The sequence below is a fragment of the Castor canadensis genome, chromosome 4 (genome assembly GCF_047511655.1).
Source record: "Castor canadensis chromosome 4, mCasCan1.hap1v2, whole genome shotgun sequence".
NCBI lineage: Eukaryota > Metazoa > Chordata > Mammalia > Rodentia > Castoridae > Castor > Castor canadensis.
The window spans coordinates 98,323,046-99,320,472 of NC_133389.1; the positions used below are offsets into that span (position 1 = coordinate 98,323,046).

Below are 997,427 nucleotides of genomic sequence, written 5' to 3' on the forward strand. Positions count from 1 at the left end.
TCACGATGAAACCTGAGTCTGAGGAATTTTCCCAAGCTCATTCTGGTTACTAGCTAAACTATTGGAATCTGACTCCTCAGAATTGTGTTCCTCTGATCCTTCAGATATCTTTACCACTATACTCTAAACAGAGTTTTTCCACTATAAACTTATAGTATATGTTCTTCTTTCAAAACTCAATCAAACTCTAGAACAGCAAATAAAATTTCCAAATTACTTAAGGTAAAACATTGTCAGTAATGGACAAATGTCTCAATAGACATTGCTTTAATTAAGGAATGTGTAATATTTTAGAATTAGTCTAATTTTCTTTCACAAAAGTCAGTAGAGCAAAAAGAGTTCTAGGATTGTAATAAATAGAAAAACTGAACTTTTAACATAATACTTAGATTGAATTTTGTGTGTTCTGCAAAGGTAATCTTTGCAGCAAAGTTTATTTTTAAACAAATACCATTTGCAAATTGTTACTATTTCTATTGTTTTAACACTCTGTCCCTGAAAATTATTATAATTTTTTTTTTGTAATTTATTTTGCCTTCTCCCATTTCATACAAATGATTCCAGGAAGCCATTCTTCTCTCCTTCCCCAAAGGTATAATACCAAATGGTATTCTTTCCTAATTCTTATTCCTGTTCTGCTTTTTAATTGCATTTTATAGCTCTTTTTCTTTCTCTCCTGCCACTTCACCTACAACTTTCTTGCAATGAGTTAGCCAACATCAATAACAAAACTTAAAGTTTAGCCTCTGAGGGGCTGTTATGTAGATATATCTAGAGTATTAAATATAGAAAAGTGAATGTAGAATTTTAAATAGGTATGTGGACTTCTGTATATATAATTTCAACCGCTAACTTTTAAAATTTTTTAATGTAATGCTGTAATTGCTATGAAACTATTTTGTCATGAATGAGTACTTGATGGTCCAACTGAATATTTAAGGTCACCTATTTCCAAACTGCCTTTTAAAGATTAAAGCCACTCTGTGTAGTTTCCATTGGTATCTTCAGCTATATTCCATTTAAAAACCTAAATTACATTTTAGCTTCTTGCCCAATTCTACCCATTTAAGATGGTTTCAGGCAGTGACCTCCTTTAGTGATATTTTCACTACCTGCCAATCTGAGCTCATGTCAGAATTTCATTAGTACAGTATTTACTCCATCTCTCAGATCATTAATGAGATTTCAAAAAGGATCAGGCTGACATTCATTGCTATGGATTCAGTGAACATGACATTGTTTACCATCACTCTGATTCAAGGCCATTGTCCACATTTTAAACATTATGACAATGCTCAGTGCTGAGCCTATTTAACTTCTCTGAATAAAAGTGGTGACAGAACTTTAATGAGACACATCTGACTTTGGTTGTAATTAATACAATAAGATCTTCTACACATATATCACTATTAATTCTGCCTATTTCTGCTGCAATTGACTATTCATATGTTTGTTTTTCTCATACTGAGCCCTTTAGATATTTTCTGAATATTGCATTCATATTGTCAGTGATCAAAGACACAAATCAACCTTCAAAAATACTTCAACACTAGCATTTTAGGATTGTAAAGATTATTTTAGTATTTATTTGCATACTAAATAAATCCTGATGGTGTGGATACAACAGAGCTAAATATATATAATAATATAACCCCTGAGGCATTTTTGTCAGATTTCTGATGACTTACATCCAGAATTAGAACAAGCAGTAAACTGAAAATAATAAGCCATATATTTTCTTAGATTTATAATAAATAAATATAGCAATAGACTTGTTTTAAAAGATTAAAAACTCATAACCTTATAAAGAAAATTGAGTTATATTTTATTAAGCTTAATAATATTTATTCACTATATTTATAGACTACCTACATTTCAACAAGTTGACAAAATTTTATGCTATGTATAAGGAAAGATTAAAATGCATTTTATATTTGTCTTATAACCAAGACTAGTCAGAAAATAATGTTGAAAAAAGGATAATAAAAAATACACACACTTGAAAATATGGTTGTTAGAAACTTTTGAGAAATTACTAATTGATAACTTGTCTACCAAAGTCCTAGTACTAATGTGTGTGTGTGCTTTATCTCCCCAACTTGTTTGAAAAATACTTGACAAGAAGAATATATGCTAGTCAAACTAACAAAGTGTTTTTTCAAAAAAATAAAGATTATTTGTAAGTAACTGATATCAATAAGCTCTGCTCCCTATAACAGTGTGGTCCCTGCCTTATTCTGCTTCAGAATTACCATATTTTGTCAATTACTGAATCAGAATCTCTGAGCAGGATGAGTTTGTAGTATATAGTGTTTGAGAACAATTTTCCTTCAAGAAACATAAGCAATGAAGAAATAAATGAAACAGGAATACTTAGATACTTTGAAAAGGCACATGATGAAAAAATCAGCAATGGCATTTCCGTTGAAAGATTGCTTCATAGGGCATTTTGGAGTTGGTCACCAGCCTTAATAAAACTTGATGGCCAGTCAATGGCTCAGTTTATCTGATTATGCTTTCTGTGACTGAATATGATACATTTTACAGCTGTTTAAAGACATAATCAAAGTGTCAGATTATAGGCAATATGCCACAAATTAAATTAAGCAACAACAGCTAAAGATAATCAAATAAAATCATGTCTACATGTAAATGTTTAGATAGATGTATATTACTAAAACTGATGTCAACCATTGATCCAGTCAAAACATATTCCACATAATATGTGTTCTGAATGAATTCTTTTTTGGCTAACTTCCATTTTATTCCATAATTAGCATTCCAAAATGGAGGTGACCAAAATTCTCTATTGTTTAAAGACAAAAGTAAAGAGAAAGCACTGCAAATTAATAATGTAATTAATTTTACTTTTACATTTAAGAGATCTATGGAAACAATGTGGTTTAGTGAAGAATGTGGGCTTGAAAGATATTTATTTTTAGATTTTCATTATGGAAAATGTTAGTTAAGTCACCAAAGCCAGTTTACTTAATGTGTCTTCTGTAGAATGGAATAATAAAACCTACTTGGGGCAGAAAGTTTCAACCTAACTGATAATTAAATGTGATAATAGCACAATGTGTGATACCTAGTAGAGCCTTCAAGATTGGTAGTTATTACTTTCAAATAATGAGTCCTAAAGCAATCATGGTGATAGAAACCTACTGATACTATAGTGAATGTCTAGTTACAGAAATCAACTGAGATTCTTCTCTATGGCAATTAAATGATAATTAACTTATGTTGGTCTTAATGAAGGAACAACTTCTCATTTGCTTCAATAAAATTTTGTGATTCATGATTTTGTTCCAGCAGACATGTGACACTAAGGAAGAAGCAGATGTCAGTGAAATCTGTGTGCATCCTGTGCATTTTAGCCTCTGGAGCAAGTACTTGAACAGACGGAAAGTGGCTTTGATTAGAGAACCATGGAGAAAAGATCCCTTTAGCACTGATGCAGATAGGCCATCTAATATTTTAATTACTAAGGACAGAAAATGTTCTGTTGGGCTATTTATACCTAGCTAAGAGGATACTAAGAATAAATAATGTACACAACTTTGGTATTAATCTTAAACATTATCCTTGACATATAGATTGAATCAAAATAACTGATATTTAGCCATTGCAAATTACTTCTGCTCATGGTGCCCCAAAGCTCATCCATAGAAATCAGATTGATAAGACATATTTTACAAATTAATATGCTTAATCAGTGTGGTGATAATCTACATTATAGAACCACAGACAACAGAAAATTTCAAGCATTGAAAATACCAAAAGTTGTATGTTTTCTCTCACACGTGGAATACAGACCTAATACAAATACCACAATATTATGAAAAACAGGTCACACTAATAAGAGGTCACTTATGGGGGAGGGAGAGTAAAAGAAGGAAGTTAAGAAAGTGAATATGGTTGATACACTCTCTATACAAGAATGAATATAGAACTTTTAAAACTTTTGGAACCACAATAAGAAAAGGAATAAGACAGAAAGAAGAAAAACAGAGGAGATAAACCAAATCAGGCTTTAATACATATAAACATGGCAGTGCCACAGGGAAACTCCTTGTGTAGCTATCTTAAAGAACCAAAACTGGTTTTGTTTTCCTCTTTTCTTGTACAAAACTGGAGAATAGCAGGATGGAACAGGTCCTTCCTGGGGGATTGGTACCAGTGAGAGGGAGAAGGAGGTGTGAAAAATGGTGAAGGAGGATAAATAAGGTGCAGATACTGTCTATCTATTTGTGTGCAAATGGAAAAATGATATCTATTGGAACTACTCCAGGTATAGGGGGAGAAAGGATGAAGGAAAATGATGAAGAAGATGAATTCATGTGCCATATATTTGATATATTTAAGAACTTTTGTAAATGTTACAAGGTATATCCACCTAGCACAAAAGTTCAAAAAAGAATCTATGTTGACACATCACTAAGTTTAAATCAATTTGTTTCATTAGTCTTCATTTACATTTTAGCTGCCATATTTTTCACATTAAGCCTTAAAATGGCTGAATAAACAATGCATTTTTCACTAGAAAATTTAATGATTTTTCTCTTTCATGATATGAACTTAAAATTCTAATTAGAAGAGCTCAAAGTAACAAAGTTAGAGAATTAGATGTATGCATAATCAATGATTGGTGGCACATAGGATAAAAAATAAACAGCTAAAAATAATTCAGGTCATCTGATTTTATGGTAGTGTCAAAAATGAAATTTTAGTGTTTATTTAGTCATTTGGCCGTTTATGTGATAAAATAGATATTGTTTGTTGGTAATCAATTACATGCCTGCACTATGCAAGTAGAAATTGCTTTCAGGCTGGGAAATGCACCTCATTAGTAGAGAGCTTGCCTAGCATGCACAAGACCCTGAAGGGATTCTGTCCCCAACAGCACTACAAAAAAAAAAATCATTTTAAAATTCTGGTTTAGAAAGAATACTGCAAAGCAGAAGAAGATGTAACTTTCAACAGGTTTCAATTGCAAAACAAGGGAGACTTCACAGTTCAATTATCCATAGCCATATTTAAGCCTGGGGAACACAATACCATAAGTTATTTACAGATGGTAATATCAGTCATTTAAATATACACAATAGAGATGACTTTTAGCATCAGGTCAGTTAGTCATCTTTTGTAAATTATTGATTATGGAATTATTTTCCCTCTTCATGATACCTGTTTTTGTACATATTTCTGCTTCATTTCCCAGGTAATCTCACCATGATCCTCCAGATCTCTGCCTCATGAATAGTTAGAATTACAGGAATTAGCTGCTGTGCCTGACTCACTTTGAAACATTGATGCCAACACTGCATTGTGCTCTAATTTAATGAATCTTTCATATACAAAAATCTCCCTTTCCTGCTATTCAAAAAGCTGATAATCAAATTGCATGAATTCACTAAAGTTTTCTTTCATTATAACCATTTTTATTTAAGCTAGTGTTCACATTTTTTTAGTTAGATTTGAGTAGAGAAAATTTCAAACCTGTAGAAATTTTCATTTTAGTTGAGTTTCACAGTAAGTCCATTGTTTTCCTTTCTTTTATTTTCATACCAATATAGGCTATCTAGATTAGATACTTTCTGTTTAGCCAGGAAAAACCACTGAAAATCTCATTCACAAATTAAAGAAGTTTGCATTCTTCAATTTTTAATTCGCCATATCTTAAATTTTTCACTTAAAAGATTGTGATGAAATTGCCCAAAAAACACAGTAAGTTATTTGCTAAGTGTTCAATATTTAATTGAAAGATTTCAATTTTCCTTTCTAACTCATGATCAATTATTCTTCAATTTGCAGATTGTATGGAATCCAGGTAATAATCTATCATGGTCAGAAGAGATGAAAGAAGTGGATGAATGTGAGACTGCGTTAGCAGTAAGGGCCCTACTTCCAAAAGCAACTCTTTTTTTTTGGACTTTCTGTTTGCCTCTGCAGAAATTGTGTGGAACCTCAGACAGTAACCATATTATTAGCATGTGAGTTCAGTTATATTCTAAACAAGCACATTGCCAATAATTGTTTTCTAAAACAAAAAGAAGTGGATTCTTGATTAATCAATAATTGCAAACAAGTCTTTTTTAAAGTATTTCTCCTATCACCCTTTGCTTCTTATTTGGAAAGAGTTCTGGCATTTCAGCTTAGTTAATATTTTTATGCTACACTTCCTCAAATGTTTGTCTCAACAATCCACAGGTATAGATTTCACCATTTTTGTCTGATGTTTAAAAAAACTAGAATTCCTCCTTTAAGTTTAAGAAGTATAAATGGAGATGGTTTGGAGGTTAGCATATTTTAATTTTGTAATAGCCATAGTTTTAGAGTTGTATTTCAATTGGATTATTTAAAAATTTTATTCTACTCCCTGAAATTTGACAAGAGTCAAAAACAAAATTCAAGTAAATGTTCGCATCTTTAAAATATTTCATAAATATCATACACAGTACTAAATTTTTTCTCAGCAGAGAAAAATTAGGAAAAGAGATTTCTCGAGCCATTTTGCCAAAATACAGGTGAAGTAAACTGCACAGAAAAGTGAATCTGTTCTCACTTTTACTCATTTTCATGAATATACAGTGGAAAGAAGTAAAAAAAAAAAATTAAAGAGTACTCTACTTGAAGAAAACACAAACACTGAAAAATTACTAGCTCTGGTTTATTTCTAATGTAGTGAGAGATTAAAACTTAACTTTCTCAATGACTCTACACCTCCCTTTGCTCAGCCACTAAAGAGAATAGTGTGTTTTAGAGCTCATTAGCTATTTGATGAGAAATACTTATTTTAAAATAAAATTTGCTAATGTACAATTTCAAAGGAAATATTATTGAGAGGTGATAAGGGATAATTTTGAAAATCTGATAGTTTTTCTGAAGTAATAATAAAAGAAGGAAATTTAACAATTGCTATATAATTTTTCTTCAGGAAAACCTATAGCCATTATTATCATTAAAAGGTGAAAACATCAAGACCCAAGTAGGGTATATGACACACCAGTGGAAGGACCATGATACTCCAAAATCCGTATGTTGAAGGTCAGGTCTCATTTCTTCTTATCCCCAGAATTGTCATTGTCACAAAATCTTTAACCACTCCAACTACAATTATGCTTTCATAAAATGGGGCTGTTTGAGTAAAAACTCTCATTCTTCTATGAAGTCTGTATCATGATTCTGACCAGTGACAGGTATCAATAGAATTATTAGCCAGGAATGGAGGGATAAAACATCGCCTCTGAACCTTCCCATAAATTACTTAAATAAAGAAAACTCAAATATAACAAGACTTCTATTATAATTCACCAATCAGTATTCTGATAGTCTGAGAGAGTTAATGTTCCAAGCTGAATTCCTTGTCTAATATCAGACAGTAAATGAGGCGTTTGGAAGATGGAGATCAATGGCATCCACACATCCCTACAAGCACATCAATTGTAGAGTAATTAAGTAAAATCTAAAACCAGGAAGTTCAAAAATTGAAAAGCTCTCCAGTGCACTCTTCCATCACCAATCATTGTTGTACGTTAATGTACAGGATGTACTTGTGATTGACGATAGCAGCCTTGACAACTTAATGAAGAAAAGATAGAACACAGTAATCCTATAGAGAGCAAAGCTGGTCGCCTATTTATCAACAAATGCATTAGGAATCCTCCATCATTAAAATTTACATCAATAGTATTATGCATTGAAAAGACACAAGTGCCAAATAGGTTCCCAGATGTAAAAAGGTGTTAAAAATCTAAGTTCTTATAGTTATATTGCATAGTGAAATTAATTGGAATGATTTCATACTTCCAAATCAAACAATGATTTCTTTGAAATGGATGGAGGATTTGGCTGAGCAAAATTACAATGTACAGAGGGCTGCACAAATAGTATGCAGTGTTTTTAACTCATGAGGATACAAAATTTAAAGAATATTATTGTTGTATTGGCAACATAGGAAGAAAATAGTCTAAAACAACACAGACAAAATTTTCATTTAGAAAATATTATACATTAAAATATATCTCCTTTAATTGACTTTTTGAAAAAGGAGGTAATTTTGGAATACATTTCAATGACTATACAGTAATTTTCTAACAGTCTTCTATAGCATTAATAAATCAAGCAGGAAGCAAGGGGCTTCTTTATCTTCAACTTATCTATTGGCATATTTACATACATGCAGATTAAATATATTATAAAATATTTTGCCTTGTTCTACAAGTATTCAATATTATCTATAAAATAAACCATGACAATTGTTCATATGTAAAACTATGTAGTTGAAAAAAAAAAAAAGGAAAATGATGAGTGCTTGTAAAGACAGCCTCCCAGCTTATGGTGATTCAACTTATAATATTATGATGATGCAACACCAATATCATTCAGTATGAATTAAACTTCAAAGTTTAAGTTTTTAATATATAGCTTTACATTGTTTAGGTTACATTTGTTTCCATGTAAGTGTGTGCACGATTGTTCTTTATATACTAGTTATGTCTCCCAAAGACATCTTGATGCAGATACAAGTATGCAGGTTATAGACATTGATCAAGACTTGCTCACAGATACTTTTATAGAAAACGGGCCAATAGAGAAGCAATGGAAATGCATTTGTTAAAATCAAATACAAGTATACAAATCCTGACAAAACAGTGACAAAAATTAACTATCTCAGGTCACGTTATCTGTAAAGGAAGTGGAGTATTTGCAAAGAACACTTAAACTTTATGGCAAAATTAAAATATTGAGTATATTTTAACTTGAATGTAGCTTTCAAACTTATTAGTACTGTGTTTTTATGCACCTGGCTTTGTAGTGTTTTTACTTAATTGAAAAAAATCTTTGAAAAATGAAGAAGAAAAATAAACCACAGAACTGAGAATCAGAATATTTTCTTTCCAGAATGGAAAAAAAGTCTGTAAGCTCTGTCTTGTTTTAATTTTCTAGTTATCTGAAAATTTTAGAATCTTTCACACTTTCAAAACAAATACTTGTAATGCATATACATATATATGTACATAATGCATTCTTGTACATTTATGCATAAAAATATACATAAATAGCCAGGGAAAATAATTGGTAGAATGGAATACCAAAAAGACAATTAATATTTATGTTTTCTTATTTTTCCTCTTGTTGTTTGATGACTTTTAACAGACAAGGACTGTATTTTGCCTAACAAATTGTATACAATGCTTAACTCTTTGCCTGGCACATAGTAACTGCTCAATACATATTTGTTGAACAAATGAGTAAAGAATATTCAAGCAAAAAAAAAAAGTTTAAGTTTTGATTTTCTTTTTCCTAGGCTGGTGTTATATGGTATGATACTATCTGGTACGGACAGCAGCAAGCCACAGCTCCCAATTCACATAAGCACGAGGGGAAACAGCCAGTTCTCTATAGAGTACTGTGTTGCTAAGATTAGAACATTCAGTGAGTTAGGTACATTAAGTTCATCTTCAACTTAATAGTATTGTCAGTTTAAAATGGGCTTATCAGAATGTCTCATCATAAGTTAAGGATCATCTGTAATTAATTATAGAAAATATAATACTTTTTCCTTTTTTCTTAACAGATGAAGCTGTAAAATCTTAATGGTAAAATGCCCCAAATGTTTTTCCAAGGTAATTGTTTTGGTAAAATTTTCACTAACTGTACAAGTGAAACAAATGTTGAAATTTTGGTGAGGTGATTTCTATATGATTATCCTTCAGAACCATAGAGAAAAGTCTATTTGCTTCATTTTGTTTTTAAGAGTTATAATAACCATCCTGATAGATCTCACTCACAAAATTTGGACCCAGTTAACTGTAGAATTTCCAAAAGATTGTGTTTAATTTTCTGTGTAGATGCAGCACACAGAGCAGAAGATTATAGTAAAAGTATTTTTCTTCCTGGATAAGTATTGTTGGGCAACTTTTTAAATTACCAAAGACTCTATTATCTTCAAAATAGGAATGAAATAACTACCAACCTCAACAAGCTGTAAGGATTCTACAACACATGTAACATTATGAGCACTATAAAGATAATAAATGATAGTTATTAGGTTTAAGGAAAATTCAAAAAAGATTTTTGTTGGTAGTAATACTTCAGTCCACAAACATTTTCTAGGTAAGACTGCTGAAAAAAGAACCATTCCCATATTCTTTCTGTTCACTCTTTCTGCAGGGATGAAATTAATTATCTGGCATTTGAATTTGGAAAAAACACCTATGTGAACCTGGCCCAGCACTGCCAGCTTTTCTCCATCTCTGGCAGAGAGTGTGGTTTTAAACTGATTTTCTGTGTTTGAAACTTTGAGGGCTTTGAAGAGGGTTACCCTGTATGGGGTAGATACAGCATTACCATGCACAGCTGGGAGAATCTGCCATGTTTCTGGAACCTGTTTTGATTCTCACACTATTACCAACCTTACAAAATTGACATTAACAGCACTAAGTGAACAATTTGGCTTCCACATTTATATTTTTTAAATACAATTTATCATCTTGTTTAGAACCCAGATTAAAATTCCTCAAATAACTATTCAAATGAAAATAACATAAACTCTTGGATAATTGGAAAGAAAAAGCACAAAATTTATAAAAACAAGAGCACTAAATTTTCTTGTAGCCTTGTTCAGTGATTGCTGGCAAATTTAACATTTGTCTGTTGTATATTTCCTGGCAGCAATGTTATAAGACTAAATCAGAATTAAAATGATCCTTTTAATCTTTCAACAAGATCAGATGTATTTTTGGAATCTTATATTTATAACAATAAGAAAATGTAGTAGCATTTATATGTGTCATTGTCATGAATAATTATGGTGCAGAACCAGAGAAATTCAAGGTTAGCCATAAATGAGATATGTTTTAAATTTTTTCAAAATTAAAAAGGCAGAAAGAAAAAGTAAAATTCATTTTAATGGTATGTCTTATTTAATGAAAATATCCAAAATACTATTATTTAATGTGCAATCAATATAAAACATTTGTGGGATTTTTTACATTCTCTTTTTCATGCTGTTTTCTGAATTTGGAATGTGGTTTATATTTGTAACACATCTTTGCTTGGACGAGCCACATTTCAAATGTTCATTACCCACATGTGGCTAGTTGATACTGTATTTGCCAGGATTCTGGGGAAAACCATCAGAAGTACACATGTGCACACACACATCACATACACAAACATGCACATAACACACACAGAGATCCATGTAAATTAAAATAAAACCTTCTTTAACCAATATGAATAAGATAAATATAACATCAAGCTCTTCAGTATATATTTGTATATATCACAGTTACATAGTTATATGTACATAAAATTATATACAGTTATAGAATTACTTCCATCCAATAGAGCTCAGCGTGTTGATATTTATTGTGGAAACATCTATTATAATTTAAGACATCTTATTTTGTTTTTCTATGCTTTTGTACATTATTTTTTCATTTTTTCCGTGCCCTATTGAATTGACCAAATATTTACTTTACTTCTTCCTGCTTTTCTACTTTTCACCAAACTGATCTTGAAGGAAGGTATACACTATGTTTTCAACATTCAGTCCTTAACGTGTGACTTTCCATTTGTACTTAATAATGTCATTAGGTAGTCAACATCTTATCCCTAAGAATGCAAAGCCCTCGAAGGGCTTTAAGCTACTTACCATCTTCTATTATATCCTTGGTATTATTACTTCCATTTTATATTTGATAGCCATTTTGTATTTGATAACCAATGATATTTATCATTTCAAATATAGGTAAAGAGATTTGCTCATGTTTTTATCTTTTATTTTTCTTTATGTTTGCTGCTTGAAGATATTCTTATTTTCTAGGCTTATTAGTTTTGATAAAGATTATGCTTCAGTAATTATCTCAGGACTGGTTTCAGAGCGCTAGATTCGTTTAGCCTTTGTCATAAATATTGAAAATTTTCTCTTACATTTCATGATATTTCAGCTGTGAAGATGTAGGTAGTTATCTGTCATTTTCTTTTATAACAATAAAATTATCAGCTCATTGTGTTTTGGCATTATGTATGTTGAGAGTTTTGTTATTAGATGAGTAAATAAATTCTCCGAGATTAGTTAAGCTTGTAATACTCTGATTTTTGGTGTTCTATAATTCTGCTATCATGTGTCTAGGGGAGAAATTGTTTCAGACCTCCTGCTGGGGATTCTGATATGTTTTCAATCATAAGCATTATATCTTTACATATGGGCTCCATTGTACACTATTATTTTTTCCAGAAAATCTCATTAGACTAATTATTGAATGAGTTTTGAACTAGCTGTGTGACCAATTTATATATTTATGTTTCTCTTAACCATTCTTATTTTTTATAACTTTACTCTTTATGTCAAATTCCAGCTGACTTAACTTGACCTATTTTTTTCCCACAAAAGAAGCTTATTCACCTATACCCAGAGCTATGGGAGGACAAATTTCCTTTAAGTCTGCAACTAGAGATTTGCTACTAAGTAGGTACATATCTCAATTTCCCTTTCTCACATGTGTTATGTTGTCAGTGCTGCATTCCCTCTGGAGTCTTGAGATACAATACAATGTCTTGCTCTTTCCAGTTTCTAGAGCCTGCCTGTGTTCCTAGGCCATAGTCCTGTACTCCATCTTCAAAGTTCATCATTCATACTCTGGTTATATCATCACATCTGCTTTTTCTGACTTTGGCCCCATTGCCTCCCTTATATAAAGACCCTAGTAATCTTATTTTATTAACCCAGGATAATCTCTCTGGTATGTATTGAATTGTGTCCACCAAAGATACATAAATTTAAGCCTTAAATGCAATTTGATTCCATTTGCATTTGGATTTTTAGGAGGTAATGAAGTTTAAATGACATCATGTACATATGTGTTACATTGTACAGGAAAGCAATGCAAATCAACTCCCTGTTTAGATATCCTTATCTCAACTAGCAGAAACCCTTGGTTCTTCCTATTATTGCTTATACTCTTTTTTCAACAAAATTAGAAATAAGGGCAAAATAGTTTCTGCCTGGTAGCAAGGGGGTAAGGGGGAGGGGGTGGGGGCAGGAGAAAGAGAAGAAGCCGGGGGAAGGGGGAAGAAATGACCCAAACATTGTATGCACATATGAATAAAAGAAACGAAAAAAAATAAATGACATCATGAGGATAGTGTACTAATCTGATAGAACTGGAGACTTTAAAAGAAAGAAATTCTCTATTTCCACAGGCACTCACTCAGAAAAGGCCATGTGAAGACACAGAAAGAAGGCAGCCATCTGCAAACCAAACAGCAGAACCACACCCAACATTCTAGTATGCTGATCTCATATATCCAGCCTCCAGAATGTTAGAAAATCAATTTTGTTGTTTAGGACACCCAGTCTATGGTAGTTTAGTGTATTTCCTGAGTGAACTAAGGTATTTCCCATTTCAAAAATCCTTAACTACATCTGCAAAATTTCTTTTATATGTAAAGTCACATATTCACAGCTTCTAGTGATTAGGACTTGCACCCACACAATTTTAAGTGAAAGAAATTAAAAATCCACAGAGTAGCTCAAGTGTTATGGAGCCTGCCTAGTGAGCACGAGGTCCTGAGTTCCACCAAAAACAAACAAACAAGCAAACAAAAAAAAAGTAAATAAATAAGAAATGAAAAATACAGTGATTTTTTTTTCTATAAATCTATTTCTTCAGAAAGGTGGCAATTTTCTTGGCAATTTCTTGTGACTGATTTTGTTGTTTTTCTTACTATTTTATGTTTTACTTTTTGTGCAATATCCATAATGTCTCTATCTGAGTGCAGATATTCTAACTTATTGTTTCTTTGGGATGTCATAGATACATGGTATGGATATAACCATTTGACTTCTAGTCATGTTTCCCTATGGAATTTGTATCCTTTCTCCTAAAACTGGAGATTTACTTTTAAAACATTGTATATTTTCACCACTGTTAACATCTTTTCTCTTTGGTCAGATATCATTCCATTAATTTAACAAAATTTATTTAAGGTTTCCTACATGTTGGACACTATGTTTCTGTGTGCATTTCAAAACTTTAATTGTATTATCTTCTTCTTCCCCTATATTTTTTCTTCATTAACGTTGTCTTTAATTTAAATATTGCTACTAATATTAAACAATGTGATATTAAGGAGAAGCATTAGAAATATTCTAAGCTTATCCCATTGCCTAAGTTACCATTTATGATCACATAAAAACTAGTATATAAGATAAAAATACATCTTCCCTATTCAAACTCCTTCCCAGATCCTTAATTTAAGTCCTATCATCTCTTAGTCCAATTTTCAGTGGCTACAATGTAAAATGAACTTCACTTACTTCCTTTTTTCTATGGTTACATATCTCTAATACCAAAATCACTCAAAATGTATCAATAATAACTTTCAAAGCACAACTTAATATTTAATGATATCCTTATTAATTTTGTCTTTGAAATAAACTTGGAAATTTCAGCTAAAGAAAAAATATAGGGAAACAAACATCATAATTTTAAAAAATAAAATATTGAAAATACTCTACAGAATAAACAAGAGAGGAAATGGTTTTGGAAAAACGCAGACATTAAAACTGTTTAATGTTGGATTTTAAATGATGAGGAAAAGAATTTTGACATGCTGAAGGGCTGAAAAATTAAAAAATACAAATGTAGCATGATCAACCAATCAACAAAACATTTGCATGGAATGACAGAAGGAAAAAATACTAACGCTAACAATGATTATTGGTGAATTGCTTCTACTTTTTTTGTTTTTCAGTGTTTCTATAATAAACTGACTTTTACAATAGAAAATGGTACATCTACTTTAATATTTCAATCTTTATTAATGGCCTTTAGTATTTTTTATTGTTTATTTTATTACTCCCCAAAATTTCCCTGATGCCTCAAGAACTGAGAGGGCTTGATGCTTTGGATCTGCTGCTATAGCATGCTAGTTAAAAACTGCAATACAGTTGAATCTTCTTAGGTTAATGTAGAATTCCTTGCATAGTTAAACTCCTAAACACAACCTACCCTCATTTTATACTATTCCTTAAGGTAAATCTTATGAATAAGAACTGTGTTTTTTTGAACACATTCTTATTTTCTTTGTGTAGTCTATTTATTTTGAGGGAGTCTATTTTGTTTACTCTTGATACATCTGAAAAACACATTAAACTATCAAAACATGGCTTAACTTCTCTGTTGTGAAATTTCTATGACAATCTCAATAAAGAGTTATTAAAAAAATGTATCAACAAGGTTTTACTTACTTTGCTGGTGGCTGTTGTACTTCTTTCCAACCCATTTGTGATAGCTTACTGTAGTCCACACATAAAGAGTTGTGTGATGCATCATGTTAAAATGTAAAATTATCTCTCAAATTGAAGATTAGGTGAATGAAGGAAACAGAAATGTAAAAAAGAAGAAAGGCTGGAAACAAGAAGGAAGGGAGGAAAACAGGAGGAAGCAACAAAAGAAGGGAGGGAGGGAGGAAAAGAGGAAGTGAAGGAAAAAAGAAGAGAGTAAGAAGTTTTGAATTGGCCAAATAGAGTGCATCCTTAAAACAGATTTACAATTATCATCTACCAAATTGCCTCCACTAAACTAAGCTGTCCAACTTATATATTATATATGCTTTGTCCATATCTGTGTTATTTCCCTTAGCTCCGTTATTGCAATTATTTACTTACATTTGTTTCATTTCTGCTATTCATAGTATGTATACTTCCTTAATCTAGTTGTAGTCACTATCCTTGTCATTTGTATATATTATCTTCCTCATATTCATTTAAGATTATCATGTATTTCTTTTAAGTTGTGAAGTCTATCATAAAACACAAATCATATATTCTTCATTTCTATTTCACTCACAAACTGGCATAGTAGAGAAATCTACATATGCACTCATAAAATAAATGCAATTGACTGACAGGCTTACTTATTATCCTACTTGGAAGTATATTTTAAGATGTTCACAACAGTTACTCTCACTGTTAAGCATGATTATAATCATAACCACTTTCATTCATGTAATGCTTAGTGTTTTCTAAAACCCTTTTAAACACAGTTTTAATCTGATCTCATAATAACTCTGAATCTATAATAATTAACATAGTAGCATCCGTTTAACAGAATAAATTGAATATATATTCTTTTTACACATAAGATAAAAATAAGATAATATTATGAAAAAATAAAAAGCAAAGGACGCATTTCCTTATTATTTCACCTATGGTGAGCATTAATCTAAATCATTATGCTGACTTTGATCAAGCTACATCTGTTTATAAAAAGTGCTTTGATGTGATTTACAAAACAAATAACCCCAAGGGTATTCATAAGACTGAGCATCAGAAGGTAGAATTATCCTTTCTGTTCAAATTTTGAACTAGATAGTTTGATAGCCAAAACACTTCAAGGACGGGAATATTACAGTTCTTAATTTAATTTATAAATGCATTTAAAAGTTGTTTCTTTTTTAATCCTTCTTCTTCCCAGTCCATTTTTAATATTGCTTATTTCACTCCAGTTTTAAAATGTTTCCATGCTCAATCATGTTAAAGCGTGTAAAATTGTCTCTCAATTTGATGATCACTAAGATGAACCATTTCTCTGAGAATAATTAATATCTGGAGACTTAATATAGTTCTTTTTGTTCTAATGTTCAACAAAGATCCTCATTTATTAATGCATGCTTCCCATGTGTCACATTCCTATCTGGAAAGTAGGTCACAAGAAGAACAGTATTGGCTTTTAAGGTCTAGCATTCAAAGATGCTCTTCCAGTGAAATCACATGTTCCCAAAGCAATCACATTTAAAAGGTCATTGAAGAGACAACCACAATCATATAATAATAGTGACAGAGATTCAGGACCTGTTTCAAAGTGGTAAAAAAGCTGTTCACCTAAATAGTGTAATAGTATAAAATCTGGAGAATATATTTATATATGCACAATAATCTTCTTTAGATGCTCGCACCGCACCTGCTTAAAGACAGTACTTTAATTGGTATAACTATGATGTATTCTAAGATTTTTAATTCAGGGAGGATGGTTTTGGTCTTCAATAAACTATAGTGTAAAATTAATTAATCTAGAATCTGTCTTCATAGAAGTATGTTACAACCAGGAATAAATTTAAGCAATTTAAGCTACAGATGAAATAAAAAGACATGAAGGAACAAGGGAAAGGAAGGAAGCAAAGAAGATAGGAGGGAAGGAGAGAAGGAGTTTAAAACCTAATTCATATATATCTTTTTCAAAATGTCAATTAAAATATTATATCATCTAAAATATGATTTTTTGTTATCCCAAAATTTTATACCTTATCAGTTTTTTACCACTTTTCAAAAGTGTTTCTGAAGAGCTAGTTTTGTTCACCATTATATATTTCCAACCTTCATTGACTTTGACAGTTTTTAATCATGACGAAGAACAAACATCATTAACAAAAGTAATGTTGCATATAATATCATAGTTGTCCCAGTAAAAGAAACAAATTCTGTTCTTTGATTAAATATTGTACGTTGTTACCATCTAATTCATTTGTAGAAAAATATTGAATGTCTATTATGTGTCTCATAAGGAACCAGTTAGGACCTTAAGGAGATCATATGCAAGAGGAAAAAGAAAAGTATAGAACTAAGAGTAATTCTTTTTACAGATTGTAAGGAATAAGAAAATACAGATTATTTTAGAGAACTCATAGTGTTTTATTTTTCTCACAAGTTTTAATGTGTAACATTATACAATGTACAGATAGCATCTTAAACATTACAACAAACAGGGGGACTCAGAACTTTCAAGTTTATTTCAAGTTCAAGTAGTCCTAATTTCCAATAAGAAGGAGAATGTACTCTTAGTCTAGTAATATATGCAAAAAATTTTGGTGCTAGTTGTATTAGAGCTATCCAGAGACACAGAACCAATAGAATCATGAAGAAGAGAAGAAGAAGGAGGGGGGGGAGGGAAGAAGAAGAAGAAGAAAGATGACGCAGTAGAAGAAAAAAGAAGTAGAAGAAGAAAGAGAGAGAGAAAAACAGAGTCAGATTTATTTTTGGGCACTGTCTCACATTTTTTCGTGGTCTGGCAAGTTGGAAATCTGCAGAGCAGTGCTGCAGGTTGGACAAGAAAGAGAGCTGATTGCAGCTCTTATTCTAAAAGCAATGCAATCCAACTCCTAGGGTATAGATATAATCAAAGGAATGTGACTCAGGTTACTCCTGAGGTACCTGCACACTCATGTTTATTGCAGTACTACTCACAATAGCCAAGTTATGGAAACAGCCAAGATGCCCCACTACTGATGAATGGATTAAGAAAATGTGGTATTTATACGCAATGGAATTTTACTCAGCCATGAAGAATAATGAAATCTTGTCATTCACAAGTAAATGGATGGAACTGTAGCAAAGTTAGCCAGGCTCAGAAGGCCAAAATTCACATGTTCTCCCTCACATGCAGACTTTAGACCTAAAACAAATGCAGTAATAATATTGGACATGGGTCACATGCTAAGGGGAGAATGTGTACAGGAGGAATCGGGAAAGGTGGCAAACTCAAAACTTGAAAATGTTGGATGTGCCCACTGAAGAGGAGTTAATACAGTAACCTTAAAATGACAGAGGTCACTATGGGAAGGTGACTGGGAAGTAGTGAAGAGATCAGGTAGAGATGAATCAACTTGTGCATGGAAGCAATGCTAGGAATCTTTCTGTAGAGCTATCCTTATCTCAAACCAGCAAAAACACTTTGTCTTTCTTATTGCTTGTGTTTTTCAATCAACAAAATTGGAGAAGAGGGCAGAACAGGTTCTACTTGGAGGCAAGGGGGGTGGGAGGAGAGGAAGAAGTGAGGGAGGAGGTGGGGGGCAGGAGGTAGAAATGGCCCAAGCAATGTATGCACATATGAATAAATGAATTAAAAAAATAATTTCTCTTCCTCAAGAGACCTTGGGCTTCTGTCTTAAAACTTCAACTGGTAGAAGGAGGCTCCTGCACATGGTAGAGGGTGATCAACTTTACACAACTTACTAATTAAATTGTCAAAAACATCTACATTTTACCTTCACTTTAACATGACATAGCCAAATTATAAATATGATCAACCATTCTACTAGTTTAGGCTTTTTCTCGTTATTGGTGTTGAAGCTAATGTTTTCATGTGGCAGGATTTCTGCAAGAGTAGCAAACATATTTTCTCCTTAATATTTACACCTTTCAAAAAATGAAGTTTTCTGATTGCTAGTAGCATGAGGCTATTCATGGGTCTAACTACTGAAATTAATTTGTGTAAAAATTAGAAAATACTGAGGGCTTTTTCTGACTATTTTTTCCACATCAGTCATGAGGGAACAATTTTGGTTATTGCTATGTGTGGGATGCTCTATGATTCAAACTGCAGAGTGGTACAGGATGCTAGCATATCCCTTTTACTGCAGATGAGAACACAGGCTCTCCAGTTAGCTTCTTTTGGTAATAAAGGTGACATCTTGAAATATATTGACCCTCTAGAAATTGCTATATAAATGGTTCTAAATTCAGAACAGAAAAAAGTATACACATTTAATAATGTTCTAAGACTATAGCATCTTGGCCTTTGTCTAGGACTTTGCACTCAGTAATCAAAATAACAAGTGCACATGAAATGTTATGGGGAAGTCACTTAGATTGTTTCAGGTTTTCATTTAAATTAGTGGTTTTATATGGGATTTTTTCCAGTGGATCACTGAAGTTTATGGGTGCTAGTGAGTCATTCCTTACCCAATGAAATTTGTCAATGAATAAAAATCATTAAATAGAGCTCAATGTATTTATATTTGTTGTGAAAACTGATCTATTTTAATTAGTCTGAAATATTTTGTTTTTCTCACTTTTGTATTTTTTATTTTTTTCCATGCCTTATTAAATTGACCAAACATATGCCTTACTTTTTCCTGCTAGTCTCCTTCCCCCAAACTGGTTTTGAAGGTATACATTGTGTTTCTAGTATTCAGTCCCTAAGATTCAACTTTCTTTTTTTTGAACAGAAATCAACCTTTGTGAGGCTAGGTCCTATTGAGGAAGGATGTCTTCAATAAATCTTTACTTGATTCTTGTATATAGCAAAACAAGCACTGTGAGACCAACATTGTTATAAAGAACGAAGAGCTTTGAAGTCTTAATTAAAAGCTTTATGCAGTAGACTTTTAGACATTAGTGCATGGAACAATTTTTGTCTAGTATATTTTTACTATTGTATTTCACAGACCTGGGACTTAACTTGCAAAAGCAACTTGATTAACTGGGCCAGGCTCAGTTAATCAATACTATTCAGAGCTGTGTAAATTCTATTCACTTACTGGTCTTTGGAACTGTATTCAAACAGTAGAAACTGTGGAGAAGCTAACTTCCTAGAATTATGTGTCTCATGCACAGGCTTAGGAGTCATCTTCTACCAGGTGTTCTCAAGTTTATCCACATACACTATGTAATCATGGAATAGAATTTCATGTTTCAAAAACCTAGTCACAGAATGAACTTACTAGAGAACATGGTCATAGAAATGTGGTCATTATTAAACAAAGCAATGATCTTCATTTTTTCTCTTTTGCTCATGAATGTCCAAAAGATTTTGAATGCTATATAATATCAACTTATAAAATATTGGATTGACATTTGAAATTTTCTATATAGGTTAAAAATTGTAAAAACTTCAGTTTTTTATACTATAAGTATAAAAACTCTAGTTAATTATACTGTAGGTATTGACATATTAAAATAGAATAACTTTGCTTAAATTTAACTAATAGAATCTAAGTACTATAGCACCATAGTGACAATACTGCCATTTAAAAAAATGCTTAACATTAGTGATGAAAACTTGTATGTGATTTCTATTTTTCCTTGAAATTATATTTCCATTCTACTTTCCAAATATGACTTTAATCTAGCATTTTTGATGCGTGAACTACTTTTGCTGATCACTCATGTTATATTCCAGCAACAACAAAAAAATATAGTTAATTTTTTTAATTTCTGATTTTTCACAGGTTCAAAGTTAAAACTTCCAGAAAATTAAATTGTCACTATAATTAGTCTTAATGCTAACTGATAAAAATATATTACAAAATTTGTTAACTACTTTTAAATCTCATTAAAATATTAAATCTCTTACTGAAATTACTGTAATTTATATTTTTAATAGTTCTTGTAAGCATATATGACTGTTATTTGTGGTAGAATAAAGTAGGACTTAACTTCATTTCTATTGATAAAAGACAGAACAGGTTGAAGGAACCTCAACCTTTCAGATTAAAAAAACAAAAATCCAGCTCTGTCTGACACAGAGCAGAATAACTGAATAAGCAATTAGGGGATTTTATGGCAGATTTTAACTTTGTTTGAATCTGTAATTACTCTGACCTTGATTATGCTTTATTTTTACTTTCCAAGGAAAGATCACTTTCTAAATTGATAATTTCTTCCTGAGAATTACTTACTTTAAACAATGGGCTTCCTTTGTGGTTGAAATCAACATTACATATCCTCTGCGAAGTCATACTGACAAGGTGTTTGGACAGAGTTTGGCATGAGCGGGGAGAACACAATTCTGATTTTGGAGCCAATTATGTTAATGTCCTTTTATGATCTATTTTAGAGCCTTCTGGTGAACAAAAGTAAATCGAACACTAGTGCTCTGAGGCGAGAGGGGAAACAACGTGAGGTTTGGTGAGGAAGCCCGTTTACTGGTTCCTGCCCATCTCTTGATTGGCTACAAAGCTAAGCGGTAAGTCTCACAAGTTAAGTGACAGAAAATTACAAATACTGGACTAGAGTATGAAGGAAAGACATGTATTCTTAAGTCCTGTATGTACAAAGAAAAGCAAAACATTTTTTCCTTTATCCAGCTGATTTGTGCCCTCCCTCATTTCCTATCTTACTAAAAGAAGAAATATCTGATTATTTTGGCAGGAGAAATTTTGTTTCTTCCTATGAAGAGACTAAATTTTGTTTGTCTTGGGGGACAGGATGTGGTCATCCAGTTGGGACAGTAATGGGGATGCATAAATCTGTTTAACTTAAGAGGATTAGCTCATTTCTGTTGCCCATCCAAAATCAAGCACTGTAATCAACTTTATTAGCAGTAAATATAAATATAATTCTGTTCTCCATTTGGTCTATGCCTACATTTCAACCAGGTGTGGACTTAGCATGCAAGCAAGGTATTTCTATTTGTGGTGAAATATGGAGGTCTTGGTACCATATGTCATTCTATTACATTTATTTGTTTTCTGATACTTTAAAAGTCCCCTTATTTCCATATCAAAAACCTGCAACTATTCTCCAATTTTGTCAGAATCATTTTTTAATGACAAGTCGTAATCAGTGCAAAACCTGATCTTCTTGCCCAGAAATATCAAGCCATATAGACAAATGTGACAACAACAGCAAATAAAGGAGAAAGAGATGGACTTGAAATATAGGTGGTTCTATAGGTTTGAGTAATGAAAACAAAATGTTGGCAATATTAATAACTGATATTTTTGTTTAAGTTATAAAAAGTCAGTAATTAGTTTCATTTTCAGGAGTAAAATGTCTCTAATTTCATCTCACCTCTTAATAATCAGAAGTAGGGATACGTTTTGGCAAATGCAGATCTTTAATATAAATTTAAGGACGCCTATTTTCAAGCTCCACCTGGCTTCTGTCAAAAAAGACAATGATCACATCTGTTAGATGCTGTCAGAAATTTTCTTAAACTTCAAAGAAAGTAAATCACACAGCACTTGCAATCATTAATGATTAATTGGAATCTCTCTAGAAGGTAAATGTACAATTATTTTAAGCTAGCAACTATTAATCTAACTAATAATCATCTTGTTGGTTTCTTCTTTTGCCTTTGATCAAGAATTAAGCTACTGTTCAACTTATGCCGCGTGGCTTATCATATACCATTTAGCATGATTTTAGCTGCAAGGAGACGAAAATTCTATGAAAAGAAACTTAAAGAATAAGAAATTATGAGATCTCATGTACAAGAAATATAGAGAGTGGGTGATATCTCAATCTGGGAATCTCTCAACAACATCCTTAGTGTCCTGCCATCAATCTGCTCACTGATTTGCAGCAGCTGATGTATCCTCTTAGGCTTACTCCCCTTTTGATGTGAAGGTAGCTACCATATTCCTGGTGTCACAGTCAGGTAGACGGCATTATCTAGATCCAGCAAAATTGTCTTACTTCCTCAGCACCTTTTCAAAAGCAAGGAAAATATTTTCTCCAAGTCTCCAAGGTAGACTTCTTCTCATTACTTATTAACCAGAATTTTATTCCATGCATGCTGTTAAGTAAGTAAAGAGGGAAAAAATAAAACATAGTTATTGGTGGTGATATTACCTATTTAACCATCAGTATAACATTGTTACCTACAGGCTAGAATAGAACACAGAAAATATAATGAACAACATTCATCAAGTAGTATGCGTGTGTCTTCTATACGTCCATCTCTACAGCATCAAACATTACTTTTATTGACTTAGATTAGTGGTTCTTAGACTGTGTCCTCTGAACCAGCAAAATCAGCATCATTTGGGACTTTTTAAAAATAGAAATTATCAGGCCCTACCTTAGGCCAACCAAGTACGAACACACTGAGAAAGGCCCTGCAATCTGTATGTTAGTATGTCTCCCAGCCAATTACAATGTATGCTAAAGTTTTAAAATCATCAACTTAAGACAAGTACCATAACTTGTAGTAGGAAGTCTCTTAAGTCCAATATTATTTGATTCTTAGAGCCTAACTCTGCTTTTTTTTTAATGCCTTAACATTGTGCACATATACAGATAACAGGTAATGTCTTACTAATCTATAATCCCTTCAGTGGTTTCTGTCACCTTTTATGAACTCCTAGGAGGGAGTCACATGTGATAATGCTTCCAGGGTAAAAAACATTTTCAGAAGTTCAGATTTGCACTTCATTGACACTTTCCCTACAGAGATAGGAGGATCACAGTTATTTTCTTTAAAAGAGATGTAAGTTAAAGAAAAAAGGCCAACTTTAAAGCTTTCAGTACATCAAACAGAATAAGATATTTTATAAAATATACATTTTGATATGTCGGCAAATATGCGTTTTCAATAGACGAAAAATGTAAAAATTCTGAAACAACAATGATTTTATGCATGCAAACATAAAGGTTAAATTTGGGTTTATTTTAATTCTACTGAAATATTTAAAACACTTCTATCATGTTGCTTCTTTTTTTCCAACCCTCTGACAAATAGACTTTACACAAAAAGTGAGACATTTTCAAGCTGATGAATCATTATCAATTCATGAGGTATGAATATGCAGTGAAATTTGCAACTAAAGGATATTAATAACTTGCAATTTTGCAATTATTTATTATGTTTCTTGTACCCAGCAGGTAACAGTGCTTTGAACATTTGAGTTTGTCATTTATCATAGAACTTACTGAATAAAGTCAACACTTCTCGATATTGAATATGAAAAATCATATTTAGTTAGATACTTCCAAGAGATGTAGTCTTGTTCTCATGCTCAATTTTTAAAAGTCTATATATTTTTATATAATCTTATGGTTTTTCTCTTGAATTAATATTTAAAATCGAGTCTTTCTGAAGTATTAACAGGCGACTCAAAGAATGAACAATTATTTTGTTTAAAAATATTTAAGAAGTTAATAAAAGTCTATGCTATCCATCCAAACTCAGAGACTATGCTGGGTGAATATGGCTTGTAATTGTATTTAGTCTCTAAATACATAGAGGACACTTAACAGACCCTTCAACTCCACTAAATTCGAAATGGTGTATTGTTTTCTATTGTGGTGTATTGTTTTCTATTGTTTTGGTTGGTGTTGATTTCTTTTTTAGGGAAACAGGTCTCACTATGTATCCCAGGCTGTCCTCTTAATAGATATTCTCCTGCCTCAGCCTCCCTGGTACTGGGATTATAGACATTCACCATGACACCTACCCAGGTGTTATTTTGTATATTGCTAAAAACAGAAAGAAGCAAACTGAAGTTGTGAACTGACACTGATTGTAATATACATCCTGATTTTAGAGATGTTAAAAGGTGTAAGAAATTGGACTTTAGAATGATGAAATAAACTACATCATATCATATATATTTCTCTTCTTGGCATTATTTCCAATACAAATAAATGAAGAGAGTCCAACATTACTAGGAAGTATCTCATGGGTCTGGAAAAATTTTTATTAGAAACAATATTAAAATCTCTAATACAGATTTTAACCTAATTTAATTCATTCTCTGTTTAACTTTGGCTAAAGTCAATAAAAACTGTTAAAAAACTTACAACTGTTAAAGTTATCTTAAGATTCATGCATTAAAATATCACAATAGCATATCAAATGTTTGGAACCTGGGACTAAACACAGATCAAAATAAGGAAAATATTGATTAGTATTTCCTATAGGAGAAATTCAAATCCTCAGCATCACTTATAGACAGCTTCAGCCAAGTTCTTCTTTCCCCTATCAGTGGCTTCTCCTACTAACTGTTAAAACCATACACAATACAATAATGACCAATTTTGTCATGCTGTTTCATACATACCTCTGTGCTTTCAAAGATATGCTTTCGCTTCCTGTAATATTTTTTTTTCTATTATAGACTACATAGAAAAGGCTTTCTTCAACTGTCTCTTGCTCCCTGAAGACTTTACTGGCCTACTGTTTTAGTCAGTCTTCAGAAAGACAGATGCAGAGGGGTGTGGGTGGAGGACAGGGAGGGGGAGAGAGAGAGAGAGAGAGAGAAAGAATTTACCTTTTGTCTACATTTTCATTCCATCAGAGCCCCCAGTTGAGGGAATGGTGCCCACCCAGTCCACTGATTAACGTGCTCATCTCTACTACAAACATCTACATGGACACACTTGAGGCAGCTCAGTAATTTTTTTTTCTTTTATTGTTCATATGTGCATACAAGGCTTGGGTCATTTCTGCCCCCTGCCTCCACCCCCTCCCTTACCACCCACTCCGCCCCCTCCCTCTCCCTCCCACCCCCTCAATACCCAGCAGAAACTATTTTGCCCTTATTTCTAATTTTATTGTAGAGAGAGTATAAGCTATAATAGGAAGGAACAAGGGTTTTTGCTGGTTGAGATAAGGATAGCTATACAGGCATTGACTCACATTGATTTCCTGTGCATGTGTGTTACCTTCTAGGTTAATTCTTTTTGATCTAACCTTTTCTCTAGTTCCTGGTCCCCTTTTCATATTGGCCTCAGTTGCTTTTAAGGTATCTGCTTTAGTTTCTCTGCATTAAGGGCAATAAACGCTACTAGTTTTTTAGGTGTCTTACCTATCCTCACCCCTCTCTTGTGTACTCTCACTTTTATCATGTGCTCAAAGTCCAATCCCATTGTTGTGTTTGCCCTTGATCTAATTTAATCTGACGCCAAACCACTTAAATGCCTTTTCAGCAGAAGAGAGACAGGCTCAGTGCCTATTAAAGTGCTGATAATAACTAATGCAATGATTATCCGGGTATCCCTTACTTCAATCAAGTTGAGGCTTAAAATGAACAATTACATCTACCTGAGAAGGAGCTTACCTTTGCCACCACTGTTTCTAGTTAGCTTCTACTATTTTCAGAGTTCATAAATAACCCTGACTATGCATTATCAGTTTCTACGTCCTGAGATCCCTGGTCTGAGTCATTAATTGTTTGCTAATAGTTTTGTATGAACATTGAGTTCTTATTAAATATGAAAATACTGTACTCACAAAGACTTACATATTGTCCAATATTTCATCACCAAGTAAAAGCTGCATTACTTGTGTAGAAGATTCTCGGATTGATGTATATATCTTTTGATTTTTATATTATATTCTCTTGTAATATCTAGGGGCATTGATGAAAATATGCTGTTTATTTGTATATAACCCATCCATCTGTCGTTTAGTGAAAAATTTTAATTTGAAGACTCAAGTACTTCTTCACACCAGGAAAATTTTCTTCTTTATTGGTTTAATTATTCTCTCTCCTCCATCTGTTCCTTTTTTTTCCTTGTGAAACCTCTATTATTCACATGTCCTGTATTCCTTCTCTGTTGTCCAAATATCTTTTCTTCCACTTCATAATTTTTATATCTTCATATTTTTGTTCTGTGTTTTGAGACATTCTGCTACTTGATATCTCAAATTATGTTTCAAATCTCAACAGCAGTAATTCTTCAATTTTATTCATTCTTTGGACTTTTTTGATGGAAAAGAATTTCTTTTACTTGCAGAAATTATTTTTTGTGCTGTGTTGATTCTTTAGTGATAATAAAATTATAGATAGATAAAATAGATCTAAATTAAAATAAATGTTAATATTTGAAATTGAAAGTATAAAATCCTATTCTCTATATCTTTTCATTGTGGTGAATATACTTTAAATCATTTTCTGAATTGTTGCTTTGTATTTTATTATTTTACTACATCAAGTTTAACTTATTGAGGTTTTGACTATTATAAGTATTTTGCTTTTTTAAATATTATTGTGGTAATCCTACTTGTGGGTACATAAACATGCTCTAGATGTCCACATATATATAAATGCATACATTTATATACACATAAAAACATACATATATATGCTATTATGTAGGAGTTGGGTGAGAGTACAGGTGATTTTCTTCTTGGCCTCACTATCTATGGAAACATTTTGTAATAAACGCATACTGATTTTGGAGTTAAAATTCATGTTTCAAAGTTAATTTAAATGTTTAAAGAAAGAGAAAGAAAACAAGTCTATTTATAATACAAATTTAGCTATTTCTATGTTTATATGTTTCTCAACTTACTTTCTGACCACCCACTGTTCCTGTTCATTGACTACTTCCCTCTATTATTTTATATGTTTTTATAAACTTTTCAGAATAGAAATTTATTGCAGGGGAAGGATTATTTTGTCCATTTACATAGATATTGCAATGTTAAAGCATTACTTTGAAAAAGTGTAGACAAACAATGATTAATTAATAGAGAAAAGTTATTGTTATGTTTCCAAGACCAATATTTCATTCTATTTCTTTTTTCTTTGTCTACTTGAAAAAAAATTTGGCAGTACTGGAGGGTGGACTCAGGAGCTAATGCTTGCTAGACAGATGCTCTACAACTTGAGCCATGCCTCCGGTCCTTTTTTGCTTTAGTCATTTTTCAGATAGGGTCTGGTATTTTTGCCTTGGTATGTCCTCAGACGAAGACCCCCATAACAATATCTTTTGCAGAGCTAGTGTGAGACCACCACAACACCTGTCTTATTGATTGAGATGGAGGGGGGGTCTCATAAATGTTTTCCCAAGCTAATGTTAAACAATGTTCTGTTTTTCCATCCTGAGTAATTGGTATGAGCCACTATTCAATTTCTTTTCTTTTTCTTAGTCATTTATTCACATGTGCATGCATTGTTTGGGTCATTTCTCCCCTCTGCCCCCCACCCCCCTTCACTTCCAGGCAGAACCTGTTCTGCCCTTATCTCTAATTTTGTTGAAGAGAAGACATAAACATAATAAGAAAGACATAGCATTTTTGCTAGTTGAGATAAGGATAGCTATACAGAGAGATTCCTAGCATTGCTTTCATGTACAAATGTGTTACAATCCATGTTGATTCATATCTAACTGATCATTACACTGGTTCCTGATCCCCCTCTCATGTTGACCTTTGTTGCTTTAAGGTTTCTGTATTAGCTCCTCTGGAGTGGGGACATCAAACGCTTTCATATTTTGGGTTTTCTACCTATGCCCATACCTCCCATATGTGCTCTCCCTTTGTCATGTGACCCAAGTCCAACAACATTGCTGTATTTGCCCTAGATCTAAAGTCCACATATGAGGGAGAACATATGATTTTTAGTCTTCTAAGCCTGGCTAACCTCACTCAGAATGATGTTCTCCAGTTCCATCCATTTACTTGCGAATGATAAGATTTCATTCTTCTTCATGGCTGAGTAAAATTCCACTGTGTATAAATACCACATTTTCTTGATCAATTTGTTAGTAGCCACTATTCAATTTGCAGCACACTTTTGTCATTCAACATAGGTGAAATTCAAATCCTAGACACATCTTTTAGCAGAATGAACCAGGAAAGTATAGTCATACATTTGTTCATTTTTTCATTCCTATTCATTTATTATTTCTCAAAACATTTATGTAGTGCCAATTAGGATGTACATTTCTGTAGATCTTAAGGTTGGAATTAAATATCCTTCCTTGTATTTATTGCTATTGTTATTGCTATTGTTTTATTGTTATTATAAATGTCCCAAATACCTAAATGGTGTGACCTCATTTTTTAATGTGGCTACATTTAGCTTTATTTGGCTCATTATCTGACTATTTACCCACCTGGGAACTACAGTGAATGGCTTGATCTTAACTGATGGTATCCCCCTGTCCCATTTTCCCCATTAAATCCATATTTCCATTCAGTAATCTCCCTATTCTATTGTTGAAATAACATTCTTCCATGTATTGCATGCACAGTTATAATTATTGTGCTTATCAATAAAAGAATTGCTTAACCTGATGTATATGACACTCAGCATTTGCTAGGTTACAAAGAACAACGTTACTGTTGTCTAATTTACATTTTCACCAACCCTCTGAAAAGACTGGTGATTTGGGATAATATTTGCTTTTATGAAGCCAGCAGAGAAGATTTAAAGAAATCCTTTAGCTTAAAAGTTATAAACTCTAATCACTTGACTGTGTTTAAAAAATGGAAAGTGCTCCAAATTCTGATAGTAGTTGTGAGCCCCAATGATATTCTTGTGGTTCAGAGAGACTGAACAAATAACAAAAGGGCTGTGATGGCCTCAAGCACTATAAACAGTGATTGCAAGTAATGAGAAGAAAATGTTTCAGTCAGATTACAAGTAAGCAAAACTGTATTTTAATACTCAACAGTTTTTCAATCTTTGCAAGAACAGTTTGTATCACCCAAGTTTGTATTCTTCCTGATTTGGTAGTCAATCATATGGACAAAGTACACTTCTAGGACTATAAGGCATCAGTTTTAACAACTTGATCTTAGTACACTCCCTGATTTCTTAAATGGAAAGGAGGAAAGGTTTACTTATGTACTGTGATGCAGCAGATAGGAATAAGTTCTAATGAAGCTACCCTGATATTGATTATTGTGTTTGCTTTTCTAGGATCAATAGTCTGATGGGAAATTAGATGCTGAATTCCCTCAGAAAGCTCTCATTTAAAGTGTATGCATTAAAAGATAATGACAAAAACTTATATACAGAACACAGAAAAATAATTCTATGAGAAAGACTCTATTTTTAATAAAGAGTGATAATCATGTAGTTAACTTGAGTCAAATTCATAAATTCTACTAATTCTGCACAGTGTGATTCTGGAATTGACTTATAATTATGTCTTGCTAAGGAATAAATGAAAGTCTTGGCTGAGCTAAAGAAATTTTCTCTAATGGCCCAGTCTGGATTATCTCTTTGACTAGCTTAATATCCCACATTCTTCTAGTGAGTTCTCTATTATAATGGTAGGTGCATTGTATCGGTGCATTATTCTAATTGAAAATAATTTCCAGGCTCTGGGTTAGTAATTGCTCAAACACGTATACTAAATGATGTTACAATTTCAACTGTACATCATAAAGTTCCTTGCTTTAGAATGACTACCTTAATTGTCTCCTTGCACACCACTGATGTCCTCAGATATATCTCTCTCACTTGCATCTCTGTGGGCAGATTCTGAACTATGTCCACGTTCCCCTCCTATCTGCAAAAGAGAGAAAGTTTATTTGATAGCTCATTGTTTTGTGACTCAGACTAAATGATTCCCCGTCCAAACATTATGACATTATTGATGAATGTAATTCTACCAAATTTTCTCATTTTTATTTTAAAATCTACTTTGTCTCATTTCATAGCCACAGTTGCATATCTAGGTGAAATTCTTTGTTTTTTAAGTAGCAGGAGCTCACTTCATTTGACTTTAATAAGAATAGAAAGCATATTATAAAACTAAATCTGTAGTTCATAGACCTCAGGGGTAGGTAGGATGGTCCATCATCAGTGGTAAAGAAATGAATGTAGTCAGGAATTAAACATCTCCTCTGTCATCCCTCTGGGTATCCTCATTCATTTCATCATTTTCCTGTTCTCCCCCCCACACCCTTCACTCTTCGGGGCCACAGAGTCTCTCAAATCTGATGCATTCTTGGGTGTCTTAACATTCTCTCTTTATGTCTGAAGTCTTTCCTTGCTCTACTTTTATGTGGGAAAAAAAATGTATGGCCAATTGCTGTATAGATTGCAAGTTTTAACTGAGAGAAGGAATCTGAATTAAGAGTGATATCTCTGAATCTCAATTTTAAATTCCTGCTCCATCCAGGTGTCTAAAACAATTGCAAATGGCTAAGTCCAGGAAAATGAAATCACTTAGAACAATCACAGCTTTAGTACCCCACTGGGAGTTTGGTAGACAATCTGAAAAATCCTTATTCCACTATCTAAAAACAAACAGAAAAATTGGAATTTTGCATTACAATGTATCTGAAATATAAGCACTTCTAGGACTTGAAAAAAGAAAAAGAAACAGTTTCTAGAATTGCTATAAGAAGTATATATTATGCAAGTAAGTTTCAGACCTTGAATTTGTACAAGGATAGGTTAATAACTTCTTCAGGAAAAGTTCACAAATAAAGCAGTCTATTGAAATAGAGTGTTAGTTACTATGTGAAATTGGGAATCTTGTGGTTCCCACAGAGAAATAGATGCAGAAGTAGTGCCAGGAAGGCTGGTAATCATTTCTCCCTTTTAAAGAGGCTTGTAATCAAGATAGATTGTAACAAGATATAAACACTGACATATCAAGAGCAACATATTAGTCAAGTAAAGTCAAGTACTAGATGGTGTGATACAAATTGTTAGGGCTATTGGAAAGAAATTATTAATGTAGGTTGAAAAATTTTGTCATTGAATACTACATCTTATCTGAGCATTTAAATATAGCATTTGTAGCATAGGAAAGAAAGTTGGGGAGAGAAAAAACAGGATCAAAATTAAATGATGGAAATGAGAATTGCTTGGAAAGTCACTAAAGAAACAAATAAGTCACTGTCAGAGAAAATGTTTATAGGCCAAACCTGTTGTCAGATACAATATACTGATTACACAAGCAGATGTTTAATTTGATTGCTCTCAAAACCAATCAGAAAGAAATCATTTTTCTTATCAAATTGAGGTGACAACTGTTTTTTGGTATGAAATGTCATATCTTCATACATGAAAGGCTGTTATAATTATTAGCAACCGAAGTCTGAAAACAGATGTTTTCACAATTTTCAGAAAGAGAAAGTGATACATTGCAGGTATTAAAGTGAGTCTTATTTTTATTGTAATCCCCACAACATTATAGATGAATTAATTTATCAAACAGAGAATTGGTAACCACTTAGAAAAAAGGAAAGGACATTTCTATAAAATGAGTGAAGTAAATCTCAGCTTAAGTGAGTTTTCTGAATGGGAAAACAAGAAAAGTACCAAAACAATATGAATCCTAATGACAGTAAAATATTTAATAGTGGCTTGATACCATTGAGAAGAGTGTGTCAGTTTTAGTTGTATACAGTAGAGACTAATGCCAGCTAAATATTTTTTAAAGAAAAGGAAAGGAAAGGGTACCATAAAAAGAGATGTTTCAAAGAAAATCACCTCTTCCACAAGGCTAGGTCATGTGATAATTATTGGGAGGAATGGAAAATCAGGATTGACAGGTACCAGCCATCTAGCCCAGAGGCAAAGCACTAGTGCATTCCTCTGAGGAAGTCACCCCTAGTAATACTGACATCACAAATCGTGTGGTAGAGTTCTCAGAATTTTAGTTAGCAAATACAATATTATCTACTCAGTAAAACCAGGGGTTTCAGGTGAAAGCATTTCTTCTTAGTTACACAACTCTGCAAATTTTGGTTTCATTGACTATATAACACAAATAAAATAACCAAGCATAAATGTTGTACATAAATAAATGAAATTCCTTAACATGTTGTTTGACACGCAATACACAACCTGATGGAGTGGTGGGAAAGGTGTTCAGTTACACAGTGTTCACCAGCAGAGTACTCTGGCAGGGAGACTGTGATAGCAGCACTAATACACGTCTGTGATTCGCAGAAAAGAAAGAGTAATTCTATGAAACATTAAACTCATAGCCCCGTGTTCAATTCTGTTGGTTACTTTTTTGGAAGAATTTTGAAATTTGTATATCTAATGTTTGGGGGAATATCATGTAGAAAGAATAAAAATTTGAGTAAACTTGTGTAGTTCCACATGTGACTGTGGTAACTAATGACTCACAATCACGGAGAGACAGGTTTCGGATCAATACAAGAAATAACTCTGTAATAATTATGGAAACAGGGTGCTCTTTTATCTTCAGAAAGGAATAAATTGGCTTTCTCTGTTGTTAAGAGAAATTCAGACATCATCAGGCAAAAGATAAGTGAGAAATTTCAGTACTATTATGGAAGTTCCTGTATTTTATGGGATTTTAAAAGCCCCTAGGCTTCTTTTCCCATGAGGAATGAATTGTTGTAAGAATTTCACCTACCCTGAAAAACATTATACAAGCTTTGAAAAAGATGAGATCAGTACAGCAAACTACTAACAGCTAGTATACTTTTTTAAATTCAAAATCTACTTTGTAATGTTTCAAATACCCTTTCTTTTAAATGTTCTACCCATACTTCAGAAAAAAATTTAACTGCTCTAAAACTATTTGTCACTTAGTGGTATGCTCTGGAGTTTTTATGTTAACAGGAGTGAAAGATTCTTCTAGTGAATAAATGTTCATACAGGAAAACTCAACAATAAATCTTTCAGTTGCCTTATAAAAACATAAAATAATGTCAGAAATTGAATGAAAATAATTGGTTTTAAAAATTAGGAGCAATTTCTAAAATTTTATTTTTATACTAAGCTTTGCTGCTATCAAATAACAGAATAATGGTATATTTTACTGAAAAAATATGAACTAATGAAAGAGTTTCACTCTTCTGTTAGTGCACTGGTTTGGGTGTGATTTGGAGACTTGGTCCCCAGGGTGGTGGTATAAGAAGTGTTGTCAAACTTTCAAGTCAGGATCTGATAAGAGGTCATGAAGACACTGAGGTTTCGGGTAGTTCTCCTGCAACCCCTTGATAGTTCTGTCATGAAGGTTTTTATAAAGGCATGAATTTAGAACATCCAGCTTTCTCTACTTCCTGACTTGAGATGGAATCTTCTCACCTCTGCATGCATGCTTACTACCATTGCTATCCATGCCTTGAGTAGATGCAACAGAGACATGGCCTCACCAAGTCTGAACTATGCAATTTGGAATTTGAGCATCCAAAATAGTGAGTTAAATAAAAAATCTTTTCTGCAGAAGTATCTTGTGCCAGGTATTTTGCTATATGAGGAAAAGCTGACTAGTATGTTGAGTTAAAATAAGATCATTTTTTAATCTCCCATGTTAAAAAAAAATCTGAAGTCAGAGGAGAGCTGAGAAGATTGTTTCCTAACCAAAATGCTAAGGCAGATGATGGATAGTGTGAAATTACCTTTCCATTCATTTTGAAACAACTTCTCTTTGAGAAAGCATATGTGAAGTTGTTTTAGCATCAGAAAAGCCTCATTTTCTTCTAGCTTATTTTTTTCAATTTACTATTTATCATTAGCATGTAATAGTTATACAGGGGAATAAATTTCAGTATTTGTATATGTGCTTACAATATCTCTTAGTTATATTCACCTTCTCCATCATTCTTCCTCATTCCTCTCCACCCCCTTTCTTATAACAATTTCAACAAGTTTCATTATCCTATTTTCATATATGAATAAAAAATGCAAACATCATATTCACTCTCATTCATCCTTTCCTTATGCCCTTCCCTCTTACTGATACCCACCCCAGGAAAGAATCTATTTTACCTTCCTGTCCATCATTTTTTAAGTGTATATTGATAATCCAAGGGGTTTCACCTTTGCATGTCAGACATGTAAATATTGTGCTTTAATCAGATTAACCCCCATTGCTTACTCTTCCCCTATTATTAAACAGCTTACACTGCATTATGTTATATTATATTCATATACAGATGGGGTGTTTCAATATTTTTCACTCTCTCACATTCTATTTCCCCTCTGCCTCCCATAATCCCCTCAGATAGACCTACTAATATAATCTTGTTTCTTTCTCTTTCTCTCTCTCTCTCTCTCTCTCTCTCCCCCTTTCCTCTTCTCTACTCTCCTTCCTATATCCTTCCTATATATGCCACATTTTCTTAATCCATTCATCAGTTGTGGGACATCTGGGCTATTTCTGAAGCTTCGCTACTGGTGAACAGTATAGCAATAAATATGTCTTAACCTATTTTTAAAGGAATGTATTTAAATCTGAGACTAGTTAAAATATAGAAATAGATAAAAAAGGTTTTTCTACCAATCTACAAATTCAGCTGAATTTATATATGTGATCTAAGACTAGAGAAACCCAAAGAACTACACAGTAGTTCTCTGTAAAGAAAAATAGCTGATAAAGTGTGGAGATTGGATCTTCACTCTTTGACCTTAAACAATATGACTTTTTGTCTAACATTTTTCCCTGAAATTAAAGATAAAATATTTTCTGATTATGTTACTTCTCAGTGACAATGTTGGCATACTATGAGTCACCATGAAAGTATTACTATTTTGTTATAATTGCAGAAGCATAAGGTCACAGTACCTACTGGTTTGGTGGAACATTTTTCAGAAACTGGGTTTGATATTAGAGACTCAAATGCTCAGAATTTCAGACACAGAAAAGAAGTTTCAAGTGAAAAATACATCAAATTTACCAAAGTTTAATTAAAAACCAAGTACGAACTTATTTGATGTCATTCTGTTAGTATATTACGTAACTATCAAAAAATGGGAAAGATAGCATAAGATGACACAGATATGACACAAGGCTGTCACTTGTCCCACTGTTCTGACTAATAACTAATCCAAAGTGTTTTTGGATTGCATGTTAAAATTATTATTTACTTGTAAAAATCAGATGCATGAGGGGGAAACTCACTTTGTTTTAAAGACGTTGGGTTCTACTCCATAGTAAGCAAATATGGCTCAGCCCAAGTTAAAAAGGTTTTCTACTAAGCATCCCATAAATTATAAAGACAACCAGAATCATCTTTCTTTTCTATATTTGGTGTCATCAAGATGCTCTGGTTGACTGATTATATTATGTTAGCACCGAATCTTGTTGGCAAGAACTTTATTCGACAACCTACGCATGCCTTACCCTGCCATCTGTTTTTCTTCATCCTTAGTTATAAGGAAAAAAAAAATTTTTTTGCAACACACAAATCAAGGGAACCTAATGCCAGATTTCAATTGACTTCAGAGAATACTCAGCCTTGGATTCTTACCCAGGGTGTGTGAAGAAAGATGAAAATGATTCAGAGAACTATGTAAATGAAGCAGAGTCACCATTGCGAGCAGATGCAGATGCTCTTCTATACTCTGGATTACTGTGAATCAAGGCAAAACATTCTCACTTATTGAAATGCATTGCAAAATCAGTATTTTTAAGAGCAGTTGGACGTACAAACTGACTCTCGATGATGTACTGTAGTAGATATGTTTTCACATGTCATTCCTTGCATCTGACAGTAGATGCATAAAGCAAATCAAATTTGCCCTTGTAAATATATCAATCATTTGCTTAGACTAAGATTTAGTCTTGACTCTTAGGCAACTTCCACCTACTGAATAGGAAACATACCTTCTGAGTGTGTATCTTTCTTACTTGAACCAAACTGAACCCTCTTCAGGAATAACAACTGCTGTCAATTCAATATGATCTAAGTAGTTTGTTCAGAAAATCATACACAGACCCTATGTTAGTGCTAAAAAGCACAAGCTTATCTCATTAATGGGTATATCTGGAAATATCTTGTTTCCAGCTATACCATGTTACTGTACTCTTGCTTATCCCTTATAAGCTTTGTCCATATAGGAAATAATTTGAGGGTATAAACAAATTCTGTGAGTCTTTATTCCATTCCTTGAGTTATCTCAGTACTTGGCACACAGAAAATAAAATTCAGGAAAGATATTTTTTTGACTATAAGAGAAAAAGTTAGCTCAAGCATTTAAATAGCCACTTCTCAATTACCCAGTTTTATTAAATCAGTTTTGTGATTCTGTCATATTCTATGTGCCCTATATTATCCTACATGATAGCAGCATGCTGTTTGTGTTTTTCCTCTTGGGTAGAAGCATTTAATCAAAAGATTTACAATTATAAACAAGTATTTATCATCCTGACAAAAGAGCATTACTATTCCTTTCAGACAGCAGCATTCATAGCTGAAAGTAACAATAGAGTTCTGCAAAAATAGTCCACATTAGCTTCAGTCAAGATATCTGTGGATTTATTGGAAATTCCTTCAAAATGGCTCCATTCACATAGGAGATAGTGATAATTGTTGTACAAAGCACTTATAATATTCTGCCATCTCAACTACTTTAGAGAACTTTAATGGTCCAAAGTAACTTCTTATGAATGATTGCTGCTTTCTTTCCGGCATTCGGTGCAAGCTTCATTGATTCTCTTCATTATTCATTAAGCCAGGGCACTTTTGTGGTTAAGTGACAGAATTCAGATTTGACTATAATCTCTTTTGTAATTGTTTTTGAAAAGCTTTATGGAAAATTCAGAAACTTGTATGTTGCCTAAATTAAGTGTGTTCTTACTCAAACAAATGAGACTTGTTTTCAATTTTAGGCTACTCATTGTTGACACTTATACCGGAGATAGTATTATTTGACATAAACATAATGCATAATGAAAACATTTATGCAAATACAGTGTCTATATTTTGTGTATTATTTTAACAAGGACTTGGTTAGAAATAGGATGAATCAGTCAAAAATGACCAAGATCTGGAAACCAAATTGGTGACAATATTCAGAAAAGACTAAGATAAACACTCATCTTCAAACAGAAGAAAGGTTGTAGGAGTTCACTAGGCAGCTGACCTCAAAGGGTTCTGAAAGCCAATAGTGAAGGATCTTCCATGAGGAATAGGAACAAGAATGATGGAAGATTGTGGGAATGAATGATGTTTTTTCAGTATAACTTGAATATTACCTAAAGAACTAAGAAACAACCCAAGTGTGTGCTGATATTACAAGGTTGTAATGATTAGAAATGTAATGTAAATCAAGGTCTTCAGCATAGTTAATGAAAAGCCCAATTAATACAGCCAGTGTATAAAGTCAAAGTAGAATTAGAAATCTGGCTGACTTTATCATAAAATAAATAGCAGGACTGAGATTTGTTTAACCTATGAAAGAGTTTCAGAGTCTATGAAAAAGTGAATGTAAAACAAGGTACTTCAATGACTACAGTGACAAGAGTCAGAGACCCTGAGGAGCAGGCAGCCTGTTCTGGCCCTGTAATAATTGCATTTGCAGACTCTTCCTGTATTCTATGAAAGCTGTGGCTATCTAAGGGTATTTAAAACAGGAAATGGAGATTATAAGTCTTTAGTTGGACAGAAAACCTTTTGTGTGCAAAGGAACAGTGTCATTAGCTTACTGATGTTTCACTCTTTTTTTCTAATAAAGAATACTATACTGTCCAGGAAAATAGAAAATTGAATAGAGGAAATAATTCTGAGGTGGATAAATGAAGGACATTTTCACCATCTTTAATTTATCAAGGGATCCAACCCACTACCTGGAAACAGGATAAAAAACAGATAAGAGGGACAGACAGAGGAGTCAGAGACAGAGACAGATACAAAAGAAGGGGAAGGAAATGGAAAGGGAAGATGGGAGAAGGGATGAGAGAGAGACCCTATTCTCTTTGACTACCATATTACTGTGTATCATTCATGTACTGTGACTTCTTCCTTTTTAATATTATTTTCTTTGGACTAGAGAAACAATAAGAAAGAGAAAATAGGAGGAATGCTTTGCAAAGGAGCATTAACAACTGTATTGGTGAAATTACCCTCTTTTTTTCCATCTTTACCTTTCCCCACTTCCTTCAACAGTTTATACCTGAAAATTCAATGCACAATTTCTCATGGTTTCTTTCTCTTTTGGTATGAAGGATTCAGTGCGTGGGATGCACACATAATTCAGGACTGAGATTTCTGAATGACATCACTTTTTATGAAAAAGCTAATGAAACTAGTGCCTACTACATAAAACACATTACTTCATATATAACAGATAAAGGGAAGGTAAAGATAAATTGTAACCAGTGATTTCATAATGCATTTCACAAACACCATTGATTTAGGTAACCAGCTGTGTGTGCGTGTATAGAAATGCAGCATATTTCACCACTCAGAATACCTAAAAGATACAAAAATATGAATAAACTACTACTGACCTTTCAATTTAGGCTCTATAAGAAGCTCTATGTGGAATTAGCAGAAACAAAACCAAAGTTAGGGAACTCCTGAAATTTCAGGGGACTCTCGGAATTTTTGTGAGTTTATAAACATTTTATAAGCTGATTAATTTGCTTTCTCTTCCTACCAGCTGCCATGAGCTATCGCTCTCTCCTGCAATCATAAAGACACAAATATGGCAGCTTCATTTGTATGTTAAAAGATGCATCTAGGTCATTAAATAATGTATAGTGTTTGAGCAGATTCACACCCTTTTGAACTCTGTGGGAAGGAGTTCAATTCCTTGCTTATGTTTCCTGACTTCAGTTCATGACCCATGAGCCAGTATCTTAAATTGTCTGAGCCTATTTCATCATCTACAAAAACAGAAACAAAATTTATTTTACTACTCTTACACATGTTCCCAACTAACAAAAGAATATACGTTACATAGCTTCAATAGATTGACTTCATGAAAGTAAAACATACTGGGATTAATCACAGCATGGCAAGTCACTTAATCTCTACCTATGAGGCCACTTGAGTCGAGTCCTAAAATATTATTATAAAATTACTCTAGAGAATGAATGACCTAGAAAAGGAGAATAATTACAACACTAAGAATTTTTCCCCTTCATTCAAGAAATGTTTTGAAACACGTGCTATTAAATAGCAAGGAATGAAATAAACACAATTATTTCCCATGATTATTTCACATCTGATGGTGAAGGTAAATACATATATATTTTATTGTGACTTTGTTTAGAAACAATTTCTTTTACTAAGGAATAAAGTAAGAAAATTCCTACAAAGTTGATCAATGTGAATGATTAGTCTACCATTAGGCCAAGGTTCCATTCTTCCTTACAAACTAGGGGTATGAATATTAGGACTTATGATTTAATTATCACCCATAGCTTTAAATGTCTTTACATTTTGTCTTGCTTTCCTAAAATATCTTTTTATTGTTATAAAAAACAACTATAAATAAGTTAAAACTTTTGTTTTCACTGACTGCTTCCATCCACATAATGAACGTTATTCTCAACATCAGAGTAATAGGGCTTCTAAATTAAGAAGCAAGTATAAATAAACAACACACACAGTTGAACAGCCTTCCCCTGGGGTTAAGTAACCATGTTACCAGATCACTGGAGAGTTCTGCATTGTTGCAACCTATAGCCATTTCTGGCTGGAGAAATGTCCAATGGTGTAAGACACACTACAGAGTTCTGACCAAATGCCAAACTGCTTCAAGAAAAACATCAAACCATCAACAAACCACTTTTAAGAATTTTACTTAAATCACCACTCCATGAGAAATCAGTTTTCTTATGAAAATAAGGCTACATACTCAATTGGGCCTATGAATAGCTCCCCAAACTATAGGAAATTTGATTTTCTTCTGGGTTTAGATCTTTGATTCTTTGTATGTATTAGAAAAGAATATGAGCTCATTATGTGTATGTGGTTTCAACAATTCATACTTTTTCTCTTCATTCTTTGAATCTAAATAGAATTGGAAAATATTTCCCTAAACTAATTTGTTTTTATTCTACCAATAAACAGATAATTGGAGAAAAAAGGCACTGAGACTGATTTATAGCTCACCAAAATCAAGCCACTAGAAGAGGTTCATCAAGATACCTGAGCGATACTCCAGTTGACTTAGTGAAATTCAACAATGTGCTGACAGTATACATCTTAAGCGAAATAATTGCATCTTAGAATTGGGTCGCTAAGAGACTGCGCTATATTTACCTCAGCAAAACCTCAATTAACCAGACATTAAATCAAAAGATGTTCTGTCTATACCAGTTCTTGTAATTAACAAAAGACAAACCAAAAAATGTTTTCCTACTGGGATTTTTCCATTTTCCTTTCCTGAGTAAATACATAGCTGAATGGTTTGTGATTCTTGTCTTTGTTTTGCTTCACATTCCATAATCTCAAAAAAGGTGTATGGAAGAAGCCTCCGTGTATATTAAAGGCATATACAAAAAAAATCACAGGTATTTTATAACTTGTGGAAAATGTGTTTGATAATTTTGAAATAAAAGATGTGACAGGTAAAATAATGTTGTGATAAACAGATTCTATGGGTCAACACTTCCTGAATTCAGTTCACCTGCTTCACTTCTTTCTTTTTTTATCCCCCCTTTATTTTTATGGGCCGTGGAACATTGTGGCATTTGCACAGGTTCTTACAATGTACCAAAATATCATATATGAATTTACCTCCTCAACCATTCTCCTTCATCCCCCCTCCCCACATTCCTGGAGAAGTTTCAGCAGGTATCATTTTTGCATTTACTTACATATGTACACATTTTTTGCAAAATATTCACTGTCCTACCCCCCTTCCCGAACACCTTCCCCCTCACACTGGTGCCACAGCCTTCTGCCCTGGGTAGGACTGTTCCACTCTCCTGTTCTCAGATTTTGTAGGAGAAAAAAGAGAAATGATAAAATGAAAAGCATGACATTTTAATTTGTTTGAGATAAAGTTAGCTACACAGGGAGTTTCCTTGTGATATTTCCATGTATAGATGTATTGTAACCCCAATTGGTTTATCCCCTCTAATTTTCTTCATTCTATCTTAGTATCTTCCTTTTATAGTTTCAGTCAGTTTAAGATTTCTATATTCTTTCTTATATAGAGAGCATACCAACTATATTCAAGTTCTTAGTTTCCCTACCCCTCTCGTGCATGACCTCCCTTTAGTTGACCAATGTTTCATACTATTACTGCATTTGCATTAGGTCTGTATTCCACATATGAGAGAGAACACGTGGCTTTTGGCCTTCAGAACATGGTTAACTTCACTTACAATGATGTTCTCCAGTTCCATTGATTTACCTGAAAATGACAAAATTTCATTCTTCTTCATGGCTGAGTAAAATTCTATTGTATATAAATACCTATAAATACCACATTTTCTTAATCCATTCGTCAGTGGTGGGCCATCTTGGCTGTTTCCATAACTCGGCTATTGTGAATAGTGCTGCAGTAAACATAGTTGTCCAGCGCTTTTGTTGTAAGTTGACTCACAATTCTTTGGGTGTATCCCTAGGAGTGCAGTGCTGGATAGTGTGGCAAGCCTATTTTTAGCTTTTCTCAATGAGCCTCCAAACTGTTTTCCGTAGTGATTTACTAGCTTACATTCCCACCAGCACTGTTTGAGGCCACATTCTTGCCAACATTTGGTTTCATTTGTGTTCTTGGTGGTAGCTACTCTATCAGAAGTCAGATGGACTCTTAATGTGACTTTGATTTGCATTTCCTTTTTCCTGCCTCACTTCTTAGGTGTTAGAGCATTGGGCAATCATTTGGTTTCTTATCCACAAAATTAGAGTGATCATATTATCTACCTCAAAATTTGCTTTGAGAATTAACATTTAAAAACCTCTTAAGACAATGCCTGTATCAGATTTAGCATATGTGTTTCTTAAATAAATAATACATTAATAAAATTTTAGGCGACTCATAATTGAATTCAAACGCCAAACAAAAGCAAAACAAAAAGTTCTAAAATGTTTTGAACAATCACAGTGTCATTAAGTTAAGTAAATGACCTTTCTCAAGGTGGCCATTTAAAAGAAAACATTAATTTGAATGTATAAGTAAGTAGTGGCATGTTTCTTAAAAGCTATTTCATCTCTGTTTTATCCCACCATATAGGATGTCCTAGATCTGTCTGCTAATCATATCAAAGATTTTATTTTTATTACTCAAATTCCTCTAGAACAGGAAAGGAGCTTTGAAATTAGAAAAGTGACATCTAGTACATTAGACACAACAAGGATTTCTCCTTTTCCAATAATATGATGTATTGATTTTATAGTTGAAATTTAAAAAGTACAAATAAAGTATAGCTATTAAGAATGAGAGATATAATTTAAGACAAATGGAATATTGAAAGACTAGAATTACTGAGCTACTTATACATTTTTATGGTTTAACAGTCTTCCCAAAGCTTTCTTTTCACAATTTATGTGAATTTAAAAATATTGGAATTTTGCTGACAATTCTAAACAATCAAAATTTTAAAAGCTTACCTCTGAAGACCTAATTAACTTAAAAATATTTTGTGCTTTGCTTTCTTAGGATACTTATTTTTCCAAGAACCAAAGGAAAAAAAACACCTGTGAAGATGGAAATTTATTGCAATAATGCATGGGGATAGATTTTTGTTTGCTTATTTTGTTTATTATGAAATACTGTATAAGTAACCATTCAACTTTGTTTTGTGCTTAGATTTTATCTTATATTATTTTTAAAGCTGTATATATGTATGTATATATATATATATATGTATATATATATATATATACATATATATATATATATAAAGAGAGAGAGAGAGAGAAAAAGAGAGAGAAGAAGGGGGTTATATGATTGTGGATATACAAATCAAAATCTGCAGGTTAGAGCAACAAACTGAAAATACAGAGAAGCATTGCAACTCTCAGCCCAAAGGAAGTCAGCCAGCCGAATTCCTTTTTCCTTGGTGGGATATCAGCCTTCATTCCATTCAGACCTCAGCCCATTGGATGATGCCTGATCACAATACGTTTTACTCAAGGTCAACCAATTTAGATGTTAATCGTATCCAAAAATAAAAAATAAAAAAACCGTAACAGAAAAATCTAGAATGATATTTGGCCAAATTATCTGGGTATGGTGACCCAGCAAAGATTATAGATGTAACTAGCCATCATGTCACCATATCCCACTCAAGGTGTTTGCACCACCCCTATGATGGTAGTTCTTCTCCAGCCACCTGCCACACACTTGCTCCATCCTCTTCTTTAGGTCTCTATCCTCATTGCCTGTCTTCGGTGGTATTCATGACCCTTGACTAACTAGAGACCTGTTGCTCTTGTTCCTCTGTGTTTATTTCCCTTTGGTTTTATTTGGAATAAGATAAGAAATATTACCCGTTTCTTTCACTACTGCTCACTTATCTATAGCTTGAGTAGTTCTGGCACATAAAATATATACTTACTATTTCAGTTTCAGGAAAACCAATCAAACTGGAGATCGTCATGTTCAGTAAAATAAGCCAGATTTAAAAATACAAATATCTTATGTTATCTGTCATATATGGAATCCAGATCTAAAAAAAAAGAAAAAGGGAGGGCATGAACCTAAAAGAGGGGACTATCTGAGAGACACTAGCAGGAGGACAAAAAGAGTGTGAAAGGAGTGTGTGAATGGTAGAAGAACATTATATACATGTATGAAAAGTCACAATGAAAGTCATTTTCAAAAGTTGTAAAATAAGCAAAGGAGGAAGGACAAGAAAGTGTAATAGAGGGGGTGGATATGATCATAGTTCATCATATGCATGCATGAAGATAATTCACTTTGTAGAATTCACATATACTAATAAAAATTACTAAATGATTACATGAGCTACATTATTTTCAACCAATTCACTCATTATAGGAAGGCACATCTCTTCAATAAAGGGAACAGCTATACTTTATACCAATATTGAATATGCATTCTCTATATAACACGTCATGATATAACAGGTATCTTCCAAAAGGGATGAAAGTAGCAGCTCTGCAGTTTTCTGACAATTCAGTTTATCTGAATTGTGTTATATCAGTTTGAATTACTATTGGTTGCAAGGGTCACAATTCCACATTGGCTTAAGCAAAAAAAGGATTTTAGTAGCTCATACAAATGAAAACAAGACCAAGAGTCATGACTACTTCAAACATGTCTAGACTTAGGAGTGCAAAAAGATGTGGTTAAACATCGGTCTCACAATCTGCAAATCTCAGCTGAATATTTTTCATTCTATTGTTAGTCAGTTTCTGTCTCTATGTTGGCAAGATGACTGCCAATAGCTCTAGACTTACAGGCAGAAAGATTAACCTCTCCTAGCAAAGTGATGGAGTAGGGAACACTTCTTTTAAGTTAAGAAATTCTTTTAAGAATTTGCTCTGATTGGAATAATTTGGATTAGATGTCTATGTGTGTAGTGATCTCTGTGTTTGTGTAAAAAGCTACGCAATGTTCAAATGAGCAAGGCCTGTGCCATATTCACTACTGGAACTGGGCACTGAGCCAACTCTGTTAAAGCTGCATCATTTCAGAATTCCAGGAACTGAACCCAAGGCCTCACACTTGCTAGGCAAGCATTCTATTACTTGGCCATTTTTCCTTTTGCTGTTTGTTTTTTAGATAGAAATTATGGCTAGCTTTGCCTGGGCTGACCTCCAATCACCATACTGCTGTCTCTGCTTCCCAAGTAGCTAGGTTTACAAATTACCACACTTGGCCCTTATGAAGTAAATTTTTTAAAGAAACTTTTTTATTTCAGAATATTTCCAGATTTAAAGAAAAATTGCAAAGATAGTATAAAGAGATCCTACACTTCTCCGCAGTTTCCATTATTACTAACATTCTACACTAATGTGGTTAACTGTTTACAATTAATGAACAAATATTGATATTTTATTCTTCTCTGGAGTCCATATCATAGTTAGATTTCCTAAATTTTATCTAAGAATTCCAGAATTTGTTCTAGAATTCTGTTCAAGACACCACATTTCATTTAGTCATCATGTCTCCTTAGGTTATTCTTGGTTGAGAGAGTTTCTCAGTCTTGTTTTTGATGACCTTGGGAATTTAGACGAGATTGTAGGATCTTTCTCAACTGGGATTTTCCTGATATCTTTCATGATTAGATAGGTGTGTTTTGGGGAATAACCTCATAGACATTGCTATTTCAAATAATCACATCAAGGATATACACTTTTACACACTTAACATAATCGATCCTAACCTGGATCACTTGGTAGAGGTTGTGTTCCCACATTTTACATTTAGTCATCTCTCTCCAATTCCATATTGTTCTCTTCAGAAAGTGGATACTATGTGTAGCCCACATCTAAGGAGTGGGGAGTTATGTATGCTTCCTTGAGACTGGAGTGTGTATATAAATTATTTGGTCTTCCGTATGAGATATTAATCTTTTCTACACAACTTAATTATTTATTCATTTATTCATATTACTACAGTCTCATGGATATTTATTTTACATTTTGGGTTATAATCCAATGTTACATTATTTATTTTGTCCCTCAAATTGTTCCAGCTTTGGCCACTGAGCTTCCTTTCTGCTAGCTCATGTGCCCCTTTGGCATGCCCACAAAATTACAAGGTTTTATTATTTTCTCTATTTTTTTTTTTTATTCATATGTGCATACAATGCTTGGGTCATTTCTCTCACCTGCCCCAACCCCCTCCCTTACCACTCACTCCGCCCCCTCCCTCTCCCCCCACCTCCTCGGTACCCAGCAGAAACTATTTTGCCCTTATCTTTAATTTTGTTAAAGAGAGAGTATAAGCGATAATAGGAAGGAATAAGGGTTTTTGCTAGGTGAGATAAGGATAGTGAAACAGGGAGTTGACTCACATTACTTTCCTGTGCATGTATGTTACCTTCTAGGTTAATTCTTTTTGATCTAAGCTTTTCTCTAGGTCCTGTTCCCCTTCTCCTATTGGCCTCAGTTGCTTCTAAGGTATCTGCTTTAGTTTCTCTGCGTTGAGAGCAACAATTGCTAGCTAGTTTTTTAGGTGTCTTACCTATCCTCACCCCTCCCTTGTGTGCTCTCACTTTTATCATGTGCTCAAAGTCCAATCCCATTGTTGTGTTTGCCCTTCATCTAATGACCGCATATGAGGGAGAACATACGATTTTTGGTCTTTTGGGCCAGGCTAACCTCACTCAGAATGATGTTCTCCAATTCCATCCATTTACCAGCGAATGATAACATTTCGTTCTTCCTCATGGCTGCATAAAATTCCATTGTATGTAGATACCACATTTTCTTGATCCATTTGTCAGTAGTGGGGCATCTTGGCTGTTTCCATAACTTGTTTATTTTGAACAGTGCTGCCATAAACATGGGTGTGCAGGTGCCTCTGGAGTAACCTGTGTCACAGTCTTTTGGGTATATCCCCAAGAGTGGTATTGCTAGATCAAGTGGTAGATCAATGTTTAGCTTTTTAAGTAGCCTCCAAATTTTTTTCCAGAGTGGTTGTACTAGTTTACAGTCCCACCAACAGTGTATGAGGGTTCCTTTTTCCCGCATCCTCTCCAACACCTGTTGTTGGTGGTGTTGCTAATGATGGCTATCTTAACAGGGGTGAGGTGGAATCTTAGTGTGGTTTTAATTTGCATTTCCTTTATTGCTGGAGATGGTGAGCATTTTTTCGTGTGTTTTTTGGCCATTTGAATTTCTTCTTTTGAGAAAGTTCTGTTTAGTTCACTTGCCCATTTCTTTATTGGTTCATTAGTATTAGGAGAATTTAGTTTTTTAAGTTCCCTATATATTCTGGTTATCAGTCCTTTGTCTGATGTGTAGCTGGCAAATATTTTCTCCCAGTCTGTGGGTGCTCTCTTCAATTTAGAGACCATTTCTTTTGATGAACAGAAGCTTTTTAGTTTTATGAGGTCCCATTTATCTATGCTATCTCTTAGTTGCTGTAGTGCTGGGGTTCCATTGAGAAAGTTCTTACCTATACCTACTAACTCCAGAGTAGTTCCTACTCTTTCCTGTATCAACTTTAGAGTCTGGGGTCTGATATTAAGATCCTTGATCCATTTTCAGTTAATATTGGTATAGGGTGATATACATGGATCTAGTTTCAGTTTTTTGCAGACTTCTCACTAGTTTTCCCAGCAGTTTTTGTTGAAGAGGCTGCTTTATCTCCATTGTATATTTTTAGCGCCTTTGTCAAAGACAAGTTGTTTATAGGTGTGTGGCTTCATATCTGGGTCTTCTATTATGTTCCACTGGTCTTCCTGTCTGTTTTTATGCCAGTACCATGCTGTCTTTATTGTTATTGCTTTGTAATATAGTCTGAAGTCAGGTATTGTGATACCTCCTGCATTGTTCTTTTGACTGAGTATTGCCTTGGCTATTCGTGGCCTCTTGTGTTTCTGTATAAATTTCACGGTAGATTTTTCAATCTCTTTAATGAATGTCATTGGAATTTTGATGGGAATTGCATTAAACATGTAGATTACTTTTGGGAGTATAGACATTTTTACTATGTTGATTCTACCAATCCATGAGCATGGGAGATCTCTCCACTATCTATAGTCTTCCTCAATCTCTTTCTTCAGAAGTTTATAGTTTTCCTTGTAGAGGTCATTGACATCTTTTGTTAGGTTTACACCTAGGTATTTGATTTTTTTTTGAGGCTATTGTAAATGGAATTGTCTTCATATATTCTTTTTCAGTTTTTTCATTATTAGTGTATAGAAATGCTAATAATTTTTCTATGTTGATTTTATATCCTGCTACCTTACCGCAGTTATTGATGATGTCTAGCAGCTTCTGAGTAGAGTTTTTTGGGTCTTTGAGGTATAGGATCATGTCATCTGCAAATAGGGATATTTTGAGAGTTTCTTTACCTATTTGTATTCCTTTTATTCCTTCTTCTTGCCTAATTGCTCTGGCTAGGAATTCCAGCACTATGTTGAATAGGAGTGGAGATAGCGAGCATCCTTATCTAGTTCCTGATTTTAGAGGGAATGGTTTCAGTTTTTCTCCATTAAGTATAATGCTGGCTGTAGGTTTGTCATATGTAGCTTTTATAATGTTGAGGTACTTTCCTTCTATTCCTAGTTTTCTTAGAGCTTTTATCATGAAATGGTGTTGGATCTTATCAAAGGCTTTTTCTGCATCTATTCAGATGATCAAGTGGTTTTTGTCTGTGCTTCTGTTAATGTGGTTTATTACATGTATTGATTTTCATATGTTGAACCACCCCTACATTCCTGGGATGAAGCCTACTTGGTCGTGGTGAATAATCTTTTTGATGTGCTGTTGAATTCGGTTTGCCATTATTTTGTTGAGGATTTTTGCATCAATGTTCATTAAGAAGATTGGCCTATAGTTCTCCTTTTTGGAGGTGTCTTTGCCTGGTTTTGGGATAAGTGTAATACTGGCTTCATAAAATGTTTTAGGCAGTTTTCCTTCCCTTTCTATTTCATGGAACAGTTTAAGGAGGGTTGGTATCAGTTCTTCTTTAAAGGTCTGATAGAATTCAGCAGAGAATCCATCAAGTCCTGGACTTTTCTTTTTGGGGATACTCTTAATTGCTGCTTCAATTTCATTTTGTGTTATAGATCTATTCAGGTGATTAATTTCCTCTTTTTTCAGTTTTGGATGATCATATGTATCTAGAAATCTGTCCATTTCTTTAAGATTTTCAAATTTATTTGAATATAGGTTCTCGAAGTAGTCTCTGATGATCTCCTGGACTTCCATGGTGTTTGTTGTTATCTCCCCTTTTGCATTCCTGATTCTACTAATTTGGCTTTTTTCTCTCCTCATTTTAGTCAGGTTTGCCAGGGGTCTGTCAATCTTGTTTATTTTTTCAAAGAACCAACTTTTTGTTTCATTAATTCTTTGTTTTTTTTTTTTTTTTTTGGTTTCTATTTCATTGATTTCAGCTCTTATTTTTATTATTTCTCTCCTTCTATTTCTTTTGGGATTTGATTGTTCTTGTTTTTCTAGGAGTTTGAGATGTATCATTAGGTCATTGATTTGGGATTTTTCAGTCTTTTTAATATATGCACTCATGGCTATAAAGTTTCCTCTCAGGAGTGCCTTAGTTGTGTCCCATAGGTTCCGGTAGGTTATGTTTTCATTTTCATTGACTTCCAGGAACTTTTTAATTTCCTCTTTTACTTCATCAATGATCCATTGTTCATTAAGTAATGAGTTATTTAGTTTCCAGCTGTTTGCAAGTTTTTGTCTTTACTTTTGTTGTTGAGTTCTAGTTTTATTGCATTGTGATCAGATAGTATGCAAGGTATAATTTCTATTTTCTTATATTTGCTGAGGCTTGCTTTGTGCCCTAAGATATGATCTATTTTTGAGAATGTTATATGGGCTGCTGAGAAGAATGTATATTGTGTAGAAGTTGGATGAAATGTTCTGTAGACATCAAGCAGGGCCATTTGATCTTTTGTATATTTTAGATCTTTGATTTCTTTATTGATGTTTTGTTTGGATGACCTATCTATTGATGATAATGGGGTGTTAAATTCTCCCACAACCACTTTGTTGGGGTTAATATATGCTTTTAGGTCTTTCAGGGTATGTTTGATGAAATTGGGTGCGTTGACATTGGGTGCATATAGGTTGATAATTATTATTTCCTTTTGGTCTATTTCCCCTTTTATTAGTATGGAATGTCCTACTTTATCTCATTTGATCAATGTAGTTTTGACGTCTACTTTGTCAGAGAAAAGTATTGCTACTCCTGCCTGTTTTGGGGGGCCACTGGCTTGGTAAATCTTCTTCCAGCCTTTCATCCTAAGCTTATGCTTATTTCTGTCAGTGAGATGGGTCTCCTGTAAGCTACAAATTATTGGATCTTCCTTTTTAATCCATTTCATCAAGCAGTGCCTTTTGATGGGTGAATTAAGTCCATTAACATTAAGTGTTAGTACTGATAGGTATGTGGTGATTCCTGTCATTTAGTCATCTTAGTTGTTTGAAGGTTTGATTGTGTGTACGTAAGTTGAGGTTACTCTCTACTTTCTTGCTTTTTCTTTTCCTGTGATTTGGTGCTGCCTGTACTTTCATGGTTATGTTGGATTTCACTTTCTGTGTGCAAAATCCCTTGAAGAATCTTTTGTAGTGGTGGCTTTGTGGTCACATATTGTTTTAACTTCTGCTTATCATGGAAGACATTTATTGCTACATCTATTTTGAATGATAGTTTTACTGGGTAGAGTATCCTGGGGTTGAAGTTATTTTCATTCAGTGCCCAGAAGATCTCACCCCATCCTCTTCTTGCTTTTAATGTTTCTGTTGAGAAATCTGCTGTGATTTTGATGGGTTTACCTTTGTATGTTATTTGCTTTTTCTCTCTTACAGCCTTCAATATTCTTGCCCTAGTTTCTGTACTTGTTTTAATGATGATATATCGTGGGGTAGTTCTATTTTGATCTGGTCTGTTTGGTGTCCTGGAGGCCTCTTGCATCTGTATGGGAATATCTTTCTCTAGATTTGGGAAATTTTCTGTTATTATTTTGTTGAATATATTGCGCATTCCCTTTGCTTGAACCTCTTCTCCTTCTTCAATGCCCATAATTCTCAAGTTTGGTCTTTGATGGAGTTGGTGAGTTCTTGCATTTTCTTTTCACAGGTCTTGAGTTGTTTAATTAATTGTTCTTCGATTTTCCCTTTAAATTCCATTTCATTTTCGAGTTCTGAGATTCTGTCTTCTGTTTGTTCTATTCTGCTGGATTGACCTTCCGTTTTGTTTTGCAATTCTGTTTCATTCTTTTTTCTGAGGTTTTCCAAATCCTGGGTTGTTTCCTTTTTAATGTTGTGTATTTTTGTCCTGAGTTCATTTATCTGTTTATTAATTGTGTTCTCTCTTTCACTTTGGTGTTTATACAGTGCTTCTATGGTTTCCTTTATTTCTTCTTTGCTTTTTCAAATTCTCTATTTTTGTTGTCTTGGAATTTCTTGAGTGTCTCCTGTAGATTTTATTTGACCATATCCAGTATCATCTCTATAAAATTCTCATTGAGTACCTGTAGTATGTCCTCTTTTAAATTATTCTTGTGAGCTTCATTGGGTTCTTTGGCATAGTTTATCTTCATTTTGTTGGAGTCTGGATCTGAGTTTCTGTTTTCTTCATTTCCCTCTGGTTCCTGTACTAACTTTTTGCTGTGGGGAAACTGGTTTCCCAGTTTTTTCTGTCTTCCCATCATTGCCTTTGATATTGTTATTGTCCCTGTACTGTGTGCAGTTAAGTATTTTCTAGCTTGCGATAATAGCACTGGTGATATTTAGAATGGAAGGGTGAGAGGGGATGGAAAGCAAAGAAGTTAAAGGAAAAGGGGAAAAACAAATGATCAAGTAGAAAAAAAAACAAAGAAACAAACAAAAAAGTTTCAAAGCTATAAACAGGGAGAAACAGTGTACTAACCAACCATAAGCTGAAAAGGCATTAGAGAGACAGAAAGAGGATTGAAAATAAAAAATAAAAAGAGTAAAGATAAGAATAAAAATTAAAAAATAAGTAAATGAAAGAAAAAAATGTATAAAAAATAAAATAAAACAGAACAAAAAATGAAAAATAAAAAATAAAAGCCTCCAAGTTCAAATGCAATGAAATTTCAGTCTTAATAATTTTGGTGTTCATCCCTCAGCCTGCAATCCTGGAGATGGTGCCTCAGATGTTGTTCTGTAGTTGTCTCATTAAAGGGGAAAAATAAAGTGGAACAAAACTGCACCAAAAAAAAAAAAAAAGCCCACCAAGTGTCCGAAGTTCAAATGCAATACAGTTTCAGTAAGTTTTTCAGCTTGCATGTGTAGTTCACTTGTTTTCTCATCAAAGGTAGAGAGAGAGAAATAAAGAGTCTGGAGACAGTTCTGTGAATTGCTATCTGCGGCTGTGACTTGCCTGCCTGCTGCTGTCAGCCTGCGGTTGCTGGAGGCATTATTTATGCAGATCTCAGGAGAAAGCTTAGCACTTACCTGGCCCTTCAGGCTTTGTTTACTCACAGTCCTGTGCGCAAGCCACTGCTACAAGCTTTCCCCTTTCCAAGCACACTGGGGTAGGTGACACTGCACCCGCTTTCTCAGGCCTATGTATTTATTTACAGTTCATGTGGGAAGTGGGCTTTCCCCCCCCTCCTGTGGAGTTTTCCTCCCACCGCCACTTTTACAAGCTTTCCCTTTTACAAGCTTTCCCGCTCCTGATTGCTGGGTGTGTGCTGCTGCTCCTGCCAGCCAGTGTGTTTATTTTACAACTCACGTGGGAGGTGGGTCTTCCCCTCTCTCTTGTGGAGTTTTTCTCCCTCTGCCACTCTCACAAGCTTTCCCACTCCTGGTTGCTGGGTGTGCACCCCTGCTCCCACTGGAGCCTCTCCGGCCAGGCCCGACTTGTTTATTTACAGTTCTGGGAAGGAGTCCCCTCCCCCCTCTTTGGCGCTCAGGGAGCCCTACCCTCTTTGCCATGTGCCTTTATTGTTCTTATTGGTTATTACTCAGTTTCTCTCTTTTCCCCAGGTGGGGGTTGGTCTGTCCAGGGGGCTATGCTGTTCTGGCCCAGGGTTGTCTGTGGAGGTACCACACACCACTTAACTCACCTTGTCCATGTCTTCCTAAGCCATCTGGGCATGGGCGACTGGGGGCCTGGGGGCCCTCCTGGTTTCTCCCTTTAATGTGAAGTGGAGATTCTCTGCACAGGCTGGAGGTATGGAGGGGTCAAAGTTTTGCCTCTTCTCGGTGGCCTTGTCTGCAAGTGTGTCTACAGCATTTCTCCAAGATTTCACCTTAGGAGGCATGCTTTCTGCTTCCTTCCTCTAGCTGCCATTTTGGAATCTCTCTATTTTTTATTTTCTTACACTGCAAGATGTTTGAGTAGTGGATTTTAAGGTTAATGATAAGAAAAATGGAAAATGGCTTTATGTAAAATCATATGAGCCCAACCACACAGTATCAAATCTTTTATGAAAAAAACAGGGAATTTCTGGAGAATGACCTTGGATTCTGTTCAATGATATATATTGGTTTGCTTCATTTTTTTTTTTACCAGAACATTATAGCTTAGATTTTGAGCTTATATATGCCACTGCCTATTATGCAAAAGCAGTTGAACAAAAGATTTTTAAGCAATGAGGGTGACATTCTATCCCCAATACTAAGTCTATATTGACTGTGTACTTTTAGCTCACATATCCATTTCTGTCCTTAACACAGAAGATGTTAAATGAAAGCTCACTTGTCTAAAGCCAGTATACAAAAATTCTCCTTTATGCATATTTCAGTTTTCATATAAGTCAAAGCTTTCATATTTTATAAAATATTGCATTCTATGATGTCCAAAATCCATGGCTTATCACAGCTTGCTGGTAAGCTACCCATTTTAATACAACAATCCCCATAAAATAGTTTCTATTCTGGATCCTAGTGTGTAAATGCTTATTGTACTAAAAATAAGTTTGAGAATGACAAACGTACTGTACCAGCACTGATTCCTTAAAGACTGATGAACTTGGTATTTATCATTTCCCTAAAACCCAGTCCCAAGCTGTGAGTCTCCATGTACTCATACTCTGATGACTATAAATTACTCAGGTTTAGAAATGACTGTTTTTCCTACCAGCAATCCCTCTATCTACAGTAACTTTCTCTCAATTTCATATATTTGTAATCTCTTAGTCAAAGACTGTTCTTCCTTAGAAAATTATTATCTACAAACAAAATAGTTTTCTACATTGGTAACATTCAACTTTCGTTTTCTGTATTACACTTATTATACTTGCATATTATACTTTTCTGCCAGTTTCAGAAAATTCTTAACTCTGGAGTTAAGAATTAACTTTGGAGTCAGTAGTAAGTGAAGTTTCCTGGACTACTGGCTGGTGGGGTTGTCTTCATAAAGGTCTTTATGCTTTTTGAGAGAGTTGTTAAGCTTTGTGTATATAATACTCTCTGCATACTTTTCACGGCTCTCTGAGGTTATGGTTTCCTCTTACAACTTCATTACAAAATTCATGAGCTGGGCCTTCCCTTTTTTTAAGTATTTCTGTTTCTGGATGTCTTCACACAAAAATTTCAATTTTGCCTTATGACTCTTTAGTCTCTCTGGTGTCTATTGGCAATGTACCCTGGTGACTGACTTTGAATATTCATTCTTTCCATCTATAGCCAACAAAATAATCCTTCTGTCCCTGTTGCCAGCAACTTCAAAGGGTTTACCTCAGTAAGGCAGTTAGAAGACAGTGATAGGCAGTTAAGAGAAGCAATAGAGAGACTGTGTATGTGTGTGAGTGTGTGTGTACCTGATACTTTGATCAAGATGTTATCATTTTATGGGATTAAGAAACATTATCTCCCAGTTCTTCTTTAAAATTAATCCTACAGCAATATTGACAGTAGGTGAGAGATGTTTCTTTTATTATTGAGTAAAAATTTAGAGCAATCTAATGACTTCTGTCATCACTGAACAGTCTATAGAAGACACTTAAAATTTTAAACACATTATCAGCTAAGTAACTCAAATTACAAAGCCCTATGTAATGAAAACATCTTCAAAGTGTACTGAGGTTGGTAGTTACTTTTGGGGAATGCAGGGTTGGTCAGCAAACCATCATCCCTTTTGGAAATGTTTCCTAGCAACATAAAGAAGAACACAGATTACAATGTGAAAACTTAATGAATTAGTTTCTGTTAACTTGAAGAAAGTGAAGAAATTTGAAATACAAAGAACCTCATTACCTCTTCCTAAACCTGCCAGTTACTCTAATGTGGAGAGAATTGTCTGACTTGTCTAGAAGGATATAGGTGATAAGGCATGGTTTGGCTGTTGAATTCTTCTCTAGCATCATATTTCACCAAAACTTTCCTGTGGTCTCTTGCCACATAGAATGGCTAAGATTCTCATAAGTGGCCATGCCTTTTCAAAGCTACGATTTGTTACCAAGCTCTTTCCTCTATTGGAATCTATCATGTCTACTATAGACATTACAACACTCCAGTATTATAGCTGGGTATTCAGAGGATCACCTCTGCCATTATGTTCTGTTTCTCTTTCATTTATATTTTGTTCATCATTGTATTATAAGTGTTTAGCAAAGCGTGAAGCACTTACTAGTCACAAATAAGTACTTGTTGAATGGACAATTAAATATAGTCTGTAACAGCAAACATGTAAACTAAGACTGATATTTTGAATATAGGAAAAAAGGTCTTAATGAAAGAAAATAACAAGGATAGTATGACACAGGTAACAATATATATACTTAGCTATTTATACACATACCGATAACTGTATCTGTAGTAGATTGAATAATGTCTTCCCATAATTAACATCCACATAAAATCTCAGAATGTGATCTTATTTGAAAATGGGGCTTTGCAGACATAATTAGTACAGCTAAAATGAAGTTATATGGATTAGGATGGGAACTATCCAATGAATAATGTCCTTAGAAGAGAAAAAAGATCTAGCAACACATAGAGAAAAAGTATATGTGAAGATGAGGACAGACTTGATTGATGCAGCTATAAGTCAAGGAATGGCAAAACTTTGCTGAAAAGCACCAGAAGCTAAGTAGAGGCAAGAAAGGATTATCCCCTCATACCTTCAGAGGCAGCAGGGACATACTGACATTTTGACTTTGAATTTCTAGCCTAGAGAAGAAGAGTAAATAATTTTCGGTTGTTTTAAGCCACATTAACCTGTTCATAGTAATTTGTTTTGGCATCCCTAATAAAACAAAAGTAATTTCTTAATAGCAATTTAAATAAATGATTACAGTTTTTCACCATAAATATGAACATTTATAACATTTTTGTTCCTGTTATGCATAAATGTCATTGTTGAATGATTTTATTGGTGATATTAAACAATTTAGCCCTCAACCCTAATTTTAATCCTTCCATGCAATTTCGTTATAAGCCAGATATTCCAGATCCTCTTTCAGGAGTCACAGTTCCTACATCTAAAGACTCATCCCTGTACCTGGAGTGGAGGTTTCTTATTTTCTTCCCATAGATCCTTTATCCATCACCTTCCAGCTATTTCCATCATCTTGAAAGTCTTAAGAAATGTACATGATCTACAATTCTTTAATTGAAATAGTACACTTTCAAACCCAAATCTCTTCCCAAAGCCCTTCTTCTCCATCCCCACTTTCGCAACTGACTATATAGTTGAACAAGGGTATAACCTTCTTATGTCAATACCACAATGCTACACTTGGAAGGCTGAAGAACCACCAATGACAGAAGAGAGAATAACAAAAGGAAAGGAAGGAAATGTATAGAAACTAGACATTTTGATAAAAACTTGTTCAAATCATAATTTTAACAAGGATAGCTGCCATCTTTGTCCTGATCACTGCTGTGACAAATACAAGTTATAAGAATGGAAGTGTCAGAATTCTTGTTGAGCTGTGAATATAAAGCTCACAGAGAATGTGCTGGTGTGTGGAGGTACTGAGCGCTGAAGCTGATTTCAAGTCTGCTAAAGGTGGATTCAGTGTCCAGATCACCCTCCTGTTTAGAAAACTAAAAGATTTAGAAAAAAAGATAATCACCATATCAACATTTTAAAACCCATAAGATAGAAACTAGAAGTGTGGAAATCAAGAGACAGATGAGATTCAAAGGTAACATCTCCAAATATGGCACCTTGGCACTTGAGAAAACGGCAGAAGCAGGAAGGTCTTTCTCACTTTCCCTTCACCGTTCTCCTGGGAACCAGTTCATAAATCCCTCAATCCATAGGTGCTGTTCCTATACCCTGAGGAAATGATCATCCTTATCTTTGAAGACACAGCATCACAAAGAAGAATTGGAGCAAACCAGGCCCCACTTTTTATCATTAGATTACAACCTGCTAGTTCTCCAATCAATCATCTTTCTTCATGACTCTCCACTCTTCATCAAACTTAAGGCTAAAAACCCACAAGTACACCTGCTTCTTTGAGCTTTCATTTCCTTATCAAGGTTCTCCTGTCATGTGAAATATACACTAAACAAATGTGAATGCTTCTGTCTTGTTAATTTGTACCATGTCATAGGTGTCTCAGCCATGAGGGTACTGATGGGTAATGAAAAGCCATCTTGTCTCCTTTACAAGAGGCAACAACCACAGAGATAAGCCTCAAATTTGAGGCTGTTTTGGACTGTGCATGGTGTTTTTAAAGAAATTGCTGAGGTTGGTTTTTATTTTATCCCTGGCTTAGGAGCTGCCTCCATTTCCTTAGTCAGTTTACTTCCTCTGTACACCTCACAATAAAAAAGAAAATGCTGTTTTGCAGGAGGTCATTTCTGTGTGTTTGGAAATGGCAATATTTTAGACTTGCATCATAAAAGTTATTGATGAGATCACTTATAGACTATTTTTATGAAGGTGGGAAAAACACCTGACAAAATAAAAATTATAGATTATACTAAAATTTCTCAGTTCATTATTAATTTGAGTTATAAAATTGGCATTAAATTATTTATCTAAATGCTCCCTTTTTGAAGAGGACAGAAAATGTGGCATTTACTTTTACAAAGCCATCAAAACCCAAATGAATTCAATAAATAAAACAAATACTACATAAGTAAATACTATATCTAGACACACGATTTCTATTTTTTAATGCACAGATCTAAGCATGACACCAACCTTACTGCTTATATTAAAATTATTTATTGAAAGAAAAATTCATTTGTGTTTACTTTTATTTCATAAACCCCCAAAAGGTAGCATCATAATCATCAAAAGCAAAGACCAAGTACACTGGACCTATTCACAGAGCCACTAGAGGATCCCCATTTGGGGAATTGTGGTGACATATTGACACTGCTTCAGAAAGAACATGGATTCATCAGGAAACCAATTTGTTAGAGGTTAATAACATTTAGCATTTGACTGCAGAGGTCTGTGAGCATAGGATTTAGAAAATGTATAGATAATTTAGAGACTGATGAATGGGAAGCCAAAGAATGCAAAATTCAAGTGTTGCTTCCTCAATGAGTAATTTTATGGTAGGAAAAGATTGTAACAAGGTTCTGATGGTAGTTATTAGGAATAAGAATGAAACCCTATAACCACCACACTTTCTCAAAACAAGAAACTAGACATGACATGCGATTAACATTTTTACATTTTGAAATAGGGTTTTTATTTATTTCCTGACATTCTGTTGAGAAAAGGTTTACTCTCTTTCTCTCCCCAATTGCAAACAAAAAGCTGCTCTTAAAATTTGAAATTACAGTTAAAACTGCAGAATTCAAGATTTGTGCCTTTAACAAAAAGGTAACAATAAGCAAGAGACATCAACAATACTGAAAAAATCTGCTATATCATTTTCAATTACTTCTAAATAAATATACTAGGACATATTCAAAAATAATCATTTGATTTTAGTATGAAGCTTATAGTCCACAAAAGCAAATAATATATTTATAAACACTCAATTGTAATTATGTATTGATAGTAAAGAAACAATACTAATATTCTTCTCTGTTATGAAAGCATATTAATGGTTACAAAGTTCATACTTAATGAGATACAGAATTTAACAAACTCAGTGTCTTTAATTATTATTCAACACTTTGACCAAGCACTACCAACATTTTACTAAGCAAACCCTATTGAATATCTGTCTTAAAAATGTTTCCATCAATAAGAAAACCAAAGTTTATTTGACTTGTAGATTCTAATTCTACTTTCACTTTTCCACAGGCTGAATAATTACCATTAACCACTGATTAATGCTGTAGTTAATGAGAAATTAAGGCATTCTTCAAATTTTCCCCAAACACACACAAAAGAATCACTTAGTTAAAATATATTTCATTTTTGACAGCAAAAGTAGAATAGTAAGCAAATGATTTTTAATGTAAAATGCTATTTTTAATTTCAATCTATTTAAAATATGATTCAGAAATATTTTTAGCCATTGATAGATATTCTCCAAGTCTACACATGTTTTAATACTACATTTTAGTCTGTATTGTTCTAATAAGTTAGTGACTGGATGATTTTGAATCATTTGAGATAATATTTTTCAAAATAATTTTTTATAATAATTCCAAGTCTTTAGGGAAGCTGATGCAATGTTTAAAATAAAATATTTACTTTCCATTACATTTTCTTATAGAAAATGATTTAATTTCATTCTTTGGCTTAACTGCAAACATCATTTGAGCTTGTATAAAGTTGAAGTTAAAAATATGGCCAATTTTGAAGCTCAAGTTTTTCTATCAAAACAGCAATTTCAATCATCACAAGAAAATGTTTAGTGCCAACTCAATTAACTGGAGAAAGATCATGATCTTAAAATAGTCTTTCATTTATTGAATTAACTGTTTGCCATGCAAATTAATTATCTAGTTTCCTTGACAGGGTTAGATGAACGGATAGTTTATGCATACCATTCTTTAGCATCAAATTCTCTTCTTACTATTAATTCCACTATATTACCTACCTTCACAGAGAAATAATCCAGAAAGTGGCTTGGAGCAGGGTTAAAAATAAATAAAAACCTAGGGTACTGAATTGATGATGTGTTATCTACAGTATCTTTGTTCCACTCTTCAGTTTCATTTTAAGGAGCGTATGATGCCACATTTTTAAAATATTTATTTTTATTTAGTTATTTTGATACATTATTCTGTCCAATTCTAAGCAAGTTTCAATTCAAGAGAGATGTACATTTCTCACATTCTTAAGACTCTTTCATTATCTGATGCTTATTCTTATCTAATGGGTCTATCACCTTCATTCTTCTCACTGAGTATTCAGCCAACTTTCCTTTCTAACCATTGAACACATTTTCTCTCTGAACAGAGTTGTGCTTTTCCGGGCTGCTATAAAAATTTCTTCTCTTGCAATTACTCTACAGAAGACAAAATTGACTATGAGAGATGTTAAACATCCTGTCAGAGGTCACCCATCCATATAAGATGGAATGATACTTTCCAAAGGTCATCAGATCTAATACTTTGTGTACTTTCCACTTTCCCATATCCTCATTTCTGACTAGAGGTAAGTAATGGGTTACAGCAATGGAAGATGACTGTCATCTCTTTAATGAGTATAATTTTTATAGAAACTCTGAAATTTTGCAGAGAAACAGCCTGAGAGACTACACTTGGTAGCCCTTATTTGATGATGAAACTACAGGGACAAATTATACAGGTTTCCAACTGGCCAGAAGTTAAGTTTTGAATTTTAAGAAAGACAGAGAAGATAACAAGGATGATTCTGAAACTAATTTTAAAAGGAAGCTTTAGCCTCACTCATCTTTAAAGTAAAAGAGACAGAAAAAATGGCAAATGTGGAAGGGCAAGTAATGAGTTCATTATAAGATACATAGGATTAAAGTAATCAGGGTACCTGCTTATAGAGATCCCCAGTAAATAAAATTGATGAGAGAGAGAGAGAAAGAAAGAGAGCAAGAGAGAGAGAGAGAGAGAGAGAAGTAATTGCTGAAGTTTCAGATATAATACTCACTGGTTGAGAAGTAAGAATTGAAGTCATGAGATTCCCTATAAACAGAATATGGAAAACATATGAAGAGTGCAAGTATGGAGATGAGCCCGGAGGAAAAGATGATCTGTAACTCAGAGAAATGAAAAAAATTAGCCAGCAAAATATTAAAAAACAATGCAGAATCAAAGCCATTGTATTCATGTAGACTTCAATGAATGGAAAGTCTTTAAAAGAAGATGCAAATACTTCTACAAAGTGATTCTAAGAGGAAATAGAGGAAAAGTTCAAAGAATGGTCACCAAACATCATGAAATGAAATAAAAGTCACATTTAGTTTGAGATATGCATTTGGTTCACTAAAGTCACTCATTTAGCTAGGAAACATTTTCTTACCACAACTCACAATGTATCACTTATTTTAGGTTGTGTCTCATTTTACAGATCAGTTATATCCACTTGGTATGGATGCTCCAGGTAGACCACATTTTGTCAAAATCTAAAATTCAAACCATCTAAAATATTTAATGTTAGCACGGAAAGGAACTGGACTGAAAGGAGCTAGTCAGAAGATATGAAAAAGGAAGAGATGAAGAAGAGAGGTGGACAGTAGGAGAGACATAAAGAGAGGAAAGGGAATGCCAGGCTTTCTTTATTTATTCTGTTGTTTTTTTCCTCTGCTATAGCAAAAGCTGAAAACAACAACAACAACAAAAATTTAAAGTACATGTTTTGATACATCACTATATAAAATTTAAATTTATTTGTTTTTATTTTATTGTCTGATTACTACATGAAAGGGTAAACTTCATGGAGGGAAATATTTTTATCATTTTGTATCTTTTGTGTTCTCACACCTTAATCTATGTCTGGGACCTAATAAGGGAAGAATAAATCTTTGTTGAAAGATAAATTTCTTTACTTTCAACTTCATAAGCTAAAGTTCTAGAGATTTAAGGTTGGCTAAAAGATTTTCAAATTGTATTTGACTACATGTACTTTTATGTTTATTCACTATCTCTAGAAACAAATTCTTTCATAATAAGCTAGTTCACATCATTTTGGACATATTAAAATTTGTCCTCATTTATACATCATGTATCTCTAACACAACACATAGCAGGATTCAACTTATACACAATCCCAGCCAGCATAGGGTGAAGAATAAAAGGAAAATACTTACAAACAGGAGATAATAGTTAATAAATTAGAGACATCAAAATATTCAAATTAAACTTAAATTTAAAAGATACATCAATCTAGCCCAAACACTTTTGAATTTTGAGTACTTTTTACAGCTTCATAAGGATTTCTGGTATTAGATGGTTTTCATGAAGCCAAGAGATATTTTTTAATGGACTGCATTTCTCACATTGTCTCTTAAACATGCTTATTTTCAAATATATATTGTGGGTTTACATTTTGTCTGGGAAAGAATCTGAAGATTCTTTTAAATAAAAAAAAGAAAATTAAGGACTACTGATGAGTGAAATTTAAATAAAAATTTCACTTTTTATGTCTACTGTCATTTTAACTTATTTGAAAAGTACACACATGCTTGGAATATAGTATACAAGTTCTGTGTTTCAGTAAGACCCTTATGATATAGTAGAAAAAGCCATAACTATTTGTTTTCCATTAATTATAGGCTAACTCTGTTATTGTTATAAAATATCTAGTTTAGGACCCAACTTTATATATACATATTTATAAATATATATTATGTATAAATATATATATACATTTTCATTATCTATGATTTTACTTCACTGACATTCAAATCAAATGATATTCCAATGAATTCAAACTTTATTAGCGGTAATAAGAGCAATTCAATTTCATGTTTATGAAAATGTATTTTATGAAAATGTATTTAAAGAAAACAAAATCATAAATTTTTTATGTGGTGTAATATCATACATTATTGATTGTCAGCTTTCTCTTGTTAAAATATGCAGCATTTGGTTCTGATATTTTAAGTGTTTTGCACATTTACAAAAATAAAACAGTCAGCACTTTAAAGTCGTTATAATACCCAACCTTATCCTAATGCAAATGTGTAAGTTTTCTTCTTGCAAATTAATAAGAAAAATACTTTCAAACAAACTTATTTGAAATGCCTCTTATTCCATTCTATTATTCAAAGTGTTTCTTTACATTTTCCTAAGAGTTTTCTCTTAATTAAATATTTAAAAATCTTCAAATAAAATTATTTGATGCCACAAGAGTTATCTCTCTTCCTATTCTTATACTGCTAGGGTTCTTGTCCATCCATTTTCAAAATACTGGTCTTCTGACACATGGAAGTATTACTATTGTGAATAGTTTTCAAATTTCATCAGTTTTCTTGATATATGAATAAGGAGGTCAAAGATCTGTCTAAAGTCCTTATGAGAAATGGTTATTGGTTTCAGATTCATTTTTTTTCCTTCTTTCACAGTTCTTTGGACAATAATGTAATGAAGAAATTAGCAAGTCATGATTATGAACTTTTCTTGTAATTTCTCTACCTACTGGACATTACAGCACTTGTAGCGGTAATAAAGCAAGTGGTGTATTATAACAGAAAGAAAGATCTTTATTTGACTTTTCCCATGTGATCGTAGAACTCTATTTTTTAACATGATAAACTAATGTTCAACATAAGTAATGATTTCACTACTTTCTCTCTTACGTAGTGAAAACTGACATTATCTGTACAAACTTACCTTGCATTTCTCATCAAATGCACAGAGCTTTTTTCTCATACTTAAAAATTTAATCAGTTGACCTTTAGCTAAATGATTTACATTGAAACACTTTGTTACTTCAAATTCTGATGCTAATTTGCCCTTGATGTGCCAAATTTGTACTTTTCTTTACACATTTACCCTCATTCTTGCATAACTCATACATGTAGCAAATTTTAACTCCGTTTTCAGGCCCATTTATAGGCTTTCTAAATAATATTTTATACATCTTAATTTTATATAATTTAAATCCTGCAAAATTGTTATAATTGTTCTTTATCATCAGCATTCATGATTTGCTTGCAGATTGATATTATTTGTCTTTTTCCTTGATTCACCTCTGAGATTCCATTACGATCTTTTTATTTCTGCCTCAAGAACAGTACTTATTGTTTTCTTATGGGTTTGTCTACTAGTTGTGAATTTTAATCCTGATTTTATGATACTTTCATTCTTAAAATAAGATTTTTACAGTGGAGAAATTTAGCTTGGCAACTGTAGCCTTTAGCATCTTACAGATGTGTCTCTGGCCTCTAGCCTCTAATGTTTAGTAGACAATCATTCCTGTGAGGTTAATCTCTAGCTACCGTTAATATTTTTATGCTTTGTTTACTTCATCAGTTCTGGGAAATTCTCATCCGTTATCACATGAAAAATCTCCCTGTGCCCCATTTTAGCTATAATCTTTTATTATGTCAGTTATAAGGACATTAGATCTTCTTGTTTTATCCTCTCTTAGCTATTCTTTATTTCTATATTTTGTTTCTCTCTGCTTTTTTCTAGCTTGGCTGTCTAACTTGCTATTAAAAATCATATGTTTTCTTCTTGGATTCATTTATTATAGTTTTAGTGCCACAATTTCTGGTTCCTTTTTATTCAAATATGCAATATTACTTTTTACAGTTTGTAGTTCCTTGCTCTAAATTTTAAATTCATTTTGTCTTCCCCTGAACCTACTAAGCATAAGTGTATCACTATATATATATATATATATACATACGTATATATATATATATATACGTATGTATATATATATATATATAATAACTCCCACAACCAAACTTCCTGTGGACCAAATTCTATTGAATGTTCTTTGATTAATTCTAGCTCACGCATTTTCATTCTGCAATATACTTCATTATCTTTGTTTATTTGAATAATTATTTTCAAAAATAATTGAGTCCTAAAATGAAGCTAGTGTGTTTCAGAGATGAATTTTATTTTCCTCTAATGGACAGAAGACTGTGCTAACACACCAAGACTAAAGCTTGGGAATTGTGTGGGTGAGTTACTCCAGCCCGTTGAAGTTTGTTTCTATCCCACTTCCTGAAGACAGGTTCTTGAGGTTACTTCTCAGAGCAAGGGATGTGTGCTAAACCTGCACTGAATAGTAACTCTCATCCTCCCAGCCTAGTGAGGGGTAGTTTTCTGCACTGCTGGATCTCAAATATTAGCAAAAATTAACAAGGCAGTAAGATAATACCTCCCATGGATGGACCCTATTCCTGGTGTCAGGACTCTAATTTTTGTTGTCTGGGGTCTCTCAGCTGTCTATTATGATTGAAAATGTTCCTAAGGAAGGAGTAGCTCATTCTCTATCCTACTTTATTTCTTTTGTACATTTTGTTGGGCTTTATCATGACATTTTCATATATGTTTTTAATGTACTTTGATCATATTCATCTCCATTACTCTACCCACTAAGTAGCTCCTCACTCTCACTGGTCCTTTTCCTCCTCCCAATAGTATCCATTGAACATTTATGTCATTTTCTTAAAAAAAAAGTCTGAATTCCACCTATAAAAGAAAATATGTCTTTCTGAGTCTGGCTTATTTCATTGAACTTATGAGCTGCAGTTCCATCCATTTTCCTGCAAATGACATAATTTCCTCAAAAATTAAACAGGAATAGAACAGATAATCCAATCAATAAATGATCAAATGAATTAAACAGCTCTCAAAAGAAGTACAAATGGCCAATAAATATATGAAAAAAATGTTCAACATCTTTAGTCATCAGGGCAATTTGTTTCAATGCTACATTGAGATTCCATCTCACCCCTTTCAAAATTGCCATCATCCAGGAAACAAATAACAACAAATGCTTACATGGATGCAGAGAAAAAAATAAATCTTTATATACTATTGAGATTGTAAGATAGTCACTCTATATGGAATTCAGTATGGAAATGCCTAAAAAAAATGAAAATACAGCTACCATAAGATCCTTCTGCACCACTCCTGGGTATATACACTATACAGAGACCTTCAGATCTCCCTTATTTTATGAAGCTTTCATCTGTTTATTATTTCATCTGCCATTAGGTCTGGATTTCTAGGTACCTTTGGCAGAAGTGATCTGAATCACCTTGCTCACCATTTGCTAGAAATGAGTTTCCTGCAAAAATTACCTTTCATAAATTATCTCCATGGACATTATATTTGGAAAAAGTCAACTCTTTGCAAATATGTTTTGGAGCTCTTAAAAACATTAATAACATTTACCTTAAAAATTCCCACTTTGACAGTTTATTTTAAGAAAACAAACTTAGAAAATGGGTACACCACATACACAAAGATATTATCACACTTTCTAAATTCTAAGAAAGAAAATGAAACAAATCAAGTGTCAGGAATGAGGAAACAGAGATGCTAATGATGACTTACTCTCTCAATAGACTATTACTGAGCAACTAAGGTAATATTCTGCTAGAATCATGCTATTATAAAATTCAGTATATAAAAATTTAAGGTTATATGATGAAATAAAAGAGCAATCAGTAAAAGGATCATGAACTGAAAATAGTAGTAGACAAATTACTAATAATCTTCAGTAATTATTTCTGAATGATTTAAATTTTCATTTATATTTTTACATAATTTGCTGCACATAAAATTATGCTTTTTAAAAATAATAAAAATATTCTTTAAAAATCAACCAGAAATGAAATGTAAAAACATAATTTTATTTAAGTAATAGGAATTCAGTTGTCTTCTCTTCTTTCAATTTCTTTGTACTTCTCAAATTCACTAAAATTAATGCATACTGGTTTTTATTATCAAAATAAAATGCACTCTATTTTAAAATTAAATGTTAAGAAGTAAGTCTGTATTTTTCCCTTGGATAATTCTACATAGACTCTTATTCATATGTTACATAAAATGTCCCTGAGAAAATATGAAAATTATTCAAAGGGATATATGAAAAAATTCTGCAAAAATGTTTGAGACACCGTATCTGTTAACTGGTATTTAGAATAAAAGTTCACAAAGAGAACTGACATGAATCAGGAATTAATTTCATGTTTTCTCATCAAGAAAATCTAATTGTAAAAAAATACACTTACAATGTTTAAAATTGGGCCTGAAGTGAAAGAATTTCATGTGGCATTAATTTTTCAATCATTTTCTAAACTTAAAGACATAGCTGAACAAAGGATGGCAGTCTGTAAAAACTTTATATAAGAAGTAAAATATCAAATGTTTCTAAAGTATAAAATGCCCTCTGTGCAACCAATACCATAATATGAAAGAATAGCATGAATTAAATGCTGATAGGCACATCTTCCTGGCTCAAAAAATATGTTCTTTTTTATTTCAGCATCAAATTGCTTCTTGCAAAGGATCTGTTAGTACTTTATCTTCTTGTAGATGGGGATGGAAAAGGATTTTAATTCTTTACATTATTGTCTTGGTGAGCAGATCCAGTTGTTTTAATCAATCACCTCCCATTAAGTCCAGCTTTGCTTCCTTAGTCATTCTTAACAACACCCACAGTTCTGCTTCTGATGCTGCAGGAGTTGTTATGTAATATTTATTATGCATAGGCTTTATGAATCTGTAAGGATTATTTTGCTCACAATAGTTTTCAGTTACAGAAATAAAACAAATTAAACAGACATCATTATGCCTCTGAATTGTTTTTTGTCTGTTCAGCCAGTTAATTGTGACCTTAGCATAAGAAAAGAATGGCTAATTGAGCTGATAATTAGGCTATTGAGGTGGCTAGACTTGTTTGGAAAACAGAGGTTGCTCTTAGAAAAATAATTCTGTAACATTATAATTTTTACTTTCTTTACAAACCAATGACTTTTAAATACACATTTGGTCACTCTTGATAAACAAACCAGCAAGTGTTTTTAAATTATAAATTTGTTCAGATTTTAATTCCTGTTTTCCTCAGAAAATTTGTTGACCAGATGGTTCTATGGCAAACGTGAATCTGAAAATTTTGAGCACAAATTCTTTTTTTTTGTCACAAGAAAATTTTATTAAACCAGACTTTATTTATATACATTTTTTTATTTGCATCCAACCTTGTCTGAAGGTTTTTAAGATATATGTGTGTGCATGTATATGTAATGAGATTTAAAAAAAAATAATACCTGAGCCTTGTGGTACACATGTGTAATCCCAAAACTAGGGAAAAGAGGCATGAGAATTGTGAGTTTGAGGTCAGGTTTTAAGACCTCGTCTCAAAAAACAAAAGAAAAAAAGCAACAGACAAATAAACAAAAAACAAAAAAATTAATGGTAGAGAAAAGTGGGGGGAGGAGAGATGAAGGAAACATGACATTAACACATGAAAAGCTCCCCAAGGTTTTCTTTAAAATATCTATCTGTGGCCTGCAGAATATAAATTTGGCTAAATCTTTCAGTAATTTATGTGAAATGAATACAAAATATAGAAAGCAGCATAAATCAGAAAAAAATAAAAACAAATATAGTGATGTGAGGGAGCTATCACTATTTTTAATACAAAACTCTGAGAGATGGGCTGGGATGTAGCTTGGTGGTACAGCGCTTGCCTAGCATGCGTGAGGCCCTGGGTTCGATCCCAGCACCAAAAATGAAAAGACAAAAAAAAAAAAAAAAAAACCTCTCCCCAAAACTCTGAGAGAAATTACTTCTGTGAATTCTCCAAGTGAGCAGAAGACTCAGTATTATCAAAACAACATTTCTTATAGTAAACAAAGCCACTTGTTTCACAATGCTTTTCCAGCCTAACAGGCTCATTACAGGAAGATAGGAAAAGATCATCTTTCATTTCCGGGAAAATAATTCAGGGGACCTGAGATGAGGTTATGTATAGAACTTTTTTCTAGTCTGGTTTAATCAAAGTTCCTGCAGGATTCTTTTCTATAAATTATGGTTCTTTCCACTAAGCCTTTCATTTGTATTAAAAAAAATAGTGATTGCAAACTTTTAATCCTTGCCCAGTAGCTATTTTAAATTTCAAGTTACTCATAGAGCCCCGAGTAATATCAGTCAGCTTAGTTGGCATTGGTGTGACATATAGTTTGGGAGAAGGAACACCACCCTTCTAAGAACCTGTGTAAAGACAATGCTGCTTATCCAGAAATGAGGTGTTTCTAATGGCAGGAAATTCTCATGAGAGGACAATGTTGCTCTCAGGATGTAGGTATGAATATAGTTCCAACAGCTACTGCAACCTATATCATGTAGCTAGTGCTCCCCACAATTTCTCCTAGTCATTACATTACCTAAAAGATTGCATCTGTGGTGGGTATTGGTGGGAGAAGCTTTACATAACTCACATAAAGGCTGTTAGGAACTTGGTATTGGCCTGGTTAATTAATATACATTGAAGAGCTGAGTACAGGCATTTTTTCAAGTAATTTTGGTATGTACAAATTTACACAACAATTATTTGAATAAGTAACAAGAGTCCCCCAAACATGGCTTAAATTTCACTTAACATGGTGTAGTTAAATATCCACAATAGTATAAATTTCAGTTTTCATGGTTATGAATTGTGAAAAATGACATAAAGTACAAACTTTGATATTAGTTTTTCAGTCCCCAAATCACCAAGCAAATAATCAGCATTCATAATCAGTCACCAGCTATGTGACTTGTTCAAACTATTATTGTTTCTGAGCTATTAACAGAATAGTAATGGTATAAAGTTGGGTTTATTGCCTCATAGTCTCAGTGGTGAACTCATGTGACATTTTACAAAAGTGGATAATTAAAAGAGGGAAATGACCAAGAAAGATGGAACTGCTGCAAAAAGGACAAGGAAGAGAAGGAAAAAGAAAATCAATAATGCCAGAAGTGAAATTCAAACTGGACATGCAACCAGAAAAAAGTAGTAAAGGTGAACTTGTGACAAAAATGAGGAAAGTGATTGTAATGTAAATGTCACAGAGGAAGTAATACTGGCAAAATTTTCACATTAAAGGAATTCTCACACCTCAGAGGAAGTCTATCCCACTGAAAATACAGTGAGTTAAAATGTTAACCTCTGATCCAAACTTTGCAAGAAGTACAATAATTCACCATGGCATAAAAAAGATGCTCACTTCATATCATGTATTATAAGCAGAGAGAAAAGGTAAAAATTGCTCTAATTAAGTTTTTTTCTACAGAGAAATAAAATGCTTTGGTTCTCAATGTCTCCAATCTTTTAAATTTCAGTATACTAATTAAATATGTTTTTACAATTTTCTGCCTGTATACATTTTAAACAACAGTAACAATTTTAAAATTTTGACAAAAAAGTTTACAAGGCAAATACAGTCATAGTCCAAGGAGAACAATGACAGAAGTGACTTCATTTTGGGCAGTGGAGACATTTTAGAAGAAGACATCTAAAAAGTCATGAGAACAAGCTTTCTTAGAAGAAATAGCAAACACCTTACTACCAAGACAACAAAATGCAGTGGTAAGGCCCCCAGGCCAGTAAAAACTGACCAGATCTTCACAGAATATTCTGTTTGATAAAAATGGGGACAGACAAGTGGCCAAATTCCATGGTATGTTGACTAGGCACCAACCAATCACAAACATAATGAGTTTCAAGCCGAGTAGTTGAACCTAAGCCAGACAGAGCCCTATATCACGCCTAGTCTGTGGCTAAGCCAATAGGGCTTAGCTGTTTTTTTTTTTTTTTTTTTTTTTCCAAAGTCCCTCCTGTGCAGGAGCTTCAATAAAACTTGTGCTTGTTTTGCTCTTTAAGTCCTGGTCCAGTGTCTTCAATCATCAACTTCAGCTAGACATGGACTCAGGATCAGCAATCCAGCATCAATAATAGACCTACTGATTACTGAAATTGCTTTACATACTGGCAGATTTCATTTTTACAGTTTAAAACTAATATGGAAGCAGAGGACTACTTACAGTAAAAAAAATCCAAGTATGCAAACCAATAAATTAGTTAGAATACAATATTGGTAAAAAAAATAATTTTATGTATGAAGAAACTCTTTGAAGTATAATAATGGAGAAAACATAAGAGAAAAATATGTTCATTTTAGTGATCTTCATAACTTCCTAAAAGTGACATAAGCAAAATTAAAAGACAGAAACCTGGAAATACATATTGATAGCAAATGTGGACACAAAGTCTTAAAACTAAGGTAGAAGATTTAAACTTAAAAAAATGACAAATGTCTTAAATGCTAAGTGGAACATCAGAGAAAAAATAACAACTCAGGAAAGCAGATTGCAGTTGAAAGTAACTGAAGTGTACTTAGAATTGCACAAATTAGAAGGAAATAATCGAAAACCAAGTTCATTCAGTCTTCCTGGGGATTAAAGCTTGGATCTGGATAGTGAGGAATTATTTATTCATAATAAAATCTAAATAATTGGGAAAACATATGAGATAATTGGTATGCCCATGAGCACTACTTAAGAGACTGCAAATTAGTTAAATTTTGTTAGGAAAAAATGTTTAACAAAAGTTTAGAAAATCTGTTTCTTATGCTCCAATTTCACGTTAAGAAATTTATCTTCAAGAAAGATTGCTGACATTCACCATGTCCCTGGGTCTTTATGAACCTTAAAGAAAATAGGTTTACAGCTGCAAATGAAGGATTAGAAGTCAGGAACAAGCCAGGCAGGTGGAGAAAGTGTTCAACAATTAATTACAAGTCACATGATAAAGCAAAAAAAGAAACTTAATCACACAATGTTTTTCACTCCTGTTTCACCATAAAGCAAATGTTCCAGATCACGGCAGCACAATAAGATGATCTAAGGCTGATCTATGCAGAAGGGGAGGCAAGGGGAGGAAGTAGAAGCATTTTGAGGACCATTCCAAGAGTCTGAGAACCAATCCCCTCTTAATCCCATTGCTCACTCAGGACATAACCATAAAAGGAATGAATAAACCTGCATTAGTTCAATACTTGGTTAGTATATGAAGTTGGGTAACTTTTTACCCTGATAAAAACCTTCCAGACACCAAGAATCATTGGCAACCCACTCAGGACATTTCCTTTCCTGTGGGAGCTTTCATTCTTTTGCTCAATGAATATTCCTACCACTACACTCACCCTTCCTTATCCATGAAGCTCATTCTTCATCTTCATGAGACAGGAAACCATGATGGCAACCCTCCCTCTGGTTAAACACCTAGACCAGCAAGGTTGAGTGGAGGATTTTGGTCCTACACACATCTCTCATTTCAAAGGATGGATGGTCAAGGGGTTTACAGAAAAATACCTCAGTTCTCATTTATGAAGAGTTGAATTTAAGCAAGATACAAAAATGTAGTAAACATAATAGTAAAGTTTATTAGGAAAGGAATTTAGTATAACAGGATAAGAGTAATGAAAAGTGAAAAAAAAAAAAAAGAAACATTTCCTGCCACCCCCCCACTCCATGCAGGAAATGAGAGTAAAAGCTTAAAATGGCAGCATCCATTTTTCATTTTGGAGAGCTGGAGGAATACATTTGGTTAAAGATAATAGATCTAGGTGGTTAACATACATGGTTGCTAAAACAGGGAAGTGCTATCCAGGCCTATTCAAACCACAGGGACAAAAGGTGTGCTTTAGAACTTTAATTTGCTAGACATGATATCCTCCACTCATCTAGGAGCCTAGGATCTTGTTAACATTTCAAAGAAAGAAAAGCGATACAAGATAGCCCTAGAATACAGATAGCTCTGTTCTTGTAACTTAAAGATCTAAAAGGAGATGGCACAGAGTGGGCTAGCTGCTTTAGCTTTTTAGTTTTTACTTTGTTATTCCAATGTCTGAGTCTGGCCCTTTAGATATTTATTAAAATCATATAAATTTTGTTTTCTCATCTATCTATTCTGCCTCAACTATTACTCCTGGCTAATTGCTAGAAAAAAAAAAAAGGGTGTCAGTATAAGGACAAACTGTAGGGAGGGTAACCAACCTCTAACGAAGACTCTAAAAGTACGAATCTGCCACAGGTGCCTGGGCACTGACTAAGACCTGCTTTATCCAGTGCTACTGTGAGAGTTTTATTGTGTGTTTTTATATTTGTTTGTTTTCATTTTTTCCTGTCTGGACCTGACTTGCCTCCAGTTCACAAGGACCACCTGGCATACTAAACATCAACATGCAGGACTAAGAGCCTTGCTCAAACTATGGGACAGCCACTGACCAACAACCTGCATTCCCTCTGGCGCCAGAGAGATGAGCCTGCAAGCCAAACAGTTGAGCTAGCCATTTTCCATCCTAAGCAGAATCACACAGGCCAGTTTAACTCTCAGGAAATAATCCACCTGACCACCAAGGTTTGTGAGTAACTGGATTAAATCTGACCCCTTGCCCATGAGAAAACTTTTGGGTAAGTGGACTAAATGAAGTCATCTAGACCAGCTTGGTGGTGGAAGAGTGAAGCCACTCAGATCAGGGTCTCTATTCAAAGGAGAGGCAGGAAGCAAGCACACTAAAGTGCTAGAGCTCAACATCTGGGTCTCTATCCCAAAACAAGGAGGGTACCTGTGTGAGCCATCCCGCTAGATAGAGCACTTAACTGACCACCCAGCCCAGCAGTGCTCTCCTACACACAAGTGACAGGAGATTTTGGCCCCTCAAGCCTCAAACAAAATATTAAACTGGGGGATTAAGTAGAAGAGGGGAAAAAGGAAAAGAATTGCTCCATGGGGACAAACCAGGACAGCCATTGAATTCCCTGAGCAGAGGAAAGCACAGACTCTGAAAGTGGTAGAGTGCTTTCTAACACTCTAGCTATGCTTGGAGAACCCATATCTAACACACAATGGCTACCTCACATGCCTGGACCTGCCCCATCTCACGTAGTAGAGCATCTCCCCCCCACCCAAGTTACAACTGGGCAATCCAGGGTACTGAGGGGACATGTGAGTACATACAACTGGAGAACTGCAGAAAAAAACCCGAAGACCAGGAATTATAGAGGAGCATTCTGTGTACTGACACCGCACAGAAGACGTCCAATCTCTTTCTCAAAAAGGAAGAATTTTTTTTAATTTAAGATTTGTCCATCCTTCTTATATTGCCAGTTTTTTCTCCTTAGTTTTTCATATTTTCATCCATCTTCTTTTTTTCTTCTCCTTTTTCCTTAATTTCCTTATCTTTTCTTTATGAACGATTCAACAAGTGGTTTATTCCACATCCTTCTTACATTACTCCCAAATTTTCTATTCTTCTTCAATCTCTGGCAAAACCACTATTCACAATAATTGAACTATATCGTTATACAATAGGGTCTTGTTTCCCTGCAATCCTTTACTTCTCCCAACCTTCCTTCCTCCTTATCTTCCCATCTTCCTTACTCCTTATTTCTTATCCCACCCCATTTCTCTTACTAAGTTTTAACTTCTATGCAAAAATGTTTTATTTATCTAACCTCCTACAATAGCCAAAGGTATTCTATTTTATGCAAATATCTGGTTTAATATTGAATTGGTGAATTTGTTATTGCTGAGTTATATCCCCAGGCCAGTAATCAGAAACATCACAACAACCTAAACAATGACCAGTGCTGCCAGAGTAGACATTAATTGAAGGAAAACATTTCAGGTGACTAAAACCTCCAACCAAGTAGTCAACTACATATGGGTAAATCTCAAAGTAGAGGCATAAGAAATATGAAAAGCAAGGGAATTTAACTTCTCAGAAGATCAACAATCATACAACAAAGGATCTGATGTATAGTAAAGGGATTAAAACCTCAATTTTCAAGCTCAAAACATTGATGATAAGAACAATTAATAAGATTAAAGAAGAACCACAAAATCAAATCAAGGACATAAAAGAGAATATGAATAAATAGCTAAACAAATTCAATGAGAAGGCAAAAAAAAAAAAACCTAATGAACTCAAAGAGGATACAAACATCTGAATGAATTCAAGGAAGATACAAATAAACAGATAAATGAAACGGTAACACAATAGGAAACATGAAAGGGGAATTCAGTAAAGATATAAAACTACTAATAAAAAGTTGAAACTCAAGAAATAAAAAGCACCTAAGACAAATTAAAAATAATAACAGATACTGCCAAGCACCACTCTTATCTCTAGAATAAATAAAATACAGAAATTGAGGACTTAAAGACAAAGTAGACATAATAGAGGAAAAAAACAGATTAACACATAAAAAAAGAATGAAGCAATATGAAAGTATATGCAAGAACTCTGGGACTCCACTAAAAAAAAAAAAAACTATGAATCACGGACATTGAGGGGAAAAAGGTACAAGCCAAAAGCATAGGAAACATATTCAACAAAATATTAGCAGAAAACTTGCCAAATCTTAAGAAAGAGATGGCCATCTAGGTATAAGAGACCTCTGGGACATCAAACAGACATGATGTTTCCATGGCATATTAAAGCACAGAGAAAAGTAAGGAACATTGAAACTGCAAGTGAAAAATGTTAAATCACCTATAATGGCAAACCTCTCAGAATAACAACAGATTTCTCAATAGAAATCTTAAAAACAAGGAGGGCATGGAATGAGGTTTTTGCATACACTAAAAGAAAATAATTTCAAGCATTGATTATTCTACTCAACAAAGTTATCTTTCATAATTGAAGGAGAAATAACCTTCCATGACAAACAGATACTAAAGATATTTGTGACCATTAAACCAGCACACTAGAATATACTCAAAGGAATTCTATACACAGAAGATGAGTAAAAATGGGAATAAACAAGTTTTATAAGAGGAGTAGATAAGCAAATGAAGAGTAGGAAAGAAACACATAGACACACACACATACACACACACAAAATGGCAGGAATTCTCATATACCTTTCAATATTAATACCAAATGACAAGTCTTGCTTGACTCCCCTGTCAAAAGATATAAATTGTTGAGCTGGATTAAAAAGCAAGACCTGATGATTTGTTGCCTACAAGAAACACATCTCACTGACCAAAACAAACATTTGCACAAAGTGAAAGAGGAGAAGAACATTTACCAAGCAATTGTACCCCAAATACAGGCAGGCGTAGCTGTAATGATATTTGATAATTATAGACAGAAAAGAGACAAAGAAGTTCATTCCATACTAATCAAAGGAAAAACATATCCAGAGGAAATAATAATTGTTAACTTATATACACTCAATGTGGATACAACCAACTTCACAAGGTTAAAAGTAACAACTATGAAGCACTGTGCAAAAACCATGTATGGTGAAGGGCTGATTTTGTTATTGTAGCTATGTTTGCTTTAGTCCCAATTCATTGCAGACCAATTTTTTTTAAACAAATACAATGAATTATTAGAAAAATGAGACAGTGACACACCAAATTCAAAACTATTTTTTAAGGTTTAGGCAACAAAAATTACTTTGTCAAATCACTAAACAGGTGTCTAGACAATTTCTGGACTTATCCCATACGGACAGCAACAAATTTGCAGACTAAACATTGTGTGATACAATTTGAATAGCAATAGTTCTTCAGTTTACTACATGCAGAAGAGTTTTGGCCTTGTTAACTACAGAGCTTGTTATTTTTAAATGGTATGCAGGTTTATTTTTTTAATGACTAATTTTTATAACAAACATATATTGAAGGTTTACTGCATCCTATCCTTAAGTCCTATATATACAAAAAAGTTACTCAAACCTCTTCATGACCATATATCATATTTATATTTATGTATCCAGAGAAGAATTTTACATATCCAGAGAAGTTAAGTAATTATCCCAGGGACATACAGCTAGTCAGCAGCTGACCTAGGATTTGAACTGAGGAGATCTGACTAAAGCCCATTCTCCTTCCAAACCACATTGTAGACAAAGCTGGTCTACATGGGTGTGGAATAGATGCTGTGCATTATAGCTGGAAAGTACAAATACACTAGTCTTCTGGGGAGGACAAGAGACCTCACAGGCAAGACTGAGGAGGGAGGAAACAGAAACTGAAAGATTTGTTCTAAGACATCTTTGATCAATTCGAGGCCCCCATCTTCAAAACTACTGTCTAAGATATAGTGAGCTTCAGTATATGGCTACTATAAAAATTAGTCATTTTAATAAAGGATTTCACGTGACTCTCTTTCACAGACTATGATATTAATAATACAGCATATTAACTGTTCTAAAAGATTCCATTTTATAAAATGAGGGACATGCTGTTTTTTTTCACTTCGTTATTTCTTTATTTGTTCTTTTTGATCTCAAATACAGATGTTTATGTTAACCATATTTCTTAATACATAGCACATGCAGATCTGAGAAAGACTCATTGTTTTATTTTAAGTTTTATACCCTTTATCCAAATTACCTACTCCTATTTCTATATGAATGAGAAAAGGCAACCATTTGGATATACTATACATACGCCTGTATGTATGTGTGTACATATGTATATGTCTCCTTTTATATCCACATGTTCTCATAAAATGCTTATTTTGTATATGCCCTTTGAATGTTCATCTCTCAAAAACAGGATTTACCTATATCTCTCACTCATTGCTTCTGAGTTTTTTCCACAACATCCATACAGGATGCATTTTAATTTCAACAATGATTTTCCACATGAATTATAGGTCAAAACATAATAAAAATCTCTATAATAGTCTTTTGCTTATTTTACATGTTAGGCTAAAATTACAAAGAATACCTAAGATTTGTGACTAGGGTTTAATGTATTAAAATAATTATCAAATGATTTGACTTATTTGATCTTATTATTATCATTATTCTTCTATGTGCAAAGTACTGGAAATATAAGGACTACACATGTTTAATTTTATGGATATTTGTGGCATTTCTAGAAAGTTATTTAGAGAATTAGATGTCACAATATAACCAAAGTAATGCCTCAGATGTTTTTAAGATTCTGGAAAATATAATTAAAATGCTTTAAATTTAGCACATTTCGACATCAGCTCTTAGTAGAAAAAGATTAGGTGATTGAACCCACTTACAGAATATTGTTATAGGAATAAAAGACCAACTAACTTAATCTAAAAATTTCAACAGTTACAAGAAAGTTCGTTTCATTTGTGTTTAGTAGCTGAGGGTCCAACATCACTTTAAAATGACCTTTGAAGATAATTTGGCAAATAATGTAGTAAGGAAGATATTTAACATTATTTTTTATTCTCTATTATTAAAAACAATTTAGTCACATTAATAAATTGACTGTGGTTAAATGAAAATGAGCAGTTGTGCTGTGATTAAAGGTTACTGAGCTCCTGAGTGTGGGTCCGAAGAGGACATTAGGTACTGAGTTTTGGTCAGTCAGGTCTGAGCAATGGGTAGGACACATTGTATGTGCCCAATGAGTCTTGGTGACCCACTGCATCACTTAGTGATATCACTCATGAGATTTTTAGGATTTGGGAAGAGAAAATGTGTAGAACTCAGGGAAAGGTAAATATGTACTCATTGGAATTGTGATATTTAATGGAAAACCAAAATACAGTCAAAATAAGTCCTAGGTGGTGAAAATGAATTCAAACTACATGTGTGCAAAGACTACATGGGATGCCTTACCTTGCTAATAGTTTAATACTGAGTCTATTACTAATACAGAGTCATGTGTTTCATCAAGTATATTTTATATTGTCCTGAGTAAGAAATTATGAATATCATTATAAAATGCTACTTTTATTTTGAAAACTCAAATTTAGAACCAACATTTTCTGGTTTATTAGTGCTTTTTTTTATAGCTAGAGTAATGGGTCCTGTCTACCCATCTACATTCCTCCCAATCTCTATTGCAACTGTGTTTTTTTTTTCTGGTGAGAAACGGCTTCAAAATTTTTAAACCACTAGTTACATGTGAGTAAAGGGCCACATGAGGATCAAATAAACATGAATTTAAACTGTGTACAACTTTGGTGAAATATCTTTGCAGATACTGATGGATGGTCAGTAATTAATTTTCCTACCCCACTAATGTGCACTGTTTGGCTATTTTATATTCTGGCACTGTAGGTACAGGCACTATAATCAGTATCAGGAAGAAATGCAGAGATTGACTTCTGTTACAGTGTTTAAAGTCCAGGAGAAAAACAATATATGAATGTAACAAGATGGAGAAGTAGGAAATATTTTGGCTCGACTTTGTATGGCATCCTTTGTGAAATAGAATTCATCCATTGAAATTCAGAGGAATCATATCTGGCTAAAGTGATGAAAGAAGATATCTTGGAAGATATCATGCTTAAGTTTGTAGTGAGAGTTTTATATAAAGTAACATGGATATAAAATGATATCTTAATATCACAGTCATATCCCTAAAGAGAGTTGAGGTTGGATAGAAAGTGTAGTATGGTCCATGTTGGAAGGCTTAGGTACTCAACTTATACTCCTGTAGGGATTCATTGTGGACACATCATCGTTTTTGACAAATTTCACTTTTCTAATAACAAAATGGAAAATAAATTTCTATATAACCCTGATGGTAGTCAAGAGGAATAATGTTTTATAAAAGGAATTTGATTGCAAGTATTTCTCCCTAATTCTGAAAATTATTTCCTTGATAAATTGAGACAATGTATATAAAGCAGTTTGCATATTTATTGGAAGATTATATATGTAAGGCATTGTTAATAAAACAGTAACCTAGAGGCAAAATCTCAAATGGAATATCCTGTGTTACTTTGTACTTAGTGAATATAACATATAATTGCAAGAGGAAAAACATTTCCTGGACTATGAAGTGAGAATTTGTGAGATGCTATTTCAGCTTTATCAAGTGACAATCTCTAAAGCTGTGGACTCTTTGTAGAGTTAATAATAGCTGATGCTATCTAATCACATTTTGAAAATTAATAAGCAATACTTTAATGTACCCAGCAGACAATTTGTCATTACACTAATTACTCAATTTATATTAACTTACTTTGCATGTTTTGTTGATCTATTGAAAACACACATCCAATTACTTAAATAAATGATGGGGAGTGTAAGAAGCATCTTAATATGATCATTCTAAATGAACAAATACTATTTTGAGAAGGATACCAATACCATAAAAAGGTAGACCAACAGATGAGATACAGCACCGTAAGTTTATAACAGAAAGGAAGGTACCAATGCTTCTTGACTTATGATCAGATAACAACCTGATAAACCTATCATGTAGTGAAATATTGTTAGTAAAAATACATGTAATACAGCAATCCTAATGACCAGTACACAGTAGAGTGTCAATCCTCTTGCTGACTAGTAGCTGAGGCTCACTCCCACTGCCCAGTATCATGAGAGATTATCTTATCCAGTCCAGAAAAAGATCAAAATTCTACTAAATTTCTACTAAAAGTATATCACTTTCTTACCACCATAAAGTTAAAAAAAAAGTAAAATCCTAAGTCAAATCATTGTAAGTCAAGAATCATTAATATAAGACAGAGGAAAAGATGTCTAAGAAAGCAAACTGGCTGTCACAAATAAAAATTTAGGGTAAGTTGGGTTGGCACTCTGCACAGTTGTAGAGTGCTTGCCAAGCATATACAAAGCCCTGAGTTAAATTCCCAGCACCATAGGGAAAAAAAAAGTGTAAGTACCATATCCTAGGAGCTGGTTCTCATGTTTGCAAGTCTAGGAAATTTGAGGTTCTGAATAACAAGTTAATTCAGGAGAATGAATCATCTCAGTTGAAGTTTCTTAACTGAAATTTCACATTGAAACACAGGATATAGAAAATGTTTTGAGTGGTTATTTTCTTAGTTTTTTCGGTGAGTACCATTGTAGAGGCATAAGTGAAAAGTTAATTTGTAACATACAATGGATGTATTAAGACATCAGGGCTTAATTATCTCACAATTCATATTGAGAAAGACTAATATATCTTTTTCTTTAATAAATCTGTATCTATTTTATGTTTATATCTTATCTATGTATGTATTTATCTGTATAACTATAATGTATATAGCAATATATTTATATTTATTTTACTTCATTTCATTTCCTGATTTCTTCTATCCTTTCTTCTATCTGGAGAAAGAAAGAGAGAGAGAGAGAGAGAGAGAGAGAGAGAGAGAGAAAAACTCTTCTATTTACAATGTGTACTATGTCTATTGAGTTTAACTGCGATTGATCAACATCTTTAATCCCACAAGACCTACATATGCGGCCAGTAATTTTCAGAAAGACTGTTGTTGGAATGTAAAGTAATAATACCATTGAATGATAACTACCTGATTTATTTTTCTCCCAACAGAGGCAGACTTGCTGTAAAAATCAGAAAGTTACTTGTGGTCCAGAGCACATTTTCTCTCCCCTGATCCTCTACAATTTTTCTCTTTTCAATGATTTACTAAAAATCAGTATGATTGAAGCATCCTCTTTTCAGATATCTCTAATACATATATTATGTTGCAAATATGTTTAATTTCCTAAGTCATATGACTTGCTTATTTAAAGAAGGGGATTCTCTTCCCTAGAGCTTTAAAAAAAGTATTGTCTTTAATTGCATTCACATTTTTAGATGTATTATTTGCTAATATATTTCAGACATTTCACAAAGTTTTTTTTTTTTACTATATTCTTTCCCCTCCCAAATAAACATAGAGTTCACTGGCATAGGCCTAGTAAGCATTTATTTGAATCAAAATCTTTTCTACTTTCTGCTCTCTAGCCCTTTGTCCTAGGTATATCAAAGTTATTAGATCTATATTTCTCACGATTAGAATTAGAATGAATTTGTCTTGTTTTATTGCTATTTTGAATAAAATACAAAAAAGTCAATATAACAGAGGTTTTAAGTATCTCAATAGTAGAATGGTCCTTTATTGAAATGGCATGTGAAAGGGGAACTACTATGTTTGAAGTACAGTAAGAGCCAAGAGACTTACTTGCTTATTTCCTCTTCTTCATCCCTTGCTGCAAAGAAATTCCTAAGGAAAATTTCTGATGCCGTAGTGTGAGATTTAAAAAATTACACTGTAAAAAACACAAGCAATATTGTGAAAAACAGGTCACACCAAGGGGAGGTAACATACAAGAGAAGGAAGGTAAAAGAAAGAAATTAAGATGGTAAATATGATTAATGTATTCTTATACAAGGATGAATATAACATCTTTAAACCTATTGAAATCACCATAAAAAGGGACTAAGGTAGAAAGGAGAAAAACATAGGGGATGAACCAATTATAGTTATAGTACACATATACATGGAACTGTCACAAGGAAACTCCCTTTATAGCTATCTTAAACAAATAAAAATGTCTTTTTCTTTTTTACAAAAACAGAGAACAGGAGGGCAGAACTAGTCATATCTGGGTTGGTACCAGTGGGAGGGGAGAGGATATAAGGAAAGGGTGTTGGAGTGTGAATATGGTCCAAACAATCTGTATGCAGTGTACGCATGTATGTAAATAGAAAAATATGAGACCCCTTGAAAGTTATTTCAAGAATGGGAGGCTGAAGAATAAAGGAGAATGATGGAGAGGGTTAATTCAACTATAACATATTTGATACATTATAAGAACTTTAGTAAATGTCACAATGTACCCTTGGTACAATAAAAAGGCCCAAAAGACCAAAAATCGTATGTTCTCCCTCATATGTGGACATTAGATTAAGGGCAAACACAACAAGGGAATTGAACTTTGATCACAAGGTAAAAACAAGAGCACACAAAGGAGATATGAGGATAGGTAAGACACCTAAAAAATTAGCTAGCATTTGTTGCCCTCAATGCAGAGAAACTAAAGCAGATATCTTAAAAGCAACTGAAGCCAATAGGAGAAGGGGACCAGGAACTAGAGAAAAGGTTAGATTAAAAAGAATTAACCTAGAAGGTAACACCCACGCACAGGAAATCAATGTGAGTCAATGCCCTGTATAGCTATCCTTATCTCAACCAGCAAAACCCCTTGTTCCTTCTTATTACTGCTTATACTCACTCTACAACAAAATTAGAGATAAGGGCAAAATAGTTTCTGCCGGGTATTGAGGGGGTTGGGGAGAGGGAGGGGGCGGAGTGGGTGGTACAGGAGGGAGTGGGGGCAGGGGGGAGAAATGACCCAAGCATGGTAGGCATAGATGAATAAAAAAAAAAAAAAAAAAAAAACTAGCCCCAGGCAAATAGTTTAGGAGACCCTATTTTGAAAATACCCAGTCCTGAACAGGGCTGGTGGAGTAACTCAAGAGGTAAGAACATGTGCTTAGCAAGCATGCGGCCCTAAGTTTAAAACCCCAGTACTGCAAAAAAAAAAAAGGAAAAAGGAAGAAAGAAAGAAAGGAAAAGTAAAAGGTTATAGAGATAAGGACCTACGACCCCTAGGGTGACTTCAGCGCTCTTCTTATGTGTCCTCATCTCCAGTCTATCGGGATGTGTTTCCTTTTCCTTCTTTTCTGTTTTTCTAAATAAAACTTCTATAAACTCAAAAAAAAAAAAGTACACTGTATTGATAGATAGTAGATGCAGGTATTTAGATAGCAGATGCGATACGTAGACTCCTGGTCTGTAGTGCCATCTATTAGTTCCCTTTGCTGCCAAAATAAATTGTCACAAATTTAGTGGTTTAAGTAACACAACTTCATTACCTTATGTTTGGTTGGCTAGAAATCCAGTCCGGGTATCACTGGACTGAAATCACAGTGACAATAATGCCCTATGTTAAGTGATCAAAACTCTAAAAGTTTTCTCTGAGGAGCCTTGGCTGACCTTAGAAATAGGAAACTAAATGGTTCAATTTTGATCATGATAGGGGGTTATCTATTCAGTCTTGCAAACTGTGCAGACACATGTGGTTACAGAATTTAAAGAAAAGTCATACACAGACAATTAAAAACATAAAACATGGTCCCTTTAGATTGAACTCAACAAAATCAAAAGGGAATCAACTTGTGTCAACCCTACACAAATAATTAGAGCCAGAAAGGAATGGTCCTCATACATGATTGCCTGATAATAACTATCATAAATACCAGAGGACATATATCAGTTATTATTTACTAGATAATAACTATCAGTTATTATTAACTATCAGATGAGGACATATGCCTGTTCATTATCTGTTCAGCCTTAGACTAGGGCCATTTTTGTTAATTATTGTTGCCAAGAATTATTGTCATTTTGATAGCTTGGCAAGGATAGAAAGATTCATCATCTTATACTATCTTAGTTCTATTCTTATTTGTCTTAGTTAACAGGTAACACATGTATTTTCAGTCTCTTTCAGACTTTTCCACTTCATGGGTCATTTTGGAGAGAAGATCTCTCCCACCTAAGGGGTGAAGCAATTTATGTAATACAAAGCACAAAGGAAAAAAAAGTGAAGTTCTTAGGATATTCAGTGAGAAAAAAGAACAGGGAGAGAGCTAATCTGGATCTAAAAAGGAATTATGAGCACTGCACCAGTTGTCAGATCTGCTCAAGGAAGCACCAGTGCTCACAGTGTTCTAGGAGAAAAGCTAACAAATTCTGTCATGGTCTCCAACATCTTTTCCTGCAGAGAGTAGAGCAAGTCTGCCACATGATGGCTTGAACACCATGGGGCCCAGCTTTCCTACACCTTGGTCAGCACTGTCCAAGCACTCAGCATTCAAAATGATTCCCAGAAGACACTTGGCTTCAGTGAGAAAAAGCATTAAGGAAAGACTCTCATTTATGTTAATAAATCTGTATAATGGTTGAAAGGTTTATTAACAGTACACTGGATTCCCTGTGCCACTCTCCTACCCCACATTTGGAAATTAAAGAAATATTACTGTTGTCTAACTTTATAGATTGGAAGAGGATCAAAGCACAAGGATACAAAATGAGATGAGCATTGAGGCAATGCATAGTGTTGGTCAGCAGAAAAGGCAAAAAGTCTTGTCATCTAATAGAAATCCACATTCTCAGTCCCAGTAGCTCTTCCAGGATTATATCCTTCAGAATGTCTCAGTGTATTTCCATTGTTATTTTGATATACATTTAAACATCCCTCTGATAAAGATTTGACCATCTGTGTAAACTTGCCTGTAAGGTAAAAATGCCAACATAAATATTTAAGCAACTGAATGTTATTTTCATTGTATAAACTGACTCTGTGCTATCTACTCATACACTTGAGGGTTTTTTTTTTCCCCCTCTTCATGCTCTGGGATCATTTTTACTTTATTTTACTTGAACTTTTTAATTATTGTTGTACAAGGAGTACATTGTGACATTTATCCAAGTTTTCACAATATATCATAATTTAATTTACCCCCTCCATCATTCTCCTTTATCACCTCTTTCAAATTTTAGTTACTGAGCCAGTCACAGCAAAGGTCTTTAGAACTACAAAACAGAGACTAGATCCCAGAACCTAGGCCCTCTTATGGAAGTTACACCAAAGTGTCTATGGTGTTTGATAGTTCAGTAGTCACAAAGGTACACAGATATCTTCACTTGGCTTCCTCTCAGGCTAGGTTCCTTTCTATGCTCTGCCCTATGATTTATAATGATTCTTCTTACTCGAAGATTAAACATCTGACTTTTTTTTAAGGCAATATCGTCCAGGAATAATTATGAACACCTGGCATATTTTGTTGATTTGATGTAAACACCAGGGAAGCCATAAAGAAGCCCATAGACTTAGAAAAGGCAAGCTAGCTCCATGATGAAATTCCAGCAAAGTTGGCAGATGATATTTGAACATGGTTAAAAGAGTCCTACTAAATATTACCTGATTTTTATTCCATTTTTGGATCCCAATGGCTATAGTGCCCCTCCTACTCTTTAAGTCATGCATCTTGAACTGTCTGGTCTCATTCATAGGCAAAAGGCTAGAGGCACTAAAGTTACAAATAACAGTCACTCAAGTATATAAACAGGCCCTATAACCAGGCAGTAAACAAATCTGTTTAAGATTAGCCAGAGAAAGTTTTCACTCCTCCAGTGGACCCTTTGATGGCATCCAGATTTAGTTTTAAGAAGTTACAGAAGCCTGGTGCTATATTGGTGGTTCATGCCTGTAATCTTAATTACTTGGGGGACTGGAATTAGGAGAATTACAATTCAAGGCCAGCCCAGGCAAAAAAGGTAACAAGACTCCATTTTAATAGAAAAACGTTGAGAGTGTTGGTGCATGTCTGTCATCCCTGATACAGCAAGAAAAATAAAACAGGAGGATCTTGTTCAAGCCTGCCTGAGCAAAAAACAGGACCTTATTTCCAAAATAACCAGAGCAAAAAGGGCTAGAGGTGTGACCGAAGTAGTAGAGAATCTACTTAGCAAGCACGAAGCCCAGAGTTTGCTGGACCTTGATCCTTCAGCACCCCTCAAGAATGAGAAGTAAAAATAAGAAAGAAGGGATTTGTTATCATGAGTTCTAACTAGGTGAATTAGCTGAAATTCTAGCCCACTCTAATTTGTTTATCCTTGAGGACAGGAAGCCTGTAGGCCAGATATTATTCTTCAACTGGGCTAGCCAAAAGTGGTTGTATCCAAGGTGGTTGCCAGAGTGACCAGTATAGCAGTATAGTTACAGGATCCAGGGATTAGAAGGTGAGTGTGTTTAGGATAGAGGGAAAATTGTCATTATTCTACTTACAATGTACATGTTTGTGTTTTCTTCCAATATGGAGCACCTTACCAACAGGCAATGCTAACAGGAAATGATTTTATTATCCACGCACAAGCAAAGTTACTGATGTGATAGAATTAATCTAGAGCCAGGCTAAAGAAAATTTTGAAAACACCGAAGGGCCAAATTGTTAGATGCTTATCTGAATGTAATTGGAAATTTAGAGTTCTATGTATTCATCTATCCTTATATTCTAAGAAATTGCATTTCATTTGTTATTTATGATATCATTTAGATTTCAGGGAAAAATACTTCATGATACATCTTAATTTATACTTTAGCTTTAAGATCTGTTTATTCTGTGAGTCAAGAGCAAAGCACTTCCTCATGTGTGCAGAAGTTATGAACCATCAGTAAAGGTGAATGCACTCAAATAATAAAGATAGTTTTTGCTCCAACCTTGTTTTCTGAATGGTGATTTGAATTATGATGAAAGTAACATTATGTCTCCTGGTAATTCCAGGGTAGAGCCCCTGTGACCTCTGGCCAGCTGCTTCCCAGCTCACTATGACAAGTAGAAGATGGTAGGGACACTGATAGCCATCCTTGGGTTGCTATCATTAGCTCCAGTTACTGGTAGCTTATGTGAACTGCTGCCCAAGGCAGAACTTCTAAAAGCCCAGCAGAAGAGCACTGCACATACTTAATGTGCTAATAAGAGAGAGAAAATAAAAATTTCTTTTTCTCTCCCACTTGGGAGAGTAGAGGGCAATAGGGCAACTACCAGCAAAAGTCCAGAGGCACAAATGTAGCAACACCAAGAGAATTCAAAAGGTGTGATTGATGACGGTAGACACATGAATGTTTCTGTGCATTCTCTAAGGGTCAATTAGCAATTCCCAGCACAGTAGGCACCTTGGGCATTTCTGAAGTACTCAGTGTTTTGCAGACAACTTGGGAATTTGTGTTCAGAAACTAAGGAATGAAAATATCCAAGTGTCCAGTTCAGCTGCTGCCAATCAACATTCCTCGCTCCACCAGGATTTACTCAAAGGAGAATAGAGCTTCAGGACTCCTTTAGGGAACTTTCCATCTCATTGCCAGAATAAGTCCAAATAGATTTTCAGCTACCCTCTAAAATCAAGCATTATGGAAAGAAAAGATGAGCACATTTCTGAACAGAGAAAATGTGCACAAATATTAGCACAGAACGTTTTGAAGATGAAGCAATAATACTATTCTTTGAAATACCACAGTTCGAAAGTATTCTATGCCATGATTTTAATGAGTTTGACAAATAAAATAAGCATACTAGTGGAAGCATTGTTTTATTCAAAGAATTTGACCCATTTCAAATGACAAGAATGGTAAAACAATCTCCCAGCCCCAAAGGTCAAACTAAGGGGCATATTACAAAACCTCTTTCAGATTTACCTCACAACAAATGGATTTTAGGAATGACTAAATCAAAGTGTCATGACCCAAAGAGAAAAAATAACAAGCTCACTGGTAAATTTATCATTGGTGGAGAAGAATGGGAAATTGTGAATGATCTTTAAAACTAAAAGTCTTTTCAAACCATTATTGAATCTACTACCAGCACAAATAGAGCAAAGAAATAATTATCAAAACCGAGCCAGCTATTAATTTCCATTCCATTCAAGAATAATTCTCACATTCTAATGTGAGGAAATTTTGTTTTTTATAAGTTAAATTATGCTAGAGGAATTATAAACAGCAGGCACCATCAGCACTTAGACTAATAGATTTAATTTTTTCCTTAGGAAATGAGAGTCAGCAACAGACACAGCTCTATTGAGATGGGCACCTGGAGGTGAATATACAAATACCAACCAATTTCATGAGCAGCTGGAAGGTCTGAAATTTCTTTGCCCTTTGTATTTTCCAACAGACATAATTGCTTACTTCAGAGAACAGCTGTAGGAAAGAAATGAGACTCTTTTTAGTTGTGAAAACTGAAACTGACTTGTTTGTGAGAGCCTAAATCCTCCAAATTCTTGAAATAGTTTTGAAAGACCCCATGTCTAAGGATAATCTATTTGTCTTATAAAATTTCCCTAAAACTTGCATACCAATTCTATGTGTTTTCATTGCTTCCCCAACTTTCTTTCTTCACCATTATAGGTTAAGAGGACATTAAATATGTTCTGACAGTAAATACTTGCAGCATATTATGTATTGGCATTAACTCACAAATAAATAGTCTCTTGAAGAACCAAACAGAGTATAAAGGGCAAGCAGAATGCATTACACTTATTTAGTTCCATTGCATCATTTTATTTAGAGCATCAAGCTAATCCCCTTATTGTGGCTATAATTTCTTTTGATCTTACACAGTGTACATTGATTTTAATGAGGTCAAGTCTGTCTCTATGTGGTACCTAAATCTGTGTCATCTCTTAATAAAACATAATCCTCTGGTAACAACATGGGAAGTGTGAACAAATTTGTATCAATCAGACTGAAATCTGGGAACATTCTTGATTTCCTTTTTCCTCATGCTGCATAATTAATTTGATAATGAAAATGTCTTTCAGTTGGCTCTCCTCACTGTATCTCCTATAGCCCCCGCTTTAATTTTGGCTGACATCATTTCTCACCTGGTTTACTACAGAAATCAAACTGAGCCCTCTGCCTCCCTCTGTCTCTGTGTTTGTCTACCATCTTTATTAACACCACAGTGATATGTCTAAAGCACACATTCAGTTTTTTTTCTTGGCTCATTCTTTGCGTATTCACATAGCCAGAGACCCTGTTCATGGAATCTAATGCTCCTGGGGAAGGAATAGTTAAGGATGCCAACAAGAGTCAAACTCCATACCTGAGGGGCTGGGGCATGGAACCAGCATCAGAAAGAACTTGAACATGGTATACTGCAGAAGTCTAGACCTGTACATGTGATGGTTTGGAAGAGCTTATAAAAATCTGAATTCAGACAAGTAAAAACTATGACCCTAAGAAATGAATCTTCAAGAGAAATTGAGCTATACCTCCTCCAAACCTTCTCTCCTTAGTTATTTTTCAGATAGGGTCTCATGTTTTTGCTCTGGGGGTCCTCAGACATAAGGCCTTGTATCTATTTTTCCCATTAAGCTAGGATTACAGGCATGTACCACAATGTGCATATAAACTGTTTAAAAGGTGTGTTTTGAAGCTACAAGAGTCCTCTCAACCCAGCTGTATGTCCCACCCTCACTGCCAGTATGCACTCTGCAAAGAGGAGTCCTTGTAATAAAACTCCAACACAATTATATCATGAAGCTCAGGAATTCTTAGGCTAGGCATTTTTTTTTCTTATACAAGCACTTGAAGAAAGAAGCACTTACTTTATAAGAGAAAAAAATTAAGCAGTGGGGGCTGGGAGTGTAGCCCAGAGGTAGAGTGCTCGTCTAGCCTGCATAAGCCCTGAATTGGATCCTCTACTTGGGTGTGTGGGAAGCTAGAACTAGTTGACATGGGTAGAAGAGGTGGTAAGAAAATATGCCAGTGAAAGTGGAGGGAGTACAGACATCTCTGATACTTTAAAGTCAGGTATGAGTCTTGATCCCTTAATTGTAAACAGAGGATCACTGGAAGACACATTAAATTCCCTCGAATTGAGAGATGAAGAAACAGTCATTCTGGAAATGGATTTAAGTCACCTCTGGACATTTGGGGAAATATCTGTAGATATATCAAAGATATGAAAGTTATTGATAGTACAACTTGACCTTTAATTCAGTTAGAATTTGTATCATTTAAAATTTATATGAAAGCGGTAAAAGATGCAACCAAATATGGATAAGCAGGGAAGGTACATAACTTGTTTCTGTGGCTTTAATAATGTTCAGAATAAAATACACACTCCTTAACATACAATGTCCTTCATGACATCTAATCTTGCAGCTTAATTGTCATTGTTCATTATAATCACAATACACTGTACTCCAATATAGCTATATTATAATAGCTACAATAATTTAATTCTCTATGGCTTATTGTTCTCACATTTGTTATTTCTTCTGCTTTCTCATCTTCTCCCTATTTTGCTTCTTCACCTGGCCAAATGAATTAATTTGTCTAATCCCAATTCTTCATGCCCTCTCATGTATTAGGTGCCTCCTTTGAGTTCAATTGTACTGTAAATTGCAAATCACACTGCAATATAATTATTACTTTACTACCTCCACCATTAAACAATGTCAATGGTGTTTTAAATATCTAATGACATTATCATAGCTGATAAAGAATAAATGCTTAGCAAAAATATATATAATAGATTGATTAATCCCTTGACTAGCCTATCTAGCCTATATCCTTCATATATTTCCATCTACAGGGAATGTGGCTAGCACACAATTAACATGAAAAATGGAGATCCATAATGCCATATCATTATTTGCTTTGTATTTCCTTTCACTCTACCTTCTTTTCCTCTCTCTTTCCTTCTTTTCTCTCTCCATTCCTTCCTCCCTCTCTTCAACCCTTCCTTCCTTTCTTCCTTCCTTCTTTCTTTCCTTCCTTCCTTTCTTCTTTCCTTTCTTTTTAGTGCTAGGGATTGAACACATCACTTACTAGCCAAATGTTCCACCACTGAACTACACCCCCAGCCTGACCTTTTTTTTTTCAATTTTGTTCTCTGAACACCAAGAACATACAAAATATTCAATATGTTTTATGCAAATAAATCTTAACCCTAAAGGAGTTGAGAATCTATAAAGAGAACAAAGATACGTGTATTATACAAATATAACACATGATTGAAAATGAGATACTCGGTAAAGTAAAAAAATACAAAGTAGTATACAGAGATCAGAAGAAGGAAATATTTCATGTAGGTTGTCAACAAATTAGCAGATACTCTTACTTGCTCACTCACCTGGTGCTGACAGAATGTGATTCCTCACAGGCTACTGGACTGAGGATGTCAATTCCTTGATGACTCTTGCTTGAAACCTCCCTCAGATCCTTGTTATATAACTCTGTCTGTAGCAGCTTAACATGGCAGCAATGGAAATGAATAAAATGTCAACACAATGGAAGCTATAGACTGATGTTAAATTTGATCTTGGAAGTGACATCACACCGTTTTTACCCTACCATATTTGATAGAAAACACAGGTTCACCTCACATCCAAAGAAAGGGGAGTATATAAAGGTATAAGGATCAAGAGGGAGAGATCACTGGAGACCATATAGAAGCTGCCTACAATACAAATACCTCATGAGAATCTCATTTCAAATGAGAGAAAACAACACTCCTTGTAGCAATCCAAATCAATATTTTATAGAACAAAATGTCTAAGGAAGGACAAAGATTTAAAAGGAATGGTAAACAAGGAAATTGGCTAATGTGAGCAAATCTAAGTAGGAATTGGCACTAAAAAATAATAGAAATAGCTGGGTGACTAATATAGAGAGTAGTAAAACAAGAGGCAAATTTACACACACAAAGCAAGGATTCCATAGCACATAAAACAGGAGAGTCGACTGAAAATAAACCACTCTTAGACCCTGAATTGTTTTTAGAGTTACCTAAATCCATGAATACATGTTACATTTTAAGGGCAGCTACTGAAAAAATCAGCAGGTGTGAGTGTTGAGGGAAAAGAAAGTGGGATTGTAAAGAAAATCAATCAATCCAAAAGAACAGAGGGAAAATGGCCGGGGTGTTGGGTGGGGGATGGGTGCTGGAAAAAGCAAGGGAAATAGAAATCACAGAATGAACAAAAGCGAGTTGTTTGAAATTGAAGTACAAGCAGAGGAGCTACTAGTGGAGCAGGATCTGTGGATGACCAGGAGCCATGCAAAGAGAGAAGTCAGAGGCCTGACATTTTCACCAGGGTTTATGGAGCACACTGTGGCATGATTGGAACTGCAGACTACAGGACAGGTTGCTGCTTAGTGAATAAACAGTGCAACTTCACTTTAGAGCACGTTACAGTTTAGTGGCACTCCTAGAATTTCTCAGTAGTAAGTCCTTATGACTGACAATCAGGACAAGCAGAATTGCTATATCTGTGTTCTATAGCATGTTATAGGGACAAAAATACCATTTTATACCTACGTAGATCAATGTAAGTATGTGCGAATGTCCAGTGGGAAGAAAAGAAAAAATGGATCTAAAACACTTTCAAAAAGCTCCTTGTCACTATTGGTAGAGCCTGAGTTGCCTAAAAGACATCTAAATGTAGCTTTGGGAAGAATATATGGAAAGAATGCAAAAATGGCATAATTTCCTATCAGACCAACCATTAATTAAATCCCAGCTTCTCCACTTACTAGTTGTGTTATTAGGAGCAAGTTATTTAGTGTTTCTAACCTCAGTTTCTTCATCTGTATAATGGCTACAAGAGTATTAGTATTATGATGATATTTAATTCAATTAGGTCATGAACACAAATGCCTGAAACATATCGTATGACTAAAGTAGCTTTATTTACAAGTCAAATGCTGTTACTTCAATGACCATGAAAAAGAACTCCAGTAAATAACATCTTATTCAAAATTTAGCATAAATTAAATCACATCTTAACTGTAATTGTCCTTACAAAAGGATTAGCATGCTGTAATATTTCTGCTGGAGAACCCTGTCACTTGGGGCATGTTTGTTAACATTTCTATCACATTGTTATTATTGAGCTGTATAATTGCTTGACATCAATACCAGATTTTTGCTGTGTTCAGAAAAACATTTTCTGTTTCTTCAGAAACAAATGAGTCTGACATGAAATAAGTGCTACAATGTTTTACTCTGAATGTTTAGGTCATTCATTTGCATAGATCATATAGAATATAAAAAAGTGGTTTATGTCTAGCACTCTTATCTTGTATCACAGGGAACCAAGAACTCAACAAACTTCAATAAGCATATGTATAGATGTTTGTTTGGTGAAAATTGTACTGGCAAGAATCCTGTGTAGTTTCTGACATGCAGTGTAGATGAGTTGGGTAAATCTCTTACTAAAGCTAAGCTCCATTTTTGTTCTTCTTAGAAATGTACAAAATAATTTAAAAGTAGTCATTTATTAAGACAAAAGTACTCTCTTACATAAATAATCATGGTATAATTATAGAATTCAGTACATTTTGTGCATTAGATATTTTAGTTTATGTCTCAGACATTTCTCTACAAATTTGACTTGCATCATTTTTATACCTTTGGGTTCCTAGGTAAGTGTGTGTGTGTGTGTGTGTGTGTGTGTCTGATTGGACTGGGTTCAAGCGATCCTCCTGCTTCAGCCTCCTGAGTACTTGGGACTACAGGCACATATTACTACTTAACTTTCTAAATGTATTGAGTATCGTTATGATAACTATTTTAGTGCCTTTGCTACTAATGGTAATGCTTTAACCAGTTCTGGGTAATCTTTTTAAAAATAAAATTTCTATTTGAAAGAGTTAAGACTCACAAAGAATTGTAAAATAAGACATAGATTTTTCTCATCTACATTTTCCTTAACTTTCCCCAGGGATGTCTTACAAACACATATTGTATTGTCCAAATAAGAAAATTTACATTGGTGTGAAATTGCTCAGTTACAAACCTTTATCAAGACTTCTTAAATTTTGAAGTACATTGTGTATGTGTTTTGAACACATAATAAGTACATAGTATGGCTCTGTGAAAATTTGTTTCTCACATATTATTATATTTGAGCAACCAAAACCACAAGCAGAATACACACTCAAGTCACCTCCCTTATATTACTCCTTAATAATCACATCCTTCATCCTCCTCTAACCACTGACGAGCCTGACTGTGTTTTCTGCCACTTTAACATAATCACATCAAGATTGTTATATAAATGAAATAAATTACTGCATAACCTTTTGAGATTAGATACACATGTAATAGTTTCCATATTTCTTGTCTGTCTTAAATATATATTCTATTTTTTGAAAAATAAATATCTACAAATCACATTAAGAATGGCATTTACTTTACTAATAGTCCTAAGAATATTATTTCATTACTACTTATTTATTCTTCTTAGAACTGTGTATACAGAAGTTTTTTTTTTTTTTTTGCCTTTGTTTGCTTCTAATTGTTATTGATTGGTTGATTGGTTTGGGGAAGAGGAGGTTACAGTTGTTCCTAAGTATAGGCACATTAGTCTAGCTCCATGACAACTGTAAAAGAAGTCAATCATTTGAATTGTGTTTTAAAAATACCTAGCAAATCTGAAAAAGGAGACTATATTATTTTTTGACATTATAGCCAAAATATTTTTTGTTCAACAGTAAACTCCATGCTGTATAATTAGAGTTGGATAACTAACACAAAGCTTGTATATTATTTTACAGATATGATTCAGATAAACAATATATTTAGTAATTCAGGTAGCTTAATATTTAATATTTAAACTATTATGCTTTTAAGAGTTCATATATTTATAGTCAAGCCATTGCAAACACATTTTTGAGATTAAGCATTAAAATAGTACTTTTAAAAGAGTGGTAGTGAAATTGTTAAATTTTTTGAGAGACTCTTGTTACTTCCCATTAACTACTAATAATTACAGAAAGAAGACCTGTAGTCAAGTTAACAAAGAACAGAAAATGAACTGCATAATGATAAGAAGTCTTGGCTGTCTGGCTCTGTTTACCACAGTGCATGACATTCATTGTGCTCCTTTGGGGCCCAAATGTAAACATGCTTTGACCTTTTTTAAATTTAATTTTTTTTACCTTTCTGAACAGTACAATTTCAATACCACATTTAAATTCTCCAAAAACATGTTCACAAATAGAATTGTAACTTATGTATCTTTGACTGGGTGAGTCAAATAAATATCATTTCTTACTTAATTTTATAGACAACCACATTGTAGTAAAACAAATCTAGAGTTGATATCAAGAGAGGAAAAACTATAGGAATATTATTTTTGCTGTGTTCTAAGTCTACTGAATCTATTCTGTTGATAATATTTATGTGGCATAGAAATATCTTTTGAAATGTTTATAAAAAGATGTTTGTAGCTACTATTATGATTTCATTTTAAATTTGTAGTACCAATTTACAAGTGACATAGTGGCACACTTAAATCTTTTCCACTGTCTTAAAATTCATTTCTAGCAAAATATACAGATAGCTTTAAGAAGCACTGTAGATGTGAATGTATCTACCATTCCACATTTTTAAGTGTAAAATTTTCCAAAGTAAACTTATTTGCTGATGTGCCCATAGCATAATAGTATTGGGAAACAAAAGCAGATTTGTTTTCTTTCGTTTTTTTTCTTGCTTCCTTGATCTCTGCCCATTAACTTAGTGGCATCTATTGCTTGGGCTGGTGAAGTTGGGTGGTGGGGAATACAAATGAGAACAAAGCAGCTAAAAAGGATTCTTAATAGATTGTTTTGAAAACTCAGAATTTGTAATACAATCTTAAACAAGATAGTATTGAATTTGAATAACTGGCTTGTTTGAAAGAATTTTTAATGATTTTTCAAAGTTTTCTATTTTTGCTTTACTTTTCAAAACTCGAGTATAGTTCATACACAAACAATAAAGTAAAAAATATGTGGTAGAAGTCATCTCTTATTCCAAACTAAATAAAGATATACAGTTTGAAATGAGACAATAAGACATTAAGAAAATTAATATATTTTAAAACTATAAAAGATGATTTGATGCTTTCTCCACTAGTCTTTAATCTGCAACAGACCTCTCAGGTTTGTAAAGGGATAACAGAAGACCAGTAGTTGTAGGGGAACTTAATGACACTAGGACTAGTAGTTTGCTTTCTGTATATTGGAACTTATAAAGAGATTATGCCAGAAGGAATGTCAAGATGTGAGTTGGCAGAAAGAGAGGTTCTCTGTTCTCTAAATTTTCATGCACTCAGAGACACACACACACACACAAACACTTAACAAATTGTAATGTTCCCCCATCCTCATCCCAAGAGAAACTCACTTATAGCAAAGGGTTATATAATTGGGATGAGAATGAATCAGAAATCATAAATGTTCCCAGTGAAAAGAGGCCACAGCACCCAAAACTGGAGGGAGCATCAGTGATAGGATTCTGTGATTAAAACTTAAGGGTACTGATATACCATGATAGAAGACAAGCATGATGCTTGTACTACAAGGACAAGGCACCTTTATCCTATATGAGAACAATGTGAGAGCTTTTGACTAATACCCTAATGTTCACCTCCAGATTTAAGGTATTAAATCTGTACTTAGAGGCTTACTTGTAAGGGTTGCTCACTGAGGCAGGCTCTGTTGTCATCTGGAGGTTTTTGGTTTAGATTATGGGAAACAAACATAAGAGATAAAATGAGGGAGAGGTCTAAATCAAGGGATTTTCTTATATTTCCCACCCATTCTCTCCATATCTCATCCTATTCCATCTGTTCCTGCTAAGACAAATTTAGGAAATGGCTAAATTTCTATTCATCTCCATTAGGATTCAGGTATTGTCTTTCCTACTGCCTCTTCAGGTATAGAAGTAGAAAGAACTTCTCCCTGTTGTGAATCCCTGTGTGGTCATCATCATTTTTTCATATTTCTTCACCCCTCTGAGACCTCTGAACACAACCCCTTCTTCATTATCTTTTCCATTATGCATTCAAGTATCATTTATCACATGATTCTGAATTTAGATAACTCTGTACCCAAAAGATAGTTAGAAAAGGTATAAGTAGAAATTACTGAACTAATTGTTGACTCAGGAAACATTAGTTTCCTTTGAACCAATGGATGATATTTATACCAATGAAGGAAATGTTATACAAAAATTAGGTAAAATTTTATTTAAAAATGCATAAAGAAAATTTTCATTTTGTACACTCTAATTTGTGGCTGTTAAAATTTACATATAAGGACATTGTTTTTCCATTTTATTTTGAAAACAATTTCAAACAAAAAATTTAATTCATTGCAAAGAATGTCAGTTTTTAAGAAATTCTGTAGATTAGTTTTTAAAGTCTCATATTAAAGAATCAGTCCTAGATCAAATACTCATTTACAAATTATTTTTTCAACTTCTCTGCAAGTATTTAAAAAAATTGGTATCAAGCACCTCTCTAACAGATCACTTGCAATACAGAAGCAGTTGCAGATGCAATTGTTATTTTCAACTTAGACTCATTTTAAATTGGTAAGCCATTAATTTCATAAACTAAATTTTTTCTCATCTTTATATCTTACAAAGATTGAAAATTAAACCCATAATTTCTGAAAACTAATATTGTAAAGCCATATCATTTCCTTTTAAAGAGGTCTATGAATGCACAAGTATGCATGTGTGTTTGTTTCTTTGTGCATATGTGTATTTAACACCCAAATAGGATAAAACAAAAGGCACACAATCAAACTTCAGAAACTAAAGACAAGATAAGAAGCTAAAGATAGCAGAGAAGAAGCAATGCATTGCTTACTTTAGAACAGCCATCCAAATGACAGACAATTTCCCAACAGAAAACATAAAGTCCAGAAAGAAGTAGCACAGCATCTTTTACATGCTGAACAAAAACAACTGTAAATTGTCTATGTGATAAAATATCCTTCACAATAGGGACATTTTCAGATGAAGGAAAATTAAGAGAATTTGTCATTGAAAGCTATCATTATGGAATGGCTAAAGGAAATTTTATGAACAGAAAGGAAGTAGTCACAGAAGTTTTGGAATCTCAGGAAAACGAACTTTGGAATGTGTAAAAATAAGGACAAATGCAATAGACTTTTCCTTTCATGACTCAAGGCATATTTTATAATCAAAAGAAAATTATAGCACCATCTGATATGGTGCTCAATGTTTGTGGAATACCCAAAGCTGCTATACTGTAAAATTGAGGAGGTTAAAGAAATCTAAATTGAAGCAAGGTTTCTGTACTTCATTTGAAGTGGTAAAACAATTTCAGATAATATGAATATTATTATACATATTACATATGCATATAATGTTGGAGTTATGAAGGTAAGTACTATATTCAAAACACACTGTAAATAAAAATGAGCTCTTTCTTGAAGTGCTGAAACACACCAATCTTGTGACATAACTGGAGAAGTATCAAAAATTTTCCATTGCAAGCAGTGGTTGTATTGGCTGACTATGGGTTTAGGGGATTTGGGCATCCATGAGCCAAATTCAAAGTAGAAGAAGAAAGATGAGGCTCCCACCAGCAAGAACTTAGGATGAAATGAAGTTATAGGGAAATCAATTATGAAAATCAGTAAATAAAAATTAAATAGTGGCATATACACATACACACACACTTAAAAATAGAAGGTTAGCTAAAGTTCAAAGCTAAGCCAGAAGGATGACTTACGGATTTCTTCAATGGGAAAACAATTGTGTGGTATACTTTGCCACAGACATCTGATTCACTTGAAGTAGAGGGGCAAAAATTACAGTCTAAGTAGCAAATAATATCAGTTATTCAGTTTCTATACTTGCAAGGAGCTGTAGCTAAACCATCTCATAAACTTCATATAAGTCTGCCTCATTTTATAAAAGATATAACTGAATTTTAATGAATCTAATACCTCAGATAAAATAATTTAACCAAATATGAGTAATCCAAGATATGCATGTGTTCTAACTTTCATAGCTATTATCAGTAGCATTCTCCATCTAGGCTGAGTAAAGGATCTGGATAAATAAGAACAGTCTCCCCACTACTTCCTCCTTCTAATATGCAGCATGGAGTTGTTCAGCCCATGGGTAATAAATACTTTCATGGTTTGATGATAACATGAAAAAATTCTTAAACCAAAGCAGCAGTTTTGTTTCCTGAGTGCACAGATTAAAAAATAAACAAACAAAAGCCAAAGGTGGAAATGCGAGTTATGCCGTAGAATCAACTATAGTTAAAATATTAGTGTCTATTTTTTGCCTTTATACTTTTTAAAAAAGATGATTCCTATATAAAAGTGGTCCATTTTCACTACTCATATGTATTTTTTCTGAAAAGTCAGTGTTAAAGAATGCAGGCTCAGTCAAAAGTCACTCCTTTAATCCTAGATACTTAGGGGGCTGAAATCAAGAGGATAGTGGTTTCAGGTCAGCCTGGGCAAAAAGTTTGCAACACTTCATCTCAGCTGAAAAAAACTGGGGACCATAATGCACACTTGTCATCCCAGATATGGTGGGAAGCATAAAATAGAAGGAGCACTGTCCAGTTCTGGGCAAAATATGAGACCCTATCTCCAAAATAACAAAAGAAAAAGGGCTGGAGGTGTGGCTCAAGTGGTAGATCACCAGTTCAGCAAGTGTGAATCCCTAAGTTTAAACTCCACTGCTGCAAAAAATAAAGGAAAAGAAATTAAGAGCACAGGCTCAAAGCCAACTGATAGAGATGAATCCAAATCTGCTGCTTCTCTCAACTCTGAAAACTTATAGGTGATATTCAAACTCTCTAAGCTTTATTATGATTATTTGTAAAGTTATAATAACCATTGGGGTTCCAAGAGATTAAACAATGATATATACAACACTGTCCAGTATCATCTTGTCTTTTAGAAAGCAATCAAAATTTTTAGTGAATATTTGCCAATGTTTCTTTAAAAATGGTAATGTTGACAAAGTCATAGTCTAGACCTTCCATTGAAATTTACCTTTACTTCTGTTTATATGTTGAATCCTGAAAAGCAAGTGAGCAAAAGATCCATCACATTCATAAAGGACTTGTGTGAAATACCATAGCAGGATCAAGAAAATGTAGGCCTATTTTTAAAAAGAATTTTAAAGTACATACCCTACTTAGAGAGAGTCAAGGTTACCAGGTGGAATATAGAAGAATTTGTGGGTTGATAAGTATGCTATATAACCTTGAAAAATACAGTAGAGCATAAAATAGTATGAAAACTATAGGAGAAATACAGTGCTCACACAGTATTAAACATACAAGAAAAAGAGATTATTGAAGGAAATTATTGTAAAGAAAAACAAACTGCAGTTTTTCTCACAGCTAAAGACCATAGAATATAAGATGAACACTATGCCTTTCAGGTGAAATGCTATGAATTCCAACCATGCATAGTAAAAGAGTTGACAGAAGACTAATTTCTCAAGAAGAAAATGTTTTAAAAATTAAGCACTTGAATCAATATATCATTCTGGTTTAAAAGAAAAAGACTGGGAACTGGGGAATGGGTTTTTTATTTTTTAATCAAATGTGAAAATAAAAATAAAGTCTTACAACTTCTTTTAAGGGATCAGTGTTACCATGATTGATCATTTTAATTTCATTTTGCAAGGCACACATTGATGAACAAATTGACCCTTTGTTTCTGGTAATCATTTATCAACAGTATGATGTTATTTTTATAAAATATTCTAATATAATAGAAATGTTTGTTATTATAGAAAAATCCTATCCACTTCACAATTTACAAAGTTTCAATTCTTATAATAAAGATCTAAATTTTTTGTAAGTCATTTTAAACATTAATATTTCAGAATTAGAACTTTCATTTTATTGCACAGTATTGGGCAGATTAATAGATTAATCTTATTCTTTCTCAAATCTTCAAGTACTAAAATATGAATTGGCAAGTTGTCTCATTTTCATTTGTTCATGTCATAGAGAAATGCTTCTTTTGTCAAATATGGGCATGTCATGAAATAAGGAAAATGTTTCCTCTTACTTGATCATGTGGTACTTTCCAAGACTTTAAGTATATTTTGTTTCTTTTTGACTAACAAAGGAATGTAAACTTGTGAGATGCATCAGTTAATTCATAAAATCTCTTAGATATACTTCTCCTTAATATTTTTCTACAATGGAAACAGTAGAATTTATACCTTTTCTTTCCAGTAAATTTTAATTTACAAATAGGAAGAATTTTCTATAAAAAACACTGAAACCCAAGCTAAAATGAATTTTACCGGAAGAATGACCATTTGCTATGATGGTTAATTATAAGTATGATAGTCATATTTTAGTCTTAGTATTAAATAAATGCAGAAACAAAATTAGGACACCATGTATTCCATAGCTTCTTTACAGAATGAAGACTAATGTCATGCATTGACTTGATTTGGTATTATTTTCCATTTAAAGACCTTCAGTGGCATCTATAGCCATGGAGGACCAAGGTTCTCCTTCCACTGAAATAATTGTTTTCTTTAATGTATAAATGAATAGTTCAAGCTGGATTCTTTATAGTTGTAGAGATTAAATTCCTGCCTTAAAAATTATAGATTATCAGGCAAGGGAAGAGAATTTCAATGATTATTTTTTTCACATTTCAAATTGCAAACTTCTCATTCCAGCCATTTAAAAAATTTTATCATTTTTACATTTACTTACATGTGTATACATTATTTGGGCCACTTCCCCCACCCCACCCCCTACTTCCATCCCCAACCCCCCACCCCCTCACCCTCACCTCCTGGCAGAACCTGTTCCACCCTCTTATCCTCCAATTATGTTGAAGAAAAAACATAAGATGAAAAGAAAAACACAGCATTTTTGTTAGTTTGAAATGAAGATAGCTATACAGGAAGATTCCTTGTGTTGTTTGCATGCATATGTGTATTACAACCCAAACTGATTAATCTCTACCAGACCTCTTTACTACTTCCTAATCCCCTTCCCGTAGTGGACTCTGCCAGTTTAAGATTACTATATTTGTTCTTATACAGTGAGCATATCAACCACATTCAAGTTTTTGGTTTTCTTCCCTTTCCATATGCCTCCTGTGTGCAGTCTCCACTTAGTGTGTGACCCATATCCAATAATATTACACTTGTTTTAGGTCTATATTCTGCATGTGAGGGAGAACATGTGATTTTTGTCCTTCTGAGCCTGGCTAACTTTGCTTAAGATGATGTTCTCTAGTTCCATCCATTTTCTTGTGAATGACAAAATTACATTTTTCTTTGTGGCTGAATCAAATTCCATTGTGTGTAAATACCACATTTTCTCAATCCATTTGTCAGTATCTTGGCTGTTTCCATAACTTGGCTATTGTGAATAGTGCTGCAATAAACATGGGTGTACAGGTGCCTTTGTAGTAACCAGAGTCACATTCTTTTAGATAGATCCCTCTGAGTAGTATTGATGGATCATATGGCAAATCTATTTTTAGTTTTTTAAAAAGATTCCATATTGCTTTCCATAATGGTTTTACTAGCTTACATTCCCACCAGCAGTGTATAAGTGTTCCTTTTTCCACGCATCCTCTCCAACATTTGTTGTTGGTGGTATTCTTGATACATATTCCTATTAGAATTTAATACAAGTGAGATGGAATCTTAGCGTAGTTTTGATTTGCACTTCCTTTATGGCTAGGGATGGTGAGCATTTTTTCATGTGTGTTTTGGCTATTTGGACTTCTTCCTTTGAAAAAGTTCTATTTAGTTCAATTGCCCACTTCCTTATTGGTTCATTAATTTTGGGGGCATTTAGTTTCTTGAGCTCCCTGTATATTCTTGTTATCAGTTCCTCATCTGATGTAGAGCTAGAAAAGATTTTCTCCCACTATTTGGTTGGGCTCTTCAATTTAAAGACCATTTCTTTTGTTGTGCAGAAACTTTCTGATTTCATGCAGTCCCATTTGTCAATCCTTTCTCTTAGTTGATGAGCTGCTTGAGTTCTACTGAGGGAGTCCTTGCCTCTATCTATTGCTTCTAGTATATTCCATGTTCTTTCCTGTACTAGCTTCAAGGTTGCAGGTCTGATATTAAGGTCCTTAATCTACTTTGAGTTAGTACTAGTATGGTTGACAGGCATGGGTGTAGTTTCAGTTTTCTGCAGAGAGATAATCACTTCTCCTAGCAACATTTGTTGAAGAGGCTGTCTATTCTCCATCATTTGTTTTTGGCATCTTTGTCAAAAATTAGGTGGGCATATCTTCATGGATTCATATCTTGGTTCTCTACTCTGTTCTACTGGTCTTTATATCTGTTTTTGTACCAGTACCATGCTGTTTTATTGCTATGGCTCTCTACTATAGTTTGAAGTTAGGTATTGTGATACCTCCATCTTTGCTCTTTTTGCTCAGTATTGCCTGGGCTATTCACAGTCTTTTGTGTTTCCAAGTGAATCTTAGGGTAGATTTTTCAATCTCTGTTATGAAAGTCATTGGAATTTTGATGGGAATTGCATTGAAAATGTAGATTTGATTTTGGTAGTATAGCCCTTTTACTATGTTGATTCTACCAATCCATGATCATGGGAGATCTTTCCATCTTCTGTAGTCTTCCTCAACCTCTTTCTTTAGTGGTTTGTAGTTCTCTTTGTAGAGGTTATTTATATCCTTTGTTAAGTTTATTCTTAGGAATTTGATTTTTTTTCCAAGGCTGTTGTAAATGGAATTGTTTTTCTTTATTCTTTCTCAATATTTGTTCATTGTTGTTATATAGAAAGACTACTGAGTTTTGTGAGTTAATTTTGTATCTTAGTACATTGCTGAAGCTGTTTATGGTGTCTAGGAGATTTGGGTGGAATTTTTTACATCTTTGAGGTATAGGATCATGTCATCTGCAAATAGGGATACTATAGCTATTCCTTTACCTACTTATATTCCTTTTATTTCTTTACTTGCATATTGCTCTGGGTAAGAATTCCAGGACTATGTCGAATAGTAGTGAGGAGAGTGGGCATCCTTGTCTCATCCCTGACCTTCAGGGAAATGATTTCAGTTTTTCCCCATTAACTATGATGTTGGCCATAGGTTTCTCATATATAGCCTTTATAATGTTGAGGTACATTCCTTCTATTCCTAATATCCTTTGAGCTTTTGTCATGAAGTAATGTTAAATCATACCAAAGGCTTTTTCTGCGTCTATTGAGATGATCAAGTGGTTTTTTTTCTTCTATCAATGTTCTGTATTACATTTAATGATTTGCATATATTGATCCATCCCTGTATCCCTAGGATGAAACCAACTTGGTTATGGTGAATGATCTTTCTGATATGTTGTTGGATTCAGTTTGCCATTATTTTATTGAGGATTTTTACATCGATGTTCATTAAGGAGATGGGCCTGTAGTTCTCTTTTTAGGATGTGTCTTTCTCCAGTTTTGGGATAAGTATAATACTGGCTTCATAGAATGAGTTAGGCAGTGTTTCTTCCCTCTTTATTTCATGGAAATGTTTGAGAAGTATTTGTATTATTTCTTCTTTAAAGGTCTGATAGAATTCAATGGAGAATCTGTCAGGTCCTAGACTTTTCTTGGGAGACTCTTTATTGCTGCATCAATTTCATTTTTTGTTATAGATCTGTCTAGGTACTTAAATCCTCTTGGTTTAGTTTTAGATGGTCATAAATATCTAGAAATTTATCCATTTCTTCAAGATTTTCCATTTTATTTGAATATTGGTTCTGAAAGTAGTCTCTGATGATTCCCTGGATATCCTTGGTATTTGTTGTTATCTCCCCTTTTTCCTTTCTGATTTTATAATTTGGGCCGTTTCCCTCCTTATTTTAGTCAGATTTGCCAGGGGCTTGTCAATCTTGTTTATTTTTTCAAAGAACCAGCTTTTTGTTTTGTTAATTCTTTGTATGGTGTTTTGGGTCTCCATTTCATTAATTTTGGCATATATTTTTATTATTTCTCTCCTCCTGCTTGTTTTGGGTTTTGTTTGTTCTTGTTTTCCTAGGAGTTTGAGATATAGCATTAGGTCATTTATTTGAGCTCTTTCTATCTTTTGAAGATATGCACTCTTGGCTATGAACTTTCCTCTTAGGACTACCTTTGCTGTGTCCCATAGGTTCTGATAAGTTGTGTTTCATTTTCATTAAATTCCAGGGGCTTTTTGATGTCCTGTCTTATTTCTTCTATGGCTCACTGATCATTGAGCAATGTATTGTTCAGCCTGCATTAATGTGTATTTTCTGCTGCTGCTTTTGTTGTTGAGTTTTAATGTTATTACATTGAGATCAGATAGAATGCAGGGGGTTATTTTAAGTTTCTTATATTTGTTGAGGCTTGCTTTGTGCCCTAAGATATGGTCTATTTTGAGGAAAGTTCTATGGGCTGCTGAGAGGAATGTATATTGTGCTGTTGACAGATGAAATATTCTATAGACATCAGTTAGGTCCATTTGATCTATGGTATCATTTAGGTCTAGGATTTCTTTGTTGATTTTTTGTTTGGATGACTTGTGTATTGGCGATAGAGAGGTATTAATGTCTCCCACTACCACTGTGTTTGGGTCTCTATGTGCTTTTAAGTCCTTTAGTGTATGTTTGATTAAGTTGGGTGCACTAACATTGGGTGCATATTGGTTGATAATCATTATTTCCTTTTGATGTATTGCCCCTTTTTAGTATAAAGTGATCTTCTTTGTCTCATTTGACCAATGTAAGCTTGAAGTCTACTTTGTCTGACATAAGTATAGCTAATCCTGCCTGTTTTGTGGGGTCCATTAGCTTGGTAAATCTTTTCCAGCCTTTCACCCTAAGCCATTGTTTATTTCTGTCAATAAGGTGGGTCCCTTGTAAACAACAGATTGCCAAATGATGTCTTTTGATGGGGAAGTTGAATCCATTAACATTCAGTTTTAATATTGATAGGTATGTGGTGAATTCTACCATTTAGTTGTTTTTGTTATTTAAGGATTTGTATGTGTGCAACCAAATCAATAATCCTTGCTAAATGCTTGTCTTTTCTTCTCCTGTGGTTTGATGCTTCCTGTCCTCTTATGATTTTGTTTGCTTTCATTTTCTGTGTTCAGAATTTCTTATAGAATCTTCTGTTGTGGTAGCTTGGTGGTCATCTATTGTTATAGTTTCTGTTTATAATGGACGATTTTTATTGCTTCATCAATTCTGAATGACAGTTTTGCTGGATAGAGTAACCAAAATATCTTACTTCATGCCCTTCTTGCTTTTAAGTTTTCTGTTGAGAAATCAGATATTATTTTGATGGCTTTACATTTTAATGTTATTTGTTTTTTCTTTCTTACACTCTTCAATATTCTTTCTCTGTTCTCTGTGTTAGTAGTTTTAATGATAATATGTCACAGAGAAGTTCAATTTTGGTCAAGTCTATTTGGTGTCCTGGAGGCTTCCTGTACCTGAATGGGCAAATCTTTCTCAAGGTTTGTGAAATTTTCTGTTATTATTTTATTGAATATATTATGCATGCCCTTTGCTTGCACCTCTTCTCCTTCTTCAATGCCCATGATTCTTAGGTTTGGTCTTTTGATGGAGTCACTGAGTCCTTGCATATTCTTTTTACAGCTCTTGAGTTGTTTGACTAAAAGTTCTTCTGTTTTTTTCTTTAATTTCTATTTTATCTTTGAGCTCTGAGATTCTGTCTTCCACTTGGTCTAGTCTGTTACAGTGATCTTCTCCTGTGTTTTTTGTTTGACTAAATGGACTTTTTATTTCCAGGATTTCTGTTTGATTCTTTTTTCTGATTTTTTCCCAATCTTTGTTCAACTCCTGTTTTATGTTTTGTGTTGTGTTCATTATTTCATATATTGCTCTTTTTATAGTGTTCTTTGTTTCACTTTTGTGTTTGTTGAATTCCTCTGAATTCATTTTGTTGTTTCTGTGTATTTGCAAGTTCTTTATTTGTGATGTCTTGAAATTTCTTGTATATTCTGGTAAATCATATCTAGTATCTGCTCCATGAGTTTCTCAGTGACCTCTTCTGTGATTTCCACTTTAAGGGATTTTGTGTGTATGTGTGTGGGCATCACTGGGCTCATTAGTAATGTTTACTATTGTTTTGTTGGGGTCAGGAATGGGGTATCCATTTTCTTCACTTCCCACTAAATCCTTCATTGACTGTTTTTTCAGGTGTGTAGGTTCCATCCCTTCTTCTCCTCATCACTCCACTTGGTGCTGTGCAATTATGTTCTTGATTGACTAGTTGGTGGTTTTAATTGACTGTTTTCTTTCCCTTGATTTAATTTTTGCATTGTGACTAATTTAGTTGGTAGCTAGGTTTATTTGTTGTTTCTGTCCCAGGCTTGGAAATATAAATTAGCAATATCAAATTCAGAGGTTCAAAGCCAGATCAGTTGTTTACCTATTATATATAAATCCCCTTGGTAATAGTATCTAGAAACAGTGGGATTTTTTGAGGGGGGAAATGGTAGTTTGCTTAGAGATAGAAATTTGGCTAATTGGTTAAAGTGGCACTAAAAGGGAGGGTGGGAGGAGTGAGTGGGAGAGGGAAAAGTTAGGTGTATTTCCACTGTTGTAGTGAAGAGTGCTTGTGTCAGGGATTGCAGGGTCCTGGAGGTGTATATGGTTGGTACAGTAGGCTAGTCTGTGGGTGGTGAGTGTGTAGGAGGGAGGAGTAATGTGGTGACAGGTTGGGGAAGAACAGAATGGGGCAGCAAAAACAGGGAGAGTGGATGAGAAGGGGCAGAAAAAGTAGTTGGGAGGGAGAACAATGAATCATAGTACAAGAAAATGAGGTAACATGAAAGGGGTAAGAACGGGAATAAGAAAATAGTGATGGTAAAAATAAATAATACAGGGGAAAAAAAACATGGTACAGCAACAACAAAAGTTCATTCTCCTTGGTAAAAGTTTTAGACTTATTCCTTTGATGCCTAATTTGTATTGGTGTTTGGTATTGTGGGCTTTGTGGGGAAGGGTGTTGTCCTTCTTGTAGGAGAGCTTTGGGTGGAGAGCTGGAGCAGATTTTTCTTTTTCCTGCTTTTTTTGGTCTTATGGGCCATCCATTGCAAATGGGAGCTTTGAAATTGTTATACCAGGTGACTGGCATGTGAGCAGTATTTGGTTCCTTCTATCACAGGGCAGGTTGCAATTGGGACCCGAGGTAACTCACTGCCAGTTAGAGCAAGGTGGTCAGGTTTGTTGTTATTTTCACCAGGCAGCAACTATGTTGCCATACAGCTGCAACTCTGGTTGGTCAGCTCTTCCTCCAGCAAGGTGGAGCAATTCAGTTTTGAATACAGCCCTCAGTCCTGTGAGACTAGCTCAGAGATCCACCAAGGCCATGCTTTGGGAGGTTGTCTTGTCTCCCCACTCCTGCTCTCAGCCTTTGTTGCTTTTCCCACCTTCATTGACTGAGAGTTCAGCTCCTTGCCCAACCCTTGTTCTCTGGGGCAGGTTCAGCATTCAACACCATCCCCACTGTTGGTGTTAGGTTATAATTTGCTGTTTTTGTTTTCCAGTTTTGTTGAGGGGGTTCAATCTACCCATGGGCTGTGCTGCATTATGTTCCTGGGGGTGGGTAGGGGAGTCACATGTGGTACATGTTGCTTACCTGTTGGGTCTGCAAGTTTATGCAGGCAACTTTGAAACCAGCCAGCAGGGAGAAATGGCATGCAGACTTTCTCAAGGCAGACACTTCCTTGGACTGGGTTCAGCACAGCAAGGCTAGGGAGGCTCTCCACAGGTTAGTGGTTCAGGATTTCACAGAGTTGACCCTGGTTGATATTCTATCTTCTACTCATTGAAAGAAAAAAAAGGGGTGGGGAGAAATGGCCAGGGGGCTTTTTCCCAGGGTAGACACACCCTGTTAACTGTGCTGAACCAGGATTTTCCAGGTGTTAGGTGCAATTAAAGACTGTTTTAAGAGTCAGTCTTTGAATTTTATGTGCGCCTAATGTTTGGCAGTTATTAGTTAGGCTTGAAGCAATCCAGAATTACCCAAGTGTATCTCCCATGTCTGGAGGTGGTTTCTGAGGTCACAGAGCTAAGGAATTCTGATCCCTTGCCCTAACTGCCATAGGATCTCCTCATTCCATCCATTTGATCAATTTCCATCATGCTGTATCAGTTTACTCCAGTTCGCTATAAAACAAACTAGGAAAAAATGTAGACTTAGTTCTCCAAAGCAAAGCAATCACAACACTAAACTAAATTTGTGACTTTATAAGCTAATAAAACTTACTTAAGATTTTTTTTTGAGAGCAACCACTACATGCAAGAAACAGAAAACAATCAAAACAGAGATGCTACATTAAAAATGAATGAACTTGAGTACCAGGTCTCAAAATATAATTAAATAAGAAAAATAAGTTCTCCTGCTCCCAGGTACAGTGGGGTAGCTATAGTTTACCACAATGTATTTTATATTCTATAAAGAATTTTAAAAAGAGCAGTTAGAAGGCTCCAGGCACATGTGATAAATAGTTCAAGGAGATAGAAAGTTTGATTGACAGCTGGGTGGTGGAGCACATTTATATTACCAGCACTTTGTGGGTGGAGGCTGGAGGATGGTGATTTTGACATCAGCCTGGGTTACACAGCAAAACCCTGTTTGAAAAAACTCAAAAACCAAAACCAACAAAAAAGCTAACCATTCTAATTTGTTATTATTCATTCATTGTATTTGTATATCAAGTTGTGACACACCACCATATAAATATGTACAAATATTATGCACCAATTAAAATGTGTTTTAAAAAAGGAATGAACTATCATCAGTTAGGTGATCCTCAAATGCATTTTATATAAAAGAAGCCAAGTATGATCTTATTTATATTTTAAGCAAACTTCTATAAAAAGATAAATCCATGGAGATCAATGTTTATCTGAAGGTAGAAGCAAGGGACAGAATAAATTAAAAAGGGCTACAAGGAGCCTTTCTTTATGCAGTAAAGGCATCATCAGACATCTTGATTTTGGTGGTTTTTGTCTGACTGCATAGATTCATCAAAATTCACAGAACTAAAAGGGAAAATTTTATTTTAGTAAAAAGCTGAGGTAAATTATACCTCAATAATCCTCATTTAAAATAATGAGTTCTGTATAATATTATTCTTTATACACTTGGCAGGCACTTTTGAAGGATTCTCTTATTGACTCCCTTTCTGCATAATTCTAACTTCCTGATCCACTCAAAGCAGAAGTTTTATCTCCTCTTAATCATGTTGGCCAATTCCAGAGTCTGCAAACTCCTGTTATCCTACCCACTCTAAATTATCCACCAAATCTCTTAAAACCAAAATAATCAGTTTACTCAGGAAAATAACTTATTAGCAGGTTGAGTCATTTTCACCCTTCATTGTTTTGAGCCAAGTCATTGCTTTTATCAGATTATAAGCAAAGACCTACAGACTTATGGTGTTTTTCTTTCTTCTTGTTTTCTTTTTCACAAATAAAAGCACCATCTGTCTCAAAAGTGGATTTTCTGTTCATTTTTGAAAGCTCAAAGTCCTGTGGAAGCTTTACTTTAGAGTCTTACTTACCAATCTCTCTTTCCCAACATTTAGTTTTTAACATGGCTGTACTATGAATTATCTGTCTTTTTCTCCCAGAAAGTCTCATAAAAAGGAAAGAACCAAGTATTACAAAAGCCATCTTCTATTGAAATTTCTAGTATTGTTTGTTTAAACTGCACTTAACCATTCTCCCATGTTCCTGGAGATTATTCAATCCAAAGAGCCTCGTGATGCATCTCAGACACTGCTACATGGTCCATAGATCCTGGCTATCATGGTCCCTTCCAGAGCACTACTGGGTCTGGGTCCACACTTCTTTGGTATGATATTTGGCCAAGGTTACTCTATGTTTGTGTACTCACTGGGGATTTAGTTTTTTGTTTTGTTTTGTTTGTATTATCCACTATCTGCGAAGTATTGTCCTCTTGCAATTAAAGGAGTCAATGTAAGTTTTTTCAAAATTAAATGTTTCTGTATAGACAATATATCTATTAGTTAGGCACAGCTCCACCAAACAAGATGATCTCTTTTGTTAATGGAGAGGCACCTCTGCTTGAGAGTCTGTGGTTCATTTCTTAACAGAGACCTCAAATCAGACACGTCTGGCTATCAAAAGTTTCTAATAGAATTTGGATATTGCGTGCACAGCCTGTTTTGTTGCTTCTAAATGATGCATAATATTGCATAGTGTCCAAAATCATATATCTTTTACTCATTTCCCCTCTTCACATATCTTTTATTCATTATTTTCAACATGTTACCTTTGTGCTCTGTGAAATAATTTCTTTGGAATATACAAACTAAAACTTGTCCCTTGGGGGCACAGGAAAAGTCACATCTAGGTTTATTAAGTGCAGACAGATTTTCTTCTAACATGGTTGCTCCAATTTATGTTCCCTGTAATCTCAGTTTATAAAGACTTATAAATGATCTCATTTCCTTACATCCTTGCAAATGTTGCCTTTAACAAATTTTCTTTTTCTTTCTTTCTTTTTTTTTTTTTTTTGAGATTAGTTCTTGCTAATATACTCCAGGCAGGCATAGAACCCAGTAGGTAGCCTAGGCTGGTCTTGAATTCATGATCCCACTGCCTCAGCCTGCCAAGTGCAATTTTCTAAATTTTACTTACTGTGTCAGATTTTTCTTTGCTGTGATAATAGCTGAGAGAAACAATTTTAAAGGAGGAAGGATTTATTTTGGCTTATGGTTTCAGAGGCTTCAGTCCATGGTCAGCTGGTTCCAGCTCCCTTGACTCTGGGGCTGTTGAGACAGAGCATCATAACAGAAGGTCCATGATGGGAGCTGCAAAGCTTCTCACCTCATGGCAACTGAGAGGGACAGGAAGTAGTCAAGGACAAGATTCTCTTCAAAGCCCACCCCCAGTGAACTATTTCCTATAGCCAGGTCCTACCTCCCACCACCTTTTAATAATGCCATGAAATTATGAGTCCATCTGTGGATTAATTCATTAATGAAGTTAAAGCCCTCATGATCTAATCATCAGCTAGGGACCAAAGCCTTTAATATATGTGCCTTTGGGGGTTTCACTCTATATCCAGATCTGAACATCTACAAAGATTTTAAAGGGATTTCATTGTAGTTTGGCTGTTCTCTGACTACTAATGGATTTGAATGCCTTTAAATAAACTTTTAAATCAATTATGCTTCCTTGTAAAGCATCTGTTCATCTTTTTCACCAAATCTTTGATTGAGTTAACATCAGTTATACACACACACACACACACACACACACACACACACAGCGGATGTATATCTCCAATGTTGATGTTGGGCATTGCAAATATTTTTCCTTCATATTTCCATTGTCTTTTTTCTACTACAACATAGAAAATAATTTTTAATTTGAATATAAAGAATAAAATTCTCCTGAGTTTCATACTAATTATGGGCTCTTTTCTGATACATATCAAAATTATAGTCAGGCCAGCTATGGCAACATATCCTCTAATCCCAGAACTCAGGAGGTAGAGGAAGATGGATTGGTAGTTCCAGGCTAGACTAGGCTACATAAGGAATTCAAGTCGAAAGGAGGTGGGGCAAGATGACAGACAAGAAATTTTCTTTGTCTGACTCCATAAATGAGAAGAATCATGGTAACAAAGGACAGACTATATTCAAAAGAGAAAAAGAAAGGAAGAACACCAGGAACTATAAAAGAGAAACAAAGCAAGTAAAAAGCATGCAGAAACAGAAAGGTAACAGAGTAAATTAAGAGTCATTCTGCAGCTCCAGCCCCAGCTCACTAGAGGGGAGAGAAAGCAAAATCTCCACCACAACATAAGCTAGACATCCTTGGTGACAAACTGGCAGACTTAGTTATAGAATAAGCCTGCACCTTCTGTAAGTCTTAAGTCCAGTGCAAGGATTTGGTGAGACAGTGATTTGTTATATATGATAGGCTAAGATAAGACAAAAAAGACATTTTTTTCACTCCCTATATCTTGGCAATCTATAGAGATGACACCTTGAAAGAGGGGTCAACTGTTTGACACTAAGCTACTCTAGGGACTTGAAAAAAGGAATAATCATCATTCAGAAAGTCTTGTGACACCTGGCCATAGTGTCTGAGAAGACAGCCAAGAGAGGCAGTCCTGGAGAAGGAAAGGTGCAATGTAGATCCTCTGAGAAGTTTAGGCAGAATGGATCTCAGAAAGTGACATGTGTGGTGGTTGGTGGCCCCACTTTCCATGGCAAAATCAAGTTCCAGTGCCTAAGGATCACTGTAGAAACAGAACACCAAGTCTGTGGCTGGCAGGGCATTTGGTCTGCAGAAGCTGCCTGCCAGCAGTGAGTATTTGCTGCTAGTTAGGGCTGAGAGTTCCCCAGGGACCATGTGATTTCACACACCCTATTCCCTTCCACAGGGTGGTGCACTGATGAATGTCTAAAAGCACAAAGAGTAGAAGGCAGAATGCCTATGTTCTTAGTTTTAAGTTTCTAGTGCCTAAGTCATTTAGTGACTCAGACAAAGAAATCAAAAGACTGATTATAACAATGATCAACAAAAATAAAGAGTACATGAATAAATGGCTGAATGAAATCCAAGAGAATACAAAAGAATAGGCAAGTGAAATAAGGAGGACAATGCAGATTATGAAAGACAAAATTCAATAAAGCTATAGGAATCCTAAAAAAAAGCAAATTGAAGTTTTGAAAATAAAAACTAATTTGAAAGCCTCTTCACTAAACTGAATCAAGTTGAAAACAGAATATCAGGGGTTGAAGACAAAATGAGAAGAATGAAAACATTAAGACAAAGACAAAACATAATAAGATACGAATAAAACATGCAAGAACACTGGGGAACCATTAAAAGGCCAAACTTATGAGTCATTGGCATAGAAAAAGAAGAGGTACAAAGTAAAGACAGATAAACCATAGTCAATAAAATAATAACAGAAAATTTCCCAAACCTTGATAAAGAAATGACCATCCAAGTACCAGAGACATTTAGTACACCAAACAGACAAGAATAGAAAAGAAACTTTCTAAAGCATATTACAGTTAAAAAAATTAAGTATGTGAAACAAAGAAGGAATATTGAAGCTGCAATGGAGGACCACCAAATAACATATAAAGGCAGACACATCAGAGTAACAGTGTATTTCTCAACAAAGCTTTCTAAAGGTAAGGAGGGCAGGGAATGATGTATTTCCACACTCTGAAATAAGATAACTGCCAACCCAGATTGCTAGATTCATGAAAACTGTTCTTCATAATGTAAGAAGAAAACAGCCTTCCATGATAAACAAAAACTAATGGAATTAGCTAGCTTAAGCCAGCACTGGAGAAGACACTGAAAGGAATCCTACACACAGAAGATAAATGAAAATATGGGAAAGAATAAATCTCACTAGAAGAATAGGTAAGCAAATGAGAATAGAAACGAATGAGGTTTTACAAAAAGAGCAAAATGATAGGAATTACTACATATCTTTCAATAACCTTGAATGTTATTGGTCTCAATTACCCAATCAAAACACACAGATTATCTTGCTAGATTAAAAAACAAAAGCTAACCCATTTATTGCCTACAAGAAACACACTTCACTGAGAAAAGACAAGCACAGGCTTCATATAAAATGATATAAAAAGATATTCAAAGCTAATGGAGCACAAAAGCAAGGAGGAGTAGCTGTGCTCATATCTGACAAAGCAGACTTCAAATCAGAATAATCAGAAGAGATAAAGTTTACTTCATACTGATAAAGGGAGCAATCCATCAATAAAATATAACAGTTATAAACATACATGCATGAAATGTAAGCACACTCAATTTGATAAAATAAAACCTATAAGACATAAATGTATAAATAGACCTCAAAACAAAAATAGTAGGTGATTTTAATACTCCACTCTCACCAATATACAGGTATTTAGACAAAAATATCAATAAAGAGACTTCATGATTAAACAACATGATAATAAATAAAGAGCTTGCTACAGAACATTCCACCCAGCAGTGGCATAATATAAATTTTTCTTAAAAGCACATGGAAAATGGGCAAGTGAACTAAACAGAACTTTCTCAAAAGAAGAAATTCAAATGGCCAGAAAACACATGAAAAAATGCTCACCATCTCTAGCAATAAAGGAAATGCAAATTAAAACCACGCTAAGATTCCACCTCACCCCTGTTAGAATAGCCATCATCAGCAACACCACCAACAACAGGTGTTGGTGAGAATGCGGGGAAAAAGGAACCCTCTTACACTGTTGGTGGGAATGTAGACTAGTACAACCACTCTGGAAAAAAATTTGGAGGCTACTTAAAAAGCTGGACATCGATCTACCATTTGATCCAGCAATACCATTCTTGGGGATATACCCAAAAGACAGTGACACAAGTTACTCCAGAGGCACCTGCACACCCATGTTTATTGTGGCACTATTCACAATAGCCAAGTTATGGAAACAGCCAAGATGCCCCAGCACTGACAAATGGATTAAGAAAATGTGGTACCTATACACAGTGGAATTTTATGCAGCCATGAAGAAGAACGAAATGTTATCATTCGCTGGTAAATGGATGGAATTGGAGAACATCATTCTGAATGAGGTTAGCCTGGCTCAAAAGGCCAAAAATCGTATGTTCTCCCTCATATGTGGACATTAGATCAAGGGCAAACACAACAAGGGGATTGGACTATGAGCACATGATAAAAGCCAGAGCACACAAGGGAGGGGTGAGGATAGGTAAGACACCTAAAAAACTAGCTAGCATTTGTTGCCCTTAACGCAGAGAAACTAAAGCAGATACCTTAAAGCAACTGAGGCCAATAGGAGAAGGGGACCAGGTACTAGAGAAAAGGTTAGATGAAAAAGAATTAACCTAGAAGGTAACACCCACGCACAGGAAATCAATGTGAGTCAATGCCTTGTATAGCTATCCTTATCTCAACCAGCAAAAACCCTTGTTCCTTCCTATTATTGCTTATACTCTCTCTACAACAAAATTAGAAATAAGGGCAAAATAGTTTCTGCTGGGTATTGAGGTGGGGGGAGGGGGAGGGGGCAGAGTGGGTGGTAAAGGAGGGGGTGGGGGCAGGGGGGAGAAATGAACCAAGCCTTGTATGCACATATGAATAATAAAAGAAAAATGAAGAAAAAAAAAAGGATGTGGAGAAATTAAAACCAAAAAAAAAAAAAAAAAGCACATGGAACTTTCTACAAAACCAATCATATCTTTGGACATAAACCAAGTCTTAACAAATACATGAGAATGTATATAAGCTTCTCTATTTTACTAGATCATAATGGAAAAAAACTAGAAATCAACAGCAAAAGAAACTACAGTAAATATTCAACTGTTGACTGATCTGCTGTGGGTCACGGAAGGAATAACAGGAGAAATTAAAAAATTCCTAGAATCACATGGAAAGGAAAATGCAACTTACTAGAACTGCTAGGACACAACAAAGGCAGTGTTAAGAGAAAGGTTTACAATTATGAGCACCTATGTTAAAAAAAACAAGACAGATCCCAAATAAATAGCCTAATGATGTATTTCAAGCACTTAGAAAGAATAAGCCAATCCTAAAATTAGTAGACAGACAGAAAGAAATAATACATATTGGGACAGAAATTAATGAAATGGAGACTTAAAAACAATACAAAGAATCAATGAAACAAAGACTTGGTTCTTTGAAAAAGAAATTAAGCAAAAGAAAGAGAAGACCTGATAATAAAATAAGAGATGAAAGAAGAGATCACAACTATACCGATGAAATTCAGGAAATTATTAGAGAATAATTTGAAAATATATAATAAACTAGCAAATCTGGATGAAAAAGATAAATTTCTATATTCATATGACATATCTACATTGAACCAAGAAGATCTAAACCACTTAAAAAGATCTATCAGAAGCAATGTGACTGAGCAGTAATAAAAATCTCCCAATAGCCCAGGACCAGACAGATTCACTTGTGAATTCTACCAAACCTTTAAAGAAATAACAATGATGCTCTTCAAACTATTCTATAAAATATAAGGAAAGAAATGCTAACAAACTCATTCTATGATCCCAACACTATTCACAATAGCCAAGATATGAAATCAGACTCTGTGCCCAACAAATGAGTGGATAACCAATGAGTGGCATGCATATTTAGTCATAAAGAATGAAATTATTTCATTTGCAGAAAAATGGATGGAAGTGGAGACCATTATGTTGCATGAGATAAGTCAAGCTCTGAAAGACAAATGCCACATTTTCTCTCGTCTACAGAATCTAGACCTGAAAATAATAATAATGATGATAATAATGAGACATGATTATAAAATGGTCACTATTGGTTGGGCTGTGTTATTTTATTGATTTTTGGTTTTTACATAGTGATTATTTTGCCAACAACTCTAAAAGATGGAGAGCAGTGAAGGGGATGAATTTAAGCCTTATATATTTGATACATTGTAAGAACATTTTGTAAATGCCATAATGTACCCCCACCCAGCACAATAATTAAAAAAAAATCAGTGCTTTCCCTGTGGATGTTTATGCCAAATTAATTGTTCTTCAAGTTAAAAATTGATTTGGGTGATATTTTTAGTTCTTGATTTTGTTTGTTAACTGGTTTTTCTCCTCATTCTTGCACCACTGCTGTGCCTACTGTAGATTGCAATCTATTTACCACAGATTTATTTTCATATAAATTTTGAATGATTGTATTGTTTCTTTAAAAATTCAGCTAAAAATTTGATTCAAAGTACATTAACCACATAGAGTGTTTGGAGAAATTTAGTAACAATAATACTGATTATTTCTTTACATTCATTCAGAGTTCTATAGTTTCCCCTTAAAATGTGTACAGAGATTTGTATTTTTTTGTATGCATTCTTTGTTAGGGTTATGCTTGTAGACATTTTTGCACCTTTTTTTTTTTTTTGAGGCAGGTCTCCTTTTGTAACCTAGGCTGGCTTTCAATATATAATCCTCCTTTCTATGCTTTCTGAGTGCTGAGATTACAGGCATTATCATACCTCACCCAGCATGGACACAGTTTTATAAAATGTGACTCATTTTCTATACATTTCTCTTAGATTATTCTTCTTGGAAAGCAACAGTATTGATTTATTTTAATTGACTTGCTAAGCAGCAATGTTGCAGACATATTTCTTTTAAGAATTATCTGCTTTTTGAGAAATTTATTTTTATTTTCATCATCATGCAATCAACAAATGAAAACACTTTCATTTTGTTCTTTCATTTCTTAAACAATATTTCCCTAATAGTATTGATTATACCTGGGTTATAACATGATCACATATAATCATATTATATAATCACATAATAATAATATGATTATTACTGATAATAATAGTCATATATGTCCTTGATTCTAAAGCAAAATGTTTAAATGCTCTCAAACAAATATGATGCTTGATAGGTTTTTAAGTGTATAAAATATAATTTTTAGAGTATTTCTTGGCTAGGATGTAGTTCAGTGGTAGTGTACTTTCCCAGCATGCACAAGTCCCTATGATTGAACAATCCCAGCATTTATTTTTGCTACTGTTTTTATGAGTTTTTAATATAATACATTATTTAATTATTTTCAATTTTTTAAAGAAATTACCATTTCATTTATTTTCCAGAAATATTGAAATATAGCATTTTTATCTTCTAACACTTCAATTTAATGAAAAAAATACACATTGATTATTAACTACTGACATTATAAATTGATCATAATATGAATTTCTGTCAACAAGTGTATTTTCAATTTAGGGAAAACTATATTTTAAGGATGTATTTATTTTCCAGTAAACTACTTAATTAAGACTTAAATTTTTATGTAGTAGCAATACATTTCATTCATGAGATAGGCTATAATTTCCTTTCCTTCTGTGTTCTTACTTAGTATTGAAATCAAGTTATATTAGCTCATATAATAACTTTAGCCTTCCCTTATCATTTTTTTGTGATTTCTAGCTTAAGTTTTAATAAAAAAAAAACCTGAGAGATGGAATTTGAACCATCTCATCTCTAAAATCTAGAAATATCTGTGCTTGAGCATTTTGGGGAGGAATGGAAATCATTATTGTTTAACTTCTTTAACATACACAAATCTATTAAAGTTTTTTATTGCTTGTTGCATGAAATTTTTCCTTTTTCACTTTTCAGAATTATACCTATTTCATTTTATTTTATAATGTACTTTCTATAAATTCAAAGTAGACTTTGAAATTAAAAAATTTTTATTCCTTTGACCTTTTAATATAATTTTCATGTTCTTTCATTTTTATAATCAGTTTTGCTACTGGTTCATTATCTTTTTTTTTCTTTGAGGCAGGTCTCACTGTGTAGTCTAGTCTGACCTTGAATTCATGATCTTTCTGCCTCCTTCTTCTGTGGCCTGGGATTATAGACCTGTAGCAACACATCTGCCTTGTTTATAATTTTATTGGTTTTTTTCAAAGAAATACTTGGTTTTGTGCATTTTCCATATTTTTCTTTGTTTTATTTTTTCCTTTTGTCTTATTATTTATTTCCTTCATGTTTGTGTTTACTCTAGCATTGCTTTTCCAAAACCTTTAATTAAATGCTTAACTAATTTCATTTCTATCATTCTTATTTTCCAACAAATGCATTTCAAGTTAGAAATCTTCTCTTAACATTGCATTTAGGGGATAAATTCTTCCATTATATTATATTTTAAGCATGAGATAATGTCATTTCTAATTTCTTCTTGAGTCCAGGGATAGTCAGTAACTTTTTTTTCAGGCAAATGGATTTTTTAAACCATTTTCTAATCCATTATACACACACACACACATACAGTCACTAATTTATTTTGCCTATTTTTAAAACCAAGTTATTTAATCGCAAAATATAGCATAATATAGGAACATTCATTGCCATTTTTATAGGTGAAAAAATTGAGGCATAGGGAAGCTAAGTGAATGCCCAGAGAGGTGAACTCTACACACGGTGCACCCTTGCAATCCCATCAACGTTCAAGAGGCCAAGGTTGGAAGATCAAGGCCAACCTGGGTTCCATGTATAGACTCTGTATCAAAAGTAAAAATAGTAGGAAGCAAAGTAAACTTTGTTAAACTTAGTCATTTAAATCTGGAGCTCAAGCTTCCAAATCGTATAATTATCTAAAACAAAATCAATATTGAGTAAAAATACAATGTTTCTCAAAATGAAACTATGGTCAAACCATAAATAATAAAGGAAATGTGATTTCTGAGGAAAACAAAAGTATCTTTTAGCTGTTTCACATGTGAAACAGAAACTGCTAATTCCATATGCTTTGGGCAAGTACAAATATTGGAAACTGTCCTATTTAATAAATATAAGATCTAAGTGGAATAGGTCTATTTAATAACCCATAATCAGAAGTCCTGTTGGTTATTTTTGCTAAGATATATTTCTGGTAAAATAGTGAACAAGGTTACCATCTAAATGGTAATGCTAATAATTACATTCAGACTTCTGACCTCATTAAATGGCATAATTTATTTATCATGCATTTTCCCTGCAGTTAAAAGATAATGACTTTCCAATGAGTGTACTTGATTGCCACTTTTGAAACCTTGCTTAATAATCAGCTTGAATGGGACAATGCACATCATACTTTATGGAAGAGATGTCTAAAACAAACAAAAATATTTTGTATTTCTTATGCTGGCATCATATTCTGAGAAGCAGTACTTACTGAGTAGCATTTGCCATTGTAACTCCAAAAACCAAAAAAAAAATACTTATATTTTGACTCTCATGATTAACCATAAGAAATTCTTTTATTGGTAGCTTAACTTCAATACCTACAATCCTTACTTAATCTGTAATCTCTGAAGTAAACCTATAACTTTAACATAATTATTTTAGTTTAGTTTGGTACCCTAAAAGGTACCCTAGAAGCCAGATTATATTTTTCTTTGCAAATATAAACAGATTTTTAATTTATTTATGTTCACAACTATGTAAACAAACAAAAACTCCAAAATGATTCTATCTAGTAGCTACAAAATTTACTATAATATTAGAAAGAGTTTTGAATTAAGTTTTTAAAACTATAAAATAAAAACTATTTGGAAACTGTAAATCAGAAGATCAGATTATGAAAGTGTCAAACATAATTAAAAGTTGTGTTGATAATGGGAATTAGAGAATCTTAAAGTTAGGAAGGTATCAGCTCACTTATCCTAATTAATTAAATAAATAAATATAAAGCCTCTACAAACACCCCGAAAACTCTTCCAATAGACTTATTTGGCAATACTGATTGTGAACTTGTTGAGGGAAGGAACTCTGACTCATTTGTCTGGCAATGCCTAAAGACTTCTAGAAGACAGCATAAGTAAGTAAGCCAAACTGGGTGAAAATATTCTCACTACATTTGTTTGATCAAGAACTTTTATAAAGAACCATGATAAATCTGTATTAGCTAGAAAGAAATCCAATCAAAAATGACAAAATGTGATGAAGAGGTATTAAATAAACATTAACAAATGTTTAAAAGAAAACTTTGCCTTGTAGCCAAAAACTAGAAACCACCCAAATATCTATCCATAAGATTATATAAACATAGTGTGTTGTACTCATGCATTGCAGAGCCTGAACTAGAGTAAAGCAATGAAGATAAATGTGTATGTGCACACAGAGGTGTGTGTATGTGTGAGTGTCCACGTCACATGAATAATGATGTATCCATATGTGATATGCATAGATGTAGACACACAAATATAGTTTATGTGTTGTTATTATGGCTAGCTACATAATTTATTGTGTTTCAAAAAGAAGCGTGGAGCCTCTTTTCAAAAAGAAAAAATAAATGCCATTACAGTTGGAGTTTTTTTGTGTTAAACAAAGCCAGTTTTCAATGCAAATAAAAACACATATATTAGTATGTGAAATCACAGAAATTACACTGCTATGTCTCATGGTTGTTCCATTCATATGTACCTCATTCTCACCAGGTGATGGAAATGTGTACTAAGTCAATTTTTATTTCACTTCATAATATAGGAATATTCAATCAATACACGCTACCTTCACTTATTGATTAATAAGGCCAAATTGAAGGGTAAAGGAACTTCAGGTTCCCCTATCTTTTCAACTCTTCCATTCAATGTCATTTTTATCATAACTGGTTGACTAATAGAAGGAAGTAATGTGAAGAGTATATTAGAGTAGGAAGACTATGTTAGGGTTCTTTGGTATCTGTTTCTTTTTTTCCCATTTATATCAGTATACATTCATTGTACATGGAGGGATTTGTTGTGCCAATTCTGAATAGCTTTATATTGTATATTAGTTATATTTCCTCCTCCGTTTCTCCCTCCACCACTCCCTCCTCATCCCACTTACAGTAACCACTCAAGTGGTTTCATCATTCTATTTCCTTCATATACATGAAGCCTACCAATCCTTTTCCTTCAACTTCATCTCCTCTTTCACCTTCCCCCTGCCACAAGTAATCCACCCCAAACTATACCTATTTTACAGCCCTGTCTTTCATTATTAATTCCACAGTCAGTGTTCAAAGGGGTTTCTTAGTGTATCCCAGCCATGAATGTGCTTTACTTTGGTAAGTTCAACCCTCTGTTACTCTCCTTTCCCCCTTCCCTCCCACTCCCCATTATTCAGCCATTTTCAGTACACTGTTATGTCCTTTACCTGTGCACATATAAAGTATTTCAATATTGTTGACTCTCTGTTATTCTCTTCTTCTTTCCCTCATCTGAGTTCCATAGTGTAGTTCGCTATTGCCAACGTGTGTATATGATCAGGTTTGTTTTTATTTATACACTTATCTTTTGGGTGCATCTTGCACATATGAGAGGAAACATGCAGCCTTTGTTTTTCAGAATCTGGCTTATTTCACTTAATATGATGTCCTCCATTTCCATTCATTTACCTTCAAGCCATGTAGTTTCATTCTTCCTCATGGCTGAAAAAATCCCATTTTATATATACATATATATATCATAGTTTCTTAATCCACTCATGGTTTTAGAGCAGCTGGGTTTTTTCTATAGCTTATCTACATGAACAGCACTGCAATAAACATATGTGTGAAAATGTCTGCATTGTATGCTAGCTTACATTCCTTCAGGTAAATGCCCAGAATTGGTATCAGTGGATCACATGTCATTCTACTTTTAGCTTTTTAAGGAATCTCCATACTGCTTTCTATAATGATTGTACTAATTTGCATTCCCACCAACAGAGCATAAGGGTTCCTGTCTCACCACATCCTTGCCAGCATTTGTTGTTATTTTTTGCTCTTGAAGATGGCCATTCTAACTATGGTGAGATGAAATCTTAGTGCAGTTTTGATACACATATCTTTAATATCTTGGGAAGTTGAATATTTCTTCATGTGTTTATTTGTGCCTCTTCCTTTGAAAACTACCCATTTAATTCATGTGCTCATTTCTTCGTTGGGTTGTTGATTCTTTGGGGATTGAGCTTTTGAGCTGTAGAATCTGGATATTAGACTCTTATTGAATGAATAACTGGCAAAGATTTTCTCCCTTTCTGTGGGCAAAGTCTATTGGCTGTTTATTTTGCCATGTAGAAACTTTTTAGTTTGATGTAGTCCTATTTGTTCCTTCTTTCTCTTCATTACTGAGCCATTGGAGTTCTATTTAGGAAGTTGTTGCCTATCCCTATACGTTTCAGTGTATTTGCTACTGTTTCTTGCAGTGGTTTCAAAGTTTAAAACCTTATATTAAGGTCTTTGATCCACTTTGAGTTGATATCAGTACCTGGTGAAAAGCAGGGATCTAGTTTCAGTCTTCTACAGGTAGATATCCAGTTTTCCCAGCAACATTTGTTGAATAGGCTGTCTTTTCTCCACGATGTGTTTTGGCTCCCTTTCCAAAAATCGGTTGACAGATGTGTCTGTTTCTTGGAATGTCAGTGTTGAAAGTTCAAAGAAAAGCATGACTTCTTAATACTGTCAGTATCCCAGTTACTCAGTAACACAATATGTTTCCTGTCTATTCCTTGAGCCTTGCTGAATTGCAATGAATTATTGTTCCTCCAGAATTTTGTGCACATGGTATATCACAAAAGCTAAAATGTGGGGCTAGGTCTGTGCCTCAAGTGGTAGAGCACTTGCTTTGCAAGTGGAAGGCCCTGAGTTGGCACACTATAATTGCCCTAAAAAGAAAAAGAAAAGCTAAATGTGAATGGAATGTAAGGAATATCAGTGAGCATACCTACTCTACTTATGTACTCCACTAATGGGTGGGTGTGCTCAACTCTCCCATAAGGCTGCATCTACAAAACACAAACTCAGAGACAAAATTACACAGAATTTTCAAGACAGTAACCATATAACACTAATCCAAACATAGATTCTTTCTTTCTTTTCTTTTTCTTTGAAGCACGGTCTTGCTATGTAGCCCAGGCTAGCCTCAAACTCATAATCCTCTTTCTTCAGTCTCCCAAATACTGGGTTTGCAGGTATGTTTCACAATGCCCAGCCAAACCCAGGTCCTTCTAAAAGCAGGATACTTTAAAACTATATATATGGATTCTGAAGAATATCCACCCTGATTAGATAGACAAGATAGAGATAAAGAGATGACAGTTGTATTTTGAGGAAGTTCTCTTTAAGAGATATAAGAAATTTCAGAGAAGAAAGTTGATGAGAACCAAATAGGGATACATTTTGATGAGTCAAAAGGCTTTGGATGTAGACTTCATAAGTAAAAGAGAAAACAGAAGTAATTCAAGGTTTTTAACCTGAGAAACCAGAAAATGATGCATTTATTGAAATGTTGGATGCTTCAGGAGGAGGCAATATGAGAGATGAGACATCTCTGAGGAGTGCATCAGTTTGGATGCACCGTTAAACTGCTATTACACATCCAGGTGTAAGTGTCAATCACGTAGTTGGATATGGGAGTACAGAAACTAGAGAAATAAGAGCTGGAGATTTAATTTGAGAGCAGTCAGAATAGTGGCAACATGATATTTAAAGCCCCAAAAAGCGAGAAAGGTGATATAAGGAGAAAGTACAGATGGAGAAGAGTCAGATGTGAGGATTGAGCCTTGCAGCCATCTATTATTTAAAGATCAAACAAGGGATGTGTGACTTACAATGCAAACTTGAAAATTATCTTTGGCAAAAGACTAAATCTCTGTAAGCCTTTCTACTCATCTGTAAAGTAGGATATTGATACCGACTTCATAGTATTACTGGGGAATGAAAAATTGACTAACATTATCTATACTGCTTAGAGTATACAAGATTGCTTCTTCATACCCAGTATAGTGTTCCCTCTTCTGTTTCATTTCTCAGCTTTCAGTTCATTCATTTCCCTTATTTGTATTGCTACCACAGATAAAGTATAACTAATTAGAATATCTGAAATCCAAAATGCTCTAAATCAAGGGCACTGACATAATACCACAGTAGAAAATTCCATACCACCTCAAGTGATAGGATGCAGTCATAATGCAGACACCACAGAAATGTTATATGTATAAAATGTGTGCGAACATAATTTCTTATATTAACTTAGATCCCTTTCCAAAAATATCTCATGTGTATGCAACTTTCCCAAAATCTAAAAAAGAAAAATTCCCAAGTATGAAACACTACTCATTCCAAGTATTTTACATGAGAGACAACAACCTGTATTTGCTTTCTTAATACCATCAATTACTGGTAAATATTTCAGGACAGGAAAAAAGTAACTCTACCACTGAACATATTTACTCAATATTTTACTTTTACTTTATTTTTCAAAGAATGATTACTCACAGCAAGCAAAGTCATTCCATTGCCCTCAAGAAGTTTTAAGTATTGCTTCTGCTCTTTTTGAGGACAATTGGGATTCTGACCTGTAGAGTACATTTCTCACAATTACATTTGCTTTAACTTGATGAACTAAAATTAAATTGGAAGTAAATCTTTCATATCTTTCATGTTGACTTAAGAAGAATAACAGTGAAAATTCTCAAATATGACAGCACCTTTGGACCTATGGGAAATAACTCTTCTCACTCCACTAAGATCTAAGTTGAAAACTAAATGTTCTTTGACATGCTGTAGGATTTATAAAATGTCAAGATAGCCTCACTTTGATTAGTTATTCATAACTTTGAAATGCTTCCATTTATCATTCATGGTTGTGAAGTACATCTCTCTGGTTCCAGTGGAAAAAGAGTCCCGTACATTAGTGATAATATATAAATGTGTTAAAGGGCTAGACACTAGACCCAGGGAGAAAAATATCGCATCTACCCCTGCTCAAAGCTGCCAAAGCTCAGTTTTGAGTAACATGTAATAAAGATAAAAGGCATATGAATTTGAGTAAATCCGTTCTATTCTTGCACAACTTTTTTCAATGGCTTGCCACTGAAACTGCAGAATTTCTTAGAAACTAAGAGTTAGAAATTGACTGTACTGTTCTTTTCAAGTAGTTTCAGAGCTAAGCGGACATTCTTTCATAAGAGAGCACAAGTGGGCATGACATCAGGGAACACTGGCCACACTAGGGGTGGTGTCAGGATACTAACTTGGAAGAGAAGAAACCACTCTGAGTAACAACCAGAAGGACTGAAATGCAGGAAATTGTCTAAACAAATGAGGAAACACTCCTAACAAACTAAAAGAAAACAACAACAAAAAATCAGTCAGTGAACAGGAGACAGTGAGACAACCCTGTGACTAATAAGCATGGGAAGACATGGCATTCTCTAACACCAGGCTGAAGGGACAGTAGGCAGACAAGGCCAGAGTTATTTAATAGAATCTAGGAACATTTTCATACTCACTGCTCAGCATATTCTCTCTGTGTAGGACAGTGGTTTGTAAATTTTGAGTACGTAAAAGTTATAGAAGCCCTATCTTTAAATGCAAACTCCTAAGACTTACCTCCAGAGACTCCGACTCATTAGTGCCAGGACCAGGAATGCATGTTTTTAACAAATATTCTTGGTGATTCTAAATAAGTATTCCAAAGAACAAAATTGTAACAACATTGCCAAGGAGAAATTTTTTATGGAAGGCCAAATTAGATCAAAGCTGCTTTGTGAAACAGAAATCAGCTGAATGTTGGGAAGGTTGATGGAGTGAGAGAATTTAAAAAGGCATTAGTTTCAAGTTTTCATTGATGCCTAGCTCTTCCATCTCCTTTTCTTAGACTCCCTGCTGATCACAATCCACCTTCTCAAATTGAACATTTGAATATAAAAGCATATACTAATTAGAACTCCTTAAATTGCAAGTAATAGAGAAAGAATCAGGTCATCATATCAAGTTACCCAGGACTATAAATAGCAAAGAAAACTATTTTAAACAGCTGCACAGGTGCTCCTGTAAAACTGGGATTTTAAACCACTGTTTAGTTCGTCATGTCTGACATCACTTCTAGTGATCCTTTCTGGTTTTATATTTTCAGAGAGAGGGTTTGCACCACTACTTCCTTAGACATTCTTAGGACACAGAATTATTATTACTTTCTACTTTTCATGTCTCTCTTACTATTATTCTTCATCCTTCTCAAATCATGTCTTGATTGTCAACTAGAACCTAAAGCTATATGTATCTTTTCATGGAAAATTACCCAAAATGTTGCAGTCAATTAAATTACGCAGAAGACTCAGATTTATTTTGATTCTTCATCTAGAATCACATCCTATTCCTGGTTTAACACTTGATGTCCCTATATTTCTTCATATATTATCAAATGATAATATCTCAAGTTATTTCAGAATATGACTAATTTTATCAATTCCATTTTTATTTTTCTCTCTTTCCTCTCAAACTTATGAGTATCCTATTGTTAAACTGCTGTGTTTAACAAACATCTATTGCATACATTGAATTGAATGCTTCTCAAATATTTGTGGTAAAGGTGAAATTACTATATGATCTGTCTGCCTATTCCATCATTCACTGGGTCAAAGATCTTCCTCATAAAAGCTAACAAATGCTTCACTAAAAGATAAATAAATACATACTAGTGATGCCAGAAAGATGCATGGAATAGAACATGTAGACTCTATTCTTTTTCCTCCAATGGAATAGACACTTAATTTTTTTGAAAGCAGCTACTGTGGCTTTCCTACATCTTTATATTCAGACCCCAGTCTTCCAGTTCCTTTGATCTTTATCCAAGTATTTGAGTTTTCAGACATTTTTCTAAATACACACTAATTTGCCCATATTCCTTTTATATTTTGTCACACAGGATTAGAGAAAATATTTCTGGTGTGAGCACAGTAGACAGGATGAATAACTTTATCTGAATATAATACTTTAATACAATTTAACACCAGATCATGATAATATTTTCAGTGGCATACACAGTGTTGATTTATACTGAGTTTGTCATGCCCAATAAAAGCACAAGAATTTTCTATTCAAGGTGCTATCGTGTCAGTTTTTACTATATAACTGATTATTTAATTCTAACTTTTAAGGGGAATAATGACATTTGATCCTTTTAAACTACATAATATTAATTTGATTCCATTATTAGTGTTTATATCAATGATGTGGAATGTTAAAATCATTGAATCTTAGAACTTAAAATGGTGTAGATTTTCATCCATATAATCAAAATAAGCAGAATAGACAAGCCAATCTATTACACAACAGAATCATTTGACTTGCCATATACATCAATCCTGTGATTCTCTAATCTTACACTCCATCCAAGTATGTATCATTTGAATATTTGGTACTATAATTATTTAAACTAATTTGGTTTCCAGTTATCAAAAAATTAAAAGAAATAGTGTTTTCTCAACTGATGTTTTGAATATCACTGTAGAAAACAGCTGAAATTGTCCTCGTTCTAAAGTTCATAGAATGATCAAGTGGTTTTTGTCTTTGCTTCTAGTAATGTACTGTATTGCATTTATTGATTTGCGCATGTTGAATCATCCCTCCATCCATGGGATGAGGCTGACTTAGTCATGGTGAATGATCTTTCTGAAATGTTGTTGGATTTAGTTTGCCATTATTTTATTAAGGATTTTTGCATCGATGTTCATTAAGGAGATTGGCCTATAGTTCTCCTTTTAGGGTATGTCTTTGCCTAGTTTTGGGAAAAGTATAATACTGGCTTCATAGAATGAATTAGTCAGTGTTCCTTCCCTTTATATTTCATGGAAAAGTTTAAGGAGGGTTGGTATTAGTTCTTCTTTAAAGGCCTGATAGAACTCTGTAGAGAACCCACCAGGTCTTGGACTTTTCTTTTATAAGAGACTCTTTACTGCTGTTTCAATTTCATTTTATGTTATAGATCTGTTTAGGTGGTTAACATCCTATTGATTTACTTTTGGATGGTACTAAGTATCTAGAAATTTGCACATTTACTCAAAGATTTTCAAACTTAATGGAATGTAGGTTCTGAAAGTAGTCTCTGATGATTCCTTGGACTTTATTGATGTTTGTTGTTATCTCCCCTTTATTGTTTCTGATTTTACTGATTTGGGTCTTTTCCTCCTCATTTTAGTTAGGTTTGCCAGGGGCTTGTTGATCTTGTCTATTCTTTCAAAGAACCAGCTTTTTGTTTCATTGATTCTTTGTATTTTTTTTTTTTTGGTGTCTCATTAATTTTGGCCCTTATTTTTGTCGCATTAGGTCATTTATTTGAGATCTTTCTATCCTTTTAATATATGCACTAGTGACTATAAAATTTCCTCTTAGGACTGCCTTTGCTGTGTCCCATAGGTTCTGGTAGGTGTTTTCATTTTCATTAACTTCCAGGAAACTTTTAATTTCCTTTCTTATTTCATCTATGACCCACTGATCATTGAGCAATGTGTTATTTCAGCTTCCAATTGGTTACATATTTTCTGCCATTGCTTTTGTTATTGAGTCTAGTTTTGATGCATTGTGATCAGATATAATTCATGGAATTATTTATATTTTCTTATATTTGATGAAGCTTGCTTTGTGTCCTAAGATATGATCAATTTTGGAGACAGTTCCATGAGCTGCTGAAAAGAATGTATATTGTGTGGATGTTGGATAAAATATTCTGTAGACATCAGTTAGGTCCATTTGATCTATGGTGTGATTTAATTATAGAATTTCTTTATTGTGTTTTTGTTTGGATGACCTATCTATTGGTGATGGGGTGTATTAAAGTCTCCCAAGAACACTATGTTGGAGTCCATATGTGTTTTTAAGTCTTTTAGAGTATGTTTGATGAAATTGGGTGCACTGACATTGGGTGCATATAGGTTGATAGTTGTTATTTCCTTTTGATGTATTTCCCCTTTTATTAGCATGAGGTGTCATTCTTTATCTTATTTGATCACTGTAAGTTTGAAATCTACTTTGTATGATATAAGTACTGCTTTTAGGGGGCCATTGGCTTGGTAAATCTTCTTCCAGACTTTCACCCTAAGCTAGTGTTTGTTTCTGTCAATGAGATGGGTCTCTTGCAAACAACAGACTGTTGCATGAGGTGTCATTCTTTATCTTGTTTGATCACTGTAAGTTTGAAATCTACTTTGTATGATATAAGTACTGCTTTTAGGGGGCCATTGGCTTGGTAAATCTTCTTCCAGACTTTCACCCTAAGCTAGTGTTTGTTTCTGTCAATGAGATGGGTCTCTTGCAAACAACAGACTGTTGGATCTTTTTTAATCCAGTTTGCCAAACAGTGTCTTTTGATGGGGTACTTGAGTCCATTGACATTTAGTGTTAATATTGATAGGTATGTGGTGCTTCCTGCCATTTAGTTGTTTTTATTGTTTAAGGGGTTGTGTGCAACTGAATCTCTGATTCCTTGTCTTTTCCTCTCCTGTGGTTTGATACTTCACATCCTCTTGTGGTTTTGTTTGCTTTCATCTTCTGTGTGCAGAATTCCTTGCAGAATCTTCTGTAGTGGTGGCTGGGTGGCCATATATTGTTTTAGTTCCTGCTTATCATGGAAGCCTTTTATTGCTCCATCTCTTTTGAATGATAGTTTTGCTGGGTAGAGTATCCAAGGGTTGAAATTATTTTCATTCAGTGCATGAAATACCTCACTCCATGCCATTCTTGCTTTTAAGGTTTCCATTGAGAAATCTGCTGTGATTTTGAGGAGTTTACTTTATATATTAATGCAGAAAAAGCCTTTGATAAGATTCAACACCACTTCATGATAACAGCTTTAAGAAAATTAGGAATTGAAGGAATTTACCTCAACATTATAAAGACTATATATGACAAACCTATAGCCAACATCATACTTAACAGGGAAAAACTGAAACCATTTCCTTTAAAGTCAGGAACAAGACAAGGATGCCCATTCTCCCCACTACTATTCAACATAATCCTGAGATTCATAGCCAGAGCAATAAGGCAAGAAGAAGAAATAAAAGGGGTACAAATAGGTAAAGAAACAGTCAAATTATTACTATTTGCAGACAACATGATCCTATTCCTCAAAGACCCAAAAAACTCCAACCAAAACCTCCCAGACACCATAAACAGCTTCAGAAATGTAGCAGGATACAAAATCAACTTACAAAAATCGGAAGACTTTCTATACACAAATAATGAACAAATTGACACAGAATATAGGAAAACAATTCCATTTGCAATAGCTTCAAAAATTTAAATACCTAGGAATAAACTTAACAAAGGATGTAAATGACCTCTACAGGGAGAACTACAAATCAATGAAGAAAAAGATCAAGGAAGATTACAGAAGGTAGAATGATATCCTGTGCTCATGGATTGGTAGAATCAACCTAGTAAAAATGACTACACTACCAAAAGCAATCTGTACATTCAATGCAGTTCCCATTAAAATCCCAATAACATTCATCACAGAGATTTAAAAATCTACCCTAAAGTTCACTTGGAAACACACGAGACCATGAATAGCCAAGGCAATACTAAGCAAAAAGAGCAATGCTGGAGGTATCACAATACCCAGTTTCAAACTATACTACAGAGCCATAGTAGTAAAAACAGCCTGGTACTAGCACAAAAACAGATGTGAAGACCAGTGGAATAGAATAGAGGACCCAAATATGAATCTACACAGCTATGTCCACCTTATTTTTGACAAAGTCAACAAAAACGAATGATGGAGAATAGACAGCCTCTTCAACATATTTTGCTGGGAAAAGTGATTACTTCCCTGCAGAAAACTGAAACTAGATTCATGTCTATCACTCTGTACTAGTATCAACTCAAAGTAGATTAAGGACCTTAATATCAGATCCAAAATCTTTCAGTTAGTACAAGAAAGAGAAGTAAATACTCTGGAAGCAATAATTATAGGCAAGGACTTCCTTAATACAACCCCAGCAGCCCAGCAACTAAGAGAAATGATGGACAAATGAGACAACAAAAAATTAAAAAGCTTCTGCATAACAAAAGAAATGGTCTCTAAACTGAAGAGACCACCCACAGAGTGGGAGAAAATATTTGCCAGCTATACATCAGACAAAGGACTGATAACCAGAATATACAGAGAGCTAAATGTACCAATAAAGAATTGGGCAACTGAACTAAACAGAACTTTTTCAAAGGAAGAAGTCCAAATGGCCAAAAAAATGCATGAAAAATGCTTACCATCCCTGGCCATAAAGGAAATGCAAATCAAAACCACACTGCTGTTAGAATAGCTATCATCAAGAACACCACCAACAACAAATGTTGGTGAGGCTGTGGGAAGAAAGAAACTCTCATACACTGCTGGTGGGAATGTAAACTAGTACAACCACTTTGAAAACCAATATGGAGGCTTCTAAAAAACTAAACATAGATCTGCCATATGATCCAGCAATACCACTCCTAGGATTTACCCAAAGGAATGAGACTCAGGTTATTACAAACCACCTACACACCATGTTTATTGCAACAATACTTACAATAGCCAAGCTATGGAAATAGCCATGATACCTCATTATTGATGAATGGATTTTCAAAATGTAGTATTTAAACACAATGAAATTTTATTCAGCCACAAAGATGAATAAAATTTTGTCATTCACAAGTCCATGAATGGAACAGGAGAACAGACAGATTACAGACCTAAAACAAAAGCAGAAATATTATTGGACATGGGTCACAATAATATTGTGAGTCATGAGTGAGCATGGGAGGAATAGGGAAAGGGAAGGAAACCTAAAACTTGAATGTGGCTGATGTACCCACTGTAGGTGAGCAAATAAAGTAATTTTAAACTGGCAGAGGCCACTATGACAAGGATATAAGGAAGTAGTGAAGAGTTCTGGTAGAGATGAACCAATGTGGGTTGTAATACACATGTGCATGGAAGCAACACTAGAAATCTCTCTGTATAGCTATCTTTATCTCAAACTAGCAAAAATGCTATTTCTTTCTTATTATCTTTTATATTTTCTCTTCAACAAAATTGGAGAAACAAGAGGGCAGAGCAGGTTCCACCTAGAAGCAAGTGGCAGGGGGAGTGGAAGTGGGTGGGGGTCTGGGAGAAGAAGTGGCCCAAACAAAGTATACACCTATGAATAAATGTAAAAACAATAAAAAAATAAGAGTCATATAAATCAATGTCTCCTTAAGATATTTGAGCTAGAATAAAATATAGCAAGGTATAAGAAAGGATATCTATATAAATATATAGATATAGATATTATATAGGGATTAGAGAAATATCTATATATATATCTATATATATCCTTTCTTATATGTATATATATATGTATATATACATACATATATTCTTCTGAAGAATCCTAATAAAATCCTAATAAAACTACCATTTACACAGATTGTGAAATTTTGGAAGAATATTTGAAATGAAGTCTAATTATGTCTCCCTGTCAGTACATTATACTTATAGCTTAGAATATGTAAATTCTTTCTAGTGAACATAGAAATAATATATATCCAATGAATTGAATGGATATGGCTTCTCTTTATTACTTCCTACATACTACTCAACAAAATACTAAGTCAACACTTACATAATCTTGATTTGCTTTTTAAAATAATTCTCAGTGTTATAGCAAATCACATTAATTTTTTCTTCCAACTGTGCAAATTAGAGTATCCTTTTTAATCTTTGTGGAAAACATGTTTGGAGGTTTCTGACCCACGTACTTTGAAAACAGGTGTTCAGATAAAAACTTCGATATGAATTTTAAGTGTCGTTTTTAAACTTTTAAGAAAAAGTGGTCAGAGGTTTCCTTGATCAATTTAGACTATGATACTCTTATTTGCCATCTGTTTCATTGAAGTAATAGGCAACTAATTATATGAAATAAAGAACTCATTACAAATTCACAGATTGCAGAAAATGTTTGTAAAACAGGTCAGAATAGCAATTAAAGGAACTATTTGGGGAGTTCAAATACTTTTTTGAACATGGCTTTAACAAAATTGATGTTATTATTAAATATATATGTATTATTCTTCTTTATTTTTAACAATTTTATCGATGCAATATGAATACAGACTAGCATCGATTGAAAGTTTACGATAAAGTATGTTCTAGTATATAGTATAAACAATGTTGTGGATTTTCTACCATAATTTAGTTTAGATATCTCATTATCACAAATAGAAAATACAAGCTCATTGCTAATAACCCTCATCCAACAATTCTGTGTTATGATCACCAGCCTTATGTTGTATCTCTATAAATTACTCAATTTTTGGCATTTCATGAAAATAGAATCAGAATTTCATTGAATGGACCATAAAAGCAAAAGCTAATGTTTGCAAGGTTCATCCATATTGCAGCATGTACCTGAGTTTCATTCTTTAAAATTCCTAAATAATATTCTGTTTTATGGGAATGCAACATTTTGTTTATCAATTTGTCAGTGGATGGGAAGTTTGCTTCTACTTTTTGAATATCATCAATATTACTTCTATGGCATATATGTCAAACTTTTGTTTGTGCATCAGCTTCCATTTTTTTCTGGGCTTATAAGTAAGAGTGGTATAATGGGGTCATAGAATTACTCTATGCTTAACATTTTGATGAGTCATTGAACTCTTTTTCCCAATTAGTTTATTTTTTAAAAAAATATAAACAGCAATGTATGAGGGTTGCAATTTCTCCACATCAGTGCTACCCCTCCTTAATATTTGCCTTTTTCATTTTGGCCATATTCTAGTGGTTATAAATATCTAGCTCATTGTGGTTAGTTTTTTTATTCCTTTCATGTCTTATGGTCTTTAGTATAATTATTTGGTTAGTAGACATTTTTTAATTTCTTTGGGAAATACACATTCAAATTTTTTCTTATTTTTAAAATTGAAGTTTATAATTGTGATGCAAATAGAAGATGTTCAAAAATATGTGTACAATAAGTGACAATGACTGTTTCAAAATATTTTGTTAATTAGTGAACCAAGGAATTAGTATATATCTTTTTTGTATTAGCCGCAAGAGAAATTCAATTGAATCTCTATCTAAAAACCCCCACATTATGCATTGTTATTAAGGTAAATTGTTTTAATCTTTCTCCCTGAGGTTTGGAAGGAGCAAAAATGTCTGTCATTAATGCATTTATTCAACATGGAGATGGAAACCATATGTAGCACAAGAAGATAAAGAAAATAAGATGTTGGGAGAAGGAGAAATAAGAATGTCATGTTTCCATGTGCAAGGTTCATATGTAGAATATTCAAAAGCATCTACAAAATATAGTAAGTAGGGAATTTGTCAAGATCACGCTATACAAAGTCAATATAAAAATCAATTATAGATGTACACAAGTAAATTAATACACAAACTTTAACAGTTATGTTGTTTGCAATATAATTCAAGACGTATAAGTCTTCTACAAAGCAAACTACACAACATTATTGATTGAAATTGAAGAACAGATAAATAAATGCAAGAAATTACTAAATTCAGATATTCAAAGATAACCTTTAAAGTGCTAATTACTGTCAGATTACCCATAAATTTAATACAATTCCAATCTTAGTACCCAAAAGTTATTTACATACTACTAAGTTGATTTGAAGATTCATAAAGAATTAAGAAGAGCATATTGTAAGAACTTTTGTAAATGCCACAATGTACTCATACCCAGCACAAAAATAAAATGAATACAAAAAAACCAATCAAACAAACAAAAGAATAGCCAAAGTCATCATGAAAAGAAAAGATAGCCTTATAATATGTAAATAAAAATATTTTAAATCATGATAACTAAAATTGTATAATAATAGTGAGAAAAGCAGAACAATATAAGTAGGTCAAAACTGCCCATGTATACTTTTTGGGGTGGTATGTGTTAAGGGTTGAATCCAGAGTCTCACTCAGGCTAGGCAAGTGCTCTACCATTGGAGCTATACCCCTAAATGCCACACATATATATTTTTAATAAAGTACAATTTGCCTTTAGTAGTATGTGTGAATTTTTGAGCGTGGATCTTGCCATGTAGCTCAGGCTGGCCTACAACTCTTCATCCTCCTGCCTCAGCCTCCGAAGTGCTGGGAGTATAAGCAAGAACCACTACACATAGCTTACTTTTGTCATTCTATAGTTATAAAAGTGTCACAGCAATCTAGTGAAGAATGATGCCTTTCCCAAAACAGAGTACTTGGTAGGGTAGATAACAATCAAAATTCCTTTCAAGTGGATTATAGGTCTTACAGTGAAAACAAAATTTGCAAATGAAGCAAATAAGCTATTATCTGATACTATAACCACTAGCTGCACATGACTATTTAAGTTTGAATTACAGGTGGGGTGTGCCCAAGTGGTAGAGCTGCTGCCTAGAAAGTGTAAGACTCTAATTTCAAATCTCATTATTGAAAAAAAAAATCATTGAATTAGAAATGTAAAATTTAGGGCTAGAGGTAAAGCACAGTGGTCCAACTTAATATTCACATATTCGCAAGCTGATTAATTAGCACAGATTTAGGACTTTTTTCATTATGGAAGTTCTAGCTGGTTGCTTGTGGCTAATGCCTATAATTCTAGATACTCAGGAGGGAGAGATCAGGAAGATGGGGGTTAAAAGCCAGCCCCGGCAAATTGTTCCTGAGGCCCTATCTTGAAAAAACCCTTCACAAAAAAGGGCTGGTGGAGTGACTCAAGGTATAAGCCCTGAGTTCAAACCTCAATATCACAAAAAAAAAAAAGAAGAAGAAAGAAGTGAAAGAAAGAAAGAAGGAAAGAAAAAAGGGAGGAAGGAAAGAAAGAGAGAAAGAAAGAAAGAAAAGGAAGGAAGGAAGGAAGGAAGGACGGAAGGAAGGAAGGAAGGAAGGAAGGAAGGAAGGAAGGAAGGAAGGAAGGAAGGAAAAAGAGAAGAAAGAAAGGAAGCAAGGAAGGAAGTGCATTCTAGGGATAGGGGCACAGTAAAGAGGTAGAGTGCCTGCATAGAAAGCATGAGGGCTTGAGTTCAAATGCTAATACCACCAAACAAAAATTTCATTAGTTAGTTTCATTCCACAAAAATAGCAATGTCTTCATGAACATGGGCAAAAGAAGATTTCTTAAGCAGGAAAGAAAAAATGCTAACAAGAAAGGCCATTACAATGATAAATCAAACAACTTTGTAATTAAGAACTTTTGTTGATCAAATAGATCAAAAGAACTAAAAAGTCAGCTCATCAAGTGTGAGAATACACTTTAACTACATTTTAGACAACCAATATTATATTTAAAAATAAGCAAAAAAAGTGCAGTAAAACAAATTGAAAAATAAAGGAAACTTGAAGAAGCATTTCACAGGGTAGAAGTACAAATTGTCGGCTCAACATCATTAATCATCAAGGAAATAGAAATTAAAATGAGAAGTTAGTTCTACTACATATTTTCTCTTTCTGTCTCTGTCTGTCCTTCTGACTCTCCCTTTCTCTTTCCCTCCCTTCCTTCTTTCCTTCCTCCTTTTCTGTCATCCTCTCAACAATATGGCTATAATATAAAATATTTACACCAATTATTTATAAGAACAGGGAGAATTTGTAATGGTGATATTGTGCTAGCTAATGATGTACTTGTACAATGACAACTATGGAAATCTAATAAATGAATAAAAACTACATATATGTATCCTATGATCCAACAGATGTACATACACATATAGATAGATGATAGATTAGATTAGATAGATAGATAGATGATAGATAGAGATATATGTATGTGTATTCTTATAAATAAGAATTTCCAACAGAAATGCTTACATATGTAAAGGACATGCCCTGGCATGTGTTTGTCAGCATCATGAATAGCACATCAGAACCACATAGAACTAGTTTATAAAGAATACCAAATTCCCTAACTACACAATTGGTAGAAAAATTGCAAAATTTATATCTCTTTTTTTAAATTGTTGTGCTGGGGGTACATTGTAAAATTTACAAAAGTTCTTACAATATACCAAATACATCATATTTCAATTGATCCCTTTCATCATTCTCCTTTAACCCACCCCTCCATTCCTGGAGTAATTTCAACAAGTCTCATTTTTCCATTTACATACATGTGTACACAGTGTTTGTACCATATTCACCCTCCTACACTCTTTCCCCACCTCCTCCCCCCTCCCACTGATACCAACCATCCAGACAGAACCTGTTCTCTCCTCCTGTTTTCCAATTTAAAAAAAAAATTGACATTTTACTTTATTTAAGATAGCTACACAAGGAGTTTCCTTGTGACATTTTCATGTTTATATGTACTATAATCCAAATTCGTTCATCTCCTCTATTTTTCTTCTTTCTACCTTATTCTGTTTCTTATGGTGATTTCAACAGGTTTAAAAATCAGTATTCCTCCTTGTATAGGAAGTATATCAACCATATTCACCTTCTTAATTCTTTCTTTTATCCTCCCTCTTTCATATGTGACTTCCCCTTAACATGACCAGTGTTTCATAATATTGCTTGTATTTGTATTAGGTCTATATTCTACATATGAGAGAAAACATGCAGTCTTTGGCTTTCAGAACCTGGTTAACTTCAATTTAGGTGATGTTCTGCATTTCCTTATTCTTTATGGCTGAGTAAAATTTCATTGTATATAAGTACCCCATTTTTTAATCCATTCATCAGTAGTGGGGCATCTTGGCTATTTCCATAGTTGATAGAAATATGGAAGTAATTTTTTATTGAGAACTGGGTAAACAATTATTCCTACAAATGACTATCTCATATATAAACATACATGACATATGTATATAACATATATGACCTTATAATAGTTATGACATAAATACATGTAGTATTATATATATATAGCATTATATCATGTTTTAGTAAGTAATACTAATTTTGTAGTCCCAGTTGTATCTATCTCTATATGTATACATATATATATACATTCATCAATCATATATATTTATTAATGACTTAGGAGATCACTCAAAAAATTACCAAAAGTCACTGCATGATCTTTAAAATCAATTATGTCTTAATGAGCATTACAGAACAAATTCAATTATACATAAACAAAATGTTACAATGACAAGTCTCCTACCTTCATTTTCCTGAGAAGCTTCCTGGGAGGTAACAACTATGAACACTTTTTTGTGAATTCTTCCACACTTTCTTTGTATTTTTTCTCAATACACTACTCTACACATTGTTTATTTTCCCCCAAAATAAATAAATCTAACAAACAGTGAATTTTAATATGTACAGATTTGTTTCATTCATCTTAGTAGCTAGATAAATTTCTTTGTATGAATTTGCCACAATTTAACTAGTCCTTTATGGATTGGGATTTAGTTTTTTTCCAAGTCTTTTCTATTTCCCTTGTAATCCAATGCCTATTCTTGTGAATTCATTATTTTGCATAGGTGAGAATAGCTCTGAGATAAATTCTTAAAAATGGGAATTTCTTGGTTGAGTGATATGTGGATTTATAATTTTGATAGATATTGCCATATAGTCATTTTTTAAGGGGAAGCTATTTGCCTCCTAATCACCCATATATGATTTTAAGTAATTGTGTTTTAGAAAGAAAATTCTGTGTGAAATTTGGAAGGTGAACCATGGCAAGGAACAATGACATGTAGCGTACTAATTTGGAAGGTAATACAGTAATTGTCTATGCAAGTAGTAAGGTGAAAGGCAATAAGTGAGAAGAAGTGACAATTTCTAGATGTACATATTGAAGTAGTAGAGTTAAGAGGATTGAGATAATGACACCTTTAAGTGCTCTATTCATAATGGCCTTAAGTATATCTTTAACTAAATCATCCAAACTGAAGTCCCAATAATTCAAGAGACATTCAGTCCATTATCACCTCAACCTTTGACTCATCAGTCTCTCAGATCCTCTTGCCAAATTCTCACTTCATTAAAGTGCTACTAAAATGAATTCCTTTTGTCAGATGTCTCCACCACTCTCCATTAAGCCATTAACATTAGCTCTTCTCTCTCTAGACCTTTAGCCTGAAAGGTTAGCAAACTCCAAGTTCAAGTAGCTGGCCTTTATCATCAAAAGTCTAAGGAAAAAATGGTTCTTGAATCCGTTTAACCAGCATTATTGTGGGTACAGAATTAACCAGTATGTAATTCCCAGAGGAGAGCTGTCCTCACAATTCACATGTAGAAAATCATATTTGAATTTTCTCTAAGGAAAATGAAATTGCTGAGCAGCAACTCTTGATTCTTGGTTTAAATTCTTCACTGTAGATGAAGGAGTTTCAAAATCATTCTCATATGTATGAATAATCTATTTTCTTGACATGAGAGGACCATAGCCCTATTTTTTGTTTGTAAGTTTTCTGAATCTATTAATTAGGAGATAACCAGAGCTAGAATTGTGATGATTTCCCCTGTTGGAGAATACTAGGACAGATAACTGGGTTTTTGTGTGAAAATTTCTTTCAAACAATTTTTCTCGGACTTATATTCCACCTGAGAATTCCATTTGGAGGGTATAAATAGCTGATGAAAACACAGAACTAAGTTGAGGTGTAGAAAAGGCACTGAACCCTGAAAAACTTTACAGAGTCTTTAAGTCAACCTTTCCCTAATAGAGATGACTGGGGGATGGGGGTGACAGCTGTATCAGATACTTTCATTTGGTCTTAGAGTCAAACTTCATTCTAACTTCTCTGAACTCTAAAGCTAACATACAAAAGGTCGAGAAGGTGATAGAGCAAACAGAGTAATACTAAACAAATCTGTCTTTTTAAAGCAATCAGAAAATGTTCTGTCTTCAAACTGTTGGAGACAATTCTACTTTCAGGGAGGAGGTTTCATTGTTCCAGGAAAACCACATACTGAAATTGTGCTTTTTAATTTAGAAGATATAGAGCAGTGATGTCAGTGATGTGACTCCAAGGAACTCAATTGCTCTGTCAGACAATATAAAGAGGCTGGCAATGTTGCAAGCAGAGTTGCACGTCTACAGATTGTGCTTCCCTTAGAGGAATTTCCAAGTATGGATTCAGAATGTGCTGCCTCTGATAATTAGAGCAAGTCCTCAGGGGAAATTCTTGTGAAAACAATGGTCACCAGATATCAGCAATGGAGACCCCACAGGGCTTGAAGAGACATCTAAATGCACAATTAGCTTCAGCTTGAAAAAAGAAAAACACATCATTTTTTCCATTGGAAATAAATTTGGCTTGACTAAATATTGGACTATTATTTGAGACAAATAATTTGTCAGAAAAGGGGCTGATGTAGGACTATTGTGTTCCAATAGCTGTTCTTTGGAAGGGATTTAGCCATATTGCTCTTTTGTGGTTGGAGATGAAACTTTCCTTGAAGGAAAATAGTCGTGAAAGTCATCTTGGGAAGAAGTTAATCTGGGGACTGAAAGTGAACTTGGTGAGTCTTAGATTGGAAGAAAAGGCAGGTGTTGTTTGTTTGACCTTGAATGGAAGGATTGTCATGCTCGAGAACACTCTTTTAGCACAGGGCTTGGCCAATGCTGCACAGACACAGGCCGAAAGCCAGATAGGACCTATTTTATTTAGAATCTACTAAGTAACATGCTGTTCAGGTGGTACCTTTGAGCTGTGAGACTGAGATGTAGAAGGGATCAATGATAAATAAGTTTTTACTTCTATCATGTTGTAGTTTCCAATTTTCTCAGTAGGATTTCAATGGAAAGTTTGTGCTCATACTTGAGACACAACAGAAAAAAAATCACATTCTTGAGCTTTTTCATATCCATTATATGCATGGCACAATTCTAGGTGCACAGAATAAAATAGCAAGACCAATAGTCTTTTTTTCTAGTTTTATGGTATTTTCCTTTCTTTTTTTCTTTTTTTTTACTTATTAGCATATTATAATATACTGGGGATACATTGTGACATTTACAAAGATGTTTACAGTATATCTTAATTAGATTCACCCAGTCCATTTTTCTCCTTTATCTCTCCTCCCCTCTTCTTAGAACAGTTTCAATAGTTCTCCTTCCACATTCATACATTAATACATAGTGGTTCCACTATATTCACCTTCCTTCACCCTTTCTTCATGCTCTTCCCTCCTCTTGACAGTACTTGTTTCACCTTCCATCCTTCATTTTTTTTTGAAAAAGACATTTCTGTTCATGACGATAATAAAGGGAGTTTCATTGTGACATTTCCAAGTTGGTATTATATACCAACTTGACTCATACACTCCATTATTCTTCTTTCTGCCTTAGTTCTTTCAACAGGTTTGAATCTGTTATATTCATATTTATATAGAAAGTACATCAACATATTCACTGTATTTACTTTCTTCATTTACTCCTGCATACATAAGTGCTCTCCTCTTAGCATGACCTGTTTGTATAGGAAGAAGACACAATGAAACATACTAAAAACTGTGAAACTACACAGGATAGGGGAAAAGGATGAGGTAGTGCGGTGGAGGAGGTTTAGATTGACTTAGGCACAATACATTTACTGGTGAAATATCAAAGCAAGTATTCCTGTGAACAATGAACAAAAACCAAATGTATTAGTAAATGAGAATATATCTCACTCAAAGTTAACATTCCAAGCTGAAGTTATCAATGAACTACATAACAGACAACAATTAAAAATAAATAAATAATATGAAAATTTTAGGATATTAATTAGCATCATCAAGACAATAAAATAAGCTAATATAAAGTATGACAGTAAAGAGATGGAATTGGAGAACAAAATTTTTAAACAGGTTGAAACCACCATAAGAAACAGACTGAGGCAGAAAGAAGAAAAATAGAGGAGATGAACCAAATTGAGCTATAATACATATATTATGTATTATACACAGGAAATTCCCTGTATAGTTATTTTAAACAAGCAAAAATATCATTTTTTTCTTCTTCTTTTTTTCTTATTCAAAATCAGAGAACAGGAGGGCAAAACGGGTCCTGCCTGGAGGGGGTTGTTAGAATTACAGACTCTCCAGTACTGAAAACAGACACACAAGAGACAGAGAAAATCTTGGCAAGGCAATTTGTTTTGGTCAGAAGGGTGCAAGCATATATTCACTCCAGCTGAGTGGACACATGAACACAAAGTGGTCCACAATGTCTTCTCCTTATATCTCTGATGCAGTTGTACGTGCCTCTTACCTGGGATTTTTCCAGGTCAAAGGTTAACAATCTTTCTCAATTGGATAAAAGTCTTGGGGGATGAGTTAGAGCATGTAATTTGGTGGGCAATTTTCTAGGGCAATGGGGCTATACAAGAATCCAGAAAAAAAAACAGGCACCCTTTAAACAATGCAAGTCACCTAAGATGGTGACCTGAGGAATTTTAAGTAATTTAAGAGGGTGATATATACTTTGATAGAAAAGTCATTTTTCTTACAATTTCCCCCCTCTTTTAATTTAAATTCTTTTCTTCAAACTCATTTAGAAGCATTAGCTCTCATGTTTCTGTGTTTCTAATAGGAACAAATTATTTCAGTAGGGTGGGGGTGATTTCCTGGTGAGTGCTATTTCTATTAACTTCTGTATTATTCCTCAGACACAAGCACTCATGTAACATCTTCTGACCACTACAACCAAGGAGGTTAAGATTGAAGTCATCCAGCCCTTCCATCTCCCAAACCATTTCTCCACTAAGTTAGTGAAGGGATCATTTATACTTGAATTTTCAGCTAGCTCATTGGATAGGATAATTAATCCCTGTAGGGCCTTAGTAATGGTTCCATTGGGGGCTGTATTATTTGGTATATATAGGCAACATGAAACTCCAATCATTATGCAAATTCTTCCTTTTCTGGCCAACATCATGTGTGATGCTAGCCTGTTCTCCCAAGCCATCTGACTAGTTCATCCCAATTGCTCTGTTATTCTTTTGATAGCATCCCTGGTATAGTTAACAAACCTTTGTTGGTTATAATAAATAATTAATCTAATTGACATTTTTATTCATGGTGAACCACCAAAAAGTACTGATTCAAATTCTGTTACAATTTGATTTCTGGCTTTACATTCATTTGGCACCCCACTAGGAACCCCAATGGCATCAATGTAAACATGGGGATCCAAGGAGCCATTGTGGCTCGCTGCAACGTCTGTGCCTATGTCTCTCCTTTTCCTAGGTGTCATGGCATGGGCTGGGGATCTAAGTGCTAGGGTGGAAGGGACTGCCAACTGCACCAATGCACAGGTGCCTGCCCAGTACTTGGGAGAATCTCAAGTAAAGGTCCTCCACAGTAGCACCAGACATCAGCTCTGTCCACCAAGAGTGTGGACTGGTTTGTGAGACTGTTGAAGAAGTGGCTTTCGCTGTATCCTGTCAGGTTTTCCACATTCGTCAACTGTCCCCCTTGCCTGGTAAGACATGAGATATAACTGACATCCTGGGTAGATGATTTAACAGTCCTCAGGGGCTAACCTGCATGAATCTCTGACCTCTGGGAACAGTAGTGATAACAGGATTCATCACCCCAAGCCATGGTATCCTGAAACAGAGCCAACATGCAATACATTCCATCTGGACCTGAGGACCATCCTAATGGAAATGGTACCACCTGAGACTCTGGCTTCCCAGTAGTAACAATCGCTTTTATTTAATGTGCAGACAGAATATTTTATCAATGCTATCCAATCATTTATACCCCTGTACCCAATTTCAATAGCCACAGTTTGTCTTAGGTCCTTGACTTCTACTATGGTTACCTGAGTTTGATTGTTGTATAAATGTGGAGGTAATGTTGGAACAGAGGTAGAACTGGGTATCCCCTGAGAGGGTTTAGGAGCTAGACAGAGCTCAAAGACTCCTACAGGGTGTGTTCTTGAGACATTCGCCCCCAACCCCTATTTATGAAATATGGATGGTTCCTTTGTCATACTCCAAGAGCTTTCTATGACCTGTCTGAATGGGTTACACTGTTTATCTTTGCAAAAAGGAGAGGGGTGTGTCTGAAACAGCTGTATTTTCAAATGTTGTCTGCTAAAAGGATGTTGATTGTTCTGGGTGGTGGAAATTGGAGTCTTACCAGTGCCTCAAGGTCTGGTCCAGCCCTTACAATTGTCATAAAAAGGAGAAGTGTATCCTTGGAGCTGGAGTTGGGATGTAAGCTCACCAAAAGGAAGGATCTGGCATGCATTGAATTCAACAGTTAAGGGAAAAGCACTCTGTTACATTAATAATAAACATTTCCCAAATGAGAGAGAAAGAATAATTTCACTATAGTCTTTTTAAGGTTACTCTGGTGTCACCTGAATGTGAGAGAATGGTCCATTGTTCCTTCTGGTCAGCTGGGGGCACCTTCTTTACCTGAGAGTGATGAGTCCAACCCTCTCTGTTTCCATGGTCAGCAGGACCAGGATGATCCTTCCCAAGCTAGCACAAGCTTATTTTAGTTCCAGGTCTTGATCAGCACATAATTTCCAGGCTGGTGGGGTGAACCAGAAAGTCAAGTGGAGGAGCCTGTACTAATAACCCCTTTTTCCTTAAAGAAAGTAAGTAGAGGACAATCCAAGTATGTAATTTTTGAAGAAATAGTCTTTGGTTTCACAGGTAGACACATCAGTAATAGAGTTAAGGTAAGGAAGCCCTTAAAGCATTTCATAAGGGGAGAGGCAGATGTCCTTAGAAGGGGCTGTCCTAATCCTGAGTTGTGCTTTGGGAAGGCATTTAATCCAAGATAATCTGGTCTCTAAGACTAATTCAGTGAGCTGGTTTTTAAGAGTCTGATTCATTCATTCAACCCTCCCTGAGGAAGGTAGATGCCAGGAAGCATGGTATTCTCATTTGACCTTTGGAACCTTCTTAAGTCCCTTAAGGATGTTGGCAGGGAAAGTGACTCCCATTGTCTGAGTCTATATTTTCTACAACTCCGAACTTTGGGATGATGTGTTCTTATCATGCCCTAATTATATTCATAGCAGTGGCTCCCAGGAGAGGGGTGGCTTCAACCCAGTGAGTGAGATGGTTTACAATAACCAGGAGGTATTTAAGATGACCTATTTTGGGCATCTCAGTGTAATCTACCCAAATGCTTTGGAAGGTCATAATCAGGAGTTTCTACCCCCGGGTGTTTTTTTGTTATAGGACTTGCTTTGTTTTTTGACAGGTGAGACATCCTTTTGATATTTGTTTAGCTAGTATATAAGTCCCTATACATACATAGGCTTGCAAAACTGTGTCATATATGGCCTGGTGTCTCCATTGGCTCCTCTGATGGAGACAGGTAAGGAGTTCTTTCATTAGGTGCTTTGAGCTCATTTCCCTCCCATTGGGGAGAACCCATTTTCCCTGTTTGGTCCTAATTGCCCCAAGTTTTTTGTAGTTTTTCTTCTTTGGGAGGGGTAAAGATAGGAGTAACGGGAGGAGCAGGAAGGTGATGGATAAGACAAAAGTCTGGGACCTCGGGGGTGAAAGCAACCTGTTTCACTGTCTCATCTACAACAGAATTTCCCCAAGCCTCTAAGTTTACCCCCTTTTGGTGTCCTGGCACATGGACTATGGCTATTTCTTTGGGTAGTTTTAGGCTTTCTAGTGTTTGTTGAATTAATTCCCCATGCACCAAGTCTTAGCCATGCTACTGATTTAACCCCGTTCCATTCAGATTTTTCCTAAGGTGTGGACCACACCAAATGCATATTTGAATCAGTGTATACAGTTCCTTCTTTGTCCTTTAAGTGTTTTAAGGCCTGATGTAGAGCAAATAATTTGCAAATCTGTGCTGACCAACTGTTAGGGAGTTTGTCTGATTCTATTATAGTCATGTCTTTCTGTCTACTATAGAATATCCATTATGTCTCTTTCCCTCAATGACCTGAGAGGATCCATCCACAAAGAAATGCAGTCTGGTCTGGAAAGGAGTTTCTCTGAGGTCTGGCCTTACTTTCATTTGGTATTCAATAATATCTAAACATTTATGTCTAGGGGCTCCTCCTTTCTGCTTCCTCACCAAGAAAGTGGCTGGATTTAGGGCCTCATCAATAGTTAAAGTCAGGTTATCCTTTTCTAGCAAGATAGCCTCATACTTTAGGACCCTGGACTTTGTCAGTCATCTACCCACCTTTTGGTTTAAGATTGTTCTAACTTGATCAGGAGTGCTAATATCTAGACTTCCCCCAAAAGGTGATTTTCTACTTTCTTAGGTTAGAAGGGCTATAGCTGCTATTGCCAGAATGCACTCAGGCGGTTGACAGGATCTAGGAATTTAGATAAGAAGGCCACAGGTTGATGTTGACCCCCCAGTTTTTAGGTTAGCACCCCAAGGACAACTCCCTTGTTTACATTTACAAAGAGGTAAAAAGGCTGTTCAAGAGAGGTCAAGGCTAGCACTGGAGCTTGATAAGGGCTTGTTTCAACTCATCTACTTGTTTTATTTCCTCAGGGGTCCAAAAAAATGGGATTTGGTTCTTCTTGTGTCAATTTGAAATATAAAAATTTAGTTTTACGGGCATATGAGTCTATCCACAACCAGCAGCATCACACTAAGCCAAGGAATTTTCTTAATTCTTGTTTTGTTCCTGAGAGTGGAAGACCAGTGATTCCTTCTATTCTATCTGGACCAATCCTTCATTGGTCCTTACTGATCAAATGTCCCAGATATTTTACTTCAGTCTCAGCAAATTGTAACTTATTCTTTGAAATCCCCAGCTTCCCAACAAATGTATGGTTGTGTTAGTCACCTCCCCCTGGTTAGCCCCTAACAGAATTAAATTGTTCACATATTGGAGGAGACACATGTGGGGTCTAACTAGAACTTTTCTAACTGGAGGGAGATGGTGGGGAAGCAGGAGCATGGTAGGGGGGAGGTTTGCAAGGGCTGGCTCTGGTGCCTGAGCAGGAGGATCAGCAAGGCTATGGGAGGAGGGGAAGGAGGAGAGTAAATCCCAGTTAGAAGGAGTTTCTCTTCTTTTTTTTTCTTCAAGTGGAACTAGGACTATGGAACTCTGTCTCCAACAGAGGGCATATTCCTTCTCCTCTTGAGTGACTGTTTACATGTTGAATTAATAGTTGGCAGACCCAGGCCTCATCAGACCCAAATTTTGGTCAAAAAAACAAAGGTTTTAAGATCTGTTCTTGGGCCCAGCTGAAACAACAGTATTTGACAGTTCTTTGTTTCTTTTTCCCTTTAGTACAGGGGCTCTCATCCCAATATCTTAACATCTTCCTAGGGAGTTTAGAGGGTATTTTATCTTGGACCTTTATTTGTTGGTCTCCCTCTTTGCTGCCTTTATTTCCCATTTCCCTCTTCTGGTTGACTGTGCTCTCTGTCTATTAGGAGCTATACCCTCTTTTGACTTGGAGGTTTCTTGCACTCTGATTCTCTTTCACTTAATCCTTCTCCAGCTGCATTCCTCATGGGAGCTTGAGGCAACTCTTTGGTAGCTGGCAGGTCAGTATAAGCTCCTGACCTGGATTAGATTCAAGAATTTAATTCTGCCTTAAACAGTATGATGTCACCTTGAAACTGCAGATCAGGACTTCACTTTCCCTTCATGTTACCCAACATGTCTCATTTACACATCACACATCCTCCAATATCCTAACCACCAAGACATTACTTAGTCACCCCTGTGATGTTTCTTTTGCACAAAACTTATGTGGTTTCCTCAGTCCCTGTCTTCAGAGCTCTTTTGCCCAAGTTATCAAGAAATTCTGGAGTCCGAGTTCATTAGCAGATATTGAAAATTGTCCCTGAGGTAGAACCTCAGGCCACAGCAACCAGGCAGCAGGATGCCCAGAGAAGGGTGGGGACACTCATTCTGGAAGGAATGTAAAATCCCAGACCAGCTTCCCAAATTGTTGGAATTAAAGACTCTCCAAAGCTGAAAACAGACACACAAGACACAGAGAAAATTCTGCAAAGGAAATTTCTTTGGATTAAAAGGGTGCAAGCACACATTGACTCCAGCTGAATAGACACATGACCACAAAGTGGTCAACAGTAGCTTCTCCTTTTAATCACTGATGCAATTGTACCTACCCTTTACCTGGGATTTGTCCAGGTCAAAGGTTTACAATCTTTCTCAATTGGGTAAAAGTCTTGGGGGATGGGTTAGGGCATGCAATTTAGTGGGCAATTTTCTAGGGCAATGGGGCTGTACAAGAATCCAGAAGAAGAAACAGGAACCCTTTAAACAATACAAGTCACCTAAGATGATGACCTATATCTAAGAGGGTGACATATATTTTGATAGAAAAAATTGCTTTTCTAACAGGTTGGTACCAGTAGGGGGAGGAGGTGGGGAAAGGTTGTAGGAGGGTGAATATGGTGCAATTACTGTGTACATATGTATATAAATGGAAATGATATGTGTTGAAACTATTCCAGGAATAGGGTGTGAGGAAGATGATGGAGAATGGCAGAGGGGTGAATTCAAGTATGATGTATTTGATATATTGTAAGGACTTTTGTAAATGGCACAATGTACCTCCACTCAGCACATTAAAATAAAAGCTAGATGGTTATATAAATCAGAAAATTCCTTTTACTGTTCTGACTGTTTTAGCCATGTTTATTTATTGTTACTTTCAACAACAGCATCCCCAAAGTATTATAATATAGATTATAAAAATGGTGACTAGTTCATATTTCATGAGAAAACAGTTAATAGAAATGTTCAAAAAAAATACAAAATTCTTAGGAGAAAAAAGATGCAATCAGAAGATGCAATCAGACATTAAATATAGAGTTTAATATCTTAGTACTGTAATACTTACATATCTTTTATGTCACAGCTGACACTCAGCTATTTTTACATTACCAAAATAGTATATATGTGAAGTTTTTGTTCGAAGAATCTTGGAGCTCTTTGCATGCACCTCATCAATTTTCCTCATCGTATCTCTCTGAAGTTGTCAGGTTATAAGTATTATTATTCATATTTTGCATAAGACAGGAGCAATTTAAAACTCTTATAATTCCACTTATCTAAGAAGATAAAACTTTCACCCCAAAAAGACTAAATATAACTTGGCAGTGAGACATGTTGATCTTGAGTAGCAATAAAGCTCAACTCATAAGGCAACTAAATTCTTTTCAACATTTAGTCATGTTTTTCTTTTAATTTGAGAGTTTCAAAAGTTGCTAATGAAGAAACTAGTGCTCAATATAATAAATTCTCTTATGTGCTAACATGTATTTATTTGTAACAGTTACACTATTCAAACCATAGGGTCATCCAAGACTTAATAAGTCATATTACACATGGAATAATTTACAACTAAAAGATGCTATGAAACAGAATAAAGTTTTATGTTTTATAATTGTAATAATAACACCAATAGATTTAATAATTTAATACAGATTCATTTAAGTTAGTCCAGCTATTCACTCCCAGCAGTTCTTTGAATTAAAAATGCATATTTTGGGAGACCACTTGTCATAGTTAGATACATAGTATGGGGTCACAAGTCATCTATCTTGACCAACCAACACAATCCATTTATCAGAAGGCCAAAAATTGCTGCTTTGTTGTGTATGAGCAGATCATTGGTCATTTCTATAGCAATCTTCTTTGAATCTTAGCTTTCGTTTGTAGTATTGAATATTGAATACACACTAGGATTGTAGTTAGTCACTATATACTTATCACTTTATTCTTATTGAATGGCTATCTCCTGTACACATGGACTGTCACAAAATATGCTGTTTTAAGTTAATGGAATTAAATATTTCATCACTGTTTTTCAAATACTTAGGTGTTCTTTAAATATCTTTTTGAACACAAGTCAGAAATGGTATATCTTTCATAAATTTTAAGAGAACTAAGTGCAGTTTAATTTACTTTTTATAAAATCACATTAAAATGAAGTAATGAATTTTTGTAAAGGTGAATTTTTACATAATATTACTGGAAAATGAGTCAACATTAACTCTTAAATACTTTCTAGAGTAATATATGATACTAGAAAATTCATTTGCTGTTCACATATATCATTTTAAGGTACTGATTTAAGTGTCCTGACCACAAAAAGTCACCTTAGAATCTGCAGAGTAATAACTCAGAAAAGTTAAATACTATTTCCTGTAAAATTACCTTGGCTTTTTGTAGTCTTTTGATATATCATTGGAATTTTGATGAGAATTGCATTGGACATGTAGATTGTGTTTGGTAATATATGCATTTTCACAGTATTTATTCTATCAATCCATGATCATGGGAGAGCTTTCCATCTTCTGTAGTCTTCTTTAACTTCTTTCTTCAATGACTTATAATTTTCCTTGTGGAAGTCTTTCACATCCTTTGTGAAGTTTATTCCTAGGTATTTTATTTATTTGAGGCTATTGTAAATGGAATTACTTTCATATATTCTTTCTCAATCTGTTCATTGTTTGTCTATAAAAAGGTTACTGAATTTTTTAAATTGATTTTGTATCCTGCTACTTTGCTGAAGCTGTTTATAATGTCCAGGAGTTTTTTGGTGGAGTTTTTCAGGTATTTTATATATAAGATCATGTCAACAGAAAATAAGAATAGTTTGAATACTTCCTTTCAAATTTATATACCTTTTATTTCTTCTTCCTCTTATTTTGCTCTGGTTAGGAATTCCAAGACTATGTTGAATAAGAGCGGAGAGAATGGACACCCTTGTCTCATTCATGATTTAGGAGGAAATAGTTTCAGTTTTTCCACATTTAGTGAGATGTTGCCTATAGGCATGTGTTGTACAGCCTTTTTTGTGTTGAGGTACATTGCTTCTATTCCTAGTTTCATCAGAGCCATTATCATGAAAAGATGTTGAGTTTTGTGGAAGGCTTTTTATGCATTTATTGAGATTATCATGTGGTTTTTGTCTTTGCTTCTGTTAATATGCTGTATTAAATTTAATTATTTGAGTATGTTAAGCCATCTCTGCATCCCTGGGATGAAGCCAATTTGATTAGTATATAATACTTTTGATATACTGTTGAATTTGGTTTGCCAAATTAAATGAATATTTCATTGAGGATTTTTTTCATCTGTTTATTAAAGAGATTGGTCTGTGAGTCTCTTTTTTGTTATGTCCTTGTCTGGTTTTAGAATGAGTGTAATACAGGCTTCTTAGAATGAGTTTTGCAGTGTTCCCTTCAGTTTACAATAAAGGCACCTGCACACCCATGTTTATTGCAGCATTACTTACCATAGTTAAGCTATGAAAACAACCAAGATGCCCTACTACTGATGAGTGGATTAAGAAAATGTGATATTTATACACAATAGAATTTTATTCAGTCACAAAAAAGAATGAAATTTTGTCATTTGAAGATAAAGAATGCAACTGGAGAACAGCATCTTAAGTGAAGCTAGCCAGGTTCAGAAGGCCAAAAGACACACGTTTTCTCTCATATGTGGAATATAGACCTAATACAGACACAGCAATCTTATGAAAAACAGATCACGCTAAGGGGAGGTCAATACAAGAGGGGGGGATAAAAGAAGGAAGTTAATAAAGTGAATATAGTTGATGTACTCTCTATAGAAGAGTGAATATAGAATTTTAAACCTGTTGAAACCACCATAAGAAGGGGACTAAGGAGAAATAAGAAAAATAGCAGTGATGAACCAATTTGGGTCATAATACATATATTCATGAAAATGTCACAAGGAAACTCCCTGTGTAGCTATCTTAAACAAATAAAAATGTCATTCGCTTTTCTTTTACAAAATTTGAGAACAGGAGGTAGGAACAGGTCCTGCCTGGAGGGAATGGTACCGAGAGGGAGAAGGAGGTGGGGAAAGGGTGTAGGAGGGTGAATATGGTACAAATACTATGTACACGTGCATGTACATGGAAAATGAGTGCTGTTCAAAGTATTCCAAGAAAGGGGAGTGGGGCGATAAAGGAGAATGGTGGAGGGGGTGAACTGAATTATATATTTGATATATTGCAAATGCCACAATGTACCCCCACCCAGCACAGCAATACAAAAAAGTGGGCTGTAGAACCAGATCATTAAGTTTCCAATGTTACCTTATAAGCTGTGATATCTTTGCATTCTACTAATAATTTTCCCTAAAATTTAGCTTAGATTATCTCTCTAATGACAATACAAAAAAATTCCATGAAGTGCCACTCTACCAATGTTCCAACAAGAACTCTAAGGCTCAGTAAATACACAAATTAATAAAACAGTGACTAATCTCCTGATAGAAAAATGAAGACAGAACTATAATTGAATCTCTAATAACCATTTTAAAATATTTATCTAAATCAGTAAACCAAGATCAATACTATCTTTCAACTATCAAATGATCAAAAAATTTTCAAAGTCACAAATGCACTTGTTATTTATAATTTATAAGATCAAAAGTTGGTTTAAAAGTAGGGGGAAGTTGACTACAAAAATTTTCAGCAATCAAACTTAATCTACTTCAGTAATTTTTTTTAAAAAAAATGATAATGTATATGTCTATATATGTATATATTTGTTGCTATATACATATATTCAAATACATATAATCTTGTTTTCAAGGATATTATGCTGATACCAAAAGCTGATTTTTTCACTTAAATTATGTTAGACATAATTTAAACATAATGACTTAAACAGCGATAGTCATAGAATTCTGAGGAGATATTAGGCTTATAGTAGTATATGATTAAGTTCTTAGTGACCCTTATAATTTTTAATATTTTCTATTTCATAATATAGTGCGTTTTAACATGGGAATATTGTATAAATGTATGTACATATATATCTGAGTTCGTCAGACTTTACATTGCTCTATCTAAAATATCTCAGAGAACAACTTTAAAGGAAGAAAGATTTATTTTAGCTCATAGGTTGAGATTTTGGTTCATAGTCCTTGGCTTTGCTAATTCTGGGCCTGTGTAGAGACAGAACATCATGGAGGCAGGAGTATGAGGAGGAGGCTACTCACTCCTGTGGAAAAGATGCAGAAACAGAAGGCACTGGGGACCAAGTGCAAATGTCAAAGGCATGCCTTCCAGTGACCAATTCCTCTAGCACCCAAAGCGCCACCAGCTGGGTCCAAGCATTCAGAATCAATGCCTTTGGGGACATTTCATATTCAAATCATAACAGAATTTCACATTGATAATCTAGTTTATGTGCTGAAAAATAGCTTCTCACTTCTGCCTCACTTAATTTTCACAGTAAGTATTAAATAATGTCATTGTTCCCATTTTGCTGACAAGATATTCAGACCTAAATTAATAAGTGATCTCCTGATGTCAAATTTAGTTCTTTCAAAAAAATTTTCTTGCTATGTCAGGCTCACAGCGTATGAGGTATTATACATCATGGGTAAAAAAAATAGACTTTACATATTTATGCATTTTAAAGTTCAGATTTGCATAAGTAGCTATTTTAACTGCATAAGCTTAAAGTGATTTTTATCTATTTAAAGTATTCCATACTTGACAAATGTAAATGGTGACAAATACATTTTTAATCAAAAGAAAAATTTTCAAATAGCTAAACATTGAATGGAATCTCACTATCGATATTTCCAAGCTTCTGTTGCTGCACGGGACATTGAATTTCCCTGTAATACATGCAGAGCACAGGGGTGCTATATTTGAAACTACACCAGCATTTCTATTAAAAGTTTAGCCCTTCAAGGGTTTATGCCAAAGCCGTAAAATTTTTATTTGATGGAAAGATAGAAATGAATGTTTCTGTGGTGAGTATTTTCTTCCCTTTTCATATAAAATTGGTCTACCTGTATGTTTTCTTCATGGAATCCAAACATACCAGCAGAACACTAGTCTTGGATACCTACTGAGTTCAGGTATTCCAGCAGTCAACAGATGGGAGAAAATCGTCAGCAGATCATATAGTCTAGAAGTTTGTCCATTGCAAATTCTGCTCTGATAAATCTACAAAAGCTTTCTGTTAACAGCAATAGACTTCAGAGCCAGAATATTTCAAGTCACTTTACCAACCTTTGTATTGATGAAATATTAAAGCTTTTCTATATTATTAAGAAAAAGTATGATTGTGTTTTATTTTGGGAAGACTGACATAAGCCAGTTACCATAACTCAAAGGCATATGAATTTTAAGTTTGTCTTTGTGATTGTTTTGCTGTCATTCAATTAAATGTGCCTTCATTGAGCCCTAGAGATCTTTGCTCAGGATTCATACTATTACTGTGGGAAAGAAAGGAATAGTTCTGTTCCCAAAAGTCTGACAAGATCCTTTGGAAGATTTGGTAAACCCATGAAACAGTGGGTCAAATACATACTCAAAAACATAGTGAAGAATTCACTATGATATTAAATAAAATATCTAGGGATGTTGAACACAATTTAGTTATTGCCTTATTCTGTAAGACTTTATAACTGAAAACATTATGCAAGTCTTCAAAAGAAATATTAGAAAATCTGTAGAGATTTATTTATCAAGCGGTCTCATCTTTCTTAACTATAAGGTGAGAATTGTATTTAATCATTGTTTTTCAAACCAAGAAGACAATTATACCTTGTTTACTGTTCATGAAATCAATTAAATGGGTGACCACTGGCATTCATCTAAGAAATGAAATAGCAGAATAGATAAAGTAAGAAATATCAAAGCATATGACATAGTAAGGGTTAAGTGTTTTCTGAAACGTATTTCTTTTTTAAGTTGTGCATAATATGTGTGTATGTATATGTAACCCATCAATATAATATGATCTTATAATTTTGTTAATCATAAGACATATGAACTAGTTCCTTTTTATATCTTAGGCGGTAGCCTTATAAACTCTCAGATTTTTATAACAACACCATTTAATACTAAACATTAAGATAAAGGCTAGACCTTTATCTGTTTAAACAAGAAATGAATTCCCTTGAAAAATCCCCATTTTCACAATCTGTTATTATAGAGAATATAAAGAAGGTTGTCGGTATCTTGCATGCATTATGGTTATTCGAGTGTAAGTTTTTTCTACTCTGGCATTCTTTTCCAAGCGCTAAGCCAAGTCTGTTATGCGACTCATTAAGTCCTTGAAGTCTGAAAGTGCTATATTTCATGCATAGTGTTGTATTGACCCTAAATCACCAAGGTTCATTCCAGGATTCTCAAAGAGCAGTTCATGAACTGAATTCTTTAATCTAGGGCCCACATATTTTCACCTGCAATCAAACCTAGCTCAACTAGCTGGCTGGGCAACAGAAGCTGTCTTGTCATCTTTATATTTTTCGTTACTTCTGTCTCCATTCCTAAGTCCTCCAGCAGAATCTTTACTCTTCCTCCAGCCAAAAGATGACAATTCTTTGTGTGGATCATTTATCTATTTGCCCTTAACCATTAAACTCCATAGTTCTGGACCCTGCTATGTGTGTTTTAGTCATCAGGTCAGCACATTATGTATCCCAGGCCTCCTTTGACAGCTGACTTTGATGGGTTCATATCATTAGGAGACTAAAAAGGAAATCAGAAAATAGGAAGAATGGAGAAGCTTTCTATTTCTGTCTCCTTCTATTTGACAGCTTTTGAAAATTGTTGGAGATGAAGAGAGGGTGGTGATACCGCACTTTATCTGGCAAAGGCAGCTGCCCTTTCAATGTCGGTCCTATTCCGGTTAATGGGAGCTTGTTTGGTATCTCAAACACCAACTAATACAAGTTCCCAACAGACATGCAACAGGAATAAATTCATGGATTCCAACTGAAGGACTTTTGAAATTTTTGATCTTTGAGTGTCATATGTTTTTCCTTTTTCTTTTCTAGATAATACCATTCTCTCCCTTTGGTCTTCACATCCTTCTAACACTTGCATGCAATCCTCCATATTACATTTTCTCTGATTTACTAGTGTTGATCTTTTTCTAGCTGAACCCTAACTAATGTAGTTCAATAACATATTAAATCATTCAATGTAATTGAGGCTTGAAGCCATACCATCAAACAGCACTGTTCAGAAGAATCTGAGTTCCAGGTCTGTTTTAATTTATGAAATAACGGATGAAATTGTATACCTTTGATTTATGAATATTTTTAGTAAGTTGCTTGTTTTTCATTGATGCTTGAAGTAGATTATTGTTCACAAAAGTTAATTCCTCTTGAGCTCCACAAAGAGTATAATTCTCTGTCCAAAAGATGTAGAGGATGGCCATGTGATTTCCTTAGATCCATGGAATGTGAGATAAGTAACAGTATTAATGTAGAAAGCCATGTCTTAGGGGACATCATATATTTCTCTGACCACTACCTGAAGGAAATATGTTCCAGTGGGCTTCTGTCCCTATAGCTTATGCTTCAGAATGAATATGTACAAAGAGAGATTACTCCAGCACATATGTGGACTGAAGCCTGAAGCTGAGTTGCCTCAGTCAAGCTACAACCTTCAGGAATGGCAATAACAGCTATTATTTGTCATTTGTCATTAAGAAGTTGCAACTGGGTGATACACAGATGAAGTTACTAATAGCACGGGTTTTTATCTTATTAATCATTTTATCAATCATATGTATCTTGACTTTTCACCTTGTTGACTTCTCTCTATGTAATTTCTGATACAGATAATCCCCATGGTCAATACCTGTGTAAATCTCTGTCCTGATCATTTTCACCCATTGAGAACTGCTATATAACATCTGGTGATTTCATTTAGAGACTTTAGAAAATGAAAATGTGATTAGCTTTTCAAGATCTAAATAATATAAAAAGTAATGAGTATGCTCAACCAGAACTTCAAGAAATGACTTTCAAAAACATTTATTCTCCTTGAACTAAAATTTTATTACTTTTTATTCATTTATCTGTTTACTCATTTTTTTCTTTCATTCATCATTATTTCATATAGTATGGGGGTATATGGTAATCAATGAAGTTCCCTAATTTCATTCTAGAAGGTGAGGACAGATTAAAATATAAATGAATATACAATATAATATCATTTGCAATTTCAGCAGGGTTATCAGTAAAGATTTTTAGTCTTCTGTCACAGCTGTAGGAAATAGTAGCAGAAATTAAAATACATCTGTTGTTAAAATACATGTGTAGCTTAATTATTTTGTATATTACACTAGTCCAGAAAAATATTCAACAGTAATTTTGACAAATGAGTTCCTGTGCCTGGACTATTTATTGACCAAAACCCTCAACATTTACTAGAAAATTACAAAAAGGTATCTTTTGGACCTCACTACTAAGAATTTCAGCCAGACATACACAATCATTTGAACTAGGTAATTAACAAAACACTTGCTTTCTCCATTTTATTTCTGAAGCTGCATTCTTGCTACACCTTAATTTGCTTGATGACTATTTGATTTATTTCTTTCTCCCCAAAATGACTTTATTGGCATATGACCCACCATGGTTAGTTTAATACCAAATTTACCAAGATTATGGGTACTATTTCTAAATTTCAAATTCTTAGCAAAGAAAATATTATTGAACTTTCTGAAGCTCAGACTTTCTCTAGGTCTATAATTTTCAAAGGATGTACTATACTAGTAAGAACAACATCACCTGGGTATGTACCAAGGATGCAATGGCCAAACCCAGAGCTAATGAGTCAGGTCCTCTGGGGAGTGATCAAAAATTGATGCCTTAACAAACCTTCCAGGTGAGTCTGATGCTTGCTTAACTTCGAGAAACACCACTTCAGATGTCACACATAAATTCTCCAGTACTGAATAAAATACATGATGTAATAAAACTTGTTCATTTTTACGACCCATGGGAATGGCTGTTGAAGAAATCTCTTTAAGGTAGGAACAGAGACAAAGTGAGTACATTTTTAGTGTATGTGTTAGTTAAAACAACATAATGGAGGAAGGTTTCATTTTGGCTCATGGTTTTAGAGATTTCCTTCCATGGTTGCTTGTTCCATTGCTTCTGAGCCTGGACTTTTGGAGAAAATTTCATACACAAACCATAGCAGTACATTTCCTAGAGTCCTTTCCATTAGGAAAATTGAATATGCATAGATTTCAATCTAAGACTATACTTTTTATTAATAGAAATTCCTTGGTTAACTCTCAGAAACTATTTTTCATGTTTGAGTAAGCCACAAATTTGAACACACAAGAAATGTATGCTAACTCTTACTTATTTTATTAAATGAATCAAATCCAAAGACAGAAAAACATTTTATTTATGTTTCCTCATTAAAAAGTGGAGTGTTTGAATTTCTCTTATATTAAATTTGTTATTTTAAAATAGCACAAATATTGTTTTTAGAACAGATATGTAAATAACTCCATGGAAATCTCAACACAATGTGTTTCCCAAATACCAAATAAAGCTATTTAATGTTTATAAATTCTTGCCTCTGACATCTTTACATGCTATGTTAGCACTAAATTCATAAAGGCTACAATCAGATTTAAAAGCATTGTTTGTTCTGTATATTTTCCAGTAAAATAGAGGCCTTAATATTTGACTACATTGCAGTAAAAGTAAAAGGGAGATTTTTAGTGATTTAATAACTACTATTTACTTTGAAGAAGTAGGAGTCAAAGAAAATCCTTACCACCATAAAGAAGCTCCAGAAATTGAACAAAGAAACCCCCTACAAATTGTGCCCTCTTGTCCTTCAAATGATTACAATCTCAGACCAATTATTTCACCTTAAAAAAAACTGACTTACATTATGCAGTGCAGAACAGATGTCACACATAAATTTCCCAAGTAGGTAATAAGAAGATGAAGTAGAAATGGGAGAGAGAAGACTCATTGTATATAGATGAAAATGTAATCATAAGGGTAGGAAGAATTGATCTCTTTTTCTGTATTAAATACTCAAAATGTGAAAAATAACATACTAGATTTCTATTAAAAATCTTCCTCTACAAGTTCACTAAATTTGCTTCCTTACTTTCTCTTGCAACAATCAACTAATAAAATAAATGTAGGAAAGGAGACAAGCCAGGATGCGGGTAGCTCAGTGACAGCACTTCTGTGAGGCCCTGCGTTCAATGTCCACTACCACAAAATAAAGTAAGACAAAATATATTTGTCCTTGGAATGATAGAAGCAATAAAGCACATTATTGGTGGTAGATTCATCAGAGGACATCATAGAAAAATACATGTCATAGTAAAGATGGAGAGGAAAAATAGTCCTAGATATTTTCTTAATGATAGGACTAAGTTTCAGAAAGAAAGCAGTGAGTAGAAGAGGCTTGAAAGACTGAAAAAAATGAAATGGTAGAGTGTGAACACAACACATTTAAAAAAAACTATGAAATATTTAATACACTCAAAATGTACACACACTGAAAAGCAAGTCCATAAATAGTATAACTGCAATGACATTCATACTTGTGAGCTCCCTTGATTCTATCAGTAGTCTATTTTTTGTATCTTTTTTTATTATACAAAGGCTTTATCACATATACATGTATAAAAAGAAAGGGTCGATGAACTTGACCTCAAAATTTAAATATTTTGATAAAAGGTGGAAAAATTCTTTTAAAATATGCTATACATGATGGAACATTATACATATATGTAATTAATAAAATATGAATTTAAAAGTAGTAAGAAAAATAAAAAATCAACAAGAGTATGAGTATATGAAAATTTATTAACTCAGCAATCATACAAATTTAAATTTATAAAAATAATGTAGTATTTTATTAGTTATCAAGCTAGAAAATGTACAGATACTAATGCCAACAATGCATTGACTAATTGTGAGAAAACAATGCTTTCACTCCCTATGGGAGAGTAAAACAAGAATTTGACAACACCACTTCTAGTAATACTGAAAATGTATATTGTGAGGTCACAGTCTAATTAAATACCTAAAATAGAAGAAGTAAATACACATATGCATATGGAGACATATTAATGAATGTAGTGAAGTTAGCCAAAAAATTAAAACTAAAACAACAAAAAATTCCAATAATAGAAAAAAACTTGAATCTAATTCATTCATTTGATGGAATAATATATAATAGCTCTAAGAAATATAATAGACTTAGCACAGATAATTGGAAAATATATTTAAGTGACAAAAAGCAAATTTCAAAATGATAATTGCTCCACAATACTGTTTATGCAAAAATAAAAACATGCCTCAAATTTCTTTATGTTTTCTATGCATGTATTTTGGATATATAGACATTTATTTTTTAAATTTTTGATCAGAGGGTAAAAATCAAATTCAAGAGAGACTGGGTAGAGACTAAAGACGGAGAGCCAAATATAAAATTTTTGATATTTTAAAAGACCAGGCACAGTAGCTCATGCCTGTAATCTCAACTATGAGTGAGAGAAGTGGGGAGGACTGAGGTTCAAGCCAGCCTGGGCAAAATGTTAGCAAGACCCTGCCTCAATCACTAAGACAGGCATGATGGCATGTGCCTATCATACCAGCTATGCAGGAGGCGTAGGTAGGAGGACCATGGTCTGAGGCTGGCCCTGTGCAAAAATGCAAGACCCTACCTGAAAAATAATTAAAGCAAGAAAGGTCTGGAGATGAGTTAAGGCGAGGTTAGGTTCAAGTGGTAAAGAAGAGCAAGGTTCTGAGTTCAAATCCCACCCATTACCATCAAAAAAGAAACAAAAAAGAGACAAATGTAATAATGTAATTACTTGTATAGTTACAATTTTCAAAAATGAAAGAAAAATGTACAAAATCAAGAAGGCTCTGTAAGGTAAGTGAAAGCATTAATTGCAAACCCTACCTTTATTCCAAATGTAATACATATTCTAATCTTCATGGAAATGAAGACAAGGGACATGCCAATGACAGGTCTTCTGTTGAGCCCTTGTTCCCCCAGTGTTCTGTACCTTACATAACTGCCTTCATGAAAAGACTATGTACTTAGCTTGACAGCAAAAATTTATTTTCTTCACTGGGTATTGAATACCTTCCATGCACACACCAGTCACTGTTCCTCATAATGGGACCACAACAGAGAGCAAAACAGACAATAATCCTGCTGTGGAGTCTATGTTGTAGTATAATGGGTAAAAATGTTAGATGGTAGTAAATGCTATGGTAAAATAAAGCAAAAAGGTTTGGAGATGATATATAAAATTTAAGGTGCTAATTGTGAATGAATTAGATCATTCCAAGTTTTGAATCTTACTATAGTTAAGTGGGAAACAGTTGATGTTAAGCACAGAAGATTTACCTAAGATCTTTCTGGGTATTGTGTTGAGACCAGAAAAGAGAAAACATAGGGTTAGAAATGATGAAAAATTCTAACATATTATTGATAGAATCCAGACATAATTTTAAACTCATATTTTCATGAAACCTCAACATCCTCACATACTGTGGGCATCCCGCCCAGTTGCCCAGGTACCTCTCTGTCCCTCTCTCTCTGTCTCTGTGTCTCTCTCTCTTTCGCATACTGTGAGCACATACTTTTTTTCATTTTCAGATCCACATTGAAATGATCCTTAAAAACCCACAAGAGGAACTTATTCCCCCACTTGCAACATTCCTCAGCTTCAACTTCCAAGTGTGCTTATTATTTTAGACTAAAATAAATTTTTATTAAATGTTAGAAGAGATTTATACACAATTCACAAATTCTTTACAAAACAATTGGTTATCTGTGCCCAATTTTCTAAGTTTTCTATACAGATTTGGAAATTTTGCTGTGAAATATAATCTGCAAAATATTTCTTTTAGAAACAAGAATGCTTTTTAATAATAATTAAAAAGCAGAAAGAGGCAAGTGTCAAAATGGGAACAAAGTATCTGAACTTGGCTTGTGGCTGTGGAGACTGCTCTCCACATAAATCCTCCCTGAGGGTTGAGCACAAAGATGCAGTCTTAGTGAACATTTGCTTTCAGCTTAGTTACCACACACCCTGGTCCTCTTTGTTACCTTTTCCTGTTTCAAAAGTTTCAGGAATCAACAACCTAAAACTTCTTTTATGAAAGAAGTTCATCTCAGGTTTCAGTGTGGCTAGCTACAGCAGTAACTGCTGAAGAGCTTGTTTCTTAAAGCTTTCATAAACTTTAGGGGGAAAGAAACACATAGAGAAGTAGTGGATTTCACAGTGAAATTTTATTAGAGAATGTTATATTTGAAATGAAGAAGCAATTTGAAATTTGAGAGATAAGCATCAAGGTCAACATATTATTAACTAATAGGATAAAAAGAAAAACTAAAGTATATGGAAATTTTATTTTGATTTAAGAATGAATACTATTATATAAACTGGTATATTAAAGGAGTATTTGAACTTTGATTTTAACACTTGACTACAAATGATAAAAAGTTAAACAGAGCTTCCTGTTGAAGTGGTAATACTTTACTACGCTATGTCTCTGTTTCATCAGCACAAGGCATTGATTTGTTTCTCACTTTAACATCTTTGTGTTTGACCATTTTCCTAGCATTCACAAGGTCCTGGGTTCAACCCACAGCAACACACACATACTCACACACTTCACGTATATCAAAATCAGTGATATCTCACAGCAGCTGCCACTTTGGAGAAATTGTAACACAGTTGTCATTATTTAACCATGGGCAGCCATCAGATTGCCAGATCAAAACTTGCCATAAAATGGCAATGGTTTGGAGGAAAGTCCAGAGATAATGGTGGTGATTCCTTTTAATCCCTTAGAAGCCACCAATAAAGAAATGGAAAAATTTCCGAAATGCTATTTAAAAGTAAGCTTGGTCATCATAATTGCAAAGCTGTCCTTGGAGCATATCTCTTAATGGTTCTCCTGTATAAGATTTTATGACATATTGAACCATCAATATTGTACAAGATTATGTCATTGAATTGAAAAAGTATTCAAAAAATTGTAATTACATTGTGTAAAATTTACAAGAATAACTCACCCAATTTATTTTGATTATACTTTCCTACATGCAGAAAGATATCACCCTGTGCCTAAGAGCTCTGTCAGTATAAAAGTACAAAATACATAACTATGTGATATACTTATTGAGTAATAGCTTAATTGGAAGATTTTTTTGTAAATAACAATGAACCTTGAAATAAATTAGAGCCAACAAAGTAGAATACATATTTTCCAGCAATGTTTTTTGATCAGAAATAAGATCAAGTTAATTTTAGAAATTGTGATATGATACATTGGTGATAATCAAGAGACCTAATTGTGACATTAATTTACTGGAAGACATTAGATAACAATGAAATTTTGTTTTATCCTACTGGCTTGTAATACAAAAACTTGAAACATTGATTAGGAGATAAATTATCTGGGAGAAGTAATGGTATGAATTCATTTTCTGTTTCAAATGGTTTCATGGATTTTTTTGTCATAGCATCTTATATAGAAAAAAAAATCCACATGGCATATAGTGTAAGTAATCATTTTACCAAAGATATGACAATGTAGCAATTGTGCAAACTAACCATCTATAAAAGCTCATATGTAACACCAATGCTTAGGTCAGTTATATGGTCTCTTCAGGAACCAGAGATAATATGGTCCTTATAGAAAAATACATCCGTCTGTTTCTTTGAGGAACAAAAACTAAAAATATCTAAAATTAAATAGAAACTCTGAGTCAAGTTTCATTTTTCAAATTACCAGACATAATAAGGTAGCATCCTAGTCACTTTGTTACTTGCTCCAGTCTGTTCTGCTCCTGTGGTCCAAGCACACACTATATTCGCATGCTGCATTATTTCTTCACTTTGTATGTCCCTTCTCTATCTCAAGAGCACAATCTCTGTGACAGCAAAAGTCTGGTCAGGTTTCTTTAGCACTGCACTTTTGGCTCAAAGGTAGAGCCTGAAATACAAATATTTTGGGAAAGAATGACTAAATCAGGGGTTTGGAAAGTGTACTATGTATAGTATTATAGTAATATGTACTATACAAATTCACTCTGCTGTTTAGAATGAGAAGAGGAAAGCATGAATCTTGCATATCTTTTCAAAGCAGTTATTTATATGGCATATAGACTGATTCAGAGGTAATCCCAACTAACTTTGATGTCCATGAAGAGAAGTATTTTCAACATAAAGGTAAAAGCAAGAGCTAAGAAAATCAAATTTGATCTTTTTTTTTTAATTGTTATTCTTTGGCTTCTCTTGTTTGGAATCACACTCTTACACAGTTTAAGAGAAATTTTAATGTCAAATACTCTATGACATTGGAAAATTTGGTGGTGGCTTGAAGAATTTAGAAGTAATTTTTATATCACACTGAAACTTAAATTATCCTGTCGTCTATTGAATTGCTATCTTGTGTATTTCTATTATAAACTCTCAAAAAGAGAATTTTGCACAGATTTGCTGCTCTGCCTCTTGCTTACATTTAAGATTCATATTGTAGTTATAAAGGAAGTTTCTAATTAATTTTCTAAATAATTTAATTTGAAAAACTTGCTGCTTAACCTTTGGCCTAGATTCCTAACATTGCAGCATCCACATATGAAATAATTATAAATAATTTTGCATGTCTTTGTAGTACAGATTTGACCTTAAGATAAACAATTTTGCAGAAAGCAGTAAGTCAATGCATGATACACACATATTGCCATTTAAACAAATTGGCCTTAAATGAATTATTTATTTCACTAACTCCTGGGTAGACAGTGTATTTTATTTCTGCATATGTACAGTTAGAGAGATAGTCAAAGTCTTCAATTGTGGGAAAAAACCTTTTATTTATTTTCTCTCATTATTTAACCTCATGTAGATGTGACATTAAAGAATGAGCATCAATATAAATTTAACCTTGCCTCAAAGTTAAAGATTACCCTCACTGGAATGTCAATAATTAAGCATCTTCTACAAGGATATAACAAAAGTAAGTGTACTTATTTCTGTCTTCTCTCTGTGTATAAATTTTTAGGCCATAATAATATTACCAAAAGCTGATATTATTTTTTCAAGTTTCCAACAATTTTTAATTTGAATCAGCACCACAAAGACCATGCATTCTGTTCACAATGCAGTGAAAGTTAATTAACATATGCATAGAATATACATATCAATAACTCGCTTTTTTTTCTTTATTCATTTATTCATATGTGCATACATTGTTTGGGCCATTTCTCCCCCCAACCCCCTTGCTTCCCGTCAGAACTGTTCTGCCCTTTTCTCCAATTTTGTTGAAGAGAAGACATAAGCAATAATAAGAAAGACATAGTTTTTTTGCTAGTTGAGATAAGGATAGCTATACAGACAGATTGCTAGGATTGCTTCCATGCACAAGTGTATTTTACGTCCCAATTCATATCACGTGTTTAACTCTGTGGAACTAAAGCATTAAATGTGCTATTTATATCACTTTATATAATGTCAATGCAACCCTATGAGTAGGTAATGTCTTAGAATCCAGGGAAAACAATATGGAGAGTTCAAGCAACTTGCCATGGATTAAAGAGCTATACAGGTTAGACTTTCCAATCCCAAGTCTGGACCATGACACTGCATAGAACTAACCTGGAAAGTCAAGGTAAACTTTGTGACTTACATAGAAAATTTTATTGCAGCAGAAATGTGAATGACTGATTAAAATTTATTTCTATAGTTATTCCTAATAATCCTGTGTCTCAAACATTTAATATGATTAGATGTTTAACCTGATTAGATTAGTTTAAATCCTTTTAAATTAAATTATATTTAGGAATATAGTAAGATATACAAGCTACATTGCTAAGGAAACCTGTAAACTCATAAAAGGAGATCTTCAATTACTTTGTAACTTAAAGTAAAATAACTTACGGTGTTACTAACACATGTAATTGGGCTCCAACTTTTTAACATAAATTATCTCTTTGTCCCCCTACAAACATTTTTAAATTATTAGTCACTTGCTTTATAATTAGTCACAGTATCTAAACATATTTTAATGAAATTTCATTCAAAATAGTCTATAGACATATTCATATTCTTATAGATCATTAATATTTTCTATGCAATAAATATTAAATAAATATTTTAATAAATGAACAGCAGTCATAACAAATATAATAATAATTCAGGAAAAAAGTGAGGTGGCACATATGATGATAAAATATTTACTTGTTACTGTGTATTTATCTTAAAATGAATTTGTAGTGTGTGGTAGGTTGAAAAATATGCTTTTCCATGCCCTATCCCCTGGAATTTGTGAATATGTTATCTTACATGAGAACTGGAACATCATTACAGCTGTGATTAAATTAAATATTTTCAAATAAGAAGATAACATTGAATTATCTGTGTGTCCCCAATGTAATCACCAGAGTCCTTATATGGCAAAAAAAACAGACAAGGGAAATAAAATCAGACAAAGGGATATGACAATGGAACTAAAGATTGGAGTGACTCATTTTGAAGGCAGAGGAAGGGACCAAAAGTCAAGGAATATAGTCAGCCTCTGAATGCTAGAAAAAAAAGAAGAAAAAGTGTTTTCCACAAAAGCATCCAGAAGAAACATTCTTGCCAACACTATAGTTTTAAACTTCTGGCTTTCAGAATCATAAGAGAATATATTTAGGTTGTGTGAAGTCACTAAATTTGGTATAGGTTAATGGAATAGGTTAATGGAACTTCAGAGAGAGTTTAGATGTAGACTAACACATATGTAGTCAACTGAATCTTGTCAGAGTTTAAAAAGCAATTTAGTAAAGAAACAGCAACTTTTTTAAATGTTGCAGAAATATAAAAAAAGATTCCAAAGAAATGTGTGAAGATTTGATCATATTGACAAAGAAGATATACTAGTGGCGTATGGTCAGTGTCATTAGTCATTAGGGAAATTAATATATCCACAATGAAATATCACAACTCTATTAGAATAGCTACATAAATGTTTGAGAGAACCAGAATTCACATATACTGTTGGTGAGAAGGTAAAATGATGTTACAACTTTGGGGAATAGGTTGTCATCTTAAAAAGTTGAACATACATTTATCCTGCCACTCCACTCCTAGGTATTAACCTAAGGGAAGTGAAAACATACATCCATACAAAGACTTGTGCATGAATATTCATAACATCTCAATTGTAATAGTTAAAAAACTAGACACAATCTAAATATTCATCAAAGATGAATGAATTAACACATTTCATCCAAGAAAATGGTATTTAACAATAAAATGAATGAGCCATTGATACACATAATACAGATATGCTAAAAATAATTATGATTTATAAAAGAAACCAGACAAAACGTAGTCTTATTATATTATCACACTTATATAATGGAACATTATCTAAAGTGACCAAAAGCAGAACTTGGGAAGGCAAAGTGATTAGGGCAAGAGAAAAGAATTACATGTGTGCATGAAGAAATGTGAAGTGGATAGATCTTTCTGTTGCTTGGTTATGATTACAATGCTATCTATCCATATATATAGGTCATATTTTTATCAAATTGTACAATATAAGTGTGTGCAGTTTATTATGTTAGTTAAACTTCAATAAAACTGTTGAAAAATGAACCTTTCTTTCCTCTCTTTAAGCTCATAAATGAAGACAATATATCCTCTGAATTAAAATCCTCATGAATGAAATCAGAATTAAAGAAATGATAGAAAACATTTAAACTTCTCACCTTTGTCAAAGGTTTCTAGAAGATCAGGACAGGATAGTGAGTACAAATTTTGGACTAAATTGTAATTTTGCTATAATTACCACATTTGGTGTAGGTACTACAGCCTTTATTGGAAGTCAATATCTAAGAAATATAAGAAGGGCTCATAGAGATAGTAATGTGTGTCCCCTATAATTTAATTAGAAGGACTGCTGTTTTTTCTTGTCTAGAGCATCTGAAGTGAGTGATATCCTTTAACCTATATGGAAGTCAAGAACCAATTGCATTAACATTAGTAGTGTATCTAACCACAGTCTTCTGGGTACCAGTGTGTGACTATTTCTAGGAACAGTTGTGGACCATGTACATGAAGGAAAACTCTTGTGAGGTGTACTTAAGATCCCACAGAGAGCTGCCTAGAAGGTAATGTAGTGGAGAAGAGGGAAGTAGAAGGACACATGCTTAATATTTTCACATTGGTCTGTGTGGTGATGCAGTCACCCATCTGTGATTTCACACTATTAATAAAAATCCAGATTTCTCCGAACAAGACACAAAAGTACTCAGAAAAGAAAGGCAACATTCAATATTTCCAAGTCTATGAAAGCTATGTGTTAGCTTATAAAATTAGTAAATAGAGAATTTCCCGAGCTTCCATATTGTCTTCACCATTCTGCCCACACATATCTTCCTCTCTATGGGATCCAGCTGCCCTCAGCATCAGAAACTTCTCTTTGGCAGTTCAGAAAGGAGATGTGGAAGGGCAAGATGAGAAAGAAAACCAATCCCTCTTTCTGATAGGAGACCTTTCAGCTGAAACAGATCTCAACCAGAGAAGGTATGTGGGGGAAGGGGGGATTTATGTTAAATTAAGCTGAAAATTTTGAGTGTTGCAAAGAATTGGACTATTGTCTAAGTTGATTTTTTTTTTTAATTTGAGGTGGCCAACAAACTTTTTAAATGATTTTATTAGCATATAATAGTTGTACAGGGGGATACATTGTGGTATTTCCATTTGTGCTTACACTTTATCTTATTCAGAATTACCTCCTCTATCATTCTCCCTTTTACACACTTCTCCCTTTCTTAGAACAATTTCAACAGGTTTCATTCTTCTTCTTTCATATATGGATATAAAACACATCCACTATATACACCCTCATTCCCCCTTCCTTATGTCCACCCCCACCCCCGGTACCCACCCCCAGATAAGATTTATTTTTCCTAATACATGTAGAAACTACTCCAGGAAGGAGAATGATGAAGGGGATGAATTCAAGTGTGATATATTTCATATACTATAAGAACTTTTGTAAATGTCACAATGTACCCCCATCCAGCACAACTAAAGAACTATTTTTCCCTTCTGTCCTTCATTTTTCTTAAATCAAGTGTATATTAATTGTCCAAGAATGTTTCACCTTGTTACTTCAAGGCTGTATATATTGTGCTTTTATCAAATTAAAACCCTCTTCTCTGATACTTACTCATTCTCTATCACCATGCATCCCTAATATTCAACAGCTCATTGCACAGTGCATTATATTATATTCATATGCAGATGGGTTGTTTCAATATTTTTCACTCTCTAACATTTTCTTTGTCTCTTTGTTTCTTTATCTCTCCTACCTCCCATAGCTTCTCAGATGAACTCACTAATACAATTTTGTTCTTTGTCACCACATATAAAATCGTATCTTTTTATTATGCAGAAACATCTTGGAACTAGCTAAAATCGGGAGGGGAGAATAAACTTCCTTAGAGTTATATCTTTAATCATAACTTTTAAAATATTGTATTTCATTTAATAAGTGAGAGATTAGTAGTTAATTATTCCAGTAGTTTAATAGAGACTTTCAGAAATAGGCACATGAATAAGATCGAGCAGTACGCAGCTAATCAAACACACTTTTTATAATTCTTGTACCAAAGTATCAAAATGTTCCTTTGAACATACAATGTCATTGATGAAAGTACTCTTGGTGATAAAGGGCCTATGAATGCGTTTTTGTATTTAGCCAAACGTCTTATGTCAGAATGACCTTTAAATATTATGAATATTTATAATAGGAAATGTTGTATTACTGTGTGAGTATAATTGAAAGGATTTCAGTCCCTTCCAACTACAAATAAACACCATATCTCAGCTGGCAGGTCTATTAGCATTGCTTAAAATATTATTTTCATAAGTGCCCCCCATAAATGCCCTGGGCTGGATGTCAGAGTCTTTAAGTCCTTTCTTGGCCCTTCTGTTAGCTTAATGTACAAATCTAGAAATGCTATTTAACCTCTCTATCCTTCTTTTAAAAAAATCAGACATAAGTTTGGTATAGTTTCTTAATATCTAGAACTATGCTTTACCCTGAGCTAAAAGAAGAAATATTTAAAAATTAAAATTTCCCTAGAAATAATTGAAAAACAAACTTTAAAAAAACTGCAATACAATTTCAAAGCAAAAATAATGAATTTGATGAGATATGTGTATGAAGTCTACATAGAAAAGTGCAAGGATCTTCAGAAAGAAACTTGACAAGAACTAGATGAATAATTAGATTTACCTGTTACTAAATTGGAAATCTCAATATTTTAAGCTCTCTGTTCTCAAATTGATCTATTGATTTAATGTCATCCCAATAAAAAATCCCAACATATTTTAGTAAATATTGGCAACTTGGAAGGTGGCAGAATAAACTGAATATTCACATCAGGGAAAAACTGACCTTCCCATCTGCTTCACAGGCTACATAAGAAATAATCCCATAGTCACACTCATAGGTGGTTAGAGTGAGAAAAAATGAGGATGACCGTTTAATGGATACTGAGTTTCAGTATGGAATGATAAAAACATTCTAGACATAGAGAGTAATGATAGTTGCATAACAATACAAATGAACTTAATGCCAATGAGCTCCCCATTTAAAAATGCCCAAAATTTCATGGGCACCATAGTGTACACCAGTAATCTCAGCACTCAAGAGACTATGAGGCAGGAGGGTGCTGAGTTCAAGGACAGCCTGGGCTTTATAGCAAATTTGAGGCCAGCCTGGGTGAGACTCTGTCTCAAACACAAAAGGTTCAAGCTGATGGAGTGGCTCAAGCTTAAATATTAGAGCACCTGTTTAATAAGCGTGAGACCCTGGGTTCAATCCCCAGTACCATCAAAAAGTAAACATTAAATATGTTAAAAACAGCAAAAAGGTAAACCACAGGCTTGGAAATGATATTTGTCATGCATATATCTGATAAAGAACTTGTACTAAAATATATATGGTAAAAATCTCAAGAACTCAATGATAAAAAAAATTAAGCACAATAACAATGGACAAATCACTTGATAGACACTTCCCAAAAAACGTACAATTTGATGATAAATATGTAAAAAGCATTCCATATCATTAGTCCTTATGGATATGCAAGTAAAATTATAAGAAATTACTTTACTAGAAAAGCTAACCTTAAAAATAATGGAAATAGTGAATGTTGGTAACTAAGTAAAACTGCTGAAAGTCACATATACTGCTGGTGAGAAAGAAAGTAGCACCATCACTGGGAAATGTTTGGCAATGTGCTATAAAATTAAAATATTACTGCTTCATGATGAAACAAACTCACTCCTACATATTACCTCCCCCCAAGCCAAAAGTTATGTTTGCAAAAACACTTATATAACATTTATTACACTTTCTTCATCATACTGAAAACTAGAAACAAACTAAAATGAGAATGAGAAAGCAAATAGTGGATATTTATACAATTTAAAACTCATCAGAAATATAAATAAAAGTATGATCAAAGTGCACATCAGCATGGATGACTCTCACAGAAATCATATGCAAAAGAAACCAGGTATTCAATTTACATTAAACATGCAGTCATAGAACAGGGAAAACAAGTCACAGAAGTCAGACCAATGTCTGCTTTTCATGGAGAAAGATTAAGTACACAGGAGCATGAGGAAACATTCCAAGTGACAGAAAAGTTCTTGGTTATTATGGTGGCTGCCTAAGAACATATATTTGTCAAAGTTCACTGAATTGAACACTTACCCTATGTGCATTTTATGCAAATTATACCTTGTGATGACTGGGTATTTTTTTATATTACATCACAGAGATGTTTGGGGTGAGATTAATATAAAAATAGGCAAACTTTGAACAGAGTGCCTTCCAGAATGTTGGTGAGCCTTGCTCAATCATTTGAAGGTCTGAATAGAGCAAAAGACAGATGTCCCCTTGCAAAAAATTCTTTAACCAGCTGTCTTCAGAATGAAATTACCTGCACCATTGTCTCTCTTGAGGCTCTAGCTTTGCACTATTGGCTTTCCTGCATCTCCAGGCTATCAGCCCACCTTCTAGATTTTGCACTTGCCAGACTCCATAATTGTGTGGAACAATTTCTCATAATACCTGTTTATCTACCTATCTATCTATCTATCCATTTATCTATCTAATCTAGAGACAGACAAGCAGACAGACACTAAAAAAACCCAAAAAATATGCACACATCCTGTTGAATCTGTTTCTCTGGAGAACTCTGACTAATCCATAACTCAAATATAGAAAACAGTATGGAGCAAATTCCCCAGAATCAACGTGCTAGTTTTTTAAGGAAATCCTCCCAAGTGAATAGATTTCATTCTAAGCTAAGAACCAGAGTACAAATTTCAAAGACTGCCAAAATTATTCTGATTTTTCTTCATGAATCTTGAATATTTTTACTCTTAGGAAAATCAAGTTTGGAGCTTCATTTAGCAGATCCCATCAACTCACACCCCCCGTCAGCCTCACTGTATCTATTTCTGAGCAGCTATTTAGTCTATTTTATGCCTAGACCATCTTCTTTATGGTTGTACTTTTATCATAGAACCTCATTGTTAGGCAGGGACCTTTCTCAAGTTCTCAGCTGGAAGCTCATGGGGTTTAATAAGGCTCCTGATTATTAGAAGGGTCCAACACTGTATCCCTGAGATCTCTGTTCATTTGTTTGGCTTTTAGCTACTGTTTCTTCTGGGTTCCTTAAAATCTGACTCTTAATATCTTGGCTCAAGAATCATCTAACTGGAACACTCAGACAGTCAAAGAGATAAGACATTGGGTTTAAGAATCAGCCAACTATTGAGAGAAATTGCAGGCAGAGTTTTGTACTCACTTTTCTGTAGGTCCTTCTCTTTAGGATGTTTTTTTCTCAAGTCCCATCCATTTTCCCAGTATCAAATTCTTCCCTGTAAAATTACCTATTGTCTGTTTGGCCTGTATTCCCAGGAATCGAAAACTGGAAAATGCTTTCAGAAGAAACAGCTAAAATACCTGAGTAGTCCCACTTTCGCTTCTCTTCTCCTACAGAAATGGCCCTATATCCTGCCTGTTTCTGTTTTTCCTTAATTTTTTCTGTCAGTTGCTTAGATTAATTTGTCCATATTGAATCACTGCTTTCAGGGACATCATGGCACTATTGGGAAAACCAGAGAAATCTTTAAAAACATAAATAATATCATCACCCCCATTCTTAAGCCTCTTTAACAGCTTCTGACTAGACTCTGATTAAATTTCAGATACCCAGCCTTGACCTGAAAGAGCCAGGTAATCTCACACTTGCCTACCTCCCCTTAGCTCCCCTACAAATATTGTCCCATCATTCGAGCTGTAGTCAAGCTATATTTTTCTCCTTTCAGGTCCCTTCATGGACATAGGTTTGCTATCCTTTCTCTTTCCTCTAACCCTTATTGGCTGAGTTCTCCTTCCTTCCTATGATTGACCTAAGTACACCCTTCTTAGAGGGATATTCCTTCATTATATTGTATAATTCTGTACTCCATTTTTCACTATTCTGCACACTGTTTTGTACTTCTAGTATGTATCCCATAAGAATTCACAAGCAAAGTCATATACAAAGAATTGGGGCAAGTGAATAAGTAGGATTTAGCTATGCAGAGAAGGGGAAAAGACAAAGTCAATGGTACACCCAGAGACCAGTGACAGAAGATGACAAAATTAAAGGAAGGAGTGAATGTGGCCAATATTTTACAGTGTTCTTTGGAACTAGAGAGATTTGTTTTCACAATGTAATTAATCATGTAAATGACCATTAATTAGGACATAAGATAATTCTCCTCAAAGTTTTGTTCTTGTGTTTAGGTTTATCAATATATTTCAAACCAGTTTCCAAATCAATAAATGTGCATTGACAATGTCATATTTAATACCCACATTTGACCCTCCCACTTGAGGATGATCCTCCAACTTCACTACTATAACAAGGTGTTCTTCAGTACTTAAAAGGAGCATTTTGTGCATTTATCTGATGATTTTACAAAAATCATCATTACCAGGAAGTGAAATGTATGATTTAAAGAATAAGACAAGTATGATTGGGCATGCCTATAATCTGAGGTAGATGGATCACAAGTTCCAGGTCAGCCTGAGCTACTTAGCAAGTCCCTGTCACGCCATCCCCAAAAATGAATATTCACTTGTAAGCCTAAATATTATAATTGTCAAAATAATGCACAACTGAAAATTCCAGTTCCTGAGTAACAAGTACCATGCAAGAGTATCAGTGTTTTGTAACATCCTCTATAATATAGGATACTGTTGTTTCTAACAATTTTGTCAGTGAAAAATGACATTGATTTTGATTATAAGAGAAATTGAACATATTTTTCTATATTTACTAAATGTGTTTCAAACTTTAACAATTTTTTGTATACTTCCACATCTTTTCTATGATACACACTTTATTTTTACTAGAATTCCTTCTCTGAAGAAATTCAGACATTTCATACATTTTTCTAAGTTTTGAGTGATAGTCTCAAATGAACAATTAAAAAGCAGGAAAGGATTGCCTTTTTTTATTAATACTTAGACCAAATTTGCTTCTGTGCACAAGAAGATAATTAATATATAATGAGATCCTTTGTTCTCAACTCCTCTATATAATTAATAGTTTTTGTTTCCAACTATAAACTGTCTGCAAAGTATTAGCATATTCATTTTGCAGTAAGTAAGTATAGATTTTTAAATAGTTTCTTGAGACATGGTTTAAGTAGCCAAGGCTAGTATGGAACTTGCTATGTAACCCAGGCTGGCATTGAACACAGGATCCTCTTGCCTCAGCTGCCCAAATACTGGGTTTACAGGTGTGTAACACCACAACTGGGTTATAGGTCTTTTTTATATATGATGTACAATCTTAATTTTTATTTTTAATTTTATTTTTTTCCTAGTAAAATTTTTTATTTTATGTGGTTCAATATATTTTTCTTTTTGGTTTTTCTTGCTGTGTCATAGTTAGAAAGCACTTCCCCATCCAAGTGAATTCAGTACAGCCACACACACAGAAACACACACACACACACACCCTTGAATCAGCTTCCAAGCATTTTGCCCTGTTGTATACACATACCTGTTGGCTTTTATAATAATGATTCTTAGTGAGAAATTAGTAAATACTTAGAATTACATTACATATTATATGTCCACGTGCCATGGTATCAACTTGTAGTCCCAGCTACTTGGGAGACTAAAGAAGGAGGATTGTTTCAGTCCGAGTGTTTGAGTACAGTCTGGCAACATGGGGAGACCCAGACTCTTTTTAAAAATTACATATTACAATATGGGGGAAAGGGTAAAAGTAGAAAGAGTAAGAGGGAATTAGACTCACTAAAGTACAGGTGAAATAGCATGTTGGGGGAAAAATACCAGTGGGACGAGGAGGGAGAATGGAGAGGATAAAGGAGAGCAAAAATGGTCAGTGTCCTTGATATATACGTACCATGTCTATGTATAATTATAGATATAATATTATATATATGTATATATGTATATATATATATATGGTATGAAGATAGAACATTGATAACTGTCAAAATTATTTTAAGTATGGGGGAAGGGAATGAGGGAGAATGATGGTAGGGATGAAACTAACCAAAGTATACTTTAAGCATATATGTAAGTGTTATAATGAAAACTACTCTAGAACTAATAATGCTAATAAAAATGTTTTTAAAAGTACATATGCTATTCCTCATTAAATTTTACTTTTTACTTAGTAACTATACTAAATATTTAAGCATGGTATATAACATTACAAATTTACCTACAGCTCTTGACAAATTTGAAACGAAGCACCTTTCATTGTACTTTTCAAAAATTATTGAATATTTATTTATTTCTAAAAATGGCACAACAATGTTAGGTAAAAAGTAACATGTGATGCAAAAATCACTGTCATCTAGAGATTGAAATAAAAATAAGGAAATAAATCTTTTGTGTAGAACTGGGATAAAGGCAGATTTCAAGGATTTGCTCAACCCTTTTATGATTCATCCTGTGCTGTACTGAGAACACTGAAACCTTCCAGTAAATATTTACTTATTGACTGAAAAACATATTTGAAGGCATTTAAAATGTGAGCTATTTGCTCAAGCTGTGAAAATAAAATTGCATAGATGAGAGTATTCCTTTATAATTTTTCTGACATCTGAGTGTTCAATTAGCTTAAATCAACAAGTAATACATGTTTATTGTTTACATGTATAAATATTTGTTCATTTATGGCATACAAAGTCTAAAATATGGTAAGTCTCGTATCTCAATGTGTTTGCAATCAAATAAGAGAAATGTGCATTTAAACATTAAGAGAAAACTCAGAATTCTAAGAAGAGATGCAGAATCTCACAGATTCCCCTTTTTTGCTAAAGAAAATGCCCTTTCTTCTTAAGTACACAGGATAATAGACAGGAAAAGTTCAATGAAGCAGATAAGCACTTCTTTAATATTCAGAAATACTAATGAGACACCCACTCTGAGAAACTCCGCAGAAAAGAAGACTTCTTGGATCTTATAGCAATTATTTTAGTTGGAATTCTTTTTGATAATCTATTGAACTGGAGAAAATAAAAGGTAGTGAGTATGTAGCCCGGTGGTAGAGTGCTTGTCTAGCCTGAATGAAGTGCTGAGCTCAATCTCTAGCACTACAAATGAAAAATTTTTTTAAAGAAATTCTACTTTGAGGCAAGTTCTATATTCTACAATTTTAGTGCTGTCCAGATGTGTAGAAATACTAAATCTCTCTCTTTTTTTAACTACACAGTAGCATTTTAAACACAGCATATGCTACCAAAGGAAGCAAAGAAAAAAAAAACCATTAAATATATTTAAGACTGCTGTAGGCTTGTGCAATCTCTGATCAGAATATTCTCAAATTCTTTGTGTCCCACATGGAACCTTCCAGGCAGGAAACATGGGTGTAGTAAGGGAAATAACAGAGTTTTACTATAGGAAAAGGGGAAGGGGATTACAGCTGAAGTCTCTGCCAGGTGGAATGGAGGCACCACATGCCAGAAAAAAAAAAGAAAAAAATTTTATTTTAGGTCATTTTTATGTCATCCTTAACTTGGGGTTGGGGGGTAAACCTCCATTACTCCCTGTCTCCAATGGTTTTTCAGCCGGGGAGGATATGGGCAGACTCATCCACACACCTATGCTAATTCTCAGGTACCCTAAGTCCATGTGGGAGGAAATGTCCACTCTAACAAAGGATTTACAATTGAAATGGCTCTCTCTGTGCTCAGAGGGAATGGTTCAAGGAGAGGGAGAACTAGGGGCTCTAAATTAGGCTATATGGTTTCTAAAAGTCATGAGTTTACCCTAAGTCTAGCCTGTCTCAAAACTACTATGTGCCCAAGTGGTGCAGAAACTTTTCTTCATATTCATGGGAACATATTGATTGGTTCTTTCAGTATGTTTGACTTGGTCTTTCAGTAGGTTTGACAGATGCAAGAAAAAAGCATCACAGTTAAACTAATGAACAAGTTATATTGTGTTGCAAACATGACCAATTAGGTGTACATAGTGGTATTATTCCTTATGTACAAATGACATATACCCTTAACACATCAGAAATATTTTATATTTGTTTGGAGAGTTAAGTGCTAAGCAGAAAGCTTGATAACAGACTTGTCAACTTGAGCATTGAATTTCATATTTTATTCTGGAATGTCTATGAATTTTCTGCTCCATTAACTCTCACCCTAATAGAAGCCTTAGAAGGCTCTGTAGGTTATCCATTTTATTGCTTGTTGATTGATATTTATATCTTTCAGCAACAAATGCTTTTATTGTGAATTTAAACTAGTTAACCATATGCAGAAAACAAACACATATTTCCCCCCTGATAAAATGCCAAGAAAATGAAAATGAATAGGTAGATTTATGGATGTGTACCAAAAATCACTAAAGCTTAGATGATTCTGCTTACAAAGCTGCCCTAATAATCAGGAGAGATCACTGCCAAATCCATTTGATCATACCCGTTGATGTCAATATTCCTTCCAACTACATTGCATCCTACCTCAGGTGTTTAGCTTAGATGGGCATAATTACAGACACTGAACCCTCTCTGCCACTCTCTTTATCCTTTATTCTCTCACTTTTTTCTACAAATATTTTATAGGAAATAAATTACAAAGCCTACTTTTGACACCGGAGTTTTAGTAGGAAGAGAAAATAGCCTCTCTCTTTCTCTTAGACCTGTCAAGGTGGGCAAACAGGTTCTGATATGAAGTTCTGATATGCAGGTGGGTGGATAGGTTCTGATATGCAAAACCTTCTTTGTTTTGATATCCAGTAAAGATTGAAAATGAAATAACCAAGTTATCTAGCCCCCAATTCTCACTTCCTGTACTCAGGGTAATTTGATCAACTTCATAGGAAAGCTCTGTGAACTACACAATAATTTATTCTGTGGCAAGTCATTTCTTAAAGTATTGCATCTGTGTTAGTGGTTATTCCTCCAGAAAGTTCAGAACAGATGCAACTATCTAACAACTAAGACAGAATCCTTTGAATTTTTAATCCTTTGTATAGCTACTGTTCTAATCCAAGTAGATAATTTACCATGCTTCGTGATGGATAGAGGTTTCTTCCCAAATTTACTGTCCTAGTCTACCCAGGCCTACAAGCTCTCCCAAAGGAACCTCAACAGTTAGAACTTCTGGAGAAAGTGTGAAGCTCTTCAAGAACTAGTGAGAACCAATGGCAACACATCTCTATTATCATCAAAACACTGATACTGAGCCATAGTCAGGATGTTTGATGTTCTTTCCCATCTATTTGCATTTATTGTGGTCACAACTCACTTGTCTTGGTGGTGGTTCTTAAAAAAATTATTGTTTTGCTATTGCTTTAAGACAGTGTCTTGCTATCTAGCCTGGAGCTCAAGATTCTCCTTTCTTATCCTCCCACATTCTGGAATTATAGGTGCTCCCCACCATCACCGATTTCACATGTTATTGATAGTACTGCTTAGAGAACTGGCAGAATTAAATGAGTTAATTCATTAATAGGAGTTAGAACAAAATATATAATCAATAAACATTAATGCTTTTATGCTTTTGCTTCTTGCTGTGGCTACTGTCTCCAGCTTCTTCCCAATCCTTTGGACCATTGCAGCTATGAACCTGATAGGAATAGGGAATATCCTGGTAGGATAGGAATAGGGAAGGGAGGGAAGGGCACAGCTTACACTCTACCATTTGACACAAAAGTGAAATATCCTCTCCCAGTTCCCCTATGGAATATGGTAATGGAATGTAACATAAAAAAAAAGATTTAATTGGTATGTCATGGATAACAAAGTGATGTATAATTAGTAACTATTAAAAACATCTAATATATATTGTTCCTCTCAGAATACACCAGCCCAGGCTTGTGCTCATGGATTCCTTAAGAGTTTAATATTCAAGATAACAATAGCCTGCAAGTCTACAAGTGGTCAGCTTAGATTTTACGATCAAAAAAGCAGTAGAATATTGTCTTCTAGTTTCAATTACATGCAGCCCAGAGAGAAAAATCCTCCAATCAACCCAAACTAAAGACTTGTCTCCACAATTCTCATCACAAGCCTCAGACTCTGCTTTTTCCTCTAATTTCCAACAAAAACACTCATTTCTACCTAGTAAGAGTTTAGTGTAATTTACTCCATTCTAAATCTTCTAAAGAAAAGAAACAATTCTACCTCTTATGTTCTCCTGCCTTCTCATCCATGTAAGAACCAGTAACTATGTCAGCAGACACACAGACCTGACTCAACGGAAGGGACTCAGATTTATATTACAAAGCTGTGTAATTAGTTTCTCCATTTAAAATTCAGGTTAATGAATGGTTCTTCCTATGAAGCAATTTTTAATTTTTTTATTTTATTTTAATTCAACACACTGAGAATTGAAACCAAGACCTCAGGCTTGGTAGGCAATATGCTTTACCACTTAAGCCTTGTCCCAGTCCTTACAGGACGGTTGGATGCATTGTGGGACATTATGAACTTAGCACACAAAGGCACTCAGTTGTTCCTGAATTATTTTAATGGTACATTATTTGCTTGACACTGCTAAATAAAAACAAATAAACTTTTTGTTTTCTTTTTAGTGCTGGGGATTGAACCAAGGGGCATCACTCATGCTAAACATATGTTCTTCTACAGAGCTACCTTCTCAGCATATGTTTTTTGGTAAATTTTAAAAACTGAAATATGAGTCTATGTTCTGAAGTTAAAAATCCAGTATTAGATAACTAACGAATAATTAAAAAACAGAATATTATTATATATCTCTCTGATTTATGACAGAAACAGACAGGGAGCAGTACAGAAGAGCAGAAGAGCAAGCATTAGCAATGGGATGGAATGATACAGTGGCACTGTGTGCTCTGTCTGGCAATGATGCATTTGCTGGGTCGATCTTATTTTTGAGCATATCATTGTCTGCAGTAGTTCTAAACAGTGCAAAAACTAGTTAAATATTTTAAAAACTAGAAAAATAACCTCACAATTAATTTAAAAGAGTAGCAATAAAATATTTAATGTATATATAGAAAATGACAAATTTAGCATATGTGTTGAAATGAAACTTCTGAAAGTGGTTTTGATTTCCAGGAACAAACATTAACTCCTACATCATGTGAACAATACTGTACTTTAAATAGTCAATAATACTTAAAAATAACCCACTGCCCTTCCCCTGTATCTGATATATATTATATAGTTTCTAGCACTCTTATATGTGTTTCTTATTTACCAAGTTTATTGTGTATTTAGTCCCTCTGTATTCCAAGAGAGGATTCTCTTGTTTGATGAATTCTACATACCATGAATAGTAACTTACAAATAAAAAGGACTCCATAAGTATTGTTTACAGAAAGGCATATGTAAGTAGTATGACAATACACCTTGCCTTTGCTGCCTTAAAAGTTAATTTTTCTCATTTTACTCATTTGCATTATAAATACAGAACTTTTGTTTTTATCATTTATTTTTGTCTTCAGACACATTTTAAGGTGTTCACTTTTTTTAAATTAACCTTAATCCTCCTGGATATGGGGGAAATTAATGGCAATCGTTCCAGTCCAAGGATATTACTTTCCATACAAGTAACCCTAAATTTTATTTTACTTCAGTCCTGTGAAATTGCACATTAAACATGGCCGATTGCAATGGATAAAGATCACCATTATTTTACTTCTTACTCCTTTTAAAAACTAAAGCCTGATTTGCTAAAGTAAATTTAAAATCTGAACCACAATGTTCTATTAAATTCAGATTTGGCAGGAAGTAGATACTTTTTATCCTGCAACAGCAAATGTGACTAAAAGAATTGATCTTGTTGACATTGTTACTCTTGTATGGATAGAAATCAATATTAACAATAACATTTGCCATTGCACATTCTGGCAAGGAAATTTTTACCATTCATAAAGTCAGATTGAGCTTATTTTCCATTGTAGTGTCACAGCCTTCTTCTGATGGAAAACATTTTTATCTGCAATTGGCTAAGTCATTTATCTTAGTGAGACATCACAGGCACTAGATGGCATTAGCAAGTAGGTATAGGAAAACTGTCTTCATTAATTATACTGAGGGCTGGAATTGAGGTCTGTGCACTTCCAATGACAGACTCACAAAGAGGGTAATGCAATTTGTGATTCAAACACAATTAAGTGTAATATATTGTTAATGTCTTTTTAGTCACCTCTTCAAGTGCAGGATCAACTCTAAGTCCACAGGATGACGACTGGCATGCAAACAGTTCTTCAGCTGTTCAACCTGAACTTATTGTATTTGAGCTTCTTGACAAGTTTTCTGACAAATACGAGTGTCATGGGTCAATTCAGTGAGTATCTATACTAACAAATTAACTGGAAGATTGAAGCAATTCCCTAGCTAGTTTTTCTTCCACATTTTGATTACCTGGATGATTAAAATTTCAAGAGAAATCACAAAGATAAAATTTATCTTTCCAAGAGAATTTCCAGTAAAGGTAATTTAAAATAGAAAGATCAGCTAGCACCATCATTTTGACAAATGAGATATAATTTCAAAATAATTTTAATTAAATAAATATAAGTATGTGAAAAACTTTTGTAAAGTAAGGAAATGTAGCTGAATCTATTGGCTATTAATCAATATTTACTTGGTTATTTGTCCATTAACTACTGCCCAAATATTCTTTGTTCTAGAATTTAGGGTTTTTATTAGCACCACGCTCTAACCAACTGAGCTAACCGGCCAGCATAGAATTTAGGGTTTTTAAATGGATTTTCTACTTATGTATTTCTGTGTTAATTACAATTTGTTTCTAATTAGCATCCATCCTTTTGTTTTATGAGTTCTATGGCATTTTGCTATGCTATTCTTCATCTTATTATACTCATTCATCTCTCACATTTCCAATATGTTTAGCATTGAGTTTTAACATTAGCCTGTGTTATATTTTTCTTCTCTAAAATTATATCAACATTTCTACTACAGTTTATCAGAACTTTTATATACCTGTTCATTTACTTTTACCATTCTTAAATTTTAAAATTAAGCGCCTTTTTTTTTTTTCAATACTAGCATTTGAATTCAGGGCCTCAGGCTTTCTAGGTGGATGCTCTATCACTTGAGCAACTCTGCCAGCCCTTTTTGGGTTGGGTATTATCGAAATAGTTTCTTGTGAACTATTTGTTCTGGCTGGCTTCAAACCATGATCCTCCTGATCCCTGCCTCCCGAGTAGCTGAGATTACAGGTGTGAGCTATCAACACCCAGCCAAAAAAAAAAGAAAAAAAATTCTGCCCCTCTTCCATGCAGAGACCTGTGACTACATAAATCAATGATCAGATATGCACATCCCTGTTATAAATGCTGTTTCACTCATAACTAAATTAAAACTTTTATTTTCTAGTATGTATATTAACTCTGGCTAAAAAATTCTAAGCCTACTTTTAAAATGATTTCATTTATAATCCACTCGGATATTTATTTTTATTCATTATTTACCATCACATTTATAAAATGATGTGTTTATGTAAATGTATTACATGATCAGTGGACTGAAGAGAATTTGTTGAAGTGTTGCCACATGAAAAGCACTATTCACCAAACACTGGAGAACATAGTCAAATTCTTTATTTTTTCAATTTACCATTGACCCATAAATATAGAATGGTATCAGGATGGTAATGCTGTTTGGCATAGATGAAGTCAGCAAAGATGCTGGTTCTTGCTTTTCCCTGTACAGTGGAGGTTCATCTATTGATACAAATGAACTTGTACACATTTCTCACAACTTTCTCTTCTTGGTTGTGGGTACGTGGGGGGCGAGGGAAGGTGAGGTCTAAATTGTGAGCTGGGAAGAGCAGGAAGCTAATCATAACAGACTTTCTTACACAAACTCACTTCCTCCCTAGTGTTTTATTATTTGTTGAATCAAAAGAAACTTCAGATTAAGCCAGACTTCACTCAATTTGAGTATCATTCTGCTCAAGCAGAAACATTCTAACAGGAAGCACTATTCTAAATGCACTTTAATTTCTCCACTTTCCTCTTCCTCCTGCAGTAGAACAAAATAAGAAATGCTTTATATTCATCAACCAGAAACCAGAAATATAAAATACTATGCCACTGAAACATCAGTGTCTTATCTCATGTTCACTTTCTTTTTACTAAAATCAAAACAGCATATTACCTTTGACTCAATACAGCCTACAATGAAAATTAATTTATACTCTATGACTGCATATATATGCAACAGAGTACCATTTGGCCTTTTAAAATGGGAAAAATTCTATCATTTGCAATAACATGGATGAAACTGGAAGACAATATGATTGTGGTAAATGATCAGGCCAAAAAAAACAAACATTACATGGTCTCACCTGTGAAATTTTGAACTCTGCAGGGCACCAGTGGTTTACACCTAACTACTCAGGAGGCAGAGATCAGGAGGATCGCTGTTCAAAGCCAGCCCAGACAAAAACAGCGCCAGACCCTATCTCAAAAAACACTTCATAAAAATAGGGCTGGTGGAGTGGCTCAAGGTGAAAGCCCTGAGTTCAAGTCCAGTATCACAAAATTTTTTTTTTAACTCATAGAACCAGAGAGTATAATAGTTACCAGAAGAGTAGAGCAGTGATTGGTGAAATGGAAGAGATTAGCAAGAGGGTCCAATAAATAAGAATGTATTATATTTCAAAGTTGCTGAAAGAACTGGGTATGGTGGTGCATTCTGACTCTACCGTTCATGTCCCATTCTCCAGATTGTGTAGCTTCCCAGGCAGCTCTCAACACAGCTTGGTCTTATCAGTGTGGTGAGCTGACTTCAGGCCTGAGAACATGAGAGTTCTATGGGACTTTCCAACAGAGAAACACACAGTGCTAAATAATTTTATCAGAGGAAAGAGTAAAGAATAGTAGAGTCTCATATTTTGTAGAACTTTATATGTTACTCAGAAATTTGTATTTGCTATTATCTTTGAATTTCACAACTCAGGCTTCTTAGCTGTACTTCACAGATTGAGAAAATTGGCTTAGGGAAATCTTAAAACCCAAACAATTCCCCACAGTAAGTGTTGACACTGGGGCTTGAACTTGAATTCTACAATTCAGTGTCTGCTTCCCTATCCATTTAAAACACACTGCGTTTATAAACTGTTGATGAATTCTATTCTGCACTGTCAGAAGCTTGTATCTTCATAATACAGCATCATTCCCTTCCCATAATTACAGCATATGACTCAATCCCTTCATGCAATAATTAGGAAATGAAAAATATTTGAAAACAGATAGAAACCAGTCAGTTTTGTGCCCATCACAGTAAGCAGTGGAATAGTGTCAGAATGTGTCATGCCAAAAGATGCCATTTTAAATAAGAGTTATTTTGAGCTAGAATAATTGATAATCAATGTATTCAGGAAGAATTTGTTTCCCTTCCCCTACCCTCCTAAAAGCAGGCCATAAATTTCTTTTGTGAAGGTGCTCTTCTCCCTATACCAAAAAGCTGATGTTGAGATAAGTTTTTAAAAACAGACCTTACTAAAATAACCATTATCTTCCCCTATACACTTCCTAGTAAGTTAGCCATGATTTATTTTCCCTTGAGTCCCAGCCCTTTTTCTTTTGTTAAAATGCTATGTAAGATCCTGAGTCTAGTGGCTTGGATTACAGCTCAGTGGTAGAGCACTTGCTTACTATACATGAGACCTTGGCTTCTATCTTTAAAAAAGTAAGAATTAAACAAATGTCTATTCACTTCTTTTAAGTTTTCGTTTCTTTTCTATGACTTTCTGTGACATAAAATATTAAACTAAATTGTATGCTGTTTCTATCTTGTTGTCTTTGGTTAATTGTGAATTAATTCACAATTTCCCAGTTACTTAACCTAAGAGGGCAGAGGAAAAGACTTTCCTCTCAAAACTAACATATGTATATATATACAATCATTGTTTAAACTGTAAAACATTTCAAAAGTCTCTGCATGTTCTCCAGTGACCTGCCTGTACCACTGACAGTTTCAAATTCTCCCAAATGTAATGTGGTAACTTATGTTAGGCATTTCCTTCTTACTTTAAGATGCAAATGTCTGAAACGAATGAAACTCTAAAACTGATGTCACCTATTTGAATATTTTTTATGTAATTAGAAAGGTAGTGGTGTGTGAGCACTGGGTAGATACATTGATGGAGGAGGCAGAGGAGAAGAACTAAGAGGATGCTAACCAATATTGCCTATTTCATGATCCCATATATTTGAGCTTGCTCATAAATCAATTGATTGTATAATTTAGAAACATAAGTAACATCATAAATATCCCAAACTGACACATGACGACAGTTCCATGCAGGTTTGCAAGGAAAACAGTAGCATATTTGAAGTTCTTTTTTGACATTTTGAGGTCAGTATCCAGTATAGTGATGTCTCCCCATATCAATCATTTAGTGCCCTACTAAGTGACAAGATTCTAATAAGGGCAGAACCCAACTGACTCATTATAGGGCTCTCTGCTTTTAAATTGCCATCTGCAGAGAAATAAATCATCATAAAGTTGACTGAGTGTGTCCTATGTGCATCTGCTTGACTGTGTTTGACGTAATTAACTGACAACAGTAAAAGGGTGTTAGAAAAAAGAGATCTCAGAGTTGTCAAGTGAGTGTCACTTGACCAGTGACTTCTAAAGGATGGTCAAGATACAGATCGGCTGAGAAAAGAAAAGAGGCCTTCTGAGGAGACCAGGGACAGTTAGGAGAGAAGGAGCATGATGACCTGGCATCAGTTTGCACATGGAAGAAATTGCATGTGGAGTTAAGAAAGGCAGAAGGATACCTTGCACAATTAAAAGGTTAGTCTCATTGAAATAGATCATGCTGTTAAGTTGCAGGAGATAATTTCAAGTGTTAAATTTGTTGACATTTTTAATACCATAATGTAGTTTTATTTTTATGTCACATTTCACAGCACAGGAGTACATGTGTAAATATGTAGGAAGAATTTTCTATCATTTAGATCACATTCTGTAGAGTACATATGGCTTTGTGCTTTTTCTTCCTCTGTATATTGAACCAATAGAAAGTCAGTATCCAAATAGACCAGGACCCTATATATATAACAAAATCTTGAAGCCATTTTTGAAGGTACTGTATAAAAATAAATAAATAATATGTAGAAACTAGCTAAACCCATATCTGTAATGAGAATCAAGTACATTTTACTCTGTTTTGAGATGGCGGTATGGGGGAGTATGCAGTGCTGGGGTTTGAACTCAGGGCCTCACACTTGTTAGGCAGGCACTATACCTGGGCCACTCTGTTAGCCCTATGTTACTCTATTTATACAGAACAAACTGAAACATTTCTGAAGCATTTTTGTTATAGCCTTAATTCCTCCCATTGAATAACTAATGGAAACTGTTAAGATAATCTGTTTGGATTTGTTACCTGTCCCACTCCCTCTGGCTTCATGATTCTTATTAATCATCAGATAGATCTTAATCTTTTCTCCTTAATCCTGCAATAGGAGTCTAAGTGACATTGCTTCTCAGACTTTTGCTAAGATCAAGTGTAGGTGTCTAAATAATGATAGAGAATTATTATCTGGGTAAAATGAAAGGTGTCATCTTAACAGCCAAATTGAAACTTATCCCCTGAAAATGTTTTCACTTCAGAAATTTCTTTTTCCTTTCTTTGTTGGAGGTACTGGGGATTGAAGTTAAGGCCTCAAACTTGTTGGGCAAGTTCTCTACTACTAGATCCATGCCCCAGTCATTTTGGTTTAGTTTATTTTTCAGAAAGGGTCTTGTGCTAACTTTGCCCAGGACAGCCTTGGACCTTGATCCTCCTACTTTTTGCCTCTCCAGTGGCTGAGATTATAGTTGTGAAAATAACACCCACCCAGAGTTTGGAAATTTATAATGATCAATTTTTGTCAGAGGTGCAGGGCCATACTCAATTATCAAGTTTAATCACTTTTTAAATTTTAGTTCTGATCTTCGTTTTTGAGTGCTCAGTGAGTGTGGTCCTGTCCTTTGAGCAGTAGTTTCTGACATGGTACAGAAGAATTTTAAATTTTTGTTAGAAGATCTTATGAATAGAGTCAGTCTAAAAAGAAAAAGGCTAATATTCAATTTACACACATGGATTTTTTTACCTTTGAATAATTCCAATTTTAGCAACTTAGGCAAATATTCTGTTGTGAGTAGATGATCAGGACATAATACTTAATCACTTAATTCCAAAATCCTGCAGATTTCTTTGCAAGAATATGTGATATACAATCTCCTACACACCTAGGTACAATAGTCAATGTGAGAACTCTGAATGCTTGCTTACAATTTTGAGCAAATCCTTTGTATATCCAGATTCACCACATGGTGCAGCTACAGAGACAAATAGCAGAAACAAACTTAGAAACCTTCTACACAGGGAGTCTAGTGAGAATGAAAGCAAGTGTGACCAATAAAAACAATCAATAAATCATTCAACATACATATAAGTTTCTGCTAGGATCTAGGCATAAAAGGAAAAGCTAATAAAAAAGACTGTCCCTTAAATATGATTTGGTAGTCTCATTTTTATTCATATATTGCTAATATTTTTGAATATTTATTCCAATATGTGTTGAATAATTAAATTGTATTTTAAGAGGTAATTGTGACATTGAAGAGTTAAATGACAACATATGAAATTTTTAGGAATGAAAGCCTCTCTCTCTTTCTCTTTCTCTCTCTATTAGTAGTCCTTATAGATGATTTAAGATGAGTGAGGAATTTCAAAACAAATATAGAAGGTATTGCAAGAATGGGAACTAATGTAACAAGGAAGATAAAGAAAGATTTATTGTGGCACAATCTAGAAATGGTGAGAATTTGCTTAAGAGAATCCTTTATCAAAACATACCCTTAAGTAAAAGAAGATCATCTACTTTGCAGTGAGAAATGCAGAGATTCATCAAGCAAAGGAAAAGGGCCCAGAATCCAGGAGACATCAAACTAAAAATGTTTAAAGTTAAAACTGCCTTAAAATCATTTTTCTTGCTAAAGGTCTATTGACATTCTACATGCAAAAAGTTTTAAATGATGCTGGAGAATTACAGTCTGGGAAAAATAAACTGTGTCACTTTTAAACTCAAATTGAGAATTCTCTTCCCTCCCTTGAATATGTTTTGACTTTAGAGAATCAAAATGATCAATTTCTATCAAAGGTAGAGGGCTATACTCAGAATGTTGAGTCTAAGATCTATTATTTGCGTGAGCTATAATAGTTTAACTATTAAAATAACATTGCTAAAATGGTTTCTATGCAGGAGCTACATAATAGATTGCAATACAAATTAGAAGAAATTGCAATACATTTCTTCAGGGTAAAAGGCTGGTACAGATATGTCTATGCATATGCATGCAATGCTTATATATTTTAAATGTAAATTATTTTCTTTTAAAAGAAAATACTGTATTGAATATTGATGCAAAGGGGTTATATATGTTTCACTTTCCTGTGTTATATAACTCACTTTCTACCAATAGTGAGAGTTATGTGAACTATTCCACAGTGATTGCAACAAATCTGGCTTTTAAGAAGGCAGATTTACATAAACCAGAGCTAGGATTTTTCTGTATCTATATGCAGCTTCATTCTTTGTAACATTTTATTCAAGATTGTTATGATTTTACCTATAGATGCAGTTAAGTGTGCTTTGAATACTGGGGAAAAAATCAAAATTTGAAATTGAACAAAGAACTTAAGGTGAGTTAACAAGACAAAAGTTCTGCAATAAAGAATTTTAGGTGTAGGATAAAGTTCTCCTGGTAAGGTTTCAATATATAAAGCAAATGTCTGAGTCATATTAGATCATGAACTAGCAATCAAAGTTGTCTAAAATATTGTCTACAATTATCATTAATCAGTTAATGTTATACTTATAAAATATTAAGAGGTCTCTTGTGAAATAAATGATTAACATAAGTATAACTCAGAGATATTTATGTGAGAGTGTCATAAGCAAATATGCAATGAGCAGTTACATGAGCAACTTTGTAACAAAAAAATGTTCAATGTAAAAAGTTGATTTCAATCTCACTTTGAGAGCATGGAAGGCAATTTTCACAGGCAAAGGAGCTTAGCAAGAATCCAGAACAAGAACCCAGAACTACAGACAATGCAGAAGCCAGAAAGAGAAGACATCACCCAACCAACACCGCAGCTCAGATTTCTTTGGCCAAATAGCTTCCTTCATCACTCAGAAGTTCTCCACTCTACAAAATTCTAGGACATAGAAATCACTCATTGAAATTCATTGCCACAAGGTATCTAGCAAGCACTGGAGTCTATGTTATATTTAGAAAAGTTAAGAGAGATCCAAAATGGCAACTGGGACACAGACACAGACTGCATGAGCTCCATGAATCAGGGACCTTGCTGAGACGCTGGAGACGTGCTAGGGTGAGGTAAAGTGCCAGGGAGAGCTGAAAATTCAGCACCCTGAACGCCTAGCCTATGGAGGGCTTCTCCACACCATGATACACTGAACGAACGGGTGAGCGGCCACCCCCATGCAGCTGCTGCCTGCCAGCCCACCAGGCCTCCACCCTGTAGGCCCACCAGGCCAACGTCTGCTCGCTGGCACACCAGCCGCCACCTGCCACAGGAGGGCTCCAACAACACCAGACACTGGCTCCAAACCTGCCTAGGAGATGCAAACAAACAGGACTGGATGCTAAAGGAGTAACACCAGAAGTACTAAGACTGAAAATCTACTGTTCCTGAATGGGGAATTTTTTTTCTTTCTTTCTTTTTTCTTTTCTTTAAGCATTTGTTTGTCTTATTTGCTGTTTGATTATCCACTATCCCTGTTGATTTCTTTGGTTCTCCATTTTTTTCCCTTTCTTTTTCTTTTTTCTTCTTCTTTCTTGGATTGGCTAGTTTTACTATTGCAAGTTAGCTAACACAAAATTACACATAGACCAGGGAAACAGTACCAAGTGGAATAATGGGAAGATGAAAAAAGGGATAGAAACCATTCTCCCCCCAAAAATAAAGTAGTACAGGATTCAGAGGGAAATGAAGAAAACAGATATCCATATCCAGATTCCAACAAAAGATAAACTAAACCAAGGAACCCAACAAAAGCCACAAGTATACCCTGAAAGAAGAACTCCTACAAATAATCAATGAGAACTTCATAGAGATGTTTATAGACAAACCAAAACTTACAGGAGTCACTCAAGAAATTCTAAGACAACAAAGTAAAGAATATGAGAAAACACAAAAACAAGCATAGGAGTCCTAAATAAACACCAAAGTGAAACAGAGAACACCATAAATAGAGAGATAAATGAATTAAGGTCAAAAATTGACAGTATTAAAGAGGAAGTGACCCATGATATGGAAAACCTCAAAAAAAAGAATGAGGCAGAAATACAAAACAAAATGGAAGGCCACTCCAGCAGACTAAAACAAGCAGAAGACAGACTCTCAGAACTCGAAGATGAAACAGTAATTAAAGGAAAAACAGAAGAACTATTAGTCAGACAACTCAAGACCTGTGAAAAGAATATACAAGAACTCACTGACTGTATCAAACGACCAAACCTGAGAATCATGGGAATTGAAGAAGAAGAAGTGCAAGCAAAAGGAATTCATAATATATTCAACAAAATTAGAATGGAAAATTTCCCAAATCAGGGGAAAACTATGGCCATTCAGGTACAGGAAGCCTCCAGGACACCAAACAGACCTGACCAAAATAGAACTACCTCACAACATATTATCATTAAAACAACAAGCACAGAGAATAGAGAAAGAATATTGAAGGCTGTAAGAGAGAAAAAAAAAAAAACATACAAAGGTAAACCCATCAAAATCACAGCAGATTTCTCAACGGAAACCTTAAAAGCAAGAAGAGCATAGAGTGAGGTATTCCAGGCATTGAATGAAAATAACTACAACCTTAGGATACTCTACCCAGCAAAACCATCATTCAAAAAAATGGAGCAATAAAAGGCATCCATGATAAGCAGAAACTAAAACAATATATGACCTCCAAGCCACCACTACAAAAGATTCTTCAAGGGATTCTGCACACAGAAAAGTGAAAACAAACAAAACCATGAAAGGGCAGGCAATAACAAAACACAAGAGAAGAAAAGGCAAGAAAGTAGAAATTAACAGTTATTCAACTGCACACAATCAAACTCTTAAACAACAAAGACAACTAAATGACAGGAATCACCACATAACTATCAATACTAACACTGAATGCTAACAGACTTAATTCCCCCATCAAAAGACACCATTTGGCAAACTGGATTAAAAAGGAAGATCCAACAATCTGCTGCCTACAGAAGACCCATCTCATTGACAGAAATAAGCATGGGCTAAGGGTGAAAGGGTAGAAGAAGATCTACCAAGCCAATTGCCCCCCAAAACAGGCAGGGGTAGCAATACTTAGCTTGGACAAAGTAGACTTCAAACTTACATTGATAAAATGAGATAAAGAAGGACACTCCATACTAATAAAAGGGTAAATACACCAAAAGGAAGTAACAATTATCAACTTATTTGTACCCAATGTCAATGCACCCAATTTCATAAAACATACTCTGAAGGGCCTAAAAACATATATAGGCTACAAAACATTGGTAGTGGAAGACTTTAATACCCTGCTATCACCAATAGATAGGTCATCCAAACAAAATTCAATAAAGAAATTCTAGAAATTCTATAATTTCTAGAACTAAGCCACATCATAGATCAAATGGACCTAGCTGATGTCTACAGAATACTCATCCAACTTCTGCACAATATACATTCTTCTCAGCAGCCCATGGAACATTCTCTGAAATGGATCATGTCTTAGGGCACAAAGCAAGCCTTAGCAAATATAAGAAAATAGAAATAATCCCATGCATTCTATCTGATCAAAATGCATTAAAACTAGAAATCAACAATAAAAACATGCAAACAATTAGAAGGTGAACAACACATTGCTCAATGATCAATGGGTCATTGATGAAATAAAAGAGGAAATTAAAATGTTCCTGGAAGTTAATAAAAATGAAAACATGACCTACCAGAACCTATGGGACAAGCAAAGGCAGTCCTAAGAAGAAAGTTTATAGCCATGAGTACATATATTAAAATGTCAGAAAGATCTCAAATCAATGACATAATGCTACATCCCAAACTCCTAGCTAAACAAGAACAAACAAATCCCAAAACAAGCAGAAGGAAAGAAAAAATTAAAATAAGGGCTGAAATCAATTAAATAGAAACAAAAAAAAACCATAGAAAGAATCAACAGAACAAAAAGCTGGTTCTTGAAAAAATAAATAAGATTGACAGACCCTTGGCAAACCTAACTAAAATGAGGCGAGAAAAAACTCAAATCAGTAAAATCAGAAATGAAAAAAGGGAGATAACAACAAACACCACAAAAATCCAGGAAGTCATCAGAGACTACTTTGAGAACCTATATTCTAATAAATTTGAAAATCTTAAAGAAATGGACAGATTTCTAGATACTTACCACCATCCAAAACTTAACCAAGAGGATATTAATCACATGAATAGATATATAACACAAAATGAAATTGAAGCAGCAATCAAGAGCCTCCCAAAAAAGAAAAGTCCAGGACCTGATGGATTCTCTGCTGAGTTCTATGAGACCTTTAAGGAAGAACTAACACCAAACCTCCTAAACTGTTCACATAGAAAGAGAAAAAACATTGCCTAACTCATTTTATGAAAGCATATTACTCTCATCCCAAAACCAGACAAAGACACCTCCAAAATGGAGAACTAAAAGCCAATATCCTTAATGCACATCGAAGCAAAAATCCTCAATAAAATAATGCAAACTGAATCCAATAACACATCAGAAAGATCATCCAACATGACCAAGTTAGCTTCATCCCAGGGATGCATCTATAAATCTATAAATGTAATACAGCACATTAATAGAAGCAAAGACTAAAACCACTTGATCTTCTAAATAGATGCAGAAAAAGCCTTTGACAAGATCCAGCACCACTTCATGATAAAAGCTCTAAGGAAACTAGGAATAGAAGGAATGTACCTCAACATTGTAAAGGCTATATATGACAACCTCATACTTAACGGTGAAAAACTGAAACCATTTCCCCTAAAATCAGGAACAAGACAAGGGTGCCCACTATCTCCACTAATATTCAACTTAGTACTAGAATTCCTAGCCAGAGCAATTAGGCAAGAAGAAATAAAAGGAATACAAATAAGAAAAAAACTGTCAAAATATCCCTATTTCCAGATGATATGATCCTAATCTTAAAGACCCAAAAAACTCTACCCAAAACCTCCTAGACACCATTAGCAGCTACAGCAAGGTGGCAGGATACAAAATCAACTTACAAATATCATCAGCTTTTCTATACACCAACAATGAACAAACAGAGAAGGAATATATGGAAATGATTCCATTTAAAATAGTCTCAAAAAAAATACCTTGGAGTAAATTTAACAAAGGATGTGAATGACCTCTACAAGGAGAACTACAAATCCCTCAAGAAAGAGATTGAGGAAGACTACAGAAGATGGAAAGATCTCCTGTGCTCATGGATTGGTAGAATCAGCATAGTAAAAATGGCTATACTACCAAAAGCAATCTACATGTTTAATGCAATTCCCATCAAAATCCCAATAACTTTCATCACAGAGATTGAAAAATCCACCCTAAAGTTCATTTGGAAACACAAGAGACCGCGAATAGCCAAGGCAATACTGAGCAAAAAGAGCAATGCTGGAGGTATCACAATAACCACCTTCAAACTATATTGCAAAGCAACAGCAATAAAAACAACATGGTACTGGCACAAAAACAGACATGAAGACCAGTAGACAGAATAGAGGACCTAGATATGAAGCCACACAACTATGCCCACCTTATATTTGACAAAGGTGCCAAAAATATATAATGGAGAAAAGACAGACTCTTCAACAAATGTTGCTGGGAAAAGTAGTTATCCATCTGCAAGAAACTGAAACTGGATCCATGTTTATCACCCTGTACTAGTATCAACTCAAAGTGGATCAAAGACCTTAATATCGGAGGTGAAACTTTGAAGTTAGTACAGGAAGGAGCAGGAAGCACTCTGGAAGTAAGAGGTATAAGCAAGGACTTCCTCAATACAACCCCAGCAGCCCAGCAACTAAGAGAAAGGATGGACAAATGGGACTTCATAAAATTGAAAAGCTCTGCACAACAAAAGAAATGGTCTCTAAACTGAAGAGAACACCCAGAGAGTGGGAGAAAATATTTGCCAGCTATACATCAGACAAAGGACTGATAACCAGAATATACAGGAAACTTAAGAAACTAAACTCTCCCAAAATCAATGAACTAATAAAGAAATGGGCAACTGAACTAAACAGAACTTTCTCAAAAGAAGAAATTCAAATGGCCAAGAAACACATGAAAAAATGTTCACCATCTCTAGCCATAAAGGAAATGCAAATCAAAACCACACTAAGATTCCACTTCACCCTGTTAGAATAGCTATCATCAAAAACAACCACCAACAATAGGTCTTGGCAAGGATGTGGGGAAACAGGAACCCTTGTACACTGCTGGTGGGAATGCAAGCTAGTGCAACCACTCTGGAAAAAAATGTGGAGCCTTCTTAAAAATCTAAACATAGATCTGCCATATGATCCAGCAATACCACTCTTGAGGATATACCCAAAGGAATGCGACACAGGCTACTCCAAAGACACCTGCACACCCATGTTTATTGCATCGTTATTCACAATAGCCAAGTTATGAAAACAACCAAGATGTCCCATTACTGACAAATGGATCAAGGAGATGTGGTGTTTATACACAACGGAATTTTACTCAGCCATGAAGAAAAATGAAATCTTATCATTCGCATGTAAATGGATGGAACTGGAGAACATCATTCTGAGCAAGGTTAGCCAGGCTCAGAAGACCAAAAATCGTATGTTCTCCCTCTTATGCAGACTTTAGATCTAGGGCAAATACAGCAATGTGGTTGAACTTGGGTCACATGACAAGGGGAGAGCACATATGGGAGGTATGGGAAGAGGTAGAAAACCCTAAACATGAAAGCATTTGATGTCCCTGCTGCAGAGGAACTAATACAGAAACCTTAAAGTGACAGAGGTCAACATGAGAAGGGGATCAGGAACCAGTGTAAAGATCAGTTAGAGATGAATCAACTTGGGTTGTAACACATTTGTACATGAAAGCAATGCTAGGAATCTCTCAACTAGCAAAAATGCTTTGTCTTTCTTATTATGCTTGTGTCTTCTCTTCAACAAAATTAGAGATAAGGGCAGAACAGGTTATGCCTGGAAGCGAGAAAGGGTGAGGGGGAGAGGATGGGGGCAGGGGCAGGGGGGAGAAATGACCCAAACAATGTATGCACATGTGAATAAATAAACAAAAATAAAATTTTTTTAAAAACTCTCACTTTGAACTTAAAGCATAATTTGGGACCATAGTGAATGTAATTACATCAGTGTGCTATAGAATGTTGGACATATTTTTCTGGAGCTAAGGTAAATGAAACATGATCTGTGGTACTTTCACTGACTTTATTTTCAGAAGATTTTGTAATGAGCACAAGATGTGATATATATATATATATATATATATATACACACACATATACATATATATACATATGTGTGTGAGTCTTTGTGTGTGTATGTGTGTTTATAGAATCCCTGCTGTAGTGTAGGTCTTAAATGTCCCCTAAAATTCCATATGTTAAGACTTGGTCCCCAGTCCATGGTGCTGTTAAGAGATGGCAGAACATTTAAGAGCTGGGGACAAGTGGTAGAATTTTAAGTCATTGGGGGCTTGCCCTTAAAAGGAATTATGGGTCTTCAGTTTCTATTTTTTCCTCTCTCTTTCATTTGCCAGACACCACGAGGTGAGCAGATTGTTCAACTACATTGTCCAACTTGGTATATTATGAGATATACCTCTCTAAATGAAAGCCTAGAGTGGGTATGCACTGTGAAATTCAAGAGTCTGTTTAAATACCTCAACAGAAAAGAAAACAATATGGATATGTGCCCAGAGTAGAATTTCTAGGTCATAGAGTATGCTCTTTATTTATTTCAAAAAATTGCAAAGACAAATATCTGCATGATACCTCCTCTAGAGTGAAGTAAAAAATAAATTTCTTACTCATCCATACTCTTTACAGCTTTAGACATTATCCAGATTTTTAATTTTTATCAACATGATTGATTTATAAAAGTTTCTCAGCATACCTTTTTTGTACACTTCTCTGAATCCTAAAGTCTTTGTCCATCTCTTTAAAAAGATGCATTGACTATTCAGATTTCCCTTTGTGAATTGTTTGTTTTAATCCATTGTCATTTTTCTATTGATTTTCTAAGTTTTTTTTCCTGAAGGACTCCTTCAATTTTAAAATATTAATTATTTGCTAATTTGTCACTTTTTTGTTAACTGGATCAATTATAGCTCTACTTGATTTCTGCTTTGTAAGGTAAAAATAGTAATAGTACATAACATTTTGTCCCCCTAAAGATTTACTGAAATAACAAACATAAGACAAAAATACAACATCCACATATATGGAGGGTTTCATTCATACTAGTCATTAATTAAATCTCTTTCAAATTGAATTGATGCTCTTGTTGTGTCTACATGTATATATAAATTTATAAAATTTAATTTTAATTTCACTTTAAATTTAATGCCATGTGGAATACTACATTTAGTCTCAAATCAAAATATTTGGTTATGCACCTAAAGTTTGGAATGCAAACCATGTTTTAGATGGAGGAGTACGCAGCTGGGAAATCAGAAGTTATTTCTCTACTCTTGAACTCACATTAGCCTGGAGCTAATCGGATGTTGACCCTACCTTTAAAGCTAACCTGCCTTTCTGCCGCATGCACTTGACCTGCTGATGAGGGAGAGACTCACAATGGTAACCACTAAGCCCATACATTTATATTTTCAAAACCGCAACACTCTCATCACCTTACTCTTGCACCTACTATATGATTTTCACCCAGCATGTCAAAATATTTTGGAAAAGATACCATGAAACAATAAGTTTAAGTTGTATCTCCTTTCGTTGTAGAAGAAAAGCAAATCTAGAAGGAAAAGAAAAAAATGTCCTGCTAATGTCTTGAAAGTAAATAGCATCATTCATACATTCATGCGGCAAGAGAGGTTTTCTCAAATTTTCATTACAGGTATTGGCAGATAGAGATAAACATGAAAAAAACAGCGTATTCAAATGTTTTTATAAGTACATGGCATTTTCTCTTAGTATAAAGTTTCTTTTTAGTTGCTAAATAAATTTTGTGAACACTGAAAATATTTCAGAAGTTCTCAAGACATGATCATTAAAGTAAATTGCTACTGTTTGGTAAATTCCCACTTTGGTGTTGTTCTGTCCACTCCCAATCAATATTCTTAGATTCTTTACTATCAAGGAGTCCTGGGGAGCATTTTTATATCCACTTATCTAAATCAGGATTAGTCTAAAATGCACACTGTCCCAGGATTATGTACGCTCAGTCTGAATTGGTACAATATTGCATCCCTTAAAATGAGTGTCTAGAGTACTCTATTGAGAAGATGCATGGCCACATCCAGGAGCAGAGTAAAACAGCACTGTGTGAGCTCCAGGAGCAGTGACTGCCATAGGCAAGGGAGGAAGGAGTAGCATAAAAACATTCTGACTCCCTCAGGATCATTGCCTCTTGGCAGTTGCACAGGGATGTACTTCCAGAATACTCTGAATAACTCAACTCTAATCATAATCATTGATCACAGGTCAAATGTAAACATAAAGTAAGTACTTTTTCTTGGAAGCTTTCAGATTAGTTTTGGACATTTATCAATAAATGATCAGTAAATCAATTCATTAATACAGTATATTATCAGGTATTATGCACTTAGGAGTTGCGCATATACTAAGACTTCTCAAACTGAGCTAACTTTTTTGTAATTCAGCAAGTACTACAGGCACACTTACATGGTATTAGGCTTCTTAAGAAAGTTGTATAAGATAGCACTGTCCTGTAAACCATATGTCAGTAGGCTCAAATCTCACAAACATAATGAAAAGTGTTCCTTTTATTGCTTTGTACTGTAATTGTACCATAATCAAGTTATAGAACACATAAAAGCAACATAAATAGATGCACTAGGCACATCTCATTAATCATGAGTAGAGTTCATTTAATAAGCGAAGACTTTGGTTAACTATTAGGCTAAGAGGTAGAGTTGTAAAGAATAAGTTTTATAAAAATCTCTTTAGCTGAAAATGCAAGCACAATCTCTTTTGTGGGCAGGCAATGGAAATGATTAGTTTGAATTCTGTGTGGGTACACGTGTATGCTTTCCTAACCATCTCTGTGATTGCTCATAATAGAAGAAACTTCAGGTTTGAAGGAATAGGCTGTGAGGTGTGATAATGAAGAAAAATGCTCTGAAAACATATTCTTCTTTGTAGTGCTTCCATGGCTTGATTTTAATACTTGGTAGGCATTTTTATTAATGTGATGGGTTCCCCGGAACTGTATTTTCTTTGTGGATGTTTCCTTTATTTTAATTAAAATGGAATATCTCTGCCATGGTCTATTTAGAAAAATTTATGACAGTGAAATGATTGTATTATAACATACTTTCCTATTTGAAGAGCAAATCAAAATACTTGAATATCAGAGGACCTTAAAATTAAGTCTATTTTAATTTTAATTTTGAGACAGGGTCTTGCTATGAAGTCCAGGCTAGACTTAAACTTTAATTCCTCCTATCTGTCCTTTCTTAGTGCTGGGATTATACATGTGTACCTTGATACCCATCTTTAAATTAACATTTTGAAAATACAAATTTTTTTTATGTAAGAACTTTCTCCTCTGTCTACTTGATTGGTGCCTATTCATCCTACATTCCCATGTTCATTTTTGACAATGCTAGGGCTAGACAATAAACAGATTGTTTAGAGTTGGTCTTATTTTTCCTTTTGAAACAGGGTCTCATTATGTTTTCTAGGATTGCTTCAAGCAATCCTCCTGCCTCAGTCTCCCAAGTAGCTAGGACTATGAGTACATAGCATGCACTCAGCTAAGTTTTCAACTACATTGCCATAACATTTTTATTTTTGCTATTGGTTTTAATTATCAATATTTTAATGTACTTAAATCAACATAATAAATTGATAATAGATTCTTAATAATAAGGATAACACAGGGGCAATCTACCTAATTAATTAAATAATTTAATAACCCACATTTAGGAAATATTATATTATCTTCTATGTAAAAAATAGTAAAGAAAGATAAGCCTCATGTGCAAGTAAACAAATATTCCAGGAAGGAAAGCAATTGTCCCAGTAAGCTCAGGTTGCTATAACAAAATATCTTAGAGTGCATGGTTTACAAATAAAAGAAATTTATTTCTCATACTTCTTATGTCTGAGAAATCCAATATCAAGACACTGGCAGATGCACTGACAGATGCTGCCTCCATGATGGTTCCTAGTTTCTATTTCCTCTGGAGGGAAGGAACAAAAATTGTGAACTCCTGTGGCAGAAGCAAGTAGAAAGGGAAAAGACTAATTTCTTATTGACGGTGCCATTTAGGTGTTCCCTTCTGTAGGGACATTGATCCAGGACATCATGACCTTCTAAACACCCCACCTTCTAATCCCATCACCTTTAAGACAAATGAAGGTTGGAGGGACACAGACATTCACACTGTGGTACCATGCCCTGACCTCACAAAGTTCACCATTCTTTCATACAAAATTCATTCACTCTATCCTCATAGTCCCAAATATCTTAACTCATTCAGTGTCAACTTTAAAGTCTATGTTCAAAGTCTCTTCTAAATAACATCTAAATCAAATATGGGTAAGGCTTAAGGTATGAGCCGTCTTAAACTATACTTCCCTGTAGCTGTGAGTCTGTAAAATCAGACAAGTTATGTTTCCAAAATATCATCTTGGGACAGGCATAGGCTATGCATTCACATTCCAAAAGAGATAAACAGGCATGAAGAAAGGGCTAACAGTTCCCAAGTAAGACTAAACCCCAGCAAGACAAACAACCTTAAATCTTGGGGCTTGAGACTAATCTTTGATTCTATATACTCCCTTCAAAACACACTGGGATAGGGGTTACATTCCTAATGCCCAGGCAATCCAGTCACCATAATTTTTGCTGGGCACAGCACACAAACAACTATCACAGTTTCAAGTTGATCCCTTTGGGCCATGTCAGGATGGTTCTGCATCCCAGTATCTCTACTATTATGAGGTCTCAACTGTGGCATAATATCTTCACGATTCACTAGACATTGCCTTAGTGGGAGTTCTTTCCCTAGCTCCCAGGGCTTCTGAGGCTTCTCTTGAAAACTCATTGGAGACAGCATGACTTCATAGCTCTTGCATTCTGCATGCCCACAAAGTCAACATCACACTGACACTGCCCATATTTATTGCTTGGTGTTTTCCAAGGGTGGCCCTGGACCTACTTATCCCAAAACTAGAGCAGCCAATAAGTACCACATCCAAAATCAGGAAGCAGAGACTGGAGGCAGTGCTGGGAAATGAACCTTCATGTTGCCCTGAAACCACTTGTGAAACCATTCTGCTCCCAAGACCTTAGTATTCTTGTCCTATGATGGGAGTGTCAGCCCCCAACATGAGCAATATGCTTTTGCTTGTTTGTTTTTGTTTTGTTTAACCAACATGCCTTTGGAATTATTCCTCCTTTTCCCAATAAATAGCATCTTCTTTCCCTATATCCACAGTAATCCCCTTAGCAAATATTTATTTGAAAGCCAGGAATGGTAACACACTTCTGTAATTCTAGATACTCAGAAGGTGGAGGTAACAGCATTGTGATCTGAGGCCAGTACAACAAAAATCACAAGACCTTATTGGAGAAACAAACTAAAATCAAAAAGACTGAAAGTGTGGCTCAAGTGGTAGACATCTTGCCTAGTACACTCAAGGCCCCGAGTTTAACCTCTAGTACCACAAAAAATATTAATTTGGATACATCTGTGGTATTCTCTCATGAATGCACATTTTTATTATTTACCACCTGGCCAGGTTGAACATTTTCCAAAAGGGAGTTCTGCCTCCCTTTTATCTATAAATTTCATCTTTAATTATTTTCTCTCTTCTCATACTTTACAATGAGCAGTCAAGAGAGCTCATGTAGTACCTTCAACATTTTGCTAAGAGATTTCTTCTGCCAAGTTTCCAATTTCGTTGTTCATAGATTCTACCTTGCACCATTCAGCCATATTCTTTGCTACTTTATAACAAGGATGAGTTTCCTCCAGTTTCCAATACTGAGTTTGGAAAATGCGTTTCCTTCTCATTTCCCTCTGAGCTCTCATCTGAGTGGCTTTCACTGTTCATAAGTCTGCTAATGTAATGATTATAATCACTTTAAGATGATGAAAGCTTTCTTTACAGGTCTCCACTTCTTCTGAGCCCTCACTAGAATAGTCTTGTATGGCCCAGTTTTAACCTAATACCCAATTCAAAAACTGCTTCCTTATTTTTTCATATTTTTATAGCATCATCCCCAGTTCTTGATACTAATTTGTTTTTCTGTCTGTTCAGGCTGTTAGAACAATGCCTAAGTCTGAATAATTTATAAACAGTAGAAATCTATTTCTCACAGTTCTGAAGGTTTGAGATGGTTAAGATCAAGGTGCTGACAGGTACAGTGTCTGTTAATTGCTTGCTCTCTGCATTCATGACAGTGTCTCACTGCGGTCTCTAGAGGGGAAGAGCAGGATTCTGTGTCCTCACATGGCAGGAAGGGGGAGTAGACTGCTCTCTGAAGCTTTTTTTTTAAATAAAGGTATAAAGTCAATTCAATGAGGATAAGCCTAATAATCTCATTACCTTCCAAGGGCTCCATCTTAATACACTTATCTTGGGTGTTAAATTCTAACACATGAGTTTTAGAGGGACACATGTATTCAAACAGTAGCAGCAATCATGTAAACAGATGAAAGAAGAACTTTGCCTGTGCTAAGAACTACTATGAACAACACAGAAAGTGCTCCAAGTACAAAATGAAGGGGTCTATTTCTCATTGGTAACCTAAGGAAAAAAAAGTTAGAGTGAGGCTAGCAAAGTAGGCAAAGGATAATGAGAATAGAGATTGAGCTGAGATTTTCAATGTGAAAGAAGTCATAAGAACAACAGATAGAGGCTTTCAGCAGAAAAAGCAACCTGGATTTATTAATTGCGAAGTCCTTAGAGCTCCTTCACCCAAGAGGAGGTGCAGAACAAAGGGGAACTGAAAGTAAGGTTTAACAGGGCACTTGCACATGAAAGGCATTTCTATACTGTTCTCTTTGAAAGCAAGAGAAAACTAATAGGAGTTTTTAGAAAACACAAGAGAAAATTCTAACTTTAGTAAAACAGCTATGTGTGGTGGTTCACTTCTATAATTCCAACTACTCAGGAGGTTGGGGCAAAAAGATCACCAAGTTCAAGTGCAGCTTGAGCAATTTTTACGAAGATTCTGTCTCAAAATAAAATGAAAATGGCTGGGAATATACCTCAATGGTAGAGAGCTTGCTAGTACATGTAAGTTCCTGAATTCAATCCCCAGTACCAGTATGAAAATAAAAAAGTAATAAAGAAATAAGGAAGTATTTGAGGTGAGGAAGTGTTTGGGGTGAAATACCACCAGGAAGGGGGAAGGTGAAAGGAGAGATTGATGGGGAGTGAATATGATCGAAGTATTTTATATGCATGGATGAGAATAGAACAACGAAACCCATTAAAAATTTTTTTAAGGGGGGTAATAGAAAGGGTAAATTTGATCAAGCTACATTATATGCATGTATGGACATATTCCAACAAAACCTCTTTGTACAACTAATATGCATTAATTTAAAAAAAAAGAATACTTGCTGAACAGAAGTTTTCCATCCAGGCAACCTGGGTATGAAGTGTGTACTCTGAATTCATGTGAACAAAGGCGTTCCCTCAAGGTAGGTGATATTCCATACCTGGAATAATATTTACGGAAAATTGAATAGTCTGGAGAGTAATCACTAAATTCCACTCCCCTCTGAACGTTGAAAGGAAACATAAGACTAAAGGAGAAAGTATAAAGATTAGCCATTATCTTAAGAAATTGCAGTCAGTAGGTCATGGTTATTTGCTTCATACATGATAAGCATTTTACCACACAAAAACCTTTGTCATCTGTTGCTAATCTTGAGCCATATTTATTTTCTGCTTCAATAATAAGCAAAAAGATTGGGCCATACAGGGTAGATCAATACCTCATACCTCCTGGGTATCTCAGTCATGCTTATGAGTTATAAGAGATTTTTATCTCTTTCAGAACAAAATTGGTTAAATTAAATACATTAAAAAGCATTATAAAAGAGCCAACAAAGTCTGACAGGAGTATAAAGAAAGAACTCAGAGTTAAAATTTAGACTGAAGTTGATTATTGGGAAAAGGTAACAAGGGAGAAAACAATATCAGCCAGAATGAAGTAACTACACATAAGGAAATATACAGAAGTGACTAAGAGAGTTTAGGGCAGTCATAATCTTGTAGTGAACTTAGTGGCTGGATTCATTCATAAAGAAAAGGGGTGCAAGGTGAGACGCAAGAGCTTGGGAAAGGATAAATCCTAAGGAGCCAAGCCTATCATGTCAAGAACTTCATCTTTGTCAGATACTTCAAAAAAAAAGGTCTTTAACTTTTGTAAGACATGATTTCATTTGTTTTCAAAAACGTATTCTGTGGGTAATATACAGTTTATACTACAGGGGCGAATACAGAGACAGAGAATCAATAGGATATCCTAAGATGTTGACCAGTTAAACTGGGACAGGCAGGAAGTGTGGAAACCAAATGGAAGGAATGAACAGACACTACTTGGTCAAACTGAATGATGTTATGGTCTGGATTTTAAATGTTTCCTGAAAGCCCATGTGTACCAAGGCTTTGTACCCAGCTTATGAAGTATAAGAGAAGAAGGGTGGAAACTTTAACAGGTAGGGCCTAGTTAGTGGAAAGAGGTTATTGGGTCCTTAAAGGGTATATTAGGACTGCAGCCTCTTGCTCTTGCTCCTTCTTTTTTTTCCATCAACATAAGGTAAGTAGTCTCATACACCATACAATTCTGCCTTGGTGTTCTGTCTAGTTACAAACCTAAAGCAATGAAGGCAAGTGACCAACCACTGAGACCACTGAAACCATGAGCCAAAATAAATCTTCCTTCCATCTGACTCTCTGAAGTATTTTGTCACAGCAATGGAAATCAAATGCACAGTGAGATATCTATATTGTCCAGAAAGGATTAATAAGATGATGATTCTGTGATCGTCATCAAGAGCTATGGATAAGAAGTTAGGAAACAATTCCTCCTGCATATGTTTTTGTTCATTAGTTGAAATCTGGAATGTTCTACCAAGTTACTTATTAGGATTGGGGAAAAATTAACATAATATTACATCCATTCTGAATAAGAGCAGTGAGTCCAAAGGTTCATTCTTATAAATACAATGACAACACATAGGTCTCACATGAGGAGAATATTTCCAGGCAATTTCTTAAGCAAATAGGACACAGAGAAGACTTTTGAAAGTTATAAAGCAGAAGACACATAAATTGTCCCACTGGAAGTAAATCTAATGTAAACTGCATAAGAAATATAACTAGTTGCTGACCATTATAAATCTAGTCCCCTGCTTGGGTGCCTGAGACAAACATCCAGACCCTAAATCCCCCTTGTTATGCCAAATAGGATGAGGATGGCTTGGATCCGCACAGGGAAGATAACAGACACCTGACCCGATATTTTAAAGTGCCATGTGGTGAACATCATGAGAATAAATGTTTTAAGCAGACGCACAAAAGAAAACAACCTTGAGTGAAAGACTGAGGAGTACATGGAGTATGAAGAAGGAACCAAGGTCCAGTGAAAGTGAGAGATAGGGGGGCTTCGTGTAACTCAGTGATAGAACACTTTTCCAGCACATGCAAGGCCCTGAATTAGATCCTTAACACTGCAAAAACAAAAGAGTCAGAGATGGATAATTTTATGTAGGAGCAATACTACTCTATGTATTTATCCATAACTTACTATTTAAGAATGGGTTAGGAGCTGGGTGTGATAGTGGATGTCTATATTTCCAGCAATTGGGAGGAAGGAGGATGGAGAATTTGAGGCCAGTCTGGACTACATAGTGAGACACTGTCTCAAAAACCAAGGGCTGCTGATTGTCATTCAGTGACAGAGTCCTTGCCTAGCATAAGCAAGGCCAAGGGTTTGATCCCCAGAGCTGTAAATAAATAAATAAATAAAATGGGGTGAGAGAATGGGAAACTTGTGCATTGAAATGAAATAAGCCACAAACAGACTGACAAAGTAAGTACATTGATGAAATGAAAAAAATTGTACAATAAACACAAGCAGTTAAAAAACAGTGATATAAACTAAAGGTCCTATAAGGTCAATAGAGTTAAAGCAAAAAAAAAAAAAAGAATTTTACCTCAGTAGCAGCCAAAGCATAATTCTTCATATTTTTCCAAATATTAAGACCTGAAAGATGTTTCTACTATGGTTTTTCGTTTAAAAATTTTTTGTTTCAGGAACAGACATGGTGGCATACACCTAATCCCAGCACTCAGGAGGTTAAAGCAGATTACAAATTCCAGGCCAGGCTAGTCTACATAATGACCCTATCTAGAAAGAGAAGGAAGGAAGTAGAAGAGAAAATCATGCTTTGAAGTAGAACACATATGAAATTGAAATTCTTTCTTTCAGTTCTCTCACTTCACACAAGTACAAGAAGGCCAAATTTGAGTTATATTAGAACTAAATTCACTTAGCCAAAAGTATGGAGTTTACATGTGCAACTGGAGGTTGCACCATGATTCCTTAAAGTGCTAATGATATAGGTCTGAAACTCCCATTCTCAAAGTGCCTTCTTTGGCTCCAAGGGCAACTGCATGTATGATGGGAGAGGTGAAAACAACTACTCTTCTTTCTTGCATGAGTTCCTACTTCCACAACTTAATTTTATTTTATAAATTCTGTCATTCTATCAGAAACTTTCTATGTTCTTCATCATACCATATGATATTGGATGTCAATTTCACTCTGTTATTTCTGTCTACAGGACGTAAATTTATCTTAATCATGCAAATCAATTTTTAGTCACAAAATTAAAATTTCTTGCTTCACTGAAGGGCCACTTAAGTCACCTAGGGTAAATAGTCATTAAAATATGTAGATAATTCTATTCAAGAAGTATAATGTAATCTTTTTCTTGTGTTTGTACATTTGCATATTTATATCTACATATAGATTCATATGTTGTATATAAATAGACACACATGTGGAATTAGAGAAAAGAGGAAGAAAGAGGGAGAGGAAGGGACAGTGACAAATATTAAGGAAAAGAGAAAATGCTTAGGCTTTGGATTTGTGTGGTGGCAAATCCGTCCTCTCATTTGGCAATTAGTCTATTGATGGGAAGGGCTACACACAAATGCAGTGGAGAGTATTTGAAGTAGAACACACTTCACAGGTAGTCACAGAAAAATGTGCTGATCCCCAAATTTCTCTTTCAAATACATCAGCATGTATCTAAATGTGAAATGGTTATTTTCTAAAAAAGCAGGTCAATCAATAGACAGTACATCCATGGATACAGAATGGTGTGTAGATATTTATTTAGCTGTTTGCCTTTTAAAATTCAAACAAAAAATGACATAATAAGGTTGAAAAATAATCTGTTAACAAAAATGCATATTTACATATATTAACATAAAAAGTTAAATTTATGGTAAAAGTATTATATCACAAAATGCAGTTCTTTTGTTGTTATATGAGCACAAATATTAAGAGTTTTTAAATATTAAGGACATTACTATTATATATACATATTCCAATTATTACTACAGGCTTGTCACTTATCTTTTGTCTTCACTTATTGTGCAATATTTTTATTTTTGTTTTGCACTGCAAAAAAAATTTTTTAATATTTTACAAAGTTAAATTTACCAAATATTTTGATGCTGCATTTGAATTAGAATAATCTTTTCCTTTCTTGTAAGATAAAATTAATACAAGGACCAAGAAGAAATTAACCAGATTTTTACCTACAGACCCACCGATTGGAGAAGTTTCCTTTGAAGAGAGTATGAAAACACTAAGAAATGTTGACTTATGGGACCATGACAATACTTCAAATATTCAAAACATTAAAATTAAATCAATAAGAATAGAAAAAATCCTTAAATTTGGTATAAAACAAAACAAATAAATCTATCTACATTTTGCATATATAAGAACATCAACTGAAGCAAGCTAAGATAGAACTAATCCAAATTACTTTTTTTTTTTTCAGTGGTATTGGTGCTGGTCACTGAACCTAAGACACACATACTAGGCAAGTGCTCTGCCACTGAGCTATACCCCTACCCCATGTAATTTTTTCAATTCTTCTTGCTTAGAGTCATTGATATGTGATAACTCATCTATAGCTAAGATTTGGTTTCTAAATGTTCCCTCCTAACAAGGACTAATGATCCTTAAGTAACTGGTCAATTTCTAGGCTGTGGGGAGAAAAGTTCAATATTAGCCTGGAGGAATTTGTTCTAGATGGTAACATGTCAAAATGTAATAGTAACCAGCATGAAAGAGTTCACATTAATTGGATTAAGGCACTTTGAGTATCAAATATAACCACCAATAACTGGACGATCTGATCTCACATGTCTCCAAATGCAATAAACTGAGAAAGTCACAATGTCACTAATGAAGCATTCCAAAAATTCATCACTTAAGTTGAAAGTGTTGGCAGAAGATGAGAGGGAAGGAAAGCAGATGTGTCAAAACATTAAAAATTGGGCTGGGATGTAGCTCAGTGGTAGAATGCTTGCTTAGTATGTGTGAGGCGCTGGGTTTGATCCCAGCACCAAAAAAAATAGATTAAAAAAATGTTAAAAATTGCTGAATCTTAGTGATGTATACACAAAACTTTTGTTCTATTCTTGCAAATTTGCTATAAGAATGAAATTATTTCAAAGTAAAAATATTTAAATGTGAAAATAAATTTTCAATCAAATTAAAAAGTGGACATATTTTTAGATCATACATAAACAAATAAGTCTAAATAATTAACAACATAGATTTGGGGGAATCATATCTAACATTCATTCAACACTTACTGTATGCCAGACACTGTATTAAGTGTTTTAAATGTGTTAATTCATTCTCACTTGCAGGAGGGAAAAAAATTTTTGTGTTATTTTACACATGAGGAAGCTTAAGTCTAGAGGGGTTAAGTAATTTACCCAAGGTCACAGTGCCTTGGAGTGTTACAGATGAAAGATAAAATATAAGAATTATTTCAAAGGGAGAAGAAACACAGTCGGGATATTAGAAGATGGTGAAATAAAGGGATCAAAAATGACCTTCGGGGTTCTAATTTAAGAAAAGAGAAAATGGAGGTGGTTGGGAAGGGAAGTTAACTTTTTTGGGAGATGCTATGATTGCTTGTGGGTCCTGATGTTGTGACTGGATATCCCAGTGGAGATGACCTGCAGACAATTATAAACATTCACAGCACTCCACCCCCCAGACACAGAGAGAGAGAGAGAGAGAGAGAGAGAGAGAGAGAGAGAGAGAGAGAGGCTTGTATTTAGAAGATACAATTTATGTTTAGTACACTCACAAGCCAGTGAGGTGGGACATGCAGGTGATCCAGGAAGATCACAAGTTCAAGTCCAGCCTGGGTACATAGAAAAAGCCTGTCACAAAAAAATCAAACAACTAAACAAACAAAACTCCCAGGAGATTCACAGAACTGAAGATAACTATGACAGAAAAGATAAGGAGAGTGAGTTCCACATACATGGATTAACCAAACATATATAGATCATAAATATTCAGAGGATAAAACTGTGTCTTCACTGAAACATGTACAATATTTTTTTCATTTTCCCAAAGCAATGTGGTATAACAAATATTTACATAGCATTTATATAATATTAGGTATAAATAATCTAGAGATGATTTAAAGTAAATAGGAGTGTGTATAAGTTATTTAGAAATACTATTTCATTTTATATAAGAGACATACACATCCACAGGTTATGGTATTTATAGTTTTTGGACAAATCCAACATGGATGCTGAGGGGGAGATAACTCTATAGGCTAGGTTAGGAAACCTAACATATGAATCAGTGGATTTCCAGAAGGAGACTGACAGTTTCAAAACAGGGTAATAGAAACCAAGACAAAATTATAGATCATTCTCCTAAAAAAGAAGACCAAATCACTAGGTAGAAAGTATTCACTTATCTTTTAGCATAATTAATAATATAAGACATGAATAGAGGCACATTATGAAAAAGTCCTGCACTGTAAAATAGATTTAAAAATTATAAACTTATGGAATAAAGAAACAATATTTGAGATCTAATTTGTAAAATGGACTTAGAAGAAAGTGGGAAAGTACAAATTAATGAGAGAAAAAATATTGCCTCAATTTACTACAACTAGTCAAGATAGTGTTTAACCATTAGGGCAACAAAAAAAATTTATGTATGTATATATAAATCAGTTAATATAGCACTCATGAACTTGATCTGTGAAAAATGTTTTCTTTTGGTGTTATGGGTTGAACTCAGGGCCTCAAGCATACTAAGCATCTGCTCTACTCCTAAGCTAGACTAATAGACCCTGCAAAAATAATTGAGAGATAACTCTCAAATTAAAAAAAAATTAATCAAAGAGAAACTTTAAAATAGAGTAAGATGGAGATAGAAAGAGTGCAGAATAATGGATCATGCAAAACATCTCTATCCAACTCTACATATGTTAATGGATGATAGACTCATCTAAAGAAGAAACCCTTAGAAGCATTTCCTTTTGGCTCTTGGGGACTGAATTCTAATATTTTTGGATTCTAGTCTAGAGAAATCTTTATCTTGATCTGTCATATGGTATTAACAAACTTCAGAAATTTGCTGTATTTTAGTGAATGTGTGCTACATGCTAGGAGAAATCACAAGTGAATAGCAAAATTGATGTACAGACACTGGACATGTCCATGAGAACTGTATCAGCATTTATCAATGCCAATAGAAAATACTTAGCCAAACAAACACAGGAAGAAAAGTCAAATGCCTAAAAAAGGATCTTGAAGAGACACCTACAATTATCCACTTTTCCTGATATCTTTTGAGAAATAATTTTTGTTTTTTAATTTCATGAAGTGTAAGTTGTTAGGAAAACAAACCTTGCATCTGTATTATTTTTTATATTATGGGAAAAAAATCCTGTACATAAACACTTTGCTTTCAAATGGAGATACTTTGTTTTGTCTGTTGGTATTGTAAATGCACTTGTCACTACATCAATGATGTTGTTATACAATGGATGATGTCAATAAAGCTTCAGTTATTCTGTGCTTTCTGTGACTTACAGGAACTTCGAGGAGTTGGTAGTTATCCAGGGAGTGATAACAGTATTACTTCGAGCAAAACTGAGTTATTAAACAACATAACAACAGCTAGTACTACTAAAAATGGTTCACTTGAAAGCAAATCCCTGCCCTTCACTAGGAATTTTAAAATCAGTAATGGTAATTTACTAATTAATTAACATTCTATGTATTCAAATATAATAACTCAGTAAAACAGGGCTAGCAATGTAAAGGCGTTTGCATTGGGAACTCTGTCACTCCAACAGCTTACTATTTGAATTCAGAGAAAAAAAAAGATATCATTTTGTTAATTCCAATTCCTCTCATAAATAAATCAGATATTTGAGCAAATTGAAACCTATACATATATGATAGAGAACAATTAAAATTCTCCCACTAGAGTACAGGTATAGATTGCTTAAAATGCTTCTGTGAAGTCAATAGTGAGGGAGAGGCTCTGACCTAAAAGTAATGATTATGGGAACATTAGTTTCTACATGAATTTTAATCACCAACTGGAAAAATGTCATTTGTTTAAAATGAGCCTCTCTATTTTCCCCCCAAAAACTGAAAACACTACATGTAGAGGATAGGAAAGTTCTTGCCCATGACTGGTAATTTTTCTAATAACCAAAATACATACCTCACAGAGAGGAGAGAGTAGACGATCTAAGGATGGCCTAATGGTTCTTAGCATATTTACTTGCCTTGATATCCCTGCTATAGTAGTGAAGGAGAAGGGGAAGAGAGGAAAGAAAAGTGAGGAAGGGAAGAGAAGAAAAGAGATAAAAAGTAAGGGAGAGAAATGAGAAAGAGGAAGGAAAGGGAAAGAAAAAAAGGAGGACAAAGAAAGGGAAGGAAGGCAAGAGAATTAGAGAGACAAAAGGAGAGAAAGGGAAGGGAGGGAGGACAGAGAGAAGTAAGGGGAAAGAGAGGAAAGAGACAATGAGCAGGGAGAGGACAAAAAGAGGAGTAAGTACAGAAAAGGGGAAGAGTCAGAGTAGTGGACAGGTAATGTGTGCATGTCTTCCACATCCATGGGTTCCACAAACCATGGACAGAAAAGAAAATTAGGAATACTAATTGAATCTATACTGAGTCTTTTTTCTTTTAATTATTCATCAACCAATATAGTCCAACACCTATTTACATAGCATTTGCATCGTACTGGGTATTACAAGCATTATAAAGATGATTTAAAGTATATGCGTAGGAGAGAGTGTGTGTGTGTGTGTGTGTGTGTGTGTGTGTGTGTGTGTGTGTGTGTGTAGGTTACATGCATATACTAAGCCATTGTATATATAAGGGACTGAAGCATTCAAAGATTTTGGTATCCTTGAGGGATCCTGAAACCAATCCTCCATGATACAGAGGATGGCTATATTTTTCCTTCCTAGAGTAGAGAAGATCATGTATTATTTGGCTTTAGAATAGAAATTGCTTGACACGAGGACACGAGGACCTCCTGACTCAGTATTTGAGAAAGGTCGTATTTCATTCTATTGGTTATTCCCAAGAGGAAGTGAAAGAGTGCAGTGGGTGTGCAGAGTGGGGTGAGGAAAGGGGAGAAACAGGAGTGTGAATGAAATTAACTGATGGCACCTTGACCCTATCATGCTGTATAAATCATCAGGGAACTTTCCACCACTCACTGGAAGAAGGAAGGAGAGTCCCAAATCAGATTAAATTTTCCTCCAGAGAAATGAGAAGTGAAGCTCTATGTTTTCTTTCCACTGGTCAATGACTTATGTAAAATCATTCCATATACTCTACCCTTTTACTTAGAGACTGGAGGGCTGTCCTTTGTATCTGGTTAATTTCAAAAAAAAAAAACAAAGAGATATCACACAGATTAACATGTCATGACACAATGGCTTTTTACATGCCTTGTTTTATTACCTCAGTAATCTTGTAAGGAATGTATATTGTGTCCATCTGATAGATAGGAGACTGAGGCTCAGCAGCAGTTAAATGGATTGCTTGGGATTAAACAGAAAATACCTGAAAGAGAAGATTAAATGAAATAATAATTCACCTAATCGATTGCAAGAACTCAAGAAATGGTTGGTGCAAATAAGTAATTCAGTTATTCAAGCCCAGTCTCAATCTTGAGTCCTAATTCTGAAAATCTTAGTTTTTAATACTTAAATAGATATTCATCAAAAAGACCCAAGCTCAGGAATAAGCCTAGAGGTAATCTAGGTAGAGCAATAAAAAACATAGATTTAAAGGAATAATTTACATTAATGAAGTTTCCCAGACTAGTTTTTACTTGGATTTTTAAACCCTAACTCTTTCTTTCGTGATTCTCCTATTAACTGTAGAGATTTATGATTTAGGAGTTTTTAAATCCCATCCATTGGGCAATAAACCATATTCTGGAGTTAACAGACCAATTTTTTTTTCTTTTTTGGTTTATAGACACAGGGTATCCCTGTGTAACTCAGGCTGGTCTAGAATTCGCTATGTTCTCTTTAAGCCACACACAGCTTATTTTAAACTTTTAACTAAACACAACTCTTTAAATGTCACAAACTCTGCCATCAAACTGAATGCATATGACAGTGGAATACTACCTCAAAATCCAAGGGATATATCTCCAGAGTTGGGATAGAACATTTCTCCAGTTTTTAGAATATTCCAGAAACTAAAACAAAGAATAAGTGCAAATTTTGGAATTTAAGTCCAAGACCAACTCATTAACTAACATATATGAAAGATCTAAACAAAGAACAAGGAAATGTTTATAGTGGTCTAAAGGTAGCAACTGCTTAGGAGGAGAAGCCAGGGTCACTAGCATTTGAAACCATAAATAAGAAAACGTCTTGCTTAGATTTTTGTGACTGGCTGGAGATTTACAATCAGACTAGACAGGGAGGGAGGAACTAAAGTTACCACACAAATTCCCCACAGGGTGGAGTTTGAACAGTTATTTCAATTTCTTACCCCAAGGTCTGGTCTGCAAAGTTTCAAGGCATTCTTCAAAGTTCATTGAGAGGTACTGGAAGCTGAGGACCCCACTGGAATCCTGGTCTCACTGGTAAGTAACGAGGTAGTGATATGTACTCTGTACACAAATGTATGCTTGGTGGGTTTTCTGAATGAAAATTTTCTCTGCCAGAATCCTTGTGACAATGCTTTAAGGTTTCGTCTGTTGGTTTGTTCCTCTTTTTTTCTTGTCCAAGTTAACGTTATAAACAGACCTCCCTAAAGTCCCCCCAACTTTAAACACAGGTTACATGAGGAGATCATAAGCAATGTCCTGATTGATGTTAATGGCACACTGCTGCAACTGCTAAAAGTGTTACATTTAACAAATGGCAAGTACTTGACTTTAAATGGTAACATTAGATCGAAATCCAGGAGAGAGATATCTGGAACGAAGCTTTAACTCTTCTGTTTTCTTGTAACTAGTTGTCTCATTCTGCTATTAGTCATAATAAAAATTTAGAGAAGTGAAAATTCTATTCTTGAGCAGGTTTTTTACCCTCTTATGAAACTTGCCTAAGAATGGAAAGTTGATACATTTTTCTTGGTGTAGCAAACAGTTGTCCTGTTTCTTTCCTGCTCTTATTTTTTAATTTTTATTATATTATTATTGTACTGGGGGTACATTGTGACGTTTACAAAAGTATTTACAATACATTTTAGCTAAATTCACCCTCTCCTCAATGAAAAGCTGCACAATTTACCTTTGTATTTTACCAGGATCTAAACTTTGAACTCAGTACAACTTGCTCATTTCAGAAAAAAACTTGAAACATTGCTGGGTAAAGATTAACTATTCAGTAACTAATCTTTGCTTAACTGTTTAACTATTTAACCTTAGACCAGGGGTGAAGAGTTGATCCTAAATTCTATGACTCCATACAAATAATCAGCTTTTAATAAGTATGGAAGTTTTAGCTGTAAAGTTTTAGATATCTAAAGTAGCATTGTGAAAAACAATTTACAAAATTTCAAAGTTAAATTCAGAGGGCAAAAATGACTTAAAAAGGTATTGATATCAGAGGTGTTATTAAAAATACCTTTTGTCCTTTTTGTAAAGGACTCACAATGTGAATTGATCCTAAACACAATCTCTTGAAGAAAGCATAATCTAACTTTATCTTATACAATGTGACTTGGCCTATACCATATGGTGTGCTTGCCCACCTTCTTAATTAAATTAACACTAAATACATGAAATACAAATTTTTGAAGTTTTATGAAGTTCAATTTAATGTCTTCATTTCAAAACATAACCATGTCAATTTACTTGCAAATGATAAGTCTTAAACAAGGCATAAAATTGTGGCTTATGAAACATTAATTGTTTTAGCTGGTGGAGTGAATGCAGAATTAAGCAGCAATTAATATGAGTTAATAAATTGCTTCCTTGGAGTAAGAACACTGCGTTATTTTGTGAACTAAAGATGATATTTAAGTCTGTTGGAGGCTGTGAATGCTGGGGGTTGGAGGCAAGTGCACTCCTTGGGAAAGATTACTCCTATGAAGCACATTGTCATACTCTAGGTGTAACAAGCCCAGAAACAGAACCAGCCAGTTTAACTTGTGTATGGCTGAGACTGAATTGGAAAGGGTTCTTTAAAAAAGTATAAGTGGGACCAGGCAAGATGCAAAGAAAAATGAAATGCAAGACTCAACTCTAATTATTTCCAAAATAGTAAGAATGAGAGAAGATATTCTTCTAGAAAAAGTCATAGTCATGTCAAATAATTCACCAAGCTATTTGTTTATTCTCTTATTAAATGGTCATTTTGGGAGACCCTATCTAAAGATTTCTCAGCAATGGGATTGCCATAAGGATAAGCTAAACATGGTTCAACCTCAGGTAAACTATACTTCAGAGGAGCAGACAAGCAACTCAAGCAAGCTATAGAAAGTTACAGATGTAAGTAAGGACACACCTGATAGTGAGGCAGAAGAACATCTCAGGGAACTTGAGGAACAGCCACACAGACCAACTCCCCAAAGCTTTGCACAGAGCTCCCTTCATGAAAGAATTCAGTGACTCTCAAGATGGGTTTTCGGTCATTTGTTGGTGAGCCAGAGGTGGTGGTGCATTCCTGTAATCCCACAAACTGGGACATGGAGACAGGAGAATCTCAGATCTCAAGTTCCAAGACAACATGCACTACATAGCTGTTCAACCCTCAGGTTTGTATCTCTCATTGGATCTCCCTTGCTGCTGGAATCAAGGCATGCTTTTCAGGCCTTTATAATCATTGGTTCTATTTTACTCTGAAAACGAGTCCTTCATCACAATATTTCTCCTCAATCCCAGCATTTCACAACTTCTCCCTGATTCCTTTAAATTTGTGATTCTGTTTCTAACCGAATGAATAAATGTTCCTGAAAGAATTTGATTATATGCTCAGCTGAACACCATCACCATTGTTTGTTAGAGGTTTCCCTGAGAGCCACTCAGAGAACATTGATACAGACCACTGTCTTCATTGGTTCAAGTGCTTAGCACAGGTCTAATCAACAGAGCCAGGCAGCTAACCACGTCAAGTGGGAGAAACACAGTCACATCTACTCAAATTTCCTTCATCAGAAAGCAACAGGTAGGCACTGGTTTAGAATCAAGTAATAGGCATGACAAGCATGTTCAATCTTTCCCATCTACACAGGTACCTAAATAAATATAGTACCTGGAAGAATGTACTACTCATCATAAGATGTGGACTCATAAATGTTACTGATATTTACAGTAGGAAAGATTACGTTTAGCAGAGATACCATGACAAGTCTCTTGAAAATGTGGCATTTGAACTAGGGCTTTGAAGGGTGTCTAGGATCTGAACATGAAGAAAGGAGAGCAGAACATTTTGGGCAAAGTAAATTGCATGAGAAAATTCACAGAAATAGAAAATTTCATAAAAAAGACATAAAAATTTAGTACTTAAGAAATTGAAAGCACCGTCAGTATCAATATTAGAACCACTGACTTTAGTACAAAAAATCATGAATTAGAGACACTGGGAGATACAACTGGTATCAACACTAAAAGACAGGCACACATGAAGTTGAGTATCTTTGTTTGGAAGTGTAAAGATAAAAGAATGTAAATTAGGGTAAAAGAAGAACGACTATTTCGATATCAGTATACAAAACTCAGATATGCAACTTTTGTCTAACACTGTGTTGATTAGGGTGGGAAGAGAGAGGGAAGATAGAAGAAAATTATTAAGTTGAAACTCTAGAGCTTTTTCTCTGTGTCAGCTTTGGTCACCAAAGTATATGAGTTAAAAATTATCAAACATACTTTGTGATTCAGTATTTGAATTACAGATTCAAATACCCAATGGTGGACTTGACATTGCTTCCTAAATGTTCAAAATTCATCTGAAATATAAAATGCCCTATTTAGCACTCTGATTTTCCTCATCCAAATTTTTCCCTGGTATTTCTTATTGTATCACATTTCATATATTTGCTCAGATCCCAAAACTAGAAATAGCCCCCTTTCCTATCCTCACCAGAGAGAGTTTGTCACAGTCCTATCTAGTTTTCTACAAAATATGTCAGAAATCCATAATCCTCTCTACCAAATTTAATCCACTATCTCTTTTCCTCTGAAATACTGTAATAGCGTTAGCATGTATCTCTTTTTCAATTCCTACAATTCACCATGTTCAAAGCAATTTTTATTTAATGCAAAATTATACCATGTCACTTTCCTTCTCAAAACATTCCCGTGTTATGCTAGGGATGTAGCTCAGTGGTGGAGCTCTTTCCTACTATGTGCAAGGCCCTGGGTTCAATCTCCAATATGGCACATGCACACAAGAATCTCCACTGGCTTCCCATTCATCTTAGAAAAGTTTACCACCTTTCCAACCTAAAAAGTTCTTCATTATTAGCTTCTGCCTCTGCCTACTCCATATCACAGTTTGTCACCACTCTTCCTCTCCCTACTTCTGTTTCTTTATCAGTTAAATAGGCCAAGCCCATCTCTTCACCAAAATGTTGGCATTTGCTATCATCTTCCCTCAGGTCCAGGTCTTTACATGTTTGATTGAGAAATTCCCATACATCTGTCCCTTAGAAAATGCACATGCCCCCCTAAAATAGGTCTTCTACACCTCAGTGTCTCTATTCGAATATCACATTCTGTTTCATCACACGTAAAACTATCTAAAATTACAATACTTAGTTTTCCATTCTTCCACAAAAAGTAAATTGCAAGATTTGATACTTATGTATGTTCTTATATTCTTCTGCCAGTGCCAGAAGCCACAAGATAGGAGCTCAGTAAATATTTTTTGAAAGAGTTTAAATGTAAGAACACAGAGACAGACAGCAGAACTATCATAAATAAATCAAGTTAGCCTGAGGGGAACAGATGATCTCTAATACCTTTCTTGCTCAATTTTAAGAAACTGAAATGAGTGAAATCATAAATAAATTGGAGTGAAGATTTAAAATATTTGCTTAAATCCCCATTTTCATTCATTCTCTCCAGAAAGATTAAATTTCCGAAAGACTAGGAAATGCTAAATGATTATTAAATGGAGTGGAATATGGTTTCAACAAACACCACAAGAGTCCTGTTTGTTCTAAGGTGGTCCATGTAATGTTAAAAAGAAGAAATTTCTCATCATTATCAGTAACAGGTGGATGAATATCTTTGGTGTTAAAATGAAAAAATACTAACATATAAAGTGGATATTTTGTCATCAATATCATTTTCTTTTCTTTATCAATATCATTTTCATTCTCAATGAAGAATCTTGTTAATGTTCACTCTGTCCATAGCTTTAAAACTGTGGTCCAAGAACCTTTGGGTTTGGGATAGCAGAGGTGGGACTTTTTTTTCTATACTTTTACAAAAAATCTTTATGTTACCTCCTAGTAAAATATATAGAGGAGATTGTGTGAAGTTATAAATGTTTAGTCCACTTTTCTAGATAATATAAGTGGAATGAACTAATATTTGAGAACTTGGTCTTTCCTCAACACTGATCTAACAATACTTTCTATATTCATAAATTACTACTATTTTCCTCATTTTGTGTATTAGAAAAACAGGTACTTGGGTTTAATGTTGCTTGGTTAATTACATTATTTCTGAGATTGGGAAAATGGGAATCTTAGTTTTTGAAAAGGTGTAGTACTTCAAGGGCAAATTTTCTGCAAGAAAATGATGGTGGTTAGATTGTTTTATTATTTTCTTTCTTTTTCAAAGAACAATTTAAAATGGAGCCTTTACCTCCTGAGCTGCCAGCTGACACCGTGCAATGCATCGCGGCTGAACTCAAATGTCACCCAACAGACGAGCAGGTTGCTCTCCGCCTAGATGAGGAAGATAAGCTGAGACATTTCAGGGAGGATTTTCATATTCCGAAAATGCAAGACTTGCCTCCAAGTAAGAATACTAGGAACGGTTTTTAAAGACCAATTTATTAATTAATTTATTTTCGCTGCCGTGTGTTTATCATAAATCTTTGAAAATCATTGTTCCATTACATAATAGAGTCATTACAATTGTGCCTGAAAAATTGCAGTCCTCTGTTGCTACTACATCAACCTGTCCGCCTACCTTAGTTGTGTATTCTTTATGTTTCTTATCCTCCTCTGAATAAAATGCTTACAGGGTGCTTATACTGTCATCTACTTCTCTGAACAATACAGTGACTGATTGAAAATTATAGGCAAAGGCATTTACTTGTGCTCTCAGCACTTAGAGCTCAAAGCAATTCTTTTCAACACAATATTAGAATATCTCTTATCTTGTGGCACCTAGTTGATGATAGTATGTTTGTCTAAGAAGGAATATTTTTGTGACCTGTGTTTATGAGGAGGGATGTTATGTAAAGAGCCATCTTTGCTTGTCATAAGTAAAGAAGGCAAGTGTTTAAGAGTTATCTGAGAAACACATACTGCATTCTTAAGCATAATACAATAAGATAACTTTCTGATTTGAGGAAAGTCCTATTTCTTTAGCATAGATAGCACAAAGCTAAGAATACAAAACAAATTGTCAACTTTAACTCACTCTCTTTTACAGCAATGAAATATGCTACAAGGCTGAATGGAATTATTCCATCAAAATCAGCTTCACATAGTTTATAAAGTCTGATTTCCTTTTTTATTCAGATTATCTTATCTTAGATATTCAAAATATAAGAATATCTTAGATATTCAAAATATAAGAACATTAGTTAATACTGTTTTGGGATAAGAGTGGGCCACATAACTTTCTTATTTGGTTTATAAGTATGAAACACACTAGGACACACTCTCCTGGGATAACACACCTTCAATAGCTATTCATCTATGACTATTATATCCAGCACCCTCCATACTTCTGGAAAGATGATCAAAGAGGTCTAACGCTATGTCCAATTTGATTTGTTTAATATCACTTGAGGGAGACTTTGATACAAATGATAGCTCTAAGGAGCAAAGTTAAATTAAGTTGTTTTGAGACTTCACCTAAACAAGGTACAATGTAACAAAGTTCAGAAATGTCACAATAAATCCCCCCTACAACTAATAAAGAATAATTTCAATAATAAAAGAAAATTGTCCTAGATCACACTGGATTCTAGAATTAGATGAATATTTTGATTTCAATCTGAATAGATAATAATAAACTGCTAATGAGTGAGTTTCACAGAAATAAAATTTAGGAAGGGAATTATTTGGGGATTTGGACAGATTTGATACAAGTCAGATCTGGATGATGGCAGCCCTATCTTGATGTGCTATTTAGCCCTCAGGACTCTTGTGCTGGATCAAAATGCAGTTTAAAAATAGCATTGCGCATCACTAATTATCAGGGAAATGCAAATTAAAACCACAATGAGATATCACTTCATGCTGATCTTGAGGAGTAGTCTACAAAGTACAGAAAATAACAAATAGTGGGTAGGATGTGGTGGAACTGGACTTCTTATAAGCATGTAAAATGATGAAGCAGTTATGGAAAATAGTGTGGAGTTTCCTCAAAAAAATCAGAATAGTTTTACCAATTGTTGCACTTGTAATTCTTGGTATATATCCAAAAGAATTGAAAGTAATGCCCCTAATAGGTATTTGTACACCTGTGTGCATAGTAGCATTATCCACAATATCCAAAAGATACAAGTAACCTAAATGTCCATGGCAGACTAATGTGTAAACAAAATGGTGTATATACATAAATGAAATAGCAGTCTACCTCTAAAAAGAAGGAATCCTGACACAATCACAGCATGTATTCATCTTGAGGACGTTATACTAGGGAAATAAACCAATCACAAAAAGGACAAATATCATATGACGTTACTTGTGTCAGGTATTAGATCGTCAAATTCATATAAACAGAAAGTAGAACAGTGGTTTCCAGAGAATGGAGAAAGGGGGAGAAACAGGAAAACATTGTGTAATGGGTATAGAATTTCAATTTTGCAAGATTTAAGAGTACAAGAGTCTGGTTTCAGAGCAATGTGGCAATGTGAGTACACATACCATAGAATTATGGACTTTTAAGTTATGTAAATTTTGTCATATTATTTTTATGTTTACTAGAAATAAAAGTTTTTATTAAAAAAAGCACTGTACATACAATCATTTCCATTATAATTAAAAGCTGACTCTTGAATCTTGAGTATAGATAGTATTTGATTTGACTAATTGTCCAACAGAAAGTATATCTAAAGAAATTTATATAAGTCATTGCTGATTGTTAAAGAGAAGTAAAAGGGCTGGCAGAATGGCTCCAATGATAGAGCACCTGCCTAGCAAGCATGAGTCCCTGAGTTCAAACCCCGGTACCACCAGAGAGAGAGAGAGAAGAAAAGAGAAAAGCTGAATTGATTGAATAAACAATTTAAACAATTATTTAAGAAGTGATGCAAAAATTTTACTTCATTAAAGCAAAGACTAGTCACCTGACCAGCAGCATGTCTCATCATCAAGGAACATATTAAAAATGCAAGTTCTTGGATCCTACCCAAGAGTTTTTGAATCAGAGACTGGGGTCTTATTTCTTACTCTCTATTTGGCATGCTTTTCTTAGAAAAACACAGTGAAATAAACAGAAATTTATCACATAGTTGAATTTATATTCAGTTTAAAGAAGCAGATAATAAATAAACTTACAACTTAATGTATGTTCCACTACAGGATATTGCACTATGTGTTAGAGTTGTGGGATAGGGATGTGATTTTGCCCAAGGTAGCATACTGTGGAAATGCTGATAAGGTAGCATATGAGTAAAGATAAGAACAAAAATGAAAAAGTGAGCCCTATGGAGACACAGGTGAAGCTGAGTCTGGTGGTTGCTCAAGCTTGTGCTTCACAAACACAAAGGTACCAAGCTCAGAAGTGATGTTGGTTTCTCTTTTGTATTTTTTAAAAGATGCAAAACCTCAAAAAAATTTCCTATCCTACTAAAACTCTTCAAGATCATATAATAATGATATAGCATCTTAAATTATTTTAAGAGGCTAGTATAAGACCAAAGCCACCTATTCACCCTGAACAATGAGAAACAAAAGACAGAAACAATGCTTTGGAAAAGTAAAATGAATCAGGCCCTTAATGCTGGATTTATAAAATACTCTTGAGGAAATGCTACAGTCATAGACTGTGGTTTTCCATTATTTTGGCATTAATTATGATGCTTGCTGTAGATTTCCAATAGTGTTTTTTAAATAAATAAGTTTTTTATTGTTAGGTTATTATTAAAAGGGTCAAAAATATTTTTGCTTATGGTGTTACACCTAATATTCAACATCGTTCTGAAGATGATAGCTATTACCAAAACATGGACGGAAGGAAGGAAGGAAGAAAGGAAGGAGGGAGGGAGGGAGGAAATGAAGGAAGGAAGGAAGGAAGGAAGGAAGGAAGGAAGGAAGGAAGGAAGGAAGGAAGAAAGGAGGGAGGGAGGGAGGGAGGAAAAGAAGGGAGGGAGGAAAAGGAGGAAGGAAGGAAGGAAAGAAGGAAGGAAGGAAGGAAAGGAGGGAGGGAAGGAGGGAGGGAAAAATAGAAGGAAGGAGGGAAGGAGGGAGGGAAGAGAGAAGACATAAATGGCAAATTATGTAACAGGGTAAATAAAAAATAAGGGGGATAGTAATCAGAAATAAGAGTGAAGAAGTAGTTATAATGGAGGTGAAGAAAAAGGAAGAGATTCAAGAAAAAATTAAAATTGTTATTGAATAATCCTGATTTAATATTCAGAGAAACAGCATGAGTCAAACTTCATGGTTTAAGTGAATTGTGGTGATTACAAATTTATGTAATTTGCTTGTTCAAGGAAACTTTTCATCTGTAAATTAACCGAGGAACCTGGGCATGTTCATTCATGCCTGTAATCCCAGCATTTGGAAGGCTAAGGCAGGAGGATCATGAGCCCAAGGCCAGTCTGTGATACCTAGTGAGACTTGTCTCAAAAAAGCAAAGAATAGCTAGGCACCAGTGGCTCACACCTGTAATCCTAACTACTCAGGAAGCAGAGATCAGGAGGATGGCAGTGGCCAGGACAGCTATAGGCAAATAGTTCATGAGACTCTATCTCGTAAACACCCAACACAAAAAAAACAATGGTGGAGTGGCTCAAATGATAGAGTGTCTGCCTGGCAAGCATGAGAACTTACATTCGAGCCCTAATGCTGCAAAAAACACCAAGACATAAAAAAAAACTAAAAGAACCTATGTTATTGTCCCATCTGTGGCCTTGACTTCAGAGTCTAAGAAGTTGGCACCTGTGTTTCAAGCAATAGGAAGCATGCAGGGACAAAAAAAAAAAAGAAAAAAACAAAGAATGTGCATGCTCCTTTGAGGAGGGTTTTAGATATTGCTTTCTGTCATGTCTACCTGTATCCCATGGGCAAGCATTTAGTTTTGGTCCCACCTATCTGCTAAAAAGACTGAGTATAACATGTCATTTTGTCCTTGGAAGCCATATGCAAAGCTAATAATTCTCTTACTATAGAGGAAAAATAGAATGGAAATTAGGGCAGAACTATTAATTGAGTCTACTTTGAAGATGTAAATTTGAGAGTCACGAGCATTTAGGTAAGAGTTGAAATATGAGTATGAGCATTATGTAGGAATCATACAGCACATTGGAAGAAGCTGGTAGAAACAAAATCTTAAGCACTGGCAAAGGAAGTCTAGAAATAGGACATGGAGAAGAAGGAAAATGTGCAGAGACATTCGAAGAAATGGGAAAGCTTACCATCTTCTGCTATCACAGGATACTGGGATATAGGGACTAGAGGTCAAGTCTTTCATATTAGCAGGATGGAGAGAAATATTAAATAGCCTTAACTTTAATAACCTCAATGAAATGATGGGGGAGTAACTATATTTTTCTGGGTTTAATCAAAGAGTGGTTTTTAAAGAACTCTTGCTGTGACTGGAAGAAAACATTGATAACAAGATGCAAAAGAAAATGCATGGGTATCTTTAAGAAAGATAGAGGCTTGATGTGTTTATACATTGAGAGAAGAGAGAGAGAGGGAAACAGAGAGAGAGAGAATGATTTTCAGTCAAAAAGGGTCTATACTAGATCTATTAACTGCCCCCACCTTTTTCACTCTTCTCATGAAACCCAAGCCTCTAAGACAATATAAATTGCTGAAGAAACTCTGTCTACTCTCAAACCTTGTATTAGCTCCAGTGGAAAGGTCAACATGATTCCAATTGAAGTATCTTGACTAAATGGAAATCTCATTCCATTGGGAATGATTGATTCCCAATCATTCTATCTTTCTGACAATAATGTTCCATGCCTACCTCAGGCATGGAACAGAGGACTGGAAACAGAAACATTTCACCTTTGCCTCCTGAAAACTCTGGTCTTACCTGCAGATGTGAATTATTTTTCCTAAGGTGATTTTATTTTCAAGAGTGTGGAACATTCCTTTTTAAATCCTCAAAATACATCCTTTTATCAGATGCCTTCCTCCTTGCTATTACAAGGAGAAATTTATTCAAGACTGTGTAAAGAATGTGTGAAAGTGGACTGCAGTGATTTACTAAGGCATTATTGCTGTGTACAATATTAATATATATTAATATTAATATTAATATTAATATTAATATTAAGCACATAGTTAAAATAAACACAGTCACAGGATAGGCTGGTGACCAGCATGAAGAGGACAGAGAAAACTGAAATTAAAAATAAATGCTTCAGGATTTCTTCCATTCTCTTCTCCTAAACTTTAAGGACCCGTTTTCATTCTAATCAGAAATAAGGATAGTGGAATTCTCTACCAACACTTACAGTCCACCCTCAGTCCATAGTTTGGGGTTTCTGGCTCTTTTTTAATACAGTCTGATTTCTCCAAAGATGGAAAGAAAACATGAAACTCAATGCCAGTTTGGTTGTGATTTGAACTCTGATTTTTCCCCCTAATACAAAGATGCTCCTTGACTTGATAAACTCAACTTCTGGTGGAAATGCATTTAATACACCAGACCTACTTAATATCATAGCTGAGAAATGCAGTATGCAGTAGAGTAGTGGTTGTTTACCTTCCTGGCTGCATAGCTCCCTACAAACTGTGGCTTGCTGCTACTGGTGTTTGACCAACCAGAAAAAAGCAAAATTCAAGACTGGAAGTGTGATTTCCAATGAATTACGACAATAATGTTTTACATCCTGTAAAATCCAACAACTATGAGTGTAGACGAAAAACTATGAAGGCAAGCCATCCTAAACAGGGAATGTTTGTATCTGTTTCCACCTGGCTTTCAAATCCTTGGTTAGCCATTCCAGACATCTCAGGTATATTCAGCATGTCAAGCTGGAGTGTGCTTCACTATGTCAAGTTGTGTCTAATTTCTACTGAAGTGTACAAGGCAAAGCAGGGTTTTCCATAGTCTAAGAAAAAAAAACCTATTAAATCTAAACTATACTTAAAAGAAGGAACTTTTATTTAAAAACATTCATAATGCAGAATATATTAGCAAACTAGTCATTCATTCTGATGATCAGAAACAGAACTGTTCCATAGGAATTTTAACATGCAGTGCTGAATACATTATGTAAAAAAAAGTAAGAAGTCCTTTCCCCATTGGTTTGTTTCTGAGGCTTATTTGTTGACAATATTTTGACTTAATTCATCAGAGAACAATAGTCAGATTTATGGATCTAAGCATAAATCCTAGATAAATGCTATTCCATACTGCTGAAATGTAATTAAATATTGCCAGCAACAACAACAAGAAGAAGCCAATCACACTAATATCACAATTATTAAGATTAGGACAATTGTATAATTAGGCAATTCTTACCCAACAAATTCATATTATATGCCTGTACTTTCCCAGGGCTCCAAATAATCAAAACAAAAATGAAACAAACACAGCTGGGGTCTCTATCACTATGTTTCTATCACTAAATTACAATACAACCAGCAACAATTTCATATTTGCTAACCTGCAAACACATTGTATATCTTTGGAAAATATATTTTCTTTTCCCTTTTCATTTCCTTTTTCCTTTCCTTCCCTTCCCACTTGAGAAAGGAATTACTGACTTAAGCAAAAATGAAAACAAAAGCAAAACTTTTTCTGAATTTTTGCAAATGAGCAGTCATAGTGATGGCAGAGTTAGAGCAAATGCCCTGGCTCCAAGATGTCCCTATGGATGAGGATTGGTCACCTGTCTCAGAAAGCTAAATAAAGAGGTAAATAAGTGGTTAACACAGAAAAGCAGCTTTGTAAACAGTATATTTATGCTGTTAACATCAGTAAGGACAGAGATCTAATAACTAAAACCCAACTTCCAAGTGCTTACAGCAGCCTCAGCGTTATATAAGAAAGAGAAAGGCAAGGATTTGGAGTTTCTATGGTAATACTTCAGGTCACCTTTGGCTGACCATGATCTAGTTGATCATTGCCTCGGGCCATTATCTCAGCATTGGCCGTGTATAGCTTTGTTGGTGCCAAGAAGGTCTCTGTTGCTTAGAGAGTAGTTTTGATCTTTTGTCTTAAAGTGTTCATCAGTCAGGACTGTATCCTGGGAAAAAGATTCAGGAGAGCTTGGAAGGAAGAAAAAGAAAAAATATGGAATCAGAAACAAAATGAAGTTAACCAGGTCAGTGACCAGGCCCTCCTTCAGATCCCCACTGTCAGCCAGCATTCATTTCTATGGGATAGGGGCCATAAGCCTCATTACAATGATATATTAACAGTTTTACTTAGGGCTTCTAATCAGAACAGCACTCTAATAACAGTCCTAAACCCAAATGTCACAAAGACTTTCAGTAGGATGTCATCTTTTCATACACTTATTGGGGGAGGAAGACCTGTTGAATATGAATTCTTCCAAAACAAATAAACAGTATATTTCTTGTAGGAGTTAGCTTTCACAAAAATGTTTCTTTTTTTTCCCCCATACCTCCAGGCCAAAACATTTTCATGAAAATTCTAGTAGTCACAATAACCTATTCCAGAGCATTGGTTTCCAGAGAAGCTCTGAGCCCTGAAATGCTCCCTTAAGTCATGGACCTGGCTTTGACTCAGCTTCACTTCTTTGTATCATTTCCTACCTTAGATTTGTATAGAATGAAGGCAGGAAGGGATGTTCCTTAGTTCATGGAAAAAAAATATCAAAACTAAACAGTATTTTAAAAGAAGTAAATTTAAACAGTAGAATATTAATATTAGTCTTTTATTGCAAAAACAAAGATTGGAATACTATTCCAATAGCAAATACCAACTACATGGAATGAATTGTTAAAACTATTTTCATGCTTAAATTGAATGAATGGAACTGTAGCAGGTCACATTTAGAGCTAGTTTATAAATATACAACAACGCCTAAGGCACACATATCACAGGTACACACTGGGCACCTAATAAACACAGATATCAACATGAATTTATCATAAAAAATTTATTTTACAGAATATTCTTTATGCAGAAAAAACACTTAAAAAAATCTTTGGAACTTAGCATTCTCTGTCAAACCATACAGTTATTTCTAGGTCTCCTCTTTAATTTGAGAAAAATTCTTTTTAAAATAGGGTTACTACATATTTTCTATATTAAACTTGATTTTCCATATGAGTTTGCTTTCTCAGTGTGTTTTCGTATGCGTGTGTGGGAGTTAAATTTTTATTCTTTTAGCCCTTGAAGCAACTGGGTTGAACCTTTCACCTCTATCCTAAAATAGCTTATTTGGTTTATTATAAGATTCTGAACAATATAATTTTCTATGTGCTTCATCATGTGAGAAGGGTAGGAAACTTTGCTCTAAAATAATTTCACGTTTTGTTACTAACTTTTAAAATATTTAAAATAGACTTAATTAAATCTTAAATTACAATAACTATTTGCTATATTAAGTTGAAGGTAAGCTACTTTGGGCGATTCCACTAAACTTGAGAATTCTTGCTTTTTGTTTGTTTTGTATGGTATTTCTTTAACAAGTGGTTTAAGAACAAGACCTCCAAAAGTGAGGCCATATAAAGAATTTGTGGGCAACTTAAACAATACTTATGCTCAGGCCTTATACTAGACCAGTTAAATTAAAATTGTTGAGTCAAACACAGGCACTATTTTTCTTCTATTCCCACAAAGGTTCTAATATGATGGACTTGCAGGTAAATCCAAAGGTAATATATAAAAATCTATCTTACATTTATAGTAATTTTAAGTAAATTTTTCTGGAGCAAATAGTCAAAATTAGTTTAAAAAACAGCATATAAATATACATACATATCTAATTTAAAAATACATGACAGTTTATCTCTTTCAAGCACAAAATAACTGATACTGGTATATGTATATATGTTATTTCCAAATAGGAGCATGTTTGACCAAATTTGATGATATTAATTGAATGTTCTAAAACTATGTTGAGTGCTTTTTTCATGGAAAGCATTGTAGTAAAAAATTCATATATGTTTTTATTCGAAGATTTTTAAATAATTACAGCTTAAAACGTTTAAATGAGCTCATTAGTGTGCAACAGTGAATATATTAAGGGGGCACATTTCCTCAGAGTTAAAGCAACCCAGAGGACAGTAGCAGAGCTAAATCACTCTCAAGGACCTACCTGAGCAATCCACTTGTTGGATATTGTAACTTCAGCAGAAAGTCTGGAAATAGACTTCAAGAAGCAGGATATGGTGGCAGCTCATGGGAACATCAGCTTACGTGTGCAGTAACTACTTCAGGGATCGGAGGGCTCTTGTGGGGAAGAGCTTCTAAAGAACTTACAAAATTTGCCTCACAAGGGAAGGAGCTAAAACAAATGTGCCAAAGCCAGATAAAAGTTTTCTTGCCTTTTCCCTGGTCCATTGGAAGAATTAGAAGCAGCAAGGGTGAGGAATAAAACAAATTAGAATTGTGCATAAAACTGCCCCAAACTGCAGTTTTTAAAATTTAGGTCAGGCCTGAGTTAAGATAAGGAGAAACTTCAATTCCAAAGTGATACTTAAAGTTTGATTTTTTAGAAAAATTTATTATTTTCTTGCTTAACAAGTAATAACTGCATGTAATTATGGGGTACAAATCACAGTAATTAGTAGTTCCACTTCCTTATCATTTCTCTATATTTGGAACCTTTAAGGTTCTCTCTTCTAATTCTTCATAAAATATATACCAAGTTATTGTGAACTGTAGTCCCCTCACTGTGCTATGGGATCCCAAAATTAATTCCTTCTCTTTAACTCTGTTTTGGTATGAGTTATCCACCCTCCCTCCAATACCTTCTCCCTCATATGTCTCAACCTCTAATAATTGCTGCTATACCCTCAAATCAACTTTTTTAACTTCTATATATGAAAGACAGCAAGTGGTATTTAACTTTGTCTGTCTGGGTTATTTGGAACTGGTTGCCAGGTTAAGCTTGGAACACTTAGATCAAAATTATAAGAAGTCATTTCTTAGAAGTAGTTCCTATATTGAGCCTCAACAGACCAGACTAAAAATGGAGCCATCCATTCTAAAGTTTCACATAACCAAGGTGAAACTAAATGTTTTTCTGATTTTCAAAAAAAGCAGAAGAAATGAGAAGTAACAGCCAAATTCCCTAAACAAGCCAATTTCAATCAACCTGATAATGAAAAACTGCCTGCCTTTGTCACATCCTGTAGTACTTTGAACTTTATAAAAAGTAACCTGATGTTAAGCAATAAGTTATTTTTCTACTATTTTGTTCTTGTTTTACATGGAAAGTAACTGAAATTACCAATCACCTACTTGTTCTCTTTCTGCTTCTTTCAGCCTTTTTGCAAGAACATCTACTTCTTTTTTGTTTGTTTGTTTTTGGTTCGGTTGGTTGGTTGGTTAGTCGAGACACGGTATAGTACACAGCCCAGGCTGGCATCAAACTCCCAATTCTTCATCTTTCTTTGCTTCATCCCATTAAAACATCCATTCTATGTTATGGAATGAAGGTTGCCTGATTCTAAACTTGAAAATAAAGCCAATGAATATTGTTAAACTAAATTGCTACAATTTCATCTATGAACAGATCATATAAACTGAAAGAGTAAGTAAATAAAGTCCCAGAGTGATGGATAATTTTTATTAATTGTTACTCAGTAACAATCAAATGAGTTTCCAGAACCAGAGGTTCCATTCCAATGATATTGTAAACTTTACCAAGAAAGGACATATCTAGAATAACTCCAAAACTGTTGACTTAAAGCCCAGCTTGGTGAAATCCATTTGTAGAGAGTTGAAATTCTTAAGTGCTTAAACAAGTTAAATGAATTTGTTATGGGTTGAATTGTGCCCCCTAAATATTCCAGTGTTGAAGTCCTAACCCCTTGTACCTCAAGATGTGACCTTACTTGGAGATAGTCTTTAAAAAGTAACCAAATTAAGATGAGGTTAGTAGAGTGGATCCTAATCCAATAGGACATGGTATTCTTAAAAAAATTGGAAATTTCAAGATAGAGAGATATACTGTACATGATGTGCACATGGAGAGTACATGTGAAGATAACTGTCTTTAAGCCAAGTACAGAGGCTTCTCTCACAACCCTCAGAAAGAACAACTGTGATTTTGCACTTCTAACTTCCTTTACTATGACACAATCAATTTCTGTTCTTTAAATTTCTCTGTTCTTGAGACTTTCTTACTGAAGCCATAGCTAATTAATTCAGAGGGCTTCTCACATGAAGCAAGTACTCTCAGTTCAAAGAGTGTTTTCAGACTGTTTATACTTGGCAGATAACAGAATTTAAGGACATATCCAATCTGTGTTAGCGTTTCAGAGTGACTCTTAGACAAACTCAATAGCTCTTTTTTTAATGAAGATGTTTGTGTGTATGTGTGGTCTCACTGTCACATTTATTTGTTTTTGTGTTATCTATGCCCTTTATCATACTACCATGGCCAAATGTAACATTGCAATAGAGACTGTGTGCTCCACAAAGCCTAAAATATTTACTCTTTGGCTCACAGTTTCATATATTTCAGTTTATGTTTGGCTCCATTGTTTCGGGCCTTGGTGAGGCAGAACATCATGGTAGAAAACAAAGGAGGAACAAAATTACTTACCATATTGTGACCAGAAAACATGGGAAAGGGGCAGGGACAAGGCACAGCCCCCAAGAACATTCCTTTGATTACCAGTTCCACTAGCTAGGACCCACTTCTTAAAGTCACCACAACTTCCCAAAACAGTACCACTAGCCAGGTACCTAGCCTTCAATACATGAGCCTGTGAGGGCCATTTCTTATTCAAACCGTAATATTCTGTCCTCAAAGACTCATGCTCATATGATTATGCAAAATGCATTTAGTCTACCTCTAACAGTTCACAAAGTCTCAACAGTTGCAACATTGTTCAAGAACTTTAAGTCCAAAGTCTCCTATGAGACTAAAGGCAAATTATTTTTGGGAAGCCTGTGTAAAACCAAAAAGAAAATTACATACTTCCAAGACACAACAGTTACACAGTAAGCCTTGCTATTCAAAGAGGGAGAAACTGGGGCTAAAAAGGAGGTGAGGGCCAAAGCAACATTAAAACCCAGCAGGGCAAACATTCAATCCTATAGTTCCATGTCCTGCCTCCAGGCAATGTTGTGGCATAGTGTGACCTCCTAAGACCTTGGGAAGCCCTGAATCTGTGGCCTTCCTGGTTACAGTCCACATGGCTCTTATAGTTCTGCTTACTGCCTTCAGGTTTGTTTGGCAGAACTTCCACACTCCTGGCATCTCTCTCTTTCTGATATTTCCACTGCAACTTCTACTTAACTCTTATAGTGTCACACATCACCCACTCAGGGGCTCCATGCAGGAATTCCAACACTATCACACATTGCCAGGCCTCCCAGCTTTCCTTTGAAATCTGGTTGTAAGCTTCCATGACCATGCAACTCTTGCATTTTGCCTGCCTATAAAACCAGCATCACATGGATGATGCCAATGTTTGTGTCCAGGATAAGTGGTAGTTGGCCCTCTCTTGGACCATAGTTTTAGTGACCTTTGAGTGCCTTGGCAGCTGAACCCAGAGAAACACTTCCTTAAGTGGTCTTGTGTAAGCAGAACACTCTGGTGGCACTCTTCTCAAGGAATAGTGTTTCTTCTTTTTTTTTTCTTTTTTTTTGTGCTGGAGGTACATTGTTGCATTTACAAAAGTTCTTACAATACATCAGATATATCATATATGAATTCACCCCCTCCATCATTTGCCTTTATCACCCCCTACCCCCAATCTACCCCCATGATACTTGTTGAAACTAAGTATCATTTCTCTATTTATATACATGCCTACACAGTGTTTGCACTATATTCACCTTCCCTTTCCCTACCTCTTCCCCCCTCCCACTGGTACCAACACCCCCAGGCAGAACCTGTTCTACCCTCCTGTTCTTCCATTTTGTAAAAAAAAAAAAAAGGACATTTTTGTTTGTTTAAAATAGCTACACAGGAAGTTTCCTTGTAGATCTTCCATGTATAGATACATTATTACTCAAATTAGTTCATCTTCTCTATTTTTCTTCTTTTTACTTTATTCCCCTTCTTCTTGTGGTTTTACAGGTTTAAAAAGTCTATTTTCATTCTTGTATGGAGAGTACATCAACCACATTCACCTTCTTAATTTCTTTCTTTTACCCTCCCCCTCTCACATGTTATCTCCCCTTAGCATGACTTGTTTTTTCATAATATTGCTGTATTTCCATTAGGTTTATATTCTACATATGAGAGAAAACATGAGGCTTTTGACCTTCTGAACTTGGCTAACTTCACTTAAGATATTTTCCAGTTCCATTCGTTTACCTGCAAATTACAAATTTCATTCTTTGTGACTAAATAAAATTCCACTGTATATAAATAACACATATTCTTAATTCATTCATCAGTAGTGAGAGGGATCTTGGTTGTTTCTACAGCTTAGCTACTGTGAATAATACTGCAATATACATGGGTGTGCAGGTGACTTTATTGTAACCTGCCTTACATTCCTTCAGGTATGTGTCTAGGAGTGGTGTTGCTGGATCATATGGCAGGTTTTTTTTTAGTTTTTTGAGGATTCTCCATACTGTTTTCCTCATTGGTTGTACTAATTTACACTCCCACCAGCAGTGTATGAGGATTCCTTTTTCCCCACGTCCATGCCAACATTTGTTGTTGTTTGTGTTCTTGATGTAGCCATTCTAACAGGAGTGAGGTAGAATCTTAGTGTGGTTTTGATTTGCATTTCCTTTAGGCCAGGGATGGTGAGCATTTTCTCATGTGTTTTTTAGCCATTTGGACTTCTTTGAAAAAACTCTTGTTTAGTTCATTTGTCCATTTTTTCATTGGGTCATTGATTTTTTGTGAGTTTGGTTTTTTGAGCTCCCTATATATTCTGGTTATTGAAAGGAAAGCTTTCCAAAAGAGTTTTATGCTCTTACTTCCTTGGCCATGTTATGGGTAGCATTTGACAAATCCTGAGGTTTCCTCAAGGCACCTTTCTTATAGACCCAGAATTGGATTCTTCAAAATGGTGCTAATCTCTTTAACAACCATACTTTCCGTGACTCCTACTTACATAAGCTCCTTTTCCAGGCAAATTGCAAGTATTTCAAACTTTCACTCTACTTTTTACTCACAACTCTCACTCTAAATTTGGCTAAAAGCAGACAGCAGTGTCCATGCTACAGCCTGAATGTTGTGCTGCCTTGAAATTTGGGCTATATAAACTAGTGCAGCATCTTTAAATTCAGCTTCATGCAAAGTCTCAAAACATGGACAAAATTTATCCAAGTACTTTGCTAGAATGTAATCTATATAGCCCATAGTCTAATTCCTAATAGAGTACTAATTCTCATTTGCATCCTCATAGCACATCTTTTATATCTTTATTCCTAAAGAAATTCTTGTCTTTGAGCTCCCACCAGAATTAGTCTGTTTACAGCCTTAAGTTTTTGTTGTTGCTTTGTTTTTTTTTTTGGTTTTTTTTTTTTGCTTTTTTTTGAGAGAAAGGGTCTTGCTATGTAACCCAGGCTTGCCTCAAACTCACCATCTTACTGCATCTGCCTCCTGACTGCTGGGATTATAGGTAGATGCCAGGACAGCTGGCCTTTGTAAGCTTTTTCTAGTCCGTTTCTTTAAACTTTTCCAAATTGAAACCAGTTCCAACTTACATGTGTCAATAATGTCAACACTTCTTTCATTGGGTCATGTTTAAAGATGCCAGTGAAAAAGAAGTGTAGTATCTGCAAAGATGATCATGTTGAAAGAGATGCCTTACTTTTAAAAAGTCTTCAAAGGTTTAATTAGACAGTTTAAAATAAAAACAAGTATAGTACTCAATGATCTCAGTGAAACATCAGCAAGAAGCTTGGTCTTTTCCCCATAGAATTAAGAGAAAACTCAATAGTTTATAATTACCATTGTAAACTTGCCCGTTTCTAGACTAAGTTTGAGCACATTAATTATTTGTTGTTTGCAGACAAAGGTTCAATTTAGTTGAGTGAGAAGTAAATACAGAGAATAATTCTTGCCTATGTGCTTTAATATTGTGCACATGTGTATGTGTGTATTGTAAAGTTACATAAATCTAAGATGTCTAGTTCTGATTAATTTGGAGTGTTAATTAAATTCTTGTAATCTAATACAATTATGTATGCTGATATATTTTCTGCAAAAAAAATGTTTTTAACTCCTTCTATTGCTTTTGGCTATTAATGATTGGGAGTAGTTGCTAATTTAGATTTCCTCAAATAACACCATAAATATGAGAGATCACCATAATTATCTCTATAGGTTTAAGTTGTGTTTTAATATATAAATAAGAAAGGTTAATTACTTTTCAGAGTACCTAATATTTTCCATGGGTGTAATTGTAAGTTATTTGCTACCCTTCTTAGAGTTAATTGTATAAATTGTTTGCATTATATTAACAATGTTAAATGGAAGAATGTTGATTAGTTCAATAAGCTTTTTAAATATTTTCTTCTGTTTTAGTTGACTTATCTTTAGTGAATAAGGACGAAAATGCCATCTATTTCTTGGGAAATTCTCTTGGCCTGCAACCAAAAATGGTGAAGACATACTTGGAAGAAGAACTTGATAAGTGGGCCAAAATGTACGTATTGTCTGAAGACATACAATTTTATATCTCACATAAGCATCTTTTTAAAAAAATCACATTAGGTTTCCTATTATTTGAAAAAGTATATAACAAATTCTTATGACTTTGGGACCAAGAGAAACATTAGGGATCATGCCATTCAATATTGTGATATTTTGATGAAGCAAATGAGTCAGAATAAGGTCACATGGCAAGTTAGTAGCGGAAGAAAGAGTAAAACCATTAACACAGTCAAACAGTTAACTTCTTACCTGTGTTAACACATCTACATCGTACAGTACAGTTTTATTTTATTTCTTTAATTACTAACACAGGAATTAATATTTATAATTTTTATTTTTCATGATCAGTTCTTGGCTACACTATCAACATTTTTACAAATAAGGATCCAAGTTTGTTGAGGAGGCAAAAGGTTGGGTGACAGAGATGACAGTCTCTGCCCAAGAACCATGATGTGCTAAGAAAGATGCTCCATTTGACCATAGCCATGCAGACCTATCTGAAACATGAGGAATTCTTACATCAGGACCATTTTTCCTCCATGCTTTCTGTATTACTTTCACTCTTCCAACTGTGTGATCTTCACACTCTCTCCCTTCCTGAACCCTTATGCCCTGTAAATCCAACAGCCTCAGCTTTATTAATTATCCCTCACAAATGTCACTACTTTAAAAAAAATTTTCCTTCTCCTCAAATATGTAAAATTTTTTATTAACTCAATTGTACATATTTATGGGACAGAGTATATTTCAATACACTTATATGTTAGGTACTGATCAATCAGAGTAATGTTTCCATCTTCTTAGCATTAATTTATGTATTCAGTCTTTGAAGTCCTTTCTTCTACTGTCTCATAAAGATACTTACAATAGCTGATTGTGACATATGGTACCCTTTGTTTTGTAGAACACTAGAACTTATTACTTCTGTCTAACTGCATCTAGATACCTGTTATTGAACCTCCCACTATCTCCTCTTGAGTAGGTACTTTAAAGACATTTGTTTTCATTACTTTCACATTTCTAGCTATATTATAAGCCACTAAAGGAAAATAAGCTAGTTTTTTTGTATTTTCTCTTTTCCCAATAATTACTGGTGAAGGTGAAATTGGAAATATTAGTTAAACATTTTATTTTCAATTTTTATTTCTTAATTTTAAGCACTTAAATATCTTAGATATTTTAAATAACTAGAAATATTTTAAATGCTTTTTGAAATGAGTATTTGAAGTTCAAAAATGAATTTGGAGATGAGCCATATCTCAAAGTCAAGAAACAGAAAGATGAACCCAATCATATAAGAATTCTGAAAGCAAGACATTTTACTCTTATAGAAACTCAAGAGTATTTTCTCATCCTTTCTTTATTATTATTACTGGCCTTTCATAATGGAAAGAATGCCTGTTCTTTAAACTTCAGTTTACTGTGACTGTGCAAATAATTACTACAATGACTATTAGATAGCACTATGAAGTTCTTAATTTTTGTGATTAAGAATGAAAGTTCTTAAATTAATGGCAGAATGATGAAAGTTTATATAATTTATTAAGCCTATTATAACTCCATCTGCATAACTTTCATGCATAAATTGCAAAATACATATTACCCCTTTTGGAAGCATTTTGCACTAGCAGGTTTTAGTATTTAATAAACGAGGGTCATAGTTAATAAAAATGGTTGATATTCATGTTGGCCTTAATGTAAGAGGGAGCAGAGAATTAGACGGAATGAATTTGAACTTTACAGAGTGTCCTTGCCTTTTGGATATTCATTCAGCAAAGCTATGCATTTTTATACCCTAGACATTTAAAAAAGATGCTGCCCTGCTATCCTCTTCATATCATTATCATTATCCTATGTTAGTAAGGGATTAATTGATAATTTTTATGACATTAAAATCATGTTTCAGGAAAGTGTTTCTCTGTCATAACATCTCCTATTGTTGCCTGTCACTTTTACATATTCCTTGATGAAAATAGACAGTTTCATAGTCTAGGTTAAATCTTCCTATCCAGTTTTCATTAGACAAATGATTCAGAAAGGAGTTGTATTTTAATGCTGCAGCTAATGTAAACTGAATGAAAAACTTCTTCCAAGCAAAAGATATTCAGCCCATTCTTGCATTTTTTTTTTTTTTAGTTTTTATTTTTTCCATTTAAACTTTTTGCCATGGTGACCCAGTGAAAATCATTGCTCTACCTATTCCTTATTTTCAGTCATGTTTGAGATGCATGTTTTAATTTTGATTCTCTCCTACCTCACCCTCATCTTTGATCCACAAAGTCTTTGCTTATGACTAATTTTTTTTTCTCCAAAATACTTAGCTTAAAATCCTACTTCTGGCATTTTTCAGTTAAGAATCTGTTGAAAAGAAATCTTGTCTCCTATCAACTTAGTAGTGCCAAATGATGAGAGGGCCTGCAGTATGATCGACAATGGGCAGATTAATAGGAGATTCTATTTCTGAAGCAGTCAGAAGCTCTCTAAAAGGAATGGTTGGCCAAGTAGCCAGGGATAAGGGTTAGATGCCAACTTAACTAATGAAGTAACTTTAGGGTTTAAATGGGGAAAGGCAGGTGTTTTGGAGCTTTTTCACAATGGTGAGGAGATTAATAGTATAAGTTTTTTGTCAGGCAGCTGCCAAGGAATGAGATTAAGGCAAGCTGAAGCTGTCCTTCCAAGTGGTTAGGTTTACCTTCCTCTGGGGGAAGGGCAGTGGTCAATGGAGAGGCCTTTCCTCCTCTCCTTTCCTTTGATGCCCCCTCCCTGTCAGACTGTCCTTTCATATTCATGTTCCATTATCATCATCACAATCTTCATTATTTTAGGTCTAAGATTCACAAATGAGCAAGAACATGAGATATTTGGGTTTTTAAGCTTGAATTATCACTCAACATGATAATCTCCAATTCTGTCCATTCTCCTGAAAATAACATGATATTTTTTCTTTTATGGCTGAGTAACATTCCATGGGGTATGTGTGTGTGTGTGTGTGTGTGTGTGTGTGTGTGTGTGATATTTTCTTTATTCATTCATGGTTTTCAGGGTATGTCTTGTTAGATGCTCACATACTAGAAGGTAAAAACACCATCATCCCATGTCTTTAATAACAATGACAATCCAATTCGTGAGGACCTTGCTCTCATGACTTAAATCACCTCCTAAAAGCCTTACCACTTACTGTGGTCACACTGATAATTAAACTTTAACTTATTAATTCTGAAGGATCACTTTCAGGCTATAGCTGGATCACAAATTATTTCTCCTAAAGCTTCTACTTACTGTAAAAATCTTTTTCTTGGGCATACCTACCTCTGTGTTTCTTTTGAAATGTTTACTATCATTATTCTGTAATTTCATTTTCATCTATGAGATTTCTAATGTTGATTAATAACATTTCACTTTGAACAACATTTTTATTTTGTGAAATGAAAACATTTAGATAATTTCAGTATTTTGAAATAAAAAATATTTAGGGTAATTGAACCCATGTGATATGTAATAATTATTAGCACAAAAGGTGCTATAATAATAAAAAATGGCAGTATGTTTGGATCCCATGGGACTGTTAGAAAGTTTAGACTATAAGTCTAAAATAATTTGGGAGGAATATTTCATATTAAACATTTCCTAATGTTCTAGATTATCTTAAGGAGAATAACATGACTTAATAATGGGAAAGTTCAGCTAGAAAGCAAAGATATATCATTCCTTAAGAACACATTGTAAGATGAGAAATGGATACTATGACCTCAAGGTAGAACCACAATATTTTAAGTCATCTGCATTGTCAATTCTGCTAGATAAACCGTGTTCTCTATTTTTCAAAAGAGCAATACCTATTAAGGATGTGCCTTCATAAGGATTCTTGTAAAAAAGGTGACAACTTAAGTAGGATTATTTAAAGAGGGATGTAGCCCACTGAATTACGTATCTGAGATAAACCAGTTGGATGACAGACAATGACTTACTTAACATGGCAATATGTGTGTAGATGGGGCAGAGATTTCTCCTGAAGACCCCATGTAGTGGTATCATTTATTTTAACATTTCTTTCTTCAAAAAGAAAAAAAAATGAAAAAGAAAGTAATGGTATAGCACGTTAGACAGATTAGTCAACATCTTTGTTGACTTATCATCTATTAATTATGGAAAAAAGTTGTGATATCATTAAGGAAGGATGTGAAATTTTTTTTATTTATATATGGGGAAGGTGGGGAAGCTTTCTAAAAGTAGGGCCACTTTTCATTTTGTGGGATGGTTAAAACATGGCCCTATTTTAAAGAGGATCTAAGTTTCTATTAACTTCCTAATTAGATTTTATACCCTGCAATCTCATTTCATGAGCAAATACTGCTCAGAGACATCTCAGAAACACTCTGCTCATGACAATGATTTATGCTGTAGTAATCAGTTCACTCTCTCATGCTCTCTTTTTTTCCCAGCATTTGTAAATGAAGATTGTAGCTACACTAAGACTATTTTAAACAGCTTTGAATGAAACCAATAAAACATTTTTCTTAACTCAAATATATATGTTTATAACTGTACATTAATCTGCATCAACTCTTTCTAATGACAGGCTACTTTACTTTGGGTTTATTTGGATAACACTTTCTAAATACATTTAACTACCCCAGGCTAGTAGGCAGACAAAATTAGGAAGCAGACTTGGTGTGCAATTTTTTAAAGGGAGGGAGATGCCAAAAGCATGCAGGAGAAACGTATCCTTAAAGATTATTACCACAGTGTCTACCAGAGTGAGAAGTAGGTGGCATAATATTCTGAGATATAAATTCTCTGAGGCAGAACATAGAATTTTACTACCTTAAGTGTAATAAGATGTATTGTGCTATCAGCAAAGGCCATGGAGCTCCATGTGATTAAAATAAAAAAGGATCCAAGTATCTGCCGTTAACTACCATTTAATGATAATGATTTTTATCTTTAGCGTTTATATTAGAAGTCAAGAAAGAGGCAAGCTGCAGGCTATCTAGCAGCAATATGAATAATAATAACCAGCAATTGCCTTCTTTTCCTCCTTACTTCTTAGCAGTCTATGTTTATTCTCAAAGAAAGTCCTCTTCCTTCATCCTTGTTTATACGGTAATGGAAATATTATTTTAAAAATTGTGCTAAGCACCACATGCTGATAAAAGAGGCTTCAGCACTAGATTTACGTCAGGAAAGATGACTCAGCAAAGAAGTAATATGCACCCATCTCTTTTGCATGTTGTCTCATTTATTTTTCATGCCAATCCTTTAAGCTACATATTGTTATTCATGTACTTTTACAGATGTTGAGAAGAAGGCTCTATAAGCTTCTAAGAAATGCAGTCTTACTTTAGTGAAGATCTGGAGTTGAATCACACTATGTGATGAAAGCTCAGCGTTGACTGTTCAGAATTTTGGGATAGCATGGTGTCAGCCATGACAGTTGCATATTTACACCTTGAATGCAACAAGGCTGAATGAAGAGCAGACTTCTGACCCTTTAGTCTTTCTTCCCCTCTTAGGGCAAGTATCCCAGTTCACCACCGTCAGTTCATTGAATTTCAGTGTGTGCACTCAAACCCAGGCTTGCATTGCACAAAAAGCACAATCTCATTCCTTTCTTCCAAGTCTACAAAATTTTGGATTAAGATCAGTTTAACTCAGAACTGATATATTGGAATTTGAACCCAAGACTTCCAGTGTGCTAGTCATGCTACCCTTGAGCCAAACTTCCAGATATTTTTAACTGTGGTTAATTTTGAGATGGGTTGTAGCTTTTTGCCCAGCTGACCTGTAATTGCAATCATCCTGTTTGCAACCTCCCAAAGAGTTAGGATTACAGCCACTGGTGCTGACCTAATTTCTTCTATATTTTTCAAGTGTATTTGCCTTCCTTCTTTGATAGAAATTACTTGAAACTGAGGTGCTCTTATGTATTATGTATTTTTTTCTTGTAAATATTGGGATATTTACTGGAATAATACAATTAAGCTGGAATGTGATAGATACATTGCTAGAAAATAGGCTAAGATGTAGTACTGACTTTGTTACTAAGTTTTATTATTTACCTAAAATGTTATAAGTACAGTCATATTCTATATACTTCCATTTAATTTGCAGATTGAAACCATATGCTAAAATTTAATTAGCAATCACTTTAGTCTCTAGACACCTCCCAAAAGTATTATGCATATTTTAGCATCTACTTTTATATACACTATAATTACATGGATGGAATATTTAAATAGTCTTGAAAATTATGAAATAAAAGGGAAAAATAAAATCTTAGATTTAAAATATAGCAAACTAATGAAATAGTATATGTACAATCTCCTTATTGTTGAACAAAAAGGAAATTAAAGAGCCCCAAATATTACTGTTTGAATTTTAAAATAGTGTGTTTTTACATAATTTTTAGGTATTATGAAGGCCCACATAGAAATGTCCACTTGCTAAATTAGCTGATACTTGAAAAATCACATACATACTAAAAAAAAAAAAAAAAAAAAAGAAAGAAAGAAAAAACCCAAACAAACAAAAAACCCTAACAAATGTTCCTGTCCCTTTTCAATTTCAGGGGAGCCTATGGTCACGATGTAGGAAACCGTCCTTGGATTGTGGGGGATGAGAGTATTATAGGCCTTATGGAAGACATTGTAGGTAAGTACAAAGTGTAGTGATATTTTTTCCCAAAAGAATTGTAATATTTTATCATTTGTTTATAAACATAAGCTATAAAGTCAAAATCTTATTGTAGAATATCCACATCTTCTATTTTAACCCATAACAGCAAATATATCCTTAACTTACAGGGTTTTTTTTTCATTCAAAATCATTGTTGTAAGGACCATAACCAGGTATGCAGTGCAAAAATAGAATATATATGTTATTATCTTTCTATTTGTCTTGTTTGTTTTTACAATACTCTGGATGGAAGCCAGGGTTCCTCTCATGCTAAGCAAGTGTTCTGCCACTGATTTGTATACCAGCCTCGTGCAGACATTGTTTTTGAGACAAGTTCTCATAATGCAGCCTGGATTGGCCTTATACTTCCAATCCTCCTTCTTCAGCCTCCAGAGTGCTGGGGTTACAGGTGTACATCACCACACCCAGCCTTCTATGTCCCTTTCAACTAATATTTACCTTCCCCACACAAGGAGCTTGTTCATTTTATGTATTCAAAATTGTACAAATTTTATAAAAACCAACCTTCATAAATTTTCTATAATATCACTACATGATAAATACTAAGTTTCACATGTGAAATGCTAAAGCACTAATCATGTTTTGACGCATTTCAATCTAATCTGTTTAAATTTAGGCTGAGTCAGGTGGGAACTGAGGGGTGAGGGGGTTGATCTCAATTTCAAGCAGCCTGGGCTACATAGTGAAACCCTTTCTCAAAAAAATAAAAATAAATGAGTAAATATATACATAAAGTTAATCTGAGTGTTGTTGAATATAATATATCTGACACTGCTTCGCAGCTATAATGTGTTTTCTAACATGGAAACACAGATGATACTGGAAGTATTAAAGACAGTTTTAAGCCAGGCACCAGTGGCTTACATCTCTCAAGAGGCAGAAATCAGGTTGATCATAGTTCAAAGGCAACCCTGGGTAAATAGTTTGTGAGACTCTGTCTTGGAAATATCCAACACAAAACAGGGCTTGTGGAGTGGCACAAGTGGTAGAGTGCCTGCCCAGCACAGAAACTAAAGTGTCATTATGTGGAAATAGTTGGAGTATTTAGGGAAACTCCAACTTTCAAAATGCTTTCTCAAGACTCTCCTTTTAAAGCAAGCATAAATATAATTTTATTGTTTTATTCCATTTGTATCCTGTCTATTAATCAGAAGAACAAATCAACCTAGAGACCAAATGGACTTGGTGTGGGGAAGTAGGTCTTACATGCAGAAAGAATTATGGCAAACCATTAAAAGCTAGGGAATACCTTGTTTATTCATAAAATGATTACTACATCTCTGCTGAGTGTCAGGACTTGTGCTCCTGGAAGAAATAAGGAGTATCCTCCTGTCTTTATTTTCATGAAACTCCCTATAAGAAAGATGCAAAGAAATATAAAATTATTATACACACATTCAAGTAAAACATACAGATACATAAAATTAATCACTGTGTCTTATGCTATGAGAGACCTAATTTGCCAGTTGATGGAGAGCTGGTCACATGCATTCAATTACCTTTTTTCTGAAATCTCACTAATAAATTCTTAAAGGAATTAGCAAAATTAAAAGAAAAAAACCCTTAAAGGACAAAATAGAATAGAAAAGATGGTACCCATGACAATTTGATGGCTGGCTTATAGGTGAACAAAAGATAAATTTCTATAAATAACTAATAAATAGTAAACCAAATTCTAATGTGGTGAAGATAAGAAAATAAAAAAGGTGATTCATTGAAAATCTGTCTAAAATGTAGTTAGAATACCAGATTCCCTTGCTTACTCCATGCTTACAGGAAATTCTTCCCACACCACAAGGGGACAAGATTAGAGGATTAGTCACTGGAGAAGAGACGAGAAAGGGTCCTTGGTAAGAACATGTATACTGTATTAGTCAACTCAGGCTGGCATATCAAAATACCAGACACTTAACCAATAGCTTCTAGGCTAGCAGACCATGGTCAAGGTACCCTCATCTTCATTTCTGATGAGAGCTCTCTTCTTCGCTAGCACATCGCCACTTTTTCCCCCTGTTCTCCCATGGCCTTTCTACAATGCAAGAGAGAAAGAGATTTATGGTCTAGCTTCCCTTTCTTATAAGAAAGCCAGTCATAAACCCCTCTCCCTCTATGAACTCATTGAACTTTAATTATCAATTTACAGGTGCTATCTCCAATACATTGGGGATTAGAGTTTAACATATGAATTGGAGAAGACACAACTCAGTCCATACCATATGAAACCAAAAGCTCTAATTTTAGCTTCCAGAAGTCACACAGGAAACTCTGTGACAAGTATTCTCTGTATTCCTGTCTGACCAGAGGGACATTCCCAGTACAATGGCTTCATAAAACCATCTTACAGGCAAACTCCACCACGTGCACAAAGAACTCATTCACGATTAATGTCCAGATTACAAAAACCTTGAGAACAATCTGTTTTTAGATTCTAAACCAAAGTAATATGTCATCTACTCAAAAAACATTTTTTAAACTTCTATCAAAGTGTTGCAAGCAAAACAAGGTCTATTTCCCATCGGTTATTGTTGAGCATTTATTAAACAATACAAATTTTGATGTCTTTAATGTGACCATCTTATGGAATCAGAATATTAAGATAACAGGTTAAATACAAGTGATAGCAACAATAAAAAAACAAACATATAACTCTCCACACACCAAAAATATAGTCGTTAATGAAAAAAGGAACAATCAGAAGTTTGGAAGTTCAATTTGGATGTGGTAGTGCATGCCTATAACTACTCAGGGGGCTGAGGCAGAAGGGGTATGACTTGCAGGCCAGTGCTGACAAAGTTAGCAAGACCATATCTCAAAAACAAAATGAATGATAAAGGGCTGGGTGTGTGCCCCAAGAGGTAGAATGCTTGCCTACCATGCGCAAGGTTCAAAGTTCAATCCCTTCTATTAAATACATATATAGAGATTATATATTTATGTCCGTATTTACATACATGTGTATACATATATATGTGTATATATACAAATGTATGAAGATAAGACATTTATTGAAAAAACCCTGAACGATACTCTGACAATAAACATTAGTTATATGGAAAGATTTTTTACATTTTTTAATGCGGAAATTGAATGCGTGAAACTGTTGTGAGTCACAGTGAATGCTGGTTTATAAATGTACAGCCCCTATGGCACATATACACTGGTACACCTTGGGCACCCAAGTTTGGAAGTATAGTATTTGGTGGCAGCACATGAAGCCAATCTTGGGATCTAGGGCTTGAGTCAAGGACATTCACAAGCATCTCCAGTGTGAATCTGTGTAGCCCAGAATTTTGTACTTGGAACCCACGGCCTGAATCTTTGACCCCAAACTCAGTAAAGCCCAAAACTGAGCATCTTCTGTCACATGGGTAGATTCTCAGGAACACAGAGCACTTGACTTAGGTATAAGAACTCCCTAGAGCATATGTTCCAATGGAGGAAGCTCCCACCTGAATAATCCTGGATTGCAGTTAAAGGTGAGCTGAATGATTGTTTCATAATGCATGTGTTCATATTCTGAAAGCAATTGTATTCATTGAAGCATCTAACATGTAAACTAACTAAAACCTGAAAAGAAAATCTTGGGTAAACTTGACCTGAGAATTTATGCTTTCCTTAGCTGAGGGTTTTTTCCTTCTGTTTACTAGGTTTGCTTTCAGAACATAAGCTACATTCTAATCCTGTTATTTTCTGTTTAATATTTATCAACCTCTAAAGAGGAGTTAGAATGTTTATACACAGACCAGGGAAGTGGCAAGGTGATATTTAGTAAGATTTATTTATGAAGCCAGTAAACCCTACAAAAAATTTCCTTTGACCATTTAAAAGTTTATATCTCTATTGTAACTTATTAAATATGAAAGTGCTTTGTTGCCCAATAAGTACATGTATATCACATAAAGATCACAAAAATTTCAAAGCAGCTACCTCTCATTGTTATTACAAAGGAAAAAGAAGAAAGGGAAAAAAAGATGATAGGTACTCAGCTTGCATATAAAGTAAAGTGAATGAACTTATTCTGTTGTTTAATTTGAAGAAAATGCATTAACTTTAGGTTTAGGGCTTTTTGTCTACCTTTCAAAGAGCATAAAAAGTGAAATAATACATATTTTAGAATATTTTGCAACAGCAGCAGCCAGTACTGGCAGTGAAACTGTGTGTTCAGTAGTTACTTGCAATTCTGACCTAGCTTCCCAGAACTGGTACACATCCCAAAGGTTAAAGTCTCAGTCCCTCTACACTCCCCACACTTGTGATGGCAGTCATAGGTCCTGGGAACCATCCACACTTCTGACCAACCATCTAATATTGACAGCTTGGCACAAGCACCTCCTGAGGTCTGATAATTTGGTAGACAAGTTCACAGAACGCAGGGAAAACTTATGCTGAACAGTTCATTACAAAGGATATGAATCAGCAACGGCCAGTGGAGAGATGCAGAGGGCAAGGTTACATGGGAGAGGTGTAGGCATGAACTTCCATGCCTTTGAGCATGCCACCCTCTCAACTCAGAGCCTCTCTGAATTTTATGGAGCTCTGTCTTCATCGCCCTCCCACTCAGGAAGGGGGCGGGGGCGGTGAGGCTGACAACTCTAATCATCACTTTACCTAAGCCACACAATAACATAAACTTCAGTGTTACCTACAGGGACTCCTGAATAATGCAACCCACTCCTATCATTTGGGAGAAATCCATTCGTACTAGTAGCTCTGTACTAAGGCTAGGAAAAAAACCAGATAATTTACTATACCATCTATACAGGACAAGTTTCATTTCATTTTTGTATCTTTGTCTTTCAGTTCTGTATTAGTTAAATCAGAGATATTTTGGTCCCAAAATATAGCAAGGGATATGCAAGAGAACAATTACTTCTTAAAATGAACAAAGTCTTGTATAGATATGAAATTCTATAATATATATTTATATGCAATATGCAGTAATATACTTATATACATATAAAACTTCCCAAAGTCCTCGTGCCTTATATGACAAATGCATTCTCACATTTCTGTTTTCTTTTATTCTTCTCTTCTTTCTTTCCTTTTTTTCTTTTTTCATTGTTGTTATTTGAGATAGGCTCTCACTTAATAGCCCAGGCTAGTTGGAACTCTTCATTCTCCTGCCTCAGTCTCCTGAGTGCTGAGATTACAGAGATGTACTAATATACCTGGCCATATTCACAAGATGATTATTTTGTTAAATGTCTTGTTTTTTCTGTACAATTCATAATTTATCAGGGGAAATAACTCTTTTTTGGTTACCTACAAAATGTAAACTAACAATGTCTTCAAATGAAGTATAAAATATTTTAAAAGGTTGAGTTAAAATTTTTCAATAAATATCTCCAAAAATCTTTATTTGCTTACCTTAATAGGAAAAGGTTCATTTTTTTATTGTTTTGGTTTTTTGTTGTTGTTGTTCTTTGTTTTCTGAGGAAGAGTCTCACTAATTAGCTCAGGTTGGCCTTGAACTAAGGATCCTCCTTGCCTAAACCTCCAAATGGCTGGGACTACACATTTGTACCACCAGCCCTGCAGGAAAATTTTATTAGAAGGAGTTTTTGTGTGCATGTCAAGGGGGAAAATGTACCACTTAAAGATCTTACTTGGCTTTATTCTTAATTCTAGAATTCAGTAACACTTCATTAAAATTAAAGAAGTGCTCCAGAAGAGTTTAGCTTTATAGACAAAAAAAGGCTGAAGAGAGCAGAAGCTAGAAAGGTAAAATGGAGTGTTCATTTCAAAGTTACTTTCCTTGCAAGGCTAGACAAAGAAACAAACTGATTGGTTACCAACCAGATACTGTAGGTTACTTTTTCTGTGAAAACATTAAGGCAGAGAGAACTTCATTAGCATGCCAGTTGAAAGTGGCCTGTTTGGGAACAAGGCTGTCTCTCTAATTCTGATTGCTCGGGTCAGATAAGCAGTTTAGTTTCAGTTTGGTGGCTTGGAACATAAATGTAAATGGCTCCATTTTGATTTTTAGCCCAGTTTGTTGGGACCTACTGCAGTAACTTTGTCTAAAACAATGACTTCTCATAATTTTTATTTAACAGTCATCATTTTGTTTGTTCTGAACACCATGTAAATTCCCCTTTTGCTTTGGTTACTGGGAAGTTCTGAGAAAAAATAATATTGTTTAAGTTTGCAGTAAGAAAACCATTTCATAGTTTCTAATTTGCTTTGCTTGTGCATATACTGGACACCTGCACTGAGCTCTGCATTTGGATGGGGATGTGTTGCTGGAGCCCAAGCTCAGAGTCTCAGGCAAACGAGGCAAGTGCTCTACCAGTGAGCTACACCCCCAACTGCATTACTGTCCTTGCTGCTTCTTCCTCACATTGTGATACAAGAAAGCTCAAACTGTCTTTGGAAGTAGATGTGGTTTAAATTATAAAGTAATTGTGTGATATCTAAAGTAAAAAGCGGCAAATGTCAAACTTATTTTTCCTAACTTGCTAGCTATCTATATGTGTCATGAACAAACAGGCACATTGTGCATGTTGTATAATTTGGTTCATGATTGAATTTTCCAGGTTCTAAAAACCACAGCTTTTATTTTAGTAGAAAATTCCTCAAAAAGAATTAACAAAAGTATAATAAAAATTATTTTGTATGCAAGTTGAAAGAATGGATAGAAAAGAGAGACAATGAGCAACCACATTTTCTCACAGATGTAGAAAAGAATTTCAATTTTGGAAGTGAGGAAAAACTATTAATAAAGCATTTTATATGGAGCCAACAATTCTACAAAACATAGAATAATGCTCCCTTATAATTAATGTCATATTATCAAGATGCTAGAAATAGAACTGCTGAAGAATATTACTAGTAATGTTATTAAGCCTACATCTCCCTGGGTACATAAAAATCACAAAGGGCTAGATGCATGCATTTGAGCTTATAAAAATGTTGTAATGTGAACATAAATTTACTTTATGAAACTTGAGTTGGAGTTGATCCTTGGAGAAGCAATAATCCTTAGCAGGGCTGCTGTAACAGTTACAGACCTCCACCATACACATGCAACCTCAAAAGGCCACAGAAAATTGCTGTTGGAAAAAACAGTGTGGAAAATCCTTGGATTTTAATCACAAACATGACAGCCACATCCACAATAACATTTGTATTTGTTTCATAAGATATACAGTTATGAGAGCCAGAATGAACCCTTTTATCAAACAGTAAGCACCTTGGACCTTGTCACACGTAATTAAAAAAGATTTGAAATTATATTAGGATTAGAAAGACAGAAGGACGTTGGTTTTGACCCTGAGTTTCATAAACAATGCTTCTAAATAAAATTCTGAGCAAAGATTCTTGTTCTAATTTTTTCCTAAAAGACTTTGTGTAAGCTAGTTCATATAACTTCGTTTTCCTCATTGATAAATGAAGAGAATCAAAGTAGAGATCTCATCAGTTTGTAGTGAAGACAGTGTGATCACAAGGTCTTAGATTTAGAAGTGTTGGCTCATAATATTGGTTTCAGAATTGATAGTTAGCCAGATTTCAAAACAAGGCAGTGCTTGCATTTACTTAAACTTCATTTTCTTTAAAAAAAAAAACAAATAAATAAAAATAAAAAGCAATGTTCAATGAATAAGTAAGTAATAAACAATCAAGAAAGTATTCTTTGAGTAAGAACTCTGGCTCACCCGAATCAGATGAAGTGATTCAAATCTTGACATTTATTACATATATTGTAGATGATCTTTTAAAATAAAGAGCCCTTCAAATCCTGTTAAATTTTCTAGAAGTTTAAAAAAAAATCTTCCCCTAAATACTTATGCTTCTTGATGTTTCCACACTAATTCAAAGAAGGCTCTTAGGAAAAAGAAAAGGAACAAAGAACTTGAAAGAATTTCAATTCACTTTGAAGAAAGGTTTATTTTCTTACAGAATTCTGATGATATTGAAGTATCTCAGTTGAACAGTGCTGTTTTCAGCACAATTTGAGCCCAAAGAAGTAGGTCAATTAGGTAAATTTTGTTTTGAAAGTAAACTATAACTCAGCTCAAATGGTGGTGATGTGGTAAGAATGCTTGATTCTTCAGAGCCATTAGGGTATATTTTGCAATCAACATTTCTATTAATGTTTTAATACTTTAGTACTAGCACCACTCCTAGCTGTACCTGTATGTGCATGCATGCATGTTTAATAAACCCAGTCTGCTCTTGTGCAAGGTTCAATAGTAGGTGAGGATAGCATTTTTGAGATGCTTGGTTGAATTCAATTTGAATTGGTTAAAGTGTGATAATTTTGTGTGTAGGTAAACAAATTATTCAAATCATTGAGGGATTACTTACAAAGAATTGGCCCAAATATGAGCGTGCTACTGGAAGTGAAGTAAATAGAGGAATGCCAAATATAAGTCCAAATTAATTTACTCCAGCATATCTGGGGTTAGGTGTGCATGTAGAAAAAAAATTAGTTGATCTAAGATGAACATTTTGGTCCCTCCATTGCATGAAGGCCCAACCCCCCCACCCCCTGAGAATCCATTATTTTAATCAGAATGTGACATTCAAGCAAAAATAAAATATCTGAGTTTCTATAGAAAGTCTTCTCTCTTCCTATCTCCTCTACTTCTTTGATTTCATTTTACAATAACCAACATGTTTTCTTTTTCTCACTATATTTTTTGAAATATTTCTCTTTCTACTAATTCTGCTGTCACTACTTATTGATTTTTCTTCCTTTTTTCTCTTCTACTCCCTTCCATTTTTTTAAAGTAGTTTTCAAAACTGTGTGTAAATAACTAATAGGGAGTCAAGGATTTGATAAGATCAGATATCATATATAATGTTTTATTTCAGAAATAATAGCAAAAATTCATACCCTAATATAGAGAGAAAGTTATAATAAATCTGGTAACATTTAGATTTTAGGTCATATTTCAAACAGATTTTCTCCCTACAGGAGAAGGTATATACCATTATATACAACATAAGCTTACCATATCTATCTAATATGTCTAAGGGGGACAAGATTATCAAATCTATATAATATGGCTAGATATGTAGAATGAGATTGTTCTTCCTGCACCTTAACTTCAGACATTTTTAACTTTACAATGACCAGGGATGCATCTTTTAATACTCACAACTTGTTCACCATCAAATTTAGAAATTCATGAGGCAAATGCAGCAAATTTTCCTTGACTTAAGGCAAATATTGATCCTTCTTAAAATGGCTGAGTTAAAATATGAGTTCCTAGGTTAAACACTTCCTTACAATGGCCACACCTCTGGAGATCTTATCCTGGAACCTATTAGATTTATTATTCCATTTACTGTTTGTCCTTTTAAAATGGAACTCTTTCAAAATATCTCTTTGAATATAAAATGTAGGATTTGCATTATACATTTTAACAATACAACCTTGCAAACATTAAGGAACATAGCCCATTTTTCTCAGTGTGGAAAAAGAGACACTATTCCTATTACAGAGGTCTAATTGCCTTTAAAAGACGTCATGAGAACTTGAAACAATACAGTACTGTATTATTACAGTACTATGCTATGAACTCTTAAGACATCAAGCTCTATCTCTGGATCTGTTTCTAGTGCCTAAAATCCTTGTTAATGGAATTAGATCGAACTCCAATTCTGTAGCGAGTATCTTAATTTACATATTTTTCAACAGAAAGAACATATCTACATTGTCTTTGATTTCAGTGTTTGTGAATAAATTCCAGAGCTATTTAGGCTGTTGGATTTTGCTATGAAACTCTTCTGTTTTGCTAACTATATATATCTCACTATTATTACAGTGAAATATATTTGAAGAAGTAACCTTTTTTTAAAGGTTCATTTTAATTTGATGTTAGAAACAACCTACTTTAAAAAATGTGACTGGCCTTAATATCCCTTTTAGATTCCTTTGGAAGATATACTTACCACAAAAATGTACTCTGGGAATTTTACAAACTAGCTGATAATAGGATAAATCATTTTTAGTTTATAGGCAAAAGAAAACACTTCATTATTTTGGTATTATTATTTACAGCATCAAAAAGGAGATACAATTCTTAGCTAACTATGTGAATGATAGTCCAGATATCATTTGACAAAATGAGTCAAGTGGGTAAATTTCCACCTCTTTATGATGACACATCAAATACACACTTATCTCGAAAAATATTAAGAATGATAGAGGGAAGGCTCCCTACCTTGTCATTCCAAGAACCTTTATAACTAATAGAAAAATCTAAATTATGATACTTTTATCTTGCAGGAGCCAATGATAAAGAAATAGCCCTAATGAATGGTTTGACTGTTAATTTACATCTCTTATTGGTAAGTTTCCTTTTCTACAATGTTTAAAATACACTCATTTATAGAATCTGATTCTTTTGTACCTTTAATTCATAAGCTCTGATGGTGTTATTACTTAAGAGTATGTTGTGAGATTATTTTCATTTTTACCAGGAAATTCGGGGCCATGATATATTGTTAGTTTCATAATCATAGAAGAGTTGACTCTTGCAATGACCTTTTGAATAATGAAGAGCTCTTATTTCAGAAGATAAGGAAAAAGAATCATTGTGAGGGAAAAGGAAAACTGCTTGCAAGTACAAAATGCAATGATGTACAATTGCTGGCAAAGCAGTGAGCATTTCAGAAAGGACAATTCCAATATGCTAGATTTTAGTAGAGTGGGATTATGGCTCAGTATACTTTTGTGGATTAAGGTTTGGGGTATAAGTTAAAAAGAGTTGTAACATAAAACTAAACTGGATAAAAGGAATCTACTGCCTTAAATGATGCTTTAAATGACTTTAAAGCATTTCTTACATCTTTAATATTTAGTAGTATTACCTTGAAATGTCAAGTGCTTTCTCAGTTTAGGATACAGAGTCTGTAGAAGTTACTTGGTGTTTTGAAAATTATTCCTTTCATTTCTGAAGTATGTTTTGGAAATATGTCTCCCAGTTCAGACATCCCTGGCTTTGTCTCCCAGCTAAGCTACTTGGTACCTGTTTCGTTTCTAACAAGCTTTTCAATATTTTCCTTTCTAAAAATGAGGACAATAATACTGACTGCATATATGCATGAGGGTTAGTGTGACAATATATGAAAACTACTTTAGCACTCAGGCCAATAATTAACACCCAATTAACAGTAGCTATTATCTTCTCTGTTACGATTATCAATCTCATTCTCTATCAACTGTGTGGAGAAATTAAAGAGCCCCATAGAACAAATGGTGCTTCTGAAACAGACATAACTCCATGTTAAGGCTGAGGCACTTTTAAATGGACCAAAAATAAAATGTCACTTTAAAAAAAAAGTAGTAAAATTGTATAATGGAAACCAAATTGATAGTATAAGATAAGTCAAAATCAACAAGACAAACATAGAGCAAGGTATTTCAGATTTACTCTAGAGAAATTACCATTAAATGTTGGGGAAGATAATTTTTCAATTAAAATTTAAGTAAAGTTTGAGAATTTGTTTTTATCTGATTCACATTTTCCCAAGTCTTCTTCTCTATTGTTAAACCTAATGAGCCAGTAACTTCTTCCTCTTTATAAGTCAATGGAAATAAGGTTAATTGAAAAGGTACCCATCACAGATAGCTTAGATGTTTAATTAATTAATGCCCTCAAAATGTTGGAGACTGTAAAATAAAAGTGTGGCACAAAATGAATAAATATATAAATTGTGCATTAATGCTTTCTCAATAAATCTATTTCATTGCAGTTATCATTTTTTAAGCCTACACCAAAGCGGTATAAAATTCTTCTGGAAGCCAAAGCCTTTCCTTCTGATCATGTAAGGAGTTCTTCAAGTTGTATTTATGTCCTTTCTACTCTTCCTAGAGGAGCATATCATTTGCCTGACTTGAATGTTTATTCACCAGTCTTTTCCAAATAACATTACAATAAAAAGATCTGTCAAATGCTTTTGATTTAAGCATTTTTATAGATTATAGATTTCTTTCTTTGTTCAGGTAAAACACGTGTTACAGGAGAAAAGGATTGCATAAGAACATTGATTTATTAGTCTTTTTAAAGACATTGAGCGAACCGCTGACCTAAATCAAGTGTGGTTATAAATTTTTTATTAATTCTTCTTGCTGTTTTATTTTATGGAATCGAATCAATACAAACTCCAATGCTTAACTCTTTGGCTACATAAAATTGAAATATAAACTTTTATTTTTCTGTGTTTTCATAGCACACTTGCATAAACATTGGTGCCATTTTGTCATCAAATATATTTATTAAAGATTAAAAAGATTTTGTGCAGTTCATTAAAAAAATTCATGCTACCTTATCAGCAATTCATTTGATAAGAAATTTGATCTGTACATACAGGTAAACATAAAACATTGCATATTTCAGTGTTGGTGCTGGAGAAACTTGATTTCTGTCTTTGCATTATTATTGTTAACTATTCTTACCCCCACATCTTGGAATTGGAGGACATGTAATTGTGTCAAAGTTAATAGCCATTAACTTGCTAAGAAGTATTAGAATATTACTATCTTGGAAAAATTCAGGACCCTTTTAATTGCTTATTCCCATGTATAGCTTATATCCTCAGTGAAATAACTTTTTTAATGTCCTTTCCTTTTACTAACTTTTTTTCTAAGGTAAGACATTTTGGCATCCTATGTTCAAGCCTAGCCTAGCAAATCCACAACACTCACTTTGGTTGTTTTGTAAATTATGGTTTTGACATAGCTTGGATGACTTTTAGCATAAAAATCTCTTATAACACCTAAAGTCTAAATGACCTCTACATTTCCATTCATCACTAATATATAATATTTCAAAGTTATTTCAGATTCCTTCTTAAATCATATTAAGCAATCCTTTTCTGAGGTATTCTGCTTACTCATGTTTAATCTTGACCTTGGATTTAGTATAATAATATGCTCTTACTGATATTTTACTACTTGTTTCCAGAGTTGTTATTTCATGTAATAACATCCTTTGGACTTGATTAAATAAATAAATCATCCTTTTTTTCCAGTATGCTATCGAGTCACAACTTCAACTTCACGGACTTAATGTTGAGGAAAGTATGCGAATGATAAAGCCAAGAGAGGTACATGAGAAAGAAAGAAATATTCATCATGCTTCTATTCAGAATTGATTTTCCTTCTCTTTTCCTCAAAAGTTTATTATCTTCATTACTTTAATGAAACTTTCAAGAAAACATAAGAGAAGCATACTTCTGTTACTGTTAGACCACTTTGTTTAAAATAGAGAACAACTCAGAAGTGTATTTATTTTCATTTCTTAAGCGCTAGACATATGGTAAGCAAACTATTTTTTTATTTTTTTATTTATACCACTGGAGTCTGCCAGTGTCTTCAAGGACATGAGAAGAAGGTGACAAATTGGGTATATCATTTTGAATTTCAAGTGCAATTGCCCTCAAATGTCAATAAAATTAGACTAAAGCCCGGTGATATTTGTTGAAATTAAATGATGAATATATTTCACATCCATTTGTAATCTACATATTAAATATGTCCCATTGTGTTAGACTACAGTGAAGAAAGAGATAAGGTGTACTGGGGAAAGCTTGAATTTTAAAGTACAGGTAATATACCCAATGGAATCCCAGATCCTCCAGTTTACTGGGTGTTATGACTTTAGGAAAGTCACTTCATATGTCTAAGACTCATTAATATTTAAATAGTTAAAAAAGAGTGCCTCTAATATAGCTTAAACATGTTAAAGATCTAAAACACTGTGTCCTTTATTTTAATAGGCTATAAGGTTGAGTTGTATGGACATTGACATATAAACCCTGCAGCTTGGATTCTTTGGCAACAAGAGAATCATGAAATAAATTTTAGGTTTCACATATGATGCTTCTAGGCTGTTAAGTCAATGTTTGAACAATTAATTTCTCTGAAGAAATTACAGACCTGCCCTATTCATTTCTATTTGCCAACATGCAATAAGTTAGTGGAATGGACTACAAAAGTTCTCACACCTATGAGAGGATATGTGTTTACATGTCCTGTATCCATTACTAATATCCAGCATAAGTGAATATAGCCATCAAATCCCAAGTCTTAGTTTTATAAATGACCAGTATTTTAAAGTCTGACAAATTGATCATAATCTGGGACCAGTCTTACAGCATTACTAAATGACACCAAGTCGATGTGACAAGGACTATATCTTACCATTGAGAGCTACATTTGTTATTTGCTTAATACTAATTCTTTAAATAAGTAAAGTGCTAGTTTATGCAATATTTTTTCTCAGCCTTGTTTTTGAAATTGTGGTGGGCAAACCTTATTAGATTTTTTTCAGAATAAAGATTTTTGAATTTCCAAGACTTTAATTTTACTTAGATTTTTCTTATAATTACTGAAGTCTTCTCTTCCTCTGTACAAAGCATATTTCATGTAACAATTGAGAGATTTCAGTGTCAATCCTGTTTCCATTTGATAGTATCTTTGATACCAGTAAGTTTTTTTTTGTAATTTTCTTCATAGTTAGGACTTCATCATTAGATTTGTTTGGAGAAGATTTTATTCTTTTTTTTTTTCCTCAAAGAATTTTACTAGCATATGTTAGTTGTACGGGGTGGATTCATTGTGACATTTCTGAATATGCTTACACTGTACATTGGTTAGGTTTGCCCCCATCATCTCTTAAGCTAGAAGTATTAATTAGGTACTATTCAGATGAAATAACTGATTTTTTGAAAGAAGTAACACAATATTAGAATGATAAGTGCAACAATTTCCAACAATTTCTCTTGATATATGATATTTCATGAACTCCTTGAAATTTTGATATTTATTGGATAAAAATACTGAGAAAATATTGTGCATGTGTATAAATAGTAAAGGTTAATTTAAAAATCGGAAGGTAAATCAAGCAAGTAGACTTTTGCAGACTTACATTTTAAAGAACTTCTTTAAACTATTTTAATATCATTTCCTAATACTTAAAAACACATTTAAATGCTGCTGTTTAGCCAGATGTCTGAAGAGAATTAGTGTAGGCAAAAGAATTTATCTTGTTTTTCTTATGGTGTGAGTGAGCTCTTGGTAAAATTTAGACTGGTAGATAAGAACCAATAAATTCATTATTGCCAATACTATGTGACTTGCACCTAACTTAACTTAGGGGGAAGAAATCTTAAGAATGGAGGATATTCTGGAAGTCATTGAGAAGGAAGGAGACTCTATTGCAGTGATCATGTTCAGCGGGGTGCATTTTTACACTGGACAGTTCTTTAACATTCCTGCCATTACAAAAGCTGGACAAGCAAAGGTATGACATAATTTCCTTGTTACCACCTCACCCCAGACATCACTCTGAGGAAGAATGGTCAGACTACACTTCAGTAAAGTACCTTGAAGTTGTATCTATGTAAAATTATAACAACTTTTGAAAAAAGAGCAAATTTTATATTAAATAATATGTATTCTTTTCCCTTTAGGCATCTTTATTTAAACCATGTTTTGCCATTCCTATGGTCTCACTTCCTTACTAACAGCTGCTCTCTCAGCGCCTGCCTCTAGTCAACAGGACACACGAGCATCCTGCAGGTGGTGCGACTGTTAGTCAGTGGCTCAAACAGCTGGAAACAGATGAAATACTAAAAGTAGTCACTGTTTGCAAGGACTACTAAAATTTTATTTTACTACTGTGTCATACTATAACGCATTCTAAATATAAACACTTTCTCACCTACCCTACCCACATAATGATGGAGGCAAGTAGATTTTATTAGTACATTAAGTAGTCTTTTTCAGTAGATGGGGTTTTACCCAAGTTACTTTAAGTAGGCTAACCATTGCAATTGACAAGCTGTTTTGTTTCTTGCTAAATTATTATACTGCTTTTCACAAAAACTTATTTTCCTATACAGTTCAAAATCACAGTTGAATTGTTTGCCATTTAGGAATTGTGTCTCTTTGTATATAAGCAAGTGGTAGTGAAAAGAAATCAGAGACACAAAATTCAACTCTTAATCTGTATTAAAAATTCTTAAGTAACAGTTCTATTTGATTCAGCAACCAAGTCGTATGTTTAAAAAGGTGATGATCGAATTTTATGCTGAATATCAATAAGTTATGGAATTAATATATATGTGAGATCTAGTTAATATATTGAGTTATTGAAGCTAATGAATGGAACTAATGAAAAGAAATTTAGCGCCATTATCAGCACTCTCTAGAAATTCCCATCCACGACTTCCAACTGGTTTGATGGATAGCTGTGAAATTGGTGCATTACAAAAGATATAAAGATAATGTCTTCTTAATTTAGATATTAAGTGTTAAGCACCAAAATAAAGGAAGGCCAATAAAAAGTCATATTTTAAAATGTTACACAAGTAATCAACAGCTTCACTCCCTTACTATACATGCATGTCTCTTTAACCTTCATAGAAATGAGACAGGAAGATAGAGAAGAAAGACCATGGGTTTGTGAATCACACAGCCAAGGTTCAAATCCATATGATCTTAGACAAGTTACTTGGCTTTTCTAAAACTGTTTTCAAAAGTACTAATTTGGGAAAACAGCAAAAGACCTCAAATTCAGTGTGAGAATGCAAAGTACAAAACATGTGGATTGCTACATTCTGCTCTCAATTTATGGTCCCCTATCCCCTTCTTTTCTCTTCTCCAAGTATGATGTTATGGGAGGTAGTTCAGATATATACTTTATTTTCCATTGAAAGGAAAACATAAGTGTTTACTTAGGTGTTATATGTAATTCTCATGCTTAAGAACATTAGTTACTAAAACCATTCTCTGAGTGTATCTCAAATTTTCTTTCTCTTAAAAAATAAAAGTGCCAACCCAGTCAAATTCTCCTGGAACTTTCAATCAAATAAATGAAGGTATGAATGACTAGTTCCAATCTAGGTGGAACTATAAAGAAGTGATAGATACCATGGGAATGGAATGACGATATAGCAGATGTAGATTTACCCATTATCAAAATTATTCTAACAAATGTTTACCCTCTTGCTAGACAATTCCTCCCATTCTCAAATGAGATTGCGAAATTAGGCTAATTTAAAATTAGAATTACATAACTCTCTAGTGTGATCTATGAATTATAAAACAGAAGAAAGAGGCAAAAAAGAAAATTAAAGATGTCAATCAAGAAAGAGATAGAAAATTGTAGGGGAAAAAAGGGCTTAAGGTAATCCATTAGGATTGCCTAAGAGAGATAAAAGAGAATTAAGTTTCCAGAAGTTAAGCATGATAACAACCCAAAATGATTATGGGATGGAGCAATAAGAGTCAGTAAGTAGGTTTTGAAGTAAAAATTTCAATATCATGAAGCAAAAATTTCAAAATCATCTGATAGGAAGTAGAGACACAAAATTTGAAAAATAATTTGAGAAATGCACATATACCCAAAATAGCACAAGTTATAAATAGATGGCTTCATGAGTCATTTTGAAGCCTCATAACCATCACTTCTTTCAAGAAACAGACATTTAAAACACTCTGAATCTTTAATTGCAACTTCATTAAAATAACACCCATTACCATTTGTCTTTGTAATAGTAAAAGAAAATGCCTTAATTTAGAAACAAAGGAAATGTACTGTGTACAATTCTGGAGACTAGGAATTCCTAGATCATGGTGCCTGAGCATTCAGTGTCTGCTGAGGGCTGTGCCCTGCTTCAGAGATGGCAGCTTGTGGCTGTATTCTCACATGACAGAATGGGGCAAGGAGTTCATAAGAGCCACTTTTATAGAGGCACTCATTGCATTCATGAAGGTGGAGCTCTTATGGCTTAATCAGTTCCCAAAGGCCTCCCCTCTAAATACTAACACTGAATATTAGTTAACAACTTGTGAATTTTGGGGGAAGGTACAATGATATTTACACTATAGCATCTCCATCTCCTTGCCAAATTTATCAAAATCCTAACTTCTAACAACATAAGTCAGTTTCTCACTGTATGTTAGTACCTAAGCTTGTCCATTTAATATTCTGTAAATAAATACAAAAACATTTTTTGTGTGTTTGGCTTATTTGACATTATGTTTTTGAGATTTGTCCAGGCTGTATTCTGCAGTAGTTTGCATGTTTGTTTTTGTTTTCATTCCAGTATATTCTTACACTGTATGAAATAAACCATAATTTATTTTCTATTCTAATTAGGGTAGATTATTTGATATTTATTTTCATTTGAGAGCTATAACAATAAATGCTATTCTGATAATTCTTATAAATTTCTTTGGGTAAGCATTCATACATATTTCATATATATATAGCTTGATGTAGAATTCCTGGATCATAAGGTATATATATAATCATTCCTAACTGATAATGCTAATCTTCCAAAGGGGTGATATAATTTGGAATATACTCTCACCTGTATAAAAGTATATGAAAGTTTTGTTGCTCTGTGTCCTCACCAATATTTGATATTATCAGTCTTTCAAACTGTAGTCAGTATGATTGTTGTAAGTCTGAGGGTAGTGATAATGCACTGTAGTTTTAATACACACTTGCTTAATTATTGATGAGGTTGAGAGATTTTCAAATGCTCACTGGCTCTTGGATATTTTCTTTTATGCAATACTTGTTCAAGCATCTTGCCCATTTTCTATTTGGTTGTCTGTCCTTTTCTGATTTGGTTATTTGTGATATAGAAATTGATTTTGATAGAGAGGATAAATGCTAGATTTTCAGTATTCATCAAAGAGGAAAAATTAATTAAGAAGAAGAACAACTGAGAATATGACACTCATTCATATAATAATTTAAGGTGCTGAGAGTTTTCTTAACTGAAGAGAAAGCCTGAGATAGTGGCAAGTGATGGAATGTGTGAAAAGTAAAACGTAGAGTCAGGTAAAAGAACTGAGTCACAGGGAAGGCCATCATGTGGCAGAAAACATCATTTTGAAGATAGATTTTTCACCTATTGTGTTTGAACCCACTGTTTTGTTTTCATATTACTAGGCAACCCATCATTTTGGAACTTTGCCTTCCATATTTCTATGCTTTTCATATTCTGTTGCTTGATTCTACTAAAACTTTTTCTATACCAACTATAGATGGTCCCCAATGTCCTTTGTCTTACTATCTCTAGTGATTTCAATCACTGATTCTCAATGCAGCTATCACTGGCAAGTGAAAACTCCAGGATATGATTACAATAGAAAATCATTAGTTATGTGCATCTGCTTTACCACACCTGAATGTCCTATATGCTCCCTTGAGATATATATGCTCAAAACAGATTTGTCTTCACCCAAAGACTCTACTGTTTCATGCCACCAGTTTGTTAGACCTTTAAACTCATCTCAATTTTCCTGTTCTTGATCAGTTTTTTTTAACCATCTACTTTTTAATCCCACCCTCTCAGGGTATCTCATTCCTTTAATATTTCTGAAACAAATATTTGATATCAGTATTAATTAATACTGATATTAATTAATCAAATATTCAGTCTCAATATATAGAGTCCCATTGAAAATCAGCCAAATTCTAAACACAGAAGTCTAAGGTTGCAAGTTACACTCAAAAGATCAATTACACTGGAGTGGCACCTACAGAGTTCTCATAGTCCTCTCAGATTTTCCACATCCTAGTCACAAGGTGGTTACCCCAAATCCAGACATCTTCTTTCTATTTAAGGCAGAGAAAAAGAAAAGAGAAGTAGCACTATAGCTTCATCTGTCTCTTTCACATAAAGTGCCAAATCCTTCCCAAAAAAACCTAGCAGATTCCTGCTTATGACTCACTGCCTTCTAAAGTGATAGCTAAAAATGAGCATGGATTAAGAAAGAGTTTGCATTTACAGCCCTGTAATAGAGTAAGTTAAGAAGAAATGTTTGGAAATTGGATTTGTTTCCTAACTCACAGAATTTCCCAATTACACCCCACTGGATCTCATGATTTCTAATCTGTTCCCCTCTTTCTTCTTCCATCACCCTATTACATCCTTCCTCTCCCTCCCTTCCTTTCTCCCTGCTTTCCTCCTTCCTTTCCTTTGCTCTTTCTCTTTCCTTCCTTCCTTCTTCCTTTCTTTCTTCCTTTCTTTTCTTTATTTCTTTATTTCTTCCTTCCTTTTATTTCATTCCTTCTTTCTTTCATTCCTCTCTTTCCTTATCTCATATTACAAAGCATTTGAAAATGTTCATGGGAAATCAACAAGGTAACACACTGAACTACAAACAGAAATATAAATAAATGCTCCCACAAATTTCTCAATTTGCCATACATAGTGTAATCCCATCACTAGGAGGCTGAGGCAGAATGATCTCAAGTTCAAGACCAGTTTGGGCTACATAGTGAGGTCCTGTCTCAAAGCAAAATTAAACAATAACAAAAGATATAGGTAACAAATAATTGAAAATTATTTTCAATGGGCAATTTTTGGTATATGTTTGCTAGACTAGCTCTTAGTTATTAAAATATAGAGTCACAAACAACATCAAAGTGCTAGATATTTATTTCTTGCTAGATAGAAGCCAAGGGTCAACTTTTTCTCCAGCAACTATTCAGATTTCCAGTGACTCAAGGTCATGTCCTTTGCCTTAATATCATAGAGCCTCTGTGAGGATTCAGCCAAAAAAAAAAAAAAAGGAGAGAAGGAGGGATAAAAGTGTATGAAAAGGCACAGTAACTTCTTAAATGTTTTAACTTAAAAATAGCAAAAACTTATTCCATTTAGAGTCAGTTGACTAACAGTCTGGGGCCTTTTCTGAGAAATCAAATTTAACTATGTGGTCAAGAACAACTATTAGTTATGTGACACCTGGGGGAAGAGGTATTTTGATTACTGAAGAAGAAGGATGCGTCTTAGATTCAGCATAACATTTTGATTAATGATTTATTAATTATATAATATTACACATGCATTACATTATTAGTATATTAATTACACATGCATAACTATATTGATATATTGATAGAGGATTTGTATAAACACATTATGCTATTATATAGCATATATTTCATATATAAATTATTTTTTATCATAACTGAATTCACTTATCTATGTGACATGATTTATCTTCTTAATAAATGGGGGAAATAATGATTTCCTCTTTGTAGGGTTGTTCTAGGAAGAATTAAGAGAGATATCATTTTTAACCAGGTGTGTTGGTACAAGTCAATAATAGCCAGCACCCAGGAGGCTGAGGCAGGAGGATTAGAAATTTGAGGCCAGTCTGGGCTATATAGCAAAACCTTATCTCTTTTTAAACAATGATAAAAATTAATTCTGGGTCCTGAATAACTTCAGACAAAAACAGAAATATGAGTAAAAACATCTTTAGTGAAATTACTTAGTAAAATCAGAGCTATCCAAGCAACATTCTCTTGCGAACGGCCATTATGATGAAATATCCATTTATCTTCAAAGAAGAAGTAAGTTTTTCTTAAAGAAATTTTGGGATTTTTCACAGACACAAATAAATGGTTGATCAAACTTTCAACAGACATCTTGACTGTGTTATATCTACTCTGGGGAATTGACTCAGTTCTCATGAATTGATAGTAGAATAGTATTGATATTGTTTCTATGATATGTGAGAACTTGAGCAATTAATTACTTAGGAAAAAGTATTACTAAACATTTTTGTATGAAACTAATACAATTGCATTATGTATGGAATTTTATGCATAAAAATAACATCTCTCATAAATGTTTAATACTAAGATGTGATACTATCCCATTTTTACTAGAAATCGTAGAGTTTAAAGTCTTATTGAAATCACGGCCTATTCACTGAAGATCTTATTATTAATGTATAAAAAGAATTTTGTCACTGTATTGTCTATAGTAAAGTTCAATATATTTGGATTTTTCATTTATCAGTAAATATTTCAACAGTAAATTATAGTTATGTTCCAAATAGTAACATATAATTTAAACTGGCGTGTCAGGGTGAACTTCTTAGAGAAGACAAGCCCAGAGCTAATTCTTTAAAAATGAGTAGAGGTTAACTAGTTAAAATCCTTTCTAGAAGACTGGCTGTGAAGTGGAGATTGTTCTAGAAGATGAAAAACTATTGACAGGATTATAAAGAAGCAAGTATTTCATTATAATTTGCAGAATTTTAGAAAAGGAAAAGGCAAAGGGGTCTATAAAAGAGTCAATAGCCAAATAAAGAAGGACCCCCAATGCTACATTAGCCGTATTAACTTGAAGATCCATGGGAAGACTTGAAAAGCTTTAGGTATTTAAGGAATCTGATTTTTTTTTGTTTTAAAAAGGAATTTCATGCCCACAGTGATGAGAATGGATTCAAATATGATAACAGTGGGCAAAAGGAAAGAGGAAATTGCATTATCTTTGCAAGAATTTCAAGACTATCAATGTAACATCATAGTTCAAAGAAACAGATAGCTTGGAAGCTATCCATTTTAGACTACATAAATATTTTTAACTCTCAAGATAGCATTAATATTTGCCCTCATTCTCTCAGTGATAATAAAAAGGTTTTATATGAGCATCAGAAGTTAAGTTTCTGTACTGAGTTCTGGTAGAATAACGTAAATTTGGTTCTATACACAGAATCCAAAGAAAGGACAAGCTAAAATTTGTGTATGTATGTGCATGTGTGTGTGTGTGTGTAGTTTCATATATTCTTGATCCCTGGAGTAATAAAAAATGTACTACAGCTGGGTGTGGTGATACATATCTGAAGTCTTAACACTCAGGAGAATGAGACAGAAAGATTACCAATTCCAGCCAGGCTAGGCTACATAGTGAGACCTTTAAAACAACAACAAGATGTACTGCAGTTGAGCTGCATAAAAAATTATTGATTTAGGGACTTTGATCTGTACTTTGGTAAAGGGGGAAATAACAAGGTTATTGTTATAATGAAATGTCCCATTAAAGTAATTGACCTTTACGTTTTACTTTGGGAACAGTGAAGATTGTTCTGTCATGACATAACAAACTATCCATAATCTTGAATCCATCCATCTGGGAGGCAAAAATCACTAAGTCAAAAACATTTTGGTGAAGATCAGTGCCCAAGAATCCAAAAACTTTAAGCTATTTCTAAGAAGTCTTCACCATGTGTTTTATTTAATTTAAGAGTTGATTAAATGGACCATATGAGAAAGAATGATTAATTCTCACTGAAAGGGGATCCTAGACTCCAGATGTTATTGTAGAATTATAGATCTGGGAAAAACAGGTCTCTTAGTTGTCAATCAGGATTTGTGATTTTGCTACCACTTTCTTCAAAGTCATGGGGAATAACTATTTCTCCTGATCATGCCTCATTCATTGACATAATAGCTAACCCAGGACCTCCCAAAGGAAATACTATATAAAGAGTTTTTTGTAGGTAATGCACATTTTATAATTGGTTGCCTAAGGCCTAGGGTATTTTCCCTAATATTCCATTTTTCATACCACTTGATTAACCAAGAAAATCTAATTTAAGTCTTTGTTAAGCTGAAAAATAAATGTTCCAACTCTTATGGAGTTCTGAAGTCTATATGAAGGGAAAGAGAAGACTGTGGAATTCTAAAAGATCCTTGAGCAGACAAAACTATCTAAAATAATATGTAATTTCTCATATGTCATTCTTCACTTCCAATACTTCTTTAAGTTAAATTATTTAGGTAAATAAGATTAGAACTATCAAAGTGTTCTTCTATTTACAAGTAAATGTTCGTTTTCCCAGTGGATAATCTATCCTAAGACGACTGGTGAGAAAAGAAGATATGTATAAATAGTTAACTGTCTATAATAAATAACTGTCTATAAAACTTTACTTTTTAATAACATGTTTATTTTTAAAACAGGATTTCAGAATATAGCTCAGGTTGACCTCTACCTCAAAATCTTCCTGCCTCAGCTTCCTGAGTGCCGAGATCATACAGAGGTGTATGCTACCATGACAGGCTTAAAAATTGGCTTTAAGGAATAAATTTAATAAAGATTTCTTCAAGAATTATCTTATAAAGTTTTGTGCAGTATTATCAAGTTTATTGTGTAATTAATTATGAAAAAGCAAATTTGAGGAATTTATCGCTGAGATTGTCACAATAATTACTTGAAAATAATCTTATAGAAGCATATTCTTTGATCTCACATCTAAATGGTGTGGTCTCAAGATACAACCATCATTCCCATGTGGTGTATAGATTAAACAGATGCTTTAAATCCACTTTATAGCAAGACAGATAGACACTTTGGTATGTAAATGTTACAAATCACCGTGCATCTAAAAAGTCAGGTGTGCTTTGCTGGGAGTGCTGTGATTAGGTAGATACTTCTCTTTCTTGAATTTCTTGCATTGTGTACCTTCAGTATAATGACCACGACTCCTCCAATATTTGTAGAATAGAGTCCAAATCACTTCATGATTTTGTATGTCTAAATTATCAATATCCTATTTTCTACTGCTCTCCTTCATGTAACTACTATATTACCTCAGTCAAACATTGCATTTATTTCCTGTCCAGATATCATACTTTCTGCCTTCAAGCCTTTGTTCTGAGCTTTCCCCTTCCCCAAGAGTCCTCAATGTGAAGATTCTGTGATTTTTCCATCTCACTTTGACCACTACCTGATCCACAGTTTACAACCTATTCTACTACAGACAAAAAAGGCATATTTTAGAATTTTAATCACATACCAACAATTTAAAATCATGAGATTTTATATAAAAATTCTTAATTTTAAGTATTTTCTGAAAAACTAGAAGTTTGGTCATCATTCCTGTAGGGTAACTAGTGTTGAGGCTCACAGCATCTTTACCCCTTAAATGGTCCCTCAACTCTTCAACTCCACTCCTACCCTATGTATTGTCCTGGGAATTGAAGCTGAATCACAGCAAGCATGTACATACATTCATGCTTACATTATGGTAAATGAAGTATTTCCGACAGCTCCAACTCATATATCACTTGATTGGCTTTCAGAAACCTGAGTGTGAAATCTTTGACTTTCATCATCAAAATTTTCTTGTACTGCTATGTCAGAATAAATTTATCTTCCCACTGTACTTCCATAGCATTGTGGGAAATGTGTCACTGGCTACCTTTTATAATGCCTTGTCATTATTGCTATGCCTATTTTAACACTCAAATTTAGGAAGTTTATGTCATTTCAACTGTTCAATGACTGATGGAGGGTGGAATCTGCAAACCTCACAGACTCCTGATAGTGCTACCCACATAGTGATTTATCTTTAAATATGTATGTGTTAGACCAGTGAATGAATAAGTGTCTGTATATCAGGAAAAGTGTTGTTAGTCAGAATAAGTTGATGAGTCACAATATTTCATAAAAAGCAACAGTTGCTCCCATTTCAATAACTCAGAAATTTCTTTGGATTTACTTATTATAGCTTATTTCTCTGCACTTTTTGCAAATTTTCAGTTCTTTTTCAAATTCCATTTCTATTCTTTGACACACTTAGGACATGCAGACTGCTCCAATAAGTCATTAAAAATTAAATGAACTAAATTAGGCTTGAAAAATTACCTTGAGCTATTTTTTTCCATCTTGGGTCTTTGAAATAAATCAAGCTAACTCTATTTTGTGTGAGGTCTTCATCAGCCTGAGAAAGACTGTAGAAGAGAAAAAAGTATCAGTGAATTTGTTTTGTCTTCTAGGTTCTGTCCTTCTGAGAAGAAGTAGACAAAGATAGCAGGCTGAGGGCACAGCTCAGTAGTAGAGTTGATAGAGTGCTTGCCTTGCATGTGTGAGACCCTGGGTTTGATCCAGAGAGAGAGAGACAGAGAGACAGAGAGAGACAGAGAGACAGAGAGACAGAGAGAGAGGGAGACAGGGAGAGAGAGAGAGAGAGAAGAGGAGAGCAGGGGTAAGGGGAGAAGGGAGAGAGAAATAGCAGAAATGACTAGCTAAGTAAATCATATAGCTGGAAGATTCCTGGAACTTAAAGAATAACTTTGATTATATATTAACTTTAAAAAATGAAAAGTAGCCTTCCTATAAAATAAATAGAGCCCAGGAAGGCCTCCAAAATTGTTACACCATGGCCATCTTTAATGTCTACATCTACATTGAATAGCCCAAGGTTTTCATTCAGAGACAAGCTCCTTGCTTGCTGTGTCCACTTTTTTCTTTCCAACATCTTGTCACTTTAATTTTCCAACAGGACACTTCCTTTCCTTTATCTCAACTATAGCTATAAGCTGCTTCATTTGTTAAAATTATTAGGATATAAGTAGTTATAAGTAGATATAACTTGATAAATAATACAGTAATACTACTGTGTTACTCTAATTTGCACAGACTGACAAACAAGTGACTATTTTGGGATTTACTTCAATTATCATTTTTAACTTATCCTTGAATACAAATCACTTATTTGCATATTAATCTAAGTGTAATTCATCATAAAGTTGAGGGTGAAATTTTGTCTACCATCCTACTTTTCCTTGTTTCTATTCCTGTTTCCTTGTTTCCTTGTTTCTATTCCTGTTTGCCACTGAAATTTAATATGAATATTTAGAATTCCTTATCAGATGGTTAACTTCATGGATAAAATATTACTAAAAATATAATTTTTATAAAGAAATTGTGACCCATGGAACTTACTTTCAGCATAGAATACAAATAATCCACAAAATAATATTTAAAACCTGCTCATGACCAATGATTGGAAGGAAAGAAAAAAAGAAAAAATGAGAAGGAATTTTGAAGACTCTGATAAATTTGGTCTGGATGAAAGGAAGGACTTTCAGAATATTTACTTTGAAATGTGACACTTATGAGATGGTAGAGCCCCTCCTACAGATCTTGATTTTTGTCATTTTTAGCTTAAATATACCTGTGCTTTTGAATTATTTTGGAAGTTAAAGTTAAATGTTCCAATACTGTGACAAGAAAACTTACTGGTTTTTATACTCCTCTTCTCCATTTCTACCTCTCTAAAGTGTTGTTAAGCAAATGATTAATGGTGAGCTTTTTTGGGAAGTTCTGAAATCAGAGTTAAGTAGCCAACATGTTATTGTTTATGCACCATTTGTTTACATCATGGATATGAAGTCACGCAGGGCACATGTGCCCACTCACACACACACACACACACACACACACATTCACACACACATTCTCACATACTCACACACACACATACATGTACTTCCCTATAGCCTTTTAAAACAAATCTTGCCATCACACATTTTCTTCTTAAGATAATATTGTCCAAATTTACATCACAGGAGTTCTTAGATTATTTCTTGGTACTATTATATCAAAAAAGAGTGATATTCAGAATACTTAAAGACCCCGTTGAGATGCTTTGGAAGATATGGGTCTCATAAGTAGTCATGAGAAGTTCACACAAGAATGCCAAGCAGCACCCACTATTAGCATGGAAGAGACTGAGAGGACCAGGAACTCCCAGTCATAATGCTGGTAACATAGGCAGATGAACTCTTTTATCTCCTGGAGTCTGAACTAGCACTTAGCAATGAATATTCAGAGGCTGGTATTTATGAATGGCCACAGGCACACCTTGTAGACTCCCACCAGGACCAAAGGACTACAACTGCGAGTGGGTACTCATGGTTTAGGACAAAGATTTTTTTTCCCTACTTTAATATTTTGCTATTTTAGCAACACATATGAGCATACCAATACATATCAGGTGACTATCAGCCCTGGGTATAGCCAAAAATGTTACGTAATTACTTTTTTTCCCACTAAATCTGCTACTTATTAATGATCTTCATAATTCAGAGGCCATTTTTAGGTGAAGAAAGAAAAAAACTAAAGAGTGGAAAGTCAATTTGTTACAAAATTCATAAAATTATCAAATCTTTAATATTGTACCATTCCATTTTTCATTTTAATAAATAGATTAATAATGAATCAAGTTTAGAGAGAGTGAGCTAGATCTTCCCTGGAAATTTCAACACAAATTCTATGTATCACATTACTCCACTGATCAGAGAAATTCTTAGTATTGTGTTAGTGAAGACAGCAATACAAAACACACATATGTTCCTTATTTAATCGAGAGGGATTTTGAACCTATTTTAACTGCTATTTTTCCCAAGATATTTCGTTTTAAATGTTGCCATGTCTGAGCAAATAGTTTATGCAATAAGATTACATCAGAAACAAACTTCAAAGAACTTCTTTTAACATCAGCTGAGAGAATATTAACAATTGCATGACTTTCTTCATATTTTGTTGTTGTTGTTATTGTTGTTGTAGTACCGGGGCTTTAACTCAGGGCCTTCACCTTAAGCCACTCTGCCAGCTCTTTTTGTGATGGACATTTTCGAGATAGGATCTCACAAACTGTTTGCTCAGGCTGACTTAGAACCACAATCCTCTTCATCTCTACCTCCTGAGAAGCTAGTATTACAGGCGTGAGCCACCAGCCCCCAGCCCTGTTCATTCTTTTACTTAGGTATTCTATAATACTTTGGATTTATATTGTGGTAAAAGTAGGAGAGCATGAGTTTAGAAAATATTACAAGAAAGAGATGCAAAATCTAAGGCATCACATCAAAAAATCACCTGTGGCTCCTATGATAATACGCCAGGATGTAGAATGAGGGAGATTGACAGTGGAACCTTCTCACAGAAGTAGTCTTGTGAACAAGATCTGAGCTAACGAAGTATCTTAGTCCATTTTCTATTGCTATAATTGAATACTTACAGACTCGGTAGTTTTTAAGGAATAGAGCTTCATTTAACTCATGGTTCTGAAGACTAAGAATTCCAAAAGCAAGCCTCTGGCACCTGGTGAAGACCTTCTTTCTGCATCATGACATGACAGAGGTCATTATGAGGTGAGGCACAGCAAGTGTGCCGGCCCTGATATTTCTTTCTTTCCTTATTTATAAAGCCAGTAATGTCATCCAAGGAGCCATACTTTTATGACTTTATCTAATGCTAATTACTGACCAAAGACTCCACCACCAGATAAAAATGAACATATTTATTTGGAAGTTAAATTTCCAATATATAAGCTTGTGGGAGGAACACATTTTTAGGCAAATGAGGAAAGAAAGAACATCCTGGAGTAAAGGAGAAGTTGATGCAAATAGAGGGAGGGAGGTATTGGGCCTCTGAGACAGAAGAGCTGAAAGAGAGCAAGTCATACACATCTTTAAGAGCCATTCCAAGAATGAGGACTTATATTCTGATCAGAATGGAAATGTTCAGGCTATTCAAGACAGGACTGTGATAATTTGTGGATTAACTAGGAAGTGAGGTGGTTTATTCACTGAAAACTGCTATGTTCATATGCAGTTGTGTCAATATGAGTATATAAAAGTATCTGTGTGTAATTTTGAATAAGAATGTATTGAAAAATTGAATAAAGTAGGCAAACAAGAGTAGAGTGTCTGTTTTTTCCTATGCATATATATTATTTTCTCTTGAAGGTAAATTGATAAAAACGCTTAATGCGTGGCTGCAGAGTTTTGGGAGAATTGTTCTTTTCCTTTATTTTTAAGATACTGCCACCTAGTGATGGTTTTGTATCATCACTTTGTGACAATCTTATTCAAGTTAGCATCTTCCAATCTGTTCCTCCAAACAGTCCCATTTTAATAATTCATGTTTTCTGCCGTCCATGTGGAAAAAAATGTACATGTATTAAAACATATCCTAGGAGCTGCAAGTGATTTTTTGATTCTATGCCAAGGCTGTGGGCACAGGGCTTTTAATAATGGTATCCAGTAGGTAAAATTTTGTGGTTTCTTCAAAGTACCATTCTTTATAAATAATTGATAATGATATAAAAGTAGTGACATTTCTGTTCCTTGAGTTTTCCAAGAAAAGTTGAGTTGTAAAAATAAAACCCAATCTATGAAAAGTTCAGTTCGAAAGATTGCTTCATAAAACACTATCATTGCTCTAATGAGAAATGTTTGAGTAGAAAGAGGATTTCAAATTCAGAACGATTTCAATTTTTCCCAAATAGAATTCTAGTAGTATAAATGTATCTTAAAGTAAAATACAAATTAACAAACCCGTATGCATGTCTATTAAACCTAGTCGTTAGTCTGCTATATTTTGACAACCTCAAATCTTGATGGAAATTAATGGTACTGCTTCCCTATCACTCTCAAATTCGATATTCATATGTGCACCTCACCTGTCTTACTCATATGACATGTATTGCTCATTTTTTGTAAGAAAGTATAAATCTATCTCTCCAGTCAAGAAAAAGAAAAGAAACAACAAAATCAATTATATAATATAAAGAACATTTTTCTTTGTGAAATACTAGATCCAGCCATATCATAATGAATATAGTTTTTAATTAACTTTTCAAAATACAGAGTTTTCTTTGTGAAAACTACACTGTGAGGGAGGGGCAGAGGAAGCACCTCTTTTCCATTATAGACCATGTAGTAACCATGGCTTTGTGGGCCATACGTTTACTTGTAACTACTCAATTCTGTTACCACAGGACAAATGCAGCCATGGACAATATTTAAACAGATATGACGGGTACTAGTTGTGTTGCATAATAAAACTTAAAGGTCATAGTTTGCATCTCTCTGCTTTAGGGGAAATTCAATATTTTGAATTATTTGTACTTTTCTAGATTTTTGTGCTTTTTTGTTTGGCTTTATTTGGGGGCAGATGTTGTTAAGACAGGGCCTTGCTAAGTACCCCACGCTTGTCTCCATCTCACTATGTAGCCCAGACTAGCCTCAAACTTATAGTCCTCCTACCTCAGCCTCCAGAATACCAGGATTACAGGCTTGCACCATATCCACATTGGGTTAGTTATGCTTGAGAGGTGTTAGAAAAATTTTAAAATTGGTCCTGCCATTTGTTTCCTGTTATAAAGAAAGCGAACGAATCAGATTAGACCCACCCCCCCATGACTGGATTAATATTAATTATGAATTTGAGGAAAATACATCCAAACAGTTGTCCAGTCTGAGATAGTATTGTAATTAAATGACATGAATTCAGATTATGGTGATGAAGAAAAGAGAGCAAGAATTTAACAAGAATACTTCTGGATGCTTAGCTTACATGCTAAAAGTGGTCATAATAAAGGTGTGGCTAAAGGTATGGCACGTTAGACTTTTGTTCTATAGAAGGTGACCTGCAGCAGGTTAGTGCCAGGTGAGTTGGTCAGGTGTGAAGCCGGGCAGCAGTGTGGTTTGAGCTGCTTCTGGAGGTGCTGGTGTGGATGCTGGAATATCGGCCTCACAGCTGGCTCAGTATTGGTACAACAACTAGTCTTTTATCTGAAGTTTAAAAAAAAAGACAGTTTAGGCTGCCTCAGTCCAGGAGTATTGATCTAATGACACCTGTTTCACTTTGCCGCTAACACTGTGTGTTAGAAAAATCAAAATGAATTTTTCGGAGCAGACACAATTCACCTCCTACCATGTACTAGCCTCCTGTTATAATTCATAATCTGCTATCATCCTCAATAACAGGTAGTACACCTGTTCTATAATGAAGCTTGCTCCTCCCTCCAGAACTTGTCATTGTGACCTCATTCAGTTATGCAACTCTGGACTGGTGAGATGCAATGTCACTCAGGGCCTCAAGAGCAATCGAATTGGGGGCACCCTATGAGGACTGCCCAATCAGGTTCAGAAACAGAAAACAGCGGGTTTTGTGATTTTGCACAGGTCTTTAAAGCTCACCATCTGCCACAGTCTTCAATTTCTCTCTACATTGTCTTCTCTATTCAGGATGTTCAGTTGGCTTTGCCACAGAATCTCTGACCCTGTGAATTGTCGGACTGAGACAGATCCATAGGGAGGACGCCAGGCACCCAAGTACAAGGATAGCACGTGCGGGTCAGCATCCTGTTGAGCAAAGGAGGCTGTTTGTAACCTGCAGCAGTGTGTCTCCCCACCATGTGCTCCTAAGTCTATAGGCCCAGTCCACCATTAGAGCAGCAAGCATGGGGGACCCATCTATCTGTTGGGGTTGGGGGGGAGCTTTCAACCCCTTTCGGCTGTTGGTGTGAGGCTGGGCAGGCAGACAGTATAGGGAGCATGTCCTGTGACTTCACCTCCCATCGGCCACTTCTGGCCACCTGCCCTCTCTGCTCCCTCTTCCCAGTGATGAGGAGGTGTCCGGTGTGTGGGAATGGTAGTTAGCACAGGGGAGGACCAGAAGAGAAACAGACAGGTTGTGTTCTGAAAATGAGGCAGGGGAAGGGATGGCAAAGCAGAGAGATAAAGGTTAAAGAATTGAAACATGAAGAAAGACACATAGCACTGGGGGAATGAAATAGCCAATAAGTCACATGCAGCCATATGTGGGTTGAGCTTTGCTTTTTTGCTTCTGTAACCTGCTTGCAAGGGTATATAAGGAGACACCTCTTTGTTCTCAGGGCTCAGTCTTTGGACATGAATCCCCTGAGTCTGTGCCAGCACAATAAAATGTTGCTTCCTGCTAAAAAAAAAAAAAAAAAAAAAAATTGGTCCTGCCAAAATATTTATGTCAAGAACATTACTACTTTAGGGCATGTAATTATTATCTGTGCACTTTGTAAACTAATAACAGATGAACTAAGAGATACAAACACTTTACAAAGTTTTACAATCTCCATTTAGAGAACATTTTCCTTTTCTTTTAAAATTCATGTTCATGTGGAAAACTGTGTTCATATATAATAAATCAATATATTTTCTCAGTAAAAATTGCAGTGTTTTGATATAGGGAAAATAAAAGTATTTTGATCCTTACTGTTTGGGACATTGAATAATATGTATTCTTTGCTTCAGTTGTCCCTGGAATTTTAGTGGAAATGCAGGCTTGCTTTCTTCTCTAAAACAGGCTGAATTCTACTAGGAAGACATACAGAACACTTGAAACCATATGACAAGTAAAGGACTAAGACAAAATATAGTCAGATCCTGAAAAGCTGTTAAAACTTAAGTCAATATATGGAGTCAAAATTACCCATGAAATGATCTCCCAAACTGTATGATTTCTTCTCTCTGTCATCGGATAGGCATCCCTTTTAAAAAATTGGATACCAAATGGCACAGTGGGCTCATATTAAAGACCTGTATTGAGTCAGTTTATAGATCTTTACTTACAGAACAGCACTGAACATGCATTGATAATATTGTACTGACGGGAACTAAAAGAGTCTAGGGCAATAACTGATCATAACCTCCTATCTTATTATTTTCTTCTATAGCTCCTACTTTTGAGTAGAATAGCATCTATTCTTCCTAAGATGTGAATTATGCCTCACCCATTTTGGATCAAGTATATATATGTGTTAGCTAGTTCTTGCCATGGAAATGCAATATAACAAAGCATCTCAAAATTTGCTAGCTTGAAATAATAGTCTCATTTTTGTGTGTGTCAGCTGATCTAGTTAGGACTTGGCTGTCTCAGTTAAGTTCACTCCCATATCTGTGGTGACTGAGGGTGTAGGAGAGCTGGGGATCTAGGATGAGCTCAGATGAGAATGATTCTTTCCCTTTTGTCTCAGCCAGCAGGTTGGCAGAGGGCAAGACAAAGTCACTCGTGTTTTATAAGACTTTGCTTATGTTACATGTGCTGATATTCTGTTGGCAAAACAAGTCATATAGCTAAGCCAGAAGCAGAGAATCTCACCTCGTCCCCTGTGGGAAGACAAAGTACATAGACACAAGGAAGAACAAAGAATCAGAACCATCAGTGTGATTGACACAGTGTGTGTACTGCTTAAATTAAATGGGATGTAGGATTAAGTGCTAACCCCTAAACTCTGAACTCCTTCACATTACTAGTATTCACTAAAGCAATAGTTTGTAGCTTTGTAGAAATGGAAATCTTTTATATTCGTAAAAATCATCAAGGATCTAAAAAGAGGATTTACTATGTTTATATCTACCTGTATTTATACTTTTAACTAAAGATAATTTTAAAATATATTTACTTTAGAATAACAACAAATGCCACATTAGTGTAAGTAATATATTATAAAAACTTGTTTTCTAAAACAAAAAAAGAGTTTCATTGTTTTATATGTGGCAAGTCTCACTAACATCTGACATAATAAAAGATAACTGTCTTTTTATACTTGCTTCTGCATTCCACCTTTCTTTTTCCTAAAGATGAAACATTAAAAAGCTGTTATTCATGCAGGCATGTTGTTGAAAAAGACAGGATTACTTTAATAAACTTTTCAGCCAATTGTGGATTTTCTTAGCTATTTTTTTATTATTGTTGTTCTGGGATACTTTGTGCCATTTACAAAAGTTCTTACAATATATCATAGTTGAATTCACCCATCATTCTCCTTTATTCCCCATCCCCCCACTCCTGTAACAATTTCAACAGGTCTCATTTTTTCGTTTTCATACATGAGTACATTGCACCAAAATTTGACAAGTAAACCTTCTTAGCAGTTGTGGTATGGAATTTGAAAGTAAATCACTAAACTGTTTACTCTGTTATATTAAACTGCAGTGGTTGAACTTTTATTTTGAATAGATTTTTTATCTATACATTAAATGGAACATCAAGCATTTCTTATTTGGAAACTACTGCTCATTGAATAATATTTGAAACTTTAATGTATTAAATTGTAAAATATTTTTAAAAATATATATTACCACTAAACTCTTCAGTAATATCTCTTAATGCTGGGTAGTGGTGATGCTCAAGGAAGGGGACACAAGTTTTCCAAAATTCTAATTTGTCTTGGACACTCTAATTTTATCTTTAGGTAAAAATACTGTGAACTATTTTATTTAAAGTGACAATCACCTCATTCATTTAAAAAATAATGTCTTTAAGTACCCAAACTTGAATTACAATTGTCTATCAGTTATTCTTTAATACAAAAAATGGCTATTTCAGCTTGCAACTCAAATAATTGTACAATTGCATTACTTTGAGACAATAATTCCAATTCAGAAAGTGACCAAATATTTTTCATGTACCTGTTATATTAAACATAAAAATTGAGAATAATAAACACTGATCCTTTTACAGCTTTAACAAGGAAATTTTTAAGTGAACCCTCCCTGCCTCACAAGTGAATAGCTGGGACAAATGCAATGACTACCAGCATAGTTTGGTGTTGATTCCTTGGTTTCTGCTAAGGTACCTGAAGTTTTATCTCCTTCACTACTCTTGCATTCTGAGTGCAAATGTCAACCTAGTGGAGAAGGGAAAGAATATTGATTTAATCTGACAGGCCTTCTGAAAGGGTCTTGAGAATTGTGAATCTCACGTTTTGAACTATAACATCAAAGAATGAACCATTATTTATGACATATGAGTTTGCCAATGACTTTCTTAAAGATAATTATACTTACTATTTCTAATCATTTAGCAAATTCAAAATTTGTCATGTTCTTCCCTAGGGTTGCTTTGTTGGCTTTGATCTAGCACACGCAGTTGGAAATGTTGAGCTCTACTTACACGACTGGGGAGTTGATTTTGCCTGCTGGTGTTCCTATAAGGTACAGGCTAGTTAATATATTTATACCTTTTTATATTATATTGGCATAAGTCTAAATGAAAAACTAGATGTATGGCCTGTTTTAAGATATGAATTACTTACCCTTATGTCTTTCATTTTGTATTTTCTGAGTTTAGTTAATAGTAGTAATATGCCTGTATAATGTGATAATTTATTTCCAGTATTTCCACCACTATAGAGAATTTATTCCTTTTTTCTTTAATTCCTACAGTGCTATGAAAAAAATCAGGAGGTTCTGGTGAAAAAACCCCATACTTGCAATTTAATTCAAATTGAGTAAGGTCCTTGACTGTGTGTGTATGTGTGTGAAAACTAAGTTATGAAATTTCTGCATACATAAATATAATCCTTAGAGAATCAGCATAGTATTGGTATATAAAGACGATTTAGTTGTTGGAGAACATGAAATGAAGCCAATTTAAATTTAGCTACTTTTATTATTTTAATATTTTACGAAAAACTAATTTGAATATATGAACATTGCAGTCTGTTAGGTCTAATAGTAGCTGCTATCTACTAGCTGGGGCAAAATTTGGCAAAAAAAAAAGAAAAAAAAATCAATCAGGCTGGCCTGTAACTATCTACGTGTGGCCACTATGTATGGCTTGTTTTTCTTTCGACAAGGTGACCCAAGATTCTGTTTTATCACAAAAGCTCAAACAATCACATATTTTGAATTGGTCAAAAGTTATGGTTTCATTAACAAATGGAAGATGACTATTATTTATTTTTCTTATATATTCAGGTAAACTCATGAAATTATATTATTTTCAATCACAGTATTTAAATTCAGGAGCAGGAGGTCTTGCTGGTGCATTTGTCCATGAAAAACATGCCTATACCATTAAACCTGCGTGAGTACCATCTTCAGACTTTTCCTTTGTGATGAGCAAATTAATGTGTATTCATAATTGTGTTAACTTTACATGAGTTCCTTAGGATGCTATCCAATAGAAATATGGATTAGATTGTAATTGTTTAAGTGCTCTATTAGCAATGCCATACTTTATCAGAAGTAAATGCTTTCTGAAGAGTTCAATTGACTAAACAAGAAATTTAATCATAAAAGGGGAAGCTTCAATGCTGAAATGAGTCTCTGCAATCATGTAGAGAAAATGGTTTAATGCAAAAAAGCCACTTGAATTTTTTTTCAAAAATTAAACTTTAGAAAATTTCAGATTCCCCACATCGATGAATAAATCAAAGGCAACCAGAGCTGTGCCTAATAGAGCTTGAAATGTGGAATGTTATTATTAAAGTTATATCTACCTTTAAAGCTATAAAACTTACAGGATGGCTTGTAGGGAATATCATCTGTCCTGAAAGACTTTATAATCCATGAAACTTGAAGAAGACGAACACTGAACGACAGACTGACTACATAAAAATTAATACTTTTCTATTTTATATAAATCTTTTCATGTTTTAGAGCAAGTATAAATGCAAATGTAATACACCAACACATTTACACATTTTTATTTGACTGGAGAACTCACAAGTGCTCCTTTTATTTTTATTTCGTATGGCGATAAAGAAATAATATTCTGGGAAGTGAAAAAAGAAGCCTTTTTATAGTTGTTGTGTTGGAATGTGTGTAATGAGAACACTGTCTAGACTCTCAATGGATAATATTATAATGTTTGATTAGTTTTCTGAATCTTCTCAACCACTGGCTGAGTGGTATAATCTTTACAGGAACTAGAGATGAATTTATAGTAGATCTTGGAGCACCTCACATTTCTGGAGTTTGGTGCATATAAATCCTAGGAATTTAAGATGCTTTCTATAGTTAATTTAACCATGTTTAGAATTTCTAGAAAAATTTAAAATTAAACTGTGTATTTTGTTTAGACAGTGTTATCTTCCTTGAATATACTGAAGTCAGTACATTACATTTCTATGTCCCAAATCCTTTCAGACCAGTATACAAAGCATCTATTTATAAGAATACATGTATCTTCATGTCAGCATTTTATTTCTAATGAAATCATTGATAATATTTCAGCTAGCAGAATTGTTTTCCACATAAATAGTATAGAAGATATTGCTTGCTTTTGTGTGATGATTCACCATCCTCTCCATTTCTCCCTCTCCATTTATTTAAATTGTATTAAATTATAGCAACTCCAAGAACAAGTCGATAATGGTGGGGTGAAGGGGATAATCTACAGATTCTGGAGGAGGCCAATGGTAGAAGTTAAGCTCTGACCTTATAGTAAAAATATATTGCACTCCATTTCTCTCACCATGGAAGAGGAACAGGAAAGAGTGATTCAGTTGCAAAGTGTTCACATGTGCTTCATTTTGTGGAATCCCCAGATCTCTTAGACAGTGTTTAAGTACATGTTAAGTCTTTGCTCTCAGAAGAAAGACCATAGAGGCAAACCAGATTCAGCTTTCAGTTTGGTCTCTTGCTAATATGTAATCTCAAGAATGTTCTTCACCTCTCAGGGTTATAGCCTCATAATGGAAATAATATCTGTATCTATCTCATAGACAAATGTTGTGAGAATAAAATGATTTGTACATGTAAGGCACTAAGTATAAGCATTTTATTATATGCAATCAAGACACTGGACTATATAAAAATGTTCCAAAGTTGAAAAACAATGGAAAAACATGAGTGACATTTTTAAAGTGTCATTGGGGCATCCTTTAATAAATATTGTCTGGTAATTATTTAATACTTAATCACTACCAGTTTTTTTTAACTCCCTATGAATTTGCATGTTAACATGTGGACTTTTGCTCAATGGCGATCATTTTACTCAAGCAGAAAAGATAACCCCAAAGGTTATAATCTGTAACCTTACAGGACATTAAGTTTTGTCCATCACCAAGCTTGTTTCAGCAGGCCTTTGTGCAAATGATAGTGTAAATCACCATTCCTTGAAATATCTCTTATACCTGTCTTGCCATCTTACTGATACCTCCATTAATTATTGAGCTAAATGAGATTCTTCCTTCCCTCCTTTCTTCCTCTCTCCCTCACAGACTCCCTCCTTACTTCCTTCCTCCATCCTTCATTTCCTCCTTCCCTTCCTTTTTTTTTTTTTTTTGATGTACTCGTTTTTTATTTTGTTTTGTGTTTTGAGATAGTGTCTCACTATGTAGCCCAGACTGGACTGGAAATTGTAAGCCTCCTGACTCAGCCTCCTGAGTGCTGGGAGTACAGATGTGTGCCATCACACCTGGCAACTGAGATCGTTCTTGTGTGTTCATTTTATATTTGTATGAGAATTATGCTTTCAAATTAAAAAAATGTTATTATAAATTGCATTTTAATTAGTTAGCTTTGCAAATTGGTGGGATTTAAATCAGGTTTAACTGATGAAAGGTGCATTATAGGAAACCCTGGCTTTTGCTTTTCAAATCATTTATTTTCTCATAAAATTTAAGTTTCCATTAAAGTGATGTCAAAGTAATGGTGCTTCCAAGATCTAATCTTATTTCCCTCTTCGGTACAAGATATTGCACACTCTATTTAATTTATGTTAGAGAATTGGAGCTCTTTAGGAATGGGATGTGGCATATTTGCACAAGACGAGGATAAGGTGTTTTCAGATAATCTGTTCATTGTCCGTACTAGGAAAAGAAGTACTGTGCCATAACTTTATTTTGTGTTCCATGATATATTTTCCTTCATGCATCTATAAGTCAAACATCAACTGCAGGAAGACTGGTACAGTAAATAGTGGAAAGACTTGAAATGCAAAAATACCACACTGAGTAAAACTAATTTTATAGATGTTATAATGATGATAAATAAATGAAATTATTTTAAAAATGAGAGGAAGAAAATTTTTTGAGAATAATATTTATAATGCAGAGATAAAACACAAATTGAATGTGAAATTTTTATTATGAGAAATAAATCTATTGCCAATTAATAATTATATTTGAGTTATTTGGTCTCCAACATCAGATATTTAGCTGTTTGATAAACCTTCTACCACCCATACCTTTTCCACTTTCTTAGGACTTTACAGAGAGTACAGAGTCTTTTGATGCCTAAGTGCTAAGTATTGTAGTGAGAACTATATGAAGAACAACTGTAATGCTATGAATGTAGCTGCTAACAGTGCATGCTCTGTGAAGTCGTCTTTGTTGCTTAAGAAAGGGTGACATCTAGTGGCCAAACATGTTATTTCAAATAAATGCTGTCCAAATAATCACCTAACAAGTATTGTGAAATATATTTAAATTACTTAATTATATTTTTAATCATTTGATTATATATTTATAGCAGTAATGTTACATTCAAAATGTTCAATAAATTAGAACAGGAAGAAGGTGGGAGTAAAGGTGATGGAAATTCCAGGTATATCATTAAACCAAGGCTTAAATGTTCATCATGATGAGGTAAGAAAGGTATTACAAGAATGGCCCACCTAGAGCAGAGGGAACCCCAGGACTTGTAATACTACATTCTAGAATTTTAATATTTGGTATACAGTTTTGAAATAGTCTTTGATGTGATGTTTCCATTAGCAACAAATGAATTATCTCTGACCCAAAAGATTTCACTCCTTTTATTGTTTTGTTTAAATGAGCATGTTGGTCATTGTTCAAAACTGATGACCCAAGTCTTCCCCAAGAGACTTTGCCCAGGATGAGAGTGAGTAAATTAGGGCTCAAAGTCATCCACTGCACTGACCATCATAGCTCAAGCTGCATCCTTCAGTGGAATTTAACTGTTTTCAGATTTTTGTATTGCTTCTTTAAGACGAAGTCTTTCTAGATAGCACAGGCTGGTCTCAAACTCGAGATGCTCCTGTCTCTGCCTCCCAAGTGCTGACATTACATATGTGCACCACTATGATGAGCTGCAGTGTCATATTCTAAACCTAGTCTGAATATTTAGGGGAATTTGTAGTAAATGATGACTGGTTACAAATAAATGATTCTGGAAAGTTCACCTCCATCCCACTTTGGGAAATACATTTCAGTCTGCAAAGTTAATTATTGCCCTGAGATATGAAAAGAAATAGTGTATAAATTTGATAATCTAAAATGTATAACCAAGAAAAGTGCTTAAGTGACCTGGGATTTGCTTTAACTTTACAAATGTTGATTTTCTCTTCTATGTTGTTGAAAGCAATATCTACTGCTTTGATTTTAGATATGTGACTCCCACAGGGTGTCACAACATGCACCTGTAATTCCCGTCTTGGGAGGTAGAGGCAGAAGGATCAAGATCTCAAGGCCAGGGTGGGCTATGTAGCAAGACCCTCTCTCAAAAACAAAAAAAAACAACAACAAAAATCTATCAATCAATCAATATATCTGAATAGCATGACAGATTCTTCTGTAAGATCTCATAAGCTAAAATTCAATATACTCTAATATGAAAATGGAGATGTGTCATATGAGGTGTAAAAATTCCTTTTTCACTTATTTATCCTATTCAGCGAAATCATACATACTGAAAAATCACTGTTATTCACTTTCTACACTGGCATAACAAACCTCAAAATGACTCCATTATGTTAGATCACTTGAAATAGTCATATTCCCTGGGATATTTTGGAGAGTTTGAGCTTTTGTGAAGGTGAATAGTGAAGTCTATTGATAATTTTTATGAAATTGCTCTAATTTTTAAGTCATAACAATAGAGTTCCATAATCAATAAGGTATTTGATTGACAACTTTAGAGGGTTTTATTTATTTATTTATTTATTTATTTATTTATTTATTTTGCTGTATTGGGCTTGAAACTAAGGGATTGCACCTCCTACGCAGGTTCTACTACTTGAACTAAGCCCTCAGCCATCTCTACTTCAGTTGTTTTTTAAATAGGGTCTCATGGTTTTTTTCCCCCCCAGGGGCCAACCTAGACCACCTTCCACATAGCTGGGATGACAGACACATACCACCATGCGCAGGTTATTAGTTGAGATGCAGTCTTGCTAACTTTTTGCCTGAGGCTGCTGACTTCATTGCATGGTTAAGAAAAATTTTAGAACTCAGAAATGCAGTTATTTCTAATTTGACAACTAAAAATACACATCAATAATTCTCCAGAAATTTCAAGAAAGAATAAAAATGTGCATCAGACTCTTCAGCAAAAGACTTATTAAATATGCTTATGTCATGCGTGCCCCAAGTGCATAATTAATGCAATTTGGTTAAATCTTACACACATTTATTCTGGGGAACATTGACCTTGATGTATTTTACTGGGTGAGTAAACCATAGTCCAAATATTATCTACCATCCAAAACCTTGTTTTAGTTTCTTAGTGATCCTGTCTGACTTGCTACTTATCAAATTCCTGTGTACAACCTGGTTAATGTCTCCCTGTATAAAGGCCAATAGAACAAGGGGTACTGGTGGCAGTGGCAAGGTGTGTGAACTCACAAGACTCCTGATGATTTCAGGTGGAATAGACTAATAGTAATAGATTTATTGGTGAAAGTTTTTGTATAATCTCCAATTAAAGTGGGACGAAGCTTCCTGAGACACCTGTTCTACCTTAGTAAGGCTATTTATAGTGTTAGGTGTCAGTATTAACATGGATGACTGCTCAGCACAGCTTGCAACTGGACATCCCCTTTGTCTTCAGTAGTTACTTACCTGCCTTATCTTCTGTGCTATCATTTTCTCTGGCTTTCCCAATGGGTGTGATTACACTTCTGAGTTTATGAGTTTTCCCTTTGATTCTCTCAATGCCTCAGCCTTTGGTCCTCTTTCCCAGCAGTATCCCATCCACAATCATGACTTCAACAGTACATATTTGTAAAAACACTAAATTCCATTTCTGGAATTACCACTTTCTCATTTTTAGTCATTATTTTCATCTGATTGCAAATCACAAGATTCCTCATTATCTAAGCATTATCCCATCTCCAAGCATGCAAGGAATGCAGAATAATCACAGTTTGTCTTAACAAAAAAATACTAAAAAACTATCTACTTATAAAATGAGTCATTAAATGAACACACTTTCACAAGAAGTATTGGCGTCTACCTCTGTGAATTACTTTAGGAAGTCTTAATTATATAGAGTATTATAAGTATGAGGTAATGTGGTAAGAACACAAAGAAAGAATGGATTGTAAGGTACGATGTTTCAAGAGACTGAGGATTCCATGATGTCAGCAAAGTTCAAAGGCCGTTGAATCACAAAAACACAGATAATGAGAATACGTTAGTTAGAGCTGTTAAAAGGAGAAATAGAGGAAATTTGACAAGATATTTCCAATGCAAATGATTTGAATATCAAATATTTAAGTGAAGAACATTTTTATTAAAGTATAACAAAATTCAACAATGGATTTATTATTTATTCTTTACAAAAATTTCTGAATTATAACTTTAATACAAAATTTGAAATTTTCAGCTTTATATTTTAAGATAACAACTCAATCAATTTTTTTCCCCATTAGGTTTAAAATTGATTTAAGAGATTTTTTTTCCAATTTGTCATCAAATAATGAGAACGTCCAATGTGTCTGTATATACACACTATATGTGTGCATACATATATATATGTTTCATCCAAAAACTAATATGATTAAGTGCACCTTTTATCTTACTGCAACAGGCTTATCTTTCTAAATGGCTCATTGTCTTATCATGTAAAGGAAATGAAACTAAAAAAATAAAATAAAACTTTCTTGCCAGGTCCCAGTGGCTTACACCTGAAATCCTAGTTGCTTGGGAGGCTGAGATGGGGAAAATTGTGGTTGAAGGCCATCCCAAGCAAAAAGATCAGGAGACCATCTCACTTAAAAAAAAAAAAATCTAAATGGAATGACACGTGCTTGTCATCCCAGCAGTGGTGGCAAGCCTAGTAAGGATTGTGGTCCCTGCTGGCCTGGGAAAAAAGTGAGACCCCATCTCCAAAATAACTAGAGCAAAAAAGGTTGGAGGTATGGCTCAAGCAGCAGAAAGTCTGCCTAGTAAGCACAAAGCCTTGAGTCCAAACTCCAGTACAACCAAAAATAACAAAACAAAACTTTTTTGGGCTGGGATGTAGCTCGGTGGTACATAGCTTGCCTAGCATGTGTGAGGCCCTGGATTCGATACCAGCACCAAAAAAGAAAAGACAAAAAAAAAAAAAAAACTTTTTTGATGGAAATAAATGTAGTGTATTTTGTATAATTTCAACAGCTTAAGATACATTTGCAGAAATACCACTTAAATACTCAAATAAGTGATTCAAATGACAAACAACACAAAATCAGAACCTGTGTCCTCTAATTAGGGGCCTCTAATTAGAATTAATTTGAGTGAATTTTTAGATGCCTGATACTATAGAAGTGGAGGCATCCATGACTACCTCAGAGCTGCTGGGGAAAAGCTTGAGCAAGGAAGCGGAAAACTCACAGACACAAATCCTCTGTAAAACAGAACGTACCGTTAACTAAGTGAATAAATTTACTCTCCGTTACTTTGAAAGATGAAATTGTTGCCTACAAGAGAGACTCGCTTCATAAATTTCATAAATTTCAGGAGGTATAAAAAGGAAAAAAGAATTACTTAAATGGCATTTCTTAAAGGGATTTGTCAAGTGATCTTTCTCTTTTTATTCTTTCACTAGAACTTTATGGAACCAGAGTTATTGACTTAAAATTTTAAAACCTGCCGCATTATCATAAAATTGCCCTTTTCCCCTATTTCTACAATAGTTTAGAAATTAAAAACAGTGGTAAAATAAGGTTTGCTTCAAGCTTTCAGTTCTGGAGTCAAACTCATGAAGTGAGCTACAGCTGTCCCCTGCCTCAGTCCTAAAAGTAGACCAATCACTTCAAGAAAATCATCTATGAAATCATGACATATAACGTGAGCTTATTTTTCATTTAGAAATTAGCTTTGATCAATAACTGCAAAAAGATTCCTTATTTTCTTGGCTTAGCAGTTTTTATTCTGTGAAATTTTTCAGTTAATTTCTGCATGTGATGAATTTAAGCTGTGATCATAAAAATAACTTATTTGCATTGAGGTGTGATCACATTTAAAAATAAATTTAGTAAATAATCTTGTTTTTATTTTCAAGTAAGGCAATAAGGTAATACAAGCTCTTAAAAAGCCAAAATAATAATTATTCATATTAAAAGATACATTATGGCCATGTTTGCTTTCAAATCACTACTCTAGATAATGATGACACAATCGTTAATTTGGGTACACTGAAGCCCTTTGAAACCTCAAAATTTATTTTCTGTTCTGAAATTACAGTGTGTCTTCAAAGATATGTGGGGTCAATGATCCTTTCAAATATGAAAAGTCAAACTTGTCAAAGAATTTCAGTTCTTGTTTTAATTACTTCAAGTTTTGTCCCAAAAGTGACCTTTGAAATCTGCAGGGTTTTTGTTTTAATTTTTATTATTAGCTATGAAACTCGATTGCTAAATTTTTATACATATATATATTTTTGGAAAATGTTTCTAGCCCTCTGGATCTTTATAATTGCCAAAAGAGCCAGGGAAAAAGCTGTAACAACAGTGTGCCCAGTACATGTGATGTGGATGGCCTGGAGAACTGCCTCATCATACACTGACCCCAGGGGCATCCTGGTGTGTCCAAGACCAGAGGTCTGACTTCATCAACGAGCAGGAATAAATTGCTTAGAACAATTATCTAAACTACATGACTTATTTCCTGTTTGTTTTACCTGTTTTTATTCCTCCAAACAAGGGAATTTAATTGGGCCGATTATCCTTTTGTCTATCACTCTCCTCAGCTGCTCATTATAGGTGGAAATCTTTGCATACACTTGACGTCCTGCTCCAATCAGGTTTGGTCAGTCTCAGAAGATTTGGTACTGGCCATGGCAATTTAGGCAGACAACAGCCATATGGCATTTTCTTTTATTGAGGAGCTTATGGTCCTGCTATGATTTCATGTTTATACAATATGATGGAAAATCAATCATAAATTCAAATCTTAATTCCAAATTCTTTTAATATAAAGGCATTGTCATATTAATCTTTCTTTAATAATCTACAGTACCCAAGAAATATTTTTAAAATTTTTATTATAGAATATATCATTCTTCTTTTATCTCAGCATTATAGACCACTATCTTGTAGCATATGGAAGCATTTTTACTTCACAAATTATTCTCAAGGGGGTGTGATTTATAAAATACTGAGAAATTAAATATGTATTTCCATATGCTTCTATGAAAACCAAATATATACATGAGAACTAGCAACAGACAATTTAAATCCTTCATGAGATTTTAGTCAACATTAATAGAAAATATTCAAACAGGTTTTCATTTGGTTTGGTTCAATTTTCTGAGACAGGATCTCACTATGTAGCCCAGGCTGGCTTTGAACTTGTGATCCTCTTGCCTCTGTTTCCCAAGTGCTGGGATTATAGGCATATACCACCATACCTGGCTCAACTTATCATTTCTAAAGTATTAGATCAAGATATCTTTTTCTTGGTTCTTGTACTTGTACATCAATATTATCTCAAGAATTATAAATCAATTATTTCAAGAAAGTATGCTCAAAAACATTTCAAAGACTTTTTTATTAATGTTTCACAACAAAAATATTGATTTAGCTCACATTATTCTGAATGTTCATAAATCTATTTTCATTATTTAAAATTTATCATTTTAGTAAGTGTTTTTTTATGACTGTGTGCATTGTACAGTTAGCTCACTGGACATATTTGAACAAGTCTCCTGCAGAGTGAGATTTGAGGAATTAATTGAATATATAGCAGAACCAAGTGTGGCACCAATGTTTACAGATGGATGGGCAAATGTGAGAAAGAAAATGAACTGAACTTAGTGAGACCACCTCAAACTACTTTCTAGAGTAGCGTTAAATCTCCTGACATAGCACTGAGCATAGTAATTGTGAAGTAATGGATTTTTTTTTAGAAAATAGGAGTTGTTAGAGATCTTCTTTTCTAAGAGTGAGGGAGTAATATTCTACCTGCTAATGTCATGCTGTATCAAGTCTTATCTCAGGCATACTTGGGGACTGGTTGCTGGTGCTACAGAATGAATGTACAATTTATGGGCTGAAGCAACCTGTTTTGTCACTTTATAAATTTTTTGTCTCTGTTATTAGAACGTTTGAATCTGCTTTTACTTTTCCTGCCAATGCACTGATTAACAATTGTTTGCTCTATGCTTTTTCTCTCATTTTTAATTTTTCTTTGGTTATTTTTTATTTCTTGTTTTAGTTTATTTCTACTGCTTTTTCTGATCCTTATTCCTATACATGGCTCTATCTTCTCTCTATATATACCTAAACTCCTGTTATTTCTGAGCTCCAGTATCTACTTGAAAAGCAACAAATGTGTGTGTGTGTTTCCCAACTTTTTTCTCTCTCACTCCATGTGACAGTTTAACATTAGTGCTCTGCTGTGAGGCCATGGCTGAAGAACTTGATCAGGTGACATATATACCCACTCAACCATGTCCAAATCCTACTTAAACAACCTTATTTCCCAGAAGACAGATATTCAGTATACTCAGTCCCATGTTTGTTTGAATTTGGTCATCCAAATTGGACTGATTGTCTAGAAGACGGCCAGGAGAGGCTGGAAGAAATTCTCTGGCTGATAATAGATGAATAAAGTTTGGAACAACCCAAAAGGAAGAGCATACAAGTCTATAGTTGCTCATTAAAAGAAGTTAATATGTTTACTGACTGTTGCAAAAGAACTTTGACTTGTAATTCTTAAATTTCATTATGCCCCTGAACTGTATTTGCCCTAATTAAAGAAATATTTATTGAGTATTATTTTCTAGACAATTTTAAGGTATTTGGAATGTACCAACAAACAAAGCAAAGCTTCCTGTCTTCACCAACCTTCTTCAAGTCTATACACACAATATAGAGCCATTTTTTTGGTATTTGAGAAATCAATAAGTCTTATGAATAATTTAAAAAGCATCAGAGGAAAAAGTGTTACATAAACACCTTATGGCGGAATCCTTGGCAATGCACAGTATTAAAAACGTGTTTGTGAAAGACCATATTGAGAAAATAAAATTAAGAGGAGTCAAAATAAAGGGAGAATGGGCAAATAGTTGCCTATGTGAAGAGTTCCAGGTAGAACAAGTATTTTACCAAAAATAAGAGTATTTCTTGGGTGCTTGAGGAAAAACAAGAATGTCAACATGGGCAAAATAAGTTACGTGAACTGGAGACAAGTAAATGAAATTATAGAGATACAGTCACCAAGACAATTCTGACCCTTGTTTGTCAACATAAATTTTTGGATCCCCCGACCATTTTGGCCATAGAATGACATGACATAATAACTTTTGAAATGATCACTTTGGTGACTTTGTTGGGAATAGGCTTTATGAAGGTAAGGGGTGGACTTTCCCAGATCTACTAGGGAACTGTGATGATAAACAGACTGGAGAGAAGAATTCAAAGTAGGAGGGTAGTAGAGGTTATAATGAGAAGTGGTAAGATTCTGGATCTATTCTAAGAGATAGATAGCAGCTTCCATAAAAAGTTCAAGAAGAGAAATATAATAAAGTTTTAGTTATGAAAGATATTAAAATCTAGAAATCTATTGCACAACATTGTATGCAGAATTACAATATAGTATTGCACACTTAATTTGTCAAGGGGGTAGTGTATACTTGCCACAATTTTTTTAACAAAAGAATAGAAACATGAACATCAGTAAAGAGATGGATATTGGCAATAATATCAAAGGGAGATGCTAAGATATACTAATGGCAGGTGGGAGGAGAGAAGGTAGGATGGAGTTAACAGTTACTAGGAAAATGAATGATGATAACAGAGAAAAGAGAGGTTAGAGGAACACATATGAGGGAAGAATCAAAGATGAGTTTCATGTTTGAGCAAAAGAATGCTGTTATTAGTCTTATGTTACACACATTTCATTTATCAACTAAATTTTTGAGCCTCTATTATAAGCAGAACAGTATGCAAATCATTATTAGAGATGTATTATTAAAACCCCACCATCCTAGAATTTACCATTTGGTGGTACCAGCACAGGGAAGGAGAGAGGCTAGTGGGACCAGCCTGAAGGGACATTTAAGCTGACTGGAGAAACACTCAAAATTCAGTCAGGCCCCAGGGGAACGGAGTAGCAGGGTTTCTGGGCAGGGCAGATTTCTGAGCCTCTCAACAGAGGCAGAGCACTAAGGCCCTTCTATTCCAAGGAAGAAATTTTCATCTTACTTTACAGATCAGGGGAGGCATGATTGTTATGTAGAACATGATCACAAACCCTAGTCTCTTCATCTCTGTAGGTCTCGCTTTGCAACAAGAGAAATAAATAAACTAGGGAACCCCAGGAATGTTCTTTCTAGCTTTGAAACTCTGATTCTCAAGTGATAAAACTGAAACCTCAAATTAAGGTGAAGTACTGGAAGTGATAATACAGGAACTGAAAACACTTGATGAAAATCTGTACCTCCCTGACCTTTTTTACAAAAGGGAGATGCAATAAAGCACAGTAAGTTCAGACAACTTTTTACTAAACTATACTGCATCTTTCCCAGCCTTTTGCTTTTCCCATATGCAGAAAAGTGCAATGTACATATTTATTTATATTTTAAATGTAATTAAATTTTATTTTTAATTACACATAATTGTACATGTCTATAAGTGTAGTGAGATTTTTTTGATACATGTATATAATGTGTAATGAGAAAATTAAGGTAATAGCATATCCCTTATCTCACACATTTATTGTTTCCTTTTTGGTAGAACATTCAAAATACTTTTTTCTAGCAATTTTGAAATGTATAATACATTGTATGGCCTATACTCACCTTACTGTGTTATAAAACACTAAAACCTTCTCCTCCTTTCTAGCTATATTTGGTTATCCATTATCCAAACTCTTTTATCCTCCCCTCTGACTTTTTCCTAGCCTCTAGTGACCACTACTCTTTTCACCTCTTTGAAATCGACTTATTTAGCATTTACATATGGTGAGAAGATGCAATATTTGTCTGTCTGTGCTTGGCTTATTTCATTTTACATAATATCTTTCACTTCCTTCCATGTTACCACAAATGATTTTAGCGTTTTTCTTGTTGATTAGCATTCAGGTATATACATATACATTTGGTCATTCATCTAGGGATAGACATCTTAGTAGATCACATCTTAGCTATTGTGAATAGTGCTTCATAAACATGGATGTATAATTATCTCTTCATATGTATATGCTTTTAAGTCAAGCTGTCAATCTTTTACTACAAAATTAAGAATGTGTAAAAATTGTTTTAATGTATGTTTTAAGCAATATTAGGATCTGATTGTATTATATTTTGAATTTTACTCCAAAGTTGAACTTGATGCTTATTTTTATATATCTAGAAAAACTGGAATGGATTTTTTTGTAGTTTTGGTAATGTTTGTGGTAGGGAGAAGTAAGGTGTTTTAAGGATAAGTTAAATTAATTCAGTGAGTAAAATATTTAAAGACTCATAATGAGGATCTACATTAAAGGCTTATTAAAGAGATCAAGGAGAGTTTGGATATTTCATTTTGTAACTTCTAGCATCCCAAATTATATTCAGTGCCTCCCTTGTGATTCTTACTGATTCTGAATATGCCTCAAAGATGCTTTTGTAAGAATCGTGCATTCCATTTGATAACATTTATTTGAAACACCTTTCAGGTTATTTCTAATGTTCAAAGAACAAAAATCATATTAAGATATTTGATTTTTATTATTTATTGTCTGTCTTCCAATACATTAGTTGTCTCAAAATTCTGTTAATATTACCATCCTAGGAAATTAATTTCCTGCTTAGTTTTTAATTTTTGATGGGAAAAGATTTGATATTCCAATCTAAGTAAAATGTAATTATATTTTGTTTAAAATCAGTTTTTAGGAATGATTTAATGAGTTTATGATAACAATGACTTACAAACTAATTTAATGGTTTTCAATTTTACTTCATTTTGATTATTTTAGAAACTATCCCAATGTTTCATTTAGATTACATTTCTTCTGTGTTCTGATTTTACTTTTCCTACATGACGAAATCTGTTAGGTTCTGTGTGATATATTTTGAGTTTGAATGTTTTTTAAAATAATTATTTCTTTGGTTTTTAAAAGCCTTTAAATTATCTTTCCATTTGTAAAGACTTCAAGGTATAACATAAAAGTGATAAAGCTATTCAAGTTTACTGGATATTTAGGTCTACACATTTCAAAGAATGATAACTGCCTACAGAGACTCTAAAGAGCAGAGAGGGTCAAAACAATTTTTCAAGCTGGTGATGCGTTGTCCATACTGAAAAGAATGTGCATATCTAGCTCCTTACTCTGTCACCCACCCTAGCATTCTGCCTAGGGACTGTTCTTAAGTAATCTGGGAAATGCTTCTCTTACAGTATTACCAATATGTTAAAAAAATATGCCCTAGAGATGTTGCCTTTATTGTGAATATCTTTGTTCCTAATAGTCAATATCTATATTTGAACTCCAACAATTAGTAATTATGGAATCATAGGTGATTTAGCAAGCCATCTGTACAAAACCTAGATACTCTTAAATAAAACCTGTTTGACTATCGTTATGTGGGGAGTCATCAATCACCTAGGTTCAAGTTGTTTGCTTATTGTCAATAAGAAGATAATAAGCAGTCCACACTGTATCTCCTTAACATATTATTTTATTAAATAGAATTTTTTATTTTATGTAAGTTATTAATGCTTCACAAAGCTTTAACCTAGTTAACCATACATTAGCATCGGATCTTAGATGAAAATGTATCATTGAAGGTGTTATTCATGAAAGTATCCAGAAGAACCTGAAAAATTTTACATCCCAGAGAAGATAGCCTAAGAATTCTTTATTTCTTAGGAAGTTCTGGGTAAAAAAAATTTTTAATAAGATAATAATGCCATCTTCTTGTTGGAATACCCTATATAAATGATTAAATTCCTTTTTATCAAGTGAAAATATAGAGCAATTTATTTTAGAAAGCTGCAATGTTTTCCAACAGAAATAACATTTAGGATTTCATTAAGATTGAAGATAGATACCACTAATGATAAAAATAATAAAATAAAATAGTTATTAATATTAAATATCAGAATAAGGACACAAAGGAAGAAAAGCATCTTGTGAAAAATTAGTAACTCTGAAACTATTAACAACCAACGGCCTTAGAAATTTACAGCACATATGATATGGAATACCTAAGATGGGGTGGACCCCCTCTTTTTTAAAAACTCATGGCAGAAGAATATGCAGTAGAGTGTATTCATGATCAATTTAATAATTGTGATGAATGTTTTCTTGAAGTAATTGTTCTGAATATTGAATTCAGTGGTATCACTATCACATTTAGATACTGGCTTTTGTGCAATGTTTCACAGACAATTATGTTATTTTACAAGTCTGTAGTCTTCAGACTCCATTATTAGACAATGATTTATGACATAAACCCCTCTATAAGGAGCTTTTTTCTTCTATTTCTTACTCCACTTCCTTTTTTAAAAAGAATTTAATATTCATATTGATAAAGCTGAAACGTCTCACCTTCCTGAGACTCTAGTTTTAATTTTTTTCTGTATTTTGGTGTGCTTAATTAGTGGATTCACCCCCAGTGGAGCAAATCCACAACTCTGTCTTCTTTAGGTATTATTTGCTATCACACATGTAACGCTGGGTCCAATTTCCTTCTCTTAATTCTTTCTATCTTACAGTGTCCCCCGGATTTGCTTTTGTTGAGTCAATTCTGTTTAATTACCTACTACCACCAGCCACATTCATACCCAATAGACTTCAGTGGACTGGGATGGTGTTTGGTTTAGCTTATTCTATTACCTGTATCTCTTGTGCATATCAAAGTATTTTATTAACCATTTTTGGAGAATTAACTAAAAATATAGATAAACCCTAATAAGTCTTAAAAAGAAGGGTAATTTAATTAGAAGAACAAGCCATACAAAAATTGGCATTAGTAACAAGTATCAAACCTCCGTAACTTTCCCATTATTGAACTATTTCGCTTTACCAAAGTCTACTTTTAGCTTTGACTCTTCCATTCAAATTCCAAGGACTGAGCTTCTATTTGCTTGTTGCCTTGTTCAGACATTCATTTTGTACCTTGCTTTCACTATCTTTCTGATGATGCCACCTCAGACACAGGTTCTTGCTGGGGCTGTGTCCTGCTTCTTTGTTGATCACAACATGGGCTTTACTTGCATCACTTTGGATGAGTCATTCAACCTCTCTAAGCTGTACTTTTCTCAAATCTGAAGTTATAGAAATAATATCAACCTTAGATTGCTATTGTGAAAAGATTAGTGAGAATTCATGCAAACAGGTCTTAGTTTTTGTCTTTTCCTCTTTTGCAGTTCACTGCGTTAGTCCTTTGCTCAATCATGCCTTTTGAATAGGATTTCTTGCTGGCATGAAAAACAATAATTTAATTAGCTAGAGCATTCCTGAATGCTCTATAGAATTATATAATTTATAACCCAGAGGTAATAGGCACACATGCTATGATTGTGAGTGTGGAGGAAAACGATACATGCTAAACAATAAGAATCTTCAGTGGACCCCAACACAGTGGTGGTGGGAGACTTCAGTACTCCTCTATCACCAATAGATAGATCATACAGACAAAAATATCAACAAAGAAACTCAAACTGAATGACACCACAGATCTAATGGACCTGCAGATGTCCAGAGTAGTCCATTCTGCAACAGCACAATATAATTTCTTCTGTGCAGCCCATGGAATTTCCTCCAAACTAGACCATATTTTAGGTCACAAATCAAGTCTTAACAAATACAAGAAAGCTGAACTAACCCCCTTTATAATGTATGAAAACAATGCAATAAAACTAGAATTCAACATCATAAGAAAAAGCAGAAAATATTCAAACAACTGGAGGCTATACAACACATTGCTCCATGATCAGTGAGTCATTGAAGAAATCAAATGTTCCTGGAATTTAATGAGAATGAAAGCACAACCTATCAGAACCTATGGGACACAGCAAAAGCAGTCCTAAGGGGAAAGTTTATAGCTATGAGTGTGTATATTAAAAACACAGAAATATCTCAAACAACTAATGCTGAATCTGAAACTCCTAGAAAACCAATAACAAGCTAAATCCAAAACTAGTAGCAGAAGTGAAATAATAAACCTAAGGGCTGAAATCAATGAAATAGAGATCAAAACAAACACACAAAGAATAAATGAAACAAAAAGCTTGTTCTTTGAAAAGATAAACAAGCCCCTGACAAATATGACTAAAATGAGAAAGGAAAAGACCCAAATTAATAAAATTAGGAAGGAAAAGGAGGTTATAACAACAAATGCCATAGTAGATTTAGGGAATCATTGGAAACTACTGTGAAAAGCTATATTCAAATAAATTGGAGAACCTAGAAGAAATGGACACATTTCTAGATACATATGATCATCCAAAACTGAACTTAAACATTTCTATAATATGCAATAAAAGTCTTCCAAAAAAGAGAAGTCCAGGACCTGACAGTTCACTGCTGAATTCTACAAGACCTTTAAAGAAGAACTAATACTTATACTCCCCAAACTTTTCCACAAAATAGAATGGGAAGGAAGACTGTAAAACTCATTTTATAAAGCCAGTATTACACTCATCCCAAAATTGGACAAGGACACAACAACAGAAGAGAATTGTAGGCCAATCTTTTTAATAAACATAGATGCAAAAGTCCTAAATAAAATAATGGCAAACTGAATTCAATAAACAGCATATCAAAAAAATCATACACCATGACCAAGTCTGCTTCAACCCAGAGATGGTCCAATACATGCAAATCAGTAAATTTAATACAGCACATTAACAGAAGCAAAGACAAAAAACACTTGATCATCTCAAAAGATGCAGAAAGCCTTCAATAAAATTCAACATAATTTTATGATAAAAGCTCTGGTGAAACTAGGAATAGCAGGAATGTACCTCAACATAATAAAGGCTATATGACAAGCCTATAGCCAACATCATGCTTAATGGTGAAAAGATGAAACCTTTTCCTCTAAAGTCAGTAATGAAACAAGAGTGTCTAGTATCTCCACTCCTATTCAACATAGCCTTGGAATTCCTAGGCAGAGCAATAAGACAGGAAGAAGAAATAAAAGGAACACAAATGGGTAAGGAAGAAGTCAAACTATTCCTATTAGCAGTTGACATGATCTTACCTTAAAGAACCAAAAAACTCCATTAAAAAACTCCTAGACACCATCAATTGCTTCAGTAAAGTAGGATCAAAATCAATTCAGAAAATTCAGTAGACTTTCTATACACCAATAATGAACAGATTGAGAAAGAATATAGGAAAACAATTCCATTTACAATAGCCTCAAAAAAAAAAATAAAAACCTAGGAATAAACTTGACAAAGGATGTGAAATACCTCTATAAGAAAAGCTATGAACCATTCAAGAAAGAAACCAAAGACCAACACTACAGAAGATAGAAAGATCTTCTAAGCTCATGGATTAGTAAAATCAACATGGTGAAAATGTCTATATTACTAAAAGCAATCTACATGTTCAATGCAATTCTCATCAAAATCCCAATGACATGCATCACAGAGATTGAAAAATCAACCCTAAAGTTCATTTGGAAGTGCAAAAGACAGTGAATACCCAAGGCAATACTGAGCAAAAAGAGCAAAACTGGAGGTATGACAATACCAAACTTCAAACTATGCTACAGAGCCATAGCAATAAAAACAAAAGAGTACTGGCACAAACACAGACATGAAGACCAGTGAAACAGAATAGAACACCTGGATATGAATCCACACAGCTACATCCACCTTATTTTTTACAAAGGTACCAAAAACATACAGCCTTTGGAGAAAAGACAGCCTCTTTAACAAATGTTGCTGGGAAAATTGGACATCTGCATGCAGGAAACTGAAACTAGATACATGTCTGTCACCATCTACAATATCAACTCAGAGTGGATTAAAGACTTTCATATAAAACCTGAAACTCGGAAGCTGGTACAGGAAAGAGCAGGGAATGCACTAAGCAATGACTTTCTCAATAGAAATCAAATGACTCAGCAACTAAGAGAAAGGATTGAAAAATGGGACTACATGAAATTAAAAAGCTTCTGCACAACAAAAGAAAGAGTCTCTAAGTTGAAGAAGCTGCACACAGACTGGGAAGAAATCTGTGTTACACATCTGACAAGGGACTGATAATCAGAATAGTCAAGGAGTTCAAAAACTCCCAAAAGAATCAATGACCCAGTGAAGAAATGGACAAATGAATTGAACAGAGCTTTTCCAAAGGAAGAAGTCCAAATGGCTAAAACACACATGAAAAAATGCTCACCATCCCTGGCCATAAAGGAAATGCAAATCAAAACCACACTAAGATTCCACCTCACTCCTATTAGAATAGCTAGCATCAAGAACAAAAACAACAAATGTTGGCAAGGATGTGGAGAAAAAGGAACCCTCATACACTGTTGGTAGGAATGTAAATTAGTACAACCACTATGGAAAACAGTATGGAGACTCCTCAAAAAGCTAAAAATATAACTGTCATATGATTCAGCAATTCCAGTCCTATGGATATACCTGACGGAATATAAATCAGGTTACAATAAAGTCACCTGCACACTCATGTTTACTGCAGCATTATTCACAATAGCTAAACTATGGAAGCAGCCTAGATGCCCCACTACTGATAAATGGATTAAGAAAATGTAGTATTTATGTACAATGGAATTTTATTCAGTCACAAAGAAGAATAAAATTTTGTCATTTGCAGGTGAATGAATGGAAATGGAGAATATTGTCTTAAGTGAAGGTAGCCAAGTTCAAAAGGCCAAAACCCACATGTTTCTCATATGTGGTATATAGACCTGATATAAATACAAGCAGCATTATGAAAAACAGGTCATGCTAAGAGGAGGTCACATGCAAGGGCAGAGGGTAAAACAAGGAAGTTAAAAAGGTAAATATCGTTGATGTACTCTCTATACAAGCTGAATATAGAATTTATTTTTTTAGGTGTTTTTTTTTGTTGTTGTTTTGCTAGTTTGAGATAAAGACAGCTATACAGGGAGGTTCCTTGTGTTCTTTCCAAGCATATGTGTATTACAACCTGAATTGGGTCATCTCTACCAGGCCACTTTATTACTTTCTAGTTCCCTTCCCATAGTGGCCTCTGCCAGTTTAAAATTACTATATTCATTCCTATACAGTGAGTACATCAACCAGATTCAAGTTTTAGGTTTCCTTTCCTTTCCCTATCCTCCATGTGCAGTATCCCCTTAGTGTGTGACCCATGTCTAATAATATGACTGTATTTGTTTTAGGTCTATAATCTGCATATGAGGGAGAATGTGATTATTCTGAGCCTGACTAACTTCATTTAAGATTATATTCTCCAGTTCCATCCATTTACTTGTGAATGACAAAATATCATTCTTTTTTGTGGCTAAATAAAATTCCATTGTGTATCAGAACCACATTTTCTTTTTATGAGTGTGCAGGTGCCTCTGGAGTAACCTGAGTCACATTCCTTTGGGTATATCCCCAGGAGTGGTATTGCTGGATCATATAGCAGATCTATTTTGAGTTTTTTAAGAAGCCTCCATATTGTTTTCCCATCAGCACTGTATGAGGGTTCCTTTATCCCCACATCCTTGCCAACATTTGTTGTCACTGGTATTCTTGATGCTTACAGGAATGAGGTGGAATCTTAGTGTGGTTTTAATTTGAATTTCCTTTAAGGCCAGGGATGGTGAGCATTTTTTCATGTGGTTTTTAGGTATTGGACTTTTTCATTTGAAAAAGTTCTGTGTGGTTCAGTTGCCCATTTCTTTATTGGGTCATTGATTTTTGGTGAGTTTAGTTTCTTGAGCTCCCTATATATTCTAGTTATCAGACCCTTGTCTGATATATAGCTGGCAAAGAATTTCTCCATTTCTGTGGGTGGCTTCTTCAATTTAGAGGACATTTATTTTGTTGTGCAGATGCTTTTTAATTTCATGTAGTCCCTTTTGTCCATCCTTTATCTTAGTTGCTGAGCCACTTGAGTTCTACTGAGAATGTCCTTGCCTATACCTATTACTTCCAGTATATTCCCTGTTCTTTCCTGTACTAACTGCAAGGTTTCAGGTGTGATATTAAAGTCCTTAATCCACTTTGAGTTGATACTAGTACAGGGTGACAAGCATGGATCTAGATTCAGTGTTCTATAGGCAGATAAATACATTTCCCAACAAGTTTGGCTGAAGAGGCTGTCTTTTCTCCATTGTATGTTTTTGGCAACTTTGTCAAAAATTAGGTGAGCGTAGTTGTGTGGATTGATATCCAGGTCCTCTATTCTGTTCCACTGGTCTTTTAAAAAATTTTTTTTAATTTCTTTTATTCATATCTCTAATTTTGTTGTAGAGAGAGTGTAAGCAGTAATAGGAAGGACCAAGGCTTTTTGCTAGTTGAGGTAAGGATAGCTATACAGGAAGTTTACTCTCATTGCTTTCCTGTACATATGTGTTACATTCTAAATTACTTCTTCTTGAACTAACGTTTTCTCTAGTTCCTGATCTTCATGTCTGTTTTTGTGCCAGTACCATGCTGTGCTTATTGCTATGGCTCTGTATTATAGTTTGAAGTTGGGTATAGTCACACCTCCAGCATTGTTCTTTTTGCTCAGTATTTCCTTGGCTATTTGCAGTTTTTTTTGTTTCCAAGTGAACTTTAGGGTATATTTTTCAATTTCTGTGATGAATGTCATTGGGACTTTGATGGGAATTTTGTTTAGCATATAGAATGTTTTTGGTAGTATAGCCATTTTTACTATGTTGATTCTGCCAATCCATGAGCATTGAAGATCTATCCACCTTCTGTAGTCTTCTTCGATCTCTTTCTTCAATGATTTGTAGTTTTCCTTGTAGAGGTCATTTGTTAAGTTTATGCCTAGGTATTTGATTTTTTTTGAGGCTATTATAAATGGAATTATTTTCCTCTATCCTTTCTCAGTCTGTTAGTTACTGGTATATAGAAAGGCTACTGATATTTGTAAGTTGATTTTATATCCTGCTACATTGCTGAAGCTGTTTATAGTGTCTTGGAGTTTTTGGGTGGAGTTTTTTGGGTCTTTAAGGTACAAGATCATGTCATCTGCAAAAGGGGATATTTTGACTTCTTCTTTACCTATTCATATTCTTTTTAATTTCTTCTTCTTGCCTTATTGCTCTGGTTAGGAATTCCAGGATATGTTGAATAAGAGTGAGGAGAGTGGACCCCTTGTCTTATTCCTGACTTAAGGGGAAATGGTTTGAATATAGAATCTTTAAACTGGTTGAAGCCATCATGAGAAAGGAATTAAGGTAGAAAGAAGAAAAATAGAGGAGATGAATCAAACTGGGCTACAATACATATATGCATGGAAGTGCCACAAGGAAACTCCCTGTGTAGCTATCTTAAAAAAGCAAAAATGTCATTTTTTATCTTTTTTACAAAATCAGAGAACAGGAGAGTGGAGCAGGTCCTGCCTGGCAGGTGGTACCACTAGGAGAGGTAGGTGAGGAAAGGGCATGGAATGGTGAATATGGTACAAATACTATGTAAACATATAAGTAAATGGAAAAATGAGACCTGTTGAAATTATTCCAGTAATGGGGGGACAGAGAGATGGGAGAGAATGAAGAATGGGGTAAACTCAAGTATGATATACTTAACATATTCTAAGAACTTTTGTAAATGCCACAATGTACCCCTGCCCAGCACAACAATGAAAAGAAAAAGAAAGAATCTTCAGTGGAGCTGGTCCAGGTCAAGGTCATCTCCTTCACAATAAACCATTAGAGAAAAAAATATTATTTCTTTAGTGAATCAATGCACAAAAGACAAAATCAAATACTGAGATAGAGTACTTGGAAGCTCCTCCTTTTTATACAACTATATTTAATTAGTACTTTTTAGATAGAGTTGAAGTACTTTTACAACCTCAGTAAATAAAGCATAAAAATGATGCCTTGACCTCAGTTTAGAAATCAGTTTTGAGTTTTTTCTATAAGAACACATTTCCCCTTCATTTAGTCCCTTGTTTCATTCATATTTGGGTTATGAACATATCATCATGTATTTTCAAGACAGGTTATTATTTCATTCTATGATACTATGTTAGAACTCTAGGTCTTTGATGTTTCAGTTAGATATAACAAGCAACCATCATAACTCATACTCTTGCATCTTTAATATCACTCCATAAACAGAAATGACAAATACCCTGTTCTTTAATGGATACACAAAAATGAAAGAAAAGTTTGCTAAACAAGAAAAGATTGAAATATTGCTCCCAATTTTTGTCTTGATCCCACTGAAAATAAATGGGAAAAAACACATTACTGATTTTTTTCACCGCTGTCTAACAGTCTGTGTGTTTGCCTCAAACCTTAGAAAAAAAAATGCCAAGAGGTAAAATTTGAATCAGTAAGTACAGAAAGCAATGTGTACATAAGGTTTCATATATTATTTTTGATATATAACTATAGAAGTAATTCTCTTTAACAAATTATGTTTTCCTTCTATTTCAAGAGATATAAAATAAGAATAATGACAAATTCATAGGGTTTTTTGGCTTAAAAAGCTGTTTATTTCCTCCCATTTGAAATACATTTCATCTTCTTTACTTTATCATTATAATCTCTCAAAAATCTATCATTCAAGCTACCAATGTGAACCACAAATAAACCCAGAATACACTTTTTCTCTAAGCTCATTCTGTTTTAATACGTTGGCAAATTAGCACATAGAATTGTTTGGTCTGGATAAGAAAGTAGACATCCTTATAGATAAAGTATCTTGTAAGATTTTACAGTTACAGATTATTTTACTTGAAATGATACATGCATTTTCTTATCAGAGGGGAACCTCATAAGCAGCCATGTGTAAGGTCCTTTTCCATAGTTGCATCTTTCAATAAGATTTGACTATAATGAATTATAAAGCTCTTCCTTCTGTGTTCACATGGTAAACTGAAAATTTTCTGAAGGGATGTGGATTTTATAAATCATTACCAAGAAAAACTCTGGTACTTTCTTATGCCTAATTTCAGTTCTTAATTTTTTAAAGTAAATATCAAATTATCCTTTTTGATTAACTTGAGACTCATATAAGTAATTACACCATCAATTTGCATCATAGTTTTTTCTTCCTGTTTACTCCATTGATAGTTCAGTATATGAGGTCCTATTTGTGCATTAGAATTGAGAAGGTTTTTATTTGTGTTCTAACCATGAACTCCCCTCAAAAAGCAAACTTTTATAATTATGGCTTACAGTTTGGCTCCAATTTAATGGGAGAATTTTTTTCATTTATTCATACGTACATACAATGTTTGGGTCATTTCTCCCCTTAACCCCTCCTCTCTTCCCCCCCCCAACCCCCTCACTTCCAGGCAGAGACTGTTCTGCCCTTATCTCTAATTGTGTTGAAGAGAGAGTATAAACAATAATAAGGACAAAGCATTGTTGCTAGTTGAGATAAGGATAGCTATACAGGGAGATTCCTAGCATTGCTTCCATGTACATATGTGTTACATTCTAAGTTGATTCTTTTCAAACTGACCTGTTCTCTAGTTCCTTGTCCCCTTCCCCTATTGGCCTCTGTCTTTTTAAAGTTTCTGCATTATTTCCTTTGCATTGAGGACATCAAATACTATCATGTTTTTTGGGTTTCTTACCTATCCTCATACCTCCCTTGTGTTCTCCCTCCTTATTATGTGACCAAAGTCCAATCACCTTGCTGTATTTGTCCTTGATCTAAAGTCCACATATGAGGGAAAACATATGATTATTGGTCTTCTGAGCCTGGCTAACCTCTCTCAGAATGATATTCTCCAGTTCCATCCATTTACTTGCAAATGGTAAGATTTCATTCTTCTTCAGGGCTGAGTAGAATTCCATTGTGTATAAATACCATATTTTCTTAATCCATTTGTCAGTAGTGGCGCATCTTGGCTGTTTCCATAACTTGGCTATTGGGAATAGTGCTGCAAGAAACATGGGTGTGCAAGTGCCTCTGGAGTAACCTGTGTCACATTCTTTTGGGTATATCCCCAGGAGTGGTATTGCTGGATCATATGGCAGGTCTATGTTTAGATTTTTAAGAAGCCTCCAAATTTTTTTCCAGAGTAGTTATACTAGTTTGCATTTCCACCAGCAGTGTACGAGGGTTCCTTTTTCCCCACATCCTCACCAACACCTGTTGTTGGTGGTGTTGCTAATGATGGCTATTCTAACAGGGGTGAGGTGGAATCTTAGTGTGGTTTTAATTTGCATTTCCTTTATTGCAAGAGATGGTGAGCATTTTTTCATGTGTTTTTTGGCCATTTGAATGTTTTCTTTTGAGAAAGTTCTGTTTAGTTCACTTGCCCATTTCTTTATTGGTTCATTAATTTTGGGAGACTTTAGTTTTTTGAGTTCCCTATATATTCTGGTTATCAGTCCTTTGTCTGATGTATAGTTGGCAAATATTTTCTCCCACTCTGTGGGTGGTCTCTTCAGTTTAAAGACCATTTCTTTTATGTGCATAAGCTTTTTAGTAATGGAAGAATTTAAAAGTTAAAGTATTTTTAAGTGCCAAATGAATATTAGTTAATGCCTCTTCAATACATGCTAACTATATTTCAAATGACTGACATAATTTTCAATTTTACAACATGGAGTACACTGCCTTGGGCAAGTCATTTTACTAAAGAACCTTGCCCTTTCTCAGCTCTGAGCCTTTGCATATACTGTTCTGACAAACTGGAACATTCTTTCCTTCCTTTTTGCTAAGATATAGACCCTTTTTTAAACTTCCTCAAGGCAGCCCCCATGCTGGCTCAGTTTGTCTGAACATACCTTTCCTATCAACTGTTTATCTCAAATCACATCACCCACATTACACTTCTCTAAAACCACTAGACACAAGTCCCTGAGCTCCTGAGCTTATAGTATTGCTGAAGGAAAATGAAAAACAAATGAACAAGCAGTTAATAAACATGTGCCAAAAGATGTAATGTATCCTGTTCTACACCATTCTTTCTTGGTTTCATGTTGCTTGCAATAATTCCCCATTGGTACATACAACTCTTTCTCATTCACTTTTAACTTAGCAATTGTATAGAATTTTATTATATAGATTTATCATAATTTACAAAACCAATGTCACAGTGAAGGAAATGTAGTTTCCTTTTAATCTTGGACTATTACAAAAAGATGCAATGACTATACTTATATATAATTTGCTTCATACTTTGTAAGTATTTCTTTACAGTAAATTCCCAGATACGAATTTCCCAGGTCAATGTTACATGTTTTTGTAAGTTTCATAGGTATTAATCATTTGTTCTTTACTGGAATGCATCAAATTATGCTCCAGCAATAATACATGGAATTATCCTTTACCTCACAGTTATACCAATAGAGTGCATATTCATACCTTTATTTTTCTTTTTTAAAAATTTTGTTAGTGTATGTTAACTGTACAAAATAATGGGTTTCATTATGATATTTTCACACATGTATATAATGTACTTAAATATATTCAACCCCTATTCCTTTTTGTCATTTCTTCTCCCTCTCTTGCTGTTGTCCTTTCTATTTCCTAATCATCTCCCTTTTATTTTCATGTCTTGTGTGACAGAAGGCACACAATATTTTTCTGAGTCTAGCTTATTCCATTTAAAATGATGATCTCTAGTTATATCCATTTTCCTGCAAATGATATAATTTTGTTCTTCTTTATGACCTAGTAGAAGACTATTATGTATATATAATACATTTTCTTTATCCATTCTTCCACTGATTGGCACTTACGCTAATTCCAGTGATTTGCTTATGTGTATAGTGCCACAACAAACATGGATGTGCAGGTGTATTTATTGTAGGTAGACTTGGATTTCTTTGGAGATATAACCAGGAATGCTACAGCTATATCATATGGGAGTTCTATTTTTAAGAAACCTCAATAGTGATTTTCATAAGGGCTACCAATAGTGTATTAAAGTCCTTTTTCCTGCATCTTGCCAACATTTGTTGATTTTTGTTTTCTTGATGATAGCCATTCTGACTAGGGTGAGATTAAATCTCAATGTAGTTTTGATTTACATTTCTCTGATTGCTAAGGATATTGAACATTTTTTCATATATTCATTGATCATTTGTATTACTCTAGAACTGTTTGCTCAATTCATTAGCTCATTTCTTAATTGGATTATTTGTTCTTTTGCTATTTAATTTTTTGAGTTCTTGTTACACTATGGATATTAATCTCCTGCTAGATGAATAGCTGGTAAAGATTTTCTCTCATTCTATAAGCCATCCCTTCACTCTGGTAATTGTTGCTTTGCTGTGTACAAGCTGTCCAATTTGAGGCCATTGCATTTGTCAATTCTGGTATTTCCTGGTCTATTGGAATTGTATTTGGAAAGTTGTTGGCTATGCCTATATCTTGAATTGCTTTCCCTACATTTTCCTCTAGTAGTTTCAAAGTTCTAGGTCTCACCTTAAAATCTTTAATCCATTTTGAATTGAGTTTTGCATAGAATGAGAGATAGAGGTCTGGTTTCAGTCTTCTACATGTGGATATTCAGTTTTCACCACGGCATTTATTGAAGAGGTTGTCTTTTCTACAATGAATATTTTTGGCAGCTTTGATGAAAATCAGATGGTTGTAACTGTGTGGCTTTTTTGGGTTTTTGAAGCAGGGTTTATTGCCAGAATTATAGTAAATGGAAAAAAACTGACCAAACTTCCTGTAAAATCGGGAAAAAGATGCTTGAATTCTTAGCCAGAGCATTCAGGCAGGAGAAACAAAAGGGATACAAATAGGAAAGGGAAAAGCTTAAGTCTAAGTAATCCAATTTACAAATGATATGATCCTGTACTTAAAAGATTCTAAAGACTCCACTGGAAAACTCTTACATCTCATAAACACTTTCAGCAAAGTAGCAGGATGCAAAACAGACATAAAAATTAGTAGATTTCTATCCATCAATAACAAACATGCTGAAAAAAGAAATCAGGATTCATTTAAATCACACCATTGGAATTGGGTTTTGATTTCTGTATCAATGTGTCATTGTGTGTTTTATATTTAATTTCAGCTTTTATTTTGTGAATTGCATGCTGCTACTTTACTTCAGTTTCCTTTTTGTTCTTTTATAACTGTGTTAGTCTGGTTATTAATTTGGTTACTAAGATGATCTTTATTGGTCTAAAATTTAAAGGCATGAATTATTCTCTGGGCATCCCCAAACTGTTGATCTTCAGCATTTTTATTATCACTTTTAAAAGAAATTCTGTAAATGTTTATTCCTCTTTCTCCTAAATGTAATTTGATATACATTTTCTTTCAATTTGCAAGGTAATTAGGTCTTTTTGTTTGCTGGGTTTCTTATTAATTGCTAGATATTTTGGATCATATTGTGAAAACCATAGTAAGCAAGATATGCACCTTGAAATTATAAGGGGTTTTTGTAGTTATAGTCAGTATTTTCTGAGAATTTAAGAAACCTATGTTATTTATTTCAGATCATTAAAAATGTGTCAGCTAGATTTCCTTTTTGGGAGGGATTTGAGCTCAGAGCCTAGCATTTCCTCGGCAGATACTCTCTCAGTTGAGGCATATCACAGCCCTTTTTTTGCATTAGTTATTTTTTTGGATAGGGTCTCCCTTTTTTTGCCCCAGATTAGCCTTGGTTCAAGATTCTCCTACACATGCCTCTCTGTAGCTCAAACCAAAGAATCACATCACCCAGCCCAGCTTGTTAGTTGAGATGGGGTCTTGCTAACATTTTGCCCACAATGTCCATTGACCATTATTGTTCTGATTTCTGTCTTCCAACTAGCTGGGATTCAGGGGTGAGCCATCACACCATGTAGATTTACTTTTTTCTTTTCCTTTTTTTTCTTTCTTTCTTTCTTTCTTTTTTTTTTTTCTGTGTGGCAGTTTGAACTCAGTAGGGCCTTGTGCTTATTAGGTATGTCCAAGGTCTTTTGGTTTAGATTTTTCAAGTAATTTATTGTTTTTGCTGGAGGCAGCCTCAGACTGCAATACTCCTACCTATGCCTCCTACACAGCTGAGATTATAGATGCATACTACCTTGCCTGTCTTGTGTTTGTTAATATGTGTCCTCAGAAACTGCTCAGGCTGGCCTCAAATTGTAACGATGTTGATCTCTTCCTTCTTAATAGCTGGGATTACAATCATGAGCCACTGTGCCCAGCCAGATTTACTTTCTTAACTGATATTTTGTCTACTTCATGTGTTATGGACTTTGAGAAGTTAATAACCTTGTCCTTCAATATTTGACCTAACACTAATGATATTTACTGCTGTGACAAATATGAATAGTCTTAATTCCATGTCATATTTTCCTTTAACATGAGATTATTTTGCTTTTTTTTGTTCGTTATTTTTAAGCTACCAGTTCTGATATTTAAGGAAGTTTTTATTTTAAAATGTCTTCCTTTGTTTATTTTATTATTTCTCTTCTTTGAACAATGCTAGATTTAACAGGTATCCTCTTCTTTCTGCCTCACCTTCTATTGCTGTATGAGCCAATAATTTTTAATTTCTCCAGTGTTTATTTTATATTGATTGATCTGTTTATGCTTATTGTACTTGATTTACAAAGATTAAATTATAATCAGTGAAATTACCTGCCATTGTGTTGTTCATTTTGCTATTTTTATATCATTTTCTTTATTATGTTCTGCTTCCTTAATGTCCATATTTGTTTAATCTGAGGCTTATAATTGGATCCACTCAACCTTTACTTCTTTTTGTCAAAGCTTCCTCAACCACCTTTTGGCTGAGTTAAGTTTATCCTCAGGTAACATTTTAATGAACAATTCAGGGGAAAACTATTAGGTGAACTTTTTCTTGATCAATACCCTTGAACTTTATACTGTTGACCTACTTGAATGTTTACATACCATACATTTTTCCTTTGAATATTTATGTAGGCATTTCTACATTATTCACTGTCATTGAATAGCATTTGATAAATTTGAAGACAATCTGATATTTCTCCCTTTACTCTCTCTTCTCTTTGTGCCTGAATTCCTAATTTTTCTTCATCCTTAAAATCTAATTATTTCAGCAAGCAATAACCAAAACTGATCAATTTGGTCTACACTCTACTGTATTTTTTTTAATATGTGGATTTAAATCAATTTTTTATTTAGTCAGAGATTTCATGAAATAATTCAAGTTGAAATAATTCACCTTTTAAAATGGTCTCTTTAAACTTTCTTCTTTGGAAATTCATTTTACTTTTCATAAAACTTCCTTCTTTGGTGACTGTATTATTTTCTTGTTAAATTATATAGGGTCTGTTTTTATTTATATATTTTTTCTCATGACAATATTCTGTTCCTTGATGTTTTTCCCCAGGGTATCTTGCCTTCCTTTCATTCCCCAAATTCTTCTTTATTCTAGTGTGAGTTGTATTTCCCTTTCTATATTTTTACAGATTACTGCAAGCTCATTTTCATCTATTTCCAATCTATATCAATCCCATTTCTATGTTTGTCACTTCCCCATCATATGGAATATTGCCCCATTGTTTTTCTATTGTTTTATTTAATTATTCACTTGCTTTATATTTTTTATCATCTTTCTGGCAACCTTTTCTTCTTGCTGTTTTTCTGACATTGTCCTTATGTAATTATGTTAGTGCTCTATCTGGTTCCTTTTTAATTAGAACATTTTGGAGAACATACAAAAAAGATTAAAAATGTTAACATTTGTGTGATAGTTACACAGAAAGGCACACATCTCAATCTCGTGGTTCTAAAATTGGAATCATACTTTAATGTTGTGATCTCCATTTACCCTTCTTGAATGACTATTATTTTAAATATAGTCATCTTAGCCCATCATACACAAGTATTGTGGTTTATTTCATTAACTCTCTGTTATGAGACCATTAAGGAGAACTTGACACTGAAAATATCATTTTGCTAATTGTCCTAGTCCATAAATCTTAATTCAGTCCAAAAACTGAAATCCAAATATTTCTTTGGATAAATTAGAAGTGGTAAAATTTCTTGGACAGAAAACTATGGATGTTTCCCAGTTTTTTGGTCAAATTATCCTTCAAATATTTTTTACATACTCTCATCATTAGACAAAAGTCAAATTTCCTTGTTTTGAATCTGTTGACAGCCGACATCCTAATTTTTAAATCACATTGCAAATTTTGGATACTAAATTTGGTCTCATTCTTACATTATTTCACAGTTTTATTTATTAGTGAGGTTGAGGCATTTTTGTTTGTTTCTGCTGAATTCATACAGCATATCCATATCTTATTTTATAAATTTCCTGTCCCTATTCATGACTGAATTCTTTAAGGATTTTCCTTTCTCTACAAAAAAACAAACAAACAAAAGTATTGGTAAAACCTTTTAAATGCAGCAGTATCACTTCTCTCGCCATCTTTTATTTGCTTCATAATTTAGTACAGAATCTTAAATGTTTTTTAAATGAATCTAGGGTATGCTTCTTTACTTTTTCTCTTTTTGCTTTTATACTTAAATAGAAATTTCTCTTTTAAAGTAATAAAGATATGTAAATATATTTTCCTTAATTTTCCTTGTTTGAAATGTCACAACTGTCACTTACTACATGATCCGGTGACTGTTTCTGTATTTTCTATCATATTTCATTTGTTTTTCTGAGGCTTCTTTGCCAATACTATGCTCACTCATTTAATGTATTTTATAATATCCTGTATTATCTTTCAAAGCTTGCAAGATATTATTTGCAAGAGAATGTAGCATATTCCTGTCTACCCCTTTCTATCTACACTTTTCTATTTCAAAGTGTCTCATTCTCATGCATATATTCTATATAAACTTAAAAACATTTTCCCAAGTTCCAAAAGAGAGTACCTTAGAGATTTTGTTTTGACAACCATTAAAACTATTGTTTTGTCAGTCTTTTCATTGTTATGACTAATACCCAAGAGAAACAGTTGAAAGGAAGATTTATTTTGTCTCACAATTTCAGAGATTTTGTTCCATGGTTGACTGGCTCCATTGTTCCTTGGCCTGTGGTGACATCATAGGAGATCATGGCACTTCATAGTATCATAGCACACCATAGTATATCACAGCACAAAGGTAGGGTGGAGCAGATCTGCTCACCTTCAGCACTAGGAAACAAAAGGGCATCCTAGGAAAGGGCCAGGGTTGAGGAATACCCTTCAAAGTCAAACTTCCAGCAACCCACTCTCCTAACCAAGCCCCACCTTCCAGTTTCACCTCTTCTCAATAGTCTACTCAAATTTTATGTCCATCCATGCATTAAACCATACATTAGATCAACGATCTCACGATCTTCGCATCTCTGGAAATTCCCCCACAGACACATCTGACACGGGCTTCACTAATCTCTTAGTTATCTCACAACTCAATCAAGCTGAGCCATGACAAGTATTGTTTAGATACCTGACGATTGGGAACATTGTATCTCTTTTGCTCAAGTTTATATTTTTCCAATTCCCATCTAATATGCAAATTTTTCCTATATATTCTGAATTTCATGTCTGGCAAATTAGTATGCTTATTAACAATATAAAAGTAAACAATATTTTTAGGAAATAACTCAAAAATTTCCAATGATTATATAGAGTGTTTGGGTACCATTTCCCTTTAGAAATTCTATTGTGAAAATATGAAAATATTATTGTAGTAATATTCAACACTTTTCTGATTTTCGCTTTATTTTGAAATTTAAAAAATCCTCAACATTTTAAATCATTTTATTTTAGATAAGAAACATTTTATTAAGTATACTCTTCAGATGATTTTACTGGCATACAAATTAGGGAACTGAAAATGTGTATATATTGATTTTATCCTAACTCCTGATAACATTTTATAAATATAAACTTACTTATTCTATCTCTCAGCATATCTGCTAAATATTTGATAACTGAAATCACAAGTTATCTTCATTTGCTGGCCACAAGTTCTTAAATTAATTGTAGTTTTTTTTAGACCAAAATATCTATTATATTTTTAGGTTAGTTGGATGGTTTGGCCATGAACTCAGCACCAGATTTAACATGAGTAACAGTAAGTATATTCAATTTTATTTCAAAAATCATTTTACTTCAGCTTCATTTTAATTTTCATCTGTCTATGTATTATATGTAACATAACTGCCCCCATGGAGAATGCACTTTGAAAATGTCACTGAGATTTTTAAAAATAAGAGATAACATTTTAAATGTGTAAGACTAAGTATTTATAGACTGTAGCATGATTTTGAGTCTATCCCTTTGTAGACAGATAAAAGAAAGTGAAATCTAACATATGGCTTAAGTGGCTTGGGCAGATTCCTCTGTGCCTGAAATATCAGGTGGTGAAAGCAGGAGGGTATTTGATGCTTGAGGTCAGACCCAAAAAGCCTTGAATGATCCATTTAGCTGCTTTATAGCTTTGTGATATTGCAAATAAAAATGTATCTTCTTGGATCATTGTGCTTGCTGTTCCATATATCTTACATGAATAATACCAATTTTAGGGTTTGGCTTAAGAGGAAGTCAAATTCAAAACTGTAAACCAAGTAACATACAGAAGTATTTTTTAAAATGTTCCTTTTCACTCCTCTTTTTTTCTAAATACTCCCTTTTTGTGGTTTTTGCCACTTACCTGATAATGTGCAAATTAAACCCTTATAGGTAGACATGAAACGGTGTCATGCAATAGGCTTACAAGCTATACTACTTCTTTCTTTCACCTGAGTAATTCTATTCTTCAGGCACATATGAAACAGGAAGCTTCACACCTGTTTTTAAGAGTTGAACTTAAATTAGATCCTTCAGCTTGGTCCTAATCCTAAAATACTATATGTATATATATATATAAATATACATATATTTGAACTTGCAGCAACCAAGAAGAAAAGGATCAGAATGGACTATTCTAGACAAATCAAGAAGCTGATATTTTATCTTGGCTGTTGACATAATTAGCTCTGTAATTCCAGTTAGTTAAATTCTTTGAGTTGGATTTTTTTATCAGTAAATAAAGGAATTTGATTAAGTCAGAAATGGATGAGCTTCTGTGAAAGATGAAATAGGAAATATTTTATGCTCTTAGGGTTATACAGTCACTTAGCAAATACTCAGCTCTGTTGTGGTGCTAAAGGAGCCATAGAGATACACAGAAAACTTGACTTAAAAGAGCAAGTATTGGATTAAGCATACAGACCATAGTTTGACAAGCCTCAGATTAGATGAATTTCTAAACACTTGTAATATTTTAATGTTTTCTTAGGCTTAGTTTTAACTTGGTTTCTAGCTAGCCCTCTTAACCCTGTTGGATTTAACATGGACATAATATAATTTTAAAAATCTGATATCAATATATCTTTTTAATGTGTCATACTTAAGCAGATATCTTAAAGACCCCCTCATTTTCCTGAGGAAGGCACATGAGCTAATAATCCTAGAGCTTCAAGTCAGCTTCATAGGTCATTGTATTCTTCTGCCTTTGGGTGACATACACTTACATGTCATTCAAACCTTGATTTTCTCTCTCAGGACATGGCTTCATGACAAAAACAAAGCATGGAGCCAATAAGAAATGCTGGCTTAGGAACAGGAAAGCAGAGGACAGGGTCCAAAAGCCTTCTAGAAGAGGTCAATTGTTATCTCATGTATATGGGCTGTAGTGTTCCATAGTTTGCTGAGAAAGTAGGACAGAGAAAATGAGAATGCCAAAATTTCCACTCCAGTGAGTATAATCTAAACATCTTTGAAACTCCACCTAGGAATAAAAGGCTTTAGGTCTAACTTTTTGCTCTCTACTTCTTTATTTTCTTTATAGACTCTTTTACGCTATATTATAATTAATGATACATTGATTTTTTTCAGAACTGCAGTTGATCCCTGGGGTCAATGGATTCCGAATTTCAAATCCTCCCATTTTCTTGGTCTGTCCTTTGCAAGCTAGTTTGGAGGTAAGAGATCTGTCTGTGCTTCAGCCTACCCATGTCTTCACTTTTCCTCCTTACCTGGTTGTGACAGATTTAATACTTTCTTTGCTAATCACCAAAATTATATGAAGTAGGTGATGGCTAGCTCTTATAAACCCAGCTATTTTAGAGGCAGAGTTTGGGAGGATCACAGTTTGTGTCAGCCTGTGAAAGTTAGTGAGACCTCATCTCAATGAAAAAGCCGTAAGTGGTGGCTTACACTTGTAATTGTAGCTATGCAGAAGGTGTATGTAAGGAGGATCATGATATAAGGCCAGACTGGGAAAAAATTGTGAAATCTTATCTGAAAAATAACTGTGCACAAAAAAAGGACCCAACTTGCAGAGTGCTTGATTAGAAAGTACAAGGCCTTAAGTTCAAACTCCAATACTGCCAAAAAAATTTACGAATGTACATAAGCAATGAACAGCATTTTCCTATTAACACTGTGTCTGTGTTAACTTTCATTTATACATCCTACCCCGAGCACAGCACTTGGCACATTGTTGGCACATAATAAAAATTAAATGTAACTGACCTGCAGAGACATTGAATAATCTCTGCTATTATGATTTTATTTTCCCATAATTCATTCATATTTTTGCTTAAATTTAGTCTCACCATAAATCAATTTTTATATAATCAATTAGGTATATATATATGTATATTTATAAATGAATAATGATATTTAGATGTACATGTCTATTAAACCAAACCATGATTTATTTCATATTATTTTGGGATAGATTAAGTTTATTCAAATAAATATATATAGTTATATTCCAAATAATTACAGATCATACAGTTAATAATATTAATACATATATCAGTTGAACATGTATTTAATACATACTTGAAATATATTTTAACATATCTAATTTGAATAGTTACTCAAATAAGAACATTGAATAGTTTTTCAAATAAGAACATTTGATATTTTATTATGATGGAGGATTCCAGAACTTAATGAATGACTGGAGAAAAACAAAATTTCTTTTAAATTCTAAATTCAAGAATTGTTGAACACTCACAACAGTTTCTTATTTTGGTCACTTGATGGCAGTGTCAAGGTCCTCTGTTTTTATATAACTTCACCACTGGATAGTGATAATCTCATTGATACCAATTTCATTTGATACCAATTTGGAGAGCAGATCCTCAATTTGACCACTAGATGGAGCATGTTGTTTTTACTTTTTGACAGATTATTAATGCAAAATAGACCCAATGACAAAATTGTATAGCCAGTAATACAATTGTTTAAAAGTTGTTTTGAGTAAAAATGTGCTTAGTGAATTGGACAATAATGTTTGAATGGCTTTATAATACTTATTTAGAGAAACATTTGTTTAAAGATTTTTAAACAAAAAGTTTTAGTTTACTTTACAATTTTACATCAGGAGATGAGACATGATACAAAAGGCTCCAAGACATGTCAGGAAGAACTAGGGCTTAACATGGTTTCTTCTGATTTCCCTTATCTTTGCAAATATCTTATGAGACAAATCTAGCAATTTCCTTTCTATTTGAGCCAGGCTCTGTCTTATGTAACCTGGGCTGGCCTCAAACTAGCTATGTAACCCAGGCTGGACTCAAGATTGTACTGCTTCAGCCCCCTGAATGCTGGGATTACAGGCATGAAGTATCACACCCAGCAAGAAATTTCCTTTTAGACACTCATTTTACTATGTCCTCTACAGAAAACTGACTTTTCTTCTGTACCTACCCCTCTGCTGTGGGAGGAGAGGCAGACTCTTGTTTTTTCTACTCTTAGTTTCCTTCCACACTGTGTTAGTGGCACCTAGAGATGTTTTATTCTCAGAATCTGTGAATTGATGTACATTTTCCCTTTATTATCTAAGCTTAAAACTAGCAAAAGACTCTAAATATCACAAGAAGAGGACTGTACACTTCTTTGGAGCCTCTCATAACTATGGTATTTCCCTAGAGCCTCTTACTGAAGTTGTGTAGTGCTGAGGCTATGTTCAGACCAAAATTTTCATCAGGTAATCAAGCATTATGTTGGTTAAAGTGATTTTCAGAATTATTTCTTCCTATAATATTGTAAAAAATTTTAATTACAAAATAACACAGGCTTCCCACTCTCTTGCAATATCTCAATTTCTATACTTTTCTAAACTTGCAAGTGAGTCCACAACCGTGAATTGACCTTGTTGCTCCTTACTTTGTGTTTTTAAAACAGTTATTGTTGTGCAGGAAATAAGTGGTTGACAGTTAAGTAAATGAGAGAAATAAATCAATGAATCAAAATTCATCTCTTGTCTCTACCTTTCTTTCAAAAAATATGGTACATTCTCAGTAACTGGAGGGAAGATTCTGCTTAACAATCAATTTTTCATTAATATGATCTCAGACTGAAAATAATAATCTTAAAAGATTTTAATATATATTAAATATATATTAAATCAATTTCATGATTGATTGACAGCATTAAAAGTAATTCCTTATAATCAGTTCTGAAGTGTCTTTTACTTTTGTCCTTGGATCTGAATAATTTCTATAGTCATTTAAAAATATTGTAGATCATGGGGATGTTATTACTCTTCACACTAAGTGTGACCTTCAATTCATTTGTTTCTCTTTTATAATGTATATATTTAGAACTGGTAACTTCAGAAGTTTGTTCAGTTTTCCAATTACACATCTGAAATTTTATATATTGCATTGTGAAAGTTCTTATTTATTTTGTACACAACAATAGGTAGATAATTTTTAGATCTTTTCAGTATATAAATTCATGATTAAATATATTTCTTCAAACTACAAAACTGGAACATTCAAGTAACATACATTGCAAGTCAGAAAGACCCAAAACAACAACAACAAACAAAAAATGCAGTGTTTCATCACAAAGGCTAATGTCTAATTTTAACAGTTTAAGAAAAAAATGTGATACTTGGAAACATCACACTATATGTTCTTCTCTTAATCAATGTTTTTTAACTTTTCTAATTTATATTCATTTTACTCATTAAGAAAAAAATGAGTAAAATTTCCAAGTAGGTGGAAATTCTACCAAGACTTCTGTTGTAAGCTGAATATCTTTAAACTATATTTTTCAATTTTGAATAACAATTACTTTACCTATTTTACCTTACCTTTTTAATTCTTTTCACAGGGGTTTAAATCCAGGGATTTGCACATGCTAGGCAAGCTCTCCACCACTGAGTCATACCCTCCAACCTTCCTCTTAATATTTTCATGGGAGGTCTCAGAATAGACTTGCATACTCTGTGAGTATGAATTGGACCAGGAGTACAATGGCCCTTGTGCTTGTCATGTAGAAAGTAATTTTATATTTTAAAGTTTTTTTCTCATTGAAAAGTAGTAACATCCCACATAGTATTAAAATTAAGATTCATTGTCAATAAAGAATATGGTTTCAAATTATCAAGAGAAATCTGAAAGAGCAAAGCCCTCCTAACTCTCTTTTTTTAAAAGCTATAAAGTAATAGTTCCAAGTCATGTGAACCCCTGGGTACAGATGAACTATTATCAAAAGCATACAGCTGATTCTCTACATCTATACATGGGTTATGCAATTGTGATACCCAAATTTAGATTGAAAATATTACGTGTGCTCAGGCTCTTTTCTCTTGTCATTTTTTTGCTAGACAGTACAGTATCACAGCCAGTTGCATGGCATTTACGTTACCTTAGGTAATATAAGTAATGTACAGGAGATGTAAAATATATGGGAGAATGTGTGTAAGTTACATACAAGTACTATACCATATTATTTATGGGATTTGAGCCTCAAGGATTTTGGTATCTGCCTGTGTCCTGGGTCCAATTCCTGCAAATACTGGGGGATAATTGTACTGCACACATTACCACTATCTATATATTATAGGGCCCATAGCAAAAACAGATTTTCTAAAATTATTAACTAAAATGTCCTACAACATTGTACACTTTAGAAAGAAACTTGGACCATTCCTTCTCATAATTATTAACTAAAACTTCACCAGCCAAACTACTGGTGGGTCATGCCTTGTCAGTCTCTGCTCTGCCCTCTGAGAGTGTGTTGACCCAGGTCCACTTGTGTGTTGTTTTACAACTTGGGTCACCTGAGTATTGCTTGCACTCAAATCTCAAGACTTCAGAACACAAAGATATAGTCTTCTATCTGCAGCTGATACCTTCACAGGTCTCAGACAGCATCCTCTCCTTCAACAAAATTCATAGCCTTTATCTAACATTGTTCGAGAAAAATCTGTGCTAATGGTTTGAGTTCTATTATTGTGTGTGCTCAAACATGCTATGTATACGTACAAAAATAACTTTTCATACTCTTGATAAAGTCTGGATGTCACCAAATGATCCTATTTTTGTTCTTGATATTTTTGCTCATGATACAGGAAAAGAGACATTAAGTGGTACGCCAGTGCATCATAGTCTGTTTGCATTGATTCAGTTCTCGAATGTAGGATATGTTTTTAAACTCTAATTGACCTTAAGAGATAAGCCAAAAAGCATGTTCATTCTGACCCCCTAATGTTCCCGCACCAGTTATTTTGAGTCCTTGTCACTCATCTTAATAGGCAGCTCAGGCAGCAAATGGCAACATTTTCACATAAAGCTTGAGCTTAGCAAGGGAAAAAATTATAATGGAAGGAAGGAAGGAGGGAAGGAGGGAGGGAGGGAAGGAAGGAAGGAACAAAGGAAGGAAGGAAGGTTGGTTCTGTAATAATAAATACATTATGTATTTGCTTCCCTGTCTAAGTAAACATAGCTTCACAATTTAGCAGCTTATTTTTTCACATTATACTGGAGGAAATTTAGCAATCAGTAAAACAATTTTAGATAATATTGGTAACTCTGCCCTCCACATATATACATGCATTTATCTCATACTGAACATTTTGTGAACCAAAACACTATGAGAGTACGAAAAGTTTTTTTTTAAATTCATTTATTCACATGTGCATACATTGTTTGGGACATTTCTCCCCCCGTCCCCCGCTCCTTCCCTCTTCCCGGCACCCCCCTCACTTCCAGGCAGAACCTGTTCTGCCCTTATCTTTAATTTTGTTGAAGAGAAAACATAAGCAGAAAAAGTCTTTTTGATTGTACTTCATAAAATGGTTTTGGAAGAAAAGTTTAAATTCCATGAAACTTAAATGCATTTTCTAAGGTGTGTTTTAATTGCTGACTACACATTAATTAAAGCTAACTTTTAAGGAATTTACTCTTAATTTTTCTTCTTTTGCAAGCATTGTAAATGACATTTGCTTAATTTTACTGCATAGAAGTTTTGACTTCAATATTTTTAATTATAAAGCATTTAAAAGGGCATGTTTTTGCCAAAGGATTATCTGAAATCGGATGCTTATTGGATAGGTCGGAAGTGGGCATTTCCTTTTTATACTTGATTTACACTTAATTTTTGCTTCTTTGTAAATCAATAAGACACTGTTAAACTGATCGTTTCTCATTCTGCAGATCTTTAGGAAAGCAACTATAAAAGCTTTGAGGAGAAAATCCATTTTGCTAACTGGCTATCTGGAATACATGATCAAGCATTACTATAGCAAAGAGAAATCAGAAACCAAGGAACCAATTGTGACCATAATTACTCCACCCCACATAGAGCATCGGGGCTGCCAGTTAACACTAATATTTTCTAACACTAAGAAAAATGTTTTTGAAGAACTTTCAAAAAGAGGAGTGGTTGTAAGTATATCTCTTGCACTGCAATCAGGTTTTTATCTCTGGGCTGAGTGTTGGGGACAGACTGTGGATTCCTGGTTTACTCTTTGCTGCATGTCATTCCACATCAGTCAATCAGTTAGGGTAAATTAAATGCCAACTACATATTCACCACTGTGCTAACTGAAGAACATAGAGATCAGTCTGTCATTCTGATAAAAGGGAACCAGACCACAATTTTGGTTATAAGAAATATATTATGTAATTTACTCATTCTTTTCATATATAACAGAGCAGAAAAAAAGATTACATCACAACCAGTCAGGATACATTTTCCCTAACTTTGTGAAAGGAAACAAAGAAATCAGTCTCATTTAGTTGTTTGATTGAAAAAAGTTATTTTCACCCTGTCACTTCAGTCAAAAAAGATACAGTGATATTTCTTAGGAGTGGTAACATTGCAAAAAATGATTAAAAAAAATAAACAGGGCCTATGTGGCCTTCTTTGTCTGTCTTCAAGAGACAAAGAACTAGTAGCGGGAAAAAGAATTGATAGTATATCTTTTTCCAATGATCATATGATTTAGGTCTTGTTCCACACAAGTGGTCCTCAAACCTTTAGCAGAGGTTACCCCAGATTTTCAAGGCACAAGTTACAGGATCAGGACTACAAGCAAAGCTCTCCTCTTGTCTAAGGTATATGCTCTTGGAAAGTTCACTAAGATCTACTGGCTTGAGGCTTATTACCTATATTTTGACATAAAATACTTATCTCAAAGAGTTGTTATGAAAATTAAATGGAACAGCACATGTAGACTGTTATCCAATGCATGATGAGTGTTTCTTAAAGTTGGTCATGATGATTTTTGGACCAGGTCAAATGAGTTCATCCTACTTCACACTGTATGAGCAGTCCCAGCAATGTAGCCAACTCTTCCTCTGTGATGTCAAGGATTAAAGAATATATTTAAAGATAATATGCCAAAATTCTAATGATCTCAGTGAGGATCTGATTCATTCAGATTTGTCCAAGGTGTCCAGACCTTCCAGCATGGACCTTCACAAATTGTGTGTAGGTACTAGTCAATGCTTAATAAATATAATTCCTGAGTGGAATTAAGGAGAATGCTCTGTATGTTCATGTTCTGAGTCACTGCTAATGTAATAATATTTAACAACTTTTCTCACTACCAAGAGGAAAGTTTCAAGTAACAAAAAACAGCATGTTTTACTCAAGTTGACAAAACTTAATACCTTAAGAATTAAGGGTGAGAGAATCAGCACAAATGCTTTATGGAAGTTTGTATTAGATGTAAATTTTCAATATGTGAATAACATTAATATTACTGTGACTTTATATTTTTTCCCTCTACAGTGTGACAAGCGAGAACCAAATGGCCTTCGAGTGGCTCCAGTTCCTCTCTATAATTCTTTTCATGATGTTTATAGATTTGTCAATGTGCTCACATCTGTACTTAACTCTGCAGAAACAAGAAATTAGCAATGTTTTATAGAGTAACTTAAATATTACTGAAAGCTTCAGAAGTCATTTTGCTATTATTCTTTTTAATTATCAAAAGTATTTCAAATTGTTTGCATTAACTGGTAATAAATCATATCATTTACATAAAATATGACATCATTTTTCAAAGATAACATGGCTTTCCAGTTTCTTGGATTTTGGGACCAAACTTAGGTTCACAGTCTCAATTAAGTATCATATTTCATGGCCATTGAAAGGTTTTCTGTTGACTTAATTTATAATTGCATTGAAAACTTCAGTCAACTTTTATGTCAATAATGGACATAGTGGTGTGGTTTTAACTTACCAAGGAGATTTTTTTAAGAACTGTAGTTGAACAGTTCTTTAAAAACTATATATCATATATATATATAATATGATTTTACAATGTTCCATCTAATTCTAGGAAAAGAAAATAAAGGATGGTGGCTTTCAAATATTTTGGGCCAAATTTCACAAATTTAATATCAGATACCAGTATTTTTGTGTTTAATTGATTCTAAAATATTTTTGTCATATTTTAACGTCTCTGAAAGGGATACATTTCTCATTTTCAAAAAGTAGCTTCTTAGAGTACCTTGGCCCTTCTTTTGCATTAGCATCTCTCACAATGGATAAGCACCAACTTAGATTTGATTTTTAAAAGGGTATATGTAAAACCAAACTCTCCCCAAATCAATAAATCAATAAAGAAAGTGGTAACTGAACTAAACAGAACTTTTTCAAAAGAAGAAGTCCAAATGACCAAAAAACACATGAAAAATGGTCTCCATCCTTGGCCATAAAGGAAATACAAATCAAAACCACACTAAGATTCCACCTCACTTCTATTAGAATTCCTATTATCCAGAACACCAGCAACAACAAATGTTGGCAAGGATATGAGGAAAAGGAATTTTCATACACTGTTGGTGGGAATGTACTAGCTTACATTCCCACCAACAGAATGTACGGAAAATAATATGGAGGCTTCTTAAAAACTAAACATAGATCTTCCATATGATCCAGCAGTACCACTCCTAGGGGATATACTCAGAGGAATTCGACTCAGGTTATTCCAAAGGCACTTCCACACCTATGTTTACTGCAGCATTATTCACAATAGCTAAGCTACAGAAACAGCCAACGTGTCCCACTACTGAAGAATGGATTAAGAAAGTGTGTTTATACACATGGAATTTTATTCAGCCACAAGGAAGAATGAAATTTTGTGCTACACTGTTTATGCTATCTGACTTAATTGACTACATAGTTGAATTAACAAAACTTCATTTGTTGAAGCTCAACTTTGCAGATACAAGAGCTCTCAAATGTTAAAACTCCTCTGTATGTGGCCTTACGTGGAAGAGATTGTTTTTGAATCTCCCAGTGATGGAGAAAATAGAAGGGATTTTAGTTTTCAAGGAACATGTAGCATAAAGAAGGAACATATGATAAACATGGAAACACCCAAATAAATATATACTTGCAAAGTATAACTTTTATGAAAGACAAATTCATGATACTTTGAATAAGAAAACTGTAGTGTTAACTAGATAGTTGTGTTAGGAAGAGTGAATTAAGGTGCTTATAAGTTTATGTCTTAAAATAGTTCATGTTAATCACATATGCACAAATCATTCAATGCATGAAAGAACCATATTTCCACCACCCAGATTAAGAAATAGAGCATTAGAAATCATTCTCTCCCACCTTGCATTCCCATTCCTCCACAAATCCAGAGATGACTTCTGAATTTTATCTTGTGTGAATCGTAAAAAGTTCTACATCTATGTATATACCCATAAAAATGCATTAGCTAATTTTGCTGTGCATGGACTTTGTACAAATGCAATCATATGCTATATATCCTGCTGCTTCTGTGCAACATCATGATTTCTATTAGATTCATCATTTGATGTCATTTTTTATTGGTGCACATTATTCTAGCCTAGTATTCTAGTTCTACAAACATTTTAAGAGGAGTTATAAATCATCCTTGAGTTTTAATACACCTATGAGTAATTTTTTTAAATGGTATGAGGTGGTGATTCTATTTAATTTTTCTCATACAGGTCATTTATGTGATCAGGAAGTTCTTCTCTTGTTCCCTTTTATGAGAGAGAGTGGAGACAGAGAGAGGGAGAGTGAGAGAGAGAGAGAGAGATGAATTCCATTCTGAGCTATCTCTACTTTTCTGTTGACTGATTTGTGTATCTTTCATCAATTCATCAATTCCCACAATGCCTTGACCTGGCAATTACCAGATTAAATCTTTCAGCTTCTTTTTATAAAGATTGCCTTGGCTATCTTGTGCCCCTTTATTTTTACTTATAAATTTAGAATGTATCTAAATAAATTTAGAATAAATTTATTGTGCTCCATAAAAACTCCTGCTGGGATTTCAATTGAATTGCAATTAAATTTTAGTTCAATCTTGGAAGAACTGACTCATTGCAATGTAGATTCTTCCTATTGAAGAACATAATGTTGATTTCCATTTATTTATTACTTCTTTAATGTATTTCAAAAAGTTTTATTTTCTCCACTAAAGCACTGCATATTTTCAGTTCAACCCATTCCTAAGAAGTTTGTAATTTAATTGTTATTCCTAAGAAGTTTGTAATTTCATTGATATATTATCTTTTATAAAATGTAATGTTTGATAGTTGTCACTGAATAGAATGCAATGACAGAGGCATTTTGACTTTTTATACTCTGAAATCTTACTCTTCAATGTTTATCATTTAGCTATAGTGTTTTTATGTAAGAAATCATTACCTGCAAATAAGCACATTTTTCATTTCCTTTCTAATTATTATGAGTTTTCTGTTTTTCTTATTTTAGATGGAGAGGCATGTGTTTGTGTCTGTGTGTGCATTCAATCTGTCTTTTTCCTCCCACTTGTACAGAAGCACATATTCTCTGTTATTTACTTTATCCTGGCTATTTTGATATGCATGCATGACAAAGTTTAAAATTAGCCTGTTTTATTATCTTTCTCCTGACCAGTTGAAGAAATTTGAATGCTTTAGCATCAACCTCATCTCTACTTATACATTACTATTGCCCAGAATAGTATTTAGTGGAGCTCCCCACCAATCCACACACACATAGCATGTACATTAAAATCTTTCCTCACATTTCTACTTGTGTCTTGAATTCCACTTGTGGATAAAGTTTATTTAGAATTTATTTTAATAAGGACATTTCAGTGATACTTTTTTGGGGAAAATAATTTGATTTTTTTCTCATTGCTGTAAAATAGTTTCACTTGTTATAAAAGTCTGCATTGACATTTCTTTACTCTCCGGAAATAGCAAATATTGTCACTGTTTCTTAAGCATTCAGTGCTCCTTACTTTATTGCTCTTCAGAGCGTTTTATCTTACAATCTGCTGTTTTGTCATGATATATCTGGACAGTATTATTTCTTTTTTGCTTGGTGGTGGTCATGAAGTTTGAACTAAAGGCCTCATGCTTCCTAGGCAGGTGCTCTACCACTTGAATGACACCACAGACCTTTCTTGCTTTAGTTACTTTTCAAGTAAGGGCTCATTTTTTATCTGAGCCAGTCAAGGCTATGATATTTCTATGGCCTCCTGCATAGCTAGTATCACAGATGTGCACCACACATCCAGCTTATTGATTGAGGTGGGGTCTTGGGAACTTTAACCCAGGTTGGCCTCATACCACAGTCCTCTACATCTTGCCTCCTGAGTAGCTGAGATTATAGACACAAGCCATTGTGCCCTGCCCACACTCTAGTTTTTAGTTGTTGTTGTTATTGTTTTGACTTTTTGAGACACAACCTGGAACTCATGATCCTCCTACCTCAACAAACCAAGTGGTGGGATTACAGGCATGCACCACTACACCTGACTTCTAATTTTCTATTTGTTTTATTTGCTCTACTTCTAAAACCTGAGAATTAACTTTTTTAAGTTCCAGAAAACTCTAAGGTATCATTTTTTCAAAATTACTTCTTCATTGTTTCCTTTGGTACTCCAGTAAGATGCATGTTAAACTTTTTCACTTTCATGTCTTTAGACTCCCTCTAATATTTTCTATTTCTTTAAATGTCTGGACAGATCTTGATTAAAAATTTTAAAATGTATTTCAGTTTCCAGAAATTTGATTGAATTCTTTTATAAAGCTGGTTAGATATTCTTAATCTTTTGAACCTGCTTGTGTTTTCAAACATTTCTTGTGGCATTTCTGGTGTCGTGTCTGGATTCCCTTCACCAGCTGCTATGTGTGGTGGTTGCCAACAGCCTATAGCTACCTCCCTTCTCCCACTGGGTCAGGACATGTATTGTGATTAATGACTAATTGATTGGAAAAAATTAAAATATATTTCAAAACCCTCACTCTTTGTACCACTGAGCAGTAGAGAATTCAGTGCATGCTTCAGAAACCTCCTTTAATCTGTGCATTAGACTGAGACTAGAACTTTACCTGAAACCAAAATTTGCTCCTTCTCCTTCCATATTCTTCTTCACTTACTCCAGATTTTCCAGACTTTCCAAATCCCCATTTCCTGCTTTGTCACTTGAGAGCCCAACCTAAGGCTAATTATTCTTTTTCTATTCTTAGCAATCATAAATATTTAATATTCTTTACCAAATTAATACAGGAGGAATCTGCAATTCTGTTTCTGTTGTTTTTCATGCCCAATGCCTGGTTTTCTGTCTGTTTTGTCATTTATTGTTAACTTTGAGCTACTCATTTATTTCAACTTGTTTGAATTATTTTAGGACTGGGTGAAAAATTGCTTTTCCCCAGAGTTCTTATGATTATTTTTGCCAGTTGCCCAGGATCAGTGATGAGAATACTTCCAAGTCTCTTTTTGAGATTTTTAAAACAAAATGTATAGCTTGAAACTGTATACATTAGTTACAGTTTATCAGATGGTACTATTTTCTTGCTGACCCTTTTTGTATTCCTTTGGTTGCCAGTATTATACATGGGTATCCCATCAACTTATTTATACATTTTCCATGGCATTAGTTATCAGCAGTGAACCTCAGTCTAGCTAGAATTTGACAGGAACTCTTCAGATGAAAGCCAGTTTTGACCCTTGCCTACTTCTTTGGTTCCTGCTTTTATTTCATTTTGGAGTTCTGAGAATTTCTCACTTTTGCCATTTTTTTCCAAAAGGCTTCCCAATCCTTCCATTTGTTATATAATAATTCCCCACAAAGAACCAAACCGTTAAGAATAATTTTATGACTGAAAAAATAGTATATACTCGCAGTTTTCTTAAGTATAATATGTGAAAAAGTAATTATAGTTTCTTAGTAACTTCAACAAACTTATAGAAATACTAATTACTTTATTGTGATCCTTTAGAGGATATTATAATGTATAGAGTTATTTTTGTAACACCTAATACTGCTTTAATGTATAAAAAGCTCACTGGTATGAAGCCAACAAATTAATTACAATTTAAATAAATGTTTTCTCTTTTTGGTGGTTCTGGGGTTAAAATAAACTATTTCTACTAAGCAATTTTGTAATAAACTATTTTCTGCTCAATAACATTTTACTTACTGGAGTTCAAAACAGTATAGGTTTACATTCAAATTGTGTGATGTATTTGTTCCTTAAACTGGAGGTGCTAGATCATTATCTTTAAGTAAGTAGATTTTTGTGCAACCTTCAGAAGGAAACCTACAAATTCCCAGGGCATCACATGAATGAGACACTGGGAACCACTAGGAGAGGGCACCCTAATTTTGGATTTGGTGCTAGTACTGAACACTTGCATCTGCATAATGCACATGATACACCCTCTGCTAATATATACTACCCATATGCCTTTTAATCTCAGTAAGATGAATTCTCAATGAATACAAAATTAAAAAGAAGCATTATGAGTTGATGAATTCCAATATTTCTGATATGTATTTGGTTTATTGCAATAATTGTTTTAATTCTTTAGTTTTCTAAATTTTATCTCCTCATCATGACTCTTGAATCCTTTTTACATGAACCTGCGTATTTTTGATACCTTCTTTGTCTATGAAATGACAAGATGAAGCTTATTCTTTGTATTTCCTACTTTAAACTTGGTATCACTTATTTCTCTTAGAATATTCAGTTCCTTCCAGAGGAAAGTGGGATTTGGAAATCAAAATCTTAACAGTAAGAGTGCTCTTTATAATTGGGCTGATCATAGTTTCCAGAATTATTATTACTATCATAATTATTATTATTATTATTTTGGCAGTACTGAGGGTCAAACTCAAGGTCTCATGTTTACTGGGAAGGTGTTCTACAACTTGAGACATTCCACCAGACTTTTTTGCTTGGTTATTTTTAAGATGTGGTCTCACTTTATGCTTGCCTATCCTGGACTGCAGTCCTCCTATTTATGCTTCTTCATGTACCTGGGATGACAGGTGCACACCAACCATACCAAGCCATTGGTTGAGAAGGGGACTCCAGAATGTTTTGCCTGGGCTGACCTCAAACTGTAATCCTCCTGGTCTAGAATAGCTAGAATTACAGGCTTGAGCGCCATGCCCAGATTTGTGTCTAGGATTTTTGACGGTACAAAATACACATTTTTAAAGACACTTTACATGTTTATTGTATAGTAATATTTTTTATTCATTCTAAAGTAACTGGATTTTTAACTTAAGCTGTTTGATTTTATAATTTTCTCCTGTGTTGAACATCTTGGGTCTAATCATATTAACTACTATTTCATTGTACATTATCATTATTATATAAATAATTTTACTAATAGCTTCAAAGTTATTATCAACAATATTATTTAAACTGTTTAAGATGTTTTGTAGCTATTTTTTCCTTAAAATATATCCTACTAGCAATAGTAAGTAAAAATTACAGTGTTATAAAACCATTCATAATGGCTTCTCTGTGTGATTATGCCAATGTGATATTGTGTTTTATTACACAGAGTCATGTTCTCATTTCCTGACATACATCTCCTAAACTCTTGAACTCTCCAAAGTGATGACTGTTTCTCCCATTGATGCAATGCCCAATGGCTGGTAGTCTAATGGGAACTTCAGGATGTGATTTTTAGCTCCTATTCCCAGCCTCCCAGAGAGGGGAAAAAGGTTGAAGATTAAGTTCAATCACCAAAGGCCACTTTTTTAGTCATTCATGCCTAAGTAATGAAGCCTCTGAACAACTGGGAAGGACTGGTTTCATTGAGCTTCCAGATAACTGAACTTACTGATGTTCCTGGGAGTTGGTGTGCCTAGAGTGAGCATGGAAACTCCTCATACCTCATTGGAAATTTCTTTTAATATCATCTTCCACATGACCCTTCATCTGTAGCCCTTGTAACATCCATTATAATAAACCAGTAAATGTGTTTCCCAGATTTCTATGAGGCACTCTAAGTAAATTAATAAGGGTGAGGAGGGGTCATGGGAACCCTGATCTAAAAACAGTTAATCAGAAATACAGGTAAAACAACTTAAGTCTTTTGATTGCATCAGAGGTGAGGGGCAGTCTTGTGGGACTGAAGCCTTGACCTGTGGAATCATGTTGATGGTGTCAAAATTAAATTGCATCAGAGGACACCCAGATGAGAGCCACTGCAGAAATGGATTCAGGTGGGAAGAAATCTCCAGACACATTTTGGTGGCCAGAGATGACGCGTTTTGTATTGATTGTTCACTGAGTGAATAGGTGAAACACTTTGCTTTTTCCTATATCCTTATGGTCACAAATTGGATACAGAACTGGGTTTAGAATTTGTAATTTTTCATTAAATAACTATAAATTTCCATTTAAACTCCTAAACTGTATTTCAGAATTCTGTAAAATATTTAGGTAACATCACCTTCAAATATACAAAATGAGATATCACTCTAGATTATCTTCCTGATCTGTTTACCCTATCTTCACCCTATTCCCTCCCACCATGTCAGGACATTTTCCTATGTTTTGCTTTATCATCCTAATATATACAGATATATGAGAGAGAGAGGCAGACAAAGAGGTGATAACCACAATTCTCTCCTTTCTGCAATAAAATATAACAACATGCTATAATATTCTAGTTTAGAAAAATATTTCATAAAAATATAAACAATTACAATTACTATTTAAGGAAGCAATAATAGAATTAGAAAATCATTTTTCAACTCAGACTAACACATTCATGCAAGGATAAAATATAAAAGGGAAAGTTGGTGGGGAACTATAGAGTAGGGACATAAAATTGTTAACTAATCTACACTGGTACAATTAAAAATGGAATAGCCTGTAATTGTGTACTTGATATGACAAAAGTGAAATAGAGCCACTATCTAAGTAAGCCTGAGGGCAATCAAATCTTTAAGGCTCTTTTCCAGTTTATATAAACTATCTAAAAGAGAAGAGTAAGCTCACTGATATTACAAAGTAACAAATGCAGAGAATTTCATATGTCAGCTGATTTGGTTTATCCAGCAAGTCAATGGAATGATTAAAGTAATGGAAAGATGATAAAAAACTATTGTGAATTATGAGACTGAATGACACAATAATTGCAATGTGTGAACTTGTTTTGGAGTTTGATTCAAAGACTAACTATAAAAGGAAAGTGTGGAGTGAATTGAATAAATGTCAATAAAATGGTTACTTTATTCAATTCATTAATTTTGCTAATACTGTTGTGGAATGAGAAACTGTTCATATTTCTAGATATGAATCTACATATACCAAGTACATAGGAATAAACTCATGGCTGGACTTTTTTTTAAGATTCCTCTGCAACTTAATATAAAACCTGAAATTTTGAAGCTAGTGCAGGAAAGAGCAGGGAATACATTGGAATTAATAGGCATAGGCAATTGGAATACATTAGAATTAATAAGCAAATGACTTCCTAAATAGAACTCAAATGACTCAGCAACAAAAGAAAGTATTGACAAATGGAACTACACGAAATTAAGAAGCTTCTTCACAACAAACGAAATGGTCTCTAAATTGAAGAGGCTGCCACAGAATGAAAGAAAATCTTTACCAACTATACATCTGACAAGGGACTGATAGCGAGAATATACAGGGAGCTCAGAACACTAAACTCCAAAAAGAAATCAATGACCCAATGAAGAAATGGACAAGTGAATTGAACAGAGCATTCTCAAAGGAAGAAGTCCAAATGGCTAAAAACACACATGAAGAAATGCTCAACATCCCTGACCATAAAGGCAATGCAAATCAAAACCACATTAAGATTCCACCTCACTCCAGTTAGAACACAAAAAACAAGAACACAAACAACAAACATCATACACTGCTGGCGGAATGTAAATTACTACAGCCACTATGGTAAACAGTGTGGAGGCTCCTCAAAATCTAAAAATAGAACTGCTATATGGTCTAGCAATTCCACTCCAAGGACATACCAGAAGGAATGTAAGTCATGTTCCTCCCTTCCCTCCCCTCTCTCCCTTCCTCCCCTCTACTCCTAAGGTTATACCCAAAGGAATGTAAGTCAGGTGACAATGAAAGCATCTGTACATCATGTTTATATCAGCATTATTCACAATAGTGAAGGTATGAAAACAGCCAAGATTCCCCCCTACTGATGAATGGGTTAAGAAAATGTGGTATTTATGTACAATGGTATTTAATTCAACCTCAAAGAAGAAAGAAATTTTGTCATTTGCAGGTAAATGGATGGGACTGGAGAACATCATCTTAAGTGAAGTTGGCCAGGCTCAGAAGGCCAAAAGCCACATGTTTTTTCTCATATGTGGAAAATAAACCTAGTACAAATAGAGCAATATTATGAAAAACAGGTAAGGGGAGGTCATATATGGGGGGGTGGCAAAAGAAGAAAGTTAAGAAGGTGAATATGGTTGGCGTACCCTCTATACAAGAATGAACATAGAATTTTTAAACCTGCTGAAGCCACCATTAAAAGGGACTATGGTAAAAAGAAGAAAAATAGAGGATATAAACCGATTTGGGTTATATTACATACACACATGGAAATGTCACAAGGAAACTCCCTGTGTAGCTATCTTAAACAAAGAAAATGTCATTTTTTTTCATTTACAAAATTGGAGAACAGGAGGGCAGAACTGGTTCTGCCTGGGTATGTTGTTGGTACCAGTGGGAGGGGAAGGAAGATGGAGAAAGTCATGGGAAGATGAATATGGTCTAAATACTGTGTATACATGTATGGAAGTAGAAGAATGACACCTGTTGAAACTGTTCCAGGAATGGAGGGGGGGATGTGGGAGAATGATGAAGGGGGTGAATTCAAGTATGATATATTTGACATATTCTAAGAACTTTCATAAATGCCACAATGTACTCCCATCCAGCACAACAACAAAATAAAATTCCTCTGCACAATCATCAAAAGAACAAGGACAAATTAAAGAATCATATTAGTTTTCTGTGCCCACTATAACAAATTACCATAAACATGGCTTAAAACAATACACATTTATCATTTTACAGGTCTGTAGGGAGGAAGGAAGGGAGGGGACAAAGGGAGGAAGGGATGGGGCCAAGAAGGAAGGAAGGAAGGAAGGAAGGGAAGAGGAAAAGAGGAAGGAAGGGAGGGAGGGAAGGAGGGAGGGAGAGAGGCAGGAAAGAAAAGGCATGATAAAATCTTTATAAAATTACAAACTGAGTGAGAATAGTTGAAAATCTACTTTTGTTAATGTTTGAAAATTAATGAAAAAATTACAGTAATGACTTGGATGAGAATCTATGACACATGCCTCCGATAAGACTATGTGCACAATCCTTTCCACAATAAACTGCCACTTTTGTGTGATGCTGGGGATGGAACACAGGACTTTTGTGCATGATAAACACATGCTGTATCACATATTCTTTTGATGGAAACAATTCTTTCTGTTTTCATATGTCAAAAATTTTATCTGCCATTGCCGTATGATGAACTTTTAACTAAGGATCTTTAAGATGGTAAGCACCCTCCAATCATTTAGGTCCAGAACTTTATTCAAATAGGTTTCCAACAGTGATTTTTAATTAGCAAATTTAAGGCAAATAGACATGATTTCTTTGTAGTCACATGGTGACAAAGAGGTATTCACACTGACATATCCATATAGCCTTTACAGGAAATGTGGGTCAGCAGGGTGAGCCCATGAGTATGTATCTAACTGTCCAATACAAAGATATTCAGGAGAAAGTTGTGTTAGGTAGATATCTGGATGAGTCACATTGAAGAACTAGGAGGAGATATAGAACTGAAACTGTGTCAGGTATTATTGAGCCTTAATTCTGAAATGACAAAGTCCAACTAACATTTAAAATGGATGACAAAGCAGTAAAATTCTAAGAACACACTACTGCTTTGAAAGGAACGTAACATCCTACACTCTATTTGCGTCCATGTGTTTTCTCCTTTCCCTAATGTGATCTCCTCAATGATATGGTTAATATTTGGTTTATTCAATGTGTTCGTCAGCATTTATCACTACGATGAACATATAATCAATCCCTTATAAGTAGGTAATTAAATGGAAATGTGTATTTCTAAAAAGTCATATCCACTCTACTCATTTACTCTGAGGCAATCAGTGGAGCCTTGGCCTCAAAAGAGCAATTCAGAGCAAAGCTTTTATGATTGAATCTGGCTCAGACTTGTGCCCACTAGAATATGTCAGAAATATATGATATTCAGAATACCTACTTAGGATAGCTACCAATTTTCCAACTCACAATTTCCCTTTTATTCTAAAATTTGAATTTTGAAGATAATTCTAAAATTTTCAGACTAAGGACATCTAATGCTCTGGTTATTACAAATTTACTCTCACACTGAAGCCTCCATTACCCCTCAAAACCTTCTCCCAGCACCTCACCTATGGCTAATATTAAGATGACTTGTCCTGAACAAATGAGAATGCTTAATACATTACTGATCAGAGAGGCAACAACCTAGCATTCTACTCCTTGGTCTCAGTTGAAATTCAGTCTCACATGCTCATAATATTTTAGGTGAAAATAACTGCATTTTTTGTGCCAATATTTACTAATCAGAGATCTTAATTTTCTCTTTCCCAGTATGTAGAAGCTTTAGTTCATGCAGCTCTCCTTGCATTCTATTGTGTTAAAACAGCAAGATTGTCAAGAATGGAGACATTGCAGTGATATAAACAGTCTATGGGAGACATTTTCTATGGTTTAAAGTAAGTAGTTGGATCAAAGTCAGGACATAGACGCTACAGCTGGTCTGGGGAAAAATGGCAATTAAGAGGGGAAAAAAAGAACAGAAAGAGAGAATCACAGACAGTCTTTTTTTGGATGGCAACAACAGAACCAGACTGCTTGAAACTGGTAACTGACTCCAAATGTCACATTTTTCACAGAATGCTAAATAATATTGCTGTTTTATAACTGCTACTTGGTTATATTGATGGCTATATTAACTTATTTTATAACAAACTTGTTCATTATATTTATAAACTATATTTGTTATCCTTCCCTTTCTTATGCTTCTCTGCTTCAACAGTACTTAGGAAGATTGAAGAAAAGCCATTTAAAAGTAAGGAACATTTCTTTTGAATGGCTCTCAGTTCAAGCAGAGATGGCATATTCATTGTTCACTGTGATCTGTTCAGGCACTTCCGTGCAGTTCAACACCTAGTACCTGTGTGATTACACATCCATTAGAAAATTTCACCCTTATTAATTTAAATGTTCTTGTGTCGGAGAAAGTACAAAAGATAAAGCAATAAGAAAAACAAATGACTTAAAGTGGCATCAACACACACACACACACACACAAACCCTCTACAAATAATGGGAACAAGAGCATGAAAGAGAAAGAGAGAGGGAGAAAGGCTAAGCTGGGAAGTAGAAGGAAATGACTGAGCAGAATAGAGAAAGCTGAAATATAATTGACTGTAAGAAGGGGTCAAAATATAGAAATCTCGTTCAAGTCAAAGAACCATCAAATGTGTAGGTATTTGTGGAATCCGTTATCTCTGAAATCTGGGATGCAGATGGAATAAGAAACAGGTGATTTAAAGCCTGTAAAATTATGCCTATATTTTTAGATACTTGGGAGGTAGAGACAGGAGAATCACAGTTCCAGGTCAATCTTGGCCAAAAGTTAACAAGACTCTACTCAACGAACAAGTGGATTGTGGTGGTGCACATCTGTAATCCCTACTATACAGGAAACAGACAGAAAGAGCCAGCCATGGGCAAAAGCATGAGACCCTAAATGAAATATAACTAAAGCAAAAAGGATTAGAGGTGGCTCAAGTGGCAGAGCACTTGCCTAGAAAATTGAGGCCCTGAGTTTAAACCCCAGAACCACCAAATTTAAAAATCCTGGAAAATTAGCTGATAGAGCCCAGATCCCTTCTCCAGTCCAAAGTGCACTGCATCTTCTCCACACCAAAGCGGCAGAGAATTGACTCCTCTCCAGAAAGAAGGAACTGGTAAAGTTCTGGACTCAGGACCTGAGTGCATCTAAGGGACTAACAACGCATTTGACTGCAAAAGGGGGTGATTAAGCAAATTTTTTTGGCCTAAATGGTGAAAATCCAACCTTCCTTTTCCCACTTGATTTCAAAGTACTTATATACCAAGGCTCATACCCACCTGCCTGCACGCCCACAGAGAGATGACTGCAGGAGCTGACTATAGACTCCTCTCTGGGAAAACAACCTGAGCCAGTTGATAAGAGTTACAAATCCTTATAGGCAACTCATTGTGGTACAATGGGGTTCACCAATCTATGAGCTTTGTCCTTACACAAAATGCTTGCACCTGGTTTTCAGAGTTCGAGTTTTAAAAATGTAAGGACACAAGTATCACCTGACCATCAACATTAACATTTAAAATGTAGGACAGAATCCAAAAGGACAAACAGAAAAAAAATAATTCAATGAAAACAGAGAAAAGGAAAAAAAATCTATAAATGACACCTCTAATAAGAAAGAAACATGGAAAGAGAAAACCGTGTATTTGAAAGGTAATGTAAAACAAAAAGAGCTCTTGAAAATTAAGAACGTAATGTGAGCTAGATGCTAGTAGCTCACGCCTGTAATCCTAGCTTCTCAGGAGACAGAGATCAGGAGGATTGCAGTTTGAAGCCAGCCTGGGCAAATAGTTCCCAAGACCCTATATCGAGAGAGAGAGAGAGAGAGAGAGAGAGAGAGAGAGAGAGAGAGAGAGAGAGAGAGAAACTATCTCAGAACAGTTACAAAAACAACAGAAAGAAAATTAAAGAATTAATACAAGAGGTCAGCAGATGGAAAATGATTTCCCAATTAGAATTCTATGATAAACCAAACAATGTGAGGCTAGACTAATGGTGTTTTCAGGTGAGTAAGGTCTTGGAATGTTATGCTGTCCTATCCTACATCTGAGGAATCTATTGCAAGACTGAACCATAAGGCTGGGGGAAGAAGTGTAATTACCAAAATGAATGTGAAGACTAGTGCCATGACTACAGCAGTCCATCAACCCAAGAGAGGAACTGTGCAGATTGCAGCAAATGATCAGAGGGCTCCCAGGGATGGATTTCTGTGCCTGTCTGTCTTTCTATCTGGCCCTTCTCCTTATCAGTCTATCCCAGCCACTCCTACACACTGTTGAAAGCATGATATATTTGGTTATTCTTAAAAGAATTTTAAGTTCTGTCAGAAATAATTGGAAGACCCAAATAAAGATGATAATGTTGAGAAAATGTATCAAATGCAATTATTAAAAATAAGATTATACAGTAAAAGAAACATTGGAGTAAAGCACATAGTGTATAAAATATAGCATATTTAATATTTAAAATGATAAGTTCTCAATCTATTTTAACATATGTGCTTATTCTTTCACATATAAACATCAGTTGTAAGTAATATTGCTGCAATCATACACATGAAAACAATGACTATTGATTGATATAATTAAAATCATAATGCTACTATCTAATAGAATGATGGGGGGAGAATCTGTGCATGTGTGTATATGCATGTGTGTAAGCTGCAAAGGAGATGTATGATAGTTAAACCTCAATTTCCACAATCAGACAAACAATGATATTGCAAATGTAAATCAACTATATTATTTTCAAGTATGGAGCTAAATATAAGTACACATAGAGGAAATAGTTTAAAACAGTTGCCTCCCTGTTAAGAAAAATAAAAGGTAGGTGTGGCTGAGTCATAACCACTGCTTTTGGTATAAGAGTTGAATCTCACAAAGAAATACCCTGAAGTTCACAGACTCTGAAGCTGAAATAGAGTTCAGACACTGTATCCTGCACCTGTTACTTATGATCTTGTGCTTTAAACACTTAAGGCCTTTATTCCTCTGTTGGCAAAGTTGAATAATAATAGTACACCAGATATTATTTTGATAATTGACTCAATCCTGAGTTAATGTCTGAAATTATACAAGTAATATCTGGCACAGTACCACGTGTGTGAACTATTTATATGAATTCCATTGATATAAAAATTACAGGAACATATTATATGGTATATAGAAAGTAGGCAACAAACAGTAATCATTACATTTCAAAACTTAAAATACATGAATATTCAGTAATGCAATAAAGCCATCTTAAACCAATAAAATATATTTATTATTGTCTAATTCTAAGGAACAACATTTCATTAATTATGCTTCATCATGAAAAATTAATCTATGTCCATTGTGACAACCAGGATGGGTATATGTTGCCTAAGATATAAATTAAACAGAACTTTTGTAAGTAGGAACCCCATTTGTGAAAGGAATGAGACAGTACATTTGGTTTCAAACTAATAATGTTTTTCAGAAGGCTAATTAATACTTATGCTAATATTTCTTCTGTATGATAAATGTTAGTACTATACCTACTATGGGTATGCCCATATGGTAGCAGGTATGTTCTCTGTCTCTGACTTTGTATCATGTTTGTCAACATGATTTAACAAATTTCTACTTATTCATGTACACTGAATTCAAAATTTTAGCAAAACTGATATCAACTATTTTCCTTTCTGTTCAATAGAAGCAAAAGATATTTTTTCAGATATGAACTCTGTTTACAAAGATGCTGTTAAGTAGGGAAAACCAGGTAATGTTTTGATCATAGTGGTTTTATTAATTATAACATGCAGTAAGCCATGTTTGTGTTTTTATTTGTATTTTCAACATACAATGTAAATAAGAACACCTCCAGATAGTCTTTTGGCAGGCACAAAGGCTGTTTATTTGACAGATGATGTAGACAATAATGTATGGCTCATAATTAGGGAGAAAGCTGTAACTTAAGTTCTGATGGCATTCAAACAGTTTGTGTGTAACTAAACTAAGGCTGTTAGTGAATGGCAGCTTCAAAACATTTTAAACATGTGGACAAAAAATTGAATTTTTATTATTGTAAATCAAAAAGGAAGATTTCTGGAGAAGCTAGACAACATACTGCAATCCAGGCTTGAGTGAGTTGAGGAAGAATGCTATTGTATAAATAGAAACCTGCTCTTCCATGCCTGGGCCAATTCTTTGCTTCAAGTTCTCGTGTACAACACATTCTGTTGAAATACAAGGTAACTGGTGAGACAAGTGTAGCTGTGTGGTACACATAATGTACAAACAGCGGCATTGGGGAACATATATTTTATTCTATTTAATTACTAATCAGAATGACATGCATAAAACATTAAGCCATTTTAATTAACAATTGATATAAATAAAATTTAATCCAAACCTTGACACTTCAAAAGTTAATACATCACTTCCAACTATTTCAAGTGTCTAATCTACCACATGGATTTGTTCTTTTATTTTCAATTAAATTTATTACAAGACCTTCAAGATCAGAAATATAAAACCAACCATACTTTGGTCAATTTTCTCAAGTTACATTGTCACAACCCCAATATGCAAGCTAATACAGAAGTCTTCCATTTTCTAAGACTGTTATTGGATGTCTGAAACCATGGGTAGTACCAAGCCCATTTACACTATGTTTTTTCTTATGCATACATACTATGATAAATTTTAATTTATAAATGAGGCACAGTAAGAGATTAAGAAACAAATAATAGTTAACAGGAGCAATTATAATAAAAGTTATCTAAATCTTATGAATTGTTTACTTGTAGAATTTTCCATTTAATGTTTTTCAAACTGTATTTGACCATGGTTAACTCAACTTGTGGAAAATGAGCTCATGGATAAGGGAGCATTACAGATGGTCCTTGATTTACATTGATTTGATTTGTGATTTTAAATTTTACAATGGTGTGAAAGTGATTGGCATTCCGTAGAAACCATACTTCCATTTTGAATTTTGATCTTTACCTGGGCTGGAGTCATGTGGCGCCATACTTTCTTGTACTGCTGGGCAATTATCTGTGGGCCACAGCTCCCAGTAAGTCATGTGACCACAATGGTAAACAAATGATAACTCTGCAGAGTTTTGTCAGTAAACTATGTTCTATGCTTTAGGTGTATTTAATGGATTCTGATTTATGATATTTTCAATTTACAGTGTTGCACAATACCACATCTGATTTGCTCAGATCAGTACATAAAGTTTACCACGTGACTAAGTTATTCTACAAAGGAAGAACAAATGCCCTGCTTTCCTAATTTAAATCTTCAGTGCATTTTTTTTAAGACAGGGTCTCACTATGCAACCCAGGCTGGTGTTAAAGTCCTGCTTTTGTCTCTCTGGTGTTGAGATTACACTATGTACCACCACACCTGGAATGGATTCTGACTTATGATATTTTCAATTTACAGTGTTGCACAATACCACATCTGATTTGCTCAGATCAGTACATAAAGTTTACCACGTGACTAAGTTATTCTACAAAGGAAGAACAAATGCCCTGCTTTCCTAATTTAAATCTTCAGTGCATTTTTTTTAAGACAGGGTCTCACTATGCAACCCAGGCTGGTGTTAAAGTCCTGCTTTTGTCTCTCTGGTGTTGAGATTACACTATGTACCACCACACCTGGAATGGATTCTGACTTATGATATTTTCAATTTACAGTGTTGCACAATACCACATCTGATTTGCTCAGATCAGTACATAAAGTTTACCACGTGACTAAGTTATTCTACAAAGGAAGAACAAATGCCCTGCTTTCCTAATTTAAATCTTCAGTGCATTTTTTTTAAGACAGGGTCTCACTATGCAACCCAGGCTGGTGTTAAAGTCCTGCTTTTGTCTCTCTGGTGTTGAGATTACACTATGTACCACCACACCTGGATTGAAATCCATATCCATTTTAAATGATGTTTGATGAAATTCAGACATTTGTGGAACCAAATAAATTGTATCACCATCTTCTTTTTCCAAGTAACAAATAACAAAATATCTAAAACCATCTTTATTAATTTTATCTATCATTCAGTTTTCCTTAGATTTGAAACTATTGTTAGAAAAGGCATTTAATGAAAATTTAAAACACTGTGTCACATACTTTATATGCACTATCACAGAGAATTATCATAATAATATTTTGAATATAAGTTTACTACCATTCTCATTTTTATATGAGGAAATAGAGGCTTGGGTTGTGAAATAATTAGATTTGTATTCATCTTCAGATACATAACATGGAAGAGAGAAGAGGTTTTTTTTTATTACATTGTATGATAATGTGCAATACCACACATTTAATATAAACCTATAAATGTTTTTATTCTGAGTATATTAAGTTCAGCAAAGATTATATGATTAAGCACATCCTGGAATTTTTTTAAATATACATTTTATGAAAAATATGAACCATTTGTGTGTCTGTATGAGTGATCATTTAAGGAAAGAAGTCCAAAAAACAGAGACTTGACTTCCAGGCACATAATTTCTAGTCAGGAGAGTTTAGGTACAGGGAAATTTTATGATAAAGAAAATTTTACTTATATAAACTTCTGTTCTTCTAACTCACATATATCTACTTATACTTATTTACAGCTTAGAAAACATTTTCAAATTGCATTAATAGTTTTTTACAATAGAAAAAATGAATGAGGAAAGAATAAAAAAGGAAAGAAGAAAGAAATAATAGATTAGTAGGACAGAGAAGATAAATTGCTTGTTCTTTTCTGAATCATTTATTATAAAGAAAATCATTTTATTTACAAATTTTAGTAATTAAATGGAAATTTTTTGATATTGTAGAATCTTATATTCTACTATATAGTAGAGTATCTAAAATATTCATTAAGTACTGAATCCCTAGATTGTTTAATATAATATTTTGGCTGCCTGAACAGTTATGGATGAAACAGATTACTTTTCTCAAAGGCTTTGAACACCTAATTCTACTTTACCTACTCAGGCTTTTCAAAATTAAAAAAAAAATCTTGAGGATTACCTTATGTGCTGCATTAGAACAGAAAAATACAATAAAAAACAGTAGTGCCAATTGAGATTACACTGTAGATTTGCAAACTACATATATTATAATCAATATGGTCATGAATACAGAATAAGTAATAAGGGAGAAAAAAATAATACATAGTTAAATATAAAAACACAAATGTATATACAAATACAATAAAATAATATATAATATGAGTAGGTATTAATTGTGACAGAAAGGACATAAGAGATATAGGAAATGAATAATATATAGGACATGGAAAACAAGCAAAAATGGAAGATATAGGCTCTACCTTGTCATCAATTACATTGAATTCTTTTTAAAATTTTTATTATTATATTATTGTTTTGCTGATCATGCATTGTGACATTTTAAAAAATTCTTGCAATACATCATAATTCAATTCACCTTCTCCATCAGTTTCCTTTATTCCCACCACCCATTCCTAGAATAGTTTCAGTAGGTCTCATTTTTCCATTTTCATATATAAGTACATAATATTTCTACTACATTCACCCTCCTACACCTTTTCCTTATCCTCTCCCTTCCCACTAGTACCACCTTCCAGACAGAACGTGTTTTACTTTCCTGCTCTCTGCAATTACATTAAATATAAGTGGATTAAACAAACCTAAAAATAGGCAAACAATGGCAGAATTGTTCTAAAAATATGATTTACTCTTTACTACCTAGAAAAGACATATTTTGGATTCAAAGACACAAATAAATTGACTATCAAAAGATAGAGAAATATATGCCATTCAAGCAAAAAGAGCTATAATCAATATCCTAATATTAGACAAAATAGATCTTATATTGCTAGAGACAAAAATGTTATTTTACAATGATTAAAGGATTAATCCAGAAGGCATAATTGTAAGCACATGTTCAACTAACAGTAGAATCTAACTATAAATCCCAACTAAATTGAAAAGTTGAAATTTAATAACGATTGTTGGAGACTTCAGTATCAGTTTCAATACAATGAAGAACAACTAGAAATTAGAAACTAGAAAATACTATAAATAAATAGATACCTAAAGCATACCCCACAACAGAATAAAATATTTTTTTCAAGTGCAGATGGAACATTCTTGAGGATAAACAAGACCATGAAACAAGTTTCAATAAATTTAAGAATTTAAATACCACAAAAATATTATTGAACAGCATGGAATATTAGAAAACAATTAGAAAGAAATTTTTAAATTTTTTAAAAAAAATTGTGCATGCTGATAACATATGAGTCAAAGAAGAAATCAGAAGGCAAATTAGAAACTACTCTGAGATGAATGAAAACAAAATTATAACATAAAAGGAAATTCATACAGGAAAACATCTACATCAAAAAAGATATTTAATAATGTAATGTTTCTCAAACTAGAAAAAGAGAGAACATAAAGCAGATATAGTAAAGACAAGAATGGAAATAAATAATCAAAAAGCAGGAAACTGCAGTATTAATTTACTAATGCAATAATTAATTCTTTGAAGTATCAGAAAAAATGACAAATCTTTTATTTAGATGAACAAGAAAAAGAGATAAAGCTCAAATTACTAAAATGAATAAAGAGGGGACACAATGCTTTAATCTAATCTATATTATTTTATTGAATATAAGATCAACACTCAGTAATTAACTGCATTTCTACACCAAACAATGAAAATTATTTAAAATCATAATCCTAGGATTCTCTTACTCCCCATAAATTCATAATGTCCATTGTATCTGTTCTCTCCACCCACTTTTAAGTGCCTTCGTTTGGGCTGTAAACATTTCTTACCTGGATTGAACTAAGGAGTTACCATCCTCTCTGCTTTCAATTATATCTCTTTCTAATCTATATTTGCATTACTGCCAATACATTTCTGTGGGAACTAGATTCCAAATATGTCCCCTAATAAACCATGCCTGCTGGTGTTTAGAATCATGTGTAGTCCTTTCCACACAGACTAGATCCTGGTTCTGTAACTTGCTTTGATCCTTGGGCATTGACATACAACCTCAAAAACTACATTTTCAGAAATACACAGCTTCTTTCTACTTTAGATGTTCTTGAATTCAGCTACCATACTCTGGAAACAAAAGCAGCTTCATGCAGAGCTCTACATCAAGGAGTATCAAAGCCCTAACCAACAGCTAATGTTGAGTCCTAGGATTAGCTATTGTCCTCATCTGTTTTACATCAGCATAACAAAATGTCTGAGACTGGAGGATGAATATGGCGCAAATACTATGCACACATGTATGTAAATGCAAAAATGAGAACAGTTGAAACTAGTCCAGGAATGAGGTAGGGAAGATAAAGGAGAAAGATGGAGGGGGTGAATTCAAGTATGATATATTTGATAAAGTATAAGAACATTTGTATATGCCACAATTTACCCCCATCATAACAATAAAAAAAGGAATGAAATTTTATTTGGCTCACAGTTCAGGAAACTAGGAAGTCCACAAGTATGGCTTCAGCTCTGCTTAGCATCAAAGGGTAAGAGCCCTTTTGCTGTATTAGCACATAGCAGAGGGCACTGCATTGCAAGACAGTGCAAGCATGTTAGAGAGAGCTCAGTTGATAAGAAAGACACTCCTGTGCTAACCTCAGAAGGGTTTTAATGAGATTCTTCATGGAAATTGGAAATATAATGGTGCTTTGACATTGAAGGCTTGAAAAACATTGATCCATGTTTGTTCACAATAAGCAGTATCACAGAAGTTAGAAAAAAATTTAATGAACTCATGGATTTGCCTAAGAGTTCCATTCAGAAATTTAAAAGCATCAACATTTCTTTTGGTTTTGGTTTTGATATTTCATATGATAACCAGATACAGATGAAATTAAAACTGCTTTTCAATATTTAATCAAAATATAGAGGAAACATTTTAAGCCAGAAATTTTAGGGTTGGCAAACAAAGCAATTTCTCAATTATAAGCCTATTCATCCTACAAATAAATCACTAATAAAAATGAAACCTGAGGGCAAAGATCAAATTCTCTCATTAGATATGGCCCCAGACTCAGTATCAGTTGAAAGATGCAGCCGTAAGATTTTTTTGTTGAGATTTTGTAGATTCTCTCGACTAGGGAACATAGCTTCTGAAAACCTGAAATAGTGTTTTCCCATGACACTGTAATTCCCTAACACTATAACTCATGGAATAAGACATATGTGAATGTCACTTTTGTCTAATAGAGTGATACATAGAAAATCTACACAGTTTAAAAGTTCAAATAGAGTTCAAAATGAAATGAGGTCTAAGGGCCACTAAACTTTTATGATACATAGGCAACTTCTAAGATATCTTTTCTTCATCCCCACTTTCTGACATTTAGTCCTTTGTATTAAGCCTCCCCTTAAGTGGGGGCTGAGTCTAGCAACTTGCTTCCAATAAATTGACTATGGCAAAAGTTTAAAATAGGAGCTGAGGCTGTACTTCAGCAGTAGAGTGTGTGCCCAGCATGCAGAGGATACTGGGTTCAATCCCAGCACTGAAAAAAAAAAAAAAAAAAGAAAGTTAAAAACTGATGGGATGCTACTGCCAATCTTAGATTACATAAAGCCTCTAGATTCTGTCTCCCTTCCCTCTCTAGCTCTCTTACTTTCTCTGTGTGAGGGAAGTGAGGAGCAATGTTGGTATCTGCTCTATGGAGAGCACCATGTAGCATGGAACTAAAAGAAGGTCTCCCACTAACAAATAACAACAAATAAACAAAATTAAAAAAAAAAACTTCATTCCAATGAGAAAGACTCATGTGGAACTGAATGCTTCCAGTAACTCCACTGGGTAGAGTTGAAAAAAGATCCAGCCCATCCAAGCTTTGAAGTCACTGCAGCCTCAACATATTAGTTGAGATCTGGAATGCCCCCAGAAGCTCATGTTGGTGGCATTAGTGGGAGTTTATAGCAATTTTAGGAGGTGGAGCCTCTTGGAGAAAGTAGGAAACTGGGAACATGACTTCTAAGGGTATTTTGGGACCATGACCCCCTCCAGACTCCCTCTCTCTCTCTCCGTCTCTCCTTCTCTCCCTCTCCCTCTCCCTCTCCCTCTTCCTCTTCCTCTCTCTCTCTCGCCCTCTCCCTCTTATTCTCTCTCTCTCCCTCTCACCCCTCCCCCATCTGTCTCTCTCTCTCCCTCCCTCCCTCTCTCCCTCTCTCTCTCCCCTACTATGTCATGGCTGATCATTTTCGTATCCTCAAAACTTTGCTCAGTACTTAATATATTGAATGACTGAATGACATGACGAAAGACATGAAGAATATTTGAAAAAGTTAGATTTCTGAGTCCAGCCATTGACTACTTCTACTCCTTTCTAATTCATTGAATTGAGTTTTTAGAAATTAAGAATCTCAAATATTTCTCTAATAATTACCATTTTCTTGTTATGGTACATAATAGCTCAATACAGACGAATATTGATTGTGTGCCAAACATTTGCCTAAGAATCATACATCTAAGCCCAATTACACCCTAGGAGTTAAATACTACCCTTATGCTGATATTATGCATTAAGCAGAAGTTAGTGATGCACCCAATATTGTATACCTGAGAAGTGGTAAAATTGAGATACAAATCTGTCAGTCCTGCTCCTGAGTCCACATCCTCAGCCAATGTATAATATTTACTTTCCCAAGTATTATATTCTCTTGGGCACACTGAAAATTTGGTTTATTTTAATTGTTTACAAGTCTCCCAATGTACATAGAATACTCTTAAAACACTTGTTGCACATCCATTTTCTCAAGAGTAAAATAAGCTACAATGACTATTTATTCTAGTAACTTCTCAGACAAACGTACAAGTAAGCAGTTTATAAACTCCAGCATTGTATCTTGAGGACTTTTCCCACAGTTTCTATCTTGCCTTGAAGTCATCTTATAGCTTTCCTCTTGTCCCTTTTCAATCATTTTCTTTGTATTATGCCTCCATAAGAGGAAAACATAAGCATGCTTTTTAAGGATATTTATATAACTGCATAATAGACACTGATTTATTGAACTTCAGTCTTGTCATCTTAAAATGAACATCTGAAGTGTCCTTAAAATCAGAGAGAAGGGCAAGAACCATAGCAAACGCCCACACCTCCCATCATTGCACTATATCAAAAAAAGGTCTGATTTCACCTGATGTACAGTCTTATCCTTCTGAAATATTCAAGGAACCTTGGCTATAGACACTTCCCCATGCTAGGCACAAAAACAAAATGATGAGCATCTCAGCTCTAGGCTATCAGACTCTAGAGGAGTGAGTAGCTATAATGTAAATATATTTTAGATAGTAAAGGATTAAAAATGTTGGTCGTAGTTGTAAAGAAACAGAACAGGATATAAAAAGAAAGACTAACAAGGGGAAGCTTTTAGAAATAGGGTGATGAGAGAAGGCTGCCCTGAGAAGGAGATATTTAAATGAGACGTGGATGGAGAGAAACAGGAACAGGGAAAGGGAAAGGGCATTCTGTGTGCCACAGAAGCACTGATGTTGATTAAGCCCCATGCTTCTGGGATTGTCTTTAACAGTCAAGGTTTCCTATTTAAAAGTTTAGAAACTTTTTTCTAAGTTTGCTAAATTCCAATCCAACCATTATATAATTTTCTGAAATGAAAACATGAATTTACACATATAGTTTTAAAAGTTACCTAATTAATTCTTATAGCTAATCCAGTTAATAGGGTTTTTTTTAAATGCCTACAGAACACCATCAGTCTGAGGAGAGTGGTAATTATCAACTGAAATATCTGTTTGATCTTTAAATGCTCCTTTTATTTAATCTGTTCTCACCCTGGAGAGAGAAATGTTCCTCTATTTTGTCCTACACTGACCATTCAACTAAAAGGCATTGCAACAAGGTCAGCAAATTACGGCCCTTGGGACAAATCTAGTCCACCATCTGTTTTTGTTCAGCCTTCAAACTAAGAAATTTTTTTGCATTTCACATGGTGGAAAAAATTAAAAAGAATATTTTATGACACACAAAATGAATGTAAAGCTCATACATTTCATTGTCAGTATTTTTGGAGGGGGATCTCAGCCGTGCCCATTCACTTGTGCATTGTCTATGGCTCCTTTTCACACTACTGTGTCAGAATTATATGGTTATCACAGGCCTAACCATCCACATTGCCTAAATTATTGTTTCTCACCTATTTATGGAAAAAGTTTGCTGATCCATGAATTGATACATTAGCATACTCATACTAGCAATATTTGATTTAATTGTGTATCCATTTTATTGCAATCTGTAAGTTTATATGGGCTACTATATATTTATTTATTATTATTTTTCTTTTATTCAAATGTGCATACAATGTTTGGGTCATTTCTCCCCACTTCTCCCACCCTCTCCTTTACTCCCCACCCGCCCACTCCCTCTCTTCCAACCCCCTCACTACCAGGCAGAAACTATTTTGCCCTTATCTCTAATTTTATTGAAGAGAGAGTATAAGCAATAATAGGAAGGACCAAGGGATTTTGCTACTTGAGATAGGGATAACTATACAGGGAGTTGACTTGCATTGCTTTCCTGTACATGTGCATTACCTTCTAAATTAATTCTTCTCAAACTAACCTTTTGTCTAGTTCCTGGTTCCCTTCTCCTATTGGCCTCGTCGCTTTAAAGTGTCTGCATTAGTTTCTCTGCATTGAGGGCAACAAATGCTATCTAGTTTTTTGTGTGTCTTACCTGTCCTCATACCTCCCTTGTGTGCTCTCGCTTAATCATTTGATCAAAGCCAAATCCCCTTGTTTTGTTTACCCTGGATTTAATGTCCGCCTATGAGGGAGAACATATGATTTTTGGTCTTTTGGGCCAGGCTAACCTCACTCAGAATGATGTTCTCCAGTTCCATCCATTTACTTGCGAATGATAAGATTTCACTCTTCTTCATGGCTGCATAAAATTCCATTGTGTATAAATACCACATTTTATTAATCCATTCATCAGTAGTGGGCATCTTGGCTCTTTCCATATCTTAGCTATTGTGAATAGTGCTGCAATAAACATGGGTGTGCAAGTGCCCATGGAATAACCTGTGTCACATTCTTTTGGGTATATCCCCAAGAGTGGTATTGCAAGATCATATGGTAGACCTATATTTAGATATTTAAGAAGCCTCCAAATTTTTTTCCAGAGTGGTTATACTAGCTTGCATTCCAACCAGTAGTGTACAAGGGTTCCTGTTTCCCTGCATCCTCATCAACATCTGTTGTTGGTGGTGTTTTTGATGATACCTATTCTAACAGGGGTGAAATGGGATTTGAGTGTGGTTTTGATTTGCATTGCCTTTATGGCTAGAGATGGAGAGCATTTTTTCATGTGTTTCTTGGCCATTTGAATTTCTTCTTTTGAGAAAGTTCTGTTTAGTTCACTTGCCCATTTCTTTATTGGTTCAATAATTTTGAGAGAATTTCGTTTTTTGAGTTCCCTATATATTCTGGTTATCAGTCCTTTGTCTGGTGTGTAGCTGGCAAATATTTTCTCCCACTCTGTGGGTGTCTCTTCAGTTTAGAGACCATTTCTTTTGTTGAGCAGAAGCTTTTTAGTTTTATGAAGTCCCATTTACCTATACTATCTCTTAGTTGCTGAGCTGCTGGGGTTCCGTTGAGAAAATTCTTGCCTTTACCTATTGATTCCAAGGTATTTCCTACTCTTTCCTGTACCAACTTTAGAATTTAGGGTCTGATATTAAAATCCTTGATCCATTTTGAGTTAATATTGGTATAGGGTGATATACATGGATCTAGTTTCAGTTTTTTGCAGACTGCTAACCAGTTTTCCCAGCAGTCTTTGTTGAAGAGGCTGTCTTTTTTCCATCGTACATTTTTAGCTCCTTTGTCAAAGATGAGTTGGTTATAGTTGTGTGGCTTCATATCCGGGTCCTCTATTCTGTTCCACTGGTCTTCATGTCTGTTTTTGTGCCAGTACCATGCTGTTTTTATTGCTATTGCTTTGTAATATAGTTTGAAGTTAGGTATCGTGATACCTCCAGCGTTGTTCTTTTGACTGAGTATTGCCTTGGCTATTCATGGCCTCTTGTGTTTCCAAATAAATTTAACGGTAGATTTCTCAATCTCTGATGAATGTCATTGGGATTTTGATGGGAATTGCATTAAACATGTAGATTACTTTTGGGAGTATAGACATTTTTACTATGTTGATTCTATCAATCCACGAGCATGGGAGATCTCTCCACTTTCTATAGTCTTCCTCAATCTCTTTCTTCAGAAGTTTATAGTTTTCCTTGTAGAGGTCTTTCACATCTTTTGTTAGGTTTACACCTAGGTATTTGATTTTTTTTGAGGCTATTGTAAATGGAATTGTTTTCGTATAGTCTTTCTCAGTTTGTTCATTATTAGTGTATAGAAATGCTAATGATTTTTCTATGTTGATTTTATATCCTGCTACCTTGCTATAGTTGTTGATGGTGTCTAGGAGCTTTTGAGTAGAGTTTTTTGGGTCTTTAAGATATAGGATCATATCATCTGCAAGTAGGAATATTTTGACAGTTTCTTTACCTATTTGTATTCCTTTTATTCCTTCTTCTTGCCTAATTGCTCTGGCTAGGAATTCCCGTACTATGTTGAATAGGAGTGGAGATAGTGGGCATCCTTTTCTCATTCCTATTTTAGAGGGAATGGTTTCAGTTTTTCTCCATTAAGTATAATGCTGGCTGTAGGTTTGTCATATGTAGCTTTTATAATGTTGAGGTACTTTCCTTCTATTCCTAGTTTTCTTAGAGCTTTTCTCATGAAATGGTGTTGGATCTTATCAAAGGCTTTTTCTGCATCTATTGAGATGATCAAGTGGTTTTTGTCTTTGCTTCTGTTAATGTGGTTTATTATGTTTATTGATTTTTGTATGTTGAACCACCCCTGCATTCCTGGGATGAAGCCTACTTGGTCATGGTGAATAATCTTTTTGATGTGTTGTTCAATTTGGTTTGCTATTATTTTACTGAGGATTTTTGCATCAATATTCATTAAGGAGATTGGCCTATAGTTCTCCTTTTTGGAGGTGTCTTTGCCTGTTTTGGGGATAAGTGTAATACTGGCCTTATAAAATGTGTTAGGCAGTTTTCCTTCCCTTTCTATTTTGTGGAACAGTTTAAGGAGGTTTGGTATTATTTCTTCTTTAAAGGTCTGATAGAATTCAGCAGAGAATCTATCAGATCCTCGACTTTTCTTTTTTGGGAGACTCTTGATTGCTGCTTCAATTTCATTTTGTGTTATAGATCTATTCAGGTGATTAATGTCCTCTTGGTTCAGTTTTGGATGATCATAAGTATCTAGAAATCTGTCCATTGCTTCAAGATTTTCAAATTTATTGGAATATAGGTTGTCAAAGTAGTCTCTGATGATTTCCTGGACTACCATGGTGTTTGTTGTTATCTACCCTTTTGCATTCCTGATTTTACTAATTTGGGTTTTTTCTCTACCATTTTGGTCAGGTTTGCCAAGGGTCTATCAATCTTGTTTATTTTTTCAAAGAACCAACTTTTTGTTTCATTAATTCTTTGGGTTTTTTTTATTTCTATTTCATTGGTTTCAGCTCTTATTATTATTATTTATCTCCTATTTGTTTTGAGATTTGCTTGTTCTTGTTTTTCTAGGAGTTTGAGATGTATCATTACATCATTTATTTGAGATCTTTCAGTCTTTTTAATATATGCACTCATGACTATAAACTTTCCTCTCAGGACTGCCTTTGCTGTGTCCCATAGGTTCCAGTAGGTTGTGTTTTTATTTTCTTTGACTTCCAGGAAACTTTTAATTTCCTCTTTCATTTCATCAATGGCCCATTGTTCATTAAGCAATGAGTTATTCAGTTTCCAGCTGTTTGCATGTTTTTTGTCTTTATTTTCGTTGTTGAGTTGTAGTTTATTGCATTGTGATCAGATAGAATGCATGGTGTAACTTCTATTTTCTTATATTTTCTGCAGCTTGCTTTGTGCCCTAGGATATGATCTATTTTGGAGAAGGTTCTGTGGGCTTCTGAGAAGAATGTATATAGTGTAGAAGTTGAATGAAATGTTCTGTAGACATCAACTAGGTCCATTTGATCTATGCTATGTTTTAGGTCTTGGATTTCTTTATTGATTTTTTTTGGATGACCTATCTATTGGTAATAGTGGGGTGTTAAATTCCCCCACGATCACTCTGTTGGAGTTAATATATGCTTTTAAGTCCATCAGGGTATGTTTGATGAAATTGGGTGCGTTGACATTGGGTGCATATAGATTGATAATTTTTATTTTCTTTTGGTCTATTTTCCCTTGTATTAGTATGGAATGTTCTTCTTTATCTCATTTGATCAAACTAGGTTTGAAGTCTTCTTTGTCCAAGATAAGTATGGCTACTCCTGCCTGTTATCAGGGGCCATTGGCTTGGTAAATCTTCCAGCCTTTCATCCTAAGCCTATGCTTATTTCTATCGACAAGATGGGTCTCCTGTAAACAACAAATTGTTGGATATTCCTTTTTAATCCAGTTTGTCAAATGGTGCCTTTTGATAGGGGAATTAAGTCCGTTAACATTAAGTGTTAGTATTGATAGGTATATGGTGATTCCTGTCATTTAGTTGTCTTAGTGTTTGAAGGTTTGATTGTGTGTAGCTAAATCGATGCTACTCTCTACTTTCTTCCTTTTTCTTTTCCTGTAGTTTGGTACTTCCTGCCCTTTCATGGTTATGTTGGGTTTCACTTTTCTGTGTGCAGAATCCCTTGACGAATCTTTTCTACTGGTGGCTTTGTGGTCATATATTGTTTTAGTTTCTGCTTATTATGGAAGGCTTTTATTGCTCCATCTATTTTGAATGATAATTTTGCTGGGTAGAATATCCTAAGGTTGAAGTTATTTTCATTCAGTGCCCAGAAGACCTCACCTCAAGCTCTTCTTGCTTTTAATGTTTCTGTTGAGAAGTCTGCTGTGATTTTGATGGGTTTACCTTTGTATGTTATTTGTTTTTTCTGTCTTAGAGCTTTCAATATTCTTTCTCTAGTCTCTGTACTTGTTGTTTTAATGATAATATGCCGTGGGGTAGTTCTATTTTGGTCAGGTCTGTTTGGAGTTCTGGAGGCTTCGTTTACCCGTACGGGCATAGTTTTCTCTAGATTTGGGAAATTTTCTGTTATTATTTTGTTGAATATATTATGCATTCCTTTTGCTTGCACCTCTTCTCCTTCTTCAATGCCCATGATTCTCAGGTTTGGTCTTTTGATGGAGTCAGTAAGTTCTTGCATTTTCTTTTCAGAGGTCTTGAGTTGTTTAACTAATAGTTCTTTGGTTTTTCCTTTAGTTACCATTTCATCTTCGGGTTCTGAGATCTTGTCTTCTGCTTGTTCTTTTCTTCTGGATTGGCCTTCCATTTTGTTTTGCATTTCTGTTTGTTTTTTTTTCCTGAGGTTTTTCCATTCCTGAGTTTCTTCCTCTTTAATGTTGTCTATTTTCATCCTGAGTTCATTTATCTTTTTATTTATCATGCTCTTTGTTTCACTTTTGTGTTTATACAGTTCTTCTGTAGTTTCTTTTATTTGTTCTTGTGCTTTCTCAAATTCTCTATTTTTGTTTTATTGGAATTTCTTGAGTGTCTCCTGTACATTTTGGTTGACCATATCCAGCATCATCTCTATAAAATTCTCACTGATTATTTGCAGGATTTCCTCTTTCAGATTGGTCTTGTGGGCATCATTGTGTTCTTTGGCATAGTTTATCTTCATTTTGTTGGAGTCTGGATCTGGGTATCCATTTTTTTCATTTCACTCTGGTTTCTATACTACTTTATCATTGGGGGATAGATGGTTTCCCTCTTTTTTCCATCTTCCCATCATTGCCCTTGCTATTGTTACTGCCCCTGTACTGTGTGTAATTGAGTATTGTCTAGCTTGTAATAATAACAATGGTGATATCTAGAATGAAGGGGAGAGGAGAGAAAAAGCAAAGAAGGAAAACAAAAAGGGAAAAAACAAAACAAATAAATAAACAGAAAAAAACAGAGCCAAAGAAATAAACAAGGCGAGATACTGTACTAATCAACAGTAAGCTAAACAGGCATTTTGAGAAACAGAGAGAGGATAATTCAAAAAAAAATCTCCAAGTTCAAATGCAATAAAGTTTTAGTCTTAACAATTTTGGTGTTAGTCCTTCAGCCTCCAGTCCTGGTGTTGATCTCTGAGTAGTTTTGTCATTGTCTCATCAAAGGGGAAAAAAAAATGCCAAGTTCAAATGCAATACAGTTTCACTTAGTCTTTCAGCATCCACTCCTAATTCTGTCATTGTCTCATCAAAGGAAGAGGAAAAAAAAAAAAAAGAGTCTGGAGTCAGCTTTGTGATTGTCTATCTGAGGCTGTGGCTCACCTGCCACCTGCTGTCAGCCATCTCCTGATGCAGGCTTTATTTATTTCAGATTAAGGAATGAGCTTTACACTCACCTAACCCCACAGGCTTTGTTTATTTAGAGTTCTCCTGGACACATGCCCCTTTTGTTTTCTCCAGTATATAGCCTTACCTGCCTGTTGCAGTTGCACTCTATTTTTATTTAGCATTCACGTGGGGAGGTGCTCCTTCCCCACTCTCCAGTGGAGCATGCCACACTTTAGCCACTGTTGGAAGCCTTTCCCTCTCCAAGCACACTGGGGGAAGTGGCACCCTCCTGCCTTCTCAAGCCAGCTTCTTTATTTACAGTTCACATGAGAGAGTGCTCCTCCCCTACTCTCCAGAGCTCAGGGTGCCCTACCTTCTTTGCTACATGTTTGTTTTTTTTTTTTTCAGCTGCTTGTTTATTATTCAGTTTGGTTTTTTTCTCTTTTTTCCCTGGGTGGGGGTCAGTCTGTCCAGGGGACTATGCTGATTTGTCCCAGGGTTGTCTGTGGGAATACCACATGCCACTTAGCTCACCTGGTGGTCTGCTTCTCCCAAGCAGTATAGGAGCTGGTGTCTGGCAGTACATGAGCCATCCTGGTTTCTCTGTTTAACATGGAGTGGGGATGCTATGCATGGGCTGGGGGTGTGGTGTCAGAGTTTTGCCTTTTCTTGGTGGCTTTCCTGCAAGGTGTATCTCCAGTGTCTCTCCAAGATTTTACTTTAGGAAGCATGCTTTCTGCTTCTTCCCTCTAGTTGCCATCTTGGAAATCCTCTCCTCTCTCTATCTTTAATTTTAAAGAATAGTCTCCCCATTAATATACAAGAGAGTCAAATAATATATGAAAACTATATGACCTTTTTACCTTAATTACTTAATTAAGTAATTAAGCTTTCTAAATTTTACTTTAAGATATTGAAAAATCATCTGAAATCATACTTTAAAAAGTTAACATTAAGTGTCAGTATTTTACATATTATATAGTATGTGCATGAATGAAAAATGTATTATTGCAAACAGCATTTTTGAGGAAAATTTCAGCTCTTGCTATATTGCTTGCTCTACCATTTTTTTGGTTTCTATAATACTAAAGTGATCTTTATGATTTCTACAGAATGATTTTCTTAAAACAATCTCCACCATTTTTTAGGCATCTGCTGCTTCATTTTTGTCATATGCATGTGAGTGGAAATGAATTTTAACATAGTACTAATAAGAATCTTCCAAGTGTTCTCCATAGTGATCTGAATGAAGTTTAAAAATACAGACCATCTAGTGGCAGGGTAGTTTATGAGGAGAATATAGTGGCACATTAAAAGGAAGTGGGAAGATGCTGAGATTGAATTCCATCCCCAAGACTTCATAGCTTTGTGATTTGGGAAAATTTCCTTAACCTCATTTCTGCCTTAATTTTCTAATATGTGCCATGGGTGGGTTAAGAAATCATTCACAGAACATGGATTCTGGAAGGATTAAATAATCTAATTGTTTTTCATAAGTCACCTGTCAAAGTGGCTGGCTCAATGGATGTCTACAAATGTAGCACGTCTCTTATGCCACACCCTATATTTCATTCATATTTAAATTATTTCAAGTAAATGCATTAATATAACATGAAAAAGACTCAACATATGCCTTTCAAGGTATAGAAGCTTTCACAAGATTGTCAGGAATAATTTTTGTGAAGGGCCAAAAGGATCAAACATCCCCACCTTGATTTAGAAAGGCTGATGCTACCCTATGACATCCAAAATGCCCACATAAGGAATCAAGTCCTTGATGACTGAAGAAAAGCCATCCACTGGGAACAAACAAAATGGAAATTATATTTTTAAAGAAAATAAGTAGAATCTTATCTCCAATCCTTTAATCATACTAAATCTTATAATTTCATGTGTATGTGCATTGTATCTGTCTCAAAGACTTTTATTTATGCTCATGTTGCTATCCTTGGCATAATTTCCTGAAGAGTCAGAGATTAGATAAGATCAAATCTATGCCATAATTCTATATTTCCCTGAAAGTGATTTAGTTTTAGTTCATTTTAGTACTTATTCATCTTATACTTTTAGTGCATTTGTATATGTAATATATAATCAAAAATGGATTCCTAAAGATACAAAGAAGTACACTGAGCCTTAATAAATCAGTAAGAGAAAAATAAGCATCCAATAAGGTAAAGAGCAAAGAACACAAATTGGCAATATACTCATCTACACCTAAACATCACAATTCACAATAAATACTTAACATAATTTAAAACCCCACTTATAAAGAATATGGTAAAAATGAAAACACTGAGTTTGGAAAAGTACTTGATAAAAAATTATCATTAGTTTTTTTCTGTGTCTGAATGAATGCATTACATCAAAAGTGGTCAAGAGTTCTTGGTTGCTCTTCACAGTTAGCAGTGAAATCTATCTAACCCTCTTCCTCTTGAATCTGAGATGACTTTAACAAATAGGATGTGGACCTTTTGTAGCTGTCATGGAAGCTTGCAGCTTATACTCTGGTCTCTTAGAATGCTCTCTCAAGGGGAATCTGGATGCCGTGTCAGACATTCCACTACCCTAAGACTCTCATGCTGGAGAGGCTTGAGGAGGCATTTCTTCTGCAGACCTAGTTGAACCCAGCCATTTAGCCATCTCCACTAAAGAGCCAGATTTGTGAGCAAAGAAAATTTGGCTCCTGTAGGTAATCCATTTGCCAGCTGAATGTAGCTGGGTGACATTAGCAGAAGAAACACTAAGCTCATCCCTATTCAAATTCTGGACCAAAACTTCTTGAGGTAGGATGATTTTAGCCTCTAAATTTAGGGATAATTTGTCAAACATCCAAAAATAATGAAAACAATGACAATCCCCAATGAAAGGTGGAGTGCACAGAAGGGGGAAAAGTTGCTGTTTAATTTAAGTAAGAATTTAAACATTCCAATTCATTCACACCAATAATAAAATAATAAAATCCCCAATCTTCCATTCCAAATAAATTCTTGTTCCAATACATTGTGAAGTAACTGGGAGTAGGTTGAGAGAAGACTCAGTTTAATTAAAAGTATTCTTAACTCATTTGCAGTTGGGGATGTAGTTAAGTGGTAGAGCATATACATATTATTTACAAAACCCTGGGTATGATCCCCAGCACCATAAACAAACTCCAAAAAACTAAATAAATAAAAGCATTCTTAATTAGCAAAATCTGATCTGTTATAAATAAATCTCTTGTGACTTGTTTTTCATTATTATACTTAATGTGAATATTGTATTCATATACTTTGCCAAAAGCATAATAATCCACTTAATTGTGCAGCCCTAGTCCCATTGGCAGTGTTATGTATTATATAGTGTATATATCATATCACTTTGTAAGCTCAGAAGAATTCTGCATGGTTAATCACAAATGGACCCAAAACCTTCAAATAAAAGTTTAAATCCAGACTATGTATTAAGGTATATCATCTCAGGAGCCAGACTACTGGATTCAGTTGTTCACTTTGCCAATTACTAATGCATGACTATGGGAAAGTTACTTATCTCTCTGTACCTTAGTTTCCCTGTATGTATGATGGAGAAAAGAATGATATTTATATGACTGTTGTGAAAATTGAATGGGTTTATATATGTTGATCAATTAAAAAGCATCTAATATAGACTTAATACTTAATAAGTTATTTAATAAAATTATAATTATTTATTGCTTTTTCTCATATATATATATGTATAGCTGGGAACTTAAATTTCCTAACGATACCTAAGAAAGATGTTTTCTTTCCTTTCTTTCTTTTTCTTTTTCTTTCTTTCTTTTTCTTTCTTTCTTTCTTTCTCTCCTTCCTTCCTTCCTTCCTTCCATGTGTCTAGGACTGGGGATTGAATCCAGGGACTTTCTCATTATGGGCAAGCACTAAAATCATTTGATCCATGTCCCCAATCTATGAAGGAATATTTCTTAATCATCTATTTGTCCTTGTTGGACTTTGCTAAGATGTCCTTTTGCCTACCTAAATATTTTTCTTGCTGGATACTAATTCTGAGGTCCATTTTGAGAAATGTATTGAGTATATTAAGTCTCATCTACCTTCACCTAACCTTAGTCTTTCACATGGAGAGAAGTGATAAATCCAAGTTTTGGCACATAACAATCATCCAGGGGAAATTGAGACTGGTTTGAGGTGGAAACAGGAAGTTATTTCAGCCTCTCCCTTTCCCCATAACAAGCTATGCCATGTTTCTTCTGATCTTCTGTTGTTGCCCAAAAGTGTCCTTCTTCCAGGCAGATTTGCACTCAGAGTTCTGAAAAAGATCAAAGCAATAGTTTTCCCTTCTGGTGACAGCAATCCCTAGGCCAACAGCAATGGCAATATCTTGGGTCCTATTTAAATACAAATTCTTTGTCTATACCCCAAACCTACTGATTCAGAAATTATAAGTGTATGAACCAGCAATATGTTTTAATAAATCATCAAAATTATTCTGATGTAAGATAAAATTTATAAATCATTAGTTTAGAGAAAAACTCTATGAAGCATCAATATTGCTTTGTAATGTGTTTACAACTTTCAGTGACTTTGGGAAAATACAAAAACCATTTTCTGTCTTGAAAAAGATTTTATAGACCATAGATTCAGGGAAGATTCAAGGAAAGCCTAATTTCACAGCTCTGAAAAATGAAGGTTGTTAGATTGCATCTGTCTCTCCCTAAACCACCAAAATCTACTGTAAGGACTCGCAGGGATGATTTAAGGAAACCAAAATAATTTATTAGCATTTTCCAGATACATTATTCTCATTAAAACTAATCTTACAATTCCATTTCTAAGCATTTTTTCCTAAATAATTAGATATATCAATTGTTTCTACATAAAAGACAAACCCAAAATATAGTAGCTGGGGGAACAAACTGTTTTTTATTTACTCATAATTCTGCAAATCTGGAGTTAGATGAGTTTCAGCTTATTAGTCTTCTAATAAATCTTCTGTGTCACAGTCTGGGATGTTTTGCAGGATTGCATTCCACTCAGATGGTGAATAAAACTTAAAAATATCCAAAATGGCTTTATTTACATAGCTGTCCTTGGGTTAGAACAAGCCACGGGGCTAGCTCAGAACCCAGAGAAGGAGAAATGGAAATGGACTCCACTACTTGATGAAGAAGCAGAATAGTCAGACTATGGAATTGTATGTGGGGCGGCATATGGTTGTGGCTGTTATTGGAAATAAAATAGAATGTAGGTATAGTCACAAGACATCATATTTAGGCAAGCTTTTTCAAACAGTTTTTTTTTTCTTTTTTGTGATATCAGGAATTGAACTCAGGGCCTTGTGCTTGTTAGGTGGCCTCGAGCCTCTATCCTTTCTCTGCCTCCTGAATTGCTGGGATTACAGCTGTACATCAAATACTTTTTATAAAGGTAGAAAGTGGAAATTGAATGCACAACTATAAAAGTCTGCTTTAATTGTTTCTGTTTTAGGGCTATCAGAGTGGCTCAAGTGGTAGAACGCCTGCCTAGCAAGCATGAGGACCTAAGTTTGAAGCCCAGTATCACCAAAAAATTGTTTTTTATAAGTTTTTAAGGTGCACTGCATCCAGCACTGGTGATAGATATAAGTGAAAGTGATTGCTATTTACAAGAGAAATAACAAGGGTATAGGATGGTGAATATGGTATAAATATTATGTACTTATGTATGAAAATGGAAAAATGAGATTGTTGACACTATTCCAGGAATGGGGGTAAGGGAGATATAAGAGAATGTTAGATGGGGTGAATTTAACTATGATACATTGTTAAGAACTTTTGTAAATCTCAGTGTACCCCCAGTATAATAACAATATGATAAAAAGGGAAAAATAAGAACTAGAAATATGCACTGTATCCTTAACTCTAAGTCAGTATGAGTTAAATAAAAGCATGCTTACTAAGTTGTATGAAAGTTAAGAGGATAGCATTATCCCAATTAGAGGATAAATGAAGGCTTCCATTCCATTTTAGTTTCTAGAAATCCTCCCAGATGATTCAACTTTGTGGATTTCTTTCAGGGAGAGAATAAGTGAGTCAGAGAGGAAATGGTGCCTTCTAAGTATAGTGTCATTGTTGCATATAGAAGGTTTCATCTTCAAAAACTTGGACTAAATGTGCTAAGTCAAAAAAGATTTTAAAAAATGAAGAACAGGCTAAATAGAATGAGTGACTGACGCTGATCTCCCTTCCACTCAGGCAGGTTGCTGAGAACCAAGATTGAATGTGACAAAGATTCCTCATTACTTCCCAGTTGCTTCTCAGGAATACACATGTCTCACCTTGAATGTGATTCCAGTGTCTAAATTTGAGTTTTATTTATTTTTATCCCAAAATACAAGTTAGATGCTCTATCTGTAAATCAATCAAAGTGTCCTATTTTCCGATAATGGAGGAAAAACTATACTTCTGGACTTATTAAAGAATATAAACTTTTAATATGTTTTCACAATTAAAGACATTTAAGTTATTTTAGGGTCACTGGGATCCTGAAATCCTGTACCTTCACATCTTTCAGATGTAGAAAGTGAGAGTCAAAATAGAAGAGTCATTATTTAGCACCTTTGGCCTACATGCTTGCTTTTGAAGCTAGACATAATCATGTCTACAAATTGAAACATTAAGAACTTGTGAAGTATTTTAAAATCTTGCCTGCATCAGAGATTGGGGGAGTCTTAGATATAACATCAGCAAGCAGCCAAGGAGGAAAAAACATGATCTAATAGCAGCCACCCCATGATTCCTGAACTTCTAGGGTGGAACTTACATAAGAACTGACAAATAAAAATATACAATGGAGAAACAGCAGCCTCTTCAACAAAGACTGCTGGGAAAACTGGTTAGCAGTCTGCAAAAAACTGAAACTAGATCCATGTATATCACCCTATACCAATATCAACTTAAAATGGATCAAGGATCTTAATATCAGACCACAAACTCTAAAGTTGATACAGGAAAGAGTAGGAACTACTCTGGAGTTAGTAGGTATAAGTAAGAACTTTCTCAACGAAACCCCAGCAGCATAGCAACTAAGAGGTAGCATAGATAAATGGGACCTCATAAAACTAAAAAGATTCTGTTCATCAAAAAAAATTGTCTCTAAACTGAAGAGAACACCCACAGAGTGGGAGAAAATATTTGCCAGACAAAGGACTCATAACCAGAATAGATAGGGAACTTAAAAAACTAAATTCTCCCAAAACTAATGAACCAATAAAGAAATGGGCAAGTGAACTAAACAGAACTTTCTCAAAAGAAGAAATTCAAATGGCCAACAAACACAAGAAAAAATGCTCACCATCTCTAGCAATAAAGGAAATGCAAATTAAAACCACACTAAGATTCCACCTCACCCCTGTTAAAATAGCCATCATTAGCAACACCACCAACAACAGGTGTTGGCGAGGATGCGGGGAAAAAGGAACCCTCTTACACTGTTGGTGGGAATGTAGACTAGTACAACCACTCTGGAAAAAAATTTGGAGGCTACTTAAAAAGCTAGACATCAATCTACCATTTGATCCAGCAATACCACTCTTGGGGATATACCCAAAAGACTGTGACACAGGTTACTCCAGAGGCACACCTGCACATCCATGTTTATTGCGGCACTATTCACAATAGCCAAGTTATGGAAACAGCCAAGATGCCCCACCACTGACGAATGGATTAAGAAAATGTGGTATCTATACACAATGGAATTCTATGCAGCCATGAAGAAGAACGAAGTGCTATCATTCACCAGTAAATGGATGGAATTGGAGAACATCATTCTGAGTGAGGTTAGCCTGGCCCAAAAGACCAAAAATCGTATGTTCTCCCTCATATGTGGACATTAGATCAAGGGCAAACACAACAAGGGGATTGGACTTTGAGCACATGATAAAAGCGAGATCATACCAGGGAGGTATGAGGATAGGTAAGACACCTAAAAAATTAGCTAGCATTTGTTGCCCTTAACGCAGAGAAACTAAAAGCAGATACCTTAAAAGCAACTGAGGCCAATAGGAAAAGGGACCAGGAACTACAGAAAAGGTTACATTAAAAAGAATTAACCTAGAAGGTAACACACGCGCACAGGAAATTAATGTGAGTCAACTCCCTGTATAGCTATCCTTATCTCAACCAGCAAAAACACTTGTTCCTTCCTATTATTGCTTATACTCTCTCTTCAACAAAATTAGAGATAAGGGCAAAATAGTTTCTGCTGGGTATTGAGGGGGTGGGGGGGAGAGGGAGGTGGTGGAGTGGGTGGTAAGGGAGGGGGTGGGAGCAGGGGGGAGAAATGACCCAAGCCTTGTATGCACATATGAATAATAAACAATAAAAAATAAAAAAAAAAAGAACTGACATCTGTTTCTTCCCCAAATCCTTCCTCCTTCAAGTTGCCATTTGCTTCTGTTGTAATTCACCATCTCCTCAATTAACCTTAGTTTTCTTCAAGTTATTGTCTAGGCTGGATTTTTTTATTGTTCCTACAACAAATTACTACAAAACAACATGTATTTGTCATTTTACAGGTTAGAAGTCCAAGACAGGTCTTACTGTGTACTATCAGGCTGTTGCTAGGGCTGTGTCAATTTTTGGAGGCTCTAGGAGAAAATCTTCTTCCTTACCTCTTCCAGTTTTGAGAAGCTTTCCAAATTCCTTTGTTCTTGGGCCCTTCCTCCATCTTCACAAGCCAACAACATTGCATTTGTGAGTAATGATCATTGCTCCAAAGTCTCTGACCAATAATGGGAAAGTTCTCAACTTTTAAAGTGCTATATAATTCAGTTGGATCCACCTGAAAAATCCAGGATCACTTCCCCATCTGAAAGTCCTTACTCATAATTATTCATGCAAAGTCCCTTCCATCATGTAAGATAACTCATTTATAGGGTCTGGGATTAAGGCAGGCTATCCTTGAGAGTAATCATGCTGGCTACCACATTTGGTTTCTGATGATTCTTGATTTGACTGCCTCTTGGAATCCTTGATCCTTTTCTATTCCTAAACGCTTCACCTAATTTTTAATGTACAGCCTTCATTTAAGTATATTTGTTTATGAGCAATGTCAGTCATAACTAAATATGCTTGAAGCCCAATAATATGTTTATGGCAAAATGCTTCGACAACTTAATCATTATTGTAAGGCTAGAAAACAGTTTTCTTTTAATTGGGGGTATATAACTATTAAACTTGAATGTATACCATTAAAAATGTTTTAAGGAATGAGTATTAGTCCTAATAGTGAGTATTGGCATCAAAGTCTGGTAAAGAAAAAAATATTGAGACTAGAAAAATAAATTGACAATTTGGGGAGGAAATGGAGGTGGAGGTTCCTGTACCAATCACTTCTACTTGAGAATGTTTTTATGTATGGGTCTATGTGAGATGTCAAGTTTAACAGAAGAAAGGAACAGACCAGCTTATTTCATTCTTGATACATGCCCTTTCTCTTTATGGTTTCTGATCTTTTTTCTTTAGCCCAAGTGCATGAACGTGTATATATGTTTTATGGAAAGCCATCGCAAGTACACCATCACATACAAATATATAAACATATATACTCCCATATATGGAAATTTCCATAAAGAGTTGATCCTTCTAGATAAATTGTTGTGGTCTTTTTAGGTAGAGAGAATCCTCACAGGTGGTTTTGGGTAACTGACAGTTAAATATGAAGTTGCTTTTGGTTAAAAGGGGAGGAAAATAGTTCTTTAGAAACCACCAGAATTAGAATCAGATCACATTTTTCATGTATAATTCTAGAAAATTTAAATAAATTTAATAATTTTTAAAAGGGAGGGAAAATTGTCCCTAACCTGGCCTGGAATAGACTCTTAAATCACCATCTCCTTCTGGGAAGAAATTACCATTCCCGATAAGCTGTCTTAGCATTTTTCAAATAAACTTTTAATGGTGTTAAGACCTCTTCTGGGAAAACAGTTGTCATCACACTCAGCTGAATGAGACAGTCATGGGTTTAATGATCTTTAACCAGATATTTTTTCCTATATATATTGCAAGAGAGAAGCTCCAAATTGTCAAATTTAGGATCCTTTCTCTTTCAACAATTTGAAAGTAAAGTTAGATTAGCATACCTAATTAGGTTTTCTCCACAAAAAAGATCTTTTTTAAGTAAAAAGTATTTCATAAATATCTAGACATTGCCTTTAAACATTTTAAACTACAGGTATGAGTTTAAAATACTTGATTTCACTTATTAAGTACTTACATTGTCTGAAAATTATCTGAATACTTATGTAATTGCTACATTTACTAAATTAAATTAAAAAATAGAATAAAATCAATAGTTATACTTTATATAAGCTGATATTTTAGATTATGATGTCATGTTTAAATCTATTACACAATTTGATGCTTTGAAGTATAGTTGCAAACCTTCTTTATTTTTCTAATATGGTAAGTTCTGTAAAATATTCCAGGTATTAAAAATAATAATTATGTGTAGTTTCTTCAGAAATGATATCAAAATAACAATGATATCATGGAATTAATTCTGAAACTTTATTTTTGAGACAGGTCTCACTATATAGCCCAGACTAGTCTCAAACTCGTTATCCTCCTGATTCAGCCTCCTGTGTACTAGGACTACAGAGTGTACCACCATGCTTGACTCCTTATAAATATTTTGATACTTAATTGTAAATTTTCCAGAGACAAAAATAGCACATAACAAAACAATTATAACCTCAACCATAGTTCTGGAAGTGGTCTTCCAGAGAAATTTTTGTACTTGCCTTTCAATGTTCTTATTTGTGATTCTGATGGAAATACCCATGTTTTATATGTCAGATCAAGCTCTTCTGCTTCAAGTGGGCAGACATTTGGACCATGCTTTTAGGCTTGAGACATGTCATTACCAGATTTCAAAGGAAACAAAAATCTGTAATCCCCACCAAGGAATGGTAATTGATTAGATTTTGCTTTTTTTCTCTCTCTCTTTTTTGGAATCATCTCTCCATTATAAGTGTGCAGACCCAGTATTATAAGGATTTAGTAGATATGAAAATGATATCCATTTGCTTCCATATGTCTTTCTTAGATCTGGATTATTATTGAATCAGTTTCAAAAGTTGTTTTGTGACCATTGTTCTTCTCTTAGTTTTTGACTGTCTTCTCTTATTTGAAAACAATGTAATAAAACCTTATTCTCCTGACCACTTTGTGGTCAGCTCTATACAAACAATTAGATCATATTTATAAAATTTTTTGTAATGAAAGTAGTATTTTTTTAATCACACTATACTCAGTTTTCATTAGGTCAAAAACTACAGTAATGCTATGTAATAGATAGTAGTAATCTCTACTTCATTACTAGAGCTTTGAAATCTAAGTAATATGTCCCTGGTTGTGTTGTTAATGGTGGTGGAACTTGAATTTATGGCCAGATCTGCAGGACTACAAGACTCATTTCTTTTCACCTCTTTTTATAAAATCAATGGTTTAATAAAAAGTAATCTTATACCCAAAGTGTTCCAGTCATCCAGGAAAGATGGGATTATTCTAAATGCAGCATCCAATTCTCCTTGTAGAGGTAGTCCACTCTTTATTCATCATCCCTTTAAACAAGTTTTTGTACATCTATATTTGGCCTTTTTTTACTATTTACAGTTTCATATTTACAGAGTTTTATTACAAGCTGTTCTAAGACAGAAAAACATTTACATTGTTTGGACTGCTGGGTGACATGCAACATCACTTCATACACAAGATCAACACTAAAGAAAGTCATTAAAAGAATGAGGAACATAGTTTCTTTAAAAAGAATAGTTTTCTTTAAAAAATATATTTATGACATTTACTACTTAAAGCACAAGAGATATTTCATAGTGGAAGAAAATCAACCCTTTAAAATTTAATCTTTGTAGTTGTGTTCTACAGTGGGCTTTTTTTTAGGTCCCTATAGTACCAGGCACTAGTTCTACAATTCACTAGACATTCACACACACTTAATTTATTCAAGCCTTTCAATAACCCTCCAAGATAAGCTGCATTACCACCATCTATTATTGTTGTGACACTAAAGAAAGTTAAGGGACTTGTCAAAGAAAACAGATCAAGAAAGTGTCAGTACCAGACTTTGGAGCCTAGTGTGTCTGATTTCAGTAATAAAAGGGAAGAGTCTTTCTCTTGATCATAGAGTACTGAAAGCTGCTTATTGTTGAATTGATTTCCTACCCAGTGCTGAATATTCTTACTAGAATCCTTCAACAAAGTTCCTGTATTCATCCCCTAAGTTGATTTAAATGTAATACGCTCATACTGGATCAGGCATTTAAGAAAATATAAAATGTGCTACATTGATCTCAATGCTCTCACACCCCAGTTTTAGTGTATATGCTTCACCCTCCAAGTACCTGTTCCCTAGTAAATCATCAGAACTTACCTGAGATACCAATCCAACCCTTCCTAAACAGGTATATAGTGGAGTTTTACCCCATCTTATTCTCAACATGGTTAAAATTGAACTCATCCTCTTCCTACTGTCCCAAATAAAACTATTACTGCCCTTCCTCTTTCAACCTCTCTCTCATTTAATACTCCACCATGCATTCATTTGCCCAATCCAGGTAGCTATTTAGTAACATCCCCCTTCCCTCAAACTCCCACAGGTAATCAATCATCAAATTTTATTGACTCTACCTTCAATTAGTCTTAGAATTTGTTCACTTTTCTCCATTCCCATTGTTAGAATTATAGTGACTAGTATCATTTTTCTTTAAAAAATGAATGAATAAAATGCATTTAACATATTTCTCTGTCTTGAATGATAGCTTAACTTTTGAGTTCTCCACACTATAAACAAAAATATCTTCTAAAAGTCAAGTATGCTGTATTTGAGTTCCTTTTAAAAACTGTCACTAATTATAGGAGTTTATGGATAACAAACATATCTGCTCTGATACCCTTTCATGTTTCATCAAGCACCTCTTCCATCAAGCTGTTCTTCAGTAAGAATTAACCATGTTTTTTCTTGATTTGTGGCATTATCATGCCTGGCTTACAGGATGGTTCTCATGCCTTGTTCTCTGGTTATTTTCTACTAATTCTTCAAGTCTCAGCCAAGTCCTAACTTGCTAATAAGATTCTTGTTGATGGTATGATCATTACATCCCTTTAACAGGGTTACATATGAACTATCTAAATATTCTTATAACAAAATTAAGGACTTCCTTTTTTGTTTATGCTGCAGTTTTTTATTTATCTATTTTCACTTCTATCCATGCAGTAGTCCCCATTTACTAAGTATTGGATAGAGAATGGAACAAAGCAGGCACTTACAAAATATATGTGTACTTGAAACAGTAAACTCACTCATCATATTTATTAATCATTTAACATTGCAAATCTCAGTTGAATCACAAAATTTCAATGGCTCCTTTCTATATTAGAAATTATACATATAAAGCAAAAATGAGAAAATAAATAATACTAACTAAAAGCAGAGTATTATGCTCATAAGAGTTTAATAGCACAAGAAATAAGATTAATGTAGAAATGTTTTTATTAAAATTGTGCAAAATTAATGTGGGAATACTTTGGGATAGTCATATTTATAAAATTCATATGACTTGTGCTGTGTATTTTACTTCTACTTCTAGCTCCTTTTAGAGCTTTAGTGTTTTATTTGATGGCCTTTTGGGTCAATTTGATTAATTTAAATAAATGGGAAGCTGAAGTTTAGATTAAAAAGAGGATCTTAAAGTTAAAGATAACAGAGTTATAAAAGTGCATGAATGAGGGAATGTAAGTTGCTGGGATGGAATAAAAGTTCATTCACTTGATGTAACATGTGACTGTCATGGCATCTTAACATCTTTTCTAAAACAACACAAAAGTCATGTAGGTTCTTTGAATTTTCTATTGATTAGATGGGATGCAAGAGTGAACATAAGTACTCTGTGAGACTTCTTGTGGGTAACACATTCAGCACTCTTTGACCAGTTAGACAATACTGATTCTTTCCAATGTGTTTTGTTCTGATTTGACCTTCTGTTTGTTTTGCTTTTGTCATACAAGAGACTCAATATTGGTGACATATTTTATTTACATGCTCTGAAATCTTCACAAATGGTTCCATTATAGATCAGTAATTCATGCTTTTTTATTCTTCAATTTTATTACTTAAACTTACTCTTTTAAGCATCATTTTATGTTTCTAGTTAAATATAAGTGAAAATTGATTAGAGTATTTCTCAATGGAATTTTATCTTTATTCCATCATAATTGCTTCATATTTGAATAATGACAGATGAACTGCTTCATTCAATTGCAGTTTTAAGGCTTTGAAGTCACAAAAACAGCATAAGATTTAAATCCTCAAGCCATTATTATAGCACAAAAGACATTGGGGAAAATGAAAACTTATGGCACTATAATTTGCAAGGGGGAAAAGAAAGACTCCAATGGTTAAAGCATATTATTTCCTGGGAATTTTTTAACCTCAGACATTATGACACAAGAGTGAACTGAATAGTAACATGGTGGTCACCTTTCTAGATTGCTTCTAGAATATTATTTTATCACTACTTAGCCAAAAGTCACACAAAAATAAATGACACCGCAATTATTTTGCTTCAAGACAAAACATTATCTCAGCACCATTCTATCCAACAATTCATTGTTTCACTAGCAGAGAGTTCATTAGATCTTTTTTCCTCTGACATTTACATCAAAAACTGAATACTTATTAATAATACTCCAAGGTATACATTTCTTAGTTCTCTTTATCTTTGTATTCATCTTTAAATAATGAATCAAACAATATGCAAACTCTAAAAGTAAAACACATCTTGCATTAAAATTTCATTAAATATAGTTAATATATTTAGTGGTGGCAGATTTATACATTCAGAACTTTCATTTGCTGACTGTGCACTGTATTTCTACTGATGTGGGATCAAAACTTTTCAAGACCACGATATACAATAGCATGAGAAGTGGAGGAAATAGATGAAACTATGGAAGCATACTTAGTATAATTTGATGTGCCTAAAATGATATACATAGAAGGAACACTTATAAAGGATTACAATAGATACATGAACATGAAAACAGTTTGATTTAAAATTATAGGACCACTCCTATATAATAAGTATGGTCTTCAGCCGTTCACCAAAGCACATGAGAAAGTTAGATAAATAGCTTTTTTAAAAATGAAATTATGTAGAATGAAATTCATTATATGCATAGTATACCAGTACTAAATTTCTGAAGATAGAAAACAATCCAGTGAATACCAGTTTCTGTCCTAATAGAAGAGCATGATCCAATATTTCTCCTGTAAAGTATCATATCCTACTACAAATGAGGCACCACATGGCTTGGCAAATCGCCTATTTCTTTAATTGCAAAGATGTTACAGGCTATACTAGCATAATCTAATTAAACTCTGAAGTCTTTCTTATGTACATCCTTTAATGCTATTTAATTACTCAAGTGTCCTATGTTATTTGATCTCTAGCAGAAAAGTTAGATTAGTTCAGCATAAACACCTGCAGACAACTTCTCCATACATTGAAGACTATTTAAGAAACTACCAATATCATTTGGAACACACACACACAAACACCAAAAAAATCCTTAAGGAAACCCAAGAAAAAAAAAATTTTTTTTTTTTTTTGCAGTGCTGGGGCGAGAACTCAGGGCCTTCATCTTCAGTTACTCTAACAACCCTACTTTTGTGAAGGGTTTTTCAAGATAGGGTCTCACAAACTCTTTGCCCAGACTGGCTTTGAACCGCAATCCTCCTGATCTCTGCCACCTGAATAGCTAGGATTATAGGCATGAGCCACAGGTGTCCGACAAGAAAAAAATTTTAACATATCATGACAAAATACTTGTTTGACTATTAGTTGTATTTAAGACACTTTTATGTTTCATTTTTTCCCTTTCTGCCCTATTCTACTTGTGACAGTTTTAGATTCTTGCCTGAATTAAGAGATTTAATGCAATTTGGTAAAATTCATCAAGCTGATTAATTGCAAAATACTAGTCTCAGTTTAGTGTGACTCAAATTTTTATTTGTTAACTTCTCACTCTTTAGTTTATTTCCTAAAAATAAAATCCTAAGGTCATGCACTTAGGAGTATAAGAGTAGAAGTTGGCAGCAATTGATGAGGTTGGAAATAGTCAAGACAGCAGATAAAAAAGAACTGTACGTAAATGTATCAAAGTTCATTTGCCTATTCATTCCCAAATGTCAGGGATGATAGTTGGTATTACAGACCTGGAAAGTAATATTTCTTTTCCCCATTCATCTCATAAATCCATCTACAACATTTTCAGAGCCCAGAACAGGAGGACAAATGGAGACCCTTATACTATAAGTATTTAAAGGTTGGAAAACAAACTAGTAATAAACTATTAAGTGAAACATAGTTCTATCTTCCCACCTCAATATATACTCCTTTATTTTTACCTAGAAAACTAGATTCAAACTTAGAGTTCTTACTCTCCTTAGGGCCTACCACAGAATAAAGATGGAGAAGCGAGAAGACCTTGCTCTTGAGTCCTTAGTTTCAATCCTGCTCACAATTCTACAGTTTGAAGCTCCGCCTGGCATACATGTCCAAACTTTACCCAACCCTTCTCCCTAAAATATCCATCTCTCTCTTAGCCAACCCTTGGGTTTAATGCTATATATTTTGGGCATTTGGCATTCCCTTGGAAGGATGAATATACAGAAAGAACTTTAATAAGATATTTGGGCAGGAAATTCCTAAATCCTTTTGTGCCTGAACTTAAAGAGAGGGACAAATACAAAGTCTCCAGCTGGGCACATGTTCCTGGACCTGTGGACAGGACCCCTTATGAGTAAAGAATAGCTGGAAGAGAAGCAGAATAAATCCCTGTAGAATGAGTCTCACCTCAAGGCAATAGCTCTACTTGTCTCAGTTACCTGTTAGAGAAGAATCCATCTAAGGTCATTCATATTAATAAGTGAATGACCACTTCTGAAATAAATGATATCATCAGTTTTCCATTTGAAAGAATTAGCTGTAATGTGGTTGTTTGGAACTCAGAAGATAAAATTGTATGCAAACTGGCAGTTCTATTATTAGATGGATCAGCAAAAGCTTGCTTAGTCAGCTTTCTGTTGCTATGACAAAATACCTGAGAAAACTCAACCCAGAAGAAAACTTTATTGTGGCACATGGTTTCATAAATTTCAATCCATGGTCAGTTTACTCTTGTTTCTGGGCTATGATAAAGAGAATACTACAGTAAGGAGTATATGGTAGAACAAACCTGCTCACTTGATAGCAGCTGGGTAGCAGAGAAAAGGAGAGAGGGAGGGAGGGAGAATGAGAACGAGAAAGGAAAGAATTGGGGACAAAAGAGATATAGCCCCCAAGAGCATGCCCCCAAAGATCCACTCACATCAACTAAGTTTCACTTCATATGTTGCCATTATCTCCCAGTAGGCTCTTGTTTTATAGACCCATCAATGATTTTGTTGATTATATTAGAGACCTCATGTTTCAATCACTTCCCCAAAGTCCCACCTCTGAATACTTGGAGCAAACTTTTAACACACAAGTCTTTGGGGGAAATTTCAGATCCAATTGAGAGATGACATGAATGTTGCAACACTAGTTAATTAAATTACCTATGGAAATATAAAAGGAAAGTAAACCCAGACATCTTTTAGTTTTCTGTAATTTCTCATCAAATTTGTTTCAGTATTATCATTTCACCATGACTATATTTGCTAATATCCTGGGACCAACAGATTAGAATTTTTTTTAAATGAAGAACCATTGTAATTCAGGAAGAGAGCTTGGAGAGAAAGGTGTTGACCCTGTATTGCTCTTTCAATGGTTGTGGACCATGACCTGCAGGTGGGGCTGTAACCAAGTCTGTATAAGTACAAAGCTGTCACTGTTGTTTCTGGGCAATATCTACTAATCATTAGCCAAGGTTTATGCCTTACCAGTTTTTAAATATTATTTATTTACTTATTTATTTATTTATTTTCATGATCTGATCATTGCCTTTGGAGCACATGCAAGAATTAAATTACTGAAATGTACTCTCAAATTGTACACCAGAAAATGGGAAATATATATTAAGTATAATAAAATTTTGCAGTAAGCAATGTAGAAGAAGATAGTATTGTACCTCCATTATTCCATCTGCCATTATGAAGTGGGTTAGCTTTCTGTTATCCTCGGGGAAGGCAGGCAGAGGGCAGGTACAAGAAAACTGTGGGAGACAAAGTGAGTTTTGCATTTCTAGTATTTTTTCTACCCAAACATCCCTATATTTGACTGCAGAGCTAACCTAAGTGCCAACTAGCCATAAAGCCATGTAACTGTGAGATTTCTGAATATATTACCTCAATATAAGGACGTCTCAGGAGGCTTCAAAACACAAAATGGTCCCCATCTCTATTTAAGCTGATTTATGTAAGTACCACAAGGTGGCACCAAACCACAGATGAAAGTGACACCAGTCTGGATTCTTTAGGTAGATTCCCAGAAGTTTAACTGGCAAGATGACAACATTGACCCTGTCATTTTTCATTTACTTCACAATAATACATTCCTAGGTTGCCCTTGATTTATTATTGTTTGGATCCATTTTTTCTTATCTGAGAGGGATTTTACTCTAAAAATAAATGAAACCAGGAAGAAGAAATGGAGACACCAGTCAATCCTTAAAGCCAAAGAGGAAAGTTTATTTTAAAAAACATGGGAAAGGCATAGCAAGTTTGAGTTGAGGCAGCAGAACCTCTCCTAACTGTAACTAATGCCTCTACCACATTCTGCATACTGGAGGAGGGCTCAGTTACACCATCACATATTGGAAGTTTTTCTTACTGTATAACGTTGTTCTGTATCAGCCCATATCTCAAAAAGAATTTCCCTTAATTAAGTGGATTCGTGAAAGCATCTGCAATTTATAAACTAGAATGATATTTATTAACACAGGTTGAATAAGGAGGTTGCTAATTCTTTATCTTTTGAGTATGATTTTCTTGTATGTACTTTAATTGCTTAAAATATTCAGGCTACTTTTGAATGAGAAAAACATTAACATATTATGACTCAAACATTATAGCAGTATTTAAAACATTAGGACATGCTAGAACAAAATTACATTTCCTGAGATTTTTTTTTGATAGGACTGGGGCTTGATAGTCAGGACTCTATCACTTGGGTCATGACCCATCCCTTCTTGCTTTTAGTTATTTTGGAATAAGATCTCAAATTTTTGTATGGCAAGCCTTGAACAGCAAGACTCTCAACATCCAGCTACTGAGTAGCTAGGATTAGAGGCTTGAGCCCCTGCAAAAAAAATTCCTAGAACTTTTTTAGTGAAGATTTTTGGTGCTTTGTATCCAGATATCTGACTCTGTATGTCATTGACAGAGAAATTTATACACACAGACATACATGCATATACACATATGTCTGTATTTCTATTTTCTTTTTAATTCTGCTCAATATGGTACAGTTTTGATTAGACATGGGGAAAAATAAGCAAATAAGTAAGCATTGCTCTTAATATCCTAGTTAGCCAGTAGAAGTTTTCCAAAGAGTTCATCATAGAAGGAAGACAGTGTATTTCCCCCAAAGCTGCAGTCAAGGTTTTCTTCATTCTATGAAAAAAGAAGTGCATGCTTTCTGTTTAAATATGCAAATATATCTTCGAGAAAGAAAATGTAAGACATCTGGAATCATTTCAGAATTTACAAAACCAGGAAACTTCCCTCCCCAGCTATCTGCAGAAATAGATTATTTCTCCTAATTTTCTGATTTACTTATAGTGTACATAAAAACAGATTTGATTTTCTTGGAATCAAACATAAAATAAAAGTCAAGGCCTTATCACTGAAACAAGACAGCAGTTTTGCAGAGCTGTGTACATCCTTTGAACTCAGATGACATTGTCTCAGAGGAAAGGATGTTTGATGAGTTTTTTACACTTTAAAGCTCTTGCTAAGGAAAATGAGCTGGGAATCTCTTTCAGTAGAATTGAAGGGGAGTGGATCATTTCGTCTTCAAAAGATGAGGGAAAAGTGTCATTTTCTATTTCCCTTAAGTATCATTCTTTCAAATACTTGTGTGACAAGAGGTTCAACAGGCTTAGATTTGGAGTTTTAGCTTTCCAGAAATCCATAGAGGACTTAAATGGCCCTGCACATCAAAAGGAAGAAAAAGAGAGAGAGAGAAATCCCCTAGAAAGAAGGAAATGGTGCAGCAAACCCTTGAAAACTACACTCACAATATTGCTATAATCAATTCTATACCATTCAACTGAAAAGGAAATTAACAATTGAAACCCAACACCAAATTAAGTCACATTATGCACATCTAATTCAACTTGTCAATTATAAACTCAGGAAGAAATGCTCTTTACAGATAGAAACTTCTTTGGAACTTTGTTTGTTCCACAAATTTAGATCATATATATATGCAGTGTTCTGTATTAGACACTATCCCTAGGCAGAAGCTGTGTTCAGTTTGAGCAAAAAAGAATAACAAAGTAATATAAAGTAGAAATAGAGAAGGGTGAACTGACCACTGATTGAAGTGATAAAAAGAACAAAGAAGATAAGTCAAAATTGGAAGGACTGAATGTGACAAGAATTGTACAGAATCTGGGATTTTTGCCCTACTTACAAGTTAGCAAGGTGTAAGTCTTTCAAAGTTTCAAAGATGGCAGCAGAACACAGGCAACATCTGGGTCAAAGACAAAGAACCCTTACTCACAGCAGAGCAGGAATCAGGAGCTTCACATTCCCATCAGTTTTCTTTTCTTTCGAGTCCCATGGAGGCAGCATGGAGATGGGTTCATGGGGGCATGTTCACATAGTGAGGTTATGTCACAGGTGAGGAAACTAAACTGAGGAACTCCAATCATGCATAAAGTCAAACATGGCCAACTAACTTTGCTTCAGAGACATAATCATTATCATCCTCAACAATGAACAAAACTCCTTTCTGTTCCAGAGTAAGGTATTATGTCTTCCAACACTGTTTCCTATACAAAGTCCTTGAAAAGATGCTCCAGAATAAAGCTACTAAAGCCTCTGATTTATAGATGGCCAGGAATGCCAGAGATGAATGGACAATTGTCTGTGCATAGGATGAAGAAGGTCCAGCACTTTCAAATAACATTTCTGCAACACTGTGCTACTTCATATCTTCACGGTCCTTTCCATTAGACAAAAATACTGTAGGTACAAGTCATTTTTACAGATGATCTTTTAAAGGCTCTGCTAAGCTGAATCATTCTTGAGTAGAGCAAGTAGACATATCCTGGTTGGATTTAAGATATATTCATATGTATAAGACCCATGATAAACTTTTAATGTCATAGTTTGATTTATAGGTATTTTTGTCATACATGCTTTAAAAGAAACTTAAGGGATTTTCATTAATTTATTTTTGTTTACTTGAATTGTATTTATTTTTAGAGAAAAGTTATATCACTGTGGTATATACCAAGTCAAAAAATTTGAGCTTCTGTTTATCCTTTCTCCATGCCATGATCATTCTTATAATTTTGTACTGAACAAAATCAAGGCTCTTTAGTCTCATTATTCTTTTCTTTCACAGAGATCCTAACATTACATTCGAACATAATGACAATAGTTTACAAATTAAAACCTTGAAATAATAATCTCAACTCTATGAAAGTTATGCAACTCATGTGTGTGTTTCAGTTTAGAATATAACCTTTTCATGCCAAAAGGCATTCAATGAATAGTTTATCTATTCATAATTAAAATCTCTCAACAAATTAGGTGTAGGAAGAATGTACCTCAACACAATAAAGGCCTATACAACAAACTCATAGATAACATCCACCAACAATTAAAAGTTCAAAATTTGTCCTTAAGATTAGAAAGAGAAAAATGATGCTTGCTTTTGCCACTTGTATTCGATATAGTATTGTAAGTCCTATTCAGAGAAACTGGACAAAAGAAAGAAATAAAAGGTATCCAGATAAGTTAAATTATCTTTGTAAATGATATAATCTCATAAATACAAAACCATACAGACTCCACCACAAACACTGTTAGAAGTAATCAAACATTCAATAATGTCAAGATACAAAATCAACACAAAAACTGGTATTCTTTATAATGAACTGCCTGAAAAAGAAATTGAGAAAATGCCATTTACAATAGCTGCAAAGAAATAATATATAGGAATAATTTTTGCCAAAGAGATGACATAACTGCAGGCTTTACTGTATAAAACACTGACTAAAGTAATTGAAGAAGACACAAGTAAATAAGATACCAATTTTATGTATTGGAATGACTAATATTATAAAAATGTCCATGCTACCCAAAGTGATCAATCAAAATTCCATTGTCACTCTTCACACAAGTAAAGAAGAAGTCTATCCTAAAATTTATATAGAATCATTAAAGATCCAAAATCACTAGACAATTTTGATCAAAAAGAGTAAAGTTGGAACCATCACATTATCTCATTTCAAAATTTCCTACAAAGATATGATATTCAAAACAGCATGGTAGCAACATAAAAGCAGACAAACAAGAGAACAGAAAATAGAGCCCACAAATCAATACATTTTGTGTGTGGGTGTGGTACTCAGGCTTGAACTCAGGACCTATACCTTAAGCCACTCCACCAGCCCTTTTTTTTTGTGAAGGGTTTTTTTGAGATAGGGTCTCTTACAAATATTTGCCCAGGCTGGCTTTGAACCTTGATCCTGCTGATCTCTGCTTCCTGAGTAGATAGGATTACAGGCATGAGTCAGGGGCGCCTGGCTAATTCCATGCATTTATCATCACGTGATTTTCAACAAAAGTGCCAAGAAAATGCAATGGGGAAAAGACAGTATCTTTAATAAATGGTGCTAGAAAAAACAGATATCCATAGGTAGAAGAATGTGCTAGACATTCAATTTACCCTATTTACAAAAATCAACTCAAAATAAACTAAAGACTAAAATGTATGTCCTGAAACTATAAAATGACTAGAAGAAAGAATAAGGGAAAATCTCAGTGATTAGAATGGAAAAAGATTTTTAGGATATGACTACAAAAGCATAGGCAACAAGAGCAAAATAGTTTGATGAAATGAATTGCATCAAACTAAAAAGCTTCTGCAAAGGAAACAATGAAGAGACAAGCCATGGAATGAAAGAACATATTTGGCAGCAAGGGGTTAATATTAAAACTACTTAACGAACTCAAACAACCCAATATTAAGAAAACAAAAAATTCAATTAAAAAAAGAAATAAGGGACTTGAATAGACATTTATCAAAAGAAGACATACAAATGCCAACAAGTACAAGAAAAGGTACTCAACCTCACTCATCATCAGGGAAAATCAAAATGTTAATGAAATATCACTTCACAGTGGTTAGAATTGTGGGGTTGAAAAGTGCCTAGGAGATTAATAAAACATACCTCTTGTTATGTTTGTGAGGCAATTTTTAGACAGGGGAGGACCTACCCTGAATGTGGGCAGTACCATCCATCCCATAGGATTGAGACTCGGGTTGAATTGAAGGCAGGGGTGAGGGGTGGGAAGGAGAAATCCAGCTAGGTAAGGCATTCTCTACCTCTCCTCTCCATGTCCCTTTCTCCTTCCCAACCTTTCTGGCTGCCATAATGTGAACTACTCTGTTCTACCACACCCTTCCCACATGATAGACTGAAACCATAAAATAAATTTTTCCCTCCCCTTAAACTGTTTGTCTCAGATATTTGATCACAGCAACAAAAGACTTGCTAATATAATTGGCTATTGTAAAAAAAACAAAAAAGACAAGTGATAATAAGTGTGGAGAGTATGTGCAGAGAATGGAATCCTCATACACTGTGAGAATATATAATTAGAATAACCATAAAGGAAAATAGTTTGGAAGTTCATCAAAGAAGTTAATAAATAATAATAGAACTACCATAAGGTCCAAAAAATCCCACTACTTGGTACATTTCTGTAGGATATAAAATTAGTATGTCAAAGAGATATCCTCACAAAATGTTCTTTGCTATACCATTCATAACAGCTAAGATATGTAATCAACTGGACTGTCCATCAGTACATGAATGGATAAAGAAAATGTGATATGTTTGTACATGGAATACTATTCACTTTTAACAATGAAGGAAATTTTGTCATTTGTGACAACATAGATGAACCCGGACACTATGTTAAGTGAAACAAGTCAAAACAGAGAAACAAATACAGCATGGCCACTTGAACATAGAGTGTAAAAAGGTCAAACACACATCTGGTGTGGTGGTGCATGCCAGTAATTCTAGTGCTCAGGAGGCTAAGGCAGGAAGATTGAGAGTGGGAAGCCAGCCTGTGACAGATAGTGAGACCCTGTCTCAAAAATAGTCAAAAGTCAAATTCATAAAAACAGGAGAATAGAATGTGAATCACTTTCCATTGGGAGGAATGGAAAGATGCGGACCAAAGGGCACAAAATTTTACACAGGAAGAATGACCTATTGTATATCAGGGTGACTATAGTTAACACATAGATGAAAACTGTTTAGAGAGTAGATTTTAAGTGTGTGCACCACAAAAAAATAATATGTATGTGATATAATGCACATGTGAAATGGTTTTATTTCACCATTCCAAAATGTGTTCATATATCAAAGCATCATGCTGTATTATATATAAAATTTTATTTTTCCATTAAATCTATAATAATAAAATAACTTGGATTCAGATTTTCTATGGTTGCTTTGAGGTGGTGTGTTACTTCATTCCAGACATAGAGGATAGCCTCAGTAATATATGATAAATACTTAATAACTGAATATCTGAAAATGAATGCTCCAAATAACATTTGCCAATTTTTATAGTGTAAATAATAACATTGGAGCCTGTTTTAGTACACTGCTGGATAACTTCAACAATTTCTTCTAATATTCAATCGTAATATAGGCCTACATGAATGGAAATATCACAATGAAACCACTTTATAAAATTTATAAACACTGACAACATTTTTTCAAAAGGAAAAATATACAAACTTCACCCCCACCAAAAAAAGACTGAATTCAGAAGTATCTCAGCTCATGAATGGAATACCTGGTTTACCACTTTTTTCAATCTACCATTTCCTATTCTGCAAGATCTCATGAATGTCACTATGTCCTTTTACCCATGATAACTCTGATTTTACCTCATCATATTTTGCTTTTCCCCATATTCTGTATTCCCATCCTCTTTAATTCTTTTGAGTTGCATGTTATTTTTAATGGTTCTTATTCATTCCTTCATAGTTTGCATCCTGCTATGAACCTTGCCACATTTGGGTTTTTTTTCATTTCTCTCTTTGTTTCCTAATTCTTTTTTCATCCATAATTTGCTATTTTGTAATGCCTTTCTTGAATTTTTAATCATATTATATTTTAAAAGTCACTGTTGGCTCTGATAAAATACACTAGTCATTTTTTATGTAGCTATGTTTCCCCTCATTTCATCAATTTCATTTTTAATCTTTTTATTCAACTTTAATGCCTTCATTTTGCAGACTCAGATTTCTGTAATCTCAAATTCCAAAGAATCTACTTGTCATATTTTTTTTTCCTGTTGACTTTTGCGAATGGTTTCTAACTTCCTGGTACACAGTTCTGTCTTTGCATGGTGAAAGTGTCTTGTGCTGGGAATGTGTGGATGGAGTTGGATATTCCTGCACTTTAGGATGAGAAAGTACTTGCTACATGGAAGTTTTTTATTTGCTTCTTCCAAAGGCCACAGGATTTTCACTAGTCTAAAAGCAGTTTTACATGAATTTCTAGCCTTGGGGCTTCAAAGATAAAAGAGCTTACTCAGTGTGAATCAGTTTTCAGTTTCTCATAGAGATTTTTTTCCCCATCTAGAGCCTAGGTATTCATAAGCTTTCCTGCTTTAATCCATTTTAGTTCCTCTTCTGCCGCAGTCATAGCCATTCTGTGGTCTTATCTTTAAGCAGGAATGAGTTCAAATCCTGGTTTTGGTCAGGTATAATGCCATCTCCTCTTTGAAACTCACTGAAAGGATTGCATCTGAATGACCCTAGGGCATGCATTCTCTTCAATTTGCCTTCATTGCAGCCTGCAAGTTTACTTCTTTAGCTAGAAATTTTCTTTTTAATCCTGTCCTCCAATGAGTTTACTTCTTCACTGGGTGGCTTAGCTATGCATGTAACATTTTTAATCACTTTTGTGCATGTCTACATACTTGCAGGAGCAGGAAGATCTATCTCAGCTCAGAGCAATGTTACTAGAACAGGAAGTCTTTCCATATAGCTTGCATTGCTACTGTGATGTGAGCAGCAGTATTTCATAAATAGCTTGCTTCCGTTTTGCTTCTCTCATTAGGAGTGATATACTTGGGACTCTCAAAATGAAGCTGGAGGCCAGGAGGGAAGGCTTGCATCTGGGACCTAGGTTTGATACCAAAAGCAGAGGCTTGTAGTTCCAGAAGTGCATTACTGAGCACACAGCGAGTCTTGCAGACTTTTAAATGCACTAAAGAAAGGCAGTCCTTGCCCTTGGTATAAACTCTAAATGTGTGAGATGAATAGAATATGCCAAGAAACAATTACTTGGATGGAGTTGAAGGAGGCAGAACGAAGTGGAATACTTTCCTCCTTAAATTTGCACTGTCTTATATAGTGATTTGTACAAAACGCATAAAAACTATGATTCTCACCTTGACATACAATGTCCTACACAAACCTTCCCATCATTCCTTGCTTTCCAGGCACACAAGCCTCTTTGTTATCATTCAAATTTATAAAGTATGCTCTAGTTTTACATTTACTCTTACTCTGGACCACAATTTTCCAGATACACATATGAGTTTTTTCAGGTTTTGCATCAATTATCACCTATCAAAAATGTCATACCCACCTTCATCTAGACACTCTCCCTTTTCCCTTGTTACTATAAATTATCCATATGTAGACATAAAAGTCCATATCTCTCCTTGTTCAGGGCAATTGATCCAGCAAGTTACCTTTTCTGTATTAGATCAACAAAATTTCCCTTTTTATTACATCATTCAAATCAGCATAGAATCAAGTTGAGTCTCCTCCTACCTGAATAAAGAAAAACAAGTAAAACCTCTTATCCCCTCTTCTAGTGCAGAGCACTCTAAATCTAACTCGTATATTTCCTTTAGATCATGATCTCTTGAAAGAATAGTGTATACTTGCTATCTGCTAACTATCCTTTACTTTCTCCATAGCTGTTACTACTCTTGGTCATATTATTTATTAATATGCTTTATTTTCTTGTTTGCTTAGTATGCTTCACCCCAACAAATGACATTAAGAATCTCCAAGAAATTTGATTCCCTGGAGCTCGGCACTGTGTCAAAAATAAAACAAATGCTTATAAATATTTGTTGATTGAATGAGTGAATGAATGCATTCATTTTTCTTATTAATAGTAAAACACCTGTTTGTAAGAAGTATTACATTTCTTTTTCTCTTTTATAAATAATCTGAATTTTGTCTTATCTTCAACCCTTGTTTTGGGTGAGAAATTAAATTTCCATCATATTTTGACTCCATTTCTACCTCCAACTTTCAGCCTTGGTTGCTACACAAAATTCCCATGTGATTCTGTGGTCCTCAGGGAAATGCCCCAGGCCATTATAAACACCTGAGATGCTCTCTGTCCATGTTTAGGGTGCAACTTGAAGCACATGGTTCTGATGCTTCTAGCACGACAGAATCTCACTGAGTTGGATGGTTTCATGTTGATTCCTCTGTCTTTTTTTTTTTTTCATTTTTCTTTTATTATTCATATGTGCATACAAGGCTTGGTTCATTTCTCCCCCCTGCTCCCACCCCCTCCCTTACCACCCACTCCGCCCCCTCCCTCTCCCCACCCAATACCCAGCAGAAACTATTTTGCCCTTATTTCTAATTTTGTTGTAGAGAGAGTATAAGCAATAATAGGAAGGAACAAGTGTTTTTGCTGGTTGAGATAAGGATAGCTATACAGGGCATTGACTCACATTGATTTCCTGTGCGTGGGTGTTACCTTCTAGGTTAATTCTTTTTGATCTAACCTTTTCTCTAGTACCTGTTCCCCTTTTCCTATTGGCCTCAGTTGCTTTAAGGTATCTGCTTTAGTTTCTCTGCGTTAAGGGCAACAAATGCTAGCTAGTTTTTTAGGTGTCTTACCTATCCTCACCCCTTCCTTGTGTGCTCTCACTTTTATCATGTGCTCATAGTCCAATCCCCTTGTTGTGTTTGCCCTTGATCTAATGTCCACATATGAGGGAGAACATACGATTTTTGGTCTTTTGGGCCAGGCTAACCTCACTCAGAATGATGTTCTCCAATTCCATCCATTTAACAGCGAATGATAACATTTCATTCTTCTTCATGGCTGCATAAAATTCCATTGTGTATAGATACCACATTTTCTTAATCCATTCGTCAGTGGTGGGGCATCTTGGCTGTTTCCATAACTTGGCTATTGTGAATAGTGCCGCAATAAACATGGATGTGCAGGTGCCTCTGGAGTAACAGTCTTTTGGGTATATCCCCAAGAGTGGTATTGCTGGATCAAATGGTAGATCGATGTCCAGCTTTTTAAGTAGCCTCCAAATTTTTTTCCAGAGTGGTTGTACTAGTCTACATTCCCACCAACAGTGTAAGAGAGTTCCTTTTTCCCCGCATCCTTGCCAACACCTGTTGTTGGTGGTGTTGCTGATGATGGCTATTCTAACAGGGGTGAGGTGGAATCTTAGTGTGGTTTTAATTTGCATTTCCTTTATTGCTAGAGATGGTGAGCATTTTTTCATGTGTTTTCTGGCCATTTGAATTTCTTCTTTTGAGAAAGTTCTGTTTAGTTCACTTGCCCATTTCTTTATTGGTTCATTAGTTTTGGGAGAATTTAGTTTTTTAAGTTCCCTGTATATTCTGGTTATCAGTCCTTTGTCTGATGTATAATTGGCAAATATTTTCTCCCACTCTGTGGGTGTTCTCTTCAGTTTAGAGACCATTTCTTTTGATGAACAGAAGCTTTTTAGTTTTATGAGGTCCCATTTATCTATGCTATCTTAGTTGCTGTGCTGATGGGGTTTCATTGAGAAAGTTCTTACCTATACCTACTAACTCCAGAGTATTTCCTACTCTTTCTTGTAAAATCTCTAAATATTTTCCCCATTTTCCCTCATCCTAAATCTCATTCCCATCTTCCTATTTTACTGGTAAAATTGTTGCAATCAGAAGATGACTTCTAATTATTTAAGATACCATAACTCCCCGCGCACCTGCAACTACCGCATGTACTCCGGTTGGATTCCTGTGTCAGTAACTGAGCCACCCATGCTTCCAGCCAAGGCCAAGGCTGATACTACCATCTGAACTCTAGATTCACACTTCCCTCTCCCCTCTTTGAGGACAGTGCTCCCATTATTCTCTTATTCTCTCTTCCTCTCCTCTCTCTCTCCCTCTCTTCTCTTCTCTCTCTCTCTCTCTCTCTCTCTCTCTCTCTCATCATCATCTATTTTTCCTCTATAGACTCATCCTCCAGTTATGTTTACATGTTGCTATTCTCCCAACCCAACAAGCAAAGTAAATAAAGACAAAGACTGTGACTCTATTTCTCCCTCAGGGTACTACAGTATTCCTGTCCTCTCTTATACAGTAAAACTCCTTTAAAGATTCTCTACCTTTTGTCTTCAATCTATTAAAATAAGACATTTTTCTTACATATGCTTTTTTCAAGGTCACAGTGACCTCCATGTGGTGTATCTAAAGGTAATTTTACCACTGTCCTTTATTGACTTGGGACATCAGCAGCATTTGACAATTTATAAATCTCTCACCTTTAAGAAACATTTTCCTTTGGTCTTCAGGACATCAAATTCATCAGTTTTTTTCCCTCATCTTTTTGACTTCCCTCTTGCTAATCTATTTCTCTAATTTTTCTCTCTCCGTATTTGGATTGAGCAGTGGGGTTCAGTCCTTGCACTTTTCTCTTTGCTTGTATGCTCACTATGAAATCTATCATATCCTGTCTCACACTATTAAATTCCAAGCGCTGATGACTTCCAAATTGATATCTTTAACCTAAGCTCTTTCCCTGACCTCCAATCTTCATATCTAGCTGCATACTGGTAAATTCTACTGAGACTAACAAACAAACACCTGAAACTTATCATGAACTGCATGTAGACTAATATGTTCCAATGAAGAATCACGCTGACCCTAAATGCACGTTTTTCGGTCATGCCAGACAAAATATTCACTCCCAGCTTTTTGCACTTGTTATTTCTTCCCTCTGCCTGGAGCATCTCCCTTTCACTGCCAAATCCACATGGTTACCTCATTTACTTTCTTTAGGTCTTTTTCCTTGGTGGGACCTCTCTCATCCAGCTTATAATCATGTAGTTCTCAATATGGACTATTTCATCTTTTAAAACTAGTATATAATTATTTTTCCTGTGTTTGGGCTGCTATAAAAATACCATAAACTGGACAAAAGAAATTTATTTCTCATAGTTGTGGAGGCTAGGAAATACAAAATTGTGGTGCCAGTAGACTCATGTCCAGTGTGTGCCTGCTTTCTCACAGATGCCTGTGTCCTCACCTGGTTGAAAGTGTGAGGTAATTCTCTGGAACCTCTTTAATAAGGGCATTTACCGAAATCATGACCTAATCATACCCAAAAGCCCAACTTCCTAAATACCGGCACCCTGGGGGTTAGGATTCCAAAATAGGAAAATTGGTGGAACATAGACATTTAATTTATAGCACCAGTATACTTAAAGCCTACTATATTGTCTATTATAATAAAAAATGCCCAATAAATTAATAGATGCCTGGAGATTAAAGTTTTTACTAACACTGGGAAGCTGCTTGAGAGTGGAGGGCAGCTCTCTTCTGATGAGGAAAAACCACCCCTCCTGCTTATCTTTGTCAGGAAATCTAGCTCTTCCTAGTCTAAACCAAACCTTTCCTTCCTTTTCTAGTCTTCTGTAATGTCCAATGTACAACACTTACTCTGGGGGCCCAGAAATTTCTCCTTTTTTTTTAAAATCATATATAAATGCAGATACAATTCAGGTAAATATTACCAATGCCACAAAAGTCAAGACCAAAGTCAGTTAACTTATGATAAAGGAGAGAAAATAACTCAGTATAAGTGATTTTTATGAATCATGTACCTGCACCAGAGTCAGGTGACTAGACACACTGCTTGCGTGTATTATATTTTGCCAATTTTTGCCAAATTATTTGTCAGAATGGCTTCCATTCACAATCCCACCAGCAATGAAAGGGAATTTCTTTTGCCATAGATTTTCATCCTGATTTTTTACCACGTCAATGGGATCTAATTTAACTCATTTTTCTGTGATTACTGTAGAGTTTGTGTAACTTTTCACCTACTGGTTGGATATTAGGGCATTCATTTTTCCTGAATTATTTATTCAACTCATTTGTTTTTCCCAATTAGTCTATCTATTGCTTTTTTATTGATTTTGATAAATCTCTTGTAAATATAGACATTTTTACCACACTCTTACTAATCTTTGTCTACTATTGTTGCCAATGTAATTGGCAACAATATAATAATTATTTATTGCACAATAATTATTGTGTAGTCAAATCCATAGTTTCGCTCTTTTCCTTAGTAACGTAAAGGCACTATTTAAGAATTTAAGAGAGTTCCGTTTTACAAAATCTACTTCTTCTTTTTTCTTATATCAGCATCATTATTTTACCTTCAAATGTAGATTTTAAGCTCACTTGGGGTCCATCTTTGCATGTGATCTAATGTAGAGAACCAAGTCTATTTTCATTACTTTAGTATATCATGACAATCCCATCCACTAAAAGAATGGATTCCTTTTTATTTACCTTATAATATCCTCTTTGTCACATATCCAATTTCAAATAAATATAGTCACATTCTTTGTTGCTCTTTGACATTAAAATATGAAAATATTTTTAATACTTTGGTTGTAGATTGTGTTAATATCTAACAGGGAAAGTCAGCAGTCTCATCTTTTTTATTTTAAAATGAACTTAGGTGTTCTTGGATATTCGTTTTTCTAAAAAAATACTTGGAGGAGCTTGTTGCATAGTTCAAAAAATTCAATTGCAGTTATAATTAGGATTTTATTGGATCTATTTGTCAATTAACTGGGGCAGAATAATGCACAATGTTCTTTATATATACGCGTGATATATCTATAGTTATTCTGACTTTTTATTTCATTTGATATGTATGTAAAATTTAGGGAACTTTCTGAAGAATTTATTTTACTTTGATTCCTAGGAATGATTTCTAACTGCTAAGTCCATCATTCCCATCAGGGAAGAACAAGAAGGAATACCAGAAGTGAAACTTTTCCTTGGCATTGTTCACTTAGAGTTGTGCAGCAGAGCAAATGGTTAGGAGATAGCATAATTATTTAGAATAAGGGCTCTGAAATCCAAACCCTGAGTTTGACTTCTGATTTTACTCTTTACTAATTTGGCCAAGAAATTAACCTCAATTTCCTCATATGTAAAAAAATATATAATAATATTGGCTATTTCATCAAGTTGTGAGAATTAGAAGGCAGAATGAACATAATGTGGTCGCCACAATGCTCAACTTATGGCAAGCATTCAATAAGCACAATTAGAAAAAGTGCACATATCCGGCCATGATTTCCAAAGTACTACCCTAAGCACTTAATCATAGTAAGTATATCTCCTTCCAGAGACTAGATCCTGGTACATCATTGCCTGAGTGGCTCACCTCCCACCCTATAGAAAAAAAATGTACTTTTGTCTCTATTTAATTTTGGATATTAGTACCTATTTTAAAAGAAAGAAATAATTAATATTTTTTGTCCTAAATTGCTGAGTTTGACCAGAATTTATAAAAGCTTAAATGAAAGGAAATATACCAATTTTTTTTCTGATGAATTCTTAGGAAGCATTAGCATTTCCTAGCCCATTCTAATATGAATATCTACAATTCTTCATGATATTCAAAATATTTAAATCTAATTATTGTGTTCCCTGAGATAGATTATTAATTTCTATGCTCCATTATATGGATAAATAAACTGAATCCTAGAGAACTAAAGTGACTTGGCCCAGATTAAATAAATGACAGTATGAGACTGGAGTCCTAATTTCTAATTTCCTCTCTTTTATTATCATGGTCTTTTCACTTTCTCCTTAGTGTCAAGAAGAAACACTCAGTAAAAATCTCTGGAACTCTTACACCTTAGAAGGGTCATCCTGGAAGAGTAATTGAGAGTGAACTAACAGTCAATCTGAAATATGATTTCAAAAAGGAGGATCCTAGAAAAATTTGATTAGCTGTCAGGGGCATGTCATCCTTAACTCGGGCCATGTACAACAAGTATATTTTCAAAGCTTGTCTTTTTTTGTGCCCAAAATTCCATATCACTGAGCTTTATTACATAGATTTCTAGTCTAAATTGATTTGTATGACAAAAGGTTGTCATTTATCTTTTTCATATATTTGGAAGGGAAATTTTTCCTTTTGTAAATATCCTACAAGTCTCATTAAGTCAGTCTTGCCTGGAAATCCATGGCCCAACAAAGACCCATACATTATAGCTGTTGCTGAGAACTCTTAAATATGTCTTGCACCAGAAGACTTGTGACATAGGAGGACACAAAGCAACTTGCCAAAATAACATTCTGTATCCTTTGTTTTATTTTCCCTTTTAAGTCATGCCTCACAAAGGATCGTTCACTTAGAGCAAAATCTCTTCAGCACATTTCAGAACTGTTTAGGAAACTTAGCCAGAAACACACTAGTGTGAAAAAGCCACAGTCACGGTCAATATCACAGTGTGTCCTAACTGAGCACCTTTCTCTCTTTCTGAGACACTCACAGAAGCTCAGAGATGCACTGCTTTGGGCTTTATTTTCTTAAATTCTGATGCAAACTTTCCAAGGCCCCTTGAACTTGTTTGGTAGAGCAGCTCTTTGTGAGTCTATCTGTGAATGATGCAGATGCATGAGCTCTGCTCTTTGGCTTTTCAAGACAACATGCATATCCTCCTGATAACACATGAACATATGCTTAACCCTGGGGAGTGGAGACTGTTTTTTAAGTCTTTGCTAGAAGGCAGGGAAAGGGGAAGTTTCATTTGTACTTAGCTGCCTGCTCCTCCCCCTGCTAAATTTTAGCTACACATTTCCTCCATTAAATTAAAATTGATGAAACCTATATAAACGTTGAGTGTTTGAAAATTGATAATCACACTGAAAAATAACAATAGTGTTGACTATACAAGGCAATTTCTTCCAATCCAGTAATTATGTTGATATGTGGTTAACTGTATCTACCCAGGAAGTGGTTTTATTTAAAAGTTTTGTGTTCACCCCTACCCCCATCTTTTTTTTTTTTTTTTTTTTTTTTGTTTCTCCAGTACTGAAATTAAGCAGCAGCCAACACAGGCCCACTCTTACGACATGTGACTTTACTGTTTTCCGTTTTTGTTGAAAGAGTCATTAACAGGAGTTGATGGCAGTTTCAATAACAAGTTATCACTGAGAAAAGGTAAGTAAATTTTAACTTTATATTGTACATGAAATCTGTACTTGAAAATGCTTACTAGAGTCTCCTACATCTTGTTGCGAACATACAAACATTTCTACCAAATGTGATATTTTTACCTGTGTCTAACATCAGCTCATTTCCTTTGCTGTAGAAAAAGCATATTCTTTTCATATTTGCAACTGCCAAATTCTAAAGTCCTTTACTAAAATATTATATTAGTATCATTGGCTAAGATTTTAGACTAAAATATTAAATAAAAATATGATACAGTGTTAATTTGAAAGTGCTTTAAAAATAACTACTGGAAAAAAATGTAACTACCTTTTACTGACCAATTTACAAAAAAAAATGACTTATTCAAATTCAGATGATGAGTGACAAAAAGGCAAATAAGAAATAACATCTTGATTTCCTGTGTGAAAGGGACCCACTTTAAAGCATTATATTAAAGACATTTAAAGGCCTTACCAAGGTTCTGAAATATGTATATTATTAAATAACCTTTAAAAAGCAAGAACATTTTAAAATACAAAAAACTATTTTCTATCATAACAACTAAATTTTTTTCCTAAATTTTATTTAAGAAATAGGATAAAATGAGGTCAATTTGCTAATTTTATAAACAAATTGTTATGTTTAAAAGAGAAGTCTTAGTCAACTTCACTACAGTTTACTTCTGGGAAGATACAAACTAGAGATAGACCTTTGTTATTTAGGATAATTAGATAGTTTGCTTTTGTTTGAGGTATTCCAAAATAATAAACCTTACAGTTGAAAATGATCGGTTATTCAGAAACTGACAAGAACTTTTTTCATATTGACTTCATAAGATGAATGTCTTCATGTGCTTTAAGATAAATACAGAAAACATCAAAATATTGTTAATCTCAGAGACAAATATCTAAAATAAATCTGTAGATTTTTGAAAGAATTTTAATAAAACCCCAAGATATGATCCACTCATCCCTAATATTATTTTTATTGTGCTATTGAATGACAGAAGCAATGACCCCCACAACTGCAGTTTTTTTGTGTGTTATTAAAAATGGTTACAGGTTTGATAAGTGGTAACAATTATCTTTTTTTTATTGTTTTCTATTGAAAGACACATATAAATGTTTCTTGACATGGTCAATTTAGAAGGAAATTATTGGGCATAGTAGCACACTCCAGTTTAAGACCTCTTCAATTGTCAATACTGAAGCTAGCTACTTGTTGACTATTAAAATGATTATTGAAAAACATAGATTAAGATTTGGTATTCAATACTTTTTTATTGTTACAGTGTGAGAAGACCCTGGTAATATGTATTTGCTTTGATATTCTGATTAGAATTTCAATTTGTTGCATTTCCTCACAATAGAAGGCACTATTTGAATATGTCTTCAATATTGTGCTTCTGATCCTCTGATCCATAGAAGCTGTATAATTCAGATACTTTTGGTTGATATGTTATTGCTTGATTTCATTGTGTTATGAAAGAGTCTCACATGAATAAACCTTATACCTTAGCAAGTATGAATATCCACATGAGCATCTGGCTTGAAGAAAAGACAGGAAAGCTTATTAAATTGTTTAATACCATTAAAAATTCCTTATTTAAAAAAAGACAAGGGTTTCTTACAAAAATTGTTAAATTAAAATATAAATATTTTATGGAATATTTATAAAATTAAGGTGATTAAAACAGAGCTTGAATTTAGAAAAAGCAACTGAGTAAAGATGACAGGTGAACTGCTATAATTTCAAAATAGTTTTTGAAAACACGTGGTGCATTCTCTCTTGAACATTCAGACCAAATCTTAAGAGTCAGTTGCAGATGAGTTACTACACCTATATACATTTTAAATGGATCAGTAGGAAACCTGTTTTAGTGAACTAAAACAATGCAGAGAATCTTATTTGCAAAGTCGTTTCAAAGATGATTTGATAAAAAAATATCATGCTTTTCCATTTGGGGCCAGCATTAAACAAAATTCAGAAAGGAGAAAATCATTCCTTGATATTCTTCCATTTGCTCCATTTAAGTGCTCTTTTCTAGAACAGCTGCACTGTCCTGATATTAGAATCCCACAGCTCTGGTACTTAGAAGGATAGACCCCCATCTTGCTTCTTCCATTCCTTTCCTGTTGTCATTAAATTTTACTCATCCTATTTTCCAGAAAGTAAGGAATTTAATACAAATATTCCATACTCACATGGAAAGGTTACAGTGTTGACTTCCCCACCAGGCCTCTCCTTTTCTTTCCAGTAGAATTTTAGAAAATTCTCTCAGCAGACAGGATCCAAATGATCAATTTAATCTTGGGGATTCCAGTTTCAAGCAAAGAGATTGATACCATACAGTTGAGGAGAGATATTTTGAGGCAGAGTGTTTTATTATGCATTTTTCCTGCCTATAGTACTTAAACACAGAAATTCCGAGAACATCTCATAATAAGAATTAATTACAGAGATGCATTCCTAAAGATATTTATACCTTTCTTGTAGCAGGTAAAAAATAACTACATTTTTAGACAATTTGATATTCCCATATATTTAGAAAATATTTAATAATATTTTATAGATGTTTTTTAAAAAAGTAATTTATTACTCTGAATTTAACTGTTTGGATACTTTTATTTTATACTATAAAATAAATGTTATATGGCCTGACTTGGAAATGAATTTGTAAATGCCTTAAATTTCAGCTTATGAGTTTCATCTGAAAACAGTCATAGACAATAGAAAACATCCTTTATTTATAACAAGTCCAAACACAACAAACTCAGGAATGGCTGGATGTTTCTCTCTCACTGTCTCTCTCTTTCTCTCTGTGTTTTTTTTTTTTTTTTTTTTTTTTTTTTACTTCTTAGCTCTTCTTTTCACTGTGCTAGAAATAGTCTAGCAGAAGCTCCCATTGAGTTAAGAAGAAAGCTTCAGGTGGCAAAAGAATGTTTTTGCCGGTCACCACAGCAAAGCCTCAGATTTGGGTCTGACTGCATTAATTTGGATCACATGACCATAGCAATCATTGAACTAGGCACAGACACCCCAAGTGACCAGGCATGGTCACAGCCTCACTCTTGTATTGAGGAGACCCACACCTGTATGTAGCACATGATTTTAGCTGAAGAGAGGGTCTCTTGCAATAGAAATGGAAATTTCTTCCACAGAAAAAAAGGTGTCTGTGTCTCTTGTGGGTAAAGCCACAGAACCCCACTATGGTCACAAGAGTATTACATCTCAGCTTCTTCAAACTCTGCCGACAGGTACAGTTAAAAGCAGGTCTGAATGAAATAAGAGTTTCAATTAAACTGAATTATCTTTACAATTGTTACTCCATCAATGAGAAGCACTTAAAATACCTGTCTTAAAGTTTATAATACAATACAAAATTATATCATCATAATGTAAATAAAATGTATCACATACTATAACAAGATATAAAGAGTATTCTATTAGTGTTTAGAAATTCCTCAAACATTTTTGTATTCCTATTACTTACTAAGCCATAAACAAGAGAATTTTGTGAGCATGGTATCATTTGGTCATATTCTGTCAGGTAATTCAGGACAGTTTTTGGAGGAATTTTTATGGTAGTTTTCTAGAGAAATCTATTCCAAAAGATGGGAAGGATATCAAGGTAGAAAAATACGGAATATCGGAGAGTTTTAAAGAGTGAATTGTCTACTTTTGTTAGACAAAATGTATAGTAATGAGAGGTAAGACCAGAAGAGTAGTTTGAGATCATGATATAATGGAGTAGCCAAGTAGATTATGACTCAGGGCTGTAAGTAACAACTCTTTTAAAGCAGGAGATATACATAATTTCATGTCCACACTCTCACATTTCAGTGAGTCATCTTGCATCAGATTTTATTTGTTTCTTCCATTTTCCTCACTGCACTGTTACATACTCTTCAAGATTGTTTGTGACAATGCTTACACTCAATAAAGGAAGATATTCATATTAAAACAGGCACTGATTTACCTGCCCAGGTGCTTGAGGTTCTTATCCAGACGGTAGTTATTATGGTCTTGTTTTCTTTCATGGAAGTCTTCTTTTTGATTGTTTTTAATTTGAGAATGGGTGATCTAATGAGATGATTAAAAATCAAAATAAACCTTTCAGAGAAAATTCTTCTTATATTTTTATTTCTATTTCTCACATGCAAAAGAAATATATATGTATATGTGCTTATATTTGTGTATTTGAATATCTTCCTTTAATACGCTGAAGATAGCTTAACTGTACACACCTCTCTGTTTTGCATTTTTCCTTTCAGTAATATATCTTGGAAATACTTCCATAATAAAAATAAAAAATTAATGCTCTTTTAACAAGTGTACAGTGTTCTACTGTATAGATGCATCATATCTAATCAGTTTCTTACTAGTAGAGTCATAGTCATGGGTATTTGCAATTTTGCTAATACTATGAATAATTTTTGTAATGCTGTAAATTTGAAAATGTATGTTTAGAATGAATTCACAGAAATACTATTTATAAAGCAAAGGATAAAATAATTTCTGCTAAATCTTCTTTCACATTAGTTGTAACTTTTGGAACTTCTACTAACACTCAATAAGAATGTTGAAAAAAGTTCCATAGCTTTTAAAACAGATTGTAGTCCCAAACTTTTCAGGTTTCATAAATTTGTAGAAAAGTGTATCTCAATATAGTTTTATGTGGTATTTCTGCCATTGTGACTGATGTTGAACTTGTTTTTAAGAGATTAAATTTATATCTGTTCTCATTACAAAAATAATGGATCCTTTCTTAACTATATAATTAAAGACCAGAACATTAGTAAGTTTCAAGCTTTGGAGTGGCATGTCAAAGGAAGTAAAGAATTAGGGATAGCATAGGTAAAATATCATTGTTCTAAAGACTGAAAATAGGCAGTAACTAAAAAAGGGGAATGCAATGTGAATGTTCAAGTGAAAGAGGAGAGAATGAATGCAAAAAAAAAAAAAAATCCAGAAACCCAACAGGTCTCAGAGGACGCTAAGACAGATGGGTGTAATCACTAGCTCAAGTAGATAAATAACCTTAAACAGAAGGGAGAGCACTCTAATGAGTGTGAATACAGATGCATTGGATATGGATAAGATGAAATGAGGAGAGGAAGTTGAGGGAATTCATGCTTCAGAGTTTCTGTCCTTGTTGAAATAGTTGGAACACTCATCTGGTGACAGTGAATATTTCCTGGATGCCAAAAACTAGACGGAATATTTTATCTTGAAATTAGCCTTGTCAATTACACAATACAATTGTGGGTTTTAGACAGAGTTTCTCTTTTTTTAGTGGACATTAGCACAATTTAATTCCTTGACTAATGGTGAACTTTCATGAAGTGTACCATGGAGTGCTAAGAATTACTGGGGACGCAAAACAATAGATATGTTGTCCAGTCAATGAAAACCTTTTTTAGTAGGGAGCATAAGAATTTAAGTATAAATTTATAGGTATAAATCCAATCCCACAGAAAAATTAGAGCATATAGTAGTGACAGAGCCCCAGAGGTAAAATATTCCTTCCCTCTTGAAACTATCTCTTCTTTTGACTTTTGGATAGTTTGTTCCTCTGGTTTTCCTTGAAACTACCTGGGTGATTTTTCTATCTCTTTTCCTATTTTTTCCTCATCATCCAGTCCTCTAAATGCTGAAGTACCCTGAAATCAATCTCTAGATATCTATTCTTCTAGTTTTAGCTCTTGTCTTCCAAGTTTATTCTTACTTGATCTTATTTACTTCTGCAAGTTTAAATACTATGTATATGCTAATTAGATCTTTTTGTTTTGTTTTGTTTTCTCTTTTTAAAGACATTTTTATTAGTTTATAATAGTTGTACAGGGGTTTTGTTGTGACATTTATATATATGTATATAATGTACACTGGTTTGGTTCATCCCCTCCATTGTTCTTCCTCTTCCCCCTGCTAATTAGATATTAAGGCCAAACCTTTCTTTCATAGCGCTAAAACTGTAAATGCAGTTGCCTATACATCATTTCTTCTTGAACGTCTCAGAGACGTCAAAATGCATATCTTGAAAACAAATCATTTATGTACAATATAAATTGTACTACAAATCCCCCCTGTATAATGAATATATCCTAATAAAAAATAAACAAATCATTTAATTACTCTCCACTTCCCCTCAACCCTCTATTTTTCTTTCCTTTTTTCCATCTACTTCATTAATGACACCATTATTCATCTGTCTTTTCAGGACAAATTAAATATTATATTTGCTTTCAGTCTTTCCATCCTTCTTCCTACCCCCAAATCCATCCAATTCATCAGCAGTAAATAAAGCCAAAAAATATAGACTTACTTAACTTTCATCATTCTGTCTACTTAACTTTTCCTAATAATATTTATACATGTTTGAGTTAATGCAGGAAATTTGAAGGTGAAAGAATTTCTACAATGTTTTAGTTAGGGTTTTGTGGCATGAAAGGTGATTTTTCTGGGCTATAATTTATTATTATCATATTTTGAGGGTAAGAAAACTGTAAGTCTCACAAGCAGTAAAAACAGTTGTGAAGAAAAATATATAGACAAATATTATGAAATAAAAACGTTCCTTATAGTTTTGTACAATTTATTTTCTTAGGAATTGTTGCTATTACTTACAAGAACCTACTTTTAGTTGTAGTCATATATTTTTACTCATAAAATGTTTACTGGACACATAGACTTTCAGTTAATGACTTTATACTTCACTGAAATGAATTACATGTGAAGTAAGGGGTAAATGTATATGGAAAAAACTCTGAAAAAATCACATCTTACCACTTCCACTATTGCTACTGCAGAATTCTTTGGACATTCTTTCCTGCTTCTATATTTCCTACAATAGTTTCTCTAAGAAGTAACCAGAGTGACCTTTTTTTTTTAAGGCTGAGACCATATGGTTCTTCTGCTAAAGCATTTCAAATGATTTTCTATTTTGCCCAAAATTAAATTTAATCCTATTTTGATTTGTCAGGCCCTCTATATCTCATTACTCTGATTTCATTTTCCATCACATCATTTGGGATACAGGAATTTATTATTCATATGTCAGATTGTTTAGTGGTAATTTTCACATTAGAATGTGTGGACCATGAGAATATCGACCTTGGCTCTTTTTACTACCAGATGCTTAGAACAAGAGCAGTGATAGGTATGCTATAAGTAGTTAATAACTACTTGTTTGGTGAATGAATAAAGACTATAAAAATTCAGTGTGGATTATAGAAGAAGGAAAGGCTTCGTGGAGATTTGTGACCTTTTCTGGGAGTAAAATAATAGGACCGTTTAGGAGAAGAAAAGTTACAAATATATTTCAAATAATTGACACTATATTTACTTATATATATGGTATATTTTGAGTTATCTGGCAGTAATGAAAGTTTGTACAGGATCCATTATATCCTATGTTCCTTTTGAAAATCATAACAAATAATCTACATTGCCATATACTGATGGAAACCACCTCTAAGCATACAAATGCTAAGCTATTTTACTAAAATAGTCGTATTAAATTGGATAATTTTATGTTTACTTTACATTCATTTTCTAAATACTTAAAAGAACTTTTTGTTCTAATCCTAGTGATTAATTCTAAGCTTAAAGTCAAAACAAAGCATCTCTTTAAAGAACTAGGAAAGGTAGAATGCTCAGGAAATTGAGTGCTGAGTCAAGGGAAACTTGTGTTTCTATTCTTTTATCTTTCTGCTTTAGTTAATTTCATATTCAAGTTTTAAAGGCTAGAAACTGAGCAGTGCAGCCCAAATTCACCTTTCTGCTAGATGCACTGAGGAAATCAAGTACTTTGAGCCTCTGAATAGTATCACTGATTTGCGTTTTGATGGTCCTCTTAAAAGAATTGGAATGTGGTAGGGAAAAATGTGTGCTGATTACCCCAGGCTGTCTGCAACAGTGTGGAAGGAATTATGGTACTACCAATGTTAGACAATATTCCTTCATTCTCAAGACACTTACACTAGCAGGAGACATTCATCAATATAAATTATTAGAGTGGCATCACCACTCTATATTATGGCAGCTGCTTTTTATACATAGAAACATGTGGTATCCATAAATCTCATAAAAAGGAATTAGTAGACCCATTTTAAAGATAAGCAAGCTAAGGCAAAGAGGGTAAGTGTCTAGATTTACAGAGCTCTTTTAAGGACTGGATCATGATGTGTAGGCATATCTGGGTAATGAAAATTTTATGTCATTTTCATTATGTTAGGCTACAATTTCTAAGCCCGTTAAGTGGCAGCAGTTAGGCAGTCTTGACTTTTGTTCATTTGGCTCAAGAATAGAAAGGCTGTAAGGAATCCTGCTTTCATCAGTGTCTAAAACAATGCCATCTGTAGAAAACTTGCTGCTTATTCTCTGCATATATTGCCTTATGTAGAGATGTTTTAAAACACATAAGGAAGAAAGCATTTTCTTGTCATAGTTTCTGTCATTCTAAAGGGACATCTTTCTACTTATATTTTTCTGTCTCCTTTGGACCTGTGTTTCCCTTTCAGACTTTAAATACTAAAGATTTGTTCTTAAACCCACACAGTCCTGTATAGTGGCAACTAACCACAGATGACTATTGAGCAGTGGAATTGGGTATAAAATAAACACAAGATCTCAAAGATTAGTACAAATAAAGAAAACAAAAACATCACATTAATTTTTTGCATTAAATAATGCTCAAATTATTAAATTTTGGCACTTTTTTGGCTAAATATGTTCTTTAATTTTACCTATCTCATTTAGCTCATCAAATGTGACTCGTAGAAATTTTTAGTTTCTTTTGTTATTCACTGTCATGGTTTGAATCTTAAATGCCCCTCAAAAGCTCATGTGTTGAAGTCTTGGTCCCAGCTTAAACTGCTACTGGGAGGTGGTGGGAATGTTAGGAGGTAAGACTTACTTGGATAAAATAGGCCATTGAGGATGAGGATGTACCTCATAGGAGATACTGGAGACCCTAACTTCTTGCTCCATTCTCTCTCTCTCTCTCTCTTTCTCTGCTTCTGGTCTCCATGAGGTAAACAGGTTTGGTTTTGTACTACTGTACAATCTATCCTGTTATATTCTAACTTTACACAGGCTCAAAGTATCAGAAACTGAAACTATGGGGTTCAAACTATGAACCCCAAAAGTCTTTCTTCCTTATGAGTTGATCATCTTAGGTATTTTGCAGTGACAGAAGATGACTAACACACTCACATTGTATTTCTTTTGCAGGTCATATATCTAGATGATTTTCTCTTCTCCCAAGACTTCTATGACATTCTTATGATTGAAGTTGAACTCCTCAAATATGATCCTTCACACTTGACCTCTCTGCACAGATTCTTCATTATTTTTAATTGTTACTTGATATCTTTTTTCATAATGCTCCATCTTCAGTTTAAGTTGTATACAACCTAAGCTAAACCCACATCTTCCTCCATGGAATCTTCCTTATCCTTCTAATTTTGATTAAGACACACGTGTTCCTGCAATCTTCCACATAAGTAACCTTGGAATCCTCATAGACTTCTCCATACCTCTTATTCTATGCATCCAATCAACTGCAATGCTTTCACTCCATCAGCTCTGTTCTCTCCATCTCAGTTATTTTCATGACCAGCTGATAAGTCTTGTCTAGACTGTGATACAGGAATCTTACTTATTTTCATACTTCTATTGCTCTTTCTCCTTTATCTTTCTTTATACTGATGTAAATTATGTCTTCAACATGATAGTTTTCTTCAAGTTACTTAATATGTAAAAAAAACTTCATTTATTTTTGATCTATCCAAAATTTTGTAAATAATTCTGCATATACTGTTTTAATTGATTATCCCCTCAAGCCAGTGAACAAACCTGGAGCTTTTTGTTGTCATTGTTTTTATTAACACATATTAATTATCCATAGTAATGAGATTCAGTGTGGTATACTCATACATGCATCAGATATATAGGATGCACTAATCAAATCAATGCAAGAGGATTTCATAGGTCAAAAAGAAGGAAATGATACATGGAGAAACTGAATGGTGTGAGGACACACGAGGATTAGGAAACATTTTAGGTGCAATCATTGGAACATATTTTTCTCAAATTCTAACCTGAAGCATTTTTTTTCTAAATAGAAATAGTAAGGTGTTGAAAGAACAGGCTGTGAAGGCAGAAAAAAACAAAGTTCAATGCCCGGATTCCACCCCTTGTTAGATACTTTACAAATTATTTGAGGGCATGTTACTTAGTCATTTTGAACTCCAGTTTCCTTATCTGTAGAATGGGGAGTTTCTTCAGGAGGAAAAAAAAAAAGGATGTATGTAATAAAAACTTTGCCTAGTGTGTGTTACATAATTGCTTTAAGAAAGTTAAATGTAGTAGTAATAGTTGCAACAGCAGTGGTAATAATTATAGTATCAGGTTGTCTTGAATCAAGCAGTGACCATTTTTGTCCCTTCAGTATTATCTAAAAAATCGGAATAGGATAATTTCAGTTTATTTCAATTCTAAGAATTATAATTCATCAACAGCAATTTCTTGCTGTTAGTTTCATTTCCTCCATACAGCTGGGGGGGGCAGCGTATAGTATAGCTGATAGGGGGAGAGCTAAGTCTTTTCTTGTTTGTTTACCAATTTTTGGTTGATAAGGAGATGTTACTTCAAGCAGTTCAAGATGTGTCTTCACCAAAAATACCTTTGAATTTTAAAGCACTCACATTCATTGCACAGAGCAATTCAAAAAGTGGTATACAGCCACTAACTCTTGGGCATGGAATTAAACTAGTATTCTCTTTATCTACTTTTATTTTAAATCTAACTTTTATTTGCTTACATGATAAGGTGGTAATGTAGATGGTCCATGAAACAGATATGCTAGTAGGGTTCTAATAAAATATGTCTGAAAAAGAAAAATAGGAAAATTAATTGATAGGTCTGTCTTCTTGGGTGTTGATTAAATTAAGAAGTCTTTGTTTTGTTTCACTTTTTTTTCCTGAGGGAAACCTCAGTATTCCATTATGGGGGTTAGGTATACATACTAATGTTACCAATGGCTGAATAGGGGATCTTTGACTCTATCTGGAGAGAAATCAAGGATAGACAAAGGTCAGTTCCCTTAGCATTGATGGTTTTGAGTAACAGAGACTCACTTTCTGGGCTTCCAAAACCATAGACTGTTAGCTCTCAGCACTGAGTACCAGAGGCTTATGGCTCCAAGATTTCAAAACTGGAATATTACTGTAGGTACCCAAGGCATAGACTTATTTCCCAGGATTTAAAGCATCATATCCAGCAAGGAGAATTACAGTTTTAAGATTTGGGTATCAGGATCCCTTCATTTCTGATGGTTGTCTCAAATTCTTCTCATGATCAGAAGTTTTTGTAGCCTTGGCTCCTGCCTTCAGCTCTTAACAGTCTCTTGTCTTTTATAGTCTCAGATTTTCCACCATCCTTCTTAACTTCATGCACAGTTTGCCTTCAGCCACTTTCTGTAGTTCCTTAGTGGTCATCACCTATTACAACTTTGACAATCAGAGCCCTTAGGTCTCAGCGTTTCTCTGTAACTCATAGTTGTCAACTTGCTGCCACAGCTGCTATCCGGGCAGGAAATTCCAGATTTTTATTTCCTTTTCATGCAATCAGTTCAGCACATTCTTCCTACTATAAAGTAGGGAAAAGACTTGAGGAGAAGCAACACAGGAGGGTGGGGGAGTACATAACAGTCTGCTTATATAGTCAGAGGGGCATAACATGCTTGTGCATAGATTATAATTTCACCAATCACAACACAGCTTCCAATTCTGCCAATCACAAGCCTTACATCAGGACAATCAAAAGTCTCATATTGTACCAATCACAAGCATTTCGCTGAGTCACAGGGAAAGTGCTTCCCCTCCGGTCCTGAATGAGAACAGCTGCAGGGTGAGCTGGGTCCTCTAGGGTTCACTGAGGCTTATTTTGCGACAGGAGTAGAATTCTTCCAAAGCATGTGCAAGTTACCTGAAACAGTCTTGATTAGAGCAAGGTCTTCTGAAGCAGAAATTTGTGGATTCAGCAGAATTGTGGTTACAGTATTCCTTGAAGTTGGAATGTAATTTTCCCCAGGTGACTGTGCTACTATGATGGCAATCCTGTCAGTCACCAAGAGAAGGACTTCTTGGTTGAACAGCTACCCTCTCAAGGGAGCCAGGGTTAAGGACAGGGTCTGACAGCTGTCAAAGAGTTATGTCAGTCCACACCCCGAACAGCTTACCTTATTTGAAGGAAAATCTAATATTAAAGGGTGCTTACATAAACACCAATCATTAATATTAGCATTGTTAATGGTACTTCACAGTACTTAACTTTTAACCAAATACCTTTAGGGGGAGTTAGGCTTTTCTGGTTCATCTCACCAGTCTTAGTCATAAATCTGAAAGGAGCTAGTACAAGGACCTCTAATTAGTGAGAACAAGAGGTGTCATTTGGCATGCTAACATAACACTGTGAAGATAAGCTGTTGGGTTCTATCCTTGGAGTGCCACTAGATCCTATGGTGGCTTGGAAATAGGATCTAGGTTAGAAGTCTGGCTTCTGGAAAAGAAATAAGCAAATGAGAGGTTGGAACTGGGTGGTAAATCCTCTTGATAAGAAAACTGGAGATCGGTCAGCATGGCAGATATGTAGAGGGAGGACTACTCTAGGTGTGGAGGGTTAGAGATGAACCCTAGAATCCAATGACGCTTGTGACTGGCTGCTTATCACAACCATTCTAAACACCATGACAAACCTGACCATGTTGGAAGTACTCATGGTTCTGGGGGAAATTAGAGGCAGGGGATTCAAATAGGCACTAAGTGCTGCAGTATTTGAAGTACAATACGCACAATGACACTGACAAATGTAACATACAAATTTAAGGAGCCCACAGTCAACTAAGCAGAAAAGACATACAACTTAAACAAGAACAGAAAACAATAAAAACTAGGATATAAATACCTGCCAAATTATAATAGGAACAGCAGAAGAGACCAGATCAGGAGAAGGGAGAAAGAGGAACTTGTTTAACCATAGCAAAGTGCACAGACCATATCCTACTATTTGTAACTGAGATCATGTTGAAAAAACATTGTAAGAATAATTGAAATAATGTTTGATAATTCTGTCTGAAGTCATGACACAAACACAATCTCTTGGTTCTGCTCCCCATTTAAAATCCCACAAGTTTGCATTTAAAAAGTGTAAAATATTGAAAACTATGTTGACTTAGTATGCAGTAAAACTCCACTGTACTTATGCATCAGAGGAGCAATGCGCCTACAGATGTTTAACATCAGAAGTCACTGTCACAAATGCCTTCAGCTCAATCAGGACACCTATGTAAGAGAAGTGAATAGGAAAGGACCTGGAGACAAGAGAGAACTCTGTCCTGTCTAGTGGATAGAGATATGACCCACCTCCAACTGACTGTTACCAGGCATGCCTGCGCCAGTTTGCCAAGCTAATGATTTTTCAAAAGAAGACATATAGATATGTTTTTTTTTCTTTTCTTTTTTTCCTAAGTAACAGCCCTCAATTTTCAATTGGAAATTGATTCAAAACATTCCAAAACATTATTCAGGCCCAACAACATATGTCTGTGGGTTGAATTTGGTTGGCTGTCTGCCGGTTTTCCACCTCTTCTTGAATTTAGAGCTGCTCCTAAGAAAGCAAGAAGCCCAGTGTCATGATTAGAGAGAACAAGAATCATCCAAATAACTTTTGTATTTAGTAAATCTTAATAAATGTTTAGATATTGGCTGAAACATCCAATTATTCTGTAAAAAATGTAACTGTTTATTTATAGCATTTTCATTTAGGTTTTTGTTTTGTCTGTCTAGTTTTCATGACTGGGTTCATTTTCTTAACTAGAAAGAATAAATTTTCTTCTGCTGCCAACTCTCCCCAAAGCATTTTTTAAATCATTAAAATATGTCTCCAAAAGTTTAACTTTACCAAGTAATAGTGAATATATTACTCTTTGTTTCAACTGATATTTTTAAATCACATGATACAGGATATGAATCAGATATCTATATTTGTATGCATCTATATTTCACTATTTTAGGGCTAATAAATGGAAGATTCTTATTCCTTAAGAGGTGCTAATAATAGTGACAACAACTTAAACACAAATTCACATGTGCGTGATGACACACGCATGCACACACAAACACACACACACACACACAAAGTTCACAGTACACAAGCTGGGTAAATGCAGCCAGCGTATGGTTGCATAATCATTTCATCACACATTTTGTCTATTAATATACATTCTGTTCATTAATAGTAGTCATAACAAGGGATGTAAGTAAATAAAGGCAAGACAGAGAAGAGAAAAATACACTGATAATTTTAAAGATAATCCCAATAACATTATCTAAATAATAATTTATTCACTTTGACTTCTGTGTACCCAACTAAAAATTTTATATTTTGCTTTGTGAGGAGCCTAGGTTGTCACAAATGTGGATACACTCATTTAAATTATAGTACCATTCAACTAACAGGAAACCAGTTAGGTAGATAACATATCTATCTCCATCTCTTTTATTTGACACATTGTGGAGAGAGGTGCTGGAACTCTATTTTGAAGAAAGGGAAGAAAAACTAAATTTGTTTGATGGAGGATTTGACCTCCCAAATAACTCCTGGATTAAGGTTTTGATATTGCAACCAAAGTGTTTCAAGAGTCTAAGGGCATGAAAAGAGCCTTTGGTTATTCATTTTAGAAAGAACAAGACACATTTTAAGATGTACAATGAGCATAATATAGTAAATAATCTTCAAGGTCAAGGAATGAAAAAAAGCCCAAAACTCTCAATTTAAATAATGTAGACTGGAAAGTACTTTGTCACCATTCTCATATTCTTGGTTTCTTCAAAGATAGCTTATATGCACAAAATTTTGTGGAATTTTTGTTTTCAAGCCAACTTTCTCTGCTCTTTCACAAACAGAACTGTTTCCCAAGTGTTCAAATCAATGCTTTATTCACACTTACCAATTTCATGATATGAGCAAATAGACAAAAAATAAATCCCTCTTATGCTGAAAGTTGTAATAGATTCAGATTGCTGTGATAAATCTCTGGGCTTTTCTTTCACCTAAAATAACTCATTTTGCAGAAATATTTAGGATGCTTGTTCTGTATATATAAATATCGTATTTTATATTTTAAATATATCTGCAGCATAATTTCATGTATGTATTATCTATGTATCTTTCTACTTAACTACGTACTCACTTATCTCTCACTATTCTTAACTATGAACTGTACCACATTCCCTTACCTGCATATTCTAAAGTCAGCCTTCATTCCCTGAACATTTAACTACAACAACAATGTGAACAAAATGAAACTAGCAGTGATGAATATTAAAAATAAGAAGACACGGGCTGGTGATGTAGTTCAATTAGTGTGTGCTTAGTATGTGTGAGAGTTTGACCTCCAATATCACACAAAAACACCAAAGTAATTAGTAACAATACAGATATTAAAATAACTTACAAGAATCTTTACAAAATTAACCTAAAACATGGAAACATGGCTGAGTGGTGATAGCCAAATACATGGTTTTTCAGGCCCCTCCTCAGTCTTGCAGACTGGGGATGTCTGTAGAAAGTGAAGCTAAAGCTGCATGTCTAATAAACTGCACAAATTCACCACTCAGAATCATTGCTCTATACTTTCTTCCTTCTCACTGCTACAGTCATGTGCTCATTTTCAATGGAAGGTGAATTGTTTCTGACCCTAACTCCCAGGAGCAATCTTAACTAAGGGCAGGTAAATTTTAATTCTAGTGGAAAGGGATTCTGTGGTTTCAATAGTAAACAATGACAATTGATCCTAATCCTTAGTCTCTGCTTGCAGCATATACATCAAGTGCATTTCTGCCTTATTTACTAGTCCCAGCACTTCGCAAATAACTTCCTCTTCATTGGGCATTTGCTTTGTCTTTTAGCACAACTTCTTCTACTAGTAACCTGGTCATCTGCTTTCCCATGCTAGGAAAGAGCTTTGCTTTTGCCAGGCTCTCTTGTGGATATCAAAAACTCTGTCACTTACCAAAGTATCTCCTACTTGATAACAATCTGCAATTGTATTAACAATCTGCAATTAGTATTACCTCTCTTTGATTACCAGTGAACATTTCTGCTCACCTCCTGAATAACTCTTCTTACTTAGCATGTTTTCCCATTTGCCACTGTTTATCTTGACTTTGATCAGAGATCTGTGTGATATTGGACATTGTCAGTACTTCTCAAATTGCACCTATTCTCACCACTTGTGGTTTGGAGCTATCTCCAAAAATTTGTCACTTTAGATGGAAAACCAGTTCCTGGTCCTTTTTTGCCTTGATAAATCATGAGAGATGACAGGTCTTTCTAATTAAATATATACTCAGTATCCATAGGGAAAGTTATTCCTGTCTTATACTAAACACAAAAATTATTTAAAAATTATTTCTAGTTGAACCATAATTTTAAAAATAAAACTTGAAACAAATAAAACTTGAAGCAAATAAAATTTAGAGCATATATAGAAACAACTGTTTCTTGTCTTGAATTAGGAATTTTCTAGAAAACAAAAATACCGCATTAATTTATAAAGAAATGATATATTGCAAAAGAAAATTAAGAACTTTTATTAACAATGAAAAAAGAAAGCTACAAGTGGGAAAAGATAATTGTTAAACATATACGTTAAAATGAATTGTATCAGGAATATGTAAATAACTCCTAAAAAGCAATAAACAAGCAGGTAGCTTAATAGAAAAAATAAGCACAGTCTTGCATAAGAAAATTACACATCGCAGTCATCCACAGCAATAAAAGTTTGAGTGAAATAAGCCTAACTAGAAAAAGAATACTTTTTAGGTTTACAATCACATAAAGCTCAAAATTAAGCAAAACAAATACAGAATAATGGTTACCTTTGGTGAAATGAGGTGGGTAGTGACTATAACAGAACATTAAGGGGCATCTGGAATGCTGATAGTGTTGTGGGGTTGTGTGTTTTGGTTTGGGGTGTGGTTACCCAAGAGTGTTCGTTCCATTTGTAACAATTAATTGAACTTTTTAAACATTGATAGGCATACATATACATACAAACACCCCTAAGCACAAGCTGTTTAAAATGCATTTTACTCAATCAGGCAAGCGAGAACTGATTTAAAGGGATTAAAGGAGATAGTTTGAACAGTTTTATTTTAATTGTATAGTCATAATCCTTCACAGCGATAGATTGTAACAATATTGTTCCATGCTCAGATAGCCCCTTTTGACACTGAAATCCAATCAAATCAATTCAGAGTTTGAAGACCTCAGCATTTGGGAAAGAGTAATAGATACAATAAATTTGCTACATAAAACAAATGTCACTCACTTATGTTTGACTCCTGTCAATTACTGATCACTGTTTGTTACTGTTGAGCACTAATTATGCAATATGCAACTTCCCTTGGTTTGAACCCTAAGCAGGCCAAGATAGAGAGAAGAACCTGGTATGGATGATTAAATTTAATCAGCTTGATAAAAAAAGACTTTGAAACTGAGTCAGTCGTTAAAAAAAAAAAGGAATCATCTTAAAACAAGAAATCCCAAGAAACAGAACAAAATCACAGGATAAAATACATTTGATGCTTTTCCAACAAAGATCAGGAATTAGGTCTGTCCCTGGGAGCATCTGAGACCCTGTTTGTTTTGCCTGCTTTTTTTTTTAAATGCTTTAGTTACTGAGCAACTTGTTCTACCACTAATATTTCTTAAGTGACATTTTATCATCTGTGCCCTAAGATAGTCCCTGTTTTCTCTTAATTGATACTTGTACGCAAGAGGCGGAAAATGGCTCAGCATTTCTTGCTAGATTAGGTCAAAACTGACAGAGGAAACAGAGAGAAGATTACATTACTTATGCCTCTTGCAATTCTCCTGTGTGTCTAAGGAGATTGTCATTTCATAAAACTTCTTATGCTCCCTAAATGTAATGATAGGGGCACAGCCATTTTGTTCCTTTTTGCTTCTCAGGGTTTTCCAACCTTTCTGATCATCAGAAATACAGAAGCAGTTCTAATAATAGTAACTTTTTTTTTTCTGTCACCTTAATGGATGCAATTTTAACTAGTGCCTTCTTAAGATTTTATTTTTATCACTCCTATCTCTCTCTCTCTCTTTTTTTTTTTTGCGGTATTGGTGTTTGAACTCTAGGCCTACACCTTGAGTCACTCCACCAGTCCTTCTTTGTGATGAGTTTTTTCAAGATAGAATCTTGCAAACTATTTGCTTAGGCTGTCTTCAAACCTCGATCCTCCTGATCTCTGTCTCCTGAGTAGCTAGGATTACAGGCATGAGCCACTGGTCCCTGGCATGTCTCATATTTATTTACCTTTCTCTTCATATGATTGATGACTAGTTACATTAAACGTGTACCAGGATGCTCAAAGTGAGGTTCCTAAAATTCTGGATTTTTTTTTTATATCATAGAGTGCTTTTTTTATAAGTATGGTATTTGCAAATAAATGTGATGTTTATTCTGACTTAAATTTCATTAAGGAATCTCCCATGAGAAGTCTATTCATCATTTTGTAGCCTCAGTGGTAGGGGATCCAACCATTTTTGTGGTTTTCTTTTCACCAAATCTTTTAAAAAGGATGACACCTTAAACAAAGCCATCAAATCTCCAGGATCTATAATACAAATTCAAATTCCTTAACAGCAACTGCACAGTCACCCTAACTTAACTACTCACATTGTCATTTGATGTGAATGCTGTTTTCCTTAAATCCTTAGACCTCAGTTTGCACAGTTTTTGATATCCCCTCTCCCTTTAAGTCCTATTCTCAAACAACATCCAAGCCTAATGTCACCTTCACTTTGAAAATGCCCCCAGTCCCATCCTCCATCGTACCATATCTACCCTACATCATGGTAGACAAGCATGCTGTTTCTAACTCTACTGCATGATTTCTAATGATTTTTGTAGAAACCGTGGGATGTAACAAGTCTATTTGAGTAGACTATTGAGTAGAGGCCCAATAAATATTTGAAATATAAAGCCAGCTGCTTTACTTCCAATAGGATGGAGTTTAAAAGCCTAAGTTGCCCAAGGGGATACAAGGTGGCAGCAAGATACCAAAAGCTAAAGAAGACAAAGGTTTCCTACAACACAAAGTTGTCTGGGACTTATTCCACTTTCAAAATAATGTTGCTTATCATTTTTACCACTTAGGATGGCCACATGCAATGACAATAGTTGTATTACAATTTACCCATGCAGCCAACATGTCAGACATTTTCACTAAATACAACCTATCCCTCAAATTCCCTGATATAAGTTAAGTAAATGCAGATCCTTACTGTCACATTTCCTCTGTGGACACCTGCCCAGTCAAAGACAATGTTACCCAATGGGGTGGCTACGGTCAAATTTTTTTACTGTGATCTTCTTTTCTCATTATATTTGACATTTTTGAAACTGGGTTTTATTGCACAATCTCAGCTTATGGAAGTGGTCTGGGGAAATTAGACTTAATAGAGATGTAGAAGCCACAGGGAGAAAAGTAAAGGAAAGTGAGCTGGAAGGAAACTGAAATTAAAATGTTATTTTGGTAAATGGCTGCTGTGGTGGAGACGGCAAACAATTGCAATGCAAGTTAATTACTGACCTGTCAGGAAAGCGTGACACGAAGGTTGTGCCACACATTACTGGAGCTACCACAGTCACAAGTCATTTCCACAGGGGAACAAACAGACTTTGCTCTACTACAGATCAACATAAGATCTTTCCAGGGGATTGAAATGAATTTCTCTGAGAAATAATTTTTGTCTGTGGAGTTTCCATGAGCTCTTAGCAGACCTGAAGAAACAGCTCTTCCCACACATGCAGAGACAGGAATGGGATCATATTGCATATGGGCTTCCTGCATGCTTAGGCAGAGGGGACATTGCCTCTTGAGAAGTAGCTAACCACACAGCTCATTTGCCACACAGTGAAAACCCTGGCTAATTCCCATAGATACACTCAACGCTAGCCTCTGAGATAGATTTCCTCACAAAGTTCTCAATGGTAACCCCATGTCAAGCAATAGAGTTTTTCGATTTGAATAAAAATATATCAAGCACCTAAAGAAATCTGAATCCTAAGGGAGAGTATCAAAACAACTAATCCACCTAAATTCAGTGAACATGTGTTCTTTTTTTGTATTAAGAAGGAAACACAATGGTTATTCTGCAATGGAAATATGATATTTTGGATTTTGAAAATTTATATGGATCTCTAACAATACCTTAATATTGGCCACTTAAGGTATGAATACCATTGCTTTTTTCTGCCTCTCACTTCCTGTGAAATATCCATAGCTCATCACTGACCCTTAGAAATCCTGTCAAGGATGCATTTTTTTTTTTTTTAGTAAGAAACATAGTCAAAGACCTTTTCGTATAGATAATACTTTAGTAGGCTACATACACCAACATAACTGGGTTCAACATTTGTTTGCAATTTATATAATCAACAAATGTTTATTAAGTCTCCATTTCTTGTTATTTTTCCAAAAATCACAGGAACATTTATAAATGGTTGACTAGAAAGACTTACATGACATATATCAAATAAGACTGCACTGTGTTCATCTCTGCTGGATTTTCTCTGAAATTTTTGTTACCTTCTTTTCCATGCATAGTTACCACTTGACTTTGGAATCTATAACTAAACCAAGGATACTGGGGAAAGCAGGTGCTAGGTGCCATCCTGGGGCTACATTGAATAGGCTGTAGCAAATTTTGGAGAAGCAGCTTAGTATTTCCTGATCTTCAATCAGCTCTATTCTCCCATCTTGAATTTATATCATAGGGCCCATGTATTTATTCCTAGCTCAAAATTTTCTTAATATACTGTTACTCTTAATGCTTCTGGTGTAAAAGAGATATCAAAAATCCTCTTTTAAACACAAAAGGGCATGCTGCTGAGCCTTTCATAATTAACAGAGTGCAACAAATAATTGGCAGAGCAGCTATGAAAATTATGATTAGATGAAATATCATGTTCACTCCTATTTGGACAATTGCAAGATAAGTGGGGAATCAAGCCCCAAATACCGCTGAACCAGATCTGTTGAGTGGGGCCAAAGTCTGTGTGCCTTTCATAAAGTGCATTCTCATCATGGCTTCCTGTTTTTAAAACAGGATTGAAAGTGGAACTGTGCAATATCACAACCTATTCTTGCTCTTCTCTTAGTACATATAAAATCGGGAAGTCTAGAGAAATAGTGAAGCCAGACTTAAGTGATTTGCATTTACATTTCTAATGCAGGAACTTTTTTGAGGGAGTTTTATAAAAATCAAAGGATATGTCAGACACATGTACAATTAACTAGTTCTTCAATATTTTCATTAGTCATTGACCTGTACTCTGAGCACCTCCTGTAAGAATATAAATACCAAAGCATCAACATTTTAAAATAATGTTTAATGGAAGCAATGATTGTGAGGAGTGGATGACATGTTCTAGAAAGAACCAGGAGAAAACTAACACAGGCAAGTCGAATAAATAAAACTAAAATTGTTATGACTTGTAATTAATAATATCCCTGATGTTATTAATGTGTATAGAGATCACTATAAGCAAACATTATTAATTTCACAATCTACTAAACTAGGTCTAGAAAACTGAGGGTCAATGAAGAATGGAAACATAGGTGGAACAACAGAATGTGGTTTAAAATTCTTGTGAATAGTTTTGGAACAATGTAGAAAAAACAAAATTGGAGCTCTTCTTTCTCTTTTGAGTACACCCTGAAATTGATACAGACTCTCCTGGAAACACAGCTATCCTAGGTGCTGGGAGCTGAGGGAAGATAGACAACAGGGTGTAAGAGTTTCATTGGATTCATGATTGAACATGAAATTTTTCCCCTAGAAATTTATTTCATAGAGACTCAGCAATAAGACCACTATGTCAAGGCCATGACATCACTCAATGCAGAACGTAATGCCAATATCCAATCCCCTGTCACAAATGCTCCCCCCTCCTAAATTTACCTAAGGGCCCAAACAGAATAGACTCATCAATGTAGTTCTGCTCAGATATTTCTCCCATGCAGCTAGAAGTTTCCAGTTTGAGATTCTGATAAATGCATACTTGAGAGTTAAGGGGAAACCTGAATAATCTTTTATAACATTGTGTTAATTAGGCCAATTGGGATGATGATGACTCTCTGAGAGTTTGTGTGTTTTAAAAGATATAGGAGAAATGGATCATGGAAATTTCAGAAATTCCACCTCTGTAGATGAGATGATGTCTAAGTGAGTGATGCAGTGGGGACTTTGGCAGCCAAGTTGTGAAAAGGATAGAGAAAAAAAAAAGTGGTGGGTGTAGGCAAGTGGAAAAATGAGAAGTTGGAAAAGGGTAAAGAAAGGGCTGCAGTAGGTATAAGGACCATAGCAATTAGTACAGTTTTCATGTCAGTCTTATCAGATCTTCACCCTTCTTCCTCCCTCTGCTTTCCTGTACCTCCCTCTATCCTGCTGCAGGGTCATTCTTCCCATTCAATTCATCCATACAATACATTCATGTATTATTCTTTGCCTTTCCAGTTCCAGAATATCAGTCCCTTGCAGGACTAGCTGGGTCTGAAGGCATGGTGCTCTCAATTAATCCTTCAGCCAGATGAGACAGGCAAGTAAGATCACCAGATTCAGCCACACAGAAGTCAAGTGTCACTTTGTACATGACACTTTTTTTGTTTTGAATGCCTCTTACCTTACTTTGTCTTCACAATACATTTTAATTCCTTGTTTATAATATTATACTTACACATTGCAGAGCCCGTTGTCTGAAATGCACACTCTGCCTGACCTAGCTCCAGCATGGCCTCATCTCTTCTAGATTCTCTCTCCACCTGCCAGTTTCACCTAAGTTTGTTACCATTGCTCCCACCGCACCTTGGAACAATCTTATTCAATAATTGATTTGTTTCCCTATTACCCTCAGCAAACTGTAGGGCACTTGATAAAGAAAGACCTTTGATCTCTAAGATGGTGCTGTCACTGTTTTTCTTCTGATAGTATTCTTTAAGAAGAGGTTTTGTGACTTTTTTAATATTATTTTCAGAGCAATACAGTACTCCACAAAATTAGAAACCCTCAAAAATAATTGAAAACATAAGAATGACTATGATGAAGTATCAAGTGAGTGACACTGTGGAGTAAAATACAGTAGTCCCCTTGTCCATGGTTGTGCTTTCTGTGGTTTTATTTATCCACAGTCAACCGTGGTATGAAAATACTGAATGGAAAATTCCAGAAATAATGAATTTATAAGTTTTAACTGTGTACCATTTTGAGAGCATGATGAAATCTTAGGCTGTCCTGCTCTGATCAGCCAAAAACATGAGCCATGCCTTTGTCCAGGTGTCTTAGCTAAATACACATCTGTCATAAGTCACTGAGTAACCATCCTTGTATGGCTATATACTCATCTCAGTATCAGATCCACTATTATAGTATTCCCATGACTGTGCTCACGTGACCCTTATGTAGTGGCCTAATGCTTTGTCACAATGTCTACATTAAGTACCTCACTGATCTCTTCCCAAGGGTACTTTATTATCTCACATTATCACAAGAAGAAGGGTGGATATAGGAAAATAAGAAAATTTGAAGACAATCAAAGAATGTTACATACATATATGAAGATAGCATAATGAAACTCACCAAATACTGTTTAAAAGGGGTGGAAGAGAGTGAAGGGAATATAATAGAGGGGTGGGGGTGTAACTTGTTCAAAGTATACCTTATGTATCTATGGAATTAACAAAAGGCATTCCCATTGTACTATTAACATATGCTAATAAAGATAAAAGAAAACAAAAAAGAAACATTCACCTAGCTTTCATGAGAGTATATTGTTATAACTATAATCTCTTAATGTGTCTAATTTTTAATTACCTCGATCATATCTATGTATAAATAGGAAAAAGCACAGTGAATATGGGGTTCAGTACTATCCTATTTTGAGTATCCACTGGAGCACTTGGGTCATCATGCAGATAAGGGCAGACTACTGTGAATGGGAAGCTGAAAAAGAGAAGAAGCAGAATGCAGTAAGATATCAAAAAAAATGGGGTCATGTGAAGAAAGAAGTAATGGTTAATGAAGAGAAAGAGTGTAGAGATTAAGAGAGATAACATTAACACTGTAGGAGGGAGAGAGATCAACCTGGTGGAAGAGTTTGAAAATGTTTTCTGTGGTGCCTCACATTTGAATTCCAGTTATTCAGGATGCAGAGATTGGGAGGATCACAATCTAGGCCAGTCATGACAAAAAGCTGGCAAGTCCCCATGTCAGAAAACTAGTCAAGTGTGGTGGTACATGCCTGTCATACAGGCTATGAAGTAGGTATAGTGAGGAGGCTCGAGGTCCAGGCTGGCCTGGGCAAAAAGCTTGAGACTAACTGAAAAATAACTATAGCAAAAGGGCTGGGGGGGCGGGGCTCAAGTGATAAAGCACCTGCCTAGCAAACACAAGGCCCTGAATTCAACCTCCAGTGCAGAAAAAAAGAAAGGAAGGAAGGAAGGACAGAAGGAAGGAAGGAAGGAAGGGGTAAAGAAAGAAAGGAAGGAAGAAAGAAAGAAAGAAAGAAAGAAAGAAAGAAAGAAAGAAAGAAAGAAAGAAAGAAAGAAAGAAAACCTGTCCACAAGAAAACAGTCAAGAAAGCTAGATAAGAGACTATGTAAGTAATCCTACCTTTTGACAGTAACACATCACTAGGCAAATGATGGGTTGACTGTAAAATCAATACAAGAATGCAAATTTTTATTTGATGCTGAAATTTGTGCAGATGGGGAGGAAGCAACAAGTCCTATAAATGGCACACTCCTGGCCTATGTAAATACAGTGGTTAGATGCTCTTGATCAGAAGACAGTGGTTTTAGCCTGAGTAAGTTCCTCTACTGCTATTACAAACACCACACTTAGAGTTAGTATCTACTGAGAAATATTGAAGATCAAGCCTTGAATGCACTCAGAAGAGAACCCTACTTTTCTTATAAGGGCTGTTCTAGAAAAATAAAATTTTCTTTTCTATCTCAAATTTTATTTCAAGCTTACTGAAAGAGCTTTTTAATAATATGCCACTCATGTAGGCACACAAAATGAAAATAACAGCAAAATAAATTGCCTAAAGACTTCTTCTTTTTGTTTGTGTGTGAGTTTTTTAAGATAGGGTCTCATTATGTAGACAAGGCTGGCCATAGACTCACAATCCTCCTGCCTCCGCCTCCTGAATGCTGAGATGACAGGCATGTGCCACCACACCAAGCTGGTTAAAAAATTTGGAGGGGGGGTTTGGGGGGGAGGGATGGGGCTGGGGTTCGAAAATCAGGACTTTGCATTTGCAAAACAGGTTTCTACCACTTGAGCCACACTCCATTTGAGGAATTCTTAAAGAAACTTTCCTATAAACAACTTATATGTTGTATCTGAAGTATGATGAAGTGCAGGTATTTAAAGTGCACAGTTTGTTCATTTTTAGTATGTATGTATGCCTATAAATTCATCACTACAATCAAGACAGCAAACATAGCCATCAACCCTAAAGTTGTTCCACTCTTCCCTAAGCAATTATGGTTCAGCTTTTAGGTACATGTTAATTTTTACTTTTTAGAACATTACATAAGCAAAATCACAGAATAAGTATTCTTCCCTTTATTATTTTATTTTATTGTTTTGTTTTTTTGACACTTGGCTTCCTATCTAGCTCAGACTGGCCTTGAACTCTCCATCTTCCTGCCTCAGACTTCTGAGTGGCAGGTTACAGGTTTGTGCCACCCTACCTTTTTCCTTTTACTTTTTTCCCTTGGCTTTTTTCACTCAGAAGAAAAAGTCTGCAGTTCTGTATGTGGTTATATGCGTAAACAGTCTTTTTTATTGTTTATTGTTTTCATTGTGGAGATAAACTAGAATTTGTCCCTCTAGGTTGCCATTTTTGAAAATGGTGCATATCTCTCCACCTCTTTCTGCCTGTGGTATTGGGAAAGTTATATGTCCGTCCACTTTTCATTTTCCTCCTTAATAAAAATATGGGTTGGATGTTTACTTCATAGGAGTTTTGTAAGAACTTAACCACTGAGCCCATTGCTTATCACCTAGCAAACTAAAAATATTGACTTGTTTCTAAACTGTTATTCAATTACCTATTATTAATTGTGAAGTATTATTTTCCTCCTATTAAAATATTTTCATTTCTACTCATTTTAGTGTCCACCTAACTTGACCATTATAATCATTCTAGCCCCATTATTAATCTAGCAAATAAAGATACTAATACTGTTGGTTTCTTAAAATACAATTGTTCTTTTGGTTCTTACCAGCATCTATAACTGACTGGTCATTATTTTGTCCAGTGTTGAACCCATGTGCTCAGTGCCTGGTGTGCAGTCTATGGAGGTAATAATTGGAAGCAACAATCAAGCTGGAAGGTAGTCTGCCTCTAGCATTGCAGAGGCTGTGTCTGCATTGCAAACCTTCTATTTTAATGAGACGATATGTTCACATAAGGGACTTTAGGGGAAGGCAGTTGAAGAGGATCATGAATGTGTGGAAGCAGCAAGAGCTGCTCTTCTGATGTTGCCACAGTTCAGTTCTCTGTTTTCTTTTTCCAAGTTATTTTTCTTCACTGCTATTCCTTCAAAGTGTGTGCTCATACTTGATTTTCTTCCCTAAAACAGACTCCTTCTTCTAAATATATAATATAAGTAAATAAATAGTGCTGATTTTCTTTGTCATCATTTTCTTTGTAAATATGTTCAGCTAAGCTAATATATTTAGTTCCATAGGCAGGTGGCAGTGGATGAAGGAGTTTTATTTGCCCCTTATGGATATTTTGAGGTGGGAGCTGTCAGGTCTGTTTGTTTTCCTCTGGCACCAGTTCTACTCTCTTAAATTTGTCTGATTCATAAAGCATTTTGTTACACAAAAAACAGTGTTGACAGGAATCAGTGGGGCAATCAGTGAATTTGTGAATGAAGAGTTTATATCCTGAAGATGATTAGTTAGCACTATCACTTCTTTAGAAGGAAGACTGTATCATGTAACTATGAGAAGTTTCTTAAATTAGGAATTACACAGACAAAAGTTGTGCTGCCTACAAACTTTTCAAGTTCTCTGTCATGTATACTAATATCCACCTCCAGTTAATAAAATAACTACAAAGTAACTATCTACTTATTCACTACTCAGGTAAGACTCTTATTTAATTTTAATATCTCAAATGATTAAGAGGGATATGCACCCATCAAGAGATTTTCATGGACAAAGTATACATTTAGAATACTATAATGTTTTTCTGTTTCTTCAGGGTAACACTGTAATATGCAGAAGTCTACAAATTCTGATACCTCTGTGGAAACGCTGAATTCCACCCACCAAGGCACGGGAGCTGTGCAAATGAGAATAAAAAGCGCAAACAACCACCATGACAGACTGAGCCAAACTAAATCTATGATCCTCACCGATGTTGGGAAGGTCACTGAACCTGTAAGTCAAATGCTCCAAATACCACACGTTCCCTTATCACACAGAATTTTGTTTTGTTTTTAAAAAAAGACAGACTAACCAGTTTTGCTTAACTTGTTTCCCTAATGTGCATGAGAAAACTGTTTCTGTAATGCATTTTATCTTGCCTACTTATAGTCATAATAATATCCCCAGTTGTAAGAGAAGAGCTGGGTCTAATCCAGAGTGATAAAGTGGCTTTGGAGCTAGGCTGAAGAGCACCTTCGACTCATTTTAAGGGCCTCTACTATCATGCTTCAGTGTCATAAAAATAATGAGGTTATGCTAGCATGTGGTGTTTGTACTTCCAAATACAGTACATCACTTTGAAAAGCCAGAGGCTAAAATTAGCTAAGAATGAACTGAGAAAAAAAATCTTTTTAAAAAAATGTGAAAATCTCTTCTTTAACATCTCCCAATAAAATAGGATAGCAGAAATTACGATTTGGTTTGGAATGGGCTTAAAAGACTGTAATGGTGTGGCTATTTTAGGTTTGGAGAGGAAGCCATTTTGTCTCGATAATGTGTCATTAGGAAGATTTGAAATAAAATAGTTAGAGATGAACTCTACTGCCAATTGTGTCCCTGGCCCTGCACGCCTCCTGAGCCACTAAACCCACTGATTGCGATGAGTCTCCCCTGGTTAATTTTCTTCCATAATGGTGGTAACTTGCAGCTGAGGCCATAGATGTTACAAAATTATTTATGCAATGTTAGCCACTCTTTTGGACCCCAGGTCTATTTTGTTTCTACAGTGAGAGCAAGAGCAAGAAATAAGTTAGTTGGGGATGGGCTGGGAGTCCCAGTAACCTGCAGAAACATGTGAGCTATTAATTGAGTGTTCTGTTAATATCATAGGAGCCTATGAAATATTCAGCTCCCTAACTGAGTTATTAAATGAGATGAACTTGCTGAGTAGCATGTTACCGATTATATTTATTTCCCACTTTTCACTTGAACTTCAAATGCAAAAATTAACCCACAGCAATCTCAGGAGCTTGTGAAATATATGAATTTAATCATTCTTTCCTCAGGTGTTACAGATATATTTAGCATGAGGAAGCCAGTGATTAGATTGGGTAGGGGGAAATACATCCTTAGATAGGTAACTAATGGGAAAAGCACTTTCCTTTATTTACTTGGTCATTTAAAACTGTTGTCTGCTGGGAGGCACAGCTATGTGAGTTGACTTTACTTTTAAAACATTTAAAATGTTCTTCAACTATGAACTCAAGACAGTAGTTAGAGTAAGTTATTAGAATCTCTGTATGTATTATCAGTAAGAACTGTACCTTTGAAAAGTTTAAAAGTTAAGTATATTTAATGATGCCTAACATCTTTTATTGGCTGTGTTTAACAAAAGGCACTGTGCCGCAGTTGTTTTTGACAAGCATGAAAACATCACAGCATGAGACTGCAAAAGGAATTATGGAGAGAAATTACAAGTGATCCATCTCTCAATGAATTATCCACCTCAATAGCCCGCAGAACTCAGCTACCAATTAACACCTACTTTATTACATGTTGGGATGTACTTAATAACTTTCATGTGTTTATGCACTATTACCTTGACTGATGCCTCTTGTACAATTAGGCATAATTGGCATATCAATATGCAAAAGTTAAAAGGATTAACCCTCTTAAAACTAATGAGCATTTCTGTATCCAGCTGCTAAATGAGACAAAATTAGCATTTTTCACTTTTGGGCAGGATTTTATCATGCAGTTTCTCATTGTTGATATTACCTTGTTACATAACTTTAGATTGGGGGGTGTTGTATGCTGGACTGCTAAAGAATAAGAGTTTTCCAAAGTTAAATTAGCTATAATTATCTCAGCTTTTGTTTCCACATTCTTACCCTGGGAAATATGCATTCCTCGATAAGGAACAAAAATAAAAGTTACTTTTGGTTATGTGTGCTCAGTGCATAATTATATAAAAGGGATATTTTAGTGAGGATATGTCATTTCACTGAAAAAAACTTGGCTCAGAGATATTGTATTGAAAGCTTGCCATGCCACTAATTTTCCTCTCTGTCTCGGTTCTTTTCATCTCTTTTTCCATGCACAATTTTCTGACTAGATCCTGACAGAATGTAAAGTATTTTGGCATATTTATTCAAACAAGCCTGTTAAAGTTATCTGCTCAAGCTAAACTAAGAACTTGATTTTTCAGAAGTTGGGTGATAGGGTGAGGTCAAGGGGGAGACTTTGAATTTAGGACAAGTGAGAAGAGAGGTGTTCTAAAAATACATGCACATGGTCATATGAAGCACAGTTTGCTGTGACAGACATGTAATTTCTACAGAAAAAACTGGGTACTTAACAGACCATATGTATAGTATACATTCTATTTAATAAAAATGTCCTATGAATAATACTTATTCACCAGTATAACAATTATGCAAGTCTGATATGGACATATTAGACTATATAATAACACAAGAATCTGATTTTACATCCATAATGATTTAGTTTATTACAAAAGTGATTTTAAATATGCAATTCTAATTTTATCATTAATTCATAAATTCTATTTAATTTTTTCAGTTAGAATATTTTAATATTTCTGTGTTCTTAGAACATAGTATGAAATTCTCATATATATACATATATAAATATATATCATAAGAGCCTCTAATTATCTTAAATTGAAGAGTATTTTGAAATGGCAACATAAGCAACACAAAACAGTACAAACTCAACATTAGACAGTGCAAATGGAGGTGAGTTTACTTGTTAATTTAGAAATTTTGATGACCTAAATGTTTCAGGGAAGCATTTCAATAAAACAGGTATGAAGGTTCCATTAGTATTTTATTGGTGGTATACATCCATTTCTCTAAACACTAAATAATCAGTTTGATTTGGTTAATAAAATCAATCTTTTTCAAAATTCAAAGGAATTTCAGAAATGTTGGAGAGAAGGGAAGCTTGGAGTAGAGGGATGTAGTTTGTAAAAATAATCGCCTGTCCATAACAGAGATTAGAAAACTGCATTTGTTGGGGAAGGAGCTCCCTGGTTCCTGTGATTTGTGATTTCATCCTGAGCCCCAGAGTGAGCCCTCTTAAAGGTGGATGGCTTGTTTACCAGAATGTGCCAAACAGAAAAGCAGAAAGCTGAGTGCCAGTAAATGGTGCAAGTGAAGTGTGCCTGTTTAAGGGCTGAAAAGGCTAAAAGGGCTAATGATGTACAATCCAGCAAATAGCTAATGCAAAGGTTTAACGTGCTTTGTTGTTATTTATAAGGGGATGCTCCAGCCTACTAGACAGTTCAGAATAGATATTAATGAAGAGTTTAAATGGCCCAAATCAGGAAACTGCAGACATAAGATTTGCAAGCTGGAGCAATCTCAGCATTTAATGCTGGTGTCTTAAACAGCAACATGTATGAATATTCACTGTTCCCATCTTGCAAACCCACAGAAGGGCATTACTTCATTCATGGCTATCATGAATAGGAAAATATCTTTTTATTGGTGTTCAGCTGAAGACTAAGTTCTAACCACTCCTAAATATTCACATGCAAGTCTCCTTTTACCTCCATTAACAAACTGTGCTTGTTCATTTTTCTTTTTAATGTATTATCAGGATGAAGAGGAAACAATTTTCTTTTGTTTCTTACTTCTGTGATTATAGGATACTTGCCAAAGTTGTGGCTAGCCAAAAAAGGCAGACATAAAAATTGCTACTAAAAATATAAGCCTTCTGTTTAGCAGAGTTTTTGAGATCGTAGGGTTTGTCCATGTTTACTTCAAATCAAGCTTATAGTGAGGTTTGAGGCTTTGTTTGTATAAATTGTCCTGAAGTGGGTCCTGATATTTAATTAAAATGACACTAAATCACATTGAATTGATAAGACTTGGCATCTCAAACAAAGGTAATTGCCCGTATTGGTTTTGTGCAAAAATAGCGCTGCTTGGAAAATGTGCAGCCAACACAGACTGTCAACTCCATTTATAGATCAATATGTGAAAACCATTGATCAGGCAGGCATGTGTAACAGTAACACTTTGCATTTATTTGTTGTTTTTATACCACATTAAGGCTTACAGGATTATAGGCTTCCTAAATATTTTGACTTCCTCATAAATATATGATCTGTTGCATGTTAATTAAATGAGAGTCTGCAGCCATTTCTAAAATTGTTTTTAGCTTGATGATTTCCTTTTATTGCTGTGGATCGTATGATCTGAAAATGGATTAGTTTCCTTCTGCATAAAGATTATTAAAGCTTATTTTAATGTGTCCTATTTAGTGTAAGATGTGACTGAGTTTTTGCTTTGAAAAATATACAGACAATTATTTTCTCTTAGCGAGTGGCTGATCTTTTTTTATTAACTGGGCATTCTCAGCGCTCAGGGTAGAATTATTTCCTAACATATTTTGCACGCCCTGTAGATAACAGGACTTCTTAATTTTCCTGATAGAATTTGTTTTCTTTTTATTTTGCTCTGTGATGCAGGCATCTGATCAAACATTATGTAGAAAATAAACTGATCATCTCAATTAAATTCTAGACACACACAAATATAATGTGAATTCTCTTTTTCTGATTTGAGAAGAAGCCTTATACGCTGCATGCTGCAGTTAAATCTTTTTTATCTCATCAATGTAAGGACAGTGTTTTGTTCCTAATCTTTATTGGACTATTGGAGATGACATTTGTAAGCCATTTTGGTTTATAAGGAAAAGCTGGAGGACACTGGAGTAAGACTCTCCATAGATCCAAGACTCTGATAGGACTCTACAATAATGTGTCTTCCACTGCAATTTTCTTTGTCACTGAGAGGTCAATTCTGTTGAAAAATCTTTTTATATCCTCTCTATACATTAGGAGTGCTGCTGTCAAAGCAATATTTAGTTTCATATATAATATTAAAATAATAAAAGACACAAAATTTCAGAAAAAGCAAAAATCAATAACAACAAACATATATTAAATTCAAAGATTACCTAAGGTAATTAGCACAGTGTAGTTTGCCATCATGAATAGATGAAAAGTTTTTTAGCTAGAATTTTGACTTACATGTTATGCCCCAGGGGTGAAGAAGATTCAAAACCTACCAGAGATCTCTTTCCTTGTCCTTGCCACCCCATGCCATCTCATGCTGTGAAAATCTTTAACTCTATTACCAAGCACAAACTGGACTTGCCAAAAGGTTCAGAAAGTTTACGATGACATTGTAGAGTCTGTATATCAAAAAATGAGCCAGAGCTGTGCTATTTCCATTTTAACTTGAGCATAGCTAAATTTGTTTATAATCTCCTACTGATTGAACATGGTGCTGAATGTACATGAGATACATTTTTTTAAGTTAGTCCTCTGATTACTAATTTGAATCCAAAACTCTAACCTTGTTAGCATCTGGACTTATTTCCATAATAACAACCCCTTCAGAACCTACAAAGTAATGAATAATTGACAACAAATGAAATGTTTTGATAGTTGTCGGCACAAAGCATGTTTAATGTTTTGTGTTGCTTCCTAGCTAATTATGTAGATGACACATTTGTCAGACCTTGACTGCCATTAGAAACGTGTTTCCAGAGGGGAGAAAAACAGGCTATTCATAGAGTAATTAACTAGAATGCTCAATGACCTGTGAGAGATTCAAATCGCTGCCAGTTCAGACATTGTTTTGTTACAGAGCAGAGGGGTAATTAAAATTCCAAATTACAGTCCTATGATGGAGCATTTGTTTGTTGACAGTATACTCTTACTCTAGTTTGTTAATTCTTTTTTAAATTGCTTCTAATCCATTTTATAGCTTTAGGAGTTCCGTCTTTGAATTTACTGACAACTAATATTATGGTAAATTGTACTTCAATGGAGTACTGCATGCTTCCCAGTTTCAAGGGAACACAAGGTAGGTGGGATAAGACAGCTCCTTCCTGAAACTGATAGATCAAGTTCTGTCCACAGGAATGCCACTTCTCTGGAACCTCTTGTGAAATATTCTGTTTCCAATTCTGTATTAGGGAGAAATGTCCTACTGGAAAATACAGAGATTAAAAAGGAAAATAATGATGAACAACTAAAAAGGAAGGGAGAAATCTAATTCCCTACAAGGAATGATTGATAAAGTGTTGTGGTACTCAAAAGAAGGAGAGATAAGTTCAAGCTGAGGATGATTTGAGGATCAGTGCTTAGTCTGGTGCTGTGTTCAGTTCAAAGGAAGCAAGACAGTATAGGGAAGCTCACGTTAGTCCCACATCGGAATGGCAATACCTCAGTTTCAGGTCAATGACAAACTATGGGATAACAGGTATCACTCCTGAGAGTTTTTAAAGAAATATTAGAAGAGTTTACAAATCTAGAGGGCTAAACTAGTCTAAAAAATTTCTGCTCCAGTACAACATTGCTGAAAGTGAGAATATAGTTCTATTAAGAAGATCTGACAGAAGTCACACGGTGTTTGATGCAGGAGAGCTGACAGAGGCATCCAGCGAGCGCTGATTATCCCGAAGTCACTGTCAGCTAGGATTGATTTTCACTTTCTCCGTTTAAGTAACGGTTCCTGTAATACAGCTGACCCCGAATCACGTTACCTTGTCATTTCTCTGCATGGATCAAGAAGAGATGAGCTGAAAATAGCTAGACACTGACCTTGAACTTGCCAGAAAAGTGAGAAGTGACGGTGGGGTTTTTCTGTAGTTCATATACAAAGACTAAGGCACACTGTTCTCTGTTGAGTTCACCGTAGCAGCACAAGGGGGCAGAGCAGTACTAGAGATTACAGGTAAAAGAGCTTTGGCACCAGCATGGAAACACTGAGAGCCAGAGGTCCAATTTTTACATCTTAGTGTAGACATAAAGGAGAATTACTGATGAATCAAAATCTCAGGTCTCAAGATGTTCATAATCAGTAATCTAAAATTACACATTCTAATTAAAAGAAGTTACCTAATACTCTGAGTGGCAGCAACTATGTTTTTCCACTAAATTATTTGCACTGTCTCTTATTTTATTCATATAACTCTTCACCCTCAAACTAACTTTGAACCATAGTCGTGTTATTAAGAGAATTTTATAGAAAATTCCCAAGGTGATACATGTCATTTTAGGTACAACTGTATCAGGAGATGGGAACATTTTTTTTCATACTTAACAATGATCAACATTTAAAAGTTTAAATTGGAGAATGTCATAAGGTGACATCCACCTACAGATAGGTGAAATGAAAGCTAGAGAATGGTGTTTGCCATTCAATTATGGATTGTCTTTACCTTGTTCATTTTTTTATTTTAATACCTCAATTTTCAAAAATGTCTTTTAATAGATCATCACTGCAAGTTTGATTAATCTAAAAATGCAGAGTATTGAACACTGTCTTTGGTGTGCTAGCACTTATTTAAACTAAATAATTGTAGTTCTAAGGCTGAACATTTCTCATAAGCTTAACTCAAACTATTAACCAAATGCAGCAGAAAACTGAAGCAGGTTAAGAAACAAGAGCAAACACTGATTCAGATATTCCCCAGGTTGTTAGTGCCTTATGTAAGAGTACAATAGCATCTTTGCATGTGTGATGGAACAATAGTATTTCTATAAACCTACATAGTAAATAGATCTTCTATTGCATATAGTAGATTCTGTGTCTGTACATATAGCATATGTATGTACATACATATTTTTACATCTGTGTAGTTATGTGTCACATATACAGATCTATATTTATATCTATACATAGACACAGAGATATGGAGAGACGTATGTATATAATATGTACTTGAAGTTATTTTTATGTATCAGGAAAAATAACCACATAAATACATTTACAAATGGAAATGTCAAGAATAATAATCATTTGTAGATTCATCTCAGGATGCACAACGTTAAGATCTGAGAAATAAGTAGAATTGTAAATATATTTTAACAATGGAATAAATAGGAGATTGTTCTATTGCCAAGAATGGGGCAGAAAATATTTAGAATACCTGTGGTATTTAATAAAAGAAAAGCAAAAGTCCTTTGATTTAGAAGGATTTGATATTTGGGGAAGGGTGAGTGTCTGGGGTGAGGGGCATTGGCAAATTTACCGCTATAAAATTGGTGTATCTAACACTGATGACTTTGAAGACAGTCCCTGGGAGCAGTTCCATTCCTGGAGAGTAACAGTGGCTTTGCATTCCTGCTCCTCAGAGGCTGCAGAAGACCTTGAGCTGCCCTCTTGTAGGTGGTAGGAAACCAGTCCCTAAATGCTTGATTAGCCTTTGCTTCTGAGGTCACAACCGACATAAAGGTGTTGGGTGTAAAAACACTTCCTCAGAGCTTTTTCCCCCCTCCCTTCTGAGTATAAGGCTTTTAATAAGGGACTTCAGTCCCTGATGTGTTCAGATTCGGTTTATTGTTACCATCTGTTTAATTACCCTCTCAGGTTTGTGTTGGGAAGCATGAAAGTATTTTATCCAGCCTTCGAATCCCTATGTTCCTAAAGAAATGTGGGTAAAGTACATGTCAGTTTTCAAAGAGCATATTAAAAACTGATAAGCAGAACCATCTCCAACAATAATATGGAAGGCAAAGGCTTTATTTTGTACATTAATGCACATTGCAACTAATTAGCAAATAAACGGCAATGTGGCACTGTCATAGATGTGATACTGTTTTTACATGCAATCTCATATACTTCTCTTCTGAGGTGATGGATTTTTATGACTCCTATTCATTTCCAAAACAGGGACAGTAAGTTTATTGGGGGAAGAGCTAAGGGATTTAAGTTGTAACTGTGTATGGTGGTCACATGTCAAGCAGATTTAAGGGTGTGCTAAAGTTAAAGAGAAACAATATACTCAAAAAAAGACAAAATCTCTTGGGAAAAATTTTAAAAATCAAGAGGAAATTCAGAATTATTTGATTCTTTCTCCCTTTCCTCCTTCTTTTCCTCCTCCTCCTCATTACTATTATTATTGTATTGAATCACCTTTTTTAACCTGGAGGCTCACCAGCATGATTTTTTCTGATGACAATTATTGCCATCAATCTATCTGACACATTTTTTTCATGTGCAAAAACCACTGAAAAAATTATACAGGCTAACACATAGTTCATATCCAAATTAGTTTATACATCAGCATTTGGGTGAAATAACATAATGTGAATCAAATCATATTTGAGTATATAAATATCCAAAGGTCATATAGGAGCTCCAAAAAATCAAAAACAAATTAATCAGGTGCTTTTATTTCCTATGTAAAACAAAGAAGTCAAATGGCTATGAATGTTTCGTTTTTATTTAGCCCTTAGGAGATGATTCCATAATTCATAATTTTTTTGAGATTTGAAGATGTGATTATATTAAGATTATGTTTGAAAGTGTTCAGAAATCGTAGCTTTGTTTTTATGTAAGTGCCCTTCCACAGTACCAGAAACACAAATGATCACAGTACTGTTCTCTTTATGTCTCCATATGAGGAAACCAGTGCCGTTCTTGCCTTATGCTCTTACATTATCTCTGTGGAGGAAGAGGAATAATGATGACACCAAACTTTCCTCCACTACTTTTGGACACCTGACCTGCTTTCCTTCCCACAGGGTAAAAGAAAGCTACAGTCTTCGTATTTCCAATGAGAAGGGACATGTGTCTCCTTGCATTTAATTGTCTTAGATCATATCTTGTAGCACAAAGTGACCCAATATAGGAAGACAGCAAAACAAAGTGACAGCTTTGTTTGCCTAATATAAACTCACATCAAAACCTAGGGGCCCATTGCCAGATCCACCAAATTAAATAGCCAGAGTTGGTATTCTGATATTCAAGCATATTCTCTAATCAGCAATGAAAGGTTAATGAACAAATAAGCTTAGCTCAGGTTAGACAAACTGAATGTAACCACCCCTGTTTTTAAAATCCACAAGAAAGTGAATCTGGCTGATACTTGATAATACATCACACACTGTGGTCTTACCTATTGATCACAGCCTGACAGTGGGTAACCTTTCATGGCAACTTTCTCTTTTACCATGAATTATTGACAGTGTTAATGTCAATAACACATGATCAAATAGACTGAAAAGAAATTTACATTCTTGGATGTGCTATACTTAACCTCTATGCTTTTAATTAAAAGAAAGAAAAAGAAAAAGAAAAGAAAGAAAGGAAAGAAAGAAAGAAAGAAAGAAAGAAAGAAAGAAAGAAAGAAAGAAAGAAAGAAAGAAAGAAAGAAAAGAACAGAAAAATCTTTCTTGTTTGGAAAATATAAATAGCTTTTATTTTTGTGCAGATTAATAATGTCACATTCTTATAATTCTTATCTACAAATGAAACACATTCTGGATGAGGAAATATTACCATTTATTATTTTCACCCTAGCATCCTCTATTGGCTTATAATTCTAGGAAACACTGCTCTAATGAGGTATCTTAAGGTCCCTTCATTAATAATTTCCTGTTTTCTGAGTGGTCACCATTTCAACCCCACCTTTGTGTGTGTCCATCTATGAGTCCCAAAAATAGAAGGTAGGGAAGCAGGTTGATTACTTCCACCCATTCATTCATTTGTACATTCATTTAATAATTCCACAGACATATGTTAGCACTTATATATGTCAGAGTGTTTTGGAAGGTGGGGATCCAAACCAAACAGCTTCTCTGTCCCCTTGGTGGCTACCTTCCGGTGAGGTAGAATCATAATCCTGGTTACCCCAGGCTCAGCCTGTTCATTCCTCGGCAAGATCATCAATGCCACCACCTCCTCCTCACTCTCAACACTAGTATTAACGTCATGTACTTAGATTTAGTCATACATATCACACGCAATACTTAAAAATGACCTGTGAAATTAGAGCTCTTTACTCTTTTCACATCCTGTAGGATATATTTCTGTGGGTGGCAAATCTCAAATGGCAAGCATTTTCTTTTTAAAAAAAAACTGAAAATGTGGGAATCCCACCTGATTTTAATCTACTTTGAAGCTCTTTTTTGCACAGTTTGACATATTTCTATGTTTTATCTCTCAGGATATGCACAAGTTATTGAAGCCTTTCTTTGGTAACAAGTCAAGCTGCTAGTGTTCATATCTGGTTAAATTTAATTCCTCTTTCATTCAATGCCTGTTCTTCTTCCCCTTTCTTAGCGTTTATTACACTAATTATAAACCTAATTGAAGTTGAAATAGTACTTTTTATGGATAAAAATAAAATGTTAATATATTTACTTTATGTCTATGACTGTTTTTTATTTTAATATAATAACTGAACACAAACCTAATTTAGATATTTACAAACTGAACACAAAACTAATTTAGATATTTATAGAGTATTCAAAAATTTCATAAGGTTCTTGACTTCTAAAGCTTTTACTTTGATCTTTGCTTTGGGATCTGGCTGAACATTGTCCTACATATTTATGGAATATTGTAGAATTGAGTGTGGTTCGTACTTGATTTAGTAACAGTCAGTTAACAGCACTGACAAAGTGGTAAGGTGCTTTTTAGATCTTTCATATTACTTGGTCATGCACAAAATATTAAGACCTCATAATTCCTTATTTCTTTCTTATGTGAATAATTGCACACAGATCTTGCTATGAGAATGAACAAGAAAGCCTGAATTAGATTCTGGATGCGTTAAAGAGGATGATTTCTCACTTTTCGAATGTAAATCTGAACTTCTCTACACTCACACTGCCCTTTCTAACAACAAATCCTCCATCTCCATCCTCGTATGATCCATGCTTCCAAATATTATTAATATGAACCTAAAAACTGGTTCACCTAAGCTCCATGAACTCTCTTAAAACTTTTCCCTATCAAGGCCAATATGACTTCATTTCTACTCCTCACATTCTATTTTGAGGCTCATGAATCTGAACATGGGGTTAAAATAAGTTGTTCCTCAACTAGCCCAATTTTGTCCACAGGTAATTTTTTTATTCAGCAGGAAGTGTTTAAAATTTCAAGTGTGAAAGATTTAGTTGGAGTCATGATCTATTCTGGCAGGTTATATTGTCTGGTTGGTCCTGAAGAATTTGAATTGACAATCTTAAAGTCATTTCATTGCTGGCTGTTCAGTTGTGGGGACACAATGTGGCAAAGTAAAAAATGACAATTGCTAGTTATAAATTTGGAAATTCAGACGATGACAGTTGTTAGTCATAAATTTGGAAATGTAGTCTCTACCACATTTTACTGATAGTGTAAAAACAGTCTTTCTTATATAGCTAAAGATGAATTTTCTTTTTCAGATTTTTCTCATTTGTGTTTAATTCCAATTTTAGACTCTTGCATTATTATAAATTAACAAACATTTTCCTGTCTTTTAGACAATACTAAAAATAACTGTGGTTATCTTTGGAAATGGTGCTCTCTTGTCACTAAGTTATAAATATTCTGTTTATTCTAGGTTATCTATGATTTTACTTTTGTGGGTTTGGTTAAAACATTTCCAAAAACCTATGAGAAGCTACTTTGTACTTAAAAGAAGCAATGAACTTCTAAATCTTGTCAGAAGGAATCACACCAGGCCCTTAAAATTGAGAAATGAGACTAACAATTCATAATATTATACAAAAATTAAGTAAGATTTGACTAGCAATCTAATTGTTTATGATTTACATTTTACTAATTAAACTTAATTTGAAGACTTAAAAACTTTGTTCAAATTTTTGTTTCCATTTCCAATGACATGCAACATCCCAACAGAAAGGAAACACACACAGAAATGAGCTCCACAAATGTAGTCAATTCAGCATCTCATAATGAAAATTCCTTATTCTAGAACATGTTTTACCCAGTAGAAACCTTCGTAGAGAGAGAGTAATGGGGCCACATGAGGAAGTACCTGCTTCTCAAGAACAAAATCAAGTGCCTCTCCAGGTCTCTACACTTGCAACTGGCATGTTCAACCTAAGGATGGGTTTTATTTAACCTAGACTGTACTTTTTTCCTCTTTTTTAAAAATTGGACTCACATTTTAGTACTCTGAGCTTTATATAAAAATTTGTATTTTTGACCACTCTAAAAAAGTCAGAAATTCTGGTGTCACAAGGCTGATTCCCTAACGTCTAGAGTCATAAAGTTGGCTCCATGAAGAGTAGACAATAACCTGCTGAAGCAACATAGGTATGTTCTATCCACATAGGCAAATGGCTGGCATACACAACAGTTTTTACCAGGCCTGCTTTACTAGATGTGGTTTGTAGAGGGCATTTGAGCTGGCAATACTGACTTTTGTGTATCTATTCTTGCTTTTGGTTGTCCAATGAGGGCCATAAGAAGCCATCACTCAGAGAACTCAAAACACACACTCTCCTTTGAGTATAACTTTTCCAACTTGCTGCTCACAGGTAGAAAGAAGCTTTTGAAACAGGAAGAAACATTTCTTTCACATATTATCAAAGTCATTTATATGAATGAAACTTTGGGAAAGTATGGGAAACTTTGCTGATTCCCACAGACAGTAATTAGTATTCCTTTAGTACTCAAATCACCAATGATGAATCAAAGATTTCTTCCTTGATGGTTTTGAGCCTTCTTATCCACACTTTCAGATAAATATAAAAATATAAGTTATTTACAGAGTTATAAAGATTAAAGTAGATAATGTACATTAAGTACTAGCAATGGGCACACAGGTAATATTAAAAATTTGTGGAAATTATTGTGAAAATTACACAACCCATTTGTATAGAGTCATTTTGTCAGGCCTGACTGTACATTTGAGCTGCTCTATGTGACTTTTAGTTAATAGGCAGCCAATATCTGCCTAAATTCTGAACCATTCAGATGCAAACCACCTTGAGCTTTTATTTAACCTATTCTTGATTTTAGCTTTGGATTCCTAGACAAATCTCTGAGCTCTATTACTCTTCCAACAATGCTTACTGCTATACTACCTCTTACTTTATAATAAAACAAATGTTAACCATTTGGGGACATCCACTATGTACTTAGCACTGTGCTAAGTATTATAAGAGAAAATTTTTATTAAACCATCACAGCAATAAAAATGTGATTGAACTGAGATGCAACTCCTAGGAAATCTGATACCAAAGCCCAAACATTGGGCATTCTGAATCACACTCTGTATTTTAGACTCTAGGTCTTGAAACCCTACCTTGTTACAAGACCTTGTAGGGACAGTTTATTACATTCAACCTGGTCCAGAGAGTGAATAGAAATTGTACGTATATTCTGTTTTATGCCTAACTAAATTCTATTCAACATTAAAAAACCAATTGAAACACAACCATCTACTCAAAGTTTTCTCTGACTGACCTTCCCTTGTATGAACTACTATGGCAGATATTCATTTGTTATTTATGCAATTATTCATTGTGCAAGTCTTGAATGTACTTTCTGTTTTACCCTAGAAACTTGTTAACGTTCATTACTGTGGCTAAACTTTTATATTTTTAATTATATATATATATATATGTATATGTATTATAAATCCCCTACTCAAGTGAAAACTCTAATTAAAGTCAGACATCATACACAACCTCAAAAGAACGTTCCTGAAAATGTATTACTATATTAATTTAAAATGTTTTAAAAGGTTTAAAATATTTTGTAGCTAGTAATAGCTAATTAATTAATTAATTAATTGTGTCTTCAATTTCTGAAGACACAGAGGGAGCAAAGTCATTCAGAAGAGTAGCAAACTCAGGGATATCCATAACCATATGAATAAAGAAACTAAATTTGGGGGGAAAATAACAATAGTTTATCTGTGATTCACTGCATGAATATTGAAGTCTCTATTATATGACATGAGTTCAAAATGTGCAGTTCATCTTTTTTACTGCCCTGACTTCTGGTTCAGAGATTATAACATGTAAGCCAATCAAAAACTAGGCAAACATCCCTCTACTGTACAAGTGTTATTTTCTGAAACATCCAGAATTCTATTGCTCTTTTTCCTTACCTCATCTTTTCATATCAATTCAGAGACTGGAACTGTCAGATGAACCACACTAAGAATAGTAGGGGAGTGGCAGTAGAATAAGATATGCTGGAATTACAGTAATTATTAATATATTGCTAAAGTTGAAACAAGAGTTATAATACTGTAAGAAGGGAAGACTGAGGATTTAAGCTTTTGTAGATCCTAATTTAGTCTGTTAAATGAGGGAACCTCACAAAACCACCTAGTAAAACTGTAATATGTCCTCTTGACTATTTAATAAAGAATAGCGCTTATCAAACTGCCTCAAGCTTTCCCTAACTCCAGAAAGAAAATGCAGAAATATATCTAGATAGCTAATTCAGTCCAGAAATCGTCACATGACCCTTTGGAACCCTTACAGTTTGCTTTTGGCCTCCCCTCATGTAACAGAAAAGTGGACAGAATAGTTGCAGTAAGTCACTGGTTTACTCATGTGTCAGTGGGTTTGTGTGTGTGTGTGTGTGTGTGTGTGTGTGTGTGTGTGTGTGTGTACTGATAATTCACGAGTAGATAGCTCTCCATCAGTTGCAGTGCTTTGCTAAAAAATTATCAAAGACACCAGCTTCCTCTCTCTGCATTTAACACCTTTAGAATGTAGTTTACTTCCTATTGCTTCCCTTCTCATGACCAGCAGATGGCTGCTTTACCTTTAGTATGTCGGCTAAATTCTAGGCAAGAAAGGTGATGAGAAACGGGCAAAACGCATGTGCAAACTGAACCGGCCCTCTTTTAGAAAGTGTCTGTGGAAGGCCCATTTATTGATATTTACATATATCTTATTGTTCAAAATAATATCACACATTCACATTTAGATCAAGAAAAACCAGGAAGTGTAATTTTTAATCAGTATACTTCTGTGCTGCAGACAAAATATGTTGGATAGAGATAAAGGCTAATAAGAGATCCTAGGTAAACAATAGAGTGAATTAAGCTGGGTGCCAATGGCTCATACCTGTTGTCCTAGATTTTTGGAAGCCTGAGATCTGGAGGATAGTTGTTCAAGGCCAGCTTAGGCAAAAAAAAAAAAAGTCCACGAGAACCCATCTGAACCAATAACGGAGTATGATGGCATGTGTCTCTCATCTCAGCTACAGCAGAAAATGTAAGATAGGAGGACTGAGTCCAGAACAGTCTTGGCAAAAAGCAAGAACCTACCTCAAAAATAACCAGAACAAAAAGGACGGGATACATGGCTTAAGTGGTAGAGTGACTGCCTACCAAACATGAAGCCTTGAGTTCAAACCCCATTTATGTCTCCCAAAAAAGAGTGAAGTAGAGGTGGGACAATCCTTAGATCACTTAGAGTTTTGTAATCTGCTATAAATACTTTAGATTTCACTTATTTGATGCATGATTAAGTCCTTTGGGGAATTTTAAACAGATATATATCTCCACTGGGTAGAGGACAGGTGGACAGGAAGAAACAAAATGAAAACACTGTTAAGGAGTTGGTCTTATTCTGTATCCAATAAATCATGGTATCTTGCACTAGATTGCTTTAGTGCATATGGTTGGAAGAAGACAAAATGGAAAGTAATTTGAACATAGAACTGAAAAGACATGGAGAAAGATTGGATATAAGTGGCAAGAAACTGGGAGGGAGAGCTTTTAGATGTCAAGGTGAAGAAACTGGATGGAGAATAGTGCCACTCACTGAGATGGGAAGGACTGAGCATCACAGGAATTTGGCAAGGTGAGGCAAGTTGAGACATAAGTGGTCAGTTTTGATCTTTCAGAACTACATCAAAGTGAAAGTGCAAACAGACAATCAATTATGTGAGTTTGGAGCTCCAAAAATAGATATGCCTTAAAGATCCAATTTTCATGTCAACCATCCAACAGATGGTAATTCATGCCATAAAAGCAAACAAAATCCCATTGGGACAAAGTACAGATATAGAAGAAGGATTAAATCCACCCAGATAAAGCCTGCAGAAAAGATAAAAAAGTGACTAGAAGGGTGAGCATGTGCTAGAAGTCGGTTGCTATCCACTAATTTCAAGACAGAAGAGCTGAATTATTTCACTTAGGTACCCATAAATTCAGTTTCTTTGAAGGCAAAATTATTTCACAGCAATTGGAAATGAAGCAAAACTAGTAGATTTAAATGTTGATATGTATGACCTAAGGATATACTAAAAGCAAAGATGCTGCCTATTTCATGTGCAAGTATTTTAGATTATAGTCATACATACACACATATATCAATTGACATGTAAGTAATATTTATCCATATTCATTTGTGTGTATACTTTGATAAATTCTAAGCAATACTAGAGATTGTTCAATGTTTTAAACACCATTTTTTCCTCTCCTGGTAAAGGAAAACTCAAATTTATTTTGCACTTTTAACTTTCCCATAAAAGTTATCAATTCTGGTTCAACAGAGGTAATCTCTCGCTGCAACATCAGAAGAAATAGGAAAAAGTCAAAATATCTGGGAAATGATAACTGGTTTCAACATGCAAAAAAAATGTTCAAAGATAGAATCAAAGGACAAACATCAAGGTAGAGATAAAGAAATAAACTATACACAGATAATAAAGATAATACACAAAACAGAAAAAAACTCTTTAATTTTATCTTGAGTAAATTAAGTGGATATTTTTGAACTTTATTTTTCATTTATAGTTTGCCCCAGGATAAAATGATAAGCTCTATCAATCAGAAAAGGTTACTGGCATATTATTTCTTTGGTAGATTGGTAACAGTCTCTGGATCAAGTTGTTTGTAACTTCGGTTCAAGAGTACTATTGTACCTCAGCAGCAAATCATATGAAAATGTCAACCATATGTTTGATTTAACCCACTTAAAGAAAACATCCCATGAGGAACATTATAAGATAATAGAATGTGTAAAATTAATCACTTTTCAAAAGGTCTTTTCCACTGTTACTCTTCTTGGTTAAATCCCCTCCCAGTTTGGACCTCAATATGCATTCTCTTATTGGAAGACATGCTTGCGACAACTGTACGAGTGCCCACTTTGAGTCACCATCACACTTATCATACAATTCCCTCTCACCCAAATATTCCCAGTGTAGTCACTGCTAGCAATTCTCCTTTATGTGTACTCGCTATTTGTACCTGGTGGATTCTATATTATATTAATTCATAAAACTGGCTCTGCCAGGCTCCCTATGGCTACAATTATTAAGACTATAACTGAAATGATATATCTCATATTGATCTTCAACCAAAAGTTTTTCTCCTGAAGCTTTTATTCCACATCAAAAAACTAATGATCACCTGCACAAATGAGCAGCTTAATAGTCACAAAAAAGTTGAATGAAAACACTTTGATCACAGCCCTTGACAGCACTGTATTCTAACATCTCCCCTGTCCATAGTTAACACTGAACTTTAGTTAAAAAAAGAAAAAATATACACAAGGTACTTTAAACAAACTTTATTTTTCCATAAAATATTCTTAAGTCTTTGGTTTTTGCTTTTGCAAAGTACTTTCAGCCCTATATATTCTAGGCTTTAACAAAAATAATTTCATTGTCTTTCTATAGGAACTGACATGAGTTATGAATCCTGTTGAAATGATAGAAATTAGGTAGCACTACAGAGTGCCTATTTGATTTATCTGTTAAAAGAATTGGTACAGATTAATCAATGCAGTTTCCCCCATGTCTGCAGGGACAATGGAACTACTTGACAGTTCTTTCATTTTCACATCTCCTCCTGGAAAAACTAGAAAAATGACTTTATAATGAAGTCCTTACACAAACACAATGTGCCCTGAAAAAATATTAACAGTATTTTTGTAATTGATCAAATGGGAAAAAATCTCTTTAGGTATTAATTAGTCTATTAACACTATTCACTCCCCTGTTAAAAAAGAAACAACACTACGGAGATTTTTCACATCCAAATTTTAAATCAACTTCATATTGTAAGATATGAATTATCCCTAGAAGTCCTCAGATGCAAAATATGAAAGTGGGCACTCTGTAGTGATGGACTCTGCACCCACAGAAAGAAAACCACAGAGAGTTTAAAAATATTAGGCTTGAGTTTTTATGGGTCATTAGCTCTTTAATATATCTCCAGGGCTCCTGAAACAATAAATTGAGAGTCTTGGGAAGCCTGTAGTCTGACCTAAGTGGAAGAAATGAGGAAGAGCACAAGTATTAGCAGTGCTCAGTGCTATTAAAACATTCACAGAAGGCTCATTTGAAAATGTATTAACCACACAGTAAGTTAAGGCCCATCACAGATCAAATGCTAAGTTTTGGGACAGGAAACAATTGGCAGAAGTAACTGGCCAATATTCAGGGAGGGAGAGACTGGAGGAGAAAAGGCTAGAATGGAAAATGACCTGATAGCCTTTTAAGGCCTTGTGGTTGGCAAAGATTCCTGTGCTAATGATCTGCTTCCATTGGTGTTTCTTCCCTTAGGAAGCAAATGCCTGAAAAATGGAAGCTCTGGTGTCTTCATGAAATACAACAGGAGTCTGCATAGCAGAGTAAAGAAAAGTGTTCTCAACCACAGGTCTTGAGGTGAATAATGCTCTCTAAAGTAATCTTCAGAAGCCACAACTCTTGTTCTTAAGGCTTCTCCCTTGAACCAAGAAATCAGTGTGATATTTTTAGGGAGGTATTTCTGTTTTTGTTGTTGGTTTTTTGTTTTGTTTCATTTCATTTTTGGATAGGATCTTTCTGTGTAGCCCAGGATATCCTAGAACCTCCTATATAGCACAGAAAATTTGTGATCCTCCTGCCTCTGCCTCCAGAGTCTGGAATTATAAGCATGAGTCATCACACTTGACCACAGAGGTCTTCCTAATGACTGCAAACTGCTAATATCTTTAAGGCTATATATGATGATAAACTTGTAACCCCAAACTAGTACCAGATTTGTATCGATGGAAAAAGAGTTAAATTCAAGTTACAGGTAATAAAAGATAATAGAAGTTATCTATTTGGATGAAATAATATAATAATGTAGAATAATTAAATAATACACAATATCTCTCTGTATAGCTATCCTTATCTCAACCAGCAAAAATGCTCTTTCTTATTATTATTTATGTCTTCCCTTCAACAAAATTGGAGAAAAGGGCAGAGCAGGTTCTTCCTGGAAGCGAGGGGGTAGGGGGAGAGAGGGAGGTAGCAAGGGTGCTCAGGGGGGAGAATTGACACAATGTATACACATATGAATAAATGAATAAAGAAAAATAAATAAATAATATACAATATCCCAAACTAATTAACATTTTATGATGCATTGAAAATAAAATACATATTTTATCTAGAGTTTTTTTAAAGTTCACAGATTTCAAGGGAATCATTCCACTGTCAGGAGTGAACACAAAGGAGTTCATAGATCTTGAAAGGTTCTTTCACATCACCAATTCAACATGTGAGAAAGATGGCCTCATCTCTTTAAGCAAAATACTCACATGCTTTTGTCACACAGTGATAAAGATTCATAAGAATTTTTTCAAATGAAAACTTTAAGTGGCCAATTACATAGAAAATTTTTCTATTATTTGTCTATGTAAAATATTTTTATATATGGTTTTAGTTGTAATTTTCAAAACAGAATTATTTAAATTAATGCAAAAATAAAACAATTACTTTGTTAATTTGGTTTACATGCTTCTTCTTATTAAAAAATGGAATTGAGATTCCTGTGTAGAAGACAAGGTATGATAAATTAATCATTACACATCCAAAATTAGCCTGGGCTTTGGGAAGCTAGTTAAAATTATTACATGTTAGCAGGAGAAAATCTCTTTCTCTTCTCTGACATTTAATATTAAATAGTGAAAACAGACTAGCAAATAGGAAGCCTACATGTAGGAACTCTATATAAACATAGTCTTGGTTAGTCTCTTTTGGTTACAAATGTAGACTCCCATTTTGAGATGTTTAACTAGAAAAGGATAAAATTATTGGCTTTTGCATCATGTATTTAGTTATTTATTGACAAAGTTTTGCCAAATGTTTATTTAAATTACAAATCTTCAATTTGGTAGAGGTTATTAGAAAACCTCATCTCAGTTTGACTTAAGTCTGAAAGATTTTTCTTCCAAGGTAGTTTACTCACAAGTTTAAAAAGTTGATGTTATTGTCTCCTAAAGGTTCAACTGGTTTGGAGGTTAGAGCTCCATTTCCTTCCACATGGGCCTGCTTCATCTTCCTCATGACATAGGGACCAGGTTCTAAGAACTAGTTTTACATGAGGCCTAGAGGGAAATGATATTACCTTCTATGCTTTAGTTTTGGAAATCTTATTGAGTCACTTTCATGGTAGTTACAGGCCTGCCAGATTTAAGAGAACATTGTTTTTTAATGGGAAGGATGCTATGGACAGCCTGGAAAATAAAATCTGCCACATAGTTGAAATTTAGAACCGGTCTGGTCTCTACCATGGGTGCTTAGCTCCTCTTTATATATTGGCTTCTTTTCCCTACTAAGACAGCTTTTCTACTTGAGTGCATAAGATGAGGGCTGGTTTGGTACAGTCTAGAAAAAGGAGGTGCTCTTCTCCATCAGATGAACCAGAAGAATGTCAGCCAAAGATTCTGTTTGGTATGTTTCAGTCATGAACTGATTCTTAGATCAACTGCAAGTCAAGTGGGGTAGTGAATAAGGACTCAGGTGGTAGGGTGGTGATTTGTGCAGGACTCATCAGAACCATTCCATTGGATTAGAAAATGCTGCCATCACCTTACCAAAAAGAGTTGCATTCAGGATGGACAATGTAAAACAAATCCACTGAAAATTCTAATGACAGAGAAGGGGACTCTTGCATTTTACTACTTTCCTTTTACTTTCTACTGGCTACTCGTTTGTTCCTTCATTCAAATATTTGCATTTATACTATCTGACAGCCAATATTTTACATCAGTAGTTCTCAAAGAGTGAGCAAAGTTTCCTTGGAGGGTCCATCTTTTTTACACTTATTCTCATATGGGTATACAGTAAAGTCTTCCAGAGGCTTCATGATGTGTTGTCACAACAGGCTTAGTAAAGACTTCAGTGATGAAGAAATTCCTAATGTCTTCTCTTTAGCCAGACATTAAAAACATTTGGACAACCATAAATCAATATTAACCATAACTGAACTTTTTTGTAAACTGGTTGCTTTTGTCTAAAAATAAGCAATGAGTTTATGCTTAAATTAACACATATGCATTATCAAAATTACTAAATTTTAGTTTTTAACATAATGACAGGTGTGGCTCACACATGTAATCCTAGCTACTCAGGAGGAAGAAATCAGGAGGATCACAGTTCAAAGCCAGCTCTGGCCAAAAAAAAGTTTGCAAGGCCCTATCTTGAAAACCCTTCACAAAAAAAGGGCTGGTAGAGTAGCTCAAGGTGAAGGCCCTAAGTTCAAACTCCAGTACCTCCAAAAAAAAAAAAAAGATAACTATAACTTATACTGACAAAGCCTTTAATGAATTTAATTTTTTAATAGTATAAAGTTCTATGAAAAAAAAATTGAAACCCTCTAAATTAAAATTGTGGTATGTAGCATAGCAGAGTGCTTTCATAGCATAGATGAGAAGTTAGCCTACTTTAAGGGAGACTATTATATTTATCATGGTGCTCTATAATTGTTCATCTAATCCTCAATCTCATTTATAAGAGCAAACTTCTAGAGGACAAAGGTTATTGCATTATTTTCAGAAAAAAAATAAATGTTATCTGTTGTTTGTGCAAAGAGAACTACAAAAGTATTCAATTTTATGTATTAAGGAACTGCATGCACTGACATACAAAATCTCTCTTAACAATTTACTACTAAGGTAGCAAAACATTAAATCAGTAGAGTATTAATTAGTTTAAAAGTGCTGATTAAAATCTTAGGTTTTAGAAGGTAACACACATGCACAGGAAGTTAATGTGAGTCAACTGCCTGTATAGCTATCCTTATCTCAACCAGCAAAAACACTTGTTCCTTCCTATTATTGCTTATACTCTCTCTTCAACAAAATTAGAGATAAGGGCAAAATAGTTTCTGCCGGGTATTGAGGGGATGGGGGGAGAGGGAGGGGACGGGGTGGGTGGTAAGGGAGGGGGTGGAGGCAGGGGGGGAGAAATGACCCAAGCCTTGTATGCACATATGAATAATAAAACAATAAAAAAAGAAAAATTTAAAAAAGAAAAAAGTCTTAGGTGTATCTCAAATAGTTTGTCTAAATATTGTCTAAAGTGACTAATATGTATTTATTATGTCTGGATTATAGAATTCATTAGACACAGAAAAACTGTATTATGTTCAATGAATTTTAGTAACTACAATTATAGCTTACTAACTGGAATTTGGGGAATTGCTATAAACCTACAAACAAAATTTTTTACCCATAATTTCTGACATTGGTTGGGGACATACTGCATATGCATCCTGAAGCTTGTGCTTTATTTTCTGAGGTTAGATGAGATTGCAACATATAAATGCAAGATAGGACTGTGCACTTTTGTTATCCTGAGTCTGGGATTACCAGTCTACTTTCTTTAGCAATGATTTTGGAGTATTCGGAAAGCGAGACAAAAGTCCTACAACATAAGTGACTTTATGCTCACTGAGAATGGGAAATTGTTTTCTGCTACCTTGTTAGGGTACATGCAATAATGTAGACTACTTGGGGAAATTGCTACAGTAACTACCAAATTTGGCTGGTGATAAGCATTTGTGGAGTTTTTAAAAATAAAGATTCCTGAACTGAACCTAGACTGTATGAATCAGATCCAGGCTTTTATTATTTGCTGTGTACCAAATGTTTCAGGCCTTAAAGTTAAACAAACAAACAGCAACGATTAAAAAAAAAAGAAAAGGTATCTATATTGCCCAGCTTCTGCTTTGAAATCTAGCCTATGAAACCAGTATCACTGTAGCATAAAATATCAGCTTCCATTAAGAAGCAACAAATGTCTACCTTCTATTCAACCTATATATCTCCAACTCCATGTCTTAAAAATCTAGACCTAGCTCATCTGTGTCTAAGAAAATCTGTACTTTTATTTTCTCTACCAGATATTTTTCTAAGGGGAGAGAGAGAATTAGAGATGGGAGGGGAGTAGAGGAGAAGAAAAGGGAGAAGAGAGTAGAGAGGAGAGGACAGGAGAGAAGATATTGAGTTATTGAAGAGTCAACTTGACATCTTCAATATGACTTCATGAGCTTTGGAGAGGATTGTATTCTCTCTTGCTTCCATTACCATAAAAATTCAGTTTTTGTTGTGAGAAGAATTAATACAAATTTCAGGGACTGGTTCTTGTACAGGAAAATTTGAGGGTGAAAGAAGCAATCCTGTGTACCAGCTGGGCCAAACTCCTAACAAGGGCAAAGTCACCAAGATTTTGGTGAGATAGTATCATGTAATAAGAGATCTCCCTATATGTAGCAGGGTCCACACTAGGTAAAAGGGACACTAAGAATATACTCTACCCCTAGGAAAGAGAATGAGCAGGATCTCCAGGAGACCGTCCTTCAAGTAACCAAGTATGCTTTAGGGTAAGGTCTCTCCATCACAGGGGGGACCATGATATCAAAGATATCTGTCAGGGATGGAAGCTCATTTTAAAAGATTAGGTCAATAAGGGGAAGTTAAAGAAGACAGGGCACAAGAATTCTCACATTTTAACCAAGAACTCAGCTCCTACCAGCAGCAGATTGTAAATCAGGTGATCACTGATTGAGATTTAAGAGCTTCCATGAATCTTTATCTTTCCCTGACAGTGGAAAAGAAGGGTCTTATAAAAATGATTCTTGCTCCTTTGAACTGGATGTGGAGCTTAGTCTGTTAGGAGAGGTAGTCTTCACAGTCTTCACAGCAAGGGTAGAAGAAAGTCAGCTGGGCTGCTAGACATTCTCAGGTGTTGTCTTTATTGTTAACAAACTATTTGCTCAGTGATAAGTTATTATCAGCCTGAAGAAACCCATGTTTTTTGGAATTTTAGAGATTTAAGTTGTCTTTCAAATTTAAGTCATGTTTCTTCTGTGTAAAGAGAACAATGATCAATGAGGAAAATGGATGTTACTTCAGTGTTCACCATCAAAGACAACTATTTTTCCTTGCACTCATATAAACATATCTTTGAAAAAAATCAAATATATTAAAGTGTCTAAAAAGGATCAGATAAACAAGAAAAGCACACAAAGAGAAAAAAATGTATAGTAATTGAAAGTGTCACACAGTTCTGGTCTGAGTGTAAAGAGGGAACACTTGACTTAAAACTGTTGAAAAATCTCTCAGAATCCAGAGATTTCTCTATTTTGAATTGTCTTTTCTTCTTCTCCCTTTTTAATGCTAACGATGAAATGTTGTCATGTTACAAATTTGTTTACTGGAAACAAAATTGACCAAAGGAAAAGACACTGTCCTTAAATTAAAGTTTAAAGTTGGAACCACCTAAAAAGGCAGTCTTTATAAATTATGAAGTTAGCATGGCAGAGTAAAAGACAAGAATGTAAAATTAGGCAAGCCAGAAATTTCTGTGCTGTGATTTCTCTTGCTCTTCACAGCTTGTTCTCTCTCTTTGACTAGTAGCCCATGGCAATTGACTCAACTGGAGAGGTCAGCATCCCAGCAGCCCAAGTCCTAGGAAAAAAGGACAGAAACATGTAACCTGAAATGACACGGCCACTGATGCAGCTTGTTGCTCTGCATGCTTATATTTTGAAGTATATCACGTGAGTTAAATTGCAAAGAATAGCATTCGACAGGGTGAAGGGTTGCCTACATGAAGGAGGAGGCAAGATTCTTTGTGAGGCAAACGTCTGAAGGACAAGTGCCTTTAGCACCAACTGAAAGTCTGACTGTATAAAAATGACCTTAAAAAACTGGACAGCCCTGCATAGTCAATAGAAGGATAGCAAACCAGATGAACTGATTTAGTTGTGTTGCTCTCTAACTAGCATGCTTAAGAATTATCGCTGATGAAATTGGTTTGAACAAGGCAAGAGTATTTTCTTTATACACATCTCCATCACAACAGTTGCTAGATGTTTGGGGATGGAACAGCCTTAAAAAGACAGCAGTGGGTTCTACTCTGTGTGGTCTCGTAGAAACACTGGTTATCATTATAAGATTGGATAACCAGCTCTCTAATATTTGGTTACTTAAAATGCTGAGCTTCAGCTTAGAAATCAATGATATCTATTTCAAAGGCTGATTTTGTCGATCAGATGACATTTTGGATATAGCTCAAAGAAAAATGTTACTGTCTATAACAGTAATCCTGCCTGGCCTATACAGATCTTAGCCCAATAATGCTTTGCCCATATAGATCATTTAAGAATATTCATTTTAAACTACAGCTAGATTTTTTTTAGCAACCAAATAGACCTAACAGTATCCTTATACAGTGCAGCTTACATGAAATGCATAATATGTGAAACTACTTAAAAAAATAAACAAATTATTCTTACTGATACTTTCACATTCAACTTAACATTCATCCCATAATTGTTATACACCAAATACTCTCCTTTTTTTTTCTGATCACTAGGATGAAGTTGATATTTTCTCTAACTTAAAAATGAGTGTCATTTCTTTTTAATATAACTTATCACTAATTGCATTGCCCCATCATTTTTAACTACTAACACATAACTAGAAGTTCATGTACTTTGAACTTTTACTCTATTTTTCCTCAATTCAAACTCTTAATTCTCTTATTTGGTTCTAGTCTGAGAACAGGTCACAATCATTTGGGAGTTTTTTTTTTTTCCGAAGTGGAGTCATCTATAAGATTCTGCAATGCTCCCTAGGAATTGCTGCCAACCTCTGTAATCACTGCAGTATGAGCAGCTATCAAATATTAGTATGTTTCCTTTCATGAGTGCTTGGGGTTCCAAAAAAAAAAAGTTGCAGTCATCTGTCTAGAAATATCCTTGTTTTGTAGTTATAACAGTTTCACCTTCTTCCCCACGCACTGTGTCCTGCCATTATTAATTGCTATTGTAGGAAATCTATTTATTCTTTGTCAGTATCATCAGAAAGGTCCCATAAATCACGTGAAAATTGTTTGTCCTAAGCTGAAATTTTAAATGATCTTTCATAGCAAGAAAGGAAAAAATACTCTGCTAAGTTTACGACCAAGTTATAAGATGTATAATTTAAAATTTTTCCTAATCCCCAGTCACGCCCCAAATTATCTTCCTCATAGCTGCTGCAACATGTCCTGGATCATGAGAGGAAAAAGAGTACCAAGCTCTCATAAAGGATGCTTCTTAAATAATCCTTACCTTTTTTCAGAATTTTTCCATAATGTTGGGTTTGTGGCTAATGGTTCAAAAATAACTCAACTTTTTCTTTTCTGTTGCTACTGACCTGGGTGTGTCCATCACTGTGACCAGATAAGGGAAATGAAATCAGTGGTAAATCCACAAATTACCAGAGAAATTTGAGACTATGAAATGGAAACAAAAATCATATTCCTTCACTTATGATTAAAATATCATAAATCTTCTGTACTTGTAAAGAACAAAAATTTTGCCTCTTCTGCTATGAAAGGTTTATTTTGAAAGATTATTGTGTTTATGCTTTGTTTTGACATTTAGCTGAATAGTTTTCATTTTAAGAATATATTAAAATCTGTATATAATAAAAATTTATTTTTAACATATGACCTAAGTCAATGGTTCCTAGGTTTGTTTTGACCTATTTATAATCTATTATCTAAATTGCTCATTCCTTATTTTTGAATTGCTATGAATTTCAAATCCCTATCCCTGAACCAATATAATGACCATTCTATGTTACTTGATTTTCAAAATATTCCCACTTGGTCCTGTATTTTATCAGCTTTCACATTTCCCTTAAAATAGCTCCTAAATGAACCACAGAGGATTCTCCCCTAAATGTCCAGGATCACAGTTTGGGAATCATTACTCTGTGTGACTGATTTCTCCCCAAATAAACACTTTGATCATTTAAAAATGATAGCACTTACCGAGAGCACTAACGTGCTAACTCGTGCATTGTGGTGTGTACACATTGGAGGATAAAATGGGCTCTGAATTAGACTCCCTTTTTATTCATCCAAGGGGAGCACTGTGAGAGAGTTATTTTTAAAAAATTAATACTATTTTGGCAGCTTCCTTTGATTTGAAAATAAAAGGTTTTAAGTAGGTGACTAGTGAAAGGGCTTTAGCTTTTTCTTTGCAGATGTGTATAAAAAGCAGAAACATGAAAATTTTTCTGTGTACTTTACAGAACCAGGGAACAAATGGCATTTCACTCACTAATAACAACTGAGATTATATTCCCTAGCTGGTTCCATGTAAAGTTTAGAGAGATAAACATATGGCTAAATAATAACAAAGAAAGGATTTTTCCAGTAAATATAAACACAAACATTTCACTCCTTGGCTATGCCCTAATAATAATCATATTTATAATTCTTTTTGTATTCAACTCATATTGAAGTATGTGATGGAAGTGGAACTTTTCATGACATTCATTGATTGCTGAGAGTTTCCGTCAGCATTTACCAATTAGGTATGAGAATAACTTGGTTCCCTTTTCTTTCGTTCAAGACTACCTGAAGAAAACTCCTTTTTTTTTTTTTGATGTTGCACAATTTGAATTTGTTATTAAAATTTTCTTTTTTATCAAAGTTATACATGCAGTTAAGACATTAGTCTAGAAGCTTTTAGTTAAATATAATAGTCCTCTAGCTTCCCTCCCTCTTCAACAGTTCCATTTCTTAGAGACAAATTCCTTTAGAAACTTTGTTTCAGTTGCTATTTATTGTTTTGAATTAGACTTCAATTTTAATAGTATACATATATTGTTTTTCCAATTAATCTGTTGTTGCCATTGTGTATTAACTTTCCCTTATGAAAGTTTAATATCTCTCTTCTCTCCACACCTTTTTCTTTTCCCTCTATTGTTCCATACTAGTTACCTCACATTTTTTGTTTCAATTACTAGTTGACACTATTGTGACTTTCTAACTATTTCCAGCTAAGTTAAGAGTTCTTATATAATCTAAATTTCCTTTTGTGTTTGACTTTCTTTCATGGAGTTAATGATTGTCTTAGTTTGAAATATGCTTAGGTTCAGTCATACCTATTTTTCCAAAGATGCCAGGAAACTTGTCAAACTCCTATATATCATTTTGCCAAGCAATGAAACATTGCATACTTATTTTTTTTCAAATCTACCTTCTATTGATATGCATCTTCCTGCTTTTTTTTTTTTTTTTGACAGTACTGGGGTTTGAACTCAGGGCATTATGCTTGCTTGGCAGATGTTCTATCATTCTGACAGCCATTTTCTTCCTTTGATTTGGATTGAAAGTTCTGTTAGCCTGATATACAACTGTGAGCATGACTTTCTTGTTGTTACTTTTCTATTTTTCTACGCCCTGTTTCCTCATGCTTTTTTTCTCTTAACCAAGTCCTTCATTTTGTTAAATATCTTCCCCCAATTATTTCCAAATAAAGATGTAGTCGAAATAAATACAGTAAGTTCCATCTGTATTAGAAAATGTTTTTAGTCAATGCTGTCATTTGATTAATAGTTTAAGAGGCTATTTAATTCTAAATTAACAATATTTTCTCCTTAAAAATTTGAGAGCATTCTTCTAGATTATGACCAGTTTTAGAAAATTTAATATCATTCTCATTATTGTTCTTTTGTTTGTGATCTCTCTCTCTCTCTCTCTCTCTCTCTCTCTCTCTCTCTCCCTCTTTCCCTGTCATACTTTCTTCCTTTTTGGAAGATTTTAGATTTTTTCTTTATTCATAGTACTCTATAACTATATAAATGTACTCATTCACTTATTTTACTGGACACTTGATAGACTTTGTCAATACAAAGGGTCATATCTTAAATTCTTGGAGAAGTACTTATATTTTTGTTAAAACTTCTTTCCATCCATTTAAAAATGTTTTTCGTGTGAGATTTCTTATTAGGCAGATTTTGCACTTCTTAAAACACTTCCTGTCTCTTCTTTCTATGATGCAACTCTTTGTATTATTATAATATGTCTGGCTTGCTTATCATTGTCTTCCTCCAGAAATTCTACAGATTTAAAATACATACTTATTTATATTTTTAATTTCTTAATACTATTGTTTGTCATTGTTCTTATTAATAAGAATCCTATATATTTTCTAATTCCTTGAAAATGTTGAGTTTTATTTTTTAAGTTTTCATCTTTTTAATATTTTTGTGTCATTTCTGCTTACAAGTACTCTAACCCTGAACTATGCCCCCAACCCTTTGTCCCTTTTTATTCTCCTTATTTTGATAATCTTACTGAATTTCATACCTTTTTCTAAGACAAAATGCTTCATGAAATCAGAGGTTGTTTTATTTATCACTTACAACAGTGATGGCACATCTCTAGTGCTCAGTAGCATTTTTTAAATTATTAGTTAGTAATGAATTGACTTCTAATAACCCAGACCTGCCTATTCACGTTTTTAAAAGAGGCACTAAAACTCTGATTGGAATGTCTGCATGCTGGAAGCAGGGCCCTGCTCTCACTTACTGATAGTCATTTCTATGGAACCACAACATGGTGAAGACATCTTTCCTTTAAGGACATATTGGAGCTATTCATTCTGCTAGAAAAGACTCCCTCCGTGTCTTGAGGTTGAAGGCACATATTTTTGCCTCTGGAATTTCTGGGAGAAGAATTTAAAATGGAGGCTGAGGGTCCCTTCCTAATTGCTTATTAGGAAGATTTTAATCTCCTATTTTATAAGCCCATACTCATATCTTCCTTCTACAGTGCCAGGTAATCTTGAGTCTGGACTCTAGAAGCTTCCTGATTGAATGCTACCCCTGGAGCCCTCACCTGGCTGTGTGTGGTGGGGGAATGTCCACATGGGAATCCTTGCTTTCTGAATGATGGCTGTTGTAGGCAGCCTTAACCATATCTGCTAGGATAACAGGTACTACCAAGTGATAAGCTCCTTGGAGATTTTATGGATAAGGAGGACTTGTTAATTTTTGTCATTGATATTCCCTTCCTCTGCAACTTTAAATACTAGTTATAACTTCATTTATTTACAAAGTAATTGCAGTGGACCCTTGGTATCTGCAGCTATGTGGTTCTGCTGAGGACAACACATGGATGCTGAGGATGCATAGAGTTCAGTTGTGCATTGTGGATGCTTTGATTCATTTTCCCCATAATACCAACAAACTTCTGCTAAAGACCTTACAACCTTTCAACAAATTGAAAATTTTCACTTTATCACTTAAACTAAGCACATTAACTTTTACCTACCTTTTGAGCACCATTTACTTTTTTTTTAATTTTTATTTTATTCATATGTGCATACAATGGGTCATTTCTCCCCACCCCCACTCCTCCCTTGCCCCACCTCCCCTCTCTCTCCCCCCCACCCCCTCACTACCCAGCAGAAACTATTTTGCCCTTATCTCTAATTTTGTTGAAGAGAGAGTATAAGCAATAATAGGAAGGAACAAGGGTTTTTGCTGGTTGAGATAAGGATAGCTATACACGGAGTTGACATGCATTGATTTCCTGTACATGTGTGTTACCTTCTAAATTAATTCTTTTCGAACTAACCTTTTCTCTAGTTCCTGGTCCCCTTCCCCTATTGGCCTCAGTTGTTTTAAAGTATCTGCTTTAATTTCTCTGCTTTGAGGGCAACAAATGCCATCTAGTTTTTTAGGTGTCTTACCTATCCTCATCCCTCCCTTGTGTGCTCTCGATTTTATCATGTGCTCAAAGTCTATTCACCTTGTTGTGTTTGCCCTTGATCTAATGTCTGCATATGAGGGAGAACATATGATTTTTGGTCTTTGGGGCCAGGCTAACCTCACTCAGAATGATGTTCTCCAATTCCATCCATTTACCAGTGAATGATAACATTTCGTTCTTCTTCATGGCTGCATAAAATTCCATTGGGTAGAAATACCACATTTTCTTGATCCATTCGTCAGTGGTGGGGCATCTTGGCTGTTTCCATAACTTGGCTATTGTGAATAGTGGTGCAATAAACATGGGTGAGCACCATTTACTTTTTGGGAGGCATATTTTCACAAAACTAAGGTCAGAAAAAAAAGTCAGATTACACATTTTTTTCTCTTTTTTGCATACCAGGGTTTGCGCTCAGAGCCTTGTGCTTTAGTTACTTTTCATATAGGGTCTCAACTTTATACTAGGACCAACTAGATTGTGATCTTATTTATACCTTCTGTATAACTGTGGTGACAGACACACACCATGGCCCCCAGCTTTTATAGGTTGAGATGGAGTCTTACAAACTTTTTGCCTGGGCTGGCCTCCAACTGTGAGCCTCCTGATCTCCACCTCTGTAGTAGCTGGGATTATAGGCATGAACCACCACACCCACTTCACAAAGTAATAAACACAACTGATGATAATGCAGGACTGGCTGAGAGCTTCTCCCCATTAACTGAACTGCATAATGTGTGCATGGTAATTAAATTTTTTTGAAGTTTCTTTTGATTTTTAAAATTTGTTTATTTCTGACCACACTTAATCAAAACTACTTACAACATTCAAAGAATAGGTGGCTTTAATTCTATAATGTTTCTATACACTTTCTTATCTTTCAAGGAATTTTTCAGCCATATGTACTTTTATTCACATATTCATTTTCTATGACTTTGTAAAAATGATTTTTTTTTATTCTTTTACTGTTACTTCAATGGTCTTTTATTAGATAAGAGGGATTAAGATATGTGGTCAATCCAAAACTTCTGACTAGAAATCTATTCAGGGATCTTTACTTTAGCTGGTATAGTATCTAGAACAGATGCATAATTGACTATCTTCTTCTAACACCAGTATAAGGAAAAGTCCTTAGTGCTGTTTTTGAGTGGACTTAATGGTAAACACATACTTAGTCCATGTATCTTCCTGATTTCTGAAGTACTATGTCATTAGTTCATCTCAGACAAGTTCCTGGGTAGTAATAAAGATATGATAACAGAAATAAGACAAAAATAGAAAATGGACACTTTCTTAGTTGTAAAATAGTTGCATGGAAACCTTATGAATATTATTCCATATCTCTATCTGCAATGAAGTTCACTTGTTGGCCAATCAACAAGCATTTACTGAATATCTACTTTGAAAGGCAATAGATTCAGTATTTAAAGGCTTTGAAGTCAACATACATGGACTTTTGAATAAAACAAATCTCTGACCTTACTTAGTGATTTTTCTCCAATTGCCTTGAATTCATCATGTATGTAAATGAAGGTAATAATCATAACTACCTGATATCAAGGACAGTATGCAGTATGGATCAACACTGACCCTAAACCTAAATTGCCTGTATTTGATTTGATTTGTTTTGTTTTGCTGGAACTGGGGTTTGAACTCAGGTCATATTGTCTGTATTTGAATGCGCCCCTGTTACTGCTACTTCATACCCAATCTCAGTTAAGCTCAACTTCTTTCAAAACTAGCATTAGGTGATTTAGACACTAAAGTTTGATCTTGGTCATATATATATATATATATATATATATATATATACACACATACATATACTTACAACATACATTGAGGAACTATTGTGTAGTTATTATCAGCTATTTTAATTATAGAGTGATGGACAGATAATTTTAACATTTAAATTTTATTTCAAGTAAGAACATGTATCTAGTGTTCCATGAAAAATGATAGAAGTCCATATGGAAAAGACTAACAATTGATCTGGTTCATAGTTTGAACAGAATAAAGAGTGAGTTTCTAACAAGGCATCTTAGGGCAAAGCTAATGAAATTTGAAGTAAGTTTAATGGAATTACAGATCATATGTACAAAGAGATACAATGCAAATTTTGAAAGGACAAGTTACATAGTACACTAAAACACTGAAATACTATGGATTTAAAGTGTGGAAAACATGGCCTCTATCCTGAGAATCACTTGATTGTGTATATCTGAGAATTATTTTCTCAGGAAACTCTGAGAGTTCACTCATGGCATGGTGATCAGATGAAGGAACTTTGGATGACTCTACTATTCTTTTTACCTATTTTCACCAAAAATAAAAATATATTTTTTGCTTTTCCTAATTATCTCAGAAACTCCTGAGATAATTCCAAATTCAAACTAATTGAAATATTCACGTAATATTTCTTCAAACTATACCAACTTACTTCTTTAGCTATTTCTCTTTTAAAAATACATCTAAGCAACTGGTGCTAACCTGAAGGTCAATCAGGAAAACAGGATGAGACTCACTTTTTTTTCACAATGTGCTGCCTTGAAGAATTTTTTGGACAGAAAAAATGGCAGATTTTCTCTTAAAAACCGTATGTTCTTACATTTCCGATATCTGAAATCAGCAGCATGCCAGAACATTCCCAATCCAATGCCAGACCACCCCACGAAGGTGTCCAAAGAAGTCTGTTCTGATTATTGAAGATGTTGAACTAGTCTTGACTTCAAACAGTAGATATTTCCACACTTTAGTGGTATATGACAGCTCTATTCATTCCACAATGTCAAATTCTTTGGTTTTGGCCATTGGGTATTTATGCATTTCTGGCTAAGGAAGCAGAGAAGCCTAATTTGATTCTGGAGCCAAAAGTTTTTAGGCCCTGTTCCTTTGGAACTTGGACTGGAGGATTTTGGCACTCTATAAAGACTAGGACAGATCAAGTAGTCACACATAACTAACTGACTCAACAGAGCATATTCAGAGAGAAAGATCATGCCTACACATTGGATAACCATTCTCCAAGGCAGACTGACAACACCCTGAATTCAATCACCCTTAAATAAACACACAAGGAAAGCACAGCTTTAGCATACCTTCCGGCACTGCTCTCCCATGCTGCCTGATTGGTTTTAGTGCCATAGGCCAGGCTGCAGATGCAGCCATTGCTGTTCTTACTTATGTCTGTCTGCTGTCTGCTAACAAGCATTCATATGCTTTGGATCATTAAAGTCACAACCTCCTATGCCAATCTATTCCTCTCTATGGGTTTTCTGTAGATTAGAAAGAAAGATGCTATTTTTGTTTCTTCTTCTTTTTTTTTTTCCATTAGGACTTCTGGCCAGGGTTATTTCTAAGGTCTGTATATCATAGCTTGCACCCTTGGCCCCATTGTACATATAAATTGTTTTCCCATTAAGCATGTTCTTTTTGCCTGATTTATTTTGTTTGCTATTCTATGTGCCTTTTCAATGCAAGGCAAGTGATTTGTGCTGGAACTGTAACAGAAAATGGTGCTGTAACTTCAGTTATTTCCTGGTGCCTGTGCTGTCTACAAGGCTGCTGTACTTGTACCCATGGTAAATGTCTTCTGACATACTCCAGGTGGTTGGGATTTTCACAATCCAACCCATTTTGGTGTTGGAACTTGTCCTTTAGAGCCTCTGTGCATTCTTCTTTTTCATCTTGCTGCTGGTGACAGGTTGAGAACATTTGCATATCTACCTGTACAAGGTCACTTGTGTCCCTGGGTGTAATCAAAGGTGGAGAAACACAAGTTTCTCTTTCAGAGAAGGCACAGAGGACAGAAACTGCACACAGAGAGGAAGAAAAAATGTCACTTGTAGTATTATGCAGGCTGCCCATCTAAACTCATCATTGCCTGGCACCTACACACTAAGGGCAAGGATCCAGCCAACTTGTGAGTGGGCACCATGCCATTTGAGCAGATGGGCATGGAAGTCGGCAGCCAGTAGACCATGTATGTGCAGCAACGGTGGGTGTCGAGGGCACGATTCCCAGAGGAGAATGTCCTAACAGCTGTCTGGCCTGAGCCAACATACTTACGACCAAGGAAAAGTGCCATCCTTCAATCCTGCTGAGTCGGATTAACCTTCAGAACTAAATCTGCTTTTGCGGCAGCAGAAGGTGAGTTTGGGGCCTCTGGAAACCTCAAAGAACAAGTGAAGAAAGCAAGCTGGAAAGATATAATTATTAGATGTTGACTAAGGATGCTGAGGGTATTCAACGTGCTTATTTTAAACATTTGACTGGAAGTCTGTTAATTCTTGAATGAGTGACATAGTTATTAAAAGATTTGCCTCCAATAAGCAAAATGACCTTTCAACAGAGGCAGACCTATGTTTGACCTATGTTTTCAGTTAGCACTTTTCTACTTTTGAATTTAGAAATAAAGACATATGAAAAAAGGTATCAGTAGGCTGCAGAAGCAGACTGTGGGTAAGATACTTATTAAACTTTATACACGATGGATTAAACTTAATATATAAGGGGTCACAGTTTCCCTCCTCTAAAAAAAGTTTCTTCTTCAGTGATTTAATTAACTATGAAGTAATCAGAAAATGTGGTTTCTTATCCTAAACCTTTCTAGACAATGGAAGATCTTTCTAACTTGAGACTGAACAATGATTCTAATTTCTTAAGAACTTCATACAGTTAGACATCATGAAATATAAATATCAGTTGTTTCTGTCCATTGTAACCAAGTGGTTATTTGACAATGGTTTGTTTTATTTGGCTGAAAGTAAGTAGAACATTTAAATATTTCAGACCCTTTGAAATTGTTTTCTGCTTTGCATTTTATTTTTTAATTATTGTTGTACTGAGGATACATTGTGACATTTACAAAAGTTCTTACAGCATGTCATAGTTGAATTTACCCTCTCCCTATTTTGCATTTTATAAGGTACTTATGATACAATTTTCTTAATATTATTTTCTGATCTCTTATACACTTTTATTGCAAAAATATCACCTAATTTGCAGTTGTGGAAAAAAATGTCAACTTGTGTCAAATATTCTCGATCACTCATTTATAGTTTCATAATCTACTCATTGAACTATTTCCTTTTGTACATAGAAACAGCAAATATCTCTATTGTAGTGAGTAAAGGAGATGACTAAGTTATTTTATTTGCTAATGGTACTTTAACCAATCATATAATGCCTTGGGTCTAATGCCATTAATACAAATAGGAATAGAATATTTTAGTCTTCATTTTCTTATCAAATTGATTTAAAAATTCAGGCTGAAGGTATGGAATCAGCTTAGATATTTTTCAATGGATGACTACATAAAGAAAATGTGACATACCTGCACTGGAATAAAATTCTGTTTTTCATAGCAACATAGGTGGAACATGAGCATATTATGTTAAGTGAAATAAGTAAGGTACAGAAAAACAAATACTGCATGTACTTACTTATATGTTGCTGTGGTTTGAATATAGGTAGTGTCCCCCAAAGACCTGTGTGTTAGGGACTTGTTCCTTTGGGTGACACTATTAGAAGGTACTGTAGAGTTTTAGGATAGGGGCCTTATGAGACAACCTTAGGTCACTGGGGCCATGCTAAAAAAGGGATTTTAGGATTTTTTGCTTTCTTACTGAATAAGTGAGCGGTTTTGCTTTACCATGCTCTTCCACTATGATATGCTTCCTCACCACAAGCTCAAAACAATGAGAAAAATTGATCATGAAGTGGAACTCTTGTCCAAAATTAACCCTTTTTTCTTCATAAGTTAATTATTTCTGGCACTTTATTATCATGACGAAAAGCTGATTAATACATATGTAGAAAACAAAAGCTGATCTCAAAGCTGATTAATACATATGTAGAAAACAAAAGCTGATCTCAAAGCTGATTAATACATATGTAGAAAACAAAAGCTGATCTCAAAGTTCAGAGTAGAATAATGGCTGCCAGAGCTTGAGAAGAGTGAGGAAGAGTTGGGGTGTTATAAAGAGCTGATGTTGAATATATTAACAGCAATTAGTTACATATTTCAAAGTAGCTAGTAGAGAGTTTTTTTTCAAAATTCCCAGCATAAAGATGTGATAAATATTTAAGGTAATAAATATGCTAATTACTCTCATCTGAACATGAAACATTGTATACCTGTACTGAAATTTCACAAATTACCCTATGTACATGTGGTATTATTATGTATCAGTGAAAAATTTTTAAAAAACAAAATATTTAAGAAAGAATATATTTATGAAAAAGAAATTCTTGCCTAAACATAGGTGATCCTATAGAAAAAAATTAGTGTACGGCAAATGAAAGAAATGTGTTTTCCTCAAGTGTCTGTAAATTACTTGTTTTCATTATTCTTATCTTAGGATCTTATTTAAAAAGTAAAATTGTGGTATGTCCAGGTTCCATATGAATGGCACCTCTCAGAAAATTCTTGAAGAAAAGCATTACACTATCTGAAAAACATATGAAAGAACTAAAGGAAATAATATTCATCAAAAAACAAACAAGTATACATACTGTATATAATTTTTTTATTTAAATAGGAAGATTATGAGGAAGTCTGATTTTCTCCTTAGAGGAACCACATGTTTGGAACTCAACAAAGCACAGAAAAGATATTTAGTAGTTGGAATCAACAAAGCAAGTGCTTCTCTTTGGCTGTCTGGAAGACAGAAAAATATGGTTGAGGTTTAACATAACTCAACTAGACTTATCCCAGAACTATGAGTCTGGTGAGTGCTTCAGATGACACAGATGTTGACCAAAGAATAGTCAAATTTTTCATATTAATATAACATCAAGAAGCTTTTGAATTATCCCTTTCATTCTCTGTAGGGAATAAAAGATGTAATAAAAAGTGTCCAATTTCTAACTGACATTATACAACCAAAAGAGGCTTAAGAAAGAGCCAGAAAAAATATGTGTGGGTATAAGGTAAGACATTTGCCTATGGAGTCCCACTATGGTAATTGAATGGTATGAAAGGCAGAGAAGGAAGGAAAGTATAAATGTTGAATTTACTTATATTATACTAATGTACAAGGTACAAAGTAGAAAAAATTGGTCTTTCTTTGCTTTGTGTCATTGCGTCCCATTAAGTCTATGAAAAGATGGATTTGAGTAGTATTAGAATAATTGTGAGACCTGGATGAATTTTATATGTCCACATATTTTTAAAATTAGAAGATAGATAGATACATGTTAAAGTCGAGTACTCCAATCTTAACTTTTCCTTCCTTCTGAAAAGCTGGTATCTCCCACATACATATGGCTGATAAAACCAGTGATCATTTAGGTTGATGTTTATTATTTTTAAACAACTAAATCATTATGAGTACAAGAAATATTGGCCATGTCTCCACATTCCAGAAAAAAAAGCTCTGCTAACTTTCCTTAATTTCTGATTGTGATAGCTTTAAGAAATAGAATTTGGCAAAACAAATGAAAATTTAAATATAAGAATTGGGATACACCAAAAAATCCTTGAGAAACTGTGAAGATAAAAACTAAACTTAACCACAGATTTATTTCTGTTTTTCATCCAAGTATCCAGGGAGGTTGCTAATGGGAGGTATGCCTCAGAACATGCACACGTCTGTGAAAATGTTGGAACAAACTAATGCTTTTCTTCAAGTGATTTCATTTCAATTTTAAGCCACAAGATATAAACTTTCATCAAAAATGGTAATCTATTTAAAATCAGAGCTATGTGGAATGTTTCATGTTTATGTATAACTTTCATAGTAGACCCTCCTACACAAGGAAAATAATATGTCCAAATTCTGTTATTTTTGCAGCAGGTAATATATCATGTGCTAATCCTACCCATCAAGTTCATTCTTTAAATAGATAAAAATGAGAGAATGGAAAAAAATTAAGAATGTTTGAAAAAGTGACTTTTTAATTCCTTCTTTTTAGAAGAAAAGATAGCTGAAAAACTGAACTATGATGCATATTCTAATAAGAACAAAGAGAAATTTAAGGGAAAATATGTTACAGATTCTGAATACTTTATTTTTCCCACTTTACTTTGCACAATTACCTAGCTAGGGAGAAGCAGAGTAGGAGTGCAAGGGGAGGGAGTGGTGGGTTGTGATAAAGATGGGAAAACACAAATTTGATCTAAAATCATTTATGTCACATAGATTAATCTGATATTGAGTTTAAGAGAGTCCAAGTCAGAAGATGTTTATATTTCAATTTTTTCAATGGTAGCTACAAAATATTTGTATTTGCAGATACTGTAATTTAATAGGAATATGGCATCATAGAAGAAAATGAGGGTTGACATGATTATTTTCTCCCCAAAATAAGGGTTACCATTCACTCAAGTATTTGCTATCAAATCTTTGTTGCATAAGATGCAGAATAGAGAGGTAGAAAAACAACTTAAGACATAACCATGTCAGCTCAAAAGAAACCCTTAAGTGACATTCATAATAAATAGGCCAGAGAAATGGAATTGTCAAGGTCTCTTTTTGTTAGAATATTACAAATAAATTGAAAGGTAGAAATTCATGAAAGTTTCAAAGAAGAATTGTAAAATGGTACAGCTAAAATAATCTCATAATTTATAAGAACTAGCAAAAGAAATGAGGCTGTGAATCTTAAAAATGTGGTAGACATGCATACATGTCCACTTATCTTTACAAGAGAAATCATACACTATTTAAGAAGATTTGGAGACAAAAAGAAAAAAGACATACATAAAATAATACTTATAAGCTTCCAAAGAAGAAATGCTTCTATAATTAAAAAGAGAAAAAAATTTAAGATGTCATATCAGGCTACTTCTCTACTATTACTATTGCTATTCAAAGTTTCAAAATTCAATAATTATTTTACAATGCTATCAAGAGTGAAAGGGGCCCAATGCACTGTTACCAGTTTCTGAAACTTATCTCAAAGCAATTTACAGAACAAAATATAGCTTTTAGATATTGGATACATTTAAAATTCTGAAATTCTTGAGAAAGAATGGGGCTATCTAAGTTGAAGTACTCCTTTGCCATACTAATAGTAGAGATATTTTATAACTTAAACAGGAATTTTTTGGGTAGCTACTGTTAGAAATTGCTCTCATGAATAGACTAAGAATGAAATTTTTTCTAACTAAAAATGAACAAATCTAATGTCTTGGCTGCAATATTTCTCAAAGAGGTGTCCTATAATAATCTATAAAATTATCAAATAATAATAATAAAGTTTGGTTAAATATTTACCTAAGTACTATAACTTTTCTACTATTGGTAATTTGGTTTAGGGGAGACATTTTTGCCCTTTAAACTTACCCCATGAGATTTTGGTTAACCCCAAATTTTCTTAATAATTATTATTTCAATTAAGTATCCTATAATGACAGTTTGGTGCATCCTAGCTTTACCTGGTATCCATATGAGGCAATTAAGCTATTTTGGATCCAGAATTTCCTAAATCATAAATCTCAGTCAGCATAATATAATTTGGAATGATAACATATCTCACTGCTTAATGTTTTGTTGAGAAGAACATTATGGCCCAAGACAAGTAATGAAAGTTTTCTTTATTCAACATCTTCATAACTTGGTTGAACATGATAGATTGGCTAGTTTATTGATTTAGGAATGATCAGTAATATTACTTCCCCTAAAGGAATATTAAGATGATTCATAACAGATTTGAAACCTCATTTTTAGTTTCCCATATGAATATATACAAACTTGTAAGTCTGAGTCTCTTTAAATTTCTTCCTGAGAAATGTTACTTTCTGCACACAAAGGCATCTCAATGTTATAGTTCCTCATGAATTTGATGACTATTTATGTATATATATATATTAATGTATATACAGAATAGCATATATATATAAGGCACAGTAGTTGAGTTCTTGGATTTAAGTTAAAATATCACCCATGTCAGACTAGCTATAGATTTGCTAAGTTATTTAAACTTTCTGTATTTCCATACTTATAAAGCAGGACAATATTATTGACCTATTAAATTTGAGTGAGAATAAATATGCTAACATATGCAACATACATAGAACAGTGCCTGGTAAAAAATAAGTACTCAATAAATATTAGCAGATGGTATTATCTTTGTGACATTTCCCAATTTGAATTCTTATCTAGGTTATGGGTCCATTGACCTTCAAGAGAAAAATATGTATGTGTTCAATAGTCATTTCTGTTCTGATTTCTTCTCATTAAAATTTTTTCCCATTAACTTACTTGTTTACACGATTTTTTACATATTTTATGCCATACATTGCTTATTTCAACATATTATTTGAACTTGAAAAGCTTTATTTTAAAGGAAAATGTACACATTACACTAATAAGTACCTTTGATGTGATGTATCTTTTCTAAACCTTGAAGTTTTATAAATAATAATTAAGTTTAAAAAGTCATCAGCTAAAATAATCTCTTATGCTCTTGATGATTTGAATAAAACACAATTTTAAGCATTGCTTTAGAGGAAAACTTTCTACATATGAGTTGAAGGGAATGCATAGAGAGATCATCAAAATACAGTAATAGCGAGACAAAAGAGCTCATAGAGTTGGCCATCAAAGAAATGGGACAACTGACAGAGGTGAATGATCAGATCCTAATAAATGAATATTTTGGACACATTTGCTTGGCACTACGCTCTCTAACACTTGAGGTACTTCAAAGACAGGAGAATGACATTTACCCTAAGATTGGAAAACTAGTCTAGTTTCAAAGAAACAGGGAAAATAACTCCATCCTGGAACTTTTCCGTTGTTTTTTTATTATTATGATACATTTGCTACAGAGGTGGGATTCATTGTGACAACTCCAACTAGGCTTATATTGTACATTGGTTAGATCACCCCCATTGTCTCTCCCTCTTGACTCCCTCCTTGCCCCACATAAAGCAATTGCAAGAGGTTTCTTTGTTCTATCTCTATCTCATATAAGTATATGAAGTCCGTCCACCATATCACCATGATCACCTTAATCTTCATTCACCATCCCTGGTCACAAGTACCCCCCACAAACACACTGTGCCTATTTAGTCCTGTCTTTCATTATTAATATATAAATCAATATTCAAAGGGGTTTCTCAATCTATCCCCAAGAAAGTATACTTTACTTTCTTCTGTTCAACCCCTTCCATTGATCTCCTTTACGCTTTTACCTCCCAACCTCCATTTTTCAACATCTTTCAATATCTATCCCTATATCTTCTACTTTCATACTTGTTGTTTTATGATATTGTTGATGCTCTATCATTCTCTTTTCATTTCCCCCCTTCCCTGATAGAATTTTTCTATTCTTATTGGTTGTAAAACACATATATTGAATTTGCAGTGGAGATTACAAATCTTAGTATAATGAATAGTTAAGAGTATTTAAATTCCAAATAGGTAACAGTATAAGATGAATTCAAAGTTCTTAAAGAGGTTTAAATATTGACCAGATAATTTTACCACTGCTGAGAAGCTGAGCTACCAGTGAATAAGCACAGAAGCTGGGTTTCTAGGGTCCCTTCCTTTCACTAGTACTTTTGTTATCTGTTTCCTTATGTATAAGACTTCATTTTGACACCAACTGTGCATCAACTATGATTATCTCTTAGTCATGATAGCTGATACAAAATTCCTTAAAATACATGGTGGCTCCAAAAAATACAAACCGGTTTCTCACTTATGAAATAGAAGAAAGTTTTGTGCAGGAACACCCTCTATAATTTTTCTGTAAGCATAAAATTACTACAAAATAAAAAATTTACTAATGAATACAAAAGTGAGCTTTCTGCACTTAGGCTTTGTTTTCTTCACATGGTGATTCAGAGCCCAAACTCCTTCTGACTGAGTCTTTATCTTTCCATGGGGACTAGTTCAACCTTTACTCCTCGCCAGTATGTATGGAAAGAGAGGACCTTGAAGAGAACGGTTCAGTGGTGAATAGCTTTGACCATTATCATATCATTGTTTCTGTTCACATTTCATTGGTCTGAACTAGTCAGGTGGCAACTTTTAACTGCAAGTTAGGCTGAGAAAGATGGTCTAGATTTGTGCCTAAGAAAGAACACTATAAAATCTTCCCTCTCTTTCACCATCTTCACTTTACACTATCTACCAACACTTAGCAATTTCTCTATCCACTTCCCTAAAAGAGACATCCAAAAATCCCATCCAACTACTATATCAGGCTCTATTTCCAGAATCTCTAGTGATAAATAGCTGTTCCCATAAAGCCAAGGTCCATCTGGAGGGTTAAATAATTTAGAACTTGAAATACAAGTTCCATGTCCCATTTGACTGGCCAACAGATAATGATGGAACAAGAACTTGGCAAATTAAAAACAAAGCCAAACATTAATAAAAGGGCAAAATGATAAACAGCCCAGAGTCCCTGGCCCAAAACTATGGATAAATCCTGTTGGAAAAGTCCCATCCGATCCCTGCTATGGGTCTCTGGCCCTTCGTCCCAGGAGAATCCCCAAGTCCACTGTTCTCTAGGATTACTGGCTCTGCTTTCTGGAGCCTCTGCCCTCTGTATTATCCTCCCTGGGACATGTCTGAGCTGCATGTTGGAGAGAATGATCCTGGATTTGTACTTCCCTCATAACAAATACAGGGTTCCAGATTGTAGACAGTCATGGATTTTAAGGCCAAGCTTCTGGTTTCTTTGTTAATATAATTCCCTCAAAGTCTTCATAGACATTTATCTAATTCTTTCAGTTAGTTAAATGCACCAGTAGCCAGAGTCAAAGTTAGGAAAGTCCTTTTTTACATATTCCTAAATTCCTTAGGAATTTTCTTTTCTCTCTCTCTCTCTCTCTCTCTCTCTCTCTCTCTCTCTCTCTCTCTGTTAATCTCTCCTCTTTCCTCTCTCTTTCCATCCCCCTTCCTATCGCCTCACCTCTCTTCCTTCATACAAAATATGAAATATTATTAATGAAAACTTTAAGTATACAGAATTAATCATAAATTCCCTATCTCTCTTTTTAATGATAGAGTTTGTCCATATTGCTTCTTATTCAGGAAAAAGAATGAGACTCCTTTTCAGTTGTTCAAAGGCCACTTTGTCATGTGATTTTTCTATACACAATTGCATGATTGAGAGGAAGATGTGAAAAGTAGTAAAACACTGAATCTTAAAAAGTCAAACTCACATCATATACACAAAATGTTTCATAATAAAATATTTTATTTCAATTATTATTAATTACTTATTTTAAGTTACTATGAAAAACAAATGTGTAAAACAATGATTTTATTATACTAAGAGTCTGGTAAAAAAAAAATTTCAGATAAAGTATAGTAGGAACACTTTGTCTCTCCTCCATGTTTGATGATTGCGTGGAAGTTTGAAGGCTTAGGTGACTCCATGACTGGGTGAAGGAATCACCAAGAAGTCTTCACACTCACATGATCGGTGGTTGATGGTTTATGGTGACTACCTGAACCTCATTGATCTACCAACAAAAAAACCTATCAGGCTTCTCCTTGTGGATACTGTGTGGAGTTACTTGAGCTTCCTCAAAACATGGTGACTATTTTCCAAGTTGGGAGTTCTGAGGGAAGTATGTAACATTTGCATGTTTCAACCTTTGAAGTCATTTAATGGTACTTCTATCATATTTCTTGGTTGAAGCAGGCAAAACCATCTGGCCAGATCTAAAATAAGAGAATGTAAATCTCACTACTTGATAGAGGAAGTGCCAAGGTTCCATTGTAAGACAAGTATATAGGATGTGAGGTATTGTCACAGCTGGCACTCTTAGAATACAACTTTTATTCAAATTAATCAACATCTAAAGCACTTTTCATTTTATGTATATTTATTCACCTTCTTGAATGAATATAAATGCTATTTTCATATGCACTCTTACTAAATTGTGCTCATTTAAATCATTTACAGTTTTTTTTAAGAAAACTATTGTAATATTATCAAATGTGAATATATTTGCAGATATCCCGGCACAGAAGGAATCATTCACAACATGTCTTGAAAGAGATCATTCCTCCATTGGAACAGCTGGTGAGTGAGTAACTTACTCTAGTACTGTGTTTTCTGATGTGCTGCTACCAAACTCCTTGCTTAAAGTAGTACTCATTATTATTATCTCATGGTCTGTGGGTTAAGTATATGGGCACAATTTAACAGTGTCCTTTATTTCAGAGATAATCAAGGGTTGTAATCAGAACTAAGGTCGCAGCTGAAGGTTTGACTGGGGAGACATTTGCTCTGAAACTCAATGATATGGTTGTTGACAGAATTCACTTCCGTTAGCAAGTTGTACGGAGGCTGTCATGCCACTCATCTTCATCTGTTCAGGCTGTTCTATGACTAAGTATAATAGACTGGGTGATACATAAACAACAGAAATTTATTTCTCATGGTTCTAGAGTCTGGGAGTTCTAGATCAGAGTACCTGAATTGTCTGATTCTGATAAGGGCCGTCTTCCAGGCTTCAGACTCCCAACTACTCATTGAACCATCACATGTCAGAAAAAGAGAAAGCTCTATAGAAATTACCACCATGTAACATGCTATATAATTTCCTTTTATTTGTTTGCCATTGCATAAGATTGTTAGTCTGCCTGTTTTTGGTAAATGGATGGAACTGAAGAACATTATCTTACATGAAGTTAGCTAGGTTCAGAAGGCCAAAGGCCACATGTTTCCTCTCATATGTGGAACATAGACCTAACACAAAACAAGCAATATTATAAAAAGCAGGTCGTGGCAAGGGGATGTCACATACAAGAGAGAGGGAGGGTAAAAGAAGTTAAGAAGGTGAATATTTTTGATGTACTTCCTACACAAGAATGAATAGTTTTTAAACCTGTTGAAGGGGATGAAGGTAAAAAGGAGAAAAATAGAAGAGATAAACCAATTTGGGTTATAATGCATACATACATGGAAATGTCACAAGGAAACAAATGTATAGCTATCTTTTAAAAACAAAATTGTCATTTTTTTTTTTTTTACAAAAACAGAGAACAGGAAGGCAAAACATGTACGATCTGGGAGTTGGCACAAGTGGAAGGGGGGGAGATATAACAAAAGGGTGTAGCAAGAGGGCGAATTTGGTAGAAATATTATATATTCGTATATGAAAATGGAAATGAGACCTGCCGGGAATGGTGGGGCAGGAGATAAAGGAGAATGCTAGAGGGGTTGAATTCAACTGTGATGTGTTGTAAGAACCTTTGTAAATGTCACAGTATACCCCCAGAATAACAATATTAAAAAGAAGAATGTTAGTCTATGAGGCAGAGGTATTACCTACTATGTTCATTGTTCTACTCCCATGATTCTAGTGATTGCTAGAACATGGAAGAATTCCATACATATATGTTGAATAAGTGCATCAATGAAAAGTCAGTGGCTTTTGCTCTTATGTGCAAGCTTGTAATTCACAGATCTATACTTGCTATTTTTCTCTTTTATTTTCTTATATCCTCAAGCATTCAAATCATTTGTTTCAAGAGTTCTTTCTCAGTGTCATCACAAAAGTGCAGTCTACCAAATTGAATCTATCAGAAGCACCTGCCTAAATTTATTCCCCTTTTCATTGGGTCCATTTCTATTAGTACCGAACATTTGTCTAGACTTAGAACACATTATCTTTAGATCCTTTATTTTCTATGTAATCCTTCACATACATCACCATTTGTGGAAGCAATTTCTCCCCAACTGCTGTAGCATTCATGTGCTGCTCCTTGTACACAGATCTTGTACACTTTGCACAGGCCTTCAAATGCTTTTGATCTCACCTCCCATATTCTTCTGTGCTCCTCCTAATGACCCTAAGCAGTGATGCCAGATCAACCTTCTTTTAAATAATACCCTCATTATTTCATTTTCCTTGTCAAAATTTTCAACAGTTTCCTCTTTTCTATGGTATCAAGTCTGTATACCTCTCTCGTGGCCCCTAATTTATGGTATTTATTTTCTACTCCCAAATACATACCCTCAAGCCAGGACCAGCAACATGATTAAGACATAGCTCAGCCTGAAGGAGCTTGGATTTTTTGTAGCAATTATGGTCTTTCATCCCAGTACATGCTCATGTACTGATTTGTGCTGTTCACTCTTATTTTATGGCTAATAGACTTGTTCCAGGGCTGTACTGTAAATGCCTTGAAGTTAGAGGCCATGACATGTATTTCCTTTATTATGTCATAGTTCCATTGATATTGCTTTTGGAACTAGTGTTTTCTCAGGAAATTTGTCAGTTGACAAAAATGTTAAAGGTTTCTTAAATAATGTTGATTACAGATATTAATAAATATATATCTGCTATTCATAGTGACAGCCAATTTTTCAATATTATAATCAGGTACAACAGTATTTTGATTTCAAAATTGATGATTAGTTCTCAACTTCACATTTTGTATGAAAATTGTTTCTCTGATTCCTCATATTTGAATTAGGTAGCTCTTCTTTGATCTACCTCTCAACAGTAGCTTGGTCTTTTCTCTCTTCCAGCTACATCACACTAAAATTGCCTATTTCCTTAACTATTTCTCTTACTGAACTATCAGCTGTATTAAAAGAAGTCTATGCCTTATTTAATGTTGTATTATTAGGACTTATCATAAAGCCTGTCACACTGTAGCTATCCAATGAATAGGACAATAAGTACTCTATTTGTTTTGCAATCTTTATGTATTTGTTTATTTATTAAAACTTTGGGTTACAGTGCAAATAAAGTACATACAAATAACTACAAATAGTTGTATATTTTATAAAAATGCCACAGGAATGCATTTTCTCTGAAATATTTGATAAAACATGTCCAAAGTTAAAATGAAATTGTAGCTAGGTAACTGTGCATGTGTATACAATTCTACCTACACTTACACAAACACATACACACATAAATATTTACACAATTATATTTTAGTAGTAATAAAAATTTAGTAATAAAAAATTATTATTTTTATTCAAATTTGTTGATAACTACTATCTCATTTTTACTTTAATAGCCATGCCTATATATCAAGGATAAACTAGTTTTAGAGAAATAATTACAATATTCAGAAGGAGTTTACTTTATTTTCCTTTGTAAACTGTAGTATTTGTCTTACCTCTGTAACCTCAACTCCAAACAAATGAAATTCATTTCAAATATCCCAAATTATGGATAGTTTATTAATAAATAATAAATCTGTGTTCTTAATTCTTTATTCTAGCTCAGATAACCTTTCAAAGTTGATATCAAGAAGCACAATAAATACATGCAAAAATATTCTTTAAGTCCTTTAGTTTGTAATCACTCTCTAAATCTCTTTGTGTGCATATTTCTCTCTCTCTTACCCTTACTCTGTGTGTATATGTGTGTGCATGTGTGTCACACAGACACTAGTCCTATAATCTTTTGAAACTAACAGTTAATTTATTTCTTAGTCCTGAATTGGTTTCCTTGTATCCTGTCTCTAAGTACATACTTTCTTTGTGAACAGAGGTAACTTTTGTCCACTGACTTCTACTTAAATTAAATTTCTTTTTTTTTTCCCCGTTAGTGGTACTGGGGTTTGGCCTCCAGACCTCGTTTTTACTAGGCAGCTGCTCTACCACTTAAGCCATGCCTACTGCCCTCTTATGCTTTAGTTATTTTCAGATAGGGTCTTGTGATTTTTCCCAGGGACAACCTTGTACAATTTGCCTTCTACGTAGGCATCCCATATAGCTGGATCATGTGTGTGGGTCACCATACCAGATTTTTTTTAATAATCTTGGGTCTTCCTGAAATTTTGCTTAGATTGATCTCAACAAGCTGGCATCTTCCTGCTCTCCACTTCCCAAGTAGCTGGAATGATAAGTGTAAACCATTGTACCCAGCTCCTGACTTTCTTATTTAATGTTATTTTAAAGACAGAAATGCCATCTATGCTCTGAATTCTTATTGATAAATTATCCATTATGATGATCAATGCCAAAATAGCCACTAATTTCCCAAAAGCCAATTCTGATCTATTAAGACTTGAGTGATTTTCTAGAGGTCATAGTTTTCTTTACATCTGAGTATATCCTTATATTCTTTTATCTAGACTCATATACTTTTCCCACAATGTAGGCATATTCCTTCTCCCATTTCTCCAACTTTCCTTATTTCCTTCATTCTTTAGTGCTGCTTCTAAGTCATCCACAGGTTCTTATAGTAGTATCTGTTGACAACACCTTAGGATGAGCTTTGGTAATACATATGTATCAAAATCATTTTGAAAAATTATTAAAATTAGGTCAATACTAATCACTTTTATTATTTTATTATTATTGTCATTTGGATCTTCGAGCTTATTTTTTTCTAAAATGTTGTGATATAATATAAATCTAATTTTCTATCTCTCATATTCAGAGAACTCACCCGAATTTTTTTCTAAGAATCATGAGAGACTATGGTTATTTACAGCTTGTTAAATTAACCACTAGGCACACTACCTTATGAGGAAAATGATTCATGGTATAAAATGAATGGATGGATGCTAACCCCCTGTGGAGCCACACTTTATTTCTTGATGTTCCGTTTAGTAAAGCTGATTATGATCAACATGGTGAAACACAAGAAGTGCATTGCTTTCAAATATTGTCCAAAACAATATTCCAATATTCAATTAGATTCTAATTGAGTCTAAAAATCTCCTGATAAGGACTACCCAGTTCACTGACACGTATATAATTTGTGCTACATGGTATGAAAAATCCACAGGTTTTCAGTAGGAGAGACTGAAATCATTTCCTAAAAATCCATGTGATTACTTAACAAGTGCTACAATGCAGTAACAACTTTTCATGTAAAACATCAAATACACTAATATTTGTTTCCTAATCTTGTATATTCTATATTACAACTGTTCATGAGATCCAATTTTTCCAGGGCATTTTTCTTTTTCTTCTAAAGAAATATACAAGAAAAATAACCCTGTTTATTGCATGTTAAATCTTTATCGTCCTTCTTTTTATCAAAAGAGTATAAGACTTGTCTACGGATAACCCTACAGGAGTCAAAAGCCTGTGGCAGGTTTTAGAGAATCATCTGCTTCCTCCTGAGCTCCTAGGATTTTGAGGACAGAGCTCAAGAAGCTGTCATAGCTTGGGGGCAAAGCAGGCTTTTGCAGATAAACTTTAAGTCACAGATTCTACCTTTTGGAGCCAGATATCATTTTGTGAATTAATTAATACTTTTGAGGGCTTTGAGGATGAAAGAAATTGTGGGGATACATTGTTTTCTTATTTTAAAACAAAGGACAGCCACTTTGGGGGAATAATTCTGTTCAGCAGGCTGAACTTTCTCTGAATTAAAAAAAAAAAAATTCCAGTTCTTCAAAATTCTGTTTTGTTAAGATAAAATCACATTTTCTGAAATATCTTCTCATATCTTCAAGCTGGAGATAAGCTTATAAGTTATATACTTGAATAATTCTACTAGAAGCCATCTCACACTCATATTCCCTCTTTTTCCTCAAGTATGTTAATTAATTCAGGTATTTATCCTAGGTGTGAGGCTTGGGGTATGCAGTGAGAGGATAGATAACTGGTTAAGTCCTTTGTCGGAGAAGCTTTTACTCTAGGAATTAATGGAAGTATTAAACAAGTAAAGGAAGCATCTTTCTTGTTTTCATAGTACCAGAGATTGCATTTGGGGTCTTTTGCTTGCTGGTCGGGTGCTGTACCATGTGAGCCATAACTCTAGTCCTTTTTTGCTTTTAGTTGTTTTTCACTGTAGGATCTGATGTTCTTGCCCTGGGAATGACAGACAATGATCCTCCTACCTACCTCTTTCACTTAGCTGGAATCACAAGCACTGGCCAACTTAGGGTCTCACTAGCTCCCCCCACCCACTGTCTCAAACCAGGATCCTCCTGATCTCAGCCTCCTGCATAGCTAGGATTACAGACAGGAGCCACTGTACCCAACCATTAATGCATCATTCTATATGTGCAAATTATGAAATGTGCTATTATGGGAGTGAAACAAGATTCTATGAAAGAAGAAGGCCCTCCCTTTGATGAAGTAGTCATAAAATCATTCTTTGAAAGGGACATTTGAATTGAGGTTTGCAGGACAAGTTAGTTTACCAAGCAAAGAAATGGAAGAAAAGAAGCAGAAGAGACAAAAGTACAAAGGTCTGGAGATGGAAACAAAGTTACTACAATTGAAAAACTTCAAGGATGTTATACTGGCATAGTGAACAAATGAAATGAGCCAGGAGGCTCATGGGGAAGTGAGGGGCATTGCTGTAATGCTAGAAGGCCTTGAGGTGATGTTAAGAAGTTCAGAAGCCATGCAATTACAGACATGAGTTAAACTACATCTCCCACCCAGGCCCACATTTGCAATTCATTTAACTCTAGAGTAGAGAAAAAGTACACACAACAACAAAGGCTATTAGCATTGAGCAATCCTTTCTTCCTTGCTGTTCAGACTGAAATGAGGTTACAACACAACAACTGAATTACACTAATAAGTTACCCAGACAGTAACTGGGAAGGCTATTCTCATTGAACTCCAATGACAGGCAAACAACAAGTAACATATTTAAATCAAAGACACAAAGAAATAGAATACCCAAGAGAAGAGAGAAACTTAAGAGAGAGAAGAGATGAAATGTAAGAAAAATCTCCAGAAGACTGAAGAAATTTCTTCAACACAAAGATGTGCTCTTCTTCACCCAATTGCCAGATAGAATCTGAATTTCCTTGTGGCAAACAAATGAAACATGCTGGTTGCAAGATGAAAGGCTCAGGAAAAAGTTTATGGGGTTCCTAAACATCAAATAGAAGCATTTTTAAAATGACATTTTGATGTGTTTAGGGGTAAATAAATCAGAGGCATGGGATAAAATTTCCCTTGAAATACACAGGGGTTTAATATGATGGGGAAAAACACTTGGCAAACTATAACATGTGCTTCGCCAAACCAAATATTTAGAAAATAGCTCAAGACCTTAAGAGGAACCCCAAAGCTGTTCTCTCAATCTGACTGAAACAAGAAAAAGAGAGAGAATATCCATGAAAGCATTTCTCAATTAATACATTAAAAAGTACAAGTAAGTTGCAGTGAGAAAACCGTGCCTAATTCTGAGACCTGAAAACAAGATACCCACCCAAGAACTTCTTCAAGAATGGTTACTTGCCCTTATCTGGGCTCTAATCATGTATGGAACAGAATCATTTTTATTTGCTTAGTTCTGCTCTTCTTTTCTTGTAATCATTGCACTTCACTTGAGAATTTTGTTTTACCATGTTTTTAAAGTATGCATAGACTGTAAGCTACATGTTTACTTGAGGCAAAAACATTGCATCTGAAAGCATCATAGTTTATTCCTTAGACGTATGTATGCTAGTTCTAAAATTGAGCATTTAATATCTTCAAACTTCCACTATTTTATATAAAGTACAGGTAAGTTAAATTTGATTTTTTGTTCTTGCTTTTTCATCTTTTTTAAAATGACTTGTATGCAATGAAACCCACACTCATAGTCAGCACATTTAATATGGAATAAAAGAGATCCAGTATAGAAATAATTGCATATTGAGAAAACATAAGCAGAGTCCTAAAGAGAAAAACTGTGCATGTGTTTGTGTGTGTGTGTGTGTGTGCATGTGTTCTTGTTGCTGTGGCCAAAAAACTTGAGAGAATAACTTAACCAAGTAATGATTTATTTTGGGTCACAGTTTAAAAAGGTTCAGTCCATGGTCTCTTGGCTCCCTGCTCTTAGGCAGAACATCATGGCGGTAGGAGGTTGTGACAGAGGAGCTCTACCTCACAGTGGACAGGAAGCAGATGAACAGTAACATAAAGGGGACAAGGGAAGATGTAGCCCCCAAAGACACACCCAGTGACCTACTTCTTCCTCCAATTAGGCAATCCTGCACAATTTCACCACATTCTAATAATCAATTCAAATTTTGATTCACCCATTGATGGTTACAGCTTTCATTAGGTCAGAGCTCTTATGATATATTCTTCTCTGGAAAAATCCTCACAGACACACTCAGAGGTGCACTTCAATAATCTCCTCAGTGCTTCTCAACCCAAGCAAGTAGACACTCAAGATCAACCATCACAACGTAACATAAAGACAATGTCAAAAACTGGAAAGCAATTGAAGGAAGAAAGACAGAACTGTCTCTTATCAATGCTATCAGTATTTACAGAGATGATAATCCCTCTGGACTACTTCACAGAATGTAACAGAGGATATTCTGACATTCACAACAGAAGTCACCCATTTTCTACAGAGTTGGCCTAAGATGCTGAATCTGGATGGAGTCAGATATCCACCAGTAAATACAGAATCAGAACGAAGGGGAAAGAACAAAAACTTAATTTGTTAGCAGAACAAGCATTATAAAGTCAAAGGACTGTGCAGTTCCAGTGTTAAAAGCAAAATTCTTCTCTGCAAAATCTAGTGAAAGCCTCAGATTCACTTCTTTTCCAGTTATAAGCACATATTTTAGCAGAACTCTTTGGTGTATTGGTACAGATGAAAACCCGTTTGCAATTGTGTCTGAGAACAACATTGAGCCTTCTTGCAAAAAATTGCAGTGTGTGTACATAGGGTTATAGACTGATCTTTCTACCACAACTGTGACCGTTAATCAAAGGTTGTCCTTTCCTCTCTCTCCTTGTCTGTTGCCTCCAACATAGGTTGATAAACAGGTGCTATCTGGGGATTCCACTGCCATTCATTCTTTTCTTCTGTACTTCAGCACTGATGTGTCTGCTGAGCACTTCCTTGATGCTGGCAGACTGGCTGGCATCCAGTCCTGACAAATTGCTGATCTTTCCTGCCATGTAATGTTAAATGGGGTTTCTAGGGACATTGGACAATATATGCCAGATTTAGCATCTAAAGATTGGTTGACATTTCTTAAGTATACATCTTTTAGGGAGTGTGACTGCTTTAAAGAACTTCAATTTGGCCTAGAATTTGGCATGTAGAATCCTAAACTTAGATCTAAAGCTATATATAATTTTGTAAATCACTAAAGACAACACCATCTGAGCCACAGATGACAAACATGTTCAGCTGCCATTTATATGTCATTGCCCTTTCAGACCATGGGATTAACAAACATAATTAGTATAATTAATAAGGACCATATATAAATCCACATGTGAAATGCACAGCAATTTTTGGCTTGCCCTAATACTTCTTTTAGCTCAATGGTAACTTTCCACAGTAACTATTTTCTTGTGCCTGGAACTTGGTGCAGTATTTCACAGTGTGTTAAAAAGGAATAGTAAAGTAATTAATTCTAGTCATAAAAGCTTTGCTTGCAACATTGGACAGGTCAGCAAAGTCAGTGCAGGCAACCTAATTGGAATCTTCTGTTTTAGACTAAAGGATGACCTAGTCTCTGAGATGGCAATGGGGTATATGGTATCATTACTCCCAAAAGAGAAATAGGAGTTTCTTGATGTGGGCACAAAGGGGTTTCAGTCTCAATGAGATTAAGATCATTTTATTAATCATTTCATACTCATTATAAGCGTAATATTGATAATTTGGGGAAAGCAAGCATTACTAACTGAAAATGTGTTGAAAAGATTAATCAGCATACATGAAATGTGAAGGAGACAATGGAGAGAAATGAAAACCTGGTTATCAAAGTGAGAATGTTTGCATCAAGGTCACATGGGTATAATATGTAGAAATGCATATCAGAGCTTGGTGTGATGGTTATAAACCCTAGCACTTTGGATGCTGAGACAAAATAGATTGTGTGTTCAAGACCAGCCTGGGTTACATAGTGAGACCTTGTCTCAAAGAAAGAAGAGAGAAAGAGAAAAAAAAGAAAGGAAGGGAGGGAGTGAGTAGCACAAGGAGGGAAGAACTAAAGGAGGAAATGAAAGAGAGAGAAAAAGAGAAAGAATGAGACATGTAGATATGCAAAAGTATGTAAGGTCATAGTAAATGCAGTAGAAAATAGTAAAAGGCTCTCTAGTTCCTTCTCATGACCTAGAAGGAAGCTTGGAATTCAGAATATGATGCACGAGAACATATGTAACTTACTACTCAGCTCTTCCTTTGTGGTTTTCTTGGGACCTCTGGATGGTCATTCCTGGAAACTGTAGCATTGACTCAAGACCATGGAAATGATTCACCCATTAATGTCAATGATGTCACACTTATTGACTCCTCACAGGATTGTCCATCTCAATCTTAGGTATCCTGAGAAAGGTCCAGTAGTGTCTGGTGGAACATTTCTTATTGAGGAGAGAGAATTTTATAGAATATATATCAAGCCTGTTTATGTTGACTTCTCTATGCAATAGTATTAGCTTTTATTTACATTTATTTTCTCCTTTAGAAGAAATGGTTATCATCAATTCATTTCTGTGATCAAACGTCCATCCATGGGTCTTTTAGTAAATAGTTTCGTGGAAAACATGTCAAAAATCTCAACTAAGAATGCATATTTCAACTTTTATAATAGCTTGAGAGGCTTTATAGCTTTCTGGAAGAAATATATAGGTTTCGGTAACTATTTCGTTCTCATAAGAAGAAAGTTTAAATAAAACAATAAATTATGTCTATGGTTACACAACAATATTTCACAGTCCTAAAGAAAGAGACCTCCTCTGTGATGCTAATTACTACTGAAAACACCTTTCTTCCAAACATTTATAGAAACCAGTGATATCCAGGGTTAAACACTAAACATATTATATGGGCTTTAGGGGCAAGACCAAATTCCATGGCACCAAGACGAGAGGGACAGTATACATAGAATAAGATGTGGGCAAAGCAAACAAATAGATGTAGACAAATGTAGTACACCATTGAGCACAACAGTTCTTAAAAGAGTATATAATGAAGCTTCTTTAGACTCTTTTAGATTTGTAGAAACATACTGACTTGAAAATTTCTCTGAATGTGTAGATGTGTGAAAAATATGTTGCTATGATTGTCATAAATTATCATTATTATATTCATCATTTTTTCAGTAAAAATGCATTTATCAAATAGTAGTTTACTATTATGTATTAAGAATATAACAACAGATAAGAAAAAAATCTCAAAAAAAGAAAGAAAAAATCTTATCTGTGTTCATCTATAAAAGAGTGAGATTTGTAAACAAGCTATTCTTGGAAAGATCTTATGTTTTGGTCAACTAATTTTCCCCAAAATATCTGTTGCTCTCACTTGTAATATTGCCAATGAATTTTTTTCTAATTTGTAAAAAAAATCAAATATTATTTAAATATCCATTCTTTCATATATTTATTCAAATAATATTTATTATTGTGGCTGTTGGCACCAGCAAGTGCTCTAGGAGCTGGAAATTCAGGTGAAAAAGTTACAGTCTTTTGCCTATGATGGGCTCAGAGCAAGTGCAGGCATAAGCAAGTATGCAGACAATTACCATATGATCTGCTAGAATCTACCATAGTGATAATGGAACAGTGAACATAGAGACTCTGCACAGGGGTGTCTAAAAGAGATTATACATGAATGATGGGCAGACCCTTTGATAAAACCCATACACATTGAATTTTAAAGTAGATTAAAAATAGAATTAGTATGTTTAGGAGTTGGTGAGATAAAGACTTGCTAAAGGTGGAATATTACAGTCAAGGAGTATATATGCATGTGGGTGCCACTGAAGAAGTGTGGCTCTCTGTTATTAGGCAGATGACTTTTTCAAGCTTTTACCGCATAATGTGAGGGAGAGGGTGTATTTGGAGAGGGTGTGCCCACTCACTGGAAATGATGAAACACAGCATATGAATTTGAATGGAGCATGAGAGGCAGACAGAGGAGGGAAATAGAGCCCTAAAAATTAAAAACACCTTTTGTATACTTTGCTGGGAGCCAACACATTACAATTTGCATTGGCCTTTATTTTACCTGGATCTTCACAAACACATTGCTTTGAGAAACCCTCAACTGCATTAGCAAGGAAAGCCAATACATGCAAATAGGGAAAGGAAAACAATTATGCATCAGGGGAAAAGGCAATGAGATAATGCTACTACATGTCTCTTACTGACTGACCAGCAAGCATAAATATTGCTGTTTAAAATGCTTTTCCATGATTCAACTGGTCAGTTCCCTGGTTTCACTGAATTCATTTTCTCAGCAGGTACAAGAGGAAGTTGAAAAGAAAGATCTCTGCCAAAGATCATCAGCAAAATTAAGGAGTGCTTTAAATTTATCTTTGTTTTACAATTTGAATCAATTTTTTAAGCAAGTGACTTCATTGGACAGAAAGAAAAGTGAATAAAGGTGTATCAATGCCTAACAAATCATTCACATGCCTCTTCACAATCTGTCTTTTGGGTAGTTAACGGTTTGCAATGACTGTGATCGTGCAGGCACTTCCCATAAACTACGTATGCATTATTAATAAAGTTCTGTGACTGGAAGTTTCCATCACTGCAATGACTCTTGGAAAGCATAGGTTCATTCAAACTAAAAATGCATAGGAGTTTGTCACAGTTTTAACATATGCATTCTTCTTGCAGATGGTTGAAAAAGAAGGTTATCTTCAAAAAGCTAAAATTGCAGATGGAGGAAAGAAGCTAAGGTAATAAAGTTCTTCCACTTTCTGTTACATAACTCTGGCAGTTTCTATATCCTTAGCTTATGTCACTGCTATTGTCTGGAAAGCAAGGCCCTATGAAACCAAACTAGAATACAATAGTCTGTCCTGCTACCACTATGATCAATATCAGTTTTAATGTAATCGTAGTATTCAAAGAAAGTCACTACATTACTTATCATTGTACAGAGTACCTGAACGAACTGGTCCTCCTGGGATGTGAAATCTTTAAAACATAGAGAGATAAGGTAAAGTCCTCAATCTCGGATTAATACATTAGGAGGCAAATGACTCGTTTGCAATATATAAAAATTTAAATACATTGATAGAAAATTTTTTGAAGGACCAAGGATTTGAACTACATTTGTAGTTAAAAATAAAAAGTTATTTTAGAAACATAAACGAAATATCAAATCATGAACTCGGAGGAGGTGAAAGAAATTTTAAAAGGGAATAAGAACTCCCTAGGCAGTAATAAAAAACTTCAAGGAAAAAAACAAAGAAGACTGATCAGAGGATGAGAAAGATACTAGTTAGGTTTAGGTTGTATAAATGGAATATTTAGAAATAGTCAACTTCATTGTAGATTATTTTTTACCATTTTTCATATTATTCCTATTGTTCATTTAGCTTTATGGTAGGAACATGCAACCTAGAAAGGTATGTAAAAAATTCTTAAATTAGGAGACAAGCACAGACTTATGAATGTATTACTAACAGTTAAAACCATGTAAAATAAGTGTACTAATTAGCTACACAATGGGACACCTGTTGGTTGTCAAGTATAATTCACTACTAGAATGACAATCTGGTCAACACTGTAAAATAAAATGTGCTTTCGTTTGAAGGCTATAATGGATTATGTTTATATTTATTTGAAGTAAAATTGGGGAGGAGTTATCCATAATTCTACTTCTTAAAATAGCTATTCTAATTTTAAATAAGTGCTGTTTCCTACTTATATCGTGTCTTATTCTGGGACAGCAAATAGGGCCTTGAATCTTCTTCCTGACTGTTCCTTGGCAGTAGCCTGGCAGTCACCCTCCCTTGAAGATATAAGAAAGAGATGAACAGGAGGCAAGATAAAACACAAGGCTGCTTTAAGAAATGGGCTAGCCCCTAACCCAGTGGAGAACTGACTTAGTGAATCAGGCTCTAAAGAGACAACAAGAGGGATTCTTTGACTAATCAAATGTGAGTGCCATCCTCACCCCAACCTTACCAACTAAGGAAGGTGTATGGAGAGCAATAATGCCTCTCTCCAGATGAAACCCATTCTTATCTCACCAACAAAGGGTTTTTGCTTCAACTTCTTCAACCCTTCACTTGGGACTTGATAGGAGAGAAGTAGTGACAGCACTGGTCAGTCTTCGAGCCTCATGCAAGGTAAAGGAAGAGGCTCCAGGAAGCAAGATGATGTACTAGCATGGTGGCTGTGCAAATCATCCTTGCCTGTAGTTCATCAATAATCCAAACTACAATATTTTCTTCAAGAAGGTTATTGTCAAAGAAGCAGAGTCAAAGAACGTTATTCTTCCAGTGAGCTCTCGTAAAGACATTTTAAGTGGTTTCAATCAGTGTGTATACCACTGTGCATTTGTCTTATTTGCACAGCAAACTTAACTTGCATATAATTTCTGCATACAGTTAAAATTCACAAAACATTAGTCTATACTCTGTTTCATTGTTATTTCAATTATTGTTATTTCATTATTACTTCAATGCATGACCTTATGCACTTTCAATTTTTTTCATTTATAGGTACATAGATTTTAGTTTTCTTTTTTTAAACTTCCAGGTGCACTGAATTCAATTTATTACACCCTTTAACTTGGGGCTTATGTTATTATTGTTTGGGGCAAGAATCCTAGCTGATTTTATTTTTTTCTGTCTCCAACTCCATAGACATATATTCTAATTGTTCCTCAAAAACCACTCTCCATATATATAACAAGGTATTCTATATTGCATAAGCATTTTTGTATTGTAAACCTCATTATGTTTCTTATTGCTTTCATTCAGTCTTAGTGTTTGAATATCTTTCTATGGTGCTATATTTAATATACGCTCATTTCTTCAAATTGCTGTCCATTTTTTCCATAGCAGATGTGTACTAAGTTTACTAGTCTCCCAGGTATGAACACCTAACTTGTCTCTAACTCATTCTAGCCCAAAAAGACATTACAATATATCACACATATAGGTCTCCTTTGACCCCGATAGAAATCCCCTCAGGGGAAAATAGTCCTGTATAGAGTTGCTTGTGCCTTTTATTTATAAATCCACTACATGCTGATGCCAGACTTTCTCTTGAATGAGTGTACCCCAGTACCTACTAGTTCAGGCTACAATGCAGAAGGGATCCCATTTTCCATTTTCTTGTCACATACATCACCATACTCTTTAATTTTGTCGAATGTATGACCATAGAATGTTACCTCATTGTGGCTTTCATTTGCATTTTATTTATTTACACTGATTGGTTTTGCAGTTGAGCTTAATATTATTCATTTAATTAATCATTCAGAATCTCCATCCTGAGAATTGTTCACTCATGAACTATTATCTACTGAGTTTCTTGCTTATTTTTCTATAAGTTTGGGGGAACACCTAATATATTCTAGATAATAATTTTTTGTCATGTTTATACTTGATAAATATCTCCTCTATGTTTATACCAATTGTTTAGATATCTGAACAAGTTTGTAGGCTATAATACACCAAATAATTTGTACATTCATTTTTTTATTTGATTTTTAAGTTGAGTCCAGTTTTATGCTAAAAGAGTTGTAATTGCAATAAGCTTTCTAATGCTTGTCAATTTTCTTTTTGTATTTTCTGAAGATAAATACTAACCCGGTGTTACTTGGTCAAATTATCATTTTTAAATGAATCTTTGCTATACTGCTGCAACAAAGTGGTTGGTTTAACCATAACCTTGAAAACTTGGATATTTTAAGCCTATTGATGATTATCAGTCATTAAATAATAAGCCAGTTGCTATAATTTGTATTTCTTATGTGTGGCATCTTTTGATAAATGATTTTCCATTTTTTAAGGAACTTTATATCATTTTTATAAATTTTAATGTGCGATAATAAGCAGTATTAGTAAATGATTACTCTAAAAGCAGTTAATATAGGTTTGTTGTTATTTCCTGTTATACAAACGGAGAAACTTAGTTGCCTATTTTAACTACTACTTTCTCCCACATTTTATTGTGGCTGTAGTTAATATGAAAGAAATTAACCCTGTTCCTGAAACATGTTTGTTTTATTTCTCTTGCTTTAAGCTGTTTGAGACTAAAAAAGCAAAAGATATACTTTTTTTTTCATGCCATCAACACTTCCAAGGGCTTCAATTGTCACTTAATAAATATTGTTTTTAAAATGTCTATAAAGTTTTCTACTCACAAATTCATCTTGGTCATATATATTGGCTCATTCTGTTCTTCCCTCTCCTTATACTTTTTAATTTGTCTTTATTTCTCTTTTATACATATTCTCTTTTTCTCTAAGAAAAATTTTGATTTATCTCAATGTGAACAGGAGAAGGTGACAGGAAGGAGAACTTGTTGGCTACAGCTTACATTCTTGGAAAGCCTTAAATTTAGCCTCATTTCAAAATGAGGTTATACACATTTCCCTTGTGACACACTGACGGGCTTGAAAGCAGAATGCATTCAGCATTCAACTTTAATTTTTAATTATGAACGTTGAAATTATGCCTCGGCTTTTCTGATGAAGCTTAGAAATCTTTTCATTTGGGAAATTCCCTCCTCCAAACTGCAAGTAACCCTGGCCTCTCTGAAACACCATGAATCCTTAGTAAAAAGTTATTTTCAATGTTTAAATTTACAAAAGGCACCTGATCACATGATTATACTATTTCAATTCTTCACACTTGTGTCTGTACCCATATCTCTGTATCTTCCCCTTCATTGTTTGTTGGCTGTTTGTGGATCTGTACATCTAATATAAATATATAGTCTTCAGAAAAACATGGAAAATATTTGGAGTGAAAATACACACAGAAGTTGGGTATGAAAAGAAATACAAATAAGAATGCAGCGTGATCTGGTCTACTAGCACCTGTGTTCATTCTGGGGCCTGGAGTTCTTTGACCTGTGACTGTGTGTGTGTGTGCGTGCGTGTGTGTGTGTGTGTGTGTGTGTGTGTGTGTTTGTGTGTATTCATAATTGTTCCTCAGAATTGGCTTCCTTTAGAATATGTTATTAAGGTTCCTTCCTCATGTGAACTCATCTTTTCTTTACTACTTTTTACTTAGAATGGCAATAAGTCACTTAGGCTGAATCTGTCTTTCTCTGTTTTCTTACAACAGTGACAAAGATGTGTGTTTTTAAACCCTAGTGCCTGTTTGACCCACATTTTAGCAGTGCTAAATTATAAAACGCTTAGAATATAATAGGAAAAATAAGTTCCCAAACCTGTCAGGCTGAGAAGGAGTCAAAACGTTTAGGTGTTTGAAGGATTTTTCAGTAAATCATCAGGACACTACAGCAAATCACTCTGCTCTCATCAGTGGTGCAGAGTTAGTCACATTCAGCATGACCAAGTCAGGTAACAGAGGCAGGTGGCCCAAAATAGAGAGCATGAAATTTATGAAGTCATCTCACATATATTTTCCTCTGACTTTTTGAGTTGTCACTGTGTTATTACCTAAAGAAGGCATAGAAGATGAGTGCAAGATATAAAACTTTGATGTTTAGAGCAAATGAATCTGTTAAACCTAGAGCTCAAGCTCACAGATCCTTATAATGATAATGAATATTTTAAGGGCCATTTTCCATCAAGCATTCTCCAGATAAGCGTTTACAAAGTTGCAGTTACTATGTGCTGCCATCCGGTGTCCAGTTTGTAGAATGCCAAGCTGCTGCCTGTGTTGAGGGGTTTCATTGTTGTTATTTTGTTGTTTTTCATCTTCCAACTTCACAACTCAGGATTTGTTTTAGGAAAGTTCTGTGAAGTATTCACTTGGATAAAATGTCCCAACCATTGTATATGTTAGACAATAGCTCTTATGTGAATTTAGTTCTATGTCCTTACTAATAGTAATTAACACCATTATTTCTACCTCAGAAGTGATTCGTTTTGTTTATTAAAAAATAAGATAGATAGCTGTATTATTTTTGTCCCAGAATCTGTTTCCTGCATTGAGTCACTACCATCAATCTTTTACCTGATTCTTACTTGTAAGTCTGTATGGGGACCTAGACTGGCCTCATTTTTTCTTGAGACCTCTGACTTAAAGTTGGATATTTGAAGTTGGATCTTTCCTGAACTATGTGTTTTTGCTTAACCCTTAAGTGAATTCAACAACTTACTTTTTATCTTCCTGCATGGAAAAATAGGGGAAAAAAAGCTGTGAATATTATGATGAAATGCTGTGGTATTGTCTCCTATTGATGGATGAACTTACCTGCTGATCATGGGGTAGGATGGAAGTTAGGGATTAAAAGGATAGACTTTTTGTATTGTAGAACAGCCCAGGTCAGGACAAGAGGTAGCTTTGCTCCAAGAAAAAAAAAATGGTTCTAGTACTACTTTACCAATCGTTCTTTATCTCCCTCTCCTTGTCATGAGGCTCTGCTTAGACATGCTGTGCTCAATATGACTAAGAAGAGAGCTGACTGCCACCTGCTCTAGACACAACTAATCCCTTAGAATGAGCATGCCTTTATACTCAGAGACTTGGCCTCAATCCCATTTTTACAACCTGCATGTCCATTAAACTTTAGTTTTCTTCTCATAAGTATGGGTATATCACTCTCTTCCAAGAGTTATTTAGAAGATTTATCTCTATGTTTAATGTCTGTCCTCTTCTGGTTAGAGATAAAATCCCTGAGATTGCTCTTATTTTTCTTTACATAGTCATCACTCAGAATTGCGCTTGGCACATGATAAATGTTCAACAGATACTTATGACCAACTTAGCAATTAAAATGCTTGATACATATGAAATACCAGGTGGCATACCTTGTACAGAGTGGGAGCCAATGCAACATGATAGCTCATATTTTTGACACATGTTTGATAAGTCAAGATCTCTGGTGAGAGCTCAGGTATTGAGCTTGGAGGATTGGTAGGGTTTTGCCAATCCTCCTAAAAAATAAGATAAAATAGCTCATAAGACAACCCAGATGGCTGATTTGCTGTCATAAACTACACATGAGTCTTTATAATTTGAGGATTTCAACCAAAACTATGTTGAAATCTGACTGATGATATCTTTAACCAAGTTAGTGCTACTTAATCCTTTAAAAGCACAGTATGAAGTAGTAAATAGACTGCAGGTTTTGTTGTCCAAGAAACTGGATTTCACTTTAAATGTGAGTGGTCTTAAGTAAGTTACAAATACTCTCTTAGTCTCATTTTCATAGTAATAAATGGAGACATTAGTACCTTCATCATTTTTTGTATGAGAAGCTAAACCTTAGCTGGACAATCCAACTTATATCACCTATTCAAAAAATTTATGCTCATTTTTATTTTAAAAGAAATTATGGGAAAAACTGAAATGAAAAAGAAACATCTAAAACTTTGTCTGCAACATTTTATTCTTCATTTTGAAATGAAATTCTCAAGCAATAGAATTTAACCCTTGGAATAGTTTGATTTTCATCCTGATACAATAAAGACAGTGCTCGTCATTTGTAAATTCAAGATAAAAATAGCACTGTATATAAGGTGTCAGAAAAGTTTGTGTTACTAAGCTTCCAAACCCTGAAGTTCTTACCCTCTTCAGTTCTTTCATCTGAGTTACCTAACAGAGACACAGTTCACAGCAGTTCAAAGTCCTAAGACAGAACAATGAGATAATTAAATTTCATGCAACTTCAGTTCTAAGCAATTCCAGTTCCAAGTTTAAGGAAGGGAAGAATTTTGCCAGCAAGTTCTATAAACGATTAACATCTGAAACAGACTCAAATCAGAACCATTTATCCAGGAATTTCTATAGATAGGAAGCAAATAAGGTATAGTATCTCCCTGCCAAAAGATGGAAATTATAGTGGGAAATACAGCAGGCAGGTTAAATATGGATTTGTCATGTGTGAGAGTGTTCCATACTTCCTGACCACATATGGTCAAAAGAAGGAGGGTGATAAAAGATCCCTGGTTGAAGTCCTTCTAAAGTTTCTCTTCTTCCTACTTGAGGTCATAGATGACCTGCTGGAATTTACAAGGAGAAATGGGCAACAGGGCAGAAGGAAAATATCTAAGTATTTTTTTTCTTTCTAAAATTGTCATTATTTGGTTGAAAAAATTGACTCTTCATTTGAAGACAAGTGGATACAAGAACATAGTGCTTATATTTGTATATTGGAAAATCCACATTGTATCATGTGTCTGTTTATCCTGTTTGGTTTTTTGTTTGTGTCTTTCTCTTTTTTTAACACACTGAGATAGCATTAAGAAAGCTTCAGGCATTTAAAAGCAACCTAATTCTTTTTTGTAAATATTAATCTTATTAAATCAAAGCTGTCCTTTCAATCAAGGCACTAAATCCTAAGAGAAAAATAGAAATAAATTGCACAAAAATGTTAAAGTCATTTTTAACATATTTTTGGGTGGTTTTCTATTGACCTAAATGAAGTCTTCCTGTAAACTTTGTTTCACCACTTTTTGTAAACTAAGTTCAAATATTTTGAAATAAATGTTTTAAAAAAACAAACTGCAGCAATATAATACAGTGTGTAGAAACTTATCTATATTATCCTTCTTAATGTGTTTATTACCTAAAAATGAGTAATCTTCATGGCAAGAACACACATATTCTAATCACAGAAGTAATACATCCTCAATGCTGGAAAGTTGGTAAGCACTAAAAAGTACAAAAGAAAATTAAAAGTTATGATTTTCCTACCTGATTTAGCTATTACTATATCCAGGCTTTTTTCCAGGTCAAAATACAATCATTGATTCACTAAATAAATATTTAGTACCTGGGCAGTCCAAGGTAATGTGCTAGCTTCTAAAGGTTCTGAAGATGATGAAATTATTTCTATCATTAAAGACTTATTTTTACTGGGGGAAATGAAAACAAAATTTTTTTTAATATTTTAATTTATCATAAATGATATATGAAGAATTCATGGAAGGCACATTGGGAGAGCAATATTTGGATTTCTGATGAGCAGAATTAACAGTCAGAAGGGGCTTTGAATTACAATCTTTCCACATCATTACTTTTCTATAGCATAGGGTTCATTATTCCATTTATGAATCTATTATAAGCAATTTACTTAAGCAATATCTTATTTTTTATTTAGGTATAGAATTAATAAATCATAGTAGCCTTAACCACCTGTGAGATTATTTCTTTAGAATAAATTAAATTCATATGAGTAGACATGGTTGTCAAAAGATATATACAAATTTTTAGATTAATTAACAACATATTGTGAAATTATACTCCAGAAAAGATGCAACAGTTTACATTCCCACCTGTAATATATAGAATGAATTCAATTCCTTCACCCCTCTTAATCCTAAGTATTACCATTTTTTTAATCTTTGGCAATTTTGTGGGCAAAGTGGGAAAAATCATATCACTGTTTTTATCTACATTTATTTGGTTTCCAGTGAGATTCAACATTATAAACATGTTTGGAATTAAACAGTGACTAGAGAGCTGGTTTGTTTTTCAGACTCTGAAATACATTAAACCAATGAAAACAAGGAAAAATGAGGAAGGGGTTCTGATTTCTAGTTTTACTTTGCTACTTTTAGCTTACTAAAGACTTTTTGTGGGAGGGAGGTGCATGGGCACAAACAATTAGATGGTTAGGAGTTAAAAAATATTTTAGCAGAATCTACTCTTTTTTTTTTGCAGTACTGAGGCTTGAACTCAGGGCCTACACCTTGAGCCACCCCACCAGCCATTGTTTGTGATGGATTTTTCTGAGATAAGTTCTGGTGAACTATCACTGGATTCCAACAGTGATCCTCCTGATCTCTTCCTCCTGTGTAGCTAGGATTATAGACGTTTGCCACTGGCGCCTAGCAGGATCTACTAGATAACATCACACTTAAAAAACTTACAGAACATCTTTATTATTATCTAAACTCAATACTACTTTTAGGAAAACTAGTTAAAAACAGTCTGCACTCATTCTAAATGTTCCTCAGAGCATATTTATAAATGACTTCTACTAATGATGCTCTTTTCTCTTTTCTTTTCCTAAGGAAAAACTGGTCTACTTCCTGGATTGTTCTTTCTAGTCGGAAAATTGAATTTTATAAAGAATCCAAGCAACAGGCTATGTCCAATATGGTAAGTGGTTCTCTTTCTACTGTTACCATTTGGTCTCATCAGAAATTAAAATCTCTGAGCTACAAGCATCTGAAAGCAAATGGAGGAAATGACTCAATAAACTTTTAATCAGATGAAGGGAAAATAGAACTTAGTGTCTTTTTTATTAAGTGGTGCATTTGGAGAATAATCACAAAATGAGATGAATGGTGCGCAGTATCTGGTAATGTGAAGGTAACACTTTAAATTAAGGTGCCATTTATAAGCGCTTTATTCTTACTTATGAAATAATCACTAAATGCAGCTACTTGCTCAAATAATGTATTATAAAGTATGTTATAAAATGCATTAGTAATAAATGCTTAACAGATGAGACTATGGAAAGCTGTTTTAAAGAATATTATAAGACGTAAATCGTATTAAACCATGTATGTGCATCTTTAATACATGAATTTAAGTTGTTATCTAGCATGCTATAAAGTGCTTTGCACATTAATAAATAATAATAAACTGTTTATAAATGGCACCTTAATATAGGGTGTTACCAATGAGGAAACACACTAAGTTAACAAAGTGATTTTTTATCTTAGTCTGTGACATTCACTATATCCAGCAACCTTTCTGAATAGTTCTAGGACTCCATCTAATGGAGCTAATACAATTTCTGTATTCCATCATTACTACAAAGTGAAATTTGTAGTTTCTTCATCATACCTGGAGAAAGTCCTCACATTCCTACAAAAATTTGACAGTGATGGTAAATAGGACCAATTCAGAGCAAGTTGCTAGGGGCCATCTAGCTGAAACCTTGCTGCCCAAACCTAAGAAGTGCCACAAGACATAGGAGATGGTAGGCAGGCAATATATCTGACAGCCTCCTGATTAGGAAGGGCTCTAGGCAGGAACCATCCTGCCATAGCCCATTGGCCTGATGGGTGACAAGGACAGGGGTGGCCAGGCAGGAATGAACCACAAAGAACTAATTTAGATTTGGCAGACAATAAAAAGATGGAAAGTTCTTTGCTCTCCAGCCACTAGTCATATTTTCTATGTAATCCTCTTTAAATAGAAAATAATTTGCTTGGAGATGTCTTTTTAAAAAGAAAATTTTAGTAAGAACAAAAGGTAACGTTTGGCTTGCTCCTGATAACTGCAATACCCTTTATCCCCCAGTGGCTTGCTGGTTTTGGAGTCTCAGTGCAGTCCAATCTGTAAACTAATTATGAATAAATTAAAAATATATCTCAGTCTTTTGTATTTTAAGCTGCCTCAGAAATTTAGGGTTTTGTTTTGTTTTTATTTTTTGGCTACAGTAAAGTTGAGATAATCTTTTTAAGAAAAATAAAATACCCCTAGGGGCCAGGCACAAAACAACTCCCATCCACTGGCAGGGCCTTTGTCTTGCCTTTGAATGGCTCTTAGGGGAAGTTAGGAAGGGAGGAAATTCTCTTGCCTTGCTGAGCTGGGCTGCTGAGAAGATGATCCTCACCCTGCTGAGTGAGAAGAATTCCACTGGAACAGAGTTTATGTGAATGTGCCGGGAAAATGGGAGAGACTAGATTCCATATTAAAACGTTTGGTTTACTTTTATTTTATTATTTTAATCTCCTCATACCAGGAGATCTACTTCCCAACTGTTCAGTTGTATACAGGTGAAAGAAAACTTACTTTTAGATTATACACAAACCTTGCAAGTCAGCCCACTAATTGTATGCCTCCAGATCAACCTTCAGAATACTTATAAAGTGACGATAGATTTGACTTGTAGATGAAATTAGTTAACATTTTTTTGGCAGTCCCTATTTATTACTTTTGGCCCCATATTCAATGCCCTTATAGTTTCTCCGAGGCACTTATTGTCTTCAAAGTGAATTCAGGGCAGGAACTAACTGTTTTGTGGTAATGGGGAAGAGAATTACAGATTCATGTTTGTACTGCATGAATTGTCTTGCTAGTCAACTTCTTGGATTCATTTCTAACCAAGAATTAAAGGCCTAGTGGAATAGCCCACATTTACCAATTCAAGACTCAGAGAAATGATACGATGACTGCCAGGCCTTGATTAAAGATGCTGTGGTTTTATTTTGAAAGAGATTTATGCTCAAGTTTCTGAATTTTCCTTGCACCCTGTTAAATGTGTCCTGGTGTTCATTGCGCTTCTGGGAAAAAAGCCTGTCCTTTCTTCCAAGGGATCAGGAGAAACTGCATGAGTGAGTGCAGAATGTGGTCTAAAGGAACTATCTTTATAGAATGATCTTTGAATGTTAATGCAGCAGTGAGATAAAGCAGCAAAGTAGCTAACAGCAAGCTTTGAAGGTGAACCACAGGAGACATAATTCTATTTTTGCACCCTTCCTCCCTCACCCCACCACCCGTGTCCCTTAGTAGCTCACAAAGTTACTCAGTTTCTTTGAGCTTGGAATATTCACCTGTAAAATGGAGATAGGTATATCAGTCAACAGAACTAGTAAGGGATGAAAGTAGTACAACAAGAATAAAAAATACATAATAACTGTAACTGATTATTAATTAGTCTCTTAGAATTTTCTCTCAAAATATATAAATATTTAAACTGTATGGTATAGAGTATAATTATGACATTATTGTACCATATCAATTTGTACTTGAACTGACTCAGACATTTATAGTAGAGAGAATCTATTAATTTAAGGAATACTATCATGCATAGCTTTCAAACAAAGAAATATATATCCAAGGGAAGCATAAAATGTGTTTGAGCCTTGACTAATACTGCAAATGAGGTAAACCAGTCATACAGGGCCCTACCTGTAATTTCTGCATGTCCATAAGTATTTTCTAAGAGCTCCCATCTTCTATTGGCACTCACTGCTAGCATTTTTATAGTTAATATAGCATGTCACAGAATGACCTGTCTGATCTTACATTCCATGTCTGAGTAACTTTCTTTCTTACTGAAGTTCATGCAGTTCATATCTATCTTTTTCACTTAGGGCAGCTATCACAGAATACTACAGGCTGGCTAGCTTAAGCAGCAAATAATAATTTCTCACACTTCTGAAGGCTGGAAAGTTCAAGGTCAAGGCCCTGGTAGACCTGGTGTCTGGTGAGGGTATGCTTCCTGATGTGTGGTTGGCCATCTTCTTGTTGTAATTGTTAGGAAAAATGTTGCTCACAAAGAAAGCTCACAAGAAAAGTCTCAAGTCCAAGAGCAAAGTTTAATGGCAGCCTCAAACCACCAGGCTGGCAGGGGAAAGTTGGTACAGCCCAGACTCTGGGTGAGGCATAGTTTTTATAGAACAGGGAGGTTAAAGAAGTTAGCACACATGTGGTAGTCTCTGGTAGGGGTGGGGCTGTCTTAGAGCATGGGAATTTATGTTAGGCATTATTACTCTATCATTCCCCCATTTTTCCTTTAATAATGATGAGGGTAGGGCCTTAGGATCAGGAATTGGGGCTAAGCGTCAGCCTCTTAGCTGCTTCCTGCTGTCAGGGGGCATTGTGTGGGGTGAGATCCTCAGACTCCTGCGTCCTGGTGGGGGCCCTCATAGCAGTCCTCTGGACAGTTTTGGGGAGGTTGATATCCCTGGAGGTACAACTGATTATGATACAAGGGAGGAAGCTTAAGAATAGGAGAGCAAGAAATATAGGCATTAGGATGGGCATTAGCCAGGAGAACCACTGTGAAATGTTATTCCCTAGAAGATTCCATTCCTTAAGAGGTGCTGCCACTGGGGGATTCCATTGAGCTTGACAGCAGTGGGTGCTGTGAGAATGACCAGATGAGGGCTGGTGCACTGAAGTCCCAATGGAGAGGGTAGAAGATCCTTTAGGAGAACAAGGTGCCCTGGTTTAACAGAAATGTTATAGGGTATGGCAGGATCTGGTCTGCATGCTCTCTGAGAAGTTCCCTGAGAAGATTAAGATAAGGTAGGTAATCAGCCAGAGGAGCAGAGTCTGTTGGAGGCAAGTTTCTAAGAGAAAACTTGTGCACCCCGATCCAAGTCATGGCACCAAAATGTTAGGAAAAACACCACTCACAAAGAAAGCTCGAGAGAAAAGTCTCACGTCCAAGAGCAAAGTAATGGCAAGCTCAAACCACCAGGCTGACCAGAGAAAGATGGTGCAGCCAGACTCTGGGCGAGGCATGGCTTTTATAGAAGGGGGAGGTTAAGGAAGTTAGCACTTGTGTGGTAGTCTCTGGTAAGGGTGGGGCTGTCTTAGAGCATGGGAATTTCTGCTAAGGTGCAGGGTTGCCATTTTGGCCAAGTCACAAAATAGTGACATTATTAATATATCAGTAATCTCACATGGCAGAGAGCAAAAGAGAGGAAGCTCTCCAGTCTCTTCATGTAAGGGCACTAATCCCATTCATGAAGGCTCCACCCTCATTTAGCTGATCACTTCCCAAAGTGCCACCTCCTGATGCCATCATCCTGGGGTTTCAGATTTAGCTTATGAAGTCTGGGGGAACACAAACATTCAATCCATAGCAGTAGCCAAGTGACATTTTTATCAAAAGTGCCTTCCCCCAAAAATAGCCAAGAATCATCACATCACTTGTCTATGTAAATTAGTGATTCACTGACTCTAGATCCTCATAGGCCTTTTAAAGGACAAAGAGGACTACCCATTCTGTTCTTGCTTTTTAGTGAGGACAATGAGGACATTAAATAATAACCAATTGTCTATTGTCATTATCATTTCATAACAAATGAGAAACAATGTTTATCATATAAAGAGACATTATAAAATGCCACAATTCAAAATCTAGAAAGGATAATATTTCTGGATTAAAAGACCATTTTTACAAAGAAAGGACATCTATCCTCCTTATATGATTACATACATAATCTCTGTTTTGTTCAGTTGCCCTCAAACAGAAGAAGCTTGGTCCAAACCAAGAAGGAACATTTGAAAACTGCTGGGTTTTCCACATATAGATTTTCTGAATTAAAAAAGGAGAGTATTCATATTCTTATATTTTAAAAAAATCTTGATATATAAATCACCAAAGTCAAAAAATGTACCCTGCCAGCTCTCCAGAAGCCCAGCCCTGTCTCTGTCATCACAGCCTCTATCCTTACCCCAGAGTTAGCCATTAACCTGCATTTTATTCATTATTTTATTACCTTCAATTATTATTTCCCATCTCTATCTATATCCTTTAAACATGCAGTTCAGTGTATCCAGTTTTGAGTTTATGTGAATGGAATCATAGCATATGTTTCCTCTGTTTCCAGCTTCTTTTGTAAGTATGTCTCGCTTTTTCTGTTTTTTAATATATTGTCATCGCATCTTTTTCTCTACTGGATTAGGAGTGATATGCTTGGTTTTTGTTCTGTTAGTAGTTAGCCTAGGATTGCAACACTGACACAGATCAAAGACTAAAGCTCCTCAGATCTTTCAAGATATTGTTACCAGAAAGTTTAGCACTGGCAAATATCTGAGTCTTGCATCCAGTAAGGGAAGAATTCAGGCAAGATATAAAAATGTAGTAAAAATAATGGTAAAGTTTATTAGGAAAGGAATTTAATGTAACAGGATAAAAATGAGGAGAAAAGGAGAAACACTTCCTCCTCCCCATGCAGGAAATGGGAGTAGAGACTCAAAATGGTGCCCTCCATCTCTGGTCTTATATTTTCCACTTAGAGGAATGCATGTGGTCATTAAAATATTGGATCTGGGTGCCTTAAATGGGTGCTAAAGTTGGGAGGTGTCATCAGCCCTCCTCACATCACAGGGACAATAGGCATGCTTTGGGACTTCCTCATGCTAGACTGCCTTTTGTTCCTTTTGTCCCTCCCCTCATCAAAGGAGCCTTGGAGCTTGTTAACATCTCAAAGACAAAGGTGGATCCAGACAGCCCTGTGCTTGTAGCTTAACATCTAAAAGAAGATGGGAGAGGGTGGCTAGCTTCTCTGACTTTTTAGTTTTACTTCCTTATTCCAGTGTCTAAGTCTGGCTCTTTAGATTTTAATAACACAATAAAATTATCCCTGTTTCCTCATCTGTCTACCCCACCTCAGTATTACCTTAGAATATTTGTAACCTAATGTTTCCCTTCATGATACATCCCCTTGATGTGTGGTATTATTTCACTCATGGTACCATAAGACATCATTTTTTCTCTTTAATAGAATCAATGTTGATTTACATTTGTCCAATATGTCAGTGTTCTTTGATATTTATTTCTTCCTGAAGCTTAGATTTGCTTTCTAGAATCACTTTTCCTTTTCCTTAAAGTATACCTTGAGAAATTCCCGTGTTCTGAGTCCTGTGGTAAAATCCTACCTCAGGGTCTGCTTATTTGAAAAAGTCTCTATTTCTTTCTCATTTTGGAAAAATAAATTCTCTCTAGATATAGACCTTTGAGTCAATAGTCATTTTCTTTCATTACATCAAAAATACCATTTCACTGGCGTCTGTCACCCATTATTGCAATCCAGAATGTGAGAAATGAAAGAGGCAGAGGGAGAGTTCAAATGCCAGCACAGGGTTTATTGTTTGGGAAGACTTGGAGTAGATATAGGGGAGCAGTCTAAAGGGGAAACCCCACCAGGTGGGAGTGAAGTCAATCATCACTAGGGGACTTTAGAGGAGATAAGTGGAAACTAGGTAGATAAGTTGCTCAGCTCTAATCCCCTGGTGAGGTGGTGGCTTGTTATTTCCTTGAGGCTAGATGTGGTCCTTCCTGTGGGTGGTGGGGTGTCAGTAAGCTGCCTGCAAGGGTGGAAGGTCCCATGCTAAGGTGGCTTATTTTTTGTTCACCCTAACACAGATGTCACCTCTTAGAATAACTGCTATTTTTCTCATTACCTTTCTTTTCCCACATTTTCATCATGATAGACACAAATATGAAACTATTTTTATTTTTCCTGCCTGGATTGCTGTGCTTTTTAGAAATAGTTTATTGTTGTCATGAATATGCTTTAGAAATTTTCATCCTTTCAAATGGAGCTTGTTTTATATTTTCTCTCATCTTCTTCCAAGTGAAACCAGAGTTTCGGACCTAAGGCCCAAACTCCTGAGATTCCATATGCCAGGTCTGGCCACCCATCCCTAAATGCCAAATAAAGAGGCCTGGTGGAGGCAGAGAAAGGAGGTTTATTACAGGGCTTGGGACATGTCTTGGGAAGAAGTAGAGTAAGCACTCAGCTCATCTTCAGCCATCTTCAGGGTATAGGCATGAGCTGTAGGTTTAAATAGACAAAAGAACTGGGGAAGGGGACAGTGGTATACATAGTTAAACAGTCCCAATCACAGGTATGGTTTGATTGGTCTCATTACTGTTAGAATCGACAATCTTGGTCAGGCAGGTGGTCTAGTCCAGTTTTGGAAGTTATCACCTGGAGGGAGTAATCTGGTTCCTGTTTGAGAGGACTCTTGGGATAATTATCCTCACTGGGAGGGTCACAGCTCCAGGTGCTCCAGTTCATTGTCATAAAAAGATTATCAGATCTGTCTTTTCTGGAATCCAAGGTGATTACCAAGTGACTGTAAAGAGAGTGGCTTAGAGCAAAGACAGATACAAAATGGAAGCAGGGATGCCAAGCTTCTCCTGCTTTAATTAATTTGTATGCTCAAGTAAAGGAGTCAGTGCTTTTCAGCAAAAGCAGTTTGAGCGCCTCTTATATAAGCATCCAGTGAAACCTGTGTTAAACATTCTTTTTTTTTTCTATATTTATGTCTTTCTGAGCTACATTATGAGTATTTTCTATCTTCTAGTTCTTTAATTTTGTCTCCTTATATGATAAACATTGTTTCTCATTTCAATTATTATGATTTTTATCTCTAGCAGTTCTTTTTTTCTTCTTTAAATTTATTATGTAATTTGGTATGGTTAATTATTTTGAAGACTACATTATATTTTTGGTAAAACTAGGAGGCATAGTTGTTTTATTTTCTGTGTCTTGTGATTCTAACATCCGAAGTCCAGGCCAATTTGTTTCTTATGGTTCTTACTCAGTACTTTTTATCCTGATTAGTATATCTGAGTATCTTTGACCATGTGCTAATCATTGTGGTTGAAATATTATCATGAGTGGTTCTCTAGGCATAGGATAAATGTATTCTATTCCTGAGTGTTTTAGATTTTTCTCCAGGGGTTTGGGATGCTCTTAGTGACTGATGACCTCAGTTCATGGAATAAAATTCTCTGGTTGTATCTTCATGAAAGTTGGGCTACAGATGAGCAACAACACTCGCCTTTTTTTTGTTGTTATTGTTTTCATCTCTTACATTTATCGTCCACAAGGTTGTCTTTTATGGGGACTGGAGAAAGAGAACAAGTTTAATATTGGCTTTCCCTTATCCCTTATCATTTTATAAGACCTTGGGCAAGGCCTTGTTCCACTATACTGTGAGGCTAATTGAATAAAGCTCAAATGCATAATCTAAATAAATGACCTCAGAAAAAATGCAGTTATATTGCTTTGATATTCATCTTCCCTCTCTAGGTTCAGATTCCTATCATATTAAAAATTTACATTGGCAGTCCTCATTGTCATTTTAGATTTTCAATTCTTCTGAAGTAATTTTGAAAAGAAATCTTTTATGCAGTATTTTTTCATTGTTTTCAGTGAGAAAGTTGAACCAAATAACATAACTTCTCATTACTATCTACCTCACTTTAAGTATGCATTTGGTTAATCAAGTTTGTGCTATTTATGTAAGCTTTGGTGGGAAAAGACTTCATAAGAATATGTATTAAAATCCTACAATGAACAGCTTGCTCGTTAGGGCTACATATAAGGCATAGAGATATAATCATGATATAGTCTTTGCCTTCTAAAATCTGTGCTAAAAAATAGGATGAGATGAAATGAGAAACATAGTGGAGATTGTTTTTGTTTTTATCTCTCTCTTTTTTCTTTTCTTTTGTAAGATTTAAAGAAGGTAGAGTACACATCTGTGAAAGATTGGAATTGGGCCTTAAAGGATGGTTATAATTGCAATATGTAAGATTTGTGGGCAGGGAATACAGGGAAATGAAAAACATGAACAATGACTGAGAATGGAAAAGTAGAGCTACAAGAGAAATGAGCTTTTAGGTGAGTTGGAAGATACGGTGAAAGAAAACTTGAGGGGCTATGCCATGGGCTGAGATTTGCTACCAGAGGCAAATCTTCAGTAATTTATGCTGGTATTCTCCAGTATCTTCCCCTTAGAATAATCTATAGTGGCTTTTCTTTCAGCAAGCATACACTAAGTAAAAGTATGACCTTGTGTGTCAGAAAAGACATATGGCTTGGACCCATAGTGGGGCCCAACAAGGGAGACAGCTGATTCTTCTAGGCTCATGGTTTCTTCTCATTTGGTGCAGGAACAAAACTTTTGCTTCAAGCACACCTTTATTGTTACTTGTTTCATCCAGTGCTAGACAAGTTCTAGAGTAGCAGTTGTCAGTTTTATTTATCCTCCAGGGCTTGACCCATACTACTTGAATTTTTCTGATACCCTTACTTATTTTAATATCCAAAGTATTTTAGTTGACTCTGTGGCACCTCACTTGTGACTTACCTCCTAGGTGCCTGCTGCATTTTTGTGATTTTTTAGCTTTTCTGCTTGATGTGTGGGGTAGAGAATGTATGCATGGGATATTGCAAATTTTTATTCCTAGCTAAACAAAACCCATTGACAGATTGTTTTATGAAGAAAAGGCTCTTTATTTATAGCATTTATTTACTTATTTTTTATAAGAACCTTTACCAGGTGTCACATAATTTTTTTAAACCTAAGATAAATTGAGGTGGAAAATATTTGATCCCCACTTATAATATGGTAGAGATAAAAACATAAATAGGATTATTGTAATAAACCTTGACTAAACTGATAAAAACATAAGAAAATATGCTACAGAACCATAGATTTAAGTACGGGTGATTCTTTCTCAGAGAAACTGATCTTATAAGAATGCTCTGGCTTTATATATCTTCATTTGTTCATTCTGCAAATATCATTGAGCAATCTCTAATATTTAAGCCACTGTGTTGTGTTAGTAAATCACAGGTCATCTTTTTACTAATGACATATTTTGACATCTTCTTATGTCTTTAACCATTAATAAAATGGTCATTAATAGAACAGACGTTCTAGTGCAAAGAGACCAAGCAGGGTGATTAATGCAAGGAGAACTAGGTATTTCATTATATCAGTGAGTAACAACTGCAAACCCGAATGGTGTCATATGACTCCAGAATCATATTACATCTTACAAAGTCAAAAGCATGGAGTAAAGTCTTTCTGGATTGAGAAATTTATCTTGTCTCCAGATTTACCAACAATCAGACCAAGTGGACCTCCTTCTCATCAGTGAGGGGGATGAGATCCAGTTTATGTTATATTCATCATGCACTCATCAGATAAGAGTGTCATTTTTAGCATAAATTCAAAAGTACAATAAACAGTTTAGCAAATACTTCTCTCCTAAAAGTTGTGTGTTTCTGAAGTCAGTATATTCAATATAATCCTCATATTGATTGTGTATCAGAGTCTTTGCAACTTTTGTCTTTTTCATTTTACATTGTACCAATTTTTTTCTTTTTTTTTTTTTTTTTTTGTTTTGTTTTTGACAGCACTGGGGTCTTAAATTTGGGTGCTCACACTTGCTAAGAGGTGTCTATCCCTCGAACCTTGCCCCCAGTGCTATTTCCTTTAGTTATTATTCAGATAGGCTCTCATGTTTTCTCCCTGGGCTGGTCTGGACTGTGATCAAACTACTTGCTCCTCCCCTGTAGCTGGGATTATGGGTATTACACACCAACCCAAGCTTTTTGATGAAATGGGGGGAGTCCTCACTTTTGCCCAGACTGGCCTGAAAACTTGATCCCTTTGATCTCTGCTTCCTGAATAGGTGAGATTGCCGATGTAAGTCACCACATCCAACCTGTACTAATACTTTTAATCAGAGTCATCTAGTGGCATATTTTATTTTTGTTTGGCTATACTGGGAATCAAACCCAGGGGTGCTTCATATATGTAATGCAAGCACTCTACCAGTGAGTTCCTCCCCCAACTTCCAGATTTTACTTTTAAATTAAACTTTCATGGGGTCCAGAGTGAGGTTTGGTGCATATATACATTATGGAATGATGAGATTAAACTAATTATCATATCTATCACCTAACATACTCATTTCTTTGTAGGGAGAACATTTAAAATCTATTCTCTTAGCTATATTCAAGTATACAGCACATTAATTATAGTCACAATGCGATACAATAGGTCTCCAGAACTTCCTCTTCTTTTCCAAATGAAACTTTATACCCTTTGACCAACATTTCATCACACTCTCCTCATACCCCTGAGCCCCTGGTAACCACCATTATAATTTGTACTTAAGTGAGTTAGACTGTTTAAAAAATTTTCATTCTAATGACAGGAAGCTTCCAAGGCATTTAGTAAATGAATAACTTTCCCAAACCACTCATTCAGCCATGTTCTTGGAAGCAAAAAAGGAATAGTATAAAAAGATTCATTAAAATAATTCATTTACTCTTTTTAATACTGTTTACTTTCAGTGTAAGTAATGAACAAAAGTATTAATTAAATAATGCAATACATTTAATGCTCATTTGCTGTAGAATGACTTTAAAAAAAGTGAATTTATTCATGGATGTAAAAATGATATGATTTAACAAAAAGATGAAAATAGTTTCAATCAGAAAGCTATTCATGAATTATTGAACATTCCATGCAAAATGAACACAAAATGATTTCATCTTTGTAGAGTGAGTATTGAGTCCTTATATAGACCTCTGTCCGAGGTTATGAAAGATGGAGGGACAAAATACCTCTACCATCTAAACCTAATAAAAGCATTTCTAAGTCACAGTTTAGTACTTTAATTCTTGTAATGATAGTACTCTTGCAAAGTCAGAATGGTTGTTGGTGCAATTTATTAGAATATCCATTGTTTGTACCATTATAAGGCCTCATAGTACATTCAACAATTTAAAAATGTTTAGACCCAAAAACCTGAAGCATGAGAGGAAGAAACAGAATTAAAGGAAGAAAAAGGTGAAGTGAATTCCATTGTATTATTAACACAAGCTTGATAAGGAAAAAATAAATTTCAGTGATCAATATTACTATAAATGAAGCCATGTTCTCTGGTTATCATTTTTTCAAGATTTGACCATTAACCACAATAAATTCTGTATCTTACATAATTTTTAATAAGCACAAAAATCTATGAAATTGATAGGATGCTTTATAAATGGATAACAGCATACTGTCCCTCAATAAGCTTCACCTCAGGCTCTTTCAGAAAACTATTTTAATTATAAAGCTTGACTCTGTGGTTTATCATTTTAGTCAATGTAATACATCTGTTTTATAGTTTGTATTTCTCTAAGATGAAATGAACTCTCTCTACATGCATTTTTTCAAAAAGTATAGAATATACATATTTATCCTTGTAAAAATTCACTACTAAATTGAAAGGTGCTGGGAAGCAGTAGAATCAAGAGATTTCAAGTTAGAACACCTAGACTAGAGATGTCAAGTTCATGTTTTATTTGCTGTGCTACAATTCTTGGTTATCTCAACTGCAACATGGGGCTAGTAAGAGTACCTTTACCTCATAGATCTGTATGTGACAAAATTGATATCATATGCCTGTAACATAGCTTACATAATGAATCTCAATTGTATTTATTATCATTGTTATTATATTTGAAGCAAAAGAGTACAGTGGTTAAGAATAGTGGCAGAATAAGGGAAAGGTAAAGTGAACAAGGAAATATACACACTATTTAAAAACCCTTAGCCCAGAAGCATCTTATGTCTTTTACTCAGATTCCAATGGCTACATGTCGATGTAAAAGGGACTACGAAAAATTGGGGTCTTATGCTAGTGAGCTGCTTCCTAATAACAATTCTAGACATTCAAGCATATGTTTTGGTGGAGAACTATTTATCTCTGTCACAGGGAGAGTAACAGTTGTGTCAGCCATTTTTCTTTAGAAAACAAAGTCTGATTTAAGTGTCATGCTTTATTGGGAGGTACAAATCTAAGACATAGACTGAAGTTAAAAAAAATGAAAAATAAAGCGGGATATGTTAGGAAGTGGCTACAATCCCATAGTCAGCCTCAAAGAGATAGAGAGGTCACTGGGCAACTTGGAACGGAGTTGCAAACAAACTATTTGAAGAAGTTGCAAGCAGACTATCATACCGAGGGAATGGAAGAAGGAGAAGGAATACATCTGCCTTGTTTCTTCCCAATTTCCTGCTTCCCTTTGTATTAAATTCATCCCTCAGAGTCCTCGTGTGCTTGCATGTACATATAGACTCTGACCCCACTCTTGGGGGTGCTCTTCACAAAGTCTGATCCCACACCATCCAAATGTGGAAGGAGCTAAAAACTCACCTACACTCTGGCAGCCTGGCCTGGCACACCAAGAAAATGACTGTTCATCCAAAGAGGAGAGAGCATATGGCTTAAGCAGGGTTGATGGAATGGACAACAGTCTAAGAAAAGACTTAGAAAAGCACCTGAGGCATCAAAAATGCGGAAGGTACTCACCTTGTTGTAAATCAGCTTTGCATATAATGTAAATATAGAAGAGTATCAGCATACAATAAAAGTAAGTTCAATAGAAGCTATTTTTATTTTGATGAGGTTTTGATTCAGAAATTAATGCAATGAGTATCTATTTCTTTAAAAAGAGATAATACTTCCTCATGAAAAAATAAATAAATAAAACAAATAGCACACAACATTCTAGTGCCCCAAATCATTAACAGAGGTCCACTTTTCTGAAAATTGGGTTTGATTTGGTCATGTAATATACTGAGAAATTTCACTGTAGAAACAATTTTAGTTATTATTAACATCATTTATATTCATTCATATACATAAAACTCACATCTTATAATCAAAGTAGCCTCTTCTGTGTTGACAGGGGCCATACTTTAGGCATTAATAGGATCAGGTATTCATTCAGCACTCTTTCCTAAATCATTTTACTCAAATGAGAATTTATAAGTGAGTTTTGTCCTCCTCCATGAACGATTTTCCAGAATCTAAACGAGTTATGTGATCAAACTTAATTCCTCTAAACAGATTTTGTGTTTCATGTTTCAAAATGATAAGGACAATCTGAGTCCATACTTCAAAAGAGCAATTAATCCAAAATAAAAAATGGTAGCTAAGAATCTATTTCATAAAATCTGAGCTTCATCTTTTTTAACAAACACATTGAGTAATAAGAGAGAGAGAATGAGCAACCCAGTGATTTGTTGCTTACACATATGCCTAATCTTCATCATGGAAAATACCATCAAGCAAAAGAGCATCTGGCCTTTGATATTTTCTTAATATGCATTAAAAGGCAATGTACTTCAAATATCTCGTAAAATGGCAAACTAAACCCAAAGGTTTAATCTAAGTAAGAGGAAAAACACTATATAGAGAACATTTTGCCAGCTATTATTAGGAAATGATGGAGATGGACTAAAAGAATAATAAAAATAGGAAGTGGATAAGACCTAAGATTCATTTTTAATGACTTCTCATTGCTCTCAGAACCGGCTTTTATGCTTCATTGTCCAAAAAGCAGTAACTCTTAAAAAGTTCTATTTAAATATTTTAAAAATCAGTCCATTCTATTTTAAGTTTACCCCAGAAGAGATATGCCATAAACATTTTTAGATTTAAATCCATATTTGGTCAATTTTTTAAAAGTTTATTTTTATAATGATATTTGATATGATCCACTGGCATCACGCAGTTCATTAGCAGATTTTTTTGTGTCTTTCATAGCTGTAGAATCAGAAATATGTTTTCTATTAAAGGATTCTTTAATTTCAGGCTTCTTGAATAAAATCTTGATTGTCTTCCAAACAAATTCTACAACTTTTCTGAACTACTTTTCCAATGTTTAACACTTAAATACTGAAAAATTTCCCTTCTAATAATCTCCGTTTCCTGAAGTTGTTCTTCCCAGCCTGGATCTTTCTATCTTAGCTGTGTGAAAATGAAATAGTGGTCAAGTCCGTTTTTACACAGCCCCCTACCTCCATATCTTAGTTTTCTCTTTTTAAGGCAAATGTATGTAAGGCCTTTAATTTTACTAAATAACTTTAGTTTTTCTGTTATACTTCTAAATTCACCTCAAATCTTTATTTGCTTTCATCATGCCATAAGATCTCTTGCTTTATAATGTCAGGATAAATGGAAGTGACATGCTTTAAGTTCCTATGTATTTCTGTTTTTGTAAGCTGTCTTTTTGAGATGAATTGTTTATTTTTATTGACTACTACAAAGGATTGAATCTGGATATTTTCCATTATAACTGTCCATCCTGTTTATAAGTGCATAAATACTATGAAAACACGTAACATGGCTGGTATGGGGAAGAATGAGGAATATAAAATTTATATTTTTCACTTGTTTATTCTGATTATACAGAGTGACTATGAAGTATGAATAATTGTAAGTGCTGTAGCACAAGGGCTCTGTGATCTTTGTGCAGTAGGTGCAAACCATATGACAGACTAGACTTGTAAGGGCTAAACCTTTGGTAGAGAGCTATCATGAAGAAGCAGAGAAAGTGACTAAGAACACAAAAATTTTGCTAAGCAGAATCAAAGCCCACTGAAGAAGGTAACCTTTATTTTTTTATCTTGCTAAACTGAGTAGTCAAAAGATATTTTTTCTAGAATTTGGAAATATGAGGAAGATTACTACTTGAACAAGTACATGAAAGAGGTATCATTAGGAGACAGGGAAAGTGGAGAGTTGGTTGAAAAGACTATTAAGTTAAGGAAATAGGCTTGGACATGAAAGGCAGTAGAAACAGAAGATCCTAGGACACTGGAGTCTGTACAAAGCTTATTGTGGTTTTTTTTGTTGTTGTTTTGGTTTTTTGTGGCATTGGGGCTTGAACTCAGGGCCTACACCTTGAGCCACTCCATCAGCCCTTTTGTGTGAAGGGTTTTTTCGAGATAGGGTCTAGTGAACTATTTGCCCACATTGGTTTAAAACCGCAATCATCCTGATCAATGCCTCCCGAGTAGCTAGGATTACAGGCGTGAGCCATTTGTGTCCAGCTTGCTTGATGGTTTAAGTGACACCAGAAACCACCAGGAAACAGCATGAGAGTACAAAGAAATCAGAAAGTGGGATTTTTTTTTTTAGATAAAAAACAATAAAGATTGATGAATTAGACAGGATGTGAAGACATGAGACCATGAAGAGTGCCAGAGACAGGAAGGTCAAGGTAATGGAGGGTGTTCAGCTTAACTGGGGGGGACACAGTCAATATAAAAATATGTCTATGTCAATTTCAGTTAGGAAAAGTAATATTAAAACATGAATGAGATAGAGAAGACAGGAGTGCTTGAGAACAGCTCTTTCATATAAGACAATGAAGACTCATGATGGTGTGACCTTAGCTGGATAATGTGACCTTAGATGGAGAAGGAGCAAGCCTATGTGAAAATTGGGAATCAGTCTAAGGTAAACTGCTGGCATAAAGGACCTAAAGCAAGATCAAGGTTGGGAGAGAGAGACAAAAACAAGATGGCTATTCTCTTCTGAAGTCTTGTAAGAAAGCATATCTTTCCCCAAATTCTTTCAGCATGAGTATGATTATGGTGTATATTCAATTTTCAGGTTCATGCCTGTAATCTCTGTACTTGGGAGGCTGACAGTGGAAAGATCACAATTATAGGGCAGCCTGGGCAAAATTTAGCCAGAGCTCATCTCAATCAATAAGCCAGGCATGGTTGCATGTACCTCTGGTTCTAGTTAGCTAGGGATAGGTAAGAGAGTGAAAGTTTAGGCCAGGCCTCAGGCAAAAATAAGAAATCATACCTGAAAAATAATTAAAGTGAAAAAGGCTTGGAGGCATGGCTTAAGTGGTAGAGCACCTGCCTAGCAAGCCCAAGATCCTGACTTTAAACACTAATACTGCCAAAAAAAAAAAAAAGTAGATTATGAAGCAACACTGCTTGCATTTAAATTCTGTCCCTCCTTTTATAGCTGTATTTCCTTGGGAAAGGTCTACAATGCAGAACCATAGAACCATTCTGGCACTTTCTCACCTGTAACATGGTGATAATAATAAGATCTACCTCACAGAGTTGTTTTAAGACTTAAATGAACTCCTAGTTGTAAAGCACTTAGGAAATTTCCTGGCATATAAAAAGTGCTTCATATATTAAAATAATTCTATTTCACCCCTGGCTGTTTTATATTGGAAAGATAAATTCTTTCATTTTGTATTCTTAATGATTATTTTTATTCGTTTTGAGTACCCTATAATTTAATTAAGTTTGTAAGAAGTATCTTATTTTTAATATTTCTTCATCACAAACACTTGACAAAGACATCATTGTCATGCTTTGATATCTTCCAAAATACTAATCTTGTGGGTGGCAGAGTATAGATGAATCAGTAAAAACAATCTTTCACTGATTGAAATATCATGACTCATTTTGATGGATTTTTCACTAGGTTCCTTAATACTGTTCTGCCAGATGAATTTGCCCTGCAAGAAAGTTATGCTTGGTTTTATAATTTTTTAAATACTGAGTTTTTAAAAATTAAAATATCTCACAATTTACTATTAGAAAATAGACTTCTGCCTTCATCTGAAATATAGATTATTTCAACTAAGCTGACAAGACAACATAGTGAGGCAATAATTATGTACAGATGATTTCTTTTAATATATTTACCCTTCTTTCATAATTTCATGTTTTAATCTAAATTCATGCCATTGAAAATTGTGCCTAAAAATATTATAACCCTTGTATAGTAAGATTTTAAGATATTCTATGTACAAAGACTTCAGAAAAAGTACTGAATACTATGGAGAACTTAGAGTATCTCAGGCCATATGAAAATAGTTGGAAAGTTTCTGAAATTTGGCACTTCTTTGAAAACTAGTAAAGAAATTTCCTAAACTGGTAAAGTTTTGTTTAGTACTTGAAAATCTATAAATTCAAGTTGTATAAGTTTTATTCATAGGCGTCAAATGAAAATATTAGGCAAATGTCATTAATATTCCTATTAATTGGTTATTAAGAACAATTCAAATGAAACAACTTTTAAGTAACATCTACAATGTAGTTACACAAAAGGAAGCACATACTATAACCTGTTTGGTCTGAATTATACTTACTGGATGAAATTATACATATACTCACACCTGTAGGCTTAAAGTCTAAAAAGTAAATTCCTAAAAGGCACATAGTTGAAACTTATAAATGAGTACTTTGAATGTGTTACTATATGAAACACAAACCTGCAAGGGATCATTGAAAATTCAGTTTTCTGAATGATATAACCAGTTTCTAAGTAACTTTGATAAAGTCACAAAGCTAAAACACTATAACAACTTTTTCCATTACATTATATTTCATCAGTTTTTTAATTTTATTTTTAGATCTAGTAAGTATATGACTGAAAATGCTTTCATATTCCATATTATGGAAAATCAGAGATTAAAACTTGTATTTCTTTAACATTATTTCAATACATTAGTATTTTAAATATTGCTTTTCTGATTGTATACAATTAATGAAATATTTTTAAATATTTTAAATTCTAGAGAGTTAAAATTTTAAAGTCCCAAATAAAAATTCCTACAAATTAGGTTTCCCCTGGAAGAAAAAGAAAAGAGAAGCTTTATATCATAAATATGTATTACTTCTAACTCAATAAACTCTTTTTTTCTCTGACATGCATCTCCAATGATGTGTGTGTTTTATTCTTATTTCATTTTTGTTTACAGAAAACTGGGAACAAACCAGAAAGTGTGGATTTGTGTGGTGCACATATTGAATGGGCCAAGGAAAAATCAAGCAGAAAGAATGTCTTTCAGGTAAGAATGTTACATATATTCAGTTTATTTCTATCCCTTCTAAATCTGAACTCTCTTGAATAATCAAAATAGGACTACCTCTTTGTGATGTTTTCGTGTGCATGAACTAGTTATCTAAAGGTCATTATGAAAGACTGACTCTACTTCCTTGTTGCATCTGTGGTTCGCTGTGTTGTTTTTCCCTGGTGACTGGTTGCTATCTAAATACAAAATGTATGTTACATGTTGATTAGCTTTACACATAAGTCATTGAGTTTTGCAATAAGTTTGAAAGTGTTTGGAGTTCCAACCTTGAAGGCTTTACTTAAATAGATTTAATGTAGAACTTTCAGCATATAAAATTAATATTCAATAATTATAAGCTATTTTCATTCATTGCCATTCCTGGCTTCTGGTCATTAACTACATTTTACTAGGGTAAGTAAGGAAGGTGGAAAGAGCTGAATAGTTGTAAACATTGCATCCTTTTACACTGCATACTTCTGAATCTTGGGGGGAAATCAATGATTAATAATTACAATTATATTATGAAATGGAAAGAACCAGATGAAAACCTTGAAAGAGAAGAAATTGAAAATTTCAATATTTCACAGATGATATTACCAAAATCGTGTTATTTGGCATGGTTCATCTTTGGTAATTAATAATTTCAGATTTTTTATAGAGATTGATCTTTTTCCATTTTAAAGGAGATTTAACTTTGATATTTGCAAATTAACCAATAATTTAGTACATTTATTTTAGAAAATCTTAGCAGACAAGGAAGACAGCTTATTCATACTTCTTAAAACTAAATCCCTTCTAAAAGCATTTTGGTCCTGAAGAAAAGTCAAGTTGTCTGTCATTAAATGATTTGCTAAGATTAATATATTGAGTCTTATAGTAGCATAGGTAAGTGGTTCCCACTGGGAGGGAAAATAATATTATTTTCAAGCAGAGACTATTTTTTTCAGATACATCCAAATAATTTGAGCCCATTCAGATTTTAAAAAGAAAAATTTCCACATATTCTGAAAGAAATTATTTTCTGATTCTAGTTTTATTCTACATAGATCTAGATATATTTCTTACCAAAAAATGAAACGAGAGGATATTTACAGTTATTATTTGTCAGTTAAAAATAAATTTTTAGTAAAGAAAGAGTGAGGATGGAAGGAAGGTAGGAAGGCCAGCCAAACACACCTATACATCAAGATTGATTAACATGTTGCTTTCGAGAATCAAATAGAAGAAATAAACTTCCTTTGAAAGTGAGCAACAATAGGTCAGTGATAAATCCTTTTCCCTAATTTCTTACCCTTTTTGGCATTCTATCATAAATAATAATATACTAGCCTCTGTGGTAGCCTAAATGATCAAATGAGCTAAGTGTTGTCAACATGCATGTATTTTGAGTTGTAAAAGGAAAACATTAAATTCAAATTTAAGGACATAATACTTGGACAATAGAAATTTTTGGAGATAGACTAAGCCAATATATCCTGTTAACCTTATGAAGGGTTCAGTTAGGTCACAAGTGGGATTGGCAGTCACCTATATGTGTTGTACCTAAGGCAGCACATATAAAAATATTTACATGTAACTATAACATAATATGCATAGATAGACATTTAACCTGCCGATACTGATGGTATATTTTCTACTAATACTTTTTTAATGTTACTATCCATCTTCTCATAATTTTCCACTTGTTTTTCACATTTATAAATAGAGGTAGTTCCAAAGATATTAAAAGTTATCCTCACTTTTGGTAACTTTTTGGGCATGAAAATATTGCTAGCTAGTTTTGATTGTAGTGTGACTGAATAGTTCATGGGACCTCAGTGTTCTGACATACACTTTATATTTCTTTTGTCTTAGCTCCTCTAGTTTAGAGAAGCAAGAGGTGATTATAAGAATACTGTGAATAATGAAGCTTAAGAAAGATTTAACTTTCATTTTCTGTTTCCTTGTTTTTGGATAGATGACAAGGGTTTTTTTTGTCAAGGTAAAATCTTTTGATCATGTAAATGTGTGAGTTTAGGTAAAATTTACTAAAATGTATCCGTAGATATACACTATGACAGTAAACCTTTTCAGAAGAACAACATAAAAAGCTTTTATAGCTCCGTTAACAAAACAGCACAGGGAAGGATTTTCCAGAGAGCTAAATCTAGATGACTCGCATCAATATTTGATTAGATACATTAGCTGGTCTAACTCTCAAGTGATCAGAATAAACACGATTATACCTCAAAAACATGGTATCAAGGCATAGTTGGGTGTTTGAGTGTGTGTGTGTGTGCGTATGTGTGTGCAATGGTTGCATTACCTACAGAATAATGAAGTGTTTCTTCCTGACTGAAAACGACCATCATTTCTTATGTGCCACATCAGAAATAGCTTTAGATTTCCAAGTTTGAATTAGGCTTGGTGTTCAATCTCAGTCTATGAATTATAGATTACAGATAGCAAATGACTATTGAGATTTTTATTTCAAGAAAAATCAAAGAAAAGCACAATTAGAAATAATTTAAAATTTGAAACCTGTCTTTAGAAAGTTGATGGATTAGCAATTATATACCACATAATTACAGTGTCTTCAGAGAAGTTGAATTTGAAATGAACAGGAAAACAAACAAAAATTGTGAGTGCTTGAAACATGCTTGAAATTCTCAGAAGCATACGTTTGTGACAAAAAAAAATGGATAGATTTCCTTCACTTCATTTGGTTATATATTGTTTGGACATTTGACTTGTTAATTTTCTCTTTGTCTTAAAAGCCAATTTTCTCATAGTTAAAGCCTTGTGTAGATTCAATCTTATTTGATGGGTACATGGTAATACCACAGTGATAACACTAAGGATTAAGTTTTACTATTTACAGCTCATGGTAAATCAAAATGTTACTTGCTGAGCTCCAGAATCTCTGCCTATTTTATAGCAACAACCTTTGGTCTATAAGGTACTACTTAATAATAAGTAACACATTTTTAAATATCATTAACTTCTATAATAAAGTACATAAAGATATGCCATATATGCTAAAATATATGTGCATACATGCATATGTTTATATAATCTACATGTGTATATACACTTATATACACCTAATTGAGTGACCTCAGGAAATACAGTGAATATTTACATATACACACACTCAAATGGAGAAAGACGCTTTATATTTTTTAAAGCCTGTACAAATTCTAAGTTAAATTAGTAAATGTTCATTGCTTCTAACTTTTGTTTAACTCTGCAGAGAGCATAATTGTCAAGGACCATCACAAGTTTGATGTAGCTTGAGAAACCATTTAGCTACTGAGTGATTTGTAATGAACTGTGATATGAATTTTCTTAGTTAACTTAAGAGCAACAGTAGGTCTTCATCAGGGAACAAGTGAATAAAAAGATTTATGTTCAAATCACATGTTTTAAACATTCCTGCTAAGTGCTAGTTTGCTCTTTGGTGTTTAGCCTGAAATTTAAAGCACTAAGGATTAAAAGGATTACAACATAATCTTAAATAATCCTAAATGTCATTTACAGAGAGATAGTTGTAATAACTAAATAAAACCATGTTAAATGATGGCAGTATTGTCAGGCAGCATCCATAGAACAAGAAATGCTACTGTCACCTTTTCAGTCCTCACTGGCAACATTAAGCATTTACGAAGCTGTTCAGTAGGAAGTTCAGCTGAGAACATCATTTAATATAATACAGATTTTTTTTAACTTTTAATATATTCTTGTTTCAAAGGTGAAGAGAAATTTTTGCTTAAGTTCCTTCCCTCTTGTGACTGTATTGTTCTCTGAGTTAAGTATTTTTGAAAGTCTAAGGAAAGAAGTTTCGTGGCATGGCTATCAAACAGATGACACAGTCATAAAGTATTCTCCTATTTCCATAAAAATACACAGGTTTAAAATAGATGAGTGTCCCAAACACTGTAATTAATTGCATATCATTTAAGTCAGTACTCAAATATTCTTTACTTCTGCTATGTAAATTTGTTTTGTCTCACAAAGACAAAAAAAGACAGAAATCATACCACATATAATTGCATACTTACTAAACCAGAAAACTGCACACTTTTTAGCTGCTCCAATTGTTATTGCTAAGGGTAAAGTTGCATTTATTCAGAAAAAAAATCAAAAACAAAAAGCAACAACAACATTTTGATTAAACATTTTTGGAAATTTTGTCCATAATCTCAGTCTTATACTCCAAGATTTTCAAGATGCGATAGGAATGAAGAACAAGAAGACAAAATCTGTTGTCTTGATCCTTTTTAATATAATGTTTAAGATAGTAGCTAATTATACATTTAAAATAGTTGAATAATTTGTGCCATAAAACCTTATCTTTTCTCAGATCCAGTCTTATTTTTTAAATAAAATTTTATTTGTGAGCACATATTGGGCTCCTGTATAGATTACAAGTAAGTTGGATAATTCTATCAACTAATGAAGTAAGACCAGTTAGGAATATGTCAATTGCTTACTTGAAAAGCAAAAAAAGAAACTAAATAAGTCAAGAAGATGAAAGCCTTTTCACTTCCCCCATCACCAATTTATAATTTCAAAAAATAACATGGTCAAATTTCCAGGATATGAGAATTTTTTTTTAATGTAAAAATGTCTCAGGAGACAGTTCCTGCTCCCTATGAGTAAAGAAAACCTTGGAATAGGTTTATCATTATTCATATTACTTTTCTGACTTTGGATGAAGTCTTCTGGCTATAATGTATATTAAACATATTCATGTAATATTTTCCATGGATATGCATTACAGTTAAACATAATTTGATTGCTCTTCCTGATCTGAATATGTCTTAACTTGAAATGCTTAAGTACTACTTAAGTTTATTAATGTGAAGATAATTTAATAACATCTTGGAAAATACCATTTTAAGCCAAAAGGAAAACTATTGTCATTTTGCTTTTATACATTTCCTTGCATTAAAAGTGGTGGTTCAAAATAAAGCTGAGCATTTACCAATTTTCTCTTTCATTTTTCAATGCTGGTAGTTAAACTAAATGCATAGGGATGATTCTTCACATTCATATGTGCTTTAGATTTCAAGGAAAGCTGGTTTTACTTTAGAGAATTACTCACAGTATCTTTAAAAGGCATGGCATTAAAAATAAACCAGAGTGAGAGAAGCAGTGATGTCTAATATAGTTGGTTATTTTTTTGCTTTATAGCTTGTCCCTCAGTCATTTTATCTATCTAGTAGATACTCATCTATCATTCAGAAGGTACAGTGGAGACAGTCCATGAGTCTGGGAACCTGTGTTCCAGTTCTTGCTTTGTCTGTTGTACCTTTATGTAGAACCAGGGAAGAATTCTTCCTCTGTCTTAGGAGTTTGTCATGCCAAGAGGATAAGAGATAATAGGCCTTACCTCACCTGCCTCCCATCTGTGCTAAGGTTAAAATGAAGTAATCTTTTGATGTACTTTAAAGAACTACTGAAGAGTGATTTTAATATAAATACAACAGGGAATCACTATTCATCTACTAACCACATCACCACACAACATTTTGAGGGTGATTCCAGATGTGGATTTCAGAAGAATTGAGAGGAGGGAGATAACTATCTATATGATGCAACTTAGAATTTCTGTATACTTCAGTTCTTTCTACTGCTTTCTGAACCTAATTAACAGACTAAGATTTAATACACCAAGTAAAATCTTTTCATTCATTGTGTAACAGTGTAACAAAGAGTACATGCCCTTCAACCTTAAGTTATTTTAGTATTCTATTCTTTTTAAGTAGTGTAATATCTAGTCAATATAAGTTAATTAGCTAATGCTTTTTAGAAAAGCATTTTGCCCTCAAATCTTCTACCAAGCTATAAATAGCTACTTATAAAAGACAACTTGGAGACAAGTGCAGCAATTATACCCCAAATAAAAGACAGAGGCCAAGCATGGTGGCTCACAGTTGTAATATCAGCTATTTGGGAGGCATTGATCAGAATGATCAAGTCTATGATTCCAGCTATGTGGGAGACCATAGGTAGAAAGATACAGTCTAAGGCTGGCTCTGGGCAAAAACACCTAATCCTACTTGAAAAATAATTAAATGAAAAAAGAGTTGGAGATGTTGATGGGGCTCAAATAATAGAGTTCCTGCCCAGCAAGCACAAGGCCCTGAATTCAAATCCCAGTACTGCCAGAGAAAAAAGAGACAAAGAAAGAGAGAGAGAATGTTGGCATCTTCTGCTCCCACACTGAGATTTTTCCCTAATTATTTTATGATTTTGGCTTTACTTTTGTTGGTGAGATTGCAAAGAAGACTTCATGAGGAAAAGACATGATTTTGTAAGCTGGGTTTTGATTTAATAATATGAATGTCAGTGAACACAACTAAACACAACTGTGAACACAATTGACTCCAAAACAACAGCCTGAGAGCAGGGACCAAAATTGGTTGTAAGAATCTATTGAGACCTAAAGAACATATTAACTCCTACTAATGAAAATAGAAACGAAAACAAGGAGATGAGGGTAGAACGCCCTTCTCAGATGAACATGCCTTATTGGTTCAGAACACAAAACTAAACACTGTCTTTTACAGGTTTAATTTGGGGGAAATAATAAAGCTCTCTTTTTAAAATAAAATATGACCTGGATGTCTAGAGGTCAGAAATATAAACTAACTATGTAGTCAGAGAAAACAATACCAAGTGCCTCAATGATTCTGTGAATCTCATGGTTGAAGCCTCATAGGTACTCATTTGCCCAGGTTCATCACTCCACTGACTACTAATAGGTCCAATGCTACCACAAACTAGTTACTCCTCTTTGATCTACCATCAGAGCAGAATGAAACTGGATGACAGTAAAGATTACAATTCCCACATTAATACATTTTAGTCCCAAATTAGCCAAAAGAACCACAATTTACTGTTTCCAAAATGGTGCAAAATAGATCAAAATTTTTTAAAATGTAAGAAAGGCCAACTTTGCTTTATCTGCTGCTAACATTTGAGCAGAAGAATGGATACGTGTGACCTAATGAACTTATGTTATTGTTTTGCTCACATTGCCTTTTGGAATAGCTGGCTATGTGTGATCCCATTATGAGCTGTGCTTTTAGAACATATTCTGAGTTTTAGTCTTGACCAGGCTAACTACAACATGCCGGTCATCATTTACTGTCATCACACTGTGAGTGCCCTCTTTTTGTGGAATCTACTCCATTTTCTAATGTTTTGGTAGAACAAGTGTGATGGTCTTTAGACCATCCATGAGCTTCTGTGGCTAGCAGAGCAGGTTTCCCAGGTCCATATAACTAGAATGAAGCTAACTAGTTGCATGGCAGAGCAAAGTAAATCTTTGCCATGGGAGGTTTCATGGGATGGACATAGAATAGTGAAAGGTTACATTTTTCCACTTTTCATTTTCATGTTATATAAAGTACAGAAAATATAACATTGATTTTGGCAAGACAATGTTCAAAGAAATGGATTCCATTTTTCATATCTGTTTCAAAATTCTTTATATTGTAAAGAGAGCAGCCATGTTTACTTCATGCTGAGTATGACTTTTTTAAATAGCAAACTGGTCTATTCCAGAAAAAGGAATGGTTTAATCCCTAAAGCTAGTACATAATAGATTGGGCCAGTAAATGGTATCATATTTTACAGCTTATCTGTAAGGATGACATAGGATGAAATAAAATTGAGTGTTTTAGGGTAGCACAGGATCACTGGCAGATATAGTTGGTGTCATTCAGTTTTTAGAAACAGGGTAATGAGGCTGGATCTGAATCAAAAGAAAAAAATATATATATATATTCACATTGTTTATATGCTACAAGTCACTGAGCAGAATAAAAATCTGGGCAGTGGTGAGCAAAACTCTAAAACTTCAGAGCAATGTTTAAAGCTGTGTAGGAAAATAATAAAGCAAGCATCCATAAACAAAGACTAAAAATGAACAAAAAAATGCTAAGTTGATGATGAAAGGAAAGTTCCAGCACTTACCCAGAACTACAAAGGCTACTCGTGGAATCTATACATAGAGTCTTGTAATATATGAGTGAAGCATACTAGAAACAAATATTCAGAAGCAAGGATATTAAATGTTGCAGGCGCTTAAAGATTCTTACTTGGTATTTGAAGAGAGGAGGAAGCTGTTCTTACATCTTTACAAAACAGGATGTTGAAACATGGGCTAATGATGGAGAGAAATCAAAAAAGAAACTGTTTGAACTTTTTAGATAATAGATCTGTGTGAGGTGTCCTGACCAGGGAAGCAATGTTCACATAGAGGATATTAGATGCATTTATTCTTAGTATCATTTTACTTAACGTTTCATTTCTAGCACTGGAAAAGTTCAAGCTCTCACTTCCTGGTTGAACATATGCAAATCAAAACATTTACAGTGAAAAAGTTAACAAATTGCTGAAAGAGCTTTAAGAGAGAAAGAAACACTGACAGGATTTTCTTCTCAAGTAACTTAGACCTTAGTTCTGTTTTTTTTAGAGGTTGAATTTAATTAATGTTTCATTTTCAAAGTCCTCACAGTCATAATCAAGTAAAAGACAAACTTCTGATACTTGAGATCTGTGAGGGATTTGAAATCAATTCGTGGGAAGGGAAGTTATGAACACATTCTTGATGTGTAGGAGGCACTTGATAAGGGTGGCAGAAAATTATGTGAAACTCCTCTTTTTACAGCTACACTGTTATTTGTCACAAGGAAGGAAAATATTTGTTTCAGGCCACAGGCACTTTCGACCAAAATATCAAATAAAATTTAGCAGCAATTTAATGTTTCATGCATGTAAAAATAAATATTTTGGGGGTCAAATACTAGAAAACAAATGGACCCTACAAAGTAAAACTAATGATATGGAAAAGTGGCTGGTTTCATTATGAACAAACTTGTCCCTCTGCTAAAGTTAGGATTGTTCTATTATTAACATGGGAAATCTTAGATGGACTGCACAGAATACTGCATTATTCATAAAAGCATTGCTGCCATCTGGTGGCATGCTGACGTGTCAGCACTGACTGCTTATTAGGTTTGACTGGGTGCTCATGTGAGGTATGCAAAGGAGGGCTGTCTGTGGTAAAATGAAAACGTGAACTTCCTGTGGTCATAGACGTCATTAAGCTGATGGCAGCCATTTCCCCCAAGCTGTTGTAGGATGGAGCACTCAGGGGAGGTAATGAAATACTTGGATGTCTTTTGCCCTGAATGTGAAAGTATCTTTTACATGGCTTAGCCAAGGAAGTTACTCTTGGCTGTTGTTGTCTGATGAATTCTATCAACATTCATTTCTGTTGGCAAATAAATATGTACTCAAATATTAGGAAGATTTATTGAATCTAAAGTTATGTTATTTTGCTTAAATAAGAATATACGCGAGATGCTCTAATCCCTCATTTGGATCCAAGCATGAATTTTTTTAACATTCACTGAGTCTGGTTTTGGAAATAATATAATTTGCAGTGTCAAAATTTGAAAATGAATAGAGCTGCATAGAATTAAAGAATTCATTTCAGTCACTCAATTGTTATAGTAAAGAAATCTAATTGTTAATGACTCAGAAACCTATGAAGTAATACTTCTTTGAGCATTAACAAATTAAATGACAACAGTTATTCAGCTTATGTTGTACTTGTTGAAAATAAAATAGTTTAAAATAGAATTTTAAAATTTTGGTGATTATCCAGTGTAAGTGCATTCTTAATCAGAACCAACTAGGTTATTTATGCAATTGCACTATATTTTAAAAGTTTTTAATAATTATAGAATGGCTCAAGGTATTGTAGTGAAATTCTAACCCTTAAAATGGGTATTTATATAGCTCAGAAGTCTTTGAAGATTAGAGGAGATAATGATTTAAAATTGCCCCAGGAGGAAAGTTGGAGTTCCATCCTGAATTCTCAGAGATGTTATTTAATAGTTAATGTTCAGTTTCTAGTGGATATTTCCCTGCCATTAAACCACCTTATGATTTAGTAAAAGTCATCTAACAAAGAGACATTGCATTTAATTTGGAAAATTATAGAATAAATATTATTCTTTATGAGGAATCTTGGAAATATCTCTTTTTAAAGTAAGATATTTAGATTTATTTAAAAATTCTTGGGAAGGCTTTTACTCTGTGAATATATACTTGATATTACTCAGGCTGCTAGTTACTTCTACAACAGACAATATTTTCTTCTTCAAAACACTTAATTTGGCTCATGGAAAAATACCACCCATGTTCTCTGGAAGATGGCTGTTTCCCATCCCTCCTCTACTCTCTGCTCTACTCATCTTAGGGAGAGGATGTGAATAACACCCACAGCAAAACCTTGCAAAGAAAGTAAAATCAATAATAATTATGTCCCTGTCTCTTTCATCTGTAAGTATACAATTTCGTGTAAGTTATTCTCCTAATAGACTTGGACTATGGTGGTTTCTAATGGCTCTATAATAGGGGTAGTAAACCTTCTAGCTATGGTCAGGATGCCCCCAGGTTTTAGTCATAAGTTGCTAATGTTTGTCTCAATAACATTTGCTTTTTGGCAGCTTTTACAGCCACTTAACACTAAATTCCCATTTAGCCAGGAAGATCATTCATATACCATAATGAATGATGTCACCTTAAATCCTTTAGTATGTAATTGCTGGATATTATATTTTATAGCAGGGCATTTGATGGTGTATTTGTTTATGCTCAATTTTATGACAGTGACAGCTGTATCTCAGTGGAGGAAGGATCCTTTCTTTCATAGGAAGCTAGTTTTGAATCTTTGTAAGCAAACAATTTTGTCATACATGCCTCTGGCTTATGTGGGCTTCCCCCACAAGCAAAGTTTGAGACTAGACTTCTGTTGCATTGCATGAACATATTTGCAAAGCAAACTGAGAATGCAGGAATTAAAGAACTAGTAGGAGTGAAATAGAAGGAAAAAAGATAATACAAAGCCCATTATAGAGTTGGTCATGGATTGGCTATAATGCTTGTTAAAATTTTCTGCTCAAGGACTGACAAGATGGCATATTGTCTATTAGCTTCTGACCCCTTTGGTATATGGTTGCCTCTGAGATGGAATAGTCTTTAGATCTTCTTGACTTTCAGGGTACACATGAGTACCAAGGTTCTTTTAGGTATGGTGCTCTATAGAACCAGAAAACAAAAGATGTGTATCTGCATGCTTGAGGCAATATGAAGAGAATTGAAGCTAACACAGAACTACTTACAACAGCTGCAGCTGTAGTCCTGGACAAACATAAGAAGATGTGAGGCAGGACACAAAAGGTATCTGATGCAATCTACCCCTTGCAATATTTCAAACTTCCTTATACCTCATATTAAATCTAACTCATTGCTGAGATTCAAGATGATGACTGACCTTGATCTCTACAAAAAAGCTAATAAAAAAATTTAGTGGAAAAAATTTACTCCTCTGCTGCAACTGCACATGTGACCTTATTTGTTGTGAATTATCTATAAAATTGTTAATTGTCCTCCACCATGCATTCTAGATTTTCCTCATCTTCAGCAAGAACTATTTAGTTTGTTTTGTTTTCTTGTTGGGATCAACCAGACTTTCACAGCTGAGGGTCTGCACCCTTGTCTTCTTGATGTTTCCAGGCTCTGTTTGCTGCAGTTGACAGTTCGCCACCACACTCAACAGGCCTGGAAGAAACAAGACATTCCCAGGAATTATCTGAATCCCAGAACCATTCTTCTTGCTGCCATTGCACTGAAGCAACCTTACCCTATAAGGGAAAATTTTTGTAGTGCATGCTTGTAATCTCAGCTAATTAGGAGTAAGAATAGGGAAGATCACAGTATGAGGCTGGTCCAGGCAAAAGTGCAAGATCCTATTTGAAAAGTAAATTAGAAGCAGAAAGAACTGTGTTGTGGCTCAAGTGGTAGAGTGCTTGCTTAGTAATCACCAGGCCTCAAACTCAATCCTGAGTACCTCAAGTAATACTAAAATACTAATACTACTAGTCATAATGCCAATTTTCCACAATAAATATAGTAGTTCTTTGATATTCATGCTGTTTTACATTATAGAATACACAATTACTATATTATGACAGTGGTCATAGTTTTTTACTCTTCCTCTTTGGAAGTAAACCTGTCCCTCATCTCAAGAGCAACAGCTTAATCCAGCAAAGCCAAAGTTGAAAATTTTAGAAGCATGAATATCACAGATGGTTTACTTCTACTTTTGGTTTTTAGACCCATATATTCTAGATATTAAGGACACTGTGCCATGTATCACCCTGTATTAATGATGTACTATTGTATTCATTGATTCAGTGAATATACTGCATCTTGGACTATAGTACCCCAAACTAATGGGATTTTTTTTCTATAAGATTCTACCTTCTTTGATATTTTAAGATGCTATTCCATTATTAAGTTGATTGCTGCCAAGTGATGTGGTATTTAGTAAGAAGAGCATATTTTAGACTCAACTGCCCAATGTTGCATTCCTTTAATTCCTTGGTTTGAGGTGAATCAGCCCCATGCTGCTAATTCTGAATTCTTAAAGATCTGAAATGGCGAGGCAGGCAGAAACGCCATGGTCAGAGAAGGCAAGTCTACACCCAGAGCTGATTTTAATTCTAGTGAGAATGAATCACTGTTCCACCAAGGATGGGAGGGGTCTGATGTAATCAATTTGCCGCCAAGAACATGCCTAGTCTTTTGAACTGCTCACTGTCTGCCTGTGCTGCTAGAAGACTTTACAATCAGCAGAGGTGAAAAGTTATATTAGTTTTGGTGGGAAGGAATAATGGTAATGGTTAGAGAAAAATCCCACCCCTCCAACATGGCCACACCATTCATGGATCTACTGTACAAGTTCTAAATAGCTAAAGAAAGAAGTTAGAGAACTTCAAATTATTAATCCATCTTGTCTACTGGTGTAATATCTGGTAAAAATTAAAAACATTAAGATGAGACAAAAGTCTGTATGTTCTGTGCTGACTCTCAAGTCTACTAATATTTCCCAGACTTCCTTGGATCCAGTCTGATAGACTGTCTCTTCTCAGGCCTCTGACCACCACACAAAACCATTCCCACCAGTCTACATTGTTTTCCCAGGCTACCCTTGTATGTCTGTCCTGTAGAAGGATTTTCCTTTACCATTGTCCTATAGAGTCGCCAGGTGTGGGCACTTGGTGCATTACATTCATATTTTTGGCACTAATCAACATATTGAATTGAGCCATATGTGAATCAGGTTTGAGGTTTTTCATTCTTCATCAGCTGTCTTCAAGATCTCCATGAGGACACAGAGGCAAGGTAGGGATGATGTACCACTATAATAGTGACAGGTGAAATGGGAATTCCAGTCACCTATTAATAAAACTTACTTTGATTCTCCAGATCTACTTGGGTCATATTCTGAATATAGCATTTCTGTCTATGTATCATTGCCCAACCTATGATTCCATGGATTTGACAATACCAGGTTATAATCAGAAGCATAAGTAATCTAGTCACTTCATAACCTATGACCAGATTCTTATTCTTTATTCTCACCTAATGATAAGCCAGGAGCTACTTTTCAATTGCTGAAAATTTCTTTACTGCAAAAGGCAAACCATTCTCCAGAATCCTATAGACCTTGGTATAACCAACTATAAACTCCACAGTAACATTATATTCTATCCTCATTGAATTTATGAATCATACGGCCTGAGAATCAAAGAACATACATCATTGCCTGGACATGGTTCAGGTATTTATAAGCCATTCATACAACCCAGTATATGACTGGTATCCACAAACAATCCTACTGCCCAAATGCACAGAGTTGTCAAATAACATAGGCCCAGGGTTAGTGGTCATATTTCTGTATGAGAATACCTGAGTACAGCCCACATATCTGACTATGAACAAATAAGTGGTTGTTTTAACTCTCTAAATTTTGAGCTTATTTGTTACAGAATAATAGCTAATTGATACAAGTCATATATTGGCAGATACAATCCAGTGGTTTGATGTTTAGGAGAAATTAAGACATATTTGAAAGTAAAGTTTAACCAGTAAAAATAGTCTTTTGAAAAGTTATGGGATGATAGTTCATGGAGTCAGCTTCTAGTAATCAATTGCCAAGATCTAGCTCCCTAAAGGATAATAGAGAAAATGCAGGTAATGGCATTTCATCTGGTCATGTAGCTTTTCTATTACTCAGTTTGTTTATAGAAATAGCTTCCTAACAAAGTTAACTTCCAGGAAAGATGCCAGGTTATAAGGGATCATACCAGAGTCTTGGAATCACATTGGGCTTCCACCCAAAGTTTTTGCAGCATTAGGTGAAGGCAACATAATTTGGCTTAAAAAGTTACAAGGGAACAAGATGACAGAAAATTCTCAAGAAACACTGTGTTCAGTGTTCAAGATAGTATCTTTCTTGGCCTCTTGAAAGCTCAGAGAAAATTGCATATCTATGCTATTTTTAAAAATAGTATGGACCAACAGAATCCAGGGTTGTCACAGTTCATTGTTAGACCAACAACTGTGGAGGTTCTAACCCAAAAAGTGGGCTGTAAGACATAAGAGCAGAGAGAGCTATGTTGGAACATTTACACAGAGCCTAAATGTTTGGCACTTCAGAAGTTTCTGGAGGAAAGAAAAGAAATTTGATTTTGAGGCTGCTGGTGAAAAAGTTTGGAAATGACCTGCAAAAATTGCATTTGTCATATCTTCATTGCAAATAATATTTTTCTATTTGTTTCTAAATTTTGAAAATGACCTTGCATGTTAAGAATCATTAGTTAAGAAAAAGCATGAAGGTCATGTTGCTTTGGATGCTGAAATTAAATATTCTAACAATTTCTTTAATTCAAAAACTTGTATACATCAAAAGTGCTATTATTATTCTTAAGGATTTTCATATAATGTTACAGGTCAGAGATACTTAGTTGTGCAGAGTAAACATGCAATTCCCAGGCCTACTTCCATTCAATCAATTTTTAGTTTCTTTTCTTCCCAAAGAATATATAAACAAGAAGGTTCTATTTTGGTTTTGTTTGTTTATTTGCTTGTTTTTGTTTGAGACATCTAGCTCAGACAGGCTTTGAACTTACTATGTAGCCAAAGCTGGCCTCAAACCTCACTGTTCTCCTGCCTCTGCTCCCATCCTGGTGCTGAGTGCTTGGATTACAGACATGAACCCCAATGCCTGGCATCAAGAAAGTTTAATTCATTTAATTCTTTCTGAAGTTTTGTTTTCCTTACATAATTAAACCCAAAGATAAGCTCAGTGTATTGAAGCTGTATGATGCTAAGTCTGTTTTGTCTTGGATTGAAGATTTATTTGAATTCCTTCAACTAAATTAAATTTTTAAATTACACTGAAATTTATTGTTTCAAAATCTATTTAGGTTAGCATTAGGAACAAAAACTGATGGAAAACAGGGAAATAAAATTATTCAGTTAAAACAAACTATAGATGTCAAATGATACTTTTTTTCATAGTTATTTTAAAAACTGCATTCAGCTATTACTTTTTCATAGTTCTGGGTAGAGCTCCAAAATTTTGGAATAGTCAGTTTTCAAAAATGTCTAATTTATAGTCAGGAAATTAAATAACATTACGTTATTTGCCATTGCTTCCCATTATGTCTCTTGTTCCACAGTTTATTTTAAATAAATTTTCCTACCCCATATAAAATGCCTTTTGATAGCACCTATTACTTTATCTTCTACAGTCACACAAAATTACTGTTTTCCAGTGTAATACAAATCAAAATATGGTGGTAATTTCAGGGATTGGAGAAAGCAGCTGGAATATGTTTCAAATGAACACTCTAAGAAAGTAATTAATACTTGGATTCTGTAGAGTACTTCCTTGTTCTTGGTAAATCCTAATTTTTCTGGAACACAAATGAGGGCAGACTAATGGTGCTTAATAGTTGCTATTGTAAGAAGGTAGACTGTTTTCACTAAGGGCATGATTTGAAAGCCATATAAATCTATGGTTGCTGATGAATGCTTTATATTTAATTCACTTAGCATATGAATTTGTTAAATGTGCTTATTACAAGTGAAATATTTCTGAAAGTGTAGTTATTTTCTACTTTAACAAGTCTAATCTGACTTAGGAGCAGAGAGATGTTAGAAGAACTGCTTAAGTTATTTTGCAAAGGGTTTCCATTAGATGGATGAAATCCTTACACCTATTTCATTTTTTCTTCATAAACTGCTCAGGATTCACTCATGTTTCTAAATAAATGATAACAAATTAATGAAGAAAATATAACAGAGCGATACAAAGGACCAAATATCATTAGGATTTTGATTTGTCATACTTCAGTGTTTGGACCCTGAATCAACCAAAACAAACTTAAGTTATGCTTCAGGATCAAATTTCTATTGTTCAGCTCCACACTGTCTTCACTCTGGGTCCCAAGTTGATGGAACTGTCTCTATCTGGAACAGATGTAACAAACAACAAGCTGGCCTTTAAAGCTCTTACCGGAAATGGCATATGTCATATCTGTCTTCATTTCATGGGACTAAGGACGTCACAGAGCCAACAGTGCACAGATGCGTAATCCTCCCATATGCACAGCCACTGCAGGGAGAGGCACTAGTTTGCATGGAATCTACCAAAGTCACTACACAACTAAATATTCAAATCATTTGCTCAATCTAAAGGCATATTGTGGTGGTTGTTGCTGTTGTTTAAAAGAAGCAAAATTGTATTATGTGTCACACCATTGCAGAGACAGAAACACATTTAATGTAATTTACTGTGTATTTGTAATCGATGGTAGCCTAATGACTCATTTAAAAGAACCATTCAGTTCCTTTGATAAACACTGTAGAGTGTGAATCTACAGTTCAAGTTATTCAACAACATATGTCAACCTGCATACCAATTCATACCTATTTTAAAATTAGTTCAGAAGTGTGGAAATATGGAAAATTTGCATCAAAAATTATTTAAGGCCAAGGCACATGCATGAATTATAGGAGTTGAAGGTCAAAGAATTCAGGGTGAAATAAGTACTTTATGAGATAACAAAAATGAGGCAAGATTTGGGAAGTATTTGCATTCAGTATTTGAGCATGTTCATTACTGTTTCTGATGGTAAATGAATGTTTGTCATACATCTCCAAATAAGTTTATATTCTACTCACAGATTTTGATGAACCATCTTTAAAGATGTAGAGTGAATAAATTTTGTACCTAATTTTGTTGGACTTTCAGAAAATGCTCTAAGAAGATATAATGTAGGGTTCCCTTATTGTTACAATAAAATTGTTTTCTGACATAGGAAATTATAATTTCTTATCAATTTTATGAAATATGCCTATTGGGGTGTTTATTAAAGAGATAATATTAGATGGTATGAAAGAAAGAATGAGGGTTGTTAATATAAATTGCTTTATAGCAAAACAACACATTTTGATTGGGAAAAGTCATCTGTATTTCCATAATGAGACATGTACCTCATTTTTAATACACTAGATTTGTTACAAGTACAAATGCTTCAATTTTAGCAAAAGTTCCAACTACTGTCGGTGAAAAATGATTGCAATTCAACTCTGTGTATGCAGCTGTCATGGCAAAGTAATTCTACAGGGTGTAGATTTTGCTTTTGTTTTGCTTTACTTTGAAAACGTTGGTTTTGAATGCCATTTTTCTAATGTGGAGCATATTGGTTTAAGACAAACAAGTAAAAAGGTCCTCAGACAACAGTGCCAGTAAACCAAGTTGCAATTAGCTACCACTCCTGGGAAACAGTCTAGTACATGTCGCAGGCACTTGAAAAATTTACACTTTCTGAGGAAAGGCAGAAAAATTCTGTCAAACGATTATACTGATTGAAATTCTCAAGAATGAAAAAAATGAGTCCTAAGTTATAAATGAATATCAAAGATTTATGTCTGCAACCATGAATTGAAACAGAAAAAGTAAAAAGACTTTTTGCACCTTGGGTAAATCATTCTTTTTCTTTATTTAAAACAAATGTAGAAATCAGTTAAGAACTCAGTACTTACTAATAAAAAGTTTCACATCCTAGAATTGGGAACTATGGTTAATTAAATGAGCTGCAAAATAGCAATAAAGTGGTGTACTTGGTATTAATATTTTTCAATAAAATAAGTGTTTGCCAAATCTAGGGGTGAATAGATATTGAACAACCTAGTTGTTAAAGGTAAAATATGAATTCCTTACTATCAAAGAATAGAGAATATATCAAGATGAGAACAAATATTTGGATTGAGAGTAAAATTGAAGAACAAATTGGCATTTATCAGAATGGATTAGAATCAATTCATAACATTAATTGAAGGAAAATTATTTGGGGCAACAAAAAAGGAAAATCTTACTGTGTCTTCCCTTTCTAAGTAAATATATTCCAAAGAATTTTAAAAGAAATTAGAACATCTTAGATTCTCAAAGAAATAATTTAAGCTTTTTTGTTTATATTATGTGGTAGGTTTTTTAAACAAGAGAAAATACTATAGTTTACACATTTTATGCAAAATACCACTATGCCAACATTTGCAAATATGTGTTTATTATGTTCAAAAGCTTTAATTTCTATAGAAATTAAAAACTTATTAAAATAACACTTCCAAACTTCCATTAATAGCTCTAAAGAGAAAAATTACAAATGCTAAAGTCTAGAGTGAGGTCAGAGACAAAGATATTGATTTAAGGATCTTCAAAATTTAGATTTTATTTAACACAGGAGGTGAAATTTTTGCTATTAAAGCTGTAATTTTTCTCCATTTTAAAAAAGTGAATCTTACATGAGTTATGTACTTACAATCAACGTGCACTTCAATTCTTAAATGTCACCATCGCTTTAATTTTAAACTCCTTTTAACAATTTTCTTTTTCAACTGATGACTGAGACTCTTGATCTTTGAGTTAATATCTCCTCAAAGAGTTATTCTTCATTAATAAGATGAAAAATGAATTCTCATCCAACCAATGAGAATGCAGCCATTTTCTAAGAAGATGAGTAAGAAAATAACCCTGAATTTTAAAACTTTGACTTGGTTATGTAAATACATCTTGCAACTGGAAAATGTGCTCTAAATCTCATCCTATAAATTATAAATCTGTTCAAAAGAGTTTTAAAAGTCAAGCTATTTTCAAAATATGCATCATTTTTACTACTTCCTTGTTCACATTGAGAGAATCAAGAGGAAAATTATTCAAAACAAAATCATTGCCACACTAACAATCTTGCAGACCCACCTGTTAATTGATTACGGCACATGTCTCATTATGCCCAAGTGTTGATCCTTTGTAAAAAAGTTTTACAGAAGTACAAATATTTCACGAAGAATTTATAAGTAGCAAGCTATTCTCCAATCAAATAATAATCTTGGTTGATTCTTTTTAATCAGCTACAATTTTTTTCTTAAACTTTTATTAGATTTTAACTTTCTCAAAATGCTACCACACAGAAGTTTTCAACCTTGTGTTGACATTTCTGTTTTTCTTTGGACATCATTCCTGTTGCATTTGTGACTTAAAAAAATCCCTACCCTACTTCTGAGGTCAGAAGTTTTTAACCTATTTTACTATCTTTAGAGAAACTTCAACCATTTTTATCATTTAGCTAGCTGATTCATTGGTGATATTTAATTTGTTCCTAACTTATTTTGGGGGTGTAGTGTGAAGTGGCCCATCTAATCATTCAGCACCACTTTATGACAACTGAACAAATGTATTACTTTTCCATGGTTTTGTGATGTTTCTTTTTAATTCTGTATTATCTTCCATTTTACTAAGTGTATTAGTTATTTGATTTCTTTGACATAACACCCAATATTGATTTAGTTATTCTAATGATGTAATTTATAATAATTACTAAAAGGTCGAATCTCCTGACTGGTTTTTCCTTTTCAAAATTATCTTAGTATTACTCTATTATCTTCAGAATATTAGTATAATATAAAAATAATCAATTTTGATCTTTGTAAGTAATCTGTTTTATATCTGTGTTAATATTTTTCTGTAAAAACATTAAATTTTATTTATTTTTGCATTCATTTACCAGCTGTATTCAAAAATATTTGGGCTCTAAAAAGTAATTTTATTAGTGTTCATGTCATTTAATAATCACTTAAAGTTTTAGTTTTTCATCATTATGAAATCTGATATTCTTTAAATTTTCCTCCTCTATGTTTCATATATATTATTTTTATTTCCAAAATTCCTTTTCTTTCTGTTTTGTCTCTGTATTAAAAATTTAGTTTTTTCATATTGGCTGTCAATAAAATTTTCTGCACTTAATTCTGCTCTTTTCTGTCCCTAGTAAGGATTTTTTTCCACTTCTATGTATGGATTTCTCCTACTTTGTTTCTTTACCCTTTCAGCCATATATTCATTTCACTCTATTTCAGTTTTTACATAATTGAAGCTCCTATTCCAGATTATATAAATTCCAAGTGTTTTTTTAATTAAAAAACCAACATAGATAATGTTCCTATAGACATTTCCTACAGTAAATCTTTTCCCATCACCCAGATATACTTTATGAATTGTTTCTTTTCACAAAGTTTACAAATCCTTTTTATAGTGTTTAGGTCGTTATGTTTTTCTTATGTGTTTTAGTACTTTCTATTTCACTTGAGTGCTAAAGAAGTCATTCCCATCTTAAAGTTGAGATAAAATCAATAGGTCAAATATCCTTTTGTATTATATGACCCTTAAATATAAGGCTATGGATTTATTTCAAAAATTAAATTGAAAGTTAATTTCAGTTTGTAGTTCCTTTTTACTTGAACATGGTTTGAATCTGTAATTCTCTAGAAGAACGAACTACTTATCATGTGCTTTTTAATTTCCAATTAGTTGTAATTTTACTTTATTAAGCAAAATCTTACTTTTTTTCCTCATAATGGACCTGTTGCCTCCTTAGAAGCAGATATAGGCGATGGGGTGGGACAGAGGAGCAGTTCTGTGGCTCTAGAATGCAGCTTCCCTACACAGGGATGATCACCAGGCTTTTTTTTGAACAAATGTGCAGGCCTACACATTTCAGAAAGGACGAGTTAGCAGGACCATTCTTAAGTTTCTGCTGGGTATTGAGGGGGGGAGCGGGAGGGGGTGGAGTGGGTGGTAAGGGAGGGGGTGGGGGCAGGGGGGAGAAATAAACCAAGCCTTGTATGCACATATGAATAATAAAAGAAAAATGAAAAAAAAAAATGCACTGGTGTGTGTGTGTGTGTGTGTGTGTGTGTGCGTGTGCAGGTGTGTGAAATCTAATAAACATTTGCTGAAATATTAAAAAAAAAAAAAAAAAAAAGCAATTCTTTGCTGTATCACTCTGTTTAGACCATCCAGGAATGCGAATAGTGCTCACCTCAATCCAAATGATCTGCAAAGTATTTAGGGTTAGTTATTAGAATGTGCAAGAGAGTCATTGATCGGTATCCTCAGTCTCCATTGCTACTCAGGCTTGATCTCTTCTGTGTTTTCATGAATGTTTCACTAGAAAAGTGTTAATTCAATGTGTATTTTACTGCCAGTTCAATCTGGAAACTTGCTTTAAAAAGGCTGCGCCTTTAATGTTCAAATAAATCCTTAAGTTATTGGCACCCAAGAAATTAGATTGAGATACATATATTTGTTAAATAAGTGATCGTAGATTAAAATGATAAACCAATCTCTAATAAATCTAATCAATATTTTTAAAATAGTTTGATGGTAATTTCTAAAATAAATACTTCATTTTATGGTATAAAATGTTTGTCATAATTCTAGTACCCAATAATAAATGTATAAATATAGGCCACATTGTTTTTGATGGTACTGGAATTTTAACTCAGAGCTTTACACTTTCTAGACAGGCACTCTGCCACTTGAACAACACCACTAGCCCATTTGGCTTTGTGTGTGTGTGTGTGTGTGTGGTGTTTTAGATAGTCTCCAGTTTTCACCTTCAGCTGAGCCCCAAACCTTAATCCTCCTATACATGGCTCCTGCACAGCTGGGATGATGGGTGTGAGCCACAGCACCCAATCCATTTTCTAATTAGAGGAATGCATCACAATTTTAAACATTAGCCATGGAGGTGTAGCTCCATGGTAGAGCACTTGCTAACATGCATGAGACCCTGAGTTCTAGCCCCAGAACTGAAAAAAAAGAAGAAATCATGCTAGGAGTGGTGGCTTGGACCTATGATTTCAGCACTCAGGAGGTCAAGGCAGTTGATCTAAAGTCTAAGGGCTTCGTGGTCTACATAGTAAGACGCATTCTCAAAAGAAAAAAAGTTAAAAACAACACAATGTATATATCCTTAATAAGTACATTGCATGATATGTTAAATTTTATTTGTATAATTTTTGTTTTAGAAATCTCTTCTAATGTGACTTTTAAATTATTTTTAAACTTATTTTTAAGTATTTTTTATTTCCAAACATTTAATTTCTGTATTTTATTCCCATAAAGCTTAGACCAATTATCAATTTTATATTTATTGCTAATTTGTTTCCTGATAATTCCAAAGAATCTAAGACAAAGTTTGGTTCATAGTAGACACTCAACTGCTTTAATGAATAAATATATTTTTTTTACCTTTTATTTTTTAGAATTCCAACAACTCTTAAATTACATTTTTATTGACAAATAACATTTATTACAAATGAGCTGTCCAGAAAAGCAAGGTTGTTTGTTTCTTCCATTCAGTCACTATCCACTTAATTGTGGTAACTCTTTAATTTCATATTTTTAAGTAAAGTGTCCTGTGCATCTTTAGTTAACAATGTCAGTTAGATGGACACTTTACCTCACTAAGTACTCCGGCTTAAACTCAAGTTATATGTTGTATAATTCCAGAGTTTTACCAAGAGTGGTAAACTTACAGCCTAGATGAAAAGTAGCAATTGTATGTCTCTACTTTTTGTTATCTGTGACTAAGTCAGCTATCTGAGTCCTGGCTAGCTTCAAAGTCCAGAATTTAGGATTACAAAACTATCTTTAATAACTAGTTTGTTTCTGCAGAGAAAAAAACCTAAAGTACTCCATTAATTTTCATTGTTGCATTAGAACTAGGTTTTCTCTGGTCTTCTCATCTGTACTTCATTAAGTCACATTCTGTGGTGTAATGTTGCAAGTTTGGAAATGCAGAAACAGTTCAAGAAATTGATTCTATTTGTTCTTTCTGTTCAATAGACCTTTGATCTGAAATGTTCAATGGTGCCTGGCCTTCCATGCAAGCCACTTTCAAACCATTGTTTGTATTGTAATAGCCTTGTTATCAGGTTGTATGAATTAATTCCATCACATTAGGAGGAAGAAGTTATATTCTCACAGCACAGACTAAGAACTGTCTCCTGTTACCAGCCAATTGATTGGGTAACCAGACAACATACCACTTTTATAATTCAGTTGTTTTGCAAGGTGGTCTTAATTTCAGAATTTCATAATGACAATAATAAATTTTGATTTCCCCAGGACACCTTGCCTAATAGTCTTTGAGAACCTAACAATATGTAACTGAAAAATGTCACAATGAACCAGGCCACCACTCTTGGTAAAATTCCTGAATCAAAAAGAAAACATAGAAGAAACCCTTCTGTACAATGAAACAACCACACAAAAACAAAAGCAGAAACCACCCACAAACTGAAAAGACTGGATCTCTAAGTGATGGTGGTGGGAGGAGAGAACTCAGGAGAAATATGAAATTCCTCAGGCAGCTACTCTCAAACCTTGGGCACTATTTCTGACTTCTTTCAGGGGAGGGAAGATTGGGGGTACCGCACAGGCTGGCCACACTATCACTGAACTACTGCTACAAGGAATGGTATTAATTAACAAGGGAATAGAATAATATGTTATGCTTTTGTCTACATCACATGTTGTTGATCTTGATAATGATAAGACAATTAATTCGAAAACTGTAATTTAGGAACTGTTCAAATCGACATATTAACAAAATAATTATTTGATGAGCTGAATTCATTTCTCTGCTTGGTTAAGTTTGTTAATGTGAAATCAGTGTTTATTTATTTATTTGCTTTCCTACTTACTTCAGAAGATCCAATAAGCAAATTTTTTCCCAGTGCAGATGTCTTGCTCTTCAGATGACCAACCCTAGAAAGAGGCCAAGTCAGTGCTCAGATTCCTTTATGGAAATTACCTTCTGGGGATACTTTTCTACAATGATACAGTTCTTTGGCCCATTAGTCCTCTGATACACTAGTTTGCATGTGTCCCTATTCTTTTGATGATAATGCATGATTTCAAAATGACTGATCAGCCTTCTAATAACACTTTTTATTAGTTTATTAGTCATTTATAGAAGTTCTTCCATGAACTCTTCTTGTTTGGCCTCATAGCTAGAATGATTTTTTTTTCATTTCTATTCTTCTGTAGATCATATAACTTTACAGCTTGGTATAAAAAGTAAATGAGACAATTTTGGCAGAGTGGCTCTTGCACCAAAAACATTCAATAAGGATTAACTATATTTATTCAACTCACCATTACAAGTCATATTATTATCCTTTACTGAGCATTCTAGTGGGGTTTCGCCACTCTTAAATATTATCATTTCTACTCATAACCAAATCTGAAATTTGGTATGTTTTCTAGTTTAAAAGAAGAAAAGTTTTTCACAGAGGAATAAGTTCCCTTGTGCGATTTCACTCAGCTGTTCACACAAAGCTAAGATTTAAACCCACAGCCAAGTTGCCTCTACTACCTGCATTGCTAAAATTTATTTAATACTGTCTCTGAATGACAGCACTGTTTTCTTAGTGCATTATTTTAGTACTATTAATCTTATTTATTACTTTTCTTAATATTTGGCATTTTGTGCATTTTTGCATATGCATATGCATTATGTATGTAATTACATTTGTACCTTTAGAAAGCACCATAGTATCTTGCACAGTGAATCTCAGCATTGTGTTTATTCTTTATTTGGTTTAATTTTGGACCTTACTAAAACTTTGGCTTAGCATTAGACATACAATGGAAGTGAACATAAACTTGTAGACTGGTTAGAAATTCCATCACTGGAAACTTTAACCACCATGCAATTCTTCTACTCATGCAGATGCATCATATTTCTTGGGGCTCTTTGCAGTTTTCTTGTTTTGTTTCCTTTACATCGCTATTGTGGTTTCTCTTTTGATTCTGCAGTTGATTGAAATGCTGCCTTAGATCCTCCTGAACTTGCTTTCCATCTCTCTCCCCATATTCCCAGGGAACCTGAGGGTGGAAATGAATTCTTTTTTAGCCATTTGGTTTTCAAATAGCAAGAAATGATGTAGTTTATTTTTCATTTGCTGTGCACTCCTCAATAAGAGAAAAACAAGCAGTTTCATTATGTATCATTTGTTTGAAGTATGTGGCAAACCTGACTTGTTTGCTTTTTGAAAAAGAAATAGGAGGTAGGTAGAATCAAGGACTCATATCCGGATCCAAAATGTACCTTTCATGCCTTTCAGTTATATATGTTTTTACCACAGGGATATACTACTGCATGGGTATATGGAAAATTAGAACTTTTAAATCTTAAACTTTTATTCATCTGTGAGCACCATTCTCAAAGAACTTTCATTTGCATGACTATAAGATAAATTCATAAAAAGTATTGCCCTGCTTTGTTTACTAAATTGATGTATTCATAGCAACCTTTATAATTGGGCAAGGTACATAGTGCAGTGAGGATCATTTTCTAGGTCTAAGGTAAAATGGCCACGATTTTTTTTCTTCAAATTTTCTTCCTCTGAATTCTACTCTTGCCATCCTATCCTCACCAGCTTCTGCACGAACCACATCATTCTCAATTTATTCCATATTGCTTATTTAAGAAAAAGTACAAAGAATGTTTTACTACCCAGTGAGGAAGCTTAAAGGCTGAATCTGTGCATCTGTATCATCTCACAAACCTTGCGTTTATCTCAAAATGTTTGTAGTGTCTGATAGTAACAGAAATAATGGCATGGGGCTGGGGATATGTATAAGTGGAAGACTGAATGCTTAGCATGGGCAATGCACTGGTTTCAATCTCCAGCACTATTTAATAATAATAATAAAATAATTACATGGAAGTAGTTCTGAAAAAAATTGCTTTTTACCAGTTACAGCATGTTTATGAAAATAACTCCACGATCATTTCATCATATATATATATATATATATATATATACACATAATAGAAAGAATATTGCAAGATAAAACAGTTCCAGAGCTCACTAATTCCGTAGTTCAATGACGTTATCAAGAACATTGAATCCTTCTTCCTGTCCTGCCATCCTGGGAGTCACCTTGCCTCACTCAGGGTTACATATGGGCAACTGCTGTCCAGACAGTCCATGAGGACCAAAGTAAGCCAAATAAAGGATCATTTCTTATATCTGCTGAAGATAAAAAAAAAAAACCTCCCTCAAAGAGTCTTCAGAAGTCACTTCTCATCTCTTACTGTGCATAACTAGTCACAAGTCCACCACTCAGTATAACATGGAAACACCACAAAAGGAATAGAGGTAACCTCTCACAGGCAGTACCTCCAAGTTGGGCCTATACCAGCAAAGAAAAACAGACATGGCTTTTGATTCAATGACTGAGAAGGCCTTCCAGATTAACCCCTCTTTTAGACACTGACTTTGGGCACTGTCTATTGTTCATCACATTCCCTATCTGGAGTGGCTAATTACCTGGGCTAAGTGCACTATTTCTGTCCATTTCTTCATATAAAGTTCTGTGGCCCCTTAGACATTTCTATTCTAGTACAATGCATATACAACTCTAATACTAAATTGACTACTATAATAATTTAAAAGTATAAGAAAATTTCTTATTTATAGATAAATAAAAATAACCTCTAGCCTCTTGAACCCAGAAGTCACTGTGAAATTCACAATCACATTTTAACTTACAGATATATTATTCTGTGTATCCACCTGAGCTGAAGGATTGTTTTCCTTTTTTCTACGTGGAGAATGGATTAATAGGAAGCAGATTCAGTATATATTGCAGGTGCTGTTTTTAGTCAAATAACAGAGAATATAAAGTCCCCTTATTTAAGTGCAAATGCTGCCTCCTACCTAAGTTACTTAATCAGGGCACTTTAGTTTCTATAACTGCTATATTCAGATAATAATACCTGCCCCCTATCTACCTCTTGGGGCAGCTGGGAGATTAATTAGATAAAGTACTTAAAGCTCCTCAGAGAGGTGTAGCATATGTAAAAGATGTTATTATTTCCAGGGAAGAGTGAAGCAATGTCTCTTTTATGGACAGGCCACACTTGAAGAATTTTTTCCTGTTTTTCATTCAGCTGAAGTGCCAATTTGGTGGATTTTAATTCTTCATGCGAGACCCTTCTCATTCTTAAGTAGTTACACTTAAAGAAAGGATTTTCAAGTATTATTTCTAATGATGGGAACTGCATGTAATTCCTGAATTTGTTGAATATTTCAGAGCTTTGCCCTGCAAATTCATACATGCATTGAATCTGGTTATAACGTTTGGTTTTTTAAAAAGTGATGACTGCATTGAATGCATTGAAGACTGTGACCTGAGTAAGTTTTTTGAGGTTACCCCATATCTCAAGTTCTTTCATGAAGTATTTGCTAATAACAGCATTTCTCAGACAGTGTAGAGTTGATCTCAAACACAGTGTGTCTAAGTTCAATTTAAGTCCTCTTTTGAAAGCACCATGTTGCAGAGTCTGCTGATCTTTATACAAGAAAAATGAAACCCCTTCCACCCACTTACAACAGAAATAGTCTAAGTCAGATCATTTTGGACATAGAAAGAAGACAAAATGAGAGCCCAATCTTTATTCATTCCTGTATAAATCTCAACAAGTAGTTTTACATTTAAATATGCTCTAAAGCAATACATTTTCATATTTAGATTGCAGGACTCTCTCATGTTCTCCTATAATTCTCAGTATTGGGTAGATAGGTAAAAGATACATACGTTTTCCAAATCATATTCCATTTTGCAGAGCTTTAGCTATGGTTTGCTTTTCATTTGTTTTATTGGACATTGAACACTTTTGTTAACTCTTACATGGATGGCTTCTAGTTTAGAAATTCAGTTTGCAGGTCCTTGTGTGTTTTGATAACTTCAAGTGCTGCTTGACACTAAGTCTGCATTCTATCCAGTGGTGTGGAAACCCATTACAAAGGAGATGGGCCTATTTTCTTGCAAAGGGTGAGAAGTGAGTCACTGCATCCACCAAGAGCTTAGGAAGTGGTTGCAGCTGAAGATATCAAGGGTTGTCTTCCCCAAACACGTCAGATCAGCCTTTGACAACCTTGCATCATTCACTCTTCTTAGATATAAATTCAACCTGTAATTCTTCACAAATCAAAAAGCAAAGATTTCTTTCAAAGCCAAAGCACAGCTGGTGGAGTGCCTCAAGTGATAGAGCACCAGCCTTGCAGGCCTGAGATCCTAGGTTCAAACCCTAGTACCACCAAGAAAAAAAAGAAAAAAAAGTCAAAGACAAAGCATAGTCATATTTATAGACTCTCTTTAAAAGAACTAAAATTTCTTGCCTTCCTCATATTTCTATTTCTAAAGGAAAAGGAGAGATGCAGGCATCAGGTGTTATTCAGAACTGAACACTAAACTTCTTGGTCTACCAGCCATGAGCAGCTGGGAAACCAACTCAGTAGAAGAAGCAAGAAAAGAATTAGGGACTGCAGTTCCAGTAACAGAAAAGTCTCTAACCTTGCCAAAAGCGCAGAGTGGAAAAGAAAACCAAGGGTCAGGTCATCTTCAGATCTGTTTATCACATGGCGAAATAATAAAGATGTAAAAGTACTATTAAAACATGGTGACACCACTCATTGACTCAAGTCATGTATCAGGCTCTCATCCTTCTGATCATAAATGCTTCTACACACTGCAGAAACTAGACCCAAGGAAGGGTACTGATGTACACAGCCTGGAAGAAGGCACAAATGTTTCTTTACATGACTTTTCATAGTATTGTCAGCTTTCTGCACCCCAAAAAGCATTATCTGTTTCTAGTGCCTTCTTTGGAATCATTCACAGACAGCAGAGGGCAAAATTAACCACAAAGATTAAATTCTAAAGATTTGCTGGATGGTTTTGAGAAGGGAGAATCATGATTTTGAAATTCAGGCATATCCTTAACAACTGCAGCACCCTCATGCCTGTCAACCAGATGAAGCAAAATGACGAATAGCAGTTTTGAAGAAGGTATCCCAGATCTGAGGTAGTTGAGTTCAGGGCTTTGCCACAAAAAAAAAAAAAAGAAAAAAAACAGGAGCATCTGTACTTTAGATAAAGTGTTGGAAAGAACAAAAAGAACATCCTCGTTTTTTAGAAGAAAGAATATTTGTAGAAATATTTTTAAATAAGAAAAGGTAGTAGAGTTAATAAAGTTATACTTACTCTATGCTAGACATAGTCTATTTATTTTTACTGATTTAACCCTTAAAACATCCCATATATAATTACTATACTCATTTAATAAAGCAAGAAAAATAACACTCAGAGATTTCTAGTCACTTATCCAGGGGTCATCAATTAGTAAGTGGGAAAAGGCAGACTTAGAACTAGGGCAAGCCACATAGAAAGATCACTAAAGGACATCATTAGGCTACATTGATATAAAAAAGATTTGGAGCTAGATAAAATTTCTTATATGGAAAGTCCTAGGCAGCAAGCTAAAATTAATAACATCAGAATACAGTAGAAGGGCAAAATGTAACTTAATGTTAGAACTTCTTTGCATTAAGAATTTGTTTACCACCCTCCTTCCCCAGTCAGGACCTGTTCTGCCCTCCTGTTCTCCAATTTTGTAAAAGAAAAAAAAATGACATTTTTGCTTGTTTAAGGTAGTTACCTGGGGAGTTTCCTTGTGCCATTTCTATGTATATGGTACAGTGGGAGGGGGAGAAGGTGGGGAAAGAGCAAGGGAGCATGAAAATAGTGCAAATACTGTGAACACGTGTATGTAAATGGAAAAATGACACCTGTTGAAACTGTTCCAGGAAAGGGGGGAGAGCAGTGGAGGAGGTGAATTCATGTATGATATATTTGATACATTGTAAGAACTTTTGTAAATGTCACAATGTATTTCCACCCAGAACAACAATAAAAAGGTATATATGCACATACACATATATATAAATGAAGATACCATTTTCTGATGCACAATGCTTCACTTATAGATGTATTAAAATATTATTTGAATTTAACAAAAAAGAGTTTGCTTTAAAATAGAAACATGTTGCATGGGGCCCTAAAATAGTTCATGTAGGATGCAACAACTAAATGGAAGCAAACTATAAAAGAAGAGAGAACCCTACATGTCATTACTATTCTGTAGTTCACATAGGTCCACAGGAGATGGGATAAGAAGTCAAATTTTTAACACTGGAGTAAAACTGCAGGCTCTTTTCATGTGGGCCAACTATGAATGGTGGTACTACTTTATAGTAATAAAACGGCCAGTACTCACCCACCAAATTATGTCCTTTATTAAAATGTATCAGTGTGGCAAACACCTCAGTTTTCTAGCAGCTAGTGATGGACTCCAGTTTCCATTTTTACAAATCCTACTACTGAGTTAAAAAGAAGAGAAAAACTTCTCACTTTCTTCCTTTTTTATGCTTTTGGTTGCTGAACTATGCGAAAGTGTTACCTAGCCAAAAAATATTTTTAAAGTCTTCTATGAATCCAGTATTCATAAGCTTATGTAACTCCTTCACTCTCAAACGAAATGAACTTGTTATAGATGCAATCCAATAAGGTTACCATCTACTACATAAAAGAGTTCTTAGAACTGTCTCTTAAAATTGTGTTTGTGGTTCTCCTACATTTTAAGATAAACTTATAAATATAAGAATTATATTATTTATTATATATATATTGTTTTCCCAAAGATAGGTCACTAGACTTTAATCTATCCTCCTATATAAGATCTTCTATTGCTATTGCTTTTTAACAATAATTATTTTAATAATGTGAAAGCAGTAATAGAAATACCAATTGCAAGAAAGGCATTTGTCTATCATTTCATATTTTCATTAACAGGTAAATATTAATTCCCTCATTTTAATATGAGAAAAGTGGAATTCAGAAAGGGTAAATAACTTGCCATATTTCACATAAGTAGTACTTCCCAGAGCCTAAATTTGGATCCAGATCTGGCTTAAAGCCTGTACCCTTTCTACCATGGCACTGTTAGAGAACCTTAGTCCTTTCCTAGTTCTGCTTCCCTAAGTAGTTTACATGTCATTAAGTGCTTCCCCCTGCTGATATCCCCTGGCATTACACTGTAGCCAGCCCTTCAACACAATCCAGTGAAAGCAATCAGTTCTTGTTGGGAGCAGATCATTTAGTAGTATTGATTCTAAATTTGTCATTGTTTTCCATGAAAACTAAGCATAGAGTATAAATTGCTACTCACCACATAAAGCTGATGACTTTCTATGCCCAAATGGTTTGACAATTTGTGATTTCCTCCCCCAGGAGGTTTTTCACTAACATTTTTCAAGGCAAAATATTCAATCCCTGTCTAAAATGATCAAATTTTGCCCTGAAGCAAACTTGTAAATTTTTGCAAGGACTCGTGAAACTTCACAAGCCAAGAGATCAATAATTTCACACTGTTCTGTTTTCACTGCCTTCCTCAATGTACACTATTTAATTTGAAAATGCCAACATGAGAAAGTAAAAATTTTAGGGGAAAGTAAGGAATACTCTCTCCATCTTTAAACAATATTAGTGAGATCTTTAAAATAGAGATGATCAATCTCTATTCAAGAGTTTGAAGAAAGGCAAAAGTATAGTTCAGATTTTAAAACTTAATTTTCAAAAATGTAAAATGTATGTCTTCACTTTTGTATCATCCTACTGTATATATTTGCATGATATTTTTGGTTTTCTGAATATCGTGTCCAATGCTGTCAACTACTGCTACAAATCAGGATTTGAGCAAAACATCTAAATGGTCTTTGCATTGTCCTAATGTCATGGTACTAAAATACTTTGTTCTTACCTGTAACAATATTCAGGTAGGAGTCCTATTCCCAGGGAGAATAATATTCTTTATTCAACATTAATTTGATGCATACATTTCTCTTTTCTCACATTAAAAAGTGCCAATAACTGTGAGCCAATATTAAGATAGCTTTTTACGGGTTTTTCTCATCAAATTATGTTTCAATTGAGGTCCTTTTTCTATCCCTGAATCAAAATAGTGAATATTTTCTTGTGTTTAGGTATTGTTCTTTCATTTTTCCTGCTATATAATTTCTCTATTGACGAACTCATACATTTTCATGGTTTCAACTATGCCTTTACTTGAATAAGTCCCAAATCTCTGTTACCAAACCTTCCCTCTCATCTAAGCACCAGCTATTTATTTCCAACTGTGCACTGGCCATTTCTACTTTGATGATTCACCCCCTAATCAAAATAAATACGCTGAATCCTCCACATACCCAAACTTTATCTTCTTCCTGATTGCCCTTTTATCTTCAAGAATAAAAACATACATCCAATGACCCATACTTGAAATCTCAGACTAGGGCACAAGGATGGCACCTTAGATACATAGAAGAGCCAGAGTTAACAAACAGAAGTTCTGTGGGCCAGTTGCCAGCTATGCAGAGAGCCTTTGCTCGGTGTTACTCCGCGCCACCTAGTGGTTACCATAAAGAAAAGCGGGCCTGGTTTTGCCGTATCCAATTTTTCAAAGAAAACCTGAATCTCAATATCGTAGTGAAATTTACCAATACGTTTAAACTCAATTAAGCTGGTAAATAAAGTTTAACTCTCTGGAAGCAACAGGAAGTTTGTAACAAGAAGTCTACCCTAAGGGTTGCCAATTTGTGACCACTATGCTCTCACTGAGCTAAAGAGAAATTGAAAAAAATAAGTGAACAATAATAAATTCAGAGGTATTTTGGGTTCTGATAATGATGACAGTGTTAACTAGCATAGAATTAACATAAATAATAGAGTAGAGCTCTTCTAGCATATTTCAAACTTGGGCATTTGGTTTAGTATTCTTGAAAAATAAGCTAAACTAATATCATCAGTGAGATAACTAACAAGCCATAAACGTGAAGACTAAAATAAAGCATTTAAATAAGTGTAGAAAAATATCCAGGAACTGAAAAATGCTACCCTGTCTCCTCCAAAAATGAGCTTCAGGTTATATTTCTTTCAAGATTTTCCAAGTCATGAAAAGTAAATTTCCAGCCAAATAACGGTAGCTTTCAACGAATATACGTTCTACATGTCTCTCCTCCTTACTGTAATATGAATTTGAGTTTAACATAACACAGTCACTGTCTTAAGCCTTTGGAACCTAATATTATAGACTTATTGGTCAAGCATGGTGTGGACACCTATAAGTCCAGCTTCTCTATAGGCATAGGTAGAGAAGTGATCATGGTCTGAGTCTGTCCCCCTTGCAAAAAGTGTCAGACCTCATTCAAAAAATCACTAAGACAAAAAAGGGCTAAGGTGTGGTTCAAGTGGTTGAGTGCTTGCCTAGCAAGTGTGAGACCCTGAGGTCAATGTCCCCTGCTGCTAAAACAAACAAACAAATAAATAAATAAATAAATATTGCAAGACTTCTTAAATTAGACTTTTAGAGACCAAGACAAAATATATATTGTACTTAGGATATAATGCAATCTTGTCAAAAATTAAGCACATATAAATTGACTCAATATTCTACTGAGTACCTGTGGCTCATACCTGTGATCCTAGCTGCTCAGGAGGAACAAATTAGGAGGATCATAGTTTGAAGCCTGGGCAAAAAAAAAAAAAAATTAGATCTTTTCTGAAAAATACTCAACACAAAAAAATGTTGCCAGAACAATTTAAGTGGTAGAGTGCCTGTCTAGCAAGCATCAGACCTTGAGTTCAAACTCTAGTACTACCCAAACAAAAAATGATTCACTATTTTAAGCCTAATTAGAGAACCGTGGAAATTTACTTAATTCGGTATTTTTTCAATATATTCTAAGAGGTATTTTTAAAGAAAGGGAATTAAAAACATGAGCATACAAAAACCTGATTGAGATTATATAAGCACTCAAGCTGTCAGTGAAAAACCCATTTTATCTATCAGTCATATGAATGATAAAAATACTAAACTTGTATTTTGTGTGTGTGTGTACTATAGATATAGTCTTTTATCTTTTCAATAACTTCTTTACCAAGATGAAGTCACTAATTGAATGATGAAAAATATCTTAAGGATGAAAGTAGAAAATGTACTTATGAAATAGGATTTTTTCAAAGTTTCAGAAGTGCTAATGGATCTATATTCATTCACTTTTTGAATTAGGAAACATCTAATATTTTTTGAGCAGAGGATACATGTTTCTTTAAATTGAGAAACTAAATGCATGTTAATGTAGTATCGGTTTATTGTACTTCTGCTTTCAGCACAAGCATTTCAGAACACTGAAAAAAACTATATTTAGGGTGAGATCTACATATTCCATACAGATGGAATCAGTCCATGAATATATGTTGGTATCATTCCTGCCAGTCCTAATAAAACTCTATCTTTGGTGTGTTTGAACAAGACTGAAGTTATACATGAAAACTGAAACATCAAGCCATTATACACCCTTTAAGTGTAGATAAAATAATTTTGCATCCATACAATATTTTTAAATGTTGACTTTAGCAAAAACTTAAAAATCCTCTGCAATTTGAAATGAAAATTCATGATGCACAAAATTATGAAAGAAAACAATGTCTACTCCAAATATCCCACAACTTTTTTGAATAAAATCTCAGTGTTGTGATTTAATCTTTCTCATTTTCACTTGCTCAGAGTATTTGAATTTACAAAATGCTTTCACAGGCGATACAACATTTAATCTGCACAATGGCCTTTTGTGAAAAGTGGTGATATTACTTACATCTTTAACAATGTCATGGAAATGAATGGCATCAGAGAACCAGGAAAAAAACTGGCAAAACTCAAGCTTGAGGCTCTGTTTTTCTTAATTCCCAGAGTGTTCTTTCTAATACACCTTGACAAACTATGACAACATCTGATAAGGTCTCTGTTTCCTTCTATTTTACGCACATGTGATACATGAAGGCAATGTAAATGTGGCAATTTTTGTTTTTTAAATGTCTCCCTTAAATTTGTCCTTGTTAAATTCCCAACTTCATCTGAGCACAGCATACCTAGAACATGACATCCTGTTCATGGTTGTGTGTATCTACACGTGAGTGCACACATACATATGCATATATGTAGTGAATTTCTACAGAATAAATGTACTACTTCTTTTTATTTTCTACAAAAGATTGATAGGGTTTTAAGGAGAAAATGAGAGAAACAAAAGTGGAATGTTAATAACCATGTAGGCAGCATTCATTTAAACCTATAGTCAGTTGTGTGGAACTCAAACTGTAAATGCATAATTCTCTGAAGTCCAAAGTTCTAGAAGATGACTGGTTGACCTAATATTTGGGAGAGGGAGTTCTGTACACTCTGTACACAGGTGTTGAGATTTGGTTCATACAAAATCCACATTCTATTACTGAGCAATATACCTCCAGCTCCATTGACCTGAGTGGTTAGGAGTAGAATAATAAATCGAACAGATGTATACTTTTGTTACTTAAACTACCATAAACCTACTCCATATTATGTAGCTGCTTGCCCAGGTATGTGTATATAGCTTGTTTTTTTGTCTAACATTGATATAAAATTTGTCTAATAACAATATAGGTGATATTAGTTGTTAGAAAGGTAGTCTACTTTTGACTTCAATGAAACAACCTTGCAAAAGACATCAGAAGAGGTTGTACGTAATTTAATTATGTTTTGTAGTTGCTTATAAAGAGTATTTTCTTCCTTCTCTTGCTTTCTGTTTGATAACACTGTAGTCTTTAAATTGAACTTTATGATACCAGCCTGTCATCCTGAAAATGAATGATATTCCAAATATGTCACTGAAAGTTCACTTCTAAACAAAGAGGATGGACTCCCACAGTCTTTTGATCTCAGTTAAAGCAATGTCTGAGAGGTGCTCTGCGTGTCTTTTCAGGAGGGGCCAAACTCAGATTTTATTCACTCTTGAAATCTGTTCCTTCCATGCAAGGTAGTGAATACTGAGTGGTCCATTTCATCAGGTTAGCTTTCTGGTTTTTCAACTTCAGGAGGTTGTATCAATATCTTCATTTGAAAACTTATACAAGTCCCTGGTATTCTTCCATGGTTCTAGAGCTCACACACTAGTGCACACACCGAGTGAAGGCTCTTTGCACTTGATGAGAAGCAGGAAAAACCAGACCCAGTATTGCCCACAAGGGAAAAAACACCACACAATTCAGTAGTACATAAATTGGCCTCTGATGGTGACAGAAAGTGTCATCCTAGGCAACAGGTCTCAGGGAGAGCATCACTCAGTTAAGTCTCCATTCATGTACATCCTACACCTCCTAATACAGACTGGCCATTTTTCCTTTGGAATCACGTTCACAATATGCAGAATGGTTATGCAGGAAAACTCCATGGCAACAGCACATGCAGAACGTGTAGACTTTATTTGAAAAGAAAAATAAGTTTACCTTTTTTCAGTTTTAACTTTTTTAAAAAGATTATTTAGATTTACTTGATTCAAACACGAAAAAAATAGTGCTATACAATTTTTGAGCCATAGCTTATCTCAGGGCTTTTGAATAACCTAAAGGCTATTCACTCTTCCCTTTAGAAACCTTGAAGGTATTTTTCTGTGCTGTGTACATTTTCATCCAAAGGAATATTTTCTTCTCATTCCCTTACATACCTTGGGACATTTTTTTTCTCTGAAGATACCTTAGAGGACTGTTTAAGACCCTATCCACTCCATCTATTCAGAATTTCACCTAAAGGGCAAAATCCCTAAGATCTTGACACAAATACTGATAAATACATGGAATTATTAAAGGTGCCATCTCAGCAGAAGAGGACTGCCACTGCCTTTGTTCTCAGGGGAATACATATTTCACCCAGTAGCAAGACACCCAACTGCTGCTACAATCAGAAATCCCCGAAATGCCTTTAAGCTAATCACCTTTGAACACAAGCCTTTGTTGTTGACTGAGGGACCCTTCTAGATGCAAGGCACAGAAATCCTTTTTATTATTATTTTTTTCCACCTTGCACAAAACAGCATCAAGCCTGTCACCACCGACAGTAAGGTTCAGTGATCTGTCAGCATTCACCCCTGATGAAGACAGTGAAAGAAATCTGCAGCTCTGGAGAGTTCAGGAGAGAACCAAACAGTGTGTTTGCAAAAGAGCATTTTTATATGTTTTCTAGTGACAGCACTAGTTTAACAGAAAATAGTTGGAGTGTGCCAAAAAAGGGGGGAAAATGAAAGACAGTAGTAGTAAGTTAGGCTAGCATGACATGATGGATCTGGGCTATGACAAACCGAATTGGAACAAAGCTTCCCTGGGGACCAACTATACCAGGTTTGCTGAATTGTATTTCTTGATTTCTTACTGTGCAACAGTGCTTTTTACTGTTAGATTGACTAGGCTTCAGAATATTTTTAAAATTGTACAAATCAAAATCCATGTAGCTTAAAAATGAAGGATGTAAAAGGTTTAGGAGTTTGATGTATTGAAAGGCATTCTGTATTCCCTCATGTGAGTATTAAATATACACTTTGTCTGTTTGATGAATTTCAAATCTTTGTGGAAGGCAGTACACACGATAGCAGTTTACAGAGCCAAAAGACCTGGTTGGAAAGAAGGGTATAGGCTGCAGAGTGTCAAAGCTTCTTCCCTTTTATTCCACTCAGGTGTTCCCACAACACACAGCATCTCATTCTGAGATATTCCTATAAAGAACAGGTTAGGAAACTTAAAATCTAGTGCCTTCTTAACAAAGGTGTGATGCATTGATCTTATTACCTGATCTTTCAACCCTTACATAATGGTATTCACATACCCTAAAGTAAGATCAAAAGATAAATTAAAAAATAGAAGAAATAATTATTTCACAGCCATTAATTTGGTCATATCCCACATGACATCAATAAGCTAAACAATCTGATTCTATCAATTGTCATTCATAATAAATTTGAATAAATAGCTAAATGAATGAACCAGCTTGGATACTCTGATAAATGTATGTACTGAAACTACAGAGACATGAATAGTTGGAGTTCCTATCTTTAAGGACTTTTCAACCAATTTGGATAATTAATGAAATTGACAGTGTGATGTGGTAAGTACCAAGTGACAGTCACACTCAAAGCAGGGAGCAAACTATCTGCTGGATTCAGTCAACACAACTCCATGACTTTGCCAGCAACTATTTATGGTTGAGGATCAGTAGGAGAGAAAGGGGAAGTAAAAGGAGTTACCTGAGGTTTAATAACCTAGAAGATCTAGGCATTGAAGTAATAGAGCTATGTGATAAGATATAAACTCATAAAATACTCAGGTAGAAACTACAGATTGAAAGGTTCGTGACTAGCAATGTAAAGGAATAAAGTATGGTTTAAGGGTTAAGGAAAGTAGGCAATAGTGGCAATTGCAAACTGGAGTTTGTTGGTCTCATCTGTAAAATAAGCAAGTAGTATTCAGGGACAGTCCATTGATGCATCCAGGAACAAAGCACACTATTGCCAAATCTTTTGATCTTAAAAAAAAAAAAAAACAGAAATCTGGATGCTCATATGAAATTTCTTGATTTTCAGTATTTGAAACAGTGCATTTTTCTAGGTAAAATAAAATATTCCCAAAGAGTTGTGTCTTAGCCCATGTATGTTGTCACCTCTTTTTTTGACGTAAGCAGTTAGCATGCGATTATGGATACACAATATAGAAGAGTCGCTGAGTCTGAGGACTCAAAAGTGAATTACCCAGAATACCCAGAATACTAGGTAATTGTAATATTCAAATAGTTTTAAGAGTAGATGTCTGGAATGAGTTTGACTGATAAAAACAAAAGGTATTTAGCATGAGAAAAACACACAGGTTATCAGAAAGATGAGTAATGTATCTGGTATGGTGGCAAGTAACAAGGTAGAGAAGAACAGCATCAGCAAGGTGTGGATGTTATCAAGGAATATGACAGATTTGTCTGAGAGGCCTTGGGTGAGAGAGGAAGCAGATGAGATGCTATGAAGATGCCCTGGTATCATCAGTGAGAAGTGCAGTTATTGTGTTGTGACCTAAAAGTTGCATTGAGTGGATCCTAATGGAAAGCCCAAAGTCTAGGTTTAAAAAGTAGGGAATTATTTATGACAGCAGAAGAATAAGAAGCTCCAAACAACTCTGGAATGGGGGATTTAAGTGATTTTGACCTGGTTTGATAATTTCTATTAAAATTATGTAAAATCAATTAGTTAGCTGAATTCAATTAATTCACAAAAATGTATTAAAAACTTACATTTTTTCAACTTACTGGTTAATGTGTTGGAGGTAATTGAATATGAAAATATATGAGGCACTCTGTGTGCCCTCAAGGTATTTAAATATATATGGGAAAGTATCAGATAGCACACACACACACATATCCTTATTGGTTTTTAATTAAATTTAATTATATAAATTTATTTTTAAACTGATACATAAAAACAAAACTTGGTCCAACTTTTAACATTAAATTCTACGAGAAATAGTCAAAGCCTTTTGTATAATTTATATTTCTTCAAAGTCAAATGATTGTTTCTAAAGTGTGTGTGCGCTTGTGTATATACATGTGCCTATATGTGTGTGTCTATGGAATAGTTTTTTTTTTCCTAGTTCTAAAGTGCTATGGTGCATTGTTATCTGAAGAGTTATCTTCAGAAAATTCTAATAGCAAGCTAGAGGGAGTGTTCTGGATGATGTCATGTACCCCAGATAGGAATTTGTATTCTTCCTCTTTTACTCTTTTATTAAGAGCTGCACAAGTATCACTGAGCAGATGTGCAGTGAGTTAAAAGTTTTCATTAGGATGCATTGATCTGAGTGCAGATTGATTAGATTTGAACTGTTATCCCTCTATGTCTACTCACTTTACTATTGCCCACCTTCCTTCTCACCACCTAAGCTAGAGTTGAGAATATCCCAAAGGGCAATTTTGTACCCAGACGCTGGACAAATTTAGCCAGTAAGTACAGTTAAGTAGATCCAATATATTATAAAATTTTTAATAAAAATATTTTAGAAGCTGGGAAAATTGAAGACATTTTTAGAAAGCTGTATCTACCTCTCAAAGAAATATCTGTTTCTTAATGAGGTTTGTTGATTGCTGCAGCCACAAAGCACCAGAACAATGAGTGGAAGTACTACTTGGCTTTTCTGTCTTGCAAGTGTCCCCATTCTTATTTTGAAATACAGTTGCCAGGGCTTTGCACTAATTCAGCAATCAACTGGACACTTTAGGTGAGCATTAGCTTTCAGTCCATAGTTTAGACAATGTTAAGATAAATCCTAAAGCTTTTGTGTAAGTATTTATTAATGCTGATTTTTAAAAGTTAAATAAATTATTTACCAGTGTACTTTATATAGTATAGGAACATGCCAATATTACTCAATTATTTTGATCCATTTATACCTTGAACTAAGAAAATAATAAGCATGCCTCTCTAATCTTCATTTACTCTTAGATTTGTGTCCTCTTTGGTTTAGCTTATTTATGTGTAAATATGCACAGTTCAAAACTTGTTAGTAGCAACACTAATAATGTCATTTATATACTTCACCTTCTCCATTTAAAATGGATCGTTCTATTTATAGAGTAACAGCCTGTAAAATTAAATTAAAAATTTTAATAGAAAAGATGGTCCTCTTAAAAATTATTATAATACAAAGAAGGGTGACTTTTTTCATAAATCACTTCCAAAGCAACTTTTTAAAAAGTCTTTTTTTAGTAACAAAACTTAAAATAGTCATTGATTTTTAAAAATAATTATTTATGCAAAATAATTTACAGTAGAGCTTTCAGTACTTGAAAATATATTCTTATAATAGGAATTTTACAAGACCATTAATTTCAGCAGTGCTGGGGAGCATAAACATAATTTAGGAGCTATTGTGGATTGTTTCTAGAAATATATATTGACCCCATTAGTTTTAAGTGATAACGTTACTAAGCCAAAGTATAAATTCAACAGTACGAGGATTACTGACTTCAATCATTTTTTTCTTCAAACCTTTTGCTTAGCATTTAGATTTCATGTAGCTTGTCATACATAAATATAAATGCAAAATTTAAATAAATTATCTTAGTGTTCTCATTTTTAACTTATTTTAAAATTAGCACCCTTGGAAACTCTATTTCCTGAAGTCTTTTGTTTCAGTCACTTTGGTATGCATTTGGGGTCTGGCAGCATTGATATCACCTTATTGGACATAGTTTCATCAATTAAGATGACACCTCAGGGTTCAGAGAAGCTTCATGACCCAATAATCATTCACTGAGTCATTCATTAATCCATTAATGCTCTCAAGGAGAGGAAGTGGTCATCACCACCAACAACAATAATGACAATGAACATTTATTGGGTCCTCATTATGTGTCTTGCATGGTTCCAAAAGCTTAACATGTAGTAACATATTTCATTTTCATAACAAAGGAATTGGTTTTAAAAATGATTTTATGAAGTTTGTTAGCTAGATTTATGAGTGCTAAATACTTAGGCATATGTCTGAGCATCTCTATTCATATTGTGTCTTGAGACCCAAACATGTTCAGTCTGCTTGACAGAGACTACTCCTAAACATCTCCATTTTGAACCACTAAGATTGTGAGTTGTATTCATTTTGGCATGGGGTAGATTTTGGAGTTTTTAACTATGTCAATGTAGCAGACTTTGTTTATGATGAATAATTCAATAAGCACTTGATGAAAGGAAGGGACTAAAGGCTTCTTATATATTGGTATTAAGGTTGGGTATTCTGGGAAGGAATTAAAAGTAATATATGTTTTGCAAATATTAAGTTTTGAAAAGATAATATAATAGTGGGCTATTCTTATTCAAATTTAAGTTTAGGTAGTATTTGCTGACAGGTAATTAACAAAAAACAAAATCTTTTGTTTCTTTTTTGCCTATTAAGTTTTGAAATTATATACTTGAAAGCAGAAATAATGATAAACTCAAGGATATATGTTTGGAATAATCTATATGGCTATTTAAATATGCTCAAAAATTCATTAAAACTCTAGAAATTTAACTCAGTGGTAACTGGTCTTACTCAACTTCTTCACTTAAAATTCCTCTGGTATTTGTCATGCTGATAAATTATCTCCCAAGCTTTTTTTTCCCCATAACCAAATCTTATTTAATAAGTACCTTAAAGATCCTAAGACAGTTTCTGCTGTGAATCTCACGTCCTTTTGAACACAGGACTTTGCATTTTTTGGATGATTTGTACGAGCCAGCTATCATGCAAACTTAACACAATTTTCTTGAACTAAAAGCACCACATAAGTAAGAAAAATTAACATAGGTATTCATTTGGTGCTTCTAAAATTTTGATACTTGCTGGGTTAATAATTCACTTTTTGCAAGGTGTGTAGCCCTCTCTCAAATTTAGTGATGAGTAACATATTAGTTAGGATAACAGTAGTTCCTATAACAAATCAACTCCAAAGTAGACAATGAATCAAACAGTGTAGAATTTCATTTTGCACTCATATAAAGTCCAGTATTGAAACTGCTGATGGAAAGGCCGCTTTCTTGTGGACTGTAAATCAGAGACACCGACTCTTCCATCTGATGGACCCAACATCTTCATCTTGGGTTTCTAAAGTCACTGTGTTTATCTTCATCATGCTAGTGAAAACAGAATGAAGAAGAGGGTCATAGTTGAATTAAAACTGACATTCATCACTTCTGCTTATGCTTCACTGGCAAGAACTCATTCTTAGGAAGCAAAGGCACAAGCTGAGAGTTGTAGTCTCTGGGGCTCAACTACTTCTTAGCAGTAACTGTGGAACTGCAGAAGGTGGACCACACAGATTTGGTAGATAGTAAGCCAGAAGCAATACAAAATCCAGAAACATCAGTGACTATCAAAGAACCTTAGCGTACTTCATTGATTAGGAACTGGAAGAAAAGGCTGTCCTAACATCCAACATAAGGATATGCAACTAGATTGCTGGTTCTCAGCCTACAAGCTGATTCCATCTTCAAGCAAGCAATGTCTTCTTAGAGAGGAAGGAGAGGAAAACTTAATTTAACACTAAGCTATGAGAAAAAATTTAATCTTAAGGAAATAATAACCAATAAACTTATTGAACACTCACTATGTTTAGGATTTTTTTTTTTTGCATCACTGAGGTTTGAACTCAGGGCCTCATGCTTGAAAGAAGGTGCTCTTACCACTTGAGCCACTGTGCCAGCCCATGTATAGGATAATTTTAAGCACTTTCTACTGGACATATTAGTTTAGTTGGTATTCTGGATAGTAATAAAGTAAATTGCATTTTCAGCTCTCTTTTATGGTTAGGAAACTGAGGCCCAGGAAGTGAATAAATTCATTCACTTGGGTGAAGGGATATTTGGTAGCAAATATCCATTGGAATCCTGATTCAAATGTAGGCAGTTTAATTTCATCACATTATCTTATGTTTCATGAAAGAAAGAAAAATACTATTTGAAAAAAAGGAAAAATTGGGGTAAACAGTTTCTTCCTAAATGAAGGAAATTTCCTCTAATTAGACTTGGCATAGATTACACAGTTTGTAATTGTGTAAAATTCACCCCTTGCTTAAAAAATCCAAACTTCATATTCTTTTCTCTATAGGATGCTTCCTATCTTCTCTATGTCCTATGGGTTCAGCAGAGGGAAGAATTTTAAAATTGTCTCTAATCTGATGAAATTTAGATTCTGTTAAAGACAAAAGAAAATCTTTGGGTTGAAAAGGACAGTCACGATTAAAAGACAAAGGCAACAGAAATTCAGAAAAGGGTATAATCACTACATGCAAATTGTCAAGAAGGATGTGAAACTTTAGTTGGTCCTCAATAAATGGTAGAACTTCATGAATAGAGAAGTGCCAAGGATCTCAGAGAAGGATGCAAACAGGGATTGGAGTAGATAAAGACAGTATTTATTTTTTTCTGGGTTTTTTTTTTAGTCATTTTTATTTATTTATTTATTTATTTTATTTTCTCCATTTTTTACATTTACTTACATGTGTATACATTGTTTGTATTTCTGGGAAGAACCTGTCCCACCCTCTTCTTCTCCTATTATGTTGAAGAGAAAACAAAAGAGATAAGAATGACATATCGTTTTTGCTAGTTTGAAATAAAGATAGCTATACAGAGAGATTCCTTACGTTGCTTCCATGCCTTTGTGTATTGCAACCCACATTGGTTCATCTCTGCCAAACTCTTCACTACTTCCTGATCCCCTTCCCATAGTGGTCTCTGCCAGTTTAAGATTACTTTATTCACTCCTCTACAATGAGCACACCAACCACATTCAAGTTTTAGGTTTCTTTTCGTTTCCCTATTTCTCCCATGCGTGTTTTCCCCTTAGTGTATGGCCCATGTCCAATAATATTACTGCATTTGTTTTGGGTCTATAATCTACCTATGAGGGAGAACATGTAATTTTTATCCTTCTGAGCCTGGCTAACTTTGCTTAAGATGATGTTCTCTAGTTCCAACCATTTACTTGCGAATGACAAAATTTCATTTTTCTTTGTGGCTGAGTAAAATTCCACTGTGTATAAATACCACATTTTCTTCATCTATTCATCAATTGTGAGGCATCTTGGCTATTTCTGTACCTTGGATGTTGTAAATAGTGTTTCAATAAACAAGGGTGTGGAGGTGTCTTTGAAGTAACTTGAGTCACATTCCTTCGGGTATATTCCTAGGACTGGTATTGCTGGAATCATAAGGCAGATCTGTGTTTAGGTTTTTAAGAAGCCTCTATATTGTTTTCCAAAGTGGTTGTACTAGCTTACATTCCACCAGCAGTATATGAGGGCTCCTTTTCTCCTACATCCTCACCAGCCTTTGCTGTTGTTGGTGTTCTTGCTGATAGCAATTCTAACAGGGGTGAGGTAGAATCTTAGTGTAGTTTTGATTTGCATTTCCTTTATGGCCAGGGATGGTGAGCATTTTTTCATGTGTTTTTTGGCCATTTGAATTTCTTCTTTAGAAAAAGTTCTGCTTAGTTCAGTTGCCTACTTCTTTACTGATTCATTGATTTTGGGAGAGTTTAGTTTTTTGAGCTCCCTGTGTATTCTGGTTATCACTCCTTTGTCTGATATATAGCTAGCAAGTATTTTCTCCCACTCTATGGGTGGTCTCTTCAGTTTAGAGACCATTTCTTTTGCTGTGCAGAAGCTTTTTAATTTCATGTAGTCCCATTTGTCCCTCCTTTCTCTTAGTTGCTGGGCTGCTGGAGTTCTACTGAGGAAGTCCTTGCCTATACCTATTGTTTCCATGGTATTCCCTGCTCTTTTGTGTACTAGCTGCAAGGTTTCAATTCTGATATTAAGGTCTTTAATCCACTTTGGGTTGATACTAGTACATGGTGACAGGCATGGATCTAGATTCAATTTTCTGCAGGCAGATAGCCACTTTTCCAAGCAACATTTGTTGAAGAGGCTGTCTTTTCTCCATTGTATGTTTTTGGCACCTTTGTCAAAAATAAGGTGGCATAGCTGTGTGGACTCATATCCAGGTCCTCTGTTCTGTTCCGTTAAGACAGGATTTGTTGCAGCATGGTTTTAATAGGCAATTTTAGGAATTAGTAAGAGTTATAGCTTTATCCACTTTTACTTCAGAACTTATTTTTTGCATATATTTTTCATTCTGTATAACCATCTGGTAAGGCCTGGCACTCCATGCTTTGTTGCAGTAGCAATATCGAAGAACTACAAAACTACTATGCATGTAGGCACAGGGAAATAAATGCTGGGTTCTGGGAACAAAGGCTGGGAGGGATTTTCAAACAAATGCCCACCTTCCACTCAGTGCAACAAGTGTGAAGGTTAAGGACTGCGCCTCACTCCCTTTACCACAGTTCTGGGCCCCCAGGGCTTGTTACAGAGATCCTAACCAAGACTTCACTCCTCGCCATGTAACTGTAACTGTCTTCAGAGCAACTGACCACTTTAGTGCCTCTATCACTTCCCTTCTCTGCTCTTTCACTCAGAGAAGACTTCAAATCAAGAGATAAGCCTAGAGGACATCAAGGGAGTTCTGAATTCTCTGAGGAGCCACCTCTGCCTGTTGCTGTTCTTCTTTGTCAATCACAGAGCACTTCAGTGACATCATTGTTTTTAGAATTAGGTTGCTGCTATAAGCAGCATGAAATTGACAAGAAATGGCACAAAGAAAAGCTGAAAGGGCACTTCTGCTTTTTGATGCTTCTGACACCTGTATTTACAAGAAAGAAAACAGCTTTCATAAGTATACTGCTAGGCAGTGTAGAAGGTGAATGATCATTGAGTAGATTTTCAAGGCAATGACACAATTAAACCTAAACGCCTACTTGCACTTCCACCCTTACAGCATCTTCCTAAGTAAAAGCAATCTGGGATGTGTATAAGAAGTTAGGCTTCTGTGAAAGTCCAATCTAAACTTCAGAAATTTTGGGTCTATGAGTTGGAGGTCTCGCTAACTGACTTTAATAGACTATCCCTTTTGTTCTAAACTTATATGCTTGCTTGTACTTCTTCTTGTATAATTATATTATAGATTAAAAAGCTAGTATACAAAGTGAAAAAGAAAGAAAAGAATGTTTTGTTCTCTTCCTGAGGAGTCTTTCCAAGAGTAAAGAGACAAATCTGCATATATTCAATTAATAATTATTATTATAACCATAACAACAACTCTGGAAGGTAAACAATAATAAATGAGAGAACTTAAATCCAAGTCAGTTATATTGATAATTGAAGAGTTTTAACAGTAAGTGGATAGATTACCAAGTTGAGGAATGATTGGTCATACTGTGCTGAGATACTGGAAATTCTCATGCCATCCAGAGTTCATTGAACTTGAGAGATCCTACAGTCTTCATCATTCAGTAGGTAGCTCTTTCTAAATCTCTGCATATTGCTTTTTTTGCAGTCCATAGGATAGGTTCCTTTCTGAGCCTCTACTGAGCTGCCCCTGCAGCATTGTGACACTGATCTTTCTCTGCTTACCTACTTTGACTTCTCCCTTGTTCTAATTTACATTCTACAGGTGAAAGAGCAGTTTGTTTTTTTATAAAAGCAGTTTTATGTGACACTGGTGACCATCTCTCTTACCCATCTATTTCATATTTGCTGTGATAAGTGCACGGGACATAGTAAGAAAAACCATCATCATGTTTCCTTAAAAGCATTACATAAAAGAGAATGGGAAATTCTTCACTAATTCTATCCACAAGACTCCTAAATCATGGCAACAAAAATCTGCAATTACTGAAATGAGATACTGTATTTCAGACTAAGCCACACATTCATTGTGGAACTTGAACATTTCATGTTTATTCAGTCAAGAAATAATAAACATGTAAAAAATCTACAATATGATTGTGGACACACTGCCAATTGCAAGACCATGTGTTTCATATCCAGTACCTCATTTAATCTGTTATAAACCTACTGCGCACAGTAGTCAGTTTGATTTTACATTTATATCTTTACATTCTTTTGTTGTTTTATAGATTTATCATTTTAATTCTTAAATTATATTGTGCTGGGTTCATAGGAATCATTCTCTCCAGTGGAAATATATTTCCTGGAATGTATTTGCTTATCAGTTGATAAAAGGGGAAAATATTTAGATTCCATCCAGTCCTTCAATGTTGCATCAGCATATGTATTGCTATAGATATTGGTACTTTGATTTCCAATATGAATTTCTATGCTCAGAGTTAGCAAAAAGGTAATGATAGAATTGCCTCTGAAATGGATGTAACCCCTACTTAGCATTTTGTAATACTGAAACTCTTTATTATCCGCTGGGTACACCATGGTCCTGCTAGCACTTTGTTTTACCTTACCATTATAACATCATCTCTAAGAATCATCGTATCATTACATGATAATTGTGACAGCTTCAGAATCCTCATTCATTTGAATGAAAATTAGTGCCATAAAGAAAATTCCTAATAATAATTTTTCAATACATTGTTGGTACTTTTCAAACTTAAATTCATTAAACTGATTTGAATCTTACTTTAGCAAATCCACACAAACTGAGTGCTCTTATTAATGTCAGTCTCACACTACTTTTAGGTAAAGATTCAATCAGGAAATGCATGACTACAATAACATCGTACCTATGCTATAGTATATTTAGATCTCCATACTTGGGAAGAAATTAAAATAATTTATATAGTAAGTTAAATTGCTAAAATAACATAAATAATAAACAGTATGCCAAATACTCTGCTAGTTGTTTTGCATTCATTATCTTACTTAAAAAAATACAACTTCCTTTTGAGAACTTCTATCCCCACTTTACAGGTATGATAATTGAATATTAGAGGATGTCACACTTGGCATTCCTCAGGTCACAAAATTAGTGTACAGCAAGAACCTTTCGGGATATACTTAAGATAGATTCTAAAATTCTTACTGTTTCAGCTTTGCTATGCTCCTCCATTAGTCACATTTCCAACATTGGATCCTCCCTCCTACTGTGTTTATCCCAAAAGCAAGAAAGAAAGACCATGAGAATGAGTCTGATATAATGAGAAATAAGAGCCAGGCTGTTCTAATTTCTAAAGTAAGGTCTAAAAATGATAATTTAAAGAATATTAAAATTTATTTCCCCAACTTGCCTATTATAGAAATATTTGAGCAAATGCATCCTTCAATAATTAAAATCAGCATGCAAAATGCTTTCTGTGAGTTTGGAGCAATAGACAGAATGAAACTTCACTACTCTGAAATTTTTATTTGGGTTATATTTTCTCAGTGAGTGAGATTTTCTTCTTTAAACATCAAGAGATAGTATCCAAGCTGGGTGCTGGTGGTTCACACCTGTCATCTCAAACTATGCACAAGGCTGAGCTCTCTAGGATACTTGCAGATCCAGGTTAGCCTGATCAAAAAATTTGTGAGACCCCATCTCGACAGAAAAACTCTGGGCTTGGTGGCATGTGCCAGTCATTCCAGAGATGATGGGAAGTCTGAAACAGGAGTGTGTGCCAGGCTGGCCTTGGCAAAAAGCAAGGCCCTTTCTCTAAAATAAGCAGAGCAGAAAGTGCTGGAGGTGCAGCTCAAGCAATAGAGCACCAGAATTTAAGCCCTGGTTAAAAAAAAGAAGAGAGTATTCTACATTTTTGATGGGCACCCTTTAAATATTTATCATACTTTCCTTTGCCTTCTATGTCTATAATTTAACACGATGCTTATTGATGATCTCTCACTATAGGAATATGTTGTATTACCTGTTTTTATGGAGTGGCTCCCAATGATTATTGCAGTGTGTGAGATAATTGAATACATTGTTGAAATTTCCCCAAATGTTTATGGAGCTTCACTCTAGTATCATCCTTTTCTGTCACTTCTTTCTACTCCTCATGCTTTATTCTGTGGCAATTTCTCCCTTCTTTCTAATTGAGAAAACTACTTTCTTAAAATTATTTTAAAATAAACATTTGCAGTCCTTGATTAAGGATTTAAAGCGTTCTTCTGTAAAGCAAAATACAAATATCTTCAATAAACCTGTAACTCATAGGTGGTGAAAACTTTTTTACCCAAAAGACATTTATAATGAATTGAGATATGCCAAATAGTTAGTTTCTTTACCTGGAAAATATCCATAGCAGATTTTGTATTAGGAATACATTTGGGTAACAGTGGGAATAAGAGGAAAGGTGTTTAAATTTTGGGTTGAAATCAACCATGAAAGTCTTTTTTGTCACTCCTATAGCAATAAAATCTATAAAAACCCTGCAAATGCATTGGCAAGGTACTTTTTGTCTTGTACAATTTTATTTAATATTGTTTGACAAATGAAATATCTGGGTTCATAAAGGGAAAATTGTTGAACTCTGAGTGGACAAACTACCTAGCTTATTTTTAAAGGGACAGACATTGCGCATGTTGGAGCAGACAGTCTAGGGACTTTTTACAGAAATATTATAACCCAGTTCCTATGTAGAAGGGGCCAGGATTTCTTATGCTGTGTTGGCACATGGCTATGTTATCACTCTGGTTAGCCAACCAGTTATTAGCACATTAAAAGATTAAAATGAAGCAGAACAGGATCATGTGTGACCTTAGTGAGACAGGATTAATAGCTAATAATCTACCTTATATAATCGCAAATTTTCACATATATTACCACTTCATGAAATATATATATGTATGTATATATATATGTATATATATATATATATATATATATATATGTATACTTCATTTTACATCTGGGTTCAATTTATCTTCAAGTGTTCATTTTGGTATCCATAGAAGATCTTCAATTTATAAATTAGTGTCTCTTCCCTGTCTAGAATAACAAATGAACCAGAAATGTATAATGGCTCAACTAAAACAGACATTTAGATCTTGAATTAGAACATCCTAGAAGACATAATAAGCTATAGGTTCTTGGATAGGCATCTCTCCCTTAGGCAGTGATTAAGAGATCCTGGCCCCTTGTATCTTACGGCTCTCCTTGCTCCTGAGGCCTCATCATTGTGGTCCACATCTGGCAGGTATAAGAATTTTATAAGAGATAAGTATTGATGAGGAGTTCCTGAAGTGCCATGTCTAATAACCAAACATCAAGAATATGTAACTGTGAGCATAGACTTAATATTTGCATTCCTTTTCACAATTTGTTTTTTGCCAAATTATCACTTTCTTAAAGGTGATGAGGGCATTAATAAAGGAGGCAAGAGTCAACTGAAACTGTGTGTATAAAAATCATTTTTATAAGTAACTATGATCACTTGATAGATGGATAAGATTGACATATTACTACTTCTCACTTTTTAAAATATCTTCATCCTTAAGTGACAAATGGGCGTTTTTAAGGGCAAAATGGTTTCATAATAAAAATTGCTTAGTGGGAATTTAACTCCATTTGTAAAATGTAAAGAGTTCCATCTTCAGTGAATTTGTATGCACATATATATATATGGCTATATATGGAGACAGATGGACTTAAGATGGTAGGTAGGCAGGTAGGTAGATAGATGATAGATAGATAATAGGTAGATAGATAGCTCTTTAAAGGTTTTAAGTGATAAATAGGATCTCATTTGGTTAATCCAATCAAGTATCCACCAAGATGTTACCTGTGAAAAGTTAACAGCTTGAGTTTCTACAATAGTACTGTGTTTAGTTTCAGACTTTGGTATTTGTTTTAAGACCTTAAATGGGTTTTTAATCTTTCTAGCCTCAGTTTTATCACCTGTCAAATACAACAATAACTTATGACCAGGCACGTTGAAATAATCACCTAAAATAATGAATATCAAGGGCCACACCCTTTAGTCTCTTCCTCATTTCCTCTGTATGTACCTATATTTAAAATGTCACATCCCATAATTAATACCATTACCACTGCCCCTAAAAGACATTGTTTCAGAAAACCTTTAATGCAACTCACATTCCAATTTAACTTCTTTCTTCCAGTTAATTTTTTGTTAAACTTTCACATAAAAAAAACTATAGCAAGGTATAAATAATACTTCTTACTCTGACTAAAAATAATTCTGACACTTTATATTCTTTTTTGAAAATTTCAGTCCAATGTGGTGTGAAATTCTGGGCTGAAAAATCTGCATTTCTGGTGAAAAATACTTATTTAACTTAGTGGCACAGATAATATGGAATTTGGAAAGCAATTCTATTTTATGATTTTTATAACAAAAATTGTCTGAAAAAGGAAGGCGATCAGGGATTCTCCAGCTTACAGATGACGCTAAATTCTCTTGGGTAATGAAATATTAACTTTTCCCCAGCATATCACTGAATTTATATATTATATATGCATGTCCATTTTATTTGAATTAAGAGGAATAGTCTTGCCTTCTCAGAAAATAACACTTTTGTCAAAGAGAAAACACTTAATTAAATAAATTATGAGCTTGACCACAAATAAACTCTTGTGGTTTTATAATCTAACCCTTACTTTTTAATTGAAGAGGATAAACATAATAACATATTTATTCTTGAGGATAAATATAATGAAAGTACTCCTTTGTAAATATGTATAAAATTTCAAGGTAAATATGCACATTCATAGCATGCTAGAATCACTTTCATATTTCTAGCTTGCCCACTTAATCTTTCAGGCAGATTGGATTACAAATACAGTCAGGATTAAAGCAATGTTCATTAAATTTTATGGATAATTCATAATTGAAATTTAAGTCTTTCTTGATCCCTATAAAGTTGCTAACTTTGTAGGTTGAAAATGTTCAGAATTTTGGCCCTTCTAAATATTTACAAAACATGGAATTTCTCAAATCGAAGTTAGATATAGTAGTGGAAAAATTATAAAATGCAAATAGCTTAATCATAGCAAAATTGAGATACAACTAATCTTCTTTTTGTAATATTTCAATTATCAATGGACCTAGGGAAAAAATAAATCTCTAATACTAAGGACGTAGTAGAATGTCAGTGCTTTAGGGAAAAATGGTCCTTCTATAAAAATGGTTTTTGAGCAACTGTTATAAACAAATTAAAGACAATTTAAAATATATAAATATCACTTTATGCTGAGTATGCCAATCAAATAAAGCTAGTTGATACTATCTTCTCTAAGATATTCTCTAAATAAGTGTGTTGTGCATCTTACAAATAATTTATTTCATTATAAAAATGCAGTTTGTGGATGATAGCTAGATTGAATTTTTTTAGTCAAGGTTTGTTTTGGAAAATTTTGGGGAAAAATAAATTTTTCTAACACCTGTTTTACCATCGCTTCATTAAAAATTGTTGGAACAATCTCAGGAACATTATTGGGCACACTGTGAATCTCTTATATAAGAATACACTACTTTTATTCAAATGAAAATGTTAAATTGCAGTAAGAAAATGCCTTAAAATCTTTATAAAAATGTTAAGAAAATACAGAAAATCTTTCTGAGTTTTATGGACTGGGACTGAGGAGAATAATGCTATTATAGTGCTCACACTATAATACCATTAGTAGGGATGGGGCTGCTACCTTTTTAGATGAGAGGCAATACAGCAATTAAGTTCACATCATAGGATTTAGACTTGTGTTTGAGTATTGGCTTCTCCATTAATTAACTATTTAAAAATGGGCACATTTAACCCATATGTATCATCAATTACATCACATGATATATAGGTTAATAATAATATATAGTCATACATCTCAAGTGGTTTTGGAGAACAAAATACATAATATGGAAATTGCCTTGCACAATTTCCAGTTGCCTAGAAATTACTCAAAAAAAAAATCATCCTTACTTTTACTATATAGGCGAGGGTACTCAAGTGTGACTGCTTTGCAGACATCCAGAACTGAACTTGGGTATAATGGATCTAGGTCCTGAATCTTGGCCTTCATATAATTCAGTGAGAAGAAGAATTTATTTTCATGAGCTGAAGCAGCCCTTGGATAGTCTTTTTCCTCCTGTTTTCCCCACCCTTTCACCAAAATCTCACCAATTTGCTGATCCCTTATATTACCTATCTATTGCTAACTAACAAATCACCACATACTTGACAGCTTAAAACAACATATATTCATGATCTAGTTTCCATGGGTCAAAAAGTCGGCACAGTCAAACTGGCCCTTACGCAGGGCCTCCCTGAGACTACTTTCAAGGTGATGGTGAGGCTGCAATCTCCTCTGAGGCTCAGGATCTTCTTTCAAACAATCCAGGTGTTGGGTGAACAAAGTTCTCCATGGTTGCAGACTGAGGCCCCGAATCCTAGGATACACATACCATGGTTACTTGCTTTCAAGACCAGCAGGAAAATATCACTCCCACTTCCAATATTTCCTTTTAGGGAAATACTGATCATCTTTTGAAGAATGCACTTGGTTAGCTCAGGGCCATGCAGGATAATTGATCTTCTCATTAACTCATACTCAAAGCATTTGGGCCCTTAATTACATCTTCAAAAATTCTGTCCAAAATGAAGAGAGGAGATAATACTAGGCTTGTATGGAGACCATATAAGGATTCCACTACCACACTTTTAAACTATTTCACTTAGGTACTGGGCCTTAGATTTGACAATTCTGGATAAGATTTAAATGCTAAAGCTAAGTAAATGTAGCAATATAATATGATCAAAGTTCCACTGGAGTATCATCAATCAGTACATTCTGATTTGAACAGAATCTCCTGTTCCATGTTACAAATTGAATGAAGAAGGAAAGATGCTGACCTGGAGGTAGCTAAAGAATATTGTTAGTGTAAAAGGAGAAAAAGAAAGAAAAACTGTCCTTCATCCATCCAAGAAAAATTTCAGATATCTACTGCAAAGTTGTTTCAGGTCTGTTCAATTTACCTTCAAATTACTTGGAGCTGACAGGGCTGAAGATTATGGGGCCTTAACAGGAAGCTGAAAAAACAGACAGCTCTATGTCATAGAATTATGAATATTTTTTCTAAGATCTTCTTGTGCTATAATCGTTATAATTAGTGAGGTATCACTAAATTTATTTGTGGATTCTTAAATTTATTGTGAACCCTTAATGAACTCTAGATTAATCTAGTTTGATTTTGAAACTAGCTTTTCTGATGAAAACTATCACTTACAGCCCTGTCCCCCAATCAAATATACTTAGGCAATGTTTAAGAATAAAATATGTTCAACTGTAAGCAATTTTTAAAATATTTTGAATTTTTCAGGAGATATGCTCTGTTGTTAGGTCTGTGGGATAGTTGTGTAGTAGGGGAGAGGAGAGAGAGAAACAATGAGAATGAAATTAATTGGTATTCAACAGAGTCAATAAAATAGCCATGCCAGAAGTGGAATAAAATCATACATACATTCTGATCTTAGGATTTTATTTTAGACTCTAGTACACTTTTCAGATATTATGTAGAATAACAACGCAAGTGAAAACATGCAAGAATTTTGTAGCTAGACAGATACATAATAAAATTGTAGATCTGATGTTAGTTTCCTGGATAACATTAGGGAAGTTGCAGACTCTACAAGCTTCCACTTTTATATGTAAAACAAGGATAATTGTATCCACTTTTCAAGATTGATAAGAAAACATAGACACACACTGACATATATATATTTAGCACTCAGCACATGAAAGAGCTTATAAGTCTTTATGCTGCCATTGCCATTGGCATACTATATTGATTCAATCAAGAATAAGATAAAGCAAACATCCCTGATAACCTGACATATAATACTAGGGAAAGCAATAACTGCAAAATCATTGGATAAAATGTGAGAAAAGAAGGTTCATGTTGGTTACTAAGTTTTAAACATATTTATGATGTTACTATTCCATGACACTGTAAAAAAAACTTTCTGTAAAAGCAGAAGCCAAAACTACTTAATTAAATTACCTGTTTATTTATACTTACCTATATCTTTAAACAATAGTAAATTAAGGCAAAGGGATAAAGAAATATTAACCATAAAGACTTTCTACTAGTAAAATTTATATTTGTCTCTGACCTTCCTGGCAGACAAGAAGAAAAGAATATGGTACCTTTTGAGAAGTGAAAACTGTTCATGAAATATACGCTGATAATACTATGCCATACTTTTCTTTATATGTTGGAGCTTTGCAAAAGGAATTTTCATGTCTTAGCCTCTATTAAGGATGTCAAATAGAAAAATAAGAGCATAATACTAAAATATAGTTCAATGAAGAAGATTCGTTCAACTAATTGAGTCTATTCCTAAAAAATCAACTTTACTTTTTCCCACGGACTATCTTTATTCCTTATAATTTAACAGTGAAGATCACATCCAAAGAAGTCAAAGCAACTTGGAATTTTAGCTAATTACTCCCTAAATGAGAGACTGGTTTAGACTACTGCCAACTTGAACTAGAACCATGCACATAGTAAAGCCCAGCACAGAAGACCCACTCTGTAAGCACTGTGAATGAATCTTACTCCTCTGTGATGGTGATCTGATTTAACCAGCTCGGTGGCAGAGGGATGTTTATTGATATAAATATTTGATATTTCTAATTTAAAAGAGGGCAAGTTATAACAATTTAAAATCTCTGTGCGTATATCAAGGTTTCTCAACCCAGGTGCATACATTTGAATTAGTCAATTCTTTGGTGTGGGAGGCTGTCCTATGCATTATATTATGGTTAACAACATCTTTGATGTCTCCCAAAAGAGGGAAGTAGCACTGCCCTCCAAGTCATGACGACTACAAATTCCCTCAAATATTTAGAATCCATTTGATAAGCACTGGTAAATATGAACTGGGGTGTTTGTGTATGTTTGTAGCTAGATGATGATGATAGATAGATAGATAGATTTATCTATTGCATAGTAAATAATTGTATCTTGAATATGTGAGATCAATATTTTAAATTATTGATTCTATGTTCTCTCTTCGCATTATAGATGATTAACACAATTAGCCCAGTGGTCACTTCATATTTTGAATACAGCATGAGTATAGCTTAAAAAATCCACTGCCTTCCAAAATTATAGCTAATGTATTTCATTGCATTGCTTATGGTTCTTGATAAAATCATGCAAACACAAGCAGTCTGATGTTATTTTTTTGTTTACAGTATTACTGTGTTGTTTTGGTTAACAGAATGAAAAACAGCACTGTAATACTACAAGTAAAAATGTTTTATTCTTAGTTTGTTTCATCAATAAAAGCTGACATTTTTGCAAGAAAGATGTTATACTATTGAAATTAACTCTTAGTCAATTGTAAATAATTGTATTATATCGGTATGTTATCATGAAGATTAGAAATCATTTCCTACAGAATCATGTTTTTGCTTCCTCAGCACTGTTTCAATTGAAAGGAATTTGAATGAAGTGCATCTCATTACTAACATAAAGTAGATGGAGCTTGAATAATTTTTATATTTATTTTCCATGGATGGCTATTACATTTCTTATTCTATCTATCCAAATTTTATAAAATAAATTGTTTTAATCCATTCTTTAGAGAGGAGCAATGAATTTATTTTTGCAAAAGCTATGCATCTGAATACATTGTAATATGCATAAAGCTCTGTTAACACAGTTATTTATATAAAAAGTGTAGCTGCCTTACCTTTTATTTAATTTACATACTTTATTTACTTTCTGACAGGTTCTTCCCTTTGCATTTTTATTTACATACCAAAAATGTCTTTTCAGATAAGTCAACTAAAACTTTGAAATACTGTATAATTTAAAACTCCATAAAATGTTTTATGCATTGTTTGGTATTATATGAATTTTTAGGCTTATGCTATAGAATTTTGGAAGTGTTTCATCAATGATTCCTACACAATAACACCATAGTTCTTAAAACTGGTGGTGAATAGAGTATTGTCATTTGTCTGATTGTGTTTGGGAATATTTATAAATTATGTTCAGGCTATTTGTTTAAAATCAGAAAAATGTTAGACTATATTTAAAGATTGTTATTTTTCTTTAAATATTATTATAAGCCTCATCATGCAACTCATTCTTAGAGAGTGTGGTATGTTTGCTTTAACCTATATGCAGGATGATTATTTTTCTAAACAAATGTTGGCAATAATAACAATTTCCTTTAACAGTTTCATAACAGGGACCACTTACCAGTCAAGTAATGCTACAGTGTGCCAATTCAATAATGACCAGTTTTAGAAGTGCAAACTTAATCCCCTTCTTCATTTTTTTGAATTTAGCTTTTGTAAGCATGGTTTATATTTGCATAACCCACCATTCATATTCCTGTGAGCTCATGATATAAATAATTTGAAAAATTTCATTCAGTTCCCCAAATTATTCTAGTCATTATGGATGATTCATGAGAGGATTAATCTCTTGGATATGACATAAAACTAGAGAGGAAAGACACTACCTATCATATCATTTGCAGTTAAGAACATGCTGCATATCTTTAAGCTTTACTTAAAGTGCTTATAGTAATTGGGTGTGCATGCCTTAGCTCCGTTAAAACCCAAACAGCAATATGGGAGAGTGTGGTTTGTTTTTTAAATGTGCAAGGAAGGAAAATTAGTGAAATCTGTTTAAGTCACAAAACTGCCTCATTCAGGACCCAATTCAGCAGCATGGAAAAAGTAACTCAAGTTAACTGTACTCTTAGCATATGTCTATGCTCACAAATTTCGATTCACTTCAGATTCCTTTCTTCTCCCATGGATCTGCCTTCAAAGGAAAGAGATATAAAGATGAAAAATTGGCTCAACAGTTCAGTAGCCCTAGGTTCTCTTAAGATTTTCAGAATAAAATTGTATCTACCTGGTGAGCTGAGCTCCTTTAAAGATAGAAATGGTGACACATCAAGAATTGACTGTGTTTTATTATGGACCTTTCCCTTTTTCTGACTCTTCACCCTATGTTACTGCCACCAGCATACACAATTACACACATACATATGGAGTTAAGGTTATAATGTGTTTTGATTTTATCCATGCAAAGAAAATTTGAAGGAAGAATCAAAACTAAGCTAATGGACAATAGATTAAGGATTTGTGCAGAGATTGTGGTTTAGTGACCTAAACTGCACCATAATCCTTTAAAGGATTACAGTGTTTGGATAGAAAAAAAAATGATCTCTCTTTCTATAATGGCATCTCTATTTAAGAGGGTATTATTAGATATGAGCTGCACAGTAGAAGCAGATATTTTTCTCTATGTCTTTCAGCAGTTCAGAATAGTTCTCTGATACATCTCAGAAGAAGCACTGAAGAATTAGTCTTCATTTATAATCAAACATTCTTGAATAAGAATTATTTCCAATTTTTGTTTCAAAGGTCTAACATTTGATCACATATTTTCTTTAGTTAACTTTCTATATTATATGGCAATCTCTGCAGTTATTTTTTTCAAAGATAAAAAAGAAAAAAAGCATGCTCAAAAATGTAGAAGTTATTTTTGCAGTAACGTATGTCATGATTTTTAAACATTCAGGCCTTTAAACTTTTTTTATAGTGTATATTCTTGCCAATCCCAGCACAGTTCTACAAAGTAAAATATTTGGCAGTGAATTCATATTAACAGATGGAACAAGAAATTAACACGTTTTTGCTTCGCTAATTCACAGTTCTTTTAATACGCTAATTCTAAATCACCTGTTCTGACTTTGACAGGCTACAGACACCTGTTTGGGGTAATATTCCACAGCTAATTATTACATGAGAAATTCAGTTTCCAACAAAAGGGTTTCTGTGCAAAATTGTTGTAGTTAAAAAATTAATAATATCAAATATATATGAATATATTTCTGATGTCTTCATTTAAATATACTTAACCTACTACTTATCTTTCAAGAATGGTATATGAAAACTAGAGACTGTCCTCTTCCTGTTTGAATTCTGTCTATCACACTTTACACCATGGTTGCACTGATCAAGTCAGACTGTTCTTCCCACTAGCAGTAATTTACTGTAATACTGTATTTTAAATGGCAGGAAAAGAGGATAGAATTTTCAAGTGGCTGGAAAAATTCCTAACTGTATGTTAAAAATGACTCAGGAGAGTTAAAAAATACTGACAAGATGAGAGAGAGAGAGAGAGAAAAGAAAAACTTAGCTTGGGTAGCACAATATGGAAGACAGAACAAAAAATAGGAAGTTCATAAAATTACAGAGTCTGCAGTATGCTAGACATAGATGAAGCACCCAGAGGGCTATTGACTTCTTTGCCTAAAGATAAATAATTAAATGATGCCAAGAATTTAAGGGATAGAAAATCAAATGCCTCATCTCCTGATAACTTAACCTCCTAATAATGTAAACTTCTATTTTCCACTATGCCTGACTTTCTAAACTCTTCATATTTTTCTTTATTTCCATATGGTCATTTCCCTCTGTCACCTTGGATGACTTCCTTTAAAGTACCCCCTCTGCACTTCAAGTTGTGTATAAAACCCACATTACAAGGAAGTGTGGAGGTGGAGGCAGAGAGAAAGAGAGAAAGAGAGGGAGAGAGTGTATTTGTGGGGGGGATGGTAAGTTGGTGGAACAAGAAGCAAAAATCAGAAACGTAAGGTTTTTAGATGTTTATAACATAACGACAGATGCTGAGGTAGAGTCTATCTTTAGGTTTGCCAAAGGTTCCATTTTGTGTGTCTGTTTTTTGATTCTCTCTAATTGCTGTTCAGCTTTGTATGTGGCTTTGCTAATGTGTCTTCCTTAGCCACGTTAGGGAAGCAGAGAACTTGTCGTTTCTTTAATTAACCTTTATATCTTAGTACCCACATAGCAGAGTTTACTAAGCAGGCACTCTTGGAAGTTTTAAGATTCATGCTGTTGTACTCTCATTTTTAAGAATTATTGTACAAAGTATATTTTTAAAATTCATTTTTATTTTGCAAGACTTAAGATGTTTGAGGAACAAGCTTGTTTTTTATATGTAGCCTGCTTGTAATTTTGTTGTTTTTCTCCCAATTGCTACTCTAGAAAGCACATGGTCTTTCTCTGAAACCATGCTTTATGACATTGCTATTTGCAGAAATTTAACTGGCAGCCCACCCCAGGAAGATAAAATCCTGCTTCATCCAAGTTCAGTTCCCTCCTACACCCACACCTGAAACCATATTTCTGCCAGAGCCTACATTCTGCTAAGGAGGAAACCAATCTTTTATAATGCTTCAACATACGTGAATTTTATTTTATTTTTAATTAAAAAATTGCATTTCTCATCCAAAAATGCTAGATGACATTTAAATCTAGAAAAAGAGTTTTCAAATAACTCACCTTTACAATTAACTCTTATCAGGACTAGACATTTTTTCACACACCAAGGGTAAGCACATGGCTCTGAGGTGGGTGGAGAGTGAAATGGCTCCATGTTTACAATACTCGTATCTTGGCCATATTCAGAAGCACATTATCCCTCGTGATTCTCTCATGGCTCAACGTTTGGGAGCGGTACTGGTACAGAACTGGAATGAGATTGACTTTTATTTTCAGTTAATAACACACTCAGGAATTAATGAAACTTTCTGGTCTCTAAGACAGGAGAGAAAAATTCTTAGGAAACTTATAAATCCTTTAGTTTCCTGAAAACAGCTTTAGACAAATTTTTGTTACACTAAAATAACTGGAATGAATTATATCTAGACCATAAGGCAAAATACTGTAGATTTAATATCGAAAGAATAATGACCTTGAAAAAGTGTGCTTGGCATTTATATACAATATAAAATTCTTAAGAAGGTCATTCAAGATGATGATTGACATTACAATGCAGTTTCACCCCATTTCTCCTGAATTAACACTTTGGCAAATAAATTAATAAGAAGTGCCATACCACCCATTTGTCCCACTTGACTATGTATGTTCCTTATATGTGAAAAATATGTGATTTTGCTATGGAACACTATATATTTATTGCATATATACACACATACATACAACATATAGTGAATTGATTTAATCTTTCAGAGAGGATTACAGATTATAAAAGGTTAAAGAGTAATTGTTAAAAATTATAAAAATTAGATTCATAAAAATGGGAAAGATTTATTTTATGAAATTAGCAGATGCTATTAATTGGTGATCATTATTTATATACTTATATGTATTTAAAATAGCTCCCTGTACATATAACCTCATGGCACTACATTTAGGATTCTACTTATAAAATATGCCTTGAAAGAATTAAGTATCTTTTATTTCTTAAAACCTTAATCTCTTAATTAATCCTAAACCACTTCTATAGTGTGTTATCTTAGGATCATATTATTATAATGATGATAGCTTACTTAGATATACATGCGGTTCCCAAACATAGCTAAACACAAGAATTGTTGAGGTAATTTTTGAAAAACAGAAATATTGGAGCACTTACTGAGTTGCCAAGGGTCAGGACACAGCTGCTTGTATATTATAAGCTCCACACAGCTATCATGCTGTGGTTTTTGACCAGCCAAAAACAACAGATACAGAACCATTACAGAAATCTACTCTTCCAATACTTTTAATGTAGAAAATGGCCAGTCACCTTTTACATTAATTTCTTAAGAAATAATTGTATATTAAGTGTTTATTTATAAACAACAAATAATTTTAACTCAAGTTCATCCAAATGGGATCTCATTTAAGGCAAATTTGAACTACCAGATTACTTTCCTCCTTGTTCAGTTAATCAATCAATGAATAAATCATTCAAAACATCAAAGAATCTTGCTACATCAATATGTTCCCCTAAAAAGAAGTATTGACAACTCTTACAATTTGTTATAAATGCAGAAACCCAGGTCACCTCAGACCTACTGAATCAGTGTGTAGTCTAACAAGCTTCTCAGGTAATTTGAAAGGAGAAAATGTTTGACAACTTCTTGAGTACTAATTTACATGCTCGCCTCCAATCTACATGCTAGACTACACCAAACATTACAAATATACTGGGATTTATCTTTGCCTGGCAGAATCTAAGAGTTGTAGCTGTTAGGGGGAAAAGTGAAAAGAAAATCTAATGGTTTGGGGAGACTTTCATTTGAATTTACATTTTGTCAAAATCCAAATGCTGGTTACTATATGTGATCTATAACATGATCACAAAGATCATTTCTGTTTCCAAATATGTAATCTGCTATATTGATATAATCAAATCTATCACTTTTTAAACTGCAGCCAGAATCCCGACATTATTTTCAATCTAGATTACAGTAAATAGCTTCCTAACTCGTCATTGTGTCTATATTTACCCCTCTTATAGCATAATTTCCCATAAGTAATCCAACTTATACAATTACAGTGTACAAACTTTAGGTGGCTATTTAACGGTATTATCTAATTAACTTCTCCTGATCACTACATTTAAAGTAGACGCTTCTCTCTCCATCTTTATCTACATTATCCTTATGGTCTGCAGTCCTCATCATTCCTGAGAACATATTGTATCACACTGTGTTATTGAATGGTTTACTGTCTGTCTTCACATGGAAAAACAAGATCGGGAAGGCAGGGATTTTGTCTTCCTTGTTCCCCAGTATGTAGAAGAGTACCAAGTACAAAAGAAGGGCTGAATAAATAATTTTTCAATAAAGTTCAACTACATTCATACCTTACAGTATTCAGTGTGTGTGAGCCTATACCATCATCAAAACTATTAGACTAAAGAATGGAACATAAAATAAATAACATGCCTTTAGAGACATACAATGTGAATGAGAAATAAATATGGAAGAATGCAATGCACAAAATAAATTCTCCAGGAGTTAAAGGTTATGACAAGAATTGGGGCGGGGGGAAAGACCATGTTGATAACTAGATAACAGCAATTGAATTTTCATAAGGATAAATGGCATACTTCTGGTTGAAATATATGGATCATTTATTCATGCAATATATGAAGCCAATAGAAAGATAACTAATAACTTGCTTATGAAGACTTTATCTCCTAAAATGAAGAATTTCATACTTTATTCCATAGAATATTCTTTGAAAATAATTGTTTGAAAATAACTGTTTGTTAGTGGTTTAGAAGGATTCCTGTAGACAATGCACAGGAAAAACTCTATCAAGAAACTGCTCAAATGCACCATGCACCAGTGGCTCATGCCTGTAATCCTTTCTACTCAGGAGGCAGAGATCATGAAGATCATGGTTCAAAGCTAACCTGGGCAAATAGTTTGTGAGACCTTATCTCAAAAAAAGGGCTGGTAGAGTGGCTCAAGGTGTAGGTACTGAGTTCAACCCTAGTACCACAAAAAGCAAACAACAAAACAGAAAGAAAGAAACTACTCGACTGTAAGGAAAATTCCAAATTGTACATGGAAAGTGGCCTAGGTGAAGGGGTAGCATTGGAATATAAAGTATTTTGTGATGTAATAATAGATAAACTGTCAGAAGTACACATAGTAAACACAGTATATGAGTAATTGCTATCAACATCTTTGCCACTATTATGGCACATAAAAATACCCACAAAGCTTTCCCATAGTCCAAACTATGAGACTACTAATATAACCTGCATAGAAAATAATACTTCCAGAGATAAATATTTCATCAACTTATGTTCATTTAAGATTTGACCCATTTGGCTACATCTCTATTTTGCTTCCCCTGGCAAATAGACAACTAAGAACAGGAGTTTATTCTCATCTCAGCAACAGTCATAGCTTTACTTCCATTCATAACTTTACTTTTGTCAGTCAACACAAGCATCTTCTCCTATATTGTGAAATATCTGTGTTAACTAGACAGTAAGACTCATCCTATTCACAAATCTTTTCTTCATTGTTTCTCCTTTGTAAGCAAAAGTTGTCTTAACCAAAAATGAGAATATTAAAATCATCCTGGCCAGATCATCATAAGTGTTAAATGACATAAATTAATTCTCAATTTCCATGCCTGAGTGGAAGGTCAATAAATATTATTTGTTCTCAAACCCTCTCTGTGCCTACTATAGTGGGTACATTAATGTTCAATAATTGCTTATCAAATAAATGACTGTTGCTGAGTTTCTACTCACTAAATAATGAAATTATAAACCATTGACCAAAAAACTCTCAAGTGATCAGGTTGAAAGCTTGTTGAACCTCAACAATAAATTCAACATTTAGAGTTGTTTCCTAAATCTATTCTAATCTATAAATTTCTCTCAGATGGATTTGTATATGTATCTTTTTAATCTGTCTCTTGTCCTCTAGTCCTCAATTTGTTATTTGTTATGATATATTTTTATAATGATATATTTTTATAGATTGAGTGTCTTATTACCTTTTTTGTCCCTTTCTTGTCCTTTTTGTATATCTGAAAAACTCCTTTATTGGGTCCCTCTTTTATTTTATTCAATGCTGTTAATTTGTATTTTAAATAATGTAATATGCTCCCCATATCCTGCCATCCCTAAACCATGCACTCTGTGCTATAAAAATATTTCCAGCCCTTTGCACATTTCTTCTGTTGCCCAAGGTATTGTATTCCTAATTGGATTAGAAAACTCATCTTTATAGGGCCTTTAATGTGTTCTGTGCACTTATGGTTTTCTGTAAACAAAAATAATAAATAACAGGTGGATAGCTAAATATATAACTCACTAGGAATCAAGTGTTTCAAAGAGGAGGAAAAGGCTATGTCAAAAACACTCTACACAGATTACACTGAGTCCAGTAGAAATGTAAATTGTCTTCAGCTGTTACCTTTAATAGACTAAAACCTGGTATTTGTTAGTAAATAAAAAAATAAACATTTCTACTTATCTACCAATTTTTTCAGAAATATATTGTTATAGACATTAATATAACTGTGTTTTTTAATAGCACTAAACATGAAACTTCTTTGTCCTCATCTCTACCCCCAATTTTGTTGGTAGAGAGACAGATGGACCCAATGAAGGATAATTAAAACTATGTGGGTGATAAATTTTAGAAAGTTAGAAGTTACTCATATAAAATACATAACCTGGTTTGGATTCTTCAGCTGAGCCAATTCCTTCTCTTATCCTGCCTCCTAGTTGACAAAGAAGGGGCCAGGTTTGTGTTGGGCCAGTGCTGATGTGCACTCATCTTCCAGCTTCTCACTCAGTGACATCACATTTTCAGCTTGGAATTGGGATTAATTAGGGTATGGAAATCACTAAATGCTACAAAGCAGGTCATTTTTTTCCCTCATAGAACCTGTGGCAAACGTTATACTAGCACAGTATAAGGTCAGGTCCTAGAAGTCTGGGCAAAAATATGCTGGAAGTTGCTTGGTTGCTTAGCTACAAACTGAGAGGAAGTATAAGAGTTCCTTTTCCCCCACATCCTCATAGCATTTATTGTTGTTTGTGTTGTTGATGGTAGCATTCTGACAGGAGTGAGGTAGAATCTTAACATGGTTTTGATTTGCATTTCCTTTATGGCCAGGGACGTTGAGCGTTTTTCCTGTGTTTTTGGCCATTTGTACTTCTTTTTAGAACTATCTGCTCTGTTCATTTGCCCATTTCTTCATTAGGTCATTGATTCTTTGGGAGTTTAGTTTTCTGAGCTACCTATAATTTTGGTTATTATTCTCTTGTTAGGTGTATGGCTGGCAAATATTTTTCTCCCATTCTGTAGGCTGCCTCTTCAGTCTAGTGACTATTTTCTTTGCTGTTTAGAAGCTCCTCAGTCTCATGTAATCCTTTCTCTTAATTGCTAACTCATTGGAGCGCTATTTAGGGAGTCATTGACTATGCCTATATGTTCCAGGGTATTCCCTACTCTTTCCTGAGTAATTTCAAAGTTTCAGACCTTATATCAAGGTACTTGATCCACTTTGAATTGGTATTTGTACAAGTGAAAGACAGATCTTGTTTCAGTCTTCTACATGCATATATCCAGTTTTCCAAGCACAATTTTTGGGGGGCTGTTTTTTCTCCATAGTATGTTTTGGGAGCCTTTGTCAAAAATCAGGTAGCTACAGTTGTGTGGATTTATGCCAGGGTCTTCTATTCTGTTGTATGGGTCTTCATAACTGTTTTTGTGCCAGTACCATGCCGGTTTTATTGATGTGGCTATGTAGTTTGAAGTCAGGTGTTGTAATACCGCCAGCATTGCTCTTTTTGCTCAGTATAGCCTTGACTATTCCGAGTCTTTTGTGCTTCCACATGAACTGTAGTATTGATTTTTCAGCCTATGTGAGCAATGTCATTATAATTTTAATGGCAATTGCATTGAACATATAGATTGGTTTTGGTAGTAAAGCCATTTTCATAATATTAATTCTCCTGATCCACAGACATGGGAGATCTTTCCATATTCTGATATCTTCTTCAATTCCTTTCTTTAGTGATTTATAGTTTTTTCTATAGATGTATTTCACTTCCTTTGTTAAGCTTATTCCTAGGTGTTTTTTGAGACTATTACAAATAGGATCATTTTAAAAATTCTTTCTCAGTCTGTTCATTGTTAGTATATAGAAAATCTACTGATTTTTGTATATTGATTTTGTGTCCTACTACTTTACTAAAGGTGTTTATGATGTCTAAGAGTTTCTTGGTGAAGTTTTTTTGATCTTTTAAATAAGTATAAGATCATGTCATCTGCAAGTAGTTTGACTTCTTCCTTTCTTATTTGCATTCCTTTTACTTATTCTTCCTATCTTATTGCTGTTGCTAGGAATTCTAAAACTACGTTGACTAAGAGTGGGGAGAGTGGACACCTTTGTCTCATTCCTTACTTTAGAGGGAATGGTTTCAGTTTTTCTCCACTTACTATGATGTTGACTAAAGATTTGTCATATATGTCCTTTATTATATTTCCTTCTATTTCTAGTTTCATTCGAGCTTTTATGAAGAAAAGATGTTGAATTTTGTCAACCTGTTGGTAAGAATGTAAATTAGTAAAATACTAGGGAAAGCAGCATGCAAGTTCCTCAGAAAACTAAAAATAGAACTATTATATGATGAAGCAATACCACTCCTATGCATACATCCAAAGGACTGTAAGTCATAATACAATAAAGGCACTTGCACTCTCATGTTTATTTTAGCATTATTCATAATAGCCAAGCTATGGAAACAGCCCAGATGCCCTACAACTGATGAATGGATTAAGAAAATGTGGTATATATGAAATGGAAAAATATTTATCCATAAAGAAGAATAAAAGTTTCTTTCATTTAGAAGCTAATGGATGGAACTGGAGAACATCATGTTAAGCAAGCCAGGTTCAGAAAGACAAAGATCACACATGTTCTCTCATAGGTGGGACATAAATCCAACTACATATATATGCATCATCACACACACACATATGTATATACAGAACATTTCCAAAAGTCTGAGGACAAGAGACGAAGAGAGAAGGGAAAAAGAAAGGAATGATAAAGAGTGAATAAAATTGAAATACATAAAGTTTATGGGCACAAGAATGAATGAAAAACACTGAAAACTGTTGAACAATACTGGGTAAGGGGAATGGGTAAAGAAGAATAATAGAGGGAGTTAGACTGATTAAAGTACAATATACTTACAGATAAATTACCTAGGCAAAACCCCACTGAACAATGAACAGACAAACATTGAAGGACAGGAATAAAACAGGCTGTGTGAAGGGATGGGTACTAGCAGGAGGATAAATGAAGAGGATAAAGGAGGTGAATATGGTTGAGATAATTTCTATGCATATATGAATATGGAACATTAAAACCTGTTGAAGTCATTTTAAGAAGGGCTGTGGGGAAAGAGGGAGAATTATGCAGGGGATGAACCAAACCAGGTTACAATATATGTATATGTGGAAATGTTACAATGAAACCCCTGTACAACTATAGTATACTAATAAAAACATTTTAAAAAACAAACTGAAAGAAATAAGACACACCCTAGAATCTAACTGGGCTGAACAGAAAAGGAATTTAGGGATGAATTACCAAGATATTACTGTGGGAGAGAAAATCAGAACAAAAAATTTTAAAGGTGAGAGTAGATAGAGACACCTGGGAAAATTCCCTGAGGAGAAAAATGGGTAACTGCACAGTCTTTGTATTAGACAATTGCAGTGTCTTGGGGGGTCTAAAAGGGGAGTTAGTGAAGTTGGATTTCAAAAACCCTATGGTGAACTACTTGAGACTTTTTGTTGTTGTTGTACTGGGAGTACATTGTGACATTTACAGAAATTCTTACAATATAAGGAGTTTTTTAGAATCAATGCTGAGATAAAACAATGCTCTTCACAAGTAACAACAGATTTACCTATGAGACAAGTACCACTATACCTAGGTGCAGCACCACCTGCAAACAAAAGGGGACGGGGCCCATCAGCTTCCATTTCTTCTCTGTGGAGGGAACCACAGGCACAGCCCTGGACACTCCTGGATAGGTATTTAGGTGTTTGCCTTTCCCTAACTCCCAGTTGCACACTACCATTTCCTGGTACCCTGAGCACTCTTCCTGGGGAAGGGCAATATCTCAGAAGAAAGCTCTTATGAACTCAGTCAAGAGGAAAAAGTTCTCAGAGAATCTGAAAAATGATGCTCATGTTTATACAGAATGTATAAACACACCTTCAATTTAAATGTGTAGGTCCAATGCTAATTCATGGAAAGTAGAGAACTTTTTAGGTTGCAAGCAACAGAAACTCAACTATAGATTTAATCCCCTTTCTTCTTCTCTTCTCCATTGGCTTTAATTCTAAATAGGTTTCCATTCATAGATGGTTCAGCGCAATGTGTGCCTCAGCACCCAGGCAATCAACATCAGAGATGTTGCTTACATTCTCCTATTTCCTGCAAAACATCCTGATGGGACTTTTCATTGGCCCAGTGACATGTTACTCGCTGAATCAATAATGATAAGAAGAGAAATGATATTGTCGGTAGACCTGAAATCATGTGTCTATATACAGAGAAGAGCTCAAGCATTTTTCTAGTGGACAGAGAAAGGGAAGGGAATTTCCTCAAAATAAGAGATACAGGCTGAACATAGGCCACTGCAATGGTTTTTTAAAGAAGTTGCAAGAGGCTTACTAATGTTGTCTAAAAGTAGATAAAATCTTTAATTATAATCACTATATCTAGAGTATACCTTCCTTTCTTGTTAGTTTTCATTTTTCCCCCAGCTACATGCATTCTCAAATTTCTCTCCTGTCTGTGCTATTCATTATTTCTATTATGATTTTGCTGAAGCGCCTATCAGGCTATTGACTTTTCTGCCCACCCTCCTTTTGGTTTCCAGATCTATATGTGGTTGGGTTCTCTTCGTGCCTGACCTCCAGTTCAACTCCGGTCTGACTGAAGGCCCTTAGGAGAGCTCACATTGCTTCATGAAAAAACCCTATAGCTTAAGTGAGAAGGAGCTGCATTATTAGCAGAGAGAAGTTATTGTGTTTACTACATAACCTAGTATTTTTATTCCTAATTGTAAAATCTTAATCAAAAACTATGTTACACACCCTATAACTCTCTGTAGTTCACCATAAGTAACCTGTAATATAAATGGGATAGAAATAATAGAACATGACTATTTAGTATAATAATGCAATGATGGATTTGCTACTAAATGTAAGAATACAATATAATGACCATAATATCATATCCTAATAGGAATATTATTCCTAATAGTAAAATAAAGAGTCACAAAAATAAGCATTCTCATTTAGTTAGAATTTTGAGGGTCAAATACATTTTTCAGTTTTTTCATTTTAAACCGTAAAGTAGTCTGATGGGGAAACTCAAAGGTCAGCATTTCTATGGGCAAAGTGACCTGAACACCTAGACTAATTACTGCTCTCATTGATTTGTTTATGTGTGTTTGAGTTTCATCATGCTTGAATGTGGTATAAGAGGATAAAAAGAAGGAATTCACATATGAAATGTTTGTCCTGACTACTGGGAAAATGAGTGAGGTAAAGGATTGGTATTATTTTAAATAAGCCATGCTGTCCTCCTTCAATGACATCAACTTAATTCCTCATCTTCCATGTTTATACTTCTAGTTATCAGCCAATTATTGTCTACCTTAGACTAATGTAAATTATCTGACTTTGGAAATGTTTGCTGCTGGATAGTTAAGATCTATACCTACCTGTGCCTCCCCTAAGCACAGTTTCCAGTTTGTAAAGGACTTGGCTGATGGTTTCTCCAATGTAACTCTTAATCCATGCCTCTTTGCACTCTATAAATTGTTTTAGTTTAGGAAATGTAGGTAAGCTAAAGTGATATTACATACGAGACTTATTTATTTTTGACACAGTGAACTGCTTACCAAAAACAGTGGAAATGAGTAATAAATACCATCATAAAAATAGCTTTCTTCAGGCATTTAAGACTTACTGAAGCTGGTTAGGTGTGCTGCTGTGAGATGGCTTAAGGAGAGTCTTTGAGTGTAGAAATTATTTGTACTTATTAATAACTTTTGCTTTGCGTGCAAAAGTGTATACATCTTGTGAACAGAATGTAATGTCCACAAGTGAGGAAATGTTTTTCAAGATTGGAAATCATTGTTACCTCAGAAGTGATTCAGTGCTTTGATCTGTTTTATTATAGTTTCTAATTAAAATACATCAATAAATTTTAAACCTTAGAAATTCTATAAAATGCTTTATAGTTGTCTTTGGGGAAACTATATGAAGAAATATAAGCATGAAAAAAGAGGTCAAGAACATGTGCGATACCTTCTCACAGGCCTGGGGTTCAAATTTCAATCCTCCACAGTTAGTAGTTTTAACTCAGTCTATGGTTCTTTGACTTCAAATTACATTATTAAAAACTCCATGCCTATGTGTGTGAAATATTCACATTCACACAAAAACTATTGGAAGAACCAGATCAGTGGGTGATCTTATCTTTCCTTAGTTACAACATCCACTAAAGCTAATACTTGTTTGTCTTGCAATTTATTTTCCTAGCATATTTTCTTTTTCCTTGGAATTATAACACATTCTCTATGAACTAGAAAAATAGTTTATGGGTTTTTTTCGGTGTTTACATTCTTAATTCCTGAGGTGAATTACCTGCTAAATTGATTTATATTTGTCTTTGATGGACTGTCACCAACATAGAAATCTGACCTATTCTCCATGGAAAAAATACTTATTACTTTGTAACATAATACTTATTTGTGTTGCATTTTAGCAAAGAAATGCAGGGAGAGAAAAAAGTTGAATTTGTTATTTTAGGTTTAAGGATCTACTGGTACTTTCTTTTCTGCATTCGATTGTACAAGCTTAGCTAGGAAAAATATGTACTTTGGTTTTGAAGCCATAATCTTACATTCAGTTTGTATGCTGGTCCGTTGTGTAAATATGAATTTTTAAGCAATTTAGCATTTCATCAAAGTAACAGGGCACTTGATTTTCATTCATCCATATGAAAACAATTAGGAAAAAATGCCACTTATCTTAAATAGTATTTGTCAGATTTTCTTCATCAAACTTGGTAAATACAGATCTCTTGACATTTTGATGAATTTTCATCACTCTGTGGTAAACCTAAGTGACTAGGCTGTGGCCCGTGAACAGCTTTTGTTTGTATGTGACATTAAAATGTATTTTTTTAAAAAATATGATTATAATGAATATTCAAAATTAGATTCATTCTTCAGCATGTGCACAATAGGTCATAAAGTCATGGCTGGAGAGGAACACTTATTAGTCAATCTCAAGGTTTTATGTTTTCTTCTGAATCACATTTTTTTCACATGCTTCAGAGATATAACTATCAAAGAGGAAAGTCAGCTAAATGTAGACCAGCTTCAGTTTACTAGTCAACTTTGAAAATGCATTTTTCTATGTACTTAATTTAAAAGTTAGTGTATCTTCCTGGCTGAATAGTGTCTTGACTCAAGATTTCTTGGACCATATGTCCAAGACAGCTTGAAACAAACATTATAAATGAAGAGTAATCAGTTACAATAGTTCAGAGCATTTCTTCAAATACTCTTCAATTTCGGGTTCCAGCAGAATTTTATTTACTCAAATATAAATCTTTTTTTTAATACTCTAGAGCTTCATCCTCAAGAAGACACCTCATTTTGTTACAATTGTTTTATATTCTGTCACTGGGTGATGATGATAAATGGAAAATAGTTAAGTATATTGTTTGTCAGTTTTCTTTTTTCACAGTTCAATGAATATTCCTGGAGTCCTCCCTTGTCACCTTACAATGATTATCAAATGGAAAATGTTTGAAATCCAAGGAGAAAATCTAGTGTTTATTTTGGTTATTCTTTTCCAATGATATAAATTATGAATTAAACTTTTAAGTGCTTATAAGATAAGCTAATCACCTAGAGATATTAAGCCATTTATTTGGGAACCTTGAGCTGTTATATACTTACATAAGAAAAAAATCACCTTGAGCTTGTAATTCCATGGGAGGTATATATCTGCAATGAACAGTGCTTTTATGTTGAGAATGCTTGCATGATTTTATAATTGGTTTCCAACTATATCACACTTTTCAGTGAAAAGTTGTTCCATATACTATTTAGCAAATGCCAAAAACTACCACTAACAAGGAAGGTGACAATTGAAAAAGAAACCAAATATAAGCCCTTTAAGTGTCACCCACCCTGGTCTTCATTTTCCTTTAAATTTCCACCTTTTTCCTTACTTTTTTGGTGCAAAATTATAAATATTCTCAATTCCAACACTAACTTAATTGCTTATATATTTCTAAACTTTCTTATTTCAGAATGGTCTAATGATTGTATGTTAATTATATCAAATACCAAATACAGTAAGGAAGTAAATTAGGGATAATCAACCAATAAAAAAAAATCCACCAGCAAAAACACAATGTCTTTCTTATTATTGCTTAAGTCTACTCTTCAACAAAATTGGAGAAAAGGCAAAACAGGTTCTGCCTGGAAGCAAGGGGGTGTAGGGATGGAGTGGGGGCAAGGTGCAGGGGGGAGAAATGGCCTAAACAATGTATGCACATATGAATAAATGAATTTTAAAAAAAAAGAAAATATCACTGGAGACCTTTTGATGTAAATCCCCTATATTTTTATGGCACTCTTTGGTTTTCAAATTTCTCTTGTCTGAAATTTTAAGCAATTCATAAATTTTATTTCTTTCCTCTGATCATATCTTGTAAAGTAGGCATTTTACTCCTATTTTGTAAGTAAGGAAATGGAAGTTCAGAGAGCTCAAATAATTTAACTATAGTCACACAGCCTCTTACTGACATATCTGAAATTCAAACTCAGATCTTCGTGGCTCTATACTACACAATTGTGAAAGAATAACAAACGCTTCATAAGCTAAAACTCTAGTACTGTCCATTCAGCCAACCTTTGCATCCTTTAGGATTCATTCTAAATCTATTTTTCACTGTGCCTCATCCAGCAATTAAAGCTCATTTCAAATGATCAGTTTTATGAATTGTGCATGAAACTCACTTTTACATTTAATCAGGCATTATTTCCCAGTATTATTTATGAGTATATACATCCATGTCATATCTGTCATGTGATGTTGAAATGAGAGCAACTTATCAATGTGTTTTGTACACATAAGCTTCAAGCTTTTCCTTGGTTTCTAAGTGATTTAACTTTGCCTCTCCAATATTTAAGCAATAACTACTATGGTAAAGTATGGTAAGAGAAGTTCAAGAAAACCTCCAGATGTCTACCCTCTGGTCTTAGCCTGGTGACTATTTTACCTTATATGGCAATGGCAAAGAAATTGGTTATGTTTAAAGCAAAGCTGAAAGGATTTTGAAAGTGAAATTAATCTCTTATTGCAGTTGACTTTACTCAAAAAGGAGTTTTTCTTGGTTGGGCCTCATTTAATCAAGTGAGCCCTTTAAAAGAGTCCAGATAGTAAGAGACAAGCTCTCGCTGACTTTAAACCAGCACATAGTCAAGGTCAGCACATAGTCTGAGTTCTGAGGGAGGAAACCTCTGGGAGCTAGGGCGTTACTCCTACATCCACAGCAAGTGAATGCTCCCAACAAACATGTGAGCTTAAAAGAGGACCCCAGAACTTTGCTATCCTTAATTACAACCTGTTAGATGCTGAGTAAAGGAGCCACCTAATCTGCACCCAAACTCCTGACACATGGAAATGTGAAATAAGAAATATGTATTTTTGACTTGCAAAGTTGATGTCAGTTACAAGTCATAAAAACCTAGTACATAGGATGACATCTAATACACTTGTCCATTTGTATGGAAATTACATGTATGTATACACACATATAATTTACACAGACTACTAATACACACAACACACATGTCTAATTTAGCAGCACAACATCTCTGTCTTACAGTTTTAATTGCAACACTTTTACTGACATTGTGGAACCACTCTACAAAAGTTTCAAGCAAAAAGATCCTAAAGGAATTTTCCAGGTGATTAAGAATAATTTCAGGGAATAAAAGAAAGTTGACATTAAGCTTCAAAGCTTAGTGTCTACTTGTCAAAGGTAAAGAGAAGAGCTTAAGTGAAAATTGGCTTACAGGATCTATAAAGTATAAATAATGTAGTATAATGTTAATATTTCAATGTCCCTGCCTAAAAGATATTATAGATATAACTGCTACCATTTTCCTATCAAATTTTAATTTATAAAATAACATAATAAGAGCAAAATTCTCAGTGGTACTATATAAGATAAATATATGAAATATTCATAGTAATTTGTGTGTTAAATTTATAAGTATTTTGTAAGTAACCATGTATGATTCCTAAGTCCCTGTCACTTCACAATTCAATAAAGTCTGCCTTTCTCAAGCTCTTGGGGACATTGTGTAAGAGCAAAGAAAGAGAGTAAATCATGTCTTCAGAGTTTTGAAGTAGCACATGTATAATATTGCTACACTGTTTATGCAATTTCAACTTATTACCCAAATAGAATTATGATTTTTTTCCAATTCAGTTTGTCCTCAAGGTTTCATTTCCCCATCAGTGACATATTGGAAAACTCCTCTAGGCAATAAATATACACAGGATGAGCTGTAATTTTCCATTTCTAAAGTAATATGTTTGGTAACTGTCAATGTCCCCAGATCAATTTCCATGTCTATAGGGAAAGTATTTATTTACACATTAACATAAGTAACCTACACAGTGTGTATACTCTTTAGCTTTCTTATGAGGATGTTCAAATAACTATTGCTAAACCGGTGTCACTTTCTCCCTAAACGATACACTTTTTGGGGGGGTTCAAGTTGAAAGTAGATGTCCTCAGTCTGTGAGTCTGTAAATATAAACCATTGAGTTGGTTATACGTCATTTATTTCAGCTTCATAAGGACAGCAAGCACACCTGAATCTAAAGGTTGCTGGCAGAAACATATGTGCATACACAAACCAGAGTTGTTTGGTTTCTATATCAATATAATTCATAACAACTAAATATGTATTTTCTCCCTTGGGAATATATTTCTCCCTTGCAATATATTTTTCATTACATTCTATTCTTGTGGCATTGCAACTGATTGCTTTAAGAGCCTTACTGAAATTTCCACTCCCATCTACCTCTTCCCAACCAGGCTTTCATAAAAAAAAAGCAGTTTTCAAAGCCCAGTTGTATATCATGGATTTTTTAAAATCTCTGTGATAGTACTTAATTACAAGTATTTATTTATTTCTGTCTCTTCTAGTAGACTATCCACTCCTCAGAACAGGAGCAGAGTATTGTGCATTATTTGTTTTGTCAAAATCCAGGCGAGCTCATAATGCATAGTAATCAATAACATAGTCTTTATTTTTTAATAATAGAATATATGAATGAATGAGTGAATAATGAAAATTTTAACAGTCAAATCTAAGCAAGGATTCTATAGACACGTCTTCCTTCAGTCATCAAGCTAAACTTTCTTAAAGGAATATTGAATGTTGAAATTACAACAAAGCACTATTAAGAAGGACAAGAGAAAAGAGTTCGAAACATGTAGCCACTTCAGAAAGGCTCAGACTCTCTTCTGAGGTAAAAAGGGAGAAGTAGAGGAAGGGTTAGTAATATTTCTTAAGACAGTCTCAGGTTTAAATTGTGATTCTAATGTTAATCATTAAAAGATATAAGCTCACACCTCATAAATTCAGTCTGTTTTCACTATCCTAAGCCATCTTAAATAAAGGACAGTTTCACAAATCATACATTGCTAGGAAATCTTTTGACACTTTTTCAAATTATCTTTCTTGTTTTGCAAGCTACCTTTCATGAGCTGTCTGCCAGGAAACATTGAAAATATTAATGCAGATGTTTGGGTCAATAGAGGGTCCATCTCTCTTTCAGTCGATTTATAAATTTTATAAATCAAATCATTGCCCCCTTTACCCATTTGTGCTATGTTTAGATCACAATATGAATTCCAACAAAGAAATGGATGTTCCAGGAACTGACCATACAAAGACATTATTTCTTCTCTTTGAAATGAGGAAAAGGAAAAGGAACTAATAATAATGTGCTATTGTTGACATCCACTAACAGCAGCCCAGAATTATAAAAAAAAGAGTCTCCTTTGGTTGTCCTGATGGTGAGATATGACTGGCTTTCATAATGCTAGAGGTAGAAATGTCCTCATATTTAAAAATATATTTGATAAGATCCTTGTCTGTCTTATATTTCAGTTGACATATTTTATGCTTTATGTTATATTTAATAGGCCTATTCACAAATGAAGAGTAGGAGGGGAGAAGATGAACATTACTTCATAACAAGACATTGAGATAAGCTATCCCAAATGATGAAAGACTCCAAATGCACATGGCCTTTTATTCGTGGCTTTTCTATTCAAATATCAAAGTGCTTCAAGTGGCTTTGATGACATACTTAAGAATTCATGAAAGGGTTTTCCATAATGTGCTCACCTTTGGTGCTTAAAGGTTATGAGATTGCTTTTATTTGCTTGGCTGGAGAAGAAGAGCTAAGAGTGGATTTTTGATTCATAACACTTCAGAACAGGTTCTTACATTGTCCTTTGCTACTTTTCAGAAACTTGCTGCAACTCTCTACCCATACTTTAAGCAATGATAAGAATAAATGTCAAATATTATTAGTTCTCAAGTATAACTACCAATTTTGGTTTCGACTGCACAGTACATTTAAAAACCTTGGAACCTTTCCAGATATCTTCACTATCATTTAGTTCTTAAAACCCAGAACAGACATTTAAAGTGAAAAAAGAAAAATATACACCACTATATTGAGTCTGCAGGTGCAAGTTAGCATCACCAGAAGCTGAATACTTGGAGCCTCAGTGGCAACCTGATCAGATATATTCTGTATAATTAAATAAGGAAGACGTTTAAAAAATAAAATTACAACATCTTTGGCAATCCTCTGTGAATAATGAAGTAAGCAAAAGAGAGAGGCAAAAACCTGAATGTGATTAGCGGTTTCTCCTTATGAGAAATTTTCTCCACCTCTTCTTTGACTTTTCTGAATAGCTCTAATGAATACTTTCCTCAGTGATACTGATTGTTGCTTTAAATATCATCATAGTCACTTTCTGGTGTTACTACTATGTGAAGACAACAATCAACAAATTGTATAAAATATCATATGGCTGAAGGAAAGCCATGTCAATGGAACTCAGTTAAACCCTTCTTACTCAAATTACATGGCCCAGTTTTGTATAAATATTCCACAATTCCAAAAAGAAACTGGAATTTTCAGAGACACCCTTTATGAAGAGCAAAACTTTGAAGGTTAGGAAATATTAGTACATCAAACACAGTGAGAGACAAGGTAGTTTAACTTGTTGGTTTGTTTGCTGAAACTCAAAAGTAAATATACTGTAGCTCAAAGTGTTCCATTTTTATCCGCCTGCTGCAGTAATGGCTGTGTTACTTCAGGGCTTCTACTTCAATAATTGATCAGGGTTTGTATAGCACTGGCTAAGAGCAAAAATAAGAGTGTTGCTTTCAACAAACTGCTACACTGTTATAGCATTAGGCACAGAAACAAGATTCGGGAAATATAGATATAGAAGAAACAGGAAAAAGATGGATACGTTGGGTGGTAAATACTGCTTCAGGCTAGAAAGTAATGAGAATTTTTCCGCAGAGAGTTTTGACCTGCTATTCAAAAATTGTTTCTTGTCTTAATAAATCCTAAAAGTGTAATTTACTTGCAAAAGGGAAAGAACAAAGGCACCAAAATTCTTTTGATAACAACACTTGTTAAGGTTGATAAGTTGGGTTTCAAATGTGTGAAGAAAAATGTGTGACAGTTTGTTTAAAGGTGACAACCTAAGTGTTCAGATACTTCCATCTTACACTACTTATCCAGCACGATCCCAGTTGTAGCTTCCACTTGCACATTTGCAGTACAGATCTACTGAAGTGGTGTGAGCTGAATTCATCTAGAAAATGGAGTTACACGTATTAGAAAATCAACGACCACAGATGCCTATAATTCTTCTTAAGCTGGTAAAAATAAGGCTTTCCTTTTGTTCATTTGACTCTAATTTGTTTTGTATCATAAAATAAGAAACACTAATCCTTATAGAAAATAATTTTTCTCAATACAGAGTTTTCACTGATATTTCTTACATCTTTGTTTTTCTGGATTGAATCTCACATGACTCACAAAGCTATCTAATATTAGATGCCAATTATGCAAATCTTGCATACATCTTTATGTCCATGCTACCAAAATTCACATTTGTTATGTATGTTATTTATTAATTTTTTACTTAGACTTCTTGATTATGTATGTCTGCTATGTGTGTGTGTGTGCATGTGTGTCAAAACCAACTTTAAGACTTTGAAGCATCAGAGAGCCAGTTCAAAATTAAAATTAAGATTCATATTATTAAAATAACTATTATAACCTGCTAGTGTGATGTCCCAACAAAGATAAGATGCAATTATACAGTGTAGAAAAGAAACTGTGCAGTTCAAAATAGTAAATGTGATCTTTTTCTACTATGAAATATACTATAAAGTGATAATTTATTTTATACCTAATCACATGGAGAACAATAAAATTAAGCAGTTGTATATTTCTTGCCAAAGAACAAGCATAGTAGCATTTATAATAATTTATTCTCATTACATAGGTCCTTAAAGGTAAAAATGATGTTAACAAAGTTGTCTGAAATAATGGTTTCAACTCTCAACCTGGCATATCCACATACCACTGTATGTACAAGGCAACAACAAGATGAGAATGCAGTGATCAAGAGCAGATTTTTCCACAGTGAGTTCTTATAATGTTCATGAGGCTCACAGTCGCCTGAGTTTGGGAAATATTTGTCTAAATAAAGACAAACAGGCTTCTTCACTGACGAATTTCTCAGGGCATTTAATACGCTGGAGCACAGTGCCGAGCCCCACGCAGGGCCTGGGATGCAGTGGTCCAAACAGATCTGATCTTGAGCATTTTTGTTCAGAATCCCAACTGCCCCGTGAGTCTCGGAACATACTTTGAGAAATAAGGACCTTGGCCTGTACCAGAGACGACCCTGACTAACTCTACTGCACAGACATCCTTTCCTTTGTTCTTCAAATTTCTAAATTTAAAAAAGACCTTAGGATTCCCAGCATATTTCACCAGTGTTGCAAATCCTCTTGAGAATTCTTATATTGGTAAAGTACTACTTTAAATAAAAGTGACAAAACTGTTTAAGATGCTGAGTTGGAGAGGTTGACTCAACTCTAACCAGCTAAAGGGTGTTTGTGGGTGGTAGTTGCCCTGCATGTATGATTTTGATTGGGATTCAGAAAATTTCTATATAGTGTACACTTTGGGGAACCTCATGATGAGTTGAAATCATAAATATGAAATGTTCAAATATGAAGGAATTGTTCAAAGCCACTTGAACTCTTCTTTATTCACTCATTGTCTATTTATTATGCCAAGCAGCAACCTAGAAAGTAAGGACACAGAGTTCATCTGTGTTTAAGGAGATAACAACCTTGGCAGGGAAGAAGCAAATAATTCAGGCCTGTAGTATGATATGAAACCATTGGGTCCTATGGGTGCATATGGTAGGAGTTTGAGTAAATTACCTAGACTGGGACAGGCAGATGGTAACATTTGAGGTGGTTCATAAAGGAATTGAAGGAATTATTCAGGCAGAGAAAGTGCATTGCAAAAAAAAAAAGTGGCAAGCACACAAGCATAGACATGGAGAAAATCCTGGTATACTTCCTGATCCAAAGATAAAACCAAGAGCAGGGAAGGACACTAGAATGTAAAATAAAAAGAATGGTAGAGTTCGTAAGTGTTATGACATGGACTTGGATATTTTCTTCCGGACAGTAGACAAACCATCAAAGGACCTGCATCTATGAGGGAAGAGACAGAGGACTCAGAGATATGACCAGAGAAAAAGCATGAAACCTGTGTTTTATGATGCAATTGGACGTATAAGAGCATGAAACAGGTTAAGAGTAGTTTAGTAGTTTAGCACCATTGGCTCACATCTATAATCTTGGATATGTGGAAAGCTGAGACTAGGAGGATAGCTGAAGGCTGAGACTAAGAGAATAGCTGTTCCAGCCTAAACAGGGCAAACAATTCAAGAAATAACCTGAGCAAAGCCTTCTCTTTCTCCTTCTCCTTCTTTCTCCTCCTCCTTCTCCTTCTCCTTCTCCTTCTCCTCCTCCTCCTCCTCCTCCTCTTCCTCCTTCTCCTCCTCCTCCTCCTTCTCCTCCTCCTCCTCCTTTCTCCTTCTCGTTCTCCCTTTCTTCTTTCTTTTTGACAGCACTGAGGTTTGAACTCAGGGCCTCATATTTGCTAGGTAGGCCTTCTTGCAGCTTGAGCCACTCCACCAGTCCAAAAGCAAAGCCTTGAGTTCAAACCCCAGTCCCATTAAAAACAAAACAACACAGTAGTTTAGAGACTTGAAATTTATGTCAGCTAACAAATTTTACCAAAAGCAAGTTGCCCTTACTGTGACATTGAAAAAGATTAACTATTATTTGCTTATATTCTGTATCACTGATTTTCAAACTGCTTTTAGCCTCTGAATTCTGTCTCATGGATTAGACAGTAAAGAAAATACATTGGGAAAAATACCAGGTGGACATGGCTCCATTTGATTTTCAGCAATACAGGTTTGTAGGACCTGGGAACCATCCTGTGTATGTCTCTTGACCTCTCTATTTTCTTCCCTGAGCCCACAGATGGGCCCAAGTGATTTGTGATAAAACTTTGGAGCAGAGTGAAACAGAATTTTTAAATCACTCTTCTAAATATTAATAAATTACATGTATAGTGTGATGGTTTGGATATGAATTATTCCCCAAAAAGGCTCATGTGTTGAAGGCTTGGTCCTCAGCTGGATCTGTCATTGACAGGTGATTGAATTGACAGGTGATTGAATCACAAGAACTCTGACCTAGTCAATAGGTTAATTCTTTGATGAATTCGTAATATAATGGCTTTGTTGGGATGTGGGGCCTAGTTGAAGGAAGTAGGTCACAGGAGGCATGCCTTTAAACAGTTATCTTTTCCCTGGCCCCTTCCTGTCTCTCTCTGCTTCCCTGCCACCATGAAATTAACTGCTGTGCTCCACTACACCCTCTCCACCATGAAGTTCTGCCTTACCACAAGACACCAGTTGACTGAAACCTCTACAACAATGAGCCAAAATAGTTGTCACAGCAGTGAATAATCTGATTAACACATATTAATCATGCTAATATGTCAGTTCTGTGTCTAAAGGTTATTTGCCTTCTTTTTAAATTCTTGCAAAGGTTTGATTTTATTTATTCAGCCCACAATATTTATTAAGAGCATATTGTATGCCAGGCCCTGGGATGGACACCGAGAAAACAATGCACAGAGGCAAGATCCCTGTTGCCTACAAGTTAGTAGGGAAGATGAGCAACTAATACTCTAAATAGCTATTAAACCGCCAATCTACAAAGTATTACTAGGGGTTGGGGTGGATAAAATCTTTATGCCATCATGTAGGACTGTGCAAGTGGTTGATCCTGTCTACAAATAAAGAGGAAGTTTCCCATTTATGTGAAATGGCTAGAAGATGGAGCCGGCAAAGGAGGGACTGGCTGGAAAGAACTCCAGGCCAATGGAAACTGTGTGCACAGGTGCTGTGAGGACAGTGCATGTGGATTTATTTGATGATTTATCAACAGGATAGTCTACTTGGAGGGAGTAAGAAGTGAGAGATAGGATTAGAGGCTGGGTAGAGGGGAAGAAGAGTCCAGATTGCCTGGAGGTAGGCTGAGTTCAAGATTTAATATTATCTGTAGTACTGTAGGAAGCTACTAAATGAATGCAATGCAGCATGATGTCATTGTTATGTAGGTTTTTTTGTGTGGTTTTTTTTTTTGAGGGATGGGGGCATTGTTTCTACAGGCTACGTGTAGCAAATATTTCAAATTTTGCATTGTATTCAGGACTGGAGGATTTTGTCTACCTAGGATTCAGTATTACATTAAGGACTCAAGAATTTTCTGGAATTAAATCTAATTTAGGTTACCCCTTCCCTTTTAATGTATTTTCATACTTTTGGGATCAAAGGATTTATTTTCAAAATAACCCCAGATCAACTAAATTTAGCAGTGACTGGCAAAATATCAAACATTAAAAGAAAAAAAAGTAACAGAAGGTGTGCTGCTTACATGCTAGCAAAATCCCACCAAAACACTGGAAGGAGAATGCCATTGACCTATGATAATTAACTTGACGAGAAAAACACAACATTTAAATTAATTGCTCAGCTGGAAATTATTTAGTAATTCTCCGACTTTTAAATCTCAAAGGTTTTCTCATTAATATATTATTGTTAGACATCTTAAAATGTAAAATTCTCGAAGGTATTCCTCCTTTCTTTCACTTCTAGTTCTCAAATGTAACTTTCTATGCCTAGAAATAATAATCAACACTTACTGAGTGCCTAATACATGGTGAGCACTAATTGAAGTTTTGTATGTTCTATCTCACTACATCATTACCATAACTTCCATCAAACTGGAATCTTATTCTTTTTCTTTACAGACAGGACACAGAGGCTTTAAAAGAGATAACTTACTTACTCAAGGGTATTTCAGCTAATAAGTGACTGAGTGGAGAATTGAACAAGGAAGTACAATTGAAAGAAAAATGATTAAGTACTGTAGTATCCTGCCTTCAGAATAAATAACAACAAACACACAGTTGTAGAGTTAGTAATATTGAATAAATTTATAGCATGTAGGAAGAAGGGGTAGTGCTTTTAGCTTATGGCTAATGTGAACTGAATTCAGCTTTCCTTTGTATTATAAGGAAAATTGTTGTCAAGGAGAAAAACAATAGATCTCATAGATTAAAATTCATTAGTGCAAGTGTATTTGACCTTGAAATATGACAAGATTGGCATTCTGAATCTCTCCAACAAACACAATCAGGACCATATATTTGATTACTTGATAAGAAGAAGAAATGAAAAGAAGGTTTTGTATAGCTAATTTAGTTTCAAATTGTTAAATGATAGGAGTAGGGAGATCTTTGGAGTAAAGACTTTATATATTTCACTGAAACACTTTCTTCTTGCCAACCCAACCAGCCCCTTTAAGATAAAATAAAACAAACCAGAACTTCATTTTAATGCATGACTTTTGACCCAAGTGTCTATCAAGAAAAATAAAGTACACAAAACCAGCACACTAACGCAATGGAGCCAGACTGCCTGGATCAAATTCTTCTTCAGTCATTTGATAACTGAGGGACCCTTTACAAACTATTCACCCTTTCTAAATCTCAATTTGTTTATAAAATTAGAACTAATAGTAACTCCCTCACTGTGTTGTTGATGGAAACCCTGGATTCCAAAGTTCATGTTCACTCTACTATGTCATTCTAGATAACGGTAAACAAAAAGTAAAACCATAACAAGCAGTGAATTTGAGGTAATATACTGTCTGTTGGGAATATCCATTTTTTTTCATAAATATTGATTAAATGACCATTACATGTCAGATTTGATTCTAAGAGATACGCTCCTTAAATGTCATTCTAAATTATTTAATTAAGGAATAGGAAAGGGGCCACTGTTTTTGTTGCTGTTGTAGAGTGGGAATGTAGCATGGTGTGGAGCAAAAGACTACTGAACCCAGTTTAGGCTAAATTGTCCCAGGTGTGTGGCTTTGAGCAAGTTTCTTTACTACTGGGTACCTGCTTTATCTCTAGAATGAAAGATCAGAGGACATAGTGAGATAGATATAATCTCCAAATTTATGGTCAGATTTACAAATTTTGATAGCTGGATACAGAATGAAATAAAGACATGCAATGGGATAGCAGAGATGACTTACAGAAAGTGTGGCTATTCTTATCAGGAACATCAAGCAAATCTATAATAAGACACTTTGTGGCTGGGAAGAGAGTTTACATTATGTTCCAGACAATTCTGAGTGCCTGGAAAGAAGTCTGGAATTATTCTATTAGGCAACAGTGCCATCAAAATAAGCTGATTCCCAAGTATTTCTCATGTCATCCAGTGTGAAAATCAGACCTCTGTCCATTCCATTTGGATTATCTTAGATTCCATCTAGTTTGGTTTTGGTGTCTATAATTAGGAGAAAACAGAAAATCATCTGATTTAGTAAAGAATCAGAATATCTAAATTTTCACCGTGTCAGTTTACTACTGCAAATTGGTACCTTTTTGTTTTATACTTTCAGGGAGTTTATTCTTGCATTTCATTTGACTTTTATATATTGGTGATGTATTAACATGCAGGGAAACTCTTTCTTCTATGTGAATGCACAGGAGAAGAGCCTGTGGATTCTGCCTTTCTTGTCCTGTCACATTATCCATTAAATATTACAGTTATTTATTCCTCAAGCTTCCCTTCTTTGGGGATTTCATTGAGAGGAAGAGCACTTCAAGCTTTCTTTTCATTCTTATTATCATGGAAAACGCCCCGAATAGTAGCTACTCACTAAATAAAGGTTTAACACACCTTAGCATTTGAATTGATGTTTTTCATGCTATTTACTGCTTTCATAAAAATATAAGAAAGAATATCTTTGAAATTACAATTTATAGATGAAACTAATAGATTTTCCAAAGTTTGTGGCAAGCGCAGCCAATACATGAAATTCACTCTCGGATACATACATAACTCTCCATAGACACAATGCTAATACATTTTCTGCACATTGTTTTAGAATAATACACAATTAATCTATTCATTTCCACCCTTAGATCCCTCATGTGCTCCTCTTTACTTCTTGGTTTTGCCTTTGCTCTTTCTGAAGTGACATATATATTAGAAGGCAATACTAGGCCAGTAAGTGGTAGCTTAAGCCTGTAATCCTAGCTAAGAAGGAGGTGGAGATCAGGAGGCACCTGGTTTAAGGCCAGCTGGCCTTCAGGTTTGTGAGACCCTCATCTCAACCAATATCTGGGTGTGGTGGCTAGTGCCTGTCATCCCAGCTATGCTGGGAAACAAATAGGAGGTTCATAGTCCAGGCTGACCCACACATGGAGAGAGACCCTACCAAAAAATTATCCAAAGTAGGAAGGGTTGGCAGAGTGGCTCAAGTAGTACAGTGCCTGGTTAGCAAGTGGGAGGCCCTGAGTTCAACCCCTAGTACCACTAAAATATTCTTTTAAAAAAAACAAAGCAATAGTACGAGGAGTTCCTCAACATCAAATTCCATCTCACCAAATAAATTTGGTTTTCTCTTGCATGTAAGTTTCTCATATTTTGTGCTTACCCTGCATCAATGGTAAATAACAACATATAGAAAGTCTCTACCTGATGTGCAACCAACAGCATATTACATATTTGTTCCCCTTTCCACTTACTCGGTAAAACTGGTGTATCCAAACTGGGTTGACCCCGGTTACAAGAACCATTGTTAAAAATTGTGAACATTTAGAATTAGACAAAAATATCAGAAATTCTGATCTTACTGTCTTTACATGCAAGTTACTTCCAGTTTAATGGTATGAATAGCTACATTTTTGAACTTTAAAAATAGTTTTAATCATTAAAAATAGATATAAATCCTATTTCATATTTGGCCTTTCCAGAGTCCTTTGGAATGCACATGTGATATGACAGAATCAGAGACAGCCCTGTATTTATGCCTCCAAATGCCACAATACTTATTGTAAGTTTTATGTTCATCTAAGAGCAGAATTTTTCTCACTGTATGTAATGACATCATAGGCTATTTTGGAGGCTTGTGAAAATTGCCAGCTGTATCCCAGTCATCAAGACACTTTCTTGGTTTTTTCATAGGAGTCCTAGTGTTAAGTTTTAGTAGGAAAATGCAGTTATAAGGGAAGTTTATATGTCTAAAAATGCAGAACAGGGTCATCTGTGGAAGGAAATAATATTCATTTAAAAGTACAATATTTCATAAGAAAAAGAAATGCCTGAAACGGCAAGGATGATTTATTTTTCTTACTATTAATAAAGCCTTAATAAAGGAATTTTTAATGTGAATATGCAATGATCATTCTCTCTGTATAGCAATAGAGTAATTTGACTTCTTCAAGATACATGATGATTCTTCAGTGTTATTGTATAAGTAATTGCATTTGAAAGGCTAAGAACCTCACAGGGTCTATGTCTAGCACTAAGTTCCAAGAGGCAAAAATAAATCTTGACATTCCACCTATCACTCTGACAACCTTTAAGTTTGCATAGAATTATTTCTTCCTAAGTCCCACGCTTTATCTATTTGCTTATTACTTTGTGCCAGAACCTATGCCAGTTTCTAGTTGAGCAAAAAAAGTAAAACGTTCAGAAGAATAACTTGAAGACAACTATGTAAGATCCACTGTGAACACATGATCAATAGATACCTTTTTTCAAAATCTTTCCTTGGTGAGCTACACCTTAACCACAACAGTATTAATCAACTCCTCCAGCAGCACACATCTTCCTTGGCTTAAGCTTTTTCCTTCGAACCTAACACTAAAAGTATTTTAACTTAACGCTAAATCTTAACACTAAGTTTAACTTAAAACTAAAACTTAACACTAAAAATATTTTAACTAAAAATATTACATATATACACACATATATAATAGTTTTTTAAAGGCACATATAAAAATTTTTATTTTCCAATTTTGCAACCTGAGGGTAAATTTCATGAGATTAGAGTTTCTGTTTTTGTTTTTTTTCTGTGTTTGTTCAATGTTGTAGCCCCAGAACCAAGCATATAATGCAAGCTTGATAAGTAACGCTGAGAATGATTGGTATTCTGGAAGATTTCCAGAACTATGGAAATGAAAATGAGAAGCCATCATTGGTTAAATCTTATTTGATTTGTGTTTTGGTGGGTGAATAAGATTTCACCATGAAGACAAGGATGCATGGGGAGGATAATTCCACAAGAGAACACAGTACCTTCAAGAGCATGAGAACTTGTATTGAAAAAGTTCTGGGGTAAAGAATGAAGTCAATTGTTGCTGAGGGTTTTTGGTAGAGTGTGTAGTGGTCGGGAAACAACAAAGGTTGGTATAAGGGGATGATAACAGGTGGAGACTGAATTATTAAGAATCACTTCATGCATGGTCAGAAGTTTAAATTTCAGCCTTATGGCAATGAGTAATCTTTGAAGGATTTTCTGCAGAGTAGCAGACAGATCAGATTTGCCCTTGAAAGATCACTTTGTTGGCAATGTGGAGGATGGATAGAAACTCAATATTTGTTGAGTTAATGAATGATTTCTCAACATTTCTTTAGACCTTACAATTTGGTGATTCTTCAAGCTTCACTACAAATATTGACAGATTGAAAAAATAAATAACTGTGAGTGATAAAGCAGTGGGGAGGACAAGAATGCTCCTAATTTTTCAGAACATTAAAATTGGGGAACTTTTCTTAAGCCTCTCACTCTTTCAGCAAGTATTCCTATCATTAAACTAATCTTGGTTACTCCTTTTGATTATCTCTTTTCTCTGAAAATCTTTAACTGTCTTAAACAGAAGCTTTAAACAATTTTTTGACTTTTTGCTGTCTGCCAAAATTGATTTGCTACAAATCAAGTTTAGCTATCTACTTCTTATTCATTATGGAAAGTAGTTCATGCAAATTTAAATATCAGTGCTCCCCACCACAGATAAAAACAAACTTACATAGAAAACAGATTGCCAGGCAGGCTTTGTGGAGTCTCTGATGTGCACACAGTCAGAAAGATTACTCATTCTGAATTCCTTTCCAATAACACACCTCTTATTCTCTCACCTACCTCAGTTCTATGGGAATTCAGTCTTAAACGAAAAATCATTTTCTTGGATGGTTGTTTGAGAGTGATTAGCATTTTTTACCCTGAGTAGAAAAATAGTATAGGTAAATTGGAATTCTCTCTCTCTCTTTCTTTTTCTTTTTTTCTTTTTTTTTTTTTTTAGGTACCGGTGCTTGAACTCAGGGCCTACAATCTTCAGCCACTCCACCAGCCCTTTTTGTGTTAGGTATTTTCGAATAGGGTCTTGTGAACTATTTGCATATGTTGGCTTCAAACAGGCATCCTCCTGATCTCTGCCTCCTAAGAAATAGGATTACAGGCATGGAGCCACCTGCACCTGGCTGGAATTCTCTCTTTCAAAGCTGAATATTCATCAATAATAGAAATTAAATATAAGTAGTCTCACAATTAATATTTGTATATAAGGTTCATGACAACAAGATTTTTAGGCTAAGTTGGCTTCTTTTTAACTTCTTTCTTTTGAACTAAGCCTTTGGTTATGAAATTATTTACTCCAGGAAAGGTTTACTTAGCATGTAGTAGAGTAAATATTAAGGAAGTACAAAACTAATTTTATTTAATTAAATAAAATCCATCTCTGGCCAGATTATATAAACCAGTATTAGCAGTATGTGAAAGTTTTCATTTGTCATCAGTACAATGGTATTTTATGCATAAAATTATTTAAAGTTTTTACAAACTTGTAGTAGGCTAGTATATTCTGACCATCCCAAGGAAAGTTGAGGACATCATGTAGGCCGTGGTTTGTGAAAAACAATCTATACTTCATATTTTTTTCATTTTATACAGTTTTTAAAATGAAATGTCCCATAGGTGTCAGACAGACAGGAGTAAAGAACACTACCAAGACTACCTCTTGAATGGACCTAATAGTTCTGAAAAAGGGAAGAATGGCAGTAAACAAATGAAGAAATAAAATGTAAGGAATATTGAATAGACAGAAATGCTTTGCTGAAAATTTAACTAATAAGGAAAGCTACAGGGCTTCCTTGGAAAAAACTCGCAGAGAAGACAAGACTTTAAGTTTGTCTCTGATTTTCTCAGAAAGCCTTCCTTACTTTAACAAAGTGTAATTCAACAACAACAACAAATCACACCAGCTGTTCATCAGCTTAGATTGATTATTTATCTTACACTGTTAGCATTTTAAAGTTACCCAGCATTATTAGCAAGTAAATTTATTTATTTTCAGTCTCATTTCCTTTTAAAACTAACTCAAAACTCAGAAATTATGGTTTCAGTAGTTAAAATTATTTTATGGGTTTCAAGCATGTGAAATCAGAGAAGAGCCACAATTAACTGAAGCCAGTATCAGTTCAACCTTCCCCCTCATGGTTTTACTAATACCCTTCAAATTCTGACTTCTGCCATTCCAGCCATATGTCTCTTTAAGCAGATATACACTGCAGTGCCAAAGTGTGTCAAGGATATCACTAGGGTACCAAAATCGTTGTTATGTGCAACTTCTTGCAATATTCCAAAGTACTCTTCCACCTGAACCCCACCCAACCCCTAAAACATAATTTTAAGAACACATATTAAAATTTCATCTGATAATAAACCCAGAGATATATTACAGAGAATCTGTGCGTATTTTCTTAACACTTTTGGCACTAACATAATGGCGTAAGCACATGGACTCACACACATTGCTTAAACTCTTGTTTTATGCAAGTTTGAGTAAAAAATAGTGCAAAATTTCATAATTATATTATTTGGTGCATACATATTAACTTAAGAAAGAGTTAGGAGGTCAGGGATATGAATCTGTGTTTGAGATGTAATTATGAGAACACAGTTGTAAAGATATGTGATGTGAGTTTTCAGTTTCTAATCACAGGTTTATCACCATATTATCTTAGGTTGCTGCTGGGGAAAGCAACAAACTGACTTTTGCCATCTCAGTGAACAGAGATTTCTGGAAATTGCACCTGTTTATTATGTGAGAAATCCTTCTGTGGGCAGAGAGGAAAAATTCAGTTTTATTCTCAAACTGTTGCCTAATTCTTATAACTTGCACATATTTTTTTGAGTCATGATTGTACAATCTGCTACCCATTTTGGGATAAAAACACTATTGAAATTTAGCATACTAACTTTAACCAAGCTGTATTTTTTTATGAATCGGGTTGTAAAGTGGACTGCCACAATCCAGCCACGTCCTGGACAAATTAGCATACACACACACACACACACACACACACACACACACCCCAGAGAAGGCATCATTTAACAGTTGGATGCTCTTCACTCTTCTAAAATAAAGAGTTAATTTTTTTCCTACTGATCTTCCCATCTTTGAAACACCATGAGTCACGGCGTTTCCCATTTAAAAAACACCACGGCTTCTTTATTGTCTGTGAGACTTCCATGTATTGCAGCAAATTTGAATTGGATATGTTATGTCCAAATTGACAGTACTAATTAAGCCAAAAAATAAGTGCATTTTCCTTTAAATGTTAGCTACGGCATGGAGTAACATTCCTACATTGTGCTATACTGAAACAAGTCAGTCGGCGCAGACCAAAATGTTGATGGATATACAGCAGATCAAAAAGAGGAGAGTCATTTTGAAGTGTTCGCTATCTGTCTGAGATGATAGGCTTCTGAATTTGTACCTCTTTGCTAAAAGAGACTTCACATTATTTTGTCAGTTTGTTTCAATTTAAGGGGTGTTGAAAATTGGTATTCATTTTTTTGATATAACCCTTAAATTGTACAATTTAAGAAAACTGACTGAAAGAGATAAATTAAATGGGTAGAAATATTTTCAAATCAAAGGCCAACTGACATATATAAAAATGATGTATGTTTCTTACATGGTCCACAGGGAGAATTCTTCAGGCTTGCTATGATCTCTACAATTTGCTTCAGGGCAAACAAGATTCTGGGATATTCTATTATCCCTTTGGTCTGTTTATCATGGAAACTGATGTACAAATCGAGAGTTCCTTTTGGTCTCTTTCTTTCTATATGGGTTGGAACTGGTAAGAATTCACTTATCTCATGTCTTCACCTTCAGTAAAGTGCTACAGGAGAGTTCAGTGACCAGTAATCAATTATTATTGAGAAGCAATCAATTGCTAATTTCCATAATTATGCACATCTAAACACTATGAACAAGAAAGAGAAACAAAGCTGCACTCCAAGCATTGCCTTGTTAGCAGTATTTTGTTAACACAGGCTCTAAAAAAAGCTGCCGCAGCTGGTACCACAAATGTGTTTCCAGTATTCAGGCCATCAACGTGATTCGTCGCTAAATGTATAGAATCAGCTTCTTGCTAAAAACTACAATTACAGGTGATATACAGATTGAAATCACAGGGCTGGTTTGTCGAAGAAAATTGTCCTAATGATGGGTTTTCGGATGGGGAATGCAGCTCTTTTCTTTCTCTGTGATGGGTTGTGAAGGCAGCTGCACCTGCCTCTATGCTGTATTCTGCCGCACTTAATGATATCTGATGATATCATTAGGCAAAGTGTTCATAAACAGATGTTGAGCCTGTGCCTAAATGCTGTCAGATGAGCGGTTGCTGGCCTGAAACAGTATTATTTATATAGAACATTTACGTTTGTTATGTTAATAACCCCACTATTAGCTCTCTGGATGTTGCGTTAGGAATGTAAATGTAGTTAATATGAATAACAACCTCTTTACTCTTTGTGCTGCAGTTGAGTATAACTTTTAGGCTTTGGGAGAGAAACAAAGATAGCCCCACCAAGTCCTTTTGACTTCATGATTTTTTTCCTTTGGCACCATTTTAAATTTTTGATCCAAAGGTAAATGGTAAAAGTCCATAAGACAGATGTTAAATATCAGAATTTGATTTTCCTAGCCATTAATAATTTCGATAGATTCTGACATCCTGGGTTTTCTTGTGTGAGCCTAGTTCATTACGCTAACATACCAGAGCAGTGACCAAGAACACCAAATTGACAAGTGTCCATTTCAATGAGTCCTAAACAAACTGTTGGACATAGACCCATTTTTGTTCCAGCTTTTCTGACAGGACCACATTTCTTTTCCCGTGTAATGTATTGGGACACTAAGGTAATATGTGATAGTCATTTTTTCATACTTGTGTTGATGATTTAGGGATTACCTTGATGTTGTGGTTGTAATGTTTAAAAATGTCACATGACAATTACTCTGTGTGTGCTTGTGTGTATGTTTAAGCCAAAGTTGAATTTTATGCTTCATAGTTAATTCATGCAGAGTAAGTTATATAAATTCTGACAGTCATCAAATGGGCACTATTTCTCTGAAATATTGTTGCACCGTGATAGGCACCTTATTTTTTTCAAAGTGCCTTTGTCGTTTATATGACATTTTAACTCATTCAGGAATTTTAGGTCTGAAAATTTGCACTTGACTATTTACAAGATAAAACTTACTTCAAATTTCTAATGAAAGAAAACCCAAAGACTGTTAAAGCAATGCTTCCTTATAACCATAATTAAGGCTAGATTGATTTCTGAAGTTTCATTCCAGTTAATACTTTTGAAGTCATTCATAATTGCTAAAAATGGTGAAGATGTCCATGGTATATTTGTTTCAAAATCTGCAGGTGTGAGCAGTGTATTAGAGATGTGTGTTTACGTGTATAATTTCTTTCATTTTATCTTATACCTCAGGATAATCTGAATTATCTGTGATTGTAAATAACCATAAAAGAATTTCAATGATGAGAGTTTTTCCTATGCCTCTGTTACCTATCATTCCAATTCTGACTTTCTGGAAAATCCTGGAAACTCTAGACTTTTTAATATGGAGATTTACCACCATCTTCCAAATAAGGAAATGGGAAAAGTAAGTTAAGCCAGAGAATATTACATTCTTCATGAATTGCTTCCTCACTATGATGTTTATATAGAGTAGACTTTTTTAAAAGCTGTAACTTCTGAAGTTAGAAGAGATAGAAAGTAACTTTCTAAAACTGTGACATCAGGTAGTAAAAGTATAATGGTATTTACATGCAAGAGAAATTTGGGTACTGGAAGGAGAATGAAATAGCTCCCAACATATCTTGGACAACACATGCAATGGAGGAGGGAGTGAATTCAAGTATGATATATTTGATTTATTGTAAGAACTTTTGTAAATGTCATAATGTACCCCTACCAACACAATAAAAAAAAATTTAAGAAAGAAAAAAATGCAATGCAGAAGGACTCTGATGACTTCTTATTTAGTTCTTTAGACATTCCAACATGTCTTTAAAAGGGGGGGAAAGTACAACTGGGGTAGGGGGCTTTGCCCACCATGGCATTGTGTTTTGATTTGTTTGACATTGCTGGAAGTTGTTCAGAAGAAACTTGAGGATTGCCTTTTTATTTGTTCATCCAGCCAACACTTAGGAAAGCCAGCCAATAAAAATGTTCATTCTGAACTCTTCAGAAATTTAGATCGATTTGAGTGAGAGGATAAAAGGAACTGTTGAAAGCATCAACTATTGTTGAAACAAGATCAATTCATCAAAGTCTATTTAAGAGGCATGGGAACCACCACGATCTCCAAAGAGTCTTCATTTCCTGTCTTCTGTACCTGCAATTATGACCAGTTTCTTAGCATGAATGTATGTCCATGCATATATTCATTTCCCTTCATTCTTAAGGATGGAAAAGGATGTAGTCATTTAGCTTGAATTTTCCCAGAATGTTTCTGTTACTTATGTTGAAGTTGGAGGGGTTCCCTTTGAAAATGAGGATATTTCTGTGGAGGCCAATTTGTGTACTTTATCTTCCTTCTTCTCCTCCTTTTTGTGCAACTTCCTCCTCCTCTTCTTGTTCTTTGACATTTCCATTTATATAGAGAACTAGACCTTTATGTAAATCTCTTAATGCATAATAAATGTCACTTACACGGGTATGATGACATGATTACCTTATTGCAGGAATTGTTGGTTTTCCTATGTCCCATAACAAACTCCAGAGGTCAAGGATAAGACAATGAATAAAACTAATCAAGCAACACTGGTTTCAGCCTTGGTTAAGCAAAATACCATGTACTGTTGAGTGAATATGTTTCCTTTGTAGGCCTCAGTTTCTGTGCTGCTATGTTTATGCTCTCTGTTCTTGTTTCTTGGAAAGATATCAAGATGGATAATAAAATATTAAGATCTGCAGAAGAAGTGTACATGAGCCCACTATTTCAGTTTAAACTTTGTGAAAGTTAGTATTGTTATGTTAAAATATAGTAGACTTTTTGAAATAAATAACTGAAAATAAACATTTATTATAGAATATCTCTTTGTGATGACAGTAATAATACCATCATTAGTTTTTGTTACTATTTTCCTTAATTTTTGCTTATGCCATGAAATGGAGGAGAGGTTTATGAAAATATATTTTACTACCACAAAAATAGAGATTTATTTATTGTTATAATATCCACTTACCCTACTTAGTGAGAACTTTTTATTTTCCCTGCAGTACTGGGGTTTGAGCTCAGGGTCTCACACTTTGTAGTCAGGTGCTCCCAACCCTTTTTGGTTTGTTTTCTTTTGATAGTGTCTCTTGTTTTTACCTGGTGCCAGCCTCAGACTATGATCCTCCTACCTGCTATCAATGCCTCCCGTATAGCTGGGATTACATGTACATGCCACTGTGGTCCAGTTTTTTTTTTTGAAATGGGGTTTTGCTAACTGTTTTGCCAGGGCAAACTGGCAAACTGTTTTCCTGGCCTGGAACCATAATCCTTCTGATCTCTGCCTCTGGAGTAGCTAGGATTACAGGCATTCTCTTACCAGCCAATGTGAGAACCATTTTAAATGAATGTGTCTCTTTATTGTTAGAATTAGGTTAATTTTCAGCACACTTTTTTTTAAGTATATCATTGATATAGTCATACATGTAGCATTTTGTGCTTCCTATGTGTTTCTCACTGGAACAACCAGGGACTTTTATGAGTTGCCTGAATTCTAACATCTATAATAGCTAGGAAATTTCAATAAAAATTCATCCTCTAATGAACATAAATAAAATGTTTGTCTTTTAAAAGTTCAGCTAGAACCTTCAAAAATGGATCATAACTTGTTTTTATATCAAAGCCAAGTAGAATCACCTAGGGGATACTAACTTATTCACTATTTTATTTAATCATTTATTTTTCCTTATGAAATTACATATTTCATGGTAAGATGACCTCAAGGAGAAAATAGAATTATAAAACATCTAGTCAGGTGTCTCAGCTCTCTTTGTGTATTTTCCTGGGCTATATAAAAATATCTAGTATACGACAGTATTATGTAAAGTCAATGTTAAAGTTTCTGGTTTGTATTATACCCAAAAGTATATCCAGGTCTCTGTGAGAGGAAATTTGATGCTTCCAAGACAGTAGACAAGTTATAGTTGTAAGGGTTAACAGTTTAAAAATAGATGAAGTAGGCAGAGAGTGCTTTTACTAATTAAAATTATAACATGTGCATTAATACGAAGTCTTAATTGTTATTTAACATGTGTAAAGACTATGGATCTGGTCTTAGAATTTTGTGTTGATCTCTCAGTCTAAAAACATCCATAAACAATCAACTAATAGTTAAAGTATTTTAAAGGATTTTTGTGATGTTTCTGATAAGATAGATCCTTCCATTGGACATGTCGTTACCACTAGGGAATTGTGCAGCAAATAACTAAAGAGCTCAAAGTTGATTTCCACTTAGAAAGGGAAGAAAGGGGAAAGGAGTGGGAGAGAATGAGAACAAAACTACTACTGAATTTCTGGATATGACAACATTAACCAAATTCTACCTTCATTAAGCAAAATGCTTAAATCGACAACATACATTTACTATGCTGAACAGGACTTGCCCCAGGTGGTGAGAGTTACCAGTTTCTTAGGTCCATTTCTTCTACAAGGAATGGCTTTTTAACCTGGGGGGATAGGTGATATGAGAGTGGTCCGAATTTGGGCATCAGTAATTACATTAGCTTGCGATTAAGCAGACTTGTGGTGGGAGGATTAATGTCAGAAGATTCTCCATTTTTCAATCTTGTGTCTACATCAATAAGATTGAACTAATTGCTAATTGGCATTTAGAAAATGAACTACTCTGCTACCCCGGAGCTTTACTGTAATATGGCATGGAATTAGTAATATGCTATTTCTCTCTTCCATAACAGGAGTGATATTTGTTTCTGGAAATAAGTTTCATTATAATATTTTAATCTAAAATATGGTCAAATACATATGAACCATCAGAATAGTGTTTATAGAACTACTTCACTATTTATAGCACATATTTATTCAAAAGATATGGATTTCCTATAAATCATTACCTAGAACTAAATTGTTAGAAACTGATATCACTTACCAAGAATTAAGACAAAACTTCTCCCTGAGTGACCCTCTTTATCCCCATCTTCCAACTATCATTGCAAAAACTCTTCATGTTTTTGATTCACATTGTTTTATAGGATTTTAAATGTTTCTCCCCATTGACTTTGGCACAGAATATCCTAACATATTTAGGGATTTTTCAGAATCTTATGATATGTTTTCCAAAGGAGTTATAGTTTGGGAAACATCTACATAAAGAGTTTTTAAATGTAATACTACTATCTAAATAAATATATATATATTCTTAAGAATAATTACTAGAAAATTATCTTTTTAAGATTAACTTAAAGTATCTTTTTAATAGACTTTCCTTTCTCTTCTGTCTAGAAGCATTGGAATAAAATAATAACCATTAAAATGTGGTTTGTTTTCAAAACACTAAGTAATTGGGTATAACTTCAACCATCCACAATTAGCTCTTTTTTTTTTTTCAGAATGGTGTTTTCTAAAATGTAACTCATGGTTTCCACGATACTTTATGGAAAAAATTTACTCATGGTCATTTCAGTTTGAGAGAATCTGCACGTGGTGTTACCCACATGGAGACACACAGAAAAATCAACATCAGAAGTTTGAGAAATTATGCTTTAAAATACTTTTTTACTTAGCCCAATGTTTAAAAATCCATATAATAATGGAATCCCCTTTTCTCTTTGGACAACATACTAAAGAACTTATGCTCAACCCAACTTACTGTGAAAAGCATTGTTCTGGAACTGTTTTGCATGAAAGTCAGAGGCTAATTTTTACACCAAAATAATCTAAGTCACCTTGAAAATTCTAATTTCTTCCACATTCTTTGAATCTACTAATTGAATATCAAAATATGTTATCCAGTTGTAAAAGAATATTTTTTAAAGTGTGAGCAAACAATGTTAGGAAGTTCTATTGCATATTTTTTATTTTGGTGGGACTGGGGTTTGAACTCAGGACTTCACACTTGCAAAGCAGTTGCTCTACTGCTTAAGCCAGTCCCCTATTACATATTCTTATTATCAAAATTATTCCTTCAAGTTTTATTTTAATAAATATTCTGAATTTTCTAACTTAGGGTTTCTTCTACTATCAAACGACACATAATATTGAATCATAGATAAACTTTAAAAATTATTAATAAAGCATTCTTTTTTTTAAAAAAAAGTGTAACTATGGTAATACTTTTTTCTTTAAATGAAAAGGCACATGAGCATGAAATTATTGATATTAAAGGTAGAGCTAAAATGAGGCCAGACCTATAAGAGAAATTTCTTGGATTTTGCCACTTTTTTAGCAAATTGGAAAAATACAACAGTGTATTGATAGTTACTGGTTATAGGCAAATATGCTGTTGGTCTTCGCATGCTACATTTAGGCTGATTTGTATAAAGTTGATTTTATCTTTCTAAAGATCTTTCCAACAACCTTTTGATGATTTCAAAACTGTTAGTCATTCAGTTGTATAAGCTGAGTTGGAATTATGCAACATGGGAGAAAGATCCAGAAATACCTACTATAGGTCTTCAACCTGAAATTGATAAATGAATGTTTTTTCTATTGCCTGGTTCTAAATTACAACTTGAGTGCAGACCATTTTCATCATCAATATATACATGCTGATTGGGAAATGAATGACCTATACTACAACTTAGAAGCTCTTTTAGAATATACTAAGTTGTATTAGTAATTGATTTTTGTTCCTTGATATTTCTTGAGAATGTCAGTAATTGTCTTTTCAATTTAAACATGCCAATAATGAAGTTATCATTAAGGCTTGGTGCTCCTGGTTGCAGAAATGGAGCAAGCATTTAACACTATAAAATGATGTTCCTGTGATATGAATTCATCTGCTCAGGTATTATTTTTCTTAAAAAAACAAAAGTCCCATTTGCCTGAACCTCAGCAAAACAGAAATGGCACTCTGAACTACTTCCTGATGAATAGAAACTAAATAGGAATGACAATTATCCACATTCCTAGATCAGAAGGAGAAAGTCATATCAGTTCCAACTATCTTCACACTTTCGCAGGAAACTGGTGAGCCCTGATGATCAGTAGAAGAGACAGTTTTGAAACTGCAGCTCCTCCCTCCCAGGAACTGCATTCATCTTAGTCTGAGGAAACACATAGAAATCTGAAACACAAGGCACAATGATAGTGGCCACATTTGAGCAAACAAGTGTCTCACTGAATGCAAAGAAGCACATTGCTTGATAGGATTCCTCAGAAGCTTAAAAGTATGGCTGCCCAGGAGCAGACTCATACACCCGGTAGTATTTCTGTACTGCTGGCATAGCTAGCAAACAAAATATGGTTCAAATGGCTTAACAATCCTAGAAACGGAAGGCACCAGTTTAATGAGGTCTCCTCTGCTTGAAATTAAAGTGGAAAGAGTTTTACAGAGAACAGTATTCAATAACAAAATATTAAATGATAAACACAGATTGCTTAAAATCAGACGGGCCATTTAAAAAAAAGCATTTTAGCTCATCATGATATGTAGCACCTTATTTAAATTAGGAGGTGTTAATTCGTAGCTTGAATAATATATTAATATAATATGTAAAGTGAATGGCATTGTTAATCACAGTCGCGCCTGGAACGACTTTGCTTCTGTGCACTGAATGTTAATTTTGCAAAACATTAATTTCAAAGATTTTGCAGCAGTGCTTTTGTAATTAAATATTAATGTCACATGTTATTGCAGTAGCATGTTTATGAAAGCCGGCAACACTTCAAGTCAACTCATTTGTTTTTATATTTATTCTTGTACATCTGCAATCCCTTCCATTTCACAATTTCAAAGTGAAGGCCATTTTGAATAGTCAATATGTGAACATTTTTCATTGTAAGCGTTTTTTAACATCCAACAGGGTAAATATTTAATGTTGTGTTTTTAGCTGGTATAATTTTTCAGAAAATTGGCTATAACTTTTAACAACTCAAAGGTACCTAAACTGTCTCTAGTTTTGGCTTAAGTGATCTGAAAATAAAGTAGCAATAAATGTGATGAAGCTGTGTAAAAATATTTAAGAATTAGAAGGCGTTGTATGAAAGTTTGAAATTGGAACCACAATTCTATGCACAAGAAATCTTAGCATTTACTTATTTTCATTATGGTATTGTATTATCTCAAGAAAATTTAAAAGATGAATTGACTTTTGGTTAACTTTTTTTCAAGTTCTATAGCTAGACAAAGAAAAAAAAATCTTACTTGTCAGTGATGTGATTTATACTTATTAGATTTTTTGAAGTTATACATTTTTCTTAAAAGAAGGTGTTTTAAGCTCACCATCTTATTCCAAGTATAAACTGCATATAAATGTCATTATATTTGGTTTGCCCAAATCACAACATCTGGTGATCCTGTCCAAGATACTCTCAATTTGTTATCTACATTTAACCTAAAAATTAGGAAATTTCCATTTTTGAACCTTGACAACATGAAATAGCATTCAATGCATTATGGTCTAAAACTATTATTTTGTTCATCTAGCAAAGTTATCATCTACAATGAAATCTCTTAAATACATTTTTTTTTAAAAAAGAAAGCATGGAATAAATTACCCATATTACCAAAAATCCATGAAAAGTCAAGATCTATTATGTTTGGTTATGGGCATATTTAACAGTTAAAAATTATATCTGCACCTGATGTTGCATGTTAACAGCTAATGCCATTTGACAGTGATGAAATTAAAAGATGAAGAAGAGATACAAACTACATTTTACAAGCATGATGGGTCTCCAACAATGCCATTTAAATATTATTTGTCACTATTTAAAATGAACCTTTCCCCTTTAAGCTATGCCATTACGCTCATTTGTCCTGTCACCACTGACAGGCTATATGACTCACACACAAAAATGGTCATTAGGTACTGCATCTTCATCTTATTTAAAAAAAAAAAAAGAAAGAAAGAAAAGAAAGAAAGCATTCTGATGCCTCTAAAAGCCTGTAATTATTTTCATCCAAAGAGATAGTGTTGCTCAGAAGGTAATTTAATAACCTTTTGCATGTACCTGGGGAATGCCTCTCCAGGGAACCAAGGTGACGACATGTCATTCAGTCCTCAAAACATGACCTTTAATGGCTGCTTGGAGAGAAGTTAGCATGGAATGTTGTACACAGTACACACTGCAATGCTAATTCTGCTTTCTAATATATGCAAAATTTAGTTCTTGAGCAATGATCTTTGTAAGATGAATTAATATAGGTACTGCTCCAGGAAACAAAAGAAATTGCAATGTGAAAGTCTTCCCACCACACATAATCTTTTATACTTCAATTTGAAGTAGCTAACAACTTGCACAATTTATATGAAAAATAGTTTAAAACACTCCAGAAGTCTTTACTTCCTTTTCTCCTTTAAGTTGTTGGGTGATTTCTATTTTATAAACTATGGAAATGTAAAACAGGATTAAAGGGATTTCTTTGATAAGTTTATTTCCCAAAATAAGGCATTGGCCCTAACTCTGTGAAAAAGAAAAAGAAACGCTTACCTTTAATATACTGTCTCTGTTTTACAACACAATCTATGTGGCTTGTTGAAATTACTAATGCAGTTACTGAGTTAATTTTACAAAATCCTTCATGGATTTTCAATGTTAAACTATGATATTTTGAACACTTACACAAACAAAAGAGACAGAGGCTGTTTCCTGTAACATCCAGGTTCAGAAACTCCTTATTTTGGTAGTCTGATATTAGATCCCGCCTTAGTTAGAAATGCTAGGATTTCAACTCCTACCTCTGACATGCCATCCGTCAATTTATTAGCACGCTGGTGCAGTAAGCCACTGAACAGGCTATATCAATTCGTTTAGTTTTTTTTTTTTTTTTAAACGTCTGTAATCCTCAGCTCTGCTCTCTCAACCGGTCAGCATTAAAGATTTATGTTGCACTTTTTTTCATTGCCACACCTGAATATGGATTACTTAAATGGGCTGTAAATAATTCATATCTGGGAATAAGTTTCCATTACTGACCAATGTTGTAATTTAATATACTGTATTATGGGTTATACAATTTTAGATTGTTTTCTGTGTGCATTCTGCAGTCAGGCAGACAACAGTTTAAGTAAAAAGGGTGAGGTGTTTGTTCAGCTTATTTTCATGTTCACTCTGTGTGTTCAAATCAGCAAAAGGACTAAAGGAAGCAGAAAGGTACTTCAACTACATGCTTTTCTGCTATTTATGGAAATCTCTTTTTTTTAAGCACTTGACCTGAAACAAAATACAAAAATATCTAATAGCATATTATTAATAAATTCAAAAAAGAATATGTTAATATGGGTCATTCAAAATCTTAGTTCTTCAGAACTGGAAAACAATCTTGATTCTTGAACCCATAGGTTAGCTTTCTTGTTCAATGCTTGATTATTCTTTACCTAAAATACCCATAATAAAATTACAATTTATTTGACAGTTAGGTTCGAATGAAGGTACTGCATCAAATGTGAAAAAAATATTAAAGTACAAGTTATTCCTGAAACACAGGCAAGTGTTTACTCTTAAAAGAGCTTTAAACAATTTAAGATTAAGTTGAGTATAGTAAAAATTAATAATAGATTAATACATGAAAATCTATGAAGACACATTGGATAATGATTTAAAAAGGAATAATTTAAAAAGATGAATTAAAAAGTCGAATCAGAAAAGAAGGCCAGCATAAACTAGGGAAAAACATGCTGTGAATAAAGTCTGTTAGATCTTGAAATAGGAAGAACTGCTAAATAATGCATAGTTTTATTTTTCTATCATTTGCATAAACCTTAAGAGAGTATTTATTTGTGTAAAACTTGATGTATCGAGTAAGGAGAATGAAAAAAATGGCATTCATTTTGTTTTCATTTTGGTATTTAGGAAAAATATTCTGTTACATATGGACTACTTAGACCTAATCATCTGACTGAATGTGCAGTACGTCTTGAGCCAGGTTGGAAAGGGCTGGCTGGAGAACAGTGCCCTGGTCTTGCTGCAGGCGATGCAGGTTGGCCCATGCTCTGCTGGGGAGCAGATGGTGAGCCAATGCTTGTAGTCACACTTACCTTCCTTGCTAAATCCATAATCCCTCACTGGACACGGAGCCAAGGCAGGCTTTGGAGGCAGAAAGGAGGTTACAATCTGGACTTGGGTAGTGACTGCCAGAACTGAGAAAACAGCTCAGAAATTTCAAATGCTTAACAAGTTATCTGTCTTGTCCCTAAGCCAGTGCAGCATTTTTAAAAGTAATTAAGACATGATTGAAAATGTGTATGCCATCTAAATACAAAAATCTTCAAAAATCACCAAAACCAATAATTAAAAGCCACATTTAATGTGACATTATGCAAAAAATATATTTAAAATGAACTGTATTTTTGTGGTTGAAAGGAAATACATTGAGGAAAAATAACCCAAGAAAATGGAAGCGTTTATTTTATATAAAAAGGCATTTTATTTTCTTTACAAACCTGGACCTTATAGAAGGAAAATATTTAATACATGCCTATAAATATGAAATATTTTCCTTCTATGAGGAAATACATAGCTATGCAACATTGTATCTATACTACATATGCTTCTCTCTAACTTATTCTTTTAAAATAATGATCATTTGCTAATTTTTCTATATTTAATACTTATGCATGTATATGTATGTTTTTATATGTGTGAATGGGGTTCATCATCAACACAGACATTATAAATCAGAAAGACAAAATAAAAATATTGAGTGGGTAGCCAAATTCTAATCATTTATAATAAAAGGGATAGTAAGTGCCATCTGTTTAATGTTAAAAAAACCTGATAAAATGCATACATATCTAGTAAATTAAAACCAGAGAGTATTCATATAAAACAAAATATGTATAAAATAACAACATATTCCATTAGAAGAAGATTGACTTAAACACAACTATCCACATAATAATCTGAGAAAAAGCAAACTTCTGATTATGATTTGTGCTATATCACAGATTTTAAAAAAAAGATTTTAATCTACCTAGTGGATATTACAAAATTCCTTAGCTTTCTATACTGAATTCTATGATTCCCCATTCCTTTAGGCAACATTCTATGCAAATCATTCTTAGGCATACTTGCAGTGAAGTTCACTGACTTGAGACCATTGTAACATCTACATTTTCCAAACTTACAAAATGCTACCAGTACCCTGTTTGTATATGTGGGTGGATAACTCAAGTTTGCCCACTCTGACTTTTGCTGACTCTTTTCATCATTCTCTTTGTCTATTGCCCACCTTTAAAAAATATTTATCATTGCATCCTTACTTAACATGTGGGAAAATTACCCTAATTTCTTCTGCGTGTGAGCCTCCTTCAGAATTAATTTATTGCCAGTGCTTCCATCCTCAATATGTCAATATGTTCAATCAGAAATTGATACAAAGAAATAAAGAAAAATGTGGAAACATCTTTCACTGTTTCATCTTGAGATTCAAGATATATGTCCTGATATAAGATATGTTCAGGTTAGGATCTACAATAGGAGATATAAAAGCAAAAACAATTATTATTATAATAAATTTTATAAATAATATATAGAGTTTTTGTTCACACAATTGTGTGCCCATTATTTTCAAGTTTTGTTACCCTGCATCAGAAAATACATTCCTAAATATAAGAAAAGAAGTGTAATTTTTCCTGATTTTAATGGGAAAATTTATGCTAAAAATAGCAGAAAGTAGTTTAATCACTTCACTGCCTATCCTCAAATGATTTTTATTGTGATATTTACATCCACCTAAACTTTTTGAGTGAGGAATATTTCATGGTCTTTCATACAGGCCTGGAAAGGTTGATCCAATGTAATTTATCGTCTCAGGTGAGAAAAGAAAGAAAACAAAAGGTGACATTTTAACAATGCAGTGTTCAAATAAAATCACATTTCTGTTAATATCAAAAGACTAATTACAACATTATGAATATCAATTATTTAAAATCAACAAGAGATATAAACTATTTTAATAAGCGCTAAAGACAATGTAAAATTATCTTTAGTGTAAGATATGGCTCCTCCATTTCATAATTTTAAGAGAAACATTAGACTTGAGAAACTTGAGTTTGGATTCCAAGTCTGCCACCTATAGAAACATAAAAAGTATTTATATCTCTGGGCCTCAGTTTCTCCATCCATAAACTTATAGCACTTGTCTAATGATTTTGCTAAGTTATATGAAGCTGAAAAACAAACCTCAGAGGTAAATAAAGAGTTAAGTACCAACAAATAGCACAACACTGATGACATTTCCAGGTAACACATGATTAATTGCCAAAAAGTCATTAGACAATACTTGAAATCAGATAACAAGATGAATATGTATGTGGATACCTAATTTTTTTAATTTTAAATTTCTTATTCTATAATTTTTGATACATAACTTGGAACACATTTTGTCCAATTTAAATGAGACCTTAATAGTGGATAATGTTTCAAATGTAGATCTCCAAGCAAACTTTCATAACATCTCCCATGTATCAGGACATTGCTAAAATAATGGCATTTCCATGTTGATTAATGAGTCCTACATTTTTCTGAAATCTAAAGTCACCAAATTGCTGAGAGAGGAGGTATATTCGCAGACACTAAGGAGCAAGTAAATACCAGAAGTGAGCTGCAAAAGCAAAAAGAAAATATTCTGAAGATTGAATTAGAAATCCAATTTATCAAAATCCTTGGAGGTGGCTTCTGATCTCTAGTGAATCTTTAGCACTTTGATGTGTCACCCATTACACACATCTTGATGCACGCATCAAGAGCGGCATATGCCAATTATCATGTAGTATATAAGGCCTCTAAATAATTGTTATCTTAGCCATCAACATTATCACAAACATTATTAATTAAGTGAGACCTCTGATTTCCTTAAAAGGGAATAGTCTCTTGTGGCAAATGACCTATTATAGAATTGGAAATGACTATGTTGTCAGAAGTTGCAACTCTTGGATGAAGCATAAAGCAGAGATCTTGATGTTAATGGTCATGGAAGATTCTGTGTTACCATCTGTCAGGAATTATTTACCAGTTTTTGCTGACCAAATTCCAAATTAAGAAGCTCCATTTACTGGCTCAAACTTACCCTCTATCTTAATTATAAATAATGTCTATCCGTACTAAGAACTATTATATGATACATGGTTTTTAAAGGACTTCAGCAGAATTTAAAAAATGACCTTCTTTTCTTAGTTCTTACGTTTCTTAATCGAATTTCTACTATAGATTCCTAAACAAATATTGTTTCTCTTGACCCACTCTAAGCCATCTTCTTGGGACTGGCTTCAAGGAGATTATTCTAAAATGCAAATTGTGTTCCTCATTGTCTGCTTTTAATAATTTCTCTATTACGTAGCTTTTAGAATAAAGTTCAAACTCTAAGATAACTTTCAAAGTTCCCCACGATCTGGTCCCCGCTCACATTTGTAGCCTTTCATATGATGCCAAACCTAACTTCTGTCCATCCTGGAAGCATACGTACACTTTACCAAGTACCAAGTGCTGAGTTTCTTCCTTTGTTGCCTTTTCACAAACTACCCTTTTTACTATTAATGCTCTTCGATCTAGCCTCATTTCCTAATTTTTCTCCCATCAAACTCTCTCTTCTCTCTCCTTTAGGTGACATAATCTTCAAAATCCATTCCAAATCACCCTTCTCTGCCTCCAAGGCTCCCATAATCCTCCGAATTATCACAGTCAAATATCAGAGTGAAATTATCTATTTCTCTGCTTCTCTCATTGGAAGATGAATTTTCAGATCAGTGGTCAGATTACATTCCTCTTTGTACTCCAAGGCCTAAACAATTGTGTGACAAAAAACAATATTAGGACAGTTGACCACCTTGTTCTTGACTTCTTTTGTCGTGCATTCAAGGGATGTTCTCTCTGCCTCTTTGAAGTTTTTGCTTCCTCCCCTCCATCTTTTATTTGTGGGGTTTCCCAGGGTTCAGTCATCAACCCCTGCATTTCCTTAATACTCATAATAGTCAAGATGATTTTATTCAGGACCATGGCTTGAATCTATCTCCACTCACCCACACTCAAATCTTTGCCACTAGTCTTGACCATAGATCTCAAGACCTATATATCCAACTTCCTCTTTGATATCTGTGTTTGGATATTTAATATTCATGTTAAAATGAATGCTAACCAAGTAACACACTTGATTTCCTCTCCCCTGAAAGTCTGTTTCTCCCTTGTTATTTCTCATTATAATAAAAAAATCTGCATCACCTACTTAGTTGCTTAAGGTAAAATCTAGGATTTGTTCGTTAAAAAAATTTTTATTATGATATATTCATTGTATAGGTGCAATTCATTATGACAGTTCCAATAGGCTTATATTGTACATTGGTTTGATCACCCCCACCATCCGTCTCCCTTGGCCCCCTCACACTCCACTTAAAGCAGTTGCAAGAGGTTTCATTGTTCTATTTCATGTAAGTATATGAAGTCCATCAACCATATTCCCTCACCTAAATTTCCTTCATTCATCCTCCTCCCTCCCATTCTTATATAAATATAACCCATACTAAACAATCACTATGACCTCTCTGTCCTACATCAAAGCAACCTGAATACATCTGTTATTTTCTCTCTCCATTAGCCATCCTGGTCCAAGTCACTATGGTCATCTTCTGGAATTCTGCAATAATCTCCTTCTAAGATGACCAGCTTCTGTTCTTGCCTCTAACTGTACATTCTTCAATGTCAGCCAGAGTTATCTTCAAACCTGTAAAGGAAATGGAGCCATTTGCCTATTCAAACCTATATAACACATTTCCTTCTACTTAGGAAAAAATATAATATATAATCTTGTTTTAATACATTCTCTATGACTCAACCCCTTCCAAGTGTTGTAACCCTACCACATCCCACTACCATCTTTATGCGTTGCTCTAACTACATTGATCTTTCATTTTCTTGAACAGGTTAATGCATTTTTTGCTCTAAAGATTTTATCTTTATAAAATTTTACCTTTATTTCCTCTGAGTCTAAACACTCTTTCTTCTGATCTCTACATGACTTTCTTCTCTCTGTCACTCAAAATTCACAATCTTGAAGCTTTACTTAACTGTCACTTCAAAAATTAGACACTCAGCCATTTGCTGTCAGAGTATTTTGTATAACACCCATTATTATCACATACTTTGTATTTATAATCAAATAGTTTTCATTATATTCCTCTGAATAATTTTAATATTCTGTATGACACCCATCTTTATCATATATTGCTCTTTGTTCATTAATCATTATTTTTTGGTTTATCTTCTTCAAATTCACCCAAATGCTAACTGTGTAAGAACATAGATCTTGCCTGCCTTGTCCATTGAGATATTTTTAGCATTCACAACTAGGTCTCTATTAGCAGAAACTCAATAAATGCTTGATAAGTAAATAAAATAACAATTGCAAATGGAATACAGTTTAAATGAGTGAAATTCAGAACATCATAAATTAGATGATTTCTACTAGTAGATGTACAAAGGAGGAACTTACCGTGCCTTTTCCCTCAAATTTTAGAGTGCCTGATGGGATCAATGAGTGATCATTAAAAAGCTCTTTTTATCAAAGATACCAACTTCTAGAGTAGAGAAAGATTTTACAAAGTTTCTGATATCCTAAGAAATGCAGGCAAAACTCTTCTCTCAACTATTTCCTTCTTAAGAAAACAATCAAAAACTGTGAATCACACAGGATACCATAGGAAAAATGATGCCATTCACTTGGCCATTGAGAAACAACATTTCACCATGCATTTATTGAAGAAATTAATATTAAATTAAGTAATTTTTAAATGTTAAAATCTAATAAGAGATATAGAGCATGAGCATAATATTTGTAAGCTGTACTGGTGAATTATATGCACAATATTCTAAGTACCAAGTAAGTATCAAGAAACTTCAGAGAGAGAAATTATACACCATTGAAGTGGAGTCCATGTGTTACAATATCAGAAAACCTCAGCTTCAAAGTATGAACATAATTTTACCATGTGCATGCTGCATGTAGCAAGAAAAAGAAAGAAAGTAAAAGAAAAAAGAAATAAATAGGAGGAGGAGGGGATGGAGAAAGAAGGAAAAATGGTAGAGAGGAAGGAATGAAGGAAAGAAGGAGAGAGAAAGAAAGAAGGAAAGAAGACAGAAGGAAGGAAGGAAGGAAGGAAGGAAAGAAAGAAGGAAAGAAGGAAAGGACAATTAGACTACCATATAGAGGACTTATCACAGGGCACATGTGTTAGTTTGAATAACTAGTTTAATTCTAGCAATACACTGGAGGCAATCATGGGATGGTAGTCTTTGTGGTATGCCAGAACAAAAAGAAACATTCTAAATTTCCTATTGAATAAAAGACAATTGGTAACTCAATTTTTGTTAAAACCCTGTATCTCTGTCTTCTGTGTTTTGTTTTACCATGTGCCTGCTTTTTTTTTTTTTCCATATCTGGCTTCTCTTTCATCTCTGTCCTAAAGGGTTAAGTAAGTAAGACAACAACCTGAGCATCTACTAGGTTAATGTGAGCACTCAACAAGTGCTTTCACCCTTGTATGTAAATGCAAAAATGATACCTGTTCTAGGAATTGGGGAAGAGGGGAATAAAAGGTGAATTAAAGTATGATATGTATGATACTTTGTAAGAACCTTTGTAAATGCCACAATGTACCCACACCCAGCACAACAATAAAGGGAAAAAAAATGCTTTCAGAAAGGACTCCCATATATTTGACATAGATTATATTGCTTTAGTCCTTGGAGAAATCTCATAATCATTCTTTCAGATTAAAATCTCTAACTTTCTAATGCAGTTTTTCTGTTGCTAACATTTTTATTAGTATTTTTGGAGATTGCCACAATTGTTGGGCACACTGAATTTTAAGCATTAGCTGACAGAAACCTTCATACTTGTCTTGATTTTCTAACTCTTATCATTTATGGATACACCAGTCAAATCACCAGAAAGAAATTGATAGAGGAGATGGGAATAGAGCACATGCAAACATGCAGAAGGTCCTGGGTTTATTCCCCAACACCACAAAATGAAACTAGAACAACCAAAACTGTGTGATAGAAAAAGACTGAATTATAAAGATAGAACTTCCCAGAATTGAATCTTCAGGATATTTCAAGGATCTTGGACATTTCATAAATGTTTTGCATTAGCCAGCTTTTAAATATCATAATGAAATACTGGATGCAGAAAATTGAGGAAGAAAAGTGGTTAATATTTAGTTGATGGTACCTGCATTGATTCACCCTGTGGTGAGTCCTCTCAGCTGCATACATCATGGAAAATGGTAATGGATAGAGTGGGAGGGGAAGGAGGCAATTATGTCTTGAAGCAGAAAGACAGAGTAAAACTGGGGTTCTATAATCCCTTTTGAGAGCACAAGTCCAATATTGAAGGACTGTCCATAAGGCCCATCTATTAAAGGGCCATCACCATCTGATATCACCACCCTGGGGTCCAAACTGTGTTAGTCAATTTTTTTAATTTTAAAACTTTGTTTTTTGTTGCTGTAACAAATACAAATAACTGAGGAAAATAATTTAAAGGAGGAAAAATACATTTTGGTTCATGATGTCAGAGATTTCAGTCCATCATGATGGGGAGGCTATGGCAGAAACTAGGAAACAGAGAAAGAGAAGGAGAGAAGAGAGACAGAGGGAGGGGAGGAATAGGGAGGAGAGGGGAGGGTAAGGGGGAAGATTATCCTTTACTCTTTTGTATTTCATTTGGGCCCCCAGCCTATAGGATCTGGGCCAGTACTCAGAATGGGTCTTTTCCCCTTAGTTAATGTTCTCTAGAAATGCCTTCACATACACACCAGAGGTGTATTTATATTACCACTAGTAAAAGTTGTGATAGTAAGGTAGTAAGATAGGAATCTTCTTCATTTCTGATCAGCAAATTTATGTCATTCAAAATGTCTGGAGGCTTTTGTTCTTTTATACCTATTAAATAATATATATGAGATGAATTGGGTTTCAGCTCAGTTTCAATTATACTTGTGTTCACAGCAACTAAAATTTGTACTTTTGACAAAGAGTTCATAAGAAAAACAAGAGATGTTTTGATTTAAGGTCAAAGTTGATGCTGATAATAAGCAAAATACCAAAAATTATGCATCATGTTGACTCTTTTGTGCTAACTTTCTTTAGGGAATTTTGTCTTCCAGAATAATGATTAAAAATGAAACCCTTACATTTCAGTTTATTATTTGAAGATTCCTTTAATAGAAATATGGAAATTGCATTCAAATAAACTCAGAAGTGAAATCAAATCAATTTTTCAACACTTAAAATCCAACTAAGAAAAAAGTCTTTAAAAAATTTCAGTTGAAAAATCTCAGTTGTGTATTTATTCCTTCTGAAGTTTAAAATACACTATACAAAGATGGCCAAAATATTTCTCTGTGTTTGACAACATCTTCAACTGGACTCTGCTGGTCAGGTATTTATTGGATTTTTCTTAAAGATTTTTTAAAAGTGCCTTTTATGTCCTTCACATAATTGACAGGCTCATGGCACTAGCAATCAGCTATAAAAATGATTATTGCTGCTGTAGTTATATTGTTTATGTTTACCTTTTGTCTTAAATACAATGAAACATGTAGAAGAAAACAAGTGATGCAGTTGATTAGACCTGCCATTGCGTTTTTAATTTCCTTCAAGAATTTGTTTTTCTGTCTCCCGGGAAATGTAGAACTGTATTTGGCACATTAACCTCCTCACTATTTGTGGACACTAAAGCCAAAAGTATTTAATTTTGTTTTATCAGTTCCTCTACCTTTGCTGTCAATAAATTATCTCTTCATTCCCTTTGAGGGTCTGACCTCTTGCCCTTCCTGCAGTTGTAAAATGTTGTCTTATTTATCTTTATCATCTTCAAATTTTCCTTTTATTTGCCATCTTTCCTTTCTTATCATTTTGTTCTCCTTTGAATTCATTTCATAACCTTCCACATCCTATTTTGAATCTTATGCAACTTACCCTGCATACTGCTCTTCTTTATTCCTGATTATTTTTGCATTTTCTTGTTCATACTAATTGGCTCTATTTTTATTTCCAGTATATTTATTACTAAATGACATTCATTGCCTTTGGGCATACATTAATTTATCTTTCAGGATTTTTCATTTTCTCTCTGTGTCTTTTCTTTATATATTTCTTTTGCAACCTCCATTTCACTTCACTTTTCTCATATATGTTGTATTATTTTTTGTTGTTGCTTTTTTAATCTGCCTTCATATATGTAATTTATGCTTCATGTATTATTAGGAAGGTTTATAAAATAAACCACTGCATGTTTGTCACAAACAGCATTAATTTGGATCATCTAAAATTAGGTTTGGATTCACTGTACTGCAATTTGCCATTCACCTTCTTTATGGCCATATTATAGGGCTTAACTAAATAAATAATTAGAAGATAATTTTGCACATTAATTTATGGACCTAAGTTCAGAAAAGGGGAGTTTATTGAAAGGTGAATAAAAAAATGCAAAATTATCTTCCAAAGAGGCTATATTTAAATCTTTTGAGGTATTTAAATCAGAAAACGAGATGTACACATGAACACTATCAGTCTTCATATTATCTAAATCTTTATGAATTTAAAACTAGATGAACCTCTTTAGAAAACCCTGAAAAATCACAGAATTGGGGCAAATACAAATGTACTAAATAAATTGCAGTGAGGTATAAAATCTATTTTAATTTAAATAAAGGCGTATGACTGGTCAAAGAGCTATGACGAGATCTCCTGAGCAAATGATGTTTCAGCTCAGTATGAAGGAATAGTGCACAGATTGCGCCCTGGAGATGAAGGGAAGAAGTGCTCAGAGACATTGTTCCAGGTTATAATTGAAAGATAAGCTTCAACAGGGAAACTGGTGGAAAATGAAAGTTTAAAATAAGTGTATATTTTACTAAGAAATTTGGAACTTTCCTGTGGTTTAATAGGAATCATTGGAGATTTAAAACTAAAAAAGGACATAGTTGGATTTGATTTTGGAATGGGAACTGTAGTGGACACGAAGAAACCATGGGCTGGAGGTGCTGCAATCATTTAGGAATCACTGTAATAATAATGATTAAACAGAATAAGGACACAAACTAAGACAGAAATGATGGAAAAATCAAAAAGTATATGTGAGTCATTTCAAGGCTTCAATAAAGAGAGTTTGGCATGAATATAACAAATTGAGTAAGTGGAACTTAATCTTTTCATAGAATTTAGGAATATTTAGCTTAAATTAGAAAAATAGAGTTTTGAAATGACTGTCTAGCCCAATTTCATTCAGATAGAATCTTTAGCTTGAATTGATAGTTTAGATTGCTACAACCTTAGGGCAATAGTTAATGGGTTATGATTAATAGCTGAACAAATTAAATGTATAGTTGGCAAAGAAAATGAAAATAGCTAAATATTGTATTAATATTTTCTTTATTTCACAAATGAATAGTGACACATCCAGCATTTATTACTTGCAGCAAAGGAGCCCAAAAGCAATAAAAAAATTGCACAGACATTCATGCAAAATGAGCTCTGATAGTAGTAAATTCTAAAAATGGCAGAATTTGGTTCTAAATCAAATGCAATTTCCACATTTGCATACTATATAAGAAAGCATCTTATAACTATACTCATAGTATATTGTTCAGCTTATTTGCATAATCTAATTCAGTGATACTTATGTTCTTCAAATAGTATTCACTGATCATATTTTATCTCTTCTTTACCCTAAATTGTGGTTTTGTTAACTGCAGACCACATCAGAGAAAGATTGTAAATATAACAAATATTATGCCAATTTTCCTTTAAAGTGGAAATTTATGTAAAACTTAGCTCTTCATCTTACAAAAACCAAAAGTAGAAAACACTTAGAGCTTAAAGTGGATTTACATACCTTTTAATTACAAAGCATATAAGCTAAAAAATTCCTCATCTTATTAAAAAATAGTAACTTTTAAAAGGGTAACCATGTATATAGAGTCTTTAAACAAACTTTAGTTTGGTCAATTTTCTCATCCCAACTTTCTAAGTTTTCAATATGATGGCAAGTTGAATTTGCAATTAGTAATGTAGATACTCGATTCATAGATATAATACACTATTTATTCAAGTTATTTATTCAGACTATATTAATCTGTTGTGATATAAGAGACAATACTAGAGCAAGGTAGTCTACCAGGCTATTGTATATAATATTCAAACCCATCATAGAAATTAAGCTTCGTAATATTCTTGTAATATTTTATCATTTGTTTCTCAGAAATTGAATTTCAGTGAGGTTATATAATTTGCCCAATATTTCTCCACTGGTAAACATAAATCTTGGATTGGAATCCATATCTGTATTATTCTGAAGCCCATCTTCATTTCACCCAGTAATTATGTAATACTGAGGCATAGCCACTATCATTGGGGGTAGCAGTGATAGGTGATTAGGGAGTAAGCCTTAAACAAATTAATTCTTGGTGCAAAAGAACTACATCATTTTATACACTAAGAAATCAACAATACAAACCCTAAGAATTAATCATACAAACCTTAAACAACAACCAGGATGTGTGCAAAGATATGAAATTTCTCCTAGTATGTTTAGTTTGTGTTTTTCAATAATAACTAAACTAAAACATGAATTTTATCAATTATTGTCTAACTTGACTTCTTAGAATTCTTACATATTCTATCTTGGTTTTTCATTTTAGAGCCTTCTTCAATATTACTATTATATCAAAATCATATTGATCATATTATATGTACTTAATAGCTATTGTAATTATTTGATTGAGGTGTGGTGTCTTATATAAAAAGACACCTAACAATACTTTTTGTGACATTTTTGAAATCATTTTATTATATTTGTTCAACAATACTTAGCACTTTTAACTCTGATAAGCATCTACCAAACAGGGTTCAAATTAAGCACACATTTTATAGGTGCTTACTGTGATTTCATGTTCCTTTTCCCAATGGCATTGCACTGCGTTTGAGGAAGTCACTGCATTTCCTTTCATTTATTCTTTTCTGTTCTGAGAAATCCTGTAAACCCTTGTAAAAAGTTTATTATTTTTTATCATGTTTCAAATAATTATGCAAGGCAATAAGTCTTATTTGCTTAATCATGACTTTTCTTTTCCCCTTTGAGTATCTTGGTCCTGTGTGAATATCAGGATTGTTGCATAATATTCCCTGCTAAATTTGGGAGAATTGGTTCTTGGGAGGGTTTTTTGTGGGAGTTTTTTTGTTTTCATTTGTTTATTGTTGTTTTGGCACTACAAAAAAACAATTTTAGGTCTAATTTTGACAAATAATGTTATTAGATATAGACAGTAATTCAAATATCACTGACAAGTTTCTGAAAGACCTATAATAATAGTCAGTAAGTTCCTCTTCTGCAACAGAGAAAGTTTTGTATAAAGCTACAAGCATGTATCATTTCACATGGCTGTTGCTTTCTTCCTTTATCAAGGGTAGTTTTTCCCTGAATTATGAGAAATTTCCCGATTGAAATATGACATTGCAATCTATATCATACTCTTGTTATGAATTCTAATAGTCCACTTTTATCTACATACTACATTTATCTATATACTACATGTACATAAGACTTCAAAAAGTGTTTGCAATTTACTCACAAACAAGTAATTCCCAAAAGATGAAATACTCTTTGGGCCTAGGAAAATCTGGAAAACAATTTTACTGAAGTTAAACTGTTATTAGAATTATAGTTAACTCTCAGAAATAAGTCCATGGCAATAAATCCAAAATGTTGTATATATATATATACATATATATATAGTTTTATATATATATATAACTATACTATTACTCATATACAACTGGATTTGTCATTTTCTAACTTCTGCAACAGTTATCAAAGAGTCTGAAAAACAAATGGACAAAAGTCATTATAATGGGTGAAGTAAAAGCCAGTGGGTAAGAAAGAACACATTTCCTAAGAGGGAGCATTTTGTTCATCTTGTAGTTTTAAAAAATGAGCCATGAGAACATTGTAGATGAACTATGGACTGTTTTCAATGGAATGTGCCCCTTTTTCTGGGGACCTCCACATTTGCCATCATTAGTATAGACACTTACTCTTGTCAACTTCCCAATCACACTTTTCTCCCACATCTGTCTTCTCACCCTGTCTGATTCTGTACAGAGATGATCCATAGTTGATATTCAATGTATCACTAATAGTAAATTACACTTTTGCAATGGTAGCTCTTTATTGAAGGTGTTGTCCCCACGAAACAAATGGCACCTCCAGGACCAATACCATGCCTTTGCCTTTCCATAATTAGAATTTAACATATGTGGGCCAAAGTAACTAAAAATTTCACTATGAAAAGAGATCATCAGAAACATCTGACTTTCTAAAATAAAACAATAAGCAAGCAATAGGTTAGACAGAAAGGAAATTTGTCTGTATGTGTTGATTAAAGATGGCCTTAAAATATATTGAGTCATTTTCTGAACAACACTGATACACAGCACAGTCTGTATTTTTAAAAAGCAAGTGCTTGCTTAATTTTAAAATATCTGTTCAATGTGGACACACTAAAATATATTAATACTAATAACTGTATTAATACTAATAACTGTATTGCTAACATCTTTTTAGAATTGAAATTTCTACCTACCGATCTGTGGAAATGATCTCCCCTCTCTCTTCAACTCTCATCCTGCCATTCTTCTCCAGAGCCCTATTAAATATAAATTTCCCAAATTCTTTTCTGTGACTTTTATGGCCAAAAGTAAGTAATCTGATTGGTGATGAAAATTCAGAACAACATAGCCCAAGCACCTTGGGAATCAGAGTTCTGCCAAGCACTTATGAAGTAAGAAAAATATACTCTCTTGCACATGTGGAATGTTTGGGGGGCACTGTGAGCTCACCAGGTGTTAGGACAACAGTGCAAGAGTATCCAGTGGTGACATGCATAAAGACATGGCCTCCCTGAAAGCCCCAGTGATTTAGCAATGAAATCCTAGCCTGCCCTGAGAAAGTAGAAGATGCTGTTTCCTTATTAAAAAATAGATTTTGCATAGGTTTCAAAGGAAAGCAAAGCCACTGATATCACCACCATGAGTAATGTTCCTACTGAAAACTTCTATCAACACTTTTTCTCTGAAGAGTTCATCGTGGAAGCCAATAACAGGAAAAAATTAACTGAAAACCTAACTATTTCAAAAATTCTTTAAATGAACTTTCCCTTTCCTGGTGATGGCTGTTTGGAGTTAAGAGTGCTTTGGAGAACAGAAAACCTTCTTTAAGGTAAAAATAGCAAGTGACAACAGAACCAGTTCACATTTTAAAATTTATTATGCAAAGAAAAAAACAAATGAACAAACATATATCCACTGTGGCCTAAAGTACACATAAATTCTTTGTAATCTGAAACCATAAGCTTCCACATTTCCAACTGGTTACAATCATGACTGATGTTTAAAATCATGACTGCTGGATACTGAGTCATAAAATTATATATATTCTATTTTGCGACTGTTTGGAATGACAAAGTGAAAGGAGAAATAAGCAGAAACATTTTTTTGCTTATGATTTGTTTTTCTTTTTTTTTAATAGGACCTTTCTGTTATCTAAGTTGGTCTCAAACTTGTGACCTGAATGATCTTCCTGCCTAAGTCTCTGGAGTAGCTGAGTCTACAGGTGTACAGCACCATGTCCAGCTTTAACTAAAGCATTTTAAAGGAAGATTTCAATCAAAAAGACAAAAAAAAATCAGATTTTTATTCATCCTGAGATAATCAGGAAAATCAATTATCCAAAATTTCTCATTGTCAGAACATTCAATATTACTTACATTAACTTAGATTTTACTTGACTTCGATTGTTTATAGCTTGTCAACAGTGACATTTCCTGAACAATGTTTAAGAGTGTCAACTATCATTGGTAGAATTTAGTTAGTGAGATCTACTCTGTCTGATCTGTGTGAGGTCATTGTAATGAAAATTATGGTCCTGACTGTAGAAGGGCTTCCTGCACCATAAGTTAAAGATATTTATTTTCATTAATTTCAGGTTTACAGTATATGTGAATGTGGTAAAACTTAGAGTACATGGAATCATTTTCAGAAACTAATATATACCATGGAGGCTAACATAGGATTTAGAAAAATCTGAACTTAATTATATTATTTTAAGGGTATACCATTGGAAATACACTGTTAACGTTATAATAATATTTTAATATTTTTATGTAATTTAGTGTTTAATCTCTCCATACCTACTTACCAATTTCTCATTTTTATATTTACTTTCAAGTCTGTAGAAAAAGAAAAACCTGATCTTAGCTTCAGCTGAACATTTTGAGATGATAAATATTTAATTTGATAAAACATACCTTTCTATTCTTCAAAAGCATTCTTTCTTTGTCCTTCAGATTACACATATATGCATAAAGGCTAAATCGTTAAACTCTAATACTGTGTTATAAGTTGTTACCAATGCTAAATATTTTCCTGTAATCTCTTTTAAATATTTTGCTCCATAAGTACAAACAAGAATATTAGTCCATTTGCCTGACATTAAAATAGACTTTATTCCCTTATTGAGGAAGTACATCTTGGATTTCAATTACAAATGGCATCTATAGATTTCTTTCCTCAACATATAAGGTTCTCAAAGATACCTTAAAACATTTGAGTAGAATTACAATCCTATAAAGAGTAAATTCTTTTCAAAAATAAACATCTTATATTAACCTAATGATATTATACACAAGACAATAGAATTTAAAGTAGGAAGAAACCTTAGTGAACATTTACTCTAGTTTCTTGTTCCAATTAACATACATTTTTAAATATACTTTTCTTTCTCAAATATTAGAGAGCAAAATATTGCTGGCATATTTTCTGTGCCAACAACTTTTAAAATAGCTTTTAAAGCACAATAATTTCAGAAAAATTGGAAAAGAGAAGTCAGTACAAATAATAGTTTCCAAAGTTTCGACTTTAATTTTATATATAGGTATATGTGTGTGTACGTACATATATACATATATATATGTATATATGTACGTACACTTGGTAGTGGTGTTATTGCGCTTGTGTTTTGAAACAACATCTTACTATGTAGCCTCACTGGTTTCCTACTCATGGTTCTCCTGCTTCAGCCTCCTGAGTGCATATTTTTTTTATTTTATAAATTATAAATTTGGATCCTCTAGATAATTTTGTTCCCATATTTTTCACAAAATTTAGAGTATGAAAGTTCCAGCATACTCAATATGTTTTAAACATAACAATGGCTACAAAGTTTCATGATAAATTTAATACAACAAATGCAATGTTAAAAGAGGGTTGGAGCTTTTAATATTAATTTATGGAAAAAATTAACAAAGTGTTAGTAGTAAAAAAAAATTATAGAGCATTGTAATTTCTCCATTCATTATTTTATTACATTTCAGTCTTTTATGACATTTCAGTCTTCTCATTGTATTCCTCAAAAGCTAATTCTCTGAATGTTTATAAAATTCCTTTTTCATGCTTAGTTTAAATAGCTCTCTGCTATCTCCTTTCCCCTCACAACAAACACACCATAGTATTGTCTCCAGTTAAATACTTATAACTAATTTAACATATTCAATATATCATAATGCTTAGTGAGTAGATAACTATGACTTTAGAAATACCCTTTGGAGATAAATGCAGAAAAAAATACCCAAAGAAACACTATGTTCACTGAGTTTTATCAGACCTCTGTTGATGGCTTCCCTGACATGGGCTTGAATGTGTGACTTTGGGAGGCATGTTTCAGTTCAGCAAAGCAGAGGATCTAATAATTGTGACTAATGTGATTAGCACATGTGAAAACAAGTCCACAAGGCACAATTTCTAAGATCTTTTAGAAATAACTTGCAGATGATTAGAAGTTCAAAGCTATTCTTCAGTCTGGATATATGAAACAGTTTATTAAACAAATACTAAAGTACACCATTTCAAAAATTTTAAGAAATAAAAGCACTTTTCTATAAATTTTTTCTGGTCTCAAAGCTAATGTTATGTACCTGTGTTACCTCTTTGCATATTGGGGTCAATTTCAAGTCATGTATCCAAATGGTAAGATACTGGATCAAACCCATTATCCTTCCTATTCTGAATTCTCTTTCTGAAAACTGCAATAGTTTATTAACTCACTCATAATGCCTCAGGGGAAAGAGTATATGTACTCTCAAAACAAAAATCAATGAAAACCTTGACTCACTCAAGAGTATCATTTTAGCTAGCTTTTCAATGTCTTTCTACACACCATTCTCTACCAGCTCTGCTAAAAGTAGAAAAATTGATTGATGTGTTTTATCTTCTTCTTCCCCCTCCACTGCCACCCTGTAGCAGAGATTCTAGAGAGAAAAGAAATGCCCCAAAGTCAAGTAGCTTGAGGGAAATGGAGAAGTCAAGGACTTGAATTATATCCACAGTCTGAATAATCAATCTCAGCAGTGTTGAAAGTTGACTGTACAGGGGAAGTACTGTAGCAAAATATTACAGTTTGTAACTTGAAGGATTGAAAATATTGAATATTTGGTAGTACACACCATGGGCCTTAGAACCAGGAAGTTGTTGGGTTGGGTTTTTTTTTTTTTTTTGCTTGTTTTTTTAATAGGATGGAGTACCTCCAATGACTTGTTTCAAAAGTTTAAATTTCCAAATATGTGTTGTTTAAAAGAAGAGATGATTGATTGCCTTGTGTGCATTCAGGTCTCCATGTACATAACTAACTGGAAATAGGAGTGAGGGTTGAAGAGTCTGTGCCAAACTTGATTAGTAAATCATCCTCTGAGCTGGTGCCAATCACTGCTACAGTTGAATTCATAGTGAAATGGTCCACACTGACTATTAATGTGGTCCTTTCTGGACACTGTATATATTAGTCACTTTCAGCTTTGCATAGTTTACACAATTCTTTTTTTAGATTCTTGAAAAACAATCCAAATTTCCAAATAAAAATTTTGCCATTAAATTATGTTGAAAATAAAGGAAACTAATATAATAAGACTTGCGTCATTGGAGTAAATATATGCACTTCAAAATGCTTAAATAAGAAAAAAGAATGGCTATACCTTTTCAAAGAAAAGTGAAGGAAGTCAATATGAATAGGCAAATTTTGAGGAAGTCCTTATTTAACATCCATTAAACAGATATTTATTTTTCCAGGAACTAGAGGTTCCTTTGTGATCCTCAAGATATGCAGTAGAATAGTATAAGAGGAACTAAATAGCCCATTTCTGTGAGTACTCTTTTGTGCATCACACTACAGTAGGCACTTTACAAAACATTTTTTTAATGGTGAGGGAAGGAATGAAGATAAATACATTGGAACTGAGATTACAGCTCTCAAGCAGATCTGATCTAATTGGAGAGTTAAATATGCAACTTGTAGTGTAAACAAAATAGATTAGGTGGATTATTAAGGAGTACTTATATATTATAATGTATGTTAGTACTCTGGTTCTTATTAGCATCCTGCTTAATCTGTTCTATATTAAAGTAACAATTTAGTATAGTGGGAAGAACGTTACTCTGTGGTTTCCATTGCTGGCTTTGTTCCTAACATTTGGGCTACCTATGGGCAAATTATACATGAATAGTAGCTATCATTGATTTGATTGTCTGGATAATTTACATACATCATCTCATTCAATCCGCACATAAACCCTATGATGTTGGTATCACTCTGACAATGCAAGTGACCATAAGTAAAATTTGTCAGGGATAGTACTGTTTTAGCCCTGTTGCCCTAGTACACTTATGTTTAGTGGTCCTTTTTATCTCAAGAGTGTCCCAATTTGGTGATACATTAAATTGTCTTGATGTGATGAAAAATCTGATGTCATAATCTAACAAGTAATGGAAGAAAGTGATCCAAAGGTGTTGGTTGCCACAGCTCATATACATAACTCTGGTTAAATGGTTCTACTGCTTCTTTTTTTATAAATAAGGTAAAGCCATTACTGTAAATGACTTCCTTCTAACTCTAAACCCTAAGACTCCAATTATAAATTGACAAATATGTTGGCTCATGACTCTGGAATATGAACTTTACACCAGGGTTAGCAAACAGAATTTTTAACAACAACAAAAAACAATGAAAGAACAAAAAGAGACAATGGAAATTTTAACACATTATCTAATTCACAATACAAATGCAGCACTGAACACTGAAGGAAACCAGCCTCCCCTAGCAATGTGCATGACAACCAGACAACTCCTGACTATCTTAAGGAGCTGTATCTTCATGCGTGAATGATGTGTTAATCTTATGAAATGATGTGTCATGGTGTTCCTTATATTTTGAAAACACTTGAATATTATTTAAGATAGCTTGCATTTACTTAAAAGTAGACTAGTTTATAATACAGTAGAGTATTCATTCAAAATTCTGCATTTTGCAGAGTATGATACAGCCTACAAAGAGTTGTTTGGCTCTGCTGTGATTTTAAGGTGCACTTCAGATTTATATTCTCCCCAGATGATTATATTTTTCTGGGGAATGTTGATGCATTCTTGCCAGCTTTGACTTCTCATATTCCCTTCTTTACCCTCATCTTATTGGATGCCTGCCATCAATATTAAATTGTCTTAATCCTGATTTTTCCACCTATTGCTGCTTTTGCAGTTGGCACTGATTCTTATGCCCCTTGAAAGGTACTTGTGTGGCAAAGACTGAAAAAAAAATTGGCAGTTGCTGTCAGGGTTAATGTAGAAAAATAAATCTCTTATATTGCCAGTTTGGATTTACTTTTCATTCTTAATGGCCCCAACAGATGTTGGAGGAATCTTCTACTTCCTGCACACTTCCATTTTTACAGCTGGTACTGCTTGACTGGTTCTTGACTTTGGGTGAGCAGTTCCTGGGTGTTTACACAGTGATTTACAGACACCTTCTTACCATAGACTATGACCACCCTCTTGCTTCCTTTCACAGTTTTTCCTGAAACTGTCATATTTTTCATTACCATCCCTCACCAAGTTTCTCTATCCTGGTGCTTCCTAGCAATTGACTCTTTTTACCCATGTGGCAATCTGAAAGGTTTGTAATGATAGATTAAAAATAATTATAGTAACAGAAATGTGGCACAAATAACAGTGATTTTCAAACTTAGGAAATCAGAAAATCTATCTTTATCGGTATTCCCCCTAATTAAAACGGTAATCTTAGCAAGTAGATTTTGTTTGTTCGTTTTTTCAGAGCTGGGGAATGAACTCAGGGCTTCACTTGCTAGGCAGATGCTCTACCACTTGAGCCATGCTCCCACCCCTTTTTGCTTCAGTTATTTTTCAGGTAGGGTCTCATGTTTTTTAACTGGGGCTATGCCTCCCATAAAACAGGGATTCTAGGTGTAAGCCACTGTGCCTGGCTTTTTTCATTTTTAAAAAATATTCAACATAATTTGCATTTGTACAGCTCACTTCTCTTGAAACATTTCTTTTTTGCCCCTTCTTTTCCTTCCTTGAAGATACCAGCCTCGGAGGTTCTAATTTCATCAATTCTACTAATATCTTAGGGCTACTGTGACAAAGTTCCACAAATGTGTGGCTTGAAACAACACAAACATCTTTTTTTTTTTTCATGATTCTAGATGCAGAAATCTCAAGACCAGGTGTATCTAGGGCTGTTCTCCTTTTGAGACTTGAAGGAATACTTCTTTGCCTCTTCTACTTTCTGGAGGTTTGCTAGCTATATTAATGAGCCTTGGTGGGCAGCTACATAACTCAAACTTCTGCCTTTGCTTTCACAGGTCTTCCTAGGTGTCTTCATGTTGTTTTCCCTCTTGATATGTCTATCTCTGTGTCCAAATTTCCACTTTTTTGATAAGGACAAGTGTCCTATTAGATCGGGCTCTCCCTAATGACCTCATTCAACTTGATTACCACTGTAAAGATTTAATTTCCAAATGAGGTCCCATTCTAAGGTACTGGGGATTAGGAGTTAACATATATTTTTATGGAGAGAATATAATTCAACCCATAATACCAAATAAGGGCAGAATCCTCCCCATACTTGCTTCCAAAAGAAATATCGACAGCTTTTAGCAATTGGGAGGTTCCTGCAGGGCAGAAGTTGCCACTGATGGCTGCAGTGCTATCTGTGACTTTTCTGTACTGTTTACTTGTTCTGCTGGTTTGAGAGTTTCCATAGAAAAGGCAGAGTCAGATGCAAAACACTCATCAAAAAACATTTGCTTAAGCTACTAATTTGAACAATAATCTTCACAAGTAGCTCTTTAATGTACTATATAAAATTTGTTTGGTAAACATCCTGACTTGAGAAAAGAACTAAACTATCAAACATTGTGAGAAAGAAAATTATCAAGTATCAGTTACACCAGCAGTGTATTTTATTCCTTTCCAAATTTTGTTACTTAGACATGTACCAAGGTTTCAGAGGATACTAAGAAAGCTTATCAGCCCACAACTTCAATGCTTTGTTCCATTAATCAATGAAATCATTTTAACCATTTTTGAATTATGCTAAGGAGAAAAGGAGATGAGAACATATATGAAATAAAGACGTTTTAAATCAGAATTTGTGCAGCCTTTGCTTAAAAGAGCTTCAAAGTTTTCTTCCAATAACAAGTAATTTATGATTATCTCTTTCATCTCTGTGAATATTTTTGTTTTTGAAAATCTGAGGACAGTAAAATATTTTACTCAAGCAGATATCATGGCTCATTTAAATAAAGCAACATGGCAATACTTCTATTTGAATTTACCTTAAATGAAAATAGGGATAGCTAATAATAACTAAAGTATTCTTGAGACTACTAACAAAGTTAAAATGTTTTAATATCAGAAAAGAATTATATTTGCAAATCTTTATTGCACTATTATGCTGCTAGAACCTGATGGCAGTCAAACCATCTCTCTTGAAGTTACTTTTCTTAAAAGCAATTATGCCAAACATAGAAAGTATACAAAACAATTTGTGTCACATAGTCCATATTGAGCTAGATCCTTGCAGTTCTACAGTTAATTGCTTTGATTTAAAAACAAAAAGTTGGTTCAGGAAACTATAGAGAAAAAGGAATTAAGCAAGTGGTTCAGAGAAAACCAGTAATTATGTGCCTGAATTATTTTGCCTTCTAATTCATTTGCTTTGACATCACACAGACCTAACGTTACTCACATATGGTAGCTGATAATGCAAGGGGATTACACAAGGAGTTACTGTGCAAGTTTCATCAAGAAAAATTTGATGAAATCAAAGTTCTAGGCACAGGACTTACGAGATGTCTTGGGGAATAAATGATGAAACCTTTACAACAGCAATAAAATTCCAGACAAGTATGACAGAGAAAACTAAAATTGACAGCTACCTGCTTTGCTGTTTTGTTGCCACCCTGGAGACTATTTGCCACCCTCCTCAGATAAGAGAAAAGTCATTGTTAGGCTCCCTGGAGTAGTTATACCTTGCACATGAATATTTTTCTGCTTGGAAATAGAGTATGTGTTAGGGAAAAACATTGTAAGAATTTTTATTTAAAATTTTTTCTTTAAAATTTTCAGGACATTTAAAACGTATGCCTATTGAAATTTTTCTTTTCTTTGATTTTTCATGGAGTTGATGGAGATAAAAAGATCAGCCTGGCAGTTTGCTGGCATGGAATTGGAGTGTTTAGGGTTTGTTTTGCCTTTTTGCAAGATTGGTCCACAAGAACTTTAAAAGGAGAAAAAGACGATGCAAATTAAATACGTTAGAAACGTATGTCCCATCTGTTTTTATTTCATTTTTAGAATAAGGTTTTCATACCTACTTTTATTTTTACATTCTATGATACCACACTATAATGTTGGCCACCTCAGAGACAAACTAAATTAGCTATCCTGACCATATGGAAAGGAAAAGCTTTACCAGCTAAGGAAACAAATTTAACTCAGGCAAAAAGGCCTATGTGTTTTAGAGCTTAAAAAAATGTTGCTAAGTACATAGTAGGGGGAATATAACCCACCTGCATAAGTAAAATTTGAAAAGAGATTTGGATATTTCAAAATAGCTGTCGCTTTTCTTGGCGTCATTCAGGAATCACCCATATTTGAAGTGTCCTTCTGTTGTGTGCTCATCTGGATGTGTTTGTAAGTAAATGCACAAAGGCATAAAGACCCCTTGAAAGGCCAGCTATTCCTGTCTCTCTCTCCAAGAAGAATTAAGCCTAATCTTTCTAAATAGATCATATCTTATTATGAAAACATGCTTCAACATACTTCACAGAAGAAAACTTTTCCCCTAATATCAAGTCTTTGGAAAATTGAATAAGACATGCCTTTGTAGAAAAAAGAGATTTTATTTCATTCTCCAAATGCCAATAGTGTCGAGCATTTGATAGAAGCCCTAGGCTACCATTTTATTTTACCTGGAGAGAATTCTCATAAATTCACCACGTAAAATTGATGACTGCTTTAGAAATCGAGCAATCTTAGGTTTTCATATCAACCACAGCAAGGGGATAGAGCTCACAGAAGTCAAGCACATGTTTTTTAACCACACAAAGTGTAGAGAAGTGTCTGCCTTATGCAGGACCACTTCAGGTTGACATGTGCAGTCATTTACTATGATTGAGAACATCAGATTTTATGTACAACCCACAAAGACAAGATAAATATGTTGGTGGAGAAGCTTCAACTAAAACAAAGTTAACTGAAGTGTTTTCTATCAACCTGACTGTAAGTCTGAGCACAGGGCCACTCAACTTTTAGAACACTGATGTTAAAACTAACTTTATTTCATCAAAGTAATAGCCAAACTTTAAAGTGAAGGCATATGTTTTGAGAATTTTTCTATAAACATTGGAATGGCTTTTTTCTGGACACTCCTACTCACAGATATTTCACCAAAGTGCATACCAATTACTAAAATTATCTGAATGTATTCAAGATGTGTCTCCATAATTTCCCCATAGTAAGGGAGGTGGAATTACAGTAATAGTTCCCTTGCCAAATCTTGAGGTATTCAGTGTAACTATTATCTAGCCTGTAAGATAACCTTTTATTCTCAGACACTAAACTGACAGATGTCTTTGACATTTCCTATGCTAAAGAGTATGGTATGAAACCATCTGATGAGAGGCACTAGATGAAGAGAACTAATCAAACAAAACTTATTATGGTTTAAAATATGTAAGCATCTTAGATAAATACTGATCTGTATTTTTTAGGTTTTTCTAATTTGTTTATGAGTTAATATTAAGATAACCAGAGGAGACAGAACTCTTACCACAGCTAGAGGATCATAACAGTCTCCAGTAGGTGTGTGTGATGGTGGAACATAGTGCTAATGCTGATCTACATAAATAAATACTTCCTCTCTATTGTTTCTTGGGACTTCTTAATGTTCATATTCAATTCTAATCATTGCCATAGACTAGTTTATGGCCAAGCATAAAAAATGAATGGTTTCCTTAAAACATACATGATGCAATTCACATTATTGATGAAGAGGGGAAATGCAGATGAATCCACCTAAAGATATTGCAGACTGAAACCACTCAGCCACCAACATAGAGCTGATAGATCATGTGTGGATTGTGTGGTGGGATTTTATAGAGTAGAAAAAATATTGCCATGAATTTTCCCACTGAGGGGAGAACTGTTGTTGATCTATATGCTTGAATAGATATGCTTAAATATTTCATATGTTTAATTTGATCTAAATAAGTCATATATCAAAAAGAGATTTTCATTTTTAATTTAGAGTTTGTTTTGTAGGAAAGGAATTCAATTCTTGCAATGGCCATTAGAAAAAAATGAAAGCATAACTTATCTTGGATTAAAAGAGGGAGAAAAACAATCTTACCTGAACACTCATGTTTGGGAAAAATAGGTATAAATAAATACTAGACTTATCTTTAGGCCAAACAAAATTCAAATGTGTCTTCAATGAAAAGACTGATATTCTTTTAACATTTAAGTTTTTTCTTGAGCTGGGGTCTTGCTATGAATTTCAAAATGGCCTTGAACTTGCTATATAACCAGGCTGTCCTCAAATACAGGATCCTCTTGCCTCAGCCTCCTGAGTGCTGGAATTAGAGGTATGCACCACCACACCCACAAATATTTAATTTTCTCAATAAATTAGATAAAAATCAACAGCATATGAACACAGACATATACACAGCATGCAGAAATTCTGCATCTATAGAGACATTCATCTTTGTTCAAAATGACCAGATTAATTTACAAAATTATATAGAGAGCATCTGTTTCAAAACACAAACATACATAGCAGAGCACATACATAACAGGGCCCAGGCAGAGGTACCACCTTATTATTTTGCCATGTAATATCTTTGTATTAGGAATAGATTGAAAACATGGATACAAAGGAATAACATAATAATTGCACATTTTTGCAATAGTGGAAAACCACTGATTCAACTAAGGAAATTTAGGAACACTTACAAATATTGAATAAAAGAAATGTTTACTTAATAGTCATTAAAAGGTAGCAACAGTTTTGAGCAATTGGACAAGGTGTAAGAGTGCCAACTCATGAGTAGTTATTAGATGTTAATGAATCCCTAAAAAAATAAATATAAGCTTGATGGCAATCACATTGAAAACATCGACACCAATTACTGAGTACCCATTATGGCAACATTTTTTAATCTGCAGAACTCATAAAATAAGGTGACATTTTATTATGATCAACATTTTACAAATAAAGAAACTGTCACACAGAGCAGGAAAAAACCAGTTAGTATATCATCAATTGCCAGGTATGACCCAAGCACTGAAAGAGGCCAAAGGAATAAGAAAGAATGGAATGCAATCCTGAATCTTTCAAAAAAAAAACCCTGCTTATTCTTTACAGTGAGTGGAGTACATACAAAGAAAGTTTCTCATTTGTTCCTCAAATTGCCCACATTACTTGCATGCATACAAAACATAATTTCATTCAATATTAGATAAATTGACGAAATAAAAAATGCACAAAGGAAAGAGACTAGGGTTTGTATGAAAATCAAAGGTGAATGCTTTAGAAGACTTGATAAATGAATTACTAAAAGAAATTTTCCAAATTAGGTATGGGTGAGGCAACTGTAAAAAGCTGAAAAAAATCCAGAAGGATTTTGCACTTAGTTAATTTTGCATGGATTATTGAATTTACACTCTAAAGAAATCAAAAATAGAAATTCTACATGATACATTACAGATGGATTTGTGGAAGAGAGATAGCACAAACCCCCAACTTTGACTTTTATACAAAGACTTTAGCCCTACATAAAAATGTTGGCAAGTAAACAAGTAGTGTAAATGTAAATGTTTTAAGTTTAATTAACAGGTCTAAGTAGATGTTATGTACAACATTCATAATTCTATAATTATTCCTCACTTAACTTTTTAAGTTACTCATCAAGAATTGCTCCTAATAGTTCCAGTTAAGAATATTTCTATGGATATTACATCTAAATTAGAATACTTACTCCATTAATTTATAATTTAATCTCATTTTTAATGTAAGAGTAAAAATAACCAAAAATTTTACAGTGGCCAGTGCCATGTTGGAGAAGTTTTTTAAAAGGTTAATTCAATTATGTTATAATGAAATATTAACATCTGTATAAATACAGAGTCTCTAGTTCATTTTATAACATGCCAAATGGAGAATTTACTTTAAAGAAAACGAATAATTTAGGGGATTTTGCCCTTTAAAATCACCTACATAGATGGTGAAATTGTCTCATATGCCTTAGTAATTTCACTTTTAAAAAGGAATGTCTTGAAATCTATTTTTTCTGCTTCTTCTACTAAGGTATTCTTTTTTTTTTTTACAGATTTTATTAAGTACTGGTTTCAAAGCACAAAAATGGCAGGTTTCTATATCTGGTACATTTATTAATAAGCACAGGTCTGTACCAGATGGGCAGGTGAAAATGTGATTATGAGATGTGTGATGGTTCCATCTCTGTCATACATGCTGTCCAGGTTCTTGTGTTTTTGTTAAGTCCACAAATTCGCTTTATGGTTGCCCTTAGGTACTCAAAGAGGTGATCTTACACCACAAAAAGGTCTACGGAAGAGAAAATGTTCCCTCTTTTAACACACTCACAATAAATGTTTCTCCCTGTTTCATAACAATCAAATAAACAAAGATTTCTGAGATTTTCCCTGGCAGGTTTAGAAGTTTGCTGGTGAGATATTAGGCCATGCATCTAAAGCAAGATTAAAGTGACTTTGCCATTTAGTAGATATATGCAAATTGAGGCTTTGGTTGTACCTTGCTGCATCATTCTTTTGGGATTTACACAAGGGAGAAGGCAGACAAAGCCAAACCCATCCAGGTGGTAGAATTCCCCACATATTCATTTGGTCTGAAACCTTCAAATGTCAGGTGCCTGGAGAGCTCATTTAATGAAAGGGTTATTTCTGCCAACCAGTCAGTACTTGATTTTTTTTCACCAGAAGTTATGAATATTATTTATGTTTGTAGAAGACAGGGGCATCCTGCCATTGTTGTTTACTTGTGGGTTTGGACAAGTTTCCTCCTTTCCAGAAAGCAAGTTTTCCATAAAAGCAATTTTGCAATAGTCCTACGCATTTTTTTGTTGTTGTTGTTGTTACCTTGGGGCAAAAAGATTTTCATGACATTGAAATCATTTTCATTTAAAACAGGAACTCAGATGAACCTATGCCTTATTGAAAATACAAAGGGAGGGAGGAAGGATGGAGGGAGAGAGAGAGAGAGAGAGAGAGGCAGTAAGGTATCCTTGGTTAACTTTTTAGTTATTTAAAAGTAGCTTGTTGAAGATTGAATATTTCTATGTTTCACTAGAGCCTTTAAATATAAAAGAGATATGAGACTATATCTGACACCATCAGGCATATTATATTAAAATTTATGAACAACTTCATCAAAAACCACTTTCCCTCTCCTGCATAGAGACAGATTTGTTCTGACATAAACGTTACATGGCTGGTTGCAGCCTCAGATTAATGCGAAGACCCTGGCGATTCCTTTTAGACGTTATTTTATGAAATAATACCTGTCAGCTGCTGCCTGATCCTAGAAAAGGGGGCAGGTTTTCCAGGTCATCTTGCCATCTGTCAGCTAAAGCTCATCTGTCCCTCCACATTACCACCTGATCTGTGCTAACAGGCCTCACGGGGAGGCCTGCTTCATTGGCCCAGTGGGAACCAGGGAAAGAGACTGCACGAGGACATCACCTGTGATGCTGAGATTTAATTATCGCTGAAGTGATGAAGATGTGCATGGAGATTGCAACGCTTTTGAATAAATTCATGGAGCAGAATATGTTCTGCCCCACTCTCTGCTTCCCCCTCCCTTCAGGTTCTCCCTCTTTACCCCCCACTCTCAGCCAAGTGTGCTTACTATTCCAACAAAAGCTTTGAGATCACCTCATAGAATTTGTATTTGCAAGTACACGGGTAGAAAAGCCAGGCACACACACACACGAGCACACAAGTAAATATGCCCCCCAAAGTATCAACCTAAAGAGGAAGAACAAATTGTGTACTTGGAAGAAAATTTGCCTCCGCCTTTTATAGCAACCCTGGCTATTTTCTGCCAAAGTTCCTTGTTATCAAATTTTAAAGCCATATTGATTGTTGCTAGCTTGAAAATCAGATTTCATTGTGGGGTCAGCTTTTGACCTAGGGTTTTACTCAGTCTGTGCTGACACCAGTGCAGAGTTACCTGGGGTCTCCTGTGGAGAGTTAATGCAAGAGTTCGCAGTGGAGCTGGAAGTGGGGTCAAATATGAGAGGTAGAGAAGAGCTTAGAAAGCCCCCAAAACCCCAGTGACTGTAGGCTCCCTTGTGCTCGCTAAATCAATACCCCGTTCAAAAGTTATTACAGGCCCAGGCCTCTTTGCCTTCAAAGCTGTTTGGGCAGTATGTGGCATTAATTCTCTCCTGTACAAAAATGTAGTTGATAATCACCTGGCTGAGAAAAGGATTTGGGGCTGGAACAGTAGATTTCCTCACAGATTACAGAATAAAACCTAGTTTCTTGGGATAACTCAGGATAATTAACTGGAATGAAATGTGTTACCCTCGTTGATTTATGCCCGTGTGATACCTTTGTTAGATGCGACCACAGAGAAACATTTATGCCATTATGTGAGGCGAGATCTGATTTCTACCCTTGTTAAAACATGCTATGCAGCACAATACTGATTTTTATTTCCTTGGTTTTGGGGAGCTTGCCTTCAGTCTGGAGGCCAATTATTAAGCAAGCACTGAACTCAATTGACTCCTAATTATAAAGTTACAAAAGAAAATCATACCCCACAACCAGTCCCCTTTCCTTCCACCTTGTGCACACGATCTCGTGGCCCTCAGCCACCCTTGACCATGGCTGTCAGAGGTTCCCTGCACAGCTTTCAGAGCAGGACATCCCTTTTCTGCAGAAGGGAGATTTGGAACAGCCAAAGAAGAAGACCCAAGGGCTTTTCTAGCACAATAGTAAACTGAAATTGTGTATTTCCTTTTTCTTTTTAAGGGAAATCATGAGCAAGCATTGCCTTAATTCACATTTCAACAATAATTACTACAGATTCAAGACATTTATCAAGTTGTCACTGGAACCTGGGAAAGCTTAATCTTGTGGTACTTCAGGTCACAAACAAGAACATGTTACTAGAAACTAACACAGGCTACCTAAGAGATTCCTGGGGCAGGGGGAGGGGGCAGGGGGTGGTAATAGAGGTACATTTTCTTGGAAAAACAAAAAGGTAACAGAAATGAATTAGGTAACAAAGGTCCACAGAAACTCTAAGGGTCTAACTGGTCAGTTTCCAAAGTAACTCCTATTCATTACGTTCTGCAGCTCTTGTGAGAACTTGTGAGGAAAGTGCCTACAGCCACGATACCTTACAAAATAGTTTTATTCTCTGAGATCATGTGGCTTTTAAGTAGCTGCCATTTCCAAATAATTGTGAAGAAATGTTAAAGATAAGCATATAATATGATTAGATAACACATACATATTTTAAAACTATATATTGAAATTAGGTTTCATGGAGGAATTGTTAATCATTGTGTATTTTGTCAACAGATGTTTTCTTGGTAGAAGATTTAAAATAGTATACATACTATTAATTGTCAAGTCCCACCTGTGAGGTATGAGTATATCCCCCTAATGTATACCTTATAGCTCTCTGTGAGAGTTATATGTGTTTGCTACTTACAGAAGACAAATGAGATTTGTTCTGGATAACTTTGGACAGAGTGGTTGTTTCAACAGCTTGAAGTAATGCTATGAAATCCGCAATGAAGTGAGATGGATGAGGTATTAAAGGAGCATAAACAGAAAGCTAATGAACATGCTGAGAGTTTTTATTGTTTTGGTTTGGGGGAGTGTAAGAAAAATTGTGTATAGCACGCTTGGCTCCATAGTATGATTTTGACCTCTGGGTGACCAGTCTAGTTTTCAACAAAAGTCATTACCTTTGGAGAATTATTCAGTAATCAGTAAGAAAATACCTTTTTTTAAAAAAAAATAACTCATTGTGGATGTGTATCTCAAGGCAAAAATCTGGACAGATAAATATTCTTAAAGGCTCAACTCTTGCTTCAAATGTAGAGAATATGTTAAATACATATATGGAAGAAGAAGGAGAAGGAGAAAAGGAGGAGGAAGAGGACAAAGAAAATGGAGTTTTTCTTGATACGCAGTAACTTTCTTACATGCTATACAAAATGAATTACTTTCTTCCAAAGAACTTATTTAAAGTATGCTTCATTCTAAAGGCCTCTGGTCCTGTTTTTCAGTTTTGGATTTGTGAAATTAAATAAGAATTGGAACTTGATAGCCCAAAACATCTAGACAATAAACATCAGCCTCCTATCTCTTTTATCCAGATTATATGATTTGTATTATTATAAATTGTATAATCCAGGGGCTGACATTTTCAATAGTGCATTTTATGAAATGCACTATAAGTGCATTTATTGGTACTTATATCACAAATAATAATTTATCCACTAGATAATATTACTAAGTATAATGCAATGTATCCATAATTATCTTTTCAAAAAACTCTTCAGATAATTTACAAGAAATCTTACGTTACTACTGAATTGGTACTTAAGAAATACAAAGTGATATTTGGAGGAAGGCTGTTAAAGGAGGTATCTTTCACAAACTGTCTTCCCAGTTGCAATGTAATTGAAGCAGAATCACTTCACATTACTATTACTGTAAAGCCAGTGTGACTTTAGGAAGAACAAGCCACCAAACATTGTTTCTCAATAACTTTTGTCATATTGGCATTCTTATGTGCCAATAAGTGGACTCCAACAGGACCATATCCAACCCGCTTCTCTGTCTTAGGAAGACAGCAAAAATTATCAAATGCTTTTTCAAAAAAAAAAAACCCACCTCTTCTCTAAAGCAAGGCTATTAATTATTGATGCATATATACAGTGATCACTAAATGAGCACACAATACATACAATGACAACTTAATTAGAGTTTTCAAATGGACTTCTTTGCTCATCCATTGTGACAAACACTTAACTTCCCTGCAACTTTGCTACAACCTCATTACCATTTTGCATAAACTAATAGACTCTTAGAGATGAAAGCAGCTATAAATATGCTAGTTGGTAAAGCATGGGGAGATGTCCAAGGTGACTCAAGAACCAGTGACAGCTAAAACAAGAACACAGGTGGCAAGTGGCTCTTTTTCTTATTAGAAAGTTTGAAAAAAATGAAAATATTGCAAAGCGCACACTTTACGCTGTAATTATGGTCACATGGAAAGGAAATGACATGATAACCAGAATACTAGTTTGCAGTACAAACGTAGTTCTAGGGGAACCTCAACTCTGTATTATGTACACCTTATGCCCTCCGTGGGTCATTCGGATGGTACTTTTAACAATGATAAAAAGAAAATATTTCAATCTCCAATATTCTAAATAGTAGCTTTATTAACTAGTGCTATCTTTTACTGACTGAAAACAACAGAAATGAAAGGTGTTTCCAAGGAGATGGAAGGTACATTTTGGGAGTAGGCATCTTTTTTCATCCTAGTTGAGTACTTATAAAGACAAGGAATTATCCAGTGCACTTGGGTGTGAATTTTACTTTACATTTTGAAATGCATATTATACTTAGAGCTAATGAAACTGGAAAAGTCCTAGATCATATAGTAAAATATATTTTCAAAGAGCAATAAGATAGTTTACTGATCAATAGGTTTCCTTGCTACACATTGTGACAAGATGAAGGTAAGGTATTCCGGGACTCCAGCCTGTATCCTATCTTCAAGAAAACATTTGAAACTAGTCAAAAATCACCCTGCAGAGAAGGTAGAGAGACGACAGGAAGACACTGAGAGCAAGAAAGATGCTGTGCTTTGCCTGAAAGATACTGGGTCACTGACCACCAGAGATTGGCAACAAAACATAGCAAAAATTGAAAATACTTAGAACATGTAATGTGAAGAATGAAATATTATTTAAAATAGCATATTTGCTGATGTTAATAGTGCTTATAATTTGTTGAGGAAAGTCATAAACTGTATAAGAATATCAAAAAGGGATTAAGTTAGACTACAGAAAAGACAAGTTGATGAAAAGATGGTATTCCAGCTTGATCGTGAAGAACCAAGTAGGTATTCAACAGAGAAGGAGGCAAAGGATTTCAAGACTGATTACTTAGTCAATGCATATTTTTGAACTTATGTTCTAACACTAACCCAGAACTAAGAACTTAGTGGAGAAAAAAATAGTTTCTGAGTTTTCCTGAGTACATGTTGTTTATGACTGAAGTTGAAAGAAGGATATTAGGTAAGTAATTAAATATTCCTACATTTGTAAAGAGAAAAATACAATATACAATGGAAACACACTGATAGTTTTCTACAAAAGATTTTTTTCTATATTAAAAGAAAGGACATAATTAGTGCTGGTTTGACTTTAGCAGTATCTATTCTAGAGGATAAAAAAAGACTTTGTCTATGGAAGGTATTAAATTAGGAAAGGGAAACTAGACATACAAAATAAAAGAAAAAGACTTAAGAGTACAGAGAAAAAGTGCATCTCATTCAAAGGCCTTCTGGCAGGAGAGGGTATCTTGAGGGATCAAAAGAGAAGTGGAAAGAAGGGAATAAAATGAGGAAATCAGAGTGTGGTAAGGTATAAGGCTGCTGAGGTAGGCAGAAGCCAGGTAATGTGGGTCCATATCACCTGTGCTAAATATACCTCACTATTATCTAAGAGCAGTGAGATACCATTGATAGTTTTAAACAGCAGAGATAAGTCAAGGTAGTCCTGCAGTGCCAGTGTATACTGGCAGATGAACACAGTTCTAGTTAAAATCTGCATTAGAACACAAAAACTTCTGGGAATACATGCACCTCATTCATATTGTATTAATTAATTAATGTTGTAGAGATATTGGACATCATCACTACAGCTTAGACACTGTCAGCTTCTGACTAATTTTGTTCCTTAAAATTCTACCATAAAGCAAGTATTCTTCACTGATGATCTCATTAAAACTGAAGTGAAGCCAGGTGTGGCTGCCCAAATTTGTAATCCCAGCTAGTCAGAATGCAGAGATCAGGAAGTTTAAGGTTCAAGACCAACCCAGACAAAAAGTTATTAAAACTCTCCTTCTCAACCAATTAAAACTGAGTGTGATGGCACATGCCTATCTTATCTCCCCAGCTACTCAGGAGGCTATAAGTAGGAGGATTATTGTTTGAGGCCTGCCCTGGGCAAAAAAAAAAAAAAAAATGACATCATGCCTGAAAAATAACCAAAGCAAAAAGGGCTGGTGACATGGCTCAACTGGCATAGAGTTCCTGAGTAGCAAGTGCAAGGTCTTAAGTTCAAACCCCAGGAAAAGAAGTGAAATGATATTTCATATTTAGTTTCCATTTTGCTGAGGCTCTTTACTCAGCTATGTTTAAGAACAACCAAAAAAACCTGAACTATGACATGATAACTGTTTCTGTGCTTCCAGAAAGTTTTCCCATTTTATCAGACTGAAAACATTATAAATATCATCAAAGCTCATGAGCCAGCCCATACACCATTCTCTGAGCAGTAACTTTAAATAACACAGAGAGTATGAGCTGGCATTCAGCATCATCTTCATTGGTTTTCATAAGTGGTGAGTACCCCACTCAAGTGGGCCACAGTGACTGTAGTAACTACTTGTTTAATGATGCTATGACAAACCACATAGAGAATCTGATCTGATGAAAGGAGCCTACTGTTCTGGGAGCTTTTTTGTTTCTTTTTGTTTGTTTGTTTGTTTAGAATAAGCCCCATGTGAACACTCTAAGGTTAAAAGGACTTAAGCAGTTTCTCTTTAATAACCCTGACATCTCCAGTTTCCTGAATGGTTTCATGAGCTTTGTCCTAAGGGATACTATCTTGGAATATAACCTGTCTATTAGGATATTTCATGCTTTTCTATGTGTGCATCATTGACCAGTGGTTACAGCACATTCAGTCAAAAAAAAAAAAAAGAAGCATCTCAATACCCAACATCCCAGAGTACACTGAACTGCACTGACTAAGTAAGTGATTATAATAGTTTTATGGTTGTAGCCCATTGAAGCTCTTAAAAGTTATTTATATGAATTATCTCTTGATTTCTCACATTTAACAATAGAGACAATGAGACGAAGTGATACTTCATGAATCATCTGAAGTTAGAGATAGAAGTGGGAGTATTCCTAAAATGTCCTTGCCATTTCCTGAAGATAGGGTTCTTGTCCTTCACTTTATTTTCAATTTTTCAATGTTGTACAGAGTAAAAGGCCAACAGGCTCCTTTTTGCCAGTTCAAGTACAATCTATGTCAGAAGTGAAGTAGATACAGATTCTTATCAAGAGAAGACAAGTAGGGCTCTGATAACATGAATCTCTGAACATAGTTTGGACAGCTATCTCATGTCCTTGAATGAAGTATTTGTGAAGAGCACTGTTTTAGGTGGACACTGATGATATATAAAAATAATGATGGTGTGGATATATACAGTAAGTTGTATAAATACATATTTTCAACTTAGTTTCATAACTAGATAAATATTACTTTGATTTCTAGTCATTTAACTGGGACACTTTTAAATAGTTTTTAAATTATTAATTAAAATTTGCTAAATTCCACAAATTCCAAATAAATAGAAGATATGAAAATTACTAATATGTTAAAGACACAGTGATTCTATAACTATACTGATGAGTAACAAATAGTAAAGAAGAAATACAATGTATGACCCTAAAATGTTTTACTTATATCTTTTCATTTTTACTTATCATTTTTCTCCCTGATAGCAAATTGTGACAAAATTAAGAGGGCTAGGAAACCTAATACTTTAAGCAAACCAGACTCTAGGATATGTTATATCCAGTATGAAACAGGATGTCATCATAATTGTAAATTTCCACTAATTTGAAATTTCCCTACCATTCAAGCCTATCTTCATTTGGAATATAGAATTCCTTTTCACTTATCTGAAATGTGTATAGATAGACCTATATCTTCAATTAATTGATTATAAAAATTCTCAAAAAAGGAAAGTGATAGATTATTTTTCTGTCCCACTGGGTGAAATCTAAAAGTTGGGGATGGGTGATCATTGTTAACTCCTTTCTGAATTGCAATGATTCTGCCTTTGTAAAATTTCACAATTGTATGAAAAGTCCTGCATGCATGAGTCATCTGTATTTTATCCTTCCACACTGCAAATGTAAAAGCAAGAATCAGATTTCGTATTCCTCAGCCTGAGCAGTTAGGCTCCAAGGTAAACATAAGAGACGCTGGTAAAGGTGATTATGTTTTGTGATTTGTGCAAAGTTAATGTACTACCTCACTTATGGGTTAAATGTCATTTCCCATAACCTCTGAGAAAATTGGGCTTTCAATGAATTTTGCTACCATTCCCATTGCTTTAAACTCAGCAGCCTGGCGATGGTCTCCGAAGCTTTCAGTTCTAAGCTTTTGTAGTTGCTAACTCGGCTTGTTGTAAATGCATCCAACCTGTATTTCCATCTGCGGTGTTGTTGACTTTCTCCAGGAAACACCAAGGCACACTCAGTTCAGAGGCACAGATGACTGGGTTAAGAGCTTCCTCCAAGCATAATGCTCTATATGATTGAATGTAAACGACCAATTCTGATCATCAATTCACACAGTGGAATGGAAATAAAAGTTGCCGAATGATCCTGAATTTTCTGGTTCGTAAACAAATAGAAAATAGCAAACCTAATATATTGAGTTTTATGTGCAGTTTGGCCACAAACAAACTTTCTTTTCCCCTTTGCAACATTTAATGAGAAGCATCCCTCTCGCTGCACTTCCATTTTGGATTTAAACTTCCCTATCTCAAACAATCAATTGCTTATAACAAATTGAAAAATACTGAAATGTTTTTGAAATGGTTTCTGGCATCTAATTACATGAGATTTTTGACCTGGCTAGACAGATAATGTTAGCACAGCTTCAATACTAAACAAGTCTGAACATGTGTGCTCTTGACTTTTATTAAACTCCTACTGAAGAAACAGATTAATTGGAGGCTGATTCACTAGTGAACAGGCGTTAAAGACAGAAGGACCTTCTCACATTTTGTTCTGTTATCCTGGCTTATGGCATCTCAGGTTGGCAAGGAGATCCCAACTGTAGTGTTTTGAAATATAACTGAAAGAAATTGTAGAATCACAGGTGCAAAAAAAATGCAAACCACTTATAAAACGTTGATCAGATTTCTTCCTTTTTCTCTTGCCAAATGGCCACCTGACACTTTATGGACTCAGGTACTTCCCAGATAACATGTTACATAATGATAATACTAGGTGGGTGCCGACTATGGAGGCCTACAGCTGTCATAATTACTCCTTACATCATTATTACTTTTTTCATCCTTTAGATAAAATTTTTAAAAGGAGATGGGTCCAAGCTGTGAGTACACCATTGCAGATAATGTCAAAGTATATTAAGATGAAGGAAAATGCCCTTCTTGGCAACTTTACTTCTATCTATAAAAGTGGAATTTTATTCCCTGATGTTTCCTGTGCTATTTAATGGTTTACATCCTATAAGATAAGCAAAATAGTAATAATAACAATAATAATAACACAGGCACTAGGAACAACATTGCTGATGAGTTGGAGAAAGGCCCTGTAATATATTTGTAGAGAACATCTTGGTTTATAGGATTTTCCCATGTATTATCTCTTTCCTAGTGTCTCTGTGAAATAGGTGTCACCAGATTTTTATAGCTGAGAACATTGCCTCTTAACAGGGCTAAGAGACTTCCTAACACAGCAGATCAAGAAAGCTAGGCAAGCAGAACACCAACCCAGACCATTTGACTCTGGGTCTTTCTGGTGTCTTTTAAGGAATGTGCCCCCTGGAAAGCCCCTCAGTCCTTTAGGTCTAACTATTTTTCACTATCACAAGAGCACTGGTAGAAAGAAGTTCTTTAAGTCTTTCTTCCGGCTCAAAATATGATTGTGACATTGGATTGCAAATCACTAGAACTATAGAAACAAGTAATAGACTAGTCAACAAATACCTGTTGCTCCTTGACTCTAGGCAAGTGTGATTTACTCCAGCTCTCAAAGTGAGGTGGTGGGTCACACACTTGCATGTAGCTCCTGTCACTTGGTGGTTCTGTGAGCTGGTTTCTTCTTGATAAAGATTCACGAGTATCATTATTTTTCTTTGTGTAAATACTTTTGTGAAAGTCATTAACATGAATATTGAGATGAGTGTCTCAGTGTAAGGATTTCAGTGTTACATTTTTTTAAGTTCCGACTGTTAGAAATCAAATATTACTATGGAAATTTGGGTGAATTACATAATTCATCATATTTCAAGGAGTTTCAGTCAGCACAATGAAAGACTACAATAAATTGGTTGAAAATGAAAGGTGGGAAATTTAGGTAGTAGGTCTCTGGTTTGTACCTCAGTTTACTTTATTTGTAAATAGAATAAAATCCATTTACTTTAAAAACACAAGGAATTATTAGCTTTTACTTCTTTGCTTAGCTAGACCCATTATCTTTCTACCAAACTTTGGAGGCAGTACAAACACTATATTTATACTTTAATCAAGTGCCCTGAGATCACCTGATGTATTATTAGCTATCATGTCAAAATATTCAACAACCATGCGCCTTGTCATATCAACTCACTTCAAACAAAAATGCACATGCATTCAGTAGGGCTGTAATCCCAGAATTCTGGAGTTAGCAGCAAGAGGATCATGAGTTCGAAGCCAGCCTATACTGCATAGTGATACCTGTCTCAAAAAGCAAAAATAATACCAACAAAATGTACAGTTGAAATCCAGTTGAAATGAGCCCACAACAATATAAGAATAACTAAACACTAAGTGAGGCTCTTACTTTCAGTAGATATTGTCAAAAATATTAGGGCTGACTGGCCTTACTTTCTGTCTTTAACAAATGGACTCGTTATCTCTTTTTATCTAGATTCTATGCTGGATGGCAAATAGTTAATGTGAAATACTATAGAGAGAACTGTAAGATATTGTTTAGTCTAGACTATCGATAGAGGAGTCTTAGGGTAGACTTTTCTGGGTGCTTTGCAACAGCTAAGTGGAGACTTTCTGATTTTTTACTGCATTTCAATGTAGAAGGAAAGTCCAAGAACTGAGTGAACTTTTTCATATCTCAACATTCCAAGCCTGGTAAAACCGTTCCGCTAGCTAAATGATGTTATAAATAACAAGATTAGTTTCTTCTAAAATTACCAGTGCCAGGTGCATTCCATTTCTCATGTCATATAATATTCTGTTACCAGCATTCACAGTTTAAAAGATTTGAAGAATGTGTAGACTAAAGAAAGAGAGAGAGAGAAGATATTTAAATGTGGCAACTGTATTTACATAACCTGCATAGGATATCAAAGAGTAGAATTGATTTTCTTTCTTTTTTAGTCTTATCTTTGTTCTGCTCAGGTAGGGTAGGATGGCTAGAGATGAAGATACATACTTATGAATTAGGTATTGTCTCCAACATAAACAAATACAAAGATTTAAATAGATAAATCAGTTGCAAAAACAAATGCTATTGTATTTTGTTAGTTGTACTTTTCATGCATGAAATCTCAGCACTCAAGATGTCCCCATAAAATCTTTCCCTCAACCTTTATTTTAAAGTATTTGAAAGGACATCATTCCATGTGGGACTATTACATACAGCCACTGATTCAACAGTAACTGAGAACTTATGTACAAAACATTCTTTACATATTGACAAATATTTCTAAAAAATGAATTGGTATTTTTTGTTGTTGAGTGTTTCATGAGTGACCTTTACCTCTGTAGACATATGCAGTTTTCAGTTTTTTGGGTGAGACTTTCAAAATATTTTTTTAGAGTGTTCAATGTTAGCAGTGACATTTTTACAGTGATTTCAGAGCCTTGTAGTTTAGAATATTCTATTTTCTTTATTTCTAATTACTTATACCACCCCCGTTTTAAATCCTGTGCAGATGTAATTGACAGTGATGATATACAATATGTATGAAATGAGCTTTTCCCTATCGGTGGTGTGTGTCATGCAAGACTCCATTGCAATATTTACAGTTAAACTAAACTTTTTAGAACGAGCAAAATTGCATTTGTTTTGCAGATTTACTCATCATTAAATGTGAAACATTTCACATTTGTCTTTTTGAGTAATTGGCTTTTTAAAATGATAAGGTGCTCTGAACACTTGTTATGTGGATAGGTCTGACGTTGTATCCCAGAAATCCATATGCCATACAGACAGAACAGAAGAAAGATATTCACAAGCATGTCACAGATTGGACTAAAGCAAGCCAAAAACCCAAGTGCCATGGCATTAACAATAGCACCAGATTTACTGTCACGATCACAATCTGTGCTGCATCACAGACAGAAGGAGAACTTTTGATAGGTAACACCTCAGTGTTTTTTTAATCTTTTTGGCAAATTATCATTTATCATTATATTTTTGCCTGCCATATAATATTATTACAATCATATAAAAATGCAGGATAAATTTAATAGGCCCCAACAAAAGGACTGGCTTATTAGAGAGGCCATGTAGGATGAAAGAGAGACAGGGTGAGAGAGAGACAGATATTCTGTTGTTTTATTACAGATCAAACTGAAGTTGGAAAAATAGAAAACAGCTAAGGTACTAGTGAGGATTTTAGCTTCTTTTGAGTTCACAAAAGGAAATGGCTTATCAGTGACAGAGAAAACAAAAGAATTACCACTTTTGGGAACTTGAAAACTCGGATGTTTCTAAAATATGTGCTTCCCCAGGATAAAAACTCACAGCTAATTTTGTTTTCCAAATTGGAAAGGGGGTGAGTGAGAATATTTTAAGTTACAAAATCGCCCGATCCATTATGGTCTCTGTGCACTTCCCATGATGTAGACATGAAGAGATCACAATTCACAGGATGCCCACAATAGATACTAAACAAATTACAAAATCACAGCTTGAGGCAGAGCCTCATGTTGGGCTGGTTGAAGGAAAAAAACTCTAGAAACACTGCACAGAACTTCCTGACATTAAAAAGAGAAACATCAGCAGATTATTTTTCTTAATTGAAGCTATTTTGGGTCCTCAATGAAAATATTCTTTTGTCTATCACTTAAGTGTCTATCTGGCTAACAGAAATTTGAGGAGGACAGCCTTCATGGGTAAGTTTTTTTCTCATAGGAGAACGTCTCCTAAGGTGATCCAACTTTTGTTAACATAATTACAAATATTAAATCTAGTTTCTCAAAAATTTAAAAGGACCCTTGAAAAACCATAAAAAATGAATTAACAAGATGTGACACTATTCATGCATACCCAGCAGAAACAATGGTATGTTAGACCATTAAGTAAATTTTAACCTGATGGGCTGAAATGAGGAAATCTGATAACTGAAATAAATGTAGGTATCTTCTAAAGTAAATAAGTCATATTATTTTTGTCCTTTTAGAGTTATTTTTCTCCATAAAATTATTATTCCTTAATCTTGAAATCAGTAATACTGAAGGTTGCTGGTCTTGGGACAATTTGGAAACCTAGGACGACTCTTATCTTTTAACATTCAACTTGCCAAAGTCAGTCTTCCTCAAAACTCTGAGAATTGCTTCTTGTTGGCCACTTCTGGTTCACATGCCTCAGTCTCACTTTCATGAGACTTAATATATTTCTTCTAATTTTCAAGCTCTGTCAATTCAATTTTAACTTATTCATCACTAACTCACAGGTAGATTATTATGAGTATTGCAAAGAAGTGTGTGACAGTTATTGCTTTTAAAACCACGTATGCTGTTACTAAGCAAGAAACAAAAAGAAAATGACTTGGTATAAACATAATAATTATATTTCATGAACTGTTTTAAAAATTGCATAATACATAATTATGAGGAAAGTATGCTCAGAAATGGGAGAAATTTATTGAGTGAGATACCAAAACAAACCAGCAAAGGAAAACTTGTGTTTCAGAATGTATCGAGGGAAGTTTTGTGTGGGTGTGGATGTGTGTTCCCACACACGTGCACAAGCATGTGTAACTTCAAATGCAATTTTATCAACTTTTATAAAATAATTGCTTCCTAAAATCATCCATTCACTTTTATTGTTGAATTTCTACTATGACCACACAAAGCCAACATAAATAGCACATAATTTTTCACCATAGAAAAACTAGCCATGCAAAACTCACTTGAGAGCTACAAAATAAGGATAATATAAATATAGTACTGGGATGTGAAGGCTTAAAAAATTTTTTTAAAAACCCAGGAAACCTGTATTACAAGACTTATTCAGGCAACGGTACATTGACATTTCTCCAATAAAACTAAGAATCATCGGAATCTCAATCCTTTTATGGTTTTAGAATTGTTGAGAAACATTTTTATTAAATAGTCAAAGTATCAAAGAAGGGGGCCCAGAATAAACATGATGAAAAAACCTTGGAATGAATAACTAGAAGAGGGGATATACTGATGCGTCTGAACATTCAAGGACAAAGGAAACATGAATGATTATATACTTAGGGCAGACAAGATGCAGAAAAAAGCACAGCATTGTAGAATAAGAATTGATGAAGAGGATGATGGTGACACTGGTAGAATATGAAAAACTGAAGATAGCACATTTTAGGAAAGAGCTTTTTCAGGGCACCTGTGGCTCATGCCTGTAATCTTAGCTACTCAGGAGGCATAGAGACCAGGATTATCATGGCTTGAAGGCAGCCAGGGCAAATAGTTTGTGAGACCCTATCTTGAAAAAAACCAACACAATAAAGGGCTGGTGGAGTGGCTCAAGGTATAGGCCCTAAATTCAAACCCCAGTACCCCTCCCAAAAAAAGAAAGAGGTTTTAATTGAAGAAATGAAATTTGATTTGAGACCCTAAGAGAGGTGTAGAATATAAGGATATTAACAGAAAGATAAAAACTAGAATTATAGACAAAATTTTGGTGAGTTACTTCATCTAATAGAAAAATTGTATTAATTTCAAGCATACCTTTATCACCTAAAGCATAATGTACTCCTAATTTTGCAATAAATGTCTAATAATGCATATGTGACACATTGATGTTTCATTTAAATAGTCTTTATTCAGCTTAAATAAGATATAAACTATGAAATCATAATTGATTTATTCATTCATCACTTAGTTCATCTATTGATTGAGTCAAGATTTTTAGAATGCTCTCCCTCCTGTCCATGGAAATAGGGAGAGAAATTCTGGGTTAGTCTACCTAAGGATGTAGGGTTTTTGTTTCTTTGATTACTACAATATAGTAGGATTAATATTTTATTCAATTGAACATTTTGTTTAAATCTCTCTAATATTCCCTCCAAGAACTTTGTTCTCATTATTCTTTTGAAATAGTGTGTTTTCCTTTACATTGTCATCATACTTGTTCTACTTCTTGGTAGTTTAGTGCTTTAATTTCTGAAATAATTTTTGTTGTAACAATTCTTCTCTTGAGGTATGAAATTATTTTTGTATATTTGATAAATTATCTTTAATATTTCTTCTGCTGTGGATTTTTTTTCTGACTTCTGAGGTTTTGTTTCTATCTTTGTTTTCCTACTCTTTTCAGGAGTGAGAACCAGAGTTGTGTTGGCATGTTCTCTGCCAGGGTCCATCTTAGTATGGCTTAGGGTTATGATGCACATGGTAGAACGCTGTTTAGCAAGTGCAAGGCCATGAGTTCAAACCCCAGTACTGCCAAATAAATGAAGAAAGGAAAGAAGGAAGGAAGGAAGGAAGGAAGGAAGGAAGGAAGGAAGGAAGGGAGGGAGGGAGGGAGAAATAAATAATAGTATACAAAAGACTGAATTCAAAAATTCAAAACCAAAGTATTTAATATGAAGAAAGCTGTAGATTTCTCCTCAACAAATATTGTTCTGTTCTTCCTCCCTCTTCTCTCTCTCTCTCTCTCCTCTCTCCTCATTTTATCTACATACTGTATTTGTGTACTTTCCTGTCTCTGCACTTCTGCTTGCAATCATACCTTGCTGAGATCTCTAGACAGATCTGTTTCTTCCAGCTTTTAGGCTACATATATCTAGCCTATTTTTAAGACATGTTATTATCTCTTAAGAATTTTTAATTCCATCTACAATTTGAGATTGGATTCAAGATTACTCAATATTGTTTTTCTTAGACCTTTCCCTCAATAATGCTGCTGACTCTTATTTCAGTTTTGTCATTTCAAGTGGGTTAAAAACACCACAAACATTACATGTGTCTACACATGTGTTCAAATGCCTCTATTATGTTGATAATTGCTAAAAAGAAAAATAAATATTCTCTTTTAATGCAGATGATATTTGTAGCACTTGATTAGAATATATATCTAAAATAATTACATGCTAATTTTCATAAGTTTGAAAACAGAAGACTTAATTAATAGAATAATGAAATGATATTTCTGCCCTTCTGAAAATAAAAATTCATGCTTTTTGGGAAGAAATAGTGGTAGTCTCAGTCAATTCTCTTTATTACTCTGAAGTTTTCGTTCAGTGGGGCATTATGGATAAGACAGAATGACATGTTTTTAAATTTTGATTTGACATAAGTATCCTACATGTATTATACAAAGTATACAATATTTAAATATTGACATTGTCTAATCTTGAGTGTTTGACATAAAAGGCACCTATCTCTGACACTTCCTACTCTTCCAGAATGAAGTAAAAGATGTATCACATGGCTACCAACCCATTAGGGAGCCCCCACATTCTAGAAATAGCTCACTCCGAAGCATCTTTAGCTTCAGAAAGATGTTAGCCTACATAAAGCATGTCTTTGAAGGTACCAGTCTAACACATTGACACGTACATCACACACCCACACCTACCAATGGAAAAACAACAACAACAATAACAACCTCATTAAATTTAATGAGGCAAATGGTGCTATTTTTGATGGGACACTAATGAGAGAATTTTTTTAACCAAATAGAATCTTATTAATTTATGTCAGAAACAGAAGTGGAGACACAGTCATATTCAAAGTGTTAATTCCACCAGGGAATATCTCCAGTGGTCCTCTAACTGGGCTTAACCACATACTTAAAAAACTTATAAAGCTTCAAGTTAGTGCTTTATGATTTAAAATTATTCCTATATCATAGAATAAGCTTCCTGAAGAAGTGTGATTACTCACCTATGTATCCCCATGATAGGGAATAGCACTTTTGACATTATAGGAACTTTCTTCTACTATTGTAAAACAATAAATTTGCATATTTCACTTTTAGAATTTTTAAATAAAACAAACTCAGATGCTGATCATTTAAATCCATTAAAACTCATTCTGAAAACAGTACTGACACACATGTTGAAAAGTAATGAATACAAAACTAAAAATTAATATGTGTAATTTTTTGGTGGCACTGGACTTTGAACTCAGGGCTTCACACTTGCTAGGCAAGCTCTCTACTGCTTGAGTTATACCTCCAAACCTTTTTCCTTTGGTGTTTCCAGAGATAGGATGTTAATTTTTGCCCAGGCTGACCTGAATGATCCACCTATCTTAACTTCCCATGGTCACTGGGATAATAGACATGTACAGCTATGCCCAGCTATTGAGCAAGATGGGGTCATGCTAACTCTCCCCCTCCAGTTGGTCTCAAACCAAGATCCTCCTGATCTCAGTCTCCCAAGTAGCTATGACTGCAGGCATGAGCCCAGTGCACAGCTTTAGAAACACCATTTACATTAAAAGTCATGATGAAATCTCTTATGAAATAGAATATTCTTTATAATGTGGAAATCTACTGTATTTATTGTTTGTTTTGATAAATTTGAAGATTCCTGTGACATTTAATTAACTACTGATGGAAAAGCCTGAAGATGTGGCTCAAGTGGTTGAGCACCTATCTGACAAGCCCTGTGTTTGAACCCCAGACCATCAAAAAAAAGTGCATAATGTAGTCATTGATTGACAGCAGTCTATGATTGTCTACTACACCATGCCTGTTTCCATATCAACATTCCTCATATTCTGCATAGTATACTATTTCAACCTATTGGGTAAAAAATGTGAAAATGTTTGATAATCCAGTGTACAAATATTAAAGCATCTACTTTGTGTTGAGCAGTGATGTATGATGAGAATACATTGTAGCATACAGAATTTAACAACTACATAAAAAATTCTGCTCTCAAGGAGTTTACATTCCAATTTGGAGAGAGTAAAAATAGGCAAAACAAAATAAGTAAAACATACAGCATAATAGATTTTGCTATGGTAACTAGAACGTTAAAGCAAGGAGAGAGGAAAATTAAGTCAGATGACCAGCCAAGGCTTGTGTCAAGGTAACATTTGAGTAAATCTAAAGAAAGTACAGATCAATTAAGGCGAAGGTTAGGTTTTATCGATGATAATGATGTATAAGATCATGATTGCTTCAATCATAGTGATGATGAAAATTAGTAAGAAAGTCTACATTAATTAGAAAATAAAAAAAACTATATAGTTGAAAGATTATGGCATGGTTCATATTTTAAGTATCATTGTCTTTAATTCTGTATTTATTAAACTTAAAATAAAATGTCTAAATGCAAGCATTTAAGGTAATCTTTAACTGTTTGTGTGAAGAAACATAAATTAATCAGTTTCTATCAAAATAACAAAAATTAAAACTTCCCTTTTTTGTGCTAGGAACTTTATCTCTCTATTATAGTTATGTTGATTACTAATTGTTTATGTTATTCCTGTACTATTATTTTTAGATTTATTGACTGTAAGTACTATGTGTATTCATCTTGTCACTCTACAAAATGGTATGTTTTGTTATAACTGTTCAATAAGTTGCTTGTTTCATTAATGAATATTTATTGAGATACTACTATTTTGAGAGATGAAGATACATTTATAATGAAGAATAGTTTCTTGGACTGGTGCAGTTTACGTGTTGGTAAATAATAGTCATTTATCAAGCAAAAGTACATAATATTTCAATTAAAATGTTATCAGAAAAATAAGTCTGGAAAAGAAATAGAATATCATGGCAAGTGGTAAGAGGGGATGTCTTTTGGAAAAATGTCCAGAAGGCCTCTCTGAGGCAGTGATGTTGGCACAGAGTCATGAATAAAAGAAGCATTTTAAGCACAGAGGATTCATGAAAGAGAAAACCCAAGGATCAAAGGCTTTATGTCAACTGCCAGAAGGCTAATGCAGCTGAGTCAGAGCGAGGAGAGAAGGGTGGGAGCAGAGGAACCAACATGACAGGCAATGTCCAGGTCATAGAACCTCAGAGACATGACATAGAGCTTCAATTTCAACCATTCAGATGTTCTGAGGGAAGTAACATCATTCTGTATAATTTTTGTGGTGACAACACTTTACATATCCTCTGAATTTTTCAAGAATACAATGTATCATTATCAAATACACACACTGTGCTATGCAATGGATCTTTCAAAATTATTCCTCCTATCTAACTTTATTCTGTATGCTTTGTTTTGATTAACATCTTCCTTCTTCTGTCTCTCTCATAACCACTACAGGTCCTGATAACCACCATTCTCCTCTACTTCTATGACATTAACTTTAGTTTCTACATATGAGTGAGATCATGCAGTATTTGTCATTATTAATATCTCACTTAACATAATCTCCTCTAGATTCATTTATGTTGTCACAAGGGACAAATTTCCTTCTTTTTAAAAATTGCAGAATATTGCCATATATATATGTATATATATATGTGTGTATACATATATGTATTCTTTATGTGCTCATCTATTGATAGGTTGGTTGATTCTGTATCTTAGTTATTGTCAATAGTGCTGCAATATACATGGGAATGGTATGTTACTGCCACAATACTGATTTCACTTGCTATGGATGGATGTATATCCAACAGTGGTATTGCTCATGATCCTATTAATGTTTTTTAATTATTGCTCTGGCAACTGTGTAATGAAATTGAGTGTAGACATTAAAAATGGAAGCAGGGAGGCCAATTAGGAAGCCCTTTGACATGTACATGAAAGGTTGTTTCTGACTTGGTCTGGAGTAGTAGAAACAAAGGTGATTTGGAATGAACTAGAAATCAATTAAATATGATGGTACAAGAGGAAGTCTCTGAAAACATCTTGTCTGGCTTTTTAATCATATGATTTCAAGTAACTGTATTGATGTGCAAATGTTGATATTTGAATTTTGTCACTGAGTGGTTTGCCAGTTTTAGTAAAAATTCCAGATATTAAAGCAAATATTAAATGGGACCAATCTCAAGGAATTGTTATTGTGAATGTACGTGTCTTATCTTTTCACAGTTTCCATATGTGAACTAATTTTAACTGTTAGCATTAACTGCTAATTTATTACTGCTCCTTTAAGTTAATATCACTTTTTTCTTGGTTCTTTCATAGGATTTTTTTTTAGCTTTTAAGTATTTAATTACAGTGTTATAGAAATGATTTTCTTTATATTTTTCCTCCTTGAGGTTTGTAGGGATTCTTAAATCTGTGGTTTAATGTATTTCAGCAGTGTTAGAAAATTATTAGTCATTTGCTGTAATCAGAGTTTCTTCCCACACTTTCCTTTCTTTCTGGGATTCCAACTATAAATCTCAGATCTTTTCTTGTAGGTTTATTCCCACTTAATTTCAGTTCTCTATGCTTAATCTGCTGTGATATCTATCTTAACCTCTTAATATTTTCAGGCAAAATTTATGTCATTCTATTCATTCCTTACAATTTACTGCTAAAACTTGCAATCATATTTATTATTTTTGAAAATACATAATATATAAAAACTAGATGGTCTAGATTTATTCTGGGTCTATTTCCATCACTTTTTTCTATTTGTTATTAATCTTTTATCTACTTCAAATCTACTTTTTAAATCAAGTGCAGGATTTTTTCGAATGAAAAACTATAGCGGTAACTTCAGAGGATAATATTTTCTCCCAAAGGAATTTATTTTTATTATTTCTGGCCAGCACCTTACACTAGGAGAAGCTCACTTCAACCCAAGCAGAGACTAAGCTGACTCAGGATTGGTTCTGTATGAGTAAACACCAGTGTATTTTTGGTTCACTGTTCTCCTCAGGGCACAATCCTTGTGAGTCTCAACTGAACATCCAGACTCCATCTTGATGAAACTGAACTTCAGTTTTGTTCCTCCAACCCTTTGGGACTGTCATAAACTCTGATATACTTTTCAACCTATCATCCACAAGTACAGAATGCCTCAGGGGAAGAAACAAGACAAATTCTGAGCTCACCTTTCTGGGTATCTATTGCCTTCCAAATCTTGGTTCCAAGATTTCTGTGCCATTTTCTTTCTTCTTTCTTTCTTGGCCTTCAATTGCAGAATGCTCAGAACTTTTGTTTTCACTTTGTTCCCACCTGACTTTAGTTTATTGTTCTTTCAATGTCTTCAAATAGAAGTGTGTGTGTGTGTGTGTGTGTGTGTGTGTGTGTGTGTGTGTGTGTCTGACAGAAAGTTGATCTGGAGATAGTCAATCATTACCTGGAAAAAAATGAAAATTTCATAAAAAAAAAGGTAGGGTACAAAGTGTTTTTATAATAATAGTTATCAAATTAATACATAGATGTAGAAAATAAAATTTAAGTAAATAATAAAGATTTAAAAATTAACATTACAAAACATCAAAATAACCCCAAAGAAAATGTAACAAAGAATTTATTAAACATGAAGGCAGAAAATGATGATGGAGAAAACTCTAAATGAAGACGATTGTATCAATAAAACTGCAGCTTAGCCCTTAAAAAAGAGCAATGATAAAACTGAAAGTATTTAACAACTAAAAAGAGAAAAGAGAAATTTTTAAAATGACTACAAATAAGAGAGAACTTGCATGAAAATTTAAGCAAAAAGTGGTGAATAACTCAGAACATCTATATGATATGGATTCATTTTTTAGGAAAAAATTTAAAGCAACAATGTTAACTCCAGAAATTAAATACCTGAATAGAAAAAATTTGGTAGAAGTCTTTTCAAAAGTACTGAAGTATTTATACCCCAAAAAGCATCAGGAACAAACACTTTTCATAAGTTCATATCACCAATCCAAAGGCCAAGCAATCCTCAATTTGTATGAGCTTCCATATAAATATGAATATGGAAATGTCCAGTTTATTAGAAAGATTGGCATAAACTGAAAACAAATTAAACAAGAATGGTATCAAAAAGGGAATAAAGAGCAGGCCAAACATGATGATGGTTAGATAAAATACTAGCAATCAAATTTTATTAACCAACCGAAATATTTATTTCAAGAGTGCATATATCATCAACATGGAAATCTGTTTTTATAATCTTCATTATCAAACATTAAAGGAGAAAAAACATAGGATCATATCATTCAATTTTTTAAAAAACAAGCTTGATAATATGCTATCTCTGACTTTAAAAGGTAGTATGCAAGCAATAGAAAAAAAACTTCTCTGGCAATAAAAGTGACTGACATATATGAACATAAAAATTACAATCTCTGTTACTAAAATCTTAAATAAGTAAAAAATAAAAGGAACTGGCATATAAAATTTTATATTTGCAAAATGACAAATAGAAAATACCCTTAAATTAATAAGAAAAGAAACATACTAATATATAATTGGAAAAAAATTACACAAAATCAAATAACTTAGACTTTCTAATAAACTTATGGAAAATAATATTTAACTTCACTAAGAGTCAGGGTATTTGTAGCTTTAAGTGGAATATCATTTTCACCCATCCTCTTGATAATTACTAAAAAATTTAACAATGTTCAGTTTTAGAAGGATGTCAGAAAAAACATTTTTATTATTGGTATACTTGCAATTTTAGAGTATAATCAAGCAGAATTTATTAAAATTAATCTGTTATATTGACCCCATTATTCCACTATTAAGAATCTATTATAGGTTAGCACTTATAGAAGTAGATATATGCACAAGGTGCTGGTTGCAGAACTTACTTTTGTAATACAGAGGAAATATTATGTACTCATGTCTGAAAATGGAAAAATAAGACCTGTTGAAACTATTCTAGGAATGGGGGGGCAGAGAGATAAAGGAGAATGATGGAGGGAGTGAATTCAACTATTTACCAAAAAACTTTGATAAATGTCATATGTACCTCCAGTACAACAATAATAATAATGGAAAAAAGAAACTTCCCAAATATATTAAAGGGAGTCCATGAAAAAAACTACTACTATCATATTTAATGATGGGGGACAACACTTTATCTCAAAGATAAAAAAATAAGGACATCTGCTGTTAGCAACTCTATTTAACATCGAATTGGCAACAATTAGACTAAATAAGTAAATGACATTCATATTTGAAAGAAAAAAGTATTAAATACTTATAGGAAGATACATTTAATGTAGGAACAATTATTTCATTCAAAAAAATGGATGCAAATGTAGAAGTCACTGAAACTAAACAACTGTTCATGCCATGCAAAAAATTGTCAGTTTTTTTTAATCTTTTTTTTATTATTGTTTTAATGGGGACAAGAATTGTCAGTTCTTGAAGGCACCTAGGAAATGACAAGAGGGGAAAGAGAGTTTGGCTCAGGAGGAAGCATTTAAATGTTTAGGGGAATAGCAAAAAAAAAACTGAGACCATAGTGAAGAATCAAAAGAACTCTTGGAAAAGAGATTATCATGGCCGTGGGTCTAAATTGCCCATAGCTACTGAGAAGCCAAACTTGATGAAGATAAGGTTAAAACCACACAAAGAAAGAGAGAGATCATACAGCAGCATAAAGAGTCTTCAAAAAGCAAATGGAACTGCATCAAACTAAAGACCTGCACAGCAAAAGAAACAATCACCAGACTCAAGAGACAGCCTACAGAATGGGAGGAAATCTTTGCCATCTACTCATCTGACAAGGGACTGATATCCAGAATCTACAGGGAACTCAAAAAACTCAGCCCCCAAAGAATCAACACCCCAGTGAAGAAATGGGCACATGAATTAAACAGGGAATTCTCAAAGGAAGAGATACAAATGGCCAGTAAATACATGAAAAGGTGTTCAACTTCCCTGTTTATAAAAGATATGCAAATCAGAACAATACTTAGATTTCATCTCACCCCAGTTAGAATGGCTAGGATCAGAAACACAAAAGACACATGTTTTCTCTCACGCATGGAAGACAGATCCAATGATAAACATACCTACAAAACCAAGCATGATCATATGCAAATTCAGATGTAGAACATGTTTCTAACCATGGAACTGCTCTGGAACTTGGGGAAAGAGGAAAAGGAAAAGAGAATGATGGAGCATGAGGATGTGTATGGAAAACTGTTGAAAAATGGGAGATGGGAGGTAAAGGGGTAAGGGAGAATATTCAAAGGGACTGAAAGGACCAAAGTAAAGCACACCCACAGTGGGCATACATTGAGACACCCCATTGAATGTCAACTCAAACATTAATAATGAAAACCAGGATGTAAAATAAGCATGGTGCATGCAGGGGGAGGTGAGGTACGAGTCAGTGGGGAGGAGGGAAGGTGAAGAAAGATTAAGGTGACAGTAAATGGTTGATGGACTTCATACACCTGTGTGAAACAGAACTAAAAAACTTCTTTCAATTGCTTTAAGAGGGGTAGGGAAGGGCTGATGAAGAGAGATAATGAGGGCAATGTAAATAATGTACAATATAAGACTAATCGGAATTGTCACTATAAATCCCCCTTGTATAATGAATATATCCTAATAAAAAATTATTTTAAAAAAAGAGTCTTCAAAAAGGCCATGCAGCTGGCCAATGACAGGAAGAGGATTATTTCTGGTTAATAATTTGGAAAAAAAATTAAAACAGAATACTATCATTTGGCAAAATAAAGCAAATCCAAGAATTTAGGAGGCAATGTAAAACAATCAAAGCACTAGAAAATATGAATTAAATTCTGATTATCTGAATGCATAAGGAATTTTTAAGAATTAAAGTATAAACTGGAAAAATCACAAAGGAGCACTAACTGAATTTTCCAATATAAAATAAAAATAATAGTTTGTGCATAAATAATTTCATTAGTTGTTACTCAAAATAAATTGGGATAAAATAAGTTGAAATTTCTCCCAAGGTTTTACAAATTTACTAAAGTCTTCACTCTAACAAAGATTAATAATACTAAAATTTTAAAAATTAAAAGAATACTAGCAGCAACTTCTAAGAAGAAAAAACACAATGGCTAATTATGAAAGAAAAGCAAACCTAACAAAAATATTTCCTATAAAACTTGTGAAATATATAATGCTAGACTTTGGAGAAAATATGAACTAAAAATAAGTCACTCTTAAATTTTGGTGAAATAATACAACTTTGAGCAATTTTTCTACAAAGTAATTAGTAATGCATTTCAGCAACCTTTCAAAATTGTGTCATTTGACCTGACAATTCTCTTTCTAAGAATCTCTTGTAAGAAAAACAAATCAGAACTTTTAGCACAAAGTCATGTTTATATAATGTGCTCTCATTTATCATGACAAATAATAGAAACAAACAAATTGGGGAAAAATAGGAAGACAAATATATCACGGTAGCTCTCTATGACAGAATGTTATAGCTCCATTAAGCTGATGCTCTCAAAGAATAATGCCATGGAAAAACCTTCATGGTATGTTTAAAACTCAAATAAGATACAATATTATATATCTTATTTGACCTATGTATGACCTACATACCACCATATACATGGTATAAATATGCATATATATGTGTGTACGTATATATACATATATATGCACATATAGAACATGCACTTAAAAGTATGGAAAGAAAAACATTAAATATCAAGAGGGCTATATTGGAGTTGTGATTAGATGTAGTTTTAATTTTTATTTTGCATATTTATGACTTTTGCATGTTTTAAAGTGTTCATGTATATATATATATATAAGCAAAAACAGTTTATTTTCATATATTTTTTTCATGAAAGTAATATTATACTAATATCTAAACAAAAACTACATAAAAATAATAGCCCTCCATTTAACTATTTTTAGTCTTTATCTAAAAGGATAACATGATAATTAAAATTCCAGACATCAGACAGCAAGTTTAGGAATTAGTTTGTCACCCAAAGCAGCTTCTTAACACTCCTAGAATCACACTACATGGCAATTGACAATACTGCCAATATAAGTTTTAAGTTCAGGTCAGCATATGGATACTGTAGTCTCACTTATGGGAAATGTGGGAAAATAAGATTCATCAATATGTAAGAAGAGTACTCAAGTTTCTCAAATGTAATGGTAGGTTTAGAATATAGTAATGATAGTGGGATATGCAGAAGAAACACAAGTTACTCATTTACTCACTCTCTGAGCCTGAGAATTTTGAACAAGAATGATGTGGGAAAACAGAAGGTAGAAAAAGAAAACAGGGCAATCTCAAAACAACTGTGAACTCTGCATTATGGTCCTGTGGGAAATTGGATAGAAGAATCAGGGTAGCTAGGGAAATTTTTATTGTATGTCTGAGATCCACCAGCTCCCTGTTTTATCTCATTCTTCCATCTTATTGTCTGGGATACCTAAAAAGAACACTCTACTCCACACAGAGCATAGGTTTATGGCAGTTTCGGTGCATGCCGGGTAAGTTTTATTATCTTTAATTACCATAGTGGTAACTGTTCTCTGAAAGCCATAACATAGCTAAAGCTTCTGTCATAGTTTACCAAGACGTCTTTGGAGTCTGATTTCTAATCTTACCATCTTGGGCCCTCAAAAGACCCTGACTTTCTGTGATTTTGCTCAAGATATCCTACAATATCTGCCTGACATCATGGAGCATAAGGGCATCTGGTTGATGGCAAGGAGAAGACCATGAAGTCATGTTCTCTGATAATGTTTATTCCACATCTGTGATTTGTGTCCTACAAGGCTCTTGGGACTTAAAACACATGTGCTGTATTTGCATTAATGGGAATTTGAGAAGGAGAGGCCATAACACTATTAAAATGTTTAGCTTTCTCCCTCCCATCGCACAGACACATGCTAATAACTACTCCCAGACTTTGTATCATGGTGCTGCAGGAGGCAATGTGGAGTGCACTCATTGTTTCTATGCAAGAGACTTAAAAACAAATAGCTGCCATCTCTGCCTGTGATAGTTTGCCAGGCTTTTAACTACTTTGGTTTTCCCCTCTTCAGATCATGGTGAGGTATCTCAAATGTATTCCAAACAGTGCATTACCCATGTCTTTGTTTCCTCTTTTATAAAGTAACCCTTGCTTTAAGGTATATTTAGAAAACTTAGAGTCTAAGTCAAATTCCAAAAAACCACATCCTAATTCTACTTTCAAATGGCAGAACATGACTTATCAGTGAAGAATCCCCCACATGGGATATTGATCACCTGGGTCTAATACTAAAACATGTGATGAATATTCTGGAAAATTTCAATAGGTTTAAATATCTAAGTTTTAACAGATATGAGAACATTTTGAAGCATCTTATAATAAACCTAGAGAGACAGAGGCAGAGACAAGACAAAGATAGCACCACAAACAAGGTCTAAAGATTGCATCTTTCATTATTCTATAAGCCAGTGTTTATCAAATTGTATTCAAAATTCTTAAGTGGTGATAAAATCAGTTTACTGAGTTGGGACCAGCATTTTTCAATGAAATCAAGTAAAAAAAAAATACAAGAGAATAAAAAAAATCAGACTATATTCCATTTAGTAAAGGGAAGTATTATTTTATGAAATTTTTGTTCCAATTACATAATGTATACATACATAAATGCACATAGTATATATAAATAGAGAGAGAGAGTAGTATATATAAAATGTGGATGTATGGATAAATGGATAAATAGATGATAGATACAATAGATAGATATAGTGTGTGTGTGACTAAGAGAAAGAAACTAGGTAGGGAGAAAGACAAAGAAAAAAAGGGGTAGAGGAACTAGTTGGCAATGTAGATATATTTCCTACCATGGATCATGGCCAAAATGTCTGAAAGCCAGATTATGCCTCCAGGGCAGTGGCTTCTTTAACTTTGGAATAAATTCTTCCTTTAATGCCTCCTCCATCTGCTTTTAGGTAAATTCACAAGCTGCATATAAAACTAATCTAATTAAATCTCAAACTTTTAAAGAAAATGTTGCTGATGAAACTCAATAAAATGGAGAACCAATGTTATAAGCTATTCATCAAGGGTAGCAGATTACAAACTCAACACTGGTTCTCACAATGGAAGAATGTTCTCCTTAAAGTCCTACTCCTCGGGATCCTAGGGAATGATAAATGACACAACTTCAAAGAAAACCTTAGAAGTTGGGGGATCAACTCATTGTCTTGGTGATCCTCAGATACTATCCAGTCAAAGATTAGTATTATTGCTTGGCACTAGGAATAATCCAGTTAAGGACAATGAGTCCATGTTGATCTAGCAAAAATAATACAGATGGGAAAGGTACTATGGAAAAGTTTGAGCTGATAAGAAAGTGTGTCTGCTGGATAGAATACCAAACCTTAAAATTAAAATAATAGAATACAGTCTAGGATATTTGAGTTAGGGTGTGCACTCCAACCACAAATAATGATGACATTTTATTTTTCATATTCTTTTTTTTCCTTTATTGTTGTGCTGGGTGGGGCTACATTGTAGCATTTATAAAAGTTCTTACAATGTATCAAATATATCATGCTTGAATTCACCCCCTCTACCACTCTCCTTCACCTCTCCTCCCCCAATTCCCGGAACAGTTTCAACAAGTATTATTTTTGCATTTCAAAAGATCGATTGTATAATCACTGAATATGCTGGAATGGTTCATTTTAGAAGCTCTCATAACCATGCTCTCTTGAATGCAAATATGGATTATTCTATCATTACATGTGTTATAATTTAGATGGGTGAGGCAGGTGGAAGGCAGATTTAGTCTTGGATGGGTGAGGCAGTGAGGACCAAGGAGACACTCAGCAGAGCCTCCATTTCTAAAGAGGGGGGATAGAAGAAAAGACTTCTACCAGCTGAGAGGATCTGGTATACTAGAAAAGTCACCATGATAGGTCATCGCAAGTGAAGAAGCCAGAAGAGGATACAGCTACAAAATTAAGATTTGGTAAAGACATAATATTAATGACCACATGCATTGATAACTCTCAAAGTTTGAGATTGTATAAAGTCATCCAGGGATTAGAAAAACACCTTAATTCAAATGCCAAGCCCCTCAAACATCTAGCAGAATCAAAAGCAAAGAAACAAGCTGCCCAAGCTTTGTGGACAAGAGGGAAAATGACCAGGAACCAGAAAACTAGGGAGACCCTGGAAGAGGCATTCTCCATCAGATAAAATGGCATAGCATCTTTTTTAGATAGATGCATTGGCACTACCTCAGAAGAGAGCACCATGTTGACAGTAAGGGAAGTTGAAATACAGAGTCAGCTGTAAGAAAATATCTTCCCTCCTCTGACAAAGTGGCAAAGGTCTACTGATGTATTTTCTGCCCAGGACCCAATCACTACTTGGACCCTGTATATATAGCTTCTTGTATAACTTGCTAAATAAAAAGTATTTTCTAAATTTCAGGGTCATTTATTATCTGGACAGCACTACCGTACAATATGCCAAATCAACTATTTGATAATCCTATATTGTGAGCCTGTAGTACCCTGGGTGCTCAGCCCAGAACAAGGATATCTTTGTCATCATGGAGATTAAACTCTTACCAGGGTTTGGCAAGCAGCTAGATAGGTACAATAGTGAGGTGCACACCAATGATGGAGTAAATACAAACTGCTGAAGGGACACCACTTTTTTTGAACTTTAGAGATTTTAAAAGTCTTTCCTGAATAGATGATACTTGAGCAGTTTCCTGAATTAAAAGAAGTGTGTGAAATCCAAGTGACGATTAATGAATCAATCAATTAAATAATTACCACACAATGATAGCAATAACATTTTAAGAGTTTACTATTTACCAAGTGCTATGCTATATTCTTCTACTGGATTATATTTTATATACTCCTCACAATGGTCCTATGAGGTAGGTATTATTATTTTTCTCAGATTCTTGATAAATACATCAAACCATAATGTCCTAAATAACTTGTTCAAAATTATGCAGTTAACAAGAAGAGGAAATGAAAAGAAAAATTAGATACAAGTTGCAAAGTATCAAATTAATAGTTTAGTAATACATGGATTTAGAGAATGAATAGTAGTAACACCGAATAGCAGTAAACAGATCAGACCTGAGGACATGGTGCACTGAATTGAATAAATACCAGAAGAGAGGACTGAACTAGAGATATAAATTAGGGATTTAATTTTTATTAAAATGTTATGATTTAAGTACTTAATTAATATTAACATCAATACAATCATTTAAGCATGTGTGTCTAAGCAAGCAGAACCATGACTTGAGAGATTTCTGAGGAGCAGCTCCATATCAGGAGGAATGAGGGAAACAAGTCCACCAGGAGAACAGCTTCTTAATGTCCTCTAAAAATGCTGTATTCTTTCTTACCTCTGAGTTTTTGGATAAGGTATTCCTGTTACTTGTGTAACTCTCTTTTCCTCCTTCATTTCTTCTACAAAATTTCATCTGAACTTTTAATATCCTTTTACCAATAGTTTTCCTTGAGCACTCCCATCCACACTTGGAGAAACAGGTTTATTCCATTAAAATGACTCCATATCCCATCATGATCATAACTCAATTGTTATTTTCTAGTTGTTTTCCCATTCTGGTCTTGTATGTCACACTAGATTATAAAATTCTTAAGAGAAAGAGTCACTGCTAACTTTTTCTGCTGTACTTCATAGAGCTGGATCCATGGTAGTATTCATTAGCCAGCTAACAATCAGTGGCTGTTGAATGATTCTTCAGTGTCTCATATGAAGAGTAGTGATATATATCCCAATATACAAAAATGGACCTGACTTATGCCTATTTCCTAGCATAATTATTAATAGTGTCATTTGTGCTTCACAACACAGTTTGGGCAGTAAATTATATAGTTGCCCTACTAATAGTATAAATAATTTTACTACACATTTAAATACACTTAGTATAGAATGATATGTCATTCCATTGTTAAGTGAGTGGCCTGTTGCTCAACTGATAGATGTCATTCTTTATTGTATAGTCACAGATGATTTTTTTCTAAGTATCATCAAGTTCTCTACCTTTCTATTTCCTTACATAGGTACATATTATATATTTTCTATACAGTAGTATAGAAATACAGTAGTATAGAAAATATATAATATATACCTCTATGTATATAGTATATGTTACATAACACTAAACTATAGTTTTAGAAATGTTAAATACATTTCCATATTTGTTTAAAGATAACCCCCCTTTTGAATAAATAGGAATTTTTCTCAATATGCCAAACAATTTTTTGTACATTTTCAGCAAAAATTTCAATGTTTTAAATTTATATAAGCAAATCATTAATAGAAAAGAGAAATATCTCCTCATTCAAGAGCTTCCTAATTAAACATATTATTAGCCTATCATCTTTAGTGAATGATGATGCTACTTAATAAAGAGTAAAAAAATTCTAGGTCATTAAGCTCTTGATTAAATCCAATTTCAAAATTATCAGAAATCACAAGAAATGTTTTACCTTTACTTCCTAAATTATGTAATTTGGATTCTAGAACAAAGAAAAATCAGTATTTTATCTCCAAGTCCCCCACCTAACATTTGTTTCTCTGAGAAACATACAGTTAGATGTCAGAGAAGAAAGTAGATACCATCCTTTTTGTACTCGGAAAGTGCATTCCTAATTCCCTGTTTTCCAAGAACAAAGTGGCAAGTGGGAATAGTTCCTGTGTGCCTTGGCTAATCTGTGTTTACTAGCACAGAACAGAGGTTCACTGTTTATGTCTGAAAAATAGTTATAAATCACACTTTTTCCCACCATAAATACATGTTTATCTTTAGAATCTATCACCAACTGAGTCATTTTGATATAAATATTGCACCTCTTAAATATAATGATGATAATAGAGGCTGTGAATCTACAGATTTGTGCTCTCCTCAATAACTGAAAATATTTAAATCACAGAAGCTTTAAAGTCCAATGGGGAGTAGCAGACAGACGTGTCAATAGAGTGAGACCTATAGAAGTTGTGACTATTTTCTGTGAGAAATTAATGAAAACAAATTCACTGGCTTTTGTCAAGAATGACGGCACATTTTCTACATTGGTATATACTAGCTATACTGAACCATAGCCCAGAAGTACCTGACTCGGCTCCTTTTCTCCTTTCAACTCTGACATTGCATAGCAAGGGCTCAATGGCAAAGGGATGGAGACAACACAGGATAGGCCAGCATCCATAGATTTTCTGAGACTGGAAAAGAAACCAACTTTTGGAAGGAAGCCTCTGAGTTCACAAAAACTGTCTCTTGGTGATGTCACCATTCCTTACTTGTCATCTTTGTCTGGAAACCAGCTCAGTTGACTATAATTTTACTTGAAGATTAAAGCACAGGTTTTTATATGTATCTTCTGTTCTCTGAATGTAGAAAATATAAAACACACCTACATTCACTTCTAACTGTCAGTATTGTAATTCAGCAGATTTCTGTTTTATACTGAAACCTGGAGTTGAATTGTCTTAAGCCGGAAGGCATTCAAGCTGCTGTTTTTCCCTTAGCTATATTTCTCTATAAGCATCTAACTGTTTCAAAAAGTGATGTACAGTATGCAAAACCCTGAATCTGATGCAAATAAGTCTGTATGGCACTAAAGCTAACAGGTGTTCTCATTAATGTACGTAGACATGGAACAATTCTTGAATGTTTTATAAACACTCAAAATCATTGCCAAATATGTTACAGTTGCTTAGACACACGTGCATACTGCCACATCTTTTATTCTTATTGTGCAACTTCAGCACTTATTAATAAACTTATGTGAATAGTATGTTGGTGAAATAGTTACTTCTGCTTAAATCACTGCATCTTAAAATTAGCTAATGCTTCTAAATAAAATTATTAGTAACATAACTACAATCATCTCCCATCACACTTTGCATTCTTATTAATGGTAAATGTGTTTTAATACAACTATTAGCTGCGATGTTAATGGGTGAGCAATGTACACTTTTGTATCATTGAGCTTTTCTAAACAAATGACTATTTAACTTAAGTATTAATTCTTTAAAATCTTGAGTTTGTGTCCAATTTCCTAGACTGTCAACTACCAATTAGAAAGTTCCAAAAATAAGGAGAAAAGTTTGGATGATCTAGTATAATTATTCTACCTAAAATATGTGTAGCTTTTGAATGTAATCAAGAACATTCTCTCATGGGTATCAGCATTGAAATACGGACAACTCTTGGTGCTTCTTGGTCCCTCTCAGTATATAATTCTATTTTCTAAAGACTAGAACTTGTTGGTTGATGGGAAAATAGTCTTCAGAGTGCTGTTATCAATCTTCAGAATAGTTTACCTAATCTACTCTGATAAAGTATTATCAATGGATGTTAAAATTACATTACCTGCATTGCCTAAAAGAATGAAATTATATTGCAGCCTTCAAAATTGTATTACTATGGAAGATGAGTTAAATATATTAGACCATATCAAACAATGGAAGAGTATGCACTCATTGAAATGAATAAGGTATATAAGTCTTGTCTATTTATTATGTTCTTAGTGCCCCTATGTGTAAGTTGATCAGCCATTGGCCCCAGGATACTTATACAACAGTAGGAGAACAGAAAAATCCACAAGGCATTGCAATGTAGACCACTTAGAGCAGTGACAAAGGAGAACACTTGGGGATGAGGGAACATCTGTTTTCAAAGAAGCCTTTACTGAAAAGGCAATCTAAATTGATTTGAATGATTTACTAAAGGAAGGCAGAGGGTTCTTTGCAGCAAGAACAACCTGCTCTGAGGGAAGAAACACAGATAAGTATAGGACAGCTGAGAAACAAAGACATTTTTATATGTCTGGATCCTAGAAATGCAGAGGGAATTGTGGAACAGGAGAGCTGCAGAGCAGGTAGGTGCCAGAACACACAGGATCTGGCAGGCTGAATTAAAGAGTTTACATACACTGCAACAGCTGTGGGGAACCTCAGAATGATATCAAACAGAGGAATGGGATGATCAGATCCAAATTTCAGAGAGATCACTTTGGCGGCAATATGAAGTATGGACTAGAGGGGGAAACAATGGAGGAGATGGTAGAGAAAGCAAAGGATATTGCATATAAATTCACATGGAAGATGACCATAGCTTAAATAATTAAACGAATAAAAAAAAACCAGAACAGTACCCATGATATTTTCTTTAAAATATAAATGCATACATAATGTTTACACATGATTCTAGAAAGTATAGAAGAAAATGGTAATTTACCATATCCTGGGGAAAGGGAGAGTTTGTGTTTATGTTACACTTTTGAATTTTTAAAGTCTTTAATTTGAGCCTTATTTAAATAATAACAGTGATAGTAAAATAATTCCAATTTGAAAATGATGGGAGCAGCAGATACCCAAATGTCCTGCAATTAGGTAAATAATTGAGCACAGTCAATATAGAGCTCAGGCTAAAAGCAGATTCACAGTTGGAAGAAATGGCCAGTTGGTGGGCTCCAATGGACACAAGTCACAGGATAATTTGCTTAGCTAAAGACCACTGTTTTGCCCAAGCTTCAAAATTAACAATAAAAGCCACAAAACTCTAATCTAATATCTTTATAAACCAACTGCTTCCATTAGTCACTTTCTCAGTCATTTTTCATATAAGCACCACAGGCAAAAGTTTGAGTATAGTTGACTGCAAAACTGTGGAACCTGCTAAATTATCTACTAATTACTTGGCAAGCATTCTTACATGAATATTGAGAAGACTGCTTCCAAGTACTTAAAATAATTTAACACAGGTTAAAGAATGAACATGAGGTTTTGTTTGCTTGTTTGCATGAAATGAATTGGGGGGTTAGATATTTTATTAAGAAACAGAAAATTTGAATGGGCAAGTGACATGGGGTGTAAGTGTTCACTATGGACCCGATTTTTTTTAATGCAGAACAAATCTCTGATGTAAAAATGCAGGGACCAAATTATTTGAGTGTCAAAAGTACAGCTCAATTTCAATTAAAAAGCATTGTTCTTGAAAGGTTGGCCTTAAACCTTATATTTCTGCATCTCTCTTGAGATCTGTCGTGTGTGTAGTTCAACACTTGTTTACTTTCCATTAAAAAAGAAATTGCTTACATAGGCAGGTTATGTTGATATGATGACACCACTGAGGTTTCCAATAAATGTACATGCAAATCAATCAACCCAAACACATTGAAAATATATCTAATAAACATCTGGAAACTAATGAACGCACATTTGTTAACACAGGGGGAGTTGTGGAAATGCAGGATCCATTGGTGGCCTGGATTATTTAGTAGCGTGTAGATTTAGGGACATTTCAGAGTCAGAAGAAACAGTGTAATTATAAGTTTCAACATCTTTAGATATGTAGAACATTTTCCGTTGCTTAAAACAAATATTCCCTAAGAAAGTATAAAACATTTTTCTGACTTGCAAAGTTTTTGCAGTCTATCATTTAAATTACTTAAATAAAGGGAGCTTTACTGCTCCCCAAAGCTGAGAATATAACACCCTCCATGCATATTAGCTTGATCTTCTTGACAGACCAGAAAAGTGTTTGTGTGTGCCAATTAAAACAAAAATGGATCCCCAGAGGCTTGTTCCTCACACAACTTCTGAAGACTGCTATCATTGTTTGCTAGGGTAACCCTGGATAAGGCTGCTATCCAAAGTAAACAGACTTTTCAAAACTTTCATGACAGATAGGGTTACAAATGCATTTTAATAAGAGAGTTGCCAAAGCAACTTTTTTTTTTATAATCAGCATATATTTACTTAACATCTAGCAACATTGGGAACACAAGGCAAATACTTTCTCACAAAATGCTTAATAAGTAACATTTTTGGAAAGACAAATTGAAGACCTTTTACTTCAAGCTGATATTTTACCCTTAGCTTTGTGTTATCCCTGGTCTCACATGTTAAAAAAAAAAATGTTAGAAGTTACTCAAGCAGGCTGTAATTTGAGACAGACATGCAGCCCGATAATGTAATTCCTTTGGTGATCATAAACACTTTTGAGACCGAGTAATTTAACTATTAGTATATCCATGACAGCTTTCATTTGATCAGCTAGATCCAATGTGGAGTGTGATGCAAGATGAGAAAAATGTGAATCTGGGTTTTTTTTTTAAAAAGATTATTGCTTCAATTTTAGCTCTCAGTATCTTATTATAATGTAGCCAAAATATACATCTATATTTTATGCTATAAATATTAAATAAAGATATGACCAAAATTAATATCACAAAAAATCCATATTCACTTCAAATCAATTTAGTATATTTTGACATAATTTTTTATTTCTACTTAATTTAATTCAAATATGATGATTTTATCATAAAGTCCAGAATATCTCCAAATATAGCAGTAATTAAATTCCATTCCTCTTATCCACTTATTTCTAGAACCACTGTAGCAATATCATTTAATGATCTTTGGATATTTGGCACATCTCATTATATATTTCCCATACATAGTTTCAGATTCATTAAGGTAGAGTAACTTCTCCTTAAGTTCTTAGTGAAAAACTAATTTTAAGCAAAATGTGGGAGATATTTGTTCATATGTAAGATTGTTTTATTCCTTTCTAGGATTTAAAGGTTTTCTGGATGCCTCAATTCTCCCTTAAATATGTGTTCTCATAGCAAAAGAGTGATTATTTGTTTTTGCGAGGAAAGAGTGGTGGGACAGAAAAGAAAAGGAAAAAAAAAGAGAATCAGAGCCAGAATATTGAGTGATCTTTTAAAATTATGCTACCTTTAGCATAACTGTAAGGAAAAACAACCCTTTCTAAGTCACTGTTCCAAATTTTACAACCGAGGCTGAAATCATATGGCCTTTCTCTATATTCACACAAAGCCCTTGACTGGATAAACTGTTTGCTGAGAATGAGTGAACTAGAAATCAAGATCTTTGTAATCTCTTAATTTTGTCATTTAAAGTGATGCCTACTTGATAGAATGACATTCTCATTTTCCTCATTTGCTTCATTTTCTTCATTTGCAAAATTGCTTTATGATAGTGGAAGGAAGCTGCATTTGGAGAATATTTATTATGTGCTTTGAGATCATTAAAGCTGATATCACTTTGCATACCGAGTGGTAGTATTCATATCCTTAATATCATAAAGTTGATACAATCAAGAATAACATATCATGATCAATAATTTATACATAATTCCATGATGTAAATGTGACTACAGTAATTATTCCCTTTTTTGAAATCCTGACATAAGCATTGCCACTCACATTGGGCTTAGCATAAGTCATTTTGTATTGTTACTTATCTTTATATGCATATGTCCTATTTATCCAAGCAGATTGTGAGGTCTTGAGGGGTTGGTGTTATGTAGCTTCTAACAATGTGCCTGTACTTAGTGGATGTTTCTTCAGCCCTTGTGGATGATCAGGGAGGTGTTCAGTGATGAACACATCCTCTCCATCCCCCGAAGGCAGAAATATCTGTGGAATTTATTCTGTAGCTGAAAGGTTGGGGAATCAACAAAGGGGAGTGTAATGTCACTTAATATCTCTTGTATGTTTGATAATTTCCCCATGTGTATTTGAGATCAACTGGAAAGCAAGAAGTCAATCATATGTAGCCATGTTTTGCTGATAAGGTATCTATCTGCAGCATAAATTTATCCACTGATCATTATTACATTCATTTGATCATTATACAAGATTAGAAATAGCTGAATTAAAGTGTGTATAATGTTTACTCTGTGTTGCTATGAAGAGTTTTAATTTGATTCTTTGTTATTTTTCCTGTTCTCCACAATAAGTCCATATTATTCTTATAATCAGAAAAAAGGAAGTTTTAAAATGATTTTATTTTTTAAAATGTATGCACATGTAAACAATTATAAAAACAATAAAATAAAATCAAAACAGACTTTATTTCTACTCTAATAGCTGAAACAATCGAAAGTTTTAATTGTATAGTTCAATTCTACATAGTAATTTCTCATTTAAATTAAAATCTAATACAGTAAAATCTCACTGCCACAATGAATACTGAGAAGAATGATACTTAGTTGACAATATTGAAAGGATAATATTTAAAAATATAAACACTACTCTTTAAAAGTCATTTGAAATGTTTTCGATTAGCACAACCATATTCGTTATTAAAATCTAAGAACACAAATATCTTCCTTCTACATCTCTTATCAATAGAATTTGGAGCTTGCCTATACCTGTCTCCATCTTCCGAGGAGTCATAAGGACACACTCCAAAGGTTCTAAGCTCCAGGGAAAATAGTACAAGAAAAAAAAGCCTTCATGAATGTGTCTGGTCCACATGTTGCACAATGGACATGCTTATATAACTTCCTGGCATAAATTTCTTTCCAGAAAGAATTGAGATGGAACCCTTACTCAGAGTGAAAAAGTTTGAGATAAATTTCCCTAGACAAGTACTTAAAGGTATTTACTATTGACAACACTAACACATTTCATTAAAACTGCTTTGATTCCCTGATATATCCCTTCAAAATATGACTTAGAGGAGATGAGGCATTTCGTTAGATATTTGCTTAAAGTAAACTTCTAAGCACAATGGAGACCAGCAGCTCTTACCTAAACTTGTCATGTTTTCTGTAAGTTGTTCCTTTATCACCATACCCCAGCATCAGTCTCACATAGGCAAAACATGATATATAAAGAGTACATTATCATACCTTAATATTGGATCTTTTAATGCTTGTTATTAGTTGTACATCACTTCAGATTGGCATCAGGCGTTGTTCAATCCAAAGGTTTAGTCAAAGCTAACATGTTTTACTGATGTCTTTTTTTCCCTAGAGAGTGTTGAAAATTCAGTTGTTCAAAGTGCAAATGTGATTCAGCAAACCACTTATCAGAAATCCTAAAGAGCTAGTGTTTAAAAAAATGTATTGAGAAACTTGAATTAAGTGGACTTGACCAATCAAAAATTTTGAAACTACTTTTCTGTAAGTGACTGGAATGGAGCAGAACAAAGTCAATTACTGACTGTAATTAAGAAGTGGATGCATTTAAACTGTAGAGAGCAGTAGCAGACTTCTCCAGACTGCCTAGTAACTTGAAAAATTAGTGGGAAGACAGAGGGAAGGATGTGAACTGGATGTCTCTGATAGTATGATTCGAAAGAATTGCATTCATGTAGTTCCCTCATCAAGCTTCCCAAAATGAATTTGTAAATCACTGATTATGTATGATTAATGCAGTAATATATTTGGACAAAGAGACTTTTAAAATAACATTGTGCTTTGGATTGTGTTAGCAGTAAAAGATCCCCTTTGCACTGCATGCCCCCAAAATGCAAATACATTATTGAAGTACTTATATTTTATCACTGTTTGAGTTTACTAGGCCAAAAACTGAACTATGCTGGCTCTTTCCTAAAACCTTGGATTACAGTAAATCTAATTATGTTTGTTCCTTGTAGTTTTAAAATGTTGTTCTTTTTTTGTAATTTTAACAATGGTTTATTTTTACTGGAAGAGAAATATTATATTAGGTTATACTTTTTGCCTTGGCTAATTCATTTCTCTTTGTGTTTAGTAACAAATTGTGATATTATATAACATGTTCATAATCAAAATATTTAAATTTCAGATGAAGGTAGAGGTCAAGGGCATTACTAGTTTTTTGTGTTAGACGTGACCTTGTATTTTTAGATTTCTATTTCCGAGGCAACGCTTTAGAAAGTAAATATTTGGGATTTCATGTAACTAAAGAGCATTGCAATGGTGTTCAGATAATTAGCTGCCTTTTACTGGACACAGGGAACATAGGATTATTTTGAGCGGTCCCAAATCTTACATGCAGTTTTATTTAAAAAGAGGGAGAGAGGAGGAGTGATGGACCCCAGTAATCTGTCAAATTCTAATGTGGATAATTAAATCCTATTATTTTCCAATTTTTCATCTCTTATAATTGCATCCATTTTAGACAGTTACTGTCTTTATTGTGATGTGGACCAACTTGATACTGGAAATCATGTCATTTAAGAATAGTTGATTTGTAGTATTGGGTAATGTATCCCTACAGAGTTTTGTGAAATAAATGACAAATGCATCTATATACATATGTGTCACAAAGATTTCTTTAAAAACTCCAAGATCATTGTCATTAAGTGATTTCATAGAATCACTGAAACCCTTACAGTAAGCCTTTTGGGGTAATAATTGTCACTTTGAAGACAGAATGATAAAGATAGTCTGAGACATGATTTGTGATTTTCTGAACCCATACCACATTTAGCATTCACCTCCTATTCAGAGCAAGTAAGTCTGAGAAGAATGACTGGCTCTTGATTTAGTATTTTGAAATGCCAGTCCTCTGAACCTCTGAAGCCTTGCTTGATGTGTGACAGTCGTTGGGAAGTGTTCATTTTCCTCTTGCAACAAGAAGTCAATAACATGAAGAGAAAATCTTCATAGTTTAGATTGATGACCCCATGCAAAAACTGTATCCACACCCACTTTAATCAAATTCTCCTCTAAGCAGCATTGCTCTATTTCTATAGGGTCACATCATTGTCTCACAATTTTGGGGAGAAAAAAGATTCATTGTAATGAAAAAAATATATAGTTACATGCTAAGCATTGCCAACTACTTAACAGCACTGAGATCTGGGAAAGTGGATGTTCATTTGATAAATACTCTCTAGGAGATGTCCAAATATGCAAATGAACTTTTATTCCCGTATACTTCCTTTGTGAAGAAATTGGTCCTTTATTACTTTCCTATAGATCTTTATGATAGGAAAGTAGAACAGCCAAATGTTATTCATCTGACTGACCTTTTGGAAAGTCTGCATTAGTCTCTTTGGTAAATAATCTGTTTTAGAGCCTCCATAAAAGGAAATCAAATACAGAGATACTATTAGATTTGAAAAAGACAAACAGGAAAGAGCCAAAAGTGCAGAATGAATTCTGACACACCCGGGTACATTTTTCTGCGGCTTCTAACTTTAAGTGTGTATTGTCTGTATTACTCTGAATTTCCTGCCTTATTTCTCCTGAAGTTGAAGTAATTCAGCTTTAGCCCTACTCTGAGTTAATCGTTCTATTATTAAAACAATAATGTATTTGTTATGACATGAAAAAAACAGTTTATAGAGAGCAGTTCAAAATGATCCTAGTCTCTCAGTTCCCAGAAAGACAATTACTGGAATATCAGAAAATATTAAAGTGTATTAAAGTGTGTTTTTGGAAAAAGGATTTTTTAAAAATATAATAGATCTATCTCATATGATTTTCTTACCTGTTGGTTTTTTTCTTTTTTTTTCAGATCACAACAGCATCAGGAAATGAGTTTCTTCTACAGTCAGATATTGATTTCATCATATTGGATTGGTTCCATGCTATCAAAAATGCAATTGACAGATTGGTATGTATTTGTTTTGACTGTTACCATTATTAGTTAAAATGTAGTCACTTAAATCTTATTGGTCAGGCATATAACACACATGCAATGTAAATGGATTCTATGAACTGAAAGATAGTAAGTTCTTTGGCGTTCTAGACTAGGAAACTTTCCTACAGACAGATTTGTGTAACAAAATCTCATTTAATTTCTCTCTTTCAAAATCTCAGTGCTTTTTTTTCTAGAATAATGCAGATATTCATTTACTGGAGGTTGTAACAAATACACAAGCACTTAATAACTACTGGATTTTTACAGTTTCAGTTTGTGCATTCTTTAGTACACATTCTTAAAAATAACTATCAGCTTATTTAAGACTACTGTTAATAATACCTACAAATAATCATTCTTTGTACTGATTTTTATTGTTCTTCCAGCTAAGCTAGATTGTTCTTTTCAAGAAAATAACATATCCAGAACTTCAAGAAATTATCTTAAATCACACATAAGAGTATATTTCTAAAAGAGTCAATTTATTTAAAACTACTCATTTTGTACTGACTCTAATTTCAGCTCACTGATATTTGGAAAATCTTGAGAAAAATGTTTCTGAGAGATGTTATTATAATATACAATGAGAAAATGCAACATTTTCAACATTTTCTAGGTGACTTTACTAATATTTAGTTGAAATATTATATCATTTGGGGATCAAACCTTAAAATTTTTTTAAATTCATTTTTCCCAAACATCCATTAATCCCCATATATAGAAAAAAAGGAACACAGATTTTTATCTCCTACTGGGGACCCTGGGACAGCATTTCTGAGTTTGAATACTGATTCTATCATTTACTAGTTTTGTAACCCAGGCAAATTGTTTTTTTCTTTCTTCAGCTTCTTTTTCAGTAATAATATGCTGCTGACCTAATAGAATCCCTATGATGATTAATTAAGTTAATGCATATAGAATGGTTGGAATAATACAGAAGATTTAATAAGCACTGTGTACACTTTTTGAACTATAATTAAATTTAAGTATTGATTTTAGCCTATAAACACTATCCCAAAATCATTGCCTTACTTCAAACATCTGTCTATATCCAATACCAATACAGGACAAAACTATTTGATAAGTCCTTTCTTCCTAATAAAATTATTCAATCTAATCTTTTGTTATTTACAGCCAAAGGATCCAAGTTGCCCATCAAGAAATCTGGAACTATTCAAAATCCAGAGATCCTCCAGTAGTGAATTGCTAAGTCACTATGATAGTGATATAAAAGAACAGAAACCAGAGCACAGAAAATCTTTAAGTGAGTATTTTCTTTGACTTACTCATTCTAACTCTGTCTAAATGCAGTGCTTATGAAATATAAATGCATTGAAATGAGATTTAAGCCAAAGTCATACTACTCATGGAAGATTCGTAGCCATTTCCTGCCCAGGGATTCATGCACTGGAGGGCAGTCTGGGCACTTTGCTCGCATCATTGTTGGTAATGCCTTTTGAGAAAATAATTGTTCTAAGGTCATGGTCTGTGCTTACAGCAAACCTCTGAATCTCTGAGTAATAGCCATGGAGTTCAAATTGGTGATTGATTTTGAGAGTGGGAAATGTCAAGCGTCTCCAAACCTTGGTATGCTGACTGTTTGATTTCCATACATTAAAAGAGATGAGTGACCACCACAGTTGGCTCAATTAAGTCAACAGTCTATGCACTATCCACACTTTTTAGGCCACCAGAAAGATTTAGAAATGTACATTTCAGAGGTTGATAGGAAATGTAAGATGTGAATTAGATGTTTTCCAAGGTCACATATAGTTTTAATATTCTAAAACAACCAAATTTGTAGCAAAAATAATGATCACTATTTACATAATGATCTTCAGCATCTTTTTAAATCTTTTCCCAGATGCTTCTTCTTCAATAAATGGAAGTTATTATTTTTTTTATTATTCATATGTGCATACAAGGCTTGGGTCATTTCTCCCCCCTGCCCCCACCCCCTCCCTTACCACCCATTCTGCCCCCTCCCTCTCCCCCCTACTCCCTCAATACCCAGCAGAAACTATTTTGTCCTTATTTCTAATTTTGTTGTAGAGAGAGTATAAGCCATAATAGGAAGGAACAAGGGTTTTTGCTGGTTGAGATAAGGACAGCTATACAGGGAGTTGACTCACATTAATTTCCTGTGCGTGTGTGTTACCTTCTAGGTTAATTCTTTTTGATCTCACCTTTTCTCTAGTTCCTGGTCCCCTTTTCCTATTGGCCTCAGTTGCTTTTAAGGTATCTGCTTTAGCTTCTCTCCATTAAGGGCAACAAATGCTAATTTTTTAGGTGTCTTACCTATCCTCACCCCTCCCTTGTGTGCTCTCGCTTTTATCATGTGCTCAAAGTTCAATCCCCTTGTTGTGTTTGCCCTTGATCTAATGTCCACATATGAGGGAGAACATACGATTTTTGGTCTTTTGGGCCAGGCTAACCTCACTCAGAATGATGTTCTCCAATTCCATCCAAGTAAATGGGAGTTATTAAAACATGTTACCTGTATCTCATAGAGTTGGTTTGAGTCTCTATCTTCTGTAAGAACAAGTAGATGTCTTTGAAATCAGAGAAAACCAATTTCCAAAGCCTTAAAAATTATACCATCTTTCTTGGATCTTCTACCTAGCTCTTTTCAGTCATTTTCCTGTGACCAAAGATTGTTATAGTTACACCTCAGCTTTTTGACCTTAAGGATAAGTTAGTAAATTGAGAAAGGCTGCTAAATGAGTACAAATCCATGTACACATATGCTAGATGATTATATAAGTACATATACAAATATCTGTTCATGCATACAAATACACATAAATGACAAGGAAGAAGGAACAAATTACATGAGAACTTAAAGTGGATGCAACCTTTTGAAATTAAGTCATTATTCAAGAACTCACTCCATAACTCTCAAAAACTGCCAGAAACATATTTAGTTAGCTAGATGTGCTATGTTGGGACTTCAGATTATCGGGGTGTAGAAAATGCTTGGTGTGTTTGTGAAGACTTCACAAGGCTATTTATAAAGATATTTTTTCAATGTGATGATACAATTTAGAGCTGTTTCATTTAAAGAACACTTCCCTTTAATTTCTGGCTATTGTGTTCCTTTACCTTACATGGGACCAGACGTAAGGTTAGATATCAGAAATAGAATTCAATTGTGAGTGTATATTTAATGTTAATTATATAAATATTTTGTATTTAAGATAAAGGGATATGTGATATAGTGATTAGTGAATCTCGAATCCCAGAAATAATTGCTGGTTTGGAGGGGGCATTGACATGCTTCTAAAGACTGGAACTATGAAGAAAAGAAAGGTTTGCAAAACATTTCTGAGAAACATTCAGCTATATTGAGAAGTAGTCACTTTCAAAGTGTTAGGATATTGCTAAGAAAAAAATTCTAGGGCTAGAACATCTCCCATTCTCTTTAGAATTTATTTCTCATTGGAAAGGCAGTTATTTGTTTACTTTGAGCTTAAATCAAGGACAAGGGAAGAGACATATGATTTGTTCTGTTCACTTCAAATTGTAGCTAATTGCACATGACTTCATATTCACTCTTTACTTTGAAGTTAAACAACTAGTGGTGACCAGAAAACATTGTGCACTGACTGTATACCAGATGTTCTCCTAAGTTCTTGTCTTACATTGATTCACTTAATATTCCCATGGACCCTACAAAATTCGTACTATTATTAACCCTTTTTTTACATGAAGAAATGGAAGCATGAAAAATTAAGATTAACATGTATAAACATGAGTTATGGAGATATGTTTCAAACCCAAGCAATCTGCTTTATTGTCTGTGCTTTTAATCATTACACTATAGTGAAGTGGACAAATAAAAGATACACAGGCTATTTCAAACTTGAATTTGGATATATTAAAAATTAAAAGTAAGGGCTGGGTGCAGTGGTGCATGTCTGTAACTTCAGCTATTCTGGAGGTAGAGATCAGGAAGATAGTCATTCAAGGCCTGTCCTGGCAAAAAGTTGGCAAGACCCCATCTTAATCAAGAAGCTGGTGTGATAGTGAGAGCCTGTGATCCCAGCCATGTGGGAGGCCACTGGTAGAAGAGTCAGGGTCTAAGACCAGTCTGAACAAAAACTCAAGATCTGCCCTGAAAAAATAACTAAAGCATAAAAGAGCTGGGGTAGCTTAAGTGGTAGAATACCTACCTCATAAGTGCAAACCTTGAGTTCAAGTTCCAATAGTGCCAAAAAAATTCAAAATAATGTTCATGTACATCAGTGAACTTAAATCAAGACCCAAAAGCTTAGTGGCAAAAGAATTAAGACCAGAAGTTCTCCTGGGACTAATTTTACAATTAAAATAAAAGAGTCATTTAATCTTTAATGCTAACCCTACTTTTAGGAAAGACTTCTATTTGTCAGTTATGTATAGTTAAAAAGCTTCTTTAGAGCTAGTATGGGTTTTGCAAAGTAAGACACAATCAATATCCATGTATTACTTTGAATCAAAGTCAATTAGTATGCATGCATTCATTTTCATGTGAAAGGCAAAATGACTGAGCCACCCACACAATATCAAATAAAACTGTGTGTTTAAGATAATCATTGAAATATATATATGTATATATGTATGTATGTATACATACATATATATGTGTATACATATATATATATATATAAAATGTTTTTAAAAATATTTTTTCAAATAAGAAATACCCTGTGTGAAACCCCTCTAAGCTTGGTCCTAGATTTGAACACCCAAACTTAGTTCTCTTAACATGTGTATTCAGTTTTGTGTCATCCTCTGGAGATTAAGTGACTATGTGGAATCAGAGATTCACAGTATCCTCTTCCTTATTAGTAGTCTAAGCACAAACATTACTGTCAGTTTGCTGCCTTTGACTTCCTGTGCCCTTGATGTTCCCACGAGTTTTGTCGCCAAGATTGTAGGCAGATAAAGTCAGAATTACTTTTTAAAAGGCATGTGAACATCATTACCAGCTAACAGGTGGTCATTTCTTTGTCCAGTTTGTCTGTTTAACATGGGAAAAATATGTTTTCTCAATGAGTGGATTCAGAAAGTTGTGTTAAAATATACTTTCCTTTTTAAAATGTGATTCTAACCTGCCAACACTATTAAGTACTAATCTGATATTTTAGGATATCAGTTGAGTCTAACAGACAAGAAGCCAGAAAATTCAATGTAAGGGCCAAATCACTGTGGGAAATTCAGGACAGCAGCCTGGGATAAATGCAGGAGAGCAGCTCTCCAGGGAGGGCTGCTATGGAAAGTAGAGAGTCAGTCAAAGATGTGCAAACATATTTCTCCAAGGAAAGTGATGGAAAAGAAGAAAGGCCAAAATACAAAGCTTGCATCAGATAACTTTGGAGAAGTTGTTTTTTAACTTTTCTGAGCTTTGCTTTCTAGATCTATTTTAAAAAGGGGGGGAGGCGGGGTCTGATAACATTCCTACAGGGTTGTGTGAAAATTTGAAATTAGAGATGTAGGTACTTAGCTCACAGCAGGCACTCAATAAATAGGAACTCTTTTTATTATCCTCTGAATCCCCAAGCAGATGGCACCAAAAAGGGCTAGAGCCAAGGGTAGTGTCTGATGAAAGGCTAGAGCAGGGCATATATATTTAACATCTTGCTCCCTGAGTCTACAGAAAATAGGGGAAAAGATGCCAGAATTGGATATTGGAGTCATAGCTGCAAAAGACAAAATATGAGCAGCTGGTCTTTCCCCTGACTCCTTCCCAGGTGAAAATGTTGAAAGTAGCACATCAGGACATAGTAGAAAGGGGGGCAAGAGGTATTCTTGATTCTTTAAGGTCCAGAAGAGGAACAATGCCATTAAGAAGCTGTAGTTGATGGATAGGATTCAACATCTAGCAATTTCGATATCTGTTTACACAAAGCTCTAGTTTATCAACTATTCCATGCATTCATTGTTTTTCATTAACAAATACAACCTGAAGGTACACAACTAAAATTTTTAACTTCACTTATTTATACTTTCAATTTTTAAAAATTTATTTTAAAAATTTATTAAGGTGATACTTCAATAGTAATGTATCTAATCCCCATCAAATTGCTAAACCATAAAATCAATGAGTGTGAAGACCTTGAGTAAATTTTATATAAAGTTGACACATTTAGTATTATAAATAAGCACCCCCAAAATGAACATGAATTCGAAGAATGGGGGAAAAAAAAGAAAAACTAAGAAGAAATGGAATTTCTTCAGCTGTTTTTTTGTTGATTAACTTATATAAAATATGTATTTTGGGTCAAATCCTAAAAGTATTTAGATGTGGGTTTCTTAATTTCATAACCCCTTAATGATGTGTGTAATGAGGTTTCAGGGATAAAAATGGTGTTGGAAAACTTCAACTAAGACAGTTACACAATAACTAAAATGAAAAGCTGTAGACCTTTCATGTTACCTTTGTTTGAAAATTTTGCCTGAGGAGTAATTATGATCATGCCAAGTGAAAACAAGTTTGACAGAGATCATTCTAATCTAGATAATACCAGCCACAACTGGAAGTAAATCATGTTTTCAAACTCGAGTTGTAAACTAGTTGCTTAGACCTTGACACATTTCACAAGGAAACCATGTACTGGATGCAAAAGCACCTTGAGCATTCCACAGTCACTTAGAGTGTTTTTTCTTCTACAAAACAACTCATTCTGAATTTTCTATAGCTGTGACCCTGAGAACTAAGACTTCCCAGTAGCATTACCTTCCATCTGGTTTCCCATTTCCTGGCTCCTTACTCCTGCACCAACTCCATCAAAGCAATTAGGAGTCTCAGAATGGCTGTGGGTAGATGGCTCCAGGATCCTGAAAATCCTCAGTGATGTCAGGGTGGGGATGTGAAGCCTCCAAGTCAGAAGAAATCTATGTGGAAAGGAGAGAATGGAGGGCTGCAGAAGAAGTTTTTGCAACATGGGTGCGGAAGTGAGTCCTCAGCAAGACAAATGTCCTTTGTAAAAATGTGCGTAATGACAGATTAAGGTTGGCATTGTCCCAAATGCTAACATTTGATGAATCTAGATGGGGCATATACAAGTGCCCATGATACCATTATTTCATCTTTTTTGTATACTTAAGAAGTTTCTCAATTAAAAACTGGAACATACACATGTTTGGCATTGAACAGGTGCATAATTCAATAAAAGAACATACATGTTTTCTAATAACAATGGGAAAGCTTTTAAAGAAAGATGCAATTTTCTGAATATGAGCTGCATTAAGACCATTCAAATGAAATACTGATAACTCGTGGTTTTGCTACTCTTCCTCCCTCCCAAAGGATAAGGATAACCATTGTGACCTTTCTGATACTATGCAATTAAGAAACTTTGTAAGACGTTTATTATTATCCAAAATGGAAAAGTCATACTAGTTTCTTGGATAAACATGTAATTAGCAATTGTTTAAAACACATACTGTGAAGCCTGTCCTGGAGTCTCAAATAAATGCATATCTTAAAATTTCTTCTTATTAAGAATTTTGTATAAAACAGCTTAATCCTGCCAATGCATGAAAATAATAAGATAAATACGCCATCTGCTAAGAAAAAGAGAACAATATCAAAATTACCAGCTAAATCTTATCTAGTTATAAAGAAACAGAAAAGGCTCTTACCTAGAAAAAAACAAAAACTCATAATATTTGCATGAATAGTATGGGCGGTTAGGTTGTCATGGAGAAAAAGGTTCCTTATGTGGTTAAAATGGTTAAACTGACCATTTTTGACAAATAAATAATGCACTTGACATGAATTTCATTTGATATCTACTTGAGAAAAATAAAATACTGAACTAAAATGCAAAAATAAATTATTTTGTTTGCTATAGTTATAAAACAGATGATATCTAACAAAGAATGTCAGTTCTCCACACAACTATTTCTAAGAGGTTAAAGGAGCTCTTTAATGAAAATAATTTCATTGGTTAAAAAAAAAAGAAAAATTTTAAATGAAAATTTATGTTGTTAAGGATGGCAGATTTAAATTCATGAAAGAAAAACATTAAAGCTTAGATACACACTTGATAATCAGGCATCCAAATTAATTTGTCAAAACAGTATTCTTCATGAAGGTTCCAGGGCAACACTGTGGCCCTGTTTGACCCTAGCTATTGTTCTGACACATGTTCCCAAGATAGTTAGCAGCAATCCCAACTTTCCTAGGAACCATACATTGTAGTTTCTTCAAAATGTTCAGGTCTCTATGAATCATTTGATAAGAGGACTTAGTTATGAGCTGAGCAAAGAATGTTCTGATTAATCTCTTCTTTCCCGTCTCAGGGGCTGATCTTGCCCTCTGACCTGTGGGCATCCATGGTCATGTATCTTATAGCATCAGCTAGTCTGAAAGTCTATCTAACCCTATCAGCACTCCAGCACTAGATCACCCTATTTTCCTCCTGACCCTGGCAGTAACACTCTGACCATACTTCCCCTTAGATGAACTGCATTTAATCAATTTCTGATTTCATTAGGTCAAGCAGTGTCTTTCTTTCAATAATAGGCCAATGCCAAAGGGCTCTGTGCTCTAACTCTCCAGCAATATTTCCTTAGCATTAATACAGTACTGTGATTATAAACATAAGAAAAAAATGCTTTTTTATCTCCCCTGAAAGTTTCTCTCTGTTTATTCCATGACTTTAGAAGGGGCATATATTAATAGTCTTGTAAAATTAGGTATGTAATATTCAGCCATTATTGTCATATAAGTTCAAAGCACCTTTGCTAAACATGACAGTTGAGGCTTTCTTACAATGAACCCTGTGCTGAAGAAAACATTATTTGAATACAAATGATCACTTCTTTTTATACTCAAGGTTTATTTGGCCTACTTCTTTTTGCTTCTGAACTATAGGAACTTATGCTACTTTTTCTAAAATTCTAAGAGAAAGTAATTTGCTTTTTATAAATGCACTTATTTGGATGTCCAGTGGTATACTTAAAATTTTTCATTGTAAACAAATAGAACCTTTGATGCTTTCTTGGAAAATAAAATAAGTTTGCTTCTTATTACTCATAGCATAATATAAGGTAAATCAGGTATTTCTTTCACTCAAAGTATGAAGGAAATCTAAAAATACCAGATGTTTCCATCAAAATTCAATGTAATATAATCTATATTAGGGCTCTTAGCTTCCTTCAAGAAACGGTTCATGGATGACTTGGGAAAAATAAATCTCAGTCTGCCAATTCATCTTTCTTTATTTAAATAGTACCTGAAGACAAATATTCCTGCTACCTAATTTCCTTAATGTAAACAGATATACCCTAGCTATATATAAAATTAAATGCTTAAATAGGAGATGCCATGACCATGTAGCAAATATAGAATTAAAACCTTGCTATAAGATATGGTGTACTCCAAAATTCAAAACTGAAATTAAAGATTAATTTTTAAAATTCTCCATTTCTCCTCCTTGTCTTCTTCCTCCTTTTGCTTTTTAACAGTTTCTAATCAAATTACTTCATTAAAGAAGCATGCCAGTTCATTGCCTATGTCCTTTTCTCCAGTTTTTTTAACAACCATTTTGTGACCCACAATTTCAATCCCAGAGAAGCAGGGTCTATGATCCCTGATGCACACCATTATCCACTGACTGACTTTTACTTTTCATCAAGGTTTCCTCTTTGCTAAACAACATCTTGTAAGATTAAGCTCAAGCCACATCTCTCTATATTTGTATCATCTATTCTAATACCCTGTTTTATTTTTTAAATCACTATGGTTCATATTTTTTATTTGATCTGACTTGAAATTTTGAAGATTTGATTGGAAGCAATAAAATTTTTAAAAATTTGTAATGTACAAATAAAGTAATAATTTTGATAATTTATGGAAGAAGGAATAAGAATAATTATCTCTAGAGTCAACTTATTTATAAAAATCCAGCTTACCACAACAGTTATAGAAATGTTGGCCCCCTGTACTCTTTTAAAGAAGATATGTGGGATGACATGAGACATTTGAACATTAAAAGGCAGAAGATTTAAGTACAATTCTTACCCCAAGTATGTACAGCCATATGATTTAGACAAGTACCTTAAATCTCATGAAATTGAGCTTCCAGATAAATATAATAGATTTATTATTATAGTTACAAAATAAAATAAATATAAATATGGATATGATCTAAAATATAGTATTAGATATAAGAATAATTTATACACTAAGCCTAAAATATACCAAAGAGTTTTGTAGATTATATATTGTGATATAAATGTTGGGTATAATCTTTTCTCTGAGTTAACCTTGAGTAAAAAAATTCATATTTTTGTTTGTTAACTATAAATCCACTAGTTTCTATCTTTAGAAATATAGCAAGAATGCACTTTATATAGAATAAATAAAACACAGAATAAACAAATGCATAATTTTCCAAAGGCTCATTTTTTTAATATTTTCATTGTTCAGTTGGCTTGGGGAATCTTACATCCTCTTACTTTTCATTTCCTTAAGGGGTTTTGAGTTTCATGGGGAATAATGTCATTCCTGAGTGTGAGCCTGATATTATGGCAATCTTTAGTGATAAAACTGCCAAGGGTCAGTCGTCTTTTCCATTTCTGTACAAAATATTAAAATAATACAATGATAGAATTTTGACAGGAGTTAAATAATTTCACTTAAAAGCAAGGAAATAATTTTGTTTGATTTTAATGACTTATATATATAAAAGGAAGAGTTAAGCGTCATTTCTCTACTCCATCGCTTCCTACAGGAAACAATGTGACTTGTTAGAGTCAAGCCAACGTCATAAAGCATTTAGTGATCAAAGGATGGATTTTGTTGACAAAGTTAAAAATATCAAACACATGGTTATGAAGCCACATAATAAAGAGTGAACCTAAAGACACTAAAAATCTCATCTCACCAAATATATTCCATTAATAAGCTAGCATACGTGCCTAAACTCTCACCATGTCTACTTTGTGAAAGCACTGTAATATCTGAAAGAGGTAATTTGCTTAAACCAGTATCACCTTGATCCATTAGACTATGAGTGCCTAGCAGGTACAAACCATGACCTTCTGAAGATTACCATACTCATACTTATGACTTAGAACACAGCAGCCTGAAACATGGTGGATTTCCATGTTAAAAGACTGAGTGAGTGAATGAATAACTAACTGAGTGAATAAGACATGAAGAAACCATTGTGAATTTTATGCATGAGAAATAAAGGAAAGGAATGAATTGTAAGAAACTGACCTGTTGATGCATAACTTCTTTTGGGTTTCTCTAAGAGCAGTCCCTGAGACAAAAATTCAAGTTCAAGTAACATATTTGGAAATGATCCCTGAATACACACATAGGGGTTCAGAGAAGATCATCAGTGAAGGCAAGGCAGCCGTTAAAGAGAAATAAAAAGTTACTCTAATTTAATGCTGCTGTGGAACTATGGGCATTATTCAAATGTAGAAGAAAAAAATGGAAGCAGGGAAAAATAGGTACATATTAGAACAGGCAACAAAGATCCACAGAGAATGAAGTGTTTTGGAAAACAGTAATAGATTAGTGAACCTACAACATAAATAACATTGGGGCAACAACTGGAGGTCAGGTTGGAAAGGAACAGTGAACCTCTGGCAAAGGGTCTGGCATGGAATGCTAAGATCTTGGTAGAACAAGTAATGGGAGCCTAGTGAAGACTATTATGTACACAGGAAAGAAGAACAGTTTTGACTTTTTTAAAAGTAAACATTTGAAAGAAATGCAAAGAAATGGCAAAAAGACAAGTCATAAAAAAGAATGAAAGGTCAGAAGTAAACAAATAAATTTGGATAATACTACAATATACCAAGTAACATATGCTGCAGGCCCAAGCAAGGGGATCAGAATGGGAGAAGGAAAACTACTCCAGAGATTTCTGAAGTGATATTGATAGGTTTTCTTGACATACATTGGGAGGATTCTTGGCAGTTCCCAAATTCCCACTGTTTCTGTGGTTTGGAAAAGACATAAGGATGCCAAGGAGTTCAGCAGAACTTGCTGTGGTGTCTCAGTTTTTCCAAGAGCAGAGTAGATGCTTGCTACTCAAAGTTTCGTCCATGGACCAGCAACAACCATATCACCTGGGAACTTGCTAGGAAACTATGGACTTTCAAGCTTTACTCCATACCCACTGAACCAAATCTGCACTGTAATGGGTGATTCATATATACATCAAAGTTTGAGAAACACATTTCCATATGACAAAAAAAAAATCTCTACATAGGTTTTTGAAAGTCCAAAGACAGAGAGTGGCTTTTAGAGACTTTGACAAGACTTACTTATATGAAAGAGCTGGTATCTAGTCTTCCTTTGTGCAGAATAACCTGCAGATGATTATCATTTTGACCATCCTATGACAATGGCATATTACTTTCATCTCATAAACCCCTTCCAACTCATGATTACAGAACTGATACAGAATCAAGTCTTATGCTTCCTGTGTAACTCTTTCCTGTGCCTCACTCAAGTACTGAACTCTGAACTGGCCATATCAAAAAGTCTTATCTCTAGCAAAACAATAATAACAATAACACAACAATGATTCTAAGAATAAACTACACTCACCAAAGCACACAGAAAAGTAATCAAAGCTAAAATCAGTTTTCTGGAAATAATCCACTAATTCCCTGGATCAACCCATGTGCAAAGTCCAAATGAAGTTCTATTTAGCCTTAATCTTCTATGTGACTCCTTTTCTTGGAACATGTCAACTCACATGTAGCCTTTGTTGTTGTTGTTGTTGTTGCTACTTTACTTCTCCAAAGGCATGAGTAAAATATTTGATGCTTGAATGAATTTATTTTGAATGTTGCTCTTGAGTTGAGGACTCTGTTTCCCATAGGCCTTTCAGGTTAGATGGCCTAATTCTGGATGCCCCACAGCTTAGCTGCTTTTACTGGTGGGGTTAGATTATCTGCGGTGACTGCCAAAACAATCAAAGGCCCACCAGGCTGCACTTCAATCAAGTTGTTCTGAAAAATTGCAAAGAAAACAAAAGCAGTTTCACAATTAAGTTCTCAAAAAGTAGAGGTTAAATTTAAAATAATGTCGGATTAATCCTTCTAGTAGTGTGAGGGTTCATTCACTGGGAAGAAATGAAAACAACTTTTTCTGAAATAAAACATCATGGTTTTAGGTTCTGTTTTTTGGGTTTTTTTTAATCTAGAAAACAAGAACTAAAAACCAGACAAATGATAAACGTGTTCTCAATAAGAATGTTCTTCATATATGACCCTAAATATATATTCTCTTAAAAAATTGTTGGATAGTAATGAGAAAGATTAAAAAATTTCCTTAAAATTTTAGTAGTGCCTGGATTCACTTCACTTATTTAGCTTTATTACTTCAGGATAGCTTACATAAGAATAATTAATCCTTTTCTTCCTAATATGTACCTGGGTTTGTTATTTTGATTCCGTGCTTTATTTTTAAATTGTGCATAAGTGATTTCCACAGAAAGGCTTGCCAGAGCACCCAAAGAATTTCTGCTTAGCTCAATTTATTGAACAAAATTCAGAATTTTAGTGGAGAAACATTAGATATTAATCACATGTGAGTGGGATCATAAAATTCCCTTTACCTTACAGAATAGTGGGTCATTATGGAATCATAAGAAGTGAGCTTACTCAATATTCTTTACAATTACATAAAAGCAATCATTTTCATAAGTCTTATAAGAAGTTTTTAACTATTGCTGGAAGAGCATGTTGGGATATTAGAATGCATTATGTTGTGTTATTACAGATGTGACTTGTGAATTGAAAAAAAATGTTCTCTGTCTCAAAACTCTTAGAACTTATCCTTTCCAGCTTGAACAGTTTTAATTGTTTAACACAGTTTGTGATTATGTTTTTTTACATGACAAGTAGAGACTTTGTTACTGAAATATAAATTCCAGCATCATTTCTTGATTATTAGACTATCAGAAAATAGAGCAGAAATGCAATGTTTTTTAATTGCAATTAAGAACACCAATTTGTGACACTTTAAGGAAAGTAAGTTAAGGAAGAAAACTAAAACAAATCGTTCCTCTGTTGGCTTTTTTTTTTTTTTTTTTTGCTTTTTTTCCATCCTTTTCTTGTAACCAATTCTCATCTTTGACTTTGAAACCCAACAGTTTAAACTTGGTTCTTATTTCAGTGGGCTAATCCCCTTTCATAAATCATGCTCAAGAGCTGAAATAATTTGCACATCATTTAAAGAGTATTTGCTTTGAAATATTCACCTCAAGCCCTTTTGTATATCCTTTCTCTCCAAAGATTTGTAATATTTGTTTTGTTCTCTGAGGTATAAAAGACCTAGATAAACTTTATTCCTGTTGTTTCAAGATTAGTTAACAAAAATGCATATTAATTCAGCAGGGACAGGAGCAAAACTCAGTAAAGATGATCATACATGTGCCTCTAGGGAACAGCAAAGCACAAAATGTCAGTCTTCAAATCTCCTTGGACTTGCTCAAAAGAGTATTGAAGGATTTAAATTTCCAGAATATGTCTACAAATGTAATTTCTTTGTTGTGGAGAACAAGAGCTATACTGATTATTTCTCCCCAGAAAAATGATTCTAATTTGTAGTTGAACAAAATTAAGCTATCTACCAAGTAGCTCTTCAAGAATACAGAGGAAAATGTGCCACAGAAAAGGTAAATTTAACATTAAGAATTATATACTTGAAAGTTTTTTAGATTTATTTATTATCAGATTTCAAATCCCAATCAAGTTCGGCAGTAGAGCAACCACTTATTTTCTACAAATAGGTGGAATTGAAAAGACCTCACAAAATCAGAAGTAGACATATTTAGGTAAAAGGAAGTGTTACTGTTGCATTTATAAATCCCAAATTCACAGTTTTCTAGTATGCTCAGAAAAACAATACTGATTTCTCTAGTTAATATGTCCATCTGAGTATTAAGGTGTGCCCTGTTCTTTCCTTAAACTGAAAATTACCATAAAGCTTTGGCACTTAAGTGCTTATCCGGAAATGACTGAGTAGATTCAGGGGTAATAAATCACTCATATGGATCCAGCCACCCACAGTCTCGTTCCACTTCTCTTCTTTACAAGTGTAGTAACAGACATTTCCACAGTCCTCGGGGTGCCAAACTTTGCACCATTAGGAAAATCTGCAAGTAGTTTGATTTATCTTCCTCACTCAGCTAGCTAAGACCCTACTAAACAAAATCAGCAGGAATGAGGAACGAATTTGACTTGTTCAACTCTTTTGATAGGGAGATACGACAATTGCAACTTCCCTCCTTTGCCATTTCAATTTACTATGGATGTGAAGGCCCTGGTGAAAAATATTCAGATGAGATCTCAAATTATGGCTGGTGATGCTAACTCTGAGTTTTCATTATACAACGAGGATTGTCTGCTGTTTGCAATTAATCCAGACACAATCCACTTGGTACTTTCCAAGGAATGTGGAAGAAATAGCCATTTTATAAGTTATAAACTCCTAAATTACCCTAAATTAGAGGCACTATTAATCGGACACTTGGATATACATAGAATCTGCCTACTGCATAGGCTCATCTTCCCCTGATGGAGAAATCAATTAAATATTTAGGATGTGGAATACCTTCCAGGTTGGATAATGCATTTCATTTAAATTATGGCCCTCCAATCCAAAACATTAAAGGGGATCTTAACGGATGGGAGCACATTACTGTCTCTTGGATTGGGCGCATTAACACTTTAAAAATGAATGTGCTTCCCAGGATTTCCTATTTGTTCCACCAGCTGCCTGTCGATGTGCCAGATAAACAGCTTAAGGATAAGTATGTAAAAGATGCATGTATAACAATCTGTGTACACTGTTGCAGGAAGAATCTCCAACTATGGTCACTGAATTTTTTTCTCAATGCCCCAGCAGTATAAAATGAGTGAGTTTGTTTAATCACGGGACAGTGGGAAACCAGTAAGTGATGCAATGAGACCTCTCACAAGGGTTCTGTGTGTCCAACCTTTTATCATTTATTCCTGTAATGCATTTTAATAAAAAACTAGTTATTATTACCAGAAAATGTTAGAACAATATGGTAGAATTTGGAATATGAATAATTTTTCCCAACTAGGCACAGTGGTTCACTTCTGTAATACTGTCTACTTGAGAGACAAAAATTGGGAAGATCACACAGTTTCAAGTTAGTCCAGGCAAAAAAAGTTCACAAGACCCCGCCATTTAACAGAAAAAGGTGGGCATGGTGGCACACATCTGTTATCCCAGCTACAGCAGAAAGTGAAAAATAGGAGGATGGCAGTCCAGGCCAGCCTGGGCAAAAGAGCAAGACTCTATCTTTAAAATAACCAGAGCAAAAAGGGCTGCAGGCATGGTTCAAGTGTGAGAGTGCCTGCCTGGCAAGAGCAAAGCCCCAGGTTCAAACTCTAGGACACCAAAAAAAAATTTCCCTACCACATAAATAGGTAGTGTAACTGGAATCATTTGATTTTCACTCAAGGATCATTACTATTTCAAATTTATGAATGGTATTATAAGAACAAAACTGTCACACCATCCACATTACAGAAGCATGATATAGAAATAACTAATGTTTTGGAATGCTTTCCAGGATACAGGCACTGTTCAAAGCAGAGACTACAATGTATTATCTTATTTAATGCTGTCAAAAAATCTCTGAGGTACAGTGGTCCTGTCATCATCCTCCTTTACCTATTAGATGGCTGAGATACTAAAATTTAAGAGATGTGGCCAAAGTCACATAGCTAAGAAGAGGGCAACTTTGAATATGAAACCAAGAAGTCTAACTTCCCAGTCTGGAACCACAACCATTGTTCAATGAGAATCCTGGCTCCTGAAGTAAGGATGACAGATCCTGTAACTTAGTGCCTCTCCAGTCTTGTCTTCTGTTTTATAATCCTAAAAGTGTCAATAATAGTACTACCGCCCAAATAGGATGCTTGGAAGCATAAATTAGGTTAAGTAATATGACACTGATAACAGTGTTTTGTACAATTATCACAGCATGAGTACAAGTAGTTTTGTTTCCTCCTGTAGTATTTTGAAAAATACTCTTAATTTGGTTAAGAAAAGGTTGCCTTAAAGATAAATGATTGAAATCTCTAGAGATTAACATATTTTCCAAAATGTCTTTGGACATGGTGGGGAGCACTTTGTCAAGTGACTTACTGAAAGCTATAAACTCCCTGAACTGAGACATTCTGCCCTCATTCACTTAGCATCTACAAAAGTCTCAATTCTCAGTCAATATAATACATAACATAAATATTAGCATGTTGAGTGAAAACAAATTTACCCACTCAGAAAAGAGATCGTGAAGACAGGAGCCAATTTCTTTGTTTCTAGAGACAAACTCTGCATGTCAAATCAGATATAACATACGCTTCAGTGCACATGCTTTGCTCCAGAAGAGGGTAGGAAACCCAGTTTACTGGTATAATTACATAATTTGGATTGTGTAACTTTTAGGGGGTTAAACTTCAGCGATAGAATATGAAATTGCAAAGTTCAATGAAACTGCAAGAATTTAACTGAAAAGAAATGATTTGTGAGCATTTTGATAGGGAAAGAAAACAAACAAATGGAAACAAATTGATCCTTTCAAAGTTGGGTGGAAAGAATGTTTTAGAAGACTTCCTTAGTAATCAGTTATTGAAGGCCCTGAGGACTCTCATTTGCTGGTAATTGATACCTAGTCTTCAAGCTCAAATACTGAAGACAACTGGTATTTTAAGGGATTGCCAAGAAAGTTGGGAATTAGTTGAAATTCTTTTTTTTTTTTCCTATTCAGTTATCCACTGTTGGGCCAAATGTATAATAAATCAAGAGAGAATAATACAATTTCAATATGTTAGGAAGATTATTGTGATAAAATCAGAAACTGATAGTTAAAGCAACTAGCAATGTGCTTTCCTAGGTTGGGAAAACAGCCTAACAAGTAATAGCTCTAAATGGTTTGCTTGCTTGTTGGGAAGTCATAATAGTGGGGAGAAGCTGCATCTACTCTTGAGCTCTGGGTTCTTGGACATGAAAACAAAGAAATCAGCCCTGGGCTCAATCAGCTAGACTAGCCAATCAGTGAAGAGACAAGCTGCAGAGTGGTATAAGTAGAATAACTCAAATCAAAATGACCTATAACAAGAATCTAAAATGATAGAATCCATATTTTGATACTAAACAATGAAGATATAAACTCTAAAAATGTAGAGTACTAGAACAAAAACTCATTGTGCATATTCATATCATAGACATTTGCAGGGAAATGGCTTTATGCTGAATGGTTTCAACCACTTGAATTAAAGAGGTTCCAAGTATTCTCAATTCCACATTAACAATGAGTGCTTTAGTTGCATTTTTAAGTAGCTCTTCTCTGATACTATTTTTAGTTTGGGTGTTTTTTTTTTTTTTTTTCTGGCAGTACTGGGGTTTCAACTCACATCCTCACACTAGCTAGCAGGTACCCTGCCACTTGAGTCATATACTCAGTGCTCTTCTGCTTTAGTTACTTTTGGATAGTTCTGTTTGTTTGTTTGTTTTTTAGGGGTTTTTTTTTTAGTTTTTGCCTGGGGCTGGTCTCTGACCATGATCTTCTTACCTATTCCTTCCATGCAAAGCCTGGCTGACATGTTCACATTGATGTGCCTGGATTGTGGGTTAAGATAGTCTCACTTTTTTCCTGGGCTGAACTCAAACCAGAATCCTTCCAATCTCCACCTCCTGAAGAACTGGGATTATAGACCTGTGCCACCCCATCTGACCCCTTGTTATTATTGCTATTCTAGCAAGGTGATTTATTTTTAAAGATGAAATCCTATGTGAAATATTTTTAAAGATACACCACCTGCTTGATCTTATCAATAGCACTAGTACAACTTACCTGTTAATATGCTTTTAGCATACTGTTTTAATAACATCTATATTTACATCTCACATTGGATTGATCAGAAATTTTTCATCATCTTAAGGACAAATTCTCATTAATGGTGTGCTAAATCACACAGTAGATCATGGTCCACAAAGGGTGGGAAGAATTTCATAAATTGGAGTGCTGCCAACTCCAGCCCTGGAGTCTTTTTCCATCCCCAATGCTCTAGAGGTGGAATTGCTCCTGGCTAGCCCCAGGGATGAGAATGTGTTACTCATTGGTAACAGAAACTGTGTTAAGTGACTTAAAGTCCAGCCTTTAGACACAAATGCAGCTCACCTGGTTGTTCAGCTGCAGTCTAGCAATGAAAAGATTGTGGGTTCTAGAGCTGGATTGGCCCCATCAATGCCATCAGTTTAAGCTGGGTAACAGTTCCTTAAGTAGTAGTGAGAGCTAAATAACTTAGCCCTTGGAAGTTCTTAGAACAAACAGTGCCTGGAATGCAGCAAGAGTTCATTAACTGGTCACAATTAATAGATTTAAAGAGTTCTATGAGAGAACAAATAAATCTAGTATACTAAAACAGTCCATATAATTTGCATAATTTTTTTAAAATGATGAAAATATAAAAAATAGAGTGAAAAATTAGTTGGAAGTTGTAGAAAAGTGTTTATAAGTATTAGAGGTGAAAGAATAATTTTACATTCTGTATTCTCTCTACTTTAAATTCTCTATTGTCTATATATCATAACTCAATAAATTGGAAAACAATATGAAGCAAACAAAGTGATAAGGCTAAATTTATTTCCATAAAGTTAATGAATTTTCTTCATACACAAGAAGCAAGTTTCATCAGTGTTTACATATTAATATCAATATTAATTAAAATATAAGCATTATAGGTACCATGAATAGTTTTAAGCACATACATACCATGTATTTTTCATTTTCTTTGTCAAAACACCCCATGTCTTAATAATAATTTCATGTTCATTTACAGAGGAGAAAATTCAAAAATCAAGTTTTGGAGTCTAGAATTATAATTTAAGCAGTTTATTAACTCAGAACACATACTACCTTTTTCAAGAATTTATGCAATTTTGTGTTTTCCACTTTCTTACCTTTCTTTAACTTTTATTTTCATTGTATAAATAATCATACAGTTCAGTGATGGCTATACATATGCTTTGAAAAATAAATAAATATGTGTGTAGCTAGAAATGCATGTATATGAGAGGGGAGGTGGCCCAAATAAGGTATACACATGTAAGTAAAATGTAAAAATGATAAAACAAAATTAAAATTAAAAAATGAAATGCATGTGAATGTATATGCATTTATACGTAGGATTATATTTTATATATATAAAACATAAAAATAAAATTTAAAGACCATATTGGCAGATGGAAAAAGCACAAATGTCATGGAAAGTTGATTAAGAGATAAATATATAATAACAAAAACTAAAGTGTAACATTTATTGATTTAACAGATGGTGAGTTTAAAAGTAAAAACAAAAACTTAAAATGTAGTTTGATTTTTAAATAAGTGAGATTATTTTGTGTACTTGCTTAGAATTTTGTTATTTGCCAGTTCTACTAAAAAAAAAAGCTCTCACCTTTAAGTTCACAAATAATTTGCTTAACAGATCTTGTTTTGAAATCTGCATATGTACAAATATTTCTTATCAGAATATAAAATTTATTTCTGGAGCAGCATTAATAAGATTGCAGATTTCAAAAGTATAGTTCACATATTTTATATTATTTTTAAATATACCACAAAATATAAACTAAAAAATAAAGTATCATCAGTCATATGCTAAAGCTACAAAGAATTTTTTATATCCTAAATGGAAAGTTTTTATCTAAAATATAATAAAATTTAAAATTAAATAATTTATGCAACTTGCTAAAATCCTTTTAAAGTAGTTTTCTCTTAGAATAAATCCAATCAATTCAAATTCAATAGTATGCAACCAAAAAAATATTCAGAGGCAAATGCATAGCATTAAATACATTATTTAAAAAGTAAAATAATTCTGTACTTAAATCAAGGAATCTTTTTAAATACCTAAATAGAACTAAAAAACTCTGAAGTTAGGAATGATAAATTTTTTTTTAATCAGTTAGAAAACAAAAGTCATTGTTGAAACTAAAAGACATTTTCCTAGAAAATGAGCAGGATGAATATAGTATAAATAATGTATGCACATGTAAATAAATGCATAAATGATGTGTGTTGAAACCATTCCTGAAATCAGGGGAGGGGATGAAAGAGAGCAGTGGAGGGGGTAAAAAAAAAGAAAGAAACAAAAACAACTCTGAAAAAAATCTAACTTAAAAGAACATAAAGCATAGTTAGCAATAATTTAATATGTGAACCAGATATAGAAGATAGCAAATTTCAATGAAACTATATACAAGTTTGTTCTGATAAATTAAAAAATACTCATGAAATGAATTGGCTTGGAAAAATTAACCAAAGTAATTAAGGAAATATAGAATATCTGAGCACACTCGAAAATCTTCCTGGAAACACTTCCAGGTGTGAAGGTTTACTAGTGAGTAATATCAGTTCTCTGAAGAACAGGTCATTTTCATACCTTTCCAAAGCACACAAATAATCCATGAGAAAAATCTTCAAATACACAAGGAACTAAAAATAAAGTAAGAAATAGCATGCTTCACCACAGTAGTAGTTGTTTTGTGAACAGCATGACTAATGGTCCAATCAGACATGAAACCCAAGTTTGACCAGAACTTCAACACTGGTTTTCCAAGAAGCTCTTCAAAGAAGACAGCACTGAAAACAAGGTATGACTCTCAGAGCACCACCAGCTTTGTGACCAGAGAGCAGTATGAGGGATGGAGATTTCTCTTGAAAGGCTGATGATCTCAAATGATGGGAAAGAGATATCTGAAAGTTCTTCAAAAGCCCTCAACTGTTGAAAATATACTTGTAAAATCAGGAAGTTAAGAATTCTTGATTTTGTCAATTAAGATCATCAAGATAGAAAGCAGTTGGATGAATAGTTTAGGAGAGAGGAATTTATTCCTTTCTTCTTAAAGATTTCCTCTCCTTTGTTGATGGACCATTACTCTCTGCTTTGAAGTCATGACTTGATTCCTTTGGCATCTCACAGCAACTAAATATGGCCAAACAGAATAATTTTTTGTAATAATATTTGCAATGCTTGTTCTATGATTATCTTGAGATAATGTATGTAAATAAGGATAAGTTAATCAATAAGGTCAGGACCACCTGATCTCTTAAATTTAGCTGTTAGTTATGATGGATTTAATACTTGCAGGCATCATTTTATATTTCTATATAGTAATATAATGATTTTTAAGATTGTAGTAGACTGAGTTAGCCATGAGGGAGAGAGCTTTTAAAAGACTGTTTCGTGTCTTAACAACGGATATCTGATTATGACTTCAAAACTTCAAGAAAGTCACAGTGAACACTGCCTCAGAGTTCACAGTGGGGTACAGGAAATAGGGTGACATCCTTACTGAAATGCAGGGGTACTTATTATTATTATTATTATTTGCAGTGCTGAGGTTTGAACTCAGGGCCTAAACCTTGAGCCACTCCACAAGCCCTTTTTTGCTGGGGCTGGCTTCAAACTGCTATCCTTCTGATCTCTCTGCCTGCTTAGTAGCTAGGATTACAAGCATGAGCCACCAGTGCCCTGCAAGGACTATTTATTAATTGTTGGGAAGGTCCCAAGTTGAAAAACTTGCATTTGCCAGAATCCAGTTCAAGGAGAAGAATCAAGGTATCTGTCTATGAATAAATTGCCCAAATCATGCAGATGGGTAAATAAAAGAATGTTAGCTGCCTTGTTTTTCCATTCCTCTCATAACTTGTCTAATTAGAAAGATGAAATGTCATTGCACTTTATGTCATTTAAAGTAAAATCTAAAGAATATAACACATTACCTTTTTCATAAATCTAATCCTGTAATATTCCATTTCATCATATTCATATGTTGGTGCAGGTGGATTTATAAATATCTCTACAGTAGAAATAAGCTCTTATGAAGCAATTTGGAAATGTTCACTGACAACCTTAAAAATATTTGTACTCTTTAGACTTTATTATTTCACTGTAGAAATTGATTCGATGAAAATAACCAACTAAAACCTGAATTAAAGTGTTTTATGGTAATACTGAAAAATTTGAAATAATCTAACTGCTGACAATAGACATTTGTTAAAAGAAATCCATAGGGTCTATATTATAAAGTCATGAAATAGAAAAATTACAAATGAATGTGATGGTTCAATGTGAAGTAGGGGAAGATAAGATATAAAACAAGTTTTAAATGGATTATAAAAGGACCTGGTCTGCTTAGTAAAAGATGTATCCCTGCACAAAGAAATGACTCACTAAGTATCTACTAAATAAATAATGAATAAATGATGTAAAATAAAAATATCAACAGCAACAAAGCCAAGTCTAAATAATACAATTATTATTATTTTATTTTTATTCTTTGTTATTTCTCTATCTCCTAAATTTTCCATAATAAATATGTGTGTTTCTCCCAAACCAGAAAAAAATATTAAAATACAGCATTATTGCAAAAGATGGACAACATTATTGTGGGAACAATCTCAGAAACCACTGCTACATTGTTCTTGTGAATATTTGCCTTTTCTTGACTCAAATTCAAAACTCAGACCAGCTTATACCAGTTTTCTTCCCTAAATTTCACTATCTCCTGACATCTAATTACAAGATACATTTTCTACTAGTATTGTTATTCATTTCATTTTGCCTCTGCATGTTTTTGTGGCACTGGGATTTGAACTCAGGGCTTTGTGCTTGCTAGGTAGGTACCCTGCCACCTGAAACATACCTCCAGCCCAATCCTCTGTATTTTTGGAAGCATGAATGATAGATATCTAGAAACACACACACACACACACACACACACACACACACATTCAGAAACTGCAAACATAATTTCTTGTCAAAGAGCTGGAATCTGGAATGGAAAGGTTTAGAAGACAAAATATCTGAATAATGTTAAATTAGAATCTTTATTTTATACTATCCAGACCTCAGATATTAAGTACAAATTGTGCTTCATTGCTTGGGATGGTAATTTCATTAGGATTATCATTCTCTTTAATAGCATGTTTTTCTCTCAGTTGGATTTGATCCAAGAAGTAATATAATTTGCTAGGAAGATTTTACCTAAAATTTTGATCCTTTTAAACTCATATGTATGTCTGATTTCTCTTCTATTTGACAAGAATAAAATGGGAAAGTGATGAGAGCACTGAATCACTACATTTTAGAGGAAACTTAAGTCTGTGGCCTCAACTGAACCTGTGTTGTGTCTTGATTCAGGGAAGGACCATGCATGCTGGGCCAAAGGAGCTGGCAGCTTTTTGTTGGCATTTTTGCCATCCCTGTCAGAAGGGAACAAGTACAGAGACATAGGTAACACATTTAATGTTAGAGCTCTTCCACCCATCTTACTTCTACTTGATGTAGGACAATTAGACATTTTTTGAGATGGCTTATTGTATGAGACCCATCTTTGACTTTTGGCACATGCTATAGTAGAGAAAACAACATATTGTTGATCCTCTTTTCCTAAACTAACAGCTAACCACAGAAAGCACAGATTCCTGTAATCTCTTCATTTGGGCTAAATGTTATAGAACAATATAAAGGCTAGATGATTTAGTTTTGCTACCATTAGAGAAAATTGTTTATATTTTCACTATTAAAAGGAATCAAGCTAAAATGGTAGAATTAATGTATAGGTATAAAAAACAGTAAATTCATCAGAAAAAAGTCAAACTATTAGCATCACATTTTCTTCAGCGTGACTTGCAACACTTTTGTCTATAAAATACTGGAATCCTCATACACTGCTGGTGGGAATGTAAGCTAGTACAACCACTTTGGAAAACAATATGGAGGCTTCTTAAAAATCTAAACATAGACCTGCCATATGATCCAGAAATACCACTCCTAGGGATATACTTGAAGAAATGCAACTCAAATTATTACAAAGGCATCTGTACACCCATGTTTAGTGTAACACTATTCACAAAAGCCTAGCTATGGAAACAGCCAAGATGCCCCACTACTGACAAATGGATTAAGAAAATGTGGTATTTATACACAATGGAATTTTACTCAGCCACAAAGAAGAATGAAATTTTGTCATTCACAAGTAAATGGATGGACCTGGAGAACATAATCTTAAGCGAAGATAGCCAGGCTCAGAAGACCAAACATCGCATGTTCTCTCTCATATGCAGATCATAGACCCAAAACAAATGCAGTAGTATATTGGACATGGGTCACACATGAAGGGGAGAACATGCATGGGAGAAATAGGGAAAGGGAAGGAAACCTAAAACTTGAATGTGGTTGACATCCTCACTGTAGAGGAGCAAATAAAGTAATCTTAAACTGGAGCAAATAAAGTAATCTTAAAATGGCGGAGACCACTATGGGAAGAGAACTAGGAAGTAGTAAAGAGGTCTGGTAGAGATGAACTAATGTGGGTTGCAATACAAAAGTGCATGGAAGCAACACTAGAAATCTCTCCGTATAGCTCTCTTTATCTCAAACTAGCAAAAATGCTATGTCTTTCTTATTATCTGTTATGTTTTTTCTTCAACAAAATTGGAGAACAAGAGGACGGAACAGGTTCCACCAAGAAAGGGGGGAGGGTGGCCCAAACAATGTATACACATGTAAGTAAATGTGAAAATGATAAAATAAAAGTAAGAAAAAAAAAGAAAAACATAATTATTTGCCAAATTGAAGATAATTAATCCTGCATCTGAAATTATCTATAATTCCCCCTTTGGAGTTCCTTTTCTTTATGATACATTAAATAATAAGTATTAACACCAGCTTCAAAAGACTGGATGATCACCATTAAAAATGAACTTACCAACAGGTATATATGATAGGTAAAGTTAGTTGTGGTCAAGTGTACACTATATACTAGAATTGACAGATCATCTCCATCCTACCAGTAGAACGTTTTGTTTGCTTGTTTTGTAAATTTTGTTTTGTCTTGTGATGGAAATTTGCCTGTGCATAAATTTTTAGCTTACAGGGGAAGATGGGAGGAGAGTGAAAAGAAGAAATAGTCCCTGATCATTAAATCTTCAGCAAAGTCATGATACCTCTCACATTCCCAATAGACACAGAGTCAATCCACTCATTCATTTATTCAGTGTTACACAGGGTTCTGTGCACTGGAGATAAAAATGGCAAGTAGTAAACAAATGAGCTTCTTTCTCCAAAAACTGTCCCACATGCAAGGGAATACCAGCCCTAAAATCTGACTCACATGCATTGAAAGCTAAATAGTAACTGGGACTACTACACCTCACCAACCTCCTACTTTTATATATAAAACTGAAACCACAAAGGTACTTAGAATTGTTAGGGTTCAACAGAAAAGCAGTGCCATTACTACCAGGAGGATGGTCAGACAGATGAATGGACAAATAGATAGACAGATGGATAGATGATAGATTAAAAAGACCTTCATACAATTGTGGAGGCTGGCTAAGAAAGCCTAAAGTCCACAGAATAGGCAGTAAGAAAAGGAAGATCATGGGCAGAATAGAACACCACAATCCTTAGCTGAAGCTGGTTATCCACAGGCAGTCAGAAAGGGGAGGTCTGGAGCAGTCTGAACTCCCAGGCAGGAGCTATTTAGAGTCTCTGAGCCAGGGAAGGTCTAAGCCCTTTTTAAAAACCTCATCTGCCTTTCATAATCTAAGCCCTCTGATTGATTTAAAGTTAGCTGATTAGAGACTAATTTTCTCTAAAAATCCCTTCACAGCATCACCTGGATTAGTGTGTGATTGAATAACTGGGATCTACAGTTTAGCCTACCTGGGTTGACACATTAAAAACCAATCATGGGCACAGTCATTTGCCCAATGTCACACAGCTGTCAAATGCCTGGACTAGACCTGCAATTGGTCCACCTACTCCCCAGTTCATTCTGTGATGGGCAAACTCATCAGACACTCATGTAGTTCATTCTCCTGTTCCTGAAGACATATACAATAGTGAAATTTTTCTTTCTACCACGTACCCTCTTTCAAAAAAAAAACCCAATAAAATATTATAAAGTGACCTACAATTGTTGGAATGCCTAGAAATTTAATTATATTTTAATCAAGTCAACTCATTCAACTTTGATTTTTTAGGGCTGATGACAGTCATGGCCAGCCTGGCTAAAACTTCCAAGGTCTTGGAAACATAAGCTATTTTCACAGAAGAAAAAGTTAATCTATTTAATTTATTAGGTTTATGCTTAAGGGAATCAAAGTCAATGATAATTCATTTATTGAATTTTATTTTAGCAAGCAAAGGAGATATAATTTGATAGAAATAAAAAATAGAGAAATATAATTTTGTAGAAGGTAGATGTCTAAATTTGAGTAAGCAGAACAAATTGCATTAGTGATTGAAGACATACAACACAACAAAAAAGAATTCTTATTAATATGGAAAACATTGCCTTAAAAAAGCAAAAATAAATAAATAAATAAATAAGCAAACCTCTAAATATTCATATAAATTTGGAAAACTATGCCTGCCAGCAAAGTTATTTATATTTCTAAATATAAATGAAAATTTTCTTCCTTTTTCTAAGTTTCTATGACAATTTCTAATCAAGACAACTTCTGTTCCTGTGGAAATGATGAGTCAAGCCTAGTTTTACCTCTTTACTTTCTGGTAGTCAAAACATCTCAAAAAGTTTGTAGTAGAGGCTGATGGCATTTCAAACGTTTATGTTACAGCTGCATCTCATAAGGTTTTCTCATTCTTACTTTTGTCCTTCATTATAGGTTGTCATGATACCAAAATTTTGCTGCTGTTGTTTGGATTTCTATATCAACTTAAAGCCCTTTATTAGAAAAATTTGCTTCTTCATCTCATATAAAGAAATTATGTAATTTTCACAAATATTTATTATAACAGATATTTTTAAACTTTAAAAAACTTGTTTTAAAATTGTTTCTTGGGTAAATGAAAGTATTATACCATTCAAATGTTGCAACTGAAAGACTTTTTCCCATCATTCCTGCAAGAGTTTTCTACTACTCCCTCCCTCCTAACCCATTGCAGTTTTCTTTCCCTCTTCCTTATTTTTTTCCCTTAATTTCCTGTTTTTGCTTTTCTCTGTTTTCCCACAAATGCTTTTCAATACGTTTTGATTAGCACTAACCTAAAGTTCCAAGATGAAAAAGGCAGAAGAAAAGGAGCAAGGGGTGGGGTGGGGGGTGGGGGGGCGGAAAGAAGAAAATAAAGAATTGTGGGCATTGTTTTGGTTTTAAACTCTTTTCTGCAGGTGGCTCTCACCTCCAGGGCTGGCATAATTCTACACCATTTAGTAAGCCAATGAAATCTTAGCAAAGTGAAGATGCTGTTAATAAGCATCCTGTAGTCCTTGAATCATAGATTATTCCTGTGATCTTTACCTTTAAATGATACGGATATGGGCCAGTATAGTAAAGGTCTTCACTGTATTGTCATCTGCATTTTTAGGGTATGAATAACTCAGTATTTTTAAATCCCTATTCACATTTATTTTACCAGAAAAGTAATGCTTTATATTTTTTCCAGCTTAAATATCCAAATGGTGACATGTTAAATATAAAAAGTATAAAATGAGGCTGGAGGTGTGGCTCCAGCTACAGAGCACCCGCCTCACAAGTATGAAGCCCTGTATTCAAACCCTAGGCCACCAAAAAGAAAAAAGAAAAGCTTAAAACATATCACTTTTGTATGCTAATAAAGTGATAAAAGCTAACTTTTTTTATTTTATCTCTTTTTGATATGACAGCTTATACAAATAAAGTCCAGCTTTTGTTATATTAGCAACTGTGATATTTTTCATTTGCTTCATTTCTCCATTTGTACTTAGTATGACATTTTTTACAAGTTCAAATTCTATCATTTCTCTAGTGCCCTTCCAGAAAGAAGACAAAAAATCTCTTACGTTGCTTAGGTACTCAAGACCTCTCTTTAGGGATTCCATTTAACAGATTCTTCAGAGTTTGTAAGTCAATAAACCAGATCCTTGGACAGTCCAAAATATTTTGCTCCTGTTTTCTCTGTAGTTTGCTTTTGTCACACTGGCAAGGGCAGGGCATGAGATTGCATCTTAGCAATACTCCCAGAATGGTAAAATTATTTCAGAAAAGAAATTTTATTTTGACCAGCTATTGTATTTTCAGTCTGTCGTGGTTCTCTACTTCCATATAGAAAGATAAATTATTTGGGCCAAACAATACATTGCGGTTTGGAAACTATTGGCTTTTATGGGCATAGTCTTATTCTTTCCATATCCAATTTTTTAATTGTGAAAATCAAGCCAATTTTAAAAAACTATGTAACTTCCCAAGACTCATGGAAAAGACAGCTTGTCTTGATTTTTTTTTAATTCCTGCTTATGAGTATAAAGTGTTAGTTGTGTAAACTCAGCATATATATTTGTGGAAGCATTAGTACAATATGTCTTGAGCATAGTTGAAAAGGGTGTCATAGGATGAGCTTGTCTTCTGGTTTAGTTCTTCAAGTTCCTGACTCATAGTCCAACATTCACAAATCAAGCAGGTAACTGAAGGAAGCTATTTTAGGTAATTCCATCTCCTGTTTTGTGCACACATTTGCAAATGTGATTTTCTCCTGTATAGACACCCTTGAAATATTTGTCTGTCCTCACATAATTTTTAGATATCCAAGAAATTTCTTTGTAAAACCCTCATTCTGTGAAGACAGATGGTTTCTGCTACTGTAAAAGACCATATTTTGAGTAAGGCTGACCAGCATACAATTATTGTCACATCTTCTGATTCAGTAATGGCAAAATGTACTTATAACATAAGTAAAACTGGTATCGTTTTTTTTTTCTTTTACTCTTCAAATTGGGCACAGCTGCTCCTTTATAATATTTAAAAGAAAAAAGATAATAACATCCTTAATATCTCATGTTTCTAAGCATTTCTTAGAAAAATAGCTTAGTGATCCATGGCTTGTTGGCCTAGAAATACCTACTCCTGCTATACTTGTAAACACTGTTTTCCTTCATGTTATAGCATGAGGCAAACTTAGACTTGGGAAGAAAATATGAAAACTTGAAATGATGCCTAGTCATGGTGTTCAATTACTCCATGTATTTTTTTTTTGGTAGTTCTTGATTTGATCACTAATCTATATAGTCCCTAAAATGAATATGCCATTCATTTACCTTATCTGGAAGAAAATGTTAAATTCATAGGTATATGAATGGTAAGCATTTTAAATGCTTACTAGACTTTCAATTATTTCTTGTTTTCCAGAAAATTAAATCACAAAAATTAATTTGGATCACAAAAGTAACATAATTGCCTCAAGTTGTATGGTCTCTAGGAGTTATATGCACAATAAATTATTGTGTCAATATAACAATATAGGCATTTCTTGCCAGATTAAAAAAATAGTGAAATAAACCCAGGTATTCAAAACTCCCTCTATCATAAGCTTAAGTTAAAAATTCCTTGAAGACACCTTTAGATCATAGATCACATCACAGGCATAACATGTAATTCAAGTTATTAGGCATACAGATCTTATAGATGCAACTATTTTAAAAGAATAACAAGATTTTCATGCAAAAATATAAATTATACAGTAGTTTTACTTGGTCTACTGCTAATGCAACGTGGAGTTCAGAACCATAATGACGCTATTGGGCACTTAAGTCATTAGGCTGTCATATTACAGCGAAATTATTTGTACTATATAATCATTGTTTCCCTTTTTATATTGCACAGATATAAGCTCAGTTCATCTATCTTTGCCATTAAAGTACTACTTCACTGTTGCAAATACCTATTTTTTAACGATGTTCATTGTGGTTTAAGTTCATGTTTATTAGACCTTTGCTTCCTTAAAGCTGGAAAACATGATGGAGGGAAGTTTGCAATGTGCTTTATGGTGTCTTGGGTGATTATGTATTGCTCCACAGTGTCAATTACTTTATGTTTTATATTTTGAGTACTTGTATACACATTAAAAATTTCAAGGGGAATGAGAACAAGTTTCTTCCTTTTTTTCCTTAGCTATATTTGCATCTTACTCATCCTATTTAAAACATGCTCTTATTCTTAAAATTAAAGTGGAACTGTGTATTCAAATTTTTTCTTAAGAAACTTAAGCATGTTTAAATGATATCTGCTAATTATTTGCAATAAGAAAAAATCATTTAAAGAAAAAATAATGCTTAAACAGAGCTTCAACTGTCTGCCAATCATTTGCAAAAGTAATGGCTTTGGCTTTGAGAATTGGCTCCATGGTTTCATAAACCTTTTAGAATTGCATATTGATTATTATCATTGAACTAACAAGATAGCATTCTCAAAATCTTCCTTGCTTATATACAGTGTCATAATAGATTGTTTGCTTTATAATTAAATCCTAGGGCTCATAGCACAATATAACTCACCTGCTATGGTTTCTTGTGTGTGTGTGTGTGTGTGTGTGTGTGTGTGTGTGTGTGAGAGAGAGAGAGAGAGAGAGGTAAAATGAGAGAGAGAGAAAAGTAAAACTTAGGTGATGCGATGTACACACTTTTGAGTTTGGGTAAGTTTTGGCTAAGACTATGTGAATTGATTCCTTGCTCAAAAAATGGCATACAAGTGAAATCAATAATCTATTCAAATAATTCCACTGTCAAGCCAGCTAAATATATGACAATGAAGAACAAAAACAAACCAAAAATTGAATAAAACCAACTTATCCTACAGTTCAAATTTTCACTAGTCTGAGTGTGTATCTTTCCAAACTCTCTCTCAAGTAAAGTCATGATTTGGGGAATGTACTGTAAACCAAACAGCACCTATTGAATCTCTCCTACATTTGAAACAGAGAGTCTGAGAATAATTCTTTGTGAGAATTTAATTTTTTATACTATACTGTGAGTTATTAAGAATAAAATATTGTTTAATTGGAGACAGAATCAGATAACCACAACGAGCTTGAAACACAAAACTGTCACGAGAGCAGAGTTGAAATTATAAACTTCAAATAATCAGCACCACTGGAAACCTGTAGTTAACCCATTCACTCGACTCAGATAGATTCTAGAATTTGAGTATAAATGTAGTTATGGAGAGATGATTAGCATATGTGAAATTGTACAGGTAGCATGCTGCAACAGAGCATATGAAACTAGAGATAGTAAAACTCAGAAGTCTAATTATTGCACACAAAATCATAACTTCAGTGACCTGCTCTACTAATTTGTTACAAATAGAGTTGAAAACCAAATCTTCACCCTCTGATGCATCCCTGCTACAGTGAGTCTATTTCTCCATCAGGCCACTGTGCACCTGCAGCAGAGCCCCTCTCGTGGGCTCCAGGAGCCAGTTCTTTGTATTGACGCATGCATTAGCTCAGACATGACACCCAGAGGCTTGCTTTAGACTGACTGTCCAATATGAGTGCCACCACCCTTATACAACTGCTGAGCACTTGAAACATGGTTCACCTGGACTGAGATGTACCTTAAGTGTGACATACACCCAGACTGCAAAGACTTAGTACAAGAAAAAGAATATGAAATTTCTCAATAATTTTGAGGTAGTTGCATGGGGAAATGAGAATCCTCTCAATAGATCTAGTTAAGTAAAATATAATATTAAAACTAATGGCCACTGTTTCTTTTTTACCCTTTTTAATGTATCTACTAGAAAATTTTAAGTTATACATTTATGGGCAATGTGGCCTATGCTGGTCTACAGGATCTGTAAACTCAGCCACAAGCTTCCTCCCTTTCTCTCGCTCTCTCCCCCCACCCCCTGCCATCCCAACCCAGTTGATACAGAAATCTGTGCTCATGGTTCTTACATCCTCTTTGTCCTCACAATCATTCCTTACACAAGACTACTATCTTTACAATTTTTTCCTTTATCTCCCATTCAGCTTCCCCTCAAGAAACGCACCTGGAATAATTTTAATATAAGAGATATAAGTATCTTTAAAATATACTTGATTTTTTAATTAAATGGATAATTTCCACTTTTCTCTAAATAAGATAATGATAACTATGTGATTTTGCACAATATCTATGAATAGTAAATAAGAAAAGAATACTAGAACTATTGCTAGATGTTCACTGTTTGAAGAGAAAGATATGTTGTGAATATAAACTCAAACTGTCACTTAATTACCAACTATCATTTTGCTTCTTCATTAAACATTAGATGAAGGTTTGTTTTCTTGGAACATAAGATTTTACCTATCAGTGAAAAAATATAATGAAAATAAGGAATTAAGAGCTTTTATTTTTCTGAAAAAAAGGAATTTAGAATATTGTTGAATTTACTCAATGAATATATACTGTTCACTTATTTAATTTGCCCAATACTCTTCTAGCACTGGAATTAGAGCCTCTAAAAATTAAATATGTCTGGAGATGTGGCTTAATGGTAGAGTATGGGCTTAGCAGGCATGAGGACCTGAGTTCAATTCTCAGCAATGCAAACTATACAATAAAACAAAAATCTAGCCTTGATGGAGCTAACATTCTAGTGGTAGAAAAGAGTTATTAAAATAAGAAGTTTATATATATTAGCTAGATAGTTTTGTTTACTAACTTAAGCAAAAAAAAAAGGAAAGGGGATAAAGAGCATCTGGAAATGACATTTGGGGGCATACCTGAAGGAAATGAAGACAGATACTAAATATCCTAAGAAAAGAATGTTTGGGTAAGAAAAATGTGCAAAGGCCCTGAGGCAAGATATACTTACAGAAGAGCAAGGCCACTATATTTGGAGTAGAGTTAATTACTGATAACTAGCATAACCAGTCATTTCCTTCTGGTGTATGAAAGTACCATTTTGAGTTGCCTTCTTTTAGTGTACTGGTCCAATCTGATCTAGCTTGAAAGTGATAATATGAGTCTTTGTCAGTCAGTAGCAAAGCAAAAGAGGTTTCTGCTTACTATTAACCTCCTCTCTCAAGCCCACCACACTCACAAGCCCAGTCCTCAGACTTTAGAATCTTCCCAGAACTGACATTCCATCTGTGATTAATAAAGTGGCAAGGATCTTTTTTAAACATTTTAATATGTAAAAGACACTTCAGCTGTGATTATTAAAGTACACATTGGTGTGTCTTAAGTCTACATGGCATGGGATGCTCTTCTGATACAATTCTGATAACAATTATCTTTATATAAGGTAACTTAGTATTCCTCCCATATTTACAAAAGCAGACCTCCTGCCATTTCTGTTTGGGTAGACACAAGGTTTAAATCTTAAATTAAGGTATAAAATAAAAGATTTTTATGCATTTTAAATTACTCTTGTTAACAGAAGTGGTAGTAGTATTACACACCATGCATTCACCTGGGGGGGGGTTATAACAAGTACATTTATTGCCATCAAAGTGGCAATTAATATGAATCCAGGAAGTTGGAGAATTGGAAATGCAATGCATTAAAAACATAAGAATAGGAAATGCAATGTATTAAAAACATGAGAATATGCTGTATCATCAAGCAATTGCTACAGCTCTTCTTGTAACATATGAACATAGCTCTTTACTGACAGCTATTATCAATATAAACTTCATTTATTTTTATATGCCAATTCTGAGTTTCTCTAATTCTTCTTATCCCCTTTCTATTTAGAAACAGTGGTGTTATGATATTTAATCATTAGCTCCCAAAGGCCAAGGACCATTTCTGTTTAAGTCATATAGAGTCTAGTGCAACTGTAAATTGTGATAATGATGGTCAAGGTGAGGAAGAAGAAGGGAAGGAAGTGGGTAGAAACAGTAATCTACACATGTACTTATAAAACATTGTGATTTTATACAACGTGGTATTTAATCCTTGCAACAAGCTCCTGTTATCCCTATTATGCATATGAAGAAATTGATATCCAAGGATGTTATATCAAACTAAGTGGTAAAACTGGAATTCAAAATCAGGTCTCAACACATGCGGTTGTGTACTTTCCAGTTACATCAAGATCAGACACTTGTCAATTATTAGGCAATTTTTACTCACCACCAACCTTAGTCAATTAATAGACTTTTTTTATTAACCACCAACTATATTTCATGCTTAATAAGTGTGAAGTGAGAACACTAAACTAACATGAGGACCTGTCTAGCTCCACCATCAGCATGTAGTCCAACAGCAGCTTAATTTGTATGGCCACAAAACTAGTAAATCACATATTTCTACTAAGCTGTCACATGACCAGAACAATCCTCACTGGCCCTTCCTTCACAATGCAGCAATTAAGTTGACTTTTCCTTTGCAAGGCCCACCCATGATTCACAACCTATCTCCCTCTGTTTGTTTAGCCATTATGTAAGTCAGCACCTATTTATGCTGTCAGGACTGTTGTTCACAATAAAATGCACAGGTGGTTTTTAATTTTTTTTTTCTGCTGTTCTATGGAGTGCAAACAGCTAAACTTGTTTTCTGATGACTAATTTAAGGGAAATATTTCTTGGTGGACATTTCCCTAGTTGAACTGCTTGACAAAATGGGAAGGGAGTCAGACTTTGCCAGAATATTTCTCTTGTATTCTTGACTCCATTTTGACAGTTTGAAGGATTAAAGGATAACAATGACAGTAGTTCTTATTATTAACCAAGTTTAACCGTGTCTTTCTACCATTGACAATGTCCCTGTTGGAATAAATGTTGATGACTACATCTGTTGTGTTATTTAAAGTAGATCTTTAAGTCAAAATGAGGATGTGGGCACAGAGTGCCCACATTCTCATTTTGAGCTTGCTTGATGTCTCCAACCATATTTTAGAAATAAATCGCAAATGCTTATTTGCTAAGTGCATTTTTCTTTCAACTTTAAACCTATGTATATTTTAAAGGTCATTTAATTCATGCATTTCCAATTCCTCTGGTCTTAAATCATTACTGTGTTATTTTATGTGAGAGGTACTTAATGTCTCAAGAAGCTTGTAGAGGCCTTTAAAAACCCAAAGACACTCTTAGTTTTTAAGACCAGGTGTTCCATTTTGTCAAGAGAAAATAAGCTTGCCGAAGACCAAGATCACAAACTGCTCAGAAGTCCAAAAGTTTGAATTTCAGAGGAGTTGGAACTTGGCAAAATGCATTTTCAGATCCATTCCTTAATCCTCTATATACCCTCAGAGCCTAGGTAGAAACACATGGAAAAGTGTTCTTCTCATTGATTCCTGCATCTGAAAGGGTGTCCTGGCAATCAGCAACAGAGTTCTCTTCTCCCAGTGAAATGGATGGCTGAAAACCCCAAATAATAATAATAATCTGTTACAAATTTCAGGTTACCAAAGTTAGAGAAAAGGATTATAGCAAAACACTTAGCACTGTTATATGTCAAAAGTAAGGCTACTGTAATTTCCTCTCCTAGGGCATGTATTTTTCATTTTATTATGCATAATTATGCATATAAACCTAAATATATTTCTGTATTATACTCAAAACTCCCCAATTGTAAGTATATAGAATAAAATACAATTAATTAATGGCATTTATTGCATTTAGAATCAAATCCAAGATTCTTGGTTACTAGAGAAAATGGGCCAGAAGTGGGTGCCTCATTCACTAGAAGTATCTCCCCTGAAATATTCTTCTGGATTTGAGTGCATATTTTTTTAATGAATTGAATCTGAGATTAGAGAGACTAAGAAAATGCTAACAAAAAAAAACAGAAATGGTGGTTAAAAAATTTGGATTGAATCTTTACTTCATTTCTGACTAGTGACCTTGGGCAAGTGACTTAAACAATTTGAGTTCTTTTCCCTCATCTCAAAACTTAGGAGCATTTATAGCACATTCCCTTAAGTTCTTTCCAAATTTAACATCTCATGTTACTGAGACTCCATCATGAACTCTGCCCAAGAATGGGGTTATCTGATGGTCAAAAACAGAAAAAAGCTTGGCAATTTGATTACAATTAAGTCATTTAGGAAAATAAATAGAATATTTAGGAAAACATTTGAGTTTTGGGAGTAAGTAAGCCTCCCATCATGATTTTTTTAATGGACGTAAGATTTAATCTGAGAGGGTGAACACAAAGCAGAAAGCAGTTTCACTTACCGCAGACATGATGACCCCCACCTCTGAAAGAGGTGGACCCCAGAAAGATTTCAAAATGGACAACACATTCAGGCCACATCAATTATTGAAATGATGTGAGTCTTTCTGGGCCTTTTCTTAGACTTTTTCTCCTCCTTTAGAAATGTATGTTATGAATTATGATCATTGCAATACAGCCAAGTATTCACTGGGCTCCAGCTAGATCTTTGTTTAGCGAGCATAAGCTCCCTGCCAGCTGCAAACTGCAGCTGTCTGTCAGCATTTGTGAGGACAAACCACCTCACTATCCCTGATCACTTAGCCGTAGACTACATACTGCGTCCTCTGATGTGCTCAGCACACCCTTTGCATTTTCAATACACTTCCTGTGGGGGAGGGCATCAGTGCTTCGCACGCATATTTTGGAGCAAATAACTTGAAACTTATGTCAAAATGATACTTCAAATAGAGGGTTCTGTCCCAACAAAACTATTTTCTGAAAGGCTGTACTGACTCTGGCCTGACATGTCCTGATCTCTGATATCTTGAAAATGGAGAAGTAGGCTACCACTGTGACAACTGCCATTCCTCAAGACAGAGAGAGGTTTGCAGGGTGTGCCAAGACCATGGGCTCAAGGCCAGGCGCCTGTCTCAGAGCTTGGGAATGTAGGATGAGAAGGCCACAACAAAGGGGTGAATCCCTAGAAAGGATACAGCCCAGGGTGCTGAGTGGGGCCATTCCCCTGTGCCATCCCTGTGGAACAAGGACGAAACTCAAAGGAACCCTTATCTTAGGAGAAATCCTCATCTGAAATGTTCAAGTAAACTTGGAATTCTGTGGCTTAAGAAGAAACTTTGAAGGATGTTGCTTTTCACTCTACTAGAATTTGTCAGTCTTCTCAGCAGTGTTTTTTCTTTACATTTCCAGGCATGTTTAGACTGGGAGAATATCTGGCAGCACCATGCCAGAGTTAATTAAAGTGTTTGCAGAGTTAGTCAAAAGTCTAGCCTGTTTTCATCCTCAGAGTAAGTCATGTGAGTTATAAGGGATCATGTTTAGAGGGGTGGCAATGTTAGGAATAGCCTGAGAATTATCTTAAGAATCTCAGAATACCCTACTCTTCTTAGGCATTCACATACTGCAAACTATGGGCTTCTTAATAAAACACTGGGACAGCAGGTTCTTTGGGCTCTGGGAGACTCCTACTGCATGGCAGGATGCATGAGGTACGATCCACCAATACTTATGGAGAGGATGGTTTGGGTTTTGTTTAATGATAATATTTTCAAGTAAAAAAATCTGGAATTCTTCCCACTCACAAGGGAATTGTGAGACTGTTATGTAACAGTATTGTTTCAGTAAGAAATGTGCCCTCTTGGGAAGAAAGGCACAATGAAAATTTAAATTTACAATAAAACTGTACAATATGTAGCATATGCTCAAAGTTGGCCCAAGTCACTCAGTGGAGAAAATATTCTAAGATTTGGGAAAAGACACATTTCTCTCTCTCTCTCTCTCTCTCTCTCTTTGTGTGTGTGTGTGTGAGTGTGAGTGTGTGTGTGTGTGTGTGTGTGTGTGTGTGTGTGTGTTTAGGGTTGTGTATGTTTATGAACAGGAGAGCATTGACCTAAACATAAACACTTTCTTTCCCACAACTTAAACTTATACGCCACACTTAAAATAGTTTCTTTCAGAAGTGGAAACCATGAGCGTCCCAGGGTCATGAAATAAAAGCAAAGCTCCATTACTCCATGATCTTTCCCTATTTGCCAAGATTGCAAAATAAAAACAAAAACTCTGCAAGGAATCAATATTTTCAGAAGGAAGACCAACTTACAGTACAAGAGTATTTGGATTGCTAAGTGCCTTCACTTCTCTCTGTGTTGTAGTTTGCTGCCACATTCATTGTGAAACCTTTTTGCTGGATGTGTTACATACGAAGAGCTTGGGTGTTATAATAAACAGAGAGGAAGGCTGCAATAATGTATTTCGGTTAGGAAGAAGCACTTGAAAGAAATTGGTTTTGCTATACACATGATGTGAGCCAATCAATAGTGGTTTAGTCTGACAAGCACTGTCAATATCCATTGTCACAGTTCAGAAAGTCTTTAATGGATAGTTCTTCAAAACCCAATGATTTTAACACATGTTCAAAGTCTTGAAATACACTCTACCTAGCAGAAATTAATCACAGGTAACTCTTGGTGTTGTAAGGAAGAAATTTTTAATCAAAACACAAACAACAATCAATTTAAATATACACGTATATGCACATATAAACATACATATATGTATGTGCAACAGCTAAAGGTACAATCTAACATCAGATGCATAGTAAATGTTGAAAAAGTGAGACGCACAGGGATGGAGGGTGACGAGGTGTTACTGTTCTTTTTACTTGCTTATTATTGCTGCAGTGATAATAATATAGAACACCTATCCTAACCTCAAGATTAATAATATTTGTTAGCATTTATTGCATATTTCTTATACACTGGTTATTGTGCTTAGTGTTTTGCATATATAAGAGAGCATTTAAGTTACACAGCAATCCTTGGTGTGGATATTATTAGCCCCATTTAACAGATGAAGAGATAGAGGCAAAAAGAATTTGCATAGGATGAATAAGAAACCATGTTAAGTAATGAGTTAAAATTCAAACTTCAAAGTCTACCGTATTCAAAAGAGAAAGAATGGATAGGAGATAAAGGAACACATTAAAGGATAACCGGATTGGCTAGCAAAAGTGAAAATTAAGACTGTTTTAGAAGATTCAATACTATACTAAATATACAGTATATATATAGTTGTTTACATACATGTATTACACTTTTTTTCAAATCCAAATCAATACTGATTATTTGGCTTTAAGACATTTCTCAAACTGTCTGTATATTTTTCAGTTCTGATTCATGTTTTATGCTTGAAAATACAAGAGTACATTATAGCATTCTTGTTTTGTTTTGTTCTGGAACTTGAACTCAGGACCTCAGGCTTCAAGAGGCAAATGTCTTACCACTTGAGCCACCCACCCCCAGCACTGAACATTGTTTCTAAAGATATTTTGTAGCATTCGGAGGGCCAGGAGTTTAGAGATTTTAAAACAGTTTCAAAGTTGTCCGTATGTTACTCTGCTCTATACCTGCTGATAATGCATCTTCACATATTTTCAAAACTGTATAAATACACGTATATTCTGGTAACCCTCTTTAAAAACACATACAGGGAAAGTAGATTTAAATACTACCCAGTTTAAACACTGCTAAGTATGGGCTAGTGTCTGAGTTAGGACATCTGTACTGAAATATGTAATACTTTTAAAAGTGAATTTTATTTCATTCTCCAATTTTACGTACTTTGCCACAGATATCAAAGTTTTAATTTCCTAGAATCTTGCTATGCTATTACCTCTATAGTATAATTAACATGCCTACAACTTTGTAGTTTGGAGTTTTTTCTCTATAAGGCTCTTCTAGTTTGATTTGTCTGTGGTCTGTCTTCTATCACTAGAAGAATACCCATTCCAGCATGTAATACACCAGCTTTCCTCATGGAAAACATATTTCTACTTCTTAGTGCCCTTTTCCTGGATTGATACCCTATGTTTTTTTTCTTCTTTTTTTAGTGATTTGGATTTCAAAATCAGCTACTGCCTTAGCTCAGTAGCCACTTACTTTATTAGAAAATTTATCAAAGTTTTGAACAGCTCTCAAATGACAGTTTTACTGACAATGTATCAAGTCATAAGGAGCCAAGATAAAATAGGTAGTCAATAAAAGAATGTTTTAATGATCTAAATCTTTATATCATGGACTGTAGCTGATTCTGTTTTAGGGAAAAGAAAATGTCATTTTTTCTCTATATGCACAATAGATTTTTTGCTATTTAGTTATATTTTTCTGAAAATGCAGTACATCTTTAACCTGTGGTGCAAAGTTCTTCTTAAGTTCTGGATTGTAAAAAGAAAACTGATACATCTACAATGGAAGAAAAATTACATATTGTGATGTTGTGCTCAATATTTTTAGTACAATATTGAAGTCATCATTATGATCATAAAAAGTATTCATTATGCAATTCAAAACTATGCTAACTGCTACAATAAAGAGTTTGAACAAGTGTAAGTCAGGGCTGTCTCACTCTGTATTATCAGCATAGACAATGAAAGGTGTATTAGCAGGAAAATAAAAATACTGAGACTATACATGAAAAGACAGTGAAGAATTTGCACCATAGACAGGTGAATGCATTAGAGGTAGAAGAATGGATACAAATATTACTGGGAAAAGTAACCATGGAATTTCCATGTGGCCAAACGACAGCAGTTTGCCAACTCTTTATTAACACTGAAGATGTAAAACTCTGGTTGTATTTGACTATCTAACTAGATAACTTAGTCTAAAAGTAAACATTTTCAGTATATGAATTCTCACTTCACCATAAATTGGTAGATAACATAAGTATGAATCATTGAATATGTAATGTGTGCATAGCCCTCTGTTATAAATGAAATCATCTGTTTTGTATTTCTACAATGTCTAAGCAGGAATTAAGTGGTTAAAATAAAGTACACTGCTAAAACACCATGCATTTGCTCTTTCAATTATTTCCAGATTTAATCATGATTTGTGTTTCAAGTAAGTCACTTAAAATTTCAATAACTTAGTTTCCCAGGCTGCAAGTTGAGCATGTTAAAAAGGAGAGATATTAAATGATCAACAGTACATTAAGCCCAAAGCTACCCTTTTTCCCTGCTCTGACACAAGGAGTTATGCGTAAACTTCCATATGCTTTAAAACTGTATGCTGGAGAGGGCAGAGCAGGATTTATTATGGCTCCATCAGTTAGCCTAAGCATGTATGCCCTAGAAAGAATCAGGCAAAAGACTGAAAACAAATTTAATAAACTTTATTCTTCTTTTCAATTTTGGGTAAGGTGCTCCTAATTAAGTAATTTAGACAGTGGTAAGACAGGGAAATTCCAAATGCAAGAAAGTTGGGTTGGAAAATATGAGTGGGACAACTCTGTACTTTGTTTTGTAATCCTTGTGATAGTTTGAGACGTTTTGGAATCTCTTGGGATAAAAAGCCCGACATAACCTTATTTTGTCATTTCTTTCTGGATCTTCCATTCTGGACACCACAGTGTGGTAAAATGATTGCACTAGTGAGAGTTGCCAGCTTTGCCCTGATGTTCTCCTGAAATTGTCTGGAAGTGGCAAGGTGGTGAGGGTGTTCTTAGCTGCTAACAGAACCATCCATCTTCACCTGGTGTTGATCCCTATGGGAAACTTCACCACTAAATTGAGAACGAGTAGCCTAGAAAGCTACTCGGACAGGCATTTCTGAAGTATAATGATGCTGCTCTCCTTTAGCAACATTTCTGAAATGTGAGCGCTCTCAGAATTTCCAAATTTAAAAAAATAATATTAACGACATGTAATTGTAACATGGGAATACCGCGAGAACAGCAGTTTGGCAGGAAAAGGGGGTATTTCAAAATAAGGTCCCCGGCAAGAAAAGTTCTGGCAGATGCACAATCCTGGATCATATTATCCAAACTGTTAGATTCTGGAAGATTTGGGGTTTTCTTTTGTGGTTCTCATACCCTTAATAGGATGGTAATAGATGATCATCTTCCAAACTATGTAGCTTCTCCCTCCATTACTACTGTGGGAAATAAATATACAAAGGGCATTCATTACAACAAGCATTCCTACCTCCAGAGGGGGTTTAACACCCAAATGGCTCTGTCAGGTATAAAACTTCCTCTGGGCTTATGCCTATTCTCATATGTAATGCTATTTATTGAAGATCATCTTAGAAAGCTCACTATCCTAACATTTGAGAAAGCCCTGGATCCTAACTCCTCTCTGGTGAGAGCACAGTCTTAGCACCAGTTAAATCTCTCAACTGGTTAAGAATGGTGCTTAAAGTTAATGCCTGTGGCCTCTGTGTCTTGAGACTTAAATTGAAGATTGTTATTTGAGATTCTTAGGCTTTGAAAAATATTCTATTCATTTGGGCTTGAAAGAAAAGATCACCCATCAATGAAAAAAAGAGAGAGGAAAACATAAGTAATTTCTAGAAAGCAAGTACAATCAGGTTAACTGTTTGTCAGGGTAAAAATATGTAGAATTAAGAGAGATTCCTCTGGTCTCCTATGTAAATCAGATTAAATGCTTTAGAATTTAAACCCATATCTCTTTCAGCTATTTCATTTTCAAATAAGAAGTTTAAATGGGAATGGGAAAAAAAAGCTCAATTGGCTTAACATAAATCGTTAAAAGGCAGGAAGTTTCACCCTCAAAAAGTAGTTGAATCTCTGAGGAAAAAGAAAAGGCTGAATTCTATTTTTCATAAATGATGGATTATTGTACCACACTGTGTATTTTCCAGTAAAGTGTCCTTTTATTTGCACTGTGTGATTACAAGTTTCTAAAAGTATGTGTGGGGTCACTTGGGTGCTGTGGGAAAATGGAAGGAACACTGTTCTGTTAAACTCGGTAGTGAAATCAGAAGCAAACTATGTCCTGATTATCATAGGCATGTGTTTAAATTTTGCTTTCCTTAATTGGTTATGTTGTATTTACTTAAAATGAACAATTTGGCAAGTTTTTCTCCCTTGACAACAGAAAAGCGTAAACTGTTTTATAAGTTTGGCTGTTAAAATCAGATTTGTAAACCACAATATTCAAAGACTTTTACTGCTGTTTTCAGGGACTTAGTGATAGACCTTTCTTTATAACCATGCGTTTCTAACATTTTTATTTTGTATTTATAGTGCTTTCAAGTTATTTGGTTAATAAAAAGTATGCCATATATTATAGTCATCTATTAACTTTTAACTTCTGCATAGCTCTTCTTAGAACAAAATGAGTGGAATGAATGATGGCAAAGGCCTTGTAATTTGACTTGTCATCTGAGGACAATTATTTATGGCTTCAGGAAATGGAAGTTGATGCTCTAGTCTATCTCCAGGAAGTCATTATTACAGGCAACTTTGAAGATTCTTTTGGCTATGTTAAAAACTGTGCAATGTTTCTCAGAATGTGTTATAAGAAGGAAACAAGAAACAGCATTTAGAAACATAGTCCCATTTCCTTTAAAAAGCCAATGTACCTTACAGACATTTCTCACATGTGGAGCCAGATGGTGGAATTGAAAACAGTATAATATACATATATAACTCTCCAATTAAGAATACTATCACCAGAACACCTAGAGGGTTCCAAAAAGATATAACTCATTACATAATTATTTTCACAACCTACATTTATGCTGTGTACGTATGTGTGTATGTGTGTTTTAATTTGTAAAGTATTTTCTAATCACATCATATTTACTAGTTCCAAAATGGCAGAAAAATACCTCGGTTGTCCCCACATTTCTTAGCATTCTGTAACAGGTAATGGGAAGATTTGGGAGTGAAACCAGAAATAAGAAATATGACATTTGGTAATTATAAAAGCTTTGGTTATTCCATATGATTCCAAAGATGTACTTAAAACCTAAATTTCCCAAAGCATGTTTTTTGAAGAGTGTTAAAGTGTTCCTTTAGCCTCCAACACTAGAACCCAGACCTGGGGAGTTTGACTTCAGCATCAGGTAAAGCAGATCTCATACTCTTGGTGTTCATCTCAAAGTTGATAAGATATCTTATAGGATTCATATATTAAGATGCTTAGAATAAGTCTTCCAATCATACAGTTTTGAAGCAGTTAATGCCTACATGTTCATGGTCTTATAAAAGCAACTTTTGCTTGCTTGAGTTCTAAGGAGATATACCTTTTCTCCAAAATGACCTAGACCTAATCCCTTCTCTAGAATCCCTTAGTCTCTTGTACTTCTATTATGTTCGTTACCATGCTGCATTGAAATTAAATAAGCCATATGCATGTTATTGACAACAGCTAAACCCCTCACTGCTGTGTCTGTAATAGATGGTCAAATGCTATTTATTTTATATCATGTAGCAGCACTGTCCAGAAAAAATATGGAACCTGATGAATAGAAGAAGGCGACTTTTGGTACAAGAATGAATTTGGCACACACTTGACTTTGAAAATAAAGCCAAGAATAGGTAACTGGGGACAGGGAACTGATGAAGACATGGCAAAGTTTGAGGCAAACTTGTGTTTCCAAATTTCACCTAGAACTTGTAGCCATTCTTCATCAATCAAGAAAATAAGAAATATCTGCTTCAGAAAAAGAAATCACCTTCAGTTAACATTAAAAACAAAGACTGACAGAATTACTTGGACAAGCAGAACCTTCAAAACTGCCTCCATTACCTAGAAATAGTACACAATCAGCATTAATTGGAATTAACAATACTAATGTTCACTCCCTCTCCCAATTCAGATGAATTTTTCTTTACTCTGACCATGATTTTAGATACGCAATGTTTAGATATGGAGTTGAAGAAATTATGTAGGTAAATGTTAATATGTTAAATATGAAGGAATGAAAGTGAAAATGAATTGTGAATCCATTGCACATTGGCATTATTTTAGGACTAATGCTTTTATATGGGCAAATTTTACTTCTATGCCCTATTAGACAGAAGGGCCTGAGCTATTAATTCAGGTAGCCATTCTATAACTACTGTTTTCTATTTATATTTGCATAAAGTAATAATCATAAAAAAAAGCCTCCTTTGTTTTTAATCTCCAGTATTCAGACTGCATCACAGTGCTTCCGATACAAGCGACAAAAACCGAGTTAAAAGCAGATTAAAGAAGTTCATTACCCGAAGGCCATCCCTGAAAACTCTGCAAGAAAAAGGACTTATTCAAGGTACAGAACATTCTATACTTGTACTTTAACTGATAGGTGAAAGTCCCTCTGTCCACAGCCAATCAGTTCTAAAGGGATATTGGGATATTTTATTCTTCTTAGATTGCTTATTTAATTTTCCTGGCCTGAAACAGAAAAAATAAAATAGTTGTCCAGAAAATGACCCTTGTGAAAATAAAGGTGGCATCATCAAATCACAGATAAAAAATACTTAGTTTGGGTCTCAGAGAATCTAAACTCTGCACCAGGAGATGAGACTATATCCTCATGGGTAACATGTTAGTATGAGCACATGTTCCCATGTCTCAACACAGATATTTCCCAGTTTATACCTGCTTTCCCAGCATACTTAGCAGTAGATCCTTTCACTTTCAGAAGTGTCCTAATTTGGATAATGATTTCTGATCAACCAAGGCATAGTCTGCAATGATGCTAGGAAGAAAGTCTGAGACAAACTGATGTCATGAAAACCTGACAGCTGAAGGGCTGAAACTCAATCTAAGATGAAATAAGGAGATAGGCTTACAGATACGTCTAAGGAAAAGAAGAAACTACTATAAGCCATCCTAGCCACTAAAATACTCACATTGGCATTGAACAAGTTATGAGCTGAGCCTCAGCTTTCCATCTGTTAAGTGGGAATAGCACTACACAACATTAAGAGGGCATTTTACCTTTACAGAGCCAACTTCATAAAATAATATACTAGTAACTTTGATTCTACCTTAGGAATTCATTTTACAGGCTATCATTTTGCTAGAAAGGATTCAGTTGCAAGTTACCTGAAATCTTAAGTGATTTAAAGCCAGATTAGCAGCCCAAACAATGGTATTTTTACAGAAAGTTTATATCTTTCATGACTGTGGCAAAATGAAAGACATTTTAATTCAATGGCAGGATCTGTCTACTATCAACATGCTATAGAATGAGTAACCTTAGCAGTGTTTTAGAATTGACTTTTGCTTTTGGCAAAGCAACTGGATACCTAATGCAGTTTCCATAACAGTGCAAGGGAACCATTGATCAGACTTGGTGCATGCATTTCCTATGTCAGAGCTCCACTCAATTCTCACCATAGCTGACCAATGAGTCAGTATTCATTAGTAGGACTATGGAAAATCTATGTGAAATTCTGATTTGATAAGCTTCCATTGTTGTCTTCAGTGGAATTCTTTTCCAAATACAAATCAAGTTATGCAAATGTAGTCACTTCTTGGGCTTGTTTCAATTTGAACTATGAATTTTTCTCAAGGCTTTCACTGAGATTTTTTTTCAACTGAGTAAAAGGCATTAAACCAATATTTTAAACTATCTGGCCAGTAAATTTAGTACTTTTATCTAATTTCTTATTGTATTTAAGGAAAAGATTTTGAAAAAGCGATAAAATCAGTATTTTTAATGTTAAGAAAAATCACAAAATTAATGATAAATGGTTATATGGTTAATTTCTCCAAACAAAATCATTTAATTATTTCAAAGGAAAGAATTATTTAGAAAAAGGGAGGATGGTCTTAAAAAATTGTCTGCAGTGCATTTGGCAGCAGAATCTGTATCATATTCCTTAAACTGTCTGATCTTCCAGATCTGGATAAAAGGCCCCCATTGCCAAGGTTAGGAAGGCTGTGCTTTGTAATTTGTGTCTTACAATTGTGCTTCCTGAGAGCTGGGAGGGCCTCTGCAGGATCACAACCACTTTTCAAAGTATATTCTTTTGCATACTATTACCAGTGATTGAGGGGACTAAGCTCTGAGCTCAGCCAGCCATTATTGAGCCCCACTGTAGGGGTGGGAAGGGCTGTGCTTTAAGAAATTTAAAATACCCACCAGCTTCATCTCCATAGAGCACATTATGTGAAAAGACAATTGCCTGATATCAGGCAGTCTAAATTAAGTCAGAAGCTCTTTCTTCAAAACCTATTTTTTGGAGTCATAGAGACGTGTCCAAGATGTGATTGCATTGACTAGAATCTGGTTCTGGAAACAGTCACTTGATAGGGCTGCATTTTCTAATTTCTTTAATATGACTAATGAGAAGGGTACATTGTGATGTTGAAAAAGGAGGAGACAGCAGATAATTCTGAATGATTGCTCAACAAAAAGAAGTCTTGATAGCTCAGGTGGGTGTAGCAATCACATACCATTGTAGTGGTAGCCTCTGAAAAGCTCCTCAAGTGCATTCTTATTTGCCAAGGGGATGAGGAGCCCTTTCAAATGTGGGAGTTTATTACATCAAGTAGCTCATTGGAAATGAAACCTGACTCATTTTAATATGCAAATTATAGGAAAAGGGTGCATTTTAGGGTAGTAGGTGCATTTGTACATAACCTCTACTTATGTTTGGAACTGAAGTAATAGCTCTTTAATTCAGCCAGAGTATCTTATGTAATCATTCAAATAAAGGCATTGACATCCAAGAATAGGAAATAATCAGAAAAACATTTGTTGGTTTTTTTTTTAACTTATTTAGTTTTTGAAAGTACTAGGGTTTGAACTCAGGGCTTCACACTTGCTAGGCAGGTGCTCTACTACTTGAGCCACTCCGCCAGCCCCCCTTTTTTTTAAAATACAATTATTGAGTTTTTTGAGAGACTGGTATTTCTCAGTATTAAAATAATAGGGAAGATTCTACATTCAGAAAAATAGTTTTATTCATCTTAATATGGACAACACCAGTCTGGATGGCATTAGTAGCAACTGAAATTAATGCCATATAATTTTATTTTTCATATATTGTATTACAAGGTGAACAACCTATTTAAAGATTCAGTAGAACACCTCAAAGATGTATGAGTCTCATTCCAGTTTTGATCCCTATGGGCTGCCACCTTCAATGGTTTATATTTACAGTTCTTCAAAAGGCTCCATATCTGTACCATTTTTTTGTAGGAGAGCAGGCTGATTTGTTTCTTCCAACATCTTTTTTATTTTTAATGTTGGGCTGTCTTGGTTTGTCAATTTTATACAATACCTTATGTTTCTGCTGCATTAGGCATGCATTTGACACAGCTACACCATGGCTCATTTACCTGGCCCTTCTCCTCCCCAGGAGAAGACCAGTATATATGGTCAAAACGGCTGGTCTTCCTGCTTCCCCTACCTCTGTTTTTCCTGCTGTGCTTCTACATTGTGAAATTCATATGATTCATTTCCTTCTATAATTTTGACTTGGTCTGTGTATTCCAGTCTGCCACTGATGCTTTTTCTCCAGGAGTATCTTTTTAATTAATTTATTTATTTTTGATAGCACTAGGGTTTGAACTAAGGGCATCAAGCTTACTGGACAGATCTTCTACCACTTAAACCACATCCCTATCTTTTTTTTTTTGTTTTGTTTTCATTGGTTTTTGAATAGGGTCTTGTGCTTTTTACCTGAGGCCAGCCTTGGACTATGATCCTCCTATGCCTCCCACATAGCTGGGACCATAAGGATGCACCACCTACCACCAGCTTTTTGGTTGAGATGAAAACTCACTCACTTTTTTGTCTGGCCCCCATTGTCTTTTTTTAAAGTCAGTTGGTCTTATTTTAGTTTGGACTGTTATCTAGTCTCATTACTTGTCGTGTCCTTTCATTGCTCTTCTTGGTTGTCTTTGCTGTCCTATGAGCCCCATGGCTTTTCTTTCTGGCTCTAATCCCTTTTATTTCTATGCAACAGGATCCATTAACTCATTTAGACAAACATGAGAACTCGACTATCTAAAAATACCTTCAGTATGCCCACATCCTTGACCAATAGTTGAGTTGAGTATAAAATCCCATTGTCTCTAGAACACAGAGTTGCATGTTCCAGTCTTGGAATTGTTCCTTTCTTATATAGAAGAGTTACTTTCAATTTTTTCTTCTTGAGATCATTGAATATTTTGTCTTATATTTTGAGATTTTATAATCAAGATAATACACATATTTGGCAACATTTTAAAATTTATTCTTGCTAGCAGCTAATTTCAAGAATGATAAATCTTTTGAACTAGGGAATTTTTTTATTTTGATAATAATAGTCTTTGAAATCTTGATTATGAGAATATTAGACAATCTAAATGAATTGTTTCATTCAATCTTAATTGTTCTCATATTCTGAAAGAATTCTCAATTTTATCCTTCAATTTTTATATTAATTTATTTTAACTTTAACAATCATACATTCAAATTTCTAAACTTCTTTCTTATACTATTTTTCATTTTTTGCATCTCATTCTCTTTACAGCAGGAGAGCAAAAACTTTCTTCACTATTCCCATAGTACTCAATAAATACTCATCCTGGAGTAAGTGGAAATGTGTGTGTGTGTGTGTGTGTGTGTGTGTGTGTGTGTGTGTGTGTGTTTTGACTTATCTGAGTTTATAAATTAGAATTTGTTGTTTTAAAGTTTTGGTTTTTTTAAATTTTAAAATATTCTCTTTTGCTCTTTAAATCATCAGTTTCATTTAGTATCCTTTTCTTTCATTTATTTGTCTTACTCTATTTCCATCAAATTAATTACTTTGCACAAATGTCTGGTGGCTATGATTATCCTTCTCATTAAGGAACGAGGTGCCACATAGACTGATTAGAGCTCTGAATTCATGGGTAGAGCTTGTCAATGAGATGATTTTGCTTTAGAGTTATCTGTCAAGAGCTCCCACACTCCCTCAAATATCACGTATTGCTAAAGGATACAATAATACATTAAATTAATATCTATGATGAAAGAAAAAGTTTCAACCCCATTTTGCAATTAAGAAAACTTGAGGAAAAAAAATTAAATATATTTGAAAAAATAGAAGCATTTGAATTTGACCAAGGCAGGCTTAACACTGGATTCTTCTATTTACTAGCTGTGTAGCTTAATGTTGAGTCAATAGCTTTCTCCTCTAAGAAAATTGTGTCATAAAGTTTAACTTAACTGATATATGGAAAGAGCTTATCACAATGCCCAGTTTATCTTAACCATTCCTTCATTTCTTTTTTTTATAATTGTTTTACTAGGATATAGTTATTATACAGGGGACAATTCATAGTGACGACTCTGATTAGACTTATGTTATACAGTAGTTACATTGCCCCATTGTCTCTAACCCTCAACACCCTCCCTGCCCCACTTAAAGCAATTGCAGGAGGTTTCTTAGTTCTGGTTCATACAGGTCTACAGAGCCCATCTACGATATACCATTACTTTAATCTCTTTCATTCACCCTCCCCTCCCATTAGAATCCCCCACGTGCACACACACACTGTACCACTTTTACGGTTCTGTCTTTCATTATTCATTTTTAAGTTGATGGTAAAGAGATTTCTCAATGTATCCCTGCTGTGGGTGTACTTTGCTTTGGTCCATTCAACCCCTTCCATTATTCTCTCTTACCCCTTTAACTTCCAACCCCCATTTTCAACACCTTTCAATATGCATCCTTCCCTGCCTTCTGTCATCTTTCCTTCTTTCTTTCCAACTTCCTTATCTTCTTCCTCCCTTTTCCTTTCTTCCTTTCCTCCTTCCTTCCTTCTTTCCTTTATTTTCCTCTTCTTTACTTAGTTTCATGGACAGAATTATAATCAAGATGGCTCTGGGAAACATTTTCCCAAATACGGGTTTAAAATTTGAGAAACCAATCCAGGCAAGTGTTTAGTAAAGGCAGCAGTACTGCAATTGCTTCAAGAAAAATGCACTAAAAATTTGGGGTTGGCTTGTATTTATCTTTTGGGTAATTTTTATTGTAGCACTCTTTATGCATAAATTGGTATGTGTTCATTTTTCTTTTCTAACTACATTCACTTTACAGTGTCATCTAACTGCTGGGACATTTAAGTAATTACCCACAACAGACACAACTAATGGTTTAAGGTTTCTGTCAAAGAAGAAAATAATGTCTTTGAAAAATTATAGTACTTTTGTAAAATATGTCAATTATATTGAGAAGTAAAGAAATATTTGCCATTCAAATTGCAGATACAAGTTATCAGCCCTAAGCTTTTTCTGAACAGTCATGTTTATGAATAGTGAAATCATTGAGTTAGCAGAAAAGTATTTTTAAAATAATTTCTTAGAACTGATGTATGATGGAGTAACCTTATTGTCACACCATTAATTTCAGAAAAATATCTATGAGCCACACTGCAATGTAGCTTTGAGTAGAGACATGCCCCAACTTTGCCATTTTATCACTGTAAGTCCAAGAATAATTGTATTTGGATTTATATTTTAGGGCATGGGTCTAGCATGGCTTGGGCCTGAAATACTCTCACAACTTCCACAATATGCACTAATGTGCTTAAAATATCTTGTAAATCTTCTTTTCTTTAAACTTCTTTATGGTTCATAATTGAACTGTGATCCTTATGTGTGAGCTATGTCATGATTTAATATTAGCCAAAATTAATAGCCACCCTTAAGCTTCTTTATCTTGGCCTACAAGCTTCCTAGTCCTTTTGCATTAATAGTTTCCAGGCAGTTTCTGTTATTTAAAGGCTCTTGGGAGCAAATATGTTGGTAATAGAGTACCACATAGCTAGCTTTTGTTCAATAATAAAATACAGGTCACCATGAGAGATGGAGAAATGTTGGGGGAAAGTGCACCTGGGTAGCAGGTTAAGCTTATGTCTTTTTAAAAGCCTGTTACGCAGGAAGGAAATGATCCAGGTCTTATGAGATATTAAAAGCAGATTAACTTTGGAGCGTTGAAAGAAAATGAGGTCCAAAAAAGGGAATATTTTAGGTAAGGAGAAAAAAGAAGGAGCTAGTTTAACAAATTGGTTTCCCTGTGGTTCATGAACTTATTTTCTTATGGGAAGAGACCTTTTAAATGTAGATATTATTTAGAATGAAATAGTATTTGAGATGGCGACCTAAATATATAGTCAGCATTCCAGATCTATGTGTTCTATATCTGTTTATCTACCACAGAATGAAAACATTAGAAAAGAACTGATACTTGGTTTTTAGTCTTTGTCCCTAAACCCCATACTGGTTCTTCCCCTAGCAGTAAGTACTCATTTTATGTCCTTAAACTATTGCCCAGAGTTTTGGCCTACTCTTCTGAGCTACTTAAATTCTAGTACCAATTAGATATATTGCATTTTAGTATTGGAGTTTGAGAACGGTCAGGTTGCTATAAAATAAGAAGAAATAAGCTGGGCATGATGATTCACACCTGCAATCTCAGCTAATTGGGAGGCAGAGATAGAAGGATTGAGGTTCAGGGTCGGTCTGCACAAAAGTTAGTAAAACCCCTTCTCAACAAACAAGCTGGATGTGGTGGTATTCCTGTGACTCCAGCCCAAGTAAGAGGCATAGGCAGGAAGATTTTGGTTCAAGGCCTGTGTGGGAAAAATACCTGAGATATTTAACTCCCAACATTAGACAAGCCAAAGTGGATAATGCTCACCAAAGTATGTCCTCCACTAGTTGCAGGTGACCACAGGTTAGGCCAATGTGGTATTTCCAGCTGCCCTCTAGAGAAGTGGTCCATAACCATTTCAAGCCTCTCACCACATACTAAGTCATTCCTCTATGAAACCACCTGAAGAGAAGATAAAGATTCAGGGCCCTGTCGGCATTCTAAAGAGTCCCCTCTTTAAAGGTTACCATTTATTATTGATACCCTGCTGCTCTCCAGCAGGTGCTCTCCTCCTGCACTGTTCCCTCATGACTCCTAAAGCCAGCTTCGCAGGCTGTGGAAGATTCTTCAGTTTCGTTCTTGTTAGCTCTTCAAGGCCTCTGTAGGCCCTGTGAACGCTATCCAAAGCCAGTGCTGGATATTGAATTTCTCCTTTGCATTCTTATAATTCAAGTCTTCACACAAAGTGCTAGTTGGTGATTTCAGTTTGTGGTGAGTCTGATAATTCAGAGAGACTAAAAGGAATCTCATCCTGATCTAGAGACCGATAATCTGAACAAATATGTGAATAACTGCTTCATATGCAGTAAGACAAGTTGAATTTTCCATGGCATTCAAGAAGAAAGGTTTGACTCTTTCCTCACTCATGGTGTGAGTAGCATTTAAGAGTCCATACTATGTGTGTGTCTCTGAAGATAATACATATTGGAGTTTTTACAGCCTATCTCTCAGCAGGGACCCCATTCAGCAGATGTGTTAGATTGCTACAAGCAAGGAAATATTAATGTCAACATTTCATTTTGACATGTCCTAAGATTAAGAGAGTGCTCTTTTGTGTCTTTTAGCATTGCTAACAGTTTAGCCTGCAAATCTCTCCCCCAAAATTCACATCTATCCTAAATCAACACTCTTCTATAAGCTTCCTAGATTAAAAATAAAGATCTTTTATCAATTTATTTGGGGTGCCAAATTTCGTTCAATATAAAATTTTTCCCTTTTAACTTACTACCCTACCTGATTAGTTACATTAAAAAATTAATCATTCCTCAATCCAAGTGTGGTGGTGATGCAAGCCTGAGGTCCCTGCTACTTGGTGGCTAAAGCAGGAGGATTGTTTGAGCCAAAAAGCTCAAGGTAAGCCTCGGCAACATAGAGAAACCCCCATCTAAAAATGAAAAAAAAACTTAATCATTAGAAAGCAGATCCATGTTGAAAAAGAGCTTTTCCTGTGTTTTCTACTTTTGTCTGTGTATTGCAAGTAAGAGGTTGTATCAAAATTTGGATAATCACAATCGGTTCTCCATGGTAGTCAAAGTCAAATTGCAATGTGGAGAGGTGTATCTCTCAGATTTTCTTTGAAATTGACTTTGTTGCTCTAAGTGTGTTTTATCAAAGCATTTTCAGGGGCAACAGATCTAAAAACATAAACTTTATGTAGCATTGCTCCTCCTTAGATATTTCCCTTTAATATGCTCTTTCTTTTTGAAGATAAAATAAAAGTACATAAAAGAGTTCTGGGAATAGGCAGCTATATGTCATAAACACCCTTCACTCTCCATCCCCCAGGGCTCCATCCCCCAAAATTTGGAAATGATTTGATTGAAGTGATGACTGCCTTGATCTTGTTTGAATACTCCTTCTTCATGGTCTTCTTCTCTCCATGGGAGGCAGCAACTCTGTCACAGAGTCATTCCTGGGAGGGAATGAGGTATTTCTAGCAACCATATTTTCCAAACATAAAATTGAGACACATGGCCTGACTGTGACATAATATTTGAAGTAGGGACTGTGTTCGAAGATCCAGAACATATGGTTGAAAGAGTTTTCTTATAAAAAGCAACCATTTAAGACACATTCTAGATTCTTATTCACAAAAGGCGCATTCCCCATCTCTTTCATTCTCATTAAAAAATGTTACCCACAAATTGCAAAAGTGACCAGCTTCCCTCAAACATGTTTCTTTGCCAGCTTGAGAACCACCCTGTTGACTAGAAAGCTAAAGGCACAGCCATCAAGGAAGAAATGCAAACCAGACTGCCAAACATATTATGAATATATTGCCCTTCTTAAAAATTCTAGTTGGTTTTTCATACTGGAGTATTGACTAACTGTCTGTGTTTGATCTATGGTTTACCAGCCTGATGTCGACTTATGGTTAGAGCTTAACTTGTTAGTTCTGCTTTTGCAGCCAATTCAAAATAACTACAGATGCCTCGAGATATTAAAATTGACTGCTCAAATGGACTCAGTGTGGGAGTTTCATTGGTTTTAAATTGATAACAGCTGAAAGAGTGAATGATTAAAGTGTACGTGGGCATAGGACACGGCTCTTTCAGAGGAACTCTTAGGAGCAGACCCCAGTAGTGTGGGAATTTGTTTCTTTCTTTTTCTATTATAGTTATTTCTAAGCAATCTTGGTTAAAAATCTTAAATTGCATGGAAATATTCAGGAACTTAAAGAAGAAATAATTCCCGAGAACCTGAGATAAATTCTGATGAAGTGGGTTTCTAATCTGTAGGGAACATTTAAAGTTAAGTGGCATTCCATAAGGTGGTAATTGTGTCTATTTCCCAGGCATTTGAGTTAAATAAGCTGTGTAGGAAGCATAAACTGTCATAATAGAAGGGTTGGAGTGTCGTGTACATCTCTTTCCTCAACTCATAAAATCCGAAGCTCCAAAGTGCCTTATCACAGATAAGTCAAACAAAGCCTCTTCTTTGCTTCCTTATTCCCCTGGGAACTGTTATTATTATTTTCATTATTTAAAAAGATGTTCTGAATACTTTCTTCTCTCACAAGAATAAAGAACACAAAAGAGAAGTAAGAAAACTTTTCTCCCCATCCTCAAATCAGCTATACTTTATACAAAACAGGTTTTATGAAAATGTACTTTCACAATTTAATATGAGCTTAGGGAAAAGGCCCAGTAAAGAAAGGGTTTCAGAAAAATTTAAAGTTTATAAAAAAGAAATATCTGTTGATAATACATGCCTTCTTCAACTTAAATTTTTCCAAGAGTTCAGGGTCCTTGCTATGCAATGCTATGACCTCACTCAGCTCTATTTTCAAATGTCTTTAGTATTTTACCTGTGTTATTACATTGAAAATGTTAGAAGCACTTTATAGAGCTAAGTGATAGCATTAAGCTATAACAATGTAATTAAACTGGGATTTGTTGAGGAAATTGTAAAGCTAAATATTATATATCCACTTCAGATGCTCATTTTAAAAAGAAGAAAACTGAATCAATATTCCCTATAGCATATTCCCAAATATGCAACAATTATTGACTCAGTGTTAATTATAATTAGTGGAATAAGAGATTTTAGGTATTCTTAACAATAACATCATTGGAAAGTGGTATGTATGTTCAGCTACTTTTTAAAAACTCAAATTATGAAGGATGCTATAATTTTAAAACATACGGTGATTATTCTGATTAATGTTTATAAGAAAATTCATTATGCATTTGCTGCTTGAATTTTGCCCAAAATTTTAACCTGTGTACCTGGACCAAATCTTAAAATTGCCTAACTAGATGCCTGCCTGAGATGCACACAACCACTGAGTCATGCTTTTGTTGTGATAGCTTGTGCAGATAGCCATCTGAGAAACTGCCACAAGAGTTGACATTTCCATAGTATGCAATTCCCTTAGAAACAGAGCAAAAAAGAGAAATTTCATTCTCTTTCAACAGTTGTTGAGCTCCAATTCTTCAATGATTTTCTTATCTACGCATATTAGACAGGAGAAAATTTTAAAGGCAATATCATCCAAGTTAAACACGTGTGAGGACCATTATCTTGAATACATCACTCATAGCATGACCCTTTGAACTTACAATTCAAATTCATGGGAGGAAAAGAAAAGATGACACTGGAAGAGACCTGGCCTCAGTTAACCTCACAATGAAGGAATCTATCACAAAACTAAAGGCTGAGAAATAAGGAAGAATACGGTCTGAATATAATATCTTGAGGCTAATCTTAATATCTTGAGATTCCAAATAACCTAAATGTCAGAAAACCCTCTACTCCCCTAGATTCTCTCAAAATTTGCACCATCTCATAAATTCTATAAATAACAAAATACTGTACTCATTTGCCTCTTTTGTTGACTCCACATTTCAAATGCACTGAGACCTTGGGCCTGTTACAATTTTTCTATCTTAAAACAATTAATTAGCATAGAAGACTATTCAATATCATGTAAAGAATTTGACAGGACCTCTTTTAATGTTTTTTAGAAACAATTAACATGTCAAAAGAAGTGAGAGCCTGTTTTGGTTATGAATCTGTTCACATAATTATCAGTTGAAGAAGTCAGAAACATTTTAGAAAGACAAACAAGGCTAGGCCCTCACATCATCAAACAGAAATCCCAGTGATGTCAGATTTCTCAAACTCTCTGATATGTTTCCTGTAAACATGTGCACACTTGCATGCATGCTGCTTTCTGGTCAAATATATGATCAGAAAGATCATACATTTGTAGACTGAGTTAATAATCTTGAAGAAAAATAATATTGGAGGGAAACAAACTGTTAAACATATGAGGAGAGACAATCACACATGCATGCACACACACACAAGGACATATTCTACTCCAGATGCCACAGTGATATGGGAAAAGCATTCCAAATGTGACCTGACTTGTCCATAGACCACTTGTCCACAGGACACTCCAGAAGCAATTATCCTTTAACCCCAGAAAGGAGAGATGAGGCAGGATGTAGATAGTGGGGAAAATCAAAACTGTAGACTTACTTTACCCAAGTCAACAAAATAACTCATTGGGAGAGTTTGGGGACATAAGATATGGTATCTGAGGAAATCTGGGGATGATAGTAGATAATTTGGTGGTAAAGTCTCAGTGGAAGTTACATTCCTGTTATAAGTCAAAGATATCAATCTGTTCTTAAAATCAGTAGTGACAGTATGAAACTCACCAAAATCCTAGACAGAGCCTCCTATGCCTGTGGATTCTTCCTGGTGTTCCACCTGCAATTCAGCTTTGCAAGGAGGAGTTTGTACTGTTTAATTGGGTATACTTTCTAGAGGCTAGGAGGAGTCCAGGCAGCCTCTGCTAGGGAAGGGTCTGAGCCTGTTGTCCCCATTGTAACCAGGCTTAAGACTCAGACTCAAAGAACATCTAATAAGAAAATATGCAAATCATTCTTGAGAGAAAGGGATACCTGAGCACAAAACTATCTTAGCTTTGCATGATGTTTAAGCATATTAAACACACTTGAAATAATTAAATATATGATATTTTATTTTCCTTATCATACTTAGGAACATGAGATGGAGCTGGTAAGGTAATGGTGAAAAGACAGGAGCACAAGATTCTTCCTATGCTATTAGAAGATATGTGTTCTTTTTATTTAGAAAAGCAGTGTATGTATTATGAAACCATCATATTCACCGAATTTTAAAGTAGATTTTAAGCCTAATTTTGGCTCTGCTACTTACATGTTTTGTAACTTTGGGCAAGGTGATGAAATTATCTGTCTTCACATTTTCCAGATAATACTTCTTAGGATTGTTGACATTATACAAACAACAATTAGTATAACAAATAGTGACTGTTAATTGTTATATTCTATTCCAAATCCTACTCTTACCATTGCATACCATTCTTCCTCCTGATTACAGAGCACATATTCTGAAAATTGCAAAAGAGATCAATTGTGGTGTGAGTTTTGTAATATCATACTAGATCAACATCTTGAACATTCTATATGCCCAGCATTATGCTTATTACACAATGATGAGGAGAAATATTTGTGTTTATTTATCCTTTGTTTTTGATGATTACTTATATTGCCTACTGACATATATTCTTTAAACCACTGTATTATAACAGGATACAAAGTTACATAAAGCAACGTCCCCAAGAAGTGAGTAAGGAAGATAAATGTACAAAAATTATAGTGCAATATATCAAATGTCAAACGCTTTAAGGAGCATTCAGGTCACAAATTTAGAGGAATTACAAGTAGAAAAGTGTGGGAAAGATTAATGTTTCCTTTATCCTATGGTATTTAGACTGAGTCTTGAGTTAAAGCATTTGGACTGTGGAGAAAGAAGTGGGCATTTGAGGTACACAATTATACAAGAGCCTGAGAAACCAAGGTTTGGATCAAATGTAGAGTATTTGATGATAATGCCCTAAGGCAGATGTTTTGTATGGTCTGAGGCTAAGGAATTGGTAGGAAAGCTTATTTTTTTGGTGGTACTTAGGGTTGAACTTAGGGCCTCATGCTTGCTAGGCAAGTGCCACTGCTTGAGCCACTCTGCCAGTCCTTTCTGTGTTGATTATTATTTATGAGAAAGGCTCTCACTTTATTCCCCAGCTGGCCTGAGCTATGGTCTTCCAATCTGTGCTTCCTCACATTACTGTGATGGCAGACACAATACCACTACACCCAGCCATTCGTTGAGATGGGGTCCCAGAGACTGTCTTGTCCAGGATGGCTTCTAACCACAACCCTCCTGATCTCTGCCTCCCAAGTAGCTAGCTTGTGCCACTGTACCCTAGAGAAAACTTTTTATAGGTGATTTTGTTATTCATTGAATGTCTGTTATAATTTTTATTTGTTCGTTAAACATTTATTAAGGATCTACCATGTCCAAACAAAAGTTGAATTCTGGGACCACAAAGATGCATAAGTATGCATAAGTCGTGATTTCTTTCTTCCAAATTAGATACCTCAGCACTGCTTAGAAGGACATATTCTGCATCAAGAAAATCATGTGCATAGCCAGCAAACTTGACTCTACTAGGAGAGTGAAGGAAAATCCTGTATTATGGAATTGGTCAACATTAGGGTTTTGTTACCTAATTTTACTCAATTGTTATATAATCCTAATGGCAAAAGCCTCCGCAGCTGTGTGTAAGAATGAAGTAATAGTGACCTTCAGACACAAATGTCACAAGACATGGCTCCTTCCTGTCTAATCACAACTCAGCCTTTGTGTCTCTACAGTCTTCCTGGCTCTTTCTGGAAATGGCTGGTGTGTGCGCTACATACGATATGAAGTATCATCTTCTCCCTCATGTTCTTCTCCTTTATTTCTTCTTTTATATGTGGCCCAAAAAAGGCACCTCATGAAAGCTGTATAGCCAGTACCTTCTGAAAGTCAGCTGCTTCCCTATCTAAAAGCACCCACAGCTTCTAAGCCTGCAATACCTTCATTTGTCAAGAGGCATTCCAATCTTTCCGGTTCCCACTATGCTCATAGAACCACTCTATCTTCAGAGAAAATGGGAAGACGTCCCTGTTCCCCACCCCACATGAATGTGTAACTTATTTTCAACAGCCTGAAGCAATAACTCTTAGGCTTTGAATCTCATAAGGTGAGAAAATTGTTTCATTCTGTTGTGTCTGAGGCTTGTTCCTCAACAAAATCAACTCTAGTCCTTGTGACAGAGCTGGAGTCCATGTACCATTCTCCTTCTCTCAGAACTCCATTTGCCCTCCACAAGGAGACACCTGGGGTAGTGAACATCGTTTTGCCAATTTAGTAGGCACATCCAACTAAGATGCTCCATTCTTCCTTTGTGCTCCCCTCCCCATAAGAGGTCCTGCTAGCTGCAAAAGGAATATGCCTAAAAAAATTCAATGAACCCCAAAAATATGCAGCATCTGTATGATACCTGGTTATTCAATCTCACAACCAACTTCTGGACGGGATAAGGTGCTTTAGAAACATGACTGTACTGTCACTTTTGCAGTAGAAGATGAAAAATGAAAAACACACACCCTGTATTTGACTGGAACTCCAAAAAGTACACAGTATTTTCAGAACATTGCATGCACCATGATCTACAAATTTGGCTTCATAATTCCTTCTCTCCAATTACATTCCTGAAAATATTTTTCAATTTCTTTGTACAAAATAACTAGTGCACCACATTGCTCAGAACAACCCACCAGGAACTGGTGCTTACCAGAACAGAGCTTACACCATACCTCCATGGAGCTATCCAATGCTCCACAGAACCACGATTCCCCGGCTCTTAATATGGTTTATTATAAAATCCTTTACCTGCCTCAAAGCACTTTTCATCAAAGCCACTTTTAAGCTGAAGCCTAGGACTAAAGAACGCCTTTAACAGAATCCTGAAATAGCTTTTAACCCGAGGCAGAGGGAGAAAGTGCTTTTAACCTAAAGTGCTTTCCTCGTAGGTACTTCAGCGTGTACCTAGCATTCAGCCTTAGTGGCCCAGAGAACACCCTCAAGACTCAAATGAAAGAGACTCCATTATAGACATTCCAACCTGCTACATTACTGTATTACAAGTAATATTAGAAACCATCAAGCAGTTTTACTCCATCTAAATTTGAGTCTTTTCTTATTGAACTATGCATTCATGCAAATAAATTGAAGTCTTACCACCTGGGACGCTAACAAATCTATGCAGATATTAGGAAAAATACAGTCTTCTTTCCTAGATTGTGCCTCAATCTGTAGTGAGTTAAAATTTCTACACTTTCTCCACCCAAAAATAATCTTGTAACTCTGAACAATCACTGAATAGCATTTTCATCTTTAGTCCTTATTAGTTAAGCTTAAGAGATAAATTAAAATCATTTAGAATTAGTTCAATTTCCTGAAAAAATTTATGTATCAGATTTCCTTCTCAAACTTGTCATTCAAATAAAAATAAAATTACTGATTTCTCAATAATTCTAACCCCTCAATAAAGTAGTTCTTCCTTAGTTATGTAAGTAACTTCAAACTAATTACACTAAATTATTGGACTGAGTGGATTTCATGGACAGTTTTCTATCTAAAAGATATAAAGAGTACACAAATATGGAAAAAGTTAGCAAAATCTGATGTAATTGAATTTTATAAACAAACCCCCTTCCTTTGCTGGCCCTCTCTATAATTCTGATGAGGTAAAGACATGCAAACGAAAAGAAGAAAGGATTGTCAGCTCACAACACAAATAAACAGTCTTCACTAAACAAAATTTGTCTATGTTAATCATCCAAAATGCACAAAAGCAACTGAACTAAAATATATTTCCTTCATAGTCAATGGTCACGTCACAACCTTTAGACAGAAATCACTTTCTTTTATAAATTGTTTTTCTTAATCACTTTAATGTATGATTCATTTATTTAGGTATTCCTTAAGTGACCAGAGGCATACAATAGGATAACTGCATAAATATAAATACAACAGGAGGAAGCCTCCTTTATCTTGTCCTTCTTTATGGTTTTCTCTGCTTTGAATATTCCTTTCTCACTTCCTCTACTTAGTAAACATCTAATCATTTTTACTCTTTCAGCTCAAATTGCCAGTGCCATAAAGCTGTAATCTCTTTCTCTTTCCAATTAGCCCTTCCTTCTCTTTATCTCAATGCTGTAATTTCATATTTTAGTATCTTCTTGCTATACAATGAAGTATACTGCATTTGGTAGGCCAGAGACCATCTTATTCAACTCTGTACTTCCTGGGAAGCTACTACCTAGGAAAAAGTGTGGAAGAAAATATAGCCAGACATGAAACCTTTTGGTGGTCTTAGAATAAGAATTTATTTGTGGTTTCTTATTCCTTCATGTTGAAACTCAGATCAGTGGGCACTTCTTTGGGGTCCTGCTCCCCTCCCCAAACCTAGTGCTTGGGCTTCTTTTCTCTTTATATTCTCATTCTCAGACTATTAGATGATACTCAAATACTCCAGGGCTGAAATATTCCAGTCCTGTGGCTTCAAATTCCATCTATAGATTGATGCTCTCCCAACTTAAAACGTCAGCCTCACACTCCAGACTTGCATATTAAAATGTCTATTTGACATCTCTTTGGGTGCTTGGTAGACATCTTAAATTTATCCAGAGCAACCCTTGATTCTCCAGCTCCCACGTGTTCTCTATTTCAGGAAATACCACAGCCATGTGCCAGCTGGAGTCACCCTCCACTCTAACTCTGTCTCTTTCACTTCCATCAGCAAATCCTGCCTAAAAATACATTTTAAATTAAACATTTTTAGTCACTCCCGTTATTACCATCCTTATCCAGTACCCTCATCTCTCTGTAGAGTATTTCAACAGTCACACCCCCCCACCACTGGCCTCCCTGCTTCTCTGTTTGACCCCCTTAAATTTAGTCTCCACACAGCATCATTTAAAGATATAAATCACACCATGACACTCTCCTGCTTAATAATCTCCAATTTCTTAGAATAAAGTCACATTTAGAATTATATTTAGTGTCCTCCTGTAACCTTTAAAGTCCTACCTGCTTTGGACCCCAGGCTGACTTTTCATCCCCATTCAGTCTCTCCACTCAGCCACTCAAGCCACTAGACCCTTCTTTTGCCTCCTGTAAAGGCCCCTTATCCCCTCACCCCAGCTTACTAAGGTAGCTTTGTGCACTTACTAAGGTAGCATTTACACAACTCAGTCCTTTACTATGTTTGGTCTCGGCTCAAATGCCTTTACCTCAAAGATGTCTTCCGTGGAAACATCACTAGCTCTCCCCCTTGCTTTATTCTTTCATAGCACTTACCACCTGACATTGCATTATGTATTAATTTGTTTCTGTGTTTGCTTTTCCTATTTACATATATAAGCTGTGTGAAGAACGACTGCTCTTTTCACTACTCCCTTCCCAGTAAACATTGATAAATTGAATGAATGGACACAAAAATGCATGAAAGTTTCACTTGGTCAAACCATTTTCTATACTGCTGTGATCGTGTGTTGCATGTGCACATGTGATTTGTGTGTGTGTGTGTGTGAGAGAGAGAGAGAGAGAGAGGGAGAGAAAGAAAAAGAGAGAGAGAGAAGCACAGAGGGAAAAATGTGGTACTTTGGGTAAGAATAAGGAAAACTATAAGACAAAGTTGCTGCTGGAATAGACAAACAGAAAATTTTCATACTCATTATCCCATTTAGGTTGATATATTCTTCATTTAAGATGCAAATTTCCTTCTGGCTGGTATACTCACCAAAATGCCTGTTTCACTAATCAGAACAAAATCAAGTTGAGATATATTTCATGAGAGTTCAGGAGCTGAAAAGAAGGGACCAAAGCACAGGTGGAAGTGTAAAAGGTGTATCCAATTAGAAGCCTGAAAAGAGAAGAGAGAGCAAAGTATAGAAAGGGCTAACAAGGAGTCTTTACTCCAATGTCTTGCATGAGGAGTAGGAAATATTTCTTTTTCCCATTTCTCCCTTCCTTTATCCAGTTATACTATGTTCCTTTCCTTATAAACTCTACTATTACTTTTACCACAAAATTAAGAAAGGGCTAAGAAGACCTTCTCCATAAACTTCAGACAAATCACCAGGCCAGTTTTTCCATGATAGATGTCATTACTACGTGCCATAAATTTTTTAATTGCTTGTTTTGATGAGATGCAAAAATATGAATAAACACTTGAGAGAAAACTTTACACAGACGTGCATGTATTTGGTAACTTCTATTTATTTAGATTCCAAAGTACTTAAAAGTTAAAATAATTAAACTGTCCCCTGCACTTGCCTTTTATGAGAAAAAAATCACAAGTAAACAAAGTAATGAGAAAGGTTTACTTACATTGTACATTGGAGGTTCAGCACAGAATCAGCTCAGATTTTTATATTTATGTATCAAAAAGTGATAACTAGTGTTTTAAAATCAAAGGCCCAAATTATCATAAGTTAATGCAGTACCTTCAGAAGCATTTATAGAACATTAAACATGGCAGCATTTCAGCATTGGGATATGAGTATATATCTGAATTCAGATATAGGCTATCCAGTAAGCTTATAGTATTTAGTGAAGTGCACTCCCTTCTCTAGACAGTTTTGAGAGAGTTCATAAGTGTTTACATTGTAGCTACTTCAAAGGAGAAAAAGAGACAGTGGTGAAGAAAAGGTGACAGGAAGAGAAGCATTCTTTGATCAGCAATCTGAAAGTTTTGATCTGGAAACAACTACTCTCAAAAGGAAAGAAAATGTTAATTATAGTTTAAAGTAAAGGATAAATTCAGCTAAACTACTGAAATTACTTATGTTGAGAATATAAGTTTTACCTTCTAGTATCCACTGCCTACCTCTCCCTTGTAGCAAATCATTGGCAAATGATCTACCCATGTGTGTATCATATTGTTGGGAGAAAACTTCCAAGTGAATGCTGCCAACTATGAAATCAGGAAAGGCTGTATTTTTCCTCTCTCTCCCCATTTTGCACAAAATAATCTCAATCAGTGGAACATCCTTTACTAGAACTTCAAATCTTGAGCAATTGATGGTTAGAAGTCACTGCAATAGGGTGGGTGTTGGTGGTGGTAATGAAATTAGCACTCTGCCCAGCTGTCTGAGTTACAGAACACATGTTTCTCCTTCTTCCTATTTCATGGATCTCCTGATCATCTTGATCTCTAAAAATCTCCAAGACTGGTCCCCAGTCTCTAGTAAACTCATTGAGTTCCTTTCAACCTCCTCAAGATCATTCAAATAAAATTTCTCCTTGCTTAATATAGCCTTAGTGCTGTGCATTTTTCTATTGCTTGCAGCCAGAAACCTTTACCAATATACCTCATTACCAAGGTAATAGTCTGGTTTGTTTCTGTAGCTGAGCAGTCTGCTTTGCTGTTATTGTTTTCTGCCTCCCTCTATATTCCTCATATATGTGTCGCCCTCGGTGCTTTGTTCTTCCTTTTTAAAATTTCCTAGAGTATCTGCAATGGCCCTCTCTCCTGAAAGCAGAATAACATCATTTTGAAAAGCATGTGGAGACTGTCTTCTGAGTAAATGATGATAACACCGTCACATTATTTGAACATTTAACTGCTTCTATTGAGTAGTTCTCCTCATAGTTTTGATTCATTTGGAATCTAACTGACAAAGATCCCATTACTAGATGTTCTTTCCATAATTTGTCAAAAATATATAGCAGCGATCAGGGAGAATGAAGCTAATTTGTAATCTGGGAGACTTAACCTGGTTATGCTGATGAACTAACTAAATCGGTCAAAAGTTTGAGAGTTTAAAGATTAAAAACCACCAATCTCTAGTTAAACTTGAATTCATTATGTAAACAACATGATTTATAAGTGCAGTCATGTGGAAGGCCTATTTATTTTTCTCACCAAAAGATGCTTTCAAAGAAAAATTGCAGAAAATGGATTTTCTCCAACCAATGTGTTGCCTGCCACCCCTAGTATAAGTGCTGAAATGGTAGGACGAAGCTATAATGATCATATTTGCCAAGGCCATAGGCGTTTGCAGAGATTCCAAAAATATTGGCACCTCCAGCAAGAGGTATTTTCTAAATAAAAAAAAAAGTTGTTAAGAGAGGAAGAAAAGATTACCAGTGAGCCTACAGATGGGAATGTAGGTGGGGAGTTAGGAGCACAGGGTTCTGGGAATGTTCCCTTTTTTGGAATACCATAAGGAAGAGGAAAGTAGAAATAAGTCTTAATGTTGTGCCAGGCAACAGGATGAGAGTTTAAGGGCAAAGCTAGTGCATTAACGCTTGCCTGATTAAATAGAATACCTTCTCTCTGCCTCCCTCTTGTCTATATTATTTTAAGATAGAGGTTCATTGTGGTTCAAAAACATTCCTATAGTATAATGTTCCTGCTTGGTTTGTGAAACTGTGGACTGTCAGATTTACAGATGGGTGGCAATTCTGCAATCACACTTAAGTTAATGATATTTTAGCTAAATCTCTATGACTTACTTTCTTTGGATAGCACTTTTTTAATTTGCAAATTCATTTCATGTGCATCGTCATTTCCTCTAAGTTATGTAGTTAGTCATTTATGTTAAAGACTAATGTTGTAGTGATTATTCTTTCCATTGCAGTGGATAGGAACTTGTACAAACCACAAAAGTAAAAATGAAATTCATCCCATTACTTAATTGAAAAGTCCAAGGGACAAGGATAGCTTTAGGCATGACTGGAATCTAGGAACACAAATCACCACTATATCTTTCTCTCATCACTCAGCTCTGTTTTCCACCCTGCTGGCTGTATTCTCCAGTATATCTTTTCAGAGGTAGCAACATGGGTCCTAGAAACTCAGATTCATATCCTCATAGTTTAAGAAGGTGTCTCATCCCCAAAACCACTAGAAAAAGACTTCGGATTCACTTGATAAGAGCCACTTAGGCCACATGTTCTTACCTGAACCAATTTCTGTGGCCAAGGAGATGAGGTTCATGCTCATCCCTGGACCTGAAAGTGGTGGGGTCATTACCAATTAAAACAAGTAGCAGCGAAATGAGAAACAATCATCCCCAAGGGAAAATCCTGATTTTCTTACAAGGCAGGAAAATAGATTCAAGAAATGCAAACTAACCCATGTCTACCATACTCTTCCTAGCCAGTGTTATGTGGAATAGTGAATACTGATGAGCTATTTTGTCAATCCTGGACCTTTTATTGTAAATGTAATCTCTCTTGAAACCATATGGACAATGCTATGTCCATGTTCTAGTCAAGCTTATGGCTGTAATAAACAAAAAACAATATAAAAGAGTTCAATTTAATAGAGTAGGAGGAACTTCATGGTATTTCATGATGTAGTAAGCCAGGTGCCATGCAAGGATATAGAGTGCCTGGAGTTGGCCATTGCAAAGTCAGGAGCTAAGGCTTATTTGCTCCATTACCTTCTTTCTGCAAATAGATTCCTGTGTCTACACATTCATTGCACATAATCATTTCCTCACATGGCTATCCCAGTCCCCAATGTCTAAATGTAGGCAGCCTTGCAGGTCAAATCCCTAAAGAGAATGACCTCAAGTCTGTAGGTATCTGAACTCTAAATTTCTTGGTGGGAGCATTACACTGACCCAGCTTTGATTGAATAACAACATCAGGTTCACTTAGGGGACAAAAAGGGTAAGTTCCATTCTTATATTTCAGAGCCACACCTTCTTGGATGAGCAAACTTTAAAGGAGGGTATAAATAAGAAAAAAACTTGTTTTGTCTGGTAACTACAGGAAGAAAATGTCTCTCCTCTATCTAATGAAATTTCACATATTTAGGCTCTTTTCTCCCAGGGCACTATTGGCATTGGCGTTGGAGAGGAATGGTTTTCTTTCTAGGGGATCCTGTACCATGAACCCTCCAGGACAGTATTTTAACCCATCATAAGTCAAGGAGTGTCTGTATAAAGTACTCCAAGCTCAAAATATTTTGAGCTTAAAGTACTTGGTTTAGTGTAAGTACACAATACATCTTCACTATTATTTAATATAATAGCACTAATTGCCTTTTATTATAACTATTGGTGAGAGTTACGCAGAAGATTATACATTACACTATAGACATTTCCAGGCTGTGATGCAGCCTGGCTTAGAGTTGGCATGTAATAGTTTCTGAATGAATACATTAATCTTTGCATTCTATACAATGCCCAGGATATGGTAGGTGTTCACTAAATATTCACTGAGTTGAATTGGGGAAAATTGAAATGATCTGGAGAAAATTAAGAATAAGAATAATCATAATATTTTTTAAGAGATAATGAGTTTAAAATTTAAGGTATAAACAATTTCCTTTGAGACTCTTCCTCAGACCTGAATCAAAACTAAGGATCTAGCTCCATGTTCTTGGCAGATTTAAAATTTGTTCTTTATTTCATTTTTTCTCCAGTTATAGTTTTCATGTTATGTTATTTCTCTGTTTTCATTCTCACACTGTAACTTAGATCATATTTCACCAAAGCCCTGAACTCCATTTATTAACTGTATCAGTAAGCTATTGCTTCATAACAAACAAATCCAAAACTTCAGTACACATAACAAGATGTCTGTGGGTCAGGTAACCTAGGACAAGTGTGAAGGGGTGGCTCCCCTTTAAATTGCAGGTCCAACTGGAGTTCTATTCAGTAAGCATTGGCTTCAGTTTTGGCCATATGTGCTTATCCTGGATTCCAGGGTAGAGGAACAACAGCTATCCAGGGAAGTCCTCTCTTGGCAATAGCAGAAAAATGAGAGGGTGAATGGATATCCATTGTGCTTCTTAAGGCTTAGTATGCACCTGATACATTTCCACTCTCATGACATCTACTAAGTAAATCATGTAGTCAAGCCCAATACAAATGAAATGGGGAAAATAAATGCCGCCTACTCCAATGAAAGATATCACATGACCACATGACAAAGAAGGTAAAGGCACAAAGCTAATTCAGAGTAGGTAAGAATTGTGAACAATAACTAAATTTATGTCTTTATTCTAACTCTAATATTCACATCTTTCCTAGGCAATCACATTACCTTTTAACAAATCTCCTAGTGCCTAGTCTTCCCCGACTCTTTGTGTTCCCCATTTTTTTTACAAAGTGCTCCCAAGTGAACTTCCTCAAGTAAGGACTATGATTATAATACACACTTTCCTAAAAATTAAAACAACTTCCTAATGTCATACAATATTGTTTAGAATACCTTTGGCTGCAGGTAATAAGATACCCAGTTAAAAATGACTCATATAACAAGAAGTCCAAAGAAAGTGTTCTATGGTTGGTTTACATCACTTTTTTTGCTCTCAAGCTTGTTGTCTCATGGTGACAAGATTGCAACAATAATGCCAAGCATCACATCATTGTACGACAATATTCAAAGTGGGAAGAATAAAAAGAAAGGGCCTCCTCATGTACCAATGTCCTTTCAATAGGGGAAAAAATATCCCCTTTAGATTCTCAAATAACTTCCCTCTACATTTCATTGACCATACCATATAATGCAGCTCCCTTGCAAGGGAGGCAAAGGTCAAAAGAGATCATTTTCAGGTTCTGTCTTAGGAATGAATTCTAAAAACAGGAAAGAAGCTAGGAGAAGAATGGCTTAGTTATAGGAAATCAATTGTATCTGCCCCCTTTCAATTAATAGCCTACTTGACAAAATATAAGACACTTCATAGTGCTGTATTCATCTTCTTTTAAGGCTTAATTCATCGTAATTTAAATTAGCAAATGTTTCCCTGAATACAAGATACTAATCTTTCTATCATTTTTCCCATCATAGATGCATTGTCTTCTCTGTATTTCCAGCATGCTCTTTGTCGCCCTTTCTGTGCATGTTAAATCCTACATATTCCTGAGTGTTCGGTTCTTCTCTGGAAAGTTTCCCAAAGGCACTCAAAGCTGGTCTGATGCCCTGCAACATGTTCCATAGTCCCCCTGTAATCCTCTAGGTGGAGTATATATTTCATGATGAAAGGTTAGTACCAGTTTACTTACATGCTGCTCCCACTAGACGATAAAGTTTTGGTGGATAAGGAATGATTTTCAGTTGTTATTTTACCAGTGCCTGGTATTTCTGTGATAAGATTACAGAATAGTTGCTCAAGATTTCTTTCACAAATAACTGAGAATTATCTCTCTCTTGTATCCACTGATGAAAAATGAAGTAAAGCAAAACTCTCTTCTAAATGACATCTACTTTTCTTGAATGACCTCTATCTCACAAACACTCTCTCTCTCTCTCTCTCTCTCTCTCTCTCTCTCTCTCTCTCTACTGGGGTTTGTACACAGATACTACATCTGCACTAAATGGCATGAAAAAACTTTGCGCTTGCACTAAAAATATATTTATTTCTTAGCTTTCAGTATCTTTTATGACACCTGCTACAATCTGTCTCTTACAGTGTTTGAGTACTTCCATTAGTCCCTGCAATGTTAGAAAAATCTTTTCTTAAAACTTAAAATGCCTACCTCATTGTTATGAAGATAAAAAAATATTCAATAAGCATTTGTGAAATTGATCTAAGTTATGAAGTCCATTAATAAGCCTTGTACTTTACAGCAGTTCTTCCTGACTACAATCTCTAGCCAACTTCAATCATTTAATCTGAAGTTATGTTACTTTTTCTTAGATAATATTTTACATCACCCTTATATTATATGGTTGCTCACTGTTTGGAACCAGTCTTGTTACTTGATCAAGTGTTTAAAGAAAATACCCATAATTATTTCACACTTCTCTATACTATGCTTATGTGTTTTTAATTTGTCTTCTCTATGTCTCTTCCATGTTGGAGTGTATTATCAGTGGTGTATTAGCCCTAATTGCTTTCCTCTGTGCTAAATGGTTACCACTTCACAACATTACCTTTTCCCAAGAAATGGATGAAAATCATGACTTCCTTAAAATAACAGTGTACTCCATCTTTTGTACACCTATATAAATAAATGCAAATACACAATGCAAGGTATTGTGTATCAATTATGTTAACAAAGGAGAGGGCTAGACTAGGATCTCACAGTGTGTATTCTTAGAAACATTAGTACAGAAAGAAGTTCTCAGAAATAAACAGACTATTGCTCAAATTAGTTGGAAGAATAATGCCTCTTCAAGCTCCTCATGGAAACTAACCGTATGCAATGGTATATCATGGTCTCTAAAAAATAATTATAAATTGCTTAAACATAGTTTTTTAGTATCTGTTCAACTTTGTTTGATCTGATGTTGCCAAACCATTTTGATCACAGTCCCTCTTTTTTGCATCATCTCTGAATATCCTGAGGAACTGGTGCTTCAAAGAAACTATGTCACAGGAGATGAAAAGCCGAGATAGGAAAGCAAGAGTTTGTGGAGAAAGTGTGCCAAGTTGAGCCCTAATGGAAAGGTGATACTTAGATTAAAAAGAGGAAGGGCATTCAAAGCAGGAGAAATGCTAAGTAACTAATTTCAAAGTACCTGCCCCGCAACTTTCATCTTCAAATATCATTTAGCTGCAGAACGAATGTCCTAAATATACTGATAAAATTACCTTTTTTTTTTTTTGGCAGTATTGGAGTTTGAACTCAGGGCCTACACATTGAGCCACTCCTCCAGAATTTTTTTGTGATGGATTTTTTCAAAATAGGGTCTCAGGGAACTATTTGTCCAGGCTGGTTTCAGTCCTCTATCCTCCTGATCTCTGCCTCTTGAGTAGCTAGGATTACAGGCGTGAGCCACTGGTGCCTGGCAAAAATCATCATCTTGATGCCTACTGATAAACTTCTTCTAAAACATACAGGACAGCAAAGACACTAAGATTAATTATTTTGGGGAAGTTACCTTAATTCCTTGACATTAATTCATAGATAACAAAGTGAAGGCCCAGAGAGACTATAATTTTCTCAGTCACCCCTGCCTAATCGATGGCAGAGTGTTAGTTTTCTCACCCTGGGACCAGCATCCTGTTCCATAAAAAAGGGACTTATGGTCTTTGTATGTGTGCCATAGAAACTTTGAAATTAAAGCAGAAATCAATTCCTATGCAAGATGAAGATTTCAGCATGCACTGGATATAGAATCAAAATCAAATTAAAGAACAACGCAAGCTTGGATTTTAATGAAGCTCATCTTTGTTTCTTTTGCAGATCAAATTTTTGGCTCTCATCTGCACACAGTGTGTGAACGTGAAAATTCCACAGTTCCATGGTTTGTAAAGCAATGCATTGAAGCTGTCGAAAAAAGAGGTGGGTAACTGAATATGCAGCAGTTCTTCTCATTGCTGCATCCTCTGAACAACTCATACTCAAGTTCACAGTGCCTCTTGATTTGTCTGGGAAGCCACGCAATTAAAACCTGACTTTTGTTAATCAGTTAAGAGGATCAAATTTCTTATTAACTTCAGTTTGTTTTTACAATAGGGACATTAGTAATTCTCACTAGTGTTTTTTTTTTTTAATATTTTATCTATTTGACATACTGTTGATTCAATTGCAAACTTCTTGTTTCCAAGCCAGTGATAAAACATTTATAAAATATCAGCATCACAGTGTTAGAACCCTCCTAACATTCATGCTAGTAGATGTTGTGCCAGAACAATTTTTGGTAAGCCCCCAACATTACCCAAGTGAAGCAAATAGCATTTCTACTTGCAGTGACACCCCATCTTCCACATGTTTCTATTCAGTACAGAATATGGCTAACTTGTTTTCTTGGAACAATTAACAGATGCACCTTCAGTGTTAAAATGACCTTTGAGTCCTCTTTTTTGACATTCTGTTTTTCATCTGAAATTATTTCATCTTACTAAAGAGAGTGAAATAAGACCCAATTGACTCATCATTTCTATGCTAGTCTATCTGCGGGATGTTTTTCCTTCAAACTATGACTTCATTCATTCAAGGTCATTTTTCCTGGAAGATACACATAGTAAGATGCAGAATCTTAAAAAACGTATTGTATAAAAATGTGAGGCTTCATCACCATCTGTTACAAGTTTACAACATATTCCCAGGATCTAGGGGGATATATATCATGTAAAAGATAGAGGTGTTTTCAGAAAAAAGAATTGGTGAACCTTTTCTCATTTCCGGTGCCTAGTCTCTTAAAATAATAGAACCAAAGGGAAAAAATCTTTACCAAGTAATCTGCTAGGAAAAAGCTATTTTAATTCTCTCAGTGTTACCTGGCTTTATTATAGAAGCATAATAAAAATGGTTTGCAATTTCTAACTCCTGGAAATTCATACTTTAATTATACTGTAAGGACAGCCTTGGGATCCTATTATTCCCATATCAGTAGGGAATGAGAATAACAAGAGGGGAAAGAATGGGTAGGGAATGTGGATAAAGACAGTGGCTTTGGGAAAAGCTTATCAACATATCTGAGAGAAGAGTCAAGGGTGCAGGGATGGTAGGAAACAGTAAATTCAGAATGAACATGAGGAGAGGTGTCTAGGAGGAAGAAAGTCAATTGGAATTTAGAGAGAGATGCATTTTTTTATTGCCTGCTGCAATTTCATTTAATTTCATAAGTACATATTTTAGAAATAAATATTATTTAATAAGTACTTAAAGCCAAAATGAATCACTGAGAATATTATAATGTTATTAGTTCCAATAGCTAAATTTCATGATTTCCAAGAAAATCTTTTTACCAATAGTGTGAGCAGGATTGTATTAGACCAAAAATCCAAATAGGATGTTGGAGGAAACTGCATATAATACACACATATGAAGAGCTCTGTGCCTCTCGATTTATTAATCTACCCTAGACAAATACGAAAACTCTTCTAGATGCAGTCTTGCAGTGTAAAGATACTATAATATAATAGAGTAGAAAATGTCTATAAATAGAAATTGTATCTTTCGTTTGTGGCATTTTGTTGGAGGTTTTTAAATAAAAAATGACAATGTTTCTGCTGGCTGGCAGGAGCAGTCATATCTGGCATTATAGTTCATTGTCCCAATGTTTAGTCTTAAAATGAATTTATGGATCCAGCACTAAACAGGTGCTAATCACACATATGAATATTAAAAGAATTCCTGAGCATTTTAATGAAACTCAAAGACTTCACTATACGGCAAAGCAACTGGAAGTGTCAGCTTAAAGGAGCTCTATGGAAATGTTCAATAAAAACTCAGGAGCACAAGATAAACGTCTCACATCATTGCAAGATTTACAAGTGTGTACTTTTGATTATATTTTCTATTATCATTTTGTTGGATTAGTATTCTTACATTTATACGCCAATTCTATTTACTCAAAGTGTTGTTTTTACTAAATTCTGGCATACAGCACCTCAGGATAGAAATAATTTATGTGAATCTAAGTCCAATGTTTATGCAAGCTTCTGATGACATTTTATGCGGGGGTTGGTATTAGGAAGTAGCATATAAAAGTGCCAAGTCTCTCGGCAAGGCTGGGACTCAGCATATCTAGAGCCCCCTTCTATTGGCCAGATCCTCTTCCAGCCAAGATACTCAACAGCAGAGTCATGGGAAATGCTTATGGACCTGATATGGGAATGGCACATTTAATGAAATCTGTGTGTTTACTTTCACAGTCTTAGCGAAATGGCCTCAGTGCTCAGTATAGTAGCACATTGGCTGTTATTAAAAATAAAAATTTCCTCTTTTTGAGATTATTTTCTCTTTTCAAAAAATCATAAATGCATTTTTAAATGCTTCTTACATGCTTGATTTAAAATTAAACATTTTAAGGAAGGCAGATCACCATTTACTCATTCATTCATTCATTCATTTTACTGCTTGCATTTGATAGAACCAAATTGCTTATACTCCCCAAGAAATTCTACCCAAATGTTGGCATAACATGCAGTCCTTATTCACCTCCAGTGAATTTAGTTACATTTTAAATTTTGTATTTCTTGGACATGCCTGGAAGAAAGTCTGTGAGTAAGCTGAATGTAAAATAATTTATCAAAACACTTTAGTATATATCTTTACTTTGATTTGGTTCCTTTCATTCTTCCAAACCACCAGAGCACTTTCCTCCTCACCAACTGTTACAACTAAAGTCAGTTTTGTGGTTTCTAACATTGTCTACTCAGCCTTGAAAATGTACATGAAATTTGGAGGATAAAGGAACTTGTTTACCTTTGCAGCCATCCTAGGTGGGTTCCTTCTCCCTGCCTTGACTTTACAATTATGGATCTTGTATATGAGATATCATAACTAACCAATGAAAAAAGAATCTCAACTTAGGTTTCTTCTTTCAAAGAAATTTCCATGAAAATATTGAACTATTATTCAGGAAATGTTTGATTTGTATCCTTGGTAAATTGACCAAAGGCAGGAGATTGTTTTTGAGGTTTGAGGGAACAAACACATAGAGGAAGGCACTGAGACATATTGTGGTATGTAGGTGAGAAGTCCATTTTTCATTACTTTATAGAATGTTTTGTGTAGTTTGCAATAACATCAAATATGTATAGAAATGACTTACTTAAAAATAAGCTCAGCTGTGTCTGTTAGTAACAAGGGCCTTGGAGACCTGAACTACATATATAGTCCAAGGTGGTATATATGTAGTAAGATCTTAGGTCATGACTCTTTTTATGCAGGTCATGTAACTTACTACCCTTTGTAAAGGTCCACTGTTTGAAAAGAAGCTTATAGGTATTGTAAGCACTCAGTGAATATTTGTTGAATGAATAAATGGACACTACCTATATGGTGCATCCAGGCAACATGCAGCTATTGAGTACCTACTGTGTGTTGTTTTTCCTTCCAAACATTAAACAAAAAGACACACATATGAGCATGAGAGTGTGTTAGAACAAACTGTTATAAGCACTCTGAGAGAAAAGAACAGACACTACAAGGCAAAATAATCACTATGATATTAGAAAAGCTCAGAAATTTGTTTTCTTAAAAATGAGAGAATAAAACCTGTATAATAAACACATATCTGTCTGGTTTTAACCTTCTCATAAGATCAGCAAAGGTTTAGTTTTAGCTTCTTGACAAGGTTATTCTCTTGATACATGTGACAATGTGGTATAAGGAGAAACTTGGTATAAGATATCTAAAAAGATACATCACTGTGGTAAGCCAGTACTTTCTCTTCAACTATCAAACATGTACCTTGCTGAAGACTTGTTTTATATACTAATAGAGTTCATCAAATGAATGAGCTTAACTCTTCCCTAAACATGTTTTTATATATCTAATACAAATTAACAAATTTGTATTATGTATCTAATATTTTTATTAGATATAAATTAGAAATTTATATTCTAATACAAATTCTAATACAAATTAGAAAATTGTATTATATATCTAATACAAATTAACAAATTGGCATAATATTAACAAATTAATATAATTTGTACTGGTTTTCACCTTTTTTAGAGTATGGTCTAACAGCTCATTCTTCCAAGATTCCTAATTCTGGTTAATATACACCCAAACTATTTAGTACATTAAGATGATTCCTAGAGATTTGTTGCACAGAATAGGAATGGACTTAATACTACTGAATTATCTACTTAAATAAATTTAAGATGGTAAATTTTACGTGATGTGCTTTTTACCACAATTTTTTTAAAAAAATGATAGCATGTCTTCCGCATTTGATGATTCCAGACATAAGCTAGTTTGCAGAATGCCTCAGCAAATGCTAATCACCAAGAAGTTTGTCCTTTCTGCCTTTTTTCTGAAACACAGAAATGCTATGACAGGAATGATACACAAAGTTGCATATTTGACTTAGTGCCTAAAAGCCACCCTGGGATCCACAACCTTGCTTAAAGATTTAAGAAAGACCTTTAGTCTACTTCTGAGAAGGTCCTTAGCCTCAAAAACTTTATCTCTCAACTTGACTTCATAGCAGCTGTTATATTTTTTTGCTGTCGTTTGTTTGACAGGATCCAGTTATAGGTTCCGATGTCTGTTTAAAGAAACCAGGAGGCTGTTGGCTTTAAAATTCCCTCATTGCTTGTGTGATCAGCATTTTCCCAGGCTTTTCTACATAGTTTGCCAAGCAAAGGGACTGACCTTTTGTAGCAAACACTTTTTCATTTCAAAATGCTCACTTTGATTTTTGTCCCATTTTATACTCATTCCAAACTGTTTACAACCCACTAAAAATGACTGTGAATTATATGTTTGTGTAATGGATTCCTTTTGTGGTCTGAGTGGAATGTTTACTTTGAACAATTAGTTATCTTTGGGTAGATTATAGCAACTTGAAAAAAAAATGGTTAAAACTGCTATTATAACTTAACTGGTTAGTTGTTTTTTTGTTTTCTTGGGTTTTTTCTTTCTTTCTTTCTTTCTTCTTTCCTTTCTTTCTTTCTTTGTAATTCCTTACTATTACATGAAGTTTGCAAAAATATCACATTAACAAGCTATGTCATTATAAATGAAATCTATTTAACTGTGTGAATATTTATTTGGATATGTTTGTTCATATCACAGGATATGGTTAGACCCCTACCTGATTCAAAAAACTTCACAACATGCAATATACAAAAATGTACAAATATTTGCTATCTACATCTTGATTTGCATACTTGGTGAGGTGTATATGTGTGCCTATTATACAAATAACAGGCATGATTACAGTAGAGCAATTATGCAGAGATATATGAAGTTTGTAATTGTTAATATAGTTTTCCTGGTACTTCATTCGTGAACAGCTCTCCCTCTTAAGAGCCTACTGAGTACTTTTGTAAAAATAAGACTTTACATTGCTGTTTCTCATTGCCTTAGAATCCAGGCCCGTACAGCATGGATCATATTGCCATCACTAGACAAGCTCTGCTCCCAGTTCTGCTAATTTTATACTGTTCATTCTTCCCACTTTGGGATAATCTATCATAGTTGGATCCAGTCACGCACTAAAGGCTGATACTTCCATGAAGAATGTGCAATTTGTACTGTTTAGTTTCCGATGAGATTCTTGAAAACTTTTATGATTCTGTCTTGTTCCAGAGAGACTTCTGCTTGCTAGTTTTGTAAGCAATGAGTGAAAAAAAGTAACAAAAACAAAACAAACTGATAAAAATTACATGCTTCAAAAAAATTAAGAGTACAAGATAAGCACTTTTGCTTTTCCCTAGGGAATATTTGTGGACTGGATAAAAATGTTTCTGAGGACAGTGACCTATTTTTTTTTTTAAATGCTTACTTTGCATGCCTAGAGCTAGGCATCCACATGCATTTGCAATGGAGATGATCTTCAAAGAAGCACCATGAGAGTTTGTGGCAAATTAACTTAGTTTTCCTCTCTGAGTTAAAATTAAGACCACTTTAGTGCTTTGGTGTTTTGTGTTTTGTTTTGTTTTGCTTTGTTTTAATGCAGCCACAAAGACAGCCACCTTCCTGACAGCAGTAGTGTTATGCTGGGTCCAAGTTGGAATTGGCTCTTTGGGGTAGTCATGCTGGGGCCTCTGTGTCTGTAAGAAAGCCACATTCAGGGCTAGAGGGGAAGACAAAATCAAAAAAGAGTAAACAGGAAACAGCCAGCAAGAGTATAAAAGAAAACCCAGGAAAAGACAACCAAAAGAAATCAGAGATGACAAGGTGGAGAGAGAGGAAAACGCTGAGTTTTACAATTAAGAAAACAAATGTGGATAAAGGACATGCTTGTGAGGTCTGTAATGAAGAGAAGACAGACTATTGAACCAGCTGCCATCTCTGCCATAGTTACCTTATACTTGCTTCTCTGCTCCAGAGTTTACTTTTGCTCATGCAAATGATTGAAAAATCAAATCTTTCAATGAACAGCATGCACTGAATGTTCACAAATTCTTCATACAGAACTGTTATTAATTCACTGCTCTTATTAGTGACATTTAATGAGGTTTATCTACATCTAGCAATACACAACAGTCTTCTTTATCAAAGAAAGCTTAAACAAATAGAAATTAACATAGGAGTAAATGTGCAGTTCAATCACCAAAAAGGCTATCTAACAAACACAGCAATGTGGTTCTGGTCAAGTCAGTCAGCGGATATTCCCACACTTGAGAATCCAGAATGCATAAGAATAAATAATGTCTCTTACTGAGATAAAGCCTGAATCAAATTTCCAACTTCCACCACCACTCCCACGCCCATTCTAAAGTTTAGGTTCTTAACATACTTTTCCCTTGGAGTCAACTGATCTTAGCCAAAATTAAGAGCCTAGGCAATTAGCCTCTTTTTGTGGATGTACGATTTAAATAATAAGATGCCTTAAGGCATTAAGATGCAGTACTCTAAAATATCTTACGGTGGTGTCATTTATTTGATGGCAGTTCTGGATTTGAGAGTTTTTCCATTAAAAGGTTCTATATTCAGAAGTTAATAGTTCAACCATTAAAAATAATCTTGGCTGAAAGTTGGCAGGATGTTTTAGCTTGGAAACAATATTTATAAAATTTTTTTAAAGTACATGTATTTGGAAAGCTTTCAGTTTTTCAAAAAGAAGGAACCAAATGAATAATCATAAGAAGAAGACAGTCAGAAATTCTCAAATATTTATTGCCCATGGACTTCTAGCTTTTCAACAGAATTTCTTAACTCTTATTGCATCATGTGAACAAATCAATTCAAAATAAATAAATTATCAAAATGCCCAAAACTTTTTGACACTCCATTATGTAATATAATTTTTTTTTTGGTTATTGGTGGAACAAGAATCTATACATTATATATTTGAATAAACAGTTCCTTGGGATTTAAAATTTTATAATTAAGGAATCTTAGGTTAATTCAAGCAAGGGTGGTTGGAGGGAAAGAGGGAAGGGGTGTGGGGTAAGGGGGAGAAATGGCCCAAACAATATATGCACATATGAATAAACAACAACAAAAAAAGCTATCAATGAAACTAAAATATAACACTCTTTTTGGTTCCTTAAATGACTAATGTTCCATTTTAAAGTTTCTAGAAAACAATGGCCTTTTCCCAGGAACTTGTACTTTCAAATTAATTGTATCCAATTTAAGGATTAGTCATTAATCTACATATCTATAACAAATGAAATACAGATTCCAGGTGTAAAATAGATGCATTGATTTATATCACCGAACATGACAGATTTTGCAATATAGGATACTTTGTAGTAAATAGCCTGTCTCCTTAAAAGATTCATGTCTTTGAAATTCCTCTAAATTCTTGGCAGGTTATCTTTTAGTGTAACAGGCTATGGAGATAGGAATGGGTTTTTTTGGGGGGGGGTGTTAAAAATAGTCTTTCTTTTCTAGTTTTATCTCATTTTGACTAATTTTATACTTTTCAAGCCACTTCCTATTTTCAGTTCAGAGAAAAAAAAAAACAAACAGAAAAAATATCAAGGGCAAAGCACTTTGAGAATAAAAACTAACTGTGCAAAACCAAAATAGCTCTGAAATTATAATGTTGGAAGAGTTCTCGAGTTTATAGAAGACCATAGACCCAATATATAAAAATATGCTGTATTTAAGAAAAAAAGCAATGTCTGAGGTTTAGAGTGATAGCATAACTTACAGAAGAAAACTATTTAAAATTATCTACAGTACAAAGCACACTCTTTCACATGTAGCTCAATTCCTCACACAGTTTCTGACAATGAAGGGTTGAGATTATACTCAACATTTCTTAAATCTTCATTGGAAAGTGACTTGCCATGGCTATACCTGCACATGATGGAAACTATGAAAAGGATCATGGCTAACAGTTACTAGGTGAAGGAAACAGAGAATAATGTGGTTTGCAAATTTGTTTGCTAAATATTAAAATAAGTCCACTTGTGATAAGACTACGTTACATTGTTCAGTAAATTACCATCTTCCCATCAATACCCAGCTATGCTAAACAACTGAAGTTAGGTGTCATTAAACATTTTATTTTCATCAATTTTTGGATATTTCATTAAGTGAACCAAACAGCAGCTACTCACATATCCATTCTCTACTCATTTTCATCAGAGGAAGTCATATCCCATTAGGCATTGTTTCAACACCAATAACCTGCTGTTTTTAATCAAGTAATTGAATAATAACTATGCCTTATAATTGACATGCCTGAGAATGGTCACTTGTAGGCTCAGTTCCCATAACAACACAGAAAGTTTTGAGCTTCACATTTTTCTTTTATTTTAACTTTAAATACTATGTTAGTGCTGTTTTGTATTAGTTTATTTCTCTGTGAATACCTCGCCTTCTTGATTCAGTGGGTTTTTTTCCCATGTACTTCTCAGGAAATATTTATTTTGATGACAAGTTTTTAAGTTAAAAGAGTCTGTCGAAGAATTTGAAATAAGAAATACATGATCAATACAGAGGCCTATCAATTTGTAGTTAATGAAGACAGGATATCAATACCCTAAATTCTGACATGGATATTGATCTCATTTCCTCCAAATTTACTTCAGAAAGGACAAAAGTTAAATTCTGCTTGTTCTATCAAAAGCTCTAAAAAGACTCTGAATACACCTTTATCATTAAAATCACACCATTATCTTTTTGCTGTTGTTGTTTTGAAAATGATGTTCTTCTTGTTATGTTTTGCATTTTTGACAGTCTGTGCTAACTTAACTCTTTAGTCGCCCTACAGAGCAGTGGAAAATCTAATAGACAATATTGTAATTGCTGATGCAGACTTTTTCCCTTTTTTATCTTGAGGGTGAGCATGAGGCCATGAATCTGAAGTTGCATAGCATAGTATTGGAGTCCCTTGTTTGGCCTAGAGTTTGACAGTATAAGAAATATGCATTTTCTTTGGTAGCATTTGATACTGCATGCAACACACTCTTAGGGTGATGAATGCAAGCATACCTAAAGCTTCAATGATTCCTTCAGTATTTCACAGACTGCAAAGTTTCACATGAAAATAACTCCTCACACTGTACTTTACACTCAAACATCTCGTCTAGGAACAACTCTAATGGAATTTTCCTCTGGCATCTCAAACTCTGCTTTTTCAAAACTGAAGTTACTAGTTTCCATCATGTTCCTCCTACTTTAACTCAGCTAATTGCATCACAACCTGCTTTTCCCACTACCCTAAGAAGAATCTCGCTGGGCCTCTAATATTTTTTTCTCTTATCACACACAGTGTTTCACCAAGCTCATGATTTCTACTTTCTTACTATCTCTTGAATATGATTGTTCCTTTTAGTTTCTATGGCCTTGATTGGGCCTCCATAATTCCTTAAAGGCAAACCCCCTAAAGAGGAAATTGCCTTTGTTCTCATTCCTGCCCTAGCCACTCTCCTCAATACTGCCAAAATAATCCCTTTAAACATAGATAAATTGTATTATTCCTTCTTAGAATTCTCCAGTGGTCGTTCTTCGTCATCAGGACAGAATACTACACTGATTATCCCCATGAAAAGGATAGGCATATGATCGCTGTCTACTGTCCAATCTCATATCCTCATAAACTGCTTCTTATGCTCCAGGGATGCCAACTGCATGAAGTTTTCCAAAGGCCTTTATTCCTTCCATGTGTTGTTTCCTCTCCCAAATTGTTCACTTGCCAAATTCACATTCATCCTCTTATGAATAGCCCAAGTGTCACCTTCCCTAAGGAAAATTCTCCAACTCATTCCACAACCCCCATTCATGGTGATCCTAACATCATGAAGGCTTCCCTTCACAGTGTGTTAATGACAGCTTTGCTTTCCCAGCACAGCCTCTATTGCCTGGGACCATAATGACTGGTTTCATTATCTGTTTCCACATGTAGACTGTGGGTCTTCAAGTTCAGTGAAGGTGTCTGCTTTTATCTCTGTTCTCACAGTGCTTACCACACCCTACCTGGCATATGGTAAGAAATGAATTCATCATGAGTGATTAATTGGATGAAGAGATAGGTATTATTCAACATTTCTGTTCATTATCCCTCTATGTATCCGTCATTAAGGAATCAAATCCTGCAGACTGAACATTCATTGACCTGCTAGAAGACATAGTAATTAACTATCTCTAAATATAATATACACCCATACTATCCAGAAGATGGAGAAACTACCTCAAAAGCGAACATAAGACTTTTTAAATTTTTTGTCTTTTTTTGCAGTGTCACATAATATACATCTATACTAATATGATACACATATTAGAAATAGTTTACGATGGAATAGGACAGAAGTACAGCAATGAGTCTGACAGCCAATACAGATTTCAGACAAAATGTACTTTGCCATCCTTCATAGGAAGAAACCAGTTTCTCAAAGAACAGTGTTACATTGTTCCACAAACCTAAGGGATTCAACTAACTAAAGCCAATTTGATGTTTTTAAGCATACTAGTGTCATAAGAGTAGCACTATCATCTTTCTGGTTCAAAAAATTATGCTTTTTATATATAAACCTCCAGGCATAGTGCCTACTTCCCTGTAAGTTTGTGTATAATTTTTCCCATTATCACCCCCTAGGTTTCTTTCACCATTGCCACTTCCCAGGCATCAACCATCCACTGAATTGCTATGTTTCTGATTATCTTTTCCCAAATGTATTAGCTTGCATTATTTAAGGCTGAATCTCATTTTATTATTTCCTGCTCGTATTTCTAAACTCCTTAAGTCCATTTGTATGATTCTTTTGTCCTCACAGATGTCCACAGTTCCTCCCAATTTAGTATCATCAGCAAATTTAATTAATGCTCTGTTTACCTCTCCTTCTAATGAAACCAGTCCCTTGCTTCATTTCATCATATGAAGTAAAAATGTATTGGCAATAAAACAGTCCAAAGAAATGTTCCCTCACCGTAGGAGGGGAAGTTAAGGATACAGCAAAGAACCATGTGGTGAGGAATGGACAGTGCAACAGGGTGGTGAGTTAGTTTGCTATTGCCCTAAAGCAAAGCCTTTCTCACAGAGACCACACTGGCACATTGCCTAGCTTGATGTTGGCATACATGTGCACACACATATGTATAAGTGTGTGAGTGTGTTCTCTGTTCTAGAAGTAATTTTATTACCCTAACTGAGGACTTTTTAACCAAATATGCATTTATACATATATGAAAGTATGCTTAAAACTAAATAAAAATGCAATTATTTATACAAATAAAATGTAAACTAGTAATATTTAGGAATATTCAATCTACAGTGTAGCTGTAAACCTAGACACAGATACACACATTTGGATATATACAGGCTCTTGATTATTTTCAGTGGGCTTTTTCTAGCATTTACTATAATCTAACTTTTTTCCCAGACTTCAACTCTATAAATGTTTTTAATCCAAATTAAATCTTCTGTTTAAACCAAATTCCTTATAAGCAGTAGATTTATATGATAAAGAGGGTTTTTTTTCAGTTGTGTCCAAAAAGCCAACCGCAGTGAAAAAAATATTTTAATCTCTAGAATTAATAGGCTGGAAAATTGAACTTGATATGAGAAAGAGGCTTTACCTGTTAACTTTAAAATAAGGAAGTCTGTGTTTAAAGGATTACACCATTATTCTTTGACAATGTGATCATATAGACATGAGTTGATTTATGTAAGTAAAACAGAGATGACATTTATTAAGCACCTACTATGTGCCACCCATAATGGTAGTGCTTTCCACCATGTGTGCCAAATAAGCCTACATTAATTATTACCCAATACTCCATAGCCTATATTCCTGTCTCCAGAAAAATCTTGTAAATGTTTTCTCTGTTTCATATGAAAAGGTAATCTTCAGAATGTAGACAGACTGGTATAAATCCATAACTCCACTGGAAAAAAAATGCTTTGAAGTTTATAATTTGACTAAGACAAACAGATGGTAGGCCAATATCTCTATTGTCTGTACAGAAGACAATGCATGTTCACAGTATTGAAATGAAGGCTGATATATACTTCACATATAACACAAGGCCAGCAAAAATGTCATCACCGAGGGATAGTGTTAACCAAATAGTGATGAAGAATATTGTTGAGTAGTCACAGTCTCACGTTGTTTTTCTAGTGTGAAAAATCTGATGCATAATGTATTCTTAGGAGAGAATTTTCTCAGATGCCAAGTCTTTACAGGCATAACTTCCATAAGCTTTAATGGGAGTTTCCTGCCAGCACCTGTTACAGTATAAAGTTCTTACTTTTCACACATAATCCAAGACTGACTTGGAACAGTGTCTTGGAAAAACTAATATAGTGAAACCTTCTTATAATGTTTCCTCACGTATAATGTTCATCTTTTAATCCTTGGTCTGATATATGTATGTCCATGTTTTCCATTCAAATTCCTTTCCCACCCAAAAGATTTCTTTCTACAGTATTTAAATGGATGGGACAAATAAAACCATTTGTCTTTCTAGGTAAACTAGTGAAAATGATACATAGGGGAAAAGTTATTAGGATTATAGAAACTTTTAATACTCAAAATCAGCTCTTCTTGACTGAAATTGGGTTCTTTCAGACTATGGATTTCTGAGAAGCCAATAGAAACAGAGTACCATGTTCAAAAAGCAATAACCAGAACCTCTAAAACAGAAACACAGGTTAATATAATAGTGGTTGGCATATTTTCCCGTATCTTTACAGATTCAAATATGGTGACTTTCAATATTTAAAAGACACTGTATTTAAAGTCTAAGGATATATCAGCAAAGTTTTTCATGGAAAAAAATTACTTAAAAACTTATTTCCATTTTGTAAAATTAACTCTCACATTCCATTACCAAAAACTTGAAAACATGGTTACACCATTCTTGTTTAGCTAAAATTGCTGGAGATCACACAGAAATACTGGTTTATGAACAACCACCTCACCATGAATGTGCTCAAGGTGTTCCCTTGCTTAGAACCTATAACCCACCTCGCATATTAGGATGAAAACAGACTTTTATTCTTGCATCATTTAATATCACTGTCCTGTTTGACAGATGATGGGCAGCAGGAAACTTTCCACTTGTTGAACATTGTTGAACATTGTCAAATAGCAAGTTTTTAGTTCTCATTTTAGACCAAGAGTTTTAAACTAATGGTGGTAGATAATAGGGTCAAAGCAGGAAGAAATATGAAATAATGAAAACATAATAGAATATGCCAGTGAAATTTCTCATAGGGGCAACACTTGGGACCAGAACAAGAACAATGCATTTGCCTCCTACCTTCTTTATTCCTTGCTAGATAGTGACATTACTCCATGATGTCCCCTTGTACCCCTGACTTGTCTCTAATACCCTCCTTCTGGCAAACCTGACAAGAATAGCACTTATACATCAGCTTCAAATTCAGACACCCTTATCACTCTTCTGAGTATTACCTTGAGTACACTTGCTTTAAAATGTTTCAACAATTTAGCAAAAAAATGATTTTGTATCCTATTATAGTATTTTCAAGTACTGGAGAAGAGAGAGAGTTTTGTTGTTTCATTTTGCTATGTTTTGTTTTATTTTGTTTTGCTTACTAAAGCAAATAAGTCACATTGACACTTCTAAAAGCATGCTATGTTCCCAAGCTTAGCACCCTCCTCCTCTCAAAGAATTTTGCTTATAGTGTACTTTGTTCTTAACTTGGATGAAAAAGTCAACCTTTTCTTTTAATATTCTGGCCAGTGAGTTAATAGAAATGAATTTGTTTCTGGGTATAAAAGTCTTTATTAAAATTTACTTTAAATCTAGGACTTCATGAGTCTGTCAATGTTTAGCCCCATGTGTTTCTAGCTAAGGCTAATAAGCCTTAGGTTATGTTACTAGGAAAGATGTAAGGTCACTAGAGAGATATAATAGATAGAAAATGGGGAACTGAGGATATCCTTTACTTAAATTTCATATAAAGAAAAACACAAAATATATTATATAACTTGTTTTCCCATCATTTAGAAAATCAGCTATATCAGCAGGTACTCCATAAATTTTTATTAATAAACATAAACATATGTAAAATATCATAGCTTAATATACCTTCTTTCCATGATAACACATTGAAAAAATGACAAATACTAAATATATACAAACATATTTATGTATACATGCATATACACACATATTTCAATAAGACTTTCAATGTATATCTATGTGCAAAATCACCCAGAAGCAGGAAATCTGGTTCATATTACACTAGTGCTAGATGAGTTTAAATAAGGGAACAATTGGTATTGGAATGCCCTTTTTTAAAGTCAACAAGTAGTGTTTTGAGTAACTAGAGGGTGTATAATTCTTTGCTAGATGGCTAACAGCCCTCATGTAGTCAAGAATGAAGCTAAGAAATTAAGTCTCTCCTAGACCACTGAAAACATCTTTCCTAATCTCTCTATTTACAGTGTTATAAAAGAAATTAAGAAAGTCAGTCTCAAAGGTACCACTTGGCTTTTATCTGTACATTTCTTCTAGTACGAATCCTAAAATCGTGAATGTCAATAGTATCCATAATCCAGGGAGAGTCAGAGGGAAATGATCGTTCTTTTCAGCTCTGTTCTAAAGACCTTGCATCCATATCTCCAGACTTGAGCATAATGAGCCCAATAATAAGACAGTTCAAAAATATTTAAATTTTGAGATTTCTACTGGGTGTCAACTGAAGATTTTCCATCTGATTTCATGGGTCTTAAAGTACCTTTCAGCCAAATTAAAGTTATAAAATAGAGCATCTGAGGACACTGAATAGATATATGACACTCTCCAAATATTTTTCAAATGGGTTTATGAGAATAAAAACAATATATATCAAAACAAAGAACCATATTCTATGGCATAATATTTTAGCACTAAAGAAAATACTATTCACAAGATTAATGTATGTATATATGTACATATATGTATATGTGTACATATATACATACATGTACATATTATAAAATATTTGTGAAATACATAAAATAATTTTTAAAAACATGTTTATAATCCCACCTCATAGATAATCATTCCTAACATTTGTTAGGAATTACGTGTGTGGGTGTGTGTGTGTGTGTTATATGGCTGTGTACCATCAAAACCTGTGTAAAAACCTGTGTACGCAGTACACAGTACAGTATCTCCAATGCCTAGCATTCTGTTGCTTGTTGCTTCATAGTAAATGTTAATCAATATTTGTCAAATTACATAGAGAGTAATTTCACCAACTCAAGGAGTGTCCATGCAGTATATATTAGAATTAGAATTCCTTCTAAGGAATGTACCCCTGTATCATCTTAGCAGAATATTAACAATACCCATGAGGTAGTCTCTCCTATACTCTCAAACAGAAAATGGTGATCCTATTAATACTTACTGAGAATAAGAAGTTCAAACTTGTCAGCCTCATCTGCTGTCCAGGCTAAAAGCTTCACTTTACCTTTGACTGGGAAAGAATCTCATAACAGAAAAATTTCTCAGAGTTTGGGAGCAGCATCAAGAAGTTGAAAGGAACCATCTTCTCTGTGATCTAAATGGGATTTTGCTGCTAGTGGATGTGATCAGGAAGGTTTATAGAAATATCCTTCCTTTGTGTCTAGAATTCATTCTACTACACCGTTGGAGAGGAAGCAGTAAAGAAGAATCCTCTCTCACCTGAGTGCTTAGCAGAGGCAGCCATGAAAACCCTCCAGGAAGTGGCTAGCCAAAGGGTCTGAATTATAGGCACCTCCCCAAAGAAGATCAAAAGTTATGCTCTACCAACACAGAGACACTGAGAAATGGTTGAATGTGTTCTAAATTAAACTGCCCTGGTGGTGAGGGAAGATGTGCCAAAATCTTTCAATTAATCACTTTTACCTTCAGGGCAGAGTTAGGCCTGAGAGTATTTCAATAGGTTTTTATTGGAACAGGGTTATTTCAGATATTAAACTATGTTGCACAAAGTAAAATAATGTTATTTTTAAGTTGCTACTCTTGTTAAATAAAAGTTGGCAAGCATTCCTGGGTCTGTATTGTATCTGTGTGTTTGTGTATGTGTGTGGCTTTTTCTTGTGCCATAAGCCTCATTGATTTTTTTTTTTAAAAAGTGAACAGCAATGAATTAGGTAGTAAATATATTCATATAATCATTTTCATTAATAATGTGTTGTAAATAATAGAAGAAAGGTTTTAAGTGTATAATTCTGTACAACACAATTGAGATATTTTTTCCTACATCTTCAGCAGTAAGTTAATTAGAATCACCTGCATTTCCTTGGGTGGACACCAAATGGATTGCAAACAAAAACAGATTAAAATAGCTGCTGGAGCTCATGGCATACAGATGACAAGATTCTCAAAAAGGACAACGAGGCACTGAAAATGTTCCCTTTTCAAACAATTTTAGAGGAAATTTAGCTCTTGCAACTTCTCCGTAAAAGCTGCTTGTAAGTGTTTTTGCTGAAAGGCTAGAATGGCTTTGTTTCTGATCCCTTGATGAGTGAGAGAAATGTTTAAGAAAGATCATTTTACAGAGAGATTCAGGCTGAAATGTGATGACCGTGATTCAAGCCAAGCCAAAAATTACAGTTCAGAATGAAAGGGGAGGAACGTGGTTTGGGAATCCATTTTCCCACATTCCTGAATCTCAATCATCCCAGCCAATGTTTAAAAAAAAAAAAAGTCCAGTGGAAAACAATGAGGTCACATTGTTTAGATATTTAAAGGAAAATAGGAGTGGAGAGGTTAAAAAGAAAGGCAGCAAACATACAAATTTTAAATCAATATCTATTTTAAATATGGTGGGATCGAAGACTAGACCATATGACTTCATCAAAAAGGAGGCCCTTTTCAAGGTTTTCTTCTTGTTTGTGTTGGTAAGCCTTTTATGACGTCTCTTTAACTTATGAAATAGTTTGCGCCGAAATTTTAAAGAGGGAAAAGTATGCACAGGCACAGAGTGCAGATTACTCCTTCCCAGAATGCCAACTTTCCTTAGGAATAGCATCCCAGCAAAGCTGCTTTTTCCTTTTTCAATCTACTGGGCCTACCCCACTGCTGTCTAGTCCTCAGGTTACACTGGTGTATTTCCAGACTACCAGTTGATAATGGAGGGCTGCAGCAGACTCTTTGTTCTTGTAACTCGTATTTATTTTAATGAAGCACACTAAGCAAGTCCCAATACCAAAAGAATGATTTATTTACATCTTCATGATCATAGCATAACATAACAGTGAAATTTAAACAGAAAAGAAACTCAGAGAATGATATAAGCTGAACCAAATGCAATCTCCAACCTCAGTATCTTCAGCTACATGAAAATTTCCTTCAAGACAACTGTTCTCTCTTAGTGATAAGCAGAGTCATTGGCAGATATTTACTTTCAAGACTAAGGCTTTTATAGAAGAAAAAAATAAATCATAAGAGAATTTATCAGAGACTATGTATAGATATCCTTTTCCCCATTCTCCAGAAATCAGTTCAGTTGGTCATCTTTGATGTTATCAGACCATGGACTGTGCTCGGGTCTTTCCTAGTGAGATTTTATAGACAAACTCAAGGTCTCTCTGAGATCTTTCTCACCTTGAGAGATTTTTCAGAATGATACTAAGATTGGTATAACTCTGTAAAGCATATTTTGATCTACCATCCTATGGAACTCAAATTTTTTCTGAGTTTAGACAGATACACAAGAATCAATGTGTAAAAAATAAGTAGCCCACCTGGGATCCCATCCTGTATTATTTCACCTTACCCAAATATTAAATGGGGTGGCCGAGAGCAAGAAAGGTCCTTAAGAGAAACATTCTTCTGATATAAGAATCTTTGTGTTTGATACTACCCGTTCATTAGTCCCTTATAATGCTTCCTTTATTTGTATGTGTTTTCAGTTTTAAGAGATTTAGTTTAAATCTAGAATTCACTCCTCTCTAGGAGACTGACTATATAAATAATATGAATCGATGGCTAATTTATCAGTAGCACTGACTCTAAGCCATTTTTAAAACAGAAAAAAAGCACTCTTATTGATGTCTTTTGAGTTTAACCTTCTTTTAAATTTAGAAAGAAATATTTATCTTTTCTATAGCTTAAGAGAACAAAAATTCTTCTTTTCCATATTAACCTCCTACAAATACCTGCAGATAAAAAAGTCATTCGTGCAGAAATGAGTAAACAGAATGAACAAATGAAATTTATATGATGTCTTTAATTTAAAACAAAAAAGCAAACAAAAATAAATGAAGGAAAAACTGAAGATAAGTATTTTGTTATGACAATAAGAGAAAAAAAGACTCCACAATAATTATCTCTATGAAACAAGAACTCATAGCAGAAATACAAGAAAAATATAAAAATACCAAAAAGAAATGGAAATTGAACAAATTCATGAAATAAATGAAGAAAAAACAATCTCAGGAATAAAGGGAATGTTTCTAAAATCTTAAATGACTATACTATTTCTATAATCATAAAAAAGGATAGGAATGAGAAAAATGAAAGAATATGAGAGATGTATTAAAACTGGATTATTATTAATGTAGTCTCCCAACATTAGATTGGAGTCACATAGTGAAAATTTTAAATATCATATTTTAATCCATCATCATTTATATCCCTTGCACCAATAAAAAATTCTTATATAGCCACTTGCCAACAATCTAGTTCAACATTAAAAATCCTGTCTTTATGAAGACCAATGGAGACCTCTGATTCAACTTGGCAAATTGAGAAAACATATCTGATTTTCCTTCCTCAAAAAAATTCTCAATGAAATAATGAAAAAGATATGTTTAAAAGAAGAAAGAAACCAAGAATGGTGGCAAGAATGGAAAAGGTGCCATCAGCAAACCAAAAACAGAAATTTCAGAAGACAAAAAGCAGATGGTATAAAACAAGTAGAGAAATTAAAGCAGAAGAAACACCATTCCCAGACACCTTAATTAGGCACAAGTCTTTCTAAGAATATTTAAGAGATTATCAGAACTCAGAGTCAACAAATAAAAATAGCAGAAATTGTCAAAAAGGCAGTAAATTAAGAAATCCATTTAATAATAGTAGGACTAACTGCTAGAAGAGCTGGACTCCTGGTCTTTTGTCCTGCACCTTGAATTACCTACAGTAGTCACATAAGCCTGTGGCTAAGTTCTATGAGGAAAGAGAAGTGGCTGGTAGATAAATGAACCCCTAGCCTACTATTTATTCACCATCTATCCATCCATCCTACAGGAAGCCCTCACTCAGCCTTTTCATTTAAGATCCAAGCCAGTGGGGAAAAAAGATCTGTAGACAGTTTGAGAAGCCCTTATCCAAATTTCTTGGGAGCAGAAATGTTTCAGATTTCAGATTTTTAGGGGGATTTTGGAGTATTTACATATATAAAATGAGGGAAGTAAGCAAACTCTAGATATGAAATTTATTTGTGTTCCATAGTCTAAAGGTAGTTTCATACACTATTTTCAGTAGTTCTGGGTATGAAACAAAGTTTCATGGTGTGAAATATTTTCTACTTGTGGTGTCAAGTTGGAGTTCAAAAGAGTTTTGGATTTTGAAGCATTTCAGATTTTCAGATGAGGGATGCTTAACCTGAACAGAGGTACCAATGACCACTGTTTTTCTAATTAATTTCAAATATTTGAACAATACCCTTCCTAAAGAAATTCTAGATACCAGGGTTGGAGGCATGGCTCAAGTGGGAAAACACCTACCTAGCAAGCAGAAAGACCTGAGTCCAAACAGCAGTACCACCAAAAAAAAAAAGAAGAAGACGAAGAAACAAGAAAAGAAATTCTAAGTACAGAGAGACAATAAAATAAAAAGTTTTCTATTTGAAAGGGCCAAAGCATAGAATATTTTTGAGTGACCTTTTACTGCTCTAAGTTTAAAGAGGAGATGTTTAAAAATAAATGAATAAATAAAATCCCTGAGAGAAAAAACAACTTACCTATAGAGCATCAAACTTAACCAGGGGTACTAGAAGATAATGGAACATTTATTTTTCAAAATTAGAAAAGCAAAATATTGTGAAACTGAGATAAGTAACCCAATCAACAATCAATTATGAATCAAAGGAAAGCACTCATTGAGATGAGGTAAATAAAGAAAAATTACCAATTGCATACTTTTATGAATCAAAATAAATTTCTTAAAAATGAACCCAATAAAGAATAACAGTGGGAAACAATAGAGTATTAGTTAGCTGCGACATAGAATTGCACTGTTGAATATGGTAGTCAGTAGCCACATGTGGTTAAATTACTCAGAATTAAATAAAATTCAGTTCTTCCACTGCATTAACCACATCTCAAGTGCTCAATAGTGTCATAAATGGCCAGCGACTACCAGCTAGGACAGAAAAAATATAGAACATTTTCATCATTGCAGAAAATTTGATTGGGCAGCCCTTAAAGAAGGAAATGAAGAAACCAAGAAAGGAAGAAGAGGATACATTAGACCATAACTTTTTTGGAGGTTTTCTTTGTGAAACAAAATTTTAATGTTGAAACCAATCATACTCTTTTTGAAAAAGAAATATTGACTAATATTAATCCATAGATAAGTCACAAAGTATTTATAAAGAACAAAACAAAATGTTCTAAACTTTGAGAATATAAACGATAATAACATAAGGAATAAAACTGGAATCGATGAAGGAAAAGAAGAGAAAGAGAACTAAATGCTTGAATTATTTTACTTTTATAGAAAAGAAATAATTTGATATACTAAGAAATGGAGGCCTAAAGCAGTGGTTCACACCTTTAGTCCTAGCCACTAGGGAAGCAGAGATCAAAAGAATCACATTGCAGATTGGCCTGGACAAAAAGCATAAGACCCATCTGAAAAATACTAAAAAGCAAAAAGAAAAGGGCTATGGGCATGGCTCAAGTGGTAGAGCTCTTGCCTAGCAAGCACGAGGCCCTGAGTTCAAATGCCAGTACATCAAGAGAGAGAGAGGAAGGAGAGACAGAGAGAGAGAGAGATAGGAAGAGAGAAAGAAAGGAAGGAATGGAAACAGAAAAATTTAACAATGAGGAGAAAGAAGCTGTACAGAAAAATGGTAAAAACTGAATGCACTTAAGCTCTTTCTCTTTTCTAATAGGTAAATAAGTGCCATTTAAAGTTAATAAACTAATAATCAGAAATGTGACACATTAACATAACATATGTAACAGTGAAAGGAATCCAAAGAGGACTGTTAACAATGACTGTCTTTGGAAAGCAGGTTAGGGACATTACTTTGTTCTCATTTCATGATCTTCCTTGAGGTTTAATTTTGGATTTTACCATGGAAATATATTGCTCCTATGATAAAAATAAGTCTATTTAGGATGACTATTATAAAATCCTAAAGTTATTCTATGTAATAAAATCATTTTTGTTTGATTATCAGAATTATGTCAACTCTTTCCTAAGGAAAGAGTTTTTCAGGAAATGGCATGGCCATTGATGAATGGGAACCTCACAAAAAATTGGCAATAACTAAATAATTCTGGAATACAAATGCAGCATAAATTCTATCCCTTGAGATGGAATACTGATTAAATGCAGAGTTTTAAACTGTATCCTGTACTCTCAGTCATTGAACATAGTGTTTGAACAGAAATCAGCAATAAAAGGTTAGGAACACTTCAATTCAGAGGAGAGGGAATAGTTTTGAATGGCTCAAAGACCGCCCCTGATGTTTAGTTCTGGAACTAAGGGGATTTTGGACAGACAGAGGAAGAAATATTCAGCAGACTAGGGGCAGTGTGAGTGTTCCTGTGTTCAGTGGTTCTTGCCAGGGGAAAAAGCCAGACGTCCAAAGCATTGCAAGAATGACTCTTCTTGTGGTAGCTCTGGCCTCCTAGGAATTAGGAAGCGCCATAAATCTCAGGAGAGGGACTGTTTGTGCAAAATTCCCAGCCTACATTTGCAGACTCCAGAGGTTCAGATGCATTTTGTTATGGGTCAGAAAAACAAGCAGGCTTCTTGGGTACATCTCTCAACGAGGCTTAAATGCTACAACTCCGTGGTATGTCCACCAGTCAGACTACCAAATATAATACCTAATCCACAGTTTGCAACTATTTTTTACAAGCTCATCTGCATTGTCAAAAACAGCACATATTTTAGCAGATAAGCCAGTCAACTCTTAACACAGTTCTGGTCTTTAAGATTTCTTTTTGGAAAGTATATGAGATTTATGGTGGGAATTACTTATGACAGCTGCATTCTTTCCACTGGGCTTAGACCACCATTTGCTCTAATAACTCCTAATTGTGTGTCTATCTCAGTCTAAACTTCTTCAGAGACAAAGGAGGGAAAGACTTTTAAAAATCCCAATGATTTCTGCCAATAGCAAACACTATTTTGAAACCTAAGAAAATCATCTCATGGTAAACAAATAAATGATATTTCAGTGAATGTGGATTTCTTCTGAGAAATTTTTGTGACTGCTGTTAATGTCAGTCTGATTTTTTTAAATGTAAAATGATTTAGTTTCATAGTGTTCTCAACATATTTTTAGCCTAGCAGACAAAATTTCTGTTTGCATTCACAGTCATCTTATTTTCTGCAAAGAGGTAGCTCTCAAAGTAATTTGTCTCTCCAAACTTCACCAAAGTACAATGTGGGTACCTTGAAGACACTGCTCATTTAAAAATCATACCAAGTCTAATTATATTTCCAAAATAAATAGTTTCCAATCCATCAAGAATAATGTGGTCATAAAAAGGATGTCCAAATCCACCAACTTACATTGGTTTGGTTTGGCATAAATTTCAAAGCTCTTGAAGTAGAAAGAGGACAGTACATGAATAATTGCAATTTGGATAATATTCTTAGGACTTTGCTTTGCCATTCAGTGAGCTGTTCAGGGTAAGACTAGTCAACTTCAAGACTGTACCTATATAGTTCATAATTGCTAAAATTCACTGATAAGTTCCAGATTATTTTGCAAAATGTAATACCTTCTTTTTTAATATGCACTTTATCTTTTTCACTCTATTCATATGATTTTAGAAGTACAATAGCAGAGGAGCATGAGACATTCAAAGTAGGAGTCACTAATGTCTGAAATTATTATCATTCACAAGATGTGTGGTGTTGATATCTCTGAGTGTGACAACTTAGAAGTGTGTCAAGTTAGATTTATATTGCATCTGATATATTTTACTTTACTCCTCTTACTTTCTGGTTTCTATCTGAAGCCACAGAACAGTTACTCAGCTATGACTCAGTTCTACAACCACAATTCAGAAGTCTGAATTGCCCTCCTTGTCTCCATCACCAGCACTCCCTCCTTTCATCCCAAAAAAAAGTGGGTTATTAATTTAGGATGAGGCCACTTTCTCTAAACAGTAGAATGTGTTCCAACTGTTCATATGTAATATGTCCAACCTATACTACTCTTTCAAATGTTTTTGATTATTGAACTTTAAAAAACATATTTCCACAGAAATTTACATGAAAGTTCAAGAAATGTCCTTCTAATTGTAACTTAAAATTTCTATTAAAAAATTTTAAATACTAGGAAATTTAAACAGTTGAAATCAATTCACAACCCAAAATGACATATACATATCAATGACATTTAAAATAGTATTTTAAGAGTCCTAGCTTCAAAATAGAAGTGCACTTAATTTCATAATCTGTATAAAAGAATATATGTATTAAAGTAAGCTTTAAGTAAAGTCCTACCTTGTAGTAAAATTTTGTGGAATTTAAATAATTTCACTTATTGTTGATCTCTCATAAGGGCTCAGCTAATTAGCAAAACAAAAATTAGCTAAAAAAGAAACATCAAGTCACTTTTTAATTTTTATTAGGTATTTTTCAACTTTAATGATTATCTTAAATAGAATTAATTTAACTATTTAAAAATATAAAAATAAAGACAGTACAAAATTATATATATACTAGGATCTCTCATTTGGAGAACATAGACCCACATATTTCATTGATGTCTCTTCTAAAATATTCTTTCTCTAAACCTTCAAATAAATTGATAACCCACAGAAAAAATTCAGGCCAATTTTCATTTAGTCAAAGTTTGTGTTGGCAGACAAGATGACATTATTCACCATTTTGGTCCTAAATGACATCTGATTACATCTAAATCCAAAACTATTCCTAAAGACTACCATATTACCATCATGAATTTTTTCTATAGATAGTACAAGACCACTGAAGGTGATTTTAGAGAATGCGAAAATATTTTACTTAAAGACTATATGTTCAGAAAAATTAAGATGGAAAACTTAGAGACACAGTTACATGAACAAATTTTAATATTTTTAAATGGTTCATTATTTAAAGTTTTTATAGGTTAAAGCAAAATGCCAAGTACTATATAATGAAAAGGCATGAAAAAATAGTTAATAATATTCATAATTAATTTTTTAACATCCTGTACATATGTACATAACTTAAGCCCAACTGGAACTAATACTAAAGCTAAAAGTCAAATATTAGAAAAGTTTTAATTAAGATGTCAGATTTAAGCTGTCAAGTGCACATTGAACTTTATAGCAAACAAATAAAGTGCTTTTAGATTAATGGAACTATTTTGTGCACCAGGAAGAAGGAATTTATTTGATATTTATAAATGTATATGTCTTAGAATTTTTCATGACTCAATAGGTATCTAGCCTCACCAAATTCTTCACAATTCATATTTCTAGAAATGGGACTAAGCCTCAGTAATTAAATGTTTATCATCGTATTATTCTAGTACTACCAAACTCACACAAATTAATACATTGGCTAGTACAGATTCTATTTTAGTACCATTATCCCAATTACTTGAAAACTATAGTGAATGATTACTCTAAATTCTGCCATTAATACCAATGGTAGAAGTTATGTTCTTCTAACATAACCTATGGATGAAATGTTTTTCACAATGGCAGAAATATTGCTAATTTAAAATATGTAGAAATATAGAAATGGTTAAGCATTAAAGGTACTCAATAAACGTCAGTAAAGAGCTTTGTAAAGGTGTATTATACTATGACAGTAATTTCTTCCAATATATTTAACACTTACTGCTGTGAATAACAATGATTAACAACGTCTTTACAGCACCTTACTAGAGAAAATGCTGGATAAAGACTGTACGGCTGGAAATCTCACTCAGGCCTCTATGAAAGCCTAGAACTTCAAAGAATACAGACTCATAACACTAAAACTGTATCACCAGCATTTCTTAGAGACAGAAATATACTTGAATAAGTATTTCTCTTTATATTTGCTTGGTTTTTAGTCTTCTTGAAAACTTGGCCATAAGTATATATACTTATAAATACTATAAGTATATGTATCAAAAGCAAATAGTTATCCAAATCCTCTGCCAGGATAAGTCATTTTGATGACTAATTTAAAAATAATCTGAAAATACCATCACCATTTTGGCAAGGATTTCATTTTTTTCCCCTCCACAATGGAGTGCCACATTATCTACATTATACTAGAAGATATTGAACTAGTTATGCATCTGGAACTGAGCTTTCACTGTATTATTTCAAATAATCAGACCAATATATGTTATACTACAGTGCTCGCAGCAGAAAGAAATGGGATGGGATGGGATGGGATGGGATGGTAGGGGATGGGATGGGATGGAATCAAGGAAGGAGGGGGACAAGAAGGGGAGGAATAAAAAGAGACTGGAAGGCAGAAAGAAAAGAAGGAAGGAAAAAAATACCTTTCCAAAAATGGGCAATAACATACATATGCCTGAGGTTCTTTTATTTCCTAGTTTGATTCTTATATTTTTCCTGGAATTAAATTGTGAATATTCTATGCAATCCCTTTGCTTCCTAGTGCTTTTTTTATGGTTCAACTAGGTTCCAATTTATTATGATTAACACTCACTGAATGTTATGATTAGTTTATTGGGATTAAGATTTTGAAGACTGCTTAGTTTAAGATGTGGAAATTTGTTTTCTCTATTAGGAAGAAATGTTCACTACTGATGTACTATTGTCTTCCTTCCTGTATTTATTTTTTTCTTTTACTATCTCAGTTCTTATGAGTTAATGTAATTATATGCCCTTTTGTTTTCAGGTTTAGATGTTGATGGAATATATCGAGTTAGTGGCAATCTAGCAACAATACAGAAGTTAAGATTTATTGTCAACCAAGGTAAGTGATCCTTCACTTCATTTTTTTCAGTAGTTACATTTGTAGCAATATTTCAGATCCTGCATTGTGTGTACTGTGAATAAAGGTAAAGTTTTGAAGGGAAAAATAGAAAATTGAAGAAATTAAGAAATTATTACCAGAGAAGTAAAAGATAGCCAGTTTACCTAGAGGTAAATAGAATAGAGAGAAATGCAAAGTAATTATATATGCGAAATAAAGAATGAGTAAAACATGGTAAACTAAAAATTAGTAGGAGAATAAAAAAGAAAAAAGAAAAACAGCCTACAATGAAAAATGCTTCTGGCTACTGGCTTAAAGTAGACATTTGATACATGTTGAATGAATGAATGATGGGAAATATTAAGAGTCAAAATCACAGAAGCTGGAAAATACACAGTGGGTAAGAAAAAGAACTAAGATGAGGAAATTTGTGTGTTATCAGAGCTACAAATTAAAACAATGAGATGCTACTAACACCTATGAGAATGCCTAAAATAAGATGCTGGCTCAGATGCAGAGCAGCAGAGAGTCTCATTCATTTCAGGCTGAAATGCAGAATACTATAGTGACTTCAGAAGACAGCAGTTTCTTATGAAAATAAACATTTTCATCAAATGATGCAGCATATATACTCCTTTCTATTTGCCCAAGTGAGTTAAAGACTTATGTCCACACAAAAACCTGCACATAAATATTTACAGTAGCTTTATTCATAGTTGGTAAAACTTAAAGGCAGGGCTAACATGTAGCTCAGTGGTTCAGTGTTTGTCTAAGTATGTTCTGGGTTTCATCCCCAGCAATACCACCACTGCCATCACCCCGCCACCACTGCCAGCATACCCAGAGTAAAATCTTGATGTCCTTCTGTGGTGAATAGACAAACAAATTATAGTACCTCCAAAAGAATATGTCATTATTTTTTTTGGTGGTATTGGGGTTTGAACTCAGGGTCTCACTCTTGCTAGGCATGTACCCTTCCACTTGAGCTCTCCACCTACCCTATACAATGGAATATTACTTAGATATAAAAACAAATGAGCTATCAAACCATGTGAAGACTTGGAGGACGTTTTAAATGCATGCTGTCGAATGACAGAAGTGAGTGTGAAAAGATTACATAAGGTAAATTATATGGCTTTCTAGAAAAGACTAAACTATAAAGACAGTAAAAGACTAATGGGAGCAGGGAATTTAGGAGAGAGGGAGAGATGAGTAGATGAACACAGATTTTTGAGGGCAGTTGAACAATTCTGTATAATACTGTAATTATGGGCATGTCACAATATCAAAATTATACATTTCATTTGCTGAAATTTGTAGAATATGCAACACAAAAGGAAATGCTAATATAATCTATGGATATTAGTTAATAATGTCATATCAATATGGCCACATCAGTTTTAACAAGGTTACCTTACAAATACTAGGAAAAATTGTTGGAAGGGTAAGTGATATATGGTAATCCTTTATCCTTTCTGCTCAATTTTCCCGTAAACCTAAAACTACTCTATAAATTTTTTATTAATTAAAGGACTATGTCTTTAATCACAGCTACTTGGGAAGCAGAGGTAGGAGGATCATGGTTCAAGGCTAATCTGGGCAAAAGGAAGAAATCCTATCTTGAAAAAAAACCTAAAGTAGAAAGGGCTGGGATTAGAATTGTGGCTGAAGGAACGGAACGGAGGACTTTCCTAGCAGGTGTGACTGTGAGTTCAATTCCCAGGACTGCCAAAAATAAAAAAATATATATGTTAATTAGAAAATAAAATTAGGACATGCAAAGTGAGAGGCCTAAAATATCTCGGGGCAGTGCTATGGACAACTTATAAATTTTATAAGCAGAAAAATAGGCGAGATCCCAGACTTTCTTTATGTCCCTGGCATCCTACTGGATCCCTTTATGGCTCTGCTTTTTCAGCAAAAACACTGGTTGGTATGGGGTGCTTTGAGAACATTTTTGAGAATTACATTTAAGTAATATATATGATATTCCTTTAGCAATGTAACAGATTCATATTAGATTTCCTTGCACTTTAAAACACTCAATGGTATCTCAGAAGAATTTACAAAGTCCTCATAATCTAGCTTCCCACATAACTTCTAGCTAGTGCCAGATCCTCTGAATTACCTTTATATTAATTTTCTTGGCAGCACTTAGCTTCAAAACCAGGGCCTGAGATATGCATCCTCAGTCCTTTCATGAGACATTCTTAATCTGTACTCCCATGTTGGCATACGGCTGCATTTCATACTCTTTCCCTTTACTTTCAATATCGTCTTATATTTTCCTTTTTAACCCACATACACAAGCTTCCTTCCTGGTAGATTTTTTCTTATTGTTCAAGACCCATAAGTATTTTCTGGTCTTCTTTCTTTTCTATGTTCCCTTTACACTGGGGAGTTGAATTTAGAGTAGTATATTCAGATCTAATTTCCATCTATTACAGATCCATAAGGTTAATGCCATCTTTTGGAGACAATACAATCAAATGTATTCAGTAACTCTATTTCAGAAACACTGAAATTTAAGTCCTAGTGTCAGAAAATAAAATATTGGTTGAAATATCTGTCTCTTCCACATATTTCTGTAAAAAGTAGGACTTGAATTGCGCTTATATTTTTTCCTCATTAACCAATATTAGATTTGGGGCTTTTGTATGGGGGAGTTCTTAATTAATATTTGTTAAACAATGTGCAAGTCTGTGTGTGCACATGTGTGTGCGGCAGGTAGGAGAAGTGTTGGAACTGTAAGCTTTAAACTCTCACTCCTTCAATTCTACTAAGGTGGAACCACACTGTTAAGCATTGACTGTTGTCTTTTGGGACAGTTGCCCCATGATTCTTGTTTCTGAGGCTCTCTATAACTGAGAATCTGTAACTGCTCTGCTTGTTGACTAATGTGAACTTTTGTCTTTCAGAATTTCTTTCCTTCCAGGGAAAAACACAAAACTAAAGTTTACCTCATTTATTCATATTGGTCCCATTGGACTGAACCAGTGCCCTTTCTGTGGGTAAAAATTGGATTAAATAGCCCCAGCCTCATTTTCAATACTGTTTATAACCAGCTAAAATCATTCTTGTAATATATTTCATGCTGAAACCATATCCTGATTGGGATTCTAGACAGCTGGGAAACACATTTCTTCTACAAAGAAGAAATCGCAAAACAGAAGCCATCCTAGAAACAAACACTAGATGCATTTCCTGCCTTAAAAAATTATGCTCAGCATTTTGAAAAGGCAAAAAATCTGCAAAGAAAATATGAAATCTGTCCATCTCATCTTTTGCAATCCAAACTTCTGCGTCCTTTGAGGCTATGTAACTGCTCATGTTTCCATGAAAGTTGACAATGTAAAGCTGGACAGAGGCCTGAATTGGTATCTGGTAGCACAGAATTGTCAGTAAACTGTCTCCCTGTGTTATAGCACTGTCAGAATGCAACACATTCAACACAAATTATGCTGCATTAGGACCTTTGAAACCGGTGACTTTGTTCAAGTTGTGTTGAGGAGTTTTTTGAATTAGATGATAAATGAAATGTGTATACCCTTTCAAAGCTTACTAATCAGATTATCCTTTGGATGAATTTTGTGGATTGGTTCCTTACCCCTGTTACTAATACCATACCTTCTCCTTCTTCCACATTAGTACTCTACCAATAGAACTAACAAAGAAAACAATCAAGGGTGGGAACGAACATACATGTGGCTGTGTCTGTGTGTGTGTGTGTGTGTGTGTGTGTGTGTGTGTGTGTGTGAAGTGGTGATGCAGTGACAATTCCATGAAAAGCGTATAGTGCTATGTAAATGTAATGCATATTTTTTGTAGTCTAAGATGAAATATAAATGAGTTTGGCATCTCCTACTTGTATTAACACCTTTTATCTCCTCAGTGTTCACCTTACACAATGTTTCTTTTTAAAGAGGCTCTAAATATACATTTTTTAAATGAATAAGTCCTACTCAGTATTAGACCAGAAAAATAAAAACAGATTTTGAAGATTTTCAAGAACAGTTGAATTGCAATTTACGTGTTTCACTAACTTTCTTGAATGCTATAATCATCAGCAATTCTAAATACATCAGTTGAATGATTCAATTTGTTTTGGTTTTCTATTTGACTCACTAAATCAGAAGGAATTAGATACCCTTATTATACTTCCAGATCAGATAACATACAAGTTAAATTCAAAGTGATCACTTTTGAAAAGCATTTCTTAATTAAAACTAGTAATGATAATAATTATTATTTTTTATTATAAAAGTAGCTAACATTTCCATAATTTATTTTGTGTCACTCTACTGATTGCCTTACATATATAATTTAATTTAATCATTTCTTCAACCTCACAGTTATCAGTGCAATTATTATTCCCATTTTAAAATGAGGAAACTGAGGCTCAGATTTTAAATGATGTCCTATGGTAATACAACATTTAATTGAGGAAGCTAATGCTAGATCTCAGATCTTTCTGACTCAGAGCCTATGCTGAAACCAGTGCCATGATTCTGTATTTCCCATTCATTAGTTCTTGACTACATCCTTATAAAAGCAGAGATTAACATTTTCATGCTATACACACTTGTTGGTAACTTTCTGTTTCCATCCTGCTTCTCAATATTGATAAGTGATAAGTACTACCATACAGTTTGGCAAAAATTGTTCAAAGAGAGAGAGATACTTGGGAAAATGCCAAACATCACAGTTAAGAAGAAACACTGCCATTCTCTGTAGGGCTTCATGTGTCTATGTTTGGACCTGGAAACTACTTTAACACAATGCCTTGAGGAAAGGCATTGAGGATTCTTGATTTACTAGAGCTGTTGGTACATTAGTGAGCAGTGCTCTGCCTTGTTTGTTGAATTTGGTGACAGCTTCCAATGACATTTTGCTGATGCAACTCTTCTGCTGTATGTGTGCATCCCCCAAAGAAAACTGGTCCATGACCTCAGATGTCAACCTGTCATCAGCCTGTGTCATTGCGTTGATTCTTCAGAATTGCTCTGTGACCTCCTGATGGTTTTCTAGCATGGAAGGGGGATACTTTTGCAAAGGACAGACTTCATCAAGGGAGATGCTGCATAACTGTCTTGAGAACTTTTGACAGTGGATCTTGAAAATCCCACCAGGCAAATTCTCCCTCCTCCCGACATCAGCACTCAGTTTCTGCTGCCATCTAGGCTTATTGCCCACACTCCAAATTCAGTTCAGACTCTTTGGTATTATTTAAACATCCTGTTTCACCCTTTAAAAAAAAAAGACAAGAGATTGGCATCCTTTTTGGAAAATACCATCTATGAAGCTTCCCAAGACCGTGAGCCAACGGGAGAACTATGACACACTGCAGGAAGAACTGACTGGGAATTTTCCAGACTGGTGTTTCTTAGTACACAGTAAGAAATAGTCCCTGTAACTGTTTGCCTGAAACAGGAAGAAATTATTTCTTACCAGATTTTAGATGTGTTTTTCATAGATAGAAACAAAATTTAAAGGAAAAGTCTTAGGGACATTCTCCTTCACTTTTCACACCAGGAAGAACAAAATATATAAAGAATATAAATCTATTTGTCCAAGAATCGCGTGTGTGTGTGTGTGTGTGTGTATGTGTGTTCACGTGCATGTATATTTTTGTTGTTTTAAGTGAAAGCATTTTTAATTAATTTATAATCTGTACTTTGCCCATCTTTATCCACACAGATTTTATTATCATAATAATACACAATAGATATTGGCTCAAAGGGATGGATTTGCTTATATTGAACATGCTAAGAACAAAAGTCCATTAAAAACACACTACTAGGGAAACAATTTTTGTGTTACCAGCTACTACTTTTGTATAGATTTGTACCTTAAAGCAAAGTGTTAACTTTAGTAGCTATCTCTGTGCTTTTTGTATTATTTGCAGCATCAAAATTGAATAAAAGAAAAGGAAAGTGAGAATGAATGTGAATAATTGGCAGTTTCATCATGAAATAAGCAATTGGAAGAAACAGAAAAAGATTTGGAAAAGGATTTCAAAACTTCTAGTTCTGTTCTTATAAAACAGCCCTTGTATCAAGTCCATTCATTTTTCTATTAAGTGAGTTTATATTGCTCTCTTATTATTTTTAAAATTAGTATTTCCTTAAGCCTACTTCTTTCTTACCACCAACCACAGCAACAACAAAACAAACTATGTTATTTGCTTTATCCCATTCTTCAGGGCAGATACTTTTTATTTTTTTGTAAGTCAAAGCATTGATATTGCACCTTTTTTGGCTTCCATGTGACAAGATTATCTTTTAACAATGATTTATTTTTCCCATTAAAGCTGAAAAGATCACTAGATCATAAAAAAGGCCAGATTTAACATCATTCAGGGCTTTGGAAACTTTCTTAGACCTTATTTTTCAACTACATTGAGTCAGAAGCTCGAAGTGTACTGATGGTGAAACCTGTATTGCTTTCTAGCTGCTTAAGAAAATGTATTGGCATTAATAAATAATCCTGACACAGAGGTCAAGACAATAAGCTTTCTGTGTTCATACATGCACACACACTTTCATGGTTTCCAATTTTTAAATTTTACCCTATATACTAATAGCAAGTTTATGAGCCCTTTCAGTTTCGAAGATACACAAATTGTAAAACAAAATTATCCCATGCATTTCTTGTGAATTATATTTTATAATTCATTACAAAACAAACAATAAGAAGCTGACTTAATTTTGTATTTGAAACAATTAATGGCAGAGACTATCAAGTGGGGAAAGAACAGTGAATAAGAATCGAAGGGTCTGCCTGAATCTACTAAAATATACTTTAATCTCTTTGACTCTCAGACTCTTAATTTCTAAAATGGTAATAATAATGAAAATGAAAGGAATTTAAAAACTGTGTAAGTCAAGTGATACTATTTACTTCAATTAAGATGACCAGAAGTTAGATGAAATAATATCATTACTTAGTTTTCTTAGTAATAACATAATACTACTAATAATTAATAATCAAATATGCTTTTGCCTTCCATATGATTAAATTTTCTTTGATGATAATAAGATTCTTTTCTTAAGGAAACAAAAATAAACAGAAAAAATTTGGAGACAGATTCATTGCTATCCAAAGATTGATGTCATTAGATCAAGGGCAAACACAACAAGGGGATTGGACTTTGAGCACATGATAAAAGTGAGAGCACACAAGGGAAGGGTGAGGATAGGTAAGACACCTAAAAAATTAGCTAGCATTTGTTGCCCTTAATGCAGAGAAACTAAAGCAGATACCTTAAAAGCAACTGAGGCCAATAGGAAAAGGAGACCAGGAACTAGAGAACAGGTTAGATCAAAAAGAATTAACCTAGAAGGTAACACACACACACAGGAAATTAATGTGAGTCAACTCCCTGTATAGTTATCCTTATCTCAACCAGCAAAAACACTTGTTCCTTCCTATTATTGCTTATACTCTCTCTTCAACAAAATTAGAGATAAGGGCAAAATAGTTTCTGCTGGGTATTGAGGGGGTGGGGGGAGAGGGAAGGGGTGGAGTGGGTGGTAAGGGAGGGGGTGGGGGCAGGGGAGAGAAATGACCCAAGCCTTGTATGCCCATATAAATAATAAAACAATAAAAAAAATAAAAAATAAAAAAACAAAGATTGATGTCATTACTAGTCAAAATTCACAGGACTTCTGGATTCCTGGGCACAAAAGAGAAGCTTAATTTCCTTTTGTCAGTAAGTTTTTGTTGGAGAGGGTTAGTAAAGTCTACTGAAATTTTAGTTCCTAATTCAGTTCTGACTTTTCCATGTAAATTTAGCCACTGCATCCAGAAATTAAATCATTCAGTTATAAAATTGCTGATCCCCAAGAAAACTTCCTAGGATATTTATAAAATTCCATCATCATCGTCACCATCAAAATTAACGAGAAGTTATTAAAAGATTCTTGGGAAAATACACCAAGCTTCCTTCTGCTTTAACTATGCTCTATAGCACTGGTTCCCAATCCTGACAGCATATCAAAATTGTATTGATTATCTACTGGCTGGCAATATCACTGCCAACTTAGCTCCTTAAAGCAATACAGATTATTTTTTCACAGTTTCTGTGGGTCAGAAGTCTGGGCACAGCTGAGTGGAATCCTCTGCAAAGCTGTAATCATGATGTCAGCCAGGAGTGGGTTGTCATCTGGTGGCTTACCTGGGGACAAGTTCATATGGTTGTTGGCAAGATGGAATTTCTTCTGAGTTGTTGGAATGGAGGTTTCAGCCTATCACTGGCTGCTAGCCAGAGTCTTTACAGACCTTTCCAGAGGCCATCTCATGGCATGACAGCTTGGTCATCATCAAAGAAGCAAGGGAGGGAGAGAGATTAATAGCAAAGCAGCAATTATAATTCTGTGTAACGTAATCATGAAGGTCACATTCCATTGCCTTTGCTACATTCTGTTGGTTAGAATCAAGCGACAGTTCCCACCCATGCCCTAGGGGAGGTGATACACAAAGATGAACTCAAGGAAGGTGAAGTAATTGAGGAACATGTTGAGTGTGTCACAAAAATCATTTGGTGGAACTTTCCCAAAATAAAGATTTTGGAGCTCACTCACAGAAACTCCCATGTAAAAAAAACCTCAGGTTGGAGCTGTAAGTACGTATTTCAAAAGAAAAACTCCCAAGGTGAGTCAAGTTCACAGCCAGATTTGGGAGCCTCCTACATGATATCTAGCTAAGCTTGTTCTGGTGCTCTAGTAGAAATACAACTTAACTAAGATATAAAACATATGAGTTTTAAATTTGAGGGAAGCAAAAATAGACCATCAACCCCTTTTTCGTTAACCAATTTTTAGCAAGGAGAAAATTTTTCTTGGATTAGTGATTAATGTAATAATGTTCACTAATGTTTATGAGCTGAATCATCATGTAACTAAAAATACCATGAATGTAGTATATAAATTATTAGTATGATTAATATTACTGGCATATGTTTCATCACTGAAAACATTTTCCAATGTTGTAGATTGTGGAATAAATGAAAAGGAAAAATGTTTTACCTAACAATGTGCTAAAAAAACCTAAAGAGTAAATAATATTGAAAACCATAGCAGAATCATGCCAGCTCTAGTAATAGGTAGCATTTTTTGAAAATCTCCTATATAGTAGATACTCAAAGTTAGAAGAGGTATCTCTAATCCTCATAAAAGTTAGCAAGTTAAATTTGGTTATCCACATTCTTCACGTGAGAAAACCATACTTCAGAAAGCTTAAGAAACTTTTCTAAGGCCACAAAGTTAATACATAATGAAGTCAGAACATGAATCCACTTAAAACACTGCAAAAAATATATTGCCTGGTTGCTGGATTCAATTTACCGTAGGAGAGGGAGCAGAGAATTTTCTTCTTTTTAACATCAAAGATTCAAAACACACTTATTCGCATTATAATCCTATATTTTCCCAATATCCAGCCTATGGGATCCCAAAGAAAAAAATTCTATATTAAAATGTCCTTTTAATGAATAATTTCTAACTGCCTCTGAGTTCATCAGTAGTAAAAATTTGATTCATCTTTCCATCTCCAAGATAGCAAAATGCCTGGTAAGAATTAAATAAAGATTTGTTCCTACAAAATACATAAGAGAGTCATGAACCTCTAATACAAACCAACTAGATATCAAATGATATCACTGGCATATTGTACTTAGTTTCTATTCTTTGTATTTCCCAGGAAAAAAAATCCTCATACTAAATTTTACATTCTATTTTCTCTGCAGATGCCTATAAATTAACACTTAAGTTTAGAGTGGATAAAAGAATCCTGGGACAGAAATGAAGAATCTTATATCCCTATTCTCTGTCTCCTTAAAACAAAGCTTGAGGAGAGATAACTGACCATCACTCAACACATCATGTTAGTAGCAATTAAACACATCAGGCATGATATCTGAAGCAGTGGCATGACTTGGCTTGCCATCCTGGCCCTCCAAAATGTTGGGAATGACTAGTTAGAAAGAAAATTGGAGTTAGATAAATAGCAATGAAACTGTATTGCTCTTGTTAACCCATTGCCCTAACTTTTGTTTCTGTTTTCACACAGGAAATCCTTGTTGCTGGTAATTACAGCTTTAATGACTCACATATATTTATATAGCACCTCTCTTCCAAGGTGCCCCATGTACTTTAATAACATTTCCTAACAAAAGTGTGCGCTGCTGCTATAGGAAAAAAGTATTCTCATCTCCTCAAAGCTGTTTCTGAAAAAAGAAACTAGCAGTTTTAGAGACAGGAAGTCATTTTTCATACATACCCTGAAGTGTCCAAAGTTTGCAAAATGCTGGGGCTGAACCAGGATCCAAACTAAGATCTGAATGACTTGAAGTCACACAGACATCAAAATCCATCCTCTTTTAACATTTCAAATTGATGGACCCCTGAAGAAGAGGTGTCCAGTAATCTCTGTTTTCCTCCTCTCTGGGATCCCAGAACACCTAGATTTATATGGAGCTAAGGGGCGAGCTCTGCAAAATAAGATCTTGATTTTACATCATTCTTCTGACACACAGATAAATAGCTCTTATTAGCTGCAAGGCATTATGTGAGATATTGGAAATACATCAATGAACGGAACAAGTGACATTCCCAATCAAATGGAACCTCCATGTTGGGTGTTCCAATCTACTGGCTAAGAATATTGGCATAAAATAATGAGAAAATACCAGGATCTGCAGACTTCCCAAGTTCTGCACCCTTCTTCTCCTTAAATAGCAGCAAGGATTGGTGGCATCTGTCTTTCTTGCTGTGTCACCATCTTCCCATCTTTTATGCTTCTCCAGATTGTCTTTGTGTGGTCTCATCACGCCCTGCTACATTCTTCCTGAGTGAGTGCTTCTTTCTGCTTTCCTTTTAGTATTCTTTCATGTTCTGGCAACTGTAAGCAGTTCACTTAGATTTTTGTGCTCAAGATACTGGAATCCAATGTGCTATCAGCCTTTTGGGCTGTATTCATATTATTACTATTGGATAGGTCCCAGTGGAACAGCAGATGTATCCTTCAGAGCAAGAGTCTCACTATCATTAGTTTTGCTGACTCATCTCCTTAACACAAATCTCATGGTTCCTGGGATAAATCCCAATAGGAATTAGCTTATTCTTTCATTGTGTTACCACAGCATTTTGTACCTGTGGATAAGTGCTGGAATTAGTCTATTTTACATCGTATCCCTTTACTCACCGTTACTTGCAGGTTCCCTATTATGCCTATCATGTGCCATATTCTTTGTAAGTTCTCAATATAGTGCTTGCTAGGTCCTCTTATTTCTGCTTACCAAAACCTCAACATTCCATTTCTATTTTCAGAGACATATCTGACTTTAAACCAGGGTCAACCATACCCAAAGCATAAGGGGTCAGGTGTGCTTTTGGAGCTTCTGGTCACCATTGCCTTCATCCCTGATACTTGCAAGACACTGAGTTTTAAGGAGTTGATTTATCCCTATCCTCACACACATGCACCAAATTATCTTTTCCCTTCTGTCCTTTCCCTGTTCCCTTATCCTCTGCTCAATTTTCAAACTTTCCAAGGTGATAATCTGTTTGTCCAAATATTTTAGGACATGTACTCTATTACTCCTGGGAAACATATGGTAAGAGCTGCATATGTTATCAGGTCAATAGTGAGAATTTAAGGCTTTTAAATAGGTAAATTTTACAGATAATATTGACACATTTCAAATTAAACCATTTCAACAACTATAAAGCCATCTTACTTGAATTTTTTTGTTTCTAACATCCCCTAAATTTTTGTTGCTCATGTTTATTTATTTTTGCTTCTTAATCAATATAACTCTCTTGAATCCTAAATCTAAATGTAATTTCTGATAGCATCATACTCACTACTAATCTAGTAATCTAAGAATACCTCCTAATTGAAAGTAACAGGCTACAAAATCAAAATGCAAAAGGCCACACAGAAAATCTAATAAAGCACTTTAAAAGTGGCAAAGTATTCTAGCTAGAAAATTTCAAATCTCCAAATTATAAAAATGAAAATTCAAAAATAGAAAAAAATACTTCCAGATATCTTTATATCAGTTCCTTCATTTATATCACCTTGTGTTTTTATGGAAGAAACAATGTTCAAGTATTTTTCATTTCACTGGGATAAGAAAAGGAAATGCTAACTACAATGCAGCTTCATGACACAAAAGTCTGTAACTGCTATTAATGAAATTTTCAAATGCTAATTTTAATGCATACTCCAACAGAAAGATGCCTTAAAGCAAAACTTCACATTTCTTATCTGCTGAAAGCAATGTGTTTACAAAATAAAATGGTTGAAATAAGGTTTTTAAATGGCTTAAAGTTTCAAGGACTTTTCTTGTTCACAGTTATTCTTCTGGAGAAAAGAAATTTATAAAATCAGATCGCTTAATGGTCCCTCTGCTAGAAAATGGAAGGACTCCCAAATATGTTCCACTGTATGAAAATCAAAAATAACATGTAAACTACAAATATGTTAGCCAATTGAGAGTATTTATTAACTAAATAATTTAATAATAAAGAAAATGCCTACTTGATTAATTGTTACAGAGTAAAAATTACAATAAAACTGTCTTGATCAGTGCTTTGCAGAAGCCCCATTACTGTCTGTGCAGTTGTTTAACAAGGATTTAATTGGAAAGATAAGTGAATGCACATTTAAAAGTATTGTTAATTTGCTTTATAATCACCCCATCCCTCACAGTATTGACAGCACAAGGCACAAACCCCTTTCTGTTTTACAAGTATTATTTTCCATATGTGCACAATAAATTTTGAAGCAGTAATTGGAAATTTTATGAGTTCCAACATACCTAGCATAGTGGTTTAGAGGTGCACTTTCTTTATAAAAGGTAACCCAGTTCTAGTTGTTGGAAACAAGTGACAAATCTGTATTTCTCCCATACACTATAGATTATAATCGTATTTTGTCTATTTCTAGAAAAAGTTGCACCATATATTGTATGTCTAATATCAGAATTGAAATGAGAAAAATATGGATTACTTTTAGTAAGTGTCTATATTACTTTCTTGAAAATGCAAGTAAACCATAAAGATTCTAGCCAAGGGTGTTTTCTAGACTATGTGGCCATAACAAAACACCTATATCTGAAAAAAATTTGCATTTGAACCCATTGAAGGAAACAAGAAAAGAGGCAAATAATATCTTCTGTGATTGACCTCTACCTCCACAGCCACAAACACAAACACCCTCAACCTCCCCTGCCCCTTCCAGTTAGGAGTCATCTGGTCAAAAATCTAAGCAGGGTGTTTTACAAAACAGTGTGTGTCAAACACCTCACATTTCTAAGTGGGAGCCTTAGCTAACAACACTGAAATGCCTGAAGTCCAGAGACTGACTTCATAGCAGAGTCTAAAGCTGCTTTGGAAGGAGGCCGTTTGAGGAAAAGAATGATAGAGTTTCTGATGTATTTGGTGATTTGAAGGAGCCACAATCCCCAGGTTTTATTTCAAAAGAGAAAAGGAATGCAACTGAGACTTGTCTTGAAAATGATAAGCCATACTGGTAATGGCTGCCCGATTATGATGAGTAGGAAATGTCTCCACACTGTCTCAGTCAGGATCACTAAAACCAGGAACATAGTCAATATACTCCTTGGAAATGACTGCATCCTGCTAGAATTGGTAGAAAAGTCTTAAACTTAACTGAAGATTTTTTTTTAAATCTATACAAGTACTATGAAAGCTTAGAAATTCTTTCAAGAAAATTTTCATTAGACAACTTTTCTGAATAAGAGGACCTTTGCTCTATTGATAAAACATGTCATCTCTGTATATTATCATGGAAATTTTATTTTTACCTTTAGTTTGGCTATGCCTCTAAAGTTCTGTATTTACATTATCGCGCAGAGTAAAATAGATATGTATTGAGTTTCACATGTCTACAGATTTGCAAAAAAATGCTAATGTCCATGATTAATACCAACTCAGTAATCACATGACTCTTCATTCCTACAAATATATATACACATAAACACACACACATCTTTATAGTCTATAGTTCTTTATTGAGAATTCTTACATGCTGAGTTTCACTTTCCCTATATGTGTAGGTGCTTCTGTGGTGTAAAAGCCATTCACCAACATACCCATGCATAGCTTTCAAACGTTATTTTTATTTCTTTTTCAAATTTCTCTATCGGAGCCATGGATTTTACAACCATTTTCTTGGGTGAAAATGTCTTTAGGACTAAGACCTTTACATGCCCCATTTCAACTAGGCAGAGCTGAGACTGATGCAATAACGAAATGTCTAGCTAGTCCTTTAATTAACTGAAATGAGGAAAATGTAATGTTTGATGACAGAACCAGGATTCTGTGAGGGATAATGGGAAGACTATATGTTTCTGTGCCTTCCTGCATATGATGGAGCCATGGGGTGCAGGAAAGAGAGGAGGGTTTTTTATGCTCCAGTAGGGGGAGCTTTCTTTTCCCTACTGTAACAACAGCATGGTGCATGTGTTTAAATATGCCATCCTAAAGTGCAGACTTTTCATTTTCATTTTGCAAGTGGGAAATTTCGCTATGTGATGGGCACATTACTCTTCTTAGCGACACATTTTGTGCAAACTCATTTGGGAAAGAATAGGAAATTTAGAATACTGCCTTCATATTTCTTCTGGAAATGTTAGCCTGAATCCATTATTTCCAAACCTGATGAGGATTACAGTTCATTTGTATTTCACAGCAACCCATATTGTATTCTGTTTTGTGAAGTAAATAAGAGATGATACCATTCTAATAGTGCTTGTATTTTGCTTTCCATATGAATAGTTTCATTCTGGGGGCAAGAGGGAAGGAAAAGAAAGCAGAGACTGGAGTACTCGATTTAGCCTTCTCTAGATGCAATGTGTTGTTCTGATAAAGAAGTGCCCTGAATTATTTTTATAAATAACCTAAACTGGAGGAGGTGGAAGATAAACTCACTTAGGTCACTGAATATATCCGTATTCAAATGACATTATAAAAAGCGCTGTTCAGTAACACTCAAACCTCTGTGTCTTATTTTACTGCATTTAAAATACTTGTGGACTAACCTGATATGGTGGCAGTGTAGGTGGATGATTACATGCCCCTGAAGGGAATTCTTTACAAAATAATTTGCCACCAGCATTTCACTGTGCTGGACCTGACACAATTAAAAAATCAATTTATCTGGCTAAGGTAGGAAAAGCAAATAATTTCACCTTTTATACTAACTATAAAAGATTATTAGTAACTGATTAGATGATGGTGAAGAAGGGTACTGAAGCATTGTCCTAAATAAATGAGGGAGAGTTCTATGATCCATTAATGATATATGTCATGGACCTGTAAAAAAATTTAAGAGCCTCAGTATGCATGCTTCATACTTTGTCTCTATGTCAAGGTGTTGGATTAAGGAAAATTTACTCTTATAATACAAATGCTATGTGAGGCTTACACATTATGGAAATATCATGGATATATATCTATTTATCAGGCAGGCTAGCATACAACCTAGTGAACCTTCAAGGCAACCCAACAAAGAACAGAAAATTTTGGAAGAGTCAAAAGAGAGGAGCATTTATGATAAAAAATGAAAAACTCAGAAATCCTGAAAGCTTATCGGCAAAATAAAATATCTTAACTCTAACAATAAACTGGATGAAAAGTCACATTTTACTTAACCACTTTACAAGATCCAACCTGTTTTACCTACTAACTAAACTCTTCTTTTGACATAAGATATAACTGTAGCATTTTTGGTTAACTCTCACTCATTATGTAAACTAATAAGTGTCCCAGCCCACTTAATGACTTTAGTTGACAACCATAAGTGCCATCTTTCTGACCATAAATTTGTCATCAAACTAGGACTAGAACTAGCCTTCCTGATGGGAAGATAAAGTAAAATCATCTAAAATAGAGAAAAACAAAAATGATAATGCCAAAAAGAAGTCTTCCTACTTTACTTTCACTTTGGGCTCACGCTAAAGGAGGTTCATTTTCATTAAAACAACTTTTCAGACAGACCCTGGGTAAAAATAGTTGAAACCCATCATCTGTTGCAGATCTCAATTGACTTTCAACATCCTCTTAGCCTATTCTTTCTACCAACCTAAATGTAGTTCCCTTAAATGAGTACTACAATAAAATTCTGACTTTTTAGCTTATTTACATATTTGACCTCTCAATATATGAGAATTCTATAGCTAAAAAAACTTAGTACTAATATGGAAACAAAGTAGTAAATAAAACATATAAGTAAATCACTTAGGACTATTTTGATTTCAAGGGACAGAAAATAAATCCAAATTGCCTTAAAGAAAAAGAATTCTTTTTTTGTTTGTTTTTATAACTAGAAAATAGCCAGCTTCAAATGCTACAGTCTAAATAGTGTGATCAGAGCCCAATCTTTCTTGATCTCTCAGCTCTGTTCACTTCTGTGTTAGCTTCATTCTCAGGCTTCACATGGTGACAGAATGACCACCAACAGCTCTGAGTCCACTCAATCCCCGCTTCTAGTCCATTAATAATCTCTTTTCCCAATACATCTGACTATTATTAATCAAAATGTGGTCATTAACCAATCCCTGAATGAACCAGCATGACTAAGAAGTTGATTGTCTTAGACCAACTTGACATTCCCCACACTTAGAGGTAGAGGTGCAGGTCCATCCAGGGTACATAAATGGCCGCAGCAGGAAGAGGATACCCTCTGGAGGAAACTTGGTGCCCTATGTAGGAAGTTATGCTCTCCACAATTAGTAAGCAATTTTACAGTTAAGACAATAAATGCCATATTGTAGGGATCAGTGTGTGGAAGAGATATTAGGCATCGCTCAAGCAATTATCTTACTTGCAGGCATGCTTAAAACTCACTAGGTAAATTAATTTTGCAGGGTTTGGGAGTTTTTTTTAAACATGCAATAATTGCTTTGGGAGATGAGATGCACAAACCTTGCGGTAATTGATTTGTTCAGGAAAGAGGTAATTATGTCCAAGTTAAGTTGGTTAGTTTGCTCAGGCACAAGTGTGGACCCTCACATGTCCTGAGCATTTGATTAGTGTATAACCTTTGAAATGTTTTAGGAGCAAAACCTCCATGATTTCAAGATCTGTTAGGTAACTAACACTGAAAAGAAAAGAAAAAACAATGGTTTATGCCAAACATATGAGAGCATGCAAGCATCTATGTACCAAAATAGGCATAATTAAACATAGAATATGAAATAGGAAAGACATAACCTTGGACAGACAAAGGTAAATATTGAGAAGGTCAGAATAATGATGGAGAATTATGTAGCTGAAAGTCTGGTTAAGGCATGATAGCAAAGACTGTCAGAGGAGTGTTGATATCTTTGGTGACTTCCAGATTATCCAGAAATCCCAACTGATTGACTGGACACAAAAGAGGGTCATTTTTTTGGTCAAAGTTTTGGGTCATTGTTATTGGCATCTGTGCAGAAAAATATACCTTCATCCAAGAAGAGAAAACTATTTACTGTTTTTGTTGTATCAGGGGCACTTGACAAAACATTAAAATATAATGGAAATAATTACAAACTTATGTATCCAGCTGCTTAAAAATTGAATAAATAATTTAGCTTTTACACATGGGCAACCTTTGCTAAAAAACTACAAATCAGAACTCTTCTGTTTGAATCTATTTTATTTTGTTAATAGATGAGCTAATATGATAGGCATTTAATTGTATAATGTTTTATCAGCCATTTTCTTTGGCATACCATTAACTTTAAATAGTATTAATATTTAACAATTCATAACACACACTACAAAGTTCTTATTTTTTCTGGCTGAACAGAAAATGTGCATTGATAGTAAATCTCTTTAAAGTGGGTTTTAAGATGCTCAGTAGACAAAACTTGTTCCTTTTATACTGTTTGATCAGAAATACTCAAAATGCCATAGTATAATAAGGCAAATGCTATAAGATTACAATGATGCCAAAACTATATTATTATTTTGTATTCAAATACAATATATTGCATAATTGGGCATAATTATATAATTTGAATATTTAAGAGATCATTTAAAAGCAGTAGGGGGCATCTAAGTACATTGACTTCGTAGGGATAGTAAAATCAGAGGATATAAAGTTTCGGTTAATATTTGCTATTGAATGGGAAACTAATTCAAACATAAATTTGCAAGTTTTCTCTGATTGAGAAAACCCAGTAAACATTATCGGTATTTAGTTTGTTGTGTTAGGACTTAGCACTCCCAGTCCCTGTGTGGGGCAGTTGGGTGCTCTGTATTTTGTGGGTACAAATTGTCTCCTTAATACATGTCAGCATTACCAGAAAGATGTGCTCCTGATCTCAAGGACAATGAAGCCAAGAGAATGATATGCCCACATGGAATAAATCATTCAGCTTTTATCTCAAGAGGACATAGTTGATGTGCAAATGCTTGAGTAGAAGATGAAGCTTGATTACCTATAAATAGAAATGTTGAAAGTACACTTTTAAGTGAGCTTTGTATCCATTACCACTACTGGAATAACATTGCTCTAGTAAGAAAGAACACTGGGAGTTGGAGAAAATTATTTGTATTTCTAATCCTGTCTAAATTTTCAATGATGTGAACACAAGCCCAGCAGACCAGGCTTATGGAATATTCTAAAATTAGAGAAAAACTCAAGGAATTTATTTCTACTTCATATTTATTTAGTGGTGACTTAATTAGGGGCCTAACAATAGGTAGGTGAAAGGAGTTATCTTAATTCCGAGTATTCAATGTGCCAATTCTTTCAGAGATTTATGCCACTGCAATTAAATAGAAAATGAAAAGACAAAACTTAACTAAAGATTTCCTGTATCTGTAAGTCCCAAGCCAGGTAAATTCCTCCAGAGTTCATCGTGTTCTCCAGAAGCTGGCCACATCCAGTTATTTTCAACTCATGGCTAACATGAAGCTTATGCTTCTACAAGAAAATGTAACTATTGCAGGTACAAAATGGAGTGTTTGTTTCCATCTCTATGACCATTCTCATTCCCATCTTTAGATGAAGGAATGGGGAATAGTAAGATAAGTAAGTTGATTGAGGGGATGGAATTGGTATCAGATTCAAACACAGGAATGCTTGAACAGAGTCTGTGTCTTCAAGTATACTTAACTGATTAATTAATTCTACAAGGCAAAAGATGCAGGAGTCAGGTGATTTCTATCCCCATGTGCTGAAAAGGTTAGAAAAGGTACAATTTCCTGTGGGTTCACTTTACATAGGGCTGGTCTCATTGTGTCAAATCAGTAACTTGCTATGAATGCTGTGCCTAGTTACGCCAGGGACACTCCAGTCCCATTCTGGAATACATTGCCACCCTAGAGCCCCACATACTCCTGCAAACCTATTCTTTGTCTTTCTCTGAAACTATCACCCAACAAGCAGAGGTTACCTATCCCTTTCTCCTCAGGTCTTCCCCCATCTTATCCACGCTTTTGCCATAGAACTTAGTATCGTATAGACATTTGCTTATTTATTTCCCTGTCCCTACCTTCTCAGTTTAAGAACCTAAGCTCCTCAAGGGCAAATATTGCTCCTTACCTTTGCCTCTACTACCTGGCAAAGGGATTAGTGCAAAAATGAGAGTCAATGGGTCTTAAAAGAGTTATTGCAAAAAAAGAATGCGGATTAAATGCAACATTGGTTGTCCCAACTTCACATTTGCAGACTCTCTGGGAGAGCAAAATTTTATAGCTCCAAAAACAGTTTCTTAAAACCTTCCAAGGATTGGAGCTCCTTTCTAACAGTCATTTCATTGGTGGGAGGGATTTGAGAGGAAAGAACAGGGCAGTTTCTTTCCCTGAAGACATTATATCTAAAAGACTCTGAAAAATGATAAGTACCATTTAGCTTTCCTTTATTTCAAGTGTTTATGAGGCATCAGAGTTTTTGCTTCTGCATGCTGAGCAGTCTCATTTGAGTTTAATATTGGATGTGATATAAGATGTGCATGTCTTTTCCATTATAAGACTTTATGTTTCAAACCCCCATATCTTGCATCTATGTATTTGACAGATGGTGTCCTGCAAGGCAATGGCCAGTAAGAGGCATGATTGCACTAAATTGGAAGCATGAGGCAGGGGCGTGTTTTCCTTAGGGGGGCAGGGAAGAAATTTGAGGGTAGTGGGTTAGAAGAAATCATCCACAGATGCTGATCTCTGTCTGTTAGTGGATGTGATTTTTGAATTGTGGTAATTCCTGTTTTGTGACAGTTCATCAAAAATTGAGGGCACCACTTTTGAAAATTACCCATGGTTTCATTTCCAAACTAGATGCAGACTCTGTGCCTTTGATTATTAGAATTATTCAACTCACTCAGTTGGGGCAATAAGGAGGGGCATTGGTAAATGCTACCCCAACTGCTATTCTGTAAGAGATTCATTACCGAAGCATGAGGAGGCAGAGCAAACTCCATCACTTTTTAACAAGCAACATCTACACACATTGTGGCAACCCATGAACAAGCCAAAGTGACAATTTGGAAATGCATTTCTTCCCTTCAGAAATGTCTGTGAGGGTTGAGAGTCGTCAAACTGAAAGATGTGGAGACAACTTTTCTCTACTTTTATTAGGCGTTTTTAAATAAATTTGGAAGGCAACTCAACAAAGATTCAAAATTTCTCTCTTCCCCCAAGACTTCTTTTAAAGTCATGGAAAATATATCTCATAACATCTTATTGACTTACAGCTAAATGTCATAACAGCTTGCCAATGAGTGAAAAGGAAATAATGCTTCAAAAACTCTTCACCATTAACACCAATTCAGTACCTCTTTCAGCAAAATGTAAATTTCAAAAGCTACTTTTCTCTCATTCTACAGATCACTGTCTGGAATTGAACTTCAGCTTTCTCTTCATGGAAAGGATAACACTCATGTGGAAGTTGTGTAGATGAAAGTTATATAGATGGAAGGTGTAGAGTTGGAAGGGGTGTAGATGGAAGGTGTGTAGCAATGGAGAGATGCTTGTACACTCGCTACATTGATGGCAGGAAAATAATTCCCTTTCTGGTTTCATGTGGAGCTCACAATCCTCATAACCTAGCTGAAGTGATACATGAACACCATTGTAAAAAGATGGGGTTTAAATTTGAAGGGGTATTTCCAGCCAAGCAGGCTACTGATCCACATGGAAGCATGTCAGGGATTATTTAAGTGGCCAGTAATATAAACATCATGCTACCAACACTGAACAGTTTATCACATAAATATAATTGTCTTCTTTTAGAAGAATAATAAAAGCTGAATCCATATGTTATATATTATTTAAAATTGTTCCAGCAAGATATATTAGTCCCACAGAAGAAGCAATTCTTCCACTAGAGAACAACAGCAGTTTTGTTATAGTGAATTGTCATTTGTTTAATTTGTTTGTTCCCAGTAACAGTTTCACACATTTTTATGAACTGTTACTTTTATAGAAATTCAAGTTACTCAAGATGGATGTTTCTTGCATTCATAAAGAAAGAAGATGAGGTCAGGGGGAAAAGGTCAGAAAGATAGATGGCATGGGTTTACTTCATAGAATTTGTCTACTGCTCTGAATCCTTAGAACAACTGAAAATAAATTCATGCTCTATCAGGGACATTTCTGAGTCTTTGTCTGAGTTTATTTACGCAAGGAGTTCAAGTTAAAACTCAGTGTAGAAGGCTTCTTGTGAACAAAGATAAACTAGCAATACCCAAATTAAAATAATTTTATATAAAATGAATTCTCCAAACTTTTACTTTTTTAATTTTTGCAGTTCATTACAAAATACTAATATCAATAACTTATATAGTTAAATGTCTACAACTAACTCTTAGACATTTTATTAGCTAAGAAAATTAGTTTTCCCCTATCATTTTTTAAAATTTCAGCCAAACCTTATCATTAATCTAAATTAAGTAAAAGTTTTCCAAGTAAATCTCAAATTTAGAATTTTTAAATTGAAATATGTTAATTAAATTCATCTTGGACAGATGTTTTTAAAATACTATTTGAGAAAATGCCCCCCAGATATACCTTTCATATTTCCTGAACTGGTAAACATACACATTTTCTGAGTGTCCTAAGAGTAAATGTCCAAAATGCCTGAATTAGCTGTCCTGACAAGTGCAAGACAAGCTAGAGAATCAGCAGTGACCAAGTCTTCATTAACAACAAGGCCTCTATACATACACAATCTGTTCATTTGTAGCATCCTGACAGACTTAAAACTCTAGAAGACAATAGCAATGTTATTGCAATGTAATCTGGATAATCATACATTTAAAAATCTGACAGTATAGACACATACCACAAATATACAGAAGTCAATTGAAGTCAGTCTGTAATTCAGCAAAGCAGTCTTTATGGATGCAAACAATGCAAATCATAATCTTTTATTCTCTGTTGCAAAATTTAAATCTACATTCCTGAGTAAATTTGGAAATAAAACATGGTCAGATTAAAGCTGTTTTAGATAAAGTGTCTAATTCTAAATAGACCAAATTAATTTATATTTCATTTCAAAATATCATGCAAATATCTGTGTATTTGTATCTTACATTTTGGTCTTAGACAATTTGACATTTCCTATGCATGCTGATGAAGACAATGAGAGATAAGTATGAAACATACTAGGTGATGATTAAGAAATCACCCTGAGATTTAAAATGTCCTTTCCAAATTTAGACGAATGCAAGATAAATCACACAGGAGATTCCCAATTCCCTGGACAATTAAAATCAAAAGAATGCAGAGAGTTTCTTAGCCAAGTAAATTTTCTTTGTACTTGTATATTTAACAAAGAGAGGGATTAAAAACACCAGAGCTCTGAATTTGTACAGCTATGTTGCTATGTGTTAAAAGAACATTTGAAAATTTTCTATATTAGAATATTGAAGAACTCTTACAAAAGTTTAAATATGAATAAACATATGCAGAGAAAAGAATTACATCATTTAGGCATTCCATAAATAAGCACGTACCTATATAACACATTTAAGTGGATATGGTAATAATTAGTGAGAAACTCTCTAGATAGCCCTTTATATATTGTTGTAGACAGAGAGATAGAAATATGATTCTGCTACAGTGGTTCTTCCTTAATAAAACATCAGTGTTGATTTTTGTCTGTCTTTTAAGAAGAAAAAGAAGTATAAAGGAAATTTTAAATAAACTTCAAATAAATGCTTGCTTGACCCAAGAAAAGTAAAAAACTTAAAGACCTTAAGATGGTTTCTATTTTAGAACAAATCAAGAATGTTAAATAAAAAAATATATAAATAAAATGAAGAAAAATAGGAAAGAAACGTTCATTTATAAGGATATCAGTGCAGGTATTCTTCCAGATGGTTTTGCAATTTATTTACTTATTTATTATTGATGATCTTAGCATTTATGTTTACAATCATGTTCCCAGTGGTGATTAATCATATTTTGTGTTGCAAAAGATGAAATGCTCCTTCTCTGTTCATTTTGCCAAGATTTTCTCAGTTCACAAGTATTCCACTTTAATTTTCTGTGTATTCCTCTCATTGTATGCACATATGAATAAATCAAAAATTAAAAGAAAAAGAATTGGGAGCCACCAGTCAGCACCTAAGATGCCGCTCTGTTTTTTTGTTTGTTTGTTTGTTTGCTTTTTGTTTTTTTTTACCGGGATTTGAATTCATAACCTCACACTACCTAGGCAGACAATGTACCACTTGAGCCACTTCACCAGCTTCAGAAAGCTCTTCATGACCAATTCAATAGTGTCTTTGTGAGATTGCTTTTTTTTTTTTATTCGTATGTGCATACAAGGCTTGGGTCATTTCTCACCCCTGCCCCCACCCCCTCCCTTACCACCCACTCCGCCCCCTCCCTCTCCCCTCCACCCCCTCAATACCCAGCAGAAACTATTTTGCCCTTATTTCTAATTTTGTTGTAGAGAGAGTATAAGCCATAATAGGAAGGAACAAGTGTTTTTGCTGGTTGAGATAAGGATAGCTATACAGGGAGTTGACTCACATTAATTTCCTGTGCATGGGTGTTACCTTCTAGGTTAATTCTTTTTGATCTAACCTTTTCTCTAGTTCCTGGTCCCCTTTTCCTATTGGCCTCAGTTGCTTTTAAGGTATCTGCTTTAGTTTCTCTGTGTTAAGGGCAACAAATGCTAGCTAGTTTTTTAGGTGTCTTACCTATCCTCACCCCTCCCTTGTGTGCTCTCGCTTTTGTCATGTGCTCAAAGTCCAATCCCATTGTTGTGTTTGCCCTTGATCTAATGTCCACATATGAGGGAGAACATATGATTTTTGGTCTTTTGGGCCAGGCTAACCTCACTCAGAATGATGTTCTCCAATTCCATCCATTTACCAGAGAATGATAACATTTCGTTCTTCTTCATGGCTGCATAAAATTCCATTGTGTATAGATAACACATTTTCTTAATCCATTCGTCAGTGATGGGGCATCTTGGCTGTTTCCATAACTTGGCTATTGTGAATAGAGCCGCAATAAACATGGGTGTGCAGGTGCCTCTGGAGTAACCTGTGTCACAGTCTTTTGGGTATATCCCCAAGAGTGGTATTGCTGGATCAAATGGTAGATCGATGTCTAGCTTTTTAAGTAGCCTCCAAATTTTTTTCCAGAGTGGTTGTACTAGTTTACATTCCCACCAACAGTGTAAGGGGGTTCCTTTTTCCCCGCATCCTCGCCAACACCTGTTGTTGGTGGTGTTGCTAATGATGGCTATTCTAAAGGGGTGAGGTGGAATCTTAGTGTGGTTTTAATTTGCATTTCCTTTATTGCTAGAGATGGTGAGCATTTTTTCATGTGTTTTCTGGCCATTTGAATTTCTTCTTTTGAGAAAGTTCTGTTTAGTTCACTTGCCCATTTCTTTATTGGTTCATTAGTTTTGGGAGAATTTAGTTTTTTAAGTTCCCTATATATTCTGGTTATCAGTCCTTTGTCTGATGTATAGTTGGCAAATATTTTCTCCCACTCTGTGGGTGTTCTCTTCAGTTTAGAGACCATTTCTTTTGATGAACAGAAGCTTTTTAGTTTTATGAGGTCCCATTTATCTATGCTATCTCTTAGTTGCTGTGCTGCTGGGGTTTCATTGAGAAAGTTCTTACCTATACCTACTAACTCCAGAGTATTTCCTACTCTTTCCTCTATCAACTTTAAAGTTTGGGGTCTGATATTAAGATCTTTGATCCATTTTGAGTTAATCTTGGTATAGGGTGATATACATGGATCTAGTTTCAGTTTTTTGCAGACTGCTAACCAGTTTTCCCAGCAGTTTTTGTTGAAGAGGCTGCTATTTCTCCATCGCATATTTTTAGCTCCTTTGTCAATGACAAGTTGGTTATAGTTGTGTGGCTTCATATCTGGATCCTCTATTCTGTTACACTGGTCTTCATGTCTGTTTTTGTGCCAGTACCATGCTGTTTTTATTGTTATTGCTTTGTAATATAGTTTGAAGTCAGGTATTGTGATACCTCCTGCATTGTTCTTTTGACTGAGTATTGCCTTGGCTATTCGTGGCCTCTTGTGTTTCCATATAAATTTAACGGTAGATTTTTCAATCTCTTTAATGAATGTTATTGGAATTTTGATGGGAATTGCATTAAACATATAGATTACTTTTGGGAGTATCGACATTTTTACTATGTTGATTCTACCAATCCATGAGCATGGGAGATCTCTCCACTTTCTATAGTCTTCCTCAATCTCTTTCTTCAGAAGTGTATAGTTTTCCTTCTAGAGGTCTTTCACATCTTTTGTTAGGTTTACACCTAGGTATTTGATTTTTTTTGAGGCTATTGTAAATGGAATTGTTTTCATACATTCTTTTTCAGTTTGCTCATTGTTATAGAAATGCTAATAATTTTTCTATGTTGATTTTATATCCTGCTACCTTGCTATAGCTATTGATGATGTCTAGAAGCTTCTGAGTAGAGTTTTTTGGGCCTTTAAGGTATAGGATCATGTCACCTGCAAATAGGGATATTTTGACAATTTCTTCACCTATTTGTATTCCTTTTACTCCTTCTTCTTGCCTAATTGCTCTGGCAATTCCAGTACTATGTTGAATAGGAGTGGGGATAGTGAGCATCCTTGTCTGGTTCCTGGTTTTAGAGAGAATGGTTTCAGTTTTTCTCCGTTAAGTATAATACTGGCTGTAGGTTTGTCATATATAGCTTTTATGATGTTGAGGTACTTTCCTTCTATTCCTAGTTTTCTTAGAGCTTTTATCATGAAATGGTGTTGGATCTTATCAAAGGCTTTTTCTACATCTATTGAGATGATCAAGTGGTTTTTGTCTTTGCTTCTGTTAATATGGTTTATATACATTTATTGATTTTCGTATGTTGAATCTCCCCTGCATCCCTGGGATGAAGCCTACTTGGTCGTGGTGAATAATCTTTTTGATGTGTTGTTGAATTCGGTTTGCCATTATTTTGTTGAGGATTTTTGCATCAATGTTCATTAAGGAGATTGGCCTATAGTTCTCCTTTTTGGAGGTGTCTTTGCCTGGTTTTGGGATAAGTGTAATACTGGCTTCATAAAATGTGTTCGGCAGTTTTCCTTCCCTTTCTATTTCGTGGAACAGTTTAAGGAGGGTTGGTATCAGTGCTTCTTTAAAGGTCTGATGGAATTCAGCAGAGAATCCATCAGGTCCTGGACTTTTCTTTTTGGGGAGACTCTCGATTGCTGCTTCAATTTCATTTTGTGTTATAGATCTATTCAGGTGATTAATTTCCTCTTGGTTCAGTTTTGGATGATCATATGTATCTAGAAATCTGTCCATTTCTTTAAGATTTTCAAATTTATTAGAATGTAGGTTCTCAAAGTAGTCTCTGATGATTTCCTGGACTTCCATGGTGTTTGTTGTTATCTTCCCTTTTGCATTCCTGATTCTACTAATTTGGGTTTTTTCTCTCCTCATTTTAGTCAGGTTTGCCATGGGTCTGTCGATCTTGTTTATTTTTTCAAAGAACCAACTTTTTGTTTCATTAATTCTTTGTATGGTTTTTTTGGTTTCTATTTCATTGATTTCAGCTCTTATTTTTATTATTTCTGTCCTATTTGTTTTGGAATTTGTTTGTTCTTGTTTTTCTAGGAGTTTGAGATGTAGCATTAGGTCATTGATTTGGGATCTTTCAATCTTTTTAATATATGCACTCATGGCTATACACTTTCCTCTCAGGACTGCCTTAGCTGTGTCCCATAGGTTCCGGTAGGTTGTGTTTTCATTTTCATTGACTTCCAGGAACTTTTTAATTTCCTCTTTTATTTCATTGTTGATCCATTCTTCATTAAGTAATGAGTTATTTAGTTTCCAGCTGTTTGCATGGTTTTTGTCTTTACTTTTGTTGTTGAGTTCTACTTTTACTGCATTGTGGTCAGATAGTATGCACGGTATAATTTCTATTTTCTTATATTTGCTGAGGCTTGCTTTGTGCCCTAGGATATGATCTATTTTGGAGAAGGTTCCATGGGCTGCTGAGAAGAATGTATATTGTGTAGAAGTTGGATGAAATGTTCTGCAGACATCAACTAGGTCCATTTGATCTATTGCATATTTTAGATCTTGGATTTCTTTATTGATTTTTTTTGTTTGGATGACCTATCTATTGATGATAACGGGGTGTTAAAGTCTCCCACAACCACTGTGTTGGCGTTTATATATGCTTTTAGGTCTTTCAGGGTATGTTTGATGAAATTGGTTGCATTGACATTGGGTGCATACAGGTTGATAATTATTATTTCCTTTTGGTCTATTTCCCCTTTTATTAGTATGGAATGTCCTTCTTTATTTCATTTGATCAATGTAGGTTTGAAATCTACTTTGTCAGAGATAAGTATTGCTCCTCCTGCCTGTTTTCGGGGGCCATTGGCTTGGTAAATCTTCTTCCAGCCTTTCATCCTAAGCTTATGCTTTTTTCTGTCGGTGAGATGGGTCTCCTGTAAGCAACAAATTGTTGGATCTTCCTTTTTAATCCATTTCGTCAAGCGAAATGGGTGAATTAAGTCCATTAACATTAAGCATTAGTACTGATAGGTATGTGGTGATTCCTGTCATTTAGTTGTCTTAGTTGTTTGAAGGTTTGATTGTGTGTACCTAAGTTGAGGTTACTCTCTACTGTCTTCCTTTTTCTTTTCCTGTGGTTTGGTGCTGCCTGTCTTTTCATGGTTAAGTTGGGTTTCACTTTCTGTGTGCAGAATCCCTTGCAGAATCTTTTGTAGTGGTGGCTTTGTGGTCACATATTGTTTTAGTTTCTGCTTATCATGGAAGACTTTTATTGCTCCATCTATTTTGAATGATAGGTTTGCTGGGTAGAGTATCCTGGGATTGAAGTTATTTTCATTCAGTGCCCGGAAGATCTCACCCCACGCTCTTCTTGCTTTTAATGTTTCTGTTGAGAAGTGTGCTGTGATTTTGATGGGTTTACCTTTGTATGTTACTTGTTTTTTCTCTCTTACAGCCTTCAATATTCTTTCCTTAGTTTCTGAACTTGTTGTTTTAATGATGATATGCCATAGGGTAGTTCTATTTTGATCTGGTCTGTTTGGTGTCCTGGAGGCCTCTTGCATCTGTATGGGAATATCTTTCTCTAGATTTGGGAAATTTTCCATTATTATTTTGTTGAATATATTACGTATTCCCTTCGCTTGCACCTCTTCTCCTTCTTCGATGCCCATGATTCTCAAGTTTGGTCTTTTGATGGAGTCAGTGAGTTCTTGCATTTTCTGTTCACAGGTCTTGAATTATTTAATTAATAGTTCTTCAGTTTTTCCTTTAATTACCATTTCATCTTCAAGTTCTGAGATCCTGTCTTCTGTTTGTTCTATTCTGCTGGATTGGCCTTCCGTTTTGTTTTGCAGTTCTGTTTCGTTCTTTTTTCTGAGGTTTTCCATATCCTGGGTGGTTTCCTCTTTAATGTTGTCAATTTTTGTCCTGAGTTCATTTATCTGTTTATTCATCATGTTCTCTGTTTCACTTTGGTGTTTATACAGTGCTTCTATGGTTTCCTTTATTTCTTCTTTTGCTTTTTCAAATTCTGTATTTTTGTTGTCTTGGAATTTCTTGAGTGTCTCCTGTACATTTTGGTTGACCCTATCCAATATCATCTCCATAAAATTCTCATTGAGTACCTGTAGTATGTCTTCTTTTAAATTATTCTTGTGGGCTTCATTGGGTTCTTTGGCATAGTTTATCTTCATTTTGTTGGAGTCTGGATCTGAGTATCTGTTTTCTTCATTCCCCTCTGGTTCCTGTACTAATTTTTTGCTGTGGGGAAACTGGTTTCCCTGTTTTTTCTGTCTTCCCATCATTGTCTTTGGTGTTGTTACTGTCCCTGTACTGTGGGCAATTAAGTATTTTCTAGCTTGTAATAATGACAATGGTAATATTTAGAATGGAAGGGTGAGCTGAGATGGAAAGCAAGAAGTTAAAGAAATGGGGAAAACAAATACACAGACAAGAAAGAGAAAACAGAACTAGGTATCAGACAAGAAAGTTTCAAAGGTATAAACAGGGAGAGTTAGTGTACTAATTGACAATAAGCTGAACAGACATTAGAGAGACAGAGAGAGGATTGAAAATCAAAAATAAAAAAAAATATAAGAATAAAAAAATAAAAAATAAGTAAATGAAAGAAATATCTATATATAAAAATGAATTAAAATAGGATGAAAAATAGAAAATTTAAAAAAAAAACCCAAAAAACCAAAAAACCTCCCAGTTCAAATGCAATGAAGTTTCAGTCTTAATAATTTAGGTGTCTTTCTCAGTCTCCAATCCTGGAGATGGTGCCTCAGATGTTGTTCTGTAGTTGTCTCATCAAAGGGGATGCATAAAGTAGAACAAAACTACACACACACACACAAAAAAAAAAAAAAACCCCACCAAGTGTCCCAAGTTCAAATGCAATACAGTTTCAGTAAGTTTTTCAGCTTGCAGGTATAATTCGGTTGTTCTCTCATCAAGGGTAGGGAGAAAAAGAAAAAAAAGAGTCTGGAGACAGTTCTGAGAATGGTCTCTGCAGCTGTGGCTTGCCTGCCCGCTGCTGTCAGCCGCTGTTGCTGGCAGTGTTATTTATGCAGATCTCTGGGGTGAGCTTAGCACTCACCTGGCCCCGCAGGCTTTGTTTGCTCACAGTTCTCCTATGTGGGAGCCTCTGCTACAAGATTTCCACTTTCCAAGCACACTGGGAAAGGTGACACTGCACCCACGTTGTCAGGCCTGCATGTTTATTTACAGTTCATGTGGGAGGTGGGTCTTCCCCCCTCTCCTGCAGAGTTTTCCTCCCACTGCCACTTTCACAAGCTTTCCTGCTCCTGATTACTGGGCGGTGCTGCTGCTCCTGCCAGCCACCATGTTTGTTTACAGTTCACATGGGAAGTGGGTCTTCCCTCCTCTCCTATGGAGTTTTCCTCCCTCCACCACTATCACAAGCTTTCCCACTCCTGGTTGTTGGGCACGCGCCCCTGCTCCCGCCAGAGCCTCTCCGGCCCACCTGGCTTGTTTATTTACAGTCCCAGGAAGGATTCCCTTCCCCCAATCTTCAGTGCTCAGTGTGCCCCACCCTCTTTCCTGCATGTCTTTATTGTTCTTATTGCTTATTACTCAGTTTCTCTTTTTTCCCCGGTTGGAGGTCAGTCTGTCCAGGGGGCTATGCTGCTCTGGCCCAGGCTTGTCTGTGGCAGTACCACGGTACCGCGAAGCTCATCTGGTCCACGTATTCCCAAGCCGTCTGGGCGCGGATGACTGGTGGCCCAGGGGCCCTCCTGGTTTCTCCATTTAACGTGAAGTAGAGATTCTCTACACCGGCTGGAGGTGTGGAGGGGTCAAAGTTATGCCTCTTCTCAGTGATTATGCCTGCAAAGTGTATCTCCAGCGCCTCTCCAAGATTTCACTATAGGAGGCTCGCTTTCTGCTTCCTCCCTCTAGCTACCATCTTGGAATCTCCCCGTGTGATTGCTTTTTGAAAAACCTAATTGCCATCATTAAAACATACTGGAAGGGGTGAATTCATGTATGATATATTTTAAGAACTTTTGCAAATGCCACAATGTACCCCCACCTAGCACAATAAAAAATTAATTAGACATATAACAAATATTTGGATTTGTGGGTTTTTCTTTCTTTTTTATTTTTTATTCATTTATTCACTTGTGCATACATTGTTTGGGACATTTCTCCTCTGCTCCCCACCCCTCTCTCTCCCCCCCACCCCCTTCACTTCCAGGCAGAACCTGTTCTGCCCTTATCTCTAATTTTGTTGAAGAGAAGACATAGGCAATAATAGGAAGGACAAAGCATTTTTGCTGGTTGAGATAAGGATAGCTATAGAGAGAGATTCCTAGCATTGCTTCCATGTACAAATGTGTTACCTTTCCTTTTCACTAGTTCCTGATCCCCTTCCCATACTGACCTCTGTTGCTTTAAAAAAAAAAATTAAAATAAATAAACAAATAACAAATTTTAAAAAAGAGAACTAGTTGTCTTTTGTATTATAATCACCTTTACCCTTCATAGACATATATGTAAATTTTAATTTTAAAATATTTTAATCTTCTAATTTCATTTTTTATAATATTTTCTTGTATACCATTCTGCACTCCCAATCATGTATAGTGTATTTTGACTCTACTTTGACATTTATTTAGGGTTTTTTATTCCATTTATTTCCTGAACTCAGTCAACTTGCTTTTTATCTCTTTGAGTCCTTATAGTTCTTTTAAAAAAACCTTTCTATCAGAAATTAAAGAAATAAAATTATTTATTGAAAACTATAGTTAACTATTTGTCTTAATTTTCCTGAAATCTTTGGTAATTTCTTTCATAATATTTGCCTTCTTTCTTTTCATTTGGCCATAATCAATGATTCCATGCTGATTCTCTAATTATATTATGACTAGTACCAACCGCTGAATAGGGGTTTTTAATCTCTCTCTCTCTCTCTCTCTCAATCTCTCTCTCTCTCTTTGAGATATGTGTTGGAGTCTAGCAATTCTCTTTTTATTTTATTTTATCATTTTTACATTTACTTACAAGTATATATAGGTCATTTATATCCTTTGTTAAGTTTATTCCTAGGTATTTGATTTTTTTAAGGCTATTGTAAATGGAATTGTTTCCATGTATTCTTTCTCAATTTGTTCATTGCTAGTGTATAGAAAGGCTGCTGATTTTTGTAAGTTGATTATGTATCCTGCTACATTGTTGAAGCTGTATGGTGTCTAGGAGTTTTTTGGGTCTTTAAGATACAGGATCTTGTCATCTGCAAATAGAGATACTTTGACTATTTCTGTACCTATTTGTATTCCTTTTATTTCTTTTTCTTGCCTTATTGCTCTACTAGGAATTCCAGCACAATGTTGAATAGGAGTGAGGAAAGTGGTCATCCTTGTCTCATTCCTGACTTTAGGGAAATGGGTTCAGTTTTTCCCCATTAGGTGTGATGTTGGCTGTAAGTTTATCATATATAGCACCTATAATGTTGAGGTACATTCCTTCTATTCCTAGTTCTTAGAGCTTTTATCATAAAGTGGTGTTGACTCTTATCAAAGGCTTTTTCCTGCATCTATTGAGATGATCAAGTGGTTTTTTTCTTTGCTTCTATTAATGTGCTATATTACATTTATTGATTTGTGTATGTTGAACCATCCCTGCATCCCTGGGATGAAGCTGACTTGCTCATGGTAAATTATCTTTCTGATATGTTGTTGGATTCAGTTTGCCATTACTTTATTGAGGCATTTTGCATCCTTTTCCTTGTAGAGGTCATTTACATCCTTTGTTAAGTTTATTCCTAAGTATTTGATTTTTCTCAGACTATTGTAAATGGAATTGTTTTCCTATATTCTTTCTCAATGTGTTCATTGTTGGTGTATAGAAAGGCTACTGATTTTTGCAAGTTGATTTTGTATTCTGCTACTTTGCTGAAGCTGTTTATGGTGTCTAGGAGTTTTTCAGTAAAGTTTTTCAGGTTTTTAAGGTATAAGATCATGTCATCTGTGAATGGAGATAGTTTGACTACTTCTTTACCTATTTGCATTCCTTTTATTTCTTCTTCTTGCCTTATTTCTCTACTTAAGAATTCCAGCACAATGTTGAATAGGAGTGGGGAAAGTAGACACCCTTGTCTCATTCCTGATGTTAGGGGAAATGGTTTCAGTTTTTCCACTTTGAATTGATATTTAGACAGGGTGATAGGCATGGATCTAGTTTCAGTTTTCTGCAGGCAGATAACCACTTTTCCCAGCAACATTTGTTGAAGAGCCTCTTTTTTCTCCATTGTATGTTTTTGGCAACTTTGTCAAAAATAAGATGAGCATAACTGTGTGGATCCATAACAGGGTCCTCTATTCTGTTCCACTGGTCTTCATACCTGGTTTTTGTGCCAGTACCATGCTGTTTTTATTGCTATTGCAGTGTAGTATTGTCTTCTCTCTTTCATTCAACTTCCTCTTTGCCCTTCTACCTAAAACAAGGATACTTGGGAACAGAAGACAATAAATTGGTTTTGTTTCCAATGTCACCTCCTTTGACTTTCTTCACTATATAACTTCTCTACTCACAGGAGCCACCCATTTCCAAGTCCTGATACTCTAATTAGATCATCAGTTACCACTCTCAAGACAAGGACTTTGTTAAGGAAATCACTTTCTTCTTGCATTTCTGACATTTGCGTTGTTTCCCAGATTCTTCCTTCATTTTGTACACATTTCATACTATTTCACAGTACACATGTCTGTGGTTGAGGCTGTGGCTGTTTTTGTTTTATTGAAGAGTGAGAGTTTTGTTAGTGTTGTTGTATTCTCTATTTTTCATTCTTTTTTTGTTTTTGGTATGTTTTCAAGGAACTCAGTGCCAACACTTTTCAATGGAAATGATCTGTGATCTGAGCTCTTGTAGACTTCTAAATTTTGTGTCATTGTGCTTTGATCTTATTTTAAACACACTCCTAGAAAATCTGTTTCCTCTAATGAATTAATTATTAGTATATTTTGATCAGTACTGTGGTTTGAACTCATGGCCTTGCACTTGTGAGGCAGGTGCTCTATTACTCGAGTCACACCACCAGAACTTTTTTTGCTTTAGTTGTTTTTCAGATTGTTGTTTTAGTTGTTTTTAGTTGTTTCCCACGTTTTTGCCCAGGTCCAGTTTTGGACCATGATCCACCTACCTATGCCACCAATACTTCTTGCTTTAGTTGACTTTACCCTTCCAAAATGAAGGATGTAGACCTTCTTTTCCTTTGTTTTCCTCTTTCATGGAAGTTTCCAAAATATCAGCTCCTTTATTAGAATTTGATGGAGATATGTTAACATCCTTGGTAGGTTAAAAATTTTACCCTGTGTAATGGAAGGGGTTGAATGGACCAAAATAAAATATAATCACAGTGGGGCTATATCAAGAAGCTCCTTTGAACATTGACTTGGAAATTAATAATGAAAGACAGGACTGTAAAATTTGTACAGGGTGGGGGAGTTACTTATGGGAGGGAGGAGAGTGAATAGAGATTAAGGTGAAGGAGCAGGGTTGATGGACTTCATATACCTATTTGAAGTAGAACAATGAAACCTCTTGCAATTGCTTGAAGTGAGGCAGGGAGGGGGCCAAAGGGAAGAGATGGTACAATATAATTGTATTTGGAATTGTCACAATGAATCTCTCCTGTACAATGAATATATCCTAACAAAAATTTTTTAAATGGAAAAAATTGGGGTTAAGAGAAAAAATTTTTTAATTAATCAAGTGTTAACCATTAAGCTTGATAAAAATGGAATTCCCATTATTCATTCCTAGAGTCATTTCTGACTCTAAGTCTTGGATAAACTGTATAGATAATCTGTATAGATAACCATCTCCTTAGTGATTTTAATGTGTTTCTGGTTTAAAATTTCTAAGACTTTTCTTTCTTTAAAACATTAATATTGTGTATTCATCATAAATTATTATTAAATGGCAAAAAAATTTTGCTTTATGGTCGAACTTAGCATTTGACCACTAGAAAAAAAACAATAATTTTTCACTTCGTTAAACTGATATGAATATTTACTAAAGATTTTCTGAGACATCCCCAATTATTTGGTGACGGAAGAGCAAAAATGAAGTCATCACCTCAATCAGCTGTCCCCACCCAACAATAAAAAGCCTCTCTCTTTACTAGATTCACCCTCTTCAAAAGACAATTCAATAATGCTTTTTTCTTCTTGAATATAACCACCTAGGGGATAAGCCCTCATACCCTTAATGAATAACTTATCAAAGAACTATATGTAAATCTCCTCCTAAGAGAAGTTCTAGTAAGATAAATGTCCTCATTCATTCTGTTTTAAAGGATGTTTTAGAAATTCTTTTGGATGGGAATTCTGGGGTACCTGTGGATACTATGTTCCATCTCAGGCTTTCTTGTTTTCATTCACATTCACATTCTGAATGACAAATTTGAGCTATTTCTCTCTTTCTTTCTTTTATTTATTTATTTATTTATTTATTTATTTTTGTATTTTTGAGAGAGGATCTGACCATGTTGCCCACCTGACCTTGAACTGGTGATCCTCCTGTCTCAACCTCCCTAAAGCTAGGACTACAGATGTGCACCACCCAGCTTAAGTTTGAGTCATTTCTAATACTTGCATATAGTGTTATAGCACTATAGTGTTTCAACATTTCTTAAACATTTATTATTTACTAAGCACTGTGTACTGTGCTTTACTTACATTATCTCATTTAACTATCAGAGAACACAAATAGGTAGACATTTTATCTCAGTGTGCTGATGAAGAAACTAAGGTTAATGAGGTTAATTTGTCCAAGGGCACACAACTAGTACATGACAGAACATAGATTCATATCTACAACTGCTTGAATCTATAGTCCATATGCTCTTACTCACTATGCATATCACTTTTATTAAATTCTCTTTTTTAGGTTCAGGGTAGGCTTCTTGAGTCTGAACTCACTCTATTCCAACATAAATTGTCTGACTCTTTTGTCTCAGTGTAAGATGTGATTTCTGTTTAGAGGACTTTGGGAGCTATTGAAAAGCCAAAGTACTAAAGCTTAAGAAATAATTTTGTCCATTGAAAACAAAGTGAATCTGGTTATGTGATGACTAAACTGATTTTGGTAGGAAGGTGTGGCTTATCATATGATTCTAGAATACAGAATATACTTGCACAGAGCTGTAAAGATGTTGAAGATTAAAGTTCATTTTGTATTTGTTCCATGGAACAGTTACTACTTTGCCGTGAACTTGATTCATCTGACTACTGACCCCAACTGCTGGCTCCTTTAGATACGTATGTCCCTATTTTTCCTTCTTCAAAGAAACTGCTATCTTTCAAATTCTTTTTAATTTTTCAAATCTTTTTTCCAGAATGGATGGTAGTGCCAACAATATTCCTCTGTTTTTCTTTAATATTCAATTTAAAAGTATATCCAGAATCACTCAACCAAATTTTCCATTTTCTTCATGGTAAATATTACTACGTGAAGTAATGTGATCATTTGTCTGTCTCTCTCAGTAAAGTGAGAAACCTTAGTGGTTTTACTCAACGCTATCTCCCCAGAGACAGGAACTTTGCCATATGAATTTCCTAATCACTGTTTGAGTTTAGTAATGAATAACAAGATTCTGCACAACTGATTCAGCTCCTCACTCGTCTACTGCAGACCACTCCACTTACTCTTCATCTTAGCCTCTGAATGGAGCTATGGGTGCCACCTGTTTCCATACCCACCAGTCTACTCCACCTGGATATCTTTCTTGATTCACATCAAGGTCTGAATCTTAATCAGAGATCCTTGCAGAATCTCCTATAATATTTTGTTTCATTTTCTGTCTAATCAATAGACTTCAAGATACTCGAAGGCAACAATGTGTAGCCCGTTACTTCAGTTTCACTAAATGTTTTTTGCATGGATATTTGTTATTAAATGCTTCCTACTAACTGACAAAAAGTTAAGGTTTGTATGTGTGCTATGATGTATAGTTATGCACTTTTTTATGAGGTGGCAAGTGTTATTGTTGTCATTGCAAATAATTTTTAGGAATCAAAATATAAATTGATACTCATCCTCTTGACTCAGGACCTATTGTAGATGATAATCTCACTTGAATCTCATTTTCATTTTGCAATTTATGCTGTACCCAAGCCCTGTTTATTCACAAAAGAAATTAGTTATCCAATCCAGGGTTTTGTTCTCCTAGCAATAATTATGTGAGTTCTAGATATCATGTCTGCACAGTAGTTTAAAAAGTCATTCTTAAAAATTTCCCAAAGTACTCATTTGATGTTTGCACAACCAGTTCACTATTCACAGTTACCTTATTGTATTTGCTAAGATCTTTTCCTACCAACTTCTTCTATCCAGAGAACCTACTTGACTTAGCTTTCTGTATTTCAGCAAAGTTTTAAAATGCGTGCATTAATCCCAAAATCATATTGTGATAATCAATCCATTTTATTTCTAGGTCCAAACAATGCATGCTTAAAATGTGGGTTCTGGAATTAAAAATGAAAGATAGGACTATAAAATAGGTACAGTGAGGGGGGTATTTGCAAGAGAGGAGAGTGAATGGAGGGCATGAAGGTGAGGGAATATATGGTGGATGGCTTCACATACATATATGAAATAGAGCAGTGAAACCTCTTGTAATTGCTGTAAGTGGGACAGGGAGGGGTCTGTAGTGGTGGGGTGGTAAGGAGAGCGGGTAGGGGTGATATAACCAATGTACAATGTAAGTCTGGTCAGAATTGTTACAATGAATCCCCTTGTACAATTAATATATCCCAATAAAAATGGGAAAAAAATTAAAATAACAAGGGAAAATTAGTCTATTTTTAAAATAAATAAATAAGATGTTGGTTATGAAATCAGCACTTTAGTGTAAACTTCAGCCATATTATGTAAAAATTTGCTCACCCTGAATAATTTCAAACAACTCAGGACTCTGTTTCCTACACTATGAAGTAAAACCAATAATATTTCCAATTCATAAAATTATAATACAAAAGTCAAATGATATCAATGTCTGTTCGGACCATTATTATTATTACAGCAAGTGTTCTGGTATGAAATTTCTCAGAATTCTATTTCAAAAAGGAGTATTGCTTAAAGAAATTCCTTTACCACTTTGCCTAATTTAAGAAATATAGTCCATATCACCTTTCCAATATTATTAAATTTAATATTTCCTGGATGATTTACTCTCTGTAAATAAGTCAAATGTTATTCAGTAATTCCCCTTTACTTTTTCTGTCAATTCTAAAATACTTTACTATAATACACAGAAAGATTATTTATAAACAACTCATTTTTAAATTCATACTCTCATATATGAAAATGAAGCACCTTTATTTTTCCACATATTTATTACTCTATGTGTATTTAACTTCACAATTCAGTAAGAAATTATAGTATCATTTTGGAAATTCTCCAATCAAACTCTGATCTTTGCCTATGATGTATCTGGTTTTACTTAACTAAAATGGTGGGGAATTGAATACTTTAGGTTTTTCTGCTATTCTTAGTTGACTATCTGACTTTCGTTGTGTCATTCCGTAAGAAACCTTGACAAGTTAAATTTATCCACATAGAAACCTATAGTTAGACCTGTGAGATGACTATAATTTCCTTCCCATTAGTTTCAATGAATTCCATGCACGTGAAAGAGAACTCAGAGAGTGGAGCTTGGAGCCCTGTGTTTCCCCTTGTGCAGGTATATTGAGGAGAGAGATATAGTCCAGGTCTCCTTAAGTTGTTCCTCTGTTGCACATTACCCTTAATCCTCCTGTGAGCAAATACAGACTGGAACAGCTATGCCAAGAACCAGAGGCTTAACTCTTTGAAAACAATGGGTCTGTGGACACATAACTTGCTCTTTATACAAAACTTGTGAAATGGTTAATATATAAACTCGAGTGTCATTTCTGCTGTAGCCAATGTGAACCAGAAGAATTGAGCTGTAGCCAACATTTATTTAAGCTTTATTTTTGCCATCTGGATTCTTTAGTGGGGGAAGAAACATTTGAAGTGGATTGCCTTTGGTCACAAAGGTGATTTGATTCTTCTCCCTATTTATATGTTCATCATCACATAGGCACCATTGTTCAAAGTTCCATAAAGAAAGCTTTTTTTTTTTTTTCTAATGCTCCAGACTTCAGATACCTGGAGAGCCCCAAGATGTGGGAAGAGCTAGCAAATATTTCTGAAGACAAAGCACATTGACCTATGCAGAAAAAAATCAAATAAACAAATTTACTCCACATGAAAACCACATAGCCAGTCACTCATAGAAGGCCAATTAACTCCTATTCATTGGTCTCTAAATGCAAACCCTTTGATATGGCAGATCATTTGTAGTTCCATGTTCAAACACAAATGCTTACTAGCCACCTACTTTGTCAGCTCATCTATGTACTGATTCAGTCCATTCTTCAACATTGAAACTACAAACAAAAATATGACTGACACCCTAAAACCATAATTTCTAGTCCCTCTTTGACCTGAGGCAAATTAGAATGATTCAAAGATGATAGTGAGTCTCACACAAGAATCTTGAATAAAACTTGAGATTTCTGTTTGCATATGGGAATTATAAATTTCATTTTGATGTTAGAAGAAAAGGCTTATACATGACTGTGATCTAATTTATTTTACTGTTATGGTTATAGGACTCAGAACCAGTGGCTATTCTATGATTATAAGATCAGATAATTTTTGTCTCCTGTGAGAGCTCTTTAATAATATGTATTAATTAGCTCTGTCTGTATAGGAGATTTAAATGGAGCAGAAAGCAATAAGGTATGGACCATGGGATCCCCAGCCATGTATTATTTTAAAGTATACTGAGATAAAACTACTTACTGAGTACTAACTTATAAAGAGCTTTGTCTTAAGAACTTGGGGAATACATAAAAAGAATATCCAGAAGTAAAGCTCTTTTAGACCAACAATAAAGTAATAGATCAACAAATGCAAAATAATATAATCCATACAAAGTGTTCTGTGCTATTCACATACATACTAAAGGAATGATTGGAATGGAAGTGGAAATTATGAATATATAATTCCCAATATTCAACCCCTAATAGTTTTAATTGGAAGCTGATATATTACTTAATTCTTAAGCAGGAATGTGTTCACAAATTAAAAGCAAATTACGAAGTCTGAAGGTAAATGCTAAAATATATGTGTGTGTGTGTGTGTGTGTGTGTGTGTGTGTGCATGTGTGTGCGTGTATGGATGTATTAATCTCATCATTAAAAAGAAGAAAAAGGAGCCTTTAAAGTTTCCATTATCCATTATGTCAGGTAGCAAATATCTTCTCAATGTAACTCCAGACATTAAATCTGTCGAGAGGAATGCTGTAAAATAAATGTCTGGGATACCTTCATAAACAAAAATCTTATTTCCATAATTCATACAGCTGGCTGGCATTTATTGGCACGTCAGGTGCAATGGGGACATTTCAGGAACATTAACATGTACAGCATCATTTGTCAACAAAGCAACAATGTAAGCAAATCGTTCAGAACTCATACAGATTTACAGCTTTCTCTGCCAGCTGCTAATTACGGTGTGCTTGGCCTATTTGGTATGGTCTTTTTATTGGAAAATGACAAAGGGGTTATAGTATCCCAGTTTGGAATATAGATGTGGCTTTTAGTAATAATATGAGTGTAATATGACCATGTAGCTTGGAGTTGTGATCCAGTTTTGCTGGTCTTATAATTGATCAGCTTTGATTGATGAAGGACAAAGAGAAATTCACAGCCTATTTTGTTTCTGATGTGAGTAACCTCTAAAACAAAGGAAAAATAGAGAAAAAATTATCAAAGACCATGTCATAGCAGTTCTTAATGTTTTCCTGTATAGAACATGACACATAATATTTACCTCTCAAAGAAAATCTGATGTGTTGATTGCTGATGGAGCAAATGTTACAGAAGCCTGCATATTTCAGAATTCTAGGTTGTACTTTGAGCAATCAGGAAGCCCTTCCGCAAATATGCTTAAATCATGAGAAGGTTATGACATAAGGTGACAAATGTCAGCCATGTCAAAGTTAACATCTATAATCACCCCCTGCTTAAGTTGCTCAGTTTTAGGAAAAGACTCAACCATGCAAGCAAATGATGGAGTGTCAACTCTACCTTCAAACTCCCTGGATTATGTCAAGACATATTATAATCTATAAAATAAATAGTGGTGGTGCTTTTGTACCCATGATGTAAATCTCTATTTAGAGATATAAATGCCTTCTATTCAATCAAAATATAAAAAGCAAATTGGTAAATACTTATCCAAGCATTAGTTAGATTTATCCCATCTCCAACCTTATTAAAACACATTAAATTTCAGAATGAACAGATTTGACATTCAGCAAATCAATTGCTGTCAGAGCAGCTGAGTTGACCAGTTATTAAAATATTTTCAACTTTGCTGGCACCAGAACTTCAGCCATTCCTAGATCTCATAAAGTAAGGACAAAATGGTTGACTGGATCGAAAATGCATAATACTAAATAAGTATCATTTTCATGCACACCCAAATATTCTAAATCCAAAATTTATTTACTAATAAATGGAGTCTTTCTAACATAGTTAATGTTTCTGTAGAATTAGTCTTCTCTTACACATTTGTCACTATGTATTGTGATTGCTGGTTTCTACCACTTTCATTGGACAGGATTCGTAAAGCAGAATGAAAATGTTCATTTATACACCCTTGATGTCTAGTGAAGCCTGGAACATAGTAGATTTCAATATTACTGACATGAATGAGTGAATACACGCTTGTGTGAATATTGGGGGCAGTCCTCTATGGATTGTGATGAAAGAGTAATTTGCTTCAACACCTTGCCCATTCATCCTTTCCTGTATGTACCTTCTAAATCCTCTGAGATGCATTTTCTCTATGTGATCTTTTCTCTTTTTCTCTTCTAAAACCCACTTGCAGAATTCAAAATCATTAAGATGCAAAGATTCTTTTTAAGTATTGTTTTTTCCCAAAGTAAATTATACTCAAAGACCCATCTTCAAACTGAGATTGAAAATTTAACTTGAGAATTTCAGATATTGTTTTTATGTAGAGAAATAAGAGGTTTTAATTTTTACTGTTTAGTGAATGCTGAAAGTTTCAATGAAAGTTATAATAGCAACACTAATCAGACAATTTGAGAAAGAAGCACTTAAATTTAAAGCAGAATGCTTATTATATGTAAAACCAAATACTCATAGTCTACCATTAAATACTACTGGGGCAACAGGACATTCTGATGTCATACTGAAGGATTATTGCTTTAAATTCACAAAAATTGTTTGATTAATACCTACCATTTCTAAAGTCACCTGACTTGCCTAAAACAAAATGATAGCTTCAGAAAATAAGTTACTTATATATACTTATTTATAAACTGGCATTTGTCTTAACTGTTACCTAAAATTGTTATCCTTTTGTAATCATTAAATCAGTATTGTAGAATATTCTGTTTTAGCTTGAGATAGAAGTGAATGGATATTTACCTGTTCATTATGCAAAAAAAGTCTTTAGAGAAAATATTTCCAACTTTCAGGAACATTTTAAAACATTCTTAATTATTTTTAGGGTTATCTGTTTATCTTCTTAAAAATGGCATCCTAACTACAAAATTTTCATAAGTGATTGTTAACTCAGTTCTTGTTAAGAATTCCACTAAGAACCATTTATTAGCCCCAACGATGCACATAAATTGTATTTTAAATATTCTCAAAGATGACTAGAATTTTATTTCTCACTAATTTCAAATTCTCCCTAATTTCTAGTCCACTTCCTACCCCTTCCTCCAGGCACCACCTTTTCCCCAGAACAATAAATGTCTACTCACTATATTAAAGACAAAAATGATATAAAACAGAGGTTTCTGATTAATTTTTAATTCAGAAGACATGGCAGTATTCAGGAATTCTCTTATGATCACTTTTGATTGATTTGCTTAAATATAAAATACGATAAGAAAAAAATAAAAATATATAACTGAAATTATTTTGTCATGATTTATGGTACATATAACGTATATCTAAGCCTATTGGTCTTAATGAAGATAAAAATGTCTACCTTTAATTTGGTTTTTAAGGAAAAACCATAACATGACTGCTAGAGAAAACAAGGGACCAATCATAAGAACTACCAGTCCACAAGCCCTCAAGACTTTAGTCAGATTCCAGCTTGATAAAAGAGTAAAAGCATTAGATTAGCCTAATAATTCATTATTGTTTTCCCTTTGCCAAATACCCACAGAGGGAAATTGAGAGAGAGAGAGAGAGAGAGAGAGAGAGGAAGAGAGAGAGAGATCACAAAGAGAAACAATTAACTTGCACAATGGCATGAAAAAGTAGAGAAAGAGTTGATAATGAAAAAATGCCTACTTAAACTAATATTGCACATGCATATTTTTAAGATTTGTGGTATCATGAAAACATTCTCAAGAAAGGAAACTGAGAGTTTAATATCAGCAGACTTTCTTGAGAAGGCATTATCTTTGTCTATTTGTGATGCTATAACAAACCTGATTGGATAATGTGTAAAGAACAGAAATTCATTTGCTCTCGGCTCAGGAATCTGAGAAGTCCAAGACTGAGGCATTGGCTGCTGATGAGGTACTTCTTGCTTCATCCTTACATGGCAGAAGGCAGAACAAGAAAGAATAAACCCATTCCCACAAGCCCTTTTTATAGCAACATGAATCCATTCATGAGGGCGGTTTCCTCATGGCCTAAACACCTTCCTAAAGGCTTCACTCTCAACACTGTTGCATTGGGGATTAAGTTTTTAACACATGTATTTTGTTTGTTTTTGCTTTTTGAGATAGGGTCTTGCTATGTAGTTCAGACTGGCCTCAAACTTGCTCTGTACCATGCTGGCCTCCAAATCAGGATTCTCCTACCTCAGCCAGTCTCCCTCATGCTGGGATTATGGGTGTGCACAAGCACACCTGCTTTAACACAAATTTTTTAAGGCACATTCAGACCATAGCTGATATTACAAGGACATAGTTCAGGAAGAAGTTGTGTTACCCTAAAAGGAATTTCTGAAATGCAAGAAGAAAAGGATAGTGAGGTATATCTAAAGTATTGTTTAGATCCAAAGAAACAGTCTAAAACACCAAAGAAGTGTAGTTTAAGAGGAATAAAATAAAAATCTAGACACAGATCGAATCTTGGTCAAGAATAATGTAAAACATGCAAAAAGGAGTGATCACAGTTAAAACCCCAAGTTCTTCAGTATTTTCAAAGGGTTATGAAGACTTTAGATTTCATTAAGTGAAAAACACATGATGAAATTCCAAGGCCTTTGTATTTCATTACATAGATGGGCACCATTATCTGGAAGATGACTAAGAAAAAAGAGAGTAAGGGATGACTTGGTCAAGCTGTGGAAACAGCCAAAATGCCCCACTACAGAAAAATGGATTAAGAAAATGTGGTATTTATGCACAATGGAATTTTAGTCGGCCACAAAGAATCAAATTTTGTCATTCACAAATAAATGGATGGAACTTTAGAACACCATCTTAAGTGAAGTTAGCCAGGCTAACAAACAAATGCAGTAATATTATTGGACATGGATCACACACTAAGGGGAGAACATGCATGGGAGGGATAGGGAAAGGGAAGGAAACCTAAAACTTGAATGTGATTGATGGCAGAGGCCACTGTGGGAAGGACACTAGGAAGGAGTGAAGAGGTCAGGTAGAGATGAACCAATGTGGGTTGTAATACACACATGCATGGAAGCAATGCTAAGAATTTCTCTGTATAGCTATCTTTATTTCAAACTAGCAAAAATGCAACGTTTTTCTTGTTATGTCTTATGTTTTCTCTTCAACAAAATCAGAGAACAAGAGGGCAGAAAAGATTTTTCCTGGAAGTGGGGGGAGGGCAAATAATGTATACACATGTAAGTAAATGTAAAAACAATAAAATAAAATAAAAACAAAGTGACTTTAAATTTTTTTTAAAAAAAAGAGGTGGCTTGGGGCAGCCACCAAAACACCGTATCACATGTAGCTGCATAGTAAATAATATATTTGTCAGGTTACAAAATATTAAGCATGTAGATGCTTCCTGACAAAAGGACAAAAAAGTGTAATAGACATAGACACTTTAATATTGCTCTTGCTATGTGTGGATGATGGACAACTGAAGTAGTTATTATACTAGTAGAGAGTGATGTATTTTGAGAAAGATGTATGCACCTGTAAGTTCCTATTAATTCACATTTCTCAGAAAATAAATGTGAACATGAATCATTTGAAAGTTTCCTAGTTAGGTAGAGAAAAATGATTTTCGTAATAACTAAACTAATAGAAGAAATTGTCAATAAGAAACATATAATAAATGATAAAGAAGTGAAGCAATCACCACCAAAACCAGAAAATATTCCTCAGAGATAGGAAAACTCCTCATCCAAAATCAAAACTCCATGCAGTAAGAGTTCATCCTATATTTTCAGTCTTACCTATTCCATTGTTACTAGCTGACATGGATCATTTTTTCTCTCTTTTTTTTTTTTCAGTTTTGCTATTTCTTATCTTGTGTATTTGTCTCAATGAGTTTAAGTGGCTAAACTATTTGCTTAGAATTCAGGTGTTTTTCTTAACAGATTATTTCTGGCTGACGCTGTTCCTGTCACATATTGTTGAATTCCAAATGCCCCCCTGAAACATAACCATGAAAGTAATTTCTTTCCTATCCTCATCAACACTTCAGATAGTTAATAGCTTCAGGCACATGTTGTAAAAGAAGTTGCTGAAGAAGGGAACTTGAAGTGAATTTGGCATAGAGTCACGGATGGTTCTAAACACATGGATGAAGTTATTTACTTAAAAATTTTCTTGTCGGTCTGATTTGGCTATATTTTCAAAATTGACACATACTATGCTGTAGACTTCTATTTTCACTAGCTGAGAAACAGAACGATTACAGACTTTTGCATGTTATGCATTTTTAAATATCACCAAGTTAAACTTAGATTTTGATTCCATGCCCAGGACCAAGTGGAAAATCTCCATCTTCAATAGTTCCTATTATCTTGTAGTCACAGGGCTACATACTGTATTTCTTCCATGAGTAAAACTCCCACTTGGAATTCCAAGCATTGCATAAGCATTGGAGTATTCATATCATATGTAACGCAGTAGGCCTTCATATCCAAATCAGATATTTCCTCTGCATGATATTATTCTTAGCAGTTAAAACTCTTAAAATCATACTTCAGAATAATCCAACATTTAATTCATCCAACAAATATTTATTAAACACCTACTTCTACTATCAGTATCACAGTTATAACTACCACTTTATATAGTTCTCTATCTTCTTTAAATTGCTTTTACAAACCTCATCTCATGAAACTACTAAGTGAAATTGTCCACTGCCTTGAAGGAACTTAGAGTTGCATAAAATAGATTAAACTAATTACCAGATATACTAGTCTTTAAAGTTCTTGTCTATTGTGGTACTGCTTACTTAGTATTTTAGATGATTTTGATGAATTGAATGGCTCATCTTGAGTAAAAGATTCATCTGCATAAACGTATATTTATATTTCATTATACTGTATTCTTTTTATAATATCATTTTAATATACATATGAATAAATGAATAAACAATTAAAAACAAGGAAATTCAATGAAAACATTTTAAAAACATGTCAACTAAATGCATGACATACCTTGAAGCATGCCACATTTAAAATGTGCTCTATTTTTTAAAATGCTACTTTTGTATGCCACAAGTAAGATTTGGTTCACAGACCATGGTTGCTTACTTTTATGCTAATGAAATAGTTCTCAAAGTTTGGCTAGAGGACATTGGTAACTATAGTGGTCTCTAAAATGGTCTTCATAACTTAGAATAATAGAACTGCTGAGTTTGCAGGCCCTTCAACCACTGATCTGATTCACCCTCCTAGCATAATTCAATTTCTCTTTATACCTGTAACATCTTTCAACATGGTGGTCTTTACATGTGTTTTGATTTCAGTAGTTCATAACATTTTTTTAACAGGCTGTACTACTATGTTCAAAATCATTTTTCTTCATCATACAATGTTTCTTGCCAGGAGATTACAGTAATCGTCCCAGTGGAATGTTCATACTGTATTTATTTCATCTGCATGGTATTCTTCTTAATAGTTAATTCTCACCATGTATAACACGTAAAGGTAACAGAATAAATAAAAATTGAAAATGCTGCTTCTCTGATAATATTCATGGATCTTAAAATGTGCATTCATCAGTAGACAAGTAAATGTCATGGTTTCAAACACCAGAGGAAAGACTCTGCCTACCTATCGATGTGACCATTCAAAACCTGAGCAGTACGATAATTACAGTGAAGTGTTTGAAGATTTATACCTTTCCCTTAGTAAGTATTTGCCCTTCATATTTCAATCATAAGAATATAATTGAGCATTTTTTACCTGATCTAGTGCTTAAAATTTTGCATGATGAAAGATTTAAATTTTTCCATTCTAATTTTTTACAGTTGAATTTCAAACTGCATTCTATTAAGCACATCTCACTTAAAATAAGAAAATTCTTAGGTACTATAACTTGAATCTATTTCTTTTGTATAGCCATTCAATTGTTTATGTCTTTCTCTGGAAATGACTTGTTAATTTTACCCCAATCCCAGTTATGAGTTTCACTTAACAATGAACATTAACTATTGGATAATTATCTTATCCTTTTACAAGATATATATATATATATATATATATATATATATATATATATACTTCAAGGGTTTTTTTCTCATATAACATAAAATACCAAGGCATTCATTAATCATTATTAAATCCAGTCTTCCTTTCTTCTTTATTAAATTCAAAAGACAAATCAGCTAACATTTCCCTCCACTTTGGCATGCATCAATAAAGTACATTATTATGAGGTATTCTTAAATAATATATCTTCATAAAACAATATAAGTGGAGGGTTAAAGAAAAATAAGGAAAGAAATTGGAACCATCTGGATATCCAAAGTAAAGAAAAGTTTTGCTAATGGTTGTCATGTCCATGTTACAAAAATAACATTGTATGGATTTCTAAATGGATGGAAAAAGAGAGAGAGCCCTCAAAAAGTTTTAGAAGAAGACAGTTTGGAGTGAAGTAATGGCACAAATAAAATCATTCATCAGAGCTGGACTGAGGAGAATAGAGACTCACACTTCTTGTGTCAGCAAGGATTAAACATACCTCAGAGACAACCTGCTTGGCCTCAGGAATGGAAATACAACTACGTTCCAAGGAGGAGGGGTCCCTGGGAAACCTACTTGAACGGGGTGAGGGGGAAAACACCCTTTACTGACTAGTGCCTAAATCAGCCTGATGAATTGGGAAGAGTAGAGATTCCATGAAGGAAACATATGAATATATGCATTAGAGAAAAGAAGGAAAATGGGGGGAAATAGAAAGAGGAAGGAAGGAAAGGAGGGAAGAACGGAAGGAGGGAGGGATGCAGGGAGGTACGAAGACTTAATAGACATTCAAAGCTCCTTCTCCCTCATCTATGAACATTACCTACAAGAAGCAGCATTGTTAGAATCTCATTTCAACAGATACTTGAGCATTCATAAATAAATTTGAAATTAATTACAAATCAATTTTAGAGCTGTTCTCCTAACAATACAAGCATTTTTTCCTGGCTTTTTATCTTTTTCATAAAACCGGGAAATAACCAGACAGGCTATATCTTCTCTTAGACTAGGGAAGGTGACCCAAATGATTTTTTTTTAAGCCTAACCAAATCGTCACTCTCCAGTTTTGCCTATTTCAGCATCAAGTTGCCCAGCATGCTAGAATACTTGTTTAAAGAAGTGTATCAATCTCAGAGAACTATATGTATAGTTTACCTTGAAGTCAATTGAAAACAGAATATTCCTTATTGATTTTGCCTGCTTGGCTGCTGTATGCCGTCAGTGGGGCTCACATGGATGTAAATAGAATGAATCAACTTCTTGCTGGCTCGGGGCCTCCTTGAGTCATGTGAAGTAGTTTTCTGATTCCTTTATGTTGAGGCACAGCCAGGGAGACAAGAGTGCTACTGTCTTCTATTGGTGCACAAAGTTACCTCAGGCTATGCAGGAAAATGCTTTTTTCTTATTTTTAGACCTGAATCAGTCTATGCCACTAAATGTATTCTTGTGAATACAGATAGCACTTTGTTGTGCTCATGGGAAGGCAATGGAGTAACCTGTTTGGACACAGCTGCAGGCCACCTGTAGAGAAAGTCAAATTACGGAGAGACCCCACTGTTCTTTGCACTAATGCTTTTTGTATTGTTGTTTGACTTTTCCCCCTCTGTCGATGTATCTTTTTCAACTAGGGAGTTTGGGAGCACATTTTAAGGCCTTCTGTCCCTTTAAGGCATCTAATGATTGAAAGGACTCTAAGATTTGAAAGGCTGTAAAAACTCCCCAGTTACCAGTGAATGATGGCAATACAAAGAATCTTAAAGCTGTTAAGACTGAAGTAGTCTTCTTACAGATTTAGTTTGTTTGGTGAACTTCCAGCAGCAGTTCTTACAAGGTTCTGTTCAGATATTCCCACCTATCTGTGCTGCTTCTCCTTATAAAGATTTATCATGTTCTCAGTGGAAAATTAGACATCCATACTAGCAGTTACTACACTTAAGGTGAGGGAAAAAAAGAAAGTCTAAGGAAAAAATAAAAAAGAATAATCTCCTCCTCTTCCTTTCCTCATCTACCAATTTGAAGCTTTAAAAAAGAAACCCATAAATGAAATATCAACATTACCCATAAATATTAAAGGAGGGAAATGCACAAATAAAACTTGTTTCTGGAAATCTTGATTTTGGCTGAATATCAAAAACCATTTCCTGACAATAAGATCCATTAGACTACAAAATAATCTCTCAAAGTAGTGGTTGAATTGCATACAAGATTTAGCATTTAAGGTTTGACTGAAGACAGCCACAGATAGATAGCAAGCTCAAATGACCAGGATTATTCAGCATTTCATGGCACAACCTCTTTTAAGCCTAGTTGTTTCTCTTGTTTTTGCTCCTTTGATTGAAAATTCATATTAGAGTGCAGGATTAGAGTGTTCTAATATCCACCATCATGAATCCTCATAAGCTATTTGAGGTAACTGGGATCAAATTGTATGTACCCACCATGTACACTGTTCTTCAAGCAGAAAAATCATTAATTACTCTAAATCCAAAGTTTCAGATTTCCAGTGTTTACCAAGCTCTAAATTATCCCAGTAAAACATCTTGCAGTTACAAAATCCAATCTTTTGATTACTAAAATTTTGTCAATATAAACTTATATACACAAAATGCCCTTTCAGGGAAATCATCGCATCTAGATAATAGTGAGAGGTTATTTTAGTTTTAATATATGCATGTTATTAGACCTAGGAAGTTCTATAGAATTAGAGTAGAATTTGCTACAACTACATAGTGTTATTCAAAAAATTTTAATTCTATAATATGTGGCATGTATCCTGAAAGGTCTATTTTTTACTTTTCTCTAAATGTTCTACTTTTTTGCCTTCTTTTTTAGTAAAGAAAAAAATGGAGTAATGGTAAAATATTTTGCAGTTTTTATATTTGTTCCACTCACATTTTCTTTAATAGGCAATAGCAACTAGCTGGCAACTGAGGCCAACAGATTAAGTGACAGGGCAAAATATGAAGGCAAGAGTTCCATGTCCACCATGGTTCCATGACTGGACTATCCCACAAAAACAAAAAAACATGTTTCATGTGGCATTCTCTTCTGCTGTATATCAACTATATATAGTGGATCGCTAACTATAGACCCAACCCAAGTAAAGAAATAGTGCTGTACAGAAACAAGGCATTCCTAGAAGCATGAGACATAATACCTCATGACCAGTTACTGGGAGTTCAAAATTGGAAACAAAACAGGTACCAGAAAAAAAGAAGAAAAAAAAACATAAATCTTCCCATGCTAATGGTTATACCAAGGTATTCTATCATAAAGCTGATTCATGATGGTTGAAGTAAAGAGCATTTGACTTCCAGGATAAGAAGATGGAACCAATGGGCCACAAGGAGCCAATAAAGACCTACCTTAGAAGCATTCATTTGTACCTTTTAAATGACCTATGTTTTAAATTTGACATGGTGTTTTACCGTTTTCATCCTTGTATGTTTTCTTCATAGCTCAACATAGACAGAGTTTTCCCATTTCAATGGAAAGCTAATTTAAATGGCAGAATTAAATAGCAGCCGTGATGCTATTATCATGGCACAATAAAAAAGAGCACTTGATTCAAAGTCTTGGTTTAAATCTTGGTTCTCCTGTTCACAATATTTGTGTAGTAGTTTCATTGACACTCTCTAAATGTGGAAGACACCTAATAACTTTTTCTGAGGGTTTTGTGATTATGAAATGAAATACTGAATCTAAGACTGTTTGTTATCTGTAATGCACTATTCAACATTATCTATTATTATATTTGCTTCAATAAGTAACTCAGTAAAGATCATTTCTGAAATTATTCAGTTAATTATCTCTTTAATACCCCGATTTGATTTCTGTGAGCACTCAGCCCATATGAGAGTAATTAAAAGTGAAATGGAAAAGACACCAAAAATTTCTAAAAATCCTTATTTGAACCATTTTATATGGACAACCTCTATCTTTTGTCAGATTGTATATGAGACATTAGCATCCAAACTTAAAACCTATTTTATAAAGAAATTTCCAGTGCCAGAAATACTACATGGTTTTGGTGTAAGTAAAGGTGTACATTTTGCTCAGGGAAAAGTCTAAAATTTGGACCGCTGCAGGATCTGACTACATGTATAAGAAGCCAAAGAACCTGTGATCTCACCTGCCTCACTCCTGTGCATTTCCTCCTCCTACCTCTCTTGTCTGGTTATGATCCTGGCCAAACATGATGGATGGGGAGGCTAAAATGATACCTGCAAAATGATTACAGATGAAAATGGTAACTAATATTAGTTTTGACATAATACAACAGAATTATAACTATATACATAACCATATCTATATAAACTATCCATGTTACATTTCTTTGCATGACTTTCTTCTTTCCAATAAAATGTCAAGTCATTTTTAGTTTTAATTTTCACAAAATTTGGAAATGATTTTCTCAGACATCATCAACAATTATTGCAGATACATTTCAGTCATACTGCTTTAATTTGGGAAGAGAAATAATACCAAAATTCTACCTTTTCAGTAGAGAAGGATCTACGCGGACACCTCAAAGACAGGACCAGAGAGTCTTACTTAGCAGAAATGTCCAGATCACACTCCTTTCTCTGTTTTACCTGTGAACTTAGGACACTTGCCAGAGAAACTTTGCTTCTTAGGGCAAATGACCCTGATAATGTAGAACTCAGACACTTCTTATGATTTTGTAAACATCTATGTTTTATCAAAAGCCCTATGAATTATTAGTCATTTAAATGTTAGCTATTTATTGTTTTTCCCGATTGCTTTTTCATTTTAATTGCTCCCATTTCCTGTCCTAACCTTAATGTTTCAGAGAAAAGAAGCATCTCACAAAAGAGAAAGAGTGAGATCTTTCATTTGTGAACTGCAAAGCTTCAGAGGTCCTAAACTGACCAGTACATTTGTGCAAGGCTTTGGAATGCTGTTTTGCAGTTTCAAAAGTGATCATACTTGACTTCCCAGAATTTTCTTTTTTTCTTAATGCCTGAAGGATGCCACAAGAACAAGGGTAGCCTTGTTAACAAGTAGCAATCTCTGGAAAACAAGATAGAATTTGGATATAAATCATCATTTCAGCTCACAAAGCTATGTTCTCCACCCCATTGAAGGACTTCATTTACATCTAAAATGGTTAATACAGATCTCCACCAGAACTCATAAGTGGAGGAATGCAGCTGCCATGTGCTTAGTGACTCCGAGGTTAGGGAAGAATGACACCACCAACTTTAAGCATATTATCATGCTGACAGAGAGGTACCTTGTTTTCTCTTCTGTAGATAGAGCAAGGATTGTGCTCTCTGTCTTGTTTTTGCCTTCCAAAGAATACCTTTCTCCCTCCCTTCTTAGCAGCTGCAATATGAAGGGTCGAAAATGTCACTTCAACTAATGATGAATGATTCTTGACCTCTGGACAGCTTACTCTGAATCTTATGCAATTCTAAATTGATAGGAAAGATCCTAACTCAAAAGACTTTGGTTGTTTTGAATTGTTTCAAGGATGAATTTGTGTAATATAGTAGCTTTCCTATTTTTTTGTTTTTGTTGTTATTGTTCTTTGTGGGTGGGGTAGTTGCTGGATTTGTGCTCTTGTAAGCAAGGTAAAAGACAGAGTGTGCTAATATTTTTATGTGTTTGCTCCTGTGAGATTAATATCTTTTCATACTAGAAATATTGTCAGTAAGCAGAACCAGTTTGTGAAAAAAAAATTCTCAAAAGGGCAAATGGCCCACATGTCTTTGTTGTTTTTATTTGAATATAATTAATTATGTAAAGCAATAGTTAGTGGAAGATTAACAATTAGTAGATTCTGTCAAGTAGTCACACGGAAATTACTAACTAATTGAAGGACTGGTCCTCTATTGTGTCAGAAAGCAGTGCTGAGTGTCATTCTTTTTATCTTTTTACTTTGTTGTTTTCACAGATCCCCTTTTTTCCAAGATGTATGTTTCACAACAGACTAATAAATAAATAACCCTGGTTGTAATTTCATAGCATGCAAAAGGGTTTGAAATAAAAACACCTGTTTTAATTAGCATTATGGTTTGTTCACTTTTTTAAAAAAAAGTGATAATCCTGATGCAGTTAGCTGACATTTTTAAAGCTTTGAATTTCCATCTGTATTTTATATTATGATGTTTCAGGATTGTCATGAGTTAATTATGTTAACTTGGGAAGCACTGCTTGCATTTAGAATGAAAAACTTCAGCTTGAATAAACAGAAAAGCAGATGCTATCTTTCTTGTCAATTGCTTTGTTGTGGGCTGCCTTGCAACTTTTCATGTATTTCTGGATCTAAAGGGAAGTGTAAATCTTTATTTATTTTAAGTTTTACATAAACTACACAATTTCAGTATTATGTTTTGGCTGTATGTGTCTTGTGTATCTTTACATGTACAGCTTTCTTGCCCCCAAATTCAGAAATCCATAGTCAAATTATCTCTTCTTTAATTCTTAATTTGTTTTGTTGTGCCTAGACATTATGGAGATTAGTGCATAATGCAATTTAAGAATAAGACAACTCTACTGGCTCAATCCACTCTTCAGTTAATTTTTCTACCACCTTTTTGTTTTTGCATATCAACCTTTTAAATGGTAGCAAAATATGTGCAGCATCTGGGCACAACAAGGCAAGTTAAGAATGGCATAGGCACTCTAAGTAGGGATTTCCATGCTTTTGTGAGTTTAATGTTCCTTTAACATAGAGAGCAGCTGTGTTTATGTCAATAATTACACATTGAAATAAATGCATGTTCATGTGTTTTTGTATAGGATTAAGGATGTTAGGGATGGCCTCACACAAAAGATTTTTGTCCCTCCCATACCTACCCTTCTGGTAGAAGGCTTTCTAGCTTCTACAAAATTCAAAACCAGGTTATATTATTTTGAGGTTCTGTAATATTACTCTGGGCAACTGGCTTTCTACGTTTCAACACACAATACTGAATAGATATGCTTATAATGTTCTGTTTTCCTTCTTAGACACATCTATCCTCTACTCTTCACTGTTCTGCTCAGAACCCAGGATCTAATATGTCATGACTAAGGCCCTCTTGCAAAATTCTCCCAACTAGTTTGGGCCAATGAGAAGTACCTGCAGCATAGCAAAGGGCAAGAGACACTGCAAGAATGCTTTGATTGTTCATGCTTAATAGTCACATTAGCATCATAGGCAATAAATGTACCCATTCACAGGAAAGTAGATTGCTCTAGGCAAGATTCCTGGAATGTGAAAGCTTCTTTTGAGTTTTAAGGAATTGATAATCTCCTAACCAAGAACTACTGTTAAAACAATTATTATGTGTCAGTCAAGAATAAAAATAAAACAGGAAAAATTAAGAATTGGTATGATAGGTTACAACAGTTTAGGTCAAGAATGAGCAAGAAACAAAAATGGTTACAAAGCACAGTTCTTGTTTGGGAATAGCAAGTCCATCAGTTTAATGGGAGCAGACTCCCAGGGTCTGAGTGAGGTCAAATTTCAAGCCTAATGGTAAGTTAGGGCCATGGAACTAAACACTTACTCTTAAAATATATGACAAAGGTATGTTCAGTATATAAATATAAATATATGTCCCATGGAGGTTTATTTGAGTGCCTTAATCACACATCCAAATTAACGTATGCTGTTCTACTACTTAAAAATAGCTCTGTTCAGTAAAGGAAATGTAACCTAGATTTTCATAATGTTTATAAGATAATTTTATGCCTTGAACCAGCATTCATAATTTAGTACTGCCTTCCTAAGCTTTTTGGACCAAGACAGAGAGGTATAAATCGGATGGGTTTTTCTGTACTTGACCAACTGTAATTTGATAGCAAAAGTACTGTTGTCAGCTTCATTGTTTAGACATAACTATTGAGCATGGAACAAACCAATACACGTGTTTCATGTCTCTCAAATTTAGGTATGTTTTGCCTTACAAAATTTACACCGCAGTAATTGTTACTCATTGCAACATATCACATTGCTTGGGTTAGTAGGGGCTGTGGTCTTCAGCACAGATAATTTGAATTGCAGACCACATGTGACTTGTTCAGTATACTTAAGATTAATGCCACTCCATTAGAGACAAGTCACTAGTGGACATTACCTTGTCAAACAAGCCGATTTGTTTCCATTGGAAATATGTTATTAATGTAGCAACCCATGTTTGCTAGATATTTCCTTTAAACCATGATCTCCAGCAGTTTGCTTATAAACCTCTTGAAGAAAACAAATCATTCTCATTTCCCAGACAAAAATTTGAATAATACCTTTTCTCTTCTTGCTTTATATGCTTCCATATGATTGCTTTCCTCCCTAATTGGTTTAGGCAACCTTGCAAAACTATTGGGAAATGAGAAATTAGTATTATAAACTTAGCTGTGACACTAACTTCCTTTATGAACTTGGACAAGTTACTTAATTTCCCCAGTACTGCCATCCTCACTTATAAACTGATCAAACAGCAAGAATCTTGTTTGGTTTCTATGGAAGTTAAATACATTCATGTATGTAAAGTGCCAACCAAAGTGACTGGCATATGGTAGATGTTAATGGCTTTTGTTGTTATTGTTGTAGTCGTTATATTGCTGTTTTACTAATATTATTACTTAACTTTCACTTCTATGCTAATTCTCAAATTCATCTATCCAATTTTTCCTTTGCTAAACTCCATACTCAAATTTCCAAATATCTTCTTGACATTGCCACATGGAAATGTCATTAGCAGCCCCATACTAAACTCACGGGCGTCTTCAGGGCAAAAACAAATTGAAAAAAGAAAATGAAAATTCTGGCTAATTTTTCTCAAGTATCCTATCTGAGATAAATGCATCAGGACAACATCCATTCTGGCTACAAACAATAGTTTTATTGGATCCTATCTTCCTTCTCTCATTCCTACTTCCAACTGTAAGGTTTCACACGCTCAGCCTCTTCTCTGCATTTTTAAAAACTTAGTTACAGCCTTCATGGTGTCTAGCCTGGACTACTGTAATAGACTCCTAGCTAATTTGCCTGTTAAACCTCAACTCTCAAATGAGTCATTATTGTTCAAACAAACTTACCTTCACAGAATACAGTCTAGATGGTACTTCTCCACCAAAAAATTTGAAGGTTCTCTTATTTCTAATGAACACTAAACCTCTTCTAATGGCAAATAAGGCTTTTTACTGACCTCTAAGCTAAGATCTAATTATACTTCATAATCTACCTTACACTAGACCTAAAGAGGCCTCTTCCCAATAATCAAACTTTGATATATTGCACATCTCTTTACTAGAATACTGGTTCTCAGACTTTAACATGCATCAGAATCACCCAGAGGACTTGTTAAATCAGAAACCCTTAGTGCACTTCAGAGATTCAGATATCTGGGACTTAAGTAGGTCTTGATCATTTGCATTTCAAATAATGTCCTAGGTGATGCTAATACAGCTGGTTCTGGGACTATATCTGAATAACCATGGTTTAGCACATCCTTCTTTATCCATCTCAATCCATCAAAATCCTATACATTCATTACTGCCCTTGCTGTCAGAATGAACCAGTCTATACTTCATGGTAGTGAAGGCATTAAAGTTTCAGATTGTCTTCATCCATTTTATGCTACTGTCATAGAATACCACAGACTTAGAAATTTTAAATGAGCAGATATTAACTGGCTCAGAATTCTCGAAGCTGGGAAGTCTAAAGTCAAGGTGCAAGCACCTGGCAAGGGCTTCTGGAAGAATCTAGAAGGGCAAAGAGAGAGCAAAGGGGACAAAATGCACCCTTTTCTAATGGCATCAGTCCCATCCATGAGCGTGGAACACTTGTCTTAATATTATCTGATCTCCTAATATTATTACAGTCACAACTAAATCTCAATATCCGTGCTCACTTCAGCAACACATATACTGAAATTGGAACGAGTCAGAGATTAGCATGGCCCCTGCACAAGGATGATAATGAAATGTGTGAAGTATTTCATAATAAACAAATAAATTTCAGTATGAGATTTGGAGATGACAAACATTCAGATGGAGTCAGATTGCCTGGACTTTGCCATTAAATACCTGAATGCATTTGGACAAGTCCCTTAATCTCTGAAGCTACATTTCCCCATCAGCAAAAATGAACTATAACAGTACCTACCACACACATTCGCAAGAGGATAAAATGAATTAATGTATGTGACAGACCTAGAACAGAGCTTGAGAAGGGCTCAGCTATTATTATTATTATTTTCTAGTTCATGCTTTTAACATAACAACCCACTTAGGTACATTATGATGCTTGGGATTTGTAGGCCTAACTCCTTTTTCTAGATGTTAAGTTCCTTGGAAGCAGAGACCACATCTTTGTGAAGCCCTCAGAAACATAGCTCTGAGTTTAGCACTTTATAGAAATCCAGTAAAACATGTTTTAATTAAATTGAGATTGAGGAAAGATTACAAAGCAGTGTTAAGTAAGTAAAAATCTTCTAAACAATAAACAAGTCATTCATTTCTTTTCACTTCATCATAAAGATGAATAAAAATGAGGTCAATTACTAATAATACATTAAAAATGGGTTTTCCACTTCCTTTGAGTTTTCTAAACTCTATAATTAAAGTGACTTCAAATTGGAAGATTGTAAGGAAGAAATTAATCTTATTGGTAAGTAAAAAAGCAAATCCCATGGTTGATGATAGATATGACCTGTTAGCGATAGTTACACTTTCATACTTTTCTTTCTTGCAATCAGCATGTGGAGACCAACATAATCCAATTAATTGTAATTCCCTTTTGTAGAGTCAGTAAAGTAATGCATGATACTAAAACACCATTGAAGTCTTATCACCAGTCAGATATGGATTCTCATTTTAAAACTACCAGCAGGTCTTTGTAAACTTCTGGAAAATACAGTATTTTTACTTCCTTGAACTTATAACAAATGTGATACAAAATAATTGGTCTGTGAACTCTAATCCTTTACACATTCTATACCACAAGTTTTCTAGACTCTTGAAAATCTAATATGTAATAATTTTAGCACTATACCTTTTTGTATCTCTTTTATTGTCTGACTTTCTTTAAAATAATTTTGTTACAGTGAACTGTAACTTAACACACAAGAGTCTTTCAACTGAGCTTCTCACTGATTGTGTCTCTTTGACCACACTACCCCTCTTTCATACACTCACTCTGATCCATCCTTCACACTGCTGCCAGACACTTCTTAAGACTGTCACTGTCCTGCTATAGTCATCCAATTTCAATCATAAAGACCTTTGTGCTCCACCCTCTGCCTCCTATCCCATTCTCAGGACTCTGAGATATGAAATTTATGCTTCTGTGTTCTCCAACAACTTATGGCTTCCCAAATGCACTTTGTTCTTTTATCCTTGGTGTAACTGCTACATCTACTTGCATTGTTCTTTCTATACCACTTCCCTTCCTCTCTTCCAACCCGTCCTATATTCATTCACTAGACTACTCATCATTGAAGACAATTATAATGTGATACTTCATCTGGAAAGCCTCCTCTGACCTCATTTTCTTCTTTGCCATATTAGTCTACACAGAGATACGACATTTATCATGCTCTATAATCATTTTGTGTATTTGCCCAATTTTCTGTGTGATGCAAGATATTTGAGGATAGGAGCTATAGCTTTTTTCTTTTAAGTTTTTTTAATCTCAGTAAGTACAACATACTTAGCATATTTGAGTTCAAATATTTGATGAATGAATAATAAGTGAATGAACAACCTACTTATGTCTTCAATATTAGTTACATATTATGCAAGAGAAAGATGAACAAAGAAGAAAGCAAAAATTATGTTCTGTGTATGGACATGTGTCTGTTGTCATTATCATTGGTATTTGCTAAATAGCTTCTACTGTCAAACGAGGTTAAAATTTAATAGGTGATGTGAATACATTCCTAACTAGTAACAGGAAGTGCATCAGGTATTAGATACTTGGCTAAGCTCTCATGGATACAAAAATGAATGAGAACAAATTTCTTTGACAAAGAAATACTGAAGAAACCCTCTGGTTAAATCACTATAGTTAAATTATAATTGTGTGCCAGAAATAATGAGGTTATCATGTGAGGATCAAAAACATAGTAAGCAAAAACTGAAATAAAACCTAAGGTAAGAAGGAGTCAGGATATTATCTGAATAGTGTCACAACTACCAAGACCCAGAAATTAGTGCCACAGGTTTGTTTAGGCAGGAAGAGAATAATACCTGGTTGCTAAAACCTGCATCTTCTTGCATTTGCAACTCTAGCTTCCTCCACCTATTTTCTTGTGCTAACATCATAATGTACATGATGAAGTTATCTCAAGTAAATCCCTGATCTGCTAAGAGAAAGATTCTTACATGTCAAAACTGCCTGGACAACTTGGAAAGATGTCTCAGTACCAGTTGGTGATGGGAGACCATAACAAATGATGTCTTCCTACCAAAGAAATCATAGAGAACCCTCAGACTTGATCAGCCATTGTAGTCATCACCATCATGATCTTTACTAAAAAGGTACTTATTAAGCAACTAACTGAGCATGCCTTTCTATTAATAAAGCAAATATGAAATTAAAAGGGGTAGTTTCTTCCCAAGAGACAACTCAATCATAAGTAACATTAAAGATAACTTGAAATTTATCATGATTTTAAGAGATTATATATCACTGTTTTTTAACTTCTTTCAGTCTCCATTTTGTCTGTATAATTGCCCTCTTACCTATACCTCTTGCACTTAACATGGCATCTGACATCTAACAGGTGTTCATAAATTGCTTTGATAAGTATATTAATTTGATTAATAATTTCATTTGACCTTATACTATTGACTATAATGCTTACATGGACATACAATCATTTAATTCATTTACTCATCTCATTTCCAGCATGGTAGTTCTTTTTTTAACTTAATTTCTGTTTAGTTAGGTTTTTTTTTGGTGACACTGGAATTTGAACTCAGGGACTTAAGCTTGCTAAGCAGGTGCTCTACCAGTTGAGCCACTCTACCAAGTCCTCTGTTTAGTTTCTTATTTCATCAAACTATAAACAATTTTTAGTGGAGCTTATTCTATTATCTTTAATAATTATTGTCATGTCCTTATTGAACACCAATTGTTTACCAGCTGTTATAACTTTTCACTTCATTAGAAGTTGAATCCTTTCTGGTATTTAATAAGGATTATATATGTTATTTAATCCAAGTTTCTGTCTTCTCATTTTACTCTTTATTATACATCAAAAGCAAAATTTATCTTCAAGTGTCTAAGAAGAGTGATAAGCAGAAATGATTATATATCCCCACTGAGCAACAGGCTCTCAAATATTGTGATGCTAATATAAATTAGTGTATTAGCAATGAGAGCAATTTGGAAGTGTCTATCAAAATTTCAACACACACACAAACTTTGATCCAGAAATTCCAGATATAGAAATTTGTTCTACTCTCATAGTTATGGTTGTAAAATTATCTAAGATAGAATGATCCACACAAGCACAATGGGAAACATTCTACAATTGAAGATAGGTTAAGTAAATCCAGAAAGATGTAGCAGTAAAAAAAAAAAAAACATGAGGAAGATCTTCATAACCTAATTTGGAATGATCTCCAAAATTTGTCATCAAGCAGAAAAAATAAAACTGCAGAACAGAACATAAATTGTATTTTATGAGTGTTTTTGAAGTAGTGGTAGAGTATAATATTATTTGAGTATAGAAAATGTCTTTGAAAGGTGCCTAAGAAATCAATAGTGTAGATTTCCTCTGAAGATGTAAACGGAGTAGTTAGGGAGGGACCAGAAAGAGAATTTGGCAGTGTATTCTTATGTATTTTTAATTATGTAGCCTATTTCAACCAAAATAGTAAAAAAATTTAAAATAATAAACATGGCACATTCCCTGTTCTTAAAATGTACACTTTCAAATATCATGTTATCAAGTATTTTGATTAATTAACTCATTAGGGGTTTATTGTTTTGTTTTTCATTTGGGGTTTTTTTGGGGATGGTTGTTGTTTGTTTGGTTGCTATGGGGATTTGAACCCAGGGCCTTGCAAATCCTAGGCAAGCACTCCATCACTGAGCTACATCCCTAGTCCAGTTAACTAGTCTTTATAGTTCCTTTGTAATAAAAAAAAAAAAGAAAGGAAAAATCTACCTTGTGAATTATTTGTATGAATATGATTCTCTTAAGTTACAATAGAAAGGAACAAAAAAGTACTTCTTGTCTATCAAAAGGCTCTTAGAGTCAAGCAGGTAGACTTCCTTTTGAGGTGGACAAAAATCTCTAAAACTTTTCATTTACAACATCCCCCCACAAAATTAGTTGGTAATACATACACCTATTAAAGAACTTATATCATTATTCTTCACTTAGAGAATTGCATAGATGCAAAATTTAAATGGCAGTGTTATTCTGTGGTTTCAAAAAGAAATAGATATGTAGAGACCTAGCTATCCTGCCTAACCGCATATAGGCTTATTTTATGAATCTTTGTAGAGCAATAGCTGTTCTTGTGCTGTGAAGTACAAAATTTACTTAAGTATTTGTATGAATTAAACTAATTTGGGAAAATAATTATTATCCTCAATAATTGCTAGGAATCTTTTCTTCATTAAGCTATCTTTTATACAACTAATACACTAATATAGGTCTTAACCTGGAAATAAAATGTTTGGAATGAATGAAAGTAACAATGTCTTAATCTATCAACTTTACCTTTTCTTTTTTATTGCTTAATGGAATATTTCCAGACAGACTCCTAAATCAGCAAAAGCCACATTCCTATCCTGCTCAATGTTCCCACTTTTAACCCCATAAATATCAACAATGTATATAGGTAAACACTATTAGTTGCTGGAAACATTTGCAAAGTTTGTCTGATAATAAATGTAATGTGAAAGTTACTTTACTAATACGAGATAACAATCCTATACTAGATCTTTTTCACACAGTGTCTCACTTAATTCTCACATAAAATTGGGAGTTCTCATTTGACAAACTCTTGTTTAACAAATGAGGAAATGTACAATGTTAAATAACTTCTACCTATGTGCGTATACCTACAATAGAAACATTATCTATGCATAAACATTTATATAACATATATGTATTTATTCCTACATATCATTATGAGATATGTTTTGACATGACCCTGTGTTCGATACTCAAAAATGTAACATAACTTGAAGAGAACAAATAGCAAAGGTGTAATTCAGAGCCAATATGAAGAAAACTTGCAAAAATGACTGTTGAAATTTAATCCTAAGGCTTCTCTGCCCTTTGGAGTATGTAATGTACGAAATCATTCATGGAATTCAAGCAAATTCAGAATCTATTTGGAGAAGACAGTCAAATAAAATGAACCATTGTGTATAGTGTCTGTAGAGTACAAAAAGCCTTTGACTGAATGGAAATAGCAGTGTTGGAAGCTCTGAGTAAGAAAGGAATTAAAGAAAGATATATTGGTACCATGGAATACATTTTTTTTATAATTCTAACTTATAAAAAAAAAAGTTAGTTCATTTTTGGTGGTGTTGTTAGAACCTGAACAGCATTACATCTTTCCAGATGCCTAGAGAAAATATCTAGAAGCCGGGAGAGAAGCTTTATATCAATAACATCATTTTACAAGGTAGAATTATGCACAGAGTTATTATGATGGGAGGATGTTTTATGTTATGCCATTATAAATTTAAGATGCACAAAGCAATGACACATTTGTTATACCTTCCATCTGTGGTACTTGCTTCACAAGTTTCAGTTGTACCTATTTATTATGTTATTATTTACATTCAAATGAAATCTTAGGAAACATAAAAATAAGATGTTCTCTGTCCTGACTCACTTGCTGTGCTGGGTATAGTAGAAGACTGTTCTACTTCCTTCAAAGAGAGTAACTCTAAGATATTGCATACTAGTTAGTCTATGACATTATTTACTTGACTTGAGCTTCTCAAATGGTTTCCAAAGACATACAATATGAAGTATGTAGAATAACTAGATGCCATAGCATAACAAAAGATGCCTTTGGCTATTAACAAACAAAAATGGTTTTCTTTTCCTTTTTAAAAAAGTTTTAGTATCTTAGAAAATTTCTGATTGTTTTCTTACTTCAGGAAGGCCACATAAAAATGGGTTTTATAGGTCAGCTGGCAGAAGCACCCATTCTGTATGCAGATCCAATTCCTCTGAAAGTAACCATTTTCAAACATAAGACTCCTAGAAGTTTCCTGGGGATTGCTATGATAAATTATAAGGAATAATCTCTGTGATTTGGAAATATAAAAATTCATATTTGAAACTACTTTCTTTCTCTTTGACAGATACCATGGTCATAGACCATTGGCTTGGCTTGCACTGAAATTTTTCTTGTGATGGTTTCAAATGGTCTCTAAGTATTGGAACAATGAAATGTTTCTGCTCTAGAAGTTGAGCTTAGAAAAAAGAATGAATAAGAAAATGGTAATCATTGCTTGCCACCTAGAGAATATTCTGCATGTTGGTAGAGCAGAGAATTTTAAATAATTATGGTGAGTCTGAATAGGCAGCAGTCTTGAACTCCAGCTTCAAATCCTTTCTCTGGACATATATAATTATTTTTATTCACCTGGAATCGTACACACAGCTTTATCTACTGCTTCCTGTATTTCACACATGTGGAATAGCCCTTGTGTTGAGGAGATGCTTAGATATGATCCAGAAACGTGAAATTGACCTCTGCTCAAAGTCTTTCTCATTGGCAGCTTTGGCTAGCACAGTAGGTAGCTTACACAACATAAACACATTTCCTCACAGCTCTGAAAGCTGGAAGTCTAAGCTCAGAATAGTAGCATGCTGTCTTCTAAACCTTCCTTCTGTGGCTTTTAGAGGGCCAGTTCTTCCATTGTCTTCTCATGGTCTTCTGAGTATATCCCAATTGCTAACACTAAGGACAGCAGTCACATTGGATTGGGAGCCATGTTACCTTATTTTACCTTAATTACCTCTTTAAAGGCCTTATCTCCAAATAGTCACATTCTAAAGTACTGGGGATTAAGACTTAAATATATGAATTTGTGGGTTTGGTGGGGGGCGGGGTACCTAATGCAGCCCATAATAGGTATCATACACATTTTGAGAGCAACATGTTTGTTCCTTAAGTTTGTTCCTGCTCATCCTCAAGGTGAGTAGAATATAATTTTAGAGAACAGAAATAAGATGTAAAATGTTGAGAGATTTATCAATACTCACGTTAGTAATGTGATTTTTAGTCTTTTCCTTTGAGGACTATAAGACAGACTCAACAGCTGTAGCTTTAAAAGCACAAAGCACAGGACTGGTATCCAATTTCTGTTCAATCTATGTTTGTTTAATAAAAATTAAGTAAACAAAGAAATTAACTAGCCAAATGGACTAGTTTTCTAAGAAAATGTCCTCAGTGAAGCCTAGTGTCACATTCAAGGTGTCATAGAAGGAATTTTAGCTAGGACTGCATAGAAACATGTTATTTTGGCACAGGGTTTATATCACCAGGTTTGAGAATTTGGAACCTCTCTAATCCACTAGAAATCAAATTGAACTGTCACTTTAAGAAGTCAGCACAACAGGAAAGGTTGAATGGGTAGAATGATTCAACCAATTTCCTTTTGATCCACTCCTTTAAACACTAAACTAAACATCAGCTATATCCTTATAGATAAACAGTGCCCTTTTATCCACTTTAATATCTAATCTTCCAATTTGATTTTATGGCCAAATACATTTTTTTTTTTTTGGATCGATAGCCTCTCTGGCATCTGTCATTCTTGATGTGACTTTCATGTACCCAGCAGGCCTTTCAGATAAGAGTCCCAAATGGTCATCTGCACAGGGAGCAGATACCACATCCTTTATGAGTCTCACAATGTAATGGGTTCTTGTCACTGCACTAATGAAATCACAGCTATTCTCTCCATATTCTGGGAAAGTTGCGGTGTCTTTTGCTCTTTTTGGTTATTGTAACAGAAAAATAAAATTTGGAAAGAGGCTTTAAAAGTGTCATGGAAAACATTACAAGGTTAAAAAAAAAAGCACTTGTTTTTCGATGTACAAGAAGAACTACCTCTTTACTCTTGTGTTTGTATTCTATTCTGAATAGTTTGAATTATCCATAGCACATTCCAACCAACACTAGGTTAAAACAATTGGTGTCTAGTTAAGATTGTACCTCATATTGCAACTTCCAGTCATACCCATCTATAGAATAAGTTTTAACAGGAAATTGGTAATTAAAGTCTTAAGTGATATTTAAATGCTCCTTTTCCCTTTGAAACTACTATTGACATTCTATGGCTATCAAAGATCCATCTTTCAACTCTACTTTGCAAATAAAAAATTGTTCCTAAATTTTCTTAGGAGAAATAGTCATTTTTTTCTATCAAATATAATTTTTGCTTATATAGATAAGTTTTCACCTAAAAAAATAAAATTCACTAAGGACCCTTCTAGTAAGGGCATTTCAAACCAGCCTTGTATGGATAAAACATTTAGATATCTGTGTGAGTGGGTGTGACCTCATAAAAGTCACATAGCATTTGGATTCTGGAGCTTAACCTATCTTCAATTCTGCTTACGTGCTTTTAAGCCAAAAGTCATGACCAAAGTGAAATTAAGATAGCTTAATTAGAAGGCTAAGAGAATCCAGGACAGCTTATGAATCTAAAGATTATGAGATATCTTGATTCAACCAGACTTTTTCCCGGTATTAAACTCTAGTGTGTAACATTTCTGTTGATCCAATGTAACAAATTGCATCACACCGAGATAAGTTCTCTAAAACAACTAGAATGGTTTACAACATTTGCTCTCTGTTTCCAACACCTTTGTCACTTTCCCCACTGTAGTGCTATCTTGGGTATGTTTATTTCTTTATGCTTTCTAAATGTTTTCAGATATGTTTACCCATTTGAAACCAACAGCTATCCTTCTAACTATCTTCATTTCACAAATAAATTAATAGATTTACAATGATTAAATGGTAAATTCAGGTGTGGAAGGAATGTTTTCTATAATCTGTTTTTCATTCTATCATATTTCCTCTGCACCTCATCACCACATAACAATTTGCTCCTCCTCTGCCCCCTACCTGATGCAGCTTCTTTTTCTTACCAATTTGTTTTATAGCCATTCATATAAGAATCTAAACCTTGTATAAATGAGTAATTACTGAAGATTGGAATCAGTTTACAGGTAAGTACACAATCTAGGATAAAACATTTAGGAATAAAATGTAAAAATCCCCCTCTTTGAAGTAAAAATCAATCTACTACCACTTGCAATTATTGCTTATTTGCCTTTTTCCCTTCTTCTTCTGCCAGCCAAGATGATGTCTGAATAGAGTTGTTTCAAACATAGTAGAGACAACTGGCTCCATATTCTGGTTTCATCATTTGTCAGTCATAGGAAAGTTACTTAATCTGCCCACACCTGATTTTCCCTATCTGTGAAATGGATGTTATGATAACAATCACACATATCTCGCTATCTTCCTGAATCAATTAAATTAGATAATAAATACAAAACACATAGCATAGTCCCCAGTATGTTTACACACCACATAATTGTCTGTGAGTAAAACACTAATTACTCTAAATATGGTCATATGAACTTTGTTATGCAAAAGGTTTTGATTTCATCAATAATTAATAATGACTAACTATTAAGCTCAAATTAAAGATATATCAGTTTGTGTTTATCTAATTTTCTGGATCCTTGCCCACCTAAGGTAAACTTCATAAACCAGTATTTTTTTTTTTTGCTCAATAAGTTTTTTATTATACTATTATTCTTTTACTGGGAGTTCATTGTGTGTAAAAGTTCTTACAATGTATCATAGTTGAATTCACTCCTCCATAATTTTCCTTTATTCCCTCACCCTCACTACTGGATTGGTCTTAACGGGTCTTATTTTTCCATTTTCTGAAATATTATGTAATCATGAACCAGTATTTACAGAGTAACTTCTATATGCACTTAAAAGTGCTATTATAGTAGTTATCAAACAGGAATAATTTTGCAGCACCAAAAGATATTTGGAAATACCTAGAGACATTTTTCATCATCACCATTGGCAAGTGCTATTGGCATCTAATGAATTGAGGTCAGGGTGCTGTTAAAACATCCCATTAACAAACAACTATCCATCCTCAAATGTCAATAGTGTATCACTGTTGAGAAACCCTGCTTTTTTGGAAAAGGGAAAAGTATAAGATATCATCACTACTAACAGTCTTGTGAGAAAATGCTTATTGGCCAGGTGTGGTGGCAAACACTTACAATCCCAACTACTCAAGAAGTGAAGAGCAGGAAGATCACAGTTTGAGGTTAGTCTGGGCAAAAAGTTAGTGAGACTCCATCTCAATAAACTTCATGTGGTGGAGTGTGCCTATGAGGCCAGCTATGCAGGAGTGGTCTGAGCTGTACCCAGGCAAAAAACATGAGACTCTATCCAAAAAAATACTAAAGAATAAAAGGGCTGGAGGCATGGCTCAAGTGATAGAGTGCCTGTCTAGCAAGTATGAGGCCTTGCGTTCAAAGCACAGATCACCAAAACAAAATGCAAATGTATTTGTAGTGATGCCTGCTACCACTGGGATAGGGTTGTGCTTAGATCTTCTGGAAGAATGGTTGGTTTCATGAGAATATTATTTGACATAACTGTAAGTTTAGATGAACCACAGTGGCCTTGGAAAATATGCCTAAATACCCTTTGAGCTATAAGGGATACTGAACATGAAAAACTTGTTATAAAACTAGCTATCATATTCCAAAAGACTCATTCCATATTCTGTGTTTAAGATACCTGTTGGAAGCTACAAAGTATTATTTTTTTCTTTAAATGAAGATTACATAGGTATCTATGGCAGAAATGTTGGTTTCAGTGACACAAATTGACATTGATATTATAGCACTTTAAGTGGACATAGCAAGTGGCATTCACTAGTAAACTTTGTTGTATATGCATTGAAATATTCCATTTTCACATTCACTATGAGGAGAGCACTAATATTAATGACGTTTTCTTTGGCTAAGCAATTATTTGTTGCTGCTGTTGTTGGTTTCTTGCTCAAGATAAAATCATTCTTTTTTCCCTCCTACATGAACATTTTCCTCTAGCAGTCTCCAACCTATTCATCCAAATGGTACTTTGTGTTGGACTTTTCTGATAAATTTTTGGTAGCAATAGTTATGTGTGTATGATTGTGTGTGTGTGTGTGGTGTTTAGGTTTCTGCTTAAAGTTCACTGCCAAAGCTACAGTACTTATACATTTCCTAAATGTGTTTTAAGCAATAAGTTGTACAACATTTTTAGAACATGTGTTAAGCTATTTCTCTAAGAATGAAGCTCTTAACAAAACATAAGCACTCTGCATGAGATCTTAGCAGCAAAGTGCTTAAAAGATAAAGTAAGAATTGGTACCATGGGAAGAACACCAGCTGTAGAGCACACAGGTCCATTATGAGAAGTATGGTAGTGGGTAGGGAGAAAATGATTTAATCAGGAGTAAAACCAATTTTATTATAAGGGCATGCAGGGGGTGTGGCACCATAGTGAGAGGGACATTTCAAAATATCTGACAGATTTCAACAATGTGAAAACCCTGTTCTTTAAAGTGACAGTAAACCCCATCAGGTCTCCCTTTTTGATGCTATTGTTAACAGTTGACTGTTTAAAGCTGGCCTGCTAAGATGCTATTGGCCTATTTCAATAGTGTGTAGCCAAATAAAAGGCTAATTGTTGAAATACAATCAATCAAAAATGATTGCAGTGCAGAAAAAAGGTCTCCTCTGCTGATTTTTGTTGTGGATAATATTATTGTGTTATGATTGAGGAAGGAATGAAGATTGAAAGGAAAGAAGAAAATAGCCCATCTGAAATAAACAGATTCACCTCATTCCTCCCTTTTTTGTAAACATACTATTGAGCAGGAACATCATTTACTAGCCCTAGAAATAGTCCATTAGAAAAAAAAAGATCTGATAGTGATCTGGTCTAATATTTTTAAAGGGATATCAAAACTATCAGCTCATGCAGAGAAACACTACAGTGACAGTTCTCAGCTTTTCTTACATTTTTGGTGCAAAATGCTCCTCAGCATTCATAAACAAACACTGAGCTTGCATGTGTCTCTAAGCCCAAAACATCAGTAAAGACACAAAATTCCACTTGACCAAATACCTGTTAAGTTCTTGCCAGGATTCTTAGCTTTTTAGTTAACCCCCAGGTTGTCTAAAATGATTAGCTTTCATTTACTTAAAGCCCAGAATCCAAAATCTTTTCCATGTTGCACATTTAGAAGACAAATCCTATGGATTAGCAGCAATGCCTTTGTGTCTTGCTTCCTGTAATTCTATGTAAAGATGTCATTTTCAGACACTAATGCATCCATTTCTTGTGTGAGAGAGTGATTCCAGACTTTCATATTGAGGGTGAAAAGGCAGAGGATATAACTGCCCAGCATCCTTTATTTCTACTAAGAACTTCTTTTTGGCATCTACTTTCTTTAGTATTTCAATGTCTCAACTCACTCAGGCTTCCCAAGCTAACATTCCTGTTCTTTCTAGAGAGTTGGTAAGCCTTGTGGTTTGTCTTTAATGTGTGATCATTTTCGATGGCTTTGCATAGCCTATGTAGGCCAACAGGGGTCTGTCTAATATTGTTTCTGGGCACATTTTCCTTACCAAGATGAAAACTGAAAAAAAAGTTATTTCGAAGCAGTAAGAAGGAATTAATATCCTTTCTTGCTCAATATTCTATTCCTTGGTGACTTTATATTCTGGCAAAAAAAGAGGGGGTGTGTTACCCATTATTCCCTTGTACATAGCAAGGCTAACACATGTAAAGCAATAACTCATTTTCTATTGCCATGTTTAGCATATGTCTCCTGTTGGCTCAGCAAGGCCTTTAGGCCGGTCCCTTGAGCCGGCCATCATTGGCAACTCTTAGCCCCTCGGCCTCAAAACCAAATAGCTTTGAATCATGTTGAGCTGTGATGCTAATTTTCATACTGATGCATTATGGGAATAAATGTATCTGACATACTGTGTCAATGGCACTGTCTTTGTGTCTCTTGTTTTTTGTTAGCTGCATTCCTACAGATGGTATTCCATTGAAAATGTTCCCTTCTTACGGAAGAAGGGGGAAAAAAAAAAAAAACATGCACAGCACCAAACCTCTAGGTACAGAAGGCTGTTAACGGTTGCTGATGATAGTAGGCAAACATTAACATAATAATTAGTGTCTTGTAATTGTTTCATTAAAACCAGTTGTTCCATTTCTCCTCGTGTTTTCCCAGAAGAGAAGCTGAATTTGGACGACAGCCAGTGGGAGGACATCCACGTTGTCACTGGAGCACTGAAGATGTTTTTCCGAGAGCTGCCTGAGCCGCTCTTCCCTTACAGCTTCTTTGAGCGGTTTGTGGAGGCGATCAGTAAGTACCCCACAGAAAGAAGCAGTTGATGCAGTAGCCTGACACTGTGGAATTATTAAGAAATAATAAGAATGGTGATAATAATAACCACAGAGAATAATGTTCCCAATGCTCTGTGTCTACCATTTTGGGTTTTGTGGGTTTGATGGCTTGTTTTATTTCTGGCCCTGCAATATTAGCTGAGTTTTAAAGAAATTATTTGGCAAAAAGGTAGAATCCTATTTATGATTACCAAATTTAAGTAAGCTTCCTCAAGAGAAAGTAGCTTCTCATGGAATCTGCCTTAAAAGGGTCACCTTTCGTACTCCCTAGTACCTGCCTTCATACTTTCAGAACTGCAATGAGTTGGAAGACAAAGTGGCTTTAAAAGGAATGTAAGCAAATTAAATATTATGTGTCATTATATATGTGCTAAATCATCAACTGAGGCATCACGTTCTCTTGGCTTGCTCATTCTTTACTCACCAATGCTACCACATAGCTACAGCTTGCTTCTGAGGGACGTGGACTATCAGATGAAGTGATGGCAAGTTTGTTCTAAAGGGTAACTTTATTAAGGGAGTGTAAGTTGTATCACTTACTAAGCAATAGTTACTGTACATTCCATAAAGCTTCCTTTTCCATTTTTTCACATATAAAATATACACACAGTGAGTTTAAAAAATGAATGTGTGAAGGAATGAATGAATTAGTGAAAGTCTTTTCCATATGCCAGAAAACTTCTTCTGTGGATCCTTGGAAAAGCAGGCTACTAGGACATCTCTAAATTTAATATCTTAGTAATATAGTAATATCACATTTACTATAACTGTGACAGCTTAGAAAAAATTTCCTGGCAAGCAAGCTGATCTAAGGAGGAAAGAGAAGGAAAGAAGAAAGAAAGGTAAAATTAAAAAGATTGCAAGCCTGGCAGGAGCTTAATTAAAGTCCCAATAAGAAAAATCTTCAAGAAAAAAATGTTCCGCATAGGAGGTCTGATCTTGTGTGGCTGTGTGTGCATGGTTCCCATTAGTGGAAGTGGAGATTTGGAGGGTCTGTGTTGAGGAATCGCCCCTCAATATTTTATTCTCTTTTTTCTTTCTCAAAAGTCTTCACACTCATTTAAAGCTTTGGCAAAATGAAATCAAAAGGGATAAAGAGGGTTTTCTCCCACAGTCTTTCTCCTGTGGCCTGCTCACAATTTCAGATTTTGTTGTTGCTGTCTCTGTTGTTGTTTAATGTAGTAACAGAATTCTCATTGTGGGTTTGAGGTGAGGCTGGAGTTCTTATCCCTTTTCATGAACTTGACTTTTCATTTCATAAGCACATTCCACTTCTCAAGGAGAGCAATGTTTTATAGTTCCCAAGTTCTCTTAACTTTATTAAAAAGGAGGAATAAAGAAAAATAAATAAGCATGGTTTGAATCAGCTTCCTCTGATGTTCTGTCTTGGCACACACAGGCACTGCAGATCACTCACCATAGTAGAACAGTGTTCTGTTAGGAGATTGTAGGATCTTACATTCAGACACCTATCTCTGCTTGTGTGCATTTAGTGATACAAATGTTACACCATGAAATCCATACCTTCATTGAAGATTATCTTACTGGAAACATACTCATTTTACATGCTGATTTAGGAGCTACATTATAGGCTATCCATCATTTAAGTTTCTTTAATTTACCTGATTCCAAATATATTAGCAAGCTATTCCCTTGGATTAAGAAATACAGAAGCAGAAGCCAGATGCTGGTGTCTCACATTTGTGATCCTTACTACTTGGGAGGCTCAGATTGGAAGGATTCCAGTTTGAGGTCAGCAAAAAGCCCTCATCTCAACCAATAGCTGGGCATAGTGGTATTTACCTGTCTTCCCAAGCTACTCAGGAGACTGAGATCATGAGATCACAGTTCCAGGTCAGCTCCAGCAAAATAATTTGTAAGATCCCATCTCAATTGAAAAAAAAACCAACAACTGGGCATGGTTGTACACACCAAGGCAACCATGGTTGTCATCTCCTGGGCAAAAAGCAAGACCCAGAACATAAAGGGCTAGAGGCATGGCTCAAGTGGTAAAGCCTTACAAGTGCCAAAGCCCTGAGTTCAAACCTCAATACCACCAAAAGAAAGAATACAGAAACAATCCCTCAAACATAGGCATGCTGGCTGGGTCTGGGCCTTCTTGCCCTTCCATGTTCTATACCATAAGAGGGTTGGCATCACCCAGGTGTATTTCACGGGTGCTCTACAGCTTTTGAAGGAGATAAAAGGTAGAGAACAGAGACAAGTCCAGACAGTGGATTAGTTTATCCTTCAACCTTGCCCATCGATCTAAATAGTCAGTTCTTTGTATCAAGTTAATTCTTTACTGGTATAAATACTTAAAGTATTTTTTATTATTTTGTTAGTCATGAGCAAAACACCCTGTCTGTCAATGTCATACTTTTCTTTCACTACCTCTAAGTCCAGTTTATGAAGGTTTAACATTTTTATTTAGCACCTAGTTGGAGATGTGTTACATTTTTGTGGCAAAGTCAAAAAGAAAATAGACCCAAAGGAATTTTACCCCTATTGGAATGCTTTGTATCTGAGGAGGAAATGTTATTTCTGGTACAAGCAATTAATGACCACTTGTAATATTTGAATTACTTTTAATTCTCCTTATATGTTTGAAAGTTATCATTGCATATTCCAAGAAGAGTGAACAGAAGGAATTTACTTTTTAAAATAGTTTTTTGGACCAAAACAAGTATTAACTATCATAAGAACCTGCAATTGCCATGGTGATCCCCAGTCTGATAAGACTCATTGGAGTAACAAAAATCACTAAATTTTGTTTTATATGTCAGAATCCAAGTACTATAGCTATTGATCTGAAATTCTACACTTGGGAGTCAATGCAGTGAGGTCATCTGCAGGTTATTTTGTGGAGACTTAACTCAGTGACTACAAGAACTTAATTCTCTGGAAATGACTTGTGCTGAAGGCATTATTAGTGCTGAAAATGTGAACTTGGTAGAAAAACACAGCTATAGAGTTTTATGATAGGTGGTGCAATCTTGCAATCTTGTGGCTAGAGGCCTGCAGGGGGTCCGGACAGTTCCAGTAGATCTAAATCCTGGAAAAAAGTTTTTCTCTATTCCTATCCTTTTCATTCTGGTAGCTCTTTAGAAACAAAGAAAGAGGCAACAAACAGTGTATTTTCTTTTTTTTAATCTCTGCATTTTCTCCAGGTTCCTGGGAAAGAAACAGAAGAGGAGAAATGGGCATTTCTGATAATTTTCTCATTTAATCCTCAAAATAACCAAGCATGAGATACTGAAGAAGTAGATGTTGTGGAAAATAATTTCAAGTTCATAAAGTTACTCTGAGAATTAAATAACACTTTTCTTATAATACTTGTATTAGGTGCTCAATAAATGATTTTAACAGAAATCAATTTTTAGAGGAGTCCCAGTTCATATAGATCAAAAATTAGACTTCTTTTTATACTCCAGACTCTGAAACACAAATAATTTCCATCTTTTTACTTTTTCTTGAGGAATAACTAACTTTCTATTGCCAAATATCTATTACATCATCCTATGTAAGAACTGTAAGTTTTAAGTATCTCCAATTTCTTCATTTTTTTAAAGCTGATTTTAGAATTAAGTTAAAGGTTAGAAATTTTAGTATTGAAGTTTTATGGTAGCTATAAGGTAGAGCTTTCCAAGTATGTATTTCTTGTATTTATTATAGCATCATGTTTTAAGCATTGCTTTCTCTAGTACGTTTAAGACTTCACTGAACTATTTCTGTAATTAACTGTTCACGTATCCCCTTTTGATATTCATTTAGATATACACAAAGTTATTTTCCTATTTCATAGGAGTATATTTCAACTTTAATTTTATTAGCATTCTTTTTTACAACTTTTTGTTTACATCAACTTATAACATGTAAAAGTAAACAAATCCTACAGAAGAGTTTATTCTGGAAAACAAGTTAGACCCTATCACTTCATATCCCCAAGCCTCGTAAAAGGAATCCTCATTTAACTCTATCAATGTTTGTCTCTTCCAATAATTACTTTTATAAGTCTTTAAAATATTTCTCCTTTTGATTTATCAATCATTGATAATATTTTCTACTAGTTGGTATGAAATATTAATTCATTCTGCTTCACTTCCTTCAATATTTAGTAATCATGTTATTACATTAGGATATCAAACTGTGTCCTTAAATCTTACTTCCCATCTTGTCAACATTCAATAATATGTGCTAACTCTTCCTTTTGTAAGATGAACTTATTCTTCTTTCCAACCTTTCCTTCAAATCTATTCTCTTCTTTCATAGTCGATATCATTCAAGTTCTAAATCTTAAGTGATTTGTATAATTAGAAAAGTAATAAGCAGCATTTACATTTGCATTGACCACTGTCTATTTGAGTGGTTTTACAAATTTTTTCTTTTCTTGAGTCCACTGTCACAACTCCTTCATTTCTTAAAGAATATTCTTCAAAAGTTTAAATATAATTATATTTCATTGCTCTTCAAACATTGCTTAAACACTTGGCCACATTTTGACTCCTTTTGTGGTTGGGTCATGATTTTCTTGGATAGATTATTTAAAATTTACTTTTCCTGGAGTATGTGATGGCTTTTCTTTTTCCTTACTTTTATTTTTTAAAAAAATACTCTTTTTTATACCATATTCTGTAGATTCTGTAGTCTCATCCAGGATGCCTTCTTTCTAAAGCATTTTATCTTTCTCACTCATATCAGAATGATTTTTTTCAGAGAACTTCTTTTTACTTTGTTAGTTAAAGGCACTGTATCCTAAATTATATATATATATATACATATACTGATGTATATATATATAATATATGTATATATATATATACATATATATGATATGTAGTTTCCTTTACATATATATACATATATATTATATGTATATATGAAATATATTAGTTTCCTTTTCCTACCTTAACAAATAATTTGAAACTTAGTGATTTAAAATTACACTAATTTATTATTTTACAGTCATATAGCACAAGTCTGATAAATCCTCACTGGAATAAAATTAAAGTCTTGGCAGGACTGTATTCCTTTCTGGAAGTTCTCAGGGGAAACCCAATGACATGCCCTGTCCATCTTCTTGGATTAATGGCCCTCTTCCTCCACCTTCCCAGCCACCAATGGCAGATCAAGTTCTCACTTCCCATTACTTTGACCCCTTCCATAGTTCAGCTCCCTCTGACACTCTTGTTTACATCCTTCACTTTTGAGGACACTTGTGATTGAGCTCACCTGGATAATCCAAGATAACTTCCCAAGGTCCTTAACTTAATCACAACTGCAAAGTCCCTTTTTTCATGTAAGGTAACAGACTCCAAGAGTAAAAGGATAGACATCATTGAGGAGTCATTTCTCCAACTGCCACATATTTTTCTCTCTTAGTTTGTACAGGTAGCACCCACTACATGTCCAAGTCACAAATGCTAACATTAATTCATCCATTTTCATCTGTCTTCTCTCAAATCAAAACAATTATCAGCCTTGAAATGATAGTTTAAAACTGTATGTTGATCAGTAAATGAGAGGGATGAACTCATGAATTTACTTACATGATACATTACCTATTATTTCTAAGGTACATGCTTAGAAATTTCACTCAAAAGTGGACCAAATCTTACTAATTGGAGGACTCTCTAGTAATTTAACTCTGCTGACCTTCTGCATCTCAACTCTTTGTACTGCCATTAGAGCATATGAGTTTGCACTTGTCAATTTGTTGAATTTTACTTTTCCAAATTTGCCTTCTGTGTGCAAAGTTAATGACCTTTTCTCTCACCCCTGAGCAATTTTCCACCATGGAAATGAGATCAATGCTAACTCCTTGATTGAAACAACCTTTTGGTGCTGAGCATGGTGATGCATGCTGTACTCCCAACACTGGGAAGGTTGAGTGAGAGGATCACAAGTTTGAAATCAGCTTGGGTTACAAAGAGAGATTTTATCTCAAAACAACAATAAAAACAAAACCAAAAAAAATCTTAAGTTCTTATGTCATCTTTTCCAGTTTCTCTAAGTAAATTATATATATATATATATATATACACACACAAAAATATACAAATATATAAATATATATATGTATACATTAAGCAAGTCACTAGTAAATTGGTATATCAATGATGTTATATACAAGGATTGTTTAAAGGCTGCAGTCATATATACATTTGAAGGTAATGTATTTTAATGTCCAGTTTTTGTAAATACTGATTAATTAATCAGTAAAACAAAATGTGAAAAATGCACACCTAAGATTGTCTGAGTCCCATTTAAATTCAAATTTATTAGAACAAAAATAGAGTGTACCTTATACATAGTCCTTAATAACTTAGACTCTCTGTGTCTATGTCAGTCACATGGTCCTTACGTAAAAATGATTTAAATTAAAGACATTGCCTATAGCAGAAAGTGCCTACTATATGTTTCCTTCTATGGTATTCCTACCATTTTGCCTATAAAGTATACTTTCAGTAGGTAATTGGGGAGAAAAGACAGTCAAGTATATTTGCAAATATTTTCTTAACTTTATCTTGCCCTTTGGTCAAACTATTTCTGATGCATCATCAACTCCATGATGACATTCACTGGGAGAAAAGAAACCAAGCTTGTAAGGCACTGGACTAAACATGGTTGCTTAACACAAAAGCATGATACTGAAAAATTGTCTTAAAACCAGGAAAAGTAAAAAGCAGGGTCTAAAGGTTCACCATAAAGAAACCAAAGATGTAAAGATAATACAGTATAAAATATCCTTTATAGCACAATTTCAAGGGAATTGAAATAAAGATAAATTTTTCAGAGATTCTCTAAATTTCCATTGCAAGCTAATATTCTCACAGTCTTGGTGGACCTTTTTTTATGGTGATTTTTAATGGGGTGTGTGTGTGTGTGTGTGTATAAGCAAACTAGAAATTTTATGGCTGATATCTAGCCTGCCTGTTAACTCACTCAAATTATATTCAAAATTAAATTAAAAAATAGTTTACTAGTACCAAATGGCTTGTACAGGTGTCTTTGCAGAAATGGGTTAGTTCTAGTGCTAGATAATAAACAACTGGACCTTCATCTACTTAATTTGGCTCAAGGAAAAGTCTTTTACAAGTAAAACTAGAAGGTGATTCAGAATTAAAATTAGGCCTTGACTCTGAAATTAATCGAGTGGTAAGTAATCAGACCCATTAGAAAATGAGGTGCTTGTCTTTTTGCTTTTCCTTAAAACTTTTATTTTACTTGCATTCCTTTCTTCCATATCCATGAGAGGTCACTTTTTCAAAGCAATAAACATTTCAAGCTGAGCTATCAGCCAGGCAGCCTTCATGAGTCAGCTTCCTGAGCATTCCTACCCCTACTGAATAGACATGCTTAAAAAAACAGATAAAAAGATGTAGAATGTCTTCTCAGTACCACAGTGGAGACCAGTTATCTCGACCCATTTCTTTAATGGCAGATGTAAGCAGCTGTTTTTCTCTGCCTCAACAGACCCTAGTGAAATTGAGAGGCTCTGGTCTTTCATTCCATTACGAATTTCCTGGCTTCTTTTCACCTTCTTCAGTTCACACCATATTGTGATCACCATTGATGGGCTTTCTAAGACATCTCCCACCTATCCACCCCAAATTCTAACTGTATCCTCATCTCCAGAACAGCCTCTCTTACTTTCTAGTAATTTTTTTCCCTCTCACACAAACCAACATGTTTCTAATTATAAAAATAAGCAAACTAATATAACTAGCTTCATTTCATTTTGAGAAAAACTAAATCCCTTGCAAAATCTTTAAAGCCCTACGTGATTTGATCATCCATAAATTCTGACTTCCTCCTGGCTCTTCTTCAAATACTCCAGGCACATTGAAGGTCTTTGACTACCTTATCCCTCTACTGAAACACACTTCCCCGGATTGCCACTTGCGTGTCAACTTCTAAGCAAGGTCTATTCTCATCAACTAAGCTACAGTTTCTGCCTGCATCACACACTACCATCTCACTCCACCATTCATTACCAGTAAGATGAGCAAATTCTCTCTCTAGACCTCCATGGAGGTTTTTTTTTTTCCTTTTTTTTAAATTATCATTGTAATGGGGGTACAATGTGACATTTACAAAAGTTCTTACAATATATTATAGTTAAATTACCTTCATCATTCTCTCTTATCTCCCCTCTCCCCCATTCCTGTAATAGTTTAAACAGGCTTCTTTTTTCTATTTACGTATAAGTGTACATAATATTTCTATTCACATTACTACACTCTTTCCATATATCCTCCCCACTCCCACTGATAACAACCCCCAGCCAGAACCTATTATGCCTTCCTATTCTCCATTTTTTTTTAAAAAAGACATTTCTGTTTGTTTAAGATAGGTATACAAGGTGTTTCATTATGACATTTCCATGTATGTATTATTATAACTCGAATTGGTTCAACTCCTCTATTTTTCTCCTTTCTACCTTAGTCCCCTTCTTATGGTGATTTCAACAGGGTGAAATCAGAATTTCTGGTGATTTCAGAAATTATATATTCATTCTTGTATAAGAAGTACATTAACCATATTCAAGTTCTGAATTTTCTTCCTTTTCCCTCCCACTGTCTTAGAATTTAATCAAATGATAATCTTGTTAAAGCACTTACATATAAGTCTCAGGGACACAATTATTCAATACATATTAGCTTATGTCAGACTATCACCAGACTACCCTATGTCTCCTTTTAGAACACATTTCTGTCCATTCTCACTCATTTTCCTCTCCTCCAGGAAAACAATATCAAGTGATACATCTGACCATCTTCATTCAGCTTTAATGTTTTGCTTCTCAAATTCCAAACAGCACCAAATATATATTTTTCTTTCTTTTATTTTATCATTTTACATTTACTTACATGGGTATACATTGGTTGGGCCACCTCCCTTCTTCCGTTCCACCTCCCCTTTCTGGGCTGAACCTGTCCCACCCTCTTGTTCTCTGATTTTGTCGAAGAGAAAACATAAGAGATAATAAGAAAGATGTAGCGTTTTTGCTAGTTTGAGGTAAAGATAGCTATACAGAGAGATTCCTAGCATTGCTTCCATGGACTTATGTATTGCAACCCACATTGGTTCATCTCCGCCAATCTCTTCACTACTTCAGTAAGTGGCTCCTTCCATAGTGGCCACTTCCCATAGTGGCCCCTGCCAGTTTAAGATTACTTTATTTGCTCCTCTACAATGAGCACATCAACCACATTCAAGTTTTAGGTTTCCTTCCCTTTCCTCATTCTGCCTGTATGCATTCTCCCCTTAGTGTGTGACCCACGTCCAATAATATTACTGCATTTGTTTTAGGTCCATAATCTGCATATTTTGGTCTTCTGAGCCTGGCTAACTTCACTTAAGATGATGTTTTCCAGTTCCATCCATTTACTTGTGAATGACAAAATTTCATTCTTCTTTGTAGCTGAGTAAAATTTCATTGTGTATAAATACCACATTTTCTTAATCCAGTCCAGTAGAGGGCATCTTGGCTGTTTCCAAAGCTTGGCTATTGAGAATAGTGCTGCAATAAACATGGGTGTGCAGATACCTTTGTTATTACCTGGGTCACACTCCTTTGGGTATATCCCTAGGAGAGGTATTGCTGGATCATATGGCAGATCTATATTTAGGTCTTTAAGAAGCCTCCATATTGTTTTTCAAAGTGGTTATACTAGCTTACAGCCCCACCATCAGTGTATGAGGGTTCCCTTTTCCCCACATGCCCTCCAATATTTGTTGGTAATTGCATTCTTGATGATAGCTATTCTAACATGAGTGAGGTGGAATCTTAGCGTGGTTTTGATTTGAATTTCCTTTATGGCCAGAGATGGTAAGCATTTTTTCATGTGTTTTTGGCCATTTGGATTTCTTCCATTGAAACAGTTCTGTTTAGTCTGGTTGCCCACTTCTTTATTGGGTCATTAATTTGGGGAAGTTTAGTTTTTTGAGCTCCATGTATATTCTGGTTATCATTTCTTTGTCTGATGTGTAGCTAGCAAATATTTTCTCCCACTCTGTGGGTGGTCTCTTCAACTTAGAGACCATTTCTTTTGTTGTGCCAAAGCTTTTTAATTTCATGTAGTCCCTTTTGTCCATCCTTTTTCTTAGTTGCTGAATTGCTGGAGTTCTACTGAAGAAGTCGTTGCCTATACATGTTGTTTCCAGAGTATTCCCTGCTCTTTCGTGTACTAACTGCAAGGTTTCAATTCTGATATTAAGATCCTTAATCCACTTTGAGTTGATACTAGTACAGGCAGGAATCTAGTTTCAGTTTTCTGAGGCAGATAGCCACTTTTCCCAGCAACATTTGTTGAAGAATCTATCTTTTCTCATTTGTACTTTTTTGGTGCCTTTGTCAAAAATAAGGTGGGCATAGCTGTGTGGATTCATATCTAGGTCCTCTATTCTGTTCCACTGATCTTCATATCTGTTTTTGTGCCAGTACCATGCTGTTTTTACTGCTATGGCTCTGTAGTATAGTTTGAAACTGGGTATTGTGATACCTCCAGTGTTGTTCTTTTTGCTCAGTATTACCTTGACTATTCTCCATCTTTTGTGTTTCCAAATGAACTTTAGGGTAGATTTTTCAAATCTCTGTGATGGATGTCATTGGGATCTTGATGGGAATTGCATTAAACATGTAGATTGCTTTTGGTAGTATAGCCATTTTTACTATGTCGATTCTTCCAATCCATGGGCATGGGAGATCTTTCCATTTTCTGTAGTCTTCCTCGATCTCTTTCTTCAAAGGTTTACAGTTCTCCTTGTAGAGGTCATTTACATCCTTTATTAAGTTTATTCCTAGGTATTTGGTTTTTTTTTTTTTTTTGAGGCTATTGTAAATGGAATTGTTTTCATGTATTTTTTCTCAATTCGTTATATAGAAAGGCTGCTGATTTTTGTAAGTTGATTTTGTATCCTGCTACATTGTTGAATCTGTTTATCGTGGCTAGGGGTTTTTTGGGTGGAGTTTTTTAGGTCTTTGAGGTACAGGATCTTGTTGTCTGCACATAGAGATACTTTGACTATTTCTGTATCTATTTATATTCCTTTTATTTCTTTTTCTTGCCTTATTTCTCTGCCTAGAAATTCCAGAACTATGTTGAATAGGAGTGGGGATAGTGGGCCATCCTTGTCTCATTCCTGACTTTAAGGGAAATGGTTTCAGTTTTTCCCCCTTAAGTATGATGTTGGTCATAAGTTTGTCATATATAACCTTTATAATGTTGAAGTACATTCCTTCTATTCCTAGTTTTCTTAGAACTTTTATAATAAAGTGATGTTGAATCTTATCAAAGGCATTTTCTGTATCTATTGAGATGATCAAGTGGTTTTTGTCTTTGCTTCTATTAATGTACTGTATTATAATTATTGATTTGCTTATGTTGAACCATCCCTGCATCCCTGGGATGAAGTCAACTTGGTCATAGTGAATAATCTTTCTGATATGTCGTTGGATTCCTTTTACCATTATTTTATTGAGAATTTCTGCATTGATATTCATTAAGAAAATTGGCCTGTAGTTCTCCTTTTTAAATGTGTCCTTGTCCAGTTTTGGTATAAGTGTAATGCTGGCTTCATAGAATGAGTTAGGCAGTGTTTCCTCCCTGTCTATTTCATGGAAAAGTTTAAAGAGTATTGGTGTTATTTCTTCTTTGAAGGTGATGGAATTCAGCTGAGAATCCATCAAGTCTTAAACATTTCTTTTTTGGGAGATTCTTTATTGCTGCTTCAATTTCATTAAGTGTTATAGATCTGTTTAGGTGGTTAATATCCTCTTGGTTCAGTTTTGGATGGTCATTAAGTATCCAGAAATTTGTCCATTCTTAATGATTTCCAATTTATTAGAATATAGGTTCTCAAAGTAGTCACTGATGTTTCCCTGAATTTCTTTGGTGTTTGCTGTTATCACCCTTTTTCATTTCTGATTTTGCTGATTTGTGTCTTTTCCCTTCTCATTTTAGTCAGATTTACCAGGGGCTTATCAATCTTGTTTATTTTTTCAAAGAACTAGCTTTTTGTTTTGTTGATTCTTTGTATGGTTTTTTCTGGTCTCTATTTCATTAATTTTGGCTCTTATTTTTATTATTTCTCTTTTTCTCCTTGTTTGGGGTTTTGCTTGTTCTTGTTTTTGTAGGAGTTTGAGCTGTAACATTAGGTCATTATTTGAGATCTTTCTGTCCTTTTAATATAAGCACTCATGGCTATAAACTTGCCTCTTAGGACTGCCTTTGCTGTGTCCCATAGTTTCTTGCAGGTGGTATTTTCATTTTCATTAGCTTTCAGAAACCTTTTAATTTCTTCTATTATTTCTTCTATCACCTGCTGATTGTTGAGCAATGTGTTATTCAGTCTCCAATTATTTGTGTATTTTCTGCTGTTGTATTTGTTGTTAAGTTCTAGTTTTAATGCATTGTGACTAGATAGAATGCAGTGGGTTATTTCAGTTTTCTTATATTTGCTGAGGCTTGCTTTGTGCCTTAAGATACGATCTGTTTTGGAGAAAGTTCCATGGGCTGCTGAGAAGAATGTATATTGTGCTATTGTTGGATGAAATATTCTGTAGAAATCGGTTAGGTCCATTTGATTTATGCTGCTATTTAGTTCTAGGATTTCTTTGTAGATTTTTTGTTTGGATGACCTACCTATTGGTGATAGAGGGGTATTAAAGTCTTCCACTACCACTGTGTTGGATTCTATATGTGCTTTTAAGTTCCTTTAGTGTATGTTTGATGAAATTGGGTGCACTGACATTGGTGCGTGCAGGTTGATAATTGTTATTTCCTTTTAGTGTATTTCCCCTTTTATTAGTATGAAGTGTCCTTCTTTATCTCATTTGAAGTTTGAAGTCTACTTTGTCTGATATAAGTATTGCTACTCCTGCTTGTTTTGGGTTCCATTGGCTTGGTATATCTTTTTCCAGCCTTTCACCTAAGCCAGTGTCAATAAGATGGGTCTCTTGTACACAACAGATTGTCAGATCTTCCTTTTGTCAACCAGTATCTTTTGATGGAGGGAGTTGAGTCCATTGACATTCAGTGTTAATATTGATAGGTATGTGGTGATTCCTGCCATTTAGTTGTTTCTGTTGTTTAAGGATTTGATTGTGTGCAGCCAAATCAATGCTACTCTCTGATTGTTTGTCTTTTCTTCTCCTGTGGTTTGACACTTCTAGTCCTCTCATGGTTTTATTTGCTTTCATCTTCTGTGTGCAGAATCCTTTTTAGAATCTTCTGTAGTGGTGACTTGGTGGTCATATATTGTTTTAGTTTAGATTTTTATTGCTCCATAAATTTTGAATGATAGTTTTGCTGAGTAAAGTATCCTAAGGCTGAAACTGTTTTCATTCAGTGCCTAAAATACCTCACGTCATGCCCTTCTTGCTTTTGAGGTTGCCATGGAGAAATCTGCTGTTATTTTGATGGGTTTATCTTTACATGTTATTTGTTTTTTTCTTTCTTACAGATTTCAACATTCTTTCTCTGTTCTCTGTGCTTATTGTTTTAATGATAATATGCTATGGGGAGGTTCTATTTTGGTCAAGTCTGTTTGCTGTCCTGGATGCTTCCTGTACCTGAATGAGTAAAACTTTCTCAAGATTTGTGAAATTTTCTGTTATTATTTTATTGAATATGTTACATATCCCTTTGCTTGCACCTCTTCTCCTTCTTCAATGCCCATGATTCTCAGGTTTGGTCTTTTGATGGAGTCATGGAGTTCACAGCTCTTGAGTTGTTTGACTAAGATTTATTCTGTTTTTTCTTTAACTTCTATTTTATCTTCAAACTCTGAGATTCTGTCTTCCACTTGCTCTAGTCTGCTGCAGTGGCCTTCATTTTTTTTGTTTGTATGTTTGATTAAAGGAACTTTTTATTTGCAAGATTTCTGTTTGATTCTTTTTTCTGAGGTTTTACATATCTTTGTTCAGGTCTTTTTTTATATTTTGTGTTATCATCTTTATTTCATACATCTCTCTTTTTATAGTGTCCTTTGTTTCACTCTGGTGTTTGTTGAAATCCTCTCTGAGTTCATTTATTTATTTGTGTGTCTTCTCATGTTCATTGTTTTTGGTTCCTTGAAATTTCTTGAGTACATCTTGTATATTCTGATTAACCATGCCTAGTATCTTCTCCATGAATTTCTCAGTGATATCTTCCAAGATTTCTTCTTTGAGGGCTTTTATGTGTGTGTCACTAGGCTCCTCAGTGACATTTATCATTGTTTTGTTGAGGTCAGGAACTGGACAGCCATTTTCTTCATTTCTCACTAAATCATGTATTGAATTATTTTTTTTTTGAGTAGAATGGTTTCTATTCTTTCTTCTTTCCATTGCTCCACTTGTTGCTGTGAACTATGTTCTTGATGTGCTCATTGTTGATTTTAATTGCCTCTTTTCTTTCCCTTGACTTAATTTTTGTGTTGTGACTGATTTGGTTGTTAGCTTGGTTGATGTTCTCTTTCTGTACCTGGCATGGAGGTTTAATTTAGCAATAACAAATTTACAGGTTCAATACCAGACCAGTTGTTTACATATTATATAGAAAACTGCTTGATGATAATATCTATAAACAGTGGGAGTTGGGGGAGAGGGTAATGGTCATTAGGCTAGATATAGATTTTTGGAAATTGGTAAAGGTGGTACCAAAGGGAGAGGATGGGAAAAGAAGTAGGTAGATGGAGGAAGAGGTATGGAGACTGCTGGGTTTTGTGGCCCTTGAGTGTGTTTGGGTATATTTCTTTTGTTATAGTGGAGGGTGCTTGTGTCAGAGATTACAGGGGGCAGGGATTGTGTACAGTTGTACAGTAGGCTAGTCAGCAGGTGGTGAGTGTGTAGGAGGAAGGGGTAGTGTGTTGACAAGTTGGGGGAAGATAGAATGGGGAGGTGAAGACAGGGGGAAAGAGTAGATGAGAAGGGGCAGAAAGAGTAGTTGGGAGTGAGAAGAATGGATTGTATCACAGCAGAAGGAGGGAAAGTGTAGGGGGTAAGAATAAGGATAAGAAAATAGTGATGGTGAAGTTAATAATACATGAAGAAAATAAAAAGACAAAACAAAACAAAAACTGAGAAAACCGCCAGGTTCAGGAACCACAAAAAGCTCGCTCTTTTGTTAAAAGTTCTGGAGTTATTCCTTAGGTGTCCAATCCTGGTATTGGTGTACAAGCAGAAGTTCTGATGTGGTCTCACCACGTGACTGGCTTGTGAGTAGCATTTGGTCCTACTGTCCACAAGGTTAGTTACAATTGTGAGGTGAGATAAGACTGCCAGCTTGTGCAGAGTGGTCACAGCTGTTGTTGTTTTTACCAGGCAGCAAATGCATTGCCCACCAGCTGCAGCTCTGTTTGGTCAGCTCCTCCCCCAGCAAGGTGGGGCAATTCAGTTTTGAATGCTGCCTTCTGTCTCAGAAATAAGCTCCAAGATCCACCACTTGCCCTACTTTAGGAGGTTGACCTGTCACCCCACCCACACTCCCAGCCTTCGTGTTTCTCCTGACCTCTGCTTGGTGCTAGTGTCTCTTTTGGTACCAAACACATTTAAGATAAAATTACAAGTTATTCTCTTGCTTCACAACCCAGTAAATCCCATTTTCTTTCTTTATCTCATGACATTTCTATGTTCTGCAGGAGAACAACCCCAGTTGCTAGTCCAAGGTAAAATATTTTACTAGAGAATGTACATCTTAATCATAACCTGGGAGCTATCCAGCTTCTCCACCATGGTGCTGTCTTGCTTCTATTAAATATTTGCAGGCTTATCATATTCACAATGGCAGCAGAAGTGAACTCAAAAGTAATGCCTTCTCCAAGATGGGAAATTATCTGCCTTGGCTTTGAGGGTCATAAACTCACTGGTAGGTGGCAGGTGAGAAGTTTGGGATTTGGTAGAGAAGGCTATACACAAAGCCTGTGAAAATACTCAGAGATCCTTCTCACAGGTAAAATGTTCAGAGTTATCACCTAAATCATGTTCAACAAACTCCTTCCTTATATAAACACACAAAGACAGAGGAAGAGGCAGATACACATACATCCACACACTGATTCATCATACTGCCCATTGTACTTATCACATGTAACATATTCTGTCTTTTAAAAGGTAGACTTCAAAAACAGAATTCTTCCAAGAAAATGTCAATATTAACCTCCCATAAGCTTTTTTTTTCAAAATCTTCAGTAGAATGAGAACTGATTCCTTACACACATACACACACACACACACACACACACACACACACACACACACAGAGCCTCTTTTTTGCTTATGCTCAGCCACCTGCTGTGATGGTTAAAACTGATTGTCAACCAGATTGGATTGACAGATGCCTAGGAGATTAGTAAAGCAGACTTCTGGGTGTATCTGTGAGGGCATTTCCAGAGACAGTTAGACCATGAAGGCTCTAACCTGATCAATGGTTAAATTCAAACCATTTAGACAAAACCACTTAGTCTAGTTGACATTAGAATAAACTATTGGAAGGTGGGGTCTAGTTGTAGGAACAGGTCATTGAGGTTGTACCTTTGAGGGATATGTCCTGTCCCTGGGCAGTCCTCTCTCTCAGCTCACTGGTTGCCGTAAGATGAGCAGCTCTGCTCCACAACACCCTTCCACCTTGGTACACTGCCTTACCACAGGCCAAGAAACAATGAAGCCAGCAACCACGGGTAGAAACCATAAGCCAAAATAAATCTTTCTTCCTTTAAACTGTTTTTCTGAGGTATTTGTCACAGCAACAAAAAGCTAACTAACACACTAATTCTCATTTGCTGTAGTACTTGGCCTTACTCTAGCTCTCCACATCTCTGTCAATGAAAGGATTTTCTTTGAATAATTTCTAGGATTTCTTCATTTGACTCACTCTTGATTGTTCAGAATTAAACTTTAGATGTGATGGCTGCTGGAGTATATAAATTTCCTGGGGGAATCTGCTAATCTGCTCATGTTGGTACAGCAGAATATCCATGCTGAGGATTGTCATATGGTTTGGAGAATGGGACTTTCCCCAAAGGATTGACTCAGACATTTTCTACCTACACTTTGGGAAATAAATCATGAAAAATGGCTATTGTATTATAGAAAATAAGAAGTAATGCTGGGGTTTTTTTTTGTTTGTTTATTTTTTTTTGTTGTTCATTTATTCATGTTTAGGCTAAAAGTAACGTGTGGAAAGAAGAAAGCAAAAGTCTTTTTAAAATCCATGAACTTATAAAATTATTTTGGATAGTTATAAGAGTTTCTTCCTTTCATTAGCTTAAATATACTTTTCCATTTAAACATGCAGCTTCCCCCCTTTCTATCATTTCATTTTGTACAACGCCTTTATTTTTCAGGATTTTAAAAGGTCAAATACCCACAGCCATGGGTCCATGATTACTGTCTGACCAGACAATCAGCTCTTGGCCCCTTCCTTTTTTTCTTCTCACCTTGAACATCCAGCAGGTGAAAGATTGACCCTTTCAGAACTCAAATCCATTCCCCTGCCAAGTAACGGATGGGCAAACATAATTACTGCCATCTGTCCTGCTAGTTGCAGGTGGACACTGTCTTACCAACAGATAAAAGCAGCAATCTTTTGAGCTCCTTTTCCAGCTCCCCTGACCCTAAGCACAATGGTAAGATTATTCTTTGACACCTTGTATGCATTATTCTCTGAATTTCTAATCAGCACCTAAGAAGGAGCCATTATCACATTGAAATATTGAAATATCTTCTTGTGCTGTTCTATGAAATTTTTTTCAGAAAAGTAAGAGAAAAATGGGATAATCTTAAGCAAATATTAGACACAGGAAAAACCTAGGGTCACTGTGTATGATGGTCATGTCTGTGATGCTCAGGGATTCTGGGAGTTCGACTCCTGAATGAATAAGAATTCATCAAGAGTAAAGACAGACCAGCTAGAGCACAACAGGAAACCCACATTGGTCAATATTAGTCTTCAAGCAGCATCTTTCTCTCACAGACTTTTAATATTTTGATAACACTTCAAATGTTACACCCATTCCCTATTCCCTGTGCAGTGTTCTCCATTCTTTCTCTACTCTTTCAATAATGTCTCATGAACCAAAGGTTCGAGACCCTTCAAGATCATACTCTTTCCAGGTTCTCCCTCCTAAAATTGGAAATTGTCTTAGTTCAAGGTACCATAATACTTAAGTTTAACAAAACTTTATTTCTCATAGTCCCAGAGGTTAGAAGTTCCAGTTCAGGGCACGAGAATTGTCATGTTCTGGTAAAGACTTACCCTGCTTGGCACATAAAAATCATCTAAGCATAATTACTTCCAAAGGCTCCACCTCCAAATGCAATCATATTGGAGCTTTGGGCTTCAACATAATAATTTAAGAGGGCACAAACATTCAGGTCCATAACAGTAATCATACTTCAATGAAATATTTCAGGTGTACAACTTTATCAATATAAGATGGTTTCCTCCTTTATTCTGACAATATCCTCCTATTACTGCACTTTAAGATTTGATTAGCTCTTTATTAATATTGTTTTATTCTATTCTTAGGAAGTGAAATTGAATTTATAGCCCCAGGTGTCACTTTTACCCATTTCTCTCTCATATTGTTTATGAATTTTTAAACCTGCTCATGGAAATGTGCATGCAACCCTGTAACATTCTTCTCTGTAGCCCAGCCTGGCAAGACAATGACACCAAAGGAAAGTTTTGTTTGAAGTCTTGCATATTCAGAAAATGTATCTCACCAGAGTCTCATAACAACTAGTACTAGGGACAAAGCCAAGTTTTTAACTATAAATCTTTTAGTCTTATCATTCAACCTTCTTCTCACTGTGGCATTGACAAACCTGAACAGGGTGTCTTCTTAGTTCACATGTTGGTCTTTAAATGCACTTCAAGACCATCTGACACAAATTGTAAAAGTACTTGGGAAAAGTGGAGCAATAACAATGCACAACACATTGGGGAGACATTCAAATACAGTTCCAGTAAGAAAAATCGTAGAAAAGACACATTCCAGTTTTATAGTTCTCTATATTTCTAAACATTTTTAAAAGAATTTGAATCATAAATATAGACATACCTTATCTTATTGTGCTTCATTTTATTGCACCATGTAGATATTGTACTTTTTACAAATTGAAGTTTTGTGACAATACTGTAACATGAAAGTCTATTTTATAGTAACATGTGTTCAATTTGTGTCTCTTCATCATATTTTGGTATTTCACAGTGTCTAAACATTTTTATTATTTTATCTGTTATGATGACCTGTGATAGGTGATCACTAATGTTATTATTGTAAGCATTTGGGGCACCACAATGCACCCATATAAGATGGAAAACTTAATAAATGTTTGTGTTTTAAGTTCACTGTTGAGACTTACTGTTCACAAAAATAATTCTTTTCAAAATATTACTGCTTAATGACAATGTGCTTACTCACTTAAGATCTCTAATGGAGATGTAAAATTAGACCAATATTGTTTTCATGCTTGTTAACACAACATCCATCCTCCAGTACATGGATCAAGGAGTACTTTTTTTATTATTATTCATTTATTCATATATGCATACATTGTTTGGGTCATTTATTCCTCCTGCCCCCTCTCCCCCCTCCATTACAGGCAGAACCTGTTCTGTGATTTTCTCCAGTTCCATTGAAGAGTAGAAATAAGCAATAATAAGAAAGACATGGCATTTTTGCTAGTTGAGATAAGGACAGCTATACAGAGAGATTCCTAGCATTGCTTTCATGTACAAACGTGTTACAACCCAGGTTGAGTCATCTCTAACTGATCTTTACACTAGTTCCTGATCCCTTTCTCATGTTGACCTTTATCGCTTTAAGGTTTCTGTATTAATTCCTCTGGAGTGGGGACATCAAATGTTTTCATGCTTTGGGTTTTCTATCTAACCCCATACCTCCTGTATATGTTCTCCCCTTGTCATGTCACCTAAGTCCTATAACATTGCTGTATTTCCCCTTGATCTAAAGACCACATATGAGAGAGAATGTATGATTTTTGGTCTTCTGAGTCTGGCTAACTTCTCTCAGAATTATGTTCGCCAGTTCCATCCATTTACTTGCAAATGGTAAGATTTCATTTTTCTTCATGGCTGAGTAAAATTCCATTGTGTATAAATATCACATTTTCTTGATCCATTCATCAGAAGTGGGGCATCTTGGTTTTTTCCATAACTTGGCTAATGTGAATAGTGCTGCAATAAACATGGGTGTGCAGGTGATTTTGGAGTAACCTGTGTCACATTCCTTTGGGTATATCCCCAGGAGTGGGATTGCTGGATCATATGGCAGATCTATATTTAGATTTTTAAGAAGCCTCCAAATTTTTTTCCAGAGTGGTTGTACCAGCTTGCATTCCCACCAGCAGTATACGAGTGTTCCTTTTTCCCCACATCCTCGCCAACACATGTTGTTGGTGGTATTTTTGATGATGGCTGTTCTACCAGGGGTGAGGTGGAATCTTAATGTGGTTTTGATTTGCATTTCCTTTATGGCTAGAGATGGTGAGCATTTTTTCATGTGTTTTTTGGCCATTTGAATTTCTTCTTTTGAGAAAGTTCTGTTTAGTTCACTTGCCCATTTCTTTATTGGTTCATTAATTTTGAGAGAATTTAGTTTTTTGAGTTCCCTATATATTCTGGTTACCAGTCCTTTGTCTGATATGTAGCTAGCAAATATTTTCTCCCACTCTGTGGGTGGTCTCTTCAGTTTAGAAACCATTTCTTTTGTTGTGCAGAAGCTTTTTAATTTTATGAAGTCCCATTTGTCCATTCTTTCTCTTAGTTGCTGGGCTTCTGGGGTTCTATTGAGGAAGTCCTTGCTGATACCTATTAGTTCCAGAGTGTTTCCTGCTCCTTCCTGTACTAACTTCAGAGTTACAGGTCTGATATTAAGGTCTCAAGGAATACTTTTGATTTTCTAAACTTATTATTTAAAAATATATTTCGAAAGGTAATATCTGGCACTGATAGTGATGATTCTGATGGAGATGCAAAAAGTAAATTGAAAAGCTTCAGGAAAGGATCCACCATTCTAAACGTCATCAAGATCATTTTTGATTCATGGGAAATGGTCAAAATGTCAACATGAATTAGAGTTTGGAAGAAGTAGATTCCACTTCTTAACAATGTTAATCTTCATGGATAACATTGAGCGGTTTAGGACTTCAGTGGAAGTACACATAGATGTGGTGAAAGTAGCAAGAGAACTACAATTAGAAATGGAGCCTGAAGATGTGACTTGCTACATGCTTCATGATAAAGCTCTAATGGATGAGGAGTTGCTTTTTATGGGTAACAAAGGAAAGTTGCAGCTCAGGATGGAATATGCTTCTGGTAAAGACACAGTGAACATGTTTGGAGCAACAACTAAGTATTTAAAATATTTCATGAACTTGATAAAGTAGTGACAGAGTCTGAGAAGATTGTTCTCAATTTTAAAAGAAGTTCTATCTTAGGTAAGAGGAGAAATTTTTATAAATGAGAGTCAATTGGTAAGGACAGACTTCACTGTTGTCTTGCCACCCTAACCCATATCAACTACCACCCCAATCAGCCAGCAGCAGTTGACACTGAGACAAGACCCTCCCCCAGCAAGAACACTATGTCTGTGTTTGTTAGAATTTTTAGCAATAAGGTACTTTTAATTAAGGTTGTACATTGTTTTTTTAGGCATAATGCTATTGCATACTTAATAGATTGCAGTGTAGTATAAACATGACTCTTATATGTGCTAGGAAACCCAAAACTTCTTATTATTCACTTTATTGTGGTCGTCTGGAACTGCCTACAGTATCTCCACAGTATGCCTATAGCATCACCTTATAGATGAATAGTGACTAAATGAACATTGTACTGTCAGTATAATTAGAACTGCATTTTACAGTATACTTTCAATACTTTCACTTGCATGTAGCCAAATGCTATACATTTTTCCATAAATATGACTTAGTTAGTTAGTTAACTAACTAACATATAGTGAATGTTATTCTTCCATTATCTTAGTTTGGAAAACTGAGGATAATTAATATTAAACAGCATGCTGGCTACCAAATGGGAAGCTGAACAGCTGTGATTTGAACTCAGCACTTGAAGATTTCAAAGCTGCTATGCATAACCATGAATCTATAGTTCTTGCCTAATTTGATAAGTTTTTATTTAGAAGTGTGAAAATTAGTGGATTCAGGTGTGGTTCAAAAGAACTACAATGAGATCTGAGCACCTGTACCTCACACCTGTAATCCTAGCTACTTGGGAGGCTAATATTGGGAAGATCATGGTTCAAGGTCACCCTGAGGAAAAATATTTGTGAGACCCCCCCCCCATCTCAAAGGGAAAAAGATGGGTTTGGTGGTGCACCCCTGTAACCTCAGCTACTATAAGAAGCATGAAATAAGAAGATCATGGTCCAGGTCTGTCTAGGCAAAAAACAAGACCCTACTTCCAAAATAACCATAGCAAAAAGGGCTGAAGACATGATTCCAGCAGTAGAAAGCCTCCCTACCAAGTGTGACACCCTGAGTTCAAATCCCAGTATTACCAAAAAAAAAAGAAAGAAAGAAAGAAAAAGAAATCACAGCATAGCTTAAAACCAAGCCACCATGATCCCTACAACCAGCACAAAAAGCTCCACCTGATTCTCCACAGTAAGTCCTCCCTAATTAAAAGGGAAAAAAAGAACTCCAGTGAGAAGAAATCAAATAGAACATGAATGACCTTCTCTGTTCATACACATGGACTCAAAACCTCATTATTCATTTGAGAAAAACTTCTGTCTTGACTATTCAAAGGAAAGTAAGTGCAACAATTTTTTATTGCTTTCGGTATCCAAGGCAAAATTACAGGTCCTCATTCCTGTGCCTCAGTCACTGGAAAAAACCTTTTAAAAATAAAATAAAGCACCAGTGGAATTCAAACACATCTAGCAGATGGGGAAGGTTAAGGTATATGTAAATGTATTTGTAAAGAATATTTAATTTATCTTTTAGGAATGTTAGCTAAGAACACCTATTTTGTGCAGAATGCATCACTAAGAGAAAACAGCAACCATCTTAGCAATAAGCTTCTTCTATTCTAAATTGGTAGAAGCAAGACACTATATCCTTATTACAATCCTCAGCAAATGAATTAAGAAATAACGTGATTAAATTTCTTATAACTTTCTTCATATGTGTTATCTATTAGAAAGGTAGAAAGAACTATAGCAAAATGTCACTTTATCTCTCATAACATTTCTAGAAAAGTATTTTCATAATCTATAAAATAAATCTATTATGTAAAGTCTCCATACCTATAATAAAAAACAGCCAAATTATAACTAAAATATTAATATTATCTGTACTCACACTAAATGATACTCCACTTTTTAAAAACTGCTTAAAATATTGCTGACATATGGCAAATGTACAAAAAGTGCACAGATCATAAGAGTATTAATAATTGGGAGATTTAAAAGATAAAATTGTTTTTCCAGGCTTGTATGTCTGTGACTTCTTTATCTGACAATTAACTATAGATTTCCTCTATTGAGTTTGCAAATATAAAACTAAGTATAAATTGTCATGTCTATGTATACAACAGTGCATTACTTCATTCTCTCTCTCTCTCTCTCTCTCTCTCTCTCTCTCTCTCTCACACACACACACACACACACACAAACACACACACACACACACACACCCCTCCCTTTTCCCCCTCTTTCTCAGTGCTGGGAATCAAACCCAAGGCCTCATGCAAGGGCTCCACACTGAGCTACACTCCCAGCCCCTGTTTTCTATCTGTTAATGTGACTTAAGGGTCTCTGTGGTTGCAGTCATGCCTTACTCATCTTTGTTGTTCCAGCACTAGGTGAATATAAAAAACAACACGCTTTGTGGTAGTTAATTCATATAATTCCTCCTTGAAAAGTCCATAGTAATTAGCAGCAATGATCCTGAACTGCTGAAGTGGGGAGTCAGAAGAACTGGCAAGTAAGAGAATGAAAGAGGTGGAAACTGTGCTTAATTAAACCCACTTTGTTGACAGTAAATTTAAGAATTAACCACTTAACATCTCTCCAAATGTTCTTATCTGTTGTATGAGCCCTGTTATACAGCTACTATCAGAGGACCATGCAGACACTAGTTTTCATGTCGTCTCTATGTCAAAGTAGTATTAGTACCTAGTTCACAGAGACTTCATTTTGATAGTTAAAAAATTTCTGAGAAAAGAAAGGGAAAATTAAGTGAGAAAATAAAGTATTTAAACCCGTCTACTGAACTTTTTCAGTCTTCAAAGGGTTACCTGAACTCCTGCTAACTCAACTTGCCAGACTTAAACACAGCCATGGTGGAGAGGACAGTGAAACTGTACTATAAAAATAAATTACTGTCATGAATATTAAGCAACAAGAATATAATAAACATGACTGCTTGCAGGGTTCTGATTTATTGGTACTGATATGCTTATAAATTATGACACTAAGTGTTTATTCTAGTTGTTTCAGAATATGGGCCAAACAAAGCTGGATGGACATTTCCTGAGACCTGACCATCTGCCACCAAATTCCTACTTCCCTGCTCCTGTTGTGTGTTGGTGGCATCAGAACCATGTGTGAGCAACCTTCCCTTTGGTTTATTCTGCAAATGGAAGTAAATTTTCTTTGCAGGATGTGGTGTTCCAATTGCCATCAGAGAAATCCCGCTTTCTCACAGAGAAGCAAATCTACCTCCAAAGCAACCAAAGGCTCCTCCTCCTTGCTTTGTTCAACAGTGCTCACTTTGACATAAGATGGTCCACTCCTATATTTACCAATCTTTTGGCACCTGATTTGAGATTATCTCATTGCTAAGTTGCATTGTGTTTTGCATACTCATTTAGCAGTAGGTACTCTAGATCACAAGTGCTGAGAGGTTAGAGACAAAAAAGAGGCCTAGTGGGAATGTTAATTAGTGCAACCACTATGGAAGTCAGCATAGATGTTCCACAAAAAACTAAAAATAGCCAGTGTGGGTAGCTCATGCCTGTAATCCCAGCTACTCAAAAGACAGAGATCAGGAGGATCGTGGTTCAAAGCCAGCCCACAAAAATAGTTCATGAGACCCTATCTTGAAAAAGTCCATCACAAAAAAGAACTGGTGGAGTGGCTCAAGGTATAGGTCCTGAGTTCAAACCCCAGAACCACAAAAAAAAAAAAACCTAAAAATTGACCTGCTTTATGACCTCACCATACAACTCCTAGGCATATATCCAAAGGAATGTAAATCAAAATACAGGAGAGGTATCTGCATACCCATGTTTTCCATGTTTATTGCAGCTCTGTTCACAGTAGCTAAACTGTGGAATCAGCTAAGCAAGTGATGAATGGAGAAAGAAAATATGGTACATATATACCATGGAATTTTACTCAGCCATAAAGAAAGATAAAATCAACGTACTGTCTCTCTATATATACATATATATGTAAACAGTATAAGAAACCAACCAAACACGTTTTGAAAAAGGGGGGAAGAAGAGGAAATGGGAATATAAAGGAGGGGTGAACTTGTTCAAAGAACACTGTACATATGTGTGGAATTATCATAATGAAACAATATGATATTATTAATGTATACTAATTCAAAAATATAATAAAACTATTAAAATTTTTAAAAAGAAAGCTAGCAAACAAAAGAAAAAAAAAAGAAACTTGTGCACACCCTTGCAAATTCTGGTACCTCAACTGCCATAAGAGAACTGCATGAGTGCACAATATTGATCTTGCTGATATTCACAAGTAAAAGTTATTAAGATTTGTCATTCATTTTAATTGACATTATTTGGAACCAGATATTTGTTCAACAGATGGCCAGAATAAGGTATCACATACACACACAAAAAAAATCATTCTCCTTCCTCAGGTTTTTAGCTTTTATGTTACATCTCATCAAAAGTTACTTCAAGAGATTGTGTATTTTGATGATTGCTTTTCTCTAATGTTGGTGGCAACTTGTAAGGAAGATAGCCAATAAATTTAATAACCTTAACAAAAGATGTAATTTGCATATAGCAAAGAATGCTATAGAGATTTAAATTAATGACACCTGTGAAGAACTGTTCAGGATACAACACTTGGTGATAGATGAAATGCCAGCTAATGATCATGATGAGAATTAGAAGTCTTACATAATTCTTAGCTGGCAATCCCTAGAGCCCTCATACAGTAGAGTAATAGTAATATGACTTAATGACTATCTACATATATAAGACAATATTCTTACTTCATAGTTGGGATTATCTTTTAAATTTTAGTAGAATATTAAAGAATAATCAAAATCAACAGTTGGACAACAAAATTGAAACTTGACTAATTCTGACATAAGCTTTCTGACTCTATAAGCCAAAAGATATGTCTAAAGTAAATGAAACAACTCCTTTGATTAAAGAAAGAGAAAAGATATGCAGATTGAAAAGAACTTTTAACTCTAAGTCTACGCTATCATTAAGTATACTTAGATTTATACTGTATAATTATTATGATTGTAGCAATTAATCAATCCACTGATTAACATGTAGGGTCAGCAAGATCCAGTGATCTCATCTTGAAGCTTGAATTAATTAATTATACTTACTTCAACATTATTATTTTCTATTTGTGTACCCAGTTTGTACAAGTTGCCCCATTGACAAAATGTGGTTTAGTCTCTGTACTTATCACAGCAGGTATGAGCACTCACAGAGGTACTTTTACTGATATAAACTCACAATTATAAGGAAACCAAAATATATTAAATGCTTCCTGAAATAATTGTTTTGTTATTTTCATCATTATATATTTTGTATAAATCAAACACATTAATGAGCTTCTTTTGATGGTTGTCAGCATTCAAAGAACTCTGTCAGAGTAAGTCAAATTTAACTATACTATTGTGTATTAAATAATAATTGTATTATCCATAAAACAGTGTATATTGCAAGAAATGTCTGTTCTGCTAAGTTTTTTCAAGATGTTTAAGAGTGCATTATTTCTGTTTGTTACATGAGGAAAATAAAGCACATAAAGTAGTTTGTCCAGAGCTTCCCAGGTAGCTAAAGGCAAATATGTTTTGAATGACTTCTTGAGAAGACACTGTCTTGAAAGGAGAGACAATAAGCTGAACCGAGTACCATGCGGCTGCCAAAGGATTCACAGTCCAACAGTGGAAATAGGCATTTGGTGAAATATATACAAGGGCAAGGTATGCAAGACTGTGAGAGCAGGAAGAAAAGATCGTCAATGTGATCTAGTCTACTGCTCATGGTATTTCAAGATGAGGTTCTCTTTTTGTTGTTTTTTAAGTTTTAGCAAGGATTCATTTTTACAGGATAAAGTACAGGCAAGGGTGAGGAAAAGAGACAGAAACAGTTCCTGTTCCCCACTCAGGAAATGGGAGCAAAGACTCCAAGATGAGGTTCTTGATGAAATGGTACCATATGAAAGAAGTGGTACACAAAAGTTAAAAAGAAAAAAAAAAGAAGGAAAGGTTGTGGTAGGACCTGTGCTTGAGTTAAAGCTGGCCTACCTTCCCTCTTCTTTTTCTTCTTCTTCTTCTTTTTCTTTTTTTTTTAACTATAAGCCACTTATTAACAGGGCTTGTCTCAGTTGGAGGCTCTGCCTTTTTGCTTACAGACTGTCTGACGCCTTTATAAAGTGGGCCACTGCATTGTTGATTACTATACACCAGGGTGGTCTGCAACACTGTTTTCTGCCATCCCACAGTGAGACACCATCTTCTGAAGTTCTGGTCTCATATGTCCTTAGAGAATGGTTTGTGTTTCCTAAGAAGCTTAAATCTGAATGATTTACATGCAGCATTTTAAACTCTGGTTGTGTAATGCCTGGAATGGGATTTAAATATTCTGACAACAGTTTCTCAGGTCTGTATATGACAGCTAGTTATGTATTATATTGTCTACTCTTGTTTATCCAAGAGACTGGAGAAAAGATGTTCATGTGATGCACGGCAACTAGAATCTAAACATCCTATATTCTACTGCAGAATAACACGATGCAGTAGGCTCTCTGGCCCCACACTATAATCTCATAGCTAAATGATTAAGTGTTTGTCAATCCAAAATAGTTGTGTTTGACTTTGATTTAAAAGAAAAAAGCAATTGGCACAAGATACGAAGTAGTTGGTTTCCTTCTGCCTGGTATGAGTTCATTTTCTCCCACCTACTCTTTTGCTTCTTTCCAAGTGAAACAACATATTTCCTGTATGTGAGAGCTTGTCAAATGATCATCAAAAAAATTCCAAAAGCAAGCTCAATCTGTGAATGAAAGAATTGAGATTTGTACCCACCTTCACAAGGATTAAAAGAAAAGGAATGCATGAAAATTCACAATAATATGATATGCCCCAACTCAGTATATCAGGAACATGGTATTGCATGTATAATACATGTGGTGGGTGTGAGATTTATCATTGCCTTAGTGTAAAAGAGGAATTAGCTTCCACTTGACTAGATGAGAGCTCTTAGTCCCTATTTTGAAAGCAATCAATTGAGTATGGTTAATTAGGATATCAGCAAGTAGTTAAAAAACGAAAAAAATAAGTAAGGCACTTATTGTAAAGTATACTTTAAACTGCTCACATTGCGGTGGTGATAGATGGATTACTAAAAGAATGCACCAAAGCCCTAGCTGTTAGATACTTTCTGCAAAAACACATTTTTCTTCAATTACAACGAATTATGATAGTTATTTTTTGTGGTGCTGCAGTACTGCCTTTATGGGAATCATTGAGTTATAAACAAAGAACACATTCCATTCCTTCCAGCAATAATTATAAGAGGACAAGCCAAAAGAACTCATTTGGGGAAAAAATTAATCTTTAATTCTGCTCTTATTCTGTCCATCAGAGCTCTTTTATCTCAATGTACAAATGTACATCATTTTTGTGTAATGTTAAATTACAATAAAAAGTCAAAATAACTAACAATATTAACTAGCTATCCAAAAATTCATATTGCACCATTTTATTCAAGATATGCTTACATATTGAAAGTGTCCCCACATCACAAGTTAACTTCTTCTCACTAATATGAAAAATGAGGTTCCATATCTTCACACAAACGTCCTCTTTATATATTCTGAAGTGTATTAGATTCTTTTCAAATAGTTTCAGAAATCTAACAGCCCAAGAGGGGTGAATATTAATCCTCAAAACATCAGTCCGCGCAGAGGAGAGCTGCTCCATCGCCTGGTAGTTCCATCTGTACACTAGTAAGATCAACAGTCGTCTTCCTAGCCCTGGGCAGGGTTAAACGTTAGCATGATTTAAGAGTTATTGTATAACAACCATTGATTGAGGAAAGTTTAGTATAATTTGTGTGCTTGAATGCATGAAAATACAAATGTTAGAATTTTACATGCATCTCCTAATTATTCAAATGAGGCATTAGGAAAAGTCTAAGTGTGAGTGGACAACAGGGTAACTCAAACTTTCACAAATATTTTTCTTCATTTGGGAGACTCTAACATTTTTCAGAGGTATCTGTTGGGTGTTTTTATGTCAAGGATAAAGACCAATTACCCCTTCTTCTTGTGTGTGAACCTTTAATGCTGTTGACACCCATATATTGAAGCTGAGCATGGGGAGTCTTTGCCTATTCATACAAATGAAATCATTGGGATTTTTCCTTTTTCCTCCTTTATTATAAAAATACTTCAATTCCCTTGAAAATAAATGAGAAGCTAGGTAAGAATCTGGATCATCAAAAATAAAAGCTTTAATTTCCATCTGAAAATGGACGCTTTGTATTCAGTGTTAAAGCAGAAGTTCTCAACATAGCCTTTTCTTTTCCTGTTAAATTTTTTTTATTATTGCGCTGAGTGGGGGTACATTGTGCATTTACAAAAGTTCTTACAGTATATCAAATATATTATACTTAAATTCATCTCCTGCATCATTCTCCTTTACCCTCCCCCACCCCATCAATTCCTGGAACAGTTTCAACAGGTATCATTTTTCCATTTACATACATGTGTACACGGTATTTGCACCATATTCACCCTTCTACACCCTTTCTTCACCTTCTCCCCACTCCCACTGGTACCAACCCTCCCAGGCAGGACCTATTATTCTGCCCTCCTCTGATTTTGTAAAGAAAAAAGTGATATTTTTGTTTAAGAAAAAAATGATATTTTTGATATTTTTGTTTAAGATAACTATACAGGGTGTATCCTTGTGACATTTCAATGTACATGTATATTATAATCTGAATTGGTTCATCTCCTCTATTTTTCTTCTTTCTACCTTACTTAGTCCCCTTCTTATGGTGGTTTCAACCCGTTTAAAAATTCTATATTCATTCTTGTATAGTGAATACATCAACCATATTCACCATCTTAACCTCCTTCTTTTACCCTTCCCCTCTCATATGTGTCCTCCCCTTTGCTTGACCTAGTTTTCATAACATTATGGTGTTTGTACTAGGTTTATTTTCCACATAGGAGAGAAAACATGTGGCTTTTGGCCTTCAGAACCTGGCTAACTTCACTTAAGATGATGTTCTCCAGTTCCATCTATTTATCTGCAAATGACAAAATTTCATTATTCTTTGTGGCTGAATAAAATTCCATTGTATATAAAGACCACATTTTCTTAAATCTAGTTATCAGTAGTGGGGCATCTTGACTGTTTCCATGCTTAGCTATTGTGAATAATGCTGCAATAAACATGGGTATGCAGGTGCCTTTAATGTAACCTGACTTACATTCCTTCAGGCATATCCCTAGGAGTGGAATTGCTGGATCATGTGGCAGTTCTATTTTTAGGTTTTTGGGGAGCCTCCATACTGTTTTCCATAGTGGTTGTACTATGCAGTGTATGAGGAGGGATCCTTTTTACCCACATCCTTGCCAACATATGTTGTTGTTTGTGTTCTTGATGGTAGCCAGTGTAATCTTAACACACATGGTTTTGATTTGCATTTCCTTTATGGCGAGGAATGTTGAGCATTTTTCATGTGTATTTTTTTAAATTTTTTATTTATTTATTTATTTTTGGTTTCACTGCTAAATTCTATCAGACTTTTTTTATTCATTTATTCACATGTACGTACATTGGGTCATTTCTCCCCCCTCCCCCCTCCCACACCCTCTTCCTCCCTGCCACCCTCAGTTCAGGGCAGGTCCTGTTCCGCCCTTATCACTAATTTTGTTGAAGAAAAGGCATAAGCATAATAAGGAAGTCAAAGCATTTTTTCTAGTTGAGATAAGGATAGCTATACAGAGAGATTCCTAGTATTGCTTCCATGTACACATGTGTTACAACCCAAGTTGATTCATCTCTAACTGATCTTTACACTGGTTCCTGATCCCCTTCTCATGTCAGCCTCTGTCGCTTTAAGGTTTCTGTATGAGTTCCTCTGCAGTGGGGACATCAAACGCTTTCATGTTTTGGGTTTACTACTCGTGTGCATTTTAGACATTCAGACTTCTTCCTTTGAAAAAACTCCATTCAGTTCATTTGCCCATTTCTTCATTGTGTCATTGATTTTGGGGGAGTTCAGGTTTTTTTTTTTTAATTCTCTGTGTATTCTCTCTATATATTCTCTGTATATGAGGTTATTAATCCCATGTCAGATGTACAGCTGACAAAGATTTTCTCCCATTCTGTGGGCAACCTCTTCAATTTAAAGACTATTTCTTTTGTTGTGCAGAAGCTTTTTAATTTCATGCAGTCCCATTTGTCAGTCCTTTCTCTTAGTTGCTGAGCCATTTGAATTCTATTTTGGAAGTTAATGCCTATGTCTATTAAGTCCAATTTATTCCTTGCTCTTTTCTGCACTAGCTTCAAAGTTTCAGATCTTGTATTAGGCTCCTTGATCTACTTTGAGCTGGTATTTGTACAGGGTGAAAGACATGGATATAGTTTTAGTTTTCTGCATGCAGATACCCAGTTTTCCCAACAACATTTGTTAAAGAGGCTGTCTTTCCTCTGTCACATGTTTTTGATGCCTTTGTGAAAAATCATGCAGGCATGGTTTCATGGATTCATACCTGAGTCTTCTGTTCTGTTCTGCTGGTCTTCATATCTGTTTTTGTGCAGTGCTCTGCTGTTTTTATTGCTATCACCATAACCTTTAATCACATAATATTTCCTATGGTTTTTACTCAACAGGGTTTTCTGCAAGAAGATTCCTTACTTATAAAGACACATTTGTTAGTTAGCAAATCTCTCAATCTTTATTTCTTATTTCAATTTTTATTACTTTTACCATTCCATGAGGGAATGGTAAGGCAGTCTTTGCAATTCATCTATGTAAAAGAGGGCCATAACTACATCAAGATCTCAAGACTTTTGGAGTGTATCTGACTCAGCTAACTGGGATCACTATAATGCCATTACTAGAATGCAAACAACACTTTCAGTCCCACATCAAGTAACTCATAACCAAGTCGGGGATATCTCTGCCTTATTTAGTAACCCCTAGTCAATTTATTCCCTGTGTCTTGGCATAGTCAAGAGCATGGTATGAAAAGTACTTCCCAATAAATCCTGTCGTTTCTTATTCAAATATCACATAAAAGCATGCTCGCTCTCTCTCTTAAGCAAGAAGCTTAATTCTCTTCCATCTCATTCATCGCCATCATCATCACCATCTTTGCAACCAATTAAGTAACTATAATGTGCCTCTCTAATTGTTAGTTGTTGGAGAAGCAAAAGGCTGATATTCTTATCTCTTGTTTATTTCAAAACAGTTGTCAAATTCTTCTTTGGACTAGAAAAGAAAACTTTGGAGAAGTTGACATCTCAGTCACTGGTTAGGAAGTAAATATGGAAGTACAAAATAGCATTTTTAAACAAAACTGCTTTCCTGACCATAACTGAATTTTCACATTGTCAGCACTTCCATTATAAACATTTTTTTAGTTGGGAGTTTATAGCACAAATGTAAAGATTTGCTATGGGCTAAATCTCAACCCAAGAGCAAATGTTTATACCAATTTTGAAAACAATCATCTTGCCTATTTGTAGTTATGCATGTGTTCATCATCTGTTATTGCTTGTCCAATGCTCTCCAACTTCTGGGAGAAAAAACAGACATCTGGAGAGAAGAAACAATGTTTGCTCTCTGGCAGATGTAGTCTGTTTTCCACAATCATTGAATAAGGAAGGTATTGAATAAATGTGTGTCCTTTAATATAAGGAAATGAAAATGACAAGATTCTGCAAGCATGCCAATACTAACTGGGCAGTCTATAGGTCACTTTGGGTGACTACAGCTCAAGAGTTCTACCCATTTTACAGATGAAAGGAGCTAGGATACTAGCATGAATGATAGCAGTGAAGTGCCCTCTCTTATAAAAAGTACATTACACTTCAAATGTTGTCAGGAGTGAAGAATAATCTTGTAAAACTTGTTTAAATGTGATCATTGAGCTAAGAAATCTGTAACCATCTCTTTCAGCTCTCTGTAGTTTTTTGGTGATATCCCTTACTGTACCTTCCTCAGATGTTTGCAGTTCCTTGATGAATCAAGTCTTTGTCTGATTTTCCCATAGTCTTGGACTTTCTGACCGTTTAAGTTGTTTCAAGGTCAAGAGCATAGTCAAATGTCAGCAATGTGCCTTTTTTGTTTGTTTTTGTTTGTTTTTCACCCTCCACAATTTTTTATTTTGAAATAATTGTAAGATCACTGGAAGCTGGAAAAAATGTACAAGGAGATCACTGAAACCTTTACACAGTTTTCTCTTGCATAACTAAACGTTGTAATTTTGAGGCATAGATCCTATACATTTTTTAATTATTGTGCTGGGTGGGGGTGCATTATGGTACTTACAAAAGTTCTTACAATGTATCAAATATATCATGCTTGAATTTACCCCTCCTCCTCCCCCCATTCCTGGAATAGTTCCAAAAGGTATCATTTTTGCATTTACATACATGTATACATAGTTTTTTCACCATATTTATCCTCCTACCCCTTTCCCTGCCACCTCCCCCTGGTACCCACCCTGGGCAGGATTTGTTTCATCCTCGTGTTCTGCAATTTTATAGAAGAAAAGAAAAAAATGATGTCTTTGCTTGTTTGAGATAAAGATAGCTACATAGAGAGTTTCCTTGGATATTTCCATGTATATATGTATTATAACCCCAATTGGTTCATCTCCTCTATTTTTCTTCATTCTACTTTAGTCCTTTTCTTATGGTGGTTTCAACCAGTTTTAAGAATTCTATATTCATTCTTGTGTAGAGACTATATCAACCACATTAATCTTCTTAGTTTCCTTCTTTTACCCTACTCCTCTCATATGTGACCCCCCCTTAGTGTGACTTGTTTTTCATAATATTGCTGTATTTGTATTCAGCCTATATTCTACATATGAGAGAAAACATGCAGCTTTTAGCCTTCTGAGCCTGACTAACTTCACTTAAGATGATGTTCTCCAGTTCCATCCATTTACCCGCAAATGACATTCTTCTTTGTAGCTGAGTAGAATTCCATTGTATATAAATACCACATTTTCTTAATCCATTCGTTAGTAGTGGGGCTGCACCTTTGTTTTATTTTGAAGAAGGTAAAATGTAAGGTCCTCATACATGGCAAATCCTGATTGCTAATACAATTCATTTGGTATTGTATTGGTAGTAATAGGGACAAAATTAAATTCTTAGCATAATTTGTCTTGTCTATATGGAAGTGGTTAACATACTCCTCTCTTAGGTAAGATCTGAAATATAATTAGTATTTTTACCAAAAACTTTAAAATAAAGTATTATATTCAACATTAATTCTTGAGAATTATTATATAGCACTCATCTCATGGTTCATTTCACCCAAGCCAGCTCATGCCCATATAAGGTCCATCTTTGCCGCACCACAGGTACATCCCAAAGTGTCCTGTAGGAAAATCCTATATCTTAATGTACCAAGTATGTATTTCATACATAAAACCATGAATTCCTTGTATCTGTCATCAACAGAAAAAGTCATCTGTAATGGACTCACTGCAAGATTCATTTCCTGATTTTACCCTGAGTAAAAACCATGGTGCATTTGACTTTGGATGCTGTTGTTGTGTGTTTGTTTTTGATAAAAGCTATAGTAGTAAAAAAGCAAAACTGCCCACTATTTGCACAATCATATGGATTTTCTCCTGCTGTATAATTTGGTGCTCAAACTTAGTGTACAATTAGATATGTTTGCCACAATTTAACATGTATACAGACCTCCACAAAATCATCACCACATAGTGATGAACAAATGCTTCACCCTCAAAAGTTTCTCCATTCATAATTCTGTCCTCCCAGGGCTTACACACCTTGCCACCTTAACAAATTATTTGCATTTGCTTTCCACCACTACAGAATTGTTTACATGTTCCAGCATACTAAAAAGAATTATACGGTATGTATTGTTTTACTGTCTAGCTTGTGTCATGCAAAACATGTGTGTGCTGATTTTGTGGTACTGGGTTTTGAACTTAGGGCCTCATGCTTGCCAAGCAGGTGCTCTACCACTTGAGCCACTCTGCCAACCCCAGAACAAGTACTTTAAATTTCATCACCACTGTTGCACGTATATGGGTTCATTCCTTTTTGTTGCTGAGTAGCATTTTGCCATATGTTTACAATAAAATTTGCTTATGAATTTACCTATTTATGGACATTTGGATTGTCTAGTTCTTACAAATGAGAAATAAGACTTGGAGTGAGAAATAAGACTTCCTAAAGGCATACTACCAGGCCTGTGTACTGGTTTAGCATCCCTTATCCCCCATCCCTTCTCTCATTCATAGCACTTTTTTAAATTTTGTTTATGTGGTTTGGGGTAATTAGTCACGTAATGCCTGCTTTGTTACTTCCAATAATGCCAGAACAGGGCACAGTATCTCTCATACAGTAGGTGCCAAAAGTTATTCTTTAAAAATGTTATAAATGGGAGTCTTTGCTCCCATTTCCCACATGGGGAACAGGAAATGCTTCTCTCTCTTTTCTTTCCTTGTTCCTCTCCTAATAAAATTTATTGTTAAAAAATGTTATAGTTGAATTAACTTAGTGATTTATCTTATATTGAAAGTTTTTCTATGAAAAACTTCCTATAGAATTTGGCTTTTATCCTGAGGCCAATCAAAATCCACTGAGGATTTTCAACAAGTGCATGACATAATTAGATTTATAGTATAATAGGTATATATGGGAAACAAATGGGGGTGGACAAAGGAAGACTGGGGATAGAGAGCCACTTAAGCTATTAGTTATTTAAGGAACATTTAGGGAGTAAAAATTATGCATTTGTTGATCATTTACAGTTAACAGTAAAGAATGAAGGGAATTAGACATAGGGAATGAGAAAAAAAAGGAAACAGAACAGATTCTCAGAATTATAGCTTGGACAGTTTGTTGGGTTGTGTGCCATTAAGTAAACTTAATAATAGAGTTGGAAAACCCTTTCATTTCAAAAGATGAGTGCCCAGTTTGCTTCCTATATAAATCAGCACTTCAATTCTTTTTCCCTGCAATCATTCTCAATGAGATTTCCACAGCTTAATTAGAAAGGAGAAAAGCATAAAGTGCCAAGAGGTCTTCAGTAAAGGTTCATTATCAGGTATAGTACAGATGCAGCCTACCTGGTGTTACAGGTTCATGTAAATGAATTTCCAAATAACTGGAACAATTTTTTTGATTTTTTAAATCTCATTTAATAGAAGTTGTGCTAAAATGCATTACATACTACCCTAAAATACTGTTTATTTTTTTATTTTGACCAACCACTCTAGTAATAGGAGTTATTAGCACCCTCATTTTTTCAGCAAGTAAATTGAGACTCAGAAAGGCTAATTCACATTTCAAAGGTCACAATTTTAAAGTGTCAGCCTCAAACCCAGGTGTTTATATTCTAAATCTGGCTGCTTCTCCCTTACTGTATTATTTCCATGTATGTTCTGATACTTTCCATCAATGCTCTCATACATGCATAAGAATTAAAGACAAAGCATAATTGAAAGTTAAAATATGAATTCTAGAAAAGACTCATGATTAAATTAATAAGCTATTTCCTTAGGATGATATTTTTAGTGAAACAATGAATCATGGTGTTATGGAAGGAGGATGAACCTCAGAGTCCAACTTGGGTTCAAATTGGGATCCCAGTACATACTGTGGACATTGTGTGGTAATCAAAGAATTCTCAACACTCATTGTTCTCATCTTTAAAATGGGTATATCACTCAGCTGGTGGGATTATTATAAGAATTAATAAAATTCAATATGTAATTTCTAGTGTGAAGCCTGGCACTATGTTTATTGTTTCCTTTCTTCCCCATAAGAAAGAGTTAATTTCAGGAGTAAGAGTTTTAGCTTTCATAAATCACTACATTAGCATGCTAGGTAATTACTTGCTGCTATGAAAGACTTTAGAAACCCTTAAAAAATCACAACTTTTACCATCCTGTTTAAAGGATTATGTCCATAACACTGGAAACATGACTCAATTTCTTCCTGATCACCAGCCATTTGACTCTGTCCCTAAAGCCATTCTCATTGAGGTGGCCTCAGCTTGATTAGTGATGCAGAAAGAAAAAAAAGTTTGCACAGGAGAACAAGGCAATTTGGTTTGGCTATTTTCTGGATTTATTTCAACAACTAGAGAATATCCTTTGGTTCACTTCTAGGATCAAAAGACCATTAGTTTCCATGCAGTGTGTGGTTTTACAGATCTCATTTAAGCATGCTCTAATTCTGAGCTGATTAAGTGCTGCTTGATTTCTGGATGGCAGTTGTTTATAAGTTATAATAGTTTTCTTAGTTATTGTGCAGAATCCACAATGATGCATCTTTCATATGAGATGATGCCTTTGTTTGCAGAAGTCATCTTTGACCACATTACCCACAGATCTGGAATAAAAAGACACCACAAATGGTTGAAAGTGTCAACATAAATAACTATCAATAAACATTATGGAATGTAGAAAAGCATTTGGCTTGGATCTTCCTAACCTATCAGAACTCACTGTATGACTATACTTGTCACAAAAGATGCTCCCAGTTTAGCTAGGTACAGTATTTATAAAGTGTGTATCACCATGGCATCTAAACACTCGTGCAGTCTAATTAGGCTAGTCCAAGTACTTGTGTAGAAGTAGAAGAGATGCCCTTCCTTACATCCCACTCCACTGGAACCAATTTGATTGTGTGTTTTGAAAGCAAGAAAAGCCTTCCGTGAGGATAGCTTTCCAGGCCTCTTGTTCCAAGATTAAAAGACTGTCTCAGTAAGGAAATGACTATTTCCTATTCCTGGAGGTGATAGTGTTTGAAATCAAGCAACTCCCTAGTGGTAGAAAACACCACAGCTCAGAGATCGTGATTGAGAACATTTTATTCAAATTTCTTTTGAACTTCACTCTGGGGGCAGGTAACTGAAAAGTAGTTTCTAAAAGCAGTTCACCTGAATGTGAATTATTTCCAAAGACTTCCTTCGTGAGGAAGCTATGTTCTCTCCTGGCCTACTAAATCAGAGAGAAGAGTCCTTCTCCTCTTTAGGAAATTTAATTAGGTCAGACCTGAATTGAAACGGTAATGAAGACCTTCTTTCTGACTTTTATTTTGGTCAAGGAGACTTTAGGGCATAGTTTCTATCCTTTCAGCATGTTTTCAACAAGGTCCAAGTACAACGTGGCTTCTCTCTGATTTCAGAGTCCAATTCCCAATCTCTCCCCATGCGTGTGTGTGTGTGTGTGTGTGTACTGCACACGTGTGTGTGCGTGTGTGTGTACTGCACACGTGTGTGTGTACTGCACACGTGTATGTGTGTACTGCACACACGTGTGTGTGTACTGCACACGTGTGTGTGTGTACTGCACACGTGTGTGTGTGTACTGCACACGTGTGTGTGTGCGTGCGTGTGTGTGCGTGTGTGTACTGCACACGTGTGTGTGTACTGCACACGTGTGTGTGTGTACTGCACACGTGTGTGTGTGTACTGCACACGTGTGTGTGTGTGTACTGCACACGTGTGTGTGTGTACTGCACACGTGTGTGTGTGTGTACTGCACACGTGTGTGTGTGTACTGCACACGTGTGTGTGTGTGTACTGCACACGTGTGTGTGTGCGTGCGTGTGTGTGCGTGTGTGTACTGCACACGTGTGTGTGCTGCACACGTGTGTGTGTGTGTACTGCACACGTGTGTGTGTGTGTGTGTTGGGGAAGGGGAAAAGGGTATGCTATCTTTGAGCGAAATTATTAATAAACTATTTTTAGAATCAAATATATAAAAAAGCTGTTTCTGTGCAAATTGAATACCATGATTATATGTTTCTGCAGCAAACTAAATATCATGCTTATATAGAAATGTGGCATGGTGTTAACATTACCTCAGGCTAAAGAACAGTCATCTTTTTGTATGGCCAAGACGTCTCCCTAGAATTTTCCACTAATTCAAGTTGATATAAATCTAATTTATCTGATATTTTATGTTACTGTGTTTTTTATAACTAAGAAACAATCAGGTCAGCATGAGAAGTCATGTTTCAAAGAATAATATAAATTTTTATAAAATAAACATTTACCTTGAGGATGGGTAAATTAATTACTTTGCCCTTCAGTCATCCCATCTATATAATGTATTGCTTATTGTTCAGTTACGTTTTTAAACGGTCTTGTTTTCTCATTGTCATCCCTTCATGTCATCATCTTTCTACACCTGACACTGATTTATTCCTATTACTTTGTCTTTAGACATCATGATGAGTTTTTCAGTTTAAACTCTTTCAGTACCTCAATCCTCCTCATCTTGTGCTTTCAGTTTGGTGGCTCTCTTTATATTCATTCCTTGTAAAACTTTTCTTTTCTCTTTCAATATTCATTTTTAAAAATCCCTAGCAGCCGTATCAGTTCCTTTAACTATCTATGGCTTTTCTTTCTCATTAGACTCATTTGCAATTGTATTCTTACAATTTCATTTTTTAGAGTATTTGATTCCTCTTGAGCCATCTTCCATATAGAAATTCTCACCAAGGGATCTTAAAAGAGTTTTTTCCTACTGGCCATTAAAACAATTGCTGCAATTACTGAGCATCTACTTCATGATAGCCATTTTATATGCATATATTATTTACTCTGTACAACTATCTTATAGGGTAGAGTTATTTTCTCCATTGTACCAATACAAAGACTGGAATTCAGAGAAGGGATATATAGGCATTAATGGACAGAGTGGATAGAATTTCAGGTACATTTGTCTTAAAAGCCTGCACTCATCCAGGTATGTTGACACATAGCTATAATCCCAGAACTTGGGAGACAGAAGGAGAAGAATCACAAGTTTGAGGTCAGCCTGGGCTACATAGTGAGATTCTGTCTCAAAAAACCAAATAACAAAATGCCTGCACTCTTAATAATTATGTCTATGTATGGTCTCCAAAATAAAACAGTCCTAATTATTTTCTCCTGAAAATTACTGACTTTTACCTATTCATATGCCAGTATCAAATACTGTTTGTTGGATTGTGTTTAGCCATGATTAATAGAAAATCAGTCCAAAAGTTTAAAGAATATGGAAATTTAGAGATCCATGTAACTAGAAATTCAGAGAACAGTGTATTACAGAGTTTGTCCATTTAGGAATACAAAGGCAAATACCATAGTCTCAGAGCCATTCGTCACAACTCTGCCAACCACAGGGCCGTCTTCATCATGGTGTCAGTTGCCTACAGAGTGTAAGATGATGAGGAGTGACAACAAAGAAATCTTCTCTCCTTTAAAAATCCTTGTTATTAGATTGGGTCCTCCCAGATGATCCAGGATAATTTGCTCATCTCTAAGTCCTAATTTTCTTTTTTTTTTTTTTGAAGTCCTTATTTTCATCACATTTGCAAAGTTTCTCTTGCCAAAAAGATAAATATTCATAGGTTGCAGGAATTAGGACATGGACCTCATTGGGGGCTCATTTTTCCACACATGTTAAGTAGATATAATATTGCTTAAATGATAAATGTTTGAAATTCAATATCATTTAATATAAATTAATGAAACAATGAATGTCAATTATGAATACAGAGAGAAGTAGAAGGAGATGCTGAGGGATACAGGGGTGTGAAAAAAAGTATCTGTCATGAAAGAGTATTTATTCTTATTAAGAAAATAAGTTTGTGATAACAAGGGGTAAAGGGGGGTAAGGGAGGGAGTGGGGATGGGGAGTAAGGGAGGGGGCGGAAGGAAGGGGGGAGAAATGACCCAAACATTGTACACAGATATGAATAAAATAAAAATTAAAAAAAAAGAAAAGAAGTTTGTGAATGGTAATGGCCTTGAAAATAAGGCCTCCACAGAAGGTTGTTGATTTAATCTTTAAGAAAGTATAATTTGTCCTAATTTGCTACAAGTCATGAAAATGATTCAGAAAGGAAAAAATATGTTGAAGAGAAGCTAGGAGAGGGTTTGAGATGTGTAATATAGATTTAACAATTTTAGAATACAGAATAGGTAGCACCACTGGTACACTTTATATGAACTCAAAGTATCTCATAGGGTGGAGAATACTGTGTAGATACTCATGTTGATCTGGATGTTAACAATATATTAATGTTATACTTCCATCACTTCTTAAAGTATACTTTCACTGTCTTGACTTAATTTTTTTCCTTATTTTCAATGATTACATTATTTAATCATACAGAGTAAAGTTTGGCAACAGCTTTCAGTTGTGAATCACTAATGAACTGCTCAGTTTTGAATAGAGTCTCCCTAGTGCAAGCTCTGTGTGAGTCCCAATTCCTCCCTATTCAAAGATAACATTATTGATTGTGGTGATACTACCCACACTCAACACCCAGCTGAAAAACAACAAAGGGACCATCATTTCTTTCTAAAATCCTATGCCTTAAACCATGCCCTTTGTGTTTAGGCTCAGTTAGTTGTTTGAAAAACCTGCACTGACTCTTCCTTTTTGTGTAGCTTACATGACCATCTCACCCTGAAGAAGTCACCCCCTTTCTTTTTCTGCAGTTGATGTGTCAGCCATTTTTTTGTCTTGGAAAAGCGCATAATTCTCATGGAGTTGTAGTTTCCAAGACCCCATTATTGCAATCCTTTGATGAATAACTCCAACTCTCAATTTGGAGCTGAATAAATAGATAGTCCCAATGAAATTCTTGGGTGTTCATCATAAAATCAAGAATATCAGCTGCAGAATCATTCAAGTTCATAGCACAAAATTTGTTCGCCCAGTTACACTCCCCAAAAAAAGGGGATGAGAGATAATTATGTTCATGTCAAAATAAATGTAATTTAAAATCAATGTTCTCTCTAAAAGAATTCAAATTTTAATCGTTTTTGGATTTTGGAATTGGGAATCAAGTTGAAAGTTTAAATTTCCATCAGGACTTAAATCCCTAAGTTTATACATTAAAGTTTTAATAGAGCTAACATTTACCAAGTATTTATTACGTGCCAACTACTAAACTAAGAACACTAAAAACATCAACTTAACTTAGAGAAACCCTGTGAGATAGGTGCTACTAATATTTTTAGATAAGAAAAGTTGAATAGAAAGTTATCCTACTTAACAGAGCTCTCCAGTGGGACTGGCATTCAAACCCAGGCATATGGTATAAAGCCAGCTTCCTCAGTCACTATACTATACTGCCTTTCTTTTGTTTCCTATTTTGAAGTACATGAATCAGTTGGATATGAGTCAGTTACCTACACTAGTGAAAAAAGCACAAATTTAGAAGTAATGCCTAAAATATAGATCAAATCAGTGAATGAAGGAATAAACTAAACCTATGACCATGTCATGGAACAAACATTTGAAATATAAATACAAGTGTAGGTTAATATGGAAAAATATAATGTTAGCAACAGTCATGATTTTTTGAGCCCAAGGGGTATGCTCAGATTGTGCTAACAAACTTCTGTAAGGTCACTATATCTTAAATAACATGATGCAACATGTATCAGTCTTCCTCCTTTTCAATAAGGAAGCAAAGACTTAGATAGGTTATAAGGCTTGTTAAAAGTCAGACACCCTAGTAATTAATAAACCCAAGACTTACATCCAGGTCTCTTTGGTTCCATGGTCCAAAGGCTTAACCTCTTCTGAACAAACATGCTTTAGTCCACAGGACATCAGTCTTTATCAAGGTATACATATCAAGTAGAGCTATAAGAGTGAATTCAAAATTTGGTGATTGTCTAAGTCTTTTCACGCTGCTATAACAAATTACCATAGATTAGATAGCTTATAAAAAAAAAAAGCACATATTTAATTCTAACAGTCCTGAGGCTAAGAAGTCCAAGATGAAGCCTCCATCAGATTCAATGTCTGGTTTCTGAAATAGCCAATTCAGGGCTTGTTTCCTAGTTCATAGGTTGCACCCTCTAGTTGTATCCTCACATAGTGTAAGGGACAATGCACCTCTCTGAAGGCTCTTTTATCCCATTACCTAATGACCTTCCTAAGGCCAAAACTCTAAACAAATACCATCAAATTGGTGTTGGTGAATTTTCAACATATGCGTTTTTTGGGGGGACACAAACATTCAAACCCTAGCAGTTATATTTTATAGTCTAGATAAATAATTCTCTCAAGGAAAATTTTCCTGAGAATATGGGATGATTTCAAGACTTAAAGGACAGAGAAAGGGCAACAGGTCTCCAGTATATATTGACAACATGCTGAGGCATGCAAAAGAAGACTTGAGCTAAGACAAGCAGCAAGTGTGGCATGCTATCCTGGTTGCACATGCAGGACCTGTGGTCTACAGGTTCTTAAGTGTCCACCACTGATTAATTGTCCACCCCTTGGACACATCAAGGTGGCAGTCCCTATAGTCCCACAGAGTAGACACAAAGAGATTTGAAAACTCTAAGAATTAGGCTCCACATAAAAAAGGCTTTTTCTGCTTACAGTCCTCAGAGGAAACCTCTTCTCTGTCTCCAATCTCATTACATTATATCCCATTATTTATATCACCTACTTTTTTCCCTTCCTAATTCAAATACCTCACCTCTTTCTCTATATTTTTAGTGCTATTGCATTTCTTCCTGGTGTCAACATATTTTCTGGGTGACACATATTTTTATCTTGCACTGAAAGTTGAGCATGCAAGATGACAGGATTTGAAAATTGGCAAGACTAATGACTTGGACTCTGGTTTGCTTTTGCTTTGTCATACTATCTTCTAAACCAGCAAAAAGTCAAGGCTAAGGACACCCAAGATCAAGAATCCACAAAAATGCTTTTTGGCCCATCCCTGCCAATTCCATCCCAAGTTCCACAGTTTCAACTGTCTGCATGAAGTGAAGGACCCAAGAACTCACTGGAGACCACAACCTTCTCCAGGCATCATGATCTTGATCCTATCCAGCTGGTAGTGGTGAGCACATTACCACTTAATTCCATTGTACAAACATTTACAGAATTTCTTTTTTGTACCATAGTTGCAATACCAAAGTCCCCATTGTCTTTTATATCATCAGATATCCTTCCGGAAGCTGGCTGGCCTTGACCTATTAAAGCTACAGAGAAATGTACTCCATATATAAAACCACATTTATATGTTTTTTTTGTGTGTGTGATATGTAGGATTGAATTCAGGTGCTTTATCACTTGGACCATGCCCTGAAGCCTTTGCCTCTTTTAGCTTGTGTTTCAGTTATGGTCTTAGACTAACTTTGCCCAGGATGACCTTGAACCACAATCTTCCTACCTCAGCCTCTATAGTAGCTGGACCACAGGTTTGCACCACCACTACAGGCTTATGTATACATGCTTTTCAGAAAGAATTACTTTGACTATTGCAGGTTTTCAAATACCTTGTCTCTGACACTTCATCAGGTAAACTGAAACACTGAACAGAATGGGTTAACTGAAATGAAACAATGTGGCCCAAACTAAGGGAAGCCATTGGCACAAATTACTGAAAAAGCAACCTCAGGAACACTCATTTGTTCTCCTGGCTGTAACGGCACATCTTTTCTACAATTGTATTTTCTTTATGAATGATATACTGATGGCACAGCTACTGAGAAAATGATGCATGAGAAAGCTACATGTGTACCTTCTAGGCACACATGTGTTAGTCTCTGAAAATTTCTACTTCAGTGGCCACCTGAATCTGTCATTAGCAAGGGCTCTTTTTAACCTATCAGAGCATTTGGACATAGTGAATCATCCTTTACTTAGAAGATAATTTTGCCTTTGTTTGAAAACTGAAGAATGATTGATTTAACTAAAGAAATTCATCTTTATGAATGAACCTCTTAAATGAGATAATATTAGAGGGGATTCTAGCAACATTTTTGAATGATCAAACTAATAGCACATTTATGGATGTCCAATTAGACCAGTGGTGGCAAAAAAGTCAGACAGTGTACTTCAGGAAAGATCTATATTTGAATCATTATTATTGAACACACATGAAGAACAATACATAGTTGTACCATGAATTTGTTTGTAGATAGTTCCATGAAATTCAGTTATCTGTCATTTATCCTCATCACTATATAATCTTTGCAAACTTAATTATACAACATATTCAACTATTTCTAACATCTTATTTGGAGTGCTTTTGACTTGATGTATTTCTTTAAATACAGTATAGAGTACCCCCATAGGAAGCTTCATTATAGTTGCTTAAAGTGAATTCAGGCTTAAGTCTTCTCTTATACCATCAGCTGAGGAAAAGGAAATTATCATTATTGACCTATTCAAATCTCAGTGATAAGAACTTTAAATAAGTTTTCATGTATATCACAGAAAAATAATGAATGCTTGGTGTTACGAAAAGGCTGTTACTAATCTTTAGCAATAGTAACTTAGCCATGCCATGACTATCCTAATAAAGATAATACTTTCCCTACATAGAGGGAGATGGAAAACATTATTTGCAACATATAGGTATGTTTTTATTTCAGGAGAGATATAAGTAATTGGATCTGATTGGTCTAAATTAGTATTTGGGGAGAACAATTGAAACAACATTGGGAAACAACTTCATACACTTAAAATGGCCAAAATTTTAAAAATCAAATAATACAAATATTGATGCAAGTAGTGAGAAACTGGAACTCTTGAACTTAGCCACTGGGAATATAAAATGTTATAATTACTTTGAAAAAGCACTAAACAAATCCCTAAAATTGAATATCATTCTAACTTATGATTCAAAAATTCAGCACATAGCTATATATCCAAAAGCAATGAAAATATTTGTCACCAAAAGGATGTGTCAAGAATCCACATGCTTTATTCATCATATCAGCCCAAAACTTAAAAATGAGTCATATGTTTATCAAAAGAAGAACTGGTCATATGACTGAGAATTTAAGAAGGATGAACTAGGGATAAACACAACAACACGGATGAATCTTAAAAAATACTGAGCAAAAGAATTAAGACACAAATGAGTATATATTTATATGATTCCATTTATATAAAGTTCGAGAACAGTGAAATTAATCTATCGTGACTGAAATCTGAATAATGGTTGCATATTGTAGAGATAGAGATTGACTAGAAAGGTGTATGAGGGAAGTTTTGGGGTGAGAAAAATATTCTATAACCTAATTGATATTGGTTACATGAGTGCACACATTTTTATAAACTAATTAATTTGCATGCTTGAATTTCACTGTATGAATTTTATCTCAACGTTACTTCAAAATTAAAAATAAGTAAGCTGATTTGAAGATCATTTATGGCATGTTTCAGTATGTCTTGTCAGGTTTTGCTCCCACAAAGACCTAGTAGTCACCCCAGTCTTTGTTTTGTGAATTTTCTTGTTCCAGTGATTCTGATATTGACATAGTATATCTAGTTAGGCCTACAGTAAAAGAGATTAAATAGGGAATTTAGACATATGAACTTTATCAGGGATTATTTTATTGTGAACATCAACTTGGAATATATAGTTGTTGTATCTGGTATCCAAACATGAGTCTGGATACTAGAATCAGTAAATACAACATAATATGTATATGGCTTTATTTATCCTAAATATTGGAGTGTGGAGTGGAAAAACTGTCCTTCAAAGCCTCACTTTCATGAAATCTTTCTGGATTTTCCCAGATATAATGCATTCCTTCCTTGAGTCTCCATAGAAATTTGTACCTCTTTACTGTGCCTTGCATTTTGATTGTGTTCACATCATATTACATCTCCTCGTTGATATGTGTAAAAGGTTAAAAACTGATTACTCATTTCTGACACCTATAGCAGAGCATTTTCTAATTCAGACCAAATACTTAGTGAGGGTTTTAAATATTTGATTGATTGAATTTGATTGGACTGCATAAAATAACCTTTGCAGACAATTGAACTGATAGATCAGAAAATATTGGCAAAGAGCTAAGGATATAGCAGAGAAGTCGAACACTTGCATAGCATGTGTGAGGCCCTGGATTCAATCTACAATGTTGTGAAAGAAAGGAGAGAGAGGAGTGAAAGAGAAAGGAAAACAGAGAAAGAAGTGGAGAGAGAGAAAGAAAAGAAAGAAAGGAAGGAAGGAAATATTAACAGACAGGAGGAGCTGAATTTTTTGTGACTTCATATACTGAATAATTTTTCAGTATTTATACTGAAATACTGAGTATTTATATTGTACATAAGGCACTGAATTAAGAAATAAAAAGGAATCAAAGATAAAACAAAGTTCTTACATGAAACAACCACATTTGCAGGGGAAAGACAAAATGAAGCATTGATACACAATAAAAAGAAGAAAGTCATGTGGACAAAAAAAAAAGCAATGAATTCCTATGAAAATCCACAAAAAGCAAGAATATGTTTGCCTCTGTTTTCATTCTCCAAGTAGAAAGCCCACTTTCAATTAAACCGAACTTAACTCCTCTCCATTCTGAGAAAGCCAAAGTAAATCTAGTAAATAGTTTTAGGAATCTTCTTCTCAATAGTCAAGAAAGAAGCCTTTCTTTGGAGGGAATATCAGTATTCCTTCTGAAAATCAAGTGAGAGAGTGGAAAGCCATGGCAAAATTCCCAGCAGAGAATTTTTTCTTTCTTCCTAACAGCACTAATCTTGATGAGCTCTAGTTTCTAATTCCATCTTTGCTGATAACCGGACCCGTTCTACTCATTTAATCCCTCTGCATCAGCTTTTACATCCATAAAATTAGAGAATAGAACTCTATGATTTTCAAGGTCTACTCTACCTCTGAAAATATCATGATTCCATTTTCTGTGGTGTTATGATCCTTTTTTATTTTTTTTTGCAATTCTGGGGTTTGGGACCTGGAGTCTCACACACACTAGACAAGCACTCAACCACTGATCAACCACTGAGCTACCTCTCCATCACCCATAATTATTTTAGAAAAGAGCTTTTAGTTAATTCTGGTGACTGAAAAGAGGGGGTTGTGTTTCTCAAACTTCATTTATCCACATGCTAACTTCACTATATTTTCGGTAGTATCAGTTAAGTATTTTTCCTAAAATTAAAGGACTTTTATACATAAGTATAGTCAGCTTTCTCATAAGCCAACAATATCTGTAAAATTATCAAAATAAATACATAATCATTAAATTTGTCTCTTTTGCCCTCAATTATATACATATTCTACTTTAAGAAACATTGCTTTTCTGTATCAAGAAGCCTTATCCAATGTTTGCCAGTTGATTAGAGAGGTCAGTCATAAATATTATAATAATATATTAATCTATATGCACTAGTATCTTTAAAGATTTAAAATATATACGTTATACTCAACTGGAATCTTCTAAAATCCTGGGATTCAGCTTTTAAGTGGGTTTGTGCATTACCTGGAAAACAATTTGCAAAACAGATTTTTAAAGTTCAGAGTAAATTGGAGAAAAGGCTACATTACATTTGAACCTTAATAAATACTTAATAACCCATAAGACAAATAGCCATGAATTACTAGAATGAATTCAAGCATAGTGTTTCTGCAGTCAACCTGCTTTCTTATTTTTGCTTATTATAAAACGGGAGTTACAATATTGCAAAGTTTATTAGCACTGTTGATTTGTTTGTGTTATAAAATAACACACTCAAATAATATGAAAGCAGGATCATTCAGAAAATCTATTTCTTTTCTCTTCTTTTTCTTCTCTGTTTAATCTCTTCTGCCTGTGATAGCTTTAAAATGTCTTTCTCAATAAAAGGGGGAAAGCCTGAAGATTTCTCCAACTCTATCCTTTTTTGTGGAGGTTGTTTACTTCTTGAATGAGGGTGTTTGTGTGTGTGTGTGTGTGTGTGTGTGTGTGCACAAGCTTAGGTCCTCAGGTGGAACCGTGGTTCCTGTGCTTTCGTCCTCGAAGCTGTTTTTCTGGAAGGGAATGGAGGCAGCTGTGTTTACAGCTCAAGTCTTGGCATACATTTACCAGAATCTATTATTCATATCATTCAGTATCAGGGAGAGATCTCAGGCCACCTGTCTATCTGACAAATTCACCCTTTTGTGAGCTTTCTGTTCATAGCAAATTATGTTCACATTGACGAATTGAGTTTTTATGAGCATTGCTAACTAACATTCTCACAGAAGGCCAGGGGCAAGAGCCTGCAAGTGTTTCTGGTCCACAAGTAAATGATGAAAAAAAAAAAAAGAAAGAAAAAAAATGGTAGTGTTTAAAGACAATTTGCCATGGAGGGATAGTTAAATCACTTGGCAATGCCTTAATATTTATAATTCCAAGACTTTCCATAAATTATTGCAAATACTCTGCTTATAACAAACAAAAACATGGAAAAATCCACACTTTTTCTCTGTGGCACAGAATATCCTTGAAAAATCATGCTACATTTTGACAGGTAACCATTGACCAGGGCAAAACATGAAGCAGTTGAAATATGTCCAGCATTAATAAATCCAGCAATTTTATACTATAATGTGGAAAACTTGCAGCAATTAGAGCTTAAATTCCAGCTTGCTCTTTCCATAGATACAAAATGGATTTTTTTAATCTCTAGAAACCCTATACTGGTTATGAAGCTAAGCCATGTGGCCTGAGTTAAAATAAATGAGAGCAATCTTTCACAAAAGACTAACAGAAATCCTTCTAAATGGTGGGTGGGGAGATACCCACTGTTCATGACAGAAATGAAGATTTTCTTCAGTTTACACGTAGAGTTGGTTCTTCTCTCAGCCTTCTATGCTCCTTGCATTTATTCTGTCTCTTATTCTGCATTTTATTTAAAGCAGCTGAAAACGAGGAGGGGATTTCACCAGAAAGAAACATTCTAGTTTTACTATACCCACATGTCAAAGCTCTAATTTAGAATCTACTTAAAATGATAAACCTATTTAAGTGACAGATCCACTAGTCAGTATATATAAAAGCAACAAAACAGAATTCTTACAGAATAAAGTAGTGAGAAATGTTATCAATAAAAAAATCCATGTTTATCAGTTCACTTCAGAGCTCTGATCCTATCCTCCCAAAAGTCAGTTTATCACCTTTGGTAAAATACAATCTTATTCTCTTAAGTTATATAGTGAAAGTCAGGGGAAAATTCTAAACCTCTTCACAGTAGCCTGCCAAATGTGTCAGACACATCACCTTTCAATGCAAAGACACCATAACACAAAGAACACTTGGCATCACCCCCTGAAAATGCACACCTTTCGGAAGAGCAAATGGGAAGTGGAGTCTGGTAAACACCATATGTGAGGGGGTTGTACCAGCCTCATTTCTCCTCCAAACGCTACAAGCTGCTGCCTCATTGTGGTGTGTGTGACTCTAGGATGAAATCAGTGACAGCCAACTGGCTACTTGGTCCCAGTGTCAGTTGGCCTGTTGACCACTCTAGCATACCACTCAATGTGACAATGTGTTTTTGACCTCTGAGAAGTGGGATGCCCAGGACTTTATGCTAATTTAGTAGCATATGTGAAACTTTTACAAACTTTCCTGTGACTGCCATCAACCAGATACATGGGGGAAATGAAAAGACAGGTTTTACAGTCCTTAAAGTATGAAAAAATGCAAGCAATTAAAAAAAAAACTTTTTTTTACTTTTCCTTCCAGTCCTAAAAATATTACAGACATATTTTGTTCATTGAAAATAAATTTTGGTGGTGTTATGGCAAAAAATGCTGCCATCACAAGTGCTATTGGAATTTTCTATGGTGAGCATGGTGACCATTCATACCAGATTCTGTATATTAGTTCAGTTCTCAAATACTCCATCCTCTCATCCAACCATGTGTTCCAATTTTAGTTCCGAAAATATGATAAATGCAACTGTAAAGCAATAGAACCAATTTACTTGCAGTAATTTCCACTCTAAGATTATGTAAATTAACATAAGAGAATGAAGAGTGAGGATTTTCATCTGTGAGTAAGTGATTTAAAATAAAAAGTCCATTCTTTGGTGGCAAAGACATGGCAGGCAGCACTCTGCAGTTTGCTGCCATATTCAGGGTGAAGGACCACCATTTTGCTCCCTGGAACTGCTTTAGCATTTAAAGCTTTGCTAGAAGGCTGAAAGTTGCCTGCAGCTGGTATAGTATTGTTCTTTTTTTAACCAATGTGATAGGTATCTTCAACAGTGTCAAACAAATTTGTAGAGCTGGTGATTAGTTGCCCAAAGAGCATAATGTATGCATTATTAATTAAAGAAGGTAAGTTTGGCTAATTGTCATTTCTATACAGTAGCAGTGCACTAAGATACATTTTAACAATCTATAAATAATTGATAATTTTTTTTCTTTCATCTTCCTTCCTAGTTTGCATAAAACTAATGACTTGGTAAATGTTACTCACTTCAAAATATTCCACTGCTTCTATGAAAATTAAACTAACACTGTAACCTTAGCAAATAAGGAGGTTTTTTTCCTTTTCATTGCAGGTTAAAAAAAGATAGGAAATATAACACTTGTAATAAAAATGTGATTCTGTGAAATCCAAATGAGAATCATAAATAATATAAAATCAGCATTAAGAGTGTGACTTTAAGAAATAGAATTGACTTTACAAATATGAAGATTCAAAAATATCCTATGCATACATATATATTTGTGTGTGTTTGTGTATATATGTGTGTTTATATATGTATGTACTTATATACCTATATCCAGCATCCCCAAAGCCTTGCTTGTTTACTTTAGGGTCCTAAAACTCCTCTGACCATAAGGTTTGCTCCAGTGTATCTTCTATGTCTGTTGCTGGTGTTTCAGTACTTACCCATAACTATGTGAATAATCTTTTAAATCTCATCAACAGAGCACATTTTTCTCAAATGAAGTGTTTGAGTATGCTTTCTATATGCTTTGTTAGTTTGATTATTGCACCTAGCTGGATCCTTGTAAGAAGAGATTTACTGCAGCAAAAGTACCCACTCCCTTTTTTGAGTTCTCTGTTATTTTTACAAATCCACAATCTGCCAGTCTTGTGTAACAGCACAAGAGCTTACTCTCTAATTTTCAATGCAACTGAATACATTCCCAGAGTTATTGATGGCACTATAATTTTACGTTTATTTTGTTTGGAATACATTGTGGCTTAAAAAAAGATTTTTTAAGAAGACCCACAAACTAAAGTATTGCCTAAGTGACATATTGTTATTTAAGCCTTCTTCGAGTCTTACATATGCTTCATTATGATAAAAAACAGGTTGTAAGGACTGATTCTGTGACCTTTTTTTCTCATTTTAACCCTACTGATATGTCACCCATGGCAACCTTAAACTGATTTTAATAGAGTCGATCCTATTATTCATTTAAATTGAGGTGCAAGAGCACTTAGACTAGGGAAATTTGCATTCAGCAAATGGGGATTTGATGAGCAAAAATGATAAGATATATGTTGTAGAACATGGCCTATTTTGCTAGCAAATAAACAGCTCTTGAAATTGATAAACTTCAGAATATTTTATCGTCAAATGTTTATACATAAATGATTAAAATGCATTAGCAATTCTGCTTTTGAAAAAAAACATATTGGGAAAACAACACAGTTGTGTTGCTTAAATTTGTAATTAACAAATTTATTACTAATTCTGTTCAGTTCTTTAATATGCTGCATTCCTGAAGAAGAACATTAATACACAATGGCAGAAAGAAGCTAATTTTAAGACTTTGGAGAAATGAATGTCTTTTAATGCTGTGTGTTTCTCTTATCTACACACCACATTATTGTAATAAGTACATTCAGGAATAATTTCTTTTCAAATATTTTTACAAATCTTGCTCTTATTTGCATGCAAGTAAGTTGTCAGCTTAAATCTTTGAAATGCAAAATATATCTCATTTCTATATTTCATCAAGGAGCCTTTCATGTTTAATAAATTACAACTTAGATCCTCCAAGACTTTGTTTTTCATTAACTAAAAGCAAAAGGATACATTTAAAATCTTAATCACAACCTGCAAGGGTATTTGCATGTTGCTGATATTTGTCTTGATGGAACTTTTAATATTTGCAAACTAATCAGGATAGCAAGGTTATACCAATAATTTCTGAAGACAAAAAAAGTTTCTGCATTATTTTCTTTATTATATTCAAGCAGACAACTTAAAAAAAAACTTTCAGTGCCTTAGCCTTTATAATCTGTCTGCTTTTTTGCACATACACCTCTCCTAAAGATTGTAATTGAATAAATGGCCACATCTCAGAAACACTATTGAAAAACTGCATAGCAGAATGTTAGATCTAGGTTCAGTATAGTCCTTTATTAGCTCTTGATTGGCATGTATTGGGCAGAATCATTAACAATCCCCAAATAAGCACCTATGACCTACAACCACCTCCTGGGACTGAATAGCGACGTGGATCCAGGAGAAATCAAAAGATATTCTTTCCTCTTGGACTTGACCCCAGTTTAAACAGATGATAAGGGTATTTCTGCTTTTTAATTTTTTTAGGGGGGGGGTTGGTTGTTTAGTTGTTATTTTTTTTATTTTAGCCAAATATCTCAGATGATCTTGCTGAATGACTTCTGGACTCTGAAATAGGATAGATCGTCTCATCTCAGCAGAGACCCAAAAAAATTCTTGACAGCACAATCTCCTTATTGGGCTTGGGGGCGGGGTGGGGTGGTCTCATGGGCCACAGCAATGCAATGTCACAGAAGAGGCAAACTTCTGCTGAACTTGCTGCCCTGAGACCTTCAGTTAATCTTTCGCTGTAGAATGGAAGATCAAAAAACCCCGAGCAGTTTAGAAAATATGCCGCTAATGTTACGCAGTTAAACTGATGTAGCATGCATGTTGTTTTGCAAGCTAACAGGTTAAATATGGCTTTGCTTTAAGATTCCCATCAAATTTCGTTTTTATAGAGAAATCTCTGAAAGCAGAAGGGGTTGAGGGAGGGTGAGGTAAAAAGAAATAAATCATTGTAGTCTCAGGAACAGTAATCCTTGTTGAGGATTTTGGCTGATTGATATAAATAACATCGTCCCCGCCATCTGTCCGAAGAGGGACCTTTCCAGTCAGTGTTAAGCTGCAACGGCAGAATAATTAATGAATGGTGTCCTTTGTGCTGGTAATAAAGACAAGACAAATTATGTTATAATCCAACTGCTGCTCATTTGTCACAGCCAAATAAAATGTCAAATAAAAGTGAGGGGGGCACTGTGTTTGTTTAATGGACTGCAAGCTACCTGTTTCTATTGTTGACAGACAACTAGAGTGTAAGTTTTGAATGTTACAGGAAAGAAAAACCTCCAAACTGCAATCGTATTTCCTCAGGAGTGGGGGGGGTGGGAATGGAGGGAGACGTGGGGGAGGCCTGGCAGATAAACACTGAAGTAAGTTTTAATTAGAGAGCTATAATACCACCCGCTCCTCTGAGTAAGTTGGTTGAGATTATAGTGCAAAAGCACAGCCTGGAAAGTCCAAGTTCAAAACGTAGCTGAGCTATTTGAAAATCTGTAAGAATTTGGTAGGGCTCTCCTCTTACATTTTCAGGATAGACGCATTTATCCAGTTGCTAGGAAAGCCAAATAATGAAAACATAGCTGGGATTTAGCAAGTTCCACTGGGAATTACCTATGATAGAGGGCAGGGCTGCACTTCCTCAGAACATGCTCCTGCTGTAAAAATTCACAAACCTGGCATTCATACAGGCATCTGTCGCTTGCTCTAATGCCAGTTCATAGTATACATACAAACATCTGCTTCCGTGCACAAAGGGATACAGAGCGCTTGACAGGTCTGTGTTAGCAGGATTCGCAATGCCAGTTCTTTATGCAAAAACCCTAATGCTTCCCGTCAAGCCATTAGAAGTGATACAATCAGCCCAGGCCCCATTAAGCCATCAGTGTCCACCTGTGATAAAGATGGCCATTTGTTTTCTTAAAGCCCACTTAATGTCTGCTTAACTCAATTTGTCAGGAAATGTAGAACAATTTCCTCACAGCCTGAAATTTGGTAGTGGTTCAAAGTCAAAAGGCCAGGTCTAGTCCTATTCAAATGATATAATAAACAGTCTTCAAATCGAAATCTCCCTTGAGGAGCTGATGTGTACTTTAAAAAAAAAAATTATGTTGCTGGAAAAGAACAACATTTGCATCCTTTTATTATTTTTTTATTTCTGAAGTTCTGGAATATGTCTACCAGTGAAAAGGGCCATTGCTTGATTATGTCAAGAAAATAACTTTATTTTCTAAATTCAGCTAGAAATTGGTTTTAGAAAGAACAGAAGAGTCCTTGCAAAGCACCCATTTTCTGACCCAGCAGCTACTTCCAACTTCTTAATGGCATCCCATTGTAATATGCAAAAATTTCCTATTTGGTCTAATTCTGTTTAAAACATTTCCTGTATTGCTCGCATTTCTAGGTATCCCTTAGAAATTGATATTACCTTTTTGTATTTCTTAAAACAGAAAAACTTTTTTTAAAAACTGGTTTTGTAAAATAATGTTAGTCAAATACAGAGGCTGATTTGCACCCATTCCAAATCACTTTTAATCACTTGGTGAACTACATATGTTTAAATGTGTCTGGCCCTCTGAAGGACAGCAGGAATTAGATACATTTCTACAATTAGCCAACAGGGGGCCCCCTTAAAAATTCCAGATATATTCATGTCTTTATGTTCCATATTAGTGGTCCATATAAAATAACACCAATTTTGACTAAAAATTTAACCACAAATTTAGTTACTGCCAGTTCAACGACTTCTACATTCAAAGTACTGAACTTTCAGTTCCTTGTGTCTGCTTAGTCTAACTGGGAGTTAACTATTAATGATAATTTCTCAGCTCACTGTGCTGTAAGGTACATTGAAGAGCAAAGTCAATTACCTGGATAATTTAATCAACAGATATTAATTGGGCTTACAAATGTGCAGAACAATTGAGGCAAAATTGATGTTTAGGTATATACATTAGCTGGATAACTACTTCATTTTTTCTACAACTAATAAATACGTCTTCTAAAATAGAAGAAAAATTAATATGACTTGAAAGCTCAGAATGGGAATAAAATGCGTGCTTCAATACAAAATGAAGAGCTGCCTATTTTTCTGACTTGGAAATATTACTAGGACATCTCTTCTCTGAACTAATGTTGTATGTACAGGTTTTATTTTCCACTCTTCAAAGGCTCAGTCCAGTAGACAATAAAACTCCCTCAGAAAGGACTTGATCAAGGAAGAAGCAGAAAGTACAACATAAATCTAGACTATATTTACATATGCAGCACTGCAGGACCCTTGGTCTTTCTTCAGATGGCAAATGTATAATCCTGTGGCATTTTATATCTTCTACACTCTCTCTGCAAATACCTCTATACCCAATATTTTTACCCATGTGAAAACAGTGGGAAATGTAGACTTTGCCTTCTTGATTTTGAATATAGCCACTAAATAAAAGATTAATTGCAACAGAAATACCTAAAGGAAAGTCCTAAAAGAAAGGAACATGATTTTCCTAAAAATAGTCCAATCTGTAAAAAGTTTACTTTTCTGTAGCATAGACCAAACTAAAAATGATCATCTTACAGAAGCAGAGAATTACTTACATTAACAAAATAACATACTAGTTATCAAAAATGTGGGGAAAATATTTTTACAGTATAAAGCAATCATCTATAGTCCCAGTATTCAAAGATAAACTTATTAAAGTTAATATTTTGGTATTTTTCATATCAGTCTTTTTAGTCAAGTACTTGGCAAAACTATAATGACATGATATCTAAGAAAGTTTACAAATGTTTATTCTTACAGATTAAAAAATAAAATTTATTGAAGTTACCTTTACAGATTAAAAAATAAAATTTATTGAAGTTACCTTTAAATTTATATAAAAATAAAGAGAAAATAAAATCATTCCAAATTTTATCATCACATTTTAGGGATATTTCCTTTTAGCCTGTTTGCTCAGCATTTGTTTTCCTTTGTTTTCTGGAGTAGTTCATTTAAAAATCACGAGGGCTGGTGGAGTGGCTCAAGAGGTAGCTTGCCTACCTAGCAAGTGTGAGGCCCCGAGTGCAAAACTCAGTACCGCCAAAAAAAAAAAATGACTAGAGATAAAGAATTTGGGGGGTGAATTCAAATGTCACATATTTGATATGTTGTAAGAACTTTTGTAAATAATGTCCCCATACCCAACACAATAAAAAAAAATTACTTTTACCAAAGACTCTTAGCAATAGAAGTCAACCTTCTGCTGCTTTCTGCAGCTTTGATTCTCAAGAGAGGAAGAAAACCTTGGGTAGTATCTCTCCAGCACATGTTCAGGTGACAGTATTTGCTAGCAGACTCCAGAATGAACAGCATCAATCATTGTTTAAATAATTGCCTCATACTAGAGATGTGGTTCAAGAGGAAGACAGCCTCCCTAGCAAGCTCAAGGCCCTGAGTTTAAACACCACTACCACCAAAAAATAAAATAATAATAATAATAAATAATAATTGCCTTATGTCCCCAGAGCTCTCTCAGAGTTCACCTAAACTATGAAGAGTGGACCACAAAAAAAGGCATTTTCTGGTACTATGAGTAAAACAGAAGCCAAAGAGAAATAATCCAATGGAGGCTTTTGGGTTTGGAATCCAAACTAAGCAAAGAAGCAGCTTAGTTTTGTTTACAATGACACTATCTTGAGGTATAAATTTTTATCCTTCATTTCATAAACTTACACAGGCCTTCAAGTAAATTTTTCAAGAAAGCTATGCTGTTACAGATCTTTGCATAGATGAGACTGTCCTGCTAACTTAGCATACATATGACAATTTTGAGTATGTACACAATTTGGAGGCCTCAAATTTTTCCCTATAAACTCAATAGGTAATATGTTGCTTTCCTTTAGGGTTTTGTGAGAAAAGTCTTAGGAAAGTCTAAATGTTTTTTATTTGCTATTATTTTTATCTGAATACTTATAAGATAAGGCTTTCTTATCATCATTCAAAAGTTTTGTCAAAATATATCAAAATAGTATATCTACTCACTGATATTTTCTTAGGATCTTGCCGTCACTTTCAATATTTAAATAGTTTTTTTCACTCTCAGAGTTTTCTTTAATTTTGCCTTTCTTACATAGATTGTCCTTAATTTTTCAAATGTTCTTGTTTCTCCTCAAGTATTTGTGAAAGTTGAAGACAACCTCTCGATTCTCTGATTTCCAACATGTCTTCCTCCTCCCCACTGTTTATGTTTCCACATTCTGGGGAAACACAGTTTGTCATCCATACCACTGACCTAATTTTTTGCAGTTATCATTTTACCTTTAACACAAATTTTAATTTTGTTTTGTATTTTTGGTTTTCACATGGTTCTTCCTCAATTTGCCCTAGTATCTTTCATCTTACCCTGTTCTCTTAAGACCACTGATCCTTTTTAGACTCCTGATTCTCACATTCTGTTGAAGATATTAAACAATTACCTAATTTTCTCATAGTCACTGTGAGACTTCTGAACTTCCTCTGAGCACTGTCCTTTTATCTGTAATAATATTTTTATAGGTTACACATAGTTATAAATTTTATGTTTACTCTTCCCAAAAGGTAGAAACATATCCAACAGTCTATGCACATTCCCTTTTACCCTCTATTTCACTTCTAGCCTAATCTTTGTCTTGGAGCTTTGCCCAGGTGACAAACTGATAATGACAGCTTCTACATTAATTTTTACCTACCATATTTGTCCTCCTAAAGCCCTATTATGCTTTCATTGAAATATCTCTTGTCCTAATTCCTTTGCTGACTAGCACTAAAAGATGAAATACATACAACATTAGAATTCCAAGAATTTATTCCTAACAAGATCTTGTGAGTCTCCACCCACTATGTTTTAGGTATGGGACAATTCCACAGTGATTTGTGTCATTATCAGCATTTCTTTCTGTCTTCTTCCAATAATGTCCACAGACATAAAATCCATTCTCATGAAATAACATCTATTTATTTTAATTATTCCAAGTAAAAGAGAAATATTGGTCTAGAGTTAGAAAGGAAAAGATGGATGAGGAGGGGATGAAGAAAAGCACTCACCAACACTAACCAGCACTAACTGTAATGAGAGTGCTACCCTGTGTTCTGGTTGGCATAGCCTTGTGGCTTTGACTCTATATGCAGACAGCTGAAGACAAGGATGTTTATATCTGCTTTCGGAAGGCAGACCCTTTGATTTAATAGTTCAGCAGCTCAGGTGGCCCTAACACTGGCCTTTTCCAATTGAGTCTGAAATGTTTTCCAGTGAATTGTTCTTAAATTTCTATCACTATTTGATGTCAGTCTGTGTTTAACTTATTTTAAGAAGCAGAGTTTATTTTCTTTGTCCTCAAACATATTTAGTGACAAGTTCTAAGAGGTGATTAGGTGTTGCCAACCAGATGCCATTTTAAACCAAAAGTCAAGATTTGCATCAGCTCTTTTCAGAGAGCATCACACTGAAAGTTCTTATTCAAATTCTTCCTCTGGGTGTGACCTCTGCTGTGGCTTCTTTACATTTATGTCTTTACCTAGAAATGATAGCAGCCCTATGAGGAAGGCACTTATTTTTAGTCTGCCATTTCAAGGCCCTTTAAGCTTCTAAGAAGATGCTTAAGATCACAAAGTGTAAGTCAATCATTTAATCATAATGATAGATTTTTTTTCCACTTAGAGGATTTATTTTTTTTCACTGTCTAAACCACACCTTGGTTCTTTATAAAAAAAAATTTGATTTTTATATCATAGAAAAAAGTTTCTCTTGGCTTGATTTGCTGGTAAGGAGGTGTGTGAATGGCCTCAAGTTATACATTTGCAGAGGAAATACCATCCAGATGCTCAAGTCAGCCTTTTCTTGGCAGCCAGCTAAGAACCATACCGAAACTGAGTCTGAAATCTTTAACAAAAGAATTCCGAAAGCTCTTACCTTTGGAAAGGACATTAATTAAAAGAAACAGTCATCTCTCCCGTGATCAAAGTTTAACTACTATTACTCAGAGTTCACCACACAATTAACACTTTGAACTGATCAGCAAATGGGATTAGAGCAAGAAATTTTGAGGTGAGACTACTGAATGGACATATGCTCTCACCCAACTCCTGGCTCCTCATCTTTGAAAGAAAGAAAAAACAATGAAATGCTCCACTCCTAATGAACTGGGCAGATTTTGTAGTCGGTGAGGTGTTTGCCATTACATATTGCACATAATGTATGGCACTGTTAGGAGGAAAAAATTGGAGTCAAAGTGGCTGGAAAGTTAGGTCTGCTCTGTAGCACTGTGAGATTGTTGACATCTGCCGAGGTTGGAGCGCTCAGTAAGCAGGAAATGGGGTGTCACTCTGAGTGGTAGTTTACCATTATCCTGGCATCCTAATGAAGTGTCTGCAGTGCACAGAGCTTCTGGATGGCATCTTAACGCACGGCTAAGCAAAAGCACTTCTCTCCCTGTCACTGTCATCCATCTGCCTGCACCCTACTGTAGCCAATGGGATGGAACCATGCTACAATGTGCTATAAGCCATTTAGAGTTGCACATTGCATAATCAGTCCCATCAAATATGTAAAAAATGGCTATTATTGGTTATTTTCCTCAAACTCTGGCACCTGGAGTTTGATACATTAAAGTTAAACTTTCCCAAGTGCTTTTTGCTATTAATTCCACTTTTCTCCCACTATCTAAATGGGAATAAGTTGCATCCTCATTGTCTTAAGTCTTGGTAATGGATTGAAAGAGTTGTATGAATATTCATTAAAAACTTAACTGTACATCACACTTGGTGAATTCATCAATTTATAATAAAATGGAGAGGTCATTTTCTTTGAGATAACCATTTTTAAGAAAAGGGCAACTTCAATTGCAAACTGGTTGTTTTCATCTTAGAGTACATTATTTAGTTTGCAGTGAGTTTGAGGTCTTTTAATAGATTTCTTTAAAGACACAGTGCATTTCACCAAACACATTTGCATTTTAAGCTACTCTTGTCAATGCCAGATGATTATATTTGGTGTTTTAATATTACCTCCAATGAAATTCAAATGCAATGGAGTGAAGGATGTCTGTAATGGGTGGCATAAGTAGAGGGGTGGGGGAGGGATGTGGGTGTGTGTGTAAGCCTCCTAAAACTTCTGGATAGGCTTTGCAAACCAGACTGCAAAGCAGCTGGGCTTTCAGGGTAAGAACTAAAGTGGCAAGATGGCCACAAAGTTGAGAAGAAGCTTTCTATAACAGCTATGGGCCACTGGAATTTGCTAAATTGGGGAGTGCAGGGTGGGCAGAGAGGGTAGGTTATATAAACAAAAGGGTACAGCATAATTCAGTTGCATCAGGAATTTTTTTTCAGACGTTAAAACTATGGTAAACATAACAGCAGGAAGCTTGCACTGCTGCACAGTGGGAAGCTCAAAGCGTCTGCCCGAGCTGTGCCTGGCTCCAACCACTGCTAGAAGTCTCCGACTTTCATTAGCACTAGAATATTCACCCAGTTCCCCAGAAAAGGAGAAAAATCCAAGCAGCAAAGCCCCTCACTAATTACCATAAATGCTCCCAGGTTACAATTTGGGAGGGGGGCGGAAATAATGGCAGAATGATGTTAAACTCAAACAGAAGAGTCATCTGAAATTTAAAAAAAAAGACTAAAGGGGCATGTTTGTTGCTGGCTTGTTTGTTTGTTTGTTTGTTTGTTTGTTTTAAATCAGTGTAGCCCTTCATTTGATTGGTAAAGCAGTTTGCAGGAATTTTAGGCAAACATTTTACAATGCTATTTTAGAAAACTTAAACAAATTGTGTGCAACTCCTTTTGAGCAACAAAAGTACAAGTTAATTTCACAAATGGCTTTCCCACCTTGATCCCCAAATCTATGCAAGCATATTTAACAGCGAGTCTCTAAAATAGAAGCTGTTTCCTCTGCAGGAAATTTGCAATAATATAAAAATTAATATAGGATCAAATGTAACAAGGTATGCAGAGTAAAGCACATTACTGCAAAACACTGTACTTCAACTTAAAAGGTTTCTTTTCCTTAAAGAATAGAGTTGTTCAAGAAAAATATTAGGCTTCTTCTAAAAGAAAGAGGTCTACTGTTGATGCCCATAAACATTTAACGTGATAGGGGTTTTTTTTGTTGGGATGATAGGTGTTTATTTTTGCTAAATCCAGACTCTGGTTTCTTCATTCATATCCCCCCAGCTGCTGTCAGCAATACAGCACATCAGCTTTCCTTCATGTGCGAATATTTCTCCAGAACTCATTTGCAAAAGAGTCGAAGCAATATTAAACACCACATCCAAACCTCTTTTAAACACACAAAGAAATGGGAAAACACATCAGAACTAGACCATTGAGAAAATCCTCCTTTCAAATTTACTGTTTGCTTCACATGCTAGTATAAAATATCCCACAAAGTCCCGTTTGTGATCCATTTGAAACAATCTTGATTTGCTTAAATTGTCACATTCTTCTTGCACATTTCTTCCTAAATGCAAAAATGGCAAAGAATTCTCCTCCTTCTTCATTATAAAAGTGCAGAAATTCTGGCTTGTTTATTCCTAATGGTACACTTGAGAAAGAAGAAAATATATAAATATCTCTTTCAGAAGATTAGTTGTCTCAATCTTTAAAAGAGAGGATTTGTTCATTTTCCTCCCATAGTAAACAACTTGGGTTTTCATTGAAATTTCCCTGTGTTAAATTAATGCATTTTACTTTTCTGACTTGGTCTCATGGTTCTAAAACATCAGACCTTCTTAATAGCATTGTTTCTTCCATACTATGTACTAATAATGTCATTAGGATATTGATAGGGTTGGAATAAGCATCTTTTTTGAATTTGTTGGAAGACTCTTCTACTACATTGTAACTTATTAACCAGAGTCTAAAAATCTCCCAATCTAACAACATAAAACTGTTTTACTCTTTATGAGAACACATTTCCAAGCTGAGGGTTTCAGGCAAGAAATGTCATAAGTGTTTTGAGTATTTCAAACCAAGCATAAAATTTTTGTCTGATCTACTGGTAAGAGTTCTATTGACAGTCAAAAGCAGAGAAAGCCCTGGCCATCAAGTCAGAAGAAAGAAGAATCATAAAAAAAAAGTAAATAGTTTACCAGTTTCAATTTCTAAAGTATTGTTTAGTCCTTTTACAAAACATTAAAAAAAGTCTCCTACTTATAAAGTGTGTCTATATGTATTCCTAGCATACATGTGGTTCTTCAAAGATTATATTAAAGATGCTAATGAAAAATGGCCAATATTTTCAAGAAACTATAAAGAGAGAGAGACAGAGAGGGAGAGAAAAGCAAGCTGTGGCAAAAAAACCTAGGCTCAGCAGCTTTCTGGGGAAAATGGTGGAATGTGACTATGTGATTTATAATGAGAAAAGGTATCTACAACATACAATTTTCTACCTAGCTGCAAATAATAATTCATAGTGATGTCCCTTCCAGATAAAAGACCTTTGCTATGTAGAACCCATGTGGTAAAATGATCATGATAAATGTCAGACCAGTGCAGGTAACGGCTTTACAAACCATTAAGATTAGCTGGCTCTTTTTTCCGATGATAACAGTAACCATGCTGTGACTCTATGTGGTAATAATATCTCAGTCCTGATAAATGCCAGAGCCAGGCAGAGGTGTTTATCATTCCCAGTTCAGAAATGCTGACTAAAGTTACCACATGTTGCCTGTTTTTCTTCTTTTGCAACAGTCTCATAATTTGGGGGTAAAAAAAAAAGCTGAATCATAAAATTATTTTATACTTCATTTCTTAGAGGACTTTGCTGTTTAATTCATACCTGTTTCCTACTGAACTTTACTGTGTGGCCATATCAAATGAAATGGCCAAAGAGTTTACCTTACTAAATATCATCTCCTTTTCAGAGGCCTTTTGTTCATAGTGAACGGTTATGGGTAAAGTTTAAAATGCTGTCTCTAAAAAATATATTTAACTTCAAAAATAGTGAAAACATTTCTTAGTTCTACTTTTTCTAGTTGTGAGATAGATCCTAGTTGTTTTTAAGACAGATTTTTTTTTAAATCCCCTATAATTGAATGTGCCCAGCAATGGAAAGAGACAGAAAATAGACACTTGGTATGAACACTTTAAATCTTGAAAAGCATTTGTAAGATTTTTACCCTCATGAAAATGTACAAAAGTAATGGTTAATGTAAGTAGCTACTTGAATATTTGAAATGAATTGCTGTTTACAATGAGAAAGATGTGAAATGATTCAAAATTGTAAGACTTTTTTTAGCTTGTAAAACCAGATATACATACATAAATAGAGCTTAAAGAAAATTTTCATAGAACTGAATTTCAAAGAAAAAAACTACTGAGCTTCACTTTCTCAACAGACTATTACCTCAGGACGAATTAGGGTCATTTGTAACTTATAGTAACGTGCTAGGCAACCATGACACCTCCAAAATTACTTTGAGAAGAAAAAATTCTAGGGAAGAAGATAGGATTGTGCTTTTCTTGTGAAGATTACTGCTGGAGTTGTCCAGACATTGCCTTACTCTTTGATTCAAAGACAGGCAACATTGCAAAATTGAGGAGTAGACGTTTGGGTTAAGAGACAGTTTTAGGTTGATGAATTTTAGAGAATGTAATCATTCAAAAATTGACTGCACCAAAGTAATACCCTTTTATGAAAGTTACTTAAAGCCTAAAATTTGAATGCTTTTTCTAAACTTTACCCCAAGGAAAGTCAACACCTCAGAAATCTCTAGAATAGTTCTATGAAAAAACATACATTTTTATTTTCCTTGAATGTATTTAAGGATGCTTAAAAAAGTACAGTAATTTTGAAGATCTTCAAAATTTGATTAAGTAGAATTTTACACTCATTGTTTGGTGACATTTAAATTATTTTGACTTTTTTTAGTGTAGTGAGTCAGCATCTCAAAAGCTTTTTGAGTTTAATGATTTTCTTAGATGATCCATTCAATAAGAAGAAAGATATACACTTCACTGACACCATATTATGACATCATATTTAAATATATTATGACATATTTTGTATTTTATCTGCTCCTCTGGATTATGAAATAACAAAGACCTTTACATTTACCACAGGTTGAACATTGGCCTTAATAAATATTGTTTTCTTTGAACATATATAAATACATATATGTGAAATATTCTATAAATTAAATACAAAATATGACTTTTCTAGGTTTCAGGGTGCTATGGAGTCACAGAATTTCAAAAAATTGAAAATTTCCAATTATGGATTAGCCTCAAGGCCATAGTTATTCCTTGTTTATGATACAGCTACACTTTCATTTATGATAAACTATATACTTATGAATTTTTAACCAACCACATAACTCTCAGCATTCTGTGTATTTACAAAATCTATCATATTCCATGACTTGTTTCCATTTTGGGGAAAAGGCAAAAAGAATAAAATTTATGGTTTTGTATGATATTAGAAATAACCTTAAACTTCGTTCAGTCATGTGACAATATTAATAAAGAGAATAATTAAATAGAAACATTTTCAAGGGAAGGGAACTTACATTTAATGAGCACTTACTAAATGTGCATTTAATTCAACAAAAAACTTATGAGATGTATAACTTTTTTGTTTTTTGGTGGTACTGGATATGAACTCAGGGCCTCATGCTTGCTAGGCAGGCACTCTATCACTTGAGCCACTCCACCAGTATAACTTTTTGTACTTTTAAGTAAAGATCTGAAGCATCAAGAGTTTAAGCAACTTACCAAAAATCATACAGAAGAGAAAAAATTCTAACCGAGTTTTGTCAGACTGTTCACTTCTCTTATTTGTAACATGGGTTTGAAATATATGTATTTGTATCCATTTGTGAGGTTTGAATCTGCCCTCAGAGTATTTTTTCTCAGAGTAAATGTAAGTTATTTAGAGACATTAATCAAACCATTGTTGTCATACCTTGGATGACTTTTCAACCCCCAAATAAAATTTGGTCATTAAAAAACATGTTCTCAAAGATTTGTATCCAGTGGTAGGATATGCTAAAACAAATAAGTTGTTCTCTGAAGACACATTCCTATCAACTAAGACAATCTCTAATCTCTGAAATTATCATGATGCAAAAAGCATAAATTGAATATGATCTAGAGAATTGCTTTCTTCCAAATATAGCCCTGACATGTAGTGACTTCCATGTTTTTCATACAGGATGAATTAAACAACTCAGAAGAAATTTCAGAAGCAGAAGAGCTGTGGTACTGATGACCTCCTTAACACAAAGGGATACAGTTATCCTTTAAGAATTGTAGATAAGTGAGATGAAGAGAACTCCCTACATTGGTTACTGAGAGAATGGAGTCTTTCTTTCTCTGGATGAAACTATATAACTGCAGAATCTATGTTGAAATATGATCTAACATGTGGCCATAAATAAGTTAAGAAAAATAAAAGCATGGATGATAAGGCTGGAAGTGTCTGGAGGTCATCAAGTCCAAGGTTCCTCACTATGTAGAACTCTTTCCATCATCATATAACTTTATCTTATCTCTTTTCTAAAAAGCATTTGGTTGTAAATGTCTTTGTCTTAGTAGCAACATTTCATGCAGAAAAATGCAAATCATAAACCATATTTTGAAAAATGTGCCCTCAAAACCATTAATGGGGGTGACTATAAAGCCACATCCTTATCATAACATTAAAGGGTATTTCACATCATGTAAGAGATGTTACTTCACTGAGTAGCATGCGATTGTCTTTGAAGAAGCCGATTTACAATAATGAGCTTGGTGTAGTCTGAGAAGATGGGGTCAGGTAGTTGAAGAGTGGGCAGGAAACAGTTTAGAGTCACTGTTGGATGGTGAAAATGAACTACAACAGAAAGTCTTGGATGTAGTTGTTGGTTCACAGTTTAGAGATTCGAAATGCCATTTGGATCTAGTTGGGGAATTTAAATGAATGTATTAAAAAGCACAGCATCAGCATAAAAAAATCATACTAGAAAGAGGGTAGGAATAAATGCAAATGAAAAAGAAGAAATCATGGAGTTTATTATTTCTGGGATGATTTTGTGTTTTTTAATATACAATTTGCCTACAAAGTTCTTTAATACCCCATGTAGAAAAATTCCATCAGCCCCTCCTTCTTAACGTAAAAAAGTCGGAGATGTTTCAACTTCTCCTCAAACTTTTCATGGCTTCACAATAATGAGAAACCGTATTCTAAAGGAGAAATATTAATAGAAACTGTTGTCTTTCAGATGCTCATTGAATCAATTGAAGACAGTTGACACATCTTTAGTAAGCTGTGTATGCATCTTAGCTCATTAACCACTCCTGTATTATGTATGCTGATTCTCATTCTTAATATGACACATCAATAAACCAGATCTGAAAAGGTGTCATTTCAATTTTAATGTATCCAATTGTATTTTTAGATGTTCCCTGCTTAGAAGTGTTTGTGTTATTTCCTGATTTTACAAGCTATGGAAGAGTGGGTGTGGTATTGATTCAAATGGGAAAACATTGCTTTCCTATAACATTTTCAAAAGATTTTGATCTGATTATGTTGTAAGAAAAATAAATTGTTCCTCTTAATAGTAATTCAGCCCTCATAAGCATCGTAGTTTCTCCTCTAGAATTTCAGCATAATTTAGTCACAAATATGCATGTATGTATATCCAGTTTTTCAATTCTTCAAGTATATATGGAAGTAGAAAAAGAAAGAAAAATATTTTTGTAAAATATTTTTCATGTAAACTGTTTCTTATAGGCAGATTTAGAAATCACATTTTTATACAGATTTTTATACATAACTGCTCAGATCATCAGTTTCTTGATACCAACTCAGTTCAAAAATTAGCAACTACACTACATTTTGAATGTTCATTATAACCAGATAATATGCTAAGTGCTAGAAATAAAAGGTGAACTAGACCCACAACAAACCTCAAAAGAAGAGTTGGGGGAAGGTGAGCACTTATAGAGTACTTAGTTTTACTTGTCATTGTAAGGTACATTGCATTTCATATTGCCATAAAACTACCCTTTTAGATGTTACTCAAATAGAATAAGGACACATACCTAATGAAAAGCTATTACAGAATTCAAGCTGAGGTCATCTATTCCAATTCATATCCATGCCTTCCATTTGTTCACTAATTCTTTTCCCATTCATATAACCCAGTACCTGCAAGTATAAAAGACACATTTCATTGGGAAATTCCCTGTTTAATTAGGGAAATTGACAAGCATTCAATCCGTGGAAATACTATATGAAATGTTGTATAAGAAAAATGTTTTAAGTGCAATGGAACAAAGCAGAGTGAGAGCTAACTCTATCTAGTCTGAGCTCAGAATTCTTTTATGGGAGCTTAACAGATTTGTTAATGTTTTAATTCCTATTCAATCACTGTGGTAGTGACCTTTAAATTCAGGCATTCCAATTAATCAATGTTCACCTTTTTTACCCATCTGACTAGATCATATGCTCCCTAAAACTAAAGTTTGCTGAATATAGTCATTAAGATCACTATCCACTTATTGTCTATCAAGACTAAGTTAGGGCTGCAACTTCTAGTCTTCATTGTCAAACTGTCCCCCTGCCCTTTTTTTTTTTTTTTTTGGGTATTGTGACATTGACCTGATTATTACTATAGCCACAAATTTCAGTGACATAAGAAAGATCTCCTTTTCTCCTCTCCCTTCTTTTCTCTCCCCCTTCCCCATATCATCTATATTGCTGAAACCAAATGGTTTACCAGATCTTCAAGTAAAATACACTACTAGCATCAGGCCAAACTATGTATAGTGAACCCAACTCTTGAATATGTGGGGGAGGGTGTGTGCATATAATAATTGGTATGTGATATTAGCATGTGAGGGTTTTTATCCAGCATCCCTAGTTTATGGTTTTCCATAAGCACCAACTAGTCCTGTGAAGTACCACATTTTCTTACTACTATTAAGCTATAAGGAGGCTTACCACTCTTTGGCAGAAAAGTTACATCTGGTATAGACTATGATGTTGCAACTTTCTTTTTTCTCTTTCTCTTCTCTTATTTCTTTCATTAGCAGTTGTTCAAGCCATATTATGTTGAAACTCTTCTAAGAATAACTGCAATTTTGAAACCCTTGACTATGGGAGGCATTATTTATAGACCTTTGTGGTTTTAGGAGGAAAAAAGAAACATTTCCAAACAGAGTTCTAGTAGGAAGACTGCCTTCACCCCACTGTAGCCAAATACCATCTTCAGCAGGATATTTTCCTATAATTCTTTATGAAAAGTTTCTTCTGCAATATTGTATTAAAGGAACTGTCAGTTTCTAAATTTCTTCTTATCTCACTATATAAAATTTATATACTTATTAACAAGAGATTATGAATTGGGCTTTCGAAAGTACATCTTATTAAGAACTGTTTCATCTTAGTATCAGAGATCCATCCACACAGGCTTTGGCACACTGTACTTATTTTGTCAAAGAAATCCAGGTCTCATTGTTCCATAGATTCTGAGATGCTCCACTCAGTGTGTTCCACTTTTTTATAGCCTCAGTTCTCAAGGTCATCTCACAGTGCAGCCAGTCTGTCTTCCTTCTAAGAAGCAGAAAGGGGGAAAAAAAAAAAAAGGCTCAAAAGATTAATCAGCTCTGTACACAAGCCTTCCCAGGAGTCTGGCCCTCATTGGCCAGACTTGGTCACGTTACCAACCCAACTGCTGTAGAAGCTGGGAAATGGAACTTTCCCACTGGGTATGTTACCATCGTCTCCACAGTGGGATTGTCTTGCAAAGGAAGAAGAGATTGGATATTGGGTGGATGTCTGTCTTACATATTATTTTTCAATGCATCATCTTTTCCAGCAATGAGCTCTTTAGAATCATAACAAGATCTGTGCTGGTAGTTAAAGATAAAATATAAGAAGGAAAAATACCTAACTCGGTGTTCATAAAGTGTTTAAGTGTGATAAATATTTACGCACTTCTAGATGGTAAGGCCCTGTTTAGAACTATGGTAATGATAATTTCCTAGGGAACTAAATAACTCAATTCTTATTTTGCCACCCATGTAAAAGAAACAAAATGAGGGAAGCAATCTATGTGGTATACAGTTTTGAACAACTGTTTATTTTTAAAGGTACATATGACTAGATATTTTGATACCTATATGCAAAGTCTCTTTTTCCATGAGAAATGACACAATCACAGGTTACAAATAGGAAACAGATATCTTTGGAAGCCATTATTCACCCTATCATATCTCCTTTACCATATTGTAAAAAGAAAATTTGAAACAGTTCAATACCTGATCTTAACAGAAAGATTGTGTCAAAATCACACTACAGCTGCTTTCATGACATCCTGGTCCAATTCAGAGTCAAAATAAAGAAATTCTATAATGAGTAGGAGAACATGTATTTCCTTTGGCTGCTGATTAATACTTTTAGTTGCTATGCCGTAGTCCAAAATTCTCCTAAGAATTCTCTCATGTATCCATGAAATTCCATCCTTTTCTAATCTCCCCCCCACCTTTTTTTTTTTCAGAAAAGCAAGACAACAATGCAAGGATTGAAAGCATAAAGTCTCTGGTACAAAAACTCCCTGCACCAAATCGTGACACCATGAAAGTCCTCTTTGGACATCTAACAAAGTAAGTTATAAGGGTTTCTGGGTGTCATAATCATTATGGAAATAAGCAACATTAAATTTTATATCTCTAAGACAAGAGTTTCCCAGTGCAATCTATCTCATATTTTCCCCTCTAGCTGATCTAAGTCTTTCTGAAGATGCTAGAAAATGTATCAGAGATAGGAAGAAGATCCTACAAAGGAACTTCTGAAAGAATTTATTTTATTTTTCCTGGCTTTTCTAATAAGTAGATATTTGCTGACTGATTATCAAAACCAATGTGAGGGCCTGACATAGGCCTTCTTGACTTTTCATATCAATATCATGGAAGTGGCATGAAAGGTTTCAGATATGAGTTAAAAAACCATCCCCATTGGGACAATTGTGGTTTGAGGCCAACCTGAACAAAAAATTAAGCAAGACCATATCACAAAAAAAAGCAGGTATTGTGGTTCATTTCTGTAATCCCAGCTACATGAGAGGCAAAGGTAGGAGGATTGCAGTCCAAGGCTGGCACTTGACAAAAGAAAAACCCTATCTGAAAAATAAGCTAAAACAAGAAGGCCTGGGGCATGGCTCAAGTGGTAAAGCATTTGCTTAGCAAGTGCAAAGCCCTGAGTTCAAATCCCAGTAAGGCCAAGAGAGAGGAGAGACAGAAAAAGAGAGAGAGAGAGAGAGAGAGAAAGCAGCCCACCATGCACCAAGTGCTATAAGCAAAAATACCTTACCCAGGAAGAAAAAGGCAAATGTAATGACCCAGAGATTCCAAGGAGCTTCATGTATTTGAAAAGTCGAAAATAGTGCAGGAAGACTAGCAGCTAATGAGTAAGGGGTATGGTATTAGGCGCTGAAGTCCCAGACATTAGACTAATGCCAGATCACATAGCATCTTGAAGGCCAGTAAGAGATCTGGATTGCATTGTAAGTACAAGGAAAAAACTGCTGAAGAATGCCAAATTTAGGTAATACAAAAGATTACTCTGTGGTCCATGCAGGAAGCAGTGGTAGCTTGAGTGGAGGCCTCAGAGAGAAGTGGGTGAAGATATTTTAGAGGTAGATCAAGATGGATTTGCTGGGACTGGGTATGGTGAGAAAAGAAGAAACCAAGTGTATCATTTTGGGTTTCTGCTTGGGCAAGTATAGAAATGAAAATTTCACTTACAGAGATGAATAAAATTGGAGGTGGAATAGAAAGATCAATTTGGAGCTCTATTTTGAACATAGTAAGTCTGAAATGACTGTTATTTGCCTTCTGTTAACACCTTCTTCAGATAAGGCACAGTGCAACACAAGTGGTTTTAGCTTTCATGGTGAATGCATAGTAATAGTGCACAAATTCATAGAATAGTGAACTAAATAGTAGTTAAGCTTTTGCAACATTAATTCTCCTTAATCACCTAATCATCTGTTCTTTGGATTGAGTCATTTCTACACGTTATCCAACTAATTCATTACTTAATTTTTAATTGTGAATGTAACACATACGACGGCACAAAAAATGTAAGCAAAAGTGATGCATATACATTAGAGAGTGAAATTTGCCTACCAGTCATTGTTAGCCTGCTGAGCAGAAGTAACTAACACTTTTTAATGTATCCTTCCACACATGTTTCAAAGCACATGCAAACATATGTGTGTATGGTTGCTTCTGGTGCTACAGTGCATCACACTGTACATACTATTCTGCAACTATTTTGCAACTCATGGAGTTGCAAAACTTCCATTTCATTAAACAAACTTGTCTTATTTACTTTAATGATGATATACGATTCAAGATTTGGATTGTACATAACCCACTAAACCAGTCATTGCTTTAGGAAACCTGTTTTAATCTAATGTGTTACATTCATTATTCTTTTATTTTACTCTCAGAGAGGAACATTGTCCCAAAGTTCTGAATTTCCCTTATTGTTAGAAAGTCCCTTCTTATCACCTCCACATGCTGTCTAAGATGGAAACTGACTAAAGTCTAGTGAAAGGATCTTGGGTCTTAAAGAAATAGAGTTCTAGATAGAGTCAAATCCTTGTTCTACACTTTACTCCTGTTATGATCTTAGGCAAGTAAAATAGGATTAAATAATATCAACTGTATCTTGTGGTTATAAGAATTAAATGAGATAATGCATATAAAATGTCTGGCACAAGGTAAGCATTCTTCAAATGTTAATTTTTTTCTCTCAGAATTCTTACACACCATGAAAAGGGTTTCAAGTTGCACATAAACACTGGTGTTCTTATCTCCATAACTCTAACTGGGCAAAGTCATAAAACAAACGGAAAAGTGTACGACTTAATGGTATGCAATACCTAGTCTTAAAGCACTTGAGCAATATCCATAACTTAATCTCAATTGTTCCTTTTTTCTAATGGGAAAAATAGCTATAAAATGAAGAAACTGCGAATCCACTAAAACATCCTTGAGAAACACAAACACACACTACACTAAGATTTAAGATCACAGTGCTGTATTACCTCACAGCACTCATATTTTAAGGTTCATCATTACAGATGAGGAGAAAACATGTTATTTGGCAGCCACCAACTTTTCTTGGGTGGTGTGACCATTATTCCACCCTGCACCATTTATAAATTAGATTTAATTATGCATAGGAGTGTGTACACGATTATATCTTGTTAAGCATTTTTTGCTAAGTTTTTGATAAACAGCCAATCGTGGCATGTCATCAAAGCTTAAGAAGACTAAATAAGAAGATTGTTTAACTAGAATTTAAATATATTCATGTTTGAAAGAATCATTAGAATGTTTTCCTTAGTTTTGCTGCATTTGGTAGTTCTTCAGAAAATCTACTGTCAACACTTGTAGTGTTTATTCCAAATTGTTGCAAATATATATATATATTGAAGTTTGTTTAGTGAGGGTCAGAGAACATAATGAAGTGCCAAAAATTCCACTTGACCTACGTATTCTACAGTCAACAGAACAGAACTCCATTTTTGCAGAGCTCTGAGTTAAACATTCCCCTCAAAGCAAAGTAGCTACCAACTAGGAAAGCTTAATATGGCACCGTTGTAGTAGAAGATGGATGTAAATCTTATCCACAAAAACCATAATTTTAAAAAAGCTGTGATTATATTAAGCATAAGATTGTACAATGACTGCACAGGCTGAATAATGTCAGAGCTTAGAGTCCTTATTCTTAATCAAATGGAAGGTCAAATTCTGTGATTCTACTATCTTATCTCAAGGCCATAAATTCTCACCTCAAAATATTATCAACCAAGGCCAGGCATGGGGTACATATCTGTAATCTCAGCTACTCAGGAGGCAACCTTGATTGAAGGACAGCAGGGTAAAAAGTTAGTAAAATTTCATTCAACCAACAAGATGGGTGTGGTACATGCCTGTAATCCCATGTAGTAGGAGGCATAAATTGTAGGATCATGGTCTAAAGCCCCAGGCAAAAACGTGAGACCATATCTGAAAAATAATTGAGGGAAAAAATGGGTCGAGTGTGTGGCTCAAAGTGATAGAGAGCATGCCTAGCAAGCATAAGACCCTGAGTTTAAAGCCCCAGTACTGTTCTCCCTCACAAAATACTATCAATTGTATAATCAATACAATACAATCACTTTCACAAATTAACATTATAGTGTTAGTCCCTGAAATGTCTTGTGATACCTTCTGAATCACTGTGTAAATGACAACTTCTATCTCTATTAAATATGTATTAATCACATTTTCTTATAGTCTACTTCTTTAGAAAGGTGGGAAAGATTAAGTTAATAAGAAGAGATGTAGAAAAATGGTATATTTCCTGATGGGTAGTAGTTGGAGGTTGAGGAGAGTTAAGTAAAAAAGAAACAATTGCTACAACTTTATGCACCATACAATTGCGTGTCAAATTGCATGTCAAAACAATCACATATAAGGTGAAAGAGATAGAAGGAAGAAAGAAACCCAGAAGGCCTAATAATCATTGTTGCATTATAGTGACGGAAAGAAATGGTCCAAATCTTTGGATTTTTTGAAGGAAAAGTACACATAATTTTTATTCCTTTCATTTCAGAATCCCTCCTATTCAGTTATCATGATAAGTCTGAGATTCCAGTGTTGAATAATTGTGAAAATAGTCACCTAACAGCAATTTAAAAAGCAAAAGGTGGTATAGTATAAGAATGTGCGCTTTTCTCTATTTTGCAAGAGCGGATGGGGAAAAGAGAAAAATGAGATTAACAAAAATTACTGAAATAGAGTACATTCTATTTTGGCAAGTATGTACTGAATCAAGCCTTACATGAGATATACCAGCAAACACATTAGGAAAGCCATAAATGCAAATATCTCAAGAATTAAGACCTGCAAATCTCCGTATGCTTTGAACCAAGAGTCTTAATCTCTCTGCTCTACACTAAGAAATACAGAAGGGGGAAGTTTATGTAGATAAAATTGTTTATGGGAATACTATTGCACTGTCGGAAACTTGGAAACAACATAAGTGTTCGGTGATCAGAGAAGGGTTAGTTAGATAGAACATGAAACATCGTATTGGCTTAGCAAATATAGATCATAGCTTTTTTGTAACTTGGGAAAATGCTTGTATTCAGTTGAATAAAATCAGGGAATATAAAGTTTTGCCTACTCAGAGTACAGTTATAAATATGTGGGAAAACTTGTGCATATGGAAAATCCTACAAAATATTTACTGAAATGTTAATATTTCTTGTTTGAGACATTGAATTTCTGAGAAGGATTGTTTTTTCATGTATTTCTTTTCCTATGCTAAGAACAATATAGAAGGAGACACTGAGAATACGGGAAAAAAGAGAACAAGACATGGAGCTAGGCAGACCTGAATGTGACCCTTAGCTCTGCAACTTACTGGAAGTAAAACATCAGCCAATTTGCATAGCACTAAGTTTTCCTTTTTTCATTTGTAGAATGGAGATCATAGTAGAAACTACTCCTGTGGTGAGGATTGAATGTATAGTGCTTTCACACAGTTTCACATAGCACCGAGCACATATAGGTACTAAATAATCATTATACATCCACAGGTACTATTTTTATAATGAGGAAAATATAAAATATTTTCAAGAAAATAAATATGGGAAGAATTGCTAAGGTGGTATAGAGTGAAATTACTGTCAAATTTCCTGGCTTCCAGAAAATTCATCCTACCAACTAATCTTTTACCAACTCTTAAGTTTCTTTCTTGGCCTAATTCAGCCAGTATCCCAGAGTCCCAGTGAGGCTGTTTTCACATGTTTGAGAAACTATATGACACTTCCATCTTCATGCCCATTCCCAATTCTATTCTGTTCGTGACTCCCTATCAACCTGGCTAGCATCTTGTCCCATGTCCTGAGTTCCAGTTCTTTTCACCTTCCAGGTGATAGCTTGCTGACATAGTCATCTGGTCCACCTTACTGTGGGGCAGGTGGGAAGAAGCTGGATCCAGGCAGGCCTTCCTGTGTTTCTGGTCAAGAGCCTTTTACAGAAGTTTCCTTTGATATTTCTCTTTCCTTGTTGTCAAACTTATCACAATAATTCTCACAATGATAATTTCCTGCTATTCAGGACAAAGCACTGGCTCTGTGGAAGCCATGGAAGTGAGATATCTTTGAAGGCAGTAGAGCCTTAGCCTCTTCCTCAGTCACCTGTGTAAGCACTTCTAGAATCTTAGCAACAATATAGCTACCCAACCTGGCCTTACCCTTTTGGAGGACAATACTGGAAACCTTGTTGACACTACTATTAGTAAGTTATTCTAGCTGTTTCTGAAGTTTTTTTCCATGTTTTTATTCCTCAGATAAAAATAATGCATGATTTTACAGAAAATTTAGAAAATGAATACTAAATTGTTTTCAAAGAGCAAAAATGACCTTTAGTTAGCAGGTTTATTTTGTGGCATGTCTTTGGAAAACCAGGACAATCTCAGATCTTTAGCAGAAAAACACCAAAAAAACCACTCAGTTCCCATGGATATATACATTATTCAGGAAAAATTAAAATGGCTTAGAAATGAGTGGTTTTTAACACTGACTTATAGGGTTTAGGGTTACCATACATGAGGCCTTGGAATCAATTTCCAGCACCAATAAATAAATATAAATAAGACATGAAATGACACCATTTGTGGATTTTTACATATTTGCTGCTGATTTTAGGTGCATCTGTGCATTCTCACAGGAGACTGGCATGTCATGAAATAGGTTAAAAGGAGAGCTAAAAATCTTCCCTTTTGCATTGACATTAAGAAAATCACCCAGCTATTCATAGAATTCCAAGGTGAAAAAATGAGATGGCTGAACAGACAAATCTCATGGAAGAATGCCAGTAGAATGCCTTATTAAAAGGAGAAACTGTTGAGCTGTGACTATTTTGTGAAAGTAAACTGATATTTAAAGCTTCTCTGTGGTCTTCGTGGATATTAAATAAAATATTCTATAAAAGCATATCTGAGGGAACTTAAATGGTGATGACCTAGAAATATCAGGGTTGTATGAGGAAACGATGGTAAGGAAATTATTCATCTGCCCTGTTTGTAAAATGGCACTGTGGGCATTTCTGATATTTGGGAGGAAAATTAGATATGGTTAAGAAACAGACTTCAAAGCCCACAAGACCAAATCCCTCTCTCTGGTTAGCAGGAGCAATGGCTGGTAAGGCTCGCCTCTGATTGCTCAGGTCTGGTGTTCTTTGGAGCAGGGTGTGTTTTTCTGTGCTGTCTTCTGGCACTGTTCTCTTTTTCTGTACACTTTGGTCTTTCACCCAACCACAATACCTGATATCCAAAGACTTGCAGGCCATGGCTATTTTTACTGGAAAATGAGGGACATGTGCAGATTGTTATTTTCTTTTTCATTCTCTTTTCTTACTTTTCTTTTTTCCTTCAGGGACAAGGATTGCATGTTGTTTGAAATAAGCCCGAAGTTTAATAGCTACTTTGCTTGTGTGTTTAAAATGGCACCCTCATCATTTTGAAGAGCTAATGTACTTCCTATGGGTCTGAAATTCTTCAACTGGACTCCCATGGCAGAATTTGGCCTGGTAGTTAAGAAAATTAATTACTCTGATCATGAGGTGAAGCAATATTTCCCAACTCCCCATAGTAATCATTAAAAAGTCATCTACTTAGGAGACATCTTGGCACAGGATTTATAAGGTTTGTGAGCAGGGAGACTAAGGTTCAATGATCCTTCCCGTGGTGTATTCTTGTTCTAGGGGAAGGCTTTGAGAGATAAGCTTTTAAAACTGGAGTGAAACTATTACTTTAGATCTTCAGATTTCATACTTGAATGGTAGCATTTACTACTGAATCATCAATAACAGAACAAAACTTAAAATGGCTACTAACACATCAATTATAGTCTTCTCTATTATTTGTGAAGGTCAACCTCAAGAGGGTATTTCCCTAAGTAAATATTTTGGGTTACCCTGCCCTTCTTCACTATGAATCTTGGCCTTTTATCTAGTGGAAAGAATTGGGGATTTGGAATTGGAAGACAGGCTCCAGTCCCAACCTCATCCCTTAGAAACTGTACAACATTGCAAAAATCATTTAATGTCTCTAATCCTATCTTGATTCATGTGTGAAATATGTCAAATAGATTCACATTTGTGAAAATATTTGTAACTGTAAAATCCTGCCCACCAATTCCTTCAGGAAGTTGCAAATGACTACAATATTCCAAGCATGTACAAGATAACAGGGTGGCAAGGTCTGGCTCTTAGATCACACCCATCCTGTCTCCTGTTTTTGTAAATAGTTTTATTGGAACACACACACTTATACATACCTGTTTATGTATTGCCTAAGAATGCTTACACACTATGATGGCAAGTGTTAAATAGTCACAATAAGTTGTACAAGCCCAAAAATAATTACTACCTAATCCTTCACAGAAAAATTTTGCTGACCTCTCAGTTCAATGCTAGAGGCCTGAAGCACTAAGCAGGTGGTAAAATTTAGCTTAGAGAAACCAAAGAACACCTCCCAGATGACATAACACAGTTATCTTTAAGGGTGTCAGTTTGCAGACAACACGCCTGTTATAAGCAAAAGAATAAAATTGTTCACTTTGTGTCTGAAGGAAATTGATTCCAGGAAATTCCCCACACATGGTCCTGTGGATACTAAAATCTGCAAAGATTCAAATTTCTTATATAAAATGGGATAGTATTTGTGAATAACCTCCAGCATCCTTCTGTATACTTTAAATCATCTCTAGACTACTTATTACTAAATGCAATAATACCTTATATATAATTAGCTATTATACTGCATTGTTTAGGAATGACAAGAAGAAAATGTCTGTGTAAGTTCCATACAAATTAAAAAATTAATATTTTTGGTCGGCAGTTGTTTCAATCCTCCAATGAGGAACTCACAAATACAGTTCCTCAAGTCATAGAGGAGAACTAGGGTGTGGTAAAGAAATGGCAAATCCTCTAGAATGATGAGAGGATTAGGAATCATTAAGAGAAGAGGCAGAATATGAGCTTGGAATATTGCAGACAAGTTAAAATGTCAAGAACATCCTGTGCCTTGCTAAGGAATTTGCAATTCTTTGTGTAGACACCAGGAAAATCACTGAGGGGCCTGAAGCAGAGAGATAAAGTGATAAGATTTGTGTTTATAAAGAACACAATATTATAAGCAGTTACAATGCCAGTATAATAGTCCAAGCTAGAGAACCCAAAATGGCTCCCAGATGAAGAATATGGGTGAAAGGAATGGATATGAGACACCGACCAGGTAGATACCAAGGGACAGGTTAGGAAGAAGGTTCCAGGAAGGATTCTAGGTGTAATATCTGTAACTCACACGCAGGAGATGGACCAAATTGAAGGCATGAGAGAGGCTGAAGTTTTTAGGACCTGATATGATTTGATCATTGTTTACATTCTATTAACAAAGCCCAGTTAATAAATAAGAAATATATATTGGACCAGGTGTAGTGGCTCAAGTTTGTAATCCCAGCTACTCAGAAAGCAGAGGTTGGGATGACTGAAGTTGAAGGCCAGGCTGAGAAAAAAGTTAGTGAGATCCCTACCTCAATTGATAAACCATGTATGGTGGTACTCACCTGTGGTCTCTGCGCTTTGGGAGGCCATAGGTAGCAGGACATGTTCTGAGACTAGCTCCATTCAAAACTGTGAGACACTACCTGAAAAATAACTAAGAAAAAAAATGCTGGGGGCATGGCTCAAATGGTAGAGTTCCTGCCTAGCAAGAGAGAGGAGGCACCGAGGTCAGACCCCAGTACCACCAAAAAATGATTTTAAAAAAATGAAATAAAATCTATATTGGGAATGCAAGAAAGTTTTTTGAGGCCTGGGTATAAATTTGGGAGCTGTCAGTTGAAAGATGACAATTGAGCCCAGTCATGAATAACTACAAGGACAGAGGAGAGTTGAGAACGATTCCTAGGAACTTCTAATGCTGAAGGGGTGATTAGAGGAAAAGCAGTCTGAGAATGGCATACAAATTGATAGAAGATGTGTTTAGAGTAGAGGTTTTATATTTTTACATTTAAGACATAATTCCACAAAAGAGGCTTAGAAAACTCCTAGGATAATAGGACATTGGGCAGATTTCTAGCTATGATCAGGTACTATTCTCACCTTTACCTTTCAGCTTTAAGAAAAAAAAATCAAAGAAATCGATACAGTAATTGAGAAGAACAAAGGTGATATTTTGCAGCATAGTCACCTGATCATATTTATGAGAATGGAAATTAAAAAGAATTGGCTTGGCCCCTTCTGCCATTAAAACACTGACTTCAGGGGGAAGGACTCTGTGTTCTTTTCCTGCTAGTCCCAAGAGACTAGAGCAGTTTCCCACACATTGTAGATACTCAATAATTTGGGAGGAATAAATGGAATCACATGACTCCACTGAACAGAATGATGATATTTTAATGGCCTGTGAGTGGTTCCAGATAAGGTCAACTTTAGCCAGGAACACTGGAAAATTATATACATATTTCAGACTAGGACTAGGACTAAGTAATATTCTATTTTGAGGCTATTAGTAATAAGTTGTTGTTCTCAAGTATGTTTGTCCTCACACAGTCATTATGTCTTCGTCATAATAACAAGAAGAGCAGTATCTTTAATGACTGTAAAGAAGACAACCTTGATACTCAGACAGCATTCTAAGAGCATGTAAGTGACAATGAGTTAGTGCTAAAGAGGCTGGGGAAGCATTAGGCAGGGGACTATGACCACCACCAAAAACTTGAAGCCTGTTAGATCAATTAATTACAGCACTACCTGGTGAGATTGCCAGTGCTTATGATTTCTTGATTATCTGAAATTAGTAATGGGTCTTGGAACATAAAAATTTATTTTTACATCTTTATCATAACTCTACTACTAAATGAAAGAAACTATTTCAGTTCTATTTCCTACCAGATCAACTGAAACCCAAACCCAACCGAATTTCATGCTACTTTCAACTATTTAGCAAAAAAAAAAAAAAGGATGGAAGAAAGGAAGGAATCACCTTGATTACAAAATCTCGCAGTTTCCTTTTAAGTGGATAAAAAATATGGTCCCTTTGCTATATGCAGCAGAGGCACAGCACACTTCAAAGTGGAAGGGGGGAAAAAAATCAACCAGACCTCAAGTCACCTGATTTCCAGTCCATTCAACCACATTCTGCTCTCTTGCCAATATCAATACTCAATTGTGTTTCCAGGGAAGAAGGGAGGGTAGCACAAAGAGCAAGCAGGAAGAGCCAACTGTGATAGAGACAGGGCACTTATATTCCCTTTTTGTAACTGAGTATCAGGTATCATTCCCAGTCTGCTCAATAAAATTACCTAATTAATTCTAATTAATTAGGTAATTAAATATGAGTAAACCATCATATTTATATAAAAGGTTTTGTATTAGGGTCTCTGTCCTCCTCACCCTCCACTTTCCACCTAAAAAGCACTAGGGAAAGCTTCATCTTTACAAGTTCTTTTTGAAAACAAATTCCATGTCAGCACTCACTAATGCTTGTGTGTGTGTGTGTGTGTGATATTATTTATACACTTCTTTGAAAAGGCAGTGATGGGGCTGCCATTTGTCATCTCTTTCTCCTCTTTAGATGGAAAGCACAGAACCCAGATGCCCAGCCACGGACGGTGCTCTTCAGAAGCAGCATCTGGCTTCCCGGCAAGTCCTTGCAGTGACTCGTTTAGGGAGCCTTTTTGTCCCTGATCTGTCACGTGTATCAGATACCATGGCCTCTCTGGCTGGCACGTCCAGGTGGCTGCCAATTCCTTTCCGTTCACCTTTAATTCTGAGAAACTAGTTTCTCAGAATTTTTATTTCTTACTGGACTTATTTTTCTCCCCTCTACCCTAAGAATTCCAGGACAAGCTTAATTCCTTGTTGCTTTCTGCCTGTCACTTCCTCTCCAGGTCTGTTTTTTGAACCCAAATGAAATCCTCAGCCATTTAATTTAACATTAAAATAAGTTACTTTTGATAATATTTCATAGCTACTTCTTGTCAGTGAAGCTCCTTGTAAACTATAGGGTTGTTCCCTAAAAAGAAAAACAAAACATTCCATCCAAGTAATTTATTCTGGTCTATACACAAGACATGAAAGTATTCTTGACATTCATGTATTATTTGGTTAAATCATATTGGCTCCATATCCTCATCACACCAAGAACAAAAGAACATCCCAGAACTGGAAAAGACAAGAAGACATTGCAGTGAGACATTTACAAATAGCACCCACTTCAGAAAACTAAAATTTGTTAAGTATCTTCCTTTTTTTTTTACCTGTTAATATATACTTTTTAATTATGAAGGAACTTGTGGGTTTTTTATGGATAATTGTTAGGAACACAGAGTCCAATGGTAGCCCACGCAACAGGAAGCAATGACAAGGTGCTGACAAGTCCGGCAGCAGTACCCAGAATGCAGAGGAGAAAGCAGAAATTAGAGCTGCAGGGTGACATCCAGGAATAGTTAACACAGGGTAGCTGCAAATTTCCATGTCACTGATTTTTTTTTCCTCATGCAAGAAGTACAGATTATATATGAAATTTCAGATCTCAAGACCGTAGTGTCTAGGTTGAGACAAGATTGGACTTGAGCAGTGGACAGGAGGAAGTTTCAGCCATAAATAATAATTGCTCTGGGGCCAGTAGCAGGCTCGACCCATACTTGACTCTGAAGCGCTTTACAAGTAAAACTAGGGGCTTAACTTGAATGAGAGCCTCTCGGTACAGGGAAAGGAGTTCAGCTGCAGCTTGGATCAGGCCATTGGGAAAAATCTCCTTCAAAACGTAACAGTGGAACTCCATTGTAAGAGCAGAATTTTTGGAGGCTGAGGTGTAGCTCAATGATAAAGTACTTTTCTACCATGCACTAGACCATGGGTTTGACCCCCAGCATCAAAATAGTAAAAACTAAAAGATTAGAATGCTTAAGAATATTTTTTCTGACTCAACAACATTTTGAGTCTATAATTTTTAGCCAGGTTTATTTATTAATATGTAACAAGGAAATCAAATATAAATGCAGAACTCACAAGCTGTATACCTATTGCCCTTTGCATAAAAACTCCTGTATCTCACTTCTAGCAATTTCATCTTCTCTTCTGGGTCCTGCCCACACTCTTTAAAGTTGAGCTACCTTCCCAACATATTCCTCTTTCTTCTCTTTGTCTTTCTTTGCTGTATCACCATCATCCTGTAATCCTTTCTCTTATCTTTCACTCTGAGAACTCTCTCCATCTTTAAAACATTATTTCTTGCATTATCCATCTATCATTTATTCAGGAAACAAGTGCATATCAAGTGTTTATTAGGTGATAGATGATGAGCTGAATATAAAGACAATTTTACCAAGAGAGCAATAAATCCCTTGGACTTGAAGACTTTATTCAATTATGATATTGACTCCCAGGGAGTGTTCCCATCCCACAACTCCATTCTTTGTCCCAACTTTCTGACTCTACATACCTCTTATACTAACAGGGATTTGCAATCCAGCTGATCTTTTACAGGCAATCAGTCGGTCCATCCATCAGAGTGGGCAAACCTGCCCAACTTTTCCAATGTCAGAACAGGACAGAACAGAACCATTGCAGGGGTAGGCAAGACATACTGGTATTCTGGAACTAAAACCTTTAATTTTATTTTGCTCTTCATAAATTGGTAGTCAGTACATACTTCTGAATGTCTTCCCTTTATCAGTTTTGCTCACTCCTTTGTTTATTTCATTCATTGATTCTCATTTGCTTTCCATTGTGTTTAGGATATTAAAAAATAAAAGAAATTCACTTAAGGGAACTTCTATCTAACTCAATTTGTCTCTATTCCTAGACATCAAAGCAGAATAAATTTATTCCTGTAGTGAAAAGACATGCCTCACCTAAATCTGATTTTTCTTTTCCAATTTGGAAATTTTTACCAAAAACTTTACATACATCTCAGAAAAAGTTCCCTCTCAAAGGCATGTCTTCTCTGATGACAGCACACATCTGCCCTCTTGGCTCCCTGCTCACCCACCTTCTTCCACTTCTTTTGCATTTCCAGGTGTGATTCCAGAGCTGTAAGTACTTTCCTTGTACTGACCTTTGAGTCACTCAAAAGGGATTGCATTCTCTCTCCCTCCTGGTGCTACATTTCCTGTTTAGGGTCGGACATTACCCACAGAGATAGTGAGGCATTTTACTGGCAGTTTGCATGTCCCACTATATTTTCCTAACAGTGGAAAAGAAGAAATAAAATGCATGCCCTATTCTTTCTGGCTCACCCTCCTTTCACATCACACTGAAAATAACCAATTCCTAGCCACTCCCATAAAGCAATTTATACTTCTCTGGCAATCACAGGAATTTATCCTTCATCTTGAAGATAACTTACCTTTTATTGGTCCTTCTTCCTATAGGTGTCAATACTAAGGCCTATTTTACTCACGCATCATCACATTCTTTTTATTCTTTGCATGGCTTCCCTCCATACACACCCCCTGTAATATATAGGAGCAGAAGTCTACATAGAGAAACTAAAGAAATGGTTAATGTCATATTTTAGGAGTTTCTGCTCCCGATCCACTTGTACCACAAAAACGGAAATAAAGAAGAAAATAGGCATGTGATTGTGTGTGGAATTGTGGGCATTGGAGAGAGTGGGATGGGAAAGGTGACCAGAGAGAGGCGTTTTGTTCATCACAAACGCAGCCACCTGAAAAACACCAGCTAATTAGCAGTCTGTAGCCACACAACACAGCAGTTTAGTACAAGAAGTGAACAATACTCTACCTAATTGAAACTACAGAGCAGGCTTAGGTAGGCTGCATGCAATTACACAGATTGGAAGTCAGCCAGGACTCTGAGGTTAACAATCCCTTCTCTCACAAAAAGCACCACGGGAACTTTAATGACCACAAGTGGTGAGGGCCTCCATCCTGCATCCCATCCCAACAACTCACCTCTCAGAGCTCAGGCTCCATCAGAAGGATTTAATGGTACTAATTGGCTAGAAAAAAAGAGTGCCCTCTATCGGTTCAGATGCACCTGTGCGGTAGGACTAACCAAACTCTGGAATCAGACTTTGAAGTACTAAGAGTAGAAAAGGATTCAAATAACTGAGGTTATGGAGGGGGTCAATGGTGGTCGATGGGAACTCAGAGATTCCCCCTGCCCGCTGGTCCTATGTCTTTCCACCCCATAAGCATCCCTAGAAGAAGCTCAGAACTTCTCTCAAATGTTAGTATTTTTTTAGAAATCAAATCACTTGGGAAACAGGATTTAAAAATGCAGGTCCTGACTCAGGAAGTCTGGGTTGGTGTGGGTTTGAGATTCTACATAAAGTACAAGATCCCAGGGGATGTTGATGATTGTCTGGGGACCAAACTTTCAGAAACTAAGCTCTACAAGAAGTAGTTCTGTATGAACCAAGAAAGTAGAGACTAGGCAAAGAAAAAAAGGACTTTAAAATGATACATCCTCAAAACTACGAAGTTTGCCCATTTTTCCTCAGAATTAAATGAAGCAGAAACATGAAGAATCCAAAATGATAATCTAATACAAAATTCACCCATGCTTAGAATAGTTTTTATAATGAGAGGACAGTAACATATATTGATCGCTGAGTATGTTTCAACAATGAGACAGCTACCTGCTCTGAACAGCATTAGTATTTCCCAGTTATTGGGGTGCCAGCAGTGGTCTGCTATGACCCCTAGGAACCAAAATTTCCTGACTTTCAAAGAAACCAAGAGAAGACAAGATGGCAGACTGCAGATTTTCAAAGCTTCACCCATGGCCAGTGAAGGGAGTGATAATATGCCTTCAAAGCTTTGTAAAATGAAACCAGAGTTGCTTTTAAAAAAAAATCCGCAAATAGGCCATTCTTAAGCTTATATTATGCAAACATGGTTATTGCTGTGCTACTGAGGCTTTTGTGATAAAGCCCGAATATACCATTAAAGACTCTTAATTGTTGGTTGGATTAATGATTATATTCTTTATCTAGTTATTTCCTAAGTGCTTTTTCCAGTAATATCTGCATATTTTGTGACTTCTTAATGATAGAATTCACTTTAGATGTTTGAGAAGAAATACAGGCACACACACAAACTTAAAAAGCAAGACCCAATTAAACTCTGGTAGAAGCTCTATGGTTTCCTCCTATTTAATATGCTCTAACTGTGCTATAAACTAGAAAAAGCTGGAGTTTAAATCTCCATCTATCCTCATATATACCTCATAAGATAGCTGCAAAAAAAATGCCATTACTTGCCAATGATATATAAATTCAGGATATCATTCAAAATATATTATTTGAAATGTTCAACTATCTAAAGCTAATGTGGATGGAAGGTCTGAAAGAGGAGGCTGAAGCAAAATTGGAAAACCAGAAGTTATCTAGGCTAACTACCTAAAGAGCAACTGTCCTGATGCTAGTTCTAGGGCTCAGTAGGAAGGGAGGAATTAGAAGGTGATAGATACTAAGGAACTAACAGAGTGGGGTAAAGATTATTAGGTAGGGAGAAAAGGATTAAGAGTGCTCTGAGTGTGGTTTACAATACAAATAAGGTCATTGCAATAAACTGATTGAGAAAAGACTTAAGATAAGGCAGGGTGTTATTTTCTGGGGTCAATTCATCCAGGTGCACCAAGGTCTAAGATCATGATGCGTGAGATCCAGCAAGGCAAGAAAGCCAGGCAAGGGAAGGCAGCAAGAGGAAGTCACATTTTAACAAGGCCAGATCACATGGGACCTTGTGAGGACTCAGCCTTTCCCTCAGAGTTGAAAAGAAATTGGGAACCAGTTGCACTGAACCAGGACCTAGAGCAGACAAGAGTAGTAGATTCAGAACCAGAAGACCTGAGTTTGCAGTGTGGGTTTATGTCTCTTTAACCATGTCATCTTGTATAACACAACTGCTTGAAGCAAATATTTTCTCATGTTAAAAGGCATTACAATACTATACCTCAAAAGACTTCTGGAAAATTCAGAGATGCAATGGGAATAAAAGGCCATTGTAAACTTTAAAGCATCAACACCTTGAGTTTTTTTAATTTTCCCTCCATCTCCTAAGACCCCTGCAACCATAGGCATCTCTACTCTGCCTGATATAAAACACTATTAATCCTTCCTCATATGTAAGTTAACATTTATTCCTTGAGATAAAGAATCATTTCTTCACATTTTAGTGTCATATAATTAGTAGAGAGAGAGAGAGAGCAAAAGGAGGAATTTAACAAATCATTTTAGCAAGTGGGTAAGTAAAGTCCATGATATTAAAGAAAGAAACATAGATTTGAGAATTAGCTTTTTAGAGTTAATATAACAAACCACAAAAGTGGATGTATTCACCAAGAGAGTTCAGAATTGAAGAGAAGATGGAATAAAACACAACTTGTAGGACAAACACAGCAAGGATCACTAACTAGCAAAGGAGAAAAAATTAGAAAGTAAGCAGATAAATCACAATCATCAGCATTATAAAAACTTGAAGAGTATCATCAAATAGTATTATTCAATAAATAACTTCTGCTCCAAAAGGATCCAAACAAATTTCAATTAGCTGCCATTTCACTAGTCAGAAATTTATAATAACCATCCATTTATCTAATAACCACCTTCTAGCACTGAGATAACTCAAGATCCTAATGAGAGCTTCAAGATTCAAAAGTTCCTTGTGAATTATCAAAGGATGATAATTCAGAGTCCGTTGTAATTTTAATATTAATTGTGCTGTTTGATTACTGCTAAACCACATACGATAATAAGTGTTTTTAACAAGAACATTTGCTTAATCAGAACCTTCTATACCCCTTCTAAGTAAAAGAAGTTTAATGGGAATGAGGGGAAATTGCACTTACAGCCATTTTCCCAGTCTGTTCCTTAAGAACATACTTAAGAGCCAATCTTGCAAGGTACCTAGCCAATAATCTCTACCTCCTCTCCAGAGCCCACTTTGTGTCTTTTTAACTGACATTTTGGAATTCACCTGAAAACATCAACAATTTGCCAAGATAAAACTTGGCCTGTGGAGAAGACACCATATTCAACACCAATCTGGAGAAAACAACATACTCAGTCTCTTAATTTATTATGATTTTAACAGTTATTTTCATCATTATCACAATTCCAGAATTGTAACTCCTTCTTAGAAAAACTAGCCTCTCAGCCATGAAGACTTAAAATCAGAAAGTTCACTCTCTGTGCCCTGTGCTCTTGTCTCCTTACCTCAAACCCTTCTTTCCTGTGGTACCATAAAATGAGTAACGCTTTAGACATAATTTTTGCAATGCTAATATTTGAACAGTAAAAGATACCTTAAGACCTTCATCAAGATTTTTAGGGCCTCATTTAATGTCAGTGTCAGGTTCTGTGAGGAATAATTAATAGAACAAAACAGGGTCTATGTGCCCATCGATTGCCAGGGAATTTATGCAGGTGACTCATTAATGCTGGAGGGGTTCTGCATGTAAATCTCAAAGCCTCAATAGGGAAATAGGACCCAGTGATTCTTCACCCCATAAAAAACGCAAACAATGACAAGTATAAAAGCAGATAACCTGAATATCTATACAAACAGCTATATGGCTTGTAAAAGTTTTCCATTTACATCCTGTCACCTCTTCTTTTCACATGTATAAAAGATGGGACAATTATTTCAACAAACCTACTCATATAAATCAATGCAGTTTTGCTGTGGGAAGACTGGGTGTTTAAGGCATTTAATATTTCAGCATCGCCAGATTATCACCGGGATCCATTTCGCTCTGTGGTCAAGTGCATGAGTAGCACTGTGACAGGATATTGGCCATTTTCTATGAAGATCTGCAAATCCTCGTAAACAAATACCAGTTGGAAAAATTAAGAACAAGTCTGTGGACTGGAATGCACCCTACTTGTAATGGGAACAAAAAGCTGGCAATCAAATCTAAAGAAAAAGCTAAATCACAGCAGAATGACCTACTTTAAGGCATTTGCCAAAGAGGCAGTGTTTTTAGACAGCTCTTCTGAAGTAGCGTCTTTCTGTCTATGCCATCTGCAGATTTATTACTCTGCTTGAAAAAACAACCAAAAAAAAAAAAAAAAAGAAGACTATTTGAATGATACTAAGAGCCTGGTCTACAGGAAAGATTCCAGTATTGTGGGTACCACACCCACACCTACTGATGTGGTCCAAGGTTTTGCTTTAGAGGCACCTAATTAAGAAACCCTGACTCATTTACATGGAGACGTTTGATCTAAATTACACTCCAAACCGCACCAAATTGGGAGCATCTGTGAATGTGAAATGTTTGTTCCCTGTGACGGCTAGAACAGGGCCAGCTCTGGACGGCACATGTTCAAGTGACGAAAAATATTTCACATGTAACGTACTTCTGAGACCCACTTTTCCACTAATAATTCATAGTGAGCTAACCAGTATCTGTACTTCCACAATTATTTCAGGCTGTGAAAAATTATGTCACTACTTTTTTTCTACAGCTAGAAAGAGGCAGAAGACCACCCACTTTGTTGTCATTGATATAAGGCCTTAAGTGCAGCCAATAGCAGAAAGGCAAAGCTGTTAGGGAAGAGGCTGGTCATTATATATATGTATCCCAACTCAGATCCAAAAATGCAGAGTGTATTCCTAAAGGGGTAAGTCCCAAGGATTAGCCCTCTCGTCATTGCCTTAACTTCTCCAGCCTTCCCACTTGGCTCATTTAATTCCTCCTGCCTCCCATGCCACGGAGGCTGCACTGTACTCAAAAAAGACAACTCATAAAGGTGAGACTATTGACAAGATAGAGGTCACATTATCTGCAATTAGAAGACATCTGGATGCAAGCCATCTCATTTCCACCAGCTAAAATGTCTAAGAAAGTAAAAAAGAAAACATTTCTGCCATTGGATGGGATGAAAAGTACTCAGCACACAATTCACATAAAAGAGTGTTGTATTTCAAGTACAATAAACAAAGTTTTATAGATACATTGAACCCAGCACTTTGGCACCTGATAGCTACTTTACCTTATTAGGCCATATATTACCTATGTTTCAGCAGGAGTTCAAGGGAGAGGAAAAAAAAAAAAAAAACTTTTAAAAAGAATGCCAGATTCTTTTGTCTAAGGAAGCTATTAATGCATTTATCTGATGTACTGTTTTGCAGTAGCTAGAATGAGATTTGAATATATTAATATTTTCAGCAGCAGAGCCAGGAGCCCAGTTAATAACTTATGCATGGATACATAGATATACTTCAGACAGAGGTAAGGTTTTCAGCTCTCATGTTGGTAATACTTAGAGGGATCGAATGAAAGGGGCTGTTCTCCCAGAGTCTTTGTTGTGGGCATGCATTGTGACAGTATGGAGCCAGAGTTCTTCTGGTTGTCTACACAGCCTGGATTCAATAAACTGTTATATATGCATATTATGACAATGTGGTCAAGGAAACCAGATTTTTTTACTCTACCTTCAAGTGCCTATGTAGCCTAAATCTGGTGCTTATTTTTCTTGTCCCCATTGAATATGTTAACATATTCATAATTTGATACAGGTTATGTTCATTTTATAATTAAAGTTATAAACTTAGTTAAGAAAGCATTCAGACTATACAGAATGAAGAGTATTTACTGAGTTCTGTGTTGTACTATAAGGTTCAATGTGAATCCAAAGTCAAGGGAATAATCCTGGAAAGTAAACCATTTTTCTCACAGTTCTGGAGGTTGGAAATCCACGATCAAGGTGTAGACAGTCGGTTTCGTCTCTCTTCTTCTCAAGGAGAGAGGTGACCTTTCTCCTTGGCCATCTTCTTTCTACTTTGTCCCTCCATTGTTTTTCTTCTGTGCTTGTGTGTCCCTGGTGTCTCTCTGTCTTCAAATTTCCTCTTCTTTCAAGGACACAAATTAAACTGGATTAAGGCCCATCTCAATGACCTCCTTTTAACCTAATGACCTTTTTTTTTTTTTTTTTTTTGCGGTACTGGGTCTTAAACTCAGGGCCTACACCTTGAGCTACTCCACCAGCCCTTTTGGAGTTAGGTACTTTCGATATAGGGTCTCACGAACTATTTGCCCAGGCTGGCTTCACACCATGATCCTCCTGATCTCTGCCTCCTGAGTAGCTAGGATTACAATTATGAGCCACTGGCACCTGGCAACTTAATGACCTCTTCACTGCCCTTTCTCCAAACATAGTCACAGTTTGACGTACTGGGAGTTAAGAGATTTGTCATGTGGAATGAGGGGCATAATTCAGCCTACAGCACAGACCAACCATGTCTGTGTACCCAAGCTGAACATGTATCCAGTGCCAAATGTGTATTTATTTGGGTTCCCAACTAAAACCTAACTTAATATTTTTAAGTCTGTAATGTTTTGCTAGCATGATTTTCAGTCATTTCTTCCATCAATAGGAAACAATGTATCTTCTAAGATTTAGGGGAACAAGCAGCAGTGGAACCTTTCTCACACCTTCTGCTAGACTGGAAAGAAGCTGCTCTGTGTACAGTAAGCATCACCACAGTGTCCGCCTAACCCCACCCTGCCTTCAGGGACCAGGGTCTAGAGGCATAAGTGCCTCCCTCTCCATTACTGCCGCCTCCATTAGGAGCAGATAATGCAAGAGATATCACTTTCACAATAAAACATTGCACTTATACCACACCTTTCAACTCAGCATTTCCAAATGCTTTAAAAATCATTATTATTTTTATTATTTATTTGTGGAATCCCAGCAGTCTACTCATCACTGGGAAGTGCAGTCAAAGCCACAGAGCTAAGGACTTGGTTACACAGATTTAAACCTATGCTCAAATTTTCCCCTTGGTATGCCAGTAAAACATCTGAAGGTGGACATGTGTATGTGCCTGCAAATGGAGAAAGAAAAGGAGAAAGAAACTTAGATCTGAATTATCCTGCTACTTATATACCTGATGAAATTTAGAAAAGAGCCATTGGTTAATGTTGTCCCCAAAACCTAGAGTCAAACCAAGGAAAAAACAAAAAATAAGACAGTAAACAGTTTCAGAAAATAGAAATGAGTTGCCCTAACCAAGGCCTTCTATAATAACACTTTTAAAAGGATTATTAAGCAATAAACAATGGAGAAATCAATCATGCTCTGCTTATTGTTTGCTGGTCATTAATTCCTGGGTCAAATCTACTTGACCCTGATTTTAAAAGGCTTTAATCAAGTCAAAAGGTCTTAGAGAAACTTTCACTGGCCATCCACATTTTCTATCAGGACTGCTGCTGGTCCACCTCACCTTTGGTTCCCCAGCTTTTATCATCATTACATATTAGGCCCATTTCTATTGAAACACCTCTACTGTTTTCCGTGACTTCTATAGTGTGAATATGTGTTGTGTTCAGTGCACACTGAGAGTAGAGGCACTCAGTGAATGTTTGTGAAGTGAATGAATAACAAATTTTCAGAATACTTTAAAAGGCAATCTCAAAGCAGATTTACCACATCCTAGTCCCTCAAAGAGATATTAGAGATTACAATTAAAAACCTAACGAAATAATAATTTAGATTACTTTAAATAAAAATGATTAAGCACTTTATTAGAAAGTATGAGTCAATAGTTATATTGACTCTTCTTGACTTTAGCCAGGGAATACTTTCTGAAAGAAGTAAAAGTTTGGGAACTTTTGTGATGATGAGAGGAAGCAAACATAAATGGCTAAGTATTCTAGAACATGGTTTAGGACCACAGAGAAACATTAAAAGTCAAAGTCAGGAATTGAACTTTAGAAGAGCAGGGAAGGTAAGGAAGTTGAGGGATTATTGTAGTATTTTAATGAGAGACTTTCAAAAAAGCCAAAGACTACCAGATACAGAAAGCTACATTAAAGCTATGAAAGGAATGTGGTTGGTGACAGGATTAGGAGTGTGCTAAAGAAGAAATTTGAAAAGCACTGACACAGAGCTGCCATTGTGTGAAGGATGTCTCTTCAGTCATCTCTACTCAGTTCCAGCCACCACCTTCTACAGTTCTGCATTGTCCCTAGAGGTAGAAGCTTAAGAAGGACTTAGACACTGTCTAATTGTATTTCTTTTTTCAGTGTACCTGGAGATGAACCACAAAAGGCATTTTCAGGGCTTAGAGAAATGTGTGCAATATGTCTTGACCATCTTAAATTGGTGATCCAGAGAAACTATTTTCTGTTTTGTATTGGCCTATTTTGAGGTTTAAACATCCTGAAACTCTCAGAGGGAAGACACCGCAAAACAGAGAATAAGGGGTGTCACCTATGAGTTTCTGCCCTCGTCTTGAAACTGACCAAAAAACAGCAGCACAGTTAAAAATGTGCTTTCTTCAAAAGGCAGAAGCGCCTGCTGCCATAAATTTAAAGAAAAAAAAAAAATCACATTGCATGACTTAGGTTATACTGTTCTTTATATAAATATTTTGTATTTATATTTCAAAGTGTAGTAGTGTCTCCTTAAAAATGTAACTGCTGAGTTGAAAATCAGGAAGCAGTAAAGTGGCTTCACAAAGAAACCCATATGGAAGTTTTTTGGTTTTGAGGCAGTTTGGGAAAGAGTTGGTTTTGTTTTTAGTTCTGTGGAATTTCAGTCCAATCAACACCTAGGCCACTCCTTGGGGGAAAAAAAAAAAGGAAGAAAGAAAGAAAAGAAAAAAAGCTTTTTTTTTTTTTCTCAAATGGTACAGTGTGCACAGAATTTCTTGCAGACATCTGGGAGTTTAACTAGAGACATCCAAAAGGCAAGTAGAAGTGGTAGCATTCACAGGAAGCAATAGCTGACCTTTATTCACATTTCAAGAAGGAAATGGTGGATAGGTTTTTCCCACAGAAGGGAAGCTGTCTAATCTTCTTATTCCAAAGATGGGCAAATTTGAGACTTTCCCAGGTCAACCAGCAGTGTGTAGAATACCTGAATTTATTCTGGTTGTGAAAAGAAAATGGAAATAAACTACTCCAAAGGCACTCACGCTCCATCTGACTGATAATTTAGTTAGGGTGTTTTAGATGTTGGGTTTCCAACAGGAGTAATTTCATCACACAGGTACCTTTCTGCGAGATTGTCAATCTTCATTGTCACAACCCTACCTAGAGCTCTAATACTCCCATACATGAATGTTTTGCCCCAGAAGATGAGTGAATTTTGTCATTATCCCCAATCATTAACATTCTAAGACTTCATCCACACTCTTCCTTTTCAGTCCAGGTTCCTCTCTATGCTCTCTGCCTATCCTAGATTCTACCACTTCTTCAGAGGTTCTGACTTAATATGCAGTTCTTTCCATAGGGGATCTAGGGCTGGGTGAGGTGGCTTCCACTTGTAATTCCATCTACTTGGGAGGCAGAGAATTAGAGAATCACAACTCAAGGCCAGCCCAGGCAAAAAGTTAGCCAGACCCTATCTCAATTAACAAGCTGGGTATAGCGGCACATGCCTGTCGTCCTAGCCATGTGGGAGTTGTAGGTAGGTCTAGGCTGGCCCCAGTAAAAAACACAACCCTACTTAAAAAATAACTGAAGCATAAAGGACTGGGAGGCATGGCTTAAGTGATAGGGTACCTGCCTAGAAAGTATACAGCCCTGAGTTCAAACCCCAGAACTCCCCCAAAAGAGGAAGGATATGATCAAGGATTTGGTCTTATCTTCAGAGATCTTTCTCTACTCTGAATTCACAGCCTTTCTTAGGAAAAGATGTAGAGGTGAATTTGACACTTACAGACAGCATAGAGAAAGTAAGGCAAAGCCTGTTGTTCTTACATGATTCTTGCAAAACGCCTAGCATGAGAAGATACAATTGATTGAACAGTAATCATCTGTCCCATACTTTGATGAATACTTAAATAAGGCAAATATCTCTCAGTCTGAATATTATTTTACCCTCAAATACCATTTTAACTAGCATTTTAAAACAGGACAGACAAATACTGAAAGATAAGATTTTCTTAAAGTGTTATCGTACATTACTATCAAGACAATAAAGAGAAGTTCCCCTTCCTACCTTTATTGTTTCTCATTTTCTGGTTTTTGACTTTTTGGTTTTTTATTCTGAGATCACCAGACAGCATCTCTCCCTGTTGCCTTCACCAAGCCTAACAATGATTCCTAGAGGAGAGGGAAGCTGAGAGTCACTGATCTACTCCAGGCATGTCACATGAGTATTTTGACTATAATACGGGATTTTTTTATTTGTCTGGGGTTTCTCTAGTTGTGGTAAAGAATCAGCATCGAAGTGACTGTTGATTCATGAGAACAGACTTAGATCAGTGAACGAGCCACGGGCAGGAAGCCAGTTAGGAAGAGAGAGAGCGCTTCTTATCAAATTGTCATTACCCTCTGCTCCCACAGTGAGTGTCATTGTCTGAGACAAGTTCTCAAGGACCTCCGAAGAATCAGAATCAAGGACTTTCTAGGAATGCTGAAAAGGATAGGTATCTGATTTACTTTAACTGCAGGCATGTGTGTGACCAAATAAAGCAGATCCCTGAAGAGTCTTTTTCCAGATGTATACACAGCATTTGTACTTTATCTCAGCTCATTTTGAAGAATGAAGGCCCTTCAAAAGTAATATAATCCATGTGGATGGAGGGTTTGGTACTCAAGAACCCATACTTCAATTCCCAGTTATAACTGTGCCTTCAATTACTGATTTCAAATCTAAGATAGGATAATAAAAACTGCCTAACTTCACTTTTCAGAAAATAGGGTAGCAAGCTTAACAAAACTGTTCAACTCATGTTTGCAAGAAAAGCTACCATAAAATTTCAATCTGAAGCTGTCTGGATATTTACTCAGGTATTAGAATAATTCATTTCCATTTTTTTCTTTACTCCATCTATGAGATTATGAATAAAGAAGTTCCCCCTCTGTTAATTGTCCTTTCCCTGTCGAGGTAGAGGCTTATGTATATCTTAGGGAGGACTTGGGGGAGTATGTACAATATCTCAGACTGAATTTCTAGAAGTTTCTAAAATATTGAAGTCCAAACTATCACTATAATATCTATGGTATACTTTTCAGAAAAATTATTTTAGACAAATTTCTTTTATCTAAAATTTACAAAAAAAAATTTCTATAATAGTTTAAGAAATTCCTTTTCATCTAGATTTCTTTTTAGAAAAACTTAAAGATAACCTTACGAAGCCAGCAAATTCAAATAATTCTCCATTCCAAACTTAATTTGCTTTAATGTTGGCCAACCCTCATTCCTGTTGACATTTGAGCTTGATCTTTTTATGAAGTGTCCAGTCTAACTAGTCTAGGCTCTGAGGGCAGTGCCTACCTCGGTTTAGATGCACAGGAACGATAAATTCCCCTTCAAACAATCGTAGTCCTTTACTCGTCAGATATAGCCAGGGGCAGCAGCAAAGGGTGAAGGAGATCCATCATGAAATGTCCAGTGTCAATGTGTTCTCCCAATTTACTTACTGACCTTCAGCTTGCAGCCACACTCCTGACCCTCATGAGATGGAGCCTAAGGGGGAAATGGCACTGAGTACTGATTCCTGTGTCCTGTTGTTCTGTGGTCTCAATTAAGTGCTAATTAATTGCCACTGGCATCTTTGGCATTGCTTGTCAAATTGCATTTAGGACTATCTTTTCACTGCTCAAACATCAGCAGTCCAAACTCCACAGCTAAAAATCCCTTGTGTTACTATATCCTCTTTTTTTCCGCTTTTTTCAAAACTGCTTAAAAATTCAACAAATATATCTATAACCACGGCAGGTAGCTTTCAAATACAACAAACAGGAATTGGTATTGTCAATTTTGATTAATAGTTCTTCATTAATAAACATCCTGTTATTCAGTCTCCACCTGCAGTTGCTGATGTTGCCTGGAATCAATTAACTCATATAATTTGATTTATTTTACAAAGACATTTTGGGATGTGCGTGCTGATGATAAAGGTCCTGTTTGAGCAGTTCTTGATTGCAAGTTAGATTGTACCTGAATGGATTTCTGTTTCTGTGTGGATGTGTATACATGAGTGTGTGTTTTGCAAGTGAGTAGGAAAAAATATTCCTTGAAGAAGTCTTGAATTTAAAAATTCATTAAAAAAACATCATGGGGGGTATTCCTCCTGAATATTCTGACATTATCTGAAGACTCCCAAGAAATACAGATCCTGAAATGAAATATCCTCTCTCTTAAGCCCTTTTATTTAGCAGTTTTCCTTTAAATCAAAGAACTATGCACCAAAGTCAAAACATCAACTGGAACTAAGATATCAGAGACAGATATTAGATTCAGCTTCATGTACAATTTTGCTTTGCTTTGCTTTACTTTAGTTGTGATTCCTTTTTCTCCCCTAAATATTTGCAAGCCATCATTATGGATCAATACATTCAATCCCAATTATGTACTATATGAAAACATATCTTAAACTTCTATGGATACTTAAGAAATACAACATTTGCACCAAGTGACAAAAGCCCAACTCAAACTGCTTAGACAAAAAAGAGAGTTTATTGGACTACAAAACTGAAAATTCCATGATTAGATGTGACTTTGGAGTGGCTAGATCCAATTGCCAAAGGGTATTGCCAGGAATTTGCCTCTTTCCATCTCTAAACTCTGATTGCCTGTGGGTTAACTTTGTTTTGACTTAGAAATCTCTCCTCCTGGCAGCAAAATGGCAGTGCCAGAATTGTATCATGTCAGCTTAGCATCCTCAGGGGCATGTAAGCTTCTCTTTTGCTGTGGGAATAGAAAACTCCCAGGAATCATTCTTCTTGGCCTGGCTTGGGTCCCTTGTTTAGTCCTCGTTTGTTCCTGATCCATTCTCTATAGCAAAGGAATGCATGACTCTCATTAGTTGGGTTTGGGACCCAGGCCCACCCTTGGGTTAACTTCACTCAAACATAGACAATTCTCCCAAACAATGACTAGAGGGGAAAAAAAATATCCACTACTTCACAATTGTAAATTGTAGCCACAATCTTTTTTTGTCCCAACAAAGTCTCCTTTTTCTGATGGTACTAATAGTTCGATCAATAGAAGTAAATAACGGCTAATTCACATTAAGAAGCACTAGTGTCAGTATCAACTCAAAGTGGATTAAGGACCTTAATATCAGAATTGAAACCTTGCAGTTAGTACAGAAAGGAGTAGGGAATACTCTGGAAACAATAGGTATAGGCAAAGACTTCCTCAGTAGAACTCCAGCAGCCCAGCAACTAAGAGAAAGGATGGACAAATGGGACTACATGAAATTAAAAAGCTTCTACACAACAAAAGAAATGGTCTCAGGCTGTTGGAGTGGCTCAAGTGGTAGAGTGCCTGCCTAGCAAACACAAAGCCCTGAGTTCAAACCCCAGTACCACCAAAAAAAGCAAAAGAAATGGTCTCTAAACTGAAGAGACAACCCACAAGTAGGAGAAAATATTCTCTGGCTATACATCAAAGAAATGATAACCATTTCTGAGCTCTCTAACGGAGGGCTTGAAAAACTAAACTCCCCCCAAATCAATGAACCAATAAAGAAGTGGGCAACTGAACTAAACAGAACTTTTTTAAAGGAAGAAATCCAAATACCAAAAAACACATGAAAAAATGCTCACCATCTCTGACCATAAAGGAAATGCAAAGCAAAACCACACTAAGATTCCACCTCAGCCCTGTTAAAATAGCTATCATCAAAAACACCACAAACAACAAATATTGGTGAGGATATGGGGAAAAAGGAACCTTCATACACTGCTGGTGGGTATATAAGCTAGTACAACTGTTTTAGAAAACAATATGGAGGCTTCTTAAAAAACTAAACATAGATCTGCCATATGATCCAGAAATCCCACTCCTAGAGATAAACACAAAGGTATGTGACTCAGGTTATTCCAAAGGCACCTGCACACCCATTATTATTGCAGCACTATTCACAATAGCCAGGTTATGGAAACAGCCAAGATGCCCCACTACTGACGAATGCATTAAGAAAATGTGGTATTTATATACAATGGAATTTTACTCAGCCACAAAGAAGAATGAAATTTTGTCATTCGCAAGTAAATGGATGGATCTAGAGAACATCATCTTAAGCGAAGTTAGTCAGGCTCAGAAGGCCAAAATTTGCATGTTCTCCCTCATATGAGGATTACAGACCTAAAACAAATACAGTAATATTATTGGACAGGGGTCACCCACTAAAGGGGAACACAAACAGGAGGAATAGGGAAAGGAAAGGAAACCTAAAACTTGTATGTGGTTGATGTGCTCACTGTAGAGGAGCGAATAATCTTAAACTGACAGAGACCACTATGGGAAGGGGACCAGGAAGAAGTGAAGAGGTCTGGCAGAGATGAACCAATGTGGGTTGTAATACACAAGTGCAAGGAAGCAATGCTAGAAATCTCTCTGTATAGCTATCTTTATCTCAAGCTAGCAATAATGTTATGTCTTTCTTATTATCCCTTATGCTTTCTCTTCAACAAAACTGGAGACTAGGTTCTGCCTGGAAGCAGGCAGGCCCCAACAAATGTATACACATATGAATAAATGTATAGACAATTAAAAATAAATAAATAAATAATATTATAGAAAAAAAAGCAGCACTAGTGTCTATAATTAGGAAAAGTTGCTTATCTCTCTCATGCCCATTTTCTAGCAAACTGCAATTATCTTAGCAAGAAAATTGAAGTAATATCCATCTGTCTGTACATTCCTTTATCCATGTAATATCAATGAGCACCTATGGTGAGACAAGCACTGAACCAGGTACAAAGACTACAAAAATAAAGATTACAGAGTCATAAAAATCATAGATGCAGTATAGTTTAGTAGTAAGTGATTGGGCTTTAGAATGAAATAGAGCTGGGTTCTGATCTCAGATCTCTTATTTATTTTTGTATGTACACGGATTTATTCTTTCTGAACTTCACCTTCCATATCTAAAAATAGATGTATGATGAGAATTAAATTGGTAATATATTCAATATGCTCAGCACAGAGCCAAGCACATAATTGATTTTTCAAAAATAAATAGTTATTACTATGTATATCAAATGAGATAATACAAGTAAAATCATTTTACACAGTGCCTGACACATAGTAAGTGCTTTAGGAAATGATAACTGGCAGCTGTTGTCATATGAAATAGAATGAAAGACTAGGTCTAAGGATAGGATAATCGATGAGCCCAAGTAATATCTATGATGATAGATTTGGAAAAGACCTGAAGAGTTCAACCAGACCTAAAGAGAAAACCCTTTAGTAGTTTTAGATATGACAGAATTTATCTTCTCTCCAAATAAAGTGTTCCCAAAGCAACTCTCTTCCTTTCTGCTCTCATATTTCATCAGTTTACATAATATTTAATTAAATTACATAATTACAATAATAAGTACAACTGGCATAAACTTGTTTGGGACTCTCCTGGGACTTCCCTCTAGTGGGAACAGATGTGCACAGTTGAGAGTCATTAACAAGGCAGGAACATTGAATGTGTTGTGGGCACTGGTCAGCACATTTTACAGAGGAAAGAGAGTGCTGGGTAAGTGGAAGAGAGCTTCTACCATCTGTATGGCAGCCGTCTCTTGCATTCTCTTCATCTACCTAATGCCCCAGTTCTTGTAACTTTGCTGCAAATTTGACATATTTACTTATATTTTTTTAACATCTTCCAATAGCCAGTATGCTCAAAACTCAACAATCAGAATTTTAAGCATGCTTTCCAGAAGCAGTTTCCTTATTCAATAGTCACAACTATGTATTGGGCAGAAAAGAAAAGAAAATGTTGGAACATGAGGATAATGTTTGGTGCTGCTGCCTAAATCCACAACTCTTAAATATCAGGTCATATATTCATTTCTAGGAGAGACATAATAGAAACTTGTTTCACAAATTGAAATGACACTATAAATTGAGTAGAACCTAAAAGAAGATTAGAACATGCTTATTTAATGTCACCTGGTCTTATGACTGGCCAAATGCGTAAAATGAAGGGCGCTTTTCTTTCTATCCTTTCTGGTGACATCATGGAAACTTTTGAAACCTATGTATGTTTGTTATATTGGAATCCTCAAAATCAGAGTGCCACAAAAATGGAAAGCATTGGCAGCATATATATAGGTATGTATATATACACATGAACTTGAAGTCTTGGTGTGATTAATGATGCTGTGCTGTTTTAGTTAATGTTTAGTACCCATTAGCAGCTGAAATCTAAAGAAGCTCTTTTTGATAAGCAGGTACTTCTGCTGAGAAGAGTATTCAATACTAATAAGCACTGTGTGCTTCAGGAAGCTAATGTTTTATGATCATAATAAATAATACGTTGTCTTATAGAAAAAGTAGGATCCAGAAGAAATGTACCTTTCACTGGTCATCTCTGAGGTCATTTAGGGTCCTAAACAATAAAGGCATTTTCTAATTGTCAATTGTTTGTAAGAAAATTGGCATTTTACTCAATAATCACTAATGTCCCCCAACAGAAACCAACACTGAACAGGATGGCCCACTGGTTAAGGATACCTGAACCAGATTGGTTCCTGAGACTTAGACAATTTCCAGGCCTCTGTTTAAACATCATAGAGATTAACTGATAGCACGTAATGTGTGAAGTACACTCTCTATTGCCCCAGTAATGGCAAACATTTTGGTATAAACAAAAGTTTAAAGATTAATAAGTACTTTGGGGGAGAAAAAATTTGTGAGCAAGAACAGAGATTATTTTAATGAATAATCATGGAGAATTTTGAATGAAGTCACTAGAAAGCAAGGCTGGAATCAGATTATCAAAGGAATAGCATACCCCTTTAAGAACTGAGGTTTTACCTTGTGAACAACATTAAGTCACTGGCAGCTTTTAAGCAGAGAAGCTTGACCAACACCATAAAGCTAAGAGAATCCACCTGCAGGAGACTATCTTGGAAGACTCTGTGACCTGTGTTAGGGATAGGCAAAGACAGCAGCTTAAGAATGCTTGGGAGAAGAAAAGGAGCTGGCAAAAATTAGATGACAGAGTCAAGTTCCCCAGCAATCCAGCAAGGGTTCAGAACTAGATTCTGGTCCTTAAGGGGAAGCAAAAGGCAGAACTACTAACAAAGCCTTCAGAAAACTGGCCAGAGATAGCTCTGTCTTGCTGCGTCTTGGAACCATTGAGCTGGCAGGATCCACATGCTCTGTGTAAGAATCTTGGGTATAGCTGAGGCAGACAAGACATGGCACCACAAACCTTGGGAAATGCCCTTCTTCAGTTTGCATTGTCATTCCCTTAAAATTAAAACAAAATTGTTCAATCCTCCAAATTTCATAGGTTACCTGAAGGGTGTGTATTTCATTTAGTCATTTCTGCCCTGGTTTCCTGATGCGGCTGAATCCTCAGTTCACTCAGATTTACCACTTGCCAGTGTGCCCTGTCCTGACGATTCCCTTGCCTTGTTTTTCAGTATTTTACTCCAGCCCAAAAGCACTGATAGAAATTTAATGAAGATTCACAGGAGATGAAAAGCTTATATCACATCCAGCCTAGCAGTAGCTTACAATATAAACTTACGTAACAGGCATCCCTGTTACTAAATGCACATCATTCTCCCCACTGCCTCCTCTAAGAAATCTTCATAGATTGTTGTTTCCACTTGGCCTCCATCATCTCACCATGCCTCTTTGCCCACACACTCCACTTGTATAATCTCTCTTTTTACACACAACCCTCAGATATCCATTTTTGTGTTTTCTACCAAGAATTTGGTTCTCATTTTCTGGCTATGCTCTAAGGATTATATTTTCACAACCAAAATGGCCCATCAAAATGTTTTGCTAAGCAAAAAAGAAATATAAATGATTTTCTTCCCTCAGTGGAATTTTGCTGTCGCCTATTAAGATAGCATTTTTTCCAAGCATACTTCAGTCTATAAGTTGAGTTTAACTATATCTCTGATTAACTTAGGTATGAAGTGATTTATCTAAATTGATCTGCAGGTTGTCTACTGGATTATCCCCGTGTGTGTGGACCTTTCTGGTTACCACTGTCTGACTGAGTATTAGGAACAACAGACATATCAAAATTTACCTCCTGAGTTTCTCTGACAGTTAGAAATGTAATCTCACCAGTAAGGCAATTCCCTTGAGCCATTATACATGCAAAATATTTCCTCAATTGAAAAATGCTACTGGAGGATTTCACGGAAAACTCCGGTGAAGAAATTCCTGAAATTGCAGTGTGGGAACTAGTAAAAGAGCTCTGCAATAAGAAGCAATATTCTCACCAGGCTGTTGATAACATTTGAGAAATTTACATCTTGAAACAGTGTGGCGATAACAAGTACAATGTCAACGATCTGCCAGTTCTGTCAATAGATCTACTCACAGGTAAAGCAGGGGCAGTTTCCTATCTTACTGTAAGATAAATGAGAGCCCCCAAACTGTCAGTAGCACAGAAACTGTTTGGGGCCTTAAAAGAAAATGAAATTCTCTCTGTAAATGATAAGCACAGGATCTACTCAATTTCCAGTTTGAGGGCCATATTTCTGTGTTTAAGCATTGATTTAAACTGCCTGCTACTTTTTTCAAATGCTGAAACCGTCCTAACTATTTTTTTCAGAATATTAAAGTTGTGGATAATGTTTTTTTAAAAGCAGGCAAGAATTTAGCAGCTATATTCAATCTACCATATTATTTTGAAACTACTTCAACATCCTGTCACTCATCCCCACCCCCATATTTGTCCTGCTCGAAATCACTGAACCAAACAACAGAAATATTAAAGGACCAAAACAACTCACCAGCATTAACCAGCGGTGGTGCCTTGGCAAACACGGTGAAAACTTCACCTTGGCAGGTGACAGATATTTGGGCTTTGGCAAGGGCATTAGTGAACAGTATTAATAAGGACTAATTAGATAGCTTTTATTGAAAAATTTCCAGAGAAATAAGCAAAATAAAGCTGACCTAAAGAAAGTATTTTAAAATCACCCACTGAGCATGCTCAAAGAGAGCATTTTAACTTCTTTTATTTTTAAAGTGCTCAACCATTTTCTTCAAAAACTTGGCTTGATCTTCCTGATTCAGTGATAACTGAAGTCATGCCAACTTTGATGTTTTTAGCTTCAGCTGTTTTAAAGCTATATGTGATCCCCCAAAAAGGTTGGAATGATTTTTTTTTTTTCCGAGTGAAGAAGGAAGCATATGTTTTAACCCTCATGTGCCTTTTTTTGAAAAGGATGAATTAACATCCTATATTTTATCTTTAGGCTTAAAATAACAGGCTTAGATTAAAAGTCAAGGAGACATTTTTCAGAAATTAAAATTGAGACTTGGGCCTTCAGGAACTAAGACTATGGATTGTATTTGTCTTAACAAATACATGAGGCAACTTGCATGTCTGCTGCTATTGTTTTTAAAATGGCAGCAGAAACCAGCAGCTTGGAGACTTGAACAAGAAGGACCACACACAAACTGAATTTCAGGACATCAAAAGAACATAAAACTAATATGCAGAAACACTGGAGCATCTTGAATACATTTTTTTCTAACCAGATATATGACATAAAGAATGGGAAATAAAAATGAACTTAGAAAGCTTTCATCCACCTGATGATCTGATCTTCCCTTCTAATTTGTAGAAGCAAGAAGGGAGGAATAAACAACAAAGCTGAGTGGTACCAGATATAACTGATCCTTAGAGGAGAGAGTTAAAAAGAAGGCTTTTGAGAGCCCTGTCTCCATTCTTTTCAAGTACTGACCATGTCAGTGCTTTGTTGGATTTTTCACAAGATCAACTGGTCATTGGGTCTCCTTAGCACACAACAGAGATGGTAAAGAAAGAGTGTTATGGTTTGCATATGAAATATCCCTCACAGGGATTGGTCTCTTGCTGTTAGCACTATTTTGGAATGAACTGGAAACTTCAGAAGGTGGGGCCTAGCTAGAGGAAGTGGGTCACTAGGAGCATAACTTTGAAGATGGTTGGTCCCCTCCTCTCTCTCTCTCTGCTTCCTGAGGTGAACAGCCTTCTCAAACACAGAATTCTGCCACTGTGATGTTCTGCCCAAGTGCATGGGGGCAAGCAACCATGGACAGACCCCTCTGAAACTCTGATCCAAAATAATCTTTCCTCCCGTAAGATATTTTCTTTCAGGTAGTTTGGTCATATCTCCACAAAAGTAGCTAACACGCAGGGTAATTATGGCAGATAGGATCATTACCTGTGAAGGTAGACAATAGACTTTGTCTTCGTTTGCAGGAGACATGTCTCATGTAACTCCCAGTAAACGTACTATTGATGCAAACTGATATGAGAAGTTGCTTCTGACTTCAGGTGGGATATTTTCCACATTACTGCAGATGGGAACACTGGATGATACCCATGCTTCCAGAACAGATATATGCCATTTTTAAACATGGTTATGTAAGGCCAAGTCTAGAAGTTTAATAATATCAAGTTGAATTTTTCTAAGTCATAACTCCCACTATATTCTGGTATGTTGTTCTTTGGAAGAACAACAAACAGAAAGAATTGGTAAAGAAATGACAAATGTCTTGCTTTCTTATAATGTCAGAAGAACTATGGGGAGAAAAATTGAAACCAGAATGAAAGAAAGGTTTAAAAGGAAATTGAGTCTGTGTTTACAAAAAGATTCCAGTTCTGGTGAACTGTCCAACTCAACCAGTTGCTTTGGAAAAACTTGATTAAAGTGATGACTGAGGTGTTTTGTGTCCTAGCCTCAGTTTCCTTTATTCCCCTATGAGTCCAGTGACAGCCAATCGGAAAGGAACCTGGCCTGGAGGCTTGTCAGTGATAATAATTGAAAACATCTGTCCATGTAGCAAGTGTGGGAAGCCAATGCTGTTCCCTGACAGGGGGAGTTCTCAGACAGCAAAGCCATAACCACGACTGTGCTCATATTCTCCTTCACAGACTTTTCTCGCTGCCAGCTGTCTTTATTCTTGTGCCAGGAAAGCAAGGGGCCTGGGGCTCTGACCCAGGCTGGGGTTAAGTGAGCTGAGACCAGGGAAAGGAGGGGGACAAGCTGGCTCAGAGCTCTGGGTATAGAGACAAGGGATATCTGATTGGGAACTGAAGAGACCAGCAGCTGAGGGAAAAGAATAGCAAATAAAGACACCAAATAGGCTTTGAGGACATACAGCAGAGTAAAAGGAGTTCAGGTTCTAGACCCAGGTGACCTATTTTTTAATCTTGTAGCAACCATTTCAGTGTGGCACCAGGCATCTTTAAAATGGGAATAGTAATAATACCAATCTCATAAAGTTGTTGTCAGGAAAAATAAGATAATGCACTTCAATGACTTGCTTGAGTATCTATTAACTCCTGTATCAGAGAGATGTGACTCCCCAGATAGCCCTTGAGGCGTAGAAATCTAAAGTTCAAGACCTACTCCATTCATGAGTAGGGAAGTTCATGCTGATGGTATCATATTGACTTAGACAGTGACCATGTTGCTCATGCAAATACAGCTCACCCCTGCCTGGGGCCTTCCTTAAACTACTTTACCAACCTGTGCTACTGACTTTCTTGTGATACTGTCAGCACCAGAGTCTCTTTGCCCCTGGGCTACACTAGCTTTTGTCAGACCTATCAGATTTTCCCTCACCCTAGCACACCAACGCCTTGTTCCCCTGCCCCAGCAGTTTGCCAGATACTTCAGCTTGGTGTTAAACATATCAAGGGGATATCTGGTTAGAAAAATGTCCATAAACATTATTTCAGCCAACTAAGGAAAAAATTCCACATTGTAGGTTAGAGAAAAGTCTAAACCAAGGAAAGTTGGAGCAAGGAGAACAAAGAAAATAAAAATTTTAGTAGAAAAATTAAGATATTCACTCAAAGAGAAAAACAACTTCTTGAGAATATAATGAGCCCGTAGATTTAGAAAGAAAATATAAGCAAAAAACTACGGAAGACAACATTTAAAAATATCAAATTATCCACATTATTTCATTGTTTAAGATACTCTCTACATGAATTAATCACCCCTGAAAACTGCATTAACAGTCACATTGCAATTGTATTTATAGCTATTTGATATATTATGTCCTCTTGGATGCTAGAAAGATTAAATCCAGCTTGCAAAAAGCAGAACTTACTCATAGGGTAGACTTTAGGTCTTGAGAAAAATCTCACTCAACACATGGGTGGCAAGAAATAATACAAAAGAAAAGACTTGGGGAGGCCACTATGTCTCATTAGTTAGGAACAGTTCTGTATTGTATATGTTTCCAACATAAACACTTGGCTGAGGATGTTATTCTACTGACAGTGTTTGCCTTTCCTTATGGTCATCAGCTGGGTGACTACTGCTACTTGGCTGAGAAATACTTCATCCATAAAGAAAAGCTCCATAAGTAATAATGAGTGTGAGTTTGTGTTCATTGCAAAGCAAGAATTCAGATTCAACAAGAGATTTTTTTTTATCCAATTGAAATGAATCAAGCTGTTTAACCTAATTGAGCCTCTATAAATCAGAAGTGTTGTGATATTAGTAATCCTCCTAGATAAGGCATTGCAATGAGGCGCCACACAAGAGTACAAATGTGTAAACACAAAATAAGGAGACTCCATTGACCCTCTTCTATTTAGCAGCTTTATACATGCTCCCTCTCTATATAATCACTATTGTAATAAAATTATCACTTAACAGCTGACATTATTACATCTTTTTAACCAGTGAGAGAGTATTTGTCCTTTCAATGACTCCTTCAACTATGCGTATGTGATCACAGAAAGGTCTGATCTTTTGATAAGTATAGTCAACAAACTATAAGGAGGGGGAATGTATATCTACTGAGAACTGAAGTTTATAATATATATTACAAATACATAAAGTTGTTTTATAAAAGTGAAGCAGGTCTATACGCTTCACTGGAAGGATTGGCAAGACATTTCTCATTTTTATAGACTTTCTAAAATCTGCTTCAAATATTCATTCTCATAAATTTTCTAATATATTCCTAAAGTCACTATTTGTCTACTTTGTTACCTCTTTCCAGCTATAATTTTTCCTTCTTTCTAGACTCATTTAAGGGCAATGAGTTCAAAACCCCCTAGCAGCTTGCATCTCAAGTTCCCAGATTCCTTCTCATCCAGGGATACCTTGCATTACTTCTGTTGATGTATCCAGTTTCCTTTTGAAATTACTCTTCCACTAAATGGTACATTCCTGGCGCATATGCTACTATTCTCCACTCCCAAGCCCACATAGACTTTATTAATTTATCCTATCACCCTGGTATCAACTTCAGAGTCCTTCCCCACAGAGCAAGCAGCCACCATCAGCCAGGTAATGCAAACCTGTATGTCATTCCCTACTAGCATGGGTTTCTTCATCCAGTGCCATCATTCATTCTCAGGCATTCTAAAAACAAAAATGCTTCTAAAAGAACAGGAGGTTCATGTCTGCTTTTAAAAAAATCCCTACTGTCCGCCTTTCTTTTCAGTCTTCATTTTAATAAATAAATGTATATGTTACAGTAAAGATATATATACATACTCTACATGCAACACATAAAGTATGCATAAATATATATTTTAAATATATACATACAGATGCAAGAAAGTACTACAAACCCGTTACATTTCAGGTTTCACTTATTTTGCTATTGATGACTATGTTTACAATGTGTTTCCAAGATTGTCAACTTTCCTTAGAAATTATTTTAAGTTAGCAGAAGAAAATGGTGTTTAAATTTGTTAAAAATAGGACTTGCGCTATAAGGAAATTAGAAATCTTCCAGCCCAATTGTCTGATATTTCAAATGAAGAAAGCCCTCAAGGCTAAGTGAATGCCCACCCAGAGTCCTATAGGTAATAAAACGTGGAACCAAGAGAGAAAAACAAGTCTTCTGTTTCCTTGTACAAGCAGCTTTTCCATTCCAGTCATGTGCACTAATGAGACTAGAGCTTCATTGAATCACCATGTTTCTCCAATTTTCTATGCTATTCTGGATTAGCTGATCTCATGAATTTTCACTCAATTCTGTAGGTCAGTGAGGTGAATTATTTAGACATTCTCTTTTATATATGGACGCATTTGGACTATGAGATAACTCAGATTTTTATCTTGTATAGATTCTCCTTTGGATTATGCAGGCGTTTTTTGTAAAGAACCAAGACTTTTGAAAACAAACCTCATGATTTCTACCTTATATTTTTGACTCTTTAACCTAAAGTAATTTCACAATAACTCTTTAAAAATTTGAATATAGAGCATCCAAAGATGATGCTTGGCACTTACTGAATTCCTCCCCAGCCAAAAAAAATCTCTCTGAATGTTACATTATATTGTTGCTTTTCCAAATTATATTCCCCAGTCATATTCTGTATTTTTTTTCAAGGAAAGTGAAAAAGAGAAGAAAGAAAATGGAGAAAGGTAGGGAGGAATGACATAGAAAAGGACTCAATATCTTGCCTGACTGAACTTACTTTCCCTCTTATGAGAAAACAACCGAGAATGTCTGTAGCCAACTGTGTTCTGAGTGGATGAAAATACTTGGTTCAGTCCAGTTCCTTTTACCTTTTTGTGAAAGCAAAAAGGAATGCAGATGAGGAAAAGCTTAACCTGTTGGCCATACTTAAATCTAAAAACTATTTGTAAAAACAAAGGTATGGAATGGCCAAACTTTCTACTGCAGATGAAACTGGGAGCAAAGCTGAAGGTAATGTATCACCTAAACTAAAAGATTTTATAATTTAATTGAGAGAGAGAAAACATATGTGCATGAACTAACATAGAGATAAAAATAAAACATGTCAACAACAATGTAATACAATCTGAATGTTTAAATGCCAAGAAAGTAAATAACATAGTGATCAGAATATGGTTCCTAAAGGTTTCCTAGTAAAGACATGCTTAAATATGGTTTTGGATTTGCTGATTGGCATAGATGTGCTGATAAAAGCAGTAGTAATACACATGAAAAATGATTTAAACATGTGTGGACCTAAAGGTAGATGAGCAGGTAAAGTTATCTCTGGCCCCCAAATGAAAGCAATTGGACTTCATTACTACTTCATTACTGTTTAAAATTAATAGATTTTATTTTTCAGAACAAATTTAAGTTGGCAGAGACACTGAGCATAATGTGCAGAAGATCTCCGGATACCCTCTCCCTCAGCACACTCGGTTGCTCCTATCATCGGCATCTTGCATGAGCATGACATATTTTATAAATAATGAGCCAAAATTAAGACATTTTAAGTAAAGTCCATCATTTACATTGGGGCTCACATTATTAACTAATATCTATCACTTACATTAGGGTTCACACTTTACGCTGTACATTCCACAGATTTTAGCAAATTTATACTGGTATATAAAGCACTATTAGAGAGTCAAACAGAATAGTTTTAGTGCCCCAAAATTTTTCATTCTCCCTCCCTCTCCCCAAATCCCTTATAATTATTGATCTTTTACTGCCTCCATAGTTTTGCTTCCAGAATTTCAGGTACATGGAATCATTAGATTGGCCCCTTTCATCTGTCAATTCACATTTCAAATTCCACCACGACTTTTTGTGGTTTGACAGCTCATTCTTTTTTGTCCCTGAATGGATCCACTGTCTGGATTCATTCACTGTATGCATATGCCATATTTGTTTATCCATTCACCTATTGAAGGACATTCATGACATTTTTAACTTTAAGAGCAAAAATTTTTAAACATAAATTTTAACTTATTCAACCAACATGTTCCTCAAGTAGGAAATATGTTTCTCAGAACACGTGTTCTTTCCACTTTGAGACTTCTTTGTCTGGTGGACTATATTGTGACTTTCTGCAGCATAATACCAAAATATTATTTCTGTCTTTAAACTTGAATCAAGTAGAGTCAAAGCTCACTTCACTTTCTTGCTTCTGTTCTTTGGTGATATGAGAGAAGCCAATTTTAGAATATGCAACCAAATGATGAGGCACAAAATTAAGTTGTGAATTTTCAAATGAATGTGGTTATTATCAAACATCTATTGGAGGTAATGCTCTTCCTTTCTTCTGTAACCACTACATTGAGTTGGCTTTACAATGAATCAGAATATAATTCCAAATTTGAAAATATGAGTTGTTTTTCTTTCTTCTTTAGACACAGTGTAATTTATGTCCGGGGGTAGGGGAAAGCAAAATTCTATAACCTTTTCAAAAGAGACATCTAAGATGTTGTGATTGTCTAAGTGGAAACAAATATCACCTGTCACACCTGTGGTTTTTGGGTTTTTTTGGACACAAAGAACATTAATACCTGAATTACTTCAATAGAAAAAAGAAGCTGTCCTGCATTTGAAAGACTTTAAAATGAAAGCCATTTACATGGCCTTACAATTATGTGTATGCATTGGTTTTAAGGCAGCACACAGAAAGCTTTGCCAAGAAAATTTTAAAGTTCAAGCAGAAAAAATAATCACAGTATCTTTCAGTCATTTTCTGCTTATATTTGTTTCCTTAAAATGCACAGCTAAATGCTCACTACACACAGATATTGCTTGGTAGGCGGGGTATATCTTATTACTGGCTTATTTTCCAGTACATTTGGCATAGTTAAGGTAAAGTGTATTAACTTTCTCTCAAAATAAAGATGAAAACAGAGTTGTAGCGGCTGTGAATGCTTCAGCCATTGTCAGGAAGTTAAGAACTGACAGGAGTTCCAAATAATCAACTCTGCCTGGTGCATATACCATAGTTTCCCCCTGAGATATCTGGTCTAATCCGACAATGTATCTGACTGGCATGAATGTAGAATTACTTTCAATAAAGATTTTATTTCAAGCTTGGATGATTTCCCCCAAAACATCTTGTCACTAAGGCAAAGTATATCATAGAATATCTGATTTTTTTTTCCCCCTACAAGTCAGCATTTGAGGGGGAAAAATACACATTTCAACTCAAGTACTCAGGTCAATTCACTGTAAAAATCACATTTTAACATATCTAGACTGATTAAAGATTTGCTGTGTTAAAGAAATCACAGAGCTGTCAAGAGAGCTTATCCCAAAGTCTGGAAATGTAAAGAATACATAACACGTTTGCTCAAGTACAGTTTTCATTCTCCCTGCAGTAGCCTCCAATCGAAGAGCAGGCAGGACAGATGACTCCACCAGCTAACACTCGGCTTCTAGAATATTTGTCTTTTTGCAAGTAAGGAACATTTAAAGGTCACATTTTCCAATAAATATGAAATTGTTTCCAGGCTATAAGAGAAATATGAATGTCCTGGTCATGATCACACTAAAATGATCTTCATTTCTCTATTTATCCTTTCTCTCTTTGTTCTAGTCTCTTCCTTCAAGATTACACATTAAGTCAGCATGTTCAAGACAGGGTAACAGTAGGCAATAGTGCATTACTCTATTTTGAATTTACTTAAATGTTTCATTTGGTGCTTGCTTACATTAGTTCAACCTTGGTGTCACATTGTTTAAGTTATGCTCAGTTCATGGAATCTTAAAAATAGCTTATGTTACCTACAGAGTTTCACCCTTTACTTACTAAAAGAACACAAATCATACGATTTACCTCTAATGGGATAGGAGTAATTTTTTAACATTTAATAATCATAGCACAATGTAATTGCATAATGTTTTTAAATTCAAGATTCCTTTTATCTCTATTATTTTGTTTTATGACTAATGTATAATGTTATGATGAGAACTATGGACATTAATGAAAATTCAGCATGGATAATAGTAGATAAAACTACACTGTAGCAGTTCTCTCTTCCCAGGCACAAAGAAGTCACATGTAGAGGTTTTAAAACACACGCAGGCTTCACTGCAAGTCAATTGCAAGAGTCTGTGAGTGAGTCCAGCCGTTGATATTCTTTTGAACACTCCACAGATGACATTAACATGCAGACTGGGTACATAATGTTGTCCTAGAATGGCCAGAACAAGTTTGGAAAATATAAAGCACTACACAAACATAACCTGATGGATTTTATGCCGGTTTTAAAGCATGAATTCGGAGTAGACAGGGATGATTCATAAAATTTCAAGTCTTCTCTTTCTATTGGATCCTCTTTGATTCTGTAGATCTCATGACTACCATCACAGGTTGAATTTAACATGGCACTGGTTGTCAATTAACACCAATGAAAAGACAGAAGGAGTAGGATGGGGAAGAAAGAAAAGTCAAACTATGAACAGGGCTCCACAAAGCTCTGCTAGCCTGTAGAAGTGCTGGAGCATCTGGGCCACTTCTGCCAACCCCAAGTCCAAAATAACTTGGCCCTTATGCACTCACTGTAGTCAGTCACCCTCTGCGGGCTATCCCTGAGAGACCCTTGGGGTGAAGTGGCTCTCTTCAGTGCAGGCAAATCCTGTACGGCAGAAAGCTAAAGCTGTTTGTTGACTGAATACCTAACAGCTGGGTTACAGTTCTCCCTTGAAAACAGACCTGGGCAAGTCACCCCATAATGCACCCTTTGTACTATTCAAATCCTTTATTTGTATGTATTTGGGAAGCAGCTCCTCCAGGACTATAAAAGTCCACTCTTCCTGAGGAAACCTTTGAAAAGAAAGCCTTAGAAAAAAGAACTCCAAGTCCAGTTACTGAAGTTAGGCCTGAGTTCAGCTCACCATCTCATTCCTCCATTATCCATTTTAGGTTCCTTTTCACCTTAAGCTATGGTCTCTGCTGGTCACGGTGGCTGACCTGGTACAGTGACCCAGATCCTCATCCATGAAGGGTCCAATGTCACGTTGTCTCAGAACAAGGATTTTTTTCCCTCTCCATTAACAATTGGAACTACAATGGGGCACCAGAGAACTTGGTGGCCCCATGTGGACTATCTAGATTCTACACACATCATTCCCTGATAGCAACCATATCTTCTCCACTTCATCGGAGCCAATATAACCTGCATAGATGATGACTCTTGGCCTTGATTGCTGGTCCCTGGCCCCAAGAAGTCCAAGTACCTAGGAAACAGATAGATAATAATACTGTGATGAGCTATATCATTCTAATACAATGATGCAAACAAAATAGCATTCTTATTAGCTGCCCATGTATTTTGCTTCTGAGAATGCATATTCTATTAATCATCTTCACAATTCTCCATGAGTCAGGTTCCCTTGACTGTCCTGCTGCTTATTATTAAAATGTAAACTAGTACAACCACTCTGGAAAAAAATTTGGCGGCTACTTAAAAAGCTAAACATTGATCTACCATTTGATCCAGCAATACCACTCTTGGGGATATACACAAAAGACTGTGACACAGGTTACTCCAGAGGCACCTGCATACCCATGTTTGTTACGGCACTATTCACAATAGCCAAGTTATGGAAACAGCCAAGATGCCCCACTACTGATGAATGGATCAAGAAAATGTGGTATCTATACACAATGGAATTTTATGCAGCCATGAAGAAGAACGAAATGTGATCATTCACTGGTAAATGGATGGAATTGGAGAACATCATTCTGAGTGAGGTTAGCCTGGCCCAAAAGACCAAAAATCGTATGTTCTCCCCCATATGTGGACATTAGATCAAGGGCAAACACAACAATTGGATTGGACTTTGAGCACATGATAAAAGCGAGAGCACACAAGGTGAGGATGGGTAAGACACCTAAAAAACTAGCTAGCATTTGTTGCCCTTAACGCAGAGAAACTAAAGCAGATACCATAAAAGCAACTGAGGCCAATAGGAAAAGGGGACCAGGAACTAGAGAAAAGGTTAGATCAAAAAGAATTAACCTAGAAGGTAACACACACGCACAGGAAATCAATGTGAGTCAACTCCCTGTATAGCTATCCTTATCTCAACCAGCAAAAACCCTTGTTCCTTCCTATTATAGCTTATACTCTCTCTACAACAAAATTAGAAATAAGGGCAAAATAGTTTCTGCTTGGTATTGAGGGGGTGGGGGGGAGAGGGAGGGGGCGGAGTGTGGTAAGGGAGGGGGTGGGGGCAGGGGGGAGAAATGACCCAAGCCTTGTATGCACATATGAATAATAAAAGAAAAAAAATATCATCTACCTGGCTTCTAACAATTAAGCCCCATCACCTGGCCTCATATTTCAGTGCCATCATCCTCCATTGCTATCAGCAAGTCTAGCTCTGTGATGGGCTCTCTGTCAGTCAGCCTTCATTTATAGAGTAAAGGCCCCTTATAAACAATTTTTTTAGGCTGTCAACGGTGCTTAGCAAGAGTTCTTCAATTTCACTGACCTTGTAGTTTCCATTTACAACCCTCCACTATTATGTTTCAATGCCTCATGCATTACATCTGCTAGTCTCCTCCATAAATACAATACCCCAACTCACCAGTACTGAGAAAATTAACAATTGGTTGTCACATTTTGGAAGGATCTTCAGTACTCCAGTCACCCAGGTGGCAGGTGACTGAGCTCCAAATATTAATCTTATTGCTAGCTCTCTTGGGTAACTCCTAACACCAGCAATTGCAGGTTAAGTTCACCAGGAGACCCTGAACCAAGGTATTTATTGAGAGCTATCCCCTGAGGAAGAAAGGTGGCAGAACAATTGGGCAGAGAAAGAAGATGAACTGTTGTGTGAACCCAACAAAGCTCCATCCAGTCTCACATGTACTCTGGAGTACACAGAGTCTGTCAAAGCTGTCACATAGTGGGCAGGAATGGTCCAGTCTTTATATTGACAATGGTATCATGCACTTCAGCAATAGGGCCCATTACAATTGATGGAAACCCTGTTTAAAAAAAAAAAAAGACAGCTATAGGTCATTTGCTGACTGTACAACTAAGCAGGAAGTCCTTCCTTTAAAGGAGATCTAAGTGGACCATCATGGCCTCCAAAGCAGCCATCATCACTAAAAAATTGATCAATGTAACAATAGTCCCTCAGTAGCCTGGAGACTAGGACATTCCCTTATAAAGCCCAACATAATGCTTCATAATGGTTCTTTAAGGACTGGGGATGTGGCTCAGTGGGTAGAGTACTTGCCTAGCAAGTGCAAGGCCCTGAGTTCAAACCCCAGTACCACCAAAAAGGAAAAAAAAGCAAAAAGAAAACAAACATAATGGTTCTTTAAAGTAAGACATTTCATCTTTTTCATAGAACTTGTTATAAGAGGGGCGTGTGCTGGAAGGAAATGAGCAATTCATTCTTCCCCAACAGAATAGATTATAAATTTATATGTATAAAAGAAAAATAAATAATTTTCCATCTTTGATTAAAGCATTGTATAAGTTTTGAGAGGATTTGTATTTCCACAAATACTTTGAGTATTTTGCCTAACATAGAATTTGATGGTGAAATTTTCGATGGCCAAGAAAAATGCCATCATTATCTTTTATTTCAAATCATCCATAGTGTGAACCAAATAAAAATTATACTCTGTTAACCTCCTCTTGCCAATTTTATTCAAAGTGGGTATGTGTAGGAAACATACCACCAGAAAAGACACCCTGCACAATTATAGCCCCTTAACAAGATCCCAAGAAATATTAGCTGTCTTTATTTCCAGCTTCATGGTCTTGTTTTCTCAGCGCAGATGCAAAACTCAGGTGTTTAAGGATGTAATTATTGTGCCATAATTGAAACTAATTTCTCGCTCCAGATCCCATACTTCTAAATGACTTAAATTTAGTCAATTCAAAGTGTCTTCCAGATTTTTCTAGGGTTGTTTCAATTCTGGAAGACTATGTACACAGTCTAAGCATTTGGTCAGGGGCAGGGAGGGCATCTGTTTATACAGTATTTCAACAAATATTTGTTGAGCTCCTAGTACTATGAGACAAACACAAATTTTGGTCTAGGGATACAGCACTAGGCAAAACCAGCTCAAGCCTTTGAGCAGAAGATGTTTACATTCTAATAGAGAAGATAATAAGGCAATTAGCAGAGTAGAAAGTACCTGCCTTTTGTCACCTCTGTAGGCTCCCCTTCATTCCCTTATGGTTTTCAGTTGTCCGCAAATTCTAAACCCACGTTTGAATCTCAGTCACAGTTCATGTGGTATAGTATTCTGTGGTGCTGTCTTAGGCCACCCTAGATACACTAGGCAGTAATTTCTACTTGCTTGTGCCTGATACAATGGGCATGAGAAAGTCTGGAATCTTGCTATATCACTAGGAGTTTCTTAAGGAGAATATTGGTGTGTCTTCTCCCAGAATCCCCAAGCCTTCTCATAGCCTTCATAGCCATGAAAGTAAGTAAAAGGAACCAGGACTGGTCACTTTCATGGAACCTCACCCAAGCCTCAGTTCTCTTTGATTCTGCCTTCCCAGTCTAGGAAATGTTTCCTTAGCAGCAGAGTAGCCTGACTTCTCATCTTCCCTCCAACCTACCAATTAGGCCACATGCTGGTTACTGCTCTCAGTTCTTCAGCACTTAGTCTTTTGAAACCCAAAGGCACAATCCTTTGCAATTCAAATACCCTGCTCCAAAAATAAAAGAACTTTCTCTGCTTTTCTGCTGTGTCGCCCCTCCACTGAGGCCATAAATGCTGTTGGCTCTTAGGGAGTGGTAAGAAGCAGAAGGAAGAGAGGGTCAAAAATGTTTGTTATTATATCTTATCCTACCTCACATGGAATGACACTTCAACTTTCCCAGAATGTCCATTCTTCAGTCATTAATATGAAGCACAAACCACTCTTCAAAGTTCATTCAATTTACCAACCAATACAGGAATCTCAAATGTCCTGCCTGAATACCTCTGATGGGGAAATGAGGGCCTTTTTGTATATAAAATATTTAATAACTTTGGCAGATGCTTCTAGTACTTTTCCCATATTTATAAGGAAAATCTATACCAAATATTAATAGAGAGAAGATGTAAGTGGTTGAATGTAAGCGATTTTCTTTTACTTTCTTCTTTTGACTTGCCTGTATTTTCTACAGTTACATAAATCCATTACTTTTTTGAAGCAGTCTTTTCAATTTTCACAACACTAAGTCTTTATATAATGATGAAACCATTCTCTAGGGCAGTTTGAGTAACTGGTCTTCAAGAGGCAAGGTTAGTATTCCTTCCATGTCATGGTCTTTGCATTCCATCATTCTGGCTTCCCTAACCGTGCTAGTCTCTAAATCAAACACCTCCACTCTGCACATGCACCTCAGTGCTTGAAAGCTTACAAAGTCCCTCTTAAAGCCAAGTCACCATAGAAAGTATCTAAAACATATTTTTCCTCAGAAAGTAATATTAAGCATGAACGAAAGGCTGCAACTGATTCTCTTTCAGCTATTCTGGCACCTTTGGAAAAAAGGAGACAACTTTAAAAAAAATGAAACTAGTAAAGATATGATATAGATGGCCTTAATGGGAAGTGAAGTAGTTAACTCTTCACTTACAAGAAAAAGAAGGAAAAAAAAAAAAAAGAAGTAGAGGGATATTTGAAAGCATACTGATAATATTCCTTAGGTTTATCTAACATAGCAAGGCAAATATTTAAGTTCTATATTTTCCTCTAATATCTTATAATTGGATACATTATTCTGCTTGGCTTAATTAATGCTAATCCATGTGAAATACTCAATATTCTGTAAAAAATGTTATTAGCACATGCTAGTGTTTCAACGGCTTCACTGGGAAAACTCAGGTAGAGAAAAACAGCCGTCTTTTAACTGCTTTCTTCCTAAAAATACTCCCAACGTGTAATAACTTCCTAGATTTCTTCCTCTGCATGCAGAGCTGTGTCTTCCCAGAATATTGGTATAATTGGTAGTAACTCATATATCAGCAGAGTTCAGGATTCAAAGTTAAGACTTATTTTACTGTTAAGATGGTCAAGTGTGGATCACTAAAACAATTTTAAAGCATGAGATAAAACAGCTAAAAGAAATCATAGTTGATCATAGTTGAAATTTTTCTTCTTTTTACCAGTAGTTCATTTTCATTCACAATGAATAACAAATGTTTTCAGAATTTTTAAAAAATTGTGGTTCTGTAGAAAATGATAGTGCATGTTAATTTTGTTTCTCTTCCGTCTGAGCATCCTTCTCACCCTTCTCCTTTGTGAATTAGGGAATTTAAAATATCTATGTTTCCCAAGTTTTCCTTCAGCCTCACCATTAATTTCAAACTCAAAATTCTTGGTATTTAGTTATTTATATAAAGAATACCCATATCCCAGAGTAAATAAAATCTGCATCTGAATCTAGGCTCTACCACTTACATCCGACATGGTTTTGATCAAATTATTCAGTCTTTCTTGGGTTCATTTTGTTCATCTGAAAATTTTCTTTCACTTATGAAGAAAAGAAAAAAAACTAGAGGAGGAATTTCTCTAACATATGATAATGTTAGAGCAATTTAAACAGCTAAGTTCTTTCAAAATACACAGATCATAGTAGAGTAGGATATACCAAGAATGCATGTGGCATGAGTTCAGAAAACTTCATAAAAGAGGAAACATCACAAACCATTGGGAATGGGGGCTTTATTCAACAAATGCTATTGAGGAAATTAGGTAGCTTTGGGAAAAGGTATATTTACATCACATTTCATACACTTACATATATTTAAGAGGAATTAGAAGGCATGTTAAAAATGAAATTATTTTTTAAAACTAGGAGAATTTTATGATATTGTTCTGATTTCTTTAAATGGATGAATTTCATAGTACTAAAAACAACGATAGAAATTCCAAAAGAAATAATATAACATATGACTACATAAACATTTAAGTAAATAAAATAATGAAACAAAAGCATCAGAAGAATATATGCACTATAAAAATAATGAAAAATTACTTATTCTCAATACATAGAATCTCAGAAATCTATATATGCAAGGATGCTTATTGTAGCATTACCTGTACTAGCAAAGAATTGGAAACAACCTGAAACTCACTAGTAGGGGAATGATTAAATAATTTAGAGTACACCCAGACTATGAAATGTCACAACTTTTAAAAAAGAATGAGGCATTTTTATATGTGCTGATTTGTAAAGATGCCCATGATATATAGTTAAGGGAGATAAAAGCAAATAACAGAACATTATGTATTTTACTATTTACTTCTTTTTAAAAAGGAAAAATTATATATACTGCATATTATATATTATAATATGCATCTTACATATAAAGTTATATATATATATAAATGTATATAAAGATAGGTAGATGGATAAACAAGCAAATAGAAACCTATTCAGAAGAAACATCCATCTTTTAAAAGTAGTTATAATGAAAGAATTTCACTAGGAAACAGGGGAAGAGATTTTTTTTTTGCAGTATTGGGGTTTGAACTCAAGGCCTCACACTTGCTAGGCAGGTGCTCTACCACTTGAGCCACTCCACCAGTGCTAGATTTTTTTTAGATAGTGCATTTTTAAAGTGTATGTACTAATTTTGTTATACAAAATAAATAAAATGGATTAAGCAAACAAACATGAAATTGCACTTCAAAAAGGAAAAAGGGCAGAAAACACTCACAGAAGAGAAAATATGTGTGGCTACTTGTTTGCTTTTACTGACTTCTTTAACATGTCCTAAATTCAAAGAATGAGAGAATGTTTTTCATCTATGATAATTATTTTAGGGAATGATATCAAATGATAATGCTAACAAGGCCCTCCCACATTTCACCCCAGGTTTCAAGAAAAACAAGAGGCATAACTTAATGTTCCAGTGCTCGTTCTAAACGTATGGTCCATAAGTAGCAATGTTACTACACCTGGGAACTTGTGAGAGATGCAGTCTAGCAAGTTTCTTCCCAAGCTTGCTGGATCAGATTTCTGGGCCTCAGGCTCAGCATTCTGTGTTTTTAATATTCCTTTGCAACTGCTCTCATGAACAGTAATGTTAGAGAGCCACTGTCTACTTTCACCCTAAGGCAGAGCTTCTCACCAGCAGCACCATTATCATTTTGACCTGAATAACTTTGTTGTGGGAGGCTGTCCTGTACATTGCAGAATGCTTAGTAGCATTCTTTTCCTCTTCCAACTTGATACCAGTACCAATTTTTCACCTTACTCAGTCATGACGATCAAAAATTTCTCCAGAGCCAGATGTTGTAGCTCATACCTATAATCCTAGTTATTTGGGAAGCAGAGATCAGGAGGATCATGGTTAGAGGCTAGCCTAGGCAAAAAGTTCATAAGCTCTCATCTCAACCAATTGCAGGGCATGGTGGCACATGCCTGTCATCCCAGCTATGCAAGGAAGCACAAATAGGAGGACTGTGGTTCAGACTAGTTGGGGCATAAAGAGAGACCCTATCCCAGAAATAATCAATACAGAAAAGAGGGGACTAAGGAGTGGCTCAAGTAGTGCCTGTCTAGCAAGCACCAGACCCTGAGTTCAATCCCCAGTACTGCCAAAAAAGAAAAATTATCTAGTCATGGCCACATGCCTCTAAGGAGGCAAAGGCATATAAAGAGATGTAGGACAAAACGTTGAATGAGAACCACTACCTACCAAATACTCCAAAGTTAGTAGAAAGAGTATGCGACTTTTTTAAATTTACCAATCAGATTTATACTAAGCAATCACAGGGTACAACCATTGGGAATTGTTCATGCTAGAGGTGGAAATGCTGAATGCAGAGCTATTTGAATTATCTCCTCAAATATATATATAGATAAATTATACAAACATCTATATCATCTAATTTCTTGGAGTGTCATTCTGTTGTCCAAACCCCAAGGATAAATTCCCACCACCCTTAAAGTTAAATTCCAAATCTTTACCAAGGCTCCCAAGACCCTCCAGAGTATCTCCTACATCTTTCCCTCCCTGCCTGGCCTGCAGCCACACTGGTCTTCTTAATTCCTAAAATCACCAAGCACAGCCTCACCAGGAATTCTCCTTTGTCTATTTGCACACTTGAGCAGGACTCAACTCCAAACTCCTTTCATAGAGAGGATTTTTCTGAGCACCCTGTCTGCTAGTGCGGGGCCCTTTCCACCACTCTGCTCATTAGAATTATCTGGAGACTATTAAAAATTGGTAGCAGCCAGGCCCTGCCCATACTAAGTGATGGAGAATCTCAGAGGGTCAGTGAAAGAGTCTCTACTTCCTTTCTCCTCTGTCTTCCTTAAACACTTCAGTGCTTGAAATCACATTATACATCAGTTGTGGCTGGTTGTCCTTTTCCCCCCATGAGATTACAGTTTTCTGTCTGTATCTATGGTGGATTTGTTCCCAGGACCTCCTGCAGGTACCAAACTCTGTGGCTGTTCACATCCCTTATGCAAAATGGTGTAATATTTGCATACAACCTACACACATCCTCCCGTGTACTTTAAATCATCTCTAGATTCTAGATTACTTATAACACTTAATACAATGCAAATGGTATGTAAATAGTTGCCATGCTGTATTGTTTAGGGGAAAATGACCAGAAATAAAGTCCATCACGCTTAACACAGATGCAATTTTTTTTCTCATGTATTTCCAGTCTAAGGGTGCTTGAATCCACAGATGCAGAACTTTGCAAGCTTCATCTGGGCAGAGCCTCTGCCTATGTTACTCACTGCAACTACCCCAGCCTTCAGAATAGTATGCCCAACACATAGTAGGTACCCAGGAGACTTCTAGGAATAAATAAGCGATTTAAGTACCAATGTTTTGTTTTTTAAAAAATTATATTCTTCTAAACTTCAAATTTTCTCTAATGGAACATTACTCTGTAATTGGCAGGAAAAAAGCTAAAGTTGATTTTTAAATCTACCTTTAAAAACTGTAATATATGGCTGGGCACCAGTACCCAATATCTATAATTCTGAATACCTGGGAGACAGAGATCAGGAAGATCACTGTTCAAGGCCAGTCTAGGCAAGTAGTTCCTGAGATGCTATCTCAAAAATAGTCAACACAAAAAAGGGCTAGTGGAGTGGCTCAAGTGGTAGAGGCCTGCCTATCAGGTATGAGGCCCTCAGTTCAAACCCCAGTACTGCAAAAAAAAAAAAAAGGCCTGTGATAGTTTGAGCTTTTTGATAGTATGTCAGGAGTATTGACTTTGAAATCCTATTTTATTTTTTTTTCTTTTATTATTCATATGTGCATACAAGGCTTGGTTCATTTCTCCCCCCTGCCCCCACCCCCTCCCTTACCACCCACTCCGCCCTCTCCCTCTCCCCCACACCCCCTCAATACCCAGCAGAAACTATTTTGCCCTTATGAAATCCTATTTTATTTGTCTTATTGGTACTTTACAGAATACATATTTCCATCAAGAAATAAGCCATTAATGAAACCTATGGGCTATTCATATTTTATGTTTTAGTCTTCATATCTTATTGGCTATTCTGAATACTGTTTGAAAGGTTTTTTAGGCTCTCTCTATAACTTCTAATCAATAAAAATATGGAATAAGAGAATAATAGAGAATGTTTCAATCTTCTGCATTGAAATTAGTATAAAGTGGTTCAATAAATGAAAAAAATCAGGCCTTGTTATCCATTAATATGCAATTGTCATATAAGTCCCCTTTTCTATGATATGCTTTGAGGGAATTATATATGCATGGCCTTAAAGGTTATTTAAAAGCAAAATGTCAGAATAGAGCAATAATTCCACTTAGTATGCAGCTGTAAGCTAATCCTGGAAAGCAATAATGATAGAATATCTAGATACAAAATTGAAGACTACAATTAGTTTAAGCCAATTGATTTATAGATTGACATATGAAAATGATTGAGTCATTTGTGAATGATCACCTTGAAACCCACTGATGTTAAAAACACAAAAACATTTTGTGAATGCTCTCCTGCTTTTGCTATATTTGCACATTCTTCTGACATAGAATCATAACTTTAAGGAAAAAGGTAAAATTGCTGCAAATCCCCTAATCTTGTAAAAAAGGCCAGTGTAGACAGCAGTATCGTTTGTGCAAATTGAGGGTAGGCAAGCATATGGTTAGCATGGATTCCCCCCCCCCAAAATAGTTACAGCACATGAGAACCATAAGTTGAACATATTGAAATTTTATTCTATTTTTAACAGCCTCTCTTCGGTTAAGTGGTCAAAGTCACAATTAACATTTCACATGCAGTAGCTGAGCTATATTTTTTGTAAGCCAGGTGTGTGTGGCCTGATGGCAGAAATAGGTTTACCCTAACACTCTCTCCATTCAAGTAAATTATCCTGGAGTTGTGTCGGTTAGAAAATCATAGCCTTCCACAGATAGGATGAGGAACATTTGTAATACACCTCCATAACTTGAGAATTGTCCTGCAGGCAATTATGTGACTTTCAACATCCTTCACAAGTCACTATGGTAACAGCAAAGCACAAACTTAAAAGGAAGTTTGCATCCATATATCTGTTTGGAGCTGGACTACTATTAAATGCTTTGGTCTTCTTAATTCAGCATTAACTTTTAGTTTTGTATAAAGCTGTCTTTTAGGTTGAGTCATTTGGCTGTGATTTTATGCAACTAAGAAATTTCTTTGAGTTAGTGATTAGGTTCACTTTTACCCAGGATAAGTCTTTTTTGGGAGTTTTGTTTTGTTTTGTTTTTTTCCTCCTTGTCTGGGGTCTTAACATCTGAAGTACTGGATTATGATTATTTCTAAAATAATCTTGAATTGATGGATCATTGCTCCTTCCATCTGGGCCCAACAAAATAGTAGTTCTGGCATTTCTTCTTCTTTTGATTATAAAACTATATATCACTTTTCAGCTTTTGCCAGAAAAATTTAATTCTTACCCATTTCAAGATTTTATTAACTTGAATGTTACTTACATGGTTAAGAATTGCTTTTAAAACAAATATATCTCATGTACTATTTCAGAAATAAATTCATAAAATCCTAATTATGTCAGGCTATGTTAAACTAAGCAGTGTTAATAAATAACCTTTTTCAAGAAAGCTGCAGCTTGAGGTCTTTCTCCAGCTGATTAAGCATTCTTAGGCACTAAAGTTTGAGCTCTTCGTGTTGCTTAAAGTCAGGTATCTTTGCTAAAGGTATTTGCTTCTTGGGAATAAATTAATAGTGAATAAACACATCTCAAGAGGAATTACCAAATATTTATATGACATCTAAATGGTTTTTTGCATTCTTCTTACCCATTTATCATTCAATCTCTCAACCTTGTCTTTGTCCTCACATTCAGATTTGTTCTTTTACCTTTTGGTCTTTGTTTTGTCACAGTAGGGAAAGTTTTTCTTTTCTTTTCTTTTGTGAAAAAAGGTTAAATTATAGGTCAAAATTTATAACACTGTTACAGTTTAAGAACTAATAGAACCTATGCCTACCAGAAGAGAGAACTGGCCAGAATTGACTACACCTAACCTCTGTCTGATTTAGCTGCTACAGAGCTGTGAGGCATTGAAGTAATTAGAGAAGATACAAGTTAAAGATAAGCAGGACATTTCAGAACTTTTAAAATAATTTTGTGTATTATAAATTTCCAAGAAGAAAAAGTGGCACACAATTTTCTCCGAAACCTTTCTCTTGGAATGCCATTTTTATGAGGCATATCAAACAAGCATATCACGAAGCATTTCAAATGTGTCCCACAGAAGTCACCTTAGTGACAGTTGTCCTAGAGGTGTTGCCAAACCCATGGCAAAAACATGTATGGATTCTAAGTCTGAGCATCCCCTCTACAACACAACTCAACTGCAGATTAAGTTTGTGGAAGTGCAATTTGCTATTTTCGAGACTTTTCCTTCTTAGCTACAGATTGAATAAGAGCCATGCAGGGCTTTAATTTTTTTCAGTAGACCATGTTTCTCTTCTACATGTGTTTTACTACTTGAAGCCTTCAGAAATAATGGCATATGTAATGCCCAGCTGGTCCCTACAAGGACAGTAGAAGATATGATATCTATGATGTGATGGTCAAAAATGAGCTATAAATAATTTTCCCGAGATAGTATTCTAACAATATTTTTGAAATTGTGGCTAACTCCCCATGTGGTCCTAAATCAACCACTTAAATAGTTAAGAGTCTATCAAGGTAAGGAATAAGTAAGTTCATACTTGTGTGGTGAAAGTTATGACAACATTAATTCAATCCCCAGATAGCTCCAATGTGGAAGCCTTCTTTGCTAGAAATTTCTATCCCCAGAGTCTATCTAATTTAAACCTTAACATGAGAACATATTTGCCTATTAACATGAATAATTATGTTCAATAGTTGGAGGGTTCTATCTCAAATAGGTCTTCATCTTCACTTTTCTAACCTAAACATTGACTTTTCAACATTCCAACCACTGCTTGATATTCAAAGAATAAATTGCCAGATGCATACACACAGACACACATACATTTTCTAACAGTGAATAAGAAAGATAACATATATGATATACAATACACCTCCACATTTTCTAACTAACTTTCTTAATTACATCTGATTTTTCTAAAAGTTATTGCAAGAACTTAATTTTCCAAACTTGGGAAAAAATTTCCAAGCTGCCATGAAAATTTAATTTGCAGTAATGCAAATATAATAGAAATATAAAACTATGTATCATTCTGAAGCTTTTACATAGAACATGGTGATTTTTAAGCACTCATACATTAGAATTTTATTAAGATAAAATGGAAATTTTCAGATGAATGGACACGAAAGATTCAGGTTTGATGTAAAATGAATATTCCACATTTATATGTGCATAGAAGCACAAAATGAATATTTGTCCACAGGAAATTTAGGAAACTGGTACATTGTCAGAAATCCACTATGGAAGTTTCCCTCCATGGCCCACCAGCTAAGACAGGAAAGCCTTCTTCAGAGAAGACTCTGACATGCACCTCTCGCCTCCCACTCTTTGTCGTATTTCAACTCATTCAGGTTCCCACCTCTAGATTTGGTCCTGCTCAGGAGTCCAAGAGCAGGCCTTTGCTAAGCAAACAAAAAAAAATATTTAGGACTCTTGGAAAATAGAAAAAAAAATGAGTCTAGCCCCATTCCAGATTTCTTGCTATCTTCTCAGGGCATGAGTTCCTTTTCAGGAACCCCCTGGAGAGTTGAGCTACCCCTCAACTGACCTGGTTCCACTGGTGTTATCAACTCTTTCAACTGCCACCTCATAATCTTCCTCTAATGATCAGCTCTATGACCTGCCTTAATTTCTATCCTTACGTTTGTGGGTATGACTTGATTTGGACTCACAGTTATCTCAAATCTCATTGACCCAGACGCCAACTGAAATTATAGCCTATAAATAGGTAAATAAATCTTTAATCCTCAGTCCATCTTTGCCTCATGTTGTTCCTCTTTCAGACTCCCTGGACTCCAAGCCCTTATGATATTATACCATCCCATCCACCCAGATGCCCAGTACTGGCCATTTGCCACCACACTTTCAATACTCTCTGGCATTTGACTTTACCTTCTCCATAGCATATGACCAAAGATCCCTGCTCTTTGCTAGACACATTTTATCGGTTTGCGACTGACTGCCTATTACCTTTTTCTGTATTTCCTTTTAACAACTTTTATTGTGGTGGAATCATTGGCGTTAGCATGGTCAAAAGGAATTAATTTAAAACCAAAAGATGGGAACCGCTTCTAACACACCTGGGAGAGGCTCAAGAGAGATGTTAAGTTGAGGTAACTTGGCATGCTAAAGGAAAGAAAAGGTCCATTCCAGAAAGGCCTTTAAGCAGGAGGATGCTTAAATAATTTTATAGCTTTTTGGTAAATGAAGTAGGAAGGCGGCATATCTTTTTATATTCCAAAAGCAAGATTAAATTTGAAGTCTCTGATAACTTGCTGATACTCTAAAAATATGAGAATTCCTTCCAGAAATGTAGCCATGCCAACCATGCTCACAGGTACAAATGCTCTCCACTTAAAGCAGAAGAAAAAGGAAATGTGAGGCAGAATATCTTCAATATTCAATCCAAATTTGAGTCATTTTGCCCACAATAAATCTACTAGAGCCTGTTTGTCAATGGCAATTATGCAGCGAGGAATGAAAATTCAGACTCTCTTGTGACAGACTTTATAACCATGTGGAGGGCAGCAGAGTGAAAGATCAGCCCTGTTCTTAAGCCCCTGGGATGCCAACAGACACCCTGGAATGATTCTTCCAATGGCACACCCTGGAACCAGACTGCCTGGGTTTGTACTTCAGCTCAATGTGACATCAGCCACTTTGTTACTCTGTGCCTGAAACTTCTACTTTGTTACATGGGCTTAATAACAGCTACTTCTGGAATTGATATGAGGGTTAAATGGGAAATCAAGTGGCTTAGAATAATAGCTGATTATTATTGCTGTTGGGTCAATACGTGTCAAGTACATTTTGCTGGCCATGCTATATGCTGTGGTCAGTTACATGCCAGTGCACGTGATTCTGTTTCTTTCAGGAGTGGGAAGGCAAAGCCATGCTCATGGAAGGAGTACCTCGGAGATTCATGTTTGAGGATAGAAATAAAGCGAGTCTTCCTGCCTCCTCTGATACTTAACTAGGTAGATCTGCATAGGCCAGGCAACGAGAGTCCTCTAAAGTCCAACTAACTCAACAGTGCTCCACTTTGAGGTCAAAAAAATCCACTGTCTTCTCATAAATGTTATTTTGTCCTACACTCGCATTTCCCTTGGGTCAGGTTTTCTGGTAGAGTGCCAAGTGCAATATTTCATAGCACCCTGCCCTTCCATATGGTATCCTTATTTCCATAGCATCATTGAAACCTCATGCTTCTGAATTTTGACATAAAATCAAGTTAATATCACCTATAAGAATAAGCACTATTTTTTAAGTATCAGTTTTTAAGAGGAAGCTTTATTTTCCTTTTAGGAGTTTTGTATTAATTTAAAAAGGCAAGACTCTGCACACAAGCAAATGTTTCTTTCATTCCAGTGGGACTCTTTTCCTGTACAAATGCTACAGGACTCTGCATTTTGTGGTGACATAATAAATTAAATTGATTGTCCAAATGATGGAGAGACTTAAAATTTTGCTGTATACCTAAATGTCTCAGAACCTACCTCCTCTACAAAACATATTCTACTTAGCATTTTCCAGAAACACTTTACTCAATCAAATCAGTAAAACTTCTCACTTTCTCCCTTTCCTTATGTCTGCCTTCCATTATTAACTAAACATATGTTATTCTATTAATTTGGGGATTCTTATACATCTTATGCATGCATGTCTCACCTGTATCCTCCATTGATTCTGAGCACTTCAGAGGATTAATCTTGGTGATACCACAATAATTTTTGCTGTTCAGTATTATTTACTCATTTATTTCACAAATATTTATTGAGCATCCACCCATGATGGCCAGATAAAATGAAGATTTAATGTGATGGAGTCATAGGTTCTATTTTCCATGCAGTAAAGCATGAAGGGTAAAAGATTAAAAAGTGTTTTTAAGATTATTACACTGTTGGTGGGAATGTAGACTAGTACAACCACTCGAAAAAAAATTTGGAGGCTACTTAAAAAGCTGGACATCGATCTACCATTTGATCCAGCAATACCACTCTTGGTGATATACCCAAAACACTGTTACTCCAGAGGCACCTGCACATCCATGTTTATTGCGGCACTATTCACAATAGCCAAGTTATGGAAACAGCCAAGATGCCCCACCACTGACGAATGGATTAAGAAAATGTGGTATCTATACACAATGGAATTTTATGCAGCCATGAAGAAGAACGAAATGTTATCATTCACTGGTAAATGGATGGAATTGGAGAACATCATTCTGAGTGAGGTTAGCCTGGCTCAAAAGACCAAAAATCGTATGTTCTCCCTCATATGTGGACATTAGATCAAGGGCAAACACAACAAGGGGATTGGACTATGAGCACATGATAAAAGCGAGAGTACACAAGGGAGGGGTGAGGATAGGTAAGACACCTAAAAAACTAGCTAGCATTTGTTGCCCTTAATGCAGAGAAATTAAAGCAGATACCTTAAAGCAACTGAGGCCAATAGGAAAAGGGGAACAGGTACTAGAGAAAAGGTTAGATCAAAAAGAATTAACCTAGAAGGTAACACCCACACACAGGAAATCAATGTGAGTCAATGCCCTGTATAGCTATCCTTATCTCAACCAGCAAAAACCCTTGTTCCTTCCTATTATTGCTTATACTCTCTCTACAACAAAATTAGAAATAAGGGCAAAATAGTTTCTGCTGGGTATTGAGGGGGGGGGAGAGGGAGGGGGCGGAGTGGATGGTAAGGGAGGGGGTGGGGGCAAGGGGGAGAAATGAACCAAGCCTTGTATGCACATATGAATAATAAAAGAAAAATGAAAAAGAAAAAAAAAGATTATTGGGGGTTTTTTTCAGAACTAGAAAAAATGTTTAAATTCCAAGTAGCCACAATTTCATATCAAACTCCAATGAACTCTTTCTTTATCCCCTCTCTCTTTTCACAGGATAGTGGCCAGAGCCTCCAAGAACCTGATGTCCACACAAAGCTTAGGGATTGTATTTGGACCCACCCTTCTGCGAGCTGAAAATGAAACAGGGAACATGGCAATACACATGGTTTACCAAAACCAGATAGCAGAGCTCATGCTAAGTGAGTACAATAAGATCTTTGGCTCAGAGGAAGACTGACAGACAAGACAAGTTTTTGAATATGTTCACATCTGTCTTGATGCCTAATATTTTTACATTTCTGTAAACATATTTCTGAAATATTTTTTTCCTTTCAAGCGACAGATGCCTCATTTTGTGAAAACTTAATGATGATTTGTGTTTAAATTCCAAACATTTGAATAAAATAATTGACAATATTTGCCTATATGTGTTCTACATTAACCCCTTAGTGCTGTTACTTCTAGCACTTCTAGGAGCACATCATGCAGGTCTCACACATGCACAAGAAGAGCAGAAATCAAAATATAGATTGGATGCTGCTTCTGGGTAGCAGGGCTGTGGTTGTATACATGCAGATGTGTTAGTGTGTGGTTAAGAGATGGGTATGTGCACACACACCCATGCTTTCTTACAATCCACATGCTTCAAGCATGTTCTACAAAGGTAGAACCAAAACAGGGGGAAAGCAGAAGCTAACAATTTCAAAATAGAATGAAAATCAGGTTCTCCACCAAAACAGAGATATTTCAAGTGTTATTCTAGCTACTTTTGGGGTTTTATATGGTCAAATTCATAAATACAACATGTCGAACAGCATTTTTTTCTGGAGAAAAATGACAATTTTTTATATAAATATTATTTGTGGCTCCATAAACATACTATCTTATAAATTAGAGGCAAAGTTAGTGCCCTACAATTTTGATCTTTATTTTATACAGGAATTTCATGACTGCTCATTTTTAATGTTAACTTCCATTTTAAATCTTCATCAACTATATATCATCCTTTTTCCTAGCTATGTCATTTTATATAGAATTTTTATTATGCTTCTGAGGATGCTTTATTGGTGAATTACATTAAATCTATCTAGAAAGAACTTTTCAGAAAAGCTTTTTTTTCATATGCCCTAAGGATTACTTCACTAGACTTGAATTGCTTTATCCATTTGATGGTTAGTTTCAGCTGACATTGATAAACAAAAGGGTAACTGTCTAAAATATATCAAACATTGCTTTATTTTGAAAAGTATATTCTAGCTGAACACATCTCATGCTCAGTTTTATGAAAGTATTCTGCTTATAAAAATGTAGATTTATATTTGACAGCTTTTTAATCAAATTCAAATGGAATAAATAAAATTAATCCAGTATGATAAAGTATAAGTCTAGTTATCGATTTGTTCATAAAATGAAAAATAAAGCATGTAAATAAAATGCATGAAGCATGAATCCAAGAGCAAACACTCAGAGCAATAATGAGCTCAGAGGCATAGGCCATCTGCATGGATGGGGCATTCAGACAGGGAAAGGGTCTGCTCCAGAGATGGCCAGATGTGCACACTGATCCAGCATCCACAGAGTACCCAAGGAAAGACAGGGCTCACTTGATCCTCTTGAATGTCTTCATTTTAGCAAGGGTGCCAATAAATGGGCTCATGGCCAAGAACAGTGAAGCAACCACAATAAATGCTGAAATGTGGTTTCATCAAGTGGGATGCATACACATACCACAAAGCCAAGGAAAGTCACATGAGACAGAACCCATGATCTAAAGTCACCAGTAACAGCAAGCCAACAGGCTGACTAGCTGTAAGCAATTCTTGTATATAAAATTGTAATTATGGCTTTTAGTAAAACACAGAGAAATGAAACAAGAGTTTCTGGCATTCTATTTCAAGTCTTTCTCATTTCTGTGACATTCTCAATTAGGTCTTTCCTAAGACTTTAATTGCTTCTCTTTTTGAAAGGGGAGGAGAAGAGTTAGTAGTCCTAGTATTAAAGCCTTATCCCTTCACACTAGTATATCTTTAAAGTTATCCTGAAAGCATCAGCCAGAGAGCAGTAGTGCTGAAAGCCAAAGAGAAGTGGCACTACCTGCTTTGAGCAGGGACTCAGAGCCCCTTGTCTTTGCTGCTTTCCAGATTTATAATCTTCAAAAGCACCAGCTTCTTGATTTTCAATCTGATGGGATTTAGCCTGATTCAAACCCCAGCTGTGTCCTGTCCCTGCCTGCTAAGGGCATTTAATCAGAGAACGTGTTTCCTCTCTGGAGGAAGACTATTCCAAGGTGCTGAGCCAAAGTACTCATCACAGGATCTGACTGTTCACTGTGAAAGCATAGAAAGAGTTATAGCAAAGGGTCATTAGATCTACAACATCTCAAAGACAGCAATGACAATAATATTAAAGCCAAAATTATAAGTATACTAGATTGAATCATGAAGAGGTTAGATTTTATAAAACTGTTCAGTATTCTCCATCAAGAATTCATGACAAGCCAACAAACATTTCATAATCACCTAGTCTGAGCCAGGCACAATTCTAGACACTAGCGATACATTTATCATATAAGACACATATTTCTACCCTATGTATTTTCACTGTCTGGTGAAGAAGACAAATACCTAAGATTCGTTACAGTTCCCTATGAGATTAGCCACCAGGGAAACCCTGTAGCCTCAGAGTTCAGCCATAGTACCTAGAGATGCTCAAAAGTTATTTGTGAATGCATAGATGAACAGAGGCTAATTCAAAGATATTAATTAAGTGCAGTGGTTGGCAGAGGACCAAGAAACAAATTGTGCTTGGGTGAGTCAGAAAAGGACTTACTGTGTGGTAACCTGGAGAAGTTGTACATTCTTGGCTGGTGAATAAGATTTATCAGACAAGAAAAATACAGAAGACATGCCTGGAAGCAAGAATGGCTTGAACCAAAGTCATGAAAGAACTGACATCTGCAAGGATTTGTGAGAAGCTCACCCTTGAGGAATAAAGTGCATGCCTGGAAATTTGGGAATATAGAGCTGGAGAAAGGTATTGAGGTTAGATATAGGTCAAAATATTCAGCTTACCCTATATCAGTTTAACCTCTGATCGAAGAAGTTATAAAATAAGAAAGATACTGAGAAACTTTGTTTCCTGGACAGAGAATCTCAAAATTTAACACTAGGAAAGAAACACAAACTACTTTAAGGAGACTCCCTTTTCTCTTGTATGTGTTGCTGTGCGTATAATTTTTTAACATTTTCTAAGAATACAATCATCATATTGTATTCTTGGGAGCATTTCCAGATTATGAGAAGGAAAGATTTTCAGAAATTATAATCTAGTCAATAGAATGGAAGCATAAATCCAAAACCATCTCCCTGGAATTCGAGCCAGTTAGTTTGCCCCATTTGAGCATGGCTCTACCTAACAGCATGTGGAAGATTGCTCTGCTTTCTCATGGACACAAAAGCTTCTTGAAGATGGTGTTATTCCATCTTACATGTCGAGAGTCTGACTTTACTTAGCATGTGCCATATGACAGGATCACCATGCCACAACCAGTAACTGAAAGCCATATGATGGTTCTCCCGATCCAATTAGAAAACAAAGGATCCAATTAAGAAAAATTAGAAAAGCTGTTAAAAGGAAGCAATCACTTGCCAATGGTGCTGTCCTTACAGTTTAACACAGCTAGAAATTGACCTGTACTTCTCTTTTCCACATTTATTTTTGTGAATTATAAGTTAATCACCCTGTCAATTCCTAACTAAAAGGCCCTGAAAAGATTTTCATCCAAAAGGACTGTCACTAAGAGTTCTGGGTCAAATTGCTCTGTTGTCAAAAATGAGAAATAAAACCAAAACAATAACAACTCTTTTCTAGGTAACTCAAATCTTAATATAAAAAAGAAGACTTTTTTCAAATATAACAATCACATTTTATTTCTTCAATTAAAATGTTTCATCTTATCTTTAGAATATGAATATCTTTTTTCTTTCACTCATTCTTTAAACCAAGGGTTGCAAACTCAGATGCTTAGTAGGACCAGCAGGTAGCATAAATGAGTGAGGAAGAGCAGGCAGCAGGCATATAAAGTGGTGGCAGCTGGGGAAAATGTGAGCTCCATGTCTGGCCAGAAGGGCTGGTTTCTACTGAGCTGGAACTCATGTTGCTTATGTGGGCACAACGTTGCCAGACCTTCAGATCTTTCATGAAAAGCCAGAATTTGAAAGTCTTACATGAAATCGGATTTTTAAGACACCAAATAAAACACATCTGAGCAGACTCGACCCAAGGACCTCCACTTTTGTGACCCCAGTGTTAAGCCTCCAATGGTGCAATGCTTACTCCCCAGAAAATGGCAATGCATGGAGCAAATTGTAGAGACTAGTAACTGAGACAGACTGATGAGAAAGAGCAGAAGACAAGCAAAGTATGCAACAGAACTTACTGTTTCTGGGCAAATTTCCAAGTTCACCTGGGTCTTGGTTTTCTGATCTATTAAATTGAATGTGCTTGTCTTACCTTGCCTCTCAGAATTGCCTAATGGAATCATGTAAAGGATATTAAACACCATGAAATTATAAATTGTCCCTAAAGGATGGAGATGATGAATCTCCTATTTATTGACTAATAATAACTTTATGTTCTAAAGATGATGAGAAGGAAGATGGGGACCAGACTCTAAAAAGCCTTTGATACCACATCAAAGTGTATTATCTTTCATCTCCTGTGAATTTTGGGACCCTGATGATCATTTAGTAGAATGCTACCTATCAGAGTTGTAAAGATTCTTATGGCAGCATTATGAAATAGGATGTGAATCATGGAGAAATTACAGGACCGATTCTCAGATTATTGCCACAGTGCTTCAAATGCAGATCTGAATTCAGAGAGAGGCAGCAGGTAGAGAAGCTGATGTAATAGAGTATCATCTGACTGAACCTGGAGGCTTTACCCTTGGCCTCTTCATTATTACTACTCTGTTCTTTTTGAACAGAGCACCAGTTCTTATTGACTCCAACTCCTACAACAGGCCCACCATTGCTGGGTTTGGTATTCTGGCAATAATTTGGCACCTAACAATCAACATTTTAAAACATTTTGACAAAGTCATGCCCAAGTTAGATGAGAGTACACATGCCACCAGCACCATTCCCGGATAGTCATGGGATCATTTCTATCACATTAGGCTCTGCTTTCTCCCAACATTTCTTTGGATTCAATATTGCTTCTCTGGACTCCCAGAGAACCACCAAGAAAAATTACTCTTGGAAAGATTAATAATTTTGTTAACTAACATTTCCATAGTGCTTCTTATGTGCCAGAACCTACACTTTTTTTATTAATTTTATTAATTTTTTTATTTAATCCTCACAGCCACTCTATGGATGGAGATACAACTGTTATCCCCTATTCATTCTTGCTGAAACAGAGGTGAAAAAATAAGGAAGTGATGAAATTCATGCAGCTAGTAAGCATCAGAGTAATATTTAAGTCTAAATATTAAAGCTCCAAAGGATCTTGCCCTAATACCACATAGTCACTCAGCTAGGAAGGAGAACTGAAGAATTGTTCAGACACAAACACCCCAAATATTTCCACCCCATTTGTGGGGACCTGGTGGCTTTCCTGTTAACACACTTGGTGAGAGTTTCATACTAACTTTCAAAGAACAAGAGGGACATTAAGTGACTTTCCCAAAAGAAATACAGAATACCTCTTGATACGAGTAGCTAGTAAAATCTCATTGATATTATTGCTCTTTATAATTTTGATATTTATGTAGCATTTCATTTGCCTTATGTTTTACAGACATTGTAAGACCATTTTAGTTCATTATGGAAAGGAATTCTCTTTGTTCCAATCTTTAAAAATACCTGTTTGGGTGGCTTCAACCATATGTTACCATCATATTACCCAGTGTTGAATCCTATTTGTCCAAGTCCAGTTATCACCCATTATATCATGCTACCTAATATTGTATTAAAATTAAACCTGGCCCTTTGGGATCCTATGAAAGATGAAAAAAATGGGTCCCCAGCAGTCTTCCTCTTAAATATAATTGAAAAAGAGGCAGGCATCAGGACATGCTATGTCTCAAGCTGCCAGAGAGTGATCCTGGATCATTGAAATGATAAGAATACAGTGAACATCTTGTACAAAAAGATGACAATTTTCTGTACTAGTGTTGTCAAAATGAAATGTCTAGCTGCCTTGGTGAGAGACCCAACAGAAGGATACACATACACATACATTTTAGGCTTGAAGCAAAGCACACAGGGCAGGGGCCACAAAATTCTCAAGCAATTAGCTGGATTCTATAAAATACTCCTCATTCAATTAGGAGAATACAGAGACAGCAGTGAGGGAGAAAGGCAGTATCCTGCCCATAGTTGTGCTCAGTGCACACTTGTCAAGTGAGTAAACCAAGAGAACCACCAAGAACATAACCCATATTAAATAAAATAGGATCCACAATTGAGTTTCCTATGGAGATAAATGTAGTGTCATAGGTGCAGCCAAATCACTGGTATTTGGGTAGATTCCTGTTCCCACATAAAAAAGGGATCATCAAACAGAAACCTCCTTCATCTACCTCTCTTGAAGTCTAAGTTCCCAAGTCTGCCAACCTAGCTCATGTAAGTGTGACAACAATTACTGACATCCTGCTTCAGATCTTGGAGGGTCCTGGCATCTGTGACACCTAGTGGCATCTTCCACTCCCTTCCCTGAACTTTCAAATGTGTGGTTTACATGTCAGATAAATGCTATAGAGCAGGCTCTCTGACCAATGTATTAAAAACTCAAAAGCCAAGAACTCTGAAAATATAAAGCATTGGCCTCAAAATCCTCACTTTCCTCTGGCACCATTTAAGCTGACAAATTTACTTGACACACACACACTCCCAATTTAAGAGCAGGAATATAACCATTGCTCTAACCATTCTCACATCACTAGCAAAATGTGTTCTAAGTCCATATTGTGCAGTATACTTGAAGACGTGTGGATTTTTCCACATCATTTGGTGACATTTTACACAGTTTAATTTCTGCTCTTTCTTGCTAGACCCTACCTTTTTTTTTCTTCCTTGCAAACATTCCACCAATAGAATTTCCTTGAGTATCTTACCCTGGGCTCAGATTCCTTCCTGTCCTTCAGTATCTGTTTGCTTTGCTGCTGTGCAATTTTGCCAGGATGTCTGTCTACTAATTTTGAGCCTCCCTGATTAACAGGAAAGAGACTGAGGTGTTCAACCACAGAGGAGAAAAATCAAGTTAATGGAGTCAGGACAGCCTATGGACTTTTTGACGGAAAGCCTTACAACCCCCAAAGCGGGCAACACAGAAGACTCCAGGGAAACACTGCCCAGTTCAGGATGTCCCATTCCTTCAGACTCCCCACAAATACAGGTGAACAGCAGCTTTTAAGTCAGAGGGGGTGAAGAATGCAATTGAAACCAAAATTGGTTTGAGCTCACTATTTTTCTAGCTATCAGTTCTGAGGTCACAGTCACTAAAACTGGAAACTTAAAAATGACTTCAAAAAGGCAAACGCTAACTAGATTTCACACTGGATTTCATTTTACTTGGCATTACAGAAAGAATGCAGGTATTAAATAGACTGTTTCCTGTATACAATAAGGTTAATTAGTAGTGAGGGATGGAAAATCAGTGTAGACATAACTCTTTTCGACAGGTATCAAAAATAATCCCCTGATCCCTACAGACTCCAGCTGCATAGAAAGAAGAGCAATATAAAAGATTCTTTAAGCACAAAATTTTCAAACATTCTCCAGGTGTCTGCAGCACCAGCTAAATAGGCCCTGAGCCCCCTGTGCAGGACCTGGCTCTTGCTCCATTCCCTTGCTCTAACTTAAAGGGGCATAGCTACTCACACTGAATTTTTAGGCACAGCATACAGGCTCTCCATACAAAGCAGCCAGGATTGCAAACAGAGACAGACAAGAGAACAAAAAGAGGAATATATTGCCGTCTGAATGGGACTTCCCTAAGCTCCTTATCAATAAGGTTAATAAGGGTCTATGCAATTTACTGATCACTATGATGCAACAATCCTCCTCATGCTCCAAATCTCCACGTTGGCACTTGCTTTTAATGCTTTTCACAGCCAATCACATAAAAGTGCCTTTGCCTGCACCCTAGAGAATCAACTCCAGTTCAGGATCCTGGCCTCTATAAAATCTCTGGTCCGTTATTACACTCTACCTGCCCTAGTTAAGCAGATTAACAGTTATTTCCTAGAATTTGATCTATAAGGTTCTTTGTAATTGAAGCTGGAGTACTCAGATATTACTAAAAACTGTATTTCTGAGAAACACATTTCTTTTTTCTCTGGTTTAATTTTGTTATCCTCAATCATATGCATGATATGAAAAAAATCCAAACTTCTATCTCCTCTATAAAATACATGTCATATCAAAAAGGTGACAAGAGGGGGGAAAAGTAATTAGTGAGTTCATAGAGTTCAGTAGAAAAGTTAAAATGGAGTAACACATTACTTTTTATGTTAAGATTTCACAAGACAAATCTTGCCTGTGTTTTAATTGCATGTGACCCTGGCAGTCCTACTCTGAAATGAAGTGCCGTAAAATTAAAGATGACAGACGCTCAAAACAAGTCTTGTGATCTTGATTAAACTACAAAGACCACACTCTCTCTCTGCTGCAACTCAGATATCATGGGCTGTTTTATTTGGGGAATTGCTTCATTAATGCCTTCTTTGACTAGACATGTTTATTATTAAAAATACTGAATATGGTGATATCTTGCATAGCTAAATAATTCTAAAAAAGCAAGTCATAAATAGGGAATGCTTAAATAATCCAAAAACCAAATACATTTTGTAAATGTTCACAATTATATATACAGACACATATACATTTATAAATCACATGTGAATGTGTGGATGTATATGCATTATCCATATTTTATACAAATATTACCTATTCCAACCTAGAAATCTCTTCTACAGACCAAAAAGAAGAGCAATTGGCCCGTCATATGTCCTTATAGCTATGTGAAGTCTCCCCATCCAACAGAGCACACAGAGCTTTACATTATCCTGCAGTAACACCTTCTGAAAAACACTATTTGAGATTTTAAACTTTAAGAACAGTCTGAGAAGAGAACTGGATTTGACTCACACCTGCTATTTCAACATTATTACGATATCATTCTGCCTAAATTATATAAGACATAGAAGTTTAAAAATCCTGCTTGCTTCTCCCTTGTTTTAAACAAAAGCAAGGCATTGGAGGTAAGTCCTCATGTGACTGCACTCAGTGTCTCCTCTGTCTGTTCCTACAGATGTCCTCTAAAATGTCAAGTCCTTTGTGTTAGGTCCTCCCTCTAACATGAGCAGATCAGATTTTCATCTCTAGAAATTCCAACATTCTAAATCTCTGTGATTCCATTATTTTATCCCATTTCAAGATCACTATTTTCCACTCACATATTTCTTTTTAGGGAACAAAAGATTACTATATTTATAATGTGCACCTATTATCAGAAAGTTAGTATTCAAAAGGGATAAATGGATTCACCTGAGAGAATGAAAACTAGGAAATCTAGTTTCCAGAATTCATTTTTTCATTGCATATTCATGATTCCAGGCAAGTCTCCATGCACATGTCTCAATTTCAAGTTCAAAATACATATGGCAATTTCTGTCCTACCTAACAAAAAAGGCTATTGTTAAGAATAAAATACGATGACCTATATTAAAAACTCCTTGAAAAGTGTAAGACATAATGCTTCCTAATCACCGTTATTTGTACTACAAACAAAGGTTTTTGCATTTTAAGTCAAATACCTCTTTCACTTGCAATACTATGTCTTTTAAAAATCTACCTACTTGCCTTTAAAATTAAATATTTGTCCCTGTATATTTTTCCAACACTTTGTTAAAACTTCAGTTGTGGGGCATGCCATGTCTCTACTACGAGAAATTCTATTTTTCAGAGCTCAGAATCATGAACATAAGAAAGTGTTTGTTAGAACATTATTTGCATAGTTTGGGCAATTATGCTAAGAGAACTGCAGTCATATTGACTGTCTCTCTGCCTTGAAGATTATCTCTTTCTGTGACTCTCTTTATCTTTTCCTATCTCTGTGCCTCTTTGTCTGTCTCTCTGTCTCCCCCTGCACACCCCGCCCCCGCCCCCAGAGCAAAAATCTTAAACTAGGATTCCGTGGACCCCTGGGCTTTGACAGATACCAGGACTCTCAGAACCTTAATATTATAGTGTTTGTGCATTTTTTCTGGAGTTTTCATCATATTCTCAAAGAAGGCATTTCTCACGTATCGGTACTACTACCTTACATCTGATTTAAACTTCAGATGGATAACTGTCACCCCAGTCCCAAATTCTACCAAGCACTGAGGAGTCTCCACAGCTTTCTGTTCAACTGCCTGACAGACCAGTCTTGTCCAAGGAGTTAAATATAGATCCAATAAAATCAGTACAGAGAGGAACTACCTAATTAAAATTAATGAAAATAGTAAATAGGTACATCCCTGAAATTGAGAGACTTTGCTTGTATCTCAACAGAGATATTCAGGATTTTATGTACAAACCCAAAGTAACACAAGTAGTCCATTCTCACAATGTTCACATGTAAACTGTGCCAGGCACAAGTCTGCACAGTACCATGCCTGCATGGTACTTCTACACCATTAGCTGCCACAAATCAAAGGCAATGTCATTGCTTTAATAGGATTACATACAACCCAGTAACAAGCAGGAAGACTAGCTTTAGACTGAGTAACTGGCCAGTAATTTGGATGTTTAACTAAATGATTGGCTGCCAAATTGACAGGTCATCCACACTGAACTAGCCACTATTCCATGAATTTTCATGACCAGAATCACAATGGTTCATTTGCATGTGTGAAATTCCGCTGTGAAGCTGGCTTTTGAACTGGCTAGCGCAGCCAAAGATATGTTCCACAGAGCCATGCATTCATGCCCTAGAAATACCATCACATGAGGGTAGCATAGACCTTCCCAGTCCCTTGTATGTAAGCACAACCTGAAACAAGGAGGGCCAGTCTACACAAATAGTAATCAGTAAATTGTAAAAAATGGGGGTAGCAGGTACTGAAATATTAGATTCACAACAAGAAGACAAAAAGTTTACACAATTAAGATTCACAACAAGAAGACAAAAGTTTTAAGGTGTTAGGTCACAAGAAAAGTTTGGGATTTGTGTGTGAGTGTTCATAAGGGTTATTTCTTACACAGCAATATTTGGTGAACAATGAAACATCATCATCATCACTATAACCAAACAGTTGTTAGCCATCACTTATTATGCAATGGACAGATGTGAGAACAACAAACACAGTGTCCATAAGACCTAGTCATGAGTGAGGAGATAGGAAATAAAAAAAAAAAAATCATAATAATCCACATTTGCTACTAACTTACAGTGTCTCAGTTATCTTACAACACTATGATGCAGGCAGTGACATAATATTTCAAAGATTAGGACATGTAAGCTTAAAAAAGTTTACATCATTGTTCAAAGAAATAAAGTTAGGAAGTGGTTTTTATATCTACCTTTGGTCAAATTAAAACTGCTCCAAATTAAAAAGATAAGAAGTATTACAGCATCACCCAAAACATGTTTACTGAAACACTATGATAGAAAAGTAACATATGAATATCTAGTAATATAAAATTGAATAATAAAGCAAGTAAATTATTATATGATGAAATATTGTGGTGGCATTAAAACCAGTTGTGCATGGATACCCTTGACAAGATTAATTTGCTAAGAGAAAAACCAGGTTATGAAATCACAGGTACAATGTGATGCCAGGACTGTTTATATGCTATAATATGTATGCATTCACATGGCAAAATATTAACAGTGGTTATCCTTGGGTTGTAAGATTATCGGTAATTAATTTTCTCCCATCATTCCTGGCATGTCCCCAAGTTTTTGCTTTTAACATTTGTTACTTTCATAATTGGAAAAAAACTCAAGCATAATTCAAAAATATATAAGTGATAATTTAAGACTATATATGGTAATTGATACAGACAAGAAGTTCTACAGAATTTTAATGAAATAATGTTAAACAAGGTCATAAAGGAGACCAGGAGAGGTTCCAAGAGGCGCAGAAATGCTGAACAGTCTAGCCAGGAGAGAAAGGAAGGCATCAGGGCAGGGTTGTGACAGGACCAACGGCCTAGAAGCAGAAATCTAAAATATCCATTTGGGGAGTAAGTCCAGTGGGGATATGATGAAGTGTTTCATCAAAGAGTGTATCTGAAAGACAACTGATTTTGCATCTTTCATGAATCACCTTTCAAAAAGTAGAACTAAGAAAAGCAAGGATGCCCTTAATGTGACAACATTTCTAGAACACAAAAGCATAAAGCACCAGACATATCCTTTGGCTTAGATGCCCAATTCACATGCCAGCTTCACAGTGGAATTTCACACATGAGAAGATAGGTAAGGGACAAATTTTGGAAGCCCCTAAATGCCAAGCAAGAGAGTTGGACTTGATCCTTTAGGCAGTGGGGAACCTCCGAAGTTTTAAGTAGACAGGAAATGAGAGGAAAAATGTTTCAGTAAAATTAGCCTGGTAACTACAGGTAGGACAGGAAGCAAAATGACATGTCTGTCCTCACAGGCTTCCTACATTGAACAAAAAATTTTTCTATGAAGACCCTGTCTTACTCAATTTAAATTATAAACTCTTAGAGAAGAAAAACTACATCTTGCATTTTATTGTATCCCTCACATATCTGAGCAACAGAGAGAGTACTACACTATTGTTGAGGCATCATTTTTGGAGTCAGAGAACTCTGTGTGACTCACAGCTCCTAAATGAAGTAGGCTGACTCAAGCTTTACTGTGATCATCTGTAAAGTGGGGACAATAATATCTCTTCTTAGAATTGTGGATAAATACTTATGAAAGATATCTATCTGTCTTACAACTATAGTATTAGAAATTACACTGAGGGTAAGCCAGGGACTAGTGGCTCACACCTGTAATCTCAGCAACTTGGGAGGCTAAGAACAGGAGGATGGCAATTCCAGGTAAGATCAGGCCAAAAGTTCATGAGACCCATTTCAACAGAAAAAAAGTGAGACATGGTGGCATGCGCCTAAAATAGGAAGATCAAGGTCCATGCCAGCCTGGGCAAAAGTGAGACCCTATCTCCAAAATAACCAGAGGCAAAAAGTGATAGAGGAATGGTTCAAGTGGTAGAGCACCTGCCTAGCTAGTGTAAAACCCTGTGTTCAACCCCCAGAACCACAGAAAAATTACACCAAAGATAAAAATTATATCAAATAAAAATGAGTTTCCATGAATTACCTCACAGAACCCTCCTATCAAATTACAAAACATTGAAGAAGGATAAAATACAAATTTACTTTCATGAACAAGATGGGAGAAGAGTGCAGTGACTGACCACTGCTCTCAAAATGGACTAGATACTTAAGAGTCCACAGAGGCCACCAGAAGTTATGCCAGCAGACTGAAGTTAACAGGGCACAGTGCATTTTAGCTGACTTCACAACAGAGAGGAGTTTTGTTTACTTTTCCCAGTAAATCTGGGGCCTGAGAACATTGCTGCCATACCAACCACAAAGTGACCCTCAAGCACATCTATGAAGGAATAAAAGAAGAGGTCACAACAAAGACCTATTTAGTCTCAGAAACTTTACCTCATGTGATCTAATATATCCTTTCCCCTTAGATGAGTTATTTAAAATTTGTACAAATAAATCCACTCTCCCAGGTTGAGCACACAACGGCTTGTATAACCAACTTCTATATTCATGAAATTGATTTTTTGTTAGCTTTTAAATTCTTTACAATCCCAAGAAAGGCTGTGAAGAAGTCCACAGCATTACAGTTGCTGTTATTATCACTATTATTCTGGTCAATATTGAGTGTGTTTTAAAGCCCTCAGGTTGGCATTCAGAAAATCCAACAAAACAATGTCTCAGTAGTGAGGAAAAAACACAGATCTATACCTGTGAATGTAAAATTCCACTTTTTCCATTGACTCAAGTTCTTGATTTCTATGTAATATTTTTTATAAAACTTTTCTCCTTTATATTTTCAGTATCATGTATGAAACTTTTTAAATCCTTTGTTGTCTACACTCATTATATTCTAAATTATGCTTTTTATTATCCTTCCTTACAGAGACCTCTCTCTATTCCCCAATCAGCACTGAAAGACAAATATCTGCATACTTCCAGAAAAAAGCCAGTCATACATTGTTCAATATCCTGATAGCATCCTGCCTGATGGTATAAATACAGGATTGTAACAAAGAAAAATCAAAAAGGCAGAAACCTTATATTCTTAAGACATATAGGAAGATCATTTTCAAAAAGAAAATGTTCCTTGTTTTTACATCGTGGTGCCTGAAATTCAAAGAGATTGTGGGGGGTAAGGAAGAAACACCTTCTAAAATGAGAATCTACTATTTGCTGAAAAATCTATCAGTCTTTTTACATGCATGAACATAATATCCTAGGTCAGCCAATCTGGACAACAGGCAAAAAGCCTGGTCTAGCTCTCAGGGAGTATTGCTGCAATGGCAGCCACCACGAGTGGTGAGTAGTGGGCATTGGCACCCTAGCCCAACATGAGAAAGCTACGTGTTGTATAGATGAGTGAGGTGAGTGACAGAACCCCTGGTGGAGGATGCATATCCTGATAAATTTCACTCCTTTGGGAAGTTTATACCAGATGTACAAATTTGGGGGTGTTTTGGCGGGACATAAAAATGAAATAAATCCTGATAGAATAAATATTGACTACTTCACAAAGCTCAGTTTTTGTAACTCAAATCCAAAATTTTCTGAGTATCATTTTTAATATTACTTATTTGTTGCTTCATATTGTCCTGATATTTTGAATTGTCAGTTTTTTTCAAACTCTTTTAAGACACATTACACACAAACACACACACACACACAAATTCCAGTTTATAACAAGGTACTGAACAGTGTGACTATCCATCTCTTAGAATTGAATCTCAGTTCAGCTTAAAGATGGATTTCACAAAAAAATATAGGTCACTGACCAATTTTTTGGGTAAAAGAAAGATGGCTTTTATATCCAAAGTAAAGCTTGAAATGAAAACTCTAGAAGTTGAAGATGCACTTTGGTGTCAAAAGTGCAATAGAAAAAGTCATATAATAGAAAACCCCAGCCTTAGGGCTAAATAAACTTAGCTTTGACTCCTGCCTCTGTTGTCTACTTACTGTGTGGCCTAGAACAAGTCATTTCAAACTCTCCATCTTCTCACCTATAAAATGGGGATATTAACACCCACTTCAAACAGTTTCTGAAAGTAGTGAATGTAATTATAAACAGTGAATCCCTAATATGTAAAATGTCCTCATTAAAGACATTTTTTGTTTTTGCCACTCTTATGTCAGAAAAGAGGAAGAAAACCTCAAAAGGAACTGTGGAGAGATATTTGAGTTGGTGCACAGATGTTTTCCTTCCTATTTCCACATTCCACACCACTGCAGTCTGACCCAAAAACACAGACGCCAGCCAGAAGGGAGCCCACCCAAGAATCATAAAGATAGATGCCAAATTGAATTAGTTAACCCCTGATTTAAATATAAAGACATTATATCCTATGAATCAATTCCTTAAGTTCCCCTGAGACCACAGGTATAGAATAGTTCTTAACTTAGTTTTTTAAAGAAATGTTTAAAGTACAGTAATTATAAAGAAAAATATAATAAACATACACCTACCCACCCAACTGCAGAATGTTAGCACTTTGTCAAATCTGCTTCATATTTTTAAATAAAGAATGAAATTTTCCAGATAAAATTAAATTCTCCTTTGTTCTCTGCCTGATTTCCATTCCCTTCATACCTTAGAAGTTACCACTAAAATGAATATGGCATGGATACTTCCAGAAAGTCAATGTTTTAGATTTTTACCACATAAGCTGCATTCATAAACAGTGTTGTGTTAATGTAGTTTTACATTTATATACATGGACATTCCATGTATCATTCTGAAACCTGCATTTTCACTTTTATTTTTAAGACCTTGGCATGCTGATACACATAGATACAGCTTTCTCATTTTAAATGTAATGTATTAATTAGTTTTTAAACAAAGAAAGTCTACTTGAAAAAGAAAAAATTATCATAATATAATTTACTGTCTGGACATATATGTGCCATTCCAGAATTATTTCTGCTTCCTGCCCTCCTGTAAGCATGTTTTCTACATTAATATAATTTCTCAGTGGCATTAATATAATTTGTTCATTCTTTCAGCTTTTATTTTCTGTGAGTCTTACATGAGACTGGCAGATTTTAGTTGAAGAGAATACAGCAATGGTTAAATCAGACAAGATCACTGTTTATTTTAGATGTCCTTTGGGTATCAAGTAGTTTATAATCTACTGGGAAAGATGAACAAGACATAACTGATCAAATAAATACCAAAGATTTATTATCTCAGTTTGTGATGACTTCCCTCAAATAGTGAAGACAAAAATATCAAGGGGTAAGAAAAGTTGTGATGAGACAGCTACTTTACAAAGAGTGGTCAACAAAAATCGTATGTTCTCCCTCATATGCAGACATTAGATCAAGGGCAAACACAACAAGGAGTTTGAACTTTGATCACAAGATAAAAGCAAGATATGAGGATAGGTAAGGCATTTGTTGCCCTCAATGCAGAGAAACTAAAGCAGATACCTTAAAAGCAACTGAGGCCAATAGGAGAAGGGGACCAGGAACTAGAGAAAAGGTTAGATCAAGAAGAATTAACCTAGAAGGTAGCACAGGAAATTAATGTGAGTCAACTCCCTGTATAGCTATCCTTATCTCAACTAGAAAAAACCCTTGTTCCTTCCTATTACTGCTTATACTCTCTCTTCAACAAAATTAGAGATAAGGGCAAAATAGTTTCTGCTGGGTATCGAGGGGGTTGGGGGGAGAGGGAAGGGGTGGGGTGGGTGGTAAGGGAGGGGGTGGGGGCGGGGGGGAGAAATGACCCAAGCATTGTATGCACATATGAGTAATAAAAAAAAATAAATAATAAAAATAAATGGAACTGGAAAAAAAAAAAAGAAAGAGTGGTCAAAGAAGACCTTTCTGATGGATGCTCACAATAGAATGGAAATTTTAGAAAAAATATGAAGAAGGTAACATGTGATGAGTCCAGGAATGAGCATCATAGATGATCTAATTCACTCCATTTATGACACAGAACAGGGGAGAAAACCCAGAGAGAGTAACATGTGACAGCCCAGAGAGGAAGGTAGGAGTCCTGGGAGATATTGTAAGAAGTTTAGATTTTATTCTAACATAGGCAGTCCAGGATCCTTGTAATCAGGAGAGCTACATGATTTGAATTAGAAGTTGAACCAATCATTTTAGCTTATGGAGTATAATGTTGCAAAAGGAAAGCAAGGAAAACAATCAAGATGCTATCCAAAAGATGTCAGGACGATGTAGAAAAGGATGGAAATGATGGACATGAAAATAAATTAAGAGATCAAAAAGACACTGTGATTGATTGACCCTAATGAAGGAGGAAGGAATCCTGGAGTTGTCTCAGGCTTTTGGTTTATGATGCTGGATATTGGTGTCATTTATTGAAATAAAGCGGATTGTGAGAGAAGATGGTTTAATCACAGGGAAAAATGAAGATTTCTGTCTGAAACAGATTAAGTTTGATGTGAATAGATGTCTAATGTATTCAAAGGACATCTTGAATAAGAAGTAAGAGTTTGGACTTCATAGGAGAAGTCAAAGTGGAGATATAAATATAAACACATAGTTCTAACTTAAAGCCATAAGACCAGATGAGGTTGCCTAGGAAGATGAAGAAGACAAAGTAGTCCAGGGCAAATCCCAAGAGCACCCCAACATTTCAATAAGGAACAAGGGAGAAAGTGCCATTGAAAATGATTGGGAACCAAACAGACTTGACCAAAATAGAACTAACCCATGACATATTATCACTAAAACAACAAGTACAGAGATAGAAAAAGAATTTTGAAGGCTGTAAGAGGAAAAAACAAATAACATCAAAGGTAAACCCATCAAAATCACAGCAGATTTCTCAATGAAAACCTGAAAAGCAAGAAGAGCATGGAGTAAGGTATTCCGAAAACTGGATGAAAATAACTTCAACCCTGGGATACTCTATCCAGCAAAACTATCATTCAAAATAGATGAAACAACAAAACTCTTCCATGATAAGCAGAAACTAAAACAATATATGACTACCAAGCTACCACTACAAAAGATACTTCAAGGCCTTCTGCATACAGAAAATGAAAGCAAACAAAACCATGAAAGGACAGGCAGTACCAAACCACAGGAAAAGAAGACGCAAGAAAGTAGAGAGTAACATTGATTCAGCTGCACACAATCAAACCCTTAAACAACAAAGACAACTAAATGACAGGAATCACCACATCCTTATCAATATTAACAGTGAATGTTAACAGACTTAACTACCCCATCAAAAGACACTGTTTGGCAAACTGGATTAAAAAGGAAGATCCAACAATCTGTTGCTTACAGGAGACCCATCTCATCGACAGAAACAAGCACTGGCTTAGGGTGAAAGGCCTGAAGAAGATTTATCAATCCAATGGCCCCAGAAAACAAGCAGGAGTAGCAATACTTATCTCAGAAAAAGCAGACTTCAAACCTACATTGATCAAACGAGATAAAGAAGGACATTCCATACTAATAAAAGGGGAAATACACCAAAAGGAAATAACAATTATCAACCTATATGTACCCTACATCAATGCACCCAGTTTCATCAAACATACTCTGAAACACCTAAAAACATATATAAACTCCACTAGAGTGGTAGTGGGAGACTTTAATACCCTCCTATCACCAACAGATAGATCATTAAAACAAAAAATCAATGAAGAAATCCTAGATCTAAATCACACTATAGATCACATGGACCTAGCTGATGTCTACAGAATATTTCATCCAACTTCTGCACAATATACATCCTTCTCAGCAGCCCATGAAACCTTCTCCAAAACTGATCATATCTTAGGGCACAAAGAAAGCCTCAGCAAATATAAGAAAATAGAAATAATCCCATGCATTCTATCTGATCACAATGCATTAAAACTAGAACTCAACAATAAAAACAATAGTAAAAAACATGCAAATAGTTGGAAGCTGAACAACACATTGCTCAATGATCAATGGGTCATAGAGGAAATTAAAAGGTTCTGGAAGTTAATGAAAATGAGAACACGACCTACCAGAACCTATGGGACACAGCAGAAGCAGTCCTAAGGGAAAGTTTATAGCCATGAGTGCATATATTAAAAGGTCAGAAAGATCTCAATTCAATGACCTAATGCTACATGTCAAACTCCTTGAAAAACAAGAACAAGCAAATCCCAAAACAAGCAGAAGGAGAGAAATAATAAAAATAAGGGCCGAAATCAATGAAATAGAAACAAAAAAAAAAAATACAAAAATCAATGAAACAAAAAGCTGGTTCTTTGAAAAAATAAATAAGATTGACAAACCCCTGGCAAACCTGACTAAAAAAAGGAGAGAAAAAACCCAAATCAGTAAAATCAGAAATGCAAAAGGGGAGATAACAAGAAAAACCCAGGAAATCATCAGAGACTACTTTGAGAACCTATATTCTAATAAATGTGAAAATCTTGAAGAAATGGACAAATTTCTAGATACTTAAGACCATCCAAAATTGAACCAAAAGGACATTAATCACTTGAATAGATCTATAACACAAAATGAAATTGAAGCAGCAATCAAGAGTCTCCCCCCAAAAAAAAGTCCAGGACCTGATGGATTCTCTGCTGAATTCTATCAGACCTTTAAAGAAGAACTAATACCAACCCTCCTTAAACTGTTCCACAAAATAGAAAGGGAAAGAAAACTGCCTAACACATTTTATGAAGCCAGTATTACTTATCCCAAAACAAGACAAAGGCACCTTCAAAAAGGAGAACTATACACCAATCTCCTTAACAAACATCGATGCAAAAATCCTCAATAAAATAATGGCAAACTGAATCCAACAACACGTCAGAAAGGTCATCCACCATGACCAAGTCAGCTTCATCCCAGGGATCCAGGGGTGGTTCAACATATGCAAATCTATAAATGTAATACAGCACATCAATAAAAGAAAGACAAAAACCACCTGATTATCTCAATAGATGCAGAAAAAGCCTTTGATAAGATTCAACACCACTTCATGATAAAAGCTCTAAGAAAACTAGGAATAAAAGGAAAGTACCTCAACATTGTAAGGGCCATATATGACAAACTGACAGCCAATATCATACTTAATGGTGAAAAACTGAAACCATTTCCCCTAAAATCAGAAACGAGACAAGGGTGCCCACTATCCCCACTCCTATTCAACATAGTACTGGAATTTCTAGCCAGAGGGCAAGAAGAAGAAATAAAAGGAATATAAATAGGTAAAGAAACTGTCAAAATATCCTTATTTGCAGGTGATATGACCCTATACCTTAAAGACTCAAAAAACTCTACCCAAAAACTCCTAGACACCATAAACAGCAAAATCAACTTACAGAAATCATTAGCTTTTCTATACACCAACAACAAGCAAACTGAGAAAAAACATATGGAAACAATTCCATTTACAATAGCCTCAAAAAAAATCAAATACCTAGGAGTAAACTTAACAAAGGACGTGAATGACCTCTACAAGGAGAGCTACAAACCCCTGAGAAAGAGATTGAGGAAGACTACAGAAGTGGAGAGATCTCCCATGCTCATGGATTGGCAGAATCAGCACAGTAAAAATGGCTATACTACCAAAAGCAATCTACATGTTTAATGCAATTCCTATCAAAATCCCATGACATTCATCACAGAGATTGAAAAAATCTACCCGAAAATTCATTTGGAAACACAAGAGACCACAAATAGCCAAGGCAATACTCAGCAAAAAGAGCAATGCTGGAGGTATCAAAATACCCAACTTCAAACTATATTACAAAGCAATAGCAATAAAAACAGCATGGTACTGGCACAAAAACAGACATGAAGACCAGTGGAACAGAATAGAGGACCCGGATATGAATCCACACAACTAGGCCCACCTTATTTTTGACAGGGGTGCTAAAAATATATGATGGAGAAAAGACAGCCTCTTCAACAAATGTTGTTGGGAAAAGTGGTTATCCATCTGCAAAAAACTGAAACTAGATCCATGTTTGTCACCCTACAATAGTATCAACTCAAATTGGATCAAGGACCTTAGTATCAGACCCAAAACTCTGAAGCTGATAAAGGAAAGAGGAGGAAACACTCTGGAAGTAATAGGTTTAGGCAAGGACTTCCTCAATAGAACCCCAGCAGCTCAGCAACTAAGAGAAAGGATGGACAAATGGGATTTCATAAAACTAAAAAGCATCTGCGCACCAAAAGAAATGGTCTCTAAACTACAGAGACCACACACAGAGTGGGAGAAAATATTTGCCAGCTTTACATCAGACAAAGGACTGATAACCAGAATACACAGGGAACTTAAAAAACTAAACTCTTCAAAATCAATGAACCAATAAAGTAATGGGCAACTGAAATAAACAGAACTTTCTCAAAAGAAGAAATTCAAATGGCCAAAAAACACATGAAAAAATGTTCACCATCTCTAGCAATAAAGGAAATGCAAATTAAAACCACGCTAAGATTCCACCTCTCCCCTGGTAGAATAGCCATCATCAAAAACACCACCAACAACAGGTGTTGGCAAGGATGTGGGGAAAAAGAAACCCTCATACACTGCTGGTGGGAATGCATGTTAGTGCAACCACTCTGGAAAAAAAATTGGAGGCTTCTTAAAAATCTAAACATAGATCTGCCATGTGTTCCAGCAATCCCACTCCTGGGGATATACCCAAAGGAATGGGACACAGGTTACTCCAGAGGCATTTGCACACCCATGTTTATTGAGCACTATTCACAATAGCCAAGTTATGGAAATGGCCAGGATGCCCCACTACTGATGAATGGATCAAGAAAATGTGATCCATTTATACACAATGGAATTTTACTCAGTCATGAAGAATGAAATCTTATCATTCACAAGTAAATGGATGAAACTGGAGAACATCATTCTGAGCAAGGTTAGCTAGGCTCAGAAGACCAAAATTGTATTTTCTCCCTCATATGCGGACTTTAGATCTAGGGCAAATACAGCAATGTGGTTGGACTTGGGTCACATGACAAAGGGAGAGCATATACAGGAGGTATGGGGTTAGGTAAGAAACCCAAAACATGAAAGTATTTGATGTCCCCACTGCAGAGGAACTAATACAGAAACCTTAAAGTGACAGAGGTCAACATGAGAAGTGGATCAGGAACTAGTGAAAAGGTCAGTCTGAGGTGAATCAACTTGGGTTGTAATACATTTGTACATGGAAGCAATGCTAGGAATCTCTCTGTCACCTTAAAGTGACAGAGGTCAACATGAGAAGGGGATCAGGAACTAGTGAAAAGGTCAGTTTGAGGTGAATCAACTTGGGTTGTAATACATTTGTACATGGAAGCAATGCTAGGAATCTCTCTGTATAGCTATCCTTATCTCAACTAGCAAAAATGCTTTGTCTTTCTTATTATTGCTTGTATCTTCTCTTCAACAAAATTAGAGATAAGGGCAGAGCAGGTTCTGCCTGGAAGCATGGGGGTTGGGGTAAGAGGGAGAGGGCAGGGGACAGGAGGAGAAATGGCCTAAACAATGTATGCACATGTGAATAAATGAACAAAAAAAAAAAAGAAAGAAAGAAAATGACTGGGAAAAGGTCACCAAAAAGATAGAGAAAGGCCTTACTGAATGTAGTGCCTTATGACAAGGACACTTTAACAAAGCAGAGAAGATGAGATCCAGCTTGCAAAGCATAAAGAGTGAATAAAGGCCAAGTGTGGTGGTGCATGTCTGTACTCACAGTACTCAGGAGACTGAGTATCATGAGTTAGAGGCCAGCTTGAGCTTCAAAATAAGACCTTGTTTCAAAAAAAAACTACAGGGCACTGGTGGCTCACACCTGTAACCCTAGCTAC

The 997,427-nt window shown here is 34.7% G+C and overlaps 2 protein-coding genes, 1 long non-coding RNA gene and 1 other non-coding gene across 12 annotated transcripts; 3 read left to right on the forward strand and 1 right to left on the reverse strand.

The window, feature by feature from the left end:
- The first annotated feature begins 215,245 nt into the window (after positions 1–215,245).
- Positions 215,246–329,845, forward strand: Kynu (kynureninase). Of its 6 annotated transcripts, XM_020160794.2 has the most exons (15): positions 215,246–215,378; positions 220,533–220,712; positions 236,704–236,824; positions 243,401–243,483; positions 253,766–253,827; positions 255,235–255,306; positions 256,513–256,587; positions 258,639–258,785; positions 278,757–278,855; positions 279,656–279,729; positions 312,863–312,915; positions 314,721–314,806; positions 320,288–320,518; positions 321,870–328,141; positions 328,923–329,845. In XM_020160794.2, exons 2-14 carry the CDS (start codon positions 220,544–220,546, stop codon positions 321,993–321,995), a joined length of 1,398 nt encoding a protein of 465 aa, XP_020016383.1. In that variant the 5' UTR covers positions 215,246–215,378; positions 220,533–220,543; the 3' UTR covers positions 321,996–328,141; positions 328,923–329,845. The 6 variants fall into 6 exon arrangements, with proteins under 6 accessions (XP_020016383.1, XP_073926770.1, XP_073926766.1 ...); XM_074070669.1 differs by lacking the exons at positions 320,288–320,518; positions 321,870–328,141; XM_074070665.1 differs by lacking the exons at positions 256,513–256,587; positions 328,923–329,845 and having other exon boundaries at positions 321,870–327,469.
- A 58,192-nt stretch (positions 329,846–388,037) lies between these two features.
- Positions 388,038–974,754, forward strand: Arhgap15 (Rho GTPase activating protein 15). Of its 3 annotated transcripts, none has more exons than XM_074070670.1 (14): positions 388,038–388,172; positions 415,534–415,712; positions 461,198–461,266; positions 473,717–473,778; positions 483,000–483,087; positions 501,795–501,884; positions 673,535–673,633; positions 674,795–674,924; positions 719,273–719,395; positions 746,024–746,122; positions 772,658–772,735; positions 843,759–843,893; positions 914,714–914,819; positions 974,392–974,754. In XM_074070670.1, the coding sequence occupies exons 2-14, from the start codon at positions 415,548–415,550 to the stop codon at positions 974,573–974,575; spliced, it is 1,428 nt and encodes a 475-aa protein (XP_073926771.1). In that variant the 5' UTR covers positions 388,038–388,172; positions 415,534–415,547; the 3' UTR covers positions 974,576–974,754. The 3 variants fall into 3 exon arrangements, with proteins under 3 accessions (XP_073926771.1, XP_073926772.1, XP_073926773.1); XM_074070671.1 differs by lacking the exon at positions 974,392–974,754 and adding an exon at positions 925,861–937,892; XM_074070672.1 differs by lacking the exons at positions 388,038–388,172; positions 415,534–415,712 and adding an exon at positions 449,609–451,420.
- Positions 653,012–686,729, reverse strand: LOC141422556 (uncharacterized). 2 transcript variants are annotated; one of them, XR_012447187.1, is made up of 7 exons: positions 686,371–686,729; positions 680,376–680,533; positions 676,158–676,301; positions 673,508–673,607; positions 670,936–671,055; positions 654,118–654,308; positions 653,012–653,659 (listed from the first exon to the last, which is right to left on the reverse strand). It is a non-coding gene; the product is annotated as an uncharacterized lncRNA (long non-coding RNA). The 2 variants fall into 2 exon arrangements; XR_012447188.1 differs by lacking the exon at positions 676,158–676,301.
- On the forward strand, positions 830,327–830,430 carry LOC141422841 (U6 spliceosomal RNA). The gene has a single exon (XR_012447560.1). It is a non-coding gene; the product is annotated as a U6 spliceosomal RNA (small nuclear RNA).
- Positions 974,755–997,427: the final 22,673 nt, after the last annotated feature.

What these genes read in the sequence shown, in the direction of transcription:
- Arhgap15 (XM_074070670.1), top strand. Translation starts at nt 415,548, where the DNA reads ATGCAGAAGTCTACAAATTCTGATACCTCTGTGGAAACGCTGAATTCC. An exon ending in GATGGAGGAAAGAAGCTAAG is followed by an intron (nt 473,779 to 482,999) that starts GTAATAAAGTTC and finishes TCTTTTCCTAAG; the next exon opens with GAAAAACTGGTCTACTTCCT. An exon ending in AAAATGCAATTGACAGATTG is followed by an intron (nt 673,634 to 674,794) that starts GTATGTATTTGT and finishes TGTTATTTACAG; the next exon opens with CCAAAGGATCCAAGTTGCCC.
- Kynu (XM_020160794.2), top strand. Translation starts at nt 220,544, where the DNA reads ATGGAGCCTTTACCTCCTGAGCTGCCAGCTGACACCGTGCAATGCATC. An exon ending in CCTTATGGAAGACATTGTAG is followed by an intron (nt 243,484 to 253,765) that starts GTAAGTACAAAG and finishes TTTATCTTGCAG; the next exon opens with GAGCCAATGATAAAGAAATA. An exon ending in TTAATTTACATCTCTTATTG is followed by an intron (nt 253,828 to 255,234) that starts GTAAGTTTCCTT and finishes ATTTCATTGCAG; the next exon opens with TTATCATTTTTTAAGCCTAC.